Here is a 1,153,433-nt window from a genome sequence, read left to right as displayed (position 1 = left end):
AGAATTGGAAATCAAGTAAATGTCCTTCAATTGGGGAATGGCTTAGCAAACTGTGGTATATGTATGTCATGGAACACTATTATTCTATTAGAAAGAAGGAAGGTCAGGATTTCAGGGAAGCCTGGAGGGATCTGCATAAACTGATGCTGAGTGAGATGAGCAGAACCAGAAAAACACTGTACACTCTAACAGCAACATGGGGGTGATGATCAACCTTGATGGACTCACTCATTCCACCAGTGCAACAATCAGGGACAATTTTGGGCTGTCTGAAATGGAGAATACCATCTATATCCAGAGAAAAAATTGTGGAGGCTGAACAAAGACCAAGGACTATTACCTTTAATTTGGAGGGGAAAACTGACATCTTATTTATCTGATCTTGCTATCTCTTATACTTTATGTTTCTTCCTTTCTTCTCTCTCATCACATTCAAAAAACAATGTAAAGATTGACAAATTGCCTTCTGTGGGGGTGGGGAGGGAAGTAAGATCGGGGAAAAATTGTAAAACTCAAAATAAATAAAATCTTTATTTAAAAAATGATTGTTGAAAACTATCTTTACATGTAGTTAGAAAAACAAATATTTTAAAAAGAATAATGGGGAGGAAGTCAACTGCAATTGTGGGATTATTCTGGGAATAGATATAAGCACTCATCCCCTCCTCAAAGAATTCCATTTTGCTCTAATCTTATGGGAAATATCTATGAACTGGAAGACATCAGATTGACCTGCAAATGAGTAAATACACCAGGCAGCTCACTTTGCTGGAATGATCCTAAAGGGAATGGGATATTGGACTGCTCATTTGCATTTTGGTCCCCGAATACTTTTAAAGTTCACAGCTATTAAAGTGCCCTTCTCTCCAAAGCCTGGGAACAAACTGAAAAGGGTCAACTCCAGTGACATGGACAATGAACTGTCTTCCGTATAGCTCTTAAGAAGACAACATGCATCTTATTTGAGACATAAATATTAGTGTTAGATATTTATCACTAAATTGGCACTATGCCAACTACTGCACATTTCTCTTTTTGAAGAAAAGATCTCTAAGAGCACAAAAGCTGCGTTTCCATCTTGATCTCAGTAATACTAATGTCCCACAGAGCCCCATTAAATTTTGCCTCTCAAGGAAAGCAGTGTCTCACTCTTCTTGGGAATGTCTTATGTATAAGCTTGCAGTTTGAGGGGGAAAAATCTCTGTGTATCTCTGGAACTTTCCTTTTCTCTTTTCTTTTTTATAACCACAGTAATATTTATTACCACAATACTCATCTTTTGACAATCCCATAATTCTCAATTTGAACACATGACTATAAATAGTAAGTACTTAAGAAATACTTATTGAATGAATGAATGGCCACAGCAAAGGTATTATTTCAAACTTACATTCTCTTCTTAAAGACCATAGTTCATTTGACCATGTTTCTATATGGACTATCAAATGTATTTTCTTAAGATAAAGTTATTTGTTTTTCTTTTCTTATTTTTTTTGCAAGGCAATGGGGTTAAGTGGCTTGCCCAAGGTCACACAGCTAGGTAATTATTGTCTGAGGCTGGATTTGAACTCATACTCCTGACTCCAGGGCCAGTGCTCTATCCACTTGGGCCACCTAGCCACCCTAAAGTCATTTGTTTTTGAAATTTCTTTTCCCTCACATCTTTCCAGACAGCGTATTCATCATTTCTCATGAAATTCCAGAACCAATACCTACAAGGAAATTGTGCTAACCAGAGTATCCCTGACCTCAAGAAACTCAACCATCTAAGACAATACAGGTGTGATGGAAATGGACATTCCCTATAATACAAACCATTCAACCATGAACAAATTCCTGAAGGGAGAAAAGGTATTTTCTTAAGTACAAACACTTGTAAGGGTGTTTATTTTTGTAGGGTTGGGAATGAAGGAGAGGAAATTCTGGGAGTTGTATTTTAGATGGATTGCAGGACAGGGGAAATCCATCTCATTTCCCTTTCAGAGAGGTGAGAGGATATCAAGAATGAATACAAATGAACTAGGAAAGCTCCAGTGTTTCTTTGTCTTCTTTAGGGAGAGGGTTAGCTCTTCTGAGATGGGATTATTGTTCAAATGTGACTGGATAATAGATTTCATCAGTCTCATTCACAAAGCACAGAACAACTTTGATCCATGACCAACCCCACAGAGAAGGGCTGGGAGTTGAATTCCCAGTCACTTTTGTTAGTAACTCTCAAACAGAAACAACGGTCTGGTTACTTAACCTCCCAATAAAGGACTATGCAGGGAAAATACATAAAGGCAATTCAATAAATTGCATAATGGTTGTTTTAAAACAATAAAACTATACATAGAAACATCCACACCAGAAGACCTGGCTAGAGAATTCTGTCAACACCCCTATACTTGCAAAAGGACACACACACACACACACACACACACACACACACACACACACACAGACAAAATCTTCCTCTCTCTCTTGTGTTCTGCTGCCATGATAGCTAATACCAATATCCAGCTCAAAACTTCCAACAATAGCAAATCTCATTTTTCCCTCTTCAAGAATCAAATGAAAATATTTAGCATTTATCTTATTGGCTTTTTACTTTCAAAGTACATTATGCCTTACATGAAGCAGATGCATAACACAGATCCAATAAGGTAAAGTTCTTAAGACAGTACCTAGCACACAGTGCCAGATAAATGCAATCTGTTATTAAAAATGATAGCTACACATTTTAATACTACCAACTTCACTGAAGAAACTGAGGGAGGAAAATTGACTTCCAAAGGTCTCAGATGGTGTTGAAAAGAAAACTAGAATATGGATTCTAGGGTCCTACCTATGTCAACAAATATCATATCTGGTTTTTGGAGTTCTTAAAGGAGTATAAAAAGCTCTGGCATGCAGGGGTCAGGTTGGAATATGCACACTTTTCACATCCCAAGAAAAAGTAAGAAGCCTATCAGAATTAAAGACTCATTAAGAAGTCCCTAGTATAATAGAAGCTATTCCCCAAAGTACATCTTAGGAGTCATATACAAGTTCTACAAACAAGAATGTTAGGGGCATGAGTTTCTTGCTCTCAGAAAGTATGGAGGACAGGAGTATATTGCAATAAATTATACCAGTGCCAAGTAACAACTACATATGAACATGATAGAAGATAAAACAAAATATCTGAGGAAATCCCTTGCATCTGTACAAATTTTCAGAGATAATGATTTTTTGAGTATCCAGGATCATGGAAGGCCTCAAGATATAATACCTTGTAAGAACTGGTTGCAAAAATTGACAATATATAGAACTTGGTGAAGGAAAGTCTTGAAGATGAGAAAGGATATGACAATCATATTTGAAAAGTTGCTGTGAAGAGTGATTATGCTTGTTCTATTTGACTCCAGAGAGCAAAGGTCCCTAGCCCCTGTGGCCTCAGTCACAGTGTTTATGGTATTTAACTAGCAGCTATGCTAAATAATGAAATTTTTCCTAAGACTACCTCCCTTCTTAGGGAGGTAGTGATTACTAGCCCTTATTCCCTTACTAGAAGTACCTAATCAAAAGCCAGATGGTCAATGATTGGGTATTTTGGAGAGGATTCTTAGTCAAGAACTGAATTGGATGACTTCTGATCTCTGTGATTTTTTTTGTGATTATGATTCAAATCAATAAATATTTATTAAGCATCCACTATTTCCCAGGCACTGTGTCAAGAGCTAGATTTTGTGAACTCCTCATTTTCCTAAAATATAGTGTTTAGGAATGGATACAATAACTACAAGTATGATCTGGCTAGTGCAGAGTCCAGGGAAATTATCCCTTCCTGAGTCCTAAAAAATATGCTTCTTAAAATTAAGCTAAATATTTCACTTTTTTTCACTGATTCATGATCTGATCTGCAAAAACTGATACCCAAAGCTCTTTTTCATACAAACTACTTTCTTTATCTATGATATACTTGGTAAATAAATTTTTATCCCAAATTTAAGACTTTACATTTATCTTTTGTATATTTATCTTATTATATTTGGCCCCGTTTTCTAGACTATTGAGGTCTTTATATACTCTGATTTTATTATCTAAAGTATTAGACATTTTCCCCAAATTTGTGCCATCTGCCAATTGGATAAGCATGAAATCTCCTTTAGTTAAATTACTGATAAAAATTTAAAGCAGCACAGTACCAACCAAGTAGGAATCTCCTAGCCCTACTTCTAGATACTTCCTTTTGTTAATGGCTATCAATTACCAAGTCTACCTTTCATTACATTTTATATATATATATATATATATATATATATATATATATATATATATATACACACTTCTTTTTTCAGACACTGTACTAATGTAGACCCTCATATCTTCATACTCAGATTGCTAATTATCCTTTTGTTCTTTGTCTTATACCACATCTTGTGTAATAATTACAATAAGAACAAATGTTTTAAGGACTACAAAATATTTTACTTAGGCTATCTCTTTTTATTCTCATAACCCTCAGAGGAAGGTGAGACTTTTGTGGTCACTTCCAGGTATTACATTTTAGGAAGGATACTGTGAAATACAAGTCCAGAGACAAGTCCAGGGAGAAGAGACAAGAACCATGAAGTCTATGTCATAAAAATAGTACAAGGAACTGGTTGTGCTCAGCTTGGGAGGGAAGAAAGCATTGTTAGGCAGAAAGAACTGTCTTCAAGTATCTGAAAGAATATCACATAGAAATAGAATTCAGTTTGTTCTTCTTTGGCCCAAAAGAACAACACAAAGAGAAATGGCTAGCAGTTGAAAGGAGGCAGATTTCAATTTGACATAATTGTTAAAAATATTAACAATTGGAGATGTCCAAAACTTGATTATGAAGAAACAAAGAAGAAAAATCTCAATGGAAAAAATGAAAAAGAGTAAGAATGGGAGCCTAATACCATTTCTCCAAAGATATTACAAAATAGAAATAACCAAAACTATTTAGTCCTGAATTTTGAAAAGAGAGGTTAATCAAAGGAATAGACTAGACACACAAAATACATAAGCACTCAAAATTTTCAATAACTCTAAAAATGCCAAAAATTGGGCCCTCTTCATTCAACAAAAATTTCTGGGGAAATGGGAAATCAATCTTACAGAAATTAGGTAAAGACCAATATCTTAAACTGATTATGAAGTTGAACTCCAAATATAAACATGACAGATATAAAAGACATTACAAACAAATTAGAGGAACTAGGAAGGAAATATGTCTTGTTACTGTGAATAGGACGAAAGTTCATGATCAAATAAAGAATTTAGAGGAACATAGAAGACAAAATTCATAATTATTATATAAAATTAAAAGGACAAAATAAGTGGTATGGATAGAGGACTAAGCTTCAAATCGTGGAATCTCACCTTTAAGAATTCAAACGCAACCACAGTCATTTACTAGATTTGTGATCCTGGGCAAGTCCCTTAACCCCTATTGACTTCAGTTCCTCATCTATAAAATGAACAGGAGAGGGAAATACTCAAGCATCTTTACTAAGAAAACCCTAATGGGGTCATAAGAGTCAGATATCACTGAAATGGCTGAATGGCAGCAGTACATAGAATTTAGAAGGTTTTGTGACTTCTGGGAGGCAAGATGAAGGAGTCAATCACTATGACTCTCCCAAAATTCAACTCCAAATATTCATAAAGTTGCACCCCAAAACAAATCCTGGAACAGCAGTACTGGCAAAAAGATGGGATGAAACAATCTTATAGCACAAGAAATTTGGAAGATCAGCAGAAAAAATTGGTCTCACTTGAATGAATACAGTCTAGAATAAGAAGCATCTAAGCAAGCCAGCAACAAACTCAATCTCAGCAAACTGGAGGGTAATACTGAATCCCAGTGGAGTGGAGCAATCAAAAGCCCACACCAAATCTCACATGTCTTGGCATTACCAGGGGATTGAGTAGCTTCAGTTCCAAGAACTGCCCCTACTTTAGCTCAGTCCCAGACAAACAGGCAGAATCCTATGGATAGGCTGCCATATGCTCTAGACCACTTGGACAGACAAGTAGACACAGCACACATAAGTCATAATAGCCAGGTAAACACGCAGCTGCCAACTCCAGGTCCTACCTCTTACTTCAGTGTAACCTCAGGCAAACAGACATAAGTCAATACAGGAAAGATGAGAAAAAAAAAAACAAAAACAAATTTGATCATAGAAAGTGATTTTGGTGACAGGGAAGATCAAGACACAAACTCAGAAGAGGACAATAATATCAAAATGCCTATGAGTGCCAAGAGAACAATGTACACATTAACAACAACACTGTGCGATGGAAGCAGCTCCTCTCAGCATTTCAGAGAGCTAGGTATTAGATCAGCTATGGACAATTTTATCCCATCCAGAGGAAGAAAAACAAAATAAAAAAACCCTTCAGAATCTGATGAACACTTTATAAAAATTATCTCTTATGTATCTTTCTTCCTTAATCCTAACTACTCATACTGAAAATGACTCATCTGTAAACATGTTTACCATAAATATGTACATACAATGACAACCTGACTGTTCACCACTGAGGGGAGGGGGGGTGAGAAGGGAGGGTGGAAGGGAATTTTGTAACTTAAAAATATACATATGCATAATGATGAATGTTAAAAAATAATTTTGAGGCAGCTAGGTGGCGCAGTGGATGGAACACCAGCTCTGGAGTCAGGAGTACCTGAGTTCAAATCCAGACTCAGACACTTAATAATTACCTAGCTATGCGGCCTTGGACAAGCCACTTAACCCCAATTGCCTTGCAAAAAAATCTAAATAATAATAATAATAAATAATAATAATTTTAAATGTCTTTAAGCAAAACCCCTAAGAAAAAATGGGAAGTGAGCTCAAGTCCAGGAAGAACTTTCATGGAAGACCTAAAAAGGGGAGCTTAAAAATCAAATAAAAGCAGTAGAAGAAAAAATTGGAAGAGATATATGAAAGTGATGCAAAAGAATTATGAAAAAAGTCAACAGTTTGGAAAAAGAAAACAACTGCTTAAAAAGTAGTAGCCAAAAGAAATAGGAGATTAAAAATAATACAATTGACTAAATATAAAAGGAAGTACAAAAATGAAATGAGTAATCATAACTCCTTAAACCTTGGAATTAGACAAATGAAAGTTAATGACTTTATAAAACATCAAAGATCTATCAAAGAAATTCAAAAGAATGAAAAAATAGAAGAAAATGAAAATTTTCTCATTGGAAAAATAACTAGCCTGGAAAATAAAACTAGGAGAGACAATGTTAGCATCATTGGATTACATGAAAACCATAATCAAAAGAAGGACCTGGACAGGATCTTTCAATAAATTTTCAAGAAAACTATCCTTCTATCCTAAAACCAGAGAACAAAAGCCTTGAAAGAATCCACAGATCACCTCTGGAAAAAGATAACAGAATAAAAAACTTCAAGGAGCATTATAGCCAAGTTTAAGAGATACCAGATAAAGGAAAAAATACTGCAAGTGTCCAGAAAGAAACAGTTAAAGTATTGGGGAGCTACAATCAGCATTACAAAGGATTTAACAGCTGCAAAATTAAAGGATGAGAATTCATAAAACATGGTATACCAGAAGGCAAAGTAGCTAGGACTAAAACCAAGAAACAATTACCTAGTGAAATTAAGCATAATACTTCGAGGAGGAAAAATGGTTATTCAATAAATTAGAAGGATTTCAAGCTTTCAAAAAGAGAATAACAGAATTAAACCAAAAATTTGATCTCCATTATCAAGACTTAAGAGAAGTCTAAACAGGTAAAAAGGGGGGAAAAACATAAGGGATTGAATATAACTAAACTGTCTTTATCTCTACATGAAAAAATGATATCTGTAATTCTTAAACATTATATCACTAATAGTACACCTAAAAGGAATATTCATAGAGTACAGATATCATTGAGAGAATGATATAAAATGACATTAAAAAATGTGGCCACAAAATCTGGTATGGTAATGCTCCTCCTAATCCCTAAACTAAAAAGCAGATCAAACGAGGGGCAGCACAACAGAGTCCTATCCTGAGTGCCAACAAAGGGAACTGTAATCTTCTCCCCAGTTGTCTAACTCCCTTATTGTCTATGGGTGAGACCTCTTGTAGCAGCTGCTGCCACTGCTGGTTCTATCACTCCTAGCACCTGTTTCTGCTTTACTAAGGGCTGGTCTGTAATAGTCTGATCTCAGCTACACTCTGATTACGATGTGGCCGAACTTTCCTGCATCTAGACTTTCATGGGTTGGAAAATTATTTCACCCCTTCTTTTTTTGTGGGTTCTGCCACTGCAGAATATGTTTTGAGGAAACATTTTAAAGGTCTTTGTAGAGAAATTTAGCAGTTCTCAGGTGAGTCTCTGCATTTTCTCTACAACCTTGGTTCTGCCACCCTAAGTAAAGGACTAATTCAAATTAGAGAAAGATTAAATAAATGAATGAATGAATGAATGAATAAATGACTGAATAAATAAATAAATAGAAATAAAATAAAAGAACAAAAGCCATTCCCTAGTAGATAGTTAGTGAATAGACAGTTCTCAAAGGAAGACTTTCAACAACTATATGAAAATTTGCTCCAAATCATTAATAATTAGAAGAATGAAAATTAAAATAACACTGAGGTTCTACTTTACACCCATCAAATTGGAAAAAATGACAAAAAAAAGAAAATGACAAGTGTTAGAGGGATAAGAGAAAAACTAACACACTAATGACAGTTGGAGTAGCTGTGAATTAACTTAGCCATTCTGAAAATCAATTTGAATTATGCCCAGAATGTCACTAAACTGTTCATGCCCTTTGATGTAACAATACCGCTATTAAATCTATCCTCCCAAATAGATCAAGAAAGAGGAAAAAAGACCCATATAAACCAAAAATAAAATTGTAGCAACTCTTTTTATAGAGGCAAAGTCCTGGAAATAAAAAGGTGCCTATCAGTTTGGTAATAATTGAACAAACTACAGTATGTGGATATAATGAAATACTATTGTACCTTTTTGCAATACCAAAAAAAAAAAAACCTAGGAAAAAAGTAGGTATCTATCAATCAGAGATCAGCTAGATATCTATACCCCCCAAATAAAAAATGAATGTAATAAGATTTTTAAAAGATTAAAGAGGAATTGAATAAAGGGATATGAGAAGACAATCCCAAGCTTTGTGGTTGTCCATAAGTATTGTACATTACATGGGTCCTTGAATTTTTCAGTGTATCTATCAGTTGCATTGAGAATTATTCTCTTTTTAAAATTGTAATATGAAAGAGCTCTTTGGGAGAGGGGAAAGGAGAACCTTGGGATAATTATGATGATATAAGAAACAAAACATAAATAAAAACTTATATTAAAAATTAAGTTATCATGCCCTAAGAAATGATGAAAGAAAAATCCAGAGAAAATGAGTAATACATACATGAATTGATATTGAGTGAAGTGAGGTGAAACAATTTCTTTGATAATAGTAACCATACCATAGCAGAGGACTGTTGTTGAAGCACAAAATACTTTCTAAAAGAAAGGTGAGGGACTTAGGACAGAGAATGAGATCGTTTTTAAACACAACTAATATGGGAATTTCTTTCTTTGACTATGCATATTTCTACAAGGGTTTTGGTTTTTTTTTCCAATGGACTAAAAATGAAAAGAAAGGAGATAATGATAGAGTCACACAAAAAAAAGAAAATTAAAGAGTCCTTGAAGCATTTTTATAAGCATAGAAGATAACAGAAGGAAGGAAAGACAGAAAAATAAACAAGCATGTCAACCTTCATGATTATATGTTGCATTATTATATAGTTAAAAAACAAGCCGCACATAATAGAGATTCAGTGTCTTTATACAATTCTTTATTTTGTTCTATTTTGTATGTAGAAATGCTCATTTTATTTGTTGTTGATTGTGCTCAGAATTTTAAAAATTATTTTTAAAGAAATAGTCTACCCTAAATATAAAGGACAGGAAGAACCTTACTTTCATCAAGAATAGAATAAAGGGGGCGGCTAGATGGCGCAGTGGATAAAGCACCGGCCCTGGAGTCAGGAGGACCTGAGTTCAAATCCGGTCTCAGACACTTAATAATTACCTAGCTGCGTGGCCTTGAGCAAGCCACTTAACCCCGTTTGCCTTACAAAAAAAAAAAAAAAAAAAAAAAAAAACCTAGCTTTTTCGCCCGTCCAGCCGTCGTGGTGGAAGCTCGGCTGTCATCTCATCATCATGTCCTCTCATAAAACATTCAGAATCAAGAGGTTCCTGGCCAAGAAACAGAAGCAAAATCGTCCCATTCCCCAGTGGATTCGGATGAAAACTGGCAATAAGATCAGGTACAACTCAAAGAGGAGACACTGGGGAAGGACCAAGCTCGGGTTATAAAGAATGGCCAGGGAAATGAAAGACTTTCTACACCAAGACCACCTCCCCCTCCCTACCATTGCACCCATCCATCCATCCATTCATTCATTCATCCATTCATCCATCCGTCACTTAAATCGCCTCATTGCCCCCAATAAGAAGTAACTACTACTGCTGCCCCTCCCATTTTGGAAACCTGTCTGCCAAAGTGCAGACGTCAAAGAAAACCCCCAGCAAAGTATTCGACTTGTCTTGCCCTTGAATGTCTTCATCTCTTGCATCCATTCGTTCGGTAAACTGTGTATGGTGATATAGTTTAAATTACTCTTCTCTCCATCTCTGTGTGGCATTTGTCTGTTTGAGGTTATGCTTAAGAGGCAGAGATCATCCCGCAACAAGTTATTCCTGTCAAGAAAAACCAAGCTCAAGCCCTGCCTCAAACAAGCCTTCACAGTAACCTCTCTGTGTTTTGTTTTGGGTTCTAAGGAGTTAGAAGAGAGGTTGTTGTGGGGATCTAAGATTTGCAAGCCTTCAGAGGAAGCCTCCAGTGCTGCTAATCCGGAGCTGTCTCAGCCAGATTACCGCAGCTGACTGTGTTCATTTCTCTCACAGTCAGAGAAGTAGCCTGTTTGACTCCTTATTTCACAAAATAAGCCGTCTTCCTTCCTTGTTGGGAGGTGGTAAATTAAGTGTTAGCAACTTTCTTAAAAGTTGTCGGTTATTTGTGTGTTTGGGAAAGCCCAACCTTTTTGTTAGGAACTAGACCTGGTCCAGGTGAATGGCTTCATAATTTTCTGAAGATGCAATTCTGCTAATAAAGGGCTTCTACAAAAAAAAAAATAGAATAAAGAAGATCACACACGCACACACACACACAGGCATAAAAGTCTTCTAAATTCATAAAGAAATAAGAAGGCAAGGGAATAGGTTAGGGGAGAGGATAAAGGAGGGGTGGATAGGTTAAAGAAGCGGTTAAGGTAGTGGGTAGAAGCAAAACAGAGGAGGGAGGAGGGAAAGGATAAATAGGATGAGGAAAAATAGGTAGCAGGAAAAAACACAAGTAATTATAGGTTTGAATGTTAATGGAATGGATTTGCCCAATGGAAACAGATGACAGATTAAAAGTTTAAATTTGACAATTTGTGGCTTTTAGGAAACACTGTAAAAACAAGGGTAGCTAGGTAGTATAATGGATAAAGCACCAGCCCTGGAGTCAGGAGGACTTGAATTCAAATCCAGCCTCAGATACTTGACACTAGCTATGTGACCTGGAGCAAGTCCTTAAATCTGATTGCCTCATACCCAGGGCCATCTCCAATCATCCTGATCTATATTATTTGACCACTGGATTTAGATGGCTCCAAAGACAAAGTGAGGCTTGGTGCCTTAGCACAGTATCCCCTCAATTCACTTACTTGTCAGGGCATTGCCTCCCTGATGTGATGATCTTCTTCAAGAACAAAGGACAAATATCATCATAAAAATGAGAGGTACACATAAAGATAAAATAAAAGACAGGAGAATTTATTATGTAAAAAGAAGAAATAGTTATCATAATTTCAGAGAAAGTTTAAGCCAAAAAAGATTTAATCAAAAGAAAAATATTGAAACTATACTAGGTGTAACCAATATTGTTCAATATTGTTTAAAACCATTTTAAATAACTACACAGTATAAAATACCTGAGATTATGCCTAGCACAGACACAGAAATTATATGAACATAAACATAAAACACTTTTAATGTAAGTAAATTCAAATTTAAATTATTGGTTATATTTTTGTCCACAAGTAGGTAAAGCCAATATAATTTTTTTAGGTTTTTTTTTGCAAGGCAAATGGGGTTAAGTGGCTTGCCCAAGGCCACACAGATAATTATTAAGTGTCTGAGACCAGCTTTGAACCCAGGTACTCCTGACTCCAGGGCCGGTTCTTTATCCACTGCGCCACCTAGCCACCCCAGCCAATATAATTTTTAAAATGACAATTTTACCTACTTAATCTATTTATTCAAAGTCATCCCAATTAAATTACTAAAAAAGTTATCTTATTAGAAAAAATAATCACAAAATAAATTTGAAGAATAAAAGGTCAGGAATTTCAAAGAAACCAAAGAAAAAAGATGTAAAGGGAAGCTGATTCAACAGTGTCAGACCTTAAACTATATTATAAGGTAACAACATTATTAAAGTATAAAATAGATAACTTTAATTATTTTAAATTAAAATTTTCAGGTAGAGCAGTGGATGGATCACCAGCTCTTCAGTCAGGAAGATCTGAGTTCAAAATCAATCTCAGACACTTGATACTTACTAGCTGTGTGACCTTGGACAAGTCACTTAACCCCAATTCCTCACTGAAAAAAAAAGTAATTCGGAAAATTGGCGGGGGGGAACTGTCATAGACAATCCCTCAGATAAGATGTAATTGGGTTGGAATATTGCTGTAGTATAGAAAATGATGAGCTGGTTGATTTAGAAAAATATGCAAAGAGAGGGAGCAGAGGGAGGATGGAAGAGTAAAGGCAAGGACTGAATGGAGTTTTCCCCAAAGCCATTTCAAATACCCTTAAACAATATTTCTAAACAAATTTTGTAGATTCCACAAAAAGACGGAGTAAAACCATTTTCCAGCCCAAAACAATGTAGATCATCAAGAAGGGTCTGTTACACCAGGTTGAGAGAGGACTGCAATGCAACATGGGCCCACCCTAGCCCAGGCTGGCAATGTAGGGACAGGCAAGCAGGTTGACTGGGTCAGTGGCAGTGGTGGCAGCTTCCAGACCTCTCAAACCAAGAATTGCTGGAGATAACTTGAAAGTTCAACAGAAAAAGTCTGTGACACCAGGATGAGAGTGGAGCACGGGTCCCAGCAGTCCTTAGGAGCCACTGATCAGTAGCAGGGGTGGCTACTTCCAAAACTCTCATCCCACAAATGTAAGGAGGTCAGAAGTAGATTATAGGGGTCTCTTTGATATCACTGAGGTAGGACTCTTTTCCCCTACTCAGATCTGGGTCACAAGTCTGGCTGGCAGACCCAGGATGAGGAAGAACACAAAAGAGCTTACTTCCCCATGGGCAGGGGAGTGGGGGCCCTTCTCATAATTCCAGAGCAGAAAGGAAGGCTTGTGGTCGCCCACAGACCAGAGGATGGGCTAGGAGACTAATCAAAACCTCTCCTTAGACCACACTACCTTGGAAAAATTGAAAATTTGCAGGCTCCTAGAAGTATCTCAGAAAAGTTGCAAAAAAACCAAAAGCTTGAGACAGTGGCCCCTCCACCATGGAAGCAGAGCCCTACAAAGAGCTTAAATCAAGTCATAGACTGGAGAAATGTGCAAATAACAGAAGGAAAAATCTAACCATGGAAAATTACTCTAGTGATAAGGAGGATTAAAACACACTCAGAAGAATATAACAAAGTCAAAGCTCCTACAATCAAAAGCTTCAAGAAAAATATGAATTGATCTCGGGTCATGGAAGATCTCAAAAAGAATTTTGAAACTCAAGTAAGGAAAGTAGAGGAAAAATTGGGAAGAGAAAAGAGTGATGAAGGAAAATTGTGAAAATGAGTCTGCAGCTTGGTGAAAAAGACACACACAAAAAAAAATTGAAGACAATAACATTCTGAAAACCAAACTTGGGAGCAGCTAGGAGTGGAGTTAGTAGGACTTGAGTTCAAATCTGATCTCAGACACTTAATAATTACCTATTTATTTGACCTTGGACAAGTCATTTAACCTCTTCACCTTGCAAAAAAACCCAATTTTTTTTTAAAAAAAGGGAAAACCAGGCTTGGTCAAATGGAAAAAGAGGTATAAAAATTCACTGAAGAAAATGATTCCCTAAAATATAGAATTAAGCAAATTCTAAGGTATTATCTCATTGGTAATGAATTGATTAATAGGGGAAAATGACAAATGTAGGAGGCAATGTAGAGAAAATGAAACCTTAATGTACTTTTGGAGGAGCTATAGAATGATTCAACCATTCTCTAGAACAATTGATGACTTTATGAGAAATCAAGAAACAATAAAACAAAACCAACAGAATGAAAAATTAAAACACAATGTGAAATATCTTATTGGAAAAACAACTGACCTGGAAAATAGATCTAAGAGAGATAATTTAGAAATTATTGGATAACCTAAAAGCCTTGATCAAAAAAAGGGTCTAAATATCATCTTGCACAAAATTATCAAGGAAAACTTCTCTGTAACTCTAGAACCAGAGGGTAAAATGGAAATTATTAAAATAGAAATTATACCATATATATATTAAAATAGAAATTATACCAATCACATCTTGAAAGAGATCCCAAAATGAAAACTGGCCAGAACAACATAATTAAATTTCAGGACTTCCAGGTAAAGGAGAAAATGTTACAAGCAGTCAGAAATAAACAATTCAATTATCATGGAGTCATATACAGGATAACACAAGATATAATAATTTCTGAATTAAAGGACTGTAGGACTTGAAATATGATATTCTAGAAGACAAAGGAACCTGGATAATAACCTAGAATCAACTACCCAGCAAAACTGAGCTTTCCTTTCTGGGGAAAAGATGGCCATTCATTGAAACAGGGAACTTTCAAATTTTGCTGATGAAAAGATCAGAACTGAACATAAAATATGATCTTCAAATATGAGATTCAGGTAAAAAAATTAAAAGGTGAACAGGAAAGGGAAATTATAAAAGACTTAATGATGATGGACTTGATAGGAATAGAATGGAGGGAAATACAGTTAGCAATTGTAACTGTGGGGGAAAAAATTTTGAACAAGTTTCTCTGATAAAGACCTCATTTCCCAAACATAGAGAACTGAGTCAGATTTATAAAAACAAAAGGAGCCATTCCCCAATTGATATATGATTAAAAGATATGAACAGTTTTCAGATGAGGTTATCAATGCTATCTATGATATATTTTAAAAATGTCCTAACTCGCTACCGATTGGAGAAATGCAAATTAGAACAATTCTGAGGTATTACATCATTGGTAATGGATTGATTAATAGGACAGAAAGGGAAAATGACAAATGTAGGAGGCTGATGTAGATAAAATGAGACATTAATACACTTTTGGAGGAGTTATAGAATGATTCAACATTCTCTAGAGCAATTTGGAACTATGCCCAAAGGACTACAAAACCATGCCTCTCTCCCTTTAACCTAGTAATGCCACTATTCAGTCTGTATGCCAGAAGTGATGAAAAATGGGAAGGAAAAGGACCTATATGCATAATGAAATTTATATCAGCTCTTCTGTGGTGGCAAGGAATTGAGGGAATGCTCATCAGTTGGGGGATTGCCGAACAAATCGTGGAATGTGATTTTAATGGAATATTATTCTGCTATAGGAAATGATGAGCAGGATGCTCTTAGTAAATGCTGGAAAGACTTACATGAACATATGCGATGAGAAATGTACTACATGCAAAGAAGAAGCAATATTGTAGGGTGATCAGTTGTGAACAACTTAGTAGTGTATCTCAGTAGTGCTGAGATACAAACAACTCTGAAGGACTTATGATAAAAACTGATCAGTCCCCAGAGAACAAGTTGATGTTGTCTGAATACAGATTAAATCATACTTTTTTAACTTTTTTTTCTTGAGGTTTCTTTTGTTTACTTTCACAAATTGACTATTCTGGAAATTTTTCACATGACTACACAAAGGGGTAGTGGGGGGGAAGGGAGAGAATTTGGAACTCAGATTTAAAAATGAATATTAAAACTTGTTTGAAAATGAATATTAAAACTTGTTTTTACACGTAACTGAAGAAAAATAAAATATCTTTAAAAAAGAAAAATAGAAAGATTTGGACTTATAAATGGAGATGCTATCTACTTTAAGGGAAAGAGATAACAAGTGGAAATAAGCATAATGTGTGTGTGTGTGTGTGTGTGTGTGTGTGTGTGTGTGCTATGTTAAATGTCTATGAGTGCATATGTAGATATAGGTGTAAGTTTATAGATATCTATGTATATGTATCTGTATGTGCCTATCTGCATTTCATTGTAGCCTTTTGAAGGGGTGAAGAGAAGAGGAAAAATAAATCACAAGTGCACAGCAAAGAACAAAAGAAAACCTGCCAGGAAGCAAGAAAAACTGAGTAGCTTTGAAAAGAATGCATAGTATTTATTATATAGGGTTTCCTTGAAATGGAATTTTTTAATATTGAATCCTCTTTTTTCCCCCATGTCAGTGGCATTTTTTTTCTTTTTTCATTTTGTTTTTCGTGTTTATCTCAAAAAATGAAGTCTAGAATTGAGATGACTGTCATAATCCTACAGAGACCATTACACCAGCTGAACAAGATGCCCAATAGAGAACAGAGAATCCCAGGAGAGATCCAGAAGGAGGGACAACAGAGATAATAAAACAGGTGCAGGCCCAGGAGAAATCATTTTACAGTAGAAATCAAGCCCAGAGAGAATAGTCAGAAAACATTTCCAGAAGGCATGGGAAGTCCATCATTATCAGTAACATCAGTTGGTCCTCCACACAATTCCCCTGATTCCACAGACCACCTAATGCATGATACCTCCCTATGCCCACTCTTCCCACTGATGGTAGTAGGAGACCTGAGAGAAAGGGAAAAGGAACAATCTTTGATTAAACACTTAAATATGCCAGGCACTATAATAAGCACTTTACAAATGTCTATTTGAGCCTCACAACAACTCCATGAGGATTATATCCCCATTTTACAGTTGAAGGAGCTGAAGCAGAGGTGTATGACTTTGGGGTTCATGTAGCCCATGTTATGAGGGAATATCTTGTTTCTACTTTAATCACTATGGTATGTTAAAAAAAAAAAACAAAATATGCCCTCATTCAGAAGTTAGAGGGTATAATACTGAATGGATGTGAACCTTCAAAGTACCTTGATGCTACTGTAGTTTTTCTGGGAGTCCAAAGTGTGAGAATGCTGCAAAGGAGAAATGTTTTAAATCTCTTTTTTAAAAAGTTTGTCTTCTACAGAAAAGAATATTAAAACTTAAGGGAATAATATGACCTGTCCAAAATGTTGTAGGTAATAAGTACAAAATCAGAACTCAAACTCAGGATCCTAGACTTCATACCCAGTGCTTCTAACACTACATTGATCAGGAGCTAGGCTAGCTTGTGTTACCTGAAGCTATGATTCAGGATTAAATATGATGATATATGTGTAGATGGGTCAGTAATGAGTCTTCAGATATTGTTGTTCATTGTTCATCCTTCATTTTCTAGTGGATCAATGACAATATAGGGTGATGTATTGACTCCTGTGTGAATTGAATTTAAATGAGACAGAGTAGCAATTAGTCTTCAGCCTTAATCTCTCTTGCTAACTCATCAAAATTCAGATGGCTGGCAATGGCCCAGGATGCAATGATTGGCCTTGGCTTCTTCAAAGTCTGACCAAGCCTGAAGTGCTCCACAAAGTCTGATTTGGCCATTCAAGGACTTTGAAACAAATTGTTCTCATCTGCTCATCACATTGAGGGTAGACATCATACTAACTCCCAGATGAGATTGAGCTGTAACTATCAGTTAACCTCACCCTGGTTTATTCTGTCTGCCAAGATTTTACTGGGGTGTGGTCATTGTACAAGCTGCAAGTTCTTGGAGCCACAGGTAAGAATCGGGTGATTAAAGATGGATGAGGAGCCCTGAAAAGGCTTGGCAAATGTTCCCATCAAAGGTGCCCATCCTCCCTGAGTACTTCATACATACACATTTGCATTAAACCAAAAAGGAAGAGCTCAGAAATAGCTACAACAAACTGAGGAAAGAATATATGGAACAAAATGAATTCCAGTTAATAAGAGGTCTTTTGAATTAAAGAGAACTGGGACTTAAGGTAAAGAGTGGTATTGAGTTATAAAAGGCTTAAACATGGCAAGGCAAACAAGAATTTATTAATCACCTACTATGTTTAAGAAATACCCTTTTGGCTCTAGGATGAGATGGGAAAATTGCCAATGAGTTGAGATACTGCTAAAAATTAAGGAAGATAGTAGGATTTTGGTCTTTTGTTCCAGAAGGAGGTAACAAACTGCTAGTAGGAATTTCAGGACAAAAGTCACTGATCAAGGACAATAGTGATAAAAATACATGGGGTGATGAGCCATGTTCATTCATCACATTAACTGTGATCTCTTTGTTTGTATAAGGTAGAATTAAACAACTGCCCTTATATAATATACACAAATATACCCTACTAAATCAATCACTATTTAAGTTTAACAACACCATATCATTATCAGTTATATAAATAATAGTATTCCCATTTAGAGATGGGCTGCCAGGTGCACAAGGAAGTTATTCATGGATAGCAAAGGAAATTGCTATTGGGAGATTGACCTTCCATCTGCTTCCTACCTCACCCCCATTAAAATCATTAAGTATATTGATGTTCAGAAAATCTTGTTTCCATATTCATATAAATTCTTCAATGCTAAGACGCATCTTAAGTCATACACTTTGGCAAAACCTGAGAGGTCAAAACTAAGTCCATATAACTGTACCCTCTCCAAAGCATACAAATATGCATCTATTTTGTATGTTCCATGGAAGTAGGGGTTGTTTCATTCTTTGACTTTATCTATAGTACCTACATAATACATGGCACATGGTTGGAACTTAAAATGCTTTTGACTGATTGATGGTTTACTCTAAAAATATCATAAAAAATACTAGATTAATTTTTCACTTCTCTGGAAATTGCTCCTACACTGTGTAGGATAAAAAGAACTCACAAAATAATTTGTGAGATGCATAGAAAGGTCATGTGTGAAGGGTATATATATAGTCAAAAAAATGGTTTTTCTCTCCTATTTTTCTCTACATCTAACCAACATTATATTTAGCCATTCTATATATTAAAGGAAGTGAAAATCAGCAGAACTCTGTTCAAAATCCAGTTATGCCATTTATTACCTTTGAGCAAGAATTGCTACTTCTCTGGACCCCAGGTACCTCATTTGTAAAATGAGGATAATAGATTAGACCAGAAGTGCCAAACTCTTCACCCAAAGGCCCAGTGTTCTATCCACTGAGCCATTTAGCTGCCACAAGAAAATTCAAATCCCACAATTTCTACATAATATTTATTGTGAGCTAAAAGGTTGAATGGGGATAAATGTATTTATCATACATACCAGTCAAATTACAGCCTCTCAAAGCCATCATTATTACACACTCTTATGACTCCTTGCCATCTGCTTTCTGTGTCTTTATCAAGAATCAGTCCTGGTAATGGCAAAGGGACATAGTCATGTGTGTACATCTGTGTGTGTGTGTATATGTGTGCATATTTTCTTACCTAGACACTGGAAATATCATTTACCATACCTTGTTTTAAGAGATTTCCTCTAAGCATATAATGAAAAGTGCTAGAAAATTTCTACTCAGTGTAACAGCAGCTCTTTTTACTCTACAGAGGTAAGCCACAATCCTCAAAAGCCCAGAACCCATGTCAAAGGAACCCAAAGATGGCGTTGATCTTGGCACCACTTATTCTTGTATGGGAGTCTTTTAACTTGGGAGATCATTGCTAATGACCAAGGAAATAGGATCATCTAAAGTTATGCTACCTTCACTGAAAAGAATGTTTAATAAGTAATGCTGGAAAGAATCAAGTTGCAATAAACCCCACCAACATGGACTTTGATGCATGATGTCTGATTGGTCACAAATTTGATGATACAGTTGTACTATCAGACATGAAACACTGGTGGTAAAGATGAAGGCAGGTTGGAGTATAAGGAGAGACCAAAAGTTTTTATACAGAGGTATCTTCTATGGTCTTGATGAAGATGAAAGAAATTGCTGATTTGGAAAGATTGTGACAAATGCTGACATCATGGTGCCAGACTACTTCAATAATTCCCAACAGCAGACCTTCAAAGATGCTGGAATCTTTGTTGTTCCCAATGTGATTTGAATCATCAATGACTCAACTACTGCTGCTATTGCTTATGACTTGCTTGGACAAAAAAGGTTGGTCTTGAGAGATGTGTGTTGATCTTTTACTTTGGAGCTGGTACTATCAATGTCTCTCTTCCTCATTTTGGAAATATTTCACATGACTACACATTTTTAATCTATATCAAATAATTTGCTTTCTCAATGGGGGCAAGAGGGGGAAGAAGGGAGAGAATTCGGAACTCAAAGATTTAAAAATGAGTTTTAAAGCATATTTTTACATGTAACAGAAGAAAAATAAAATTTCACTGATGATGACATCTTCGAAAACAAGTACACAGCTGGGGATACCTTCTTTCTTGGGGAAGACTTTAATAATACATACTCAAACATTTTGTGCTAAGTTCAAGCAAAAGCACAAGAAGGACATCAATGAGAACAAAAGTGCAACCTGCCTCCAGTACACCACTTGTAAAGTATCCAAGCCAGAACTGAGATTGATTCCTTCTATGAGGGTATTGACTTCTATGTTGCTATCACTCATGTCCATTTTGAAGAGCTGTGAGAAAGGCCCTAAGCGATGCCAAGAAATATAAATCACAGATCTTGGTGGATAACTCCACTCAGATTCCCCAGATCCAAAAGCTTCAATGGAAGATTTTCAATGTATCAATATTTAGAGAGGTTGTACCTATGGTACAGTTTTCCAGACTGTCATCTCGTCTGGAAATAAATTTGAGTTATTTACAGGACTTACTATTGTGGACATCATTCCTCTTTCTCATGAAAATGAAACTGCTGATAGACTTATGATAGTTTTCATCAGACACCAACCCCAGCAAGCAGATGCAAACCTTTACCACCTACTTGGATAATCATCCTAGTGTGCTTATTTAGGTTTATGAAAAAATGAAAGAGCAATGACAAAGGAAAGTTTGAGCTTACAAGACCCTTTCATTTCCTCCATGGGTGTTCCTCAGATTGAAGCAATATTTAATGAAATGCATCCTCAATGTTTCCACAGTGAACAAGAGAGGAGGCAAGGAAAATATCACCATCAACATTGACAAAGTTTGACTGAGTAAGGACAATATTGAGTGCATAGTCTATGAAGCTGAAAAATACAAGACTGAAGATGAGAAGCATAGTCAATGTGTCTTCCAAAAATTCTCTTGAATCTTCTGCTTTCAGCATGAAAGTTACCATAGAGAATGAGAAACTCCAAGGCAAAATTGATGATGAACATAAACAGAAGATCCTTGACAAATGTAATGAAATAATCGATTGATTGGATAAGAAACAGACTGCAGAGAGGGAATAATCTGAGCATCAGCAGAAAAAAATTGGAGAAGGTCTGAAACTCCATCAGTTCTAAGATGTACCAGAGCACAGGGGGCATGCCAGAAGGCTCCCAGGGAATGGAATAACCCCTTCTGAAGGTACTTCTTCCAGACCCATCACTGAAGGAGTTGACTAAACATATCAAATAAAGAACATTTCACACAGCTTCCCAAAAATTGAAGGACTCAATTTATAGCCAAGGCAGTAGAAGTTTAAAAGTAACATTTAAGCTACTGTATAAATCTGGATATTCTGAATACTTAAACATGTACAGAGTGAAATGAACAACATCTCAATTTATGAGTACTGTAAACCAATAGAAATGCAATTCTCATCATGAAGAATAAAATCTGCTTAAAATTGGCACCATAAAAAGAGAAAAGAGCTAGAAAAAGATGCTGCATTTGGAGTTAGAGGACCTTGGTTCAAATTCCAGCTGTTCAACCTATTGCCTAGGTATCCTTCAGAAGTCATTCAATCCTTGTATTTCACTTTCCTTATTTGTAAAAGGAAACAATTGTAATAGATTGGTCTCTAAGCTCTAAAGTCATGATCCCATAAAGTAGTATTGTTTCTAAATAGAAATCATGATAAAAAAAATGTAGATAAGAGTAATTCTGTAGGTTCTTATTGGTCTTTACATTGCTTACCTTAGAAGCAAAGAATAACCTTCTACTCAGAAAAGCAGCCATGACAATAACAATGACAACAAAAGCAACAAATCTGACCTGAGTGAATAAAAAGAATCTTCTTACCCTCATTGTCATTCAAGGTCATGTGCAGCTTGTATAAATATTACAGGAAATCTACTTGCAGAAGTCACTAGCTATGTTGATTTCAATACATTGAATAACAGAAGGCAAAGCTTGCCTTTTTTTTTTAACCTTCATAGATCTTTTATTTTTGTATCAAACAATAGAAAATGACCTTAAGCTAGTTAGGATATCATAAATGTATTTCCTTGTGGGATTAAGACCTAGACACTCTGTCAGTTGAGAATTAGTTCAGACTCTTTAAAAGGGAGTAAGTATCTCCAGGGAAGTGATGGGCTATGATCCAGGACACAATGCAGTAAATTGTTGACCAGGTGCTTAAGAATGAGCCAAGACACAAAATGTGAATAGAAGGGATGCAAGTGTCCCTTTTTATAAACTTTTGTCTTTGTTTATAGAATTATATGCTCAGCTGACATTTCTGGCCCTTTAGGAAGTTCTTCCAAAAGAGGCTGATGCTGAGTTTATAAATAAAATGTGGCACCATGAAGCAAAATGTTTTCCAGCACATTTTGGTGGACAGGCTGTCAGGGTTGGCTGCTTAAGAAGGATTTTCACCCTGCATGAGATCTAAACTTGTATCTGTCAAGGTTGGCTTGCTAAAAATTGTTCCTTAATTTCTGCCATGGAGCACCTTCATTGTGTCTCTTAGAATTTTCTCTCAACTAGAAATCCGTTTTACTTCATACCTCTGGGAACTTGGAGCACACCTCAACACCTTGTTAGGACTCTTCATTCCCCCAGCTCTTTTTTCACCAAACTAATTTACAATACAAAGTCGGCTTGGCTTTGGAAATTCCAACTGTATTTACAATCACTAAGATTTTACAAGAAGATGCCCCCTCAGCCTCATTTACCTTCACATTTCATTAAGTTAGATCTACTAGGGAAAGAAAAGACATTTTTGAGGACAATAGAAACTGGAAATTGAGTACTTTAAATCATGTAGTGTGATGTTTGCTTTTCAATATAAATATTAAGCATGGCCTATTGTGTGTGTGTGTGTGTGTGTGTGTGTGTGTATATATGTTGATTATGACTTAACAAAACCTCCAAGTCAAAGGATCTCAACCAGATAGCCATGAATTTTTCTTTTGTTTGCTTTATTTTAATATAATTAGTTTTCTTTGCAATCCTATATATTTTAGTTTATGCTTTTTTAAAACATTATTCAAAGAAGGATTCTATAAGCTTCATCATTACTGCTAAAGAAGTCCATGATGCAAAAATGGTTAAGAACTCCTGCTGTGTATACTTTCCAAAAGGCAAATTCCTCAACCCCAGCAACATAGATCATTGAAAACCTATAGTATCCCCACTTACTGCAACCATAATTTATTTTTTAAAATCTCTCATTATAGATTTACTTTTGGTTTGGGTCATTTGGACAGACTCCTTAGAGGCAGAAACTCATCTATATCATGCCAAGTACCTGGAACACAATCAAAATATGAATTGATGGTAATGATACCTTGCTCATGTTTGGATGAAGATTTTTATAGAGTTTGCTATCCAAAACTAGATTTTAGATACACTAGTCCCTAACCAGTGAGATGGTCTGAGAATGTGACAGTCATTTCTCTCAGGTTTTTTCATGTTCTATTTTGGTATCTGTCTTGTCAAGTCAAGTCAATAAAAATTTATTAAACACTTATTATCTGTCAAATATACAAATAAATAGATACACAAATAAAGACAAAAACAATTCCTGCTTTCAGGGAGCTCATATTCTAATGAACATGAAAACAACACATATATACAAGGTAGATCAATAAATATAGATGAATGGATTGTGTGTGTGTGTGTGTGTGTGTGTGTGATACTTATGTAGTAAAAAAGAGACTATCTAAGAGAAAATGCACTATCAGCAGTTATAGAAAAGGAAGGACAAAAATTTCAAGCATGTAAGACAATAGGTAAAAATGCATAGAATTGGGACATGGAGTGTTGAGAGTAAAGAAAAACAAAAAGATTGGGTCAATGGATCATAGAGTCTATGGAGGGAAACAAGGTATAAAAGTATAAAAGTATAAAAGTAGGTAGGGATTAGGTTGTAAAGAATTTTAAAAGCCAGATAGATAATTTTAAAATAGATCCTGGAGATATTTGGAACTCATGAGAGCTTGAATAGGGGAGTTTCATGGTAAAATAATCACTTTATCCTAACTGCCATCTGCAGTCCCTCCATCCCTCAGTACTTTCTCAGGTCATCACCTCTGCATCAGATATACTTTTCTTCTTTTCCCTAATTCACACCTTGGTGAGACAGTTCAATTCTGCATTTTCCTCTTTTTCCAAATCCCTTGCCCTTTATCCTGTCATTGACCTAGACCTGACATGCCTCCACTTTGAATTATTCCCATCTCCTGCCTTCATTCTAATGCAAGTGCTATTAGAAAGATCTGGAGAATATTTTTAAAAATGTATTGACTTGGTCCTCTACAAATTTATATTCCATGAACTGGATCCTCATTGAGGAAAGGCAATCATTGAAACACTATCCCTCTTCACATAACAGATTTACCAAATTTTTTCATCCATCCTTAAGTCTTCCATGGGTACTCTCTTCCTCCACCCTCTCAGAAGATAATTTTGATTCATATTTCAATGAAAAAAAATTGAAATTATTCATAGGTTTCCTCTTCCTTCCCACACTGTCCTCATCTCACATCACTCCAAAATAACCCTCCTTCGTTTCTTCAATTCATCCCCACTATCAACCTTTTTCTCTTTTTCATCTGTAAACAAGCAACTTAAGAATGTTATTTACAATCAGAGCTTCCACTTTTCTTCTCTCAAAATTCTTCCAGTCTGTTATTCAACTGAAACTACTCTCTCCAAAGTTACCAATGATCTTTTAATAACCAAATTCAACTGATTTTTTCCTATCATTCTTTTTTCTTTCTAAGTTTTTGCAAGGCAAACTGGGTTAAGTGGCTTGCCCAATGCCACACAGCTATGTAATTATTAAGTGCATGAGATCAGATTTGAACCAAGGTACTCCTGACTCCAGGGGCAGTGCTTTATCCACTATGCCACCTAGCTGCCCCTTTTCCTATCATTCTTTTGGACCCTTTTCCAACCTTTCTCACTGTCAATCCCCCTCTTTAATATTGTCTTATCTCTAGGTTTTCATGACACTGCTCTCTTCAGGTCCTCCTCCAGACCATTCCTTCTCTGTCTCCTTTGCTAGATCGTGATCCAAGTCACATTTACTTACAATGGATATCACTCAAAAAACTGTATTAGGGAAGCTAGGTGGAGCAGTGGATAGAGCACTAGCCCTGGAGTCAGGGGGATATGAGTTCAAATTCAGCCCCAGACACTTGAGTTACTAGCTGTGCCACCCTGGGCAAGTCACTTAACTCCATTGCCTGACCAAAACAAAACAAAACAACTATGGATTAAATTATCATTATATTAATGATTCTTAAATCTACAAACTTCTCTCCTTTACCTCCAGATTTGCATATCCATTTGCTTATTCAACATCTATAACAATGTTGTATACATATTTTAAACTCAATAAGTTAGAAACTTAGCACATTATTTTTAAGGCAGCTAGGTGGATAGAGTCCTGGGTCTGGAATTAGGAAAACTTGATTTCAAATCCAGCCTCAGACACACTAACTGTATGATCCTAGGCAAATCGCTTAATCTGTCTGCCCAATTATAAAATTATAAATTATAAAATGGAACTCATAGATAATATTTGTGCAGCACTTAGCACAGTGTCATTGTAGATATTTAATATATGCTTATTTCCTTCTCCTTTCCCAGAAAGATCTCCCCACTTCTGAACTGATCTATTATTGTCAAAGTCACTGACATTCTCCAGGAAGACAACCTTTCTATCAACCTCTGCTTCTCATGCTTTCACATCTACAAGTCCTGTCAATTTTACCTTAGTTTTATCTTTCAAATATTCCTCCTTCTTTCCTCTGAAATTGCCATCCTTCTACTGTAGGGCCTCATTATCCCATACCAGAACTATGGCAATAGCCAGCTGGCTGGACTGCCTGCCTTTCTCCACTTTAGTCTACCCTTCACTCAGCTGCCGAGATGACCTTCCTAAAGTATCACACAAACACACACAGAGACACACACACACACACACACACACACACACACACACGCACATTCAGTAAACTCAATTAGTTACCTATTCACCTCCAGTATAGAATATAAATTTTTTTTATTTTGAAGCCCATATCCTGGCTTCTTTCTACCTTTCCAGGTTTTTGCACTTTACTTACCCCAGGATCTCTGAGATAAAGTGACACTAAATAGCTTCCTTGATGTTTCTAATAATTAAGGTCTGTACCTCAGCTAAAACTGCACAGTGGATAGAGTGATGGTCCTGGAGTCAGGAACTATCATCTTCATGAGTTCAAATCTAACCTCAGACACTTGTCAATTATGTGACCCTGGGCAAGTCACTTAGCTTTGCCTTAGTTTTCTTATCTATAAAATAAGCTGGAGAAGGAAATGGCAAATCATTCTAGTATCTGTGTCAAGAAACCCCACCCCAAAAGAGTCAATGTTAGCAACCAAAATGACTCAACAACAAGAATTCACTATCATTAGCAAGATGCTACAAACTAGCTAACCTTAGGTAATTAAAAAAATCCAAAAATGATACACCTTTAATAGAAAACAAACCAAAGTCCACTTTCCTAAGAAGATACAGTTGGCAAATAAAATGCTGTAGTTGGAAGACTATCCATATTTTCCTTTGTTGATCTGTGTTTCTCCAATGGATTAAAACTTCTAATTGCTTGAAAAGGAGTTTTTTTCTAAAGAGAATTTTTTAAAGGTCCTTTTCTTGTGGAATCTATACCTTTTTAAGGCCCACAAGAGAGAGGATATCATAGAAGTAGTGAAACATCCTGATTCTTTTTAGCCAAGTCCAAGTTCACTTTACAAAAAAGGCTGGAAGGGTAAGGTTATAGTAACAAACCAGAATTATAGTGCATTTTTTTTCCTCACACACCAATGGACTCTTTGGGAATAACAATAAGTTTAAGGAAATAAAACTGATTTAAGCATCTTTGCTAGGATTCCACAAAAAAATAACAATTATCTTTTCATGTAACACACACACTATGCTTCTTCTAGATTGCTGTCATTCAGCAAACAAAAATAATTCCAAAAGTTCTGCCCATTAAGAGAGATTGTCTGCTATATTTTGGCCACCAAAATTCAAGAGTATAGATATTTAGACACTTTTTATAATCAAGGGTTCTATAATGGTTGCCAAGAACTTACTGGTAACAATGCATTTGGATAGACCAAGAGAACAAGCTCTGCCAGGTCAGCAAGTTTCCCATCATGCATCCATAAATAAAAGAATATCTTCAAGGATCATCAAACTTGGTAGACCTATAGATTTAGAACTGGAAAGGATCTCAAAGACAATTATTCCAATCTTTTAATTTTATAGATTAGGAAACTGAGGCCCAGAGAGGTTAAGTCATTTAGTCAAGATCAAATAGGAAGTGACAGAACTACAATTCAAATTCAGATTCTATTACTATAAGTTCAATGGAACTTAAATATTCTTTCCATTACAATCCAGTTCCCCTTTAGTACTGGCATCGAGAAACAACCTTCATTAACCCTAGCAGTAGAATCCAGATGCACGTTCCATTCCTACCTAAATGGAAATTTGAATATTCTTTTTTTCCCCATCCCTTCCCCAAACACAGGAGTTCCAATTCATTCAGGCAGAGTCATATTACTTCCTAAGTCCTCTTCCTTCCCCCTTGCAGTCCCAAACCATCAGAATTTTTCACATTTATAGTTGTCCACTGCCTAGGACGTGGCTCAGGAGATTATACCATACATTCCCCAGTGAACACATTTATAATGGTTCAAGTTTTTCAAAAAGGTAATAGATAAAGAGCTGGCCTCAAAATAAGAAAACCAAACACATATACATATGTTTGTATGATGTATGTATATATATATAGATGGAAGGATGGTACATATATAAATATATATATATATATATACACACATATACAGATACTATATGCATACAGAGAGAGATTATTGTTCTCCTGACATATTCAAATGCATTTTTATCAGTAAGTTCTTGGCACCAATCAATGGGAGATATCTTTCAGAAAAACAAGAATATAAGCAGTATTTCACAGGCAGATTTTTAAAGTATTCACACAACTGACTGAGAATTATGGAGATTCTAAGATTTGATTGTGTTTATTATTTACTGATATTAAGAATGCATTTGCCTGGAGACTTACAAAAATACCAGAACAATAGGAAGCCAAACAGCCCTATACACCCTTTTTAACAGCCAGAAATGATTGAAGTAAAGCAAAGTAGTGAGCAAGAAATCACAGAGAAACTATTGCAGTTTTTCTAGTCCAGGTTAACAGGGGAGAGAGAGAGAGAGAGGTTCAACAAGGAAGACCCTCAAAGAAACCTTCCCCAAAATGGACCCAGACTGGATCTAATGGCTGTGTACAAAAGCAAAGAACAACAATCAGGATAAGAAGACAACCATGTTGCTTGCATGTTGCAGCATGCAAGTCAAATTTACTCTGACCCTGTAGAATCCTCCAAGTCCAAACCAGAGTTCAAGTCAAAAGCGTGTACTGGGATGAACATTAAAAACCAGTACAGAGCCTTGCTAGAATGTTAACAAACCCTATCTGGAACCAGAAGCTAGAACTTCGACCAGATGTAAATTTGAAACAATATCCCCTGAACCTTAACCTGGATTTAGAAGCTTGAATAATTCAGAACAAAACACGGTGATTAGTCTGTTACCTAGATCAGACTTCTTGGGGCATGGAAAATATGCAGCTCAGTGGCCAGAACTACCCACTGAGGTCTTTAAAGAAAACAGCATTTGGAAGAAGCAGAGACAGAACCCTACATAATAAAGAACAAGACCCCCACCATTCCCCTCCAGAAGTACACAGGGGATATATTGATATAAATCCAGTCCAGAGGTTATTTTGGAATTAATGCTGGAATCATGAATGAACAAAAGACACTAATGATAAACATTTTGGCAACAGGAATGCCCAATATACAAACCCAGAAGAAAATAGCTCCATGAGATCTAGAAGCAAAGCCTTATACTCACTTTAGTAACAAACATCTGAAAATTAGAATGGTACAAAAAATGCAAGAATAAGTCCAAAGAATAAAAAATAAAAGAAAATGTAAGATATCTACTATCTAAAGCAATTGATCTGGAAAACAGGCCTAGGAGAAAAAAAAATCTGAGAATCTCTAGATGCTCAGAAACCATGAATTCCCCACCCTCTAATTATAATAATACCATATTTCAAGCAATTAAGAAATAAAAGTCAAGACTTATAAGAACCAAAGGGTAAAGGGGGGAAAAGGGGGGGAAAGGGGGGAAAAAATACACCAGGCACCTTATGAAGAAAAACTCAGAAATGAAAACTGCCAAACATATCACAGCCAAAAATCCAAGACTTCCATATTAAAAAAAAATTTCTGCAACTAGGTGGAAATAAAGAGTTCAGGTACCAAAGAGGGTAATTAATTGGCCCAATAGATAGTCAGGAGGACTCATCTTCATGAGTTCAAATATGATCTCAAACTTTAATATGATCTCAAAACCCTGGACAAGCAACATTTTTTTTCTCCATAAATGATTTTTTTAACTTTTTATCTTAATTTTATTTTTTCCAATTAAATGTAAAGATAGTTTTCAACATTCATTTTCTTTAAGATTTTGAGTTCCATATTTTTTTCTACCTTCCTCCAAATCTGATATGGATTATACAGTTGCAATCATGTTAAACATATTTTCATATTAGTCATGTATGAAAGAATCAGAACTAAAATATAAAAAGCCATAAGAAACTAAAAAAAAAACAATTTTTTTTAAATAGTGAAAATAGTATGTTTTGGTCTGCATTCAGACTCCATAGTTCTTTCTCTGAAGTTGGATGATGTTTTCCTTCACAATATTTTTAGAAATGACTTTAAGCAATGTACTGCTGAGAAGAACTAAGTCTATCATAATTGATCATTAAATAATGTTGCCGTTACTTTGTACAAGGTTCTCCTGGTTCTGCTCACTTCACTTAATATCAATTCATGTAAATCTGCAGATTTTTCTGAAATCCACCAGCTCATGATTTCTTACAGACCAAGAGTATTCCATCACATTTCATATACCACAATATGCTAACCATTCCCCAAATGACTGACCTTCCCTCAATTTCCAATTCTTTGCCACTATAAAAAAAAAAGCTGCTGTGAATATTTTTGTGCATAGGGATCTTTCTCACTTTTTTTATTATCTCTTTGAGAGACAGATCTAGTAGTCATATTGCTTAATCAAAGAGCTCTACAGAATGGTTGGATCAATTCACAACTCCATTAACAATGCATTTAATAAAAATGCATTTTTTCTCAGTTTCCTCATTTGTAAAATGAATTAGAGAAGAAAACAACAGACCATTCCAATCTCTTTGCCTAGAAAATTACAAATACTGTGGGGGAGGGAGGTATGAAAAGTCAGACACACTAATAACTGCTACAAACAACTAAAACAATCAAGGAGCATCAGTCAGGATTATTTTAAATTTGGCAGCTACCACTAACTTAGATTATAATTTACCCAAAGGCAAGATAGAAAAATTTACCACCAAAAATTACTTACCTAGAAAAATAAGTATAATCTCCTGGTGGGGAAGAAGAGGGAGAGGGAAGAACCTTTAGTAGTAAAATTTAAAACTTTCTAAGCATTCTTGATCAAAAGATCAGAGCTGAGTATAACCTGTGTAATGCAAACACAGGAGTCATCAGAAAGCTAAAAAGGTAAATAAATTTGAGCACTTGGAAGGAACTATATTAAGATTGAAGTGTTTCCATTCTAATGAGAAAGAAACAAATATCTCCTTAGAACTCTAATGTCATTAAGTGTCATTAGAAGAATTTAAATAAGATATATGGCTAGGAATTATTTTATTGTGTATAATAATCTTTTAAAAATCTGGTAATGCACAAAGAAATTATGGTTTTTCCAGCCCAGGTTGACAAAGGGAGAGAGAGGTCCAGTCAGGAAGGCTCTCATGGAAGTCATACAGAATATGAGACCCAGGCTGGATCTTGTACTAGGAACAAGGAACCATAACCAGGATAAGCAACAACTATGTTACTATGTCCCTAGAGGGTTATAGCAACTTCTATTAGTGAAGAGGGAGTGAACTTAATATCTCACAATATCTAAGAGTGCAAGAAAAAAACATTGCAAATGTGGAAGAGGGGGGTAGGAAAGTAGGTCTCACTTGAACATTAATTTACTAAGTAAAAAGGAGTAAAACACACACACACACACACACACACACACAACAACAACAACAACAACATTTGATGTAGAACATTTTCAACTCAATAGGGAAAAAAAGAGGAACTCGTGGAAGGGAAGGAGGAGAATATGAAGGAAATCAGAATAAGGAAAGAATTAGTCATAAAAAACCAAAGTAGATTCCAAGCATGGATTGTTAAAAACAGAGATTAAATGGAAAGAAAGAAAAAATCAGAATCTGTGACTGGAGTTTGAACAAAGGAACAGAAGAGGGAGAGGGGAGAATTGCATTAAGCAGTTCACTGGCTACATTCTCCTCCCTGCCTTATCTTAACCAGTGGTGAACCAGTTCAACCCTATATTGTTCTCTGAAATCAGAGTCCCTGGCCCTCTTATCCTTTTGCCAGTCTTGCCTTGCCAAGCCACAGTCTTGGATTATTCCTTCTACCTAGTGTCTTTGCTACTACTTATGTGTTGCTGAAGAAAGTTGGAGAAAAATCAGAAAACTGCTGACTGGGTCCACTACAAATTTATATCATTTATATCACTGAAAAAAATTATTATTTTAGATCTACCTAATAAATTCCCTTCCCTAATCACCACAGTGGCTTTTCCAAACCTTTTAATCTCTTAAATCTTATAATGACAGCCCCTTATTGACCATTTCTCAATTAGGAAATGTTTCTTATTTTTTCTTTTTTTAATGTTTCTTATTACAATTTTGACTCAGTTATAAAATTGACTCAATACATGGGGAAAATTAGTCATTTTTCAGAAAAATTTGCTGTAAAAATATTTTTATATTGCTTATCCATTAGCAAATGTAGTTTCCCTTATTATCACTTCCAATCTGAGTTAATTTTGCTTTAGCTTTGTCTGAGATCATGATTGCTCTCCTTTCCCTTTTAACCTCAGTTAAAGTATAATAGATTTTGTTCCAGCTTAATTTTGTCCTGTATTTTTCTTTCAGTTTCTGTTTCTATTTCTTTCTGTGCGTTTTTTGCAAACAATATATTGTTGGGTTCTGATTTCTGCTTTCTACTATCTCCATTTTAAGGGTGAGTTCATCCTATTCACATTCACATTCACAGCCATAATTCCTCACTGTATTTTCCTCCATCCCATTTTTCTTCTATTTATCCTATTTTCTGTTTCTCTGTCTCTGTCCTTGTTTCTCTCTCTGTGTCTTTTCCCTATCCCCCCAAAATTCTGTTTTGCTTCTCTCTACTTCCTCCCTTAACCCACTCTCTCTTTTAACTCACAGACTCCATTTTATCCCCTTTTCCTTCTAATACTTACCTTTTAGGAACAATAGGTTTCTATACCCAACTGAATGTGGGAGTTGGGGAGCATGGGGGAGGGTGGATAAACCTTTAACTCATTAACCTTTTAACCCTTTCCTTTTTGAACCGAATTCATTAAGTTCACTTTTCTCCTCAAAGATAATACTCAATTTTTGTGCATAGGTTATTCTTGGTTGTAATCCTATCTCCTTTGCTTGATTAGGCATCAAAAATGCTAAGACAAGAAGAGAGAGTGAAGTTGATGATAGTGTGCAACTCTATCACACTAAAATCCAATTCACCAGCAAGTCAAGACCCTTGATGTTATTGGTCCTCTTCAAAAAATGAAGTATGAATAACAACATATATGTATATGTGTGTATAAATATATGTGTACATATATATATATATATCTTATATTTATATAGTCCTTGGCATACTGTTTTACCCAATAGAATGTGAGCCCCCACCTTGGAAAAAGGAATTTTGTTTTTAGCCTTTTTGAATCCCTAGAATTTAGAAGAATGTCACCCAGTAAGCATTTAACAAATGCTTGCTGCTACTGTTGCTGCTGCTAATATTGATGCTGATTAGTGGTAGCATTACACTAAGAATATTTTTCTAGCAGCACCCTATCATTTGTTTTGTAAAAGTAGGAGAAGTTGAAGGTCAAAGAGAATGAAAAGTATAAAATGATAGGATGGAAAGAAATATACAAGTAAACAAGCATAATCTTGAATATCATTGAGATAATCTCATCCACATAAAGAAAAGAAAAGCAAACAATATGATGTTTACAAGAAGCACTCTTGAAACACAAAAATTCACACAGCATTAAAATAATTGACTAGAACAGAATATACTATTTTAGAAAAACTCAACATAGCAGGAGAAGCAATTATTGTCTTGGAAAATTAACAGTAAGCATAGCTATGACCTAAAACATAAATGGGAACTGTATTTAAAGACATGTAGGAATTAATCATTAGTCTCTAAATACTTAAAGTAAAATTTGTTAATTGATATTAAGATCTCAATATATCCCTATCAGACCTACACAAATCTAATATAAGAAAAATAAAAAAGATTGGATTCAAATTGGATTTTATAAAAGTTAGTTATGATCTAATGCTCTTACTAAATAAAGAAGAACTTTCATATTCTGTACCACTGCATGGCACCTTTAAAAAATTGACCATGTAATTAGGCAGAACAGCTTCCTAAACAAATATATAAAAGCAGAAATGATGAAGGTACTCTTTGCTATCCACAACATGACAACATTATTTTCAAAAAGGGCCTTTGAAGGAAAGAATAAAAAATAATTGGAAATTAAATTGCATCTCTAATAAGTAAATCCAAAAAAGTTATAAAAACAACCAATAATCTCTAAACCAAAAAGTCTAGTGCTCTACTGTGTCACCTAGCTGCCCTTTTTAAAATATTTTTGTGGTATAGTCCTTGGTTGAGACAAAGTATAAGCAGTTTAGATACTGCTTATACTTTAGGGACAACATAAGAAATGTTAAAAGTAACTTTGAAAAAATCTGAGAAGATTCCCAGAAATAGACAAAGAATAAAGTGAAAGAAACCAGAAAATTATTTAGAACAATTTATTTAAGTTATTTTTAATCAGTCAGTTGTTCAATTATTATTTGTTAGTACATGCCAGTCACTGTGTAAAAGTATTGGAGATTCAAGGAAAGGCTGAAAACAGTCTCTGCCTTCAAGGTGCTCAAAGTCCAATGGGGGGAAACAACACATATGCAACTGTACCAAAAAGAAAAGATATATTCAAGATAAATAGGAAATAATCAACAGAGAGAAAGTACTAAAATTAAGGAGAGTAGAGAAAACTTCCTATAGGGAGGTAAAATTTTATCAGACTCTTGAAGAAAGTCGAGGAAGTCAGGAGGAGAAGGTGAGGGAATAGATCATTCTATCATAGGGGACATATGCATAGTCACAGGAAAAATGCCCAGAACTAGGAAATGGAGTGTCTTGAGTGAGGAATTTCAATAAGACCAGTCAGTGTCCCTGTCTAGCAGAACACATAGGAAGGTAGGGCATAAGAGTAAGCTATGCATAATAGAGATTTATGCAAAATTCTTTTTTTTTCTTTGCTATTTTTATATGTAAATGTTTAATTTAATTTTATTATAAAGAATAAAAGAAATCAACTCTAAAAACCAGATTTGAGTATGGTAAAATACACCCTTAAAGGCTCACCTCATAAAAGGTAAAAGACTCTCCTGGACCAAGTAAAGATGACTTCAGCATACCTTGACTGGAATGCTATCAAACTTCCTCAAAGGAAATCATAGAAATATGAAACAGGTTGGTCTAGCCATCCATATTGAAGAATCAATTTGCATGAAAAACATCTAATCCTCAGATAATGCCATACATCTTTAATGTTTATACATTTATATACTATACATCTAATGCTAATATATCTTTATGGGTAACTCTTTGAATTAATTCCCTCAGTACATTAATTCCCTCAGTACATCAGAGATTCTGATTTTCCACTACAAATAATGATACAGTCTTAGAGGTGAATAGGAAGAAGACTGAATTGGCTAGACCTCAGAAAATTATGCATTGCTTTCAATAATATCAATCCTCTTCTAAAAAATGTCCATCTTTTTAACAACAATACTCTCTAATGATATATAACTGTGAAATATAGATTACCATTATTTAAGACAAAACAAAATTACAACAATGTCTTAGGTTGTAAAAAGTTATTATTGAATATGCTATTATGGGAAGAGTAAAACTCAGAAAACCTGTCCTATCACTTTATTCTGTGAAGTCTTGGAATGGTCACAGGACTCTTAGCTGTGCTTTCCAAATATAAAATGGTAATTTAAATATATTCCCTACCAGTCTCATGGGTTTATTGTAAGGAAAGTACTGTGTAAACTGTAAATCACTTTATAAATGAGTGATGATATTGCTGATGATGTTTAAGAAATATGAAAAACATTATTAAAGAGAAATATATAATCATAAAAAGAGATAAACCAATGAGCAAATGTTTTTAAAAGTGCCTATTTAGCATGCTAAATGCTAAATTTAGTGTGCTAAAAGACAAAAGGTATTGTCTGCTTTTAAGGAGATCACAGTCTATTGGGAGAATAAAACAAGATAAATACAGGATGAATTGGAGGTAATCAAAGAGGGAAGTCACTAGAATTAAGAAAAATGGAGAATGACGTTTTTTAAGAAGTTGGGAATAGCTAAAACTTAAAAGAAGTCAGGGAAGCCAGTAAGTGGGGTGAGAAGGATGAGAGTTCAAGCATGAGAGACAAATAGAGAAAATGTATAGTCTTGAATCAAGAAATGTAAGATCTTGTGAAAAGAACATCAAATACAGCAGGGTTGCAGAAAGGAGGGAGGGGAGAGACATAAGGTGTAAGAAGACTGGAAAAGAAGGGGTAGGACCAAGTCATGAGGTTATTTAATGAAAATGAGAGCCAAATGGACAGCTGTAGTCACAAATCAGTATCTCTGAGGTACTTAAAAAGCAACAGGGAAGGTCCTAGCTCATTGTATAAATCTTCTATGGTTTTATAGAAAATCACACTGAATGCCAAGGAAATGCTTATACTCAAAAAAACAAAAATCTACCAAAATACCAAAGGAATGTTCAGAACAAAGGAGACTATATTCTCTCCCAGTCAGATCATCCAGAATTTTGTATCCAGTTTTGGATGCCACATTTTAATAAGGACAAAGACAAATTGAAATGAGTCTAGGAAGGAATGGTGACTCAAACAGAGTCATGCATTGATTGAATCAAGTTGGCACAGTTAGCATGACAAAGAGATGTGATTGCTGCTTTCAAATATTTCAAGGGCTGGTATGGAAAAAGAGATTAGATTTGTTCAGAAAAGCCAGAAACATAACCAATGAATAGAAGGTGTGGAAAGATAGATTTTGACTCAATATACAATGACATCAAGAAACATCTCCTAATACTTAGAGTTGAATGGACTGTCTTATTAGCTAGCAAATTGCTTAGCATTTTGAATAGAAACTACATGATTACCTGTTCAACCTTTTGTAAAGTAGATTAATGCTTTAGGTGGGATTTGGACTAAATGACCCCTGAGCTTTCTTCTACCTCTAAGATTCTATGAGTCTCTTTAGTTTTAATATGATTTTTGTCTACATAATACCCACACAAATTGAGGATTAATTTTTATTTTTAAAACTGTCATATTAAAATAAAATTTATTTTACCCCAAGATGATAACCATAAAATCATAAACTGACAGAAATTCTTTTTAAAAATTCATGTCATATTTCTTTTGCAATTGTCAAATGAAAAATAATTCTAAAAGCTTTCTCTGGTGACTAAATGAGAGAAACTTTGAAACTCTCATATCATTGATTCAATTACATCAGCAATAAGGAAATGCATTTTATAATAACTTTATTTGAAGATGAAATTTTTCTATAGACTTATGTCACTTTAATGACTTTACTACTTATTTTCTTGTGTTAATTATAAAATAGGATAAACATGAACTGGATTGAATTGTAGTAAAAAAATAATAATCCTTATGGTGTTGTACATAAATAGTACAAGAAAATCCACTCAAGGAAAAAATAATTCTTTAAATGAAAATTAGAGACCATTCTTAAGAAAAACCAGATAGCTCTCTGCATGAATATGTACATATCCCATAGAATTTCCATAGAGTACTTTAAGTTAGGTTCAGACTGAATATACAGATTAGAACAAGTGGCTACCTGCATTGTATGTAATTTCAAAGTTTCTTCCAAATCTCAAACCAAACAATCTCTGTAACCTTGTCTTATCCTGAAATGTATCTCTCACTTTTACTCTGAGTCCGTGACATGGTTAGCATGCTTCATCACTCATCTTTTGGAATCATGTCTGGAATTTAATTGATCAATTCTCAATGGGTTGTCATAAGAATCAAAGGGGATATGTTTTGCCAGTTTCAGAGCATTATAAAAATATGAACTATTATTATCATTTCCAGATGATAAAGAAGATGCCACCAGGTTCTTTCCATAATGTCCAGGTCTGTCTCTTCACTGTTATTTTCACCCAACTTCCTTTATCCATGTCTCTGAGGAAATTTAAAAAGAAATCTGACAGATAGGTGACACAATAAATAGAGCACTGGATTTGGAATTAGTAAAACTCTTCTTCACAAGATCAAATGTGGCTCTAGTGACCTACTAGCTGTGATCCTGGGCAAGTCACTTATCTCTATTTGCCTTTATTTCTTCAACTATGAAGATGATCTAGAGAAATAAATGGCAAATCACTTCATTATCTTTGCCAATAAAAACCCAAATAGGGTCACAAAGATTTAAACACTAAAACTATTTTTTTCTGCTGACACATTTTTACCATTGTTGTCCTTGGCTGTTGCAACCACTTACTATTCCTACATTTCTGTCAGAGGCATTTGAGAAACAAGTTGTCTCTTCAGGTTTTCATTCTAAGAATATCCCAAATGTCTGTTTAACATTGGATATTCATCTTTACTCATTTTTGGTTAAGCTCAAATTTGTAGAGTAGGTCACCCTAACCTGCCTCATGAACTATATTGCTCTTCAGAGCATAATCCATTTCCCCCATGTTTTCTGGTGGGTGCAGAGTGTCTTGCGTTATTCAAATTTCTTTTCTTTTGTATTTGATGATCTTTCACCAGATTACTTATAGAATTTTTGTTTCTAAAGTGAATTATTAATTTAACCATTATATGTCTTTGCAACTAATCAATGAATTCTTCCAGTTGGAATTCATTAACTATGTTCAGAAGTTCTGAGCAGTTCTGTCCTATTAGTTCCTTTGCTATGCTGGGTTTTTTGCCCTGTCATATTCTTCTGGAAGATCTATGATCCTTAGATTATCTATATACATCTTGTCTTCAAGATCAGTATGTCTTGACTGCAAAATGAGCAATTTATTTTAATATCAACATTTTTGCTTCTCTTTTTCTAGATTGTTTTTCATTTCTGTATATCCAGATTCCCAGTCTATTGTTCTACTTTTGTTTCTTTGGTGAGACTTACTATTACAGATTTCAGCTTTTCTATATTGCTCAACATTTTTGCTATACAGGCCATGAATTCAGCTCTCCTAATTCTCATTTCTCTTTTACAACAGAAATAGCATGTTCATGAGGTCCTCAAATTTCATAGAGATTTCTGCCGCAGCTAACAGATAATTTTCCTTTATTTTGTGATACTTATTCATAGATGCCTAAACTTATTTACTAGATCTGGAGGCTATATTTCTTTCTAGTGTTAATGGCTTCCTATTTATTTATCTGCTTATAGTCAGGGTATTTGTGTCTTCTTCCTGAGATGTTTTTTTCAGTCTCTGTTGTTTTTTCCTTCCTTATTTTCCCCTTTAAGTTCACTTTTGACTCACTTCAACCCTTATCATGGGACTTAATCTTGAAGTGTCTCAGATACTCCTATGCTAGGCAATTCAGTTTACCAATCCATTCCCTTAGGTTTAGTGGAATGCCTACTTTATAACACACACACACACACACACACACACACACACACACACAAACACACAAAACACACAGTGTCCTGTTGGGGTCCTGCCGCATTTCTTCCTTCCTCTGTTCTCTGGCGCAATATCAAAAGTTTAGAGAGCTGTCCATGCTGGTGCTATAGGTTGATTTTTTTTTTTTTAGGTTTTTGCAAGGCAAATGGGGTTAAGTGGCTTGCCCAAGGCCACACAGCTAGGTAATTATTAAGTGTCTGAAACCGGATTTGAACCCAGGTACTCCTGACTCCAAGGACGGTGCTTTATCCACTACACCACCTAGCCACCCCTATAGGTTGATTTTTGAAGTTTGGGTTTCAGAGGTTCTCTGGAAGAAAGGGTAGAAATGGAATATGCTGTTGAGCTCTGTTTTTTAACTCCTTTCCTTCTGTTCCTAGCTCTCCTACAAATATCATTTGTAATACAGAACTGCCCTCTGTGTGCTGACCTTCTGGCCCAACAAGCTTCTGTAGTCTTGAAAGCTATAGAGTTAAACTAGCTATCTGTCCTAATCTGAGCAAATTTGATAGCCCAGAGGTAGAATCTCTGTGGCACCAGTAAGAAGAAAGGGAAGGAGATGGGATGTGAGGTTTGGTTTTGTGTGAGTTCCTAAAGATCACCTAGGATAGCTTTGCTGTCATTAGAGAGGGGCATACAGAATGAAATTAGTGTAGATATCAGTTCATGGTTGGGTTTGCTATTTTGGTGGGGGACAATGGGATTAATCATTTTTATTTTAGGTGCCCCAAATCATGAAAATAATTGAATTTTCTTTATCTTTGGTGCATAATTTCTTTTCGGAGAGATTTGAGAGGTTGAAGGGATCAGAGAAAATGTCTAATCCTCCAACTTTATGACATGATCCAGAAGTGTCATCAATGATCCTTTTGGCTAAAATCCAATGGCTTTTCTTTTCTGTATCCATGCTTTCTTAGGTATCAGATTGAAACTACAAAAGCACATGTTGGACCTTGATATTTCCTTGTTCAAGAAATTTTACCCTCTAGGATAAAATACAAAATCTTCTGTATGGTATTTAAAGTCCTAAACAATCTAACTCTAGTCTATATTGCCAGGAGCATTATATTTGATTCCCCTTTATACACACTATTCTCCAACCAACTTGCTGTACTCATGCACAATATTATTTCTCCCACCTACATGACTTCGCATAGATTGTGTTCCATCCCTGGAATACGCTCCTTATCTCTGCCTCTTGAAACTCCTTTATTACTTTCAGTTGTTTTTCAGTCATGTCCCCTTTGCGGTTGTCTTAGAAAAGATAGTAATTTGCCACTGCCATTTCCAGTTGAATTTTGCTGATGAGGAAACTGAAACAAACAGATTTAAGTGATTTGACCAGAATCACCCAGTTTGAAAGTATTTGAGACCAGATCTGAACTAGGGTCTTCCTGACTCCAGCCACAGTTTTCTTTTCACTATCTGCCCCACCCCCCAGCATAGGGACGGACTATCATGGGCAAAGGTGGAAGGTGGGAGGGAGACTGCAGTCAGTATTTGTTGGGTGGAAGATGGGACAGAAAATAGTCTAGTTCTGATTGGGGAAAGGGGCAGCTAGAGGATAAAGTGGCTAGAGCACTGGGTTGGAATAAGGAAGATTCAGTTTCATGAATTGAAATCCAACCTCAAACCTCACTTACTAGGTGAGTGACCCTGGGCAAGTTACCTGTTTCTCTCAGTTCCTCATTTGTAAAATGAGTTAGAGAAGGAAATGACAAACCATTATAGTATCTTTGCCAAGAAAAATCACAAAGTAAGGTCATGAAGACTTGACTGAAACAGTTCAACAACAATTAGGGGGAAGTATGTGGAAGGGAATTATAGAAGAGATTACTGGAAAGGTAGGGTAGTGTCAGATTGGGGAAAGCATTGAAATCCAGAGAGGAAAAAGTTTAGAGGATGGCATGTTGCTTACCTAGAATGTCTCAAAGATAGAAACTACAGAGGAAAACACGAGAACAAAGCAAACTTGGTAATGCAAAGCCCTGGAGAGAAACACCTAAACATAACATGAATAAGATAAAATAAGAGAACTTTGGATATTTCAGTCTTGCCAAGGGATAATTATATATTTTTATTGACAATTCCCTTGAAAACAATTAGAGTGGCATTTTACCTCTTATTGCCTTGCAGCAAAGGCCACTGGGATAATTTGCAGGATCAAATTGACACCATTGATAGTAATTATCTTCTACTTAATCACCACTGCAATATCAGCAAATTTAGCATTATAGAACAGAATCACAAGTTCTAATTATTGAAAAAGACCTTTAAAGGTCATCTAGGGCAGGATTCTTAACTTTTTTTGTGTCCTAAACCCTTTTGGCAACCTAGTGAATCCTAGTGACCCCTTCTCTAAATCAGGTTTTTAAATTTATATATATATATATATATATAAAATAAAACATAGGCTTTTATAAGGAAGCCAATTTTATTTAAACACAAATATCAAAATGATAAATTCTTGGCAATTCCTTAGAATGTAAAGGCTCTATAATTTTTGTTTTTCTATTTTTCCCCTTGCCTTGAACATCTCCACCCCATTCACTATAGATACAATCATTTCCCCCTTAAGGAATTCCTGACGAAAGAATACATCCCCTGAAATAACAATACTATAACAATTACTCCATAGTGAGTTAAAGAAAAAAATGCTTAGTGGTTAGGAGACTAGGAAACTGAGAAAGGGAAGAGAAGACACTGGACAGGAGAGGAGCTTTCTCAACCATTCCAAGCCCCAGAGAAGGAATCTTAAGAATTTCCTACTTGTCCTAAGAAAAAGAAGTTACTTTCTTTGGTCCCTCCCCCAGCTTCTGAAAGCCCTTTGCTGACAGAATCTTGGGATAATTATCATTCAGTCATCATCTCTGAGGTGACTCCAAAAGCCAGCATATTTTCCAGAGTTTTCTGGCAGATGGTAGGGGTACCTGGGGAATGCACTGAATTTGCAGGCAAAAGATCTAGGTTCAAAACTTCATTATCTGGTTTAGAAGACCCTGAAGATAGCAATGATGACGATGAGAATGTCCTGACTGCACCAGAACCTCCAAGCCAGCTTTTACACGTTCATGGCTCAGGCTTTTGCTTTGATTCCAGCTTCGATGTTCACAAGAAGTGTCCCCTTTGTGAGTTGATGTTCCCTCCCAACTATGATCAGAGCAAGTTTGAGGAGCACATGGAGAGCCACTGGAAGGTGTGTCCCATGTGCAGTGAGCAGTTCCCTCCTGACTATGACCAGCAGGGCTTTGAGAGGCACGTGCAGACCCATTTTGATCAGAATGTTTTAAATTTTGACTAGAATGTCATTTTTTATTATGCATTAATTATTTCAGTCTATCAGTTAGAACAGCTCACCTCCAGCAGATAAACCATATCTGATAGATTGTCTCCTGAAGTTTTCAGACTACTTCTGTAATGATACGTTACCTGAGTACAGTGCAGTCAAATTAGGGTCAGGGTCAATATGTGGCTTATCAGCAGTAGCAGTTTAACCTCTGTTCTTCTCACCTGCTCTAAGACAAAAAAAGTTCTTTGTGTGTATATCTTAATTTATTCCCCAATTGTGAACAGTGTATCAATAAAGGATACAGGGATGCTTCTTATATGACAAAGGGAAAAATTCTATGGTGGTAGGTAACTTAGCAGAATGATAACAAGTTTCTGTTGAATAGATGATTGAGCATGATTAAATATTATGTAATAAAAAGTATTTCTGATAGCAAAAAAAAAACTTCATTATCACTTATTAGCTTTTGACTTTAGGCAGGTCTCTCTGAATCCCAGTCTTTTCATTTGGGAAATGATTCCAAAAACCTGCAAGCAGTCAATCTTCCACTTTTAAGTTCATAATTCTATTAACATAAATGCTCAAAGCATTTTAAAAGAATTTTCACGATCCTTCCTAACTGTTTTTGAAGTGTTGTTCTTAAGTACAACTTGTCAGAAGTGATCTAATAGTAAAGTCTATTTCTTATCAATTACTAATTTTCCAAAATCATAAACTATTAAAATTCTTGGAAGGAAACAACAACAGCAAAAAAGGAAACATTTTTTTAGAAATGTACTCAGAACAGAAAGAGACCCAAAATAAAGGAGACCACTTTTTTAATTGAAAATGTACTTTTCTATTTAGAAAAATTTAGCATGGTGACATGACCAGTTCAAACTACATCCTTCTCATTTCTCTAGTTGGATATATATACACTGAGAAGAACTGGAAAGTCTAACTGAATTATGAAAACGAAAAATTCTGAACTGATCCAAAAACACAGTATGGGAAGAGTTGAAATGAAGAAGCAATTTCTTTTTTCCATCAAATTTAACTATGTCACTCTCATTGATAAACTATATGTCTGTCATCTAAAAATCAGTCAAGCTAAATGAGAAAAGGAACTTCACCAGGTTGACTATAGGAAGGAAAATTTCTCAGACATGGCAACTCTCCAAGAGCATCTGCCCAGTCACAGAGGGCCTGTGAGTTACACTAATGAAGATAGTCCATGTTTTACAAGTATTATCTCATTTATTTTTACCTTTATGAAGTTTATTTTTAGGTGAATACACCAATGATATTGGCATCTTATTTCATGTACAATAAATTGCTTCTTAAAAATAGATTCAGAAAAAAAATCCCTTTCCTCCCACTTAAAATCTAGTCATAAAAATAACACTCTCTTCCACCATCACCTCCAGTTCTGACACTTCCGGGATGTCGATGCTGCTATTAAGAAAGGCACCTAGATTTACTTTAAGGGTGCCTGAGCTCTATTCCTCAGGTGGATAATTGGCCACATTTGTTTAAAAAGAGGTGTTTTTTTTAAAGATGAGTAAAAAATGAGATAAGTATCCTAAAGAACACAGGCTAATATAAACTACTAGATCTCCTCCCCTCAAAACCTACACACAAAGGCACAAATTAAAAATGAGCAAAACACTGGAAGGTAGCTGCTATTATATATCACCATTTTATTGTTAAGTTTATTTTACACATATCCAACTCTCTGTGACCTCATTTGGGGGTTTTCTCAGCAAAGCTACTGGAATGGTTTGTCATATCCTTCTCCAACTCATTATACAGATGAAGAAACTGAGGGAAACAAGATTACGTGACACAGCTACTAAGATTTTAAGATCAGATTTGAAATCAGGAAGAGGAGTCTTCCGGTCTCCTCTTCCAGCACTCTGTTCACTGTGTCATCAATCTGCCTTCATCCCCATTTTGCATCTGAGGAAACTGAGGCAGACAGTGGTTAAGTGACTTGCCCAGGATCACATAGTTATTAAGTGTCTAAAGCTGAAATCAGATTTTTCCTGACTTTGAGATCTAACTCTATCCACCACACCATCTTATTCAAATAGAATGAAAATTGAGAAAGGGCAACTGAATTTAGTGTTTTAGGGGGCCATTCATTACTTTATAGAAAGTAAATTCAGTGGAGGGCTGAAGTCAGAAGCTAATTTTCAGGGAGTAACTGAAACTAAGAGATAAGGAAGTGAGACCCAGGTTTATAGACAGCTTTCCTATGAGTTTGACTTCCAAAGGGAAAATGGAGAGAAAACAATAGCTTGACCTCATGACAGGGTCAAATGAAAGTTTTTTTTCAGGATCAGAGTGACTTGGACTTGTGTGTACCATCAAGGAAGGGGTCAATAAATAAGGAAACAATGAAAATGGGAATAAAGTATGACCAAAATTGGGTACCTTGAGGGAAAACAGAAGGGAAGATAGAGAGCTAAAAATTCAAAATTGTGGGCAGCCTGAGACTTTTTTGTCTCTGCACACATTTGCCATTCTTTCACAGTTATTTAGTAAGAAGAATACATTGGGGGGAAATAAACTAGTTGACATTCCATCCCCAGCTTGAGAATTAGTTCCTCAAAGTGTGTTAATGAAAGTGTTTTCCAGTCTTCTGAATAGAATTTGTTATCTGAAATCAGATGGAGTTAAAATTTCATCTCTATGATTTAAGTTTCCAGGTTAATTTTTCATGGACATTTAATGATTGTCAAATCTATATCCAAGCAGAAATTCTTATAAGCTCAGAAACTCTCAATACCCAATTATCTGGGTCCAATAAATGTAAGTTTGAAAAGAATGGGCAAATTCTTGCTTTTATTACATTTCCACACTATAAGTTTTCAAAATGAGTCTCTTATAAATCCCAGATCAATGATACCAATAGGTATCTGAACTGTCCAAAATGTATATAACAGACTAAAGAGTTTTTTTAAACCTTCCGGTTCAGACCCTCATCATCTCTTTTCTAGAATGCTGTAATAGCATCCTAATTGATTTCCCTTTATCCAGTCTCTCCCCTCATCAATTCATCCTCCACACAGAAAGTTTAGGGGATCCCCATAGTTATTAGGATGAAAAATGACCCTCTACAATCTGGTTTTTAACCTATGCTTCCAGTCTTATCTCTTAACTACTCTTGTACATAAACTTTATATTCCAGTTAAACTGGATTACTAGAGTTCCCTAAACTTAACACTGTATTTCCTATATCTGAATTTGTGCAAGCTTTATCCTTGTCTACAATCACTCCCTACTGATCACAACATCTCAGAATACTTGACTCTCCTCAAGTTTCATCTCAAATACTGTTTTCTCTAAAGTCTTCTGTTCCTCCTAGTTAATTTTTCCTCTGTTTATCTTGCTTCATATTCATTTGTTTATATATTATATTTTTCCAATAAAATGTAAGTTCCTTGAGGGCATTTTATACGTCTTTGTATACATGATACTTAACCTGCTCAAAAGAGTTACAGTGGAGTAAACAGGAATGTACCCCATGGATATTTATGATAAAAAAAAATAGAATGAAGCCAGAGATTACAGAAGACAGAGATTTAGAGCTGAGTTTGGAGAGACTACTGTGCGATTGGTGGTATGGGTTGAAGAGAGAATTATTGACAGGAGGCAGTGATTGGTTGGTGATCCTGGTGCAATTTGAGAGTTAGTTTTATAAATCTGAGTATGTGAAGCTAGGACAGGAATCTGCCAGTCCCAAAGGAGGAAACAGCTGAATCTGTGTGCAGAGGAAGTAAATGTTTCATGAAGTGTGAATTCATGAGAAATATGTTCTGAAGCAACAAGAAATAGATATCCCTGGGTTGTGTGACTAGATGAATAATTTATATAGTCCTAATACATGGATCTTATTATATGGGTCCTAGTACAATATAAGCAATGAAATGCAGTGAGTAAAGTACCAGACTTGGAGGCAAGAATACCTAGTTTGAATCCTGCTTCAGACACTTACAGTTAGGTGGCCCTGGGCAAGTCACAGCCTCTCTGCAACTCAGTTTATTCATCTTTAAAATGAAAGTTGCAGACTTGAGGACACCTAAAATGTCTTACAGGCCTAAATTTATTATTCATAAAATATTTTACCACTGGTTGTCTCTGCAAAAGAAAGGAATGCTTCCAGAAGGGCACAATTTGATCTAGATTTAGAACATGAGTGTGGGGATGAGGGCATTGGTGGTAAGAAAGGAAGTAGGGGTCAGTAAACAGGTCTAAGCAGAAGAATATCAACAACTTCCCTGATTCCATGGTCCTTTCTGAGAAAGAAAGACAACAATCAATAATCTATGATACAACTGACCAGTTCCCATTGGACAATGCAGTTCCTTCCTTCCTTCCTTCCTTCCTTCCTTCCTTCCTTCCTTCCTTCCTATAGAACACAACAGTGTTCTTAAAAAACCATAAATGGTCAGACTCTAGAGAAGCATAGAATGACTTACTGGATCTGATGTTGAGTGAAGGGAGCAGAACCAAGAGAACAATGTGCACATCAACAATATTGTGGGATGAACAACCCTGATGGAAGCAACTCCCCTCGGCTGTCCAAAGACCTAGGATAATTGTATTAGACTGGCTATGGACAATGTTATCACCATCCAGAGGAAGGGAAAAAAAAAACAAAAATCCTTCAGAATCTGTTGAATACATTTTATAAAAATTATCTCTTATGTACCCCTTTGCCTTAATCCTAATTGCTCATACTGAAAATAACGAATCTATAAACATGTTTGTCAAAAGTATATATGTACTATGCTAACCTGACTGTGCCCTGCTGAGTGGGAGCAGGGTGGGTAGGGAGGGTGGAAGAAAATTTTTTAACTTAAAAATATACATGTGCATATGGATGAAAAAAAATATGCTACTAAAAAAAAAGAAAAATCAGAACACATATAGAATTTATTAAGTTTGCTATCTTATATGGATGTGGTTTGTGGTACCCCAAACAACAGTAACATCAAAAATTATCGATCACAGATTACAATAACAAGTATAATAATGATGAAAAATGTTTGAAGTAAAAGAAGAATTACCAAAGTGTGATACAGAAATACGATGTGAGCACATGTTGTTGGGGAAAAAAGGGGTACTGAAAGACTTGATCAACAAAGGGTCACTACAAACCTTTAATTAGTTAAAAAAAAAACACTTAAAACAAAGCTCAAAAAATGAGGTGTGCCTTTACAGGGCTATGTAAAAACTTTGAGTACAAGTCTAAGGAATAATTAATATACTAGTTTATCTATCTAGAAAGTGTGAAGATGAATATAGTGAAAAAACCTTAGAAAGGTAGACTGTAGACAGATTGTGAAAGACTTTTAACCCCTCTCTCTATGCTTGATGTTTTAGCAAGAGATCTACTTTCTGAACTGAGAAAAATATTTCTCACTCCCAGTATTGATATCCAATGTATTTTTTTAATTTTTTTAATTTATTTTTTAATTTTTATTTTTAAATGGCTTGCCCAAGGCCACACAGCTAGATTAATTATTAAGTGTCTGAGGCCGGCTTTGAACTCTGGTACTCGTGACTCCAGGGCCGGTGCTCTATCTATACTGCACCATCTAGCCACCCCCCCCCATGTAATTTATTGATAATTTTATTTTAATCTGCTGTTGTTCTTAGTGTTAGCTCTCATACTAAATCATCACTTCTCTACTTTTCAAGATTTGTAAGGCTAGCAGGTGCTCTTTTCCTTAGGCTAAATATTTAAATTGCTTAAACCTTTTTCATATATCAGTATTTTTGCCCTTTAGAAATCATCCCCTATGTTTATTTCTTAATGCCCTCATCTTTATATTGTTCTCTTCAATATATCTTACTGTGTGTTTTCTAATTTTTTTTAAATAAGGAATAAAACAGCTGATTTTTCTCCTTTGAATATAAATTATTGAAGATCAGGGAAGTGGAGTTGAGGTTAGGGCTGAAATGGGTCCTAAATCACTTACTAAAACACAAAGCAAAATTATGGTCTATATATATTAATATATATAGCCAAGGTCATCCAGAAGGTAAATGGCAAAGCCCAGATTCAAACCACACTATATGATTCCTAATTCCATGTTTATTGCAGTATATCACACTATCACTTATGCTCAACGAAGCATGTTATCTGTATGTTCATTACTATATTGCTTCATAAATATTTGTTGATTTGATGTGATTGCAGAAATTTAAGATATATAAATAATCCTAATCATAAAGTATATATATGTATGTGTATATATATATATATATATATATATATATATATATATATAAATCACATCAAGGAAATTGGGTATAACTATTATTAATAGTAATAGGATTACTCCATTATTGATGTTTGGGCAAAGAAAGAGGAAAATTATGTCTTAATGATCTTCCAACTTTCTTTTTTTTTGTTGCTGAAGAAGTCCTTTCAGTTCCCTAATTCATGTTATTTTCCCCAGTTTGAAGGCACTGAATCATAGTTATTGTTTCTTATGCCTCTATGATTCTGACTTTTCCTTCCATCCAACAATACTACTAGTAGAACTAGAAAAAGAAAAAAGAATCTAGAGGTTTTAAAATTTTTTATAACAGCTCCTTTAGTAGTTACAAAGAACTGAAATCTGAGTGCCCCTCAGTTGGAAAAAGACTAAATAAATTGTTTGTGTGTGTATGTGTATGAATACAACAGTATATTGTGCCAAAAAAATGATGAAATGAATAGTTTCTCTGAAATCTGATAAGATTTGTATGAAGTAATACAGAGTAAAATGAGGATAACCAGGAGAACAAATTATGCCATAACAACATTGTAAAGGCAAACAATTTCAAATAGCTAAAGAACCTTGATGCAATGACAAATAAAGGTTCTAGAGCACTAATGAATAAAGAATGTTACCTAATGGAGAGAAGGCCCCAAGGTATAAAATGATTTAGACAAGGACAATTCAGGAATTTTTTTTGTTTCATTATACATATTTGTTTTAAAAAGGTTTTGCTTTCCTTTTTTCAAAGTGTAGGGGGGGGAAGGAAATGGAATGAAGAAAAATAGATGTTTGTCAATTGAAAACATTAAATTATATATATATATATATATATATGCAAGTGCACATATACAAATATATATACATATATGTAAGTTAGTATATATGTATTGTGACTTCTAACAACCCATTTGGAACAAGCTAAATTCAAATCATAGCTGCCTGCTTTTTAGTGACCCTTCATGGCCAATAGGAGGAAACTTAATGATGGACTCCAGGGACAGTCATTGTCACCATTTATCACAGGAAGTATGGAGACAGACGCTACACATTGGAAGAATCTGCTACATTTTCTCTTCAAAATGAAGATAGCTTCCAGCAAAAATAATGCAAATGAATATCATATATTCAAATCCATGCCCAAATGTCAGGACCACATCATATCCATGCTAATTAGAGTGGTGGGTAGGTTCCATGCACAGAGCAAATGGAGACTATTTTTTAATGTTTCATAAGTAATAAAATTATTAATGATTTGGAAATGAAGTGGAACCAAATAATTGCCAAAGTGGATTTTATAGAACAAATGTCAGAAATCTGATCAAATTCATCACAGGGGTAAACAGAATTAAGGCACTTAGATACAATCTGCCCAAGTTTGAGAAAAGATGATTTCTAAACCTTTAGTCAGTTTTTTATGATACATGCAATAAATATATGACTTCCCTGATCTATACTTGGTCAGGTAGGTCAGACCCCCCCCACAAAATAAAGGAAAAAGTAGATGTTCTAAAGTACATGAAAAGAGTACTAGAGTTGGAGTTAAGGACCTGGCATTAAATCCCAACTCAACCCCTTATTACTTTTGTGCCTTTATGTAAGCAATAATTTTCATTGGCTTCTGATTCATTTCTTATAAAATATGGAATTTGGAAAGCACATGAGTTCTAAAGCCCCAATGTTATGAATTTCCTAAGAGAAGGGAATTTATTGGCCAGTGAACACAAACTCTCTCTAAATCTAGGTTTCCTTCTGTAGCATCTCTGACATCCAGGTTCTACTTACACCTCTGGAAGCAGAATCTCACTACTTTATAAACCAATTCCATTTTTGACAGGTCTAATTTTTGGAAAGTTTTGCCTTGTTGTGAGCTTAAATCTTCCTCCAGCTAATTTCCATCCATTGTCTGATTTCTGGCCTCTGAATCAACTTAAATAAGTCTACTTACTCTTTTACTTTACTAGCTTTATTTTTAAATTCCAAGGATTTTAGAGATGTAAGAGTCCTTCCTATTCTGATGAGAGGGGAAAGGCCTTAAGATTATTTATAATTTTCATTTTATATTCAGTCCTAAAATCTAAAGGAGCTAAATGATTTGCCAAGGGTCACACAATTAAACAGTTATCATGTCCCTCTTTAGTCATCTCTTTTCAAAACCAAACATAGTCAATAAATATTAATATAGCAGTTTGAGATTTATTAGTTTTTAATAAACATTATTGAGTACCTAATATGAAAGTCATTATATGTGAGTATATGGGCATAGAGATATAGATATATATGCAATTATATATACATGTATACATATTTAAGTGTGCTTGTACACATACACTCATGCACATATATGTACTATTAGGAGGATATATTGAACAGAAGAGAGGCCAAAAAAAATTAGGAAACTGTCATGGTAGCCTAATCTGATTTAAAAGAAGACAAAATCAAATCAACAAAAAGCAATGAAAAAATGAGTCACAACAAAACCAGAAGAGATCAAAAGAATCATTGGAGCCTATTTTGCACAATCCCATGCTACCAAGAATCAGAACACAAAGAAATAAAGGATCATCTTCATAATTATAAAATACCAAATATAAAAAAGAAAACACAAATAAATAACCCAGCCTCAGAAAAAAAAGTAACAGTAAAGGAACTAATAAAGGAAAAAATATCGAGTCCAAATGGATGAGGAGGTATGGTTTTGAAGTCCAGAAAGTCAGGAACAGGACCAGGAAGAAAATTAAAGTAGTCTGATCTGTGATTTTCCACTAAATAGAAGTAAGAACTCACTAATGAGAGAAGAGCAGGCTTTGTGGAGAGGTATTCCAGTAGGAGTAGATATCATGGGGAGACAGGTTATTCTAGACTTTGAAGGAAGTTCTAAGATAAGCAGTTAATAGTTCGTATCCATGTAGTAAGTTAAATATTGCAAAGTACTTTACAAAGTTTTTTTTTCATTTTTATCCTTACAACAATCCTGTGAGATACATCCTATTATTATTCATATTATATAAATAAATAAACTGAGAAATAACTTTCCTAGGGTCATATAGTTTGTGCATTTTTGAAAGAAACTGAAGCTTTATTTGAATTCAGGTCTTCCTACTGTCCAGGAAAAGTCCAGGATAAAGTCACTGTATCATCTTTCTTTCTAGGTATTAGTATTTTTAAAATCCGAGATATAAGGGACTAGGGTCAGGAGAAACATGGATAAAACACAGAAAAAAGAAGTAGAGCAACATCATTTGTTGTTTCTGTTTGGTTGTTTTTCAATTGTGTCCAACTCTTTTTCTAACCTCATTTGGGGTTTTCTTGGCAAAGATACTGGAGTGGTTTGCCATTTCCTTCTCTATCTCATTTTACAGATGAGGAAACTAAGGCAAACAGGGTTAGATAACTTTCTTAGAGTCATACAGTTAGTGTCTGAGGCCAGATTTGAATTTAGGAATTCTTAAATCCAAGACCCAGCACTCTACCCACTGTGCCACTTGATTGACCAATATCATTTATATCTATCAATTAATATTTTTAGTATAATTCTGTCAGACCAATGAGATTTATCCAAGAAATCATTCATCAAAACAATATTTTATTTATGCCAGGGATGAAGATTATTTGATATTAAGAAAATAACCAACATAATTACATTAATTACATAAAAAATTCAAAACCACAAGATTACTTTAATTGCTTTTCTATCATGCTCCAGCAACCTCATTGCCCTGCAACATCACATATAAAGGTAAGTTCCTCTATAGACATATTGAGTTTGCATTATTGACAAATCCAGATTTCCATGTAATATTAAGAAAGCAGTTTATGGTGTGGGACTAAAAGCTTATTTGGGATAAATATACTGAAGTGTGGTTTCAAGATGAATTAAAGAAATTATGTCAGAATCACATGAACATGTTTACAGTATCAAACATTTTAGAGAAAGAGGACCAAAAACGTTTTTTAAAAGTTTATCAAATAATATTTCATAGAAAATTTTTAAGAAAGAAATAAGTGGTATCAGAAGTCAGAATGAAAGAGTTGAGATTAAAGGCATAAGTTATAATTAACTCTGGAAATTCTGTCAGGAAAAGGCTGGAGAAATATGAAATGAAGTTTGGGGGTATGCTTCTTTTTCATTTATTGTTTGGCTTAAGGATGGGGAAAAATCTAAACATGCTCATAGGTAGGGATAGAACCAGTAGAAGAGGAAAGGTTGAACATGGAAAAAGAGAGACAATGATTGAAAGAAATATATTATAGGAGATGGGAGAAAAAAGTTGGTTCATGGCAAGGAAAATGACACCTCTTTTTCAGATAATGGAGCAAAGAGAGGTTGGGAGATCATTAATAAGAGTTGCACAGTATGAGAAATCATATATGGATTGTGATATGCATCATTTTAGGGAATATCCCCATTATAGAATTGTAGACCTAGAACCAGAAAAACCCTCAGAATTCATCTATTTCAACTCCTTCATTTTATATGCAAGATCACAAATCCCTTGGAGTAGTGGGGTCAAGCTCAATAGAAATGGGGATAGAGAAAAGGGAAATAAACTATACACAAGCATCCCTTTGGGCTACATATTGACTTAGAAAATCACTTATTAATATTATTTGGCTTCTATTGCATTTTTATTTCTTTTGTTAAATATTCCTAAAATACATTTTAATCTAGTTTTCCAAATTACATTTTAATCTGGTTCCACTAGGGAGTGTTCTGCCTTACAGCATTAGAAGAACACATTGATTTGGTGTTGGTTGGTTTGTTTGCAATTGTCAGAGGAATTACTTCCTAGGCACATTTCCCCCATCCCAAACTTGTGGAGATTTTTTTAACCCAAATATAGGACTTTATATTTATTTATGTCCAATTTCATCTTGTCAGACTCAGTCCAGCACTCCAAACTGTCAGTATCTTTTTTAAATTAGTTCTGAATGTAATAAATGCCAAATAAGATGGACATTTCCATATACATGTAAGAACAGAAAAAAGATTGTACATAAAATTGTAAACTTCTATTATAAACAGCCTGCTTTTTTGCAAAATCATTTTGTTTCTATTTTATCATGCAATATATTTAATTTAGTATATTATTTATGCCTTCGTCTAAAATGTTGATAAAGATGTTGAACCAAGCAGAACAAAAACAAAGGTCTATGACATTTGATTAGAGAACTCCTCCACTCCATTAAGAAATGGTCTTTGAATCCAGTTAATTAAGCAATTTAAAACCCACCTAACTATATTATGACTCCATTACATCTTTACATTGATTTCACAGAGATAGTATGAGAGTATTTGTTAAATTACATCACAGATCTAGAGCTGTCAGAGTCCTTAAAGTCATATAATTCAACAACTTCATCATATAGATTAGAAAACTGAAGCCTAAAGGAATTAAGTGACTTGCCCAGTCTCACAAATGTAGTAAGTAGTAAAGCTTGATAAAATTCAGGTAACAACATAGCTCTTTGAAGTTTCAAAATTGCTTTCTTCATAAAAGTTTTATTATGTAAACTGTGCTAGTGTCAATATTAGCCCTATTTTATAAAGAACCTGAAGTTCACAGAGATTAAATAACTTGCTCATGAACACAGAGTAAAAGTATGAAGGATATAAACCAAGGTCTCCCAACTTCAAGTCTAAAACTCCAGTAACAGTTCTGCTGCTTCCCAAGTATACTATGTCACATTGTCATCATTTATAGTCTATTAAATCCTTGAAAAAGAAAAAAAAAAGGGGTTTGTCTAATATGATTTAGAATTAATAAACACATCTTGACTCTTAGAAATCATCTGTTCCATCCTCTTACTTACCATTCATAAGCCATTCCCTAATAATCAATCTAGAATTTTCCCACCTTTTTGTCCTATGATTTGCCATTCACATCCTTCTCCTTTTGGAATATGATTATTCTAATGGCTGAAATCCAGTACTAGGACACATTGCCCATTTGTCAAAATTCCTCAAAGCTCATTGACAAACCTTAAACAACTCCAAGTTCCTCTCAACTCCTCTTTTAACATATTGCCTCCTCCTATTAGACTATAAATTCCTTGAATTCAGGAACTGTCTTTTTTACTTTGATTTTCATACTCAGCACTTAAGAGTGTGACATGCAGTAAAAGCTTAACAAATGCTTGTTAATTTGTCAGGTTTAAGGTTGGTCAAGTAATCTCCATCCATACTAAATAAATTCCATTGGCTCCCTACCACTTCCAGGATCATTTGCAAAATCCTCTTTGGTGTTCAAAATCCTTCATAATGAAGCTGGTGTCTTCCCTACTTTTCCAGGCATTAGAATGGGGGTAGGGGCGGAGGTAAAATTTAGTATTCTCTTACTTGGGGCATGTTAGAAGAAAACTATATAGACAAAAGAGTTGGGGGGGAATTGTCATCACATTAGTTTTATTCCTTATGAAAAAAACAAAGGATATTTGAACATACATGAATAAAAATAAAGGAATTGATTTGTGATATAATAATCTCAACAAGGAGAAAGACAGGTACATGGAAAGGGAAAAGGGGGCTTATGCATTTATGGTAGAATTAGGAATGGGACTGTTATAAGCCAAAATATATCCTATAATTTTAAAGATAAGATCTAAGAGTGGGATGTTAAAAATAAAGGAGTAAAGAATAAGAATCAGCATTCAAAGTCGGGGCAAAGAGAAGAGATGTAGGCCATCAAAAGGAAACAAATTGCTTCAATTGCAAGTTGCTAATAGTGATAACCTCCTTCATGTTCACCAACTTTTTCTATGTATTGGGAGAGGGGAAGGAAAACTAAAAGAGGATTTGATGGATACTCATACTTATAAGTATGAATGTGAATGGAATAACTCACCCATAAAATGGAAGACAGTGGTAGAATGAATTAGAAAGTATTATCTAACAATGTGTTATTTGCAAGAAACATAAAAATTCACACAATTAAAATGAAGGATAGAGTAAAATTTATTATACTTAAAAATGAACCAAAAAATTAAGAGGAACAATCATCATCTGAGACAGGGCAATAATAAAAATGGAAATTATTAAGACATTAATAAAATTAAATAAAATTTATGCTTAAAGACCACTAAGATAAATAGTATCTATACTTGATATATATATAGATATATATATATGAACAGAATTATCATCTAAATATTTAAATGAAAGGTTAATTGAATTTCAGTGAGAAAAGAAAAGTAATAAGAATTGGGGCCCTTAGTGTAAAACTTCTAAAATGCAGGTAGCTAAAGTGGTATAGTGGAGAGGGCAGTGAGCCTGGACTCAGGAAGATTTGAGTTCAAATTCATCTTTTACCAAAAATAAAACTAGAACAATAAAGAAATTACCTTTCAGTTCAATGGATAGGGGAGTGTTCCATTATCAAAGAAGAGACAGAGATTACAGAAGATGAAAAAGACCAATTTTGATTATAAAAAAAATTTTTTAATTGTGTCTGATCCAGAAAAATACCACTAATAGGTCTATACTTGAAAGAGATCAAAGAAAGAGGAAAATGACTTCAGTGCCCCTAAATTTTTATAGTATATCTTCTGCGCTCCCTTTGCACAAAGAATCAGAAACTGAAGGAGTGTTCTTCAGTTGACAAAAGATTGAAGAAATTATGGTATAGAAATCTGAAGTAATGTCTTTGTGGTGTAAGAAATTATGAGGGGTGTGGTTTCCTAGAGAGAAACCAGGGAACTAATACAGACTGAAGTGAGCAGAACAATTCATATGTTGTAAAGACAAACAACTTTGAAGACCATAGGAACTTCAATCAATACAAAAAAAAAAAAACAGCCATAATTCTAGATAAATTATGGGGGAAAAAATTGCTATTGTACCTCTAGATAAAAGGTAATGGATTCACATTAAGACCCTTTCTTTTTTCTAACACAGCCATTACAGAAATTTCCTTTGCTGGACTAAACTTATCTGCAACAACGGTTTTGTTTATCATTTCTTTTTCAAGTGGAGGTGGTGGATATGAGAGAAAGAAAACAGATTTTCATAGATTGGAAAATACCTTTTAAACAAAAAATAAATGATTTAAAAAAGAATGTTAAGTCCTCAGAGTAGAGACTATCTTGCTTTTTTTTATATTTATATTTATATTCAAACCGGTGTTTATTTATATCAGTACCTGTTACGTGAAGAGAACTTAGTCAATAAGCCTTTATTGAGTGCCTACCATGTGCCAGTCAGGAAGCTAAGTGCTGAGGATACAAATAAGAAAATCAAAAAGTCTTCAAGGAGCTTAAATTCTAATGGGGGAAGACAATAAACAAAGGAAGATGAAAAAAGAAAGAAAGTAAGGACCATCCACTTGAGAGTACTCAGTTCAGGGGCATGATGGTCAAGGATTCCAACCCAAGCACAGTTTGTAAAATGATGGAAAATGAAGAGTTTAGCTGGTAAGATCAATGACCTTTATTAAGGAGGTCTTTGGGAGGAATTTTATTGTGCCACCCTCCAGGCTTCCAGTCAGAGGGAAGAAGCAATTGAAAATGCTGAAAAGATACTGAGTATCAAACCTGGATTAATCTATGACAGTAAGATGTCAAATATGCTTAACCTGGAGGAAAAAGCTTGATGTTCATGGAATCCAAACCAAGCAGAGTTAATAATGATAAATGTTTTATTACTCAAAAACCTCAAAGGTAAGTTTAACAACACCGAAAACAAACACAGTAGAACTGATAAAACTAAATAAGTGATCATTAACTGATATGATTTTTAAGAGAAAAAGTAAATTACTTGAAATTTTCACACCAAAAAATGCAAAGGATATAAAGAAAATTATTAAAATTGATTTTGCCTTATGTGCCAAAAATTTGTTAACTTCAGTGAAATTTAGAGATATTTACAAAAGTATTTAATATTCAGATTAACAGAATAAGGAATTATTATTTATATAACCTAATCTCAGAAAAATAAAACTTTAAATTCATAAATGATCTTCCTGAAGAAAAAATACAAGAACAGATGGATTTACACGTGGAATCTATCAAACACTCAAAGAACAGTTAATTCCAACATTACATTTTTGAAAGTGTGTTAATCAAGCAGACAAACAAGACAGCTTTTGAACTAAAATGCTAAATTTAGTATATATACTTTGAAAAAAACAATTTATACTAGTCAGATTCACAATTTCATATGAAATCTGATCTTTGTTCGATGTGGAAATATTCCTGTTTGCTGCTATTTGTCAAACTCAGCATAACATTTTTAATTATCTTTTTAAAAAGAGGGCTCTTTATTTCAGAGAATACCTTAGAGTAATTAAAAGAATATGGCAAATTCCATTTGCTCTCCTTTTCCTCTTCAATTTTGGGTCCAACTCATGTCTATTTGTAGCATTTGTCAAAAATACACATGTGACAAATGTGTTTAATGTGTTATTGAACCAGATAAATATAATCTGGTCAATAAGCATGCTTCATCCACTTGGTTGTTCTTAAATGGATAATTAGATCAAACTCTTCTGAATCATTATGAATAATTTGGCAGGTACTAAAATGTTGCAATGGGGATGATGTCATTTCTATATAGGAGCATCTGGAATACCTAGCCACCTACAGAGCTTTCACTTGGATGTCTGCACTGATCTCCTACATGATAGTAGTGACCTCTTTTGATAAGCACACATCTCTCTGTTTTTGTCCTTGATTGATGCTAATAATCAGAGGTCATCAATTAAGGTTATCTACATTGATTTATCCTTCAAGAAATTTTATATTATTTTTCCTGTAGATTTGAGAACTTCTTGGAGGATAGTCTTTAAAATGATATTTTATTCTTTTGAATGAAATGCTTCTTTTAATAATCAGTGAAAAATAAGCACAGTAGTATCTTGTATTCTCTACACTTTTTTTTAGGTTTTTGCAAGGCAAATGGGGTTAAGTGGCTTGCCCAAGGCTACATAGCTAGATAATCATTAAGTGTCTGAGGTCGGATTTGAACTCAGGTACTCCTGACTCCACTGACTCCAGGACTCTATCCACTGCACCACCTAACTGCCCTGTTCTCTACACTTCAAAGCCAATTGAGTGAGAATAAAAAATAAACTATAATCTTGGACTTCGGCTTGCAAAAAGTCTACTTGTGCCTTTCTAACACTCTCATTTAAGGTGAGCACATGGTTTACTTTAAAGAAAATGTAAGATGAAAGCTATTTATGATGTTCTCTTAGTTATTATTTTTAAGTTAATAAAATTTCAATGTTTTTCTATGCTTTTTGTAGCTTCCCTTCCTTTAGATAGCTTGAGAATTGAACCTTGAATAGCCTCAAAATTATATTGGTTCTGGAATAGGCATCCTCTATATTTACTTAGGCCAATCCATCTATTTTTACCAATTTTGTTTTCTTCAGTGGTGAGTCCAGGGTCTTGAATGGTGCCAAAAGTCTATTAGAAAAATCTCTTCAGATCTTTTTCTTTCTTTTGTCTATTTGTTGTCCTTCCAGTTTCATCCTTGAATGTACTTGGCATTGCTTCAATTAGTTGGATCTTTTATCAAATTTTCTTTAAATTGTTTCTCTCTTCACCACTTTTCTCTGTTTTATTAAGTAATACTGGTCATAACACAGCTTTGCCCTTGGCTGCAATCTCTCTGCTTGATCAGTATGTCAAGAATTTGCTGATTGAGGGAGTTTTTAGACTCCTTTGTTCTTCTTATTATAACAATTGATTTCCAAACATTAATTTCTGTGGGAAATTGTTATAATCAGTGTTGATGTTCTCTCTTCTGTTCCCCATTTTGCATCCTTAAATAGCTTCTTAAACTGGTCAGGTCGAATTGTTTTAATTTTATGCATTATCTTTTCCCCACCTTTATTTTCACCTAATTGTATATTAATTTTTATCCTTGTTCTAACTATTCAGTGGGCTGATTCAGGAATGACTCCTACATCAGTAGCGAGACATTTCCTGCCTATTTAAATATAATCAATTCTATTTCTTATGATGTTATTCAGCATTTGAGATGTCTGGCACCTTCTAATTCTTCTTTGAAAGAAAATATTCATAATGTTTAAACATGAGGTATTTTAGCAGTCTATAAACTTTTGGTCTTTCTCATTTTTGACTCCTGAACAATATATTTCAACATATTTTTTCACATCCTCAACTATATCTATTTTTATATCAAAGTATATGCTGATTTAATCTGGTGGCTTTTACCAGGTTATTTATAGAATTTATCTAACCCTTCATTAAAAGATATTGACACAAAAGTTCCAATTATTTTAATGCTTTATTTTCTTAGCAAATATTTATGATAAACAATGCAATGGTCTTCTCAAGGAGTATAGTCAGAAAAGAAAATAGAGATATGGAACAATAACTAATAGAATCAATACATCAAGTGATGGTTGGAGATTTTTTGCTTTAATTTCAAAAAGAATTTTTCTGGGGGTTTTTTGGTTATCAGAATGGTGTAGAAATGGGCATGTTGGTTAAACAACAGAAAAGCAATGTAAAGATGAATACAAGATGACCAATGTTCCATGAAGTTATGTTTCTTGCTGCTTCAGGATGTATCATAAAATCAACCCTAATAACTTTCAATCCTAGATCTATTAACCTCCTATGATCTTTTTTTTTTGTTTCACTGATTGAACCTAAGAACCATCCTTCCATTTAGCTGCAATTTACTTTGGTATCCTGGTTACATTTAAAATATTCTCATCAAAATTGATTGTGATTTAGTTTCTTTAAAAATATATTTGCTTTGCAAACTTTGCCCCTATTTCTACTATTCTACCATAATCTCTGTAGAAATGGAAGCAAGTCACAGAGGACTGAGGACTCTTTTGTAATTTCCTTTGTATCATGGGTAGCCTTGTAGTGATGAACATTTTATATAATTAGTTGGACTGCTCCTCAGAAAGCATACATTCTCTTTCCAAGATTGTACTCCAAACCTTTTCAGCACAATAGAGTTGTGCCCTGCTATCATAGCCTTACTTTCCATAGTCAAAACAACTAATGCACTGTAGGCTGCATTAATAAAATTAAAGCATTCAGAACATAATTGAATTGAATTCTATGCTTAAATACATCTTGTAGGTTTAAGAAGGTCATTGACAAGTTAGATATACAGAGATGGCCATTTCCTCCTAAGTTAATGATATTCTTTATAGCAGGAACCTGTGCTAATGAAGCATTGGGGGGAAGGGTAAAAAATAAAACCTAGCTTCTAATGAGTACATGACTCCAAATGTAGCAAATTGCTCCAAATTCATTAAGAAGATTGAGACTTAGTTGCTTCTTTTTATTCTGAATTTTCAGTCTGACCTTAGTAAATATTTCTGCCAGTCTATCATACTTTAGCATCACATATTTTTATTCCAGACTTCATTTCTGGCCAGCATCCCTCTTTTTGTATATTCTTTTCTCTAGGAAAGCTAGATTGCTAAGTAGTTAGAGCATTGAAGGTTAGGGCCTGAAGAGAAGATATACTGAGTTCAAATCCAGCCTCAGATGCTCACTAGCTGTATGAGCCTGTACAAGTCACTTAATTTAGCTTGCTTCACTTTCCTCATCTGTAAAGTGAAATGGAGAAGAAAATGCCAAACCACTACAATATCTTTGCCAAGGAAAACCCAAAATGGGATCACTAAGAGTGACCAAATGAGGAAACTGAGTCATGTTACATCAATAAGTATTTATTAAGTACCTTTTGTGCCAAGCACTGAGTGAGGGACACAAAGAAATGCCAAAGATTCTCAGGACTCTGAAGGAGCTTACAGTCTAATATGAGAGACAACATGCAAATAACTTTGTACTTTACAAGATATACACGGGATAAGCTGTGAATCATCAGAAGTGAAAAGTAACATCAAGTGGGAGGTATCAATTGCAGATGGTCTTCTCAAAGAGTTTAGACAGAAAAGAAAATAGAGATATGGGACAATAACTAATGGAATCAATAAATCAAGTGATGGTTGGAGATTTTTTTGTTTTAATTTTTAAAAGAATTTTTCTTTTTTTGTTATCAGAATGGGATAGACATGGGCATGTTGGTAAGCAGCAGGAAAGCAATGCAAAGATGAAGCAATGGAAAACATGAGAGAATGGAAAGATACAGGCAGTGATCTGATGGAGAAGATGGAATGAAATGCAATCTTTTCTACATAAAAAGATGTGTGCTGTGGCAAGAAAAAGAAACCTTTTCATTCAAGACAGTAGTGAAAAAAAACTGAGGCAGAAGATCTCTGAGTGATGTGAGATGAGGAGAGAAAAAAAGAGAGGGCAGAGTGAGTGGCCTCAATTTTTCAGTGAAATTTTTCAACTGAAAGGGTAAAGAGAGGAGAATTCATGGATGAGAAAGAATGGAAAGATTTAGAAGAGCCTATATGTTGAATGGAATAGTGAGTTCATTAGGAAGGTACAAAATACTTGCTTTGTTGAGGTGAGAGTCCACTGTACAACATAAATTTGGAATTCCATCCCATCTTCTCCAGGAGACTTGCTAACTCAATCTTCCAAAATTCTCATGTTTTCAATCTCTTCATCTTTGCATTGCTTTCCTGCTGTTTACCCATGAGTAAATATGTTTTTATGATTTTATTCAGCTGTGTAGCATCACCTAAGCAGGAATAAAGGTCAAAACTTGCAAGGTAAGATTGGCAATAAGGACTCAAGGGAAAAGGTTAATATATATTTGAACTGGTTCACCAAAGGGTCAAGATGAAAAGGGGAAAATAGTATAACCTGAGAAAGTATATCCCTACAGAAGGACTGTAGATCACTTTTGAAAATGAAGAACAAAGACAGAATTCTGGGAAGAAGGCAGAATAGGTCACAAAACTTCTGATTTCCCAAATTTTCTCCACATTAAAAAAAAGTTTCCTCAAAGGAAACTTGGAGCAGTGAAAAAGAAACTTGTCAGGATAAACCAATTGTTTTCCTAAGACAATTTGGAAAGACCCGCAGGAAAAACCTTATTTGAGTGGAGTCAACTCTGAAGAATTTTTTTTTTAAATTACAAAATCTGGGGGCTTGTTGAGAGGCAACCCCAAACTTAGAAACTTTCATCTTAGACTGTGTTGGGGTTTGACAACAGAGTAGAAGAAGATTATAGGACCTTCTACTGTTGAGGCACATCAAGCACAGTTGTGCTGACCAGAGACAAGCTGGCCTGGGCTACCACCACTGGGGAGAGAAGCTTATTCATACTTGGTAGGCACAGTAGCAAAAGGGAGGGAACCAAGTTGTCTATGGGCACTGCAGGAGATCAGAGTCCTTGGTTTCATTTCCAAAACAGAGAGGACAATTGTAGAGTGCAACAACCCAAGGGACCTCAAGGAGCAATATCATTTGTGGGACAGCATGATTGGAAGTCCTAGTCATAGCTTTTGAGTAGAAAGTATAGCACAAAGTTGAGCCCCAGAAAAGACCTCAGAAAAGAATAGTAAGAAGAACTTGAGGCTTGGGTCATCATTACCTATACCTAGGAACTAGAACCTGATTATACTAATCCCAGTTAAAAATAAAATAAAGTTAAAAATAAAAATGAATAAATAAAGGAGAAAGAACTCCAATATAGCCAACTATAATGGGGAATAGAAAATATCTGAGCTCATATTCTGAGGAGCTTAAAAAAAAACACTCCTTTTTCAATGAGAAACATCCAATGATCGCAAACACAAAAAGAGTCCTAGGAAGAACTTTAAGGGGACTTTAAAAACCAAAAAGAGAGATCTGGGAAAATTAGAAGGGAAAAGTAATTCAAGAAAATCCAGAAAATTATGGGGAAAAAATAAGCTAACTTGAAATACAGAATCAAAAACTTAAAGAAGACTCCAAGCATTTCTAATAAAATTAGGTGTGAAACAAGGATTCCCATTGTCACCATCATTATTCAATATAGTATTGTAAATTTTATCTATAGCAGTAAGAGAAGAAAAAGAAATTGGAGGAATCAGAAATGGCAATAAGGAAGCAAAGCTTTTACTCTTTGCAGATAATATGATGGTATACTTAGAGAACCTGAGAAAATCATCTAAAAAACTCCTTGAAACAATTAACAAATTCAATAAAGTAACAGGATATAAAATAAACCCAAATAAACCATCAGCATTTCTATATATGAACAACAAAGCCCAAGAGCAAGAGATAGAGAAATTCCAATTAAAGTAACTATAGACAACATTAAATACTTGGGAATCTACCTCCCAAGACAAACCCAGAAACTGTATGACCACTTCTCACCCAAATAAAGTCAGATCTAAATAATTGGAAAAATATCAAATGCTCATGGTTAGGTCAAGCTAATATAAAATAAAAATGGCAATGCTACCCAAATTAAATTACTTATTCAGTGCCATACCAGTCAAAACTACCAAATAATTATATTACTAAGCGGGAAAAAATAGTAACACAATTCATCTGGAGCACCAAAAGATCAAGAATAGCAAGGAAACTGATAAAAAAAAAAGGTAAAGAAAGGTGATGAGATAGAGAACATTATAAAGAACAAACTGGATAATTTTGAATACATTAAATTAAATAGCTTTCATACAAACAAAACCACTGTAACCAAAATTAAAAGAAATGTAGTAAATTGGGAAACAATTTTTACAACTAGTATTTCTGACAAAAGACTCATTTCTAAAATATATAGAGAACTGAGTCAAATTTATAAAAAAAAGCCATGTCCCATTTGACAAATACATTTACAATTTTCTATAGTCATATGAAAAATTACTCTAAATCATTACTGATTAGAGAAATGTAAATTAAAGCATCTCCATGGTACCACCTCACACCTCTCATATTGACGAGAAAAGACAATGATCAATGATGGAAAGGATGTGTAAAATCTAGGACACTAATGCATTGTTGGTGGAGCTGTGAACTAATCCAACCTTTCTAGAGAGCAATTTGGAATTATGCCCAAAGGGCAATAAAATGTGTATATCCTTTGATCCAATTATGAAGAGATCATGAAAACAGGTAAAAACATCACTTGTACAAAAATATACATAGCAGCTCTGTGGTGGCAAAGAATTGGAAATTGAGGGGATATCCATGAATTGAGGAATTGCTAAACAAACTGGGGTGCATGTATGTTAAGGAACAATATTGTCCTATTAGAAATCAGGAGGGATGAGATTTCAGAAAAGCCTGGAAAGACTTGCATGAATTGCTGCTGAGCGAGGTGAGCAGAACCAGAAGAACATTTTACACCCTAACAGCAACATGGGGTTGATGATCAACCCTACTGGATTTGCTCATTCCATCAGTGCAATAATCAGAGGCAATTTTAGGGTATCCGTGATGGAGAATACATCTACCCCCAGAGAAAGAACTGTGGAGTTTAAAAAAAAGCCTTCAATTTTTTAAAAAGAAGTTGTCTGATGTACTATATAATTTTGTTATTTCATTTCTTCCTCAAGGATATGTTTTTATTTATTTCAACACATCCAATTTTGATCAATGTATAGCATGGAAACAATGTAAAGATTATCAGATTGCCTTCTGTGGTGGGGAAAGGGGAAGGAAAGGAGGGAGGGAGGGGGAAAATTGTAAAATTCAAAATCTTACAAAAAATAATAGGTGGAAACCACTATTGTATATAATTATAAAACAAAATATTTATGTAATAAAAAATAAAATAAAATAATATATAAAAAACAAGGGTAGTAATCATGATCTCAAACAAAGTTAAAACTAAAATAGATTTAATCAAAAGAAAACTAGGGAAACTACACTGTGCCTATATTGTTTCTCAATATTGTATTAGACCATTTAAAATAACTAGACAGTATGAGATACATAAGAGTATACCTGCCAAAAACAGACACAGGAACTGCATGAACATAAACATAAAACACTTTTTACACAAATGAAGTCAGATCTAAATAATTTAAATGATATTTGTTGCTCATAAATAGGTAAAGCTTGTAAAATAAATGACAATTTTACCTAACTTTTTTTAACTAATTACTAAAAAAAATTATCTTACCAAGTTAGAAAAAATAATAAAGTTCATTTGGAGGAACAAAAGGTCAGGAACTTCATAGAAACCAGGGAAAATACATATAAAGGAAGCAGGTTCAGTAGTATCAGATGGTAAACTATATTACAAGGTGAAAGCATTATTGAAATATAAAATGAATCATTTTAGTCACTTTAAATTAAAATCTTATTGTATAGGGGCAGCTAAGTAGCAAAATAAATAGAGCACTGGCCCTGGAGTCAGGAGGACCTGAGTTCAAATTCTTCCTCAGACACTTAATAAATTGCCTAGTTGTGTGAGTAAGTCACTAACTCTATGGCCTTGCAAAAAAAAAACTAAAAAAATTACTGTATAAATAAAATCAATGCAGCACAAGAAAAGAAATAATGCAGAAAATTGGAGAAAAACTTTCATAGACAATCTCTCAGATAGTATATGATTAGGTTGGAACATTGTTGCATTATAGGACATGATGATCTGGTTAACTTAGAAAAACATGGAAAGAATTGGAGAAGATATTATCCACCTTCAAAGAAAGAGATGACAAGTGGAAATAGGAATAGCATGGTCTTACATATATGTATATATGTTTGTATATTTATGTGCATGTAGCCATGTTTAATTGTAATCTTTTTTAGGGCAAATTGGGGGAGAGAGAAAAAATAAAGTAGAAAGTACACAACAGAAACCAAAAGGAAACCTACAAGGAAGCAAAGTTGGGCAGCTTTGAAAACAATGTGTAGTTTTTATTACATAGGGTTTCTTGAAATGGAAATTTATTGTTTTATATTGAATCTTCTCTTACGCTCTGCTCTTGTACATAGCAGTGTTTTTTATTCTTTTCTCATTTTGTATTTGTTTAAAATAATTTTTTTAAATTGTAAAAGCAAAAAAGAATGAAGAGCAAAGTTTGACCTTGCTTTACAGGAGGAAAGATGGAATGACAACAGACAACAATCAGATAAGAAAATTTCAGATGTCATGAATGTGAAGTATTCTGAAATACAGAGATGAAGCAACATTTCAATGATCACAGAGACAAATTCAGGACATTAACTGTCAAGCTAATTTTATACAATAGCCATTGGGGAGCTACCATAGATTTGGTTGGTTTTTTTTTTATTTTAATGGATGTCTTAGAGAAATCATTTTAGCAATTAAACAAGAGGAAGAGACTGGAAAAAGGAAGACTATTTCAGAAGCTATTATAATAGACCAAGTTAAGAGGTAATAAATCCAAGGAGTATAGGCAATGTGAATGTATAGGAGTTATTTCAAAGAATTACTGTGGAGGTACAACTAATAGAATGCAAGTGAGAAGTATTGGGAAAGAAGGGTCAAGGATGACTCTAAGGTTAAGAACTATAGTGACAGAGAAGATGATAACATCAATAGTAATAGGGAAGTTGGGAGATTAGGTCATATTAAGGAAAAGGTTGTGAGTTCGGTTTTGAACTTGTTGAGTTTGAGATGCTGGAATAACATCAAGGTGGATATGTCTATCAGGTTACTGGAAATGTGGGATTAAATTTAAAGGGGATTACTAGACCTAAATATATAGATTTGAAACATCCTTTGTGTCAGTTATTACTGAACTTTTGAGAGATTGCAAGAAAGAAAGAAACTATAAAGAGGAAAAGCAAGATTTAAAAGAATTTTACACCTAACAAAGCAGGAAGAACATTATAAATGAAGAAAAATGCCAAAAGAATTCATAAAAAAGATAGAAAGAGAGAGCATTATGAAAACCATGTGGAAGAAAGCAATCAGGTGGAGAAAGAAGTCAACACTGTTAAACACTGTAGAAAAGTCAAGGAGGAGGAAGACTGAGAAAAATCCATCATATTTAACAATGAGAAAATCAGTGACCCTAGGGAGGGTAAATTCGGGACAGTAGTGGAGCCATAAGATCAATTTGCATAGGTGTTAAGGTCTAAATTAATTGGAAGTATTTCTTTTTTTTTAGTTTTTATAAGGAAGTGGGATTAAGTGACTTGCCCAAGGTCACACATCTAGATAATTATTAAGTTCTGGATTTGAACTCAAGTCCTCCTGACTCTAGGGCCAGTGGCCTATCCACTGTGCCACCTAGCTGTCCCGAAATATTTCTTGGAGAAATGACAGAGATCTAGGACAAAAGCACAGGAAGATGGACAGATGTGGGGAAACATTTTTAAGTATAGAGACCTGAGTTTGTTTGAAAGTAGGAAGTCACTCAAGAGGAAATGATTAACAGGACAAATTTCTGAAGAAGATGAGAAGGAATGGGATAAGGGCACAGGACATGGAAAAAAGAATAGACTATCCTTTGAGACTGAATTAAGAGGAGAAAATGGAAAAAGCATGGCACATAAGGAAGCTTAGATCACCTCAATCTCAGTAAAAATATAAATTGGATAATTTGCTAGAAAAAGAAGGTGAATCAAGTGTGAAACAACTTCTATTAGAAATTAAGAAAGTCAGTCAGAGATAAATAAGAGGACGGATTTATGGGGGTTGAAGTTATTCCCAAATTGATGGCTATCATTTGGAGTTGACCTAGTCAGCACAATTTTGTATCTTCCTCCAGCAGCACATGAATAACAGCAGGACTGAGGATTAGGACTGTATAGCAGAAGGGTAAAGGGAAAAATGATTTAAGGGTGACTGACAGTGTCTTATTGAAAAGATTAACTTCAGAGTCAGTATCCTGTCGAAAAGAAAAAGAAGTCAGAGAAGAGCTGATAGACTACAAGAATATAAAGGAAGCTGATGACTAGAGGTAGAAGGAAGACTTTAGAGAAATAGGACAACAAGAAAGTAGAATGGCAAGGTATGAAATGATAGTGGAGCTATTATAAAAGATTTAGTGCTAAACTTGGAGTCAAGAAGACCCGAGTTTAAATGCAGCCTCAGACATTTAGCAGCTTTGTGATGTTGGGCATGTTGCTAAATTTCTCTGTGCTTCATTTTCATCCTCTGATAAATGAAGTTTTAAGTTTCCTTCCAACTCTCAATTCTTTTGTTCTATGGACCCAATGGGTACTGAGAAAGTAGAGACAGAAGTCTTAGGAGCTGAAGAGGCTGATGAGAAGTCAGGGTTTCAAAACTTCTCTGTTAGTATATATGTTAGTAAATTAATATTAACATATGTAAATATTCATTAGGTACTTAACTCAAGGGCAAAGGAGAGAAATAGGAATCTGGGAATAGGGTGACATAAGTAGATAGTGAAAACTTCTAAGGAGAAGAGGTTTCTGTTCAAAGAAGGTGAAGTCTTTAAGTGCCAGGACAAAACAATCAAAGGTAATTCCTTCTCCTGATCCTATATGTCCAGGAATGTGACAGGAGAGCAATGGAGAGTGAGACAAGGGTAAAGGTATTCTCAGGGGGAAAGAAGGTAGATTTCATTATTACCACCAGTTTGTCATCCAAAGTCAAGACTTTCAAATGGAAGAAATAATGAAAGCATCTCCTCTGACTAAAAGTCTTATAATTTCCTATATCCACAACAGGAAAGATAAATTCCAGGTTTTCTTCTCACTTTTATGTGCTCCCCTAACCATCATAGATCATGAAGAAGTGAGTAATGGTCAGAAGATTTAATAAGTCATGTCTTTGTTACCTACTTCTCCTCCCTCAAGGGCTTTCATCTGTCTTTCTAGAAGAAAGAATAACCCAAATTTGCAATACACATATAACCACTAACTGCCTCTAGACAAGAAAACATGTACATTAGCATATGGCCAGCAAATAGCCTCAATGGCTATACTTCCTGGGGATCCAACTTAATTATAGTCTTTAGTAGCTCCCCCCTAGAAACTGCCACACAATCTGCTTATTTCTGCTAAATGTTCCCAATTCTCCAGAGTGTTGACTATTCCTGGAATATGAAGGTTTTTATGACTAATTATTCTACCTACTCTTTATTACCTCTAACTAGTCAACCTTATACAAGTGTCAGCAAATAACAAGGTATCAACTGTATATACTGATTCATTTGCACAATATGTTAAAAAAAATCTCCCAAGAGAATCACCCAACCCAGTCTTCCATCTCTCTCAGACACAGGAACAAGCTGTGCCCTGTTGTCTGAGAATATGCAAATTGTTCATTGATTGAATGAATGACTGAATGAAAATAACAGATTTTTTTTGAGCAAAGGTTCACAAGAAGAGATATGATGAAATGAGAGTGATTAGAAAATAGACTTGTTAAAAGCACAATATAAAATGCCAATTTAATTTGATCTTCCCAAGACCTTGTTTACTTCATTAGATTGGAAACTCCTTGAGGACAGAGACTGTCATGACTTTTTTGGTATCCCCAATAGTGTCTGGCACAAAGTAGGCATTTAATAAATGTATACTGACTCTGACTTCATCAGATACAAATTTAATAACAGTATTACAAGATCAGCTGGAGCATGGCCTTAATTAGGAAATTAATTTCTGGTTATCTGCTTGTCTCCCTCTTCACAGTGGGAATCATGTACTCCAAGCACAAAACAGATCAGACCTCTTCCATCATATTATCCTCTAGATTATCTTCCAATTAATTCTGTATATATCTTGTTTGTACACAGTTGTTTGTATATTGTCTCCCCTATTAAACTGTAAGCACCTTAAAAGAGGGACTGTGGTTTACCTTTCTTTGTTTCTGCAGCACTTAGCATAGTATCAACACTTAATTCATCCTAACTCTAGTTTTATTATAGCTTATGACCTTCATATCTGCTTTGATATGTTTTGGCTGTTGTTCAGAACAAGCAAAAGTGTGTCATGGTAGGAAGACAAATCTTGCCTCTACAGTACCCCAAAACATACATCGTTTCAACTGGGGTCCCAAGAGGAAGAAGTTATGGGGGGGATGATATGATATGATATATATAGCCTGAAGAGGGCCTCTCAGTCCCAGGCTCAATTCTTGAGATGCTATGTTAATCCTTTGGGGCTGAGTGGACAGTATACTAAGGATGGAATAATACATGGATGTGTGGATGGATGCATGGATGGATATGATGAATAGATACATAAATGCATGGATACATTGATGGATGCATGGATGATATAGGGATGAATGTGATGGATGGATGGTTGGATGGATGGATGAAAAAAATTATTAAGCTTCTGCCTAAAAATAAGTACTTGAAAATTAAAAATGATTTCTCACAGAAGACAATAAAGAGGCATTGATAGGCATGAGCAGAGCTGCCTACAACATATAATCAATGAAGAACTCTAAAGAAAAATAGTAGTAACAAATATCAAGAATAATGTGAGGGTGGGGCGGCTAGGTGGCACAGTGGATAGAGCACTGGCCCTGGAGTCAGAAGTACCTGAGTTTAAATCCAGTCTCAGAAACTTAATAATTACCTAATTGTGTGGCCTTGGGCAAGCCACTTAACCTCATTGCCTTTCAAAAAAAAAAAACCCTAACAACTAAAAAAAAAAAAAGAATAATGTAAGTAGGAGGAAAAAATGAGCCAGTCTTATAGTAAAGGTAAAGGATGGCAGGTTGAGAGAGCCAGTGTTTCACTGATACCCTTGTGATGTCAGAAGAAATCTAGATAGTTCCCTGGAACATTGAGCAGATTCACCAATGACATATATGTAGGAAGAAATGGGCAAGTACTAGAGGGGATGGGTAGTGACAAAGAGATTTCAATCTGCATTGTTGGAGGTAATTCCTGATAGAATATATTTCCCAGGTGCTGTTCTGGATGCTAAGGATATGAATAGAAAAATAAGACAATTCTTGTCTTCAGAAGCCTTGTATTCTAATAAAAGGAGTAAATATATCTTGGAGAAAATGACAATAAAGTTTTGGACTAGAAGTCACAGGGATCATGAGTTTAGTCACATAGAGCTCACAATAATCACATCTTTTCCAGAAGACACAATGTTGGTATTGATTTGATTACTGTTTCCATACTAAGAGGTAGAAATTAAGGTCTGGAGATAGGTCCCACAGTAACAGGACAAGAGGCCTAGGATGTATCCCAAGATGTCATCTAAAGTATGATCTGTTGTCAAATAGATAGAATAGATAAGTAATGACTCTCTCTCATTGAGCTATCAGGACAGGCAGAACTGATTTCCAAAACTGAATGGATTATCTCTGCTAGAGAGTGAAGAGAAATGGTCTCTGAGGTCCTGTCTAAAAGAGCTATTCCAGCCTGGTGGGAGGAGGCAATGAAGGTGAATGGCAGTGGAAAAGTCAAGGTATTTAAGATCAAGATTAGATGAAATAGGAGGATATCAAGAGAGTTGCACCTCACCTAGGAGGCTCCCCCATCCAGTTATATTTCTCTAGAACAAGAAAATTGTGAAAAGGAATCAGTCATACCTTCTCCTTTACCACATCTATCTCCAGTCCTTTGGACTTTGACCTTCCAATATGAGTAAGTAGAAAAAGGGAAATTTTGGTAAACTGGTTCCCTCCTGACTAGATCCTGGGAGAAGTGATAGAACTGTTTAAGGGCCAGGGTAGAGAGAAAATTATGTTGTTCTCACCCTTCCCCTCAAAAAACTATATTAGCCACCAATGCTGATGTACTAACTTGTCATCATTATATTACTTTCCCTGTGTTCTATTGAAGACTATGAGAAGTATCTATTTTGGCAAAAACTGATCTGATAAAAATTTTTTTAAAACTTTTTTTAAAAAATCCCCCAAAGTCTAGCATACTTTTGAGTCAGAAATGAGAACCATGAAATGAGAAACTGGAGTCTTGTTTAGTGTTCTGGCATTCATCCATAGAAAATGGACTTGCTTTTGCCTTGCCTATATCAGTAAAGGGAGTGGTATATACCAAATGTGCCACAGAAGCGATTTAGCTTGTCTAAGAGGAGAAATTATAAAATAGAATCTATTATTTCATCATTGATCAAATGATAATAATAAAAATAAAAATTTTTAAATTAGCTACAAAATTTTCTATTTACTTTTACAAGGCAAAAATTTCTGGCCACTTAAGTAGATTTAGAGAAGGAATGAGCAGAATGGAAATAAAAATTTCTACCTCCTCCATCAATTTTAATAATTATGCAAAATGAATATTGTAATTAAATAGAATCAGTGACTGGCTGTTTAATAAACCAATGCCCAGTAGATCTCACTGAACACAGTCTCTGGTTGATAAGTGACAATGCCCCCTTTGGTGGAAGTATCACATGTAAATAATTGGATAATTTACATATGACCCAGATCAAACCCAAGAGGATTGTTTGTTTCAGAAGTAAAATCCTCTGGGGCCCTCCCAGGACCAAGACTTTGGGGATCTTCCCTCAAAATTTGCAAAATTTGTTAAAAAGCAAAAAAGTAATGCTATTGTAGAAAATACATTTTAAAATATATTACAACACTATATAAATAGAAGAAACCTACTGTCAAATGAGCTAATAATTAATGTTTTCAAGCCTTAAAGCAATATATGAAATTAGAAATATTTCATTTATTTTGCTTTTAAGATTTTAATTTATATCTAATCAATATACATAAAAGAAATTAGTACTGCTCTATTTTAATTTTAAAGCAGAACAAGAATTTATTAATTCATAAAACAAAAGATTAATTTATAAGGTATAAAAATCATTAACTTTGTTGAATGAAATAATATGAAAATAAAAATAAATGTGAGAAATGTTGATAATTATTCAATGATTATGAATTATAAAATAATGAATTTTTCCAATAAGTGAAAAAATAAAAATCTCATGTTTTAACAATAAGTGTTGACTACTCCACTAAAGGGAACAAGTTGTGATCTTAAGGAAGACTGAACAAAAGCATCATGTAGGATTGGTATTAAACCTAATACAGGAACCACTGGAAGTAGTATTGAATTTAAACTTGATGCCACTGGGAAGATCTCAGAGGCCAAGGAAAATAAGGACACTAATGTCCTAAAATATATTCTTTGCCCAGAGAGCACTGTGTCAATTCATAACCTAGAATTTGTGCTCCAAATCTCCTGCAAAAAAAAAAATAGTTAATGAATAAAAAGGGGCGGGGAGAGGAGTTCAACCATTATAACGAGTAATTTTTTTTCTTGGTTTTTGTTCAGTTTCGACTAGAGAAAGCCAATTTAGATACGACTTGCTAATCACAACACTTCTGTTGACTTAAAGGTCCCTTAGGCATTTGCCAAATGTGCCTATTGGGAAATCTGGTTTTGTTCTGTTCGAAGGCTCAATATGGGCACATGGGGGAGGGGAGAAGCCCCTTTTCCCTCTTTATCCTTGTGAGTACTTATGCATGCAGATGTTTTAGTAATGTTCAGCAGCAGGCCTGAGGGACTAAATAATACTCATTATTCAGTGTAAACCTAACCCCAAAAAACCTGAAGCAAAAACATACTTCAAGTGTGAACATTTTAATTTAACAAGACAATTATAAAAGATACTTGGAATCTTGTATTAGGACTTGCTTCACTGAACACAGGCAGAAACCCCTCTGTAGGTTAGATAGGTTGTTGTCCTTTATCACTGAAGTGGTCCAAAATGACATCACTATGTTAGAGTCAAGTTACAGAGGGTCTAACTGTAGCTGATCAGACCAACACTAATTCAGAATGCTCTGCTCACAGGTCAGGCAAAAATTGTCCATATGAACACCTGGATTGGATTCTCTAAATTTGAGCATCTCATATTTCTTTTGAGCTGCTTCAGTTGTTCTTTGCTCATAGAGCATAGCACCTTCTCTGATGAGGGCATGCCATGCTGAATGGTCCTGTACCAGTATCTCTCTTACTGCCCAATGAATTTCAAAGTTCTTTAAAGAGAGCTTGAGAATGTCCTTGTGTCTCTTTTTCTGACCACCATGTGAGAGTTTGTCCTGTGTGAGTTCTCCATAAAAGTGTCTTTTAGGCAAGCATATGATTGGTATTCAAACAATGTGGGTCAGCCCAATGGAGTTGTACTCACTGCATTAGAATTTGAATGATTGTCAATTTAGTTCAAGAAAAGACCTCAGTGTCTGGCATATTCTCCTACCAGGTGATCTTCAGAATCTTCCTAAGACAATTCAAATGAAAACTTCAGTTTCCTGGCATGACAGTGCTGTACTATCCAGTATTCGCAGGCATACAACATTATGAATTCCCACACCTTAAAAAATTCACCAACTAACCTGGAATTGAGACTCTGAAAACTCAGATTGGGTTGGTTCTTAGATGACAGACATGAAGTCTATAACAGGGATATATTCAAAGTCTTTCTAGCTTGACAGAACACATTTCCCTTGAATAGCTTTGGAGAACCCCAAATGATCTTCAAAATGCTATGTGAATGTTGCCTACTATGAGGAAGAGGAGAATGTCTCATTATTCTCCTGGATTTTATCACAGGCACTGGAAACTTTATCCTACAAGATCACCCCAACCTCCTTAGCATGCCTATGGGGCAGTAAAGGTAGACATTGGAGAACATCTAGGTCCTCCAGTTAAGGACACTCAGGGCAGGGAGTTCTGTAAGACTTCACCACATTTCCAGTTCATCCCCTACCTCTTCTTTCCCCTCTACTAATATCTCCTCCCTTTGTGTAGATGATAGATAGATAGATAGATGATAGATAGATAGATAGATAGATAGATAGATAGATAGATGGATGAATGGTGGATAGATGATGGATAGAAAGATAGAAAGGCAGCTGGATAGATAGAGATAAAGATACATGGATAGATAGATAGATAGATACAATGATAGTTAAATAGAGTCATAGATAAATGATAGATGGATAAATAGTTGGATGGATAGATAGAGAGCTTGCTGAATAGAGACATAAATACATAGATAACTGGATGGATATAAATAGATAGATAGATAGATAGATAGATAGATAGATAGATAGATGGATAGGTGGGTAGAAAATGTATGGAAAGATAGATGTATAATGCTTGTCCTTCATTTTTGAAGAAGACCACGACTTCAGGGAGGTGATGCAATGATAAGCAGTAAATTGGATTTGAATTAGGGGGTACTGTGCCTACCTCACATTTCCCCCAGAATCATCTGGATCCAGGAGCCAGATATGAATCAAGATGACTGGAAATGGCCCAGGATGTGAAGCCATCAGAGTTAGGTGACTTGCCCAAGGTCAAATACTAGTGTCAAGTGAATGAGGCTGGATTCAAACTCCTGATCTGATTCCAAGGTCAAGTACTCTATCCACTGAGCCACCCATATTCTCAACTTAGATAAACAGATATATAGATAGATAGATAGATCAATAGATCGATAGATCGATAAATGAATGTATAGATCGAAATATAGCAGTTACACAGATACATAGATGGATATAGCTGTTTTCTTCCTCCTTTAGATTGTGAATTCCTCAAGGGGGAATTATCTTTTGCCTTTCTTTATATCCCTAGTACTTAGCATAGTACCTGGCATATAGTAGCTGTGTAATAAATGTTAATTATTATTATTATTGACTGCAGTGTAGCAGAAAATTGGGAGGAAAGTGAGATATCACTGATTAAGTTTAGGATACACAGATTGTTTTAAGGGCCCAATAATTTCCTTTTCTTGATGTAATTTATGCCATTTAGGTAATAAAAACTTCCATTTCAGTGTAAATTATCAATCATATCTAATTCCAGTTTGTCCAAGACCATTAGGTCTTGGACAAAGCCAATCAAAAGAAGGACTTAATACTGAAGGTCAACCATAGATTAGAAGATTAGGAAGTGTCTGTTCCTTTCCCTGAAAAACAAGTGAACCTAAAGGTCATCCATCCTAAAGGTTGTGACCAGGCAACCCCATGTGAACTCAGCATGCCCACACATTTTTTTTTGTGAAAATTTCTTTGTGTACATATGTGAATGTATGCATGTTTGCATGTATCTTATAATCAACAGGAGAAAAGCAGTAGCACTTTGTATTGGGATTCCAGTTTCTCTTGAAATATTGTTGGATATATTTACCCAAACCCCCATTTTGAAGAAGTTTAACTTTAAGACATTATTTTTAAAAAATGTACCTTCTAGAAGTTAAAGATTAATGACTCATCAATCAATCAATGAACTAGAATTGATTAAGAGTTTATTTTGTTCCAGTTTTTGTGCTAAATTCTAGGAATTAAGAACAATTTTTTTTGGGGGGGGGGGGAGCAACGAGGTTAAGTGACTTGCCCAAAATCACTCAGCTAGGTAATTATTAAGTATCTGAGGCAGGATCTGAACTCAGGTCCTCCTGACTCCAGGGCCAGTGCTTTATCCACTGGGTCACCTAGCTGCCCAAGGAACAAAAGTTTTTTAAAAAATCTCTTCCCTCAAGGATCTCACAGAGACAAGCAAACAGTTAAGTCCAAATAAATTATATAGAAGATAAATTGGAGATAATCAACAGAAGGAAAGCACCAAAATAAGAGGACCAGAAAAGATTTCTTGCAGAAGACGAGATTTCAGTTGAGACTTGAAGAAAGTCAGAAAACTCAGGAGGCAGGAATGAGAAGAGGCAGTATTACAGTATTCATGTATTTCATGAAGAGCCAGTGTCAAAGGGTATGTGGACAGGAATAAAGTCAAAGAAGACTGGAAAAGTAAAAATGGAACAGGACATGAAGGACTTTTAAAGCTAAAGTGAGGATTTTATATTTGATCTGAGAGGTAATAGGGAGTCACTGAAGTTTAGTGAATAGAAGGGAGATACAATTCCTGGTCTTCTAAAGAGGAAATCTCTTGATAAATATAAAACACCTAGGAAATATCACACAGGGAAAATTCATAGTAATGTCAATCAATGTGAATCATTTCTATTTCTGTTACAGGAAAATAAGGCATTTACTTCTCAGAATTGAAACAGAATGTATTGTAGATGGATAAAATGTAATCTTATGGTTCTTTAGTTCCATCATGAATTATTCATCTCAATTGTGACAAACATTTTACATAAGATTTCTGAAACTATCAAACTTAGTTTAAAGATATTAGATATTTTTTGAAGGGAGGGGTAGTTATTTACTTTCTTTTCTTAACCTATATCTTAATCCAAAATAACACAAAGAACTTAAATTTCTACTTCTTTTTCCAGCGCCAGGAGACAATACTTTTCAGGTAAGAAAATAGAATATGAGTAAGAAATTCATTTATTGATGTGATTTGTTGATGGACATTTTTGCACAATTGAATCAGAATTGCAGAGTTGGAAGGGTTCTCAGAGATCATTTATTCCAACTCCTCCCTGTAGAATCTCCTCTATAACCTACTCAAAAAGCAATCACCCAGTCTTTGTTTGAAGGCCTCCAATGAATAGAAACAATCCATTTATGAACCCCAGCAATCCACTCCACTATTTATGCAAGTTAATCAAAAAGTTATTCCATATATTAAGTCCAAATATGCCCCTACAATTTCTACCCATTTCTCCTTGTTTCTTTTGGTAGCAGGCATAGCAATTCAATTACTTTTTTATGACAGTCTTCAAATACCAAAACATTATCATGTTCCTTGAAGATTCAGTTTTCTCCTCCAGGATAACCCTTGTACAGTGGTTCCTCTTATATTATCTTGTGGTATTTCTCTATACTATTTATACCTTTTGGGGTATACTTTCTTAGATTATCAATGTTCTTGAATAAAGGAAGGAAAAATTTTTATTAGTTTCTATTATTATTTATTAAGCTTTCTATATGGAAGATATAGTGTCTGGGCATACAAATACAGAAGATAGTCCCTGCCCTTAAGGAACTTACTTTCTAAAGGGAGAGGTAACACAGATGATGACATCCAGGGAATGGGAGCTAAGGACATCATAGAAGTGATGAATAGAGCATCAGGGCAACAGTGTGATGTTCCCATTCCAGGAACAGTTATGCTGTATTATGACCACCTGGAAAATAGAGCATGTAGTGATGACTCAAAGTGGAGTGAACTTTCACCAAGCAACATGGCCCTTGGGGGGGAAATTAGATATCTGGTTGGAAAAATATACAACAAGAAGGAGAAAACTCCTTCCTAAAATGTAGGATCCAGGAGTGGTCAGTCTTTCAGATGTATTTAACTGGGTCAAATTAGAGGAGGATTATCACCTTCTCATCCCTCCCTGTTTACTATTTCTTTTCTTGAAGTTACTTAAGAATCCATAAACTTTCTTTCCTACCATAGATCATCCTGCTGATTCATATCAAGCTTAAAAATTCAAGGTTGATTATGAATAAGAAGCAATTAGAGAATTTTAAAATAAAAATATGGAGCATAAACAACTATGTATTCATTTTCCTATTCAGGTTCTGACTAGAATAACAAAAAACACATATGGATATAAAGTTCATATAAGAAATTTATTGGTACAATATTTAAAATGGATCTACCTCATTTCAGTTACTGAAAAAAAATCACATTTCCCTAAGCAAAAATAGTCATCTAGATTTTTAACTTGTGCTTTGAATATACAACACTTTAGTAGAAAGAAAAGAAGATCTCTAACAAAGCAAACTAAACAAGATTATTTTGAATACTGCCTCTGTCTTCCAATGTGGTTTTATGTCATCTGTGAATGGGATTATCCCCAATTTATGACTGCTTCCAAGTTACTAACAAAACTTTAATCCAAGTTTAGACACCTGGAGCACACCACTGAAGATATTCTTCCAAACTGACATAGTATCCTTAATGATTACTCATTGCATCTGGAATTCAACCATGTCCAAATCCATCTAACTGTACTATTTTTTAATCTCATGGTTCTCCTTCTCCTCTACAAGAATAAAATGAAAGTCCTTGTCAATTGCTTTGCTAAAATCTAAGTAAACTATATCTAACATTCTCCTGAATTATAATAAACTTGTCCAAAGAAATTAGGTTGATCTACAATTTTCAGTGTTTTTACATGGCAGTATTCTGTCAAGGACTTTTTCTGAATCTATTAATATATACTTTGATGTTAATTGTTTAAGTTTCATATAACTATCATATTTTTAACATTGAACCATTCCATCTCCAAATTCCCAAATTCCTAGTCAAATCCAAATTCATCATAATGATTATTTTAAAAATATTCTTATAACCTTACATAACTTTTAAAAAACATTTTTACATCAATATTCATTATGAGCATTGGACTCAAGCTTCTTTCTTTAGCTTGTCTCTCATTGGTTTAAGATTCAAGAAAACTTTCTTTTCACAGAAAGCATTTTGAACAGTGACTTCTATCACTATGAAAATAATGTATATGAGTTAGTTATTCTTTAAATGTTTGATTACTTTTACTTTTATGTCAATCCCAGCCTGGATTTTATTTTGGAAGAGTTCAATTATGGCTGATTCAACTTATGTTTCTGATAATCAGATTGTTTATCTTCTCTATTTCTTGTTCTAAGAACATAAGTCTTTTATATATAAGTATTCTTCCATTTCTTTTATATTTTCTGTTTTGTTAGAATATAATTAGTCAAAATAGATTCTGATGATTTTCTTTATTTCACTTTTTATTTCATACTTGTTTTGAATTCCTAATTTTCATTTTAGATTTTGAGAATTTGGTTTTGCTCTCCTCTTTTTATTAAAGTAGTTTTATTAAAGCTTATTTAATTTATTGTTTCTTAAGCCCTTATTTTGTCTTCTCAATATTTCCATTTTAAATTTTATCTCTCCCTTGATTTTCAGAATTGTTATCTTTATTTAGGATTATTAATTTGATCTTCCTCTACTTTTTTTTAGTTGTATACTAAATTCATCAATCTCATTTTTCCCTCTTTTTTTTGATACCTCTTTTTAAGTATAGGTTTTCCATTAGAAACTGATTAGAGCTGTGTACCAGAGTGTTGAGTGCCTACCAGCTAGTTTATCCTTTATTCATAAACTATGACTTGACTCAGTCCAGGCAAACCTCAAAGGGGCAGGAGACAAAGATGACAAGTTCTCTGTTGATTAAAACAAATCCCAGTGCTTAAATATCCTCTCCAGTCCCTGGTCCACATCCACTCCCATGACACTCTCCAATCAACCAGTAAAACAATGCTCCAGTGCTGGAGGACACCAAGTGATAAGAATTTACTTCTTCAGGCCAGTACTCCCCCCACACACACAACAGTCCCTTCCAAATCCCCCCCCCCTTTTTATGAGGTGAAATTCCTTAATTCAATTACATAATGGATGCCACATAGTTGTAAACAAAAGTTCAAAAATAGTATAAGCAAATGTCAATTAAACAATAGTAAAAACAACTAAGCATCCAAGTCAACATGAATAATTAAATTTTACAAAATAATATTTCTGTCATTATATTATGCATGAATTCACAGATTTATCCCAGAAGGGGGTCATGATTTGTGATACTTCCCTTACCACTCCTTCAAAACAATCACAAGTTAATTCCAGGCTTTAACATTACAGTATTCAAATAGCTTATATATTCACAAGAGAACCAAACACTGTTAATATAATTTCTTTGCCGTTAGAAGAGAATATCACATAACTGATAAATATATTCCCTTCCATAAATGTGTGATGATAGATGCACCTGTTGTGACAACTGTGGTGACAGCTGGGATGGTTGAGACTGAAGGTGAAGGTTTAGAATTAGTTGGAAATGGACTGGTAGTAGGTTCCACTAAACAATTACTTGAGTTGTTAACAACAGTACAATTTGGAGTTATTGCATTTTCTGAATAGTAGACAGCACCATTACAAACTGTCCGATAGTATGTGACGTTTTTGTTCTCAACACAGGAAGTGCAGTTATTGTGTACTTCATGGCTTTCTGGTGGTGTGCTTGGTTTTGGGCTGGAGAGTGGAATTCGTTGTGTGCACTAGAGTGGACATCAGGGTTGGTGGCACCAACAAGGAGTCTCTGAAGTTGGTCATAGGGGTTTGGGTTGCACCTAGCACACGTAGCGTGGCCAAACAGGTAGCAGTGTCCAAAAGAAGCGGCCAGCAGGTCCCCTGCATCTTGTTCATGGTTCTTGTGCTTGAGTGACAGATGCCTCTGAGGAAGAAGCTCCATCCCCATGCAGCACTGCCTCAGAGACTTCACTTCCCAACTCAACAGCAGCCCCAATCAAAAATCCCGTGCCAATTTTTCCCCCTAATTGACATAATATATCTCTTCCTCATGATATTGTAGGGAGTACTTCAACTGTGAAAGGAGTGACAGTCCCTGCTTTATTTTCTTTTCTCCATTTCAAAAGTTGACAAGAAATTTCTGTTTCCTGTCAACCCCCAATGCCTACTAGGTTAAGTATAGGTAGCTTTTTTAGGTCAAGTTTGTGGTCAGTTCTGAATGGGGAACACAGTCCAATATGCCCCAGTGTCAATCAAGCCTAGGAAAGCAATTCCTTCTACTTGGATAACACAAAGAGGTTTTTCTGAAGAAACCATAGTAGTAAACATAATTTCATTGTTGTTTCTCAGTTTTGGCCCCTTTATCAACTCTTTTTCCTTCCAATTTATACAAGACCCTGAGAAAACACACAACTGAGATATCCATTGGTTCTCATTTATGTAACTATCATCATCATTAGTAGTCACTATTGCAATAGAAAAAATTTTGCCCACTCACATACCTTACTAAAGGTATGATGTAAGTATATTCTGGATTAGGTGGAGCCAGAATGATTGCAAACTCCTTATCCATTAATCATAACGGGTAAATAGGCACTTCAGTAGAAGCATGTGGAGGTACCCTAAATTTCCCAGCACTCTTGACCATCAATAGTTTGATATGGGTTAGCTCGCTAACTGGTTTTTCCATTCCATCTCCTGATGGTCCTGAACTGTCATGCCCCATGTTTGTTTTTGAGAGGCCCCTGAGAGAGGGTCCCTTTCCGTTTAAATTTCCTTGTCTACATTCTGATGCCCAGTGTCCTGCCTTTTTACACTTTGGGCACAGAGTTTTAGGATGAAGCTCCCTGACCTTTCTGGGTTTAGCCCTTGGGCACTCCAACAATTTTTATTTAAATGTCCAGGCTTTCCACAAACAAAGCAAGTCTGTTTCTCTTTATTTCCCCTATGCATATTAGCAAATGCCTCTGCCATTAATTCTGTTTGATACACCTGAGACCCTACTCTGCACATCTTTGAATCATTTCCTCAATGGTGGCATACCTTCTAAAGGCAATCATTGCTTTCTGACAATCAACATTCACATTAGCTCACACTAATTGTTTTTATTAATACATCTATTCCTGCTACATCTCCTAAAGTTCTTCCCACTGCCTCCTGCAATCGGGCAAAAAAAAAAAATCTACAAAAACCTCATCATTTTTTTGTCTGAGAAGTGCAAATGGTTCTTTCTTTTCATTTTGTATTGGAATATGTCCCCAAGCATTCCTTACTCAGATAGCAATTCTTTCATATGTTTCTAACCCATAATATAGTTGGTCTGCATTGTTGAGAAATGGACCTGTGCCACTTAAATGTTCATAATTTGTGGTGGCATTGGGACCTTGTGCATGCCTCAAAGCCATCTGTCTACACTGTTCTACAAACTCTGTCATCCAAAAGACAGATTATCCGGGTGACAAACATGCCCTAACTATCTGCTTCCAATCATTAGGTATTAATATGGAGTATGCAACAGTATTTAATTGTAACTGTACAAAATGTGATCTTGCTCCATATTCCTCCACTGCCTTCTTTAAATCTCTGACTGCTTTTATATTTACTGGCTCATGTCTTCTCCTAAGGCTCCTCAATAACAGGATATGACTGAAACTCAGGTCCTAAAGCCTCCAAATTTTCTCCCTTCTCTTTTGCCCTTTAGATGGCCTTTTGTAATGCTACAGTTTCTTCACTAGGTGCTGTAGGACTAATCCTAGGCTTTTCTTGATAATACTTATTTGTTTCTTCTGCCTCAGGTCATGGAAGAAAATACACTTTCCCTTTATCTTCAGTTTCTTCCACACCTCCTTGTTCCAGCTTCCTTTCAAATACCCTTAATATCTGCCCCATGGTAACAATTAACTTGTTACCTCTCTGACGTCTTTTGCTTCAGCATGTAGCCTGGAAGTTTTTTTTTTTCTTCCTTGCTTGTGTGATAGCCCAAAAGTCTCATTGTTTGATGGGTGGTTCTGCTTGGTCCTTATCCCAGACTCCAATCAGATAGCCCCAGAATCAGTTTTTTCCTTGCCTTCATGCCCCACACTTGAGTGTCATATGTTAAATGCCTATCAGCTAGCTTATCCCTTATTCGTAAACTATGACTTGACTCAGTCCAGGCGAACATTGAAGAGGTATGGGACAAAGATGACAAGTTCTCCATTTATTAAACCAAATACCAATGCTTAAATATCCTCCCCAGTCCCTGGTCCACTCCCACTCCCATGACACTCTCCAATCAACCAGTAAAACAAAACTCCAGTGCTGGAGGACACCAGATGATAAGAGTTTACTTCCTCAGGTCAGTACTCCTGCACACAACAGTTCCTTACACCAGAGATTTTGGTATGCTATTCTATTGATATCTCTTCATTTGTCATAATTTTTTTATTCTAACATTTGTTATTTCATATATTTATGCTGGTTATATTTTTTAATCTTCATTTTAGTCACAATCCTTTCTTCAATTGTATTTTATTGATTATGATTTTATTGAATTGTCTTTTAAAAAGTACTTAATATTTCTGATGATAGCTATGTATCATTCTATTTATAGATAGATGAATATAAAAACAATTCCTATTCAATCATCATCAAAGATTTAGCATATCTAAGATTTATAAATCTGTTCAAATCTTTAATTTTCTTCCTATTTATTTGTGTTGGTTTTTAATCTAGACCTGAAAGGAATTTATTGGATATTGATTTTCTATCTGGTTCTTCCTATTTTGGCTAGTTTCTTTTCCTTTAAGTACTTATTTTTTATCCTATTTTATGTATACATATATTTAATATTAATATCTTCTCATTTTTTCTTGTCTTTTTTCTGTTAATATCACTTAACCATCTCATTTTATAGATGCCTTACTTGAGAATGTGATTACTGCATTGCTATTTGAATTCAGGTGAGGCAAAATAAGTCCAACTCTAATACCACATGTTACTACTTATGAATCATTATTTTTAAAGTATGTTTAGAGCATGTTTTTAAAGTATGTTTGCTGGATTTTAATTTATGATGCATTTCAAATCTCACAATTTTTATGTATTTCTATAATTCATCTTCACATTATTACCACCATTATATTGCATTATGTTTTTTCTCTTTGTCCTCTATTCTTATATTAAAGAGAGCAAGAATAAAATTAAAAGGAGACATAAGGAAATTAAATCAGTATTAATTATTTAAATCTAGAATAACCTGATAAATCTCTTTTATTCCCTCCATCTCTTCACCCCCCAGTCCAGATCATTGAGCCTTCTTTATTTTTTTCTCTCTTCTGAAACCATATGTTATTATGATTATTCCATCAGTAACATCACTCTTTAATTTTTTGGGGGTTTTTTTGCAAGACAATGGAGTTAAGTGACTTATCTAAGGTCACACAGCTAGGTAATTATTAAGTGTCTGAGGTCATATCTTCACCCTCTATCTTAAACCCACTACTTCACCCTGCTTCAGACACTATTTCTATATTGTCTTTCCACTCCACATTTTCTTTCCAATCTTACTCTGACTGGGCTCCCATAAAAGTAAAGATCATAAGATCACCAATCTTCCCACCTTTCATGGATATACTCTATTCTTTTCCTGTAGAACTTCAATTACAAAAAATAGTAAATTCCTCCCTTCTCCTACTCCTCATTTCACCTCGAGAGTATTCCATTTCCTTTCCCCCCCTTTTTTGTTTTGTTTTCACTTTCTGATTTTTTTTAACCCTAGGCCCTTTTTCTATGATTATAATCACCTCACTGGCCTTTTGAAATATTGGAGAGCTTTCTTAAGAGTCTCTTCTCCTCTTCTCTATATGTAAACATTAAATTTTAGCCTTTTCAAGTTGCTTAAACTTTCTTTTCTTTTTTTTCTTACATTTCCATTTCAAAATTCTAATTCTGATTCTCTCAATAGGAATTCTTACAGGTATCTATTAAAGATTTTTAAAAGTCTACATAGATTTAAGATCAACTTTGCACAATAACTTTTCCAAACCAGACATTTTTCTTTTAAGTTTTGCTAGAACATATTCTATACTTTTCTATTCTCATATTTGATTCTACATCACAAAGGTAGTACAGTAGATAGAATACTAAATTAGAAAGTCGAAAGGACCTGTATTCAAATCTAGACTCAGACATTTAGTATCTATGTAAACTTGGGCAAATTACTTAACATGTTTCTCTCAATTTCATCAACTATAAAATGGAGATAATAATAGCATCTACCTCCAAGTTTTGTTACAAGGATCAAATGAGATAATAGCTATAAAATGATTGGCATGGTGTCTGAAAGATAGCAGTTAATAAATGTCTGTTTTCTTCCTCCCTAGAATCTCTGGAATTTAGCTATCATATATTTATGTATTTAAAATTTAGAATTTCTTTTAGATACCTCAATAAATTCAATGTATTTTCAATTTCCCCTTTGGTGTCACAAGCTGTGAACAATTTTCTTTTGTGATTTCTTGAGATATGGGATAAAAACTTTTGTTTTATCATGCTTAACTCAGTCTGGTCACAAAAAGGCAGTTCCATAGGAACTCACCAATGAGAGAAGGGGAGCAAGTCTTATAGAGAAATATTCCATGTTATTAGATCACAGTGTGGTAGGCTATTCTAGGGTAATGAGACACCAGGTGCTGAGGGAAGATTGAGGATGAACCAAAGTAGAGAGGTCTTGGTGTTTAAGTCCAGAGGAAGTCATGGGGAGAATAGACAGGGCTTTTGAAATTCCAAGGTGACAAGGAAGAGAAGAGAAAAAAATGAAAGTTGATGAGCATAAGGTCCAGAGAGATGTTTGCCTAATTTCTCCTGTAACTTTTATAAAACAAACTTATCATCAATATAAGTAAATAAATTATTAGCAATTGTGCTTGGATTAGAGAGAGTTCCAGAAGATGTCAAGATAATTGAAGTCCTCCCTCAGTACTATGTGATGCCCTATGCCATGTTGAAATTTTTTTCCCTGCAGATTTTTCATTCTTTTTTCATCTACATCCTCTTTATGTCCATGTGTTCATGATGGCTCAGGCATATTTATTGATAACTAATTGTCTCCAAAATGAAAGTGAGTGTCACTTAAAAACTTCTATAATCTAGCTCTCACTTACCATTCCAATCATATTTTATATTGTTCCCCTTCGTAGATTCCCTTTTCAAAGGGCCTAACTTGTTGTCTATACATAACTCCACTCCCACTCAGTGCTCATACAAGATGATCCCCATGTCTGAAATAATCTCTACAATTCCCTCCTTATGGAATGCTCAGCTTCCTTCCAAGTACAATTCAGGAACTATCTCTTATTTGAGCAAGTCATTTAACTACTGTTTGATTCCATTTTCTCAATTATAAATAGGTACAATAAGAGCACTTAAGGTTGTTAGGAGGCTCAATTGATACAATTATTATAAAGCTCTTAGCACAGTGCATGTCTAGTCTATAGGAAACGCCATGTAAATGTTAGCTATGGTTGTTATCATCATCAACTAGATATTTGTAAAACAGTTAGCATAGTGTCTGACTCATGATGACAATCAGTTGTTTCAGTCTTGGAGTTTTCTAAGCAAAGACACTGGAATGGTTTGCCCATTTCCCTTTCCAACTCATTTTACAGATGAGGAAACTAAGGAAACAGGGTTAAGTGACTTACCCAAAGTCATACAGCTAGTGAAAATTCAAAAGGTGGTTCTGCGGTATATGGAGGATAGCAATACAAACTGAGTTGAATGCAAAGCTGTTTATTGAAAGAACAGCGGGCTGGGTCCAAGCAGACGCCAGCAGAGGGTAGCTGGAGAACAAATTTTTATATGGTGTAGGCAGGGTGTTATGGTTTCCAAAGGGATTGAGAGTCCTTTGGAATCTCCATGGAGGTTGTAGATTGTTTGGGGTATCCCTGGAGATTGAAAGTGATTGTAGTTTTTATAGAGGTTACTTTTCCTTTTCTTAGGAAATGATACTCATTCAGGTTCAATTAGGCAAAAGTGAAACCCAGATCTGGTTTCAATAGTTATAAGTGTCTGAGGCCAGATTTGAACTCACAAAGATGAGAATTCCTGACCCCAGACTCAGCACTTTTACACTGTCAGCTACTGCTCTTCTAACCCATCGTCAGCACTTAATAAAAACTTCCTTCCTTCCTTCCTTCCTTCTTGAATCCAGTTCTTGCCCAAGCACTCCCTATATTTTATAATTACTTTGTATTGCTAAAGATATATTTTGTGTTTCTTACCCTACACGTAGACTTGCTAGTGACAGCTAAGGATAGTGTTGGACCTGGATTCAGAAAGACCTGAGTTCAAATACTATCTCAAACACCAATACTGTGCCTCTAGATGTTTCACTAAATCTCTCTCAATCTCAGCTTTCTTATCTAAAAAAATGGGACAGATGATATTCACTTCATAGGTAAATCAAATAAATGGTAAAGATCAAATAACAGATATAAATATAGGCCTACTACTATGGTTACTATTACAATTAGTAAGCTTTGCATTAGTTATTCATATTTATTGTTTTTGATTCATTGCTACATACTGTGAACTTCTGAAATGCGTCTTAAGTCTCATATACATAGGTATGTTTTCACTGTAGTGTACTCCTAGATGATTTATTTGATACCATTTCTACTATATGTGCTGTTAATGTACATTTGTTTTATTTTAGTTTCAATGGTCCTAGAGATCCTGGAATGTCAGGAAAACCTCCTTATTATTTTAAAACACTGATGTTTTCATTTATACTGTATACTTACAGATTTTATACTTGCCCAAACTGATCTTCACAAGGGATTGCAAAAAGTTTGGCCCAGAGAAGGAATGCCCCTCAAATTCCAAAGATCTTTAATATGGGAATCTCTCCTTATTGGGGGAGATTATTGCCTGCATCTGAGTGAAGGGAAAGAGTTAAGGGATAGAGTTGAAGAGGAAAGGAGAGAAGAAAGCCCTTCAGTTCTCTTTGAGTCAGAGAGTTCTATTTAAGGAATACTTCATTCTCTCCAATTACTTTGGAAGTAAAGAAATGCTTCTACATCCCTCTTTACCTTCTTCTCTAGACCACTCAAAGTTTTGAAAAAACTAAGTCTTTTGGCAGTGTCAGAAATACAAACATTTCACATTCTGTGCTGGGTTCTGTAAAACTCATCCTTCTCTCTGTGGGTATATTTGTAAAGATTTAACAACTTCAGAGGATGTGGGGTGAACTTACAACACACTTTCAAGTTTAACCCACATTATTAACATTTTTTAATTTTTATTCAATCTAAACAATGAACAAAACAATAAATCAAACCCTAATTTGTAGTATTTGCTGATTCCTGAGGTGTAAATATTCACATTGAAAATTTAAGAATCAGTTTTCCCATTCAATCTGACTCCAGCAATCCTCTACTACCCTCTAACCTAGCTGGATATGAGATCATCAGTTGTTTTTAAACATCTTTACTAATAATTCTACTGGAACAGATAACATATTTCCATAAGCAAGCTTAGTAGTTTTTCAATCATGTTCAAGGTCTTTCCTTTTTTCCCATAGTAGCCTCCTTAACTATATAGTATAATTCTTCTGTGAATTGATAAAGTAACTTATTCTTAATTCTCAAAGCTCTAAAATAAGAGCTAATAATACCATACACGTACATGTCGGGGAGGGAGAAGAGGCAGATTTCTATGGGGCTGGAGTTGAAATATTAACTAATACCTTCTTGGAAAGTCCTTTTTAAAAAAAATAGTAAATACTATAAGAATAATTGATCTGCAGAAATTCAAGGCAAGTAGCAAGCCTTGAACCTAACAAAATGAATGAATCAGGTTGCTGCCACTTTTCATCAACAGAGTCCATTTAGTTCTCATGTCCAAACTACTCACTGGTATAGAAGGAGAAAAGAGTGTAACAATGACCTTAAAAACATTGGCTGACTCAACACAGTGGTTGCTTGAGAATAAAGAACAGGTTTGCAAACATTTTCAAAGTCACAAATCAATTGGTTAGCTGTACAATATAAATCTGTTTCAAAGGGTTGAAAGCAAAACCATCTTTGAACCAAATTAAATATGGGTAAAAGAATTTATCAGAGAATGATTTGAAGAACAGCATAGGAAAGGTTTCAAAAGCCAATGGATACCTGCCTAGGGAATAAAGGCATATTTTATTTTTTATAAGGAGGTTCTATAATATGATGCAGTCTCCTAGTAACAAAGATATTGTTACCAGGTAAATAAGGTAGAATTCAGTCTATGACAATCAGCAACCACCCAACTTCTAACTAAAGTGTAAACTTCCTGGGATATTAGCTTTTACTAATTTGATTTTCCTTCAGGTATATGTTATCAAAAGAACAAAGTCAAACATTGTAACCAATAAATTTTTAAAAAGAGATATGCATTCTAAGTGTTAAATTGCTTTTCAAAATCTGAAGCATACTTTCAAATGTGTGGATCACCGCAACTTCAACAACACCATCATCATCAACATCATCAATAACAGCAATAATAGTTATAATAGCTATCATTTAAATAGTTTTTAACATGTGCCTGGAATGTGCTAAGCACTTTAAAATTATCATCTCATTTGATTCTCACAACAACACAAGATGGATGCTATTTATATCACCATTTTGCAGATGAAGAAACTGAGGCAAGCAGCTATTAAGTTACTTGCCTGGGGTCACTCAAATTGTAAGTGACTGAGGCCAGATATGAATTCAGGTCTTCCTAACTCCAGATCTAACACTTTTAACTCTTTGCTACCTAGGTGGCCTTTCCAAACACAGTATGCACTCTGGTCGTGGTCTTTATGCTTTAGCAGAATAGTAAATAATTTTAAGGATACTGAGAAGACCACTCTGACTACTCCCGTATGAAAATTTAAAGTTAGAAATTCATTTCTTTAGTTTAAGACTCACTGCCCAGTAATAAAATTCAAATATCTATGGCATCCAGCCAGGAAAACTTAGGTTCAAACCATTCAGTCAAATTTAAAGGGGAAAAATATCATAGAATTATTATAAACATTTCAAAGCCCATATTTTATTGTATAAAATCATAGAACATGAGGGGTACAATGGAAAGTAAGAGTCTTCCCTACAGTATTACAGACAAATAATCAACTGATTTCTGCTCAAATACTTCTAATTAAATGGGAAGGGATCTTAGAGACTTTCTAGTCTAGCTTCCTTTTTTCCCAGATGTGGAAACCTAAACCCAAAGTGGCCAAGTGAACTTGTAATACTGTAATATAATCAAAGCAACTCAAAGTCAGTATTTGAAGAGATGTCCTTCTATTCCAAATTCTTCAGTTTTTTATATTCATTATTCTGCCTTATATAAACCCTGGACCAAGTATTTAAAGAGACGACAATAAAGTGGATGAATAAGTGTAATTCAGTTTCATCCAAGGTTGAATAAGGTATCTCATAATATCCTACAGACAAAGTGAACCAAAAGAAATGAGCTAAATGACCACTGAATTAGACTACCTTAATAGACCAATAATGTCCAGATGTAGGAATATCATTGTTTCACTCTATTCTATGCTGGTCACATAAAATTTGGAGAAATCTACTATTTGACTCTGGGTACCATATTTTAAAGAAAGGGGCACTATCAGGTGCATGTCCAGAAGAATGGCAAGGTAAAAGATTAATCATACATTATATATTACATGAAGAAAGTTTCAAGGAACTGGGTATGATTAATCTAGAGAAAAGACTGAGAGGAGTGTAACATTTTTTCTTTTGATATTTAAGTCTGTCATGTGAAAAGGGACCTGATTTATCTTCTATAGATCTAAAAGCAGAACTAAGAGCAATGGATGCATATAATAAGGTAGTTCAATATAAAGAAGAATTGTCTAACAATAGGCTACTTGACAAAGTAAAAAACCTTCAGCAACTAAAATTGAGCAAAAATCAGAAGTTTTATTTATTATTGTTTTTGCTGTGATATTGTAGGGAAGCCTCTTGTTTTGTACGGGTGGGATATTAAACTTAAAGAACCTCTATATTTTCCTTTCACCTCTCAAGTTCTCTAATTTTATATATGAAAGGTCATAAATTGACATGTTTGTAATCTATGGAGTGAAGCTCATATACTAAAGAGCATGTTCATAGGGATTAAAATTATAAACAGAAGGCAATAAAATACAGCAGATATTGAGTGTTAAAGTGGTAAAGCAGATATAAAACCCGTAGGATAAAGCAGAAAATGCTTCATAGAAGTAATTTTTTAAAGCCCATTTAAAAAGGTATGAGCCATAAATTGACAAATAGGTAAGAGAAGAGCGTGCTAGGAAAATGTAATAGCAAAATAATCTTTCTGGATTTTTGGTAGACTTAGTCTCTCTTTGTTTTACACCTTCCTATCTGACTGCACCTTTTCTCTCTCCTTTGCTGGAGCCTCCTCTAGATCATGCTCTCTAATCATGGGTGTCCCTCAAGATTTTTTTGGCCTTCTTTGCCCTCTATACTACTTCATATGTGGAACTCAACAGTTTCCATGGATTTAATTATTATCTCTATACTGATGATCCTCAGATCTACTTTTTCTGCCCCAATCTCTCTGCTGACCTTCAATGTCACCTCTCCAATTGCTTTTCAGACATTTTGAACTCTATCTAAAATGGAACTCATCTTTCCCCTCCTAAATCCTCTCCCTTGCCATTAATGTATATGGTAACACCATCTTCCCAGTCCTTCAGACCAGGAGTCATCCTGGATTCTTCACTAAACCTCACCCCCCTAGATACAAACTGTTGCTAAATCCTGCTGATTTCACCTTGAATATGCCCCTTTCTCTCCTCTGACACCACACACACACACCACTCTGGTACAGATCCTCATCACCTCATGCCTGGATGACTGCAATAGCTTGCTGGTGGGTCTTGCTTGCCCTTAAGTCTCTCTCCATTCCAATCCATCTGCCATTCAACCACTAAAGTAATTTTCCTAAAGTATAAGCCTGATCATGTCAAACCCACTCCCAGCCCCACCCCACCCCCACATTCAGACTCCAGTGACTTCCTATTGCCTCCAGGTTCAAATACAAAATGTTCTGTTTGGCATTCAAAACCCTTTATAACCCAGGCAACTCCTACTTTTCCCGTCTTCTAACATCCTACTCCACAACATGTACTCTGATCCAGTGACACTGGCCATGACTGTTCTATGAACAAGATGCTCCAGCTTCTCCATCCTGGTAGTCCATCATGCCAGCAACACTCTCCCTCCTCTCTGACTAATGACCTCTCCAACTTCTTATAAGTCCCAACTAAAACTCCATTTTCTACAATAGACCTTCCCCAACTCCTATTCATTCCAGGGCCTTCCCTCTGTTTAGTTCCTGTTTGTCCTTTATGAAACTTGTTTTGCATATATTTGGTTGCACATTGTCTTCCCCTTTAAGATAATAAGCTCCTTGTGAAGGAAGCAGAACCAAGACAACAATGTACTCATTAACAACAACATTGTGAGATAATCAACCTGGATGGAAGAAGCTCCTCTCAGCAGTTCAAACAGACAACTACATTAGACCTACTATGGACAATGTTATCCCCATCCAGAGGAAGAAAACCAAAACAAAACAGAAACAAAAAAAAAAAAATAATAACCCTTCAGAATCTGATGAATGTTTTATAAAAATTATCTCTTACATATCTCTTTTCCTTAATCCTAATTCCTCATACCAAAAATGACTAATCTGTAAACATGTTTATCAAAAATATGTACATACAATACTAACCAGACTGTTCACCGATGATGGAAGAGGGGTGGGAAAGGAGGGTAGAAGGAAAATTTGTAACTTAAAAATATATATGTGCATATGGATGAATAAATAAATAAATAAATGATTTTAAAAATAAAAAATGAAAAAGATCATAAACTCCTTGAGGGCAGGGACTATTTTTTTGCTTCATTTTGTATCTCCAATACTGGGCACAGTGTCTGTTGCATACAGACCCTTAATAAAGCTTTATTGATGGATCAGTTGGTTGATGTAAACTTTTCTATTAATATTATATTAACATAATAATAATATATTATTATACACATTATATATAATAATATTGAATGTTATATAAATAACATAGGCAAGAGAAGGGGTGGAGATCTAGCTATAAAAAATAATTATAAGGAAATAAAAGGGGTGTGAGGCATGGACAGGATTGTAAGTGGGAGCATGTGTTCTGAGGGGCAGTTCTACTTGGTTTTTTGTCCATTGTTATTAAAAAGGAACAAAATGACATCATTATGTTGGTGTCAAGGTGCAGTTTGTCCAACTGTGGTTAATCAGACCAATTGGAGCTCAGAATGAGGGGCAGTCCTAATTACAGAAAGCAAAATCATCCCTTAGAAGTTGATCTTGTGTGGGCTCAGTTCAAATAAGCCCTAAGGGCTTCATATAGTTAGATTTAGGAATACCTATATAAACACGTTTCTCTGCTTTTAAGTTTCATTCTCTCGAGAAACTTGGAATTGTTTGGGATTGTGTTACACCCCCCCCCCTTATTATTGGGACTTCTATACTATATCAGTGTCCATTCATCTAGCCCTCCTTCCACCTCTATTTTCCATGCTACTCCCTAACTCAGACCCCAATAAAATAGGGATACCTCTTCTGTTTCTCGAATGAGTCCAAAATCTTTTTCCCAAATGCCTCTCCATGTCACATTAATCATATTAGATGAGGTTTTAAGGAGTATTAGATTTTTTTTTACTTATAATTGTATACATAACATACATGACAGCTCAAACTAGAGAGGAATCTTGGAAGGTAAACAACATTAAGGAGCTATGGTCACTTGTGAGGTGGGAGTGGATTGGTAAAGATAGGTCAGACCTCAGTTTCCTCTTTCTACTTCTTCTCTAATTAAATAGTTGTACTGTTAGGGAGTATCTCATCAGTTTTATCAGGGAATTCTTTCTTAGAGTGCAATGATTATGGAGTTTAAGATAGGACAAACTGAAATTAAAGAGATTTATTATCATGCTAAGGAATCTGCTCTCATTGAATACAAATTCAAATTCCTAGGTTACAGATTTAATTCTTATAACTTTTTCTGGTCCACTTAGAAGACACAATCAATCCACATCATTCTATGGCAATTTAAGATAGAAACAGTCAAGAAAAAAAGAGTTCTTAAAATAAGAATATAATAAGAAAATAATATTTTCTGTTTAAAAACAAGAGACATAGGGTAGAGATCAAATACTATTGCAACTATGAAAAAAGTCCTTTTGAATCAAACTGCAAAGTCTTTTATCTAAGGACAAGTAGTTGTTAAAACAGTGGACAAAAGCATCTGTTTTTACTGTGCTCCTGAATAGGGGTCAGGTACAATTCAATATTAGATAAACAGGTGGTTAAGGGAATTCTATCCTTTTAGTCTATCAAGATTTCAAAAAATGATGTTGGTCCCTATTTTCCCCCATAGTTGTAAGTGTCAATATCCTGTTGCTATATTTATTAGAGGCTGGGAAGAGGGAAACAGGAATACTAGCATCTAGAAATCAGATACATCAACGGCACAGCCAACAATCTAATTCCTCTCTTTCAGCTTCCCCTTTTCAGAAAAACCCAAACATTCTAGAATAGTATCTGCCCTGTATCCCATATCCACATTGCCATCTGGGCAGGGATCCCAGAAAACTCAGTGTTGCCTATGCAAAAAATAGGAGTGGCAATAAGTAACATTTATACAAAGGAAGACAAGCAGATTTATTTAATTTAAGTTGAAGGCCAAGAACAAATGAGACAAGATTGGAGAGTTGATGGAGGATCTTGAAGACTATATTTGAAGAAAATTGGATTTTCTATCAGCTATTAAGGGTAAAAATACAATTGATTCTTTAATTTTTTGATTATGCCTCTTCTGACCTTTACTTTTAATGCTAGCTGACATTTGCATAGTACTTTACACATGTCTTACTTGATCTTTACAATAAACCTGAGAAATAGATACCAATAGCATCATGCCCATTTTACAAATAAGAAAACTGAGGCTCAGAGAGGTAAACTATCTTACCCACAATCACACAGTCAATAACTCAGTAGCGTCAAGGGATTTGAATACCCTTCTTCCTGACTCCATTTCCACGCTACTATACAAACTTGCCTTGCCTTTGCATCACGTCATTCTCTGGGGAAAGGACTACATTCATAGTTTATGTCAGTTCGGTTTGAGTACAGTCCTAGTTACAAGACCAAAACCCCACTTACACTAGAGTCTAGACTTCTCAGGGTTTTCCTGCTGGGCTAGTTACAACTTCCTACCTAAATCCTGGTTCCAAAATTATCAAGGTTCATATTCCCAGGTTTGTTGGAAATCACTGTTCAGCACCTGAGAAAATGAAAAGGACAAAAGAAACAGAATATAAACAGGAGCACTCCCAGAACAAGAAATAACAGGGAGTTCAGGATTAAGTCCTCCCTCTCTCACCTGTTCAGTTCATAGAGCCCTTGATACAAGTAAGCAGCAATCTCTACCCTCTGAACACAGAAGGATGGAGCAGGCAAGAAAGAAAGAGAATGTTCTAGTTGAAACAGTTTTAACATCATGGGCTTTCTGGCTTTACAACCAATCCAAAGGAGGCTACCCCACTCTTCAAAGAATCTAATGCTGAGCAATCCGGGATGGTCCAGGCAAGCATCATTATATAAACACATGCAAAATATATTTAGGAGTACTTTGATAGGAAGTAATAGTATCTTAAAGGGATCTAAGTATTCCAAAAGCATACTTAAGGAGAGAAAACAAACTCGGACCATTATTCAATAAAATAATAAAAACGCCAAGGAATAGAAGAGTTAAGCTATGGATCTTTTTCATTCCATTGTCACCCTTTCAGGAATGTGAAATAGAAGCCCCCAGTGGTGTTTGCCATAATAGATCAAGCCTTGAGGAACATTCTTGTGGCCATAAAGAGAAAAGGGCATTAGCTGTGAAATTCCATCTAGACATTTCCACAGAAACTCAAATGTAAACAATGGAGTAATAAATTTGGAGCACAAGGTAAATTAGGTACTAAGCCTTTACTAGGCAGGAACTCTAAAGGGCAAGTTGGTCCTGAGTTTTTTGTGCCAAAAAAAAACCACCTTATTTTCTATAACTTTTAGCTAGAATTATATAACTCTATAGAGTGTTTAAATAAATCTAGATTCAGTCTATGCAACCTTTGGTCCTAAGGCAACATGAAGCAGTGATTAGACTCTGACCTCAAAGACAGAAAAACCTGAGTTCAATTTCTACCCCCAGAAATACACTTTCTGTGTGATTCCTAGAAAAGTCATCCAGTCTCTCAGTACCACCACTGCCCACCACCATCACCCCCATTCCAAACAACTCTCTAAGCTTTTAAGTTACATAGTAGCTGCTCTGCGCTAGTAAATGGGGGATTTCTCAAGAAATGCTCTCTCATGAAATTATAGGTCTAAGCAAAAAGTTTAAAAAAAATAAACTGATACTAAAAGGCATTGTCAGAGGGAAGAGCATGGAATAATGTTCTGTATTGCAGTCACTCTATACATAGAGTGACTGCATATAACATTACTGTAAAACCCATAGGATTTCTCTGGACACTGTAATTTTCATATCAGCCTCTATTATGCCTTGCCTCATTGGTCATAGTGTAGAATAGCCCTAGTAAATCATGGTAATCCCTATATAATTTTCTGTCCTCCCAAAGTAACATTTAAAATCTTTTTTTTCCTAAAGTTTCCACTGTGTGCTCCATTTCACATCCCACACACCATTAAGAATGAGGTAAAAACACATTATATGGAATTACTCTTGATTCTTAACCATGGTACTATATGTCATATGGAAAGATCAATTCCAGAAAAAGGACAGCTTTCACAAAACCAATCCAGGTGCATTTGTTGGAGATAAGAGGTGAGATATAAGGGCATTATTTTCAGGTAGTAGGAAGAGAGCCAAAGGAATAATCAGTCAATGCTTTGTTTGAACTCAGAGAACCATGAGCTAGAAATCAAAAACAAGCTAATAAAACCTTTGTCCAAATAATGGACCCCATGACATTATAATTACATTTTGTGTTTCTAAGACAAAGCTCTAGGAGAGCTCTAGCCCATATAATAAATTTATGGGAAAAGTTCTTGAACTTCTCTGGTTCAAATTGCCTTACAAAAAAGAATTGAGGGACGGCTAAGTGGTGCAGTGGATAAAGCACTGGCCCTGGAGTCAGGAGTACCTGGGTTCAAATCCAGTCTCAGACACTTAATAATTACCTAGCTGTGTGGCCTTGGGCAAGCCACTTAACCCCATTTGCCTTGCAAAAAACAAAAAACAAAAAAAAAAAAAAAAAGAATTGAGGACTGGTTGAGATCTGACCAACACAGATGCATAGTGGAGACCAAGAGAAAAGAATTTTAAATTATTTAACACATGCAAAATGTAATTATAAAAATATTCACATTCTATTTTTCCTCCAGATTTAGTTGGAATGACCAAGAGATCCTTGTCTTCTTCTCCCTAAATACCTATTGTCTTCCTAGGATCTAGGTGAAATATATTCATGTGAAATTGAATGCTCAGAGTTAGTAACCAAGATAATAGCTGGCTTCTGTCATATTGTCTGTAATCTCTATGAGTTCTGTGCTCTGCTACAAAGTATTAAACTGAAAGAAAAAGAGCATTATATCAGAATAAATGTTGATTGTGATTTTAAAAATTCAATTCAGTAAAATCATTTATTGAGGATGTTCTAAGTGAAGAGACCAGTACTAGGTGTTATGAATAGATATAAAAGAAGCAGGTCTAAACAAATAATGATTGAATGAATAATGAATAGATAAACAAATAAATGAGTATACAGAATAGCTACCCCAGATTCAAGGTACCCACTTAAAATCAGAGCTTAAAAGCTCCCATGAATGTGTTTATTGCACCAGCCTGGCAGAGGATTGTCAGTTCTAAACAAAACAAGTTTAATCAAATAGCCTAGCAAATAGAGTAACTAGCAAAATAAATCCACCCTCTGTTATATTCATGAGGAACGTATTTGACAGATACATGCAAAAGGAACATATGCACCTAGAATACACGTAGAAGATGCTCACACATGTAAATAAATAAATACAAGACTGGAGAAATTTATATCTCTGCTAAAGAGACACTGATGTTCGCTGGTCATGTCACTGTATTACTCTATGCTACTCTTAGTCACTTGTAACTCCTTTGTATTGGTCTCTTCCTGATGGCAGGGGACCAGAGAAATACTATTCCTTTGCTATTAGCTCTTCTAACCCAGCTTCTTCCTGTCAGGGAGAAATTAGGGAAACACCTACCCTTCACCTGAGCCTGATAGCTTTGGATCCTTCCAGCCTGCAAGGGATCAGAGATTCCATTTCCTTCTGATTCTTTGAGCTGACATTCTACAAGTTGGCAGAAAACCCTGCCTACAAGGATAGTATTCCTTCCTACTCCTTCCAGCTATTCCCCTGGCCTAGCCTGCCACCAGGCATAGGACAGAAAAAACATTCCATCAGCTTCCCATTCTAGTCCCCAAGTCTGACACCAACTCCTAGAGAAGCTAGTAACCTTCCTGAATTCATTCAGCAATGATTAACAAACATTTGGTGGGTTCTAGTCTCCCCATCATAGTGATCCTAGACCCCCTTTTGTCATTATGTGAGGCTATTCTCATTTCCTAACTGCCTGCCCCCTTATTCTCATCCCCCCTCAACCTAATCCCATCCCCAAAATTACATTCTAATCTAAAGCAACTCATCCCTCCACTGCTCTGTGAAATATTTCCTCATAAGGGAAAACTTCCTTTCATCTTAAATCTTTCCCTTTCCCACTTCTTTCATTATGGTTGTAATTTCACTCATTTGCTCCAACTCACTAGTCAAAGTAAGGGACTGGAATTCACCTTGATCCCCATTGCCATGTCTAAGGTATTTCCCTATCTGTATCACTCAATAACCTCTCCTCCGTTGAGGTTCACTCAATACATTTCTACTACTCAATGAGAATTCTGGTAGCTATTGTCGACTGAACTCTATCTCCCTTCTTTCCTCACTGAGTTCAGTGCTAGGCTAGAAGCTTTTATTCCCCAACTCCTGTCCTCATACTAGAAGATGTCAGGGTAGATATAGATAGAAAGATATAGATATATATTCTATTGAATACTCTAACCTTTCCTTTCCCACACTTTCTCCTTTCCCATGGCCTATATAAAGATTGGCATACCCTTGATCTTAGTACGTCAAACATAAATGTCCCTCTTCCATGTTTGTGAACTCTGAATTTCCTTTATCATATCATAATCCATTGTCATTCCACCTCTCCCTCTGCCTTGCAGTCCCAGACTTTGTTCATCCTCACTGCTTCTTCCAATCTCTCCATTCCGTAGTTCTTTTTTTTTAGGTTTTTGCAAGGCAAATGGGGTTAAGCGGCTTGCCCAAGGCCACACAGCTAGGTAATTATTAAGTGTCTGAGACTGGATTTGAACCCAGGTACTCCTGACTCCATGACCGGTGCTTTATCCACTATGCCACCTAGCCATCCCCACTCCATAGTTCTTTACCAGACTGCCACTGATGCACTGGTTACACTCTTCCTTCATTCCCCAGCTTGATCTTTTAGTGAATTAGTTCAATTCGATACTAACTTCTCTTGAATCCCTTTCCCCCACATCCTACTTGCAATCTTGCTCTACCAAGGCTCAGCCCTAGATCACTCTCACTACCTGCTGCCTTTGAACCTTCCCCCACACTACTGAATTAAGGTGGAGAAAATCATTCATTGAAGCTGACTGGATCCACTACAAATTTGTGGTAATCTCAACTGGGCCCTCATTTATGTTTTTTCTAAATCAGTTTTTCTAAACCTTTTCATTCTTCCTTTTGTCTCCTCTAACTCTCCTCCACTCATTTAAGAACTTTCCTGAGCTAGGTGAAGCAGTGAATAGAGCACTGGCTCTGGAGTCAGGAGGACCTGAGTTCATATTTGACCTCAACCACTTAATAATTGCTTAACTGTGTGATCTTGGGCAAGTCACTTAACTTCATTGCCTTGTTAAAAACTATTTTAAAAAAACTTTGCTTCATATCTCATTGGCAAAATTGAGGCTGTTCAGTTGAGAACTTTATCTTCCCCTCTTCTCTTCAGCCCCCATCTCCCAGATGCACTGTCTCTTCCTTCACCTTATCTCATGTTATTATGTGACCCATCTTTCCAAGGCAAACCCCTCTATATATATACAAGTGACCCCCTTTCATGCCAGTTGTGAAGGTTGGCAGAGTAGTTAAGTGTTAAGCCTGGACTTAGGAACACCTGATTTTAAATCTAGCCTTAGACAGCTGCCAGCTGCAGGATCCTTTTTGCCTCAGTTTCCTCAACTATAAAATGGAGATAATAATAGTATCTACCTCCCAGAAATGTTTTGAGGATCAAGTGAGATAATAATTATAAAATGTATAGTCCCTGATACATAGTAAACACCATAGGAGGTGTATCCAACCTTTGGTCCATGGGCCATATGCAGCCTTCAAAACCCATTCATGCAGATGTTATTGCATTTATTATTATACTCATTAGTAATAATAGGTTGCATTTTAGTCATAAATAAATATTAAATTATATCTGCATCCCTTGACAAGTTTTTGTTAGATGATGTAGCCCAGAAAAATCAAAAGGTTGAAGACCCATGCACTAAACATGTTTGTTATCCTTACTATTATCTTCTCTAGCAGGTTGCCCATTCTGGCTTACCTGTGGACTTACAGCTAGCATGCATGTATCAGAGTCAGGACTTGAAGCCAGGTCTTTCTGACTCCAAAAGTCACACCTTGATCTACTCAAATATTCATGAAAATTCAAGAAATAGAATTGTAATATAATAATAGGAGGTGGTGGCTGATAGTTTCTTTGAATTTTGAACCAGGGACTTCTTCACTCAGTTTTTGAGGCCAGTCAAGTTATTGAAAGTTTTCTGAATGACTGTCACTACCTCTCAACAGTTTCTCTTCTAAGTACTTTTCCTTATTACTGAAATGCTGCTTAAAAGTTCAAATATATTCTATTGGGTTTTCTTTTTCTTTGAGAGATGAGGAGGTGTTTTGGGGGGGGAGGAATTGAATTCTTTCTTTTTGTCTTAGCTTAAGCAACATTATAAAATCAGGAGAATTACCTGCTTTAAAAAAAATGTTCTCTTCAAAATTGTCCAAATTCTCCCAAGAGTAAGTACATGATCTTTTTTCCTCTCATGGTTGTTTTAAGTGTTTGAAAGAAGATTTTGTGAATGAACTTTAAATAAATCTTAAATCATGTCAGTATAATCTTCCAAGAGCCCCTGAACTAATGAAATTATACATGAAAGCTCCGTCTTATTATAAACTTGTAAAATATGATGGCCAGTGATGACATTTTTGTGGCACTGGCCACATTGCAAACTACTGAGTAATTTACTCCTAAACCTGAATTCAATATATTCAAATCTCAGTTTTCTTTGTTAAGATTGCTAACCACTCAGAGAAGAAATGAAGAAATGTATTTTTTTGACAATTCTGTCTCTGAAAGGAATGCTTTCAAGGGAAATACTCAACAGTGAGATTCTGCAAGTGCCATCTTCTCCTGCCCTGATCCTCCCATTTGCTGGTACTTTCTTCTGCCTGAAATTAACAACTATTTATTTGTCTATTTACATGAATTTTGAGTTCTTTAGGGGCAAGGATTATTTCATTTTTTTTAATCTATGAGTCAGTGATGGTTAAGGAGGGTTTGTACAGAGCTGCGTTTGTAACTTCTGGCCAGTCACATGTGACTCAAGGCTGAAGGGGCTTGGCATTTTGAGATGACAAAGCATTTCTCTCATTACCATTAGTTAAATCTATGAAAAGTAGTATCACCACTTGTTTCTTCCTTGGAATCTCCACATGGCAAGTATCTTTCCCATGAGGGATTGGGAAAGAAACTGTCCTTCTCCCCTTCCACAGCAGAGATGCTGAACTGCAAACATGACTGCTAAAGCACATGTCCTGCCTAAAAGAGACAATGTCTGGTATTTGGGCTGTTCCTTTTGTATTTGTGTATCTTGACTTCATCAGAGGTGAACAAGGATTATTCTGAACTGGACAAATCCAAATTTAGTGATACATAGTTGTACTAGAATTTTGCCAAGGAAAGGAATCCCCCAAAACTACACAAGTGCTCTTGGAGAAGATGACCATCTATATGAGTCCTAATTCTGACCTGACTCTTCATAAAACTTCTAACATAAAGGGGAGGACTAAGAACCTCTGGTGTGAGAAATTGCCAAGCCCATGTCAGGTCTGCTCATCCACTTTTGGTGTCCACCTTCACCTAACTCCCAAGAAACTGTAGCATGCCCAGCAGTCACACCCCAGTAAAACCATCTTGGCAGGTTAAACCTGGCCTCAAACCCGTTGTGTGTTGGGGGATATTTACTCCAAACATGTAAAGACTTTACCCCAACTGAATGGGTAGATGAGAACAATTTGTTCCTTCAGTCATAAAGATGGTGGTACTGTGGAATGCTTAGAATGTGTTTAGACATTGAAAATGCATTGCCAGTCATCCTAATTTTTGTCTTACTATTGTGTAGTTCTGCCTCACTTATCCAATTCATGCACAAGTCCAGACATCACTGCATAATGCATTGATCTTCAAAAATGAAAGACAAACAACTTCCAAAGAGTGATAGAGCAAAGCCAAGATGAAATATAAAAGGTCTTCTCAGAAGTCTTACAAAATATCTTTAAAAACAATTTTTTAATTGCTTTGATGAAATCTAAGTATCAACCTCCTGGGAGAATGTAATAGAAGTCATTACTACCACTTATGTGTCTTTCTGTCAGATGTATATTAACAAATTATATACCTGCCTTTGTGTGTAGAAAATAAATACCTGTCATAAACTGATTAATTGAATACCTTTCTACTTCCCCCTTTAGGACAACCTTAGAAATGAGCCAAAACCTGAACTTTAAGTAAGTTATTCCTTGGTCACTGGAGTATGAGTATAATGAGCTAAAGAGTGTGAGCAATTACATTCATTTTAAAAGTAAACCTCCCCTTTACTGAACCCAGTCTGGACCACATGCATGTATCCAGAGCAGAGGGGCCTGTTAGTAGAGAAAGAACACTAAGTACCCATCACTTTGAGGACAGGAGCAGTTCTTATTGTTAGACAGGTACTGCCAGCATCTGGTTTGCTACCTTACACCTAATTGGTACTTTATACAAGTTTATTCAATATGATTTCAATGAAATTGTCTCATTAATCTTAGCTGCATAATGAAACAAACTCCAATTAGTTTATTCTCTTTCAGAAAGACAATTTTTCATTAAGCTACCAGACTATTTCTCCATTTTCATAACCCAGTCATTTCACTTTCTCCACTCACAAATCTTTAGGGGTTCCCTATTGCCTCTTCTATAACTTCAAATGCCCTCATTTACTATTCAAAGTCCTCCAAAAATCTGGTATTATCTTTTCTTTCCACCTTTATCTCATAAACCTTTCTGCATATTCACTCTTCTTTAGCAAAAGAATCTCATTTTTGACACATTCATGCCATTATTCATAAAGTTCCCTATGTATAGAACAACTAACTCACGTTCATCACCTGTTAATTAATTAATTGAAAAGGACTTCATCCTTTAAAGTCTAACGCAAATACTATCTATTCCCTAAATCCCTTCCTAATCTCTCTTGTATGTAGAGACCTTCCCGCTAGGCCTCAAAAATACTTTATTTTACATTTCTCTAATTAATTTATGAGGTATTATTTTATAATATAATTTTATGATATCATTGTTTGCTAAAGATTAAGAGCTATATTTATATGCACATTCTTATATGTATGTATAGAAATATATGTATATGTTTATATTTATATATATATATAGTTTTATTCCTTCTTAAGAAAAATGGATCATATCTCATTATTTTATATTTTGCCAAAATGCTTAGCAATCCTGTAAAGACACCAGATAATATTTGTTGAACTTGAATTATTGAACATTTTAAATTAGCTTCTTCTCTTTCAAAATCTTTGTTTTGGCCAGTGAACCTGATGTTGATTGCTGGCAGAATTCTATATCCTATTACTTAGGGATGTTTAGTTAACATCTCTAGAAAAAGAAGAGATCACAAAGACCTATCACCAAATGCAAATGATCAATAACCATGTAAAAATGCTCCAAGTCACTAATAACAAGAAAAAATACAAATTAAAACAACTCTGAGGTTCTCCTTATACCCACCAGTTTGGTAAAGATGACAAAAAAGGAAAGGATAAAGTATATTATCTAACTCTTGCTAGACATATGATGGACTGGGGTGCAGAATGAGATGAGTGTTTTCACACTTAGCTAATACCTGTTTGACTGTGCTTACTGGTTATAAGAAAGGGGTTTGGATTAAGGATTTTGGAGAAAAAGAAGAGTTGGAGGAGAAAAGAAGGATATGAATGGTAATAATGACCAAAAAAAATGAAGTAAATGAAGTTCAAAGAAACATTTAAATAATTTCACTAGCTATCTATCTATCTATCTATCTATATATATATATATATATATATATATATATATATTTAAATCATTACTGATTATTATAAATTACTCTCCTTCACAAACTCTGTAGTCCAGCCATATTAACCTGCTCTCTATTCCTCATGTGTGTTATTTCATCTCTGATCTTCATGCTCTTCCACAGACTAGACAATCTGCATTTCCCCAATTATAATGAGTTTTGAGTAGGCCCTGCTGCAGCCCCCATTAAGATTTAATTATTGTACATACAACTTGGAATAGGAAGTACTGCAAGGGCAGTTGGCCTAAAGAGAATTTAACTGAGTAGCAGCAGAAAAACAAGGATGAAGGTGATCAAAATCGAGAAAAATAGTTCTAAAATAAAGAAGAGAGCAGCTGAAGACAGAGTAACCCCAAGTTGAAAGGGACCTCTTTTAAGACTTGCCTGAGGGGCAGCTAGGTGGCACAGTGGATAGAGCACTGGCCCTGGAGAAAGGAGTACCTGAGTTCAAATCTGACCTCAGACACTTAATAATTACCTAGCTGTGTGGCCTTGGGCAAGCCACTTAACCTCATTTGCCTTTCAAAAACCTAAAAAAAGATTAAAAAAAAAAAAGACTTGCCTGAGAGATGCCCAAACTGACTTATTATCCAATATTTGGGGGACAAAAACAATTGCAGGGAGGAGAAGTAGTTGTTGCTCCCCTGACCTGGCCAGATGACACCATTCATGGAGGTTACTACATTGGAACCTAGGACTGGTTAGGAGGTGTTTCAAATGTGGATTGTTGAATGCACTTTCAGTTGAAGTCATTATGTTTTTACTTTTACTTAATTGTTTTATTTGTAAAAAGACCTCTCATGAAGGGAGAATAATGTCTAAATGTTTGTACCATAAACACAAACTACAGGGGCAGCTAGGTGGTGCAGTGGATAGTGCTCTCTGGCCCTGGAATCCAGAGGACCTGAGTTCAAATTTGATATCAGACACTTAATAATTCCCTAGCTGTATGATCTTGGGCAAGTCACTTAACTCCATTGCCTTGCCAAAAAAAAAATACAGCATTTAAATTTTTTTAAGTCTTAGTTGGGAGATAGAGTAAAGGAACAACTATCTATTTGCCTGAAACAGCTATAGTTTCAGATTTTTCATCATCTCATCTCTGCTTTCTGTAATCCTTTATGATTCTTAGCAAAAGAATAATTAGTACTTTAGCCTAAGTATTCATTTTTTGCCAGATTCCAAATCTGAAGTCCTTCAGGGACAATTTGCTTCCCCCTTCAAATTAACTGATGTTTATTTTGTACAGATTCTGCATCTACATATATATATATATATATGTATATATATATACATATATATATATATGTTGGTTATTATTTCCTCCCAAAATAGTGTAAGCTCATTGAAGGCAAAGACTACTTTGTTTTTGCCTTTGTTTTCTAAAGTCTAATAAGGTCTGGTACATAGTATACTCTTAATAAATGTTTCTTAGTTAATTGGTTCACTAAATAAAAATATAAAACATTAATAAGATTTGTATATGAAACAAAAACTAAGAGGAAATAGCTAATAATGAAAATCAGGAATCAAAAATAATTCAACAGACTTTTGAACATTGCTGTTGCTCCGTGGTTTAGTCATGTCCACTTCTTCATGACTTCATGGACTATAGCACACCAGACTCTTCTGTCCTCCACTCAATCCCAAAGTTTGTCCAGGATTGTGTTTGCTATTTCCATAATACTATCTATCCATCTCATCCTCTACCATAATCTTTTCCTTTTGCCTTCATCCCTTCACAACATCAGTTCTTTTGCAATGAATCGTGCCTTTTCATTATGTAGTCAAAGTAAGCTCAGTATCCATATTTGACCTTCCAATGAATAGCCTGGATTAACTTTTTTAACTATTGACTATTTTGATCTCCTTGCTGTCCAAAGGATTCCCAAATTTTCTCCAGTACCATAATTTGAAAGCAAAGATTCTACAACACTCACATTTCCTTGTAGTTCAATTCTCAAAGCCATACATTGCTACCAGTAAATTTATAGCTTTGATTATGTAGACCTTTGTCAGCAAGGTGATGTCTCTGCTTTTTAGTATGCTGAACCAGATCTGCCATAGCTTTCCTTCCAAGGAGCAAGTCTGTTATTTCATGTCTTCAGTTGCCATCTGCAGTGATCTTTGAGCCCAAGAATATAAAAATCAGACACTGCTTCTATTTCTTCTTTCTGTAATTGCCGTGAAGGGATGAGACCAGTTGCCAAGATCTTAGTTTTTTAAATACTAAATTTCAAGCCAACTTTTACACTTTCTTCTCCATTCATTAAGAGGCTTCTTAATTCTTCACTTTCTGCCATCAGAATGGTATCATTGAACATATTGAACATTAAACTAAATCTAAAATTAAAACTAAAATGTTTTACATTTGACCTCAAAAAAATCAATTTCACAAGTATAGGATAAATACATGAAATGAAGAAAGGATGAAAAAGTTTTTATTTAGTGCTTACAATAACTGTGTTAAACATTAGAAATTCAAATATAAAAACATCAGAATCCCTGCCCCTAAAGATTTTACATTATAATGGGGAGGGAGAAAATACATATAGGAAAGTTATGGCCAAGGAATCATGTTTGGGTATGAGAAGTGAAAGAATAGTGAATAGAGCCATAGAAGAATCATATTATACATCATCTTTTCCAGAAGCAATGGTAGCATTGTTTAGAGACAATGAGTGACAAGAAAGTATCTCATATGGTTGGTGGAAAGAATATTCTGGTGTTGTGAGACTGGTTAAATATAATGAACTATTTGAGTTCACCAGTTTACCAATCAGGACAACTAAGATCCAAGGTCACAGTTCTAAAACTGAGTGAATTCTCCTCAAGCATGAGCTCTGCAAATTCAGTATTCTAGAAGGTTCAACAGCAAAACAATTGGTAAGAAGATGGCCAGGATGGACAGATGGTTAAAAAATATGGGGGGAATATAGAATTAATATGACTAGATTGTAGATCATATCATATGATGATTACTTTAAGGAACTACAAATATCTAGCCTATAGGAGAGAAGAGTAGTTGCGGTCATGATGTGTGTCTTTGGGGATTTTTAAAAATTTGAAAAATTGTCTTATAGAAGAACAATTAGGTCTGATCTGTCTAACAAGAAAAAAATAGGTGGAAGATCCAATTGGGTAGTTATGGACTTGACTTAAGTGGAAATTTCCTAACAAGCAGAATAATCCAAAAGTAGAATGGGCTCTATGAATTAGAAGTAGGTTTCTGCTAAGTGGAAATCTTCATCCCCATTATTGATAACTGATTCAAGTCTGAGTTGCACTAGACAGAATCTTTTGAACTATGAAGAGATATATGGAGATGCTGGTTTATAAAATACAATATAACTGCATCAAATTCACTCACGAATCCTGAAAACATTAATATATAAATTCAAGTTAGAATTTACTCCTTGGACAAGAATTCATTATTAGGATTTTCATTTCTTGAAGAGGATTTACTCCATGCCTAAATTCACCACCTAAATCTATCCTCTCATAAATAAAATAGCTTTTTTTCCAAGTTTTCTAATATTAAAATCATACTCAAAGATTAATATGAGCTTATTATGCTTGACTATTTCTAAAATAGAATGTGATCACATTCAATATTCTTTTTCAGAAACAGATTTCTCCATCATGAATATAATCTCTGGAAGGTGGAGATAAGAAAATGTTAAATCTTGAATTTGTTATTGAATTTGTTAAATTTTGAATGCAGATGGCTCAGATATAACCCAACTATTGAAAACAACAAAAGCAACAGCTTTTATCATTATTTTCCACTGTGAAAAATTACAAATAAAGTGACCACCTGTGTTCATGAAACTAGTCTATTAAACTTTTGACTGAAACCACCCACACATGATGGGGGAGGGTAAACCAGTTTTCATTTCTCAACACTTTGCCTTTTTCTTTTTTTCTTTTTGTCAAAGCCAATATATTTTAAAATGACAAACTAAACATTTCATTCTGCTGTTTTGCACATGACCACTGCTGGGTAAATTTGGAAATTGTTCATAGTTCATATTTGCTTCTACTTTTCCCTTCAGTTTGTCAAAGGAAGAAGCACAGCATGATGGAAAGGGTCCTGGAGCAGCTGGAGTTGAAGTTAAAATAAGACCTTATTTCAAGTCAGACCAGATGCTGAGGATACAAGTATAAAGAGTGAAACAATCCATACCAGCAAGGAGACCAATACATATTATCAAAGGAAGGATCATAAATAAGATGGTGTCTTAAAATATAAGATAACAATATATCTCTTAAAGAAAGAGAATAACAGCCCAGACATGAGGGATAGCCAGAGAAAAGACATGAAGATGGAATATGGATTATTGTATGTATAATTGTGTGTGTGTTAATACACATGTGAGTAATGTGTGTAATGTGAGTAATAGAAATGTGAGTAATAGAAAGAAGATGCAGTTTATCTGTATCAGGAAGTGTTAGAGGGGAATTAATGGCAAATGGAACTAGAAATATAAGGATAGGACAGGCCATTTGGGGTTTTTAAAGCTAAACAAAGAAATTGGTACTTTGTCCAAAAGGCAATAGAAAAAGTCTTGTAGTTGAGGAAATGAGTATTAGGGTCGGATTTGCACTTAAGGATTATTATTTGAGGAATACCCAGTTCTTGAGGAATTACTCTTACATGAGAAAGATGAACCAGAGAGGCAAGATATTTGAGTCAGGAGGTTGTCAATAATCTGGCAAAGAGATGATGAGGGCTTGGACTTTAGTGGTAGCTATGTGAATGGAGATAAAAGGCTGGAATGCTAAAGATGTTTTGAAGATAGAGATAGCAAGACCTAACAACTGACAGTATACCTAGGTTGAGGGAGAATGAGGAATGTAGGCTAAATAGTGACTATATTTCAAATATGAGAGGTTGGAAGTTTGATGGTGTCTTTAACAGAAATGAGGAAGTGTAGAGGAGAGTGTAAGTTAAGATAATGAATTCAGTTTTAGATTATATTGAATTTAAGATGCTTCCAGGACATCCAGATTGAAATGTCCAATAGCAGTGGGGTGATATGGTATTGAAATTCAGGAAAGAGACAGGCTAACTATATTTGTAGCTATGAATCAACCTCCTAGAGACAGTAGTGGTTACCAAGAAAGAGAGAAAAGAGAAATAGGAGAGGACTTTGTAGAATAACCACTATTAAGAGATGTAATGTCATTAATGAGTCAGGAAAGGAGACTGAGAAAAAGCAGAAAAAGTGGAGAACCAGAAAAGGAAAATGTCTAAAGAGGAAAGAACATCCAGGAGGAAGAGTTGGCCAACAGTGTTAAATGCAGCAATTTCATTATCTGTAAAATAGAGGTAGTATGTGCTACTTAAGGTCTTTGTGTAGATTAAATAAAATTATGTGATGCAATAGATCAAAGGCAGAAAGATCTAAGTTCAAATCTGGACTCAAACATTTACCAGCCATATAGCCCCAAGTAAATTTGTTTGCCTTGGTTTCCTCAACTGTAAAATGTGGGTAATAATAGTACCTACCCCCTGGTTGTTATAAGGATAATATGAGATAATAATTTAAATCATATGGCACAGTGCCTGATACATATTAAATGCTATAAAAATGTTAGCTATGAAAGGAGGAGATAGAAGAAGAGGAAGAGGAGAAGAAGGATATAAGGCTCTTTATAAACAATTATTATAAAATTTCAGTTATTTTATATATCATTTTTCTAATTGATAATCTAAGCAAGCAGGGAACATATATAGTTTAAGTTAGCATTAGATCTATAAAATGACACCAAAAATCAAGAACATAATAACTGAGTTCTGAGGTAGCTTGGTGGTGTTATAGATAGCACTGAAGTTGGAATCTGGAAAATTCCTTGCCTTGACTTGCATTGACACTTACCAAGTATGACCCTGACTTCTCTTGATTTCAGTTTCCTTAACTGTTAAAGGGTATAATAACACCCACCTCACAAAGTTGTGAGGATCAAGAGATAACATTCGTTAGAAGCAACTTAGTGAGGACCTGAGTTCAAATGTTGAGGTTGACACTATCTGTGTGTTGCTGGGTAAATCACCCAAACTCTCTCATTCTCAATTTTCTAATGTCATTTGTAAAATAAGAATAATAATAGTACCTACTTCCCAGGGTTGTTGTTAGAATCAAATAAAGGTATTTAAACCACTTTGAAAATTGTTATATGGGGGTGGCTAGGTGGCCTGGTGGATAAAGCCTTGGGGTCAGGAGTACCTGAGTTCAAATCTGGTTTCAGACACTTAATAATTACCTAGCTGTGTGGCCTTGGGCAAGCCACTTAACCCCATTTGCATTGCAAAAACCTAAAAAAAAATTGTTATATGAATGCTGGGTGTTCCAACCTAATTTTTCTGATGAATTCTTTTAGAATTAGCTGGTATTAAAATTAGAGTTTTGAATTAAAATTTTCAATTGCTTTATAATAGATCACTGTTTTCATTGATCAAAAGAACCTTAAATTTATCAGGTTCCACTATTTTCAATCATTCTCCAAAAAAATAAATGTTTCTCCTGCATATATGAAGCAAAGGAAAACCAATGGGTCTGTCAATTTTGTCTAGGTCTATGAATGTGCTAACTGTGTTCATTTGTTTGCATTTCAAATTTATATTTGCTTAAGTATAACTTGTCTGTTTTATATTGGAAAATTAATATCATATATTTGCTAAGTTCATAAGTGTTATTATAATAAAGAAACACATTCATCATTTTTATTTGCTTGAGTATAGCACATACATGCATTAGTAACATAGAAAATATAAAATTCATGGCAACTTCCAGAAAAGATCATAAGTTCAGAAACAAAGTTTAATCTAGTGACTGAGTCAAAAATATATCTTGACCCAAGTTATTGAAGGTAGGTTCAGGCAACATTCTATTCCTACTAGAAATGGTTTCAAGGGCTCACTAGTATTGGTGACTTGACCTTTCAGTCATGAAAAAGGTAGCAGTCTTTTTATTTATTTTTTAGATCAGTTGCATACAATTCTTTTATATATATAATGTAGGTTTATTTTATATCTAGACTTCAATTCTCTGCCTCTTCACTAAGCTAAAATTCTTTACCCAAAGAGATTCTTTTTTAAAATAAACCTCAATGAAAATACACTATGGAATATATGTGAGAAATCATGGGATTTATGGGATTTTATGTTTGTAATTAACTTAAAATGATCATTTGAAATTTAATATAGAAAGCAGAGCCAAGATGGTAGAAAAAAAGCAGGGAAATATCTAGGCTTTCCCAAATTCCTCTTCAAATAATATTAAAATGATGCCACAAAACAAAATCTGAAGCAGTAGAAGCAACAAAAGGATAAGATACAAGAATTTTCCAGTATAAGACCAATTAGAAATTTGGCAGGAATGATCAGTCTCACTGGTGTACAAGTAGAATCCAGTGCAAAACACCCTGGCAGACCTGTAATTGTGGCTTCCAGAGGTCTCAGACCATAAATAGTATAGAGGTTAGACAACTGGTCAGAGATCTTTTGCTGCCAGTGAGAGCAAGACTCTGCTGCATTGCCCATATAGGGTATCTGGTCACAATCCCAGGTTAAGGAAAAGTACCAGCAGGAATGAGGACCCTGGTCATAATTCCAAGGCAGAAAAAATACTTGTGGTCTCACATAGACCAGAACACAGGCCAGGAGATTAGTGAACATATTACTCTTTAGATAATACCACCTTGAAAGAGCAGAAAACTTAAAGAATCCCAAAACTAGCTCTGAAAAAAGCAGAATGAAAAAAACCTGAAAATTTAGATAGTGTCTCTTCTACTAGGGAAGCAGAGTAGAGCCCAACTTTAACATAAAGTTAAAAGTCACAAAATAGACTGGGAAATGAGCAAGCAACAACAACAAAAAGTTACCATGATGACAGAGAAGATGAAAACACAAACTCGGAAGAAGATAGCATCAAAATAGATAAGGGGAACTAGGTGGCACAGTGGATAGATCATGGGCCCTGGAGTCAGGAAGACCTGAGTTCAAATGTGACCTCAGACACTTAATAATTACCTAGGTGTGTGACCTTGGGCAAGTCCCTACAATAAAATAAAAAACAAAAAATAAATACATTTGAAGCCTCACAGAAAAATGTGAAATGGTCTCAGGCTTTCCTCCCCCCAAAAAAGAATTCCTGGAAGAGATCAAAAAGGGTTTTTAAATCAAATAAGAGAGTAAAAAAAAATTAGAAAAGAAGTGAGAGTGAGTGATATAAGAAAATCATGAAAAAAGTCAACAACTTGGTAAAGGAGGCACAAAAAAAAAAATGAAGAAAATAATGCCTTAGAAAACATAATAGGCCAAATGGCAAAGAGACATAAAAAAAAAAGAAAAGAGAAAACTGAAAAACAAATAAACAAAAAAGAACTACAAAATCATAGAACTCCTTAACAATTAGAATTAGTTAAATGAAAAAAGGAGAAACAAAAGTTCAATGAAGAAAATAATTCCTTAAGAATTAGAATTAGGGGGCAGTTGGATGGTGCAGTGGATAGAGCACTGGCCCTGGAATCAGGAGGATATGAGTTCAGATCCAGCCTTGGACACTTAATAATTATCTAGCTGTATGACCTTGGACAAGTCACTTAACACCATTGTCTTGCAAAAAAAAAAGAATTAGAATTGGGTAAACAGAAGCTAATGACTCCAAGAAATGTCAAAAATCAATAAAACAAAATCAAGAGAATGAAAAAATAAAGCAAAAACATCTAATATCACATTTGGAAAAACAACTGACTTGCAAAATATATCCAGGAGAGATAATTTAGAATTTATGCTACTACATTAAAATTATAATAAAAAAAATTCTAGACATAATATTTCACAAAATTACTGAGGAAAATGCCCCTGATATCCTAGAACAAAAGAGTTAAATAGAAATTGAAGGAATCCATGAATACCAGGATAAGTTAAAATGGGTACATGATTTACACATAAAGGATTATATCATAAGCAAATTAGAAGAGTGTATCAATCAGATTATAGAGAACATTAACGGATAATTCTGATTATATTAAATTAATTTTGTTTTGCACAAACAAAACCCATACAGCCAAGATTAGAAGGAAAGCAAAAATTTAGCATGGTGGAAAAGGGCTAATTTTACAGCAAGTATCTCTGATAAAGGCCTCATTTCTCAAATATATGGATGACTAAGTCAAATTTATAAGAATACAAGTTGTTCTCCAATTGATAAATGTCATAGGATATGAATAGTCAATTTTTACATGACAAAGTCAAAGCTAACTAGATTTATATGAAAAAATATTCTAAATCACTCTTGATAAAAAAAATACAAACTAAAACTCAAATTGGTTAATATGACAGAAAAAGAAAAAAGAAAAATGTTGGAGAGGTTGGGGACTAGTCAAACCATTCTGAAAAACAAATTGGAACTAGGTCAAAAGGGTTTTAAAACTGCATACCTCCAGTCTCAGACACTTAATAATTACCTAGCTGTGTGGCCTTGGGCAAGCCACTTAACCCCATTTGCCTTGCAAAAACCTAAAAAAAAAAACTGCATACCTTTGACTCAACAATACCACTATTAGGTCTGTATCCCAAAGAGATAAAAAAAACAAAAAGGAAAAGGTCCTACATATACAAAAATATTTATAGCAACTCTTTTTTGTGGTGGCAAAGAATTGGAAATTGAAAAATGTCCATCACTTGGGGATGGCTGAACAATTGTGGTTTATAATTGTAATGGAATATATTGTACTACAAAAAGTAATGAACAGGATGTATCTGTTTTTTATAACTTTATTTTATTTTTAATTTATGGAATAAAACAAGCATTTCCATAACACAGAATTTTTAAAAAGATAAATGCTAATGAAACTGCAAATCATTTATTTACAATTCGCTATTCCTTTTAAATATAAAATAAATTTACCCTGTAAATTTCTTTCTTTTTTTAACTACCCTACTCCCCCCATTCCCTAGAGATAGCTACCTTAGACACAAATATGTATATAAATACATATGACAAAAATGTATATATATATGCAAAAACATTCTTTAATACCTCTATCAGTTCTTTCTCTAGATGCAGATATCATCTTCCCTCATAAATTCTTTGTAGAGTATATAATAGTCAAAATGACTTATTTACTCAAAGTTGTTCTTAAAACAATATTGCCATTTCTGTATACAATGTTCTCTTGATTCTGCACATTTCACTCTTCATTATTCCATGCATCTACTCATTTTTTTACTAAAATCAATATGCTCATCATATCATATAACATAATAGTATTCCATCACAATCATATATGCCACAATTTGTTCAGCCAAATCCTCAATTAATGTACATCCCTGCACTTTCCAGTTCCTTGCCACCTTAAAGAGAGTTGCTATAAACATTTTAGAACATCCAAGTTCCTTTCCTTTTTCCCTAATAATCTTTAGAAAAAGATCTAATATTGTTGGGTCAAAGAGTATAGACAATTTAATAATAATTCTTTGGACATAATTCCAGACTGCTTTCCAAAATGGTTGCTGTTGACAGTTCCACCAACAATGAATTAGTGTACCAGTTTTTCCACATCCTCTTCAATATTTGTTACTTTCTCCTTCAATCAGTTCGAATCCATCCGATAGATATAAAATGGTAACTCAAGGTTGTTTTAATTTGCATTTCTCTAGTTGATGATTCAGAGCATTTTCTTATACGACTATAATTTTTTTTTAATTCTTCATCGGGAAACTGCTATTCACATCCTTTAACTATCATCAATTGTAGAATAAATGGTATTCTTATAGATTTGTCAAAGTTTTTACATATTTTGAAATATGAGATCTTTTTCTGAAAACTGTTTATAAAAATTTTCCCCCTTTTTCATGCTTTTCTTCTGAACTTGTCTACAATTTTTATATTTGTACAAAACTTTTGCAATTTAATGCAAACTAGATTATCCATTTTATGCCTTACACTGTTCTCTTTTGACCTATGAAATTATGATCTTTAGATATATTGCTTTATTTTTCTAAATTTAAGCAATTTTTTCATAGGATTATAGAGGTGGGAGGTATCTTGTTGGTGTTCATTAGTTTCAGTCATGTCCAATTCTTCATGACCCCATTTGGAATTGGTCTGTCACTTCCTCCTTCATCTCATTTTATTGATGAGGAAGTTATGACAGGCTTAAATGACTTGCCAGGGTCACATAACTGGTGACTGTGGCTGGAAGTTTTCTTGACTCCAGACCCAACACTCTCTGCACTGTGCCATCTAGCTGCTCCTCTAAGGAAGGTACATTAGAGACCATGAAAGACAACTTTCTCATTTTAAAGATGAGGAAACTGAGCTACAGAAAGTGAAGTGATTTACCGAGGGTTACAAAGTTAATAAGAGATTGAAGTAAAATTAAATAAACCCTTATGCTTGTTAACCTTGACTTATATCACTACTTAGCATAGGCGCTATATATGTATATATTAATATACACAACATATTTTATGCAGTATATATTTGCTTGTGAATTTAAAATGACTTAGAAAAGGTGGAAAGCATGGAAATAGATAATTGCTTAGTGTGTCTCAACTCTTATGGGTGAAGTGGGAAAATAAGGTCCATATTAAATGTTTGGATTGATGAAATGTAGGTAGTAATGCTAAATTAAGTAAGTGTATTCTGAGTTGCCCAGTTGATAGAATGCCAGACTTGGAGTCAGGAAGACTTATCTTGAGTTCAAATCTGGTCTCAGACACTTAGTAGCTTTGTGACTCAGGGCAAGTCAATTAATCCTGTTTGCTTCGGTTCCTCTTCTGTAAAAATGATCTTTGTCAGTTTCTTTGCCAAAATAAAACTCCAAATTGGGTCCAGAAGACAAGTGAAACATGACTGAAAATAACTAAACAACAAAAAACATATTCTCATTCAATTCTAACCAAACTGAAAGTATGTGCCACCAGTCGTTCACTTTAGTTTAAGCAGAATAATGATTCTCTTCAAAATATCCACTCACATGTAACCTGTTTGAAGAAATTTTGCAAAAATAAAATTAAATATTTAAATTTAACACTGGAGAATTTTATTAAATTATTAGATTCTCATTATTAATGCAATTTTTATTAATGAAATAGAATAGAAAAATATGTCTCTATATTAGACCTGGAGATATATTTTATTTAATGATGGAAAAATATGAGTACAACACACTACCAATAATCTAATATCAAGCACACTAAGCCACCCAAGGGCCTAACTGAAATCCACCAACACCTAATACTGCTTCACCTCCATCATTTGAAACTCTGAAGCAACCTCTTCAACAACAATCATCTCTTTCCACCTTTTACATTGTTCACTTTCTGAGATGATTTTTTTAACGATTCTTCCTCTTATTGAACTCTACTTTATAAAAAAAATTGTTTTAATTGGTCACAATCCACTTTCTCCCCTCCCAACAAATGAGAACACAAGAAAAACAAAAGCTATTATACATATGTAGAGTCAATCAAAATATATTTCTACAATGGTCATTTCCAAAAGAATAGTTGTCTCAGTCTGTATTCTAAGTCCTTCACTTCCTTATCAGAAGGTGGGTGGTATCATTAGTCTTCTGGAATCATGATTGATCATTATTCTGATAATACTTCAACACAAGAGAATTTAACCATAACTTGTTCATCCATTCCCCAATTTATGAATATCCCTTCAGATTACCATTATTTGCTACCCAAAAATGCCTATAATATTTTTGGTATAGTTTTAGAGTTTGTTTTGTTTAGGATTAATCTCTCTCTTAATCTGACCTTTCTTTGTTTCATTTTACCTAACCTTAATCAACTGAATAGTATTGCCTCAAACTAAGACCTGTTAAAGACACTAGCTTAAAAAGGTCAAGGTCTCCAAATACACCCAGGAACATATCCAGTTGTCCTGATCTATATCTGGCCATTTGACCTAGATGCAGGAGGAGAACCTAGGGCTGTTGATGTTTCACAGACCTCCTTCATGTAAATCCAATTCAGTTGTATTTCATGGTGTCACAACACTGATGACATGGTCCTCTTCAAGAATAAAGAGCAAAGAACAATAATAATAATACTCATCTCTCTTATCTCATGTTTATTCATAAATTATTCACTCATCCATAAGACTAATAGATAATATGCTCCATTTTCTTCCAATTATCTTAATATCTGATAATATCAGATATTAAGATAATTGGAAGAAAATGTATCCATTTTTATCCTATATTGATAAATGGTATAAGATATTGGTCTGTACCCAATTTTTGTCTGACTGCATTACAGTTTTCCTAACAATTTTTACTAAATAATGAATTCTTATCTCCAAACTTAAGCTTTATATTTGTGAAAAATAAGGTTGCTCTATTATTTCTGCTGTAAATTGTATCTATTCTGTTCCAGTTATCTGCCTTTCTATTTCTTAGCCATCACCAGATAGCCATATAATATAGTTTAATATTAGTACTGCAAAACCTCCTTCCTTTACTTTTTTTCAATAGTTTCTTTGATATGTTTCACTTTTTAATTCTTCCAAATGAATTATTATTTTTTTCTAATTCAATAAAATAAGTTTTGGTATTAATTAGGATGGCATTGAATTGTAAATTAGTTGGGCAAAATTAATTTTTCTCCAATTATTTAAAACATTTTTTGTATAAATTTTTATTTTAAATAAATTTCTTGGTTCCTGAGAATTCTATAATTTCTTAAATTCCTGGGTTTGTTTTGGCAGATGTACACCCACATAGTTTATACTGGCAAAAACCTCCAGCCAGGTGCTGTATTGGTGTGATGTTGCCAAAGCAATCACAGGTGGGACTCAAAATTCAATAAATCTAGCAACTTTTTAAGGATGAGTTAATAAATGTTTGACCAAATATAATGCTTGAATGATGTTATAAATATCCAAATGGTCCCTGGAAGAAAAAAAGTTCTCCACCTCTAATCTAGAGTTATTTTAAATGGGGTATTTCTTATTATCTTTTCTTTCAGGGTTTTGTTTATGATATATAGGAATGCTGATGTGGATTTACATTATATCCTGCTACTTTACTAAAATAATTAATTATTTCAACTAACATCTTGGTTGAATCTTTGGGATTTTCCAATTATATCATCATATCATCTGTAAAAAGAGAGTGTTATTACTTCATTCTCTATTCTGATTCCTTCTCTTTCCTTTTCTACTCTTTTTGTTAATGCTAAAATTTTTAGCACAATATTATTGTCAGTGGACATCCTTGTTTCATACTGCTCTTGCTAGGAAAGGCTTTGAGTTTATCCCCATTAAAAATAATTTTTGTTGATGATTTTCTATAACTCAATTTAAGGAAAAATCCATTTACACCAAAACTTTAAAGTGTTCTAAATAGAAATGAGTATTTAATTTTATCAGAAACTTTTTTCCCTGTATCTTATTAATATACATTGTTTTTATTTTTATTATTGATATATTCACTTATATTAATAATTCTCTTTATATTAAACCATCCCTGTATACCTGGAATAAATCCCACTTGATAATAATGTATAAACTTTGTAATATAATATTCTAAGATCTATGGTATTCTAGTAATAGAAACTGCTAGGTTTTGTGAAGTCCTAATTATATCTCTGCATTGTTTAAAATGTTTGTTTTTTTCTTCTTGATTACAATATTTTCTTCTTTATCTGGAAGTTTTGAAATTTGACTATGACATTCTTATAAGTTTTCCTCTTGGGATCTCTTTCAAGTGGTTGAGCAATAGATTTTTATTCTATTTCTTTTGCCCTCTTGTTCTAGAACTTCCAGACAATTTTCTTTAGTAATTTCTTATAATATTGTTTCACAATTCTTTTTCTGATCAAAACTTTCAAGTAGTCCAACAATTTTTATATATCTCCTTGATCCATTCTCCAGATCAGTTGTTTTTCTAATGAGGTGTTTCAGATTATCTCTTATTTTTTCCTAGTTTTATTATTCCTTAGCATTTAATTAGATCATTTAATTTCACTTGCCCAGTTCTAGTTTTCAAAGACTAATTTTTTTTTCCCTTAAAATTTCGGACCCTTTTCCAGTTGTTCATTTCATAATGTTCTTGGATTTCTTTTTTCCCCCCTATCTTTTCCTTGATCTCTTTTATTTGGATTTTGAAGTTCTTTTTAAATTCTTCCTAGAATTATTTTTGGGCTTAAGATCATATGACATTATTCTTTGTAGTAGGAATGGCTTTCTTTACTTCACTATCTTTTCCTGAATTTGAAACTAGAGCTTCTTTTACATAGCAGTAACTATAGCCACATTCTTTTTCCTTTGCTTTCTTATTTTTTCTTTTTTCTTTTATTTTCAGCAGCTTATTATTATAATCCAAAATTGTGGGTAATGGTACCCCAGATCTCAGGTCTTCCTTACTGCTATTTTCTGAATTCTGGATTGGCGGGGGCGGGGGGGGGGGAGCAAAAGGGGAAGAAAGGGTGGGAAACAACTTAGGCACTCCTCTCCTCCAAGCAGGATGCTTTCAGAACATCTTGGAAAGAGTGACATGATGCAAAGTGAAGTGAGCACAACCCGGAGAACATTGTACATAGCAATAATATTGTATAATAATCAACTTTAAATGACTTAACTATTCTCAGTCATACAATGATCTAAGACAATTCTGAACGACTTAAAATGAAAAATGCTGCTGTGGAATCTGACTGCAGATTGAAACACACTTGTTTCAAACTTTATTTTTCTTGGGGGTTTTTTGTGTCTGTGTTTTCTTCTACAACATCACTAATATGTAAATATATTTTACATGACTGCAGATGTATAGCCTATATCAAACTCCTTGCTTCTCAATGGGGGGGGGAGTAAACAAGTATTAAAATTGTTTTTACATGTAATTGAAATATTTTTTAAAAAGAAAGTTGATTTGCTAGTATCATTTTGTGGTTTGATTATCTTATTGATAGTGGTAAAAAAAAACTCTGAGGAGCATAGAAAAGTATTATTTCATCCTCTTTCTTTTCCTTCTAGTCCTTTTTAAAAAACTGAGGCTATATTTTGGTCCAGAGTAGAACTAGGGTCAGGAGTTCACAGGATCTTGAGTTCAATACCTTAGAGATAAGCTAGTCCACTCCCATCACTTTACAGACAAAAAAGATATCCAGAAAGATAAAGTGGCCAAGGTCACATTGGAAAGGAAGCAAGAACTGGTATTTGATGCTAAATTCTCTTTTTTATCAAACCACAAAATGTCAAGCTTTTCACTGCTCAATGACTTTCTAAAAGAGCTCTACACCCAAGAGCAAGGGAGGGTTAATATCCTATTTTCCAGATTTAAAAAGGAAGCTTAGGGAAAGGAAAAACATGAGAAACTGAGGTCATCTGGGGCTAGAATCCCAGTCATTTAAATCATTTAAATCCTTTCAGGCTACTAAGCCTCCATAATTTAATTTCATCTCAAATAACCCAACCTTTTTCCTCTTCCTCTCATAAATTATGCTTTGATTTCCTTGTCCCCTTCCCAGTCCAAGAAGAAAATTCTAAAACAGAACTGTCAATAATTTGAGGAGGAAGAGCAAATGCATTGAGAGAAACAAATCTCAGTAGCTGCATATTAGGCTTTTATTGTTTTATAAATAGTAACAGTGTAAATAAAGAATTCATAAATTGAAGCATGACACTATTTAGAGAAAAGAGATTTGTTTTATTTAACAAATTTTTTAAAAAAGGAAAAAATGATTTCCACTAAAAAAAATTGAATGAGGACAAATTTTATTGTCAATATAATGAAAGACATGATCATTCTTCCATGTATTCTTCTATTTAAAACATGGAATAGACACATTTCTACATCAATTAATGGTAAAATCTGAATCTTTCCCCCACCCTTTCCTCTCCTCCTATTATTTCCTTTGGTTCCTAGGTATTACTGTGCTGTCCTGGAGAGAAGCCAAAGCTTGAATCATCTTGAGTCCAAGACAGTAGAACTGTGAGAGCTATTTGATTCACTTTGGTCACACCATATTTATTTTTGTGATATGATTCTATATTTGCAACCAGGTAAGCAATTCTGCATAATGCCTGCCAAGTAAGGGATTAAAACCCTGCCCCAGGTTGCCCTGAAAATGCAGCCAACAACCCACCAATTAGTCTTTAATAGAACAGAAGGAGTTCCTTGGGGGGAATGTGGACAGCCATAATTAGCAACCGGCATCTGATTTCCCAGAAGGTAAAGGGATACCAGCTAGCAGCAGGGAGACTATTAGAACAGACAAGCAACAGTAAGGAAGGTGGCAGGTAGGTAGGTGTATGATTGAACTCAACGCTAAGCTTTGGTATATGGACACTCTGTGTTTATGCCTTAAGGAATTGGCAGCACTTAGCTTGACTGTGGTGAATAAAGACTTTCATTGAGGTTTGCTCTTGGTGATTTTGTGTGTGTGTGTGTGTGTGTGTGTGTGTGTGTGTGTGTGTGTGTGTTCTCACTTGATCATGGAACATTCTGTGCAATAGACTGAATAGAGTCATTGTGGTGCATTTTCTTTCCTGGGATGACAAATTGCTCTCCCTCTCTTTTTTTCATGGACCTCTTGTTCAAGGTGACCCTAAAAGAGATGAGTAAGGAAATGAAAGTAACTATTGGAACAACTTGGTAAAAAAACAAAAAAAGACACATATATGGTTTTATGTTATTCATTACCCAGGTCTCATGAATATAGGACAAAAAAATATTGATAATGAGGTAGTTGAGGGAAAAGAATCAATTTAACATTTCTTCTTTTTTCATTCAGATACAGGGGGAAGAAAATAAACATTTATATGGTACCTACTGTGTGCCAGGAACATATTATAATTTATATAAATATATAAATAATATAAATATAATATAATAGGTAACATTTTTATAGCACCAACTGTGTGCCAACCACTGCACTTATTTATAAGAAATATAAATAATAATCAGGAACATTTACATAATACTACATTAGTATAGCAGCTACTGTGTGCCAGGTACTGCACTAAGTGATTTATATAAATATAATATAAATAATAACAGATAGCATTTATATAACAACTACTGTGTGTCAGGTATTATACTAAGTGGTTTAGGTAAATGTAACAGTTATATAAATATAAACAACAGGTAACATTTATAATAGCACCACGTTTAAATAATACCTACTGTGTGCCAAGTACTGTACTAAGGGATTTATATAAATTAATAAATGATATAAATGATAACAGTAACATTTATATAGCTCTACATTTGCATAGCACCTACTGTGTGCTAAGCACCGTACTAAGTTATTTATATAAATAATAATAGGAAACATTTATATAGCACTATATTTGTATAGAACTTACTGTGTCAGACACTGTACTAAGTGATTTATAGAAATATAATATAAATAACAATAATAGGTAATAGATAATGAAATATGATACAATAGATAATAGATAATGAAATATAAATAATGATAGATAATACTTGCTAGGCACTGTACCAGTGATTTATATAAGTAATAATAATAGGTAACATTTATATAGAACAAACTTTGTGCTCTTCACTGTTCTAAATGATTTATAATTATTTTATTTGATCCTCACAAACTCACAGAGGTAGGTTTACATATGTCTTTGTTTTGTACCAGGTCACATAACTAGTAGTTTTCTAAATTTCACCTCAGATCTTCTCAATTTCAAGTTCAACTCTCTATCCTCTATGTTATCAACTTCCTTTCAGGGGAAAGAAACTAAATTTGGAATTAATGAATCTGGATTCAAATCCTGATTCTTCTGCTTACTACCTGCCTGCAAGATCCTGAACAAGTCATTTAACCTCTCTAGGACTCAGTTTCTTCACCTATAAAGTGAGGAGGTTGAACTAGATGACCTCTAAGATCCCTTCTAACTTTAATTCTATGATCCCCTTTTATCTGATTTTCACCAAGAGGTGTTTCAGCCTTGGGTACATTTGCAGTCTGAAGTCTACAAGTTCTTACACAAATGGTTTCCCAGGATCTTCTTGTTCTACAAACCCCTTTAGGCAACAATAAAATTATTATGAACTCCCAGGATATTTTAATACATCATTCATAATAGTCTTTACAATTATCTACTGTTTAAGGTGCCATTGAATAATTTTTAGGATGAATCTCTTGGACCATCTTCACATACTCCCACCACTCACCAAGTGGTGAAACACTAAATGGAAACTAGCCAAAGGTGAACAATAGACGAAAGTAAAAAACCACTACTCTGAATCTTTTTAGCCCTACTATTTAGTTGCAACTTCCTTGAGTCTTTTGGTTTAATTCATCATGAATATATGTCACTATGTATTGAGTAAGATTCTTCCCGTAGAGTTCCAATTCATTTGTTTCTGGACAAAATAATATAGTAAATGCTAACTATTTAGTATATTTTGAGGTTGTCTATCCAACTCCACTCTTTTACAGATAAGGAAACTAAGACCTATGAAAGTAATGATTTTAAATGATATAAAAAAACTTAGATGCTTAATGCCCTCTGACTTCTATTCTTTCAAAAAAGATGCAATATCAGCCATATGGTACTGTGGACAATCTTGAATTTTTGTTAACTTTCTGGTAATGATTTTTTCTGAACTTTTCTGAAGTGTGTTAAAGGCATTCTTTTAGAAGAGAAATTACATCACACACCACACACATACACACACACACACACACACACACACACACACACACACACACACACAAACAAATGCAATGACCTGTAGCAATTCAAAGGAAATCAATAAAAGCTAAATCTTTCAAGCAAGTCAGGACTGAATAGGATATGAAAGAATAGTAGGATTTGTATGAATAGAAAAAAAGGAGAAGGGTATTTCATATAGAGTCTATAAAAAAGGTATTTTATTTGGTCATTTGTGCATAGTATAATGGATAGTGTTGGAATTTGGAGTTAGGAAAACATGGGTTGGAAGCCTGCCTCAGATATCAGATCTAAAGCACAGGTCTGACCACATTACTTCTACTCCTCCCCTTTAAACACACACTCAGTAAACTCTAACGTTTCCCTATCATCTCCAGGATCAAATATAAAATTCTCTGGCAGGAAGAATCCTTCATAACTTGCTCCCTCATTACCTCTACACACCCACATACTCTTAGATATGGTGACATTGGTCTACTTGCTGCTCCTCAAATAAGACATTCCATCTCCTGGCTCTGGGCATTTTCCTGGCCTTACACCACAAATGAGATATGCTCCCTCCTCATCTCTTTCTCTTGATATCCCTCACTTCCTTCAAGTCAGCTAAAATTGAGCTTTCTACAGGAAGCTTTTTCTGATTATCCTTAGTGTCTTCCTTCTGTTGATTATTTCCGATTTCTCCTGTACTTAGCTTATTTATAGAATGCTATTTTGCATTTTGTCTCCCTCATTAGATTATGAGATATTTGAAAGCAGGAACTTTTACTTTTTTGATCTCCCCAGAATTTAACATATCTGGTCAACAGAAGATGCTTAATAAATATTTATTGACTGCTCGTTTTGACCCAATTTGTAAAATAAGGAAGAGGACTCTATTACTTCTAGATGGTTGTTGCTTTTTGTTCTCAGAAAAGACCAAGATGACATTACTATGTTAAGAGTATGTATGTATTATCTGTGGTTGATCAGACCAATACCAGCCCAGAAGGCTCTATCACAGGTTGGTTACAAATAGGCAATGAGAATTATTTCTAATCTCTAAATCTATGAATCTACATCTAAATCTTTGAACATATGACCTCATTTAATAATACTTGATATGAACTGATGCAAACTGAAATGAGCAGAACTCGGAGAACACTGTGCACAGTAACAGCAACATGGTTTGAGGATCAACTATGAATGACTTAGCTTTTCTCATCAATATAGTGATTCATGACAATTCTAAAGGACTCAAGATGTAAAATGCTATCTACATCCAAGCAAAGAACTACTAAAGTCATAATGCAGATTGAAGCATATTATTTTCACTTTATTCTTTAATAGTTTTTTTATATTTGGTCTGTTTCTTCTTTCATAACAGTATAATAAGGAAATATGTTTATATGATTGTACATATTTAATCTATATTAAATTGATTACCATTTTAGAGAAAGGGGAGAGAAAAGGGGAGGATAGGGAGTGCTAAAAATTTGGAACTCAAAATTTTTAAATGAATGCTAAAAATTGTCTTTATATGTAATTAAAAAAGAATAAAATACTATTTTAAAAATAATTATACATAAGTTACTTTATTTCACATACAACTATTTAATTTGAGTAATCCTTCAACTTCAATGGTGAGAATATAGAATATTTTTCTAAAAAATTAAATGCTATACTTTTTTAAAATTTTATTTTTCCTAAGGAGACAGAAGTCTGTTTTCTTTCAGAATATGACTGTTATGGAAATGTTTTACATAACTACACATTGATAGCCTATGTCAAATTTCTTACTTTCTCAATGAAGAAGATTGGAGAAAGGGGGAGGATTTGGAACTAAAAGTTTTAAAAAGAAATGTTAAAAATTGTTTTTGCATGTAACCAGGGAAAAATAAAATACTAAATAAATACATTTTTACAAAATTAAATGCCATGTATTACCTCTATCAGATTATTTGTTGTCTTGAGAAGGGGGGAAGTAAAGAAAGAAGGGAGGGAAGTGTATAATATATAATCTTCCAAAAAACAAATGCTAAAAATGATCTTTACAAGTAAATGGGAAAACAAGATACAAAAAAAATTTTAACTAAATGCTAAAGAAATTGACAGAGAAATGCAAATAAAATTCAACACACAATTAGAGTCTCCTCTATGTAAAGCACTATACTAAACATTGGAGGAGATACCTCATAGAATTTACAGTCTAATACTTCATGAAAAGTGCATGAGAGAGTTGCAAGGTACTATTAGTACATATATTTTAACTTAGTTCTGATTTATAAAGAACCTTAATGAGTGTTCCAGTAGAATGGAATTAGTAGTTCAAAGAAAAATGACAGGCAACTTAAGGAACATATAGGCTAGTGAATTAATCTCTGAAATTCCAAAGTAATTTTTAAATGCCCAATAATTGAACACTTAGCCCTGCTCTAGATTTACTACTGAAACAAATTCTTCAAGCTGCCAGACCTCTGGGTAAAGTTTAGGAAGATGGAACTTTGGCTCATGAGTCTTTTAAGGACTGAGACTTCAAAATGTTTCCCACCATATTTACATCTTCTAGTATTGCTGAGTCTTGGGCGGGGGGGGGGGGGGGGGAATGGAAGAAGGGAAATACTTCATACTTGCCCTATGAACTATAAATTTCCACTCTTACTTTGAATGAAGGAGAATCCTGTGCTAGTTCTGGATGTCCTGGATGTCCTTCTTAATGTACTCTTGTCCTCTGAGGCGAGGAGAAATTCATCTTCACCAGAGATTAGGAACTGAATGTCACCCACCATATTCAACCTCTAGTTCTAGTTCTGATCACCTGGAAAATGCTCACTGGAACATTATAATAATAATAACTAATATTTATTTAGTATTTACTTTGTGCCAGGCAGTGTACTAAATACATTATAATTACTATCTCATTTGATGTTCACAATAATAGATATTATTATTATTATGCCTGTTTTATAGATGGGGAGTCTGGAGCAAGTAGAGGTGAAATGATTTGCCCAGGGTCACACAGTTAATAAATGTCTGAGGCTAAATTTGAAATTGGATCCTCCTGAATCCTGACCCAGCATTCTGTGCCATCTAGCTATACCAATATGACTAGCTAAATATTTCTCTATTTTTAAACAACACAAGTTATATATAAGCCCTTAACTATAATCTAATGAACATCAACAAAGAATATAATTCTATTAGAATATTCAGATATACTAGAATATTGAATCTGGTCACATTTTTAAAAAACCATGATAGCTAGTAGAATTTATAGAAATTTGATAACATACCTGGGAATGTTTATAGATTAATTTTTTAAGCAGGTGGTGAATAAAATACTATTTTCATATATATTCTATTCTTGTAAACATATATAAACCTTAGATATGAAAAAATTATCAATTGAAGTTATTTTTAAGTGAGGGATTGCCTTTACTGAAATGGATTGAATGATATTTTGGGATTTGAAGACCAGAAATTATCTTCTGGTGCCTACCAATAGTATTCTCCCAAATAATCTGACCCTCTTGGAGCTTGAAATATACTGACACATTTTTACAACTTTTACTCCAATAGAACCTGAAGATATAAATTCAGTCCAGGGTCAATGACGGTTAGAAAACTTTTGGAGTAGATAGGAAAGTCAGCTTATTTTCATTCTAGAAATCATTACCCACAATATGTATTCGGATGCAGGTTTAATTTCCTATTTAATATTTTGTTACAATATCATATTTAGCATAAACAATTCTCACAGAACCCCTATGTATAACACAGGGATAACAAGATCCCAACTAACATGTCTGAAGTCCAAGCCTGGACATCTTTTTCTGGTAAGGGTGAATAAGGAATCAGTTTAGATAGTATAATTCAGATAAGATTCCCTAGACCAGATCTGATACTAGTTTTTAATTCTCATTTACTACTTTAGTTCTGATGCCAAGTAGAGGCATGCTAAGAGGATGTACTGGAGCATTAGAAATCACCACTAAAATCAGACATGGATGCCCACTAATGTTTCCATTCAATATAATAGGAGAGAAAGATTCAGGAACAAAGGATTCAATTCCACAAATATTTAGTGAGTGCCTTCTGTGTTCAAGGCTTTGTACTAGACATTGGAGAGTCAAAGATTTAAAAAAAAAATTACATGGTCCCTGCCTTCAAGGAGCATGCATTCTATTTGCGGCAGGCGACAAGAAAGGTATGCAAAAAGAAAAATATAATCAAAGGTAGAGTGTGACGGAGATAAAAGAGAGAAAAAAAATAATAGAGGAAAATCTGAGAAGGGAGAAAAGTGCTTTTAGCAAAGTTTAATAGAGAAGATAGTCTAACTATACAGAGCCTGAAAGGAAAAGAAAACTTTTGCTGGATACAGGTACATTCCAGGAGTGGAGGATGGCTTTAGTGAAGGCATAACAGTAGGAGGATTGCCAGATCAGTTCAACTTAAGAATGTGTCAAGAGTAATAATGTGAAGAAATGCTACAAAGTTAAAAGTTGAACCAGATTGCAGAGGACATGTAATACAATGCTAAGTAATCTAACGCAAAGTAATTTTGGTGGTTGGAGGCAGCATTTGGGGAATAGGGTAGAGAGAAGGGAGGAGGATATTGACTATTCTTGATCTGAGGTGAGAAATATTTCTTGATGGTTACAAGAGGACTTCATTGGGAGAAATAAAATATAAAATAAAATAAAAACATTGAATTTAAAGACATCTTAGATGACATATACAACCGTTTCAAACCTGATATTAAATGTTCTCTACAACATCTTTAGCAAATAGTCATCCAGTCTTTTCTGAAGTACCTCTAGTTGCAGACAGTTCATTTTCTTAAGAGGCAACCCCATTTGATTATCATAATGCTCTAATTAAGGGGGGGAAGTCCTCACTCACACTGGATCAAAATCTATTTCTCTATAGATTTTACCCTTTGTTTCTCATTCTTCCCTATAAAGCCATATCCAAATAATTAAAATTCTTATTTCACATGATAGTCTTTGAAATAAGGCTCTATGATCCATAGAGTCAAAACACCTTTCCCTTTCCCACTCACAGGTTAGGACTCAAGTAGATCCAGTTATGTACTGGGAGAGACTGGTCTCAAATAGAGCACTGAGACTTTTCCCAAAATCTTCTGTTCTTGCTCCCCACCTTGGACCCTTGAAGAAATTTTTTTAAGTTTATGGTTAACTCATGCCTAAAATATCCCTCAAAAAGAAAAAAGGGTTCTTTCTAGAAAGGTAGTCGTGCAAATATTTGAGAGATTACGAGATAGACATATGTCATGATAAAAAAAAAACCTGCAATGAAGAGAAGCAGAAGCACAAAATGCCAAATGTGATTATTTATTAGTAAGACTAGCAGTTGCCAATAAGTGAGATCCCAAAGCCTCTCTGTGGTCAGAGATGCACCTGACAGACTAGCAGCCTTTTTATACAGTTAGTTGTAACTGTAGGGTCTAGTGAGACAAAAAAGACTTTGACTGAACTATATCAGAAGCAAGGACAGGTTTACATTTGACATAATCATGCTGATTTGCAAAAGAGGACATTCCAAAGTTCATAGTAAAGACAAAATAAAGAGTCAGTCAACATCTTCTAGAAAGTCTGAAAAGTCTCATATCTGAGACCCCCATAGCAGATTGTTCTGGTGCTAATCCAAGCAGAATACAAGTTCAACTCATCTTCCCTTTTCTCCTACTGGAAAATGGATTGAAAAATGGGAAAGTTAATCCCTTATAAAGAAGTCAAACTATTTTATAGACTCTAATGTTAAGAAGCCAAACCATCTTTTTTTTTAAATCAAACTAATTCCTAAGTATTGATTTCAGCAATTAGATAAAATTCTTAATCAACAATTAATAATACAGAACAAAATGAGGTATCAATTTTCAATTGTACAGCTACCACCTTCATCTTAGCTCTTCACTATACAAGCAACTATTTTACCAGTAATCTCCTACTGAGGAACCAGTATCTTTTCAACCTCCAGAATTCATAAGGCTACTAGAAAACAGGATCAAAGTTCAATCAACTGCTCAGGCACTGAGACCTTGAGATCCAATCTGAGGCTCATGGAGACAGTGCAAGATTTTTCTACCATATGCAAGAAATTGTAATAGTGGCCCAGAAGATGAGAGAGAAATCCTTTCACCCCCTCACAAAAAAATACAAGAGATAGTTGAAAGAGACCCTGACATTCAGGGAAAAAGAAAAGAAAAAGAGTGATAGTGTCTCTCCCTTTTTAAAATACTCTCAGGGGCTTTGCCTGCTCAACAGTCAGTCAATCCTCTTCAACAGTCCTTTCTCCCAATACCATCATTAATGGGAATGGACACAACCAGGATTATGCTGGGAAATGTTTAACAACCAGCTCTCCAAAATGGCATAACTCACTTTTAAATTTCATCTAAATAAAACAATTCTGAAGTAGCACCACATATCCAGATTGGCTAATATGACAGGAAATGAAAAAAACCTATGTTGGGAGGCATGTGTAAAAATTGTTGTTGTAAACTGATCCAATCATTCTGGAAAGCATTTTGGAACTATGCTCAAAGGGTTATAAAACTGTGCATACCCTTAGGCCTAAACTATGTCTGTATTCCAAAGAAAAAGGAAAGGGTCTTATATGTACAAAATATTTGTAGCCACACTTTCTATGGTGGCAAAATATTGGAAATTGAGGGGATGTCCATCAACTGAAGAATGGCAAAACAAGCTATGATATATGATTGTTTATGGTATACTTTTGTACTGTAAGAAAAGATAAACAGTATACTCTCAGAAAAACTGGGAAAGATTTACATGAATTGGTGCAAAGTGAAATAAGCAGAGTCAGGAAATCATTTTACATAGAAATAGAAATATTGTACAATGACCAACTGTGAATGACTTAGCTATTCTCAGGAATACACTGATTCAAGACAGTTCTAAAGGATTCCTCTCCAGAGAAAGAACTAATGAAATTGAATGCAGAATAAAGTATACTAATTTTTTAACATTATTTTTCTTGGATTATTTTTTATCTGTATTCTTTTGAAACATGGCAAGGAGGATATTGACAAGAGAGGGAGGGAGGAAATTTGGAAATCAAAAATCACCCCAAAATATTTAAATTGTTTTAAGTGTAATTAAGAAAAAATAAAATAAGACTTTTTTTGTTTTGTTTTGACTTTGAATGCTATTTTATTTTTTCCAATTACATGCAAAGAGAGTTTTCAATATTCATATTTTTACATACTTTTGAGTTCCACATTTTTCTACCTCCTTCCTTTCCCACTCCCCATGATAGGGAGTAATCTTATATAAGAATAACACTTTTTTCTAAAAAAAAAAATTTAAAGATAAATAGATTTCATTCACATCATTAACATTTACTCCCTCACTTTCTGAAGTTCTTCCAATGAACAAAATAATAAACCAAGCCCTGAGTTGTAGTTTGCTGATTTCTTAGTATAAATTCTTTTTTTAAGGTTTTTTTTACAAGGCAAATGGGGTTAAGTGGCTTGCCCAAGGCCACACAGCTAGGTAATTATGAAGTGTCTGAGACCGAATTTGAACCCAGGTATTCCTGACTCCAGGGCCTGTGCTTTATCCACTGCACCACCTAGCTGCCCCTACAAATTTTAACACTGAAGATTTAAAATTAAAGACATGAGAGTTGATTCCAGCATATTTCTAGACAAGGGATAAGTTAGAAGCCTTAGGGTTCAGAAGTACTTTAGTAAGAAGCCTGGATATATATGTTTTCAGAAATGGCCTTGGGGTCCATCAGAAAAGACTTGGGTATATGCTCAGCTACATGAAAATTTCCCCAGCCAGACAACATGAGTGACTACCCTTCATTACATAGTTGAGGATAGACTTCAAGTTAATCTTCCTCTTTTCTTTTAGATAAGTCACACTTCTTTCAGTGTCAGCATCATCATGGAAACCTGATTTCCAATCTGATTTTCACCTCATGACCAACATGACTATTCTAAGCATTTTTTCTGAATGTATTACTACTATACACCATCCTCCAGTTGTTCACCACTGCTTACTGAAATACAAGTCAAATGATAAACACTGCTTGGTGTTAACCAACCTCACTCCTGACTCCAATCCACTTACTCCCTCTATTCTTTTCTCCCACTAGAACTTTTATTTAATCCAAAATATTCCCTGTCTCCTTCCACTATTTCCTTCCCATAAAAATTCTGGTAGAAATGCTAGGGCAATTAACTGCCACTAAATTCAATTGACCATGTCCCCTTGCCCTAGTCCCAAAGAGATCCTTATTGGAATCTTCCAAACACAGTAGTATCCTATTATTTTTATTGTAATGACTGTGTGGAGCAATGTTTAGGGAACATTTCTATAGATAAATATAATGATTTTAAAAGCACATTAAAAATTTAAAAATACTCATTTTAAAAGTTCACTGGCAACCCAAAGGTTTTTGTTTTGTTTTGTTCTGGAAGGGAGGGTGATAATCAACTTGTTTCCTTAATGTAGAGGGCTCCTGGTAAAGAACTTTTCTCTATTAATGTAGATTGACATTGTTCTTCAACTTAGAGAGTATCTTACATAACTGACAAGCTAAGTGACTTGCTTAGGGTAAAATAGCCAGTATCAGAGATGAAACTTGACCCAGTACCTTCCTGACTGTGAAACTACCTAGCTATCCATTCCTCCACCATACCTCTCAATCTGTTGCCAAATTTATACTAATATAAATCTTAAATAAATATATGAAGAAATGAAAGTAAAAAACCTATGCAGTTTTTATTTTCTTGAGTGCCATCTGGATGATGTCTACTACTTCTTTGACCAGACACCTCTACAAATGAGCAGCAATCCAAGCATAAAATGAAGAATACTTTTGAAACCACTTACTGCTATTCTGCTATTTCTCCAGAATCTTCATTTTTAAAAAAATCAGATACATCAATGAAGCTTAGTGTACTTTTAATTTAATATTTTTACTTATTTTGAAAAGTTTTCCAAAGAGAATTAAAAGATGCCATTTTAGACTTGCTCATGAATCAGGAACATTATTGATTCTTCACACTCATCTAAGTGAAAACATACGTTGCATGTTGTATGTCATATATTGTATGATAAAGGAATGTCCTATTTAGCATATAGAAACACATAAAGTTTTTAAATTCTCACTAGAATATTCTAAATTCCAAATTCCTATAATAAAATTAAAAGTTAAGGGCAGCTAGGTGGCATAGTGGATAGAGCACTGACCCTGAAGTCAGGAGGACCTTAGTTCAAATGTGACCTCAGATGCTTAATAATTACCTACCTGTGTGGCCTTGGGCAAGTCACTTAACCCCATTACCTTGCAAAAATCAAAAAAAAGTTAATTTTGTCCCTACAGTCTTCTGTCTTACTTAGACATGAGCAAACTGAAGGAACCTATCTAAATGGCCTTGTAAAGACAGAGTAAGTGATCCCCTTTGTGATGTGATTAAAAAGCATACAAAATTTAAAAAGCATTTATTAATCTCCTTCTATATTACTGTTATTGTGTTAAATGCTGAGTACACACAAAAAGAGAATTCCAGTCCCCTAACCTCAAGGAGCTTACAATCTAATGAGGGAAGACAACCCATGAAAAGAAACTGAAAAGGGGATAGTAATTAGCAGACTGAATTCCTGAGGCAGGGATGGGAAATGATCTGAAGAAGTGCAAATTACTGAGTAGAATTCATCTAGCAGAATTATGAGTTTCTGAAGATCATGAAATCCAAGAGTTCTACCCAGGAAAATGATAAGTAGGTGCCCTCTTTAAAAAGGAGAAGTTTTGGAAAGAGTTCTCCTATGTCCAACCTTCACCCACTCCAGTTAGAGGGGAAAGATGGACCCGGGGCAGGAGGTGCTGAGAAAGTGGGAATATTGCAGTTAATTTCATCTTGCAGAATGACGCTTATGGAGATCATAAAATCCAGTGCATCTGCTGGTGGGAAATGCTCCTTCCCCTTAAATCTTTCTATTACTGGTCTGTTATGTTTCCTGGGATAGGAACTTAACAGTCTTCAGACCAACAAAGGTAAGAAAAGGGCTAAAAGAAAGGGGAGAAGAGGTGACTTTAGGAGCTACAAATTTTTTTTTCTTAAGAAAGCAACTCTCACTTACTTCACACTTTGGAGCAGGGCCCTTGCTATGTTCCAGAAATACAGTGCCAGAATCAGAACATCAGAAAAACAGATAAATACTTGGCTACTAAAGGGGGAAGGGCGAGGAACATCTCTTTGTGTTAATAGAGGTAGCAATTTTCACTTTCAAGTTGAAATCTTTTATTTTCTTCCCTCCAAACGCACCTTACTGAACAAACTGAAAAATTGGTAGATTAATACATTCATTAATGATTTAAATAAACACAAAAAGGGAGCAAAGCTGCCAGGGTTACTTTGCAGCCCATGAGGTCTTCCACTTTGCCAAAAAACAATTGCAGCTGACATCAGTAGTGATTGTGGGAATAGTGCTGTGGCAGGCAGGGCACTGGCTGCTGGGGAGGTGGCTGCCGCGACTGGCATGGATAGAACATGCTGAGGTGTTGGTGCTCTGGTTTTAGGACTGGCATACTTGGACTAGCTGAGAAAAAGGAAATTGTAATGGATTCATGTAGAGAGGTTTTTTTTCCTCCCTTCCCCCGCCCCTTATTATGTGCTAAGAGATGTTCTAGTTAAATTCAAGACATCAGCTTAGAATATGTTAATTCCCATAAATTAAATTGCTCACAGAAGGTGATCAATTTTTAATGTTTACACTCAAGATGTTCTTTTTAATTAACACTTAGCTACATTTGTACTCTCTGTTCCAAGCTGAAAATGTCTGAGCTTGCAGAGACCAGCAGCAAGTTGTAAAATAGCCAGTTGTAGTAATATAAGAGTCACAGGACTCAAGCAAAAGAATAGAAAACTAGTTTGGGTTGCATGACACTGGGAAACATATTTTTTTCATAGTAACAAAGCTTTAAATAATCAATCAATGAATCAACAAGCAATGAATCAATTAAACCTTTACTATTTACTAGGCTTTGAGCTAGGTTCTTAGGATACAAAGAAAAGCAAAAGTATATATAAATACATAAATATGTATTCTTAATATGTACTCCAAAAGTTCCTATTCTAAAGGGGGGGAACATAGAAACAACTATATTTATTCAAAATATAGATAGTGTAAATAGGAGGTAAGCCCAAAAGAAAGGCAATGGGGAAGGATTGGGGGGGGAAGGGACAGGAGGGAAAGGGGCAATGAAGAAAAAGGGAGGAGGCCAGGGAAAAACTTATTGTTTAAGATAAATTTAAATTGAGTCTTAAAGGAAATTTAGAATCCAAGGTGAGGAGAAGACCATTCCAGGCCGAAAGGGACAACTAGTGAAAAGGCATGGATTGAAGAAATGAGTTATCATTTTCTAGGAACAACAAGAAGTCTAGTGTTACTGAATCTTGGAAGGAAAGTGGAAGACTAGGGAAAGCAGGAAGGAGTCATATTATAAAAAAATTTAAAATACTAACCAGAGAATTTTATATTTGATTCTAGAGACAATAATAGGCAGCCATTGCTCCCTATTGAGTAGGAAGTGATATGGTCAGAACTGGATGATCCCTTGGGCAGCTGAGTGGATGAATGACAGAATGAAGTTGGGAAAGGCTTGAGACAAGGAGAGCAACCAAAAGGCTACTGCAATAGACTTGATATGAAGAAATGAAGGCCCTAGGGTGGTGGCTGTGTAACTGGAGGCATAAGAATAGAAAGGAAAAAAAGGAACTATGCTATGAAGGTAAAATTACAAGAATGAGCAATTGAATATGTAGAGTGGAAGAATAGAGACAAGGATGACATCAAGGTTGCAAGAGTGGATGACTGGGAGAATAGTGGTACCCTGAAGGGGTAGAAGAAAACCACAGAGGTCATTTAGTCCAAACATCTTATTTTGCAGTTGAGGAAACTGAGGACTAAGGAAGTCAACTGACTTGTCCAAGGTCATAGGGGGTAGTAAATCTTAATACTGGAATTCAAATCCTGCAACTCCAAATCCAGTGCTCTTTTCACTATACTATGAAGTCTGAGGAAGTACTTTATGAGGATGATAGTCTACCTCAGTTCGTGCTTGTAAATTGGCAAATACCTATGAAATGTCACTTCAAAAGTATATATAAAAAAACTAAAACATGAAAGCTTGTAAAGCACTCTGGGTCATATAAATAAATAGTAACAACTTAAAACTATGGCAAAAATCTCATTAATTACTAATTTGGGATAACTCAGGCAGTAGCGAGGATTTAATTTACTTTTTCCCAATAATAAGCACATTATTATATTTACTTGCATAAATTCCCCTGATATTTTTATTGTAAAAAGAACAGGGAGGGAAGCAGTGGAAAGCAGAAAGGAAGAAGGTTTACAGCTGAGGATAATATAAAAATCTGATATTAACAAAGGCATTCTGGAATCTGCCAATAAGCTACCTTCATGGTCCTTTATGAAACTATTTTCATCCTTGTTTGCTAAAGGATATAATTTTTCTTTCTCCCAATAAAGTACTCTTATCAAAATTACTCACTCTCAAGCTATGAAATGATCCCAGATTTTTGTAAGGAGAAAATAGAACTTCCACAGCTTCTACTACTGTGGTTCTTAAGTTCCATAGCATGTTAGTTATGATACTATGATATTTGTAATTCTGTTTTCTCTAGAATCTAGGAAGAGATAATTATATTTTCATAATATGGTCTTAGGGATAAAGGAGTACTGTTACAGCCAATGGCACTGTTTGTCATCAGTCATGTCAGGTTTAAAAGGGTTATGATTAGCAGTAGCCATTTCAAATAAGCAAAATTTTTTTTAAAAAAATTGGTGTGCTGAGGTGGAGGTCATGGATTACTGTGGAGATTTTTTTAAAAATATAAATATGGGAGCAGCAAGGTGGCACAGTGGATACAGCATCAGCCCTGGAGTAAGGAGTACTTGAGTTCAAATCCGGCCTCAGACACTTAATAATTACTTAGCTGTGTGGCCTTGGACAAGCCACTTAACCCCATTGCCTTGCAAAAAACTAAAAATTTTTTTTAATTTTAAAAAAATAAATAAAAATATAAATAGTCCATAACAGGACTATGTTGGTCCAAATAAGGGGTGAAAGGGGAATTCAAATTATATAGTAACTCTCGCACTATTTAGTTACAAATATCTAGAAAAAAGAATTTGTCATAATAACTTTATCAGAGAAATTAAAGACAACTCATGCACAAAATTTATTTATCTAAAGCCAAATTTGTTGGGACAAAATTTGCAATTGACCAGTTTGGAATATTATGGCAGGATGGAGGGAACACAATTGCTCATTTGGACCCAGGAGACTTGAAATTAGGATGTGTTCTACTAGGCTTGTGGTGTCTCTGGTTTTTGCTGATCCCATTGATACAAATGCCAAAGGTTAGGTTGAGAAAGAAGTATGCCAAGAGTATAAATTTTGTCCTTTTTTTAGAAACAGAAAGGTATTTTACTTCCTTAAACATCAATTTTTCCTACTTCCATTTTTCATAGTAGGTGGGATTTATGAGGTCAGAGGCCAGATGAATTTTAACTATACAACAATCCTTGATCCTACATCTTTGAAGAGGTACTGCCTACTTCAGATAATTAATACAAGAAATTGTGGGTTTTACCAACATTGGGAAGCAGAAAAAGATTACATCAACTGTATAAATTGAGGAAATTCAGAGTAAATGATGACCAAGAAAACTACTTAGATATTTTTAAACATTACCATAATACAAATACATATGCATGTGTATGAATGTAAATATAATATATACTCACATATAAAATATCATTTTCAAATAATAAAGTATATATATACATATATATGTATATATATATATATATATGAGTAGCCAAGAAATTCATTCATTATTGAATAAGGAACTTTCTTTTATTAATTGCTGATAAAATATATTTCTAAACCAGAGGTTTTTACTCTTAACCTTTTTTGGATCATGGATCCATTCTTCAGTCTGGTGAGAGCTATGGATCACTTCTCATAATAGTGTTTTAAAATTAATAAAATAAATTAAACAAAATTAAAAATTAAATCAAAGGTTAATGAAAATAAAGATAAAACCTTTTTTTAATTATCCATTTGTGAACCCTCTTCAGAGTGGACCACAACTTTAGAACCCTTGATATGAAGAAGGAAAAAAAACCTTATAGACTCATTTGCTTCATAATTTATATTAGGTTAGTTTCACACACAGAAAAGACTCTAACTCTTGAAGCAAACAAATGCATTCTTAGACTGAGGAAAGGGGAGGAAGTGAGGAGCATGGGACTACTTTTGTATCACTCATTGGGAGAATAAAAAGAAAAAACTTTGTAAAATAAATATATATATATATATATATATATATATATATATATATATATATATATGTGTGTGTGTGTGTATATTCTATATGACCCAAAATTGTTAGTGCAGGGTAACTTTTTAAAAGTTCAAAATTGTATACATGTATTATATATTATATTTTTACAAATATCAGTCATATACTTTTTTACATAATGAAACATGTATGATATGCATATATATAAATATGAAATGTGATAATGGTGCTACTTATATCTATCTATTCAGTCACATATAATCACAAATATTTACTTGTTGAATGTGAATTGTAATCAAAACAAATTTTTCTTAATTATGAAAGATTAGTTTGGGCAAAAATGATGATAAATTTATCTTTGAATATGGCTAACTGGCCATTGGGTTAGTGAAATGTTACAATATAGATCCAGCTCAGGATATCTTTATATTTGGATAATACAATGAGATCTTGAAGCCATAAATGACTTCCAACTTGTACAATGCTAATCAAATTTCACAATGCTATACTCTGTATTTCTAAAGGAAATTTTAATAGATGCTTATACAATTGTTATTAGCATTCATAGTGTGCTAATCAAATAAGACAATGAAATGATAGCAACCATGTCTGGAACATACAATACTATGACTATGAAGAAACCTTTGAACCCATTATATTCAACTTATAATTTTTATTTTTCAACACATTGAACTAGAAAAAATAAATTATATTTCTGCCTTACAAAAGTTTATCTTTCTTGAATTCCTACAGATTTGCCAAAAGGCCTGCTTTACCAAAGGTATTACAATATGAAGACTTTTTTTTTAAAAAAAAGCAAGATATTGATTCATAAGCATTCATAGCTTTAAGCAAACAAAAACTAAAATGACTTGTTCATTATTATGACGAAAGGATTTTAATTTGTTGAGAGGAAGTTATTTATTGATCTTTAATACTCGCAGTGAATTTCAAAGGTCATCTACTTCAACCCCTTATTTCACAAATCAGAAAACTGAGGCTCAGACCAATTAAATAATTAGGTGACCAAGATTACATAGGTAGAAAGTGGCAAAGTCAAGATTTAAATTGTGGTCCTCTAGCTTCAAAAGTAGTATTTTTTTCTATATCTATTTCATTGTTAAGCTACTTTATTTGTTTTGTATTGTTCAATAGAAAAGGTAATTCTTTTATTGATATGTGGTTAGCATGTAACCAGGGTAACCCAGCAAGGTTGTAGAGGAAGAAAAAAGCATTTAGTACTACTTTCTAAATGATGCTACCATATCAAACATATGAAAAAAATAGCAACATAATAATGATGGTCAATCATAAACTCTTTTCATTTCATTTCTCACTTTGCCTTATTCCTTCTAAACACCTTTTTTTTAATATTTCTCCAATTACATGTTAAAACAATTTTTAGCATTTTCCTAAAGTTTTGAGTTTCAAATTTTATCCCTATTTCCTTCCTGTACCCCCTCCCTGAGATGGTAAGCAATCTGATATAGGTCATTATACATATTAAATCAAGTAAAATATTTCCATACTAATTATTTTAAATAATAATACTCAGAAGAGAAAGGTAGATAAACAGACAGGTAGATAGAAAGAAAGTTTGCATTCTGATAGTATCAGTCTTTCTCTGGAGGATGATAGCATGTTTCATCATGAGTTCTTTGGGTTAGTTTTGTATCATATTTCTGAGAATAGCCAAGTCACAACTCTTCATCAAAAAACATCACAGGTATTATGTACAAGGTTTTTCTGGTTCTGCTCACTTCATTTTGCATCAGTTTATGTAAGTCTTTCCAAGTTTTTCTGAACTCATCCTGCTTTGTCATTTCTTATAGAACAATAATATTTCATTACAATTATAGACCATTACTTGTTCATTCGTTCCCCAACTGATAGGCATCCTCTCAATTTCCAATTCTTAGCACCACAAAAATGAGCTGTTATAAATATTTTTATACAAGTAGGGCCTTTTCCTTTTAAAAAAAAATCTCTTTGGGGCATAGACCTAGCAGTGGTATTACTACATCAAAGGTTATGCACTGTTTTATAGCCCTTTGAACATAGTTCTAAATTGCTCTCCAGAATAGTTAAATTAATTCACAACTCCACAAACAGTGCATTAGTGTTCTGGTTTTCCTCATCCCCTCCAACATTTTTCATTTTTCTTTTTTGTTATATTAACCAATCTGATAGGTGTGAAGTGTACCTCAGAGTTTAAATGCCTATTCTTAATCCTTACCATGACCTCCAATTCCTCCAGCACTCAGTACTTTCCCAAGTCATTGTCCTTGCTTTACCTAGACTTCCCTCACTTCCCAATGTCAACCCCCTAGTGAAACCCTTGTATCTTTGTCCTATTACTACTCATATCCCAATCCTGGATTATTACTACCATCTACCTTCTCATGTGCTACTAAACAAAGCTGGAAAATGTTATAAAATTCTCATTACTGGTATGCCAAAAATTTGTTAGCTAATTTCAACTAGGCCTCAGTACATAAAGGCAATACTTTTATTACATCCTAACTGGTTCACTATTCCACTCATCACTGTGGCTATTATAAACCTTCTCTCCTAAAGTCTTCCATGGCACTCTCTCTAACCCCATCCCTCAACTGGGGACCTTACCATATACTTTACCAAGAAAATTGGGGTCATTCTTTGAGAGCTCCTTTTCATCTCCTATCTCTGAGACTACCCTCAAATATCTCCTTCTTCCCTCATACCTCTGGTGATGAGTTAGCTCATCTGCTTGCCTCAGTTACCTCTACATGAACTTTTGAAGCCATCTCCTCCCATCTAAGCCTCCTCCATCCTTAAAAAATATTCACTGGATCATATCATTCTCACTAGTTATCATACTGTATCTTTTGGCCCAAATTAGTCAGACCTTATCCTTTCTTCCTCTCTCTCTCTCTCTTCAGCGTTTGACATTGTTGAACACCTTCTCTTCCTGCATATTCTTTCTGCTTTGCATATTTTTGACACTCACTTCTCTCTCTTGCTTCTTCTACCTTTCTGACTGGACCTTTTCAGTTTCCTTTATTGGCTCATCATTCATGTCTTGTCCACTTAACTATGAGTGTTCCTCAAGTCACTATCCTGGCTCCTCTTTTCTTTTCTCTTTACTCCCCCTTGGTTACTTAAATTACTATAATTTGGTTATTATCTCTATATAGATGACTTCTATATCTATATATCCAGCCCTAGTCTCTCCTGAGCTCCCTAATGCATCAAAAACTTCCTATTGGACATTCAGAACTAGATATCCTATAAGCATCTCAAATTCTACAATTTCAAAATAAAACTCATCTTTCCCCAAAACCCACCCCCCTTAAAAACTTTCCACAGGAGTAGAACTAAGATGGAAGAGTAAAAGTAAGAACTTGCCTGAGTCCTCCCCTTAACCATTGCAAATATCTTTAAATAATGACTCTAAGCAAATTCTGGGGAAGCAGAATTTAAAAAAAAAATGATGGAGTGAAGCAATTTTCCGGCCCAAGACAAGTTGGAAGATTGGTGAGAAGGGTCTGTCGCACTGGGGTGAAAGAGGAGCACAGTTCAGCACTGACCCCAGTAATCCAGGAACAAGCAATGGGGTTACTGGATGGCAGTTTCCAGACTTCTAATCCAATAAATTGCCAAAGAAAATTTGGAAAGTCATTTGGAAAAGTCTGTCTCACCAGGGAGAGAATGGAGCACAGTCCAGCATGATTTTGAAAATCTAGGGACATACAGAAAAGATTGGGAAGAGAAATGAGTGTGATGTGAGAAAAATCTGATCTTCAAAAATGAGACTCAGGTGAAGCATAAAAAGGTAAACAAGAAAGGTAACTCATAAGGGTTTTAATGATGTTGAATTGCTTTTATTGTTGCATGGGAAGATGACACTGATAACTCATGAACTTTTGCATTTACTAGGGCAGTTGGGAGTATCTATAGACATAACACAGATGGAAATGGAATATGAGAGGATAACATCTTTAAAATATTCAGTTAAGGGATGAGAGAGGAATGTACAGGGGGAAAGGGAAAGAGGGAGTTATAATGGGGTAAGCTATTTGACATAAAAGTTTTTGCAATGGAGCAGAAGAGGGTGGGAGTAAGGGAGAAAGATTGAACCTTACTTTCATCCAAATTTTGTCAGAGAGGGAATAACATACATAATCAATTATTTAGAAATCTATAGCCTAAAGGAAATAGGAGGGGAAGGGGATGGAAGATATGGGGGGGGGAGAGACAATAGAAGAGAGGGCAGATTGTGGAGAGGGATAGTCAGAAGCAAAAGAGGGACAGGATTAAAGGAGAGAGAGTACAGGATAGAGTAGGGGGGTGGGAATGGAGAGAAATACAATTAGTAAGAGTAATTGTGAGAAATAAATATTGAAACAAGTTCTTCTGAAAATGGCTTCATTTCTCAAATACTTACAAAATTTTAAAAATAAATTTACAAAAATTTGTAACTGTATAAGTAAAATTTATAAAATATAAAAGCTACTCACCAATTGATAAATGATCAGAAGATATGAAAAGTTTTCAGATGAGATGTTCAATGCTATCTATGGCTATATTTTTTAAAATGTCCTAACTCACTACTGAATGCTATCTATGGCTATATTTTAAAAACGTTCTAACTCACTACTGAGAAATACAAATTAGAACAATTCTGTGATACTTCTTATTCCTATCAGATTGATTAAAAGGACAGAAAGGAAAAATGACAAATGTTGGAGGGACTGCAGGGAAAATGAGACATTAATGCACTGTTAGAGGAACTCATGTATATACTTTGACCTATTTGACCTATACAGACTATTCAGTCTGTATTCCAGAAGAGATGAAAAATAGGAAGGAAAAGGATCTATTTATATAAGAATATTAAGAACAGCTCTTTTCTGGAGTCAAGGAATTGAAAATTGAGGGGATGCCCACAGTTGGGGAATGACTGAACAAATTGTGTTAAGTGATTGTGATGGAATGTGGTTATAAGAAATGATGAGCAGGATGTTCTCAGTAAAATCTGTAAAGACTTAGATGAGCCAATATAATGAATAATGTACTGTATACAAAGTAACTGCAATACCATAGGATGATTAGCTATGAATGACTTAATTTTTCTCAGTAATACTGCAGCCCAAGACAACTCTGAAGGACTTATGATAATGAATGCTACCGTAGAGATAGAGGGAATCTCAGAGCATGACTATAATGGAAATGTTTTGCATGACTACACATTTTGAACCTATATCATAACTTGCTTTCTCAATGCTGAGGTGGGGGGCAGAGTGAAAGAAGGAAGAGAATTCAGAATTCAATTTTTTTTAAAAAATGAATCTTATAACTTGTTTTTACTTGTATCTAGGAAAAAATAAAATAAAAATAAAAACTTTACATAATCCTGGTCACCTGTATTTTTAGCCTGGGCATTATACTCACCTTCATACAATTGGTCATTATGTATATTCAGTCTTGTTATTTCTTGTTATGAAAACCCCAGTGACAAAGAATTAGAAACTAAGGAGATGCCCATCAATAGGGAAATGACCAAATAATTTATGGTATGTGAGTATAATAACATATATTATTTCTATAAGAAATGATGAGCAGGTGAATTTCAAAAAAAACCTGGAAAGACTAAAATGAACTGATACAGGTTGAAGTGAGTAGAACTAGGGAAAATATTGAATATAGTAACAAAAACACTGTGATGATCAATTATAATAGACTTAGCTCTTCTCAGAAATATAATAATCAAAAACAATTCTAAAAGATTTGTAACCAGAATTCTACAATACGTTGTTTATAAGGAATACATTTGAAGTAGAAAGACAGACACAGGATAAAGGTAAAAGGTTGGAGCAAAATATATTATGCCTCAGCTGAAGTAAAAAAAAAAAAAAAACAAGATCCTGATCTCAGATAAACTAAAAGTAAAAATCAATCTCATTCAAAGGGATAAAGAAGGAAATGACATCTTCTTAAAGGCACCACTGGTAATAAAGCTGTATCATTACTAAATAAGTATGCACCTAGTGGTAGAGCATCCAAATCCCTAGAGGAAAAACTGAGTGAAGTAACAAGGAGACATAGACAGCAAAACTTTAATGATGGGAAACCTAAATCTCACTCTCTCAGAACTAGATAAATCTAACCACAAAATAAACAAGAAGGAAGTTAAGAAGGTGAATGAATCCTTAGAAAACTTAAATATGATAGACCTCTGGAGAAAAATTAATGGGGATAGAAAAGAATATGCCTTTTCTTGGAAGTACATGGCACCTTCACCAAAACTGATCATGTACTAGGGAACAAAAACCTTACATTCAAATGCAAAAAAGGCAGAAATAATAAATATACACTTCTTAGACCATGATACAATAAAAATTACATTTAATAAAGAGTCAGGGAAAGAAAAATCAAGAACTAATTGGAAATTAAATAATTTCATTTTAAACAATGGGTGGATCAAACAGAAAATGATGGAAATAATTTATAGTTATATCCAAGAAAATGATACTAATGAGATATCATATCAAAATTTATGGGATACAGTCAGGGCAGTTTTTGAGGGGAAACTTTACATCTCTAAAAGCCTATATAAATAAAATAGAGAAAGAGGAGATCAATGAATTTGCATATGCAACTAAAAATAACTAGACAAAGAACAAATGAAACATCCCCAATTAAATACCCAAATTAGAAATTCTGAAAATCAAGGGAGAGATCAATAAAATGGAAGACAAGAAAACCATTGATCTCATGAATAAAACTAAGATTTGGTTTTATGAAAAAACCAATGGAGTAGTCAAACTTTTGGTTAATCTGATTTTAAAAAAGAAAGAAGATAATCAAATTACCAGTATCAAAAATGGAAAGGGTGAACTGATCACCAATGATGAGGAAATTGAAGAGATAATTTGGAGTTATTTTGCTGAACTGTATGCTAATAAATTGGATAACAAGTGAAATGAAGGACTATTTGCATAAAAATGCAAACTGTCCAGTTTAACAGAAGAGGAAATAAAGTACTTAAATAACCCATTTCAGAAAAAGAAATTAAAGAAACTATCAATAAACTGTCTAAGAAAAAAAGTCTCCAGGTCCAGATGGATTTGCAAGTGAATTCTACAAAATATTTAAAGAACAATTAATTTCTATTCTACATTAACTATTTTCAAAAATAGAAGAAGAAATTCTGCCAAACTCCTTTTATGACACCCACATAGCACTGATACCCAAACCAGGAAGAATCAAAGCAGACAAAGAAAATTATAAATCAATCTCCTTAATGAATATTGATGTGAAAATCTTAAAGAAAATTTTAGCAATGAGACTATAGCAAATTATTACTAGGATAATATGTCATGATCAGGTAGGATTTATACCAGGTAGGCAGGGATGGTTCAATTTTCCTAATGGAAAACACTCAATGTAATTAAACATATCAATAATAAAACCAACAGAAATCATATGATTATCTCAAAAGATGCTGAAAAATCCTTTGATTAAATACCACATCCATTCCTATTAAAAACACTAGAAAGTTTATGAATACATGGGGTTTTTCCTTAAAATAATAAATAGTTTTTTTCTAAAACCATCAACAACTACTATATATAATGGGAATAAACTTGGAGCATTTCCAATAAAATCAGGGGTGAAACAAGAATGCCCATTATCACCTTTACTATTCAATATAGTATTAGAAATGCTAGCTGTGGCAATAGAAGAAAAAGAAATTGAAGGAATGAGAATTGGCAATGAAAAAGCAAATCTTTCACTCTTTGCAGATGATATGATGGTATACTTTGAGAACCTGAGAAAATCGTGTAAAAAACTTCCTTAATACAATTAACAAATTCAGCAAAGTAGCAGGATATAAAATAAACTCACATAAATCATCAGCATTTCTATTTATATAACAACAAAACCCAAGAGCAAGAAATAGAAAGAGAAAATCCATTTAAAATAACTATAGACAACATTAAATACTTGGGAATCTACCTCCCAAGACAAAACCCCAAAACTGTATGAATACAATTATAAAGCACTTATTACCCAAATAATTGGAAAAATGTCAAATTCTCATGATTAGGTCGCTCTAATACAACAAAAATAACAATTCTTTCCAAATTAAATTACTTATTCAGTGCCATACCAAACTACCAAATATCTACTTTACTGAGCTAGAAAAAAATAGTAACAAAATTCATCTGGAGCAACAAAAAGGCAAGAATAGCAAGGGAACTGATGAAAAAAAAATGTAAAGGAAAATGGTCTAGCTTTACCAGATCTAAAGCTATACTATAAAGCAGCAGGCATCAAAACTGCCTGGTACTGCTTAAGAAATAGAGTAATGGTTGGTGGAGCTGTGAACTCATCCAACCCTTCTGGAGAGCTATTTGGAACTATGCCCAAAGGGCAACAAAAATGTGCATACCCTTTGACCCAGCAATACCACTACTGGGTCTATACCCTGAAGAGATGAGGGAAAAGGGTAAAAACATTACTTGTACAAAAATATTTATAGCAGCCCTGTTTGTGGTGGCAAAGAATTGGAAATCCAGTAAATGTCCTTCAATTGGGGAATGGTTTAGCAAACTGTGGTATATGTATGTCATGGAACACTATTGTTCTATTAGAAACCAGGAGGGACGGGATTTCAGGGAAACCTGGAGGGATTTGCATGAACTGATGCTGAGTGAGATGAGCAGAACCAGAAAAACACTGTACACCCTAACAGCAACATGGGAGTGATGTTCAACCTTGAAGGACTTGCTCATTCCATCAGTGCAACAATTGGGAACAATTTTGGGCTGTCTGCAAAGGAGAGTACCATCTGTATCCAGATAAGGAGCTGTGGAGTTTGAACAAAGTGCAAGGACTATTCCCTTTAATTTAAAAAAAAAAAAACAGATAGCTTATTGTCTGATCTTGTTACCTCTTAGACTTCTCTTTAAGGATGTGATTTCTCTCTCATCACACCCAATTTGGATCAAGGTACAACATGGAAACAAAGTAAAGACTGACAGAGTGCTTTCTGTGGGGGGGGAGGGAAACAAGATTGGGAAAAAATGTAAAACTCAAATAATATCTTTAATAAAAATAAATTTAAATTAAAAAAAGAAAAAGAAATAGAATAATGGATTAGTGGATTAGGATAGGTTCAAAGAAACTTCAGTAAATGACCAAAGCAATCTACCATTTGACAACTCTAAAGATATCAGCTTCTGGGATAAGAAATCACTATTTGACAAAAATTGTTGGGGAAAACTGGAAAATAGTATGGCAAAAACTAAGCATAGATCCACATCTCACACCCTATACCAAAATAAGGTCAAAATGGTTACAAGATTTAGACTCAAAGAGCAATACCATACATAAATTAATAGACCAAAAAATTATCTATCTGATCTATGGAAAGGGGATAAATTTATAACCAAACAAGAATTAGAGTACATTATAAACTGTAAAATGAATGATTTTGACTATATTAAATTAAAAAGTTTGAGCACTAATAAAATCAATTCTTCCAAAATTAGAAGGAAACCAGAAAGCTGAAAACAATCTTCACAACTAGAATTTCTGATAAAATATATAGAGAATTACATCAAATTCATAAGGTTACAAGTCACTCCTCAATTGATACATGGTCAAAGGATATGAATAGATAGTTTTCAAATGAAGAAATTAAAGCTATATATAATCATATGAAAAAGTGCTCCAAATCATTATTGAACAGAGAAATGCAAATTCAAAGAACAATGCAGTATCACTTAACACCTATCTAATTAGCCAAGATGAGAAAAAGGGGAAATGATCAATGTTGGAAAGGTTGTGGGAAGATTGGGGCACATTGATGGTAGTGCTGTAAATGGATCCAACATTCTGGAGAGCAAAATGGAACGATGTCCAAACTATGTCCAGCAATTCCAATTCTAGGTCTACATTCAGGAGATATCATAAAAAATGGGAAAAGTCCCACATATTCCAAAATATTCATAGCAGCTCTTTTTGAAGTGGTAAAGAATTGGGAATTGAGGAGATGCCCATCAATTTGGGAATGGCTAAACAAGTTATGGTACTTGAGCTCTATGGAATATTATTGTTCTATAAGAAACCATAAATGGTCAGACTCTAGAGAAACATGGAATGACTTACAGGATCTGATGCTGAGTGAAGGGAGCAGAACCAAGAGAACAATGTACACATCAACAACAACATTGCGGGATGAATAACTCTGATGGAAGCAACTCCCCTTGGCTGTCCAAAGAGCTAGGACAATTATATTAGACTGGCTATGAACAATGCTATCCCCATCCAGAGGAAGAAAAAGAAAACAAAAGAAAACAAAAAAAAAACCCTTCAGAATCTGATGAACACTTTATAAAAATTATTTCATGCATCTCTCCTTAATCCTAATTCCTCATACTAAAAATTACTAATCTGTAAACATGTTTATCAAAAATATGAATGTACAATGTTAACTGGGCTGTTCACTGATGATGGGACAGGAGTAGGAAGGGAAGATGGAAGAAAATTTTATAACTTAAAAATATACATGTGCATATGTATGAAACATATAAATAAATAAATAAATAAATAAATAAATAAATGAGATAAGTAAGATAAATGAATGAATGAATGAATAATTAAAAAAAAAAAGACTTCTGATGGAAAATGCTATCTACATCCAGAGGAAAAAACTCTGGAGTCTAAATTTAGACCAAAGCATATTATTTTCATTTTTTTTAATGTCATGTCTTTTTTCTTTTCTAGTGTTTTCCCCTTTTGTTTTGATTCTTCTTTCAGAACATGAGTATTATGGAAATATGTTAAACATGATTGCATATGTATAACATATGTATATGTACTTGTCATAGGGAGGAGAAATAGACCAGAGGGAGACAAAAAAAATGTGGAATTCAAAAGCATATAAAAAAGATAAATATTGAAAACTACCTTTGCATGTAATTGGGAAAAAAATAAAATAACATAAAAAAAATTATGAAACCTGAATGCAGATTAAAGTATGGAATTTTCACTTTAAAATTTTTTTCATGGCTTTTCTTTTTGTTCTGATCTTCTTTCCCAGCATGACTAATATGGGAATATGTGTAACATGATTGTACATTTATAACCTATATCAGATTACTTGCTATCCAAGAGTGGGAGAAAGAAAGGGTAAAAGGGAGAGAACTTTGCAAGTATGAATGTAGAGGAGGCACAGCCAAGATGGTGACAGGAGAAGAGCCTCTCTTAGGTGCTCTCTCTCTATATAATATTTCAAAATTTATAAAATAAAGACTCTAACTAAATTTTCGAGAGACAGAACCCACAGAGGGATCCAATGAGGCAATTCTCTAACCCAAGGTAACCTGGAAAATAGCGGAAAAGCTGTGGCCCACCAGAGTGAAGGAACTTCAGCTTCCAGGAGGCATCCCCAGGGTGCCTGGGAGCCACAACTCAAGGCAGCAGGGGCAGTTTCCTGACCTACTTCCCAAGGAGCACCGGGCACAACTTGGAAGATCAGAGGCCTCTGGCCTCAGCCAGAGCAAGTGGTGAAGCCCAGCCCTCAAGGCACTCAGTGAGCACCATGGCTGCCACAGCACAGATCCAGGAAACAGAAGCAGGCAGAGCTGATAAGCAGGGCCCCCCAGGAAACTGAGCCTTAAGTGCTCAGTATACCTAAATTAGGGGAATGGAGAGAGACTTCCGAGGTCTGTCCTCTGGAACAGGACTCTGGGGCTCTGACCACAATCAGATCCTGAACACAGTCTAGGCCCCCCCCATAGAACAGCAGGGGGCCCCCTCCACCTCAGCACCGTAGCAGAGGGGTGCTTTTGTGGTCATTCACAGACTAGGAGGGAAGACAGAGCTTCACACATGGAGATCCTTGGGGGAGGGGGCAATAATACTCAAAAGCTCAGGAAGCAATTCAAAACCAGACCCAGGCTGGGGAAATGAGTAAACAGAGAAAAAAGAGGAACACCATTGAGAAATACATTGTCTATGATCCCAAGAAGGATCAAAATACTCAGTCTGAAGATGAGGAAGTACAAGCTCCTGCAAGAAAAACAGAAGTTGGGTTCAGGCTATGACAGAGCTCAAAAAAGATTTTGAAAATCAAGTGAAGGAGAAAGAAGAAAAATTGGGAAAAGAAATGAGAGAGATGCAGGAAAAACATGTAAAAGAAGTCAGCAGCTTAGTCAAGGAGATCCAAAAGAATGCTGAAGAAAATAACATGTTAAAAACCAGCATAGGTCAAATGGATAAAACAGTTCAAAAAGTTATTGAAGACGAGAATGCTTTAAAAAGCAGAATTGGTCAGATGTAAAAAGAGATAAGAAAGCTCTCTGAGGAAAACAAATCCTTCAGAAGTAGAATGGAACTAAAGGAAGCTGCTGACTTTACAAGAAGTCAAGATACAATACTTCAAAACCAAAAGAATAAAAAATTAGAAGAAAATATGAAACATCTCATTGAAAAAACAATTGATCTGGAAAACAGATTCAGGAAAGATAATTTAAAAATTATTGGGATACCTGAAAGTCATGATCAGGAAAAGAGGCTTGACATCATTTTTAAAGAATCACTACAGGAAAATTGCCCAGATATCCTAGAAGCAGAGGGCAAAATAGAAATTGAGAGAAAATCCACTGATCTCCTCTGGAAAGAGATCCAAAAAAAAAACCAACCCCCAGGAATATTATAGCCATTCCAGGACTCCCAAGTCAAAGAGAAAATGTTACAAACAGCCAGAAGGACACAATTCAAATATTGCAGAGCTGCAGTCAGGATCACACAGGACTTAGCAGCAACTACATCAAGAGCTCACAGGGCTTGGAATATAATATTCTAGAAGACAAAAGAGCTCAGAATGCAACTGATAATAAACTAACCAGCAAAACTGAACATCCTCTTCCAAGGGAAAAAAGATGGACTTTCAATGAACCAGGGGAATTTCAAATGTTCCTGTTAAAATGGCCAGAGTTGAACAGAAAGTTTGATCTTCAAATACAGGACTCAGGTGAAGCATAGAGAGTGGAGGAGAAGGGGAAAATATGAGGGACTTAATGATGATGAACTACATGTATTTCTGCATAGAAAAATGATGCTGATGATACTCATATGAACCTTCTTATTTAATAGAGCAGGTAGAAGGAGCTTTTATAGATGAAGCACAGGAGAGAGCTGAATTGGAAGATATATTATATTGTAAAAATGGAGTCAATGGTTGAAAGGGAAATGTAATGGAAGTAAGAGAAAGGAGAGGTGGAATAGGCTAAGATATTTCATATAATAAGATGTTTTATTACAATGAGCTATTGCAATGATATGGAAGGGGGGAAGGTGAGGAGGAATGAGGGAACCTCCGCTCTCATCAGAGGTGGCTTGGAGAGGAAACAGCATACATACTCAATGGAGTATGGACATCTAGAGTAAGAAGGAGAGAAGGGGGATAGGCAGAAGGGGGGGATGTGAGTGATGGAGGAAAAGGTGGACCATAGGGGAGAGTGGTCAGATATAACACATTTTCTTTTTCACTTCTTGCAAGGGTCTGGAATTGGATGGCCTGTCCACAACCACAGGGCCAGGTAGTAGCTGAGCCTTAGGGGTGGTATGTGGGCCGGTAATCAGTCTGCTGTGCCACTCAGCTACCCTACAGCACATTTAAGAAGAGGGACAGAGTGAAAGGAGAGAGAAAATATAGTGTATAGTGGGGAAGAATGAATAGAGGGAGTTGTGATCACCAATGGCATCAGTGGAAAAATATGGGAGTAGCTTTTGTGATGGACTTATCCTAAAGAATGTGATCCACCCATAACAGAACTGGTGGTGTTGGAACACAGGCTGAACCATATTTTTCATTATTATTATTATTATTATTATTATTATTATTATTATTATTAGGGGGCGTTGCAGGGCAGATGGGGTTGGATGGTTTGCCCAGGGCCACACAGCTGGGTGATTGTTGGGTGTCTGGGGTCAGATTTGAACCCAGGTGCTCCTGACTACAGGGCCAGTGCTCTGTCCACTGTGTCACCTGGCCACACTCATTATTATTGTTATTATTATTATTTTATTTTGGGGGGTTTTTGGTTTTTGCAGGCAATGGGGTTGGGGTGACTTGCCCAGGGTCACACAGCTGGGTGATTGTTGGGTGTCTGGGGCCATATTTGAGCTCAGGTGCTCCTGGCTCCCAGGCCAGTGCTCTGTCTACTGTGCCACCTAGCTGCCCCTGTTATTGTTTTTTTATTTTAATTTTAATTTTTTTCCTCTTTCCTTTACTTTATTGCTCATGAGGGTCTATATTTGGGGGGGGAGGGTATTATGTTTATTCTTAAACAAGAATATTTTAGTAATGTATAAAAACATCATTTGTACAAAAATAAAATAAATTTAATAAAAAAAAAAAGAATGAATGTAGAAAACTGTCTTATAAATAATTGGAAAAATAAATACATTTTTAGGTGGTTTTTTTTTGCAAGGCAAACGGGGTTAATTGACTTGCCCAAGGCCACATGGCTAGGTAATTATCAAGTGTCTGAAACCAGATTTGAACCCAGGTACTCCTGCCTCCAGGGCCAGTGCTTTATCCACTACGTCACCTAGCCACTCCTAAATAAATACATTTTTAATGAAAAAATTTTGTAAAACCAAGTTTTTTATTTCTAAATCCACTGTATATCTCAAATCTCCTAATCACATGACACCATCTAACTTAGCCATTCATCTCTCATTTCAATTATTATAATAGCATCCTAATTTTCCTCCCTGCCTTATCTTTCCTATTCCCACTCCTCCCACTAATCAAGCATAAGTCTCACCATCTCTATTCAATAAATTCTTGTATTTAATCCCTTTTAACTATAGATGTTTTAATAATTTTTGTTTTTGTGTGATCAATATTCGATTAATTCATGGAAAATTGTTCTTTTCCATTCCTATTTACTTCATAGGGAGTTTATTATTGTGGGATACTTTATTTATGATGGTTATCCTGGTTTTTTTAAGGTGATATGATGACACTGTCTCTGCTCAGCTGTTTTTGATTAGCAATTAGTAACTTGCTAACAATTCAAGATCCTCAACATAAGTCCAAAGAATGAGCATTTAACAGCAGAGTTCTATTTAATTAAATCTAATCACCCACCTTTTTTACTCTTCCTTCTGAGAGTGAGGTTATATCCTTTTACTTCCATGACCCCCATATTCTTTGTCCAAACAAACTTCTGTAGGAAAATATGAAGAGGAAAAAAGATTACTGTCAGTTAAGTGGATCTGGAAATAAGTTATACAAGAGATGGGATGTAAGTCTGGCTTGCTGAAAGAGAAGGATTTCATAAATGAGAAAGAAGTTCATTCAGCATATGAATGATGGCTTTTGTGAATGCCAAAAGACAGGAGAGTGCTGCATCAGATGAGGAAATGCTAGTGGTACATTTTATCTCAAACACAGAGTGGGTGAAAAAGTATAATAAGAAATAAGACTGGAAAGGTAGATTTGAATAAGAATATGGAAGCTTTTAAAAGTCAAGCTAAGAAGTTTGTATTTTAAGGAAAAAACAAGTGTCTACTGAAAGATTTTTGAACACAGAAATAATATGATTAGTCCTTTGCATAAGGAAGATTATTTTGGCAATTGTAAGAATGATAGATTAGAAAAAGGAGATATTAGAGATATCCTTCCTTATATGAAGATATTTACCACAGAGTAATGATGATAATTAATTTAAATCTTTCTGAGAGGGAAAAAATCAATGAATGGGGGGTGGGGAGAGCCAATTCAGAAACAAAGAATGTTACAACTGAAAGAGACCTTAGAAATGATCTGTTTTGAACCACTCATGATATGGTCCTTAAGGTACTGGATATGAAGTCAGGAAAACCTGCATTTGAAACCTTGGCTATGTGACACTGGGAAACTCATTTATCCCCAGTTTTGTCAGCAGTGAAATGAAGATAATAATAATAAGTAATTCAAATATTTCTTTCAATCAAATGAGATAATGGCATTAGCTACATGGCATGGTATATGGCTCCAGGCCCTGGACCAGGAAGCAGTGAGACCTGAATTCAAATGTCAGATTTAGATACTTTGCTAGCTGTGTGACCCTGGACATGTCACTTAACTTCTCAGTTTCTTCAATAATAACAGCAGCTACTTCATGAATTATAGTGAAAATTAAACAAAATAATACTGTAAAACTCTTTACATTGTTTTGGCATTTAGTAGATGCTAATTAAAATTTTGTTCCCTTCCTCTCTCAAATAACTTTGCAAACCTTGAAGCAATACATAAATGTCAAATATATATTATATATATATATATATTTAAATGTTTATGTATGAGGAAACTAAAGTACAGAAAAAAATAGTGACAAGTTCATTTATTTATTTTATTTGTTTATTTATTTATTTGTTTTAAGTTTTTGCAAGGCAAATGGGGTTAAGTGGCTTGCCAAGGCCACACAGCTAGGTAATTATTAAGTGTCTGAGACAGAATTTGAACTCAGGTACTCCTGACTCCAGGGCTGGTGCTTTATCCACTGTGCCACCTAGTTGCCCTGACAAGTTCATTTATTGTCAGCAATTCATTTCTTTCCTTGGAGTATTTGATTGTATAATCATTTGTACTCTTTTCTTTTTGAAAATATTAAAAACATTAACCTTAATTTCTACAATATAATTTTCTTTTAAAATTTTCTCTACTTTTCCTATTTGTTAATTGAAACGGTGCATATATGCTCTCTTTAATTTAATCTTAATGCATTTTGTTTTTTAGTTTTTGCAAGGTAATAGGATAAAGTGACTTGGCCTAAATCACACAGTTGAGTAAGTATTAAGTCTGAGGTCACATTTGAACTCAGGTCCTCCTGACTTCAGGACTAGTGGATACATTTTCAAAAGACAAAGATTTTCCTAGTAGAGAGAGTTCACCAATGTAAGCAGTTAATTTTCTGAATAAAATTCTGAAACTTTAAACTAATACATACAAATAAGCATATAGTAACTGTCCAAAACAGTCTCTGAATTTCCACCCAATTTTGAAGAGAATGAATAAGACAAAATTATAGTTTCCCCATAAGTTCTGATGTTTCCATTCTTCCTCTAATCTATAAATCATCAAACATTAGGTGCCAATTTTGTGCCAGATACCGTGCAACAAAAATAAATAGAAACTTTCTTTCAAGAAGTTTATATCCTACCATGGAAGTAAGAATTGTCTTAAATATTCTTCATGATACAACCCATTAAGTTTTAGCATTTAAATTTAGAAATTTCCTAAATTGTCAGTCATATATCCTGCTAAACAGTAATAATTATGAACATTACTTTTTCTCATAACAATAACAATTTCTTTCAAATATAACCAATCACTTTTAAAAGCAATGTAGAACCTAAATTTCTTCAGATATTTAAAATATTAACCTTTGGAATCTATAAGTTCACTAATTCATATCAGGATAAATATGCAATGATGAATTTCTTTATATAAAATCACTAGACATTGAGAAATCTTGGTTTCATGGTAATTATTTTTTGATGAGGCAATGGGGTTAAGTGACTTGCCCAAAGTCACACAAGTATCTGAGTCTGAATTTGAACTCAGATTCTCCTGACTCCAGGGCCAGTGCTCTATCCCTTGTACCACCTAGTTACCTTCCTGGTCATTTTTAAGAGTCGCATAAGCTTAAATATCTAGAACTCCTAAAAAATTGCAACCTCCCTTATGCACTCCTGAATGCTAGGAAGAGTTCTATAGAGCTGAGCTCTTATATGTTTCAAATATGCAATGGTCCCAGGCAGGAAATCTAAGTCTTGACCTCCTCTGCTACTGCCACATTTCAACCGGTTCTGAGAAAAGAATGAGGGTGTAGTATAATTTTTGTAGAAATGGCATAGTCTCATTTCATAAGTGAAAAGTTATTATGCAGGGATAGGGTAGCTTGTCATTTCAATAGTCTCTTCAGCTATTTCTCAACTTATGTGTTCTGTCTTTTTTACTAGCTCAATATACTTAACAAACCTAATAAGGAAAAGATTCAAGCAATCTTTTTGTTTGAATTCTACTATTTTCCCTAACTTTTCATGTTAGACTTAATAGTTAGACTTAATATCATAGCAAAGTTTAACTTCTTAGCCAAATGGGTTTCACATCATCAAATATTTTTAATCTGTGACATAATATTTCATTTATTAAAAATTAGTTGCACTTAAGAATAAGAATATTATTAAATACAAAGTCTAGAATCTTCATTATACAAAGTAATGGTATTATTTTTACTGTACTAGTTATTTCCTTTTATAGAGATGGTAAATGTAAGAAAGGTACAATAAAATATTAACCCCACAGAATTACATGTAAATTATTAATGTAGCATATTATCATCACTGATTCTGAATTAGAAAGGACTTTGAAATCCAACCTCTTCATTTTACAGTTAAAGATACTAAAGTCCAGGAAGGTAAAATGACATGTCCAAGGTCACATAGATATGAAGCAATAGAATAGAATCAGGTATTTTTTTTTAATTTTAGAAATTAAGTATGTCACCACAATTCAGAAAATAATTATTAAACTCTTATTATGTCCAAAAAATGTATCAGACACGAAAATTTTAGAAGATGGGTGCTAGGGATGCAAATGGACCCAAAGGAACTCATATTTGGGCATGTAACATATATTAAGATATATATATATACATATATATATATATGAAAGTACATACATATATATATATATGAAAGTACATACAAAATAAATACAAAGTAAATTTGAAAGTGAGGAAACTAGAAGCAGAGGGGGAAAAAATGAACTGAATTTTAAATGAAACTAGAATCCTAACAAGAAATAAAAAAAAAAGTTCATCCTAAACATGGAAGACCGCCTGTCTAAAGTCCTGAGATAGGAGATGAGATAGCATATGTGATGAACAGTAAGAAGTTAACTCTGGCTATATATCAAAATGTGGAAAGAGAAGTAATATATAACAAGACTGGTTCAAGTTGCTAAGGACTTTAAAAGCAAATAGAATTTTATATTTCAATCAATCAACAAATATTTATTATGTGCCTACTATAGATGGGGGATTGTGCTAAGCCCTGGGAATACAAAAAGAGGCAAAAGACAGTCCTTGCCTCCAGGGAGATCATAGTCCAACAGGGGAGACAAGATGCAAATAAAATATACAAAGTAAGGATAAATAAATAGAAAATAAGTAATAGCAGGAAAGTACTGAAATTTAGAGGGCATTAGAAAGGCTTTCTGTGGAAGAAATTTGGGACTTAAAAGAAGTCAGGAAGATCAATAGAGCAGAGGGGAAGAGTAGTCCAGGCACAGAGGACAGCTAAGCAAAATGTCTGGAGCCAAGAAATAAAGTGTCTTGTTCACAGAACAGTTGGGAGCCTGTCATAATAGCTTCCTCATTCCCTCTAAATATTTTCTGAATCTTCAAACATCTTTTTTTTAACCTCAGTTATATTTGGGACTCTTAAGTAGTCCTTTAAATGATGAAGTAGATTCTCAGCATAATCCCTTTGGAGATTATTCAATTTGGGGATTATCTGAATGGTTTTATCATCATAGATATCTTTATTTGAAATTGATCACTTAGTATCAGAAGTACCACCCATGGATACAACACACAAGGCACCCAAAAACATGACTACAGTTCAGGGACAAAGTGAGATCACTGCAACAAGAATTTATAGAAAATATAATGGTTGCAAGGTGATAAAATTAACTGATATCAATATGCCTTGGAGTTTACCAGATGCCCATGTCTACCAACTAGGAGAATTTGCCTTTACTTAAATTTAGAGAAGATAACATAATATGTTATGTTATTTTCTAAGAAGCATTCCTTGTTGATGATGATAGCCTATCTTTCAACATCTCAGCTATTATGGTCAGTTTTCAAATAAGAATACCACAAATCTCCCACATCCTAGAGATTTATTAAGGGATATAGTATACTGGTTAAGTTTTATGATGCAAGGGGAAAGATGTCAGACCATGACTTCTTCCAGCATGACTATTATACTTTTGAGACTAATCTTTAATTGCTAAATTTTTTTCAAGTGTTAGGGATCAAAAGAATACATAATTACCTGTTTTCTGGACTTTTTAGGTAGCTGTCATTTGGTAAGGTTTCCTGCTTCCCCACTTTCCAATCTCAATTTAGACTCCCTAGCATTTTAATTGGTAGAAAACCAGGTTATAATCTGTTGCCTCTACTCCCAAATCCATATTCTGGGTTCGTTGGGTATTATAACTGAAGAGGTGGAAAAGAAAGGAGTTAGCTTCAATCCCTATTTGACCTTACAAGTTTAACGAGCACCTAATAAAAATGTAGGGAAACTTTCATAGCCTAGCCAGCAAGTCACCTATCTAAATACTCAAAACTTTTTGGAAAGGAAAGTCTGGCCAGGAATGTGTTTTTCAGCTCTAAAATTAAAGGATTATGCAGATGGAAAATTCAATAAAAACAACAATATAAGTTAAAATTGTTAAGATATAATTAAGTTTCCATAAAATAAAAGCAAAAGCTTTTATACAATCTTGGGGGGGGGATGTGAAGTATTATTATTTATGGGAGAGAAGCATCATGATTGCAATGAGGACAAAACCCAGATTTGATATCAAAGAAGAGGGATCATTTAGTTCTGTCATTTAGCTCATGTGACCTTGCCAAAAAACTTTACCTCTTTGGATTTCTACTTCCTTGTCTGTAAATTATAATGATGAAGGGACAAGATTCTTTCCAACTCTCAATCTGTGATCTTTAAGTTCCCAGTTAATGACTGAAAACAGCTCAATGCTTCACCTGTGGGATACTTTATTGTAATACTTAGTTTGAAGTATTTATCCCAACCCTCTTTCACACCGGTAAGTTAGATAGCCAGAATATGGTTACTATGTCCCCTCAGGGCTCTAGAATTACTCTGAGGGTTCAGGGATATGTTTGTCAAATGCTATTGGCTCAAAATCACATTCTAGTATATTCTCCCCACAATTATGGATGTAGTCATTAAGTATTTAGTCAGTCAAATTTTGATGGCTTTTAGGAAGTGGTATTTACTAAGATAGTAAAGTAATATTTGGTACAAAACATCCCCCTGGGGTGGCTAGGTGGCATAGTGGATAGAGCACTGGTCTTGGAGTCAGGAGTACCTGGGTTCAAATCCGGTCTCAGACACTTAATAATGACCTAGCTGTGTGGCCTTGGGCAAGCCACTTAACCCCATTTGCCTTGCAAAAACCTAAAAAAAAATCCCCCCAAAGTCTATGATATATTGTGCCACTGATAAAGACAGAGTCCAGGGGAACATAAATCCAGCTTAGAGAGCACACATGACAAAGGGGTAATGATGGCACTTGATTGCTGAAAGTCCTTTTCTCCTTTTTCTAGAATCCTCAAGAAATTCTCCCCTTTCTGGAGACAAGAAATTTATCTTTAGTCATTTGTAGCTTCCTTGATATGTTCCCTATATTCAATCTCTCTTTGATTGCTTATATAGATAGTTGTCAGCTGATTGGGGAATGCCACTCAGATACCAGTGAAAAGATGGGGACCACAAAATTATATGAACTTTTAGAACTTTAAAAATTTCTCCTTTAGGCATGGATGGAGAGAGAAGAACTAGGCCTAGGTCAACACTCAGTCTTTTCTTTTCTCCCCATAGGTTCCTAGTTAAAGGTTTTACTGGATTGTATCCCTGGAATCAATCTTTGAAATTATTCACTCTTTTAGAGTGAAACCAGTGTCTGTATTGCTAGAGATGAATTATTCTCATGTTGTTAAGATAATCAGGGCATCTTCTTACTTTGAGTAGGATGAAACAACTTGGTTGAATAAAATAATCAACTCATCGGTATAATAAGATATATTAAAAAAAACAAGGAATGAATCTCTAATGGTGAACAGGTAATATGGGAGATGACTAAAGATCATTTTTGCAGGGAGACTTCACAACATTCATACCACATAGAAGACTACCTGCTCAAATTGAGAGTAAATCTGATTCTGAAGGAAGGCTTAAGGTGCTTCCTATATAGGAATCATTCCACTGAGGTTCTTTTAAAACAACTTTATATCCCAGGAGGATGTGAATAGTATTAGCCACTAAATAGGACAGGATATTTATTAATAGTATTAGTGGTAGGCACCCCCACCCCAAAAAATTACAGTTTCTAAAAATTATGGAAAACAATAGTATAAATTTTATATATATATATATATTTATATATATATATATATATATATATATATATATATATATATATATATATAAAACATTGTTTCATTTCCCTCCACTAGACCTTCCTGAAATCTTCTGCTGTTCTGGAATTATTCTCTTATAGAATTTAAAAACTAATTGTCAATTAGTTGAGAGCATTTGTTTCAGCTTTTAGTTTTCAATTTTCATTAAATAATCCATATTAGATTTTAATAATGTTCTCAATTTAGCTCATTCAGTAAAAAGTAAAAACCAAAGTCATCACCGACCATTTTTGACCATTAATTATGCTTTAAAAACAGTATTTATTTTAAAAAACTCACATTGATGTTTCCAATGTTTAGTAACTAAAAACATTTTATGTTTCTTTTTATTTATGGTAGAGGAATAACTTATTATTATTGTTCATTACAAATGTCAGAAGTATAGAAGCAGCAATTGAAACACTCAGCAAATAAGAAAATTACAATGTGGTTATTATTGTAGTTCCCACATCAGAAACCCCTAGTATAATGCAAAGTTAAGGTTAAATGCTAACTCATTTCTTTATTATTGAATGCTTCCTATGGTCAAAACACCATGCTAGTTTCTGAGAAAGATGTTATTGTTCAATAGTTAATTCATATTCATATCTGTCACTATTTATCATAGGGTCTGTAGAGTTTTCTTGGCAAAGGTACTGGAGCTATTTGCCATTTCCTTTTCCAGTAGATCAAAACAAACAGCAGTTAAGTGACTTGCCCAGGGTCACATAGCTAATGAGCATCTAAGGTTCTTTTTGAACCCAGGTCCTTTTGACTCCAGGCCCAATGTTCCATCCACTGGTCAACTGTCTACTTCTGTATCTGTATCAATTCTACCAGTATAATAAGATATATTAAAAACCAGGATTGAATCTTTAATGATAGAATTAGAGGGCATGCCCACAAAAAAGCTTACAATAGGGGAGATGTCATGTTCACAAATAATAATAGAATAAATTATCAGCTTTACAGCTCCACAACAGAAGTACAAATAAAGTGCTATAAGAATTCAGTAGAAGGAGAGAGGACTTCTAACTAAGAAATCCAAAGAAAAATTGAATGGAGAAGATAGAATTTAAAATAAGCCTAGAAAAATTGGTAGGTTTTTATAAATCAATGATTAATAAGGGGTGAGTAGCAAGCATTTCAGGTTTGGAGGAACACATTAGGAAAAAAAAAAGGTAGGGCAGTAGGAAAAGTATATTCAAGGAAATTCTGGCTAAAAGGATTTGGGGCCATATCTCTACCTCTGCTTCAATAATTTAATTTAACAAATATTTACAAACTTTAGACCAATTCAGAGCACTGTTAGACATGATACAAAATCTAGAAAAAAAACACAGATCCTGCCCTCATGTAGTGCAGTAAAAAAATAAAATATGTTCTAATAAATCTAGCCTAGAAAGGAAACAAAATATCTTCCTAAATAATTACATTAATATAAACTAATACAGGATAAATATGTTTAGGGAGGTACAAAACTAAGAGCAATGTGAAATCTCAGAGGTAATATTATCAACTAAAAAATAGGGAAATTCTTATTAGAGAAAGGAACATTTGAATACGGCTTTAAAGGATAAGTAGGAATTCAAACTGAGGCAAGTCAGTAAGCATTTATAATTTACTGTGTTTCTGGCAGCATACTAAGCACTAGGGAATATAAGGAGAAACAAAAAGCAGTCCCCCCACCTTTAAGGAACTCACAGTCTAATGGAGGAGACAACATACAAACAAATATGATCAAATAAGATATATTACCGGATAAACTAAAGATAATCAGTAAAAAGATATTAAAATAGCAAGGAGAACACATTAGGTCATACAAAGGTTCAGAAAGGAAAGGAAAGTGTATATTCCTTAGCGGAAGTAGACCAGTATAGCTGGAACATAAAGTGTGAAATGAAGTAATTAATATGAAGCTGCATATGCACATAAAGATAGTGATGATTCAGACTCCCTCCATCTTCAAGTAGATGTTCTGTCTTTTGTCTAAAAACCTTATTTTTTTAATTTAATATTTATTCTCATTTTGTACAATTAATGTTATTTTTACATTAGTAAAATATTCTTGTTTAAGAGTAAATGAAATACCCCTTCCCCCCCATAAATATAGACTTTATAATTGTGTTGTCACTTGTCTGTTTCTCAGACTTGTCTTGCTTGGGTTCTCTCCTACTTTAGCAAACCATGAAGCAGACAATTAGAAACCTTCTTGTTTTCCTCACATGTCCACTCTGGTTGAACTGAGCTAAAATAATTGTGACTTTAATAATAGCCAACATTTCTACAGCATTTCTACAGTCAGGCACTGTACTAAAAACTTTGCAATGATTATCTCATTTGATCTTCACAACTACCCTGGGAGGTAGTCGTTATTTCTATCCCCATATCCCCAAGAATCTGAGACAAATTGAGGTTGAGACTTACCCAACTAGTACCTGAGGTTGAATTTAAACTCAGGTCTTCTTGATCCTAAGATTTACACTCTGTAGGAACTAATCTCTCTCCTCTCCCATCCTTCACTCAGATGCCAAATATATTATCTAAAAGTACAAAGCTGATCATCTCACTCCCCTGTTCAATAAACACCAGTGACTCGATTTTTCCTCTAGGAGACAAAAATCCTTTGTTTGATATTTGAAATCCTTCACAAGTTGATTCCAGTCTACCCGGCCAGCTTTATGAATGCACTCAATAAGCCAAGCAAACACACCTCATAGTCTTTACCATGACTCTCTCATTTCTCCACTTGTGTAATGGCTACCTTCCCACGCCTGGAATGCATCCTCCTCTCATCACTGCTTCTTAGAATCCATTTTCTTTCAAAGTTCAGGTCCTCCTACTTAACTCCTCTTCTAAGCTTCCAGTTACTAATATCTTTCACCAAAAAAGTATCTTGTTTCTTTTATGTTTATGCTTTGTATATACTGAAATGTATACATGCTGTCTTTCTTAAAGAACAAAAGTTCCTTATTAGTAATAGAGAGAGATTGTAAAATTTATGTCTTTGTATCTAACCTGTACCTAGTGACAGTCTGGAACACACTGGAGATAGCTAGGTGGTGAAGACTTGAGTTCAAATCTGGTCTCAGACACTTACTAACTGTATGACCTTGGACAAGTCATTTAATTCAGATTGCCTTGCATCCAGAACCATCTCCTGTGATTTTGATTCATATCTGGTCACTGGACCCAGATGGCTCTGAAGAAGAAAGTGAAGCTGGTGACTTAGCACAGCCCCCTCACTCAAATCCAATTCATGTGCATGTCATGGCATCACCTCCCTGATGTCATGGTCTTCTTTGTGAATAAAAGACAAAAAAATCATCAATAGGTCTTTAATAAATGCTTTCTGATTGATAGACTAGCTATTCTATAGGGCAGAGGTTCTTTTTTTTAGGGGTTTTTTTTTTTTTTGGTAAGGCAATGGGGTTAAATGGCTTGCCCAAGGCCACACAGCTAGGTAATTATTAAGTGTCTGAGGCCGGATTTGAACTCAGGTACTCCTGACTCCAGGGCTGGTGCTCTATCCACTGTACCACCTAGCTGCCCCAGGGCGGAGGTTCTTAGCCTGGGGTCCATGTACTCCAAGGGGTCTTTGACTATATTCAGGAGTCTTGTGTCATTTTAAAAAATATTTTGACTATTGTATTTCACATTACTGGTTTTCTTTATAACCCTATATATTTTATCTTATACATTTAAAAACATTCTAAAAAGGCATCCATAGGCTTCATTAGACTGCCCAAGGAATCCATGACACAAAAAAGATTAAGAATCTCTGTTCTAGAACTTAATAGTTGCAGATTCTTTTGTGTTGTTTGCTATTTGTTGTGATTTGAAATAATTCGAAATGATTAAAACACCAATTGAAGGTTAAAGAATTGTGAAGTGCTTAGCACATAGTAGCTCCTCTAGAAACAGCTGCCCTCTCCCTCTTCCCTTCCTTCCTTTTAGGAGAGAGATCAGTATTACAGAGTTCCATAGACATTTGAAAACACTGTGTGCTATACAACTGTTGTTGCCTCAAGAAAGATGTGACCAAGATTCTGTGACACCCTTACTGCACAGTTTGTAAATTGCCTAGTTTAGTGTGGACTCAAACTGTGCTACCCACTTTTAAACTGTATTAAGTTTCTTAATACTTTAAAGTTGCTAGTGTGAGCCATTTTACTGTGACAAAGGACTGCCTTAAAATGGGTCTTTTACTCTAAGCAAGTAATATTTCTACTTTAACAAGTCTGACAAAAGAAGGGCAGGATTTATTAACTGTACATTCAATTCCTTTCAATGAATATTTATTAAGGACCTTCTATAGAGAGATAATAAGGCATAGTGAAAATGTGTTGAATTTAGAGTCAGAGAACCTGGGTTCAAAGTGGAACTGCCCTCCTTACTACCTGTATGATGGTTGAGAGTAACTTAACCTCTCTGATCCTCAATTTCTTCATCTATAAAATGAGACAGTTGGTCTAGAAGGTCTCTAAGATCCCACCTAAGTGAGATCCTAAGATGTTCAAGGAATTAGAGGGAGGGAAGGGTAAAAAATTTTTAATTACTTTATCTTTGCCTATCAGGATCTTTCATGTCATATTTTTTAAAAAGCAAAAGATATTAGAAATGATTGACAAAAAAGTATTTAATGGGATGCAAGATTTCATCAACATGAGTATTTTCTTATCAATCACTTTGTTCTTTATGTAGATCTAAATTCCTCTCAATCCTCTATACCTTAGTAGCATAAACAAAACAACAAAAAACCCTAAAAACAAAAACAAAAAACCCACAACCCTCTCCCTTGGCAACCAAATTTCTGGAAATGAGCTTGTTTGGATTAAGCTAGGCAGGTCCTACAGTGACAGATGATTGAATGTTACCAGGACTTTACTTGAAGCCTCACTAACTTGGTAGGGTCCATCAGAATTTGTGCTCCACAGGTTTGAGGCAGGTTTCTCTCCATATCACAAGCAAGCTTCAAAGGACTTTAGTAGAGAGGATCATAAGCATACATTCAAATTTCACAAAAGGAGAACTTGAATCTTTTGCTATAAAGTTCCAGGATTTAAAGTCATTTGTTTCTTAACCTGCATGTTTCTTTAAATGCTTTTTCATTTTAACAGAATTTAATTGTAAAATTGTATGCCTGTTTAAGTATTTGGTTGTTAGATGATTGATAGATCTCAAAGGAGATACTCTAATTATTGCTAAGAGGATGTTTGTCCTCAAATTCCTTTCTGCTAGACAAAAAAGAGTGCTCATATTGTGCAAAATCTGCCACTTTTTCCTGCAGTCTTCTCTTTGTATGGCATTCCACTCAAAAGTACCTCTAACCAATCTGTTCAATGGAGAATCAGCTTGCTAACATAACAACTTCTATGTAACAAATCATCATTTTGGTTGTTTGGCTGTTTTCAATCATGTCCAACAACCCTTCATGATCCCATCTGAGGTTTTCTTTTTTTGGTTTTTTTTTTGCAAGACATGGGGTTAAGTGACTTGCCCAAGGTAACATAGCTAGGTAATTATTAAGTGCCTGAGGTCACATTTGAACTCAGATCCTCCTGACTCTAGGTGCCACCTACCTGCCCCTGGTTTTTTTTTTTAGGTTTTTGCAAGGCAAATGGAGTTAAGTGGCTTGTTCAAGGCCACACAACTAGGTAATTATTAAGTGTCTGAGACCGGATTTGAACCCAGGTACTCCTGACTCCAGGGACAGTGCTTTATCCACTGTGCCACCTAGCCGCCCCTTTCCTGGGGTTTTCTTGATAAAGATACTATTTGTCATTTCTTCCTCCAACTCATTTTATAAGATAAGGAAACTGAGGCAAACAGGTTTAAGTGACTTTCCCAGATTTTCACAGCAAGGGTCTGGGGCTGCATTTGAACTCAGATCTTTCTGACTCCTGCTCAGTACTCTATCCACTGCACCACCTAACTCCAAGGCATACCTAGTCACAAAGACCCTAGGGTTTGAAAATAGTTCTCCTCAGGTTGAGGAGAGAAAATTAAGGGGAGATAAGGCCTCGAACAGAATAGTAGAGGACCTTTACAAATGGCAGTCATTTGGAAGAAATGGAAGAGAGAGAGAGAACAAGGAAAGGAGAATGAAAGAAATTTTGGTCCTCCCATGACAACAATGTTAACATGGCATTTGGTGTCTTCCATATCTGCAGTTTTATTTTCCAAGACAATGAGAAATGAAATCTAAATGGATAGATGGAGAGGTATATAACTGCTTTGTTTTGTGTTTGTTTTTTTAGTCTCAAGTAGCAGTGTTCTCTATTATAACCCTGCCTAATTCCTGCTTAATTTATGGCTTGTATAAAAATTCTATTGAAGGATATATTTGCCAGATTGAATAATTATTTCATAGAAACACCTGTGGTGACCCTGTTCTTATGCTACCATGGTGTTCCTTCGTTTATAACATGATGGTACAATGGGAGCCCCACAGGAAAATGACCTTTCCTGGTACAGCAATTGGAACTCAACCCCTATCTCATCGATAAAAAGAGTTAGTTGCTCTTTAATTGGGGCACAAGCATGAGCCATTTCATAACTACACTTCTAAGTGCAGAATTACTATGAACTCAGGCCAAGTTTTTTAAATCTGGCTCAAAGACAAGAGCTAAAAAGTAACCAGATCTTACACCGACACTGGCACCATCTTTCACATTTCATTCTTTCAAGGACTCTTGAGACTTTCAGCATCTATATTCCACTTAGTTCTATTTTAAAATCTCTATCTAGTGGTTCAGTCCCAACAGACCCATCAAAATTCACATGTCTTTACTGATAAGTAGGTATTGAATTTTTCTTTTTCTTTTTTTTTCTGAGCCTTTTGCGGTGGACTCCCTGAAGGCAGCACTTTATTTCCATCAAGAAGCCACAGTTAAGTGGTGTGGTAACAAGCATTCTTTAATTCTAAGTTGAGTCATGGAGCTGGCATTAAGTAAATCAGCTCTCTCATGTAGAAGCTTAGAATTCTATATTTTGGCACTTTGTTTACAAAATACAAAAGTCAATTTATTCCTCCAATATCAAATTGTAGTTGTCTATCCTCTACTAATTTACATGAGGTCATATAGTTTTTGGATCACCTAGAACTAGAAGTCAGTAGTTGCCTAATATTGAAAAAGTAGGACCTGCAACAGAGGTAGTGAATTGTTCATGGGAGCAAAAGCATAAGAACTGAAAGAACAGCTTGTACACAATAGAAAGTGGAATTGGAAAAATGGCTGCAAATCTCAGCTTGGGTACTAACTACCTATAAGACATTGGGTAAGAAACACTCTCAATCAACCTTGTTTCCTTTTTCTAACAATAATAATCCTGAAAGTTATATAATGTGTTAAGATTTTTTCAAAGAACTTTATTTCTATTATCCCATCTTCACCTCACAGCAATCCTGAGAGGTATCATAATTATTAGATAGTATTAATACCTCATTTTACAGATGAGGAAAATGAGGCTGAGTTTCAATGACTTGCCCAGGATCACATAGGTAGCAAATATCTGACGCAGGATTCTAACTCAAAAGGAAATCTGAGATCTGTGAACTTCTTTTTTAGTGTTTCCATAGAAATATATTCCTTTGGGGGGTGGCTAGGTGGTGCAGTGGATAGACTACCAGCCCTGGAGTCAGGAGTACCTGGGTTCAAATGTGACCTCAGACACTTAATAATTACCTAGTTGAGTGGCCTTGGGCAAGCCACTTAACCCCGTTGCCTTGCAAAAAAAAAAGAAATAGATTCCTTTGTAAGACTATGTATTTTATGCTTTTAAAAATATTTTGAAAAGAGGTTGATAGACTTCATCAAATTGCCAAAAAAAAAGATTAAGAAATCCTGTTCAAGAAAAAAATTTTTTTGAATAAACTTTTAAAAAATTATTCGACTTTATCTTACTATACTAAAGTTATGATTCTGAAATCAATTAATTTATGCTCTTCTTTTCAAATCAGTTTGCTCCCCTTCCTTTACAAATTCTACATCTTCATGAATTGGGTGGCTTATCTACTAGAAGGATGCTGTATTCATCAGTAAATCATACAGGTTTTTCAATTTCTTTTGTTATGCCCAGTATCTCCGAAGCTGCTCAAGGTGGAAAGCTACAAGGTGGTCATAAGGCAATTGAACCCAGAATGAAGCAGGTGCTCTTCTATTATTTAAGCTAGAACAGTCCCTGAAGAGATAAGGAGAAAAGCACACAAAGTCTTAAAACTTTCCCTAGAGTCCCATTACCATTGGGAAGAGAATGTTTAAAATAAGCTCTATTTCCTCATCATACTCTCACACAAAGAACAAAATGTGACCATTAAAGACAAAGACTCATTCTTAGTAGCCTTGAACTTAACAATTCAGATTTCATGACTTCAGACATGCCAAGGAAATTATTATTTTATATCCTCCATGCTACTCCCTTTTAGGTCAGTCACACATAATGTTGCCATGTAGCCCGGGGATGGGTTGAATCATCTGCTCATACTTACTTCAGGAGTACTTCTACTTACAAGTCCCTGAATTCCTGACTGTGACCCATGCATAGTTTTCCCTCTTACTCCTAGTAATTCCAAGAAATCTCTCTCTCCCTCCTGAAAGCACTGGGACCTGAAAGAGTGCAAAGAAAGGCATCGAAAATGACTATGGAGTTTAGGGGACTGGAAGAAGGATATTACCATATGAGGAAGGACTGTTAAAAAAAGATGGGTTGTCAGAAAAAACATAGGCTGAGTAAAGATATTGATTTGTGAACAGAATGGATGCGGTGAGTACAGATATATTTACCATATGCAAGAATACTAAAATTAAGTGACATTCTAAGAATTCTGAAAGGTAAATTTAAGTATTCCATTTAAATGAGTAGCAAAGGTTTGAAACATCATTCTTAGAGGGAGTAAAGAATAAAAAGCAATCAGATGTATAATAAAGATTTTTTTAAAACTAGAAATGATGTAAAGATCTAGATTTTTAAGGTTCAACTCTTGGAAGACAGTCATTCATATCTCCCCATAAACCACCCTTCTGTGCTTCTTTCAGAAACAGAATCCCTGAGGGGCTCATTGATTATGGCAGATCTTACAATGTGTTTTAGCATTTCTACATTAATTCAAGCACAGATAAGAATAGACCTGCAACTGTTATCTTTGTATAATTCAATAATGTTCCTGATAGGTTTATAACTAAATAGGTGATCCTCTGGCACAAGCCAGTTTTTACAAGTAAAGCATCATGACTAGCAAGTGAATTATTATGAATTTTTAATTTACCTGAATATCCATTAAAGTGAGAAATTCTATCATAAGTGCTAATTTTACTTAGCATTTTATTAAAATGTGAAATTCTACCATAAGTGCAGGACAAAGTTTCCTCCACAAAAATAGATGGAAAATTTGGGGGAATAAAAGGGGAGAGGGTTACCACTTTTTAAGTAATCATTATAACATCTTTACCTTACAATTTTAAAGTTTAATTTAAAATTCACTCTACCACAGATTCTAAAGGGTTTTTTTGATAACTTCAACTTGAAAGCTTGAGATGGGATGGATTTAAAGGATGCAAAAAGTTAGAGAAAAACTGTTATTTCTTCCTTATAGTTATTGATGTTATTAAAAATCATTGATGGAATTATAGCCTCAATAAGGGTAGAAATGGAAATCAACAAATTGAAGGTTTTAAGCTTCTTTCCAAATTACTTTCCTAATAATATAATCATATTGATGAATGGGACTTTGAAAAGATATTAAGATTATCTTTGAGGCAGCTAGGTGGCACAGTGCATAGAGCATTGGCCCTGGAATCAGGAGTACCTGAGTTCAAATCCAGCCTCTGACACTTAATAATTGCCTAGCTGGGTGACCTTGGGCAAGTCACTTAACCCCATTGCCTTGCGGGGGTGGGGTGGGGGGCAAAAACAAAAGATTATCTTTGAACTTCATCTCCTCCTTACTTTCTGGTCACCAAGTCTAAACCTTGATTTTCAGGAGCAGAAATTGTCTTGCTTCCTTGTATTTGCACCCTTCAGGGTTTAAAACAGTGCTTGGCACATATGAGTGCTTTATAAATTATATGTCATGCCTAGCATTTATATAGCACTATAACATTTGCAAAGTACTTTTACATTAAATCATTTTCTCCTCACAACAACCCTGGAAGATGAATGCTATGAATGTCCCCATTTCACAGATGAAGAAACTCCCAAGAAATTCCCATTTCATTTCTTAGGCTGATCCATGATATGTTGAAGTTGTGATGGGGAAAGTCAAGATGTGGAAGGGATATCTGCACACACGTTTAAGGTATCCTAGAATGGAAAACTAGTAGTGCAATTGATTTACATCCCATTGATTTACACTCATATATATTTTTGTATACTGCTGCTCAGTCATTTTCAATTAAGTTCTGTTCTTCTTGATCCCATTTGGGGCTTTCTTGGCAAAGATACTGGAGTGGTTTGCCATTTTCTTGTCCAGCTTATTTTACAGATTAGGAAACTGAGATACACAGGAAAGTGATTTGCATGAGCTCACACAACTACTAACTCAGAGAGTTGAGATTTCCTGACTTCTATCCATTGTACCACTTAGCTGTTCATATAAGTATATATATATATATATATATATATATATATATATATGTGTGTGTGTGTGTGTGTGTGTGTGTGTGTGTGTGTGTGTAGAAATGTACATGGATGTGTGTATGTACACATTCCCACACAGATATTACTCCTAAAGCTTGTATTTAAATCATCATTCAGCAAATTTTTATTAAACAGCTACTCTCCCCTGTACTAGACACAGGAGATACAGAATTAATCCCCACTTCTCAAGGAACTTATGATCTAATAGGGGAATATGATGTATTCATGAAAGGTTAAAATCCAAATGTTAAGTAATCAAAAGAAAGCATACAGGAAAGAATGAGAGATTCTGAAGAAGGAATTTTAACCAGGAGAATCAGGGTAGACAATAAAATTAAATCTTAAATGAAGAAAAGCGTTTCAACAAGCAGTGATCTAGACAGTTCCTGTTCTAGGTTTTGGGTACGATATGCACAACTGCACAAATTTGCTACAGAACTGGATCAAATCAGTTGATGGTTAGCAATCCCATTTGTCTAAAACAGAGAATGTGCAAAGGAAAGTAATCCAGAATATGACAAAGAGCCTGTATGTGGAAGAATGTTGTATGTCTGGATAAGAAAATGAGGAAAACAATAACTGCTGAATATCTTTGAGCAGTGTAATGATTAAATCGGCTCAGACATATACTTCAGAAGGATAACTTTGGCTGTTAAGAGACCTGTTAGGAGGCTTTTACCTGAAATTATCCCATTCCACTCTGGAAATTCCCTGGAAGTCGAACTCAGTGTGGTTGATCACAAATGTGTAAATATGACTCAAGTCTTCATCCAGTGTCTTCTTAATGAAAGAGAAGATAGTAACATAAATGAAATAACACAGAATATCAAAGAAAAGAAGAGAAATAAATAAATGCATGAATAAACAAACAGAGAGGGAAAAAATAGATTCCACTCACCACATACAAAGAGGTACAGCCTTTCACAGACTACATGCTGACTGATGGTAGCTAGGTGGCCCAGTAGATAGAGCACCAGCCCTGGAGTCAGGAGGACCTGAGTACAAACCAGTTTTTAGACACTTGACACTTAGTAGTTGTGTATCCTTGGGCAAGTCATTTAACACTGATTTTGTCCCAATTCATATCCAACCACTGAACCTAGATGGCTCCAGAGGAGAAAATGAGACTGGTAACTTAGCATAGCACCTTCTCACTCAAATCCAATTCACCTGCATGTCATGGCATCACTTCCTGATGTCATGGTCTTCTTTGAGAATAAAGAACAAGTATCATCAATAGCACTACAGAAGAAACACTCCCTAAACAACCCATACTTTCTGAATTAGGAAAGTTGTGTTAACTTCTCTTGGCTGTGCTTCCCAGCACTATGTCCTAAATCAGCTCCCCTCTGTTTCCTTATCCTAATATTCTCTTCCTCTAAAGATACTATTCATCTTTTTATAGCCAAGCTGCTGCTATCATATACTGGATCTATCATCTAGTAAGTGTTCTATGGAAATCTAGGTGCTGCAAGTCAGTTGAGTGCTGGGCCTGGAGTCAAGAAGACCTGAGTTCAAATATGGCCTTCTAGTTGTGTGATTCCTGAGTAAGTCATTTAATCAAGATGCTAATGGAAATGGTAAGCCATTCCATTATCTTTGCTAAGAAAACCACAGTTGGGGTCATGAAGAGTAGGACACTAATGAACAATAATAACAACAACAAATTATTATATATTCCTTCTGACTATCTGACCATTCCTCTATCTACTCTGGTAGATCTTCATTCAGGTCATGATTGCCAACAGTGGATAAGGATTGGGGTTGGGAAGTTGTTGGGGGAGATCCCCAAGGTTCTGATGTGGACCCTCTTCTTTCTCTATATACTATTTCACTAATCAATCTTAACACCTGTGGTCTCAACCTCTCTCAGATAATTATCTTCTTGCCCATACCTAACCTCTTTACTTACTTCTAATTTCCTATCCCCCAACCACCTCATCTGTGTATTGAACTGGATGTCCCAAAGACATCTACATCCTTTATGTCCAAAACTGAACTTGTTCCACCTTCAAAACATCTCTTAGGCTCCCTTCTCTCCTTTACTTTTCTAATGCCCAGTTTCAGTACTATTACATTGACCTGCTTCCAGTCTCTTTACATTGCAATTCATCCTTCACTTAGCTGTTAAATTGATCTTCCTAAAATGCCTATCACTAACCTATTTAGTAACTCCACTGTCTCCCTATCATCTCCAAGATCAAATATAAAAACCTCTCTTTGATTTTTAAAACCATTCATGAAAGAGATATTCAAGTAGGACTAGTAACTCTAGTATAAGGGCTGGCCAAGTCCTTTCAGAGTTGTTCTTTTACCTCTGATGTCCATCTGCCACCCAACTCTCACCTGTGGCTCCAAGAAGCTGTACATGTGAAGAGACCACATCCCAGTAAAAACCCTTTAGGCAGATGATTAATCCAGGTTGAGTTGAAGGTAACCAATAGGCTTCAAACCCATTGTTGAGTTAGAGGAATGACAAGTATGTGAAGACATCACCCATCAGAATAAGTCCATGAGAACACTGTGGAATACTTAGAGGTTTGTCAGACATCTAAGAAGCCAAGGTCATCCACTGTATCAAGGTCTGTTGCCAGTCTTCTTGACTTCTACCTGCCACTGGACTTTGATGACTTAGAAATAGAGAATGAAGCTAATGACTATGCAGTTCTGCCCTCACTTAAATTCAATTCAGGGCAAAGTCTAGACTTCACCCCAAGATGTCATTGGTCCTCTTGGAAAATGAAGGAACCTGGTCTTTTCCTACTTGTCCAGTTTTCTTATACTTTACACTTAGATTTTAACTATACACACACACACACACACACACACACACACACACACACACACACACACACACAGCCAGACACCTTTCTTTGTTATCCAGTGATACAGACCTCCTTGCTATTTCTCCAACATGACATTCATCTCCTGACTCTGGCTCTTTTCTCTTAATATCCTCCATTCCTGGAATGATCTTCCTTTTTTATCTCTGCTTTCTAGCTTCCCTGACTTCTTTCAAGTTTCAGCTAGTCTTACCCTTCTTTAAGAAGCCTCTCCTCATCCTTCTTAATTTTAGTGCCTTATTTCAAAGATTACCTCCAATTTATCACTTCTCTGTCTTGTTTACATACAATAATTGTTTGTATACTGCATCCTTATTTTATTTTAATTTGGGTTTGGGTTTTTGTCCTTTGAATCCCTGTTCTCAGACACTTACTAGCTGAGTCACCCTCGAAAAGTCACTTAATCCTATTTACCTCAGTTTCTTCATCTGTAAAATGAGCTGGAGAAGGGAATGGTAAACAATTCTAGTATCTTTGTCAAGAAAACCCAAATAGGGTCAAAAAGAATTGGACATGACTGAACAACAGCAAACCCTACCCTCCAAAAAAAAAGCATCCAGCAGAAATTAGTCCTAGAGGGGTTGGAGGAAGTAAGTTGTTTTCACCTTTTATCCTGCCATACATAATTAGGCCCTGTGGTAGGCAAATTTCTCTAAATTCCTTAAATTTTAATTAAGGAAGCATTTAATAATTTGTGAAAGGGAGGTAGAAATCTGCCATCTTTGACCAGTATTTTCCACTCTTGGGCAAAAAAAAAGGTTCTTAAACCATCTACATTAAAATAGTCTAGGTGAGGGTGATGATGATTTAATTAGATGGTAAAAGTAAGAGTGAAAAGGAGGTGGGAATCCATGAAATGAGGAGATAGTATTGATAGTTCTTGGATGTAGAGTTGAAGAACAGGAAAAAAATCAGACAATCCCAAGATTTCAAGCCTTTGTAGCTGAAAGAATGATGAAGATAGGGAAGTTAGGAAGGGACAGAGAACATGCTGGTTTGGAAGTGCTAACAGGATATTCCAATAGAAAATATTCAACAGATAGCTAAGAATGTGGCACTAGCCCTTAGAACTGGAGATGAGAGATTGGGGAGCAATTCTAGCAGAGGTGTTGCCAAGTTTGAAATCATGAAAGTGGATGAAAACATAAATGGAGAATGTATACAGAGAAAATAATGGCACATTCAGTTTTTTAAAAACCACTAGAGAAAGTTGTTCCCTTAGTAGTCAATCCTAGATCTAATAACTCTCATTTTAACAGTCAAAGTGAATCCCTAAAATTACAATGAAGCCCATTTCCCTTTCCATAAGCTTCACCGCAGATGAAAACGGTTGACCATCATGACCTATATAATACCACTTTCATATTCTGAAAGATTATTATGAAAGTATACAGCTTCTAGTTCATTTCTAAAGGTGCTTGTCCTTTAGAAACAATAATTAACGGGTTGCAGGAGATCAAAACCATTAGAATTGGAGCCTGCCCATCAAACTTAACTCTACTATTTCTATGCATCTCTTGGCCTCATTCCAAAGGACGGTGGCCCTAAGAAAACACATCTCTGTCTCATCTGACAGAGGGTATTCAACTTTTGAGGATGCAGGAGAGTGATCTAGAGATAGTAATGTGTGAAGAACACAGATTTATCTTTTGACTCAAATGACAAGCTATGAATACTTCCAAAAAACAAACTCAAAATTACTTTTAATTTCATTAGAGCTTTACTTTTCACTATAATAAGATGCTTTAATGATATGCCTTTTAATTATATCCCTGTGAATGTACTTCACAAGGTCATGTTAAATGTATATTTTAATATCTTTTTCTGCACCAAATAAGATACTGTCAACATCTCAAAATTAAATGAAAAATGAATATGTGTGTGTGTTTTAAAAGAAATCTGGTTCTCCTTCTTGCAATTCAGATTTTAATGATATTTTACATGAATTGAATTTAATAAACATATATAAATCACTTAGGGAGGATAAGTGGTACAGTAGGGCACTGTTTCTAGAAAGAGGGAAGACTCATCTTCCTGAGTTCAAATGCAACCTCAAACACTATCTGTAGGACCCTGTGCAAGTCACTTAATCCTGTTTGCTCAGTTTCCTCATCTGTAAAATGAGCTGGAGAAAAAAATGTCAAATCACTCCAGTATTTTTCCAAGAAGACCCCAAATAGGGTCACAAAGAGTGGGACATAAAAATGACTAAGCAACAACAAAATCTTGTTATATGCAAGACACTGTGTTAGAGACTAGTTATATCCAAAGATGAAAAGGGGAATCATTTTTGCATTCACAAAGCTTACAAAATTCATTGTTCACACTGATCAAGAACTGCCTGTGTATAAATAATTAGGATATATTGTAGTATGTCCATTTTCAAGGAAGACCAAAGATGTCAAAAGTAATGTTTTAACTGAAGCCTGAATTGCATTTAAGTGAGTCAGAGTTGTACCTTCTAATGCACTGAAGCCCTGTGAATACAAACCTGGGTTCTTTGCCTGTCTCCAAATTTATTTTCTATTTTAAGTGAAGGAAAAGTGGTGTCCTGACATCCCAACATCTAGATTTTGTGACCCATTCAGGCTCATTGCTTTGAAGAACACAGTGATTTTGAGGGTCCAATTTACAATTATTCTGTATCTGCACATGAATTTGGTAGGACCAATGTATATAGGAATTGAACTAAGTTTGAAGTCATTCTTCTTAAAGACTGAGGTGGGATAAAGGTGAGCATGTCCTTCAATGTATTGATAGGACATGTTTATACTTTTGTTCTTGCTATAATTTCAAAGTAAATATCAATGTAATTGATATAATTAAATAGTTACATGCAACTAGATAGGGTACTAGTAGTCACTGAAGTTTAACAGGGAATAGAAAACAGGAAAAAATAGTTGGAGATCTGCACATGTGTTTTTTGTAATGATTTTGATTTTTTTAAAAAACAGTTTAGTTCTGTATGTTTAGGAAGGAGAGATAAATACTTGTCTAAATAAGAAAAAAATTATTTTTAAAAGGCAATAAACAATCATTTAACCACTAAAAAATCATTGGTAATTTTTGATCATATGTAGGTTGATCTCCCTCTTTGAGAGGAGGACATGGTCAAGATTCACATTGTGTGAAAAGGTATTTATTGGTTGCATTATTCATCATTGGCAGGATTCCCTATATTTATGAGGTCATAGATTTTTTAATATATCAGAGTACTCTACCATCATTCATGGAATTTTTTCCCTTCATATGAGCAAACTCATTTTCTTTTCATAAATAGGGTATACTTAGAAGTAGTATTAAGACATAATAGATGTAGTCGAGGCGGAGCCAAGATGGCAACAAGAAGGGATCAAGTCTTAGGAGCCCTCTGATAAAACTCATAAACTAAGGACTCTAACTAAACTTTTGAGAGACAGAACCCACAAAGGGACCCAGTGAGGCAGTTCTCCTACTCAAGGTAACCTGGAAAAGAGCAGAAAGGCTCTGCTCCCTGGGGTCGGAGAGGCGGCCTGCCACAGGGGTGGCCCGCCAAAGCCAAAGAACTTCAGCCTCCAGGAGACAGCCCCAGGGTGCTGGGAGCCACGGCTCACACCAGCTGAGGAGTCTCCTGAGGGGCACCCCAGGGAGCACTGGGCACAAAGTGGGGGAACAGAGGGGGGACCTCTGCCAGAGTGAGCACGTGGAGCCAGCCTTCAGGGCACACAGCAAGCAGCTTGGTCTTTCTGCAGCTCAGATCCAACAACAGAAGCAGGTGGAGCCAGTGAGCAGGAGCCTCCAGGGCATGAGCCCACTGAGCTGAGGGAGGGGAGTGAAGAGAGATTTCAGAGCTTTGTCCTCTGCCTCTGGAACAGGACTTTGGGGCTCTGACCACATTCAGATCCTGATTGCAGTCTAGGCCCCCCCATAGAACAGCAGGGTCCCCCCCACCTCAGCCCAGTGGCAGGGGGGGGGGCGCTTATGGTCATTCACAGAACAGGAGGGAGGACAGAGCCTCACACACTGAGACCCTTGTGGGAGTGTCCCAAAAGCTCAGGAAGCACCCCAAAACCAGGCCCAGGCTGGGAAAATGAGCAAGCACAGAAACAAAAGGAAGACTATTGAGAAATATTTTGCAAATGAGCCCAAGAAGGATCAAAATATTCAGTCTGAAGATGAGGAAGCACAAGCTCCTGCATCTAAAGACTCCAAGAAAAACAGGAACTGGGCTCAGGCTATGACAGAGCTCAAAAAAGACTCTGAAAATCAAATGAGGGAGTTAGAAGAAAGAAAGGAGAGAGATGCAGGAAAAACATAAAAATGAAGTCAGCAGCTTAGTCAAGGAACTCCAAAAAAAAATGCTGAAGAAAATAACATGCTAAAAACCAGCTTAGGTCAAATGGATAAAACAGTTCAAAAAGTTATTGAAGACGGGCAGCTAGGTGGCGTACTAGATAAAGCACCGGCCTTGGAGTCAGGAGTACCTGGGTTCAAATTCAGTCTCAGACACTTAATAATTACCTAGCTGTGTGGCCTTGGGAAAGCCACTTAACCCCATTTGCCTTGCAAAAAAAAAAGTTATTGAGGAGAAGAATGCTTTATAAAGCAAAATTGGCCAGATGGAAAAAGAGATAAGAAAGCTCTCTGAGGAAAACAAATCCTACAGACAAAGAATAGAACTCAGGGAGATTGATAAATTTACAAGAAATCAGGACTCAATACTTCAAAACCAAAAGAATGAAAAATTAGAAGAAAATGTGAAACATCTCATTGAAAAAACAACTGATATGGAAAATAGACTTAGGAAAGATAATTTAAAAATTATTGGAATACCTGAAAGTCATGATCAGGAAAAGAGCCTTGACATCATTTTCAAAGAATTACTACAGGAAAATTGCCCTGATATTCTAGAAGCAGAGGGCAAAATAGAAATGGAGAGAATCCACTGATCCCCCTGAGAAAGAGATCCCAAAAAACCAACCCCTAGGAATATTATAGCCAAGTTCCAGAACTCCCAAGTCAAAAAGAAAATATTACAAGCAGCCAGAAGGACACAGTTCGAATATCATGGAGCTGCAGTCAGGATCACACAGGACTTAGCAGCAACTACACTGGAAGCTCATAGGGCTTAGAATATAATATACCGGAAGGCAAAAGAGCTTAGAATGCAGCCAAGAATGAACTACCCAGCAAGGCTGAATGTCCTCTTCCAGGGAAAAAGATGGACTTTCAATGAACCAGGGGAATGTCAAATGTTCCTTTTGGAATGGCCAGAGCTGAACAGAAGGTTTGATCTTCAGATACAGGACTCAGGTGAAGCATGGAGATTGGAGGAGAGGGGGGAAATATGAGGGACTTAATGAGGATGAACTGCATGTATTCCTGCAGAGAAAAATTACACTGATAATACTCATATGAACCTTCTCAGTTAATAGAGCAGGTAGAGGGAGCTTTTATATTTGAAGCACAGGAGAAAGCTGAATTCGAAGATAAAATATGGTGTCAAAATGGAGTCAATAGAAAAAAAGGGAAATGGAATGGGAGAAAGAAAAAGGAGAGGGGGAATAGTCCAAGATAGTTCACATAATAATATTTTTTTAATTACAATGAGCTATTGCAATGATATGGAAGGGGGGAGGCAAGGGGGGAATGAGGGAACCTTTGCTCTCATCAGAGATGGCTAGGAGAGGAAACAGCATATATACTCAATGGGGTATAGACATCTGGAGTAAGAAGGAGGGGGGAGCAGGGGGAAGGGGTGGGGATGTGAATAAAGGAGGAGAGGATGGACCATGGCGGGAGAGTGGTCAGATATAACACATTTTCTTTTTTTTTTACTTCTTGCAAGGGGCTGGGATTAGAAGGCCTGTCCAGGACCATAGGGCCAGGTGGATTCTGGGCCTAAGGGGTGGTATGGGGGCTCAGGGCTTCTTGGCCCCAGGACCAGGGATCTGTCTACTGCGCCATTCAGTGACCCTACAGCAGAGTCAGAGTGAAAGGAGCAAGAAAATATAGTACATGGTAGTGGAGAAATAAGAAAGGAGGGAGTTGTGATCAGCAATGGCAACACTGGAAAAATATGGAAGTAACTTTTGTGATGGACTTATCATAAAGATTGTGATCCACCCACGATAGAGTTGTTGGTGATGGAACAAAGACTGAAGCACATTTTTTGTTATTATTATTTGGGGGAGGGTGCAGGGCAAGTGGGGCTGGGTGGCCTGCCTGGGGCCACATAGCAGGGTGATCTTTGGGTGTCTGGGGCCGGATTTGGACCTGCGTGCTCCTGGATCAAGGGCCAATGCTCTGTCTGCCACCCAGCCACCCCTACTATTATTACTATTTTATTTTATTTTATTTTGGGTCTTTTTTTTTCTTCTTTTTGGTTTTTGCAGGGCAGTGGGGATCGGGTAGCTTGAATGTCACACGGCTGGGTGATTGTTGGGTTTACGAGGCTAGATGTGGGCTCGGATGCTTGTGGCTCTAGGGCTGGTGCTTCATCCATTGTGCCACCTGGCCATACCTACAATTATTACTATTATTTTTTTAATTTTAATTTTTTTCTCTCCCATTTACTTTTTTCACCCAAGCAAGTCTATATTCATGGGGGAGGGGTATTTTGTTTACTTGTACACAAGAATATTTTATTAATGTAAAAAAAAATTTGTACAAAATGAGAATAAAAATAAATTTAAAATATATATATATATATATATATATATATATATATATATATATATATATATATATATATATAAAGACACAATAGCGCTAGGCTTGGAGAAAGTCAAATAACAACTCTAGCATTTAGTGATAGTGTGATCCTGTACTTTAAAACCTAATCTCTCTGACCCTGAATTGCTTCATATCTAAATGCCTATAGTCCTACCTAATAGAATGTTTAAGTCTTATAAACCTTAAAGTGTTATGTAAGAATGAGTTGCTATTAATTTATTTTTAGTTTCAAGACAATTCTATTATATTTTTCTAAAATGAGGAGAAGTGGTTTAAGATTGTAAAGTGGAAGAAGAAGTGATACTTCCCCCTCCCCCTTGATAATTGTTTGTTGTTTTTATTGAGGTCAAAAAGGAAAAGAAAAAACAAACATGTTAGACTATGTTATTAGTTACTAACTCTGTTACTCAACTAGAAGAAGAAATCATTTTGTCAAGGCAGTAAAGACATTAGATGAGGCTTATACATTCAATTGCAAATTGTAGAGCAGATTCTATATGAGAATTATACAAGGAATCTTGCCTTAAGGGAATAAAACTCAAAGAATACAGCAAAAGCAGTATTGCTAACAAGTAATATAGTCACAGATGAACAACACTATTTTAAGAATCAAAAATAATAATAAGATTTAATGATGTGAACATTTTCAATAATATAACAAAATGTAAGATGATATATTACAGAAAGATAGTGCTTGCTTTTATTTGATCAAAAACCAATAAAAAACTATCATTAAATTATCACAAGAGAACAGTATTTCCACACATTCTAAGATATTGTATGCTTAGAGTGCAAGTACATACTATCAGATTGTCTATATTGTAACATCACTATTAAACCTCATTTGCTCAGTTCCAACAACAAAACCCACAATTCTAATAAGCTAAAGCAAATGTCAATTAACATCTGAATATTAAAATAAGAGAAATTGAAATAGAAAAAAATTCCAAAAGAAATTTTTCTTAACAATAGATGTTAAAGTCTCAGAAAATTTTTACTTAACCAAACAAATCTAGGATGTTCTCAAATTGAAAGACCTATCTCAATGAACTCTAATGAACAATATATAATTAACAAGAATAGCAATTCTAAATTTATCTGTCCAAATTACTTCTGACCTTCATTAGCAGTATGATATATGAACATTGATCAAATGTCAGTGTTTAAAGTGTTGAGAATTCTCATGTTCCCATGTGCATGAATGTATGTAATCATAAGATCATAAATCTAGAGATGGCAGGGACCTCAAACAGTCATCTAAAATGATCTCCCTACTCAGAGAGGAAACCGAGGCCTAGAAAGGTTAAGTGAGTTTACATAGTCAGGAAATAACAGGGTTGGATTGTCATCTGGATCCTGATTCCAATTGCATGTTCTTTCTACAGACTTCTTTTTATTTGCTGTATTTTGGTGAAATATTAAATGGCAATATAGTCAATTAATATATTTATGTATGCTGAAAACATAATCTGATTTCACTTAAATTCAAGATTATGTGGATTTCTATAATGGGGAAGTTAATATAATTACTATTCTACCTCAGCATCAAAACTGGTACTATATATAAGCTTAAATGGGAAAGTAATTATCTGGATCATATCCTTCCCTACTCTTCAAAAAGTCTCAATTCTTGGTACTGCTTTCATTAAATAGACCTTGTGGATAAAAAAGGAAAAGTAATTTCTAATATATGCCCATTCATGGAAATTATGGAATTGACAAATTGATATAATTCCTATTAAACATTATATTCCTTGTGCCCCCCCCCCCCACTTTTTGGTCCAAATACTCTCATTAGTTTCTTTTCCCAAGTGATATTTTGGAACCCTTAAAAGTTATTAAGATTCAGCATATCAGTTCTTTTCTAGAATACTCACAGAAGAGTCCCCCAGAAAGCTTCTAAACAAACCATTCAGAGTAAAGAGCTATCTTTTTCATTCAGAAAGGATTACTTTTCAGTTTTCAAAGCTGAATGTTAACCCCAAACTGTATTTTAACATAACATTTTCCTCCTTCAAAATTCCTGTAAATGGAGTAAGAACAAGTCTGAGGATATGGCATATGTCTTTCTAATCAAGAAATGCTTGGATATTAGATTAATGTTAAATCACCTTTAAAAGTGTTTCAGACAGACTTGCCTGACATGCAAAATAGACTTTATTATTATCTTGCAGTCAGGTGACACAGTAGATAGAATTCTGCGGCAGGAGTCAGGAAGATTCACCTGTACTTGTTCAAATCTGAACCTCAGATACTTACCAGTTCTATGACTCAGGGCAACTCACTTAACTCTTTTTGCCGCAAGAGCTGGAGAATGAAACAAAATGGAAAACTATTTATGCAGGGTGGTACAAATGGAAAGAGCACTAAACTTGAAATCATGGGATCTGAGTTCAAATTCTGATTCTGTCATATGCTACCTATGTGACCCTAAACAAGTCACATAATTTTTCTAGGTCCCTTTCTTCATATATCAAATAAGAATAATTGGGGGGAGTTACTGTAAGGGGACTATTGCCTATGGATTTAATGACCTCTTAAGTTTCCTTCCAGTTCTAGATTTTGTAATCCTTTAATTATTTACCAAATTCTTCCTTTAGAGTTTCTTTTAAATCTCTATTTCTCATATCAAAATATGACTTTTAGAAAATAAAAGTTCTTTTGCTAAGACTTTGTTACATTTAATTGCAGGTCATAAGTAGATGGAAAAATAAATAGATGACTTTCCACATAACTTCCCCTTCAGAGTAAACTCTGATACCTTCATTCAATTGAAATTGTTCTATATCCATTTATGAGATACAGTGACAAAAATATTTTCAAGGGAAAAACATACATTGAAAAGGGTAGATTGGGGCGGCTAGGTGGCGTAGTGGATAAAGCACTGGCCCTAGAGTCAGGAGTACCTGGGTTCAAATCCAGTCTCAGACACTTAATAATTACCTAGCTCTGTGGCCTTGGGCAAGCCACTTAACCCCGTTTGCCTTGGAAAAAAACCTAAATAAAAGGGTAGATTTAAGCAATGACAGAAGCAATGCTGTTGTCATTTAACTTCAAGGGTAGCTATGGACAATTAGGATGAGGTAGAACATCTGGGGAAGCAGGATATACAGAATATGCAAGAAATTAGATAAGCATAAGAATTGAAGAAGCCATTAATATTGTATTATTAATTGAGATTTGATTATTAATTACTATAACATAACAAAACAAAAATGATGCTCAAATTCAATTCAAGTTACTAGCAAATATAAGCTCTATAATGCTGGATAGAGCAAGGTGAAGCAGGTGACTAAATAATCAGATAAACAATCACCAATCAGAAGTACCAGAAGAATCTGAGATGAAACTTGTTGAACTTGAAATTAACTTGTTGCTGAAGAAGTTTGAGTTTGCTCTTTTAATCTTCTCTTCTTTTCTATTCCACTTAGTAAAAACAAACAAACATAATTCTGAGTATGGTCAAGAGGATGATGGGAGATAATTATAAAAAGGAGGCTGGCTATGAGAATGAATGCGAGCAACAAGAGCAGGCAAGGGGGCAGCTAGGTGGTGCAGTGGATAGCATACTGGCCTTGGAGTCAGGAGGAACTGAGTTCAAGTTCCCCCTCAGATGCTTAATAATTACCTAACTTGGGCAAATCACTTGACCCCATTACCTTACAAAGGAGAGAGAGAGAGAGAGAGAGAGAGAGAGAGAGAGAGAGAGAGAGCAGGCAGAGATATTTTCCTGTTAGTCAACTACTTCCCTTCTCCTGCATATACAACAAATACTGGGTAAGGTTTTAATAGTATTTATATCTGCACCATTTATTTTATACACCTGTCAATTAGTCCTAGTCAACAAATAACTCAATATGCATTTATTAAGTTCCTATTGATAGTTCCTGTCCTCTAGTGGCTTACAATCTAATGGGGGAAGGCAACATAATAAAAAAATAATAAAGAGGGGGTTGGGGAATGTAAGAAGGCCAGCAGAGGATACCCGGCATGGGGGGTACTAGTGTTCAGGGAACAGAAACCATCAGTTACTAATGGAAAATAGAAGTTCTTGAATTAACACTGGAGAAAAAAAAATCAATTGAGCAAGCCAGGGCTAAATGAAAACATTTTTCATAATTTAAGAATCAATGAGTCACCAGCTTTAGTTTTTTTAACTCTGAAATTATTTTTGTTATATAAACAACATTTAAATTAGAGGTGGCTGGGTAGAATAGATTGAATTCCTAACTTGTAGTCTAGAAGAACTGAATGTAAATTTGACTCCAAGAAACTAATGTGTGACCCAAGAAAACTGAATTCATTTCTCATTTTGTCTCAGTTTTCTCATTTTGTCAAATAAAGATGATAATAACATTTATTTAGTAGGGCTATTGTTCATTCATTCATTCAACAACGTAAGTTCCTATTATGTGCAGGCATTGTGCTAAGTGCTGAATATACATGGGGGGAGGGGGGAGGAACACCTCCTGCCCCTGATCCCTGCTGTCAAGGACCTTATGTTTTAATAAGGGAGAGAACATGCAAACATGTATGTACATAAAAATATATACAATGTCTTTAGGGGATCATCTCAGAAGAAGGGCATCAGAAGAGGGAGGTAACCAGGAAAGTCTTTAATAGTTGAGCTTTGAAAATAATAATGCTTAATAAATGCTTGTTGACTAATTTCAAGAGGGAGGTGATTCCTGAGAGGGATCAGGAAAGGTTTCATTTCAAAGTAGCACTTGAGCTGAATTTTGTTGTTAGCCTCAAATAAAATAATGTACCTCTAATCCCTCTCTCTAGGTCATTGCCATGGAACCTTTGATGGGGAAGCAATGCTAGTGCTCAGATAATTCTGTGCATTTCAGACAGACAGAGGAGAGGGAGAGAAAAGGAAGGAGAAAAAAGAATAAGGAGAAGGAGAAAGAGGAGGAGGAGGAGAAGGAGGAGGTGGAGGAAGAGGTGTAGAAAAAAGAGGAAGAGGAGGACTATGAGACACACTGGTTCTCCATGTTTCTTTCTGGTGTAGCAGAGACTTCATGAAGCAAGGAGTAAGAAACAATAGAATTGAGGCAAAGAGGGTGAAGTGGAAAGGAGAGCAAACAGTAAAACTACAGAACGTCAAATTGTAGTTTGTTACACATTATATTTAGTGCTCATTTGTGTTCTAAGCTGCTTAAAATTGCTATTAAAATTCATAGTCATTATTAATTTGTGCCTTTGATTTCATAGTCCTTGATTTGTCAAAAGTGAGAGGAGATATTCCTCAGCTCAGGATTAACAGGAAAGTGGAAGAAAAATCAAATAGAGAAATAACTAATGCAATTTTAGCTGTTCTTGAGTTCCCATCCCTCAAACTGCTTTATGAGCCTAGAAAAAAAAATGAAAAGGAAATGAGCTAATACACATACAGTCAAATTTCCGAACAGCTCTAAGTATTACAATAATATGAACTGCTACTAGAAATACTATCTTAAGGGTTATAAACTTATAACCTTAGAGAGCTTCCATTGATACCCAGAGGACCAGAGCTCTAATTCTTGGAGTTCTAGGAGAAGAAATAGCCTCAGGGATTGATTTATAGTAGTTGTCAAAATTTGTTTGCCCATGAGTCTTGACCTCATTTGGGTCAGATTCATTCCCTGTTTAACTGAAGGGAAGTTCTGAAACTGAAGGAGAAAAGCTGCTTCAAGTATAAAGCACATCCTTGGCTCTTATTGACTCACATCTCATCTCCTTCTTCAATACTATAACTTCAGTTCTTAAAGAATTACCTAAACTTTTTACTTTGTTTATGCCCCTTCAACTCTTTGACATCTCATTATTTTCAATAAATTGCCTACCTGTAAATATCTCTATTTTCTTGATTTTTGACACATTGCCTGGATTCTAAATTCATTTTTCTTTCCTTGATTCTCCTTTGTCATATATGTGTGTGTATATATGTGTGTGTGTGTGTGTGTGTGTGTGTGTCCTAATCCAACAAAATCTATGTGGTTCTAACTACCAACATTCATTCAATATTTTGCTATTCCGATTACTTGATGCAAGATCTCCAACCCTGACTTTATGATGTTGGGGAATTTCTCAACCCAAAGATCCTAAGATCCAGAAGGAGAGTATTCCTCTCACATTCACCCCTTCGATTGGGATGTCAATAAATCAAGAGGCAAGACTAGAAGATAAAAAGCTTAATAAGTATCAGCTGATAAGCAGGTATCTAGCAACTGAAGAAAAAAGGGAGACACACTCATACAAAGGATTGTATTACATCTTCTTAGGATGGCAAAAGGAGCATATCAAATGAATCTGCTCAGTTGTTTTCCATATTTGAGATGCTGAATAACAGAGGCAAGAGGTCAGGTGATTTTGACCAAGAAGATTGTTCTAACCTTGTTTTATCTTATTGCCTAAAATCGGGTTTATTCTAGTTATTCTGTAGTTAATCATTTTAGACCATCTTGGTGCTAGAGGCCTTAATTAATCTCATCAGAAGATCTGCAATGGACTTGTCTCCAAGATAGAGCTAGAATTGAAATAGAATGCAGACCATCTTGTCTCTGCTAATAGAACCCTGTAGGCTAGATTTCTTTTTTCTCTAAGGCTTACAGCACAAAGGTTTTATCCATTTCTTTCAGGACGGCTATTCTATAGGCCTAGTCTAAACTGACTTGTTGCCACTTATATTTCTAGTATTAACAATTGTATTTCTTTTCTGCTCCCTGTAATTAGAAAAGAAGCAAAGCTGTTAATGTAATGTAATGGCTTTGAGTTAATTTATTTTCAGAGTTTCTTTAGAAGAAACTGTGTCTTAAAGTGAAAAGACCTGCTTTGTTTCCATATTATTCCCTATTTGAAAGTGTAACAGGGAATTGAACCCCTCTCATCCTTAATCATGGTGAATCTGAGGGTATGTGGTGAATATGAAGGGGGACTGGCCAATGATTTCAGTCCTTACCAGTCTGAGTATCTTTGCTAATTCATACAATTCCCACATAGACTTTGGAACATATGTGAACATTCTGTAACTGGTTCCAGTCTGTTAACCACATTGTAAATAAGAGCTTTGATTGCATAGCCAGAAGTTTGGGTACAGTCATAAGGCTTTAGCTGACCTTATTCCTTCTTTCACTTATTTTGAGTCCCAACTAAAATCCCATCATGTACCCAAAACCCTCCCCATCCTCTCAATTCTAGTACCTTCTCTGTTAGTGATTTTCTATTTATCCTGCACATAGCATGCTTTGTAAATATTTATTTATATGTTGTCTCTGCCATGAGATTGTGAACTCCTTGAGGAGTTTTTGTTCTTTTTTGTATTTTCAGCTTAGCACACAGTAGAATTTAATGTTTATTGACTGATAGCAGAGTTTTAGCACTCTAATAAGAGATACTAAAAGCCAACATGTGGTTCTTTGCTTTCTGGTTGATCCTGATTCATATCTGGCTCTGGAGGAGAAAGTGAGGCTGGTGACTTCACACAGCATCCCCTCACTCAAATCCAATTCATGTATTTGTCATGACTTCACCTCCCTAATATCATGGTCTTCTTTGAGAACAAAGGACAAACATCATCTGGTGGTATCCCTACCTCAATTCTCTCCTTCCAACAAGTTTTCCTCTGTTTAGCTACCATAGTGATCTTCCTGATGACCAAGTTACCTCCCTACTCAATAAACTTGAAGTGTGTTCCTTATTACCTACAGGATCAACTACAAACTCTTCTGTTTGACTTTTAAACCTATTCACAACCTAGCTCCAATCTATCCTCCATAATTCTTCATGCCTGCAATGCTTTTACCTCTTCCTTTTAGAACCCTGTCGCCTCCTCAATGTCTCAGTTTAAGTGCCACCTCCTAAAAGAAGTCTTTTCAGATTCTACTTAGCTAATAACATTCTACTTCTTCCCCACAATTTCTTTGTAATGTTTTTTGCATTATGTACTTACCTTTTGTGTACATGTTATTACCCTAAAATTTTTTTAAATTTTATTTATTTAAGGCAATGGGGGTTAAGTGACTTGCCTAAGGTCACACAACTAGGCAATTATTAAATGTCTGAGGTCAAATTTGAACTCAGGGCCGGTGCTCTATACACTGCACCACTCCTATAAAATTTAAACTCAATTAAGGATGATTCAGTTAAGTTTTCAGCTTTTTCAATTTGAACTTCTTTAAGAATATCATTTTAGGGGCAGTGAGTGGATAGAGCACTGGCCCTGGAGTCAGGAGTACCTGAGTTCAAATTCGACCTCAAACACTTAATAATTACCTATCTGTGTGGCCTTGGGCAAGCCACTTAATCCCTTAATCCCATTTGCCTTGCAAAAGAAAAAAACTCTAAAAAAAACAAAACAAAACAAAAAGAATGTCATTTTAGGGGTGGTTAGATAGCTCAGTGGATAGAGCACCAGTCCCTGGAATCAGAAGGACTTGAGTTCAAAAATGACCTCAGACACTTAATAATTACCTAGCTGTGTGACCTTGTGACTTAACCTCATTGACTTGCAAAACAAAAAAAAAAGGAATATCATTTTAGCCCCCGTTTAGCTCTTGCCATAATATTCATTGGAAATATTGTAGTTATTCAATGAATCAATAAACATTTACTAAGAACTTCCTATGTAGCAAATACAGTATTAAGCCCTGAGAAAAAAAAAAAAGACAAAAGACAGGCCCCTGACCCACCCTCAAGGAGCTCACAATCTAATGTGGTAGACAGCAAACAAAGCTGTCTTTTATCACTACATACAATCATTTCTTTTTGTGTAAAGGCTTTCCAATCATTTTAATGTACAATGACTTCGCATTGCCCACAGAATCAAATTCAAAATCCTCTGTTTGGCAGTCAAAGTGCTTTCATGACCTAACCCCCTCCAACCTTTCTAATCTTCTTAGACCTTACTTACTCTCTGTCACAGTCTTCAAATCAGTATCACTGGTCTTCTGGCTATTCTGTGATAAAGACATCCCATCTCTAGGCTCTGGGCATTTTCTCTGACTGTCCCTCATGCCCAGATAAAATGAAAAACAAGTTATATATAGGATAAATTGAGTCATTTTTCAGTGACATCAGACTCTTTGTGAACCTATTTTGAAGTTTTCTTGGCAAAGATACTGGAGTGGTTTGTCATTTCTTCCTCCAGCACATTTTACAGATGAGAAAACTGAGCTAAACACGGTTAAGTGATTTGTCCAGGGTCACATTGCTGGATTTGAACTCTGGTCTTCCTGACTCCAGCCCCAATCCTCTATTCACTGTAAAACCCAGCTTCCCCATATATATTATAAATAGGGAATAATTGTGAAAGTGAAGAAAGTAGAATTAAGAAGGATTGGAAAAGATTTCCTATAGAACACAATGTTAATACCTTCTCTTGCAAAACTAACAAGATTAAATGTCATTGGAAAATGTATAATAAAATGAATATAAATATAATTCAATATAATATTAAAAGTGATAATTTGTGGTTCCCTAAGTCAATGAGTTTGCCATCATTGCCACTATTTGCCACCATAGAAGATGAGATTTTACTTGGGACTTAAAAAGGAAACCATAGAGATGAAAAAGGAAAGTAATCCAGGCATGAGGGACAGACAGAGAAAATGCCCAGAGCCTAGAGATGGGATGTCTTTATCACAGAATAGCCAGAAGACCAGTGCTACTGATTTGAAGACTTTGTGGCAGGGGCTAAGGAAGGTGTAAGAAGACCAGAAAGGTTGGAAGGGCTTAGGTCATGAAAGGGCTTTGACCGCCAAACAGAGGATTTTGTATTTGATTCTGTGGGCAATGGGAGTCATTGTACATTAAAATGATTGGAAAGCCTTCATACAAAAAGGAGTGATTGTATGTAGTGATAAAAGCACAGAAACTCACAGGCTTGTAGCAATTTGCTATGTTTATCTTCTTGCTAGGAGCACTCATCCTGACAGAGAAGGTTAAAAAGCCTTGAAGAATGCTTCTATATTATGATTAATTAGAGAAGATGAAGATTTGGTAAAGATGATGAAAGGAATAATCATTGAAGGAATCCAGAGGAAAATGAAATAGAATGCAATATCAAGAAGTTGCTAAGTGGAAGAATGTAACATAGACAATGAAAGACAGAAAAGAAACCACATTGGAGCTATGTGACAAATATGAGGCTATTTTCATAGAGGTTGAAATTCAACCTTCTAAAGAAATAGTATCCCTTGGTCCACAGAGAACAATAAGAACTATCCAGGTGTAAATAAAACTTAATTAGCCTTAAAAGGAATAAATACATCTTGATTGGTTGATAACATCCTTCTGAGGATTACAGGAACAACTATATGCAGCTATGACCCAAAGTGCTAACTTTCCTGTAGGAGGCAACTGAGATAAGATAACAAGCCTGCCAATCACTAGAGGAAAAAAAAGTTCCTGGAAAATATCTGGCTAAAGCAAAACAAAAAATCCTTAACCTCAGCTAAATGATTTAAAGTCAAAAGTTATATTTGTATCTCTCCTATCAATTGAAATTCATGGATTTTGGAAAAATGAAGACTTTTTAGAAAGTGAACAGTTTACTAGGTAGATTATGTTATAGAGAAGAATTTAGTTTTCTTCCTCTTGATATATCCTATTGAAATGATAAAATCAGGGAAGAGGAGTACTAGGAAGAGCATATTTGGTGGAAAGTTGTCAATTTAATCAAAATTTTAAAATAAAAATAGCATGAGATATAATACCCAAATAAAAATGTTTAGCCAAGTACTTAAGTAGCTAAAACAATTATTGGAGGAAATAATACAAAATTTAAATTAAAATAATAATCTAAAAATTATTTTAAAATTTTAAATTTAGAAATAATTTAAATTAAAAATTAAATTATTTTTTAAAAATTTAAAAAATTTAAAATTTTAAAATAATTTAAAATTTTAAATTAAAAAATTTAAAAGACATTAGAGGATACTTATGGCCACAACTATTGGTAAAAATGCTGAATTTGGATTTGAAATATCTGAGTTCAAATCACCATCTACTATATACTATTTGTGTGACTTTAGATAAATTTTATTTAATCTCTATGGACCTCAGTATCTTCATCTGTAAAAATGAAGGAGCCACACTAAATATTCACTAAGATATCTTCCATATCTTCTTCAATTATCCTTTAACCCTATGCTTACTTACCAAAGTACATGCAAATATCTAATAATTAAAAATCTTCATCCACTGGTCAAAAATAATTAAAATAAATAATTAAAATCAAAATTTTAATGGAGGGAGGTAAGTATAAAATGTACAACATTAAAATTAAATGAATGAGATTTAAAAGTAGAATGTAACAGAGAAAGGATATTATATAATTAAAGTAAATAGAACAGTTAAAAAATGACAGAGTAGTACTATAAATCAGGTTTTATATACCTGTGTAGTGAGGTTTTGGACTTACACTTCTACTCCACATTTGGCCCTAGCAGGTCAGGCCCCAGAGCTTGATTGGCTACATCTCTTGTCTTTAGGGGAAGTGCTCTTCCTTCCCTAAAGAAGATGCTCTTCTAATCAACTGTCTTGAAATCATCTCTCTATCCACTAAATTATAGTGCCTCATATGTTTGTCTATTGCATGTGTGTGAGATAGTTACATTGAGGCTTTGCAACTATAAAGTGAATTAAATGTAATCAGGTACCAGGAAGTGACTGTATGTATTTGAATTCACACTATTTGAAGCTAAAATTTTGTAAAATATAGTGTGGAAATAGTGTGAAATCAAATAATATGAACAATGTCAGAGAATTTCAGACCTAGCTGTATTATATCATCTAACCACACATCAGTGATTTATGTTTTTGATGTTGTAGGTACTTTGTTCAAAAATGCAGGTTACAATTCTTCTGTCTTCACAAATAGTTACAGTGGTTATAAAAAAAAATCACTGCATACAAGCCATCCTTTTTGTATGGAGGTTTTCTATATAGCTAATATTATCATTCACTGCTGTATATCTTCCAAGACTTTCCAGCTTGGTAGGGTCTAACAGGATACATTTTACTTTAGCCTACCTTTTGAGAATCCAAGATTTCCTCCATGCCATGATAAGGTACTAGAGTAATACTATGGGGGAAAATCAGTACTTCAGGAATTAGTTTGAATGAGAAAAATGAAATTCAGGGAAATAAAGCCACATCACACAGGTAGCAAGGATCCTAGTTGAGTCTAGTTCCAACTTTGGAATTCTTAGTTCTTAAAAGTCCTCCACAAATGAACTGATCTACTATTAGACAACTACCATTTTTATACCTAAATCCAGGATCTGGTTCTTTGAGCAAATCACATGCTATTTTCTATATGATACTATTTATATACCTTCATCCCCTGACCAATATCTTAAAATATTCTTGAATTAATGACTTAAACTTTACAGTGTTGTTGTAGGAAAATTCCTTAACATCTAATTTGCATTATTTGTTGAATCTGGATCTTCTTTAATTACATGAATTGAAATTAGGGTAGAACCCACACTCTTGAGGATTATAGATCTTTCAGAAAAATACCAAGGGGAAAAAAACCTTAACACAGTATTTCAGGGAAATCATACAGAATTATTGCACCCTTTCCCAAGAAATGTTTCTTGTCCAGAAATATAGAGCAAATAGCCAAGTAAAGATTGGAGAATAGAGAAGACCACAACAGAAACAACAAATTTAACTTAACTAAGAAGCATTGCAATCAAATTAAGGATTAAATCTAAGTTCCAGTTATCATTTGTAGTTTTTGTCCTTGCCCTTGAAGAGGACCATTACATCAGGTCATGACTTATAAGTTAATTGGATTTAAGTAAGACAGGACTGTGCCCTCTCACTCTTCAGAGCCTTCTAGGTCCAGTGGCAAGTATAAATCAGGACCATTGGTGATGACCCTGGATGAAATGGTAGATATTGCTCTTTTTTTCATGTCCCAATTAGTATAAATAATAAATCCTGTGAAATAGTCACATATACTCTAAATCACATTATTCAAAGTTAAAATTATGTAAAATATTGGTTCCAGTCCAATGGAAACATACAAGGAATTCAAATAATGTGATGACTTCTTGAGATTCTTCATTTCCACTAATCTAGACCTAGTTACACAATATCAAACAAAAAAACTCTGCAGGCAGTTAGAAAAAAAAATCTTTCACATCTCACAGATAATCATTTGACTTTCAGCAAAATGGAAGAATTCAAGACAATCCTCTGAAAGAAAGTAGAGTAAATATTCAACATACAAACTCATCAAAAAGAAGAAAATCAAATACTGTGAGATAGAAATGAAATGTTTGCTTTCACATTTCTAGTTCTAGATAATGTGATAAACTTAGTTTGAGAGGGAAGTATTTGTTTCTTTCTTTAGGGAAAAAAATGTACCTTGTTTGAAAGATGTCAAGAAGGAAAAAGATACTATTAACAGGTTAAAGAATCAAAGAAGGAAAAAAAATTTAGAGAAAATTAGAAAAATAATAGGAGGAAGAAAGGAATGAATGATTACTTTAGAGACAAAATATATCATTTCTTCATTGGTAAATCAGTAATTCTTGGTGATATGATAACCATTCTCAGACAAGCAGAGAAGATGATGGGAAAAGTGATGCACAGGAAAAAACTGATCATTACTCAAGAGGAGAGATAAATGTCTTTCTCTTTAAAAGTTCTGCTCATCTTTCCATATGTTGTGAATTCCTAGAACTTAGTTTGCTTGGAGAAGCTACACCTTTGCTTAAGGGTAAATAAACATTACGTCCCTCTATTTCTGGGAATCACTGTCTCTGTGAATTCTTCACTCTGCTCAAAATCCAAACTCCATCAACATGATATAAAAACAAATAGGTCAGCATTACCTTACCCTCAAAAGATTATTGCCATAAAATTACCATATTGATGATTAGATCATTGAGACACAGGTTAGCTTTAGTAACCATATTATTGTAAGTTTATCACCATAAAAATGCCATACAGAAATGTTACCCAGATGCCCAGCAATACTGTAATGTCATGGCGCCTCAATGATATGGGAAAGAACTACAACTAAAAGCTGAAGTCTTGTTTCCTTTACTATTAAGCCACTGAGTTAAGAAGGTTCTGGAAGAGGGAGAGCATAATCTCTGCATAAGATTCCCCTCATTTTAATCCACATAATGTACATGTCATATCACCATTCATTTGATGTCAAAGGACTACAATCAGGTGAAAAAAGAAAAAAAGAAAGAAAAGGATCAAGTCCAAAGAAGTTAGTAGCATAATGGATTGAGTGCCAGGTCTGGAGCCAGGAAGGACTGAATTCAAACTTGGTCTCAGATATTTATTGGCTATGTGACCCTGGGCAAGCCACTTAAGCCTGTTTTTCTTAATTCCTTTTATGTAGAATGAGACACAGAAGGAAATGGCAAACCTCTCCTCGGTATTTTTGCCAAGAAAACCTCCAAAATGGGTCATGAAATATTGGACATAATTGAAACAACTATCAACTACAAAGTATGTGAAATACAATGCATTTCTCATTATAGCCAGGTATTTCTTTTGAGAATTTACATTCCTAAAAAAGGGAAAGGAATAACAAAGAATACAGAATGAAACTATTTCTTGGGAAGAGGTGCTACAAATTAATATTGAAATTAAGAAAAAAGAAGAGATAGGAATGTGCTTTGGGGTAAAAAAAAAAGGGAAAATTAAGTATGAAAGAACTCTTATCTGAGCTTGGAAAGGGAAGGGCAAAGAAAAAAGTAGAATGGGTTTGGGTGTAACAGGTGGGAAGGAGAGATAAACAGAGGAGGTGGGGATCAGATAAATGTGAAAAAAAACAATCCATAGAATCAAAGTACTGATTTAGGAGAAAAAAATCCAAAGGAAAAAATAAATTATAAATTATAAATATTAAATATAATATATAATATAGAAACATTAAATACATTAATTAAATAAATAAAAATTATAAATAAGTTATAATACCAAATGAGAATGGAAGATTCTTCAATAAAACAGAAAGAGAATAAAATTTCTAATTTTTTCAGACTTAATAATTTGCTACATAAAAGAGAGACATTAAGCATAGATACATACATACATAGTGATAATCAAGATAATACAAGAGATGAAATAAAATGAATTTATGGAAGCAAAGAACTGGAAACAAAGTAGAGATACTCTTCATTGGGGAAATAACTAAACAAATTAGCTATATGGTACATGCATATAATGGAATATTCCTATGCTGTAAGAAGCAATGAATATGATGAATACAAAGAAGTATGGAGAGAGTTATGTAAACTGATATAAAATGTTAATCAAAGAAGATAATAGACATAATAATGTAAATTAAAAGAAAAACTGCAAAGCATTTATAATTGAATGTAGAAAAATTACAAAGAATAAGAATGACCCAAAAGAAGAGAAAAGGGAAGACAACATTTCCAACCTAAGAAGAGATTTGATTATAGATTATATATAGTCAGATTATTTTTTCAATATATTAATTGATTTTACTGGTTTACTGATTTTTTTTCCTTTAAAAAATTCTGTCAAATGGAGTCACTCTCTAGAAAGAGAAAAGGGATTTAAGGAGTGAATTTAGGCAACATGAAAGCACAATTATTGATAAAATATATTTATTTGAAAATTATATATATACATACATATATATTTATTTGAAAAACTTCAATATCTTACAATTTGCTACACTTGTCAGTTTATCTTTTTTTTCAGCTGTCTTTTCAGATGCTCTAAATGTGTCTGTTAAGCTATATACAGAGATATTTTTTTTGCAAGGCAATGGGGTTAAGTGACTTGCCCAAGGCCACACAGCTAGGTAATTATAAAGTGTCTGAGGTTGGATTTGAACTCAGGTACTCCTGACTCCAGGGCCGGTGCTCTATCCACTGTGCCACCTAGCTGCCCCCTGTTAAGCTATATACTGAATGACATTTGAATATGTAACAAAATTTATTATAATTCCAATTGTACATTGAGATAAGAGCAATAAAAATTGATAGTCAAAAGAGATACGAAAAATACATTATGCTCAGTCATTATATATACTTGAAAATAGCATTATGTTAGAATTAAAACAGCCCCCCCTTCCCTTTATAACTTTACTAGGCTTTGACCCCTGCTCCTTATTCTATGATAATAGTAGCTTATTACTTTGCCATTGTCATGGTAAAGATTAGAACTGCCATTGACAAGCTGTTTATCCTGCAATGATAAGTGTCTCTCCAAGCTATTGAATATGTCATAATTTGACTATTTATGCAAATCTACCTATCTACATAAGATCAGCCTGTATCTCAAGTTGGCTGAGAGATTGGTTGACAAGATGTTGCTTATTGAGCTTTTAGAGTACAGTCCTCAAGTCTTATCTGTTTAACATTTTATAATCAATGATTTGATTAAAAGCACAGGAAAGAGAATCCAAATATTGGATTTCAAAGCTTAGAAGTATAGCTAATATTCCAATGGTAGAATTAAAGCTTTTTATTATTTTTTATTTTTTCCAAACACAGTAAAGATGTTTTCAATATTGATTTTATATAAGATTTTGAGTTCCTCAGTTTTCTGCTTCCCTCCTTTCTTCTCAATGCCCCATGACAAGTAATTTTGATGAAGTCAAGGTTATATATGTACAATTATATTTAACATATTTCCATATTGTTGTTGTTGTTTGTCCTTCATTCTCAAAGAAGGCCATGACATCAGGAAGTGATGCCATGACATGCATATGAATTAGATTTGAGTGAGGGGTTACTATGCTAAGTCACCAGCCTCACTTTTTCTTTCCTAGTCATCCATATCAATGCTAGATATGGATCAGAATGATTGGAGATGGCCCTGGATGTGAGGCAATAAGGGTTAAGTGACTTGCCCAGTGTTACACAACCAGTATATGTCAAATGTCTGAGATCTGCATAATTAGTCAAATTATGATCACTTTTTGATAGGGTTACTAGATTCACTAACTCAAAACAGTTTAGATATGAATATTCAACAAAGAAGAATGTACAAATTTACAGGAAAACATTTAATAACTAGGGGCAGCTAGGTGGCATAGTGGATAAAGCACCGGCCTTGGAGTCAGGAGTACCTGGGTTCAAATCTGGTCTCAGACACTTAATAATTACCTAGCTGTGTGGCCTTGGGCAAGCCACTTAACCCCATTTGCCTTGCAAAAACCTAAAAACAAAACAAAACATAATAACTGTCTCTATGTGGATAGTGTCCCTGGACCTGGAGTCAAGAAAACTCAGCTTTGTGAGTTCAAATATAACCTCAGACTCTTATTAGCTTTGTGACCCTGGACAAGTCACTTAATCCTGTTTGCCTGTTTTTATTTCCCTATCAGCCATTTTGTGAAAGAAGAATCAGAACATGGGGCAGCTAGGTGATACAGTGGAGAGAGCACTGGTCCTGGAGTCAGGGGGACCTGAGTTCAAATCTGACCTCAGATACTTAATTCTTACCTAGTTTACCTTGGGCAAGTCACTTAACCCCATTGCCTTGCCCCCCCAAAATAATGAAAGGGATCAAACCAAAAAAGAAAAAACAGAATCAGAACAAAGGCAACCAAAAATTCCTTGATATAAAACTCTATTAAGACTAGAACTATAAGTTTAATTTAATAAGATGAAATTGGAAAGAAATAATATACTGACACAATGGAAAGAGGGTTGGTCTTCTTACCAGGAAAACCTACTTTCAAATTTTACCCTTCACAAACTGAATTTGTGATGCTGGTTTCAAAGTCGACTCTCTAACCATTGTGCTGTGAAGTTACTGGCCTGCATTCAAAGAATGAGTTGTCTCAGCTGAGAGCTCCTCAAACTTTACTACTGAACCATTTGTTTTAAAGCAGTTTTTAAGATGATAAGATGTATGCCTCAGGACAACTGTTTTGTCAGCTATTGGAAGATAGGTTTGAGAAAAGGAATTTAGTAATAGAAAGACCAATGAAAAGATTATAATAGCATTCCACACCTTAGGTGATAGGTGTCTATAACAGGATAGCAGTTGTGTGGGTGGAAAGAAGAACTTCATCTTGGATTTTTCCCTCTTTCTAGATGATTCTTAATTGAAACTCTATGACAGAATCATAGGAAAACTATCCATTCCCTTCTTCCACTAGCTGAAATTTTAAAATTTATCACTCATGCAGTAATCTATTTCCTTACTTACTGATACATTCATTGAACCTCAATTAACTCAACAGTAATAGCAAGAGGGGCCAGCTAGGTGACACATAGGATACAGCACCAACCCTGGAGTCAGGAGAATCTAAGTTCAAATCTGACCTCAGACACTTAAAGTTTACTTAACTGTGTGACCTTGGGCAAAAAACAAACAATAATGGCATGAGATATCTATTTAATATTCTCCTTGTGTTAATTTCCTGACATAAATAATGACAGGAAAATATTCAATTTATATTTCCTATTTCTCAAATATCTTGTTAAAAATATATGGAAACCCTTTGAGATATCTAAGCAAAAACTAGTAGTATAATGGTATATAATGACATGAATTTTTCTATATTTGATTTTATAGATAAAAGAATGACTTTGAACAAACATACCTACCAGAAATTTTTAAATAGAGCAAAAAGTTATGTCAAACTCCAAATCTCATCAATAGACTGAAACTACTCAGTGCTTACAGATATAAGCAATAATAGAGTTAAGGAGAAAAATTTGATAAAAAAAACTATTATAGAAGAAATAAAAGTAAAAGGGAAAGATTACTACCATAACATTCTACTGCCTCTCAAAAAGTCACTAAAGGAAATACTCTACTTTGATATCTAATTTTTAGGTAGCTATTTTAGAGAATCTTAGATATGGAAGAAACCTTAGAAGTCATCTTATGTAGACCCTAACAATATTTGCAAAGAAAAGAATCATTAGAGATGGCAAGCAAAGAACAAAAAATAAGCAGGTATTCGGGTAACCAGTCACCTATTATACTAGAAGGGGAAGGAGGTGATTCGGAAAGACTGTTATCATCCATTCAGGTCAATTTTGGCATATAGTGTTCATTTTTGAGATATATTAGTGTTATAAAGTGATTTTAATATTATTGCTTTTTTGCCCTTCAATTCATTTGCAAAAAAAATCTTTAAAAAAACAAAATAAAATAGTAGTGATAATCCCAACAATATAACAGATTAGTAAAATTTAAGATTTGCAAAATCCTCCAGTTTTCAAGGACTGTATTCCAAGCACTACATGCTTTTAATTGCTTCTATTTTGGCCTAAATTATCCAATTTAGTTGCTTTGACCTCAGGGGCATTCTTGCTTCCTCACTCTCATTTGCTCCACAAATCTAATCTGTTATAAAGTTTTGTAGTTTTGACCTTTACTGTGTCTTCAATATTCATCAGTCATCTTTTACACAGTCACCACTTGGTGTAGGCTCTCATCACCTGGACATTTCTCTGCTTCATCCTTTCCTATTCCAAATGATCTTTTAGAAACCTTTTCTCTCTCTTCAAGTCCCCTTTTGTCTATGCCCTCAGGCTAAAAGATAATTTCTTTCTCTACAACTTCTCTTACGAAAGTTTCCCTTTTCTTCATTCACTATCTTATCTTAGTCACTATCCTAGTTGGGGCCCTTGCTGAGACAATTGTAATAGCTTCATTGTGAGTCTCTATGCCTCATATTCTTCCCCATTCCAAAGCATACTCTATACAACAACAATTTCCCTAAAATTGAGCATGTTATTCTCTTCCTTAACCAAATACAATGGTTACCTATTACATCTACACATTAAAATATCCATTCCTCTTTTTGGTATTTAAAGCTCTTTATAATCTGGTCTTTTCCTATCTTTTCATCCTTTGTATATATTTCACCTCTCCACAAACTCATTGGTCCAGTTATATTGCTCTACTTGCTTTCCTTGCCTAGAATGTTTCGTTCTCCACATTGATGCATTTGTACTTGGAATGTACCCTTTCTTTACCTCTACCTCTTAGAATCCCTGTTCAAATGCTGCCTTCTATTAAGAGGCATTTTCCTAGTTGCTAGTGCTTCTTTAAAGTTATTCCATGTAATTGGGAAGGAGTAAATGAATTCAGTCCTTATGAGCATGTGCAGGTTACTCAACTGATAAAAATCTTCATGTAGATTGTTGAACATATGGGATACTCTGAAAATGGTTCTGGTATTTTAACCATGTAAAGAAGCTGAGCTTTTTTTATTTGGCTGTGAATACATTCAAAAGTCACTAGTCAATTTGAGCCACTTTTCTATCTTTTTCCTGCCCAGGGGCATTCCAGTGAGAAAAGAATGACAATGCTCTAATGAGAAAAATCTCAGACCTTCCCCATCTGAGGATCTGACACATATGACTTGTGAATATTAACCTTTATTCTTTGACTTAATATTTGTTCTTTTGATCTAGATAAAAAAAGTTTAGAGATGAAGATTAGAGAGTGTGAGCTTTGAAATGTCAAGAGAGGAATCTACCTGAATTCTGGGAGCAGAATCCATGTGAACTCTATAGCCAGTCTAAAACTGAACTTTTGAGGTGAAGAACAACCTTTTGGACATGGTCTATGAGTAGTTAGGACAAATATTTATCCAATAGCAGTTAGTACATATTTGGGCATGAACTTAATGGTTCTTGCTTAGGTCTTCCTGACTCTAGCTAAGTTTTGTGCTCTATCCATAGTCATCCTCCTTCCTTGCTTCCTTGCTTCCTTCCTTCCTTGCTTGCTTCCTAGCTTGATACCTTCCTTTCCTCTTTTCCATATCATTTCTTCCTTTGTTCCTTCCTCTTTCCTACTCTCCCTATGTCTTTGTATCTATCTACAAATATCTGAGAGAGACAGATACCTTTTGATATAGCATTTAAAGGCAGTATGAAATTTTCTCTGTGTGTTTTTCTCTAAAGAATGTCAGTCAGATCATGATATCATAGATTTAGAGTTGGAATGGACCTTAAAGCTCCTTTAGTCAAAACACTTCAAATTATATATAGAGAAACTGAGGCCCAGAGAGGTTAAATAATTTGTCCATGGTCAGATATCCATCACTTTTTCTACTTTGGAGGGAGAAGCAACACTGAAGTGGGGAAAGGATAGTGGAATGCTGATGGAAATTACTTTCTTTTCTGAGAACCTATTATACTTATTGGAAAATACACTAGAGATATATGACATGACCAAATGCTGAGAACACTGTTTTCTTTTATTTTTAAATTTTTTTTAAGGCAATGGAGTTAAGTAACTTGCTCAAGGTCACATAGCTAGGCAATTATTAAGTGTCTGAGGTCATATTTGAACTCAGGTCCTCCTAATTTCAGGGCCAGTGCTCTATCCACTATGCCACCTAGCTGCCCCAGAACACTTCTCTTAAAGTGGATAGATAAAGCAGTAATTTTAATACTTTAATGATCTTGATGATATTGCAATATTGCTTGTTACATTATATATTTCATTCAATGTAAACTAAAGTTGGTTACAATTGATTTAATGCAAGTCAAGGAACTGGTAATTAAGCTGTGTCCAACAACATAAACTATATCTACATTATCATAGAATTTACTCATCAATTGTATCTCAGAAATAATTTTAAAAATTCTGTTCATCAACCAGACCTAGAACTGAAAAGTATTAAGTACGTGTTCAGTGTTTTTCTGGTATTTTTTTGCTGAAATGAATTCTCATGGTAACAATACAATTCTATTTGAAGTTGCATGTACCCATAAACAAGGTAGGATCAAAAATATCTACGTAGTTTTCTGTTTCTTTCCCTTTTCCCCCCTTCTATCCTTTCTCTCTGAAAGTGTATCCCCACATGAATTCTACTCCTAGACCCCAGGTAGCAGGTTCTCTTGACCTCTCAAACTCACACTCTCTAATCTTCATCTCTAAACTTTTTTATCTAGAACAAAAGAATAAATCCTAAGTCTAAAAACTAAGGCTGATGTCCAAAAGGCATTAGAGAGGCAAGTTTACAGGTTTGAGAATGGTCCCATGCACAACTGTCATTGATAGACCAGGATGACAGGTAAAGTAGGGAAATATTGTGGTTTATCATTTGAATAGATGGTACATAAGAATAGCCTCAAGCTAGCTAATATCTCATGAACAAGTGCTTATCAGATGTGCTCTCAGTGCACAAGAATACAAGGACACTATTCTGCTGATTCTGAATAGATGACCAACAGCTTGTTGATGGAAGGCAACTGAAATTTTCTAGAAATTTTCAATGTTTTCTTCTATGGATCTTTTTCTCTTCTCATTTTTAAGCAAGTATTTTTCATCTGAAGTGATTCCCATAGTAATAACCAGGCAGTTTCTGCTTGAGTGTTGTGTGTGTGTGTGTGTGTGTGTGTGTGTGTGTGTGTTGCCATTTGTGCTCTCTACATTCAGTGTCTTTCAACTTCTTAAAAGATGAATACATGATTCAGTAGACCAAAATCGGTATTAACTTTGGATAAAAATCAAAAGTCATTTTCTATATGTATAACAGCTGAATTACCTGTTTAAATAAGCTTTCACTTTAAAAAAAAAGGAACTGGGGGCAGCTAGGTGGCTCAGTAAATAGAGCATCAATCCTGTAGTGAAGAGACCCTCAGACATTTGATATTTACTAATTGTATGATCTTGGGCAAGTAACTTAACCTCTTTGACCCACTTAAATTAAAAAAAGGGAAATAAATAAAATGAAAACATTGAGTCTATTATCATTTCTTAATAAAGTTTGAGTAATGCAAAACAGTTATCAAAACAAGAATCTGGAAACTGTTAAGGTAGCAAGAACCTTATCTCTTTCCTCTGTTACTAGAAAAGTGAGGGGAAAGCAAATATAGTGGGCAACTGGTCATTGAGAGATCAATTCTTAGAGAACAAATAATATTCCCTGCCTTTTTTAAATGGGAAAAACACATGGAATTTTGGACAGCCTTCTATGGGAAGTCCCACTATAGGAACCTGAAGACTAAAGGGTTGTTATAGTATAGGGATGAGTAATTTTCTAGTTCATTTTAAAGTTGGAAGTTCTAATGATGGTGCCAGAATTGAAGGATTGATATACCCCTCCCCAAAAGCCTTTTCACCTTTCTTTCTTTTCTGTCAGCCTTTCAAGTGAAAGAGATTTCTGTGAACTGTCCACAAGGGAAGGAAGCCCTATCAACTAACTGCTATGTGTCTGTTTATGAAAGACATTTATGTTCTGTTCCTGTTGTGTCTTTTCTTTCCTGATCTTAGGTGAATGAGCACCTAGATGACTAGAGAGATCAGAAAATCCATTCAAGGTACCACCATAAACCAAAATCTGGAGCTAATAGTATTAGCACCTGAATTCAATGAAGGGTCAATACCATAAACAAATGAGACACTTAACACAGGCCAGCAGGAGACTGACTCAACAAAAAACCTACCAGGTCCTACCAAAATAGCCCAGCTAAGCAAGGATGAAAATCATCTATTGAACTCACCACAACTTGCTTCAAAAAACTTTTCTACTTATTCTTTTATTTTAAATTTTTGTTTATTTAAGGCAATGGGGTTTGAGTGACTTGCCCAAGGTCATACAACTAGATAATTATTGTGTCTGAGTTGGAATTTGAACTCAGATCTTCCTGACTCCAGGACTGGTGCTCTATCCACTGTGCCCACCTAGCTATCCCCACTTTTTTTTTATTTTTTGCAAGGCAATGGGGTTAAGTGGCTTGCCCAAGGTCACATGGCTAGGTAATTATTAAGTATCTGAGGCCAGATTTGAACTCAGATACTCCTGACTCCAAGGCCAGTGATCTATCCACTGTGCCACCTAGCCACCCTGTATCCCTACTTATTCTTAATGCACATACTTCAACCACCAACTTTCCCTTTATGATGTCACACTTATACTTAGGAGTATCTTCAAACAACATATAGCAGCATTTCTAATCCCCAAAATTTCTTGCCCTTTCTGGACAGACAAATACTAATCACTTGCTTCCTCTCTCAGTAACCCTTTCAAGAGAGAGAAATCTTCCTGAGAAAGGAGCCTAGCATTTTCTCTTCTCATCTCAGATCCATTGTATTATATGTTCATCATGGTAAAGTTTTTCAAATATTTTTATTCCGGAAGACACTATGCCTATTGTCCAGAACATTACAGAGCCTCTTCAACAAGATCCATACTAACTCAAAAATTAATGACAACAATCTACACCAGAAACACAAAGCTCATTTAAAAATATGCATCATTGCTTATGAGGTAGAATTCAGGCAAGAATTCCACTGAATTAGTCAATCAACAGCTGTAGATTGACCATAAACTAGGTCCAGAACTGAGCATGAGGATTGAGCTATATAGCATTTAGGAGATTATACTTTTCAATGATCTAAGGGACTATCAGTCACAATTTTTTTTGTCTTTTATCACCATTTTTTCATAGTACTGTGGTCCATGAATCATGGAACATTATGAGTTCAAAAGAAGGAAAATTACAGGTTATTATAGATACATTGTGGGTTTAGAAGCTTGCAGTATATTACCAATGATGATATGTGGAATTTGTATAAAATACATCATAAAGATTATGAATGATCAAAAAAATAATGGAAACTGTTATGCAACAAGAGTGAGGGATCATAGTTGGACATCCCAAGTGCCATATTGTTAAAAAAGGAACCAGAGGAAGGTCTCTAGCATGTTGGGCAGATCAATGGAAGAGTTACAGAAAACATGGGTAGGATTTCCATATCATTAAACAAGGAGAATTGTGATGTGATCTGGTATTTGAAGTACCCTTCCTAATGAAATAAAAATTCCATTGAATTCATCAAATTTTTCAGTCTTATTACATTAAAATGATAGGCACCATGGCATAATGGATTGAGAGATGACCAGAAAATCCTAGATTCAAACACCCTACCCACCTTTGGATTGTTGTGAGACCTGGATAAGTAAATTAAATTTTCAGTCTTTTGGTTTGCTGGCTAAGTCTAAAAGTCCTTTGTAGTGATTCATAATAAAGATTGATATTATTTAACCATAATGTTAGATGTGGTTTAATTTTAATGAATACAATTTAACATAATATCTGTAGTTCAGATTTTTGCGAAATGTACTTCTTATGCCAGATTATTCTTAGAAACTGTGACTGAGGGAGTTTTCTAATAATAACAACAATAGTTGATATTCATATAGCAGTTTAAGGTTTACAAAATATATCACACTTACTATTTCATTTGATTTGCATTATAACTCTGACAGATAGGTAATATAATTTCTATAATTCCTGTTTTGCAGAATAATCAATAAATAAACATTTATTAAGGACCTACTATGTGTCAGGCAATGTATTAAGTGCTAAGATGAGAAAATCAACAGTCGGAAAGATTAAATGACAATGTTTTTCAAGCAACTAATAAGTATTAGAAGAAAGATTTGAATTAGATTTGCCCTGATTCTAAGCCCAGGGATCCTTTTCCATTGCTTCATGTTTCCTTCCTTTTTTTTTTTGTAAGGCAGTGACTCGCCCAAGATCACACAGCTAGGTAGTTATTAAGTGTCTGAGTCCACATTTGAAGTCAGGTCCTCCTGACTCCAGGGCTGGTGTTCTATTCACTGCACCATCTAGCAGGTCTATATCCTTTCTTTTTAAAATATATCATGGATTGGAATCTTTATACCAACTATACAAGCATAGAAAAATAAAATTGAAATACATATCTAAGCATAAGGATAATTCATCAAACTATACCAAACATTAGACTATATATATATTTTTTTTGTTTAGGTTTTTTGCAAGGCAATGGGGTTATGTGACTTTCCCAAGGCCACACAGCTAGGCAATTATTAAGTGTCTGAGACTGGATTTGAACCCCAATGCTCCTGACTCCAGGGCCGGTGCTTTATCCACTGTGCCACCTAGCCGCTCCTACTACATTTCATTGTTAAAAAAAATCACCTCTATTCTCATGATTAACTTTTATCTGAGGGATCTAATCAGCTTAATCCATTTTATACATACACAGATATGTATGTGTCTATCTATATCTATATATCCATATTTAGCTAGATATAGATTGGCTACAGTATAGGGTTCATGCTGGGTATCTCTGGGAAATAAGATTATGAAGGTAAACACTGCAAAAATTACAGAGGGACTAGCTATGGAATGTGGCCTTTTTCTCAAAGGAAAATGGGAGTCATTGAAGATTTTGGAACAGTGATGCTTTATGAAAATTCAACTCATGGCAGTTAATGGCATGAACTATAGGAAGAGACCAGTTAGAATGACACATCAGCTTAGAGGTGAGAGAATAAAATCAAATATTTAAGTGTTGAAGTGGGAATAGAAAATGATAGCTATCAGAGATATAGAAAAGAGTCAAATGATTAAATTACCTTAGTGATTAGATTAGATTATATTGGAAAGAAGGGGTATATCAGTATTTAGGAGGACTAGTACTTCTAGTACAAGAGCTTGCTTTTTAAGTCTGTATAATGTTTGTAGGCTACCTTCACTGATCTTTCAATTGTGGATTCAAGAAATTATAGCATTCATAGCAGCTCACCCCAGTAAAATTGTCTTGGGAGACAGGCTAAACCAGGTTGAGGGTAACCAACAGGAATCCTCAAACTCCTCTGTAAGTCAGAGGTAGAGGAGAGTTTTATCTAACCGAAGCATATGAAGACTACCCTTAGAAGAACTGGTTGGATGAGAACAATTTCCTCCAATGGCCATGAAGGTGGATGAAGCAGGATCTGTGGAGTTCTCAGTGCTTGGTCAGACATCAAAGATTCGAAGTTCATCCTCTGCATCCAAGGTCACTGTCGGTTGTCTTGTCTTTTGTTTTGCCAATGGACTTTAGTGATTTGGAAAGAGAGTCTTTGTGCAATTCTGTCTCTCTTAAATCCAATTCACACCTCTTAAAAGTGAAAGATGAACAACAGTTTGGGAAGAGAAGGATATGGGGTAAAAAAAACCACAGTGCCTGATAATAAACGTTTTCTCTCCCTATTTATCAAGCCTGGGTAACTGAAGAATGATGTTACTATCAACTGAAATAGAGAAATAAGGATGAAAGATAATTTTGGGGGGAAGTTAAGTATTATGATTTTAAGTATGTTGATTTAGCATACTGCTATGACATTCAGGTGGAACCATGTAGCAGAGCATAGAAATACACTCTCTATTCTTCTCAATCCATCTAAAACTTAACCTGATTTCAAAGCTCAACTCAGATCCTAATTCATCTATGAGGGCTTAATCTAGCAGGTAAATGAGTATTAGAATCAAAAGATTTGGCTTTAGATTTCAACTCTGATACCAGGTTCCTGTCATCTCCTTGAGTATCAGTTTTCACATCTGTAATATGTGGAGGTTGGCCAATGGACTATGATCCTATAACCACTTCAAATTATGATATTTCTTTGAATTTGTATAGTCCTTTTACAATTTTTTAAACATTTTTATGCATTATATTATTAGCTAACATTTCATTAGTCAAGAAATATTTAATCCTACTACACCAGACAGTAGTAAAGACTGGGCATATAAAGAAAAAAGTAAAAAACAAAATGAAACAACATCCCTCCCAAAAAACAGTTCATGCCCTCAAAAAGTTTACATTTTAATTGAAGAGACAACATGTACATATATAACTTTGCTAGTAGCTAGATCAAGAAAGGACTTTTTTTTTTTTTGGTTTTTGTAAGGCAATGGGGTTAAGTGGCTTGCCCAAGGCCACACAGCTAGGTAATTATTAAGTGTCTGAGACTAAATTTGAACTCAGGTCCTCCTGATTCCAGGGCCTGTGCTCTATCCACTGGGCCACCTAGCCACCCCCCCAGGAAAAGATTCTTAAAGAAGAAAACACTTGAGCAGAATTTGAAGATAGAGCATTCAAGCTAGGAGGGAACAACCAATAGAAAGGCATGGAGATGAGATATGGATTATTGTGTGCAAGAAACAGCACATCAAGGCAGTATATAGAGGAGTAGGGGAGAGTAAGAAGCCTGGGAAAAAAGAAGGATCAGATCGTGAAGAACTTTAAATGCCAAACAAAGATGTCTATATTTGATCCTAGAGGTAAGATGTCTATTGAGTAATGGAAGAGGGTATGGCATTATCCTATCTGTGTTTTAGGAAAATCATTTGGCATTTCGGGATGGATTGGAGTAGAGGGAGGTTTGAGGTAGGAAGAACTTATTGGAAATTACTGCAACAGTCTTGGTAAGAGGCAATGAGGGTTTTAAGCGGAGAGAAGACGAATATATGTATCTTTGATTGGAATTTAAAAAGATATTTTTATTTAAGGCAATAGGATTTTTAAGTGACTTGCCCAAGGTCACACAGCTAGGCAATTATTAAGTTTCTGAGGTTGCATTTGAACTCAGGTCCTCCTGACTCTATGGCCAGCACTCTAGCATTGTGCCACCTAGCTGTCCTTGAAAATATAGTTTTTAAAAATTGCTGATAGGGATACTTCTATCAGTTAATCTAGTTTTTACTTATTTAAAATATTTAAAAAATTTTTCTTCTTTTAATCCCTATCCCAACCATTTAGAAGGTAAACAATATGATCCCTGTTATACACACACACACACACACACACACACACACATGTATATGTATGGAATATCCTGCATATTTCCATATTAATCAAGTTACAAAAAAAGCAAGAAAATTTAAAAAATGAAAAAAATTCTTCAGTCTACATTCAGAGTTTATCAATTCTCTCTTTGGTGGTGGATATCATTTTTCATTATGAGTTCTTTGGGATTGTCATGTATCATTGTATTAATCAAAATTGCTAAGTTTTTCACAGTTGATTATTGTTACAATATTGCTGTTACTACATATAATGTTCTCCTGGTTCTGTTTACTTAAATTTGCATCACATCACATAAGTCTTTTCAGGTTTTTTTTTCTAAAATCATTCCTAAAGGGGATGAATATTATAGATCTTGTAGCAATACTGCATATGAGGGGCTAGGCAGAATGGCAAGTTGAGAATGACATTGGTGTTGTAAACTTGGCTGAGTTGAAGGATGAAGGTACCTTAGACAATAACAGCAAAGTTCAGAAGAAATGTGTTATGGTTTGGTTTTCTTTTTCTTTTTCTTTTTTTTTTTTTGGCTTTTTTTTTCCTGTGGGGTAAACATAGACTTTTGTTTGTTTTGGAGATGTTGAGTTTGAAATGCCTATGGAATCCAGTTTAAAATGCTCATTAAGCGGGTTGAACTGAAGCTCAGGAGAAAAATGGGTTGAAAATACATATATATATAGGTCTGGAAATCATCCACTTTTCACTATTAACTTGATTGCAAATTTTAAGGAGAGGAACTGGGTATTTTCTGAACACATCATAACAATTATCTTATTGCCTGGAATTATGTAGTAGAAGTTCAGACATTCAAGTTATTAATTAGCATTTATATCCCAGTCATTTAATTAAAAGCAACAGAGTATATAGTTTAGAATATATGAAATAAATTTATACTATGCATCAAGATAACTGTCTTAATATCTGAAAATATAGGTTTATTGATCAATTGTGGTATGGATAATTGTTGAAGAAATTGTTTCTGATTTAAAGTATGAAAGATTGTTACCCCTTTATGTCACAAGAACCTCCTGTAATAGGAAATGGAAAAAAAAAATCCTCCTCCCCTCAAAATGATCTTAATTTGTATTTTAACCTTCCTATGTAGTTAAAACATTTATGACAAATAAAATAATTGATATTTATATATATATTAAACTCTAACTAATTTCCATGAATAGCAGGGAAAAGAGGCATAGAGAATCATATAGTTCATTCATAAAAATTATTCCTACTTGATTTTGTAATGTTTTAAAACTTATAATTTAAGATGGGTGTGTCTAATCTTCTGGGAATCCATTTCAAAGAAAATAATGAGGTCATACAATAAAATCCTTACTCAGGAAGGGCTGAGAGACCTTGTAGTTTCCCATTTTAACCTCTGCTCAATTCCTCTAGCAGATTGTTTAGTACTTAGTCTCTCTCAGAATCAGAACAAGTTTTACCTTTCCTTAGAACTTTCTCATAATGGTTTTATGTAAAATGTTTAAAAACGTATGTATGTTTATATATGTCTATGTATATACACATAAACATGTATATATCACATATATATTTAAATCAAAGTAAATATAAGTAGTTGAAGTGTTAACCAAATAATTATGCTATCATTCATTAACAACCAAATGTTTATGCAATCATTCATTAACTTGAAAGGTCTTATTCTGAACAGGGCTTAACTATGAATAAACTTGAATACAGCATCATTAAGAGTTGTCTACAGTTTTAAATGATTTTCCAAATGACTTTTTTTCCACTTTAGTGAATGTTTAAAAATGTACTGCTTCACATAAATTTGGCATAATTTTTAGTAAATGGTCATTAAAATTAACATTAACACTATTGAAATCTTTTTAGTGTTGTATAAAAATAACAATATTTAGACTGTCTATCCAGGAGTAGCCCCCAACTTCCAAATTAAGGTAAGTCGATTCTAGAGTTTTTAACAATCATTTTAATTATCTCTATCAATGTATTTAAAGTAAAAACCAAAGTTTAATGTCCTAAATATACCTTTCCAAGACATGTTTTTAATGAAAATGCCTAAACTAGGGTACACCTCTCAGAATGCTTTATAAGTATAAGGGCATAAGCTTGATACCCACCTCCCCCCCCCCCCAAATGCTTTTCAAATAACCAGGACATTTTCTTTTGGATTAATATGCAGCTTACATACACAATACTCTTCATATTATTGTGAATGATCTTTATAACATAAAATAGAATGAAGATTTTAATATAATTATAATCGGTTTATCATGATTTCACTGACATTAAAGTAACCATTCCTTTTACTAAAGGGCTCATTTAAATGTCTGGAATTAAGAGAGATGCAGAAAATCCCTGGGTTTTGAAGTCCTGACAGTTCATCCTATCAGTCTTTGAAAAACACAATGAAAAGCCAAGGGGAAAAAGCAAAACTTTCAGTAAAGTTAAATTACTGAAAAGGCAATCTAGTTTTGGCTTTCATTTCCTAAATATCCTGTGGGAATTAGGGGATGTTAGTGACTAAAACCAGTAACTGTTATCATTTCCTGACATGACTATGAACAGCAGGATGACTTGAAAATTATCTTCTACTTTATATTTACTTACTTTAAATTATATATTATTTTCAATTTCAGAGTAGATGTAGAATATGTTTAAATAAAGTCACCAATGAATAAATTGAGACAAGATGTTGTAGATTTGTGTAAACTTTGTTAGGTATCTAAATACAGTATTTTTCATTCTTTGTGGTCTTAGATTTTGTAGTTTTTTTCCCCTTTTATATTTAATTTTCCACCATATTAGCATTCTATAACAATATTTGGTAATGCTCTTAAATGGTGTACATATGAATATTTTTCTGAAGATTTTACTGTTTATCAGTCAATAACTCAAATTTATCTCAATAAAAGATTTCCTTAATCCTTCCTTTGTCTCCCTTCCCCCCATCCTCCAAGGCCCATCCCTTCCAAATCCAATTCTCTTATAATTGTGGTTTGGAAAATCAGAGAAAGAAGTCTTCAGACTAGCCAGTGTCTGATATATAGTATAGCAGGTACTTAAATGTTTTTCTGTGGTATGCGCTGCCCTTTTTTTTTTTTAAAGTTTTTTTGCAAGTCAAGTACCAATGTGCCCAAGGCCACACATCTAGGTAATTATTAAGTGTCTGAATACTGATTTGAACTCGGGGCGTCCTGACTCCAGGGCCGGTGCTCTATCCACTGTGCCACCTAGCCACTCCCCTTGTTTTTAAATACTTTTATTTTGTTGGATATAATTTGCCTGAATCTGCATGACAGAGGGTTTAATTTCCGATGATTTTTTTTTTGCATTTTTCAGTGGATGTGTTCACTCTAACGTGATCAGTCTTGCTGTAATAGGATCAATACCAATTGAATAGGATTACATGAGATAATATCTCCTCAGTGTGCTTGGCATGGTGCCTGCCATAGTTAGTGCTTAATAAATGCTCATTCCCTTCACTCTTAATATTCATAAATTCAACTAAAAACAGCATCTACCTGCTCTTTGACCAGTATCATTACTGCTACCTTATAAAATCTATTTACTGAAGAGATTTCAAAGAGCAATACTTGTTGTTTCATTCATTTACATTTATTAAGGCTCCCTCTGCCAGGCCACCCGCAGGGGATCCCAAGTGTCCGCGGCCGCGCTGGGCTGGTCCTCGCAGGAGAGGCGGCGCCCGGCCCGCGCCCCGGCCCGCTTCGCCTCCGCCCCGGGCCCCGCACCGGCCACACGCGCACCGGAGCCTCCGTCCCGCGCGCTGCCTCGGCGGCCCCCGGGGCGAAGCGGCGGCGGCGCTGCGGGCCGGCTGGGGGGCCGCGGAGGCCCGGCGCAGCCGGTTCCCCCGAGCGGGTCCCTCGGGCCTCGGCGCCCCCCGGCGCGCCTGCTCCGCTCCGGCTCCGCCCGGCCCGCCGGCCCCCGGGAGCGGCGAGGAGGCTGCGGGGAAGGAGGCGGCCGGCCGCGGGGCGCCGTCCCCAGACAGCGCTCGGCTCCAGGCGCGGCGGCCCCGCGGCCCCGCCCCGGCGGCCCCGCGCACCTGCTCACCTGCCCGGCCGGGCGGCGCGCTGTGGCCCGCGGAGGGCCGGCGGCCGCCGGGGCGCTGCGTGCGGGGGGGGTGGGGCAGACCTGGGAGGGCCGGGCCGGGGAGGGGGCTGCGGGGCCGGCTCCGCCCCCCGGCGGCTCTGCGCAGGCGTGGCGACCGCTACTGCAGGCAGGGGGCGGCAACATGGCGGAGTGAGCGGCGGCGTCGGGGCTTCACAACAACAGCGGCGGCGGCGTCCGGAGCGGCGGCGGCGGCGGCGGCGGCCACAGCGGCGGCGGCCGCAGCTTCGGGACCCGCGAGCACCGCCGCCCGCGCCCCGCCCGCGCCCTCCCGCTGCCCCGGCGGCGGCTCCTCCGCGGGGGGCGGGCCGGCTCCGCCGGACCCGGAGAGCGGCGGGAGCCTCGGCCCGGGCTTGGCCGTCCGCCGCCGCCCGCGCGCTCCCAGGCTCGGGCTCCGCCGCCGCCCGGGCTGCCGGCGCTGGTGGATGCTGGGGCTGGGCGGCCGGGGGCGGGGGGGGGCGGGGGCAGAGCCAGGTATAACGGTACCGGCGGCGGGGGCGGCTGCGCCTCCTCCCTTCCTCTCCTCTCCTCCTCCTCCTCCTCCTCCCTCCTTCCTCTCCTCCTCCTCCTCCTCCCTGGGAGAGGGGCAAATGGCGAGCGAGAAGCCGGGGCCGGGGCCCGGGCCGGGGCCGGAGCCTCAGCCTGCGGGGCTCATCGCCGTCGGGGCCGGGGCCGGAGCGGGCCCCGGAGGCGGCGGCGGCGGCGGCGGCATCGGTGGTCTGGGCGAGCTGAGAGGGGCGTCCGGCTCCGGCTCCGTGGTCCTCCCCGCAGGGATGATTAACCCCTCGGTTCCGATCCGCAACATCCGAATGAAATTCGCCGTGCTGATTGGACTCATACAGGTCGGGGAGGTCAGCAACCGGGACATCGTGGAGACGGTGCTCAACCTGGTAAGAGAAACGGGCAGGTCTCCCCAACTCCCCCCCCCCCAACACACGCATCACGTCTCCCCGAGCCCAGACCGTCCAGCCCGTATGGCCCAGCGCTGAGCCAGATGCACCCGGAGCTGCGCCCCGGCCCCGGCCCCGGCCCCGGCCCCGGCCCCGGCCCCGGTCCCGGCCCCGGCCCCGGCCCCGGCCCCGGCCCCATTCCCTCCTGCCATCTGGGGACAGGCTCCCACCTAGCGCCGCTGGGAACCACTCATCGTGATCACGAGTGGCCGGGAAAGATGCTGCTCGTGGGCTTCGGTGGGGGCCCAGAGTTTGGTTCCCGGAGGCTTCTTTAAATTGTTATCTCGTGTTGCTCCCTGAAGAGGAAGGTTGATCTCCAGAAGCCAAAATTCCCTAGTGTTGGAGGAATGTGAGAAGCATTAAGCCTTAGTTGGGTGTGATGTTTGCTAGTGAAAAGAAGAGACGGGTTTGCAGCTATCTTTTAAGCGTCTCGTTATATTAATGCATGATCAAGATTTTGGGGGTTTTTTCCTCCATCCTCACACCTCCCCCACCTCTCTGAGTTTATTTCCGGTCTGTAATTTAGGGTTAGAAATGAAAGAATTAGGGATATTAAAATTGAACAGGTTGGTTCAAATGGCCTTTGTGTTTAGAGCATGTTTATAGAGACTAAGGGAAAGATACTAAATGTAGTCCTTTCTGGTTTTGTTTTGGTTGTTTTTTTTTCTTCATGGGAAGGAGTTTCTGCAGGACTGTATTCTGCTTAATGTTTTGCTCTAACCAGAGAAAACCTGAGAAAACTACAAGCTGTCCTAGGAAATAAGAAAAATGAATCGATAAATGAATTCTTTAATTACAATTTTTTATTTCTTGTGAATGCAGTTTTTACTGCAGCATAGCTTTTGAAGCAATTCAGTCTGCAACATTCAGTCTTCTGCATGTAATGTAGGGTGAGAAAGCATGGCTTAAACTCAGTGGCGATCAGTTGTCTATTGTATTTGGTGTGGAGTCATGGGAATTTCATGATGTGCTTTTAAGGATACTTTAAAACTTCCCTGTTTTTGCATTTTATTTTTTTTTAAGAAAACAAAAGTAAATAGGTTGAGTTAGGGTTCTCTTTTGAATGTAATGTGCAGTTCTAGTATTAATCAGCTGTTTGCATTTGACCTACTGGAAAGCTGAAAGAAAGAACTGCAGGTACAGCAGTGTGGTATTGAAAGGGCATGTATTATATTTTACAGGTTTTTTTTTTCAAAAGCTCAGAAAAGTTAAAATTGCTTATTAGTTTGGTGAATGTGTTTAAATCCAAAACAGAGAGGGCTCTCTCCTAAGTTTTCCTTTTTTCATTTATATTCTATTTCTGCATCTAAGTCGAACATCTGTTTTCATAAAGATATATCTACACAAAATAAGTCTTAAAATAAATTACTCCAGTCATTCTAAGTTAGAGGGTACTCTCTGTTTTGTGAGATACAGCCCAATTTTCTCCCAAAGGTAATAGAAATATATCTTAATCCTTATTTTAACTAGCTACCAATAGAAGGTTGATTATCTTATTTTCTCCTAAATTTGAAAAAAAAAAAGATTTAAATCTTGAAATCTTGATATATTAGCAATTCTCTTTCTAAAAATGGAAATCCATTCTAGTTCATTTTTTTAAATCTAACAAGCAATCCTTTAAAATCTTTGTTATTATTTTTTACTTTTAGGGTATGTAGCCTTAACTTGTTTTCAGTTCTGCAGATTTATGCATTTTTGTTATTAGATTAGTATCAGGTAAAAGCAATAAAACTTTAACAAACTGGAAACTGATCTAAATGTGAAAACCAGCTGGAAAGCTGCTGCAGTAGCCATGTATGCTAGATCAGTCATTGCCTAACAGATGGGCTTCCTAGATATACAATGGATTAAGAAAGAGAATAAAATAATTATTTGACCTGAAAAGATCATTTAGTTTCATTGAAGTGAAAATCTTATATGAGGTTTCAATATGCACACATATTTAAAAGTTTAAATTGTCCAAACTACTTTAAACTTGAATGTGAAGTTAGAAACAAGATGAAAACTAAAGTGGTCCATTCCTATATCAACTGAAGTCTTTGTTGCTACATTATTGATTTTTGGAATAAAGATTTGGTAGATTATTATGAAGATGATTTTTTTTACTGTAACATTGAAGAAAATAATTGATTATATTCATCATTTATGATTTTACTTGGTAGCAAATGAATTGACCATGAAAGTGATGCATTATTTTAACTTCAAGATGAAAACTTTAACTCAAGCCAAGTATTTGGAACCATGTTCTTGATAATTATGTAACTTTAATTTTAGTTATTCCATGTGTTATGATGAAGCACATTTAAGGACTCTGTTTCTATGGCTCATAATTTTCAATCAAATAAAAATATTTTAAATGATTTCTTCAATTTGCAGTTTAATTTCAACAGAATTTTTTTTAAGGCCAATCATAATACATGACAGATTAAAAGACAGATACTTTAGAAAAATACTTAATCGTTTGAAAAAATTGTATGGAAATGATCAAAGTTACTGTGTTTAAGATAGTAAGCATATCATAGGGAAAAGATGACTTTCTTTTTAAATTTGAGGGTTTCTAGTTTATGAAGTAGCTTTCCTGATAAATATCTTTTGATAGTCAGCTTCTCTATATTATTTTCCCTTCTGTAAAATAGGGAGAATCATAAAATTTAGCATTGAAAGGGACTTCTAAGGGATCATCTAATCTAGCACCTTCATTTTTACTGACTTCAGAGGTGTCAAGTGACTTTTCTGAGTCTGGTTAACCATGAGTTTCTCCCTGAGCTGGGATTTGAATCCAGCCCTCCTTATTTGAATAAATAAAAATAAAAGAATGACTTGTCATGCCTATGGACGAAATTTTCAAATCTTAGGAGGAATAAGAATCATTTTTTTGGTAGAGATTGGAAGAGAAGTTGATGAGAATCATCACCAAGATATGATAGGATTTACTAAGCTATACCCAGAATATTAAGAAAAAATGAATTATGTCAATTAAACATACTTCAGGGATTCTTAATATTACTGTTATGGGGGAATTCCTCTTACCATTTTGAATTACAGCTCTTCCATAACTTAATATATAATAGTTTTTGAGAATTACAGTGATTAAAAATTTATCTCCCTGAAACCAACCTAGATTTAGGCTAGGCTTTAGATAGCAAACATAATTCCATCACCAGGATTCTCTGTATTCAAAGTCTTTCTAGATAAAGCTACATAAAAAATATAGCTTGTGCTCTGTTAGCATAGCCTTTAAGAATGTAGGGTAAGCTTCATGCTATAAGGAGTAGTATAAGTAAGTCTTGTAACATGTATACGCATTTTTGTTTATATTTATTTGCCTAAATAATTAATTTTAAGTTTAATTTTGGAAGATTAATAAAGTGATAGTGAAAATTACAGTGGAAAATAAAATGTACTGGTTTTAAAATGATTCTAGTTCTAAATTGCTTCTTATAGAACTTATTTAAATTCTGGATTTCAAAAAAAACTTTCTTAAAATTTGACTTGTCAGTTATTCAGATGAATCTATGATCTCACAGATTGGATGAAGATAGTAACCTATTAATGATGACTGTTTAACTTTTTTCCCTCTTTTTTATCTCTCCTCCATAAGTTTGCTACAGTCTGCCCATCCTGTTGTCAGTAGACTTTCCTTGCTTTTTTCCTGGGACACTGCAAGAATACAAGGAGTTATATACTCCTTTGCTCTTTGGCTTGTATAAAGTGAAGTATTTAGGTTGACTTACAAAAGTCCCTGCAGAAAAAAAGAATTTTATCTTAGTGTTTGGGATTAGAGAAGAGCAGAAGTGTCCATGTTGAGAAAAGGTCTTCGAATGTTCATGTTTTTACTTTGTAATGCCATACCACAGATTTTGTTCTTAATTTTTAGATTCAGTTCTATGAGCTTTTTTTTTTTTTTGGTCATTGTTTAGTCATTTTCCAGTTGTGTACAACTCTTTATAACTTCTTTGGGGTTTTCTTGGCAAAGATACTGGAGTGGTTTGCCATTTCCTCCTTCATTTTATAGGTGAAGAAACTGAGGTAACCAGGGTGAAGTGATGTACTCAGGGTCCCACAACTAGTAAGTAAATGAAATCAGATTTGACAGATAGCAACAACTTAAGAGAAACATTTGTAACAATGAGTCATTTCGAAGCCATATTTTTTGATATGTGTGAAATACTCTCCTTCCCTTACCTTTGCCTTTTGGCCTCTTACAGATTTCCATTGCAGTTATCATCTGACTACATTGAATGTATCTTGAATATTCACAATTATTTGAAGGTTGTTTTCTTTATTAGACTGTGAGCTCTTTAAAGGCATGAATTGTGTTTTTTTGCCTTTCTTTGTTGTTTGTAGCTCTTAGCACAGTGCTTCGCACATAGTATTTAATGAATTATAATTGACTAACATTAATTTCTGGGTGGTAGGGAGATCATTAGTAACCTCAGGGAGAAGAAGAGGCCTTTGTGAGAAGTGACTTTGAAGAAAACTAGAGATGAGGAAAGGAGAACATTCGTTTGCTGGATTCTTATTTATTGCCTGTAAGCATATCCCCAAAAGCTCTGTCCTGGGCCTTCTCTCTGTATACTCTCTTTTGGTGACCTCATCTGCTCCCAAAGGTTTAATTATCTCTAATTAGATGACTCCAAGATTTGTATACTATCCAGTTACTCTCTTGTACTTCAGTTCCATATTACTATCTACATATTGGACTTTTTGAACTGGATGTCCTAGACACCTCAAATTTAACACATCCAAAACAGAATTCATTACCTCTAACTTGTCCTTCTCCACATCTCCTTCTGAATTTCCCAATTTCTGTCAAGGGCAAAAGTTACTTAGATTTGCAATCTTTTCAGTCTTGATACCTCACATATTCTGCCTGCCAAAGTTGATATTTCATTCTCTATGCCATCTCTCCTATACATCCCCTTTTACTTACTCACATAGTTACCAGTCGAATCCAAGTCCTCCTTGCCTCTCTCCTGGATTATTTTGATCTCTCTTTTTTTTTTTTAAGGTTTTTGCAAGGCAATGGGGTTAAGTGGCTTGCCCAAGGCCACACAGCTAGGCAATTATTATGTCTGAGGTTGTATTTGAACTCATGTACTCCTGACTCCAGGGTGGGTGGTCTATTCACTTTGCCCCCTAGCTGCCCCTCCTGGGTTATTTTGAAAGTCTCCTATTTGGGCTCCCTGCCTCATATAGTTTTCTACTCTCATCTTTTCTCCACACATCTGATCTTCCTAAAGTACTTACCCTATTACTTTCCTACTCAGTAAAATCTAATGACTCTCTATTACATTAAATAAAATATTTGCTCTTCTAGTTTGTATTTAAAGGCCCTTTGCAACCTTGTTACAACCTACTTTTCCACCCTTCTTACATATCATTTTGCTTCCTGCACTTTAGGGCTCAGTCTAGCCATCCTACTCAATCTCCTTTGTCTCTTCTGTCCATAGGGTATTCCTCCTACCTGTAATGGACTCTATCTTCACCTGTCTCTTTAAAATTCCTAGGACCCTTCAAGATTCAGGTTTCTATATGAAGACTTTCCCAGTTTGCTCTCCCCTACCTCCATTCCTAGTAGCTAAGTATTTGTCTTTTAAAAAATGTTATTCATTTTTCTAACTATATGCAAAGATAGTTTTCAACAATCTATTTTTGTAAGGTTTTGAATTTCACATTTTTTTCATCCATCTCTCCCTTCCATTCCTCCTCCCCCTGATAGAGAGCAATCTAATATAGGTTATGCATCTATAACTATGGTAAACATATATTCATATCAATTATATTGTGAAAGATGGTTCAAATCAAAAAGAGTATCTTTTTTAAACAATTTTATTTATTTAAGGCAATGGGGTTAAGTGACTTGCCCAAGGTCACATAGCTAGGCAATTATTAAGTGTCTGAGGCTGGATTTATACTCAGGTCCTCTTGACTCCAGGGCTGGTGCTCTATTCACTGTACCCCCCAAAAGAGAATTTTAATAAAACTATTTAAATAGAAACAGAAATGACTTCCATGGTTTTACATTTAAGCATTTTCATTATATACATTGCTAGTGGGTTTGACAGTATCAACAAGGGATGCTTATGGGAGAGCCTAGCTGTTTTCTCTTATTTTAGTTTTGAAAAAGACTTCAAAAGGCCCAAAATAAGAATTAAACTAAAAATGGTATAAGAATTTTAACATGGGCAATATTAGTAATGACAGTGGGGGAGAGTTTATTCCCATGCTTTCCCTTTAAAAAAAATTATGGATTGGGTTATTCTGTACTTGAGCCTCATGACTTCTAAAATATTGTGATCATTGCCCTCTCCAACCTCACTAGCTTTTAACTTGAGACTAAAGTGTTCCTTTTTTTTGGCCTTCTAGGAAAACCTTTCTCAGATATTCTCTGCTTCCTTTACATATTTATTGAGATGTAGCTATGAAGAACTTGAAATATTCATGGTATTTGCCATGGTTTTGTAGAAGTAAAATTATAGAATCATAGATTTAGAACTGGAAGGGACTTTATAGATAATTTGGTACAGTCTCCACTTTTTACAGACTTAGAAGCTGAGTACCAAAAGGTTAAATGACTTTCCCCAGAATTTGATGACTATCTTTTGTGATGATGACTAGCATGTGTTTTTGGGGTGGCACAGTGACTGTCTTTAGGGGGAAAGCCTTTAAAGCCCTCCTAGATCACCTTCTTGATTATAACTGATAGCTCAGTGTGATCTAATTTTTAAGTATTGTTTTTGATTATTCCTCCCTCATATTCATTACCAGTACTTGTCCATGTTGTCATTCTTCCAGTTTTTAGACTAATTCCAGGTTTTGGCTTTATGATATCTGTTTTTCTACTTATAATTTTACTAGAATGATTTGTCATTTGGAAAAATGAAATTTCAGTTAATTCTCCTCAATTATTCCTGAGAATCCTAAGCAATTTCCCATAGTAATATTTTTGTGACTTTAGAGTTAATATTTTCTCATTGAAATTTCTATTCATTTTCACCCCTTGTTTGAAAATGTTAAGGCAGCCTAGGGAAAAGAGAAGGAAGCACAAAAATAAACAACTGTTGCAGTATCCTTTGAAGTTTAGTCATTCTTCATCAGTCAGTATTTAACTCTGTGCCTGCCAGGTGCCAGAAACTTTGCGTATATATATGTGTGTGTGTGTGTGTGGGGGGGGGGTGTCTGATATATGAAAATATAAAAGGAAACCTCCAAATTTTAAAGGACCTTTAATTATATTATTGGTATTGGTATTTGTCCTTCATTCTGGAAGAACACCATTTCATCAGGGAGGTGATGCCATGACTAGCACATGAATTGGATTTGAGTAAGGGGAAATTGTGCTAAATCACCAGCCTCATTTTCTTCTCCAGAGCTATCTAGTTCTAGTAGCCAGATATGAATCAGTATAACTGAAGGCTCTGGATACAAGTGACTTGCCATAGTCACCCATCTAGTAAGTGTCATGTGACTAAGACTGGATTCAAACCCCAGTCCTGATTCCAAAGTCAGTGCTCTATCCACTGTGCTACCTAACTGCTAAATTATATTATGAGTAGATATAATAGACAGACATAAAATAATAAATGTAAATATATAGAAAATAGGAATTTTTTTGAGGCAATGGAGGTAAAGTGACTTGCTCAGTGTCATACAGCTGGTAGGTGTCAGAGGTTGGATTTGAATTCAGGACCTCCTGAATTCAGGGTTGGTGCTCTGTCCACTGTGCCACCTAGCTGCTGCTGATTTTTTACTATTATCTGCTAGTAATTGGGAGCATCTGAAAAGGTTTTATTTAAGAGCATGAGAACAGAGTATTGAACGAAATGGATTTTGAGAGGTGAGAATGAGTGTAGGAGTGGATATGAGGCATGGGGCATGGTGGTGGAGGTGGCAGCAGAAAAGCCAGTGGCAAAAGTAGAGAGAGAGAGAGGTTGGTGTTGGTATGAGAAGTGCCTTTACATAGTGATTATTAGGGTCAAAGAAAGCTTGTTTATTTTGTTTTTCTTTGTATCCTCAACACCACATAGAACTTGGCACAAAGTAGGTCTTAATAAATGTTTGTTGATAGACTATCTTTTTCAGATCAGCATTACTTAGTGATTTCTCTGTGCTCCCACATTAGTCTCTTCAGACATTTTCTTTTCTTTTCAGAATTGTTTCCTTTTTTGTTTTTAGAACTTCATTCTAGGGGCACCTAGGTGGCGGAGTGGATAGAACACTGGCCCTGGAGTCAGGAGTACCTGAGTTCAAATTCAGCCTCAGACACTTAATAATTACCTAGCTGTGTGGCCTTGGGCAAGCCACTTAACCCCATTGCCTTGCAAAAACTAACCAAAAAAAAAACTTCATTGTTAAGGTGTACTACTGTTCTTCCTTCATTTACTTCTCTTTTGAATTTTAGTCATCCCACTTCTCCTTCCCCCTAAAAGATTTGAAATTGTCCTCCAAAAATGTAGACTATTGCTATATCTATTTAAAATAAATTGGGTAAATAAGAGGGGGATGGGGAAGAAGAGGTAGCATTGTGTATATTTTTTTTGTACTTAAAGATGTTATTTATTTTGAGTTTTACAATTTTTCCCCTTGTCTTACTTCCCTCCCCCCACTCCCCACAGAAGACAATTTGCTCTTTACATTGTTTCCATGGTATACATTGATCCAAATTGAATGTGATCAGAGAGAAATCATATCCTTAAGGAAGAAACATAAAGTATAAGAGATAGCAAGATCAGACAATAAGATATCAGTTTTTTTCCTAAATTAAAGTTAATAGTCCTTGGTCTTTGTTCAAATTCCACAGTTCTTTGTCTGGATACAGATGGTATTCTCCATCCCAGACAGCCCCAAATTGTTCCCGATTGTTGCACTGATGGAATGAGCGAGTCCATCAAGGTTGATCATTGCCCCCATGTTGCTGTTAGGGTGCAAAGTATTTTTTTGGTTCTGCTCATCTCACTCAGCATCAGTTCATGCAAATCCCTCCAGGCTTCCCTGAATTCTCATCCCTCCTGGTTTCTAATAGAACAATAGTGTTCCATGACATACATATATACCACAGTTTGCTAAGCCATTCCCCAATTGAAGGGCATTTACTTGATTTCCAATTCTTTGCCACCACAAACAGGACTGCTATGAATATTTTTGTACAAATGATGGTTTTATCCTTTTTTATCATCTCTTCAGGGTATAGGCCCAGTAGTGGTATTGGGTAGTATTGTATATTAAGAAAGTATGCCCATGAAAGGAAATTGAGAAGCATGATCCAGTGTACAGGGATGAAGATCAACAGAAGATGAAACATTAGTGCTGCTACACTTGGTGTATACTATGTATAATATTCCTCACCAAACCCTAGGAACCAGTGACCAAGATTCTCAGTTTTCTCTCCAGTGACCAGTTCTTCCCTGTTAGTGAGGGTTGCCTTCAGAATAGTTTTTCCCTACTTGGTTGCTTCATCTTTTAAGAGATGAAGTTATGAAGATAACCCAAGAAATTATTAACTCCTCTGAATTTGGCAAAAGAAGCAATCTAGAAGATGTTTATATAATTGAAGTCTCCCTATCACTGAGGTGAGTACTTCACTAAGTTTGTGATCTGTTTTCTCTTTCTATGATATATCATTTCCTAGCTATATTGTTGTTTAGTCATTTCATTTTTTTTTAGTTTTTTTTTTCTGCAAGGCAATGGGGTTAAGTGGCTTGCTCAAGGCCAAACAGCTAGGTAATTATTAAGTGTCTGAGGCCAGATTTCAACTCAGGTACTCCTGACTCCGGGGCTGGTGCTCTATCCACTGTGCCACCTAACCACCCTTAGTCATTTCAGCCTTGACTGACTCTTGGTGACCCCCTTTGGGGATTTCTTGGCAGTAATACTGGAGGAATTTGCCATCTCCTTCTCCAGCTTTACAGCTTTAACAGATGAGGAAACTGAGGAAAACAGGGTTAAATGACCTTCCCAGGTGGGGCAGCTAAGTGGCGCAGTACATAGAACACCAGTCCTGGAGTCAGGAGTACCTGAGTTCAAATCTGGTCTCAGACACTTAATAATTACTTACCTGTGTGACCTTGGGCAATTCACTTAACCCCATTGCCTTGTAAAAAAAACCCATCTCTAAATGACCTTCCCAGGGTTCCATAGCTTGTACATGTTTGAGGCTGGATTTGAACTCAATTTTGACTTTCTTTGACTTTTAAAAAAATTTCTTTTAAATAGGATATACCAATTCAAAACCATATTTCAGTCATGTATCCTAGTGACATATTTTGTGAATCAGGCTTTCTAGTTCATCTTCCTTGTTATGTTAATTTTGTAAATAGACATTTGAGGTTGGGGACTTTTTAACAAGCTTTAGTCTTGTATTTTTCTATGAACTTTGAATCCAGATGTCTTAGATGATATTTTTTTTGGTTACATTGTATCAGTTTTCTATTTTCTGTAGCTTAGTAGATAAACATATTGAATTGGCTAGGTGGTATAGTAAATAGAGTGTTGGACCTGAAGTTAATAAGCTGTGAGTTTGAATTCAACCTGAGATAATAATATCTCTTTCTCAGAATTATTGTGAGAATAAAATGAGATAGCATATTTAATGCTTTATAAATTTCAAAGCATTATAAAAATAATAGCTATTATTATTTCTCCATTCTACATCCTTTTAAATCTTAAAGCCCTTTTGATGAGTATTTTGGCTAAATAAATATGTCCTGTCTATTCTATGTAGCTCTTGACTATTTCTACCCTGAGTTCATCATAGGGGTCCATGTAAGAGATCCTCCTCACCTTTTTTGGTAATGAAAAGATTCTACCAGCTTTTATGCTGCACTCTTTTTTTTTTTTTTAGGATTTTGCAAGGCAAATGGGGTTAAGTGGCTTGCCCAAGGCCATGCAGCTTAGATAATTATTAAGTGTCTGAGGCTAGATTTGAACTCAGGTACTCCTGACTCCAGGGCCGGTGCTCTATCCACTGCGCCACCCAGCCACCCCCATGCTTCACTCTTGTCACGTAACTGACCATTTTTTTTTCAATCATATTTTCTTGGTGACATTATTTACTTTGATTCTTTATAATATTTGTTATATTGTGTTACAGCCTGTTCATGTTCATCATGTACTTCTCCATTGTCCTGTGGATGATAGCTAGTTTTAAGTTAGCGATTGTGATAGTCTGGGACTTGAAGTGATACAGAAAAAACAGCTTTTATTTTTTTTTAGAATGAAACAAAATCATGACATTTGCACAAAGGAACAAAAGGTTAAGAATATCAAGGGAAATAATGGGGGAAAAAGTAAAAAAATAATGGGGAAATCCTTCCAATACTAGATTTCAAGATGTTTCAAAGCAATATTTTTTTTTGTTTGTTTTGTTAGGTTTGTAAGGCAAATGGGGTTAAGTGGCTTGCCCAAGGCCACACAGCTAGGTAATTATTAAGTGTCTTGAGACCGGATTTAAACCCAGGTACTCCTGACTCCAGGGCCCGTGCTTTATCCACTGTGCCACCTAGCCACCCCTCAAAGCAATAATTATCAGAAATGTTTGCTGTTGGTTAAGTGGAATAATGATCAGTGGCATAGATTAGATACCCAGGACCTAGAAGCAAATATGTAGAGCCTAGTTAGTTTAATAAACTCAAGAGCTGTTTAGAAAATGGGAAAGCAGGGGCAACTAGATGGCGCAGTGAATAGAGCACGGGCCCTGGAGTCAGGAGTACCTGAGTTCAAATGAGGCCTCAGACATTTCATAATTACCTAGCTGTGTGGCCTTGGGCTAGCAACTTAACCTCATTGCCTTGCAAAAACTAAAAAAAAAAAAAAAAAAAAAAAAAAAAAAGGGAGAGCACTTTTTTGGGAGAAACTAAATTTTAATCAGCATCTGATAACATAGGAGAAGATTTTTATCTGAGAAAAAATTCCAAACTGATGAAAGTTATAAACAAACATTTCTACTAATTTTTTTTCACAATTAAAAAAAACCCTAGAAAACCAATTTTGCATTTGGGAATAAAGAAAGAAATTTAATGAGCTGAAGAAGATTATAAAAGACATACAATTTTATAGCATCACTTTTAGAATTTGAAAAGACTTTTGAAGTACTAAAATCCAATCATTTCATTTTATTAATGATAATTAAAACTGAGAGATTTAGTGACTTAGATAATATAGTGTAAGTCCTAAGAAGAAGAGTTCAATTTGAATCCAGGGCCTTGGTGTAAACAAAATCAATGTTGTAAGAATAAGAAAAGTTATGAATTGGAGGGAAAAAGTATGCAATGAAAATCTTTGATAAAACTCTGGCTAAAACCTATAGAACAATGATAGAAATCTGTATGACTAAAAAGCTTCTTTCTATAAACAAGTGTTCAGTTGACATTAGCAGTTTTTCTAACCGTAAGAAAAAAGTTCTCAAAATCCTTAATAAAAGAAATAATAAGTGAAAACCATTTTTTAAAATTTATTTTTATTAAAGATATTATTTGAATTTTACAATTTTCCCCCATCTTGCTTCCCTCCCCCACCCCCACCCCACAGATAGCACTCTGTCAGTCTTTACTTTGTTTTCATGTTGTACCTTGATCCAAATTGGGTGTGATGAGAGAGAAATCATATCCTTAAAGAGAACATACTTCTCAGATGTAACCAGATCAGACAATAAGATATCTGTTTTTTTTTCCCTAAATTAAAGGGAATAGTCCTTGCACTTTGTTCAAACATCACAGCTCCTTATCTGGATACAGATGATACTTTCCTTTTCAGACAGCCCAAAATTGTTCCCGATTGTTGCACTGATGGAATGAGCAAGTCCTTCAAGGTTGAACATCACTCCCATGTTGCTGTTAGGGTGTACAGTGTTTTTCTGGTTCTGCTCATCTCGCTCAGCATCAATTCATGCCAATCCCTCCAGGTTTAGTGGAAATCATTTTGAGTTATCTTTTCATTATGTGATATTGTCAAAGAAGATAGAAAAATGGAATAAAAGTTTAAAAATTCATTTAAGGGGGCCATGTCTTAGTGAAGATATTGATAATATGGAGAGAGTCCAGGGGAGGGCTACTAGAATGATGAGGAGCCTGGAATTCATGCCACGCAAGTATTGTTTAAAGGAACTGGGGTTGATTAGCCTGGACAAAAGAAGACTGATGTGGGGGGGTGCAGGATGGGGACTGGGAGGCTACAAGTATTTGAAGGTTTGACATGTGAAAGTTAGAGGGATTAAACTTGTTATATTTGGATTCTAGGCAGAACGACGAACAGTGTGCTTGAGTTGAAAAGAGGAAGGTTTAGGTGTGTCATCAGGAGAAATCTTAACAAGTTAGAATTGTCCAGATGTGGAAAGGGATGCTTTGGGAGTAGCTGGCTTTCCTTTCTGAAGGTCTTCAAGTGGAGATTGGTTTATTTGTCAGGTATATTGTAAAAGGAATTCTTTTGATCATGTGTTGAACTAAATGACTGCTGAAGTCCCTTCCAGCTCTATAATCATGTGATTCCCTTGTATTCTTGGCAATCTTGCAACCAGAAAATCTGATTTTGAAGATTTTTTTGGAAGCCCTTGTGCTTAATTTTTAAAAATCTAGTGAGACATGATAATATGAGTCATCTGGATATTTCTTCCACTGAAATATTTGTTATTATTTATCAAGTAAGACTTATTATTCAAACTTTCATGATTCCTGTCTCTTTGGGAGGGTGTTCTAAAATAGAAAATATTGATTCAGATTTAAATATATGAAGAGCATTTGGAGACATAAACAGTGCTACTTCAGTTAGCTTCTTGGTTGGTAAATCATGAAATCGATTGTCCTGATTAAATAAGAATTATGAAGTAAAAACTGCCAGAGAAACCAAAAAAAGCCCTGAATTGTTTTGCCCGAGACAATTTGATTGATTGATTTCTTGTTTGTATATTTTTTAGAAATACAGTACTTTTAAAGCCATTAATCTTAATTCTAGTAACTAGACTGAGCTTCATTATCAAGGCTTAGTGTAAAGCCACTCATAAAACTAAAAAGTTAAACTTCCTTCTAATTTCAGCTAAGCAGAAAAAAATACAGGAAAATAAAACAAATTCTTTTTCTCCGACTTCATTTAATGAGGATTAAAGAGGTAAGAAATTTTCAAAAAAACAAATTTTCTTAGAAAAATAAAAAGCTTCAGTGGCTCTGAAAAAATAATTCTAACAAAGTGCTTGTATTTTACTTTAAAAGAAAGGGATAAAAATGTAAATCTGTTGCCTCTGGAATTCAGGTGGCAGAATAAATTTAGATTAGAGAATGAGTCAAGTTTATCTCACCTAAGAATTGCAGTTTGTTTCTTGAAAGTTCAAGCAGAAGAAGCTACAAAAATGACGGATAAATGAGTTACTTATGATTTTTATTCAACCTTACCTGTAGCCTGAGATAATGTTCTTTACTGCTATAAGTACAGTTATATCTGTAATACTGTTATCTGACCATTGATGAAAACTTGGAATTTTTAAAGTCTTTGAGGATATTTTATAAAACATTTTCTTTTTTTCTTAAAGCAGTCAAACTGATAGCTATTTAATGTTTTTAATTACTCTTTTTAACATACCATCTTAACCTGATATATAAGTATATGAGTTCAATTTTTAAAAAATTGTATTGTTTGTCTAACATCTTATATTTAAGGATCATTGAAATTTTAAGTTAGGAAGGAACCTCAGAAATTATCTACTTCCATTTATTTTCAGAAGATTTTATACTCTGAGGTGAAGTGAATTATTTAAGGTCTCACAGACACGTACAGTGTTGTACCTGTGGTTCTACCTGGCTTTTACTCTCAGGAGATCATGTTATTGAACTGGTAGGTCAGAATTTTGATGCATCTAGCCTGGTTGGACCATGGTATTGACAACAAAGGCCTCTAATGAAATTATTCTTCTGAATGTCTGCTTTAAAGGTTGGGTAGTTTTATCAATTTAAATGAGGAAGCATGATTTTTCTCAGGCAAAAAAAAAATTATGTATTTATAATTTGGTTTAGGTGATCCTAGTTTTTATTACTGACTTGTGCATTTAAATCAGTATAGTGAAATTGATCAGGCTGCAATTTTCTGTGGCATGGCGTCCTAGGACCCTATATTATACCTGGAGAGGTTCCATTCAGTTTCCCCAGTTTTTTCCAATTATAGTGACTTTAGCATAGCATAGTAGCAAGAGTGCTCCTCAAAGTATTAGCAAATAGGTGATTTTGGGAAAGTCACTTAATCTCAGTGTCTGGCACACATAGTAGGTTCTATGTAAAAATGCTTATTCCTTTCTTTTCCTTCCCTTTTGATCTCCCAACTTAGAGAGAGTAATTTTTATATTACTTATTACATAGGTTGATATGAAGAAAATACTGTGTAAATGTGAGTTGTTATTAATATTTAAATGAAGCACAATTAAATCAATTCATGGACTTATACTGATACCAGTCTCAGCTACTTTATGTGCTATATAAGTGGTTTTATATTTATACCACTATTTTTCTTGAAAAAATAAAGTTTCCTTCTCTTTCATAAAATAATCCACATATATAATTTTATTAGGTCATTTTGTTAGATGAAATTTTTACAATTTAATAGCACATTTATTAGGGTTAAGGCTTAAGCATATAATAAGATACACAGCTATTGTTTGTTTATAACTTAAAATGCTAATTATAATAATGTAAGGATTAGACTTTTAGCATGAAGTCTCAAAATGGTGATGTCATTGATATTCTCATAATTTTTAACCACCAATTAGGTTTGATATTTTGTCTTCATAACAACTATTGCAAAAGAATCTTGTTACATATAAGATGTTAAAAATGGTAATAAATTTGCATTACTTGTTTTATTCACTAGAGAGCTCACCAGTATTCAAAACATAAGATTTTTCAGGTTCTAATCCTCTTTAGTATTTTCAACCATTCTTATGCGGCACAACATCAAATGGAAGCAGATGGATTCCTTATATGTTACTATCTAGAAATTCCAGAATCTTTAAAATAAAATGAGAATTCCTTCTGTAGTTCACTCAGGTGATTAATAATCAATTTTTTATTGTATATTATTTTCAGGACAAGCATTTTTAAAAATTTGGAAATATAGAAAAATTTAAATTTATTATCCCTAACTCTTAACATTTTTATAGGTTAGTTCACATCCCTGAATAAACAGTATGAATTTGAGGACTTTGTACTGGTTCATTTAGAATACAATTTTCATAGTTTTCTCTTTGAATAAAATTTTGCAGTACTCATTTTTTCAAAGATATTCATTGAATATATAAATTTCAAAAAAACTTATTTAATGTTTCATCTGTTATCACTAACAAAAATGACAACTGCTCCTTTTAGCTCAAAAACTGTTGGTGGTACTTTAACATGATGAAGCCAGAAAGTTTTTCACAAAATATAAAAATCTTATATTTTGCCCTATTGTCTTTTAATTTCATAAAAAAAGCAGGTTTTGGAAGGGTTTCTCTTTTCCAGGAATTATTTACAGTAAATTCAGCAATCTTATAAACTGCTTTTTTTTTGATGGAAATAATTATTGTGATGTAACTGGTATGTTCTTTGAAAAAATTTTTAACTGTTTAAAAGCATGTTATCTTGTCTTGAATACTTCACTGCCTTAATTTACTTTGTGTGAATCATTTCAAGATGTTTAGATTGTTAGTTTTCAGGCTGTCTATGACAAAAACATTTGTATGAAGCAAATACCATGAACATTTTCCTATTAATAATTGAACTTTTTTATTTGTATATATCATGAATATATAGTAATGTTTTTTTCTAGGTTAAGACTTTTTATTTTACATATCTTTACTTTTAATTTCAACTGCTCCATTAGATTTTTCTCTTCAAACATATTATGTATTTGTTTATAATAGAGTGATGTTATTTTACTTTAAGAAAATGTAGTACAATAAAAAAATCTAACAAGTAAATTTAAATTTGGGTTTTGAAATTTTAAAGTCTGTTGAGAAATTTTAGATTTAAAAAAATCATATTTTTTTCTGTAAACCAGCTTATTATATAATACTTGTAAAAATGATACTGAGAAATATTATAGTGATATAGATTTTAAAATTTAGAGTTTACCTGCTTTTTATTTAAATGCAACAACCAGTGCTACAGCACAATTTAACAGTGTAACAAACGTATAACCAGTTAATTGAAGATTATGCTCACATTAAGAGTGGACATAGACCAATTGAAATTTGATTTCATTTACATTCATGGTATTTAATAATTGATGGGTTTCACTCTTTGTCTATTAGATTGAATTAATGTTAGTCTCTTTTTTCCCCTTTGATTTGAACTTTTTTATTTTCAAAGTATATTTGTTTATGCAGAAGTTAATTGTAGTAGAAAATACACACAGAGATAATTTGAGGTATACTCTGTACCTCATGATTTGGAAAACTGTCTTAGTTTAATGAGATACTTGGGTTGGATGAACAGCAAATCATCTGTTGGTCAGTGCTCTTGTGATTAACCATATCATATTCCCCTTGGTTGAACCTTGGTTGACGATTTGTTGACACTTCCTTGCTGAGAGCCATCTTAGCTCTTCCAGAGCTTCCATTTCATTTTGCATAGCCTTCCAAAACTTAGGATCACTTCTGGGCTGTGAGGAGAATTAAGAGTAGAATTTTAATGGTCAATTTAGTTTGAGATATTGAACTAAAATTAATCTTTTGACTTTGTATTAAATGATTTGGCAAATTGTGTCCTCCTCCAAAGGATAGTGTCCTGTAAAACTATTCCTGATTAAGGCAGAAAGGATGCAGTAGGAGGATGAGATAACAATACAGTAAAAGAGTGCCATAATGAAATAATTAAATTGTAAATAATGTACATTTTGAGATAAAATTCATTTTTCTACATTATGTACAATATATTTTAAAGCGGTAAAACTTAAATTTATTTCTTATTTTAACTTCCATATTTGACTTTATTTTGTTTTCCAAATCTAGTTGAAAGTATCTATGAATTCATTGGGCAGTAACTGACCCTTTTCTAATTCAACAGAATCATAATTGTAGCAATTTATTTGCTATACTATATACTGTATAAAAATATCTACAATTATTTCTGAAAAGCAGTAGACATTTATTTTTAAAAAGGAACAAGGTCAAGGTTCTGCATTTTGGATATACTTAGAGAAATATTTTGAATTACATATTTTTTGAATTTTAAGTGCTAGTAATAAAAATTATGAAATATTAAAATTAATGTGAGAACCTTATTAAGCAAATGAAAAAATCTTGTTTATAAATGAATAAAGAAAAAGAACTTTATTGCTTTTCTAAATCTAAAGTGATTTTCAATTTTAAATGTTCCAAAGGAAGAAAATCGTCCTTTTGTGGCTGACATAGGAACTTCTGACATAGAAAAAGGAAAAAAAGAGAAAGCTAGGTGACTCAGTGGATTGAATGTGTGCTGGGCCTAGAGTCAGCCTGAGTTAAAATTGAGTCTCACACATTTAATAGTTGTGTGACCCTGGGCAACTCATTTACTTTTTTGCCTTAATCACGTGGAAAAGGAAATGGCAAATCACTCCTGTATCTTTGCCAAGAAAACCTCATGGGCTCAGAGTTTTGAACGTGACTAAAAGCCTGAATGACAACAATGTCACTTTAAGAGCAAACATATAATGACATAATGTAAATGTTCATTTCTGAATAGGTCCCATCCCTCAATCTGTACTCAGCAAAAGAGGTAAAGTGTTAGACAAAACAAAAACACAATCATCTGGCAGCATGTGTAGTATTCCACCTCCTCTAAATGAAGCAAAGAGATAGATTTTTTTTTCTTTTAAAGTCAAATTTGTGATTTCATCACTGTTTAAGAAGTTCCTTGTGAGAGACTGCCTTTCCTAATGTAGATTGACACTTATTTTGCAATTAAGAGTCATGGAGAATTGTCCTAGGCACAAGAGTTTGTTACTTGCCTAGTCATACAAGTATGTGTTAGAGGTGACCCTTTAATCCAGGTCCTATTGATTAAGGCCAGCTCAGGTCTCTGATACTTTTTCTCAGCTTTTTTTTTTTGAGACCAAGCTTGATCAGTATAAGAACAAAACATTTAATTTTGTTTATTGTTTTCATTTACAATTTTGTAGTTGCTATATGTTATTTCTCCTTTTCTGTTTAGTTAACTCTTCATCAATTCATTTATGCTTTTCCAGGATTGTCAGAATTCTGACAAAACCCATTATAATACCTTCTTGCTCTTCAATTTTTCCTTTCTCTTATTGGTATTGCCCAGTTTTTAATAACATTTGTCTTTAGTGTTAAATTAAATATAATATAGTATATGAATATATTAAACATAATATAGTAAATTAAATATAACAGCATCTCAATATTAATTTTTCAGTGTTGTTTATTTGTAGTACAAAATGGTAGCAGAAGTTACATATCTAAAATTACCAAGTCATTTATTAAATGGTTGGTTGACTAGTTCTTGTCCTTTGTTGTTGAAGACCAAAATGACATCACTATGTTTAAGACAAATTGCAGTGTGTGCTTGACTGTTGATGATCAGATCAGTATGCACTCAGAATGCTCTGCCACAGGTCGGACATAAAATAGTTCATGTGAACACCTGGAGTGGGTACTCTAAACTTTATATTTCCTAAATTGTCACAAGGTAATCTATTTCCTTTACTTTTAATATTCCTCTAAACTATATCTGTTTCCTTTGAGCTGCTTCAATTCTACCTTCCTCAGAAAGCACAGCATTCTGAATGATGAGGGCATGCCGTGCTGGGTGGTTCTGTACCAGTGTCTCCTATTCTGTACAGTCGACTTTCAGAGTGTCATAGTATCACTTCTGACCCTCTTGTGAGTGCTTGCCTTATGTGGGTTCTCCATAAAGTAGTCTTTTTAGCAAGCATGCTTCTGTCATTCAAAAAACATGGCTAGCTCATCATAGTTGCACTCTCTGTAGTAATGTTGGAATGCTAGGGAGTTTAACTCGAGAAAGGACCTCAGTGTCTGGTATCTTCTCCTGCCACGTGATCTTCAGAATCTTCTTAAGACAATTCAAATAGAAGTGATTCAGTTTCCTGACATGGTGCTGGTAGACTGTCCAGGTTTCACAGGCATATAGCTATGAGGTCAACACAATGGCTCCAACTTATTTTGGACTTTACAAATACTAAACTAACTCTGGCAGTGCGGATGCCAACATCATTGTCAACAAGTTCACTTACCTCCTTGGGAAGGACACTGTTGAGGTAAGTGAACTTGTCCACAATGCTCAAAATTTGTCTGTTTGCTGTAATTGATGACTTCACTTTTGGATGGTGTGGTGCTGGCTGATGGAGCATCTGTGTTTTATTGGTTAATTGTTAGACCAAAATTAGCACAAGTAGCAGAGATTCAGTCCATATTTTGTTGCATCTCAGCTTCAGAGGCTGAATTGAGGTCACAGTCATCTGCAAACAGAAGATCATGCATCAGTAATCTCTCCACTTGGTCATGGCTTGTAGCCTTTTGAAAATGTGGTAGCTGACCTTGATGCTGTGTTCATCCTCAGTGAAGGTATTTGATAGCATGACTGAAAACATCATGCTAAAAATAGCATGGGAGTAAGGACACATCCTTGTTTCATTCCATTGGTGACAGGAAATCTCAAGAGCATCATCTGCTATTCAGAATCTGGGCAAGCACACCATCATGGAACTGATGTATAATATTGACGAACTTCTCTGGTTTGCCGAATTTTGACATAATTTTCTTTAAGCCCTCATGACTGATAGTATCAAAGGCCTTGGTCAGAGCTACAAATGTTTTATTCAGACTTCTGTTCTGCTCCTGGAATTTTTCCTGGTGTTATCTGGCAGCAAACACCATATCTACTGTTCCTCAATCTTTTCTGACGTCACAGTGGCTCTCAGGGAGGTGATCATCTCCCAGGTGAAGGATTAGCCTATTGAGAAGGACTCTGGCAAGACTCTTAACAGCAATGACTAAAAGAGAAGTCATCCCTGTGATTGTCACAAGGTATTCTATTTCCTTTACTTTTATAGAGATGGACAGTGGAGGCCTATTTGAATTCTTGGGTGATAATCTTTTCATTCCATATAACCTGGAAAATTTCAGTCAACTTTTGGATGTGCAGTAAATCCTCCATCTTGTAGATGTCAGCTGGAATAGAAACCGTGCCATTTGCCATTTGAAAGGAATCTAATGATATTCAAAACCTCCTCTGCAATTGGAACTTCAGCTAGGGATGAACTGTCTTCAACTTGAGGTAAACCAGTAGCTTCTGCATTGATTGATGATGGTCTGTTAAGAATACTATGGAAGTCGGGCCGCTAGGTGGCACAGTGGAAAAAGCACCGGCCCTGGAGTCAGGAGTACTGGAGTTGAAATCTGGCCCCAGACACTTAATAATTACCTAGCTGTGTGGCCTTGGGCAAGCCACTTAACTCCATTTGCCTTGCAAAAACCGAAAAAAAAAAAAATACTATGGAAGTGTTCAGCCCATCTCTCTAGAATTATGTCCCTATTGTAAATCAATGTGGATCCATCAGCACTGAGTAGTTGAGTTGCACCGCAGGCCTTTGGCCCATAAATAGCCTTCAAGCCATCATAAAAGAACTTTGGTTTGTTACTATCTGCATAAAATTGAATTTCATCTTCTTACTGAATCAAGACTCTTGCATCTCTCTAAGCCTCACTTGTATTTTACTTTTGATGGAATTAAATGTTGCCTTCTTAGAAATGGATGAACTATCCTGCTGGTAAACCCTGTGGAGTTATTGTTTTTCATTTAGCAGCTTCTGTATTTCCCCATTATTTTTCATCAAACCAGATCTGACCCAGATGAGAAAATGTAGTGGTGTATACTAGATTTCTGAAAGCTGCCCACTCTTTTTCTGCTCCATTGTTGCCAACTTTGTGTTGGCTCAGTATTCCATTCAAGTTAGCAACAAACTGTTTCCCTCAGAGAGATACCCTTATCTCTTGACCTTAATTCTTCTAGTGATCATTTTGTCTTAGGGCTGCTGCTTTGGTTGAATGTGAATATTTAACTTGGAGAGGATGAGTCTGTGATCAGTCCAGCACTCTGCACCCCACATTGCCTTTGTCACTCTCACATCCTGTCTGTCTCTTCTCCTTACAATCACATAGATGCCCATGTTTGCTACTAGATTTCATCCAGGAAGTTTTACTGCATTTAGGTAAATGGAATACAGTATTTGCAAAGTTGTTCATTGCTGTTGCTGTTTGAATCTGAGCCTACTCTAGCATTAAAGTTACTCAAAATTATAAGCTTACCCGCTTTTAGTACAAAAAGAGTTAGTTAAAATGATAATTTGTAGAGTTTTTGTTTTTTTTAGAATATATATTTATTTGCTATTTACATGCAAAATATATTTTATACTGTCCAGAGTTATTTTAAATGGATTATTTTTTAACTATCTCTTTTTGCAAAGTTTTGATTGTGATATAGGAATGCTGATGGTTTGTGTGGATTGACTTTGCTAAAATAATTCATTGTTTAAGTAACAGTTGAATCTTTGAGATTTCCAAGAATATCAGCATATTATATGCAAAAACAGTTTTTTTTCACCTAATTCCCTATTCTGATTCCTTCAATTTCTTTTTCTTTTTATTGCTTTTCTAGCATTTCCAATACAGTATTAAATAATATTGGTGGCATGGGTATACTTGTTTTACACTTGATCTTAAGTGGAAAGACCCCTAGTTTATCTCCATTACAAATAGTGATTGCTGATGATTTTAGATTAATGCTTTTCATCAGTTTAAGGAAAAATTCATTTATATCACAACTTACAATGTTTTTAATAGATATGACTATTGAACTATCATGAACTTTTCCTGCTTGTATTGATAATACTCATGAATTTTTAACTTTTATTATATTATATAGTCAATTATGGTAACAGTTTTCCTTATGTTCAAACAATATCCCTTGTATAAATTCCAAAAAGATTATAAAAATTATACATTATGATCAGGTGGAATTTATACAAGGGATATTGTTTGAACATAATTTTTATAATCTTTTAGCTAGTATTTTATTTAAATTTTTTGCATCCACATTCATTAATGAAATTGCCCTATAATTTTCTTTTTCTATTTTTTACTCTTCCTATTAGGTATCAATATCATACTTGTTTTATAAAAGGAGTTTGGTAGACTGTAATTTACTTATTATTCCAAATAATCTATTTGATATTAAAATTAGTTGATTTTTAAATATCTGATAGGATTTACTTGTAAATCCATTTGGTCCTGGTGTTTTTTTCTTACGAAATTCATTTATGGCTTATTCAGTTCCTTTTCTAAAATAGTTCTATTTTATGTAAATTAATACTGAATGAAGTGACCAGAACCATTACATTAACGTTGTAAATAGCAATATTTTGTAATGATCGACCGTGATAGACTTAGTTCTTCTCACCTGTATGATGATCAAAGACAATTTTAAAAGACTTGTAATAGAAAATTCCATTCACGTTCAGAGAAAGAACATACTATTTTCATTTTCTAAAAATTTGTTTTATATTTTTTTCTTTCTCATTTTTTTCTTTTAGTCTCTATTCTTCTTTCACAGTATGACCAATATGGAAATATGTTTACCATGATTGAGAAGGGAGGGAAGTAGAAAAATGTGGAACTCAGACTCTTACAGAAAATGAGGGATGAAAACTATTTTTACATGTAATTGGAAAAAAAATAAAATTCACATTAAAAATAAGTATTTAGATTTTCTATTTCCTCTTCTGCTAATATAGGCAGTTTATATCTTTATAAATATTCTCTCATTTCACTTAGATTGTTAAATTTATTGGCCTATAATTGAGCAGAATTACCAACCCCTTATAAAGTTATTTTAATTTCATCTTCGTTGTTGATGTGTTTTCATCTTTTTCACTTTTAGATGCTAGTGATTTGATTTTCTTCTTTCTTTTTATTTTTTAAATCAAAATAACCAGTTGGGACACATTCCTTAAACTATTTTTTGAATTTCAAATTTGCTCCCTCCCTCTGTCCTATTTTCCTCCCTCTTTGAGAAGCCAAATTATTTTACTAGGTTTACATGTGCAGTCATACAAACATATTTCTGTATTAGTCATATTGTGAAAGAAAACAGATAAAAATACAAGAAAAAAAAGTTTAAAAATATGCTTCAGTCTTATCAGGTCTTTCTGAGGAGATGGATAGCATTTTTCATCTTAAGTTTTTTGGAAATGTCTTTGTTCATTGTATTGCTCAGAATAGCTAAGTCATTCAGAGTTGATCATTAAACGATATTGCCATTATTGTAGTAATGGTTCTTGGTTCTGTTCATTTCTGTATAGAACATGCAAGTCTTTCCAAGGTTCTGTTCTTTTCTTGGTTCTATTCATTTTTTCTTTTTTTTTTTTTTTAGGTTTTTGCAAGGCAAATGGGGTTAAGTGGCTTGCCCAAGTCCACACAGCTAGGTAATTAAGTATCTGAGACCGGATTTGAACCCAGGTACTCCTGACTCCAAGGCTGGTGCTTTATCCACTACGCCACCTAGCCGCCCCCTATTCATTTCTTTGTAGATCAGTTCAGTAAGTCTTTGCAAGGTTTTCTGAGAGCATCTTGCTCATTATTTCTTTTTTTATTGTATTTTTTCCAATTACATGTAAATATAATTTTCAACATTTGTTTTTTGAAAGTTTGAGTTCTAAATTTTTCTCCCTTTCTTCCACTGTATCTGTCTCCCCAAGAAGGCAAATGATATGATGTAGATTATTCATGTGCAGTCAGTATATTTCCTATTTTAGTCATGTGAAAGAGAAATAGAATAAAAGAAAAAACCATGAAAAGAAAAGCAATAAAAATGAAAGCAACTTGGTTTGATCTGCATTCAGTTGTCATCATTTCTTTCTGTAGCTATGGATAGCATTTTACAGCAGGAGTTTTTAGAATTGTTTTGGAATATTATATTGCTGAGAAGAGCTAAGTCAGTCATACTTGGTCATCACACAGTTTTGCTGCTGTTGTGTACAATTTTCTCCTGTTTCTGCTCACTTCACTCAGCAACAGTTTATGTAAGTTTTTCCAGGTTTTCCTGAAATCTGCCTGTTTATCATGTTTTATAGCACAAATAGTACTTCATTACATTCATATACCACAAGTTGTTTAGTCATTCCCCAATTGATAGATATTCCCTCAATTTCTAATTCTTTGCCGCTATAAGCAGAGTTTCTATAAATGCTTTTTTTATATATAGGTTCTTTTCCTTTTCCTTTATATCTCTTTGGAATACAGACCACTAGTGCTATTGTTAGGTTAAAGGGTTTTTTCTTATGACTAGATAGTTTTGATGAATTCATCTGAAAACTGCCTGTTTGTATCCTTTTATCATTTATCAGGTGGGGAATGACTCATGTTTTTATAATTTTGACTCAGTTCTCTATATATTTGAAGAATGAAGCTTTTATCAGAAAAACGTGTACAATTTTTTCACAATTATGATCACTGTGTTTCCTTCATCCTATCCCCTTCTCTTTATCCTAATTTTTTTCTCTTACTCTATCCTCAAAAGTATTTTGCTTCTGACTACTGCCTTCTCCATTTGCCTTCCCATTTACCCGTCCCATACCCACTTTCTTTTCCACTTTCCTTCCTACTTTCTTATAGGGTAAGATAGCTTTCTATGCCTGAGTATGTATTTTTATTTCCTCTTTGAGCTGATTTCACCTTCTGTTTCCCCTATCTTCCTCATCCATTGTAAAATCTCTTTCATGCCTCTTTAATGTGAGGCAGTGTAATTTACCCCATTCTTCTCTCTTCTCTCTCTCTCTCTCTCTCTCTCTCTCTCTCTCTCTCTCTCTTTCTGTCTCTCATTCTATCCAACTAATACCCTATGTGTGTGTGTGTGTGTGTGTGTGTGTGTGTGTGTGTGTGTGTATACACACACCTTCTGTCTTAAAAATGAGAAAGTTTTCAAGGAATTTTAAGTGTCATCTTCCCCTGTAGGAATAAAAGCAGTTTAATCTTATTGAAATCTATATGAATTGTTTTTGAAACAATTGTTTTTTTATTCAACTCTAGTGTTTTCATCAGGAATGCTTGAAATTCCTCTCAAAATGTTCATTTCCTTCCCCCTCCCCACCAAAGAATTATACTCAGGTAGTCTTTGAACCAGCTCTTTTGCCCTCCAGAATATCATACTTCGGCTACTTTAATGTAGTAGCTACTAAAACTTGTATTATCCTGACTGTAGTTCTATTTGAATTGTTCCTTTCTGGCTGCTTGCAATATTTTCTCCTTCACTGGAAGCTCTAGAATGTTGCTGTAATGTTCCTAGGAATTTTCATTTTGGGATCTCTTCTAGGAGATGATCCTTGGATTGTCTCAGTTTCTTCTTTACCCTTTGGTTGTAGAATATCAGGGCTGCTTTTCTTGATAATTTTTTGAAAGATGATTTCTAGATTTTTTTGATTTTGATCATGGCTTTCTGTTCAGTAAGCCTTAAATTATTTCTTCTCATGCTCTTTTGCATGTTAGTTGTTTTCTTCTATTTTTTTCTTTCTTTTAGAGGGTTCTTGTCTCCTGAAATCGTTAACTTTCACTTGTCCAATTTTAATTGTTAAGGAATCTTGAGCTTTTGTACTTTCCTTTTCTTTTGGCTATCTTACTTTTTAAGTTCTTTTCTTTAATGAAATTTTTGTTCATTTTTTCCCCCATGTGGTCAGTTCTTTTGAAGCCATTTTTCTCTTTAGTATCTTTTTATGCCTCCTTTTACCAAACTGTTGATTCTTTTTAAAATGGTTTTCTTGCATCACTTTCATTTCTCTTTTCATCTTTTTTTCTCTTCCCAGTTTTTCTTCTACCTTTCTTGTTTAATTTTTATAATTCTTTATGAGTTCTTCCATTGCATGAGACCAATTTACATTTTTCTTTTATAAGGCTTTGGATGTAGTAGTTTTGACTTTGTCGTCTTCTGAGTTTCTGTTTTGATTTTCTTTGTTACCACGGTAACTTTTTATGGTCAGATTTGTTTTTTGTTGCTGTTTTTGTTTTTTTGTTATGCTCGTTTTCCCAGCCTATTTCTTGACTTTTAACTTTTTATGTTAAAAGTTGAACTGCTTCCAGGGCAGAAGTGACACTGTTTTCAGAACTATTGTGGGATGGGGCTTTACGTTTTCAGTTTTTCCCAGGTGGTATGATCTTAGGAGAGGTCTGTTTAATATTCAGTTGGTTTGCAAGTGACCACAAACACGCTTTTCTGCCCTGGAATATGACCAGGGTCTCCACTCTCCTTTGCTTATTCTTTTCCTCATTCTGGAACTGGAATTGGGACCTGAATCTGCATATGTCCAATGCAACAGAATCTTGGACCCAGTACCAGGAAAAGAAACCCTTTTAACTGGCTGTGCAACCACTGTGTGTGGACGCCAGGTCTGCTGCTGGTTTACTGAGGTACAGCCTATTCCTTTGCAGCAAGTTTTTCTTGCCCTCTTAAGTTTTCTTGGGCTAGAAAACAGTTTCACTCCATCCTTTTGTGGGTTCTGCTGTTCCAGAGTTCAAAGTTGTTAAGAGGAAAATTTGAAAAACTCAGTTAAGTCTATTCTCCAACTTAGTCTCCCCTCTTTGAGTTTTTTTTTATTTTTTTACTTTTATTTTTGTTTTATTTTATAAGTAAGTATGTGGCTTGTAGGACTTATCTCTATTTGAGGTTTGATATTGTTGTGGAGAATAGTAAGGGCCCCTTTTGCCTGGGATGTTGTATATATTAAGGGTAATTCTATGTTTTAATAATTCAGTCAAAAAACCTTCAAGGATTGACTGAGTATCAGACACTGGGCTGTGCCTCAAGAGGACAAAAGAAGGGATTCTGAGCCTTGGGAATGAGGACGGAGGGCATCTCTTACTTGGTGAATAGGTAGCGATGCCAAGATGCAGAGACAGGAGATGGAGCCCTGTTTGTGAGGCCCACCTGGAAAGGGGTTTGGTTGAATGGGTCAGATCAGAAAAGAGAGTAATGTGATGATGATGAAGAACTAAGTTTGACTCAGGTCATGAAGAGGAATTTGCATTTATGTGATCTGAGAGGAAATAGCCATTGGAATTTGTTGAAGAAGACTGATGTGCTCAAACAGGTGCATTAGGAAAATTACCTTGTCATCTGTTTGGGGGAATAGACTGAAGAAAAGAGAATGTCAAACAAGTTAATTTTAATAGACCCAGGAAAGCTATGATAAGGTCTAGCCTTAGTGTGGTCCCTTGAGAGAATTAAGCATGAGGGAAAGAAAAGAGTTGAAGATGTCTCATAGATTTCAAATATCTGAAGTTTAAAGGATAGTGACGTTTGTCTAAGAACTATGAAAGATAGAAAGGGGGATTTTTTTCCTTTCAAAAATTAATTATATTTATCTTTTTTTCAATTAACAAGTATTTATTTTCTCCTCAGACCTTCCAGTTGAGAAATAAGCAAAGACAAACAAAAGCATTATGATAAATATGCATAGTCTAACAAAACAAATTGATATTAAAAAATGTATGCCTCATTTTTGTATCTTGAGCCTATCACCTCTTTGTCAGAAGGTGGATAGCATATTTCATAACTGGTCCTCTGGAATCATGCTTGATGTTTCAGAGTTGTTTATCTCTCTCTTTTTTTTAAGTTTTTGTTTTTGTTTTTTTACAAGGCAAATGGGTTTAAGTGGCTTGCCCAAGGCCACACAGCTAGGTAATTATTAAGTATCTGAGGCCTGTTTTGAACCCAGGTATTCCTGACTCCAGGGCCTGTGCACTAAGCCACCTAAAAACCTCAGTGGATAGAGCACAGAACCTGGAGTCAGGAGTACCTGAGTTCAAATCCGGCCTCAGACACTTAATAATTACCTAGCTGTATGGCTCTGGGCAAGCTACTTAACCCTGTCTGCCTTGCAAAAAAACCTAAAAAAATAAAAAATAAAAATATGCTACCCCCAGAGCAATGTTATTATTGTATGAATTTTTCTCTGGGTTCTGTTATCCCAGGTTCCTCAGAAATCTTTTTTGTTACTTTTTAACAGTTTACAGTTGTATTGCATTTAGATACCATAATTTCTTTATCCATTCCAGAATTTATGACTACCTTCTTAGTTTCCAGTTCTTTCACCACAAATAAAACTGCTATAAATGTTTTTGTACACAATTCCTATTTCTTTGATATTTTTAGACTATAGGCCTAGTTATAAACATTAGACTAAAAGGTTCATTTGATTCATTTTGTTGTATATCTAATGGATTTCACTGCTTTACCTTTATTATCATTAACTGATGCCAAAAATTATTTTGATAATTATTCCACTGAAATAGAGTGGGTATTTGTACATTGTTGATTTTGGGGGGGGAGGTGAGAGGGATAAATTTGAAAGGAAGTTATAATAAAGAATGATCTTTGTAGAGCTTTTCTAGCAATGGTTATTCTTTTTTTTTCTTCTGATTTTATTTTCAAGAATTGCCATTTCTTCCTTCCATATACTGTATATTTGATATGGTGTTAGTCCTCAGCAATCTCTTACTGTGACAAATTATCCTAGTTAATCTTAGACAAATATAAATGTTCACAACAGACATTGTTTCGGTATTTTACTGAACAATCTACAACTCAATATTTTTTAGCACTTATGATAAACTAAATGCAATTTTGGAATGAATTTGTGAAGGTAGGTATACAGTTTGTGGTTGTGACAGTATTTTTCTCTGAGCAAAGATTATTTAAGTTCATACGAAGTATAGTGAGTAATGACTTTTTGCCAAAGTCCTGAGTGTTTTTATTAATTATAGTAAATTGTTTTTGAATTCCAGAAATCATGTTTAATTTAATTAATGATAATTCACTCTGAAAGGTAAACTATTAAGTTAGTGGGTGACAAACTGTCATTCATAATGATAAGTGAACTCAATTACATTAAAATACTATGTAATACTACCAAATGCTTAACGATTTTGAAGATGATCTGCTTGGCAAAATATATAGAAACTCATGATAAAACTTACAACTACGTTGAAAAGTTGTGTCTTAGGTTTTTAGATAATTATATGATAGATTCTACAATGCAGGATCTTAATATATTAATCTTGGTACATAAAAATATTTGAAATAGGGCATAGAATGTTGAATTGTCCTTTTTCCCCCTCATTTATTCATAGATGGCTGCATTTTTATTTTCTTCTGTTTTACAATTTTTCCTGAATATTCAAGGTCTTTGATTTTTTTTTCTTCCTGATATGTTTTCCTTGGTGCTGGATCTGAAAATGTCTCAGGCTCCTCCTACACTGGGCAGTTCACTGCTATTCATTAGCCTCAGTCTCTGAACCAAGTCATTTTTGGGAGGTCACAATTGACCCATCTGGATTCTATGTTCTTACCCTCAAGCTTGGTGGAGTATTCACACGCCTGCTATCCTGTCTTGTCCTGACTTGTCTCATTCCCTCTCTTCCTCAATTCTCTGACTCTGTACCAGCCCTGCAAAACTTGCATTCTGGGATACCAATAATTCAGAATTTTGCAGTACTGGGCTCTCCAGGTTGTTGCCCCGGTAGGCTTTTACTCTTTTTTTATTTTTTATTTTTTATTTTGTTAGGTTTTTTGCAAGGCAGACAGGGTTAAGTAGCTTGCCCAGAGCCATACAGCTAGGTAATTATTAAGTGTCTGAGGCCGGATTTGAACTCAGGTACTCCTGACTCCAGGTTCTGTGCTCTATCCACTGAGGTTTTTACTCTTGAAGGGATTTAGTGCTGTTGAGGTCCAACAAAACTTCTGTAACCTCAAATCTGGATTTCCCACAGAAAGGAGGAGGAACCAGGGTGCAAAGATGAGTTTTGATATAAGCCTGTGTTGTGTCATTGGATCGCCTAGCACAACCTTGTTGCTGGTAATATGGGAGTTGGGAAAGAGTGCTGAGTGAGCTCAATGAGCATTACTTTCTGAGTTTAGGAGAAATTTTTGAATTTTTGACTTTGAATATCCTTGAGCATAGAAACAATTGGAATTGTTTTAATTTTGGTGTATAATTTCGGTTTTGGAGAGATAGGTTGTGAGGATGTTGCTCACATGACTCAGAAGTGGTTATGTGTACTCTGGTGCCAGCAAGTGAGATGGTAGAGGCTTTATTATAGACAAAATGGTGAAAATTCTATCAGGATCTGTGGTAGAGTCCAAGTTTTTGATGGGGGGGAGGAAGTAAATAATACCTGGAATAGAGGATGCATGGTGCTGATTCTTCAGTAGATCTATGCCTACCTGCTTGGTTTATCCCATAGCACTTTCTCAATCATATTGACACTTTTGATATTCATTGTTATAAGAAGTCTAAGAATCTCAATAGCCAGTTATATTGAATCATAGTCAGTAACTTTAAAAAGTTGGTACAGATCTTAGAGATAAATTTGTCCAGTTCTCTTGTATTACCTATAAGCAAATATGGAGAGATTAAGCAGCTTACTTATAAATCATCTAGTAATTCATTGTCAAAATCAGGTTTAGAACCCAGATTTCCAGACCGTGTTCAGTTTTTTTTCTGACATTTTTTTCACTTTATAAAGATTTTATTTTGAGTTTTACAATTTTCCCCCTAATCTTACTTCCTCCCCCCACCTCCCACAGAAGGCAATTTGCTGGTTTTTACATTGTTTCCATGGTATACATTGATCCAAATTGAATGTGGGGAGAGAGAAGAAATCATATCCTTAAGGAAGAAGCATAAAGTAAAAGAGAGATAGCAAGATCAGACAATAAGCTATCACTTTTCCCCTAAATTAAAGGTAATAGTCCTTGGTCTTTGTTCAAACTCCATAGTTCTTTCTCTGGATACAGATGGTATTCTCCATTGCAAGCAGCCCCAAATTGTCCCTGATTGTTGCACTGATGGAATGAGCAAGTCCATCAAGGTTGATCATGATCCCCTTGTTCCTATTAGAGTTTACATTGTTTTTCTGGTTCTGCTCTTCTCCCTCAGCATCAGTTCATGCAAATCCCTCCAGGCCTCCTTGAATTCCTGTCCCTCCTGGTTTCTTTTTTCTTTTTTTTCTTTTAGTTTTTGTAAGGCAATGGGGTTAAGTGACTAGCCCAAGGCCACATAGCTAGGTAATTATTAAGTGTCTGAGGCCACATTTGAACTCAAGTACTCCTGACTCCAGGGCAGGTGCTCTATCCACTGCACCACCTAGCCACCCCTCCCTCCTGATTTCTAATAGAACAATAGTGTTTCATGACATACATATGCCACAGTTTGCTAAGCCATTCCCCATTAGAAGGACATTTACTTGATTTCCAATTCTTTGCCACCACAAACAGGCCTGCTATGGTATATTTTTTGTACAAGTGTTGTTTTTACCCTTGTTCATCATCTCTTCAGGGTATAGGCCCAGTAGTGGTATTGCTGGATCAAAGGGTATGCACATTTTTGTTGCCCTTTGGGCATTATTCCCGACTGCTCTCCAGAAAGTTTGGATGAGTTCACAACTCCAACAATGTATTAGTGCCCCAGATTTCCCACAACCCTTCCAACAATGATCATTATCCTTTCTGGTCATATTAGCCAGTCTGAGAGGTGTGAGGTGGTACATCAGAGATGCTTTAATTGCATTTCCTCTAATAAATAATGATTTAGAGCAGTTTTTCATATGACTATGGGTCACTTTGATCTCCTCGTCTCTAAATTGCCTTTGCATGTGCTTTGACCATTTGTCAACTGGTTAAAAAATTGTTTTTTTTTACTCAGTTCTCTGTATATTTTAGAAATGAGTTCTTTGTCAGAAATACTAGTTGTAAAGATTGTTTCCCAGTTTACTACATTTCTTTTGATCTTAGTTGTAGTGGTTTTGTCTGTGCAAAACCTTTTTAATTTAATGTAATCAAAATCATCTAGCTTGTTTTTGGTGATGTTCTCCATCTCTTCCTTAGTCATAAACTACTTTCCTTTCCATAGATCTGACAGGTAAACTACTCCTTGATCTTCTAGTTTGCTTATAATATTGTTTTTTATGTCTAAATCCTGTATCCATTTGGATCTTATCTTGGTAAAGGGTGTGAGGTGTTGGTCTAATCTCAGTTTCTTCCATACTAACTTCCAATTATCCCAGCAATTTTTATCAAAGAGGGAGTTTTTATTCCAATGGCCAGACTCTTTGGATTTATCAAACAGCAGATTACTATAATCATCTCCTGCTTTTACACCTAGTCTATTCCACTGGTCCACCACTCTATTACTTAGCCAATACCAAATAGTTTTGATGACTGATGTTTTATAATATAATTTTAGATCAGGTAGGGCTAAACCACCTTCTTTTGCACTTTTTTTCATTAAGTTCCTGGCAATTCTTGACTTTTTATTTCTCCATATGAATTTACTTACAATTTTTTCTAACCCATTAAAGCAATTTTTTGGAATTTTGATTGGTAGGGCACTAAACAAGTAGTTTAGTTTTGGTAGAATTGTCATTTTTATTATATTAGCTCGACCTATCCATGAGCAGTTGATGTTTGCCCAGTTATTTAAATCTGATTTAATTTGTGTGAGAAGTGTTTTATAATTATTTTCAAAAAGTTTCTGAGTCTATATTGGAAAATAGACTCCCAGGTATTTTATATTATCTGAGGTTACTTTTTTTTTATTAAAGATATTATTTGAGTTTTGCAATTTTCCCCCAATCTTACTTCCCTCCCCCCACCCCCCTATGGAAAGCAATCTGTCAGTCTTTACTTTGTTTCCATGTTGTACATTGATCCAAATTGGGTGTGATGAGAGAGAAATCATATCCTTAAGGAAGAGACAGAAAGTCTAAGAGATAACAAGATCAGACAATAAGATATGTTCCCCCCCCCCCCCCCTAAATTAAAGGAAATAGCTCTTGAACTTTGTTCAAACTCCACAGCTCCTTATCTGGATACAGATGGAACGATTCTTTGGGGACAGCCCAGAATTGTCCATGATTGTTGCACTGATGAAATGAGCAAGTCCATCAAGGTTGATCATCACCCCCTGTTGCTGTTAGGATACACAGTGTTTTTCTGCTTCTGCTCATCTCACTCAGCATCAGTTCATGCAAATCCCTCTAGGCTTCCCTGAATTCCCATCCCTCCTGGTTTCTAATAGAGCAATAGTGTTCCATGACATACATATACCCCAGTTTGCTAAGCCATTCCCCAATTGAAGGATATTTACTTAATTTCCAATTCTTTGCCACCACAAACAGAGCTGCTATGAATATTTTTGTACAAGTGATGTTTTTACCCTTTTTCATCATCTCTTCAGGTATAGACCCAGTAGTGGGTGCACATTTTTGTTGCCCTTTGGGCATAGTTCAAAATTTCTCTCCAGAAAGGTTGGATGAGTTCACAGCTCCACCAACAGTGTAATAGTGTCCCAGATTTCCCACAAGCCTTCCAACAATGATCATTATCCTTTCTGGTCATATTGGCCAGTGTGTGAGGTGGTACCTCAGAGAAGCTTTAATTTTCATTTCTCTAATAATTAATGATTTAGAGCAATTTTTCATATGGCTGTGGATTGCTTTGATCTCATCTGTAAATTGCCTTGGCATATCTTTTGACCATTTGTCAATTGGTGAATGGCCTTTTTGTTTTAAAAATATGACTCAGTTCTCTGTATATTTTAGAAATGAGTTCTTTGTCAGAATCATTAGTTGTAAAGATTGTTTCCCAATTTACTACATTTCTTTTGGTTTTGGTAACAGTGGTTTTGTCTGTGCAACAGCTTTTTAATTTAATGTAATTGAAATCATCTAGTTTCTTTGTGGTGATGTTCTCCATCTCTTCCTCAGTCATAAACTGCTCCCCTTTCCATAGATCTGATAGGTAAACTAGTCCTTGATCTCCTAATTTGCTTATAGTATTGTTTTTTTTTATGTCTAAATCCTGAAACCATTTGGATCTTATCTTCGTAAAAGGTGTGAGGTGTTGGTCTAATCTAAGTTTCTTCCATACTAACTTGCAATTCTCCCTGCAGTTTTTATCAAAGAGAGAGGTTTTTATCCCAATAGCTGTACTCTTTGTGTTTATCAAACAGCAGATTATTGTAATCATTTCCTGCTAATGTACCTAGTCTATTCCACTGGTCCACCACTTTATTTCTTAGCCAATACCAAACAGTTTTGATGACTGATGCTTTATAAAATAATTTTAGATCAGGTAGTGTTAAGCCCCCTTCTTTTGCACTTTTTTCCCCATTAAATTCCTGGAAATTCTTGACTTTTTATTTCTCCATATGAATTTACTTACAATTTTTTTCTAACTCATTAAAGTAATTTTTTGGAACTTTGGTAGGGCACTAAACAGGTAGTTTAGTTTTGATAGAATTGTCATTTTTATTATATTAGCTCTACCTATCCAGGAGCAGTTAATATTTGCCCAGCTATTTAAATCTGATTTAATTTGTGTGAGAAGTGTTTTATAATTGTTTTCAAAAAGTTTCTGAGTTTGTCTTGGCAAATTAGACTCCTAGATATTGTCTGAAGTTACTTTGACTGGGATTTCTCTTTCTAGCTTTTCCTGCTGTATCTTGCTAGACATATATAGAAAAATTGAGGATTTATGAGGGTTTATTTTATAACTTGTACCTTTGCTAAAGTTGCTAATTGTTTCCAGTACTTTTTTGGATGATTTCTTGGGATTCTCTAGGTAGACCATTGTGTCATCTGCAAAGAGTGAGTTTTGTTTCTTCCTTCCCAATTCTAATTCCTTCAGTTTCTTTTTCTTCTCTAATTGCTGAAGCTAACATTTCTAATATGATATTGAATAGTAGTGGTGATAATGGGCACCCTTGTTTCACCCCTGATCTTATTAGGAATGCCTCTGGCCTCTCCCCATTGGATATAATACTTGTTGATGGTCAAATAGATACTGCTAATTATCCTAAGGAGCAGTCCATTTATTCCTCTAGTGTTTTTAGCATGGGTGCTGTATTTTGTCAAAAGCTTTTTCAGTATCTATTGATATAATCATATAATTTCTGATAGGTTTGTTATTGATATAATTAATTATACTAACAGTTTTCCTAATATTGAACCAATCCTGCATTTCTGGGATAAATCCTATTTGGTTATAATGTATTATCCTAGTGATAAATTGTAATCGTTTTGCTAAGATTTTATTTAAGTTTTTTGCATATCTTTTCATTAAGGAAGTAGGTCTATGATTTTCTTTCTCTGTTTTGACACTTCCTGGTTTAGGTGTCAGCGCCATATTGATGTGATAGAAAGAGTTAGGCAGGGATGGCTAGTAGAGCACCGGCCTTGGAGTCAGGAGTCCTTGAGTTCAAATCTCGTCTCAGACACTTAATAATTACCTAGCTATGTGGCCTTAGGCAAGCCACTTAACCCCATTGCCTTGCAAAAACCTAAAAATCCCCCAAATAAACAGGCAGCATTCTGTCTTTCCATATTTTTCCCAAAGAGTTTATATAGAATTGTTCCTTAAATGTTTGGTAGAATTCACTTGTGAATCCATCAGGCCCTGGAGACTTTTCCTTAGCGAGTTCAATGATGGCTTGTTCAATTTCTTTTTCTGAGATAGGGTTGTTTAGGTATTTAATCTCCTCTTCATTTAACCTGGGCAACTTATATTTTTGTAAATATTTGTCTATTTCACTTAGATTGTCCAATTTATTGGCATAGAGTTGGGCAAAATAATTCTGAATTATTACTTTAATTTCCTCCTCATTGGTGGCGAGTTCATCTTTTTCATTTATGATACTGGCAATTTGGTTTTCTGTTTTTTTTAATCAAATCGACCAGAGGTTTATCAATTTTATTGGTTTTTTCATAAAACCAACTCTTGGTTTTATTTATTAATTCAATAGTTTTTTGCTTTAGATTTTATTAATTTCTCCTTTAATTTTTAGAATTTTTAATTTGGTATTTAATTGGGGGTTTTTAATCTGTTCTTTCTCTAATTTTTTTAGTTGCATATTTAATTCATTGATTTCCTCTTTTTCTAATTTATTCATGTAGGTATTTAAAGATATATCCCCTGACTTTGAGTGAATCCCATAGGTTTTGGTATATTGTTTCATTATTGTCATTATCTAAGATAAAAAATTCTTTCTATAATTTGTTGTTTGATCCACTCATTCTTTAAAATGAGGTTATTCAGTTTCCAATTAGTTCTGAGTGTATATTTCCCTGGCCCAAAATTGCATATGATTTTTATTGTATTATGATCTGAGGAAGATGTATTCACTATTTCTGCCTTTCTGCAATTGATTATTAGGTTTTTATGTCCTAATATATGGTCAATTTTTGTATAAATGCCATGTACTGCAGAAAAATGTATATTCCTTTCTGTCTCCATTCAGTTTCCTCCATAAGTCTATCATATCTAGGTTTTCTAATAATCTATTTACCTCCTTAACTTCTTTATTGTTCATTTTATGATTTGATTTATCTAAATCTAAGAGTGGGAGGTTGAGGTCTCCCACTAGTACAGTTTTGCTGTCTATGTCTTCCTGTAGTTCTTTCAAGCTTCTCCTCTAAGAATTTGGATGCTATCCCATTGGGTGCATATATATTCATTTTTGAAATCACTTTATTTTCTATGGTACCTTTTAGGAGGATAAAGTTTCTTTCCTTATCTCTTTTAATGCTTTCTATTTTTTTGCAGTTGCTTTGTCTGAGATAAGGATTGCTACCCCTGCTTTTTTTTTTCACTTTGGATGAAGCAAAATATATATTTTGCTCCAACCTTTTACCTTTACTCTATATGTATCTCTCTGCTTCAAATGAGTTTCTTGTAAGCAGTATATTGTAGGATTCTGGTTTTAATTTACTTTGCTATTCGCTTACGTTTTAAGGGAGAGTTCATCCCATTCATGTTCAAAGTTAGTAATTACTAACTTTTTATTGCCCTCCATGCTATCTTCCTGTTTGTATTCCCCCCACCTTGATCCATATTCCCCAGTATTTTGTTTCTGAATACTACCCCCTTCAGTGTGTTTGCCCTCCTATATCCACCCCCTCCCCTTTCTTTCCCCTCTCCACTTTCCCCTTTTCCCTTTTCTCTTCCCTTCCTTCTGTTCCCTTTTTTGTCCCCCTCCCTGTCTCCATTCCCCCTCCCCTTTTCCCCTTTTAAAACTTGAAAATTAAGATTTTCTTAAGTTAACTGAGTGTGCGTGTAAGTTAAGTTTAACTCAACTCTGATGAGAGGAAGATTCAGGTGTTTCTCATCTCTTCCCTTCTTCCCCTCTATTACCATAGTTCTTTTGTACCTCTTAATGTAACGAGATTTACCCCATTCAATCCCCTCCCTACTACTCCTGTCTTCTTCCTGTCCCCCTTTTTAAGGAGGAAGTGTTCTTTTTTTTTGTTCTTAAGGTTTTTGCAAGGCAAATGGGGTTAAGTGGCTTGCCTAAGGCCACTCAGCTAGGTAATTATTAAGTGTCTGAGACTGGATTTGAACCCAGGTACTCCTGACTCCAGGGCCGGTACTTTGTCTATGGAGCCACCTAGGAGCCCCCGGAGGAAGTGTTCTTAAGCAATTCTATTTATGTCATAGAAAATCCTGAGTATCCATCACTTTTGGCTTAGTATATTCTCTCTAATAGAGTTACAGTTTTTGAGAGTTATTAAAGTCTTTCTCCCAAGTAGGGATATAGCCAGTTTCATTCCATTAGGTAGCAGTCTCATGGCTGAGTCATGAGTATCCTTTACTTCTGGCTAGTTATATTTTCTCTGAGAGAGTTACAGTTCTCAAGAGTTTATGAGAGTCTTTTCCCCATGCTAGGATATGGCCAGTTTCATCTTATTGGATAGCAGTTTTTTTACCCCCCCCCCCCCTTTTTGTTAACCTTTTCTTGTGTCTCTTGAATCTCCTTGTTTGATGTCCAGATTTTCTATTTTGTTCTGGTATTTTCATCAGGAATTGTTGGAAGTCTTCCATTTCATTAAATCTCCATCTTTTCCCCTAAAAGAGAAGGCTCAGCTTTGTTGGATAGTGCATTCTTGGCTACATTCCAAGCTCCCTGCTCTTCAGAATATCTCGTTCCAGGCCCTTCGATCCCTTAATGTTGATGCAGCCAGGTCCAGTGTATTAACTAATGTGGCTCCTTGGTATCTGACTTGTGTATTTCTGGCTGCTTTCAAGATTTTCTCTTTTACCTGATAGTTCTGGAATTTGGCCACAACATTCCTTGGTGTTTTCATTTCAGGGTCTCTTTCCAGAGGGGATCGATGTATTCTTTCAGTAACTATTTTGCCTTCTGGTTCCATGATATCAGGGCAGTTTTCCATCATTAAATCCTGTAATATTAAGTCCAGGCTTTTTTTCTCTTCAATGTTTTCAGCAAGACTTGTAATTCTCAGGTTGTCCCTTCCTGATCTATTCTTGAGGTCTTTGATTTTGCCAATGAGGTATTTTACATTTTCTTCTATTTTTTTTCTATTTTTGGTTTTATTTGACAGACTCATTTTGTCTCATGAAGTCATTAGTTTCCACAGACTCCATTCTTTTTTTTTTAGAGAAGAATTTTCTTCATTTATCTTTTGTAGCTTCTTTTCCAATTGGTCAATTCTATTTTTGTAAGAGTTTTTCCAGTTGAGGTTTTGAGAGAATTGTTTTCTTGTTGCAAGGTGTTAATTTTCCCTCCCAAATTTTCCAATTGATTTTTTTTTTGCAAGGTAGTGGGGTTAAGTGGCTTGCCCAAGGCCACACAGGTAATTATTTAAGTGTCTGAGGCAGGATTTGAACTCAGGTACTCCTGACTCCAGGTTCTGTGCTCTATCCACTGTGCCACCTAGCTGCCCCTTCCAGTTGGTTTTTAAACTCCTTCCTTATTTCTTCAAGGAAGTCTTTCTGTGCTTGAGAGCAGATCATATTCTCCTTAGAAGTTCTAAGTTTCTCTGAGTTAGTGTCTTTTCCTTCCAGGAATTTTTCTATAGACCCTCCTTTTTTGCTGGCCTTTCTTCATTATCCTAAAAACTTGCGTTGGGGAGGGGCTGGCTGACAGGGGTTTGGTGTTGGGCTCCCTGGAGGCTTTACTCACTGAGTGTAATATCTCCAACTGGCCAGTAGGGTGTTCTGGTTGCTTTCTCTGGAGTGTCTGTGACCTTGATTGAGGCCTGTTCACTTGGCCTGGAGGTTGAAGCTGTTGAATACTTTTTTTTTGGTTCAGTGGTGGGCTCTACCCTGGGGTGAGGTGATCACTCTCCTTATTGTCAGGTGAGGTGGTTCTGCTGCTTGGCCTTAGCCTGGGGTGGAAGGTGGGCTGTAATTGTGTTTATTCTGAGAAGAGGCTTCAGCTGAAATGGAGGTCTAGACTCTTGAGTTCCTTCTGACCAGATGTCCACAGCTCCCCCCCCTCCCCAACTCTTCCCTACTGCCCTAGTGGCAAGCTCCAGAGGGTAAGCCCTGCCACCTGTGCCTCTGCTCCCTAGTTGACCCATGCCCCAGCAGACTACTGGTCTTTAGCCCCGCCACTCATCAAACTGGTCTAGTTCTCAGGCTCCCAGGCACCATCCCCACTAATCAGGTTAATCTATGGCAGATCCAGGCTCCCAGGCTCTTACCTATTCATGCTTCCAGCAGAGTCTGCCCTCTGTGCCAGGACTCACCCACGATCTCAGAAGACAGATCCTGAGGTGGTTGTTCTTCTCTTGGCTTCTCTTTCTGGGTTTTGTCGATCAGATTTCTGTTAAGAAGTTTATTTCATATTATTTATAAGGGGAAGATCAGGAGATTAGCACTGTGCCTGTCTTCCCTCTGCCATCTTGGCTGGGAAGTCCTTTTCTGACATTTTTAAGAATGTATATTTCTGACTTAAGACTTAATGTGCATCTACTAAATGCTAGATGGTATCCAAAATGGAAAGACAGTGACAATAAAATGATCAGTTGTGATATGCTGGTATGGCAAGTACGTTGTAGGGCAAGATTCTAGCACATTTAATTTAAAATGTATAAAATTATCTTGAAATTTTTTTATGATGGAAAAGTCCTTGGAGTTTTGTATCATGTTAATTAATGTTTTTCAGTTATTACCATTTTAATTTTATTAACTAATTTGGAAAATGTGTCCATAATCTTATCAGTAGTAATTTAATTCTTTTTATCATATTTCCTTTAACATTTTTAAAACTAAAATATTTCCAGGTTTTAACTGAACCAGTTATAGTTCCTCAGGTATATTTTTTAACATTGAAGTGACCAAAGAATGATCACTAGAATGGAAGAGATTTTTTTATCCTCATGTCTTTATATGTGTGTGTGTGTGTGTGTGTGTGTGTGTGTATATATAATTTCATTCATTCATTCATTCATTCATTCATTCATTCATTCATTCATTTATTTTCTGTTAGGAAACTAGGACTTCTTTGGAGAATTCAGGCCAGCAGATTTAGACTAGATTCTGACCTTTAGAACTTATTTAGAGTAAAAATATATGTTGCTGAGTACTTGAGAGATTGTGAAAGCAAACTCTTCTGTAAAGTGCTTGATAATGTCCTGAGACAGAGTGGCTTGAATATCTTATTCTAAATGGCCCCTAAAACTATTGAAAATTTGTGACAAAGGAGTGCTATTTTGAGGAGACTTGGGGAGAATTTCCCCTCCCCATTCAAAACTTCAGAAAAAAATCAAGTGTTTCCTCATTAAGATCTTAACAACCAAGTTGATTGGTAATAGATATATTGAAAGATAATTGAATGATAGAGGGATGTCATATGAGTGGCATAGAAAAGAAGGTTAGATTTGAGATTGGCCTTGAAGCATATGAAAAATTTTGATGCAATTGTAGCAAGTCTTCTGCGTGAGTATGCCGACACATGTAAGTCATGGGATGTGTAAAGGTAGAAAAGTTTATGTGACCCATGTAGATAGACTAGTTTAGTTAGGATAGAAAATGTGTATTACTTACTGATAAAGCTGGATTTTTTTTTCCTTCTTAAACTTTATTAGGATGTATACATATTTAGGCTACCTAGTCTAAAGAGTAAAGACCAGCAGGTTGCTAGTCTCATGGAAATTTTTTTTAATGACTCCAAACATTTTTATTCCTGATTACATGCATTGTTCAACGTTCATCTTTTTGTAAACTTTTGAGTTCTACATTTTTTCTATCACCCTCTCTTCTGACCTCCCTCTCCACGGCAGCAAACAATCTGATCCAGGGTGGACGTGTACAGTCGTGTCTGGCATATTTCCATATTACTCATGTTGTGAAATACAAATCTCTTTATTACCCTTTGGATCAATAGAAATTATGATTGAAGATTATAATGTTTTGTGAGTTACCAGCATGCAGCATCAGCTGAAGAGTAATGGAATTTTAAAAATTTCTTTTTCAGGGAGCAATTTAAGATTGCTGAAAGTTCTATACAATCTACCAGTTACAATACATCTTAATCTTTTTCTCCTGCTTTCTTCCTGAGGTTTTACCTCATTATCCATTTGACATGTTTATCCAAGACATGTACTTGGTGGACTAACTCAGTGGACATACAACTACTTGTTATACATAGTCTGAACAATAGGCAGATTGTATCTACTTTGTTTTTTTCTATGTGCTAAATTCTCAAATTGTTGTGGATATTATTAGTAGTGCTATCTTTTAAGTCTGGACTATATGTTTAGATATGTTACTGTTTTAGTTGTTTTCCAGTCACATCAGACTATTCATGACTGCTTTTTGGTTTTTCTTGGCAAAGATATTAGATTTATGTGCCATTTCTTCTCTAGCTCATTTTACAGAAGAGATACACATGATTAAGTGTCCCACAGAGTCACATCACTAGTAAGTGTCTGAGGCTATGTTTGAACTCTGGTTTTCTTTGACTCTAGAACTGGTACTCTCTTCATTTCACCACCACACAAACTTACACACACACACACACACACACACACACACACACATACACTCAAACACTCTGTCTCTCTCTGTGTCTCTCTCTCTCTCTCTCTCTCATAAAATCTACTTAATCTATCCATTATTTAACATTCAATTTATCTAAGTATCTCTCTGTGTTACAAACTAAGTGTGGTCTCCAAGAACCAACCTATGTAGGAATGAAGAACCTTATTACCTCTAGGTAATTATTCTTTGATTATGGTAACCCATGAAGCAGTGATAGACAAAAAAGGCTCCTGCTTCCATAGTGATGGTGGTAGAGTGACAGAACAGGGGGAAAGGGTATTAAGAAATATACTGTAGTATAATATAGTATAATATATAATATAATATAATATAACATAATATGATATGATATATAATATAGTATACTGTAGTATATATATACGGTAGTTGAAAACTTAACTAGAGATGCTCTAATTTTTTTATTTTTGAATGATGACTAAGAAATTGATATTCTGCTAGAAAGACTAAACTATTAATATTTTATAATAAAATCAGAGGACAAAATGTGATTAAATAGAAAGAGAATAGCTAACATGTTCTCTTCAAGGAAAATGATTTCATTGAATTGGTTTTGTCATGTACTCAAATGCAATAAAAAAAAAATTAGCTTATTGTCATCTTACGCATGACTGTAGGAATGGAGTATTGAATTTGGACTCAGGAAGACCAAGCTTCAACTCCCACTTCAAATAATTATTAGTCTTATCCTGGACAAGTCCCTCATCCTCTTTCATTCTCACTTCTTTCATCTTTCTTTAAAATGGTGACAATAATTGCAAGCTACCTTACAGGTTATTATAAGGATCAATCATTACATTGTATGTAAGATATTCAGATACTTTAAAGCCCCTTATGCTTATTAGTCCATATGAAATTATTATTAATCACTTAATATAGATCAGGTACTCCACTAAGCATCAGGGTTACAAATATAAAAGTGAGATGTTTCTTACTCTAAAGGAGCTTACATTCTAATAAAGAAGTATTTATTTGGCAAGTCACTGTTGGTGACTGGAACCAGTGGTGATCTGAAAAGAAAGAGGGTATTGGTTAGGAAATCCATCAGGATGGTATCTTGAACCATATTGAAATCATGTGATATACCTCTTTTAAAGAAGAAAGATAATGTGTATGTATAATGGTATTGATTTGATTACACTTCTTAGAACAATATTTGAAGAGTTAGGGTATGAAGTAGTTTTGGGAGAATGTTGAAGGGGATTGGTTGGATGGGGCTGGTTAAATATAATGGGCAAGCTAGTTTGGTTCAGACTGTGACTTAACTTTACCACAAATAATAGCTAGCATTTTTATTAGTGCATTAAGTTTTGCTAAGTGTTTGTTTGTTTGTTTGTTTTTTTAGGTTTTTGCAAAGCAAATGGGGTTAACTGGCTTGCCCAAGGCCACAGAGCTAGGTAATTATTAAATGTCTGAGACCGAATTTTAACCCAGGTACTCCTGACTCCAAGGCCAGTGCTTTATCCACTACACCACCTAGCTGCCCTCTATGCCACCTAGCCGCCCCTAAGTGTTTTACAGATATTTTATTTTAACCTCACAGCAGTGCTGGGAGGTAGGTAATATTATATCTCTAGTTTACAAATGAGGAAACTGAGGTAGACAGGTTATAAGACTTGCCCAGAACTACACAATCAGTAAGTATCTGATTTTGAATTTGAACTCAGATCTTCTTGACTCTAGACTCAACCCTGGACCTCTTGTTCTTTGTCCTTTGTTCTCAAAGAGAGATCATGGCATCAGCAATGTCATGCCATGACATGCAATTGAAAAACTGTTGAACTATATTTAAATGAAGGAGGGCTTTGTAAAGTCACCAGTCTCATTTTCTCCTCTGGAATCATGGGGGTCTAGTGCACAGATATGGATCAGGAGGACTGGAGATGGATGGCCTTGGATCCAGTGAAAGACCTTGGTTGCCCTGAAGCCTGGGAGCATTTTTTGGGGGGTGGTCTAGTCTGGAGGAGGTGGTTTTATTTTTAAAAACACACCAACTCTTTAAATTGCAAGCTCTCTCTATATATATATATATATATATATATATATATATATATATATATATATATATATATATATATATATATATCTTTGATATTAGCAAATATAGAATATTCATATCTCCTATGCTGTAAGAGGGAAGTTATAAAAGATTGGGAAATGTATTACAGTGTTTCTGATAGGTTGGTGCTCTATCTACTGCGCCACCTAACCGCCCTTAATACAATATTCCACCCCCCAAATCCTGCCCACTCCTGGAGTGGAGTGAGTCATGAATTGTTATTTTTCTTACTTTTTAAAAACTTTATTTAAGGCAATGGGGTTAAGTGATTTTCTCAAAGTCACACAGGCAATTGTGGTCTGAGGTCAGATTTGAACTCAGGTGCTCCTGACTCCAGGGCTGGTGCTCTATCCACTGCATCACCTAATTGTCCCCATATTTTCTTAATTCTAATGGAATGAAGCTAGTTAATTATAATTATTCAGTATTTAGGTTAGTTTAGTTGTTTTTCTTTTTACTTACATTTTTATAATTGTACATATTATTTTCTTACTTAATTTTGCTTTACCCTGAATTAGTTCATATAATTTTCCCTATATTGTTCTGAATACTTCATATTTGTCTTTTCTTATAAGGCAGTATTTGTTGCTAAGTAGCTACTATGTTTCTGATACATTGTTTCCAGCTACCACAAAAAAGTTTTGCTATGAATATTTTGGTACATATAAGATCTTTCTTTTTGCCTTGGGATTCCTTGGAAAATATATACACACACACACCATACCTATGCTAAGTAGTAGGGTCTCTACTCAAAGTATAGTTTCATGATATTTCTACAATTGTGGAAAATATCAGAAGCATTTGGTGAATTTTTATCTTTTCATTTTCAGTGTACCTGTCAATAAGGAAAGAGCACATTATGTAGTGTGGTAATGACATTGAATGCTTGAAAGTGTACATCTAAGCTGCTGCTTAGGTGACATTTTCCAGTTTTTAGGTGGTGATTCTGCTTTTCTCATAAAATAGGAATCATCGACAGAGTGGTACTTTTGACCCTGTAGCTCTTCATAGATTGCATATGTTGCATATTCCAGGCATTAAATTGTTGCTGTACAAAGTTTTAAGATCAACTGTTGGGGTAACTCTAGGATTTAAGAAGTTTGGAAATATCATGACATGTTACATATAAATTAGATGAGGTAAGAACAAAGGGGAAATTGCACTTCCAGACTTCAAACTGTAAAGCAGCAGCCATCAAACCAACTAGTATTGGTTAAAATATAAGAGAGGTAGATAAATGGAACAGACTAGATAATGGAGAATCAGAAATAATGGAACTTCAATAAACCGGTATTCAAGTAAGCATACATTACTGAGGAAAGAAATCCTGTTTCATTAAAAATTGCTGGGAAAACTGAAAAAAAATGGCAGAAATTAGATTGGCCAAAATCTTAAACCATATTCCACAACACATTTTAAATAGAATAGAAGAGCTACTGATCATATACCTTTCACAGATGTTGATAGGAAATTCATTCTTACATTACAAGAGTTAGAGGCATTTAGAAAAGATTAAATAGATAACTTTGATTATATATGTCTTCACTGACAAAATTAATGGGCCTGGGATAAGAAATAGAAAGTGATTGAATGGGGAAAAAATTATCATCAAATTTCTCTGAGAAGAATCTTATGTCTAAGATACATGAATAATCAACAGATATATAACCAATAGCCATACCTCAATAACTTAGAGATCAAAGGAAAATACAGTTATATATATATATAGATAGATAGATAGATAGAGTGTTCAGACATCACCAACAGAGTGTTCAGACATCACCAACTTCTTCTCTGAGGAAGAATAGCATAAGTCCTTTAGAGTAGTCTTGGATCATAGTATGCTGAGAAAAGCTAAGTCATTCAAAGCTGATCATCCTTCAATATTGCTCACTTTTTTGTACACAATATTTTTCTTTTTTAAAAAAATTATTTTATTTAAGGCAGCGAGGTTAAGTGACTTGCCCAGTCTCACAGACAATTAATTATTAAGTCGCTGAGGCTGGATTTGACCTCAGGGCTGGTGCTCTATCTACTGTACCACCTAGTTGCCCCCAGTGCACAGTATTTTTCATTCTACATCAGTTTATGTAAGTCTTCCTAGGCTTTTCTAAGAGCATTCCACTCATCATTTCCTATAGCAAAACAGCACAATCACATATTTGTTCAGCTGTTCTTCAACTGAGGGCATCTCTCCACCTTGGTTGCTTGCCACCAGAAAGGAGCTGCCATAAATATTTTTGTACATATAGATTCTTTTTCTTTTTGTTTTTCATCTCTTTTGGAGTAAGACCCAGTAGGGGAATTGCTAGGTCAAAGGACAGGCATGGTTTTATAACCCTTTGGGCATAGTTCCAAATTGCTGTACAGAATGGTTGAATCATTTCACAGCTTCTCCATTAGTGCCATTAATGTCTCATTTTCCCTACATCCCCTTCAAATTTGTAAATTTTCTTTCCTGATCTATTAGGTAATCTAACAGTTATAAGGTAGTACCTTAGAGCTATTTTAATTTGTATTTCTACAATCAGTAGTGAGCTAGAACATTTTCTAATATGACTACAGATAGCATTAATAACCTTGTCTGCAAATTGTTCATTTGATTATTTATCAGTTGAGGAATGATTCTTATTTTGGCTCATATTTTTATAAATTTGATTCAATTCTCTATGTTTGAGAAATGAGGCCTTTATCAAAGAAACTTGCTTCAAAGTTTTTTTTAAGAGTTACCTTTGGTAACTGTATTTCCCTCCATTTTGTTCCCTCCTGCCTCCATTTATTGTTCGCTCTCTTTCCTTTCATCTTCTCCCTCCCCAAATTTTTCTTCTGACTAGCTTCTCTCCCAGTCTACCCTTCCCTTCCATTAACCCCCTTCCTCCCTCTCCCCACCCCCTTTTGCTTATCCTCTTCCCCTCCCACTTTCCCTTAGGGTAAGATAGATTTCTTTTCTCAGTTAAATTTGTGTGTTATTTCCTCTTTGAACCAATTCTGATGAGAGTAATCTTCACTCACTCTCCCTCACCTCTCCCCTCTGTAAAATCTTTTTCTTGCCTCTTTTATGTGAGATAATTTGCAATATTCTACCATCCCCCTTTCCTTTTTCCTAGTACATTTTTCTCTCATCCCTTAGTTTAATTTGTTTTTTTTTTTTTGCAAGGCAGTGGGGTAAAGTGACTTGCCCAAGTCACTTAGGTAATTATTAAGTAATTACCAAGCTAGGTAATTATTAAGTATTTGAGGTCAAATTTGAATTCAGGTCCTCCTGTCTCCAGGGCTGGTGCTCTATTCACTGTGCCACTAGCTGCCCCTTAATTTAATTTTTAAATATTTTCATCAACAAAGTTTGAAAGTCCTCTATTTCATTGAATGACCATCTTTTCCTCTGATAGGTATTCTCAGTTTTCCTAGATAGTTGATTCTTGGTTATAATCTAAGCTCTTTTGCCTTCTGGAATATCATATTCCAAGCCCTTAATGTTAGAAGCTGCTAAATCTTGTGTTTTCCTAAATTGTTTCTTTTTGACTGTTTAAAATATTTCCTCCTTGATCTGAGAGCTCTGGAATTTGGTTATAACATTCCTGGGAATTTTAATTTTGTGTTCTTGTTCAGAAGTGTATATTAAATTATTTCAATTTCTATTTTCCCTCTGGTTCTAGAATATCAGGGCAGTTTTCCTTGATAATTGCTTGACAAATAATGTCTAGACTTTTTGTTTTTGATCATAGCTTTCAGGTAGTCTAATAATTTTTAAAAATTTTCTCTCCTGATGCCCAAAGGGCAATAAAAATGTGCCTACCTTTTAATTCAGCAATACTGTATTCTGAAGAGATCATGAAAACGAGTAAAAATTCTACATGTACAAAAACATTTATAGCATCTCTTTTTTGTAGTGGCAAGAAATTGGAAATTGAAGGATGTCCATTAATTGGAATCACTGTACAAGTTGTGGTATATGAATGTGATGGAACACTATTGTGCTATAAGAAATCATGAGGGATGAGATTTCAGAAAAACGTGGAAACACTTGCCTGAATTGATGCTGAGTGAATTTAGCAATACTAGAAGAATATTATATACACTAACAACACATGGGGTGATGATCGACCTTGATGGACTTGTTCATTTCAGCAGTAAAAAGACAATTTTGGGAGACTTGTGATGGAGAAGTGCCATCCATATCCAGAGATGACATTGTGGAGTTTAAATGAAGACCAAAGCTTATTACCCTCAATTTTTTAAAGTTGTCTTATATATTACATAATTTTGTAAGCTCTAATGTTTTCTTTCTTCTGTGGATCTTATTCTTCTCTCACAAAACATTAAAATTTTTTTTTTTTTTTTTTTTTTTTTTTAGATTTTTGTAAGGGAAATGGGGTTAAGTGGCTTGCCTAAGGCCACACAGCTAGGTAATTATTAAGTGTCTGAGACCGGATTTGAACCCAGGTACTCCTGACTCCAGGGCCAGTGCTTTATCCACTACGCCACCTAGGCGCCCCAACATTCAATTTTAATCTACAGATTTATAGCCATATTATATTGCTTTCTGTTGGGGGTAGGGGGAAGGGAGGGAGAGAGAAAAATTCTAAGACTCAAAGCCTTGCATAAAAAGATTGGTAAAAATTGCTACTGTATGTAGTTTAAAATATTAATGAAATATTTATTTAAAAATAATATAAAAAAAATTCTTCTGGATCAATTTTCCAGATCAGTTATTTTTCCAATAAGATATTTCACATGATTTTCTATTTTTTTTCCTTCTTTTGGTTTTGTTTTATTCTCATAAAATCATTAACTTCCATTTGCACAATTCTGATTTTTAAGAAATTAATTTCATTTAGTGAATTTTTATGCCACTTTTTCCATTTGATTAATTATACTTTTTTTTTTTTGCAAGGCAGTGGAGTTAAGTGTCTTGCCCAAGGCCACATAGCTAGGTAATTATCAAGTGTCTGAGGTCGGATTTGAATTCAGATTCTCCTGACTCCAGGGCCAGTGCTCTATCCACTGCGCTACCTAGCTGCCCCCAATTATACTTCTTAAGGCATTCTCATTGGCTTTTTTGTACCTCTTTTACCATTTTCCCTAGTCTGTTTTTTAGGTTTTTGCAAGGCAAATGGGGTTAAGTGGCTTGTCCAAGGCCACACAGCTAGGTAATTATTAAGTGTCTGAGACCGGATTTGAACCCAGGTACTCCTGACTCCAAGGCCGGTGCTTTATCCACTATGTATTCTGGGAAAAAAAATTGAAGCACATGTAAGTTGTGTTTTCTGAATGATAAATGTATTATTATATTTATTTTTAATAATATTTTATTTTTTCCCCTCAGTTATATATAAAAACAATTTTTAATATTCAATTGGAAATTTCCCCTCAGCTTTTCCTTACTTCCTCCCTTCCTGAGAAACAGCAAGGAATTTGATATGGGATATACTTTCTCCATCATGCAGAACATGTTTGTTTTAGTCATGTTTTGGAAAAAATGACATAGATTCAAAAAAAAAAATCCACACCAAAGATGCAGATAAGTGAAGAATAGTATGCTTTGGTCTGTATTCAGACTTTATTGGTTCTTTGTCTAGAAGCAGATCGCATTTTTTATCAGGAGTCCTTTGGAATTATCTTGGATCATTATATTACTGAGAATAGCTGTCATTCATAATTTATCATTATACAATAGTGTTGTTATTCTGTACAGTGTTTACCTGGTTCTTCTTTGGTGCATATAAATTCATACAGGCTTCTCTCATGAGCAAGGCAGAATTGAGGCAGCTCAAAGGAAACTTGAGATATGTAAATTTAGAGTAAACACCCCAGATGTTCACATGGACTATTTGTGCCTGTCCATACTAGAGCATTCTGAGCTAGTATTGGTCTGATCAGCCATGGTCAGAGGTACTGTTATTTGTCTCTGTTATTTTGGTCTTTTTCAATAATGTAGAACAAGAACCAACCAACCAACAACCTAGGTTGATATGTAAACTTTAATTACTAACAACAGTGTGGTATAGTTTTAAAATAGTTGAAATATGTATTTCAGTTTGTGATTGTTATATGGCTTTTTATAGATAGCACTTGATATTTAATAAAAAGCATGTAGAGATGTTAAAAAGGGTAATGAATTATTTTCTAATTAGTTATATGACATTAAATTAGAGCTTTCACAGTAGCACAGAAATTGATGGCAGTCTATACTTGATGTTTTTGTGAAATTTTTCTATTTCAGGGCTGTCCAACCTTGGATTATCTTAGGGCCACATTAAAATAAAATAGTTATTCAAGGATTGTACCCAGAATAAAAATATAGTGCACTAATGTAATAGTTGATTTGTAGTCTGCCTTAGTTAGGTTTAGCAAGCACTATGAAAAGTCATAATACTTTTAGAAGGTGGGGAAATGGGCATCATCAATATGACAGGTGACATCACAAAGTTTGAAAGCAAACACAAAACAATACATCAACAACACAACAGTATATAGATGGGTGCATACTGACTAGTCTGCATCATATAGATGGAATGCATCCCATAGATTGATTGAAAATTCCATGTGATATGTTCCATCTGTAGTACTGCTTAAAAACATCAAAGAAAATTAGCATCAAAGAGATTATTCGTTAGTGATAGATTTAAAAAATCTAATGCAGAGGGCATCTAGGTGGTGCAGTAGATAGAGCATGGATCCTGGAATCAGGAGAACCTTTCTGGCCTCAGATACTTAATAATTAATTACCTAGATGTGTGACCATGGGCAAGTCACATAACCCTATTGCCTTGTAAAAAGCAAATAAATAAATCATTCTACTTTCGATTCTTTCCTTCAGCACTAAAAAAAAAAAGCTAATACACACTTCATGCAAATTATTATTTTATTTTTTTTGTTTATGAAATTTAAAACTCACAGGCAGTTCATATAAAATCGCATGCAGTTGGCCCACGGGCCATATTTTGGACAGCTCTGTTCTATTGAATAGTAAATAATTGTTTTTAAAAAAAGAATGTCATTCCGTAACTGCTTTGGTGATGAGTTTTATATGGAACTGTTCCTATGAATATGTTGTGTAATATTATAGTGTTTTGCAAAGCTTCCACAGAAATATCTAAAAATTTTCATTTTGCTACCAACCTACATTCAGGATCCATATAGTATAGCTAGAAGTTGGCATTGGTCCAAAAACTAACATCTTCCATGTAATCTCCTTGTTGTGTTTTCAGCCAAAGTAATGTTAAAATCAATTAATATTTAGAAAACTAGATTAAGAAATTCAGGGTGTACTCTTTGATGGCAACAATACTAATGTGGCATTAAGTAAAAGAGGTTTAGTTTATTGAATAAGGATTAAAATGTAAAAAATTCTTATTACTATTGACTTAGTTGAGAAAAAAATTTAATATGATTTTAAAAACATTTATTCTGATTTTTGTTGCTATCTTCTCATTTTGCTCTTGTTTTTGAGAAATGGCAGTCATCCCTGCCCTGAAGTCTAGTTGGAGGAGAGAACATACAAATATACATATAGCAATATATTAACTATATACAATGGAAACTATTCACAAGAGGGTTTATACTAGAATAGACTTGATGAATGTGAACTCAGTGAAATCACAACTTCTTTGCAAAGTGAAATTGTTCCTTGGCATATTTGATCAACTGTTAAAATATAAATAAAAATTAAAGGAAGAATTTTATTATTCTCTTGTTCTCCAGTTGTGCTTTGAAATGAAAGGCTCATGGAAATGATTTTATTATCTTGAGTAATCTCAGTGTAGATTACTCTTTCATTTATCCCTACCCATTTTTATCTCTGTAACAAAGAAATAAATCATTCAGTCTGCTTTATGACATAGGGAATTTCTACCTGTTAGCAATGATTTCTCAGAATGTACTGATTAGAGATTAGTGACTACTTTTCAACTTGTTTAATATGCCCCGACCCTTACCTTTCCCTCTTGTTTTCCCAGCCATTAGTTGTGAAATTATTGTCAAATATTTAATTGATTTATTTGTCAACCCTATCCCTTTCCCCCATGACTTTAGTATTTGTTCCCTTTGGTATTAATTATGGAATAATGGAACTTGAGGATTGAAAGGAACCATCTATTCCAAACCATCTACTCAATTTCTCAAAGTAGCCCATTCGACTTTTGGATAGTTTGAATTATTATAATTTTTTCTTGACCCTAAGCCTAAACTGACTTCTTTGCATCTGCAAATTTCTCCTAGTGCTGTTCTTTGGGGCCAAACAGAAGAAATCCATTTCCTGTTCCATATTATTCTTCATTAATTGTTTGAAGACTGATGTCAAATTTCCCCTGAATCTTCCTTTTGTCAGATAAATGTTCCTAATTCCTTCAATTAACAATTCTTATGTGACATATGGGTCACGGCTTTTTACCACAATGGGCTCTCTAGACATTCTCTGTCTTATCAGTATCCTTTTTTTTTTAAACCCATGGTTACCATGCCCAATGAAACCCTAGTACCCAATGAGACACAATACCTTCCATAAAATTGTTGAGGGCAGAATAGTCTTTATATTCTTGTCTTAATTAAGAGATTGCCTCTTATTAGTTAAGATTATGTTGGTTTTTTTGATTTCCCATCATACTGATGACTTACTGAACTCCTGATTTAATTCTAGATCTTTTTCAGAACAACCATTCTCTTATAAGTATTTTTTAAAATTTTATTTATTTAAGGCAATGGGATTAAGTGACTTGCCCAAGGTCACACAGCTGGGCAAGTATTAAGTTTCTGAGGCCAAATTTGAACACAGGACCTCCTGACTTCAGAGCTGGTGCTCTACCTACTGTGCCACCTAGCTGCCCCGGAATAACCATTCTCTAAACATACTTTACCTTCTTGTATTGTGAAACTGAATATTCTTGTACCAAATTGTAAGAATTTATATTTCTCTTAATTTAATTTCCTTTTATTGGCTTTAAATCAGTGCTCTAATCTGCTAAGATCCTTTTAAAATCTTATCATTTAATGTATTAACTATTCTTCCATGCTTACTTTCATTTGTAAATTTGATGAACACACCATATATGTATCTTTTTCCAAATCATTGACAAAAATGCTAAAAAATGTTGGTCAAGTATGGCTCCATGCAGGATTCCACTGGAGGTTTGTTGCTATGTTGTCATTGAATCACTGTCCTTCCAGGTTTAGTTTCATTTTTAAGTTTGATGAGTTTACCATTTATATTTTTTTTCCAAGTCATTGATATTCAGGGTGAGCATAGGTCTCCATTGGAGACCTTATGTCATGTCATTGAATCATTAATAACTGCTTGTCTAATCATTCAAGTAGCTCTGAATCCAGCTAGTTATATAATCTCTATTTTTATCTATCATGAAAATATGAGATTCTTTATCACAAATTTTGCTTAAATCTAAGTGAATTTTATACACAGCTTCCTGTAATTTACCAATTTTATAACCTTGTTAAAAAAAAATCAGGTTAATCTGGAATTCCTCTCTTTCCTTCCTACCTTTTATGGCACTTAGATACTTTATTAGAATAATTCAAAATTGCTTTTCAAAATGATTGAAATAATTCACATTAGTGAATTAGTTTGCCTCTTTCTATGAGTTCTCCAAGATTGATTCTTCCTATATTTTGTTCATCTTTTAATTTGTTAGGAAATGAGGTAAAATTTGAAAGTCATTTTGATTTGCATTTCTCTTACCATTAGTGATCTCTCATGGTTTCAACAGTTTGCAGTGAAGAAATTCCTTTTGCTTTTACATATTTTTGTTAATTCCCTATATAGATCTTGGATAGTAGATCCTTTTAAGATATATTTGATGCAGATTTTTCTGAACCAACTCCATAGTTTTTAATGCTGATAGCAGTTGTTTTCTAACAGAAACTTTTCAAATTATAACCAAACTAGAAGACATTGCTTATCCAGTAAATAAGAGTCAGAATTCCAAAGGATCTTGACAAATTGCAACATTGGGATCAATATGATAAGATAAAATTCATCTTTGTTAAATATAAAGTCTGGCAATTGAATATGAAAAATCACCTTAAGTATGATATGTGAGAGCCATGGTTTTTTCAGCAGTTCTGAAAAAGAAGGGTGTTATAACTTTTTGAAATAGCAAGGTAGTTCCACTGTACCTTACTCTACTCAAATGACAACTGAAATATGTGTTGAGTTCTAGGTACCACAATTTTAGAAAGACACTGATGAACTGAAGTGAGTTTAGAGGAAGTTAACTAGGATGGTGAAGAGCCATGTCACAATTGGGCAGATTTAGCTTGAAGGAAAAAAAAATATGAGAGCTTCTTTTATGGCAGAGGGCTATTTTATGCAGAAGGATCAGATTTAGTTCCTAGAACATGAGCTTCTTGATAAAGCCATGCTGACTTTTATAATTACTACTACTTTTCTTAATGTTCACCAACTGTCTCTTTAATGATTCATTCTAGAATTTTACCTGAAATTGAAGTCATGGTTGCTGGTTTATACTTTGCAGATTCTGTTCTTTTTCTTTAAAAAAAAATCAGAACATTTAGCTTTCCTTTAATGTAGTGGTATTTCTCCCATTTTCTTTGTCTTTTAGATGTCTCTAGGAGTGCTTCAGTAATCCCATTTTCTGCAGTTACTTTGTCTTTAAAGTCACCCAGAATTGTAAGCTTGCTCTCTTTTAGTACATTGATGATAGGGGTCTCCAGGTCTTCATAAAATTTTTCTTTAGCTTTATCAGTGTTCATCCTGGTGGGAGCACAGGCACTAGGATGGTGACATGGCATTTCCTCAAAGTATCGATTTCATTGTTATTCATTCCTTTTTTGTAGGCCTTCAAGAATGTTAAGTAGATAAATTTTGATTGCAAAACCTACCTCAGCTTCATGACTTTCCCCTTCACTGTGGCCACTCCAGAAAAATATGTATCCAACTCTGACTTCAGTAAGCTGGCCTTCATTTGTAGATAACTGCAATCAAAGCAGCCTCTGAGATGCAACAAAGGATGGATCGATTCTCTACTGCTTGTGCCAACTTTGGCTTAACACAACACCAAGAAAACACAGGTGCTCCATCAGACAGCACTTACACCATCCATAGGTGGAACCATTAGTTACAATTTTGAGTCCAGTGGACAAGTTCATTTACCTTGACAGTGTCCTTTCCAGAGCATTGACAAATAGGTTGACCCTCGTATTGTCAGTTAGCTCAGTATTTGGAAGGTTCTGAAAGAAAGTATGAGAGAGAAGAGGTATTAGACTAACTACCAGACTGTAGGTCTACAGAGTCATTGTGCTGACCATTCATTTTTATATGCCTGTGAAACCTGGGCAGTCTGACAGCACCATGTCAGGAAACTGAATTGCTTCCCTTAAATTGTCTTAGGAAGATTCTGAAGATCACCTGGCAGGAGAAGATGCCAGATACTGAGGTTCTTTCTGGAGCTTAACTGCTGAGAATTCCAACATTGCTACTGAGCGTGCAACTATGATGGACTGAGCATGGTTTTAGAATGCCAGAGGCATGCTGGCCAAAAAATCATATTTTATGGAGAACTCACATTAGGCAAGTGCTCACAAGGGGGTCAGAAGAAGTGATACCGAGGCACCCTGAATTGATTGAATAGCATGGGAGTCACTGGCACAGGACCACCCAGCATGGTGTGCCCTCATCAGTGAGGAGACTGTGCTCTATGAGGAAGGCAGAATGGAAGTGGTTCAAAGGAAATGTGACATGTATGTTTAGAATACCCACCCCAGCAACTATTTGTGCCTGACCTGTGGTAGAGTATTCTAAGTTTATCAATCTGATCAGCCACAGTCAAAACAAACTGTAATTTGTCTCAGACATGGTGATGTCATTTTGTTCTTCTTCGATAACAAAGGACAACAACCAAGTTACTTTTGTCTTTATTTTTCATTTACCTATATGTATATCTTGTCTCCCTTAGTAAGCTCCTTTAGGACAAGGACTTTTTTCCTTTTTTTGTCTTTATCTTCTCAGAACTTAGTATAATATTGTAGGCATTTAAAAAGTGTTTGTTGGTTGAATGGTGAAATATTATATGATCAATTGTCTCATGAAATAAGTCTTATTTTTTTTGGACACATTTGCTAAAACCAACTCCTGCAGTTTCATACACACAAGGAAGGATTGGCAAATAATCCTATTCATTGTTTCATTTGTCTTCTGGTTTTTTTTCATAGTGAAAACCACAAGATTAATGTTATTTAGTTCCATTAGACATTGGATAAGGATCTCACCTTCAGAGTATTCATTGTTTATAAATGATCAAAATACTGCATGGTTCCTACCCTTATCTCCCCCTTATTTTACCATCATTATTGTAGAAATGGAAGAGGGCTGCAGAGATCTGAGCACCATTTTGAATTTTTCTTTTTTTAATGGATTGTCTTGGCTGCAGAATTATTCCTCAAATGCTCAACCTATACTGATGATAAACCTTTTCTATTACAAACAAGGCTGTTTCTCACAAAACAGTTTGCATTGGACATACTTGAAAACTTTCTGGTATGAAGAGAATGTCAAAACCTTTTTTCTGCTGCCAAAACCTTCGCACATTGGTTATCTTTTAATTCCTCAGCATAATTGCTTATATCACATGGTATTTCACATAAATTTTCAATGAAAAAAAAACTTTTGGGTGGCTAGGTGGCACAGTGGATACATAGAACACCGGCCTTGGAGTCAGGAGTATTTGAGTTCAAATTTGGCCTCAGACACTTAATGATTACCTAGCTGTGTGGCCTTGGGCAAGCCACTTAACCCCCATTGCCTTGCAAAAAATAAAAAATAAAAAAAAATGAATTAGAATTGAAAAATCATAATTTTGAACCCAAATGCTGCTTGGAAAAACATTACCCAGGAGTCACAAAACAAACCAAAATATATCATAGATATAAAATAATTGAATAGAAATGTCAATGTCATAATAATTAATTTTTTATAAAATTTTCTTCCATTTTCCATTATAGCATGACATTTCTCTACTACCAGTAGTGTTCAGAGTAAATGATGTGCAAATTAAGAATATCTAGCAACAGCGTGGACTAAGGATTTGGATCAGGGGAGGAAAGGCAATGTGAAGGGAAAAAATGAGCTTGATAATGGGAGAGAGGATCTTCTCATATACTGTTTTCTCTTTACTTTTGAGTTTTCTGATATTCCAAAAATAAAAATAGATTAGGATGAAAATGGAAGCATGAGGGAAAAAAGTGAAAAATTTCTGATCCTGTGAGAATTATCTTTGTCTTCTTGTAAATTATCAGATGATTATTGAACTGAGTTGGGCAAATCTTTATTCTAAGTCTCATTTTGCAACTCACAAGTTGTTACTTTAGATTACTTAGTATCTTAGTTTAGAACTGGAAGGGATTAGTTTAGACTTCAGAGATCATCTAATTGAACTCTCTCACTTTAAAAGAACTGAAAACTAAGTAAGACATAATGGAATTAGTTGGCACCTTCCCATGACTGCATAGATAGTAAAGGGCCAGTCAAGAACTGGAACCTCAGTTCCTCCAACTCCAAATAACATTCTTTGCTCTGTACCAGCTTTTCTTTGGATCAGTTTTTTCACTTCTAAAATGAGGAGTTAGGCTCATTGTTTCTGAGTTTTTAGCTCTGTAATTCCGTAGCTTCATTGCAATTTGACCTTTGTTTATCTATTTTACTTTTTAAACTACTAACAGTTGTAATAAAATAGTAAGCATTTTTACTTAATTGGCTGAAATCACAGCAGGATATGCCAAGTTATTTTGATGTTGTTTATAAATGTTATAAATAAAATATGACTTTAAAATATAGAGCTAAATGAGAGTTTTTTTGGTTATTTCTAGGGTATTAAAAGTCAAAAAAGTTTTATCTGTATTTTTAAACAACTTTTCCATCTTTATTTAGGAGCTATTCTAAGACTTAAATTTTTTTTATATTCTCACCTCTTAGCGTCTATGAAAACTGTGATAACAGTGCTCAAATTTGCATTCATTGCTTGCAGTTATTAGTAACATACCCACCTGCTTCTATTGTCAGCTGTCCTCACTTTGTACTTATTAAGCACTAACAAAAGGGTTTCTGAGTATCCCACAAGCTTTTGTGTTATTAAACTCATTGACTGTTTCAAATGACCTTACTATAATGACACTAAAGTCATACAATAGTGACTCTTGCATAGTGCCAGCTGGCTCAATTTAATTCAGCTTTGTGTTCATCCTTAGCATCATGCTTCTTAGAGAATTAAACAGTTCTGTACAGATTTGCTAAATTCATAGGACTAACAAAGAAGTGTGCATGGACACAAACACTATATTAGAAACAAGCTATAAATGTTGACATTAATAAGTATTTATGAAGTATGAGGAATGAAACTATTTTTATTCTTCCAGATAATATTTATAATGTTTGTCTTTTAAAATAGGTTTTGATGGAAACCTTTCACTTACAAATGACTATAATTAACTATAAAATTCATACAAATTTATGGTTTTATGCTTTTTTAGTATGTTTACAGCTTTAAGGGTTAAAATATGATATATACTGTAAAATACAAATACTTAATCCTTTTAATTCATTTAAACAAAATTTAAAGTAAAAAAAGTCAGGATACAGTTAGTTTCATAGTAACCATAAAAGTTAAGATTTTAACTTGGGAAATAAATAATAAATTTAGTTTTCAATAACATAATAACTCACATTTATATAGTACTTATTTTGCAACAGGCACTGTACTAAGCATTTTACAAATATTATCTCATAGTAAATATTAATCTTCACAGTTTGGAGTTGGGTATTATTATGATGATGAAACTAAGGCAAACAGATAAAGTGACTTGTTCAGGTTCACACAGCTAGTAAGTTCTAATATCAGATTTGATTCCAGGTCTTCCTGACTCCATGTCAAGCCATACCACATAGCTGCCTCAGAGACCTGAGATTACAGTGGTACTAGGCTAAGTACATGATAGCCCTGAGATAGTGACCAACCCACCAAATTATCACAGAGACCCTAAGGTTTTAGGTTGGCAACCAATGAAATAATAGGATGAAGGATGGATACATTCCTGAAAGGAAGGTGGTAAAACCCCAGTTTTAGTTTATGTATAATCTTCACTCTTTGAATGTATTTCTTATAAGCAGCAAATTATGGAGTTTTGTTTTCTTATGCAGTATGTCACTATTTTTTTTGATTGTTTAACCCATTCCTACTTAATGTTATAAAAGTTTAAGTTTTATATTATTCTTCATTTGTCTCTAATTTTTCCACTGTAAATAATTATATCTCTTCAGTTACTTTAGTGGCAACTTTTCTCCAAACCCAATTCTAACCAGATCTCTGACTCTTATCCCCTTGTTTCTCCTTTTTGTTACTTTATGTTTTGCTAAATTTTTTTTCTTACTTTAATTTATTTAATTAATTAAATTCTTTCTTTTTCATTTTCTCTTAATCAGTCAAGTAGTAATCTTTGTTCCTGTACAGCTTGTCTCTAATTACTTTTTTTAAAAAAAAGTCACATTTTCATGAAAGGTTATCTCTTCCCTCATTCTTTTCATTGCTTATCTTCTTTTCCTGTCTATTCCAGATCCCCCATTGTCTGGTTCATGCATCCTATATTCAATTGCTTCCTCTCTGCTCTCTAAATTTCTAAGATCATCAAAACTTTGGAGGTACTCATTCTAGACTTTCTCTTTTAGGCTTCATCTCTGCCTCCTAACTCTGTTTCCCATTTTGCCTTCCTGAAGAAGAAAAATTTCTGCAGTGATAGGACACAAGCTCTATGACCAGGTTCTCCCAAATTCACTTTCCCCACTCCCAACCCCCAGTATCCGTAATGATGCATTTAAACTCTTTCATTTATTGTTTGCTTATACATATTTTCTCTATATCAACATATCACTCTTGGTGCATGACCTCCCATTCCCTGAGGGTCAAGTTGCCCCATAGGCACTCTGATTATACTCTCTCTCCTCCTGAGGCAGAATGAATGGTCTCTCCAAGCATCAATAACCAGTTCAAGGTCCCCATCTTCCTCCACAGAATATTTGTCTTAACTCATAGGAGCATTCATCAGTGGAACAAACTCACATCACCAAAACAAGGCCTTTCTCTCTTGTTCCCTCTCCCCACTCCCCTTTTAAGTTTTCCATTGCATTACTGCTGCCTTTTCTGAGAGACCACAGAAGTCATCCTCCCTTCATTAGTAGCCTTCAGCTTGATCAAGGTACAGCAAATATTCTTCTCTATCCTCTACCTCCTTTTTCGTCTTCCATGTACTTCCCATTTTGTAATTTATTCTCACGTTGGTTCTCTTGTTGGCAGAGTGCCCTAGGCCTGCCTCTTCACCATTATGTCCACCTACTTCTTCCTTCACTCCTGTCTTTTTGTATAGATTTCAAAAGGAATTTCTTACTGGCTCTGTAGCTGTTTGTCCTTGGCTTCTCTACTTTAAGTCTCAATTTCTGTTGTCTGTGGTGTGTGTGGTGTGTGGTGTGTGTGTGTGTGTGTGTGTGTGTGTGTATGTATGTGTATATATATATATCTTTTCATTTATGATTAAACTCAGATTTTCAGGTTGGTCACCCTGGGCTTCACCTTGAGTTCTATTGCTTTTTAGATCGCATTATTCCATTTCCTTTTGCATTTTCTGGTGAGAACAGTACAATCTTATGTTATTTGAAATTCCATTTTGTTTTACTTGAAGATCTTTTTCTTGGTCACTTGTAGAATTTATTGTTTCTACTAATAATAATGGAAGCTAGCATTTATATGTGCTTACTATATGCCAAGTACTGTGACAAATGCTTTATCATGATTCTCTCAGTTTAATTTAACTACTGTGTGTCTTTTCCATAGTGCTATTGAAATTGGAGTCAGGATGACAGGAATTCAAATCCAATCTAGACTCACTTGACTCTTCCTAACTGTGTGACCCTGGCTAATTCACTTACCCCTGATTGCCCCACATCCAGAGTCATTTCCAGTTATTCTGATTAATATCTGGCCATTGGATCCAAATGACTCTGGAAAAGAAAGTAAGACGGTGCCTTAGAACAGCAACCCCCCACATTCAAATATAATTTACTTGCTTGTCATCACCACCCCTGATTTCATTGTCTTCTTTGTGAATGAAGGATAAAACATCATCACTATCACTAAGGAATTTGCAGTCTTGGATTTTTCTTTGGAGGTTATCTATGAATTCTTTCTATTGGCATTTTATTTTCTTACTTAAGAAGTTATTGGTAATTTTATTTTTCTTGTATTATGATGTTTTGACTCATATTCTTTCTGTTCTTTCTTCACAAATGATAACACTTGAGTGAAAGAACTAGCTATGGTAAAAGACAATCCCAATTGATACCTCCATTTCAGTCTTTTCTTAACTCTAACTTTTGACCTCATCATTTCTTTGAAACTGTTCTATCCAAAGATCTCTTAGTTGCCAGAGACCCAGTGACCTTTTCTCAATCCTGAATCTTCTCAGCTTCTCTGCAGCCTTTCAGGTGATTGATCATCTTCTCTACACTTTTTTTTGTTTTTTTGCAAGGAATGGGGTTAAGTGACTTGCCCAAGTTCACATAGCTAGGTAATTATTAAATGTTTGAGGCAGGATTTGAATTCAGTTTCTCCTGACTGCAGGGTTGGTGCTCTATCCTCTGTGTCACCTAGTTGTCCCTCTCCACTTTCTCTATATGTTTTCTGCTCTCCTGGTTTTCCTACCTATCTGATCACTACTCATTCTTTGTTGTATCTCCATCCACATCAGGCTCTCTAACAATAGGTGTTTTTCAGTCTTGTGTTCTCTTCTCTACTTCCCCCTGCTTCTTCACTTTTTGATCTCATTAGCTACCATGACTTTAATGACCATGTCTGTGCTGATGATTTGCTCAAATCTGCTTATCTTGCCCTAACCTCTTTACTGATCTCCAGTCTCACATTTCCAACTGCTTTTCAACCATCTTGAACTAGATGGACAGTGACATCTGAAACTCAAATGTTCAAAGCTTAAGTCATTTAGCCTTTCTTTAAACTCTCTCTTCTTTTGTTATTACAGAGGACAATAATCATTCTTCTTGTCTTGCAATCTCAGAATCATTCTCAGCTTCTCACTTTCTCACTCCATAACTGTTGTCAAGGCCTGTCAATTGAGCCATTGCAATATCTGCAATCTATTCCCCCTTCCATCTTCTCATATTGCCATTACCATAGTGTATAGGCTTCATCCTTAGATTATTTATTAAAGTAGCAAGCTGATGGGTCAGTGTACTGGTGGATCTGCTTGCCTCAGATTTCATTTGGGTGTCCCCCAAGTTTGGAATGCTCTTTTTCTACTTCATCTATTGACTTATCAGCTTCCTTTAAGTCTTTACTAAAATCCCATCTTTTAGTGGAAATTTTTCCCAACCCCTTCCCAATTTTAATTATTTCTCATTTATTCAGTAGATAGCTTGCTTTTTATTTATTTGTTTACATGTTGTCTTCCCATTAGTTTGTGAACTCCTTGAGGCAGGCACTGTCTTTTTTCTTTTTGTATTTCCAATGCTTATTACTGTGCCTGGCTCTTACTAGGTACTTAATAGATAACTAATTAAATGCCTTTCAAGGAAAAACTGCTCTAATTTGCATGAGGGAAGAGATTTGGATATTGCTTTTGTCACATTATTTCTTCTACTGGATTATAATCTTCTATGTTTATGGTGTTATTGTAGGACATCAGTAGATATTTGAATGATACTCAAACTCCCTTTTTACCCCTTCTTTTATAAAATGAGGAAGTGAGACCTCTAGGTTCTATCCCTTGTAAAAATTCTGTTTTAAGATAGTTAACTAATTTTCATATTACATATTTTCAAAATAGTAAAACCTTCAGACATATACAAATAAACAGTTTTATTTATAGGCATTCATAAACAGATTTTTTCTTTGTTTCTAGACTTGTGATACAGATTAGATTCTGGACTCTGATACAGATTATGTTGCTGGGGAAAATTGTAGCCAGCTAAAGATTTGGGTGAGAACATGAAAGAATTTAATGTAGAGTCAGACTCTGACCTAGATGGAATTTTAGGTTAAAAAAAAGTTTATTTAATATTGCTGTGAGCTAAAGAAGAGGAGAGGCTAAAGGGCAGGAAACCATGATTCCTTAACAACCTAAACATCAAAAACCACCATGAAAGGTTGAGTTCTAAGGACATGAGAGGTTATTTGGAGATGATGCTCCCTAAGAGCAGGTTAGCTTCCCAAAGACAAAAACAAGCTATCACAGTATAAGCAATAAGGACAGGAATAGGGCAGGAGAGTTTGGGAGATCATGCTCTCCCAGAGGGAGCTGCCTTCCAAAGGAAGGCAAAGTTCATTGACTTCATTTTAATAACTTGAATAATGGAATGGGGGAGACACGTGGTCAGTACATTGGATACAGTTTAAAAAACTATAACGTATATTTCTCCATCGAATTCAAACAATATAGAACCAAATTCATTTGGGAGTTGGAGCAAAGGTCTCTTTTCTTTTGAAACTACTTTCTGTTGAAAAGGGAATCTAGTACTTTCCCTGCCTAACAGTCCTGCTTATGGGTGACTTGGGGTGCATCCAGGAATCAGCTGAGTCAGGAAAGGCTAGATAAATATTTCTCTTTCAACATTCCCCTCATAAGCAATTTGAATTAAATTCTTTGGGGATTAGGACAGAGCTCTTTTCTTCTGACACTGCTTTGGAGCTGGAAAGGAGTTGAACTGGCTTTGCTTATCAAGACCTGTTTTGTCAAGGTAACTCAGTGATCAGAGCAAACACTTTTTTCAACAACCCAAAAGGCAATTCTAGACATGGATATCACTAGATGGTGAATATAGAAATCAGATTGATAATAGACTCTACAGCTAATGTGGAAAAGTTCTCTATAGACAGTTAAAGAAGAACTGGAGTTGATTGTGGTTCAGATCATGAATTTCATTGCAAAATTAGACCATATAGATATATGTAAATAACATCCCTGATTAATACGAAGTAGAATTGATGAGTAGATTTTAGGAATTTGATCTAGTAGCTAGAATATCTGAAGAACTATGGATAGAGCTTCTCAATATTGTATAAGAGGCTGCAACCTTTAAAAAAGAAAAAAAGCTTGAGAGCAAAAAGACTGCCTAATGAAGCATTACAAATAACTCAGGAAAGAAGGAAAACAAAAAGTAAAGGAGAAAGAAAAGATAGACCCAACTGAATACAGAATATTGTTTTTATGAATCATCATGACTTTATTTGAATAATATTTAATTTAATTTTAATTTATTGAAATTTATTGAACAATTTTAACATTTCTTTTAAGTTTTAGATTCCAAATTCTATCCCTCTTCCCATCCTCCAATCACATTGGGCAGTCTGATATAAGGTTATACATGTGCAATCACAAAAAACATTTTTGTATTAGTCTTTTTCTGTAAGAAGACTAGAACAAAAAAAATACAGAAAATGATAAATAGCATGTTTTACTCTATTCAGACAATATCAGTTCTTTTCTATAGATGGATAGCATTTTTCATCATGAGTCCTTTGGGACTGTCTTGGATCATTATATTACTGAGAACAGCTAAGTCTTTTACAATTGATTTTGATATAGTATTGCTGATATTGTGTCCAATGGTCTGGTTATGCTCAGTTCACTTTATATCAGTTTATGTAACTTTTTATAGGTTATTAACAATCATTCTGCTTGTCATTTCTTATAGCACAAATAATATTCCATTATAGTCATATATAATAGCTTATTCATCCATTACCCAATTGATGAACATCTCTTGGATTTCCAATTCTTAGCCACCATGAAAAATTACTAAAAATAATTTTGAACAATGAGATTTTTTTTTTAGGTTTTTGTAAGGCAAACGGGGTTAAGTGGCTTGCCCAAGGCCACACAGCTAGGTAATTCTTAAGTGTCTGAGACTGGATTTGAACCCAGGTGTTCCTGACTCCAGGGCCCGTGCTTTATCCACTACGCCACCTAGCTGCCCGACAATGAGATTTTTTTCCCCGTTCCTTTTATATCTTTGGGATATTGATCTGGTAGTGCCCTTTGGATCAAAAGTTATGCTCAATTTTATAATGGTTTGGGCATAGTTCCAAATTTCTCTCAAGAATGGTTACATCAGTTTATGACTCCCCCAGTACATTTTTTGTCCCAGTTTTCTCACAGCCTTTCAAATATTTATCATTTTTTTCTTCTTTATGTTGTTGTATCACCTATCTTATAGGTGTGAGGTAGTACCTCAAAATTGTTTTACTTTGCATTTCTCTAATCAGCAGTGATTTAGAGCATTTTTTTCTATGACTTTTAGATAGCTTTGATTTCTTCATCTGAAAAATGCTTGTTCATGTCCTTTGAACATTTATCAATCAAGGAATAACATATTCTTATAAATTTTACTCTGTTCTCTAAATAGTTGATAAAAGAGACCTTTATCAGAGATACTTAATTTTTTTTTTCTTGCAAGACAATGGGCTTAAGTGATTTGACCAAGATCTCACAGCTAGGTAATTATTAAGTAATCTGAGGTCAGATTTAAACTCAGGTCCTCCTCACTCCAGGGCTGGCCAGTGCTTTATGCACTGTGCCAATTACCTGCCCTCAGAGATAGTTATTTTAAAAGTATTTTCTAGTTTTCTGCTTTCCTTCTAATTTTCTTGGTGAAGAAACTTTTAAATTTTATATAATCAAAATGATTCATTTTTCATTTTGTTATATTTTCTATATCTTGTTTGTGCCTAAATTTTTCCCTTATCCACAGATCTGATTACTAAACTATTCTATGTTCTCCTAATTTGCTTGTGATAGCACCTTTTATATATATCATATCCTTATTTATTTTAGTATTCCTTGTGAGATTTTGGTCTCTACTTAGTTTCTGCCATACTAGTTTTCCCAGCAGTTTTTCTTAAATACTTAGTTTTTGTCCTTAAACCACGAATCTTTGAGCTTATCAAATGCTAGATTACTATGATCATTTATTACAATGTATTGGGTACACTGATCTATCATCTATCATCTATCTAGCTATCTATCCATCTATCTATCTATCATCTATCTATCATCACTACACATCATCTATCAGGTAACTCTTAGCCAGTACTAAATTGTTTTGAAAATTACTGCTTTATGATAACAGTTTGAGATCTAGTAAGGTTAGGCCACCTTCCTTCACATTTTTTTCCATTGATTCTCTTGATATTCTTGACCTTTTTGTTTTCCCAGAAAAATTTCCTTGCTATTTTTTCTAGTTCTATAAAATAATTTTTGTTAATTTGATTGGCATAGTACTGGATATTATATTATGTTATGTTATATCATTAATTATATTAATTATATTATATTGTATTCTGCTCATGAGCAATTAATATTTTCCCAGTCATTTAGTTCTGACTTTATTTCTGTGAAAAGTATTTTATAATTGTGTTCATATGGTTCCTGGGCTTATCTTGGCAGAGAGACTACCAAGTATTTTATATTTTCTACAGTTATTTTAAATGGAATTTCTCAAATTCTTGCTGCTGAACTTTGTTTGATACTATTTAAAAATGCTGATAATTTATGTGGGAATGTTTTATATCCTTCAATTTTGCTAAAGTTACCATATTGCCCATGTATAAGACATACCCTTTTTGGAAAAATTTGGAATCTAAAAACTGGGAGCATCTTATACAGTGGTTGCAGATTTTTTACATTGCATTTTCTTGCTTTTTTGCGCTTGTTATCTTTGTGCTCATTGTTTCACATTTGTTATTAGTATATTAGGTTCATTTTGCCACATTCTGCCCAGAAATGACTCAGAAAAAATTTTCTTACAAGTTCAAAGTGATCCAGCTTTCAAAAGTGAATGAAAATCGTGCTGCTGAATGTCAGTTTGATCCTCCTCCAACTGAGAAAACAATTTGAGACTGGCTACAGGAATAAGAAAATCTCTTGATATTGCCCAGGCAGAAGGCCATGAGAGGCAAGTCAGCCAAATAGTCTAAGTTGGAGAGGAAATTGAAGATATGGATTGAAGAGCAAAGGACCCAAAGATGGTTCAGCATGAGGCCAAAAGAATTGCTGATGAAAAAGAAGTGACTGATTTCAAAGGAGGATATAACTGGTACTCCAGGTTCATGGGACAGAGTGGACTAAGCCTGCATCGATGCAGTAGACTTGCCCAGGGAGAGCTTGTGGTCAACCACAGACCAAAGCCCAGGCAGGAGAGTGGTCAAAGCCTCTCCTAAAACAGTGATTCATCATCAAACACAGATGAGGGTGAGCTAATGGATGGGAGTTTTGATGGTGATGAGGAGTTGTATGAATTTTATGATGAATAAAATTTGAGTTAAATAACTTTATGTAAATTGTTTTTTTCAAATTTTGAGCCCTAAAATTAAGGTGAACATGGGAGCATCTTAAACATGGTGAAATATGGTAGCTGTTTTAGGGTTTTTTTTCCTGTTGATTCTTCAAGATTTTCTAAGTAAACTTTATAGCATCTGCAAAAAAGTAAGAGTTTTGTTTTCTCATTTCCTGAACTGATTCCTTTACTTTCTTTTTCCTCTTCATTACTATTACTCACATTTCTAGTATAATATTATTTAATAGTGGTAATAATGCACATCCCTGCTTTACCCCTAATTATATTGGGAAGGCTCTAGCTTATCCTTATTAGAAATACTTTTTGCTGATGCTTTTAAATAAACATTGTTTATTATTTTGAAATTTCATTTCTTCTTATGGTTTCTAATGTTTTTAATAGGATTGGATGGTTTTTTGCTGCATCTATTTAGACAATTACATGCTTTTGCTTAGGTTTTTTTAAATTGATGTTTGTGTGTGTATTTCTGTATTTAGTATTAATTATTTCATCATCTATGGTACAAGATATAATTTCCTTCCTTATTTCTTTTACTTATATCTACTTTTGTTTTTGCTTTCTCTGAGGTCATAATTGTTACTCCTGCTTTTTTATTTTTTAATTAAGCTTAGGCATAATAAATTTTGCTCTAGCCTCTTAATTTTACTCTGTGTGTCTCTCTGTTATTCATATATAATTTTGTAAACAATATATTATAGGATTCTGACTTTCAATCTTATCTCTTATGTACTTCTGTTATGACTGAATTCATGTCATTCACATTGATGCATAAATTATCTAATTGTATTTCTTTCCAATCTATTTCCCCCCCTGTTTAGCTTCTCTTACCTTTCACTGTGTTCCTACTCACAAGTGTTTTACTTCTGATCACTGGGTACCCCTAGTCTTCCCTAACTTCTCAAAGTCCCCTTATCCTTGCCTTTCCCCTGTCCCTTTGTACTTCCTTATAGGGTAAGATAGATTTCTATATTTAACTGAGTTTGTATACTATTTCCTTCTTGAGCCAATTCTGATGAATAAGGTTCAGGCTTGCCTGGCTACCATATTCCCTTCCATTTTAATGGTTCTCTTTTATGAATCTTTTATGTGAGATAATTTACCTCAGTCTATTTTCCCCTGTCCTCTTTCAGTGCAGTCTTCTTTCTCACCTTTTAATTGTGTTTTTTCATCTGGATATTATTATGAAATAATATATGATCATATAATATTTGTGTACTCTCTGACTATGTGTGTGTGTGTATATATATATATATATATATATAATATATATATATATTCCTCCTAATTGCTTATACATATCATATCATTTTGCCAAGTAGGAATATAAATAGTTTAACTCTATTGAAGTTCTTGTGTTTTCTTTTTATGTTAATTTTTTTTAAACCTTTTTATGTTTATCTTGAGTCTTGGATTTGAAGAGCAATTTTTTTTTATTTTTCTCTGGTCTTTGGAATGCAGAATTTCAGAGAATGTTGTTGTTTGTCCTTTTTTTTTTTTGTTAAGGTTTTTGCAAGGCAAATGAATGGGGTAAAGTGGATTGCCCAAGGCCACACAGCTAGGTAATTATTAAATGTCTGAGACAGGATTTGAACCCAGTTACTCCTGACTCCAGGGCTGGTGCTTTATCCATTGAGCCACCTAACCACCCTTGTCCTTCATTTTCAAAGAGGACCAGTGACATCACAGGATTATTTTTTGACTTATGTATAGAGTGGATTTAAATGAGGCAGAGTTGCAGAAAGTAGTCAGCTTCATCTCTCTTCCCAAGTCATTGGAGGCCTGTGGCAAGACAAAAGTCAGGACAAGAGTTGATGACCTTGAATGCTGTGGATGCCCTTGAATGCTGTGGATGCCCTGGGCATTTTCTGTGTCTGACTAAACTCCTGAATGTCTGTTTTAGCCACCTATTGGTTACCCCCAATCTGATTTAATCTTTTTGCCAGATTTTCTAAGATGTGGCTGCTGAGCATGCTGCAACTTCTTGGAATCATAGGCCAGAGTTTTTTTTTGTTTGTTTGTTTTTTTTTTTAGTTTTTTGCAAGGCAGATGGGGTTAAGTGGCTTGCCCAAGGCCACACAGCTAGGTAATTATGACATGGCTGAGGCAGGTTCTGAACTCAGGTACTTCTGACTCCAGGGCCAGGGTTCTATCCATTGCGCCACCTAGCTGCCTCTCATAGACCAGAGTTAAGTCCCAGGTGGACAGGACACCAAAAGTCTCCTGAAAGGAGTGACCTTAAAAAAGGGTGTAGCATGCCCAAAGGGCAAAAACAATGAGCATACTCTTTGATTCAGCAATACTGCTACTGGGTGGTCTATACCCCGAAGAGATGATGTAAAAGGGTAAAAACATCACTTACTCAAATGGAGCAGAGTACAATGGGCTTCCTCACTGTAGATTAAATTCCATTAAGGTTGTTCTGATAGTGATTGAGGAGAAAATTAATTCAACCTTCAGAGACTGAGCTTTAAAATGAGGAATTTAGAAAACGGGGGGGGGGGGGACTTTGGGTCTTTCCAAATCAATGATTATTAATAATCATTTCTCTCAGACTTTAAGAAGTATTTAAATAATGAGATAAAGAAATTCTAGCTGACATGTTTAAAATCTCAAAGATGGATGCTGTTAAAATGCTAAATTCAATATGCCAATAAATTTGGAAAATTGAATAGTGGCCACTGTATTGGAAAAGCTCAGTTTACATCCCAATCCTAAAGAAAGGCAATGCCAAGTAATGTTCAAATTATTGAACAATTGCATTAATTTCACATACCAACTTAAGATTTTGCAAACAAGGCTTCAGCAGTATGAAAACTAAGAATTACCAAAAGAGTCTGATTTTCAAAGTCAGAGGAACTAGAGACCAAATTGCAGCATTAGAGGTATTATATAGAAAGCAAGGGAGTTTCAGAAAACATCTGTTTCTGGTTCATTGACTACATTGAAGTTTTTGACTATGTGGATCACAACAAAATGTGCCAAGTTCTCAAAGAGGTGGGACTACCAGATCATCTTGTTTTTCTCCTAAGGAACCTTTATGTCAGCCAGGAAGTAACAATTAGAACTGAATGTGGAACAATTGATTGATTTAGGATTGGAGAAAAAGTACAAGGCTGGGCATTGACAACTTATTTATTTAATTAATTTGCAAAGTACATCATGGAAATTCTAGGCTGGATCAATTAAGTCAAAATTAAGGAGAAATATCAGCAATATCATGCTAATAATGCATGATAATACTTCTCTGATACAGAATAATACTATGATGGTAGAAAATGAAGAAGAATTTAGGAACCTATTGATGAAAGTGAAAGAAGATAGGGTAAAGCTAGCTTGAAGCTTAGCATAAAAAAAAACCTAAGATCTTAGCAACTGGTCCTAATACTTCCAGGCAAATAGAGGGAGAAGAAATGGAAGCAGTCTCTGGTTTTATATTCTTGGGCTGAAAGATCACTGCAGATGATAATTGCAACCATGAAATTAAAAGGTGTTTGTCTCTTGGTAGGAGAACTATAGCAAATCTGGACAGCATTCTAAGAAGCAGAGTTTTGACCTTTTTAGAAAAAGATCTGTATAGCAATGTATGGCTGTAAGAGTTGGATTATAAGGAAAGCTTGGTGCTGCAGAACCTATACTTTCTATTTGTGATGCTGAAGAAGATTTTTGAGTCCCTTGGACAGCAAGGAAATCAAATCAGTCAATATTTAAAGAAATTAATTCAAGTTATTTGCTGATGCTGAAGCTTAAATCCTTTGACCACAATGTAATAAGACAATATGTCTTAGAAAATATTATTGGCAAAGATTGAAGGCAAGAGGAAGAGGGAACAGCAGAGGATGAAATGGATAGATTGTATCTTGGAAACAATATCCACGAGGTTGGACACACTTTAGGAGACAGTGGAGGATAAAAGGGTCTGAAGTGCTGTAGTCCACAGGGTCACAAAGAGAGGGACATGCTGACCACCACAAAAATTCTGGTTCTTATGGTCAGAGTAATGTTTGGTGGTCTTGAGGTTTGGCTAGATATAAAGTATGTTTGAAGTAGTCACCATCCAGACCTGTACCAGGCAAGGTCTATGCCTGGACTCATTTCAGAACAAAATAAATTTTCTTATTTGGTAGATTTATGACTATTTTAGTTGTTTTGTTTTTAAAGAGGTGTTCTCCAGTTGATGAGTTCCTTTGGCGGCGGGGGGGGGGGGGGGGGGGGGGGGGGGCTGCATTTTTAATGATGAACTGAAGCTAATCATGCTTCATTCCCCTCCTGGCTGTGCTTCTGTCACTCCTTGAATTTTTTGTGATACTCATGTGATTCCTTCCTCCCCTGCATTTTCTTTTCTCCCTCCCTCCCTTTTCAGCTCCCTTTTTAAAGTCTTATCTTCCTTTATCTGAGTGTAAGCATGTGAAGACTGAAGTCTTTGAGTAGGATTTTGTTGTTTTATTTGTATTTATATACCCAGTATTAATATATTAGTATACCTAGTATTAACATACCTAGTAAGTGATAAATATGGTTTAGAGATATTTTAGTCTGACCTCTTAAACAACTAAGATTTTTTTTTATATGATATTCACTAAACTGCTTGTGGAACATTTTTAGTGATATTACTTTATTAGGGAGCTGATCCATTTATGAATGGGTTTTCATTGTAAAAGTTCTTCTAAAATATGTTTTCTAGTGGCCTCTACCCATTAGTTCTAGTTTTGCCTTCTGGACCAAGTAAAGTAAAATTAATTTTCTTTAGAATAAAGGTATAGCTATTTGTAGATGATGTTTGCTGTTTGTAAACCTTTCAGATTAAACACTTAGTCTGGTCCTGTCAGTGTATGTATAAACATGCTCTTCAATTTCCTATCATTCTGTTCTCTCTTTTCTGGATATAGTATAGATATTTCTATAAATGAGTATATTACTACTTTGCCTTGCTTGAGCTTCCCAATTATATAGGTAACTGAGAAGAGAGATGTGAAAACTAAGATACAGAGTCTTGACATCCCAACAAGGCTGTGCAATGGCTGAGTATAAACCCAAATGGATGTGCAGAAAATCAGCATACTCTGAAGCCAATTAAACTCAGCAGACTCTGAGCCACTTGGTGGTTTATTACCTTCTGGAGACATCCTTATCTTCAGAGACTTCCCTAACTGTTGACTATAAGGCTCTGGACACATCCTGTTATTTGATTTTTGGGGCCATCCTCTTAGTTTATTGTTCTCCATCCTTGAATTGTAGTCTATTTATTACCAAGAATGCCTTCTGATTTGTGAATCAAAAAAATCCACTGCTCTCACTCTTGGAATTCCTCACTTTCCTTCCCTTTGGGAATGGGACTCAATGACTCATTCCTTTCTAAGCCCACCCATACCCCTAAATTCTTTACCTTTGTTAATACATACATACATACATACATACATACATACATACATATATTTAAATATACCCATACACATGCCTGTCTGCCTACCTGCCTATCTATCTCTATTATTCATCCATCCATTCATCCATCCATCTGTCTCTCTGTCTGTGTATCTGTCTATCTATCTATCCTCTACATCCATTACTTGAGACACTGCTCAGCATAGTTTGGGAAGTTTCCATGCACAAGTTTTACATTTTTGTTTAATAAATCTCTTAATTTACAGAAATCAACTTTCTCTGGTTTTCTTCCCAACAGGGAAACTGGAGATTTTGATTTCAAAAACTGGGCTTTGTGTTCTCCAGATATAGTCTACCTTTGGTGAAAAAAGAGATCTAAATTTCCTAGACAGCACCTGCCTCAGTTTACAGTACTATCTTGTAGATTGTCAAAGTCTTTCTTAAAATAAGACTTTCAGAATTGAACATGTTGTCATAATTATGGTCCCATCAATATATTATTTTCCTTGAGATATTAATAGTTCTACTTTGTGTGGTGAATAGTCCGGGCCCAGCTATCCCAGAGTCAGTCTGGCTACATCTTCTCAGAGTTCTGTTGCTTTTCTGTTGCTGTCAACTTGAACTCCCCATTCTAGTGTGATTTCCCTCAATTGTTAGGTATCAGTGGCTAATTTCTCAGTTCCATTAATTAAAATAAATTAGCTTTTACAATTAAATCAATTAACTTTTACAAAGCAATAGTTACTCTGAAGGAGTAGCAAGTAATCATGTAGGAAGATTCTCCCTCATACACATGTGTGGGAAAGAAACATGGAGGGGGTCAACAAATGCTTAGTAAAACAGGGAGTAGGCTCCTAAAGAGAAATCAAGGCAGGAATCAAATCAAGAGAAGACAACACTTCCTATGCTTGTATATCGCTTGTATATTGGTAATAGCCAATTTTAACTGACCAGTTAACTGCTGAAGAATGACTCTAGATTTATATATATTTAAGTCATTTCCATATACATACATATTTATATATATGTATACATATACATATACATATACATATGTATGTATGTATGTATGTATGTATGGTATATATCATTAGGGGGTTTTTCTTGGCAAAGATACTTGAGTGGTTTGTGATTTCCTTTTCCAGCTCATTTTATAGATTAGAAAACTCAGGCAAACAAAGTTAAGTGACTTGTCTAGAGCTAATTGCACACACTTGCACACAGCTAATAATTATTTGAAGCAACTGTTCATTGAAAATGGGAGTTCATGTTTTGTAATTGTATGCCCCATTCATTGATTTGCTTTTCCTTTTCTCTTTTTGTTAATGAAGTGTTTAGAGATAGAAATTTCCTCCATGTTGTTTCTTCATCTGCATTTCCCATATTTTGGAACTTTGTCTTATCTTTCATGAAATTTTCTATTAATTTTACAGTTTGTTCACTTGTTCTTAAGAATTATATTAATATATTAAATATATGTATTATATATAAAATTTTAATCTCTACTTAGAAAAATGAGTTTTTATTGAGATCTTATTGAGAATGCCTTTGCTTTTTTGCAAGTTCAAAATACATTATTTCATTCCTTCATCGTTTCTGGTAGATGTAGGAATAATTTTATATATTCAGATTTCCTTTCTTTTACATTTAAAGACCTTTCTCCTAGTCACTAGAAGAATTTGTTGCTATCGAAATTGTTCCATTTAACCCCTGTGTGTGTCTTTGAATTTGTATCCTTGGATTTTTTTTCTTGAGGTAAAATCACTTTGTTTTCTGTGTTGTGAAGGCCTGGGCAATTTGCTTTCATTTTTTTCTTGCATTATGACATTAAAACTTTTTAATTTATGTTCTTGGAAGCCTATAAACTCTAAGCTGTCATACTATCTTAAGAAGTCAGTTTTTTTGCTAGTATGGAGAGTATTTGTTTTTAATGTTTTTTTGCTTTTCTTTGTCCAGATTGTCCTTCACTTTTATGTTTTTGCAATCCTATTCAATTCTATTTTTTTATATGCTGAGATGTGCTGCCATGAATTCAAGTTTTCTATCCTGCCAATTATTTCTTCTGTACAAATGTACATTTTGCTCTGATAAACTCTCTTTTATGCCATTCAGAACCATCCATGATCTCTTGGGATTTTAGTTGTCTTCTGCATTTTCTCTTTTAATATTTCTTTCTAGATGCCTGGGCTCTTTTAACTAATTTAGTTATTGATTTCATCATGCTTAGTGAAATCTCACAGAGCCATATACATTTACTTGCCTTGCCTCAGTTACCTGTTTTTCTTCCTCATTTAAGTGATTTAAAAAAAATTGCATTTGACTTTTATTTTGGGGAGATTGTGAGGATTTCAATAGATTGTGAGGATTAGGGAAAATGTCCAGTCCCTCATTTTGTTGATTATGTGACCAAGAATTCCTTCCAGTTACTGTTCAGGGAATAATAAATATATAGCAGATTTTTTAAAAATTAAATTAATTAGTTTTTCAAGTATATACAAAAATAGCTTTCAGCATTAATTTTTTTGTAAGAGTTGTAATTTCACATTTTCCTTTCTTCCATCCCTTCCACCTTTGACAGTGAGTAAATTTGATATATAGGTTATACATGTATAATAATACATAGAAAATTAAATACAGAACATGTAAAAGTAATTTTAGCATGGGAGGAAGGACATACCTCTGATATGAAGGGTTTCAGAGGGTATAATGTAAGGTTAAGTTAGAATGATAAAGAGAAATAGAAGGTATTTCTTACATTGAAAAATATTTTTTTTTCTTGTGTGCTATGGCTTAGTGTCATTCTTGTCTTTTGACTAGTGGTTTCATGAGAAGGATGGGATATGACAAAAGGTTATATGTCAAGTATTTGACTGTGTCTTTTGGTCATAGTAGTGTTAGATGGAAACCTAAAGCCTAAATGCTAATCCTTAGCCTCGGTTCTGGTGTGACAGACATATATTATATTGTTTAACTTACATACAGAGCCTTTCTAGTTTCAGAGGCCTTGTAAGAACTTGTCCTTTTTTCTGATAGCTCTAGAGAACACAAGTTCTATTTCTTCCCCATGATGAGGCTATTTGGGTCTCAGTCATCAAGCTTTCTAGTAGACTCCTTTTCTATTGCACTGTTTTGTTTGTTTTTTATTGATATAATAGTGCTTTTACTCTTGGCATCTTTTTTTTTTAGTGGTGTTTTGCAAGCCATATACTTTAAACTCTTTATTTAGTATAAAATATTGAAAATAAAACTTTTTAAAATCCATTTCTAATTTGGCAAAGTAACAGCTTATTTAAATAGTTTTGAGAGTTGTACTTTTTTTCAGTTGCACATACTTTCTTCTCATCTTTATTAACTGGTTCACATTTACTCAGTCTGGCTGCACACACATTTCCTTCATAGCAAATAGCTAGTAATTTTTTTGTCAGTAAGGGTACTAATGCTGTTTGATGCTTCTCATGCCCTGTGCTTTTTGATTCTTTTTTTTTTTTTTTTGGACAAAGTATTATTAATATATCATCATACTAGTATTAGAATTGAATATATGATTGTTTACACAGTGTTACCACTGAATTTAAGGTGGACTGAGGTACAAAGTTTTGACCATAATCAATTTATTGTCAAAGTTAAGACGTTAGTTTTTTTGTTTTTTGTTTGCAAGGCAAATGGGGTTAAGTGGCTTGCCCAAGGCCACTCAGCTAGGTAATTATTAAGTGTCTGAGATCGGATTTGAACCCAGGTACTTCTGACTTCAAGGCCGGTGCTTTATCCACTATGCCACCTAGCCTCCCCCTCTTTTTTTTTTTTGTTTTTTTTTATTTTATTTTTTTTCAAAGTTAAGACTTTAAATGAAAGGGACAGCTCTCTTTAACAGACAAAAAGAGAAGCTTCTGAAATTGAAAGCTGTGTCTTGGATGAGGAAAACAATATCATTGGTTACAAAGCTTTTAACATCACAGTTGTTAAGAACAGTGTTATTGTCTGGAAATTGTAAATGAGGGTCTTGCAAAGCTCCTTCTTACTGTGTTGCTAAGATAATGTGCATTGTGCTTTGGTCTTTTCTGGAGACCCCCTCTGCATCCTTCAGGGATCATAGATTTCCTTGAGAGAAGAATAGAATAGTGATTCTCAGGAAAACTGAACTTCTAAACTTAACTTAGAGAAAGTAAGTGTTGGACTACAAAATAAACTGACAGAAATAAACATAATTTTAATATAATACTTAACAAACCCAAGATGCCAAACTAGAAAGGGAAATACAGTTCCAAAATATTTTAAAAATACACAAAATATTTGTGTAAACTCAGTTACAAAGTGCTTCTTAAAAATGTTAAGAAAAATTTAAATAGTTTTAGTAATATTTGGTGCTCATAGTCTGGGTTGTGCCAATAAAAATGGTTATGCTTCAATTTTTTATTTTTTGCAAGGCAGTAGGGTTAAGTGGCTTGCCCAAGACCACACAGCTAGGTAATTATTAAGTGTCTGAGGCCTCATTTGAACTCAGGTACTCCTGACTCCAGGACTGGTGCTCTATCTACTGCGCCATCTAGCCGCCCCTTATACTTAAAAATTTAATGCTATGTCAACCAAACTTTGTGATCCTGTACAGCACTTGATAGAATAATATTTAAATTCATTTATTAATACAAAATTATTACATACATTATTATATAATACAAAATTATATACATATAAAATTATTAATACAAAATTATTAAAATATCAAGAGAAATAAGGTAGAGAGAAGGGGAACAGTAGTACTTTAATCTTCACACTACAAAGCAACAATTTTCAAAATCATTTAGTTTTGGTTAAAAAATAGAGAGGAAGACCAATGGTATATATAGACTGGATAAGGGAGATGATGAAACAATGGAACTCAAGTTAAGTAGAAAAGGATTCCTTATTTGATTAAAAAAAAAGAAAAACTACTGGGGAAACTGGAAAAGGATCTTATGGAAATTAAGCTTAGACTAACACTTTATGCTGTTTTCTACAATGTATTCTAGATGCATATGTGACCTTAATGTTGAATAATATAAAAAAAATTAGAAGGAGCAAATTATATACTTTTCACAGCTATGGACTGGAAATGTATTCTTAACCAAAATAAGGGATAGAGACAATTATAAAAGATAAAATGAACAAATTTTATTACAAGGCACTGAAAAGCTTCTATACAAACATAATTAATGTACCTAGGATCAAAAAGAGAAATGGTTGAATGAGGGAAAAAATCTTGCATCAAGTTTCTCTAATTAGGCTTTGGTAGCCAAGTTTTACAAATTATCTATACCTTGCAGATTATTCACATTGGTATTTGTTCTTGGAAATTGTTCATTATGATAAATATTTTGGGAAGAACTGTAGAATAATGCAAATAAAGTGACTAAAAATTTCATTGCTTAGACTTATACCCCAAAGAGGCCCTTCATAAAAAGAAAGTCTCCTCATACACGAAAATATTCATTACAGAAACTTTTGTGATAACAAAGAATTGTAAACAAAGTTGATGTCCATTGCCTGGAAAAGAGCCCAATGAAATGCAGTGTGTGAATATAATGGAATAATACTCAACTGTAAAAAAGTATGGATATGATAGATATAGAGACATATAGAAAGATTTATATGAATTTTTATATATTTTTTCTTTTAATATTTTATTTATTTGTTTTTTCCAAGTACATGCAATGATAGTTTTTAATCAATTATTTTTTTTGCAGGGTTTTTGAATTTTACATTTTTCTCCCTTCCTCTTCCTCCAGACAGAAAGCAATCTGATGTAGGCTCTACATTTATAACCATGCTAAGCATAGATCCATATTGATCATGTGAGTAAAGAATTAGATCCATATGGAAGAAAAAAGAATTAGAAAAAATGACAATATATAAGATAACTTTTAAAAATTGAAGGTAATAAGCTTTGGTCTTTAAACTGCACAGTTCATTCTCTGGATATGGATAGTATTTTCCATCATAAATCTTTTAAAGTTGTCTTTGATTATTGTATTGCTGAAATGAACAAGTTCATCATGGTTGATCATCATCCCATGTTGTTAGTATGTAAAATGTTCTTTAGGTTCTGCTCATTTTACACAGCATCAATTCAGACAAGTCTTTCCAGGCTTTTCTGAAATTCCTTCCCTCATGGTTTCTTATAGAACAATAGTGTTCCATCACATACATATATCACAATTTCCTTGATAATAGTCTGGTTGTAGTCTATGAGATTAGATTAATCTCCCAAAAATCACCAATGTTTGCCTCAGTATCAAATACAATTGCCTTTTTTGGGTGGAATGGGGTTGGGATACTCATCCTCTTTTCCCTTTTTGTGACTTGATTTGATTGACCTATTTATCCTATTGAATAGTCTGTCTTTGCATTTTAGACTTAGCAATTTTCTTATTCTCCCCAGTCATCTCTGCTTACACTTCTTTTTCTTTTTCTTTTTCTTTTTCTTTTTCTTTTTCACTGACTTCTCTTTTTTGATCCTTCAGTCTTGTTTGGGTCTAAAGATTCTATATTTGGTTTAATGTTTTTTGTTTTTTTGTTTTTTATATTTTCTCCTTTGCAATCTTATCTATTCCTTTGTTTTCAGCTATCATTGCTGTATGATTAACTCTCATATGATATTTGTAGGCTTAGCATTTATTCTGAGTTTCATACATATATCTTTCATTTCATATAAATGTTAGATATTGGTTTTGCTGTTGTTATACTAGTATTCACTTTATCATCATAGGATTCTTTGATTTTTCTCTGCATTTTTTATATATATATAAAACCAATTCTTAAGAAATTTCTAGTTTTATTTTAGCAACATGTTTGATTATTTCTTGACTTTTTTTTCTATTGTGTGTAATACAGGTCTTCAATACACCAAATTTGTCTAACGCAGTAGTTTGTTCACACCATTTATATTTATTCTATTTCTCCTAGCAATTTATTCATTTTACTGCAGAATAATTATCTTTATACATGTAGTCATTTTGTATTTTTACAAAAAAAATCTAAAGTGGTTCCCTCTCTTATATGATATGGAGTTCACATTCCTTTGGAAGATTTTAAGTAGATGTTGCCACTTTATTTCTGTAGTTTTATCTCATATTTTAACCACTAAATCAAATCAACTCAACCCCCCCCAACTTAATTCCTATTCCCATGAAGATGGATCTTCTTGGATTTATAATTTATAATTTCCTTTCAAATTTTACATAACATTTTCCCCCTTCATTCTTGAATGTGCTCATGTAATAGTATATATTATAATTGTATGTTTGTGTCTTAGTAGATTAGGTGTTTGTAAATAATTTTGTATATAAATTACAGTTATCATCATTCTGTTATTAGGCTTGCCCAGAGTAAGGGCAATGATTAGGTCTTAGCTAGATTTCTTTCTCTGACAGCACAGTAATACGTAGGTAGACACTTGATAAATACCTATTGAATTTTGATTTTATTAATAAGGAACATATAAAGCAAGTGCAAATTAGTATAGTGCAAATGATGTTTGTCCTTCATTCTTGAAGAGCACCATGACTAAAAAGAAAGTGATGTCATGACAGGCAGGTGAATTGGATTTGAGTTAAGGAGGTGCTGTGCTAAGTCACCAGACTCACTTTCTCCTCCAGTCACTCTGTCCAGATTTCTGAAGAGAGATCATGGTTGCTAGCTGCACATAGATGACAATTAAAGTGATTGTACCGATGAGTCTCCTAGAAAGAGAGAATACAGAAAGAATAGAAGATCTAGCAGAAAGAGATAGCGTTAAAAGAGATAAGGAAGGAAACTATATCCTCCCATAGACAATAAAGTGATTTCAGTACTGCACACACACACACACACACACACACACACACACACACACACACACACACACACACACACACACACACAGAGTGGAATAGCATCCAAATTCTTAGAGGAGAAGCTGAAAGAACTACAGGAAGACACAGACAGCAAAACTACTAGTGGGAGACCTCAACTTCCCATTCTCAGATTTAGATAAATCAAATCATAAAATAAACAATAAAAGTTAAGGAGGTAAATAGATTGTTAGAAAACCTAGGTAAGATAGATTTATGGAAGAAATTGAATGGGGATAGAAAGGAATTATACCTTTTTTTTTTCTGTAGTGCATGGCACTTACACAAAAATTGACCATGTACTAGGGCTTAAAATCTAATAATCAGTTACAGAAAGGCAGAAATAGTGAACACATCTTTCTCAGATCATATGCAATTTTGGACCAGGGAGATACAGACCCAGAACTAATTGGAAACTGAATAACCTCATTTTAAAGAATGAGTGGATTAAGCAACAAATTATAGAAAGAATTATTTTATCCTAGATAATGACAATAATGAAACAACATACTAAAACCTATGGAATTCACTCAAAGCAGCTGTCAGGGGATATATTATATCTTTACATGCCTATCTGACTAAATCAGAGAAAGAGGAAATCAATGAACTAATATATGCAACTAAAAAAATTAGGGAAAGAACAAATTAAAACCCCCAATTAAATACCAAATTAAAAATTCTAAACATTAAAGGAGAAATTAATAAAATCTAAAGCAAAAAAACTATTGAATTAATAAATAAAACCAAGATTTGGTTTTATGAAAAAGCCAATAAAATTGATAAACCTCTGGTCAATTTTATAAAAAAAAGGAAGAAAACCAAATTACTAGTAACATAAATGAAAAAGTGAACTCACCACCAATGAGGAGGAAATTAAAGTAATAATTCAGAATTATTTTGCCCAACTCTATGCCAATAAATTTGACAATCTAAGTGAAATGGACAAATATTTACAAAAATATAAGTTGCCCAGGTTAAATGAAGAGATTAAATACCTAAACAACCCTATCTCAGAAAAAGAAATTGAACAAGCCATTATTGAACTCCCTAAGAAAAAGTCTCCATGGACAGATGGATTCACAGTGAATTCTACCAAACATTTAAGGAACAATTGGTTCTACTGCTATATAAACTCTTTGGAAAAATAGGTAAAGACAGAACTCTGTCTAACTCTTTCTATGACACCAATATGGTGCTGATACCTAAACCAGGAAGAGTCAAAACAGAAAAAAAAGGAAATCATAAACCTATCTCCCTAATGAATAGAGATTTAAAAATCTTAAATAAAATCTTAGCAAAATGATTACAACAAGTTATCACTAGGTTAATACATTATGACCAAGTAGAATTTATCCCAGGAATTCAGGGGTTGGTTCAATATTAGGGAAACTGTTCAGAAATTATATGATTAAATCAATGGATGCTGAAAAAACTTTTGGCAATACAGCATCCATTCCTATTAAAAACACGAGAGTGTAGGAATAAATGAACTGTTAGAATAATAAGCAGTATCTATCTGAAATAATCAACAAGCATTATATTCAATGGGGAGAGGTTAGTGGCATTCCCAATAAGATCAGGGGTGAAACAAGGATGCCCATTATCACCACTACTATTCAATATTGTATTAGAAACGTTAGCTTCAGCAATAAGAGAGAAGAAACAGAAATTGAAGAAATTAGAATTGGGAAGGAAGAAACAAAACTCACTCTTTGCAGATGATATGATGGTCTACCTAGAGAATCCCAAGAAATCATCCAAAACTACTAGAAACAGTTAGCAACTTTAGCAAAGTTGCAGGATATAAAATAAACCCTCATAAATCCTCAACTTTTCTATATATGACTAGCAAGATACAGCAGGAAGAGCTAGAAAGAGAAATCCCATTCAAAGTAACCTCAGACAGTGTAAAATATTTGGGAGTCTGTTTGCCAAGACAAACTCAGAATCTTTTTGAAAACAATTATAAAACAGTTCTCACACAAATTAAATCAGATTTAAATAACTGGGCAACCATCAACTGCTCATGGACAGGTAGAGCTAATATAATAAAAATGACAATTCTACCAAAACTAAACTACTTATTAGTGCCCTACCAATCAAAATAACAAAAAAATTGTTTTAATGTGTTAGAAAAAGTTATAAGTAAATTCATATCGAGAATTTCCAGAGATTCAATGAAAAAGTACAAAAGAAGGTGGCTTAGCCCTACCTGATCTAAAATTACATTATAAAGCATGAGTCATCAAAACTGTCTGGTGTTGGCTAAGAAACAGAGTGGTAGACCAGTGGAATAGACTAGGTGCAGTAACAGAAAACAATTATAATAATCTTCTGTTTGATTAAACCCCAAGAGTCCAACTATTGTGATAAAACTCTCTCTTCGATAAAAACTGCAGGGAAAATTGGAAGTTAGTATGGAAGAAACTTAGATTAGACCAACACCTCACACCCTATACCAAGATAAGATCAAAATTGATACAGGATGTAGACATAAAAAAATAATATTATGAGCAAACTAGAAGATCCAGAAGTAATTTTCCTGTTTTATGGAAAGGGAAGCAGTTTATGACTAAAGAAGAGATGGAGGACATCACTGAAAACAAACTACATGATTTTGATTACATTAAATTAAAAAGCTTTCACACAGACAAAACCCTATAACCAACATCAAAAGAAATGTAAACTGGGAAACCATTTTTACAGCTAATGTTTCTGACAAAGGACTCATTTCTAAAATATACAGAGAACTGAGTCATATTTTTAAAACAAAAAGCCATTCCCCAATTGACAAATGGTCAAAGGATATGCAAAGGCAATTTACAGATGAGATCAAAGCAATACTTAGCCATATGAAAAATTGCTCTAAATCATTACTTATCAGAGAAATGCAAATTAAAGCTTCTCTGAGGTACCACCTCACACCTCTCAGCCTGTCCAATGTGACCGGAAAGGGCAATGATCAATATTGAAAGGGTTATGGGAAATCTGGGACACTAATACATTGTTGGTAGAGCTGTGAACTCATCCAACCTTTCTGGAGGGCAATTTGGAACTATGCCCAAAGGGCATCAAAAATGTGCACCCACTACTGGGTCTGGTCTGTACCCTGAAGAGATGATGAAAAAGAGTAAAAACATCACTTGTATAAAAATATTCATAGCATCCCTGTTTGTGATGGTAAAGAATTGGAAATCAAGTAAATGTCCTTCAGTTCAAACTGTGGTATATGTATGTCATGGCACACTATTGTTCAATTAGAAACCAGGAGTGTTAGGAATTCAAGGAAGCCTGGAGGGATTTGCATGAACTGATGCTGAATGAGATGAGCAGAACCAGAAAACCTTTGTATACTCTAACAGCACCATGGGGGTGATGATCAACCTTGATGGACTTGTTCATTCCATCACTTCAACAATCAGGGACAATTTGGGACTGTATGCAATTGAGAATACCATCTGTATCCAGAGAAAGAATTGTGGAGTTTGAACCAAGACCAAGGACTTTTGCCTTTAATTTAGAAAAAAAAAGCTAGTATCCTCTTTTCCTGATCTTGCTATCTCTTATACTTTATGTTTCTTCCTTAAGGATATGATTTCTCTCTTATCACATTCAATTTGGATCAATGTATACTATGGAAACAATGTAAAGTCTAGCAAATTGCCTTCTGTGGGGGGTGGGGGGAGGGAAGTAAGATTACGGGAAAAAATTTGTAAAACTCAAAATAAAATCTTTATAATTAAAAAAAAAAGAATAGAGTATCTAGTTCAGGGACTTTGGAAACATCTATAAGGATGATTTAGTAAAAGGAAAATGATGAAGAGGTAAACAGAGAAGCCAGGGAAACATAGTTTGTTGTATACTGTAGTGAATTAAATATTTTTAGTATAAGCAATCCCTCATTTATAAGCACATATATGTTCTGATTTATCCATTTCACTTGCTTAACCATTATTTTCCCATAATCTAATAACCATGTTATAAATGACAGTCCAATACCAACATCTCTCTCACACACACACACACACACACACACACACGAATAAAACCCATTCAAACCCACCCCAATTAATTCATCATGCTTCTGGACTTTTAGTACAGAAATATTAACTTTAATTTTGAGTCCTAGGACTTCTGAAATTGGAGGAAGAAATCATTTCCTGCCTTGAGTTAATTTTTCAGAAAATTGTTTTTCAAATATATATGTATTTTTCAGAAAATAATTTTTCATACAAATGTAAGATGTAAATGAAAAACTTGTGATGTCAACTAGCTTTTATTAAGCACATGATCTAGGCTCTGAGATTACAAATTTAAGCAGAAGAGGGATAATTCCTGCTCTCAAGATTACATTCTAATGGAATATGATAACATATTTAAAAAGAACTAAAACATTGAGGAAGTGGTGATATTTTGATAGGTTAGAGAAAAATCTGAAAAAGTAAAGCAATACAATCTGGCAAGAAATGAAGACAATTGAGGGAGGGCTGACTTGGGTGTACTTAAAATAGAGGTTCTGAGAGGAACATCCCATCAGAGGGAGAGGTCAAAAGAATTAAAGATGGGAATTCTAGGCCTGGTGTGATTGTCCTGGATGGACAAGTTTGTGGGACATAGTGGAAAAAGTTCTGGTGAGGCAAGGCTAGTGATGTCAAATTTGGATAGAAAGCATTCCTTGCTATATTGTCTCTTTTTTTTTTTTAGGGTTTTTTTTTGGCAAGGCAATGGGTTTAAGTGGCTTGCCCCAGGGCCAGTTCTCTATCCACTGCGCCACCTAGCTGCCCCTGATATTGATTTTTTTAAAGAAAAAGATATAACTCAGTCTTACGCATAACAGACATTATATATAAATCCTTATTCTCTTCCTTTCTTTAACTCCCAAAACTAAATAGGCTAGTACTCAACTAAGAGACTATCACAGTCCTTGTTATCAGACAGTTCTCCATAAGATAATAGAATTTTTAACTATAATATTTCCTTAGAGTTGTCATCTAAGACTAAGAAGGACTGTGATTGTATTAATAGGGGGCACATGCACACTGATCACAGATCATTGAACTAATCCCTTTCTAAATTTTTAATGGAGTTCAAAAGAGGAATAAAAAATACAATTCATTGAATAGGAGCTCTTTTTTTTTGTAGAGAATATTGCATTTTAATTTAGCATAGTATTTTAGTACTTTAATAGATGAGATTAAATAACTTGTTCAAGTACTTCATTAGTATTTGATTAAATGCCTTTTCTCTGTAAATAAGTGTACCTATTTGCCTGCCAATGTTTTTTCCCATAATGTTTCTCAATTGTGGATAATCTTGGCATATACAGTATCTATTCACAGGATTATTGATTTTCTCAAAGTTACATATGTAGTAAGTATCTGATTTGTTATTTGTACCTAGGTTTTCTTACTAGATAAGTTTTTCCCCAGTTACCATGCTATTCTTTGGGACAGCTAGGTAGTTGCAGTGGATAGAGGGCTATGCCTGGAGTCAGGTAGACTCCGATAAATCTGTCTTCCAACTTTTGACTAGCTCTGTAACCCTGGACTAATTACTTAACCCTATTTGCCTCAGTCTTCTTATCTGCAAAATGAACTGGAGAAAAAAGTGGCAAACCTCTCTAGTACTGACTTCAGACAAGACTGAAAAGCCTGAACAAGATACTATTCTTTAACTTTGACCTTTATTTGTTAAATTATGTTAAACCCCTCATGATATTTGATTTCCATTAAGTTTATAATTGTAACTTTTCAGTTGAAATAATTGTATTGCATTTTTTAATAGAAGAAAATTATTAGACCAAAAAGGTTGAGCATATTTTAAAATGATGACAGGAAAAACTAAATCAGTGCTAAAGACTTTGAAATAATATTTATAAAACAATGGAATACTTTTTTCTGTGAGAACAGATATTACTTATATGAAATATTGGACTCATTAAAAACATTGAAGAGCACTGACCCTGGAGTCAGGAGGATCTGAGTTCAAATCCAGTGTCAGGTACTTAATAATAATTACCTAGTTGTGTGACCTTGGGCAAGTCACTTCCCCCCCCCCCCCCCAAAAAAAACACCTTAAAGAAGAGCTGCTATCAGACATTTGCAGTTTGAGCAAAATTAAATTCTATGCAATTTCTAAACCAGATAAAGTAGTGAAATGTAACATTGTAGTAAATCATGTTTAAATTTTTTAAAGTAGTCATAAGTTATAGAAAGATTTCAGATTCCTCACATTTTCTGTTTAATTCTTAATTCATTTGTACCTATGGCTATGAAATGTCCCATTTGTTTCATTTTTACTACAATGGGAAAAAAAGTAGAAAATGGAAATTTGAGAATAGTCATATTTCTGGAGACATTGCATTATCCACTTAAAATTTTTATAATTTATTTTCTACTAAATTTTAACAATTTCATGATTGTGATAATAAACTGATTTATATGAACTTTAAAAATCATGTGTTTTTTGGGATGCAGGGAAGTCATTTTATCTTGATGAAATATTGATATGTATCTGTTAACTAATTCTTAGTTATTCCCTTCGGGAAGGGAACTTAGTTATTCCCTTTGGGAAGTTCATGTGCCTTTCAGCAATCATGGAAGGCACTTGTTATTTGTGTATGAACTAATGAACCAACTGCATTTTTATTAGTTTCTTATAATAAGATATTACAGTGTGTGGTGCAGTAGAATGGGTTCAGAATTTAAAGGACAGAGGTCCAAATTATGTCTCTGTCACAATTTTGCATCTGTAAAATGAGTGGGTTGGACCAGATGACCTCTAAGATTCTTTCAAGCTCTCATTCTATTTCTGTGATCTATGATATTTTTGGCAGTAGTATCAGATTTTACTGAGTAATAAATAGTTTTTATTTTTCTTTTCAGCTTGTTGGTGGGGAATTCGATTTGGAGATGAACTTTATAATCCAGGATGCTGAGAGTATAACATGTATGTCAGAGCTTTTGGAGCATTGTGATGTAACATGTCAAGCAGAAATTTGGAGCATGTTTACTGCCATTCTACGAAAAAGTGTCCGTAATTTGCAGACCAGCACAGAAGTTGGCTTAATTGAGCAAGTATTGCTGAAAATGAGTACTGTAGATGACATGATTGCAGGTATGAGTTACATGAGAAATACATAATTTTAATGTTCATAAGTATTCAAACACATTAAGTTTGCTTCTTGAAATTATGCAGATTAATCTGAAATATATGGAATAATGTTTACATTCTATTTTCAAAAAGAAACCATCAAATCAAAACCATCCTCTTTATTAGACTTTGAATAATTTTGTGGAACTAAGTGAATTGTTACTTAGTTAATAACAAATAATATTTTGCTATTGTTTTACTTTTTATCAGTATTATAATGTTCCACTCCACCAATCTATTTCTCAATATTCAATATACAATACTAGTAAATCAAGAGAAAGTCCATCACTCTGCCTTTCAGTTGTATGTTGCAAATCCCATAACACCTTTTCCATATCCATAAAATGAGAATTTTTATGTGTGTGTGTATATATATAAATCTATATATAGATAGCTACACACATATATAATATATATTATATATACACATACATAAATATTTTTATTTATATCCTAGGGTTATGAAGATCAAATGAAAAAATGCAGTTGAAGTAATTGGTAAACTGTAACGTGCAAGCTGTATCAGTATTATCTATTTTTGTTCTGATCAGTCAGAAAATGAAAATTTTTTTGTAATAAATTTACTATTTGTAATGTGTTTAATAGAATCAAATCTTATAACTTACAATTGTTTTAAAATAATAAATATTTATGACTTCTCCTAGAAAATTTTTAGTATAAACTATTGACATTTAAAAATATTAGTTGAACCCCTTTGGGCATCACTGACTTATTCAAACTAGGAACAAAGGAAATACTTCCAGGTTGGAGACACTAGCAGCTCTGGGGCGAAGAGAAATCACAGGTTGTGTCTGATCTGCTTTGAAGGGAGCTGGAGAGGTTTTAAGAGAGAGAGAGAGTTAGGAAATAGAGGGCTTATAGGCCTAGGGGAACAGCCTGTGGGAACCCATAGACACTATTGTAATATATTTTATGAGGAGATTATAATCTATTTTTGGACATCATAATATTTTATAGGAAAAAATAAGATGCTGAGTTGTTTTAATCAAAAAGTTCATTCTACTCAAAATGTTTATCTTATTAATAGTAAACTGACTTCTAAATACAAATACTTTTATTTAGGATGATTAAAAATAACTTTTTTATACTCATCATCGATTGATGAAACTAAAGGAATGACTGTTAAATCAAATAAAAACAATAATTTGATCAAAGGAAGATATGACAATTTTTTCTCAAGATGTTCTAGTGGTTATCATAAAAGAGTTCTTATGTAAATTGGCAATGTTGCAGGCTTTACATATTATTATTTGATCTTTGCAAACAAAATTTTAGTTTTGAAACATTTTTTCCTCTTCATTTTTGAAGAAGACCATGGCATTAGGGAGGTGATTTTTAAGAGCACATGAATTAGATTGAGTAAGAGGATGCTGTAAGTCACCAGCTTCACTTCCTCCTCCAGAGCCATCTGGGTCCAGTGATCAGATATGAATCAGGATGACTGGAGATGGATCTGGATGTGAGGCAATCAGGGTTAAGTGACTTGCCCAAGGTCACAAATGTGTGAAGTCATATTTGAACTCCTGTCCTCCTTACTCCAAGGCCAATGCTCTGTCCATTGTGCCACCAAGCTGTACAGTTTTGAAACATAATTTCTTTTCAAAGGAGCATTCTTTTTAAAATAGACATTGAGATAAAATAGTGGGTTTTTTTAAGGTCACTGCTACTTAATTAATGTTTTAAGAGATCTCTTTTTTAAGGTTAAATTGATAGCAGTACAAAAGGTCCATATTGTTATATTTAAATATTATATCATAAACTTGTACCCTCCTCATTTTCCTCCTCTGTTCTGCCCCCCCCAAAACCACCTTGTTTTATTCTGTTACACATTGTTAATTTTATCATAGAGACTGAAATGGGAAGAATATAGTGACTAGAATTTATATAATGTTTTATGAATTACTGTTTCAGATTTAACCATTTTCATGTTGTGTTGCCTGTGTTATCACAAAATTGATTCAGAGTGGTTAAAAGATCTGTCACAAATAGGAACTGTTGAGAACTTGAACTCAAACCTTCTGACATCTTTAATCCATTCAGTGTTCTATTAACATATATATTTTGTTAACAACTAAATTTTATCTGATAAATATAATAGCAATAGTAATTCACTTGGTGGGTGACATCCTTAGAAGAGGAGAGAAAAGTTTAGTTTCTTCAATATTGATGGCTGAATTTGAGGAAAATTTTCTTCTCTTTCCACAAATTACATTTCTATATTGTATAAATTGATTCACACTTTAAAATCAAATTAAAATTTTCAGTCACTACTAATTTACTAATCTTCACAACAACAGAATTTTTGTAGTGCTCATCAAATTGTATGACTTTAGGAAGAAAAATTTCTAAACCAACTTGTCTCCTTATTTCAAATGCATGGATTAATACTACCTCACTCACATTAGCCATTATCTTTAAGGTACTACAGCAAAAGACTCCAGATTGTGTTATTTGAATGACTCAGGTGATGGGCACTCAGCTGGTAATTCTATTATTTGTAAAAAATTTTTTTTATGAAAGATTAAACCTTATAGAAGAAAGAAGCTCATTCATTCTGCTATTAAAATTTCCTTACACTTTACATTCTCAAATAATAATGTGCTTTGTTATGTGTTCATGTAAGGATTGATTATTTGTTATGACAATGGTTAAATATGAAACAGTTCAGAGATGAGTCATTTTCATACATAATAATAGTAATATTAATACATTACTACATTATAGATGAAGTGATATGATTTCTAGGTAAGTTTTTAGATTTCTAGGAAAATTTTTATTAATGCATCCCTATGTTATAGATGAAATGATTTCTAGGGAAGTTTTTAGATCTAATTGAGAATGATCAGCAGTTTTTCAAAATTTGTTTATGTGCATATAAAATAAAGTCTAATAAGTTAATATAAATAAATGAATTCCTAAGTATTTCAAAGTATATTTTAGAAATTTTTTTGTAGAGTAGGTTTTGAATGTAATTTTTTATTTTTTGTTGAACTTATCATAAATACTATGTATTTAAAGGAACTTTGTGAATGTATTTTGTGATGTATTTTTGTGACTTTGGAAGTGAAGAAATCAGATTGCATAAAGGCAAAATGTTTAGAAAGGTATTTGTGCATGTGGCATAATTAATTCCTAGCTATTAACTTGAGTTATTTTCAGGTCAAATGTTAAAACCCTATTAACAATAATAATTTTAATCCTCTGATCCCTATAATAGTGTGTGTGTGTGTGTGTGTGTGTGTGTGTGTGTATATATATATATATATGCTCAGAAATTTTAATATTAGTCTTTTAGAAGCATTTTGAGACATAATTCCTAATGGAAAAATAATATTCATAATAAATCATTACTTGATATCTGTATTACCAGCATTTCTGCTATTATTAGAGTGGTTAATCAATAAATGACAGTGTTGTTGTAATGGATATTTATAGTTATTCATCTTGATTTGTTAATAAAACTTTAATGAACATATTTTTCTTTTATAAAAATTTTGCTATGGTTAATTCTGGCTTGCAACTAAAGTTTAGAATAATTTTATTTTCCTTTGAAGATCTTCTAGTTGATATGTTGGGGGTTCTTGCAAGCTACAGCATCACTGTCAAGGAATTGAAGCTTTTGTTCAGCATGCTTCGAGGAGAAAGTGGAATCTGGGTAAGCTGTAATGAGATAGAGAAGTTTTAAGTATCGGTGCATTAGTGCTTGTGGTTCAATAAATTGTCTCTTGAGAGCTATAAACTTAAATTTTTAATGTTAATTGAATGTTTCTCTAAAAGAAATTTTAGCAACTGATTTAAAATTAATTTACTGTTTAGTTGGAAAATGGTCTTTTGGCTAACATGGTATGTAAGATATTACTGTTGTGGGTACACTGACAGTTCTTCCATTTTATTGTTTCCTCAGCCAAGACATGCAGTTAAATTATTGTCAGTCCTTAATCAGATGCCACAGAGACATGGGCCTGATACTTTTTTCAATTTCCCTGGCTGTAGCGCTGCAGTAAGTTTTTTAATCTCTTTATTTTTTAATTAAGTACTTTTATTTTTTTCATAGAATTTTATGGTTTTTACACATATCAGTTATGATCCCAGTGCTTGACATTTTATAACACAGGAGACAAAACTGAACACCTAGATTTAGGTAAAGTCATTGGCTTTGTTTGGAATATTGCTGCCTAATTCTATGAACTCTTCAATTATCTTCTGTGCTTACAATTAAATATACACAAATAAACAAACAAAAATAAAGCTGACTGCATATACAGTAGAAGGAAATGTAGAGGACTAAACATTTAGTCAACATTTAATTCGAATCTCAGAGTTGAATCAGAAAGCAAAAAAACTTAGATTTTTCTCTTTGTAATATTCCAGGGATAATGAATTGATAATTAATTTATCCATTTATGAAATTGGAGCAGGCAAATCTGGTTCTTTGCTAGTAAAGACCACTTTTGACAGGAGGAAACAGGGAGGCAATCATAATTTAACTGAATATAGAGAGTATGGTGGCAAAAAAAGTCATAAAGGCAAAGAAATGGCAAAAGAAGTGCAGAGGTGGATGGTGTAGGGACAGGTTTTAGGATGGCAAAAGAAGGCAGGCAGCTTTGGGTAAAGGATGGAGAGAGGAACATAACTATGAATTAAAGCTGACAACACTAGCATGAACCTGATGGTGATAGAAGAATGCTTGGACGGGCAGGAGTTTGTAGCCTCATTTTTATAGGGTTTTGGGTGCTTTATTTGTGCCACCTTGGGGTTAGTTGATTAACATAATCAAATAATCTCAATATATCAGTAAAACTTTAAGGTTGTGATCTCAAGATTATCAATACCTTTTTGATGTTCCGCTGGTCTGGACCTTTTAAATCAGGACTTTTCTGGAATTTACATATCATAAAAACCAGAAATCTGAGAGCAAACCCAGATATTGTCTGCTGAGTTAGCACATCAGTATGTGAATTTTGGCTAATAGATAATACAACTTACAGATTATGCTCCTTTGATCTTTTTGGGATATTTTTTATATAAGGTTTCCTTTTGCACTTTCATTTCTTTCTTTTGTCCCTTTATACTGGCTACTTATAAATTTACTTAAATTGACTAGAAGTGGGAGGGGAATTGGTCAGGGGAATAGAGCAAGATTTACTTTTAAGGTAAATAAGGCTAAATCTAAGAGAATATTGTTGAATTTTTAATAAATGTTTGACATTCTTCCTTTTCAGTATTCTCCCATTTTTTCCTTAAGTTCCTTTTCTGGAATTTTAGTAATTTTATTTTTAATAACCTCATTCCTGTTTTGATTATTCTATCTTTCTAATTTCTTTTTTCCTATAATTCTTACCCAAATCTAGTTTTTTATCAATGACCTTTTTAAAGCATCTGAAACAGCTCAGAGCAATCCATATATTGTTCTTTCATTTAGTTTTATTAAGGTGTTACAAAATGAGAGATTATTAAAATGCATGATGAAACTTGATTATATTAAAATCAAAGTCATTTTATGTCTTCTGGTAAAGATTACTGTTACTGTGATAAAATTTGTATAAATATAATAAAATATGTATACAGAACATTAGTATGCATGTCTGTGTTTTTGTGTTTGTGTGTGAGAGCGAGAATTTTATTGTTGTGTTTGTAATTTTGATTGGCTTGCATCTTTAGACCTCATGGATTATTATGTCTAGACTTTTTTTTTCTTTTGGTCATGGCTTTCAGGTAGCTCGATTCTTAAATTTGTTCTCAATCTATTACAGATCAGTTTTTTTTTTCCTGTGATACTTAACATTTTCTTCTATTTTCATTTCAGTTTTTAAATTTTATTTGAACAATTCTCATTTTCTTAGGAAGTTGTTGGTTTCTATTTGGTCTTTTCTAATTTTCAGAGGTTGGATACTCATGTATCTCTCATAATAATTTGTTACTAGGATACTCTTTGTGCCAACCTGTTAATTTCCTTTCCAAATCCTCCATAGTTCATTTCTTTTTTGTTCTTGTCCCTCTAATGCTCTAATTTCATTTATAAAATCATTTTAAAGTTCTTTCTAAAACTCATGCTGAAGCAACAGTTCTCTTCTAGAAGACAATTATATGCTCAAGCTCTGTTTTTCTTTGAGATTTTCTTTGTTGGATATTTTTGAGACATTGTCTTCTTTCTGGCTTTGTATCTTCAACATTCTTGTCATGATAATAGCTTAGCAGTATTTTTTTTTTCATTTGCTCATTTTTCTAGACTGCTTTATGACTTTGAACTTTATTTTAGAGCCAGGCTCTGTATTGTTATTAAGGGAATGTCTGAGTTGTTCATGCTGCTACTTTCTTGAGTTATTAAATATTGTGTTTTAAACCTTTAGAAGCAACCCTGGCTTGGAAACAGCAAGCTTTCAGTGGCCCCAAAGTACTCTGATCTAGAATAAAGTTTGATTTTTGTTACCATTATCTGTGCTCTGGAAATTTCTTTTTTCTTTTTTTTTTTTTTTGGAATTTTAATTTTAGACAATGGGGTTAAGTGTCTTGACCAAGGTCACATAGCTAGGCCATTATTAAATGTCTGTTCCACCTAGTTGCCCCCAGCTCTGTAAGTTTCTGATATGAGTTTATATTTTGATTCAGTTACTGTCCATCATCTAGAAGGCTCTGCTTGTTAAGAGATAAAGAATTGTAAACTTTTCTTTAGATTGGGATTCCTGCCACAATTATTCCTCTGCAAACCTCAGATTAAATTAGAATCTGGAAATGAGACCTTGCTTTACTCTGGGTCTTAGAGCCACATACCTCCTGCTTCCTTCTGAACTTGTTCCTTGTTAGGTGCACAGGATATGTCCCATCACTACTACTCTCCCTGGACTACCACCCATGGGTGTAGATTTCTTTCTCTGTCTGCCCTGGATCTGTGACATCCAATTGTTGCTAGTGTTTAGTAGGAAGGTAGAACTCCCTTCTCCAAAATATATCTTCCCGTCAGTGTTGGCTGTGAAGACTGGGTGGCTATGAAGACTGATTACCTGGAATCACTGCTATTCTCAAGACCTTTGGGATCAGGGTTTGGGACTATCCATCTTCTCTGAGTAGAGGTAGGAATCAAGGTGGTGGTATTGGTAGTTTGACTCATCTGGTACTTGTTAGCTCCACATCTCTCTTAGGGTTTCTGGTTCTTAAGCAAGTCTCTTTTGGGTTTAAAAAAAAACCACATATACACATTAATGTGGCATTTAAAATAATGAGTTCTTTTTCAGACATGTTGAGTGTGAAATGCTTACAGGTCATTTAGTTTAAATGTTGAACATGTAGTGGGTGATATGGGCCTGAAATTGAGGGAAGAAGAAAATGGGACTGGATATGTAGAGCTCATAGTAATATAAATAGAGATATGAGATTATCAAATGGATGAGTATAGTAAGAAAAAAAGTAACCAAGATACAGCCATGGAGTACACCTGGTTCTTCAGTTGTTTTTCATTTATGAATTATTCAAGAATAGATTATAAACTCATTGATAGCAAGAACAATCCTATCAGTTTGCATCTGAGCTTTGGTAATTTGCACAGTACTTACTATATAGTAAAGACTTAAATGTTTTATCTGTCTATAAGCAGTATGATTTCATTCTTCAAATTAATTTCACCAAATCATATTTTTGTTCAATCATTTCAAAACTGTCTGATTCTTTGGTGATCCTTTCTGGAGTCTTGACAAAGATGTTCAAATGGTATGCCAATTTCTTTTCCAACTCAATTTACAGATGAGTAAACTGAGGTAAATAGGGGTAAATGACTTGCCCAGGGTCACATAATTTGTATTTGAGGCCAAATTTGAACTCAAGTCTAACTACCTCCAGGCCTGGAGCTCTATCCACTGTGCCTCCTTGGTGTCCCATACTCAGGGGATATATGGATGATGACCAGAAGAGAAGTATGATTAACTCAGAGAAGAGGGTTGTAGTGAGGTAGTTAATTTGTAGTAGTTACCAGTTTCAAATGTTGCAAAGAGGGCAAGAACTATGGGGACCATGGAAAGATCATGGATTTGGCAATTAATAAAACTTCAGTAATTTTGGAGTGAACATTTTCTGATGAGTGAAAGGGTTGAAGATTAAGATTGCAAAAAGTTGAGGGGGTAATTGAGAAGAGAAAGTATCTAGATAGGTACTAAATATAGAGGGGAGGAAAAGAGAAGATAAACAAAGTTTTTATGGCTTTGTGAGGAAAACAGTTTATACATATTAGGCAAGTAAGTGATATAATAGGAAATTGCTGAAATTAGTGTCAGGAAGTTCTGAATTCAAATCCTACCCCAGACATTTTCTAGCTTTGACTGTGCAAGACACTTGACTTCTCCCTCAACACTGATAGCAGAGGCCATTCAGGGGATAGACTTGAGGAAGATGGTCTGAAGAACCAGTAGAAGTGATTATTGAGAGTAATTTACTCTTATGTAGAAGAGAAATAGTGGAGGGGGGAAGAGGTGTTTCTAGTCTTATAGGTAGTAGAGTTTAACATAAATTAGCATCAGCTATGTGTTTCTGCCTTGAGATCTTTATACCATCATTTAGGAATGAGGGCAATCACTATGACTGGGATTTTTAACTTGGTGTCTGAGTTAAAAAAGTAATCAATAGCTGTTTCAGAATATTTGTTTTCTTTTGCAGTCCTTTTCATTTTATTTTATGTATTTAAAAGCATTCGGAGAAGGTATAGGCTTCATCAGATAGCCAAAAGCGCCATTACTTGAAAAAAGTTTAAAGAACCTAGTGTGGGGTCCCCCTTGCCCTCTGGGCCTGGGAGACTATTCTTTGACTTTTTAATTTTTTTTGATACTGCTATTTATTATTATTAATTTTTCCGGTCATATATGTAAAGATAGTTTTCAAATTGATTTTTCTTCTCCTGCTCTAAGGTAGCAAATAATTTGCTATAGACTATATATACATGATCATGTTACACATATTTCTGTATTATTCATGCTGTGAAAGAAGAATCAGAATAAAAGAGAAAAACCATGAGAAAGAGAAAACAAAAAACAAAAAGTAAAAGTAGGATACTTTGATCAATATTCAGACTCCACGGTGCTTTTTCTGAATGTGTTTGACATTTTCTATCAAAAGTCTTTTAGAATTGCCTTTGATCACTGTACTTTTGAGAAGAGCTAAGTCTATGATGGTATATTATAAGATAGTGTTGCTATTACTAAATACAATGTTTCTTGGTTCTGCAACTTTACTCAATATCAGTTAATGTAAGTGTTTTCAGGTTTTTCTGAAAACTGCCTGCTCATCATTTCTTATAGAACAATAATATTCCATTACATTCTTATACCACAATTTGTTCAGCCATTCCCCAGTTGTTGGACATCCCCTGCATTTCAGGTCTGCTCTTTTTATTCAACCAGTTGGAATCCATCTTATTGTATTACCATCAAGTGTATATTTCTCCACAAGAGTAGTATGCAGTTTTTTTTGCCCAAGGTCACATATAACTAAATAATTATTAAGTGTCTGAAGTCAGATTTGAACTCTAGGACTGGTGCCATATCTACATTGCACCACCTAGCTGCCCCTAGTATGCAATTCTTTATGTAATACTTTACTAAAATCAACAATAGATAAATTGTATCTAATGTGCTAGGATAGTAATTATCAGAAAAGGAAGCAAGGTTAATTAGACATTCCCAGTATTTAATGAAACTGTGATGGTTCTTTGTAATCAATACCTCTCTTAACAGAATTCACTATCATTCCATTAAATAACCATTCTAGAATTTTCCAACTGACCTATTCCTTTGCCTTTTCTTTGAAATTTGGTACATTTGCTCACCTCCAATTTAGTGGTACCTCTCCTTGTTATCCATGATCTTTCAGATAAAACTTAAAGTGACTTAATAGTCACATTGATAGTTCATCCGGATCAAATGACTGAAGTTCATCAAGGACAAATAGGTACTCTGTTATTATCTCCTTCCTTACCTTGCTTATCAACATTTTTGTTCTAGTGTTTTCAGTTATTAGCTTTGTTAGAGAAAACAGAAGTAAAATAATTAAACTGGCACGCAATCTTTCCATTGCCACATATTATCAATTCTATCCCTTTTTTATTCATTTTTCTCTTTTTTCTTCCGTTGATGTTCACTTTAATTGCCACCACTTTGCTAATTCTTAGATTTAACACTCATGACTCTCCCTTCCCCCTCCTTTTACAGATCATTCTACTTTTTTATTTATCTTTTATTAAATATTTGCCTTCATATTGCTCTTTTGTTTGTCTAAATAATCTGAATTGGTTGGTGAGTTTCTGTCTACCCACCTGGCTCTCTCTTCAGATAACTCCTATTTTTCCTTTAAATTTTTTTATTTTTCTATTTTCTTTATTTTCTTTTTTTTTTTTTTTTTTTTACATTTTTCTTCTTGTTTGAGTTGTTTGCCTTTATTTCCTCAGAATTTAATTCTTTGGACTGACTTTCATTGTATAATTTTTGACACAGGATTCTACTTTTTTTTCCTGTTAGTAAAAATTTGACACAGTTTAGAATCTTCTCTTTGTTGGTCCTTCATCTTTTGAAGAATGAATTTATCATTAAGGCAAGTTTAAAAAAAAGTTGTCAATTGCTGTGCAGAGAGTTATTTAGTAATATGTGGACAATTGAAAATGGCTCATCCTCCCTCATAACAGAAGTACTAATCTTCTTTGAACACACTCTACATCCCCTTACATACCTCTGTGGCATGATTGTGATTATTTCATGAGCTCATTTATTTTCTTTTTCTACCTAGGTAATTTGTAGTAAATTTTGATAACAATCACTTCTCTTTTTCTTTTTATGATTCTTTACCTAAATATTCTCTGCCATATTTCTCTTCTATCTTGTTCTTAGATTTTTTTCATACAAGTTTATGTTCTTAAAAATGATATCTCCCTCCCCATGCAACCTTTTTATTTTTTTCTATTTCTTTTGAATAAAGGTATGCCCATACAGAGCCATATTACTATCATGGTGCAGCAGAATCTGAAATTGATGAAGAACCAGTCAAAAAAAGCAAAACAAAGTTGAATTAAAAGCATGAAAGGATATGTAGAAAACTGGGCTTCAACAAATGACAGGGGTTATTAGAGTCATCATTCAGATTCTCAGAATGGAATTTGTCCAAGTTTATGTCCTTAAGTTCCACACTTGCTTCATCAACTGCTTCCTCTTCACTTTTTTTCTTATTTGATTAATGTTTTTACATATTATCCTTTCTTTATCTTGCCAGCTACTTCATCTTTTTCCTCTTCCTTCAGTCCTTCTTCTTGTCTTTTTAACTTTTTACATGAAAAATCATTTTATTAGAGAAGTAACAAACATGTTTACTATATAATAGTAAATTTATTTTGAAAATGACAGTGAAAATCTTCTTAATTAATATTTTATTTTTCAATTATATACAATAGTAATTTCTACCAATCATTTTTTGCATGTGAAAATTTTACAATTCACCCCCTCCCTCCTCCCCAACAGAAGGAATTCTGATATAGTCTTTACATTTGTTTCCATGATATATGCATAGATCGAAATTGACTGTGTTGAGAGAAAAAACATCCATAAGGAAAAAAGAAAATATTAGAAATAGCAAAATTATGTAGTATATAACAACTTTTTAAAAATTGAAGATGATAATCTTTGATCTTCCTTTAAACTCCAAGTTCTTCTCTGGATAAAGATGGTATTCTCCATCACAGATCCCCTAAAATTGTCTCTGATCATTGCACTGATGGAGTAAGCAAATCTATCAAGGTTGATCATCACCCCCATGCTGCTGTTAGGGTGTATAATGTTCTTCTGGTTCTGCATATCTCAGTATTAATTCATTCAAATCTTTCCAGGGTTTTCTGATTTCCTGTCCCTCATGATTTCTTATAGAACAGTTGTGTTCCATCACATACATGGACCACAATTTGTTCAGCCATTCCCCAGTTGATGGGCATCCCTTCAATTTCCAATTCTTTGCTGCTACAAACAGAGCTACTCTGAATATTTTTCTACATGTGGACTTTTTACCCTTTCATGTGTTCTTCAGGATACAGACCCAGTAATGATATTGCTGGATCAAAGGATATGTACATTTTTATTGCTCTTTGGGCATAATTCCAAATTGCTCTCCAGAAAGGTTGGATCAGTTCACAGCTCCACCAAGAGTGCATTAGTGTCCCACATCCCCCCCAACATTGATCATTATCCTTTCTGGTTATATTGGTCAATCTGAGAGATGTGAGGTGGTCCCTCAGAGATACTTTATTTTGCATTTCTCTAATCAGTAATGATTTAGAACATTTTTTCATATGACTATAGATAGTTTTGATTTCCTTACATTAGTGAACATCTTAAGATGAAGTATTTTCTTGGCCAACTGTTGTAACATGATGACCCTAGTTCCTTACCTATAAAAGTGTTATTTTAATACTTCGATCAATCCATGATTTCATACATGAGGATATACCCTCCATTGGTGCTTCATCTTTACTTTCTCATCCTGTATGATTCTTTCCCCGTCCTCTCATAGTCTCCACAAAGCTGTCCAATGTGCTAGAGATATTTCTCTGACTTTTTAATAGTTTGTGGATATCAGTTCATTTCTTAGGTTTTCCACCTGTTAATTATTAATGCCTGTTATAGGACTGATGGATCTTATTAAGATTTTCCTCTCCATAGGTTTCCTTTCCTCTCCTCTCCTCTCCTCTCCTCCCCTCCCCTCCCCCATCCCCCATCCCCCATCCATTATCCATTTCCTTTTTTTGGTTTTTTCGAGGGAGTGCGGTTAAGTGACTTATCCAGCTAGGTAATAAGTGTCTGAGGCTGGATTTGAACTCAGGTTCTCCTGACTCCATGGTCAGTGCTCTATCCACTGCACCACCTAACTGCCCTACATAATCCTGTTTAATCATAAAAACTGATTGTCAATGTAAATAGGCAAATTTTGCACACTAGATAACTCTTCAAATTTGCTGAAAATTTTGATTCTTCCGAAACAGTATTATGTTCCAAGATTTTGAACATATAGGCTCATGAAGAGAAGAACATTTTACTTTGAAAAGCTATAGATGATATTTCAGATAGGGGGATATGACATAAAATGGATTAAAAAAATCATGGCTAATATCAGCCCTCATTCTCAACATTTTCCTTGGAACATCATAATTGCTTAAACTAGATTCTTTCACATCTTTACAAAGTTTTTTTCTTTTAGTTTTTCTTTTATAAAAAAATTCATTTATGTTGGAAGGTTAAGCTTCTGTCCAGTTATACTATACCCAGAGGATATAATCAAGTATTCTATTTTAGCTATTATTTTAAAGAAGAGATGCCTAAATATAGTCTACACAGAAGTCCAAATTTTCTTCAAAAAAATTCCTAAGGCAACCAAACACAATATATTCCTTTTTCAATATGGGACCTCTTCAGATCTGGACATATGGAGCTCCAAACCTACTTAGGGAAGATCTGGTATTCAACTTTACTACCACATAAATACCAGAGAACAGTTCAAAAACAAGCACAGTTTAATTCTTCCCCCTTGCTATGATTAATCTTGATAACTTTTTGAAGTCACGACCTATTTTGAAAGGTAACATCCAGCTTTCACAAAAAGCAAATGTTTTCTTTTCTTTGACTGGTTTCTGTGTCCTTGGTGAAAATCTCCAGATCAGACACAGTATTATTGATGACTGATTTGAGAAAATCTTCACTAAAAACATGCCATCACAGCTTTTCTCCTTGAAATCAGCAGGCACCACCACTTTATAGATAATACTTCAATGAAAGAGAACATTGCTGCCTTGGAATACTGAAGGCACAATTCCCTCCCCCCCTCCCCCCCAAAATAATTGTCCCTTAGCAACACCAAGGCAGACACAGAATTGGGAATCTTCTCCCAGGTACTACAGTCCATCCAGTTTTTTAGAGAGACAAGGTAGTAGAACAAACATTTATGGGGATGCTGGAAATGGAAAACCACAGCATACTGTTAGTACTATCTTCTTGACCATAATTTTATTAGTCTAAAAATGAAATAGCATAAACTTAGTTTTATCCATGAAATTTTATTTTTCAGGGTTTTACCAAACCCATGGGAGGATGGTATCATTAGATACCAACCAAGAAGGAAATAGTATTTATAGAAATCTCACAAAGAATCATAAAATTTTGGTGGCCAAACAATCAGGTTACACTTTAGTACCTAAAAGTGTCCTTAATTACTTTATGATTATCTAACGCATTCATAAGGTCTGCTCTATGTTAGAACTGACAAAGATCCAATTAGCAATAGGATTACTTTCTCCTCTTCTGAATTGATATTTTATGTACTTATCAGATATGAATTAGACATGTAAAACATTGGAATTTCTCCCTTTCCCAAAATGTCATAAGCATAAGAATTTATTCTGTCTCTTAGAATAACCAGACCAATTTTCTGCCTTCTCAGGATGGTCTTTACTCTGATTCTTTACACAACTGTGAAAGCCCGAACTTGCAGATGCAATTAGAGGGGGACTAGGCTATTTCCTGCAGTCAGAGCCTGCTTCTGATTTATAATTGGAGAGACATATATCTTGAGGAGGGCAGAAGCTAACATTCAGACTTAGAAACCTCAATTAGAGACTGATAAACCAATTTTTGATCAAAAATTTAGAATTAAAGAGTATCAGACTCAGACAATCCTTTAGTTCTCAGAACAAGGAGTCTTAACTCCAAAGTTTCGTTCTTGGATTTAAATGTGATTATAATACTTGTGAGTGTTGTTGTTAAGTCATTTCAGTTGTGTCTGACTCTTTGTGATCCCATTTGGGGTTTTCTCAGTAAAGATATTGGAGTGGTTTGCTGTTTCATTCTTTACCTCATTCTACAGATGAAGAACTGAGGCAGTTAAGTGACTAATCCAGGGTCATACAGTATGTATTTGAACTCAGATAAGTTTTCCTGACTTAAGCCCTGCATACTATCCACTGCCACTATATACATACATACATACATATATATACACACACACACATATACCCTTATTTTTTATATATTATATTGTTATGTTGCATTATATTATATAATTATACATTGGTGATATAAGGATACCTGTCTCTGATGAAAATCATCACTTTAAAGTAGACTTAGACCTTGGAAGTAAAGTATGCCTTTTTTCTCACTTTACTCTCTGTGCTACTCTTATTCCACCTTGACTCCATGGATGATATTCTTACCTACAATGTATACCCTCTCATGCCAAATAAAAATCCAATTCAGATCACAGTGAATGACAAAATTAGTTGAACTACAAGAGGAAAAAACATACACTGATCTAAAAAATTTTATACAGCAGACCATGTCTTTACAGTCACACAATTGCCTGTAAAGTATAGAGAAGATATTTGAGTGTTTTGCTTTTTTTTTAACTCTAGAGAATCCTCTAACTTCATAGATTAGAATATCACCACTTAAGGGCTCTCTTCATATGAGGAGTCTCTAATAAGTGTGTTTAAAATAATATGAAATTCTTTGATGAATGCAACCAAAGATAACCCTGATAACCATCCTTAAGGTATAAACATTAAGCAAGACATAAAGAAGGAAAAGGGATGCTCACCAAAACTATATGCCAATGTTATGGAAGATGATGTTCTATTCAGAGTATAGATATAAGTGGAATTAATTACCTATGATAATGTGGGCCTCCAGCATTCCTCTTTATGTATAATATTAGGTTGACTCCATTAGATCCTGGAACATAATGGAGTTTCTATTTAGGAAAAAAATGAATGAATGAAAAATACAATTATCCAGGATATGATATGCACTTGGAAGGATAGATAATTGATTCATCATACACACACACACACACACACAAATAGACATTGCAGATGGACAGTAAAGTGGGCGGGGATTGTATGTGCAGAAAAAGTAGGCTGGTCCAAATTTGGGAAACTGTAACACATTCCTTTTGCATTTTCATTAATAGCTCTATTGAATAGGTCAGGTTGAAGATAATTCAAGTTGTTTTTTTGTGCAGTGGTTGTCTCTGAGGGTCTTGGGTGGTCCTCATATGGAAGGAAAGCTTGGCTTCACTTAGCAGGTCGAGGGAAGCAACCTAGATAAAGAGGAAGGTGCTTTTCCCTTATGAGACCTGAAAGTCCCTTCCCTTTATAGGCTTGCCAGCTTCTATCAGGCAGGGGAAGGACATGGAAGGGAGTTGAGAATGAGAACAAAAGGGTTTGCAGCTAACGTTTTTCCTGTAGTTGGCAGCACCAGTCCATTTTTCCTCAGTGGAGGCCTCTGGAGCTTAACAAGGTTCCACGGTGAGTTAGATCCATTCAACAAGGATTTATTAAGCAGCTATTATTGCCAGGGACCATGTTTAAGAGCTACAGATTCAAAGAAAGACAAAAACCAATCCCTTCTCTCAGGATGCTTACATTTTAGTGGGGGGACAACATAAAAACAACTACGAATAGATAAGATATATAGGGGGTAAAGTGGAAGTTATTTCACAGGGAAGGCATTAATGTTAAGGTGGACTGGAAAAACCTTCTTGATGAAGGTAGGTCTTTAGCTTAGGATTGAAGAAAGTTGGGGCAGCTAGGTGGAGTAGTGGGGGGCAGCTAGGTGTCGTAGTGGATAAAGTACCGGCTCTGGAGTCAGGAGTACCTGGGTTCAAATCCGGTCTCAGACACTTAATAATTACCTAGCTGTGTGGCCTTGGGCAAGCCACTTAACCCCATTTGCCTTGCAAAAACCTAAAAAAAAAAAGAATAAAGTCAGAGAAGCATGGAAGTGGCGATAAGGGGAGTAGCAAGTTTCAGGCATGGGACATGACCAGTGAAAGTTGGAGAAAGTCCAGAATTGCAGATAGTGTGTCTTGTGTAGGAAAAAACAAAAATGGCAGTGCCACTGGATCTCAAAGTATGTGGAAAATATGGTATAAGAAGACTTAAACAAGTAGAGAGGTGCCAGGTTATGAAAGACTTGCCAGAAGAATTTATAATTGATCCTGGGTTATAGAAAATTGATTGTCAGAGGATGGGGGTGGAAGGAGGTGAGTTTGCTGTTGGTGATAACATGGTTAGATTTGCACTTTAGTAGCATCCATCTGATAGTTGAATGGAGAAAGAACTGAGAGAGATTTGAGATGGAGATAAAGCTCAAGTTAACTGTGGTAATCTAGATATGAGGTGATAAAGAGCTAGACTAGGGTAATGACAGTCTCAGAGGAATGAAGGGGGGAGTATATGAGAAATATTAGGAAAGCAGTACCACTCAGACTTGGAAACAAATTCCACATGAGTAGGGAGAGAGTTAAAAATGAGGATACCATCAAACTTGTGACCCCATGTACCTGGGAAGACAATGATAGCTTTGACCACTGATATTTTCAGAAGAGTTAGTTGCTGTTATTTTTGTTGTAACACTTTTGCAAAAACTTATCATGGGGCAGCTAGGTGGCACAGTGGATAGAGCACTGGCCCTGGAGTCAGAAGTACCTAGGTTCAAATCCACCCTAAGACACTTAATAATTACCTAGCTGTGTGGCCTTGGGCAAGCCACGTAACCTCATTGCCTTGCAAAAAACTTAAAAAAAAAAACAAAACAAAAAACTTATCAAAACAGTGCACAGAACCTCATCTTGAGAAACTGGAGACATAGGTTCAGATCCTGAGTCTGTCAGGCCTTGGTGTCAGTTCACTCAAATGTTAAATGAAGTAATTGGACTAGATAATCTCTAATATCACTTCCTAAATCTATGATCTTATGAAAAAATACCTCACGGAATGTTACTATTTCTTGCCTTTGTCCTCATAATTCTTCTTTTACTGGTCTTTTCTTTTTATATTCTAATATTCCCTCCTAAGAATGTCCACATTGATTCTATTCAATTCCTTTGGTACTGTGTAATTTATTGGTTATTGAACAAAAACCTCACTTTTAAAGTATTAGATATCTAAGTTAATGCTTATAAATAATTAAATAATTATGTGATTGTTAGCACCCTTTGTCCCCACTTTTGTCATTCTGCCATCATCATTTGAAAAATCGGAGAGGGCACAGAGACCATTTGCCAGATTTGCCAAAATCAGAAAACTTGTCACCAAATGGTCAAGTGGTCACTTGATGAACCTCTCAGTGTTTATGTAGGAGGTCCCATATTCAATATAATCTAAAGTGCCAGAGTTTGCACTTTGTTTTCACAGTTTTTTAGAATTCATGGTCATCTCAATTCCAAAATGAGCATTAGAAATAGGGCTTTGTGGATGAACAATTAGATAATGTAAATTACCAGGGTCTCATACAGCTGTGATGTTTTCATAGAAAAAGGGAGGGATAAACCAAGTCTCACCTTCTTGTAGACATCAAGGTAGAGATGTTTAGCGGGAATTTGTAGAAGGGGTATCTTAAATGAAGCAATTAGAATATGCATAGATTTAGCTTTCTCTGTAGAACTGATAATTTAACCTATAGAAGCAGATGGCATTGCCAGATAAAAAAGTTAGAGGGACAAAGAAGATTACCTGGGATAATGTCTTAGAAGAACTACTCTTAGACAGTAGGAAGAAAATAATGAACTATCAAAGGAGACTAAGAAGGAGCCATCACACTGGTTGAATGAGAACTTTTCTCTTCCTGATTTAGAAAATAACAAATATAATCTTACCAATCCTTTTAAATTCTATATGTATTTTTGAGGAACTATTAAATTTTAGCATTTTATAAAATGTATGCACAATACCTATTTTCATTTAACAATGTTTAGATGTGATTGGACCAAATAGTAAAATACTATTTCTGTAGTAACCAATGCAAAACATGTTGGGTAAAAATTTCTTGCTAAATTCTAATATTCTTACTTTGCAGAACTTTTACTAATATTCATAATAGATATTTAACTCTTTCTAGTTATCTGGGTCAATCTAGATGAATCTTGTGACTCATAATTTCAAAAATTTCAAAAATTTTGAAGTTAATTTTAATAAAAAATTTTCATGCGAAACGAGCATTCACCAAATGTGTGATGATCTCTGATATATGATACAATAGTTGTAAAGACAGAAGAATAAATTAACATACCATTCCATTAACAGTTTAGCATACAAGGAATTTCTTCAGTGAAATGTAATTAGCATAGTTTTAGCTACTATATAGTCAGTCTCTGTCAAGTTTGTTATTTTGTCCTCTAAATCAGTGGTGTAAAACTACAATAGAAATTGATCCATGCACACTATGTATTGATTTAGAAAACTACAATTTAACATTATCTGTTTGATTTTATATTTTTAAACATTTCCTATTTACATTTTAAGCTGATACTGGCTTTTCACAGGAGTGTTTCCTGGCATTTGGAAGAATTTGGCATCTTTAGATATTTATTAAATTCATAATGTTTTGATCCTATCCTATTTTGTGATCAATAAATGTTTTTCCTTCTCATTTTTACATTCATGGAAGATGATATAGAATGTTGTTATTCATTTTAGAGAAATTTTGGCAGACTTTGCTTTGTTGATATGAATTTTATATAATTAGCATGGAGACTAATAATTGAAGTAAGACATCCCTCAATATGTGACTTTCATAATATTTTAACAAAACACCAATTGCTTAAGAATTAAGGCTCATACCTTTTTTTCTGGTTACATAAATCAGATTTGGAGAACTAAAGTAAACCATATTTATTTAGATTAATATGGAAAATGATATGTAACTGTTTCCTCTCTTGTAATCTGCCCTACACCTCCTGCTATCCACCTACCTCCGCCAGAGAGCAAACTCTGGTAGGTAGAACTTAAGCCTTGGGATTCTGATTTCAAGGAATACTATTTCTGGAAAGCCTAACCCATAATTCATTTCACTTCCTCTTTTCTGTCCCTTCCTTACAAATTTTCACTACTCAGGCACCTAATCCACATTTTATTCACTATTTTTTCTTCAATTGAAATTTTATTTTATTTTTCTAATTACATTTAATGGTAGTTTTTCAACATTCATTGATTTGCAAATTTATGAGTTCTACATTTTTCTACCATCCTCCCTTCCCTCCCCAGAGATCAGGATTGCTATCCCTAATTTCTTCACTTCCACTGAAGCATAATAGAGTTTGCTCCAACCTTTTACCTTGTGTGTAACTCTCTGCTTCAAATGTGTTTCTTGTAAACAGTATATTTTAGGATTCTGATTTTTAATCCCTTCTGCTATTCTTCTTCTGTTTTATGAGAGAGTTCATCCCATTCACAGTTACAGTTATGATTACTAACTCTATTTATCACCATGCTGTCTCCTCCATTTAATTTTTCTCTTTTCTCTTTCCCTTATCCCTCCTCACTAAAGTTTTGTTACTTTTCCCTTTTAACTTTTTTAAAATTTTAAGTTTAATTTTACTTTTCCTTTTATTTTCTCCTTCCCTTTTATCAATCCCTTCTTCCCCTTTCTTTCCCTCTCCCCGCAGTTCCTGTGGGGTAGTATAGATTTTTATACCCAATTGGGAATATATGTTATTTGCTCTTTGGGTCAAATCTCTTGAGAGGAAGATTTGCTCAGTGTTCACAGCCTCCCTTCTTTGCGTCTACTATTTTTACTGTCATGCCTAGCCTTCTTCTAGTATATCTTTATTGTTTGAACCCTGTCTTGTGCTCTCATCCCCTCTGATAAAATATACTTTGATCCTGTCCTGGTAGAAGTACAGTTCTCTAGGATTGATTGATGGATTCATAGTCACTTTATACCCATAGCCTCTGTCTAGGAACAGTCCCCTCCTAAGAATCATAAATAACATCAAATTATAATCAATTTATACCACTCTTTTCAAATCACAAAAGCAAAATCAATTCATGGATCATTTATAAACCTCCCCCTCTAAGGACACTTCCTCTAATTATAGTTAAAAAATCAAGTTAGAAGCTAAAAGAGGGAGAGCAAGATCCTTCCAAGCATTAAGAAAAGGTATAGGGATATGAGTGATTATTTGGGGGACCACCCTCCTCCAGAGCATACTGTCCCCCCATAGGAAGATGAGCCACTTCATTCAATCTTTCCCCTTGTTCCTGTACTGTGAAACCATAAAACATTGAACCATCCTTTTGTGTGTGTGTGTGTGTGTGGTTTTCCCAAGGAGAAGTTAAGCTGTCTTTTACCTTCTAAGAAATGATTACTTTGTTGATCCCTTAGTTGTGGTGGTTAGATGGCATAAAGTGATAAACTTCTATTTTCTACATTTTTGGAGAAGACTTTATCACTTTATTCAAGTCACTTTCTTATAAAAAATGAAACAGGATATTGCTATTATCTGCTAAAGAAATGCAATATTTTTTATTTCTATGCCAAAAGCATCATCTCTTTAAAAAAAGTTTCACCTCCTAATAATATTCCCTAATGTTTCTTCATGGGGGAGGTAATGAATTAACATTTGATGACATTTTTTTCATCTTATTTGTATATGTATTTATATATGCTCATTATATTTATGTGGTATTTATATGGTGTATTTATGTGGTATTTTATATGTACTTATATATGCTCATATTTATGTAGTATTTATGGTATATTTATGTGTTATTCATATATATATATATATAACTACGTAATAGAGATTCATGTTCTTGTGTAATTTTCATTTATTAAACATGTTATAACTCATATAGAAATGTTTGATTATATTGTGACATATTTCCTTTCATTGTTAATTGATACTTTTATATTTTTCTTTTTTCTTTTTCCTTCTTTTTCTTTGGGGGATAGGCAATTGCATTGCCTCCTATAGCAAAGTGGCCTTACCAAAATGGGTTCACACTCAATACTTGGTTTCGTATGGATCCATTAAATAACATCAATGTTGATAAGGATAAACCTTATCTTTATTGGTAAGTAACTTATTTAAATCTGAACACATATTTAAAAATCTGTTTCATTTATACTATTCAGAAGATCACATTTTTGTTCAAATGAATTGTTCACATTTTTGTATGGTTTGCTTTCTTTACAAAGTGCTTTTTTTCTTACAACCATCTGTAAAGATAAATCGTGTAGGTATTGTTAGTCCCAGTTTGCAGGTGCAGTAATAGACTCAGGAAGATTAAGTGACTTAGCCAAGATTACAGACATTAAATAGCAGGATTTGAACCTAGTTCTCCTTACGTGCTGTCAGGTGCTATTTCTAGAATGCTATGCTCCTTCAAATACATAAATAGATAGGGGATATCAAAAGAAAACTAAATCTGTATTGGCTGTTTTTTAAAATATGAATTTGAAAATATATGTGAAGTGGTTTTTTTGGCTTTACTTTTCCATAACAAGTGTTCTAGGCATATTACCCAAGGTGGTGTGTCTTCCTTTAATCCTGCTGACATGTACTTCCATTCTATTCTGTCTTCCCTATTGTTAATAGCAAGTTATTAACTCCTCATTTTCATTTAAACAATTAACATTAGCTCTTGTATAGGAGTATTTACTTTGAAGATTTATCTAGAACAAAAGTATAAATATTAACTCCCAACACCTGGGAATAAGTTATGGTGTTACTTATACTGTCTCTGACCATAGAGAATATAGTCTCATGCTACAGTTAAAACCTGGCATTGATCCCACCAGCTTTATGTTCAAGTGAACCTTTACCACTGTTTGATTGTCTATCCTAGCTTCCACTTCTAGAACCATGGGGCCTTGATGGTAGATAAACTGACTGCAAAACCCAGTTTGATTTCTGCTCATGGACTGCCTGGTGGTACAGTTTCCTGACCTATTGAAATTTACAGGATTATGGTCACCTTCAGCCTTTTTCTTCCCAAAGCAGAACGAATAGAACAAAGTAACAGCACAGCCATGTTTTCACTGGCTACATTGTTCTGGCATAACTAAAGAGACAATGGCTTAAGTTCCTCAGTCCCTTCCACTTTCTATTTTCTCAGTTAATTACAACATACAGTTAAAAGCTAGATCTAGAGATAGGACTGGACTGACTGGTACCTTTTGAATGAACTTCTGATCTGACTCCATTGACAATAAAAAAGATAAGTCTTATTACGTAATCAACAGACAGGAAGCAGTAACAAAGTGAATGGGTGTGTGTATGTGTTTTTGGGCATGTACACATGCATACTCACACACACATACATAATAATGCATAATCATTCTATAACTTTGACCTGAAAAAGTTTTTAGAAGTATGACTACTATATAGTTTTCATTTTTTTCATGACTTAAAACAATGTAATTCTAGCTTAATCACTAACTTTATAGATAACATTGATTTTTAATTTTTCTTGACTATTGCTATGTCTTGCTCTTCTTGTGAAAGTTGGGGTTGGCACTTTTTTTTGGTATAGTCTTAGAGAGTTACCTTAAGCATGGAGAGATATGTTATAGGAGCAAATATGTCATAGGGCTTAAATTGTTGTAGAATTTGAACCAGGACTTTCTGCCTTTGGGACTATTTTTCTTTCTATAATGCTATCCTGCCTCTCTGAGACAGCTAACTAGCTTTAAAAAAAATCATAATTAAATGCTATTACTGTGATTATTACAGCTAATAGAAAGCAAACATTTTATTAAGTAATGAATTACCATGTCATTTTAGCTTATATCATGAGTTTTTTATTGCAAAATTCAGATTTAATTTGAAGAAAGTAGGGCAGACCCTGAGACCATATAGGTATGACCTAGATAACATTCCTTATGAATATGAAGTGGAGGTGATGAATAGATTTGTAGGATTAGATCTTGTCTGGAGAACTTTGCAAAGAACTTTGAAACATTTTATAGCAAGCTGCAACAAAAATATTCTGGAAAAAAAACCAGAATTAAGAAAACTATCTGATGAGACTTTATAAATAGGTGAGGAAAGAAGAAAAAGCAAAAGGGAAGGAGAAAGGGAAAGATAGAGTCAGCTTAATGCAGAATTTCAAAGTATAGTAAGGAGAAATAGGAAAGTTCTCTTAAAGGAACAATGCAAAGAAATAGAAGAAAATATACGATGGAAAAGACAAGAGATCACTTCAAAAAAATCTGGGGTATCAAGAAATGTTTCATGTAAAATGCATGATAAAAGACAAAGATCGTAGGGACTTATTACAAGTAGAAGAGATTAGAAAGACTAGCAATCAAATGCATCCTGGACGATAGAGAAAGCAAAGTAGTTCCAGAAAAACTGTAGTAATTTGACAATATGGGATGATAGCAAAATTTGATTAGTCCTCAAAGAAATGGAAGTACCAAATCATCTTACTTGTCTCCCGAGCAATTGTATTCAGACCAAGAAGCAACAGTTAGAACTGGACTTGTAACAACTGACTGATTTAAGATCTGGAAAAAAGTATGACAAGGCTGTGTAATATCATCTTATTTAATTAACTCAAATGCAGAGTATATCATGCAAAATTCCAGGTTGGATGAATCAAAAGCCAGAATTAAGGTTGATGGGGGAAATATCAGCAATCTCAGATATGTAGATAACATCACTCTGATGACAGAAAGTGAAGAATTAAGAAGCCTCTTGATGAAAGTTAAAGAGGAGAGGTAAAAGCTATCTTGAAGCTTAACCAAAAAAAAAAACCCAACAAACCACTAAAACCATAAACTGAGACACTGGCATAGGATGTTCCGGGGTGAAAAAACCCCAGATGCTAATGAAGGTTTCAGAGCTGGAAGAGAAATAAACATAATGACATCCTGGTTTGTGTTGTACTTTCAAAAGGGAAAGGAAAACAGAATTAGCATTTTTAGAATGTCAACCATGTGCCAGGCACTATGATAGGTTCATTTTGCAATTATTACCTCATTTGATCCTCACAACTCCATGAGATAGGTACTCTTTATTCCTTTTCACTTTACATTTGAGAAGACTGGGAGAAACTTGGTTTCAGCATGAAAGTATTTGAGACCAAATTTGAACTCAAGTCTTCAAATGGAAAAAAACCTTTTTCTGATGCATTATTTTATTTGTTACCTTTTGATAGAAGCTTTGTCTTGTCTTGCAGGGTATTAATACTTTCTCCCTCTCTAAATTATCTTGTGTTTGTGTCTGTATAAATTCTTTAATTCTAGTCAGGTAAACTGAAGGATCTTTTTTTATTTTAAATTTGTGTCACCAATATCATACCTTGCTCTGTTCCTTGTGTATAAACACATTTGCAACATAGCTCTGATTTTTTTGATATGGGAGCTTCTGGAATGTGAACTCCTCTGATGAACAGTTGGCTACCCATCTATTTATTATTTATTTATTATGATTTATTGGGAGTTCCAGGTTGATTGCTGGGAAAATCATTTGACCTTTGGGTGTGCCATATCTTTCCATATAAAATGAGGGGAATAAGATATATAGTTAGGGAACAATTGACATGATGTACATAAAACTGCTCACAAAATTTAAAATGTCATGTAAATTTCATTTACAATAATGGCCTTTGGTCAGGCTAGTTCATTTGTCAGTACTTGTAATTTGTGTTACTCTCTGTACTTGAATATAGTATTAAAATAAAAATTATAAATTATTTTAAATCTTACTTTAAAGTAGTTCAGACCATTGTCTGCACCCCATCCCTCAAAGCACCTAAATAGTTTTAGCACTTTAGATTTATTATTTTGTCAGCAAATATTTACCTGTTCCATTTTGTATGGCAAGTTTTGTGAACCTATATACTTTTAGTAGGAGTTTGATATAATTTATAATTGATATAATTTAATTTCTTATTCCTATTTTTTAACAGTTTTCGTACTAGCAAAGGTGTTGGTTATTCTGCTCATTTTGTTGGCAACTGTTTAATAGTTACTTCACTGAAGTCAAAGGGCAAAGGTTTTCAGCATTGTGTGAAATATGATTTTCAGCCACGAAAGGTAAGTAAAAATGAAAATATTTTTGGATTGTTTCTTTTAGGTGATGTATTTTTATCCTAAACTTTACAAGTATAAATTGGAAAGTCTGTTATATTTTGTATATATTTTTACTTGGTCTAGAAGTTTTTAGGACATAAAATCTGATAAAGAAACCATTTAGTAAATCCATGGCCTCTGATATTTTTATAGATTCACAACATATGGTTAATAGATAGGAAAAAAAATCTGTTGTTGATGTCACTGAAGCTTGTGGAGATGAGGCCTTTAACTAGAAAAACTATTTCCTTCATACTGTAAATAATTTGAGTTAGAAAGGGACCATCTTGTCTTTTTAAAAAAAAATTTGTTTTTGTAAGGCAATGGGTTAAGTGACTTGCCCAAGGTCATATAGCTAAGTAAGTATTAAGTGTATGTCTGAGATCATATTTGAATTCAGGTCTCCTGACTTCATGACTGGTGCTCTATACACTATGCCATCCAGCTACCCCCAAGGAACCATCTAGTCCAATTCATCCATGAATAAGAATCTTTTCTATTTAAATAACTGACAAAGGAGATATTATTTATAAAGCATTTTGCAAATCATGAAATGATTCTTATCATCATGATAGATGATGATATTGTTTACATCTAGCCTTTGCTTGAAGATTTCCAAGAAAGAGAAACCAATGGCCTTCCAAGTTAGTTCTTTTCCCTTCTATATAAATCTCTTTATTATGAAGTTTTCCCTTACCTCATTATTAATTTCCTTCTTTGGAGCTTTGGCTCAGTGGTCTCAATTGTACACTCTGGATAAACTTGAACAAATTCCTTGTTCTGTGTGACAACTCTTCAAATTAAAGATTGCTATAATGTCCAATCTAAAATTTTCCCTTGATTAAACCATTCATAGTTCTTGAACTTCCTTACTACTATGTGAAAAGCTGAATTGTAGGTTATGCTTATTCTTGAAACTTTATATAGGCTATATCCAAATTGATACAGAATTTTATAATTACCAAGGCTAAGTTGAACGTCACTGTATTATGAAGGATAATTATTCCATGTCACTAGTGTAATAGTGTAAATAGTGTAAACTAAATAGTGTAAACTAAAATAGTGTAAACTAAATAGTGTAAGCTAAAACAAGGAAAACTAGTGTAACAGTGAAAAGTCACTCATTTTGTGCTCTTTCTGTGTGTTTACGTATATCGGAAAGATAATTTTACATTTTCAAAATAGAATTAAATTTTATTCATTTTCACTTAATGTGCTTCAGCACTTTTAATGAGGGAAGAATAAATCCTAGTGATAAAGTTCCATTATTTGTCATAGATTTAGAATTTGAAATCTTTGCTGTGATGACTTGAAAGGACAGAGAAATAGAGCAGAACTAGTTGTAGTTATTTTTTTGGTTTGTCTTTTTGGATAAGTGATTTGTATATCCTGCTGCTCCTCAATCACTTATTATTTTTCATGATTTTAAAACTTTCTATTTTTGCAAAGTGACAGTTATATTCCCAATGGGATCTTAACAATATATTTTTTTTTTTTTGGCAAGGCAATGGGGTTAAGTGGCTTTCCCAAGGCCACACAGCTGGGTAATTATTAAGTGTCTGAGGCCAGATTTGAACTCAGGTACTCCTGACTCCAGGGCTGGTGCTCTATCCACTGCGCCACCTAGCCACCCCATTACCAATATATTTCTATAGAAAATAAGTTATTATTGAATTTCTAGAGAGAGAACTCATTCAATTTTTTTTACAGTTTTACAAAAAAAAGTGGAGTCAGTCTCAAAGAGAAGAATCTAAGAGAAAGGAGAACTGGCTAAGTTTCTTTCAGGAAGTGACATTTCAGCTGAGCCAAATAGATCTCAGAATCACCTGCTTAGAATTAATAATTGAATCCATGGAAGCTTATAAGAATACCATAGTAAATAGCATAATGGGAGAAGAGAAGAAGATACAGGTTGATTCCTTAAGAAATTCTCATGGTTAGTATTTGTGACCCTGATGAAGTAAGAAAAGTAGTGTTTTGTCATGTAGAAGACATAGAACAGCATCATGAAAACAAAGAGGATGAATTGAAGGACAAGAAGAAGAGTTGCAATCAAGAAGAATGAGGATTGAGAAAAGACCATTAGGCAGTTAAGATATGAGTGAGATTTCTAATTCATTCCAGCAAGATTCAAGACTAGACATTTTTCCTGATCTTCATGGGCTATCAAAGTTCTCTAAAAAATGGAATTATACAAGAGATAAAGCAATTATTAGCTGTCTCCAGATATCAAGAACCCAAGTAAGGTAACAATTTAATGAAAAAAATACCAGAGAATGCTAACCCCCAATGCTTATCATGTTTTCTCAGTACCCTTTACTCTCACCACCTCACTTCCCTCACACTTCTGTAGTAGAACTTGCCAGAACTCCATCTCCAACAGAACTCAACTCTAACCTCTCTCCTCCCAATTTCAGAAAACCAAAATGTGGAAAGTTAATTAGGCTGAAAGCTAATATGTCAGCTATCTGTTTTCCAACAGAGCTTAGCTAGAGAACTAAACAGAGGAAATTGTGGAACACATGTGGGAGGCAGTGGATGCTCCGTTCAGCTTGAGGGAAAGAGTGCAGTATCCAGCTGGGCCACTTCTGTCCTCACATGTAAATTACCTGTAGATTACCTGGCTTGGGAGGAGGCTGAAAAGACTTTGTAGTTCAGCTCCCTGGGAAATGATCATCAGAGAAAAAGAAGTGTAAGAGAGTAAGTGATGGGGAAATTAAAAACAACAACCACCCCAAATCACCAAAGATCTGGAGGAAGGAAAAAACTAAAGACCTTGAGCATAAACTAATATACCAGAAGGATATTAATAGCAGAAGGGAGTATAGCCTCAGATCAGATAAAAGAATCTAGACATTAGCAAGACAAAGGAAAATGAATTAACACCTTATCAGACAAAAGTCCTTGTTGATTTCTGAGACAGCTTGGAACTATACCAAGATATGTTCCTAAATGGTTTAAAAGAACAGTACAAGTTTTGAAGTCAGTATCTGTGGCCTGTAAAGCAGGACTGGCAAAATAGAAAAACTTGAGCATCATTGGTAATTCTTTAGAGTATTTTCAATTGAATGTTGAGGTTAGAAACCAGATTGTAGAAGGTTTAAAAAGAGAGTGAAAGGAGAGGAAATAGTCATTGACTATAAATGGCTTTCTAAGGAACTAATACTGGAGAGAGATAGAATGACAGCTACCAATATTTGAGACAAGTTGAGGGTGTTTTATGGATTTAATGGGGAGAAATAGGCATGTTTAGAGGCATCAGTGACAGTGTGTGTGTGTGTGTGTGTGTGTGTGTGTGTGTATATAAAATTATTAATAAAATGAGGATGTTAGAGAGGTTAATCTGCTGACTGAATTAGTATATTATACAAGGTGGGGGGATGTAGAGTACTTAACCTTGTCAAGGAAAAATTAATTTGAGGTGAAGTGAAGTAGAAGAGAGTAGTGGAAGACATTTGAGTGATGTTTGTAATCATCTGAGCCTTCAGAGACAAATATGGTGCATACTGCAGATTTATACATCTATACCTTAATTAGCAGTTTGATTAACTGCCTGTGGTATCAGTTGGGATAGGATGCAACAGTAGTAGTAAAGATTGCTTTCCAGTGTCCTTTTGCATACAGCAAAAGTCTCATATCTGATATTTTAGTGATATTTTCTCAGTTTTCCTCCTTTTCTTGGGTTTCTTGTTAATGATTTTTAGGGAGGGAAAGTGTTGTTACTTCTTTTTTTGATCTATGCAAAAAGATCAGAGGCTAACTGTTGAGCCTATTTTCACAGAGGAAGGGGACTACTTTTCTTGTCTTCTCTTCATCATTCAAATCAATTTGCTTTCACCAAAGTTACCAAATGCCCTTTAAATTGCCAGATTTAATGACATTTTTTTCAGTCCTCATCCTTTGAACCTTACATTCTGTGATACTTTGTCATCTCGTCTTCATATCCTCTAGATTTTCATGATGCTGTTCTCTTCTTATTCTTCTCCAATCTTTCTGAATTGGTTTCAGAGAGAGGATATAAAGTTTGTCTCTTGTTCTTGGTCTTCCTTGCTGGATTTTTATCTATGTTTCTCCAGCCAACTCTAGGTGTCTCTGATTGTTTTATCCTGAGTCTCTCTTTTTTTTCCCTTTTCTCTACTGTTTCCCTTGGTAACATCAGTCACTCCCATGAATTCAGTTATTTAATTTTCAGATCCCTTTGTCTATCCTTTACCTCTTTCCTGACCTCCAGTCTCACTTCTCTACACATTTTGGACATCTCAATATCATATCAAAATCTTAACCACTAACTTTCCTTCTAAATCTCCCATCTTCTGAACTTCCCTATAAATTTTCTGGGCACCATCATTCTCCCAGTTTCTTAGACTCTCAACTTATATTTCATCCTTAACAATCCAGTTGCTCTCATCCTGACTCCACTTCCATCCAAAACGTTTTCAGACCCTTTTGTTTATATCTTCACAGCATCTCTTGTGCATGCTTTCTTCTCTCCATGATGCTTCCAGAACTCTTCTACAGGCCATCATCACTTCATACCTGGATTATTAGAATAACTTTCTGATTGGTCCTCCTTCATGAAGTCTCTTTGTACTCTAATTCATGTTTCCCCATAGCTGACAAATTCATCTGAAAAGGCAAATTAGACCAGGTCCATATACACCCCTCCATAATCCACCAGTTATGAGATCCTGCGGCACTAGCCTCCTTGCTTGTCATTGTGCCAGACTCTCCATGTCCTAGGCAGTTTTACTGACTTCCCTCCATGTGTATGTCTCTCCATTTCTTCCTCCTAGCTTCTCTAATTTCCTTCAAATATCAATTAAAGTTCCACCTTCTGAAAGATATCTTTTCCATTCCTCTTTTTGTTTGTTTGGTTTTTTTTTTTGTTTTTAGGTTTTTGCAAGGCCATGGGGTGAAGTGGCTTGCCCAAGACCACATAGTTAGGTAATTAAGTGTCTGAGGCTGTGTTTGAACTCAGGTCCTCCAGACTCCAGGGCTGGTGCTCTACCCCCTGCACCACCTAGTTGCCCCTCCTCTTCAACTTTAGTAACTTTTTTATGAAATCATCCCCAATTCATTTGTATATATGGTGTTAACTTGTTTCCCTCAGTAGACTTGAGAGCAGAAGACTATTAGAAAAAGTCTAGGTGTGGCTAGGAGGCACAGTGGATACAGCACCGGCCCTGGAGTCAGGAATACCTGAGTTCAAATCTGACCTCAGACACTTAATAATTACGTAGCTATGTGGCCTTGGGCAGGTCACTTAACCCCATTTGCCTTCCAAAAAACCTTTAAAAAAAGAAAAAAAGAAAAAGTCTAGTTCTGAATTAGGGTATTAGTATTTGGAATGGAATGTATAGATAGATGCATAATCTATTCAGAAGAAACAATCGCTAAAACTTCTAAATTTCATATTTAGGAGAGGCGGAAGATAAAGAACTGACCATATGTCTGAGGTTATTAGTTTATTTTATTTTATTTTATTTTTTTGTTTTTTTAATTTTTTTTATTCTCATTTTGTACAAATGTTTTTTTTTACATTCCTTGTTTACAAGTAAACAAAATACCCCTCCCCCCATGACTATAGATAGATTTGCTTGGGTGAAAAAGTAAAGGGGAGAGAAAAAAAATTGAAATTAAAAAAATAATAGTAATAATTGTAGGTATGGCCAGGTGGCGCAATGGACGAAGCACCAGCCCTGGAGCCACGAGCACCCAAGTCCATAACCAGCCTTGTAAACCCAATAATCACCCAGCCATGTGACATGCAAGCCACCTGATCCCCACTGCCCTGCAAAAACCAAAAAGAAAGAAAAAAAAAAGACCCAAAAATAAAATAAAATAGTAATAATAGTAGGGGTGGCTGGGTGGCAGACAGAACATTGGCCCTTGAGCCAGGAGCACCTGGGTCCAAATCCGGCCCCAGACACCCAAAGATCACCATGCTATGTGGCCCCAGGCAAGCCACCCAGCCCCACTTGCCCTGCACCCTCCCCCAAATAATAATAACAAAAAATGTGCTTCAGTCTTTGTTCCAACACCATCAACTCTGTTGTGGGTGGATCACATTCTTTATGATAAGTCCATCACAAAAGTTACTTCCATATTTTTCCAGTGTTGCCATTGCTGATCACAACTCCCTCCTTTCTTATTTCTCCACTACCATGTACTATATTTTCTCTCTCCTTTCACTCTGACTCAGCTGTAGGGTAGCTGAGTGGTGCATCAGACAGATCCCTGGTCTTGGGGGCCAAGAAGCTTTGAGCCCCCATACCACCCCTTAGGCCCAGAATCCACCTGGCCCTGTGGTCCCGGACAGTCCTTCCAATCCCAGCCCCTTGCAGAAAGTAAAAAAGAAAATGTGTTATATCTGACCACTGTCCCCCCATGGTCCATCCTCTCCTCCTTTATTCACATCCCCACCCCTCCCCCCTGCTCCCCTGCTCCTTCTTACTCCAGATGCCTATACCCCATTGAGTACATATGCTGTTTCCTCTCCTAGCCTTCTCTGATGAGAGCAAAGGTTCCCTCATTTCCCCTTGCCTCTCCCCTTCCATATCATTGTAATAGCTCAATGTAATAAAAAAAATCTTATTATGTGAAATATCTTGGACTATTCCCCCTCTCCTTTTTCTTTCTCCCATTCCATTTCCCTTTTCTCCTATTGACTCCATTTTTACACCATATCTTATCTTCGAATTCAGCTTTCTCCTGTGCTTCAACTATAAAAGCTCCCTCTACCTGCTCTATTAACTGAGATGGTTCATATGAATATTATCAGTATCATTTTTCTATACATGCAGCTCATCCTCATTAAGTCCTTCATATTTTCCCCGCTCTCCTCCAATCTCCATGCTTCACCTGAGTCCTGTATCTGAAGATCAAACCTTCTGTTCAGCTCTGGCCATTCCAAAAGGAACCTTTGAAATTCCCCTGGTTCATTGAAAGTCCATCTTTTTCCCTGGAAGAGGACATTCAGCCTTGCTGGGCAGTTCATTCTTGGCTGCATTCTAAGCTCTTTTGCCTTCTGGTATATTGTATTCCAAGCCCTATGAGCTTCCAATGTAGTTGCTGCTACGTCCTGTGTGATCCTGACTGCAGCTCCGTGATATTTGAACTGTGTCCTTCTGGCTGCTTGTAATATTTTCTCTTTGACTTGGGAGTTCTGGAACTTGGCTATAATATTCCTGGAGGTTGGTTTTTTGGCATCTCTTTCTCAGGGGTTGGTGGATTCTCTCCATTTCTATTTTGCCCTCTGCTTCTAGAATATCAGGGCAATTTTCCTGTAGTAATTCTTTGAAAATGATGTCAAGGCTCTTTTCCTGATCATGACTTTCAGGTATTCCAATAATTTTCAAATTACCTTTCCTAAGTCTGTTTTCCATATCAGTTGTTTTTGCAATGAGATATTTCACATTTTCTTCTAATTTTTCATTTTTTTTTTGGTTTTGAAGTATTGATTCCTAATTTCTGGTAAATTCATCAATCTCCCTGAATTCTATTCTTTGTCTGAAGGATTTGTTCTCCTCAGAGAGTTTTCTTATCTCTTTTTCCATCTGGCCAATTTTTCTTTTTAAAGCATTCTTCTCCTCAATAACTTTTTGAACTGTTTTATCCATTTGACCTAAGCTGGTTTTTAGCATGCTATTTTCTTCAGAATTTTTTTGGATTTCCTTGACTAAGCTGCTGACTTCATTTTCATGTTTTTCCTGCATCTCTCTCCTTTCTTTTCCCAGTTTTTCTTCCAACTCCCTCATTTGATTTTCAAAGTCTTTTTTGAGCTCTTTCATAGCCTGAGCCCAATTTCTGTTTTTCTTGGAGTCTTTAGATGAAGGAGCCTATGCTTCCTCATCTTCAGACTGAGTATTTTGATCCTTCTTGGGCTCATTTGCAAAATATTTCTCAATGGTCTTCCTCTTGTTTCTTTGCTTGTTCATTTTCCCAGCCTGAGCCTGTTTTTTTGGGGTGCTTCCTGAACTCTTGGGACACTCCCACAAGGGTCTCAGTGTATGAGGCTCTGTCCTCCCTCCTGGTCTGTGAATGACCATATGCGCCCCCCTCTGCCACGGGCCAAGTTGGGGAGGGGGCTGCTGTTCTATGGGGGGGGCCTAGACTGTGATCAGGATCTGAATGTGGTCAGAGCCCCAGAGTCCTGTTCCAGAGGCAGAGGACAGAGCTCTGCAGTCTCTCTCTCTTCACTCCCCTCCCTCAGCTCAATGGGCTCATGCCCTGGGGGCTCCTGCTTACCAGCTCCCCTGCTTCTGTTTCCTGGATCAGGGCTGGGGAAAGTCCAAGCTGCTCACTGTGTGCCCTGAGGGCTGGGCTCCACGTGCTCGCTCTGGCAGAGGTCCCCCGCTGTTCCCCCACTTTGTGCCTGGTGCTCCCCGGGGTGCAGCTCAGGAGACTCCCCCACTGCTGTGAGCTGAGACTCCCAGCGCCCTGGGGCTGCCTCTGGGAGGCTGAAGTTCTTTGGCTCTGGCGGGCTGCCCCTCCGATCCCAGGGAGCAGAGCCTTTCTGCTCTTTTCCAGGTTACCTTGAGTAGGAGAACTGCCTCACTGGGACCCTTTGTGGGTTCTGTCTCTGGAAAGTTTAGTTAAGAGTCCTTAGCTGATGAGTTTTATCAGAGAGCTCCTAAGACTGGATCCCTTCATGTCGCCATCTTGGCTCCGCCCCCCTGAGGTGATTAGTTTTAACAGCAATAGGAAGATCAGAAAAAGTGGAGGTTTCAGAGAGAAGAGGTGGTATTTGAGAAGAGGTGGTATTTGATTTTAGATTATAAAGTCTTAGATTTTATTTTTTTGGCCTCAATAGAAAACATTCCCTTGGCAAACAATTTTTGATAAAGTTCATTAAATGATAGCCATAAACTATGGACCAATTTCATCTCTTCCTGTTCTTCTGTATGTTATTATGATAACAAAGATTCAAAAATCAAATTAATAAATATTTAGCAGTTAGCAGATTTGGTAAAGCAAACCACTTCTTTATTTTGGTTAGTCTGAAATACATAGTTGGAATCAGTTGGTTTAAAAGTGAATTATAATTCTTTTTCTATGTTGAATTGGATTTTATCATCTTATGTGATATGAGCATTTTTAAACATTTTTATTTGTTGTAATTATTAGAAATTTATTTATGAAAACTATTCCTGCCCTTTCTTTTTTTTCATTCCCTTAAGTGGTACATGATCAGCATTGTTCATATCTACAACCGTTGGAGAAATAGTGAAATACGATGTTATGTTAATGGTCAACTGGTTTCATATGGTGATATGGCCTGGCATGTTAACACAAATGATGTAAGTTTATTTTCTATTATTTTTAAGCTTTTTGTCTGTCACTTATTTTTACTATTTTGATGTGATAGAACTAAGATGGTGGTGGTCACTGTCTGAGAAGTTATCAATGAATATTGAAAAGTATATTTTATTTTTTAAGAAGAAAAATGCGAGCATTATGTTAAGAAAATTACTGCTAAAGGTTTATTTGATCTTAATTTTTAATTATGTCACTTATGTTTTATAGTAATGAAGGGAAAAAGTATTTTGTTTAGATGTCATTCAAAAATGCTACATTTGACACTGTATGTGTACTTTTTTATTTTTATGCAGAGCTATGATAAGTGCTTTCTTGGATCTTCAGAAACTGCTGATGCAAACAGAGTGTTCTGTGGTCAACTTGGTGCAGTTTACGTATTCAGTGAAGCACTCAACCCAGCACAGATATTTGCAATACATCAGTTAGGACCTGGATATAAGGTGGTAATTAGTATCTTATTAAAATTTTTATGAGTGATATGAAATTACAGATATAAAATGTTATATATTTAGTATAAGTTCTTTTTTAAATTAAAATAGAAGGAATAGTAATTTTTGGAATTAAAGTCTGACATTCTAAGATTTATATAATTTCCATTATCCTTTTCTTAAGCTTTTTTTTTTTTTGCTCCCATGTTCTTATGTGGTTACCCTTTATTGGATTTTATGATATTGATAAAGTATTTTGCAAATTTGCTATTCAAAAATAATAAACCTGATAAAGCTTATTTTTATGAGACTGGAAAAATAAATGTGAAAACAATGCAATAAAGAGAAAAAGTTCAAAAAAACTTGGGAACTGGACCACTACTGTAGATTTTTGTGATCATGTTTAACAAAACTCTAGAGTAATTTCCTGATGGATATTGGCTATAACTGTCAGTCTGACAGTTGAACATTGTAACAGAAAATTTTCATGGTTTGGCAAGAGTTGGGCATTTTGGTTTGGAAGATTGGATCTTAGAATTGAAAGAGAGCTTACAGTTTCCAAGTCTGTCTAAAACAAAATGAGAAAACCATCATGCATAGAAATTAAATGGCTTACTCAAGGTCAGAAGGTTAATATCAGATTTGGCAAAGGACCTCACTTCATCCCGATTTTTTAGTCCAGTGAGTTTTCTATCATACCACAGTGAATTCTTTGTTCTATGTTCTTATTTCATAGAGATGTTGCCACACATTGTACAGAGGTCACTTCCTGGAGAAAGGCCAGGAAATTCAAGTGATTGGGGAAAACTTGCAAAATAAGAACAAATAAAAAGTATCACTGTTGTTAAAGTTGATGTCATTAAAAGGTGTTTAAATGAGGTTTATTGTTTGTTGACACTTTGTGAAGAATGTGAGTGAATCAAATGGTCATAATGTTGGATTTTTTGCTTTGAATAAGTTTATTTTATGTAAAATAGTCATTTTTATTTTTCTATATTTATTTTCCAATTACATGCTAAAACAATTTTCAACATTCTTCTTTTTTCAAGCTTTTGAGTTCCGCATTTTTTTTTATTATGTTCCCTTCCCTCTCCCCTCCCCAGGGCAGCAAATATTCTGATATAGGTTAAACATACACACACTTATTTAACATATTTCCCTATTAGTCATGTTGTGAAAAAAAGAATTAGAATTAAGGGGGGGGGACCATGAGAAAGAAAGAAAACACAAAAGAGGTTTTAAAAAGTGAACATAGCATGCTTTTCTCTGCATTCAGAACCCATAGTTTGTCCTCTGGATGTGGATGGCATTGTCCATAGTAGGTCTCTCAGGATTGTTCGTGATCCCCGGCCTATATTTCACTCAGCATCTGTTCATGCAGGTCTTTCCAAGTTTGAAGTCAGGCTTGCTGCTCATGGTGTCTTTACAGCACAATAGTGCTTTATAACATTTATATACCACAACTTGTTTCATCATTCCCCAATTGATGGGCATTCCCCTCATTTTCCAGTTCTTTGCCTCTATAAAAAGAGATGCTATGAATATTTTTATAAATGTGTGTCTTTTCTCCCTTTTTTTTATGATCTCTTTGAGATATAGATCAAGTAGTGGTATTGCTGGATCAAAGAGTATGCACAGTTTTATTGAGAAAGTTCCAAATTGCTCTCCAGAATGGATGTATCAATTCATAGCTCCACCTACAGTGTGCATTAGTGCCCTGGCTGAGTTAATATAAAATGACAATTCTATCCAACCAAAAGAACTATCAAAGAACTATCTTACAGAGGTAGAAAAAGTATTAACAAAAGAATATCAAGAGAATTAATGTAAAAAAATGCAAAGGAAGGTAGCCTAGCTCTACCAGATCTAAAACCATATTATGAAGTGGCAATCATCAAAAGTACTGGATAAGAAATAGAGAAGTGGGAAGTGGATCAGAGGAATAAATTAGGTTAAAAAAAAACCCCAGTATTTAGTGACAATGGTAATTTACTGTTTGATAAATCCGTAAAATGTGGAACTCAAAAACTTAAAAAAAGGGTGAATGTTGAAAACTATCTTTGCATGTCATAGGAAAATAAATATAGAAAAGAAAAAAAACGACTATTTTACATAAAATAAACTGGGGTATAAACTCACTATTTGACACAAACTGATAGGAAACTTGGAAAGTAATATGGCAAAAACTAGGCATAAACCAACATTTCACACTTTATACCAAGAAAAGATAATGGATATGGGATTTAGACATATAGAGTTATACCTTAAACCAGTTAGGAGAAGAAGCAATAGTCTCTTTTCCAGAGATATAGAATGGAGAGAAGTTTATGAACAAAGTTAATAAATCGCAAAATAGATAATTTTGACTGCATTAAATTAGATTTTGCACAAATAAAACCAAGACAACCAAGATTAGAAGGAATGCATATAGATGTGAAATGATTTTCATAGCTAGTGTTTCTAATAAGACTCATTTCTACAATGTGAAGAGAATTGAGAAAACTGATTAAATTTATAAGAATATAAGTCATACTTCAATTAATAAGTGGTCAAAGGATATGAACAGGAAGTTTTCAGATGAAGAAATTAAAACTATCTATAGTCATGAAAAAAATCCTCCAAATCATTATTGATTGGAGAGAAACAAATTAAAACAACTCTGAGCTACCATAAAATTGCCTAAAATGACACAAAAAGGAAAATTATCATTGTTGGAGAGGATATGGGAAAAGTGGGACACTAATGCATTGACGGTGGAGTTGTGAACTGATCCAGTCATTTAAATAGATTTTGACTGATTGCTTGTATAGTTTTTTTGCTTTTCTTTTCCTTGATGTCAAAAATTGATGGTGTGGAAACTGTTTACCAATGTAGACCAGCATTTTGACTGTTATTTGGCTTTTCATAGTCTTAGAGTATTATCATGGACTTTGGGAGGTAAGTGATTCAGCCCTCACAAACAGGTTTTACATGCCTGTGGTGGTAGGACATGAACCTATAGCAGTCTTTCTGATTCCCAGGTTACTATTGTCTCATGACACCTTTGCTTTTATGTATGTGGTTTTATGTCTAATCAAAACATTTACCAGGCAGCAAAGCTTGTATTTTTAAGATGTAATCAGTGGGAAAATGGACCACTTAATAGGAATTCATAACAAGTTATAGCTGGAATACCTATATACATTAAATAAGAGAAAGTTGTGCTTAAGTTTTTTTTACACATCTTGTTTGGATTGTTTGGAACTGAATTTTTATTGGCCATTGTTTTCAATATTGAAGATTTGGTATCTGTTATTTAATTTTGGAGTTGGTGGAGAGGAATTGAGAAGAGTTAATAGGAATAGCTAATGTAAGAGCTACACCCTTTCTGTACATGTTCTCTTAACTGCCTTTCATATTGATAATTGCTGTTGCCTCCTTTTGTGTCATTTGGATGGCTATGTTTAATATTTACTTAGGATTCCCATTCATTCTAGTTATCCCATCATTTGCAGCAACAGTTGATGATAACTTCTCTTGCATTTACTTACCCTCTCTATTTGGTATAAATTCTCTGTCTCTTACTTTTTTCTTGCCTTATGAAATAATTTAAAGTTCTAACACATTGATTCTTGTTTTGTTAGTACCATATAACATTTACATGATATCTCTCTTAAGCGTTTAAGAGATTTAGAATGTTAAAATAACCTAAAGTGATTTTATCATTTGATTGCTTATTACATATTTCTACTCCACCATGATTTCTTTAGGATTGATCTTCTAAAGGCCTATTCCTTGGCTGATTTGCATATCAAAGACATAGCTAGGTTCTTTCCTTCCTAAACCTACCTCAAATCTTTTGAAATATTATGGGAGATGGAAAAAAATGAACTTTTTTCTTTATGTACTATTCCTAATTTATTTGGGGAGAAGATTCTAGGATTGGTTCCTCTCTCTCTCTCTCTCTCTCTCTCTTTCTCGATTTCTTCTAATGGATGATGAATAATCCTTCATAATTTAAATTGATGTACTGTAAGTCTGGTTTTGATTTTCAAATAATCAACCCTATGGTGCTATAATTTTTTTAATTATAACATCATTACCTCATTTAAATGAAAATTTTTGCTTCCATGATAAATCTAAGGGAATAATTGAGGAGGAAGGAACTAAAGTATAATTTATAAAAGTATAAAATATAATTTTAAGAGTAGAAAGTTAAATGGAGTTCAGAACAGACCAAATAAATGAATCCTAATTTTTCTATTTCTACTGAGACCTGATCAAGAAGATAAATAGACATTTCACTATTTGAAACATTTCATGCTTCAGAAGATTGTTTTATAATTATTTTACTCAAACTGGTTACAGTTCTTCTATTTCTTATTAGATGTTTTCCATGAATTATTGTGATCTTTAGAATTTATCACTGGACTCAAGTTTTGGAGATTGAACATTTGTGATATTCAGATACTGAATGTTTCTGAAAATATTTCTGCTATTCTGATATTATTTCTGAGCATTCTTATGATAGACTTATTCTCTGTGGACTTTTCATTACTAGGCCTTTTCCTGAAATCTTTTCAGTTTGATAGGAAATAATATAATTTAAGGTGACTTCTTTAAAAATAAGAGGTTGTAAATCATACTTTCAAATACTCCACCTATAAAAAGATTTTGGCATTCTCAACAGTTATACATATTTGGTTCAGGAATTTCAATTCTTAATTTTTTTCAATTTACATTTTTTGTTTCTTTATACATTACTAAAATAGTCTTGTTGTAAGAGTAAACATAATCCACCCTCCCCCTTCAAAAATTAAAAACCTCATGAGAAATAAAGTGAAAGAAAGAAAAAAATGTGCTTCAGTCTGTGTTCTGATACTATCAGCTCTGTCTTGGATGGATCACATTCTTTATCATAAGTACATCAGAGAAGTTACTTCCATCCACAGTTGCTGTTGCTGATTGTAATGCTCTCCATCCATTCCTTCCCCACTACCATCTATTATATTTTCTTTCTCCCTTCACTCTGTCCCTCTTCACATGCATGCTATGGGGCAGCCGAATAGCACAGTGGACAGAACACCAGCACCAGGGTCAGGAGGCCCCAAGCCTACATCCCACCCCAGAGACCCAGCAACCACCTAGCCCCTTGGTCCTGGACAGGCCACCCAATCCCACCACTTTACAAAAAAGTAAAAAATATCTGACTATCCTCTCCCAGATCTACCCTCCTATATCAGCCACAACCCCCTTCCCTTCCCCATCCCCTTTCTCTCCTTATTCTTTTAGATTTTTCTACCCTATTAAATATATAAGTTGTATCCTCTCTGAGTCATTTCTGATGAGAATGAAGGCTTCCTCATTCCCCCTTGCATCCCCCCCCTTACATACCATTGCACAAGCTATTTCTTGACTTTCCATTTCTCCCAGTACATTTCCCTTTCACCCATTGACTCCATTTTTACAGTATATTATACCTTCAAATTCAGCTCTCTCCTGTGTCTCAGCTATAAAAGGTCCTTCTAACTGCTCTAATAAATGAGAAGGATCATATGAGTATTATCAGTATCATCTTTCCATGAAGGGATACGCATCATCATCATCATTAAGTCCCTCATAATTTACCCTTCTCCTCCGTTCTCTATGCTTCACCTGAGTCCTGTACTTGAAGTTCAAACTTTCTGTTCATCTCTGGGTGTTTCAACATGAACATATGAAAGTTCCCTGTTTCATTGAAAATCCATCTTTTCCCCTGGAAGGGGATGTTCAGTTTTGCTGGATAGTTTATTCTCGGTTGTAATCTAAGCTCTTTTCCTTTTGGAATATTATATTCCAAGCCCTATGAGCCCTTAATGTAGTTGCTGCTAAGTCCTGTGTAATCATGACTATAACTCCATGATATTTGAATTGTTTGTTTTGGCTGCTTGTAATATTTTCTCTTTGACTTAGGAGCTTGGGACCTGGCTGTAAAAATAACCTGGAGGTTATTTTTTGGGGGATCTCTTTCTGGAGGACATCAGTGGATTCTCTCAATTTCTATTTTGCCCTCTGCTTCTAGGATCTCAGGGCAATTTTCCTGTAGAAAGTCTTTAAAGATGAAGTCAAGCCTCTTTTCCTCATCATGACTTTCAGGAAGCCCAATAATTTTTATATTGTCTCTTCTGGATCTGTTTTCCAGATCAGTTGTTTTTTCAGTGAGATATTTCACGTTTTCTTCTATTTGATATTGTTTTATTGTGTCTTGATTCCTCATAAAGTCATCAGTTTCCTTTAGCTCCATTCTACATTTGAAGGATTTGTCTTCCTCAGAAAGCTTTCTTATCTTTTCTATCTGGCCAATTCTGCTTTTTAAAGCATTCTTCATCCCATTAACTTTTTGGATTGCTTTTTCCATTTGACCTAAACTAGTTTTTAACATTATTTTCTTCAGTATTTTTTGGATCTCCTTGACTACACTGCTGACTTGGTTTTCATATTTTTCCTGCATCTCTCATTTCTCTTCCCAATTTTTCCTCTACCTCTCTTACTTGATTTTCAACCTCTTTTTTGAGCTCTATCATAGCCTGAGCCCAGCTCCTATATTTCTTGGAGGCTTTGGTTACAGAAGCATGGATTTTGTCTTCTGAGTGTGTGTTTTGATCCTCCATGGGACCAGAGTAATTGTCTATGGTCAGGTTCCTTTTTTTCCTGTTTACTCATTTCTCCAGCCTGTGCCTGCTTTGGGGGTGCTTCCTTTTGTGTATTATTGGAACACCCCTGCAAGGACCTTAGATCCTTTAAGGTCTTATGGGAGACTCTGTCTGCTCTCCTGGCCTGTGAATGACCACAAGATCACCCCTCTGCCCTAAAGTTGTGAGGAGGGTGGAGGATCCCTGCTCTATGACAGTATGGGGGGGGGCAGAGACTCAGACTGTGACCAGGGTCTGAATAAGGACAAAGCTTCAGAGTTCTGTCTGAGGAACAAAGGAGAAATCTCGACAGTTCCCCTCCACTGTCTTACCTTCTGTGGACTGAGCACTCAGGGAGCAGCTGCTGGGCGGCTGCTACTAGACGGCTCCACAGGCCTGCTTCCATTTCCTGGGATCTGGGCTGCATAGAGGACTGTGGCTGTGCTGAGGAGGGCCACGCTGGTCTGGGCTTTGTGCTCTCTCTGGCAGAGGTCTCCCCGCAGATCTTCCAAGTTGTGCTTGGTACTCCCTGGGGTGGCAGGACAGGAAACTGCTTCTGCTACCCTGGGACTGTTCCCAGAAGACTGGAGCTCCTTTACTCTGGCACAGTGATCCTGGCTGTGCTGCCGCCCCCCCTCTATCCTCATGGAACAGAGCCTTCCCATGATCTTCCAGGTTATCTTGGGCTGGAGAATTGCGTCACTGTCTCCAGAAAATTTAGTTAGAGGCATACTTTTAAGGTTTTTGAAATATTTTGGAGAAAACCCCTGGAAAAGCCTCTTCTCATGCCTCCATCTTCACTCCACCCCTCATGAAATTTTTAAAAAGCAGATAATCCTCTTTCTGAAATTATCAGTTAGCCCTACCAAAAAGACTTTCATAAGATCCTCTTTCACTCTCATTTATGAAAGGAGAGATATTCGCTAGTGGAGATCTGTTTAGATGTAGGGACAATTTTTTATTTTTGTTGGCTACTCATAATTTCTAGCTCCTTGCTTAATAAAAAATTAACAGTACTTAAGGCATTCTTTGGATATTATTGTAAAAAATTATAATAGGAATATCATATGCAAAAATAAATTTGTTAGTATAGCACTATTAGGATCATAAATTGCTTTGCTTAAAGCAACCCTTTGCTGTAGATAATGCAGCTATTACCTGTTTTACAGTTAAGAAAATTAAGACTTTGAAAGGTTAAATGACTTAAAATATCAGAAATTCTACAGGTAGTAAATGTGGAAGGCAGTGTTTAATCCCAATTTCAGTAATTTTTTATGTTGTGTCTTTGCTAATGCACATAGTATTTTAAACAAAAAAGTGTCAGAATTATTTTTCTGTTGTTTAATTTGATTGAAGAAATATTTAAAAGTATTATATATATATATATATATATATGAGAGAATGTTATAGATTTTGAGGATCAAAAGACAAAAATGAAATGCCCCTTATCCTTAAGAAACTTATGTTTTATAAAAGGATATAATATAAATACAAGGATAATTTATGAAGGGAGAGAATATGTCTGAGAGGATCAGGGAAAGGCTTTACTGAAGAAATATCACAGACTGAGCATTGGAGGAAGATAAAGTTACCATTTGGAAAGAACATTTCCAGATTTGGGATTGCTTATACAAGCACATTAAGATATGGAAAGATGAATAATAGTAAGGTGAAATAAAATTGGAAAAATAGTTGGAACCAGATTTTGGAAGGTCTTAAGTGCAACAGGTTGATTTTGTTATTTTATTGTTGTTTAGTCCATTTCAGTTTTGTCCTATTCTTCATGACCTCTTTTTGGGTTTTCCTGGCAAAATCCTGGAATTGTTTGCTTTTTTTCTTCCAGCTCATTTTACAGAGGAGGAAACTAAGTCAGACAGGGTCAAGTGATTTGCCCATGGTCTTAAAGTATCTGAATTCACATTTTAACTTAGATCTTCCTGATTCAGGCCTGGTACTGTTTTCTATAGTACAAGCTAGCTTTTTCAATAGAAAATATGATCTGGGGCAGCTAGGTGGCGCAATGGATAGAGGACCATCCTTGGAGTCAGGAGGACCTGAGTTCATTAGTTGTGTGTTAATCCCTTTGGCTTGCAAATACCAAAAGAATATGTATATGTATATGAGTTAGCTAGATCTATAGCAAGTGGAAAGACTCAGATCATTATATCCAAACAAAAGCTTATGAACATGGGTGACTAAAAAGATGGTGGTACACTTCAGCAGAAAAAGGAGAATTTGGAGGAGGGGTATGTTTGAGCAGGGGTAATGAAGATGAGTTCTGTTCCCAGGAGAGAGATATAATGAACTCTAGTGTAGGAGAGGCATTAGGGCTATATTCCTTGATCAGAGTTTCATCAGTGTAAAGATAATTTAATTGTTAGAAGTAGATATACATAGATGCAAATAAAAAGCAGATGTGCATTTATGTATCTGTTTATATATCTAATACAAAGATTAAAGTTAATAAAGAGAATGATTGGTGGGTCAGATGATAAGAGAATAAATTTAATCAAGGGCAGAAAGAGAAAAATAATTTTTTTTTTCTGGTGAAGATATAAAGGAATTAGATATAGGATATATGGAAACATGCTCTCATTTATTTTGAGTTAAAGTTGGAGATGAGGTCATCTTTTGTGGATGAGTAAGTTGTCAGGTAGCAAAAGAAGAAAAAGAGAACTTTGAATAGTTTTATCTTGGACAATGAAAAATTAAAGAATTTTTCTGTATTATTAAGGCCTGTTTTTGTTTGTATTGAATTCAGCTTGTTTCATAACTTTCCATTTGATTTCAGTAACTTGTGAGCAATTTAAATGTATTTCATATTTTTTATATCTGTGATTTTACATGTGGGGGTACTTTCATCAATACATATTCATCAATACAATTATCAATACATATTTGAACACTTGGTGTTTGGTACTTAAGTCTTTCAAATTACTCTGACCAGTCTGGTGATGATCTTTTGCAAACATAGCTAAGCCAGTCTTAGAACGATAATAAAAGATTTTCTCATTTGATTATACTTGATGGGGCTGGCATAACCTTAAAAAACACCCAGGGCCACCTCTGTATCCTGATGATGCATTACTTAGATGATGCATTATTTAGAGAACTTTAAATGTAGTAATGTTAAATTGCAATGATCATTTATTATATGTTTTGTCTTTCAGATTTAAAGAGTATAGATAAATGACAGTACTACTTAAATTAGCTTATTTTTTCAGTGCCATCTGAATCAGCCCACCAAATCATTATTTTGTAGAGCCCAAAACTATAATAATGAAAGAACAAAAGAATATTAAGGAAAATAATGAAAAAAATAGGAAAGAAGGAAACCAAATATCAAAATATTCTACAAAACAGTAAGCATCAAATTGACATGGTACTAGTTTAAAAAATAGGAAGACCAATCCATAGAAAAGATTAGGACTATACAGAAACTAAAGTAGCCTGAAGTTGGAATATCCAAGAAACCCCGACTATTGGATTCCAAACTCATTATTCAACAAATATTATTGAGAAATGTGAAGAGCAGTCTGGTAGAAATTAGACTTAAACTAGCAGTAAATCTCAGTTAAGTTCCAAATATATTATGTAAATATTTAAAAGTCACATGATAAATTAGAGAAACAAGTAAGATGGTTTTGGTCAGCTCCATGGAAAGGAGAAGAGTTAATGATCAAAAAGGGGTTTGGGGGAATGGCTAGGTGGCACAGTGGATAGAGCACTGGCCCTGGAGTCAGGAATACCTGAGTTCAAATCTGACCTCAGATACTTAATAATTACCTAGCTGTGTGGCCTTGGGCAAGCCACTTAACCCCATTGCCTTGCAAAATAAAGGGGGGGGGGGTGTTGAAAGAATAAAAAATCAGTGTTATTGTGTTGACAACAACTTGAGCCATATCTAAGCATTTCTAAAACTTTGTTAAATTTTCAGCATGCACATTTACACCTCAGAAATAGGACAAATATTACAAATAAGGGCTTGATTTATTGTTTTGTTGATTGTCTAGACATAAAGTAATGGAGAAATGCTAATAATGCAGATTAAACTTCAACTTTTGTCATTTGTATACTTTTTTTTCCCTGGAGAGCCATTTGTTAAATATTTAACTACATACTTTTGGACCAAATTGACAATTTACATTTCCTAAAATGTCTCCTAAAATGTTTTGAAATAGACAAAGCCAGTATTGTTAAAATGAGAAGGAAAATAGTTTACTAGGCAAAAAAAAAAATCATTGTATGAAATTTCTCTGATAAAGGTCTTATTTTTTTTTAAAGATTTTAAAGTAGGGGCGGCTAGGTGGAGTAGTAGATAAAGCACTGGCCTTGGAGTCAGGAGTACCTGGGTTCAAAACCATTCTCAGACGCTTAATAATTGCCTAGGTGTGTGGCCTTGGGCAAGCCACTTAACCCCATTTGCCTTGGAAAATCCTAAAAAAAAAATATATTAAAGTAATTAATATTAATGTAATTAATTCAGATTTATAAAAACAAGGAAGCAATTTGTCTGTTGACAAATGGTCAAAAGATTTGAATAGAAAGTTTTCAGATTAAGAAATCCAAACTAGCACAAAACCATAAGGAAAAGTTCTGATTCACTAACAGAGATGCCAATTAAATCAACTCTGTTCCATCTCATTGGCAAGGATGACATAAAAGGAAAATTACATATTGAAATAAGTATAGTGTTATGTTATGGAACTGTGAAATAGGCTAGCCTTTCTGGAAAACAATTTGGAACGTTGCCTTTAAAATTGCTGAACTCTGCATACATTTTGACCCAGTTGGTATCACTGCCAGAAGACAAAAAAGAAAAACACCTCTTTGTCTGTGTGTGTGTGTGTGTGTGTGTGTGTGTGTGCTGCATTTGTTCTTTTTATAATATCTAATAACTAGAAATAAGTGAGTGTTTATCACTAGGGGAATGACTGAAACAATTATACTTTGGGAATGTAATGAAATACTGTTGTGTCATAAGAAATGAATAAAGGAAAATTTAAAAGAAACCTCAGAAGGGTTATATGGACTAATGTAGAAACAAATAAAATAATCAAAACTGAGAGAACAATTCATATAACAACATACTTCTGAAGTATTTGAGCATTTTGATGAATGCAAGACCAATCATAGTTCCAGAGGACTAATGATGGTACATGCTTAGAATGCATGGATCAGACACCCATTTTGTGACATGGAGAGTGATGAAATTTATCTTGTTTGTTACTTTAACTGTGCATATATATATTTTTTTAACAAGACTTTTGTTTTACAAAGCAAAAGTTTCAGGGAGAGAAAGTAAATGCTTGTCAGTTAAAAAAAGTCAATATTATAGGTTACTTTTAATTTCAGAATATTTATTTTCCTATTTTTTTTTTTTACAGAGCACTTTCAAATTTAAATCTGAAAGTGATATTCACCTTGCTGAACATCATAAACAGGTTCTATATGATGGGAAACTTGCAAGTAGTATTGCCTTTACATATAATGCTAAGGCTACTGATGCTCAACTATGTCTAGAATCATCACCCAAAGAAAATACATCTATTTTTGTACACTCCCCACATGCTCTCATGCTCCAGGTGGGTTTTCATGCTCTATTCAATATGAAAATGATAATAATCTAATATGTGCTATTAACCTTTCTCCTCTTTTATTTGTTTTGTCTAAGTTTAATTATTGTCTTCCATTTTCTTGGCATAGGATTTTCTTCGATTTCAAAATTTACCTTATCAATTTTTAGTGGCAAATGTATCTTTTATTGCTTAGTGATGGTATCTAGTTTAATTTAATTAGTTTCATTGAAATACATTTAACATTTTTATTGCTAGCTGAATATATCCCTAGTTATTTAATGATAGTAATATGGTATATGACATATCAATCTGCTGTCAGAGTCTCCTGGATTCATGTCCCAATTCTGACACCTTACCAGCATGATATTGGACAAGTTTTTTATAGAATCAGAGAATTTAAGGGTAGGAAAGGATCTCAGAGGCCATCTAGGCCAACTCATATATTGAGGTTTAATTTTTAGGAGTCCTAATTTTTTCCATCTGTAAAACGATGGAATGATCTAGAGAGCCTGTCAGGTCCCTTCTTGATCTGCCTCCAACTCAATATATGATCCTACTTATATTTTTTAAATTATATTGTTATAAATTATATGCACTATAATATTCCATATTTACATATGACTAAAATTTACAGGCTATTTTAAAAAAAATGTTACATTTTATTATAACATTATAGTGTTATACTGTTTATTAATAGATGGTAGTATGTGTTTAGAGAGAATATTAATTCAGTATTTAATGTATTTTTTAAATATAGGATGTGAAAGCTATAGTAACACACTCAATTCACAGTGCAATTCACTCAATTGGAGGTATTCAAGTACTTTTTCCTCTTTTTGCACAACTGGACAATCGTCAACTCAATGATAGTCAAATGGAAACAACAGTCTGGTAAGTTTTCTTTGATATATATGTATAAAAATTTTGATATTTAATGTTTGGAGAACATTTATGGTATATTTAAAAAGAAAACCATATCATAAAACCTGATTCTTGACTATTAAAATGATAATATACAATTTTAAAGACACTCAGATTTTCCTAACTAGCTGAAGGGAGGACTTGTTAGCTATAATTTAGAGTAAAAGTTTAGAACTAGGCTTACATTCGCAAGGTTTTTGTTTGAGTTACGTATAGGTGTTGTGTTTACTTGAAAAGAATACCAGAGAAAATGTTTATCTATTTTATATAATGATTTGACTGAAAGATAAATAATTTTATCGCAATGAAATTCCTTTGTTATGCTGTTCTTAGGACACAGGGCAAGAAGGATATTGATAAGTGCTGGGATTTTTCATACTTTGGCTATTTGCAGTTACATTTCAGGGAATTCATGACATGACCATGTTTTTTATAATATCATGTAATGATAGTTTTTAGTGGAGACCTCTTATGATTGTTAGAAGCAAATTCTTAAAAGTTGTTTTTGTATTTAAAAATAATTCAGTTAATGCATTCCAATTTAATGTTACACATTAGAATAATATATGCTACAAATAAATTATGAAGTGAGAGATCCTGTATGTGAAATTTTAATTACTGTTAGGTTAATTTAAAACGGAATTGATATATAGGAGCATCAGTACTTTACTTAGATACCAGTTAAGGAAAATGTTTTAAATTTATATACATGTATAGGGTGCCCATATTTGATAATTTTTGAATTGGAGAAAAATTGATAAAATTAGGTTATAAAGAAATTATTCTATGATTCTGTGTCTTGATTATTTAGCTTATAACAGTGCATTATAGCAATCTCAACAATATTGCCCCATAATAGAAATATTACATATATTTCAATCAAATAACAGAGAATGAACAAAAAGTGACACTAAAGTAAATCTTGCAACTTATATCTAGTGTTCATGTAGCAATATGTTACATAAAGAAAATCAGTAATTCTGTGATTTGTTCCTACTGTGATAAAAACTTGATATGAGACTTTTATTATTGTTGTGACCTTTATGTTTTTACTATAGGAAGGATACTTTTTTCTTTCTTGATTTATTGAGAGATGTACTTAATGATAATTTGATGTAGTTGAAGTGCTCTGAACAGAATTTCTAATACAAAAATAGTTGATAATGAAATTCTGTTACTTATATTTGCCCTGAAATAATTTAGATCATAATTTTTTTTGTCATCGGTCTTGCATATATTAAATGTTTACTATGTGCACAGAGCTGAACTAAAGACTAAATAATACAATTTGAGGATTAGGGGAAATAATTAGCAATATAACGTATTTGATTTTGTGCCTCATCAAGAAGATAACATATAACTGATCATGGATTGTTTTTTACACACTTAAAAATGAAAGGGTCTTCAGTTATTTAACTATTCCTTTGCCTCAAGGCAGGACTATAGATTTAATATATTGTTGTCATTGACAATTCTTTAAAAATCTGAAGATAAGTTTTTGCCACCTTACTTGCAATCTTTCTCAGTTTTAAACTTACCATTATATAAAGATGTGAATTCGTGTGTGTGTGTGTGTATGCACACACATATATTTGTGTATATGTGTGTGTATATGATTATATATATATGTGTGTGTGTGTATCTGTATCTGTATGTGTATGTATATGTATGTGTATATGTATATGTTTATATATATGTATATAACACCTAAATATCTCTGGTCTTGTCTTTGTATTAAGGAAGAGGAAAAAAGGGACAACTAGAATATTTTAGTGTTCAAACGCTTCCTTTCCCCCTTCCTGTTTTTTAACCTGAGAAACTTATCTCTTTGAAGCTTCTCTGTTTTGATTAGGATATATGCTTGAAGCTATCATCTTATAAGACTATCGTTTAATTCTTAGACCTATATTTTGTTTTATGACTACTGTTGTGTCTTCTTATGTGATTAATTCTTTTTTGTAGAATTGTTAGTTTTCTTGACTACCATATAAATTGATATCTGGGGGTATAGTTTATATATATACATATATATGTATATACATATATATGTATATATATTAATTAGTCTAATAGCAACAGGATCTTCCTGTACTTAAAGGCCATATGTATGTGGCCATAAGCCAAGAATCTTTAGCACTTCCTGATTCAAAATATAATATATCCTTTTCGAATTGGAAGGCCCTTTGAGAAGACAGTCATTCTTCTTTTAGTCAGAATCATTCCTAATGATCTCTTTTATTTTTAAAATTCTTGGGAGAAGATTTTGGTAAACAGTCTTTTTATATTTCATTCTAATGCATAATGGAACTCATTTTGAGGAAATTCTTTGTTCTCACCCAGAAGCCATCTATAAGGAATTTGAATTCTTATTTTTTGTAAAAGATTATCTATCACCTGTTCTATTGAAGAAAAATGTGATTTGAGGAAATAAACCTAATTTCAGTATTGTAGAATGTTAACCCTTTGACTTCTTATTTCAACATAATACGAATGTATTAGTTCCCATGCCACTTCCTGAATACTTCCAGAGTAGTCCTTTCACAATTCTCATCCCTCATTCCCCTTTTGTCTTTTTGCTTGCCACCTGCTGGTGGCAAATAAGAGTAGTACTTTGAATTTCTTTGGATCTAAATTTATTCTATACCAGAAACAAAGTCAGTCTGTGTTTGAGACCAGAAAAGGTTAGATTGTTTTAAAAGGTTGATAGATTATGCCAATAATTCCTTTTATTTTCACTTCATCTCTAAAGACTGAATTTTATTTTAGTGAACTTTTTGATGGTTTTAGAATAATTATTTTATTTTTAAGATTGAGTAATCTAATTGTGTAGAAGGAATTATAAAAGTTTAGTGTGAAACAAAATATCCAAAAGGACAATAGTTCTTTTTTCCTTTATGTTATTAGAGATTGTAATGCTTTTATCAAGAACATTTTCTTTTTTGGAATATTGCACAATGGTGTAGAAATTTATTGTGTGGAATGGTTTATCTTCTTTAAGAGACTGTATGATTCTATTCAGTCTTAACAATTTGATTTTCAGAAGGTATTTTATGTCATTAATGACTTGAATATTTTATTTGGTCATATGTATTGACATAAAATTCCTATTTTCAGGCCAATTTATGCATGAGGTTATTGTAATGGTGATGATAATTTATTTTGAATCATTTACCTTTTTTCCTCTATCTTGTTGGCTAAAAATCTTACTTGATAACCCGAGATTGAGATGGCAGGAGGGATCTATAGGTGAATACTGTGTTTGTTTAAGTTTTTTTCTCACATTTCTATTTTTTATTTCAATTAATATTTTCTCTACTTCCCAACTCAGTCCCTAATTTAAAGATAGAGACCTTGTAAAATATGTATAGTTAAGCAAAACAAATTCCACCATTGTCCATGTCCAAAAATGTATGTCTCAATCTGTATCTTGAATCCTTCTCTAGTGTGTTAGATGAGTAGCATAGATCATCATCAAAGTTTTGATATCATGGTCATCACATTATAATTCTTAAGGCAGACAATAGCAGTAACATTTCTTTGTACTCTTACCTAGCAATTACAGTTTCTTACATCTACGACTCTTTTGAAATGGCTTGACTGTATCATCTGTTTCTATCTTCAATACTAATAAATTGACTTTGGGTTGATAAAAATAAGACAAAAGAATTAATTGCTTGATAGAAATAGGGTAGTGTAATATATGATAGCTTTTCTTATTATGATTGCATTGGTGTGAATAAATTAATATATTTCCTCTTTCTTCTCCCCACACATTCCTTCCAAACTGAATCGTATCCTTCTAATCTTTTGAATATTTGGCCCTTGGGATTTGGGCTTTGGACTGGAAGAAATATTGATAAGGGAAATCAAGGTTCCACAGGGAGATCTGGGAACTGCTTTTATATGGTCATAATCAAGATCAATTAAAGATCTCACAAAAATCACATATGGATATTGAAACACAACTGGAGGAGAAAGGAAAAGTCAATAAATACAAATTTTAAATGTCACAGTGTAATATGTGAAAAATATTTTGAATGTTGAAGGAAAGTATTTTTTAAAACTGTATTTGAGCTTATTTTTAAATAAAGTCATAGAAGATGAACCTTTGGAGTTTTAAATAAGGAACTGATTAGAAAAAAGAAGTGTATTGTTCAAAACCTGTTTTGTAGTTTTCTTCCTTTTAGGTCACACTTTAGTAATTAAAATAGAATTTTATGTACAGTATTGGCTATGAGGCTGGAATATAGTATTCATAAGTTTATTTTGGGTCTGATTGAACTATGTGAAGTTGGGTTATGGTTAGTCCAACATGTAGCTTTTCTGGGTTTGATTTTGTTTGCCTGAATTGTTCATTATAATTTAAGGTTTTGTGAAATGAATTATTTATTGTCAGTGAAATTAGTTCTTAAAGGAACCATGCCAGTCTTATGGTAAAGCAGAAAACTTTTCACTCTGAAAGTTTATAGGATTGATGAGTTTACATTTTTGATACCAGCATTTTTCTTAGATTGAGAGCATATCCTGATAACTGCCCTTTAAAGAGCTGCTAAACAGTAATGATTTCAGCCAGTTTGTTTTATGATCTGATTTCCTTTGTTCTTCTGAACCTAGAAAATTCAAAAACTATTTAATCATCTCCTCAGTAATTAAAAAAAATTCAGTCAATTAATAAGCAATTCTTTAATATTCACCATGTGCCACATACTGTGCTAAACTTTGAGGAGGCAAAATAAAAAAACAGACATCTACTATCCAAAATCAACTTGTTGCCTTCTTTTCTAAGATATGTTTTAAATCATAAAAAGAAAGAGGAACAAAATTAATGTCCTATTTGAATTAATTACTTTTCTTATGGGGGGCTCTTAAATGAGAAAAGTAAATTAAAGTACTTTATTTCCAAAGAGACTTTTTCTTTTTTTCTTTTTAAATTTAAGGCAATGGAGGTAAGTGACTTGCCCAAGGTCACACAGCTAGGCAATTATTAAGGATTTGAGGCCAGATTTGAACTCAGTCTTCCTGACTCCAGGGCTGGTGCTCTAATCACTTTGCCACCTAGCTTCCCTGAGATTTTATTTATTTTATTTATTTTAGGGGGTTTTTTTGGAAATGGAGTTAAGTGGCTTGCCCAAGGCCACACAGCTAGGTAATTGTTAAGTGTCTGAGTCTGGATTTGAACTAAGGTACTCCTGACTCCAGGGCCAGCACTCTAATCACTATGCCACCTAGCTGCCCCGCCCTGAGATTTAAAATAAAATTTCTTTTGTAATTTTATTTTAAATCTCAGGGCGTCTTTATTTTTAAATATATTTTATCCAAATAATTTTGAACCCTGAATTTTAGTTATCATTTTTTGTTTTATCTTTCTGATTTTTAAATTTGTATAATTGAGATGAAAGTTTTTTGTTGTATAAAGCAAATGAAATATGCCAAATGTATAGAAAAAGGTAACTAAGAAATTCTTTCAGGGCAGCTTGGTGGGACAGTGAATAGAGCACTGTCCCTCATGTCAGGAGGACCTGAGTTAACATCTGGCCTCTGACACTTCTTACTTACTTAACTGTATGACTTTGGGCAAATCACTTAATCCCATTGCTTTGCAAAACAACAAAAATTCTTTCAGATTTCAGTGCAATAAAATGGAATTTATATGCAAATTAGTTTGTAAAACATAAATTACATTGATTAGTCTATTTGAAACAATGCAGAGAATTTAATGCAATATTCACAAAGTAACTTTTATTTTTGAAATTACTTCTTTCCCTCTGAGGGATTATATTTGTATTTAAAAAAAATCTTAAAAATTTCAATTCCTTGATAGCAAATTTAGATGCCATTGATTCCAATGATCAATAATAGCTTCTTCATAATAAGATTGACTATCTTAGGCTTGATTGAGCCATATGTGAGTCTCAATATATTATATATATTGAAACTCACATTATATATAATTAAAAGCTCCTAAATTCTATTAATTTAACTTCTTGGATTGTTTCCCCTGCAGTATGACTAATTCATATTTCCTTACTGTATTATTTCAACCATTTTCAGAGGATTTCAACTGATTTATAGAGGAGTAACAACTGGTTTTTCTTCTCTGCTGATACAATAACTTATCACTCTTCTGTGAGTGGTTACAGAAAGAAAAACATCAAAATTATTTCACCAACTTTGAGCTTCAACTGAACATTATTCAGTTGACATAAAAATAGGAGAAAGATTGTTTATAATAAGTCTTTACCTGATTACATTCAAGCTGTCTCAGTGGAAACACATGAACATTTCCTATAATACTTGAAGCTAATAAGAGTGACTAACTCCAACCTGCCTGTTCTCTTTCTTTTGTCCTCTCTTACCTATCAGTGCAGGAGTGTATACTGTAGATGTTCACAATTAGAAACGAACTCAGGTCATTTAGGTTAACCTCTTTCTAATTAGGACCATCCTGAGAAGTAGGCATCCATCTTCAATTGTAAGACTTCCTTTGAAGTCAGTTCAAATAATTATTGTCAGGAAGTTTGCATATATTAAGCATACACTGTTCTGAGAAGCACTGGGAATACAAAGAAAAAGCAAAAGAATGCCCTGTCTTCAAGGGGTTCATAATCTAATGGAATGAGAAACCATCCAAATAGCTATGAACAAACAGTATAAAGAAAAATTAGAGATAATCCATAGAGAGAAGACACTAGCTTTATGGTGAATCAGGAAATGCTTCTTGTAGAGGGTAGACTTTTAATTGGGTCTTAAAGGAAGCTAGATAATTTTGGAAGTAGAGATGAGAAGGGAAAAATGCGCCAAGGACAGGAGAGAGCCACATAATAGCTGGAGTTGAGAGAGTTTGAGGAACAGTAAAGAGGTCAGTGTAGGTGGATCATAGAGGTCTTGGTGGTGACTAAAATGTGATGTATTGGGAAAGATAGGAAGAAACAAGATTTTGGAAGATGTTAAAACCAAATAGAGGCTTTTATATTTTATCATGAAGGTAATAGGGAACTACTAGTATTTACTGAAGGCGAAGGTAACACAGTCAGACCTTGAGCTTTATTTGGGATGAGAATTTGAAAACCAAGTGATTTGGATAAGAATTGGGAGAGACTTGTGACAGGAAGACCAGCCAGCGGGCTATTTCAATAAAATCGATGTGAGGGAATGAGAGGCTTATACCAGGATGGTAACAGTGTTAGAGTATCAAAAGGAATTTGTCTAAGAAATTTTATGGAGATAGAAATGACAGGTCTTCTCCACTGATTGGAATAGAATGGAGGTGAAACAGATTGAGTTTAGGATGACATCAAGGTTGTGAGCCCAGATCACTTGGATATTAGTGAACAACATTGGCAAAGGCCAAGAGGTATAAGGACTGAGAAGAGCCAATGTAGATTTGAGGCAAGGAGATCAACTAAGTAGATCTGCAATAGCCCAGGCATGAGGGGATGAGGGTGCCTTACATTGCCAATGTCAAAAGAGAGGATGGGACATATATAACTAATATTAAGAATTTAGAAATGATAGAACTTGACAGCTGATTGGATATGAAGTAATGAGAGAGATTGAGGTATTGGAATTGACCTCTCAGAGTCTTGAGAGACTGGGAACATCGTAGTACCCTTGACTTCTCAAATTTTGGAAAGCCCCGATTATTAGGAAATATAGAATATTGAAAAGATTAGTTTCCTAGGTTCCAAATAGTATTCCATTTGGATAAGAATTGACAATGTTTCGTCACAAACAAGTGTAGATTCCAACATCCATAGTAAGTAATTAGGGTCACAGCCTTCAAAACTGAATCTGGGACAGTTATACAAAACCAAACCATAAAACTGCAATTTATTCATTAAATACATGTTTAAATTTCACCTTCATTTTCTCCTTTCCATATTTGTTTTCTCAAAAGCAGTTTTCAAAATTGAAAGGAAAAATTATTCCCCAAAGTGTATTTGTATTGGAATAGTTTATTGTTTATTGATGTCCAAGTCAGAATTTTATGTGCATGTAGCATAAAATACATAAGTGAAAATGAATATACTTTAAAATACTAGCAAGTCCTAAGTTTTATAAGGATAAGATTTTAGAATTGCAAGAAAGAAGAAAGTAAGAAGCCTAAATTATAGGAAATGAATGATGGGAAGAGACAAGTTATTCCTTATCCTATCCTATTGGTTGGGGTAGTTAGCAGAACCTTTTGTGAGTCTTGTTCATTGCTTTATATTAGTTTGTTATTAAATAGGACTAAACAAATTTTTAAAAATACCATGCATATTTTATATTTTTTAGATAAAGATCTCTGAAATAATCTGAAGACTATGCAGAGTTAACACCTTTGCCCTATTTACGTTTGTCATTTTTATGCATTCAATTAGCAAATATTTATTATATTCTTGATTTGTACAAAGCACTATGCTAATTTCTGATATGAAACATTAGTAAGAATATTGTCATGGAGCTTTTAATCTAATAGAAACATTACAATAATATTTTCACTAGCTTTTTTTGGCCTGTTTCATTATTTTATTCTTTGAATCTGACTCATTTTTGCTTCATTCTTTTTTTCCCTCAGTTGATTGTTCAGAAAAGCCTTGAGAAATATTTTGAGTCAAATAATGTATGTATCATTATTCATGTGTGTGTATTTGTGGTGTATGTATAATGATTTGAAAATCTTACTTTATACAGATAGCACCTTAGCCACCTTTTATTACAGCGACTTTTCTTTTAGTTCCTTTCACATCTCAATCTTTATATTTTCATTGAACTTCTTTGTTTAGTAATAGTTCTATTTAATTAGTTACAGCCCTTTATTTGACTCTCAAAAGTATTAATTTTAAGGTTACCTATGTTCTTCATTACTAGCATTTTCCGTTTTTAAAAATATTATAGAATTATCATAGTGAATAGAAACACACTGAAATCTAAATTTACAAAACATGAAATTAAGCCATAATTTTTCGCTTTAAAGAAATATAAATGTTAGGTTTTTTTTTAAATAAGCAACTCACTTAGTTAATTTAAAATAAGGCATCGAGATTTGATTAGAGTCCCAAACTTGGAGTCAGAAAGACCTGAATTCAAATTTGGCCTCAGCTTTCTACTAGTCGTTAGACCCTGGGTAAGTCACTAACCTTTATTAGTCTATATATTTATCTGTAAAATGGGAATAATAATAATAATAATAATAATAATAATAATAATAATAATAAGACTCATTTCTCAGGGTTGTTGTGAGGTTAAAATGAGGTAATAATTGTAAAACAGCATAATTTCTGACATGAAGAAAGCACTGTAAAATGTTAACCATTTATGTAAAATGTTAGCTATTATTAAAATGCTATTGTAAAAATTCATTTAGATGTAAACTTTGAGTAATACATATTTTGAATAAAAGAAGGACCTCCTCTGCATATTCTATGAACACTGAGCCTGTCAACAAGCATTTATCAAGTGCTTATACCTTGCTTAGGCAGACTGTTGATTATTAGGGATTTAAAGAAAAGCAAAAACAACCCTTGCCCTATCCACACTTGCATTGTGATGGGGAAGAAAGCATGTAAATAGCTTTAAAGTCAATTCATTATTTTTTTCTCTTTGTTTACTCTTATTTAGGAAGTTCTGCATGTCATAGTGCTTATACACAAACCACTTTAAATTTAGATATTTAGTGAATATTTAAATTAGCATTAATTAGCCTCAATAAATTAAAATGAATATTAAAATGAATATTTAATAAACTTAAAATTTAGAATTCTGTTCACTGCATTTAGTAATTCTTTCAAAAAGTAATTGTTTTGGGGACAGATAGGTGACTCAGTGGATAGAGCACTGGCCCAGGAATCAGGAGGACCTGAGTTCAAAGCCAGCCTCAGACACTTTAATAATTGCCTAGCTGTGTGGGCAAGTCACTTAACTCCATTGCCTTAAATAAATAAAAACTTTTTAAAAAGTAATTTCTTTTTGGCATGATTCATTTTAAGATGTATATGGCAGATTATTATTGTTCAAGAACCAGGCCTCTGGATATTTATTGTTTATTAAAATTCTTTTAGTTGCTTTAGTTACTGAGGTTGGAGATATAATCCTTTCCTAGTTTTATTTTTTTTATTTAAAATATCTTTATTTTCATTATAATATATATTCAATACAATATATATTCATTATAATATATATATATATATAATATAAATGAATTTCCTAAAAAAGCATTTTTATTATTAATCACTTCTACTTGCTCTATTTGACTTTTTTTAGAGGCATTTATAGATTTTTTTTCTATTTTGCTTTCTTTGTACAGGTAATCTATTATAGTTGATTAACTCAGATAATGTCTTTGTTTACCTGTTCCCTTAAAATTTTTGTTTGTTTTTGTTTTGGTCCTGAAAGTTCATTACAATACCACTTTGGCTTAATCATTGTATGTGTATTTTTTTCACCATTAAGAATACTTTGCATTCTCTTGTTTCATAAAATTTTGATCAATTAACTATTTCATGGGACAGAAACTAAGAAGATATTAGACATGCTGAACAGAATTTGTCTTATTTAATTTCATTTTTGTATTTAGGACACCATAGCGAGATACTCAAATTATTATTTAATTTATTACAGCATGAGTAATCTATTATATGTTTTATTACATGCAATATTTTTATTATTCTTCATAGGCATTCAGGGAGGAAGAAGAACTGAAAATATGTAGCTAAAATATTGTGATTTTCTTCTCCTTCTTTGAATCTGGGGAGCCCACCCCAGACCTTTGTTGGAGCTAACTTTAATAAGAGTTGATTCTTTGGTGACCTTTGAAAATAAATATGTTGTCAAAAGTCATTCAGTTTAATTCTCAGGAAGAGAAAGGAACAGATTGTATACTGGTTCTTGGGTTAAACTATGGATTTCCTGAGAAACTTTATTAAACAGTATGTCATCTTGAAGTTCTCTTGAAGAGCCCTTGTTTCACTGTATAGGAGAAACCATTTATTGGTTGCCAGGCTCATTTTTAGAAAGTGGAAACTTTAGCCCAGACATTTTGAAATCCACTTGACAAGAACTACCACTGATTGCTAGAGAAAAGGTGATAAGACCTATACATTTTTTTCCAACATATAATGAGTGTAATAGGCAGATGTATGAATTTTGATAATAATGTATTCTCATCCACCAAAATAACTCTTCAAATTTTCCTACTTAGCAGATTGTATTAATAAATATTGATGGCAGAATCAAAAGACTGTGAGATGGGATCATTTATCATTAGTGAGGATTAATTTAGTCTGGTGTCATTCCTAATGCCTAGCTGAGATGTGATGAGGGGAAAAAGTATTTAGATTTGGGTAGAGGGAAGCAAAAGAATAAGAAGTAACTGTTGTCCATGAGACCCTTTGGGATAAGATAGCACTAAATGGGAGCCTTCTATGCCTGCTATATACTTTAATGATATGTGATTTATTGATGTGAATATTCTTACACTAATGAAGATTGCAAATTCTTCCATACATTTTGTATATTGACTGTATGAGTTTCCTATACTCATTCTGTGAGTTGAGGATTCCTAACATCTTGTGACCAAAATATATCCCCCAACACCAAACTATGACCTTTAGCCTGTCTGTGATCAGTCATTGAGTGTTGGGTTCCAAATATGCGTAGGTTTACTTTCCAATGTAGCATGTAATCATGTAATCAAAACTTTTCCAACTTAGCTGGATCTGCCAGAATTGTGGAGTAGTGAAATGATTGCCAGATTTAAATTCAAAACCTAGTTTTCCATCTCAGCCTTCCCATTTATTAATGGTGTGACTTTGGGCAAGTGACTTTCCTCTGGATTTGAATTATTTAAACTTTCAAATGAAAGCATTGGATAATGGATATACAGCATTCCTTCCTCCACCAATCTTATCTGTGATTCACTGGAATAGCTTTAAAAAATTGAATATCTCTTCATTAAAGTATTTTTTATGTCAGGTATAGCAGGCATATATGCGCATCATTAAATGTTTTTATCAAATGCAAAAAACTACATATCTGTAAATCAAGATTACATATATCTTGATTTTCCGTTTTATCAGTAGAAAAGATGATTGTGTATCCCTTTGTAGGTTACCATTCTGGTCAGCTACATAAACATGGATTCTACCACCATGGAATTCTTGTCAGTCAGTCCCCTTTAAATTTTTAGATTAAAGTGGCTGAAGAAACATCTGGTTAACTAATGAAAGGCCTAGAGCTGAGTTGTCAAACTTAGTGCCTGCAAAACACCTTAAGTGAGAGTATGAGCTACATTAAAATGTTGTTAGGATATGTTTAGGAAAACAAATAAAAAATACAACACAATGTTAATTTGTGTTTTTTCTAGGGTCAGTTTGATTCTACTGATGTAGAATTCTCTAAGCATCAGTGCCAGCATCTGCTTACTGCTGAGAATACAAAGAAAAAAATAACCATGATTTTAAGAGTAAGAAAAGGACAGCGAAAGCAAATGAATTATTTTCTCTGGTAGTGAACTACTTTAAGATAGTTGTCTTCAGTATGGTCCCTTGTGATGTATTCATCTAAAATTGAGGACAACATATAGTTATCAATACTTGTTTTAAGTCTTTCTTTCATTATTGAACTGTTAACGAATCTTTTGCAATTATATAAACTTTCAAAAGAATTGAGTAATTGGGGGAAAATTTTTCTTCAATGTTATGTAACCTAGTCGTGCTGTCTTTCTTCTTGATGGTACCTTAGTAGGCAGTAGAATAGAAGGCATCAGGTAATTCCTCAGATCAGTTCATTCTCACATTCTAGAGAGTAGAATATGTATATGTTACCTAACAATTTTTCTAAAGCATTTATTAGTGCTGAAGCTAATTGGACATTCTGCATATAACAAAGTAAAGCTTAATTGTGTTTCCCCTCTTCCTTTTGCCTACAGTATTTGAATTCCCTTTGAAACTTTTTATTCCAAACTTAAAGAATTTACTGATCAATTATCTATTACTCTAGTAGATTTGATCAGTCTTAAAAATGACTTTAAGCTTCTAAATATATTTAAAAAGGAGAAATCACAAATATCATAATTCATTTTAATGAGTTTCTCTCCATTTAAAAATTAAATAGCATCTGTTGAGGTGTTCTCTCTATACTACTTACCAGTAGCAATTCAAAAAGCAAATTAAACAGTTTTTCTGCCCTTTAGCAGCTTTCTTCATATTATTACTGACATTGATTTCTTATTTAAGTCAAAAGGTTTACAAATGCATTTTTTTCCATAGTATTTTGTTTCATGTAATAATTGAGAAGTCAACATTTCCTCAAGCTCTGGAGATTATGGTTACCATGTGTAAAATTTATCTATCATTTCTCATTGATAATTATATTAAACAATAAAAATTTATATGAGTAATTTCTAAATAGCTATTAAAGAATCCATATTTATTAGGTTTTTAGTAGCATTAAAATATAGCTTAAAGTTCAAGTAGAACTTGTGCTTACACATAGTTTCTGAATGTTTTCTGAGTATTTTGCATGAATACTAGAAATATAATAGTATCTATGAATAATAGACTAGAGAGCAATAGACAAAGGCAATAAACAAGAAACTTGGTGGGGGGGGAGGATTGTCATTCTGTCTTCTTGATTATTCCCATGGAATCTTCCTTTTAAAAGTGTGAAATTTCAGAGAAACATTACTTCCTTACTTAATTGTAATTTGTAAAGGATTTCAGGATTCATTAATTTTAAGGAAAATTTTAGTATAGATTATGAATGCCATCTCTTTTCCTGAAGAGGTAGGTGAGAAGAAAAGAAATCCCTTAAGTAGAATTTATTCCTTTTTTATTTCAAGCCTATACTATAGCATAGTACTATCTGTTGAAAAGTTTATCAATCTTATAAGAATTAATATATTTCTTTTGCTTGTAAAACATTGAAAATTAATGTTCAGTATTGTTTATACTTTTCAACAGAATAGTATATTATGCTTATATTGGTTCTGGTTGACATGGATACTTGTCATGTGGTGCATATATGTATTTAGCTGCTCAGTAGATGACCTGATGTGTTCTAGACAGGAAGTGGTATTTAGGAGTATAGGAATGGGCTGAAGTATCCTTTATATTTGCCTTTGTATCTAGGGGAGTTGGAAATAGGCAAGAATGGAGAGAAATTTTGTATGGCAGTACACAGAATTTTGCAAGTTTTATGTGAGCCCTGCAGCAAACCGATGCATTTTAGTTACTGGTAAGTTTGTTAAATTCTGTTTGAAAATGTTCCTCTTGGAAGATGGCCATCTAATTACTTTTACTCCCACCATGTCAACTCTAACCTATTTTGAGGGTTCTTTAAAATGATATGGTATTGCTTAAATGTCCATGGGTTGCATCTATAAGTTCTGAAAGATTTTATTTAGAAAATACATTTGTCTTTTCAGTTGCTGACTTAATTGATGTTGAAGTCCTTTAAAATTCCAGGTAGCTATGTTTTAAGATTTGGGGATAAGAGATAATGAAATTAATGGCTATTTTTCTTTGTGATTAAAGTCCATGGTGTTTGGAGGTCAGATGTAATTTATTGAATGCTTGAAGAGATAGATAGTTATGAAACAAAATGAGGAAACCAATGATATCCTTGTAATTTTATAGTGATTCTGCATAGGAGAGGTATCTCTAGTATCCAAAATAGTTTTTTTGAATTATTTGATGTACCATTGTGAGACTTTTCTTGTCTTTCTTTTTGCAAATATTAATATTTAGGAACTATACTCGCCTCCTCCTACCTCCTGCTTCTAAAATTCCTAATTCACATTTCTTTGATCTCCTTGCATAGATTAGAAAATCATGCAATCTACATGCTACAGGTATAGCTAACATTCATAAAGCCTTTTCCTTTTTATTTGTTTTATTTAAATGGAAGTGATTCCTTATTAGCTTTAATGGGATTAATTAGTATTTGTGTCTTTATGGGAAAAGTCTATCAATACTTTTAAGGAGAAAATTAACATTACTGAATTGCAAAAGTGTGTAGTAAAGTAATTAAATTTTTGTGATTTGATACGATAGGGTCAACTAATAATTTTGCTATCTGGTGTATAAAACTTTGTTTTCTGGTAAAGGAGTCTTTGATTTTTTTTTTTGTATAGTATATCTCACCTATATGAAATGTATCATTAGCCTTTCTATCTTTTCTAATAATTTTTATAATTTTGACAGTCCTATTCCTGATTTTATGTTTGACTTTGAACAAAATTAATATTACTAAATATAAATTTAACAGAATGCATTGTGTGGCAACTAAAGAAACATGAAGTTTTCTTGTTTGGGTTGACTATATAGAGTAAAATTAATAAATTGTCTTATTTCTAAAATAATTTTCAACCTTTTATCCTATAATTAAATTTTTGTTTCATGTTCATTATGGGACATAAAAATTTTAACTGTATTAACTTAATTAATTTTCCAATTACTTTATTAGCTTCTTTTACTCAACTATTTAGAATGCCAATTTGGTAGTATTTAATGGAAATTTTTTAAAAAATGCATTGTAAGTGGGTTACTGTCAGAATGTTTGTGAAACTTTTCTTTTTAATTACTGATTTTCATAGTAAGAGCATGGTAAGAGTATAAAAGATGAAAACATATTGATCCTACTTCATTAATATATGAACAATTCTTTTTTTTAAAAAAACATTCTTTCTGGTTAATTTGTCAGATCATTGATGAAATTTAATGAGTACAAGTTTGCTTTTCAGTATACATTTTTATTTGTTTTTGAAGAAGTCTGATCATTTTATTTTTTTAAAATCTTTTGTTTTTTCAAATTCTTTCCTTAAAATGAATTTACATGATATGTATGTGTATGCATATAATACAGCATTATATAATCTTTTAATAATGTATTCAGTTTTAGACACTAAAGGTTTTCCTTAAAAATCATATATTTTGAATGCATTAGTATTTTATAACTTTAAAGGAGGCCTTTAAAAGGTTGCCTTTGGTAAAGGTTCAAACTCTGATGCTGTAGTTTTACAAAATCAAAGTTTCATATGTTTGAATTTGCTTCAAGTGTGTGTGTGTGTGTGTGTGTGTGTGTGTGTGTGTATGTGTGTGTAGAAACTGCATTTGCAGTATCTATGTCAAAGTTCTGTGTTCTATTGTTGAACATGGCAGCTTGACAATTAGGTGTTATCTAATATAAAGTAAGTTTGTGATAAAAACTTAAAGAATGAAAGGGATTTTTTCATATTTGTTTTTAATGAAAAATGATTTGAGAAAATAAACTTTGTTAGATTTCAATTGCTATTTAATGATCTTTTGAATAGTAAAATAATAGTATAAATAGAAATCTACTTATAATCCAATTGTGTTCATCATCTATGTAACTATACTTTGTATACAGTGCGACTCTTTTGGCATTCCTTGTTGAATTGCTGAAGAGTTCAGTGGCCATGCAAGAACAGATGCTGGGTGGAAAAGGCTTTCTTGTCATTGGTTACCTACTTGAGAAGGTAAGTAATGGTTTTTACTATGCAGCTTCAAAAATATAGGAGAAAGAATTTATTTGCAAATTTTTTTCCTATTCTCTTCTATCCAGAGGCAAATATTTCTTTCCACAGGCACACATTTTATATTGTAGAAAGACTTAAATAAGATGTTTTTGGAGTAATATGCTCTTAGGATTTTAAGGCATTAAATTTTTTTTAGTAAAATTATCTTAGAATTCAAATCCACAAAGGAACTTTAGTTCATTTACTTTAGTGTTTCATGTAGAGTAGTTTGATTTAGGCTTATCCTAGTGTGTTCCTAAAATAGCTTGCCTATTTTTCCAGAATCAATACAAAATACTTCAATTTTTAGTATTATTGATGTTACTATAGTCCTTATGCATGAACTTTTACATGAAGCAACATTTATTATTGCTTAGGTTTAATTCTTTTTTTTTAATTTATTTTTATTAAAGATATTATTTGAGTTTTACAATTCCCCCCACCCCCACCCCCATGGAAAGCAATCTGTCAGTCTTTACTTTGTTTCCATGTTGTACATTGATCCAAATTGAGTGTGATGAGAGAGAAATCATATCCTTAAAGAAGAGACAAGAAATCTAAGAGATAACAAGCTCAGAGAATAAGATATCTTTTTTTCAAAATTAAGGGGAATAGTCCTTGAACTTTGTTCAAAATCCATGGCTCTTTATATGGATACAGATGGCACTTTGTTTTGCAGACAGCCCAAAATTGTTCCCGATTGTTGCACTGATGGAATGAGCGAGTCCATCAAGGTTGATCATCACCCCCATGTTGCTGTTAGGGTATACAGTGTTTTTCTGGTTCTGCTGATCTCACTCAGCATCAATTCATGCAAATCCCTCCAGGCTTCCCTGAATTCCTGTCCCTCCTGGTTTCTAATAGAACAATAGTGTTCCATGACATACATACACCACCACAGTTTGCTAAGCCGTTCCCCAATTGAAGGACATTTACTTGATTTCCAATTCTTTGCCACCACAAACAGGGCTGCTATAAATATTTTTGTGCAAGTGATGTTTTTACCCTTTTTCATCATCTCTTCAGGATATAGACTCAGTAGTGGTATTGCTGGGTCAAAGGGTATGCACATTTTTGTTGCCCTTTGGACATAGTTCCAAATAGCTCTCCAGAAAGGTTGGATGAGTTCACAGCTCCACCAACAGTGTAGTAGTGTCCCAGATTTTTCCACAATCCTTCCAACAATGATCATTATCCTTTCTAGTATTTCTTCTATATTTGCCAGGAAGTTTTCTGTCATTAGTTTCCATTTTGTTTTGATATTCGTATGTAATTTGGTATTAATGATAAGTTTCTCTCTATTTAAATTTTATTTTGGTGAGAAAGTATTCACTTTTGATTATTTTACAAATAAAGTGAAAGAGTTTATGGATAATCTAAATTTGACAGAATTATTTAAACCATATAAACATAAACATCAAAATAGTTCAAGCAAAGCATGTATGGATATTTTACCTTATTTGTCAGTCATTTTATTTCAACTGTTTAATTAGAGTGTGCTTGAAATTGAATATTAGAATTGTCTTTTCAGTAACCATATTAATGAAATTATAATTATAAATTGAGAGTTTACTAAATAGTACTTACTTTTTTTTGGATGATTTATCACCTCACCTTTTCTCTCAAGATGCATTCTTTCTCCTCTTTGAAATAGTTTGTCAATCATGCTTTAAACTAGAAGATAAGTACTGATTTATTAATTTCATTTGCTCTGGAAGAAGTGATAATGTGAGTAATGTTATTTCAAAGAAGACTACAATAAATATTGGCAACCTGATTTTTGATAGTTTGTAAATTGAATACCCTAAGTTGTCTTTCATGGCCAAATAGTTTATGACTGGAAGTTGACATTGACTTAGGACTTTTGAGACATGGGAGATAAACCACAAAAACTCAAAATCAGTGGTTAAAAAAACTAAAGGCATTTGTGGTATTGTAAAGTGTACTTCAATAGTTGCTTAATAACATTTATTTATATTGTAACATCAACACTGTAAAGTTGTTTTACGCGCACCTTTGTGTGTGTGTGTGTGTGTGTGTGTGTGTGTGTGTGTGTGTGTGTGTGTGTTTAATGGGGGGGAAAAGCAAGTGTCAAACCATATGAAAACAGTAGAGATATGCGGCCCTGTCACTGAAACTGAAATTTTGATCTGTTGAAAAGTTGACCATGAACATCTGAAGGATATTATATTAATAGAATAGTTCAAGAACAAAAACTAGTGGGGAAAGAAATCTTTTAGAAAAGCTCTCCTGTAGAAACTGTAAGGCAATTTGACTGAGAAAATAGATTTCAAATTAGTATTTTATGCAGTTAAATTCCAATGTTACATTTCAAATGGATGAGCTATCCAAATGTAAATGTACTATCATAAAAATACTAAAGGAAAGTTAATGAGATTTCTTTCAAGTATTCATAACCAAAGACAAGATAGAAGAAATCATAGAAAACAAAATTATTTTTATCAAATGTAAAAAGCTTTTGAATTAGTGTCAAGTATAAGCTTCATGTTCACAAAGAGATCTTTGCACATTAAAAAACAAAAACATGAATTTGAGAAATTCAGAGAAATATGATAAATTTCCATGAGCTTGTGCAAAATGGGAAATTTAATTAATTGCTATCAATATTTCTCTTTAATTCAAACATCACTGTTTACATGTTAAAATGAGCTTCTTTGGGGAAGATTGTTTTTTTTTTTTAAGCATATCTTTGTTTCCTCATTGCTGAGTACTGTCCCTGGAACATGGGCACTTGTTGCCTTCAGTTTTTTCGACTTGGAAAATGATTTCACTAAACCCTTTAGGTGTGCCAGATACTGTACTAAGTAGTCTTTGCCCTCAAGAAACTTAGAGTAGATGGGGCTAGAGTGAGAATTTTTAAACAAATATATAAAACAAGCTATCTATAGGATAAATAGGAAAAAATTAAAAGAAAGAAAGCACTGGAATTTAGACAAGTTAGACAAAGCTTCCTGTAGAAGATGGCTTGTATGGCTTTGTTTTGCTGTTTTTATTTCTAACTGACCAACTATGAACATAAACATAATTGGATCTTAAATTTGATGTCTGTTAATTGTGTGACTAAATATATGGACTACTATTGAATTATCATTTGTGCCTATTCCCTTCTATTACCTTTTTCAAATACACTGTTTATCAATGTGTGGATTATTATGAAAATTTGGTAGAAATAAGAAAGTGTGCATATTTAGTTTACATATCATTAAGGCATTCTCAGTAATTTTGTTTTGGTAATAGAAGAGTCCAAATCTCTCCCCGCCCCCCCAAGCATTAGATAGCCTACCTTCTTTCCAATGCTTTGATTAATCTATCCCTTCCAACTGACTCAAAATTCATCTTCTCTAGCATGTTTCTCCATTGAACATTTTTTCGTTTCAGCCAGTTATGTACTATTTCTATTTCTAATGCAGATCTTCAGGATCTAAATGTGCTGTTTCCCTTGGCATTGACACACATCAAAGTGCTTATCATAAAAAAATCTTTATAGATGTCTCCTTTTTGCCGTGTTCTTCCTGTTTCATCTTTCATGTCCCAGTTCTAAATTTGTGTGCCTGTAGCTTCCACATTCATGTAATTTAAAAAAAGATATTTACTATTTGAGGTGTTTTATAGAGTCCTTGATTATGTTATCTTCCTTAAGAAAAGATTTATTTCTTGTTCTTTTGCCCTTTTTTTTTAGCATCAACATAAGTATACATAGGTCAGGTAGGACTACCCTCAACTGATTGTTTTCTCGTTTTTATTCTTCTGATTTGGTATTGATTCGAACCCATTTGAACCAGAAATGAATCAAATTTGGATTCAGAAGTGAGAAGTAGATCATTAACCATTTGTTTCATTTCTCTTAAAAGTGTGGTAAACTTAATTTTTAAAGTTATTTGATGCTTGCTATGTTTATTGTCAACCTTCTCAAAGAAAGTATTTTGGATGTAATTATCATTTTTATGCTGATGAATCTCACATTTCCTCTTCTACCCCAGTGTCTTTGCTGACCTTCAATCTTGCTTCTCCAGCTGCTTTTCAGACATTTTAAACTGGATATCCTGCAGACATCTTAAACTCAGTATTGTCAAAATTGAGCTCATGATCTTTCCTCCTAAAATCTCCCCATTTCTACCTTAACTATTAATGTAAAAGACAACAATTGCAGTCGTCCTGGATTCCTCACTATCCCTCATACTCCATATCCAACCTGTCACCAAGACTTGACCATTTCACCTCTGCAACACTCCCCAAATAATATATACCCTTTTCTTTTCTGACAATGTCACCATTTTAATAGAAGTCCCCAATACCTCATTCCTTGACTTCTGCGGTAACCTGTTGATGGGCCTTACAACTTGGAGTCTTTCCTCATTCTAATAAATTCTCCATTCAGATTTTCATAGATTTTCCTGAAAATCCTAATGTCGTTTTTCTAAAATGCATATTGGTTCATTCATTGACTACCTTACCCCCACCCCCATCGAAAATCTGGTTACTTCCTTTTGCCTCTAGAATCAAATATAGAATGCTTTCTTTGGCATTCAAACTCTGTTCTAACTGGCTGCCCCTACCTTTCCAGTCTTCTTACAATTACTCACCAACATGTACTCCTCAGTCCAGTGACCATTCTCTCTGGCTGTATTTCATGCCTGGAATGCTCGTTGCTCCCCTCTGACTACTGACCTCCCTGGCTTCTTTTAAGTCCTTAAATAAAATCCCTTGACCTATTGGAAACCTTCCCAATTCCCCCAGGTTTTTCCTCTTTTAATGTGCCTAGCCATAATTGGCACTTAATAAAAAGTTTGCTGAATTAAATTGATTTATTGTATGAATCTTTTGATTTTTCTTGTTGCTTATTCCTTAGCCTTGTTTTCCCATCTCTCCTCTCCTCCCCTCCCCTCCCCTCCCCTCCCCTCCCCTCCTCTATTCACCTATGCCTGCCTTTTTTAAAAGTCATTCATTATCAAGGTATTTCTTATTTCACAAAAACCAATATTTAGCGAGCTCCATTCAGTCATTAAATGTTTTTCCCATAATTTTGTTTTCTGATTTGAAAATGAAACTTTCTTTTTGCCTTTTTTATTTCACTTTTTCAAACTGTATTGAATGTACATAGGTACACATATATGTATACATATTTGCATATAGACTGTCTCAAAAATAATTTTCTTTAGGTTTTAGCATCATCTTTAACCAAATTGAATATTTTACATATCAGATCACTTTGAAATAATTAAACTGATCTTACTATAAAGGGATTATTTTTAAAAAGCCCTCAACTATATTAAAATGTGACCCAAATCTTATTATTTTACTGTTTCTAACTCTTTCTAGTGTGATATTCTGGAAATAAACTTAATTCTAACAAACTATTATTCTTTTAGTCATCCAGGGTTCATATAACCAGAGCAGTTCTAGAACAGTTTTTGTCCTTTGCAAAGTATCTTGATGGTTTATCCCATGGAGCACCGTTACTGAAGCAACTTTGTGATCACATACTTTTCAACCCAGCTATCTGGATACATACTCCTGCAAAGGTATTTGATTCATATTATCGTATTACTTTTGTTTTAAGGATATAATTTTGACTTGCTTTAATTAAAATTTTCAAACAAAAATGCTAACATTTTAAATTTACCTTATGAAGTTAAATGACTTTAAATGTAATTTTTAGCTTTTAGGAACGAAGGCTTTTGTTTTGCTTTGGCCTGTGATTTCCTCTATTTTTTTTTAGAATTGCTGATGTGGAATATTTAGTCTTCTTATATAGTTGGACAAGGTCTTTCTAACTAAAGCCTTAAAGCAGTGCCAGGATCCCTGAGACATCCAGGTGTCTGAGTTCTTCATCCAGCCCAGATGTATAAGAGGCAGGCTTGGATCCAGCTCTTGGTGGCAACACAGCACATCTTCTGCACACAATCCCATGCTCTCTTTCAAGAAGAAACATGTTGAAAGTTTTTTTTCAATCTATTTCCATTTCCTGAAGTCATTTTTTTAAAAGTTTTTTTCTTGTTTTGGGATTTGAAATAGTGTTTAGTTTATTAGATTTGCATGAGATAGTATAAAGAGCATTGAATTTAAAATTAGATGATATGGGTTTTAATCCCCATTCTGCTGTTAGCAGCTGAAAAATCTGTTGTTCCCATGGATAATTTTTCTAACCTCTCTGACTTTAGTTTCCTTATTTGTAAAATGGGGGTATATTTATAGAAACTATTTCATGAAAACCAAGGAGTTTTAGTGGATATAGAACTAACTTTAGAGTCAGGAAAATCTGAGTTTAGGTACTTCTGTTATTAGATTAAAAGGAAAAAAAAGAATAAAGGAAAACAAAATGAAAAATCCATTCACCAAAATATCTATATTAACATTTAAGGAACTGAATTTTCAATTCCTTTTCAATCTGACGAAGTAATAAAGAGGAAGAGGTGACAGCAGCCAATAATAGTTGTAGTAGTATTCTTTGAAGGAGATGGGATAGAATTATCTATTTTGTGGTTACAATAGGGTCTTCACATACAATTTAAGGATTTAATGAGTATTAGTCATTTATGAATTTTAAAATTTTATTTAAGGCAATGAGGTTAAGTAACTTGCCTAAGGTCACACAGCTAGGCAATTATTAAGTGTCTGGGGCTGTATTTGAACTCCAGGGCCAGTACTTTATCCACTGCGCCACCTAGGTGCCCCTTTAGTCATTTATGATAAAGGGAAAAAAATGTGCAATGATATTTAACTTACCTTAAAGTTTCTGGGATCAAAAACTTTTAAAAAGTAACTAAAGGATCAGGTGAGTGCATAAAGCATCAACCCTGGCATCAGGAGGACCTGAGTTCAGATTTGATGTCAGACACTTAAAAATTACCTAGCTGTGTGACCTTGGACAAGTCACTTAACTCTGTTGCTTTGAAAAAAAGCAAAACAACAACAATAAAACTAAAATTCATAACATAATTATATGTTTGGGAGTCAGCTCATAAATATACAATTAATTTTTCTGATTTAAAACCATTTTTAAATGCCTGTGTGCCCAGAATTGGTACAGGCCCTAGAGATTTACAGAGAAAAGTGAGGCAATTCTTGGTCTCAAGGAATTGAGGCCTTTTGATTCAATTTTATAGTTCTTATGAAGTAGTAAAATGGAAGTTAGATTTATTCTCTTTAGCTCCAAAGGTCAGTTCTAGAAGTAATTGGTAGAAGTTTCTAAGAAGCAAGCAAAGATTTGTTTTCAGGAAAACCTTCATTTTATACTGAGAGCTGTCCAAAAGTCTCAATTGAGGATTACCTCAATTGGAAATAGGTTTTTTTGGTCTCTTTCGAAATCTTCATACATCTAATTCTTTTTTGTTTGTTTGGTTTTTTGTTTTTGCCTAAGGTCACATAGCTAGATAATAAGTATCTGAGGTCACATTTGAACTCAGGTCCTCCTGACTTTAGGTCCAGTGCTCTATCCACTGCATTACCTAGCTGTTCCCACATTTTTAAATCTTTAAAATTTTTAGTGATACTTTGAAGTGACATGATTTTCACTGTTATGCAAGTGAGGTCTAGAGGCACAATGTATGTTATATGCAAGGCACTGCTTTGAGAATTGAAGTTATATGCTTTCTACTGCAAATTGAGTAATTCATGTTCATTAACATGACATATGAGGAGGATAAGGTGTATTTAGGCATTGTCAGAGTGTATTGATCTAAATGCTTGCTTTCTACCTTTAAAAAATTATTCTAGCCTTTTGCCTTATTATTTTTATTATAGATTGTATCACATTATTTTTTATTCTTTTTACTTAAATGTTTCAATGAGCAATTTTATTTTTAGGATAGTCCTTTTTCAAATGTAACAAAATTAAGATTAAATAAAAGTACTGATAGTTAAAAAGTAACATGTTTTGAACGTATATGAACATTACTAAATTGTTTTGTAATACCTTAAAAACTGGTTTTTTTGGGGGGGTCCATTTGTCTTCTCTGACAGATTGTCCCTTCTGTCGTCCTTATTCTCTCACTTATCTATAATTTCTTCCTGTCTACTGACGACTTTTCTGTTTTCTTCAAAAGTTCCCAGGTTTCTTCCATCCTGATAAAACCATTACTTAATCATTCCATCCCATATCTCTCCTTCATTTTATTGTTAAAATTTCTTGGGAATTCCTTCCACTTTCTTTCCTCTCACTTTCTTCTAAACTCTTTACAGTCATCATTATTTAGTTGAAATTGATTTCTCCAAAGTTACCAGTGATCCCCTAAATTGACAAATCTAATGACCTTTTTTTCACAATCATTATATTTCTTGACTTTTCTGAAGATTTTTGTCACTGTCATTTCCCCCTTCTTAATAATCTCTTTTTTTCTAGGGTTTTTTTGACCCTTTTTGGATTTTCCTACTACCTGAATGACCACTCCTCCCTTTCTTTTGCAGGATCTTCATGCCTCCTGAAGTGGGTGTCTGCAAGGGCTCCCTCCTGAGGCCTCCCCTCCCCTCCCCTCCCCTCCCCTCCCCTCCCCTCCCCTCTCCCTTCTCTTCTTTCTTTTCTCTTATGTTGTTTAGTTTGTTGATTTCATTAGGTATCATGAATTCAGTTATCATGTTTCTTGGTGATTCTCACATTTATTCCTCTGTCCTTAACCTCTCTGCTTACAGATTTACACACCCAGCTTCTTATTGAATATTTTGAACTGAGTTCAAAACTGAACTCATCTTTTTCTCATAGATGCTTCAGTGTTCCTAACTTTCCATAATTGTTTAGTCATCTTCCTAGTCTCACAGGCTTGCAACCTACATGTCATCCTTGATTTACTCTCTCAGTCATCCCCCATAACCATTTTGTTGCCAAGGCCTGTCAGTTTTACTTTTGTAACAACTCTTATATATAGATCCTTTTCTTTCCTCTAACACTGCCATCACCTCAATGCAGCTTCTGATCTCCTCTTACTGGAACTATTTCAGTTGCCTGCTAATTTGTGTGCCTACTACAAGTTGATCCCCACACCTGTCCATCTTCATCTTCCTAAAGTGCAGCCCTTAATGTCACATATCTTTCCTCTCTTCACCAAGATTACAGTATATTAAAGCCATTCCAGTGGCTTTCTATCACCTTCAGTATGGAATATAAAATCTTCTGACTTTTAAAGGCCTGTCTCTCCTACCCTTTTTCTCATCTTCTTCTTAAATTCTCTCTGGTGATCCGGTGATACTGGCTTTGCTTTCCTTTGAGTAAGACACCCTAACTCTGGGCATCATCATCACTGGCCATCTCCAATGAATGGGATGCTCTTTCTGCCCATCTCCATCACTTGACTCCTTCAAGTCCTAGTTGTAGTTTTACCTTCTATTAGAAAAATTTCCATATCCTCCTTTCTTGTAAGACCTTTCCTCTTTTCTTGATTTCCATTTTATCTTATATATATATATGTGTGTGTATATATATATATATACACACACACGTATATATATATATATATATAGATAGATAGATAGATATATATGCATTTGTACATTTCTACATAATGATTTCCATATTGCTTCTCCCATTAGATTGTGAGCTCCTTGGGATTAGGGACTGACTGTCTTTTGCCTTTCTTGACATCTCTACCATTTAGCACAATGCCTGGCACCTAGTAGTTACATGATAAATGTATACAACTAAACCTATAACAGAATTACTATCATCACAACTATCTGGTGCTAAGAAAAAATAGAGAACTTCATTTGAGGAGTATCTAAACAATTATATGCAAAAGAACAGTTTTTAATGCATGATTAAAAAAAGTGGAGGGAATGATTAGCAAAATAAAGTCTGGAAAATATTTCAGCACTATGATAGGAAAATGGATTTAGACTTTCATTGTGTACTTTATAAACTCCTAATCTTTAAAGAGCAAAGGAAACAAAGATAGCTTCAGAAGATATTCATTAATGCTGGTAGTCATTTAAAATAAGCTCATCCCAATTAATGAAAAAATGCAGTTAAAACAATGTTATGTTACCATCTTATAGTCCTCCGCTTGGCAAAAAAAAAAATTTATGTATTTCGTAGAAATACATATATATTATTATGGCTCTTGAATTGAAAAATCATACAAGTCTTTGAAAAACAATCTAGTGGTGAATAGTAATAATTACAGAAACAATCTTGTTCTCTTACCAGTAATTCTTTTGTTGAAAATATGCCCCAAAAGATTTGTTGAGGGAGCAAAGAGGAAAAAAATATTTTCATACAATGCCAAAGCGATATTATTTGTTATTATTACAAAAATGTGGGAAAATAAAATTATCTAGTGGTGGAAGAATTTTCAAATGAATTGAAGTAGATCAATGTAATAGAAATAACTCAATCATTATACATAGACTGTATAAAAGGAAAATTGAATGGGAAATATAAAACCAAATATTTTGAAGGAGATTTCTTGGGATAATGCAATATTGTGTTCAACTTTATTTAAATTTTAATATTTAAAATATATACTTATAATTAACTTAAAATGACCATTTGCATTAAATAACTATTCATTCTTCTCCTTTCAGTTTCCTTGCTTCATATGCATTCATATTATGTGTTATTATTTATTAGGTTCAGCTTTCTTTGTATACCTATTTATCTGCTGAATTTATTGGAACTGCTACCATCTACACTACCATACGCAGAGTTGGAACAGTATTACAGCTTATGCACACATTGAAATATTACTATTGGGTTATTAATCCTGCTGATAGCAGTGGCATTACTCCTAAAGGATTAGGTAAGTACAGTACTATAACAGTAACAGTTTGCATTTTACTTATATAAGATATATTATTAAATGCTATCTCACCTTATAGGTTAATACTGCCTTGGAAGTATAGAGTCTAGGTGAATGTTTTGTTAAATGAAGGAATGGTATATTGAGAATTGATGTTCAGTGAAGAAATCAATTTTTTTTTTGTAACACTATTATGAAGAGATTATCAAGGAAATTAGCTGTTAAAGTGAATGGAGCATAGGACTTGGAATTTGGAAGACAGGAGTTGAAAAAAATGCCTTAGTAGCTACATGTAGGTAGCTGAATGAATCATTTAAACTTTGTATGCCTGTAAAATCAGGACAGTTCTTTATTTGTTTTTAGAAAGATTTTATTTATTTTGATACAATTTTCCACCCATTCTTGCTTCGCTCCCCCCCACCCCCCACAGAAGGCATTCTATTAGTCTTTACATTGTTTCCATGGTATACATTGATCTCAGTTGAATGCGATGAGGAAGAAATCATATCTTTAAGGAAGAAAAATAAAGTATAAGAAATAGCAAAATTACATAATGACAACTTTTATTTTTTTTCCCTAAATTGAAGTCTTTGGTCGTTGTTCAAATTTCACAATTTCTTTCTCTGGATACAGATGGTATTCTCCATTGCAGATAGCCCAAAATTCAGGACAATTCTTGTACCTACTCCCAGAGTGTTTGTATGAATATAATGAAATAACATTTGTATGGAGAGCTTTGCAAACTTTAAAAATATATAGTCATATTTTGCTATTTGTTTCCCCCAATACTTCAGCAATTTTTAAAAATAGGCATTTCAATGAATTATTCTGTTAAGTTTATTAGTGCTTTGCTTTTCTCTCCATAATATTTTTCTATCATTATATTCTATTGTAATCATTCAAAAGGGTTAAGTTTTAGAATCTTACTGAAATATAATGTTCAATATATATTATAGTCTTTCTTTTATAAAAGCTACCACAGATCTCATCAGCCATTCTCTCTTCTGTTGCTTTTGATGGGATGCATTGTTGCATGATATTTAAAGTGCTCAACTTGGAGTCAATAATAAATCAACCAACAGGCATCAAACACCTGCTTTTAACAGGGATTAGTCTAGGACCTGGTCTTTAAAAATAGAAAACAATGAGACAATATTTCCTTTCAAGGACCTTTTTGGGGAGAGATACCATGTATAAATACAAGTTATAAAACAAATAGAAATTTGTACATAATCATTAGGGAGAGAGGGCACTAGCAGATGTGAATAATCAGAAATGGCTGTGTGGAAGATATTGTTTGTGTTATAGATCTGATTATATTTCAGCATTTTATTGGATATTCTCACCATTTTTCCTTCCTGATGTATTTTAGTATTTTATATGTTTTTATATATTCGACAGAAATAATTCTGTGGTGATATGATTGCTAAAACGCTATGTAAATGAATTAATTTAACTGATATTGTCATTTTTATTGTCACAACATAACCATAAGCAATGAATATTTCTCTAGTAATCTATGACTAGATAGATTGGCACCATATCTTTTTAAATTAATTTTTATTAAAGATATTATTTGAGTTTTACAATTTCCCCCCAATCTTACCCGCCCCCCCCCCCCCCCCGGAAAGCAATCTGTCAGTCTTTACTTTGTTTCCATATTGTACCTTGATCCAAATTGGATGTGATGAGAGAGAAATCATATTCTTAAAGAAGAGACAGGAAGTTTAAGAGGTAACAAGATCAGACAATAAGATATCTGTTTTTTTTTCCCCCTAAATTAAAGGGAATAGTCCTTGAACTTTGTTCAAACTCCACAGCTACTTATCTGGATACAAATGGCACTCTCCTTTGCAAACAGCCCAAAATTGTTCCCGATTGTTGCACTGATGGAATGAGCGAGTCCATCAAGGTCGATCATCACTCCCATGTTGCTGTTAGGGTATACACACAGTGTTTTTCTGGTTCTTCTCATCTCACTCAGCATCAATTCATGCAAATCCTTCCAGGCTTCCCTGAAATCCTGTCCCTCCTGGTTTCTAATAGAACAATAGTGTTCCATGCCATACATATACCACAGAACTCTTTTGTGCTTGTATCCATTTGAGGTTTCTCATTGAAACATGAAATAATTTTTTAAATTTTAATTTATAATTTAAATATTTTATTATTTGTTTTTCCAACTACTTGTAATGGTAGTTTTTACCAATCTTTTTTGTTTGTTTGTTTGTTTGTTTGTTTTTACAAGGCTATGGGGTTAAGTGCCCAAGGTCACAGAGCTAGGTAATTATTAAATGTCAGGTCCTCCTCACTCCAGGGCCAGTGCTCTATTCATTGTGCTACCTAGCTGCCCCACCAATTATTATTTTTTTAGCAAAATTTTGAGTTTTACAATTTTTCTCCTACCCTCCCTCCCTCCCTCCCCCTGACTGAAAGCAAGCTGATAAAGGCTCTATATTTATAACATGTTAAACATAGATTGATATTTTTTTGAAAACTATTTGCAAGGACTAGGTTAACATAAATTGATACTGGACATGTTGTGAGAGAAGAATCAGTTCTCAATAGAAGAAAGAAAACATTAGAGAGATAAAAATTACATAATAGATAAGACAGCTTTTAAAATTGAAGATAATAAGCTTTGGTCTTCATTTAAACTCTGGAGTTCCTTCTCTGCATATGGATGCTGTTTTCCATCCCAAGTCTTTAATGATTGTACTACTGAAATGAACAAGTCTATTGGGGTTGATCCTCATCCCATGTTGTTGTTAGTATGTATAATGTTTTGGTTCTGCTCATTTCACTCAACATTAATTCAGGCAAGTCATTCCAGGCTTTTCTGAAATCCCATCCCTCATGAGTTCTTATAGAAAAATAGTGTTCTATCACATACATATACCACAATTTGTTTAGCCATTCCCTAATTGATGGGCATTCCCTCAATTGCCAATTCTTTGCCACTACAAAAAGAGCTGCTACAGATAGTTTTGTACAAGTGGGATTTTTATCCTTTTTCACGATCTCTCTTTAGAATATAAATCCAATAGATGTATTGGTAGATCAAAGAGTTTGCATGTAATATTTTTTATTGCTCTTTGGGCATAATTCCAAATTGCTCTCCAGAAATGTTGGATCAGTTTATAACTCCACTGACGATGCATATGTCCCAGTTTTCCCCACATCCCTCTAACACTGATTATATTCCTTTCTAGTCTTATTGGCCAATCTGAGAAGTGTGAGGTGGTACTTCAGAGATGTTTTATTTGCATTTCTCTAATCAGTTATGATTTAGAGCAATTTTTATGACTACACATAACTTTGAATTCTTTGAGAATTGCTTTTTCATATCCTTTGACCATTTATTAATTGCTATTTTTATGACACAAGTCTCTGTAAATTTTAGAAATGAGTCCTTTGTCAGAAACACTAGTTATAAAAATTGTTTCACAACTTAATATATTCCTTTTAATCTTAGTTGTAGTGGTTTTGTTTGTGTAAAAACTTTTAATTTGATGCAATCAAAATTACCCAGTTTGTTTTCTATAATGTTCTCTATCTCATCTTTGATCATAAACTGTTCCCCTTTCCATATCTCTGGCAAGCAAACTATTCCTTGTTCTCCTAATTGGCTTATTATATTCTTTTATGTCTAAATCTTGCACCTGTTTTGACTTCATCTTGGTAAAGGGTGTGAGATGTTGGTCTGTGCCTAGTTTCTGCCATACTATCTTCCCAGCATATGTCCATGCATTTGTCCCAGGTTTTCCCAGCAGTTTCTATTGAAGAGTCAGATTTTATCCCTGAAGCTGGGATCTTTGGGTTTATCAAATGGTATATTACTGTAATAATTTACTGTTGTCCCTTGTTTCCATCTAATCTATTCCATTGATCCACTACTCTATTTCTTAACCAGTACCAGGTTTAATGATTGAAGCTTTATATTATAGTTTTAGATCTGGTATGGTTAGGCTGCCTTCCTTTGCATTTTTCTCATTAGTTCCCTTGACATTCTTGACCTTTTCTTCTTCCATATGAATTTAATTACTATTTTTTCTAGTTCACTAAAGTAATTTTTTGGAAGTTTGATTGGTATAGCACTCAATAAGTAATTTAATTTAGGTAGAATTGTCATTTTTATTATATTAGCTCAGCCTAACATTGAGCAATTGACATTTGCTCAGTTATTTAATCTGATTTTATTTTTATGAAAAGTATTTTTTCTATTTGTTTTCATAAATTTTCTAAGTTTGCCTAGGCAGGTAGATTCTCAAGTTTTTTTTTTATCTTGTCTAAAATTATTTTAGATGGGATTTCTCTTTCTATCTCTTGATGCTGTATCTTGTTAGTAATATGTAGAAATGCTAAGAATTTATGTGGGTTTATTTTATTTCCTGTGACTTTGCTATAGTTGTTAATTGTTTCAAGGAATTTTTTAGATGATTTTCTAGGATTTTCTAAGTATACCATCATATCATCTGCAAAAAGTGAGAATTTTGTTTCTTCATCATAATTTTGATTCCTTTAATTTCTTTTTCTTTTATTCTAAAGCTAACATTTCTAATGCAATATTGAATAATAGTGGAGTTAACAGGCATCTTGTTTCACCCCTGATCTTACTGGGAATGCTTCTAATTTATTCCTATTACATATAATACTTGTTGACGATTTCAGATAGATACTGAAGGAACACTCCATTTACTCCTATTCTGTCTATGTTTTTAAGTAGGAATGGGTACTGTATTTTCTCAAAAATTTTTCTGGCTCTATTGAGATAATCTTATGATTTCTGTTAGGTTTGTTATTGATATGGTCAACTATGCTGATAATTTTCCTTAACCCATCCTTCATTCCTGGTATAAATCCTGTTTTATTATAGTGGTTTATCCTAGTGATAACTTGCTGTAATTGCTTTGCTAATATTTTATTTAAAAATTTTACATTCACTTTAATTAGGGAAATTGGTCTGTAATTTTCTTTCCGTGTTTTAAATCTTCTTGGTTTAGGTGTTGGCATCATATTGGTGTCATAAAAGGAATTTGGCAAACCTTCTTCACTTGTTTTTTTAGATAGTTTATTTAGAATTGGAACCAAATTGTTCCTTGAATGTTTGGTAGAATTTACTTGTTAAAATATCTGACCCTCAAGATTTTTTTCCTTAGGAAGTTCATTGATGGCTTCACATGCTTGCTCTGGCAGGGGTGCCCCTGCTGATCCTTCAAGTTGTGCCCAGTGCTCCCCAGGGTGTAAGTCAGGAAATTGCCCCTGCTGCCGTGAGCTGTGGCTCCCAGTGCCCTGGGGCTACCTTCTGGACGCTGAAGTTCCTTCACTCTGGCGGCCGTCCCTCTAAACCCGTGGAGTGGAGCCTTTCCGTTCTTTTCCAGGTTACCTTGGCCTGGGGAATTGCCTCACTGGATCCCTCTGTGGGTTCTGTCTCTCAAAAATTCAGAGTCCTTATTTTTAAGTTTTGAGAGATAGCACCTAAGAGAGGATCATCTCCTGTCACCATCTTGCCTGCTATATTTAATTTACTCTTTTAACTTGGGTAATTCATATTTTTGTAAATATTCATCCATTTCACTTAGATTACAAATTTATTGGCAAACAGATGAACAAAATAGTTCCAAATTATTACTTTAATTTCTTCCTCTTTGGTGGTGAATTCTTTTCATTTTTGATACTAGCAATTTGGTTTTCTTCTTTCTTTTTTTAATCAAATTAACCACAGTTTTATCTATTTTATTGATTTTTCAAAAACTCAGATCTTAGTTTTATTTATTAGTTTATTTGTTTTCTTGCTTTAGATTTTATTAAATTTCACCTTTAATTTTTCAGAATTTCTAATTTGGTATTTAGTTGGGTATTTTTAGTTTGTTGTTTAACTTTTTAGTTTAATGCTCACTTCATTGATCTCTTCTTTCTCTATTTTATTCATGTATAGATTTAGAGAGATAATATATCCCCTAATAACTGTATCCCATAAGTTTTGGTATGTTGTTTCATTTTTGTCATTATCTTGAATGGATGAAATCATGATTTCTTTCTGTGATTTGTTGCTTGATCCATTAATGTGTTAAAATTAGGATATTTAGTTTCCAATTAGTTTTAGATTTATCTCTCCATGGCCTGTTATTCCCATGTGATTTTTATTGCATCATGGTCTGAAAAGAATGCATTTAATATTTCTGCCTTTTGGCATTTGATTAAGTGGCTTTTGTGCCCTTAATACACGGTCAATTTTTGTGTAATACCATGTACCGCAGGGAAAAAAAAGCATATTCCTTTCTATCCCCAGCCAATTTTCTTCAGGGGTCATATTATAACTAAGTTTTCTAACATTCTGTTTACCTCCCTAACTTCCTTCTTGTTTATTGTATGGTTAGATTTATATAATTATGAGAGAGAGAGCTTGAGATCCCCCAACCAGTAGAGTTTTGCTGTATCTACCTGCTACTCATTTATATTTTTCTCTTATGAATTTTGATGCTATACTGCTTGGTGCATATACATTTAGTATTTTAATTTATTGTCTATGGTATCCTTTAGACGGATGTTATTTCCTTCCTTATCACTTTTAATGAGATCTATTTTTGCAATTGCTTTGTCTGAGATAAGGATTGCTACTCCTGCTTTCTTTTCACTTCAGCTAAAGAATAATAATTTTTGCTCTAACCTTTTACCTTTACTCTATGTTTATATCTCTCCCCTTCACATGCATTTCTTGTAAGCAGTATATTGTAGGATTCTGGTGTTTGTTTGTTTTTTTATCAACTCTGTTATCTGCTTCAGTTTTATGGGAGAGTTCATCCCATTCACATTCATGTTATAATTGCTAACTGTTTATAATAGCTCTAATAGCTATTTATAATAACTATTTCCCCTCCATTTATATTTTCCCCCCTTCTTTCACTTTATCTGTCCTTCCTGGTGTTTGCTTCTGAATACTACCTCCCTAAATGTGTTTCCTCCTTCCATCCATGACCCTTCCTTTTCTTTCCTCTTTCCCTTTTCCCAGACTTCCTCCCTCCCTTCTATCATTTCCTCCTCCCTCCCTCCCTTTTCCTTTCCTATTACTTGAAAGGTAAGATAAATTTCTAAACTCAAATGTCTGCCTTAATCCCTCTTTGAACCAAATTTGCTGAGAGTAAGATTCAGGAGTTCTCACTTCCTCTCTTCTTTCCCTCTAGTGCAATAGGTCTTTTGTACTTCTTCCTGTGATGCAATTTACCTCATTCAACCTCCCCACTTCCTCCTGTCTCTTTACAGTTCCCTGTTTTTAATTAAATAATTATTTTTAAAATAACTTCATTAAAGTCATGGACATACCATTAATGTCCATACCTTCAGCCTAAATATATTCCCTCTGTTAGGGGTACAGTTCTAAAGAGTTATGAGAATTTCCCTCCAAGATAGGGATGTAACAGTTCAATCTTATTGGATAATGCATTTTTTTTCTTTTTCCCTGTTTCCCTTTTCATGTTTCTCTTGAGTCTGCTGTTTGAAGATCAAATTTTCTGTTTAGCTCTGGTCTTTTCATCAGGAAAATTTTAAAGTCACCTATTTCATTCAATGTCTGTCTTTTCCTTTGAAAGTGAAGGCTCTTGGGGCGGCTAGGTGGCATAGTGGATAAAGCACTGGCCCTAGAGTTAGGAGTACCTGGGTTCAAATCTGGTCTCAGACTCTTAATAATTACCTAGCTGTGTGGCCTTGGGCAAGCCACTTAACCCCATTGCCTTGCAAAAAAAGGAAAAAAAGAAAGTGAAGGCTCAGTTTTGCTGGGTAGTGGATTCTTGGTTGTAATCCATGCTCCCATGCTCTCCAGAATATCATATTCCAGGCCCTTTGATTCCTTGATGTTGATGCAGCTGGGTCTTATATAATGCTGACTTTGGCTCCTTGTTATTTGAATTGCTTGTTTCTGGCCACTTGAAGGATTTTTTCCCCTGATCTGATAATTCTGAAGTTGGATCACAGTGTTCTTGGTGTTTTCATTTTGGATCCCTTTCAGGACGGGTTATTCTTTTGATGACTATGTTTTTACCTTTTTTAACATCTTTTATGCTTTTTCCTTGTCATGCCGCCCCCCCCCCCCCAAGTTCTAATTTTTCTTCCACAACATGACAAATATGGTATGGAATTATTTTAAACACAATTTTACATGTGCAACTTTTACCAGTTTATTTGCTGGCATTGGGATGGGCAGAGTAGGGAGAGTGATAGAAAAACGTGAAACTCATAAACTTGGAAATGGATAAATAAAAACTGCCTTTGCTTATAATTGGAAAAATTAAATAAAATTTCAAAAAGATGTTATAACATCTCCTGATTGGGCATTTTCATTGGTTGATCCTCATGCACGAAATACTCTGTCTTCTTATCTCCATGTCTCAGTATCCATACTTTCTTTCAAAATTTAGCTTAAATCTCAATTTATGCAAAAAGCCTTTCTTAGTTCTGCTTAATTTTGAAGTCTTCTTTTGGGATTATTCCCAATTTATCCTGTATGTAAAAGCTTAGGACATCGTTATTTGCATTTTTATTTTACCCAATTATAATGCAAAGTTTTTGAGGAAGAATTTGGATTTTTTACTTTTCTTGGTTTCCCTGGGGTTAAAGCACAGTGCTTGGCACATAGTATATGCTTAATAAATTCTTCTTTGCTGATTAAATCTAGTATGTTATGTTTAATTATGGATTGTTTGTTTTTGCAACAAAATAAACAAATTGGAGAATGTCCAAAGAAGATCAAGCAGGATTCTGAGAATTTTAGACAGCATTCTTTTCAAGAATTAGCATTTAAATAAACTGATGTAGTTAGTTAGAAGAAAGGCTTTCAAAAGTTCTGGAATTGTGGTTGCTCATTGCATTGATCAGTGTTTCTAAACCTTTATGAATTTGGGGTGAAAATTTTGGACAGGGCCAGTTTTAGAATTTGTGTTGCTTGACTATGCATATTATATTTCCTTTCAGTACATAGGAAAGAAAAAAAAGGTTTATTGAAAAAAATTAAAACTTTTAAAAAAGGAGATAACTGTTTAGGTTTTTAAAGGACTATGATGTAGACAAGGGAATATATTTTTTTTTCTGCTCAACACCATAATACAGTTGTTGGAATAATGTTGGAATAAACTTGAAGGAGTTTGATTTAACCTCAGTTAAGAAAAAAAAATCCAAGAGCTTCTCAAGTTAGCTTTGTCTAGATAATAAAATGAGCTAATTTACCAAATTAGTGTACTCCTAATCATTGAAAGCCTTATATCAGTTTTCATATTTTAAAGGGGATTCCTTTTTTGAGTAATGCTTTTATTAATGATCTAAGTTCCTTTAGATTAATGGAACTTTTGAAGTAAGTTTCCTTTGGTTGAATTTTTCCATTGAGAATCTTTGAAAAGGGAGCAATTAAGTGGCATAGCGGATAGAACACTGATCCTGGAGTCAGAGGAATTGAGTTTAAATTCAGCCTCAGACACTTAATAATTACCTACCTGTGTGACCTTGGGCCAGTCATTTAACCACTTTGCAACTGCCCTCCCCCATGAGTGGAATTATTGAAAACTGAAAATGATTTTTAAATTAAAATGTATTTTCTTTGTTCTCCTTAGTACCATCTGTTCATAATCTGAGGGGTCACTGCCCATTAATAATTTCAAGTTGATAAAACATGAAAAGTTAAAAAGTTGGATTTGATGATGTTATTGTAAAAATATACAATAAAATTTTCTAAACTGTTTTGATCTTGAAGTATTTTTAGTTTGAAATACTATAGTTATCCTCTTAAATCTCATTCTTCTAGATCTGATATCTATCTTACAAGATACAGCAAATTTGGAGAAATTCTTACAGCTAGATAGAGAAAATTTAAACCCATTTTCACACACTTAATGAAAGTATTTCCAATGTTTTTAAAGTTTCCTTTATCACCAGAGTTGAAATTTCCCCTAGAAAACCCTTATTCATATTATATAGTGCATTTTATAGGCAACCTTGGTATATGATCTCTGAAGCACAGAAAAATCTGATATTCTTTAAGAGAATTGCATAAAGATAATATAAAATAATATTGCTTGTGTTTTATTCTAGATGGTCCCCGACCCTCACAAAAAGAAATTATATCATTAAGGGCATTTATGCTGCTTTTTTTGAAGCAGCTAATATTAAAGGTAAGCATGATTCATCGGGGTTTTTTTGTTTTTGAGAAATTATAATTTTTACATCTTAATATCTGAGATACTTATAAATCTTTATCATGATGATAAAAAAATAACCTACTAGAAATGTTTTAGTTTTATCAAAATTATATAAATGGTACTTGACTTTTGTAAAACTTAATATTTCTCATATTTTCTTTAAGAAAATAATTTTTGGGGCGGCTAGGTGGTATAGTGGATAAAGCACTGGCCCTGGAGGCAGGAGTACTTGGGTTCAAATCTGGTCTCAGACGCTTAATAATTACTTAGCTGTGTGGCCTTGGGCAAGCCACTTAACCCCGTTTGCTTGCAAAAAAACCTAAAAAAAACAAATTTTCCCAGGGAGTAGATATGTTGAATAGTTAAAAAAAAAGTGCCATTGTAAACATAATAATTGAACATATATGTTATAGGTTATAACTTCATTGACAAATAGTGAATAGAAAAATGTAATTTGAATGTAATCATAAGTTGCCTAAAAGTGAACAGACATTTGATTGTGGCTGTCATCACACTATAGTGATATTTTTTACCATTTAAATGTGATATTTTGGTTTTGGATTTTCTTAAATTTAGTTATATGTAAGGTTTATAATGTTGGAGCTATTTTACTCTGTGAAGTAAGAAACAGTTTTAAAGTCTATAACAGAATTGCCATTTGGCTATAATTTGTGTTCTTCTACATTGTAGTTATTCTATTGTTTTCTTAATTGGTAAATATTTCTTATTTTACTTAACAAAAAAATACCTTTTTTTATTAGGATCGAGGGGTCAAGGAAGATGAACTTCAGAGCATATTAAATTATTTGCTAACAATGCATGAGGTAAATTTTATGGGTATTATTTGCATTCTTAATTTTACAATTTATCATATAACTAAATTTGACATGTAAACTATTGCTGATCCTTCCTTGTAGGATGAAAACATACATGATGTGTTGCAGTTATTAGTGGCTCTGATGTCAGAACATCCAGCCTCAATGATACCTGCCTTTGATCAAAGAAATGGAATACGGTGAGATAATATCTTTAAGCATCAAAATTGAGTATTTGCAGAGCTACACAGAAAAGTAATTGTCTGATTGACTTACTTTTCCAGATGAGGCAACTGAAATAATAAAGTATGGGCATACCTTTTAATTCATATGGAGTGGAATGGAGCAGACTAAAAGTGTTTATTAGTGAAATAATAAATTGAGAAGTATTTAAAAATATGTAGGATCTTGGGAAAATAAAAGTATTCATTAAATTTGATACGGTTAGGAGGAGGCAAGTCAGGAAAAAAGATTTAAAGATGAACTAATGTGAATAAATGTAATGTCAATTTTTAGAGGAGAGATAATGGTAAAATTAAGCTTTCTAGTGATATTTAGTATTGGAAAGAATCCCACATCTCAGAGAATTTAAGAATCTTCTTGATATAGAACTTACTTTTCTTGGCTTACATAATCCAAAACTTGTGTTTCTTTCTTCAGATTATTGTAATAACTGTCCCCCATGACAAGACTCAACTCAGAAACACTGTTAATAAATCTGTGAATTAGACCAGATATTCTCGAAATATATTTGAAATTATATCTCAGAGTTGCTGAATAAATACCCCTTGACTCAGGAATACTAGGTCTGTACCTCAAAGAGATAAAAGAAGGATAAAAGGACCAATATATAATGGTGGAATTCAACTTGTTTGTACCAGTTTAGCAGAACTGATAGCTAATTTTATGTTGAGTTTGGCAGTTAAATTGCAACAGTTAAAATCGTACTAGTAATTAGAGTTCTCACTCAGGTGGGCACCTGGGCAATGGCGCACTGTAGAAATCACAAATTTATATCCCTTACTTTTTTTTTAATGTTCATCTGCCCCACAGTGTTTTCTAGTAATGTTCAAATATGAAAAAAATTGACGAAACTATGCTTGTAATAATTATTTATTCATTTCTTAAAACTCATTAATCCTTTGATTAGCTACTACATTTTAATTCCCTCATTTTTGTTTCTTCAGTAAACAAATATATAATGTAAAGAGAAAAATTGCCAAACAACCAGTGGATGACAAGTTGTCATTTGTTTCTGCTTTGTGTTACACCCAAAATTCCCTTGGGATATTATGAATACACTGGTGTTCCCCAAATGATTAAAGCAAAAGGAAACTGAGTCATAATGAACCACTAGAAATATAGATTTCAAGGGTCATTTTATCTCCCATTTCAGAAACCTTGGAAGTAAAAGAAAAAAAGAATTAGAATAGGTAGAATGAGTTTAGGTTCTGCATTTGTTACAACATGGACTGCTTTTGCTCCCTAAGGATATATTTGCTTACTGTGAGTAAAATAACATCATGTAGTTTTATGTACCTCTTTTATTGGGTATTTTGAGTGTTAAATTTGAGTTTTAAATGCATGAAATATTACACTACCTTTTGGTATCTTTTTGTATAGTTAAAACAGTCATGAGGGCAGTAAACCAGTTGTTAATTTATTTTAATCCCATGACTGCCTATGTGTACAAGAAAATTTACTTCTGCTCTTTTTGTAGGGACAAAGAACTGGAAACTAATTAGTTGTACATCTATTGGGGAATGACTGAACAAATTATGATATATATATATATGTGTATATATATATATACACACACATATATATATATATATACACACACACATGTAATAATTCTGTTGTGGCAACAGAAATGTTGAAATGGAGGGAGGATTTCAGAGAAATCTGGAAATACTTATATGAATAGTTATGTATTAAATGAGCAGAAGCAGGAAAACAGTTTATACAATAAAATGTACTTGGTAACTCTAAACAACTTTGAAAGATTTAAAAACTGAATAATGTATAATGACCAACTAGAGGGGTGGTTGGATGCTGTTGTGGAGAGTGCACTGGCCCTGGAGTCAGAAGGACCTGAGTTCAAATCTAGCCTCAGACACGTAATAATTACCTAGCTGTGTGACCTTGGGCAAGTCACTTAAACCCATTGCCTTAAATAAAATTTAAAAGCAAAAAATAATGACCAACTAGAATTCTTTGAAAACTGATGAGGTTGTATTCTTCCTACCTCCTGAAATCCAGATGATGACTTCAAGATGCAGAATGAGAAATTTTTGAAGTTGAGCAATTTAGGAATTTATTTTGCTTGGTTTTTCATATTTTGTTAAAAAAAACAACTTGTTTCCTTTCCTGTCTTGAGAAAATAGGCAAGAAGAAAAATTAAAGCTTTTCCAAAAAAAAAATTAAGTTAGAGTGTAAATGGTTTTTTTTTTTTCTGCAGGAGGCCTTTTGTAATCCCTCTAACTGGTCTGTTGTTCTCTGAGAGATATACCTTTCAAATCTATTCTGTATATATATACCTATTCATATGCATATCATCTCCCACATACCAACTAGCAGGTCTACGCAGTTTTAGATATTGTGTTCTTAGTACTCATCACTACCTCTAGCCAGCACATACTAGGCACTTCATTTTTTTTCTTTTTCTTTTATATTTTTCCTTTTCTTTTTATTTTCATTTTTTACAAGGCAGTCGGGTTATAAGTGACTTTCACAAGGTCACAACTAGTAAGGATCAAGTGTCCAAGATCAGATTTGAACTCAGGAGTCCTCTATTCACTGTGCCACCTATCTGCCCCAGCATTTAATTTTTTAAAAATTTATTTTCAAATATTTTATTTTTTAAGTTAAATGAAAATTTTTAATGTTTTTAAAAATATTTTTAGTTCCAAATTCTTTTTCTCCCTTTTTTACCCTCTAACTTCTTTAAGACAAGCACTTTGATATGTTATATATGTGTAATCATGCGAAATACACTGACATATTAGTCATTTTGTGAAAGAAAATTAAATAAACTCAAGAAAAATGATTTAAAAAAGTATGTTTTAGTCTGCTTTCAGATTCTAAGCAGTTCTTTCTCTGGAGCTGAATAGCATTTTTCATCCTGAACTGTATTGCTGAGTAGCTACATCCTAGGCAGTAATAAAAACTTGTTGGTTGTTCATTTGTGAAGTAACCCTAATGACTTTTTAGATCATTTCCAATTTTGAAATAATGCAATTCACACCAAGATGGAATTTAGAAAAACTAGGGATTAAGTAAAGCATCTATGAAATCTCCTAAACGGACTAAATGACCAACAATGAAATGTTTTTAATACCTACTTTGTATAGAACAAAGTGCTAGACATTAGACATTGGCAAAACTGCATTTCTGTCATCAAGGAGTTTGTCTCCAATAGAGATGCATCATATTAAGTTACATGTATATTAAGTTATAAAAAAGGTGGAAGAAAAGGGCTTGTAATTTGCTACTTCTCATAATTAGGAAGAGTGTTAAAGGAGACTGTTAAAACAAGAAAGTGTGGGGAAAATGGACATTGGTTGTACTTTATTGTCATTTGAACTAAACAAAGGAGTAATGAATACATATTTTGGAATAGAAATACCTAAAAATGAAAAAAATAAGTGAGGATAGAGTGTAGGTTAAGAAGTAGGTATGACCAGGTTGGGAATAGTCAAATAGTCATAAGCTCTTTGTTTCCAAAGAGCAGAGGTGGAGAAGAGAAGAGAGAATAATATTAGTTGGGGAGTAGTCTTAGGCAGAACAAAATTCCTCATCTCTAGGAGGGAATCAAAAGAAAGAAGAAAAAGGAAAGAATTGTAACCTAAGAGTATCTTTCGATTGAGATATGAATGAACAAAAATTATTTTTGAATATAATATTTTTGCACTGTAGGAAATGATGAAAGAGATGATTCCAAAAGTAATGATATATACATTGAATATATTGAAGCACATTGAAATGAGGAGAAATAGGAGAATATTTTATACAAAGACAACATTTAATGAAAATAACTGCATAATTTAAGAACTCTAATCAATGCAATAATCAATTAAGTTTCCTGAGAACTTATGATAAAACATGCTTTCTGTTTATTGAGAGAAGTGAGGAACTATATAGCTTAAGAAGACATTTTGGACATGGTCGTTACATTGCTCTATTGAACTTGTTTATACTTATATGTTAGGAGGTTGATTTCATTTTATTTTTTTGTCCTTCTGTTTTTTAACTTTGGACAAAATGATGGAGAGAGGAGTTAGTGATAGTGATGTCAGGAAAAAAGAACTCTGAAGTATTATGTGGATATTACTATATACTTTAGAAAAACAAGTGCCATGAAATTGAGATTCATATTTCCATTTGGAAATGTTCTTGTTATTTATATTCCTTTAGAATAAAAATTAAAAATATTAAAGATAAGCTAATGCAGTTTCCCATTGTCATAATTTCCATAGAAATAATGAGTGAAACTTCAGTTTTTTGTTTTTTTCTTAGGATGCAGACAATAAAAGAATGTTCTTAGCAGATAATTAATACTATGAATATTTTGTTTCTTCTTAGAGTGATCTACAAATTGTTGGCTTCCAAAAGTGAAAGTATTTGGGTTCAAGCTCTGAAGGTATTAGGATACTTTCTCAAACACTTGGGTCACAAGTAAGTTATTTTTTAAAGTAAATTATAGGAATATCAAATGGGAATAGTTCTTTTTAAATCTAAATGAGTCAAAGTCATACAATAAAAGGAACATGGTGACTGCTTTGTGAGAAATAAAAAATAATTGTAATGATTTTAAAATTTGAACTGACTTCCTAATTTTAAGGGTCATGGATGTTTAAAATATGATTTTTAAAATTTCATTGTTTATTTTTAATGATAAAATATTTGCATGCTGTTGAAATATCTTTCTTCTAGGGGACTGACAATCTCTCTGTCACTAAATCAAAAGGTTTCTTCATTCAATTTCCCATATTCACTGTGGCATTTGACACAACTGTTAATCCCTTCCTGATATATTTCCCTTCATTGTCTTGACTGTCTACTCCATTATCATAGTCCTAGAATGTTCTTGACCATTCCTTTTTTCACTTTTGCTTTTCCTCTTCTTGTATTTTATTCCTACCTTGAACCTCTTCTCTTTTGTCTCTGAACTCTCTTCTGTGGCACTCATCTGTTATCATGGCTTTCATAAATTAACTTCTATCACGATGGTTGTTAAGTTTGTATTTTTCCTCTCAACTTTTCTCCAGAACTCCATTTTCTTATTGCCATTTGGCTGTTAAGGGTATCTACCTGAATAATTAGTTGATACTTCAAATTTAACATATACATAACTGGAATGCTCTTTCGCCTTCAAACTGTCACTTACACCTATATGTTCACGCTTCTCTTATTCTTCACATCCATCACTTGCAAAGTTTTGTCAGTCCTGTGTCTTTCAGTAACCCTCTTCTGCCCTTTCCTTTTAATTCCCACTGTTCTATACCAACCTTCCTTTCTTTTTACCTTGATTTTTAGTTAGAATTTGATAACCGCCTTGCTTAATTCCAAACCAGATGTTTTTAAATTCAGCCTTTAAAACATTGTTCAAGTAATTTCCCCAATGATTAACTCTGATAATGTTATTCTTCTACTTTAAAAACTTCATTGAGTCCTATTAAACTCTAAACTATTGGATTTCTCTAGTCAACTACACCAACTTATTATATTCTTCTCTTCTTTCCACTTTCTATTCTAGAGGTTGTTCTAAACTTTCTCTCTTCAAAATCTATAGCCAAATTTTTTTTCCCTCTCCCTTTCAGCAAAAAAGACATCTCCTTTTTTATTGAGAATATAGAGGGAACCTTTATTACCCTCTTCTTCCCAATTTTGTCCCTTAAAACACTCTTGCATTATTCTGAATTCTCAATAGATATGACTGTACTAACTGCAGGAGAAGTTGCAAGACTATATCTCTTTAAGGGATTGCTTGCCAGGATAATGGCTGATGACTTGAAAGGCTATTTAGAAAGGGGGTTTATCAACCCATTCAGAAGCTGCAATGAAGAATGCGAAGGAAACTTACTTCAAAAGTTCCATTAATCTAAAGGAACTTAGATCATTTAGGTCACTAAACAGAGTAGGAAGATTTCCCAACCCTGGTAATATGAATAAGGCAGAGGAATAGACAGAAGCAGTGCCAGTAGTGAATTCAGTGGAGGAAATATCAACTGGTCATTTAGTAAGAAATGACAAAGCAAACTAGTCATACATCCATTGGTCGGCAAGCCCATTGCCAATAAAAGACTGCCCAAAGAGGAATTCTGGCAGCATAGCCAAATCTTTACTGGCCTGGGATTGTGGTCTTTTGTGAAAGCTGCCCTTACCAGAATTCCATAGAGCGTTTGATCAGGTAGCCTTCTTTCCACTGACTGACAAGCAAAATTTCTTAGGACTTCAGAAACACACTTTGAGTTTCAGAGTGCTGCTGGGAGTGTCCTTCAAGAGCCAATGAAGCATATCTGGTGTGTTTCCTTGAAGATACTAATCCAGGTATCATCCATACTAAGAGAAAATCTATCATGGCCAAAGAGAATGAGTTGACTTCCATGATACAGGGAGAAAGAATTTAAGGAAAAGCAGTTTTATAGTTTTTGGTAGTAAATTCTATAAAATGCTTTGTTTTTAATTTGTGACCTTTTTTTGTAAGAAACTATAATATGTTACTTACATCATTCCATCTTTCACTCAGGATAATTGGAAAATGTGACTGTTCATAGACCTCAGTTATGTGAGTGAGCATTTTTTGCTCAAGTGACAAGTTGCTAATATTAAGAAGAGATGAATGATATTTCCTTGTTTGTCATGATGTATATTTCATTATGGTAGTTGACTTGATGGTAGCTAAATCAATATATTTACAATCCATTGAAGATAAAGAAAAGAAAGTTCTTGACTCCAAAGTTTTTGGCACTGCTAAATTTTTCAGCATGAGAAATTGATATGATGCTTTTATCATTGGAAATGACATTAAAGAAGAGTCTACTCCATTTTGCCCAGCATAGTAAGGATCATGGGATGTTTCTACATGGCTTGTTTCTGAAATCTTCCATTTAAGTTGTCTCTCCAATTGCAATGATTTCCTTGAGAGCAGGGATTGTCTGTTTTACTATTTGTATCTCTAGTGCTGAGCACAGTTCTTAATAAATCATTCATCCATTCATTCATTTCCCTATCCATGTCCTCCCATTCTCCATTATATGGCCACTACTATAGCCCTGGCCCTCAATACCTGTCACCCTTAAATGATTGCAATAGTTAATTGATTGTATTTCTTGTGTCTAGACATTACTCTCTCCACTCTGTAGAGACCACTCATGTGTGATCTAATACTTTCAACTTTCTAGGAGTGGTCCTAAATAATACAAAACTAGAAGAAAGAATAAAATTTAAAAAGAAACTTTATGTGAAATAGAGGAAACAGGGAGAAAGAAAAGGATTTCCTGGTTTCTGTGAGGAATCTGTCCATATTTGATAATATAGATAGTGACTGATCAAAATATAGCTCAAAATCAGTTGATGTTGTTGGTAACAAATCTTCGTAAAGGTAGGAATGTTTTCCTCACACAGATCTTACCACCTCAGTTTACCTTTTATTCGAGCTGAAATTTATTTGTAGCTATGGAAAAGAGGGATCTTGGGGTATGCAAGAGTAGCTAACTATGAATTAAATGATCTATTAACAGAAGGCTTTGGTCTAGAAGGCTAGCATTAGGAATGAAAAGGAAAATGTTACTCTTAGCCTTATACCTTGCCTCATGAGCAATGCAGAGAATTGTCAGTAAAGAATAGCCAATGATGTTTTTGTTTGCCATAATTGCTCAAAAAGAGAAAACTCTAACTTGTCTTTCATATAAATATATATGTATATATAAAACTTTAATTCTACAAATAATGATTATGTATATACATATAACTATTTAATTCCACAAGTCATTATATATATGTGTGTGTGTGTGTGTGTGTGTGTGTGTGTGTGTATGTATATATATATATATATATATACATACACACACACATTATAATTATATATATGAAGAAAGGGTTTGCCCATAGCAGGTCTATTAGGGTTGTCCTTGATCTCTGAACTGCTGAGAAAAGGTGCATACTTTATAGGTGATTATCTCACAATGTTATTGTTAATGTATATAATGTTCTTTTGGTTCTGCTCTCTTGACTCAGTACCCACTTCATGAAATTTTTTTCAGTGCTGCTCTAAAGTCTGAATGCTAATGATTGCATATAGAACAATAGTACTACATAACATTTATATACCATAGCTTATTCAATAATTCTTCAATTACTGGGCAACCCCTCAGTTTGAAATTCTTTGCCACTCCTATACTTGCTATAAATATTTTTGTACATGTGTGAATTTTTTCCATTTTTTAATGATTTCTTTTGGATATAGACCTAGTATCGGTATTGCTGGATCAAAAGGAGTGATCATTTTTGTTGCTCTTTGGGCATAGTTCTAGATTGCTCTCCAGAATGGTTGAAACATTTCACAACTCCATCTATAATGCATGAATGTCTCAATTTTCCTATATCCTTTCAACATAGTTTATATTCCTTTTTTGTCATCTTAGCCAATCTGATAGGTGATACCTCAGATTTGTTTTAATTTGAATTTTTCTAATGCAAATTATTATGATTTGGAGCATTTTTTTCATATGATTATATGTAGCTTTAATTTCTTCATCTGAAAACTGCTTGTTCATATCCTTTTACTACCAATTAGGGAATGATTCATAAAAACATAAATTTGAATCAATTCTCTATATATTTTAGAAATGAATCCTTTATTGGAAACTAGTTGTGAAAATTGTTTCCAGTTTTCTGTTTTCCTTTTAATCTTGGCTACCATGATTTTATTAGTGCAAAATCTTTTTAATTTAATATAGTCAAAAATCATCCATTTTGCAATTTATAATATTCTCTATTTCTTTTTTATTTTAAATTTATGCCCTTTCCATTGATTCAACAATATATCTCTTGATCTCTTTTTTTCTTAATTTCTTGATCTGTTTATTGACTATGGTATTGCTCTTTATGTCTAAATCCTACACCCATTTTGGCTTCATTATGGTTTAGGGTGTGGGATGTAATTCTATGCCTAGTTTTTACCATATTATTTTCCCAGAAGCTAATGTCTTTGGTTTTGTCAAACAGAAGATTGCTATAGACATTTAGTACTGTTTCTTTTGTATCTGTTATCATCCACTGGTCCATTATTCTGTTTCTCCACCAGTACCAGGCAGTTTTGATGATTGCTGCTTTATGGTACAGCTAGGCCACCTTCCTTTGCTTTTTTGTTCTTCATTTCCCTTGATGTTCTTGACCTTTTGTTATTCCAAATGAATTTTTTTTACTATTTCTTTCCTGCTATAAAATAGTTATTTGATAGTTTGTTATGGATTGAATAAGTAATTTAATTTGGGTAGAGTTGTCATTTTTATTATATTAGCTTGGCCTAACAATGAGCAATTGATGTTTTTTTCAATTGTTTAGATCTGCCTTTTTTGTGTGAAAAGTATTTTGTAATTATATTCGCACAGTTTATCTTGGGAGATAGATTTCCGAGTATTTTATGTTGTCTGTAGTTACTTTAAATGGAATTTCTCTTTCTATCTCTTACCCTTGGGCTTTATCATTCATATATAGAAATACTGATGATTTATGTGGGTTTATTTTAGATCCTGCTACTTTGCTGAATTTGTTGTTTCAGTAGTTTTTTAAAGATAATTTTCTAGTGTTCTCTAAAATATTCCATCATATCGTATACAAAGAGTAAAATTAGGTTATTTAATTTCCAATTAATTTATTACAGGTAATTTTTATTACATCATGATCTGAAAAGGATGTATTTAAAATGTCTGCCTTTCTGCATTGATTGTAAGGTCTTTATGGTCTATTACGTGGTCAGTTTTGGTATAGGTGCCATATACTACAGAGAAATAGGTATATTCCTTTCTATCCCCATTCAGTTTTCTTCAGAGGTTCATCCTAAGTTTTTTAAGATTCTCTTCATCTTCTCAACTTCCTTCTTGTTTATTTTGTGGTTAGATTTATCTAATTCTGTGAGAGGGAGGTTGAGGTACCCTACTATTATAGCTTTGCTATCTATATCTCCCTGTAAGTCTTTTAACTATCCTCTAAGAATTTGGATGCTATACCACTTGGTGCATATATGTTTAATAATGATTTCACTTCATTGCCTATGATGCCTTTTAAAAAGGTGTAGTTTTGTTCCTTATCTCTTTTAATGTGATCTGTTTTGTCTTTTGCTTTGAGATCAGAATTGCTAGTCCTTTTTTTTTTTTTTTTTTGCTTCCTCTGAAGCATATCATACTAAGTAAGATCCATTCATGGCTTAATTATATACAAATCCTCTAAGTACTCTCCTTCCTTTTGTCTCAATAGAAAATACAACCCTCATAATCAATATCATTTTGTGACTCATTTATACTTCATATCCTTTGTATGTAATTCTCTGCTTCAGATGTTTCTTGTAAACAACATATTGATGGATTCTTGTTTTTAATCCATTGTTCTCTCTGCTTTCATTTTATTGGAGAGTTCATCCCATTCACGTTTTACAGTTAATTTCCCTCCATGCTATCTTTATCCATTTGTTTTTTTCTCTTTCCTTTCTCCTTATCCTTCCTCAAAAATGTTTTACTCTCTTTCCCCTTTAACTTTTCTCTTCAATTTTAACTTTACTTTTATTTTAATCTTTTGTCAGTTCCTTCTTTGCCTTTCTTCCCCCTTTCCCCTGATCCCCCACCCCCTACCTCCATGTAGGATAGGATAGATTGGGAATGTGTGTTCTTCCTCTTTGGGCCAAATGTGATGAAAATAGTATTTACTCAATGTTCACACCTTCCCTTCTTTCCCTCTATTTTAAAAGGTCTTTGTGTTTCTTCATGTGGTATTATTTATCCTTTAATGCCTAACCTTCTCCAAATCCTTTTTTATGTCTTTACTGTTGTATCCTTGTCAGATAGCTACATCCCCTCTGTCAAAATATATTCCTTTTATCTGTCTTGATAGAAATATCAAGGATTGATTGATTGTTTGATAAGCAGCATTGCCTCTTCAGTCACTAAGCATACTTCCCTCTTCTGTCCCATTAGATAAATAACATCAAATTATGGTCTATTTATCTACACCCTTTTTTCAAGTACCTTCCATGTGCACACAGTCCTCATGAGCCAAAGCATCATGCAAAACAAAATCATTTCATGAACCATTTATAGCTCCCTCCTCCAAGCACACTACCTTCAATTGTAGCCAGAGCATGATGCAAAGCAAAATCACTTCATGATCTATTCATATCCAATCCCTCTATGTACATTCTCTCCTTCCATCCCTCTAGTACTCCATCCATAGCACCATGACCCTCCTTAAGTAAAATATCTCTCCCTCTATCCCAACTCTAGCCATAGCACTCCAACAAGATCACTTCATGATCTATTCATGTCCAACCCTTAAGTACACTCTCCCTTGTGTTCCTCTTATACTACAACCCTCTTTAACTAAAGTATCTAGTAAAGTGAGGTCACTTCATGATTTAATTATGTATAGATCCTCTAAGTACTCTCCCCTTCCCTTTGTCCCAATAGAAAATACAATCCTTATAATCAACATCATTTTATGAGTCATTTATACTTTATTTCCTCTAAGTACAATTCCTGCAACTGTATTCAACCCTAGTTAGGTAAAGGCTCATTATTTTCATGGTCATCCTATATCCATACCTTTTCTCTAAGTATGTTTCTTTTAAGTATCCAAGAGAAATCAGTTCTTGCATTGCATGTATTATCTTCCCTTGTAGGGGGTGTATAAGGTTTAATGTTCTTGATTAACTTTTTACCCCCCTTTGTTTACCTTTTTAAAGCATCTTTTCAATCTTGAAGATCAAATTTTTCAGTTTTGGGCTTTTTTATCAGAAAATTTTGGAAGTCTTCTATTTCATTGAAAGTCTATCTTTTTCCCTCAAAGAATGTGTTGAATTTTGTACCAAACATGGTAATTTTGTTTGGTTATAATCTAAGGTCCTTTGCCTTCAGGAAAATCATCTTCCAGGTCCTCTGATCCTTTAATGTTGAAGCTGATAAATCTTGTGTAATTCTGATTGTGCTTCCTTGGTATTTAAATGGCTTCTTTTTGACTGCTTGCATTATTTTCTTCTTTGTTGAGAATTCTGGAATTTGCTTATACTATTTTTTTGGAGGTTTTTATTCTGGTGTTCTCTTTCTAGAGGTGTTCTGTGAATTCTTTTGATTTTATTTTCTTGTTCTTGGATATTAGGGCAGTTTTCCATGATAATCTCCTGAAAGATATTTTCCAGGCTCCTTTTTTAATCAAGGCTTTTTCAGGTAGCCCAGCAATTATTTCTCCTTGAACTAATTTCAAGATCATTTGTTTTTCTTAAAAAGTACATTTTTCTTTCTATTTTTTCAGTGTTTTGGTTTTCTTTGATGGAATCTTGGTGTCTCATGGAGTCATTAGTTTCCATTTGTCCAATTCTAACTTTTCAGGTTTTATTTTCTTCAGTTAATTTTTGTGTTTCCTTTTCCAGTTGGTTAATTTTACTTTTTGATGAGTTATATTTTTTCTAGTTGGTGGATTTTAATTTTTGATAAGTACATTCTTTTTTCTAGTTGGTCATTTTTCTTTTAAAAGGAGTTGATTTCTTAAGTCAATTTTTCATAATTCTCCTACATAGCTCTCATTCCATTTTTCCATTTTTCTTCCTCTCTTCTTTGGTTTTTAAAATCCTATTTAAATTCTTCCATGAAGTTTTAGATTTGAGACTGATTCATAAACTCCTTTGAGATTTCCTATGTAGGTAATTTATCATTGCTTTCTTTTTTTTCTGAGATGATATTTTTGCCTTCCCTATCTGAATAGTAGCTTCCCATGATTAGTGTTTATTGTTGTCTTTGTTTTCTTGCTCATTTTGAAAGCTGAGTTCTGCTCCTGGGGGTACAGGGAATATAGTTCCAAGTTTTTTGTGCTGTTGCCAAAATCTGGTCCTTGGCTTATATAAGCTTATCAAGGTGTTGCCTTTACAGAGGTTTATTTCCTCCTTTATGCCCAGACTTTGCCTCTGCAGTTGTTCCCAACCCAGTCCTGTCTGTTGCCCTAGCCTTCCCAGGGCTCGGACTTTGTCTGAGGTTGGTGATCCTCTTTGTTGGTCTGATATCACACTGGCTTACTGAACCAGGACCTGAGCTGAGCTGTGATTAAGACGCTCTTACTGGCTTTCCCTCTTTCCCACCTGTATTTCCCCTTTACCACTGAAGAGATAGGCCTTTACTGAAGATCCTCCATGGATTTTTGAGTTGAGAACTTGTTTCACTTTTTTTTTTTTTTTTTTTGGTGTTATCTCTAGCTTTAAGGTCTGTGTAGAGGCTTCAATTAAATTGTGTCAGGAAAAATTCTGGGAAGCTTCCTAGCTTTGTGTCTCTTGTCTCGGCTCTTCCACTTTTTTTTTTCAGACTTTGGAGGGATTCTGTCCATAACTTCTGGTTTTGTTATTCATTAAGAATGAGTTTGTTTACCTTTGCTGCTTCTTTGAACTTTTATTCAGTCATTCAGGATTAGCACTAATTGGCTAAAGTATTTCCTTTCTTCCATGGAAGTTTACAATCTCTATAATTATGCAGAATATTTCACCTCTGCCCCCATAATTTCCCTAATTTTTAACAGGAAGGAGTTTTCTGAACTGTATGAGTGGGAAAGGAATCTACCAATGTAAGGGACTTGAGTTGTTTTTCCAGAGGGTATAGAGCTCACAGAGTGACCAGAAAACATGAAGTGACTCCTTATGGGATGGAAAAAGAAAGGAGCGGAGAGGGTCAATTGGACCTATGTCTACAAGCAGCCAGTTGTTATCAGAAATGTCTTCTTGAGAGGTTAAAACCAAGAAATAAATTTCCTAGTAAGACTTCTCTCTTCCTGCTACTTGCATTAATTTACTGAGCACATTACTTTTGAGAGTTGCCACAATTAAACGTGAGACTCAGATGTCATGAGCATGAAAGAGCAAGATGAAAAAGTCATTGTTTTAGGAACTCATTCCAGTTTTCAGCTATGCCACCTGCCTGAGGATGGCATAAGACATGGAAAGTCAAGCAGTAGACCTAATCTCTGACTTCCTCAGTGAATTGGGTCCTTTAATTAGAATCCTAAGTGATTTAGGAGGTCCATTAGGAAGGGGAGGGTTTTCCTGTGGAGGATCTGATAGTTGCTGCCACAGTGGACTTGATTGGCTTTGTGGTGCCATAACCTAAATATGTACTATCTGAGACAGCCATTTGCTCTGAGATGTATGGGACAGAGGTAGCAGTGAAATAAGTTGGCAACCATGCAGCCTCTTTTAGAGGTGAGCATTTTGATTGGCAGAAAGAACATAATTGAGTAGAAGTAATTGCCTCATTTTTTGTTAGGGGAATCATATAACCTGTCCCTTCAACAACATATCATACAATTTGGTTATTAAACTACTTAACTCAACCTCTGCTTTTCTCATAAAGGCATAATTACTTATTTTGTTCAGAGACAGCCATTTGAGTTCTTTGATGTGCAATGACATGCCCCATAAGCAACTATGTTTGGGAGGCATTCTTTCTTCCTTCATTGCTTACCCAGAAATCGGTGCAGATGAAGTTCACTGCCATATTTCCTTAAGGTCCTCTCAGAAACAATGTAATATGCCACTTAGCTCATTTGGAGTGAACTTGCCAGTACTTTTGTCACCCAGAACTTCCCTGTTAACAAATTAACTACTGTTAAAGCAGCCCAGTTTCACAGGCCTCTTGCAATAGAGCCATCGAAAACCAGGCAAAACAGTATTTCTCAGGAAACATATCCTCATGGGCAAGAGCCTATTGATCTCATTGAGGAGCTAGACTGTTGGATTATGAACTTGAAACCTTAGTTCCTGGTATCTTCCAACTCATAATGGGCAACTCTGAGCAAAGAGTATGGTATGATCTCATATCATCCAATATGTAGCATCTAGAACCAAGTACTAGAAGAGAATCTTATTTTCAAATTTTGACAAGTGATTTCTTGGTTTTGGTTTTTTTTTTGTTTTTGTTTTTGCAAGACAATGGGGTTAAGTGACTTGCCCAAGGTCACACAGCTGGGTAATTATTAAATGACTGAGGTTCATATTTGAACTCAGGTCCTCTTCACTTCAAGGCTGGTGCTCTATCCACTGCTGCCTCCAGATGAGAGGTTTATTAAAGAAGCTTTTAACTCCATAAATCTAATGGTCATTTGGTTTGATCACCCCTAGGTAACCTACCAAAAACTCTATTTTGATTGTGAATACAGACTCTTTTGTATTCACAATACTTGTGAATGCAGGCCTCTAATAATGTGAATCCTACATGATCCTAAAGGCCCAGAGGGAGATGTCCTGTCTTGTTCTGGGTTCCCCTTGAAAATGTTACACTTGTAAGTTACTTGGTGAATGGGGACTATCAGAATATATAAATTGGGGACTATGTATTCTCAAGAATTAGTAATGCCCAGTAAGTCTCTCTGCTTCCTTTTTAGAATATGGGAGAGCCAGTGCCGATAATTTATTCCAAACTATGTCCAAAATCATCTGGATACTTACTACTCACTGTTTTCTTCAAAGTTTGGCTGAGTGGGCTGGACTGTGGATTTTCTTGGGGTCAGTTTCCCCACTCTCAGTTCCTCTTGTGGGCCATTGTCTGATTTAGAATCTCAGCTAATTCGGACCTTTTCTGGAAACATTGTGTCTTTAGTGTAGTATACCTCAATGTTCTGAGGTCTCTTCTAGGTCTCTGTCCATTAGACTGGCAGTTTTGAGTTTAGGTTCATTCTGGGGATAAATGGGACAGCATACTAGATTCCTTTCCAAGTGAAAGCAAATGTTTCCTGACTGATCTCAGTCCTAAAAATAAAGAGAAAAAATGCTTTAAAAAGGTCTATAACCCATATTACTCACCCTTGACCTGGGTTACCTTGTCTACCACTTTGATAGAGTTGCATAGAATGACCTTTATTGTAGAATAAATGTACCATAAATGTGGAATACTTGATATGTGAGACATTTTTATATACTGTTAATTATTATGGAACTAATTATTTCTATATGACTTTTAAAATATTTGATTTCATGTACTGGCTTTCTAGAAAGGAAATGAAAACAAATATATCTATAAAACTTATTTAAAAATTCATTCTTTGGTATTATAGCCATTAATTAACATTCAAATACTTAAATAGTAGTTTGGACTGTTTGATAGCATTTTTCCATTGAAATTTAATTTATATATACATGAATTTTTACAAGATGAATGTTTCAAAAAGTTGCACATTTATTTGTATATGCCTTCTTCCATTATTTTATGGTCAGAAAATCAATTGCGTTGTGGTTTTGTTTCTTCTGTAGGAGAAAAGTTGAAATTATGCACACCCACAGTCTTTTTACTCTTCTTGGAGAGAGGTTGATGCTGCATACAAATACTGTGACTGTTACTACATACAACACACTTTATGAGGTAAAATAAAAATAGATAAAAGTTATGAATGCCTTTGAATTTATGTTTTGTATAGGATTCAACATCAAATTAATTGACCATTTATTAAACATTAGTTACATGCTATTATCTGTACTATTTTAAATGCTAGGGAATATATCAGAGACTCTATTTTCCTTAAATTTAAGGAAAATTAAAGCATAATGAGAGAAAGACATACAAAGACAACTTTGATTCAAAGGAAAAGTGAAGCCTAGAATGTGATGAGAAATTTAAAGAATAGAAGATCATTTTCAGGAGACATTTAGAAAGGTTCCATGAAATAGACTGTATTTAAACTGTCCTTGAATGAAACAAAGAATATAAACAGATGAGAATCCATTTCCAATAGCTTTTTCAAACCACATAGATGGGAAAGGACAAGATGAAAGGAGTCCCATTTGTCCAGAATATATAGATACATGGACTTAATATAAGACAGATGTAGAAATATAATTAATAATGAATTTGGGGAGGACCTGAAAGAAGAATCAGGAGTTTATTCAGTTTGATGGTGAATAGCTCCTAAATATTTTTGAAATGGTTTGTTCAGTATGATACATTAAGCATTACTGTGAAGGATGGGCTGGGAATGAAATAGATTATTTTTCTAATTGACAGATATAAGAATCTTAAAAAACTTAATTGCAGTGAAAATTGAGAGGAAAAGACAGAATCAATAGAAGGTACAGATATAGAATCATCAGGACCTATCAATTGATTATTTGTATAATCAGTTGGTTATTTATTTCAGAATCAAGGGATATTCAGGAATCATAGGTGTTCCCATGGTTGTGAAACTGGGTGACTAGAAGAATGGCATTGCCATCATTAGCATTGGGTCAGCAGAGAGAACACAAGTTGAGAAGAAAATGATAAGTTTGTTGAATCTGAAATATATTCAGTCAGAAATATGATAAAGGTAGTTGAAAATATTGATTTTAAACTCTAGAGAAAGATTGAGTGTGAAGATAGAGATTTGAATATCATTTGCATTATTGAACCTTTGAGTTTGTATTTGATCATCAAGAAAGAGAGTGTAATGAGAAAATAAATAAAAGTCAACTATTGCCCTTCAGGTGATACCCATTTTAAAGGGACAGGAATAATATGAGGAGACTGCAAAAGAGTAAATAAAGAATGGCCAAAGAGATAGCATGAAAACCAAGAAAGAGTTGGCAGGGAAATCAATGGGAAAAACCATGATGGCAATAGACATGGGATGTAGAATTCAAAGAATAGAGGAAGAAAAAACTGTTCAAATGATATGAAAATTAGTAGGTCATAGTGTCTATGGAGAGAGCTTTGTCAGTAGAATGCTAGAGATGGACATTTGGCTGCAAGGATTGAGAAATAATTAATGAGGTAGAGACATAGTGAATCTATTTCTAGACATTTGGCAATAAAGGAAAAGAAAGAGCTAAGATTATAATTTGAATGGATACCAATTCACGGGAAGGTTTCTGTTTACTGATGAAGGAAGTCTTAAGTTTGTTTTTGTATTGAGTGATAGGAACCATTGTTCAGTTGTCTGACTCTTCATGACCCATTTTGGGGTTTTCTTGATAAGCCTCTTATAATGATGTCATTTCCTCCTCCAGTAAATTAAGGTAGAGGTTAAGTGATTTAGGGTTCCTAGAAGGTGTCTGAGGCCAAATTTAAACTCATGTCTTCTGGACTCTGGGACCAGCACTCCATCTACTGGCCACCTAGCTGCCTCTTCCAAGTGTTTAACCTATAATATATTATACTGTCTCTGGGAAAAGGGAAGGGAAGTAGATGGGATGCCACTGATGTCTCCTCAGGAGCAAGATTAGTAGAACAGATTTTTTTAAAAATCAGTTTTTATTGATATGTTATTTTTTTTAGCTCACCGTAGCATCCTTCTCTTTCTTCCAAAATAATATGCTTAACTCTCCCTGGCTCAAAAAAAAAATAACCCCAAAAAGTCTGAAAATAATGTCCAATGTGTAACACTTATGGTCCTCTTACTTCCATAAAGAGATGGTTTAGGAGTGTTGTCTTCTATCTTTTGATTTGAGTTATGCTTGTTCTTTCTAATATTTGTTTTTATATTTTTTCTTTTCATTTTAGTCATTGTTTTATTTTTTCTGTTATTTTTTCAAATTCTATAAAATGTTTCTTTAATAATTTGATTAGTATATAGCAATAAAGAATTAATTTTACTTTGGCAGATTGTTATTTTTATTATATTGGTGTGACCAAACCATCACCACTAAATCTTCCTCCATTTAAGGTTTCTTTAATTCTTGAAGGAATCTTTTGCAACTGAATATATGAATCTTATTTTACAGTAAAGCAGATTTAATTCGGGTTTTAATCCATAATTATCATTTGAACTATACTATTATTGTCTAGCATTAGACATCATCTTAGTGACTTGTGGTTCTCACAGTCTTGCCTCCCTGCTAAATCTGGGAACAAAACTGTCTTCCAAATGGCAACTTTTTCCTCTCTTCTTGCTTTGTGCCAAGATTTTTTGATATAGCTCAGAAGGTAGTGTTTTAGACTGGGGGGAAAAATAAGTAAAAAGGTTTGTAGTCAGAGATGGAATGTTTAGGGAAGAGCAAGGATGTCAGTGTCATTGGATCTCAGGGTACATAGACTAGAGCAAGGTGTAAAAAGGAAAGGTAGGAAGGAACCAGGCCTTTAAAGGCCAAACAGAGAATTTTTAATTTGATTCAGGAGGTAATAGGGAGCCTAGAGATTTTTTTGTATAAGGGAGGAATATGGTCAGATTTGTGTTTTAGAGATATCAGTTTTACATCTGAGTGTAGGATATGCTGCAGTATGGGGAGATTTGTGGCAGAGTGACAAACAATAGCAGTATTGAAATAAATGATATATGAGATGATATGATCTCTGCCAGTGTGGTGACAGTGTTAGAGGAGGTATCTAAGAGCAATGTTTAGATGGTAGAAATGATGGGACTTAATGAGTGAATATATTGTTTTTAGACCAAGCAAAGAGTTGAGGAGGTCACCTAGGTTTTGAGCCTCAGTGATTGTGGAAGTATGGTGGTACTCTCAACAGTACGGACTTTAAGTAAAGGGATACTTTGTAGGTAAAGATGAGTCACATTTTGGACATATGTTTGATAGGTGAACAAGATATCTAATTAAAGGTATCTATTAGGCATTTGGAGATATATAACTGGAAGGAAGTAAAATAATGTTGGAAGGAATACCAACTAAGGAAAATCAATCCAAAAGAATTGAAGTATTTATTTAAAAGGAGATTAGAATTCCAGGGCTTATCCAACCTAGCCATCTTAACTTCTCCCCTGCCACTTCCCACTTTTCCTACTGTGAATAATGATGTTCCAGACCAAGATCCATAAATTAATTCACTCAATTGGGGACTCACACTAGAGTGGAAGGAATTGGAATCCTGTTACCTGCTTTACTGCTTCTATTCATGACTAGTATCTCTCCCCAGACTCTTTTCTTACTCCTTCCCTTGTAATGTGTGCATGTGTATGTGCACGCACACACAGAAACACATACGCACACTAATACTTTTCACCTCTTGCTGAAAACACTATAAATCATATGATTATTACCTTTGCTACTAGAATGAGTTTGATAGTCTGCTGATCTATTGACTCTGTTATAATACTTGTGACTGCTCTTGATCTATATTTTCAAGTGTGTGTTATATCTAGTAGAGTGAATATAGAAGTCTTGTGAAAATTTTTGTTAAATTCTTCACCATCAAGGATTACATCATATTCCTGGATGGACTTCTAGAAAAAATGGAAGTGGAATTAGAGAGAAAAGCAGCTGAATAAACCAAGTTCATTTGAAGGTGCCATTTGTGAAGATGCTCAGGAATTGGTTGATTAATATATTTAAAGGAGAATATTATACAGTATTGTGGGAAAATTTTTCTATATTATTATTGCCAGGAGACCATCAATAACTACTGAGTCTTATGTTTATTTTCATGTGTTACATATTCAAATGTATATGGAAAGTACATCAAGGGCTCCTTGGTAAAGCTTTAGAAGGGAATCAGGTGGGTTTTTGCAAATGGTGCTTTACATCACACCTCTTCTTTACCATCATAATGTCCAGAATAAAAGCATAATATTGCTTTTCCTTAGATTTATTGATTTTTTTCTAAAACTTACCTGATACTTCACATCTATCTTTCCTAACCTGATGAAACTTTGCCATAGTATCAAAAAAAAAATCTACAGTTAAGAAAAACAAATCAATACCTTGACCTTGTCAGACAACAGATATCTTAAATATATAATTTCTTAATTCTCTGACCAGAAGAGGAAAGAATTCTTTACCTTTTATTCTTTGAAATCAGAGCTGGTTATAGAATTGTCCCATTGGGTTGTCTTAGAGTTTTCCCTTTACATTTTGATTATTGTTTCAATTGTTTCTTTGTCTTTCCTTACTTTACTCTTATCAGTTTAAAAAAAATTCCCTATTCTGAATTCTTCATATTCTTCATTTTTATGATGTAATAATATATCATATTTATAATGAAAATTTGTTCAACAAATTAACAATTTATTAGCACACAGTTTGTTTCTGATTCTTTGTTACTGCAAAGATTGATATTGAATTGATATTTATCTCTGAATTTGACTTTCTTGGGATATATAAGGTATATAAGATACTTAATTTTTCATTTTCTTTGTTTCTAATTCTCTGATTCTTCCTTCATCCCTTTCTTTTCCTTGTTTCCCCTTTATCATTTCCTTTCTCCCTTTCTCCTCTTCTTTCTTTCTTCTCCCTCCTTTCTTCTTCCCTTATTCTCTTCTCTTCCCTTCCTTCTCTTCCTCTCTTTTTCTTATAACTAAGTTCTTTAGAATAAAAGTTTCCTATAACTAAGTTCTTTAGAATAAAATAATAACAGTGGATATGCTTGCTTTTAATATCTTACTTTATGAAAATGACATTTTGTATTGCTGTTAGACATTTTACTGACTTACTTTTAAATAAGCTATCCATATTTAAGAAAATGTTCATTTACCATATTTTTAGAAAATGTTCATTTCATGAATGACTTGTATATATTGAGGGAATGATTTCCTTCATTTTTTACTACAATATCTTGATTTTGAAATTTTATTTTTAAGTTAATATGAATTACATTCTTTATATTTAAGATTTTGACAGAACAAGTGTGCACTCAAGTTGTACATAAGCCACATCCAGAGCCAGATTCTACAGTGAAAATTCAGAATCCAAGTAAGTAAATTTTAATATCTTTTTTGTAATCTGATTAATTTATATTAATTGGATCAGAAGTGTTTTTCGTCAGTTATCAAAATCTTATTTTTTTAATCTTATTACTATTATTACTTTTTCTTATACTCCTAACCACTGAGGTGGAAGCTGATAAATAATTAATGAATTACAAAAGTAGATTTTATTTGATTTTAATTTCATTATAACTTATTTTTGCTCTTTTATAGTGATTCTTAAAGTTGTGGCAACCTTGTTAAAAAACTCTACACCAAGTGCAGAACTAATGGAAGTTCGCCGTTTATTTTTATCTGACATGATAAAACTTTTCAGCAATAGCCGTGAAAACAGGAGGTATATACTTTTAATATTTTGTGATTAATTTTTTTTCATTTCTTGACTTTGAATCTTAATTTTCCCCCCTACTATAAGTAAATAGGATATTTGAAATCTTTAGAATAGCTGTATAATAGAAAATTTTGAGTTTGTTTGGGTCAAATTTGCCGCTTTATATAATTTCACTTCACACACACAAATATACACAGGACATTTTATTTGTATTCTATATTTCATATATATGTATGCATGTGTGTATCATATATACATATATATATATATATATATATATATAAGAATTATACTAACAAGCTATGAATAGCACTTAGACTTGTTTTTCTAATTTGATGATGGTTTATATTCTTCCCAGTTTCCATAATGATAAGAGTTTGTACAATAACTAAATTGTTAGCAGGGTGTATTTTGTAACTTTGAAACAGAGAAATATTATTGTGTATTTATTGTTTGAAGTCAATCTATTGTTCAATCAAAACTACTAAGTAAATTCTTTCAGAGTACCAGTCTCTTTTTCCTACTCTATTTAATTTTTTTTTTTACTTTTATAGACTAACATTTTTTGTAAAAACACAGGATGTCTCAGATCAGAAAATTTGTCTTGTTTGCTTATAAACTCTTGTCTACTCTAGGATTATATAGGGTTTTTACATTTTAGCATAATTATTGTTAATTTTTTTATTGTATATAATGGGAGAATTAATGGATGTCTCTCCTAAGTCTCCACTCTGTTGTTTACTACATGTTATTACCAGTATTTATATTGCTAGTTGTTTTATCCATATTTTCTTTGGTTTGGGAATTTTTCATTTCCTTTTAAAACTATGGTGACTATTTGGCTTGATATAAATAAGTGAAATCCTATTTTTTCAAAAGAAGAATATTTGTTTCATTTAAAATGTGTCAATTGGGGTTTTTATTAGATTTTTAAAAGAAATAATCCTTTTCCCCTCCCACTCTAGATGTTTACTTCAGTGTTCAGTGTGGCAGGACTGGATGTTTTCCCTTGGCTATATTAATCCCAAAAATTCTGAAGAACAGAAGATTACAGAAATGGTGTACAATATTTTTCGGATCCTTTTATATCATGCAATAAAGTATGAATGGGGAGGCTGGAGAGTCTGGGTGGATACACTCTCAATAGCCCATTCAAAGGTATCAGCTAATTTGAAAACTTTATGTTAAATTATAGTGGATCTCAGGCCCTTTAAAAATAGTTTAGTGCCATCTTGTGGATACTACAAATTATGGTCTATTTAATTAAAAGAAAATGTAATGTATGTTTAGATAAAATAGAATTATTTTATTTTAAACTAAATAAGGACTTAAGAGATGTAGACTGTTAATAGCATTTTATTTTTGTGCACATGTATGCATATCTGTGTCAGTATATGTGCCAGTATTATTAATATGTGGCACAGTATAATGAAATTAGCTTTAAAGCTATAAGGGACCTTTGAGTCGTTAGCCCAAGTCCTCACATTTTACAGATGAGGAGACTAAAGCTTAGAACTGTCATTGACTTTTCCGAGTTTATATATCAAATTATTGGACCAAGATTTAAACCCAGGATCCCTGACACCAAATATACACCTTGTTTTACCATATCACACTACTGTGAGTTGTTTCTGATATAATTATGAACTCTTAATGTGAGATGTAATTTTTTGTATAATAAAATGATGCAAATTAAATATGCTGCTTTGCTCAGCATATTTTTTAATTTTAGAGTAAAATTCAGATTTTAAGTATTGTGCATTTAAAATGTTTCTGAAAATATTAACTTAATCAAATTGACAGTGGAAAAGTTAGTCTAAACTTTTTAAAAATTTTTGCGTAGACACTAAAAATTACAGAAAATGATCACATATGATAGCATAAATTTAGACTTTTTGCCTTTTATTAATAATATTGTACTTTTCTTAGCTGTAATGTTTGCAAAATGTTTTTAGTTACATTTATTTCATGTAATCCTTATAGTAGTAGTAGTAGTAGTAGTAGTAGTAGTAGTAGTAGTAGTAGTAGTAGTAGTAACATGCAAGTTTTATACTAAAGGCATTATTTTTAAAATTTTATTGAGGAAACCATCCTAGGAGAAATGCTTATATAGTTTAAAATTGTTAAAGATTAGAGTCAGATAAGCTTTTTCTGACTTAGAATCCAATTCTCTTTCTATTATAATATGCATTCTCTCTCTTTTGAATAAATAATTGCTAAAAGAATATGCCCATTAACCTTATTCACTGCTTTCAAATTTGAAGAGTGTTTTTCTGTCTTGTGAGGCATATATTATAATAGCATTGCTATGCCCTTTTTTTGTTTTTTTTAACAGATGAGGAAACAGACACTGAAATGTAACTTTCTCTCATGGTCACAATAGCTTGTAAGTGTCTGAGACAGAACTTAAACTCAGGTCTGGTGACCACTGGTTTAACCTTTCTATTGAGCCATATTTCCTTTCATTTAAAAAATTAAAATAACTTAATTAAAAAATAATTAAAAGGTAAACATAAGGGGCTGCTAGGTGGAGTAGTGGATAAAGCACCGGCCTTGGAGTCAGGAGTACCTGGGTTCAAATCTGGTCTCAGAAACTTAATAATTACCTAGCTGTGTGGCCTTGGGCAGGCCACTTTTGACATGCAAAAACCTTAAAAAAAACCATAATTAAAACCAGGGATTCCAACTTATTATAATTTGCAAAAATAACATTCTATTTTAGATTACTTTTTTAATTTCACAAAATGTTTATATAAACATTTTGTGATTTGATCCTGCTTTCAAAAATCTCTTTGCTTTCTTGTTTTTAAATTTCTTGATGTACTATTAATTTTTCTAGATTTTTAAATGATCATAATTTCTCTTTGTCTTCAACTTTCCATCTTTCTTTGAAGTATTCACATTTGTCATTTCTCATAAAGAAATAATTTTATTTCATAGATTGAAATTTGTTCATCATTTCCTCACTTTTCCTCACTTAAGTTTCAAACTTTTTTTTCATGGATAAAGTTTCTATTAATTTATACAGATTTTTTTTTGATCCTTTTAATTATAACCTTTGGGTATAGTCATAGTAAGAGATCACTATATCAAAAAGTATAAATTGTCTTGTGTCTCTTAATCTTTATTTATGTTTCTTCCCAAAATGGAAAGTTGTTCTAGAGCCTTGTTCTTGAAAATTGTTTTAGTTTTTGAAATTAACAATTAAATTGCTAATTTTAAATTTGTCAGACTCTGAAAATTTAAGATAAAGATCTCTTGTTTTGTTTTGTAGTATATGGAAAACTAAATTGGAAGTTAGAAGATCTGTCCTAGCTAGCTTTGGCTCTGCCACAAATTGTGTGTGAACTTGAACAAATCAGACCTCATCTTTAAAATGAGCTGCTATTTAATTGATTTTTATAATTCTTCTCAATGTTAATTTATCATTAATTTGATGTAAGCTTTAGCAAATTTTCAATACTATACATTTTGCTGATAGATATGAGCTATTCTTAGAAAGTTCTTAAGTTTTTCTATATTGATAACTTTATTAATAGAAATGAGTGAGAATCAGAGGACAAAAAAATGGAAGTTGTCATCACATGATTTTTGTCCTGAGCATACCAAGACTAAACCTATTCTCTCAGCTTCACAAGGACCCGAAATAGAGTAAATAGTGATTTATAAGTGCAGTTATTTTCAAATAAACAAATATGCTTTTTTCCTCAATTATATATTTTAGATATAATTAATAAAAAACTTCATATCATAATTTGCATAGTAAGTATAAGTATATACCTGTGTTTAATTTACTAGTTTCTCAGAGTAGGGGTAAGATTGAATATGAGATATTAAAGAGAACAGGCTTTAAATGAATAGGAAGTAGAAAAGCATAAGAATTTTTAAGTCAGAGGAATTGAGTTTGAATCCTGTCTCACTATCTTTGTTACTTTTTCTAAGCTACTTTTCCTCAAGACATTATTTTTCAAAATTGGAGAATGAGTTGTACTAGATGAGCCATTAAGCTTCTTTTTCAGTCCTATGATTGATTCTAAGACCCTAAATCATTTTTTTAACTAAGACCCTTCCTACATCCTCTCCTTGACTTTATTAAACATTAATTAATCTAAATTCATTGTATCCTCCTAATTAAGAATTTTTGTAGAGGCACCCTTGTACTTTTTTCAATGTTGAATTCTTCTTATAAAAAATTCTTTGTTTTTTCTATAATAGTCTTAGAGATGTATTTCTTGTTGTTATTGTTCAGTAATTTTCAGTCACGTCCAAATTTTCATGATATCACTTGGGATTTTCTCAGCAAAGATACTGAAGTAGTTTGTGATTTTATTCTCTAGTTTATTTTACAGATAAGAAAACTGAGACAAGCAAGGTTAAGTGACTTGCTCAGAGTAGTAGTGTCTGATGCATATTTGAACTTATGAATATGAGTCTTCCTGATTCCAGGTCTAACACTCTATCCACTGCATCACCTAGTTGCCCTTCATAGAAATCTTGGATACTTCTTAGAGCATTGCTTAGGAGCCCCAAGAGGTTAAGTTACTTTTCTGTGATCACCTATCTCGTATGTATCAGAGATAGAATTTGAATCCAACCCTTTCTGAATTAAAAGCCACATCTCTATCTACTATGCCATGCTTTATTATTGAAGATTAAAATGTGCTAAATTTCAAAACTTAAATTCTTTTCATTATGAGATTATTTTCACTATCATCTTACTTTACTGACTTCCTCAATAATTTTTCTTCTGTTTTGTACTTTTATAGGTATATTATATTTTTTTCAAACATCACTTATTTGTCTTGTTTTTAAGGTCACCTATGAAGCTCATAAAGAATATCTAGCCAAAATGTATGAAGAGTATCAAAGACAAGAGGAGGAAAACATTAAAAAGGGAAAGAAAGGAAATGTGAGCACTATATCAGGTCTTTCATCTCAGGCAACTGGGGCAAAAGGTGGAATGGAAATCAGAGAAATAGAAGATCTTTCACAAAGTCAAAGTCCAGAAAGTGAAACAGATTACCCTGTCAGCACAGATACCAGGGACTTGCTCATGGCAACAAAAGTATCAGATGATGTTCTGGGAAATTCAGATAGACCAGGAGGTGGTGTCCATGTGGAGGTACATGATCTTTTAGTGGATATAAAAGCAGAGAAAGTGGAAGCAACAGAAGTAAAGCTTGATGACATGGATTTGTCACCTGAGACCTTAGTTACTGGAGAAAATGGTACACTTGTGGAGGTTGAATCTTTGTTGGATAATGTATATAGTGCTGCTGTTGAGAAACTTCAAAACAATGTACATGGAAGTGTTGGCATCATTAAAAAGAGTGAAGAGAAGGATAATGGCCCATTGATAACATTGGCTGATGAGAAAGATGAACCTACCAACAATAGTACCTCATTTATTTTTGACAAAATTCCAAGTCAAGAAGAAAAACTTCTTCCTGAGCTCTCTAGTAATCATATTATTCCAAATGTGCAGGAAACGCAAGTACATCTTAGTGTTAATGATGATCTTGGACTGCTTGCTCATATGACTACTAGTGTTGACCTAACTTGTACATCAAGCATAATAGAAGAGAAAGAATTCAAAATTCATACAACTTCAGATAGAATGAGTAGCATTTCTGAAAGGGAATTAGCTTCCTCATCTAAAGGTTTAGAATATGCTGAGATGACTGCTACAACACTTGAAACAGAATCTTCTGGTAGTAAAATTGTGCCTAATATTGATGCTGGAAGCATAATTTCAGATACTGAAAGATCTGATGATGGTAAAGAAGCAGGAAAGGAAATCAGGAAGATTCAGACTACTACTACAACTCAAGTAAGTTAAAGTACATGAATTCTAAAAAATAAATGAAAAATGTACTTCTCATATTTGTGATTTCTGTGTGATAATATAAAATTACTATTTTAATTTTTCCTTATCATTTAGTGGTCATATCTGTGGAGAATAAAGTTTTTCTGAGTACTGATTAGATTTATTTCTTGGCCAAAGCTTCCCCATTATCATCATACTCATTTTGACTTACTAAGATTTATCTAATAGTAAGCAATGCTTACTTTGTCACCACAGGGAAAAAAAAAACAAGTACAGAAACATTGTTGCTGAATTATCCAGTTATAAAACAGAGGGAAAAGTGATTTCAGGAAATTGTCTTATATAGTTGCTGGACCAGAAGAGTTACCAACCAAGTAATTAACCCAGGGATTGTAATTATTAATCTTTTAAGTTATTCATTTCATTCATTCATCCATTATGTCAGAAGAATTTGTGTGTAGCAACTGTAGTTAGATCATAGGATCAGAGATTTAGAGTTAAAGAGGATTTAAAGGCCATCTAGTCCAACCTACTCATTCTACAGATAAGGGATCCAAGGCTAAGGAAGTGACTTACCGTAAGGACATAAATGTAGTAAATAGCAGAATGGAGACTTGAATCCTAGCCATTTGAGTCCACATTTGGTACAGAATAGACCACAAAGGATACAGTTTAGATTTGATACCATTCTTGTACTTGTTGCATTTCATTTTTTAAGGTTTTTGCAATGCGTGGGGTTAAGTGACTTGCCCAAGAACACACAGCTAGATAATTATTGTCTGAGGCTGGATTTGAACTCAGATCCTCCTGACTCAAAGACTGGTACTCTGTTCACTGTGCCACCTAACTGCCCCCTGCATTTCATTTTTAGTAGTTAAAGTATTTGTGTACATGCATAAGATTTCAGTTTCTTTTTTTTAAACTAAATAGGTCTTGCGTACAAAGGAATGCAATAATGACAACTATGTATTAAGTATTAAGTGATTTTTTAAAATATCATTTTAGCTTTCCACTTATCTTTAAATATTTTTGAGAATGAGATTGATGTATAATTTAAGTTTTCATACTCGAGTTCAAAGAAATCATGTCTACAAAAATAAGTTAGCAGAGGTATTATTTTATATATATATATATACATATATATACATATATATGTATATGTATCAGTTTGACTGAAAAAAAGTCTGATTGTTTCAGTGTATTGCATGCTTGTTGTGCACTCTTGGCCTATATTAAGAGGACATTAAGGAGATAACTGAACCTCTATATACACTACAGTGGTCTAACTGCACCTAGAATATAGTATTACATTCTGGATGCTACAGTTCAGAGACATTGATAAACAGGAGAATGTACAGAGGATAGCTGGTTCTTGAAAGAGCTTGGAGTTCTTTTTATTTTTTTTATTTTATTTTTTATTTTTTATTTTTATTAAAGATATTATTTGAGTTTTACAATTTTCCCCCCCAATCTTGCTTCCCTCCCCCACCCCCACCCCACAGATAGCACTCCGTCAGTCTTTACTTTGTTTCCATGTTGTACCTTGATCCAATTTGGGTGTGATGAGAGAGAAATCATATCCTTAAACAGAACAGAATTCTCAGAGGTAACAAGATCAGACAATAAGATATCTGGTTTTTTTTTTCCAAATTAAAGGGAATAGTCCTTGTACTTTGTTCAAACTCCACAGCTCCTTATCTGGATACAGATGGCACTCTCCTTTGCAGACAGTCCAAAGTTGTTCCCAGTTGTTGCGCTGATGGAATGAGCAAGTCCTTCAAGGTTGAACATCACTCCCATGTTGCTGTTAGGGTGTACAGTGTTTTTCTGGTTCAGCTCAACTCACTCAGCATCAGTTCATGCAAATCCCTCCAGGCTTCCCTGAAATCCCGTCCCTCCTAGTCTCCAATAGAGCAATAGTGTTCCATGACATACATATACCACAGTTTGCTAAGCCATTCCCCAATTGAAGGACATTTACTGGATTTCCAATTCTTTGCCACCACAAACAGGGCTGCCATAAATATTCTTGTACAAGTAATGTTTTTACCCTTTTCCTCATCTCCTCAGGGCATAGACCCAGCAGTGGCACTGCTGGGTCAAAGGGTATGCACACCTCTGTTGCCCCTTGGGCACAGTTCCAAATAGCTCTCCAGAAGGGTTGGATGAGTTCACAGCTCCACCAACAGTGTAACAGTGTCCCAGATTTCCCACATCCCTTCCAACAATGATCATTATCCTTCCTGGTCATACTGGCCAATCTGAGAGGTGTGAGGTGATACCTCAGAGAAGCTTTAATTTGCATTTAAGAGCTTGGAGTTCTATCCACTAAAGATTAATTGAAGTTTAGAATGCTGAGAAGAAGATTGTGAAGGGGAAACACGATAGTTATCTAGATAAATGTATTTAAAAGGGGTATCATATGTGAGAAAAATTAGAATTGTTCTACTTGAGCTCTCAAAGGCAGAATGAGAAGCAATAAATGTAAAAAGGTCAATTTAAGTTTAATGTTAGGAAGAATTTCCTAACAATTGTTTGATGCTTTGTGACCTCATTTTGGGTTTTCTTGACTAGAATAATGGAGTGTTCTGCCATTTCCTTCTCTAACTCATTTAAGAGATAAGAAAATTGAAGCAAACATGGTTATGTGATTTGTCCAGGGTCATACCACTAGTTAATAAATGTTGAAATCAAACCCAGGACGATGAATCTTTTTGACTACAGGCCTTGTGCTCTTCTATACTGCACCACCTACCTACCAACAATTAAATTTGTGCAATTACTTAACAGATTTGTCCAAAAGTGAAATGGAATACCTTTGGAGGTGTTAAGTATTTGTGTGACACTACTGTTATAGTTTGGAGACATTTTGTAATTAAGAAAAAATTTAAATGAGCTAAAACATATTGATCAGTGTTCATGATGTTCAGTACTTACAGAAATTTTTTGTACTGTAATTATAAGAAATATATTCAATATAGAAAATGAAATGTATTATGAGATAATCTAGATCTTTCATTACATTGAAGGAAATGATTCTATTATCTTATTATCTTTAATTATTTACATTGAAGGAAATGATTCTATTATCTTATTTTTCCTATGTCTGCTATATTCAGAAGTCTAATATAACATATTGTGAAAAATATTTTCTGCTGAAGGTTGTCCATCAAGCAAATCTTTTTTTTTCTTATTAATGTTAAGACCTTATGAAAATTGTCCACTGAATTGAGATCTGTTGCAGGAAGTCAGGCAGTAGGGTGAGGGGAGTAGATAAAATTAGATTTTTGTTGAAGTATGGGAGATGTTTTATTTATATACTGCTCATTTCATGGGGGATTTACATTATACAATACACAGATTGCTGTGAACAAGATTTAGAAATACTCAATTCCAGTTAAGACTCTGAAAATATCCATAATCTAGATTCCCTCTCACTTTTTTTTTAAATCTGTAAAATAAAGTGAGAACTTTCTGCTTAAGTCTAAAAGATGCTTATAAGGGATTCTAAAATCATTGCAAAAGATCTATTCACTCTGTTATACATCTATACTTGAAGTTATGGCAGATTTGTTCTTAACATTTTTGAAGTAAGATTTGTGCACTTATAAAGATTTCTTGTGTTTAGGCGGTTCAGGGACGGTCTATCACTCAACAAGACAGAGATCTCAGAGTTGATTTAGGATTTCGAGGAATGCCAATGACTGAGGAACAACGACGTCAGTTTAGTCCAGGTCCACGCACAACGATGTTTCGGATTCCTGAATTTAAATGGTCTCCAATGCACCAGAGGCTTCTCACGGACTTGCTATTTGCTTTAGAAACAGATGTACATGTTTGGAGGAGGTAGAAATATTTTTTTGGAATAAATAAAGCAGTATTAATGTGAAAATAACGCATTTTGTTGAAAGTATAAATTTATATATGGATAGGATTGATTGAGCCATATATTCAAAATTTATTAGGTATTATTAAAATAATATATTTTATGGACATAATTTATTCCATAATTATAGAACCAGGGACTAGATTAAAATCTGGGGCCTTTACAAAGGTCCTATTTTTTCCCCTTCTTTCTTTTTAATATATTATGGAGAATGAATAAAGAAATATATCTTTTGGATAAATCAGAATTTGTGTATTGTAAATTTCTTTTTGCAATTCAAATCATGTGAAAATATTTAGATGAATTAAAAGTTAAACTAACATTTAGAGCTCATTTTATCAAAATAGTATATATCAATTATACAATTTGTTCACAAGAAAAATAACATTAAATAAGTTAACATAGTCCTTGTTTTCAGTTTCCCATGATAAAACTGTTGATATAACAATTTTGAATTAGCTTTTATACTTATTTTTATGCCTGTGATACTCTGCATATTTTTATTCTTGTATACATTCTAAAAAATAAACTTGTGCTAAGTTGGGGGGTTTTTTGTGCTTAAAATAAGGTAATCTTTTACAGTTTCAATAGTCATCTTTTATTCAGTTCCATTCAGCTCATGTTCTATCTATTCTGTGACTGTTCCCTTTAAGCATTAGTATCTTGGGGTGATTTACTTTTTCAGGATCTTGGGTTATAGTCAAGCATTGATATATGTATGTGGAAATCTCTGACTTTTTTTTTTATCAAATAGCACTTATTTTTCTCATTTTCTTCTCTAACCATTAATCATTCATTAAGTATTTTTAATATACTTATTGGGTGTCAAAGATGTAGATTATAAAAACATCAGTGAAACATTCTATGCTTTCAAGGAACTTGTATTGGGAAGACAAAAATAAGTTTATTTAAAATACATATGAAATCAATACAAAGTAACTTTGCAAAGAAAGGCACTAGGAGCATTTGCTTTATGTAAAAGGTGGTACTTGATCTTAATCTTGAAGAAAACAAATGACTTAAAGAGTCAGAGGGGTGCAGAGAATTGCTACTTGGGATGAAGGACAGCCAGTAGAAACACAAAGAATGCAGATAGTAGTGCTATGTAAGAAATAACAAATGTAGTTTGGCTTATCTTTAGGAGGCAAGTAATAATAAGCCTAGGTTATAAAGATTTTAAATGCCAAAAAAGAGTTTGTATTTTGTACCAGAAACAATAGGTAGTCTGCCTACCTGTCTACCTGCCTACCACTACATAAAACATTGTTCTGTGAGATCTCGTCAGTGGTTCTGAAACTGACTTACATGGGGATCAAAATCTATAATTGTAGTTGCATGTCACTAATTATCTATTATAACTATACACATACCATGAATAAAACTGACTGAAAGATTAAAAATTCTGTTACTAATCAAACATTTGTTTTTATCTGTATAACCACAATTACCTTGACTTTTAAAAAAATATAAATTGACTAAATTAGCTGCTTATATGACACTAGAAGTCCATAGGAAAAAATGTACAATGTTGTAATTTTATACTTTTAAATTTAAGCTATAGGTTATATTTTTTCCGGTGTGTGCCATTTAAATATAGAGAGACAGATGCTAATTTTGATTTTGATTTCTTTTTTTGATGCTCATAATTTATATGCATTTTGGGGTTATAATAAAGTGATATTGTAATTTAATTATAACAACAGTAAATATTTTCTGTTAAACAGTAAACTTTGCTGATAAAATAGTATAAATTATAAAATATTTGTTTTCCCCTACACTAAGTTTGTGTTCATTGTTGAATTTTTTCTCATTTTTTATAGCCATTCCACAAAGTCTGTAATGGATTTTGTCAATAGCAATGAAAATATTATTTTTGTACACAACACAATTCACCTCATTTCTCAGATGGTAGACAACATCATTATTGCTTGTGGAGGAATTTTACCTTTGCTCTCTGCTGCTACATCTCCAACTGTAAGTACAATACTTCCATCTAGTGGCCATATTCTAACATTATAACACCAAGAGCATTTCTGTAGTATCTCTGCTACAAATGAATGAGCTTTCTTTGTTTGCTTTTGACTTATACATTTTGTTAGCCTAATAAATTATTTGAATGCTTTATTCCTTGAATTCTTTTGTTTGAAATCCAAGTTTGTTGTTTCATTGTGTTCTGTACATGAAAGGAAATAAAAATTTTTGAAAAGTCACCATAATTTAAGTTAGAAATTACAGTTCTAAGGGACAACTGCTTGAAATGGTATTTATAAATAAAAAATGGAAGAATTATGATTAGAGACTTCATATTTTTTCTATAATGTTTTACATATGTTCAAAGAAATAGTGAATCATTTTACAAATGGAACTAAGCTATTTTCCTGTGATAGAACTATTGGCAAAGCTATCTTTTGGTCCAATTTCTTGGTAAATGAATTCCCATATTTTTCTGAATTTCCAAGTATCTCCAAAGTCTGTAATTTAAAATAATGTTAAATTATTTCATGGACCAGGAGAGCTTTACCTACTTGAAAAATCTGAAATCAAGGTTCAATGGAGTTTTATTTACATTTTTAAAATATAAATTTTAGTACTATGTACAGTTTATTCACTTCTCCACACTTTATGTAATTATGTACTCCTAGAAAAATATGAATTCAAGAGGCATGTTATTTCTGATTTTGTGTTTATAAAAAATAATGTTCATTTTGATATAAGAGAAACCTTTTGGACACATCCCTCCCAAAAGACTTTGTGTTATTATTGTTCCGGTGGTGATAATCGTATTGTTCTCACATGTCTCCTATTCTTATATGAAACTAGTTCATGGCTATTTCTTATTTTTACTTTCACAATTATTAATAATAATTGAGATAGAATGATGTAACGGGTAGAAAACTCACTTTGGACTCTATAGGACTTTGAACATATACTAGTTATGATTCTGGGCAAGTCACTTTAGAAGAAGTGCTTTCCAGAACAGATGCCAGTTTTCACTGGTAGAGGACATTTCTTCATAATATACTAATCAGATCAAGTCAGGCTAGGGGTGGGGAGGAGGTGCCTTTGGGGGAGGAGTTTCATTGTTGCATTTTGTTTTTATGCCACAGTCATTTCCTTTTACCTGTCCCTACCACCTTGGGGCCTAGCATTGGGAAGACATGAGTGCAAATCCTGTCTCAGACACACATTAGTTGTGCAACTCTGAGCAAGTCATTTCTCTTTTGTCTGCTTTAGTTTGCTCAACTGTAAAATGGGCAAAATAATAGCACCTTCCTCATAAGCATTGGTATGAAGATCAAGCAAGATCAGATTTGCAAATTGTTTAACACCATACCTGACTCCTTATAGATGCATAATAAAAACATTTCTGCAAAACCAGTTGACATCAATGGCTGTATCTTACAAAATTGTCCATGTTCACTCCTATCTTCACTAGATCTCTTTATCCCCACTAAGTGTCATCATCCTTTTAGTGCAGAGTTCTCTGAAAAGACTGTCCTCAAGAGGTACGTCTACTTCCTTTTCTCTCATACTCTTTTAAAGCCCCTTTTCTCTTCTCTGACACTGCTACAACCCAGTACAAACTATTATGACTTCAGGCCTTGAGGACTGCAACTCCAGTTAATGTTTTCTGCCTCAAATCTCCTTATTCCAATTTATCCTTCACTCAACTGCAAATCTAATTATATCACTCCTATATTCAAAATATTTCACTGGCTTTCAGTTATCTTCATGATCAAAAAGAAAATTCTTCGTTTGGTTTTTAAAGCCCTTTATAACATAGTCCTTTCCTAGATTTCAGTCTTCCTACTCCTTATTTTCCCTCCCTCTATATACCCTAAGAGCTAATGACGATGCAGTCTCTGGAATCTGGATGTTTTCACTGGCTGTATCCTTTGATTAGAACATTCTCTGTCTTCTCTTCTTCTTAACTTCCCTGACTTCTTTCAAGTGCCTACTAAAATCCTGGGTAGGATTTTCATGATTGCTTTTTGAGATTGTCTCCAGTGTTTGTATATATTTGTACTATCTGTACATAGTTGTTTGTTGTGTCTTGTTTTTGAAAGCAGGGTTTATTTTTTTCCCCCTTACTTTTGTATCCCCATATTTAGCCTTGTTCCTTGGACAAAGTAGGCCCCTAATAAATCTTAGTTGACTGCCTGGTTCATGTTTGACCAAATTATGACTGTCCTTTAGTGTTTTTGTTTACATTATTATAGGCATAGTTTTTGGTGCTTTTTTCCTATAATTTCTATAATTTCCACAAACCTCAGAATACTCAAAATTCTGAATTTCTTGCATTAATTGCTTATCACAGTAATATTCATACATACAATGAAGCATTGACAAACATTCTTTTTATTTCAAGTGTTTTGCAACAACAGAATCTGTAGTTATACTTTGTTATTGTTGTTTGTCTTCATTCTCAAAGAAGACCATGGCATTAGGGAAGTGATGCCATGACATATAAGTGAATTGGATTTAAAAGGGGGGTGGGGGGGGAGGAATACCATACAAGGTCACTGTCTTCTCTGGATCCAGCTGAATATCAGATATGGATCGAGAAGACTAGCGATGTCTCTAGATGCCGTGGGAGAACTTGATCTTTTAAAGCTAAGGTCTTTCCCAGGTCCTAGTTTGACTGAGGCAATACCCATTCAGTGATTAAGACTATTTAAGAGAAAGATGAGACAAAGGGGCCTAGAAGGACCACTTTTACTTAATCCAAAAAAAAGTTTAAGCTGGGAAGATAAGATTCTCTGGCTTTCTCAGTTAAGGCAGGTAGGAGAGATATGAAGCTTTTGCTTAATTAAAAAAAAATCATTTTGGAAGGGGAAAACTCTCAGGACCCAAACAATGACAAGTAGACTTAGTCTGAGACCCTTATTGGCCAATCAAGAGAGTCAGAGTTTTTGGGGGCCTATAAATCTTACCAGGTCTTTGGGTAGAGCACCAAGTATAGGAAGAAGAGAAGAGAGCTGAAGAGAAAAGAAAAGAAACTATGGGGACTCTTCTGTTATTTACAGAAGTTGTTTCTCCTTGATTCTTAAGAAGACCAGGTCATCAGGGAAGTAATATCACGACATGCAAGTGGAATTGAATTTAAGGTTGGAGGGTGGAGGGAAGCCATTGATTGAAAGGTCACCAGCCTCACTTTCTCCTCCAGAGTCATCAGAATCTACTGACCAGATATGGATCAGGACAGCTGGAGATAGCCCTGAATGGACCTGGATATAGGAATTTTATCTCTGACTTTGATCTCATTTAGATAGATGCCCAGTAAGGCTATTTCTAGATCAAAGGATAGTATTAATTTAGTAACTTTCCTTTGCATAATCCAAAATTGTTGTTCAGAATGGTACACAGATATTGACAAATCATCAACTAAATATTACATGTGCACTGTCTTCCTCCACTCCTATCAGAACTGATTTTTGCCATCTTTTTCACTTTAAAGGGGTACAAGGTTAAACCTCAGAGATATCTTATATTTAATCTTCTTACTAATTATTTTAAAAAATTTTATGTGATTATTTATGGTTTGTGATTTCTCTTTTGACCATTTATTGGGGGAATGATTGGTCATTTTTTTTGTCCTTATATATCTTAGAAATCAGAATTTGAGTATGAAATGTGTTTGCTGCAAACATTTTCCTTATAGATTATTTCTCTTATTTTAGATGCATTTTGTTGATTTAAAAAATCATTTAAATTTTATGTACTTAAATTATCCATCTTTTAAGATCTTTGTTTTTTCTTTTTTCTCTTTAGTTAAGGTTTTGAAAGATAGAGCCTTCCATTCTCTCATGAACCTATTTATCAAGAAAAATGACCTTTTTCATATTTTGATTTTATATCTGTTGTGAGCTTTTTGTGGTATATTGGTATCAGATTCTGGTATAAACTTTATTTTTGTTAATGTGCCCTCCAATTTTCCTAGCAATTTTTGTCTAATAGAGAATCTTTCTTCAATAGTTTGTGATCTAGAGTTTATTTGATATTTTAAGTTTAAAAAAAAATAGAGCATTCCATTTGATCCTCATAGCAACTTGATGAAATACTTGCTTCAAGTGCTGTAATCCAGATTTGCCAGATGAAGAAACATATTGATTGAAAATTAAATAATTTTTCCTGTATTTCTCAGATAGTATGTGTTAGACATGGGATTTAAATATGGATCTTCCTAACTTTTAAGTGCAGTGCATTTTTTCCCTATAACATGTATCATTATTTCAATAAATACCACTACTATACATCAAAAGAGAGTTGATGTACAACACTTTTGCTTTTATTAAATGGTCTTCTTGAGCTTCAATACTCCATTCCTATCCCCACCTCCCTTTAAAAAAAATCATTGGAGGCATTGTCTCTAGGATTGAACTTCTTTGAACTTAGATTATCAGGTCCTGGTTACACCAGGCACAGAATTTAAGAAAATATATTTTTTAATGTGGTAGCTAAAGCTTGTATTCCCTTGTTATTGTCTTTGAGAATCTTAAGATCACCTCTGTGCTCTAATAATACATCACTGAGACCAGACTTCAGTTTCCATATTTCAAAGAATAATTGTAAAGGTCATATGACCTCTGAATGCTAAGGCTTTTTAGCCTCTAATGCAGAGCCTAATGTAGGAAGTGCTTAGATGTTCTCGTAGATGAACCTGTCTGTGGACTTTTAACAATATTTTAATAATTACCTAATCCCTTAAGTTTTGTTTTTCCCATATGCCTCCCAGCATGGCTCCATACAGCCAAGGTTCCCTAGGTTTCCTATATATCTTAGAACAATGCAGAGAGACCCCTTAGATAAAGTCTTCGAGATCATTTGTGAGGTTTCCAATAAGAAGAGGCAGCCCAGAGCTTCTTTTGCTTTCTGCTTTGATGGAGTTGCTGTAGAAAGTCCCAGAGGGATAGAGACTGGTGTTTTTTTAGGACTTAGGGCATCCATGGCTGCCTTCCTACACTCGTACTCAACTACCTTGCCCCCAGAATTGTAGTCATAAATGTTATAATGTGGGAGAATGTTGTTTCAAAATTACCAGAGTGGTGGCAGGCAGCTTCCTTCACTCCTTCCTTTTAGCCTCAGATGGACTTGCTGGGAAGTGTTTCCACTGCCATTTAACACCCTGTTAGGTTAGCATAAAGCTCACAAACACAATACAGGTAAGGGAGCCAGGAAGAAAGAACTAGTTGATGGAAGAAGAAAAGGAATGTGTATTTTTTATACTGGTCTGTATTGTTGCTCTGCAACTTCTTGCAATTCAGCAGACACAATTTCTTACCAGGGTTTACAGAAAAAAAAATTTTTTTAATCAACAATGAAAATTTTTAAATATGTATATTTAAATGTATATTGATTAGATCTCTCTAGTCTACACACGCACCAGCTGTTGAAGCTTAAGACTGCTCAAAGACTTTTGGGACAACCTATATATGTCTTTTAAAACCAATAGAATATTTAAAAAAAAAAACAAAATTTAAACCTTCAAAACTGATCAAACAACTTTCCAGATATTTCCATTGGAAGCTTGTTTTTTGTTTTTGTAAGAAAACTACTGTTTCATCTCACTTATTTTTCCTTTTTAATTATCTTTACCTTTAATATTGAAAAATAAAAATAAGAACCATATAAGAGCAATTCAGGAAAAAATTTGAAAATAATAAGCTTGTGGTGACAGATTAAAATGCACTTGTTCAGGCCAATTGTAAATTAGCTGTATTTTAAGTTTATAACACCTGTTCACTGTTTGACATGGTAGGAAAATTCAATTTAATTCCACATTTATTAAGCATTTAATATGCATAAGGACAACACTAGTTATTGAAGATAATTGTTGAGGATGACTATCCTGAAGAACTGGAAGAATAAAGCATGCACAAGTTTAAATAGAAAATTATAATATTACAAAATAATTTCAAGAGGGAAGGTGATTTAAGAGGATATATTTATGGTCACATAAAATGAACTGACTTATTGATTCAATTTTAAAAGTAGTATTAAATAATTATGTAGTTCATATGTGGAGTTTAATGGTCATAATTGACAAATATGGATCAATTACTTCGAAGTCTACAAAATACTCAATGGAAAATTATGTAATTTCATCATTTCATTAGCCTGGTTTCATAGATACAACAGGTATCTTTATTCCACTGAGGCTTTATTTTTCAGAAAGTTGAAATGACTTGATCATCATTGATCAAAATAGAAACTTTTTTTAACCCATGTTCCAAAATCAAGCATTTCACTTCCTACACTTTAAGTTCAAGGCATTAAGTAATGTTAGTAACATATTAAAATGAAAAGTTATTCTATAAATAAAGGTACAACTCTATGGAGGTATAGTATAAAGCTCAAATGAGATAATATTTGTAGAAATGTTTAGTACAATGTCTGGAACATAGTTGACCCTGTCCAAATGCTTAATCCATTTTCTTTCATTTGGAATTTGTGATTTTAAAATCTCTGTTTCTAAAAGACAAAGAATTTCTGATTTTCTAAAATCTAGTTTCTCTATGAAAGTCCCGTACACCATCTTAAAATTAAACATTTTAACATTTAAACATTAAAACATTTAAAATTTTAAAACTTGGCTATGATTACATTGATTCATTTTTTAGTGTGCCTTTGTGACTTACTATATTAAAAAAGACTGCTTAGAAATGTAGCTCTGTAATCTATAAGTGAGAATATGAATGTATAAAAATTACTAGTATTTTCTTGTGTTGTTTACCAATTTATTATTTTATATTTAAATACTTAAATGGAACTTTGATCTCCTCAATTCAGAAGTTCCTTCCAATGATCTAGTCCTCCAAAATCATTTATGCCTGTTGACCCTGTAAGATTCCCTCCATATGCTCTTGAAAGTTGGCTATGAGAGTTCTCCCAACATTCTGGAAGCTTTGTTACAACTTCTCCCAATATGACAAGGGTACTAGTGTAGGATTTCACCATCCTCATGGTCATACCCTGTCTTGATATTTGACCCCCTCATCTTCTCTTTCCGAGATATGATTCCTTGATGACGGCCTTTATTCTTGTTCTTCAGAAGTCCTTATTGTTTATATGTGCTGTATACTTATCACCCCACACCTTTTTTTGACCCTTCATATGAAAATTGTATTTAATTATTTAGTTTTAACAGTTTAGAATCAGTTTTACTTTAAAATGATTTTACAATGCTAGCAATAGATTAAAATTGTTTTTTTCCTGATGAAATAATCACACAATGAAACATTCCCAAGTTTTAAGAGATTATTAGTATTAAGAATAATTCATTTTTTAGTTTGTAATATTTAAAGTTAATTAGATATATTCTTTACAACAGTCTTGAAGGGTGAATAAAATGAGCATTTTTATCATATATATATATATATATATATATATATGCTAAGACTGAGAAAAATTAAAATGACTTGGATATAACCACATACTAAAATTACTAGCATTTAAAACTGTTTTTTGATTATGAAGCAGAACTTTTTCTTTATATCAAATGAATGACAAATTGTTTTAAATTAACATTATGACTAACAACACCTATCATACTGAATGTTTATTTATCCATTTCAAAATGAATATAATATACTGATAATATGTAGTCAATTTGGTTAAAGATATTTTTGCTTCTTCCAGTGTAATTCTTACTTTAAATTTTTTTTACCTCACTGGATTGGAATTTTAAGCATTTATCTTGTTGTTCAAGTAGTTCACCATAGCAATTAGGGATTTTACTGTGGTAACTTTTACCTTTATGTATCCTCTTTTTTCCCCAGTCATTTTTATCAAGTGGAATGCTGTGCCAGATTCTGGATCTTAACTGCTAATGTCTTAAATAAGTTAGTTTTTTTTAAGAGCCATAAACATTATTCCTTTTCTTGTTTGAACTTTATTTTCCTCTTTTTGAAGATCATGTGAAATATATATATACATATATATATATATATATATATATATATTGTTTAAAGACTCAATTTTAGTTTCTGCCAACTGAGTTTAGTAGTTCTTTTGGTAAAATGTAATTTGAGACTGCTAGAAGAAAGAAAGACAAAAGATTCTTTGAATTTAATTTAAAAGTGAAGAAAGCTGAAAAAAATATTGGAAGTAAACAAGTGAATACAGAAATATGGAAACCTATCAACTACTTAGAGATGTCATTAACTCACAGAATGTATGGGAATTTATTTTTTAAAAAGAGTTCTAGCAATGAGATGTAACTATTGAAAAATTTATTCCATTTTTAACAGTTATGGGAAAAGGTTTTCTTTTTTAAAAATATATTGAGCTAATTTATTCTTCTTGAATTTCTATCCATTCATTGATTTTAGTTCTTCCCTTCAGGGTTGAGAAATCTGATTCTTCTTGCACATATTTTTTTTTTTGTTATTTAAGCATATCTATGCTATAAGGATATAATTTTGACATAGAAAAATAATATGAAGACCTAATTTTAGATAAATGTTAGATCAACTGATCACTACCATTTTTAAACGACCTCCTAAGAGCTAATTAGGTAGACTGATTAGAGTCTGTGTATGTCCTTTCAGTGAGGATGGGGGTTGGGGGGGTAATGGGGTAATGGGGACACTAGACTGAATATTTTGAGATAAGGTTGACTGGTCAGTTGAGGCCTCTCATTTACCTTTTTTTTTTTTTTGACTGCAAATGATGAGTAATAACCAGCAACTAAATGGAAAGAAAAGATTAATATTGCATAATTCATGAAAATTTAATTCACAATGTCTGTTATGTACAAAGAATTATACTTCTTTTATGTGAAGTCTTTGAATAAATGACATTTGACTTTAGCCAATTAATTGTGAATACTGGAATTTAAGGCTAATTGTTAAATAAGACTCATAACATATTCTCTCTATCAGAAAAGTAAGGCATGTATTTCTGTTTTGGTCTTTCCTAAGAGTTTTATATTACAAGAGAAATGGTAAGATAAAAGAATTGAAACTTTAAAAACTTTGTACATAATGTCAGACACCTTTATAATCATGTTAGGAACCAAATAAACTTCTGTTGATTTTATGTTCTGTTTATTTCCTTCATACAGATGGCAGGGTTAGGTAACTAGTGGATTAAATATTTTAGAAATAATATCTACTTTCTGTGACATTGAACAGGCCACATTATTTTGATTGATTTATACACCATAAGATGTCAGGAAAAGAAAATGCTTTCCTTTCAAATTATTGCCTAAGATATTGGTTACTATGGGCAGAGAAGAGACTTAATGTTATTCATAATTGTGGGCATAATTAGTTTAATTTTTTGTAATTTATGTCAGGAATTAAAATGACGTACCTGTGACAATCCTTAGAAGAAAAATTCAAGTTTCATCTCTTACACAGAACCTTTTTTGTTTTGTCTATCATGAGAAAATGATTCCTAATATCAGTATGAATCTAGAGGGTTATAAATTAGCTTCTATTCTAGTACATGATCTAGTTTGGTAGAATAGACTCAGGAGGTTTTAGAAAATAATATCCTTGAATCCTTCTAACATAGACAAGTCAGGAATAAGCTACCAAGTTCCCCAAGTTATTTTATGATTGACTTTTGCAGAGAGATTATGTTAATATTAGAAAGTATTATTTAATTACAATATATTTCATCTGTAGTCTACTAGGAAAGTAAACTTTGTAAAATTTTACAGGTACATAATAATAAATAGATGAATATACAGAAAGGCAGTGTGATATAGTAGATAGAAAACTGGTCTTGGAGGCAGGAAAAAAGACCTTGGTTCAAGTCCCTTCCCATCTACACTGGTTGAATGACTTTAGTCAAATTGTGTAAGTTCTTAGTTTCCCATATTGCTCACTGTGACTACAAGTACAGAGATTTTTCTGTCTCCCTTGGGGAGAACAAAGTTTTTGCAAGGAATTTTTTACACCAGTGAAATTGCAGATCCAGTTTTCTCCACCATGGCCTTTTCCTCAAATATCCATATATGTTGTCACTTGGGAGCAGTCATTTTAATGAAAAAAATACTAGTGGTATTTTAAAAGTATATTCTTTCATTGGAAGCTTTTATTTCAGACAAGTGAACATTTTTGCTTTTAATAAAAATGTTATATAATTTCAAGATATATTTGTTTTAATTTTGCATTTTCATTTGATTTTAATATTTTTCTTTTTCTTGTACTGTTTTGATCTGTTGTCTGTTTTGTCTAATGCATGTCCAGGGTTCTAAGGTTAGTATTACTGCTGTAAGTTTCAGTTTTTTGGTTTTAAATATGTATTATTTTTGATGTGGTTCTATTTTGAGTTGCCATATCATATGCAACAATGACAAATATCTTTGGTATGTTTGAAAGTTTTATGATGATTATTAATTTATCAGTATATTATTTAACACTTTATTATTTCCCATAAAGAGAAAATTAAATATATCCTCAGTAATGGTTCTGCCAAGTAGTAAATCAGATAATAACAGCTTCACACTAAAGGAATTTGACTGGAAAAATGTAGTACCTTAGTATTTTAAAAAATTAATCTATTCAGAGTTCAATCAGATAACAGTTTTTTATTTTTATTTAAATAAAGTTTTATGTGACTATTTTTTAAAAGAATTTAAAGATGTACCGAAATTCAAGCTTATTTTGTGGAAATGCATACGTTAAGATATTCATCATAGGTCTTCATAATTAGCATTTGATAGTTATTCAATCCAAATGAATTATTTTAAATTTAGAATCTATATAGTACTAGGTACTCAACACTATTATAAGTATAAACTAATAAAAATAGATACATGGCATTTTCTGTATAGACTAAAAAATTTGGAAAGTAGTCCATGCTGTATGAAAATAAAACAGTGATTAGGTGTTTCTTTTCTTTGGAGGAAATTAGTTACATAAACTAGTGTCTGGGAAAAAGAACTCAGTGGAAAGAATACTCTCATTGTAGAATCAAAGAACCCAAGTTCAAATATGACATGTATTTCCTTTGCCTCCTGGATCAAATTATTTACTCTCCTGAAGATGAAGAATCTTCTTCATCTCTAAAAAGAGTGGTTTAAGCAATCTTACTTTGTAGGTACCTACTACCTCTAAATTTATAATCCTACAGTGATCATTCTTTTCTTCCTCCTCATCAGTCCCAGTTGTTTAGCTCTTTAAAGGTTTATAAAATGTCTTTTGAACAACAAATCTTTGAGGGAAATGATGTTGTTTTCTGATAGTTTCAGTCATATCCAAATTTTTGTGACCTCACTTGGAATTTTCTTGGCAAAGATCTGGAGTGGTTTGCCATTTCCTTCTCCTGCTCATTTTTCAGATGAGGGAACTGGGGTAAACTGAGTTAAGTTAGCCTAGGGTCCCACAACTACTAACTGTCTGAGGCAGGAAGATGAATCTTCTTGATTCCAAACCCAGTGTTTTATTTCTTGTGTTATGTAGCTATAGATAGTCCAGTTATTTTTGGACCACTTTTACTGAGAAGGAAATTATAGAGTAGATCTGAGGAAGTAAATGACTTGTCCATTATCTTGCATCTAGTATTTACTCAAGGTATGATTCAAGTACAGCTATCTCAATTTCAAGACTAATATTTTATTTATTGTACCACATTTTATAAATCCTGTAGAAAATGATTTTGTTTGTTTTTCCTTTAATAATGAAATAACAGTTCATTGGTTAATATAGAAAGTGTTTAGTAGTAAGTTCTTAAGTATTATGAAATAGTTAATAAATATGTAGATAATAAGAAAAGCATTTCACTAAATGATTGATTTTATGGTAACTAGAATTCAGATTTATAGCTTGTAAAAGTTTTTAATCTCTTTGATCTGCATAATATTTTAACTTGGGATAAAGATATTCTTTAAACACCAAAAAGATTTTAGCATAAGTTTTAAAATTTCTCACTCATTTTATCAATTACTATAAATCACTATTTTATGTCTGTAACTGCAAAATAAAAGTTGTCTTAACATGAGTGCATTTCAGAGAATAGAATTTCATTCTAGTTTCATGATAGAAAAAAGTTTGACGAAATAAATCTCCAGTTGTTAGTACAATACTAATTTTATTGTTTATCACATATGCAGGTGAAAGCATTGCTTTTATTTATCTGTCATCTTTGTTACTCAGGAGGTAGGCAGTTCCTAATATTAGATATAAAGAAGATGGAACAGAGTAGTTATATATCTAACTTGTAGTATGATATTCAACAAAGTGAATTTAATCATTCTATTTGTTATGAAGTATTTGTAGAAAATTCAAATGGTACAGCATTTTGTTCATTAAACATTCCTCGTTTAAGCTTCTTGAAGCACAGAGAAAATAATGATTCATCATAGATTTTGTAAAATGAAAAATTATTAAAAATAAAAGATAAAATAGCATGTGGAATTTTTTTTTCTGCAATGGAACTTATTTATAAAACCTTGAAGTGACCATATATTAGGAACTTAATAGTATAGAAGAACCTTTGGTATTTGCTAAAATAACAAAAGTAAATGTTGTCATGTACTTTAATAAAACTGCATTTCATTGCTTTTTATTTTTATTGTGCCTATTTTATTTTATGAGTAAATACCATACATATACTAATCTGGTTGAGTTATATTTTGTAGATGCTTAGTATCCAAATTAGTTATGAAAATAATATACTTTATGACTCAAGCATTTTCTGTTTTTTACCTCATGAAAGCTATTATTAGTTAATTGATTTGTCAACATTTTTTCCATTTTCATATTATTTAACCTAGTCATTTTTCAAAATTCCAAAGCACTTTTTTGTTAAAGAGATTGAAAATCTACGAATATAGCAGGTTTTATTCTTATTTTTGGAACAATTGATCATAATTCATTTTTCTCTTCACTTTGAAATTCAGATTTACTTTTAACAAATATAAAATCTAATACCATCTGTGAAAGACAACTGATTTAAATTTATTTAAGCTCAAGTTATGATTGTTATAAAAGTAATTGATCATGCTATCTTTTTAGATTTTTGAAAATGTGAGATGTTAAATTCTTGTTCAATGAAATAATGAGTTTTTAAAATTATTATATTGCATACAAAACCTATAGCTAACTACTACTTCTTTTAAAGACGGAGTTGGAAAATATTGAAGTGACACAAGGCATGTCAGCTGAGACAGCAGTGACTTTCCTCAGCCGATTGATGGCTATGGTTGATGTGCTGGTGTTTGCCAGCTCTCTAAATTTTAGTGAGATTGAAGCTGAAAAAAACATGTCTTCTGGAGGTTTAATGCGACAATGTCTGAGGCTTGGTAAGTCTTGCCCTTATTAAGTTACTACCTACCCATTGATCAGTGTTCTAAAACATAACATGTAGTGCAGATGTCTTTTTTGAGGCATATGATAACATTCTTGTAATATTTCAAATTTATCAAGATTTTAAAATGGAATAAAAATATTCATATTTGGTAGTATTTAGGTGGTTTAAATTACTATGAAATATTTAAAGGGTTTTTTTAGCATTTAACCAATTTCTACTAAAAATGACTTAATGGAGATTTATATATAAATCCTATTTAAGTGCAATAATGAATCAGATTTTATAAGGTTAAAAAATATGACTGTTCTTTAGATATATAACCTCTAAAAGCAAAAATGGATTATACTGCATTCACTATCCCTAAACCTAGAATATACTTCCTATTATTTTTACAAAGCAGGGAAAGTTTATTACTAGGAAATCTTGTACTATTATAGCAACTGGAGATAGATTTTTTTAGAAGGAATCCTCTCTCTCTCTCTCTCTCTCTCTCTCTCTCTCTATCTATCTATCTATCTATCTCTACCTATCTTTCTATATTTTTTGGGGGGGGTGTGAGGCAATGGAGTTAAGTGACATGCCCAAGGTCATACAGCTAGTAAATGGCAAATATCTGAGACCAATTTGAACTCAGGTCCTCCTGATTCGAGGACTGGTGCTCTATCCACTGCATCAATTAGCTTCCCATAGAATCATCCAATTCTAATGGGTAAAAACATCATTGCCTTGTCATACCAGGAACTTGAGACAAAGGACATAATAGCATTATCAGCAGTAATCATACCAATTTATTCAATATTTGGATCTAAAAGCACTGACTAAACATTAATGGCCCAGAAAAGAAATCTTCATGTACATTCACTTAAGTGACCATTTGAAAAGATTGGAAGTCTTTGTCCTGACATTAGTTTTATCTCACTTTACAAAAGGAGGGAAATTATAGAGATTGTTTCTCTCTATCATAGAAGGAGGGGTAAAGACCTTGGAGAATAGTGTCTTAGAGGCAATCTAGATGGGACCAGAGGACTAGAATCAGACAGTTAAGGGATTTTTCCAGAAGGAAGAATGGATGAAATTTTACCAAGCTGAGAGTTCTTTCAGTTTGCCTCCCTGTTCTTTGGGAAAAGGCCTATCTCTTTCTACAGTATTTAGGTTTACATTTAATACCAGCATGTATGTTATGGTTCTTAGCAACTACAAATTAAGGGCAAGGCAAAGGAATAGGTATTTATAGTATGCTTAAATTAATTTGTGTGTGTGTGTGTGTGTGTGTGTGTGTGTGTGTGTGTATGTATGTATTTTATGGTAAGGTACCATGCTAAGTACTTTACAAATATTATCTTATTTGATTCTCCACACCAATTCTAAGAGGGAAGTGCTATCCCATTTACAGATGAAGAAATTGAGTTCTGAGAGATTAAGTGATTTACCCAGGGTTATATTAGGCTAGAAAGTATCTGAGGCCAGATTTGAAATCAGGCTTTCCTGACTCCAGGCCCCCAGAACTCTGTTTACAAGATTGAATTAGTTTTGAGTTTTTTCCTTCTCTCTACTTTTCATCCTTAGGACTCTGAGGAGGAAAAGATAGACAACTGTCCCTGATTATAATCTTCAGGGTGAAAAGATGGTAATATTGCCCTCAGGAAAGATAATAGGGTCTTGCAGAGTTTTGCGAATCCTACCCACTCATTTTTGCTTGAATGTAAAATATTATGATCAGTATCATTTTAGTATTAAATGTTAAATTTATCTGATATTGAGAAAAGATTATTTTACAAAATCGGTAGTTTTATAATTAAAATTGAACATTTATCAATAAGGTTGTCTGATTCCATTTGATATTGTTTTTAAGTCGTCATTGAAATAAGCCAAGCTACTACTATTCTTAGCATTTTCAAAGATTACAGAGTATTTTTATTGATTTATATACTTTGTTTATTTAAGTTTGCTGTGTTGCTGTGAGAAACTGCTTAGAATGTCGACAGAGGCAAAGGGAAAGGATAAACAAATCTTCCCTTATCAGCAGTAAACCTCAAGAAGGTCCCCAAAGTGTGACTGCAGCAGCAGCTTCAAAGGTAACCAAAATTTTATTCTCATGAATAGATTATGTTTGTGATCTTTCTGAAAAAACAAAGAAATGTTCAGAGTAAAATCTGAGACTTAATTGAAAAAATTATTGTTGAAATTGTTCATAATTTTGTATTTCTTTCTCTTATATCTTTTCCCCCAACTCTTATCTCTTCCTTTGTGAGTGATAAAACTTAGAAAGACTTCATAAATTATAAATTATCTAACCCTACCTGTCCCTGAAGAGGAATCTCCTTTGAAATGTTTTGGATGAGCTTTCAATTAAAGCTCTTTCATCATGGGTAGCCTATTAGATTTGAAGCTTCTCATTCCAGTTTTTGATAACTTCATTTGTTGTGATTTTCCTTTTATTGAACTGAAATCTATTTCCCAGGAACTCTAATCCCCCCCCCCCCCCACACACACACACACAACTTCTGTCTCAACTCTCTTACCCCCAGCCCCTTGGAAATCCAGGGGCAAGTAAAATAAGACTTTGATTGCTAGACCGTAAAAATGATAGAAACCTAGCATTTGCTTATTAAATCTAATTTTCTTCAAATTTTTCATGTCTTAAATGCTCTCACCATCTCAGTTGCCCTCCTTTGTATACTCTACAGTTTGTAATTATTCTACAAGAATTTTTAGACTGGTTCAAATAGAGTGGTACAATGGGACAATCACTTTCTTCACATCTATTTTATTTTGGTATAAAATTTGTGAAAATATTTTTAAAAGCTAATTCTGTCTTTTTCACAGGGTAAAATAGGATGTAGTAGTTGCATATTTTGAATGTTACCTCGATATCCTCAAGATAATAAAAGAACTATAAGAGGTGCTATATATTTTGTTGTTGTTGTTGTTGTTGTTTGTCTTTCATTCTTGAAGAAGACCTTGACATCAGGGAGGTGATGCTATGACCAACCTATGAATTGGATTTCAGATTGAGAGGAGGGGAGGTCATGCTAGGTCACCAGCCCCATTATCTCCTTCAGAACATCTGGGACCAGTGGCCAGAAATGAATCAGGACAAAGAGAGATGGCCCTGAATGTGAGGCAGTCAGGGTTAAGTGATTTGGTTAGGGTCATACAGCTAGTAAGTGTCTTGAGTTCTTATTTGAATTCAGGTCCTTCTAACTCCAGGGCCAGTACTCTGTCCACTGTGCCACCTAGGTGCCATGGCTCCATATATACCAAAATATTTAAAGCAGCCCTTTATGTGGTAGCAAAGAACTAGAATCAAAGTGAATGTCCAGTACTTAGAAAATTGTCAAATATTATTATTTTCTAATATTGTTGTGTTTTAAAAAGTGATGCATGTGATAAAGCCTGGCAAGACTTAAACTAATGCAGTGAAGTAAGCAGAGCCGGGAAACTGTTCAAAGTGACTACAATAATGTAAATAGAAAGAATAGTAATTATTTTAAAAAAATAAACCCTGAAGCCTGAATATTTATTTCAGAAGTAAAAATTTTGCATATGCCATTAGATTATGTAAATATGTTGATGGTTTGAAGGGTTTTTTTCTTTTTTTTAAGAAATGGCTCTTAGAAGAAGAAAAATCCAGGGACAAATCTAGTAAATTTAAAAAGACATGATATCAGAAAGCATTCAGAAAAGAACCACAGAAATATTTTCTACTTTACTGAAAAATAACCTGTAAAGATAATGATAAGAATTATATAGTATGGAAAGATATGGAAAGGTTGTAACCTAAGGTGGTGGAGGTATTTTGTACATTGATGAAATCAGGGATCCTTGGTAATGCAAAGTAGATGGAATTCCAGACCCAAAGTCAGCAAGATTCATCTCCTTGAATTCAAATCTGGACTCTGAAATTTACTTCCTGTGCAAGTTACTTAATCCTTTTTAAACCAATTTCTTCGTCTGTAAAACGATCTGGAAAAAGAAATGCTAAACCACCCCAGTATTCTTGCCAAGGACAACACAAATGGGGTTGAGAAGAGTTGGATATGACTGAAACATCTGAATTATAGTAATAATCAAACATAAAAATATTAGCATTGGTAATATACCATTACCAAACACCATATAAAACATTTTAAAATATAATTTTATAAGATTTTATTATGCAGATCCATGTTTATAATCTTATTTCCTTAAATAAACGATGCTTTTAGAATTCTACTTGTTCATTTTAGACTCCACTTGAAAGTGTTCCTGGAAATCTTTCTCCCATCAAAGATCCTGATAGACTTCTTCAGGATGTAGATATTAATCGTCTGCGTGCAGTTGTATTCCGTGATGTGGTAAGTTATATTTTTTATTTACTTTTTTCTTTTTTATATCTTTCATTTCTTTTTACATCTTCTACTTTGATACTTTAAGGATTCATGATTTTTATCCATGTGGATGTTACCTCTGCTCGTTAGAATTATTACCAATTTACTCATTAGTAGATGGTTCCAAAGAATAGATATAGGAGAAAAACCATTCACCCTAAAGCTAACCAGAAAAGTATCCTCCTGCTTTTGATGAGCACTGACTTGAAGTCAACCAAAACAAATATAAGATCTTTTAGAGATCATTTTTGGAGTGTGCTAATAGAAGGAAAATCGAATGAATGTAAAAATTGAAAGTGACTTGTTGCTTCTATTTATGGTAAGTGAGAATTTTGATTATTGAGATGAAATGAGATGATGTTAAAAAAAAGAAATACAATGCTGAATTCTATTTCTTGGAAATAATCATGACTTCCTCTATAATCAGCATTGGTTAAATTCTTATGATAGTAACCCATTTGGGGCACAAAAATTTAGATTATGTATAAAGAACATGGAGAGAAAAGAAAGAAAAGTTGATTAGAATAACAGCCTGAGGAATGTAAAATTTTCATGTAGCTTAACAAATAGTAAATGACTGTTGAGCAGTGAGATGAAAGGGGAAGAACACACAGTGAGGATTTGTGGAATCAGTCATATTTTACCTAGGCCTTGAAGAAAGAAGAAATATAACAAAAAATGGATATGATAGAATATTGTTAGGCATGGTGCATAGCATATTTCGATTTAAGAAAACTGAGCAAGATTACAATATTGTCATAACGTTTATTGGGGAGAAGTATAAAGTAAGACCCAGAAGGCAGTTTGCAGCCTTCTTGTGGAAGACATTGAACCATTATCCTAAAGAGAGTGAAGATTGATGAAGCATTTTGAACAGAGGTGCCACAGACCATACCTGTACGTTAGGAAGATTACTTTAGCAATAGTGTGAAGAGTTGATTAGAGAGGAAAGGAATTGTGGGTGAAAGAATTCAAGAATAACTCTTTTGGGGGGGAAATGAGGATGAAAAATGTGATAAGGGGGGGGGCATCTAGGTGGTGCAGTAGTTAGAGCACCAGTCCTGGAGTCAGGAGGACCTGAGTTCAGATCGGGCCCCAGACCCTTAATAATTACCTAGCTGTATGACCTTGGGCAAGTCACTTAACCCCCTTACTGTGCAAAAACGAAAAATAAAATGAGATAGGACCCTGCTCAGATCTTTCTTAAGGTGATGAAAAAAAGTCTGAATCTCTCAGTTCTTATTCAGTATCTGTGTTCTCTGCTAAAGAAAATGGTCTTCAAGGGACAGCTAGGTGGCACAGTGGACAGAGCACTGGCCCTGGAGTCAGCAGTACCTGAGTTCAAATCCAGCCTCAGACACTTAAAAATTACCTAGCTGTGTGGCCTTGGGCAAGCCATTTAACCCCATTTGCCTTGCAAAAAAAAAAAACCCCTAAAAATAATAATAATAATAAAAAAAGAAAATGGTCTTCAAAACTGGAAAGAACAAAAATGAGTAATAGGGTTTGTACATAAAATTAATAGGGGGTCAGAGAACACTTAACTTGTCATTACTGAGGTCAAGGCAACAAGACCAAGTGAACTTCAAACTAAGAGTTTAAAGTTATGGAAAATGTGATTCCAGAAGAATTTTCAACCATGTTGTACAGATCATAAAAAATGGATGTCTCAAACTAGACAATATCTGTTTTCCCATATCTCCCATATTTCCCTGCCTCTGTGGAAATCACAACTATCTTCCTAGTAACTGAGACTGAAAACCTCAGTGTTAATCTCAGTTTCACAATTTCTTAATCTCTCCCACTTACCTTCTCTGCTGCCAATCTTGTTATTTTCTCCCTTTACAATAATTCTTTCACATGTCTCCTAATTTCTACTCATATAATCATAATCCCAATTGAAATCCTTTTAACCTCCTACCTTAATTTTCACTTAATTTTCTCCTCCACTATAAGTCATCCTTCCTTCAGCTGTCAGTGATGTTCCTAGATATAAGTTAGCCATATCATCTCTCTACTTAGTAAACTTCAGTTTACTTTTTATTGCTAATTTGGTACTTTACTATCTTCATAACACAGCCTCAGCCTACATTTCAATATTCTTATGCTTTACTTCCACATACTCTTCAATCTGGCAATACTGGCATGCTTTCTGTTCCTCATCCATGATACTCCATCTTCCTGTCTCATCCATGACATCATAATGGTTGTTCCTCATGCTGGGGGAAAGCTATAGACAGAAGTTTTTCTAGGCTCTAGGAAAGCAGTTGATAATCTCTCATTCTGTTATTGCACAAAGATGGAAAGATGTAGGCTTGTGGGTGGAAGTTATTTACACTCAGAACTAGTTGACTAGCTAGACCATAGTACAGTAGTTAATGGTCTGATGTTTACTTTGAAAGAGGGATCAAAGCAAGTAGGAAGATAAAATGCCTCTGCAATCATGCCTTTTGAAGATTATTTGGAGGGCACTGGGAACAGAAGATAGAGGAGAAAATGAATGTTTTATTTAAATATTTATATGAATTAAATATTTATGTAAAAATAACCTTACATAGGGAAGAGATTAGAATTCTGCTTCACCACAGAAAGCAGAACTAGAAACCATGAGGAGAATATTATAAAAAGACAGAATTTAACTAAATTCTTAGGGAAATTCTTCCATCGAAGTTATTAAATAACGAAATAGGCTTTCTTAGTAGAAAATCTCTTCCCCCTCACTTAGCTACCCCCACCCCCATTGGAGTTCCTCACAGAAAGGTTGAATGACCACTTGTCAAGTAAATTATAGAGATGAATATGGTTCAGCTATGAATTGGAATTGATATTCTTAGAAGTTTCTTCTAAGGCTTAGATTTGATGTTAAAATGAAATTAGTTCAAAATCAACAACTGTTTTAAGGAATAGAAAAAATAATTATTTTACTGATTTATTATGGAACCATAGTCCCAGATATCAAATAAGGGGAAAAGGCTCTAAGATTTAGTCCAGTCTTCTCATTTGACAGATGAAAAAAGTGATACTCAAATACATTAGCCCAAGGTTAAACAGATAGTAATAAGTGGCCAAATTAAAGCTGAAACTCAAAACTTAAATTTCATGTCTAGACTACTTTTCACATCACTATGCTGCATGTTTCCAGTGCTTTCTCACAAGTTATATTCAAAAGAAAATGGATATGTCCCTCCTTCCCCTTGAGAAGAGTGAAGGGATCATCTTTTTGCTTTTTAAAATACCCTTTAGACAGCCTTTTTGACTACCTATTGAAGAAAGGCAGACCTATCCCTGAAGATAGGAAGAAATCCTCTGACACATTGGGTGACCCTAAGCAAGCCATTTAATTTCTTAAGAATCTCAAGGTTCAGGGAAGATTCTGACTTGCATTGTTGGAAAAAGTTTACTGACTTGAATGTACCCAATGAAACCACAAGCTGTCCAGTGCCTTACATATATACATATATATATGATTTAAATTTCTTTAAAATTTTTTTATTAAAGATATTATTTGAGTTTTACAATTTTCCCCCCAAACTTACTTCTGTCCCCCCCGCCCCCCCCCCCCGGAAAGCAATCTGTCAGTCTTTACTTTGTTTCCATGTTGTACATTGATCCAAATTGAGTCTGATGAGTGAGAAATCATATCCTTAAGGAAAAGACAAAAAAAAATTCTAAGTAACAAGCTCAGACAGTAAGATATCTGTTTTTTTCCCCCAAAGTTAAAGGGAATAGTCCTTGAACTTTGTTCAAACTCCACAGCTCCTTATCTGGATACAGATGGCACTCTGCTTTGCAGACAGCCCAAAATTGTTCCCAATTGTTGCACTGATGGAATGAGCGAGTCCTTCAGGGTTGAACATCACCCCCATGTTGCTGTTAGGGTGTACAGTGTTTTTCTGGTTCAGCTCATCTCACTCAGCATCAGTTCATGCAAATCCCTCCAGGCTTCCCTGAAATCCTGTCTGTCCTGGTTTCTAATAGAACAATAGTGTTCCATGACATACATATATCACAGTTTGCTAAGCCATTCCCCAATTGAAGGACATTTACTTAATTTCCAATTCTTTGCCACCACAAACAGGGCTGCTACAAATATTTTTGTACAAGTGGTGTTTTTACCCTTTTCCCTCATCTCTTCAGGGTATAGACCCAGTAGTGGTATTGCTGGGTCAAAGGGTATGCACATTTTTGTTGCCCTTTGGGCATAGTTCCAAATAGCTCTCCAGAAAGGTTGGATCAGTTCACAGCTCCACCAGCAGTGTAATAGTGTCCCAGATTTCCCACATCCCTTCCAACAATGATCATTATCCTTCCTGGTCATATTGGCCCATCTGAGAGGTGTGAGGTGGTACCTCAGGGAAGCTTTAATTTGCATTTCTCTAATAATTAATGATTTAGAGCAATTTTTCATATGGCTATGCATTGCTTTGATCTCCTCATCTGTAAATTGCCTTTGCATATCCTTTGACCATTTGTCAATTGGGGAATGGCTTTTTGTTGTAAAAATATGACTTAGTTCTCTGTGTATTTTAGAAATGAATCCTTTGTCAGAATCATTAGTTGTAAAGATTGTTTCCCAATTTACTGCATTTCCTTTGATCTTGGTTACAATGGTTTTATCTGTGCAAAAGCTTTTTAATTTAATGTAATTGAAATCATCTAGTTGGTTTTTGGTGATGTTCTCCAACTCTTCCTTAGTCATAAACTACTCCCCTTTCCATAGATCTGACAGGTAAACTAGTCCTGGATCTTCCAGTTTGCTTATAGTATTGTTTTTTATGTCTAAGTCCTGTAACCATTTGGATCTTATCTTGGTAAGGGGTGTCAGGTGTTGGTCTAATCTAAGTTTCTTCCATACTAACTTCCAATTATCCCAGCAGTTTTTATCAAAGAGGGAGTTTTTATCCCAATAGCTGAACTCTTTGGGTTTATCAAACAGCAGATTACTATAATCGTCTCCTGCTTTTGCATGTAGTCTATTCCACTGGTCCACCACTCTATTTCTTAGCCAGTACCAAACAGTTTTGATGACTGATGCTTTATAATATAATTTTAGAGCAGGTAGGACTATCTGCACTTTTTTTCATTAAGCTCCTGGAAATTCTTGACTTTTTATTTCTCCATATGAATTTACTTACAATTTTTTCTAACTCAATAAAGTAATTTTTTGGAATTTTGATTGGGAGGGCACTAAACAGGTAGTTTAGTTTTAGTAGAATTGTCATTTTTATTATATTAGCTCTACCTATCCATGAGCAGTTGATATTTGCCCAGCTATTTAAATCTGATTTAATTTGTGTGAGAAGTGTTTTATAATTGTTTTCAAAAAGTTTCTGAGACTGTCTTGGCAAATGGACTCCCAAGTATTTTATATTGTCTGAGGTTACTTTGAATGGGATCGCTCTTTCTAGCTCTTCGTGCTGTATCTTGCTAGACATATATCGAAAAGTTGAGGATTTATGAGGGTTTATTTTATAACCTGCAACTTTGCTAAAATTGCTAATTGTTTCTAGTAGTTTTTTTGGATGATTTCTTGGGATTCTCTAGGTAAATCATCATGTCATCAGCAAAGAGTGGGAGTTTGTCTCTTCCTTCCAATTCTAATTCTTCAACTACTTTTTCTTCTATAATTGCTGAAGCTAACATTTCTAATAAAATATTGAATAGTAGTGGTGATAATGGGCACCCTTGTTTCACCCCTGATCTTATTGGGAATGCCTCTCCCCATTGAATATAATGCTTGTTGATGGTTTCAGATAGATTTTGTCAAAAGCTTTTTCAGCATCTATTGATATGATCATATAATTTCTGATAGGTTTGTTGTTGATATGACTGAGTATACTAACCGTTTTCCTGATATTGAAAGAACCTGAAGATTTAAATTTTAAAGAATTTTCAAGGTGCATAATTTTAAAGAATTTTCAAGATGTATACTGAGGATCTCAAGGAAGTTGGACATCCCATTTGTAAGCAGAGGCGAAGAATTGGGGAGCTATCATCTCTACATGAAGCTAATTTTTTTTTTAAATAAACAAATTCATTAAAAAAAATCTATCTACATTTTATTGACCTTTTCAAAGATGTTGGAAATTTTTTGTATGGGTATTATTGAACAAGCTTGTGTCATATGGTATTTCCTTTATATGCTATGCTTTTATAGCAAACTTTTATAGCAAACCTGTTCATTTTTTCTTCTTTTTCTTTTTTACATTTCTTTATTTTGAGTTCCAAATTCTCTCCATTCCTTCAGCTCTTCCCTACCCATTATCCAGTATTAATTTTAAAAGCTTGTTGCTATTTGGGGCTCTATCTTCTAAACTTTCATTTATTTAAACATTTTATTAAAAGTACAGAAATCTCATTCCATAATATAATTTACATTTTAAAATGCTTTTTATCTATTCTTTATTTTTTTAGGTCTGCTGCTTTGCTTGAAGCTGTGTCACATTCAACCATAGGATTTAGAACTATTTTCTTTGAAGTTTTTGGATGTAGCAGTTTATGTTTCAATCTCTCCTGTAGCATAGTTCTATGTTCAGGTTCTTTTTTTGTTGTTGTTGTTTGCAATTTTTTTCCTATTTCTTAACTTTATTTTAAAGTTGGGTTCTGTTCCAGAGTAAAGGAGGCACCTGTACCAAGATTCAGATTTTGGGGACTTTTGTTTTTAGAACTAGTTTGGGGAGGGAGAAAAATCTGTATGCTTCTACTTCTTTAAAAGTGATATGATGGGAAGCAGCTAGGTGGTGCAGAGGATAAGAGCATTGGCCCTGGAGTCCGGAGTGCCTGAGTTCAAATCTGGCCTCAGACACTTAATCATGACCTAGCTGTGTGGCCTTGGGCAAACCACTTAACCCCATTGCCTTACAAAAAAACTAAAAATAAAAATAAAAGTGATATGATTTAACGAGAGCTGTGCTAATTGCTTTGACCTGTGCTCTGGGATATCAGAGACTACACCTGGAACTGTTCCTGCGTCTCCACTCCTGCCCATACTCCTCCTCCTCCTCCGCCTAGAACTGTGACCCAGAACTATGTATCGACAATACAACATATGCTGCCAACAGAGGGCCCCCTGTCATCTCCTCTCCAAACTCCTGCCTGTGACCTGAGAATTCCAGAATTCACTGGTTATGCTAATTTAGTTGCCCCCCCCCCCCCCCCCCCCGGCCTGCTGCCGGATTGGCTGCTGAGTTTCCAGCATTGGCACAGCCTGTACTAGACTCTTCTGGACTGTTCTCCCTTCTTAACTTAGTGAGACAGACCTTTCCTACTTACTTTCTAAATTGTCTTAAACTGGAAAATTGTTTCACCTCAATTCTTTTATTGTCTTTGCTGCTCTAGAATTGATTTCAAGGAATTATTTAAAAGTTGTTTGGAGGGGAATTTGGGTTAGTCCAAGCTAGTCCCACACTACCTTAACTCTGCCTCCTGTTGTTATAGTTCTTTTGAGTATAATTTCAGCATTAACAGAGTAACTATATGCATATAGGTGCTGAAATTATCCATTATTAATAGTTTCAAAATAAATTGTACCTTTATAAACATACTAATTCTATCATTTCATATTCTAATTATTTTCTCTGACATTAAAAAATAAAAATAATGCTTGACTCTTGTTAAATATTATATAATAGTAATCTCTTCTTCTTCTTCCTCTTTACCCTCCTCTTTCTTTGTTTTTTATTATGTTGGTTGTTAATTTGCTGATGAAAATGGTTAATAGAACAAGAGCAAGACTAGAACTTAAAACTGTGGCTCAAGAAGAGTTTTCTCTCCAGATTCTTTTACTTTTTAAATAAGAGCCTAACATTGAAATTTCTAAAATTTCAGTGATAATATCCATAACTAAATTACTAGTGGATTTCTCTTCATGTATTTTAAGAGATATGCTAGTCACAGAGCAGCATGACTCATTGAACTCAAAGAATGAGCATCTACCTGCAAAATTATTTAACTTAATATCCTTAACAGTAATGTAGAAATAATCATATTTCACTGTTATTGTGAGACTAAAAGGACATAGTATATTTAAGTGTATTTCACAAAAGTTTAAAGCCCAAATAATTGTTAGTTACTATAATTATTGCTTATTGTTTTATTTTTTGCATAATTTTCACTGGATCTCAGGTAGAAACAGTATATTATAATTGTTATTTTTTTCAAATCTTTTTTGATTCTTTTAGGTAGGAATGATCAAGGATAAGTTGCTATCTATAATTAATTTTTCTGGACTGTTGCTCAGATAGATTTGATTTTATCAGTTTTGTAATTGAATAGGCATGAAGGGAAGTTGTATTTATTATTAATATTATGGATATATTACATAAAAATTGATGATAGGAGTATTCTGAATGTAGAAAGCAATTCAAACTGATACTGTCTAGGAACTTAGATTTTATAAAAAATAGGCAATTTGGTTCAATAGAAAAAGACCCATAATTGAAGTCAAGAGGCATAATAGGAATTTTCTTTTGAGTCATTAATTGTATACTATGGACAGTTTGGTTAAGTTCTCAATTTTTTAGTTTCTTCACCTGTAAAGTGAGACAATTGGTGATCTCTAACCCACTTATATATATATCTACACATGTTTCGTGGAGAGAAGGGTAACTTTAAGGAACCACTTAAAGTAGGAATAGTGAAGGCTAAAGCAAGGTTGTTAAGAGGTGGGTATAGGGAAAGAGAAGTAATTTAGACTAGGAAATGGTATGAGTAATAAGAGAATAAAGAATAAGAGAATGCAAAAACAGAATTAGAGGAACATTGGCTATTAGTAGCAGAATTGCTATTCATGTCATTTGAAGAGAATATGTTTAGTCAGTCTTTATAGTTTCATGCTAAAGTGCTAAATCACATCAAAGCATATTGTATATCTTCATTTTCTTTCCCCAGAACACATTTTCTTTATCTAGAAATATCCCACAAATTTTATTCTGATATCTATCTTTTTCTTTCATATAGGATGATAGCAAACAGGCTCAATTTTTAGCTTTGGCTGTTGTTTACTTCATTTCTGTTCTGATGGTCTCCAAATATCGTGACATACTTGAACCCCAGCGGGAGACTGCTCGTTCTGGAAGCCAGACAGGTAGAAACATGAGACAAGAAATCAATTCACCAACAAGTACAGGTACTTTCTTTTCTAGCTTGACTTTTCACCATATTTCATCAGACCTTTTAAATAATAAAAATATATAACATAGATTTTTCTGAATGCTTTATATCCTTTTGGAATTCATTGGGCCATACATACATAGAGATACAAATCTAAATTCAATAAAGTATGTGGAGACTAATTACATGACATTTGCTATTTTCTCATCACTGCTTTTATTTTTAATATTTATTGTATTTTAATAAAGTTTTTATTATCATTACTGCTTTTGAATTTATAGATTGTTTGCATACATTTTAGATGTTGTTATAAAAATATATAGATTCAAGGGGGAGAGGCTCCTGCAGAATTATGGTTGAATCTAAAGTAAGCTAAGTTATAAACCTGTGAGAGCAAACATTTTTTGGGGTAAAGGGGACATTATTTACTTAAGCACATATTTTTAAGTTGATTTGGCCAACAATGAAAATTTTTTGAAAAATCTTAACACTGCATACACTGTTGCTCCTCCTAAGTCTCATTGTTTAGTTTTCTGTTTGCAAAGTAGAAAGGTCCATTAAAATAATATATTACAGTTTCGGTTGCCTTTATTGGCTTTGTCTTCTTCCTTTGGGAAGGTATAAACAAATGCTGGAAACTTTAAAGAGTTGTTTTAATGTTTTCTGACAGTTGATATCCTAACCCTGAGGTGCGCTGTCTTCAGCTGCATTGCCTATTGGGAGTTTTAGATCAGTATTATTTCTAATGTTAGTTTTCTAATTCAGTGGACATTCCTTATTCTGCTGAATTGGCTTTAAAAAAAAAAAGCTATGTAGATGGATTTTAAAAAGTGAGTAGAAATCAGTGGTCAAATCTCTGCATGATGTTCTTCATTAATTGTCATCTCACCTTCTGGAGTGGTGTCATGTTTTTGTTTTGGCTATTAACATTTCTTCTTTACCTATAATAGCATGTTGACATTTCATCCTTTTAGTCATCATCAACATATGGCATACTTCACATTTTCTTATAAGTCTTATACTTTAAATAAAGTCTGTCTTTCAACTAAAAAGTGTTAGATTATCATTTATTTTGTAGAGAAATAACCATTTCACTTCATGTTTAATATTCATGATGCTGGAATGGAAAGCTCCCTTTATAATGAATCTACCCTATACTGAGCTGCTTGTTTATCTGTCTTTTCTATTCTCTTTGTTTCTAAAAGTACACTTCTTGATGTTGTTTTCTTTCTTTTAGTACATAACTTGTTTCTTTCCTTCAGAGATACATTCTTTGTTAATGGTGTCATATTTGCATGTTGTAATGAAATAAAACTTTTATCATGGATCCATAAGAGACCAGGCCACAGGCTGTTACAAGCTGGCTCACATTTGATTCATGATTTTCTTCACAGTTGTGGTCATACCATCTATCCCTCATCCAAGTTTGAACCATGGATTCCTTGCCAAGTTAATTCCTGAGCAGAGCTTTGCCCACTCATTTTACAAAGGTAATATTGATATCTCTGACCCATTTTGGTATTATTTGACAATTTATAATTCAAAAATAATCATGATGCCATATTTTATAAAATATGCCTGAGTTTATGAAGATCTATCAGTCTCTTGACATCTGTGTCTGAAAAGATTATAACTTTTCCATTTGTACTCATTATGATCCTTTCAGTAATATCTACAAAATTAAAGTATGTGTACATATTAATGTGTATGAAATAAATTAAAATACATATTTTAATATTAACACATTGTTAACAGTATTTGTATTGTATAAAACTTTGAAACAAACGACTTTTTACATGCCCTAACTCAATTATTTTATTCACTTTCTTCAGCATTTTTTATTTTGACTAATATTTCATTGTAAGATATTATGTAGGAGCTACACAGAAAAAAATGAACAATTAACCATAGTTTTAGGTAATGTTTTAGTGAAAAATATTGACATGAACATTCAAATAATTATAGTATTGTATATATTTGTATGTATTTTTCCTCAAAATTTATCTTCTCTTAGCAAATTAGCTAATAATTCTATTTTCCTAAACATATGTACATATTCATGAATCTTCACAAAATTATCTGCCAGAGTAACACATTCACATACATAGATCATTCAACTGGTTCAGTGCATTAGTTAGAGTTACATTTGGCTCCCTAGAAGAGATATATTGCCAACCATTACCTGGATGTAACGGGGACTGTACCTTATCTGTGAATGCTTAATTCAATCAAGTCAACAATTATATAATCGATTTTCTTTTGGAAATACAAAGGTGGTCTTAATTTTTGGTCTGTATAAAATGTTAAGCTTTATGCAATGATTAATTGCAAAGACTGACTTATTTTAGTGTCAAAAAAGACTATTTAATGTGAACTGTAGATATTCCCCTTTTTTAAGATCATATATTAATTTTTAAGCTAATTCTGACCAAAAATTTCATAGTATTTTTATGGTTTAAAGCAATTTTTTAAAGGAACTTTTATTAGTTTTATCAGTTTTCATTGTGATTTTTCCTAAACTATGTCAATGAAAGCCCAAACCCATAAAAATTTAATTGAATTCTTTCTGTTGATCAGAAATAACCAATACATTTGTAAATCAATACAGGAAGTCAGAGAAACATACTTAGAAAAATATACAGGGAAAAAGGCTGAACAAAAGGGAAATTTATAAGACAATGTAATTATTGTGGTCATACTATAGCTGTCACATAGGCTGTGGACATGACATTGTCCTTTAAAATTTTTAAGTGTTTTCCAGGAAAATCAATCTTTTCTGCATTTGTAAATAGATGTTTTATTTTTAACTGAAAAGTTGACTTTTGAAGTTAAAAAAAAATCCTGTGAGATTTTAGAGTGAATAAAATTCCCATCTAAAATTTTACTTTAGAATTTTGTATGATCCTGGAGAAGTCACTTAACCCTCCTTGCTTTAGTTTCCTCATTTCGAAAATGAGCTGGCTAAGAAAATGGTGAACTATTCCAATAACTTTGCTAAGAAAAACCCCAAATGGAGACCACAAAAGTCAAATGAGACTGAAAAACTGACTGAGCAAAAAGCAACATAAATAGCTACGTGAAAGTGGAGTAGTAGATAGAGAGGTAGTCTCAACCTTTAGAACAAGCTACATTTCAATCTGATACCTGACCTTGAGCTAATCAATAATAATAGACAAAAAACACATAAAATATAAGGATAAAATCTTCATATTTCAGACTTGGAAAGAACATAATTATTATAACCTATTCTGAATAAATTGCATCCCCAGTAAGTGATTATCCAGCTTCTGCTTGAAGTCTGCTCTTCTTTTGAACAACTCTTTCTTAAATCTCTACTTCAATCTGCTTTTTTGCAACTTCTACCTGTAGTTCCTCATTCTTCCCTTTGATGCCACTTAAAATACATACATACATACATACATACATACATAAAAGCAATAAAAAATCCTTTGCTTTCCTCCTTTTCAAATAGATTTTTCTTCTCAAAAGTTCACTCCATATCTTTCACTGTTGTAATGCACACCTCTGCCATTTCTTTTGTCATTGTTCATAAAGCATGGCATCTAGTATTGATTCAAAAATATACCCTGAATATAACAAAGTACAACAGGACTTTTTTTTGTATAATCTGTTCATATTGACATAACCCATGAGTTTATTAACCTGTTGATTCATTTTAAGCTTGCAATAGACTTTTTTTCTTAGCCATTATCTAGCCATGCCTCCTCCCCCCACTCTACTTGTACAATTGATTGTTCTTTACTTTTCTTTATCTTGATAAATCTATAATTTTAAACTTTCTATTTAGTGTGAGCTTAACATTTATTGAACATAAATATTTCAACATACAAACACAAAAAAACTCATAATTTGAAACTGAGATCTTCTGTTAAGTGTAGTTTGGTTTTTAAAAGTAAAATATAAAATCCCACCCGGGCAATATCAAAATTATTTCATTTGTTCTTGTTACCCTTTGCATTTTTTCATTGTATTTTTGATGTTTTTTTATGCTCTTTTGATTTTTATCATGATTGCTATTGTCATAAGTACTATTGTTAAATATTTTTATATAAGCAATAGGATTCCTTTCCCCTCTGCCTTTGATTCTTCTATATCTTGTGCTATTATGTAGCTCAGAGTGATTGTCTACCTTAGTTAGAAGATATAGTTCAAAACTAGTAATTCTTACAACAATTACCTGTTTCATTTTTCATCATCTTTGCTATTTTTAATGAGGCTGAAGGGAAGTGGACCCTTAGTGATGTTATAATATGCATTTTTATTAGTTGTAGTAAATCCAAATTGGTTTTTTTTATGTTTGTTGTTATTTTCATTTCATTTGAAGGCATTTAGTTAATGTTCCTTAATCATTTTTCTATAGTTATACTTCCCTTTTTTTTCTGTGCTTCTAACAATTTTCTATATTTTGGGCACCAGAACTTTATTAGAGATTTTTTTAAAGCAACTTTATTGATTTTGTTTATGCAAATGGATTTTCTGTTTGGGGATAATTAATTCTCCCAATCATTTGTTTGGCCAAGAAAACTTATTTTACCCAAAGTTGTAAAATGTTTCTCCTTTTTTTCTTCTTTAATTGTCGTTTTTGATGATAAGATAGTTTATATTTGGATTCTCTCTCTCTGTATATACACATACATACATACATACATACATACATACATATATATTTAATTATAATTAAAACATTTTGTTGCTTATAAGTCTAAAACTTAATTTCTACACCAGCCACTTTTTTCTCTTCTCAGTGGTTTTTGTTAGTCCTTATCCAAGAAATTGGTGATCTTGAATTTAATCAAATGATGCACTTATATGTTTGATTACTTATTGGCCTCATTGCATAATCTAGTCTACTGATAATTTTTCTTTCCTATTTGTCAATGAGTAACATAGTTTTGAAGATTAACTATTTTTAGTATGGGTTATTTTGTTCTGTAAAGTACTCTTTTTTTCCTACTTTTTCCCCCATTAATTCTCTTGAGATTTCATTAGTTCTCTTGATATTCTCCCAATTGAATTTTTTTTGCTACTTATCTAAATTTATCTCAAGTAAATATTTGTTTGTTTCACTGGTATGGCAGGAAATATATAAATTAATTTAGATAACTTTTATTATTATGTGGAAACAACCAAACTATGAGCATTCACATTTCTCAAATCATCTGAATCTTTTAATTTTTCAGATTGTTTTTTAGTTGTATAAATATAGGTCCTGAGTGTAGGTATTTTATACTCAAGTATTTCATATATTTTGTACTTATTTTGAATGGAATTGATTTCAATTCAAAAACATTTATTAAATGCCTACTATGTGCCAGGAAGAGTGCTAAGCACTGTTGATTCAAATAAGAAAAAAGACAGTTTGCTTTTAAGAAGCTAATAATCTTAAGGAAAGAAGACAACACATCAAAGGAAGTTACCAGGCATAGGGGCTTGATGTTCCCTGCAGTAGAAACCAAGTATAACTCTGCTAATGGAGAATCTAAAGTTGCCTTGAACATTTTGAAAGTTCAGAACCCTTTATAAATGCTTTGAGAAGAGTTTACTGCGACCCTCATTCCTCTAGTCAAAGGATAGAGGCAGTTGAAGTGGTTTAGAATCTGTTGAGTATCAGTGTTATTCAGCTGTCAGTCTTGTCTGACTCTTCCTGAGCCTATTTGGAATTTTCTTGGCAGAGATACTGTAGTTGTTTGCCATTTCCTTCTGAAGCTCATTTTAAAAATTAGGGGACTGAGGCAAGCACAGGTTAAATGACCTGCTAGGTCATTGCTGGTAGGTGTCTGGGGTTAAATTTGAACTTGCATCTACATTCCTTGCTTCTGACTTTGTACTTCATTCACAGAACCACCTTTGTTGAGTATCAAAAATTGAGTCACTCAGCATGGTGATGAGATTGAGGTAATTGGCTTAGCATGGGGGAAGGTATGTTATTGGATGACATTCAAACTAAGCCTTTGTGAGTTTATTTTTTCTCTTCTCTTGCTGCATTTTTTCAATTGATTGTTAATTTTAGTTTTCAATTACATGTTATGAGAGTTTTTCAACATTCATCTATATACATATGCATATTTTTAAGTTTCATAATTTCCTTCCATCCTCCCTTCCCACCCCCTTCCCATCAGCAGCAAACAGTCAAGTGAATATTGCACATACACATTTGTGCTAACATGTTTACAGATTAGTCATTTTGGTAGGAGGATTAGAGTTCAGATATTTCAAGATGATCAAAAAAAGCTGAAAGAGTGCTCACTAATAGAATGTTGCAGTGCAGATAAATATGATAACAATGCCACCTCAGAAGAAGAAAACAGTGAAAAATTACTCACAGGGAAGTCTCAAAAGAGTCTTTGAATTGCACTCAAATCCAAAAGCTCTAGAAGAACTTAAAAACAATTTAAAAAACCAAAGAAGAGAGGAAGAAGGAAAATGAAAAAAAAAGTAGTGAGAATCACGCAGGAAAATTAAGAAAAATTGACCAAAGAAATAAACTCCTTTAAAAGTAAAAATAACTGGTGGAGCCAAGATGACAGTGTGAAGGCAGGAATTCTGGGAAATGTGTTCCCCAAAACTCCAAAAACCATCAAATTATGACTCTAGCCAAAATTTAGAGAGGCATAACTCTAGGAAAGACTGAGTGATACAGTTTCCCAGTCCAAGACAACTTAGAAATTCTGCAGGAAAGGTCTGTTTCACCTGCAGAACAGCCCGTGGAGCACCTGGGTCCATGACAGAGGGGACAGTTTCTACCTCTTTGCCCAGGGATCACTGGAGACAGCTTGAAGGGGTGGTGAGAGAATTCTGCAGCACCAGAGTGAGTGTGGATCGAGCACCAAACTCAGAGCAGGCCTACAGTGAGAATCTGCAGTGGAATCAGCAGAGCCACCCAGCACTTCCAGAACTCCCAGTCCACAGATGGTATGGGGCTTGGGGGAAACTGCAGAGGTCTCTCTGCTCTCCCTGGGGCAGGAATCAGTTGTTTGCCCACATTCAGATCCAGGTTGCAATTTGGGCTCCCATACTGCCAAAGCTGAGCAGGGACTCTTTACATAGTTCCAGGGCATGAAGAGTGTTTGTGGTCATTCATATACCAGAGCACAGACAAGAGAACAATCAGAGCTTCTCCTAAGACCTTGGAGGAATTAAGGTCCCAGTGGGGTGTCCGAGAAAACTCCCCAAAGCCTTGGATGTGCAGGCCAAGGAAATGAGCGAACAACACAGAAAGAAGAATGTGACCATAAAAAATTACTTTGATTCCATGGAGGATCAAAATACATACTCAGAAGTTGCCAAAGTTGAAGCTTCTGTAACCAAAGCCTCTAAGAGAAATAGAAAATGAGGTCAGTCAATAGAAGAACTCAAAAGAAGACTTTGAAAAGCATTTAAGGGAGGTAGAGGAAAAATTGGAAGGAGAAATGAGAGCAATACAGATAAACCACGAAAACCAAGTCAGCAGCTTGATGAAAGAAACATAAAAAAAATAGACAGAAAATAACATGTTAAAAACCAGTTTAGGCCAAATGGAAAAAGCAGCTCAAAAGGCAAATGAGGAGAAGAATGCCTTAAAAAAGCAGAATTGGCCAGCTGGAAAAGGAGATAAGAAAGGTCTCTGAAGAAAATAATTCCTTCAGATGTAGAATGAAATTAAAGGAAGCTGTTGACTTTGCAAGAAATCAGGAAGTAATAAAACTATTGCAAAAATATTAGAAGAAAATATGAAATATCTCATTGGAAAAACAACTGACCTTGAAAACAGATCCAGGAGAGATGATTTTAAAATTATTGGGCTACCTGAAAGTCACAACCAAGAAAAGAGTCTAGACTTCATTTTTCAAGAAATAAAACAGCAAAATTACCCTGATATCCTAGGAGTAGAGGATAAAATAGAAATTGAGGGAATCCACCAATCATCTCCTGAGACACCAAAAGAAAAATTCCCAGGAATATTATAGCCAAATTCCAAAATTCCCAAGTCAAAGAGAAAATACTAAAAGCTGCCAGAAACAAACAATTCTTCTACCATGGCTCTATAGGCAGGATTACACAACATTTGACAGTGTCTACATTAAGGGCTTGTAGGGCTTGGAATATGATATTCCAGAAGGAAAAAGAGCTTAGCTTGCAATCGAAAATCAAATACTCAGCAAACCTGAACATCCTTTTTCAGGGGAAAAGATGGACTTTCAATGAAACTGGGGACTTAAAATTTTCCTATTGAAATAATCAGAGCTTAACAGAAGGTTTGATCTCCAAGTACAGGACTCAGGCGAAGCATAGAGGGGGTGAATGAGAAGGACTATTATGAAGAATGTAATGGTGATGAACTGTTTGTATTCCTGCAAGGAAAGAAGTTGCTGATAGCTCATGAACCTTCTCATTTATAAGGGCAGTCAGAAGGAACATATATAGACAAGGCACAGGAGGGAGTTGAATATGATATAATATGGTATAATGGTGGAGTCAATAGGTGATAAAGGAAAGTGCTGGGAGGAAGGAAGAGAAGAAGAAGGGGCTAAGATATTTCACATAAAAGAGTCAAGAGCAAGCTTTTGCAATGGAGTGGAACAGGGGAATGCAAGGGGCAATGAGTGAGGCTTTATTATCATCAGAAATGGCTCAGAGAGGACATAACATACACACTTAATAGGTTATAGAAATCTAGAGAAAAATGAGAGGAAAGGGATGGGATAAGGGGGGGAATGGGGGTGGAGGAGTAGGTGATCGAAAAGAGGAAAGATCATGGGAGAGGAAACTCAGATACAAAACACTTCTAAGCAGGGACAAAGTGAAAGGAGAGAAAGGAATAGAAAACAGGAGAGTGGGGAGGAATAGAATGGAGGGAAATACAGCTAGTAATAGCAACTGTGGGAAGAATATTGAAGCTTCTCTGGTAGACTTATCATAAAGAAGGCATCTCATCCCAGAGACAGAGCCATTGGAGACTGAACACTAACTAAAGTATACTTTTTTTTTTCTCTCTCACTATTCTTGAAGTTTCTCTGGGGTTTTTTTTGGGGGGGGTTGTTTATTCACAAGATTATTGTAATTTATATTAAAAAAATTGTCACTCAAAAAAAAAAAAGGTAAAAATGGCCAACTGGAAAAAGAATGTAACTCTTTAAATAATAAAATTAACCAACTGGAAAAAGGAAAGACAAAAGCCAAATGAAGAAAATAAAAATCCTAAAAATTAGAATTGGAGAAACAGAAACCAATGAATCTAGAAGACTATCAAGCAAAAGTAAAAAGTTTAAAAAATTGAAGAAAACATAAAAGTACCTTTTAAGAAAAAATGACCTGGAAAATAGATCCAGAAGAGATAATTTATGAATTATTTTGACTGCCAGAAGGTCTAGATCAAAAAAAAAAAAAGAACCTGGAAAACATCTTTCAGGGAATTATCAGTGAAAACTGGCCAAATCTGCTAGAGCAAGAAAATCAAATGGATAAATTACACAGAACTCCACCAGAAAGAGATCCCAGGATAAAAATTCCCAGGGTTATCATAGCCAAATTCCACAATTCTCCAGTAAAGTAGAAAATACTGCAAGCAGCAAAAAAGAAGCAATTTAAATACAAAGGAAATAGAGTCATACTTTTTTTTGAAAGATTTTATTTATTTTGAATTTTACCATCCCCCCCATCTTGCTCCCCCCACCCAGAATGCAGTCTTTACATACAATCAGACTTACATGGGATTTACCAGTTTTAACATTGAAGGACTAGAAGACCTGGAATACCCATACATTAGAAGTCACAGGACCTTGGATTACAGCCAAAATTTACCACCATGTAAAGTTCATTGTCAGGGGAAAAGATGAATTTTCAACAAAGTAGAGGACTTCCAAAATTTCCTGATTAAAAAGACTAGAACTGAGTAGAGAATTCAGTCTCCATATGCCAGACTCATGAGAGGCATAAAAAGATGAATGAAAAGGGGAAGGAAAAAACAAAACAAATGTTAGTCAAGAACAACAAAATTATATTCAAGTATATAAAGGAAGATATAACACTTGAAACTCTTGAAAATTGGATTTCTTTTAGGATAGTAAAAGGGTTGAATATAATTGAAGAAATTGCATTCAGAGGATATGGGTATGGTTGGTTCTTGTCTTTCTTTTGAAGAGGACCAAGATGACTACACTATGTTTGAGACAAAAAACCCAGATGAAAAGCAGGGGAGTTTTCCTAAACTTATCTTTCTCAGTTTCCTTTGATCTAATTTAATTCTGTTTTGCTCATAAAGCTTAGCACTTTCTCTGATGAGGACATCCTATATTAGGTGATCTGGAGCTAGGGTCTCCCATACCTTACATTCAAGTGTAAGAGAAACCTTAAGAAAAACCTTCAGAGTGTCCCAGTATTTAGAGCACTTAGAGATTCTATAGTTAACTCTTGCTGAATTTTATAAGATGTATTAAAAAAAAGAAGCATTAAAAAACCCATCATTTTATATAAATGATAATTTTCTGGTTATTATTTAAATTAATTATAGTTATATCTCTAGGGTTTTATAAGTATATCATTATATCATTCTTTTAAAGCCAGTCTGATGGACCTCTTTGTTTTTTAAAGGTCACTATGTTGATGTCAGACATAGTGCAGGAATTTAATTGGATAACCCTACTAAATCTCAGAAGTCCCATGTTTCATTTTCATGTTCATGAATTCCAAAATTCCCTTTTATAATCTTAATGTATTTTCAATTTATCCTTTCCTGTGCCTTATGACTCCTCTTCGTCATCTTCATCCTTCATGACCTTCATCATCTTCACTCTTCAGTTTATTCCTAGATTTCCCCCCCCCTCATCATTTTCTTATTTTTACCCCTTTTTGGCCTCAGATCTACTCTATCCTTCACCCTTGGTTCTCTTACATCATTGTCTTATTATTTACCTTGGTTTTCCAATTTTCAGACCCTTAGATTGCTCTCCCCATTTGCCTTCATTGACTCTATTCTCATCAAACATCTGTTGGATGACAGTTATTTGAAATGATGCACAGAAAGTTACTAAAATGTACATATATTTTGACTTTGATGTCTCATTGCTCTGCATGTCCAGAATGAGATCAGAGACAGCAACATAAGTCCAAAATTTGTGAAACTGTCTGGAATAGATTGGAAGCAAGATGGCAGAAAAAAACCAGGTAACAGTCTCTGGTCTCCCAGATTATCCTCTAAATTGATTTAAATAATGCCTTACAATGAATTCTGGAGCAGCAAAATTCCCAGAAGGACAGAATGAAATTGTTTTTCAACCCAAGATAACTTAGAAGGTCATCAGGAAAGATCTGTTGCATTGGGGTAAGAGTGGAATGCAGTATAGCATAACAGTACCTCAGCAGGACAATAGCAGGTCCAGGGGGTGGAGGGGATCAAATAAATTGGCAGCAGCTACTTTCAAAGCTCTCAGCCTATACATGGTAAGGAGGTCAGCAACTGGTCAAAAGGAGATTACCGAGGTCCTTTTACTGGCACTGGGTGCAGGACTCTGTTGCATTAACCCATATACAGATCCAGATCACAGTCCTGGCCCTCAGTTCCAGGGAATGAAGAAAGGCACTTAGAACTTGCTACTGCAGTAGAGTGGGGACCTCTGGTCACAGGTCCAGGGTAGAAAAGAGTGCTTGCAGTCTCATAGATCAAAGTACATAAGAGAAGAGGAGTGATCCACCTCTCCTTGGAGCTTAATAACATAGAAGAAGAAGAAAACTTATGGACCATCCAGAACCAGTTTTGAAAGTACTAAAAACCTGAATCCTGAGACTGTGCCCCTTTGCCCCCAGAAAGCAGAGCCCAACTCTTAACATGAAGATAAAAATCAAGAAATAGACTCAGAAAGTGATCCAATGACAAAAAAAGGACTTGATCATAGAAGGTTATTATAGTGACAACAAAGTCAAAACTATTATACCCAAAGCCTCAAAAAGAAATATGAATTGGTCATGACCTGTAGAATAGCTCAAAATGCATTTTTAAAGTGTAGAAAGATAGATAGATGAACGCTTGGGAAGATAAATGAAAGTGATGCAAGTAAATCATGAAAAACAAATGAACAACAGTAAAGGAGCTGCACATGCAGGCACACATAAATGTGCTCACAGACACACAGACACACAAACAAAATACTGAAAAAAAATAACAGCTCTAAAAACAGAAGCCAAAAAAAAAAAAACCAAACCCGAAACTGATGAGACAAACTCCTTAAAAAACAGAATTAACCACATGAAAAGAGAGGTACAAAATTTCACTGAAGAGAAGAACTTCTAAAAAGTAAAATTAGTCACATGGAAAAGGAGATACAAAAAAATCAGAGAAGAAAATAATTTCTTAAAAATGAGAATTGGTCAAATAGAAGCTAATGATTGCATGAGACATCAAGAAATAATATAAAACAAAATCAAAAGAATAAAATACAAAAGCAAGTGTGAAATAGCCCATTGGAAAAAAATGACATAAAAATAGTTCCTAGAGAATTAATTTAAGAATTATTGTACCATCTGAAAGCCATGATCAGAAAAAAAGGCTAGACACAATATTGAAAGATTATCAAGGAAAAACTGTCCAGATGTCTTAGAACCAGAAGGAAAATAGAAATTGAAAGAATCTACCAGTCACCTTTTGAGAGAGATCCCAACATGAATACTCCTGGGAATATTATATCTAAATTCTAGAGCTTCTAGTTCAAGGAAGAAATATTACAAGCAGCTGGAAAGAAATAGTTCAAATATCATAGACCCACAATCAAGATAATAGAAAGATTTAGCAGCTTCTACATTAAAGAATCAGAAGTCTTAGAATATGTTTTTCTGGCAATCTGAAGGATTTAGGCTTATAAGCAAGAACCTACCCAGAAAAATTGAGTTTGATCCTTCAGGGGGAGAATGTATAATGAAATAGGAACTTTCAGACTTTTCCTGATATAAAGACTAAGACTGAATAGAAAATTTGATTTCCAAATACTAGACTCAAGAGTAACATAGAAAGAGAAACAGTAAAGAAAAATTATAAGGGATTCAATGAAGTTAAAATGCCTACATTCCTACGTGAGGAGATGATACTTTGTAACTTTTTTAAAATAACATTTTTATCTTTAAGGCAGTGGGGTTTTGACTTACTCAGCATCACACAGTAGGCAATTATTAAATGTCTTAGGCTGGATTTGAACTCAGGTCCTCCTGACTCCAGGGCCAGTGCTCTATCTACTGCACCACCTAGTTGCTCTGATATTTGTAACTCTTAAGGACTTTCTTAAAAATAATGTAATTAGGAATATACTAAGAATGTACATGTGAGTCGAACATGATGGGATTGAGTGGAAAAATCCAATGGAAAAGAGAATGAACTAAGGGAAGAGGAAAGGGAAAGGCAGAGTGGGGTAAATTATCTCCTATACAAGAGTGAAGGAGGTGGTTGGGGGGATACTTGAATTTTATTCTCATTGGAATTGGCTCAAAAAGGAAATAGCTCAGATGGGGTATAGAAATCTAACTTACCCAGAGTGTTAGTGTAAAAAGAGACGGAGCTGATGGAAGGGAAGCCAGATTTGGGGAGACAGTAGTCACAAGCAAAATGCATTTGAGGAAGGACAGTCTGGGGGGGGGGGAAGGAGGGAGAGAGGGAGAAAGGGAGGGAGAGGAGAGGAGAAAAATATTATGGAGGGCAAATACACAACTAGTAACCATAACTGAAAACATTGAGAGCAGATATCTCTAATATAAGCCTCATTTCTCAACTATATGGAGAATTGAAATAAAATTTTAAAAATAAGAGCCATTCTCCATTTGATAAAATGGTCAAATGATGGGCATAGGCAGTTTTCAGATGAAGTAATCAAAACTATATCATATGAAAAACAATGCTTTAAATCACTATCATTAGAGAAATAAAAATTAAAACAATTCTGAGGTACCATTTCCCACCCATGAGATTGGCTAATATAATTAAAAAGAAAAAGACAAATGCTGAAGGGCATATAGAAAAATTGCAACACTATTGCTGGGGTTTTGAACTCATCTAACTATTCAGGAAAAATTTGAGACTATACCCAGTGGGCTATTGTATAACCTTTGGTCCAGCAGAACTACTTAGATCTTATCCCAAAGTGATATTTTTTTTTTAAAAATGTACAAAAATATTTATAGCAGGGTTTTTGAGGTGATATAGAATTGAAAATTAAGGACATGTCCACATTTAGGATACGGCTGAACAAGTTATGCTATATGATTTTGATGGAATTCTGTTATTTTGAAGAAAAATGGTGAACACAGGAAAACCTGGAAAGACTTGCTGGAAATGGTTCAAATTGAAATGAGCAGAACTAGAATGTTGAACATAGCCCCAGAAATATTATACAAGGAGCAACTGTGAATGGCTTTGTCATTTTCAGCAATATAATATTACCAGATTGTTTGGAAGGATTTCTTTTGAAAAAATTGTCCACTTCCAGAAAAAGAAATAGTGCAGAAGAAGCATAGTTTTTTCCTATATTTGTGTGTGTGTGTTTTTCTTTCACAACCTGCATGAATGCATACATACAAACTATATGATATTGCTTGTCTTCTCACTGAAGGAGGAATGGAAAGAGGAAGGGAAAGAATTTTGAACTCAATTTTAAAAAATAAATGTTTATGATTGTTTTTGCATGCTTAGGAAGAAAATATTATAACCCTTTTTGTAGTTGCAAAGTGCTATAAACAAAGTACATTTCATTTGATTAGAAATAACGAAGACAAATTGTACATGAACATAGTAGATTATCACTGCATTATGAACAATGAATATGATGATTACAGTCAAGTAACCTTCTATGAACTGTTCAAAAGTAAACAGATATATAGGAAGCCAAGATATAATTAGAAAAGTGAAATCACATATCCAAGAGTTAACAATAAAGTAATCTTAGAAATATGGCACTAAAAGTAAGGGTCCAGGAGAATAGATCAGGAGCCTTTCCTTTTCTTAAGAAGGTGTAATTTGTTCCTTGGTGGAAGCCAGGAAAGCAATGAGAAGAGAAGGGAAAACCCACATATGTATTGCTGCAATTGAAGAGACTTGGAATTTAAAGGTGTAAGGAAAAATTTAAGACAGATGATTTATTTATTTCACTTTCGAGGTGATAGGAAGCTACAAAAGTTTATCAGGTATTGGAATAACATGGTCAGATCTGTACTTTAAGAAGATCACTTTGGTAAGTGAATGAATAGTGGATAGACCTTTGTAGCAAATGTACTATTCAGCAGGCTACTTGGAAATATGAGGTGATGATGCTCCACACTAGGATTATGGCCACGTGATGGAAGAAATGGTGTCAGAGTAGAGGATGACTGTGAAGTAGGAGCTCAGGTCATGGGGGCAAAGCTAGGATGTAGTGGTGATGCCCTCAACAGTAATTTGGAAATTAGAAGGGGATTTAGGAGGAAAGATAATGAGTTCTCTTTTGGACACATTGAATTTGTAAAGCCTGTTGGACATCCAATTTCACATAATCATTTGCAAAGAGTTGATAATTGAACCCATAGTGGGTATTGAGATCACCATAGGAAATAGTATAGAGGGAGAATTGGTCCTTAGAGGAGACCCCTTTGAACTCATAAAATTTGGGGATGTGGGATTCAGGAAAACTCAACGTTTGTTTAAAGTCCATGTATTCAGAAGTCCAAGCTGTTTTTAATATTATTATTTGTCTGGGGTCAGTAGTGAGTGGAAATGGAGGAATAATAAGATTATAGATTTCAAATTAAGAATAGGCATTATCAGAATCTATTATTAGAAGTGTTGTGAGATTTCTTAGATTTAGAAGGAATGAAATAAGTATACGTCTACATCTTCCTCTTTTATCTTTTTGCCAACTCTGCTTTTTTCTTCTCTCAGCTCCTCATTGAATTCATCTATTATTCAGTAAGCATTTATTATGTTTTCACTATGCATGAACTCTTTGCTGATAGGTATAATTAAAAAAAAACCATTTACTGGCCTCAAAAGGAGAAATTAGAAAAGGTAATTTTTGGAGATAGGGAAACATTGCCAATTGTGAAGATCAGGAAAAATGTCCCATAAGAAGCAACCTTTCTAGTAGTGTATTAAAGTTGACTCTCAGTAATGGATGTAAGCAATGGTGGAATTCAGCCGGTTCACAGTAGTTCGGCAGAACCAATACCTAATTTGCTGAGTTCAGTGAACTAGTTGTTAAAATGGCACTTGTAATCAGTATTCTCTTTAAGTTGGGTGCCTAGACAGCCACCTAATGTGGAAATCACAAATTTCTATTCCTTACCCTTTTTTTAAATGTTGATCTGCGTAACATTGTTTTCTAAGTGCCCATAGTAATATTCCATCCATAGGTAGAAAAAAATGGACAGAACTGTGCTTGTAACATTTGTTTATTCATTTCTTAAAGCTCATTATATCTTTGATGAACTATTATATTTTATTTCCCTCATTTTTGTTACTTCAGTAAACAAACATATAACATAAAGAGAAAAAGTGCCAAACAACCAGAGGGTGACAAGCTGTCATTTGTTTCCGCTTTGAGTTACACTCAAAATTCCTCCAAGATACTTTGAATGTTTTGGTGTTCACTGAATGGTGAAACCAATAGGAAACTGGGACACAATGAACTAATAGAAATATAGATTTCAAGGGTTATCTTATCGCCCATTTCAAAAGCTATGAAAGTAGAAGGGAGAAAAAAGAGAATAGGTAGATTGAATTCAACATGTGTTTCAATATTGGCGGCAGTGGCCACATGGCTGCTTTCACTCCATAAGAATTTGTATGCTTTACAGCATGTAAAATAAAATAAATCTAGTTTTGTGTACCTCTTTTATTGTTGTTATTTGAGTATTAAATGCCTGAAATATTAAACTTCCTTTCGGTATCTTTTTTGTATACTTAAAATGGTCATTAGGACAGAGAACCAGTTATTAATTTAAGTGAATCTCATCACTGAATATGAATATATGCAACAGTAGTTTGGGCAAGGAGATCCAATTGACTGGAACACAGATTATGTGATTGAAAATCATATGTAGCAATCCTTGAGAGGTAGGCTAGACACAGACTGAAAGATTTTATATTACAGACTCAGTTAATCTTCACAAGGAGTCGCTGAAGATTCTCAAAGTCATAACATTTTTAGAAGAATGTTAAGTGTAATTTGGACTATTGGGCAAGAAACAATGAAGATGGTTCCCCAGGGAGTGGAGTGAAGGGAGAAGATTAGAGGGACTTTATGGAGTTAGAATTGATAAGATTTAGCAACTGTTTGGAGATGAATGTGTTGAAGATCATGAAAATGAACAAAGAGGATGATTCTGAATTTGCAAACCTAAGTGATGGGAAGGATAATAGAACCTCAAGCAAAAATAGAGAAGTTTGGAGGAGAGTTGATTTTAGGGATGCTGATATTGGACTTCTAATTTGAACTTTTTGAATTTGACCTGTGATCTAATTAAGTAATTACCTTCCTATTCCTAGGGTTTTCATGATTTCTATTGTTTGACAGTTTATTAAAGGGCCTCCAATCATCTGTTCCTAGTGCTATGATAGTTGTTGTGGGAGAGACAGAGAAGATAGTCCCTGACTGAAGAGGGTAGGCATCATAAGGTTTCCTCGAGATTCTGCGGTGGTCTCTTCCAGTCAGTTGTTGATGCCCATTCCTTTGCATTCTTCTCGTGTAACTCCTTTCCTTTTCTTTATTCCTCCCTATGATAGCAGAGAAACTTCTTGCTCTGGAAGGACAACTTTCATATATTAATATCACCATCTAGTGGTCTTTTATGATATTGTCAGTAAATCAAGCCATTTTTGTCAATAACTAATTATTGACTGCCTATTGTGTAAAAGCGCTGTTAGGTGTTGTGGGAGATATAAAGAACATATATACATATATATATATATATATATATATATATATGTATATGACTATTCCTTATCCTTAAAGATTTTAATATAGTCGGAGAGTTTAAATTATATCCATTATCAGATGATAGTCTCACATTCATGCAACTTTTGATTTGTATGTTTTGTAACTTCTTTTTTATGGCTAGGAGGGAAAAGAAATTCTGCATGCATACACACACATATATGAAGGCAATAAAGGCGAGGGGAGAGTGGAAGGAAGAGACAGAGAAACTTGGGGCTGGGGAGAAGCTATTTCTACCATTAAATCTTAAAAGGAAATCAAATGAGCCTTTTTTATTTTATGACTCATTACAATTCCTCATTCCCCTATCCTACCCTGCTTTTCACTGGTGACCAGTTTGGATTAGATGAGTCATCTCTGTAAAGGTCAAGTCATTAAGCAAATTTCAGATAACGTGGCATGCTATGACAGTTTAGCACTTATTTCCCAGTAAGTAATATAGAGAATAATTATGAAACAAAGTAAAAATGAAGAGCTCGTTTCAAGGGAAGATTTTTCAAATAAAATTTTTAGCTACCTAGATCTTGAAAAAGGATTAGAATTTAGCTTGAGAAGAACAATCAAAGGAAATTATTCCAAATAATATAATAATATAATACAATTTATAATTAAATATTAAAACAATAAGAAACTGATTGAAATACGAAAGTGGAAAAATTGTGCTGTATACTTGACTGCAGTAAAAAATATCATTTTTGGCTGAATCAGTATGTTTTGTATTATGAAAGAATTTTGGGACGAGAAGGATTTTGGTTTTTACCCTGCAGATAATGGGAAGACTTTAAAGATTTTGGGGTTGGACAATTACATTTCGTTTAAATAATCCATAAAAATTCATTAAGCAATGATTATGAGCATGACTTTATCTCAGTGCTGGGTATACAAAAATGAAAAATGAAATGGTTTCTTTTCTCAAGCAGTATGTGTCCTATCTGCAGTTTTGCAGTTCAGATAGGGCAGGTAGGAGATTAGACATTGCAATAACTAAAGAAACATGATATGGGCAAATTTATAGATATCTCTAATCCAAATGTTCAATTGACTGTTTGTACCCTACTTGTGTAGTAGAGACTTCCTATACTTATATTGGTCTTGATCAGCCACAGTAGGACACACTGTACCTTCACCCCAACATAGCGATGTCATTTTGGTCCTCTTCAAGAATGAAAGACTACAACTATAGATTTTATCATTGGAAATAATAAGTTCATATATATTTATATGTCTGTACAAAATAAGTATAAGATAATTTGGTAGGGGAGACATTTAACAACTAGGAACATATGGAAAGGCCTTATGAGAGATGTACCACTGAGTTGAATTGAACTTTGAAAGAATTTGGGGTTTTAAAGAGCAAAGACTGAACAATTAATATACTCTTTTCCATAAGGTGACAGAGGCCTAATCTAGGATGATAGCAGTGGTAATGGAAAAGAAAAATTAGAAAGTAAAAAAAAATTCATATTTCTGATTTGTTGGATTAGAAAAAAAAAGAAAAGAAAAAGATTCAATGATGATTCCAAGGCTTTGAATCTAAGAAACTAATAGAAATAGGGAAATGAAGAAAGAGGAATAAAAGGCTTATTTTTAGACATTTTTGAGTGTCTTTAGGGTATTTAAAGCTATATGGCATCTTATACTTTTGTCTCTCTGCTGTGGATCCAAAGAAATTAAGAGGTTCCCTATTTCTGCTGAAAATGATGATGTATCTTCAAAAGTAATTAACATGGAGTTCATCCAGTAATGTATTTTTAGATATTTAAGTAAATCTCTAGTAGAGGAAGGAGCCACACTGAGCAAGTCACAGAAGATTGAAACACCTCTTTACTTTGCCCTTCTTAATTTTTGTTCCCATATTTCTATAATGAGACATCCACATAAAAAGAGATTGGCATTGCTAAATAAGAAATGACAGATACTATCAAAGTTGAAGTACTTATAGAGAGATATGAATGTAGATTGCAAAAGGAGGAGATTTAAATTTATAGCTATTTTAAAATAGAGAAGTGAAGAAAGTAGCCTCAGGCTGCTGAAAGTTCTTTCTCATTTAACCTTTTCCTCCTTTTTTCACAAGTCATAATGTTGCTGAATAGTCATTCTGTGAATTGTTTTGAGAGATTTATTTTTACTGCAAATAACTTTTTTATATCGTTAAACTCAAAGTATATACTTTGGAGACTTTTTCACAATATAAAATTAACAACCATTTATGCAAATATTATATATGAAGTAAAAATCATGAAGTTCTTTTAGTATTTTAAAAGTCTTTCATATAAAAAGTAGTGCTATTTATCCTTTATCATTAGGAATGGACTTGGAGAGTCTTTTGGTTTGTTTTTAATACTGGCATTTGGTCTGCCCTGCCAGGTTTGCTCAGACTGTAGAGGGCAGAATCAGATCAAGGAAATATTGTATAGTCCAGTTTGACTGTTTTTTAAAAAGTGCAGTATTGACAAATAAGCCTACAAAAACAAGTTTGAGCCAGATTTTTGAAATACCTTGAATGTAATACTAAGAATTTTTTTTTTAAATTTGGTTCATAGTGGAGGACTGTTACTCTTTTTATGTAGAGAAGTGATATCATTATAGTTGCCCATTAGGAAGATATGAAGGATATATTGGAAAGACAAGGAGGGAGAACAGGAGGACTGAAATCAGCCAGGATCTTTAATATTGTAGTTTCCACTTATGAAATAAATACTTTTGTCTTTTTAAGAGTAACTTGGTTATAAAATCTACAATCAGGTTCTTTTTAGTATCCTTTGCAAATATAGCAGGAAAAGATTTTGTAGTCAAAATTGGGAACTTAACATTTGTGAGTCAGCGATAGAATGCTCTTATGAAAATTAAATTTTAAAAAATCCCTTGTAATAAGACAAGATAAGGCAATGTGATATTGGATGTATATGTGAATATCACTTAAGACCAAGAAATAATGCTTTTGCACAGTAATGCTCAGTTGGGTGCACATGTAACTTAACCAAATTTTCTAGGAACAATGTCCTTTTAATTGGACAGAATGGAAAGGGACTTGAGGCAAATGCTGGATTCCTCAGTGGTTGCATCTGTGTGACCCAGAATAGAGAACAGCAACCATGATTTAGGTACAATTCTCTTTGAAGGGGTCATTTCTTTGGTCTGGCAAGAAGAAGTTAACACAATTAGACTTCACATTATTCCATCATTCCTTACTAGGAGTGGTATTCTCTTGGTCACTGACTTGCTTTCTGCATCATTGGGTTGGGGACCATCCTAAAAAAAGGACACTCCAATATAAGAAGACTGGATAGTTAGCTTCAGGCTTATATTCCACCAAATACATCTTTTTTTTTAATAGTATTTTATTTTTTCCTATTTACTCTTGGAACAGTTTTTAATATCTGTTTTTAAAATTTTGAGTTCTAAATTCTCTTCCTCCTTCCCTCCTAACCCTCTTTCCTGAGACAGAAAACAGTCTAAAATAGATTATACATGTGTGATCTTGCAAAACATATTTCTATATTAGTTGTGTTGTAAAAGAAAACAGTTCTCCTCCCCCCAAAAAAGCAAAGTAATAAAAACAAACCCAAACAACATAAAAAGTTAAGTGAAAATAGTTTGCTTTGACTTGCTTTTAGACTCCATGAGTTCTTTCTCTGGAGATGGATTGTATTTTTATCATGAGTCCTTTGGAATTGTCTTGGATCATTGTATTTCTGAGGATAGCTCAGCCATTCACAATTGATCGTCACACAATATTGTGGATACTGTTTAGAGTTCTCTTGGTTCTGCTCACCTCACTTTCACTTCTTTTAAGTCCAGTTTTTCTAAAAGCAACCTACTCATCATTTCTTTTTTTTTGATCCTCCTGACTCCAGGACAAGTGTTCTATCCACTGTACCACCTAGCCACCCCCTGCTCATCGTTTCTTAAACACAGTAGTATTCCATTACAATCATATACCAGGATTTTACTTTTTAATTTAAATTGTGCAAAAAAAAATACTGAAGGAGACCATAGGACAATTTTGATTATTGTCAAGAGACCAAAGCCTTTGGATTATGTATATACTTAGGGAAAGAAGGCCTTATTGAAGTCTTTAAGGCATATTATTTATAGCATGCAACTGAGCCTGAGGAAACTGATTTTACACTGGCTTGCCTATCCTCACAGCCACAGCTAATCAAGACAACATTTTTGTGCTCACTTTCCTTTCTGTGTGAATCTAGGACTCAAAGCAACCACTGAATGTTAGCATGCTCTGAATACACTATATTAAAATGTATTGATAACTTAAACTACAAGGAATGGTATACAGGGACCTTAAGGACCACAGTGATTGCATTAATTCATCAATAAACTATATTTATTTTACATTTGTTTGGTACCTTAAGATCATCATCATCATCTTCCTCTTTTAATACCTCCTCTTTCTCATCCTCCTTTTCTTCCTCTTTTCTTCTTTTTTCTCCTCATTTTATAGTTGAAAAATCTAATGCAGACAGATTAAATGACTTGCTCAGGGTCACCATGATAATAATAATAACAATAAAAATGATCATGTCCTTCATTTTTGAAGAAGACTGTGGCATCAGGGAGATGATGCCATGACAAGCATGTGAATTGGATTTGAATGAGAGGGATGCTGTTCACCTTCACCTCCAGAGTCATCTGGGTCCATTGGCCAGATATGAATCAGGATGACTGGAGATAGCCATGGATAGAGGGCAGTCAGGGTTAAGTGACTTCTGTTAGCCAGATGTAGAAGAAAGATAACTGGATTTGGAGTTGGAAATCCTGGATTCTAATTTCTGCTCTCTGATTTATAAATGCTATAGTCATAAGCAAATCCTTTTACCTCTCTGAAGCTGTTTCATTTGTCAAATGGGTTTAATTCTTAGCATACTCTCCCTTGCCCTCACTTTCTTTCTTATCATTGGTTATCATTATCTCCTTTTGTCTCTTGTAAGCCATTGTTCCATAGTTCTCAACTCTTTTTAATATCTCCCTTTACTGCCTCTTCCTGTTACAAACATGATCAGATCTATTTTCTTTCCTTAAAAAAAAAAAGCCATCACTTTCTCTTAACCCTCTTAGCTCTTCAAACTATCATCCTTTCTGACTTTTCCTTACCTTCTAAAAGATACACTCACTGTCTCACCATTTTTTCAACTTTCTGTAGTCTTAACTTCTCTTAAGTAGCCAGTGGCCTCCTAAATCCCCAAACTACCAACTAATTCTTAGGTTTCATTCTCTGACCTTATTTTCCTTGTCATACACCATTTACTATTATCTCCTTAACTATGACTGCTTTTCTGGTTATTCCTCTGATTCTTTTCACTGCTCAGGCAACCCCTCTTTGGACTGGTTTTCTTTTCTTTTCCTCTTTTCTCTTTCAATGTGGCATTCTCTAATGTTGTCTTTTCTCCCTGTACATTTCTTTCCCATGGTAACCTTTTTCACTACTGTAATTTTTTACTCCTGTAATGTTTTCCAAATCATACCTGTATCTCCAGCCTTTCCTCAGAAGCTAATCTCATATTCCCATTGGTCTGTTGTATGTCTCAACCTACATAAGCTGCCCAAACCTCAAACTTAACAGCCATCTACAATCTGCCCAATCTTCTAACATCCTTATTTCTTGGCAATAACATTTTAGTCTACATGACTTTGATATTTAGTCATTCCTGTCAATTTCCTCTCCTTTATTCCTTAGGCAATTAGTTGTCCAGCCCCATTCAGTCTTCTTTGACTGTACCCCTCCCACTCGTCACATCCTTTTCATTTTCCTTGCCTCTTTACTTTATCTAGATCAGCCTCATAACTGATCTCCTTATTTCTAATCTTTCTTCTCCAAGCCATCTTTAGTTTTCCTCTTAAAGACATCCTTCTAATTGTAGGTCTAATCACACTAAACCTCTACAAAAATTTAAGAAAACCACTTTCATAATAGCTGTTGGTTTCCAAAATCTGATTTGAGTCTGCTGTTCCAAATTTTTGTCAACATTTTCCCCTATACATTCCAGCTAAACTTACTTTTTTGCTGTTCTTAATCTGTTTTTATTGCCTTCACACACTTTTCATGCTGTTGCGTATGGATTACAGTGGTTTTCCATCTCTTTCCCCTACCCATTAGGAAAACATATTCTTATGAGTCCCCATTTGGGAACATCTTCTGTAGAGTATTCCTTAATCTCTCCCACCTTCAAGTAACCCTTCTTTCTTTGGTTTTCTTATTCTATGATGAATTATGAAGGCATTTAACTCATCTAATTAATCTTATTTACAATCTTTCTTTTCCAAGCCATATTTTATTTTATTCTTAAAGATATCTTTCCATTTGTAGGTCTAATCACAGTTCACAAAAATTTAAGAATCTAATTAATATCATAGGTAGTTCTTTCTCATACTGATTATTAGGTTCTAGCTACATAACATCAGAGACTAATTTTTCTTTTTGAATTTTCATTGTCTCAATTTCTAATACATTGATCTTTCACATAATAGGCCTTTAATAAAATGTTTGTCGATTTGAATTGAATCTCCTTTTGTCAAAATCTTGGCAATCCTTCAAAATATCCTTTAGTTTCTGATATTTATTTGTCTCCAAGAACTTCTCATTTTTTATTTTACTCTAGAGTTTAGTTTAAAGTTTAGATTTTAAACTCCTTGCAAGTAGCAATTGTGATTGATTTTTATATTATAGTGGTGAACATTTGTTGTGGTTAGCAGCCCCTTAATAAGATATAAGGGAAATTCAGACTGGAAAGAATTTTAAGCCACAAAAATAATCAAAATGATATATCTATTAAAAACAAATTTACATTAATATTTTTAAAAATTTATTCCATGGGGGCAGCTAGGTGGTGCAGTGGAAAAAACACTGGCCCTGGAGTCAGGAGTACCTGGGTTCAAATCCCATCTCAGAGACTTAATAATTACCTAGCTGTGTGGCCTTGGGCAAGCCACTTAACCCCATTTGCCTTGCAAAAACCCAAAAAAAAATTTATTCCATGGTGTTAGAATAAAACTATCTTTTAAAAATTATACGTAATGGTAGTTCTCCTCTAGCTTTGAGGTACCTTGGGCAAGTTACTGTTTGAAATCTTCCCCTTCTTTTGATTTTGATGTTAGAAATTTAAGTGACTAGAAGAAATGTGGGGTTTGGTGTTTGGTGTGCCTGTCTATATGTGTGTATGGACTCTCAGTTTATTAGGAAGAAAGGAAAATTGCTTTAAATTGTAATGGTCTTCATTTTTAATGTAAGCCTTTTCCCCCCTGGATAGAGATACATCCTAGTAAAAACTTAAAGTTTTGGATGCTTTGACCACATGAAAAATTTTCTGTGTTTAAAGAATTTATGTACCTCTAGAATAGAGAATTTGAAAAAATTCTTCCCCTGCCTTCCCCTACCTTCCCTACTTTTCACCCCCCTCCCACCAGCAGCTGATTCAGTGCTGAAGTTAAGGTCAAGCATAAGGAAATCCTGGCCCATATTAAACTTGTGCTTTGAAAAGCAAATTAATTGCCCTTTGTGGTCTGGCTGTTTTTCTTTTTGTGACTTCCAGTCAGGTGAGGAGATGAAGTCCTTGAAATTTTTTTACCTTAACAAAGTCCCAGTTGCCTCCTACTAATTTAGCTGGTTTGGGGTGAAAAAAAGAAAGGCAACAAGGATTGGTATATATCAGGGGAAAAATGTGATTCCTGCCTTCAATGAGCTAACATTCTAATGGAGAAAAATAAGTAGAATTCAGTCTCTGAGAAATACTTTAGGGAAGAGTTAAAAACACTGAGATTAAACTAGTATTTCTATAAGTCTGATTATTTTTCCTCAGAATTTTCCTAAATTTTCATTTTCTTGTTTTTATAGTGTATATAATGACTTGTTTAATTACTACTCATTATATTTTTTGATATTTTTCCTTATAGATACCCCCCAAAATAGTGAAATAGCACTGCTTTTTTATTCATAATTTCAAAAGTTTGCCCTTCCTAGACTAGATGATTAGATATTCTAAAGGTGGGGGTGGGATGATTCCTTCTTTTACTTTTTGACTTTCCTAGTATTTTTTGCTTTTGTGTATTTCTTTGAAAACTAAATTGAGAGAAATCTTTTAAAATGTTTAAATCAAGAATAATTTTCAAAACTGTCTGATTTTTATTTCCTTTTGTTCCTTGTGTAGACATTTTGGGAAAAAAAGCTGAGTAACTTAATAGGTAATAATTACTGAACACTTCATAAATCACAGTAAAACAAGATATTTTTAGGAAGAAATGTGACAGATGAGGTCACTATGTAGACACCATGTCATTTACTAAATTTAAACTCATATTTTCCCCTAAAAGTAATAGACAAACTCATTACATTCAATGGAAAACAGCAAGAAAATGAAGCATCTGGCATCCAACTGCCTGTTTCTGACAAGGTTAAGATCACTCAGGCTAGTCATGTTCCTGTTTTGTATACTGACATGGCCTATTGCAACAGGAACTGATGAGAACTGTTGAAAATTTACAAGCCTACTGTCATTGTTATAACATGCACAGATGTAATGAGTTATACTTTTGCTGCTGTTCATGCTTAACTTCCCATTTAAATGAATTGTGTTAAACATTGTTCTTTAGTATTTTAAATGAGCAGTATGAAATATAGAAAGGTTAAAGAAACTTCTTCTAAATGACAGCAAAATTGAAAGAATATTCTCTTTAATTAATTTCAAATTCTATAAATATACTAATAAAATTAATGTATTAATATAGAATTTGAAAACTAGTAAAAATATTGGTAGCTTTTTATATTCTAAAATACTTCATTGTCATTTCTGGTAAAATCTTTCTACAAATATGTTTAAATTTTGATATGAATGTATTTAATGAAATACTATCAATTCTGATTATTTCCTGACTTAATATTCTTTTGCTAAATTAGGGTAATATACAATTAATTTTTTTATATTTGTTAGCATATATTTTTAAAATAGACTTTCAGTGATACCTCTCATTTTGAATTTATATTGTTTTACTAAAATCTTTTGCATTTATACCTTTTTTATGCAATGAATTGCATTTATGCTCATCAGTGATCATTTATTAAGCACCTACCATGTCTCAGGCACTCTGTGAAGTACATGAGGATACAAAAAGGCTCAAAAGAGGCCACAGCCCTGCCCTTATGGAGCTGACAGTCTAATGGGGGGGAGACAAACAACAAATATCTAAGCTATTTAAGGTTAAGCTATATTGGAACAGAATATATATTAGATGTAACAACACTTTCATTTAAGGTCAGCTTTACTTTAATTGCTGTATAAAAAGGTAAAGAATATCATCTGTGGTCTCTAGAAAGATCTTTTCCCAATAGATATAGAAGCATTAAATAAACTATTTCTGGATATCTTTATTGTTTAACAATTTCCTCCATTTGTCTGATGTAACTTAAAATTCTGTTCACTCTAGTCACATGATTCTTCTAACTTATTTACTTTAAAACATACTATAACTAATAACAGATGCTTAGATGCCCTGCTAAAAGTAAAGCTAAGTCTCTAACCTAAGTCCATAAATCAGCCAAATTCAGAATAAAGGTTAGATTGGACCATATGCTCTAGTAATTAAAGATATGGTTGAGTGTGTGTGTGTGTGTGTGTGTACATACGTGCACACATGTATGCACAAATACTTAATTTTACCTGATTTGATTTGTATACTTGTAATAATTTCGGGCTTTTTTTGTCATGAAATCATGAGCTAACAGTATTTAACTGTTGACCTGAAGAATTAGATAAATTTTGATTTCATTGTCTTTTTCTATTTATTTTACTAAGCAATATATATTTTCTTGAAAAGATGTTCTTATATTTTTGCATATTATGATATAATCTACTCTTATATGTAATATTTTAGGTTATGTTGATTTGAAAATGTTAATCTAATTATTTCTAGTTGATGGATCTTTCTGGTAGCTGAGACCAAATGTGTTTCACCATGAGCTTCAGTAATGCCTGTAGTTTCTTTTAAGCACTGACAGTTGTAGTTTCCTCCCCTCCCCAAATCTTCTTTATGAATGGAGTAAAGGAACCAGTCAGAGAAGATTGTATGCATGTAGTTTTCTGGAGCTGACAGAGTGGCCATCTATTAGGATTTCTAACTTCATGTAACATTTGAAATCATTCTGACCATTGGAGTGCTGTGGTGACATACATAGCCTCTTGGAAAAGTCATAGAGTTTTGGTTTGAGACTTTCTTGATACTATGCCACCCCTCTTTGCATTTCCCCATGAACCCCTTTGAGCCTTAATTTCTTCACTTGTCAATTGGAGTGATCATTCTTGCCCTGCCAGCCTCACAAAATAGTTGTGAGGAAAGTTTTATAAACAAAAGATATATGCACTTGTGAAGAACTGTTAATACTTTTATTTATTTATTATGATTTCTATGGTAAAACATCCCAGAAAAAGAATGAAAAGATATTTTTCTGATGTCTAATTTTTTGTCACTGAATGCAAATGCTATTTACTGTTCACTTTGAAATAAGTTAAGAACCTCAACTTTTGGTATGATAAATAAAATATCAAAAATAAAACTATTCTTCTTACTTTTATGTCTAATGGCAAGGTGAAGTTAGTATTTTTTTTTGTACCAGAGAAGGAAGTATTGACCATTAAGAAGGATTTTTTTTAATTTTAGGTTTTTTAATATAAAATTTTTTAAATTACAGTATTTGATGCTGTAATATCAATGAATTAGTTGTTTGCTATGTTGCTGGGATTTTTCTTTTGTTGGTTTTTTAGGAAGAGTGGTTATAAAGAAATGAAAAACAATAAATAAATGGATGGACCTTATATATAAATATCAGCAGATGCTTATAAGCTACTTTTTTTTATTTGGATAGTATAGAAAATATAATTGTCATAATATAAGACACAAACCTAGAATATTTGTCAAAAGGTACTATTTTTAAAAGTTGATGATACAATTTTTAATATCTTCTTGTCACCATGACTACTGTCTTTTCCATTCCTTTATTCCTACATATATACATATATGTATGCATGCACACACACACACACACATATATTGCAAACTTTTTTGTGTTATGTATCCTTTCTTAGTCTGGTGAAACTTGTAGAAGCCTTTTCATAGTAAGATTTTTAAGTGCAATAAAATACAAAAAATTGCCAAAAAGAATTATATTGAAATAAATTTGACAAGAAATGAAAAAAATAAGTTTATTGACTCCAGATTATGAATACCTACTTTAGAGTATCTCTTATCAAACATTGATATAGTATTTAAAATATTATATTAGTTGTCTAACTGTTTAGTTGGTTGTCTCACACAAATAAGTTTTTAGTCTTTGTGTGTATATGATAATATATGAATTGATTTGATGTTAAATATGCAAATTTGTATATAATTAGGGTCTAAGTAAAATCAAATAGATTTTTCTAAAATACAGGGGTAAGTAAAATGAATTTAATTCTATCTCTCCTTTTAGTCTTTTTTAAATTAAAATTTGCTTTTATTGTGGAAACTTGCTTTGGCTGTATATACATAGGCATTGTCTTAGCTTAGTATAAGCATTGAACTGATTTTTTTTTAAAAATTAAACTATGTCCCTTGTCTCTCCCTCTATAACTTAATTATCACTTTCTGCAAAGTTAATTTAATTTATTCCTTAAAGTGCCCTGCAACACTGGAATCTCTTTTTTCTGCTTCAATGAAGGGAATAGGCAGCATAGCAGAGATTGTGGCAGCAGTAGCTGCAAATATAAACCCTATATCAACATTGTTGTTCCACTAATCATTCTCCTTCTTGTTTTCACTGCCTAATTCCTTAAACTGATTTCTCTAACTTATACATCTTTGCTAATAAGAAGATAGATGAATTGTTGCTGTTGCCATCCTCTCTTTCAGAATTCTGGTGAAATAAACTGCTGTTTCTTTGTCTCAACCTCCTCACCTAGCTTGCTTCTCTAACTTTCTTAATGCTTGCTAAGTATCATATTCTCACACCTTGATTCTTAGTCACCACCCAAAAGCCACAAGAAAGCTAGATTTCTATCAAAATGCATTCATTGTTGATTCCAACATTCTTTGGGTTGATGATAGAATTGAGGTGAAGTGGGAGTGGTTTAATGATTACCCACCAAGATCATGTACCTCAATGATTTTACAGTTATATTCTCTATTATTAATCATTTCATTTTTTTGACACCAAAAGCTATGTTAAATTGTTTTATATTTTTAAAATAGTTATTTTATCTAGAAGGGCCATAGCTAGTAAACAAATACCAGCTATTTATGGAATAGATTAAAAGAATTTTTTGTTTCTAGCAAATTCTGACCAAACTTAATATTAGTTTTTTATCTTAATTATGAAGTATAGTTGTAAAGTATAACAAGATATTTTATTTTTTAATCTTTTATTTTCCACCAATCACATATTGAAACAACTTTTTAAAACTTTTTCTTTGAGTTCCAAATTCTGTATCTCTCTCTCTCTCTCTCTCTCTCTCTCTCTCTCTCTCTCTCTCTCTCTCTCTCTCTCTCTCCCACCCCTCCCTGAGATGTTAAGCAATCCAATATAGGTTGTACATGTTGATTCCCTGCCTCACTATCCACCCCAAGAAATTTAGATTTCTATCAAATATATTTCTATCAAAATGCATTCACCTGTGGATGCATTTCCATAGTAATCATTTTGTACCATAGAAAACTTGCACAAAAAGAACGAAAGTGAAAAACAAAAGTATGCTTCAGTCTGAATTCAGACAATATCAGTTCTTATCTAGAGACAGGGTGATACTCTTCATTATGAGTCCATTGGGATTGTCTTAGATCATTGTAATGCTGAGAAAAGCTGAATCATTCAAAATTCATTGTACATTATTACCTTACTGTGTACAACATTCTCCTAGTTCTGTGCTCTTCACAACTAAGGTTTTTCTGAAATCATCCTGCTTGTCAATTATTATAGCATAGTATTATTATATAATAATCATATACCATAGCTATTCCTCAATTGATGGGCATCCCTTTGATTTCCAATTATTAGCCACCACAAAAAGAGCTGCTATAAATATTTTTGTAAAATAGGTTCTTTTCCTATTTTATTTTTAATATCTCTTGAGATACAGAGCTAGAAGTAGTATTGTTGGATCAAAGGGTATGCACAGTTTTATATGTGTGCTAAATTGAAGATTAAAGAATGAATCCAAGGTTGTGGGACAGAGTAAGTGGGAGGATGGTGGTGCCTCAGAGAGTAATAGGGAATTTCAGAAAAAAGGAGGGTTTCTGGAAAATGAATTCTACTATGAGATACCTATACAACAATCAGTTTCAAGTGTCTGAAAAGAATTTGGAAATATGTGACTATAGCTCAACCAAGAAACTACGGCTGGATATATAGCTCTGCAAATAATTTGCATAGAAATGATCATTGAAACCATTGTAATTGTTAAATTCACCAAGGAATGTAGTATAGAATGAAAAGAGGAGTCCAAGGACAGACTTGAGCTTTATAAATTTGAAAATATCACCTATGTCTTTCTTTTTTTTTGTAATTTAATATTTATTGCTTTATTCTCATTTTGTACAATTTTTTTATACATTAATAAAATATTCTTGTTTAAGAGTAAACAAAGTACCCCCTCCCCCAAAAAATATAGGCTCACTTGAGTGATAAAGAGGAGAGAAAAAAAATTAAAATTAACAAAATAATAGTAATAATTGTAGGTATGGCCAGGTGGCGCAGTGGATGGAACACCAGCCCTGGAGCCAGGAGCATCCGAGCCCATATCTGGTCCTGTACACCCAACAATCACTCAGCTGTGTGACATGCAAGCCACCCCAACCCCACTGCCCTGCATAAACCAAAAAAAAAAAGACATAAAATAAAATAGTAATAATAGTAAGGGTGGCTGGGTGGTGGACAGAGCACTTGTGCTTGAGCCAGGAGCACCTGGGTACGAATCCAGCCTCAGACACCCAACGATCACCCTGCTATGTGGTCCCAGGCAGGCCACCCAGCCCCATTTACCCTGCACCCCCCCAATAATAATAATAATAATAATAATAATAATAATAATAATAATAAAATGTGCTTCAGTCTGTGTTCCAGCACCACCAACTCTGTCACAGGTGGATCACATTCTTTATAAGTCCATCACAAAAGTTACTTTCATATTTTTGCACCGTTGCCATTGCCGATCGCAACTCCCTCCTTTCGTAGTTCTCCACTTTCATGTACTATATTTTCTCTCTCCTTTCACTCTGACTCTGCTGTAGGGTCGCTGAGTGGCACAGCAGACAGATCCCTGGTCCTGGGGCCAAGAGGACCTGAGCCCCCATACCACCCCTTAGGCCCAGAATCCACCTGGCCCTGTGGTCCCGGACAGGCCATCCAATCCCAGTCGCTTGTAAGAAGAAAAAAAAGATGTGTTGTATCTGACCACTTTCCCCCCATGGTCCATCCTCTCCTCCATCACTCACATCCCCCCATTCCCCCTGTCCCCCCCCCTTCTTACTCCAAATGCCTATACCCCCATTTGAGTATCTATGCTGTTTTATCTCCTAGCCACCTCTGATGAGAGCAAAGGTTCCCTCATTCCCCCTTGCCTTTCCCCCTTCCATATCATTGCAATAGCTCATTGTAATAAAGAAAAATCTTATTATATGAAATATCTTGGCCTATTCCCCCTCTCCTTTTTCTTTTTCCCATTCCATTTCCTTTTTTTCTGTTGACTCCATTTTTACACCATATTTTATCTTCAAATTCAGCTTTCTCCTGTGCTTCATCTATAAAAGCTCCTTCTACCTGCTCTGATAATTGAGAAGGTTCATATTAGTATTATCAGTGTCACTTTTCTATACAGGAATACATGCAGTTCATCATCAAGTCTCTCATATTTACTCCTCCAATCTCTATGCTTCACCTGAGTCCTGCATTTGAAGATCAACTCTGGCCATTCCAACAGGAACCTTTGAAATTCCCCTGGTTCACTGAAAGTCCATCTTTTCCCCTGGAAGAGAACATTCAGTTTTGCTGGGTGGTTGATTCTCGGTTGCATTCCAAGCTCTTTTGCCTTCCGGTATATTATATTCCAAGCCCTATGAGCTTTTAATGTAGTTACTGCTAAGTCCTATGAGATCCTGACTGCAGCTCCACGGTATTTGAATTGTGTCCTTCTGGCTGATTGTAATATTTTCTCTTTGATTTGGGAGTTCTGGAACTTGGCTATAATATTCTGGGGTTGGTTTTTTGGGATGTCTTTCTCAGGGGGATCGGTGGATTCTCTCCATTTCTATTTTGTCCTCTGCTTCTAGGACATCAGGGCAATTTTCCTGTAATAATTCTTTGAAAATGATGTCAAGGCTCTTTTCCTGATCATGACTTTCAGGTATCCCAATAATTTTTAAATTATCTTTCCTAAGTCTGTTTTCCATATCAGTTGTTTTTTCAATGAGATGTTTCACATTTTCTTCTAATTTTTTATTCTTTTGGTTTTGAAGTATTGATTCCTGATTTCTGGTAAATTCATCAATGTCCCTGAGTTCTATTCTTTGTCTGAAGGATTTGTTGCCCTCAGAGAGTTTTCTTATCTCTTTTTCCATTTGGCCAGTTTTGCTTTTTAAAGCATTCTTCTCCTCTAACTTTTTGAACTGTTTTATCCATTTGACCTAATCTGGTTTTTAGAATGTTATTTTCTTCAGCATTTTTTTGAATTTCCTTGACTAAGCTGCTGACTTCATTTTCATGTTTTTCCTGCATCTCTCTCATTTCCCAGTTTTTCTTCTAACTCCCTCATTTGATTTTCAAAGTCTTTTTTGAGCTCTATCATAGCCTGAGCCCAATTTCTGTTATTCTTGGAGTCTTTAGATGCAGGAGCTTGTGCTTCCTCATCTTCAGATTGAATGTTTTGATCCTTCTTGGGCTCATTTGCAAAATATTTCTCAATGGTGTTCCTTTTGTTTCTCTGCTTGCTCATTTTCCCAGCCTTAGGCTGGTTTGGGAGTGCTTCCTGAGCTTTTGGGACACTCCCACAAGGGTCTCAGTGTGTGAGGCTCTGTCCTCCCTCCTGGTCTGTGAATGACCATAAGCGCCCCCCTCTGCCTCAGGGCTGAGGTGGGGGGGCCCCTGCTGTTCTATGGGGGGGCCTAGACTGCAATCAGGATCTGAATGTGGTCAGAGCCCCAGAGTCCTGTTCCATGGGCAGAGGACAGAAGAGCTCTGCAGTCTCTCTTCACTCCCCTCCCTCAGCTCAGTGGGCTCATGCCTGGGGGCTCCTGCTTACTGGCTCCGCCTGCTTCTGTTCCTTTATCTGGGCTGCTGTGACCATGCTGCTGGCTATGTGCCCTGAGGGCTGGGCTCCATGTGCTCGCTCTGGCAGAGGTCCCCCGCTGTTTCCCCAATTTGTGCCCGGTGCTCCCGGGGTGCAGCTCAGGAGACTCCCCTGCTGCTGTGAGCCGGGGCTCCCAGCTCCCTGGGGCACCTCCGGGAGGCTGAAGTTCTTTCGCTCAGACAGGCCACCCCTCCAGCGGGCTGCCCCTCCAACCCTGGGGAGCAGAGCCTTTCTGCTCTTTTCCAGGTTACCTTGAGTAGGAGAACTGCCTCACTGGTTTCCTCTGTGGGTTCTGTCTCTCAAAAATTTAGAGTCCTTAGTTTAGAAGTTTTATGAGAGAGCGCCCAAGGCATGATCCGCTCTTGTTGCCATCTTGGCTCTGCCCCACCCCCCACCCCCCATCTATGTCTAAGTTGATAAAAATTAAAGTAGAACACAGTTAAGTATGAGTCTCTAGGGTACTTTACAGGATGTCCTCTGACAAAATGATCTGTAATCATTAACAATATCTTCTTGACTTTGTCTGACTAATTTTATTGTCTAGTTCATACATAGTCAGTTTGGCTAGAATGGTAAGTGTGTGAAGGAGTGATGATGTGTAATAAATCTAGGAAGGGAGAAGAGATAGTAGATGATACTTTGAAAAAATGACAGGATTAAACAAAATTTATTTGAAAAAGACTTTTAAGAGACAAGGGAGATCTCTTCATGTTTATTTCCATATGAAAGAACATAGTTGATAAGCAGAAATTGAAGATAATAAAGAAAATTGAAGGAATAAATTCTCAGAGAGTTCTGGAAACAATGAGAGAAAGGACACAAATAGAGGATTAAGATTTGTCAGTATTAGAGAAAGGAGCAAAGGAAGAGAGGAGATTATTTTGAAAAGTTTTGAGAAGGGCAGAAGAAGGAGTTAAAATAGAGTAGTCTCTCTTTTCAGTGACTTAGGAAGAAAGACTGATAAGAGAGTGCTAAGCACCTTCATATCCTCAATCTCCAGTTTTTCAGCTTCATTTTCTGTTGTCTTCTCTCCCAAGAAATTGTGAACTCCTTGATAGCAAAGACTATTATATGCCTTTCTGTGAATCCCTAGAGCTTAGTATAGTGTTTGAGGTGTACGTTTATTGGTTCTTGACAGACTCTTAAAAGTAGAAATAAATATCTGTATATACCTATTACAGAGAATGTAATAGAGCACCTTATATAAAAGTGTATGTCTTAGTAAATGAGGGCCTAAGTCTTAGAAAATATAAATTTTTTAAAAATTAAGAATATAAGTAAGAATATAGAGCCTTGAATTTGGTCAGAGATCCTGGGGTCCTAGCACTAGCATTTATTACCTGTGTGACTGTGAACAAACTTAACTTTTTTGCCCCTTCTCAGTTACTTCCTCTGTTAATTTATGAGATTGGATTAGGATGAACTACAAGGTTCCTTCCAACTCTAAATCTAAAATGTATTTCATTAGTATTATCTATTACATATATTTCCTTACCCTTACCTGCTAGGGAGCTGGTCAAATAAATATAAATTTTGATTGCTGACACCTTAGATTTCTTTTTTAAGGATCATGCTTTAAGCCCAAATCACTCTGGCTCTCATTGATTGGCCATCAGTAGGTCTAAGCCCAATCCTCACTTAGTCTTTAGGTTCTCTGATGGTTCATAGTGAGTGTATATAGTATTGTTTCTGTTTTAGGTAGAAACCCTGAGGGTCTTCCCCAGATTGGTTTTCTTTGTTTGTTTTTGAACTAGGTAAAAGAGATCATTCTTTTCCTCTTTTCTTACCTAGCCTTAATCACTGAAAAGGTGCTGCTTAAGAAAAACTGAGACCTTTGAAAGACCTTAAACTGAAAAAAGGCCAAGGTCTCCCATAGCCAGGCCATATCTAGTTGTTCTGATCTATATCTTGCCAATGGACTCAGATAGCTTTGGAGGAAAGAGTGGGGCTGATAACTTTGTACAGCCCTGCCTCATTTAAATTCAATTCCCTTGTAGGTTATGACATCACCTTCCTGATGGTGGGGACACTACAACCACTAATTCATGGACTCACATTTCTCATTCTACCTACCCTGTTGTAATCCAATATACCATTTTAAAAACTTGCACATGCAACTTTATTTTATAGGTTTTAATATCTTGAGCAGATACTTTTATTAGATTTGAATATTTGCGTTTTGTCTCCCACATCATTCAGTTTTTAAAGAAATTAAAACTTGATGGACTTTTATAAAATTTCAGCAAAATGTCAGGTATTTAGTTTTAGCTGCCTAGTAAAATAACTTAAAATCAAAGAAAACACTAATAATTCCTAATGTTTTTAAAAGTATAAATTTTCTTGCCTAGGTGATGGGCTAAATAGATATTTCTTATATAGATATTTATCATGTAGAATATTTTCTACATCTTTTTAAAAATTAATTTTAAGCTTTTCTTGTTATTTTCATTTTGCATATTATTTTTTGATTCTTATAACCTTTTATTTCATTGTTATATTCTGATTAGTGATGTTCTGGAAAATATTTTGATTATTGACTGTGGGACAAAAAAGGCCTTCATTATACTTTTATGTTCAGTCTGCATTATTAACATTTTCTCCATCACTTTCTAGACAATGAACAAAACAACATATGCTGTTATTTGTAATGTTTGCAAATTCCTGAGGTATAAATGCTCAGATTGAAAATTTAATGCTCTTGAGTAGTTCTTTTGAACTGACTCTTGTCCATCCTGATGAAGTGGATTAAAATATTCAAATGTATATAAATCAAATGTATAATTTATTTAGATTTCTTAAACATTTTATACCTACTTCTTTCAATACAGAAACTCCAGCTGCATTTCAGGATAACATGAAAGAAAAAGAAACACCAACACCTGGTGAAGAGATTCATCTGGAAAGTTCAATTCCTCATACAGATTCAGGAATTGGAGAGGAGCAGATAACTAGCATCTTGAATGGAGCAGAACTAGAGACTAGCGCAGGTCCTGATGCCATGAGTGAATTATTATCTACTTTGTCTTCTGAGGTGAAAAAATCACAAGAAAGCTTAACCGAGAGTCCTAATGAAATGCTCAAACCTGCACCATCCATATCTAGTATCAGCCAAACCAAAGGCATTAATGTCAAGGAAATATTAAAGAGCCTTGTCGCTGCTCCTGTTGAAATTCCAGAATGTGGTCCTGACCCTATCCCTTACCCAGATCCTGCATTGAAGAGGGAAGCTCATTCTATTCTTCCTATGCAGTTTCATTCCTTTGACAGGTATGTACTGAGTTTATTACTCATATTGTTATAAGTAAACATATATAATTAGCTCATGATCTTCAAACAGTTTCATCATTTGTAAAGTTTTATGTTACTGTATTATTTAACTTCCACAATGGTTTAAACATGTAGAAAATATTCCACCCAGACAGTTATGTTTTAGTGTCTGCTATCACCAACATATCAATGTATGCAACATGAGACCAAAGGTATGTTTCCAAAATTTATTTTAGGATACATTTGGAGTATGATATATAAGTACTAATTAAGAAAAGTACTAATCAAAAAATTGAGCCTAGCAAATGTTTTCTGTAGATCATAAATTAGAGTACTAATGGTTGAATTCAGGCCATCAACTTGAGAAGACCAACCTGATTTATTTTAGAATTTCATAGAAAATAATTTTCTAATTAATTATTTATTTTAAATATACTTGAAAAATAAGAATATGGTGTGAAATGGATTATATTGAACTAGACAGAAGACTTAGATTTTATTCCAGACTGATTCTAATACTATTGCTTAGACAACATCCCTGGGCCCCTGCTTCCTCTCTTGTAAAAATGGACAAGGTGATATATATTTTAGTTTCTCAGGTTCATAGATTAAATGAAGGTATTAGAGTAGATAATCACCCAGACATTTAGAGGTCATATTTCAAGTTAAAATGCCCTTTTGTTAATTCATACATATAAAGAAGAAATAGTAGCTTTCTGTGATCACCTTTATCATATAATCAGCATTAATCAATAGAAAAGTTTTACTATGAAATACAAGTTTCATTGTAGAGTTAATTTTTATTTTTGCCAGATTTCTAAAACACCTATGAAGGAAAAAGAGTAGGATCAAGTTAGCTATATTAGAAAATTCTAAGGGTTGACATCACATTAAAATGCTTCAAGAATTTCCAGTTATTTTTATTTTATTTTATTCGGAAACAAAGCATACATCTTTGACTAAAGTGATGGATATGAAAGACAATATTAATTCAAAAAAGTTCAATGAGAAATTTTTATCTGAAGTAACTTTCCACTCCAATAATCTAAGAGAATATATGTATAGGGAAAAATATTTTTTAAAGTTATACTTTAAAATGCTTAATACTAAATTATTAAGTGAATGATGCTGAATGCAATGCTAAAATATTATTTTATATTTTATTTATATTTATATTTATTTACATTTAATGCTTTAAATTGGCACCTGAAGCAAATCAGTGTCATTGAAATTTTAAATTACTTTTTATTCAAAGAAATATAAACATGTTAAAGTGACTAGTTTAAAGGCGAGTTTATTTGTTTTGGTGAAAAAAAAAAGGAGTGGATAAGAGTTAATAAGATGTCATTGAAAACTGAGGAGGAATAGAAAAGCATAGCTATATGCCAATAAATATTTTTTCAAACCTATTTAAAAGCCTATTTCAAGGGAGTTAATTCTCTATTAAAATTTCATAGTAAATTACTATTTTAGCCTATTTATTGAAAACCACATTTTATATTTTTTCTATTCCCTATCATTTATTTTTAATGATTTTAGAGAAAATATTTTGCTATAATTTTTTATAAAATGTTTCATATAATATACAAATAAAAATAGAACCATAATAATTTTTAAAAATATTTTGTAAGAATAGAGTATATGTCCCTCATGGTTTCTATTGTTTCATATATTTTAAAAGATTATTTAGATGACAAGGAAATTCTCTTAATTTTTCATGACATGTTAATGTTTTTATATTAACATTGAAAATGTCATCACTTCTAATGATATATATAAAGAATACTGTACTTAAAAAAACTTCAAGAATTTTGAGAGTATTTGAGCTAGTTAAGATTTTGTTGGATAACGTGATGAATATTGAAATGAATTTAAAAATTTTTTTAAGGGAAAAATTGTCTTAGTGTCCAAATACATAATAATTCAGTGATATATCTTGTCAAAATGTTTTACATATTTCTATGACAATATGAAAAACTCATTAAATCATTATTTTTAAAGTTTTATATAATACTTATTTTCAGATTATCTATATGAGCTAATATTTTGATAAAAGGCTAACCTGGCAAGTGTTATTGAAAGTATTTTAAGAGAATCCAAACCAAATATAGTTTAAGCAGTAATATATTTCATATTTATATATATATATAAATTTGAAATATATTACTGCTTAAACTATTACTGCTTAAACTTATTCTAACTTAAAGTTATATATATATATATGTATATATAACTTTAAGTTAGAATAAGTTTACCTCCCAATTTCATCCTAAGATTAAAATTTCACAACATAATATTCCCAGTAGCACATCATTGACTTTAAAAAATCATATAACTTTTATGTTGTTCCTCACCTAGAAAATGTAGTTATTTTCTAAATTGTACAAGTAGGATTGAAGTAACAGAGCACAAAGCATTTTTTAAGTCATATTAGGAAAAGAGACTCCTGGATAGTTAATATATGCAGAAGCTGAAGTACTATCAAATGTAAATGATGAGGTGATATTGATGAAAGGAGGGGATTGAGGTCTCCGGGGGCGCTGATGAGGGATTGAACAGAAGCGGCCTTGCTCTGCACGTAACTCAAGTCTGTCGTCTTCACTGCTCAAAGCCATAATGGGAGGTGGCAGTCTGAAATGAGTTGCCACGGCAAAGAGTATTATTTTTGAAATGCTTTCACACAAATCACTAGGCCCTGCATACAACTTAGTTTCATGCTTTAATGTCATCAGGAGGCACAAATTGGTGTGTCTAATTGTTTGCCACCTGCCAGCAAAATGAGCTGCCAGCCAGCCAGACGGGTTTGATTGTCTGTCAGCCATTCAATAGATTGAGAGTGACAACATCAAAAATTTCACTTCAAACTCTGAAGCTCTGAGCAGCTTTTCAGAGACCTCTTCCCCACAAGTGCTTCTGGACAACTGCATTTTTCAATTAGATTTTAGTATATTGCTGCCTTCTGCCTCATCTGTCTTAAGGTAGCTGTAATTACATTATGAACTATATAAACAGATTTGAGACACTAGAGTCTGAAATCTAAGTTATGACATGTCTTTTGACATCAGATTGAATTCCTGGAAAATGGGATTTAAGGTGATAGATTTTAGAACCAAAGTTCTCAATTGTACTCATTTGATACAGAGAATTATAATAGAACTGACCCTGCTAATAATTCATTTTTCATTCTTATCTTCACTTGAAATATATGAAATAACTTGCCTATTCCAAGTGGATGAATCATATTTCATAATATTATTTGAAACTCCCCTTGGAAATCATTCAGGGCTTTACTTTTTTTTTAATAGTATTTTTCCAATTCTGCTGAAAAGTTTTTCCTTTTCCATATGACTAATCTCTGAGCTTGAAAGCTTCTGCATATTGTTGGTGAACTTGCTTTTGAGGGGCAAAACAAAACAAGTATTCATCCACCTACACATGATAGCCCTTCAACTATTGGAAGATAGGTAGGAGTCTTCCCTAGGATAAACAAACATTTGTACTCTCCACAGAATTTTTTCAAACCCTAGTATTTTCTTTTTTCAGTGTTTCAAAGTTTAAAAAGTAATTGTTTTTATGGAATGCTTTTTCAGATTTCATCTTCAGATTTTAAATGTTTCCAAGTTATGTGATTAGGCATTATCAAAAATTCTTATATATCTTTATTTCTGTCTCAAAATAAGCCATTAAAAATTGTATACTTATATGTTGATAAAGCACTGACGTGCCATGAGAATTTGTTAAATGAAAGACACTAAAGGTGCTAATGTCATCTAATATTGATTTATTTGATTTGTATGTATAAAGTAAATTTATTTTGAAAGTATCAAATTCTTATAAATGTGTCAATTGAAATAAATGAACAGCTTTCTTGAAAGCTTTATTCTATCAAATTACAACACTGAATCTGAGTGAAGAAACAGTTTCATCATTTGTAAAGTTTTATGTTACTGTATTATTTAATTTCCACATTGTTTTAAAAATGTATCCAACTGAGAAGTTATGTTTTAGTGTCTGTTATCACTAACATGTAGGCTATGTAGGCAACATGAGACCCAAAGATATGTTTCTAAAATTGATATTTTAGGAGACATCCTTATCTTTTAAGCTAAAATTTCAGTTGAAATTGAATGCTTTTTCTTGAACATAGTATCAAAGGAATTCAGTTGCCTATTTATTGGTTTTCATCTTTTTTTTTCCTTTTCTTGGGGTTCCCTTCAGGTTTGGAACAGAAGACAAAAAAAGCTACGTATATAAGCTCATTGCTAACATAATTAAGACAGACTCACTCTTCCACAGTTAGTTTATATTTGTTTCTTCCATTTGTTTGAATCATAGAATATTTGTTCAAGTCTAGTTTCTTTGGTTAATAGATTAAAATGTTTTATGTTTCTTTGATTTTAAAATATTTGGGTTCAAAGCCTCATGTTGTCACTGTTGTTGCTAATAATGAATGAATTATTAATAAATATATTTTTGCTTGTTAATAAATCCTGAGGTTTCTGCTTATTCACAGGTAAACTAATTTATTATGTTCACTGTTTTCTATTTTAATTATAATCTACTGCTTCTCCATCTAATCCCTTATTATAAATAAACTAGAAATTAAAAAAATATGTAGTTATTTTTAAGGTTGATATGAAATTTTTTTTCATTTTTATGACCTATATTGTCCTTTTGCTTTAATTTGGTGCTTAAAAAAATAATGCTGCTGATAACCAAATGTAATTCTGTCACTTTGAGATTTTTTAAGTGAATTGACTAGTATCTGTTAACCTAATTTGAAAATTAAAAAACCCATAAAAGATATAAACTTAAAACTAAAACTAATGTATCTATTTTAAAATATTTTACATTAATATTAGATTAAAATATAACTGGATTAAATAATTATTGCTTCCATTATCTTGTAGTCTGTCACTAAAGCAGCAGCCCCTTTATTTAAATACAGTATATTGGTGAATATTGTCTTTTAAAGTCAGTAGATATATGGCAAAATTCTAACTTCAAGTTTGATTGAAAATGATTTCATTTCATTTCTTTCCTTTTTATGTTGGCATATTGGTTGACATCTTTCTTGTGTAATTAAAACTATAATAAAGCAATAATGTATGAGTAAAGTAATGAATGTGGTGAAAAGGGGGAAATGTCTCTATCATTTAAGTAACAATGTAATACTGTTCACTTTTAGAACAATTTACTGGAAATCGAAGGTAGTATATATATCTGTTTCAGCACATTTTCATTTTACAAATGAGAAAACTTAGAACCAGTATTTATGTGATTTGTCCAGAACCAGAACTAGAACCAGAACTAGGGCAGCTAGTTAGTAGAGTGGGTAGAACACTGTCCTTGGACTCAGGAGGATGAGAGTTCGAATCCAGTCTCAGACACTTGACTCTTATTAGCTGTGTGATCTTGGGCAAGTCATTTTACCCTGGTTGCCTTACATCCAAGGCCATCTCCATTCATCTTGATTCATATCTGGCCACTGGACCCAGATGGCTCTGGAGGAGAAAGTGAGTCTCATGACTTAGCACAGCCTCTTCTCACTCAAATCCAAGTCATGTGCTTGTCATGGCATCACCTCCCAGATGTCATGGTCTTCTTCAAGACTGAAGGCCTAACATTATCCCCAAGTGATTAATTATTCTAGCCAATGCATGAAAAGAATCTACACAATAATGTATGTAACATGTGGTTATTCAGCACCTGCTTGAAGATGTCCTCAGAGGATATTTGGAGGACACCTTTAAAAAGGGCCCATTCTACTTTGACAGTTTCTAAGAGAAGTTTACTTGATATCAAGCCTAAATCAGTTATGTCGGTTAGTATAGTTTAGTGATTTGCCAGAATTTTCCTGGTTAAGTCAAGATCACTGATCTATAGTTTGAACATGCTCTTCTCTTTTCTTTTTTGAAAATCAGGACGTTTTCTCTCATCCAGTTCCATACTATTCCCATTTTCCATGGTCTTTCAAATATTACAGCCATTGTCTGTAATTGTTCTTTTAGTACTTGACAATAGTTTGTCTGAGTCTGGAAGACTTGAATTTACGAGGCAGGTGTAGCCAGCTGCAGGAAATGAAGAATAACAGTGTGACTACCACCAGATTTGTGAATACTTTAGGTTCCTCAGTAGTCAGACTACCTCTATGCTGTGTAGCTTCGATCCCCTCCTGTAGTCAGTGCCTCTGTCACTTTAGTGACAGTATGATAAGATATATGGAAGCACAACCACTGGTACCATAGAAGAAGATGTGGGAATATGGCAGTTGTTAAGACCTAGAGGAGCCTGTTTCCCTGACAGACACCCCAGTGAGACATGCAGAAGAAAGAATAATGATAAAAAGACCCCTCCCCCAAAATCTGCTCTAAACCACTCCTTCCAGTCTAGGAGTGCACCAAAAGATTGCCCGACTCTTGTGGAGGTCTGTCCAGTTTGGGTTGGTAGAAGACAATATACACATCAGCCCAGTCCCAGATTCAGAGATTGAGCCAAACCAATACCTGGCACAATATTGCATGTAGAAGGGTGACTCAAGGTCCTCATCTAGATCTATGAGAGGATCAGGTAAACAGAATTTTATCAAAATGTATGGAATATTAACATTCAGCTAGAGAAGTACTTAGAAGTACATTGTGCAAAGGCATTACTTGATTGAGAGAATTTTCTCCTAAACAAAGCACTTTTATTTTTGTATCAGGTAATTATACATTAACTTGCAGGAAGGCATCTTTAGTTAATTTTAACTTGTTTATCATCTGTGATAACCTCATCACATCTGTAGAATTAAACAAAAATCAATGGAAAAAGCCTCTTTGATATGACAGCAAATACTAATAGTATTTTATGAGAAATTTGTAAAAAGTTGTACATTTCAGAGTAGGGATTGCCAGACAGTGGTCAAACAAAAAATAAACCCAGAGATTACACACCTTGCTGTAGGGAGTTGCTAATTGGGCTGCATGGTTTCCCTGTCATTCCATAGGCTATTTTGCCTTACATTGTTTTGCTTAAGACTCTATGTAATTGCAAACAGAATTCTGTTACTCCCCATTGCTGCTTCTACCACCTTTTCCCCTTGATACCTTCAAAAGCATCTGCTAATATTTGCTCTATAATCTCAGGGTTGCCCCCTCATTCTTGCCTGAATCTCTTGGCTCTACATTAACCTTTTCATGACTTCTCTCTTATTTAAGGAGACAATTACTTCTAACAACAGGTTAATTCTTAATCTCCATGAAGGACTACCAACTTGACCTGGCAGATAGGTGCCATTCACTTCACCCATTACCTAGGTCTAAATGACAACAGAGGCAAGACAGTTCTTGAAAAAGGCAGAGCCTGTTCTTATATAGTGACTCAGGATCAAGCAAAATCTATTCACATTATTCAGTAGTATGAAAGCAGAATTTGACTGAAATACAAGCCCCTAATTCAGAAACTGAGTCTGGGAATATGAATAAGAAGGAAAAGCAAAATGAAACACGGATTACAATGAATAAATATCTTGGACTAAGAAATGTCCAAGGAATAAATATAGAAGATGAAAATAAATTCCACATAAGTCAAAACCAAATGACTATCCTGATTATAAAGATTAGAAGAATGAAACCAGACATTTAACATGGACTAGGGAATTTAAAAAACTGGCAAGGAGCATAATACCTTAGATCAGAGAATTTATAAACCTTACAAAAGATTAGAACTATCTTAAAATTGGAATGTACAAATAGGAATTTGCTCAATGTAAAGATATTAAAACAAAATCATAAGATTGAAAAAAGAAAATCCAGAATATAAAGTATCAATAAATGGCATGAAATATAAAACAGGGAGAAATAATCTATATACCATTGAACTGCTTGAGAATCATTGCCTCCCTGTCCCTGAATTGGATACTATGTTTCAAGAAATTATAAATGAAAACTGCCTAGATGTTATCACTCATATCCTAAAAGGAATCCTCACTAGAAATGTCGGAGCCAAATTGAAAAGCCTTCTAAGTCAAATAAAAAAATTCTATTGCAGACAGCCAGAAAGAAAAGGTTCTGATTCCAAGTAGCTACAGTCAGGCTCACACAAAACTTGATTGCTGCTGGAATCAAAGTATAGATGGTATAGAAAGGTCCAAAAGACAAAATTGGTTGTTCAATCTTTTTTTAGTTATATCTGACTCCTTGTAACTTTGTTTTGAGTTTTCTTGGCTAAGGTAATGAAGTGATTTCCTGTTTCTTTCTCCTAATGTTATAAATGAGAAACTGAGTCAAAAAAGGGTCAAATGTCTTGCCTAGGCTCACACAGCGAATAAATGTCCAAGGCTAGATTTAAATTTAAGATGAGTCTTCCTGGATCTAGGTCCAGCACTGTATCCATTAAACTGCCTCCTCAAAACAGTAACAACAACAAAAAAATAGAAACTTTAAACCAAACCAAAATAGAGACAAAAACAAAAACAAAAACTCTTTCTAGCAGTACTGAATATGTTTCTTCAGGGGAGTGAGGGAAGGGGGGGGGGGAGCGAAGTCTATCTTTAATGAAATATCAGATTTCTAAGCATTACTGGTGAAAAAAAACCACAATTGAGTAGAAATGCAGGAGAAACGTAAAAATATATAAATATTTGGCCAGTTAAAATGAATCGTGTGAAGTTGAACTGTTTTCTTGTTAATAAGAGTAAAGTAAAATGTTTACTCATTTATAAGGGTAAATTAATAAATGGGCTTTTAGATCCCTAAGGTGTGTGTGTGTGTGTGTGTGTGTGTGTGTGTGTGTGTGTGTGTGTTTGGTAAGGCAATGGGGTTAAGCGACTTGCTCAGGGTCACATAGCTAGGTAATTATTAAGTGCCTGGGGTCAAATTTGAACTCAGGTCCTCCTGACTCCAGGGCCGGTGCTTTATCTACTGTGCCACCTTACTGCCCTTCAGAGCCCTAAGGTTTTCAAAGGTCATTAAAAATTTTAATAAATTAGGAAGAGGGCCAGGGAATGGTTCATTCTGTTTTGATAGTCTTCAAAGAAAGTAGAAAATGAGGGACCATAGAATAGCCAAGAGTTTATTGATCTCTGGAAATGACTAAATGGAAACAGAAAGTAATCTAAATATTTTTTGCTTGAAGCATGACACCATTAGAATGGCATTGGATGTCAGGAAGACTCAAGTTCCAAATTCAGCCTCAGACCCCATTGGCTGTGTGACTCTGGGAAAAATGCTGAATGTCTGCTTTCCTCAGTTTTCTCATCTATAAAATGGGGATAATACCAATCTTAGTCTCAAATGAGGTCATTCTTACTTAGTATGTGCTATATGATTGCTTATTCCTTTTCTTCTCTCTTTATTGAAAAAAAAAATCACCTGATCACAAATCATCTTATAAAAACTCACAAAAATGCATATTATACATTGCAGTATTGATCATACTGCAATAAAAATTCTATTCAAGAAAGAGCCTTTGAAGAAAAAAATATAAGCTAATTGGAGAAAAAAAACTTAATCCTAAAGAATTGATATGTCAAAGAACAAATCATAGAAGCAATATTTTTTCAAAGAAAATTATATCAGTGAGATTATACTAAAAGTTTTAGAATATAGTTAAAGCTGAACTTAGTGGAGGAATTTATATCTGTATGTGCTTTCATCAGTAAAACTGAAAGAGAAAATTAATTTGGCATATAATTAAAAAAGCAACCTAGAAATACAACAAATAAAAACTACTCCAACTTTAAATCAACTCAGAAATATTGAAATTCAAAGAAGAGATTAATAAAATTGAAGGCAAAAAATAACTGAATGAATAAATATAACAATTATCTTTTATGTTTTGACAAAGACTAAAATCATTAACAATTCACTTATTTTAAAAGAGAGTAAAGAGTAAGGTAAAGAAAACAGAAAAGGACAAACATTTTTATAAATATTTTCTCGTTTTACTTAATTGAGGAAAACAGAATTTTTAAAAAAATGTTAAAAGATTTCTTAATGAAGTAAGAATAAATAAAAATATCAGTTTTCCCCAATCATAGGCCAGCAAAACTGTTAACTTAGATGGAATGTTTCAGTACTTATCAAAAATATAATATGCCTAGATTAGAAGTAGAAAAGAAGCAAAATTAGTAGTAAAAACAGTAACTAAACATACCATTAATGAATTTCAAGACCAGGATAGATAATGGGAGTTTCCAGTGGAACATCTTAATAACTTAACAAGATGAATTTATATTTGAGTTATATCTTCCAAAGAATAATTGAAATATCATTGAGTGGTTAGTGGGTCAATGGACAGAACATTCAATCTGGAGTCAGGAAGATATGAGTTCAGATTTGACCACAGCACTTAACTGTAACTAGAAACTTCAGCAAGTCATTTATTCACTGTTGGCCTCAATTTTCACATTTATAAAGTGAAGATAACACCTCCTGCCTCAAAGGGTTGTTGGGAGACTCCAAGTGTTAATAATTGTAAAGAATTTAGCACAATATGTGGCACATCATCAGCACTATATACATGGTTATTCTCTCCTTCTGCCCTCTTGTTCCGTGTTTTAATAATTGTAGCTAACATAAATGCACATGTGTGCGTGTGTGTGTGTGAAAGCCTATTTTATTTAGTGTTATTTAACTATTGAGTTTAGGATAAAACTTTTGTTAAAAAATTGTTAAGAAAAAAAGATCAAAATGGGGGAGAAAAGTCAGAAAGAAGAAGGAGAGAAGAACATGGATCAGTGGAGGTTTGGACAGCTAATTGCGTCATTCAGATCTTTTGCTTAGGATTAACCTTGCCTAAAAGGTAAGATAGCAGTGGAACTAACTAGTTTAGAATGAAAAGTATTATGTTTAGAATTGTCTAGAACTTAGGTCAATGTTAAAGTAACTTTTAACAGGTATATTAAAATTCATCCTTCAAAATAAAACATTAAAGAAGTAGAAAGTGTTGGGGAAATAATTTGCATCTCCCTAATTGAAAAATGATGCTAGGCCTGGATTCAAAAGAACCTGAGTTCACATTCAACCTGATACACTTACTGTGTGAGCCTTGGTCATCTATAAAATGAGCTAGAGAAGAAAATGGCAAACTATTCCAACGTCTTTGCCGAGGAAACCCATACACAGTGTGGTTCATGAAGTCATTCAGTGTCAGACAGGACTGAGTGACTGAAGAACAATTGTTGAAAACTAACAATACAAAACAATAGTAAAATGTCAAATGATGTTTAAAGATAAAAATTTTTTATCTAGTGTTTAAATGAGGAGAGCATTACTTCTCCTGACACAGGAAAGACTTCCTAAAGAATAGCAAATTATGCATAAAAGAGTGGCAATTTTGTGTGTAGTCACCTTTTTATTATTCTACTGTGATATAGAATTACTTATTTCATCTAATAAATTAAAAATAAAATAAATGAATGAATGAAAAAGACTTGGGAGAGATGTATTTTGAGCAGTGCCTTCAAGGATGGCTAGCATTTGGATAGAGAAGAGAAGGCAGAGCACAAGAGAAAATATACATTCTTATTCTTTTACCGAGACAAACTTGTTGAGGTTAAAAACATTTTTATAATTTTATTGCTTTTGACAAAAGATAAGCTTTAAAGGGAAAAAAAACACACATACAGGTATGATGAGTTACTTAGAGTAAGTTACAAAGATATTAGGAGTAAATGACTCTTGTACAATCATTATGTTACTTAGTTAATTTAACACTAATTTCCAAAGTACCTCTTAATTTGGAGTTTTGAAGTAGATATTACCAAATGAGGCAACTAAGTGGTACAGTGGATAGAGCTTGAGCTCTAATCAGATCTCAGACACTTACTAGCTGTGTTACCAAAGACATATAACTTAAATCAACCTTAGTTTCCTCATCTATAAAATGAACTGGAGAAGAAAGTAGTAAAGTACTCCAGTATCTTTACCAAGAAAACTCCTATCAGAGTCATGAAGAGTAAAACAAGACTAAAAACCACTTTAAAACAGTATCAAATAGGATTTAATATTTTATTAGATAAGCTTAGTTGTTTCTTTGTTAATTATAATAATAATATATAAGTGCCAGCTTGACTATTGGTATTAAAAATAAAATGGGAATGGTAGTGTGCTTGGCTTGGAAATGGATGGCCATGAAACATTGTTTGAACTTAGGAAAAATTAGGTGAATAATTTATGATAATCTATAGTGACAATTTTTATTTAACCTTAGTCAGCTTGGGAAAATCTGTGTCTACTCTATCTTATCAAAAAGTTTTTAATTGAAATTGTGGCCAGGCAGGCTCAATGGATAGATTGCTAATCCCAGAGTAAAGACAACCTAATTTCATATTTGGATTTAGATATTAATTGTATCAAATCATTTAACTTCCATTTCCCTCATTTTCCTCCTTTGTAAATGAGAATAATATTAATAAGTACCTTCCAAGGTTTTTTTTTAATAAAGATTAAGTAAGATAAATGCATGAAAAAGCACTGTTTAAAGAGCTTAAATCTTTTTATAAATACTATTCTTAATAGTAGTAATAATAGAGATAGTGATAGAAGTAGTAGTGAAATGATTTAATCTTCTAAAATAGAATAATAATGAAACATTCTGAATGCTCATTTATATATTGTTCATGTTTACAAAAGATTATATACATATCTATCACCTAGATGATAGCTAAAGTTCCTTGTAATTCCAATTCATTGTCACCAAATTCAGTTTAATGATGTTTAAATAGAACCTCATCTAAATAGAATATGAATCCTTGAAGGCAAGGACTATTTTATGTATTTTTGAATCCTCCAGATCCTCTAGTACCTGGCATAAGTAATAAGTTTTTGTTCATTTGTATAGTTTATATATTAAATTTTAATATTTTGAGGGATCTATCTCATCATCGTGCAAACATCTTACAATCCAGATCAGAATCCATCTAAGGTTTCCCTTTCTGGGAAGCTCACTTTATGTATCCTCTTATAGAATTTTCACAGGTGGACCATTTAATGCACAGGGACTTTCCTCTGGTTCTCTTGATAATTGGACTTGGGATAACTTTGATTTGCATTCAGGCAACATAGTTCTTCCAGATGTGGTTAGCATTTTTAATCATGAGTCTTTTGAAACTGTCTTAGGTCATTGTATTGCTTGGGAAGAGTTGTCCATCATAGTTGATCACAGTAATGTTGCTATTACTGTATATAATGTTCTCCTAGTTTTGCTTACTTAACTTATATCAGTTCTTGTGTTGCTTTCCAGATTTTTCTGAAATCCTTCTCATTTCTTATTGCCCAGTAGTATTCCATTACATTCATATACCACAACTTGTTCTGCCATTCCCTCTCAATTTCCAAGTCCTAGCTACCTCAGAAAGAGCTGCTGTAAATATTATGTACATGTGGGTCCTTACCCCTTTTTTTCATGCTCTCTTTGGTGTAAATATCTACTACTGGTAATGCTATATCAAAGGGTAGACACAATTTTATAGCTTTTTGGACATAGTTCCACATTGTTCTCCAGAATGATTGAGTCAGTCACAGCTCCATAATAGTGCATTAGTGATACAATTTTCCCGTGTCTTCTCCAACAGTTATCATTTTCCTTTTATGTCATTTTAGCCACTCTGATAAGTATAAAGTGATACCTCAGAGTTGCTTTAATGTTACTTCTCTAATCAAGAGTGATTTAGGGACTTTTTTCATATAACTATAGAAAGCTTTAATTCTTTCATCTGAAAAATACCTGTTCATATCCTCTGACCTTTTATAAATTGGGTAATGACTTGTATTCCTTTAAATTTGACTCAGATCTCTATATATTTTAAAAGTGAGGCCTTTATTCGAAAGAGTGACAGTAAAAAATTGTTTTGCAGCTTTCTGCTCTCCTGGAAGAATATTTTTCTTGAAAGACTGTTTTTTAAAAATAGGCCTCATTTCATGAAGAAGTTCAGAATATCAGAATTGCTACTTTGAAAAAAAGTGCTGGAGAAGTTAGTTGGGTCAGTGAATAGATTCCTCAATTCAGGAAGATCTGAGTACAAATTTAGCGTCAGATACTTGACCCTTACTGACTGGGTGACCCTGGGCAAGTCACTTAACTGATTGTCTTGCCAAAAATGCAAAAGCCCAAAAGAAAATTATTTCAGGATTTTCCTATTAAAAAACATTTTAATTTTAATTTTAATTCCATTCTTCTATTACATTAGTATTTATGGAATAAAACAAGCATTTTCATAATATGGTAGAATAAAAAGATGGTTGTACAAGAAACTGTAAATCTACTTTGCCCAACAATACTTATATTGTATGTATACATACAAGAAAATTTTTGTGTAATTTTTTTTACTATTCTTTTTCTACCCTTACCCAACTTCATTCAAGAAATGGCTACCATGAAGGAAGCCAGAGCAACTAAAAAAGAAAAAAAAATAAAAAAGAAATAACTGTCCTTAAACACAAATATGAATATGTATGTATGTAGATATATATGTGTGTGTATAGTTCATCCTATATATTATATTCTTCTGCTTATCAGTTCATTCTGTTTGTAGATTGTTAATTGAAGTGTTTATAATAATCAAAATGATTTATTTGCTCAAAGTTAGTTTTGCTCATTTCATTCTTCATTATTTCTCGCAAGTCTTTCCATGTTTTTCTAAAGTTACTGAGCTCCATCACAATCACATACCACAACTTGTTCAATCAGCTATATGGTTTTTCAAACAAAATCCAATTCACTCCACCTCCCCAAAGTTCAGTAGTTGTACAATTATATATTACAGCTTGGACGTCAAGTAGCCTTTTTGCTTGAATTTACTTTATATTGTTAGATCAAATTTTTGTGTGTGATTATTGATCTCACTTAGGAACTCTGCAATATACTATTGCTTGGTGCAGTTAGCATAATATGTTGTTGGAAGACTATAAAGCTTTAGGGAATTCTTTTTTTTTCATTTTTGTTTTTTTTTTTTTGTTCTATCTCTCAGTGATGACGAACTTAACTTTGGCAAAATATCAATCTTCTTGTTTTATGCTTTTCTTGATAATCCTATCCAAAATCATTAAATACAACCATCTCATTGATAATCAGTTTTATCTTTTTTAAAAACCATAGAATTATAAAGTAGTTAATATTTATTATTTTTCTGTTCTCTTAAGGTTGTGTAGTATCAGCAGATATTTTTCCATATTCCACTTCATTCAACAGATACTTGCCACATAATGTTGATGCTACATCTAAAAGACTTTTCAAATTAAGTTGTGGCATAGACAATATAATATTATTCCTATCTTTTTTTCTTTAGACATATGATTTTAGTGGCATAGGGAAGTCTCTGTGAAGAATCACCTTGATTCAGACAAGTTAAATGATTCGTTGAATCAAGATTTGAAATTTCCTTCATTATGTAATTGTTAAATAAGTTTAAGATCCTACTCATTATATGATGTCATTGCTCTTTTAAAATATATAATACAAGTTAACTGATGAAACAGTAAAAGAACAATATTACAAAAATGTCCAATGGTTTGATAGAGATATTAAATTCCATACTGTAAAAAAAAAGTTATCGGTACTGATTCAATATGTCACAAAAAGTTTCATTGCAAGTTGATCTGAGCCTTGAAAAGATTGGCAAAATTTGAATAAACAATGAATGTTAGATGAGCATGGTGGAAAGTCAGGAGACCACCCTGACATGTTGAAGAATTACATCTCTGCAAACATTTGAAATAAGATCCTACAAAAGGATAGTAACATGGGGCAGCTAGGTGGCTCAGTGGATAGAGCACCAGCCTTGGAGTCAGGAGTACCCGAGTTCAAATCCAGCCTCAGACACATAATAATTACCTAGCTGTGTGGCCTTGGGCAAGTCACTTAACCTCATTTGCCTTGCAAAAACCTAAAAAAAAAATAACATATATAAAAATTCCTTGTGCCTGTTATGATAAAGATAGTGATAATATAATAATAACTTTTATAAAAAGTTGACCATGTGTCAGGGATTGCACTAAGCACTTTATAATTGTTATTTCATTGGTTCCTGAGAGCAACTGCAGGAAGGAAGTTGCTGCCATTATCCCCATTTTGCATATGAGCAAACTGATGCAAACAGATGTTAAGTGACTTGCTCAGGGAATTACAGCTAGTAAGAGTCAAAGATCAGATTTGAACCCAGGTCTCCCTGACTTCAAATCTGGCACTCTGTCTACTTTGCCCCTTGACTTACATTCAAGGATGGTTCAACATCATAAAAATAAACAACTTGCTCATATTAAAACCAAAACTTCCTAAACCACTTGATTATATCAATAGATGCAGAAAAGATCTTTGATATAAGATAGCATTCATTCATTGTTAGTAAAAGAAACCTACACATGAGCATGGAAGAGCTATTTTAGTATAATAAAATTATATATTACAAATAAAAAACTTACATTATTTGCAATAAGGGGAAACACTAGAAGCTTTCTAGTAAATATAATCTTAAAATAAAATCATTCCCATTGCTATTGTTGTTTGACATAGTCTTAGAAATACTATCAATAGCAATAAGTTAAGAAAGAAGTTGAAACCATAACCATAGTGGAAAAAAATATAAAATGACGTCCTATTTGCTCACAACTTATTATACTTAGAAAACTCCAGTGATTAAGCAGATAATCTTACTGACATAATTGATACCTTAATAAAGATACAAAATAAATCTACAAAAAACAAACTGCGTTTTCATATTGTAATGTAAAAATTTATTAGAAAATATTCTCATACAATAACAATTTAAAATGCAAATATATCTGAGAGCTGACTACTCATACCTAATAAGAGCTATGTAAATACAATTGTAAAAAGAAATCTTTTAAAAAATACACAAATAATTTCAGGAATAATTATTGGTCTTTGTTAGATTTCATCAATATCATAAAAACTATGAAATTAAATTAATTTACAGATTTAGTGCTACTAACCTGAGAAAAGAATACTTTGTAGAAAATGAGGCCATATTTGAACTCTGGTCTTCTAGACTCCAAGAGTCCATCCCCTGTGCCACCTAGCTGCCTGCAGCCATTTCATTTTTAAAGAAATAATTAATAAATCTTTATCACAAATGTACATGTACAGCTTTTACTAGGCTGTTCGTTGCCAAGGGAAGGGGGGGAGGGAAGAGAGGATGATAGAAAAATGTGTAACCTATAAGTTTGCAAATGGATGAATGCTGAAATATTGTCATAGCCTGTAATTGGGAAAAACAAAAGAAATTATTAATTAAAAAAGAAATAATCATCATAACTATTTTCAATAGGCCACAAAATAAAGATCATTACATTGAATATATAAAAGATGCATCAAAAGCAATTGAATTTAATAATTTGAGAATATAAATAATGTTTACTGGTTGAAGAAATACCTATATTACAAATCTACTGGAAAACAGTTCAGGGGAAATTAAGTTTTAGGCCTGTCTCATGCTTTATACCACAGTAAGTTGAAAATCTACATCCTGAACACTAAAGCTTTCAATGTAAAAATAATTCAATGAGAGACTTTTACATTTCTAGTCAAGGGAGAATTATCTACTTAACAAGAACTAAAGCTGAATACAAAAGAAAAAATAGATAATGACTTATACACAAAATAAAATCCCAGCAACAAGAAAGAAGAAAACCTGTCACCTGGAAAAGACAATTTCGCATCAGTTTTCTGCTAAATGTGTGATGATATAGGCTCATAAGTATAGGTTTGGAAGAGACCTCTTCTAGATAAGCAGGATATTTCAAGTCTTAGGACATTTTTAAACTTTAATAAATTCATTAGTTTAAAATTGCACTAAAACTTAGAATATCCTGTTGATTAAATATATAAAACCAGTTATTTCACACACACACACACACACACACACATCTCCTCAGTATCTCTAGCTGCAAAAAATTCAGAAAACAAAACTTCTCAACACCAAAGACCTTGGTCCTATAAAACTCTTCAGCATTTGTAATACAAATTTTCATCATTGGAAATAGCATTAAAGAAGCAACACATTCATCTGATTTACTACTGCAACCTTTCCATATCACTTGTAACTGAAACCTTCTATGTGTCATTGTCTTCCCTTATTACAATGTGAGCCTTTTTGTGTGCATGGTTTGAATTTTTTAATAATTTTTTCTAGGTTTTGTATAGGCTGCTCTCCCCCTTTCTTTTTTACCTTTTTAAATTGTTTTTTGAATGTTATAATTTTTCTCCAGTCTTGCTTCCCTCCTCCCCACCTCTCCATAGAAGGCAGTCTGATAGTCTTTACATTGTTTCCATGCTATACATTAATCAAAATGGAATGTATTGAGAGAGAAATCATATACTTAAGGAAAAAAATAAAATATAAGAAATAGCAAAATTACATAAGTTAACTTTTTTTAATTAAAGGTAATAGTCTTTGATCTTTGTTTAAACTCCATAGTTCTTTCTTTGGATACAGATTCTCTAAAATTGTCCCTTATTATTGCATTGATGGAATGTATCAATGGAAGTCATTAAAATTGATCACCAACCCCATGTTGCTTTCATGGTGTACAGTGTTCTACTGGTTCTGCTCATCTTGCTCAGTATTAGTTCATGAAGTTCCTTCCAGGCATCTCTGAATTCCCATCTCTCCTGCTTTCTAATAGAACAATAGTGTTCCATCATATACCTATACCACAATTTATTAAGACATTCACTCAATTTCCAATTCTTTGCCACAACAAATAGAGGTTCTCTGAATATTTTTGTACTAGTGATGTTTTTACCCTTTTTTCATGATCCCTTTAGGGTATAGACCAAGTAGTAGTATTGCTGGATCAAAGGATATGCACATTTTTATTTGCACCTTGGGCATGATTCCAAATTGCTCTCCAGAAAGGTCGAATGAGTTCATAGCTCCCACAACAATGTATTAGTGTCCCAAATTTCCCACAACCCTTCCAACAATGATCATTGGCCTTTGTGGTCCTATTGGCCATTCTGAGAGGTGTGAGGTGGTACTTCAGAGATGCTTTAATTTACATTTCTCTAATCAGTAATGATTTAGAGCAATTTTTCATATGACTATGGATTGCTTTGATTTCCCCATCTGTAAATTGCTTCTGCATATCCTTTGACCATTTGTCAACTGGGGAATGGCTTTGTTTTTTTTTTTGAAAATTTGACTCAGTTCTCTGTATATTTTAGACCCGAGTCCTTTGTCAGAGATATTAGTTGTAAAAATTGTTTCCCAATTTACTACATTTCTTTTGATCTTGGTTAGAGTGGCTTTGTTTGTGCAAAAGCCTTTTAATTTAGTGTAATCAAAATTATCTAGTTTATTTTTAATGATGTTCTCCATCTCTTCCTTGGTCATAAACTGCTTCCCTTTCCATAGATCTGACAAGTAAAATTTTATTTCTTCTTTTGGTTTGCTTATAATACCGTCTTTTATATCTAAATCCTATCCCATTCCCACACTTATAGGGTATGAGATGTTGAGATGTTGATCTAATCCAAGTTTCCGCTATATTAACTTCCAATTTTCCCAACAGTTTTTTTTATGGAAGAGCATTTTTTTTAATCCCAGAAGCTGAACTCTTTGGGTTTATCAAACAGTTGATTACTGTAATTATTTCCTGCTATCTCTTTTGTACCTGAGTCTATTCCATTAATCCAACACTCTATTTCTTAGTCAATACCAGACAGTTTTAATGACTGATGCTTTATAATATAATTTTTTAGATCTGGTAGGACTAAGCCAACTTCGTTTGCACTTTTTTTCATTAAATCCCTGGATGTTCTTGATTTTTTATTTCTCCATTTGAATTTACTTACAATTTTTTTCTAGATCATTAAAGTAATCTTTTAGAAGTTTGATTAGTAAGACATTAAATAAGTAGTTTAATTTAGGTAGAATTGTCATTTTTCTTATATTAGGTCAGCCTACCCATGACCAGTCTACATTTGCCCAGTTATTTAAATCTGATTTTATTTGTGTGAGTTTTCATAAGAGTTTCTGAGTGTGCCTTGGCCTATAGACTTCTGAGTATTCTTATACTGCCTGAAGTTATTTTAAATGGGATTTCTCTTTCTAGCTCTTACTGCTGGGCTTTGTTTGTAATATATAGAAATGCGGAGGATTTATAAGGGTTTATTTTATATCCTGCAACTTTACTAAAGTTGCTAATTGTTTCTAGTACTTTTTTAGATTATTTTTTTAGAATTCTCTAAGTATATGATCATGTCATCTGCAAAGAGTGAGAGTTTTGTTTCTTCCTTCCCAATTCTAATTCCTTCAAATTCTTTTTCTTCTCTTATTGCTGAAGCCAATGTTGCTAACACAATATTGAATAGTAGTGGTGATAATGGGCATCCTTGTTTCACCCCTGATCTTATTGGGAATGCTTCTAACCTATTCCCATCACATATAATGCTATTTTATTTTTACAGATAGATACTGCTAAACATTCTAAGGAAAACCCATTTATTCCTACATTCTCTAGTGTTTTTGTAGGACTGGGTGCTATATTTTGTCAAAGGCTTTTTCAGCATCTATTCAGATAATCATATGATTTCTGTTAGGTTTGTTATTGATATAGTTTATTTTACTAGTAGTTTTCCTAATGTTGAACCAACCCTGCATTGCTGGGATAAATCCTGCTAGGTTGTAGTATATTAACCTAGTGATAACTTGCTGTAATTGCTTTGCTTAGATTTTAGTTAAGATTTTTGCATCTATATTCATTAGGGAGATAGATATATAATTTTCTTTCTCTGTTTGACTCTTCCTAGTTTAGCTATCAGCACCATATTGGTGTCATAGAAAGAGTTAGGCAGAGTTCTCTCTTCACCTATTTTTCCAGAGAGTTTATATAGAATTGGAACCAATTGTTCCTTAAATGTTTAATAGAATTCACTTGTGGATCCATCTGGCCCTGGAGATTTTTTTCTTAGGGAGTTCAATAGATCCAGGAGAGACAACATAAGAATCATTGGGCTTCCTGAAAACATTGAGGAGAAAAAAAGCCTGGACTCAGTTCTTGAGGTCAGTGGTTTTGCTGATGAGGTATTTTACATTTTTTTTTTTTGACAACGGATTCTCGTTGTCTCATGAAGTCATTAGTTTCCACAGGTTCCATTGTATTTTTTTCAGAGCAGAATTTCCATCATTTACCTTTTGCATCTCCTTTTCCAATCGCTCAATTTCATTTTTGGAGTTTTCCATTTGCCCAGTTGAGGTTTTGATAGATTATTTTCTTTTTAGCATTTGTCCAATTGTATGTTCCAAGAATTTATTTTCTTGTTGCGAGATGTTAGTTTTCTCTTGCAATTTTCTGTTTTTTTCCTTCTCTTTAAAAAAAAAATTATTACGTGTCAGAGGCCAGATTTGAACTCAGGTTCTCCTGACTCCAGGGTCGATCCTCTATCTAGTCATTGCACCACCTAGCTACCCCAATTTTCTCTTGATTTTCTTTTCCCATTTTTTCCACTCGATTTTTAAACTCCTGATTTCTTCTAGGAAGTCATTCTGAACTGGACCAATTCATATTCTCAGAAGTTCTAGATCTGAGTTAGGATCTTTGTTCTCAAGGTGGTTTTCTATGCCCCCCCCCGTTGACCTTTCTTCATTTTCCTAAGATCTTGTGTGGGGAGTGGGGCTGGTTCACAGACTTTTGGTGTTGAAAATCCTAGAGGCTTTCCTCACTGGATTTAGTAACTCCAAGTGGGCTGACCAGTAGGAGGTGCTAAAAGCTTTCTCTGGAGTGTCCTAATTTGATTTGTAACCCACTCCCAAGCCTGAAGGGAATGGAGGGTGGGGTGTAGCTGGTTACTGTTATCTTGGAACAACCTTGGCTGAGCCCAGGGCTAGATATTTAATCTTCTTATTCTATTGAGGGAGCTCCCTGCCCATGCCTGAGCTGTGAAGGTGGAGGGGCTGTTACTGTGTTTGTTCTTGAAAGAGGGCCTGTGGCCCTGATCCTCCATGCCAGATGAGCCTATCCAAGCCAAGCAGCTCCATGTCCAGCCACACCCCCAGCCCCGCTGGTGCTCCTCTTCATGCAGTCAAAGCCTCTGCAGTGGTTCTCATGTTGGTCCACAGACTTCATTCCACCACCCCTGGCTGGCTCTCTGTTCTCTGCACCTAGCTCACTCCCACTCCCCTGAGACAGACTTTGTAGATATTCTTCTCCTAGGTTCTTTTTTCTGGGTTTTGTCAAACAAATTTCTATTAAGAGAGATGATTCCTATTAGTTCCTGAGGGAAAGCCAGGAGACCTTAGCCTGGCTTCTCGCAGTCATCTTGGCCAGGAGTCTCTTTGCTTTCCCCCTTTCATCTCTCCTCTTCAAAATATTTATTCAAGATCAGTTTAATATAACCTCCTCTGTCCTCCTCAACTTTGAGCCTTCTCCCATTCTCTCAGATGTGCCTGGAACATCTTGTCTAAATTTCTCCTTTGTCTCCATATTCTTATCTCTGTATGTTCTTCTGACTCTTCCCACCCCTATGAAAATAAATATTTCTTTCAGTTCAGGGAATATTTCTCTTTCCACATTTGTATCCATAGTGCCTATGCTGTGGGACTTACCAAGTCAGTTGCTTTATAAGAACTTGAACTGCAAAATAGCTCTTGGATAACCAAATCTATTTAGGAAAATTGCTTGAAAAAACTGTTCAGAAAGAATTCATGGGGGGGAAATTATCCATTTTGTTATGGCTGGCATTATTTTTTAAGAGAAGGGAAACAAGTGTTAAAAATTACCTATGACAGTGAAACGGTCACTTAAACCATCATCATAGTTGCTTCCATGAGTACCTTTGAGATTCACAATAAATATTTAGTATTTATGCAGTAAATACAGCATTGATCTTGGAGACAGGGGGACAGGAGTTCGAATTCAGCCTTAGATACTTACTGTATAATCTTGGGCAAGTCACTTAACCCTGATTGCCTCACATCCAGGGCTTTTTCCAATTTTCCTGGATTCATATCTCTCCACTGGACCCAGATAATTCTTTAGAAGAAAGTGAGGCTATTGACTTAGCAACTTAGCAAAGTACCTTCTCTCTATCTATCTGTCCAGTTCATGTGTTTGTCCTGGCATTACCTCCCTGATATCATGGTCTTCTACAAGAATGAAGGGCAAATGTTAGCTTTTAAATAATGAATTTAGGTGGTAGTTTGATTTTAGGCTATCATTATGAACATAATGATTTCAGTTACTCCAGAAGAGCACTCAGATTAGAGTTTTCTTTTATTTGGGAATATGAAATTTAAATCTGTATAATTTTTAGAACCCTTTTTTATATTGCTCATATAATAAGCAGCATCTATTTAAATGCTTTCCCCATTCGTGATTAAGTTCAACTTAAAAGCTCAGATTTTCTTAATAGCATATTAAAGTCAAAAAGTAGTTTTTTAATTGATATTTTTTTATTTCCAATTGCACACTATGGTAATTTTTCTACATTCATCCATTTGCAAATGTATAGGTCAAAAACAGTCTAGTGAAAGTTGCAAGTGTCCTTTTGTTATTTAACTTAATACATATTAGATATTTAGTGTAAGAGGAATTAGAACTAAGAGGAAAGGGAAAAAAGTCATGAAATAGGAAGGAAAAAACATACGCTTTTAAAAAGATTCCATGATTTGTTTGTTTTTTTTCCCCTCTGACTGTAGATGGCATTGTCCACAACAGGTCCTCCAGGGTTTTCCTTGATCTCTGAACTACTCAGAGGAGCCACATCTCTTATGGCCAGTCTTCTCATAGTATTATTGTTAATTTAAATGTTCTCTTGGTTCTGCTCCCTTCCTTCAACATCAGTTCATGTAATTCTTTCCTTGCTTCTCTTAAGTCATGATTTCTTATACAACAATAGTACTCCATAACATTCCTAAACCATAGCTTGTTCAGTTATTCCTCAATTGATGAACATCCCTTCAATTTCCAATTCTATGTTGCTACAAAAAGAGCTACTGTAAATATTTTTGAACAAGTGAAATTTTTCTCATTTTTTTTATGATTTCTTTTGGATATAGGCCTAGTATTGGTATTACTGATCAAAGGATATGATCGATTTTATAGCTCTTTGGGTATATTTCCAGCTTGTTCTCCAGAATGGCTGAATCAGTTCACAACACCATCAACAATGCATTATTGTTCCAATTTTTTTTTTTTAGATTTTTCAAGGCAATGGGGTTAAGTGGCTTGCCCAAGGCCACACAGCTAGGTAATTATTAAGTGTCTGAGGTTGGATTTGAACCCAGGTACTCCTGACTCCAAGGCCAGTGCTCTATCCACTTTACCACCTAGCCACCCCATATTGTTCCAATTTTCCCCACATCCTTTCCAACATTGATCATTTTCCTTTTGTGTCAACTTAGCCAATCTGATAGGTGTGAAGTAGAACCTCATAATTCTTTTAATTTGCATTTTTTAATCAATAGTGATTCGGAATATATTTTCATATGACTATATGCAGCTTTAATTTCTTCATCTAAAAGCTGCCTGTTCATATCCTTTGGCTATTTATCATTCTGTTATCTTTCTAATCTTGGCAGCATTGGTTTTATTAGTGCAAAATCTTTTTAATTTAATATGGTCAAAACCATCCAATTTTCCATTTATAATGTTTTCTATTGCTTTTTTAGTCATACATTTCTCACCTTTCCATAGATCCTACAGATATTCTTGATCTCTGTGGTATCACCCTTTGGTGTAAATCCTGTAACCATTTTGACCTAATTTTTGTATAGTTTATGAGATGTGGAGTAGTCTATTTTTTGTCATACTGTATTCCATTTTGAAAAAATATTGGTTAAATTTGGCATATAACACTGAATTTTCATAAGACTGTAGCAACTTATAATATTAATTAAATTGGTGTTCATATTCCTGGATAATTTAGAATTTAGTCATGGATTAAAAATCAAAGTTTGCTGAGTTTGCTAATTGTCATTTATTGATTGCTAAGCTTAATATAATACAGAATGCAGAACATTTTTTTCTTTGACAATTATGCCAAAGTTTCTAAAGAACTCTGGAAAATATAACAAACTTTTATTTAAGGAATTAAAGTTTAAAATAAGTATAGAATTCAATCCAAGTATATCATGAAGGATATTAATTATTGCATTTTTTCAGAAATCTTTTTTGTTATTTTTCATTTTAATATAATTTTAAAATTTAACTCAATATGTATTAAAACAATTTTTTTAAAGATTTTATTTATTTGGAGTTTTACAATTTTCCCCCAATCGTACTTCCCTCCCTCTACCCCCCACAGAAGACAATTTTCCAGTCCTTACATTGTTTCCATGGTATACATTGATCCAAATTGAATGTGATACAAGAGAAATCATATCCTTAAGGAGGGAACAGAAAGTAAAACAGACAGCAAGATCAGATAATAAGATATCCATTTTCCCCCCCTAAATTAAAGGTAATAGTCCTTGGTCTTTGTTCAAACTCCACAGCTCTTTCTCTGAGTACAGATGGTATTCTCCATTGCAGACAGCCAGAATTCTCCCTGATTGTTGCACTGATGGAATGAACAAGTCCATCAAGATTGATCATCACCCCCATTTTGCTGTTTGGGTGTACAATGTTTTTGTGGTAAAAACAAGTTTTTTTTTTAAAAGTTTGGAGATCCATGTTTTTAACCCTTCTTCCTTCCAACCTCCTTTCCCTGAGGTAATAAGCAATTTGATATAATTTATATATGCACAATCATGTAAAGCAGTTTCATATTAGTTATTTTGTATCAGAAAAACACATTCTGCTCCTTTACTTTGCATCAATTCATATAAGTCTGAGTTTTTCTGAAATTGTCCTCTTTGTCATTTTTTTTTTGCAAGGCAAATGGGGTTAAGTGGCTTGCCCAAGGCCACACAACTAGGTAATTAAGTGTCTGAGGCTGGATTTGAACTCAGGTACTCCTGACTCCAGGGCCAGTGCTCTATCCACTGTGCCACCTAGCCGCCCCTCTGTCATTTTTTACAGCCCAGTTATATTCCATCACAATCTATATACTACAGCTTATTTAACCATTTCCCAGTTGATGGCCATTCCCTCTATTTCCAGTTTTTAGCCAACATGAAAAGATCTGCTCTAAATATTTTGTACAAATCGGTTCTTTCCCCCCTTCTTTTGATAATCTTTGAATGGTATTGCTGGATCAAAGGACATGCACAGTTGTATAGCTCTTTGGGCATTGTTCTAAATTGCTCTACAGAATGGTTTGAATTATTCACAACTCCACCTAGAATGTATTACAGTCCTAGTTTCCCCAAATCCCTTCCAACATTCATCATTTTCCTTTTTGTTTTTGCATTATTAACCAGTCTGATAGGTGTGAAGTGGTACCTCAGAGATGTTTTAATTTATATTTTTCTAATCAGTAGTGATACAGATAGCTTTGATTTTCATATCCAAAACTATTTATATCTTTTGACCACATATCAGTTGCGAAATGACTTGAATTTTTTTTATAAATTTGACTCAGTTCTTTATATATTTGAAAAATGAGGTTTTTATCAGAGATACTTGTTACATTTTTTACCTGTTTTCTGCATTTTCATTTTGGTTGCATTGGTTTTGTTTGTGTCAAATAATTTTTATTTTTATAAAATCAAATTAATCTGTTTTACATTTTGTATTGCTCTCTATTTTTTCTTTTGTTATAAATTCTTCCCTCATAGATAGATCTAACAATCTGCAAAGAATAATAGTTTTGTTTCTTCATCACCTCTTCTAATTCCTTTTTTCTTCTCTTGGTGCTATAGCTAACATTTCTAGTACAGTATTAAATAATCGAGGTGATAGTGGACATTCTTACTTCACCCCATCTTATTACAGACAATGCTTGCTAATGGTTTTAAATAAGTAATGGTTAACATTTTAGGAAAATTTTCATTTATTCTTATGTTTTCTAGGGTTTTTTTAAAAATAATGGATGAGGGGTGGCTAGGTGGCGGAGTCAGGAGTGCCTGGGTTCAAAACCGGTCTCAGACACTTAATAAATTACCTAGCTTTGTGGCCTTGGGCAAGCCACTTAACCCCATTTGCCTTGTAAAAAACTTAAGAAAAAAAAAGAATGGATGTTGTTATTTTGTCAAATATTTTTTATGCATCTATTGAGATATTCCTATGATTTCTTTTGTTTTTTAATTGATATGATTAATTATGCTGATAGTTTTCCTACTATTGGATCAACCCTGTATTGCTGTAATAAACTCCATCCAGTAATAGTGTATGATCCTTGTGATATATTGCTATAATCTCCTTACAAATACAGCACTCTTTTTCAACATTATAATATTGCCTTTTTCTTGAATAAAAGACCAATAATATGATGAAATCACCAAGTATTTTTGTTAAAGATAGCTGTGTTTTCTTAGGTACTTAAATAAATGTCTATTGATTGACTAATGTGTCAGTCATGGTGCTTAGAATGCAAAGAAGTGCAAAAGATAGTTCCTGTCTACAAGGGGTTCACAATCTAATGGGGGAGATAATATGCAAACAAGTGTCCAAACAATATATGTACAGAAATATCAATAGAAGTAAGATATTAGAATTAAGGTTTGGGGGGAAACTTCCTACAGAGGCTACTGGAGGTGATATGGGTAAACATTCTATTCCTGAGAGTCAATCTGGGAAAATGACTAGAGTTGGGAAATGGACTATCTTTTTTGAGAAACAGAAAGGAAGCTTTTGTTGAATGAAGAATGGATGGACAGCAAGAAAGATTTAATAGATATCTTATGTGTCCCAGAGGTTGCTTACTAAGTGCTTTACAAATTTTATTTCACAACAACCTGCAATGTAGGTGATTTTATCCCCATTTTATAGTTGCAGAAAGTGAGACAGAGGTTAAGCAATTTGTCCAGGATCACACAGCTCTTAAAGTCTGAGGTTGGATTTATTAGCAGATCTTCTTGTAGTCCATATTCTGTCTGTTAGGCCACTTACCTGCCTAGGAGAATATGTTTTTGGGTGTGGGGTGTAAAATGTAAGAAAAATGTAAAAGGGATTGGTTTTTCAAGGGCTTTGAATGCTAGTCAATTTTTGTTTGATTTTGAATGAGTTTAGAAGGAGGGGTGACTTGACTAGATGTATATTTTAATAAAATCACTTAGGTATTTGAGAAGAGGATCAAGTGGAATGGAGAGATCCTTGTGGCTGGGAGATACAACCAACAAACTAGAACAGAGTTAGGAAACTCTGCCCTAGGCTCTTGATTGGATGAGAGGAGAAAAGGAACTTTTTTTTGAGAATTATTGTAAAGGTGAAATCTACAGGCCTTGGTAACAGCTTGGATATGGAAAGTAAGAGTGAACAATTATGGATGACACTTAGGTTATAAGAGGAAAATGACAGATTCAGTTTTGGACATGATGAGTTTAAGATATTTGCAACATATCCATCCAGTTTGTTATGTCTGAGAAGCATTTGGACTGGAGAATGGAAATCAGGAGAGAAAATCAGGCTGATTATAGTGATTACAGTTGAAATCATGGAATATGATGAAATAGAGAGAAAAGAATTAAAGTCATGTGACACCCAGTGTCACATGAAGATCCATCAAAGGAAATTGAAAAGGAATAGTCAAATAAGTACCCGGAGAGAGTAAGTGTCCTGAAAACCTATTAAAAAAAAAAGAAGAAATTATGAAGGGGAAGAGGATCATTAACGACAGAAAAAAGGTCAAGAAGTAGGATGATGATTGAGAAAAAGCCATTAATATTTTCCTTGAAACAAAAAAAAACCTTAAAGATTTTTTTTAAAATTGTGGTTTCGCACATTATAGGAGGAGTAAATTTTATTAGGAAAATTCCTATTTTAATATTAAAATCCCTAAGAATCTGATTTTTATGGGTTGGATGAGTTTGTTTCAAAAATTTGGGAACTCCATATACTACACATATTTCTCATGGAACATATATATAATATTGCAAACCCATTTCCTTGGTTATAGCAACTTACATTCTATTAATCATACAGGTAGGTTCACAAATTTAAAAATAAACTTTTTTAATGTATTGTAATGTACACATATAGATCTTAAATCCCATACAAATTGCATCATTATTTCTTTGTAGGAGTGTTGTGGTGCCTGTGAAGAAGGCTCCTCCTGGTAGTCTGGCTGTTACCACTGTAGGAGCTGCTACTGCTGGAAGTGGCCTGCCTGCAGGCAGTACACCTAATATATTTGCTGCTACTGGAGCTACACCAAAAAGTATGATTAATACAACAGGTATTGTCCTTAAATATTTTTGTGACCCCTCATCTTTTACTTTCTGTTTTTTTCTTCTACTTTTTCTTCTTTTTTTTGATATATAAAAATAAAGACCTTGAAAGTTTCAGATTCTTGACTTTTCTGGGAGTCAAAGTTAATAGTATTGGGAGGGGAGGGGAATTTGCCTGAAGTTTTAAAATCCTTTGCTTACTATTTAACTCCATTCTTGCACTTTTCCCCTCCACTCCCATTTATCTCTCAGAATGGAAACTGCCAATTATTTTCAAGGGGAACTCTACATACTGAAAGATGTGGGGTGCAAAAGCAATCAAGAATTTGAACCTTTAAGACAATATTATATAAATGGGAAATTATATGAAGTATTTATAGTATGTTCTATCATTAATCAGCACCCTAGCCCCTTTCACTGATAGAAAATGACTTTGAGATTATATATCTATATACCTATATCCATATAAATATATAATTCGGTCCTAGTGGATGATTTCTGCTAAGTCCCATCAGGAATGCTAATATTCCCTAAAGGGCCCCTGGCAATATACCCAGAGGATATATTCCAACTTAGATTAAAAATTGATGAATATTGCATGTTAACCAGATTAGCCTTTGTCATTGAATTAATTTATCATTTGAGATTATGTTGTCCAGATTATTAGCTGCCTTTTCCAAAAAACTTTTATCACAGAAAATTCCACAGAGTGAATTTTTAAAAGCCCTACTGAAGTTAACTTTTTTTTTAATTTCCAGGAATGTTCCTGTTGATGATTAGTTCAAATAAATCCTTACCCAAATCTTTGTGATTCCCTTTTAGGTATTTATACAACGCAAGATGATCCCTGCCTTTCCTTCCCTGACTATAGTAGCCTTCTCTTCTCCAAACTGTATAGCCTTAAATTTTTCCATCTATCATCATTACTTAGAACCTTCCCATTTTGATTAATTTCATGCTTTCTGTATCTTGTTTATCATCCTACCTTTGAGTCTGACAACCATCCACAACACATTTATGGGAATAGTTAAAGGAGAAAATGCTCCTAATTTTATCAAGCTTAATTATATTCACAACAACATTGAGATTTATCTTTTGATCTGGTATAAAAGAATGATTTGCCACCAGGGAATTATCTATTTTACAAAGGTTTTTATGTGTTTATTTTAAACATTTAGTTTGTCTGAAGATTTGATTGAAAGTCTTCTTTCCCTAACTTCACTTCCTTATTCTTTTTTCCACTCTTCTCACTATAAAAAAGAGCACATTTTAATGTCATGAACTAAAATTATTTACCCCCCTCAGTATGAGCCCTTTAAAATATAACAAAATATTTAGAAAAATTATTTTATATAGTCTGTACTGCTAGTTTAATTAACAATTACGTTTCTCTGTCATCTTTATTTAGAGACAGGTCATGAAATAAATTAATTTTTTTCTTTTATGGCCCTTTTAAAAGTCAAGTCTTGATATTTTCCATAGTTCCTTTCTCTTACAAGAAATGAGTAAGAGGTTTAAGAATTGCATTGGAATAATGATTTATAGTTGGATTGGACCTTCAGGAGTATCCCATTCAATACTCTTGTTTTATAAATGAAGAGACTGAAACCTGAAAAGGATAGGTGACTTGTCCTATAGGTGGCAGTTAGATTTAAGCCCAAGGATTTTGACTCTAAATCCTGATTTTGTCCACAATATTTCTCTGATCTCCTCAGGTACATTTTCTATAGAATATCTGCTATAGTCAGCTTTTGTTATACATGTATTTAGGAATAATTTGTTCCCTGGTTTAATTGCCAGGTATGTCTTTAAAGATGTGATGATGGCGGCTAGGTGGCATAGTGGATAAAGCACCGGCCTTGGAGTCAGGAGTACCTGGGTTCAAATCTGGTCTCAGACACTTAATAATTACCTAGCTGTGTGGCCTTGGGCAAGCCACTTAACCTCGTTTGCCTTGCAAAAACCTTAAAAAAAAAAAAAAAAGATGTGATGAGAAGCAGTTTTTTTTGTTTGTTTTGGAAAATGTTATATGATTTGATATAAGAAAGGACACTAGATGTCCCTCAACTCCACTTCTATTTACTATGCTTCTAGAGTATATCATTAACTTTTCTGAAATAATAATTTGGTTATGGAAGAAAACATGTAATAACAGTGTTTTAAAATCTTAGAAAGATTTAATCAAATATGCTATAGTTTAAGCAAGTCCTCAATATGATTCTTGTGGCTACAGTGTAGAAAATATTAATCTAGAAATTTAATTTAGAAATTAAAAAATATTTTATAATATAGTAACTAAAGAAGAGAAATTTCCTATTTCAGAATTTGCATTGCTTTGAAAGTTTTTTATCAATCTCATTTTGTGCTCAAGTTTATTTTCATCTGTCGTCTTTCATTTTATGTTGAAATATATCTCATTGTAACATTTGTTTTAGTGAATCAGTTATGTAAAACAATTGAATTATTAGTACAGCAAATGCTGTTTAAATTCATAAAGAATCATAAAATGATCTAATGGTTAATTGTTTGTTTTTAAATAGTACTGTACTGTTTTGTTTAAAAATTGAGATAATTTTTTCAAAGCCAGAAATGAAAGCCATAAGACTAAGTTATTCTGTTAAATCTACAACTAACTTTACTTTTGGAACTGAAAGTAATATTGTTTTGGAAACAGGTGCAGTGGATTCAGGGTCATCTTCATCCTCCTCCTCTTCTAGTTTTGTGAATGGTGCTACTAGCAAAAACCTTCCAGCTGTACAAACTGTGGCTCCAATGCCAGAAGATTCAGCTGAAAATATGAGGTATGAAAGGCACAGGCTTCATTTATTTATTTATTTTTTTTTTTACCATTTACCTCGTCTTAGTTTAATATTGACTCTTAATTCATTTGGTCTCCCATGTTTGCCAATATGGGGTTATTTTTGATACTTTTCTTTATCATCTGGATAAACTTGACAAGTCTCATAACTTTCCAGTGCTAAAACTTCCTCATCTAGAGAATGAGGGGGATTGGACTAGCTGACCTCTAAATTTGCCATATATTTCTAGTTTTAGAATCCTCTTCACCCTTAACTCTCCTATCCAATAAATTATTTGATTAATGCCAAAATGCCTCTGGAATCTCTCTTCTCTTTCCTTGTCACCATTACTCAAGTACAGATATTCATTACAAGTCTTAATTACTGAAATCACCTCTTTACAAGTATTCTTGCTTCCATTTTTTTTGCCTTCCAAATAATGCTAGATGCCTCTACTATAATAGTTTCATTAATTAATGGATTTTTTTAAATTTAAAGATATTCATGAACTTCCTGTTGCCTCCCAAGTAAAATACAAGCTCCTTTTCCAGTATTCAAGACTACTACAATCTGTCATGATTCTGCCTTCTCACTCTTATTTCCCCCTTAATGCTTTCTAGAGCCTTTATGTGTCATTCAGATTAGATAGTTCTTTTCCTCAGGACAAGCATTTTGTTCCCTTTGCTCCTGTCTTCAAACTATTCCCAGTACCTGAAATACATTTCTCTCTTCCTCTTTGCATACTGAATCCATCCTTGGAATCTCATCTGAAATGCCATCTCCTTTAGTAAACCTTCCCACTTCTTGCCAGGAAATAATAGTTACCCCTTATCCATATATTATCTAAAATGTATTTGTCATATGACATATATCATAGCTAGAGCTCTTGTGCTTTATATCACTATTAGACTGTAAGTTCCTCAAGAGAAGGGAGTTATGTCTTATCTAAATTTTGTACTTTGTCCATTGACTAAGTACAGTACAAACAGAAGGTGAATGCTAAATGTTTATTATATTTTTGACATAAATTAAAAGTAACCTTTACACATGAACTTTATTTTCTGGATTGTTTTATTCCTAAATACTAATAACTTACCATGTTACACATTTCTATGTTGGAGAAATAGAGCCCTTTTATTTTGCTTGTCTTTTGGTACTAATGAGACAAATATAAAAGGAAGTTACCTAGATGAAGGAAAAACACTCAGATTGAACTCATAGAACATAATATTTGGTATTACAGTACAAATTTGATAGTGTTATTTATCAGCCCACATAATACTATCCTAGTAGTTTTTAATTTCCTAAATATGTCCTAGCAGGTGTATCCAACTCGTACCTGGAGGTCTGCATTCCATCAAAGTCCATTCATGTGGCATTATTACATTTTACTATTATATTCATTGGTAATATGGGTTACATTATAATTATAAATATTAAATTCAATATGAAACCCTTGACAATTTTGTTGGGCAACGTGGCCCAGAAAAGCTAAAAGGTTGGACACATGTATCAGGTGGTATATCCCATGCCAATATATAAGCACCCTAGTTAAAAAAAAGCATATTTCCCTTTGTTCCAACATTCTAAATGCCTCCCTGCTACCATGCTGTACCTGATAGGATGGACTAATTTCATTCCACATGGTTAGCAGATTCATACCAGGCAGGAAATGAGATCAATGACTCTGGTAGAACATGCTAAACTCTGAACTGAACTGAATGTATTCTGGACTCTTCCTCTCCTATTCATCTGTGTCAAATTCCCCAAATTTACCCTGGGTTCCATTATTCTCCTATGGGTTCCATAGTGGGTTCCATAGTGTTCCTATGAAAAAATGTTTCCAAAATCTTATTATAATATGATGTCATCAGTTATATTCCAAAATATTAAGGGACTGGTTTCTCCAAAATATATACAAAATTCTCATAATCTACAACAGAAAAGTAACCTAAATAAAACTTTTATACTTAAAGGAAATTTTAAGAGTTCCAAAAAACATACCATTGTTCTGACATAAAAATAATATATTTTTTGATTTAGAGAGAAATTTTTTTTTATTTTGTTTCCTTTTTTTTTTAATCAAGAAGTTTGATTTGTTTGGATTGGAAACAAGTAAATAAAAATATGTAATAGAACTGTATTCCATGATAAATAAGATGAGCAACAAATTGATCACAGTGTACTGAACAATTTTTGAATCTTTGAAAGATCATGGAGAATGGAAAGAGTTGATATGAGACTGGAGAAGGAAAAATTTCCTGATATTCAGTTAAATAAGGGATTTGTATTCTACATTGATTTCAGTTCTTATCAAAATTCTTGGGGGGAAAAAAGATTAAATTTGTTCTATTTAACATTAAGGGAAATAATTAAAAGCAGTGTGTGCGTGTGTGTGTTTGTGTGTGTGTGTGTCTGTTTGTGTGTGTGTGTAAATGGATTGCTATTGAACATATAGAAAAGTTACTTTAGTCTGAATGACTTTATTAAGAATAATCATAACAGATTATTCTTTTTATTTCTTTTTAAGTTTTTAACAACAAACTACTGCTCCTACAAAACAAGTACTGCTGCTACTACTATTACTACTAGGGGAAGCTAGGTGGCATAGTGGATAGTACCAGCCCTGGAATCAGGAGGACCTGAGTTCAAATTTGACTTCAGACACCTAATTACCTAGCTATGTGACCTTGGGCAGTCACTTAACTTTTGCCTTGCAAAAAAACAAAAAAAACTTCTACCACTTCTACTAGTTAACATTTCTTGTTAAGTTAACTGCAAACTAGTACTAGCTAACATTTATATAGTGAATTACGATTTGCAAAGCATTTTATAGATATTATCTCATTTTATCCTTACTAGTAGATCCTATTATTATTATTATCTCCATTTTACAGGTGAGGAAACAAACAGAAAAAAGGTTAACTGATTTGTCCAGAGCTACTAAGCAACTGGGGCAAAATCCAACTCAGGTCTTACTGACTCCAGAATCAGCATTTTTTCAAACTATATTGGTCTATTAAGGAAATAACATATTTCATCAAAATCTTTTACATAGTTTCATGCCATCTTTGATAAATAGATAGGTGATTAGATGGTTAGTTAGATATGGAAATGGATGAATGACTACATTAACTTAGAGGGATGTTTGTGGTAGAGTATACAAGGGAATCTTTTCTTAATCTTATGTTTCTGAACACTCAACTGTGATTTGGACATGGGTATGCATAACATATTAGTCAGATTTTCAAATTTTCAAGAAAAACTAACAGAAAAAAGTTAAGAGTCTAAAAAAGATCTTGATAGACTAGGCCATTTATCCCAATCTATTGAGATAATATTTAATAAGGAGAAATGGTAAAGTTCTATACAAGAAAGTAAAAAATCTACTTCCTTGATGTAGGATGTGAGATATAGGATGGTAGAAAAAGGATCAGATAAAAAAAGATGGGGAAACAGAGTGTTTAATGAACTAGAAACCCAATATATATATATATATAAACAGTATGATCAAGCCACTAAAAGCTAATACTAACCTAGATTGCAATAAGAAAAGCATAGTGTCTAGACTAATGGTGGGGAAGAGGGGAGAAGGATGTGTTGCCTAGCTGTAAACTGACTTGGAAAGGCCACACATCTGAATCCTCTTGAGTTTTGTGCAGCACATTTTACAGTAAACTGGAACATAGCTTGACAACAGGGACCAGGATGGGGAGAGGACTGGGGAATATGTTACATGCATATAGTTGGAAAGCATTAAGGTTATTTAGCCTGGCAAAAAAGAAGATAGTATTTGAAGAGCTGCCCGTATGGGGGGGGGGGGATTAAATTTGTTCCATTTAACCTCAGAGGAACAATTATATCTGGAGTTAGAGCACCTGGGTTAAATACTTGCTGTGCTACATTCTTGGGGGATTTGGGACAATTAACTTAATTTTTCTGGGCCTTAATTTTGTCATGTGTAAGTTGTAAGAATTGAATTATGTGATTTCTATGTTTCCTTCTAACTCTAAATATAAACCTCAGCTGCAGAAGCAAATTTAGGCTTCACATAAGAAAAAGTAGATAATGATAAGTGTTCTTGAGATGGGGAAAGTTCCACACGTACAAAAAACTTCATAACAATATTTTCCTAATAGCAAAAATATGGGGGGAAAGTATCTATGCATTAATTTGGCAATGATTGACACAAATTGTGATATGTGAATGTAATGATATATCATTGTATTATTAAAAAACAAAAATTATAAAGAATTGAGAAATTTGGGAATAACTTGTCTGAATGCATGCAAAGAAACAAGCAAGATCAAGATAAGTTTATGCAGTTAACCCCTCTAATGTAAAAAGAAAAATCAGAATTATGGTTAATGGAATGTGCAATCTTTTCTTCAGAAGATTGACAGTGAAACAGTCTTCTCACAAAGAAACTTCAGTAGAAAAATATTGAGCTATAGATGTGAAATGAGGCATATTTGTCAGACATTATATTTGTTTAACTTAAATTTGGTTTTTATTGTAAGGAAGTATTGTGTATCAATAGTTGAGAAGACACTGTTATTGGGAAATAACAGTGTTTCAAAAAGCACTAGTCAAATATTTATATTAAAAAAATTAGAATTGGGGCAGCTAGGTGGCGCAGTGGATAAAGCACTGGCCCTGGAGTCAGGAGTACCTGGGTTCAAATCCGGTCTCAGACACTTAATAATTACCTAGCTATGTGGCCTTGGGCAAGCCACTTAACCCCATTTGCCTTGCAAAAATGTAAAAGAAAAATTAGAATTGTAGAAAAGTGGAATGCATGACTTCTAGGGAATAATGGAATCACACTTCTGACAGGGAAGGTGATAATGTTAGTAGAATGGACAAACCCCTTGTCACTGGCATAGAGGAAGTTCTTGGTTAATTACAGGTTAGATTAGAAGGTGTCTGAGGTACATTCCAACAACATTGAATGTGCTGATTCTTTAATTCTCTTGATTATGTTTTTATACTTTATTGTATTTATACTTTAAATTTTTTTGATGTGTGTGTGAGAATAAAGTATATTTTCCTTAGCCAAGTTTCAGTCAAGTTTGTATCACTAAGTATGTGTTTTCTAACTGTAGGAAATTTGATTGTCTTAAAAAAATCATACTCAGTTTTGTGGTGGAATCAATAGACAATGGTAATTAAGAATTTATGATTTGTATACAAATATACACTTATAAATATGTACATTCTCATGTATGTGTAAAAATACATTGGTATATCTCTTTACATCCCTTTGTATTTTATATTATGTAGACAACTATTTGGCACAATGTAAAACGTAAGAGTATTGGCACGCAAATTTTTATAAGTACTGCATGACTTCACACATTAGCAGTTTGTACTTGTTTTAAAGCAAAATATGATCATGGCAATCATTACTGTAAAGTTTTTTTAAATGAAGATGCCCAAACTTTATAATGAAGAGCCATAAGCATCAAGTACAAAGTACATCATAATTTTTTTATTTGACTAAAAGGATAATAACAAGGCTCTAAATTTTCATGTTTATTGTCAAACATCTGAATTTGTATTTAGATTTTTGCTATAAATAAACCTCTATATTTTTGTTAACTGTATATGGCAAAGAATAGCATTACTCAGTTCTGTTTTTGGAAATGAATTTATTATTTAAAATCAATTATACGGGTGGCTAGGTGGCGTAGTAGATAGAGCACCAGCCCTGGAGTCAGGAGTACCTGAGTTCAAATCCAGCCTCAGACACTTAATAATTACCTAGTTGTGTGGCCTTGGGCAAGCCACTTGACTTTTGCCTTGCAAAAAAAACTAAAACTGAAATAAAATAAAAAAATAAAATCAATTATAACTTTAAATTTGAGTCTATAATTAGCATTTTTATTTTTGCTGCCAACATTATGCTTTCAAAAATCCTCCTACTCTGGGGCAGGTAGGTGGCATAGTGGATAAAGCACTGGCCCTGGAGTCAGTAGTACCTGGGTTCAAATCCAGTCTCAGACACTTAATAATTACCTAGCTGTGTGGCCTTGGGCAAGCCACTTAACCCCCTTTTGCCTTGCAAAAACTCTAAAAACAAAATCCTCCTACTCTGATCAAAAAATTTTCTTTCAGACATTTACTCAGTCAAATGTGTCTCTAATCTCTTTCATTTGGAAAGTCTTACAGACATTTAACCTGCCTATTCTATATGACTTGTTTTGTTTTTTAGTTTTTTTGCAAGGCAATGGGGTTATGCCCAAAGTCACACAGCTAAGTAATTATTAAGTATCTGAAACCAGATTTGAATCCGGTCCTCCTATCCACTGCAGCACCTAGCTGCCCTTTCTGTATGCTTCTTGTCTAAGTCTTAATGTAAATTATCTACAGGGATTCCACCCACCATCCTGGGTACTTTTCTTCAGTTTCTCCTGATTTTGTAAGAATAACAATGAAACACTGTCTGTCTTTTCCACATGTTATCTTTCCCTCTTGACATGTGACTCACCCATGGTGCTCTATCCACTGTGCCACCTAGCTGCCCTCTAAATATATTTTTATATATAAATATACACAGTAAAAAAATAATTCAGCAATTCTCAAGCATATTAAAGCAATGCTTTAAATTTTCTCAGGTTGAAATTAGAGAATTATAAATTTTCCAGGTTATTTGCCAGTTGAGATCTCTCTCTAAGAGCCTAAAATATTAACTGACTCTTCTCTAATTACTACCTTTCAAAGTATATGAAAAAAAAATTAGACAAAAATAATTTAAGCCTTTTTGATGCTCCATCTATTTAACATTAATGATTGTTAGAAATTTTATCTCACTTTTTAATTTTTGCTATTACAATTTCTGAGATCATTATGGTTTATGTGTTTATTTTTTACATGACATTTTGCTGTACGGTATTTTAGAAGTCCCACCTAAATTTCAGCCTAGTAATATTTGTAGAGTTTCATTTGATATGTTAATTGGAAATTGAGTTTTTCCTCTTCAGTCTTCTCTTCCTTAGATCCATTTACATTTTAGTTTCTTTCTATTTCTGCAAAACAAGCAATTACTAATTCCCAAACATGCACTCCAGGAAGCTTTTACAGTTATCTGGGGACATCCCCAGAGATGCATTAAATTCAATAAAACCTAGAACATGTTTATTTGGAATTCAACACACCATATAAAGGCAGTAAACTTCCTCTTGAGCAAAGAAGGATAGTATTTAGTTTCCATTTTTTAATTTCCTGGTAGCCTTATCTGATTTCTTAGAGCATACATGACATTTAAAGGTTTTTTTGTTGTTTAGTAAATCCATTCAAAAGACATGAAGGAAAAATAAACGTCACATTTTGATTTTAAATGTTGAATTGAATAAAATGAATGCATTTTATTAGCATTTTTTGATGCTGTTTAGTGACTACTGCTCAAAAGGTTGTATTAACTTGGAAATGCTCTCACAAATTCTGAAATTGTGTTAACACAATACCAGGCCTTTTGATAATTAAATTAATCCTGTGTAAGTGGTCAATTCAATGGGGGGGCATTGGGGGAGGGCAGGCAATTAGTATTTTATTGACCAAGATCCAAGTTCGTCATTTTTATTTTCAATAGATTATTTTACTATATGGCCTTTTGTATAATTGGTATCTTAACTTTATTTTTCCCTCTTTGTTTATTTGAACGTTTCATTTTACCTTAGTTTCTTTAATATGCAGTTAATACTTAACATGCAGTGATTGAATTATATATTCTTAATGGTTATAAAGTATAATTATTAAAACATAACATTTTATAAATTAATGTTACATACTGTATTTCCTTATATATAAGACACACCTTAATTTTGAAGCCTGAAATTTGAAAAAAAAATTGTATTACATAAAGTTATTGAACTCTTTTATTCGTCATAAAATTCATCCAACTCCTCATCATCAGAACTCCCATTCATTAGCTCATCCTCATCTGTATTTGATGATGAATCTCTGTCTTAGGAGAGGTTCTGACCTGCCTGAGCTCTGGTCTGTGGTTGACCACAAGTTCTCCCTGGGCAAGTCTGGTGCGTGGACGCATGCTTAGTCAATTCTGTTTCATGAACCTGAAGCACCAGTTGTGTCCTTTGAAATCAGTCACTTTTTCATCAGCAATTCTTCTGGCCTTCTGCTGAAGCATCTTGGTGGACACAGGAACTTCACTGGCCTTTGCTCTTTAACCCATCTATTCAGTCCCCTCTCTAACTCGAGTCACTTGGCTGACTTGCCTCTCATGGCCTTCTTTTGCCAGGGCATTTTCAGGTGGGTTTCTTCTTCCTCTAACTAGTCTCAGATTGTTTTATCACTTGGAGGACCACCAGACTGAGGTTCAGCAGCACGATTTTTATTCATTTTTGCAAACTGGATCACTTTGAACTTGAATTCAGCACTGGACGATGAGCTATTTCTGGGCAAATGTGGCAAAATGTAACCTGATATATACTGGCAAAAAATGCGAAATAATGCGAGTGCAAAGACAGCATGAACAAAAAAGGCAGGAAATTCAAGTAAAAAAATCTGTAATTACTGTATAAGACGCTTACAGTTTTTAGATCCCAAATTTTTTGGAAAAGGATGTGTCTTGTCCATGGGAAAATATGGTAATTGGTTAATAGTAATAACATTTCTCAAATAGCTCTTTTGGATATATATATATATATATATATATATATGAGTTAGAAATTGCTCATTCTACTTTACTGGATTTCATTAGTTTTACCAATTTTTTTTCCATAACTAAAAGCTTTAGTGTGATTCAGTGAACAAAATTCTTGATTTAGATCTGAAGATCAGAATTTAATTTTATTGTTTCCCACCTGTATAAATTTTAAGTTACTTAACCTCTCTGACCTCAGTTTTTTCTCTGTAAAATTAAGGGATTGGAGAAGATGACTGCTAAGGTTCCTTTCAACTCTAAATTATGTATACTCCTGTGATACTCCTCTGTCCACAGTCCTTATAACCAGTTTAAAATCTCCTAAAAGTGATTAACTGTTAATATGTTTTGGACAAAGTGACCTCTGAACTTATTTCCATTTATGAGATTCTATGATTCTAAATTGTTGTTTGTTTGTTTTTTACAAATAAAGATGCAGTAACTATTTCCTAACCCACTGCAACAATATTCCTTCATTATTTCTACTCTAAGTCAGTTACATTTATTGTTTATACAGAGTTTCAATAGTTATAGTGAAAACATTAGGAGTAATACAAGGTAACTGCATTCAATAGAAGCATTCTCTCAAACCATTGTGGCACCAAATTAAATTTAAATCATTGCATCATGGCTTTGTTGTGGCTTCTACCAAAGAAGTATTTTGCTAAGCACTTTGTAGAATTGCTCCAGATTAACTTTTAATAGACCAAAAAAGAAGTATCCTTAATTTTATGAATAGATAAAATCATAAGGGAGTTTATTAGAACTTGAACCCATATTTTTACTCCTCAAGAGAAGTTGTAAATTAAAAATAGATAAATTTGCAATACGGTTTCATGCATTCTGTATTCTCTAAATATATATATATATATATATACATACACATATCTAGCTATCTATCCATTTATCCATCCATCTATAATATAAGATCAGGAAGAGAGAGTTTATAGTAAATGTCCTGAGTTTTCTGTAAAGTTTGAGATAAACTTTTCATCTGAGAAGGTTCAGGGAATGGAACCCAAGAGAGATTTGAGGAGGAATGAAAAAATTTGGAAGAGCTCCTATGGAGAGTGGGATAGTAAATTGATAAGGAATTTACAATAATATTGCCTATGAGTAGTGAAGATTAGGTTGAGCTTATATAATACAAATTTGTTTATATATATATATATATATATATATATATATATATATATATATATATATATATATATATATGATAACATGGTCCTCTTTGACTAAAAAAAAACTTAATCTGTTTCCTCTTCATCTTTCTGTATTTGTTAGCTTATTCTAAGCTTCAGAAATGCCTAGACAGTTAACCTTAGACAGAACATGATTGATTTGGAGTTAGAAAGGACCACAGAGCCTATTTAGTCCAACTCCCTCATTTTGTGGATAAGAAAATGGAAGTCCAGGAAGGTTAGTTGAGTGACTTACATAAGGTAATAATACTGTTATCCATATCAGTGGCAGAACTCCAGAGCCAGTCATTTTCTTATTAAAATTCCTAGGGAGCAGGACTGTTCATTTTTGTCTCTTTAATCTCAGTGCCTTGCATAATATCCTGGCTCAGGATAGATATTTAATAAATGTGAATGCTTTCTCTCTTTACTTCTCTTAAATCTAGTATATTTCCTTCCTGGGAGCTTTAATCTCTCTCTCCTTCTCTAATACATCATCCCTTTTTGTCCTCATTGTCATTCTTTCATAGATGACTTTAGAGTGAATGAATAAATGACATGAATGGAGCAGGAAATCATTTATTAAGTCCTTACTATTTTTCAGCTACTGTGCTAAACCATGGGTTTAAGCAAATACAAAAGCTTGCCATTCCCTGCCCTCAAGCTTCTATTCTAATGAGAAAAGCAATACATATAGTATTGGTATATATTGGTGGTATGGGGACACAAGGATGGTGATATAATACACAGAACAATTTGTTGAAATGCCCTTTCCAGAAGCAATTTGCTTCTGGAAAAGTTTATTTTTATTGCTATGCCTAAATAGAGAAAATTTAAGGGTGATATGTGTGTTATACCTCCCCATCCCCACACTCCCCAATCTTCTTCTTTGATTTTATTCCTGTTTTTTTAAATTTTAGTGGAAGACATCATACAATCATGTCATCCCTGATCAATACAAATTCATCTACAATAAATAAAGCTAAACCTTCACTGATGCATAACACTATTTTTCTTCCCTCATAGACTCTCAGTTATATTTTCCAGAGGTGCTGACCTCTTCTTTTCCTTTTTGGTCATGATGGCCAATCTCATAAGTATGAGATGGTGCCTCTCAGAGCTGTTTTAATTTGTATTTCTCTAATCTGTGTGATTTAGAGCACTTTTGCATAAGATTGTAGGTAATTTGATTTCTTCTATTAAACTGCCTGTTCATATCCTTTGACCATTTATCAGTTGGGAAATGACTCATGGTCTTATAAATTTGATTCAGTTCTCTACGTATTTGAAAATGGTGTAAATTTTTCCTCCCAGATTTCTGCATTCCTTTTAAATTGTGAGCACTTTAGTTTTAGGATTAATCAAAATTATGGACAGGACAATTAGACACTGTCATAGTTCTGTCCGTAAACTATGGTGACTAGCAGTCCAGTGGCGTCATTCCCACAACTCATCAGAGAACTTCTGGAAAGCCAAAATCTTTGATTTCCCGGGGTACATATGATTGCAGGCTTGAGAGGAAAAAGTCATGCTGACAATTAGACCATTGAGAGTCAGGCTTGGATGTTCCTTGTTGTCACAGCCTGGTGTGGCTGGAGTGTCATGGTGCCTTGCTGATATGGGAAGAAAACCACAATCCAAATTGTAGAAGTCCATTAAGACATCACCAGAAGTCCTGTTTCCTTTCACTTTAGAGCATGGGATGAGACAGTTCTGGAAAGACTCTCCTCACTCTAATAAACACAATGTGTAGCATTTGGAGTTAGAAAGGACCACAGAGCCTATTTAGTCCAACTCCCTCATTTTGTGGATAAGAAAATGGAAGTACAGGAAGGTTAGTTGAGTGACTTACATAAGGTAATAATACTGTTATCCATATCAGTGGCAGAACTCCAGAGACAGTGTGCTCTTTCCACTTTTACACACTGTCTCCACTTTCTCTCCCAATTGTTTTGGGGATCAAATGAGATGGTGCACATAAAGTGTTTTGCAAATTTTGAAGCACTATTATGTTTTCAGTTATCATTGTAACATTATGATTGTAATAACCTTGAATTGATAGAACACTATCCATTGAATAATTGATAGAATTTGGAGACCAAAAGATTAAGTATTAAATTTCACATGAGATACTTCATAGCTGGGTAACCCAGACCAAGGTATTTATTTATATTTTTCCATCTATAAAATGGGATAATAACAGGACACACATCACAAGGTCGTTTTGATGTTCGTATCATGTGAGGTAATATATATAGGAAAGCATTTTATAAATCATGAATACCTTTATAAAATTCAGCCATTATCTTCATCATCATCATCATCATCACTGTATCTATCTTCCTTTATTCTCGTCACTGAGGAAAATTTTAAATAATTATATTGAAATTTTAAATATCTTGAGCTTCCCTATGATTTTGCTGCAGTATGTTGCATTGCTGGAAAATCTGAGACTCTACTACTTTTTAACTACTTTAAGAATTCCTACTTGGGGATAGTGGAATACAATTTCAGTAAAGAGATTGTTTTAACCATATAACCCTAAGTTTGCTGCCATTCCACATTCAGGACAGTAATCCTGACACCCCTATAATTGTGCCTTTAATCCCTTTCCCATCTTCTTTCATAGCTCACACTATTCATCATTCTCTCTGTCTCATCTTCATTCCCTCCCCATATACTAATTCTTTATCTGTTAACTATGAATATTGCCAGGATAAAATTATTTTTTCCCTTTAATCTTGCCATCCTCTCAAGTTATCCATTGTCTTCTCCCTTTGACACTTGCTTCCTCTCTAAAATGTTACCATTGATCTCAGTGACTTTCTTTAGTTCTTGTTCTCCTTGATTTCTCTTTAACTATTAACACTGCTGAATACCTGGTATCCTTATGGATTCTCTTTTCTCCTTTGCCTTTTATGAAATTAGGGGAGTTAGGTGGCACAGGGGATAGAACACTGGCCTTGGAATCTGGAGGATTGAAGTTCGAATCCAGTCTCAGACACTTGACTCTTAGTATGACCTTTGCCAAATCACTTTACACAGATTGACTCACATCCAAGGTCATCTCCAGTCATCCTGATTCATATCTAGTCCCTGGACCTAGCTGACTCTGAAGGAGAAAATGAGACTGGTGACATAGCACAGCACCCCCCTCTCTGAAATCCAGTTTGTATGGTTATTATGGCATCACCTCCTGATATCATGGTCTTCTTCAAGAACAAAGGACAAACATCATTTATGACACTATTTCCCTCTACTTATACTTAATGTCTGTGACTGTTCCTTTTTATTCTGCTTTTCTGATTCATCATCAGTTGACTACTGTCAGTTAAGTTGTTAATCTATTAAGTTGTAACAACTCTATGGGTCATACTGCTATTCTCTTTCTTCTTTTTAAATAATAATTTCAGCAGTTCTCCTGGGTTTCATCATTATCTCTTTGCAGATGATTCTAAAATTTACTTAATCAGGTCATATCACTGCCCTCAATTCCAGGCCTATGTCAATAGTTGTCTGCTCTATGCTTCTACTTGGATATCCCTTTGAAATCACAAATTTATTATGTCTAAAACCAGGAAATTCACCTTCAAAATTATTAATCTTACTAATTTCCTCACTTCTATTAAGAGCCTCACCAAATAATTTGTCACCTCATATCTTATCAGATTGGCTAACATGACAGGAAAGAAAAATTATAAATGTTGGAAGGGATGTGGAAAAATAGACATTAGTGAATTGTTGTTGGAATTGTGAACTGAACCAGCCTTTCTGAAGACTAATTTGAAATGATGCCCAAATGAACTATAAAGTTGTGCATACTCTGGCCCAGTAATATTACCACTAGAAAGAGATGAAAGAAAAGGGAAACAAAAATATTTATAACAGCTCATTTTGTGATAGTGATGAATTGGAAGTTGAGGGGATGCCCATCAATTTGGATATAACTGAACAAGTTATAGTATATGATTGTAATGGGATACCATTGTCTTCCAAGAAATAAGTGGAATGGTTTCTTAAAAATTTACATGAACTAATGCAAAGTGAAATGAGCAATACCAGGAGATTATTGTATACAGTAATAGCAATATTTTACATTGCTCAACTCTGAATGACATCTCTTTTCAGAAATATAACGATCCAAGATAATTCTAAAGTACTTATGATGAAAAAAATGCTATCCACCTCCAGTGAAAGAACTGATGGAGTTTGAATGCATATTGAAGCATACTTTTTTCATGCTTCTTTTTCCTTTTGCAATATGGATAATTTGAAAATGTTTTTGCATGACTTCATATGTATAAATGAATATCTTATTGCTTGCCTTTTTAATGGGTGGGTGGCAGAAAGGTTGAAGGGAGAGAGAGAGAGAATTTGGAATTTAATTTTTTATAATGAACATTAAAAATATGCACATAAAAAACTAAAGAAATTTTTAAAAATAGCTCCACCATTTTACCTACCTATTTTTAATCTTGAAATCTTCATTCAGTTTTCTTTCTCCCTCTCTTATTTCCCTCTTTTCCAATTAGCTGACAACTTAGGTTGATTCTATTTCCACATTTTCCATTAATCTCCTTCTCTTTGCTCACATAGTTACTACCCTCTCATCTCTATATGGACAATTTTAATTTTGTCTTTACCCTTTGTAATACTTCATATAAGAGTCAGAGTAATTTTTTAAGTCATAGTTCTAACTATATCACTTTTTTTTTTGCCCAGAATATCCTTTGGATGTTTTCACCTTTGGATTATAAAGTTCCATTCTAGACTGCAAGTAGACCTAGTTAGGTAGACCACAAAATGCATAAGAGGGAGTAATTTTAAAATAAGCTAGAAAATCTAGGTTTCAAATTTATAAAGTTTTTTAATGCCAGATGATTTTGTAATTTATCCTTGAGGAATTAGGGAGCCATTGATGCTACTTAAATAGGGTAATGATGTGAAAATTTTCCCTGATCAGAAGGCAACCTTGGAGAAGCGAAAGACAAGGATTTGACTCAACACTTGTCAAAGACAGATTTATTGATAGTTTCTGGACAAACTGCTTTCTAATTTTCTTGGCAATATTTTTCATATAATTCTTGAAGCAATAGCTTGGATTTTGAGTTTGTCAAATGTTAGAAAACTGTGGTCATTTACTACTGTGTATTGGGAATCTATTCTATTTCACTAATCTACCACTCTGTTTCTTAACCACTACCAAATTATTTTGATTATTACTACTGTATAATAGTTTGAGATATGTTTTGGCAAAACAGCCTTCTTTAACACTTGTGTTCATTGATTCCCTTGAGATTCTTGGCTTTTTGTTCTTCCAGATGAATTTTGTTATTTTTTTCTAACTGTATACAAAACAATTTTTTGGTAACTTGATTGGTTTGAAAACTGAATATATTAATTTAGGTAGAATTGACATTTTTATTATACTACCTAGGCCTATCAATGCATAATTTAATATTTCTCCTTGGATCTGACTTTATTTGTATGAAAATGGTTTGTAATTCTGGTCATATAGTTCTTGGATTTGTTTTGTCAGTTAGCCTCACAGATGTTTTAAATTGTCTGCATTTACTTTAAATGGAATTTCTCTTTTTCTCTCTTCTTGCTAGATTTTGTGTAATCATATAGGAATGCTGATGACCTATATGCTGTTTTTACAACTACTGGGACTCTGCTGAAGTTGTTACTTTATTTTACTAGTTATTTTAGTTGATTTTCTAGAATTCGCTAAGTATGTAATCATATCATTTGCAAAGAATGATATTTTGTTCCCTTATTACTTATCATAATTATTTCATTTCCTTTTTCTTGTCTAATTGTTATAGCCAGTATTTCTATTGAATAATATTGAATAATAGTGGTGCTGATGGAAATCCTTGCTTCTCTTCTGATCTTATTGGGAAGAGTTTAAGTTTATTCCCATTACAGATGATAATTTAGAGATAACTTTAAATCTATACTTTTTAAGATTTTTAAGAAAAACTGCATTTATTCTATTTTCCAATTTTTCAGAACAGAAATTGGTATGTTATATTTTGTCAAAAGTTTTTTCTGCATCTTTTGAGATAATCATAAGATTTTTATTGTAATTGTTGTTATTTACATGGTCACTTCTGCTGATAGTTTTTCTAATATTACACCAACTTTTCTTTCCTGGTATAAATCCCATCTGGTCATAACAAATGATCTTTATGATATATATTACTCTAATATCCTTGCTAGCATTTTATTTATAATTTTTGCATCAATATTCATTAGGGAAATTGGTCTATAGTTTTCTTTCTCTGTTTTTGTTTTTCCAGGTTTAGGGATCAGCACCATGTTTGTGTCGTAAATGGAATTTGGTAGGACTCCTTATTTGTTTATTCTCCCAATTAGTTTATTTAGTATTGGAATTAGTTCTTTAAATGTTTGGTACAATTCACTTGTGAATTCATTTGGTCCTGTGTTTTTTTCGCCCCTTAGGAAGCTCATTTATGACTTTTTCAATTTCTGTTTCAAAGATAGGATTATTTCAGTATTCAATATCTTCTCTAGCTAATCTGTACATTTTGGAACAGAGCAAAGATGGTGGAGAAAAGGCAGGGATTCATTTGAGTTCTCAGGAATTTGTCTCTAAATATCTTTTAATAATATCTCAAAATAAATTCTGTAGTGGCAGAAGCCACAAAAAGGACAGGTTGAAACAATTTTCAAGAATCAAAGGGTCAAATAATAAAAAAAAAAAATTAAAAAAACCTAATGAAGAAGAGTACACCTTAAAAAGTAGAATTGACCAAATGGGAATGAAGTTCTTAAAAAGTAAAATTGGTCAAATGGAAAAGGAAATACAAACACTCAATGAAGAAAATAATTACTTGAAAATAAGAATTGGACAGATGGAAGCTATTGACTTCATGAGACCTCAAAAAACAATTAAAACAAAATCCAAAAAAATTGCAAAACAATTAGAAGAAAATCTGAAATATCTCTATTTAAAAAAACTGACCTGGAAATTAAATGAGGAGAAACAATGTAAAATTTATTGGACTACCTGAAAGCTATGATCAAAAAAGAGCCTATGCATCATTTTTTAAGAATTTACTGAGCAAAACTGCCCTGATATCCAGGAACTCTAGGTAAAATAGAAATTGAAAAAATTTGCTAATCATCTCTTTAACAAGATCCCTAAATGAATACTCCCAGTAATGTTATAGCCAAATTCCAATTCTCCCAGGCTGAGGGAAAAACATTACATGTAGTCAGAAAGAAATAATTCAAATATTATGGAACCAAAGACAGAGTATTTCAAGTCATAGCACAATTTACCAAAAAGGGGGGGGGGGGAGGACCTATATGTAGAGAAAGATTTTAACTACTCTTTTATGAGTGGCAAAGAATTGGAGATTGAGGAACTGCCTATTATTTGAAAAATGGCTAAACAAGTTGTGGCATCTTGTTTGTGGTGGAATACTATTCTGTAAGAATTGAAGAGCAGGATGCTCTCGAAAAAAACATGGAAAGATCTACATGAATTGATTCAAAGTGAAGTGAACAGAATCAGAACAACCTTGTATACAATGATAGCAATATTATATAGTGATCAACTATGACTGCCTTTCAACAATATAGTAATCAAAGATAATTCTAAGGCATTTATGAAAAAGCTATACATCCCCAGATTAAAAAAAAAAAACTGATGGAATCTGAATTCAGATTGAAGCATACTTTTTATTTACTTTACTTTTCTTGATCTTTTTTTTTTCACATAATCTCCAGATAAAGAACTGATGGAATTTCAATGCAGATTGAAGCATACTTTTTAATCTTACTTTATTTTTCTTGAACTTTTTTTCACATCATGACTAATATGGAAATATGTTTTGCATGATTGAACTTATACAGCCTATATAATTGCTTACTTTCTCCATGAGGGGATAGGCAGGAAATGAAGTAATAATATGGCCATTTTACATTTTTGTAGATATTCATCTTTTTCACTTAAATTGTTAGATTTATTGGCATGTAATTGGGCAAATAGCTCCCACTAATTGCTTTGATTTTATCTTCTTTGGTGGTGAATTTAAAATTACTTTTCATTTAGATGCTACAAACCTATTATTCTTCTTTAAAACAAATTATTTAATAGTTTATGAATTTTATTGTTTTCTTTTGATAAAACCAGATCCAAGTTTTTATATATTAGTTTGATTGATGTTCTACTTTGAATTTTATTCATCTCTACTTTTATTTTCAGAATATCCAATTTAGTATTTAATTGGAGATTCTTAATTTGTTCTTTTTCTAGTTTATTGATTTACTGTTTCTCTATTTTCTTATTATAAACTTTTAGAGTCACATTTTTCACTGAGTTATTTGTATCTCATACATTTTGATATTTTTGGCTTATTGTCATTAATTTTAATAATATCATTTGTTGTTTCTATGATTTGTTCTTTGATCCACTCATTCTTTAGGATTAGAGTATTTGATTTCCAATTAATTTTTAATCTATGTTTCATTAACCCTTTATTGAATATAATTTTTTTCCCTTATGGCCTAAAAAATGCATTCAATATTTCTGCCTTTCTGTATTTTTTGAGAGGTTTTTGTGCTCTAATACATAGTCAATTTTTGTGAAAGAGCAAGCTAAAACTTAGAAAAAATTATACTAGTTTCTATTTCCATTCAGTTTTCTCTAGAATTCTTATCATTTATAACTTTCCTCATATTCCTTTTATCTCCTTAACTTCTTTCTTGTTAATGGTTAGGCTTATCTAGTAACGAGAAGGAAACCTTAGGATTCCCCTGTAGCATAGTTTTCCTGTTTGTGTATAGCTTCTATAACTCATTTAACTTTTCCTTTAAGAATATGAATGCTATCTATCCCTTTCTATCCTGGGCTCCATATAGAGCAGCATGTGTCTCAGCTGCTGAGATGGTGATGCCCAAGAAGAACCAAATTGCCATCTATGAACTACTTTTTAAAGAGAGTATGATGGAAGCCAAGAAGAATGTCTGTATACTAACTCATAAACAAGAATATGCCCATTATCCTTGTCATGAAGGCCATGAACTCTTTAAAATCTCCTGGCTTCATTAAGGAGCAGTTTGCATGGCAACCTTTCTATAAGTACCTCACCATTGAGAACATTCAGTACCTCTGGGATTACCTTCCCTTGCTCCCCAGGATTGTGTCTGACATACTTCACAGATAGGAAAGTTAAGTCCTAAAGGTCTAGTGGATGAGCAACCTGCCAGATTTAGTCAAGGTGATGCTGACAAAGATGCAAATGGATGAAGTGCTGCTCCCCCTGGTGTTAACAAGACAGCTTTGGCTGGGGCTGGGTCAGCAACAGAATTCGAATTTAGAAGTAGATTTGGTTGTGGAAATGGTCAGCCTCCTCAATAAAAACTGTAGAGTTAGATTTCAAATTGATTAAAATTTGGGGGAAAACATGAATGCTATGTTATTTTGGTGCATAAATGTATTGATACTGCTTCATTGTACAAGGGATTTGTTAGCAAAATGTAGCTTCCTTGCTTATCTTTTTCAATTAGATTAATTTTTGCTTTTTGCTTTTTCTGAGATCATGATTATTACTCCTGCACTTTTTTTTGATGAAACTCCAACCCTTTACTCTGTCTATATGTCTCTCTGTTTCAGATGTGTTTCTTGTCAAGAAAATATTGTTGGATTTAGGTTTTTGAGCCAGTCTGCACTTTGCTTTCAATTTATGGCTGAGTTCATCCCATTAACATACAAAGTTATGATTTCTGTGTAAATCTTTCCATCCTAATTTTCTTCTATTTGTCTGTCTGCCTGTCTGCCTGTCTGTCTGTCTGTCTCTCTCTCTCTCCCACCCCTCCCTGAGATGTTACTTCTGACCACTACCTTCTCTAAGATGCCCTCCCTTCTATCACTCCTTTTACCTTCTCTTATCTTCTCTTCCTTCTTTTTCTCTGTTGAGTAAAATCGATTTCTATGCCCAAGTGTGTAATTTTATTCCCTCTTCGAGCCAATTACAGTAAGATTAAGGTTTATTTTCCGCCTTGCCAACCCCCCTCTATTTTTGAGACTCTTCTTTTTATACCTCTTTCATGTGAGTTATTTTGCCTGTTCTTCCGCTACTTTCTCCTTTTTCCAAGTGCATCTCTCACCTCTTATTTTTTTGATCATCCGTTCACAACCATCTCACAGTTTTATACTCTGTCTATGTATATGCCTCCATAATGATAAAACTCTTAGGAATTAAAATTATTTTTCCACCTAGGAATGTAGGCAGTTTTTATTGAATCCCTTATGATTTCTCTTTCCTGTTTAACTTGTTATGATTCTCTTGAATCTTGTATTTGAAAGTCAGATTTTCTATTCAGCTCTGATCTTTTCATCAGGATGCTTAAAACTCCTCAATTTTATTATATATCCATCCCCCCCCCAAAAAAAGAATTATACTCATTTTTTTGCTGAGTCAGTGATTCTTGGTTGTAATCTTTGATTGGCTTTCCAGAATATTCTGTTACAAGTCCTTCAATCCTTTAATGTGAATACTGCTAAGTTTTAGGTGATTTTCACTGTGACTTCACAGACAATATTTTCTTCTTGATTGACTGGGGGCTCTGGAATTTAGCAGCAATATTCCTGGGGGGGGTCATTTTGGGATCTCTTTCAGGAGGTGATCAATGGATTCATTCAGTTTCTGTTTTACCCTCTAGTTTTAAGCTATCTTTATAGTCTTCCTTGATAATTTTTTGAAATTTCATATCTAGGTTCTTTTTTTAAAATCATGATTCTTAGATGGTTCAGTAATTCTTAAATTATCCCTCTTTGTTCTATTGTCTATGCCAATTGTTTTTTACAAAGAGATATTCATATTTTCTTTCATTTTTTTTATTTTTGGATTTTGATTTGGCATTTTGATTTCTCGTAGTCACGTTGGCCAATTCTCATTTTCAAGTAATTATTTTCTTCAGTGAGTTTATGTACTTTTCCATATGGTCAGTTTTGCTTTTTGAGAAGTTTTTCTCTTTAGTGAACTTGTGTGTGTGTGTGTGTGTGTGTGTGTGTGTGTGTGTGTGTGTGTGTACATGTGCATGTATATGCATATATATAATATATATTCATTCACAATTTGATCAGTTCTGCTTTTTAAAGCATGTTTTTCTTCAGTGAATATTTGAATGTTTTTTTTTTAAATTTTAAATTCTGCTCTTTAAGGAATTCTCAGTAGATTCTTGTGCTTCTTTTATCATTTTGGTCAATCTTTTTTTTTTTTTAAAGATGTTATTTTCTGGGGCAGCTAGATAGCACAGTGGATAGAACACCAGCCCTGGAATCAGGAGTACCTGAGTTCAAATCTGGCCTCAGACACTTAATAATTGCCTAGCTGTGTGACCTTGGGCAAGCCACTTAACCCCATTGCCTTGCAAAAACCTAAAAAAAAATGTTATTTTCTGCCTCTTTTACCAAATTGTTGACTCTCTTCATTTCTTTATTTGGTTCACTATCATTTCTTTTCTCCATTTTTCCACCAACTCATTTATTTTTATTTTAAAATCTTTTTTGACTCCTTCCATGAATTCATATTTGGCTTAAGTTCAGTTCACATTTTTCACTGAAGCTTTAGATTTAATAATTTTGATATTGTGTTCTTCTTAATTTGTACCTTGAGCTTTCCTATCACCATAGTAGTACTTTATTGTCAGTTCTGCTTTGTTATTGTTTCTATTTTTTCTGATTTTTCCCTTTTGTTTCTTGATTTTTAATGTAATATTACAGTTGAGCTGTCTTGGTAGGGTAGGGGAGGTACTATCCCAAGCTTCAGGTTTTTCATGCTGCTATTTTCAGAGTTCGTTTTGAGTGTCTCTGTCTTTTCAGTGTTTCCAAGGTGATATGATCTAAGAGAGGTATGGTCACTGCTCTCCTGGTCTTTGTTCAGAAAAGTACCTTGTTTCCTTGAAATCACAGCACTCCTCTTGACCCTAGAAATATGACCAGGTACTCTGCTCTCTTGCAGCCTCAATCAGACTTGCTCCTCTCTGCCTTCGAATTGTTACTAAGACCCTTGCTCCTCTTTGACTACAAGTGCTAGTGCTGCTCCTTTTTTACCCTGGGACTGCAACCTGGTCCATATATGGACATTGCAAAAGTTCCCTCCACTCAGTGCTAGCACGCTCTGTAATCTCAGTGCTAGCACGCTCTGTAATCTCAGTGCTAGCACGCTCTGTAATCTCAGTGCTAGCACGCTCTGTAATTTCAGTGCTAGCACGCTCTGTAATCTCAGTGCTAGCACACTCTGTAATCTCTTTTGGAGCAGTTGTCTGCCCCCTTATTATTAATGGGCTGAGAATTCCAGAAGATGATGCCAATCACTTGACCACCTCCAGGCTCACTTCCACTATAGTGGAACCCTCTAAGTTGTAGTTAGCTATAATTGTTTCAATTGATCTTTGTCTTTGATTTTGTCATGGTAGAATTCAATTTGAGCATTATATAAAAATCTTTTGGAGGGGAATATTCAAGAGTTCAGTTCCTCCTACTCTGTCATCTTGGCTTTACCTTCTTTACCTCAAAGTTCTAATCCCAGGCTGTTTTTCTTTAATACATAGTATAATCCTAGACTCTTTTCCCTCCATCAGTTGTTTTTAGTAAATGTGGCTTTTAGTTTTCCTATTGTTTTCAATTATCCACACATCTTCTTTTGAATGAAGATAATTAGAATTGAATTATATGATTTCTCAGAAGGAAACAGCTCTAAGAATATGTGCCTATATGCTCCTACATTAGGATGCCTAGGAACAGATGAAGAATATTTAGAACATGATTTTGGTATGTGTTTTGTCATGTGATTCAAAGGTATAGGTGTTATAGTTTTTTTAATCGTCTATCTCTAATTCCCCACTAGGAAATAGAAACTCATTTTATATGGAACTTTCAGTTATGGCAGGATTATAGGCTTCCCAGATTAAAGATGCTAATGTCCACTCACTTTCTTCTATTTCTATGAAAAACTATATTTTGTTTCTTTTCATCAACTTTCATGAGGGTTTAGTCTCTAATTTATTAGGTGAAAAATTGTGCTTTGATAACTTTTTTGAAAAAATATTAATTAAAAAGCTAAATTTGTGAATATGGTATGATAATGGTTTTGGAGGAAGACATTTGGGTTCAAATTCTGTTATCTGATATTTTCCATTTGTGAGATGTTGGGCAAGTCAGTTTAACTCTATGATCCTTAGTTTCCTCATTTTGAAAATAGGGATGTTAATATTAATTTGACAGCCCTATTATTAGGCTTAAATAATAAAATATATTTAAAGCAACTTATAAATTTTAAAGCATGACATGAACATCATTACTATTTACAATTATTGTTGTTAATTAGTTTTTATATCTTATTTTCAACAGCATCACTGCAAAACTTGAAAGAGCTTTAGAAAAAGTTGCCCCTCTTCTTCGTGAAATATTTGTAGACTTTGCCCCATTCCTCTCTCGCACACTACTTGGTAGTCATGGACAAGAGCTGTTGATTGAAGGTACAGTTTCTATTTTTTTTTTCCTATCTTCACTAAATACTTTTCCTATCTATTAACCTGTGTGCTTTTAGGTGACATATATTTTTGAAATATTTCCTCAAGAATTGTCTTATCTGGTAATGATAGAGACAACGTGCATAAATATAGAAAGGAAAGTCAATATATGCTTTGTCCTAGAACCACAGATCACAACTTTAAACCCTGGTTAGCCATTTCAGAAATGTGTTCTGTATATTGAGAGGAAAAACCAGGAAAGGAAGGTGGAGAAGCCCATCAAAAAGCAACCACTGTGCAACTCACATGACACTGTGAAATACCTAATAAATATTTCCTGAACTAAATTTCATTGAGTGAATTAAGTAATGTCATATGCAGTAGGTAAAATGATATAATGACTGTATAAAGAAAATGAGTAAAAAGCACATTCTTGAACTTGAACTGGGAAAATAGCTCATTTAGCAACTGTATCTGTGCCTAAGAACTCGACAAAATGTGTTTTTCTAATCAGTCTTCTTAATTTCATGTTCAATTAGAATATAACTTTAAAAATATCAGTGAGAAATAATTTTTTTTGTGAATATAAATTTAGAAACAAGAAAAAGAAACAAAGCTGTTAAGTTCTGTGTGAACATATCCTATTCTTTTCAATATGATTTACCCATGACCTTTTTGAATCACTCTGGGAAGTCCACTGTATGTATAGCTATCTATGCAAAATCATCAACAATCATTTATTAAATCCCTAATATGTACCAGACTCTAGTCACAGCTAGGCAATTATTAACTAAAGTTATTCACTTTATCCTACTACTTAACTACATACTTATTAAGTCCTGTGTTTTTTCTCCTAAAAGGGTTTTACCACCTTTATTACTTCACTTCCTAAATTTGGACAAATTTATTTTAAAAGGAATGAGGAAGCCTAGATGTGAATGTTAATCAAAAACATCTTCAGACTATACCAAATTGTTTATTTACAGTAATGTTTTTCTTGCTTCCAAGACATTCACTGTTTTAATCTTGTCCTCTTAGCAACATAAATGTCTCCTTCATAACCTATGAGTTTCTTGAGGACAGAAATTGTTTTTTCATGCATTTTATCTTTTCATTCACAGTGCTTAGCACATTTATTATTATTTCTTAAAATAATAGTTTATGGGACAGTTAAATCGTGCAGTGTATACAGCACCAGTCCTGGAGTTAGTGGGATCTGAGTTCAAATCCTGACTCAGAAAACTTGTTAGTAATTGCTTTGCAAAAAAGTAAAATAAAATTAGAAAGCAATTTAGTTTATTTTTTAAAAAATTCTAATTATACACACACACACACACACACACACACACATATTCTATATATACATTCTATACATTCTTTTTTTTTTTAGTTTTTTTTTGCAAGGCAATAGGGTTAAGTGGCTTGCCCAAGGCCACACAGTTAGGTAATTGGTAATTATTACGTGTCTGAGGCTGGATTTGAACTCAGGTATTCCTGACTCCAGGGCCGGTGCTCTATCCAGTGTACCACTTAGCTGCCCCTTGATATTCATTTTTAAAAAAAAATTTCTCCTTCTTTATTCTTCCTTTCTTCCCAAAACAGGAAGCAATTACATATATATATATATATATATATATATATATATATATATATATATATATATATATATGTATATGTTCATGTTAAACATATTTCCATATTAGTTGTGCTGTGAAAGAAGAATCAGAACAAAAAAGAAAAACAAATTAAAAAGTGAAAATAGTGTGCATTCATACTCCATATTTCTTTCTCTAGATGATTATGGCATTTTTCCATCACAAGTCTTTTAGAATTATCTTTGATCACTGTATTGATGAGAAGAGCAATGTTATTGTTACTGTGTACAATATTCTCCAGGTTTTTTTGAAATCTGCCAGTTCATCATTTCTTATAAAATAGTAGTGTTTCAACATATTCATATACCCCAATTTATTCATCCATTTCCCAATTGATGGACATTCCCTCAATTTCCAATTCTTTGCCATCATAAAAAGAGGTTCTATGGATATTTTTGTACTTGTGGGTCTTTTTGCTGTTTTAGTGATCTTTTTGGGCTTCAGACTTAGTAGTAGTATTACTGAGTCAAAGGGTTTTTTTGCAGTTTTATTGGCCTTTGGGCAGAGTTCCAAGGACCCATTCACAACTCCACCGAGTGTTTAGCATATATTATTAAGCATACATACATAATAAATAATTACTGCCTTTGACTGACCCATGTCAAAAAGTGATGGCACAATGCTTTGCACATTAAGGCATTCACCATCCTTTATGGTTCCATTTAATAATGCTAAAATTAGGTCAATGAAGGTATAGTAATAGCCTGATAAGAGTGGAGATAAAACATTTAAGATCTTTATATTTGCCAGGCACTGTGTTAAGAGTTGATGATAAACATATAAGCAAAGAAGACAGTTGCTATTTTCAAGTATTTTACATTCTTATGGAAGAAAATAATACATAAAGAATTGCTGAAGGGACAGCTAGCTAGCACAATACTTAGAGCACTGACCCTGGAGTCAGGAGAACCTGAGTTCAAATCTAGCCTCAGCAACCTAATAATTACCTAGCTGTTTGACCTTGGGCAAGTCACTTAACCCTATTGCATTGCAGAAACCAAAAATAAATGAGTTTCTGGAAAGGAGAGAGTGTATCTTGGGAAATAATTAGAAAATTGCAATAAATGGAGAAGGCAAAAAGTTTACCTTTTAGAATCTGGGGGAATGAGGGATAGAATTGTTATTGTTTTAAGGAAATTGTAACAATTTTTTTATTAATTAAATTTTATGATTAATATTTCAGTTACTCCCTAGAAACTTATGTTTTCTTTCCAAGCAGTAGTTAGCTTCTGTTTGGCAACTTTTCCTTTTTGTATTCTTTCTAACAGAAACTAACAGCATTTTCTTAACATTTCCTGGTTTTATATTAAGGTCATCTAAATAAACTGTAGTTTATTTTAATCACCTTACTCTGTATTACTCTGTCAAAATAAAGCACATACCACTTAAAGCCATTCACAACAATGGACATTGTTTAGAATTTGCTTTGCTGTGATTTCATACTTCTTGGCCAAGTTTGAATACTTTGGAACACAATACTTAATCTAAAGTTCAATTCTATAATCTTTTAAGGTAGTAACTTCTATGTTTCAGGCAGTTTTTAAATTGCCTTTTGCAGTTATTTTCTTATTTGATCCTCACAACAACTCCGAGAGTTCACAACAACTCTGAGAGTTAAGTACTTTTATTATCCCTATTTTACAGTTGAAATAAGAGGTGAGGCAGAATTCAAGTGATTTTTCCTCAGACAGACTAGATTTGAACTAATGTCTTCCTGCCTCCAGATCCAGTTGTCTTTCCATTGCACCAGCAGTTGTCTCTTTTTTGAAAATAGTTTCCTTCTCATAAATTTTGAAAATTGGAAGGGGACAATTTCAATGGTTATCTTCTCTAATCTAGGCATAAAAGATATATCCACACTTGACTTTAAGGATCCCATTTTTTATAAATACCTTATAAAGGCAGAACTACTATTCTTATTCACCTATTGACTATACATTGGATGAATTTATGAATCTTAGGACATGAAACATCTAATTCAAATTGCAATAATGCTATGCAGAATCATTTTTTATCTTCTTTCTTAGAGAAATCAGAGTATGACAGTATATAGTAGTATTTGGCAGAAGATATATTACCTAAGGAAATTCAGAGATTTATAGAATCACAGAGTTGGAAGGAATCAAAGAGACCCTAGTTCACCTACAACATTCCTAAGGAAGTTTCTATTTCTCCCTAAAGAACTTTATCACTAAATCCTGAGGCAACCATATTTTTTGGACAGCCCTAATCTTCAAGATAGTTATTCTGTATCCCAAGCTCAGATTTGTCTCTCAGCATTTCCTTTGATCTTTTCTCTTGGGTCAAGCAGAACCATTCAGATTTTTCATACATAATAGCCCTTCAGATATTGAACCCACTGACATGTTCTTCTATCTCCAAGGGTTTTCTTTTGCAATTTCTGTTCTCAAAGGGCTTGTGCTCTATTTGGAGACACAACATATAAACAGATCAGTCAGTACAAGATTATATAAGGATGGAGAGAGCACTAATTTTTATTCTCAAACTATTTGTTGGACTCCAGTAGTGCTCCTTGGGGGTTGTCTAGATGTACTGAGAATTACATAGAACTGTCCCTTAACAATCACATGGACAGGCCAGCTAGGTGGTGCAGTGGATAAAGTGCTGGAGTCAGGAGTACCTGAGTTCAAATCCGACCTCAGACACTTAAAAATTACCTAGCCGTGTGGCCTTGGGCAAGCCACTTAACCCCATTGCCTTGAAAAAAATCTACAAAAACAAACAAAAAAACAATCACATGGACTTGAACAAATCTCCTAACTTTCTCTTAGTGTGTGACAATTATTTATGACTATGATATGAGGAAGCAAGGGTTGAGAGCCAGTGATGGCAGTGGACACAATAGGAACTGGTTAAGAAGCAGAAGTATGGAAGTGTGGCATTCCAGGAATATGCAAAACTCTGGAGAGAAAGGAGTTCATTTGAGAGATTGTGTCAGAAGCCAGATAGTAAGGACTTTAGAAGATTGAGTAGAAAAGTATAGTTTGTCATAAAAATTTGACTTTGGAAAGAAGAGGAAAGAACAATAATTTGAAAGAATAGCAAAGTAAAGACTATTTTAAGAATCAGTAGGTATCAAGAATTAGTAAAGAAGTGGACTTTAAGGATAGTTTTTATTTGGGGATGGAGAGTGAGAAATATAGGCTACTCCTAGAGATGATAGAGATGAAATCAATATGATTTTCCTATTTCTTTCTATACCTTGGACACATGATTGCTCCAGAAAGATCTGGGACATCTTTTACAATTGATCATCATTATAATGTTGCTTTTACTGTGGAAAATGGTCTCTTGGTTCTGCTTACTTCACTTTGCTCCAGGTTATATGTCTTCCCAGGTTTTACTGATACCATCTCATTTGTCATTTCTTTTTTTTTTAATTATTAAGATTTTATTTATTTTGAGTTTTACAATTTTTCCCCTAATCTTCCTTCCCTCCCCCACCCCCCCCACAGAAGGCAATTTGCCAGTCTTTACATTGTTGCCATGGCATACATTGATCCAAATTGAATGTGATGAGAGAGAAGTCATATCCTTAAGGAAGAAATATAAAGTATAAGAGATAGCAAGATCAGACAATAAAATAACACTTACTTTTTCTAAATTAAAGGTAATAGTTTTGTCATTTCTTGTAATACTCATTCGTAATCATATGTCACAAATTGTTAAGCCATTCCCCAAATGAAGAATATTCCCTCACTTTCCAGTTCTTCACCACTACAAAAAGAATTGCTATATTTTGTACACATAAATCCTTTTCCTTTTTCTTTGACATTTTTGGGACATAGACCTAGAAGTGGTATTATTGGGTCAAAGAGTGCACTTTGAACATAGCTCCAAATTGTTCCCCAAAATGATTAGACCAGTTCACAGCTCCACCAAGAGTTCATTAGTGCATCTGTTAACCTAGTTTCCTCCAGCATTTGTCACTTTTGGTAGATGTGAGGTGATACCTCAAAACTGTTTTGATCAGTAGTGATTGAGAGCATTTTTTCATATGACTTTACATAGCTTGGATTTCTTCTTCTGAAAACACCCATTTCATATCCTTTGATTATTTCTCAATTCATGACTGTATCTTATTTTTTCCAAATTTGACAAATGAAGCCTTTATCAGAGAAATTTGCTATAAAAATTATGTTAACTTCATTATCAGTGCTATCTTTTAGCACAATGTAGTTTCCTTGTTTGTCTTTCTTAACTATATTTATTTTTGCTTTTTTCTTTGTCTGAAATCATGATAGCTATCCCTGTCTTTTTCATTTCAACTGATGCTTAGTAGATTCTGTGCCTTTTTTTAAACAAGTTTCTTGTAACCAACATACTGTTTGATTCTAATTTTTAATTGATTTTGCTGTTTGCTACTGTTTTATGAGTGGGTTCATGCTATTTCAATTCACAGTTATGATTGTTGAGTATTTCCCTCCATTCTGTTTTCTTCTCTTTATCTTTCTCTATCCCTTTTTAATCCTGTTCCTTCTCAAAAGGTCTTTTTTGCTTCTGACTACTGTAATCCACCCTCCCTTTTTACATTTCCCCTGCTCTTTCCTCTTCTACCCTTTCTCCTCCTTTTCCTGTTTTGGAAAGATAGATTTCTATACCCAAATGAATGTGCAAATGTAATATTCCCTCTCTGAACCAATTCTTTTGAGAGTAAGATTGAAGCATTGTCTTCCACTCCCTTTACCTTCCATTCTAAAAGCTCTTTACTGTCTCTCATTTATGCGAGAAAAATTTCCCCATTCAACCCCTTTACCCCTTCTCCCCATGCATTATTCCCCTTTCGCATCCCTAGATTTTTTTGAGATCATCCCATATAACTGACTCACATCCATAACTGTGTTAACTCCTTTTAATTGCCCTATTATTAACATTCTTAGGCATTACATGTATCATCTTCACATATAGTAATGTAAACAGTTTAAAGTTATTGATTTCTCTTTCATTTGTTTTATTTCCCTTGAATCTTCTTTTGAATATCAAATTTTCTATTCCACTCTCATCTGTTCATCAGAAATGCTTGAAAATCTTCTGTTTCAAGACATGTCATCCCCCGCCCCCCCAAAGAATTATACTCATTTTTATTGGGTAGGTTATTCTTGTTTGTAATCATAGTTCTTTTGCCTCCACTCATTCCAAGCCTTCCATTTCTTCAACATGGAAACTACTAAGTCATGTATGTTTCTGACTATGACTCCACATTTTCTTTCTGATTGTGGAGTACTTTCTTCATATTCTGGGACTTGTGGAATTTGCTTTATATTCCTGGAAGTTTTCATTTTGAAATGTCTTTCAGAAAATGATCAATGAATCATCTTCCATGACATCAAGGCAATATTTATTTATTATTTCTTAAAATGTCTTGTGTAGGCTTTTTCTCTGATAATGGCTTTCAGGTAGTCCAGTATTTCTTAAACTATCTCTTCCTGTATCTGTCTTCCTGGGACAACAACTAGGTGGTTCAATAGATAAAAGTGCCAGGCCTAAAGTCAGGAAGACTCATCTTCCAAAGTTGAAATGTGGCCTCTTATACTTACTGTGTAACCCCGTACAAGTCATTAAACCCTATTTGCTTCAATTTCTTTATCTGTTAAATGAATTGAGGAAGAAAATTACAAAATATTCTATTATCTTTGCCACAAAAACCCCCAAATGGAATCATGAAGAGTCGATCACAAATAAAAACAACTGAACACAATCCTGTTGTTTTAATGATGAGGTAATTTAATGTTTTCTGACATATTTCTTTTTCTATTCTTATTTTTATTGTTTTGATGTTTCAGAGTCTCAAAGCCATTATCTTCTACTTGCCCAATTTATTTTTAAGGAATTATTTTCTTCAGTGATTTTTTTCTAGTTGCCCAATTTGTTTTTTTTTTAAGGAGTAATTTTCTTTGGTGAATTTTTGCTCCTCCTTTTCCATTTGGCCTCTTCCTTTTTTTTTTTTTTTTTTGCAAGGCAATGGGGTTAAGTGACTTGCCCAAGGCCACACAGCTAGGTAATTATTAAGTGTCTGAGGCTGAATTTGAACGCAGGTATTCCTGACTCCAAGGGCTGGTACTCTATCCACTGCACCACCTAGCTGCCCCCTCTTCCATTTTTTTTAAAGCGTTTTCTTCAGTGAATTTTTATACCTAATTTACCATGATGTCAATTCTATTTTTTAAAGTGTTATTTTCTTCAGTATTTTTTGTGCCTCTTTTAATAAGCTATTAACTATTCATAATTTTCTTGTATCACTCATTTCTTTTCCTAATTTTTCTTTTACCACTCTTATCTGTTTAACTTGTTACAGGGATACTTACTGGAATTGAGTCCAATTGCCCTTTTTCTTTGAGGTTTTGTTTATAGCTAGTATTTTCGTATTTTTACCTTCTTCTGAGTTTGTATCTTGGTCTTCCCTACTACTGAAGTAGCTTTTTATGTGCTAATTCTTCTTTGGTTGCTTGCTCATTTTTCTAGACTATTTCTTGACTTTGAACTTTAAATTAAAGTTGAACTCTGCTTACTTTAGGGATGAGGAAGCACTGTCCCAAGCTTTAGACTGTTTTTATGCTATATATTTACAGCTGGGGTGTGCTCTAGATGTGGTAAATTTTTATTACTTTCAAGATGATCATGGAAGAGGTCTGGTCATTGGAAGAGGTCTGGTCATTGGTCTCCTGTTTGCACTGCTTTTTTACCCAGGAAGCCTCCTGTTCTCTGGTGGCCACCAACACTGGTACTCTTCTGGGCCTTTTTGTTGTAACAGGGCCCCTGCTCTCCTGCAGCAGCAAGCCTATCTCTCCTCTCGTCCCTGAACCTGTACCAGAGACCCTGCAGCCTTTTGAAAGACCACAAGCACCCCTTTCTGCCCTGAAACTGTGATCAAGAACTTCATATAGTTAATAAAATTGCGATTAGCACCAAGTGCACCCATAGCCAGAAAAAAGATTCCCTGTAAACTCTTTCTGATCAGTTGTTCAAACCTCCTTCCCTCTCTGGGCTTCAAGCTTCAGAAGCTGCTGTCACTGTCTTGGCTGCCTCCAGGGTCTACTGGTGGTACTGCCACACATGCAAGGGAGGACGGGTCCTCATCTTTGTGTCACATACCTCTTTTGCCATCTCTTAGTTGTTTTAGGATAAACAAATATCTATCCCTGACCTTTTGTTGCCTCTTCCACTCCAAAAATTGATTTGTGGTGTTATTTTAATGTTGTTTGGAGAGGAAAGTAGGGAGAGCTCAGCTGGATTGCAGCTTCTACTCTACCATCTTTGATCTGCCACAGTTGATTAATTTTTCAATCACACAATCCCCTAGCATTCTTAATTTGCAGTCTCATTTCAGTATTTCTGAAACTTATGAAAGCTTTTAAGAAATGAGAAAGTAACAACAGCTGAAGAATCATGTTTATTATTTGGGTTTAAAAAATACCATGTCTTCCTATGTCAAATACCAATATGGAATTAATATTTTGAAAACATTAAAAGAAGGAAACTGGGTTTCTCACATTTGAAAGACCAGGTCCCTGTATTCTGAAGTTATTTACTCTTCAAAACCATGGAAAATAATGAAGCTAAATTTCTTGCCACAATGACAGTCCAAAGGGAGACAAAGCAAGCCAGTTCATACACACTTACTACAGCAAAATAAATAGTTTTAAAAATTACAACAAATTTAATCACTATCAGTAAACCTAATGAGAAATTGCAGTGATTTTTTTTCTTGAATACCAAAAATATCAGCTCTTTGTAACTCAAGTATCTGGGAGAACCCTGGGAGGTAAATTAACCCAGGTTCGTGATAAGTACGATTAACCATCTTACTCATAGCTGTAGCCCAGTTTGTAGAAACTAATGCTGAAGAGATGAGTAAACATAATAAATTTCAGCATACTCTAAAAAATTATTGTAGCAGAATACTCAAAAATTCACTTTAGTAAGGACTAACACTGTAAGAGACTCAACAGAAAAATGAATTTTACTGAAGGTCTATATGAATAACTTAGATGATATAAGAGATTTTTGAAAATAATAAAATAAAAGCTAGGTGACACAGTGGATAGAGCACCAGCCCTGAAGTCAGGAGAATCAGAGTTCAAATTTGGCGACAGACATTTAATACTTAACTGTGTTACCTTGCCAAATCACTTAACTTCATTGCCTTGCAAAAATTTTGTAAAAATTGTAAAAAAAAGAATAAATAATCCCAGAAAGTGTTAAATCTCATCCAAGTAAAAGCTCTCTGAAAATCAGAAGACTCACAAAATTCAATAACTCCTTGAGACAGCAAAAAATACATATTTTTAATTTTCTTTTTTTTAAAGCGCTTTGCTTTTTTCCCCCCACATCACTACAATAGTAATGTTGTAAAAGCAAATATAATCTTCCCTCACACACAAAGGAGAAGCCTCAAGAAAAATAAAGTGAGAGAAAAAAAAAATTGTGCTTCAGTCTATGTTCAGATACAATCAACTTTATCTTTGGGATAGATAGCATTCTTTTTCCATAAGTCCATCAGATAAATTCCTTTAATATTTTTTTCCCACAGTTGCTATTGCTAGCTGTATTCCTCTCCATCCTATTCATCCCCACCCACCCTCTATTTATTCTATTCTCTCTCCTCAAAAGAGAATCTACCATCTCTTCTATCACTATACCTCACCTCCTTCCTCCCATTCCCTTTCTCCCATCCCTTTCCTCTATTTTCCTCTAGATTTCTATACCCAATTGAGTGTGCATGTTATTTCCTTTCCGATATAATTCTAATGAGAATAAAAGGCTCACTCATTCTACCTCACCTTCTCCCCTTCCACTCCATTGCAAAAATATCTTAACCCATTCTACATCTCCTTTCCCTTTCTCAACCATTGACTCCATCTTTATAAAATATTATACATATTCAGCTCCCTACTGTGCCTTGTTCATATATGTTCCTTATTACCCTAATAAATATAAAGGTTCATATGAGTATTATCTGTATCTTCTTCCCATGCAGGAATACATGCAATTCATTATCATAAAATCCCTCATAATTAGTCCTCATTCAGCCTCTCTATACTTCACCTATTATACTTGAAGATCAAACTTTTTTTTCCAGCTCTGTTTGCTCCAATAGAAAAGTCTGAAATTCCCCTTTCATTGAATGTCCATCTTTTCTCCTGAAAGAAGATGTTCAGTTTTGCTGGGTAGTTGATACTCGGTCGTAATCTAATTTCTTTTGCCTTCCAGAATATCATATTCCAAGTCTTACAAGCCCTTAAAGTAAATGCTGCCAAATCCTGGGTAGCTTCATGATATTTGAATTGTAACATTTTCTCCTTGACTTGGGAGTTCTGGAATTTGACTGTAATATTCCCGGGAGTTTTTATTTCAAGAGCTGATCAGTGGATCCCTGTAATTTCTATTTTACCTCCTACTTCTAGAATATTAGGATAATTTTCCTGGAGAATTCCTTTTGTAATAGATATTTTATTTTAATTTTCCAGTTATATATTATGAAAGATTTTCAACATTCATCCACATATGTATGCGTATTTTAAGATCCATAATTTCCTTCCACCCTCCCTTCCCACCCTGCTCCTCTCATTAAGTGGACAGTCAGGTGAATATTGCATATATACATTTGTGCTTAATATGTTACAGATTGTCATTTTCGGGAATGTGGAATTAGGATTAAGAAAAAAGAAAGAAAACCATGAGATAGGAAAGAAATACATAAGAGAAAATTTTAAAAAGTGAATGTAATGTTCATTCAAATTCTGAAGGGACTTTTTTTGTTTTTTTGTTTTTCTTCCTCTGGATGGGGATAGCATTGTCCATAGCCACTCTCCTAGGGGTTTCCTAGCTCTCTGAACTGCTAAGAGAAGCTGCATCCATCAAGATTGATCCATAATTATGAGGGATTGATCAATGTTGTTGTTAATGTGTACATTGTTCTCTTGGTTCTGCTCCCTTTGCTCAGCATTATCTCCTGTAATTCATTCCATGCTTCTCTAAAGTCTGGCAAATTGAACTGAGTTAGTTATAATTAAGTAAAACATCTTGAAAAATTATTATTTTCATACTTGAGATGAACTAAAGCAATTTAATCTAAAGTAAATGTTTCATATAATTTGATTAGCATCCTGATAAAAGTAAAATTTTAGTTCATTCTCTCTACCACTTGCTACAGATTTGAGCAAAATATCAAACAGAATCCTGTAATCATTTCCTAACAGCTGCATTACTTGAATTCAATTCTACTGTCATTTTGCTCCCAGGAAAAGTTCATCATCAAGATACTCATTACTATGGACCCTGTACCAGCTTTGGTGTTTACACCTGATCAGTGCCCTCTTGAAAGTTCCTTATTAATACTAAGTAAATATTTATTGAATTGAATTCTTAAGAACTGCTTTGGTCTTGTATTTGCTTCTTGTAAAGGCAAATTTTTGAGTATTTATACCAAGTTTCCTTTATATTTTCTTATTCAAGACTTGAGATTTTTTTCCTTAAAGAATTCATGAACTTTTCTTCTTAAAGAATTTATATCCAGAGGCAGCTAGGTGGCATAGTGGATAAAGCACCGGCCTTGGAGTCAGGAGTACCTGGGTTCAAATCTAGTCTCAGACACTTAATAATTACCTAGCTGTGTGGCCTTGGGCAAGCCACTTAACCCCATTTGCCTTGCGCAAAAAAAAAAACCTAAAAAAAAAGAATTTATATCCTATTCATTCTCTACCCCAGAGTATGAAATTATATAAATAATTGAAGGTAAATTCTTTACCAAAAAATAATAGTAATATAACAAAAAAAAAGGTTTGATATCACTGCCAATTTGTTGGCCTTCCTTTTGAGACTATGTATAGATCTTGGGATAAGTAGTCCTTCTGACCCTAGCTATTCCAAACCAATACCAATGTGATCTTAGAAAAGACATTTAACATTTTGGGCAGCTCAATTTCACAAGGGTTAGAACATTCAAATCCAGCTTCTGACACTCACTGTAATTTTGGACAAATTACTTATTCTACTGTTTGCTTCAGTTTGCATGACTGTAAAATGGGAAAAATAATAGCACTGATTGCTGTGAAAATCAAATGAGAAATTATTTGTATAAATCACTTAGTATAGAAACTGGCACATAGTGGCTGCTTAATAAATGTTAGCTATCATTTATCATTGTTGGTGATAATGGTGTTACTACTCATTGCCACTTCCACTGTCAAAATTGACTTATCTATAAAAGGAAAAGTCTAGGAACCCTTTTAGCTTTGAAATTCTCCAACTCTGTAACATATTGACAGTTATGATGTGTACATGCAGTTGTGACCAAAAAGGTCAGCAGCTTGGGAATCAGGAAGACCTGAGGTTTAATCCTGCCTCATAAGTTTACCAGCTAAGTAAATCATTTACCTTCTACTAGCCTTGACGTCCTCATTTGTAAAATGGGTAATAAAACAAACTTCTTTTACAGGTTTGTTTTAAGAATCAAATTCTATTTATATATGGATAGCAGTTCGTACACCGTAAAGTGATATATAAGTATTATTTCTGCTTTGGGGAAAATATTAGATAGTTATTTTAATTAATAATGTAAGCTATATCTAGTTTATTGTATTTAGGAGTACCACCTGAATGCAGCAAGTTATCATGCATAGATGGTTCTGGCAACTTTGAGTCATGGGACTAGCATTAACTACTATTTATATTACCTGTGTGACTTCAACTCTCCAACTCACTTTTCTTAACTATAAACTATAACTATAACTATAAACTATAACTATATAACTTTCTTAACTATAAACTACTAGATTAAACTCCTTTAAGGACTTTTATATAACTTTATTTCTGTGATCCTTTTGATACCTTTTAATTTTCCCTTCTCATCAAAGTTATTGCTCAAACAGAGCAATTTTAATTCCTTTAAGCAACTCATGTTTTTTCTTGGCCACTGTGACTTTTCCAAGCCACTGACAATCCAGTAATGCACTTCTTGCTGGTTGACTGTCTGAATTCTAAGATTTCATTATCAAAAGAAAAAAATGTCCTTTTAATTTGTGTAAAATTTGAGGTTTTGCAAAATATTAGTTTGTTGTTTACTATGATGAATGAGTAGGAGAATAGGAAATTCACATATATTTTGTTAAATCTCTTGAAAAAACCTAGAGATTTGGGAATGACATTTTATTTTTTGTTTTAGACCTGTGATTTCATTCCTGTAGGAAACTCCCTGAGAGGAAAAAGCTCTTTACCCATACAAATCTGTAACTCTTCTTTAATTTTATAGATGGTTCAGAAATTTGCTTAGGATGTTGAGAGATTAAATTATTTGATCTTGGTAATATAATCAATATATATCAAGTCTTCCTTTTTAGAGAAACTAGAAATCTATTCATTATGCCACATTGCCTTCCTGTGTGAACCATAAATATAAAGCTAAAATCGTTTATGGAATATGTTTCATTAATCTGCTTCTCTAAGATACCTAGAGACATAATAGATATCTCAGTTTGAGATCCTATTAATTCACTCTGATCTTGAGCATATTGGCTTTAGCTATCTGGACTTCAGTTTCCTCATCTGTAAAATAAAGGGATTTGACTAGATGACTACAAAAGTCCCTTCCAGTTCTCATTCTTTGATTAAGATCCAGTTGATGTTCCCTCCTATCATAAAAAGAATTGTTATTATCTTTTTAAAAAAAAAATAACTTCTCAAGATTCCTGTTCCTTCGATTGTGGTTAGAGATATCAAGTGAGACATACCTACTAAAAAGCCTATAAAATACCTTCAGAGCCAGTCTTTAGATACTAATCATTCAATCAAGTAACTTACAGAATTCTTATTATCTATGCTGTATAATTTGGTTAATCCAAAGGAAGATTATATTACTTCATAGGGGAAATGGGATTTGAGCTGAGCATTGAAGGATGAGAGTGGGAAGGAAAATCAAAATGAAAATAATGTGAACAAAGGCATAAATCTAGAATGCCTTGAATGCCTGGCTAAAAAGTTTAAAATTTCATAGGCAATAGACCTATTGAATATGTTTGAATAAAAGAATATCATCATTAGGTCATTCCATGAAGAAGATAGTATTTATTTGATAGGGGAAAACAAACCAAAGAAAATTTAATTGGGTTATTGCAGTAGTTTGAGAGAGTCACATTATGGATCTTGAATAACATGATAGAAGGAGAAATAGAACTAAAGGAATTTAGGAACAAAGAGTTATAGATCTTGATCTGGGAAAGATCTCGGAGGTCCTCTGGTCAAACCCTCTTATTTTTTACCAAAAAAAAATGAGGCTCAGGGAGATAAGTGAAAGTTAACATGGGTATTAAGTGTAAGAAATGCTCTTTACCCTAACATCTTCTGACCCCAGAGCCATTGTCTACCTATTAGGCATTGCCAATCCTAATTGTTCTTAAATTATAGCCCTGAATTTCCAACTGCTTGCTGGATATTTTTATTTGGATATCTTGCTTTTCTCAAAAATCAATATGTCTAAAAACTTATCATCCCTTTCCCCCTTTGCTTTTGTATTTTTTTCAATTGTTGGTGACATTTTACTTATTCCTGCCCAAGACTTCTATCATGTTTTATTCTAAAACTTATCTTTCAAAAAATGTGATATGATCCTTGCTGGAACTTAAGTCTTCTTCCTAAATCCTTGGTTTTGTTTTAATTACCTCTTCTAAGAACTAGTAAGTAGAGAATGGATCTGTTTGATTTGCTCCCTTCACTGCTTTAGCAAAACTAGAAGAAAATTTATTTAGAGACAACAAAGAGAATGAAGATCCCATAATATGAGGCTTTCTTTCCTTAAATTCCATTCTTTAATCTAAATTTATTTTGCAGCTTCTCTCCTCAGGGTAGAGCAAACAGAAGTCTCTTGCAAAATTGCTGTGGCCTTTGCAAATTGCTTATTAAAAATCCCAGTTGTTAGCTAGGCCTTAGGAAAGAGGCAGAAAGAAAGAGACCCAGACAGAAAGAGGGAGAGAACTTTTCTGAATAGAATTCAACACTAAATACAATGTTTTTAAGTGAGAATGAGATGAATCTTATATGTTTTATGAATAGAAGAAAAAAAAGCAAAGATGAATAAAATTATGAACCTATGAGAGGCAAGGGAAATATGTCAGAATGAGAACAAAGAAGATTTTCATAGAGTTCGGAAAGAATTATTTGAACTAAAAGTTTGGGAACTATCAACTGAATGATTAAAAGTTGTATATCTTGATCTACATGTACTTAAGTGGTTATTCTGTACATCTGCCAAAAGTATAACAAATATTGAATAGCTATTAGAAGACTTTTGTTTTGTTTTAATGGAAAAGAATCTTGGACTTAAAATCAAAAGACCTGAGTTTGAATGAGTCATATATATATATATATATATATATATATATATACATATGCATGTGTGTATACATATATATGTGTGTGTGTATGTATACACACACACACACACACATATATAATATATAATGTAACCTATATGGTCATGGCAGATAATTCCCATTATATCTTGTTTTTTAGGATATTTCTACTTTGTCACTCTCACGCTCTCACTAATCATCATTCTCTCCCTGTTCAGTGGTTTATACCCTATTCAACTATACCCATGTCTCCCTAGTTCTATGGAAATTCTCCCTGTATCCATCCATCCTCACTATCTTCCTAAACCTTTCTTCCCTTTGATAATTAAAGTCCTTGAAAAGCCCATTTATAATCAGTTTCTTTCCTTATTCTTTTCTTAACTCTCTTCAGTCTCTCTTCTGAACTGATCATTTAAGTGAAGCTTTTCTCTCCCAAATTGTCAGTGATCTCTTTATTGTTAAATCTATGGCCTTTTCCCCAGTCCTCATCCTTTCTTGACCCTTCTGTAGTTTTTGACATTGTTGATCACCCTTGTCTCCTTGATACTCTCTCCTGTAGATTTTTCTGAAACTATTCTCTGTTAGATCTTCTGCTCCTTATATGACTGCCTCTTTCCAGCCAATTTTTGCTGGATCTTTATCCAAGTTACTATCATGAAATCAATTATTGTCACTATCTATATGATTGCCAGTTCTATATATTCAGCCTTATGCTCTCTCCTGACTTCCATTCTCAATTCCAAGTGCCACTGGACATATTTAACTGGATGTCATGTATACATCTCAAGTTCAACGTGCCCAAATAAATCATTTTTCACTTAATCCCTCTCCTCTTCCTAACATCCTTACTATTGTCCAGCATATCACCATTCTCTACCCTGTCTCACAAGTAAGGTGTCATCTTCTACTCCTCATTCTCTATCTCCAAACAGTTGTTAGATTCTTCTAATCTACCTTTAATATATTTTTGTCTTTCTCTTCTCTGACAGAACCATCTTTTGACAGAATCCTTGTGCAAACCTGCATTACCTCATGCATAGCAAATTTAGCATACTAGCTGATCGCCTTGCCTCAAATCTTACCCCATTCTAGTCCAATTTTCCCATTCCCCTAACCTTCCTAAAAATACAGATCTTAACCATATCATCCTCCCCTTTAATAAACTGTAGGGGCTGCAAAGTCTTATTACCACCAAAATCAAATATGAAAATTTATGGCTTTTAAAACATCTCACAATTTGGCCCCTTCCTAGGCTTCTTACATGTTATCTCTCTAAGTGTACTCTATGATGCAGAGAAGCCTAACTCCATACATTTTAGTGGTAATCCTTTGAGACTGGAATTATCTCCTTACATATTTCCATTTCCTGGTTCCTTGGCTTCTTCCTTCAGGTCAAAGCTCAATCTCATCATTTATAAGAAGCCTTTTGTTTTCTCACTAAATGCTAATGTTTTCCCCTCTGTTAAAATCTCTTACTTATCCTAAATATAGCTTACTTGTATATATTTCTTTTCAAGTTCTTTCCCACATTATACTGTGAGGTCCTTATGAATAGAAACTGTTTTTGACTTTCTTTGTATAGCCTTCACCTAGAACAGTATCCAGAACTTAGTTGACTAAAGCAGTCATCGTAGCATCTTCCATTGTCTTTTAGAGCCCACCTTTAGCAGCCATTCACCTAGATTTCTCTAATTTCAGCAGGATGAAGTTCATGTGTTTCTTCAACCCAAATGATCTGGGCAAGAAAGACAAGGCAGTTTTGGATGAAAGAGGGACACAGTAGCACTAGATCTAGTCCAAACCATACCTGGGACATAAAGGAAGGGACTACAGGCAAAATGGTTGAATAATAGGTTGTATATGAACATAATTCCATTTTTTATCTCAAAGCAAGTAGAAATGGACTAAATTTAAAAATTTGAATTTAAAATCAACAAATCATCTAAAAATGATAAGAAAAGAAGTCCTCATGAAGAAGACCTCAAGGGGGAAAAAACAACTAAAAGAATGAAGTCAACAAGCAAAGGTCCAGTGCAATTTATAAATACAGTGGAGTAAGAGAATCCAAGGATAAAAACTACAAAAGGCAATGCTGATTTTGCAACACAAAAACTAAAGCCCAAGAAAAGAGAATGAGATGACTACAAGAACTCAGAGTGATTAGAAAATCTACTAAAAGAACTGAAAGAAATGAGTAAAATTTTAACTCTTAATAAAAATTTAGAATTAGAATCTTAAACCAGAAAGCCCCTTACCCCCCCCCCAAAAAAAAGGTAACTAAAGTTACAATGGACATCTGTACTTTGCAAAAAGTGAAAGAAACTCTGACACATTAAGAAATTGAACAAAGTCAAAAGATGGAAAAACTGGAGGAACATGAGATTTCCTCTTTCAAAATCAAATAACTTTGAGAACTGGTCTTGGAGAGATTATCACAAAATCAATGACTTTGAATGAATGAATGAAACAAGCCTGAATAACATTTTCAGGAAATTATAAAAGAAGATTGCTTACAATTATTGAAAGCAAAGTGAAAAGTCCAGACTGATAAAATTTACAGGATGTCAGTGGAACAGGAATTTGTTTTTAACTGATATAACATGGATTACAAGCTGAAGGTCTCCTGAATCAAAAGAAAATATTGTAAGTAGTTAGGAAGAGAAAGACCACACAGCATGGACTTCCAGTCCTAGACACCCAAGACTACTATAATACAATGAGAAATGAAAGAAAAAGGGGAATTATATATATATGTATATATATATATATACATATATTAATTTATTATATATTATATATAATTATACATATATGTGTATTCTCTCTCTCTCTCACTCTCTCTCTGAATAATTCCTAAAGAGTTGAGCCTAATCCTCCAGAGTAAAAAGGATTTTGACTCAATTGGATATTTTTGTGGATTCTTTTCAGAAAGTAAGAGCTGAGCAGAATTTTTGAAATGCAAACACAGGCCAGACCACCTCTCCCTCCACACTACCCCCCTCCAAGTTATTAATTGATTAACTCCCAAAAGCTAAGTGATGATCCAATGCTTACATTTAAGAAAAATGCCTTTACAATTCCACTTTTTTTTTTTTTAGGTTTTTGCAAGGCAAATGGGGTTAAGTGGCTTGCCCAAGGCCACACAGCTAGGTAATTATTAAGTGTCTGAGACCGGATTTGAACCCAGGTACTCCTGACTCCAAGGCCCGTGCTTTATCCACTATGCCACCTAGCCGCCCCTACAATTCCACTTTGACTAAGGGTCTATGAATGAAGGATCAAAATATTGACTTGTGTTAAAACAATCCTAGAAATGGAGAGGGAGGAATAGATAAATTTTGTGTTTGTAATTGGAGCACATTAGGTGAAGATCCTTCAAAAAAATATAGGTGGAAAGGATTAAGGAGGGAGTTAGAGATGCCATGAACCCCACTATTATCTGGACCTTAAAAATATTATCGGATTATAAAACAAACATTTATTAAAACAGGTATTAGATGCCTATTATTTTACAAGGTATTGTGTTAGGCACTCATTATGAAAAAAAATAGTAAAGTATATGTCCTCAGGAGTTTGTAGCCTATTGTTATAGAAGAGTTTACTACATATACAAATAATTAGTAAGCATAAACTATCAATTATGTAGGCTAGTGTTTATATGAGGTATAATCAAGTAAATTCCAGAAATGAAAGAGGGAGGAAGAAGAATCCTTGTGCATAGGAGGCAGCTAACAAGTCATGCCGACTGAACTGGCTAAAGAAATGCAGTGGTAATGGGATATGCTTGGAAAGGTTTGTGAGAAAATGTAGAGGGCCTTAAAAACCAGGTTAAGTGTTTAAATTTTATCCCTGAATCATTGAATAGAAACAAGCATAGATATATTTTAATTGCGGCTGATACACTTAGGTCTTTGTTATAGGATTTCTTTGACAACTGTTTGACAGATTATTGATTGGGAGTGGAATAGGGAGATCAGTTCATCACTAGCAAAAGTGATGTTGAATATCTTAACTAAGGCAGAGGGTTCTATTTGACTGAAGGAGTGACCAAGATGACTCACAAGAGATAAAAAAAACCTTAACCCAAGCAAAAAACTACCTGCAATTTAGGACAAAATAGAAGATGGTGACTTCATGTCACAACAAGAAATATTGAAAAAAATTGAAAAGACTAAAAAAATTTTAAAAATATATATGGTCTCTCATTTCAAAACTAAAATGATGTGGAAAACAGATCAAGGAGAAAAAAAATTAACATTATTAGACTACTTGGACATCGTGTTTCAAAAAAATCATGAAAGGAAACTGTTCAAAGATCTTAGAACAGAGGATACAGTGGAAACAGACTCTACCAGTTCCTTCCTGAAAAAACTCCCTAAACATCATAACCAAAATCCATATTCTCAAGGAGAAAACAAAACAAAAGCAAAACAAAACTTCAAGTAGCCAGGGAGAATTCAAGTACCAAGGAGGAGCCACGGTTAGGGTCATACATGATTTATCAGCCACATTTATAAAGGAGCAGAGAATTTTGAATGCAATAATCCAGAAGCCATATAATACAGATTACTGTCAAGAATTACCTACCAAAACTAAGTTCAATCCTACACGATAACAAAATTGAATCTTTAATGAAATTGAGGACTTCTAAACATATCTGATTTTTAAAAAAGCCCCCAAATTGGGTAAAATTGAAATTCAACTGTAGAGAAATATAAAAAGGCAAATATCAACAAAAATTATAAAGATTAAATAAAGGTAAACTGCCTAAATCCCAATGTAGGAACATGATACTTATGCCCCCTCTCAAACATCATCAGGGGGTCATAGAGTCTAATTAAACAATTCCTGTCAGGGGTTCTATTATATCTTGATGCTGTTAAGAAAAAGAATTGACACTACTTATTAGAGAAAAGCAAATTAAAGCATCTGTGAAGTACCACCTCACACCTCTCAGACTGGCCAATATGACCAGAAAGGACAATGATCAATGTTGGAAGGGATGTGGGAAATCTGGGACACTAAATACATTGTTGGTGGAGCTATGAACTCATCCAATCTTTCTGAAGAGCAATATGGGATTATGCCTAAAGGACAACAAAAATGTGCATAACCTTTGATCCAGCAATACTACTACTACTGGGTCTATACCCTGAAGAGATTATGAAAAAGGGTAAAATCATCACTTGTACAAAAAATATTCATAGCAGCTCTGTTTGTGGCAGGAAAGAATTGGAAATTGAATGAATGTCCATCAGTTGGAGAATGGCTTAATAAACTGTGGTATGTGTATGTGATGGAACACTATTATTCTATTAGAAACCAGGAGGGATGGGGAATTCAGGGAAGCATGAACTGATGTTGAGCAAGATGAGCAGATCCAGAACACATTGTACACCCTAATGGCAACATGGGGGTGATACTCAACCTTAAAGGATTTGTTCATTCCATCAGTGCAACAAGAAGGCACAATTCTGGGCTATCTTCAATGGAGAATACCATCTGTTTCCAGAGAAAGAATTATGGAGTTGAACAAAGACCAAGACTATTACTTTTAACTTAAACCCCACTATCTTATTATGTAATTTTGCTATCTCTCTTATACTTTATTTTTCTTCCTTAAGGATATGATTTCTCTCTCATCACATTCAACTTAGATCAGTGTATGCCATGGAAACAATGTAAAGGCTAACAGACTGCCTTCTGTGGGGGGGTGGGGGGAGGCAAGCGAGATTGGGGGGGTTGTAAAATTCAAAAATAAGTAAATTTAAAAATTAAAAAAAGAATTGAAAGAGAAGGGGACAGGAAGGGTAAAGGAAAGATTAGGAAAATTCATTCTCAAGTTGTTCACATAGACATCTGTGGAAACAAGGAGTATAGGTTAAAGAGGAGAGCAACTCCCAAATGAACTTTCTCATCTGTACTGGTCAAAAGCAGTTCATAAACACAGTTGGGTAAAAAAAAAAGTATTTCTCTCACAGGAAAATAAGGGGTATAGGACAAAAAGGAGAATGAGAGAGAGGGTAGATTAAGGGAGTGATCAGTTCTTAGCAAAACAAACTCTTAATACAAAAGTATAGCTCTTTTTGAGGTGTCAAAAAATGGTAATCTGAGTGTGTGGCTGTCAATTGAAGGATGACTGAGCAAGTTATGGTGTATAAATATAATGAAATAGTTTTATGTTGTGATAAATAATGAAGGGAGTGGTTTCAGAGAAACCTAGGAAAACTTTTATGAACTGATAAAAATGAAGTGAACAGATCTAGAACAATTTATACAAATATGGTAAACACAAGCAAACTTTGAAAGAATTAGGAACTCTGGTAAGTGTAATGACCAGTCACCATTTCAGAAGACTAAGAAGGCACCTGCCTTTTGATAGGAAGGTGAACAACAAAACTGGAATCATTAGATATTTATGTATGTATGTTTATATGTATAAACATGTCTACATAATATGATCAGTGTTGAAATTTATTTCCCTAAGCATTATTTATGTTTTGAATACAGTCTTTAAATTTTAATTATCATTTAACAGAGGAGTTTCAGAAAGAAGACAAAGGCAGAATTTTACTAATTGAAAAATTGGGGATATAAAGGCTGAAGGACACTTAGGAAGAGTAAAAAGATAGTTGTACCTGAACATAAATAGGAAAGTTTGGAAGAGGCACAGTTTTGGGGAAAATGCATAGAGTTCTATTTATGAAATAATAAGTTTGAGTAACTTACAACACACTCAGTTGGAAAAATTCAGTAGGCTTTTTGCAAAAGGTAACTGGAGAGCAGGAGTGAGATGAGTGAGGTTGGATATAGTGATATGCTGAAGTTAACTTGAATTTTTGCTCATTTTAGAAGTTTCATTGTGAGCATTTACACCCTAGAAATTGGAAACTACTATAAACTAAAGCTTGATTTATTGTTTCATTGATTGTTTAAATTTAGAAGTGTGTTCTGTGCATTTCCTTTTTTTTTTCTTGAGTGCTATTTGTTAAACCTTTACCAATATACAACTGACTTAATGTTTAAATTTGGGAGTTACCTACATAGATATGTCAGCTAAAACTTTGGAAGCTGATAGGTTCATTAAGTGGAAAGATCTAGTTAAAGAGAGGAAAAGGTTCTACAACATATCTTTGGGGGATGCAAATACTTAGTGGGTGATTTTATGATCCAGAGAAGGAGTAGTAAAACATGTAGGAGGTGGGGCAGCTAAGTAGCCCAGTAGATAGAGCATTGGCCCTGGAGTCAGGAGGACCTGAGTTCAAATCCCACCTCAGACACTTAATAAGTATATAGATATAGATAATAACAATGTAACTAGCTGTGTAACCTTGGGCTAGTCAGTTAACCCCATTGTCTTAAATTTTTAAAAAAGCATGTAAAAGGTGAATCAAGAGAAAACAATGTCCCAGAAGCCAAGAGTACTTTAACTGAGAATTAAACTGAGATTGTACGGTGAGGTTGAGGGTTAATACTCCAAGAGCAAAGGAGACTTGATTTTAAATGTTAATTTTTTTTTAAAAAAAAATCATGGATGAGACCTGGCAATTTGAATCAATCTCTCCTTGTCTCTCTGTCTCTTTCCATCTCTCTCCCTGTCTCCCCCCCCCCTTTTCTTCTCCCCCACATTCAAAATTATAAGAGAAAAATATTTAGTGAAAAAAATAAACCTGATAATCATAACCACGAAATTTCCATAAAATTGGAGTGGCAAAATAAATAAGAAAAAAATAATTCCTGCCTTTAAACATCTTGTGTTCTACTATCTTGAATTATGTACCAATAAAAATTATAAACTAATTGAAGCTATAAACATTTTTAAAAATTGATGAAAGTTTATTAAAATATCAAAAATTGAGATGAACAAAATAGGAAACAATTCAGTTTCAGCTAAATTGAGCTAATTGTATATAAATTCCCAGAGGGATAGAGAAAGGAGACATAGAGATCAATTTGAATTTTCTAGTGAATTCCACGAAATATTTAGAAAATTCTTATGCTACCAAAACTGTTCACAGAAATAGTGTAAGAAAGTTCTTTACCAAACTCCTTTTATAAAGCATAAATAGCCCTGTAAGTGAAATTTAAAAAAAAATTGCAATTTTGGATTACTCCCACTAATTAGTATTAATGAAAACATATTTAAAAAATGTTTGCAAACAATGTATACCTTTTTTTTTTGCTTTGCTAAGATTACTTCTGATGTTTCAGGAATCCAAGGATGACAAAACAGTAGAAAAACTAAATTTAATAAAAAAAGTACAAAATAAAAATCAAAATTTTATCAATAGTTGTAAAAAGTCTTAATAGTACCAATATTATAAACAAAATCATGGAAATAACATGAATTTTTCTCAATGATTTTTTTTTTAGATTTTTTTTAAAAAATCTAAAATAAAGAGCTATTACTACTTGTAACAGGAACACTGGATACTTTCCCAACAAAATCAAAGATAAAATGATCATATTGTGCCCTTTGATATTGGATATAAAGGTCAGCTAGGTGGTGCAGCAGATAGCATACTGGACCTGGAGTCAGAACAAATCATCTCCATTAGTTCACATCTGGTCTTGTACACTAGTTACATGACTCTGGACAACTCACTTAACTCAATTTGCTTCAGTTCCTCATCTGCAAAATGAGCTCGAGAAGGAAAATGCACACCACTCCAGTATCTTTGCCAAGAAAAACTCAAATGGAGTCATAGAGACATGACTGAAATGACTCAATAACTATAACTTATAAATACTTTTGGAGGCACATGAAAGATTGCGTGACTCATAAAGGGTAAGTCAAGTGGTATGTAAGAGTTAGAACTTCACTCCAGAACTTTACAACAATTAGTTATGGCCCAGAATCTTATTTCTTATTTTCAATTAAATAAGCAACTATTAAGCACCTTTCATGTTATATACTAGAGATACAAAGACAAATGGATGGGTAGTACAGAAAGACAGTAAAATATTGAACAGAATGATTTTTAGCAATATTGAATAGGGGATAAATTGTGATTCACAAAGGAGAAAATAGTTCTATGTATATGAAATTATAAAAGTTTCTTCTCAAAACAAATGAAATGGATAGACCAATTTTTGTGTTGAATATTATCAAATAATATAGCATTCAAAATCTATGAGGAAACAACAAATTTCTAAGATTTAGGAAGAGATCTTCCACAATAGATACATTCTCAAGGGCCTGCTACAAACTTCTTAAAAGGAAAAATGCACACTTTTGATACTGTGAAAAAATATTCAAAATTACTAATAACCAGGATAATGCAAATTAAAATAACCCTGAATTATCACCTCCAACTCATGTTTGCAAAAATACTAAAACAATATGAAATTCATTTTTGGATATGTTATGGGAAGACAACTATATTATTTCACTCCTGGCAGAGTTATAAATTGGTTATTGCTGTTCAGAAAAAAACAATTTGCAATTATGTAAGACATGTTATTTTTTTTTGTGGTCTCTTAGAAATTCATTTCTGAGACTATATCCTAAAGAAATACTTGGCAGCAAGAAAAGATATTCATGTACAAAAATGTTCATTGCAGCATCACTTGTATTAAAAATAAATCTTGAAACAATCTACAGTTAACTATGGGGAAATGGTTCAAAAAAATTCAGCAAATAAATAGATTGGAGTATCACTACATTGTAATGAATAACATTCATTCATTGTCAATGAATGACATTTTCATAGGAAAAATTAGGAGCATAAGAAGCCTTATAGAAAATAATATAAGGAATGACCTTAGGAATGCCATGTTTGAGGCTATATATAAAATTACTTTTTGGAATTTTAAGATGGATCCTGATTGACCCTATAACATAGACAAAAATAACTTATAAACCATACCTCCTTTCAGTTATTATTGTGAATGGAAAAAAAAGTAAGTGTAGCATTCAGACATTTCCTAGATATTATAAATGATGTCATTTGTTGAATTTTTCCCAACTTGTTTCTCTGCCTCTCTCCATCATGCACATATTTTGAAAGTTAAATTCATGAATAATGGGTGACTTATTAATGGGAAAGCTTTTTTCAGTTGTAGAGAACTGTCTGTAATTTATGGCCTACTGATAATAGATTCAGTATATTTGACCCTAGGTAGTGGATAGGAATTATTATAGGAAATAATAGGGGCAAACCAATACATAATTGTGATCATAGTATAATTGAATTCAACAATCCAAAGGGAAAGAATATAAATGGGAAAAGTCTTTTGCCAATATAGCCCATGAAATTGACCTGGTGGTAATAGAAGTAGAAGATAAAATGGTGATAAGTGCACTGGATTTATTTTCCTAACCCAAACTAGGATAACAAGACAAAAAAAAAAAAAGAAATCCCTGTCTTCAAAAAGTTTACATTCTATACTTCAATAAATTTCAAATGGACAGTTGGAATTTTAATGGATGAAGTAAATCTTAAGAATAGTTGACATCCAGTCAAGAGTTTTAAAGGAACAGAAGGGTAAAATTTTAAAATGGTTGGCCAATAGGTGTAATCTGTAAATATAAATAACTTTTGAGGACAGAGTGGTATGTTGTCAGTGTGATTCTTATTCACATGAAGGCAAGAGAATGGTAGGAACACAACAGAATAATATCTCATTTAAATTATTTCCAGTTACAAATAGAATTATCTATATTCTTAAGCAAACTTAACTGTGTGAAAAGGCTATGATTTCTATAAAGGGAAGAAATATAGAATCATACATCTAGAGGTCTGGAAGGGACCTCAACTTCTTTCTGGTCCATACTCATCTTATAGGCAAAGCAACTGAGGCTCAAGAGAGATAAACAGATGAGTAGGAATTCAAACATGTTCTCTTCCAGTGATATTTTTCCTAAGTTACTCTATTTCTCCTTTGCTTTTCATTAATATATTGGTATGGGTTATTTGAATGGATAAATATACATTTGAGCAGCTAGATAGTACAGTGGATAGAGTGCTGGGTTTGGAGTCAGGAAGATTCATCTTACCAAGTTTAAATCTGACCTTAGACATTTACCAATTGTGGGCAAGTCACTTCACCCTGTTTGCCTCAGTTCCTCATCTAGAAAATGGCAAACTATTCTAGTATCTTTGCTATGTAAACCCCAATTGGGGTCTTGAAGGATCAGACATGACTCTAAAATGACAACATTACAATAAATATACATTTAGATACAGAAAAAAAAAAGTATGGATGTGCAGGTAAAGCATCCCAGACCAGACCTGAAGGCAATCTGAGAAGTAAGACCCAGAGATGGGAGATGGGAAGAATGGCCAGAATGACCAGACCTCAGTTTCGATAAGAGTAGAGCAAGGGGTATATATAATGGGGCTGGAGGATAGAGTAGATAGGGGATAGGGGATAGATTTGAGGCAGAGATTGATTAGGCTATTACAGTAGTGTAAGCAGGAGTTGTTGAGAATTTGCTCATGGAGAGAAGTTCTATATGACATGTGAAGGTAAAACACTAGGATTTGGTAATTAATTGAATTTATGAAGGTGGTGAGTATAAATGAGGCCACAAATGCTTTAGGAAACCTAATATAACTTGGAGTCCTAAAATTGCCTTCAGACTCTAAGTGCTTAAGTGAGTTACAGAAGATTCTGAATGATCTTGGCATAATTTGGATGCTCTTCTGGATTCTAAATCCTTTATGATAATGATTCACTATTTTGATCATAATTCCAAAAACAAAACATAAAACAATGGACAGAAACAAAAATTGCACAGGATGAAAATCTTGAATTTCATGGAGGCAAGATTTTGACAAGGTGCACTTTAGTATAAAACTATACTATTTGCAGATCTGGAAATTTTGTCATTATACTAGAAGAAAGATATAACGAAAAACACAGTAAATACAAAAAAAAATTAGACTAGTCAAAGCAACAGTGATCTTTAAGTAGTGCCAAAAATGATTTATACCTGTTCACAAAGTTTTGTTTATAAAATTTTAAAGAGTAAACAAAAGGTCCATACCTACTTAAATTTCTTTGAATTCCATAGTACTAGATTTTACACAATAAATGAATATATGTAACTTTAAAGGACTTTAGAGTCCATTATAAAGATCTGAAGTACCAAAATCCTAAGCTAAACTCAGTGATGAAACTAGGATATTTTGTGCTATCTCGGTGTTGGAGTTGATATCAAGAATATAGTCTTCTTTATCATTACTTAGGTAAACGCTTACCTGGCTTGCCTAGTTCTAAGACTTTCAATAACAATTAGTGAACCTATTTCTGATGTCAGAGAAGTCTATTTCACTAAAGAATTTTTTTTCCAAATCTTATCTTCATTAACCTTGTTTTTGTCATATCTCATACCCTTGTGAAACACACAAAGATATAATTTTATCTTTTACACCTATGTTGATTTTTTTTCCAAAACAAATGTTTGTTTATAAAAAGTATTGGCTCTGCTATTCAAAGACATAACTGGCATTGAGTTTTCTTATCTATCATTGTATTTTAAAATCTCAACTCTGAAAAGCTTCTATGCTATTGAATATTTTATTCTGAATATAATATTCTGCTTAGATGCACTTTTAGAATTTTAGAAGGTTTATAAAATCTGTAAGCACACTGTTACTTTCTTCTTAAAATAAAGTATTTTGGAAATCTTTGTGAAATATTTTGGATACTTTCTTCCCTCCCTAAATAAAGTATAATAAAAACTATTACTTTTACAAAAGTTTGTCATGATGAGTGCAAATTGTTAGAGCTTGTGGAGGTAGGGAGGGTTATGGTTTCCTATATAAAATAAACCTAGGTTGCTAATGTTTTTTATTTCTTATGATAAATGATAATAGAAATAATATTTTAATAGTTATTTGTGACTTTTTTTCCTATGGATATATTTGCCCTTAGCTATCCTTTTCAGTAAATAATAATTAAAACTTTTCTTCTAGCTACACTTATAGCATCTCATTCCATCTTTCCAATTTAGGGAAACACCAAACTAACCCTTTTCAAAAAGGAAGGGATTTTTTTAGCTCTGGAACATAGAGAACTTCCATTAAAATTTAAAAAAAATACTGTCAAATGTTCTTATTTTGTAGTGAAAAATAATGTTAGATGCTTTGTAAATATTTTTCAATATTCAAGAATAGCATTTATTTCTAATTTTATTAAACTTAAATCACATTTAACATATTTTGAAATGCACAACATTTTTTTTCTTTCCCGTAATAGCTTTACCCACCATTAGAATCTCTTTAGTTATTACCATTTGCCCTAGAGTATGCACATGCCAAGGCTTTAGGGATTTAGAAGAATAAATTAAGAATAAAATACTTTAATATTTTGAATACCTTTTCACTTATAATTTGTAATCTGAACATTTTTAAAAAATAGTTTCTCTTGATATGGTTACATTTTTAGAGGGTTTTTTGTTTGTTTTTAGTAAAGGAAATTCAGTATTATTTCATTTCCTCTCTATTAATACTACAATTAATTCCAGTTTCTTTGAGGTTTTATCACCATGGCCCTATCAGCAGCAGCAGCAGCATAGTTTATCCCGAAGGAACAGACTGCCTTTTCAGGTCCTTTTGGTCACTTATCTTTTAAAAATTGGTCCATGTTATATTTTAATGTGGATTTCTTAATACATCTTGTATGTCAGACCTTATCAGAGATTTTTCCCCTATTTAATAGTTTCTCTTATTTTTGTTCTATCGATTTTCTTTTCCTTATGAAATCTACATTTTGCCTCTAAATGATAAATTATTTATTTTCAAATAATTTATTCTCCACATAGTCATAGTTGTGAGAGACACTTCCTTCCATTTTCTTTTAACTTTTTTGAATGCTCAAGTTAATTACTGAGGTCAGGTATCCATTTGAACCGATTTATTATATAACATCTTAAATTCAGTTTATCAAATATTTGCCTTCTATGTTGCTTCTGCTATATTTTTTGTTATTAATATGATGCTATTCCTTTTTAAATGTTCAACCTTCCCTACAATCCAAGTATAAATTCAACCTACTTATAGTGAATCATTTTTTGTCCATAGCCCAGGTGAGAGATGACGATGGTTTAGGTAATTGTGGCTCCTCTCTGAAGGGAAAGAAGGGAGCAGAGGAAAGATATTGTAGAGAAAGAAATTACAAGAGTTGATTGGATATATGAATTAAATTAGACATTAAGGGGCGGCTAGGTGGCGCAGTAAATAGAGCACTGGTCCTGGAGTCAGGAGAACCTAAATTCAAATCTGGCCTCAGACATTTAATAATTACCTATCTATATGACCTTGGGCAAGCAGCTTAAACTCATTGCTTCGCCCCCCAAAAAAAAAACCTTTAAAAAAAGAATTACATTAAGGTTATGAAGTTGGGTAACAAGAATTTTAGTGCATTTAACAGAAAAAGGCAGTATTAAAAGAGGACTGAATTTGATGTTCTATTTAGTCTTGTTGAACTTGAACCTAGCTTAAGGGAGCTCCTGCCCTGGACATTTATAGATATTTCAACTGATGAATGGGGTAGGTAGCCTCTACCTTATGTATCTAAGTTTCTAACTTCACATACTTTGTAAGATAGTTGTTCCTTATCTTTCAGATCCCTCCAGTAGTAAACCACCCTAACATTGAGATGTAAAGATTGTCTTCTCAGCCATTTGTCCTTTACATAGTTTCTAATTTTTTTCAGCATGTTCTTGGAAACTGCTCTAAGAAATTTAATCACTACTTTATTTCAGGCCTTGTTCATATGCTTCCATTCTTTATTGGAAGATTAGGGCTTAATTTTCTCTTGCCTTTGCAGAGAACTTGTGACTACTCTGTAGATAGTTATGAATCACTAATTCTTCCAACTACTTTGTATACTCATTTAAGCAAGGATCCCAACAGAGCATATTTTCTTAGCCTACTGTCATACAATCAGGCCACCTTGTGCAATTAACCTTTTTCTTGGGAAATTCTTATGATATTCTCTGTTTTTAAAATGTATATTTCTGGTTAAACACTTCTCTGGTAAAGTTGCTCAATCAGTTATATAGGGGAAGGTAAAATCAAATAGCAGTTTTATGACGATGTGGTGAGTGAAACCAAGGGATCTCAGTAATGGATACTACTTAAATATTTCTATGGCATTTTCTACATAAGTGACATAGACACAAAATAAAGTGAACAGTTGAACAACTATTTGACTATTTCAGGCTAAAAATAAAACTAATTTTAATTAAATCTGAATATTATTGGAAAGCAGTATTAAAGGTTGATTTTTAGAGGTGTTAGAAGTGAAAGAAGTTCATTTTGTTTTTTTTCTCTCTACTATCGAATGACTAATTCACTTAACTTTTTGTCACCACAAACCTAAAGCATGTAGTTTTCGAAAAGATAACTTAGTAAAATAAGTTCCTTTTAGAATTAATTTGGCAGGAAGAATTGATATATGAGGTTATTTGAATTGAAATCACTATCTAAAATAACTTTTGCTATTTTTAATTGCCGTTGTTTATTCTGTTTTTTGTTTCATGTCCTTTTAAAACATATTATTCTTTTGAAAAGCCACTTGCTTTTCAGTTTCAAAATAGAGTTAAGCCATTTGGAAAGTAGAGAAAGGTTGGTGGGTATTTGTATGAGTGTGTGTATGTAAGTGTAACAAATTGCTTTAACAATTCACAAAAATTGGATTGTAAATTACTACAAATTACATGCTTTCCATATTTCCATGTTTTTGAATAGATGTTCATTTACTCTCCAACTTACTGTTTACCTGTATTTCATCATTGCTTCCAGTAACTCATCTTCCTATCAAATCAGCCCTGAAACTCACACTTCCTCACTAACCCCATGCTCCTTGGGCCACTGTCTTCCATTGACTGGAGATAGTGGGAAGCAGATATCAGAGAGCTCCTCCAAGATCCTCCATTTAAGGAGGTGGCTTATTACAGTATCTCATCATTTCTCACCTGGAATCACCCACACACACAATGGGTTCCCTCTCTCCTTCCTCTTCTCCCATCTTTTCTACCTCTACATATATTACTACACACACACACACACATACATACATACACACACACACACACACACACACACACACACAGACACACACACACACCACATCTATGTGGTCTTCCCCTATTACATTGTAGGCTCCTGGAGACCTGATGCTGTTTTGGGCCTTTCTTTATATCTCCAGCACTTGGCACAGTCCTTAAATATAATAAATTCTTAATGAATGTTTGTTGACTAATATTGTTTGAAGAGGGGGTGATGCAAGTATTTGTTTTTATCAGAATATGTAGTAATTCTTTTGCCAGTAGAATACATTTTAGTAGTTATGAAAATTGTAATAATATAACGATATATTTTTATTTTTCATTTAGTCTTCCTGTGTAATGTCCAAATAGATTACCTGCAGTTGGGTGTGCCATTTAAATTTTTGGATCTTCTTATGTGGAAGACTTAGAATTGCTGATCAATTATAGCATTGTCTCCCTTAAATGAGTTTTACACATCTGCTTCTTAATTCATTTATTTAACTGTCTGCTGAAAGATCTGATAAGATAGAATATGAGAGACTTTTTATAGCTTGTTCTGTCCCTTTATAAAGATAGGGATATTAGCAAACCAGGCACAAAAATGTAGCAACCTGCAATAAATATACATAGTTTTCTGTGGAAGGCATTTTGACTCTAACCTCTATTTATTGAAATCTACTTAGCATATATCTTTGGAATCCGACTTTATATTTAATGAATTTTTTTTCCTGTCGGCTCTTTTTCTGATGACTTGATTACTTGATTTCCCTTATACTATGGGATTTTTTTTATTTTAAATGTTCATTTTATCAAAACTAATGAGTATCATTTTAAATATGGAAACCTTCAAATAATAATGTTTATCCTTTTCAAATAAAAAAAGTCATTGTTAATTTCTTTTAAGTCTTGATTTTATTAAGCTCTTATAGTTTAAACTGTTGACATTTCCAAAACTGTAAATTACAATGAAGTTTCAAAAATATTTAAAATTTAATATAATGGTTTTTTGAATTTAAAAAGTAAATTAATTATGAGTAAGTCATTCAGTTATATAAGAAAAATATGAAGCTACTGCTTATTGGTATAATATTAAATTATCTTGGTTTTTCCTTCTGAACCTATATTAGACAGTAGAAGAATAAAACATTATTTAAATATTTTTAAAAGATTTATCTGAAATTTATCATTTTTATAAGTTTTAATGATGTCAAAATATAAAAATTATGTTTTTCTCAGCTCTTGGAAAGAAGGTTTTAATAGTAACTTTGAAATTAAGTGATAAATCTTTGGTTCAGAAAGTAGGCATGTGGTAAATTTTGCTTAAATGAAACTAATTTTTTGGTAATTAATACACTTTAATAATTTCATGAGAATGTTTAAATGTTGGAAATATCTTGAAAAATAATCCATCTTCAAATGTGTAGATAATTTTCCCCCTTCCCCTTTATTAGACTATTGAATTTTTTTAAATTATTTTCTTTCTGGAAAACTTAACTTTACCTAAAAATTACAATTTTGGACAATCTAATCATGCTGTTTCCTTTCAATATTTGCTTATTCCAGGCCTTGTTTGTATGAAGTCCAGCACATCTGTGGTTGAACTTGTTATGTTGCTTTGTTCCCAGGTAAGCCTTTTTGCTTTAATAATTACAGATAATTCATTAGATTCTTTCAAGGGGATACTTTGTTGATATTTTTCCCATTATTTGCAAAAAAATTAATGTTTATCTCCTTGACTGAGGATATGTATATGCACATATACATAAAGAGAAGGAAAGAGAAGTTGAGAAAAAGGGGAGAGAGAGAGAGAGAGAGAGAGAGAGAGAGAGAGAGAGAAATGGATATTTTCATTTATTCTATCACTGAAAAAGTACTTCCTTAGAATACTTGATATATGCTAAGCTTTGTTAATATAATGTATGTAATTTTATCTCTAATTTTATATCATTATATCATTATAATTATTATATTCTTATTACAATTATAATATATTATAGTATTCTTACATATGCAAATACGTGCAGAAAATACTTCTACTTTCATATTTCCCCAGAATTTTTTTGTTGAATTTTCATATCCTTGATTTAGTTGTCCATCCCTATATGGATAGTTTAGTGGTGATGGAAATCTTGACTTTTACTAAATATCTTAAGTTAGTGAAAAGTATAATGATGCTTTCTTCAATATTAAAAATAAAAACAAAAACCCTGTGTAAGAATTTCCATCATTGAAGTTTACATATATATAGATATAGATATAGATATAATGGTTTATACTATAGGCTTTTAGTATCATTTCAGTTGAAAGCAAAAAGATGATTACTTTGCTTCTTTAACAGCCTTACCACTATTTCTCATATTTGTTAATAAACAAAATTAAAGTAGAACTGAAATCATAGATATTATCATTAATATTTGTCTTTGCACTTCCTTTTTTACATTCGACAATTAACCTGATCAGGATTTGGTAGGTAGAATGGCCTTTTAAGTTTCAGTCATAACTAAAGTTAGGCCTTTATTGCTATCCTACTTTACAAATTCTTCAATGACATAATGTCATGTAGATATTAAAATTTCAGGTAATAATTAGAATAATGAAAATATGTTTGAAATAGATTGCATGACTACTAATGATTTAAAAATTATTAAATTATTCAAATTTATGCTGTGAAAAGCTATATACATCTAAATTGTTATGAAAAATTCCCCATCTAATTTTGTAGCTACCCCCAAATGAATAAAAATATGAATATAGTTAATCTTTTTAAACTTACCTATTGAGTTCCATTCTTTACATTTCATTTCTTCAAACCTGTATCCATAAGGAAATGAAGAGGTCCAGTTTTCTTGTGTGCTGTGTGTGTGTGTGTGTGTGTGTGTGTGTGTGTGTGTGTGCCTCCTCATTCTCCGGAATGAATATTATTTCAGGAAAAACTAAAGAAAAATGCTTCACTGGCAGGAATCCTCAGTGGTTTCAAACTTCAAATCATCTCCTGCAGGGTTACTTGAAAAAATTTGTTACCTAATGGATAAGTCTTAGTTTCAGGAGAAATTCCAAGAGATCATTTTTAGGCCTTAAGTTTCATCTTGTGCTATATCTTTTAAATATCTTTTGAAGATTTTCAGAAAAGGAATAACTTGCAGTGCTTTCTTCCTTAGCCTTGAGTTTCCCTGCAGTTCAGAAGAATATAGAGGAATGTAACATTAGGGTCTAGTGTCTTTGATGGCCTCATCATCTAATCATAGGTTTAACATTACTCATTTGCTGGCTCCATGAATTCCTGCCATTAAGGGCCCTAGAGATGAAATTTTGCCTCAAATATCGATCGAAAGGAAGAGAGAAATTTAAGCTCCCTTTGCAGTGCACTTTGTTTAGAGATTTCAGTGAAGCAGGGTAACAAATGGAGTTGCTAATTTTGTTATTTATGGTGAATATTATGGTTTCCTATGTGTCTATATATCACAGTGCACTTGTCTGTCTATACATATGTGTATGTATATACACACATGTATCTATGCATATATGCTTGCTTAATTCACTGTAGCTCATTTAAGAGGGAAAAATGCATGTTCACTGAAGGCAATTATTTGGTCTGGTTTGGAAAGGCTAAAATTAAAGATTTCAAATCCCTTTTCCCCCCCAAAATTATGCTTTAGTACATTCCTTATAAAAGAACTATTTCCATATTAATAATCATTCTATATTTTAATGCTTAATAAATGTTAAATTTTAGAAAACATTCTTAGAATTACAAGGTGATAAATTGAGTGTTCTAAAGATATTCAAAATATTTAAGGATAGAAAAAGGTCTGAATACCCTCAGATTCCTTTCAGATAGCATACCAGTTGTTGCTGCTTTTTACAATTGTTTAATTCTAAAGCCGATTACCATTTTTTTGCCCACAGCAGTGCCACAGTATCTATACTAGACCTTTAGCAAAGAAGAACGAAATTGTTTAATATAGAGATTGTTTAGCAAAGCAGTCTTCTATGACAGTATAATTTTCTCTTTTAGAGCTAAATGTATCATTTCTGCAATATTATCTATTCCCTCTAGGGCTAGTTCATTTAATGCTTTTCTACCAAGCCAGAATGTCTTTCACACCACTACTAATGTATCTTTAAAGCTAGATTTTTTTAGTTACATTAATATTTCACTTTCATAGTCTGTTTCTTTAAAAAGACACTATCAGCTACATATCATAAGTAGTTATCAGTTTTAAGAAAAACACTCAGCAACCAAGCACTCACATCATTTCATAGTTGAAGATAGATTTTGATATAGTGTAATTTAATCCTTAGTTAAAATAAGTGTTCAAAGTAAATTATGGTTTCTAGTTTATTTAAGTTTGAAATGTATTTCTTTTATTAGGAAAAATAGATGACATCATGGAGACCTTTAAAAAGTAAAATGTCATTTTCATATACCAGATTACTACAGTTGTTAAAAAAGGGCAGAGAAATGCATCATTTGTTTTTCTTTAATTTGCTACAGCAAATTAGAGGCTGTTATGCTTCTTAAGTTGGAAATTCCATGTTAACAACTACAGATTAGCAAGGATGTCAGATTTTTTTCTTATCTGAACTCCTGAATAAACTTATCATTGCCAGCAGCTTCTCCAAAATATGGTCTAAATTTACATGAAATATCACATTACAAACGTCTGAAAGTACATGTCATGGATAATTCAGTTCATATGGACAGCCTTTTAAACTCTGAAGGATATGCAATCAAGTCAGTTTCCCCAAAGGAATTTTAAGTCTCTATGGAAAATATAATAAGCTTTAAAAAGACTCCTGTAGGCATAGTATGTCATTTGGAGAGGATGGGAGATGGGAAGGGGAGGAGGCTGTTTAATTCTAAATTTAAAGCACTTATGTTTGTTTTTATGGAGAAACCTTTGGCATTACCTCCATTTTGGAGATAAGAAAACTGAAGCTAAGTGACTAGTGTAAGTGTAGACAAGTAATTTAATCACTCTGAGTCATCATTTCTTCTTTTGTTAAATGGGCATAATAATTCCTGTAGTATGTACCTGGCCTGGATCAAATGAGTTGTCCTTACAATGCTTTTTAAACCCTTTGTAAGTGCTATTTAAATGCAAACCATTATCATGACTATTAGTCTTATTGTAATCTTTGGCTAAAGCACTAGATTTGTGATACAAAAAATTTACATTTTTTTTTCATTAAGTTCCACTTTTACCTTTTCATTGTGTACAAACAGTGTGGTGATCCATTCCCCACTTCCCTCCAATGTTGGTGCTTTCATTTCTGTAAACAGGAGCAAGTTAGAGTTGTAATAACAAATGGGAGGAGGGAGGAGGGCTTGTCTCTCATCTTAGAAGTAATACATTTGCAAATAGAATAATTAAGATGTATAGTTGATATGGTTAGTTTATGGTCAGTTAGGTTGTTTCATATAGCGCTATTAAATATGTCATATTGTTGATACTGAGTTTAATGGAAAAAATTTTAATACGTGTAATTTGGGGAAAGGGACTAAAATTTGCTTTACATTCTAAGTGCACTTCCTTCTTTGATATATAGCAGATTTGGGTTTCATGTAAACTTTTTTTGAAGTACTATAATAGTTTCTAATTATTTCCAGATTTTTTTAAGGAAATTCTCTTTTAGAGATACTCTTGGAGAAATTGAGTGATGCTATCCCATAAGATTCTTTAAGTTTTAATGAGTAAAACCTTAGCAGATGTCACTATATTTTTTTCTGTGCCATACATGTTACCAAGAAAGGTTTTATGATATGGTAAATGTTTTGTAAAACTTTAGATGTCAGTACTTAAGTATTTTAACTGCCTGGAAAGAGTGAATATGCATGTATTTACTTAAGTAAATATAAATTCATTTAAACCTAAAAGTAACATAAAATAAAGTAGTAAAGGTCTTAAAGTATAGTAATTTTTTTTAAAAACTGTGCATATAGGTTACTCAACAATTATGTTGTGATTTTCTTTTACTTTATTCTTTTTACAATTGATCTACATCTTTAAATGAAAAGGACTTTTATAATTCATTTATCAATTAGATCAAGGCCATAGTCCTAGAATTTTTAGGAAAGATACTTGCAAAAGAATGACAACTGAAGAAAAGACTGCTTTTTTTCTCTATTCCAGCAAAAATCAGATCTTGAACATTTAAAATTTTGGATTATTTTCCTCATGAACATCTTATTCATCTTATTCACTTTCAGGTACAGGAAGAAATGAGAATTGTTTTTGAAAATAGGGAACAGTAGGCAAAGGAAAATGGCTATCCATACCAATTGCACATTTCTCAGGGATAATTTTTGTGACAAGGACTCTTATTCATGGATTTGGTTATTAAAAATGTTTTAAGAAAGACATCATCTCTGGGTAATACAATCAGTTTTCTTGATAATGCCAACATCTTAATAAAAGGATCATCATTTGACCATTTCTGTTTTAGACCATAGACCCTCATGATGCTGATCACCACTTAAATTCCCATTGGAAGAGGGTATACTCCCTCTCTGGTTAAAAATCAACTCTGGTTAAAAATTAATGAGAAAATGAATTTTACATTGTAGGACTAGAACAGAATTTTGACTATGTATTTATTTCTAAGTTATCCCCAAACCTGAGTAGAACACAATGACTTCCCCACCTGGGTGAGCACTGAATAGAGGAGGTTAGCTCAACTTTCTGTGACTGAGGTCTTGAAATGGGGATAGAAGAAAAAGGCAGAAATCTGTATCTCCCCAAATCATTAGTTATTTTAATTATTTCTCTTATTATCCTTTTGAACCTATCATATATATATTAATAACACCAATATCAATAGTATTTCTGTCAAATGTAGTAGTACCAGATTCCTGTCCCTTGACTTAATAGTAAATGAGTGGTACTGCCTTCTTTAAATCTTATGATCATAAATTTAGTAGATATTAGTGCTTATTGAGAAAATACCACTTGCCATTGTTAGGGACAGAAGAAAATCTGTAGTGAAATTGTTAAAATATATAAGCATGAAATAAATTAGACATAAAATATAGAATAAAACATACAATTAAATGCTAAATTTAAAATAAATTTATAAATAAGTCCTGTAACCTGAGAGGGAGAGAGATTAAACTGGAATTATAGAAGGAGTTAGAGTTTGCATAGATCTTAAAAGATGGGTAAGATTTGTAAAGACAAGACAATAGAGGAAGACATTGTGGGTATGACGTGCAACAGAACTGCATTTAATTCAGCAACCATCTACTAAGTAGTCAAAAACCATATTTGAATTGAGTGCTAAGTCCCCAACACTGAGCTAAGACCTGGAAATACCAAGAAAGGGAAAAAGACAATCCCTGTTCTAGGGTAACTTGTAATACAATGTGAGAAGATAATCATAAAAAGAAGTGACAAGCCTGGGGTGGGGGTAGTTAGGAGGATGGGAAGGGATTGCTTTGAAGGTCTATAGGAAGGAAGTCAGGTGAACAAATGAGATGGTTATGCTTGGGTCCCTCCTTAAATGGGGAGTGAGAGGAGTTCTACCTTGTCCACACTCAGTCCTAGGCAGTCAGAAGGACAGGTCCTGGGGGCAGCTAGTAATGGTGTTAACTGAGAAGGGGATATGGATTTCCTGAATAAAGTTTACAACATAGGACTGACAGACCCAGAGAGGGAGTATACCCAACAAAAACTGATAAAAATGATGAGAAAAGAAGACTGCTTATTTACATCCCCTAAGTCAATAAGTATTTATTAAGCATTTAATAGTTAGGCCTTGTTTTAAACACTGGTAATTTAAGGAAATGCAGAAACAATAGGCACAAAGAAAGAAGTATAACATTTTCTAGACCCAGAAATACAACTAGAGATAGAATCTGAAAAAAGTTAGTAGTGGAACCAGGAACCTCAAATGTTGTTTCTCAAAAGTATAATAACAACAACAACAAAACAGGAAGTTAAGATCCTAACACAAAGTAGAAGATTTGACCTCATAGGTTTGGGAGTAAATCCATTACTACATTATTGCTTTGGATAAGTAGTTCTTATCCAGAAGAAACAGAATAAGAGATGGGGTGGGGGAAGGTAAGGGGTTGCATGCATATATATATATATATATATATATATATATATATATATATATATATATATATATATATATGTATATATATACATATATATATATATATTTAAAAGGCATACTTATGTGAGAAATGAAGGAATGGAGATAGGGGAAGCATGATGGAGAATATTTGTGTTAAAGTCAAAAAGGGGAGAAACTGAAGGAAGTGATTATGACCTTTAAATCACCTGAACAGAAATAGATGTTTAGGAAACAGATTAAAAGTCTGACATAGACGCATAATATGTAGTAAAGATGGAGGACTGGAGTTCTCTTTCTGCCAAAAGCAAAGTAACACATAATTTGATATACTTTTTTTCTTTAAAAGGTAGATAAAGCTCTTGAACTTGTTGCTGGAATATAAATAAATGACAAAAACTTTTAGAGTTTGTGATAGTGAAGGAGAGGAAAGCTTGACATTGTCTTTTATGCACACTTAATATTATGAGAGTAAATATCAAAAAATTGAGAGGAAAGATAGGAAAGGTTTGATGGACTAAAATATTTCAGGGGAAGTCTCTTCAGAAGGATACTTTTTTATTAATTTTTATTAAAGATATTATATGAGTTTTACAATTTTTCCCCCCAATCTTACTCTCCCCCCCCCCCAGAAAGCATTCTGTCAGTCTTTACTTTGTTTCCATGTTGTACCTTGATCCAGATTGGGTGTGATGAGAGAGAAATCATATCCTTAGAGAAGAGACAAGAATTCTAAGAGGTAACAAGATCAGACAATAAGATATCTGTTTTTTCCTAAATTAAAGGGAATAGTCCTTGAACTTTGTTCAAACTCCATAGCTCCTTAACTGGATACAGATGGCACTCTCCTTTGCAGACAGCCCAAAACTGCTCCTGATTGTTGCACTGATGGAATGAGCAAATCCTTCAAGGATGATCATCACTCCCATGTGGCTGTTAGGGTGTACTGTGTTTTTCTGGTTCTCATCTCACTCAGCATCAGTTCATGCAAATCCCTCCAGGCTTCCCTGAAATCCCGTCCCTCCTGGTTTCTAATAGAACAATAGTATTCCATGACATACATATACCACAGTTTGCTAAGCCATTCCCCAGTTGAAGGACATTTACTTGATTTCCAATTCCTTGCCACCACAAACAGGGCTGCTATAAATATTTTTGTACAAGTAATGTTTTTTACCCTTTTTCTTCATCTCTTCAGGATATAGACCCAGTAGTGGTATTGCTGGGTCAAAGGGTATGCACATTTTTGTTGCCCTTTGGGCGTAGTTCCAAATAGCTCTCCAGAAGGGTTGGATGAGATAGTTTTTTTTAAAAGTGTAGAAAACAAGGTTAGGTAACCGAAAATGAATATAAGTATATAATATAGCCTTGTAAAAATAGTGTCAAGAATCTCAAAGATCTAAGTGAACTGAGTCTGGCCAAAGAAGCAAGGAGAAGATGAATGGTTTTTAAGCTATTTTGTGGGGGGGGGGGGAAGTAGTATCAAAGAAGAGATTAAAATCTTTGGGTGATTTAATAAATAGGTTAATGACAGCTGACAATAGATAAAAACCAATACTGTCCAACTCATTTTATTTCGAGTTGGTATTTTGGTTTGGGGGATTTGGGGGGGGGGGGTTGATTGATTTTTATTTTTTGCAAAATAAAATGACCTCTACATTGAAATTGAAAATGACAGTACAGAAATTGCCAAGGAATTGATACCCACGATTTAAAAAAAAAAGTCACCTGCACCAAATAGAATTCATCTTTGATTCCTGAAAGAACTGGCAGATGTGATTTCTTAGCTATTGTCAGTAGTAGTATATGAAAGATCATGGGAAAGTAGAATATGTTCTACAAGTTTGGAGAGGGGGAAAATGTTATCTTGTTTTTCAAAAAATTTCACAAACTTTTCTGTAAATTGTATGTCATGGAGAAAAAGAGCAGATTAATTGGCTTCAACTTGTGGGTAAATTCTAGAAAAGATTATTAAAGAGACAGTTGTCAAATAAGTAGTTAGAAAACCAGCATAGTTTCATTAAGGACAGTTCATCCTAGAGTAACTTCATTTTTCTTTTTAGAAAAGATCATTAAACTACCAGAGTAGAATGGTTTGAATTTAGTTTATCTAAGTTCTAGCAAAGCTTTTCACAAAGTATCTTTTACTGTCCTTGTAAGAAAAGATGATATGGATCAGATAACAATACAGACTCAGAACTTATTTCTAATAGGGACTTCAGAGTAATAATGGTTTAGTATCAACATGACTGGAAGTCTCCAGTGAATTAACCTGGAGATCTTTGCCTAGCTTTGTGCTGTTAAACATTTTTAACAATAAATTGGAAAAAGACTTTTTAAAAAAAATCTAATTTGCAGATTATCCAAAGCTGAAAGGGATGACTAATACAGTGGGTGAGAGACAGAAGCAAAAAGATTTTGCAGGTTCAAATATTGAGTAAACCTAATATGATGAAACTTAATAGGAATAAATGTGACTTCTAAGATTTGACCACAGGCGAAGTTAAGATAGCAGATATGCTGGGTATTTTAGTAGATGGGAAGATCAAATGTAAGTCTTCAGAGTGATATGGCAACCAAAAAAGCTAATATGATCTTGCACTCCATGAAGAGGATCCCAATTTGTAAGAAGGTAATAGTGGCATTTTACCTTCCCCTCATTAGTCCTTCTCTGCAGTATGGGTTTAAGAATGGCATTGATGATGATGATGATGATGATGATGATGATGATGATGATGATGATGATGATGATGATAAGTAGGATTTACAGAGCACTTATGGTGTAAATGCACTGTACTAAGCACTTTACAGTTATCTCATTTGATCCTCTCACAACCCTTGGAAAGTGAGTGCAGCAGTTATCTCTATTTACAGATGGAGTCAAATAGGATTTAAGTGACTTGCCCAGGGGCACACAGATCTTAAGAGTCCTAGGCCAAATTTCAATTCCAGTAAACCCGACTCCAGACTTGGTTCTTTGTGCCACCAACTATAAACTAGAAAGATTCCAAAAGAAGGCCCCCTTGAAATGATATATGAGGATTGGATTCAGCCTGGAGAAAAAAGAAGACTGGGAGTTACTGTGGAAGAATCATGATAGATATTTGAATCTTTAGATATTTGAACTGTTGTCATGTAGAACAAGGATTAAACTTACTAGCTGTTTCACAAACAAGGCATTCCATTTCTTGGTTTCAGACATTTTCTCTGGTTGTCCCTTTTGCCCTTCTTTGTTCAGACTACTCACTTCCTGGATTTTTAATTCCAGCGTGCTTTCCCTCTTTTATTACCTAATTATCCTGTATATAGCTTGCTTTGTATAGATTTATTTGCATGTTTTTCTTCCATTAAATTGTAAGGTCCTTTAAGGGCAGGAATTATTTTTGGGGGGGGGGGGGTTGTATCTCCAGAGCATTACACAATGCTTCACCCATAGGTGTTTTATAAATGTTTATTGGTTAATTGATTGAGGTCTATACATCTGGCCAAAACATTCTAATACCAACTACCAGGTCTCATTTTTCACTCAAATAGGAAATATAAACCAAGACTAAATTTGTTTAAAAACTTTGCTTTGTGAACAATGTAGATATCTTGATACTACTGCTATAGTTGTCTTATAGTTAATATGTAGCTCAAATTTTTCATGCTATGCCGTATTTTGAAAGAAAGTTATATCATGATTCTAAAAACATTCTAATGAATATTTCAGTACAGCAGAAATATGACCAGATTCTTGGCATCACTGAACAACAGAAAGATATCATGATAGTTGGTTCATTTAGCTTTCTCATCTTCATTATAATTTTATGTCAGAAAAAGTTCACTAAGTGTATTCCATTGATTCCTTACTATTTGCTAGCAGGGAATTTTATATATCAATGGTTGGTGGTATCACTACTGAAGGCCTATTCTTCAAAAATACAGATAATGATGCTTTTAATCCTTAATTGTCAGTCTTTTTTTGTTTTTGCAAGGCAATGGGGTTGAGCAACTTGCCCAAGGTCACACAGCTAAGTAAGTATTAAGTGTATGAGGCAGGATTTGAACTCAGGTCCTCTAGCCACTATGCCACCTAGCTGCCCATGGACAGTCTTTTAAAGCAGTTTTCCTTGAGATGATTTTTTTTTTATCACCTTGTAGGCCAATCTTCTGGTGGTGAATATTTCCGAATATATCTGAAAAATCCCAAAAGATAAAGGACAAACAATGTGTCACTGGGCCTATGCTATCTATTAATCAACAGACTCTTATTAAAGTATCCAGTGTGTGTCAGGCAATATGTTGAGAATCATCTAATTGAAATAGCTAAGCAATTCAGAGTCTAGGAGAAAAACTTATCTAATCAGTCAACAACCATTTATTTAGTGTTTGCTATATGATAAAGCACTGTGCTAAGCCCTGAAAACAGAGAGAAGGACAGAGAAAGACAGCTCTTAAGGAGCTTACCTTCTACTGGGAGAAGATAATACTTAAAAAGAACCTGAAATGGAGGTGGGGAATGGGGCCAAGGAGAAGAAATCCAGAGTGACATCTAAAAGGAAGTGGAATTTAGCTGACTGTGGTAGCTCTTCAAATGGAGGTTCTGCGAGGAACCATCCAATATTACAGACATCAGAGACAAGAGTACTTCCAAAGTATGAATTCCTGGTATGCAGTAAGGCTTCAGATTATAATTGGATTTTAATGAATTAGCATATAAATAAGCTTTCTTGTGCTAAATCATAGAAATCAAGGAAAACCAATTTTCTTTATGTTTATTAATTTCTTGCTAAGGAATTAGTTATGTTTATTGTAGCTGTTTTATAATCAGATTTTAATAGTGGACATTCCTTCAAGTTCAATTTTTCTAAGACCAATTCTCTAAAATTAACACTATTTTATAGAGTTGATAACACCATCTTAAATAGAATTTAGAGATGTTTTGGGATAATAAAGCAATTATTACATTCATTAAAAATGAGGTCCAGATGTGTTTTTTAAACAAAATCTGAAAATTTAAAGTATTTTCCATAATTTACTCAATGAAAAATTTCATTTTATTTTCTAATTATTCCTAGCAGATGTTTGTTTAACATGCTATGTCAACTATCATCATCAAATGTATATAACTAATCTATATTTGTATGAAATTTATTTTTCAAAATAGTATATTAAAACATTTTGGATTTTTGTCTTATTTTGCATACATTTTTAAGCAGAGATATGGAAGAAGTTGAACATGTTTGTATTCTTTAATTTGAGAACTCCTAACAATACTGATTTCACAAAATGTTCTTTTGTGTAACAAATTTATTTTATATCTACTAATGCTTTCCCTGTGTTTTCTAAATATATCTATCATTTCTCTTTGAAATGAAAATTGATTAGTTTTAGGATTCAGAAAAAGATAAGTAAAATCTTAGACTAAAAATCCTAGAAAAATCAGTACAGGAAGAGATGGGAAGCAAAAATAAATAAATATTGAAGACAGAAACAACTCTTATGAAAAGGGATATATGACAGTCTCTATAAAGAGATTACCATGAATTCATGGGCCAACAATGAGCAACTTGGGTTTTTTTAAAGCTGTGTAGTGAAGATAAAAAAGGAAAATAACTAGTTGAATCCAAAAATATATGATGCATTTCCATCAGAAAAGTGTTAGTGCTAAATCACTGAATGAACATAAAAAAGGATAAAATAGTTGATAATCATTTCTTAATCACCTACTATTTGTCAAGACGTGTTAGGTACTAAGAATATAGACAAAAAAGAAATAGTTTTTCACGGATTCTATGTTCTATCAGTGAAAATATGTATACATACATATATAATATATTATTTATTATACATAGATAGAATAAATACAAGGCAGTTAGAGATGGGAGGCATTACCAGTTAAAGGGATCAGGCAAATCTTGATTTTGACACTCATTTCTGAGCTGAGATTTAAAGTAGTAGAATCAGTATGACAGAAGATGTGCATAACACCAAAGTGGAGCCATGTGTGAAGAAGAGCATGTGGTAGAGTACAAAGAGGTGAGTAATGAGATTGGAAAGGCTATGTTCAGCCCAGATTATGAAGACTTTCAAAGTCAAATAGAACTTTTTCTTTATCCTAAGTATCAATTAAAATGAGATGATCAGATCTCACTTAAGAGAAATCACTCTGGATGCTGTGTTTAAGAGAGTTTGCAGTGGGGAGGAGCAAATCACAGAGACCAATTACTAGGTGATTTTAATCATGCAGGGAAATGGTAACAATGGCTTGACATGGAGGTTGTTATGTAAGCAATGAGAAGGGAGCAGATGCAAGGGAAGATATCATGGTTTGGCAAATCATTGGATATGTGAGACAAGTGGATTGAGAGAAGATAGTATAGAGGTTGAAAATATGAATGAAAAGAAGGATGATGAGACCTAAACAGAAATAGAGGAGTTTATAAAAATAATATTGACAATGATAATAATAAAAACTAGAATCAATCTTAGACCATATGCACAAAATTAAAGATTCATTAAATAAGCATTTATTAAGCATCTATATACCAGATACTGTGGTAGACAATAGAGAGAGAAAGACAAAACCCTAAACAGTTCTTGCCCTCATAGAACTTAGATTTTATTAGGAATACGTTCTCTATTCTCACACACACACACACACACACACACACACACACACACACATATGCATACACACATACACTTACATGCAAGTTTATATACATAATATATATATATATATATATATATATATATATATCCATGCAAAGAAAAATATATGCAACATATTTTTTTGTAATTCTGGGAGAAAGAACAAGAATTTGCATGAGCCTCATACAAAAATATGTAACTGTTAGAAGAGGAGAGGAAGTTGCCTTACCAACATGACTGTGCCCCAATTATCTCCTGTTTGACTTCCTGCCTCTCTTGGCCATTTTCTGGTGCTATGATAAGGGGTAGGGGACCCATTCCAGTCATGAACATCTCCTTTCTGGTCTTCAGTTTCCTCTGAATGCCAATTCTTCATATTAGTCTTCTGCTACTGAAGTGAAGTGAGATGAAAGGGCACCATTCCATAAAGTTTCCAGCTTGATGTTCTAGCCTTTGGGGAAAGCAAGTATCACCATTTCTCCTATTTCAATTTCTTATTCCTGCCTCTTTTAAGCTAAAGCCTATGAAGGAACTTCAATATAAGGACATAAGCCAACTGACATGGAAAGTTTGGCAGCTATATTTTCCAAAATTATTCCTTAATGATTAGCAAACTCCTCCCTTCCCCCCTGCTCTGGTCATATCCTCTTCATTCCAATGATTATGAATCCCATCATCCAACCCCATTCCCCTTAATGCAGGTTTCCTTCAATTCCTACCCTTTTAATGTTGTCCTTTAGAATGCCTAATCCATAGGCAATGGATTTGGCTTTCATCTTAAATCTTTTACCTTCCCTCTGTCACTTGGCTCCCACCTGATGAAATGTTTTTACTGGCCAGCCTTTAAGCACTAGCTGCATGTAATCTCAGTCCTTCTAACTCCCTCATCAAGGTTCCAGTGGTAAAATACTTTTTGCTCTCCATTGCCTCCTCTAGGTTGTCCCTCCACCACTGTGATTCTCAGACCTTTCCTTGAGGCTTATACAATCCACATAATCAAAAATCTGATAACTGTTGCCTACATACCTACTTTGGCCCAAATCTTTTACTATTCTAGTCCACTCTTCAGTCAAAATTATTTTACTAAAATATATATCTGACTTTGTTACACACACACCCTACTCAATAAGTTGACCTCCTTCAGAATAAAATATACTTTGCCATTTAGAACTCCATTAACTTGAACTTCGCTTTCCAGTCATCCCCATCTTCCCCTACCCCATTATTCTTTGCTTCAGTGACACTGACCTTGCTGTTCCCCACAGAAGATACTCTATTTATTTCGAAGAGGCTAGGTGGCGCAGTGGATAGAGCACCTGCCCTGGAGTCAGGAGTACCTGAGTTCAAATGTGGCCTCAGATACATAATAATTACCTAGCTGTGTGGCCTTGGGCAAGACACTTAACCTCATTTGTCTTGCAAAAAAGAGGGAAAAAAAAGATTCTATTTCTTGTCTCCAAGCTGTTTCCCTTACCATGCCCTATTTCTGGAAAACTCTCCTTCCTCATCTCTTGTCTCCTGAATATTTTCCCACTCTTAATTCTAGTGCCTTCTCTCTAATGATTTATTTCTCTTTAATCTCTGCATAGTTTATACATGCTAATTTGTACAATGTTTAACTTGTTAAATTATGAACTCCTCAAGGACAGAAAAATGTCTTTTCCCCTTGCTTTAGATCTCCAACTCTCATCATAGTTCCCATTAACTAATAGTTACTTAATAAATTTCCATTGACTGACATTGATGAAAACTAGGGATTGGGGGGGTGGGGGGGGAGTAAGAGAATGTAGTGGAAGATATGCATTCCATATAATCTATATTGACATGCTTTGGAAGTATATAAAAATAGGTCTGTTTGGCTAGAATGTAGAATGCCTTAAGAGGAATAATATTCAGTAAACTAGGAAAAGTAGGATGGAGTTAGATTATGAACCCCTTTAGAAATAGCTGAGTTTGCATTTTATCCTAGAGGCAACTAGGGAACCAGTCAGTTCTCTTGAGTAGGAGGGTGATGGGGTCCCTTAGACTCTGGGACTTTCAGTTTGGCAGCTATATAGAGATTGGAACAGAAAGTAAATTTACTTGAAGAACAAGACCATTTAGGAGGATAATGCAGTAATCCAAGTGAGAAGTGAGGAGTTCAGTAATGCAGTGGACAGAGCCCTGGGACCTGGAGGTTTTTGCCTTACACAGTATCTAACATAAAAAGTGATTTTTAAATGATTCAATCACATATGAGTGATCCACATTTTTCAAATATTATCAAAGAAGGATTAGACTTCTTTGTCTTGGAGGACAGAACTAAGAACAAAGGAGGCAAATTTGGATTTTATATAAAGAAAGCCTAAAGACTATGATAGAGTACAAATACACTGGGCTGCCTTAAGATACTCCTTCACCAAAGCTGTTGAAACATGGACTGGATGACTACTTATTGGATGTGAGGCCAAAAACCACTAGGGAACCGACTAAAATATATTTGGAAAATACTTAACAAAAGAGATAATAACAATAAAACATGATGTTTTGCTGTTCTCTAAGTTAATCTGCAAACCACAGGGACCCGTCTTCTATTTGAGTTGGACACCAGTCTTGTAGGGATTCAAATTTTAGTGGAATTAAATCACCTCTTGGTTCACTTTAAATTCTGACATTGTATAATTCTTTGATTATTCATTTCATGTATTTACACTATTACAAGGCAGTTATATACATATAATCTATACAACTAGAAGGGAAAAGTTGCTTATTCTATAGATTGTATTCTTACATAAATTAAAGAAATTTCAATTTTGTATTCTACATAATATTTATTTCCACTGTTAAATTTTTTAAAATTAAGTCCTTACCTTAGAATCAGGAAAATTTTGTTTCAAGTCCAGTCTGTGATACATATAGCTCTTTCTCTAGTCAATTAATACAACTTTTCTGTGCCCCTCAAAGTATATGTTGCAGAACAGTTGATCAGCATCACTTGAATGAGTTTTTTCAACAGTTTCCCTTCAGCATTGAAATAGGAGGCCTAATACTTCCCCTTTCAAAGTTCTAATTTGATTCCTTAAATTTCTATATTCATATTATTTATATCCAAAAGATACATACATAAAATAAATGCTTTTCACATTATACAGAAAAGTGAAATAAAATTCTTAGACCTATAGAACATTTTATCTACTTTAGTATCCTTGTAGAATCTCAGAGTTGAAAGTTACTTCAGAAGTATTCAGTGGATAAAAGGGAGAATTACAAGATATGTATTCATCTGATAAAACTAGAATGAAATGATCTGGCACTATTTGTTTTTAATTTTGCATGCATGTGTATGTGTGTATGTGTTATTTATTTCAGTTTTTAAAGGGAAGTTCTGAGCTTGAGATTTACACCAGATTATCTACCTCAGTGTGAACCTAACATAGGGATTTTATAGTCATCCTTCTGGAACTTATTTACCTTCAAAGTATTTATTTTCAAAGGCTCTTTAATATGAGATCAAGCGCCTTAGAAAAATCCTTCAACTTAAGGAAATTTTATGTTTCCTTGTAGAAGAACTAAAGAATTGTTTCAGATATAGAGGTTTGGCACTCCTCCTTAGGCATTTAACCTCAAAGTTAATTATTTCTTCTGATGAAGAGAATTATTTGACGGGAGGGGTAATTTTCACTTTTGGGGGGAAATACTTCTTGAATTTGTCCAGTTCTTTTAGTAAGCCTTAACCTTCTTAACCCTTAAATGACTTTATCTTAATCCCACCTCCCTTTAAAGAAAAAGGAAAAGAAAAATTCTGGAACTGATTTTAAGATTTTTTTTTTTGAAATACACCTCAATGTGGTTCAAGCCATTATCTTTCATTACACCATCTGTTATAGGTCTTGCTGGAATAAAAGCTACATCCCTTTATTTCTTTCTCTCTTAAAAAATTAAGTTTTTTTCCTATCAAGGGAAACTGTGATAATGTCATTATAGACACTGAGGCCTGCTTTCCTTTGCCTATATTAGTTCTTTGGTAACAATCAAAATAAACACAATTTTGGTTATCACATAGAGAGTACTTTTTTTCATTTTTTATTTTTTCCATGCCTTACTTGTATCGTGTCTAATTTTTTTTTTTTTATTTAAAGCCCTGGTATTAGTACACAGAAGGGATCATACTATTTGAATCTTTAAGAATCATTTAAAATAGCAATACTTAGTTTTTATCAACAATTAATATATAAAAGGGCAGTTTGGTGGCACAGTGGACAGAGCACTGGTCCTCAAATCAGGAGTACCTGAGTTCAAATCTGGCCTCAGATACTTAATAATTACCTAGCTGTGTGGCCTTGGGCAAGCCACTTAACCCTATTTGCCTTGCAAGAATCTAAAAACAAAAACTCAAACAATTAATATATAAATATTTTATCAGACTTGGGATTCTGAAAACTATACTAATTTTTAAAATAACTTTTATTCCTTTGGATTCAAAACTGGGTTCAAGTTCTAGAATAGTTGATTACTTAACTGTGTGGACCACAAGCAAATTATTTACCTTCTCTTGTATTTACATTCCTCATCTATAAAATATGGATATAATTTACCTTACCTGTGTCAAACCAGATAATACATAGATAAGGAAAGCACTTTGTGAACTTTAAGGTGTAATATAAGAAAAATGCATTATAAAATGAAATATGATTATAAGTATTTGATCATGTCATAAAGCAATATAGTCATGAAGAGGCATAACGCTAACAAAAGAATTTTGAATTTAGAATCCAAAGACCTAGAATTTTGGTTCTGCTTATTGTGACCTTAGGCAAGTAGCTTTATATGTCTCATCTATAAAATAAAGATCTTCAGATAGATTATGTTCAATATACGTTCCAGCCTCCTACAAGTCTATAAAACATTCTGTAAGTTAAATAATGTCTAAATTGGGGTGGCAGAATAGTTAGAGTGCCTGAACTTGGAACCAGATTCATGTCAGTCCCACCATACTGTGTGACTCTGCCCCAATCAGTCACTTACTTTGAAATAGAGAGAGCATCTACCTCAAAGGTTTGTTGTGTGAACCAAATGAGAAAATACATAAAAGACACATAAAGCAGAGGCAGAAAACCTCTAGCCCAAGGGAACTTCATGTAAGACTTGAAATTCAATAAATTTAAGTTCGAATTAATTGAATCTTAGACCAAATGGAGCCCAAGATTGTTGTTATAAATATTTGAATGGCCCTTGACAGAAAAATGGTTCCCATCCCTGCCTTAAGCATTATGTACATAATGTCTAGTATGACTATTTAGTGATTTTAACAGCTGAATTTTATTGTATTGCATATATGGAAAACCTGAACATGTAAATTCCACAGACCTTGAAAAGATGTGTGTGTGTGTGTGTGTGTGTGTATAATTCAAATTTACTCAATTATTAAATTATTCTGTAATACTTAGAAACTTTGATATGTATATTTAGGCAATAAGAAAATGAAATGAATCATATAATAATTTGAAAGAGTTCATCATCTTTTACATTATTACTAGAAAGTATATGTTATAGAAAAATTAAACTTATTTTCTCCTGGGAAGAGCTAGAATAAAAATCAGAAATGTCAGTAATGACTTCTTCTACTCCCTAGCTTCAATTTTAAAGATTTTTTTCCTTCTGTTTGATTGGCAGGCATAGGTGTTGTTCATGTGCCACCATTGAGCCATAAACTTTGCATTACCCATTCTTTTTTATTTGTTTGGGGGGGGGGGTTTGTTTGTTTTTACCAGGCAATGGGGTTAAGTGACTTTCCCAAAGTCACACAGCTAGGTAATTATTAAGTGTTTGAATCTGAATTTGAACTCAGATTCTCCTGATTCCAAGGCCAGTACTCCATCCGCTGTGCCACCTAATTGCCCTGTATTACCCACTGTTATAAGCATGAGGTCTAAAAGTCCTCGTCAGCATGGGAAACAAAAGAAGGTAATGCCAGTTCTTCTTCTTTAGTTATAACATAGTTTTTCCTCCCTGTTTGTTTCTAACTTTGCATTTCTGCCTCTTTACTCATTCTCCCAGTATTTTTCTATCATATGTATTTCTCTTGCTACATAAAGTGCCTCAGTTTAGGGTATTTATGCATATAAAATAAAATGATATAGCTTTACTATTTTGGTTTTGTCATTAGATATTATTTTTAAAAGCTGAAAAGTCACATTAAATTCTGACCATTTCCTGAGGGATAAAAGCTAGATTTATTTCATGAAAAATAACAGGTCAGTCCATTTAACTTATAAAGAACCTCCTTCCACATATCCACCCCCTTTCCACATCATTTACTGGAGTGCAAGAAGAGAAAACTACTCAGCTTTAATTGGAACATTAAGGATTTTAATGCCATGCTAGAATTAGAGCCTAAATAACTTTTGTTAATTGAAGAAGTTGAAGGGGAAAAAATGTATTTGTTCTATGGTTTTTCCAAAAGAATAAAAAGCACAATTATCAGTAAATGTCAATATTGTGCTTCACTTAATACCTTAACTTTCATTTATGCTTGTGATACTCTGTGTATAAATTCATTAAAATAACAAAAAAAGATCTTCCTTAAGATCCCATCCTGAAGGATAAGGCTGCTTCAGCCAAGATGGCTAAGAAAAACCAGGCACTGTCCTAAGTTCTTCTGGCTTTCCCTCAGAGCTAACATGAACCAAGCCTCTTAACAGAATTTGGATCCACAGAACCCAGAGAAGAACATTTACCAGCAAGGTCTGTCAGAGGGGAGTGTGGGTGAGCCAGGAGTAGAGAGAGACCTGGGAACTAACTTGATAACAGCAGCAGAAGCTTTGTATACACAGCAGGCAAGAGATCTCTAGTACCATGAGTGAGAGAGCTACAGTGTGGTGGCTAAACATCAATCCAGTCAACTCCACTGGTCTAGAAGACCAGGGCCATGAGCCTCTGTGTTTTCAGTGAAGTCCCCATGTTTCCAACTGAGTCCCCCCCCCATACCCACCAGACTCCAATGTGGTCAGCAGATCTCCCCCCAGTATTGATTGAAGATTCAGGAGATTAACTATTTAAGCCCTTGGGCCCAGCCTATATTTTTCAAGGATAACCCAGATTTTGCTGCCACATCCTCCCATCCCTCCCCCACAGGCCTAGGGAGTGGGCCACTCACTATTCAAGGTCATAGACATCCAAGGAAAGCTTCTAGCATCTACTGACTGGCCCACTTGGAGTTACTAAGCCCAGGGGGAAAATCCCCTAAGGATCTCAACACCAAAGTTCTGTGAACCAGCCCCTCCCTTAACACAAGATCCTAGGAAAATGAAGAAAGGCCAGTGGGAGTGGGATTCATTGAATATTATATCGAAAACAAGGATCCTAACTCAGAACTAGAGCTTTAGAGGAAAATATGAATTGGTCTCCAGCCCAGAAAGACTTCTTAGAAGAGATTAGGGAGGAATTTAAAAATCAATTTTAAAAATGGGAAAAGAAACGCAAGAGAAAATTAGCATCTTGCAACAAGAAAACAAATCCAATGAAAATACAATTGAACAAGTGCAAAAAGAAAATAATTCTCTCAAAACCACAATTGTGCGTATGGAAAACTCCTTCAAAAATAGAATTGATCAATTGGAAAAGGAGTTGGAAAAAGGTAAAGGAAAAATTTCTTCTCTTAAAAAAAGAACTTCGGTTCTGTGGAAACTAATGGTTGATGAGACAACCAGAATCTGTTAAGCAAAGTCAAAAAAAGAAAAGGAAAAGAAAAACTAGAAGAAAATGTAAAATAGCTCATCTGCAAAACAGCCAACCTGGAAAATAGATCCAGGAGAGACAATTTAAGAATCTTCGGGCTGCCTGAAATTGTTGAGCAGAAAAAAAGCCTGGACTCCATATTTGAGGATATAGTGAAGGAGAATAGCCATGATATCATGGAACCAGAGGGCAAAATAGTTAATGATATAATACATTGATCCCTTTCTTAAAGGGATCCCAAAATGAAAACACCAAGGAATATTATGGCCAAACTCTAGAACTATCAGAAAAAATCCTGCAAGCAGCCAGAAAGAAACAATTTAAATACTAAAGAGCCAAAGTAAGGATCATGTGTTTTACGGGAGAGTTTATCCCATTCACATTCAAAGTTATAATTACTAACTCTTTATTGCCCTCCATACTATCTTCCCTTTATTTGTATTTCCCCCTTTTTTCACCTTATCCTTATTTCCCAGTATACACCACCTTCAGTATGTTTGCCCCTTATATCCACCCTCATCCCCTAGCTAGATCAGCATTAAGTTATTAAAGATCCTGGCATATCATATTCTAAAGAGCAAGGGAGCTTGGAATGCAGCCAAGAATTCACTATCTGGCAAAACTGAGCCTTCTTTTCCAGTTGAAAAGATGGACATTTAATGATATAGGAGACTTCCAACTTTTCCTGATGAAAAAACGAGAGCTATATAAAAAATCTGGACATCAAACAGGAGACTCGAGATAAATGAAGGGTGGCTAGGTGGCGTAGTGGATAAAGCACCGGCCCTGGAGTCAGGAGTTACCTGGGTTCAAATCCGGCCTCAGACACTTAATAATTACCTAGCTGTGTGGCCTTGGGCAAGCCACTTAACCCCATTTGCCTGGTAAAAACCTTAAAAAAAAAGATAAATGAAAAGGTAAAAAGGGGGAAAGAAAGAAAAAACGTATCCAATAAGATGAAACTGGCTATATCCCCACCTGGGAGAAAGGTTCTCATATCTTTAGAGAATTTCAACTCTATTAGAGAGAATATACTTAGAAGTAATGGACACTTATGACCTCTCCGTGACTCTGATAGAATGATTTAAAAATAATATGTCCTTAAAAAGGGGACGTCACATGAAGAAGTACAAAAGGCCTATTTCAATAGAGGGGAATAAGGGAGAAGGTGAAAACTGCTTAAATCTTACTCTCATCAGATTTGGCTCAAAGAAGAATTAAAATACACTCACTCAGTTAAGTTTAGAACTTACCTTACCTTTCAAGTATTAAGGAGGCAGGAAAAGAGGAAATGACTGAAGGAAGGGAAGACAGAAGGGGCAAAGGGAAGGAGGCTGAATATAAAGGAGCAAGCACTGAAGGAAGTGGTATTCAGAAGCAAAATACTAGGAAATAAGGATAAGGTGAGGAAAGGGGAAAAATGCTGACAGAGGGAAGATAACATGGAGGGCAATAAAGTGTTAAGTATCATTTTGAATGTGAATAGGATGAACTCTTCCATAAAATGTGAGCAGATAGCAGAATCTTACAATGTGCTGCTTACAAGAATCTCATTTGGAGCAGAGAGATACATACATAGTAAAAGGTAAAAGAGCAGAATGTCTTATGCTTCAGCTAAAGTGAAAAAGACGGGGGTAGCAATCTGTATCTCAGACAAAGCAACTACAAAAATAGATCTCATTAAAAGAGAAAAGGAAGGACATTATATCCTCCTGAAAGATACCTTAGTTTATGAAGAAATTTCATACTAAATATGTAGTTATGCAACAAGCAGTCTAGCATCCAGATTTTTAGAGGAGAAGCAGAATGAGTTACAGGAGGACATAGACAGCAAAACTCTACTAGTGGGAGACCTCAACCTCTCTCAGAAACAGATAACTAACCATAAAATATACGAGAAGGAAGTTAAGGAAAACCTAGACATGATACACCTTTGGAGATGGAGAGGAATATACCTTTTTTTTCCCTGTAGTGCATGGCACCTACACAAAAATTGACCATGTACTAGGACATCAAAACCTCATAACCAAATGCAGAAAGGCAGAAATAGTGAATATTTCCTTTTCAGACCATAATGCAATAAAAATCACATGTGATAAGGGACTATGGAAGATAGACTTAAAACTAATTGGAAAGTAAATAACCTCATTTTAAAGAATGAGTAGATCAAACAGTAAATTGTAGATAGAATGAATGATTTCATCCTAGACAATGACAATAATGAGACAACATACCAAAACTTATGGGATACAGCCTAAGCAGTTATTAGGGGATATGTTATATCCCTAAATGCTTACATGAATAAAATAGAGAAAGAGGAAATCAATGAAGTAAGCATGCAACTAAAAAAATTAGAAAAAGAAAAAAATTAAAAACCCCAAATACCAAATTAGAAATTCTCAAAATTAGAGAAATTAATAAAATTGAAAGCAAGGAAACTATTGAACTAATAAATAAAACCACGAGTTGGTTTTATAAAAAAAAAGATAGATAAACCTTTGGTTAATTTGATTTTAAAAAAAAAGAAATAAGAAAACTACATTGCTAGTATCAGAAATGAAAAAGGTGAACTCACCACCGCATTGAGGAGTAAATTAATAATTCAGAGCTATTTTTCCCAATAGTATGCCAATAAATTTGATAATCTAACTGAAATGGATGAATATTTACAAAAATATAAGCTGCCCAGGTTAAATGAAGAGGAAATTAAATACTTAAATATCTTAGAAAAAGATCTGAGAAAAAGAAGTTCAACAAGCCATCAATGAACTCCCTAAGAAAAAAATCTCCAGGGCCAGATGGATTTGCAAATGAATTCTATCAAATATTTTAGGAACAATTGGTTTCAATTCTATATAAATTATTTGGAAAAATAGGTGAAGACAGAAATCTGCCTAATTCCTTCTATGACAACAAATGGTGCTGATACCTAAACCAGGAAGAGTCAAAATAGAGATAGAAAATTATAAACCAATTTCCCTAATGAATATGGATGCAAAAATCTTAAGTAAAATCTTAGCAAAGCAATTACAGCAAGTTATCACTAGGATAATACACTGTGACCTAGTAGGATTTATTCTAGGAATGTAGGGTTGGTTCAATATTAGGAAAACTGTCAGTATAATTGACTATATCAATAACAAACCTAACAGAAATCATATAATGGGGGTGGCTAGGTGGCCTAGTGGATAAAGCACCAGCCTTGGAGTCAGGAGTACCTGGGTTCAAATCCGGTCTCAGACAATAATTACCTAGCTGTGTGGCCTTGGGCAAGCCACTTAACCCCATTTGCCTTGCAAAAAAACAAGAAAAGAAATCATATAATCATCTCAATAGATGCTGGAAAAGCCTTTGACAAAATACAGCACTGATTCCTACTAAAACTACTTAGAGACCTTAGGAATAAATGGATTGTTCCTTAGAGTGATAATACCTGGAGTGATGATACCTGGAGAATCCTAAAAAAGCATCTAAAAAAACTACTGGTAATAGTAACTTTAAGCAAAGTCGCAGGATATAAAATAAACCTACATAAATCCTCTGCATTTCTGTATATTACTAACAAGATACAACAGCAACAGCTAGAAAGAGAAATCCATTTAAAATAACTTAAAATACTTGGGAGTCTACTTGCCAAGGCAGACTCAGAAACCGTATGAAAACAAAATAATCAGATCTAAATAACAGCAGCTCATGGATAAGCTGAGCTAATATAATAACAATGACAATTCTATCTAAATTAAACTACTTAATTTGTGCCATACCAATCAAACTTCCAAAAAACTAGTGAGCTAGAGAAAAACTAACTAAATTCATATGGAGAAACAAAAAAAAGTCAAAAAAGCAACTTAGCCTTACCAGATCTAAAATTATATCATGTTATTAAAATTGTCTGGTACTGGTTAAGAAATAGAGTGGTGGATCAGTGCAATGATAGTCTATATGCAAAAGAGGCAGCAGGAAATGATTATAGTAATCTGCTGTTTGATAAAGCCTAGGAATCTAGTTTCTGGGATAAGAACTCAATCTTTAATAAAAACTGCTCCGAAAACTGGAAAATAGTGTGGCAGAAACTTATATTAGACCAACATCTCACACCCTACCAGGATAAGATCAAAATGGGTGCAGGATTTAGACATAAAAGACAATATTATAAGCAAACTAGGAGATCAAGGAATAGTTTACTTGTCAGAACTATGGAAAGGGGAACAGGAAAAGATGGAGAACATAATTAAAAATAAATTGGATAGTTTTGATTACATTAAATTAAAAAGCTTTTGTACGGGCAAAACCACTGTAACTAAGATCAAAAGAAATGTAAATTGAGATACAATTTTACAACTAGTGTTTCAGACAAAGGATTCCTTTCTAAAAAGTATATAAAGCTGATTCAAATTTATAAAAAAAACCAAGGCATTATGCAAAGGTAATTTGCTGATGAGGAAATCAAAACTATTTATTGTCATATGAAAAATTGCTTTAAGTCATTACTGATTAGAGAAATGCAAATTAAAGTATCTCTTAGGTACCACCTCACACCTCTCAGATTGATGAATATGACCAGAAAGGACAATGACCAACATTGGAAGGGATATGGGAAATCTGGGACACCAATGCATTATTGGTGAAGCTGTGAACTGATCCCATCTTTCTGGAGAGCAATTTTGAATTATGCCCAAACAGCAATAAAAATGTATGTACACACACACACACACCTTGGATCCAGCAATATCAATAAAGGATCTTTATTCTAAAGAGATCCTGAAAAAGAATAAAAACATCAGTTGTACAAAAGTGTTCATAGCACCCCTGTTTGTGATGGCAAAGAATTAGAAATCAAGAGGATGCCCGTCAATTGGGGAATGGCTTGAACAAATCGTGTTATGTGTACGTTATGGATCGTTATTGTTCTATTAGAAACCAGAAAGGATGGCATTTCAGAGAAGCCTGGAAAGACTTGCATGAACTGATGCTGAGCAAGATTAATAGAACAAGAACTTTGTACACCCTAACAACAAGAAGGTGATGAACAACCTTAATGGACTTGCTTATTCTATCAGTGCAATAATCAGGGACAATTTAGGGTATCTGTGATGGAGAATACCATCTGTATCCAGAAAAAGAACTGTGGAGTTTAAACAAAGACCAAAGATTATTACCTTCAGTTTTTTAAAAAGTTATCTTATGTACTATATAATTTTTCTATCTCTAATATTTCATTTCTTCCTCAAGTATATGTTTTGTTCTCTCAAAAGATTCAATTTTGATCAATGCATATCATGGAAACAAATGTAAAGATTATCAGATTGCCTTCTGTGGGGGAGAGGGAAGAGGGATGGCAGGGTGGGGAAACCTGTAAAGTTCAAAACCTTACAAAAAATGATAGGTAGAAACTACTATTGTATATAATTGGAAAACAAAATATATATACAATCAAAAAAAATAATGAAAGTCACCTTTAAAGTCCTAAATTTTCATACTTCCTTTATTAATACTTTAAAGTCCTAAATTTTCATGCTCCTTTTATTAATATTAATTCTTCAAAGTTTCAGATTTAGTATGCAGGGTAGCTTCCTTTGCAGCTTTATTATATTTATGATGCTATTACATATATATGTGTATTTATGATCTCTTTATGAATTCAAATCAAGATCCCTTCATAACTTAATCAGTAGTGTTCTTCATATATGGAATTTAAAAAAATATTACCTTTCTAGTCAGAGGACTTTTGAATATAGGTAGGTTTTTGGACACAGGCACAAAATCTCTTGCTTGACCTATACTAAACATTTATTTCCAGATAACAAAGGAGAAGGAGTAAAGTAATTTTGATAAGCACTTCTTTCATGAAAGGTTGTTGAGAGGTAGGAAGAGCTCTGGCATATAATTAACACTTAATATATTGCGTTATTTCTAACTTGGGTTAGAACTAGGGTTTGTTTTTCATTAACATGGCTTTCAAGAACCCATGTTCTCTCCTTCTTTAGGTTGAGGTCTCTTTTAGAAGTTTAAGGATAGGGGCGGCTAGGTGGCATAGTGGATAAAGCACTGGCCTTGGAGTCAGGATTACCTGGGTTTGATTCTGGTCTCAGACACTTAATAATTACCTAGCTGTGTGGCCTTGGGCAAGCCACTTAACCCCATTTTGCCTTGCAAAAACCTTAAAAAAAAGTTTAAGGATAGCAGAGGAGAAAAATCTTACCTTTCCAGTCTTATTGCTCATTACTTCTTTTTAGGTTTTGGTTAGAAGAAAAAGAGCTTATAATGCCAAATGGACTAGTTTATATTTGATCCTTAAAGTTATTGGGGGGGGCATTCAATTTTTGAGTAGCAGACTGATATACTATACTAACTTATATATATATATATATATATATATATATATATATATATATATATATATATATATATATATATATATATAACATACCTTGTTTTGGGAGCCTGAAATTTGAAAAAAAATAATTACATAAAGTTAGTGAACTCATTCATCATAAAATTCATACAGCTCATCACCATCAAAACTCCCTTCCATCAGCTCATCCTCATCTCTATCTGATGACAAATCTCTGTCTTAGGAGAGACTGACTGTTCTCCTGCCTGTGTTCTGCTCTGCAGTTGACCACAAGCTCTCCCTGGGCAAGTCTGGTGCATAGATGCATGCTTAGTCCATTCTGTTTCATGAACCTGAAGCACCAATTGTGTCCTCCCTTGAAATCAGTCACTTTTTTTTCATCAGCAATTCTCACCTCCTGCTGAACCATCTTGGTAGACACAGGAATTCCACTTGCCCTTTGCTCTTCAATGCATATCTTCAATTTCCTCACCAATTCAGGCCACTTGGATGACTGTCTGAGATTGCTTTCTCACTTGAAGGAGGACCAGACTGATGTTCAGCAGCATGATTTCCATTCGCTTTTACAAACTGGTTTACTTTGAACTTGAATTCAGCACTGGAAGAAAATCTTTTCTGAGCCATTTCTGGGTAGAACGTGGCAAAACATAACCTAATATATTGGTAACAAATGCAAAACAATGAGCACAAAGACAAGAAGTGCAAAAAAGCAGGAAATGCAAGTAAAAAAATCTATAACCACTATTTTTAGATCCCAAATTTTTCAAAAAAGGGTGTGTCATACATGGGAAATATGATAGACAAATAGAGTAAATATTGGTGTGGGGGTTGCAAAGCAAGATTTTTTTCTATAATCCAGGTGAGAGGTAATGAGAACTAAAAGTAAGGATCAGTGGTAGTGAGAGGAAGGGAACAGATGTAAGAGAAGAGGCAGAAATGACAAATTCCCACAACCCAAAAGAGATTATGATTTTCCCCAAATTAACACAAGTAGGATTAAATAGTAAAGTTCTCTAATCTTTTGAATTGCAAATCTGGCATGTTGTTCACTTTATCATGTCATCTTTTTCAAACAAGTATTATACAGGGTACTCTGTTAGACCATGGGAGTAGAGATGATGAAAAGTTATAATCCATATCCTCATGGAGTTTATAGTTCTTAGTTCATGATACAATAGAAAGTCTTCTGGATGTGAAATCAGAAAACCAAGTTTCCCCCCCCCCCCCCTCATTCTAGGTTTTCAAGTGGAAGCTAGGTAACCATTTATCTGATATAGAGAAGATTCCATTTAGGTATGAACTAAATAAATGCTGAGGTCCTTGCCAACTCTGTTTTTTTTTGATTCTGTGGATTGAAATTCCTTGCTCTGTTTTTTACTCCATTTTTACATTGGACAAGTTACTTATCCTCCCTAAGGCTTCTCCTACAAGGAGGGGGTTGGGCTCTTAATGTATATAGTTATTTCTTTTGTAAGAGAAACTATTATTCTTTTGTTAACAGAAACTATTATTCATCTTTATATCTCCTAAGTGACCAGCAGAATAAGCATTTAATATATTTTTGGTGTATTGAATTGAATTATTTCCAAATTCCTCAAATATCTCCCCAGTTTACTTTGTTACTATGAATATATAAATGATTAATTTCCCTAAGCCACAATAATTTTGAGTTTTATCATTTTATATATTTTTATTTGCCAAATATAAATAGTACAAGTAAATACAAAGTAGTTCTAGGAGGGAAAGAGGAGGTGAGGCAGTGTATTAGGAACATTTTGTAAATTTATATATATCAAATTGAGCTGAGACTTAGAGAAAGATAAAGATTCTGAGGCATTTAAGGTGAAAAGTGAGTGTGTCAAGTATATGCCAAGGAGTGCTGTCTATGGAAAGACAAGGATAAAGAATTTGAAAATAAAAAATTCAGGAAATATCATTTAGGCCAATCTGACTAGGATATTGAATAGTTGAGAAGTGATGTCAAATAAGTGTGAAAACACATGTTGTGACCAATTTGTGGAGGACTTTTAATTTCAGAATGGATGCCTTATAAACTAGAGGGAACCATTGATCTTTTTTTGGTAGTGGTGGAACTAACTTCACATTTGTTTTTTTATTTTTGGTAGCCCCTTATAAAATGATTTTGAAGTAAACAACCTAGAAACTGAAAACTGGGAGCCTAAAAATTAGGAAGTTTTTGCAATAGTACAGTCAACAGTGATGAGAATTTGCACAAAGATTATGGCTACAAGAAGAGAGAGAAGAGGTACATTTGACAAGAAATAACAATTACTTGGATATGAGGGATGAGGAGAGGGAACAATCAAGGTGTTGCTATGTTTTCAAACCTAAAGACTTGCCTCCTAAAATGGGAAGTTTGAAGGAAAGATGAATTCAGGGAAGGAAGTAATAAATCACATCTTGAACTTTTCTTCAAAATCCCTATGGGTATATCTAGGAAAAGATGTTCAATATGAAGTGTGTAAAAAGCCAATTTAGTAGAAAGAGCTAGATATATAGATTTAGAAGTCATCATAATGGAGATGACCATTGAACCCATGTAAGCTGATTTTAGGGTAAAAGATAAAAGAAGCTGACAAAGGACAGAGATTTAGCAGATGATACACACAGTGAAGAGGTACAGTGTAGATAATTACCCATCAAAGGAAATGGAGAAAGAACAGTTTTGTCTCTATCTCTATGCCAAGTGCTAATATTATATTTTGAGATAGCAAGTATTTATTAGTAAAAGTTTGTGAATTGAATTGAGATTCTCCCTTTAATTTAGCATCTCTTTATAGAATGCCTAATATCACTATAATTGATTTATTCACTTTTAGAGTAAAGAAAAATGACAAATGAATAATACTTTGTCAGGGGACATCTTCAGAGCAAGGTTTTTGAGTATATTGTAGTATTACAGATTAAACATAATCTACTGATCATGTTCATTATGGCCCAGTGACACTCTCAAGGTCTCCTCATCTCTTTTAAATCATTATAAAGTTAAATTTTGTGATGTGTGGTTTTAATATGGTATATTTTCACTGTTTTCATAGAATTCAGTTATTTTCAATGAACCAGAATATTTTAATTATCAATTTTTCCTTTTCTAATCAGTCTAAATAAATAAATATATATTTTATTTTTTACTGTAAACTCATTAGAAATTAAAGTATGAAAAGTGATCACTTGGACTAATATTTCTGGATTTAATTGTTTAATTTTACTTCCAAATATTTATGTTGACTCTAAAGAGTAGTATTAATTATTTGGGAGCAAGATTTTTACTAATAACCTATAGTATTTATATGTAGTTTAATAGCATAAAATATGAACACATGTACATATTCAGACCAATATGTGTTTTTATCCCAATAAAATTTGAAGTAATTTTTATAAAAAGTTGTATGTGGAAGTTTAAAAGACTCAGCCATCCAACTAACACATTTCCATTCTTCAAATTCCCTATCATAGCATGGACAGTAAAATATATTTATACTCTTCTGCTGCTACTACTTTGTTAAACATGTTCTGGTTGGTTTGTTTGTTTTTCCACTTAGGAATGGCAGAATTCAATTCAGAAGAATGCTGGACTTGCATTTATTGAGCTCATCAATGAAGGAAGGTAAGTATTTGCAAATTTTTAGAAAACAGTCATTTTTTATTTTAGTCCACTAGGTGACTTTATATTTTAACCATCTGTTCCATAAAACTTGAAAAGTTCTTTTTTAAATTAAATGAGAGTTACTATATAGGTATATGGTATATTTGTTTTATTCATGTATAAAATGTTATACCCATTTATTTACCCAAAATCCTTACAGAAAGCAAAAAAAGGCAGAAAGGTTTACAAGGTTTATTTGTGATTTGAGCCACTATCTCACTAAGCTTTTTTTACATAGAGGATCAAGAGAATCCAATCTGTAAGCCCATCTGCCACTCCATCTGTTTGGGGAGCAGTGTTTACTATATACTTCCTCATTTTTTTATCAACTCATATGAATTAATTCTACATGAACATTTAATATTATCGTATATACAAAACATTGAATTCTTATGCCATAAAGCTGGTCATCTAAAATGGAATATTCTACACTTGTATTCATATCCTGTCTTTTAGCTGTCAATTTGTTTGTCCTTTGCTTTATTTACAGTCGAATAGTAATGGACTTTCTTTGGCTTAGTTGACAGTGGACACATCAAGACAGATGTACCTATCTCTTCTTTGAAATGTATAATTTCTAATCCAGACTTAAATTCTTCACAACCCACTTTAAAAAAAATAAAATTTTAACGTACATTTTGGTCACTATTGTTATTTTTTGTTCAAGATCTTTTATCTTCTTGAAACTAGACTATTTTGCTGAAAATTATTTCCAGTTGTTCTTCTCTTATTTATTGCATTTTATGAACTTTAATAAAAATCTTTGTCTTATAGACTGTTAAACAAGAAGCTCTATTCAATTTAATGGATTGAAAAAATGAATTAGTATAAGTTTTTAGATGTGGGAGTGGGAGTGCTATTTCAGGAAAAGGGGAAATGTAGGATTGTCCATGTGTGATTTTAATTGTTTCCTTGGAAATCACTGGACTCACATTATAATAAATCTTGATATTTGGGATGCATGATCCTCTTCAGCAAGAATATCTATAAAAATGGAGATTAAGGGAAAAGGAAGAAAAACCCTGAAAAATAAATATTAAGCTCAAACTCTATCTATGTATTCTCTTTAAAAGCCCCATTATAGTTTTCCTTTACTTTCAGAAGCAGTTTAGTGCAGGAGGAACATAAAAAACTGAAATTGCGATTTTGTAAAAATATCATTTTTATCCAGTAGGTTCAACATTCATCATTTTTTAACAGAAGTTCTAACAAATAACAGAAATTATGTTCTTTGATTTGATTTTTACTGTCCTTGAAAAGTAACAAGGTTTTCAAACTTATTGTTTACATATATTGTCACATTCAATCTTTATATCTTCCTTTTGAGATAGCTACTTCGGGGATATTATCCCTATTTTGCAGATGAGAAATTAGACCCAGAGAGGTTAAATAAATTACTCAATGTAAGAAAATTACCGTTTGAGATGGAATCTATAAATGTGTTCCTTTTCATTCTAAACCTGGCATTATTCCCAATATTCCATCCTGTCTCAAAATCCTAGTAAATATAGAAATCACCTCTGTAGCATCCCTGATAGAAGCTCATCCTCCTTGTTGAATACTCCTCAAAACTAGAAAATCATCATCATGAAGCAAGCACTTAATTTTTTGTTCTAGTTTTTTTTCTCTCTCTAATATGAAGAAAATGCTCATCTAGTGGTCTTAGTTCTTACCTTTGAAATAACATAGAAATCTATTCTTTTTCTAATTGAGATTACTTCAATTATATACATGCTTGTACCATGCCTTCCTCTTTAAATTGAACTTTCCCAGATTCTTGAACTGTTAACTCTTCTAAGATTATGATTTCTCTTTTATTAAGCATAAATATAAAATAAGAAAAAACACATTGATATGTCTACAGAAAAACATGAGAGGATTTATAATATAATACAAAAACTTTCCATTTCAAGCAAGTCTATATGATAAATGTGTCCAAAGTTGTCCATATTTTCTTTGCTTCCTTGTACGTTTTCTTCTGTTCTCTGCTGTGCACCATTTACTTCACCCCAGGGTACAATCAAGCATAGATGTGTGTATATACTCACATATACATACACACATACATACATACATACACCTGTGTGTGTACACATTTTAATATATACACATATGTACATATACACATACTTTTCATAAATATATATGTGGTTTGTATTTCTCATTTTAATTAGCAGCACCCCTCCTCATTCCTCTTCTTCTGCTCCATAACTTGACCTCCTATTTCTTAACCAACCACCCTTCCAAGAAGTCCTCATTTATATATGCTTCTGTGCCCCTCACTGATCTACTTACCCTTCTATATACCCCTTATTCACTCTCTAGTTCACTACCCTCCTACTCCTTCCTCTTTTTTCTTTCTAAAGTTAAAAGGCATATATGTGTGTGTATCTATGTATGTATTTTTTCCTTCTTTAACTCATTCCTGCTGAGAATAGGTTTCCAGAACTACTAGCTCTCATTCCCCATCTAATTCCTCTGTAACAAATCTTTTCACACATCATTTGTATAAGAAACTCTTTTTTTGTCTTTTCTTACACCATTTACTTTTTAGAATACCATGCTACTCAGCTCTACTCCACTCTTTCCTTTGAACTACCCAATTACTACTAATAATCTTGAACATGTGATTTATATTTTCACATATAAATAATAACCAATGTGGCCTTTTTGAGTCCCTTATTCATTGAAGTTTACCATATATTTCTCTTGGATCTTATATGTCAGATTTTCTATTTAGTTCAGGTCTTTTTTTTTGCAACAAAACGTTGAAAGTCTGGCAATGCATTGAATGCTTCCCTCTTTTGTTTTCAGAATTACACTTTGCTGGATATGATATTTTTGACCACAGCCCTAGTGTTCCAAGGTCCACAGCCTTTCAGTGTAGCTGCTGCTAGTTTTTGTGTATTTCTAATTGTTGCTCTACCATATTTGAATTGTGTTGTTTTTTTTCCTTATTGCTTTTATTATTTTCTCCTTAACCTGGTGGTTTGGGGATTTGACTGATATTCCCGTCAATTTTCCTCCTAGAATCCCTTTCAAATGATGATTGATGGATATGTTTTCTATTTCTACTTACCCTACTTGTTCTAACACTTTAGCACAATTTTGTTTAATTGTTTCTTGTATTATTGTATCTAGATTTTTTATCATAGTTTACAATTATTCTTGTTTTCTCTTCTTGATCTGTTCATCTGTTCTCCAGATTTTTTTTAATGAGGTGTTTCACATTCTCTTCTATTTTTCCTAATTTTTATTTTGTTTATTATTTCTTGGTCACTAATAATTTCACTAGATTTTCAAGCAGTCATTTTCTTCCTTAGGCCTATGTTTCTCCTTTTCCAGTTGGTTAACTTTCTTTTCATATCTTCTTTTTTTCTTAGCTTGTTTTTTTAGCTTTTTCTCTGTCTCTTATTTAGTTTTAGTTTTTAAAATCCTTTTTTGAGTTCTTCTGTGAAGTCATTTTGAGCATATAGCTATTTGATGTTATTCTTTGGGATAGGACAGACTCTTTTCCTCCAATTTCTTTCTCTGAAGAGGATCCCCAGTCTTTTCTATTCCCATATTAACTGTCTATGGTTGGGATCTTTCTCCTTCGCCTGTTCATTTTTAATTTTTTAAAAATTATTTTTAGCAGCTTGTTGTTATATTCATCTCTAGCTCTGGGGTATAGGGGATGGTCCCTCTGGCCTTGTCCTGGGACCAACCTCTGGACTCCTTCCCCCCACCCTCTAAACCATAGGTGGAAAAGATCTTACTCCCTGAGGACCCTTCAGTGGCTATTACCTTCAGTTCTCCCCTCAGCCCTGCTACCAAGATCAAGAATTCAGTTCTCCTGTAATTGTTCACAGTCAGCAACCATTCTGGGCCACAGCTTCTGCCCTCACCAGATGTGTGCTGGTTCCTTCTTGCCCAGTATGGTGGTTCTGGCATCCCTTATCAGCAAAGATTCTCTCTCACCTCCAGCTAAGATGGCAGGGAGGTAAGAATTTCCTGGGGATGATGTAGAGGCTACCTCCCCTGTGGGCTGCTCCTAGGCCTCACCACTTGCTGCATCAGGGAACCTGCCTAGAGGTGTTCACCACTGTACTCATGCTGAACATTTTCCCAAGATCTTTCTTCCAATCTTACCTGGTTGTCCCAGGAGGACCACTATTCTTAATTATTTTTGAGCTGTCACCCTGAGATGTTTTTTCACTAATTTGTGGAGGAAATCTGGAGAGCTTGAAATTTTCTTTCCAGAATTCTAAGGGTATGATATCCAGACTTTTCAGCTTCCTACTATTTTCTGCTTATATTCTAATTTTCAGAGTCCTACCTGAAGTAAATTGATTGCTTTTTATGCCTTATATAACAGCAAAAAGTAAGTCATTCTTTTCCTTCTGATTCTATTTATCTATTAATTCACTGCCAAAAATTAGATGAGGTTTCCTAGCATTCTACTGTTTTCTTCTATTAGTCTTTTTTTGGTTGACAGAAATACTCAAAATTTTAAAAGAATTTCTATAAGACTTCATTTCCTCCATGTTGTATGTCCACACTTTTGTTAACCCCTAAACTCTTAGGATAGAATTCTTTACCTTCACTTTTATAAAATTTATGAAAATATTTTAAAATTTCCACTCAAGTTATTTTGTTGCTTGATACATTTTCTTTTTGGGAAAGATAACGGGGGGGGGGGGGGAATTTAGGTCTAGAGAGATAGATGATAACTTAAGGCAGGGCATTTACTTTGGAAAGCAAATTTGTTGTTGTTTTAGGTATCTGGAAAGGGTTGTTGCATAGGAAACTTAAGTACCTGTGGGCCCTGCCCTGGCAATTGCTTTGAATACAGTTGCCACTTCAGATTTTTTTTTTTTATTAAAGATATTATTTGAGTTTTACAATTTTTTCCCAATCTTGCTTCCCTCCCCCACCCCACCCCACAGATAGCACTCCATCAGTCTTTACTTTGTTTCCATGTTGACCTTGCTCCAAATTGGGTGTAATGAGAGAGAAATCATATCCTTAAAGAGAACAGAATTCTCAGAGGTAACCAGATCAGACAATAAGATATCTGGTTTGGTTTTTTTTTCCCCAAATTAAAGGGAATAGTCCTTGTACTCCACAGCTCCTTATCTGGATACAGATGGTACGCTCCTTTGCAGACAAACTTGTTCCCAATTGTTGCACTGATGGAATGAGCAAGTCTTCAAGGTTGAACATCACTCCCATGTTGCTGTTAGGTTGTACAGTGTTTTTCTGGTTCTGCTTATCTCACTGAGCATCAGTTCATGCAAATCCCTCCAGGTTTCCCTGAAATTCCGTCCCTCCTGGTCTCCAATAGAACAATAGTGTTCCATGACATACATATACCACAGTTTGCTAAGCCATTCCCCAATTGAAGTACATTTACTGGATTTCCAATTCTTTGCCACCACAAACAGGGCTGCTATAAATATTTTTGTACAAGTAATGTTTTTACCCTTTTTTCCTCATCTCTTCAGGGTATAGACCCAGGAGTGGTATTGCTGGGTCAAAGGGTATGCACATTTCTGTTGCCCTTTGGGCATAGTTCCAAATAGCTCTCCAGAAGGGTTGGATGAGTTCACAGCTCCACCAACAGTGTAATAGTGTCCCAGATTTCCTATATCCCTTCCAACAGTGATCATTATCCTTCCTGGTCATACTGGCCAATCTGAGAGGTGTGAGGTGGTACCTCAGAGAAACTTTAATTTGCATTTCTCTAATAATTAATGATTTAGAGCATTTTTTCATATGGCTATGGATTGCTTTGATCTCCTCATCTGTAAATTGCCTTTGCATATCCTTTGACCATTTGTCAATTGGGGAATGGCTTTTCGTTTTAAAAATATGACTCAGTTCTCTGTATATTTTAGAAATGAGTCCTTTGTCAGAATCATTAATTGTAAAGATTGTTTCCCAATTTACTACTTTTCTTTTGATCTTGATTACATTGGTTTTATCTGTGCAACACTTCAGATTTTTATGTGAAAGTTGCTTGTTTAAAAAAAAAAATTAACTGATGTTCTAAAGGAAATCTAAAATATTCCCATAAGGACTTGTAAAGAGTGGTAAGGATAATTTTTCAAAACCATAGATGAAGTTGAAGTAGTTTTTAAAACAGTTATGGATTTCTCACTCATCTCCTTGATTAGTTTATTCCTGGTCCCAAATGTCTTTACTGCTCCCTTTTACTATTCCATCACAGCCCACCAAAAAAAAAGAGAAGTCAAATATAAATATTCAGGTTTCTCCTCTTTTTTTTAAATGTATATATATATTGAGAAAACTTTGGGGAAATTTTTTTCTTAGTCCTGATAGTTCTTATTTAACTTTGTAGTCTAAAGTATCTCTTTATTCTCAGCCTATATTGGATAATGTAAACCCCAGTAGATACTTTTGACCTTCATTCTTACCTATTATTGAATTGATACACGTAAGCAATTCAGAGCCTTAAAAGAGTTGCCTAGGGAGCTAGGAGGCTAGGTGACTTGCCAGTGGTCATACAAGTAGTATGTGTCAGAAGTAGGTCCTATCCAAAGTCTATCGATCCCTCTAGCCACTCTGTGTTTCTCATCTGGGAGATATTTGCTAAGATTAAATGGCTAATTTTAATCAAATGACTGTGTGTTTCTCATTAGAATTATCCTAGAGAAGTTCAGAGACAGAGATGTAACATTAAGGTATTGGACTGTAATAAATATATTTTTACATGGCGATATATGAAACAGAAGCATTGAAATTAGTTTCATTGGTGAAAGTACCCAAACCCTTTAACATGAGTATTGTAGACGATCAAATGAATAATTTTGTGCTTAGGTAATCTGAAAACAAAGACTTACTCAGTTTATATCCACAAGAACTTTTTGTCCTTACAAATAGTTGTTCCTAATAGAACAAATGTGGACTACCAGAAGATGAGTCCATTGCATTCCTTCTCCTTCACTATTCATGAGCCATCTTAGTTTGTTTATTAAGGTTAACTTTAAGTCCCAAGCTAGATTAGATGTTCCTTAAGTGAAAGAGTCATGTCTTCTATTCCTTTTTATACCTGCTAACATTTACTGAACAATAATTTTGCAAATTACTGTTCAGTAAATGTTAGCAGCTCCACTTTCATAGTGTCAAAGAATTTAATAGTTGGAAAGGATCTTTAGTGACTGTCTCCTCTAAACCTCTTGTTTCATAAATGAAATGACATGACTCAGAAGGCATAAGTAATTTTGTTATTAAAGTCACACATTCTATCAAAACTGGTCTTATAACTATAGAGGTTCAGTGTCCCTTCTTTTAATCTCTTACTGTCATAAATCTGGCTTGTGATTTCCAGCCCCAAAATATGATATCTGTAAATTTTCTATGTAAATAACATATGAAAGTATCTCTAGGATGCCTTCTTTCACCTGATATTTTCAAAGATTTAAATGGGATATGTACTAAAATAACATTCTCTCTGCAGTTAGGATTTCAGTCTTTAGTGCTTTAGTGGAGATGAAGATAGGAACCTTTAAGTGGAAATTGTTATAAATATTTATCCTATTTAACATCTAAATTTAGGAATATAATTCATCAATCATTGCTAGAGAGGATAATTGCAGAGTTGTCAACAATTAACAGGACAAAAACAGTTGATGAATGTGCAGTTGAATTGAAATACTCCCTAGCACAGACTGAAATTATAAACTGGATCATTTAAAGGAATCTTAACAAAGGGTCTTTGTAATTAAAACAAAGCAAGGTTAATGAGATGTAAAATTGCTTATAATCTCTATGCAATAATGGTCTCATTTAAAATTATTAAAATATGAATTGAAGAATTAGAAGAGTTTAAATGATTTAAATTGTAGAATGCAGTTAACCAGTTTAACAAATAAAAAATTAAGTTAAATTATCCAAAATAAGACCTCATGGTTCGTGGGTGGGGGATATAGGTAGTATATTATAGTATGCTCCTATTTAATTTTTTAACTTTCCAATTCAAAAATCTTGTTCAGTAATAACATGCAGAAACTCATTTTGTAGTATATATTAAGTACGTAATTCTGGTTTTAATTTGAAGTTGAACTGCTGAAAACTATTATAAAGAACATAAATAAGAACACCCACTGCCCACCATTGTTCTTCTTTGTGAGATAGTCTAATCTCTGTACCTGAAGTGTCTATTTCATGACATTCTTAATTCATCCCATACTAGGGAATTCTATGAATTTAATACAGGAATGAAAAATATAAAATCAAGGAATGTATGCTTTAAAAAAATCACTTAATTAGATTTTGTAGTTTAAATATTTTATTTCTGCCATTTAAATTTACTTGAAATTTGCTTTAAATTACTACAGATACATCTTTTAGTTGTATGATTAGGTCTAAAATATACATTTTGCTTCAAATGATATATATATATATAATAAGTATATATGACATCTATTTATGGGTATTCCAAAAACCTTATTGCAGTTTTAAACCTTAATAAATTTCAAAATACATATGAATGAATGAATATATAATATATACAAATTTTTTTTTAAAATAAGAACTATATGAGTAGAAAAAAGGATTAAAGTGATTAGAGAAAAATTCCTATCATATTGGGAAATTTCCTTTGAATGATTTTTAGGGAAGATTTGAGATGAAGATTTATTTTAATTTGAATAGTTGGAAGAAGTAATCATATCTATGAGATCACAGATGAATCAAAAGTAATTTTTAAATATAATCAGAAATGAAGATATATAAAATTATTTTATAAATAAAATCAATAAGTAAGTTACATTTCATAATAAGAAACTTGAAATCATCAGATAATACAAAATTATTTAGGGTTAACAAATTTTATGTACATATAGGCCATAAATTAATCTAGCCCCTTTAAATATACCTTTATTTAATGTAATAATAGCATACAGTTATACAGAAAAAAACCATTTTCTTCACAATTCTGTGATCAAGGTAATTGATGTGTTCTCAATCTCAGAAGGGAAATTTTTCAGAAGTCACCCAGGTTTTATTATTTTATTTTTATTTTATAAAGTATTTATTTTGTAGAGGCTACTATACTAAAATGCTAGGGGATACAAAGTAAGGTTAAAAACAATCTCTTCTGTCTGGGATGTTAAATTTTAATGAGGAAAATAATATTTAAATAATTAGATCTCTGTTACACACATACACACACAAACACTCTCTCACTCACTCACACTCTCTCTCTCTCTCTCTCTCTCTCTCTCTCTCTCTCTCTCTCTCTCTCTCTCCCTCTCCCTCTCCCTCCCTCCCTCCCTCCCTCCATGGAAGGAGAATGCTTTGGGCTGAATGGGGAGTTCTTAACTTCAGTAGGGCAAAAACTGATCAAATGTCCACATCAAATGTGGTACCAATATGTTCAGTCCCTAGGAGTAGAGGACCATCATAGTACCTAAGTAGGACCACAACAGACCAGGTCTGTAAAACAGAGCAGGTTAATGCTTCCATGCCAATTATCCCAGCCTTAGTGAGATATAGAAGCCCAGCATTAAAGGAAAAAAAAAAAAAGAGGGGGACAAGTGAAGTAGTAGAATATTGTAAGCTTGGTGGGCAGTTATTGGAATAAACTTCTGGTTTGTCTTCCTTACTAGGATTTCTCTCTCCTCTAATCTATGCTCCATTCAGATGTGGAAACCATCTTCCCAAAACAAAAATCTGGTCATATCATATTCCGATACCCCATTCAATAAATTCTAGTGGTCTCCTATTATCTCCAGGATGAAGTAGATGTGTATATACATATATTTTATTTACCTATATACATGTACATATATGTATGCACATGCATATACTTAATATGTGTGTGTGTGTGTTCTTAAATTTAGGCTTTTAACTCCCTTTATAGTGTGACTCTTCCTACTTTTTCAGTCCTTTTATAATTTTCTCCCATCTATATCCTCTATGATCCAGTGACCTCCTAAGTCCCCTGACTCTCTCCGTTTTCACTGACTGCTTCCCATGCATAGATTGCTTTTCTTTTTCTTCTCCACCTGTTGGATTTCCTAGCTTCCTTTAAGAGATGGCTAAAATCCTACCCTTTACAATAAATCTTTCCTACCCCTCCATTCCCTTTCCCCAAAGCTTTCCCTCTGTTACTTATCTGAAATTTATTCCGTGTACATATATATATGTATATATATTCAACAGTAAATGTACAATTTATATATGCATATATAAATTGTACATTTATTTCTTCATTCACTTGTTAACTCTTTGAAAAGAGGTAGTATTTTTATCTTTCTTTTTATATCCTACTTTTAGCACCATCTCCAACACATGGTCAGTTTATTGTCTTCACTTCACTACCTCTTGGAAATCCCTTATTCCCTCTTAGACTCAACATTACTGCTATCTCTAATAGGAAGCTTTCATCATTTTGCCCAGTTGCTAATGTTTACTCCTTCCCAAAATTACTTTATATTTACCTTTTATTTATTTGTCTATGTATATCCATTCATGTATTTCAATCATTTAGCATAATATTGGGCAAATAATTGGATCTTAATATGTGCTTATCAAATTGAACTGAAAGGTTCTGCTCTCCTCATTTCATATAGATGGAGTGAGGAAGTACTTGCCTCAGTATCTTAAGTCAACAAATGTAGACACTATTGGGAGATTCATTTAAACATAATTGGTTCCTGTCATTTAGGAATTTTCAGTCTGCTGGGTCAAGATGCAAAAAGTTTATAGTTAATACTCAAAAGTTGTATCCTAATAAAATGGGTAACTTTAAATTCAAATAAGTTATACAGATATTTCAGAGAGTGGAGAAGTCATTGACTGCTTTAGGAGATAATAAATTCCTCATAGAAGATGTGAATCTCAAAGAATATTAAATAAGAAATGTTAGATATTCAAAATATCAATTTCTAGATGTGTGTGTAAGTATGTGTATATCCCATCTACATATATGTACACACATATATACATAAATCTATATATTTATATCTGCACGTGCATACATATGCAGGAGAACAAGGAAAAAAACTTTATTTTTAAATCACAATCCTGAAATGACAATAAAATGTAATCCTGCAAGACAATACTATTTTATACTTCAGCTTTTATATAAATGAATGACTATCCAACATTTTCTGTCAATACCTACATTATACACAGATATGAACAAAACATTTTGAAATCTACCCATTAAATAAAAGTTTAGAATTCTCTGTACCTTTTACCCACATGAGAAACCTATGAAAATGAGGCCTTTTTAAAAAGACTAGACATTCTCCTCTTGAAAAATATTTTTCTTACTGTTTGAATTTTATAATGGGAGTAGCCAAGTGTTTAATTGTGAAATATCTTCAGCTTTTGTGAATCTAGGGAATATAGTCATGTCATACACCCATAGATCTTGAGATATGACCCTACCCTTTCCTCTACTCAAACTGTTTCTCCTACTAGTAATACCCACAGAATATATGTCAGATTTGTAGACTGGAAGAGTCAGAGCTTGGAAAATATTTTATGGGAAGAAGACTTGGACTAGATTTTTCATATTTCTTACAATGTAAAATGAAGTTAAAACTAGAATCAGAACACATTTCAGCTCCACTTTGTCAGTATCCACTTATTGCCCCATTGTTCTTTTTCACCAACAGAATTTCACAGTAAAGGGGAATATCTTGTTTCTCAATTCATTGTTAAAGCAAAAAGTATATTGATTATAATCATATGAAAGACTATATTAATTGCAGCTATAATACACGAACTGAGAGAACATATGCCTTTTTTTATAATTAAACCTTTTGGCAGTATTCATGATTAGCAGTAATAATAATAATAATCTCGGGGCGGCTAGGTGGCACAGTGAATAGAGCACTGGCCCTGGAGTCAGGACAACCTGAGTTCAAATCTGGCCTCCAACACCTAATAATTACCTAGCTGTGTGGCCTTGGGCAAGCTACTTAACCCCATTTGCCTTGCAAAAACATAATCATCCTCATCATCACCATCTTATACATATAATGATGGAACTCTAAGTTCCTTATCATTTTATATCCTCTTTCTTTTTTATTGTCCCAGAATTTACTTCCTTTCTCAGGTATGTCCTTACATATGCAAAGTATAGATCATGAGTCAATACTAGATTCTCCAGATACTTTGAATGGAAGCCAAAGTTTGAAATTTTCACACACCTCATCAGGAATTGCATGGGATCAGGAACTCCACTCTATCTCAACTAGTATAATTTTCTCACATATAATTATTCATTAATCTATAAGAATGATGGAGCTGGAAGGAACCTTGGAGAAGCTATTGTCTGATTCCTTCAAAAGTTAAATGACTTGTTTAATGTAACATGGCTCCTAAGTCAGAAGCAGAATTTTAATTCAGATGATATTTAACCATTTCTAGTATTCTATTTAATACATCTTGCTACCACCTCCTCCCCTTCATAAAAATAAAGGATTTAATTCCTCTATGATAACTTAGCAGTTAGAACACTTCATAGTAAAGGAGATTTTTGTTATCAGAATAAAAAACATTTGGTTTGCATTTTATTAATAGCCTTGGAAATCCTGGAAATCTCTGATTGGAGAGGGACCCAAGCCACCAAAGGGCCATAAGAACTAAGGAAAAACTTAAAATAAGGTTCTGAGACAATGACAACTGCCCAGAATACTTTTGTGGAAAGACAGCTAATATATTTGCATATGTTATGTATAATGGTATTATAGTTTTTCCCTTGCACATAGTTCTATCAAAAGTCTGAAGTTATCTTAGTGATGTGATTAGGCAATGGACTGCATAACTGAAGGAAAAATTATTGTTGGGTTGTTTTACTATTTTTTTTTTTTTAGGATTTTGCAAGGCAAATGGGGTTAAGTGGCTTGCCCAAGGCCACACAGCTAGGTAATTATTAAGTGTCTGAGTCTGGATTTGAACCCAGGTACTCCTGACTCCAGGGCTAGTGCTTTATCCACTGCGCCACCTAGCTGCCCCAGGAAAAATTATTGTACTAATAATATTTTTTAAAATTGCATCTTTATACTGAAAGCTAGCAAAGTTGATTTAGATTCCAACATAATTTATAGAAAAAAGTATTATGCCACAACTATATATTTAAATTTTTTTATAATTATCATAGCGATCCTGTCCTACATTTCCAACTGCACCCCTAGACTTCTCCTTCCAGGTAGTACCACATCAATATTTTAAATTCAGCACATTCAAAGATTTTTCCTTCTAACCTTGACCTTTCTTCAAACTTTATTATATCTGTTGAGGACACTTCAGTCATTCCAGTAACACTCACACTCAATAACTTCAGATTCATCTTTAGTGCTTATCTTTTCCTCAGCCCACATGTCCAATTAATTGCCATGGCTTGTCCATTCTACCTCTATAACATATCTTGCATCCTTCCCTTCTATCCACTCACAGGTCTGTCTCTGACTTCATTCCTGGGCATTGTATTAACCTCTAACTGAGCTAACTCCTTCTCTCTCTCCAACAAAGAATACAGAAAGCTGCCCCCAAAAAATCTTTCCAAGGCATAGGCTGATCCTTTCGCTCTCTTGTCAAAAACCTTTAGTGGTTCCCAAAATCTTCTTGGATAAGATGTTATTTTTCAAGCCAAGGACTTTCACATGTTGATTTCAAAAAACTCCATTCTTTTCATAAAAAATTACATGCCTTTTCATAATTTTTCTCTTCATAAATTCCATATTACAGGCAAACTGTAGTGCATACCCCAAATCATGTGTCTCATGCATTTTTCAACTTTCAGAAACAATTCATCACATCTGGAATGTACTTCAATCCTCAGAAACTTTGTTTTCCTTCAAGGACTCCTTTGCAACAAATGAGTTAAATTGAACTAAGTCATTCTATCTTCATAATTTATCCCCATTTATCCATCATTCAGTTATCTACACTAATAAATCAGTGTCTGTGATATTATTAGTATGGGTTCTACCCTTTGAAGAACAGGTTACACCATCACCATATCTCCTCAGTCTCTGCAATTTTTTGTGGAGAAATTTCCAGAAAACCTCCATAAAGGAGCTAGCTACCCAATATATTTGGTGCCTTTCTATGATTCCATTAGTATCTTTTAGTAATTAAGTTATGATCTTAACTTTACTCCTTTGAACATTCCATGTCTCACTGTAGTCATTTGTACTGTAGATAATATCTTACATATAAATCATTGTTGGTAATAAACTGTGACCTCCCTGTCCACCTTCTTTTGTTGCCTTTTAGGACAACAATAATTTTGCTGCTCAAATCATATCGTCTCATGAGTCATTATAATATGGCACTAACCAGAAAAAAATTAAATTTTGAAAAGTTGAGTTATGGCAGTGTTCACTTTGAGATCATTTTAAGTGCTAGGCAATTTCCTAAATGCAAATGCACACAATTGCTTATAATTTTCAATTAATGATTCATTTCATTCTTCATCTTACAAGATCCACACCCTGATTGATAAACTGCCTGTCTAGCTAATTGTGTCACTATCAGTAGTATGCATTTGTCATTTACTTTTGTTTTTCCGATGTGAATGGCTGGCAGATTTTTTTTTGTTTTCTTTTTTTAATTAATTTATTTTCCAATTTCATGCGAAGAATGTTTTCAATGTTCATTTTTCTGTAAAGTGTTGAGTTCCAGCGGCAGCTAGGTGGCACAATGGCTACAGCACCATCTCGGGAGTCAGGAGTACCTCAGTTCAAATCTGACCTCAGACACTTAATAATTACCTAGCTGTGTGGCCTTGGGCAAGCCACTTAACCCCATTTGCCTTGCAAAAAACCTTAAAAAAAAGTGTTGCATTCCACATTTTTCTCCCTTTTTTCTTTCCTTCTGCCCCAGTCAATGAGCAATCTGATATAGGTTATACATGTACAATTATGTTAAATATATTTCCATATTAGTCATGTTATAAAAGAAAACAAAGGAAAAAACTATGAGAGGGGGAAAAAAAACATAAAGCATAAAACAGATTTTAAAAATTGACCGTAGTCTCCTTTGGTTTGCATTCAGACTCCAAATGGATGTATTTTCCATCCCAAGTCTTTTAGAATTATCTTTCATCATGTTGAGAAGAGCTAATCCATTGTAGTTGATCATCACACGGTGTTGCTGTTCATGTGTACAATGTTCTTCTGGTTCTGCTCATTTTACTCAACATCAGTTCATGTAAATCTTTCCAGGCTTTTCTGAAGTACACCTGTTCTTATTTCTTATTCCTATTCATATACCACAATTTCTCATTCACATTCATATACCACAATTTTTTCAGCCACAATTTGTTCAGCCATTCCTCAATTGACGGGCATTCCCTCCATTTCCAATTCTTTGCCACTACAAAAAGGGCAGCTATAAATATTTTTGTACGTATGAGACTTTTTTCCTTTTTTTGTGATCTTTGAGATATCAACCTAGTAGTGGTATTGCCAGATCAAAAGGGAAACACAGTTGTTGTTTTTTTTACCCTTTGGGCATAATTCCAAATTGCTCTCTAGAATGCTTATTTATTGCTTTTCCTTGATCATATTTAATAGGTCTAAAATATTCCACTCATTTTTCTAGTTCTTTTGGGAAATATGACATTGGTGCCATATTTGAAAGGTCCAGCTCTATTATGCCCTGCCTCCAACCCTTGCTGCTTGCTATCTCTGACTCCCAGGATTGAATGGGATCTGTTTGGCTTGGAGTTGATATTTGGAGATTCCAAATAATTACTGAATTATGATCTATTCTACACCTTTGCCTGTCTCACTTTTCTGGATTCTTCCATCATTTTAGCAACTGATTTTCATGAGTCCCTAGACTGGTCCCTGGAATGATAGACCTGTTCCAAAGGGGATGATGGTCACGGGAGGATCCTCAGAATGCTTCTATAATGAGTACTCTTGAGAATTATTTTTTAATTGAAATTTTATTTTTCCAATAATGTGCAATGGAAGGGTTTCAACGTTCATCCATTTGAAAATTTATGGGTTCCACAGTTTTCTGTACTGTTCCTTCCTGCCCCCAACGCCATGGTAGTGAACAGTCATGTAAAAGCTGTACCTGTACATTCATGTTTAATATATTTATGTATTAGTCATTTTGTGAAAGAGGAATTTCAACTAAGGGGAAAGAAAAAGATCATGAGAAAGGAAGGAGAAACATAAAGGATTTTTTTTTAAAGGGAATATAATATGCATCAGATTCCTAGGAATTTTTCTGTGGATGTGGATGACGTTGTCCATAACAGGTGTCTCAGAGTTGTCCTTGATCTCTGATCTGCTGGGAGGAATTGGATCCATCATAGCTGGCCATCTCACAATGTTGCTGTTAATGTTCTCTTAGTTCTGCTCCCTTCACTCAGTATCAGTTCATGTAATTCTTTTCATGACCCTCTAAAATCTGACTACTCGTTTGACTCTCTTCTCTTTATAGTTTATAAATGAATCCTTTAGCAGAGTCACTAACTATGAAAATCAAACTAGTAAAAAATATTTTATAGAATTAGAAAAAATAGTAACAAAATTCAGTGGGAGGAACAAAAGGTCAAAAATACCAAATGAATTAATGAAAAAAATACAAAGGACAATAGTACTCTATAATGTTCAGCTATTCCCTAATTGATTGACATCCCCTCAATTTCCAATTTTTTGCCTCTACGAAAAAAGAGCTGCTATCAATATTTTCAAACATGTGAGATTTTTCTCATTTTTAACATTTTTTTCACAGAACTGTTATTGGAATTGCTGGGTCAAAGAATATGATCAGTTTTGTTGTTCTCTGGACATAGTTCTGTATTGCTCTCCAGAATGGTTGGATCAATTCACAACTCCACCAACAGTACATTAATATTCCAATTTTGCCACATTCTGTCCAACATTGGTTATTTTCCTTTTTTTGTCATCTTGGCCAGTATGAAAGATGTTGTTTTAATTTTCATTTCCTCTAATCAACAACGATTTGAGCATTTTTTTCTTATAACTATATAAAGTTTTAATTTCTTCATCTGAAAACTACCTATTATGAACCTTTGACCATATGTCAGTTGGGGAATTAATTGTAATCTTATAAATTTGATTCGGTTCTCTATATATTTTATAAATGAGACCTATATCAGAATACTATGAAAATTGTTTCCCAACTTTCTATTTTCCTTCTAATCTTGGCTGCATTTTCTGAATCATCCATTTTGCAATTTATAATGTTCTCTTTTTCTTCTTTGTTCATAATTTTTTTCTTCTTTCCATAGATTTGAAAGATAAAGTATTTCTCTTTCTCTTAGTTGATCTATGGTATCACCTTTTATGTCTAAATCCTGTACCCATTTTGACTTTATTTTGGTATAACACATGAGATGTGGGTCTGTACTTAGTTTTTATCATGCTCTTTTCCAATTTTCTAGTAGTTTTTGTTGCATAGGGTGTTATTATCTCAAAAACTAATGTCTTTGGGTTTATCAAATAGTTGATTGCTAGTCATTTACCACTGTTTCTTTTATACCTATTCTAATCCACTGGTCCATTACTATATGTCTTAACCAGTACCAGGATTGCTACTTTATAATATAGTTATAGATCTGGTTCAACCAGATCACCGTCTTTTGAATCTTTTTTCATCAGTTCTCTTGATATTCTTTAACTTTTTGTTGCTCCAGATTAATTTTGTTACTATTTTTTCTGGTTCTGCAAAAATAGTTTTTTTGGTAGTTTGATTGGTATTGCATTGAATAAGTAATTTAATTTGGGTAGAATTGTTAATTTTTTTATATAAGTTTAACTTAACTATGAGCAGTTGACATCTTTACGGTTGTTTAGATCTGACTTTATTTGTGTGAAAAGCATTATGTAATTTTGTTAATACAGTTTCTGGGTTTGTCTTGAGTATTTTATATTGACAACTTCTGGCCAGGATGGTGAAGAGAAGCTAAGCCCTGTGCTAAGGTGCCCTGATCTTCCCTTATAAACAATATGAAACAAACCTCTTAATGAAGGTCCAATCAACAAAACCCAGAAAGAGAAGCTAGGAAAAGAATAATGACCTCACGGTCTGTCATGGGGAGCAAGGTGTGGTGAGTGCAGAGTGCAGACAGCCAGTGGGCCCTGGGTGAGAGCCAGACTAAGACCATCAACCCTGGGGGCTTTTGCTGTGGGAACCACTGCTCCAAGAAACAACCAGAGAGTCGAGGTGTGGCCTTGGGACTGACAGTCTGGGACTTACAGGAAAGGCTAGAGGGTAGGTTGCAGCCTCTTGCACCCTCTACTGGCCAGCTGGAGATATTGCACTCAGTCAATAAAGCCTCTAGGGGATCCCAACTGTGAACCAGCCCCTCCCCTAACACAAGATCCTAGGAAAATGAGAAAAGGGCAGCAGAAAGGGGAGAGCATAGAAAAATTTCTAGAAGTAAAAGACTGTAATTTAGAGAGATGTATGATTTGGTCTCCAACACAGAAAGATTTCCTTCAAGAAATCAGGAAGGAGTTTGAAAATCAATTGGAAAATTTGGGAAAAGAAACCCAAGAGAAGATTAACACCTTTCAACAAGAAAACAAATCCTTGGAAAAATATAATTGGATAAATGCAAAAAAGAAAATAATTCTCTCAAGTATTTTATTTGTCTGCAATTACTTTAAATGGAAATTATCTTTTGTTCATATATTGAAATGCTGGCGATTTTTGTGGGTTTATTTTATATCCTGCTACTTTGCTGAAGTTGTAAATTGTTTATGTAAAAAAAAAGTCAAATTTTTTATTTATTTAAGGCAGTGAGGTTAAGTGACTTGCCCAAGGTCACACAGCTAGGCAAATATTTAGTGTCTGAGACCAAATTTGCACTCAGGTCCTCCTGACCCCAAGGTCAGTGCTCTATCCACTGCACCACTTTGCTGCCCCTCAAATAGTTTTTTTAGTTGATTTTCTAAGATTCTCTCTGTATACCATCATATCCCCTGCAAAGAGTGAAAGTTTTGCTTCCTCATTGCCAATTCTAACTCCTTCAATTTCTTTTTCTTTTATTGTTAAAGTTAACATTTCTAATACTGTATTGAATAGTAATGGTGATAATGGGCATCCTTATTTCATCCCTGATCTTACTGAAAATGCTTCTAGTTTATCCCCATTACATATAATACTTATTGATGGGTTTGGTTAGATGTTGCTCATTACTTTAAAGAAAACTCCATTTATTTATATTCTCTAGCTAATAGAAATATATATTGTAGTTTGTCAAAGGTTTTCTCATATCTATTGAGATAATCCTATGATTTCTGTTGACTTTGTTATTGATATGGTTAATTATAATTCTTGTTTTCTTGATATTAAACCATCCTTGTTACCTGGTATAAATTCTACCTGATCCTAAGGTATATTATCCTAGTAATAACTTGTTATAATCTCTTTACAAATTTTTATTTAAGTTAATTACATCAATGTTCATTAAGGAGATTGGTCTAGAATTTTCTTTGTTTTGGCTGTTTTTGTTTTAGGTAACAGGATCATATTAGTGTCATAAAAAGAATTTGATAGAGTTCCTTCTCCTATTTTTTAAATATGTTTATATAGATTTGGAATTAATTGTTCCTTAAATGTTTGGTAGAATTTACTTGAAAAGCAGTCTGGGCCTGGAGATTTTTTTCTTAGTGTGTTTATTGATGGTTTCAATTTCTTTTTCTGAAATAGAGTTAAGTATTTTTTTCTTTTCTATTAATCTGAGTGCTTATATTTTTGTAAATATTCATCCATTTCTCTTAGATTGTCAAATTCATTGGAATATAGTTGGACAAAATAGCTCTAAGTTATCACTTTAATTTCTTCCTCATTGTTGGTGAGTTCACCCTTTTCATTTTTGATAATGGTGATTTAGTTTTTAATTCAAATGAATCAAAAGTTTATATATTTTATTGGCTTTTTCATAACACCAACTTTTAGTTTTATTTATTACATCAATGATTTTCTTAATCTCAATTTTATAATTTCTGCTTTGATTTTCAGAGTTTTTAGTTTGATAATTGGGGATTTTTATTTGTTCTTTTTCTAGCTTTTAAAATTTTTTATATAAGTATTTAGAGATATAAAATTTCCCTTAAAAACTTCTTTGGCTGTTTGATGTATTAATTGTTGCCATTGTCTTAAATGAAATTGTTGGGATATTTCTGATTTATTGTTTGATCCATGTATTCCTTAAAATTAGGTAATTTAATTTCCAATTTTTTGGTTTATCTTTTCATGGCCCTTTATTACATGCAGTTTTTATTGCATCATGATCTTAAAAGTATATTTTTAATATTTCTTCCTTTCTGCATTTAATTGTAAGTTTTTTTTAATGCTCTAATACATGGTCAATTTTGATAGAAGTGCCATGTATTACAGAAAAAAGCTATATTCCTTTCTATCTCCATTTCAGTTTTTTCCATAGGTCTATCATATCTTAAGTTTTCTAAAATTCTCTTAACCTTCTTAACTTCGTCTTATTTATTTTGTGATTAGATTTATCTAATGCTGAGAATGGGCAGTTGATTTCCCCCACTATTATAGTTTTGCTGTCTGTGTTTCCCTGTAATTCATTTAGCTTTTTCTCTAAGAATTTGGATACTATACCACTAGGTGCATATATATGTTTAATAATGATTATAATTTCATTGCCTATGGCATCTTTTAAGAAGACATAGTTTCTTTCCCTATTCCTTTTACTCTATTTTTGCTTTTGCTTTATCTGAGATCAAGATTGCTACTTCTTTTTTTTTTTTTTTTGCTTCCATTGAAGCATAATACATTTTTCTCTAGGCTCTTACCTTGATCCTGTTTATATCTCTTTGCTACAAATGTGTTTCTTGAAAATAAGCGTATTGTATCCATTCTGCTTTCTGCTTCTGTTTTATGAGTGATTTCATCCCATTCACATTTACAGTTAAGATTTCTAACTCTAGGGGCAGCTAGGTGGCGCAGTGGATAGAGCACCAACCCTGGAGTCAGGAGGACCTGAGTTCAAATTCAGACCTTGGGCAAGTTACTTAGCCCCATTGCCTTAAAAAAAAACATAAAAAAAATTATTAACTCTATTTTCCTTCATGCTATATCCCCCCCCCTTTATACTTTTCTCTTTCTCCATATTCCTCTTCATCAATGTTTTACTGCCTTTCCCCTTTAACTTTTCTTTTTAATTATTTTTTGGGGTTTTTTGGCAAGGCAATGGGGTTAAGTGACTTGTCCAAAGTCATATAGCTAGGTAATTATAAAGTGTTTGATGCTGTATTTGAAATGAAATCCTTGTCTTCCCTATTATCGGTCCCTTCTTCCCCTTTCTTTCCTTCACTTCCCCTCAACCCTACTTCCCTATAGAGTAGTACAGATTTTTAAACCCAGTTGAGAATGTATCCCCTCTTTGGGCATATCTGTTAGGAGTAGTATTTACTCAGTTCTCATACCCACTCTTCTTTACCTCTGCTATAACAGGTCTTTGTGCTTCTTTATGTGGTATTATTTATCCTCTAATGACAAGCCTTCTTCTAGTATGATTCTTCGTTTTGTTTTGTTTTATACTTCTCAAGAGTCATAATTAACATCAAATTTAAAATAATTTATATCACATCTTCTCTTCAGCCACCTTCTATGGGCACATATTTCTCATGACTTAAAGCAAAATCACTTCATGAACTATTTATACCCTCCCCTCTAAGTGCAATCCCTCTAATTATAGCTCAAGTATCAAGTAAAACAGAATTGCTTCATGACCTATTTATGTTCAGTCCCTCTAAGTACTCTCCTCCCTTTGTCACTATCATAATACAACTATAGTACCACAACCCTTGTTAACTAAAGTATGGAATAAGGAAAGATCATTTCATGATCAATTTATGTTCTTTTCTAAGTGCATTTTCTCCCTATGTCCCTATTGTACTACAATCCTGTCAACGAAAGTATCTAGTAATGTAAGATCACTTCATGATTTAATTATCTATAGACCCTCCAAGTACTCTCCCTTCCTCTGTCCCAATAGAAAATACAATTCTCATAGTCAGCATAACTTCATGACTCATTTATGCTTATATTCTCTAAATACAATTCCTCCAACTATATTCAACCTGCATTAGCTAAGGCATTGGCTAAAGGCTCAACATTTTCATGGTCATCCTATACCCAAATCCTTTCTCCAAGTGTGTTTCTTTTATCTATCCTAAGAGAAATACAATTCTCAAGAGTTACAAGTATTGGGGTGGCTAGGTGGCACAGCGGATAAAGTACCAGCTCTGGAATCAGGAGTACCTGGGTTCAAATCCAGTCTCAGATACTTAATAATTACCTAGCTGTGTGGCCTTGGGCAAGCCACTTAACCCCATTTGCCTTGAAAAAACCTAAAATAAAAGAGATACAAGTATTACCTTTCCTTCTTGGTGTGTATACAATTTACTGTTCTTGACTAGTGGTTTTTCCCCTTTCCATTTACTTTTGATGCATAGGTTTGAAGACTGGATTTTCTGTTTAATTCTAGTCTTTTTATCAGAAAATTTTGGAAGTCCTCTATTTCACTGAAAATCCATTTCTTCCCCTGAAAGAATATGTTAATTTTGAAGGGTAATTAATTCTTAGTTGTAATTCAAAGTCCATTGTGCTATGGAATATCAAATTCCAGACCCTCCTCAGAGAGTTATTAATAACCAATATTAATTGATTACTATATGCTAGTCACTCTGCTAAGTCCTAAAGAAGTCTTTGGGATTGAGCCTTTTTGCCATCCTTATTTCCTTTTTAGCAGTTCCCCCAGACCCAAGCTTACATTTTCTTATAATTTTAAAAGAAGACAACTTTCCATTAGATAAAAAGAAGATACAAAATTTAAATTTAACATTTCTGATTTGCTTACATCTAACAATAGTAATGTCAGTGTTGGCCCATCATAGTACAGATATCTCCCTGAAACCATTTGTTTCTTCTTTAACTACTCCCTCAGAAGATTCCCCTTTCAACAGTATATTAAAAGGCTCTTATTGACTTAAACAGAGACACTTCCCTTTTCTTTAATTTTTAATATATCTAAGGCATTGAGGTTAAGTGGCTTGCCCAAGGCCACACAGCTAGGTAATTATTAAGTGTCTGAGTTTAGTTTTGAACTCAGGTCCTCCTCACACCAGGGCCATTGCTCTATCCATTACACCACCTAGCTGCTCTCAACATTTCCATTTTTTTAAATCTGATCCAGTGTAGCTAAAATGGGTTACCTCTCTTTTCAGTCTCAGACAAACTAAAGGACACCTTTAGTTTACAAGGATTACCTCTAATCTTTGTTTAAGGGAATTAGGATTCCTCTCTGAAACTGATCAAACTCTTTATTAAAAACAGATTAGTTTTTAATTCAAGAGACCAAAGACTTCTAACTACTATACAAGATGTTTGTGTTGTTCAGTGATTTTTCATTCCTGCCCTACAATTTGTGAACCCATTTGGTATTTTCTTGGCAAAGATACTACAGTGGATTACCATTTCCTTTTTCAGTTAATTTTACAGATGAGGAAAACTCAGGAAAAAAAGAGATAGTAAGTGATTTGCTCAGGGTCACACAGCTAGTAAGTATCTGAGACCAGATTTGAACTCAGGAAGATGAGTCTTTCTGAAATCAGACCCAGCACTCTATCTACTATGCCACCTAGTTGTCCTATTCAACATGTTACTTCTTATTATTTCATAAAATAAAAAGGTTTTAGTATGCTTAGGCAATTTCGATATAGGTTATAAATGTATATGTATTTTCTCACATATATACACACATACACACAGATGTATGTCTGCATGTGTCTGTGCATGTGTATGTGTGTAATTTTGATCACCATGTTTTTGTACTCTTTCCTTTTCCATTTTCTTATCCTCCAGTCTCCATCCTCCACAAATTCCCTTCTTCTGAGCATTCAGCGATAGTCTATTTCATGGACCTTGATTTCCACTTCATTGGCTTCCGGCCAGAAGTTAAGTCCAAAAACTGGTTTCAAAAACAAAAAGGGTAAGCAGCCACAAGGGTATTATAATGCCTTAGGCTGGAATAATAGATATATGGAAACAGGAAAAAGCCCAGAAATGGTGAAACATTGAAAATAACCGACTAGTGATTTGATCTTGTTATTTTTTTCTATGAACTACCTTGTTGTTTTGTCTTTTTTGTCTCTTTACAGCTTGTATCTATTAGTTGTTTTAAGTTGAAACTAAGTAGAACATACTAATTCTTGTTTGAAGGAATAGCCTTCTAAATACCTAAAAGGCAGTTATCCTCCTGAAGCATTTTTTGTCCTGACCTATCTTCTCTTTTCCCAGTGTATTCTCACTGAATGATCTTCTTTGCTTCCAAACATTAAACATCATTCTTATGCTCATGAATCCTATATCTATGCAATCAGTCCTGTGAGTTACAAAAACCACTATTCAAAAATACTTTGTGGTACAAAGACCACTACTAATAAAAATCAAAAGTAAAGATAAGTCTTGAAATTAGAAAGGAATTTATTGTTTTCTCCTGAGAAGGCAGTAGTACCCCCTTACTGAACTATTGACTTGACACTAAAATCTTCCCTTCAAGGAACACAAAAAGAAAGATAAGCTGATAGTTTTACATAATTGCAAACAAGATAAAAAGATTTTTGTAAGCTAACTGTTGGTGAACTGGAAGGAAACAATAAGAATAGTGTTACATATTTGCAAACAAGATCTGAGGGAGTTCAGCACAGTACAGGGAGTTTTAAAAAATGTTTTTGTGGGGTGGCCAGGTGAAGTAGTGGATAAAGCACTGGCCAGCCTTGGAGTCAGGAGTACGTGGGTTCAAATCCGGTCTCAGACACTTAATAATTACCTAGCTGTGTGGCCTTGGGCAAGCCACTTAACCCTGTTTGCCTTGCAAAAAAAAAAAACGTTTTTGTAATAGTATTTTAAAAAACATGTTTTTACAGGCATTCCAAGATGATGATGATGATAAACCTTTTGGAGGAGGTTTCACTTCTGGAGAATTATCTCTCACAGCCCAGTATTTCTTGAGTTCTAATTCTGTATCATTAACTTCCTATTGGACATTTTGAAGTAGATGTTAACTAGGCATTTCAACTCATTGTGTCTAAAATAGAACTCATTCTTATTCTCCCAAAACTCACATCTTTTCTGAACTTCCTTATTACTGTCATCTTCCAACCACTGGGGTATTCAATTTCATGGGGTTTTTTTTTTTTTTTAGCTCTTCCATTCTTCTCACCTAATACATCCTCTAAATTGCCAAATAATTCTTTCTCCTTTCCCTTCCCTTCTCCCTGTTCACAAAGCCACATTAATTCAGTCCTTTTTGTGGACTATTTGCTGTAGTAAAGGAGACAAAGAAAGGCAAAAATACTTTCTGTCAAGGAGCTCACAATCAACTTTGAGAGAAAACATGCTTAACAATTTGTGTGTGTGTGTGTGTGTATGTCTGTATCTATATACATACATAAGATAAGCGAGAGGCAATCTCAGAGAGAAGGTACCAACATTAAGGGAGGCCAAGAAAACCTTGCAAAAGGTGGGATTCTAGCTGAAACTTGAAAGATAGAATTGAGAATTGAGAAATTGCTATTTAATTGGGCATTTAAGAGATCACTGGTAACTTTGGTGGGAGCAGTTTCCATTAATTAGTGAAATTGGCAGACTGTAGAATCAAAAAGAGAATGGGTGGAAAGGAAGTGAAGACATATATTATGTGGCTTTTTCAAGGAATATGGCCAAGAAAGTGAAAATAGATAGAGCATTGATAAATACTGGGAATAAGTGAATGAAGCAAGAGTTTTTGGGTTTTTTTCCCTAAGGAAGAGATAGACATCTGTTTGTAGGCCACCAGCAAGCAGACAGACAGAGACTGAAGATTAATGATAACTTGGGTGTGGTAGGCAGAAGTGGGAATGGTGGGGGCTGTGGCAATCTACTGGACACAGCAGGAGTTAAGAGACTGACATGTACATGTTAGAGGAATTTTGCCTTGCAAGGATTGCCTCACCTCTTCATATAAGACAAGGTTAAAGGAGAAGGTACTAGGGAAAGAGGTGATATGAGATAATGAAGAGAGACTTCATTGATTTATATTCTATGTAGTTATTGAAGTTCTTTTCTGAAGCACAGATCTGACTATGTTATTTACCTCCTCAATAAAATCAGTTCCCTCTCTTATAAAATGTTGCCCCTCTGTCTTTTTTCTTGGCAGTTACAACCCTTTACAACATGACCGCAACTTACTTTTCCAGTCTCATTTCATATTATTCTTTACATTGTACTTCATGATCCAGCCAAGCTTACCTTGTTATTTCTTTTTTTTTATTTATTTAAAGCAATGGGATTAAAGTGACTTGCCCAAGGTCACACAGCTAGGCAATTATTAAGTGTCTTGAGATCGAATTTGAACTCAGGTCCTCCAGACTCCAGGACTGTTGCTCTATCCACTGCTCCACCTAGCTGCCCCCTTGCTAGTTCTTACAAATCAATCTTCATCTCCTATTAGTATATCTTTGGAGCCTGCAGATTTTCCCCCATTTCTAGATTGCTCTTATATGTTGCTTAGAAAAAATGCTTCCCAGATTCTCCTCTCCTATTGTGAATACCCTTCTCCCTCAAACCACTTAAAATATGTGCTTATAATACTTATGTGTGTATACATGTTATCTGCACCAATGGAATTTGAGCTTCTTAAACTTGGAAGCAGTTTTATCTTTATGTCCCCATGGCCTAGCTCATTGACTGATAAATAGCAATAAATAAATAAATGTTTATAGACTCATTGATGACATTTCTACTTAGTTAATTGCCAGGTGAGACATTGGAATTGATGTCCTGTAGGCCAATGGGGCACTGTCTATTTAATCAAGATGAGCTACATCTACAGCTAAAGACAACTAGACAGGGCAATAGATAGAGTGCTAGACCTGAAGTCAGGAAGTTGTATCTGACTCTTTGTGATTCCATTTGGGGTTTTCTTGGCAAAGGTACTGGAATGGTTTGCCATTTTCTTCTCCAGTTCATTTTGCAGATGAGTCTAAAGGGGTTAACTGATTTGTCAGCTAATATAATCTGACATAGTAAATGTCTTAAGCCAGATTTAAAACCAGGAAGATGATTGAGGAAAATCCAAAATCAAATGTAGCCCCAGACACTTAATAGTTGAATGACTCCAGGAAAGTCCTTTACCCACTTCACTTTCTTCAAGTGGTGTAAAATAGGGGTAATAATAATAATAATAATAATAATAATAATAATAATAATAATAGTATCTACCTCCCAGGGTTGATGTGAGGATATTTGTAAAGCAATTCGTACAGTGCCTGTCACATAACATATGCTCTCTAAATTTTCCCCTCTTCCCTTTTCTTTCCTCTCACTTCTCCTCTTTCTCTTCTTTTCCTTTTCCTGCTGTATTTTTTTCCTTACTTTCTTCCATCCATCACTTATACCTTCTCCCTTTCCTGGCTTCCTTCAAGACAAAGTTCAAATCTCATCTTCTGCATAAGACTTTTTCCAGGCCCTCCCTAGTACTGTTCTGTTGCCTTCCTCAATCAGATTGCTTTCTGTCTTGCTCTGTATTTGTCTTCGATCTGCAATCAGGTATCATTTGCAGTCACATTGTCATGCCCATTCACATGAGATCTCCTTGAAAGCTTGGGCCCTTGGCTTTGCTTTTCTTGTAAACCTTTCTTAGTATCATGCCTGGTCTATAATAGATCATTTCTAAATAAGCCTCCTGGCTTTGCATAGTATCTGGCAAATGCAAAATGGGCCAGACCAACAACAAATGCTTATAAGCAACATTTTTGTGACTCTCTTGAAAATTATTTACACAAACTATTTATGATCTCACTATGGTGATGGTGAAAGTGATAGAAGTGGTGAAAACAATGCCTTTTCACTTGTTTCAAAGTTTGTCATTCTCTTCAAACTAGTCAATGTTAATTGGCCAAACTTTTAGAATTAATTGTTTTCACTAAATTCTCCTTCTTCCATTCAATTGAACAAAAAATTGTTAACTGTCTATTATATGAATAATACTAGTCTGACAAAAAAAAATGTACCAGAGACTAACACAAATATTCAAAAAAATCTCTTATTTGCCTTTTTTGTTAAACTTGCTTGAAAATGTTGGGTAACTTTTTAGTGAAAAAGAATATTCTCTGACTTTCAAGTGTATTTTATTATCATTTCCTTTATTTTTTTTCCAATTTCAAAGGATGGAGGTTCTCTCTCATCTGATAATCTCGTATTTCAAATTAGTTTCTTATATATGATTTAATTCTTTCACAAATTATAATTGTAATAGATTTTTTCAATCCTTGTAATAATTTAATATCTTTTGTTGCCCTTATCTTTATTTTCCTGAAAACTAGAGAGAATTCCCATTGGACTATGTCTATGTCATTCTCAGTTGGTGTAAAGGGATTACTGTTGAATATTGCTGGGTAACTGTTGCACCTCTCTTCCTGCTGTCAAAAATTGTCACTACTGCCTCTGTCATACCTGCCAGAGCCATTCTCAGTAGTCTTAGTGTGACAGGGCAGTTATTTAACCCAAATCTCATCATAGAGTAATCAATTCTATGTCAGACAAGACATAGATTTTGAAAATACTTTGAGTACTATATTGTATTTCATTTTTCTCAATACTTACATAACTGACTTGGGACAGAGAAATTTTGCATCTACCAAATTTGTAGATAATATAATCCAGATATTGAAAATCATTTTCAATATTAAAATACAATCCAATAGAGTAAATATTGGTAAATAAGAAAATACAGATAAATATCAAATTAGCTTAAGAGTATGTATAATTTTCTGGAAGCAATGATCAATTGCAGAGATTACAAAATTAGATTGTATAATTATAAAACTATTGCTGTTGTAGAAATCCTGCTAGATACTAATCAGTCCCCAGTGGGAGTCATTTTTTCACTTATTATTAAAGTTGTTCTGGTCTAAAAATAGCCATCACATTGTTGTTATAGTATAGCTAATAAGAGAGAGATTCCCAAGTTAAAAGTTCATTCAATCTCATTTTTTTCAAAAAGCAACTTTCATTAACAGAAATTGTGTTTATAAGATCTATCATGATTTTTACATTTCTATAAGAATTTAATGGTATATTTTCCATTTTAAAATGAAATAACTTTGCTAAATAGTTTAATCAGATAATATTTATAATAGTTTAATATTTGCAGAATTGAAAGAATTTAGAAGAGCAAAACTATAAGAGGGCTTAATCAAAGACTTTTTCATTTCAGATTATTGTGCCATGCTATGAAAGACCATATAGTGCGTGTTGCCAATGAAGCAGAATTTATTTTGAATAGACAAAGGGCTGAGGATGTGCACAAACATGCAGAATTTGAGGTAAGTTTTTGAGAAAAGTTGGGAATTCATCTTGTCTGTTTTCAGTCTTCTATCACCTATGTGTAATCCTGGACCAAAAAAGCGATTGTTATTTTTTATTTTCAAAAAGAAAACATTCCTTATTATAAAGTATTTGGACCACTTTTTTAAAAAGTATAAATGTCAAACACAAAATACAAGTTTATTTTCTTACCTATCTCACTAAAATTTAGGAGAATATTCACAAGTTGAAGAAATTCCTTAATCAGGATCCTTATAATAATATATATATCCGATTGTCAAATATTAAATGGAATTTGACTAAATTTCTTAAGGAAAATGCAAATAAAAATTTAAATGTAACCATCTTTTTGACTAGCCAGATTTTCCAAACCAAAAGAAAGATGCTTAAGGTAATTAGGTGACTATGTAAATGACCTAATAAATTTATTAACCATTCTGCAAATTGTTATCAACATGGTAATTCATTAGGTTTAGCCTTATTTTGGTTTTCATTTTCTTTACATATATGTTATGTAATGGCTTACTTCCAAGGCATTACAATCCCTTTTGTTCTAAGTTTTCACAGTCATTAAATACTGAGAGTAGATTGAAAGATGTATTTCATTTCTTGGACAGAAAAACTTCTAATATTAAAAATGCACTATACATTAAATTTTTACAGGAATATTCAAAATATTTTAAAATATTATTTTGTTATGTTTCATTTTCAATAATTATTATCCCCTTGTTATGCTAATCTAGTATGAATTCTGTTCACTATATAACCAAATTCACTACAGTCTAAAATATTTGGGTGACATTATGTTGCAATTGGTTTGAAATATTACATTGATTGGAAAAAAATTAGCTGTGCTATTTTAGTAACTTGTCATGGTATACCAACAAGTAGTGTTTGGTTGTGAATTGAAGCTCAAATACTCAATTTTTGATGAGGTTCTTATCTAAGTGAAACAGCTCTCTCAAACTTACAGTTTTGATGTACTAGTTCTTTTGCTCTTTGACCTTGCAGTTAAATAAGAGACATAGAAATATCTGTTGCCCTTTTTGGTAGACCTATCCTTTACTTCACTTTGTCAGTTCAGATATCAGACACTTGTCATATTTAGAACTAAAGCAACTTTATTACTGTATGTATACTAGCTATTTGAAACTTTGATAGAAAGCAAATTTACAATAAAGTGTGTATCAGAGTTGAAGTTTCATATTTCCTCAATAATAAATAACATCGGATCTTTATCCGTATTTGATGCAGTAACAGGATGACAACAGAAGATTGAGTTCTGTTTTTTGAGAATATGTTCAAGTATACGATCTGTCAGAACTCTAGGCGAAATGAAAATATTCAATTAACTTTCAGCTTCTTTTAGCAATAAATATTAGCTTAATTTCCTGAAGCAATAATCTTAAATCAGTCTTTTTTTTTCCAGTAAGAAATCCAAAATATTTTATGGCATATAAACATATTGTTTCTGTCATGAAAACCTCTAATATGAGATTTAAAGCAAAAATATAATACTTTAAGGTTTAACACTTAGTTAACCATTAAAGTGCCTTAATGTGTAGGCCCTTGGTAATTCCACTGACATTGAGAAGATTATATGATGGTTTGAAACTTTTTGAAATATAAGTTAGAGATGATGGACTTATAATGAAAATGTTCTTATATCTTACAAAAAATTGTATAGTTAATAAATTTTGCTCAATAAACTTAATTTGCTTTTTGAACTAAATTGTTTTACCTTTTTTCAGACCGGAACTGACTTAATAAACTGGCACATCTTTTACTGTTGTAATTTTTTTAAATTTTAAATTGAACTTTGTTATTCTATAAATCAAAGATTTATTTAAAGAAACTAAAAGTATATGTGTAGGAATTTTGTAAAGCATGTTTTATAAACCTTAAAGAAGAAAATCCAAATTTAATTTGTGATGGTAACTTCATAGTTAACATTCATTTGGTTAGCCTCTGTAATTGTTGGGAAAGAAAAATGAAAATTTAATTTTACTGTCCAATGAGCTGATGAAATATTAACCTCATTACTGAGGTAGATCATTGTACTAATTGGTGCTTCCCTGTACAAGAAGATAAATTGAAAAATGAATTAACCCATTATACATTGCTACAGTGGCTACTTTTCAAAAGAAATAAACTAGAATAGTGGTCTATAATAGTGGATAGGCTGCATATGGGGAAATACTAAAATGCTCAAATGTCAACAAATGTCAACAACAAAAGGTTCTTTCCTTCCACAGAGAATAATGTTGCTCGGCCTTATGAAATGGTAGTTTGCAGAAGTTGCCTTTTTTCTTTATTAATTGTTAACCATTAATTGTTAATCATTAACCAAAGTACTTGAAAATATTAAAACATTCAAGTCAGTTTCTGTGTATTAAAAACCTCCATTTTGGGGGGGGGGGTCTGGACAAGTGATTTCACTCAAGTAGACAACTTTCTATTAGAAAACACCTTCAACTAATAAAGATAAACTCTTCTTCAACTGATAGACTTAAAGAGTTTCCTGAGGCATTGAAAGTTTGAGTGACTTTGCTAGTCATATATCCAGTATGTATCAGAGAAACAAAGACCTTTCTCATTTTATCTTCTCTGCTACCTCCTATCTCCATCACCATCCTATTCTCTTATTAGATAACTTCTCAATATACTATCACTTTTAGAAATACAGACTAATAAAAGAAATTTCACACTACATGTTCATTTACTCTTAAACACGTCTTCAGTACCCAGAAAGATCCAACTATTCAGCTGTCTCTTGTGTGTTAAGATTTATCATAGATGTGAACAAGATTACTGAAATGGGTAGAGAAAAATGGAGGATAGTGGAGAGGTTTGAGTAATAAATGATATGAAGACTATCTGTTTGAGCCCTAGCATTTATAATTATTAGTTATATGTTCTTGGTTAGATCACTGAACTTCTAGAATCTCAATGTTTCTCTCTTTAAAATGGTGATGAAGTTCAGTGATCTATCCAAAATCATTTGATGATTAAGAAGTCCATGACATCAGGGAGGTGATGCTATGACAAGCACATGAATTGGATTTGAGTGAGGGGTGCTGGGCTAAGTCACCGTCCTCACTTTCCCTTCCAGATCCATCAGGATCCAGTGACCAGATATGAATCAGGAGAACTGGAGATGGCCCTGGATGAAAGGCAGTCAGGTTAAATGACTTGCCCAAGGTCATGCAGCTAGTATCTGAGCCAGGATCACTTAACTAATAAGAGCCAGGGATCAAACTGATATTCTTTTGTCTAAATCCACAGTTCCCAACAATTTTGACAATGATTATCCAATTGTAATATCAAATTTATAATTACTATATATATATATATATTACTATATATTACAAATATATAAATTATATTATACTGTATATATTACAATATATAAATTATATTACATACTATATATATTACTCTATATTACAAATATACTATATATTACTATATTTACAAATATATAAAGCATATTACAAATATATATTACAAATATATAATTACTAGTTATTCTGATATCCTGTTAATTGAAAAAATGACAGAACTATTACAAATTTATTAATACATTTAAATGAATGGATTTTATTAATTGCAAAAATATCTATATTTATTTGAACATAACATTGTTCACATGAAGAAACATTATTTATTCAATCCCCACAGTGATCTAATCTGTTATCTCTCATTGCACCCTTCTTAACTGAAAATGCCAGTGTGGACCCAGCAATAGACAAAATCTGATTTCCAAAGAAAGCCTAACAAAACATCTCAAAATTAATATATTGACTCCTAGGTCATAAGTCTTTTTCCTATAGCCACAAATGAAATGAAGATAGTCAAAGTTACTTTTATGTCTTGTGTGAGTGCTTCCTTTAGCTTCTACAGTGGCCCTGGCAGAGAGAAAGAATAGGGGATGATGTTTAAAACCTGTTTTTAGACTGTCTAGAATCTAAACTTAACTGTTGGTCCTTTGCACATAATATTCTTATCCAGTGATGAGTGTGTAGAGATACTTACACAGTAACTGACTCATGCCCATCTTTATATTCTCACCATAAAAATGAATTTAAAACAAAGTGGAAAAGTTCAGCTAAATGGAAGTATAGTCCACAGCTCCACCATGCAGAAGCAGATCAAGGTCATAGGTTGGTTTTATCACCATGTCAAAATGAAACAAGAAGCTCCAGTTTCATGGAAGACCTGGTCCTTCTATTGCTATCTTAAAATAAACCATTCACAGCCGGCACCTCAGCTGTTGTAGAAATTCCATCAACTGACAAACACTTAATTGCCTATTATTTAGTACCTTCTAAGTGCTAACATACAAATACAAACTTAGACACATCATGGTCACAGATAAATAAGCATAAAATAGATGGGGGGGTGGGAAACAACAGGGAGGAAAAACAAGCCTAACAGAGAAAATCAGAAATATATCTTGTAGACGGTAGCACTTGAAGTATTTTAGTCTTGAGAAATCCTAGAAGTTCCTAAGGGAAGAGGGAAGGAGAGAAAGCATTGCAGGTATAAAGGATAGCCTATACAAGGACATAGAGACAGGAGATGAAAGTCCTGTGTGAAGAGTATCTACTTTGGGAGGAAGCAAAAGTTCTAATTAGCCTGAAAGAGTAGGCTTGCTGGAACCAGATTGTGAAGACTTGTGTGAAGGCTTTAAAATGTGAATCAAAGGACTTTATTTTTTAACCTGCATTCAGTAGGGAACTCTAAAATTTCTTGACGAGGGGAATGACATGGTTTTCCTATATCTGAGGAATATTGGTTTGGCAATTGAGTCTACAGGGATTATAGAGGGAAGCAACTAAAAGCCTAACTTTTCAAAGGAAAACTCAAGTGGCTGATGAATTTCTATGGTATAAACCAGGGCTATCCTAAAATGCAGCCTCCTGTGGGTTTACTAAATGCTTTAATAAACAAAGTAGCAGAATCTCACTAAAATGGCAAATCATAATATATTGTCTATTGTTTCAATAAAAATTTTTAAAAGTAAAGTTGGATAACCCTCTTCTAAATTTCCTGTATGGACATCTGAGGAAGTCTTTCAATATATAGCTTTAACAGATACTACAGATAGACTGTGATTTGAATCAGAAGAAGAGGGTTACCAGATTTTCTAAATTTGTAATATATAATAATATATTGAAAAATATATGTAATGACCCCCAAGTTTTTCCTGAAATAATAATTTTTAAAAAGTTCTGCTAATAAGATCATAGCATGCCAATCTCTAGAGAATTAATTGTCAGTGAACAGGCACATAATTCTCTGGTGAGAATTTACAGGATACAAACAGGAGTCACAGGGTGAAAGGAGCTGATTTGTGCTGATCTTTCCTAAGTTCATATTTATCCATTCCTTGTCTGCTTCCTTACGGTACAGCTACAAATCTCCAACTAACTCTCTCTTAGACATCAGGGACTGGATGTCTCCTAAGCATGGAAAACTAACCATGCCCAAAACAGAACTCATTCTCTTTGTCCTCAAGCTTTGGTTCTTCTTAACTATTACTAGGATCTTCAGTTTTGGAAGGAACATTCATATAAATGAAATCATAATTTCATTAGAATATAGAAATATGAGAATTTGTTTTGTTTTTTTCTACTGAGTCACACTATATGTTTTAGGTTAAAAAAAGATCGAGGGAATTTTATTCGGTTTTGACATTTGTGCGAATGATAGTATAGTCAAAGAATACCTTAAGGATAGCACTTTAGACACAACTCACTGGCCCTGGAGTCATGAAACTCTGAGTTTAAGTTTGACCTTAGACATTTGATACTTCCTAGTTATTTGTCCTTAGGCAAGTCACTTAAGCATATGTTATATATGCAAAAGTAAAGCTGATCTCTGCCCTCTAGGCAATTGCATTCAATAGAAGAAAACTACATATAGAATTGTGACTGTGAAGCAATATTTTGGTTTGAAAAGTTACAAGGAGAATAAGGCAAGTCAAGAAGATTGATACAACCTTTCTAAGAGCAGTGTCTGTGTTGGTTTGATTATGGTTCTAACACCAAAGCAGAGGGAGGAGGAACATGGAGTGTACATGAGCAGGGAGGTCATAATATAATGACCAGAGAGTATTATAAAACTTGACTAGAGCCATACATGGATCACATGAAGCATTACCACATTAGAACACTGGTTCTGTATACTTGTGATTGATCATGCTCTAAGGCATGATCCCTGCTCCAAGCTACAAGAGCACCATTAGCTGGTGAGGAAATGGCTAGAGAATGAAGTGAAACACAAAAAGAAGCCAGCCTGGCCTGATATGACCTGTCCTAGTTTAGGAACTCACTAATCAGAACAGGGCCCCAGAGTAAAAGCTTGGAGATGAAAGGGTTAAGTCCTCTAAGAACTGTCCAGGTATAGCAGTTGATGAGATTTCATGGAATTAAAAAAAAAACTATCCATTAAAAAAAATCTGTATTAACAACTGAATTTTTAATGAAGTTATTTATTTCCTCCTTTTATTTAGGGTTGAAATATAATTCTATTTAATAAAATAAAAAAATTAATCATTGTGAATTGTTGTATTCTTTTGCAGTCACAGTGTGCCCAATATGCTGCAGACCGAAGAGAAGAAGAAAAGATGTGTGATCACCTTATCAGTGCTGCTAAGCATCGAGATCATGTCACAGCCAATCAGTTGAAGCAAAAAATTCTTAATATTCTCACAAACAAACATGGAGCATGGGGAGCTGTATCTCATAGGTAAGTTTCTAGTATTAGTCTTTAGAAAAACAAAGTATGACAAAGTTAATGCTACTTATTAGAAAAAAAAGTTTTAAATATTTATTGCTGGTTGTTGCTTTTTCCCTTTGAAAATGTTTGGTGATTCCATTTCAACAAAATTTTCTTACACAAGCTTCTCAGAAGCTCAAATGAAAATATTTCACCTTTACCTTTCAAATCATTCTTCAGAATATGTGGATGTCCTAAAAAACTAAATGTCAATTCTTTCAGAATCATTTACTGTTTTGCTTACTTAATTTGTATCATTTTGCAATCACTTTCCCACATATTTTTAAAAGATTGTTCCATTTTATAAAAACTCATTTTTCCTTGATTTTAGACTAAGAAACTTTTTTCAATCTAAGCTTTTAGAAGATAATTTTAATTTTTCATGAAAAGGTTTCTATCTCACACAGTGAATCTTCTATAGTATATATAATTCTTCAAATAAAGGGAAAAAATAGGTTACTTATTCTTTGTGAAGATTTTCTTCTGTGAATGTTACAAAGAATGAGGCTAAGCTTCATCACTCTTATGAGGCACAAAGATAGATCTGAAATCATAACTACCTGGATTCAAATTCTAAGTCTTAACACTTCCTATCTTTGTTAAGACAAATAAATCACTTAATAATCTCTCTGCTTCCAAATCCAAGATAGAAAGCAAAGCATGTATATATTTATGGAAACTATGGCATGATGGATAAAGGGTTGTGATACTTCCTAGCTGAGTGACCATGAACAAGTTAGCTATCTGGTAATAGGCAAAAAAATATCCATATTACCTACCTCAGAATTATTGGATCAGAGGTTTTTAAGATGCTTTGCAAATTTTTAAGTGCTACATGTTATTTTTATTTTATCAATCTCCATTTTTTCCTTTTGCTCAAGTTATTTGTCATTTTATGGACCTGTCACCTCCTAAAACAGTTACTATAACTTCATTTTCTGCTCATGATGCAGCTCAGCTTGACAAAATAAGTGTTAACTGTTTTTACTTCTGAATCCTAGGCAAGCCGTTCAGGTTCTCCTTATCTCAACTCCCCAAGACTGATTATCTACTAAATCATAGATCAGTCATGAACTGAGTGCCCACACCAGAAATTCCTTACACTGACTTAAATCACAAATCTTAATTCTTTTAATACCTTTTTTTTTTCCATCTATGTACTTTAGACTTCAGGAAATTGAACAGGCTTGTCTTCAAGATAATATAATAAAATTAATACAGAATTGATTGACTCCATAATTGATTTGTGGGTCAGGAAGAGGGAGGAGATGGGTCATCAAGAAGGTAGTCAGAGTAGTCTTGCCTGTTGTCAAGAATTTTGCATAAGGGGTTTTTGGTTTGCATATTTAATTTGGTCTGTAGTCCTATTGGAGGTTGAGTGCAGTGGATAGAGCATTGGATTTGGAATTAAGAGTACAAATCAGGCCTCAGGCACTTATTACCTGTGTGATGCTGGTCAGGTCACCTGATGTCTGTTTGCCTCAGTTTCCTCAACTGTAAAATGAGGATATTAAGAGCATCAGCTACCCTGGGTTGTAGTATGAGGTAGCTATTTATATAGTACCTGACCCAGAGTAGGCACTTGATAAACTTGTTCTTTCCCCTTACTCCCTTTGCCTTGGTTCTCTACACATAGTACATTAGTGCTGTTTTTCTCTTCTTTTGTTGTAGTACTTTTTCCAGTGATGCAGTTCTTTTATACTTTAGTAGCTAGGCTCCCTCAAAGTTGCTCTGGTCAAATAAAATCATCACCTGAAGAATAATGTTCTGCTGAATGCCCTTTGGGCCTATGCATTCAGTCTGCCCTTAGGCCTGACACTGTGCTTGGCCTGACAGGGCAGATCAGCCAGACTTTATTATGCCTGGGCTGTGTGTAGATGCTGCCAGGTATTGAGTTACAAAACAAAACATCATAATCTTTACCCTCAGGGAGCCTGCCTTTCACTAGGAAGCACTGTTCTCATATAAGTCCATTTAAAACATATGCAAAACAGATTCTAGATGACTTGGGAAGGGGTAGCACTAGCATTTGGGAAGGTCACCAAAGACTCCTCCTATGGAGGCGGCACATGAGCTGAGAGCTGAAGCAATTCTGGCAGAAGTGAGGAGAGAGAGGGAGAGAGAGAGAGAGAGAGAGAGAGAGAGAGAGAGAGAGAGAGAGCGAGCGAGCATTTCAGTCCCAGAGAAAGCCTGGGCATGGGCACAGATAGAAAAGATGCAACTCTATGTATGAGGAGAAGTGAAGAGCCTAGTTTGGCTTGTTCTGTGGATATAGGAAACAAGTGACGTGATAGTCCAGAAAAAGTAACCTGGACACACCATTAAAAAGCTTTAAGTGCTCCACAAAGGAATCTGTATTTTATTCTAGAAACAACAGTGAGCCACTGGAGGTTTTTCAGCAGAAAAATGACATGGACAGACCTGTACTTTAAAATTATCACTTAGACAACTCTGTGAATAAGTTGGAGAGCCTTCAAAAGAAGGAAATTAGTTAATAGGCTGTTTTAGGAATTCAGTTGAGAGATGATGAGGACCTGAACCATGGTCATTGTGGTGGTCTTGTTTTTTGATATTCCAATCAAATTACCTATCCTCCATTTTCCATTTTCTAGATTAATTGTTTTTACTATGAGATAGTTTACATTCTCCCCATGGAATCTTTTTGCTCCATTGCACAGCCTCAGTCCTCTTCTTGTTTTTGTATTCTAGAATGTTTCATGTGACATATATCTCTCTCTCTGTTGATGTCAACCTTAGCTGAGAAAATTACCATGATTTTTTCTTGGATTTATCAATCAAGTCTCAGTCAGTGTGTTTTCAATTTCTTTCAGAGGTCTTGTGTTGGAGAATCTGGTCTATGCTTCTTCCTCTGCTCTCTTTACTCAGACTGCTGCTTTCTCTTTTTTTCTAAATTGATATTTTATTTTTGCAGATACATGCTATGAAAGTTTTTCAATATTCATCCATATGTATATGTGTATTTTTAAGTTACATAATTTCCTTCTACCCTCCCTTCCCACCCCCCTCCCCTCAGTGGCAAACAGTCAGTTTAGCATTGTACATATATATTTTTGATAAACTTGTTTACAGATTAGTCATTTTTGCATGAGGAATTAGAATTGAATGAAAGAAATACATGAGATTTTTTTTTAAAGTATATGTAGTGCTCATCAGATTCTGAAGGGTTTGTTGTTTTGTTTTGTTTTTCTTCCTCTGGATGGTGATAATATTGTCCATAGCAGGTCTCCTAGGGTTGTCCTAGCTATCTGAACTGCTGAGAGGAGCAACATCCATCAAGGATAATCAATTCACAGTGTTGTTAATGTTCTCTTGGTTCTGCTTCCCTCACTCAGCATCAGAACTGTAATTCATTCCATGCTTCTCTAGAGTCTAACTATTTATGGTTTCCTGTAGAACAATAGTACTCCATAACATTCATATATCATAACTTGATCAACCATCCCCCAGTTGATGGGCATCTTTGCCACAAAAAAAAAGCTTCTATGAATATTTTGGAACAAGTAGGACTTTCCCCATTTTTTATGATGCTGCTTTCTCTCTATCTTTTTTTTTTAGGTTTTTGCAAGGCAAACGGGGTTAAGTGGCTTGCCCAAGGCCACACAGCTAGGCAATTATTAAGTGTCTGAGACCAGATTTGAACCCAGCTACTCCTGACTCCAGGGCCGATGCTTTATCCACTACACCACTTAGCTGCCCCGCTGCTTTCTCTTTTAAGGAGAATACTCTTGGAACAGGAAAGGACAGAATATATACAGGCTAATGAATCTCAGGCAGAAAATTGGTTATGAATCCCATGCCTGATGCGTTAAGGATACTCAGGTCAGGCAAATTGTATCCCAAGGTAGTGAAAAAATTGTCATGTGGGATTATTGGTCTGTTGTCTGTAATCTTATAAAGATACTGAAAAAAAAGGAAGTGATAAAGTAAGACTGGAGAAGTTCAGATGTCTCCCTGATTTTTTAAGAAAAAAAAAGCAAGAGAATGATATTAACAAACTAATAAGTCAATTTGAATTCATTTCCTGTAGTGTTTCTAGAATTAAAGGCTTATTTAATGAATATCCAGATACAAAACTGGTGGTAATCCTGAGCACAGTGGAGACATCTTGAGAGAACCCTGCATCTTGAGTTAGAAGGACTGGTTTGGTAAGAATCAATCAAGTTCAGGGAGGCTAGGTGGCACAGTGGATAGAGCACCAGCCCTGGAGTCAGGAGGACCTGGGTTCAAATCCGGCCTCAGACACTTAATAATTGCCTAGCTGTGTGGCCTTGGGCAAGCCACTTAACCCCATTGCCTTGCAAAAACAAAAAAAAAAAGAATCAGTCAAGTTCAAATAAAGGAGACCAGTTTGAATTGAGACTGAGAATATAGACAAAAGGGAAATCTGGAGGTTAAAAAAAAATCAGTCAATAAAAGTAGGAATCTGTTCTTAAACACAAACTTCCCTACTTAGTTTAAAATTTTATTGCATTATTTTCATAAAAGATGCACATATTTTTATTAGGAGCCAAAGGAAACAAAAATACAGCCATCAGGATTATCTGATCAAAAAAGAAGCCATGGATTAAAATAGATGGGAATAAAATGAAGAACCTAAGAACTTCCCTTCAACTTATTTTTTAAGGTGGCCATTTATTTGATTTTTTAAAATAATTTTTATTTACCCCCAAATCCATGTAAAAACAAGTTTAACATTTATTGGTATTCCTTTTTTAAGTTTTAAGTTTCAAATTCTATCCCTTCCTTACTCACTGCTTCCCACCGCCACCCTCTACCCCCTTAGACAATAAGCAATATGAGAGTCATATATGTGCAATCATGTAAAATATTTACATATTAGTTATTTTGTGAAAGAAAAAGGAAGGGATAGAGAGAAAGAAAGAAAATGAAAACTAGTGTGTTTCAATCTGTATTTAGACTTCCATGGTTTTCTCTGGAGTCAGATAGCATGCTTCATTATAAGTTCTTTGGGATTTTCTTGAATCGTTGTATTGCTGAGAATTGCCAAGTAATTGGGTTCTTCACTATTCAATATTATTGTTACTGTATACAATGTTCTAGTTATACTCACTTCACTTTGTATCAGTTCATGTAAGTCTTCCCAGACTTTTTGAAATCATCCAGATTGTCATTTCTTAATAGCACAATAATATTGCATTACAATCATATACTATAATTTCTTTAGTTATTCCTCAATTGAGGGGTATTCCCTCAATTTCCAATTCCTCAAAAAAAAGTGTATACAAATATTTTTGAACAAATAGTTCTTTTTCTTTTTTTTAATGTAGTTTTTGCTGGATCAAGAGAGAAACAGTTTTATAGCCCTTTAGACATAGTTCCAAATTGCTCTCCAGAATAGTTAACTCAGTTCACAATTCGACCAACAGTGTATTTATATCCCAATTTTCCCACATCATCTCTAACATTTATTATTTGCCTTTTTTCGTAATATTATCCAATCTGATATATGTGAGATAGTACCAGAGTTATATTACTTTGCATTTCTCTAATCAGTAGTTATTTAGAGCATTTTTTTGTGTGACTACAGATAGCTTTGATTTCTTCATCTGAAAACTGTTCATATCCTTTGACCATTTATCAACTGGGGAATGACCTGTTTTCTTAAAAATTTGACTCAGTTCTCTATATATTTGAGAAATTAAGTCTTTAACAGAGATACTTATTATTAAAAATTTTTCCCAGTTTTCTACTTTCTTTCTAATATTAGTTACATTGGTTTTATTTGTGTAAAATTTTTTAACTGTATATAATCAAAATCATCCATTTTATATTACATATTTCTTTATTTATCTTGTTTGCTTCACAATCTTTCCTTATCCATAGATCTGACAAGTAAACTATTCCATGCTCTCCTAATTTACTTATATTACCCTTTATGTGTGAATCATGGAACCATTTTGACCTTGTCTTGGTGCCTAGTTTCTGCCATAAGTTTTCCAGTTTTCACAGCAGTTTTTCTCAAAGAATGAATTTACCCCCCAAAACTTGGATCTTTGGGTTTATCAAACAATAGAGGCTACCTTCCTTCACAATTTTTCTCAGTAATTGCCTAGATATTCTTGACCTTTTGTTTTTCCAGATAAATTTTGGTATTTTTTTTCTTTTATAAATTTTTTGATTTAGGTAGAATTGTAACATTTATTATATTGGCTCTGCTTACCCATGAGTAATTAAAATTTTTCCAGTTGATTAGATATGACTTATTTATGTGAGAAGTGTTTTGTAATTGTTTTCATATATTTCCTGAGTTTGTTTTGGCAGGTAGACTCCCAAGTATTTTATATTTTAAATGAAATTTCTCTTTCTATTTCTTGAAGTTGAACTTTGTCAGTTATATATAGAAATGCTAATGATTTATACAGATTTATTTTGTATCCTGCAATTTTGCTAAAGTTGTTATTATTTCAAGTTGTTTTTCGTTGATTCTTTAGAATCCTCCTTCCATTAAGCTTTTTTAAAAATTGTAGAAGACGATGGTAGCCTATCTAAGGAAAGTGAACTTTTTTGGTAGGAAATGGGAAGGCATTGCAGAATTTCTCTCTAATCATTAAGTTTTTCTTTTTAACCTTTGATAATCACTGTCAGTGAACATTTATTAAGTGTAGACTTTTTGTGAATCATTCTGCTTGGTAGGTGGAAAAATGTGTTTCTCTGGATTGTTAAAGAATTGTTAAAGAAGAAATAGGTAGTAAATAATATAAAGGAATTTTCTGAAGACTATATAATTGTTATTTCTTAGAAACATGTTGGCTTCAGATTCTGTGGTAATAAATTACATATAAGTTATATAATAAATTTAGTTAGCACTCTTATCATTCAGTATGTAGTTAGTTTGGTAGAGACCTAATGAGAAATTTCATAGTTATATGAAGTGATAAAAAGTTTTCAAAGGCAATGCTGGCAGATTCTAAATTGCCCTAGATCCTACAAAAGTGGAGACTGTAACAGAGTTGAATAACATATTTTCATCTGAAGATCAACCTAGCAAAATTCAGAGGTGCTTATTATTAAAATCATAACCACAATGAAATGACCACAAATAACCTCAATGTCAATACAGAGGAAATTCATCAATAAGATCATAGATCTTTTGAAATAATGAAGTGACTAGGAATAAAGAATATGATCCAGTAATTGGGAAACTAAAATTAGGTCCTTGCATATGTTGGGATCCCAAAACCTCAGAAAAATATATTTGCATTTTTTCATGAAAAAACTACTTGTGTGTGTGTGTGTGTGTGTGTGTGTGTGTGTGTGTGTGTGTGTGATACTGAAGTATCCATATTGACTATTTAGCCCACAAATGGCATGAAACTTACAAATTTTCCCCATTTTATAACAAGTGCCTTAGGTTATAGCAAAATTATCACATTCTATCATTCTTTTCTTATTTAGATGCTAATTATGAAATCTGTACCAAGGCTGTAGAAAATACATTTCAACCACCAACATCTGGCTTTTTGGCAGACGTCTGAGGCATTTTTGTTGCAATTACTGGAGATAGTACATTATTAAACTAGTGAGGAAATCTCAAAGCTCTTTTGATGTGGCTTTTTTTGAGTTTGCCTCTCAGTTTAAAAGATTTTTATTTATATTTTTCTGCATATATAAAATAATATTGGCTTTGTCTATTTGTTTATTTTTAAATGCCATGAAAGAGAAAAAAAAGATTTCGAGATTTATGTAGGTATTGCAATATAGTTAAACCAGTGATTTTTTCTTCGCAAATATTTTGCCCATTTTTCATGTTCACAATACATATATATATATATATATATATATATATATATATATTTTCTTCTCTCTAGAAATACGTGTTGTAATGATTTTACGTTGTTTATACACACAAAAGAAAAGTATTATCATGTATTAGACAATAAGCATCTCTTGATATTTGTAGTCTCTTACACATTAATCTCTTTTGTCAATAACAAAGGCTCTTGGTTAAATTAGAAAGCTTCCTTGCCCTAGAGTGCTGTATTTTGAATTTAACTGTCATGGATACATTGTAGAGAAAGAAGACTATTTATGTTTATGGCATTTTAAGTAACTTAGTAAAACCCTTTGAAATATACAGAAATGGCTTTTTACTGTCATCCCTGTTCACTTAATCCTATGACTGTGACATGATAGTGCTCCCAGAAAGCTCTCTTAGGTTCTTTCAATAAAACAGATAAACATCAGGACTTAATGAGTAGTTTAGATAGGGGAATTAACTGTATTATGATGTAAATATAGCATAAATACTGAATACAAAATATACTACCAAACAATTTTTGTAGCAAGGAATATAGATACTTTGCTTCTAAAGGGAAGCCATAGAAAGGTTATTTGAGTTTAGTCTCTTTGATATTGATTATAAATAGCAATAATACAACTTTTAGTTTCCCCAGGTATTTCATTTATTTTGTATTATCTTTTTATCTTTTTTTTTTGTAAGAAACTTATTTGTCAACCTAATTACAAGACTAAAAGAGGAGAGGAGTTTGACCTGATCCACAGCTCCCTATCCAATCCCTGTGCTTTTGATACCTGTTGAATGGGTCATGATCTTGGGGATGGAAAGGACTAGAGTTTTCAGTTGCTTGATGGAAGGAAGGCCCCTGGATTGGGCTAGGGTGAGGAAGGAGTGAAGTAGAAAGGTAAGGCCCTGCCCACTTTTTTGTGCCCTCCTGAATAAGGAGGGATCAAACTGAGTTGATTCAATCCCCTGGAGGAAGTTAGGTAGATCTGAGTTTCAACATCTACCTCTCTCCCCTTCCCTTCATAGGAAAGGCGCAAATGGGATAAGGCCCAAGTTAAAGCTCAGATTGAGAAAGTCCATCATTTCCAATATTCCATTAGTGGCTGATCAGACCTGGCTACTAAGTCCCCTTGGATTCTGTTCTTGCCACCACCATGGGACCTCATACATCTTATCTAGGTCAATATCTACTTTCCAGCCCATCTTCTCCTGTGCCAGCATGGGATTGGCATAGCAGCTGACCACGTCCCCTTCTCTACAGACCACAATTTTATATAGAATCTTATCCAGAGGCTTTCTCTATGGCATCACCACTTGGAATACAGTATAGCTGGTGCCTGTGTCCAAGTTATAGATCCAGCAGCCACATTGTTCCTGGGCTTTCTTCAGGTCTGTGAAGTGGTCCTTAGCCAAGTCCATGACATGGATGTATTCCAGACCCCTGTCCTATCCATTGTGTTGTAGTCATTGCCATAGATATTGAGGACTTCCTGCCATCCTGCTGCCACCTGGAAGACATAGGGCATTAGGTTTTAGGGGATGCTCTGTGGGTCCTCGTCAATGCGGCTGGTGCACATCTCCTTGATGAAGAACTTGGTGGGTTGATGCAGCCCCCAGTGGGTGTTTCTCATCCAGGGGCAGGTAGTGGGAGTTCCTGAACATAGTAGCCAAGCTACTGAACACCAGATTCTTCACCCCATAGGTATTCATGGTCTCAAACAGCTAGATGGTCCCTGTGAGGTTAACCCTGTAATAGTCAAGGGGTTTGTGCACCAATTCCCCAACCACCTTGGGTCCAGCAAAGTGGATCACAGCCAAGAAACTACTTATTAAAGAGACCTTCCTATACAGTTTTGTCTCCTCAAACTGTTACCTTCTTGCCCATGACTTCTTTCACTCAAGTTAAACTCTCAGGCATAGGGTCCCTCCCACAGATAATACTTTCAAAGCTGTCAGTCACCACAGCTGGTAGCTAGCATCTTCTCCCATCCTGCACACTTGGTCAGCAGCCAATGTCCCTCCTGGATAGCAGGTATAGATGGTGTGGGCCAACTCCTGGTCAGGCAGCTAAGATTCTGTATTATCTTTTAAAAGTATTTTGTATTCTTGTTAGTCAGGTAACATTTCTTTAGCACCTACTTTGTGCCACGTATTAATGTAAGAAGCAGGAATTCAAATAAAGGCAAAAACAGGTTCTGTTTTTAATGAGCTCACAGCCTAATGAGGAAGACTCCATGCAAAAAACTATAAGAAATTAGCTGTAGACTTCCAGTCATGATGGCTGAGAGAAGCCAGGCACAATTTTAAGTTCTACTGGTTTTCCCTCAGACCTAACATGAACCAAGCCTCTTTACAAAATTTGGATCCACAAAACCCAGAGAAGAACAGTTACTAACAAGGTCTGGGTCAAGAAAACTTGCTTGGGTCAGACAGTGGAGAGCCAGTGCAGGGAGGCAGGGTTAGGCCTGGGGACTAATCAGAAAAGTGGGGGGAAATCTTTGCTGTTTTTGTGACAGCAGGGAGAGCTCCAGTGCAGAAGGATTTACTGTGTGGGGTGAGAGAGCTGCAGCACAAAGATTACACATTGATCTGGTCAGTCTGTCTGGTCCGGAAGACCAGGGCCATGAGCCCCCAGGTTTTCAAGGAAGAAAGTGACTCTTCACAGAACAAACACCACCCCAGGCCCAAATGTGGGCCACATATCTCCCTCAGTGCTGATTGAAGATTAAGTACATTAACTATATAGCCCTAGGGCACAGCCCATATTGTTCAAGGATAACCCAGATCATGATGCACCCCCCACACACACACACACCCAGGCCTCTAGAGTGGGCCACTAATCAAGGTCACAAACATTCCAGGGGATCTAGCATCCCCTACTGGCTGGCCAATGTGGAGTTACTAAGCCCAGTGAGCAAAGGCTCTAGGGATTTCAACACCAAATGTCTATGAACTAGCCTCCCCCCCAACACAAGATCCTAGCTAGGAAAATGAAGAAAAGCCATCAGAGTGGCTTTGAATTGAAAAGTTGAAAGTTACCTTGAAGACAAGTATACTTACTCAAAGAGTACTAGAATTTCAGAGGAGAATATGAATTGATGTCTAGCCCAGAAAGACTTCTTAGAAGAGATCAGGAAGGAGTTTAAAATCAATTGGAAAAAATGGGAAAAGAAATGCAAGAGAAAATTAACACTTTGCAAGGGAAAATTAACATCTTGCAACAAGATAACAAATCCTTTGAAAGTACAATTGGACAGATGCAAAAAAAGAAAATAATTCTGTCAAAACCACTTTAGGCAAATGGAAAACTCCTTTAAAAATAGAATTAACCAATTTGAAAAGAAGTTGCAAAAAGCAAATGAAGAAAGTTCTTCTCTTAAAAAAGACTGGAATCTGTAGAACCTAATGACTCCATGAGATCACAAGAATCTGTTAAATCCAAAAAAAAAAAGGAAAATTAGAAGAAAATGTAAAAAACCTCATCAGCAAAACAACTGGCCTGGAGAATAGATCCACAAGAGACAACTTAAGAATCTTTCAGCTTCCTGAAAACATTGAGAAGCAAAAAAGGCTGGAGTTCATACTTCAGGATATAGTAAAGGAGAATTACCCTGATATCATGAAACCAGAGGGAAAAATAGTTATTGAAAGAATACATCGATCCCCTCCTGAAAGAGATCCCAAAATGAAAGCACCAAGGAATATTATGCCTAAATTCCAAAACTGTCAGATAAAAGAGAAAATCCTGCAAGCAGACAGAAAGAAACAATTTTAAATACCAAGAAGCCATATTAAGGATTACATAGGACCTGTGCATCAACATTAAAGGATTGAAAGGTCGGGAATTTGATATTCCAAAGAGCAAGGGAGCTTGGAATGTAGCCAATAATTCACTAACTAGCAAAACTGAGCCTTCTCTTCCAGGGGCAAAGATGGATATTTAACTAAATAGGAGACTTTCAACTTTTCTTGATGAAAAGATCAGAGTTAAATAGAAAATTTGTTCTTTAAATAGGAGACTCCAGAGATAAATAAAAGCTTAAAAAGGGAAAAGGAAAAAAATTGTTATCCAGTAAGATGTAACTGACTCTGTCCCCACCTGGGAGAAAGATTCTCATAACCTTTGAAAATTGTGATTCTATTAGAGAGAATATATTTAGCCAGAAGGAATAAACACTCATGACTTGTCTGTAACTCTGATAAAATGATTTAAAAATAATATCTCCTTAAAAAGGAGGGGGACAGCAAAGAGATGGTAGGATGGAGGAGATTGAATGGGGTAAATTACATCACATGAAGAAATACAAAGGACCTATTACAATAGATGGAGTAAAAGGAGGAGGTGCGAACTGCCTGAATCTTACTCTCATCAGATATGGCTCAAAGAAGGATGAACATACACACACTCAGTTAAGTTTAGAAACTTATCTTAATTTTCACATATTAAGAGGGGAAAGGGGGAGGAGGGAAAGAGGAACTGGCAGAAGGAAGAAGGGGCAAAGGGAAAGGAGAAAGAAAGAAAGGGGAGGGATAATTAGATATAAGGGGACAAACACACTGAAAAAGGTGATATTCAGAAGCAAACTATCAGGGAATAAGGATAACATGGAAAAAATGGAAAAAATACAAATAGAGGGAATAAAGAGTTAGTAATTATAACTTTGAATGTGAATGGATGAGCTGCTCCTCCCATAAAATGTAAGCAAGTATCAGAATGAATTAAAAACCAGAATCTTATAATATGCTGCTTATAACAAACTGATTTGAAGCAGAGATGCAGTTGGAGTAGAATATATTATGCTTCAGCTGAAGTGTAAAAGGCAGAGGTAGCAATCCTAATCTCAAACAAAACAGTTACAAAAACAGATCTAATTAAAAGAAATAAGGAATGAAAATAAATCCTCCTAAAAGGTACCATAGTCAATGAAGCAATTTCAATACTAAATATCTATGCACCAAGTGATATAGCATCTAAATTATTAGAGGAGAAGCTGAATGAGTCATAGGAAGACATAGACAGCAAAACTCAACTTGTGTGAGACTTCAACCTCCCTTCCACAGAATTAGATAACTCTAACCATAAAATATGCAAGAAGGAAGTTAAGAAGGTAAATAAAATGTTATAAAACCTAGACATGATAGACCTTAGGAGAAAATGGAATGAGGATAGAAAGGAATATACCTTTTTTTCTGCAGTACATAGCACCTACACAAAAATTGATCGTATACTAAGGCATAAAAACCTCATAAATGCAGAAAGGCAGAAATAGTGAATACTTGTTTTTCAGACCATAATGCAATAAAAATCACATGCAGTAATGGACCATGAAGAGATAGACCTAAAACTAATTGGAAATTAAATAACCTCATTTTAAAGAATGAGTGGACCAAACAACAAATTATAGATGGAATTAATGATTTCATCCTAAATGACAGTAATGAGACAACATACCAAAACTTATGGGTTATAGCCAAAGAAGTTATTAGAGGATATATTATATTTCTAAATATATGTATCTCTAAATGAATAAAATAGAGAAAGAGGAAATCAATTAAGCATGCAACTTAAAAATTAGAGAAAGAACAAGTTATAAACCCCAACTAATTACCGAATTAGAAACTCTAAAAATTAAAGAAAAAATTAATAAAATCAAAAAAGAAATCTATTGAACTAATTAATAAAGCCAAGAGTTGGTTTTATGAAAAAAGTCAATAAAATAGATAAACCTTTGGTTAATTTATTTTAAAAAAAGAAGAAAATCAAATTATTATTATTATCATCATCATCATAAATGAAAAAGATGACCTTACCACCAATGAGGAGGAAATTAAAGTAATAATTCAGAATTTATTTTTCCCAATTGTATGCCAATAAATTTGATAATCTAACTGAAATGGATGAATATTTACGAAATTGTAAGTTGCCCAAGTTAAATGAAGAGGAAATTAAATACCTAAAGATCTCAGAAAAAGAAATTCAACAAGACATCAATGAACTCCCTAAGAAAAAATCTCCAGGGCCAGATGGATTTACAAGTGAATTCTATCAAACATTTAGGAAACATTTGGTTCCAATTCTATATAAACTGTTTGGAAAAATAGTTGAAGACAGAACTCTGCCTAACTCCTCCCATGACCCCAATGTGTACCTAAGCTAGGAAAAGTCAAAAACAGAAAAAGAAAATTATAGACTAATTTCTCTAATGCATATGAATGCAAAATCTTAAACTCTTAGGAAAGCCATTCTAGCAGATTATCACTAGGATAATATACAATGTCCAAGCAGGATTTACACTAAGAATGCAAGGTTGGTATTAGGGAAACTGTGTCAGTAAAATTGATTCTATCTGTAACAAACCTAACAGAAATCATGATTATCTCAATAGATACTGAAAAAGCCTTTGACAAAATACAGCACCCATTCCTACTAAAAACAGTAGAGAACCTAAATGGATTGTTCCTTATAATGAAAAGCAATATCTATCTGAAATCATCTACAAGCATTATATGCAATGGGGATGAACTAGAGGCATTCCCAATAGGATGCCCATTATCACCACCATTATTCAATACTGTATTAGAAATGTTAGCTTCAACAATTAGGAAAGAAAAATAAATTGAAGGAATTAGAATTGGTAAGGAAGAAACAAAACTATCATTCTTTGCAGATGACATGATGGTATACATAGAGAACCCTAAAAAATTTATCTAAAAAACTACTAAGAACAGTTAGCAACTATAGTAAAGTTGCAGGATATAAAATAAACCCACATATATTACTAGCAAGATACAGCAGCAGCAAGAGCTAGAAAGAGAAATCCCATTTTAAAATAACTTCAGACAATATAAAATACTTGAGAGTACTCAGCCTTTACTTTGTAGTCACCTTTGCCAGTCACCTTTTTATAGAAATTAGTTTTTTTTAACCAGGAATATGGTTGTGAAAACATTATTATTATTAATTATTGTTGTTATTATTACACTTTGAGAACATTTGTAGTACCTTTTCATTATTCTTTATTTTAATGTTCGTTTAGAAGTAGTCTTTCTGGGTTTTTCTGAAATTTAATTTGCTCATCATTTTTTTATAGAAGAGTAATATTCCATTGCATTCATAATCACATTTCTGTAAAAACTCATTAATTTTCCATCAACATAAGATGTTCCTTCCATATTTGGCTTTTGACTTCATGAATAATTACAAAGCTATTTTAATTTATCTTATTTTCTTACGTATTTAAATTGAGGTTATTAGAAGAAATCAAGACATTTTAATTCTGATGAATCTGCTCAATATATTTAGTATACTAGCTTTTCTAAAATGTTATCACTCTCTGGGCAAATCATTCATTCATTACTGCTTATTATTGTTGTTGAATAGTCTTCGTCAGGGGCAATTAGGTGGCACAATGGATAGAGCACTAGTCCTGGAGTCAGGAGGACCTGATTTCAAATTTGGCATCAGTCACTTCATTATTACTTAACTGTATGACCTTGGGCAAGTCACTTAACCCCGTTGCCTTGAAAAAAAACAAAAATAAATAGTTTCCATCAATTCCTACTCTTCATGACCCCATATCTGCTTATCTCTATGATGAAAAGAAGTTGAATTTATCTTACACTGTTTTCCCAATGAGAAAAAAAATTCTTTGAGCTAAATTTAAGTTGATGAAGTATTTTTTTTCTCTAGGTAACATAAAATAGGGTTAGTAATACTATCTGTGATTTCATTTGTGTAAATTCCCAGGATGAGGAAATTCCCTCTGCCAGTGTTAGACTGCTTCTCTGTAATTTATTATCTCAGAGTTACCTAAAGCAATGAGAGGTCAAGTGACTATCACATACACCTAGCCAGTCAATATTAAGAAGTGGGATAATGAAGCTTGAACTGCCTTTCTTATCCATATATTGTGATGCTTCTTTGTTATATTTTGTTACTTTGGAAAAAATTAAGGCTAAAATTTTAAATAGTTCTTTTTTTTGGTCAGAATATGTTTTCTTTAAGAAAAGGAGGAAATAGAAATTTAAAGATATTCAGGGGGAAAATGTGAGCACTTTTAAAGCACCTTCAATGATATTAGCAAGTTCTTGTTAAACTACTGAGACAGAAAGCTAAGGAATTAAAGACACTGTTACCTGTCAGAAAAGAAAACCAATACTAGTAAGATGTGTCTCCAGTCAATCAAATTCAGTCATCTTTACTGATTTAACCTTAGAGCACTAGCATTGAGATAAATGACAAAAAATGCTTTTGTATACAAAGGTTGATATGTGCTAGTAAATAAATAGCTACTTCAGGTTTGGGCAACTATGGAATGAGAAAAATAATTTCTTCCATCTTAACAGCTTTTTCAGTCAAGATAGATCATAAAAATGTGACTCATAATTTATCTGAAAGCTGCAAATTATTATGTCTCCATGTGTACATGGTTAGAACACAAACTGTTTTCTCTGAAAATAAACACAGCTCCATTCTGCAATCATCATTCAGTGTACCAAATTGCAGTCAAAGCATTCTATAGATAGAGATGTAGAGAATAGGATATTACATGAAATAGCATTTTATGCCCTTTGAGCATCAAATGATAATTCCTGTTATTTCTTAAATTATATGAAATTAAATGTAACAGCCATTTCAAGAAAGAAATTTTGAAGTTTAAAGAAAAAATTCCAAAATGAAATCTCAAATGGATAGTACCTTATAGACCAGTTGTCTCCAAGAGAGTAAGGGACTTTTTTGAGAAAACCGGTTAGTGCACTTTGCTTTTCATTGTCCACCTAGCTTTTGTTAATACACCTTTGTCATAGGTGATAAGCAGAGCAAAGAGCCAATTCAAGAGGTACATTTCTAGTTGACATTGTAAGATTAAACATGTTTTTCACTGTTTAACCATTTATGTGAGAATAAGTTGTTATAGAGTGAGAGACCTCCTTAGTATCACTTTTGCTGTCTGGTAGTAAATGTCTCAAACCTTGAGATTTCCATCCTTTTTCAGATAGAAGGTACCTTAATGCTATCTTCTTTGTACTTATTTGGGAATCTAAAGGTAATATATAACTCAGTTATGGTTCTGTGAATTTTTAGTAAATGTAAGCTCTTGGAGAACAAGGATTATTGAGTTTTATATTCCTGACATCAGCCACATAGTAGTTGCTTAATAAAAATGTGTGTCTATTTGAACTGAATTGGAAAAAATTCTGTTCAGTTTCTAAGTCAAAGCCAGCATCAGCATCATCATAATCATCATAATGTTTGTCCTTCATTCTCAAAGAAGTCCGTGACATCAAGGAGGTGATGCCATGACAAGCACATGAATTGAATTTGTGTGGAAAGGATGCTGTGCTAAGTCACCAGCCTCACTTTCTCCTCCAGGGCCACCTGGGTCCAGTGGTCTGATATGAATCAGGACAACTGGAGATGGCCATCAATACAGAGCAGAGTCAAGTGACCTGCCCAAGGCCAACACAGTAAGTGGCAAGTGTATGAAACCCAATTGGAACACTCGCCCTCCTGAATCCAAGGCCAGTGCTGTATCCACCGTGCCACCTAGCTGCCATACTCAAATAAACTTGAAACAAGTATAAGACTATCTTTAATATTTACAATATTCCTCCATTCCTAATATTCCTTAAATCTCTTCTCAACTTTCTCTGGTGACTATTCTCTTCTTCATATTGTACAAATTTCTCATATTACAAAACTAAAATAGCCAACTCAAATTTCAAAAGACTAGAATTGCAAATTTTGAAATTAAATTGTTATTTTCATTTTTAAATGACTACCTTATTTTTCTCCTATTAAGTACAACAGATTGGCCTTTGGTATCATGTAATGGCACTCCCTTCTCCTATAATAATATTCTGTGAGGACTTCTCATTGGTTTTGATACCTCATTCAATCTATTTTCAAATTTCTGGCTGAATTATTTTGAAATAATAGATAAAATAATAAATAATAGATAAAAAATTTATTTGACCTTATTATATTATATTCCTATAATAAGGTAACTCCTCTACTTTTTTGTATTTTATTTTTTAATTTTATTTATTTTTCCAATTATATATAAAGATATTTTTCAACATTTTATTTTAGTTAAGTGTTCACCACCTATCCTTCTCTCCCCTACTTTAAGATTACAAGTAAATCTGATATAGGTTATATGTACACAATCACACACATAGTTCCATATTAGTCGTATTGTGTTCAAAAGGAAAGAAAAAACAAAGAAAGAAAAAAACAGAAAACCCTAATTTAAAAAGTGAAAATAGTATGCTTTGATCTGCATTCAGTTCTTGGCTGTGGATGGCATTTTACATCTCAGGTCTTTTGAATTGTCTTTGATCACTATATTGTTGAGAAAAGCTAAGTCTTATCATAGTTGATAGTCACACAAGGTTGCTACTACTGTGTACAATGTTCTCCTGGTTCTGCTCACTTCACATAGCACCAGTAAGTGTCTAAGTGTTTTCATGTAAGTCTTTCTGGGTTTTTCTAAAATTTGCTCATCATTTTTTATAGAAGAGTAATATTCTATTGCATTCATAAACCACAACTTGTTCAGCCCTTCCCCAGTTGTCTTCCCATAAATCCTCTGTACATTAGAAGTATGATTTTAATGTTTAAATGAGATAGAGATCAAAGTGAGTCTTGAATAAAATAAAAATTCAAAGATGTTCAAAATATATTTATTAGATAAATTTGCTTAACAAATTTGCCGGGGGGGGGGCAGCTAGGTGGAGCAGTGGCTAGAGCCTGGCCCTGAAATCAGAAGGACCTGAGTTCAAATCCAGCCCCAGACACTCAATAAAAACCTGGCTGTGTGACCTTGGGTAGGTCATTTAATCCCACTGTCTTAAATAAAAAATTTTTTTTAAATTTTTGTCAAGGCATTCAGTTAAAGAAAAGATATGGGAAAACTCATTTTTCCAATAAATTTTGTCAGATAAAATAAAAATAAACTTTTTTCTTTAAAATTCCTCCCCTACCTTAAATGAATCATTCTTGCATCATAGAGATTTAGCACCTCATTCATTTTTTACTTATACAACACAGAAAACATTTTCACTAATGTTTTTATTTTAAAATGATACAAATCATCTAATATCATGACTCATTAGTAGCACATTTAGACAGGCAGCAGATTGTAATGTTTCCAGATAAAAATAGCAAAAGCCATGTACATAATATCAGTGTTGATGCTAGAATGTCTGATGTAATTTATTCAAGTGAAGTGAACTTTAGTTGGTAAAAATTAAGTTATCTATATGTTTCCTTTTACTCAGAAAAGAAAAAATAATTCAGAAAACACTAATAGTGCTTCCTTCAAGTCCTATGTATATCATATATATGTATGTTTGTGTGTATAAATACACATATGTGTATATATGTCATTTCCACAGTGATTTACTTTTAGTTATAAGAAATCTTAATTGATAGTTTCGTGCCAGCTTAATATTTTAATTCTTTTTTTCCTAGAAGAATTAGTAAAGCTAACATAACTAATAAGTATGCTATTCATATTACTTGGATACTTGAGAAAATAACTTTTTAAAAATTTATTTTGGAGTTGTTGTTTAGCTAAGATCAGGGAAGTCTACCTTGAATAAAAGCTAGGGTATTTAAAGAGGAAAAAAATGCAAAATTTAGTAAGAAATTAGTATCAAAAGATACTTAATTTCCTTAATCTAAAGGTTTCCTGCAGCAGCTGAGCAGTTCACTATCATTCAGTGCTACAGTAAATTTTCCATTAATGTGGGATATTATAAAATATGAATCATTATGGAATGTCTGTCTGATATTTGTTCATTCATGTCACTATTATGTTTGAATATTGCCAAAATGCTGTAGTAATTAATTGCATGATTTTTTCAAGCGTTTTTTTTGCTGCATTTTTTAATGTAGCTAAAATTAATTATGCTATTTAGTGAATCAGTAAACATTTTCACCATTGAGTATGTGAAACTTTTTGTTTAAAAAAGTTGAAAGAAAGTAATTGTTAGGCTAAATTTAAAAAATATATATACTTAGTCATGTTAGAAGACACTTTCATTCCAAAATGTTAAACGGTTCAAAATTTTTTCATCTGACATTTTTGTTTATAAGTATAATTTTGCTAAGTATTGATTAGCTTGATTAGCTACCAACAGATTGTATCTTTTTCTTTTTCACATCTGAATCAGGCATACTTAGATTTTTTCCAAAAGGTGCTTACTTTTCACTTATGTAATTCTTCAATTTGGTTGAAAAAAGTTAGTAATAAGGGCTGGCAGCTAGGTGGTGTAGTAGATAAAGCACCAGCCCTGGAGTCAGGAGTACCTGGGTTCAAATCCAGTCTCAGACACTTACTAATTACCTAGCTGTGTGGCCTTGGGCAAGCCACTTAACGCCATTTGCCTTGCAAAAACCTAAAAAAAAAAGTAATATTGTGTAATTGTCATTGCATAGCTGTCTTCAAAACCATCAACTTCTTCTTTCGGAAATCTTTATGTTTTCTTCTAACACTTCCATTATCCCTTTCTTTCCAATTCTCTCAGAAAAGAAAACAAAACTACTTGAGGATCTTTTCATTGCCATTTCTCATTATTAATGTCACAACAATTGCCTTGCCTTCTGCAAATATATAACTTACCTGTTACCTTTTTGCATCCCCCTCAACCTCCAAGAAACTAATTATTCTAGATTAAGCATATCATATTGAGATACCTTCCATAAGCATTTTTTCAAATAACCAGCCATGTTAAAACTTCTAGACAGGGATATATGTGTATAGATTTGGTTACCTAGAGAAGGTCATCAGTATTGTACATCAATTTCACGCCAGCCTGCTTGCCTGGTTCTGGATAATGAATGATGTTCTTTATGCTTTCCAAGTCTCCAGTGGAGTGATACAGACTGTATGCTTGCTCCCATACTTTTTAGCATGATGTTTTCAGCCATGCTGACAGTAAGGAGGCATACAGCATCAAGGTCAGCTACTGCACAGATGCAAAATCCTTAAGCTTGAAAAGGCTACAAGCCAAGACCAAAGTAGAAGGAGTGTTGGTGCATGAATTTTTGTTTGCAGATGATTGTGCACCTAATGCAGCCTCTGAAGCTGATATGCAACAATGTATGGATTGATTCTCTGCTGCTTGTGCTAATTTTTGCCTAACAATTAATACCAAAAAAACAAAAAACAAAAAACACAGTGCTCCATCAGCTAGCACCACACCATCCATATGTAAGACTATCACTTTTGAATACCATGAGTAAGTTTACTTACCTTGGCAGTGCACTTTCTGGGAGATTCAAATTGATAATGAGATTGACACCTGTATTACCAAAACTAACTCAGTAAAGGGTGGGGAAAGGAGGTATTAGACTGACTACAGTTTACAGAGCCATTACACTGACCTCATTATTGTATGCCTGTGAAACCTGAACAGTATACTCTACAGCCAGTAAAGATCACAGTGTCTGGCATATGGTTGGTGCTTAATAAGTTTTTGTAGTATGATATTTCATATTAAAATCACGTGTCCATTTAGAATATATTATGGAATATGAGGTAGGGTGTTGGTCTTAGCCTAATTTCCTCCAGACTATTTTCTAGTTTTCCCAGAAGTGTTCTTTCCCCAAAAATAGTTCATTGAACATTGAATTACTAAATAGCCCTATTGTTTCTGATTTTTCTCTTGTCTAATGTATTCCACTGAAGTACCTCTCTATTTTTAACTAATACCGGATATTTTTCATGATTGCTGCTTTAGGGGTGGAGAGCTGAAAGTTCTCTTTCCCTCTTTGTCCCTACCTCTTTTTATTATTTCCTCTGATATTCTAGAACTTTTTATTTTTCAAATGAATTTTATCATTATTCTGTTTTGTTCTATAAAGTATTTCCTTAGTAATTTGATTGGTGTCACAAGAATATTATAAATTAACTTTAGAAGTATTTTTGTTTTTATTATATTGACACAGCCCTGAATAAGCATGAATATTGTATATTTCTCCATATACTTAATTTTTCCTTTATTTCTTTTTGGAGCATTTTTTTAAAAAAAAATTTCATTTGTTTGATTTTCCAATTGGTAGTTTTGACCAGTTATTTTTTGTAGCATTTTGAGTTTTACATTTTTCTCTCTCTCTCCCTGACTTCCCCCTTCCCCTGAAAAAAAAAGCAATCTAATAAATGGGCTCTACATTTATAATCATGCTAAACATATATATCCATAGTGATCATTTTGTGAGAGAAGAATCAAATCCAAAAGGAAAAAAGAAAACATTAGAGAGAGGAAAAAAAGATACAGTGCATAAGACAACTTTTAAAAATTGAAGATGATAAACTTTGGTCTTTGTTCAAACTCCACTATTCCTTACTTGGATATAGATGATCTTTTCCATCACAAGTCTTTTAAAATTATCTTTGATTAATATACTGCTGAAATGAACAAGACCATTATAATTGATCATCACCATATGTTCTCAGTTTGTATAATGTTCTTCTGATTCTGCTCATTTCTATTCTGCATCAATTCATGCAAGTCTTTACAGGATTTTCTGAAATCTCTTCCCTCATGATTTATTATAGAATTATAGTGTTCCATCAAATTTATTTACCACAATTTGTTCAATCATTCCCAAATTGAAGGGCATCCTCTTCAGGACACAGACTTAGTAGTGATATTGCTGGATCAAAGCATATATATGTGTGTGTGTGTGTGTGTGTGTGTGTGTGTGTGTGTGTGTGTGTGTGTATATATGTATATATCACTTCATAACTCTACCAATGATGATGTTATAATGTCCCAGTTCTCATAATATCTCCAGTACTGATTATCTTCCTTTCTAGTCATATTGACCAGTCTGATAGGTATGAAGCACAGATGTTTTAATTTGCATTTTTCTAATCAATAATGATTTAGAACAATTTTTCATGTGACTATAGATAACTTTGATTGCTTTGTCTGAGAATTGCCTTTCCATATTTCTTGGTCATTTATCAATTGGAGAATGACTTTTTTAATATAAATTTGACTCAGTTCTCTATATATCTTAGAAATGAGTCCTTTGTCAGAAATACCAGTTGTAAAAAATTATTTCCCAACTTACTATATTCCTTGGTTGCAGTGGTTTTGTTTGTGCAAAAACTTTTTGATTAATGTAATCAAAATTATCCAATTTGTTTTTTATAATGTTTTCTATGTTGTCTTTGGTCATAAAGATAGATCTGATAGGCAAAATATTCCTTTTTCTCCCAATTAACTTTTTTAAAATTTTTTTCCATTCAAGAAAGATTTTACTTATTTTGAGATTTACAACTTTCCCTTAATCTTGTTTCCCTCCCCTCACCCCCACAGAAGGCAGTCTGTTAGCCTTTACATTGTTTCCATGGTATACATTAATCTTAGTTGAATGTGATGAGAGAAATCATATCCTTAATGAAGAAAAATAAAGTATAACAAATAACAAAATTACATGAAAAGAGAACAGTATTTTTTTCTAAGTTAAAGTTAATAGTCTTTGGTCTTTGTTTAAACTCCACAATTCTTTCTCTGGATACAGATGGTATTCTCCATCACAGATAGCCCAGAATTGTTCCTGAGTATTGCACTGATGTGAAAAATGGATTGTAACAGAATGGGGAGAATGTGATGAGAGATAAATCGTATCCTTCAAGAAGAAAAATAAAGTATAAGAGATAACAAAATTACATAAAAAGATAACAGGTATTTTGTGCTAAGTTAAAGGTAATAGTCTTTGGTCTTTCTTCAAACTCCACGATTCTTTCTGTGGATACAGATGGTATTCTACATCACAGACACCCCAAAATTGTGCCTGATTATTGCACTGATGTAATGAGCAAGTTCATCAAGGTTGATCATCACCCCCCATGTTGCTGTCAGGGTGTACAATGTTTTCTGGTTTTGCTCATCTCACTCAGCATCAGTTCATACAAATCCTCCCATGCTTCCCTCAATTCCCAACCCTCCTGGTTTCTAATAGGTTTCTAATGGCATACATTTAACCAGTTTGTTAGGACATTCACTCAATTTCCAATTCTTTGCCACCACAAACAGGGCTGCTATGAATATTTTTGTACAAGTGATGTTTTTACCCTTTTTCATCATCTCTTCAGGGTATAGATCCAGTAGTGGTATTGCTGGATCAAAGGGTATGCACATTTTTTGTTGCCCTTTGGGTGCAATTCCAAACTGCTCCAGAAAGTTTGGATGAGTTCAGAGCTTCACCAACCATGTACCTAATTAATTTATAATACTACATTTAATGTCTAAATTCTGCACTCATTTCACCCTTATCTTGGTATAAGGTGTGAGATGTTGGTTATGGAAAATTTTCTAATTTAATCTATCTAAATACTTTGTTTCGGGAGACTGATCCTCAGATAATTCGTACATTTTGAAGTTATTTGATATAGATTTATATTATAATCTCTTGGTAATCTCATCAGTTTCCAGGGATTCAAATTATTCAGTCTGTGCAGATGATTCTCAGTCAAATTTATTCAACCCTAACTTCTCTCCTGACCACCATTTCTGTGTGATCAACTGATTTTTGTCCCAGATCCAGAGCTATCCATAAATATCTTAAATTCACTATCTCCAAAATAGAGCTTTTCTTTTCTTTCAGGTCTTTCCTTCTTCCACATTATAACTTGTGAATGGCATCAGCATCTTATTAATCATTCAGTATGACAATATCATTATCTTCCTTGATTCTTCAGTCTCACCTCATATATTTAATAATGTTTGTCCTTCATTTTCAAAGAAGACCACAGCATCAGGAAGGTGATGCCATGACAAGCACATGAATTGGATTTGAGTGAGAGGGTGTTGTAGTAAGTCACCATCCTCACTTTCTCCTCCAGAGTCATCTGGATCCAGTGGCCAGATATGAATCAAGATAACTGGAGATGACCCTGGATATGGGGCACTCAAGGCCAAGTGACTTGCCTGTAGTCACACAACTAGCAAGTTGCAAGTGTGGTGGGCTGGATTTGAACTCCTGTCCTCCTGAATCCAAGACCAGTGCTCTATCCATTGTGCCACCTAGGTGCCTTTCCTTACATATCTAAGCTTGCCATGTCCTGACCTTTTTACCTTTGAAACATCTTTTTTCTTCTCCAAACACAATTTATATCCTAAACTTCCAATATTTCACACTTGACTATTTTAGTAGCCTTCTGGCTAGTCTCCTTGCCTCAAATCTCTCTTATACTTCCAGTCCATCTTTCACTAAGCTACCAAAGTGATCTTCATATAGTACAGGATTGATCATATCAGATCCCCTTCCTGCCAACACATACACACACTCAGTATACTCCAATGACTTCTTATTAACTCCAGGATCAATTATAAAATCTGTGTTTGTTTTTCAAAGTACTTCACAATTTAGCCCCTCTGCATTTTTAGTCTCCTTAACACACTTTGCCCCTTTCCACACACTCTGGATTTGAACTCAGGTCCTCCTGACTCCAGGGCCATTGCTCTATCCACTTTGCCACTTAGCTGCATCTACTTGTTTCTATTATAATACAACTCATCTGCCAACTCCTTGCCTTTTCATTGACTCTCTCCCATTCTCAAAATTCTCTTGCCTATTCATTCTGGCTTTCCTGATTTCTTTCAAGACTTAGATCAAATCCTATCTCAAGGACACCTTTCCTTATCAGTACTTATTCTGGCTTTACAACCCCCTGCCCTCTGAGATTATTATCCTTCATTCTCTAAGAACTCCATGACATTAGCAAGGTGATGCCTTGACAAGCACATGAATTAGATTTGAGTGCAGGGGTGCTGTGCTAAGTCACCAGCCTCACTTTCTCCTCCAGAGCCATCTGAGTCCAGTGGCCATTTATGAATCAGGATGACTGGAGATGACCCTGGATGCAAGGCAATCAGGGTTAAGTAACTTGTATTAAAGTATTAAAAGTATTAAAGTATTAAGTATTAAAAGGCACAAAAGGGGGCGGCTAGGTGGTGTAGTGGATAAAGCACCGGCCTTGGAGTCAGGAGTACCTGGGTTCAAATCCGGTCTCAGACACTTAATAATTACCTAGCTGTGTGGCCTTGGGCAAGCTACTTAACCCCGTTAGCCTTGCTAAAAAAGCCTTAAAAAAACCATAAAAGGCACAAAAGACATATTATAGTAGAGGAGAGTGTGAACACTGAGTCAATCTTTTATATAAATATATGTATATGAATATAAGAAATATACTCATATATATGTATACATACATATATTTCCCTAAGAGGGAATTGCATTCCCAGTTGGGTTTAGATATTTATCATACTTGAAAGTGAAGACTGAGGAGGCAGCAGTCAGAAGCTGGTGAGGAGATATAAGGGGAAAGGAGAGGGAAAAAATACAAACGGGAAAAAAATAGAATGGAGGGAAATATAGAATTAGTAAAACTATTTTACAGAGCTAGAAAAAATAATAAAAAATCATCTGGAGGAAAAATGTTCAAGAAAATCAAAGGATTTAATGAAAATGCAAATAAAAAATATATAGCACCAGATCTAAAACTATACTCTAAAGCAACAGTCATCAAAACTATCTGGTACTGGCTATGAAATAGAAAAGTGATTCAGTGGAATAAATTAGGTACAAAAGAAATAGTAGTAAATGATGATAGTAATAGACTATTTGAAAAACCCAAAGACTCTAGTTTCTATGATAAGAACTCACTGTTTAACAAAAAATGCTGAGAAAATGGAAAATTGTATGACAGAAAATAGTCCTAGACCAATGAGTACAGAATTTAGAACTGAAGGTATCATAAACCAATTAGAAAAAAAAAAAAAGCAATACTCCTCAGTCATATCTATGGAATGGGGAGAAGTTTATGACCAAAGAAAAGATAGAGAACACTATACATTGTAAAATGGATAATTTGGACTATATTAAAAAGGGTTTGTACAAACAGAACCAATGCAAGCAAGATTGGAAGCAATGCAAAAAGCTGTGAAACGTTTTTCTCAGCTAGTATTTCTGGAAAAGTACTCATTTCCAAAATATAAAAGAGAAATGAGTTAGATTTGTAAGACTATAAGAGATATTCCAATTGATAAATGGTCAAAGGTTATGAATGGTAGTTTTCAGATTAGAAATTAATGTTCTAAATCATTATTGATTAGAGAAAAGCAAATTAAAACAACTCTGAGGTGCCCACCTCATATTTAACAGATTGGCTAAAATGAAAAAAAAAGAAAAATAATCAATTTTGGAGAATATGTGGAAAAATCGGGATGCTAAGGCATTTTTAGTGCAGTTGTGAACTGATCCAGTCATTCTGGAGAGCAATTTGGAACTATGTCCAAAGGGCAATAAAATTGTGCATACCCTTTTATCTAGTAATACCACTAGTAGGTCTACATCCCAAAGAAATCACAAAAAAAGGATAAAAACAACCACATGTACAAAAATATAACAACTTTTTGAAGTGTCCAAGAATTGGAATTTGAGGGGAATGCCCATCAATTTAGAAATGACCAAATAAGTTATGGCATATGAATGTTATGGAGTACTATTGTTCTGTAAGAAATCATGAAGGGTACTTTAGAAAAACCTGGTGAGACTCACATGAACTGATACTGATGGAGTGAGCAGAACCAGCAGAATATAGGATCAAATAGGATGAATACAGATCCTCTCAAGCAATTAAGTGGTCAAGAACAATCTTGAGAGATCTTCTATGGAAAAATGTCATCCACATCTAGAGGAAAAAGCTATTGAATCTGGGGCAGAGCTAGGTGGTGCAGTAGATAGAGCACCAGCCCTGGAGTCATGAGTACCTGAGTTCAAATCCAGCCTCAGACACTTAATAATTACCTAGCTGTGTGACCTTGGGTATGTCACATAACCCTATTTCCTTACAAAAAAAAGAAAAGAACTATTGAATCTGAATGCAGAGTAAAACATACTATGGTCACTTTTTAAAATTTGTTTTCTCTTTCTTTCTCATGGTTTTTCCCTCCTTAGTTCTAATTCTTCATGGAAATGGAGGACAGAAAGGAGGGTGATAGAAAAATGGGAAACTCAAAAATTTGTAAAAAAGAAATGTTGAAAACTATTTTTGCATATAATTGGAAAAAAATAACTGATTTTTTTAAAAGTTCACATACTAATAGAGTAAGACAATATAAATTCCCAAATTCAACTTCAGGGCAGTTGGAAAACACTGGTTGTCTTTATTGGGAAGCAGCAAGGAAAGTGGTAGTCAATTTTCTTTACTGTTATTTTTATTGATGAAACCATTTCTATTTCTAGCTTTGAATCGTTTGATAATGCCAAGGACTTTGTTATTGAAAACATTCTTTTCCAAATCTACAGTAGTTGTGACCACTAAAGAAGCAACAGGAGGGGGAGTTGTTATGACCATCTCCATTACAGACATTTCCCAAAATGGTGATCCAGAAGACAGAGGGGAATCCAGATTAATGGTCTAAAGAAAACAGCTATTCCTGTGACTTAGATATATGGTACTGGCCTATTTCCTATGAGTTTCTAAGAATAGGTGGTGGTCAAGGTAAGAGTAGTGAGGATAGGGGTGGATAGAGCACCGGTCCTGGAGTCAGGAGTACCTGACTTGGGCAAGCCAGTAAACCCCATTGCTTTGCAAAAAAACCTTTTAAAAAAAATGTAGTGAGGATAATTTGACCTGCCTGTATTAGCTAAACAAGAAAACTTAATTATCAAGTAAAATTCCAAATTGGAAAGCATCTTTATCCCAATACTTTTTAAGCAATAAGTTGAAAATCATATTTAAATGGATATTCTACTGCTTATATGGTGCCCTAGTGGTTAAAAGAATAAATAAATCTTCAAATGTGCCTAACTCCTTGGCTTGTAATATTCTCAGTGCTCTAATAGCTTAACAAAAAATCAAACTAATGTTAAAAGAAATGAGAAACCATGAAATGGGAAATGGGAAATCCATGAAATGGGAATCCATGAAAACTTACAGCATCACATAATATAAAAATAACTCTTTCAAGAATTTTGCTGTCAACTTTCTCCTAGGTTTTACATATGTGATTCACAAATGATTTTGGCTTTTATGAACAGATTAACATATTGCATGACTCCCCAAACTTAAGCATAAGCTATTATGAGAATAGTTAGGATAACATCCAGTTTGAAATATTGTATCCATTTCAAATCAAATTATTAATTCAGAAAATATCAAACAAATAATTTCTGTCAAAACTGGTACAGTTAACTAAATTCTCCCCCCGGAAACCATATATTTGGGTTTGTTTTTTTTTTAATAGCTAGCAGATTGATAAAACTTCTCCATCCTAGTTAGCTTTATAGTTTCAAGCCCAGAAAAAAATCTAAAACTTGATTAATTTGAGCTTAAAGTTTACTTTTATATAATCTATATTTTAAAAGTTTATTAAGGAAGTTAATTGTGTCAATTTACTAGATAGATTTGAAGGACATTAAAACAGCTATTTGGCACAAAGGTTTGGAATTAAGAGTTCAAATCCAGTTGTTTCCCTTAATGATAGAAAAATAATAGCGTTTGTTTCTCATGTCTTATAAAAATGTTTGGATCTTTGCAGTTACTTCTTGTTTGTGTCTCTGATTTCTTTGAAGATTCTAGTGAGACAAAATATTGTAGGTGATCAGAGTTTACTTTTTACAACAGAGTCTATCATGTATACACAATGTGGTAAGCTCTCAGAGGCCCAGGAAAGATGTCTGTTAAAGTTAAAGATTCTATGACAGTGATTTTTGTTAACTGGTGTCTAACTCATTCTGACAATCTGACCCATTTGGTTTGAATGTTATTTCCAATATTTAACAATGTCAAAAATTTTATTTTTAGAAAGCTGCTATGACACTAAAAATTATATGATTATTTTACAACACCATAGTTAGAAATTATCCTCTCTACCTTGAGACTTAATTCCCGCAACAATTAAGGTAATATTCCAATAACTAGCAATTAAGATTTACAACACCCTTTCCTTACAACACTCCTTGAAATAAGTAGGAAAGCTATTATTCCCCCCATTTTCCCCATTCCCCATTTAAAGATGAAGAAATTAAATAACAGAAGCATTTAAGAAGTCTAGTGTAGTGGAAGGAGCAGAAAATTTGGAATTTGAATTCTGATATTCCAGTTCTGACTCTGTCATTTACCATCTTTATGACCTTTAGTAAGTCACTTAATCTTTCTCAGACTCCTTTTCCTCATTTACAAAGTTAGAGGCTTAGAATAGATCAGGACTTTGACTTCAGGATCCCTTTTATTCTTAAAAAATATTGAAGACCCCAAAGTACTTTTGTTTAGGATTATATATGTCATTTACCATGTTAAATATTTAAATATTTATGTTAGAAATTAAAATGTTTCAGTATTATTATGACAGCAGTCTTGCCTCTACAGACTCTAAAAGGGTCTTGAATTTTTAAGAATCTTAAATTTTTAAGTAAATAATAATTTTAATCTTTGGTAAAATATAATCAATGATCAGCAGCAAAGGAAATAGACATCTGAATTTCACTTGATCACTTAATATATGTGGTTGAATAAAACAGAATTTTCTGAAATATATGTCTTTTCAGTACGTATGTTGATAAATGTTCTTATACTAAGGTTATATCAGAAAATCAATATTTAAAGAAATTGAAACAGTATAGGTTTGTATTGATCTATGTGGCTAAATCAAAATGAGAGGTTTTGTAACAGCTTTCTTAGACAGACTGCTCCCCAGTAATGGCAAACTATCCATTTTAGCTTTCCACTGATAAATCAGCTTGAAAATTGGATGTCAAAATTTTTTTCACTGAAGGAGTGATTTTTTCTGTGCCCTTTAACCTTTCCTGATATATTAGATTGGTTTATAAGACTAAGCTCTATCTTAGTAAAAGTAGTTGTCAAACCTGACATTTACACATTTTCAAACATTTTCTTCTGCATGCAAAGCAAATATGTATGCATAGAGATACTGAAGATATTAAGTAAATTTTATTTTATTTTGTTTTATTTTATTATAATCTTGGAAAATGTTATCTTACTTGTTCCTAAACATAAATTTCTGCTCTCTGCTCTCTCTGCTCTTGGAAGTTTGGTAAAGGTCAGGGTCTCAACTTACAAATTAAGAAATCTTCAAGGAAATATTTTAACTTGCTTTGAATAATTAAGGAAATTGATTTCTTGCCTCATGGGTTGATATTTTTCTTTCAAGTATTATTTTTTGCTTTTTTGAAAAATTTTTATGGTTAATTGATGACAATTATTTTGTCTAGTTGAGTAATTAAAATGTTTATTTAATATAATCTTTAGAACAGTGTTTAGCATTTAATACCTTCTTACTTTCCAAGAAATAATAATAAAATACTAGAAAAAAGAATTAACAATTATGAGCAAAAATGTATTGCTTTAATTTGGATTTAATGTAGTAGACCTTACTGATAGCTGACAGTGCCATAGCTTCATGCTTGAACAGCAGATCTTAAGTTAGCTCAAACAAGTATTGATTGTGAAGTTTTCTATTGTATAATTGCTTTTTGCTGGAGAAAAAAAAATGCCATGTGTATTGATCTAGATGGAAGCATTTGAGCAGCAGCTTCCCTTGGCTAACAGTGAGTGTCATCTTTCAGCCATGATAAATGGTAACATTCTGGCTCAGCATAATTACTTTGTGGTAAAATGAACCTCCTGTACCCTTCTCCTTCTTCCATCAAGGAGATACTGTAATCATCTTTATCTGAAAGCCATGATTTACTGAACTAATCATCTTCTTAATAGAGGAGTCTTTTTTTTCAGAGTATGCCCAGTTTCTGCTAACTGAAACAGAATTGTATTATGAAAAGAGAGAAGGACATTTTTAAATTTGTAATGGACAAATATATTATCTTTTAGAACCTATCAGTTGTCTTTAACCTACCCATCAAGGTTTTGAACTGTATTTTCTGTTTAAATAGGAAAAAACATAGATAGATGTCTAAACTTTGTACCTTTATGTTGACAACGAATTTCTGAGGTACATTGTAGATCATTTTTTTATTTTATCTAGGCCTTTGCAATTTTGAATTCTATGGCCATACAAGAATAATTTACTTCATATTAGGGGGGAAATCTTATCAAAGCATAAATATAACATGTTTGGTTTAGATTTTTAAATTTTGAAAATCTCACTTAGGTTTCTCAGATATTTTTCAATATCTGTTTTTCCCAGGAAGTAACATATAGGATGTCATGAATGTGAAAATCATACGTTTGTTACTAGCCCCCCAAAAACAAGATGATTTGTTTTGTTTGTCAGACTTTTAATAGGGGTGTTCAATATGTTATCAATTTTTCATTAAGATTTTGTAGCACATTGTTGAAAATGGATTTGTTGTTACTTGCCAGTACTGTAATATGGCCCCTGGGTAATGACTTTTTGTTAAGTAATGTTATATAAAAAAATATCTGGCAATAGTTTTAGATCATTTTAAGACAGCTGTGAAGAGTTTGGATAAAGGTCATTTTCAATGATTGTGTTTAGTTAAATAAATGTAAAAGATTTCACAAAGGGAATCTTGCTTTCCACTCTGCTGTCATAAATTTCCTCTTAGCACATCTGGGAATAACAAGCCAAATGTAGTTGTTTCTGCCTTGAAGGCAGTATATTTTATATTTTCCTCACTTTATTTATTTCCTTCACATAATTCTGTTTATTCACATAACTGAAGTTCAAAGGTTTCATTTTGTCATAAATTAAGACCACCATTGTTTGACAGTTTGTCAGACCTGCTATGTGTATATGTATTTGTTCGAATAGTTGTAACTAGGAGGATTTTACTGGTATTTATTCATTAAATGTGTTAAATTTTCAGACATTTCAGCCTCCGGTATGACCCTGGTTCAGTATTTGCTCCCTTCTTGGCCACAGCTGGCCTCTTGCTGTTCACAGCTGAAAAGTGAAATCAATGCTTGGTCTAACAAAATGCAGATGAAAGCCATTCTGATCATATATAGTCATTTCCCGTAATTTTATCGAGCTTCAGTTACTTAAAGAATCTCTGGAAATCATTGTTTCTTCAAGTGAATATAATATCAAGTTTTGTGTTGAGGTGTACTGTTTTTTTTTTTAGAAAAATAACATTTCCTTAGAACTCTTCAAAATAAAGTAAGATTTTCTAAAATAGTTGTTGCTTTACCCCTTTTTCAAGGGTAACACTGCTTATACACTTTAAAAAATTGTCCATTTAATTTATTTGATTTTTAGCAATTTTGACATTTTGCAGAGCTAGAACCTTGTCTTTTAAATATTGCACAAGATTCAGAATTTTAAAACAATAAAGTGCCTCAATGTGAATTATCACTGAATTAACCCATTTAAAAACACTTATTTGAATAACACTAGATGGAAAACTGTATGGTAGAGGTATTGTGATAAAATATAATATAGCCAACTACTTCAGAATTTACAGATCTACAATGCGATTAATTGAAAAGAGCTTTTCTCCTAATTTTGAAAAGTTCCTGCTTTGATTTATAGTAATTTTCAGGCAATTAGTCCATTGTTATAGAATTCTTATAATGGAACCATTTTAAAGGAATATAATGATAGTTTATTGAATTTTGCAAAGGGAAGGAGTCCAAATGAAGCCATGCTTTTTACAAAAGGTTCAACTGCTAGCTCAGTGTACTATTCTTGTAACTCAGTTCTTTTTCTTCAGTAATTTTTGTTGCTAAGGATTCAAATTGTTTCATTAAAGTCTGTTTTCTGAAAACATTTCACCAATTTATATATGTTCAGCATATGTGTGAGTAAGGTGCTCTTGGGAAGGAATTGGCATTGGTTTCAGGATTTTTAGGTCTACAACCTTTTCGCCCCCAAAAAAATTTGTTTTATTTTTTTAAAGCAATATTTTACTTTGTAATGCTACTACTACTTCTACTGATGACTATATTGTGATAATAATAAATCACATATATTATATTTTAATATGTACAAATCACTTTCCTCAAAACAACATTGTGTATTGTGATTTCTAATTTACAGATGAAGAACCATAGCTTCAGACAGATTATTGAGTTATCCATGGTTGCACAGCTAACCACATATAAGAGCTGAGATTCCTATTTTGGTTTCCAACTCTTTCTCTTTGTAGCACAGTATACTGCCTCTGAAATTATTTATACTGTGAACCTCTTTTATAACCACCAATTCATATGCAGCAGTAATTACTCTGCTAGTATTGATAAATTCACATACTTGGTAAAATACTGAGAAGTATGACTGTCCATTTCCCATATTTTAAAAATATTAATATTGATTCATATGCATAGGTACTGCAGGAATTTAATCCTGAGACTAAAATGCATTTAGTAATTCGATCAATCAGCAAACTTATAAAACATTAAGTATTTACTATATGCAGATCTTTGGACCAGGCTCTAAGGATAACACAAATGAAAATAGAACTGAGTCTGTCGCTTCTGGGATCTTTCAACTTGATAGGGGAAAGCATAACATATACACAAAAAAAAAAATATAAATTAGAATGAGATCATAGTACTATAAAATAAATATGGTATAATAATTCAGAGACACAAAGAGGTCCCCAGGTAGGATAGGAGAGAATAGGTTTTAAGAAGAGGTAGAATTAATTTAGCATCTGAAGAGAAGAGAGAGGAAGTGGTAGAACTTTGAGATATAAATAATAGTAAGTTGAAAAAGTTACTTATGTACATCTTATTAGATTTCTATGTAGAAATTCTATATTGCATATTTAAAGAACCTGTGTTACTGGGTTCCCTATCTTCAAGTTATATTTAAAATATTAAAAGACAAAAGTATTTTTGAGTCCTTTAAAAGTTGTACAAAGAACCTAGATTAAAAAATTGATGTTAAAAAAAAACTACAAGCAACATCCAATATGAACTTAATTAGAGAAAGGGAAAATTGGTTAAAAAGAACATAGCCATAGAGAAATTATAGGATAGAAAAGAGATAAGTCTTTCATTATTGGAGAAAGAATCATCAATTAAATTAATCCAAATAAAATGGCTGGACCTGATCAGGAAAACTCTTCCTGAGTTCAAATGTGACCTCAGACATTCACTGACTGTAAGAACCCTAAGCAAGCAAACTATTTGCCTCAGTTTCCTCAAGTGTTAAATGAGCTGGAGAAAAAATGGCAAATAACTCCAATATCTTTATCCAGAAAACCCCAGTTGGGATCATTAATGGGGTCACAACTGAAAATGGCTGAACAACAGCAGACGTTTATTAAGCACATACTGAACTGTATAAGCATTGATACAAAAGGAGGCAAGACAACCTGAAGGAGTTGATAAGTTAATGGAGAGAAAACATACAAGCAAATCTATTCAAAGCAAACTATATACAGGCTAACTAGGAAATAATTAACAGAGGGAAGGCATTGAAGTTAAGGTTTCCAGTAAAAGATGAGATGTTAGTTGAGACTTAAAGGAAGCCAGTAAGGTAAGAATAGAGGAAGGAAAGCATTCCAGGTATGGGAGATAGCCAGAGAGAATGTGGCATATTCAGGAAAGAGCCAGAAATTGATTAGTGTCCCTGAATTGAAAAATAAGGTGTAAAAAAATTGGAACAGTAGGATGGGCTCAGTATTGAGGGCTTTGAAAACCAAAGAGATTTTTGTATTTGATTCTGAGGCAAAAGGAAGTCATAGGAATGAGGTGAGGTTGAGGGTCCTCATGTATATAACAGTGTTTTTAATGACTTGAATAAAGGCAAAGATGGCACACTTATCGTGACCCCACACTGGGAGTGGTGGTTAAAACATTAGATTCAAAAAGACTTTAACAGAATAAAATACTGGACAAAATCTAGTAAGGTGAAATTCAATATACTTGAGTCCTAAAAATCAACTATGTAAATAATATTTTGAAGAAGTGTAAGTAAATAATTACTTTATCTGGAAATGGTTTATTATTGCAGGCTCAACAGATACATATATGTATATATGCATATATGTATATATATTATATATATATATATATCTTAAGAGAGCAATATAGCAGACTGGAAAGTTAATATGATCTTGACTGTTGCATTTTGAAAGGTATAATATACAGAACTAGGGATTTTATTGTAGTTTTGTACCCTGCCCTGATAAGGTAGAGTGTGGAATGTTGTGTTTAGTTCTTGATGCTACATTTTAAGAAAGATATTGGTGCTGGAGAGGCATCTAAGAGAGGGTAGTCAGGAAAATGATGGACTTTGAAATTATGCCATAAGAAGATTTGTTGAAAGGATTCTAGATGTTTAGACTTTAGAAGATATAATTTTGGAGTATGTAACAATTAAAGAATATGAAGCTATGTTATTTAAAAGGAATATTTAGACATGTTCTCTTTATCCCCAGAAGCAGAATCAGGAACAGTGAGTTAAAAATTTCAGTGATTCAAATATAAGATTAATGAAAAGAACAACTTCCTAATAATTTGAACTTTTCAGAAATCAGAACTGGGATTACTGAGAATTTTGTAGTCTCTCTGCCCCTGTAACTGGAGGTTTTAAAGTAAATGCTCTATGACATTTAACTAAGTATGTTTTGCTTTTCCAGTGCCATTTCTGTTTCCTGATGCTGCACATCAAGGATTGTAATAGAATCCAAATGTACTTAATCCTTTTATTTTGAAACCTTTTTGTGCATTTTTAATTTTTTTTGTTGTTATTCCAGTTTTATTGGAATATTCTGGATCAATTGACTTTATCCAAAAGATTGCTCTAAATTTTCTCCTTTTTTGTCATTGTTTAATGAGATTATACTTTTTTTATAACCTTTCATAATTCTATAGGCTTAGTTTCTAAGAAGTATTAAGGTTAAAGGGGCCTAGAAAAGTCTTTTTTCAGAAGGTAGGACTTCCAGTGATATTTGGAGGGAACCGGGGAAGATAGTGAAGTGGGGGACATATTGGACAAAGAAATATGTTTTATAATTATTCATCTGTACTCCTATCCCATTGTTCAAGCTGCTGAGATGAGGCCAAAGAACTTTTAGTAAAGTACCTTGGCCCTCCCTGACTCTAATCAACAAAATAATGGTCCTTGCCCTAGTCTGAAATGATTAAGTTTCTCTGGCATTAATAGGAAGAAAAGCTTAAGAGGAAAAACATTCTAGTCTTGGGAGAAAAACAGTAGAAACTGTCAGAGTTGGGAGATGAAGTAATGTGAAAAAAAGCAAGGATCACAGATTATGTGGAGGGGAGTAAGATGTAAAAAGTTTCGAAAGGTGGAAAGTGACTTATGAATCTAGGGACTCAGCTTAGATGCCTGGTTCCTGGTAGTAATAGAAAACTACTGAGAGGTTGAGGGTGGAGGAGATAGGAAGATTGGTTCAATAGATGTCTAAAAATGGATTGGAGTAAGGAGAGACTTTCTTAAACAGGCAAATAAAACATCAGTGTATTACAGTATTCCAGGTATGAAGACTTCCACAAGTATAATGGTAGTGTCATAAAAAGAGGATGTAAATCATAAATGTTCTGAACTTAGAAATGACAGAACTTGACAACTGATTGGATATGGTGAGAGAGAAAGAATATAGTCCAGTTGAAAGCCCAGTTAATTGGGAGGGTGATAGAATTATTGAAAATTAGGAAGATGGGAGATTTGAACTTATCAATTGGAATTTAAACTGAAAAATAATAAGAGAGGATCAGTGAGAAAATTTTTTTTTATCTATCATATCTATCATAGAGAACATCAATTACAATATACTGTTGAAGAATTTCAGGTATCTGAACATCTTTTGGACTTTTCTTTCTGCCAAAATGCAAGAAGCTAATTCATTCTTGCTATTGCACAAAAATAATATCAATGAAGGCTATTTGGACACCTAAAGATATCCTCATGATGTCAGAAGAAAGTGAAAAATTTTCTAGTATAAGACCACTCCTTGTGGCAAACTTATGGAAAGATATGAATAAGTTACAAAGAAGGAAAAGTATAAATGGGTTACAATTTGCATTGCTATAGGGAACCAAATCAAACTGATTGAAACTACAGATTATTTGAGTATTGTAAACATTCGTTGTTATTGTTCAGTCATTTTTCAGTCCTTTCTTACTATTCCTGTTGCCTTTTGGGTTTTCTTTTTATTTATTTGTTTTGGTAAAGACACAAGTTGTTTGCCATTTCTTTCTCCAGTTCATTTTACAGATGAGTAAACTAAGGTAAACAGGGTTAAATGACTTACCCAGTTTCCCACAGCTGATAAGTGTCTGAGACCAGTTTAGAATTAAGAAAGATGAGTTTTCCCAACTTCAGGTGAGATACTCTATCCTTTGTACCATCCTACTAACCTTTATATACATTATTGGTTATACATGGTGATAATTTCATTTTCTTTATTGGTAATTAGGAATAGGGATCAGGGCTGAACTATAGGGACCTTCTAGACAAGAAAATTCTCTTTATTGATATAGTTCAGCCCTTTCTTTGAAATTTAGCATCTAAGAATTACCTATAATATTGAAAAATTAATTTAATTTAGAGATGGTATTGGAACTCTTATATTCCTGAATCTGAGGAGAGCTCTCTATCCACTATAGTTTGTCATTTTGTTAATTTTAGTGTGTGTGTGTGTGTGTGTGTGTGTGTGTGTGTGGTTAATTATGTATATACTTGAATCTGTCTCATTTTATATCTATATCTATATAAGCATGGGTGTGTATATGTGTACATACATGATTCTTAGGTCAACTCCCTAACCACCTACTTCCTATCTACTTGCTTGTCATTAAGTTTATACTAATTTTAGCATATTTATGTATTTTATATAATTTATCATATTTTATATATGTATATATGAATTTTTTGTTCTGTTTTAGGTTTTTATTAATAGTTCTCTTTTATTTTAAACTTAAATACAGAATAAGAAAAAAAGAATTATGTGTGCAACAGAATATGAGAGGATTCAAAATATAAAGCAATACAGTTCCAAGAAAGTCTATTTAATAAAAACTATTACATGGTGTTCATAATTGTTCATAGTTTTTCCTCGTCCATCTTTGCTTTCTTTTGGTTTTCTTTCTCTACAGTAGTTTTTAGTACCCCCTTTGCCCCTCCATGTGCTCCCCCTAGGACTACAACTAAACTCAGAGATACACACACACACACACACACACACATTTCCATATGTGTGTGTGTGTATACCCTTACATATTCATAGATATCTATAATCATATACATATATATGCCCATAGACATTCATAGACATATGTAAGACCATACTTTGCTTATTTACACTTTTTCTCTGTTTCTTTAAAGATGGATAACACCTTTCTTCATGACTCCAAGGTCTTTCCATATTTTTCTTAATCCATCAGCTCATCATTTTCTCTACCACAGCAATACTTCTACCTCATACTATCTAGTTATTTTAAATAGTGTAAAACAAAATATTGCTGAATATAGTGTACTTTACCTATTTTTCTCTTTTGATTAAATCTATTTAGCTTTAACTTTATCTGAGATCATAATTATTATTCCTGCTTTTTTAGCATAATAAATTCTACTCCTGACCTTTATTTTGTATGTGTGTATATCTCTCATTTTTGTAGCATTTCCTGAGAGAAACAACCCATCCTCATTCCTCTGCTTTATTTCTATCTACTATTTTGCCTTCCTCTTTCTTAATTAACCACCCAAAAAATCCCACTTTTATACACCCCTCTATTTCCCCCATCCCATTAACCTACATAACTTTCTATATCCTATCTTATCTTATTCCTTCACCTTCTAACTCAGTATCCTCCCTATTCCTTTAGCCTCATTTCTTTCTGATGTAAGAAGGCATTCTGGATATATGTGTCTTGTTCCCTCTTCAACCATTCCTGATAAGAGTAGAACCACCAGTCCACATTCCCCATATAATTCCTCTGTATTAATTCTTCCTCTCACACTTCATTAGTATGAGAACGATTATTTTTTATCTTTTCCTACACATTTTACTTTTAAAAATCATATCCTAATCATTGAGACTGTACACCAATCTTTCCTTCAAATACCCAATTAGTAATAACAACCATGGACATGTGGTTTACATTTCCAAGTATAAATAGTAAACAATTTGTCTTTATTGAGTCCCTTCTAATTAGTTCTTGATGTTTACCTTATATTTTTCTTGGATCTTGCATGTCAAATTTTCTATTAAGTTCGGGTCTTTTGCAACAAAATCCCAAAGTGAATGAAATAAAGTAAACTGATATTCTGAATCTCATTTGGTAGAGTAAAAAGAATGTTTGAATTGCAGTCAGAAAAAAAAGAGCTTTCGTATACATTAAAATATATGTGGCAGCACTTTTCATGGTAGCAAAAAACTTGAGAGTAGATGCCCATAATTTGGAAGAAAAGTATGGAAAGTTTTACATGAACTGATTCCAAGTTGAATAAACAGAGACAGGAAAACAATATCCAAAATGACTATAATGACAAATGAAAAAAAGCAAGCAAAGTGAATATTATGAAAATATAAAGAATAAGCCTAGCCCCAAAGAAGAGATATGAGAAGATATCTCTTAGCATTCTTTTGAAGAGGTAGAAGACCCATATTATAGAGCTTTACATTTAAAATCAGGTATTTTTAATGGGTTGACAGATTTTGTAAAATGTTTTTTCTCAACCTTTTATCTTGAAAATCTTGCAAGGAATGGCTGGCTGCTGGTACAATAGAAATTCAGGGGGAAATGAGGCAATTAAAAACAAAAAATAGTGAAAAAATCAATTGTGCAAAGAATTAAAATTAGAGTATTTGAACTCTGGCTCTCCTTATTACTAATTACTAAATTACATTACTGAATTTCTCACCTGAAAGGAGGGGGGGGAGGGGTTGAATTCTTACATTTCTAAGATCCTTTTTGGCTTCATATGTCTATAAAAATCATGATTCTTACTATTAAAAAAATGGTTGCTGGGGTAAAAGGATTTCTTCATCTTAAAATTCAGGACAGACATATCTTTCATTTATTTGTACATTCAGTAATATCAAGGAAAAGAAATACTATCATTTCCAACAAGAGTTTAACTAATGGAAAGTAGTTACTGTAATGAAAGCTCAAAACTTCTAACCTGCCTCAGCTAGCACAAACTTGATACCTCTGTATTTGTAGAAATATGGAAGCCAAGGAGTGTTGATTTTTAAAATAAATTGTTTACGTGGCATTTTAAAAGATGATGGTAGAAGCTTAGGAGCAGTTGTATCACAAAACAGTAGTGGGAAGTAGAAAGGCAGGCTTAGAGTATGGCAGAGGTTGTAGTGGCAGAAACTAAGCAATCATTCCAGAGCTGGTAGGAGAGCAAAGACAAAAAAAAAAAAATGGAATGAGCTTGCTAGGCTTTTTATAGCGACCTATTATCATCATCATTTATAACTTGTTCCATTGCATTTGGTTTTGTGTACTTTTTATATGAGAAAGTAGAAATAGAATCCCAAATAAATGAAGTCATCAAAAGCAATTATCCCCCAAGTTTTCACAGGACATTCATACTTGACGAATAACTGGACAAGAAGTAGGATTTTTTTCCCTAACTTTTCTTACTATCAAAATAAGGCAATCAGCACTGCATAAATAACTGCTATTTCCATATGCTTCCTTCCATGTCTTTGTAAAAATTTCATGGGAATAAAACACACATGCATCCCATTAATGAAAATATGAGAATAGAACTAGCAGATTTTTGCAACCAATATTATGTAGCAGACTACATCTCTACAATTACACAGTTGATAGATCTATAGAAAAGGCAAATTCCACCTGTGATTGTTGTTAGTAGTCATAAAAAAGAATTTGTCTTAAAGCAAAATGTAACCTTCAAGAATCTCCTTCAACAAGTTGTCTTACTGTATGTAAAGATGAAAAATAATTTCATGGATTTTACTACACAGAAACTTTGTTCAGGAATCCTCTGAAATGTCAATATCAAGCAAGAAGTAAGATAGGTACAAGTTGTCACCTTTGTCATGAAGGATGTCCTACCTGGAATCCAACTGGAAGGATTATTCCCTAGTTGCAAGATGTTACTTTTGTACATATCATTGCTCTGGTTGCATCAAGCCTCAAAATAATACAGGACTTCTTAAATAAATTCATGGGTGCTTAAAAGAAATAGATCCAACAATCTTTATGGGAGGAAATAACAAAAGATGGCTTTTTTGTGAATGTCTTTTTATAATGCATACCAGAGAAAAGCACATCTTGTGCATAAATTTATCAAGAATTTCTGGAATAGATACAGTAAGAAGGTTTTTTTTAAAGAATTAAAAAATTTTCCATACAAATGAAATTACAGTGCTAAAGAGAAAAAAAATGGAAAATAAATGAGAATTGTGGATGAAAAATTTGCAAAGGAAATTAACAGCTTGTCACAAGAGGTACAAAATTTTGTCCATTCAACAAACTCCCTGAAAATCAGAATGGACTATGTCTAAGCCTTTGACTCCATGAGATAAGAAGACAATATGAAAACAAAGTCAAAACACTAAAAGATCTGGTCTCAGACACTTAATAATTACCTAGCTGTGTGGCTTTGGGCAAGCCACTTAACCCCATTTGCTTTGCAAAAAAGACCTAAAAAAAAAACACTAAAAGAATAGAAGAAAATGTGAAATGTTTAATGGCAAAAGGAACTGACCTAAGTAAGAGATCAAAGGGGGAAAAAATTAAGAATCATTGAAAACCTGAACATGACTGTGTATGTGTCTGAGAGACAGGGAGATAAAGAGAGATTGCCTGCCCAGACATCATCTTTCAAGAAATCATAGAAACAAAGGACAAGACTGAAAAATTAAAACATAATCTTCCAGCACTCAAAAAAAAAAAGCCCTTGAGAGTATCAAAGGGGCAGCTAGGTGGTACACTGAATAGAGAACTGGCCCTGTTGTCAGGAATACCTGAGTTCAAATCCTGTCCCGGATGCTTAATAATTAGCTAGCTGTGTGACCTTGGGCAAGTCACTTAACCCCATTTCCTTAAATAAATAAAAATTTTTAAAAAGAGAGAGAATATCATAACCAAAATCCAGATACTCCTGGTCAAAGAAAAAATACTTGAAGCAGATGAAAGAATTCAAGAGTCACAGTCAGAATCACACATGATTTATCAACTACCACTAAATAGGGAAATTTTGGAATACAATATTTCGGAAGGCAGAGAATATAGTTTTACCCCCCAAAAAATAACTTACCAAGAAAAAAACTGAGAATAATCCAGCTATTGGGGAAATGAACAATTAAATTAGAGAAATCCAAGAATTCCTGATAAAAAGACCAGAGCTGTGTAGAAACTTGGAAATTTTCTCTCTCTCTCTCTCTCTCTCTCTCTCTCTCTCTCTCTCTCTCTCTCTCACTCTCACTCACATACACACACAGATTAAAAAAATAAAAATGAGATCTGAGACTGAAGAATAGCTGGACAAGTTATGGCATAGTATGCAATTATATTGTGCTGTAAAAAATGATGAAGGAAATTATTTCAGAGAATTGGGAAGACTTGTATGTGCTAATGCTGAGTTAAGTGAACAAAACCAAGGGGATGATTTCTATTATAGTAATATTCTAAAGAACAAAAAACTTTAGAAGATCTATTAACTGATTAATGTGGTGACTGATCAAGTTTTCAGAGTACTCATGATGAAAATGCTACCTACTTTCCTTTGAAGGGAGGATAATGCATGCAGAGGACAAAATTGAGACAGAGAGATGGATAAAAATATAGATTTTAGTTTAGATAGATATATTTCCTATTGCATATGACCAATGCAAGGATTTGTTTTGCTTGACTATATATGCATCAACAGATTTTATTACCCCCCCCAAAATGAGTCCAGCAATTTTATTTCAGGAAATTATGAAAGCATAATTGTCAGTTGAACATATTACAGCAGAGGTGGAAAAAGAAAAAATATTATCTACCAATCATTTTCTGAAAGAAATCCCAATGTGAAAATACCTAGGAATATTATAGTAAAAAATTCAGAACTTCCAAGTCAAAGAAAAAAAATATAAGTAGCCAGAGTTTTCAAGTACCTTAAAATTAGTAAATGGAGGAAATAGAGAATTTACACCTTAGCACACAAAGAACAGAACCTTACCCAAGTAGCAAATCCCATGAAAATTGGACTGGAATAAAGAGAAGTCAGTGATGCCATAAGATGCCATATAAAAACAAAACCAAAGATTGAAAACAATTTAAAATAATAAAATATTAATAACATTTAAGATAGACCATATCAAACAACTGCCCTTAAAACAGATCAAAAATATTTCAAGAATCATTGCATAACCTCAAAGCCATGACCCTTCCCCAAAAGCATATATATATTTCAAGAAATTATCAGGAAAAGTTGGAAGTCTCCTATTTCATTAAATGTTCATCTTTTGCCCTGGAAGAGAAGGTTCAGTTTTGCCAGATGATGGATTCTTGACTGCATTCCAAGCTCCCTTGCTTTTTCAGAATATTGCATTCCAGACCCTTCTGTCCCTCAATGTTGATGCTGCCAGGTCCTCTGTAATCCTTACTATGGCTCCTTGGTATCTAAATTGTTTCTTTCTGGCTGCTTTTAGGATTTTCTCTTTTATCTGATAGTTCTGGAATTTGGCTACAATACTCCTTGGTGTTTTCATTTTGTGATCCCTTTCTGGAGAGGAATGATGTTTTTTCAATAACTATTTTACCCAGTTTCATGACATCAGGGCAGTTTTCCATCACTAAATCCTGTAATATTTTTTAATTAATTAACTTAATATTTTAAACATTTTTTTCTCTCTTCAGTGTTTTCAGGAAGATCAATAATTTTTAGACCATCTTTCCTTTATCTGTTCTCAAGGTCAGTGGTCTAGCTGATGAGGTATTTTACATTTTCTTCTATTCAATTTTTTGGTTTTGTTTAACAGATTCTTGTGGTCTCATGAAGTCATTGGTTTCCACAGATAATTCTTTTTTAGGGAAGAATTTTCTTCATTTACCTTTTTCCAACTCCTTTTCCAATTGGTCATTTCTGCTTTTGTAAGAGTTTTCCCTTTGATCATTTGAGGTTTTGAGAGAATTATTTTCTTTTTGCATTTGTCCAGTTGTATTTTCCAAGGATTTGTTTTCTTGTTGCAAGTGTTAATCTTCTCTTAGGTTTCTTTTCCCAAATTTCCCAATTGGTTTTTAAAATCCTTCCTGATTTCTTCAAGGAAATCTTTCTGTGCTGATCATATTCTCCTCAGAAGTTCTATATCTCTCTGAATCACGGTCTTTTCTTTCTAGGAATTTTTCTATGGTTCCCCCCTTTCTACTGGCCTTTCTTCATTTTCCTAAGATCTTATGTTGGGGGAGGGGCTGGTTCACAGAGGTTTGGTGCTAGGATCCCTAGAGGCTTTACTCACTGAGTAGTATCTCCAGTTAGCCAGTAGAGAGTGCTGAAGGCTTTATTCACTGAGTATAATATCTCTAGCTGACTATTAAGGAGGCTTTTTGGAGATAGAGGCTAGAACCTACCCTCCAGCCTTTCCTGTAAGTCCCAGACTGTCAGTCCCATGGCCATGCCTCCATTCTCTGGTTGTTTCTCAGAGTGAAACAGTTCCCATAGTGAAAACCCCAGGGCCGATCTTAGGTTAGTCTGGCTCCCACCCCTACCCCACTGGCTGTGTGGGATCTGCACTCGCTATACCTTCTGATCCCTGAAAACAGACCTTGAAGTAAATGTTCGTTTCTTAGCTTCTTTTTCTGGGTTTGTTGATTGGACTTCCATTAAGAGATTTGTTTCAGGCAGCTAGGTGGCACAGCAGATAGAGCACCGGCCCAGGAGTCAAGAGTACCAGAGTTCAAATCTGGCCTCAGACACTTCATAATTACCTAGCAGTGTGGCCTTGGGCAAGCCACTTAACCCCATTGCCTTGCAAAAAAAAAAAAAAACTAAAAAAAAAAGATTTGTTTCATATTGTTTATGAGGGAAGATCAGGGGACCTTAACACACAGGGCCTGGCTTCTCTCTGCCATCGTGGCCAGAAGTCTGTTTCAAGAAATTATGAAAGAAAACTGCTCAGCCAATAAAGGACCATTAAATAAAGGATTAAAATTTCATTAGAGACTAAATTACTTTTAAATAATTGGTGGATCAAAGTACAGATCATAGAAATGATAAGTAATTTCTTTAAGAATAATGACAACAGGGCAGCTAGGTGGCGCAGTAGATAGAGCACTGGCCCTGGAGTCAGGAGTACCTCAGTTCAAATCTGGCCTCAGACATTTAATAACTACCTAGTTGTGTGACCTTGGGCAAGCTACTTAACCCCATTGCCTTGCAAAATCTTTAAAAAAAAATAGAATGACAGCAATGAGACAATTTGCAAAAATTTGGAGATGGCAGCAATGCCAGTCTTTGGGAGAATATATATCCAAAGACTTTCATCAACAAAAGATCAGTTAATTGAGTTTGCAGCAAAACTAGAAAACCAACATGTCAAAACTTCATTGAAACAAATAAAAATTTTGAAAATCTAAGAAGAGATTAACAAAATTTAAAGTTTTTTTAAATTTAAAAAAGTGAATAAGCTATGCTTAAAAACAATAAAATAGATAAACCATTCGCTAATTTGATTTTTTTTAAATGAGAGGAAAAGCAGATTATCAGTATCTAAAATAAAAAAGCAGAATTCACACCAATTGAAAAAGAAACAAAGGACATTATTAGAAAATGTATGGTCAAACTACATGATGATGTACGATAAGACTGCAGTGGACATTAGAATTATCCACAGCAAGTTCAAATATCATTCCTAGGTTATCACTTTTACTAGTAGTATAACTCCATATTTGTGTAGATAATCACATATTGTCAAAGAAATTCACTTAGTTTATATCAATAGAATCTGGTTTGGGGAATTGTGAACTAATGGTTTTATAAATTGTTTCTGTGTTAATTTCATAAAACTTTCCTTGAAAAGGGAAATATGAAATTAATTAAGGCATTGAGCGTGAATTGTCCGTCTGTGAGTCATTATATGTAATCTACAAGTTTCAGCTTTCTTTTTTCCCCAGAAGTTGCTTCAGTTGTTAAATTAACATTAAATAATTAAGCTATAATAACCCAGTTTCTTATTTTGAGCTATTTGTTAGTGCTGGGACTTTGGTGCCAAAAAGTTTCTTTTTTTCTGTCTGCAATAAATAAGCCTTTAGCATTTCTGTTAGTTGCCAGCTGCACCTCTATAGCAGTCATTGCCAAGATAATGACTGTGGGCACTAATTGTAAGCATTACTATTTCCAAGACCCTTGGGATCAGGTCCCAGAACTTTCTGCTTTGAGGCTTAAGATATGATTATTGTCAGAGTGGTGATAGTGGTTTGACTTGCATGGCACAAGCTGTTTCCTACTACATCCCACAGAGTGTCCTGCTGCTTCAGCTAAGCTAGTATACCTACCCTTTGAGAGGCATTTGAGTGGGGATAGATAGTTTTGCTGACTGGTGGTCATGAGGACTGCTGGACTGGAAGTAGGACCAATGGTCTGAGTAAGAGGATACTTCCTCTCCCAGAGCTCTTGTGTAGAACTGCCACTTGGTTAGTAGTTGTCACTATCTCAGTAGAGTATATGGACTTAAGCATACATGAGTTTTAATCCTGCTTCCCATGTATGGCAAGATAGTCAGTTTAAATATCCATCATAGATTTGCAATCCTACCAACTATAGTAGTTATTGCAAACTTTTTCATCCCTCTTTGGGATTCCTATGACATCCCTTTCAGCTGAGGACTTTGATTTCATAATTCACTTAAGAAAAAAAATGAGACTATTCACTAAGAGCTCCCTCTTTTGATATCACTCAGACATCTTCCCCTATTATCTCCCTCATCCCTATCTCAAATGAAAAGATGACTTTTCTTTCCAAAACAAAGCCCTCTATATGCATCCTTGATCCCAGCCTCTCCTGTAGAAATATACTGCTCCTACTATAATCACTACTCTATGTAAGTGATTCCTAGATTTATATATCCATCCCTAATGCTTTCTCAAGCTCCATTTCTACATTAAATACCTTTGGACCTCCTGAATTCAGTATCATCTTATAGATATGTAAATTGTACATATCCAAAACAAAACTCATTACCTTTCCCCAAAATCCTTCTCTCTTCCCAGCTTTACTGTTTGTCTTCAGGGACCACCTTCCACAAGGACTACTCCAGTAACCTTTGGTCAGTCTCCCTGCTTAAAGTCTCTGCTCACAATCTGTTCTCCATTGAGCTGCCAAAATTATTTTCCTCGGTAAGCAGAACCAAGAGAACATTATACACTTTAATAGCAACATTATGCGATATCAGATCAACTATGATAGACTTAGCAGCTCTTAGCAATATAGTGATCAAAGATAATTCTACAATACTTGTTTTGGGAAAGGCCATCCATATCCAGAAAAAGAACTATGGAATCTAAATGCAGATCAAGACTTACTATTTTTACTTTTTTTATGTGGCTTTTTTTTGCTTTTTCTTTCTCATGGTTTGTATAATGATTTTATATATACATATATATATATATATATATGTGTGTGTGTGTGTGTATGTATGTATATATACATACATATATATATATGTACATATATAAAATCTATATCAGATTATTTGCTATCTCAGGGTAGGAGAGAGGGAGAAAACTTCGAAAAATGAATGTTGAAAATTATCTTTACATGTAATGGGGAAAATAAGTGAATAAATAGAAAGGGGGGGAGCCAAAACATGCCCTTCTCAACAAACTGGTTACTTTCTTTTACATATTTTATAATCTATTAGAAAATTTTCTCTTTGGCTTTTGTAGTCCTTCACAACCTGTCCTATTCTTCTTACTTTCTTTTTTCTCCACACCCTCTACAATCCAGATGCACTAGGTGATATGCTCATGGATTTACTTCAGTATTCATATATGGTACTCCATAACCTAAGTCCAAGCCTTTTCACTGTCTGACTCCTGAGCTTGGAATGTTCTCCATACTTATTTTTGATTCCTACTTTCCCTGGCATCCTTCAGGACTTCACAGATGCACCTTCCGTAGAAGGTGTTTTACAATCTACTCTTCCCACTCAAATATATCATATATATATAGTTATTTGCCTGGCATCTCTTCTATTAGAATATGAACTCCTTGTGATCAGGGTTCATATTTTATCTTTTTTGTATCCTTATTATTTATTAAGCATCTATTTATTATATACCAGGCAAGATGGTAAAGGTATGGTCCACTCTGGAATATCACATATGGAAATCTGACTGTTCCTTATTAGTATTCATCAAAATGGCCTTAAGCATGAATGGAGATGATTCTCATAAAACTTTTAAGTAGCTGAGAAGGAAGGCATATGAGTTGATAGTCATTAATATTCTTTTGATCACTTTTCAGTTCTAATATAGTCTGAAATATTTTCCACATTTTTGATATCTTACCCCCTTTTAAGTGCCTTGTTGAATCCTTCAACACCCACACAATTGTGTCACCCTAAGCATGGATCTTCTCCAAAACCATTGATTAAATCTGACTGCTTTTCTTATCTATTTTTTAGATCCAATTTTAATTCTTTTTTAAGCACACCCAATACAATGATGTTAAATGTTAGTAATTGGGACTCTGTTGTCCTTTATGGCAAAAACTGTCATAAAAACCTTCGCTGTGCTTTACATATTTTCTTCCAAGAGTTATCCTTCCATTTTCATACTTCAAGGTCCTTATAAAATGATTAGCCATGATTGTATCTCTTTTCAAGCTTTCTTTAAACTGGTTTTAATCCCCCACTGTTTCTCTTTCTGCTTTATGAAGAAATACTGTTCATACTCTTCTATCATCCTTCTCACTAAAATGTTACCCTAACTTATTCTAAAGCATTGTTGCCTTTGATCACTCTTTTCCCCTGCTTGGCAGTGAATCAAGTTGCTGATGACTGAGGCACTTTTAAGGGCCTTTTATTAAGGTCTGTAAATTTTTTATTATTATTAATTATATTTTGATGACTTTGTAAAATTTTGTAATCATTGTTAATTTTTTTACTATCCATTATTCAATTTTCAATAACTTATTTAAATAGGTCAAGATCGAGTCTTTTCAACTCCCTACCACATCTATTCCTCATTGCTATTCTTTCCTTACAACAGGTACTAATTCTTTACCAAAACAGTTAAAAATTATATTGTTTACAGACAATTAAATCATTGTAGAATTCCTCATCAATAATAAGACTTTTCTTGTGTATTATTTTTGTTATACTATTTAGTACCTTTCATTTCCAGTGCTTATTGATTAACAAAGGATTCATAATGAAAAAGACATGAGACTTTCTCAGTCCTTCATGAATCATAGCTTCTTATAAACCTCTGTCTTTACTTAACTATTGCCACCTTTGCTATTAATTCATCAGGTATCAGGGAATATATATTGATTTAATTTGGAGTATGACTAAAATTTTTGTAAAACATCTCTGTGTCTTTGTCTTCAGCCATCTGTATTGCTTCATTAGCTAAAATTATTTTCATGGTAATCTTTTTGCAAATACTTGTGATGAGTTCTGCATTTTGAAATCACCAGAATTCCAATTAGATAGCATTTCTTTGATGTCCTTATTAAAATATTTGTCTAACTTATAATAAAGAGCTTTGAAGTTAATATTTGCTATAGAGAATTTAACAATTTATTATAAGCCAACCTTTAATTGCTTATTTTATTCTTTTGACCCAGCTAATTTGGGGTTGGAATTCAAATAATGACATATTTAATTATTAAATTTTGTTCATTTCTGATATGAGTAAAATTAAAAATGACTATTAATTTAACCTTTTAAGAGAATTATAAATTTCTTCAATTTGATGAAAAATCTCAGTCAAAATAACCTAGAATTGAGAAACTATAGTCATAGATTTTTGAAGCAATTTTTAAAATTAAAATCAGAAAATATATAAGCTCATAGAGTATTAGGATAAAGGCAGGGAGTTGGTACAGTAGGGGCAGCTGGGTGGCATAGCAAAAAGAGTGCCAGAACCGGAGTCAGAAAAACTTGAGTTCAGGTGTCTGACGTCAGTCAGTTCCTGGCTGTGTGATACTGGGTAAGTCATTTAACCTCTGCCTAACATAGTTACTTCATTGTAAAATGAGTTGGAGAAGAAAATAACAAAGTATCTGTACCAAGAAAACCCCAAATAGGGTCACAGAGAGTTAGGCAAGACTGAAAACAAATAAATAATAACTTAATTGCTAGTGTAGTTGGTAAAATGCTGGACTTTTAGGCAGGAAGACCTGAATTCAAGTCTAATAAACATTTTCTAACTGTGAGCCTGAATCAGTCATTTAACCTCTGTCTTAGTTTTCTCTTCTTTAAAATGGGAGTAATAAGTACCTATCCCTCAGGTTTGTTGGGAGGATAAAATGAGATAATATTTTAAATTTCTTTGCAAACCATAAAATGCTATATAAATGCTAATTATTTATAGTATAATTATCATAATATACCTATAAAATATAAGGAAAACTCCTCTTTGTTGTATTTCCTACAGATACTGTGAAGTTTTATAAATTTTTTATTAAGGTTATAGACATGTTACACCCATATTACTTTTTACAATTTTCAAAACTCTAAGCCTATTGATCAAAGCAGTAATTTTTAGGAACTCTCACCCTATTCATCAAAAAATTAAGGAAACATGTACAACTAGCAATAATAGGTTATCCATCATTGGAGATCTTCTAGCAAGTTCTAGATGACCACTCATTGAATATCTTGTAAAGGATATTTTTATTCAGATAGAGATTGAATTGCATGGCTCTTAAAGCCCTTTTCAACTCATCATTCTGTGTGTCTAAGTAATAGAATACTAATTCATGTTTTTATCATTAAAATTTCAATCTTTAGAACTTTTCAACTCTTAGGCCATATGATCCCACTCATTAGGTCCTCAGAACTTCAGAACCCTACTCTTCTTTAATCTGGAATGCCTGTCAGTTTACATATAACTCTTTTTTTATCAAAAATTCCAAGATAGAGCATCACTTCCTCCCAAAGTTCCATCATTTCTAATAATAGCTAATGATTTTTTTTTAGTACTTACTGTATGCTAAACATTTTTTTCATTTGGTCATCATAGTATTCCTGAGCAGTAGGTGCTATCATTATCTCCTTTTTATAGATGAAGTAACTGAGGCAAACAGATTAAGTGACTTGCCCAAGGTCATACAGTTGATAAGTATCTAAGGATAGATTTGACTCCAGATTCAGGATTCTTACCTACTGTGTCACCTAGCTGCAATCTTCAGAAACCAGTTTCTCCTTTTTTTGTCAAATCAGCTAAGTCAGTATCGGTTAAAGGGGTCAAGAGTGAAGGTTTTGGCCATTAGATTGGACTGAGAGGCTGTTGCAATAAGTAAAGTTGAGAATTTATAATCAGATTATAGCAATGGGAGGCAAAAAGCGAGAAAAGATAAATATGGTAGAGAAAGAATTGACAGAATTAATAGCTGGTTGGATATTAGATTTAAAAGAGAGGGAAAATACCAAAATAACACTTAGATTTTACACATAGATAACTCTGAATTTCATTAACAGAAAATGGGGGATGAGTATATATTTTTAAATGTTAAATTAATAATGAAGCCATAGTTCCCTCATCATTTGGAATTTCGCTTTGCCTTTGTCCTCATGCTTGTAGTATTTTGAGGCTGGGAGTTAAAAGAGTTGGAATTGCGTCTAAACTTGGTGGATCTGAATAGTCTTTTCATTTTTATGAAATTTTATTTGCAAATGACAAAATAAGAGTCAGAATGCTTTCATTGTCACCTCATTCTGCACTTTTTAAAATGTCAAATGCTAGATACACGTGGTTTATTGGTTCTTCCTTTTGGCACTGAATTAGGCTTTAATAATTCTCTTGCAGTACTAAATAGAAATAATGAACAGTGTAACCTTCACCAATGCTGACCTTCTATCTGGAATACAAAAAACAGGTTTTAGAACCTTTCAACTCACAGATTAATTCATGACAAGTTAATTCTCCTTATTAAATGCTTGGTAACCTAAATTCCAAAAAAAGGGAAATAAAAATTTAAATATAGAACTTGAATAGAAGTTGAATCAGGAAAGTGTGGTGGAGTATTATGTGTTATTTAATTCTTCATTTCCCTTCCACCTCCTCCCCTACACAATTAAATCATTCAATGATTCAAAAATTTTGTTAGTAAATTTAACATATATTTCAGGATCTGTGGATTTCATAAATGTGTATGCACTTTCTCTTAATGTCTTTTAAAGTTTAGTAGACTATTGAGTTGTAATTAGGAAATTGTATTATTTAGTGGCCACATTTTTGGGGAAGGAACCCTGGTCTAAACTTAGCTAGGTTGGTCCTTGGATTTTTAGACACAGTTTGAAACCACACTTAAATCTTTTTCAGTTTCATAGGAACTAGAAGAACCAATATTCCTCCAAGAATTCTAGTTCATCTCCATGCCACAATGAAGCATTAGAATTCTACTTTAGAGGAAAGAAACATAGCATATTTAACAGAAATATTTAGTTCAACTCGTTCCTCTTCAAATTTGTTATCTAATCTCATTTGGGCCATTGCTTGAGGAAGGCAGTCTTTTTTATTGTTGTTCATTCATTCAATCTTGTCTGACTCACTTTGAACCCACAGGCCATCACACAACAGGCACTTCTACCCTATACTATCTTTTGGATCTGTCCAAGTTCATGTTCATTGTTTCCATGACACTATCCATCTCATCCTCTGCTGTCACCTTCTCTTTTTACCTTCAACCTTTTTTCTTATTATATGGTCAAAGTATTTAAGCTTCAGCTTCAGTTTTCAAGCTCCCAGTGAATAGTCTGAATTAATTTCTTTAAGAATTGACTGATTTGAGGCTAGGTGGCGCAGTGGATAGAGCACCAGCCCTGGAGTCAGAAGTGCCTGAGTTCAAATCCGGCTTCAGACACTTAATAATTACCAAGCTGTGTGGCCTTGGGCAAGCCACTTAACCCCATTGCCTTGCAAAAATCTTTTTAAAAAAAAAGAAAGAAAAAAAAGAAGTGACTGATTTGATCTCCTTACTCTACAAAGGACTCTCAAAATTCTCATCTAGCGCCACAATGTTAAAAGCATCGATTCTGTGGCATTTAACCTTCCTTAGAATCCAACTCTCATACACTGCTACTGGAAGAACCATAGCTTTGACTGTATGGACCTTTGTTGGCAAGTTGATATCTCTACTTTTTAGTGTGCTGTCTGGATTTGCCAAAACTTTCCTTCCAAGGAACAGGCATCTTTTAATTTCATTGCTACAGTTGCTGTTTGCAGTTTTCTTTGAGTCCAAGAATATAAAATCTGACACTGCTTTCATTTCTTCACTTTTCTGTTTGCCAGGGCTTGACAGGATCAGTTGCCAGGATAATAGTGTGGGGTTGGGGGGGGGGGGCGTTGTTGGGTTCCTTTTTTTAATGTTAAGCAAGTCAGAATTTACAGTCTCCTCTTTCACTCTCAAGAGGCTTAATTCCTCATCCCTTTTAATCCCTACCTAATAGATTCTTTTCCCACTCTCCATAAGGATGTTTATCTTCTATCCTCTATCCTCTCATACCAGTCAACCATTCCTCCCTCTTAATTGAAAGTTAATTTATATTTTCGTGAGAGTAAAAAGACCATCTTCTCCCTTTCTTTAATGACTTCTTTACTTCTTCATTTCATTCCTCATTCTCTCCTTAATTTCTTCAGTCTCTGGTGAAGAGGTGATCCTTCTCTCCAAGGCCAATCTCCCCTCTCTATATTCTTGATCCCATTCTCTGCAGCAGACTGCCCCAATATCATTTCCTCTTTCTCCTTAATCTTCAGTTTCTATTTACTGGTAACCTTCTATGAACAAACATACCTTATCCTTGTAAAACAAACTAACAAAAGGAAACCTTCCCCCCCCCCCCAAAAAAAAAAAAAAACCTAGTCTGGATTCTATTTTACCCTCAGCCTATCATAATATAGCTCTTCTGTTTCAGAGCTAAATTCCTAAGAAAAGCTTTCTATATCTATTGTTTCCATATTCTTTCTTTCCCTTCTCATTATTTCACAGTTTGGTCTCATCACTTAACTGAAACTGCTTTCTCCAAATTTACCAGTGATTTTTCTTATTGCCACATCAAATGACCTTTTGTTAAACATTCCCTCTTATGACTTCTCTGCAGCATTGATTGTACTGTCTTCCTGACACTCTCTTTGCTCCAGATTTCCATACTTCTGCTTTATCTTGGTTCTCTATCTACTTCTGACTGCTTTCTCATCTCCTTTGCTGATTAATCACCCATTAATGACCACTCAGAGCTCTATCCTAAATCCACATTTATTCTCTATCAATACCCTCTCACTGGTTGACTCATTTGATTTAATTATCACTTCTATACATATGACTTAAACATGTATTACTTATTCTGTATTCTAACCTCCATTTGGACATGCATTATTATTGTGTAATGGATTTTTTAATTGAATTTTGTTTGTTTTCAATTATTATACTAATTTTTTCCTATTTCCCCTCCCCCTCACCATGCCCCAAAGTTGAATGGTGGGGTAGGAGAAAAGAGATAACAAATTAGCATATTGGACATGTCCAAAAATGTCTCATTCTATGATTACTACATTGATCAGAGAACTTATATCTTTCATAAATGTTCTTTTCACAATGTTGTTACAATATAGTTTATTTTTCTGGTTCTTCTTACTCATCTCTGTATCAGTTAATACAAATCTATGCAGGTTTCTCTAAAATGAGTTCTTTCATTTCTTACAGTTTATAGCATTTCATTAAATTTGTATACCAAAGTTTATTCAACCATTTCCCAGTTGATGGACACCCTCTTGGTTTTCTACTGGACTATGGATTATTTTAACTGTATGTCCCATGGGGTATTACTACAATTTTAGCAAACCCTCCTACCTATATAACTTTTCTTCTCTGCTTTCCCACCTTAAAATATCTACCAGTTGTACACTTTTAAATGTTCAATAGGTAATTGATTATGTTGAACTATGGAAAAGACTGAGGTTAGCTACATAGATCATATTAGCTACATACATACATACTCATCTCTGTAGAGATCATAGTTGAACCCATAAGAGCTGATGAGATTACCAAGAAAGAGTGGAGGAAGAAGACAACTCAGGTCAGACTTCTGAAGAACACTTACAGTTAGGAGGGAAAATCTGGGTAGTGCTCTAGCAAATAAGAAGAAAGTATTTGGTAGAAACTGAACCAGGAAATAATAATTTCACAAAACCTGTAGAGGAGAAAATATTAGATGCAATAGATGAATCTTATAAGAAAGTGAAATCACAATCATTAAGGGTAATCCCTTTGAATATACCAAAAATGGGTTTTTAAAGGTCAGCTGTTTATGTATATACATATGCACATCTCTTAATTAGAACATTGCAGTAACATTGTCCACTGTAATATATATTATTATATCTAAATATGCTTGCTTAAGGCCCCCTTTTAAGAAATGTAAGCATTCATTAACATGTGATTTAGTAAAAACATGCTTATAAATCCCATTGACATCATTATAGTAACATTTAATTGGTCAAGAATGTCCCAATTTGGCTTAGCCCTACCTGATCCAAAATTATATTATAAAGCATCAGTCATCAAAACTGTCTGGTATTGGCTAAGAAATAGAGTGGTAGACCAGTGGAATAGACTAGGTGCAATAGCAGGAAATGATTATAGTATTCTACTGTTTGATAAATCCAAAGAGTCCAACTTTTGGGATAAAAACTCTCTCTTTCATAAAAACTGTTGGGAAAAAAAACTTAGATTAGACCAACACCTCACACCCTATACCAAGATAAGATCCAAATGGATACAGGATTTAGACATAAAAAACAATACTATAAGCAAATTACAAGATCAAGGACTAGTTTACCTGTCAGATCTATGAAAAGGGAAGCAGTTTATGACTAAGGAAGAGATGGAGAACATCACTAAAAACAAACTAGTGATTTTGATTACATTAAATTAAAAAGCTTTTGCACATACAAAACCACCGTAACCAAGATCAAAAGAAATGTAGTAAACTGGGAAACAGTCTTTACAACTAATGTTTCTGATGAAGGACTCATTTCTAAAATATACAGAGAACTGATTCATATTTTAAAAAAAAAAGCCATTCCCCAATTGACAAATGGTCAAAGGATATGCAAAGACAATTTACAGATGGGGAGATCAAAGCAATCCATAGTCATATGAAAAATTGTTCTAAATCATTACTTATTAGAGGAAATGCAAATTAAAGCTTCTCTGAGGTACCATCTCACACCTCTCAGACTAGCCAATATGACCAGAAAGGATAATGATCATTGTTGGAAGGGTTGTGGGAAATCTGGGACACTATTACATTGTTGGTGGAGCTGTGAACTCATCCAACCTTTCTGGAGAGAAATTTGGAACTATGCCCAGAGGGCAACAAAAATATGCATACCCTATGATGCAGCAATACCACTGCTGGGTCTATACCCTGAAGAGATGATGAAAAGGGTAAAAACATCACTTGTGCAAAAATATTCATAGCAGCTCTCTTTGTAGTAGCAAAGAATTAGAAATTAAGTAAATGTCCTTCAATTGGGTAATGGCTTAGCAAACTGTGGTATATGTATATCACAGAACACTATTGTTCAAGTAAAAACCAGGAGGGATGGGAATTCAGGGAAGCCTGGAGGGATTTGCATGAACTCATGCTGAGTGAGATGAGCAATAGCAGAAAAACATTGTACAACCTAACAGCAACATGGGGGGTGATAATCAACCTTGATGGTCTTGCTCATTCCATCAGTGCAACAATCAGGGACAAATTGGGGCTGTCTGCAATGGTGAATACTATCTGTATGCAGAGAAACAACTGTGGAGTATGAACAAAGACCAAGGACTAGTAACTTTGACTTAGGGGGAAAAAACCTGATATCTTATTGTCCGATCTTGTTATCTCTTATACTTTTATGAGGTTTATTACTTAAGGATATGATTTCTCTCTCATCACATTCAATTTGGATCAATGTATACCATGGAAACAATGCAAAGACTAGCAAATTGCCTTCTGTGGGGGTGGGGAGAGGGAAGTATAATTAGGGAGAAAATTGTAAAACTCAAAATAAATAAAATCTTTAATAAATAGAAAGAACACACACAAAAAAAGAATGTCCCTATTTGCTGTATTTGGAAGAACTGATCCTATTCAAAGAATAATGACAGAATTACTATCTATATTTAGTCATTTGTGAAAGGAAAAAATCACCTAGTAAAAAAGGAAAATATTTTAAAACTGAAATTCATATGTAAAAGTAAATTAGAATGATTTTTTAAAATCCCTTGTAAGCTCCAAAATAGCTGAATCCATTATGATTTTAAAAACAGTAATAAACAATATATTGCTTGTATGTCAAATCCTTGTAATTATGAAATTTTTGTTATTTTTGAAGTCTTATTATTTTAAAATTTATCTTAAATTGTATAAGATTTGTATCTCATTATTTCTTAAATTGTATAAGATTTAATATAAGATTTCACAAATTAAGTCATAAGATGTATGAGATGTTAATTTCTATTTCTATAAACTCACATATCCCCCATTATTATTCACATAAAACAACTGTTCTCCCCAAAATTTATCAAAATCATGTCTTCAGCATACATTTTAAAAACTGAACCCCCAAAACCCAAAATCATTCAGAACAAATGTCATGTGCATTTTATTTTAACACAGTGCTTGGGAAATAGAAGGCATTTAATAAATGTTTATTGATTGACTGACTAGAAGTTTGGTATGCTTTCTTGAAACCAGTATTAACAAAGCTCAAAAGTAAAGTGAGACTATAAATGTTCTCTTATACCAGATATTCAGAAAACTATACAAAAACATATATTCCTACATCTTGGCTTTCAGGTATTTTTTATATTGATTTGAAGATCAAAATGATAATTTTGACTCAGGTGTTCTATTGAATGTAGATTGATTGTTGTTTCTAGAATATTTCATGGCCATTTAATATTGGCTTTGAATGTTAAAAGGCATTGTAACCTGATGATGGTCATGGTTGTTAATGGTTTATATTAGCTGGAAGCTATAAAATCATCCAAAGACTCTGTTAGTGTTAGAATAATAATTTACCAAGACAATTACCACATGCTGAAATTTTTTTGCAGTGCTAATTCAGTATTATTAATAATGAATAAAATTGCACTTTTTCAGGTTGCTAGGGGCAGTAGGGAATTATTTCAATGAATATTTCAGCACATTATTTTAATCATAGCTCCACAAAATTCAAGTGGGCAATATTTTATACTTCTAAGTTCAGTCTACTCAGGGACCATAGTCATTAAATTGCAAACTATTTGCACTGAGGTCTATCCTATGATTTACAAGCCTTGTTAAAACACTATAAAAACAAAACAGGTTATGCCATTAATACTGGTAATTTGATGCTGCATTTTTTATTGAACTCATACTGATTATGTTTTTAGTAGTAATGAGTGCATTTTGAAGAAGACAAGAGTTGAATGTTTTAATGCCAAAATAGCAGAATAAGCTTTTTAAAAAATTTGCACACAAATGTTTGTACAATGTATTTGAAAAATTTTCACATCTGACTATTGAAAAAAAAATAGAAAAACCTAAAATAGTATTTTTCACATTATTTATTCTTATAAATATCATGTTTAATTTGTTGTGGGATTTCATTTCCACTTTCTAGCCAACTGCATGATTTCTGGCGCTTAGATTATTGGGAAGATGATCTGCGTAGACGGAGAAGATTTGTTCGCAATGCATTTGGTTCTACTCACGCTGAAGCCTTGCTTAAAGCTGCCACAGAATATGGTTAGTACTTACATCTATGGTGTAAAAATGTTTCACTTTGTTTATATACTTAACTGTGGTTGAGGATTTATAATTTCTTTGGCATTAGCAAATTTTCTGTAACCAGTCAGAAATGACAGATTTTTCCCCATCTTTACTTTTCTTCAGTTTTGGGTCTAGCATCAAAACCTCTGTACTTCAACTCAGAAATTCTCTGTCTGAAGCATTTTTCTTTGATAAGTTAAAAGAATTAACATAGTTGATTTTTATCAAATTTCATCAGTGCCTCTTTTACAGCCTGAGAAACTAAAGCAGAGAAAAACAGTGTTTTATACATTGCAAGTTCATGTTACCATTACAAGCCCACCCACTGTGGCAGAATATGTACTCATAATTGCCTGGTCAAAAATCTTGAATAGGCTTGTATCATCTGATCATCAGACCTATTTTTAATGTTATCATAAACTTAGATTAGATATATTCACCCATTCAGGAGAAATACATTTCTATCTCTCATTTCTATTTTTATGCAAGTATCCCATGTACCTTCAGTATACAGTAAATACAATGTTATTGCTTTATTTGTGCTTACATTCACTTTTTTGTGTTTTTCCTTTTGTGTCAGCTTTCATTTATTTGATGATGTTAGAACTTTTTGAGGGCAGTACTATTTTACTTTCTTTGTATTATCAGTACCTACCAAAGTATCTTTTTCATTGTAACACTTAAAGACTTGCTGAATCTAGGGTAGGATAACATATTAAATGGAGCATTTGTTTGTAAATTAAATCACAGGATGTATTTGATACAAAAGCATTTATATCCTTAATAGAATTGCATGGTAATAGTTACTTGTAATAAAAAATGCTTAACAAAATGTACAGTTTATAAAATTAGCCTAATATAGTGTTCAGGCAAGTAACTTATTTAATAGGCATCAAAGCATCAATAATATCCTAGTTAAGTTAAAAATTATAAGTCATTTATTATTCCTATTTTAGAATTTAGGAGAATTTGTGCTATTTGTCTATTTAAAGAGTTTTTTTAAGAAATTGAATAGCAAGACAGTATTGCAAGGGATATGTTTAAACAACTTAAGGGATCAATTTTAAAGTATTTAATCTTAGGAATTATCTAAAAAGTCACCATTATGGTGTTTTTTAATTATCTTTTTTGTACAGTTCGTCTTCATTTCTTCTCTAGTAGTATATGTACCTAGAGTACCTCCAGTCTCCCTTTTGTCCATCTTCCATATCCCTACCAAAGCATTTTACCTAAATTTTAGATGTGGCATGTTATTCCTCAACTTAATAGACTTAATAGACCCCACGGACTTTATTATTCATTGGTTTATGTATTTTTTTCACATTACTACAATAATCTTGTTGGAAAAGTAAAGATAACCTCTTCTTCCTCCCACAAAGATAGAGAACCCTCAAGAAAAAATAAAGTGAAAGGGAAAAAAAAAAACACGATCCCATCAACTCTGTCTTTGAGATGGATCTCATTCTTTATTATAAGTCCATAAGAGAAGTTACTTCATTATTTTTTCCCCCACAGCTAGTTCTATTTCCTCATTCTTATTCCTCCCCACCCCCATTTATTCTATTCTCTCTCTCCTTTCACCCTGTCCCTCCTCAGAAATGTGTTATATCTGACTACCCTTTCCATGATGTTGCCACTCTTCTATCACCTAATCTCCCCCGCCGGTCTCCTTTCTCCCTTTCCTCTCCTGTTTTCCTCTAAGGTAAGAAATACACACTATTGAGTGTGTATATTATTTTCTCTGAGTCACTTCCAATGAGAGTGAAGGCTCACACATTCCCCCTCACTTCCCCCCCCCCCCACCTTCCACTCCATTGCAAAAGCTTTTCCTTGCTTCTTTTACATGAAATATCATAGCCCATTCTACATCTCTTTTCCCTCTCTCCCAATACATTCTTTTATCTCCCATTAACTCCATCTTTATAATATATTATGCCTTCATATTTAGCTCCCTCCTATGCCTTATCTATATATGCTCCTTTTAACTGCTCTAATAAATGAAAAGCATCATGAGTTATCATTATCATCTTCCCATGCAGGAATACACACAGTTCTTCAGCATCATTAAATCCCATATGATTTGTCCTTCCCATTCACATTCTCTGTGTTTCACCTGAGTCATGTACTTGAAGATCAAACTTTCTGTTCAGCTCTGGTCATTTCAATAGAAAAGTTTGAAAGTCCCCTGTTTCATTGAATGGTCATTTATCCCCAAAAAGAGTATGCTCAGTTTCTAGGTAGTTGATTCTTGGTTGTAATTCAAGCTCTTTTGCCTTCTGGAATGTCATATTCCAAGCCTAACAAGCCCTTAAATAAGATGCTGCTAAATCCTGTGTAATCCTGACTGTAGCACAATATTTGAATTTTTTCTTTCTGGCTGCTTGTAATATTTTTCTTTGACTTAGGAGCTCTGGAATTTGGTTATAATATTCCTGGAAATTCCTGTTTATTGACTTTAGAATCAAATATAAGCTCCTCAGTTTGATTCATAATTTCCCTTTCTATCTTTGTTGTACCCTACTTCCTTTCATTATCCTTGCTGCATCGCCTAGTTCCAAATATGTGTACTACCCTTCTCCCATACCTAGGAAGCCTCCCCTCCAGCTCATGGAATCCCTTGTTTCTTTCACAGCTCTTCTCAAGGACCATCTCCTTCATTTACCCTTTCCTGATACTCTTCCTGATAATAGTACCTTTCCACAAAGGTGTATTGATTTTAGATACTTAATGTTCATACAAAAAGCATCTTACTGATTTTGCCGATAATTGGAGTTTCTTTCTCTATTTTTCTTTGTAGCACAGAGTAGTGTGTGCCTGACATACTTAACCATTTTTTAAATGCTTGTTAACTTAAATTCCATAATTTAAACTTTTAAATAATTTATGCTAGATTTCATTCTCAATGAAATACAAAAATTATATTATAGATTATTCAATAAAATTAAACAAATATCAAACACCTACTATGTAGAAGCTACTGCACCAGGTTTTAAGAATACAGGGTAACACAGGCACAGACTTTGTCCTCCAAAACTTTATAACCCAAAAGGGGGAGGATTAAACATCACACAAAGCTAAGTTATATGACAAAATATAATAAATGCTTATAGTTATGAGAATTTTAAGGGAGCAGTTCATTTTATGCAATTACAAATTTGTAAGGGACCTTAGAGATCATCTAGTCAAACATCCACCTAAACCAAAATTCCCTGCTCAACTTCATATCTGATTTCCCCTAAAAAAAAATATACACAAAAACATATACTTTTAAACAAAGATTCCTTGTATAACTTTCCTAACATTTGTTTGATCATGTAGCCTTACCTATAATTAATAATATTCATAATATAGTTGATATTTACATAACATATGCAAACATATGTTTGCAAAGTAACATATTTTACCATATAATTTGATATAATAAATCTGAGAGGTATATGCTCCTGTTATCTCCAAATTACAGATAAGTAAGCTGAAATTAATGGAAGTTAAGTAAATAGGCCAGGATCCCAGAGATAGTAAATATCTAAGGCAGATTTTGAAATAAGGCCTTCTGGCTTCAAAGTTTAGCCTTCTCTCTAGTAAATCAAACTGCCTTTTTGAAGGCTTCTGATTCCAGGTAGCTTATCACCTCTCAAGATACTTCATTTTACCATTTTTCATGACCAAGAGTTTTAGGAGATTCTTCTTTATATGAAGCCAAAACTACCATTAGAAAATATCAACAGAGGGAATCAGAAATGTTATGCCTCAAATTTAGCAAGGAAACTCTGGAACAGTTTTAGCCAGGAGATGAACCAACATATTATAAGTAATTCAAGGTTAGTGAGCAGAGGCAGCAAGGCAAAAGAGGACCTTAGAACACAGTGGTATGCATACTTATATTTGATATCCTTTTCAGGAATGATAAGCATTGGTGTGTTGATAAATGTTTAACAACTGACTCCATCTCCCCTCCTCAAAAAAGGTATACACAATGCACTTTTAACTTTAATCTATTAGCATTTTTTCTCATCACTTTCATAAGTCTAGGCAATCAACAAAACATAAATCAAGCCCTAATTTTTAGTTTGCTGACTTCCAAGGAATAAATACTCATACTGAAAGATATAAATACACTGAAAATTTTGCAATCTAACTCTAACATTCTCCTGGTTCTAGGGTACCCTGAGAATATATAATCCTACCATTATAGTTAATATTGCCCTCATCAGTTAATTTACCCTCATTTATCAGACAGTAGGCACAATTAACTCATAACAAAGGCTTTTAATAATCTGACCTAGAAAAAAAAACAGTAGCCCACAAAACTAGAAACATACTTTCCCCCAAATACACAACACATCCATAAAAAAAAAGAGGGCAGATTTGAAATAGTAATGAGATATATGTGTAGGGTTACCTAAAAACAAAGATAACTCCCTCTTCTGGTACTACAGGACCTATCTCCTCTTTCTCCTCCCAAAGTCCCTCTGAATTGCCAGGGTCTGCCCCTCTCCATAGACCAGCTTCTCTCTGGCCAGGACTATTTCTCCCTTCAAAGTGTGCTCAGCCCTCCTTAAGGTGCTAAGAATGTTGTGTTTTCAGTTCTAGTGAGCTCAGCTTTTTAAGGGGCCATCAGGAGTTTGGCTAATTTTAACATAACCAAATGACCAGACTCCCTTCCTAATAAAATCAAGGAAAGATCTTTCCTATTTCCTAAAGGCATGATCTTATATCAGCCTAGCCTAGCCTGATTACTTTAAAGAAAGGAGTGAAAGAGAAATCAGTTGATGGAGAGACTAATTATTGCTCTTCCTGTAAGGAAGGAATAATATGAGGAGAAAAATAACTCCAAAATCTGAGGAAATTTCCAGAAGGAATTAAAATCTATCATGTTGCCTCTGGAACTTAGATCTTTACAGATGTTAGAATTTATATTCAACTCTGCAAACATTTAAGTAGGCTGAATGGCAATGAGTAGTAAATACAAAACAGGCCTCAGATTAATAAAGAGGTGGTTCAAGGCCTACCTCTGACTTTCATTGGCTGTGAGGGACAGCTAGGTGGTACAGTGGATAGAGCACTTGCCTTAAAATCAGGAAGACCAAAGTTCGAATCCAGCCTCAGATACTTGCATGAGTCACTTCATCCTGACTGCCTCATATCCAGGGTCATCTCCAGTCATCCTGATTCATTTCTGACCAATGGACTCAGATGACTCTGGAGGAGAAAGTGAGACTACTGACTTAGCACAGTACTCCCTTACTCAAATCCAGTTCATATGCTTTGTCATGGCATCACCTCCCTGATGTCATGGGTCTTCATTAGATCCTGTAAAGTCACCAAATCACTCAATGCCTCAGGCAGTTATCTAAGACTTAAGTTTAGAGACAATATCCTCATTGGCAGAGAAAGTTCATTAGAGCCAGTTTAAAATGAAAAAGGAATAAGATTGGGCTAGTTCTGGGAATAGTTACAAAAAGTGGCATAATATATGTTTTCAAGAGGTGTATAGTCTAATTACATAAGAAGTTTTATATACTACTGCATTTCAGATTTTGTGTCTGAAGTGACAGTGACAAAAAATTTTGTCAACAACAAAAATTCTAGAACCATTTTTTAAAAATAAAGTAACCCTCCTTTTCTGTTGAATATATTTCACTCAGTGGTCCTGTCTTTCTTGATTTTGAATAAGTTGTATAAAGCCTCAGAGAACTGTGTGAAATTGTTTAAGATAGACTATTTACATAGTCATAAATCTACTTTATAAAGCAAGCCCCAAATGGGACTTACTACATTTGTCAGTGATTTCCAGTCATTAGTATCCATCAGGTAGCAAGAGAAGGACCCTAGGTTAGAGTAAAATAGATCACACAACTTTGACTTTCTTAATGTGACTGAATCCTCCATTAAAATGGCTTAAGCTGTTTCCCCTCTCTTCCTTTTTAAAGCATTTTACCCTGTTATGTTTAAAGCTTGTTAAGAAGGAATCAGAATTTCTGACTATGAACTAAATGACAGTAACATTAGTAACCCTTCCCTTTTGACAGCATTAAGAGAGAGGTTTTGATAAGTTTCCTGTTAAAGATGAAATAGTAAGCTGAAGCTTTGTAAGTAAAATTTTAAAGTTATATAATAGATTTCTATCTTATATTTACTTTTCAGATATTTATTTTAGATTACAGTATTAAAAACTTTTAGTTGATTTCTTTCTGTAAGAAAATAGCTTAGGCAATGGTGGGGTTATTAAATTCCTCTCTTCAATACTAATTAGTTTAATAATTTATGAGGTTGTCAAGTAAGCAAGATTTGGGGTGATTTGATGTACTTTCTGCCTCCAGTCTTAGAATGTGAATAATAAAAAGCTAGAGACCTGTAATTCTTTTCGTGATATTTAATTTTTCCTTTTTTTAAACCAATAATATTTATATGTTCTCTAAATAAATGCTATAAAGTACTAATTTATTTGAATACAGAGAATTTCAAAGTATAGAGGACAAGAAGAATATGAGAAGAAACAAGTTTTAATTTCCATTTAGCAAATTAACTGAGAAAATTATTTTGAAAGAATTTTTGGTAGTCATTGTATAGTGAAATTGAATCTAGCTTAGGAAGTCTCAGTAAAGATGTTTATTCAGTTATCAATAAGAGCTTGAAAAGTTTCTCCTAAATTTTGGTAAACTATGTTGACTGTCAGGTGTCATTTGAGCTTTTATTTCTTCCCTATGTTGTTACAGTGAAACAATGTTATTAAGACTCCCCCCCCAAAATAGCAAGCATCCTCCTTGTTTGTGATCAGAGTCATCAATTTAAATAGGTTTGATCAGGCATTACAGGAGAGGACTAGTAACTTTTACAGGAGAGAAAATAAAAGACGCAATGATGGCAAAGTTAATCAGTCGTTTCTTTGACAATAAATAATGAGATATGCTGAGGCCTGCAGATGAGAACATTTTTAGGTTCCTCAGAGATGAGTATGTTTAACACCTGATTTATCTGAGGTTGTGAAACCATCAAAAAATGACCTTGATGAGTAAAAGGCTCCTGTATAATAGATTTAAAATTAAATATATATTGATGGTGTGTGTGTATATGTGTATAAATATATGTATATATGTATGTATATATATATTCATATGTATGTCTACTCTAATAATGTAGTACTTTCAGTCAACATGGAATAAGAATTCTCTGCAACAAAAAAATTTGATTTGGTTATATATCTGTTTGAGAATGTAATATAAAAATTCAACTTCTCATAGTTATAAAGAAAAAAAAAGTTTGCAAGGTTACCCTGACACCTGTCAATCTTGTTTGCCCATTAAAAGTCATTTTTAATTTCAAGGGCTATAAAAATACACAAGCCAGTGCCTTTGTCCTCCCCTTCCCACCAAAGCTGTAGTCAAGCTGTTTTAAATCTGATATTCCTCTATCTTGACTAGAATATTTGATTGATTCATTTCAGTAAACTTAAAGTTGTTCTCAAATTTTAAAGTCATTCACCTTCAATTCTTCAATCACCAGCTAGCTAATGGTCTAGCAACATGTTTATTTAAAAGCTTCCTAGGCACTATGCCTAGACCATGGCAAGGCAAAGACAAAAACAAAAAAACATCTGTCCTCAAGGATTTTACATTCCATTAAGGAACAATATTCACACCTTATAGGAGGGAGTAGCCAAGAGTTCTAGACTTAGAATAAGGAATATTGGAACTAAATCCTATCTAACATATACTAGCAAGTCATTTAAATGCTCTAAGTCTCAGTTTTCATAGCTATAAAATGGAGCTAATGATAAACACATACTAAGGAAGGGCAGAGTGTGGGTCAAATAAGATACTATATGTCAAATTCTTTGCAAACCTTAACATGTTTCATAAATACTATTATTGTTATTACTTAGTAGATATACAAAATATTCAATGTCAATTCAAGAGAGTGGAGAGGTAAGCACTAAGAATTGTGGGGGAGGGGAATTAGCAAAATCATTTATGTGATTGAACCTCTCTCAGAAGGAAGAGACCAAGGAGAGGAGAGAGAACATGCTAGAAGTGACAAACAACCCTGAAAAGTAGACTATCATCTGTAGAGCAGATTGTTTGGAATGTAGAGGATATGTAGTAGAATAATAAGTAATAACCCTAGAAAAGTGAGGATCCAAGGATCTGATTTAGAACTAGAAGTGGGGGGCAGCTAGGTGGCACAGTGGATAGAGCACTGGCCTTGGAGTCAGGAGTACCTGGGTTCAAATCTGGCCTCAGACACTTAATAATTACCTAGCCGTGTGGCCTTGGGCAAGCCACCTAGCCCCATTGCCTTGAAAAATCTAAAAGAAAAAAAAAAGAACTAGAAGTGACTTCAGAGGCTTAGTTCTCTAATTCTGATGAATAGCAAGTTGTTCTTCAATATTACAACTTAAGAAATTGAGGCAAGCTGAGGTGAAGTGACTTGACCCAAGTTACACAGTTAGTAAGTGACTCCACTGAATCTGAACTCAGGTCTTTATAGCTCTATATTCAGCGCTGGAGTCATACAATGAAGGACTTAAAAGACCAAATACAAGAATTTATACTTGATCCTAGAGGCAAAAGGAAGCCACTGAAGCTCTTTGAGCATAGTTAAACCCATGATTTAGGAATATTATTTTGAAAGCTCTGGAATGGGTAGCCTCTTTATTTTCCCCAACCACAATAGAGAAAAAAAAATGCCACTTGGTCAAAATATTGTATCTTTTTTTTTCCATTTTTTTCCTCTTAGATCTCCTATTTTGTTTAATGTGTAACTGAAAAAAAAGGGATGAAATTGTAGTTTACATAACTCATTTCTTACTAAGTATCTAGGAAACTCCATGACCAATTTTCTCCTAGCAGAGCTACTTTTCCACTTAATTGTTAAAGAATAAAAGAAAAAACTCATGGGTCATTTAAATTCACCTAAGCAGTAGTTATCTGCTTTCATTCATCTTATAACATGTATAATGTGTAATATAATATGATTTATGTCTATAGAATTATGACAAGTATAAATAGATACATGAACAAGAAGTACATCTCAAAATACTAAAACTGGACGATACTACTGAAACTTGACATAAATTAACACAAATATAAGAATGTTCTACTTTATACTAAACATAGAACACTTTCTCCAATGAAGGAGGACAAACTGGGTATAAGAACTAAGGATTCAAGTAAATTTATTGATTTCTTAGAGAGCCATTAAAAATTATTCAAAGCAATAAGTATTTGGAATGTCAATTCTTTAAACTTTTGAAATTAAAAATGTTAGGTACACAGTTAGGTCCATATGAATCAGAAGGACTGATACTCTGTAATACATATTCATGGCCACTTCCTGGTTAATTTAATAATTAATACAACATCAGACAAGGAAGTTATGTGTAGGACAATCTAATAGATATCTGATATTTGGCAACTATATTCCATGTTGGTTCCAGGACTTGGAGCAACTCCAAATCAATCAGGCCTGGTCAGCCCAAAGATAAGATATTAGACAAGGAGCAGTTCAGAATTGACCAACCCAGGTTTGTTCCAGATGTGAGACTCCCTCTAGATGAGTAGCCTCAACTGCCTAAGAATCAAATAACATTTAGAAATAGATCAGCGGGGGGGGGGCGGGGGGGGGGGCGGTGGCTAGGTGGTGCAGTAGATAAAGGACCGGCCCTGGAGTCAGGAGTACCTGGGTTCAAATCTGGTCTCAGACACTTAATAATTACCTAGCTGTGTGGCCTTGGACAAGCCACTTAACCCCACTGCCTTGCCAAAAAACCTTAAAAAAAAAAGATCAGCAGGGTTAAAGTTAACCAACTTATTTCTTTTTCAATTCCAGTTTCACCTTTCCAATCCCATTGGCAATTTATCCCTTCCTTACTATTTTTCCTTTTTTCTTTTTCTTATTTCCCTTTTTGCTAATGTTTACTTTATTTTCCATTTTCCTTTCTTCTTTATTCCACAAATAACATAATATCCTTCATAACTGTTTAATCTTCTAGCCTCCAAAACCCTTCCTAATCCCATGAAGTCTTTATTTACCATGTAATATCTCAGCCATGAGTTGGTCTCTGCTACAAATGATTCTGCTCCTAAGTTGCTGCTCTCACAGAGGGACTGATATAAACCCTTGAGCTAAAAAGTAAGATAGAGAAATTGCATGTTTGTTTTTACGCTCAACTGTATATGTATCTGATTCTGTGTGTACTGTTTAGTCCTTTCTCATGACTCAAACTAGAGGGCTGATGCCAGTAAGCACTTGTTAGTAGGAGTGTTCCACATACATCCCTTCCTGCTGACATTCCTCCTTTCTGCATGTGGGAAGGCATCAATTTAGCATCACAAAACCCTCTTGGTTAAAATCCTACCTCTGTCAGATGTGCATTAGAAAGATTTCTGTATTTGGGATTAAAAGACCTGAATTTATATCTTGGATCTTTATAACTTGTGTGACAATGGATAGATATGGCATTATTCTCTGGGCTTCAATTTTCTTACCTATATAATAAGGGAATTGAAATAGGTGACCTTGAAGTTCCTTTTAAACACTAAATCTGTGATCCTATGATATTGAACCTTCACCAGCTGAATTAGATCTTCATTTTCTTTTCATATACCAATCTTCTAAATTTTAACAGGAAAAAAGATTATCTCTATGATAATTAAGAAGACTGATAGAAGTCATCCATCCCTGTCAGTTCCTTTCAAATATAGTTTTCAACTAGATGAAGATAGTGAAATATTCTCCATCTACTCTGTTCATTCTCCTTTGATCCTAGCAACCAACAAAAAACCAATAGGCCATACTAAGAACTGATAAACCTCTCAGTTTACACTATATATGAACTGACCTATAAATTGCTATTTTTAAAATGGATTCATTTTATTTTATGTGTAATTACTCAAGTTTAATATATTATTTGTATTTCTTATTATAGAACTTTAGAATTCATCTAGTCTAACCCATTCATTTCATATTTAGGGGATTGAATCATAGATCATCCTATATTATCTTCCACAAGTAAGAACTGTGATTTTATTTTTCAATATAATATATACTTGTTTTAAATATTTTCCTTAAAATTCTTTACTGGTTAGCTAATCAAAATACTACCAAAATAGCATTCAATCCTAAATGCAAAAAAATTCCATATTTGCTATCATATGTATTTCTTAAAAGCATGGTTTATCAAATTTCCTTTGAAATGCATAGAATGCATTTTTCTACATACACTCTATTAAGAAGATTATTGCATTAACATTTCATACTTATATAGTGCTACATTTAAATTCAATCATATTTTCTTTCAGCTTTTTTAATTACATTTTTCTATCGAAAACATTTGCTATTTATGAACATCCTTTTTTTTTGGTGGTCTGTCCTAAGAAATCTTGCTTACATATGAATATTTTGAATTAGAAATAAATGAAATTCCTTTTTTGCTGTCAGAACCAAATTGTAAAAATGCATTGCATGTCTTTGAAAAATCAGTATACTCTATTAGCAGACCTGTCAATATAAAAAGTGCATTCCATTTCCACCTCTTGCTCTAATAACCTTTTCTATGTTACTCTCAGGCAGTTCACATAATCAGAGTATATTGTCAGCTTACTGGAGTTGGGGAAGCATGAAATGAAAATCGTGTTAATATTGATCCTGTTCTTTTACTTGCAAGTGTCCTTGATGTCCTTTCCATTGAACAATAACTATTGGGATTAGGTATTTTTTTCTGTTGTTACTCAACCTTTAAAATTATTGCAATTATAACTGATCAACCTTTAAAATTTATTGCAATTATAACTGATATTCTGTTTACTACTTGGAATCACTGCTTTTTACATGGAATTTTAATTTGTGTGCAGGATATTAACATGCCCTTTTACTTAGACCATGGAAATTCAACCTTATTTTATACTTGCTATGTTGTAGTACACCTGAAGCAATGTTATACTGACTCTCCAGTCACATAGAAAACATTTTAGAAATTAATTTTGAGTTTAGAAGTGCTGGGATTATACTAGTGTTATTAAATTTGCATTTAACTTGATTTTGAGCAATTTTTAGTGATAAATAATATTTGCGAAGCAAATGCATCACAAATTTGAGGTTGGCTTTTAAAAATTTTAATGGTAATATAGATAATAACTATCCTGAATTATTTCATTCTAAGTCTATGTCAATTCATGTAACAAAGTGAGAATTTTTAGGCTGTTATCCAGTGATTTTGAACTAGAAAATACACTGTTGATAAATAAGTTAGGTTTTGATCCTCCCAGAATAGCTATCTATATTTATTAAATTACTCACCTGTGCTATAACTGAGTGGATACAAATGATATATTTCATTTCCTCTCTTTAAAAATGTTTACTTGAATTTATTGTTGCTTAAAATGCTCTAAATTGAAAATTAATTATATTGTATGAACTTTGGAAATCAGGTCCAGATTCAGGGAATAAACCATAAAAGAAAAGAAAAGATAACTGAAAGTTCTAGGCATTTTATTTCTGATGAGTATGGTATTTTTCCAGTGTAAAAAAAGTGAGATTATAGTTACAAAACAAAATGTATGTGTGTATGTGTTTATATATAAATATATATTTAAATATATTTAAATATAAATTATATGCATATATCTGGGAAAACCTGTGTGTATATGTGAAATGAAATATTTTGTTCGTATCTACTCAGTTATAGCACAGTTGAAAGTCTCAGTAGTTTAATGTATATACATACACATACATGTCTGTGTATATTTGGATATAGGCACCTAGCTGATACAGTGAATATTGTGCCAGACTTGAAGTTAGAAAGGCATATTTTCCTGAGTTTAGATCAGGCTTCAAATCACTTAACCCATTTGCCTCAATTTCTTCATCTGTAAAATAAACTAGAGAAGGAGTGCCAAACTACTCTAGAATTGACCAAGAAAACCTCAAATGGCATCATAAAGATTCAAAAACCACTGAAAACAACTAAACTCTGACATATATTTAGATATATGTATACACACACACATATTTATGTGTGTATATGAGGTGTATATATAAAATCCTATTCAATCCTTATAGCAATCCTGTAGGTAAAAACCATTATTTCCTTTTTATAGATAAAGAAACTGAGATACAACAATGTTAAGTTTATTGTCCATAGTTTAACAGCTAAGAAATTGTAGAATCAAAACTTGAAGCCAGATTTTTCTGCTTCTAGGTCCAGTAGTTTTACTACTGTATTATAATGTAAATTTAAGGGAATTGCATGATTTCTTTTTAAATTACTTATCGGTGAAGAAATATTATAGTGAAGTTGTGTAGGTTAAACTACTGGAGTTAGCAGCAACACTGATTTAACATACAAATCTTTTTGATACACAAGCTCTCATTTTAGCTTTGACCTAATAAGAATTATAAACTGCTTAATAATAAACTATTTAAGTGTTGTTCAAGTTTAAAATTTTTGATTCATGGAAATTTTGAATAGGATCATGCCATCACATATCAGGTAATTATTTTATTTTAGAATTAGTATTCCCAAATCCCTTGCTTTTAGTTGTCATTCAATATCAACTCCCATATTTTTTAACTTCTCTTGGTATTCGAACTGAATTATGTTTTATTTGAGGTAAACTATTTAGGTTTTAAATTAATTTGAATAGTTTTCTGTGATGCTGACTTTATTTTATCAAAATACTATATAGTTATAATGCAGTATATGAAAAAAAATCCTGTCCTTTCCAGTTGTTTTGAAATATTAGAGTTTCCTGATAGTCTCTTTAGGTAAAACTGATATGAGATTACTTTCCCATTCTTCAATGCCTTTCCAAAGATGAAATAAATTAAATAAAGTAGCTTATCTACTTATACTACTTATAAATATTGTGGGGGAAAGTAGTCTTTTTTTAACTTTTTTTCTTGATATTTGAGATATTAAGTAGATAGGATTAAAGTAATATTATCAAAATTAGTACTCTTCAGACTTACTTCATAATTAAATACCTAATTGCAAGTAATTAAGGCATTGCTAATTTTCTAAGTCAATTGTTAAAGAAAACCAATCTTTGCATATACATTATTTTATCTCTTTGCTTCAACATATCATTCCTTAGACCCTGAGCTCCTTGAGGAACAGAAAGTATCTTTTTTGCTTTTCTTTGTATCCTCAACACTTATCAGCACAATTCTTGAATTATAGTAGACACTTAATAATTACAAGTTGATTAAAATATCCCATGTTACTTAAACTAAACAATGTAGTTCTCATTAAATCCTTTCTAAATATATAATTTCCAAAATATGTTTATTGATAATCGTAATACTGTACATTCATATGGTGATTTACAATTTTTCCCATTTTTACAAATGTTATCTCAGGTAGTTTTCACAACATTTCTGTGAGCTAGGCAGGGAAGGTACATAGCATTATAGGTGGAGAAGCTAAAACTAAGTGAGATTCAAGAACTTTCCTAAAATCTTAGTAGAGGAAATTGTACAGTTTTGACAAGAATTCAGGTCTTCTCATTCCTAGGAGGTTTTAAAGTCGACATAAACTGAACACTTCAAATACTTAAGTATAGATTTACTAATTAATTTCAACATTATTCATGCAAAATAACGAGACTAATGCTCAAATGAAATTAATTTTTAGTAATTGATTCTTTTTTGTTTGTTTTTTTAGATTTTTTTCAAGGCAAATGGGGTTAAGTGGCTTGCCCAAGGCCACACAGCTAGGTAATTATTAAGTGTCTGAGACCGGATTTGAACCTAGGTACACCTGACTCCAAGGCCAGTCCTTTATCCACTACGCCACCTAGCCGCCCCTTTAGTAATTGATTCTTATAGAGATTATATAGATAACTCATTCATTGGAGTTTTTCAATGGTCTCCTAAGCACAGTAGCAACAGGATAATGAATTACATCTCAAAAAAAATATTTTTTTAATTTTTTTTTATTTTCAGTTCCAAATTCTCTCAATTCTTCTCTTACCCTTTGAGAGGTCAAGAAATCAGTAGATAGATAGATAGATAGATAGAATCATTCAAAAAATGTTTGTACATTACCCATGCAGAAGAGAAGGAGGGTTGGGGGCAGAGGGGAATTGAGCAAGAAAAATAGAGTCCATCAGTTCTCTTGCTGACAGGGGATAGTATTTTTATCATGAGTCCTTTGCATATCAGAATAAATTTAAAATATTCAGGTGGTTTAAAGGACACTAAGACTTCCTGGTGATAAACACTTGAAAGATATTTCTAATTTCAAATAATGCAATCACAGAATTTTAAAGCTGGAAGAAAAGTTTTCAAGTAGTTAATCAATCAGCAAGCATTGTCTGCCAAACCCTGTGCTAATTTCTAGGGATACAACCAACTTAGAGTTTAATGAAAGAGACTATATGTAAACCACTATGTGCAAACAGACTGATTCAGAGATAATTCATGAGGTAAGGATCTAACCTTCAGGTGCATCAGGAGGTGTGTCCTTAGCTAAGATTTGCAGGAAGTTAGGAGGTAGAGGTAAGGAAAGAGGAAGTTCCAAGCAAGGGAAATGCATGGAGTTGAGGTCCAGAGATGATGTCTAATACAAAGAACAAGTATCACTGGACCACAGAGTATGTGGGAAGCTTGAGGCAGATGTGTAATGTTAGAAGAGTAGAAAAGTAAGGAGTTAGATTATTTAAAGGATTTAAAAGCCAAATCGATGATTGATCCTGTAAGCAATAGGGAATCACTGGAGTTAATTGAATAGAAGATTGACATGGTATGTACAAGATGACTTATAAAAATCAGTTTGACACTTGAGTGGAAAATGAGCTGGAGTGGGGAGAGACTTGAGGCAGGGAAGCCATTCAGCAAGGTCTTGCAATAGTTCAAGTGTGAGGAAATAAAGGCTGCACCAAGGTGAGAACAGTGTTGCAGGAGAGAAACTGATATATACAAAAGATGTTGCAAAGGTCAAAATAGCAGGGACTGACAATGAATTTGATATGAGGGGTGAGAAAAAATGAGCAGAGGATAGTGGTGACATCAACAGGAACAATACCTAGAACATATCAAATGATTACAAGGAAATTAAGAAAGAAGGTGATTGGGGCAGGGTGTGGGGGGGTGGGAATAAAATGAGCTCAGCTTTGAATTTGTCAAATTTATGATATTTATGTTCATTTGACATATTCGTTTCAAAATGTCTAGTGTGCAGTTGGAGATGCAGTAATGGAGTGAGGAGAGATGTGAGCATTACTAGGCAAATAAATCTGAATGCCTGCATTGAAATGACAAATGAATCCCTGGAATTGATGAGCTTACCAAGTACAATAGTATAGGGGAGAAGAGAAGTGAACCCATTGCTATGGATGATGGATATGACCTAAAACTCTAGTTGAGGAGACTGAGGAAAGAACAGAAGAGAGGGAAGAAAAGGAGTAGTGATTTATTAATTACCTATTATGTGCTAGACAGCACACAAAGGTCTCTACAAATAGCCCCCAACAATCATATAGGGTAAGAATTAAGGCAGGCTGAGGTTAGGGGACTTTCCCAGGGTCACTTAGCTAGTAAGGAAGTGTCTGAGGTTGGATTTGAACTCAGGTCTTCCTGACTCCAGACCCAGTTCTCTCTCCACCCCACTCTGCCATCTCACTCACTGAGAAGTAGGAAAGAGCAGTGAAATAAAAATCTAGGGAAAAGAGAGTTATCAAAAGGAAGGTAATTGAGGGGGTGGCTAGGTGGCACAATGGATAGAGCACCGGCCATGGAGTCAGGAGTACCTGAGTTCAAATCCAGCCTCAGACACTTAATAATTACCTAGCTGTGTGGCGGAAAGTAATTGAGAGTTAAAAGAGAAAGAATACAGACTTCTGGAGGGGAGTCAGGATAATTATGAGAAGCTCAGAAGCTCCTTGAGCTTTTCCCAAAACAACTTTATTATTTTTTTTTAGATTTTTTGCAATGGGGTTAAGTGGCTTGCCCAAGGCCACACAGCTAGGTAATTATTAAGTGTCTGAGGTCGGATTTGAACTGAGGTACTCCTGACTCCAAGGCCGGTGCTCTATGCACTGCGCCACCTAGCCAGCCCCCGACACAACTTTAAATGAAACCTTCACACAGATCTTAATAGCTACCAACCCCCCCAAACCAGTGAAACAAGTTCTCAACTCAAGATATCATATGATGAGGATTTTCAGGAAAGACCTATCTCTTCTGGGGTAAAGAGGAAGTATAACCCAGCATAGGTGAGATAGCAGAAAAGCCAGCTGGAACCTCTTAGCCACAGCTCTGTTCAGGTCCTGGTACAACCAGCTAGCTTGACAGCAGTTCAGAAGGCAGGGTTCCAATCCCAGACAAAGTCTGAGCCCTGGGAAGCCTAGGGCAATAGACAGGACTGAATTGGGAACAAATCACTGCAGAGGTAAAGCCTGGGCATAAAAGTTAAAAATAAACCTCTGCCTAGGCAACACCTAGTCTACCTAGGTATTCCCTTAGGAAGCAATAAACCAGGGGCCAGTTCCCAGCCCCAGCACTAAAAACTTGAGAATATACTCTCTGTACCCCAAGAGCAGAGTTCAGCTATCAAAATAAGCATAAAAACAAAAATAAAACTAACCACAGAAAACTAAGTGTTCAGATAGGGATGATAAAAATGCCATCTTGGAAGAAGAAAGTAGTGATAAAGTGCCTACATGAGAAACCTCTCGAAGTAGTTTATGAACTGAACTCAAATCCAAAACTTCATGGAAGAGCTTAAAAGGGATTTTAAAAACCAAAGAAGAAAGGATGAAAAAAGAATGAACAAAAAGAAATGAGAACCATGAAGGAGAATAAGGAAAAATGGACTGAAGAAATTAACTCCTTTAAAAAGAAAAATGACCAACTGAAAAAAGATATAACTCAACAAGAAATAAAATCGATCAAGTAGAAAAGGAATAACACATCAAAAGGTGAAATTAACCAATTGAAGAAGGAAAACCTCATTTAAAAGTAAAATTAAACAACCAGAAACCAAAAGCTTACTGAAGAAAAGAAAACCCTAAAAATTAGCACTGAAAAAAATTGAAACTAATGACTCTTTGAGATACCAAGATTCCATCAAACAAAACCAAAAGGCTTAAAAAAAAAAGAGTATCAAAGCTCCTTTAGGAAACAAAAGAAATGAACTGGAAAAACAGATCCAGGAGAGATAATTTAAGAATTACTGGTCTATTGGAAAACCTTGATAACAAAAAGAGTCTGGAAATTATCTTTTGGGAAATTATCATGGAAAACCACCCTCATATGCTAGAATAAGGCAAAATAGTCCTTCAAAGAATCAACCATCTCCAGAAAAGAGACCCCAGAATAAAAATTCCAAGAACTATGTAGCCAAATCATAATTCTCAGCTAAAGGAGAAAATACTGCATGCAGCCAAAAAAAGGAAGTAATTTAAATACCAAGGAAACACAATCAGAATTACACAAGACTTACCAGCTTCAACATTAGAGGATTGGAGGACCTGGAATATGATATTCCAGAGGATGAAGAATTAACTACCCTTCAAAATTCAGCATATTCTTTCAGGGGAAAAGGTGGATTTTAAATGAAATAAAGGACTTCCAAAATTTTCAGATAAAAAGATCAGAACTAAACAAAAAATTCAGTCTTCAAATACAAGACTCAAGAGATCCATAAAAAGGTAAACAGAAAGGGGGGAAAATGCTAGTCAAGAATCTTAAACTGTATTCATCCCTACAAGGGAAGATACTTTTTCTAACTTTTGAAAATTGTTAAAAGAAACATGCTTAGAGACAGAGTTTAGGTATAAGATGACCATAAAAGTGTTGAACCTCTAACCAATACTTTTTAGCTAATGGGAGTTGAATAGTTGGAGGGACTGTACTTAGAGGGCATGGCTATGAGTGGATCAAATGATGCTGCTTTATAAGGGTTATATTTCTATTGGGACAGGAAGGGAATGTACTTAGAGGATCTGTACATAAATAATGAAATGATCTTGATTTATTTGATAGTTTAGTTAAAGAAGGCTGTATTATTATAGGTACAGAGGGAAAGAGTGTATTTAGAGGGACTGGATTTAAACAGATCATGAAGTTATTTCACTTTACTTGATACTTTACAATTTGTACATGAATGGATCATGAAATGATTTTGATAGACATGATACTTTTAGTTCATGAGGATTGCATGTCTATAGAGAGTACTTGGAAAGAGTATAAATATAATTTGATGTTATGACTCTTGAGAAATGTATTTCTAATGGAACAGAAGAGGGGAGTTTACTTAGACAGTTACTATGAGGTATTGTTGCTTATCAGTCTGTTAGTCAAACAATCCTTGAGAATTGTACTTCTGTCAGGACAAATAAAAGGAATATTTTTGACAATGGAATTGTAAATACAAGTCAGGATTAAAACAATAAAGATAGAAAAAGGATTTTACAAGGAGAAGGCTAGGCAGTAGAGAGATATATGTTTTGTTATGTTTTGATTTGGGGGAGTTTTTTGTCCTTCATTTTTTCGAAGACCAGGACATCAGGGAAGTAATACCATGAGAATACACGTGAACTGGATTTGAGTGATGGGAGAGAGGGGAGGAGGGAGGAGGCTTAGCTGAGTCAACAGCCTCACTTTCTCCTCCAGAGCCATCTGGTCCAGTGGCCAGATATGAATCAGGGCCTGGGTTTGAGGCAATCAGGGTTAAGTGGTTTGCCTAAGGTCAAACAGCTAGTAAGAGTCATGCATCCAAGGCTGGATTCAAACTCCCATCCTCCTGACTCCCAAGGCCAGTGCTCTCTCCACTGCATCACATGAAGAGGCACAAAGACCTATTATAGGAAATGGAAAGAAAGAATAGATTTGGCCCAAAGAGGATATGACAAACATTGCTAATTGAGTTTAAAAATCTATCCTACCCTATGGAGAATTAGGGGAGAAAGGGGAGGCAAAAGTAAAAGTAAAGTTAAAATTTAAAAAAAAAGAAGTTAAAGGGGAAAGGGAGCAAAACTCTGATGAGGAGGGATAAGGGGAAAGGAAGAGAAAAGTATAAAAGAGGAAAGGTAACATGGAAGGAAATACAAGATTAGTAATCTTAACTATAAATGTGAATGGGATGAACTGTCCCCAAAACAAGCAGCTAGCAGAATGGATTAAAAAACAGATCTTACAATACATGTTTACAAGAAACACATATGAAGCAGATAAATGCATACAGGGTCAAGGTAAAAGACTAGCGCAAGATATATTATGCTTCAGTGAAAGTAAAAAAACAAAACAAAACAAAATAAGGGTAGTATTCCTGATCTTAGACAAAGCAAAAACAAAAATAGATCTCATTAAAGAGATAAGGAAAGAAACTACATCTTTCTTAAAAGATTCCACAGACAATGAAGTTATATCATTATTAAACATATATGCACCTAGTGTTTTAGCATCCACATTCTTAGAGAAAAAGCAAAAGAAATTACAAGGAAATGTGGAAAGTAAAACTATAATAGTGGGAGACCTCAATACCCCCTTTCCCAGGATTAGATAAATCTAACCACAAAATCAACAACAAGGAAGTTAAGAAGGTGAATAGAATTTTAGAAAACTGTGATAGAACTCTGGAGAAAACTGAAATGGGAATAGAAAGGAAAACACCTTTTCTCTGCAATATGTGGCATCTATACCAAAACTGATCATGTACTAGGGCATAAAAACCTTACAATCAAATACAGAAAGGCAGAAATATCAGACACATCCATTTCAGATAATGATGCAGTAAAAATTACATATAATAAAGGGCAATGGAAAGATAAACCAGAAATTAATTGGAAAGTAAATGACCTAATTTTTTTTTACTTTTATTTAAGGCATTGGGGTTAAGTAACTTGCCCAAGGCAATTATTAATTGTCTGAGGTCAACTTTGAACTCAGATCCTCCTGACTCCAGGGCCAGTGCTCTATTCACTACACCCTCTACCTCCCCATTACCTAATTTTAATGAATGAGTGGATCAAACATCCAGTCATAGAAATCCAAGCCAATGACAACAGTAAGAAGTCATACCAAAATTTATGGGATCCAGCCAAAGCAGTTTTTAGGGAAAATTTTATATCTTTAAATACAAAATAGGAAAAAACAGAGAAAGAGGAGATCATGGGACTCCAAAAACTAGAATAAGAACAAATTAAAAATCCCTAATTAAATACCAAATTAGAGATTTGGAAAATCAAAAGAGAAATTAATAAAATTGAAAGAAATCCATTCAACTAATAAATAAAACTAAGAATTGTTTTCTAAAAAAACCAGTAAAATAGATTAAACCTTTGGTTAATCTGATTTTTAAAAAGAAAGAAGAAAACCAAATTATAGTATCAAAAATGAAAAAGATGAACTCACCAGCAATAAGGAGGAAATTAAAATTATAAATCAGAGCTATTTTGCTCAACTGTATGCCAATAAATTTGACAATCTTAAGTGAAATGAATGAATATTTACAAAAATAAAAGCTACCCAGATTAATAGAAGAAGAGATAAAATACTTAAATAACCCCATTTCAGGGGGGGAAAAATTGAAGAAACCATAAATAAACTCTCCAAAAAAAGACCTCTAGGCCCAGATAAACTTACAAATGAGTTCTACCAAACATTTAAGGAACAATTCATTCCAATTCTCCATAAACTATTTTTAAAAATAGGAGTTCTACCAAATTCCCTTTATGACACCAATTTGGTGCTGATAAATAAAATGGGAAGAGCCAAAATAGACAAAGGAAATTATAGACCAATCTCCCTAATAAATTTAATGTGAAAATGTTAAATAAAAGAGATTACAAGTTATTACTAGGATGATGCACATATTATCAAGTAAGATTCATACCAGGTAGACAGGGATAGTTCAATATTAGGAATACAACATAATTAACTATATGATCAACAAAACTAGCAGAAATCATATGATTATCTCAATAGACACAGAAAATGCCTTTGACAAAATACAGCACTCATTCCTATTAAAAATACTATGCATATAGGAATAAATGGTGTTTTTCTTAATATAATAAACAGTATCTATCTAAACCATTAAAAGCATTTTATATGTAAAGGGGATAAACTAAGAGTATTTCCACTAAGGTCAGGAATGAAACAATGGATCACCACTACTATTAAATATAATATTAGAAATGTTAGCTTTAGAAATATGAGAAGAAAAAGAAATTGAAGGAATTAAAATTGATAATGAGTAAGCAAAACACACTCTTAGAGAACCCTAGAAAATAAACTAAAAATCTCCTTAAAACAATTAACTACTTCAGCAAAGTAGCAGAGATATTAAATAAACCTTCATAAATCATCAGCATTTCTATATATGAAAAATAAAGCCCAAGAGCAAGAGATGGAATGAGAAATTCCATTTGAAAAACTGTAGACAACATAAAATACTTGGGAATCTACTTCAAGACAAACCTAGGAACTATATGAATACAATTACAAAATACTTTCCATACAAATAAGATCAGATCCAAACAATTGGAAAAACATCAATTGCTCATGATTAAGCCAAGCTAATATAATAAAAATGGCAAATCTTCCCAAATTAAATTATTTATACAGTGGCATACCAATCAAAGTCCCAAAAATCTATTTTATAGAGCTAGAAAATATAGTAACAAAATTCATCTGGAGTAACAAAAGAGAAGAATGACAAGGGAATTGATGAACAAAAATGCAAAGGAAGGTGGTCTAGTTGAACCAGATCTAAAACTATATTATAAAACAGCAGTCATCAAACAGCCTGACACTGTTAAGAAATATAGACCAGTGGATTAGAGTGCTTGAAAAAGAGACAATATTAAATGACTATAGTAAAATACAGTTTAACAAACCCAAAGAGATTAGCTTCTGGGATGTTTTTTCTGACAAAAACTATTAGGAAAACTGGAGAATAGTATGGCAAAAAATAGCCACAGGCCCACACCTCATACCTTATATCAAACTAAGGTCAAAATGGATACAGAATTTAGATAGAAAAGGTGATACCATAGACATTAAGAGAACAAGAAATTATCTGCCAGATCAATTGAGAGGGGAGAGATTTATGACCAAACAAGAAATAGAGAACATTTCAAATTGCAAAATGGATGATTTTGACTATATTAAATTTAAAGGTTTTACACTAATAAAACCGATGCAGCCAAGATTAGAAAGAAAATAGAAAGCTGAGAAACAATTTTCACAGCTAGTGTTTCTGATAAAGGACTCATTTATAAAATATATAGAGAACTGAATCAAATTTCTAAGTCATTCCCCAGTTGAGAAATGGTCAAAGGATATAAACAGGCAGTTTTCAGATGGAGAAATTAAAGCTATATACAATCATATGAAAAAATGCTCCAAATCATGATTGATTAGAAATACGCATTAAAACTGCTATGATATACTAACTCACATCTATCAGATTGCCTCCCCAAATGATCAACATTCAAATGGATGTAGAAAATTTGGATATTAATGCACTGCTAGTGGAGTTTGGGACAATGTATTGTTGGAGTTGTAAACTGACCCATTCTGGAGAGCAATCTGGAACAATGCCCAAAGAGCAATAAAACTGATCATACTCTTTGACCCAGCAATATCAATACTAAGTCTGTATCCCAAAGAAATCATTAAAAAATGGAAAAGTCCCACATGTGCAAAAATATTTACAGCAACTTTTTTGTAGTGACAAAGAATTTAAAACTGAGAGGATGCCCATCAATGGGGGAATGGATAAACAAATTGTGGTATATGGATATTTTGGAATGCTATTGTTCTATAAGAAAATCAAGAACATTCAAGCTTTAGAGAAGCATTGCAAAGAATTACATGAACTGATGTTGAGTGAAGTAAGCAGAACCAAGAGAACATTGTACATGATAACAATAATATTGTGAGAAGATCAGTTATGATGGATGCAGCTTCTCTCAGCAATTCAGAGATCAAGGACAACCCTAAGAGACCTACTATAGACAATGCCATCAACATCCCAAGAAAAAAAACTAGATTCTGAATGCAAAGCAAAACATACTATGTTCACCTTTTAAAATTTCTTTTATGTTTTCCTTTCTCATGTTTTTTTTTTCTTTCCCTTAGTTGTAATTCCTCTTTCACAACAAGATTAATATGTAAATATGATTAACAGGAATGTACATGTACAACTTCTACCAGACTTTTTATCACCATGGGAAGGGAAGAGAGGGTGGTAAAAAAAATGTGTGACTCATAAATTTGCAAATGGATGAATATTGAAAAACTTCCATTGCATGTAATTGGAAAAATAAAATAAAATTTCAGTTAAAAAAAAAGAAAATGCCAAAAGCCAAGACAAAAAAAAGAATGCAAAATAAGAAAAGGTCATTAGAATTGGCAATTTCCTAGATAACAGTTTCAGTTTAATAATGTAGTATGAATCCAGAGTGCAAAGATATAGAGGGAGTGAGGGGAAGTCTGTGGAAGCATCAGCTGTAGACAGCCTTCCCAAAAAGTTAGATCAGGAAAGGAAGGAAAGATAGGATGACAGCTAGCAGAGATCAAATAGTTCAAGTGAGGAATTTTTTTTGAAGATGGGACAGAACTGGGCATGTTTGTAGATAATATAGAACCAGATAGTAAACAGGAAGAAAATGAAAATAAATGAGAGAATGGGGGTGATAGAGAAGACAGAGTAGAATGGAATTACTTGTGCTTGCAGAGAGTGTTGCCTTGGCAAGGAGCAGAGCCACCTTTTCATGTGAAATAGATGAAGGTTGATAGAGTGGTGGATGGCATCTTAGGGATGTGAGGTGAAGGGCAGGGGTTAAGATGACGCTTTTGGCAAATCACCTAAAAATTTTCGGTGAAATATGAGACAAGGTTCTCAGAAGAGAAAGTGGAGAAGGGAGCAGGGGAGCCATAAGAATTTTGAGGAATGATGAAAAGATTCAGAGAAACTACTATAGTTCAGTCAATAATGAGTCACTTATATAGATGTCAAAAAAGATTGCTTTAACCAAAGTGAGACCCTATTTTGAGATTATGATATATAAGTTTGTTGTAGACTCATGTCAGAAGTTTTGTGATGTTCCCCAACTTTGTTCAGTAGTATGTAAGGATAAAGACAGCAGGTGGTGGTAGTAATTCGAGAATGAGGTTTAGCAGATTAAGACTGATGATAAGATAATGGCAAGGGAAACTAGAGAAGCTGTGTAGCATTGAACTGGTTCACCAAGGTGCTAATATGGAGAAAAGGATGGAGTATAATCAAAGATTAGTTCTTATCATAAGGACAAAGAGCAGCTAGTGGGTACAGTAGATAGAGCACTGCTTGGAATCAGGAGAACAGGAGTTCAAATCCAACCTAATACACTTGACTCTTATTTGGGCAAATCATTTAACCCCTACTGCTTCACATTCAAGGCCTTCCTGACCATTGGACCCAGATGTCTTTTCAGAAGAAAGTGAGACTGGTGACTTAGCTCAGCAACTCCTCACACAGATCCAATTCTTGTGTTTGTCAGGGAATCACCTCCCTGATGTCATAGTCTTCTTCGAAAATGAAGGACAGGGGTGGCTAGATAGCACAGTGGATAGAGCATCAGCCCTGGAGTCAGGAGTACCTGAGTTCAAATTCGGCCTCAGACACTTAATAATTACCTAGCTGTGTGGCCTTGGGCAGGCCACTTAACCCCATTTTGCCTTGCAAAAACCTATAAAAAAAAATGAAGGACAAACATTTATATTAAGGACAAAGAACAGGTTTGGGGATTGCAAGGAACTATGAGGTGGAATGACAGTAGACTGTGATCAGATAAAGTAATTTCAGAGGTCGTGAACATGAAATTGGTGTGCTTGTCTATGTCTTGAAAAAATTAGCTCAGGTGAGGCAAGGAATAGATCATGGAAAATGAGTAAATTGAGGAATTAGAAGGTTGGAGTGTTTGAAGCAGTATCCCCTAATATGAAGGCAGGAGTTGTACCTATTAGAAAAGGAAAAAGAGTATCTTTATGGTTAGTAGACAGAACCACTAGGATCTTGACTTGGTGATAAATATGAATTGTATGAACCTCAAAGGAAGGAAGATGTTAAGGGTGTTGAGGGAGAGCCTGGAGATCAAGAAATACTGCAAACCAGTAAACCAGGAGTTGGAGGGGAAAAATTGAATCAATGCTGGAAATGGTAATCAGGAAGCTAAGTTCTCTGGAGGGGGTCTGGTCTCAATGAGTGAAAGTCGATGGAAGGTGCAGTAAAAGAAATAGTTAAGATGAAAATGGCATGGTTACTTTTAGAGCAGGCATTTCAGGGAACATTGCAGTGCTTTACAAATATGATCTTATTTAATCCTTACAAACAGCCTATTTTTTATTAGGTTTTTGCAAGGCAAATGGGGTTAAGTGGCCTGCCCAAGGCCACACAGCTAGGTAATTATTAAGTGACTGAGGTTGGATTTGAACTCAGGTACTCCTGACTCCAAGGCCACTATTCTATCCACTGTGCCACCTAGCCACCCCCCAAACAGCCTATTTTTATCCCAATTTTACAGTTGAGGAAATTGAGGCAGACAGATCCCACAACTAGTAAGTGACCAAGATCAGATTTGAAATCAGTTTTTCCTGATTGTAGACCTAGGGATCTATTCATTATGCTTTTAGATCAGGTGGAGAATCTCCAGCCCAGGGGCCATATGAGGACATTGAAACCATTTGGTCTGGGGCTACCATAGCAATCTCAGGCAGGACTCAAAATTCAATGAATCTGGGAGCTTTTTAGGGGTGAATTAATTGAATATTTGACTGAATACAGCAAACTAATTTTTAAGGTAATAATTTTTTATGGCCTGTGAATGATGTTATAAATATCTAAATGACCCTTGGTAGAAAAAAAGATTCCTCACCCTTGCTCTATCTCCATAGGTAGCTTTAGAGTAGGATATTGATGGGGTTGTGTTGAGGGGAATGAGAATAAGTAAGCAGTCAAAGAAGGGACAAACACATTGACAGCCATGGCTTCAGAATCATTGAGATTCAGACAAAATAACAGTATTTTCATGGTTTCAGAATGATTATATCATTGTCTTTAGGGGTTAAGCCTTGAGTATAGTATATTGCTGAAAAGGTAAGAATGCAATGGAGAAATGGTGCTTTTTGGTGATCTGCAAGGTGACTGCAGCCAAATGCTCTCAGGCAAGTGATTATTATCTAGTTAGACATCTGAGTAATTAATTATGTCTTTTTTTTTTTGCTGTTCGTTTATTTCTATAGAGATTATGACCCCCATTTGGCAAATATACTGTAATCATTTGCTATTTTCTTTTCTAGCTTATTTTGTAGATGAGGTAACTGAGGTAAAGAGGATTTAGTGATTTGTCCAGGGTCACAAAGTGACTGAGGTTGGATTTGAACTCAGTTCTTCCTGGGTCCGGGTCCTTATGATGCCTTTATCATTGGATTTTAGCAAAATTTTGCAGAGACATTTATCATTAGTTTGTCAGTTACCAGATAATATTTTAGCCACAGCAACTCACCATGACCAACTACTATGGAGGTAATGAGGTGTGGTTTAAAATAGTAAAACAAATACTTCCAAAGATATGGACTGGGTGTAGGAGTTATCTGTGTGTCATTGACTGACTATCTGGAATTTCAAAGCTACATTTAAATAGTTTAGGAATTCACCTTTGTTTGGGTTCTACCCCAGTTTTTTTTCCTTTTCATTAGTATATATGATCAAGAGTTGACTACTAATTTCTCATACAGAATAGATTAAATTATCTAGCATAGTTTCATCATATTTGTAGTATCTATATATGCCAAATGAAATGCCTCACCACATTTCAGGCAAAGATATTCTTTAGTAAAAATTATCCTCACATAATTTAATTTCTCCAGTTACCTATTTGAAGTATATAGGGATAGCTATATTGTGGTGGTTTGTTAGTTTTGGCTTTTATATTGATTTTGTTTTTAAGAGGGGACTATCTCTAATAAACTACATAATCTACTTTTTTGGTTTTCTAGGCAATTTCATTGTTATTACAGTATTTAATTAGTTCTCAGTGAAATCTTATCAAAGTGAAAAAAAAGGAAGATTACTATTTGGTTTATCTTGTGTAATCTTCATCTTAGAAGAATTTCAAATAGTTCCAACAACTAGTTATATTATACTATGAATTCTAAAATATGAAGAATGTTGTCACTTATTCTTTAGATGACATTGAAAAATGCCAAAAAGGAATTTTATGTCAAATATTTTTGTATTGTATATGCTGTTTTCTTAAGATGTTTATTATAAATTAGAGAAATCTATTTTAGAATACTTTGAAATTTTCTCAGAAAAACAAGAATGCAAAACCTCTAACTGATCCAGCTTTAAATATAAGTTTCATTTTAAAATCCAAGATCTGATTTGATCTTAGTGACATGTACTTGTTAATTCCTTGATGAATAGACAGATAAACCAAGAAGTACATGTCAGAACAGTACCTCTTCTGAAGAGAGATGATCACAAATAAATTTTCTTCTCAACCAGTTTTTGATTTGTTGGGTATTACACCAATTCTTTATAAGGACAGTGTTTACAACTCTTATGAGACAGCCCTTTGAGCTTTACCTCTTCTTGCCTATAGTTTTGACAAATAGAACCATAATTCATAAAAGATCTAGTGACTAAAAAAGCCTTACACTCTGATTTAGATAAATGTATGTTAAAGAATGACAAAACCAAGTAACTTGACTCACAGCTAAGTAATATATTTAATATACCAACAGAAGTGAGGTAATAGTTAAGGGAAGTGATTAATTTCATATATTTCTTTTAGATGAATGCTTTTTATAGCTGTAAAATTGTTTCAAATGTTAATATAGATTTTGTGGCTCCAAATTTACTTAACTATACTTTTATGGTCTTTTATTTGTTCACTAATTTCAACTGTATAAAATAACAGCATTTTTTTCACTAACCTAGCAATTAGCAAAGCATTTAGCTTGCCATAAAAGTAGTGTTTTAGTATTTTTACTAAGCAATTAAAGTAAAAGATTCATACAAATGATTGCATACAAAGTCAAAAAATTAAATTACTCCTATTTAGAAATTGAATCATCTGTATAGACTGTTTCATGAAACTTTCTACTGTAGCCAAATGTGCCTGTCCAGTAGAATGCACAGGAAATGTGTCTTGTCTACTGTCCTGCCCCACTACCATAAACTACTTTTTTGTTTGTTTTGTTTTGTTTTGACAAGGCAATGGAGTTAAGTGACTTGCCCAAGGTCACCCAGCTAGGTAATTATTAAGTGTCTGAGGCTGCATTTGAACTCGGGTCCTCCTGATTCCAAGGCCAGTGTTCTATCCACTGTGCCACCTAGCTGCCCCAACCATAAACTACTAAATAGAAAGCTTGATCCATTGAGAAATTAGTGCCAATACATTCAGAACTGAATGGATGAGAAGATTCAAAGAGTTGTAGTTAATGGTTTAATGTAGATGTGGCAGGAGATGTCCAGTGGAGTATTCCAAGAACCTATATTTAGTTCAAGGTTAGCATTCTTATATATGACATAGATAAAGGTATAAAAGATATTTTCATCAGATTTATCAGAGGAATAGGTAACACTGAATGGCAGAATCTAAAGTATTTGCCTGATTAAAATAAGATGACTCCATAGAGATTAGTATAACACTCAAATACAAAAAATTAACTTAACAAGTATAAAATTGGAAAAGCAGCAGGTATTTTGAAGAAAAAGATTTTTGGAATCTTTAGTGTACTGCGAATTCAAAATGTGACATGGCAGCCAAAAAAGCTAATGCAATATTGAGCCTCATTAAGAGAGTCATAATGTTCATGAAGAGAGAAGAGAAATGTCTTAATCCCCAATGACTCCCTTATTTTCCATCCACCCCCCATGCTTTTGTCAGACCTTATCTAGAATACTAAATTCACTTCTGGACAACACCTTTTAAAAAAATTATTGTGGGCTAGAGAATGTATAGAAAAGGGCATCCAGGATGGTGAACAGTGCAGAGTCCATGAGAGATGAAGATCCAGTGAAGGATCCAGGTATATTTAGCTTCACAGGGGAACATGCTATCATGTGGATGAGAGTAAATTAAATTCTCCTTGGCCCTATGCTTTGAGTTGTGGATACAAATTTTAAAGATGCCAATTTAAACTTGATGTTAGGAAAAACTTCAACAATTAGAGATGTCATAGATTGAAATGAACTAAGAGTTCCTTTTCCTTGTAGATCTTCAAATAAACATCAGTCACCTGTTTATTGGATTTGTTATAAAAATTATTATTTTTGTGCATTTGTTGGACTATGTGAACACTGAGGCACTTTACAAATTTTAAATTCTGTGGTTCAAAGATTCCAGATTTCATTCTCCTTTGTAATGTTTTATTTGTCTGTGACTATGGCCTTGTCATCATTTTATTTTTAAAACTGAAGGAAAAGTAATTTTAGAAAAATCCATATTTCTTTCATTAACTGAAAAACCCATATGTACAACTGTTTAGTTTCACCAATTTTTTTGAAACTCATAATGATATACTTAACAAGTAAAAAGGTCAAGGTAGACCTAGTAGACAAAGTTAAATAATTTATGTTAGTATCAGTACTTTAAAAATATTAAATAGAAAAGTATGTCTTTATCACCTCTGCTATTCCTCATTTGTTTCTAGTACCTTCCTAATAATTATTATAATAATTGATATTTAGTTTATAAATTTTTTGCAACCTGCTTTACATCTGTTATCTAATTAAGCCTTATGGAAAATTTATAAAATAGATATGAAAAAACTAAGGCTTATAAATGGTAGAAATCAACCTGATCTCAAAACCAAGTGATTCTTTCTATCATCTCCTGCTGTCTCTTCATCTATCTTAGGAAAGGATATAATAAGGCTATTCACACAAATATGTAAATGATGGATGAAAATTATTGTGTTAACTTGATTTAAAGGAAACAATTTCTTTAAATAAAAATAATGTATTTCAGGGTTTTTTTGTTTGTTTTTTTGCAAAGCAAATGAGGTTAAGTAACTTGCCCAAGGTCACACAGCTAGGTAATTATTAAGTGTCTAAGGTCAGATTTGAATGCAGGTCCTCCTGAATCCAGGGCTGGTGCTCTAACCACTGCAACCACCTAGCCACCCCAGAATTTCAAATCTTGATAGCCAGTTTGGGCAGGGGTGTGTATTTGTGTGTGTGTGTGTGTGTGTGTGTGACAAGTCTTATCCTATAGTGAATGGATCTAACCCACACCAGAAAATGAAGGAAGAGGTGAGCACACATTCCAATGTTGTAACATCACAGACCAGCTTAACCTTTAACTAATACAGCTGGACTTTTTTCAAATGAGTAACATTGTGCACTCTCACAGATTATTGAAGTTTTAAAAGGAAAAACTGCACCTGAATATGAAAATGAAAGCTGATTGGCTGATTTATCATTTTTACTGAGTATCACTGCTCATTTAAATGAACTGTACACATGTCTCCAAGGTGAAAAATCAATTAAGAAATGATATGTTTCAAACAGTAGCAGCATTCAAAATGAAAACTGAAATTGTGGCAACCTCAGAATAAGAATAATAATTTAATTCACTTTGACACACTATCTGAACAAAACAAGATAAACAGTGAAAACTGTACAAAAATTTCAGTCAAGCATCTTGAAAATATTCTTTGAATTACTACAACCTCTATCAAACCAGATATAGATGCACTGATCAAAAAATGCAGTCTGTGATCACATTAAAAATAGCATGTTCCTATTTTTTGTTTGAAAAGTAAATTTTATTTACTCATTATTTTTATTATACTTTATTACATTTTATTATTATACTATTGATAATATGGGTTATATTGTAATCATAAATAAATAACAGATTCTATATGTGGCCCTTGACAAGTTTTTGTTGGGTGATTCAGCCCAAAAGAGCTAAGAGGTTGGCTAACCATGTCCTATATAATATTTCATTTTCTTAAACTTTTAGCAAGTTTTAAATGCCTCTTAGACTGGCAACAGTTTGACATTGTATACTTAAATACTTTGGTGATTTCACTTGATGTGGTTATTCCTTGCCCTGTAGAAGAGTGCAATCCTGCTAGACCTTATAAATGTTCTTTGTTAATCATTTTGGCCAGCAATAATAAAACATGTATATGGTGTTATGTATATATTTGAAACATATCATTTTACAAAACATTTCACATACATTTTTGACATTTTACATACATATCCTTTAAGATAGGTAGTATATTTATCTCCATGTAACAAATGAGTAAACTGAATCTTAAAAAAGTTTTAAGTTAATTTTTATGGTTATACACAGTCAGTGTCTGAGGCAGGATTTGAACCTAGATATTCTTACAAGTTCAGTACTTAAACTCTTACACCATGCTGCCTTTCGGGCTGTGTGTGTGTGTGTGTGTGTGTGTGTGTGTGTGTGTGTGTTTCACAATATCTTAACAAGTAACCTATCTTCTAATGATAAACCTCACTAAACTTCAGGTAATGTAGTCTCAGTTGACAAGACTTTTAAAATCTTTCCAACTTGGAATAAAACCTGAAAGAAGTTCATGCTAAATTACCATAGCCTTCATGAATCACCATAATAGGTATGACTTAAGTGGAAACTAGATAGACACAAATAGTCAGATAGACAAGACAAACAGGTAAATACAAATCAGACTTAAGATTTCATTGTTGTATGGTAAACTCCTATCTATGAAGAGTCTGACATAGCAGAATAATTGAACATTAACATATCCCTCACTGGTCCTGCGCTCATGAAGAATTTCCTCTGTTAATGCAGATGGCACTATTCTTCAATTAATATCTTAGAGATTTGCCTGAGGCATTAAAAGGTTGAATGACTTTCCCCCTTGTCACAGTTAGTATGTATAAGAGGCACATACATTATATGTATACATATAATGTATATGGGTATACACATATATATAGAGAGAGAGATAAGTAGAATATACATGTGGGATCTATGATTTCGTCACTTGGAATCTTAGTATAAGAATTCTACCAATGCAGACTGCAGTTCAACTTATCTGTCACTTAACAGAAATTTTCTAAAGAATTTACTGAGATATATCAATGTTAAATGACTTTCCCAAGATTAGAAAGTATCAGGTGTAGGATTTGATCCCAGGTCTTCCCAACTGCAAACTCAGCACATTCTCTGCTTAAATACCTTGCCTCTAAAAATGGACATTATGACAATCTAAAATAACTGACATTTTAGCAATTAATTGAAAAGTAATGGAGTGCAGTTTATAATATGAACAACTGTAATATTTATTCATTTTTCAAAAAAATTGAAATTGGATGAACTAAATTATAGTAATGTATTTTTCTCAGGCACTGAAGAAGATGTTCTCAAGTCAAAGAAAACATTCAGAAGTCAAGCTGTGGTAAACCAGAATGCAGAAACAGAGCTCATGCTAGAAGGAGATGATGATGCAGTCAGTTTACTACAGGAAAAAGAAATTGACAACCTTGCAGGTAAGATTTTATTATTTGTCATAAGGATAAGGCTGTTTGGCTCTCTGTATGTCTCTGAATGTACAACTGCAATTATCTACCCATATCCCTATCAATGCATACATATGTACACACATGTGTTTTTATGTACCTAGAAAAGTTATGCCATAACTGCATTTCCAACTCTTTTTGTGGGAATGAAAGATGTTTACTGGTTACTTAGAATGTGACATGCCTAGTATTAGAGGAAGTTTGTAATCTTATAGAAATAAGTTCTCCCTTCTAGAAAAATCACCTTTCTATTTATGCATGTATGTCCAGCTAATATATGTATTATTCTATTTACATTGTAATTATGCCTTGAACATGATGTTGTTCTGGGCACAGGAACTTTTATTCCATTCCCTCGCTATTTTCACTCTTGAGATTTTTGTTACTTCTGCACAACTCCACTCCCTACTACTTCCCCAAGCTCCATTGTTGTTTCCTAGTCTCACCAACAGCACTTCCAACCTTGTCCCATTTCCTTATATCCCTCTCCAACCACTAGTCCCCATTCTACTCCTCATCCCAATCCCTTATACCTATAATTCCATTTTTCTTCCATGAATTTTAGGTACCCTGTATTACTTATTTATACCTTTTTCTCTCTCCCAAGTAGGTCTAAGTCCAAAATAAAATACTAAGGGATACATTGTTGCTCATGTTTTTCTTTAGTTGCTAGGAAGCTAAAACTGAAAAAAAATCACAAAAGGATTTTGTGATTTCCTCAAAGGTAGAGATTGTATACAAGAAACTAATTTATGTTTTATTCTACATCAGAAAAGCTTTACCTTAATATTTCAATAATTGCCTTTCAATGTAATTGATATCCAGTGTAATTTTACATGGTAAATTTAGGCATTTAAAATATAGTTTTGGAAAGAGACTTTTTCAAAGGAATCTAAACACCAAAATGGTTAGGAACTCTTCTATAGAAAGCCCAGGAGTTGTGAAACCCTAACCAGAAGTGATATTGATGACTATAGAAGGAGAAGCAAGGAGGCCTATCTCATAAGAAAATAAAGTATTAGAGAATCATCCTAGAATAGAGGCAGCCCTTAGTCTTCTGCTCTCCAGAGGTTCTATCCTCTGCAGTCTTTTACTTTTAACCCAGTATTTTCTTTATCTCCCTAGCCCTACCTGAAGGGAGCACTTTCACTTCATGCCCTCTCCTTTCCTCACCCCACCCCCAAAGCACATTATAGTGTTTTGTATATAATAAGTATTAAATAATTGCTTATTGAATTGTGGATGGGGAGTGGGAGTGAGGGGAGGGGCTCAAAACATTTTTTCCAGCAAAAAGTATTTTTGTTTCTAGGAAGTGGAATTGAAACTCTTGATTTATTTCCCTACTTTATGTATACTAGGTTCTATGGAATAGAATCTCATAGAAATATTGGTGTGTGGGATGGATAATAGACCAAGTGCCAGGTGGGAAGATACAGTAGCATCTCAAAATGTGTTATTTGTCCAGTTTCTTTACACAGTAGGAACTCAGCATTTGTTAAATTGAACTAAGTTTGCTGTAAGCCTTAGAACCAGGCATTGTTTCTGTACAGAAAGGTGTTCTAATGGAAAAAAGTCAAGAGAAATTATCTTAAATGACCTAGGATTGAAGGATGATATCAAAGAAAAGTATTGTTTTGTGGATTATCATGTTTTAATGGATAAAATATAGCTACATTTTAGAAATAGAACCCAATTCATCTTCATATCATAGATCTCAGAGCTACTACTGATTTTTGTCTGCTCAGTATTGAAAGGAATCATTAATGGAAAAGAACACAAGATGTCAGAGCCAAAATTCCATTTGAGATCTCTTGGCTCCAAGTTCATGTTTTTTTTTACTTTCTTCAGCTTGTACCAGTCTACCTCAAGTAGGCAGTTAGAAAACTTTCCAGGTCTATAATTGTTAGAGCCATCTTTGGAGAAATATTCTGTACACTAAAATTTAATACAATAAAATCATATATTTGTTTTCCATGAGTTTTATAAGATTTAATCTATAATGCTAAATGTTCATTATTGTACAAATTATGCCAACCTTTCTTTTTTTGGGGGGGGTGGGATTAAGTGACTTGCCCAAGGTCACACAGCTAGGTGAATGAGGCCAGATTTGAACTAAGGCCCTCCTGATTCCAGGACTGGTACTTTATCCACTCCACCACCTAGCTGCCCCCAAATGCCAACCTTTCTAAGCAGGCCTCATTTTAAATGATGTAACATTATTTGATTCTAATATTTACAAGGTGCTTAAAGCTAAAAGGCTGAACAGCGATGCCAAGTCGCATTCTTAATTTAGAATACCCAAGAAAGAAAGTATGCTTGGAAAAAAAGTGATAAAATATCATTGCTTATATTCTTCTAAGGGGACCTCTAGACTTAGAACAAATTCCCTGGGGGAGGGTGAGTAGTTACAGGATCCCCTGTTCCTCAAGATTTCCTTCTTTACCTTCAAAGGAACTTTAAATCTCAAGAAACTTCCAAAAATCCTTAAATATTGATTACTACTTCAAACTATAGTGACAAATTGTGAATTAAGTAACTGATAAAGATTTGTTAATGAGTATATATAATTCCTTTTTCTTTCAAATGAAAAAACTAATGCAAACCAAATCTTGTGATAATCACAAAATCCCAGAAAAGTCATGATTGTCCTGTGCCAGAAATTCTAAGCAAATAAAATCCCCTAATAATAACTTTGTGTTCTTGATATTAGCAGCTATGTGACTTTGAATAGACCACTAGACCTGTAGTCAAGAAGACCTAAGTTCTAATACAACCTCAGACATTCATTGACTGTATGAATCTCAGCAAATCACTTAATCTGTCTACCCTCGTATCCTTGCTAAGAAAAGCCCATATGATGTTACTAAAATGTTACTTCTCACCAGTCAGATGACAACTGATCAAATGTTAAGTATCAAGGCTGATTCAGACTTGCAATATGATGAGCTTTCCCAAAGATGAGTTTCCTGGGGAAGGGAAGCATGTCCAAATGCAGTGGAGCTCATGAGAAATGCAGAATAGAGTGGTAGAACCTTTTCACTACATCTCAAAAGAATTTAAATTAAGTTATTATCCTATGTCTCAGACATAGCAGCATTTAGGGAAAAAATAGCTAAATTCCACAAACATTTATTAAATGCTTACAATGATTTCATAGAACTATGTTAAGGGTCAGAGAAAGATAAAATGTTTAGGTCAGATTTAATCCATGCCTTCTTTGAGCTTTGAATTCTAATAAATTAGAACAATTATAATTCCAAAATCAAATTTTAACTCCCTTTCATAATAATGTAAATCTTCAGAGTAAATATCTATAGCAGAATTCAAGAAATGAACTCAACTACAAAATTAAAACCAAGCAATACCAGGCTGTTCTTTGAATCTCAGAAATTGTAAATAAAATCTCAACTTTCTATTTCCAGTCTCTTGGATGAAAATAATTTTATTTCTCTCACAGGACTATTTTAAAAGATTGTTTTTTAATAAATAAAATTATTGCTAATATTTAAAATGCACTTCAAAAATATAAAATTCTTACTGCTATAAGGTTTTTTTGAAATAAAACACTTGACAATGACAGATTACATGTAAAAGAATGCTACATTCTTAATAAGGCTCCCATTTGCCAAGAAAATCTCAAATGGGAGTTGGATATCAGATATTCAATTAAAAGTAGTTTATTCTGAACTTAAAAGCTGCTGGTAGCCAGAATAAAATTTTCTCTTTTCCTCTTATTTCCCAAATCTTTTTTGTTATTATTATAGACATAATTGTTATCATTATAGACATTAGACTACTAAGGTCACTAAGTTAAAAGATAATGCATTAAAACTCACAGCATTAGAAACAGAATATGTTGGTTTTTTGCAATAGGGGTTAAATGACCTGGCCAAGGTCACATAGCTAGTAAATACTTGAGATTATAATTTAACTCAAGTCCTCTTAACTCTTGGACTAATGTTCTGTTTCCCCAAATGTCATCAGCATCTTTATGGATAAGAACATAATAGTATGTTGAGATGTATGATACTCGATTTTTCATCTCACACATACTGATAATTTAAAAATATTTAAATGTAATTTAAGTGATTAAATTTAAGAGCTTTTTTGGTTATGAGAGATAGTTACATAGTTTTATGCTTTGAAAATTGGTTTTTTATTTGATATGTGAATAAACCAAATGAATTACTTAAAATAAATAATTTTGCTCCAGTAAGTTGAAAACTGTGATCAGGGTTTGAATCAATTATAATGAAACAATTTTGCTTTCCATACATCTTTAATTTTTTTGATGTTTTCAAATTGTAGTAAAGATATCAATTTTATATAGTTATAGAATAGCTCTTTAAATAACTTTATTGGTTACAATTTTAGTAACCTTCCTTTCAAAGATATTTATTTTAAGAAGCAAGTCACATATGTATTTACTAATGACTGTTGTAGCAAACTGCTAGTATAAATGAAAGTTCAAGATTTGTCAAACAGGTAGTTATGATAGTCATAATACCACATTCTACTTATTTTAATTGCCTTTATTTACATTTTAAAATTTTTAGTGAGACACTGAAGCACAATTATATTTATGATTTCCTCATTTCAGTTTCCTATATCTGCTTGAAATAGGATATTAATTCACAAAAATTTTGTAGGTGATTTCAGACAGAAATGGTCATATTTCACTTTTGACTCAGGTTTGGCTTGGAGAATATGATTTGCTTCTTTCACAAAATAAAACACAAGTTTACAGCTGATTTGTTTATTGCTTGGTTAGAAATGAATGCTTTGATATAAAGATGTAAAGATTCTGTATCCCATCCATGACAGAGAGTTCATTTGCTTTAGAATATGTTTTTATTGGCTTATCTGGCTACTATGAGAAGTACTATTCTAATATTGCATTTCATCTGAAATCTCCTTATCAAAATGCAGACTATTTTTTATAAGTCTTTGAGAAGTACAAGTATAGAAATCATTGAAAATTATTATGATAATGATAATCCTTTATTTATCTATTAAAATTCACATTATAATTATATTTAAGGGGCAAAGTGAATAGAGCACTGGACTTGAAACCAGGAAGACTTATCTTCATGGCTTCTAATCTAGCCTCACACATACTAATGGCTCTGTCCCTGTGCAAGTCACTCATTTAACCTTATTTTCTTCAGTTTCTCATCTGTAAAATCAGTTGGAGAAGGATATGGCAAACCATTCCAGTATTTTTGCCAGGAAAACCTCAAATGGGAGCTGGATATCAGATATTCCATTAAAAGTAGTGCCTTGGGGGTGGCTAGGTGGCGTAGTGGATAAAGCACCAGCCTTGGAGTCAAGAGTACCTGGGTTCAAATCCGGTCTCAGACACTTAATAATTACCTAGCTGTGTGTCCTTGGGCAAGCCACTTAATCCCATTTGCCTTGCCAAAAACCTAAAAAAAAAAAAAAAAAAAAAAAAAAAAAAAAAAAAAAAGGTAGTGCTTTATCAGTTATGCTAAAGATGTCCATAGAGCAATGCGAATTCCCCTCCCCACCAGGGATGTCAGTGCCATCCAGTGACCACAGATACAATGTGGATTAGAAATTTGTACTTTTTTATCTCCATGTCCCATAAAAAACAATAAATGTATATTGACTGACTGTCACACATTTCTTAGATACTATTCCTTGCAATACATCTTGGCAATGTTATAATATATAAATATTTTATTTAATGTACTTACATGTAATACTTCTTTATAGTGTCAGTAAAATACAGGAACATCAGATTCCTGGCCATAGGTAGAGCATACCTAATAAAAGCTTATAAAAATTTTCCCGGTGGTTTTACAAATCTCATCCAAAGGCCTTTAAACTAAAAAAGGTTTTTAGTTTGGATTTTGGGAAAGTAGATTAAAGGATTCAGAGGAAAAAAATGTAGAATTTTATAGAGCAAAATGCTTCAGGGAAATTCAAACCCAAACTGAGAGATATTCAAGAATGAAATTCTGAAGTCATAAAGGGAAACAATTCTGATGAAGAGGGAAATTTTAGTTTATCTGGAAACTGATAAAATTTCACTGCAGACTTCCACAGTAGACTCCTTAAAAGTTAAAAAAAAAAGTCAGAATCAGGAATCAAGGTAAGTTAGAGGGATAAACTTAAGAGAATAGCAGCATTGTTGATGCTAGCAAAGAGTAGCACCCTTTTGGCCTCACTCAAAGAGATTTTAGTTACATTGAGAGAAAAGAGAAGATGATAGAAGGGGATGAGACTTTTGCTTTTAGAATAAAAAAATGATCACTGGAGAATGCAACATAAAACATATACTGCTTTTTTCCCTTGCTTTTCTGACCAGTGAGCATGATCTTTTATCCAGGAAAGGACAGAATAAAAATGACATTAGAGAATTAATATTCAAGATATATAAAAATCACACTAGAAAGATTAAACTTGGGTGTGAGGGGTAGAGAGGAGGAAGATTAGTTAAGTTCCAGTATTTGAAGGATTGTCATGTAAAGGAGAGATCAGACTTGTTTTATTTGGCCCCAGAGAGTAGAACCAAGAGCTATGGAAGGAATTTTCTAAGAATCTAATACAGGTTTGAGTTAAGAAATCATTCTAAAAATTAGAGCTATCCAAAAGTATAATGAGCAGCTTCAAGAGATAGTGTATTCTCCCCTTCTTGGAGTTATTCAAGAAGTCTTTTAAACCAACCCCTTTTTTTCCTTCCTCAAATCTCTCATAGCTTCTCTTCCCCACAGCCTCACTCACTTGATTAAAAAAATAATAGTAAGGTCATTTGCCAAGAACTTCCTCTTCCACCAGCCTCCTCTTCTCACATGACTCAGTTTCCTTCTCTTTCATCACCATCTCATATGAAGAGATGTCCCTTCTCTTTGCCTAGGCTAACCTTCTACATACACTAGTGATCCCATTCCGTCCAGTCTTCTCCAGCAGATTTCCCCCTTTATCATCCCTACTGTCTAATGAAACTTCAATGTCTCCCTTCTACTAGCTGCTTCCCTAATGCCTACAAACATGCCCATGTTTTTCTCCAACTTCAAAATTTTATATGACCCATTCATTCCTGCTATCTATCATTCTGTCTCCTCCCTTTAGGGTCTAAACTCCTTGAGGACCTCTACAATAGGTACCTTCACTTACTTTCCTATCTCTCTCTGTCTCTGTCTTAATCCTCATGCTTCTTTATCTCTACAATTTTTGACACTGTCAAATTCTCTCTTCTAAGTTTTCATATTATTGTTCTCTCTTGGTTCTCCTCTTACCTGACTCTTTTTCAATCTCCTTTGCTAGATTTTCAGCCAGGTTTGTTGAGTACCTTTCTGGACTCCCTCAACCTTTCCCCAGGTGAGCATTGAAGGGGCAGGAGACAAGACAAGTTCTCCCTTTGTACACCAAGGTCTCCATTTATTCACCAAAACACAAGTCCTCCCAGTCTCTAATCTACTCCCACTCCTGTGGCACTTAGTAAAATAAGGCTCTGGTGCTCAAGGGCACCAGGTGATGAAGGTTCACAGCACTCCCACACACACAGCAGTCCCTAACACAGATTGCTATTCTGTTTACCATCGTTGTTTCCCAAGTCTCTGTCCTGGATCCTTTTCTCTTCTTCCTTGATTCTATTTCACTTGATAATCATATCAGTTCCCATTGAATTCAGTTATCATCTCTTTTCAATTATCATCTCTATACAAATGATTTTCAGACCTGTCTATTCAGCTATAACCTCTGTCTTGACATCTAGTCTTGAAATCTCTGTCTAGTGAACATATCAACTAAACATCTCATAGTAATCTTAAAATCCACATGTCCAAAGCTGAACTCATTATTTTTTACCTCAAACTCTCCCTTTTACCAAACTTTCCCATTCCTATCCAAGGTATCACCAATCCATCTGGTTACCCTTGTTCCCAAATGTTGGTGTCAGATTGCACTCATCACTCTCTAATCATCCCTCTTATCAAATCAGTTACTGTGTCCTGTTTCCACCTTCATAAAATCTCAGGCTACAAGATCTGCTTTCCTCTGACACTGCCACTACCCTAGTGCAGGTTCTCATCATCTCACCCATGAGTTACTGCCATAACCTACTGATTATAGTCTACAACTTTCAAACTTTCATTCTTCAAATTGATCTTCCTCAAATGTAGCTCTGACCACATCAGCCTTCCTCTCCTTACCCAATGGCTACCTGTTACCTAAGTGATCAAATATAAATTCTCTGTTTGGCTTTGAAAACCTTATATTTTCTGATTTACTTATCTCTTACTCCCCTCTCATTTATTCTTTTCTTTGAATATGACACTCCCGTCTCCCAAACTCAAGTATTTTCACTGGCTCTTCTCCCTTACTCCATCCGCATCTTCACTTCTTAGCTTCCTTCAAATCTCAATTAAAGTCCTAGTTTCTGGAAGAAGCCTTTCCTAGTTCTTCTTTAGTTCTTTCCCTTTGAGATTTACTCTAATGTAATTAATTTTGTATGTATTTTGGTTTTTTTAAATAGTTGGTTGCACATTGTCTCCACCACTGAATTGTGAACTTGAGAGCAGGATATGTTTTTTGACTCTTTTTTTTTTGCTTTTCTTTATATCCCCATCACTTAACAGTACCTAGCAAAAATAGTACTCTTTGTTGTTATTAAGACCAGATGACCTGATCCAGTATATTAGAGTAGAAATTGCTTTTATGCATCAGTTTTACTAGATGACTTTTGAGGACTCTGTCTCTTCAGTACTTTAAATTTTTATAAATATGTGAAAAACTTAAGGCCTATTCTTTTATCATATACTAGAGTAGGGTGTGCCATTCTTTCTCCCTGGGATCCTCTCTAATCTCCTCCTTTTGAAATTCTACCATACTTTCAGACCCATCTTAAATCCTATTTCCTCTATAAAATTTACTTTGGTTATTCTTGGGGAAAAAAAGTGATCTATCCTTGCCCAAAACTTGTATACAATGTTGGTTCATACCAGTATTATGGCAATTATTATCTTCTAATTTCATTATTTATATACCTGGGTTGTAAATTCTTTGATGCTTGGCACCATACTTTATGTTTATTTTTGCCCCTAAGGTGCCCAGCATAGCACCTTGCTAAATAGAATCTGAAAAAAAAACCAAACATTTTATTAACAAACGAATTTACATAAAAGAAAACTGAATAATTGAGACAATTATCTGGTGAATTCAGGCAAAGAAAACCCTCACTGTTGAAAGAAGATATTCTTTTGACCTATATTATCCAGATTAACTGTTTATATTAATTGGATTATCCATATAATTGCTCAGTTCTCAAATATACTTTGATAATAAAACATGTTCTAAAAATCAAGAATCTTGTACCATTCCATGCTATTCTTTTTCTTAGTTTTTTTCTATTTATTTAAGTCAGTGAGTTTAAGAGTGACTTGCCCAAGGTCACACAGCTGGGCAATTATTAAGTGTCTGGGGTCACATTTGAACTCTGATCCTCCTGACTCCAGGGCCACTGCTTTATCCACTTTGCCACCTAGCTGCCCCCCATTCCATGCTATTCTAATAATTTATTTGTTAGAATGCACTACAATAAATTATTCAACCATTTATCTCTTGGAGTTCTTGTTTTCAAAGACAGTATATTATTGTTATTGGTAATAATAATTTAAAAAAATAAATATGCCTGCCATCTCATGATGAAACATACTACCCATCTCCAATTATAGAGGTAATAGACTCAAGAATGAAGATTGAAACTTTTATTTTTGTATATGCTTAACTGTGGATCTAAAGTGTTTTATTTTTTCCTATTTTCTCAAGGGGTTAGAGGGGTGCATGAAAGGGAAAGAATTTGCAGATGAAAATACAAATGATTTTTTTTAAATTATTCATTCAATTTGGAAGGAAGAAAGGAAACAAACTCTAATAGAAGTGGCAAAAGAAAAATCTATATTTCATTCTAAAATGATACTGTAAATTACTGAAAATAATGTATTATATAATACAACAAATCTAAAAATTACTCTAAAATAATTCTATGAACTTATCTTCATTTTGTAGCCAAGCTAAAGATGCCAAATAAATATAGATCCATGGTGTTATTTTAAGTGTAATAAGTATTCGTGATCATCGATATATGATAAAAATGTTATAAAGCCTTGGGGAGAGGGGGAAGAGGATTTTAAAAGGAAAGGGCATAAAATCTTGGGGCCAAAAACAAAGACAGGTTTCATGGGCAAGCACCTTAGAGCTCAGAAAGAAATGTGTTCCTGAATTTAGGACAAAAAAGAGAGAAACAGATCATGGTAGTAGGTATATATTAAAAGAATCAGGATAGAGTTAATGAGCTCTTATAATAGAAGTTATTAAAAAAAATGATGGTTACCCGCCTTTCAATCAAGTGCCTAGAAGTATTGCTTCTTGTGACTTAATTCAATTTTGTCTTTTTTTTTTAGTTATTCAAAGTTTGTGTTTGCATCTTCTGCAATTTCATTGTTACATACTAGATCAAGGGAATGAATAGATATCAGATCTTCCAGATTCTTCCTAACATAGTCCCTTTCTGCCTCCTGATCTTTTAATACATTATTTCATTCACTCAAGAAATAGTTGAGTATCTTATACCTACTTATGTTTGATTATAACTCATAGGACTCAAAAGCCATGATATTTTGGAATATATATGATAATGCTACTTTTAGTAATTGGAATGCCCAAGTATTTCTTGCAAGTGAATAAAATGGAGAATTAATACTAATATCCAAGTATTTCAGGCACCTAAAATGTTTTAATATGAAGTATAGTATAACTAAGGAAAATGTTTTTATAGGTTGAATATTAATTCATTGCTTCTCTCCTTCACTTTTCTTATATAGAATTGAAGTTAGGAAAAGAGTCATAAAAAAAAATGCTGGGGAACAGAAAAAGACTAAATAGCTCAAGATTCTTGACCATGATTTTGAATGCATGGACACTAAAAAATTATAAAAGCTGAATTTTACAGAAACTTGAATAATAAAAGAGAGAAATGGGTTGGGATTCAAAAAGTCCAAAATATTCATTAATATAGTTATCTTACAGATTCAACTTTATTTTGGATAAGATTATATCTTCTGAAACATATCTGCTCTTATACAATTAAAACCTTATATTAGCTATAAAAGATGGTAGTATTCCACAATACTACTGACACAAAATTTCTCCATATTCTTTTGTATATTTTCCTTCACTGATTTCTAACTAGAATTGCAAGATTGCCTAAGATTGTCTTTTAAACATTTTAGGTTCACTGAAACCCCTAATGCATTTTTGCCTACTTCTTTCCCCCTTAATTTTTAAACCCATGTGTATTCAAGGGAAATTTAATCCATATGTTCCTTACTCACTCACACTTAACTCATCAAAATGTTGTTTTGTAAAAGCTATTTGATGTCCAACAAGCCTTATGAGCCTTTTTATAAGCCCCCTTTTTCTTTCTCTTTGAATCAGGAAGTTGTTTTGTCAGTCATAAATACTATTCCCAAAGGATTCAAGTTCAGCTTGAAACTTAGAACCCACAAAGTTCTAAAGTTGAAAAGCCACATTCATCCAACCCTACTTCTAACAAATGCTATCTTTAAGTTTCCAGCTTTAGGTTTTTAAAAGCATTATATAGGACTAGACAAAATAATAAAGGTTTTGCCCTGAATCTCTAACTTCCTTGCCCCTTGCTCTTCTGTTATGGAAGTCTATGTAAACCCTGTAAAACTATTTAAAGTCAATTCAGGTTCTGTTTAAAAAAACAAAAACTTACTGAATCCAATTTTTACGAAATTCAAAAATATCCATGACTTGAAAATACTCTAAACCTTTACTTGGCTCTACTAAAATGTACAGAATTGAAAATTATGTTAAAAGAATATAACACATAATTAGCTTAAGCTATGATACCATCATTACTACTTTATGTAATCAGATTTGTTTTTTTAATGAAATCTTTCTTTTGTCATTTTACCCATCTCTGATCTCACAAGTTTTTTAAAATAATACTTAGCTCTTATGAACCATCTTACATTTGGAGGTTTTTTCCCCCTTCCTTTGTGGACCTCTTCTCTTTATTGTGAAAATGACTTCATTCCAAAATGCTTTCAAAAAAAAGCAAACTTAATAACACTCTGGAAATTTGGGGAGATTCCATAATTATTGCTTTCAACTAGGATTCCAACATACTTATAATAATATGTTGATTATTGTTGAACAATCAACTCTGAAAATAATCTATATTATTAATTCTCTATCACTTTTTAAAGTTTCAGTAGTGAACAAAACAATAAATTAAACAACACTGAAGAAGAATAATTTTTTATTACCCCTGCTTCCTAAAGCTCTTGGTAGTGAGTTGGTAGGGGCAACAATGTATTAGTAGAAGGAGCACTTCATTGAAATCAAATTACTTGGCTTCCATTTCTGGCTCTATTACTTGTTATCTTTACTCTGGTTTCCTAATCTATAAAATAAGGATAATAATTCCTATTTTATCTCACACCAAATATTTTAAGGTGTGATTAAATAACTCATTTAAAATATTTTGTAAAAAAAATATATATTGTAAATTAGACTATTTTCAGATTCTGGCAGCACAGGACCTGGAGGGCAAAATCTACCCCAATGATTAGGACCTATGGGCCTAAGGTCCCCTCCAGCTCTAAATACATTATTCTTTAAGAAATGTATTTGTATGGGGCGGTTAGGTGGCGCAGTGGATAGAGCACCAGCCCTGGAGTCAGGAGTACCTGAGTTCAAATCCGGCCTCAGACACTTAATAATTACCTAGCCGCGTGGCCTTGGGCAAGTCACTTAACCCCATTGCCTTGAAAAATCTAAAAAAAAAAAAGAAATGTATTTGTATTTCTAGGTATGATTTTTTTCCTATTTGTATTCCCGAGCACTTAGTACAGAGCTTTCATATAGTAAGGAATTAATGATTTTTTTTCATTTATTCTATGATCTAGCTAAATTAGATATTAGAGGGAAGAAAAAGGTCACTGGTTTGCTTTAGTGATCTGAAAGACTTGGGCTGTATCAGAAGAAAGTGATTCAAAACATTTTGGAAAAAGCTTTTTATCATTAATAATATTAATTGGCATCTGACCTGTTCAGTAGCAACAAAAATATTTTTAAGGACAAATGAACTGTTCAGTGAAAATCTTTGTTTCTACTTCCATGTACTCTGAGTTAAAGAAGGAGTTTAGGTGAAGTTAAGGAAGGAGCTTAGCAGTATACTTCAGCTAAGCACTAAGTTCTCCCTTCAGACTTTGCCAATCCATTGCTATTGGGCAGTCAAGTTGGGCAGCCCAACCCAGGGGAAAAAAAAAAGTCTTAACTGAATCACATTGCTAAATTCTGTTTTCAGTAAAAATGACTTAGGGATTTAATAACCACAAACTGATCAAACTATTTTGGTTTCCTTTCAAAATACATTGGTTTTATTTGGTATCCAAATAGTAAGCTTATGATTAGGATGTTTACTTAAGCGGTCAAATAAACTGAAAATTGACATCTTATGTCTATTCTCTTCTCATAGGTCCATCTTATTTGAAGATTATGTAAACTTGTACTTTTCATGTTCTTTTAGAAAATATAATTTTCTATTAATTTTAGAAATGAGAAAATTTCTAATCATTAGCAAATGTCATTAGAAAATAAATAGAAAAATAGTTGGGTTTTTTAATCCAGACAAAGAACATATAAATTATCAAACTGGACCATTTTTATAAAAATTCTCAGTTTTCCAGGCTTTTGTGGGGGGGTAATTTTAAAACTTTTTTCAAATATGGTATTTTTTTTGTTCTTTTTGTGAGCCAATGAGTTTAAGTGACTTGCCTAAGATCTGACAGAGAGTATCAAGTTTCTGAGGCCAGATATGGACTCAGGTCCTCCTGATGCCAGGTCCAGGTCTCTGCTCCACCTAGAAGCCCAAATATGGTCTTATTAATAAAAATTTTAAATGATTTCCAAAAATTAGTTAACAATGTAATTAAGGGTTTTTAGTTTGTTTTTTACATTCAGCAACAATTTATTCAGCAAGATATGCAGTTGCAAAAACAAATTGAGTCCAAGGCTCCTGTTCAGCTCAGGAACTCAAAGGCTCATGATTCTTTGACTTTTTATACAATTTTTACATAGTGCAAAAGGGGAATAGGAATGTATCAATCATGCAGTGATTAGACTAAGGCATGTTCTGATATCAAATAAGTAGGGGTTTTACAGCAAAGAATTGAAGGACATATAGTGTTGAGAGGCAAAACTTACAGAAAACTAGTCACAAAATGGAGTCACTTTAGTCTAACAATTACAGTTCCTCTCTTCAGACCTAGCGCTCCAAGAAGATCTGCCTGTTACCTTGAGAAAATTTGATCTAACCTTGAACACTAAAGGTGGTAGTAATCCACTGCCAAAGCATAAGCTATAATAGTCACTAGGAAGCAGTCTTAAGAAAAAAAAATATGGTGAGATGAGGCATATAAGAAGGGAGTGATGTTTTATCCCTTAACTGTAAACTAAGATAAAGGATTTAACAATAATAGAAGAATGGTCAAGTGGCATTTCAAAGGGCAACAGGCAAAGTTCCCCCTTGGTCTACTAGGTAAGGGGTAAGGCCTCAGGCCATCTCAGATGTGTCTCCCTGCAGTGTTTACCCAGAATGGTCTTATGTTCCAAATGATTCATTTGCTCAGCCTGGCCAGAACTCTGAGGAGAGTAAGGGGTGTGGAAATGAAAGAAAAATTTACATATCACCAAGGTAAAGGCAACCAAGAAAATGTAGTAAGCAGTGAGCACCATGGAAAAAAAAGTAATACAGTAATGATCATCAATATTAATTAACATCAGGTCTAATTGTAACCTGGTTACATTGGGACCTGCTCCCAATGTTCATTTACTCAGCACACTTCATCTTGAGTCACAGAAGAGTCCAGGGAGTCCTCTGGTGGAATTATCTTCTCTTGGACATTCTGGAATAGTACTGTTCTTGGGGCATCTCTGAAGGAGGCTCCTCTGTAATCAAGTATTTTAAATGATCTTTTAAACACACACTATTATAAATAACATATATAATTCATTATTAATAAGTGCTGTGTGCCAGGATCAAGCTAAGTGCTTTAAAAATAGCAACTCACTGGACAATAGTTTTGGTAGCTTAACTTGAGGTAATAGTAAAATTTTAAGTTTTCTATTTCATGAAATGCTGCTTTCCTGCTATAAGAGAGTCATCTTACTACTTCCCAATCAGATTCCAAACTTTAGTGTCCTTCTTCTGCCCCACCCACTGTCACTCACCCCACATAGCTACTCAGCTGCCAAAAATTAATTCTGTATTTCTACAAAATTGCTCATAATTGACCCCTTCTTTTTACTTTGGCCACTACTAAAAATTTAGGCCCTCATCGAGTCTCCTAGAAATTATTGTTAACAGCTTTCTATTCAGTCTGTTTAGCTAAAAAACTTTCAACATAATTTCCCTTTGATCTAACTATGTTAAATTTTCCTTACCACCAGAGTAAATTCCAGTGCCTTCCTCTTACTTCTAGGAAAAGGGATTCTTAACATAGGGTTCGTAATTCTTAAAAATCATCATATTTTAACAACATGATTCTGAGAAGGGTTCCATTGGTTTCACAAGACTGCCAAAAAGTTCAAGGACACCAAAAAATGTTGAGAAGCTCTGCTCTAAGATCAAATATAAATTCCTCTTTCTGTTTAAAACTTCACAGCTTGGTGCATGCCTACCTTTTCACAATACTTACTATTTTCCCTCCTCTCTGTCTTTGCATTGGTTGTCCAAAATGACTCTCCTATATCTTAGAAATCCTGCTGTATTTTAAGACTAAACTCAAGTAAAATCTTCTGCATGATGCCTTTTCTGATCCTTCCAAAATTTAGTGCCCTGCTTCCCAAAATTACCTTGTATTTATTTTAAACATCTTGTAACTTATTTTTCTAGATATTGTCTTTTCCATTTGTATCCAGACTTCTTTAAGACATGCTTACTTTTACACTCAGGCTTATTTTAGCATGGTAACTGGAACATCTAGGCACTTACTTAAATGCTTGGGTATTTCTGCATTTATTAGTGCATGTTCTGTTAAGATCCAGCTAATTTATGTTTTACTAAAATTATGATCAAAGAGGTTTTTAGAGATCCCTCCCCTAGCTGAATTTGGGATAGGATATGCTCTCAAGATTTTTTTTCTCCACTACAAATAAATTTCAAGAGAAAAATAGAGGGTTAGAATTGGAGCCTGCCAAGTTTTGTTTTAGCCTGTTCCATTGTTATGACAATTAGCTTTCCTGTTTTTCAAAATAGACAGTAAGAGAATAGGCAAAAAGGAGTATAATTTTAATCTTGAATATGAAATATTGTAATTTTCTGATATGGTAGAACAAATATCAAATTATGGTAAATTGCTGCAAAGAAAGAGGGCTGCTTTGTTCCCTCTATTTGTTATTCCTTTTAGATAGATTAGGTGTTTTGACCCTGAAAAGATAAGGCACCTTTTTGGACACTTGACTTGACTTTGGAAGATAGGGTTGTAGAATCTGAATATCTTTGATTACTGTATTCAGTATCAGTTAACTAAGTTAGTGCTTAGTACTGCCTGATTAAGTAGCAGAGCATTAGATTATACAATCATAGATTTAAAGCTGTAAGGAACCATAAATATCAGTCCAAAGCTCAGATATAGAATTTGCCCCCCCCAAAAAATCACCTGGGTACATGAATAGGATATTTTAGCGTCCATGGGTTTTTTTGACACTCTTTTAGAGACCTGAAATTTAAATATATAGATAGGAGTTTCTTCTCATTTCTTGATTGCATAACTATGTTTCCCCTAGATAAGTTTTTACTTTTTAAATCAACTGTGAAGGAAATTCTTTTGCATTGTTTTATTTAGACATTTTTTCCAGGGAGAGTAATTTTAGATGCTTGAGAATCAAAGGAGTGGGCCTGATAACTTCTAAACCAGGAGTCCTAAATTTATTATATTTAGGTTTCACCTTCTATACTATCACCCTTTTCCTCCCCCTCCCCCAATCAAACTAGCAAATCCATAATGTTTAGTGTTCGATACTTAATTTTAAGCTATTTTGAGTAAGCTCATTAAGAGCAAAAACTGTTTTAATTATTTTAGCTTTTCTTTTTATTTCCAGGGTTTTTGCACAGTGCCTGACACAGAGCATTTACTTAATAAATAATAGTGAACTGACTGATATTAAAGCCTTTTTACCTTCTTTTAAAAAAAAAAGTTATCCAAATACTCTCCTGTCTAGGGAATTTTGATGTGAGAATTCCTTCCACCAATGCAGATAGCAAGTTCACACAGAGCACAAAAAGATGAACTCACTAGCTCAGGATCACAGAATTAGTAAATATCAGAGGTGGAAATTTGAACCCAGGTTTTCCCCTTCCTTTAATTATTCTCTACGTTGAGTTTTGAAATATTAATTTAAAATAAAACGTTCAGTTTACTTAAACTCTTAGTTTCCTAAGAATGTTAATTTTAAACTTCGTTGTTGTTGTTGTTCAGTGTCATCTATAAGGTTTTCTTGGCAGAAATACTAGAGTGGTTTGCTAGTTCCTTCTCCAGTGGATTAAGGCAAACAGAGATTAAGTGATTTACCCAGGATCACAGGGTTTGTAAGGATCTGAGGCCACATTTGAACTCAAAATCTTCCTGACTCCAGATCCAGTACTCTTATCTATCCACTGAGCCACCTAGCTGCCTCATTTTAAACACAATAATCTTAAAAAGCAACAAATAGAATATTAGATTAATGTAAATAGAAATTTTCATGAAATGTTTTTTTCTTTTTCTATGTATGGAGACAAATTTAGAGACCTGAAATTTAAATATATAGATATGAGTTTCTTCTCATTTCTTGATTGCATAACTAAATTTCATCCCCTTGCTGTAGCAATATTTGCAAAAAGTAAACTAAGTTTTAAAAACTAACAAATTCATGTGATTTAGGATTTTATCATTATCCTAAAAATAATTTGTAATGTTCTTTGCAATTAATATATATCTCTTTTCCTTTAATGTGCTGTTTACCAAATATTTGTCATATCAATAAGAATTTTTTTTATAAAAAGAATCCTTCTTAGCTCTTACATTCTCTAAAATTTAGTAACTGAGATAAAAAATTAAGATGACCAAGGACAGTGTTTGCTAATTCACTTTAAATTTCATTCTTTTTGCTTTAATAATTAATAGTTCTTAAAACTTTAATTTCATATTGTTCTTAATTTTGAGCTTGTGACTAGAAATTTATTATAAAGTTAAGAAAATATACTAAGTCTCTTGATTTTAAAGGTAACCTTCTAAACTCACATTTTTTAAACAACTTCTCTTTCCACTATATTTGACAAATACTTCCCTTAACACATATTTACCAAACTATCTCTAAAATGAAGTTCCACATCTCAACTGACTCCAGTACCTGTGGGACTAAATATTGAATTGCTGTTCTTTATTTTTCTTGCCATCTTTTCATTTTTAAAGAGATTTTTGCTCATAATATTTGTTAATGAACATCCAATATGACACATGCCTTTTGTTCAGTTTTATAAAATAGTATGACGCAATGCTCTTTAAACCACTGTCTTTTGAATTCCAGGAGGAAACAAAGTCTTTTATTACTATCTCAGGTGGAAAATTGCAATCCTTGGTTTATAAGCACAATGGGAGGAGGTTTAGTATTATCCATTTGTATTACTGTACCTAAATACTATTTGTGTAAAGGCCTACTGACTCACCATCATCATTCACACTTTTATTACAATAGTGCTGATAGCAATGAATATATTTAGGTTCAACCCCCAAACCACTGTAAAGAGTTACATCTGTAGGCCCTCACCTTATCTTTCTAGGATAGAGTAAGCTAGAATGTCTTTTCTGGTATTGGGAAATGGTGCTCTTTTGTCTTTAATGAGCATTTATGTTTGGATGGGGTTCCAGAACTCCCAGATACTTAAAGAGCTACAGTTCTTACAGTTGTGGTTTTTTTATGTACAATGGAAGTGCTGTGTTATAGTTGTTGCTGTTATTGTTATTATTATCATTATTATTATTATTATTATTATTATTATTATTATGCCAAACAGTTTAATATCAGATTCTTAAAACTCAGAGTCTTCCCTAAAGGGGATTAAAACATAATTTTTTCTATATAGCAGCAGTGGATTAACTACATATTACCCCCATCATTTGTTTGCTCCCTGAAAGTTGTGACAAAAAGACTCAGTGATCTTTAAACAAGCTATGGTACAGGAAATTGTAACTGGAGATTTCAAAATGACAAATGTAAAAAATGACACATTATTAAAGCTCAATGTTTTATTTTGCAGTTTTCTTAGAGGAAACTCACTCAGAAACCTTCTGAAGCCACTGCTTCCCTCAGAAAATGGCTTAAACCCCCCTAGAACTAAAACACAGTTAAATTTGAAGGAAATGCAAAAAATGAGATAGAAAAATGTGTTCTCATTAGGAGTTAATGAAAATATACATTTTATTCATTAGTTTTTATTAAATTAGTAATCAAAAGATCAAAAAGTTATGTTTAAATATGATTTTTGTAGTTTTTCCCATTAATGTGTATTTTTTATTTAAATTGACAAGTCCACTGATTTTTATCAATTTAAAGATTTTACATTTATTTTTTGGATTTAATCAGTGGATGCAATTATTCTTCTAGAAGGAAGCTTTTGCTCTTTTTTTCATCTTCTTTTTAACTGCCTTGAGTGACTAAGGGACAATTCTCTGCATAAAACTCAAAATCACCAACAACTATGGAGTCTTCTGAAGATTAGCAAGGACTGGAAAGATTTAGTTGTTTTTTCCTAACTAGATCACTGCAACCTTTTCCCCCACCTTTCCCCAAATCGCAGCCTCACTGCTTCCTTGAGAGGAAACTGCGGGCTTGCTGAAGTCACCTGGGTGCTGAAGAGTTAAAGGAGGGGTTCAGAGGGTCTGTTTAAAAGGGCAAATGGATCAGCAAATCAGGGAACTGCCGTCTGCACCAATCTTTCAATAAACACAAAGAAGAGGGGCCTGGGGAATAGAAACCCAAATCCACTTGTAATCGTACAAGAGAATCGGGCATAATTACTCGAGCAACCTAGATTAAGATTGATGAGCCCTTAAAGCGGCGCTGCGGATCGATCGCCTCGCCCTTTGGGAAGAAGCGCGGCCCCGGGCCGAGGCGGCCCTCGAGGCGGCCAGGCCCCCTCCGAGCAAAGCGCCGAGAGAAGATGGAGGGAGAACGGGGAGATGAAGCCGCAGCCGGGCGCCCGTGACCCGCATCAGCTGACCGGGTCAGGAGGCCAGGCCGGCTTATTAGGGGATAGAAAACAATAAAATGAAAGAAAATAGAGTTTGCGTCGGTAGTGTCCGAACTGTCACGGCCGGAGGCTGAGCTGCGGCGGAGGGCGTTTGCTTCTCGCCCTCCTCACACATACCCCGAGCACGTACATCACTCCCCTCCTGGCCTTTAATTCGGTGCAGGCAGGGACTCCGCCGGGCGGGAGGGCTGGGGCAAAGCACGAGCAGCGCGACGGCGAGGGGCCACGGTACCCCCGGGGGGGGGGGGGATAAAGGCCTCTCTCCTGGCGGCAGCCGCGGGCCACCGGCCACCCGAGGCCCGAACACGCGCCCCGCCCCGCCGGCGCCGGCCCAGCCCCGGGGCTGGCCAGGGAGACCTGGCTCACTACAACTTCTCTCTAGTGGCGATGAAGTTGGGGCTGTTCCGAAAGGAGCCGGCTGTGTGTGTGTGTGTGTGTGTGTGTGTGTGTGTGTGTGTGTGTGTGTGTAAGCCTGTCTGTGTCTGTGTGGGAGAGGCCCCCCGAGTTCCCTCTCACAGTGACTCCTCTGACCCCGCGGCCCCGGGCCACCTTTTCTTAGTGCGCGGCTTCTCTCCTGCTTCTGCTTAGCCCCGGCCCGTTGAGCCCGATGCCCGCACTCCGCTTACTTTCAGCGGCCCTTTTGCTCCCTCTCCTTGAAAAGTGGAAACCTCACGAGGGCCCACAGGCGGTTTCCCGAGAAGATCCTTGTTCAAGTTTCTTCTCCGGCTTCAGCCTTGACACACTCCCCAGGAGGATGCTCACTGCTGGGGTCTTCACCCTCTTCCGAAACAGAGTTGACCCGATAGTGCCTGCCACTTCGAGGCTCTATCCAATTGGTATCCATCTGGCCCTGCTCAGAGGACCTGAGAATAAAGCCTTCCTCTGGAGCCCCTTCCCTCCCATCCCCGGCCTCAGGCATCCCTAGAGGAGATCAGCTTTCTCCACCCTGGCACCGTTCTGCATAATCCTGGGTCCGTGGGGTAACGGCGATTGTCCCGGCCCTTTGGAAAAACTGCACTTTCCCTGGGAAACCTGAGCGCGATGCCCCCCCCCCCCCCCCCCCCCGCTCCTCGGGCTGGTAGCGCAGCCTTTCTGGGGCACGGTTCGCGGCGCTGAGGGGCAGCGTCTGGAACTTTACAAAATGGGGCTGGTGGTAGAATATAAGGGCCTAAAAGGGGCTTAGACTTGCTCAGCCAGGCAGGCAGGCTTCCTCGAATTCTGAATTGTGGAAAATGAGACCGGGCAGCGCTCTGGTGCGAACGCCTGCTGGCCAGAGCCGTCTGGCGGCGGTGGTGGTGGCGGTGCCCGTCCTCCGGGGGGGGGGGGGGGGGCTGGGGTGCCCCGGCCGGCCCTGACGCCTGTGCTTGTCTTGCAGGCCCCGTGGTCCTCAGCACGCCGGCCCAGCTCATAGCCCCCGTGGTGGTGGCCAAGGGGACGCTCTCCATCACCACGACGGAGATATACTTCGAGGTAGAGGAAGACGATCCTGCCTTCAAGAAGATCGACCCCAAAGTGAGTACAAGCGCCCCACTCGGCACCCTTAGCCAATCTGTGCCCGAGTTTGAGGTCTTCCGCCCACGCTGGGACGGTGGCGGCCGACTCCGGCTTTTTGAAAATAACCGGGGGGGGGGGGGGGTTGCAAGCTGAGGTGCAAAGGAAATGGTTACAATGTATCTACTCTGGTTCTTTAACTCGTGTGGAGATGATGAAAGTCAAATATTTTCATACTTTAAAATACTCGATGACCACAGCAGCAACATTTTCACAGTCTTAGAGTGAATACCTTTGTATGAACTTGGGCAGATTCGGTAGTTAAACCAATTGCCCTGAAATCCCCAGGGGTAAAAGCGATCTCATAGTCTCCAAAGACAAGACGGGAATTGTAATAATGCCTTTAATTCCCCCCTCCCCCAATAGTGTAAATAGAAGCTAGGTGGATCATCTACTGAAAGCCTCTGTTGAAAGGAGGTGGGATGGGAGGGATAATCCTTAAAGACAATTCTACCAATATTTTTCAAATTGACTTTATTCCTTAAAATGAGAATTACTGGTAGATTTAAGGTTTCCCAAAAACTTCATAAAGCTGATTTTTCTAAAAAAAAAATACAAAAATCCTTGGCTTTTGCATTTTTATTTTAAACTATATTTTTTGAAAAGGAGCATATATTATATATGGAACTATAAAATACTTGATCATATTTAAGACACAATTTATATTTTGTTTATAAAGTACTATAGAGGGTTATGGAGAAGGATCTGATATTCAGATTTGCTTTGAACCAAGGTATTTTGTTTTCAATAGCCAGGGTTTTATGTATATATATTTATAGCATAGTACATTTGTAAAGAGAATTTTCTATATTTGAGAATGGAGGCATCAGTTTACAGAGATTATATTAAATTACATTAAAATATTTTTCAAGAATCATTATTCTAACATTTTTAAGAATGAATTTCCAATACAGAATTGGGTCTGGGTTGTAGCTCAGTCTTGTCTGGTATCCAAATTCTGACCAGAGAAATAAAATGAAAATCATAGAATTCGTCTTTGGACAATAATATTTACCATACTAAAAATCTCAAAGGAAATCTTTTAACTCAAGGTCTACAGTTGGTTTGCCCTTTTCAGCACTTGTTGACTCTAAATATTTAATTTAAGCAGGATGTTCTTCAAATTCTTGTCTCTTTTACTTTCAAAACAAATCACATAATTTTAAATGCATTTTAATAGTGAGTAATCATCATCATTTACAATGTATTTTATCATCTTGTTTAGGAATAGACTGGTTAGGTTTCTGATTTTAGGATTCTGGCATCTTTATCAAGCATAATATTATTGCATGTCTGAGGTGATCTTTATCTTATTATTACTGGCTAGGCAATCTATTAACCATCTCCCTTTTGTTTTATTTTTTTTCAAATTCTGAAGGGAATTTGATTTTTAAAAAATTAGCCAGATTAAATAGCCTTAGCTCTAGTGAGTTGACTTTTCTTTAATATTCCTAATGAAAACCTAACTTATATAAAAACAATCTTTTCTGGGTTTGACCACTGAAAAAAGTTATACTGCTGTTCTACTACTGAAGAAAGTGACAGTTGTTGATAGTCTTTAGTAGTTAAAGTTGTAGTGGTTTTCACCATTATTTCAAGTTACATTTATTTCTGATTACACTTGTGCACTTCTGAAGTGTTAAAGAATGTGTTGGCTTCATTTTCAAAATGAAGCATAACAGATTTTCAAATAGAAAAGAATTAATTCTGAATTGAAACATAACTTTTCTTTTACTTCATTTATTAACTTGTAATTAAATAAAAACCAGCAACAGAAATTAAAATCTAATTCACAAAAGTAATTCTCCAGTGTATTTCAAGTGCATTTTTTCAAATATATAATTCAGATATTCAAGCGTTATTATATAAGCAGAATCCAAATTTCTTCTGAATATATTTAAATAACATTTCAAGTATATTTATGGAATGTTAGAAATAGAACAAGCAATATATTTGAAACAAAAATGTAAACTTTTAAGTTCAGACATTTTCAAAGACAGTTGACAAAAGTACCATGAGAAAAATCTACCTTTAAATGGTATCTCCATTAGCAGAGAATGTCCTGAAGTATCCAAAAATGGCAATTTAACTTCTGTTCACCAAATCACAACACACCAACATCCACACTTTCAAAGACAATGTGAGATCACAATATTTGATACATATTAACATGTACATTAGACTTTTGTTCAGCTGACAGCATCCAAATATCATTTACTCACTGACAGAGGTACCTAAAATCACCAGAGATTGTTTTAATCCATTGATGTTAGGGCAGGATAGTCACTATCGTGTTGTCTTTCTGCCGAGTTGTTTCCAGGTGTTGTGGACTTTTCAGGGGAAACGAAAAATGTTTTGAAAAGAAGTCTCAATACTATTACATTTGAATTTTTCCCCTCCCTTCTTTCCCCTTTCTCCACCCCCAACCCCCCTTCATGATGCATAAGAGATAAATTCCTTTTTAGAGAAGCTATTGTTTGCATTGTCAAGTGGCATATTTGACTGTGATTTAAACAGGAAGTTTAATTTTCATCAGGACTTGGGAATCATTTCGGCTCTTGTTAATAATATCGTCCTCTAAAGTTTTTCCAAACTTTTTGGATTAGTAAGTATCTCTCTAGCCAGTCGCCACGTTTGTTTGGCAGCATTTTCCAAAGCTGAATGAGGTTTTCCCTGAAAGAGGTCTAAGTTGGGTAAGAAGTAGTGAGGACAGCGCCTGCATTGTAGGCAGGATATAAGTTGCAGTAAAATCCCGTTGAGGCGGTCGCCCAGGCAAGACTCGTCCCAGTCCGACTCCCGGGGGTGCTTTTCACACTCGTAAGAAACCAGAGTCTTCATATGGTAATTGTTCAGAGGCTGGCCCGGCAGTTCCAGGTGTCGATCCCGTAAGGTTTTGAGAATGGAGAGGCATTTCTTTCTGCAGCCTCCCATCTGTAGTCTGTTCTCTGCTTCTGCGAACTGCAGGACCCAGGCATCACTCTCTGCTGAACTCTGCTTGCCTGCTAGAGAGTGGCACTCCTTGGATAGGAGGTTGAACCCTTCAGCTTTGACCTCGGCTACCCTGTTGGGTCCGGGCCAGGGGATGTGGGGAAGTGGCCAGTGGGCAGCGCTTCTGGGCCAGATCCCCGTGCACTTAAAAGCCGGGGTGATCTGCACCACGTATCTGTCTCTTATTCTCAGTTTCACTTCGCTGGTATCTGCCACCATCTTCACCACATCCCTGTAGCTACATTTATCCACCGCTTGAGCCACCAGGGTCTGGAACCTGGACCTGATTTTCCGAGCGGAGAGGTAACCGGAGGCTGTTATGAACTCCACCCAGAGAGACATGCTCCTTTTACGCCCGTCGCTCAATTTGAGCACCGCGCACCCTGGCAGGGAACCATCATCCACAAAGTTGAAGACCCCCATTTGATTAAGATAGAGCACCACCTCAAATTCCGTGGGCGAGATGACCTCCAGACCCTCGTAGCGGTTGTCCATCTCATTGAGGGAGCTGATGAACCGGGGCTCCTGCACTTCCACTTCCTTCAACACATCCGAAACTACTTTGCAGACTTCTCGGATAGTTTTGGCGATGGCAGCCTTCCTGGCTTGGCATTTTTCATTGTAGTATTTATTCAGATGATAAACCAACTTGGCCTGGGCCGCGATCATGTTGGGGCAGAGATCCGGATTGTACACCGGAGTCTCACAATAGGCTGTGGGATCCAATGCGGCTGCTAAAGCTGGAGCCAACTTCAGAGGAGAAACAGGGCTGCCACCCTCTGAAACGGAACCCCCCCAAAAAATTTCTTCCCAACGCGTTGTAGCTGTTGTTTCTCAGTTGCTGTTTTCCAGTTCCTTTTATCTTTGAGCCCGGCCGGCTTTAAAAAGAAAGATTACTTTTCCCCACCACCTCCCCCTGCCTGGCTCACTTTCTCTGTGTGTCTGTCTCTCTTCCTCTCCCTCTTTTAAAGAATCCGTGTGTGAGAGGAAGGCATGGAGAGATCACCTTCCCAGCAATAAAAACAAAAGTTGCACTGAGACACAGAAAAGCTCTTCCAGTAGTCAAAATAATCAACTGTTTTCGTATTTATTTATGTTTTCCTGTAATCACAGTGTGTGCCAGGCTGTTAATCAGATGGTGTAAAAGTGTTGGATGTCTGTGTATGTGTATATGTGTGTGTCTGTGTGTGTGTGTGTCTGTGTGTGTGTGTGTGTGTATATGTCAGAAGAAGCTGCTGTTGGTTTGTATAAGAGCCCAGATGCACTGGAGTGGAAATTATAAAGGCAGGGCCAGGCAGGCGGGCGGCCAATCGCCACTGGGCTCGTCACCGCAGCCTACTTCAGCTCAAACCCGGTTAATTAATCCCCCCTCTTGGATATAGACACGCAAACCAAAGGTAGGAGGCTGCTGCGGGCTGAAAACCACCCAGGCTACCTAGATACTTTTGGAAATCAAGAGGAATCTCTTAGCTTTGGTATTACTTGAAGTCTATTGACGTTTTGAAAGAACTTGGCAAAATCCTCTTCTGCAGTGAAACCCTTGGTTGTATCTCCACGACTGAAATGTGACTGCAGGTGTATTTGATGGCCATCCATCAGTTGGTGAACTAGAAGGAGTTTTCATAGACATTCATTAACTTGCGTTTGGTCAGAATATTTTTTTTTCTTTTTGATCTTGTAAGATGTCTGTAACTTTTCAGTTTTGAAGTTTTCTTTTTAGATAGCAAAGAACTGTGAAATAACTTTTAAATAATATTTTACATGTCACACTGGGTTATATTTAAAATTTTAAGTTATGCATATTGTGTATGCTCTTTGACTTTCTCATTTGTGGCAATTGGAACAAATCTTTAAAATCCCAGTTGTTGATGTGTCTGGTGATTGCTGTCCCTAAGAAATACTTAAGTAAAAAAAAAAAGTTAAATACTTTTCGAACCTTCCCTGAAGTCCCTGTAATCTCCTCTTCTGTGATTGAAGATTTTTTTCCATCATTATCAACGTGTTGAGCTATATAAAAAAAAAATATATATATATATATATACATATACATATACATATACAGACATTTTTATATGTATGGACCCCTGGAAAATACTTGAAAATAAACAGCAAATTATTACTCTGTATAATTTATTTTAATGTGAACTTATTTCAAATTGTGTTGTAATAAATGTAGTCACAAGAAAGATTGCAGATTTGCTGGCATATCACTTACCTGAAAGTTTAATGGTTCAGAATTTGGAGTTTGTTTGTATGTCTATATTTAAGGAACTATCTCTTTTAAGTGCCTACAATGGTGACCTAAATTTGAAGTGTTAAGACTGCCAAATCCTGCTTTGTAGAATCTTTGCCTCCTCTGACATCCTTCAGAAGTTACAATGTATTACATTTTAAAATCAAACTTACCCCAAAGAAGAAATGTTTCATTTTGACAATTTAAAAATAATTAAGAATTAATCATCAAAATTTTTTAAAAATCCAAGTAGAGATGAAAACTTCTCATTTTCTGCCTTTTTTTGATGATTTTTTTGGTTGGTTCGGTTTCAGCAAAGTGTATCAAACTGAAGTAATACTCAGTAGGGTTCTCCATTATATTTTTATATTGAGATGGGTTTTGAAATACTCAAAATTAATTTCCAATAACATTCGATTACCATTTGATGGAAAACTATTAATTTTTTCTTTTCCAGTTTAAAATTGTTCATTTGTCTCTTCCCCGTGGACTCCTACTCATTTATAGGTAACTTGCCTCAAGAGACCTTCCCTATTTGTAGACTATTCTTACGAAACAAAACTGTTAACTGTTCACATTTTGTAACATATTTTTACACTTTTTTTAAGATCACAAAACCATGTATTTTTTGCCTCTCTGATAATCCTAATAAATTCTTTTACTGGGTGGAAATTATAAAATAAATTTGGGGCTCTTACCATCAATAGATCTCCTTTCTCAAGCACTATTCCTTCTGGTAGGATGGGGAATTGGGCTTAAAAACACTCTTTAAATGCCTCTCTTCATCTTTGCCTAATTTTCAGTTACTGGTGAACACAGGGCTATCGTTTGTAGAAGGGAAAGGAGGCAAGAGAAGACAAATCAGTGCAGAAGTTTCTGACTAGCAAAGTACATTTCTGTTACCTCTTTAGGGAAAAGAAGCTTCCTCTAGTAGTGCCTAACCTAGTGGAAATTGCTACTTGTCTCCTGCCCCCTCTTTGCTGTCTTTTTCTTTCCCCCACCCCCTGCTTCTCCAGTTCTTAACCCCATACCCTCTTCTTTCTCTAACTGTCCCACATCTATTTGCTTCTTGTTTCCCTCTTCCCTGACTGCATCTGTTTTGTCCTCTACATCTCTACCTCAGTCTCTCTCCTCAATTCTTTTCTCCTTCACTGCTTTTCTTGTTGCTTGCCGATTTTCCCATCTCCTCTTCTTCCTGTTTTCCCTCCAACTGTACTTTACCTTAGTGGGCAGCGGTCACACATAAACAACCCAGCGGGAATTTCTTTGAATGTTTCTCGGTTTTTAGTTACTTACAATTGAATTCTATCAGCTGTTATTATTTTCTAGCTTAAAGTAGAATGAAATTACTTTTATTTTTCAAGAATACCCAAGCATTTTTAGACTCTTCTATATATTTGTCTATTATGACTGAAGTTTTGGTTTTGACTTTTTTTTTTTTTGGTCACCTGGAAATGAACACCTTTGATTCTGGATGTGATGGAATATGGGGGCAGATAAATCCCCCGGGCAGTTTTGAGAGACATTGACACCTACTGAGCCGACCTAAAATGTTTGTACCCATGCTCAATCAGCCTTCCAGTTGGGTTTAATGTGAAACGCGATGGGGATGCAGTAGGCGGGAGCCAGAGACCCTCTGAAAACCCAGACACGCAGGTGGTACATCTTAGAGACTCTCTAGCCTATTCGACCTAATTGGGTTAAAACGAAGCTAAACAAACTAATTGGTGCAACCTGGGGCTTTTCTCTAACGATTTGCACTTTGAGGAAGAAAAATGGAGAGTGAGAAGGGACTAGGGTAACTTGTTAGTCAAAGTGTATTCCAGGAAAGTGAAGTAATTCAGTTTCAAAAAAAAAGAGAGACTGCTGCTGTTTTCTGAGCTGCTTTTCTGAGCACCCTTCACATATGGAGCTGACAGTGATTTACATAACACAAGATTCACAGATCTGCTGCTGTCACTGTTGGTGAACTGGGCGACCTATAATATTACTCCTGCGCAAGTCCTGCTTGTTGCTGCAACACAGTGATTTTCTGTTACAATGAACACGTGAAATGAATTGCCTTGTGTAGCAAAAACCTTTCAGTTGATCTTAGACACCAAGTCGTTGCTGAAAAGAAAATTAAAATTAAAGACTTCAGCGAAGTAGTGTATTCTCTTTCTCTTATAATTGTAATGTCCCTTGAAAGGGAGATATTCAATCTGTAGAGTTGCTGTCATATTAGTTTATTCATTAATTCAGTTAAAATGCTTTTCTATTGAATATTGAATTCTATTGAATATGAAAATTTACACAAAACATTTCTTTTAAAAGATGTACTTGACCTCCCAACAACTTTTAAATTGTAAAAAATAATATACCAAGATAACGGAATGCTTTAGCATGGTTGATGAACTTGTAAAAATTATCTGTGGTAATCTTTAGTAATGATTTTTTTAAATTATAATTATTTTTGCTTAAAATATGTGAGAGCATTTAGTTGTTAGTATTGCAGCAAGTCTGCTTATTAAAGTCTCCCCAGCTTGCAGAAATAAATGCTGAATTGTTTCAAATGGTATGCATGCAGACATTCTTGACATGAGCTAATAATAGAATGATAATTGTTGAAAACTGACCTAATTGAAGGGAGACCAAGAATCTCATGATTTAATGACTGAAATGTTTACATTGGTATGGTATTTGGGACCCTGAGGTATAACAGGCTCCATTTTAATTTTTTTTTTTTCATTTCTGTGACCATGTATTGAACTTATTTGGTCACCTCCATAGTCTGACATTTTGAAACTGTGACAATTAGTGTTAGCATTCACATGCCGTTTTATCCCCATCATTTATATTACTATTAATGTAACTAAAATTTTTATTCTCAAAAATTTTAAGTATATGAAACAAAAGAAAAAGTGTTTCCTGAAATATGATTCCCTAGTTTTCCTCCCCCCCCATTAACTAATTCTTTGTACATAACATTCTGTAGACAAAGTGACATGTAAATAGCCACGTTATTAGTGCGTACATACAGAAAAAGCCCAATTATTTTGAGGAATGTTTGAATAAAAGGTTTCTGTGTTTTAATAAATCTTAATTTGAAAAATTGAGTTTCAGGCTTATAAATTTCCACAATAGTGACTTTTCATATGGGGAAAAATAATGGTTAGTTAGAGTATATGCACATATATGTTAAGTGCTTATGGAGATATGACTTCCTGTGTTTTTTCATTATCTACTGGCTATGATTCTATATACCACTATTCATGAATTTAAATATTTTTTAATATCTGCTTATTGCACCAGGGAGATAAAATAGAATATGAAGTTGAGTTTATTAAATTATTTATCCCTACTGCTGGAGTGACTTTGAAGGCTCATTGAATAGATCTTATTTCCATTTTTTTCTCCCCTCACTTTTCTCATACTTTTTTTTAATACATCCAGACCATTTCATCTGTTTTGTTCTGCCAACTACAATATATTTTTTTTTGTTACACTAGAGAAATTTAAGACACATATTTGTGGGGAGTTTTCTTTGTGTGTCACATTACATAAAGTAAAGTAAAGGGACCTTTTCTGAAAATTCAATTTGATAGCACCTGCACTTTCCCCTTTCCCTATTGTGGCATATAATATAAAAATATTTGAAATAAAAATAGTCTGAAGCCTTTAAAAGTTTCGATAGTTTTCTAAAGTGATTGTTTCATGTTTTTTTTGTACTGGCTGAAGGAAGACTCACATGGATGACATCATGGATCTATAGAAGCATGTTCATTTTACTTAAATCTGTGAAAGAATATAGAAACGAGTCAAGCATCTTAATAAGTTAGGTACTTCCACATTTCTTCACCTGAGTTATACAGTTAAGTGTAGCTAAAAATATATTTCAGGGTGAGTAAGGGAATTCTTGGCTTGGATTACCAAGGTTAACTACCTCACTTTACCTATTCATTCATATAGACACAGCTAGAGATGTACATAATTATATCTTTATTTCTTTTCCTAGATCCTTTTTCCCATGGTGATTTCAAGTTTTATATTGGTAATACCAGATGTTGAAGGGATAATAATTTTCACATTAAAGATTCAATTTAGAAACGTACCGTAGAAATGTCTTCACACTCAAACACAAGGGAAGAATTGAAGCAGTTATCTGGATATAATTTTTTTAAAGCCCTACCCAACAATCTTGATATTTGTCAGAAGGTTTTTGTTCTTGTTTTTGTTTTTTCTAACTCAAATTAACTGGATAAAGCTTCAATTTCCCATTTCATTTGGAAATATAAACAGTCTCATGAGTCTTCTGAATTTCATCATTAATATTAAAATTATCATATCATAAATATATATTTGTCATATTACAATATAAGGTGAGTTGCCTCAAAACCCTCTTAATAACAGTTTATGTTCAAGCTCCTGATTTATTGAACATAATGAAACAATTGTTGAGTTCATGCATGTCAATTTCTCATATATACTCCAAAGTAATCAGTTTCATTATTGATTTTGAATTCATTTTATATAGGAATAAGTTATGTTTTGTTTTGCTTTTAGTAATTTTCAAATAGAATATGTTTCCTCTGGCTCTTTTCTAAATAGATTACAGCAAATTAAGTGTTCCTTAATACAAACTTCACCCAGATTGTACACATATTTATATTTTAAGTCTTTACAACTATCAAGAATTCTCCTTTTTTCTTATACCTAGAGAAAAGAATGTAATCAGCGAGGCTTAATGCTTATTCTACTACTCTTGTAGGGGGTCATTGAGAACTCAAGAATTCTCTTTATTGTTCCATGCTGTATGTTATTAAGCATTTGAAAACATTCATTGTTGACCTTGAGAATATAGCTCTATGATGATCAGCTTCCAATGTTTGTGTGTCTTTTTCATTCAAAATTTATAGTTTTTTGAAGTTGATTTTTTAACAAAAGATCTCATAATTGAGTGTTTTAAGTAAAAGAGAAATGCAATTATAGGTCTAAAATTATCACAGAAACTATAAAATGGTTAAATTATTTTTATTGTTATTATCCTCAATGAAGTCATTCAAAGGAAAAATACATAAAATTGGTCTTATTTTTAAATCGTTTTTTGAGCTGATGATTAGGAATGATCATATTCTTTATAAATAATTATTTAAATACTATCTAATACTAATTATAATCACTAATATTCCATTTTGTTCTTAGTAATGGTTGATCGAAAAGTAATACTGGAAATAAATGCCTATGTGATTATGTTTTAAGATGTACATGACTAAATTAAAAATGTAGAAGTAAAGAATTTTCATATTTTCAAGTATCTTAGAAAACTTGAGAGTCCAGTGGAATTAAAGTTATAGCTTCAACTTCATTTTCTTAAAAATTTTACTAACATTGTAGATTAGTTTCATTTATTTTGCCCTTTGGAATTGTACATTGGTAGCATACATGAAACTTTTTACATCTTGGTAACTTGAGACAATGAGTTCTCTTCTTGATACATTTGAAATGTCTATTGACTTATAATTAATGGTTTTAAACAAAAGAATGCTATATGCAGCATCTAGTTTAGGAATAGCAATTACTTAAATATCCCCTTATTTTTGTCATATAAAATAAATAATTTGTTTTACAAGTAAGCCTTTCTTAACTTGTTTGACAAATAGTTGGGGTTTCATGACCATTTCCCCAAAGGAAAATGCTAATAAAGTTATCTTACTATACTTATATGAATTAGACAAATGAGAATTTTTATACTTTGTTCACCAAATATGGACTTGAAAACCCAAGTGTACTATAAAGGAAAAAAACATTTATGGCATAATTGATAATCCACTTGTGTTGTTCCCTTGGGGAAAAGTCTTTTCAAGTTTAAATAGTCATTTTGCTTTGTATTTTTCATGAATAAGTCCTTTTTTTTCTGGAGTCAGTATTAGTCAATACATATATATTAAATGCTATGTTTTTATGTCAGCTTTTTGGAAGTATTAATTTGCATTTAAATTTAAATAGTTATAAATATCAAACCTAAGTGGTAATTAAGGTTTTTATTAATTTCTCTTGTTGCTGAGTATCTCCAAGTGCCTACCTCAATGTCCTGAAAGTAGTAGATCCTAAATAGATATTTTTCATTAATTTTTATAATCAGCAGACTTGCAAAATCTTTTCTTATTTTTATTTGAACAACACAATGGGTTTTCTATCTTTTTTTCTTCACAAATTATTTTGATGATGCTTTTCTTTTTAAAATGTTTTTATTTTAATGCCTCCCAGTAGAAAAGTCAATGTATTTTCAATGATTTTGAGATATTTCCAGTAATGTTTACTGTAATATTTAGTTTTTTCTCCTTATTAAAAAAAAAATACTACCAAAAAACTGAGTATGACCTCTCATTATTTGATCTTTAAACACTGGAGAAAGAACTAATAACCATAGAATTCTTAGTACTAAGGAAGTAACTATTATCACATTTGCTAAATTCTTTCAATTTTCAATTATACCTTCATTAATTTGTGTATAACTATATATTTAATTCATATGTATAATTATTCACTATATTAGTTTAAAATGTATTAGCTTTTAATTGTGGAAATAATTTAAATGTTTACCTAGCCAGTTTTCTAAGAAAGAACTTTAACGAATGTATGTGTGCATGCACATATATATATATATATATATATATATATATATATATATATACATATACATATACATATACATATACATATATATAATTTTAAAATTGTTTTTTGTTTTGATGCAGCAAACTACATTTACTTTTATTGTAACCTTAATCTGTATTTGGTAGGCAAAATGCATAACTCAATGGGGGGAAAAAAGTGTTTTTCTCTCTGCAAATTCAGTTCTTCATTTGTTTTGCTCTCCACGCTGCATTAGCACAGTTTTCCCCTGTGTGCATCTGCCAGTGTACAATTTAGCCACGGGCATCTGTAGACCTTGTGGTGATCAGTATTGCAGGCAAAAGCCATATGTGTTTAAATAAAAAAAAAACTCTTTATTTCATTTGCTATTTTAACTGGATGGATAACTTTTGTGCCTCAAGACAGAGGAAGAGAAAATACAGAAATAATTAATTGCCTCTATTCTTGAGGCAGTTTCATTTTCCCCCTCCAATATGGAATGCTTGTCAGCTTTCCTGATAAATGACTGCATGTATTTGCATAGATTTTACATTAACACAAAAATTAGTTTTATTTGTGAAAACTAGTTTACATAATAATATAAAACTCTAGTGTTATTGATTACATTTTCAAACATTGAAGATGACTTTAGAAGGAATGTAATTTTCTTATTCTTGCAAATAAAAGATTTTAGATAAAAACATTTCAATATTGAGACTATCTTTTACCTTATAGACCCTTCAATGGAAAAATATGTCCAAAATATAGTTGCATGATTATTAAGGATTTTTATTTTTCATCTCTGAAAAGTCACATCGCTTATAACTTTTTTAGACCCATGCATCTAGTCTAGTTGGTCTAGCTTACTAAACTATACATTTTAAACATTTCTCAGAAGAAATGCTTTCAAAGCAAATCATTAATCTGTATGTCAAGTTATTTAAACAATTGAATATCTTTATCTATAGCATTTTGGATATATAGAACATAATGGCTGTTTAATTTTTACTGGTTTCATGCCATATTCCAGACATGAATCCAATTTAAGGGAAAGCTGTGTTTTCTTTGGGGGGGGTGGATATATTTTTATCATGCCTAAAAAGAGTGTCTTGAAAGTAGCACAGGTCATTTATAAATATTTTTAATTGAATTATTGAACCAGCATTTGTTAAGTGCTTATTACAGTCAAGATATTGTGGAAGGCACTAGGATACAAAAAAACAAAAGAAATGATTGTAAAGTTGGTTTATACTTTGCATAGATCATATGTGATGATTTTACTTGTTAATTATGAAAACTAAATTTATCGAGGAAAAAAACAATTGTTTAGTCTTTTTTTATTGTTGTTCTTAGGTAGACTTGATGTATTATTAAGCATCTTAAAAACAGCCACAGAAAAATACGCCATGGCTGTTTAAATGCTATAAACATCTATTCCTCTTTGGTAGCAGGCAGGAGATGTTTATTCATACTGTATTCCGGCATCTTGTTGTCTAGAGGCAACCTGCTAATTGCATGCTATCATATACGTGTTATGGAAAATTCAAATATGTTCACTGTTGTTATATAGTAAAGTTTTACATAAAGAAATCCTTGATCCTCATGAAACATGTTGTATTTAATGGCAACTTAAACTAAGAGAGTGCCTCTGCCACTTCTTGAATCTGGGACACCCTGGGTGCCAGCTGTCACTGCTTAGCTAATGATGACAAATGCCCCTCTCTATGCAGATTGCAGAGCTTGCAGGCTGCTGTGAAAGGCAACCAGATTACCTTACTTCAGATAGTAACTTAACCTTTTAAACTCATGTCAGAATGAAATTATCAGCTATGATAGTTTCAATATCTGTATCTTTTAAAACTGAAATCACAAACTTCTCAAGTGGTATGGGCTTGCATTTTTGCATATACTCCATATGCCTTTCACATTTACATTATTAAATACTTTTATATTGCCAATAATTTTTCTGAAGGAGTTTTTAACTTCAAAGGTACAATATTGTCTCTTGAACATAGTTCATTATGGTTTTGTCTATATATACCCAGTGGAGAGAAGCCAAAGGAGAAATGAGATTCAGATAATTGAAGAAAAACTTCTATTTTGTACTGAATTGATCCAGGTGATTGCCTCAGTTTTCCCAAAAGTGTATGTGTGCATATGTGCTTTCTGTGTGTATGTATGTAGGCACAAGTCTGAGTATTTAAAAAATATATCTTAAATAGCTATTTAAAGTTACATAGACTATTCAACAAAATATCTGAGAATATTATACTAACTAATGAATAGATCTTTCTAAGTATTTTTTATTTGAGCATCTCCATTGGAGATACTCTTTTTGCCTTGGAAATGATGCAGATGTCTACATAAGATAAGTAGCAGTAAATAGCTTTCATTAATATTTTATGGTATAATAGACTTTACTGAGGTATTAATGAAATTAATTTTAAAAAGGAACTTCAAAACTTTATATTAAAATGAAAAACGTTCATTTGTTTCTTTTAAAAATAAATATTTGTCACAAGTGATTTTTATTGAGTAAACATTATAACTAATTTTATATTTGAAAATGCATTTTGCCTAAAAATACTATATGCTTATAGATGTGTTTTCATAAAGTAAAACTATTTTGCAAATCTAAAAATTGACAAGAAAACTAAAATGGTTTAATATCATATAAAGTGAACTACTCCTGCATATGACCCACTAAGATTAATGGGACTCCTAAGACATAAACCACAAATATAAGCAGCTGTTTCATTATTATTTATGAAAGTTTATTCATCTGAGGTTTTACTCTTTGTTAAAAGTTATATAAGTGTATTTGAACTAGATTATATACCTTTAAGATCAATAATTTTAAAACAGATTTTCATTTAGCATGAGTTTGAAATGAATTTTTTTCATATGAAATATACATGCTAGTTACTTATTTTTGTAGCCTTTTCTTTAGTCATCGATAACATAATGTGAAGAACATTTTTCAAATTTTAACTTTTTGAATAACTGCCAGTTATAGAAACATCAGATATAAATTTCACTTCTAAAAATATGCTTTTGAAGAGAAATATGCTTAGAATATGAAATGGATGTTCATTTAGAAATTTATTTCTGTAGAGGGGGAATTGGAAGGGGTGCACTGTTCATAATAACATTGACTTGAAGGATATGGGAAAATCTATTTTATAGATTCTCCATGTCATATCATACCTTTTACTGTGTTGCCTTTTGGATACCAGGACCTCATTTTTGAATCTGTGTAATAACATATTATATTATATCATAGTGAATTTCTATATTGGCCTATTTATATAGGGGTGTGTGTGTGTGTGTGTATAAAATATAATTAGATATAACAACTTTTTAAAATTATTAATAGGCTACATCTATCACAAAGAAAACAAAGTAGAACTCTTATACAGTGATTTTGATTTTTTCACATAGCTACTTTTTCTGTGGCTGTACCATTTCAATGAAATTACAGCCTTAAATTCCCTAGGTATTGCACAAGTAAGTTCATACATTCGCACTCAAGTATTTTATATCAGTAAGGTTTCAATTGTAATTATTATTAATCCTCAAGGCCATGTTGTAAAGTTGTACATATAAAGGCACAAGCCAATAAGCTTGTGTTTCTAGTAAGAAAAAATTAATATTTTAACATTTGTCAAATATTGAAAAAATATAAATATGTCAATAAATATAGATGTGCGTTTTTTCAAATACACATCAAATATATAGGTAGACTGCTTGAAAATTCTGAGATTTTTTTTTTTAAAAAAGGCTTGTAATTATAATAAATTTATAGCATACGGGTTTTATGATACTATGGTAATTAAGAATATTGGTGTTTCATTACTTTAACTTTGAGTAGACTATTATAACAATATAATACAGTGAATTGATACAGTTTCATAACAAGAATTTTCATTCAATTGAAATTACATGAAAGAAAATAAAGTTTTAAATCATTTTTCAGTAAGAAATGTTGAAAATTACATTAAAACAAATTTGGAATATGAAAACAAGAATGGGAAATAGATTTAATGTATGCAATGATAAAACCTTCATTCCTTGTATGTCTTTTAAGTTACAGCATAGTTAAGGGCAAATTATAGTAAATACAATTTGGGGTAAGTATAGAAGCCAGATAGGAGTTATCCGTCCTTAACAGAAATGAATTTTAAATCATTAACTTTCTGTGTTTGTGTGTGTGTGTGTGTGTGTGTGTGTGTGTGTGTGTGTGTGTGTGTCTTGTAGGTGACTCTTTTATTTGCCTAGATTAACAATTAGTACTTCATATTAAAAATGATATCTGAGCAATAAAGCACAAAGACATAATGTCCAATATTTGACTTTTCTGTAGTTTTATTTCTTGAATGAATTACAAAGTCCAATGCTTCCACAAAAGAAGCACTCACATTTAGGGTTGCCCCATCTGTGTCATCTAGTAGCTTATGCAGGAGAGGAGGTATTATCACATGAATCCAAATGTACAAGCAGTTGTTTGATGAACTCTTTCTGGGTTTAGAGGAGTTTATAAGTTGCTCGCTCTATTGTGTGTCATTCCCAGCTGACACATGTGTACTCTGATGAGCATAGTTCAAGGGTAATTATATCTAATGAAGCCTGGAACACAGCTTGTTCTTTAAGTGATTTATTTATGTTCTATTGTCTGATTCTTGAGATTTCTGAAAAATGATTATAATCTATGCCATCCCCCCCCCCATTTTATTACTGGTTGTTTATATTATGATTATCTTTCTTTCCAGTAAACATTTAAAAGCAAATGAGATTGAAGAATTGGGAAAATACGCAACTAAAATTCAACAGGCATTTATTGAGTATCCTGTATGTACAAAGTGTTATGAATACAGATGTAGTGCAGAGAGGTAAATAGGGAGAAGTTTTTTAAATCAGGAGGGCCTTAATGTCTGTGAGACAAATCTTTTAATCTCACTTAACCTCAGTTTTTACACCTCTGAAATGGAGATAATAATAACATAAGAGTCTATTGCAAGGACCAATTGAGATAATATTTGTAAAGTGCTTTGCAACACCCTTAAGACACTATTTATAATGTCAGATAGGATATTGTTACTATTATTATTCAGAAGATGCTAAGATGATTTAGATAGTCTTTTCCTCAATAAATTTCTAATGTCAGAGATAAGACATAAATACACATAATTACCTTGATCTTATCTGAAAGCATATACTTTCAAAATAAAATGAAAATCAAGGGCAGCCAGGTGGCACAGTGACCCTAGAGTCAGGAGGATCTGAGACACTTGACACTTAGTAGCTGGGTGACATTGGGCAAATCATTTAACCCTAATTGCCTCACATTTACACACACACACACACACACACACACACACACACACACACACACACACACAGGAATGAAGTTATTGTCTCCACCTCACAAAGTTGAATTTCATCTCATTAACATATTTGTGTTATTTATTTAAGTTCATTTTAAAGGCATTTGACATGATTAAAATAAATAGAGATAAACAAGAGGATGCATTAGGAAAAATATGCCATTGGGAAGCAAAATCCATGAATAAGGACTAATCTTCATAGAAAATTAATATGATTACAATTTTAATTATATTTCTCAAAGAAATCTGAAATAAAAGTGCCCTAGTAGAAATAGCTTTTATGTAACAGTTCTATCTTTAATTCATATAGCTTCTGTATACACTGGTAGTGACGAATCTGACATTCCTAACACACCCATAGCAAATATTCAGTGCACCAATGGCTTGTAAAAATCTAGGGGCTCAAAATTGCTTTAAATCCTATCAACTCACTTCTGCTTTCCTGTATATCTTTGTTTTAATTGGCACTACAAGTTAGTAGTAGTTTGTTAAGGGTTTGCCAGAATGGGAACAGCTATACTATTTGGAGGAAAAAAGACAACTTTAGAGTACTTAAACTCAGCAAAGATCCTGAGGGGTCTAAAACAGTAGACAGTATTTGAAATCCATTTTCTGCTTGATCTAGTAGTATCCATTCCTATATCCCATTTTCAGGATTCAAGCCATGATGCCTAATAATCTCAATATAATTTAATATCATGTCACACATTCTTGAATGCAAAGTAGTATTGGGCATCATATGGACATCAGATAACTGGCATTAACGTACACAAATTCATTCCTTTCTCACCCCACAAAAAAGGAAAACCTCACTTCTCATAACAAATAGTTAAAGAAAAGATTGCCTTCCTAGAGTTAGAAATCCTAGCTGTGAAAGTGACTAGTTTTGTGAAAGTGGTCAAGTCCCTTCTTAGCTTTAGTCTGCAGTTTATTTGTAAAGTGGAAGCAATATATTTTTTAAACTTAAAAGTACTTTACTGTAAAGATCAGTGAGATATAATGAATGTCAAGTTAATTAAAATGACAAAGTACTGTGTAACTTGAGCTACTGTTGTTATAAAAACAAACTTGTTTCTACATCCAGATAAGCCAAAATCTCTCAGAAGGGTTACCTTTTTTCTTGATTTGATATCTTTAACAAAATAATAAAATTCAATTGAATATGTCTTTTGCATTCAAAGGATTAATAATTGTACTTGGCGCCTAAAAAAAAATATCTCAGATACAGGATTTATTTAGGACTCCAGAAAAGTTCTTTGCCACCATAAAAAGTACTAGGGCAGCTAGGTGGCACTGTGGGTAGAGCACCTGTCCTAGAATCAGGAGGACACAGGCTCAAATCTGGCCCCAGACACTTAAAAATTGCCTAGTTACGTGACCATGGGCAAGTCATTTAACCCCATTGCTTTAAATTAAAAAAAAATTAAGTGTTTATAAATATTTTATACATATTGATCATTTCCTGATTTGACCTTTTCAGAATATAGAGACATATTTAGAATTCATTCTTAGGGAATATGTCCGTAACAAAGAAATAAAGCCATTAAAATCAGCATGATTTCAGCAATAACAGGTTATATAGTAAAATGGCATAGTGGATAGAGCAACAGACCCAGTCAGGAAGACCTGAGTTCAAATCCAGCCTCAAACACTAGCTGTGCTACTCTGGATAAGTTACTTAACCCTATTTGCCTCAGTTTCCTCATCTACAGAATGAACGAGAGAAGGAAGTGACAAATACTCTGGGATCTTGCCAAGAAAATCCCAATTGAGTTCACAAAAAGTGGAAATGACTGAAACAACTAATTAAACCAATAAATTTCATTTTCTCTTTTGATAGAGTAAATAGACTATTCCAAATCTGGGAAATGGTATAATTAGATTTTAGGAAAATATTTGACAAAAGTCTCATTCAGTATTTGTAGAAAAGATGAAGAGAAATGGAATATATAATAAATTTCAATAGATTTTGAAACTAGATTTTGAAATATGACAAATTTCATGACTTTATGAACATGAAGAGAATTCAGAACTGCAGTATATGGGAAATAATGGTATCAAAAAGATATAGAAAGAAGACATAATAATAAGAACATGATAGTTTTCTTCACATATTTAAGAGCTGGAAGACTTAATGGGGGAATAGACTTAATTTGAATATCTTCAAAGAATAGAATTAAAGATCTTAAATTAGCAGTGAGACAAATATGACCACTGAGACCTCAGAGGGTGAAACACATGAATGGAATGTAACCTTGAAATGGTACACCAAATTCAAAGGTAAAATATAGGCAAAAGTAAGGTGAGGAGTGGTATTGTAATAGACTATAATAATCATATATATTCTTGTGAACAAATCTAAGAATGAGCATTGGGAAACTTGGTACAGAGCATTTGGGTGAAAATAGTGACAGGACAAACAATTCAACAGAGGAAAGACCTGGAAAGAGATATATATACTATAACCATTGGTTCATTAGTACTTGTCCTTCGTTATCAAAGAAGACCAAAATGAGATCACTATGTTTGAAACAAATTATAGTGTGTCCTACTGTGGCTAATTGGACAAACATGAGCTTGAAATGCTCTACCACAAGTTGATCACAAATAGTCCATGTGAACACCTGGGTTGAGTTCTCTAAACTTATGTTCCTGATCTTTCTTTTGAGTTGCTTCCATTCTGCCTTCCTCATAGAATGCAGCTCCTTCACTGATGAGGGTACACCATGCTGGGTGGTTCTGTGTCTCCCATGCTGCACAATCAATTCTAAAAATTCTTCAATGAGACCTTCAGGGTGTCATGGTATTGCTTCTTCTGACCCCCTTCTGAGTGCTTGCCCTGTGTGAGTTCTGCATAAAATAGTCTTTTTGGCAAGCATACATCTGGCATTCTAACAACATGTCTAGCCCATAGTTGTACTCTCTGTAGTAATGTTGGAATGCTCGGCAGTTTAGCTGGAAAAAGGACCTCAGTATCTGGTATCTTCTTCTGCCAGGTGATCTTCAGAATCTTCCTAAGACAATGAAATGGAAACGATTCAGTTTCCTGACATGGTGCTAGTAGACTGTCCCGGTTTCATAGACATATATCATCTTTTAAGAGATCATTAAAGTTGAATGTGGTCATTCACACCTATTATCACAGCTGAAATAGAGGCCCACCAAGCATTCCTGATGAATATATCAGAGCTGAGTAACGAATTTGCAATACAAATGAGTTAAAAAGGAACATAAAAAGGTAAACATCAGTGATCAATTGAAAGGTATTTCAGGAGGATGAAATGTCTCTTAAGGTGGAGACAATACATGTGTCCACTCAGACTTTTAATATTAAAATGGATTATGGAGGAAGAAAAATAGGCAGAGAGCCTAGAGTAGTTTTCCTAGGTTTTGATTATCTTTCAAAGATCAAAGGGGGGGGGCAGCTACAGTGGACAGAGCACCGGCCCTGGAGTCAGGAGTGCCAGAGTTCAAATCCAGCCTCAGACACTTAATAATTGCCTAGCTGTATGACCTTGAGCAAGTTGCTTAATCCCATTGCCTTAAAGGGAAGGAAAAAATAGGGATTTGGGGAAAAGAGTTTATCTCACATAATCTGACTGTGCAAGTAGAAGTCTTATGTAAATGAGGGCAAGAAAGTATTACTTAAACTTGCTTTAAACTGACCAAAGGAGTATAGAACACATGCTGAACCTGGAATTCCTGTATTTTGAATATATTCAATTCAAAAGGGAAACAGAAAAAGGGAATAAGAGGGTAGGTAGATTTAAGAATGAATTAGTCAAGCAAAGAAAGCTCTAAACTTGACAAGGAATTCACAATCAGAGGTTTGGGAGGAAAGAAAGATCATATATGGATAAAGTATCTGATCAGAGTTTAAGTGAAAGGAAATGAAAGGTTTCATTAATGTTAAAAGTACTTTTTAAATATGACATAAAGAGTGGTTTGAAAGCAAAGAGGAAAAAGGAATAAACTAAGGGAGGGAAAGGAACCCACTCATAAAAAGGAAGAGGAAACCAAATTCTGCTTACAAAGCAGACTCCATCAATATGTTGATTACAGGATATACAACTGAGACACAAAGACTTGAACAGTTAGAATGAGCTAAAGCAAAGTGTTATACTTCAGCTGAACTAAAAAAAAGCAAGGGTAACATGCTCTCAGATACGGCAACAACAAAGCTAGACTTAAGGAAATAAATAATGAAACTACATTTTGCTAAACAGGAATCCTAGACAATTAATTTTAATATTTAACACCTATGTCACAAGTGGCATAGAATCTAACTACTTAAATAAAAAGTTAAACAACCTACAGGAAGAAATAGAAAGCAAACTTGAATGAGCTTATCAGAGTCTGACAAAGTCAGTTAAAATGTAAACAAAGATGAAATTAATAATTTTAACAGAACTCTAGAATACTTAGATGTTAAAGAACATTAGTGATTGAATGGAAAATGGAGTATACAAATTTCTCAAATTTGAATGGCAATTTTACAAAAATTAAAAATTTTACAAATGTAGAAAAACCATACCATTAAATCTATTTTTATGCCATCTGATGAATAGAGAACCAAAAGGAGGATATAAAATAACAACAGTATGATAAAGACAGTTTTGAATGAATTAGAACTCTCATCGTTAATAATCACAAATTATGTTTCTATAGGATTCATGATAAAATATGCTACCCATCTCATGAATGATTGAGAGATAAAAGTGTCAGTACAGAATAACGTTTTTCTGTGCACAGTGAATGTGTTCATTTTGTTCATGCATTATACAGTTAAGTATATTTTTTAAAAAATGTTTTGTTTTTATTTAATTCTCAATTAGGGAAAGTGTGGGAGGAAAAGGTAGATTTTTACTTAATGAAAAGAAGTAAACTTTAATTTAAAAAATCTTTTATTGTAAAGAGTATGATAAAATTTATGTTCAGTAAAGAGTCCTTTCTTCAAAAGGACTAAAGATAAATTGGAGAATAAATAATTTAATTCTAAAGAATGATTGAGTTGAAGAACAAGTTTATAGATACTTTCATAAAACATAATGACAAAAATGAAAAAATATACCAAAATTTGGAACATTTTTCCAAAGGAGGCCTGAGGGGAAAGATTATTTCTCTAAACATTTTCTTCAGAGAGAGAGAGAGTGAGAATGAGAATCAACAAATTAAAAAAAAAAACCTAAACAGCAGAATAGAAATTTTGTTAAACAAAGTTGAAAGCTAAACGTCTCCACAAAATTTATATCTAAAACTAGGATTTGTTTAAATTAAACTATTGAACCACTGGCTGATTTAATTAAAACAGGGGAAAACTTAAATTACCAATATAATAAATGAATAAGTAGAGTCACTACAAATGAATAAGAAATAAAGTATATTATTTGAAAAAAATTGTGCTACTATATATCAGTAAAATTACATTTTTTTGTCAAGGCAATGGAGTTAAATGATTTGCCCAAGGCCACACAGCTGTGTAATTGTATGATATCTCAGGCTGGATTTGAACACAGGTCTTCCTGACTCCAGGGCCAGTGCTCTATCTACTGTACCACTTAGCTGCCCCATAAAAATTACAGTTTATGAGAAAGGGATGAATATTTAGATAAAATAAAAATACTCATATTGGAACAAGAAATTGAGAATTTAATTCTCAGTCTCAGGAAAAAAATCAATGCCATAAATGAACTACTAGGGGGAAAAACAAAGACCAGATGAATTTGTAAGCAAATTAAATCAGACATTGAAAAAACAATTCCAGTATTATACAAATGCTTGCTACAAAGGAAAAGAGGGTATCTTGCAAATTTATTCTGTAATACAAATATGGTCTTGATGTCAAAAACCAAGCAGAGTCAAAACAGAAAAAAACAAAACTGTAGTTTTATATCCATATTGCTTATAGAAAATTTTAAATAAAGCATTAGCAAGCTACAATAAGCATATCACAAAGATTATACACTGTGACTTGTTTGAATTTATTCCAGGAATGCCAGGTAGGTTCAGTATTAGGAAAACTATAAACATAATTATCATCTTAATAATCAGTAATCCTATACATTGTCTCAGAAAATAAACCTTTTATAAAATATAATGCCCATCTCTGTTTTAAAAAATAATCTAGGGGTGGCTAGGTGGCGCAGTGAATAGACCACTGGCCTTGGAGTCAGGAGTACCTGGGTTCAAATCCGACCTCAGACACTTAATAATTACCTAGCCATGTGGCCTTGGGTGAGCCACTTAAACCCATTGCCTTGAAAAAAAAAATCAAAAAAAATAATCTAGACTGTTTGCCACTGAGGGGAGAGGTTGAGAATGGAATATGCAAGCAGATAAATGTTGAAAAATTGTCATGTACAAAATAAAATAATAAAAAAATTGTAAAAGACTTCAAGGCATATATATATATTTATAATGTATGTATATATGTGTATATATATTTATATTAAAGTTCAAATGTGGCCTCCAGCATTTAATAGTTGTGTGACCCCAGGCATGTCACTAAACCCTGATTGCCCCCTTCCCCTAAAAATACTATAGGATATACAAAATATTTGGGAACCTACTTTATAAAATATAGGAACTATATGAATATAATAACAGAAAACTTGTTTTAGAATGGAGAAATATTCATTGCTTGTGACAATCATGTATAAAATTATTTAGTGCTTTACCAATCGAACTACCAAAAGATTACTTTAAAGAACTAGAAAAAAATTATGTAATTCATCTGGTAGAAGAAAAGGTCAGAATCTCAAGGAAAATTATGAAAAAAAAGTTGGCAAAACAAAGGTACCTATGCAGTACCAGATCTCAAACTAAAGGCAGTAATTGTCAAAATGACTTGATAATGATTAAAAAAACTAATAGAAAACTTGATCAGTGAAATAGATTAAGCACCCAACTTGAACCTACAAACAAACCTTAGTGTCCTGACAGCTAGGTAGTACAGTGGATAAAGCGCTGGCTTTAGAATCAGGAGGACAGAAGTTCAAATCCTACCTCAGACACTTGCCACTTACTAGTTTTGTGACCTTGAGCAAGTCACTTAACCCTGAGTGCCCCCTATCCAGGACCATCTCCAGTCATCCTGATTCATATCAGGCAACTGGACCCAGATGAATCTATGGGAGAAAATGAGGCCATTGAGGCTTAGCACAGCCTCACTCACTCAAATACAATTCATATGTTTGTCATGACATCACCTCCTGATGTTGTAGTCTTCCTTGAAAATGAAGGACAGTCTCAGACACTTAATAATTACCTAGCTGTGTGGCCTTGGGCAAGCCACTTAACCCCATTTGCCTTGCAAAAAAATTTAAAAAAAAAAAAGAAAGAAAATGAAGGACAAACAGTAGCCTAGTGTTCAGTAAACCCAAATACCCAAGTATTAGGGTAAAAACTCACTATTTGACAAAAACAGTTGGAAAACTGAACAATAGTATTGCAGAAATTCTATTTTGAATACCTCCCACCATATACCAAGATACAGACCTAGATCTAGAAGTTCACATTATAAAGAAATTGGAGGACTAAGGGAGAAATTACCTTTATTTTCTTTGGACATTGGAATGTTCATTATCAAACAAGAAAAAGGGATATTCACAGAAAAGAAAATTGATTTCGCACAAACCAATGCAATTAAGATTGGAAGGGTAAAAACTGGAGCAAATTTTTCTTTCTTGCTCATTTCCAAAATATAGAAGGAAATGTTTCAAATATATAAGAAAAAAAGCTGTTTCCCAACTAATAAATGATTAAAGGCTATAAACAGTTACTTCTCAAGGGAAGAAATCCAAGTCGTTGATTACCATATGGAAAAATTTCCACTAGTGAAATGCAAATAACAACAATTTTGAAGTTTTACCTCAAACCCAACAAATGAGCAGAGGTGACCAAAAAAAGGAAAATGAGAAATGGTGGAGAGGTTATAGAAAAATAAGCACACTGACATACTGTTGGTAACACTGTGAATTATTAGGCAGATAGTCTGAAAATCAATTTGGAGCTGTGCTCCAAAAGTAACGAAAGTGTGTAAGTCCTTTGGCCTAGTACTATCACTACTAAACCTATACCTCAAAGAGATTAAAGAGGAAAAGAGTTGTTGTTTGTTTGTGTGTGTGTGTGTGTATACACAGAAGATTTTTGTAGCACTTTTTTCATGATAAAATCTGAAAATTGTGGATAATTTGGTGGTTAGGAGGATAGTTAAACAAATTTATACTATTGGAATGTATTGAAATACTAAATGTGCCAATAGAAATGATATAAAGGACAGATTCAGTGATACCTGGGAAGACCTGTACAGACTGATCCACAGAATGAAGTGAGCAGAACCAAGAGAATAAATGAGAGTAATTTTCAGACTTAAGGCTTCTGATTAACTATGTTTCCAGATGACCAGTGATTTAAAAAAAAAAAAACTAACCCACTTACTGCCAGAGATAATGGATTACATATATAAATATATACAATGACATGCAGTTTTGGACAGTAATTTCTTTATGATGCATTTATTTTACAAAAGGTTTTATATGCATACACATATACTGTAGAGGTGGGAAAGAGAAAAAAATAATTCTTAATAATTTAAAAAAATAAAATTTAAGAAAAGAAAGATGAAATAGTCAAGTATAATCTGCCATACATTTTAAATTTGGAGATTATTTTAAAAATTTTTGTAGAAAGAATATTTAAGACCCAAGAGCTAAAATTCTATAGGGAAATTTCATGGTGGGGCCAGCAGGGCATTTGGAGAGGGGAAGAAATGCTTAAAAATTATACAATGAGAACACAGAAGATATTTTTATTAGGGAGAAAATGGAAAATGTCTGAAGTGGTTGATATGGCTTTACCAGCCAAGTTAGATTTTCAAAAGATATGGAATCAAGAGTGAAACCAAAAGCAGGTGACAAGGAACGAATGAAAAAAATCATGCTCAGAAAGTGAGGCTGATGACTTAGCACAGTACTCCCTCATTAAAATCCAATTTATATGCTTGTCATGACATCAACTACCCTAATGTCATGGTCTTTTTCAAGAATGAAGAACAAAAAAAATATCAATACCCTCTCCCCCCTTTCTCTTTATCTCCTATCATTCATGTTTTTCCCCTCACCCCAGTTCATATGAAGAGATTACCTTTTCTCTGTTCCTAGGCAAATCTCTCTACATACTCTCTTAATCTATTTTATCAATTCTTTTCCAGCAAATTGCCTCTCATTATCCCTACTGTATTACTAATCTTGAGGGTTTCTCTTTCTACTAGCTGCTTCCTTACTTTCTATAGACACTTCCCTATCTTGCCCATCTTCAAAAAATCTATATCTTGAGTCAGCAAAGTGTCACAGTGGTTAGAGACCAGCCCTGAAGTTGAGAACCTGAGTTCAAATCCAGTCTCAGACACTTGAAACTTATTAGCTTGTGTGATCTTGGACAAGTTACTTAAACCCACAATCCCTCACCGTCCCCCCAAAAAACCTCACATCTGAACTCTAATATCCCCAACTAGTTTGTTGTCATGTTGCCCTCCACTTTGTGGCTAAGCTTTTGGAAAAAAAAAACCATTGACAGTTGATACCTTTATCTCTCTCTCTCTCTCTCTCTCTCTCTCTCTCTCTCTCTCTCTCTCTCTCTCTCTCTCTCTCTCTCTCTCTCTCTCCCTCTCCCTCTCCCTCTCCCTCTCCCTCCCTCCCTCCCTCCCTCCCTCTCCTAAACCATCAGGTATCTGGCTTCCAACCTTATTTAACACCAAAGCCAGCTCAGTGATTGGTGAATCCCTGACTGAAACCATCCTATCTGACTGTCTGATCACATTGCTCACTTTCTATTTCCACTTCCCCCTTGAGGTCATTCTATCACTACCCATACCAGCTGCCTCCTCTCTAGACCCTTAAACTGTCAGTTTTCCTTTAGATTATGCCTTACTCTATTAGAATGCAAGCTTCTTGAGAGCAAAGAACTATCTTCTTTTATTGCCTTGGTATACCTAATACTTAAGCCAATATATAGTATTCACTTAATAAATACCCACTCTTTAATATATCTTTCTATCATCGTCCAATTAAAACTATTTTCTCTAAAACTTACCAATGATCTCTTAATTTGCAAATCTAATGACCTTTATTTTCAATTCTCATCCTTGTTGACATCTCTGCAAAAATTTGATAGTATTTCTCACCATCTCCTTTTAGAAATCTCTCCTCTAAATTTTCATGACCCTCCTCTTTCCTGGTTCTTCTACATATCTCACTATTCCTTCCTGTGATGGATTTTTACCCAAGGCAAGCCCATTAACCCATTAACCCCAAACTTTTTTTTTCCTTTCCTTGTCTTTTCTGCTTTCTTGGGATTCTATCATTATATACATGCATATGATTCTCAGATTTGTTTATCTAGCCTTTTTCTTTCTCCTGAACTTCAGTCCCCTATCTACAACTGACTTTTGGGACTAATTGAAATCAGTATTTTGTAGATATTTCAAACTCCACATGTCCAAAACCAATTATTTTTTTCTACAAGCTCTGCCCTCTTCCCAACTTTTCAGTTAATGTGAGGGAAATCATCTTTTCAGAATCTGTTTATAATCTATGTGTCATCCTGTGCTTAGCAATTTTTTATAAGTCTTTTTTTCTCTTTTTAGTAATATCTCTAAGTATATGCCTCCTCCTTTTCTCTTGCCACCACCCAGATGGAAGCCCTCATCACCTGGACTATTTCAGTAGCTTTCGGCTTTGTCTTATTGCTTAAACTATTTCTTCACTTGTTCTGTTTGGCTGTTAGATCATATCACCTCCCTCCTCAGTCAAGTCCAGTGGTTCCCAATCACTTCCAGGAACAAATGTTAAATTCTCTGATTTTCATAACCCTTCACAACCTGTCCCTTCTTATATTTCTTATCTTCTTAAATTTTATTCACCTCCATATACTCTACAATCTAGCTGCTTTCCTAGAACTTCACACTCCATCTCCCAACTCTAGATCTCTTCACTAGCTCTCCCTAAGTCTAGACTGGTTTCCTTTCTCAGTTCTACCTCCTGGCTTCCCTGGATTTCTTCAAGATTTATTTCAAATGCTACCTTCTTTGTGACATTATCCATTTATCACTATTGCTCATGCCTTCCCTCTGAGATTACTTTCCCACCTCCTTTTATATTTTGTTTGCACAATTATTCAAACATGCATTCTTTGAGAATAGAATACATTTTCTTTCTTTATATCCCCAACACCTAGCATATAAAAAAGTTTATTAAATGCTTGTTGATTTACTCATATATAAAAACATATATTTCATGCTAATAGGAAATTGACACCCATGATTAAAAAAAAGAAGAATTCATTTCGCTTTGTCCAAATGAAGCTCATCCTTAGATTCTGAAACAACTGACAGGTTTGATTGTTGTCACAAAGCAATATGTGAAAGAAAGGAAGGAATAAAAGAGGTGCCACAAAGCTAGAAAAGGACAAATGCCCCAGTTTTTTAATGAAGAAAATAGAATTGTGGCAAAAACACTGGTTTGGCAAAGGTCAGAGAAGCAAAATCAAATCCTGGCTCTGTCAATCACTTACTACCTGTGTTACCTTAAGTCATACTTTACAAAATGGGGGGAAATGAAGGTCATACAGCTAGGCAATTATTAAGTGTCTGAGGCCGGATTTGCACCCAGATGCTCCTGACTCCAGGGCCAGTGCTCTGTTCACTGAGCCACTTAGATGCTCCCCATTAACTAAATTTTTAATAATACATTTTAGAATTTTTCAGGAAACAAATTTAAGTTTATTATTTAGAGTTTCAAAGGACAATCATATCACGGATTTCAGACTTTAAGGTCTAGGTGTTTAATACACTATAAGACTCAAAGGTTTCAGCTAACTGATGTAGCAACCAAAAAAGCTTTTTTATTTCTGAGAGGCCTAACTTCCAAGAATAAGGAATCAGTGCCCCTCAGATCAGTACTATTCAGACTAGTATCTATTTCTTGAACCAGATGGCAACTGAAGTCTCATCCAACTCTGAAATTCCATGGTTCTCTCCTATAACTCTTATCTACAATCCCTGTGACATCCTCAAATAAAATACCACTCCCTGACCATGATTCTTCTATAATGTTTTATCTCCCTTATTAGGATGTAAACTCTTTGTTTGCAAGAACTGTCTTATTTTTTCATTTATATTGCCAGTCCTTAGCACATAGTAATGGTTTTAAAATACTTGTTCATTCATTCTCTTACTAGGAGTAATTGAAAGAAGGTATAAGATAGATTTCAGCCCAATATAATACATATTCTTGTTACTAGAGCTGTCCAAAAATGCAACAGATTGCTTCAAAATTAGGTAGTACAGTGGTTAGAGTAGCAGGTCTGGAGTCAGAAAGATCCAAGTTCAGTCCTGCCTCAGATGCTTAACTGTGTGCCCCTAGGCAAGTTGTTTTAGTTCTCTCAACTTCAATTTCTTCATATCTAAAATGGGAATGATTACCAACTTCTCCTTCACAGGGTTCTTGTGAAGATCAAATGAGATAATATATATGAAGTGCTTTGTAAATCTTAAATGTATGCTATTTTTAAGAGGCAACAATATAGGTGTACCCAAAGTCAGAAAGACCCAAGTCCAAATGTACTTCAGATGATGATGTTTGTCCTTTCTTCTCAAAGACCATGACATGAGGGAAGTGATACCATGACAAACACTTGAATTGGATTTGAGTGAGGGGGTGCTGGCCTAAGCCACTCACTTTCTCCATCAGAGATATCTGGATCCAGTGACCAGATGAGAATCAGGAATAATGGAGATGGCCCAAAATGTGAAGCAATCAGGGTTACTTGCCCAAGTGTCTGAAGCTGGATTTGAACTCTCATCCTCCTTACTCTAAGGCCAGTGCTTTATCCACTGAGCCACCTAGTTGCCCCATATGACCCTGGCGAAGTCACTTAATCTCTGCCTGTCTCAGTTCACTTATTTGTAAAATGAAGATTAAAAACAATCCACTGGAGTGGGGGATCCAATGAGATATTTGGGGACATTAAAGCATTATATAAATTCTATTTTTATTATTCTTAAAGTGTAATAAATATTGTTCAATTCACCAGCTATATTCTTCATATATGTTAATCATTGTCTTGGAGCAAGTTAAGGCTAGTTTCTTTCAAGTCATGGTGTCTTATCATATAACTTTTTTTTTAATTTTTGGTTTTTTTGCAAGGCAGTGGGATTAAGTGACTTGCCTAAGGTCACACAGCTAGGTGATCATTATGTGTCTGGGGTCGGATTTGAATTCAGGTCCTCCTGACTCCAGGGCCGGTGCTCTATCCACTGCGCCACCTAGCTGCCCCCTAACATGTTACTTTTCCAAAGCCCTGGGTGATTTCTTAGTGTCTTAAAGTTAAAAATCTATTCAGTTTTATTTAGATTAGATATAGAAAGATTGGGATTAAAAGATGTTTTCAGCAAAATACTCCTATCCTTTTTTATAATACCAAAAATGAGGCATCAAAAGACTACTCCCTAGCTATTCCTACAGCAATTAACTGAAAGACTGTTGTGGTTGATGGAATAGCCTATACCCATGTAATATACCTAACCAAATTTCTGACCTTTTTTTGCATTTTGATAAAGCCAACTCTAAGATCTACCAGATTTTTTTTGTATTCCTGTTATTATTGAGCTCAATCTAGGTGTTAAGAAGTTAACATTAAAACCTTGGAAAAGTAAATATCAAAGATTTTCTTAAAGAATATTATTTCGGGGCAGCTAGGTGGCGCAATGGATAGAGCACCGGCCCTGGAGTCAGGAGTACCTGAGTTCAAATCCGGCCTCAGACACTTAAAAATTACCTAGCTGTGTGGCCTTGGGCAAGCCACTTGACCCCATTTGCCTTGTAAAAAAACTAAAAAAAAAGAATATTATTTCTCCCTCAACACATTTCAAAATAGAAAAATATTTTTCAAATTCTTATTTATAACACTTCTTTCCCCTTCATATACAGATCTTGCTTTTTTAAGTATCTCACTTGATCCCTTCAATAACCCTAGGAGATAGATGCTATTATTTTCCCCATTTTACAGATGAAGAAATAGAGTCAGATATTAAGTGATTTACCTAGGGTCACATAGCTAATGAGTGTTTGATGCAAAATATTTTGAAAAATTTTATTTAAGCTTTTTTTAGTAGCTTAGACCAGCCACTTAAAGAAAATTTAATATATTTTCTCCTACAGGCCAGCCTCCTTACTAACTTTTCTATTTATTGTTGAAGGCATCACCATCTTCCCAGTCACTCAAGTCAGAAACCTCCAAGTAATCTTCAACTTTCTCTCTTCCTAAACACTCATTTACAAGGCTTACCCATCCTACCATCATAATGTCTGTCATATCCATCCTCATTTCTCTTATCCATCCCCTTCCTCCACTCAAACTAAACCCACCCTAGTTCAGATTTTTGTGACTTCCCACCTTTAAGTAGTTTCCTACCTATTATTTTTGTAATGCTTTGGATTTTACAATTTTCCCCCATTCTCGCTTCCACCATCACCACCACAGAAGGCAGTCTGATAATCTTTTATGTTGTTTCTATGCTATACAATGATCAAAACTGAATGTGTTGAAAGAAAAATGATATCCTTGAGAAAAAAATAAAATTTTAATTAGTTTCCTAAATGGTCTCTCTGCCTCTGGTCTCTCTCTCTCCACTTTCCAATTCATCTCCTAAAGTATAAGTTTGACTGAGAAAAAAAAAAAACTCCACTAAAAATTTATAAGGTACCTTCTTTGCAAAAGGCTAAATACTGGGGATATAAAGAAATACAAAAGACAGTCCCTGCCCTCAAAAAACTCACTAATGGAGAAAGACATAAAAAGATACTGATAGGAGTCTGGGGATAATGCAGAGCACAGGAGGTGGTTAGCAAAATAAGAAATAATGAAGAAGGTAACTTGAATGCCCCCTTAAATGTAAGATATGAGAAGAGCTCATCAGTGTTTACCTTTTCCAGTCAGGAGGAGGGCGGGGCCTCAAGGTAGGGGTTAATAAGATGTGAGCTGATGTGATGTTGCAGAATGAAGAATTTCTGTAGACCAAGATGAAGTCCATGATATAGTTGGATGGGAAATAATAACTCTCTATTACTGATAGGATCGAGTTCCAGCTCCTCTTATGGGTTTTAAAGATCCTTCATAATTTGGATGTAGCCTTCTTTTCCAGTTTAATTTTTCTTTGCTCCTCTTCATACATGCTGTGTTCCAGCCAAACTTACCGGTTTTCTGTCCTAGCTAGTTCATTTAATCTCATGACTCTGCTTACATACAAGTTATTATTACCCCATACCTGTAATGTACTCTTTATTCAGTGCCACTTCATAAAATCCTTAGCTTCCTTCCAAGTTCTGATCATGTGCCTCATCCTCCAGGAAATCTATCTAAATTCCTCCTATTTTCTGGTACCCTCTCCTGCAGGACTGAAATTACTTTGTATATAGTTTTCTTTGCACATGTTGCATTCCTCTTTTCGCAGTAGAATGTAAGCTCCTTAAAGGGCATTTTCTTTTAGCTTTGTATTACCAGACCTAACACAGAGTTTAGCATTTAAATGTTTGGTGGATTGAATTTCATTCAATTGACTCTTCTTGTTTTATAGATAAGGAAACTAAAACTGTTCATTTCACTTCATTTAAATGAAGGGGGGAAAAAGATAGTAGATTCAAAATACTAATTACACTTTGAGTTTTCGTTTGTTAATATAATAGCTGAATTTATTGTTTATCAAGTAAATGTATTTATGTATGTATGTAGCACTGTTCTAAGCAAGAATGGTTAATCTTACTTCAGAAATCATGTAGGAGAGGAATTTTTTGTTCATTTTGGTAAAATAGTGACTTTACCTTCTAGATATAAATTTTTAGGCATATTACTTTTTGAAAACAGAAAATATTCTAAACTATGTGGATTTCCTACCTTCATAGATATTGTTCCCATGGGTATAAGATACTTTACCTGTGGTTATCACTGCCTTATAAAAATTTCTGAAATTGTATTTCATTGGTAGTCGTATTTTATTTGTCATTTACAATGAACAAAAGAACAATTACCCAAATGGCTCTCACAGGATTTCATTCCAATATTAATAAAGTCTATTCCTGTTCAGTAGGCAGAGGCTAGGGTCCAAGGGAGAGAGACCTGTGGTTTAGTTGCCCAACAGTATTAAGTTAAAATGACAACTCATTACATTAGAACATGAAGACATCATTGCATGATGTTATTTTGTGGATATTTTCAGAAATGCTAAATGATGAAATACTTCTCATAGTGGGTTGAGATAATGATTATCTCAGACCTTTCAAAAACAGTTTCAGAATTGTTTGAGGAGAAATTCAATGTGAAATCAAACATTCCTACTGTATAATTCAGCATTTTATATTAATTCTTTTAACAAGTAGTGAGTTTTAAATTATATTTCCAGTCATAAAAATTAAAGTATACATTTTTAAAACAGGAAAAGTTTTCTTTAAATAGTTTAAAGTCATAAGCATGAAACATGCAACCCAAATAAAATCATTTCCTTAAATACGGATTTTAGTAGAAAAGTTGTACTTGGACATGAAACTTTAAAGTAACAAATATTTTTTAATAATTATTCACAAAATACAATAGAACTGTATACCCAGGGGCAGCTAGGTGGCACAGTAAATAGAGCACCAGCCCTGGAGTCAGGAGTGCCTGAGTTAAAATCTAACCTCAGACACTTAAAAATTACCTAGCTGTGTGACCTTGGGCAAACCACTTAACCCCATTGCCTTGCAAAAAATCTAAAAATAAATTTAAAAAAGAATTGTATTCCTATGCTATCTGTCTTTGCTGAAGATCTAAAACTTCTATTTTTAGTAATTTCCTTTCATATGTGGTTTTAGAGGCTGCATTTATTATTAAATTAATGAGTTATGTATGTTAGTAATTAATGAGTTATTCATGAACTTCAGTAGTAGGCTTGGGTTCAGTTTTTCTCTTATTGGTAAAAACTCAAACTGTACAAATGAGTTTCTATGACCATGTTCTGAAATGTAGGAGTTATGGATTATGTCTTTAGTCTTGGATTGATAGCCCAGCTCAATCATTATCATCTTAAAAAAAATCATCTTGCTTCATAAGCACATTGTTTTTCCCAAATAACAGAAACTTGAGGTAATCCTCCTCTCCATACTGCTCTTTTACAGAAAAGACAGGATCTGTTTACCTGGTTGAAATTCAGATTGTTTTATTATGGTGTCAATTCTTTGGTTTTGGCAGCACTTCTAAAGTATCTCTACACAAAAGAAGTACCACAGTGAATGAATGCTAGTGTTGACACCACCTAACAAGCAGGGATTATGTGTTTACAGACGAAGTAATATGATAGGTCAAGTATAAGAGGCAGTTCTCAAGAGCACTTCACCACATAATGAGTGACTGACTAGAAAGTGCGGAGCTGCCACTCTTTGGCTTCATTTCCGTGTTGATGCCTGCCTCTCTCCTCCAAAGCCCTCTTGATCATGTTCAGCTGCTCTGTTCTCATGTGGTGAATAATAGTAGAGTAAAGCTGCTTTTCTGTCTCATTTTTCTTGCTAATTTACACATTCAAGCCATTTTTTGTTTGCTACCCTTATTTGCTATTCCCTTTTGTCAAGGCACTGTTCTCCTTTTTGCCTGAGGCCTATGGACTAATTTGAGCTTCTATAATTACTTCATGTTTTACACCTGTCTGCATATCATGCAACCCTTGTCTCAGTACTTAAGCTGTGTATTTCCTTGCAGAAAAGCTAGTTTTCATATACAAGGAATCCCTAAGTTTCTCCTCAGACTTCCTACAGACAAAACACAATTAAACTGTTGAGATGTTCTCAGCAATGAAGCTGACCTTCTGGGTTCATGAAGGACAAATGAATGCTGTCTGTTCAGACAGTTTGTGTTAAGACATTGTTGAGCAAAGAGCCCTGAGCTTTGTTCCTCCTGAATGAAGCAGTGGTTGTAGTCATTTTAAAATCATTAAGACCCTGAATGCACAGTATCAGTCTACAGTGTTTGCTCTACAGCTGCTCTTCTGCTTTAATAGCCACTTATTAAATTTGGGTCAAGCGCACTCTGAAGAATATCACAATGAAGAAACTGTTCAAAAAGTTACCTGTTTAAAAAAGGCAATTGATTAGATTTTTAACTTAAGTGACAGCTGCAATTCATTGCCTGCTCTTTGTGGTGTCCTGCAACCAGAGCAGCCTTTTGTAATTTGGCCTTCATTTTGTAAGAGCTTTTTTGAATAATCCAGGGTTGCTTTGCTCTTGGAGCCTGCCTCAATCCAATTAGGAGTTTAACAAGGGTCAAATTAAGGAGACTTTACACTTCATGTTTGCATCATTAGCCATAAGACTGTTCTGTGTATGCGTGACTGTGTGTCAGGGGAAAGCAGGGAAGGCTGCAAGATGGAATGGACACAAAGCTGACTGTCATCCACCATGTGGTGCAGCCCTTAACTGAATGGAGGCTCAGCAGGCTACCAACAACATTTCCAGTTGTCTTTTGGGGTTGTTGTCTTGTAGAATCAGCTGGTGCAGAGTTGTTTGGAGGTTACAGGTGCTACCTAGGACTGAAGAAAAAGTGTTTTATCCTAATTCCTGTCTCTCCAAGTATCCTATTGTTATTGGACAAATGACTAGGAAGATATGAATTTAGAAACCTCTTGAGCATTCATTATTTTTGATAAGATGACAACTATCTAGGTTCTTGTTCTCACTCTTCATAAAATTTCCTGCTATTTTTGAAAACATAATTGTTCCTTCTGTTAAGTATTTCAAATTGGAATTGAAGTGATTTATTTAAAATGCTAGTATGTTAGCATCTTTGGGAAGACCAGCTTCATGTTATTCAAGAAAACACTTTAATGAAAATTGTATTCTCTGAAGAAATGCTTTCCTTAGAATATTATTTTGTTTGGATCTTCCATGACCACAAATTATATGTTTTATCTATTTTATGTTCCTGTGTAAAATAAAAATATATCAGAACCAAGACCCTATTTTCATAATTCTGTTTATGAAACAGCTACAAAATTCTTCTAATCAGTTCTTAGATGTATGGGATATTGCTAGGTTGCATTGCCTCTTCAGCACATGCTTTGTGCTACATACAAAGTAACGATTTATCTAAAAATAACACTTTCATTGTTCCTTTCTTCCCCCTAACCCATTAATAGGTACTTTGGTATCATGTGAGTTTTCATAGTTTAATCCCTTTTCAAAAGCTTTTCAGAATAAAGGCTCTAAATGGTCCTCAGTATTAATTTGATGTGACTTCTGTACAATATGGTTTGAAACTCTTAGAAGCACATTTTTACAGCTTACCCTTTTTCACTGGAGCAATGTGTGGAAAATGCGAGCTAAATGTTTAATGGAGTCTCTGATGTAAGTCGTTTTTGTTGTCTTCTATTACTATAGCTTCCCAGTTTAAAAAATATATATATAGGCATCATTATTAGGTAATGCTTAATAGCTCAAGGATTGCATTTTAGGTTGTCCATTGAATTAAAAACTTTAATGCCATTTAAGATGCTGGTTTTTCAAAGCTTTCTCATAAGCATTTGATTTGCTGAGAATTTGGACCACTAATAAAAGGTGCATGGTAAATAGCAATCATGCTTTATAGTTGATTTTGCTTTAGTCATTTATATCTTTGTTTACATATGGACAACAGTGGTTCTGGGGCTTCTAGCCTGCCTCTTATCTTCCTCTAAAGTATAAAAGTAGGATAGAACAATCTTCACTGACAATAAATCATTTTAAATTGGACCCATAAATTTCTCATTCCAAAATCTATTTCCTAATCTCTTTATAGGAGGAAATTTATTGAAAAGAAATTTTTATACTACTTTTGAGTTCAGAACAAATTTTCTTAGGAGATACATTTTAAATAGATGTTTTTGCCATAAAATGATGACACCATAATCCTAACCCTAATTAGTGAGTTTTTACAAGATGTGAAATGATGTCTGCATATACCTAAGTGTATTCTTTCTAATTTAGTATTTTATTAATCCAAGATAACCAGCAACTTTATCATGCTAAACTGACTTTAGAAATTGCTCATACAAAAGACTATAAAGAAGTCTTGATTCAGAAGTTACCTCATTTGCTGAAATTACACTTGATTATATTAAGCTTTGTTACTATATTTTAAAATATAGGATCAAGTCATTTGATTATTTACAGAAAGTCTGTGTATCTCTTTTTCATTCTCTATAGATGATAAAACCTTCAATTTTTTAAATTGAAGTTGAATTAAAAAATACTGGAGTCCTAATCAGGTATCTATAGCCTTAACATAAACATTCCCATAACTTAGCTGTATTTTGATTTCCCACTGAATTGCTTAAGTATTTTTTATCTTAATTTTTGTGTGAACATTCATTACCTGAAAATTTGGAATCAAAAGAATAGTGTGGTGAAGTGACTTGTTCAATTATTGAAGGAGAAGGTGGGAATAGGTGAATAATGCCCCTAATTTATTGTGTATTGTATTTGTTTATTATTGATTCCATTTTTTCTCCATCTATATGTCTAATTTGAACCTAGTTGTTTACATCCATTAGAGGTCAGGTACTATTTTTGTCCTACTTTGTATGGCCAGGTAGATACTTAGAAAAGTATCAGGTACATAGTAGGAACTTAATAAATATTGATTGATTAAAAATCTCAATAAAACATGAGTTGAGGTGGGTGAAGTGACATAAAAATGAGTTCTGTTTTAAACATGTTAAGTTTGGGATATCTCACAGGACATTCTTTTTGAAATATCTAGTAAACAAGGAGATATGGCACAGAAGCTCAGAAACAAATATATATATATATATATATATATATATATATGTAAATATATACATATAAACATAGATAACAAAGAGCTAATAAAATCATGTATGATGACAAGACCAAAATATATTGAGATCAAAGAGTCAAAATAAAGAGGGATAGAAAAAGTGGGCCAAGTACAGAACCTTTGGGATATACCCACAGTTACAGTCAAAGGGGGCAACTAGGTAGTGCAATGGATAAAGCCCCAGACCCAGATTCAAGAAGACCTGAGTTCAAATGTGGCTTCAGACACTTAATATGTTGTGTGATCCTAGGCAAGTCACTTGATCCTGTTTGGCACAGGTCCTCATTTGCAAATTGAGCTGGAGAAAGAAATAGCAAACTACTCCAATCTAACAGGAATACCCCAAAAGGAGTCAAGAAGAGTTAGCCACAACTAAACAACAACAACAAACAATCGAAAGATAAAAGGAGAATCAAGTTAGAGAAGAAAAAGAAAGAATGACCACCAGGGTCAAAGAGAGACCTGGGATATTAAGAAAGATTAAGACTAAGAAAATGCTTTCAGGTTTGCAATTAAGAATTCACTGTTAACTTTGGAGAGGAAATTTTTAAGTGTTGAAGTCAGAAGCTGTAATTCAAAGTGAGCAAGAAAGAAAGTATATACAACAAGAATATATAGCTTGTTTTGAGAGTTTGGCTAAGAAAGAGAGGAGAGGAAGAATGTAAAAGGATAGATTGAAGGGATGATAGGATTCTATAAAGATTTTTTAATGATTATTGGAAAACCAGACACATTTGAAAAGGATATAGAGAAGTCAACAGATTAAGTCACCAAACATTAATTGATGTTTTGTCCTTTGTTCTTGAAGAACAGAACATCAGGGAGCTAATGCTGTAACGTGCTCATGAATTGGATGTGATTTGGGGTGGGGGAACGCTATGCTAAATCTCCAACCTCATTTTCTCCTCTAGAGCCATTTGGGTCTAGTGGCCAAATACAAATCAGGACAACTGAAATGGCTCTGGATGTGAGACAATCAGGGTAAAAATGACTTGCCCAGATTCACACAGCTAGTATGAGTCTGAAACTGGATTCAAACTCCCATCCTCCTAACTACAATAATGTTTTTGGGTTTTTTTGTCCTTTGTTTTCAAAGACCAAGGAGGTGATACCATGACAAGCATGTGAATTGGATTTGAGTTGAGCAGGTGTTGTACTAAGTCATCAGTCTTACCTTCTCCCCCAGAGCCTTCTGGGTCCCATGGCTAGGACGACTGGAGATGGCTCGGGATGCGAGGCAATCGGGGTTAAGTGACTGGTCCGAGGTCACACAGCTAGTAAGGATCAAGAGTGCTGGATTCAAATTCCTGTCTTCCCAACTTCAAGACCAATGTTCTATCCACTGTACCACTGAGCTGCCAACAAGCATTAGTTACCACCTACTATATGCCAGGCACTATGTTAAGGACAAGGTATACCAAGGATGGCCAAAATAAAAAAATAAAAAAAAACTAGTTTCTTTTCCCAAGAATCTCACAATCTCATGAGGAAATTGTGTGAAAATGATATACAAACAAGCTATAGAGTGAATAAATTGGAGATGATCTCAAAGAGAAGACATGAAGATTAAGGATGATCAGGAGAGACTTCTTGAAGGAGAAACTTAAGCTGAGATTTGAAGAAGGTGAGTAGGGAAAATCTTCCAAATTTGAAAGACAGCCAGTGAAAATCCCCAGAGTTGGGAGATAAAGTACTGTATTCCAAGGAAAAGCATAGATGAAAGGAAGCTGTAGATAAAAAGAGGTTGAAGATTTAGGAAAGAGAGGGGGATAATTGAGATTGCAATCTGTTAGGAGATGGGATGGAGCACAGAAGTAGATGGTTTAGCCTTGGATACTTTGCAAGAGACTGGAGAAAAAAAAAGAAAAATGGAAGAGAGAGTGTGTCAAAGAATTTTAAGATGAAACTCAGAAAAAAAAAAAAGAAATTCACAATAAATAGTGTCTATTTTCTTAGCCAAGAATGAGGCTCTAAGCTAAGAAGGCTTGGAGAACTGGATGTGTAGCCAACTTGAGGAAAAAGAAGCTTTGGAAATGGCCTCCTTGGGGAGAATAAAAGGCTTGTCTTATTGTGATGGGATCTCAGTTGAGATTAAATAGTATAAATTTTGTAATAGACACAGAAAGTTCAGTGGCATGATTTCCTCCATCTTCAAAGGCATGTGAGTAGGAGAAGAGGAGGGAGAGATGTAGAAATAATTGCATTTAGGGTATTCCAAGATATGAGTGGTACTAGAACTGGTTGTCTCTCAGGAAATGAATAAGAAGTTATCTAACTTTTTTCTTCTTTTTAAACTAATAACGAGACATTTTATGATCACATATAATTGAGGGATTTGTTACTAGAAATTTAACCTCCTAATCAGAAGATTCCAGTTTTACCTCTAATTGATAAGTAGCTGTATGATTCTAGGAAAGACGTTTAACTTTTCAAAATATACAGACTATGCAGAACATTGCTGATGTACAATGCTAGTGGAACCTTTCTTCATCAAAGAGTTCTCTTTATTCATGAAATAAGTTTCAGATGGGTGAAAAAAATAGTTTAATGTATTCTCAAATGTCTAGTGGTTTAAAATATCATCTACCCTTTGAGACCTACTCCATATAAATATTCTCAGATCAAAAATTCAATAAATGCTAAATGATTAAATCTCTGGATTTTTGATGATTGTCATTTGAGATATCAGAGCAAACACAATTTATCAGTTAATTATAATTGTTTCTTGTGTGTTATCACATGGTGTAAATATGGAAGGTATATTACTGGACTGCTAGCCTAATTATCCTTGGTTCTAAAATTGAATCACCAAAAATATGACTTTTCTATTGGATTTATTTTATGCTCACAGCCTATAAACTTGAAATTTTCCTGCCCAGCAAAATCTTATCTTCCTATCCATTTGAATGAGATAAGTATAATCCATTCATTTAATGAGGTATAGTTACATGGCATAAAACTAAGAGAAAGGAAGAAGAATTGATTATAAGATATGGGCAACTTTCATTTAACAAAACCCAATATTGTTTTTAGCCAAGATGTGTTCTTGTTGTTATTTTACTGCCCAGCACAATCTCATGAGGAAATTGTGTGAATTCCAGACTGCAAAAATAAATTTCTAAGCGAAGTCTGATCTAGAGCTAGATTTTTTTTTTATTTTGGCAACTACTTTATTTTACCAATTTTCTGATATTTGACATAGTGTTATAATACAAAGAATGAAACTGAAGAATTTCTTATCTTTGATGTTTTTGTATTATTCCATTTGTTTTGAAATGTGACAGTGTTAATAGTTTACTTGGATAAAGTAAAATAAAATACAGAGCAAGCCTCGGAATAAGTACAGCATCTAGCAGTTTAAGGAATAATACAGTGAGACAAAGGAAATTAAAAACAATCAATTTAAATTTTTTCAATAAACAAAAATCTGGTTTCTTCCATCTCTTGCCATTGGGAAAAAGAAAAACAACACCTTTTTACCTTTGTAATAAATATGCCACAGTAAAGCAAAACAGTTTCTCCCCCATCCTCCATTGACCATGTCCAAAACGTATATTCTATATCCTGAATCCATCACTTCTCTTTCTGGAAGTGAGTAGCATATTTTATCATTGATCCCCTGAATCAGTCCTTTTGATTAGTCATTCCTCTGATTAAAACCAGGGACATTTAAAAATGAAACTCCCATTTGGTGTGTGCATGTTTATTTTGTAGTAAGTCAAATTTTATATATTACAGTGGTCATAAACTCCAACATATGTGTGTGTGTGTCTGTGTGTGTGTGTATGTATATATATTATATATTTATATAATATATATAATATATATTCTGACTCAATTTTCATATATTTATATATACAAATGCCTACTCAGATCCAAATAGAACCCACCCTTACCCTTGAAAATGCTTTTGTTTGGGCACACTTATATTAGTATGATTATAACTACTATATCAGTTTGAAATATAATGTATTACTATATTAGGTGGCATAATTAGATTGGAGGCTGATTTTTCTTCTCTAATAGATTGATGGAAGCTGATTTTTTCTCTTAAGTAATTTTAAATTTATTTTAAGAGTTTTAGAATATTTCTTCATATGACTTCTTTTCCCAATAAAATAATCTGGTGTATAGAGCTTAATTTTTAAATATATATTTATAAGCAAATTGATTTTTGTTTCAGATGGTAATACTGGGTATCTCCTTTGATTGTAAAGCTGTTCATGTCCCAGCAATATTAGTATTGTTCAGTCATTTTGGTTGCATCTCTAATTTTCAAGATTCCATCTGGGGTTTTCTTGGCAAAGATACTGGAATAATTTTCCATTCCCTGCTCCAGATCATTTTATAGATGAGGAAACTGAAACAAATGGTATTAAATGACTTGCCAGGGTCACACAGCTAGTAAGTTTCTGAGGATGGATTTGAACTTGGACCTTCCTGACACTAGATCACTGTTCCCCAGCTGCCCTGGAATATTAATAGCATACCTATAATTCAAGAATGTTTTTGCCTCTGAGGAAAGAAAAAGAACTAACATTATAAAAGTTTTCTTGAGCATTATGTATCACCAAGAACTTATGTAACCCTTCCAAACCCACCCTCTTATAAATTCCTCTGTTTCTATCAAAGGCACTAGTTGTCATCCTTCATTCTCAAAGAGAACCAAAACAACATCACCATATTAGAGTCTTACAGTATGTCCAACTGGCTGAGTAGACCAATGTGAGCATTGAATGCACTATCACAAATTGGGCACAAATAACACATGTGAACACCTGGGAGTGAATTCTCTAAATTCTCACATTTTATGTTTTCTTTGAGTTTCTTCAATAGTGCTTTGTTCATAGAATATAGCACCCTCTCTGATGTGGGCACATCATGGGGGCAGTGCTGTTCCAGTGTCTCCCATGTTGCACAATCACTTCCAAAGTTCTTAAGACAAACCTTGAGAGTCCTTGTACTGCTTTTCTCTGTACCTCAACCTCACCCTCTTACCCCCATGAGCACTTGCCCTCTATGAGTTCTCCAAAAAGTAATCTTTATGACGACAAGTTATGTTTGGCAATTGAATATGGCCAACCCATCAGAGTTGTGTACTCTGTAGTAGAGTCGGAATGCTTGACAGTTTAGATTAAGAAAGGACCTCAGTGTCTGGTATTTTCTCCTTCCAGGTGATCTTCAGAGGTATACAGCAATGAGGTCAGCCCAACAGCTCTGTAGACCTTCAGTTTGGTAGTCAGTCTAATACCATCCCTCTCACACACTTTCCCTCAGAGCCCCCCAAACACTGAGCTAACGCTGACAAGGTGTGCGCCAACCTCATTATCAAAGTGACATCCCTAGAAAGTGTTCTGCCAAGAAATGTACTTATCCACAGTATTCAAAAATTCTCCATTTGCTGTAACCAATGGTTCTATATATAGATGATGTGGTGCTGGTTAATGGAGCACCAATATTTTCTTGGTATTAATTATCATACCAAATTAGCACAAGCAGAGGAGAATCAGTTCATATTTTGTTGCATCTCAGCTTCAGAAACTGCATTGAATGAACATTTAATCTGCAATCAGAAAATCATGCACCAATAGTTCTACCAATTTGATCTTGGATTGTTAGGTCACTATCATTGTTCTGATCACCAAGATTCAGACTTTATAGTCATCTTCAATTTTCACTCTTCCCTCAACTAACATTTCTAAGGTTGATTCCCCGCCTCATCACAACCATCTAGCTAAGATCCTATTGCTTCTCTCCATGCTTATTGGAATAGACCTCTAATTGTCCTCTTTTCCCCATTTCCTTTTCCTACACAGATTCCAAGGTGATAGTTTTTCTTTTTTTAATTTATTTTATTTTTAAATTTTCCCCCCAGCTACATGCAAAAAAGCAAGTGTCAGGGCTGCTAGGTGGTGTAGTGGATAAAGCACCGGCCTTGGAGTCAGGAGTACCTGGGTTCAAATCCGGTCTCAGACACTTAATAATTACCTCGCTGTGTGGCCTTGGGCAAGCCACTTAACCCCATTTGCCTTGAAAAAAAACAAAAAAAAAGCAAGTTTCAACATTTACTTGAAAAACCAAATTTTCTTCCTCCCACCCCACTCTCCACATTGAGAAAGCAAGTTGGTATAGGTTAAAAATGCATAGCCATTTTGCGGGTTGGCGGGGAGTTGATGCGGCAGCACCATGAAGGCCTCAGGCACCCTGAGAGAGTACAAGGTAGTTGGAAGATGCCTGCCTACTCCCAAAAGTCCAGTGCCACCTCTTTATCGCATGCGGATCTTTGCTCCTAACCATGTTGTAGCAAAGTCCCAATTCTGGTACTTTGTGTCCCAGCTGAAAAAGATGAAGAAGTCTTCTGGAGAGATCGTATACTGCGGACAGGTCTTTGAAAAATCCCCTCTTAGGGTGAAAAATTTTGGCATCTGGCTGCATTACAATTCCAGGAGCGGAACCCACAACATGTACAGGGAGTACAGAGACCTGACCGCTGCTGGTGCCGTCACTCAGTGCTACCAAGATATGGGGGCCCATCACTGTGCCCGAGCCCACTCCATCCAGATCATGAAAGTGGAAGAAATTCCTGCCAGCAAGTGCTGCCAACCGGCAGTCAAGCAGTTTCACGACTCCAAAATCAAGTTCCCTCTGCCCCACAGAGTTCTGCGTCGCCAGCACAAACCACGCTTTACTACCAAGAGGCCCAACACATTCTTCTAAGTGCAGAGGCAAGGAGGCACAAGTTTTATTTGATCTGTTTAAATAAATTTCCTATTTGGAAACCCCCCAAAAAATGCATAGCCATGAGAGACAGTATTACAATAGTCATGTTGTAAAAAATAAATATAACCTCCCCCCCAAAGAAAGAGAAACCTCAAGAAAAATAAGGTGGGTGGAGAGTATGCTTCAGGCTGTTATTCAGACACCATCAGATCTATCTTTGGGATGAATAGCATTCTTTATCATAAGTCCATCGGAGAAATTGCTTCCAATATTTTTTCCACACAGTTGCTATTTCTTGCTGTATTTCCCTCTATCCTATTCCCCCCATGTATTCTACTCTCTCTCTCCTTTCACCCTGTCCCTGCTCAAGTGTGTTGCATCTGACTACCCTCTCCCATGATCTTCCTTTTCTTCTATCACCTGTACCTCCCCTACTCTCCCCCCCATCCCCTTTCTCCTATCGCTTTCCTCTCCTATTTTCCTCTAGAGTAAGATAGATTACTCTACAAGGTGATCATTTCTAAAGTGAACATGCAACCACTTTATTTCAATGCTCTTTTAAGCTTCAATGACTTATATCAATTTTTTTTTAAAAATCATTTGGAATTTAAAGCTCTTTCCCACCTTTTCAAGATTAAAGATCTTGTGTTCACACATGGTATATGATTTAGCTAGACTGATCATCTTGCTGTTTCTCACAATATAACATTGCATCTCCCATCTCCATGTCTATTCACAGTCTTGACATAACTTCCCCTTCCTTTTGCCTGGAATGTCCTCTCTCCTTGCCTTTACCTCTTAAGTGCCTAGTTTCTTTCAAAGCCCAGATCAAGCCAAAACTCTAGCAAGCTTTGGAGACTCAAATACATGCAGCCTTGCCTGATTCACACTCACCAGTTACTATTGCTTCCCCTCTGTAAATGCAATTACCTTATATTTAATTTGTATATACTTATGGTACATGTTGTCCCTGCCAGTAAAATGTCAGTCTTGATAGCAAGGACTGTTTGATTTTTTTTGCCTTTATATCCCTAGCCTGTCATATGGACTAGACACTTAATATTTGTTCTTTGATTAATTTTGTGTTTTAAAAAATGAAAATAAGTTCTGTGTTTACATTCAGTCCCAGAGGTAATAGGGAGTCACTGTAGGTGGGTGAATAAAGGGATGACATGATTAGAATGACCACTTTAGAAAGACATAGCTGACAGCTTGAAAGGAGGGTGGCCAAGAGTGGGAAGAGGCTTGAGACAGGGAGTCCTACCACCAGGCTAATAAAAACAATCCAGGCCCAACTCAAGGGCCTATGCCAGGGCAGTGGCCTAGTCAGAAGAGAGAGAAGGCATTTGTAAGAGAAATTAGGATGACAGAATCAACAGGACTTGGCAACTGATCAGCTAGAGAGGCCTGGATGACTGGAGGGATGTTAGTGCCCTTTATAATAAGAGTAACATTAGAAAGGAGGGTTGGAGGAAAGAGAAAAGCGAATGAGTTCAGTTTGGTGATTTGTTTAGCTTAAAATGATTATAAGACATCCAGTTCAAGATATATAATAAGCAATTGGAAATGGGAGACTGGAGGGCAGGAGAAAGGTTAGGGAAGATAACTAAATATCTGCATAGAGATGATAATTGAATCTAAGAGAGCTAATGAGATCACCAAACCAAATAGATTAGAGTAAGAAAGGATGGAGGAGGGGAAGACACTCAAAGGTCTAAGAGCAGTTTTGTGAACACAGTAAAGAAAGTGTCAAGGAAAAAAGAGTGAGTGGCAGTATCAAGGCTACAGAGAGGTCAAGAATGATAAGGATTGAGAAAGGGCCTCAAATTTGCAATTAAGAGATGACTGGGAACTTTGGAAAGAATTGTTTCAGTTGAATGATGAGGACCTTTCTATGGTTAAGAAGAGAGTAAGAAGGAAGGAAGTGAAAAAACACTGTGTTTGACCTTCTTCAGGACTGTAGTTTTGAAGGAGAAACATAGTACAATAGATAATGGGGATATATATATCAAGTGATTTGAGGATGGAATAGATACTGGCACTTTTTCAGTAGTAGAAAAGCAGCCAGTAGACAGGAATAAATGAGAGAATAGGGATGAGCGAGGCAATCTACAGTAAATGTAGGAATGAACAGCACTATGGTTAGCTCTAAGAATTCAGATAAAATAATCAGACATCCCTGCTTATAAGAGTTCGTGTTTTTAATGGACAAGAACATATAGAAGTTCTCAGCGTCAGGTCATTTGGAAAGATTCCATGGTCCTTAGCTTATAGTGGCAAAGCAAATCTTCCTTACTGTAATTTCCACTGATAAAATCACTTTACTTTCTGATGACAGCACCATTTTGACAACATCAAGAACTTTGTTAGCAAGAACTTTCTTTTTGGTTTTCAATAGATAGGACTAGCACCTGCAGTAGCAGTTGGCAGGTAGATGATAGCTGTTGACACTGTGCTGAAAGCATTGCTGTTTCAAAGACTTTTTGGGTTCAGGGTCCTGGACTGTTGGTTGCCATCAAGATCTGGATGATGCCTGTGAGGCCATACTAACAGTGGTCTGCTTCCATTCTGAACTTTTGTGTCTGTTAACTGCCTGGTGATTGCAACTATGTAGCAGGTGGTGATGGTGGTTGTGAGGAACATGGGCCCCTTCTCCACAAGGCTTTCTCCCTCATTGACATCTGTGGCAGCTAGACTGGAAGCAGGTCTGGTGATCTGGGGAAGACTTGTCCCAATAGATGGGTTTGCCTTACAAGAAAGGCCACTTCTTCATGGGATACTGGAGAGGAGCAGGGCCTTTTGAGGGGATGGAGGAAGAGAGTGTTGGAAGGTATATGAGTGGATGTGAGATGAGGAGGGGATAAGGAGCTCTCTTGAATATCCTCAATATCTTTTGATGAAATGTGAATCAATATGTCAACTGAGAGGGTGGGAAGAGAATAAGATATGGGAGGTTTGAGAGATTAAAAGATTTGGTGAGTGAGTAATGTATTAATTACTTGTGTGAAAGGTGTGAAAGGCGTGAAAGGATTGCCTTATAACAGTATGGGTCTGGTTGAGATTATTAACGTATATTTGTAGTGAACTTCAAGATTTGAATTCCCCTGGCTATGTGTTCCCCATATTCTTCACTACAATTGTTCTCTAAATTTCAGCCCATTCTTCCCACACCTTTCTGAATTTGTTGAAGAGTGTGCCCTGAATTTATGGGGAGGAATATTTTGAAGGTATTATTCTCACTATGCCATTTTAGTAAGTGCTACTGCTTCAATTTAATTATACCTTTTGGCTGATTGTTAATGGTAAGGTTAACTATGAGGTCTTAGAAGCTTTAGTTTTAGGAGAGTATCCCTGCAAACTACACTTGGAATTTTGGAGTGATAATTTCCCTTTAGGAACTTAAACCAGAAATGTGAGTCCAAGTTGAAGAGGTAGCCCATAAGCACAGTGCTTCATTCCCACATGCATTTCCTCCTAACCTTCTCCTAATAGGATCCTCCACTCCCTATGTTCTACCATTTCCTACTTTCCTAATTGTTAGGGTCCTTTTTACCATGCTATTATTTAGCTGCTTTGCATTTATTTATTTATTGTTCTCTTTGTATTTATTCAGTAATGGAATAACTTGTGAATAGGTTTTGTTGCGGGGGGGGGGGGGGGTTGTTCTTGTACCTTAATGCTTAACATAGTGCTTAGCACTTAATACTTGTTGATTGATTGATCTGTGTTGCACATAAACATGTTTGTTACCTTCTCTTTAAAGATAAAAGAGATCAAGGTAGTTTATACATTATGTTTTATACTTTCCTATTTTCTATTCTTATTCTATTGCCTGTTAACTATCAAATATATTCCAAATACTGGAAAATAAAAATGGACATTTATAAGAATAAAATGTAAAATAAATACAATATGACCTGAATGAAGGCAAAGATATAATCTACATAGACATGCATGTGCAACTGAAGCTATGTGTATTTATAAATTGAATAGTTTAAAAAATAAATATTTCATTGACAATATGGAGACAGAAAATATTGTCAATATCAGTTAATATTCAGTATAGATTGAGCAATTTAAGAAATTTATATAATTCAATATTTACATTCAATCATTTCTATTCACTTGTTACTTTAATAAATATTTATTAAAGATTCACTCTATGCTAGACTACATTCTAACTGCTGGGGAGAATTTCTAATGGAGTATATTATTTGCTAATTAAAATCCCCGCTAAATGAAAACTTCAAGTATTTAAGGATTGGAAGATATTGATATCTTGACAATTTTTATAATTCTTTACTTTTTTTTTCCTTTAATGTTGTACCTGGATTCAAGTTATGTTTAGTTGAGTTAAATTGTCTAGTCATAAAATACAGAACAAATTTCTGTGAGCTGATATAAATTTCAGCATTATTATCTGAATTTCAAAAATTGAAAGAAAATGATATAACAATCAGCATTTGCTAATAATTCTTTAAATTTGTTCTCCATGTAGGCTGCTACTGTCAGTGTTCACCAGACCTTGACTACAACATATACATTTATTTCATACCAATTTGCTTAAATTTATATATCTAATTGACAGTGAAAATTCAACATCTTTAGATTGAAAATTAAAGCTGGTAAGTAGTGATGTTAAAGTATATTCTTACCAGCTTTAATTTTCAATTCTTAAATATAATTACTGTGACATGGATTCATGAAGTTCTAGAAAATAACATACTTTAATAAAGCCTACAGAGAGAGAGAGAGAGAGAGAGAGAAACTCTTATATCTTGTTTTTTCAAAGGTACAAAGAAGTGACATGCCTATAGGTAAATTTTTCCATTTATAGAAGATTTCAAATTATATTTGGACTCATTTGAAAGAAATAGGGCAAGTGTTTGAAAATATTAACATATGAAAAATAATGTCATTGATACATAAATAATTTTAAACTTTTCAGTCATTGTCTTTTGATAATATGTTCTAATACTATTTTAAAGGAAATTCAAAGAAGCTGAAAATGTTTTTAAAGTTCTTTTTATTTTTCATAAATTCTTCATTATAATTGCTCCATGATATAATCTTCTTAGTGATACTCAAAATTATAGGTGATAAATTAATTTATATACAATATAATTAACTTAGTTTTACGGTTCTTAATATATTTTCATCTAAGTCTCATTCCCAAAATTAGCACTCTAATGCTTCCTGAAAATATTTCTTTTCTTCTTAGACTTTGTTTCTTAGGCTTCGCTCCAGAAAAACAAAAAAGAAACTGATTTTATTTTTATATAAAGGAAGCCCTCAAGGTGGAAGGTTAGAAAAGGAGGCATGGGTTTGTAGCCACAAAATGTCGCTTGCATTTTGCTGCTCAGTAGTTTGATATACTCATTTGCTGATGTGAAATGACGAGGGCTTAGAAAACAGGGTTTTGTTTTTTAGCTGCCAGTAGACCTAGTGGGGCCTTACAGAACCCAGTCAGCAGGTCATTAACTCTGGAGAAAACAGCTTGCATTAATATGCTCTAATCCGGTATAATTAGTCAAATTACTGCACGCCGACCAGCTTGTCATGTGTTGTCAGATTTGGCATACACGTTGGATAGCCTGGGTCCCTCTGGAATGCCACCCTGAATCAGGGAAAACTGCTCATTTGTAGTGGTCCTGAACTCTTGTTGAGGAAAGCAAAGTTAATAATCCGCAACCCTAAAACACCTTTATAAATTATTTAATTTTTTAAAAATCCATCAAAAATAAATCAATATATTGGTTATAAGAATAAAACCTTGCTTCCTAGTATTTCTCATAGCTTACATACTGATGGAAATGCTATTCTATGTGAGATTAGCATACATAAAAAGATTTAAAATAAATAATTACAAGAGGATCAACTACAAATTACCTACCACATTGTGAAACAGATTAGCAAAATACCAGGATGTGTGAGTATATATTTGGGTGTGTTTATGTGAGTGCTTGAGTATGTGTATGTCTTTTTCCAGTAGGGGAGGAGGTTATTAAACTATAAAAGGGCCATATTAGCATAAATTTACAAGCGCTCTTGTTCTGGCGGCATGATAAAAACCCATGTTACCTTTGCATTAACACTGAATTGCTTGTTGTGCTTTTGGCAATGACAGATAAGTCAGTGTAATTCCCCATCGCAACAGAAATGATGCTCCAGATTCCAAACGCATCCTGAAGATGTCACTGACAATAATCTTCAAAGAACGGCCAGTGAAAGTGGGCTGTATGTTTGCAGGATGATATACTGCAAATGACAGGAAGAATTATGTGAGTGAAGACGAATCTGTAACATATTATTAAGCAATTTCACGAGAATAACAGGGATAAAAGGATAATGGATGAGGGTGTCATTATTACCTTCATGTAGACGGAAAGCAAAAGCAAAGGTAGAGAGACAAGATTAATTGAGGAAGGGTGAAGCATTCATTGCTCATCAGCTCTTTTGTACTCTTTGCTCCTGAAATTCCAGACAAAAAAAAAATGCTCAGAGCTGCATTTTAATGCAGTTGGCAAGAAGGAGCAGAAAACTGACAGGGCACTTTTTAGTCACCTCCCTGTTTGTAAAAATACACAGTAGCTATTACCTCTTAAATGTTATTCATCTACCATATAAAACCAATGGAAGTTTTATTCTTTACAGCAGCAACCATTAGTTGTCATGCCCTTAAAATGATCTGTTTGATAGGATTTGGAAATGCATTAGCTTTGTGCAGTATTTTGGCCTCTATGTCCTTGTGGAGCAGCAGCAGTGCTCAAAAGCTACTTGGAGATTAGAATGAGGGATTGATTAAGATTAAATTGCATTAAGTTATTTTCTTGACTTGACTGAGATGTATATAATTAAGAAAAAGGCCCAATAAGTTCTTAAATAAATTTTGACTTTCTTTTCCTCTGCATAATCATCTTTCGTAATATCAGCTATTTTTCTTACAGAATAGAAAGCCTTTTTTGATCCTTTTCTCCTGTTAAATATTATTATGGATGCAATTAGTACAGTTTAAATTCAAACATTCTTTATGTAATTTTATCTATCAATTTCCCATTAACTTTTTCATATATTATTTTAGTTTTATCAATCATTCAGAAAAATGTCAAATATACTAAAGCAATTAAGCTATACTAACTACAATCTGTTTGATCTCATAATAGCAATAGTAGTATTTTGCTTAAACAGTAGAACCTTTGGAGACTAAAATTCCCTTCAAATTCTGAAAGATCTGCCTAGCTATTGACTCGGCTTTTAACTGTTGCAGCCACTTTAAAAAATTCCTGTGTACTTAGCTCAGTATCAGACTTCAAGGCTCAGTGTGTACTCAATAGACTGCCAGACTTGATGCTTAAGTGAGAAAGTGACTGAATTTTATGCCCTTCCCATACATGGAGTTCCTATGCACATAAAGATCACAAAAGGATGATATTTAAATGATCATGAGAACTAAAAGCCAAGCAATTAACACTCAAGTACTAATAATAACTCAATGTTTCAAGTAATGTATATGAGGTGTGTCTCATTGTGTGCACTGTCGTTCTAAAGTAAACTTTAAATATTTTAAATAGTATCTTAACTATTTCTGGATTAGAAGAGTATTCCATCCTTGCAGACTCATATCAGCATTTGCTAGTAATTCTTTAAATTTGTTCTCCATATAGGCTGCTACTGTCAGTGTTCACCAGACCTTGACTACAACATATACATTTATTTCATACCAATTTGCTTAAATTTATATATCTAATTGACAGTGAAAATTCAATACCTTTTATATACATAAATAGTGATATTAAAGTGTATTCTTACCAGCTTTAATTTTCAGTTCTTAAATGTAATTACTGTGACATGGATTCATGAAGTTCATCCTTGTCATCCTTCCATCCTTGTCATCTCCATACAGAGACCATTACTATTTGTTGCTCTGTGTGTACCTAAATGACATTGAAACCTTTGCTATTCTTCATTGCATTTTTGAATTGCTTTATTTAGGTGTTAATTGCTTATCTTTTTTTTTTTTGCAAGGTAAATGGGGTTAAGTGGCTTGCCCAAGACCACACAGCTAGGTAATTATGAAGTATCTGAGGTCGGATTTGAACTCAGGTACTCCTGACTGCAGGGCCGGTGCTCTATCCACTGTGCCACCTAGCTGCCGTAATTACTTCTCTTCTGCCATATTTCAACTTTATAGTTAATTCAATTAAATATTTTTGATTTGGGTGATTTTTCATCAAATATTAATTTATTTGAACTTTTTGATATCAATTCATATTTCTAATATTCAACCCATGGAGAATTTTGTGTCTTTTCCTTATTTCATGTATATTTATAATACATTCCAATTTATTAATAATCTGAGAATATATTATTAGCAGGAAATATCTTCTTTTAGAGGAAAACGTGATTTTTTTTAAAAAGTTGGTCTTATCATTGAAATAAAGTCATTAGACTCATGCATATTTTGATTATTGTTTATTGTAAGTGTATAATAAGTAAGATTTTATAACTACTTTGTCTAGAAATATTTCCAAAGGAAAGATCTTTTCAAAGACTTTTTACTAGATTATTTCAGGGATTAATACTTGAGTAACCTGCAAAAAAGCTACCCTCTATAGCTTAAATGTGTGAGCAAGCAAACCATAATTGCCCTGCTTCTGCCATGTGCAACCATCTAGTGCCAAAGTGTTTATAGAGCTGGAACTGGCACTGCATCTAATTGTCTAACATAAAACTCTTAGCCTCTTATACTTCTCTCTGTTCAATAGACTGGCAGACAGACTCATCAAATGACCATGAAAGGTGGTCTTGTAAATGACTGTAAGCAAGAAGGTAGTCCTCCCTTCTCATTTTGCAAACTAATATTCTCTTTGTAAAGAATTGAGTTGAATGTTTTAAGATTGGCTAATAAAGTTCTAGCTTTCCTTCCAAGTACTCCCCCAAGTTATATCATAGTTCTAGTCTATTTACCCTTTCAAACCTTTTCTTCCTTTTCTTCATTCCATTAAATTAACTAATTCTGGCCTCCACAATTAAATCCTAGCTCTAAGAATGGTAATTTTCTCTCTCCACTACCTAAATAATATGACTCCTACTTCACTTATTCTTCCACAAAATTCTAGTATTATTTGCTAGAACCCTCAATTTGCTCTTGATTTTATCAAGATATAAAACTCATTATATTCCATATATGCAGATCAGCAACTTATAAATAACTTTAGTCTTAGATGTATGGGAGCTTGAGAATGAGGAGGAAATTACTGATAGGTTAAATGACTTAGCCAGGAAATTAAAAACCTATACCAGAGAATGAATTTGAATATAGGACTTTCTGGATCTAAGGCCATCCTTCTGTCCAATGTCTCATATATTAACAGTATTCTATTTAGGTATATTTGTTCATTTTTTGTACTGTTCTAGAGATCATTGAAATTATAAGACCTTAGACCTTAAAGTAATGAGTTTTAATGATGAATTAATCACTTAAATTGAGATTAGGTTTTCTCGGCATAGACAAATGAAATACTTAAGGACATTTTATTCTCATAAAAATACATTGCAATTTGTAAAAGGCAGCTTATTCTTTGTTTCGTGTATATGAACTATTTTTTTATTCACTCTTGAGAAATGAAAGCGATCTCCCTAATATCAAAACCTATTATTTTATCCCACCATGATAAAATAATGGCAAGTATCTAAGAAGTTTAGTATTGGGGGTTATGATAGAGGGGATTTTATAAGGCTACAGTTGTAGCCAAACTTGTAAGTTTAGTGATTCTAAACTTTTTCCAGTTCATATGTATTTGTGAATTTACTAAATATACCAAAATATACAGTGCAAGATAATCTGTATTCTATTTTTCCCACCTTCTTCCTCTTCCCTTCATCTTAGACTATGCAGTAGGAGAAAGAAATGACAATCTTACTGTAAAAAAATTTCCTTTACCTAGTCCTTTCCCTTGTGTCTAGGAAATAGCATTGGAAAATTTAAAAGCACAGGAAATTAATGCACAGAAATTAAAGATTTCTTCCATCCCTATAATTAAATGATCATAGAAAGAATTTGTCCATTGTCCTAGTAGCAGTGAATCAAGAAGTTTTCCTTCTGCCTAACCTAATTCTTTCCCTGTTCTCAATTGGAAAAGAACCTCTATTATTTTTCTTCATAAATTATCATTTCAAAGGCATGAGGATTGATAATGTGTTTCCTAAATATTTTGTCTGTCATGGTGATATTGGTTTTAGTTTTAAAGTTGCTAGAGAACGGGATTCATTTATAGTTATCTTTACCTAAAATCTGATACATTGTCACCAATAACCAGATAGATAAATGCTTTAGATCAAGGATGGGTAATCTTTTTTATGCCAAGAGCCATTTGGATATTTATAGCATCATATGCAAACTATATTTGATCAAATATTTAATTAATTCATCCATAAAATTCATTTCTTGACTTGACAACCTGCAGTTGCCTCGACAGTGCCAGACCGATGTGGCCCATCCTTCTTAGGTGGTAATGCTAAAGTCTTTCTTTAGCCTTCTTTGCTTCTTCCAAATAGCCCAATTCCTTTAGTCTTTCCTTAAAGAGGGTATTTTTCCATTGTTTTTATTAATCTGCTCTTCCTAGTATTCCCTCTACCTCTAAGTAGTTTAAAAAAAAAATAATATGAAAAAGATTCCTCATTAATTTCTACATAATGTGGCAAAAAAATTCATATATTAGTTGTGTTCAAAAGCTTATGGATCTTTTTCATTTTAAGTTCATTACCTCTCTTGAGGAGCTGAGAGGTGTATTCATCTCCATATGTTTGGACTTGTGGTTATCATTATGTTGATTATACTTCTAAAGTGTTTCAGAGTTGTTTTTCTCAATATCTTTAGTATCATTGTATAAATTATTCTCTTATTTTTGTTCACTTCATTTTGTATCAGTTCATAAAATTCTTCCTAGTTTTATCTGAAATTATCTAGTTCACCACTTCTTATGGCACAATAATATTCCATACTATAATTTGTTTGGTCATTCCCTAATTAGAGGACATCGTTTCCAATTTTTCACTACAATAAAAAGAGCTGGTATAAATATTTTTATACATATGAATATTATTTTTTCTTAATTTGCATTCTTACCACTTTTAAAATTTGTCATGGTCTTTCCAAATTTTTTCTTATTTTCTTATTATTTTTTTAGTTACTTGGATGTAATTTTTTTTTAAAATTAGTGTTCCACTTCATTTTAAAAAAGCTAAATACAAATTCCATATACCAGTATCATTAGGATTGGATTTTACATTTCACTTGGGTTTTAGTACTAGAACTGTCACTTAACTATAACAGTGTTAACCAGAGTAAATCGCTTAATTTCTCTTGCTACTCGCTTTTTTCTCTTTTTTTTTCCTCTTGAAGAGAGAATTATTTTTATTAAAAAAAAGAATAAAACAAAAATTGCTAAGAGAACACTTGGCTACCCTAAATAATCTCATGATTTGGAAGAAAATTTTATGTCCCTGGATGGTGAAAGACTATGCATTTATGATTACTAAATTGTTCTTTGATGATCCCTGATAAGTCATGAGGAACAGAGATTTGATCAGAAAGATGTTTTATTTTTTAAAAAGTCCTGATTTTCAAAAAAGGGGGAAAGGAGAGAGAGATTATAAACAGAATCCCTCAAACCTGACATACAGGTTTGGTAAAATTCTAAAATACATTATTTTAAATGTGTTCTACATAAATTTAGTATGTGTTCACCAAACATAAGCCAAACTATTCCCTTGCTTTTTCATTTATTATTCCCCACACTTGGAATGTATTCCCATTTCATCTCTTTCTTTGAAAATCCTTCTCCTCCTTCACTGTCAAGCTGTACAAAACTTACCAGAACCTCCAGCCTCCTACACTCAAATGAAAATGTTCTTTCTTCCCTCTTGTTATTCATTTCATATTTCTATTCCCTTTCTCTAGAACTTAAGCCAACCCCTTAAGGTCACTGAGGGGAAAAGAACAGTTTCCACAATACCTTATACCTAGTAGGTATTTAAATGCTTGTTGAATAAATGAAGTAAGGCCAGATTAAGCCTATTTTGCATTTTTATCCAGTTTGTTCTGGTAAAAGGAGCACTGGACATATAAGCAATTAACAGGACCCAGTTTTGAGTCCTGCTTTGGGAATCAAACAGTCTTCTCAACTATGAAGTGGAGAAAATAACCCTTGAACTAGCTAACTCAGGTTTGAGTTGGGTGGTTACAGAGAGACTACATTTTAATATTTAAATACTAAGTGTTAAGATGATGATGATGATGATGATGATGATGATGATGATGATTACTGTACTGTTAGACCAAGATTATACTGTAGATATATTGTGAGAATACTGTAAAGGAGTTAACCCAAGAGGATGTTGAAGTAGTATGGTTTGAGTTAAAGTAAGTATGGAAATTGCCTTGGAGCACTTCTGCCTATGCCAGATCTAGGTAGAATTGCTGAGACTCTTGTGTTATAATTGGTAAATTATGTTATAGGTAAGAGTCCTTAACTTAAAATAATTGAATTTTAGTCTTAGTTTTGCCACTTACTAAATATGTGACTGCTAACCTCATATGTTATGAGAAACATGTGAGACAAAGTACATAAAAGCACTTTATTGCACACATTGTTAGTATGAATGTTAATCATTGTTGCTAAAGTGATGCCTCATTGGAATACTACAGTTGTAGCATAAGGAGGAAAAGTTGAACAAAAGTGATTTCTTCTCCTAAATATCAGATGCTAATTAATTAGTGCATGGAACCTAGGTACTGTATACTTTACATGCAATCTCAGAGGGGTATGTTAGTTTAGCAGGAGGAAAACAAACCCTAAAATAAAAAACTAGAGTAAAAATCTTGAATCTAGCTTTTATATTAGCCATATGACAGTGGGAAAATCATTATTTCTTCAAACTGCATCCAATTTGTAAAACAGTGATCAATAAGCACTTAATGAGCAACTACTATATACTGTTTAATGTAGATAAAAGACAAAAGTGAAAATGAATGTAACCTGAAATGAACTTGTCTTGCATGTACACATGTTAGCTATACACAAAATATAAGGCACTTGCAACTGGGATTATCAAGAAAGACTTAATGTCCCAAGATGGTACTTGAGATGACCCTTGAAGGGAATAATAAGAGTATTTAACATATCTGCTTTACTTGATTGTTGTGCTTAAAAAGTTTAATAAATTGTAAAGCATAGTACAGATGTGAACTATTGCTATTATTGTTTCAGGAAGAAAGTTGATAAAATTCCTCACAATGCTCTTACTTGGTTTCATGACACTCCTTTCTCCTGCTTTGCCTCCTACTTGTTTCTCTGCTCATTCTCAGTATTTTTTTTTTGGCTTTATCATAATATTTCAGTCCCTAACTGGGTGTTTCCAAAGGTCCTCTTCCCTCATCTCCTGTACACAACTTTTATAACCTCATTAGCTCCCATGGATTTAAATATCGGCTCTGTAGAAGTAAGCCCCCTTTTCCTTGAACTTCAATTTTATCACCAGTTGTCTCAAAAAGCAACCTATCCAAAACTGATTTAATTGTCTTTCCCCCAAGTCTTGCCTTCTTTCAAACTTACCTGTTTCTGTTGAAGACACCCTTCCAGTCTCTTAGGTTCATAATTTCAATATTATCCTGAACTCATTCCTTTTTCAATATACATATCTAATTTGTTGCCAGATCTTACTATTTCTAACCCTCCTATCAAAACCCTTCTTTCACTCCCACAGAACAGTTCCTTTCTTCATTTAAGATGCATTTAAGACACCATAATCTACATGAAACCTTTCTTAATTCCCTCAACTATAGTATCCTATCTCTCAAATTACTTTATATTTCACTGCTTTGTATAAATTTGTATTTAACTACTTTATATTATAATCACTTTATATGCTGCATTTATTTTTATATTTTCCACTTTCCTATTAGAACACATACTTTTTTATAAAGTAGGGATTATTACATTTTTATACCTATTTTTCCAGCACCTTCAGTGGTGCCTGGTTTATAGTAGGTCCCAAATAAGTACTTTTATGATTGATTCGTTTAGATTATAAGGCAAATTTTCTTTCAGAACAAGATTAGTAATTTCAGCACTAATGGGTCCATCATAGGAGAAGTAATCAATTCTTACCATGGCATTGCAGAGAATGACATCACACCACTAGACTATCCAGGGCCATGTTGAAGGTCCAGGGTACTTGAATGCTGCCTGGAACATAACCACATCCAGAGATAGCTGGTTCAACTGTTGCCAGGGTTCATGGACCTGGGCTAAGCTCTAATATTCCAATCCTGAGGATCTTTAGAGCAGCAGAAAGCTGTAACTTACTGATTAAAAAAAAAACACCCCGAAAAAAGCAACTTTGTTAATATGTGAAGAATCAGAAGGCCTAATTTTTCTAGAAAAGTTCTAGGCCTAACTTTTCTTAATCAGCCTTTAAAAAAGTCTGGTTAAGACAAATGTTGTTTGTCCTTTGTGCTCCAAGTCTGTTATGTCCAGTTAGACCACAGGTCTTAATATCTGAATGATGGAGAAAAGACCAAGTGCAACTAAGTTAGATTTAAGTGAGGGGGTCCCATGCAAAGTCACCAACCACAATCATCTGGGTTCAGTGGCCAGATGTGGATCAGGATGAGTGGAGATGGCCCTGGATTCCATGGGAGACCTTAATTTTTTAAAGCTAGTTCTTACCCAGGTCACAGTTTGATCAAGGCAATTTGTGGAATATATGAGTTAAAGTTTTTGATCCAGGTAATGATTATAAAACAAACTGGAGGCAGGCAGTTTTCCTGTTTGCTTCTGATTAAGACTCAGAGAAATCAGGACCAGTTCAAGGTGATATATCATCTTTATATGTACTTCTTCTTATCTTCTTTACCTATTCCAAGATATCCAGGAATATTTCAAGTAAGCAAAATTCATTTACTGCCTCTCAAGACCAAATAAATACATTGATATAGATAATGCTTTTTTAGAAGTTAAACTACTTTTGTAACATAGGTACACACTTGTATTCTTTTAAACCAATCTCAATTCAACTTCACATGCTATTTTAAATTTGTCATTTTTATATACCCAATAAACTCAAATGTTTTCTGTGAAATGGGTAAACACAATAGAATAACATTTGAATTTTGTTTCTAGTGAAATGTTTGCATATGCATTTATTATTATATGTATGAAATATATACATTATTAATCATATAAAAATATAATACTGTATTACATAGTTTATTAATTTTACAAAGAAACTTATGATGTACTTTTCAGAGAGAGAGAGTATGTTATAGTTAATAGTTTAATGACCATGGAATAGGATTGACCTAGATTCAAATTCAACCTCTAGTCTTTAATAAATATGTAATTTGGGGCAGGTTATTTAGCTGTCATGTGCCTCAGGTGATCTCACACTTATTCATTAGTCATTATAAAATATTTGAAATAGCATTCATCATAATGTTTTTAACTTTAAATAAACTCTTTGCTTTTCTAAGCAAATGGCCTGGCTTACTGGAAAAGTTTTGACTCTTGTAGTCATTAAGATCCTACTTATTAGCTTTTTAACCCTGAGAATGTGAGTTAATCTCCCAGAGCCTTAGTTTATTCATCTGTAAAATGAAGATACTAATACCCATAATATTTGCAGAACAAAGTTTTTATAATAAAATAAAATAATGTATGTAAAATATCTCATAAACCCAAATTTTCAAATACTATTTAAATATCATCAATTATTGTTATTCAACCTATTATTTAACCAAATATATGTCAACTATAGATTAACTGTATATTTTAAAACTAAAAAATTATGGGCAGTCATCTATTTCATTGCTAATTATCTAGATGGTTGGCATATTGACACTTGTCAAAATGTCTTGATCATTTACATAGGCCTGTTTGTAGTTTAGAAACCTAATGCTGTTTTTTTTTTTTATTTGAAATTTTATTTTATTTTTCCAGTTGGATTTTTGCATCTTTGCAACCTTTGGGTAGTTTTCAACATTCACCCATTTTCAAATTTATGAGTTCCATGTTTTTCTATCACCCTCCCTTCTCTGCCCCCTCCCCATAAGTGGCCAACAATCTAAAAACCTAATGTTTTTAAACTCTTTTTTTTTAACATTTCCTCTCTATAGGATAAATCATGTATTCAGAATTATGAAATTTAGCCAGTGGCCAGGTCCATGATTATTCACTAATAAATGTTATTGTTAAGTATATTACCTGACTTTTTCCTCTAATAAACATGAAATGATGACTATCTCCATATGGCATCCATTTATCTGATATGGAAGACCTCATCATGTTGATTACATATTTAAGAAGTTTGTCAATGGAATAGATTTGCACTCACTGCCTACTTTCAGCAGATCATTTATATAGTAGATTTATTTGAGACATTTTCAGAGACATATTTGATTTTCTATTTTGTTGATTAATCTGTTGCATACTAGTTTTATTCAGAGGATGTATGCCTTTTTTTACATATTGAATCCACGAGAGAGAAGTAAAACTGATTCCCAGAAAGCATACTTCAAGTCATTGTCATGCAAAATAGCTAATAATAGCTAGCATTTTTATAGTTTGCAGATTTGTGAAGCAATTTGCATACATGACCTCACCAAAATTCTATGAAGTAGATGCTGTTTTTAATCCCATTTTACAGATTAGAAAACTGAGGGTAAATGCAGAAATATGTGAGATAGCATTCAAATTCTGATCTTACTGACTTCAGAATCATTACTACATTGTCTTTTCAGCCTGGCTGCCTATGTATTTACATGCATTGATATTTGTTGAAAAACCCATAATTAGACCTTAACTGTTCCTGCCTCTTTTTCCTTTAGATTATTTCTAACCTGAGGAATTCTGAATGTAAATGGACATAAATTATGTTTGTACAGATATAAAAAGTAACTCATTAGAATATAGCTTTTTTAAAACTTTGCAATAAATAAGAAACAATTTCCTCATATAATTAAAACTAGGAATTTTCATTAATTGTAAGTAAATTTGGGTAATAAAACATAAATATTTACTGTAATAAGAAAATGAGGTTAATATTTTAAGGGTTGAAGGTAGAAAGAAGAAAAGTTACTTTAGTTTGCAAAAAAGAAATTTGTTTCTTTAAGTGGAAATTGGGGTTAAGAGGCCATAGCTCTCCTTGCACCTTCATGAATGAAATTTGATAAAGCAGCAAAAAACAATACTGAGAAAGCTAATGACAAAAACATACATAGATATTTGAATAAATAACTACACCTTTGATATATGATTTTACATATATGTTTACAGAAATGCACATATTGTTATGAAAATGTGAAATTATAAAATATGCCCTTTTTACCCTATTTAAATGGGATATATAATGAAATTCCTTTCCTCTCATGACACTTTTGAATAGGCAAGATTGTTAACTTAGGTCTTCTAGAAATATTTCCATTTCATTTAGTACATTCTACCTACCTATTTGCGACACCAGCTTGATAAGATTATATTTCAGAGTACTTAATAGGGCTCATATATTAAAGCATAATATCCCATTCAGAAGAATCATTTAGTGAGTGAACTGATTTTTACACTCAAGCCTAGGCTTTGGTATCTTTCATTATAGATTATACATCTAAATATAGATGTATGATATTAATAATTGCATTTCTTTCTGTTAAAATAGACATTATGGCGTAGTGAATGGAGAGCAGCCTTGACACTAGAAAGACCTAGGTTCCATTTTTGCTTCTATCACATACTGGATCTATGACTCCTCACTAAGTCATTAAACTTCTTCTCATTTCTCTTTATAATGCTCTCTAAGTTGCAAGGGAGGTGTTTACCTATATTGATAAGAAGAAGTTTAATTGTTTAGAAATTTCTTCTACTAATGAGATCCATATAAAAAGAAATACATGTTAAATATAATTTTGTTACCTTTTTTCCTTAATCCCTCTGGAACTCATTAGTCTTCTTTATAGAAAATTTCTATTTTCACTTAAAAGTATGAATACTTTTTTAAATAATAAAAAAATTCTAATTCAAAATGTATCCTAAGCAAACATATCTGTGTGTGCATGCATATACATATACATCACATATATTCATGCAAATATTCATCTTTTATTGTAGATATGTATTTATAGATATAAATTTTAGATAAAAAATTCCTCTATAAAAATATCCATATATATTTATATATAAGTTCTTGCAAAACTTTTCAGTGTTGAATATTGACAGTCATCATGAAATAGACCTAAAAAAACAGTATGTAGGAAGGAAATGTACATATGAGTGCATCTTTATTTACTTATACTAAGGCATATAATGAACATAGTCCTACCTTTTGACATCTAGCTATCCTTTCATATAACTAACCTATTGTCATTCAGAATTTTGGATGATTAGAGCAATGAATAAATTTACTAATATGTTATTTGAGAGTTTAGACAGATTCAGAGAGCTCTGAATGATTACTACACACATGCACTTTTAACCTCTTTTATTGGAATCATATCCTCAGTCTACTAAATTTTTTTTTAAATATTATACTGCTGTGGGAAAATACTTATGTCTTATTATACTTTTCAATTCTCAAATTAAAGAAAAGCAGCAACTCTGTCTCATGTATAGATCATACACCTAATTTTGTTTATAAACAGGGGTATAATTTAAACAATAAAAACTAAAAATTTTAAAATGACATTTCAGAACTATAGTTTTCAAAGAAGTATGGAAGAAGTCTTACTCCTGTTTTCTCTCTATTTACATTATATAGACAACTTCTGCATCTGGTTCTTTATTTTAATAATGACATTTACACTGAGTTGCATTAATATGAAGCAACATGAAATACATGTGCCAATAGATTCTTTTTAATTACTGTGTGAAAAAGGTATGTAATTGAAACAAAAAGCATTGTTTCCAGTCCTAATTTTTTTTTCCTTGAGTCCATCCTGTCAGGCTGAAAGCGTGAAAGTTATTTTCTGGTGGTGTGATTAGATTGGGGCTGAACTCTCCAGCTGGCAGGCCTGCCGATGACTGGCGGCGGCCTGTCCCTAGCGCTTGTCATTTCCTGACATGCCTGACAGGATGGGGACAGCCGCCCCAGACAGGTTCATTAGATGGTATTTTCTACAGCTGGGCTAAAAATAAAAAAAAAAATAAATATAAAGGCTCAGCTTTGTCAAGGCCCGAGCTAGAGGGGCCCTTCTTGTTGGTTTAAACCAGGGCCTTGTTTTGACAAATTTTGATCTGTGCAGTTTTTAGATTTTCTGACACATTTTTGTTTTCTTCCCCTTTGGCCTGCACTTTGTGCACTCGGCCTTGTTGCTGCTTCAAAATCCTAACATAGCCTTCCCAAGAGAGCAGGAGCACAGTTAGTGAAGGCTTAAAAGAAATAATGTACAATACAGTAAAACAGCAGTAATTATAAATTTCCATGGTGATCAGCACAATGGTAGAAAAAAAATCTGGGAATTTGCAATAAGTCAATTCTGAAAAAAAAGGTTAAGATTTTTATAGTACCAAAAACATGCCATCTACATGAGAACATAATATCATTACTAGTAGTCGACATGGTCAAATACATCGCACTCCAGTGCTACCAGAACTTTAAAGTGTCTTCATTCTTGGTCTTTTAAGGAAGCTGCCAGCATTTTCTGGGTACGTTGATAGACTTTGATTTTATAAAGCAATATTACCCAAGATTATAGATTATTCACTAATTAAAACCAGAAATAAATTATGATTATGATTGTATAAATCATTTGGAAGTAACAAATTTGCAAGGAAATATAATTTTAATGCATATACTAATCAAGACTTGTTTCATAACTGGAATTTAAAAACAAAGGTTGGAAAAAATGAACTCTTTATCAGATGACTTCTTATCATGGTAGAATTAGGAAGAATATATTAACAACTTTAATTTACAAAATACTAGTCGTTATCTATTACATAATATCTGACAGCTAACCTCTTTTGGACAAAATGAAATTCTACATATTTTTCAAGTAGTTAGTACATATAAAAATGTTAAAATGTGTGAGTATTTATAAGTTCATTGGAAAGCTTCATTTTATTTATTTCTGTATAGATCTTGATAATGTTTTTCTGTCTGTTCTGTTTAGCCATTGGTGGCATAAATGGCATTGTTGAAAAGCTAGCCCCTCATTCACAGAAACCCTCTCACTTACCTTTCCTTTGTATTGTTAGTTACTGCTGCTTTAGTTCACCGTCTCTATGACAACTGTTTAAATTGGGATGGGCAACTGTCATCTGGAGTATTACTGGGAGAAAAGTGTTAGTGAGCACACAGGCCTGTAGATAGAGCATTTCAATATAATCCAATTTTAATTGAGCTCCAGAGACTTTGATGTGCTGCAGAAGGTTGGGAGAGAGCTATTCCAGGGAGAAATTAAAGCAGCCCAGCAAGGCTTCACTACTCCAGACTGTCACCATTTTAAGTAAGCATTAGCATCAGACTTAACCTTCCCCTATGGAACATCTCACTTCTTTCTAGTCTTTCACTGAGTATTTTTTTTTTGCCTTATGTAAAAGCAAAGATCCTTTCATCTTTTTATTTTTTTTTAACATTCCTTTGATTAGATTTGAAAAGCTTGTACTGGACCTGAGATTCAACTTAGGTTGTCTATTGGTATTATTTTGCAGTTCATATAAAGAAATAGAAAGTAAGGTAGGGATTAGTTTGCAATTGTCTGTTATCATATGTTGAATTTTCTTTTTAAGATTGTTATGAAGTTAACCTATTTCAGTACTAAAAAGTTCAAGGGTGCATAATTTTTACTTGACTGGAACTTAACGTTTGAATTGCCTTTTAGTACCTGGATTTTTGTGAGAGGTTAAGATAAAAATTGAATTAAAATATTTTTCTCTCTGTCACATTAAAATTAGATTTTAGGCAATTAAAAATAACAAAATAAAAGCATATGTCATTAATAGGGAAAGAAATAATATTTTTAAGTGGTATGTGGGAAAAAGTCTTACCTCATTCCTTATTCCAGTTTTAATATAATATTGAATTTATATTAAGTGATTCCATTATTAATATTTATGACAATTCACAAATAAAATAAAAAGTTTGAATGAACATTGAGTATATTGTTTTGTTCAATTTTAGGGTACATTAGATTGAAGGAAGTAATTGCCTTTTCATAATATTCTTTTAAGATTCCTGATTTGGATGCTCAGAAGTAATAAATTCAATTGTATTTGTATAGATATATACATACACACACATAAGATTAAAAAAGAATTCATGAGGTATAGTGGGAAAGAGAGCTTGATCTGAAGTTAGGAGAGCTGCATTTGAATTGCCTGAAACAGAACTAGGCAACTAAATGACTTGTGCAAGTCATTTAACTTCTTTGAGATTATTTTCTCATTTATAAAATGAAAAAAAAATGCTTTTATTGCCTCACAGGGTTGCTTTGAGAAAAATTCTTGTAAACTTTAGAGAAATGTTTAAGTGTGTGCTATTATTATTATTATTATTATTATTATTATTATTATTATCATGGAAGTTTTAGAAACGTCAGTCTTGGCAACTATTACAAATATTTTTTAGTCTTTTAGATTTACCTACAGGTTTTTTGAGAATAAAACTTTAAAAAAGATCTGAAAACATAACTATAACTCAGCTATTTATTAGAACTTTTGTCATGTCATTTTATAAAAAAATCTGAGATTTAGTCTGTTAAAGTACTTAAATCTTTGTATAGATGCCCTTACATTTTCACCTGTTCTCTCCTCATTTATTCTAATCTTGGAGAAAGAAAAAAATCAACCTCTGACTTGGTGGCACCTAATGGTTAGCATAGTCCCTAACGCATAGTAGGTGCTTAAAAAATATTAATTGACTTCCCCAAATGATCATTCTCCTACTCACCTTCAAATTTAGTCTTTGTATAGGCTCTGCTGTTACATGCAGACATCCCTAAATTTCTTCCTTATTTCAAAAAGGTTTATTTTAACCCTACCTTCCTTCAAAATATTGTCTTATGTCCCTTCCCTTTCACTATGAAAACTCCTAGTAAATTATCTATACTTACTTAGTCACTGGAAAGACTTCTTTCAACCTCTCTGCTCTTACTATTCTCTAAAGTTATCAATGACCTCTTACCTTTTAAATCAATCCTCTTTTCTCAGTTCTTTTCCTCTGAAAACTTGCAGCCTCTGACACAGCCTCCTTCTAGATGCTTTTTCTCTTTCTCAGATTTTTAGGATATAACTCTTTCCCATTTCTTTCTTTTTTTTTAAATTAGGTCTACTCCTTCTTAGACTCTTTTTTCTCCATCATCATTCCCTATCCTTTAAACTTTTTTCTAAATTTCTGCCTTGGGATCTCTTCTCTCTCCACTCTCTCCCTTCTAAATCATTCCTATGGATTTGATTATTTTCTTTAAGAAACTTACTTCCAACTCTATATTCTCTCCCTAACCTCACTCTTGAACTCTAGTTCAATTTTGCTAACTGCTTCTTGGACATATTTCTTTATGGCCTAACAATATCTCACATCCCTCTTGTCTAAAATGAACATCATCAGCTTCCCACCAAAAAAATACTGTCCTCCAAACTTCTTTATTTCAGTTGTGGCCACTACCATCCTCCTATTCACCCAAATTCTGTAACCTCATATCATTTGTGAATCTTACTTTCCTTAGTTTCCTATATCTAATTAAGTGCCAAATTCTGGCAATTCTACTTACCCCAACATCTTTCATACCATTCACCTACTCTTCACATACACAATTTCTGCCACAGTTCAGATCCCACAGATCCTCATTTCCAGACTTGTTATAATGACATCCTAAGTAATCTTATTGTTTGCAGCATCTTGCACTTCTCGATCTACTCTCCATGCAATTACCAAAATTATCTAAGGTAGAGACCTGACCAAAACCTGCTCAAAAGCCTTCATTGCTTTTATCTTGCATATTGGTTAAAATATAAGCTTCCTAGCCTGGCATTTGAGGACTTTGAAAAACCTGCCTCCAGGAAGATTTTCTGTGTTTGTGTGTGTGTGTGTGTGTGTGTGTGTGTGTGTGTGTATTAGTTTTATTGATACTTCAATCATTTCTGGGGGTTTTTTTGGGGGGGGGGGGAATAATGGTGTGGTTTTTGTCTCTAGATTAGTAGCACCCAGCTTTCCTCTTAGTAGGGCTTTAAGGTTTTACAGATCTGAATTATTAATCCCAAAAAGTTTTTATGGCAATTTAAAGTGGAAATCTACCACCTTTTGTATGTCAATAAACCCTCAAATGATTAGAAAATTTTGATTAGGAGCAAATATTAAGGCAGGGTAGGAGGGCATGAATTGGTTATAATCTATTAAAACTACTATCTCTATCAGAATGTCTCATTTTTATTTTCTCTGATGATTCACTTTGCCAAATATTGCATTGTTATTATATATTATAATTCCAGTAGACTTTAAATTATAAAATGTTTTAAGATTTCAGTCTCATATTTTCAGATATAATTATAGTAACTTTATCAAAAATTATCAGAACTCTTTTCAAAAGCCTGCAATTGTCTCCATGTTATTTATAGGATTAAAAAAAACACTTCTTAAAGTGGCATTTAAGGCTCTTGTTGTCTGGTATCAACCTTATCTCATACAACAAACACCCTTTTATACATTTTATGTTCTAGCCAAACCATAACCTGATCTAATTCTGCCCTTTCTTATCTCCAAGTATTTGAATACATTTTCTGGAATATGCTCACTATAAAATTAGAATGACTCACCATGAAATTCTTTCTTTGGTGAAATCCAGCACAGTTTCCACTTCCTCAGTGAGACTATTCTCTGATCCCCTTCCAATTAGAAGTAATTTCCTCCTCCTTCATGTCTCATCTTTTTTTGTATTCAATATAAAACAACAAACATTTATTAAGGTTTTGTCTTTTCTCAGATTTGGAATGACAAACTAATCCTTTCCCTCAAAGAGTTTACATTCTACTGATAATATAATTATATACAGATAAATAAGTAGAAGATGATTTAAGAAAATATAAAACACTAAGTAAATAATCAAGGAAGACTTCCCTTGAGAGATGTCTGATAAACTGAACTTTAAAAGAAACAAGATTTCGAGGTGTAGATTATATTATTCCAGCCATGTGGATAGCCAGTACAATAGAAATTGAAGATAGAATTCCAATTCCTGTTAACAGCAAATAAATGAGTTTAGCTGGAATATGGAATGTGTGAAGGAACACTAGTACAGAATATCTAGAGTCAGATTGTAAAGGTCATTAAATACCAGACTCAGATGTGTCTATTTTATCCAAGAGGTCATTAAGGAACACTGGAGGTTCTTGAGCAAAGGAATGGCTTATACTGATAGATACAATAAAGCCTATGGTATGTACAGTCAAATAAATTAGAGGTAATAAAGTTCTGAATAGGATACCAAGTCCCAGAGAATGGCCTCCTCCTAGACCTTAAGTGACTTAACCCAGAATCACACTTATAATAAGAGGAGGAACTTAGGTCTTTCTGACTCTTAGCCCAACACTCTATCCCTTTCATCATGCTCTCTTTCTATCTCTGACCCCAGCCAATGCCCTAGGGGCCCTTTGGGCATATTTATCCATAGCTCCAATTCTGGATGTTTGTCTAGTGATTTGGACAGACTCAAGCTTTGTCTTTTTTGAGTGTCTGCCCCCAGTGCCTTATACTGAAAAGTCTCAGCAAAGTCTGAATTTGCAAATAAAGTCTTTCATGAGGGTCCAGGTCTACTAGCTAGTAGACCTATAGCTAGTAGACTCATTAATTACATTCATACCCTACTCCCTTAAATATGGTTTTATAACAAACAATAATATTTTACAAAAATTATTGCCTGATTTTGTTTTTGAAAAACCTATCCCAATCCAAATACAAAAAGAAAAGTAAAAGAAAATTAAACTTTTGCCTCAAAGAGAAAATTTTGTCCCAACAAAACTCCCAAAATAAATAGGGGATCTGGGTTGATGAGAAATCACCACCTAACCTTCAGGCAAAAACTAGTTTGGGGTGAAAATTCCTCTGGGTTCTGGGAATGCATAGAGCACTTAAAAATTTTTTCAAAGGATCCCTGAAACACATAGGCTATTCCAACTGCTGGTTCAAACTAATCTTGCATTAGAAAAAAGAACAAATTAGCTTAAAAAGGAATCAAACTCAGAAATGTTCCCTCCTCAAAAAAAGGTATGGAGTTCCCAAAAATGTTTCTAGGTCTTCAGACTATCCTTATCCTGTGAAACTCTTATCCATGAGGATATCAAATAAATTGCCCTGTTATAAACTAACTACAATAAGGCAAGAAGTTTATATAGACTCAAAGGACTTTAAGTCACAAAACTGGCAGTTTGGTGGACTAGAGTCCATTCCTCAGGATCTCTCAGACCTCTAAAATAAATAGAAATTATGCAAAAGAGCAAAATCAATTTTAACTCCTCATTAGATTTTAAGCTCTTTGGGGGGGGGGGACTGTCTTTTGCCTCTTTTTGTGTACCTGAAACATAGTAGATGCCTAATAAATATTGGCTGATTAAGCTCTACCAGCCTAAGACACCATCCCCTCTAATGAGGAGATGATCTGATGAACTATCAACAAAAAAGGCTAATCTTTAAACCCTTGGAGCTTATCCAGCATCCCTCCCCCACCAGCCTCCACATTGGCAAGGTGGTACAGTCTACCCCCAGACTTAGCAGAGAAATTCACTTTGCACATCTCCCCTCCATGAGGCAAGCTATTGTGAAACTACTGTGTAATTGTGCTCTGTGCAACAACAATACTTAGCCATAGAACTGAGGGATTTGTGGAACGTTTCTAGGATGGGTGTGTCCCCTAGATTTAAAGGAAAAGAGAGAGAGGAACCAGCTAGGGATACTCTTTCTTCCCAGAAATGGCATGAGGCAGAAACTGGAACCAGTGAAATATAAATGACCTAGCATGGGTAGAAGATAAGAATACTTTGATGTCAAGCTCCCAAAGAGAAAAGGAAACCGAGTAAAAGGTGAATAATTCAGTGGAACAAAGATGGTGGTGTGAAGGCAGGAATTCCAAGAAACTCTTCCCCAAAAATTCTCCAAAAGCCATAAAATCATGACTCTAACCAAATTTTAGAGGGGCAGAAAGACTGAGTGAAACAATTTCCCAGTTCAAGACAACATGGCAAATCTGTAGGAAAGGTCTGTTCCACTGGGACTGGGAGTCAGAAAAAAAATGCAGCACAGTCCAAGCCAGAGAAAACCAGCTCCAGCCTTCCAGGAACAACCCATGAGGTGCCAGGATCCCTGGGCAAAGAAGTGATTTCCAGACCTCTTGGTCCTGGGATCCCTAGGGAAGGCATTGAAGGTCAGCAGGAGAACTCTGGTGCACCAGAGTGAGCATGAAATTCAGGTCAACACCAGCCTAGGAGCTACCCAGCAGCTGCTAACAGAGCACTTAGTCCACAGATGGTAAGGGGTGGGGGTGGGGGGAGCCTACAAAGGTCTCTTTGCACTCCCTGGTGACAGGACTCTGCTGCTTTACCCATATTCAGATCTAGAGCCCAGTCTGGGCCCCCATAGTACCATAAAGAAGCAGAGACCCTCCTCACAGTTCCAGGGCAGAGGGGAGGGCTTTGTGGGCATCCACAGACCAGAGCACAGGCCAAGATTAGAGCCTCTCATAAGACCTTGGAGTAATTAAGGTCTGGGGGGGGGGTGTCCCAAACCCCTCCCCCCAAAAGCTTTGGAAGTATAGTAAATCAGTTATAGGCTGAGTAAATAAGCAAACAACAAGAAAAGAAGAATCTTACTTTGGTCCCATGGAAGATCAAAATATAGGCTCAGATAAAGACAACTTAGGTCAAATGGAAAAAGCAGGCCAAAAGGCAAATGAAGAGAAGAATGCCTTAAAAAACAGAATTGACCAGTTGGAAAAGTAGATTTTAAAAAGCTCTCTGAAGAAAATAATTCCTTCAAATTTAGAATGAGCTAAAGGAAGTTAATGACTTTATAAGAAATGAAGAAACAATAAAAAAAAATTGAAAGACTAGAAGAAAATGTGAAATATCTCACTGAAAAAACAACTGACCTAGAAAACAGATTTAGGAGAGATAATTTAAAAATTATTGGGATACTTGAAAGTCATGACCAGGAAAAGAGCCTTTACTTCATTTTTTCAAGAAATAATCCAGCAAAATTTCCCTGACAATTCTAGAAGCAGAGGGTAAAATAGAAATTGAAGGAATCCATCAATCACCTCCTGAAAGAGATTCCCCTAAAAAACTTATGGGAATATTATAGCCAAATCCCAAAACTCCCAAGTCAAAGAGGAAATACTACAAGCAGCCAGAAAAAAAAACAATTCAACTACCATGGTGCTACAATTAGGATTACACAGGATCTGTCAACATCTACATTAAGGGCTTATAGGACTCGGAATATGATCTTTCCAGAAGGCAGAAGATCTTGGTTTACAATTGAGAATCAACTACCCAGAAAAACTGAACATCCTCTTTCAGGGGAAAAGATGAACTTTCCACAAAACAGGGACTTTCAAATTTTCCTGTTGAAACAACCACAGCTGAACAGAAAGTTTGATCTCCAGGTATAGGACTCAGGTGAAGCATAGAGAGGATTGATGAGGACTGATTATGAGGGATTTAATGATACTGAACTGTGTGTATTCCTGCATGGGAAGAAGATATCGATGACTCATATGAACCTTCTTATTTATAAAAGCAGTTAGAAGGAGTGTGTGTGTGTGTGTGTGTGTGTGTGTGTGTGTGTGTGTGTGTGTGTTTATGTGTATATATATATATATATATATATATATATATATATATATATATATATATATATATATATATATATATGACACAAGAGGTTGCTGACTATAAAGGAAAGCCCTGGGAGAAAGGGAAAGGAGAGGTAGAAGGCTAAGATAGTTCATATAGAAGAGTCAAGGAAAAAACTTTTGTAATGCTTTGGAAGGGGAAAAAGTGAGGTGAGAATGAGTGAACCTACATTCTCATCAGAAATGGCTCAAGAGAGAAATTAACATACTCAATAGAGTATAGAAATCTATCTTACCCTAGAATAAAAAAGGAGGAAAGAAATGGGAGGAAAGAAGGGTGGGGGGGTGAGAGAAGAGAGGAAAGATCATGGGAGAGGGTAGTCAGATTCAACACACTCCTAAGGAGGGATTAGATGAAAGGAGAGAGAATAGAATAAATGGGGGTAGGGAAGAATAGAAGGGGGGGAATACAATAAATAGCAACTGTAGGAAAAGATACTGAAGCAACTTCTCTGATGGACTTAATATAAAGAACACAACCCATCCCGGAGACAGAGAGACAATGAACACAGTCTGAGAGACACTTTTTTCCCCCTCTCACTTCATTTCTCCTGAGGTTTCTCTATCTATTTGGGGGGTGCTCTATGTTTACTTTCACAAGATTATTATAATAATGTGAAAATAAATATAATTTTTAAAATGTGAATAATTCAGAAAGGGAGTGAGAGAATACATTGTCAGTATGTCAATAAACATTTTATTAGGTACTTCTTATGGGCCAGACACAGTGCAAAGTGCTGTGGTTACAAAGAAAGGTAAAAACTAGTCCCTGCCCTTGAGGAAGAACCTTTCAAGTTCACTACTCAGACAACACACAAACAAATATGTAAAAACAAGCTACACTTAGGACATATATAGGAATAATTAATAAAGGAAATATATAGAAAATAGAGAATTAAAAGGATTGGGGGGGTGGCTGGGTGGCACAGTGGATAGAGCGCCGGCCCTGGAGTCAGGAGTACCTGGGTTCAAGTCTGGTCTTAGACACTTAATAATTGCCTAGCTGTGTGGCCTTGGGCAGGCCACTTAACCCCATATGCCTTGCAAAAAAACCTAAATAAAAAAAAGGATTGGGGGGAAGATTCCTGTGGGAATGAAGGAATCCAGAAAATGAAGATAAGGAGGGAGATTATTCCAGGCATAGGGGATAGCCAATGAAAATGCCAGGAGACAAGACAGTACTTTTTTCATGGAATAGCATGGAAGCTAGTCCCACTGAAATAGTAGGGATGGGTTTATGAAGGACTTTGAAGCCAAAAGGGAGATTTTTGGTGTTTGATGCTGAAGGTGTTTGGGAAGCACTATTATTGAATAGGGAGAATGACATGGTTGAAATTATCCTTTAAGAAAATCACTTTAGTGGTTAAAAAGAAGATGAACTGAAGGGAAGAGATTTGTGTCACACAGACGAACCAGGATCTTTTTGCAGTAGTCTGTTCATAAGGAGATACAGGCCTGTACCAGGGTGTTAGCAATATCATGCAAAAGAAAAGAGAGTATTCAAGAAATGTTGCAAAAGTAAAATCAACAAACCTGAGCAATAGATTGGATAAGAAGGGTAAGAAGTGGTAAAAAATCAAGAGTGACATTTAAGCTTTAATCCTGAAGAACTAAGAAGAGGACAGTGCTCCCAAGAGTAGATGGTAGGGTAAGGTTTAAGGGAAAAGAAAACAATCCAACTCCAGATATCAGAAAGGCAGTTAGAGATCTGAAATTGGAGGTCAACAGAAAGATTAGAGCTGGATAGGTAGGTTTGAGAATCTTTAGTATAAAGATGATAATTAAATCTGTGAGTGAATGAGATCATCAAGTAGAATAACATAGAAGATTAGAAGAGGGCTGAGTCTAGACCCCCTGATACTTGGTTAGTAGAAATTACCCAGGGGCAGCTAGATGGCACAATGGATAAAGCACCGGCCCTGGAGTCAGGAATACCTGGGTTCAAATCCGGTCTCAGACACTTAATAATTACCTAGCTGTGTGGCCTTGGGCAAGCCACTTAACCCCATTTGCCTTACAAAAACCTAAAAAAAACAAAACAAAAAAAAAAACTTACCCAGATGATGATTTAGCAAAGGAGAATAAGAAGGTGTCCTCAGTTAAGGGGAGAACCAGGAGAGATCAGTGTCCTAAAAAACTTAGATGAGAGTATTACTGAGTGTCCAAGGTGCAGAAAGGTTGAGGAGAATAACGACTGACAAAACACTATTGTATTTGTCAATTAGGAAATCATTGATAACTTTGGATAGAGGAGTTTCAGTGGAATGATGAGATTAAGAAGAGAATGAGAGGAGAAAAAGTAGAGGTTAAAGTAGACCATTGAAGATGATCTGAAGGAAAAAAATATTCTAGGCATAAAGAAAATAGGCTGAAATTTCTAATAATCTTAGGAGGGGGAAAAAACTCAGTTTGAACACAAACATATAAACCAACAGGGAAGATGGTAATAATAGGAGGAAATATGGTCTCCAGATCAGCTAAAAGAGTCCACACATCTTTGAATAAATATTTCAAGTCAAAGGAGATTAGATTAATCTCCTCGAAGAATACAAGTCAAAAAAAATTTGAACACTCTAATGCAAAAAATAATATGAGGCAACTGTCCAGAACTTTTTAACACATTAAAAAAAAGTACAAATTGAACAAATCCACAAAGAATCCAGAAAAATAATGTACTATAAATACATTGTGAGGTACCAAGATTCTGAGATGTTTTTCATCAGCCCCACCTTGCAGTGGACAGAGATATACCACAGATATTAAATACTTAGGCAGATAACCACGTAAAAATTATATTAAAGGAGACAGTCTAACTTGTAAAAAGATTGTATTTAGAAAATTAAATTTTCTAGTCTAATTTCATTCTGAAAATAAGAGAAAATAAAAATAATACTTTTTCTCGGATGGTTTCTAGCAACTACAAATAACATCATAGGCATATAAAGAATGATTATAGAAACTCTATCTAAAAATACCTCCTCTCCCCAGCTTATACTCATGGATTGAATCTACCAGGAAGCAAATAACTCTGGTTCAAGGTTTTTTGTCCATACTTCTAAAACTACAGTTCAGAAACCCTCATTCGTGTGTTTGCCTTTACAGTTTATCTAGTAAATATAATTAGTTCAGAGCAAAAGCCTTTATTGAAATAACCTGAAATATCATGAACAATATTTAATATGATAAATATGGTATGTACTCTTCATGTACAAACAGTATCAGTAGGGAAAATGGGTACATGCCTAGAGTACACTGGAATAGATACTGTGTAGATAGAATGTATGACCAAGACAGCCCGTAACTCTGATATTTGAAGACATCACTGTGCTTTCTCTTCATCTGACTCCCCCAAGTGTATTCTGGTCTGGGCGGGTTACTTACTTAACCTGGACCTTTTCCACTTCCCAGCTTACCTCCTCCATTCTAGAGCTCACTTTCTAAGAGGCAAAGAGCAGTTACCTTTAAAGAACTGGATTTTCTTTGACCATTGGCTCTATTCTCAGCTAACTATGGAGCCCATAGTTAGGAACTCACACTCCTCAGAGCTTCCTCTAGCCTCAAATCACTGAGATTTCTTTGTTTTTTGAAGTCCACCAAGAGTTGGCTGACTCCATCAAATTTAATTGAGTAGCATCTTCCTACCTCCTAAAAGGATAACAACATGAAAATGCAAGTAGGAATATTTCTTTTCATCTAAGTTCATACCACTATGACCTTTATCTTACATTCCTTAATTTCATCAAATGTGGTATCCCTTCATCATTCCTCCCAAGTTCATCAAAATATAATGTTGATTTTTTTCCTATCACTCTCAGTTCCTAATTACTTTCTAGTCTATTCTATTTTACTCCCCCCCCCCCCCAAAAAAAAAGAAAATACCCTCTCTTATAGGAATGGATGTAAAAGTATTTGTTAAACACTTAAAGACTTACTGTTCTAGGTACAGGCAAAGCAGTTAAGGAAAAGAAATGAATATATACTTATCATTCCATTCATTCTGCCTAGTCCACCTCTTTGCTCAAAGGCAGGAGGCAAAATCATCTGTTTCCTTGCTAACTTCTACATCATTCTTGCCACATAATTTCTTATTTGTACTGTGTTTCTCACCAAAAGAATCTCAGAAAAAGAAATATGCTTTTGTACAGGGAAAGGCTTCAGGTCATTAAAAGAACTTTACAGTTTTCTGAGACAAACCAGCTTGCTTTTCTCCTCCTGTTCAATTCAGGGCCCCAGGTCATTGCTTCTTTACAATATCTATCGTAATATACATGAACCAGTGGAGAAGATCTATGGATTGTACATCTTATTGCATGTCATCATCTTGATTAGAGGCCTATTTGTCTACACTTCTGTAGATTAGCTTAGCCCTTTGAGTGATTATGGATATTATTTAGAAGGCCCTGAAATGTTCCAGGGCTTGTTGCAATCAGTGGTGTCATTTACAAATAAGAGCATCATGAGAGCTGTCTCTAACATAGACAATGCTGGGTATTCTTCATGATGATGATGATGATGAATGCTTTTGTCAAGTATGTATCTCTCAGACTTATGCCTCAAAGTTGTGAAGCAAGTCGTTTGTTTTAGTATGTCTTTCAGGGAATCTTTTGTGATTTTGACTTGTGCATGATTGATGCTTTGTTGGAGATAAGCCTTTAACAGGATATTTTTGCTTTACCAAATTAAAAAAAAATTGTAATAAATACAGCATGCTCTTGTATTCTCTCAACTTTCCAGCAAATTTGTGACCTCAAAGGCATGGTGTACTTTACAACATAATTTGTAGAAGTGACCTATTCTTTTTTCAAACCTTATAAATACAGATAGAGCCTGATCTTCCAGGCTGATATGACAAAATACACATACATACAAGTATATATATAAATGACAAGTGTAGCTAATTGTTTTGGACTCTTTCTTAAACTCAAACCCAATTTATGTTCCATGTATAAGAAATGTTTCTCTGATCCTAAGCCAGGTCTTCTTTATGGTTACAAGCAGATCATTTAGTCTCTCCTTGTATGGCTCAGTTTCTTCTATAAAGTGAAGAGTTAGATAAAATCATCCTTGAAGTTCCTTTGGTCTCTGAATTCTGTATCCTCTATCTTCTTGTTCTTTCAGTCCTCCAGTTCCAAGCCACTGGCTTCCTGGCTTTGGCCCTGTCCAGGGTAGCCTCCATCTCTTGTAGACAGTTTTGTAAAACCACCATCTTTCTGTGTGTCCTGACTCTTCCCCAAAAAGGGCTGGGGACAATATTTCTTTTTTGCCTGCTGACACAAAATGCCTTTTTATGGCATTCAGTGATGTTTCCCTGCTGTTTCTCCAAGTACTTTATGATTAGGGTCATTAGTGGCTGTGTCAAATATTAACTCTTAAAAGAGACTTTGTCCTGTCCTATTATTATAGAATAATTTTTCACTTCAGTATTTCTTGTTATTGTTGTTCAGTCATTTCAGTCATGTCCAACTCTTCATGTCCCCATATGGGCTTTTCTTGACATAAATGCTGGAGTGGCTTGCCATTTCCTTTTCCAGGAAATTTTACAAAAGAGAAAACAGACAAACAGGGCTAAATAACTTGCCTAGGGTCATATAGCTAGTAAGTGTCTGAAGCCAGATTTGAATTCACAAAGATGAGTTTTGCTAAGTCTAGGCCCAGCACTCTATCACTTGAGCCACCTAGCCACCCAGCACTATTTGTTATGTCTCCATTTTTAGAAATGTTATGTTTGTAGTAGTTACATAGTCCAAATACTTATCATATCTAAGTTATTTAGTCATTAGTAACTTAATCTGTATCCACTTTCATTTCCTCATCAATGATATTGTTAAAAACTAGAAAATCAGACCTTTTGTAAATAGATAGTAAACAATGATGGAGACAGACTCAAAAATTCAAACAGATAAACTTTGATTTATTGGTACTATATTAATTAAGAAACAAAAAAACTAGTCTCATGTGTGTATGTCTGTATAAATACATCTGGTGACTTGAACTTTTTATTTTAGGTTCTTGCATACACAGAGGGACTTCATGGAAAATGGATGTTCAGCGAGATTCGAGCTGTATTTTCAAGACGTTATCTTCTACAAAACACTGCTCTGGAAGTGTTTATGGCAAACAGAAGTATGTCTTTGAATATTTTATAGGAAATTATGCTCCTAACTTTAATAATTTTAATTCTTGAATGTTGTTTGAAATTATTTTCAATTCTTCATTTGTCTGGCTTATATCAAAGAAAAAATAGTTCAGATTTGGAATAGAGTGTAAAAATGGTTTTTTTAAGATAATGCAATACTATAATAATAAATCTTGAAAATTATATTGTGAAATTTATCTTTTATGCTTTTTCTTATTTCTAAATCGTGTTTTTCTTCTCACACAGCTTCAGTAATGTTTAACTTTCCTGACCAAGCAACAGTAAAAAAAGTTGTATATAGCTTGCCTCGGGTTGGTGTAGGAACCAGCTATGGTTTGCCACAAGCCAGGTAATTTTACCATGTTCGAAGTGTTTTGAGATTTCTTAATATAATTCAGATTCAACATAATAACTATATAGTAGGTTTACTATTGTAACTAATTAATTATGTTTACTTCTGGTAATCAAAGAATATTCTCTTTTGTAAATTATGTGAAGGAAAATATCATATTTCTGAAAGTACAAACCATATCCCTGAAATGAAATTTATTTGCTAGAAAAAATTAGGTATAATTCTACATTAAATTCAATTAAAAATTTTTTAAGGGGCAGCTAGGTGGTGCAGTAAGCACTGGCCCTGGAGTCAGGAGTACCTGGGTTCAAATCCAGTCTCAGACACTTAATAATTACCTAGCTGTGTGGCCTTGGGCAAACCCCATTTGCCTTGCAAAAACCAAAAAAAAATTTGTTAAATGCATTTTATGGGCATAGCATTGGGAGAGGTACAAAGTTTATTTAAAGTCTCACATCTTCTGTCTTGGAACAGATATTCCAATAGAACAAAAAGATACTCATACCTGCAATTTTTGTTGAACAGTATACATGATGAATAAACATAGTGGTGCAAACCAAAGTTTTTCACTTTTTGTGAAGTCTTTAAAGGAAACTTATCAATAGGATTTGGGGATTGGGGATAACTCTATGGAGGATGTATGATATTTGACATGGCTTGCATAGAAATTCAGCAGGTGAAAGGGAGGAGGCAGGACACACTAGGCACAGACAAGTAATGAAAGTCATGAAGCTGAAATGTTTAGGGGATTGATAGGCATCCAGTTTAGTTGGAAAATAAATACATCATTGGGAATTAAAGAATATAGAAGACCTCAAACCAGGCAAAACGATTTTAACCTTAATTGGGAGTTACTATGAAATCATTGAAGATTTAATATAAAGAATTGATAGAAAAAGGAGAGAGTCAGTCAGTCAACAAACATGTATTAGGTTCTTTGTACTAAAAACTAGGCTATGGGGCAGCTAGGTGGCGCAGTGGATAAAGCACTGGTCCTGGAGTCAGGAGTACTTGGGTTCAAATCCGGTCTCAGACACTTAATAATTACCTAGCCATGTGGCCTTAGGCAAGCCACTTAACCCCATTGCCTTGCAAAAACCTAAAAACAAAAAAAAAAAAAGAAAAAACTAGGCTAGATTAAAATATAATCTAATTAGGAAACTATATATTAAGTTAAGTATACAATAATGAGAATTTGTTCTCTAGTCAAATAAACAGATAGTTATTAAGTGCTGGCTATGTGCCAAGCACTGCACTAAGTTCTAGGAATACAAATGCAAGTAGAAAGATGTTCCTTGCCCTCAAAGAGTTTACATTCTAAAGGAAAAAAGGTAGTGCATAAAAGAAAACTGGAAAGATGAAACTAACTGGCATTGTAGAGTAAGTCTAGGAGGGGAGTCAGGAGTATAGTTGTAGGATTACAGAGGGACTTAGGTGAGCTTCTAGGATGAGGATGTTCCTGTGTCATTACAGGAAAGAGTCAGGAATGCCATACTAGAGAGGAATGAAGATCTGACTGAGAGGACACCAGAGAGAATGACATGATGGTAGAAAAGGTTTTGAAAGAAGAATCAATAGAATTTGATAACTATAATAGGACTTGAGATGGAAAGAAGAAATAGTTAAAGATAATCCCAGAATGCTGAACAAGGATTCATAAAGAAAAACAAGTTTAACTATAAGAATGCCTTTGGGGGGGGGGGGGAAAGAATGTGGGAAAAATTAGAAGACTCAAAATGAATAAAATCTTTCTTTAAAAAAATAAATGAATGAATTTTAAAAATGAAAGAAAAACAAGTTTAGGTAACCAGTTCAGTTTTGAACACAAATAGAGTTTGAGGTACCAGTGCTATATTCATGAGACTATGCCCCATAGGCAGTATCAGATATGAATCCAAAGCACAGAAGAAAGATCACAGAGAGAAGAGGTCATAGCTGAAACCATGAAAGTGAATGATATTATCAAGGAACTAGAAAGAAGAACTAGGGTAAGAACTTTGAGGAATAATAAGAATAGTCTATAAATATCTGAAACATATATGTCTGTGTGTGTGTGTGTGTATGTGTGTGTGTGTGTGTGTGTGTGTGTGTAAATTATTTAAACTGTTGCCTAAAAATTAAAGCTGATTATTTATTTTTATTGTACTTGAAAAACTTTCTCAGGTATGCATGGCATACTAAAAATATTCAAAATCAATTTTGTACATAAATTAAATTTTCCATATGTTATATAAAAATTTATCTAATAAAGCCCTTGGAACATCATAATATATGATTTAATAAACAAGTATTTAAAGGCCTCTTAAGTTAGAAAAGCCCTATAAATTGAGGGTACAAATACAAGGTATTGGCAGTTAGATGGCTCAGGGAATAGAGCTCTAGATCTGCAGTGAGGAAGCTCTGAGTTCAAATCCAGTTTCAGACACTTACTTTGTGACCCTTGGAAAGTCACTTAACCTCTGTTTTCTAGGCACTATGTTAAGTACTTTACAAATATCTCATCAAATCTTCACAGTGATTCTAGGAGGTGGATGCTATTTTTATCCCCATTTTTATAGTGAGAAACTGAGGCAAATAGAGGTTAAGTGACAAACCCAAGATGTAAGTCATAGCTAGTATCTAAGAAATGTATTTAAACTCAGGACTTCCTAACTCTTGGCCTAGCACTCTAACTATTGCACTATCTAACTACCTTTATGAACACAGAAGATAGAGAGCATTGGAAATTTTAATGGAGAAGAAGGAGCTATTTTTATTTATAAGTTGTTTGGAAGTTTAGACAGCAAACCTATTTTCTGTTAATTAATGACTCCCACACAATTTCCATAACTACCTACTATTGTTAAAATAAATTTTCCTAGGCCAGCTTCTGATTTTTGACTGTTTAAAGGATCCACACTTTCAACTACAGTATATTGCAAGGATTAAATAGTGTCATTCTAAAAATAGACAAGATATATCATGTGCAATTTAACATACCATCTTCTCAGTAACAAATCTTTCATGTGTTGGTCAAATCTAGAATTTATTTTTAAATAAAGCTAGTGTCCAATTGATAAAATAATAATTGAAACAGTTTCTGTAATAATGGTCATTGAAGTTATCAATATGAACAGATATATCAGGTAATATCTAGTACATTGTGAATTGAAAATACTTGTGACCCCAAAGTATCTAATTTATATTTAATTACTAGGAGAATATCCTTGGCTACTCCTCGGCAGCTTTACAAATCTTCCAATATGACTCAACGTTGGCAAAGACGAGAGATCTCTAATTTTGAATATTTAATGTTCCTCAATACCATAGCAGGTAAGACATCTGATTCTTTAGTTCCTTATAAACATGTTAATGTTCATCAAAATCATCAGTACCATTATTTCTATAATACATTCATATCCTTTGAATTTATCTAGTGTTATACTGAAGTACTCATAGTTTTATCAGAAAATGTATAGCCTAGCACCTAAGTTTTATATTAGTTTATTGATGAAGAGGTTATTCTTTGCTGTTCCTCTGCCATATCCTTTTCTGACATCTTTGTCCAAAGCTTTATTAGAGTCAAAAAATCTTTGCCAGGGAGTGTCTGGAAATAATAATGGGAGAATATAATTTTGCTACTTTGTCATTTTTCAACAACAGCAACTAGATAGGAGAATAACAATGGTATTCTACCTTATACATATGTCTCCTAGATTGTGGCATGATTGGATCACAGCATCTTTTTTTCTTCAGACCTTCGAAATAAAATCAGATTAACTATTTCAAACAGTGGATAACTGCCATCAGCACAGGAAGTAGTATATTTGCAAAGTAAAAGGAAGCAGTGAATATCACTACATAACCATGTATGTGATACTTCTCTATACTTTTTATTTCTAATTATAAGATCAATTAGAAATAAATGCTTTTAGTTTTATTCATGGTGAATAAAAATTCACAGATTTGAATGTACTATCATCATTTCTTTGAATATAAATAATCCAAAAACAATGGAAAGTCACTCTTACTATGGAAGAAAATGATCATCTTTCACTTTACCAGTGGAACAAGTAATCCTAATGCTCCAAAGTGGGAATACTTTAGTACCCTGGTAAATGTCTTATATTTGCTCAAAATAATTCCAGAAATCTTCATAGCTATTCAAAAATATGAACAACATAACTCAGCTTAACTTTTTTTTCGCAAGTATTGCACTAAGCAAGTATAGCAAAAGATGGGTCATGTTAACTTCCAAATCAGTTCCTTTTATTACGAGCATTTAAAAATATAATTAAGGCTTTGACTAACTAGCACTGATTGATAATTCAAATTTAGTCTCTAGCAACTTTGTCAGAAGGAAAATAGCTCATTCATACTTAGACAATTTTTCCTGCAAACTAAAAAAAAAGAAGGAATGAGGGGTGTGTCAATCAGTAATGTGGTTTGATTATTAATCAGTTAGCATATATTCTATGTATTATGTTAGTGCTTTTGGTGATGTTATTTTGAAGTATAACTGCAGCAATTTTATTATATACAATGGAACTACAAAACTACTTTGCTGATATTATGACTTTAGAAAAAGTTATATTAGGCTACTTTTAAGTACTTTCTTTTTTATATACTATATATCCCTACTAGTATATTAGAGGAAGCTAGGTATTATATAAAAGAATATGTTGGGGCGGCTATGTGGCGTAGTGGATAAAGCACCAGCCTTGGAGTCAGGAGTACCTGGGTTCAGATCTGGTCTCAGACAGTTAATAATTACCTAGCTGTGTGGCCTTGGGCAAGCCACTTAACCCCATTTGCCTTGCAAAAAAACCTAAAAAAAAAAAGAAAAAAAGAATATGTTGGACTTGAAGATCTGGTTTAAATTCTGCCTCAAATATTTATTAGCTTTGTGATCCTAGGCAAGGTTTTAGTTTCAGTTAAGCATAACTTAAATATATCTTAAATATAACTTCAATTTATATAACCTTTGATATGTTAGTCCTACTTAATTTTGATATAGATATAAACTTTTTTGAAAGATCATTTCCCTTTAAGAAGTAAATCATGAATTTATTGATTACATTGCAAAATCATCTTGGCCAGCCCTTCTTTAAATGAATCTTTTGGGCAGCTAGGTGGCGTAGTGGATAAAGCACCGGCCTTGGAGTCAGGAGTACCTGGGTTCAAATCCAGTCTCAGACACTTAATAATTACCTAGCTGTGTGGCCTTAGGCAAGCCACTTCACCCCATTGCCTTGCAAAAAAACCTAAAAAAATAATAATGAAATGAATCTTTTGACAAGAGGGACCACAAAACTCCCTCTTATACCAAAGAAAATTTTACTTTTTCTTTTCCCTTTGTGGGAAACAAATTCTTTTTTTTTTAGGTGTTTTTTTTTTTTTTGCAAGGCAATGGGGTGAAGTGGCTTGCCCCAGGGCACACAGCTAGGTCATTATTAAATGTCTGAGGCTGAATTTGAACTCAGGTACTCCTGACTTCAGGGCCGGTGCTCTATCCACTGCACCACCTAGCCTCCCGGGAAACAAATTCTTAATGTACTACTTTAACTCTCTAGTCCAGAGACTAATTATAGCATACAACCTTTATAACATTAAGGAGAAGAACTTCCTTATGTATACATGCTACGTTTTTCCTGCTGATTAAGATGGAAAAGTAGTAGACCTTAATAATTTTTTATAGCAGTCCTAAATAGCCAGTCAGCAAGTATTTAATGAGTACTTACTTAATTCCAGACACTTTGTACAAAATATACAAAGAAGGCAACAAGAAGTTCCTACTCTTAATAAGCTTACATTTTCATACAGGAGACAACATGTATATCCATAGGAGATGGAAGGGATTAACAAACTGAGCGATCCTAAAAAGCCTCCATAGAAAATGGGCTTCGAGCTATGGCTTCAGGGAAACCAAGGAAGCAGAGAGGTGGAGGTGAAGACAAGAACTAAGTTGTTTTTAGAAATGCTCTTGTTTAGGGGACGGCTAGGTGGCACAGTGGATTGAGTACCTCAGACACTTAATAATTACCTAGCTGTGTGACCTTGGACAAGTCACTTAACTTCACTGCCCTGTCCAAAAAAAATCACTGTTTAAACTGTTTTTATTTCTAAACATTTTCTTTAAATGAGATTCAGTTAACAGACTGAATTATTATCTACTCCTGACTTCTGCCTCAGTTCAGTTCATGGACACTTAGTAATTAACAGGTACTTATTGACTTCCCGCCATGTGAAAGGAACGCTGGAAGTATAAAGAGATGCAAAACCTGTTTTCTGGCTATGTATAGTTTGTGTGTGTGTGTGTGTGTGTGTGTGTGTGTGTGTGTGTGTGTGTACACACACGTATGCATGCACACATGTGTTTGTGTGCCATGTGCAGTACATGTATTATGTGTGTGTGTGTTTGTGTGTGTACACATACATAGGCATGCCTCAAAGATATTGTGGATCTGATTCCAAATCTCATCAATAAAGGGAATATCTCAATAAAGAAAGTCACTAGTTTTTTGGTTTCCCAAGGCATATAAAATTTATTATTTATACTACATTGTGGTCTGTTGAATGCAATCATGTTATGTCAAAAAAAAGGGTATACAAATCTTAATTTAAAAATTCTTTCTTGTTAAAAAAAATGCTAACCATCACCTGAGTCTTCAGCAAGGCTTAATCTTTTTGCTGGTGGAGAATATTCACTTGATGTTAATGGATGCTGACTGATCAGAGTGGTGGTTGCTGAAGACTGGGGAGGCTGTGGCAATTTTTTAAAGTAATACAACAATGAAAATTGCTGCAACAATTGACTCTTCTTTTCACTTGAACATTTGGAGGACATTGTAGAGTTATTAATTGACTTAATTTCAATATAGTTTGTCTCAGGGAATAGGGAAAGCTGTAGAGAGGGTGGAAGCTAGGTAACAGTCAGTGGAGCATTCTGAATACACACAAAACACATTGTTTGAATTCTCATGACTTGTGGCACCCAAAACAACCACAGTATTAACATCATAAATCACTAATCTCAGACCACTATAACATATATAGTGATAACAAAAGATTGTGATAACCAAAATGTGACACAGTCATGACATAAGCATGTGCTATTGGAAAAATGGTGCTGAAAAAATTACTCAATCCAAGGTGACTAGATGTTCAATTTATAAAAAAAAAATACATTGTCTACAAAATACAACAAAGCAAAGTGCAATAAAACGAGATATTTCCGTGGATATTCATATGTGTGTGGATATGTTTGTGTGTAGATATATATGTATGGATGCATGCATACGTATGTACACAATTTTCTGTGTATGTCAGAGAACTACCTGTAGCATAGTGAATAGAGAATTAACATTGTAACCAGTAAATTGTTCATTCTTATCCTAATTCTGATACATGTTGACTACACTGATAGAAAGGGTTTCCTCATCTGCAAGTTAACTTCCATTAATGAAATCACAACTCCTATTCGTGTCTGTATCTCTTATATATGTGTTTTACAAATTATAGAGCATTATTTGGAAGAGGTTATTTTTGTAAAAATATTCATGGGGGACTAGAGGAAGGAGAGAGATTGAAGGAAAGAGAAAGTAATCTGGGAGACCAGTTGAGAGACTATTTCAAATAGCCTAAGATAAGGAAGATATAAGCTGAAATAATAGGAGGAGATTGACAAGGAAAAATGTGAAAGAATATGCCAGATACTATGAGCAATACAAAGAAATAGCAGACAGCCCATATTTTCTAGGAGATTACGATTTAGTTGGAAAAACAAGATAATACCTCACGAAACGTTTTACTAATAGTAAAACACAAATACTTTATATTGGGTGTAATATAGACAAATACTAAGAGTGTTAAGAAGTGACAGATTAACGTGAACTGAAATAGTCAAGGAGAGCTTTCTGGAGAAGTAGGTTTGGAGATGCTTCTTTAAGGATATAAATGAAAAGGCATTTTTTTAAAAAGATTTTAATATACCAAGTACTATGCTAAGTGGTGGGTATGCTAAACACAAAAATATAAAAATCAGTATCAGCCTTCAAGGCATTTCTGTGCATGTTATAAGTATATATACACACACACACACACATACAAGAGCTACTAAAGCTTATAAATTAAGGTTTTGAATAAGAAAAGTTAGAGCCAGGGAAGAATATTTTGGTCTCAAACCTTAAGCAAAATGAATATAGGAGTAGTAGAGCTGATGGGCATTTCCTTTCGTATATATATGTACTGATTATGATTCTCCAGAGAAGAGGTAGGTGGAAATGGAATGGGGATAGAGCAGGGTCATTGTCACACAAGCAAGGCTCTAGGCAGCAAGCAGGGCAGAGTGGAATGTTAATCTGTGTTCCTGTACTTTCTAGGAACTCCAAAGACAGGAGTTCCAAAACTGAGTGTAGAGCTTTGATAAGTGGAGAATACTCCCAAAAGTATGAGCAAAAAGGGCAGAGATGATAATAATATTGCATGTTCAAGGAAAATTGAAAACTATAATAGAGAATTTAGGTTGAAATTAGTAGTAAATTAGTAGGATTAAGTTAGTATTTCTTGTGATTTCACTGTAGTGAAGTTTGGATTTAATCACATACCATTTGTAGCAACATTGATTTGATTGTAGCAGTTTTTGAATGACTTTCCAGTTAGTCAAATTTGCAAAACCAAATCACCACCTTGCTAATGTCAATATATTTTATCTATTGATTGCATGTGGTCTTCTAGATTCATTTATTTTTGGCAGATTATATTAGCTGTGATAACTAGCCATAAAAACATTACTAAAGCAGTATAATTTCTATTTTTTTAAGATTTTTTTTTATTTTGAGTTTTACAATTTTCCCCTAATCTTACTTCCCTCCCCCCACCCCCCACAAAAGGCAATTTGGCAGTCTTTACATTATTTCCATGGTATACATTGATCCAAACTGAATGTGATGAGAGAGAAAAATCATATCCTTAAGGAAGAAACATAAAGTATAAGAGATAGCAAGATCAAACAATAAGATATCAGGTTTATTTTCCTAAATTAAAGTTAATAGTCCTTGATCTTTGTTCAACTCCACAGTTCTTTCTCTGGATACAGATGGTATTCTCCACTGCAGTCAGCCCCAAATTGTCCCTGATTGTTGCACTGATGGAATGAGCAAGTCCATCAAGGTTGATCACTGCTCCCATGTTACTGTTAGGGTGTACAGTGTTTTTCTGGTTCTGATCATCTCACTCAGCATCAGAAGCAGTATAATTTCTTTTTTTAATATATATATATTTAATATTTATTTATTCTCATTTTGTACAAATAATGTTTTTATATATTAATAAAATATTCTTGTTTAAGAGTAAACAAAATACCCCTCCCCCAAAAAATATAGACTCACTTGAGTGATAAAGTAAAGGGGAGAGAAAAAAATTAAAATTTAAAAAAATAATAGTAATAATTGTAGGTGTGGCCAGGTGGCGCAATGGACAGAGCACCAGCCCTGGAGCCGTGAGCACCTGAGCCCACATCCGGCCCCATACACCCAACAATCACCCAGCCATGTGACATGCAAGAATTATTCAAAGTACTAGGGGGTGATACAGTGTGAACTGACACTCCTATTTAAAAATTCAAGATCAAGGAAGGGAAGAAAACCTACATTCCTACTTCCTAATTTCTTCGCTTCCTTGATCTTGAATTTTTTTTTTTAGGTTTTTGCAAGGCAAACGGGGTTAAGTGGCTTGCCCAAGGCCACACAGCTAAGTAGTTATTAAGTGTCTTGAGACCAGATTTGAACCCAGGTACTCCTGACTCCAGGGCCAGTGCTTTATCCACTACGCCACCTAGCCAGCCCTGATCTTGAATTTTTAAAAAGGAGTGTCAGTTCACACTGTATCACCCCCTAGTAGTTCTTTGAGTAATGGCTTTAATAATACCCTAGTCAAAATGGGATTTATCCCCAGGAACACAAGTATGATTCAGTATTAGGAAAATTATCAACATAATTGACCATCAAAAATAAAAACAAGAAAAATTACATGATTATATCAATATATGCAGAAAAACTTTTGACAAATTACAATATCCATTTCCATTAAAAAAAAAAACTAGAAAGCTTAGAAGTAAATGAATCTTTTTTTTTATATGAAATATAGTATCCATCTAATACCAAGAACGAGCATTATCTGTAATGGGCACAAATCAGAAACCTTCCCAATAAGATCTGAGTGAAGCTTGATCATTGATTATCATCATTATTTTTCACTGTTCTTCTAGAAAAAGAAATTGAAGGAATAAAAATAAGCCATGAGGAAGCAAGACTATCATGTTTTGCTAATGATGATGATAAATTTAGAGAACCCTAGAGAATCAAGTGAAAAACTAGATGAAACAATAACAACATTAGCACAGTTGCAGGTTATAAAATTAATCAATATACATCATCAGCATTTCTGTATATTATTAACTAAACTCAGGAGGAGTAAGACATAGAAAAAATTCCATTTAAAATAACTGCAGAAAATATGAAATACTTAGAAGTCAACCTGATAAGACACACCCAGGAACTAAATGAACACAATTTCAAGGCAGTTTTCTCATAAATAAAATCATATCTAAACAGTTAAGAAATATTAATTGTTCATGTACAGGCTGAGCCAATCTAATAAAAAAAAAAGACATTGCTACCTAAATAAATTTGCTTACTCCATGCCTTACCAATCATATTACAAAAGAGTTATTTTATAGAAATAGAAGGAAGAACAAAATTCAAGTGGAAGAGCAAAAGATTCTTTACACCACCTTCAGTACCACTTAGTACCATCTATTTTTCTGTCTATCTTTGTGTGTGTGTGTGTGTATACATGTGTGTTAATTGGGGGAATCAGTGAAAAAAAGTGAAAGAAGTCAAGGTAGCAGTACCAGATTTCAAACACTACTACAAAGCTCTAATCATCAAAAGAATCTTGTACTGGCTAAGAAGTAGAATGGTTGATCAGTGGAATAGATTAGGTCCACAACATACAAGAGTAAATGACTACAGTAATCCAGTATTTGATAAATCCAAAGATCCAAACTTTGAGAGCAAGAACTTACTATTTGGTAAAAACAACTAGAAAGAAATCTATCAGAAACCCTATAAGGTCAAGATTGTTACATAATTTAGAAATAGTGATATCATAAATAAGGGAAGCATGAAAAAAATTACCTGTTAAGATCATTAAATAAGAGTTTATGACCAAACAAACGAGAAAAAAAATCACAGAAGTAAGAGTAATACCCCAGTTGATAAATCTTCAGAAGATATATGTGAATAGGCAGTTTTTAGAAGAAAAAAATCAAAATTATAAATAGGCATATGAAAAATGCTCAAATCACAAATGCAAATTAAAACAACACTGAGGTACTACCTTATTCCTTTTATATTGACTAACATAACAAAAAAGAAAAATTGACAAATACTGGAGATGTAAAACATGTAAAGAATAGGAACACTGTTTGTAAAATTCTGAAACTATGTCCGAAGAGCTATAAAACCATGCATAGCCATATTAGAACTATATTCCAAAGACATCAAAGGAAAAGACCCCATTTGGTCAAAAATAATTATAGCAGCTCTTTTTGTGGTGTAAAGATTTAGAAAGTAAGAGAGGTATATATCAATTGAAGAATGGCTAAAAATGTTTTGATATATAATTGTGATAGAAAACTGTTGTGTTATAAAAAATATGACCAATGGAATGGTTTCAGAAAATCCTAAGAATTTATAAATTGAGTATATCAATTGATGCAAAGTGAAGTGAAAAGAAGCAGGAGAACATTGTACACAGCAGTATTGTAATAATGATCAACTGTGAAAGACTTAGCTACTCTAATCAATACAATAATCCAAGACAATTTCAAATTTCATGTTGAAAAATGCTATCTCTTACCTCCAGAAGGAGAACTAATGAATTCTGGGTATAGATTGGAGCTTATTATTTTCACTTTATTTTTCTTATTTTTTCAATGTAACTAATATGGAAATATGTTTTACATGACTTCACTTGCCTTCTTAGTTGGTGAGGGAGGGGCTGGAAGGAGGAAGAAAATCTCAAACTGAAATTTAAAAAGAAAGAATAATAATAACATCCTGGTCAAAGGAAACCACTCAAATAGTCATAGAAAGTTCTCTGTATGTATACAGAAATAGTGCCATAGTGAAATAAATTCATATATCTTGGGTATGCCAGTTCCTTCCCAGATGCTAAAATTCCTAGCAGAAACAGGAACTCAAAGGAAATTAAGTTGATTTGTCTTGTGTTACTTCATTTATTCATGAAACAAATATTTATAAATTATGCAATTAAAAATTATACTACTAATTAATATAATTATTGTGATACTCATCTGTTTTAGTAGATTGAAAAAAGTGAATTTTCTATATATACTGCTCAGAATTCTTATTCGTCCAAAAGACTAATAATCCATGCTAAGTAGTTAAACTTTTCTGAACATCTTGAGATGCTGGATTTTTTTTGTTGTTTTTTTATTTGTTTGTTTGCAAGGATTCTGAAGGGCAAGCGGTTTAATTTGAGCCTATAATTTTATCAATGTGTGTTAATTCCAAGTTTGGCAATTCCTCCTAACAGTGCAGATTAGCAACTCTTCTGTAATCAGTATTTTAAATTGTAATTCTGTCATCTGTATTTAGAGATTCTTATATATGCTTTAGCTATTAATCAGTCAGTCAGCAGCATTTATTAATAACTTACTATATGCCAAGCACTAAACTAAGCTCTGGGGATATACAAAGAAAGGGAAAAACACTGTGTCTGCCTTCAAAGATTTTACATTATGTAGGAGGATGTAATTATATCCATATGCGGGCTATGCAATGTAAATAAAAGGTAATCTAAGAGGAAAGACACTAGTATTGTGAGGAGGAGGGTGGACAGTATAGAAAAGGCATCCTCTGGGGCGGCTAGGTGGCATAGTGGATAAAGCACCGGCCCTGGAGTCAGGAGTACCTGGGTTCAAATCCGGTCTCAGACACTTAATAATTACCTAGCTGTGTGGCCTTGGGCAAGCCACTTAACCCCATTTGCCTTGCAAAAAAAAAAAAAACACCTAAAAAAAAAAGAAAAGACATCCTACAGAAGGTGGGATTGAGCTGAGGCTTGAGGGAAGCCAGGAAAACCAATGAGTAGAGGTAAGGGGTCAGTGCATTTTAGGAAATGGGGATAGTCTGGAAATACATTATGTGACAAATTTCATGAACACTAGTTTGTATAAGTCAGTACACAAAGGGAAGTCAAATATAAGAAAACTGGAAAGGTGTAGGAAGGGTCAAGTTATGAAAGTTTTTAAAATACCAAATAGAAAACTTTTTTTGATCATGGGAGTTAGAAAGAAGCCCTTCTACATAGGACCAGGCAACATTATGGCACCTCTATTACCAATTATGCAGTTCCAGCGTGGAGAGGAGTGCTTCTGGTTGCAAAACACAGGGACTCTAGTTCTAGGTTACAATTCCTCAAGAAGGAAAAGAATTGTGTTTTCAAGAGAGTAGAGGGTACTTACCCAGGAAAGGACCACAATCAGACCACGAACATAGTGACCACACCTCTCCCTGGATCATATCACTTTGGAAGCAGCAAAAACTTACATGCCCCAGAACTAACTTTGAAAATAGTAGGACAAAAATACCCAAAGCTTGGGACAATGATCCACCCTTTTCCTCCTCCCTACCCCCACCATGTGAGCAGAGTTGAACCCAAACATAAAGTTCAAAGTCAAAAATAGACTGGAAAATGAACAAATAACAAAAAAATAATCATTTGATTATAAAAACTGTTATGATGACTTGTAAGTTTAAGGCACAAACTCAGAAGAAAATGAAAAAAAAATATTTACAAGCAAAACCTCAAAGAAAAATGCAGATTGGACACAAATCCTGTGTCCTTTCTAAAACAGTTAAAGAATTTTGGTTTTCAAGAGGAAAAAAGTTTTTAAATCAAATAGAGCAATGTGAGGCTGGGGGGGGGGGTTGGGAAAAGAAATGAGAGCAATGCTAAAAAATTATGAAAGAGAATTCACAGCTTGGTAAAAGAGACAAAAAAAACGAACAAAATAATTCAGGTTTTTTTTCAAAATGGAAAAAGAGGTACAAAACATCACCAAAGAAAGTGATTCCTTAAAAATTATAGTTGGCCATATTGAAGCTAATGATTCCATGAGACAAAAGTAAGCAAAACAAAGTCAAAAGAATGAAAAAATAGAAAAAAATTGTAAAATATTTCATCAGAAAAATAACTGATAATTTAAGAATTATTGGACTAATTAAAAGCTATGATGAAAAAAGACCTTATTCATCACATTTTAAGAAATTATAAAGGAAAACTGCCCAGATAATCTTAGACCCAGAGTACAAAATAGAGATTGAAAGAATCCTCTTGAAAACCGCCATGAATATTATAACGAAATTTCAAGTCAAATAGAAGAGATTGCAAGCAACCAGAAAGAACCCATTGAAATTCCATAGAGCCACAATCAGAATCACACAAGATTTAGCAGCTACTGCTATAAAGATGTAGAGAGCTTTGGATATGATATTCCAGGAAGACAATAAGTTAACAAAAAAATATAACCAAGAATAACCTACCCAACAAAACTGAGTAATACCCCTACAGGGAAAAAAATAGATCATTAATGAAAAAGAGGACTTCCAAGCATTCCTGATGAAAGACTACCATTGAATAGAAAATCTGACATTCAAGCATAAAAGTCCAGAGAGGCATAATAGGTAAAGAAAAAAATTACATCTGAAGGAAAGATTTCAAATACTAAGGATACACAGTCAGGATTAAACATGATTTAGCAGCTCTCATTGTAAAGGAGCAGAGAATTTAAATCCAGTGCTTAAGAAGACTGTTTATCCACCAAAACTGAGTATAATGCTACTGGAGTGTGGGGTGGGGAAATGGACCTTCCATGAAATAGGAGACTTCAAAAGATTCCTGATAAAAAAAAAACAACCCAGCAGTGCATAGACACTTTGAAGCTCTAACACAAGAATGAAGAAAAATACATAAAAAAGAAATATGAATCATTAATCAAGGATAAACTGCTTAATGAAAAAATGATACATGAGCCTCCTCTAAACCCTATCATCACCAAGAGTCATAGAGGGAGTCCAATTAGAGAAGACCTAGGAGTGGTTCTGTTATGTTTTGATGATCTTAAGATCTTTCTGGAATTGCAAAGAATGCAAATCTGTCCATAAACTGAGGAATGGTTGAACAAGTTAGGGTATATAAAATAATTTAATAAGAGAGTCAATGTAATGACTTTTGCCTTGGCAAGAGAAGGGCCCCTGGGGCAGCTAAGGTGACACAGTGGATAGAGCTTTGAACCTGAAGTCAGACCTGAGTTCAAATCCAACCTCAGACATTTGATATTCATTAGCTGTATAACCTCAGGCAAGTCACTTAATTTCCTTAACCCACCAAAAAGAGAGAGAGAAAAAGAGGGAGAAGGGCTGCCTCTTAATTATAGAAATGAAGAATTAAGAGGAGAAAATGTCTGAATTTCACAAGGAAGAAAGAAAGAAAAGCTCCAGGTGAATAACCTTAATATTTTAATTAAAGTCCATGTTGGAATACTCAACTTGGAGAAAAGAGAATGGGTACCATGGGAGACTTGAAGACAGTCATAAAAGCTTGAGATAGTCACCATGGTGAAATGGGAAATCATGAAGAAGGAATAGACTATTTGTCTTGCTGCCCTGAGGGCCCAGTTGAGGTTAATGGAACTAATGAGTAGAATATTACAATTTTCTCCAGTTTTTTTTTTTTCAATAGTATTTGAACAGGAACAAAAGAAGCAGATAGTGGGAGTCATTTCTTAACAGCCAATTATTTAAATGTACATGCCAAATTTGTTCAGCTATTCATCAATCTATGGGATCCCCATATTTTCCAGTTATTTCCTACCACAAAAAAAAAAATCTGCTATAAATATTTTTGAATAGATAGGACCTTTTCTTTTTTCTTTGATCTCTTTAGGAAGTTATTTTTTCTGTATAATTCCAGATTTCATTCCCAAATGGTTGGATCCATTCATAGCTCCACCAGTAGCATCCAAATGAGCATCAGCGCTTTTTTCCCACAGCCTCTCCAACATTTATCACTTCCCTTCCCCCTCCCCCCTCCACACACACATTCATACCAATCTGATTGCTATACAGTAGAGTCCCAGAATTACTTTAATTTACAATTCCTTAACTATTAGTGATTTGGGGCATATTTTTATATGACTAGAGTCTGAATTTCTCCTCTTTAGAATTGCTGTTATCCTTAGACCATTTATCATTTGGAGAATAGCTCTTATTCTTATAAATTTGTCTTGAAAATATAAAATGTCTTGAAAATGAGACCTTCAACAGAAAAACTTGCTTGTATGGTTTTTGCTTTTGTTTAACCCCTAATTGTTTCCCTTCTAATTTTCACTGATTGATCTTGTTTATTCAAAATCTTTAATGTTCTCTTCTGTGATCCTTTCTATATCTTTTTTGATCATGAACTCTTTCCCTATCCAAAGTTCTGACAGGCAGTTTTGACTTTGTTTCTCTATTTTTTTTAATAATCTTTTATATCTAAGTCATATACATAGTTGGAACTTATCTTGGTATGTCTGATGTGTTTATCTAAGCCTAGTTTCTTTCCTTACTGCTACTCAACAGTTTATATCAAAAAGTTAGTAGTTAGAATCTCTGTTTGCTTCTTTATATTGCAAAACATAATCATTTCCACGGATTGATCTTAATATTTTAATTAGCATAAAATTATTTTGAGGATTACTGCTTTGAGTTATGGTACTGCAAAATCTCCTTCATTTTCCCCCTTTATTTTCCTTGAGGTTTTGTGCCTTGATATGAATTTTATTTTGGTTCTACATTAATAATCTTTTTGTTAGTTTGACATAGCACTGAATAAATAAAATATTTAGGTTTTATGAATGATTTTTAGTGACTTGACCTTTCCATGTCCAATGGATATTACTCCAATTATTTTGATATGTCATTATATCTGTTTTAAAGTGTTTTATTTTTATAATTTTCAGTGATATGTTGGTAGCTATACTTTAAAATTTTATATATATTCCAGTTCTTTTTTAAAAAATTTCTCCTTTTACTATTTCATCCTGAGTTTTATTGATATTATACAGAAAATATTGATTTGTATGAATTTATTATATACTCTATAGTTTTGCTAAAGTTATTGTTTCAATTAATTTTAGTTTATCTTCCAGAATTCTTTAAATAAACTCTCATGTCATTTGTAAAAAGTGAATTTTTTTAACCTATCCTATTCCTTCAGTATCTTTTTTCTTGTTTATTGCTTTCATCAAAAATTTCAAACATTATGTTAAATAGAGTGTTGGCAATGGGCATCTTCATTTGATTCCTGTTCTGAGGGGCAAAGGATTCTAGTTTATTTCCATTAGATATAATGGCTAGCTCCTGGTTTCTTATACATTATATTTAATATGTTAAAGAAAGGTCCAATTATTCCCATATTTTCTAGTGTTTTTAACAGAAGTATTTATTGTAATGTTTCTTGATATTATTCTCATGATTTTTGTTGATTCTGTCATTAATATGACTAAGATTATATATTTTCTGAATGGTAAAACAACTCTGCTTATAGTGTTGAATCCAACCTGCTTCTTGTGTATAATATTGTGATAGTTTATTGTAACCTCCTATCATTTTATTTTTAAAATTTACGTCTTTATTCATTAGTTACTAGTCTATCTTTGTTCTTCTGTGTTAACTTTTTCTGGTTTACATATCAATACTGTATTAAATATTCTAGGAAAAAAATTGGTCTGATAGTCTTTCCCTGGTTTTTAGGTAGTCCTAGTAATATTAAATTAATTTTTTGGATAATTGATAAAACTCATTTTTTAATCTCTCTGGTCAAGTTTTGTTTTTCTTTGCTTTTGGGAATTCATTTATTGTTAATTAATTTTATTTTTCTGATATGGTTTGTCTAAATTCTCTATTTGTTATTCCCTTAATCTTGATATTTCACATTTTGTAAATATTTGTTTTCATTTAGGTTGATTTTGTGAGCATATAGTTGGACAAAATAGCAGTTTCTAATATCTTTTATGCTTTCTTTTTTTGCTATGAATTACCTTTTTTTCATTTTGTATATCTATTTGGTTTTTCTTTTTTCACAAATCATTTTATCTAATTTTCCCCAACAAATTATTACCTTTATTTATTAATTCAGAGATTTTTATTGCTTTCAGTTTTCTTCTTTTCCCTGATTTTTTTAGAATTTCTATTTTTAAATTGATTTGGTATTCTTTAATTAGTTGGTTTTCTAGGAATTTTTAAGTGTGTGCTCAATTTTCGAGGTTTAGTTTTTGTTTTTATATTAAGAAAAATTTTAGAAATAAAAATTTTTTCCTTACTGTTGCTTTGTCTATATTCCAAAGATTTTTGTATGTTATTTCATTGATGTTATTATTATCATTTCTATGATTCTTTGACATAATAGTACTTTCAGATTTGTATATAATGTTAAAGTAATTTAACTTTTCTTTTTCTATATCTTGATGTTATATCATTCTGATTATTGAAATTGATTTGTTTTCAATGGAACTTTCAGCAAAATATAGTTTTCCTATTTTTCTCTTTTATTTGTCTATTTTTGCTCTCCCCTTGCTGAAAACAGATTGCTCTAATTCTTTAACTCTGCATGAGTCTTTGTTTCAAGAGGTTTTCTTGAAAATCACATATTTATTGAATTAAGGCTTTCTATCTTGTCATCTTCCGTTTTATATGTGAGTGCCTCCCATTCACTTATACAATTGTGAGAGTTAATTGTGTATTTCCTCATGCTATTTTCTTATAATTTTCTTTTAACTCCCTACCCCTTCTTTATTTACAAATCCTTTCTCTTCCTTCCTTCCTAACTTCATCTTCACAATCAAGTCACTTTTTTTGTTTACTTACATTTATCTTTTCAGTTTTTTCTTGATTTCCGTATGTTGTTTATTTATTTGTTTGTTTGTTTGTTTATTTTTGTTGTTGTTGTTGATTTATTCTTGATGCTTAGTCCTCAAACTTAGGGTTTGGTTTGATTTGTTTATGACAGATCCCTCCTTGAATTTCCCCTTCTTTCTTCTGCCCTTTCCCCTATCCTTGTTGAATTGAATGTATTCTTACACCAAATTCTTTTAACAAACATAGATAAAAGTAAAGTTCAAGTGATGCCAACTATCCTTCTATGTTTGTATATACTTCTGCTTGTGTACTCTGATTATGGAAAACATTATAAGTTTCCATAGCCTTCTACCAATTATAAGGTATCCTCACATTTGTTTTTTTTTCTTTCAACATCATTGAAACATAAAACCACAGTTGAGCTTTCTCAGTTGACTATGAGATAGTCACATATCTTCTATCTTTTATGACATTAGGTTGGTGAAAAAGCCTTTTTATCATTCCTCCTTTCCAAAAAATGTAAACAGTTCATCTTTACCAAGTCATTTTATTGTTCCTTTCATTTTTTTCTTGATTTCCTTATTTCATTTACTTATGTTGTCTGCTTATTCTTGGTACTGAGACCTCAAGAGCTATTATAATTTTCTAATATTTTAGAGACCAAATTGAAGTTGTTTTCTTTGCTGGGGGAACAGTGATGAAGCTAAGGAAGGACTTTTTTCCTGAAGGGAGTAGGGAGAAATGACAGTTAATTCACTTAAATCTTCCCCACCCACCCCCTTTTAAAGTGATAGCCAGTTAAAATTCAGGCTTTTTTCTTCACTCTTCATACTAAACTCACTTTCAGTTTCCTCTTGCTTATCAAGGAAAGGGTGTTGGTCTGGGGAGGGGAGAGAATGGGGAATGTATATTAATCAGATTGTTGTTCAGTATATGAGAGGGCTGAGCTCTGCTTCCTTCTTTTTTCCCATCTTAGTTTCTCTAGTCTTTCTTTCCAGGGTAGGCATTTGGCCTGCACTGATACAAGATAGGACAATGGGGCAAGGTTTCAAGAATAAAGGATAGTATAGAATTGCATTAGTTATGAAGAGAGCAGCTTGGTGACTCAGTCGATAGAGTACCAGCCCTAGAGTCAGGAGGACCTGAGTTCATATCTGGCCTCAGATATTTACTAGCTGTGTGACCCTGGGTAAGTCACTTAACCCTGTTTACCTCAGTTTCCCCATCTATAAAATAGGAGGCTACTACTATATTTTTGCCAAAAGAAACAAAAACAAAAGGGATCATGAATAGTTCAACATGACATGACTATCAAGGAGTCAAGGTAGAGTAACTATGAGAAAGATAGCTAGTCTAGTTGAGTAGGAAAGAACTGAGGAATGAAGGGAATGGAGGTCACAATGAAGATAGAAAATAGAGTTTGGCATCATAGAATAGAGGGAATGATAGAATAACAGAGTGCATGGACATGGAAAGAGAATCTTTATGAGCAATGGTGAAATCAAAGGTATGATCACTCTTTATGTTGTAGTAGAAATGCAATGGAAGACTAGGTGTTGGGAATATAAGATTGAAAAAGTATATTTGAGGGAGGTAATAGAGGCTGAAGATGCCCTACTGTAAATAAACTTTAGAATGGAGAGGAAGGCCCACCACTGAACTCATTGAGAGGGTCCTAGAGGTTGATTGGATGATAAATTTGAATGAAACTCTGAGGAGAGAGGTCTGGAGAGGTAGTGGGGATCAAGGATCTTTCCCTATAATCAGCAGTCAGGGTAGGAATAAGCTATCAACTAGTCTTGGACAGCATGTCCAGGGAGCCCAAGTCTCAGTGAATAGCAGAAGATAAAAGAGATAAGAAATTAAAAGATTTAGGATAAAAGGAAAAAGTTTAATTATTCAACTTGTGTTCCAGAAAGCACAGTGGGGCATTGATAAGGGGAGAAGCAAGTAGGGGTAATGAGGGATCGGAATGAAGAAGCAGGTAGAGGAGAGGCATGAGAAGGTGGAAGAGTAGAAATGCTGGATGGGGAGTTGGGATTATACTAACATTTAAGGAATTTTGTTGTTGTTCAGTTATCAGGTATTCCTGACTCCAGAGCCTGTGCTCTATCCACTGCGCCACCTAGCTGCCCCTATGTTGTTCAGTTATCAGTCATGTCTGGCTGACCCAATTTGGGGTTTTCTCAGCAAAGACACTGGAGTAGTTTCTTTCTCCAACCCATTTTACAGATGAGGAAACAGAGAGACAGGGTTAAGTGATTTGTCCAATCTCACATAGTTATTAAATGTCTATGGCCAGATTTTAACTCGAGAAAATGAGTCTTCATCCCTCCAGGACTGATATGTCTCTGCTACTTTGTCTGAAACTTTAGAAGTCTGCTTGGGGAGGCCAATGATTAAACTGTTCAATATATCCCCAGGATACAGCATCATGGCCAATTCTGCTGTTGCCTCACAGCAAGCAGTAATAGGTAGAAGGCATCTGAAGGGTGCAGTAATAAGACAGGAGAAAGGAATTCCAAATGGCTCCCTGAAGAAGTCCTTAGAGGTGAGGATGGAAGCCTGAACCAAAGTAGCCCTGGTCTGGCTCTAGGAAAAACAGGTGTAGGAGCTGAAAAAATGTCCTCAGGCAGACAGAAGTTAGAAGGATATTCCCAAGTTAGATTATTGTCCCAGTGAATCTTTTTTTTGTTTTGGTTTGGTTTTTTTAATTTTTTTTTGTTTGAAGGCTGTGGGGTTAAATGATTTGCCCAAGGTCACACAGCTAAGTAAGTAACAAGTGTCTGAGGCTAGATTTGAGCTCAGGTCCTCCTGACTCCAGGGCCAGAACTCTATTTATTTCACCATCTAGCTGCCCAGTCATCTCAAAGTTTCTTTTACAGTTTTTTCTTTGGAATTTTTAATTTTGAAATTATATTCTCAGCTAGGGAAATGAAACCACTCACCGGCTTCAGCTTTGGTTCTTAATATTCTCTATATAATTTTGTCCCTTTTACAAAGACTTCTTGTTTGCTAGTATTTTGTAAGCTCAATTTGATCTCTTTACAACAATCAAATACCCATTTTGAAGGCAATGTTAGCTGATGCTCCAGATTATATGATCAATTTTGCTTTTCTGTCTTTCAAAGATGTTCTTTACTTTAACTGTACAAATAAGCATCATGCACTTTTAGGAATTAAGCATACAGTAGACCGCAAAGATGGATCTTCAAATAGCTCAATATTATTTATGGGAAATAAAGATAAATCACTTGAATTGTTATTTGACCTTTATGAAAATTCTCATTTATTTCTATCTCATGATGCCTAAAGCATTTGATTAAAACCCGGTTTCACTTTATATTTTTCTGATTTGGGTTGAATGTGTTCCTAAAATGCAGAATCTTTTTTTCTCTGTATCTTACTTGAGCAGCATTTTAAAACTTAAAATTCACTGCCTTACCTTTTTAAAAAATACTAAAATGATTTCCAACATAGCTTCTAGTAAATGATCCTCTCTAACTAAACTTTTTGTAAAGGTTTGTATAATTTTTATATAATCAACTAATGAATTCAGCATAACTTTCTCCTACCCCAACCTTTTTCTCCTGTTTAGCATTTTCCACTTTTTTACCCTGTGATGTACAAGCCCTCACTGGTTAATTATGTATATATTTAGCTACTGCATGTGTTGGGCTTATTATTGTCATCTAATTAGATGTAACTTGAACTGCTTGCTTCTAGAAAAAATCATTAAAAATTCTTTCCTAATGACCTAGAGATGACAAAATGTCTGTAAAGTGTGAAGAAGCAGACAAGCATAGGAACATCGCTCTTAAAGAGTGTTAATCCAGATGCTGCAATCATCTAATTAAACAATATTTTGCTGTCATTAACATTTTCACCAAGGAATTGCAGTTATAATTTCTTTGTCAGCTGTCTCTAGATCACTTTACCTTCAAAACTAAAGTGCCATATAAAAACATTAAATTGGATGGTTTAATTAAAAAGTTTTTTTTACCTTTTTCTTTTTATAATGAAGAAACATATCCAGTATTTCTGAGATCTCATTTACTGTGCCTCACTTTTATTATTCAAGTAGATTAGTGTCATAGGCTTGCAATATTTAATATTCATCCTTTAACATTAATCTTTATAAGTCAGTTTATTGAAAATCTGCCCTTGGCATTGCTCAAGAAGGTGTGGCATCTACCAACTGTATAAGTTAATCTATATAATTAACTCACCTAAAAGTAAAATTATATATCAGTTATATAAAAATCAAAAATACTATAGAAATTAATTACTTTAAGTGATTTAATGAATAGCAATTTTAGCCAATTTTTAAAAAATAATGTGTTTATATTTGAGAAGATTAAAATAGTGGACCTTATTTATTATTTAAAATTATGTGCTCCCAAATTTCATACTTTCACTTACAGTCAGAGCTATACCTGATCATATTTTTAAATGTATTATTTAATTGAAATTCACATGCTTTCCAAAACATCCTTTTAAATAAAAATTTTTAACTTATAATTTCTATTACAAAAAATCTTTAACATATATCTTTACATATTTTATTTACTTGAATTAATATATCATTTAAAAGTTTATAATTGAATATATCAATAAGCATAATTTTTAAATGCACTTTTACAGCTATTTCATGAGAATTTCAAGAAAAGTCACTGTGAAGGATCATGTAAGAAGGTGCATCTTGAATAAAGAAAGGGTTTCTTTGAGGAAGAAGTGTATCAGGAGTGAATGATGGGAAATGAGGTATCACGTATGAGGAATAGAGGGACCATTTTAGTTAGATCACACAGTGGAAGTAATGTTCACTAAGGCTGGAAAGAAAAGTTGGGGCTAGCTTTCAAAGATTTATAAAATAAAAAAGAGGAGTTTATACATGTAAATGTATATTCACATTTGTTTTAAGTAAATGGAAAATGTCAAAATGTGACTTGTAGCTTGGTAAACAATTAGCATGATTCTTTTCTTTAATAATTTTCATTTTTAACTTAGAAGATTATTTTCCATTATTACATATTTCATCTCCAAGTCATCAAAATCATAGCCATATTTTTAGTTTTAAATTTCATTTGGAACAATTGAACATTTTAAAGGTATTCCTCTGTTATTTATATTCTTTTTCTTCTTTTCCCTATAGATCAAGTATGGTAAAAAGTAATTATAATTAAAAATTTATGACCTTAACCTGATTTTTATTTTTCTTCATATGGTTGTGAACTACAAATAATAAATACTTTAATAAAATAACTAAAGTTATATAATTAGTATTTGAATTTATACATTTACATCACATGCAGTGGAACCAAACATGTGTAGCATAATACTTACTTTGTGCATTCTATTAGTGTACAATTCATTTTATAGCACTGTACAGTCTTCAGGGTTTTCATATACATTATTTCATTTGATCCTCACAATTGTTGTTCTCCAGTTCAGTTATGTCTTACTCTTGGTGACCCAGACTCTTTTGAGACCTCTTAGTGGAATGGGTTTGGGTTTTTTTTGGCAAAAATACAGGGGTGATTTGTCATTTCTTTCACCAGTGGATTTAGGCAAGTGACTTACCCAGGGTTATTCAGCTAGTAAGTGACCAAGGCCAGATTTGAAATTAGATCTTCCTGATTCCAGACCAGTTCTTTATTAATTTTTTAGTGAACATGGTAGTTTATTTTTATTTAATTTCTTTCATTAGTATATTGACCATATCGTATTGAAAACAAATGTATTGTCAATGAATCCAGACTCTTAGGTGTATATATAATCATGTGGTTTAATATCATCTTAAGGGAGGAGCTAAAATACCGGTAGAAGGTAACAAGTCACACATATGATATATCTTAACTATAAAACTTGTACTTTTAAGACAAATATTCATGATCCTATACCACCTACCTGTCCAACCTCATATAACATTGTTTTCCAACAAACTGTTGGAAATGCTTATGTTCTGACCAAATTCATAAAAAATATATCCATATTCAGTTCCCTTACACAAAACATTAACTGTTCCTAAAATAGTCAGATGTCCTTCCTTTTGTTCCTTGAATGGTATTTTATGTCCTCTTGTAATTCTTAACTATAATTTTTCCTGAATTATAGTTATTAAAGAGTTATAGTTTATTTGTATATGACCTATTCCCTTACTAATTTGTTAAGCTTCATAAGGGAAATGCTTAGAAAAATAAAAATATATAATTTAAACATAGAATCTGACCTTATTAATGAATGGAAGGAAGAAAAGAAGTGAGGGAGAAGGTTAAGCAAGGTTGCATTGCACTGAATCCCTGCAGTATATTAGAACTCGTTTTTCATAATATCTACATTCTGATTCAGAGGGTCTAAAATATTGACAGAAATTTTCAAAGTTTGTATTCTTTATTGTATAGGTAAATTGTGTCTTATGTTTTTTAAAATGCTATAACTGGAAAGATTTGCTTTACATAGAAATGGACTAGAAGTGTTGAATTATGTTAATTGATTTGTCCTTTTTAATATATTTCTTTTACTTCATAGAAGATAATCTATTTATTGATTCTTAAATTATAATTCAATTAATAAACGGGAGACTAGGGAAATACTTTTTAAGGGGTCATATTTTGATAAATAAAAATTATAATACCATAGTTTATTCTCTGATAAATATGCACATTTTATTTTTTAATAATTATTCATGTATAAAATATTTCATACCATATTTTTATTAGGACGAACATACAACGATCTGAATCAATATCCAGTATTTCCTTGGGTATTAACAAACTATGAATCAGAAGAATTAGACCTGACCCTTCCAGGAAACTTCAGAGATCTTTCAAAGGTAACTTTTAATAGAAAATTAATTTATTTTATAATATATAGATATAATTATTCATGAAAGCGTATACATGTTACATGATGATTAAAGATATAATTCTAATAACATCCAGTTTACAGTATAATGAAAAGCAACACTACATTAGCATCCCAAAGACCTTGGCTCTGTCTTATACCAACTCCATGACCCTTAGTCAACTCACTTAATATCACTGACCTTCAGTTTCCTCATCATGAAAATGGGAATTTTAGCATAGAGTTGTTAGAATAATTCAGTGGAATCATGTATGAATGCTCCTAGAAAATAAAAACAATGTAAATGAAATATTTTTATGCTTTTTTTTATTAAGACTCAAGAAGGTTGAGTGGGCATGTCAGTTTGTTTCCTTTACCCTTTGCAATAAATGTCTGAATTAGGCATTTTTAGCATGGGAAGCGGTCTGTGGAATAATAAATGTTTACTATTTCAACATAGCAAAATGGGAAAGTTACACTACAAAGAAGATAGATAATAAATAGTTCTTGATAACCCAAATTTTAAAACAATAAAAAAACTGATCTTTTCTGAAAGGTGGGCAATGTGTTAAGAATCAACAAGCAAATAAAATGACTTGCCACTTCTATCAGCTAGATTATGGTGAACTGACTGGTGATGAGGTACATCAAGGACTTAGAAAAAAGTGAGAAAATTAAGTGGTATATATGTTGACTATTTCTAAATACAAAGGGAAGCTTCCACCACCACATATGTTCATAGAAATCTTTGAACATAGTCCAAAATTCAAACTTTCAGACACCAAATAGAAGTCAGAGTCCTTGCAGTCTGACATTCAATCAAACATAATTGTAATAACCATTTACTATCTGGCTCACCAGACACTTTCAGAAACAACAAATAGACACAGAAGGTAAAAAGAGAAAAGACTTAAAAAAAAAAAAAAAAAGACAGAACTGGCTCTTCTACAGATAGACACAGTAAAAGTTGATAGCAAGAAACAAGTACAAATATAGAGTCCCATGTAGTATTGGGACTGACAGTCAGAGATACCAGTTGCTCTGGAGGTCATTGCTATACTGCAGGCCAGGTTGCTAATTTTTATTCAGAATGATGACTTTAAATGGCTAGAAACTAAGAAGTATTCAATAGTTCTATTTAAGATAGAAGGAGGGAATAAGCATTTTTGAAGTACCTACTATGTGTCAGGCACTGTGTTAAGCACTTTACAAATATATCTCATTGGCTTCTCACAGCAGCCCTAGTAGGTGGATGTTATTATTACAACCTCATTTTATAGCTGAAGAACCTGAAAAAGATAAAGTTAAGTAACTTGCCTAAGGTCATAAAGATGATAAATTAGTGAAGCTAGATTTGAACTCAGATTGTCACATAGCCACTAGATAATAATGCATTTTACAATTTATTGCTCTCGGGTTAATCATATTAGATGTGTTTATTCCAAATTCTAGTTTAATTGTTTCTATTGTAGAAAAGATTTGTTAGCTTATTTTATTATCGATTTCTGTTATATATTGACTAGATCACAGCTGAATTTCAGTATTTCATAATTTCTAGTAATATTTACCTGTCTTTTTAGATTTCCCTTCTACTCTTTGTTAGGTATATTTTTAGTTCTATTCATTAAATCTACTAAAGATAAAATCTGGATAAAGGAGTCATTCTTTAACAAATGAACTTGGGATGACTAGTCATCATTTGAGTAGGAAATAAAGTTATAATTAAATTTCATAATAGATACCTTAGTACATTCCAAATTGATAATTGAGTAAAACATAAGAAGACAGCTTATTAAAAAAAAAGAAAAAATAATGATACACTAATCTGAATTATGTAGAGAAAATAACTTTCATATTCTGTAAATAGAAGAAATTATTATGTATGTCAGAGATTACTTAAGTACATTAAAATCTATTCCATATAAACAAAAATATTATTAAAAGAAGAGATTAGGAAATACTGTGACAAATAAAATAGTATTTAAAATATAAAAGGAACTAACAAATGATAATGAAAATTTTCTCAACGAAATATAAATTTTTATTAATCATTTGAAAAAATGTCTGCTCTCATCAATAGTCAAAGAGATGCAAATTCAGATAGTATTGAGATGGCATCTCACACTTATGAAATTGGAAAAACTCATTAAAAGAAATGCTATGTAATTTTGGCAGGGTTTGAAGAAATTGTCATTAGACATTTATTAAATACTTGCTGTGTGTAATACTGGAAACTTTTTTTAATTTTTTGGAGATGCTTTCTAGTCATACACAGGAAAAGTAATTAAAAAATAAATCACATTCAATTCAGTAATTCGATATTGGGCAACAAACCCTGGAAATATTATCAAAACCAAAATCTTTTTTCTGTTCAAAGTTATTCATAGCAATATCATTTGTAATTGCAAAAAAAAAAAATCCTGGATTTGACCAAAAGAATCGACAATAAGATAATAGCTATGATATATTAGTATAATTAAATATTATAATATAATTAAGAAAAATAAGTGCTACAAAGAAATCATATAAATAATGTGAAGCAAAAGTCATTTGAATTTGGCTATAAGGATCCCAGTAGATGACCTTCGGAAAAATGATTTTACTAGAAAGCAATAAGTAGACAAGCCAGAGTGCAAGGAGTTCAGAAGTGTGTGGGTAATAAGGAAATAGAGCAGGTATAGTCTACTGTTTTGCAAAAATTGAGGAATAAATAGAAAAAAGAGAAATGGGGCAAAGCTCAAAGGCAAAAAGTATCAAAGATTTTGAGGTTAGGGAATTTTAGCATATTTATATGCAGATGAAAAATATAATCAGTAGAGATATTAAAAATAAATGAGAGAAAATATTAAAGAACTAAGGTTCCAAAATAGCAAATGGCAAAAAAAAAGAAAATTAGGGGCACAGGTTGAGAAATTAGTTTTGAAAATTAGTTAAGTAGAGATTCATCTTATTTCGAACTTAAGCAAGGGAGGGTTGGCTAGATAGTCATCAAGTGCCTATTGTGTGCTTAGGAGAGACAAAGAAATTGAAGATCTTGCATGGAAATTGCATTTTTATGCACAAGATAATATAGCCAACAGAACCAGATATAAAAAAAAGTGCCAATAAATAACTGGTGGTAGAGATGGTAAATATTATAGGATTAAGGGGAAGGAAATGTCACATTAAAAAGTGGCTAACATTTACATAGTACTTTAGGATTTGCCTTAAAGAACTTTACAAATATTATCTCATTTGATCTTTAAAACAATCCTTGGAAGCTAAATGTATTATTATCCTAATTTTGCAGAAGAAACCAATGAGTCTGAGAGGGGACAATGGGTTTCCATGAAATACCCAGCTAATGGATGCTTACAGCAAGATTCACTCCAAGGTCTAAATCCAAGTCTTATAAATTTAGTTATGTTGTCTCTACAATCATTTGTAGTTATTCAGTTGTGTCGGATTCTTCATGACTCTGAACTATGCAATACAGGGGATTTTTTTGGCAAAGATGCTAGAGTAGTTTGCCATTTCTTTTTCCAATGGTTAAGGTAAACAGGTTAAATGACTTGCCCAACGTTACCCAATTAATGCCTGAAGGTGAATTTGAACTCAGGTCTTCCTCATTCCCGGTTCAGTGCTCTATTGCATTGAGCCACCTAGCTGCCTCCAGGCTAATTAAGGAATACTTAAATGGAGGAAGAGAATAAGATATGTAATCTTTGTCAGCCTGTTTCCTCATGTGAAGTAGTTGATAAAAAATTAAAATACGTTCCAGGCTTTGTTGAGTATAAAAATAATAACTATTTGGTCACAATTATATTTCCTTTATCTACTCTTACTTAATTTATCAGAGATCTAATAGGCAAAACAGTGGTTAGTTGACTTGCCATCTAATAGAATAAGCAAATGGTAAAAATGTATTGAGTAAATGAATGAATATTGTTTGTATAAGATAGGTTTGAGTATATATTATCTTTGTGCCATCTACCACTGGTAGAGCTCGGAAAAAGTAACTAGCAGGGCTCAGTGGTTCAAGGGCAGGCATAGCTTTTATATCTGTGTGCCTCAGCTAAGGCTTGCTCATTTGCTATTCATATTGTAAGGCAAATCTTTGACCATTGAATAGGATTTCCACTCTCAGCACCAGGTGCTTGAAGTGATTATTCTAAAAATGCCAAGTTTATTTGTCTTCAGATTGTGGTTTGAATGCCATCTGTGTAATTTGGGCTCATGCCCAGTGGTCAGATTATATAAAATATGTACAAATAATATTGTTTATGACAATGATAAAGTTGACAATGTCATTTTACTCACCTTTAGTTTCACAAAATATGGAGTAATTTTCAGATAATATGATATACTTGTTCTTAAGTATTAGAAATATTGCAATTTAGATAAAATATTAAAGGTAAAGGGGCCATATTTCTCAAAATTCTTATATTTTCTATTTCTCGATTTTCCTTGCCCCACTTAGGTGAACATTATGAAAGGATGGCATAGGGAACAATCAACATGCTTTTTTTCAGGAAGCTATATTGAGTCTCTCATTTGAATAGACAGCAGAGGATAGTTTTATTCATTAAATAGAAAGCTTATGAACAAGCTGTCATAGATAATCATTCAGTATCAAACTTTGAGGCAACATGCCCATTTTTTTCCTTTATAGTTTTCTTAAATATACCAAAGTAGTGAAACAGATAAAATTTAGGTTGTACACTTGTGTACAGTACTTTGAACTTGATTACCATATAATGGTGATTTCTTGAGTTTGACATTTCCAGCATCATATTGTCATTGCTTATAAAGTGTAAATTGTAATTTTTTTTCTCATTTACTTTCAGTCATGCACTCAGGTAAATAAAATAATTTCATCACAAGAGAAAATTCTACTAATATTGACATGCATATGAGACATCACATATACCCATCCATTGAGTGGAAAAATATATTTTGTTGCTACTGGAGTTGTTTGACTGACAGATGATGATAAGCACAGCCATTCTCTGAAATTTTTATGGCACTTTTAAAAAAAGGAAGTGATAATGCCTTGAGGCTTCTAAATGTAATAATGCAAATGAAGGCACCGAAGTGTGAATCTTTAAACAAGCTCCTCTTGATACTGCTAGATCCCTGTGTTGTATATATTACCAAGTAGATGTTGTAAATGTGGGGGGGGGATGTTGGTATGTGTTACTCCAGTATATTTTAAACTTTTGACTTAAATTATAAGGCTTTCTCTAGAAGGTAATTTAACAACAAGAAGGAATGAACTCTTTATTTTTATAAAATACTAAATAGAATGCTTTATTGTTATCCATGAAGGAAATCATCATCATCATCATCATCATCATCATCATCATCATCATTATCATTATCATTATTATTATTATTATTATTATTATTATTATTATTGAATAGAATAGCTATTGTAGGTGCCATAGTTTGGGGAATGGACAAGTATCTAATTACTTGCTGTGTACTGGGCTTTAACAAATTGTAATTGTTTAATGGAAGAAATATCTTTATGCAGTATAAAGTTATTTGAAGAACTTACTAAAAACACTGAAAAATTATATGATTTATGCAAAGTTAAGTAAACAGGATTATGGAAACAGTCCACAGATTGACTAGAAGAATGTAAACAGAAGGAAGAAAAGAATTGATTGCTGTGAAATTATGAACAAATTTGAATCCAGAAAAGAATTGGGGAAATGTCCCTGTCTCACTTCATTACAGATTGAAAATTTTGGATATAAAATTTTGTTTGTACTTTCAGACATAGTTAAAATGCTTATTGGTTTGTTTATTTGGGGTTTTTTCTCTTTTCAATCTTTTTTACTAGGGATAGCTCCCTGGATAAGGAAATAGGGAAGAGTCTAGTCAGAAATAAATGTGATTTAAAATGTATCAATGAAATTAAGATTGAATTATTAAAAGAAAATTATCTTTCTCTAGCCCTATGGCACCTGTGCTGTTTTCCATAATTTTTCAAAGGTTGGGCAACTAAGTGGTGCAGTGGATGGAGCACCAGCCCAGAGTCAGGAGGATCTGAGGTCAAATCCAGCCTCAAATACTTAATAATTACCTAGCTGTGTAACCTTGGGCAAGTCACTTAACCCTATTGCCTTGCAAAAAACAAAAACAAAAAAGAAAAGAATTTTTCAGAGATTATAGACTACATTTTAAGCAAGTCACATTTGGGAGTTCTTCCAATACCTTTGGATATCATTGGTTTAGACATAATAATTTGAATTCATTGAGAGCATTTTGGTAATTACTCTCAAACCTCAGAGACTTGGATCCTCCATATTAGTGATTTGGCTTACTTCATTACTTGGAGATTCATATTTTTTATGTGTAAAGATAATAGGAGTCACTAGTTTATTGAGCAGAGTGATACCAATGTTAGACCATTGGTTTAGAAAAATTGCTTTAGAGATGAGCAAACCAGAAGTACATTATGCAACTTAATAACAGCATAGGGTGATAATCAATCTTGATGGACATGCTCCCTCCATCATTGCAATGATCAGGGACAATTTTAGGGGATCAATGATAGAGAATACTGTCTGTATCCAGAGAAGGAACCATGGAGTTTAAACAAAAAACAAAGATTAATATCTTCAATTTTTAAAAAGTTGTCTTATGTATTACATAACTTTGCTATTCTAATATTTTCTTACTTCCTTATGGATATGTTTTTTCTCTCAACACATTCAATTTTGATCTATGTATATCATGGAAATAAATGTGAAGACTATATCAGACTGCCTTCTGTTGTGGGGGAGGGAAGGGAGAAAAAAAATTGTAAAGTTCAAAACCTTGCAAAAAAATGATTGGTAGGGGCAACTAGGTGGAGCAGTGGATAGAGCACCAACCTTTGAAGTCAGAAGCTCACTTCAGATCTCAGTTTAAATCTCAGCTCAGATACATAATAATCACCTAGCTGCGTGACTTGGGGCAAATCACTTAACCCCATTGCCTTCAATTGGAATGAATTTTTTAAAAAGTTAAAAAAATGATTGGTAGAAACTACTATAATATATAATTGTAAAACAAATAAAATATTTATATAATTTTTTGAAAAAAGAAAAATTACTTCAACAACTGAGAAAGAATAAAGTAGAGTTGGAGTCTTAAGGTAGGAAGATCAGAAATCAATTTCAGCAGTCTAGGCAAGAGGTGAGGAGGGTTAGAACTATGGTGATAGCTGAATGAATAGGAAGAAAGAAATAGGAAGATACTGTAAAGATGAAAATGACAAGATTAGGCAATAAAATGAATATATATATATATAGGATGAGTGGGATTAAAAAATCAAGGATAAACATGTAGGTTTTTGAACTTGGATGACTAAAAGAATAATGATGCCTTCTGCAGAAATAGGGAATTTCAGAGGAAGGAAGTATGGGGGGGGGTGATTTGACTTGGGAAGCTAGTGAGTTATATTTCCTTTTTAAAATATTTGTAAATAAATCTTTTTTGTTTTCCAAGTTCTCTCCATCCCACGTCCTTCTTCCCCATCCACTGAAAACATGAATTAAAAAAAAAACTGTTACAAATATGTATAGTCAAGTCAAATAAATTCCCACATTAGTCCATACCTTTCTTATCTGGAGGTATATAGCATCTTTCATCTTGAATTGGAACTAGACTGCAGTTGATGCCACGGAGATTATCAGAATTCTTAAGTATTCGAGTTGTTTTTCTTTTTAGAATAGCTGTTGTTACCTACATTTTTTCCTTCTTATGCTTAGTTTGTATCAGTTCATACATGTCTTCCCAGGTTTTTCTAAAACTTTTTTATCATTTCCTAAAACACAATAATATCTCATCACCTTCATGTACCATAATTTGTTCAGCCATTTCCTAATTGATGGATTCCTTCTCAAGTTCTAATACTTTACCGCCATGAAAAAAAAAAATGCTATAAAAATTTTTGTTCATATGAGTCTTTTTTCCTCTTTCTTTAGTCTCTTTTTGGAGTAATTACATCATTCAGTGAAAAGGGATACATAGTTTAATAACTTTTGGGACATAATTCCAAATTCCACTTCAGAATAACTAATTCGGTTCTCAGCTTCACAATAATGCTTTAGTGTGTCTGTAAAACCTTAACCCTGGGCAGCTAGGTGGTGCAGTGGATAGAGCACTGGCCTTAGAGTCAGGAGTACCTGGGTTCAAATCTGGCCTCAGACACTTAATAATTACCTAGCCGTGTGGCTTTGGGCAAGCCACTTAATCCCATTGCCTTGAAAAATCTAAAAAAAAAAAAAAAAACTTAACCCTTCCAGCATGACATTTTGCTCTTTTGTCTACTTTGCCAATCTGATGACTATCATAAGAACATAGAATCTTAAGAGGAAATAGTAATAAACAACATAGAAGGCTACAGAGAAGTCAAGAACAGTGAGAATTTAGAAGACAATTAGCAATTAAGTATTTGACAACTTAAGAAAGCAATGTTAATTTTAAAAATATTTTAATTATTTTTTCCAATTATGTGTAAAAATAGTTTTAACAATTCTTTTTTTGTAAGATTTTTGAGTTCTACATTTTTCTACCTCCCTCCCTTCTCCCTATGACAATAAATAATCTAATATAGGTTATATATATATATATATATATATATATATATATATATGCCCAATCCATATTAGTCATGCTATAAAAGAATCAGAACAAGAGGGGGGAAAAAACCTTGAGAAAGAAAAAATATAAAACAAAAAAGTAAAAAGTAAAAATAGCTTGCCTTGGTCTGTATTCCTGCTCCATAGTTCCACTGGATGTAATGGCATTTTCCTTTACAAGTCCCTTAGAATTGCCTTTGATCCTCTAAAGGAGCAAAGTTCATCACAATTGATCATCACACAATGTTGCCTTAATGTGTACAATGTTTTATGAGGATTGTTAATTTTGGTGAGACTTGTTTCATTTGAAGTATGAAGTTAGACTTCTGAGGATTAAAGAGTATCAAATGAAATTGTTGATGGTCTTTTCAAATTTAGCCAGAAAAGGGAGTTAAGATAGATGATTGATAGCATCAGATGGATAGTTTTTTTGAGAGTGAGAGATATGGAAGTGGTTGTAGATAGAAGAGAATCAACCAGTAGATTGGGAGAGATTTAAGATTAGTGAGAGAATGGGGTTTGTTTAATTGGAGGAAATAAATGAGTCATTTGTGAATAGAGAAGAGGTCATAGGACCACCTCTTCAAGTGATATAAAAATGAAGGAGATGGTGGTGGTAAAAGGCAACTGAGTTATGTAAAATGAGACAATAAGAGAGAGCTCTTAACATATGGCCATTAAGTGATCATATTATCCATAGCATGTAATAATTTTGATTTCTTTTTGCCATGTATTTCTAATACTATAGCAAATAATAGTGATGATAGTGAACATTCTTACTTTATCACTTATTTGAAAAGTATCTAGTTTTTCCCATTAGAGTAGTGTCAGAGAAAATATCCATTTATTCCTAGGCTTTCTAGTGGGAGATTTTTCTGTTGTGAGAATTGATATTCTGTTTGTCAAGAGCTTTTTTTGTTCATTCAGTGATAAAATTTTAATTTCCTGTTCATGTTATATAATCCTTCTAATATTTGGTTATGGTTTGTTCAGTATTTTTGTGTCCATATTAATTAGAGATACAGAGTTATAATTTGTGTGCTTAATCTTTCCCTGACTTAGAAATAAGAATCATATGTGTATTATAGTAGGAATTTGATAATAATATCCCTACTTTTTCTATATTTTAAGCAGTTTATGTAGTGTTTGAATTGCTCTTTGAGTGTTTTACTTGAAAAGTTTTCAGATTTAATAAATTTATTTTGCTGATATATTACATAAATTATCTACTTCTAAAATCAAGATGTTTTAATATTATTTGTAACTATTCATCATCCATTTTATATGTTATGAACTTTGTTGCTATATAATTGACTATGAAGAGTTTCTGATAATTGCCTTTATTTTCTCTAAATTCCTGTGTATTATCCTTTTTCTATATTGGTAATTTCATTTTTTTCTTTTTCAATTAAAGTAGCTAATAATCTAATTTATTAGTTTCTTTAAGTGCCCACTTTTGTATATCAATCAATAAGTGATCTTTTTGCTTTCAGTTCTGCTCATGTCTCTTTTTTCAATATTTCATTTTTGGAATTTTTCTTAGACTTTTCATTTAGACCTTTTTTAGTTACATGTCCAATTCATTAAAGACTTCAATGGGGAGGGGGGCAGCTAGGTGGAGAAGTGGATAGAGCATCGACCCTGGAATCAGGAGGAACAAGTTCAAATTTGGCCTCAGACACTTAAGAATTGCCTAGCTGTGTGACCTTGGGCAAGTCACTTAACTCCATTGCCTTAAATAAATAAAAAAATTTTAAAAGACTTCTTTAATTATTTCCAAAATGTCTCATTGTTTTGTTGTCTTTGATGAAATTTTATATTCTTCCTTTGACCAACCAATTCTTTAGAATTAAATTTAGTAGTCTTTTAAGTTTAAATCACTTATTTAAAAACCCTTTACTGATTGTAATTTTTATTCTGTTGTATTCAATAAAAGATATAGTTAATATTTTTCTATTTCTGCATTTGTTTATGAGGTTTTATGTTCTATTTACAATTAGTTTTTATAAAGGTGCCATGAACAACTGAGATTATGGATATTCTTTACTATTCCCATTCAACAATTGCCAAAGATCTGTCCTATTTAGCTTTATTCTGATCACTGAATTCAAATTGAAAATTTGATAAATTTTTCTAGGTCCAGAAGTGACATGCTGAGGTTCCAAGTAATAATAGTTTTGTTGTATTCTCCTCCCTATAATTTGGTTTTTTTTCCCCCTTAAAGTACTTAGATAATATACCATTTATCTGTTGTGTTTTTAAGTATAATGTAATTTTCCTGTTCATCTCTTTTAGTCATGTCTACTTTTATTTTTGCCTTGTCTAAAATCATGAATCCTATCCTTGCCTCTCTGAATTACTCACCAAAAGTATATATACTCATTTAAACTCTGTGTGAATCTTTGTATTTCTTATAATCAACCTTTTTTTACTTTCTGATCTATTCTTCTAATCTCTTTGATGAATATGTTCATCCTATTCATATTCCATTATCATTGTTAATTTTATTTTCAATTCACACAATAAAACAAGTTTCTTTAATACAGTGCAATAAAAAAGATGATTGCCTATGAAACTGCAAACCATATACAAGTTTCTGTTCTTCCCAAATATACAACAAATTTATTGTATAAAATTCTTTTTTTTTCTTTCTTCTTCACTTGAGAAATGTCTTCCATTAGACACAAATAGAAATATTTCTGTAAAATTATTCTAACATATTGTTTATCAGTTCTTTCTCTGAATGAAGATAGTATATTCATGTGTCCTTTATATTTAATTTGTGTATTTATAATAGTTAAAATTATTTAGTCACTCAAAGTTCTTAAAACTTTTATTGCTTTTATGATACAGTATTCTCTCACTTCTCTCTTCATTTCATGTCTTCCCATGCACTTTCAAGACCATTGAGCTCATCATTATTTATAGCACAGTAGTACAATCATACACCACAACTTATTCAGCAATTCCCCAATTGATAGGGATATTTTCAATTTCCAGGTTTTTGCTATCACAAAGAGAGATAAGTATTCAGTTACAATTACTATTTGTGAATTTCCATGCTTATGATTTTTCAGCTTCTCTCTTCTTCTCCATTATCATTATTATTTGCATATTTTCTTCCATCATATCCAATCAGTCAGTAAACATTTATTAAGTACTTACTATGTGGCACAATGGCAGCTTGGTGGCAAAGTGGACATAATGTTCAGAAAGAACATCCTGAGTTCATATATGACTTCACACATTTACCCTGGGCAAGGCACCCTGTGCCCCAGTTGCACATCAGTAAATTAAACTGGAAAAGGAAATGGCAAACTACTCTAGAGTCTTTCCCAAGAAAACCCCAAATGGGGTTAAGAAGTCAGACACAATGGAAACAACAGAACATGTGCCAGACATTGTGCTAAAATACAAAGAGAAGCAAGGACAGTCTCTTGGGGACAGTGTAATGAAGGAGACAATAAGCAAACATATATGTAGAAACAAGTTAATATACAGAATAAATAGTAAAATAAGAGAGGAAAGGCACTAGAATTAAGGAACTGGAAAAGGCTTCCTGCAGAAAATGATATTTTAGTTGAGATTGAAAAAAGCCAGGAGGTAGAGATGAGGATAAAGAACATCCCAGGCATAGGAAAGAATCAGAGAAAATCCCCAGTTTCAAAAGGAGTGTATAGAAGAATATACATTGGGGAGTGAGATGTCAGAAAACTAGAAAGGAACAAAAGGGCTGGGGTTGGGGGGGAGTTAGGTGTGCAAGGCTTTTGAATACCAAACAAAGGATTTTGTATTTTGTTTGTTTGAGTAGGGGGAGATGACGTGGTTAAAACTTCACTTTAGGAAAATCATTGGCAGCTGAAGGAAGGATAGGTTGAAGTGGGGAGAGACTTGAGCCAGGCAGACCCACCAGCAAGCTAATACAGTATTGCAAGTATGCATTCATGAAGACCTGCAACAAAAGAATAGCAGGGAAGAGGGCAGATTTGAGAGATGTAAAGATGAAATTGAAAAGTCTGCTATTTTTTTCTCTTGTAAATACATATATACATACATACATACATATATATATATATATATATATATATTTTCCCTCAAAGCCTTCTTCTGTGACCCTTAATGATATTATGGTTCTGAAAGGATATGTGTTTGTCTCTTTTAGATTAGAACAACTTTATCAGAGTATAAACCTTTTCTAAATTTCCCTTTCTACATTCCTCTTACCTGCTGTTTGAATTTCAGAATTTTTTCTTAGCTTTGGTCTTTTCATCTAGAATGCTTGAAATTTCTCTTATTTAATTAAAGGTAATTTTTTTTAACTTGTAGAGTTATGCTTAAATTTTACAGGTTATGTCATTCTTGGTTATAAGCCATTATTCTTGCTTTATGGAATTTCACATTACAAAATTTCCTCTTCTCTATTGATCATTTGCAAAGAATACAATCTGGTGATGATTTATTTGTGTATATTTTAAAAGAATAAGCAGCTCACAATTGTATTATCTTTGTATCTCTCAGGATGAAACACCACACTTTTGCTGTACTTACTTTATCCAAGCAGTCTTCCTAAAGAAACATTAAATTATAATGAAGGGGAGCTAGGTGGTACAGTGGCTAGAGCTCTGGCCGTGGAGTCAGGGAGACCTGACTTCACATCTGGCCTCAGACACTTAATAATTACCTAGCTGTGAGACCTTGGGCAAGTCACTTAACCCTATTGCCCTGCAAAAACCAGAAGAATAAAAAAGAAAACGCAGAGCAAAAAAGAAATTGTAATGAAATATTTATTTTTCAAGTAAAATTTTATAAAATATTCCTTCCCTTCTAGGTTTCTTAGAAGGAAATGAAAAATGGTTATCAATGTTGAAGTAACATGTCATACCTAGACCACCAGTTTTGTCAAAATAATTTGTAATTTTTTTCTCATTAGTGAGAAGATAATAGAAATTAAAGTAATTTCTTTTCTTATTATTTAGTAGGGAGTTTAAAAATTAATGATATATGGATGTTTCTTACATTAGTACTCCTTTTAAAAGCTAATAACTGATTGAAACACAAATAAAATGAAAAGTAAATATTTACTTGATCCCTTGTCCAGTAGTTGAAAAATCTGAAAAGGATTAGAAAGGAGGTTATATTGCTCTTTCTTTAATATTTTGTGGGGTTTCTAGAGCAAATTATATCTGATAAGGTTTACACTTGAGATTTATTTAGACTTTTTATATATGTGAAAAATAGTTTAGCATAGTCATGACAAGATAAAAGGTACTAAGTACTGATTTTAGCCAAGGGGAGAGGGAGAGTGTTAAGAACTGTTATGGTATCCCTGAACTTATCTTTTTGAGTTGCCATATTTTCCAGAAACACTGGACCCAGAACATACAGAAGGCCCTGAATGTGCCAAGGATGAAGCCCCTCTTCCTGGTCACTTCCCCTAATATAATTTATTGCTTGCAAACCAAACTGGACTTCCGGTGTTTGTTTGGGAGTCAAGACAGGTGTCAGTTTTCATTAGGCTTGTGCACCTGGGTCTTTGTAAATAAGGAAACTAATCATTTCTTCATGGCCTAGCAGTTCCTAAGGGAAAAGAATGTGACTTTTGTGGATGCCTTACTCCTTCCCTTTGGGTGGGGTGGGGTTCTTTTCTTATCTTTATTGCCCTTTCCCCCTACTATGCTATTCCCCATTGGGTGTTTTGTGTTTCCCCCCCTCCTTCCTTTAGTCTTCCTATAAATATGCAAACTTCTGTATTAATTATGGACTCTTTGGGTTTCCTCTGCCTGTTCATTTCTCTTGTAATAAACCTCATTTCCACTTAAGTTTCCTGAAATGATGGCCTGTTGACAGTACTTAAACTAATTAGAAAACCAAATAGTAATGAAATTTCCCTAAATCTATCTGCAAATGTAAAACATTATGAAGCATTTTGGTTTCTGATTACCTCATGTAAAATGGAAAAAAGATATTATTTCCACATATTTAATAAATTTTAATTAAAGGAAATTTTTGTTATTATAGAATAAATTAATAAATAACCATTCTAGCAAATCCTCCTGAAAATATTTGCTGTTATGTTTAAGGAGATTAAAACAGCTTTTCCTTGAAAACTTAAGGTCACAATAACTAATTCATTAAATTTATTAAAGAATAAAACTAGGCCCCACTATTTTAAATGTTCAAACTAAATCAGTGCAATTCTGTTGAGTGCATATTCAAGTCATATTATTTTCAAATAATAAAATCCAAAAAGTCTATAACACTTAAAAATGTTAATACTTTTTTGTACTAGAATTGTAGTTTGGTACTGTTGTTTGTTTGTTTAAATTAATTATTTTAGGTTAAGTCACTTAGAGGGTTTAGGAAAGAAATTAACCAGACCAATAAGTAAAATTCGCATTCAGCTTGACAATCTTAATTCAATAACTTCCTGTTTCATTGTACTGTACAATTTAGCCTTCTGGGAGCCAAAAGAAAATCTCTTGAGTCATTTATTAATTGATTCCTTTCCCCTGTGTGATATTCACTTCTTTGAAGTCCTAATTTTTCTCCTAATTTTAGTGTCAAAACCTTAGGGGGAACTTTGCATAATTCTGTTAACATTAAATTATGAAATAAAGTAATTAGTTATGATACATATTACTCATCTAATTTATTCACTAAAATATATATTTTAATGAAAACAAAAATAACATAAGCTTTTATAGCTTAAGACCCCCCCTAGACCAAAATCAAGTGAATGTTACTATTTCAATCCTAAATTTGAAGTCAGGAAGACTGCAATCTTTGAATTATTAAAATCAAGGTCTCTGTGGAGACTCAAGGCAATTATACAAATAATACAGGTTTGAAAAAGCTACTGCAGTTTAAATTACAGTAGTGTTATCTTAGAAAATATGCTTTTCATCAGGCATCATAGAGAAGTTCTTCATAGTCCTGACTTTTTTCCTGACTTGTCTGAATAAATCAACACTGTAATGATTCTACTGTATGAATAATATGGATACTTTCTTCAAAAGTGCAGATTTCACAGGCAGTGGATAGAGCACCAGCCCTGGAATCAGGAGGGCTTGAGTTCAAGTTCAGCCTCAGATACTTAATAATTACCTAGCTGTGTAACCTTGGGCAAGTCACTTAACCCCATTGCCTTAAATTAAATTTTTAAAAAATTCTAAAAAAAAACTGCAGATTTCAACCCAATCATCATCATCATCATCATATAATTTATATAACACCAACTATGCATCAGACACTGTCTGAAGCACTTTACAAATATCATCTCATTTGATCCTCATTAACAGCCCCATGAGGGGGGCTGTCATGTTATAGTTGAAACAGATAAGTGACTTCCCCAAGCTAGAAGTTAGTTAAGTATCTGAGGCTGGATTTGAACTTAGGTTTTCCTGAATTCAGGCCCAGCACTCTGGCCAAAAACCACCTTGCTGCCTCATAATGTCTTCTTATAACAAGTAATTAATATATACATACATACAAATATATGTATAAATATTTCCCAAAATGATTGAATTTACTGATACTATATTCTAGATAACATTACAGTGCATCAATCTCATTGCTGTCATGCTTATTTTCTAATTGTAAATATTCCTTTTTATTTATTATTAGTACATTTTGTTTTGATACAACAGATGAACAGATACATATTAAAGAAAGCATATTCTTCCCCAAACAAGCAAAACTGCCTAATAATAGTACACTGATGTTAGCATACCATACAGATTCTTGGTGAAGTGCTTTATCTCTCCTTATGCAAAATCCATTTTTAATCTATTTACATTCACAGTATGTTTTTCCATTGTCCTCTTAAGTACTTGTAAGTTTGATTTTTCTGAATTCATGTATTTTTCTTATATTCAGTTACAAGTATCCCTTTGGGGCAAAAAAAATGTTTTTATCAGTTTGGTACCATTAAAATTATAGCATAATTTCCCAAATGTGGTTTAACCCAATCTACATTGGCAGCATTTTAGGGAGTACATTTCTAAAATGGAGAGTAGCCAGAGTAAGGCAACCAAAATAATGAAGGACCTCAAATTATGCCATATTAGGATCAGCTGAAATAACTGAAGGTGTTAAACCTAGATAAAACAATATAGTAACTGTTCTCATATAGTGTTACAACAGAATAAGCTCTTAATTTGGAATTGGAGATCTTAAAATCGGTTTCTGCCCCAAATACTTGTTTTTGATAACATCTCCTAGACTTCCCTGGGCTTTAGTTTCCTTTACCTATAAAAATGAGAGGGTTAGACTGGTGTTGCTTGAGGTCCCTTTATATTCTATTCTATGAATATAATTTTTTATGACTTTTTAGATTTACTCTATTTGATCCAAGAAAGCAGTGATGAGAATAACAAAAGGCAAATTTCAAGCATTATATGAGGAAAAACTTCCTGAAAATTAAATTTGTCCCCAAGTGGAGTAGGCTGCCTTAGAAGTTAGTGGTTCAGGGGGAAGAAATTAATAGATCGCTGTCCATGAGGCTCTAAGAAATAAATTGGATCACTATTTTTTTTATTTTGCTATAAGGATGTAATGTTTTTTCCCCATCCATGGATCCATTCACAGGTGCCTTAGGAGTACAAGGGCAGCTAGGTGGTACAGTGAATAGAGCACTGGCCCTTGAGCCATGAGAACTGGAGTTCAAATCCAGCCTCAGACACTTGACACTTACTAGCTGTGTGACCTTAGGTAAGTCACTTAACCCTGATTACCTCATATCCAGGGTCATCACCAGTAGTATCTGGCTACTTACTGGATCCAGATGACTCTGGAGGACAAAATGAGGCTGGTGATTTAGCACAAGATCCCCTCACTCAAATCCAATTCATATATGCTTGCTACAACATCACCTTCCTGATGCCATGGTCTTTGAGAATGAAGGACGAACAACACACCAGTTATCTAAATGTGTGATCCCACCATCACTGATGAAAATAGATGAATATAGAAACCTTAACTACATTAAACCATATAAATAGAATATTTATGCTATTGATTTCCTTATTTAGAAAAAGTTACTATTTCAGTTTATTTACCAAAAAGTTATATTAAACTTTTTTTGGAAGTACTTTTTTTGTTTTCATAGAACATTTGAAATCTGTACCTATACTTATAGGTATTCCTACTGTACATATTTGCAGTTATATTTAGGGAAAATTAAATCAGCTTTTTATCACAAACTTTATCATCATCAAATTTATTAATGAAGCTGTCACTTAATTTTTTAATGTCCAAACCAAACCTATGCATATCCTATGAACATTAAAGTAGTATCAGTTTTTTACAGTGATAAAATCCAAAAGGGTCTGTATGATATTTAAAATGTTATATTTTGTATCCTCTTCTAATTTAATCTACAAATGCTCCAAGGATAAATTCATAACAAGCTCTCTGTAGGATTGTTTTCCTTTTAACTCCAGGTAGATTTCATAACTACTTTAAACTATGTTTTCATTGTTTTTCATAATAATATACAAGGAACCAATTCTTATTACACCATACTATGTTATAATATTTGGCAAGTAAACATAAAGCGGTTTTATTCTTAACTGTCATGTATTTCTCTCCTTAGCAAGGAAATCATGTCTGCTGACTGAGGTAGTTTCTGGGTTCCTTCAACCTCCTTATTGTAGCAACTGTTTTAATTGATTAAACTCCAGGAAATGGTGATGTCTTTACTTTTATTCATTTTCTCACATAGGGAAATTGGTAGTTTATTTAAATAGGTCATGTTTGAGTAGTATAATTGTAAATTATATTATCTTTATATGTTTCTTCTAATTTTGTATTAATCTTAACCATTACTCTAACTGATCAGATATCTGCTTACTCAAAAAATTGATTCTGTAATAACTATTATATTGGCAATCAGTTTTTTCCTCTCAATTTCATTTTTTTTAATTTTGTTTTATGCCCCATCACACATAATACCTCACAACTCTTTTAAAGAAAATTTTCATCCTATCTAAATTAGGCTACTTAATAGCTTACAAGTCTTTCATTTCTTGATTATTAATATTTTCCTACATAGTTTTTATCCTTCTCCTCTGTGCTTTTTTTTGCACTGAAGTCACATCAAGGTATATTTGTAGATAATTTAAATATTTGGCATATAATATGGGTTTTGAAGACTCCAAACAAAAGAATTGTCTATTGATCAGAAGTTTTTTAATGCATTGCTCATAGATGTCATTTTATTAATTCCTTTGAATCCCAAAACACCACAAAACTTGTTCAGTGAAACCTATGAAGGTATGCAAAAATTTGATCAACTGTCCATGTTGGAAAAATAAAGAGAAGGAAAAATATTTTAGGGAGATATATTAAACATGTTACAAATATATGTATGGCAGCCTATTGAGTTAATAGATCAGAATATTTCACTTGTTTAGGATTTAAGATTGCTCCCAGGATAGACTAACAGAAAGAGTTTGAACTGTATCACACGTGATAAAATTGTTTGGTATATTAAATTGCTGGTGCGTCACAAAAGCCTATGTTTTTAACACCAATATTTTCCCAGGGTGCTATATGGAATGCTTATGCACAAAGTAAAGAGACATGACTATAATATACTACCAACAATACCTTTGTGTGAGAAATTAATTAAAAGAATTTTGAAGACATATATGACTATTAGAGGAGATGAGTCTGTTGTATACCACAAATAAAAAGGCAAAAAAAGTAAATACATTCACTAATACTTTCTAGACTTTCTGGACTTTAAAAGAATCAGAAAAGCTACACAGAATTAGCTCTATCCTCTACAAAGGTTTGGAGGAATAGTGATCTGTACTGATGAAGTATTAACCACACTAATGAAGTCATGGATCTATCATTGGAATTCTATACAACTGACTCAACTTTTAAATCTGTAGTGAATCAGAGCATAAATGCAGTGTGGATGTTAACAGATATTATATACATTTTTAGAGAATTTATGTCTAGTAGCTGCTCTCATTCATTACGTTACTGGAGAGCTATACAAGTTATTTAAGACTAGATTAGAACACTGCTTCCCAGACCCATTTGATCCTCTCTGTACAATTATAAAGTATCTTCAACAATCAATTCAACAAGCATTTAACTAGTACTCACTATATGTTAGACTGATGATACAAAAATAAAAATTGATTCAGAAGGGTTTGGATGGTCAACAATAGGGAGCCACCAAAACTTTTTGAGAGTGGAGTGATATATTCAAACCTGTGCTTGACATCAGTTTGGAAGGAATGGAATAACTTTAATGGGACACAAGGTCCTAATGAAGTTGCCAAGGGAATTATACTTGGCACTGTGCAATGTCACATGTGTGCAGTGTCACAGAAGCAGGCAAAGAAGATTGCCAAAGTCTTTAAGTTCATGTCATACCATATGAAGGAATGAGTATCATTTGAAGCAATCAGTGTCCTCTGAAAGAATTGGGCATGTTTAACTCAGGAAAAAATTAATGACTCAGAGGAGTACATGATAGATTATTCAAGTATTTGTAGCATCATCATGTAGAGGAAGAATTACACTTATTCTGTTTAGCACCAGAAAGGAGTAATGAGTGGAAGTTGCTTAAAGGCAAATTTAACCTTTAGGTTAAGAAAAACTTGCTAAAATATAGAGCTGTGCAAAAGTAGAATGACTTCCCCCAAGAAGTTATAAGTTCCCCATCCTTGCAAGTCTTTAAGCAGAGAATTGATGATCATTCTTTATGTATGTTATAGTAGAATTTCCTAGTTGGATTAGATGGCTTTGAGGTCCCTAACCAACTTTCCAATTATGTGATAGTCCAGGACTTCAAAGAAACTGCATTGTTTTGGGAGGAGGTGAGAAATAACAAATATAAATAAAAGAAATAGGAAATAGAATAATTGGGGGAAGCACTGCTGATCAGAAGACTAAAAAATATACTTCTTAGAAAAGGAATACTTGAGCTGATCATTGAAAAATGCTAGTGATTCCAAAAGACAGAAGTGAGAAGGGAACATGAAAGCCTACACAATGATATGACAATATGAGACGGGATGTACAGGGAATAGCAAGGTCAGTTTGACTGGAATATAAAGTACCTGACAGGTAGTGATATGTATTAAGTCTGGAAGATTGACTGGAACTAGATTATGAAGGGCTGTAAATGACAAATAGAGTAGTTTTTATTTTATCCTAGATGCAATAGGGAGCCACTGAAGCTTCAGTGGAATTGCATTCCCAAATCTTATTCTGTTTAGAGGATGAATTGGATTGAGGTGAAACTGAATGCAGGGATCCTAATTTGAAGGCTGCTATAATAGGCCAGGCATTGGGTGAAGAGGGACTAAGCTAGTGTGGTAAGCATGGGAGAGGGGTATGAATATGAAGAATGAATAAGAGAGAATCACTGAAAATGACTCCTGGTTCCTAAACCTAACTGAATGGAAGAATAGAAAGGGGAAGGTAGAAGGAGTAGTAAATTTGGAGTTTTCAATAAGATAGTCAAAAAGCATTTATTAAGTACTTATCATATGTGAGGCATTGTGCTGGAGGTAAGGATCCAAAGAAAAAGGGAAAAGTAACAAAGATCTCGCATTCTAATGGAGGAGACGAGCATGAAAATAACATAGGTACAAAAATGATCAAAAAAAAGAAAAACTGATAAGCTGTGGAAAAGCAATAGCAGCAAGAGGGGTCCTTCTTTGGAATGTTTATTTGAGCTGAATCTTGGAAGAAAGCAGGCAAATTAAGAGATAAGCATTGCAGGCAGAGGGCTTGGCAGGACAAGCATATGGACATTGGACAGGGAGTGTTGTGATTGCAGATCTGCACACAGGCCAGGGTGGCTGGATCATGGAGGACCTGGATGAGGAATAAGAAGTAAGAAGTCTGAAAAACACTTGGAAAATCTAGGGAGTTGCTGAAAACCTTTGGAAGAGAGAGTACTTCAGACCCACTTCAGAAAAATCACTGTGATAAAATTCTCTAATTGGAGAATTTGAGTGAAGAGAGGTAGGACTGCTAATAGACATTGCAACAGTCTGAACAAAAGGTAATGAGGACTTGAAATTGGGTGGTGGTTTGTGAGGGAAGAGAAGGTATATGAGGTATATGAGAGATTGTGAAGGTAAAAATAAAATGTGGCAGCAGCTTAGATAGGTGGGATGAGTGAAAATGAAGATTCAAGGATGACACCAAGGTTGCAAGCCTGGGTGATTAGGAGTATGATAATAATAAAGAAGTTCAGAAGATGGGATTAAATCTCACAGATAGTCCAAGTCTACTTAAATTGTTTTTAACTTTGCATTGTTGCATAAGCAATGGAGAAACATTTCTCTTAATTGCAAGGGAAGCTGTATTTCAGTTCCAAAATAATTCTTTCCTTTGAAAGGAAATCCAACTCCAGCTTTAATATGTAGATAGATAGATAGATAGATAGATAGATCACAGTATGAGGCATCTGCACTCTGAGAATTAAATTCATTAAAGGGGGAAAACACCCACACTTTTATAAGAATATATGATGTTGGGGGCGGAGCCACGATGGCAACAGGAGAGGATCCTCTCTTAGGTGCTCTCTCTCTCAAAACCCATAAAATAAGGACTCTAACTAAATTTTCAAGAGATGGAACCCACAGAGGGAACCAGTAAGGCAGTTCTCCAGCCCAAGGTAACCTGGAAAAGAGTGGAAAGGCTCTGCTCTATGTGGTTAGAGTGGCAGCCCGTCAGAAGGGTGGTCTGCCAGAGAAAAGGAACTTCAGCCTCCCAGAGGCAGCCCCAGAGTTCTGGGAGCTGTGGCTCATGGCAACAGGGGGCAGTTTCCTGAACTACACCCCGGGGAGCAGCACCAGGCACAACTTGGAAGATCATTGTGGGGGGACCTCTGCCAGTGTCAGCTGTGAAAACAGTCCTCAGGGCACTCAGCAAGCAGTGTGACTATGCAGAGCAGACCCAGGAACCAGAAGCAGGTGGAGCCGGTAAGTAGGAGCCCCCAGGCAAGGGAGCCTTCAGTATTCAGCCTAGGTAGGGGAGTGGAGAGAGACTTCCAAGGTCTGTCCTCTGTACCTAGAACAGGACTCTGGGGTTCTGACCACATTTGGATCCTGATCGCAGTCTAGGCCCCCCACAGAAAAGCATGCCCCCCCCACCTCAGCCCTGTGGCAGAGGGGTGCACTTGTGGTCATTCATAGACCAGGAGGGAAGATAGAGATCCTTGTGGGGGGGGGGGGTCCCAATAATACTCAGAAGCTCAGGAAGCACCCCAAGACCAGGCACAGGCTGGGGAAATGAATAAACAGAGAAAAAGGAGGAACACCATTGAGAAATACTTTGTGATCTCAAGAAGAATCAAATAGTCAGAAGATGAGGAAGTCCAAGCTCTTGCATCTAAAGACTCCAAGAAAAACAGAAATTGAGCTCAGGCTATGGCAGAGCTCAAAAAAGATTTTAAAAATCAAGTGAGGGAGATAGAAGAAAATTGGGAAAAGAAATGAGAGAGGGGTGCAGGAAAAACATGAAAAAGAAGTCAGCAGCTTAGTCAAGGAAATCCAAAAAAATACTGAAGAAAATAACATGTTAAAAACCAGCTTTGGCCAAATGGATAAAACAGTTCAAAAAATTATTGAGGAGAAGAATGCTTTATAAACCAGAATTGGCCAGATGGAAAAGGAGATTTAAAAAAAGCTCTCTGAGGAAAACAAAGCCTTCAGATCTAAAATGGAGCTGAAGGAAGCTGCTGACTTTACAAGAAGTCAGGATACAATACTTCAAAACCAAAAGAATGAAAAATTAGAAGAAAATGTGAAACATCTTATTGAAAAAACAGCTGATCTGAAAAACAGATTCAGGAAAAATAATTTAAAAATTATTGGGATACCTGAAATTCATGATCAGGAAAAGAGCCTTGATCTCATTTTTAAAGAATTCCTACAGGAAAATTTCCCAGATATCCTAAAAGCAGAGGGCAAAATAGAAATTGAGAGAATACGCTGATCCCCCTCAGAGAGAGAGATCCCCCCCAAAAAAACTACCCCCAGAAATATTATAGCCAAGTTCCAGAACTCCCACGTCAAAGAGAAAATATTACAAGCAGCCAGAAGGACACAATTCAGATATTGTGGAGCTGCAGTCAAGATCACACAGGACTTAGCAGCAACTACATTAAAGGCTCATAGGGCTTGGAATATAATATTCTGGAAGACAAAAGAGCTCAGAATACAACTGACAATCAACTACCCAGCAAAACTGAAAGTCTTCCAGGGAAAAAGATGGACTTTCTTTGAACCAGGGTAATGTCAAATGTTCTTGTTAAAATGACCAGAGCTGAACAGAAAGTTTTATCTTCAAATACAGGACTCAGGTGAAGCATAGAGAGTGGAGGAGAAGGGTAAATTATGGGGTACTTGATGATGATGATGATGATGATGAACTACATGTATTCCTGCATAGAAAACTGATACTGAGAATACTCATAAAAAACTTCCCTTTTAATAGAGTAGGTAGAAGGAGCTTTCATAGATGAAGCACGGCAGAAAGCTGAATTTGAAGATATAATATATTATAAAAATGGAGTCAATGGCTAAAAGAGAAATGCAATGGGAGTAAGAAAAAGGAGAGGTGGAATAGGCTAAGATATTTCATATAATAAAATTTTTTTATTACATTGAGCTATTGCAATGATATGGAAGGGGGAAGGCAAAGGGGAGTGAGAGAACCTCCTTCACTCTCATCAGAGGTGGCTCGGAGAGGAAACAGTACATATACATACATATAGATATATATATATATAGATATATATATATATACATACACACACACACACACACACACACACACACACTCAATGGGTATAGACATCTAGAATAAGAAGGAGAGAAGGGGGGCAGGGGGATGGGGGGGATGTGAGTGATGGAGGAGAGGGTGGACCATGTGGGAGAGTGGTCAGATATAACACATTTTCTTTTTTACTTCTTGCAAGGGGCTGGGATTAGATGACCTGTCCAGGACCACAGAGCTGGGTGGTTGCTGGGCCTAAGGGGTGGTATATGGGCTCGGGGCCTCTTGTCCCCAGGGTCAGTGATCAGTCTTCAGTGCCACTCAGCCACCTTACAGCACATTTAAGAAGAGGGACAGAGTGACAGGAGAGAGAAAATATAGTGTATAGTAGTGGGGAAGTATGAATGGAGGGAGTTGCAATCAACAATGGCAACGATGGAAAAATATGGAAGTAGCCTTTGTGATGGACTTATCATAAAGAATGTGATCCACCTGAGACAGCTGGTGGTGTTGGAACACATACTGAAGCACATTTATCATCATCAGCATTATTATTATTTTGGGGGGGGAGAACGGGGAGTTTGCAGGGCGAATGGAGTTGGGTGACTTGCCCAGGGTCTCACAGCTGGGTGATTGTTGGGTGTCTGAGGCCGGATTTGGACCTGGGTGCTCCTGACTCCAGAGCTGGTGCTCTGTCCACTATGCCACCTGGCCACCCCTACTACAATAATAATTATTATTATTATTTTATTTTATTTGGGGTTTTTTTTGTTTTTTTTTCAGGGCAGTGGAGTTGGGCTGGCTTGTCCAGGGTCGCACAGCTGGGTGATTGTTGGGTGTCTGGGTTCGGATTTGGGCTCAGGTGCTCCTGATGCCAGGCCGGTGCTCTATTCACTGTGCCACTTAGCTACCCGTGTTATTATTTTTTTATTTAAATTTAAATTTTTTTCCTCTTTCCTTTATTGCTCATGAGTGTCTATATTTCGGGGGGGGGAGGGGTATTATGTTTAATCTTAAATATTTTAATAATGTATAAAAAATCATTTGTACAAAAATAAAATAAATATAAATTTAAAAAAAAGAATATATGATGTTGTCTTCTGGAACATACTTTCCTAACTTACTAAGCAACAGGATTTCTTTTTTCTTTATAGCCAGTTGGTGCTTTGAACCCCAAAAGAGCAGTTTTTTATGCAGAGCGTTATGAGACTTGGGAAGATGATCAGAGCCCACCTTGCCACTATAGCACACACTATTCAACAGCACCATCTACATTATCCTGGCTACTTCGAATTGTAAGTATTTTTGTGGAAACTTTTTAGCTTTAGAACTTGTGAAAAAATCTATAATAAAAGAGGCATTTTGTATTCTAGGATCTTGGAATTTAGGAATCCAAAATTCTAATCCAATGCCCAAACTAATGATGCTTATCCCTGTCTCTTAACGTTAATTTTGAGAAATCAAGAATTTTTTTTGTTTTTGTTTCATTTTAAACTTCTAATTAAAAGTATTGTCTAGTTTTTTGTTGTGTTTTTAATCTTTTTGGATTGAGTTTCAGTTAAATGATACTTCTAAGTTATTCTTTACATATCCCCTCTGCCCTATTAAGAAAACTCCTGGCTTCTGGTTTTATCCATTCTCATTGCCTCTCTTTCATCAGTACTTAAAATATACTTTAATTTATCTTCTCCTCCTATTCCTTGGTTATTGGATTGACAGGTGGGTAATTTCTTGACATACCACACTGACTCAAGATAATGTTAATTTGCCAGAACATGCTAATGAAAGTTTTTAAAATATTTTGATTGAAATGTGCGATCTCTTATAAGAAGTTTTTGTTGCTGTTGAAAGGGCAGCTGGGGGTATCAGGGTTAGAGGGCCCAGCCGGAATCAGAAAGACTGAGATTAAATCTGCCCTCAGACACCTAGTAGTTCTGTGATCCTGACCAAATCTTATAATCATATTTGCCTAGGTTCCTTGTCTGCAGAATGAGCTAGAGAGGAAAATGTTCAACCATTGCAATATCGTTGCCAATATAGACTTGAGAATTTTCAAATTAACCCTATTTTAATAATTCATGAGTAGTACAGTTGAAAAAATGCTAGGTTTAGACCCAAAGTCCTTGGGTACAAAACGCAACTCAGACATTTACCAACTGTGTAACTGGACACCTGTTCTTCCTATATATAAAAATGAGTTGTTGGTCTAGAGGACCTTTTAGCTCCCTTGCTGCTCTGTCTGTGATTTGACCCATAATGATCATTGCTGTTTTTATTCAATTTCTTATTAGAAGAAATAAAGCAGAGAGAGACAGTAAATGATTGTTGAATTCAATAATTAAGAAATAATAAACTCAAATAGTCAGCATCTTGTATTAAACGCACTTGCTAATCACTGGAGATAGACAGAAAAGTAAAAACAATCTTTGCTTCAAGGAGTTCACATTCTAATGGGAGTAATGCCGTGAAAATTGTGTGTGTCTGTGTGTGTGTGTGTGTGTGTGTGTGTGTGTGTGTGTGTACATACACACTTATAGCAGAGCAAGAGAGACAATGTGTGAGGAAAGAGGAAAATGCAGTTTGAAGGTGATCCCAGAAAAGAAGGCCCTAGCATCTGAGGGGTCAGGAGGGCTTCCTGCAGAAGGTGGGATTTGAATTAAACTTTAGTATAAACCAGGCAAATAGAAAGATGAAAAGGAAAACGGAAAATATGCCAGAAAAGAGGGGCAATCTGTGCAAAGGATTTTTACCTGACATGCAAGAATTCTAGGCTGCTTAGATTCACAATTTTATTTAACTAAGAGTTATTTTTAGAGCGAAGTGACCTTATCATATTTGTTATTTAAAAAATAAATTATTGAGACAGCTAAGTGGATAGAGCACTGGCCCTGGAATCAGGATGACCTGAGTTCAAATGCGGTCTCAGACACTTAAGAATTGCCTAGCTGTGTGACCTTGGGCAAGTCACCTAACCCCGCTGCCTTAAATAAATAAAAATAAATTATCATGTTCATTTGGTATATATTATTAAAAACAAATGATACTATTTTTAATTTGAATACAAATTATAATCTAAGATTTTGGTAATTAAAGTCATAAACTCTATTTTACTTGGTTTTTTCTAGTCAAATGAAATTAACTAGCTCTTCAATGAAAGATGGCTTCTTTCTAAAATTTCTTAGTGACTATTTCATAAAGGAAATACATTTCTTAAGTATAAAAGTACTTCTATTCTAAACTTCTTTTCTCCAAAGATCTAAAAGCATTTTAGGTACTATTTAAATTTTAACCTCAAAAATTGAAAAGTATTATTAGTAAATATGATTATAAAATCTCAATTTCAGAAGTTTAGAGGCTAATACCAATGCCTCATACCAAATGCCATATCCATCACTAATATTTCTTTCATGGTTTGGGTTAAGTCTTAGTTACTACTGGTGCACATTATTACTCAACTTTCTTCTTTTAGCCTAGAATTTGCACTTCTATCAATCAATAAACATTTGTTTAGCACTTCCTGCATTCAAAGCTCTATTAGGTACTAGAAATACAGAGAGAGAGAGAGAGAGAGAGAGAGAGAGAGAGAATTATCCCTGCCCTCAAGTAGTTCACATTCAACATCTACTTCAATTTGTATTTATAAAGTAAAAAAAAGGAAATGGAGGAGCAGCTAAGTGGTGCAATGGATAGAGCACTGGCCCTGGAGTCAGGAGTACCTGAGTTCAAATGCAGTCTCAGACACTTAATAATTACCTAGCTGTGTGGTCTTGGGCAAGCCACTTAGCCCCATTTGCCTTGCAAAAACCTAAAAAAAAAAAAAAAAAAAGGAAATGGAGCAGGGGAAGTTGTGTGAAGGTAGTCACTTAATTGAACTTTGAACAGAGATAACCATTCCATACGTGAAGGTAAAGAAAGTGTTCATTTTAGGAATGAGAAACATCTCTGCAAAAGAAGAGAAATCAGCAATAAAATATGTATAGGAAGAACAGCAAAATTTTATTTTGGTTTAAATCACATGACCTACTCCTTTATGCATACATACATAACTTACCCTCATGAAACCTCTATTCTTTTCATCTTTTTTTATGTGTTGTCTTTCCCCCCTTAAAACACAAGCTACCTGAGGGTGAGGACTATCATTATTGTATTTGTATTCCCAAGGTTTAGAAAGATGCCTGCAACTAGATATTGTTCTTGTCCTTCATTTTCTTTTTACCTTCCATTTTTTTTAGATTTATTTTTATTCAAGATATTATTTGAGTTTTACAATTTTCCCCCCCAATCTTGCTTCCCTCCCCCCACCCCACCCCCCACAGATAGCACTCTGTCAGTCTTTACTTTGTTTGAATGTTGTACCTTGATCCAAATTGGGTGTGATGAGAGAGAAATCATATCCTTAAAGAGAAGAGAATTCTAAGAGGTAACAAGATCAGACAATAAGATATCTGTTTTTTCCCAAATTAAAGGGAATGGTTCTTGCACTTTGTTCAAACTCCACAGCTCCTTATCTGGATACAGATGGTACTCTCCTTTGCAGACAGCCCAAAATTGTTCCTGATTGTTGCACGGATGGAATGACCAAGTCCTTCAAGGTTGAACATCACTCCCATGTTGCTGTTAGGGTGTACAGTGTTTTTCTGGTTCTGCTCATCTCACTCAGCATCAGTTCATGCAAATCCCTCCAGGTTTCCCTGAAATCCCATCCCTCCTGGTTTCTAATAGAACAATAGTGTTCTATGACATACCTATACTGCAGTTTGCTAAGCCATTCCCCAATTGAAGGACATTTACTTGATTTCCAATTCTTTGCCACCACAAACAGGGTTGCTATAAATATTTTTGTACAAGTAATGTTTTTTACCCTTTTTCCTCATCTCTTTAGGGTATAGACCCAGGAGTGGTATTTCTGGGTAAAAGGGTATGCACATTTTTGTTGCCCTTTGGGCATAGTTCCAAATAGCTCTCCAGAAGGGTTGGATGAGTTCACAGCTCCACCAACAGTGTAATAGTGTCCCAGATTTCCCACATCCCTTCCAACAATGATCATTATCGTTCCTGGTCATACTGGCCAATCTAAGAGGTGCTAGGTGGTACCTCAGAGAAGCTTTAATTTGCATTTCTCTAATAATTAATGATGTAGAGCAAATTTTCATATGGCTATGGATTGCTTTGATCTCCTTATCTGTAAATTGCCTTTGCATATCCTTTGACCATTTGTCAGTTGGGGAATGGCTTTTTGTTTTAAAAATATGATTCAGAAAAAGGGCCAAGATGGCGGAGAGAAGACAGGCACAATTCTAAAGTCTCCTGATCTCTTCCCCATCTATCACATGAAACAAAGCTCTTAAAAGAAATCCAAACCAGGAAACCCAGAAAGAAAAGCCAGGAGAGGAAAATCTACCTCAGGATTTGTCTCCCACAGCAGCCTTGGCTGAGTACCGGCAGGTGAGTCTGAGCTCCCAGGGAAGATCAGCCAGACTAACAGCTGAATCGGAACCAGGAGTCTGAGGGCCCGAGAGCCGGACCTGCTGGATCAGAGGTGGGGCTGGACGAAGGGGGCTTGGGTCCGCAGGGAAGCAGAGGCGCTGGTGTTGGTGCTGTCCCCCTGGAGCTTGAGGACCAAGCTGGGGGTAGAGTTCTGGTGCAGGAGAGCTGCAGACTCCATCCCTGGACTCTTCAGGTCTGAGAAACCCTGACTCCACGCCTCCATTGCACAGAGGCCTCCTCCCAAACAAACAAATGCAAACTACTTTTGCCTCAGGCCCAGGTGTGTGAGCAGAAGAACCAGCCCACCATTGATTTAAGGCAAAAGAATTCAATAGCTCCAACTCCTCCCTTCAGGCAAAGGGAGAAGGCCTCGCAACCAAGGTCACAGACACCCTAGAGAGGGCAACCAGCACCTCCTACTGGCCAGCCAGAGAAACTGCACTCAGTAAAGCCTTTAGAGATCCCAAGCCCAGGTAAACAAGCCCCACCCAACTCAAGGGCTTAGCATAATGAAGAAGGGTCAGCGGAAAGGTGGATCAATAGAAAAATTCCTGGAAGGGAATGACCCCAACTCAGAGAGACCTAGAACCTCTGAGGAGAATACAATCTGGTCTCCAAAACAGAAAGACTTGCTTGAAGAAATAAGGAAGGAGTTTAAAAATCAACAGGAAAATTTGGGGGAGACAATTAATACCTTGCAAAATGAGAATAATTCTCTCAGATCCTCAAATGAGCAAATGCAAAAAGAAATTAATTCTCTCAAAACCTCAGTCAGTCAAATGGAAAGCTCTTTCAAAAGTAGAATCGACCAATTGGAAAAGGTTAATGAAGAAAACTCCTCCCCCCAAAAAATAATGGAGTCTACAGAAACTAATGACTCCATGAGACAGCAAGAGTCAGTTAAACAAAATCAAAAAATAGAAAAAATAGAAGCAAATGTGAAATACCTCATCAACAAAACCACGGACCTCGAGAATAGATCGAGGAGGTGAAACCTGAAAATTATAGGACTTCCTGAAAACATTGAAGAGAAAAAAAGCGTGGACTTAATATTACAGGATCTAGTGATGGAAAACTGCCCTGACATCATGGAATCGGAGGGCAAAGTAGTTATTGAAAGAGTACATCGATCCCCACCAGAAAAAGATCCTAAAAGGAAAACACCAAGGAATGTTGTGGCCAAACTCCAGAACTATCAGATAAAAGAGAAAATCCTGCAAGCAGCCAGAAAGAAACAATTTAAATATCAAGGAGCCACAGTAAGGATCACGCAGGACCTGGCTGCATCAACTCTAAGGGATCCAAGGGCCTGGAACGAGATATTTCGAAGAGCACGGGACCTTGGAATGCAGCCAAGAATCTACTTTCCTGCAAGGCTGAGCCTTCTATTCCAGGGAAAAAGATGGACATTTAACGAAATGGAAGAATTCCAAAAATTTCTGATGAAAAGACCAGAGCTAAACAGAAAATTTGGATATCAAACAGGAGGTTCAAGAGACACATGAAAAGGTAAAAAAAAGGGGGGGGGCGGTAAAAAGGAAAAAAATGCAATCCAACAAGTTGAAACTGGCTATATCCCAGCATGGGGGGAGTGTAGAGACTCTCATAAATCCTGAGAATCCTTAGAAATGTAACTCTAACAGAGAGAATATACCTAGCCAGAAATGCTGGACATCCATGACCTATCCAAGAGACTGATATCTAATGGGATGTAACTGGCTTTAACTCCACCGGGGAGAAAGACTCTAATAACTCTCAGGAATTTTGACTCTATTCAACAGAATATACTGAAAGAAAAGGGTCAGACACTCAGAATTTTCTATAACTTAGATTGAATGATCTAAAAAAAATACACTACCTCCCTAAAAATGGGGACAGGAAAGAGACGGGAGGAGGGAGGGGATTGAATGGGACAAATCTCATTACACTAAGAGGTACAAAAAACCTATGGTAATAGAGGGGAAGAAGGGAGTAGAAGAGAAACACCTGAATCTTCTTCTCATCAGACTTGGCTTAAAGTCAACCTACACATACTCAGTTAACTTATAAAACATCTAACCTTTCAAGAAGTAAAAGGGGAAAAGGGGAGGGGGGACAGAGAAAGGGAAGGGGAGTGGAGGAAATAAGGGGAGATAACAAAAGGAAGGGAAGGGAAAAGGGAAAAAGGGAAAGGAGAAAGAAAGGGGAGGGTGTGATATAGGAGGGCAAACACACTGAAGGGGGTGGTATTCAAAAACAAAATACTGGGGAATATGGATAAAAGTGGGGGAAAGGGGGGGGAAATACAAAAAGAGGGAAGACAGCACAGAGGGCAATAAAGAATTAGCAATCATAACCTTGAATGTGAATGGGATGAACTCTCCCTTAAAACGTAAGCAAATAGCAGAGTGGATTAAAAACCAGAATCCTACAATATGCTGCTTACAAGAAACTCATTTGAAGCAGAGAGATACATATAGAGTAAAGGTAAAAGGTTGGAGAAAAATATATTTTGCTTCAGCTGAAGTAAAAAAAGCAGGGGTAGCAATCCTTATCTCAGACAAAGCAGCAGCAAAAATAGATGGCATTAAAAAGAGATAAGGAAGGAAACTTTATCCTCCTAAAAAGTACCATAGACAATAAAGTCATTTCAATATTGAATATATATGCACCCAGTGGGACAGCACCCAAATTCTTAGAGGAGAAGCTGAAAGAATTACAGGAAGACATAGACAGAAAAACTCTACTAGTAGGAGACCTCAACCTCCTGCTATCAGATCTAGATAAATCAAATCATAAAACAAACAAGAAAGAAATTAAGGAGGTAAATAGATTGTTAGAAAAATTAGATATGGTAGACTTATGGAGGAAACTGAATGGGGATAGGAAGGAATATACCTTTTTCTCTGCAGTACATGGAACTTATACAAAAATTGACCATGTACTAGGACATAAAAACCTAATGATCAACTGCAGAAAGGCAGAAATAGTGAATACATCTTTCTCAGATCACAATGCATATGTGCACAAAGTCATATGCAATACTGGGCCAAGGAGATATAGACCCAGAGCAAATTGGAAACTGAATAACCTCATCTTAAAATATGAGTGGACCAAAAAACAAATTATAGAAAAAATTAACCATTTTATCCTAGATAATGATTAATGAAACAACATACCAAAACCTATGGGAAAAATTAGAGAAAGAACAAATCAAAAATCCCCAATCAAATACCAAATTAGAAATTTTAAAAATCAAAGGAGAAATTAATAAAATTGAAAGCAAAAAAACTATTGAATTAATAAATAAAACCAAAAGTTGGTATTATGAAAAAACCAATAAAATTGATAAACCTCTGGTCAATTTGATTAAAAAAAAGAAAGAAGAAAACCAAATTGCTAGTATTATAAATGATAAAGGTGAACTCAGCACCAATGAGGAGGAAATTAAAGTAATAATTCGAAATTATTTTGCCCAACTTTATGCCAATAAATTTGATAATCTATGTGAAATGGGTGAATATTTACAAAAATATAAGTTGCCCAGGTTAAATGAAGAAGAGATTAAATACCTGAACAGCCCTATCTCAGAAAAAGAAATTCAACAAGCCATTAGTGAACTCCCTAAAAAAAAATCTCCAGGGCCTGATGGATTCACAAGTGAATTCTACCAAACATTTAAGGGACAATTGGTTCCAATCCTATATAAACTCTTTGGAAAAATAGGGAAAGATGGAACTCTGCCTAACTCTTTCTATGAAACCAATATGGTACTGCTACCTAAACCAGGAAGAGTTAAAACAGAGAAAGAAAATTATAGACCTATTTCCCTGATGAATATAGATGCAAAAATCCTAAATAAAATCTTAGCAAAACAACTACAACAAGTCATCACTAGGATAATACATTATGATCAAGTAGGATTTATTCCAGGAATGCAGGGTTGGTTCAATATTAGGAAAACTGTTAGTATACTCAATTATATCAACAACAAACCTATCAGAAATCATATGATCATATCAATAGATGCTGAAAAAGCTTTTGACAAAATACAGCATCCATTCCTATTAAAAACACTAGAGAGTGTAGGAATAAATGGACTGTTCCTTAAAATAATGAGCAGTATCTGTCTGAAACCATCAACAAGCATTATACTCAATGCGGAGTGGTTAGAGGCATTCCCAATAAGATCAGGGGTGAAACAAGGGTGCCCATTTTCACCACTACTATTCAATATTGTATTAGAAATGTTAGCATCAGCAATTAGAGAAGAAAAAGAAATTAAAGGAATTAGAATTGGGAAGGAAGAGACAAAACTCTCACTCTTCACAGGTGACATGATGGTCTACCTAGAGAATCCCAAGAAATCATCTAAAAAATTACTGGAAACAATTAGCAATTTTAGCAAAGTTGCAGGTTATAAAATAAACCCCCATAAATCCTCAACTTTCCTATATATGACTAGCAAGAAACAGCAGGAAGAGCTATTCCATTCAAAGTAACCTCAGACAGTGTAAAATACTTGGGAATCTATTTGCCAAGACAGACTCAGAATCTTTTTGAAAACAATTATAAAACACTTCTCACATAAATTAAATCAGATTTAAATAACTGGGCAAATATCAACTGCTCATGGATAGGTAGAGCTAATATAATAGCAATGACAATTCTACCAAGACTAAACTATGTGTTTAGTGCCCTACCAATCAAAATTCCAAAAACTTACTTTAATGAGCTAGGAAAAAAAATTGTAAGTAAATTCATATGGAGAAATAAAAAGTCAAGAATTCCCAGGAGCTTAATGAAAAAAATGCAAACGAAGGTGGCTTAGCACTACCAGATCTAAAATTATATTATAATGCATCAGTCATCAGAACTGTTTGGTATTGGCTAAGAAATAGAGTGGTGGACCAGTGGAATAGACTAGATGTAAAAGCAGGAGAGGATTATAGTAATCTGCTGTTTGATAAACCCAAAGAGTCAGGACACCGGGATAAAAGCTCCCTCTTTGATAAAAAACTGCTGGGATAATTGGAAGTTAGTATGGAAGAAACTTACATTAGACCAACACCTCACACCCTTTACCAAGATAAGATCCAAATGGTTACAGGACATAGACATAAAAAACAATACTATAAGCAAATTAGAAGATCAAGCACTAGTCTACCTGTCAGATCTATGGAAAGGGGAACAGTTTATGACTAAAGAAGAGTTGGAGAACATCACTAAAAACCAATTAGATGATTTCGATTACATTAAATTAAAAAGGTTTTGCACAGGTAAAACCAATGTAATCAAAATCAAAAGAAAAGTAGTAAATTGGGAAACAATCTTTACAACTAATGATTCTGACAAAGGACTCATTTCTAAAATATACAGAGAACTGAGTCATATTTTTAAAACAAAAAGCCATTCCCCAATTGACAAATGGTCAAAGGATATGCAAAGGCAATTTACAGATGAGGAGATCAAAGCAATCCATAGCCATATGAAAAAATGCTCTAAATCATTAATTATTAGAGAAATGCAAATTAAAGCTTCGTTGAGGTACCACCTCACACCTCTCAGATTGGCCAGTATGACCAGGAAGGATAATGATCATTGTTGGAAGGGATTTGGGAAATCTGAGACACTATTACACTGTTGGTGGAGCTGTGAACTCATCCAACCCTTCTGGAGAGCTATTTGGAACTATGCCCAAAGGGCAACAAAAATGTGCATACCCTTTTACCCAGCAATACCACTACTGGGTCTATACCCTGAAGAGATGAGGAAAAAGAGTAAAAACATTACTTGTACAAAAATATTTATAGCAGCCCTGTTTGTGGAGGCAAAGAATTGAAAATCCAGTAAATGTCCTTCAATTGGGGAATGGTTTAGCAAACTGTGGTATATGTATGTCATGGAATACTATTGTTTTATTAGAAATCAGGAGGGACGGGATTTCAGGGAAACCTGGAGGGATTTGCATGAACTGATACTCAGTGAGATGAGCAGAACCAGAAAAACACTGTACACCCTAACAGCAACATGGGAGTGATGTTCAACCTTGAAGGTCTTGCTCATTCCATCAGCGCAACAATTGTGAACAATTTTGGGCTGTCTACAAAGGAGAGTACCATCTGTATCCAGATAAGGAGCTGTGGAGTTTGAACAAAGTACAAGGACTATTCCCTTTAATTCGGAAAAAAAAAACCAGATGTCTTATGGTTTGATCTGGTTACCTCTGAGAATTCTGTTCTCTTTAAGGATATGATTTCTCTCATCACACCCAATTTGGATCAAGGTACAACATGGAAACAAAGTAAAGACTGACGGAGTGCTATCTGTGGGGTGGGGTGGGGAAGCAAGATTGGGGGAAAACTGTAAAACTCAAATAATATCTTTAATAAAAATTTAAAAAAAATATGACTCAGTTCTCTGTATATTTTAGGAATGTGTCCTTTGTCAGAATCATTAGTTGTAAAGATTGTTTCCCAATTTACTACATTTCTTTTGATCTTGGTTACATTGGTTTTATCTGTGCAAAAGCTTTTTAATTTAATGTAATTGAAATCATCTAATTGGTTTTTGGTGATGTTCTCTAACTCTTCCTTAATAAACTGTTCCCCTTTCCATAGATCTGACAGGTAGACTAGTCTTTGATCTTCTAATTCTGGAGAGCTATTTGGAACTATGCCCAAAGGGCGACAAAAATGTGCATACCCTTTTACCCAGCAATACCACTACTGGGTCTATACCCTGAAGAGATGAGGAAAGGGTATACTATACTATAGTATTGTTTTTTTACGTCTGTGTCCTGTAACCATTTGGATCTTATCTTGGTAAAGGGTGTGAGGTGTTGGTCTAATCTAAGTTTCTTCCATACTAACTTCCAATTATCCCAGCAATTTTTATCAAAGAGGGAGTTTTTATCCCAATGGCCAGACTCTTTAGGTTTATCAAACAGCAGATTACTATAATCATCTCCTGCTTTTACACCTAGTCTATTCCACTGGTCCACCACTCTATTTCTTAGCCAATACCAAACACTTTTGATGACTGATGCTTTATAATATAATTTTAGATCGGGTAGGGCTAAGCCACCTTCATTTGCACTTTTTTTCATTAAGCTCCTGGCAATTCTTGACTTTTTATTTCTCCATATGAATTTACTTATAATTTTTTCTAACTCATTAAAGTAATTTTTTTGGAATTTTGATTGGTAGGGCACTAAACAGATAGTTTAGTCTTGGTAGAATTGTCATTGTTATTATATTAGCTCTACCTATCCATGAGCAGTTGATATTTGCCCAGCTATTTAAATCTAATTTAATTTGTATGAGAAGTGTTTTATAATTGTTTTGAAAAAGATTCTGAGTCTGTCTTGGCAAATAGACTCCCAAATATTTTACATTGTCTGAGGTTACGTTGAATGGGATTTCTCTTTCAAGCTCTTCCTGCTGTATCTTGCTAGACATATATAGAAAAGTTGAGGATTATGAGGGTTTATTTTATAACCTGCAACTTTGCTAAAATTGCTAATTGTTTCCAGTAGTTTTTTAGATGATTTCTTGGGATTCTCTAGGTAGACCATCATGTCATCTGCAAATAGTGAGAGTTTTGTCTCTTCCTTCCCAATTCTAATTCCTTCAATTTCTTTTTCTTCTCTAATTGCTGATGCTAACATTTCTAATACAATATTGAATAGTAGTGGTGATAATGGGCATCCCTGTTTCACCCCTGATCTTATTGGGAATGCCTCTAGCCTCTCCCCATTGAATATAATGCTTGTTGATGGTTTCAGATAGATACTGCTCATTATTTTAAGGAACAGTCCATTTATTCCTACACTCTCTAGTGTTTTTAATAGGAATGGATGCTGTATTTTGTCAAAAGCTTTTTCAGCATCTATTGATATGATCATATGATTTCTGATAGGTTTGTTGTTGATATAATTGAGTATACTAACAATTTTCCTAATATTGAACTAACCCTGCATTCCTGGAATAAATCCTACTTGATCATAATGTATTATCCTAGTGATAACTTGTTGTAGTCATTTTGCTAAGATTTTATTTAGGATTTTTGCATCTATATTCATCAGGGAAATAGGTCTATAATTTTCTCTGTTTTAACTCTTCCTGGTTTAGGTAACAGTACCATATTGGTTTCATAGAAAGAGTTAGGCAGAGTTCCATCTTTCCCTATTTTTCCAAAGAGTTTATATAGGATTGGAACCAATTGTCCCTTAAATGTTTGGTAGAATTCACTTGTGAATCCATCAGGCCCTGGAGATTTTTTTTTAGGGAGTTCACTAATGGCTTGTTGAATTTCTTTTTCTGAGATAGGGTTGTTTAGATATTTAATCTCTTCTTCATTTAACCTGGGCAACTTATATTTTTGTAAATATTCATCCATTTCACTTAGATTATCAAATTTATTGGCATAAAGTTGGGCAAAATAATTTCGAATTATTACTTTAATTTCCTCCTCATTGGTGCTGAGTTCACCTTTTTCATTTATAATACTAGCAATTTGGTTTTCTTCTTTCTTTTTTTTAATCAAATTGACCAGAGGTTTATCAATTTTATTGGTTTATCATTATCTAGGATAAAATGGTTAATTCTTTCTATAATTTGATTTTTGGTCCACTCATTTTTTAAAATGAGGCTATTCACTTTCCAATTTGTTCTGGGTCTATATGTCCTTGGCCCAGTATTGCATTATGATCTGAGAAAGATGTATTCACTATTTCTGCCTTTCTGCAGTTGATCATTAGGTTTTTATGTCCTAGTACATGGTCAATTTTTGTATAAGTTCCATGTACTGCAGAGAAAAAGATATATTCCTTTCTGTCCCCATTCAGTTTCCTCCATAAGTCTACCGTACCTAATTTTTCTAACAATCTATTTACCTCCTTAACTTCTTTCTTGTTTATTGTATGATTAGATTTATCTAGATCTGATAGCGGGAGGTTGAGGTCTCCCACTAGTAGAGTTTTTCTGTCTATGTCTTCCTGTAATTCTTTCAGCTTCTCCTCTAAGAATTTGGGTGCTGTCCCACTGGGTGCATATATATTCAATATTGAAATGACTTTATTGTCTATGGTACTTTTTAGGAGGATAAAGTTTCCTTCCTTATCTCTTTTTAATGCCATCTATTTTTGCTGCTGCTTTGTCTGAGATAAGGATTGCTACCCCTGCTTTTTTTACTTCAGCTGAAGCAAAATATGTTTTTTCTCCAACCTTTTACCTTTACTCTATATGTATCTCTCTGCTTCAAATGAGTTTCTTGTAAGCAGCATATTGTAGGATTCTGGTTTTTAATCCACTCTGCTATTTGCTTACGTTTTAAGGGAGAGTTCATCCCATTCACATTCAAGGTTATGATTGCTAATTCTTTATTGCCCTCTGTGCTGTCTTCCCTCTTTTTGTATTTCCCCCCCCTCCCCCACTTTTATCCATATTCCAGAATATTTTGTTTCTGAATACCACTCCCTTCAGTGTGTTTGCCCTCCTATATCACACCCTCCCCTTTCTTTCCCCTTTCCCTTTTTCCCTTTTCCCTTCCCTTCCTTTTGTTATTTCCCCTTATTTCCCGCACTCCCCTTCCCTTTCTCCATTCCCCCCCTCCCCTTTTCCCATTTTAATACTTGAAAGGTTAGATATTTTATAAGTTAACTGAGTATGTGTAGGTTGACTTTAAGCCAAGTCTGTTGAGAAGAAGATTCAGGTGTTTCTCCTCTGCTCCCTTCTTCCCCTCTATTACCATAGGTTTTTTGTACCTCTTAGTGTAATGAGATTTGTCCCATTCAATCCCCTCCCTCCTCCTGTCTCTTTCCTGTCCCCTTTTTTAGGGAGGTAGTGGTTTTTTTTAGATCATTCTATCTAAGTCATAGAAAATTCTGAGTGTCTGTCTCTTCTAGTTCAGTATATTCTATTGAATAGAGTCAAAATTCCTGAGAGTTATTAGACTCTTTCTCCCAAGTGGGGTTAAAGCCAGTTACACCCCATTAGATAGCAGTCTCATGGATAGGTCATGAATGTCCATCATTTCTGGCTAGGTGTATTCACTCTGTTAGAGTTACATTTCTCAAGATTTATGAGAATCTTTTTTTTTCCCCCATGCTGGGATATAGCCAGTTTCAACTTACTGGATTGCATTTTTCTTTCCTTTTACCACCCCCCCTCATTTTTTTTTTACCTTTTCATGTGTCTCTTGAACCTCCTGTTTGATATCCAAATTTTCTGTTTAGCTCTTGTCTTTTCGTCAGAAATTTTTGGAATTCTTCCATTTTGTTAAATTTCCATCATTTTCCCTGAAGATAAGTCTCAGCTTTGCAGGAAAGTAGATTCTTGGCTGCATTCCAAGCTCCCATGCTCTTCAAAATATCTCGTTCCAGCCCCTTCGATCCCTTAAAGTTGATGCAGCCAGGTCCTGCGTGATCCTTACTGTGGCTTCTTGATATTTAAATTGTTTCTTTCTGGCTGCTTGCAGGATTTTCTGTTTTATCTGATAGTTCTGGAGTTTGGCCACAACATTCCTTGGTGTTTTCATTTTAGGATCGATGTACTCTTTCAATAACTACTTTGCCCTCCGATTCCATGATATCAGGGCAGTTTTCCATCACTAGATCCTGTAATATTAAGTCCAGGCTTTTTTTCTCTTCAGTGTTTTCAGGAAGTCCTATAATTTTCAGGTTGCCCCTCCTTGATCTATTTTTGAGGTCAGTGGTTTTGTTGATGAGGTATTTTACATTTGCTTCTATTTTTTCTATTTTTTGATTTAGTTTAACTGACTCTTGCTGTCTCATGGAGTCATTAGTGTCTGTAGACTCCATGCTTTTTTGGGGGAGGAGTTTTCTTCATTAACCTTTTGCAGCTCCTTTTCCAATTGGTCAATTCCACTTTTGAAAGAGCTTTCCATTTGACCAATTGAGGTTTTGAGAGAATTAATTTCTTTTTGCATTTGCTCATTTGAGGATCTGAGAGAATTATTCTCATTTTGTAATTGTCCAATTGATGATTTGAGAGATTAATTCTCCTTTGGTGTTTCTCCAGTTGTACTTTCTAAGGTTTTGTTTTGTTGTTGCAAGGTATTAATTTGTCTCTCCCAAATTTTTAAGCTCCTTCCTTATTTCTTCAAGGAAGTCTTTCTGTGCTGGAGACCAGATTGTATTCTCCTCAGAGGTTCCAGGTCTCTCTGAGTTGGGGTCTTTCCCTTCCAGGAATTTTTCTATAGATCCACCTCTCCGCTGACCTTTCTTCATTATGCTAAGACCTTGAGTTGGGGGGGTGGGGCTGGTTCACCTGGGCTTGGAATCGCTAAAGGCTTTATTGAGTGCAGTTTCTCTGGCTGGCCAGTAGGAGGTGCTGGTTGCCCTCTCTGGGGTGTCTGTGACCTTGGTTGCGAGACCTTCTCCCTTTGCCCGAAGGGAGGAGTTAGAGCTATTGAATTCTTTTGCCTTAAATCAGTGGTGGGCTTTACCCTGGCCTGAGGTCATTCCTCAGCTGGGCTGGTTCTTCTGCTCACACACCTGGGCCTGAGGCAAAAGTAGTTTGCATTTGTTTGTTTGGGAGGAAGCCTCTGTGCAATGGAGGCATGGAGTCAGGGTGTCTCAGACCCAAAGAGCCCAGGGATGGAGTCTGCAGCTCTCCTGCACCAGAACTCTACCCCTCGCTCGGTCCTCAAGCTCCAGGGGGACAGCACCAGCACCTCTGCTTCCCCGCGGACCCAAGCCCCTTTCATCCAGCCCCACCGCTGATCCAGCAGGTCTGGCTCTCGAGCCCTCAGACTCCCAATTCCAACTCAGCTGTTAATCTGGCATATGCAGGGCTGATCTTCCCTCTGAGCCCAGACTCACCCGCACGTACTTGGCTGTGGGAGACAAATCCTGAGGTAGATGTTCTTTCTCCTGGCTTTTCTTTCTGGGTTTTGTGGGTCGGATTTCTTTTAAGAAGTTTGTTTCATGTGATAGATGGGGAAGAGATCAGGAGACTTTAGAACTGTGCCTGTCTTCTCTCTGCCATCTTGGCAGGAAGTCCCTTGTCCTTCATTTTCAAAGAAGACCATGACATCAGGAAGGGGATGCTGTGCTAAGTCACCAGCCTCACTTTCTCCTACAGAGCCATCTGGGTCTAGTGGCCAGATATGAATCAGGATGACTGGAAATGGTCCTGAATGCTAGGCAGAGTTAAGTGACTTGCCCAAGGTCACACAGCTAGTAAGAGTCAAGTGTCTAAGATCAGATTCAGCACTCCTGTCCTGACTGTAAGGCCAGTGCTCTATCCACCTAGCTGCCCCCACTGCAACTAGAAAGCACTTAATAAATGATTATTGACATGTTTTTTTATTTGTGAATACTTATATGGAAAAGGGGGGGCACTAGGAGTTCATGGAGTGACCAATTTATGCCATACTGTTAAAAATGACTGATAATTATAAAAAAATTAGTCTAGAGTGATTAAAACAGCTTTTATTAATTTTTCTGCAGAAAAAGATTGTTTTCCTCTCACAGGAAAGCTCCAGAATTGTGACAATGTCTAGTCTTATATGCAGTGAAAGACTTTCTCTCCCTTCCAAATCAACCATTGATATGAATCATGATTCCAATCTAATCAATATGCCTACCCCATACCACTATCTAATATGTTTTCCCCACCCTAGTCATTATACTGATGAGCACAGGGAGAGTCTATAATAATATTTATGTACTTCATTAAGCAAGTGCACTTGCAGAGATCTGGCACCCTAAGTCAACTCAGGACCAGATTGAGAGACCAAATCTCAGATCTGATCAGGTTGGGGTCAATTCTTTTCTCTCCCCTTTTGTCTTACACTCACATACCTGCATATAGACACAACAGTCACAGGAAGACCCCAGCCTCTGTCATGTATTTCTTAGGCTGCCTCCTCCCTATGGAAACCAAACACCCTATATTCCTCACACATAGTAATTCACTGCCCTTTTTGACAAGGTTTTCAAACTGGTAGATCAAATGAATGCTACATCAAAGTATGTGTGGATTTGTCAGCAATACAGTTTACAGATTCTCTCATGATATCCTTATAAATAAGATGGAGAAATGTGGACTATTAAATAGCAAGGTTAGACTATTAAATAACATCAAAAAATGTTGAATAATAGGATAATGTCAGACTGTAGATTTGTACATCTTTGTTTATCACAAGATCAGCTCGATATTTTCAATATTTTTATTAAAGAATTGAGGTCAACTTTTAAATTTATACTCAGTGATTTCAGTGTAAGGCAAAGACAAGGGAAAATGAAGAAAAATTTGTCATTAATTATGGCTTAATTTGGGGAAACAAAAGAATCCAAAGACTTTGAATCTCTTAGAAGTCTCAAATTTATATAATTATTTTTTGTCTAGAAGAGTCAGAAAGCCATAAATATAATGAGCACAAACAATATCACAAAAATCAAAATTAATAGTATATTAACAGATAGGAAATGAATGGTAACCAAAAGTGATAGTCATGTCAGAATCAGTTGTGTACATGTAATTGACCACTGACTAGTTAGAACAAAGGCCAAATCAAAATCAAATTAAAAGAAAGGATAGAGATGAGAAGATACTGCAAATTATTGTAATAATTGACATTCAAATTAATCTTGTCATTGAGGATAAAAATAAGTCAATCATTGAACAAGCATTATTTAAGCACCTACTTTGTCCTAGCTACTATACACCTGGGGGTAGAGGAGAGCAATAGATACAGAAATCATTTATACTCTGTCCCCAAAGGACTTAAATATTTTTTCCAGGGAAGCAACAGGTTCACAAGTATTCACAAAATAAACAGAAGGTAATTGAAGAAGAAAGGAAACACTAAGGGAAAAAGGAAAGACAAGGACATTATGTAGAAGACTGTATGAGTAGAATTTTGAAAGAAACAAAATTCTTAGAGATTGTGGTAAGGTGGAAGGGAGTTCATGTCCAGGAGGAAGAAAATGCAAATGTTAGAATGGCCTGGTTGTCTGAACCTGGAGTATTAGAAGGGCAATAATCAATAATAAAAAATTTTTAAATGGCATATTTGGGTCAATTTATGTAGGATCTTAAAATTTGAACTTATATTTGATCCTAGAGGCTAAAAGGAGCCCTTAGAGTATATTGAGAAGGAAAATGACATGGTCACACCTGTACTTTATGAAAATAACTGTAGCAGCTGTGTGGAGGATGAATGGATTGGATAGGGGAGAGAGTTTAGTCACTTTGATTATCACCATTTTCTATAAAACTTTAACAGTGTAAAAGTTGCCAAGACAAGGAGCCAAAAATGCTTAGAAACTAACCTCTTGAACAACCTCGATCTCTTTGCTCAGCAGAGAGGTGGAAACCAAGGACCTTAAAAGTTTATAATATAAACTCATTCGTAAATCTCTATAGAGAATAATAAAAGGTTAAGCAGTATTGCAAATACCAATTTTCTTTGTATTTGTTTTTGTTCATTTTTCCTCCCCCAATAAAATATAAGTTCCTTGATGACAGGGACTATTTAATTTTTTTGTATTAGTATCCCAGTGCTTTGCATAGTACTTAACATGTGCAAGAATTCTAATAAATACTTGCTTATTCATTGATTGATTATTAAGCAATATAAAGAATTTCTTCAAAAACTGGAAGAAAACAGATAGGTAAATCACATACCAAGAGTTAGGAATATGATGTCAGGAACATTAGCACCATATCATCAGTACTCATGTGTTCCTCCTGGAGACTTTATTGAATCAGAAAGTTGGGGATCACACAGGATTGCCTGCTACATATGGGTTACCATATGTATCACTGAAACCTCAACCATAAGGGCACTGGAATATCAGAGTGTATTTTGTATGTCCCCTGGTAGGAAGTAAACTCCTTGATGACAGAGATTATTTCATTTTCATGTTTCTGTATCACCAACTCCCTTACATGAAGTAAGATCTTAATATTTCTTTGTTGAACAAATTTGCGGCCCCATTAACTTGGGATCCATTATTTGAAAAGAGATTTGAGCTAACAATCCATACTGGAACAACTGCATGGATTTTTAGAATACAGATTATTCACACCATAATGTGCATTTGGGTGATTATTCCTTGTATGGACTGTAAATTGAACCAAAATTGAATAGAAGAATGAGAATAAGCTAATTTGCATTTGGGATGTTAAACTATTCATTTAACAATTCAAGCAATTCCCTAGATCAAGAGACTTATTAAGACAAGTATTGTTTTAGTGATATGTGTGATTATAATCTTTGGAAGTCACAATCTCTGAAAATTATTTGTTGCAAATGACCCAAAGTACATTGAAAAAAATCATTTATAGACTATGAAAAATATGATAGGCCATATTTTCATTGATAGAACTACACAGACCAAGAGAGATCATGTACATCATTGAAGAAATATGATAAGAATGAGAAATAAAAAATGTGATAGTCAAAACCCAAAAATAAAGAGCATAGATTATATCATATTGCATGATTCCTCTTTGAATAACCTGTAAAAGAATGTGGATAAGCAGGATAAGCATTGCATTAAGCTGAGAAAGTAAATGTGAGTTGTGATCTGTACCAATTGAGGGAATACTCAAGTCAATAACATCATACTTTTTATTGAAATGATGAGGTATTTAAAGGAAGAACTACTAAAAGTGGCCTTAACAGTTTGGCAATGAAATGAAGATGGAAGGCATATCTATTATGTTAAGATGATATAATAGGAACCCCTTAAAGATTTCAAAATGTTGGAAGATTTGGCTAAATTCAATAAATTACTAAGGTTAGTTACCAGCAAAGGGGTAGATATACCTAGATAACTGTTCACTTTTAAAAATTTATAATTTCATTTGATCATAATTTCAGTATGTCACCAGGTGAAGTGGTTACCATGTCTTAAACTTCATTAAAAGAAATACAAAAGGAGCAGTTAGGTGACATAGTGGATAGAGCACTGGCCCTGGAGACAGTAGGACCTGAGTTCAAAAATGGCCTCAGACATTTAATAATTACCTAGCTGCATGAAGTTGGGCAAGCCACCCATTGCCTTGCAAAAAAAAGAGGGGGGGCTAGGTGGCGTAGTGGATAAAGCACCCGCCTTGGAGTCAGGAGTACCTGGGTTCAAACCCAGTCTCAGATACTTAATAATTACCTCGCTGTGTGGCCTTGGGCAAGCCACTTAACCTGTTTACCTTGCAAAAAAAAAAAGACACAATATCCACAACATTGGGGGTAATAAGTATAATGTATCCTGCCCTGGTCAGACCACATCTGAAGAATTCTGCAATTCAGTTAAACAGACAAATGTTAAATGCTTACACTTTGTTTTATGTTTGAGCTGTAATAAAAAGATAATTAAAAATTTTTCTCTGCCTCCTTTGAACTTACAGTCTCATAAAGGGGATATAAGCATAGTACAGAATGAAATATAGTAAATAATAAAAGGTAAAAAATGCTGAGCAGTTTCTGAAAAAGAATAGATTGTTTCTGCATGGGTAAATCAAGGAACAAATATTTATTAAGTTCCTATTTTTTTTCAGGTCCCATCATCATAATGACATTATATATACACTTCAAATTTTGTAAAATGACTTTCCAAACAATCAGGCTGATGTGCAGACAACAGATTTTAGAGTTTAATTTCATCTTATGGAAGAATTAATGGAGGCCCATGTAATTGAACTTATTTGACTAGAATACTATAGCTAATCATTGACAGAATTGGGATGGAAATATAGGCTTTATGAGTCTTTGATACCAGACTTCTTATTATAGAGCTTCACTTTGATTCCTGGGAAAATTCCAGAATATATCATTAAAATAGATGGTCAGTGGACACCTACCTAGAAAAAGAAGCCATGATTACAAAGAGTGAGCGTGGCTATATCAAAAACAGCAGGGAAAAACAACAGGGAATGTAAACAGTTGTAAAAGTATCTCATTATTTTTCAAGAAGATATATGGGGTGCGGCTAGGTGGCGTAGTGGATAAAGCACCAGCCCTGGAGTCAGGAATACCTAGGTTCAAATCTGGTCTCAGACACTTAATAATTACCTAACTGTGTGGCCTTAGGCAATCCACTTAACCCCATTTGCCTTGCAAAAATCTTAAAAAAAAAAAGATATATAGGAAATAATGTGGACTAGAATATAATACAATTAGGTCCATGAAGAGTTGAATAGTTATATGTCAGCTTGACAAGAAATTTCCAGTGGAACATTCCAAGATTCTGTGCTTGGTTCTGTGCTGTTTAACATTCTTATCAATTACCTGGATAAAAACCATAGATAATATATTTATCAGATTTTTAGATGACATTGATTTAAGAGGGACAGCCGAAACACTGGATAAAAACGTCAAGATACAAAAGAATATTGACAGGCGAAGGCACTAGGAATAATAACATTATAATAATAGCATTTACGTATGCCACTTTGAGGTTTCAAAAGTATTTTATACATACTGATTCATTTTATCTTCACAGCAATCCTGGGAAGTAGATGCTATTATTATCCCCATTTTACAGAGGTAGAAACTAAGGAAGATATAGACATATTCATAATCACACAGCTAGTTAAGTGTCTGAGGTTCAGATTTGAATTCAGATCTTTCTCCAGGATCAGTTCTTTCCATTGTACTATTTCATTACCTAAAACTAGTAAATTGAGATTCATTAAGAATAAATATAAAGTCTTCCACCAAAGTCAATACATCACAAGTATAGGATGGAATTAGTTACATAGCAATTTGTTTGAGAGGGCAGGGAGAAAATATCTGAGAGATTTAATGGTCTATAAGCTCAGTATGAGACAGTTGGTTCTTGACCTTCTGTATTGAAGACCAAAATGACATCACTATGTTTGAGACAAATTACAGTGTGTCCTACTGTAACTGATCAGACCAATACAAGCTCAGAATGTTCGACCACAGGTCAGGCACAAATAATCCATGTGAACACCTGGGGTGGGTACTCTAAACCTATATATGTCATGTTTCCTTTGAGCTGCTTCCATTCTGCCTTCCTCATAGAGTGTAGCTTCTTCACTGATGAGGGCATGCCATTCTGAGCGGTCCTGTACCAGCGTCTCCCATGCTGCACAATCAATTCTAAAGTTCTTCAATGAGATCTTTAGGGTGTCTCAGTATCTCTTCTGACCCCCTCGTGAGTGCTTGCCCTGGAGAGTTCTCCATAAAGTACTTTTTTGGCATGCATACATCTGGCATTCTAACATGGTGTCCAGTCCATTGTAGTCACTCTCTCTGTAGTAATGTTGGAATGCTTAGGCAGTTTAACTTGAGAAAGAACCTCAGTGTCTGGTACTTTCTCCTGCTAGGTGACCTTGAGACAGTTTAAATGGAAGCAATTCAGTTGCCTGACATGGTGCTAGTAAACTATCCAAGTTTCATACGCAGATAACAATGAAGTCAACACAACAACACAACAGCTCTGTAAACCTTCAGTTTGGTAGTCTATCCAAAACCTCTTCTCTCCCACATTTTCTTTCAGAGTCTCCCCAATACTGAACTAGCTCTGGCAATGTGAGTGTCAACCTCCATTGTCAATATGTACCTCCTTAGAAAGAACAGTCAAAACTTCTCCATTTGCTATAATCAGTGATTCCACATATGGATGGTGTGGTCCTGGCTGATGGAGCACCTGTGTTCTTAGTGTTATTGTTAAACCAAAATTAGCTCGAGCAGCAGAGAATTGATCCATTCTTTGTTGCATCTCAACTTCAGAGGCTGCACTGAGTGCACAGTCATCTGCAAACAAGATCACGTACCAACACTCCCTCCACTTTGGTCTTGGCTTGTAGCCTTTTCAAGTTGAAGAATTTGCCATCAGAGTGGTAGCTGACCTTGAGGCTGTGTTCACCCTCAGTGAAGGTGTTTGATAACATGACTAAGAACATCATACTAAAAAGTATGGGAGCAAGGGCAAATCCACTATGCAGAACCTGAACACATGGGGTCAATCACAGTATGATAAGTCAGTCAAAAATATTAATGCAATCTTAGGCTATAAGCATTGAGATATATATTCTAGAATACAGTGAAGCATTCCACCTGCATTTTGATAACAGAGAAAAGGGAGTCAGAAGACCTCGGTTCAAATTCCTTCCCTAATACTAACTACCTCTGTGTCTCTGCAAAAGTAACTTAATCTCCTTGGGTCTCAGTTTCCCACTAGGTAAAATTAGAGGGTTGGACTAGATGATCCCTGAGATTCCTTTTAAGTTCTAGATCTAAGATCCTATGACTTCTAGCAAGATAGAGGTGATCAACTAGAGATGCTGTAGTCGCTGGCAACTTGGGTTCAATTCTGCCTATGAGGAATCATTATTCAGACTGGGAAAGCATGGGTGGAAATAAAACAACAATTTATTGAAAAGATTACAAGACATAGGAAGAGAGAGAGAGAGAGAGAGAGAGAGAGAGAGAGAGAGAGAAAAGAAAGAGATAAAAGAACAGTCAAGCAGCCTTGACTAGGCCATTGTCAGAGAAGACTGCCAGCCCTGAACTGGAGTCCCCCTCAGATTTTTGAAAAGGTGAACTCCCTCCCAGAATTAGGTAGGGGGTAGAGCCCAAGGAGATCAGGATACAAATTTTACATTAAACAATGATACTTTAAGAATGGGGAGGGTTCCCACCCAAGATTACAATTATTTCTGTTAGTCATAATTCTCTACTTCAAGTCAATTTACATCTCAAGAGTCAATTTACATCTCTACCCAAATTCTTTCTGTTAACATTCAAATTCTCTTCATCTTCCCCTGCATCAGTGCAGGATAATATATGCAATTTAAGAAATGATCAATGTGTTGATTTGATTTTTACTATGTACTTAAGTGTGGGCTTCTTTGGCAGAAAGAAAGGACAGGGGATGGGTTGAGTTAGTTCTTAGTGATAAAAATACAAGCAAAGCATCAATCAAACTAATAAACATAAGAAAGAAGTATAGATTGGGATATAAATAACAGTTTTGATAAAGCCTTGTTAAATTCAATATATATTTTTAAAAAGTTCATATGACAGAAATTGTTTCTTTAAAGATGGAAATATTTGTGCTTGCTAATAATTGTTAAATTTCTATTTTTCTTAATTTTAAAATAAAGCTATGATAGTCTTACTATATTTGATCTTGTTCCAACTACATCTAGAATGTTTCCATTCTGGGCACTCCAGGGTAAGAAGGACATTGATCAACTAAGAGAGGATCCAGAGGACTATCAGGTTAGGGAGAGGCCTTAGGTTTACGACATAGCTAACCTTTAAAATTATAATAACTTTAAAATATAAAGTTAAAATAACATAACGGGGGGGAAAAAAGGATTACCCATGAAGTTTTATTCTCTGGGTGGAGGCCATTTTAGTAGTGACTACACCAAGCAAGGGAGATCAAAAAATGTATACAGCAACAAGGGGAGGGAAACAGAATATACATAACAAGAGTAGATGAAACCTTAAACTTGCCTTTCAAATCTATTCTTTTATGGCATCCTTCTACAATGTAATTTTGCCTGAGGAAAATAACATTTTTAAGTTTAAGCACCAGGAGGGCAGGGCAAATACTTTTTCAGATTATCAAGGATGCAATTTTTTTCTGGATCAAGGAGGGCAGAACTAGTCTTCCTTTCTAAGTCTAAGGAGGACACATTCCATTCCTCATAATAGCTAAGAAACATCAACCTTTAACTGGGAATAGGTGTAAAAACTTATAGTAATTATTATACTTTGACAACATATGAAAATCAATTAAAGGAACTAGAGATGTTTAACCTGGAAAAAAGACTTAACTGGGACATGACATCTGGCTTCAAGTATTTAAAGGGCTGACATTTGAAGGCAAGATTAGAAATGCTCTCATTGGCCCTGGAGAACAAAACCACAAGCAATGGGTAGAAATTGCTGACAGGTCAATTGAGACTAGATAAACTGTCCTTCTAGAAATGGTAGGTTCCTCCTCATTAAATGTCCCCATCATTAATATTCAGTCATATTGTCATTCAAGGAGATAGTGCTTGACTTCTTATCTTGTTTTAATGAAGAGGACTTTCAGCCTTAATTCTATGATTTCTATATTCTTTTTATGGTGATGTGTAATGGCCTTTTATCACTATCCTATGAAGAGTCTGAGAGAGACATAATTCTAGATAATTAAAAATCACTATTAATTATGGCTAGCAAATAATAAAAGAATAAATGACACACTCAGGGAACAAAAAAGGAATCATGGAGGTCATATGGAGGTTATTCATGCTCCTATCCTTGGAAGAGTAGATATTCCCAAAAGGCAGAAATCAACTCTGAATGGATAGCGATTAATGAGAAAATAATTATTATAATGAGAGGTGGGCCTAATTTAATGAGGTATTAGGGGAGGAGTACCTGACTTTCATTATGTCACATTTACTCAACTCTAAAACCACCCCACCCTACCTCCACAATCTAGACAAGAGTGATCCCCAATCCTGCTGAGTAGAATACAATAGCCTGAACACATCTAGATTAGATTCTTCTACTCTTCTAATCTATACTGGGACCAGAAGCATGTACCCAGAGGATTTGGACAATCTCATCTATCAATAATGTCCTTCACAAGAACTGGGCTTTGAGGGAGGAAATAGAAAGGAGAAAAAACCCTGGAACCCACTTCCACCCTTATATATTAGTAAGTGGTTATTAACAGTCATTTCTCCTTTTTTCTGTGCTGTTTTAGTCATAATACCTTATAATACTTATAATACAGTACAAAAAAGATGAGAAATCTGAAGTGGCGCTAGTGTTAATACAAATCAGTCAAAATAAGAGGGAGATGAAGACTTAGAAAGCCTATTTGAAAAGCATTCAGGAAGTTCATAGGAATGTAAATAAGATGGAAGAAATGGAAAAGACCTCAGAGGTCTTTCCTATCCCCCTCATTTTTCAGATTAAAAAACTAAGGTTCAACGCAGTGGTTAAGTGATTTAGAACTATAAATTATCACGTTTCTATTAAGTGTCTGTGAGGCAAGAATGAAGCACAGGTCTTCCTACCTTCAAGTCTGGCTCCCTATCTTATACATCATTATTTCTCTTAGTCATCTTCTTTATGGACAATGACAAAAACAAATCATTCTTCCTCATCTTCACATAGAAGTTTTCAGTTTTTTTTATTGCTGTTCATTTAATTTGTTTGACAAATTTAGTAAAAAAAACAAACTTCAAATAGAACACATTTAAATTACCCAATATCTTGATATTGGGGAAAAATAGATTCCTAATAATTCAGGAAAGAAAATTAATTATAAAATTCATCCATATAATACTGTTTAATAAAATAGCACATGAATTACAAATAAAATATTCAGTCATATTGGAATTTAAAGGTAATATCCAAGAATTTATGTGGACTCATATCCTTACTTGGATAAAAAAGTAAATGGCTCACAAAATCTTACACATTAATAACAGTATGGGGGGAAGGCAAAATAGCTTCTTCCTCATAGAAGCTCTATTATTTTTAGCACACAAACTTATAAAATCCTATTTCACACAATATCTCAATTTTCTGTACAAATTGAAGTTTTAAAGCCTGATGAGTTTTTGTTGTTGTTGCATTAATTTTAATTCATTTTTGTTGTGGGGATAAAGGCAGGGGTTTGGAAGGAGATAAAAGGGTGTTTCTATAGTTTTGTTTTAAGTATTTTAGTCCAGTAGTAAAATATATCCAGTACTATGATTGTCAAAATATAATTCAGAGGACTCAATTGAATATCCAGTCTGAATTATACAACTCTTGCTTCTTCTCACAGTTGCTTCCAAAGTCTATGGTTTATTATTCATCAGTAGTTCAACAAGAGTTGTACCCAAAAGTGCAAATTCATTTATAGCTAAACTGTATTCAAAGTAAAATTTCTGTGTCATTTTTGGATTTCATGTAGCACAGTTCTTTTAAGGGATCCTTCAGCTATTTCAGTGACATTGATGTGAATAGTCAAAAATTAACTGTAGGTTGAAAAATATTTATCTTCTGTCACATTAATTTCTAATAGAAAGAGACAAAATGTTACCAGGGGATTCATGTTGTAAATTTAAGATTGAGAGGTCTTGAAGGTGAAAGAATTCCCATACAGCCCATAGATTTTTAAACTGTTCAGGATTTATTGTACAAGCCTGCAGAGTATACAGATGAAAATCTTTTCTATTCCTGGAGAAGCAGCAAGCAGCTTGTAAGCTGTTTGAGGGCAGGACTAAATAATAAAAGGCTAGGGGAAGTTTGAGACAGGGAGAGGCAGACAAACTGAGACAGCCAGGAGAACTGACTGGGCTGAGTCTTGAATGAGTCTGCCTGCCAAGAGGGATGTTTAAATTTGGCTAGTCCTCCCCACTTCCTGGGCTGAAATCTGGGGGCGGGGAGGGGAAGGAGAAGAGGACAGGTTATGAATTTACATTTAACAATGGAACCATAGGAGTCAATTTACATCATAGGCACAAATAACATTCCTTTACTAGACAAAATTTAACAATGTAAAAGATAACAAAATTTGTTTCTAATCATATCTCCTATATCCATAACTTCTTGCATCAAGTGAAATAGCTGTGTGAGACTTAGGTAAAAATCTATATAATCTGGAGACTAAGATTCGTATTCTTTTAGATTTGAAAAACCTTATATAAATACATATACATAGGTATATGTTTGTCTACACATACACACAGTTCTCTTGAAAGTTCTGGTTATTTTATCCCAAAATTGATTTTATTGCAATTGAAAACTCTATAACAGTGGTAGAGTACTGACCCTGGAGTCAGGAGGACTGAATTCAAATATGACCTCAGACACTTAATAATTAATGAGCTGTGTGATCTTGGGCAAGTCACTTAACCCCATTGCCTTGCAAAAAAATAAAATAAACCAAAAATTATGTGTTTTCTCTTCCATAGATGCTAGTTACTTGCCAACTATTTTTTAAAAAAATTCTTATTCAGAAAGAACTTTTGAAACTGATTAATTTATGCATCCTCTTAACTATCTAGACTATTTCATTAAATTGTATTAATGTAATAGACATTAAAATGCACATATTTCTAAAGGGAGGGGATGCATTTTTCAATTCTTAGTGCCCCTTTATTATGTATTTTATGTTTAATTGGTAGTTTTTTCATTCCTGTAGAAAAGTATATTTATTATAGTCTCTTTTTTTAATTGAATTTGGAATGTTTAATAAGGACAAGAAAGGGGCGCCTAAGGTGGCACAGTGGATAGAGCACCAACCCTGGAGTCAGGAGAACCTGAGTTCATGTATGTATCAGACAATAATTACCTAGCTGTGTGATCTTGAGTAAATCATTTATTCCCATTGCCTTGCAAAACCAAAAGTAAAAATAAAAAATAATCATAAATCCAAGAAAGATTATTCCAAGATATTCTAAGAAATCAAACACATGGGGTACCCACTGAAACGGGACAGAGTTCTTATTAAATTTTTGTATCTCAGCTTTTATTTAAAAAGCACTCAATAACTATTTGATGGATTGAATTTAAAAAATTATAAGTAACATATTCTTTGTTATTATTAAGCATGTATCCACAAAATACTGTACCATGTAAATAATGACAATTCTCCAATATTATTTCTTAGTATAAAACAAAGAGGCTATTTAACATTTAGGTCAGGATAAGGGCAAAGACTCGTTAAAGTTAAAGATTATGTGATTTAGATTTCTTTATGAAAAACAATCACCCTAAGTAGAGAGAACACAAAATGAATAACTATTCTACTTAAAGATTTAAAATACAGACTCAAAATCAGTGTCAGAAATGTGTATCAGAAAAAACTAAATGGAGAAAATTGCCTAGGTTGTTAAATTTGGTTTCTTTGATGAAGAAAATATCAAAACAATATCTCTCTAGTTATTAGAGGGAAAAAGCTTAAGTTCAATTTTGATATTTATTATATACTACATTGACTCAAGGTAGTTGAATATTATTCCACAGGACTTCAGATATCCATTTTAAACTTGCTGCTGTAAATTTATTTCTAAGGACTCTTTTACACTCCATTTTTATGTGAGCCACCAAAGTGATATCCATAGCAAAACAAAAACACCATGAATTTGCTCTTCCTTTTCCATAAATGTCAAGTTTACCAATATATGTCTAGCTATCCATATATAGATCTAGGAATTGTACAAATACTTTGTTTTGTACTTTATTTCATTTTCTTGGAATTCTGAGATAGCGAGCAAACCTGAATCAGGAAAACCTGGATTCAAGTCCCATTTCTGAATTTGGCTTTTATAACTCTGGGCAAGTAAAAGTAAATTTTCATTTTCTCTATTTTCATTCTAAGCTGCTAAATTACAGAAAGTTACTGGTCTGCAGTAATAGAAGGACTTTACTCTCTGGAACTTCTCTATACCAATAGAGTTTTTGAAAAAATTTCCAGTCAATTTTTTTTCTTTCTTATTCAAAAAGAATTTTTTTGAAACTGATTGATTTGACCATCCTCTGACTCAACCTTCTAGACCATTTCAGTAAATTATGTTACTCTTTATAATAGGCATTGAAATACATATATGTCTAAAGAAGGTATCCATTTTCCAGTCTTAATGCTCGATTATTTTGCATTTATGTTTAAGCAGTAATTTTCTAATGCTAGTGTTGTTTATTACATTCTCTTACAATCTAGGGGTGGCTAGGTGGCGTAGTGGAGGGGCGGCTAGGTGGCATAGTGGATAAAGCACCAGCCTTGGAGTCGGGAGTGCCTGGTTTCAGATCCGGTCTCAGACACTTAATTACCTAGCTGTGTGGCCTTGGGCAAGCCACTTAACCCCATTTGCCTTGCAAAAAAAAAAAACCCTAAAAAAAATCTAACATGAGGAAAACAAAGGAAAATTAGACATTCGAGTTACTTCCATTCCTTGTTAATGAAAATAAAAAATGTCTTTTGAACTTTTGAGTCCTAATTATAGTATCTCAAAAATATTGTTTTCTCAGGCTTTAGGACATGATTTCTAAAAAGTCCTTGTAGCTTCTTTAAAATTAAACAGAAATTTTATTTTTTGCATGTTTAAAATTGAAGGGTAAGATTTTTAATAAATGGAAATTTAAAAATATATATTAGCGGCATTTTTGTAACAGCTTTTACCTTTTAATAACAGTTATTAATAGTATACAAAGCATTTAAAATATGTACATATAAAATAATGAACAAAATCCTTCCCTAAACACCTAGTTTTACCTTTTTGATTCTTATCTTAAGTGTACAATACAACACCATCAGTTTCCTTTTTATTATACTAGCCAGTATTATTTGAGATGTTTATTAACTTTTTTATGGAAATTCATTCTCTGAAGTATACTATAACTTTTTTAAAGTTGTATTGATAACATCTGTTTTTATACTAGTCATTTCCTGATATATTATCCTTCCCACTCACCCTCATTGAATCCTCCCTTGAAACAAAGAAACTTAATCAAAACCAACTGACACAATGACCACATAAGTGTATGCAACATTCAGCAACAATATTTTTCCCTCCTCCCACCTCTCTACAGAGCAAAATTGGTAGGTTTGACTTATCATTTGTCTTCTGGAATCAATTTTAGCATTAATCTGAGTTCAGCTGCCCTTTCGTATTTTCATTTTGATTATTGTGGTCATTGCCTATATTGCTTTCCTGGTTCTACTTTCTTCATCTGCATGAGTTCATACAAGTCTTCTCATGTTTCTCTAAATTCCTCATATTCATCATTTCTTGCAACCCAATGTAATTGCATTACATTCATACTTAACGATTTGTTCAACTTTTCCCCAGTTGATTGGAATCCACTTTCCTTCTAAAGTTTGACAATAATATAAGTGGCTATTTGTTTACAATGAATGTATCCCTTACCTACATAAAGCTGTAAAGAGATATGTAGACACATGTATTGAGTATATTTATTTAGCAATAATAATAATAATAGCTAGCATAGATGTAGCACTTTAATGAGATTTGTCAAGACTTGTATAAGGTTTTAAAGGTTTGCCAAGTTTTACAAAAATGCCATTTGATCCTCTAGAAGGATTAATCTGGAAGAAAGGTCCTTTTATTATCTCCATTTTACAGAAAGGAAAACTGAGGGAGAAGGGTTAAGTGGTTTAACCAGATATCTGAGGCTAGATTTTAATTCAAGTCTTCCTGACTTCAGATTCAGCCCTATCACACCACCTGGTACCTACCTCACCAGTTGATAGTGAAGTGTTGTATAGTCTTCTCTCATTGTTAATTCATTTAAAGCCTATTTACACTCCCTTCTAAGTCTTCTTTTCTCTATGTTAAATATTCCTTCTTCATTCAACTTATCTTCACAAGGCATGATTTTGAGTTACCTTGTCTTAACAAAACTTCTCTGATTTGTTCCCCAGCTTGTCATGGGGAACATGTCTGACTTGGCATTACACAAAGCAGGACAGTAGCCTGGATATTATCAGATCAGGATAGATTATAATGATTATTGTTTCTCTAAATGGATTTCTGTTCATATAAAAGCCCTTCTCAGCTTTTTTGTAGTTTCCACACATCACCAACTCATACTGACTTGCAAATTCATTAAAAAACATAATACTTAACTAAAATATTGTGTGTTATAAATTAAAGCTACTTTTGAGGAACCTTTGGTAATTTGTACCTGGATATAGTCCCATTGGAAGATAGAAAATCTCTTTGGTTCTTAATTCCTCTTCTGGAAAATGAGAAAGATGATCTTTGAGTTCCTTCCATCATTAAATCTATGTTTCTATGATCAGACATGATCTCCTGTAGGAGGTAAAATTTGAGTTATATTTTGAAGAAAACGAAGAATTTCATAAGATTAAGTGAAGAGAGTACATTCTAGACCTGAAGACAAGCTGTACAATGACATGGAAATAGAAGAAGGATTATTACATAAGTAGGCCAGTTTATCTGAAATAGTAAAGTATATGAAAGGGAATAATAGGGTATCAATCTGAAAAAAATAAGTTAGACCTAGATTGCAAAGGGCTTTTAAATACCAGGCCAACAGGAATTTTTGTTTGTTTGTGTTTGTTTAAAATCCTAAAGGCAATAGGGAACTCCTTAAACTTCTTAAGTAGAATGAGTGACATGATCAGACATATTCTTTAGGAATATCCCTTTGCTAAGGAAGTGCTAAGGGGAATGGCAAAACTAGCTGTGGTATATAAATGTAAAATTTAGGAAATGGTAAAATAGCTTCAAATGCAATTGGAAAGACCTGTATGAAATGATTGGTCCAGGATAAAATAAGCAGAACTAGAAAAACAATTTATTCAAAGACAATATCATAGAGAAAAATAGCTTTGACTAGAATGCTAATAAATAAATGATAAGCCTTAAGTCAGAGGACTAAAAATGAAGCACACCAACTGTCTCCTGACAGAGAGATGATTTAAAATACATTGTGAAAATTTGCTTTGCTGGACTACACATATCTGTTAAGGTCTTGGTTTTCTTCCTTTTTTTAATTGCTTAACTATAAAAACAAAGAGAAGAGAAATAGGAGGCAAGAAGACCAGTAGTCTACAAGAAGTCAAATCAAGTCAATAAGCAATTATTAAGCACTTTCTCTCTTGGTTCTCTTCCTATCTATCTGACTCCATCTTCACTGTCTTCTTTTGGATCTCTTCCAGATAAGACCCACTAATTGTAGGTATCCCTTGGTGTCTTTTCTTGGACTTTATTCTATTCTACTTGGTGATCTCATCAGCTCCCTTAGATTTAATTATCATTTCTATGCCTATGATCAAAATCCACCTTTTCCTATCCCAACCTTTCTGCTGACCTCCAATCTCAATCTCCTACTGCCTTTTAGACATCTTGATCTAGATGTCCAGTAGACATCTAAAATCAATATATTCATAAAAGAGCTCATTATTTTTCCCCAAACCCTCCCCCCCCATTACAGTAGAGGACTCGACCATCCTTCCAGCTCCCCAAGTTCACAACTTAAGAGTCATCTTGGATTCTTCACTCTCTCTCACTCCTCTTCCCCCCTTCCCCATATCCAAGGTGTTGCTGAGGCCTGCCAATTTTCATCTTTGCAACATCTCTTGAATATGCCCCCTTTTTTTCTCCTCTACCACTGTCACTACCTGAACTATTGTAGTAGCCTGCTGGCAGGTCGGCCTGCTTCAAGTCCTTCCCCATTCCATTATATCCTCTATTCAGATATAGATCCAGTTATGTCAGCCCACTACCCCTCTTCCAGTCAGTAAACTGCAGTGACTCTCCATTCCTTCCAGGCTGACAAAAAGTCCTCTGCTTGGCTGTCCTGGCCCACTCGTGTCTTCAGTCTTCTCACAGCTTGCTTCCAGACACATGTTCTTTAGTCAAGTGTCGTTAGTCTCCTGGCTATTCCATGAAGAGGATGCTCTGTTTCCCATTCCTGGAAAGCTCTCTGCTTATTGATATCCCTGGCTTTCTTTAATACAGACTAAAACCCTATCTTCCACAGGATACCTTTTTGCAGCCCCACTTAATTCTAGGGCCTTCCCTCTCTTAATTGTCTCCCATTTATCTTCAGTATAGTTTGTTTATATGTCTTTGTCCCATTAGATTGTGAACTCTTTTAGGACGGGGCTGTCTTTTGCCCTAGTGTCAGGCACATAATAGGCTATTGATGAATGTTTATTGATTGCTTGATTTCTATTTATAAATACTGACTTAAGAACTGGGACACAAGGAAAAACAAAAACACAGGTCCTACCCTCACATTCTAATGGGAGAGACAACATGCAAATAATTAAGTATATAGAGATAAAATATATGCAATATAAATAAGAGACTCTTAGAAAAACATAAGCAGTTAGAGGTGGTTTAAGAGGGAGGAATGATAGGGGACTAGGAGAGGTATTTTGCAGAAAGTAGGATAGAAGCTGAGTCTTTAAGAAAGTCAGAAAAGTTAGTAGGCCAAGGTGAAAATGGGCATGCCTGGTATAGGAGATACCCATCAAAAAAGTATGGCATATAGAAAGTGTTTTGGCAAGGGACTACAAGGAAGACAGTATAGCTAGATTTTTGAGGATTTGGAGGGGGGAATAAAATATAAGAAAAATGAAAATGGCAGATTGAGGCTAGATTCTGAAAAATGATAAAAGTCCAACAAAAATGATTTTTATATTTGATTCTGGACCAGTAGGCTATTTCAACAGTCCATGCTTAAGGTGATGATGGCCACTACTAGAATGGTGACATCTAAAGATGGTCACCAAGATACAAGCAAAAAAAGCAAACTTTCTACCATTTGAGATGAAATAATTAAGCTGCTTAGTGACCTGTGCATAGGGATTTGCACAATATTTCTAACTGAAATTGATCTACAAAGATTATCATCTCTGTACCTCTTTCTTCTGTTTCTCCTTGGAATGATGGTCTCTATATTTTGAGCATTGTTCTCCTAGATTTGTAATTAACATAGGGAGTTTAGTTTTTAACTAGTGAGACAAGGTGATCTGATATACATCAAGTATTCTCTAAAAGGAATTAATGTTTTATCACAATATAATAATGACAAATTATTATTGATTTCACAGTCTTGAACAGAATTGATATGTTGGATAAGTGTAAGTGAGGAATCAAACATGACACTGCAGTTATGAGCCTGAGTGACTTAGAAGAATAGCAGTACTCTTGGGGAGCTGCTAGGTGGCACAGTGGATAGAGCACTGGGCCTGGAGTCAGGAGGACCTGAGTTCAAATTTGGTCTTAGACACTTAATAATTACCCAGCTATGTGACCTTGAACAAGTCACTTAACCCCATTGCCTTGCAAAAAAAAACCCAAAATAAAAAAGAATTAAGAGTAGTGGTACTAGACAAAACTACTGTAACCAAGATCAAAAGAAATGTAGTAAATTGGGAAACAATTTTTATAACTAGTATTTCTGACAGAGAACTCATTTCTAAAATATTTAGAGAACTGAGTCAAATTTTTAAAAAAGACAAGCCATTCCCCAATTGACAAATGGTCAAAAGATATGCAAAGTCAATTTACAGATGAGGAATCAAAGTGATCCATAGTCATATGAAAAATTGCTCTAAATCACTACTTATTAGAGAAATGCAAATTAAAGCATCTCTGAGGTACCACCTCACACCTCTCAGACTGGCCAATATGACCAGAAAGGACAATGATCAATGTTGGAAGGGATGTGGTAAATCTGGGACACTGATGAATTGTTGGTGGAGCTGTGACCTCATTCAACCTTTCTGGAGAGCAATTTGGAATTACACCCAAAGGGCAACAAAAATGTGCATACCCTTTGATCCAGCAATACTACTACTGGGTCTGTACCCTGAAGAGATGATGAAAAAGGGTAAAAAATCACTTGTACAAAAATATTCATAGCAGCCCTGTTTGTGATGGCAAAGAATTGGAAATTAAGTGAATGTCTTTCAATTGGGGAATGGCTTAACAAATTGTGGTATATGTATGTGATGGAACACTATTGTTCTATTAGAAACCAGGAGGGACAGGGATTCTGGGAAGCCTGGAAGGATTTGCATGAACTGATCCTGAGCAAGATGAGCAGAACCAGAAGAACATTGTACACCCTAACAGCAACATGGGGGTGATGGTCAACCTTAATGGATTTGCTCATTCCATCAGTGCAACTATCAGGCACAAGTTTGGGGTATCTGTGATGGAGAATACCATCTGTATCCAGAGAAAGAATTGTGGAGTTTGAACAAAGACTATTACTTTTAATTTAAAAAACTGTTGTATTATTATTGTGTAATTTTGCTATCTCTTACACTGTATATTATTTAAGTATATGATTGTTCTCATCACATTCAACTTAGATCAGTGCATACAATGGAAACAATGTAAAGACTAACAGACTGCCTTTTATGGGGGTTGGGGGGAGGAAAGCAAGATTGGGGGGGAATTGTAAAATTCAAAATAAATAAAAATCTTTCTTAAAAAAAGAATGGTGGTACTCTTAACAAAGAGGGGATGATTGGGGTAAAGACAATGAGTTTGGTTTTGGACATATTGAATTTGAGATATCAGTGGAATAGGTCAAGTTCTCTTGAACGATTTAAGATGTCCATCAAACAACTGGAGATATGAAATTAGAGGTCAACAAAGAAATTCTGACTGGCTAAGGAGATTTAAGAATCATAAATTTAAAGATAATAATTGACTCCATTGGGAGCTGGTGACATCATCAGCAAAGTAGTTTAGAGGGAAAAGAGAAGGCCTATGACAGCCTTAGTGAATACCCAGAGTTAGCAGACATGACCTAGATGAAGATCCATCAGAGGAAACTGAAAAGGAATGTTCAGAGTTAAGAGGAGAACTAGGAAAGATTGATACCTTAAAGAACTGGAGAAGAAAGTATTGCTATTAACAATAAGAGTAGCTAGCCATTTACATTACACTTGCCAAGTGCCAGACAGTATGCTGAGCACCCCACCATTATGATCTCATTTCATCCTAAAGACAACAGGTGCTATTATTATCCCCATTTTATATGAGGAAATTGTGGCAAAGGTAAAGTGACTTACTCCAGGGTCACATAGTTTAAAAGTATCTAGGGGCAGCTAGGTGGTGCAGTGGATAAAGCACCAGCCCTGGAGTCAAGGAGTACCTGGGTTCAAATCCAGTCTCAGATACTTAATAATCACCTAGCTGTGTGGCCTTGGGCAAACCACTTAACCCCATTTCCCTTGCAAAAACCTTTAAAAAAAAAAAAAGTATCTGAGGTGACATTTGAATTTAGATCTTCCTGACTTTGGGCCCAGTCCTCTATCCAGTGTGCCATCAAGCTACTGAGAAAAACAAAATTGGTATCAAATTTAAATGTAAACATGGGCTACTAACACTAACAGTAAAAATAATAAGAATAGCTAACATTTATATGACATTTAATATTTGTCAGACACAGCTAAGCACCTTACAAAGGTTATTTCATTTGATCCTCACAATAACCCTGGGAGGCAATAGCTAAAATTATTTCCACATTTTACAGATGAGAAAATTGAAGCAAACAGATTAAGTGAAGTCTTTTAAGCCCAGGGTCACACAGCTAGGAAGTCTCTGAGCTAGACTCCACATCCAGCACCCTTAATGCTGCTCCCCTTAGCTGCTTCCATGGAGTAGAAAGTTGATCTCAGAACCAGGAAGTTGTGGGTTCAAATGCTAGCTGTGTGACTGAACAAAGCATAGGGAAACTATGTGCAGCTCAGGAAATGCTCTAAAATCTTTAGATTACAGAACAACTGGTAAACTCTGCATTGGTAAGAGTTTTAAATCATACATAATAAACCCCTCCAAGCCACATATTGACTTAGAAAATCATATATTATTAATTATTATCTATGTTGTGTTGTATTTTTTATTGTTTTTGGACTACAACTATCAGCAGATATTAGATAATTTTGAGCTAGTGACAGTGACTTTGGGGACGTCAAGAAGGATGAGAATTTCTGAGAAAAGATTTAGCAATTGAGAGAGTATTAAAAACTTTGGAGAGAGCAATTACAGTTGATTGATAAAATCAGAAGTCATTATAGGAAGTTAAGAAGAGGTCAAGAGGAACAGAAATGGAGGCAAAGATTGTAGACAGTCTTCCCAAGAAATTGAATCACAAAGGGGAGATACAGCACGATAAACTAATGAATCAAGAAAGAGATTTGCTTATGCTTTTTTTTTAAAGATTGGGGGAAAGCTAGTTATCTTTGTGGGCAACAGGGAAACATGGAAACTGAAAATCAGTGAGAGAGTAGAAATGAAGGAGGGGGTCAATCTGCCAGAGAAAATATAATGGCTTAGGATCCCTTCTATGTGTGCAGATACTTGCCTTAGCAAAGAGAAGGCTTACCTCTTTCTGTGAGGCAGGAATGAAGGAAATAGTAGGGGAAGATGTGTATATGAAGATCAAAATTATAAAAACTCTGATAGTTTAAGTTGTAGATAAAAGGAACATAGGGTAGGCAATGAGGAAAGGTGCTTACATTTTAAACTACTATACTTTTAGAGTGTCTATATAGCATATAGAAAGCAATATGAAAAGTTAAATCTGGAAGGCCCATTATATATTACTTTTGTCCAGCTTCTTCATCATATAGATGACACTAATGCTTGAGAAGTAGCTTGCTCACTATACAAATCAAAGGGGTTTAAACAGAATAGATTCTCAGTGAATGGGAAAGGTGAGGGAGTGGGTGGGAGAGAATTTGGAACTCAAAATTTTTCTAAATGAATGTTAGAAAATTTTACATGTAATTGGGTAATATTTACTGAAATAAATACAAATATTTTAAAAATAAAAACAACAGATTAGAATAGTTATCATTAGAAGGAAGAAAAGAAGAACCTACTCTCAGTGAAAAACAAAGGAACAGCAAACATTAAAAATTAGAAGAAAAGTGGTAGGGAGAAGACTTTGACATCATATACTTTCCATTGCTGTCTACTAAGGGATAGTTTAAGTTTAGGATAGTTTGGTTGTAGTCATGAATGAGCAGGGTTAAAAATAAGAACCTATGAGGGCATCTTCTAGTCCAATGAGATTAGGAGAGGTAACATTACCAACCCTTCTTTTGCTCAAGACATTCACAAGCTTGATCATAATCAGAAGAATCGCTGTTGCCGCATATCACTCTTATTGTGTTATATAGCCCTTATGCTATTATTTTAATTTCATGTGTATCTGTTCCTTATTTCTTCATCTATAAGAAGGAAAGACATGGTATAGTGGAAGAAGCACAAGATTTAAGTCAGAAGCCTGGATTCAAATCCTGCCTCTTCCTGCTGCTGCTTCTATTCAGTCATTCAGTCATATCTGTCTCTTCATGACTCCATGGACCATAGCATACCAAGACCATCTCTCCTCCCCTATCTCTCTAAGTGTATCCAAGTTCATGTTAGTTATTTCTATGATACTATCTATACAACTCGGCCTCTTCCATCCCCTTTTCCATTTACCTTCAGTCTTTCCCAGTATCAGGATCTGACTCTGCCTGGTACTGGTAGTGTATGCCCTTGGGACTCACTTAAACCCCTTTGAACCTGTTAACTATAAAATAAAAAGGTTGAACAATGTCAAAGGTCCCTTTCATTATTAAAATTAAGCTGATCTTAAGAAGTATTCCTTGTACAAATGAACCTCACAGACTTACATGTAGTGACATTCAATATATGTTGTTCTTTTCCCCTTTCCCCTTCTTGACAATATTTTTGCTTCTGATTACTGCCTCCCTTCCTGACCCCACCCACCCACCCTTTTTCTTAGCCTCTTCCCATCTTATTTTCCTGTTGAAGAAGAAACATTTCTATGCCCAAATGATTGTGTATATTATTCCCTCTTTGAGACTGTAATTCAAGCAATACCCACTGCCACCTCCTCCATCTTCCCCTTCAGTGTAATAGGTCTCTAGCACCTTTTCATGTGAGATAATTTACCTTAATCTACCTTTCCCTTCCTTCTGTTCTCAGTGCAATGTATACTCCTAATTGCAGTAACATTATAAGTATCAACTTCCCATGTAGAAATTCAAACAGTTTAGCCCTACTGAATATCTAATATTTTCTCTTTCCTTCATATCATCTTATACTTCTCTCTAGTCTTGTACTTGAAAATCATTTTTTTAAATTTTGTTCAGCTCTGTTTTATCATCAGGAAAGCTTGAAAGGGCTCTATTTCCTTGAAGAATCATTTCTCCCCCTGAAGGATTATGCTCATTTTCATTGGGTAGGTTGTAATCCTAACTTCTTTGCCTTCCAGAATATTTTTTTCCCATACTCTCCCATTCTTTTTTTTTTTTTAGGTTTTTGCAAGACAAACGGGGTTAAGTGGCTTGCCCAAGGCCACACAGCTAGGTAATTATTATTAAGTGTCTGAGACCAGATTTGAACCCAGGTACAACTGACTCCAGGGCCAGTGCTTTATCCACTACACCACCTAGCCACCCCTTCTCCCATTCTTTAATGTAGAAGCTGCTAAATCCTGTGTAATCTTGATTGTGATTTCATCATATTTGAATTGTTTCTTCCTGTCTGTATACAATATTTTCTCCTTATCATGGGAGTTCCAGAATTTGGCCACAGTGTTCCTAGGAATTTTCATTTGGGGATCTCTTTCAGGAGGCAATTGGTGAATTCTTTCATTATCTATTTTACCCTTTGTTTCTAGGATACAATTTGATGATTTCTTGAAGTATGACATCCAAGTCCTTTTTTTTTATCATGGCTTCCAGGTAGTCCAATAATTCTTAAAAAAAACTGTCTCTCTGGAATCTATTTCCCGTCACTTGTTTTTCCAGTGAGACAGTTAATATTTTCTTTTTTTTTTCATTCTTTTGATTTTCCTTGATTCTTGAGGTGCTACAGAGGCATTGGCATCCATTTGTCCAATTCTTATTTTTAAGGAGTTATTTTCTTCAGTTAGCTTTTTCCCTCCTTTTCTATTTGGTCAATTCTATTTTTTTAATAAATTGTTCTCTTCAGTCAATTTTTATACATCTTTCCTATTCTTTGTGCTTCCTTTATGAAGCTATTGACTTTTTTCTTGCATCATTCACATTTCTTTTCCTACCTCTCTTATTTGATTTTTAAAATATTTTATTGAGATCTTCTAGGAGTTCTTTTTGGTTATCCTCTTTTGAGTTTGTGTTTTCATCTTCCCTATCATTGGTAATAACTTTGTATGGTCAAGTTCTTTTTATTGTTATTTTTTGCTCATTTTTTCTAGACTATTCTGTTAACTTTTAGAGTTTAGCTCTGCTCCTGGGATGGAAGGGGTACTGTCCAAGCTTCTTGTGCTGAGGATTGCAGATCCTGGCTGCTTACCTGGTGTTGCACAGGTGCAGCAGAAAGTCTGGCCACTCAATTTAGTGCTACCAGTTCTGCAAAGAAAAAGGGGGTAATGGAGAAGGTGCTGTTCTGGGGCCTAGTGGTTGGGGTGGGGGCTGGTACTGTACTGAGGACACAGGAGGGTTTGGCAGCCTGTCTATTGATCTACTGTTGTATTACATCTGCCAGGTCTCATCACTGGTTTGCACTGGGGCTCCTGCTAACTTGCTGAGGCAGAGCCTGCTGCTAGCTCACCAGATGCTGCCTGCCTGCACTCAGCTATGCTCCCCCTTTTACCCAAGTGATATAAATCTTTCTTGCCTGGAAAATTGTTTCACCCTGTTTTTTTTTTGTTTGTTCTGTCATTGCAGAATTTGCTCTGAGGTGCTATTTTATGATTGTTCAGAGGTAAATTAGAGAGGTGATTTCCTACTTATGAATGAATTGATATGATGGTTGCTTATATAGACAACTATAATATTTGGCTTTAGTCCTTGTTTGGATTATGAACTCTTTAAGAGCAAAGACTCTTTTTTGTTAATTTTATCTCCATATTTTTTGCATTTGATTGGATTAGCTGGCTTAATTAGGTATGTGTCAATCATTTATTCAACAAAAATTTATCAGTCACCAACTGAGTACAGAACATTGTGTTAGGTACTGTTGACTGATCAGAAATAAAATTTCATGCAGAAAAGAACATTAAAATTCTATTAACTAAACCATAAAGAGAAGAATCTTTCTGAATGCAAATATGGAATTTCTAATTTATTTGGGGATATTTATTTTATTCACATTGACTCCAAGAGTCAGAGCCATATAATAATTTAATAGGAAAATAGGAGGTATGGAGAATCGTACCATCACAGTTCTGTAAATATTTACAATTTGTTTGACTGAATCTATTTGAGAAAAAGATACAACAAATCACCAAGAATTTCATTCTTAACCATTTTTAAGTAGTCATTGAAATTCCAACAAAGCAAATATGGGGGTGGTCCAAAAAAGCATTCTCTTTCAACTTAATTTTAATTACTTTTATTTAATGTTTTATTTATACCTTTTGCATTCTTAGCATCACTATCAATTCCCAACAAAACTGTCCTTTTTGTAAAATGTACTTTTAAGTAAAACAAACCAAAATATTAATTTTGTTTGACAAAGTATGTTTTTTCCCACTATCATACCTCTCTATGTATAGAGTAGGAAGCTATATTTTATTACTAGTTCTTTGTGATCAAAACTGCTCATTGCATTGAATTGAGTTCTAATGTGTTTCAAGGTTGTTTTCTTTTATAATATTATTGTCTTCAGTGAGCATTTCGACAAAGAAGCTATATCTCACATCATTAAAGAACAAATTTCATTTAATAAATGCATATTTTGGATGAGTAACCAATGAATCCCCACACACACTCTTACCTCAGTGTTTTTTCTATTATTTCACAATATTTCTCTATCCTTCATAGCACTATGAAATATGTGCTTCATAACTCACTCCAAAAATGTCTCTCTCTCTTCTCATCTCTCTCGTCTCTCCTCATCTTTCTCTCTTGTCTCTCTCTTCTCATCTCTCTTTGTCTCTCTCTTCTCATCTCTCTCTTTTGTCTCTCCTCATCTCTCTCTTCTCATCTTTCTCTCTCCTCTCTCACTTCTCATTTCTCTTTTGTCTCTCTCTCTCCTTATCTCTCTTTTGTCTCTCTCTTCTCATCTTTCTCTCTTTTGTCTCTCTCCTCATCTCTCTCTCTTGTCTCTCTCTTCTCATCTTTCTCCCTTTCCTGTCCCTCTTCCTTTTCTACTCTCTCTCCTTTTCTCTTTGTTCATGCATACACACACACATATATCAAGCAAAGTTACATTGTTAAAGGGGAGAAAGGAAGTGGCTTGCAGTTAAATAAATGAGAAGGGGAAAAAAGAGGCTTTATTTGACCTAAGATGTTTCTTTTTAGTAGTTAAAAAAAATTGAACTGAGCTGAGCAAGTAGATGAAATATTTTAAAAGATTGTGACTTGCATCACTAGAGGGAATCTTGAAACTAATGAAATTACAGAAATTTCAAAGTCCATAGTAATGCTGGATGTTTATAACTACAACTTGGAAAAATTCTCTATTAAGATAATGTGTGATAATTAATGTTGTATGTATGTGTGTTTTTAATTTAGGAACCTTTCACTACATTCTTTCTTAATGCTAATGATGGAAAATTTGATCATCCTGATCGAACCTTCTCATCAGTTGCAAGATCTTGGAGAACAAGCCAAAGAGATACATCAGATGTAAAGGTAAGCTTTAGGATAGTCATGGACTATAGGATATTTTTTTCCTACATTGCAGCTACTGAAATCTAAATTCTATGCTTTCATTTTTTATATTTGTCTTTTAATGGGAATAACAAAAATTTTATTTTTCATTCTTAGCATATTACCATCATTTTAAAAGAATATACTATACATTTATTCTTCTGAAAATAATCTTGTATACAATAAAAAATGATTAAAGGTTCTTTTTTTATTCCATGGTTAAGGTGTTTTGTTCTTTAAAAAATCCAATCTAATTTAGATCAAATAATCAGGAGATGGAGAAAAACCCAATAAATTGTTCTTTCCTGCTGTTAATTCAATATTTGGTCTATTCCATAAAACACAGCAGGAATTGGATTTGACCTTAAAGTGTCATATTGTTATAGCTTGCCCAGTCCTGGGTTTGCATAGCCTGGGGCAATTAATAAAGCATTAATGACAAGACCCATTTAAAATGTAGGCTTTTCTGTACAGCTTTAGCTTTTACTTGACTGTGCCTGGGGATATTATGCAACAATACACATTAGATTAAACCAACATACACACAATATACAGAAACAGCCAAGAGCAGAGTAATTTTACAGTCGTTATTACTTAACTATTGTTAAATACAAAGGTTTATTGTACATTTACAAGGAATCTTGTAAAAAAAAATCTTTCAAGATTCTGAACAATAAAATCTTTTATTCTCATGGTTCTCATTTTCCCTGGTAATAAAGCTATATGATCAGATTTGTGAACAAGTTTAGCTGTACATCATTTTCAGTCCTCATTTTAAGGCAAATTTGTTTCATTATTGTTAAGAAATATAAAAATTTGATGTTTGTAACCTTTAAAGGTTTGGCTTAAACCAAGGAAAGATAATAAAGTTGCCTTTTACTTCCTTTATTTGTGTGTATTCTGCAAAATAGCTATCTTGACTTTTTTTTTCTTTAGGAAAAGGATGAGATTTGTGGGGTTTTCTTTGTATCAGCAGGCATTTTCTCAAGTATTAATTGTTACTATATAAACAGTATAGCAACATGATTAGGAAAGATAAGAAAACCTAAAGTATATATCCCAGATTTTTGAAAGTTGAAATGCTTGCATTTTTCTTCTAACAATGTAATCTTTCACTGAAAGTTAACCTAAAAATTTAAAGGATCTTTCTCCTGAAGTTAACCATTTTTTGTACTGATGAAGCATATTCTAGACCCCTCTTCAGAATATATTTAAATTCATGAAATAATGTACAGAGAATTACAAAGGAAACCAAGTATATTAAAATACATCTATCAAAATATTTTTAAAAACAAGTTCACATTCTCCAAGTTAAGAACCTTTGCCTCAAGGCATATTACAATAACCATATCCTTTATTTGAACACTCCTAATGCTTTCAGCCATACACTATGGAAAATGGCATGTAATTTGTATAGTGGAAAATTCTAGAATATATAAATTAAAGACAGAGTATCTCTGTATTAGTATGTAACACTTTTCTCAAGGACTTCTGACTTCAAATTCCATACCATCTACTACCTCTTACTAAAAACTGAGAACACCAAAAAGCTCTTAGACAAACAGCCCAAAAAAGAGATTTATAATAAATTTGTCCTGTATACTAAACTAAGTGTTATGGATTGTAGGCTTCTTGAGGGCAGGAATTGTCTTTTGTTTCATTTTAAATCCTCAGTGCTTAACAAAGTGGCCTGTATATAGTGGGCACTTAATAAATGTTTATTGATTGATTGACATCACAATGTGTAAATAATTAAAATTAAAAGCAAATCTCAAAAGTGCTTTTGGAAAAAAAGCTCCACTTTTTGCAAAGAAATTATAAAGATGAAATAGTAAGACTATTTTTGTTGAATTTATATTGTTAAAAACAATTGTTGAATTGCATTGTTAAAATTTTTATTTTTAATTGGTTTTTATTTTAATTGTTAAAATTTTAAAACGATATCTAGGATTATAAGTGGACATAATGACTCTTCAGTCCTATCTTTTCTGGAAATTCAAAGGAAGAATAGTTGGCAAATCTAATGATCAGCAATCACTTATGCAAATAAAATGTTAGATATATTATAAGCCAGAATTTCAAATGCAGACAGTGTTCTCTGTAAGGACCTTTACCATATCTAGTAGTCTGTTTCTATGATTCTAAAAGAGAAATAGACATACTATTATTGCTTTTAATTTTAGGAATAATGAATATTTATTATACCATTATATATTAATAATTTCTACTGTTCACAAAATAAAATATACATTGTCTGTTTTATTATTATATTCCTTTATATTATTATGAAATAGATACTATGCACTAGATACAATGGTAGGCAGTGAGGATAAGAAGATTAAAAAAAGAGTCTCTGACCTTCACAGAAGTGGAGGGAACAATATGTATACACACAAAAACTGTACAAAATAAGTATATTTAAAATAAATACAAAGTTATTTGAGAGAGAAGCACATGCAATTTGAATAATTTGGAGGGGCTTCATGTAGTAGATGACATGTGAAGTGAGCTTGAAGGAAATCTAAGCGATGGAAATGAGGAGGGAGTATATGCCTAGCTGTGAGGGATCACATGGGAAAAAGATGGAAATACAGGAATGTAATTCCTATGTGAAGAATAAACAAGATAGTTTGTTGTAGCATAAGGAGAGAATATTTTCTAAAAAGTCTAGGAAAAACAAGATAGAACCATATCTTAAAGGGCTTTAAATGCCAGATGTAGTAGTTTGTATTTCTTATAAGGGTAATTAGGGGTCCCTGGAGTTTATTGATAAGACCTGTGCTCTAGGAATGTCACTTGGATAACTTTATGGAAAACAATGGTTCAGGGAGAGACTTGAGGCAGGGAGACTAATTAATTTGGAAGCTACCACAGTAGTCCAGTTAAGAAGTAAAACTGATTTTTATTTTATATTAGGATTATAGTTAAGAATCCCAGTCTATTTCTGGTGAAATACAAAGAATGTTAACCTGTCCTACTCTTATGCTAAAATAGGTATAGCAAGAATTTAAAAAAAAAAAGGATTTTTATGAAAAAGGTGGGATATGTATTGGGTCCACCTTACAAATGGTCTAAATTCTTATCCTATTCCTCTGATTAAATCATGGTATATTTTATTTCATGAAAAGAAGAAATTAATAATATATAATGGTATAATAATAAATATTACAAATTCTTAAAATTAATAGCAATAACAGTATGACTAGACATATTTCTTTCTTTTCAAAATCAGAAACAGAGACCATTGAAGCTGTTATAGTTGCTTACAGAGTATATTGTTTAAATTTGAAATTCTGAATTATTCAATTCATATAAGGTGTCCTATAAGAAATATTGAAGGGAATGGTTTCAGAGAAACCTGGGAAAACTTGTATGAGCTGACACCAAGTGAAGTAAAAATAGAACCAAGAAAACAATTTATACAATAACAAGGAAACTACAGATTTAAGACATAGAAACTCTGATCTGCATAATGATAATTATCAACCACAATTCCAAAGGATTAATAATGAAACATACTTCCCACCTCTTGACAGGTGAAAGACTCATAGTATAAAGTGTCACATACTTATACACATATCAAAATATAGATAGTATATATTAAGTATATATACAGATGTAGAAGATATAAATATATCTATATATTTATATATAATATGCATATATTTATATTTCAGACATGGCAAATGCAGAAATTTATCTTGCTTGTCTATTTTAAACAATCTTTTCCCAGACTTAAACTGGGGGAGAGGACAGAGTTTTGCTTATTGAAGAAATGAAATTTTATTTATAAAAAATAAAATATAGACCTTTATATGCAAAAATTTGAAAGATATTACTTGTACATGTTGTATTTAACCATCAGAATGAACATGTTTGAATAGTTCAGTTCTCTTTGGGTTATCTTTATATAAAAATATTTTCAGAACTAAGCTGCAAATCTTAGAGCAGTAACATATAGTCTGTGCTGCACACTGCTGAAGTTTATCAGAAAAGAACAGCTGAATTCATTCAAACATAATTCAAAATCAATTCCTAGTCAATTGATATCATTGTTTCCAAAATAACAGCTGTATTACAGAATTTAATTATTTTTCTAATCTCTATCTGTATAAATACATACTACATTAATATTAACTTTTTATGACTTAGTCTTTATTAAGCATTCAAAGTAAACTCTCTTGGATCATTTGTAAATAAAAGCATTTATTTCTTACCATGATTTGAACTTGATCAATAGTTCATATATTTTTATTAGCCTAGTAGTACACAAGGGAAAACTGACATAAAATAGTTTTATTGTATCTTTATTAATGACAGCCTTCTCCTGTGGTAATGAGTACAAGTTAGATAAAGGATATGTCTTAGTAAAGTGACCTTTCCAGCTATGTTTTCTAGAAATAGCCTTAGTTTGACCAGTTAGCTTTTAAACATTTACTCCTCTCTCTTCTAGGAAAATTTTTGATGGCATTGAAATCCAAATAACTAATTTTCTTGCACTATATCCTAATGCCTCACAAACTTAATATGCTCCTCTTTCACTAGCTTTATAGATATCAGAAGAGGTAGCAGTGACAAAATGTTGTTAAGGTGACATAGTATAAATTCAGACAGTTAATGGAACCACTGGTTCATTGACCCATAATGAGGCTCTTACAGAATTAATAGATGCCCTGGGATTAATCTTTTGGAAAAGAGAGAGAAAAAAAAGATGGCAGCTTTAAAGCCTTTCGGTGAATTATATTAGAAAAGTGAAAATGTCTGGAAAGGATTTGATTTCACTGAAAAACCATAAACTAGTATAGTCCCTTAGCAAAACATATTAAACTGAAATGTCAGATTTGATATAAAAGGTCTACAATTATGATAGTGTTAATAGTAGTCTTCTATCATGCTAAGACATACTTTTAAGTCTAATTTCTCGGTAGTTTGAACTTGTCATAAGTTATAAATTAGAAAATGTGTTTGAGGATATTTTCTTATATGTAGACAGAAGGCATATAATATTAACTGTACCTTGGGGTTTTAATATAACTATCACAGTTTACAGACAAAATGTTTGTTATAATATTCATTTTCTCATTTCTCTACAACATTTGGGTTTTATTTTTTATTTAAAAATTTTAATGAAATTTCTTTGAAAGTTTTATTTCCATTGGAAAATAGAAATTTAAACTTTTACTGAGTGGGTTGGGTGCATGAAAAGAAATAAAGTGATTACTTACTAGTGTGAAAAATATCAAAAATAGAGTGTAAAGGGACTTCCGGCCAAGTTGGCGGAGAGAAGACAGGCACAGTTCTAAAGTCTCCTGATCTTTCCCCATCTATCATATGAAATAAACCTCTTAACAGAAATCCGACCCACAAAACCCAGAAAGAAAAGCCAGGAGAAAGAACATCAACCTCAGGATCTGTCTCCTGCAGCAGTATTGGATGAATTGGGGGGGGGGGGGGGTGAGTCTGGACTCAGAGGGTGGATCACCCTGGATCAGCCAGATTAGCAGCTGAATTGGAGCCAGGAGTCTAAGGGCCCATGAGCTGGACCTGCTGGATCAGCAGTGGGGCTAGATGGCAGGGGCTTGAGTCAGCTAGGGAGCAGAGGCACAGATGTTGGTGCTGTCCCTCTGGAGCTTGCCAACAGGGATGGGGGGAGAGGTCCAGTTCAGGAGAGCTGGGGACACCATCCCTGGGCTCCTCTGGTCTGAGGAACTCTTTAAGTCCACGCCTCCATTACAGCTGAGGCCTCTTCCTGGGAACAAACAATTGCAGACTACTTCTGCCTCAGGCACAGGTGTGTGAGGAGAAGAACCAGCCCAGCTGACAATAGAGAGAGGAAGGACCTCAGGCCAGGGTAAAAAGCCCCATTGATTGAAGGCAAAAGAATTCAATAGCTCCAACTCCCCCTTCAAGCAAAGTGAGAAGGCCTCGACCAATGTCACAATCATTCCAGAGAAAGCAACCAGCACCTCCTACTGGCCAGCCAGAGAAATTTCATTCAGTGAGTAAAGCCTTTAGCGATCCCAAGCCCCTGTGAACCAGCCCCTTCCCAACTCAAGGTCTTAACAAAATAAGAAGGGTCAGCAGAAAGGTGGATCCATAGAAAAATTCTTGGAAGGGAAAGACCCTAACTCAGAAAGGTTCTCCTCTGAGGAGAATACAATCTAGTCTTCAGCACAGAAAGACTTCCTTGAAGAAATAAGGAAGAATCTTAAAAATCAACTGGAAAATTTGGGAGGGACAATTAATACCTTGCAGCAAGAAAACAAATCCCTAGAAAATACAATTGGACAAATACAAAATGAGAATAAATCTCTCACATCATAAATTGGACAAATACAAAATGAGAATAATTCTCTCAGACCCTCAATGGGGCAAATACAAAAAGAAAATAATTCTCTCAAAACCTCAATTGGTCAAATGGAAAGCTCTTTAAAAAGTAGAATTGACCAATTGGAAAAGGAGTTGCAAAAGGTTAATGAAGAAAACTCCTCCCTAAAAAAGAGAATGGAGTCTGCAGAAACTAATGATTCCATGAGACAGCAAAAACCACTTAAACAAAATCAAAAAATAGAAGAAAATGTAAAATACCTCATCAGCAAAACCACTGACCTTGAGAATAGATCGAAGAGGGACAACCTGAGAATTATTGGACCTCCTGGAAACATTGAAGAGAAAAAAAGCCTGGACTTAATATTACAGGATTTAGTGATGGAAAACTGCCCTGATATCATGGAAGCAGAGGGCAAAGTAGTTATTGAAAGAATACATCAATCCCCTCCAGAAAAAGATCCTAAGATGAACACCAAGAAATGTTGTGGCCAAATTCCAGAACTATCAGATAAAAGAGAAAATCCTGCAAGCAGCCAGAAAGAAACAATTTAAATATCAAGGAGCCACAGTAAGGACCACGCAGGACCTGGCTACATCAGTATTAAGGGATTGAAGGGCCTGGAATGAGATATTTTGAAAGGCAAGGGAGCTTGGAATGCAGCCAAGAATCTACTATCCCACAAAGCTAAGCCTTCTCTTCCAGGGGAAAAATATGGACATTTAATGAAATGGAAGAATTCCAAGAATTCCTGGTGAAAAGACCAGAGCTAAATAGAAAATTTGGACATCAAACAGGAGGTTCAAGAGACACATGAAAAGGTTAAAAAAAAAGTGAAGGAGGTAAAAGATAAAAAAAACTGCTATCCAATAAATTGAAACTGGCTATATCCCAGCATGGGGAAAAAGATTCTCATAAACCTTGAGAAATGTAACTCTAACAGAGAGAATATACCTAGCCAGATATGATGGATATTCATGATCTATCCATGAGACTGCTATCTAATGGGATATAACTGGCTTTAACCCCACTTGGGAGAAAGACTCTAATAACTCTCAAGAATTTTAACTTTATTAGATAGAATGTACTTAGCTAGAAGTGACAAATACTCAGAATTTTCTGTGACTCAGATAGAATGATCTAAAAAACACTACCTCCTTAAAAAGGGGTGACAAGAGAGATACAGGAGGAGGGAGGGTATTTAATGGGGTAAATCTCATTATACTAAGAGGTACAAAATATCTATGGTAATAGAAGGGAAGCAGATGAGTAACACCTGAATCTTCTTCTCATCAGACTTGGATTAAAATCAGCCTACACATACTCAGTTAACTTATAAAACATCTAACCCTTCAAATATTAAAAGGGGGAAAGGGAAGGGGGACAAAGAAAGGGAAGGGGAGTGGGGGGGGGGGAGGGAACTAACAAAAGGAAGGGAAAAAGGGAAAGGGGAAAGAAAGGGGAGGGGTGATATAGGAGGGCAAACACACTGAAAGGGGGTGGTATTCAGAAACAAAATAGTGGGGAATATGAATAAGGGGGGGAAGGGGTAAAATACAAAGAGAGGGAAGATAGCATGGAGGGCAATAAAGAATTACTAATCATAACTTTGAATGTGAATGGGATAAACTCTCCCTTAAAATGTAAGTGAATAGCAGAGTGGATTAAAAATCAGAATCCTACAATATGTTGCTTACAAGAAACTCATTTGAAGCAGAGAGATACATATAGAGTAAAGGTAAAAGGTTGGAGCAAAATATATTTTGCTTCAGCTGAAGTACAAAAAGCAAGGGTAGCAATCCTTATCTCAATCAAAGCAGCAGCAAAAATAGATAGCATTAAAAGAGATAAGGAAGGAAACTTTATCTTCCTAAAAGGTACCATAGACAATAAAGTTATTTCAATACTGAATATATACACCCAGTGGGACAGCACCCAAATTCTTAGAGGAGAAGCTGAAAGAACTACAGGAAGACATAGACAGCAAAACTCTTATTACTCTTTCTATAAAACCAATATGGTGCTGTTACCTAAACCAGGAAGAGTTAAAACAGGGAAAGAAAATTATAGACCTGTCTCTATCTCCCTGATGAATATAGATGCAAAAATCTTAAATAAAATCTTAGCAAAACGATTACAAGTTATCACTAGGATAATACATTATGATCAAGTAGGATTTATTCCAGGAATGCAGGGTTGGTTCAATATTAGGAAAACTGTTAGTATACTCAATTATATCAACAACAAATCAATCAGAAATTATATGATCATATCAATAGATGCTGAAAAAGCTTTTGAAATTTGACATTTGACATCCATTCCTACTAAAAACACTAGAGAGTGTAGGAATAAACGGACTATTCCTTAGAATAATTAGCAGTATCTATCTGAAACCATCAACAAGCATTATATTCAATGGGGAGAGGCTAGAGGCACTCCCAATAAGATCAGGGGTGAAACAAGGGTGCCCATTATCACCACTACTATTCAATATTGTATTAGAAATGATAGCATCAGCAATTAGAGAAGAAAAAGAAATTGAAGGAATTAGAATTGGGAAGGAAGAGACAAAACTCTCACTCTTTGCAGATGACATGATGGTCTACCTAGAGAATCCCAAGAAATCATGCAAAAAACTACTGGAAACAATTAGCAATTTTAGTAAAGTTGCAAGTTATAAAATAAACCCTCATAAATCCTCTACTTTTCTATATATGTCTAGCAAGATACAGCAGTAAGAGCTAGAAAGAGCGATCCCATTCAAAGTAACCTCAGACAATATAAAATACTTGGGAGTCTATTTACCAAGACAGACTCAGGAACTTTTTGAAAACAATTGTAAAACACTTCTCACACAAATTAAATCAGATTTAAATAGCTGGGCAAATATCAACTGCTCATGGATAGGTAGAGCTAATATAATAAAAATGACAATTCTACCAAAACTAAACTACCTGTTTAGTGCCCTCCCAATCAAAATTCCAAAAAATTACTTTAATGAGTTAGAAAAAATTATAAGTAAATTCATATGGAGAAATAAAAAGTCAAGAATTTCCAGGAGCTTAATGAAAAAAAGTGCAAAAGAAGGTGGCTTAGCCCTACCTCATCTAAAATTATATTATAAAGTATCAGTCATCAAAACTGTTTGGTATTGGCTAAGAAATAGAGTGGTGGACCAGTGGAATAGACTAGGTGTAAAAACAGGAGATGATTATAGTAATCTGCTGTTTATAAACCCAAAGAGTCCGGCTATTGGGATAAAAACTCCCTCTTTGATAAAAACTGCTGGGATAGTTGGAAGTTATTATGGAAGAAACTTAGATTAGACCAACACCTAACACCCTTTACCAAGATAAGATCCAGATGGTTACAGGACATAGACATAAAAAAAAATACTATAAGCAAATTAGTAGATCAAAGACTAGTTTACCTGTCAGATCTATGGAAAGGGGAGCAGTTTATGACTAAGGAAGAGTTGGAGAACATCACCAAAAACCAATTCGATTATTTCAATTACATTAAATTAAAAAAGTTTTGCACAGATAAAACCACTGTAACCAAGATCAAAAGAAATGTACTAAATTGGGAAACAATCTTTACAACTAATGATTCTGACAAAGGACACATTTCTAAAATATACAGAGAACTGAGTCATATTTTTAAAACAAAAAGCCATTCCCCAATTGACAAATGGTCAAAGGATATGTAAAGGCAATTTACAGATGAGGAGATCAAAGCAATCCATAACCATATGAAAAATTGCTCTAAATCATTAATTATTAGAGAAATTCAAATTAAAGCTTCTCTGAGGTACCACCTTACACCTCTCAGATTGGCCAATATGACCAGAAAGGATAATGATCATTGTTGGAAGGGTTGTGGGAAATCTGGGACACTATCACACTGTTGGTGGAGCTGTGAACTCATCCAACCTTTCTGGAGAGCTATTTGGAACTATACCCAAAGGGCAACAAAAATGTGCATACCCTTTGACCCAGCAATACCACTACTTGGTCTATACCCTGAAGAGATGATGAAAAAGGGTAAAAACATCACTTGTAAAAAAATATTTATAGCAGCCCTGTTTGTGGTGGCAAAGAATTGGAAATCAAGTAAATGTCCTTCAGTTGGGGAATGGCTTAGCAAACTGTGGTATATGTATGTCATGGAACACTATTGTTCTATTAGAAACCAGGAGGGATGGAATTTCAGGGAAGCCTGGAGGGATTTGCATGAACTGATGCTGTGAGTTGATCAGAACCAAAAAAACACTGTACACCTTAACAGCAACATTGGAGTGATGATCAACCTTGAAGGACTCGCTCAGTCCATCAGTGCAACAATTTTGGGCTGTCTGCAAAGGAGAGTGCTATCTGTATCCAGAGAAGGAGCTGTGGAGTTTGAACAAAGTTCAAGGACTATTCCCTTTAATTTAGAAAAAAAAAGTATCTTATTGTCTGATCTTGTTACCTCTTAGACTTCTTGTCTCTTCTTTAAGGATATGATTTCTCTCTCATCGATCAATGTACAATATGAAAACAAAGTAAGGACTGACAGATTGCTTTCCATAGGGGTGGGGGGAGGGAAGTAAGATGGGGGGGGAATTGTAAAATTCAAACAATATCTTTAATAAAAATAAATTTTAAAATAGAGCATAATAAATTGAGGAAAATATTAAAATTCAATGAAACTTTTAATTTGTATAACCCTTTAATTTAAAATACTTGACATTAGTAGTATGACAGTAGAATAAATTCCTTAATAAAATAATCTGCAATAAAATTTAGGGTTTTTTTGGAGAAAAGAGTGATCAAGACTGTTTCCCCAGACTATCTCAAAATAGCTATCAGTTCTATCAAATATGATGTTCAATGAAAAATTCAATTTCTAATCGGTTGTTTGTCTTTGGGGCAGCAGGGGCCCAGGTGTATAAAGCCAGCTTGATCCCAAATGATTGCTAAATTTTTACTTTAAGCATTTACACCTCAGAAATCAGCAAATACTATAAATCAACTTAATTTATTATTTTGTTTATAATCCTGATTTAAGAAGGTGATTTGGGGAAATGTTAATAATGCAGATTAAATTTAGAAGTGTGTTGTGAGTTCATTTTCTTTTTCTTTTTCCCCCTGGAGTGCCTCTCATTAAACATTTACCAGCATTCCTGAAGGTGTGGATTGAGGCAGATCTCTACAGTAAAGTAGACCAACAACTCCTCTACAATTTATAGAAAATTACCTAGGACACATTGATTGTAATTTGATTGTAATATGTTTTAATGTTTTAAAGTCAGGATTTGAACCCAAATCTCCTGCTTCCAAACCTGTATCCACTTCACTCTCTATTTTTCTTCAAATAGAAAAAATGAGATTATTGGATATATTTTTAAACTTTTTAACCATTTAGTTTAGAAATAGCCAAAGTGTATCTTAAAAGTTATAAATCTAGAATCAGCTCCATACTACAATGAGGCATACAAGTAAGACCTTAGAATTAAATGAGCAATTCCTGTTACATACTGTTATAAACATTGCTGTCAAATGAATTATAAAATGGTATGACTGATTTGGAAAATCCATTTTTCTCAATTTATTTTTAAAACTTTTCCTTTCTTGTTTGTATATAGCTGATTATTTAGTGACCATAAATACATTTTTAGGTCATAAGATCATAATAAGACTTTTTTAATTTTCAAGGTAGTAAAGAATGGACAGAGCTATAACTACATCCTTTGATCAGTAACTTATTTTAAAGTTTTGCTTACCAATGTAGTGGTGTTAAATTGTTGACATTGCCTCTGATACTCATAAATTTTAACCATTCTTAAATGCTAACTTTTTTGTGAAAGCATTTTCATATTCAGCACAGGATTTCTCTGCAGTATTACTGAAATATGTTATTAGTAGTTGTACTAGAGGCTTTAATATATTTGACATGTCATCTCCTGTTCTCCTTTTGAGCATCAGGAAGAGATAAAAGTGCTTTGTTAACCTTAAAGTGTCATATGGATACAAACTTCTTATTATTGTTAGATTATAGGATTATAGGCATAGAGTTAGAGGAAACCATAAAAATCATCTAGTCAAAATTCCTCTTTTGCTGATAAGCAAATGAATACCCCAATATTCTGCTGTTTCCAAAGACTATAATGTCTACTCTTCACTTTCTCACTGGGACATATTTTTAAGAGATCAGAAGTCTATAAGCTATAGTAAAACATAAAATATGAATGTCCTTATGCAACTCCACGTTCTAATTCCTTTATATGATTGTATCTTTTTACTTAACAAATCAGTTGTTCAGCAAACTTTTATTCATCACCTAATTATATACCAGGCACTGTTGCTATATACTGGATGTACAAAGAAAAGCAAAAAGAAGACAATCTCTGCTCTCAAGGGGTTCACATTATAATGGCGGAAACAACATAAAGACAGCTGTATGCAAATGATATAATCTGAGAAGCACCCATATTTTTTAGACCAAAAAGGGGAAGATGAACTAGCAAATGAACAGAAGTTTTCAGACTGGCAAAAAAGGAGCATCATAGAAGTTGGAAAAGAGGATTGGAAAAAGGAAATGAGTGGTCAGTATTGTCATTCCAGCAGAACAATTCAGGATGAAGCCTGAAGACCATTGACTTTAGCAATTAAAAAGTCATTGTTGACCTTCAAAGAAGTGGAGTAGTGAAAAGACCTTACCTCCATCAGTTGATCTCTATTTACAAATGACACTAAACTCTATACACCTGAATTTCATAATCTATATATCTTAGATTAGAAACAGCCAAAGTATATTCAAGTTAGACCTGAGTTATGGCCTTATATGGCTGCCTGCTATACATCTTCACATAAATATACTAAAATCTAAAATATAGCACATCAAAAACATCCTTTGCCAGTCCACAATATATCTTCCATATGACATACTGTGCTTCTTCATTAATTCCCTGGAATAGTACATATAACAACTATGCTATACCCTTCTTGTCAGGTTCTTTGGACCTGCTGTATATTATTGCTGCACCTCAGTGTCAAGAGAAATGGGCAGCACCACGATTTCCTCCAGGATTGTCTCCCTTTCCTTCTGCCTCTCCCTTGACTTCTACCTGCCCTAGTTCTACCTCCTTGCAAGGATTAGAGAGTCAGGGTCATTCGCTACACTAAAAGATTACAAGGCAGATTTAGGGGGAAGATGGGGAAGTGGCAGTATCGTCATTACTGTACCTTCTAATGACAAATAAAAATCACCGTTACTTCATGAAGGCAAAGGCCAGTATGTGACATGAGTGGGTTTCCCTGAAGTTTTCCTGAACCCCTGGTGAGATCCTCTCTTGATTTTCTCTCCCTCAGCAATAGCTACCCTAGCAACAATCTGGAAGTCTCTCCTCAGAGGCTCTTCCCCACAATTTCCCAAGTATCAGAACCATTAGTTATGGTTCTGGTGATTTGCATAATATTACCAATAAAGGTATATGATTTGTAGAGATGGTACATTAGTCATGTACAGACTATACAGGATAGTAAAAGATATCCTGTATCCTCTATTGATATTTTTGCAATGTCAGAACATCCCATTCTCACTTTTCCCTGCAAACCTGACCATCTTCTGAACCTTCCATATCCTTCTAGTCAGTTCTACTCAGTCTTAGAATCATTGATTTTACTTTCTTCCTCATCTTCTATATCCTGACAGTTGCTAAGATGATTCTACCATGGAGCTATTTCTTGTATTCATGTAAAATTAATTTATCCTTTCACCAATTCAGCAAATATTTATTAAACTCTTTTATGTAAGATACACTGTTCTCTAAGTACCATGTGAATTACAAAGATAAATACAGTATGATCCTTATCCTTAAGGACTTGTTCATCTGATAAAGGTATATGCATGATATGGATACAAATAGTGAAAATAAACTTCAGAATATAATAAAGTACCTATAAAGTCTTATAAAGGAGAGATCACTATAGACTGGAGAGAGAGAGAGAAATCATTATGAAAAGGAGAGCATTCGAGATTAGTGGGCCTTAAAACACAAATTCCTTTAATCTAGTCAAGTGACATTAACATATAAACAGGGAGCAAATAAGTTAGCCAGCCTTCTTTTAAAGACAAAAAAATTATTTAGTTCAACTCCTAAATTCCTGAACTCCTGGTGAGTTCCTTTCTCACTTTGCCCTCCCCCAGTACCACCCACCCTAGCAATAGCTTTGAAGTCTTCCCAGGAGCTCATCCCCACAATTTCTCAAGTACCAGAATAAACAGTTATAACTCTGGTAGTTTGTAACATATTACCAACAAAATTATATGAAAAAAAAAACACCACATTATTAGTCAACACTTTTACATGTCTTAATTTTGCTAGTCCTATTGTAGGACCAGGTTTAAAAAGATCTTGATATTTTAAAATGATGTGGCAAATCTCAAGATCAGATTTGATAGAATTAAATTTAAAGTGCTATACTTGCTTTCAAAAAATCAGAACAGGAAGTTTTTAATAAACTATCTCACTTTTCTCTGGAAAAGCATGAGGCAAGGTCCTGAACTGAGAGAGTCCCATGGGAGACTTGAGGAAAAGCAAGAATATCTAGAACAGCTACTTTGAGAGTGGAAACTAATTTACAAAAAGGTCAAGATAGGGAGAGCAGAATGCAGCCAGTCCTACAGTAATAGAGGGAGAGCTTGGAAGTGGTGATAGAAAGCAAGGAGCAGTAAATACTCCATTACCTCAGTCATTGAATCTTGAGGGAGAGTGAGTGAAAGTGAAACCAGGGCCAGAGAAGGTAGCCACGGAGGCTCTGGAGCCAGGTCTCAGTAAGTGCCACAAAATAAAAGGAGTGGGAGAGGAAAAGATTTAAGAGGAAAGCAAGTTTGTCTATAGAGCAGGCTCTCCAGAAAACACAGTAGAAGTGATAGTTAGTTTTGAAGTATTGAGTATAGGAATAAGAGAAGAGACAGTAGGAGATGAAGAATGAAGTTTATATAAAGATAATTAGGGGAGGATAAGTGGTCTGGGGAGAGTGTAAGCAGATGAGAGTTTGTTAATCACCACTGAATGTGTTCAGAAGGGTTATTAATTGTCACTAGGGTTTTGGCCTTGGTGTGATGTCTTCTTGGGGGTATTAGGCAGCTTAGGTCAGGAGATCAGTGGGAGTGCTAGGATGGAATAACATTTCTGTCCAATCTCGGCAAGCAACCCAGGCCAGGAGATTGGTGGAGGGAATAGGAATAAATAAGAAACATATACTTGAGAAAATAGATATGCATAGAGGCTAGCATTTTAAATTCTAATTCTAGGCCAACTGCTTAAACAAGGCAATCATGAATGGAAAAATTTATAGTATTAAAATCATAACATTTCTATTTCACTTCTTCTTCAAAGTGACATAAATTGTACATTAGGCATCACACATTCCAATCATGTTATTGCAGACATGAACCCAAACATCCCAGGCATTCTTTCCCGCCTGTTATATTAAGTGTACTCTTCATTCAAGGCACATATATTAAATATTTTGAACTATTTATTATAATGACAATTTTCTTTTCATAGTATCCAATAGTGCATACAAAAAAAAACCTGTTAGTTGATTTTTTCCTTTGCCAAATTCAATGAGTAAATTATGATTTCCATTTATAAAAGTCAATTGTAATTGAAGTTTATTATAATTGATAATGCAGCTGAAAAAACAAAAAAAAAGTTACAGGAATTTGTATTTTAAGTTGTATAACTAATTTTCTTTTCCTTGATGCAGTCTTGAATAATAACTCAGAGAACTTCTTTAATTACATAAAATTTGATTTCTTAAAGTGAATATCTTAGATTTAATACTAACTCACATTTTTATATATTTTTACAGTTTACAAAATAGTTTTATATGCTTTCATTAATCAAAAAATTTTTGCTGTTATAAAAATATCCCCTTCCTTAAATGCTAATATGATATATTTTAATTGGTATGCTCTCTTTAATAATATGTCTTGGAAACATTGTTGAGAAAAGATGAATTTTTAGAATAATAAATATTGTAAAATGAATGTTCAAACCATAGTACAAAAATTATATCTTCCTTGAATACCTTATCTATTTAAATATACACGTATACTTAATACAGAAAATGTTCGATAATGTTTCAAGTGGTTTATGCAATAGATATAATATGCTATACTTTCATCACTGACAGGAATTAATTCCAGAGTTTTACTACCTACCTGAGATGTTTGTCAACAGTAATGGATATAATTTGGGAGTCAGAGAAGATGAAGTTGTTGTGAATGATGTTGACCTTCCCCCATGGGCAAAGAAGCCTGAAGACTTTGTACGAATCAACAGAATGGTAAGATATTTTGATTTCCATTTGAGCTGTCATGTTAGTAACATCAATATATTTATTGTTTTATCATGAGGATTTCATATGTGGGAAAATATTCATAGAAAAGGTTTAAAATGTAAGAAGAGCAGAGTTTTTACTTATTTGTCTTTTGACAATTCTCCTGTTCCTTCATTCTCAGTGCACTTTGTCTCTCTCCATTCTACATTTCTAGTCTCTCTCCACAGTTTCTACAGTTTGTCCATAAGCTTATTATACCTCCACCTCAGCATCTTACCTTTCTCCTCCCTCTGTGCCTTTCCTCTTCACAAGCCATTCCTCATTCCTGGAATGTATTTATCCCTTTATTGCTTTTTCATCTGGACTACTGCACTAGCTGTCTAATTGGTTTCCTTGCCTCTGATCTCTCCCCACCTCAATCACCCAATCCATTCAGCTGCCAAAATGATCTTCAAGTTTAGGATTGGCCATGTCACTTTAACTCCAGTGGCTCCCTATTACTTTCAAGCTCACATAGAAAATCCTCTGTTTGGCTTGAAAACTTCCATAACCTGGTCTCTTCAACTTTTCCAGTGTTCTTACTTTCCCAAAGTAATTCCACTACAATGACATCCCTTCTGTCTCTTTATTTGCATTGGCTGTCCCCAATGCCTGGAATGCTCTTCCTTATCACCTCCAGTTCTTTTATTCCTTGACTTCTTTCAATATTCTTCTTGTATTGTTCTTATTTTTAGGAAGATTTTCTATGCATCAAGATTAAATTTGCTCTTTTGCAATTTCTGCCTATTGCTCCCCGCCTACCCTCTCAGAACAATTCCTAGATTAAAGTTCTAACTCCCCTTCCACAAAACCAGTTGTTCTCAACCTTTTTTGTGTCATGGTTCCTTTTGGCAGCCTGACAAAACCTAGGAATACCTCAGAATAAAGTTTTTAGAGTACAAAATACATAGTAATACAAAAAAAAGTCAATTATGTTGAAATATAATCATCAAAAATATTTTAGAAACAAGTCCATGAACCCCAGGTTAGGAAACCTTGTACATGGAACCTCTTTAAATAATTGAAGACAACTATTATTATATCTAAATCTCAGGACTCCTTCCAGTTAAACATCCCTAATGCCTTCAGCCAATCCTGATAGGGTATAAATTTCGGGCTCTTCATGATCCTGGTTGCCTTTTTTCTAAAGACTCTCAAGTTTATCAATGCCTTTTCTAATATGTGGCAGCCTAAACCATATATAATATTCCCAATGTAGCCTAACCAGCACAAGTACAGATTTTTATTCCTGAAATCTGATCCTCTCTTGAATGTAACTCAAGGCCACACTGCTCTATTGAAGAAAGCCACTTGTAGCCTTTGGAATGAAGGCTCCTTAAGTGCGAGGACCATGATAAGATCTGATCAATTTCTCCTGAGCTTTTCAATTTCTTTATTTGATCATAAACACTTCTCCAGTTGATGGGTCATGCAGTAAGGCAAGCAAGTATCCTCACTGATGAGAAGAGGAAAGCCACAAAACTTGTGGGTCCAATAGAATTCTATAAAATGCAGTGCATATGCTAGAATTCCCCCCCCCCAAATATTTATTTATGATGTGGCAGTTTCACAGATTAGGTTGGTACAGCAACTCCAAAAATGATTTGACTTCCATTTTTATAGAGGGAAAAGTCCTTCCCCTGATTTGTGTAAGAGCTGATCCTTCCTTTTTGAAGTTCCAGGATGGTGATTAGTGAAAAGCATTTACTTCTTTCCAGGCATATATTTTGGGATCTTTGAGAGGAGAAATTGATTGAGGGAAATGAGATTATGGAACTGGAATGTTTCCTGATTTACCCAAGGTTAGTTAACAAGAGAAATATAGATGTTATCTAAGATGACAAATGCTATAGGGCCATCTGAATACAGATGAATATTTATCTATAGTGTTATGATTGGGCAAAAGAGACACTTCAGGCAGTTTTAAGTGTGTAGGAAAAGGGTAAAAAGCAATTAACACTTGTCTTGTTGTTTTTGTTATTCCATCATTCAGTTGGTATGATTCTTTGTACCCCATGGACCTTAGCACAGTAGTCCCTTTTTATCCTCCTCTAAGACTCCCAATCTGTCCAGCTTCATGTTCATCTTCATTTCTATGATTCAGTCTATTAATCTCATCCTCTACCATTCTTTTTTCCTTTTGTCTTCAATCCTTCCCAACATCAGGGTCTTTTACAAAGAGTCCTGTCTTCTCATTATGTGGTCAAAGTATTTAAGCTATGACTTCAGTATCTGACTTTTCAGTGAATAGCCTTAATTTCTTTAAATTTGACCAATTTGATCTCCTGGCTGTCCAAGGGACTCTCAAAAGTTTTCTTCTTGTAAGTAAATCACAGGATAAATGGAGGGAGGGAGAAGGCCAAGTGTAGAAGGGCTTTGAATGCCAAATGGGGTTTTTATCTTAGATTCCGGAGGTAATAAGGAGCCTTTTGACTTTATTGAAGGAGGTAGAGACATAGTATGACATGATATTTGGGGAGATTCCTCTGAAAGCTAAATATAGAATGGACTGCATTGGATAGACTTGTGCCAGGGAAACCAACCAGCAGAATATTTCAGTAGCCCAGAGTGAGGTGATGATGGCCTGGAACAGGGTGGCATCAGTGTAAGAAGCATATGTGAGAGATATTCTGAAGGTAAATCTATGAGCTTGGCAAAAGATTGGAATAGATAAGGGCAGGGGTAAAGGGGAGCAAAAATTAAAGGATGGCATAAATTATGAGCCAGGCTGACAGGGACAATGCCAGTGTTCTTGAAAGTAATAGGGAATATGGTCTTGGGGAGAGAGGAGAGAAGGGAGAGAGACAGAAAAATGTGGAACTTAAAATCTTACCCAGAAATTGAATGTTGAAAATTATGTATAATTTGAAAAAACAATAATTTTTTTAATTTTTAAAAAAAGAAAGAACATAATAGGGAAGTTCAGAAAAGGGACTATTTTGGAGAAAGTAAGATATCTATGAGATATCCATTTCAAGATGTTCAATAGGCAATTGGATATGGGAAATCAAAGATTAGAAGAGAGGTTAAGACATTATAAGGTTTGAGAGGAAGCATAAAGATGCTAATTGAACCCGATGAAAACTAATGAGAATCACCAAGTGAAATATGATCTAAAAGGAAAGGTCAAGATAAAATACTGTGGGATACGCACAGGTATGATCTAATAAATGGATCTTTTTTTATGTTGAAGATCTAGTCGTGGATACTGAGCAACAGTCATTTGGAGAAGTAGGAAAGAGTAATGTCATGAGAACTTAGAAGAGAGTGCTATGGAGAAGAGAGTGATCAAGAGTAAACTGCAAGATAGATGATAATTAAGAAAGTCAAGAGAGAGATGAAGATTAAGAGACAAGAGAATGTTTGGAGAGAACAATTTCAGATGAATTATGAAGAAGGAAAACTGTAGATTTATATAAGAAGAAAGTGAGGGGCGGCTAGGTGGCATAGTAGATAAAGCACCAGCCCTGGAGTCAGGAGTACCTGGGTTCAAATCTGGTCTCAGATACTTAATAATTACCTAGCTGTGTGGCCTTGGGCAAGCCACTTAACCCCCTTAGGCTTCAAAAAAAAAGTGAGAGGAAAGGAGGTGTGGCTACTAATCATTGGGAGCCTTCTTGGAGTTTAGCTTCAAAATAGAGGAGAGATATGGAATGATACCTAGCAAGGATGGAAAGGTCAAGTGAGTGTTTTTGAAGATGGGAAAGGATGAGTCTAAATTACAAAGGGCTTTGAATAACAGAGGATTTTGTATTTGATCCTGGAGGCATTAGGGAGCTACTAGAATCTCATTTTTATTGTTTTTACCACATTGTTGTCTTTATATAAATTCTTCTGGTTCTTTCATTTCAATTCTACCATAGTTCCCCCATCTCAAAAAGTTTCTCTGCAAACGTTTCCTTCATTTCTTACAGCAAAATAGTACATTCATTTTCATAATTAGAGAATTCAAACTGTTCAATGTTGTTTTTATTCTTTAGAAATGAAGAGGAAAAGAGTCATCCTGAAGTTTTAAATATATATAATTTTGATTTAAGCTAATATTAAAAAACAAGAAATTAGGTGTTTTGAAAAATAACATTAAAATTGATATTTCAAGTTATCTTCTAAACAAAAAGGGGCTCTCATAAACATCTTTGTTTTAAAATATCTTAAATTATGTTGAACCTTACCAAAATTTTCACATAGTTGGATGAAAGATACTTGTTTTCTTTTTCCTGTTACCCAAAATATATTATCTACAAAGAACATGTTCTAGTGATTTACATTTAGAATGTTCCTAAGTACCACATAAGAAAAAAATTATCTGCAAGTTTCTCATTTCTTTGTTTCCTCATTTCAGGCTCTAGAAAGTGAGTTTGTCTCCTGCCAGCTTCATCAGTGGATTGACCTTATATTTGGCTACAAACAGCGAGGACCAGAAGCAGTCCGTGCCCTAAATGTTTTTCACTACCTAACATATGAAGGCTCTGTGAACCTGGATAGTATCACTGATCCATTGCTTAGGGAGGTAGGTATTTAAATACCATATTATTGTAAATTTTTCTGTCATCTCTAAAACATGAATTTGACTTACCCTCTTTTTTAAAGTAAATTTCCCCAAAGCATGGCTTTGTACAAAACACTGAATTTCAGGCTCTTGACAAATGTGAAAAAAATGAATATGTTAGATGTCAGAAACAAGCAATAAGGTTAGCATGTTGTTGTTCTTTCAGAATTTCTGACATACATCAGATGGTGCATTTCAGTATACTGTATTCACTTGCTTTTACTTTCTAGTCTGTTCTAAAAGATGAATTAAGCATTTATTATGTATATGTTATACATTCATAAAATTTATGTGAACATTTAAATATAAATATGGTAGTGCAATTTTAAGCTATAAATGTAAAATTGCAACTTTCTATACAGATAATACAGCAAAAAAAAGTTTCAATAGAATAGAAACATTCCTTGACAAATGTTTTGTTTTTCAGTGTTCTCTCTCTTTTTTTTAAAGTTTTTGCAAGACAATGGGGTTAAGCAGCTTGCCCAAGGCCACACAGCTAGGTAATTATTAAGTGTGTGAGGTCGGATTTGAACTCATGTACTCCTGACTCCAGGGCCAGTGCTCTATTCCCTAAGCCACCTAGCCACCCCCTTCAATGTTCTCTTAATGAAATGTTCGCAATCTGTAAAATGGAATCAGACAGCTAGGTGGCGCAGTGGATAAGAGCACTAGCCCTAGAGTCAGGAGGACCTGAGTTCAAATTTGACCTCAGACTTAATAATACTTAGCTGTGTGACCTTGAACAAATCACTTCAGCCTGTTGCCTTGGGAAAAAAACTAAGATAAAATGGAATTGTATACAAAAATGTATATGTATTTTTATAAATTGTTATATAAAACATTATTGAAATCACTACCACAGTACATAAAAGGTGCTTTTTTTTTAAATGGCTAAAAAGTGTGAAGGTTCAACAGTTGCTAGATAAGTGCTGCTGCAACAGAACTGAGCTCCCAGTGCTCCATTTCCTGAGATAGCCTCCATCTGCGCTATATAAAGCATTCAAATACTGCATGGCTGTGGAATTTGTTTTTAATCTCAAGACTGGAATAATTGTCGATTTTGGAAATTAATCATGACTAAAGGAACATTTATATCTATTTCTTATAATTTTTTTCTTTTAAACACCAATTTACTTTGAATAGTTGAGAACAAAGAAAAGCAGGAGAAACCTTTAAGCATTGGACCCTTAAGCTAAATATTCAGAGAACACATTGTAAGAATGTAATTAGGAGCAATATTGTACAAAATTACATTCATAAAGAAATAGAATTATTTCCTGAAGCAAAAATGAAACACAAAGTACTGAACAGCTAAAAATCAGGAAATTGCTTTATATATCAACATACCTGGCTTAGTGACCCAATTATACAGATTTTCATAGACAAAAGCCTAAGTTTATAAGTTATGTAGTGAATAGGATAGGTTATAATTGTTATATACTTAAATGTTCATTCTATTTGTGATCTCATATGTAACATTTAATTGGCTTCCAACAAATTAAAAGGAAAGAAAAATTTTATATTTCTTTTCTCACACTGAGATATACCTAGTTTTATACCTAGTTTCTACCCCCTCAAAAAAAGACCTCCATAATCATCCAAGAAAAAGAGAATTACAGATATATAGAAAATAAACAGGCTTTCTTGGAACAGTAGAGTAATACAGTGTTTAGTTATTAATTTCTGATATCTTCAGCTCTTTAACTCTGATTTCATAGGTAAGTAGGTTCCTCATATACTCCCAGTGACCAAATTCCTTCCACCAGTGAAGATCAGCAACTATTCTGGAACTTACATTCTAGGGTATAACTGAGTAACTGAGAGGTTAAGAGACTTGGTATTATAAGCAGTTCTCACTTTATAGAAATTCTTATTACAAAAATTCAGCTTTACCAAAGAATTCTAAAGAAATCCGCATTCCAAAAAACAAAAGAAACCATAAAACTGTGTTAACTTTATTATACAATAATACTATGTGCTTACCCTCTCTCCCCCTTCCCCTTCCTCCCTCCCTCCCTTTTTGCATTTCTGCCTCTCCCCTTTCACCCCACCTCTCTCATTCTCTCTCTCTCTCTCTCTCTCTCTGTCTCTCTCTGTCTCTCTCTGTCTCTCTCTCTGTGTGTCTCTGTGTCTCTGTCTCTCTCTCTCTGTCTCTCTCTCTCTGTCTCTGTGTCTCTCTCTGTCTCTCTGTGTCTCTGTCTCTCTCTCTGTCTCTCTCTCTGTCTCTCTCTCTCTCTGTCTCTCTCTCTCTCTCTCTCTCTCTCTCTCTCTCTCTCTCTCCTGCCCCTTTATCTCCCACTCCTCAACCAAACAACCCAGCAAAAAAACAAAAAAGGCAAACTATAAATGCTGCAGGTGAAAGCAGGACAGACTCTTGGCTACTGCCTATTGAGGGCTTGACTTGAGATTTCTGGAACCAAGACGAGAGACCTTGAGACCACCCACTCACCTCCAAGTCTGGCCCTACATGTCTGTCTTCCAATCTTCTTGGTCTAGACTTGGGTATTTTATGTCATCCCCTCTGATCCAACCCAATCCTGGCCCCACTCCTACATGTTCCTCCTACTTTCCCTTCTGTCCCCAGGTCCCCTATATCCTTGGAATTTATGCCAGCCCCCTTTCCTCTGTGGACTCCTACTCCCTTTTCTGCCTTATTTGTTCTCTCCCCAGTTTCTAGGAAAATTCACATTAATGCAAATTACTTTATGTGGGGTCTGTAGACAGTCTCCACGAAGCGAGAACTGTCTGTGTGTCACAGGCCAAACCCAAACCCAGAGCTCCCTGTCTCTGATGCCAGCTCTCTCTGTTCCCCATGAGAGTGTATTCTATATTGCTATCTATGTGCTCTACAGAACTGCAGATCACTATTGTGGCAAAAAATTAAACATTTGTTCAGGGATGGATTATAGTACCCTAACAGTCCCACCCAGCCCTCCCTTGAATAAGTACCATTGCCTCCCTGGGGTGGTTTCTGAAGTGTAATATGAAGTTAGAGTAGTTGGAACTTACAGGTCTTATCCAGATCTAAATCTGTATACCTAGGATCTGAGCTATATGATACCTACTAAAAAAAAATTAATAATATTAGTCCTTTTAGATCATAAGGCTATTATCATGTGTGGAAGCTAAAATACTTGCTTATATAAACAGCAAAAACATTCTACTATCATTTGGTAATTCATGACTTAACAGAATGACTGACTCTTTGTGTTAACTGTGGTAGACATAGTAGCCCCTGCTTCACCTAGCCTTGTTCTGAAATGTCTCTATCTGTCCCTTTCCTCCCATGTGTAAACATGAATATCAGATTATTCAGAATAGGATTACAGGGGTCCTAGGAAATCTAGGAAGACATTAAATATAACTTTTTAAATCACTTGCAGTATTATTCCATTAGGAGAATTCCCTTTATCTTAGTTCAAGAATATCAGGTGTCTGGAAGGCATATTCAAAATATATTCACATAGTTCTTTTCCCCCAAATATACCTAGGATGTCCTCACAAAAATGTTCACCATGACCAAACTTAGCTTATTAAATCAAATTGCTTAAAAAAGAAATATTGTCTCCTAAGACCACTAGAGGACCACTGTAGCTCATCCCATGCTGACTTAATGTGCCTCCCAAGCACTTAATTCCACAAAATAATTATGCATTTAGTACAGTAAGACTTTTTAGACTATAAAAATTGCATTTGTTTGAGCAGAAAGATAACATGATCCTGTTTCAGCTAGTTTTCTTTGTGAACTTTGGCAATTTACTTAATTTCTCTCTACCTCAATTGTTCCTACTGTAAAATTGAAATAATAAATAGCATGTGTGTTTCCCTCTCAAAAATGACTTGAATACACTTTTCATAAGTACCATATTAAGAGAAAATGCAGTAGAACAAAATGTGTTTTTAATTTTGTGTCTAATTAGATCCTTTTAATATATGAATTATTCCCAGGGGGTAAATAGGAACTCTGGACAATACATTAATTTTTTCAAGAGGCTCTTGTTTCTTCAAATATGTATTAGTTTTACCAGCAGATAGAGGAGTTAATTGATCTCCCAGAATACCAAAACAAGATAAGAACTTTTAACAACTTATCTGAGTTTACCAACTTCCTCTTAAGAAAATAAATTAATTTTTCCCTCATATTTTTGTAGTTTGTAGCACATTTTTAAATTAGCCTTATTTTTCTATTTTAAGGTTATCACCATCACTATAATGTTTTAGCAAATAGTCTTACCTTATTTTCAATAGATCTTACAATTTTATGATTTCAAAATGTAGTTACCTTAAAGGAGACAACAGCTTGGGGGGTAGGCCTAAAATAACTCTATGATCCTAATTTATTTGTGTGTGTGTGTGTGTGTGTGTGTATACCCAGATAATTGGTCTTTTTATTAAAATATACACACAACTTAGAGCTCTGAAATAAATGCTAAAACTTGAAGAGCAGACTAAGGTTATTGATTCATTTTTCTTTGACAGGTGAAATCATGGTAACAGCACTAACCACAGCAATTATGGCATTAAAATGTCAAGAAATTAGAGGTCAGAATAACAGATAATTTTCTTTCCTATGTCAGATTAAAAATTGACACTTTGACAGCATAGGATCTCTGGTTGAGAAAATTATGACAGCTTAACTCATCTTGTACTTGTAAAGCAGTAATTGATAATGAACTTTATCATGACAGCCTTCTCCTGTGGAGAAACATGACAGAACAGTCCTGGTACAAAACCAGTATCTCTCTCCTCAGTATGTAAACACCAACTATAGTAGATATTTGATGATATTTCAAATTGTCTTAGCTCTTGATTTACATCATAATCTAGATACGTTTTTCATGGATGAGCTCAACTGATTTAAATAGAGTTTAGAATACTAATGCTTAAAAAATCATTGTGAAGATCACATTCCAATTTGTCCCTCTTATTCCTTATATTCTATTCTTTGTTTCACATGTTCAGGTTTATTCTTGCCTGTAGCCCTAATTAGAAGGCTGGAACAAGAACTAAGGATTCCTTATTTATAAGCCAGTAATTTTTTTTCCTCCAATACTTTTTATACAGCATTTTATTTAAAAATTAGAATGGGGGGCAGCTAGGTGGCATATTATAGTGGATAAAGCACTGGCCTTTGGAGTCAGGAGTACCTGGGTTCAATTCCGGTCTCAGACACTTAATAATTACCTAGCTGTGTGGCCTTGGGCAAGCCACTTAACCCCATTTGCCTTGCAAAAACCTAAAAAAAAAAATTAGAATGAATGTACAGTGTTCTTCTGGTTCTGCTCATCTTGCTCAGCATCAGTTCATACAACTCCTTCAAGGAAACAAAAAAGAAAGAAACTTGAAACTAAATCCTTAGTTTAGTTCAATACATTTTTCCAGATACTTTTTGCAGCAGATCACATGTAAAGTAATTAAGCAATCACATCTAATTTAAGAGATAATAAAAAGTTATTGCAGAAGAAAAATTAGGGAGGAGTACTTTTACATGTTTGGACTTTAAATACTTTATAGAACTAGGATGGGAGTGGCTAGGTGGCACAGTGGTTAGAGTACTGGCCCTGGAGTCAGGAGTACCAGAGTTCAAATCTGGCCTCAGACACTTAATAATTACCTAGCTGTGTGGCCTTGGGCAAGCCACTTAACCCCATTGCCTAGCAAAAACTAAAAAAAAAAAAAAAAGCTAGGATGACATCAGCATGAGAATTACCTCCAAGGAGATTTGCCCCTCTTCTGCCTTTTGAGAGATGATATAGTTTACAAAGTGAGCATCCTGCAGCTAATATGGTGAACTTTACTACCTGTAGCCCTACTATGCGAGATTGTTAATCTGTGCCAGACCATAACAAATAATTATATTATAATGAATATAATGCATTAATTATTTGATAAATCAATCAGGGCTTCATCAATTTTGTCCTTTTTTTCCCCGAATGGAAAAAGACAAAAGTGCTGATTATGGAAATTTCAAGAAAGCATAATATTATATAAACTACCTTTTACTGTACTTTCATTTTAATAGTGGAAATTTTTTTTATTTTTAAATGATTGATTATTGATGATGAAAAAAAAAGTACCAGTATTCATATTATCTCAGTCCAGATAATATGTGTCTAAAAGCATAGCCAAAATGATCTTTAAATGACTACCAAAAAGGCATATTTGTTTTCAAGATAACCAGTCAATCAAAAACAATCCATTAAAAACAACCACGATAGTTGTTCATTCATTTAGCTAAAGCATTTTTTGATTGACTTAAAAAAAAAGTTTTCAAGAGCCTTTGTAGCACTGTTTAAAATCAGAATAAGACATGTCTATTGCTATTTGCACATTTTGTTAACACTCCCTCTAAGCCTAGGTTGGAAGTTTGTTCTGAATAATCATTTTTCAAAATACTTAGCAACAGTTCATGTGGCCAAATGACAAATGATTAAAATACCTTCTCTTTGACAATGAGTTGTTATTCCTAAAAATTAATCCTACAATGTAATTTTGCTCCCAGCTACTAAAGTATATTGGCTGCTGAAAAATTGCTGGTTTAGGGCTGTTTTTTAAACTTAGAATTCAATATTGATTATATTTAAGTTATATAAAGTCATTAAAACATGATCTTTTATTCTACTTTTCTGTTACTGATTTTTTAGGTTTTATTTTTCTAGATTATATTTTCTTCTTTTATCTCTTTCTTTGATCTGACAAGAATAACAAAACATCCCTTTGGATCTGTTATAGTGAAAATATGCCCACAGGACACAGAATAGATCACATCAGTTTTCACTTTATTTTCTTACTGAAATATTCTGTGCTACTACAGAGAACTGACATGATATGGCTGTCAAGAACCAACAAGACAGATATGTCTTTTAGATAAGCTCTGGAATTCTGGCCTTCCTTGGTAGTTGAACCTATAAAATTTATGAGGAAAAAAATTAATACATTTTACCAATCTGGTAATAGTTTTCATAGTAACTTCTGATGTTAGCCTCTACAAGCATATGTTTGTTCATGGTGTGAATTACTATAGCTTTCTTCCTCTTTTTTTCTTGCTTAGTGGGGGGCAGGGTTCCCCTGTTTCTGATTTCTTTGATCTGACAACTGATTTCAAAACCACCCTTCTATATCTGCTTGAGTAAATCATACCCACAATACTGCCTATTTATAAGTTCATTTGGGCTTAATTGTCTCCATATATGGGAGGGGAAATATACTTCTCTAGGGAAGTAATTTCATGAAAAGATTATAACATACAACCATGGAAACAATGTAAAGACTAACAGACTGCCTTCTGTGGGGATGGGGTACGGAAGCGAGATTAGGGGAAAAATTGTAAACTTCAAAATAAATAAATACTTTTTTTCAAAAGATAATATGCAATTTATGCAGAATCTAATAACAAAATAGTTGATAAAGATTTCTAAAAGTTTTTAGTTTGTTTCTGTAATCATTTTAATAATTAGGAATTTTTCTGAAATAAAATCCTTAACAAATTCAAAATCAAGAATCATAATGTAAATTAAAAATCACAAAGATCAGATTCTAGGATCAAATTGAGATTCTCTTGAATTTCATAATAATTGTTTTTAGAAAAAGAATCTGCCCCTTGAAGTTGGACTGGTAAAGACCTTAGCAATCTTGTAATCCTTTTTATTTCTTATTAGTTGCCATAAAGCTTGTTGTCATCCACAGAATTAGTATCAAATAAATAATGGCATCAAATTTAGTTTGATTAGTGAACAAATCTACTAGTTGATTAAATTTAGTTATCTTTTCCCCTAGTAATTAGAACATTTCTTAGCTAATTCAAACCCATCAGTTGTCTACCTTTCAGTAGAAAATCATAAATAATGCAGATATTCCAAGAATAATGTATGTCATTTATTTGAGATGTGCTTTTCTTCATCCTCATGCTATTTTTATTGTGTGGTGTTGAGAAGTGCTAATTATTGATTTTCAGAAATTAACAGCAAACACTTTAACATGCATTTAAAGTCATATTTTACTCAAGGGAAGAGGGGGTGAAAATTACAGCCTGCTGATAGTAACAGAAATAGCTGGAAGGGATTTCTTTTTCTTATATTAACATAGATTTCAGTTCTATTACACAGTTGTTACCTCAGCATAAATTAACAATTATTCAAAACACATTGTGTTGCCTCAATTTGTTGAAGTAGATATTACTCAATCTAAGTACCTAGCCATTTCAGTTAGAAATGTTCAAAGCTTGTTTTTTAAAGGTTTTAAACATATTGATAATGTGCCTGCTTAAAGCCATTTGAAGTCTGTACAGTATATCTAAATTATAGTTTTCCATTTATGTCAAGAATAGAGAGGAGCATTTTAAAGCATGTCCTGCTGCCTATAACCAAGCCTAATTATTTTCTTAAAATGGAAATTCAATTAAATATAAGTACATAATTTTGGTTTGGAATAATTATACCACCTGCCTAAGAAGTGAATCTTTGCCTCTAAACTATAATACATATGTTTATATAAGTTAAACTCGGCTCTTTTTATGAGTATTTTTTACCTTATATGGATCTTCCATGTTAACTACATTTTTTTCAGTTTGCATATAAGGGGAAAAAAAGGTTACTTTTTCGCTTTTGTTATACACAATTCATATTTGCAACGGGCTCAGCAATACACCTTGAGGCAATAAGGATAGGACTCTCTTGGATTTGAATTGGTAGAGCAGCAAGAATATGTCAAAGAAGACTACCTTTCGACACGCATTTACAACAGTAAGCTCCATGAGGGCAGGACTAGTTGCTGGCCACATACCACATCTCTCCAGCACCTCAAATAGAAATGCATATATGCTTGATACTTGAAGAAATAAGGTATTAAGTAAAGAATGAGTGGAGTGTTCTATGTGCTATTTGCCTTCCCAGACCAACAGGTAAACTCAGAGCTTCCGCTTTCTGGTCTTAGGGGGAGTCACCACATGTATGCTTTCATGAAGACAAATATGAATGAAGAAGAGACCTTCTCTTACAGACTTAGATATGTCCTTTTTATTACCCAGATGAACTAGAAGTTCTATAATGCCTGACCAAGAGTCAAAAAGATTCATCTTTGCAAGTTCAGATCTGGCTATGTGACCTTGAGCAAGTCACATAACCCTGCTTACCTCAACTTCTTCATCTCTAATTTTAGCTGGAGAAGGAAATGGCAAGCCACCCCAGTGTCTTTGCCAACCAAGCTCTAAATGGGGTTATGAAGACTTGGACATGGCTGAAAAAAATGACTGAATGTTGAACAACAATAAAGTCAATACCAGACACAGACAACAACTTACCAAAAGTCTTCACATAAAACAATAAATCAGTCTGTCCTTTTTTCACCCTTAGCCCCTCCCTGTCACAATCTTCAGAATAAACAACTCTATGTGATGTATACCACCACATACAGTCACCTAGATAAAGATACATTTCAACTTCTTGGCACTTCTTTTTAAATGCTATTTAAAAGGGAATTGTGGGGGCAACTAGGTGGCACAGTGGATAGAGCACCAGCCCTGGAGTCAGGAGTACCTGAGTTCAAATCCAGCCTCAGACACTTAATAATTACCTAGCTGTGTGGCCTTGGGCAAGCCACTTAACCCCATTGCCTTGTAAAAAATAAAAATAAAAAAGGGGGAATTGTGGAATACATTGTACCTCCTCTTTCAAAGAAGAGGCATTTTGCCCAATAAATCAATCATATTATGTCATATATTTTAATTATGAGAGGATAAAAATCTTTTTTGGTGTGAAAGAAAAAAAATCTCCTATCAATTTTAATTTGAGCAATGGAAATAAGCTAGCAAAGAGCTACAACAGCACCAGAATGATGCAGACCAAGGCCAAAACCAAATACTGTGATTTCATTGATATGGATAATTCATGAATGAGTAAACTCCCTGGCACCTTCTCTGCAACTTATAGTTTTTAAAAAGTTAACTAAAGCACTTGGAGGCTTAAAGGACATGACCAGAGCCATACAGGCAGTATATGTCTGTCCAAACAGGACTTGAACCCATATCTTCCTAATTTTAAGGCCAGCTTTCCATTCGATAAATACACTATGCTTTCTCTCCAGCTTTTGATTCCTATATTCAGTCATATAGTATCCTTTTTAAAAATGAGGTAAAAGAACAGTTATTTTTTAAATTATCTGCATTTTTGCCTAGATTTTTAACTTCTCTCTGCTAAGGCATAGATTTATCCTTCTTCTGTTTCATTACAATGAAAAAGAAGAGACTGTTATTCTGCTGTTTTGCGATTTCTTCTGCAGTGTCTCTAGAAATAGGATATAAGAGCACATTTTAATTTTTTATATAGTTTAATGTTTATAAAGCAAGAAATAATAAAATATGGATATTATTTTCCTGATTTACTTAGCTTTTATTTTTCTAGCATTAAAAAATAATGCCACATATGATCATGCCTTATTATAACAATAAATCAGAAGCCAAAGTGTTATCAATTAAAATACTTTCTACCATGAAGTACTCTTCCTATTATTATTTCAAACTTTTCAGAATCTAGCAGACTTTTGCTTCTATACTTTTCTTTCTATTAAATATTATCTTAAAGATAAAGCAAACTACAGTATAAGCTCTAGATCCTTTTTTGCCTGGAGAAGTTGAAGTCTTTTCTAGAGAACTGAAATATCTATTTCAATTCACATATGAAAGTAAAAATACTATTTTCTACTGCCAAACATTTTATAATAAAAATAGTCAGATGTTTTCTGTGTCTGTTTTATAAGTTTTTTTTACCAGCAAGTTACTCAAAAACTTTTTCTTTGCATGGCAACAGAAAAATCAATGATTTTATATACTAGGGTTTTTTTTGTTGAATTGACCAATTTATGCTTTGTCAATAATCTTCACATAGAACATTGAATCAGTCTGTCCTTCTGTTTTACCCCCATCCCAGTCATATTCTTCATTTAAACAATTCTTATTGCATTGGGAGAGGTCACCTGTTTCACTTGTTAAATCATATGTGCTGATTTTTCTGAAATTTATTTTTTGTTAATTTTATAAGTATATACCTTCTCTCCCAACACTCTCCTCCCCAAATGAAAAAGAAAGAAAAATAAAACCCTGTTATAAATATGAATTCAAGGGGCGGCTAGGTGGCGTAGTGGATAAAGCACCGGCCTTGGAGTCAGGAGTACCTGGGTTCAAATCCAGTCTCACACACTTAATAATTACCTAGCTGTGTGGCCTTGGGCAAGTCACTTAACCCCATTTGCCTTGCAAAAATCTAAAAAAAAAAAATATGAATTCAAGCAAAGCATTTTTTCACTGGCCATGTCCAAAGAAAAAAGTACCTTCTATTCTGTACTAAGCATTTCATCTTCTGTTAAGAGGTGGGTGGCATGTTGAAACCAAATTCAAGTAATCAGTGGCTCAAGTATAGGAAAGAAGAAATTAAACAAGCCATTTCATGATCAGAATTATTATATTAAGTTTTGTATTTTATCCAACCTTCTGTTACTGAGCATTCTCTGCTTGATAACTTACCTGAAAAATAACATTTTGGAGAAGCTTATGAGGAAGTAGGAGGCAAGCTTCAAGTTGTAAAGCCATCATAAAAAAGTATCTCTGGGTTCAATTCAAAAGCAACACTCAGGAGTCATTTGGGAGTTTGGCAGAAAACAGCTTTTCTATGTGAAAAGAATATGTTAATAGTGCCCTACCAGACCCAAAGGCAAGAAATAAATACAGTGTTATGCATCCATATTTATAAAACTACTTTTTAAAAAATGCTCTGGAAAATGAATTTATAGACCTATTCTTCCTACTTTTTTTTTTTGCCAGAAACAAGACCTATCTAGATGTAGGCCAATCTGGGGTGTTTTTTTTTTATATAAGAATAAAGAAGGTATAATTTCATTGATATGGAGACTTCATGAATGAGTAAACTCCTTGGTACCTTCTCTGCAAATGATAGTCTTAATGAGATAATTAGAGTACTCAGAGGCTTAAGGAACAAAGCCAGAGACACACAGAAAGTATTTGAATATACAAGGCAATATGAACTCATATCTTCCTAACTTCAAGGCTAGCTATCCATTCATCACACCATGCTTTCTCTCCATATTTTTCTGTTTCTTTTTTTTAATTTAAGGCAATAGGGTTAAGTGACTTATCCAAGGTTACACAGCTAGGTGATTAGTAAGTCTGAGGTCAGATTTGAACTCAGGTCCTCCTGACTGCAGGGCCAGTGCTGTATCTACTGCACTACCTAGCTGCCCCACTCCATGGTTTGCTAATTCCTATATTCAGTCATCCTAATAGTTATGTGCACATATCACTTGCCCAAGGTCACACAGCTAGGTAATTATTAAATGTCTGAGGCCAGATTTGAACTCAGGTATTCCTGACTCCAAGGCCGGTGCTCTATCCACTGTGCCACCTGACTCCCCCAATATATGTGTTTTTAAATATCAACACCTACTAGAGAAAATTCAGTGTCCTTATGTTGATGATCAAATGCTAGATTTTAGAGAATCGATTTTAAAAGGCAAAACTGCCATTTATTATAACTACTCTGCAACAGCTTAATGTGAAGGAGGGAAATCTTGGACTGGTCCTTGAAGAAGGGTACTAATGAAACTGTTAAGAGAAGAGAACTAGCAGAGGGAATAAGATAGACAAAAACAAAGGCAGTATGAGCTTGGTTCTTCTGGCAAGTAGGAGTGAAAATGACCTGACTTTAGAGTAAAAGAGGTAAATTAAGGGGAAGTACAAAAAAAAGCCCTAATAGGTAATTAATGGCAGGAAATAGGGGGGGAAAAGTAATACTGTTTTGTTTTGTAACTCTATTTTGGTCAGGAAGAAAGTATGTCAAGGGGATTGGAGGAACTGCTGAATGGGAAAAGAAAAAGGAAGATATAAGAAAGAGAAGGGGAGAGCTTTGCAGGAATTAATTAATTTGAGCCTCACAGTAAGGAAGATACTACTGCTTTATTATTATCATTATCATTACATATAATTCATGTATATATAAGGAACAAAGGAAGTTGAGGTCAGGAAGATAAAAGGACTAATATAGCCCCTGGACAGAATTCTTTGTTGTCATTTTCAGTGGTATCTTTGTGACTCTTTGGGGGATTTTCTTGTTAAGGATACTGGAGTGATTTGCCATTTCCTTCTCCAGCTAAAATTAGAGATGAGGAAACTGAGGCAAGTAGGGGTAAAGTGTCTATGGTCTTATTTGAACTCAGATCTTCTTGTCACCTGGCCTGGTGGCCTCCACTGTGCTACCCAACTACTCTGTTGGAGCTCTTAAGTGTCTGTGATTGTCACAAATCAAGTTTACCTTCCTCCCATGACCTATGCTCTTACTTTGCTAACTTGGGAAGAATATCATTAAAAGAAATATTTTGGATTTCTTTTAGGGTTTTTTGTTTGTTTGTTTGTTTGTTTGCAAGGCAAAGGGATTAAGTGACTTGCCCAAGGCCATACAGCTAGGTAATTATTAAGTGTCTGAGGTCAGATTTGAACTCAGGACCCCCCTGATCCCAGGGCCGGTGCTCTTTTGCCACCTAGCCACCCCACTGTGTCATCTAGCTATCCCTGGTTTTTTTTATATTCATAGACTACATCAGATTTAATTTTGAAAAAGACCTTAGAGATCTTCTAGTTGTTCTTCCTCATTTTGAAGATGAAAAAGATTGTTTTAAAACTTCAACAAGAGGAAAAAATTTTATATTTGAAATTTTCCTTTAATTTAGGGACCTATATGAACCATTGGTGGGGTTGTAAATTGAGCAACCTACTCTATTCACCTATCTCTCCTCTACTGATTCATTTCCTACATGGGTTTCTCAATATGAATGTTATCTCTCTGCTCTGGGAAGTTGTAATGAAATAATCCATAATTCTTTTTTCTTTTCTTTATTTTTTATTTTTTTTTAGGTTTTTTTGCAAAGCAATGAATGGGGTTAAGTGGCTTACCCAAGGCCACACAGCCAGGTAATTATTAAGTGTCTGAGCTGGATTTGAACTCAGGTTCTCCTGACTCTAAGGCCAGTGCTCTATCTACTGTGCCACCTAGCCACCCCCTTTTTTCTTTAAAAAAAAAAAAACTTTTAAGCTGCAGACAGAAAACACTTTTACATAACACTTTAGGTCTAAATCTCTTCCTCTCTCCTGGAATGCTTCAACCTCAATCATCTCTTCCTCACTGTAATCCTAATATTTACACTCAGGCAAGTAAATATCTGTTATTAATGATCCATAAAGACAAAGAAAAATAAAAAATACCTTTAAGAACTTATTTTTGCCTGTAACCAGGAGGAAAGACTTTAGACTTCCATGAAGGATACCAAGGGAAAAAAAAGAAAATAACAAAAAAAACAAGAATTACTACCTTGGAGTATGTAGTGAGATACTGAAGAGTAGAAAGAAGGTTCAGTAACCATTAATCTGACCCAGGATTCATAAGTCTAAAAATACTTCATGTTCCTTTTCCTCATAGAGCCTCATTCCCAAAGAGATGGTAATGATTCTTCATGGTGGCTGCTTCTCCCTGTACTCCCACACTTCTAATCCCACACAGCTTCTTGGAGTCCTTCCCATTTTCATTCTGTGTATAATCTATACATCCCATTGAGAGCTGGATTGATCCATTGAACTTATTCAAACTGACTTCCTTTCTAACTCTTCCACTACCACTATCATTTTAACATTATCTTGGAATGTGACTATTCATTACTTGACCATTAACATTACTCCCCTTTCTGATTCAAAGGATTTGATATGAGTTCATAAAGAGAACATTGAACATGGCTACATTTTTTAAGGTTAATTTAATTCCTTCTTATGGGCCCCTGGCATTCCTGATTGCATCCTGAGTTTTCAGAAACCAATTCCCTTCTAGATATGTTATAGGTAGAAAAAGAAATAAAACCCAAACACATTTTTAAAAAAACATGTAAGAGGGGGCGGCTAGGTGGTGCAGTGGACAGAGCACCAACCCTGGAGTCAGGAGTACCTGAGTTCAAATCTGGCCAAAAACACTTAATAATTACCTAGCTATGTGGCCTTGGGCAAGCCACTTAACCCCACTGCCTTGCAAAAAACTAAAACAAAAAAATGTAAGAACTGAAAATTATCTCCTTTTAATTCAATATTTTAAATATTTGCATTTTTTATTTTAAGTCTTTTATATCTGCATTTTTGGAACACCTTAAATAAAAATTTTAAGAACTGGCTTAATAGAGCACACCTCAATTCTGTCGGTTCACACTAATAGATATCCTGTTGGGCATCTCCTGTCGTTTCATGTATGTGCAGTACAAAGGAGAAAAAAAAAATCTGTGCTCCAGCCTATCAATAATAATGAAAATAGTGGTCTCATTTATGAACTAAAGGCAAAAAATTTTTAAAGCAAAATCTGTTCTCACTAGTAGATAATTATAACATTTTCAGATTGTATATATTTCCAAGAGTTGGACTGGTGCAGGCTGGAAATGAAGCAGATCAAATACCGATCAGTAATAAAACTGATTCCATGCATGCCTGGAAGATGAGGTCCAATCTCCAAAAACATTACCCTAAATTATGTAAAAAGATTTTGTAGGTTTTTTCTTATATCACTTTTTTAGATTTTGTACTTAAATGAAAATTTGCCATTATTTATTCAGATGCCTTTATGAAGGGTGTAGATTTCTATTCTTTTATGCATTTTACATGCATTTCTTGCACACCCTTCCATAAATCTCTTTGAACAGGAATTTTTGACCTTTTTTATGTCTTAGATTATTATAGCAGTCTGGTAAAGCTTATGAACTACTCAGAATAATGTTTTTAAATGCATTAAATATATAGAATTACAATGGAAATGAAGAATATTGAAATAAAATTATGTGCATATGTGCATGTAGACAAGTTGGTAGAGCCTAAGTTAAGAATCTTTGCTTTAGAGAATCTACACAGCATGGTCTTTTAAGATTTTATTCATTCATAAAACTTCTTATTTAGAAGGTACACAAAACCACATTTAGACCAACCTATGCCTAAATAAGAGTCCTCTCTATAGTACTGAAGAAATGGTCATCCGGTTGTACTTGAAAGCCACTATTAAGGATAATGTCTGTCCCTTTTTAGTCTAATCCATGTTTAAATAGCTCTCATTAGAAAGTTTGTCTATATGTCAATCCTGTGCCTTTCTGTTTTGTAACTTCTACCCTTAACTCCTAATTCTGTTTTTTGGGGCCCAAGCAGAACAATTATCATTCTTTTCCCCTTTTCAGAGTCTTGAAGTTAGCTATTATGTCCCTGATAAGTCTTCAGGTTTCCAACTAATAAGGTACAAGTAGAATTTATTGTGGGATAGTAATATGATCAGCTTTATATTTTAGGAAAATCACTTTAGCATATATGAAGCATCTTCTCTGTGCTGGGGACTTTGCTAAGCCAATACAAAAAGAGACAAAAGGCATCCCTACCCTCAGGGTGCTTAAAATCTAATGGAGAAGACAATGGAAATAGTTGCTATTCAACCTCATCCAACACTTTGTGATCCCATGTGATTTTCTTGGCAATTATACTGCTTCTTTTACAGATGAAAGAGTTAAGTGACTCACCCAGGTTCATCCAGTTGGTGTCTGTCTGATTTGAGCTCAGGAAGATGAGTGTTCCTAACTCCAACCATGCCACTTTTGTGGCCCTTCAGGAAATAAATTATAAGCTAATTTTAGCATGTTAATTTTGTCACTTGTCAATGGGACATGTATATGTCCTATAAGCAATTTGCAATAATAGACTGAAAAGGTTCATGTGGAAGAACACATCCCTGAGAACAGAAAAAATAAAGTTTATATAGCTGAGGCATGCTCATATTAACTTCAAAACTTAGCAGCCTATGATTTTATCAGTGGGTCCTTTGCCCTGACATAGATTGCAATTCCATGACTTACTAAGGAGTCTTTATGAATTATAAAAAAAAATAATTCATTACAATTTGATCAGTCTGGTGATGAACCTTGATCAGCTTCCTATGATGATCCTTAAATAATAAATATGTAGTCTTTCAAGCCCAACCTTGAAGTCTTTCTAAATTGTTAGGACCTGTCAGTGCTTATAATCCAGTGAGCTAGCCTTTATGACCTACACAATAAGTTTCTCCCACTTGTTTTCTGAGTTAGTTGCTCAGAAAACCTTACTATGTTTTCAGTCTTTTGATAAGATTTTAATATTTCTTTTCCATGGAATCATTGATTTCTATTTTCTGCCTTCTAAGTATCATTCTGGGCTTACTTGGTGCTCTTTCCCACCCACCTCCTCAGAAATCCTCCTGAGATGTTGGCATTTTTTTCCAAACCAAGCCCCTATTCCTGGTGTGTTCCACTCACTATTGAATGTCAATGATTGACTAGCACCTCAGTTACAGCCAATTAATATCAATTATCTTATAAAAAGATCTACTTCATACATATAGCTTCATATATAGAGTACATATTTCCCCATAAATACTTTGGGTCACATCCTCCACCCACCCCTACCACCTTGTTCTCTAGGAAGGTACATGTCATTGATCCTACAAAATTCACATCCAAATGTAGCATTACTGACAAACAAGTCTTGGTCTCTCCTCTACTGGACTGGATCCTGAAGGTCATTCTTCATTTCTCAGGGCATCAGTGCTGAGTTGGCAGCATGACCCATCATAGACTCAGCTACTAGACTTCTGAACTTTCTTTGACACTACTGATCTTTTGAAACTCATAAGATTATAACCTCCAATTTCTTCATCTTAAACAAAAAAGAACAAAAACCAAAACAAAGAACTGAGACCCATATTCACTGGGCCACATGACAGCTTTGGAGGGAGAGGGCTTCTCCCTTTACAGAATTATTTCTCACCAGATACTTACTATCAACCTAAAAGTCAAACCAAGGGCAGAGGTTCAAAGGAGAGAGAAACCAAGACCAGCAAGGCCTTTTGAAGATGCCCCCCCCCAGTTACATTTATGCAGCCACAGTGAATCAAAGAGGCTGTTGTTCATCATCTGGTTACTAGTTACAAAGTGTCTACACAAGCTTCAGAGTCTCTCCAAGACCCTTACCTTCCACATCACCATACCTCTCCTGAAATAGGCTGCCTAGCCTCTTCCACAGTCAAGCAGACAGATGGATACTGCATGGAACCATCAGGCTTATACTGATTGATCAGGCCTTTTTATTATATATGATGCTATTCTTCCAGTTTTTTCCTCAAGAGTTTTGATTTCTGTCATACTTCATTTTTTTCCCAATCATTCTTGTATTCCTTGTGTTCATACCTTCCTTTTCTCTGGAGTTTTATTTGAGGTTAAGTTACTTTCTTTTGGAGGGTTAACCTTTTAGGCTTCTCTTTATCCATAGTATCTCTTAATTGTGTTTGTGCTTTCTTGTTTTCTTCTGTGTACTCATTTTTCCAATCCCAGTTTCGAGATTAGGACTTTTTGTAAGGTCAACCTCCACCCCCTCCCACACTCTTGGATAAAGTCTTATTCCTTTAGTAGTTTGGATGCTGCCCCTAGAATTCTGAATGAGATGGCTTGGATTAGAGCCTGCCCTCTTCCTGAAATCCCTAGTTTCTCTCCCCACATTTTATAGTCTGAGAAGGGATATGGGTATTTATCTGATTTTTTTTTCCCTTGCTTCCTATGTCCTGATGTAATTCTGACATTTTTTTCTTGCTATGACTTCAAGTGCTCTGAGGCATTGCTCGGTCCTTTTCCTAACGTACAGAGTGATTGATTTGCATGAGCTGAATCTGGCCCTAATTTTGCTTTTACAGGACTTTCTTTAGTTTTCTTTCACTGATCTTTCTGCTGCCTTTTCAGGTATTTGCTAGAGATGTAATTCTTTATCTTTTTACATTGCCAATTTAATTGAAAATACATAAGTATTTATTGAATTGTTTAATGAATATATGAGGTCATTTCTCATCCATCTTAAGATGCTAAATATATGAATTTTTCTGGAGTACTAAAATTGGTACTTGAGAAAACATCAAATTCTCACTACTCTACATATGTATCTCTGATCAAACAATTACTCTTTAATAATGAGAATTTTTTAGATTAATATAACAAAAATGTTCAAAAATTTTAACCAGTCATTTTGATTATATTTTAAAATGATTTAAAATGTGGTTTAATATTCTTTCTTTTTTTGGCTACTGAGATAATATTTTTATAGGTCTTAATTTAGTACAGTAAATGACTTATTCATTCATTATTAAGCACCTATTCTGTGTCAATTATTACTCAAACACTGAAGACATAAAGTCAGGGACAAAATAGTTCATGCCTTCCAGGAGGGTTCAAATAGTCTCAGATACTTACTTACCTCAGTGCATAACCTCTGTTTTTCTTACTTTCCTCAATTATAAAATGAGATAATCATAGCAATTTTCTTCCAGGTTCTTGTGAGGATCAAATGAGATAACTTGCGTAAATTGATACCATCATGCCCAGCTGTTAGACACTATTATTCTAGTAATAACAATGATGCTTCAGAGAAAAATATCATTTAAGATTTTACTTTTGAAAGATTTAAAAATATTCTACACCTGATTCAAAAATTCATTTTACCATACCTTTAACATAATTGAAAATACATCTAATGAAGGTTACCTGAGGGGTTTTAGGAACAGTGATTTCCAACGGTGTTGAAATCCTATTTTGTCAAAGGAGAACCAAACAGTAATTTTGTTAATGTTACTGTATCCTATTTTAAATCATTCCATCAATATACACTTTTTTGTTAGCATTTTTGTTGTGTAGAAGAAATAAAGTGTTCCTGATTCATATTGTACATTGAGTATTTTTCTACTCTGCCCTTTTGGGCTCATAGAGGTGAGCCAAGCTTCACCTATAAATAATTATCCTAGGGGCACCAGGGTGAAAATTATAATGAGCCAAAGAAAATGATCAAAGGAATCTGACCTTATTAGAAGCCAGGTCACTTCCCTCACTGAACCTGGCATAAATGGATCCAGGGCATCTTGTAGCCATGGTGAAAGAGAAGGTAAGCCCCTAGACCCATGAGCACATGAGGAATTGTTAAAGTTAGTCGGAGTAGATATAAGACATAATTCTTGTGCTCAGATTCATACTCACTTAGCAATTTTTCACGAACACAATTAAAGCCCAGTCAAGTTAGAAAAATGTGAAATATGCCTGATGTTGCATATTCTTAATGAGTATAAACATAGACTTCAATCAGTACTTATTATTAGAGAATATTTTGCTACATTAATATATTAAACAAGGTAATGGGCATTTGCTCTAATAGGATATTCATAACCATAAAATTACTATTTCCTTTTTCCAAATAATCTTTGGATGTTTGTAATACAAATGAACTTAAAGCCTCCCCCAACCCCTTTCATTATCATAAATCTTGTACTAGGATGTAAAGACAAATGATATTTATATAGTAGAATTTAGTTGAGTTAGATGTTGCTTATGAGTGGACACCATGCAAACAAATGTGTACATTAAAATTGGACAGCATTTAGAGTTATAATAATTCACTTCAGAGCCTACACAAAGAACCAAAGTTCCATTTATGCACCCATTAAAATATGGTGGCTAATGATGCGTTCATGTTTAATATTCCTAATAAATTTAACAATTCACATTTTTATTGATAAACATTTTCTTGAAATGTAGTCCAGGCAGACAAATTGTTAAATTTTAGCACTTTATAAATGAGAATTGCAGAAGCTGATACAATTAGTTAGTAGCAACACTATATTATAGAGATATCCACCAACTTACCTGCCTTTTTAAAGCCCTAACCAGTGGTTTTCGTATTTCACTTTTATGAGCAACCAAATTGCATGCAATTTTCAGGAGAAAATAAGTGTGGTAACACAGTAATGATCATAATAAATACTCAATTTCTGCTTGTTGACTTAAATTACATACTTATATTTCAAGAAAAAATATTTCTCTGTGAATCTAGCTAACACACTGAAGTATTTTGCTCTTCAAATTCTAAAGTGTAGAAGAAATATCATTTAATAATCCTTTAGAAAATTATCACATCCACACGAGAACAGTAGAATAAAATGTGAAACCTAGAATTCAGATGTTTATTTGAAATTAAAATCTAAAAATATTTTTTCCACAGGAAGTAATAAAATATTGTTATGGTTTCAGTCTATGTAGACCTTTAAAAAATAGCCACTCACTCAACATATTTTACATATTTCCCTTATCCCATTTTAGGAAGTTCAGTCTTAGATTTAATTAAGAATTATAATGACAGATGTGAAGTAACATTCTCAAAAATAGCAATCAAAATTTTTTACAGACATTGTACAATAAGCTACAATGCCAAAGTATCTTTTAAAAATTTAAATAAATCTGGGTTTCCCAAGTCAGATCATTACACGGATGTGTTTGTATTATGCTTTTATATCTTCAGATATGTATGATGAGAAATATGATTCTTTTGGACTTTATTTTATATTATTTATCAGCTTTATTTTTCTATTTCTTCCTATTAAGATTCCAGAGGCTTATTTTATTAGAGATCCTCATACTTTTCTTCTTACAAAGGATTTTATCAAGGTATATGTGTGTGGCAGTGTTAAAAAATCTCCCAGTTCTTAGCTGCATGTGTCACAGGTTAACATTCTCACATGTACTGGAAAGAAAAATGGTTAGTTAGTTAACTACAGCATGTTTGAAAAGAGAAGCAAACTTGTTGACAAAATACTAACACTTGGATAAGTCTGCGCCCTGGGAGGAGGGCACCACGTGAATCTTCTAGACTTTTTTCATGGCTGACTTGGGATATGCTTGCATTGTCAGATAGTGTTTTGACCTACCTCTTTGATGCATATTGATTATGACAATCACTCTTCTTTCCCTGCAGGCCATGGAGGCACAGATACAGAACTTTGGACAGACGCCATCTCAGTTGCTTATTGAGCCACATCCACCTCGGAGTTCTGCCATGCACCTGGTGAGACATCAGCCTGTAGGAAACTTATTATTTCCTTTTTACCTGAGTACCTTTTATAGGTCACATGAAATATTTGTTTAAGGAATGTTTTTAAAAATTCTTTTTACTACATTCATTTACAGATACATTTAGTTACATCTTGACTCTTCCAACAGAGAAAATTTGATTTATATATACTTTATTAGATTGACTTTTTTTCTATTCATAGAAGCATTTTGCCTTCTTATTGTCTTACCCTTTGTTGTATATACCCACACCCTTACTCACTGCATTTGAAAAATGATTTGTGTACATGATGAAAGAGAAGAATCAATGATTAAATTATATGTACTTCTTTTCATTGTTCAGGGAAAACAGTATAAGCATTTATTCCCAGGAGCAAAATACTGATCCTTTTCATAAATAGTTTTGAGGAAAAAGGTGCATTATATAAATACATAAAGTAAAGGCTTTGTTTTTGTTTTCAATGTCCTTTCAAACTGATATTTCCTGAGTAACTTTAATTTTTTTAACAACTGTATTTAGCAACTATAATTTTCAATGAATTTTATATAAGCAATGAACTAATAGTCATCAAAACAAGGACAGTCTTATTCAAAAAAAAGATTTAGATTATGGTCCATAACACACATAGAGGCTGTCTCCTCTATTCAATTATTTATTTGATGATTAAGACCATACATATACCAATGATGCATGATTAATCATACTTTTACTAACAGAATCAAGTATTTTGTTGGGGTTTTTCCTTTCTGTTCCAATTTTCATCATGCTTTGCAAAGAAAAGGCAGGGGCAACAGGTCAGATGGGTGAAATCATTATGGCTGTATGATAAACCATTCACTGGAAGAATTTTTCCTTTGCTGAGACATACTTGATTAACTTCTAATTAAATATTTTGCTGAAATTTTCCCTTAAATGAATCAGCTTTCACTTTTAACAAACTTCTTCAAGATACATAATAGTTAATTCCTTCTCATAAAGTATTTAAATATTGTGTAGAAATTACTGAAAGACCTCAGAATACACAGTAAAATGTATTTTCAGTGAATTGTTCAAGGAATCATCAGCAACACTTCATTTTTTGAAAAAGTTTAACAAAGGAGTTTTATTCCAAGGTTAATCTTCTCAGATTTAAAAAATGTTAATCCTGGAGAAATGCCCAGTCACAATCATTGATTTCCTGGAGGAGAATATTATTAGAACCTAAATTGATGTGGGATTATTTAGCTCAGCCTTTTAAACTTTCAATCTCATGTAATGGGGAATTATTAGCTAAAACAAGGAATTTCAAAGCACTGTACTATGAAATTTTTGTGAACAACAAAGAATGGTTATTTTAAATGTTGTATTTTCTATATCCTTTACACATAATAATCACTCGCCAATTATTTGTTGATTGATTGATTTCTATGTTTGTTTATCTCAACATACTTTATAGTTCATAATTATAAATATCAATATAGAAATTGTTCATGGACACTAAAACAACCAGTTGTAAAGTTTTTAGAAACCAGCTAGTGGATTTGTTTGTTCATTTTGTTATAGGGGTATAGGAGTGACTGCTATACTAACAATTTATTAACTCTTTTTTTTAATTAGGACAGCTGATTTTTAGCCAGATCACCTGAATTTAATGGTTAGACATTCCATAAGTGTTATATTTGAATTTATATTGATTATTTTATAACCCAAGATATTGACTCTATAAACCTTATGATTCCTTCAGAATAGGAATCTACAGATTTTGTCCTTATGTCAAAACTCTCCTCTTTCTGTTTTATGTTGCTACTTCCAATTATTCCATTTTGCCTGTTTGTACCCATACTCTATTTAACATTATTTTTCCTGGACCTTCTCACTAACTGTGTTATCCCTTCTGTTTCCTTCTGCTTTCCTCTCCTTTCTATTCAACAGTGTTTCCTTCCACAGAGTCCACTCATGTTTAAAGATCAGATGCAACAGGATGTTATAATGGTGCTGAAATTTCCATCAAATTCTCCAGTCACACATGTGGCAGCCAATACTCTTCCACACCTTACCATTCCTGCAGTGGTAACTGTGACTTGCAGCAGACTTTTTGCAGTAAATAGATGGCACAACACAGTAGGTATGTGCTCAGAAGTAAGTGATTCATTAAATATTTCTTCAGTTGCAACAACTGTTAAGAGAAAAAAGTACTTCAAGGGAATTACCTAAAAGACCGGATTAGGGGCGGTTAGGTGGCACAGTGGCACAGAGCATCAGCCCTGGAGTCAGGAATACCTGAGTTCAAATCCGGCCTCAGACACTTAATAATTACCTAGCTGTGTGGCCTTGGGCAAGCCGCTTAACCCCATTGCCTTGCAAAAACTTAAAAAAAAAAAAAAGACTGGATTATCTGAAATCTCTCAAGTGTTAGGTTTATACAAGCACAGATAAAATGAAATAGATGATTGAAGCAATTTTTAAAATAATTCAGAAACCTACAAACATTTTGGCCCTGGTTTTAGAAACGTTGAATTTATATAAATATGTTTTTATATTTGTCTCAGTTTTCCTCTTCACTTTGATATTTGTAAATGTAGTCTAAGTTGTTTGGTGGTTTTTTGCAATTGTCTTTGTGAAGTCTTTTTTTAAATTTCATCTACTGCATGACATATATTTATTTACCTTTATATGGCCAAGGCAGAACTGGATATGGCCAATTTGATGAGCCAACTTCACTAATGTTTATTAAAATGACCCTTTACGAGTTCCAGCCAGGGATGAATTAGATAGACCATGTTAAATTGATAGAACTGAATTTTTCTAATGTCCATAGCTTATAATTTAGAACTGGACCACTATCTTTTATAGCTTGTCTCATGAAAATTCTTTAAAATGTTTCTTTGGTTGATATTGTTATACTCACATTTAATGAGCAAAGCTCCTTTCATTCATTTTGAAATATATAGCAAGAATGTCTCCAAAAAGTTAAGACTGTTTTTTAACCACATTAGTGCACAGGAAACTTTAAAGAAGCTAAAAAATTAACCTTTCAGATTATGATTTTAGCTAAGCCAAAGCCTGATCTACTTCAGAGTCTGCACCCCTTTCTTTTCACCTGGTTTCACCTGGAATTGAGTCAATGAATAGTCAGTCAACTAGAATTTATTAAGTACTTTTTATGTGTTAGACACTGTGCTAAGCACCAGATATACAACAAAAAGCAAAAATCACAACCCCTACATTCAAGGTGCTCATTTTTTAGTGGTAAAGAAAACATTGAAATAAAAAGAGGATAAATAGCCATTTTTCCCATTTAGAAACAGAAATAGAAATTAAAGTGTAAAGTTACACAGCTTGGAGATAATTTGCATAAAGGATTTTGCGAACAGAATCCCATTTGTCAGCTGTTGCTATCGTTATTGTTCCTCAGTTATTTGTTGTGTCCAACTCTTCTTATTGTCATAGTACACTGGTTATTAAATTCTCTCTTGATTTGTCATTGACTCAGTATATACTTTGGAATGTCATTTTAAATTTTCTGTTCATTAGTTTGTTAATCCACAAAATGAAGAGACTTTTTTATGTTACCATAAAAGGAATGATAAAAACTTTAAACCTCTTAGTCCCTGAAAGTATGAAAGAAATGACAGAAGTATGAAAGATGCTCTTGGAATGCCTAACCAGAATAATCTAACCTAGGCATCCTAGTCAAGGGAGCACCAGCCCCTGGTTGTAGAGTTCTGGTTTCATTATTAAAAGGCATTAAATTTAGGTTCAATGTATGCCCTCCTTCCAGATTCTTATGGATAAAATTATATTTTTTTAGTTTTTTTTTTAATTGTTAGGCAGTGGGGTTAAGCGACTTGCCCAAGGCCAAACAGCTAGGTAATTATTAAGTGTCTGAGGTCAGATTTGAACTCAGGGCAGGTGCTCTATCCACTGCGCCACCTAGCCACCCCTGATAAAATTATATTTTAATGAATAAATGGGAGAAGAGTTTAAATCACTATTCCAATTCACTATTGTTATAATCAACATAAGAAACTTCATCTGAGCCACTACTATTAACCAGAAGGAGTACAACCAGGAGGACCTTGGTTCAGTTGCTTCTCTGACACATACTGGCTATGTGACTAACCAAATTACTTCCTCTCTTAATGCTCTGAACATCTCTCTAAGACTATAAGTTGTTGAAAAGATATCATCCTACATTGGTTAAAGAAATCTTCTCATTCAAGAGTTACCAATCAAGTGAAATCCTAGGTCTACTTTACTATTCCTACACTCTAATCAATCTCACTGTCAAGTTTTTGGAATTCGAGCAACTCTAAAAAAATAGAATGTTTTACTATGAGAAGAATGAGAAGGGTATTGAGACTTTCTGTATATCCCAAGTAAATTGATTGAAACCTCAGATTCTTTCAGCTAAATTATTCAAATGGTTGAGCCAAAATTATAAATATTTTAATTTTCTATATTATTTAACATATGCAGTCACACTTCTTTAAAGCATGTAACCATGTATTTTTCACTACATTTGTATGAAAATTATAACTAGAATTTGTGTTAAAAAATGTTTGTTAAACTAATGATAACCTTGAGTTATCTATAAAAAACAATACAGTGTACTACCCAAGTGATATAATACATAAAATACTTTGGAAAGCACTACATAAATCTTATTACTATTATCCTTAGAAGTAGTAAAATAATTTTGTCCAAAGAGGTTATATATGTTTGTTATATAAAGGTGTAGAGTATATACAAACAGATCATAATCTTAAGAGACTATTATTGGGTAAAAATCATTTTTACATAATAGTTTATAATAATATCATTAATTCTTTTATCTTTAGGTCTCAGAGGAGCCCCAGGATACTCCTTGGATCAAGCCCATCATCTTCCCATTGAAATGGACCCTTTGATTGGTATGTAAAAGATATGGCAAAGGTTTAAAACCATTTCCAAGGACATTTAATCTTCATCTTTTTGGTATGTTCATATTTTGCAAAGAATTAAATAATAATTTATAATAATAAAATTGAAATTGCAACTCTTACTTTATATCTGTACAAAATTGATTCTCATCTATAAAATGGAGCAGTGAGATGAATGACTTCTAAAGGCCCTTCTAGTTCTAAATCTGTTCTCTATTATCCTTCATTTTAAGATCTAGAATCTGGATGACTAGAAGATGCCCTAAACTAGATGTTGCCCTAAATAAAAATAGAGAAGTTAGGAAGAAAGAAAGGTTTGGTAGAGAGATTTGGAGGTAAGGAGCTCCTTTCCTAACATTTTGAGATTGAGATGTCTGTAGACTTCCAGAAGTGGCTATCCAGCATGAGCTGGTAATAGATAACTTGAGTTCAAGAGAGAAATTAAAGTTGGAGAGAGATTTGGAAGTCATCAGGTCAGAGATCATACTTGAGTCCTTGGGAGTTTTTGAAGTCTCTAGAAAGAATGTGGAGATAAAGAGGAGAAGGCCCAGGACAGAGACCCTTGGCAAACATTCATACTAAGATGTATGATGATCAATGAAGGAAAGGACCCAAAAAAAGTAGGAAAAGACATGAAAGCTGAGGGAGAAGAAAGAGTCCAGCAGGTCAATAATATAAAAAGCTGTTAAGAGATCAAGAGAGATAAGATCCAGAAAAGACTGGAATATAGCCATTGGAATCATTTGTAATTTTTAAGAAAGCGACTTCATTAAAAAAGGTAAGATGTAAAGCCATATTTCAGGGAATTAGACAATTGAGAGGTGAGGAAGTGGAAGTTGTAAATCTAAAGGACTTTTTAAAAAATAAGTTTGACTGAACAGGAGAGATACAGGTTACCTTGTCTTAAAAATGCTCAATGTGGTGAAGAATTAAAATGAAGATAACAACAAAGGTTTCCATGTTAGATATTGTCTCTATAACTCTAGTATATATTGTTATTCCAGTATAAATTGATTTGAGTTGTGGGGAAGAGAGAATAAGTTGTTTCATTTTATCTTTCCTTCATTTAAAGAGCTTTGTTTCTAATGAAGAAGTTCCTTCTAAATCAGCAAAAGCTCTACAGTTCATTGTCTTAGGTGCCTGAATCATTGTCTAGGATCACAACTAGCATGGGTCAACCCCAGGAAGGATATGAACCTAGGCCATCCTGACTACTAGCTCTACTCCATATTTCTCTCCTATAAATTGAATAGAGGGTTTTTAATAATAATATTTTTAAAAGTTGATCTCATTTTTTAAGCATTTTAAAGCAATTTGAGGAAAACCCTGAAAATTATGTGAATTATATACATTCTGATACTTGTATAGTACACTTAGCAAGTATCATTTCAGGCCTTTATGTAACAAAATGGCATTACTGGTCCACCATTAATAAAGAATGCACTTTGAATTATTTTACTAGTAGTTATGATGGATTTGTGTTAACATTTTCTCCCTGGACCCAGATATCTTGTACTTGCAAGACAGTATCAAGGGGGTCAGTATGTGGTCATTGAACTAATGTGACCCACATAAAGACATAAGTGACCCACAAAGTATAGTTGTTCTTTAACACTGCATAGACAATACCCACTTGCATCAATATGCATGTTGCCTAGAGGACAGGAGGTTGAAAGAGAAAGTGCATAGGAGGCAGAAAGCCTAAATTATAGTCCCGTCTTTGCCACTTCCTAGCTGAGTGAACTGAGGGACGGTATTTAATCGCAGTGAATCTCTGTTCTCTACAACCTACAGTAGTAATACTAATATTATTTGCCCTAATCTGCTTCACTGACTATTGGTACTGAAAATCAAATGAGATGCTTTATGTGAACTATGAAACATATCTAAATGTAAATCATCATCATTATTATTATTATTATTATTATTATTATTATTATTATTATTATTGTCTCATTATTAGATATGGTCTTTAAGTCTTAAAATGAGATAGGATGTAAGCATTACTTGATACCTTTTCACCAAATCATACTCAAATTCATTCGTTTAGGTCCAAAGATATTTCAAGATACACTGGTATAGTTTGAGATCTAGAAGTCATTGCCATTGTGACCATCAAACAATCATAGTAGAATGTGTGATAGCAAAATTAAAATTTCCACTAAATATCAATTATTCAGGGATGAATTATTTTCTAGTGTTGTCTATCCTTGGATTATTTCACTATTTATCATTTTTAATAGCTATTTTTAAAGTTGCATTATCTGAAAGGGGCATTTAGTTTTGAATGAGTCCTAAGGCAGAATAGTTAACTTAAACATGTGCACATGAAAGGCACTCTTTTCTGTTTAAAGATTCAGCACACTGGTATAGCACAGAACAATGTAAAGACAGACTGCCTTCTGTGGGATGCGGGGGAGGGAAGTGAAATGGGGGGGATTGTAAAATTCAAAAAAAAAAATTTTTTAATACCCTGAAAGAGAAGAGAAGTACAAGGGGACAGACAAGCAAAGAGACAGGCACTAGGGAAATCATACTTTGTCTGGGCTCCTGGGTTTATTCAGATTTAATCCCAATGCTGTTCACTAATGCTCTCTATTCTTTATCTCCTATTTCTCCCCATTCCTTTTTATTTTTTACATTTCTCACACAAACCCATTCTGGAAAGACCTTCTGTTGGTTGATAATCAAGATTTTTAAAACTGCTGACCTAAAGCTCTCTGTTGGTTTACCTAGAAAACAATTTTTTTGTACAAATCTATCATTTCAAATAAATGTCAAATGAAGTCAGAAAATAACATTCTGGGATATTTAAACCAATTTTCATTACACAAATATCAGATACAGCATTTACTGAATACCAATTATCTCAATGGTTTTAATTTTTTATTGAATATTTTATTATTATGTTAAAGATATTTCATTATATTATTTTATTTTATATAAATTTTTGAGCTATAGAAGAGATAGTCAACTTATTGTATTTTAAACATATTTTCCCTAATTTGTCATATCTTTTTGAATACTTAAATTCCTCGAGTATGTTTTAAGCCATGTGAAGTAGTTTCATAATAATTGCCACGACCAGGAAAAGTATATTTTCCTTGAAGAGAAATCTCAAAGCAATTTTACATATCTAACAGTATCAGTATTTTTAAATGCAATAAATTCATAGTTCATTAAAATTTAAACATTGACATTTTCTTCCAAAATTTCATAATAGAATTATAGGAATAATTTACTTATAAACTTTATTTGCATTTATTTACAGCAAATAACTCTGGTGTGAACAAACGGCAGATCACAGACCTTGTGGATCAAAGCATACAAATCAATGCACATTGTTTTGTTGTCACAGCAGATAATCGTTACATTCTTATTTGTGGATTCTGGGATAAGAGTTTTAGAGTTTATTCTACAGAAACAGGTAAAGTCCTAAATAATCTAACTCCTGCCTACCTTTCAATTAGTAAGCATTTATTGAGCATCTACTATGTGCCACACTCTAAAAATTAGCCCTTGTCCTCAAGGAGCTTACACTCTAATGGGGGAGACAATTTGCAAACAAATATGTACAGAGCAAGCTATTTATAGGATAAATAGGAGATAATTTAACAGAGGGGATGCACTGGAATCAAGAGGGATTGGTGAAGGCTCCTAGTAAAAGAAGGATTTTCATTGGAACTTGAAAGAAAGCCAAGGAGGTCAATAGTCATAGTGAAGGAGGGAGAGCATTCCATGCATGGAAGACAACCAAAATAATGCCCAGAGCTGAGAAATTAAGTGTCTTGTTTGTGAAACAGCTATGAGGCCATTGTCACTTAGATTGAAGAGTATGTGGCAGTCACCAGGTGCAAGAAGACTGGCAAAATAGGGAGGAGCCTAGTATGAAGAGCTTGGAAAGCCAAACAGAGCATTTTGACTTTAAAATAGGTAGTCACTGGAGTTTATGAGTAGGGCCCTGTGTTTTAGGAAAATCACATTAATGGCTGAATGGATGATAGACTAGAGTGAGGAAACTCTTGAAGCAGGTAAACACACCAGCAAGTTATTGCCATGATCCAGTATAAGATGATAAGGACTTGCACCAGAGTGTTAGCACTGTCAGAGTAGAGAAGGGGGCATATTCAAGAAATGTTGTAAAGATAAAAGAGACTAGTCTTGGCAACAGCTTAGATTTGGGGAGAGGGAGGAAAGATAGTGAGTAATCCACAGTGACTCCTAGGTTGTGATCCTGAGGATAATGTAGCCTCTAAAATGTAGGAAAGGGAGAAGGGTTTTGAGTGAAAATGTGTTCTGTTTTGGACACAGTGAGTTTAAGGTATCAAAAGATATTTCAAAGGCAGTTGACAATGCAAGATTTGGAGGTCAGGATAGCAACTGGGGCAGGAAAGGCAGGTTTGAGGAACATCAGCATGGAGGTAGTAATTATATCCATTGAAACTGATGAACTCCCCAAGTGAAGTAGAATAAAGGGAGAAGAGAAGAGGACCCAAGACAGAATCCCCAGAAATACCTACAATTATTGGGCCTGATCTGGAGGATTCAACAAAGGAGACAGAGCAGTAGTAGTCAGATAGGTAGGAGAAGAACTAAAAGAGAATGGTGTCCTAAAAACCTAGAGAGAAGAAAGTATCAAGGAAGAGGAAACAGTCAAGTGTCAGCAGCTGCAGAGAAATCAAGGAGAATGAGGTTTGAGGAAAAAGTCATTGCATTTAGCAACTGAGAGATCATTGGTAACTTACCTGGCTTATTGCACATTACTTCATTCAGTTTGACCAGTTTGCTGTTCACCATGCATGACATGCCATCTCCTGTCTCTGTTTATTTTCATAAGCTGTTTCCCATACTCCAGGCTTTCTTTCACCTCCATCTCATAGAATTTCCAGATTTTTTCAAAAAGCGGGTCAAGGACCAGCTCCTGTAGAAGGCCTGTCCTAATTCCCTAGTTGTTAGTATCCTCCCCCCACCAAGTTAATTTGTATCTACTCTGTATATATTTTGCATTTGCTTTTCAGTGTACACATTATGTACCACCAATAGAACATAAATACCTTTAGGGCAGAGATTGCCTTGTTTGTTGTCTTTGTATCTGCCTAACGTGTGTGTGTGTGTGTGTGTGTGTGTGTGTGTGTGTGTGTGTGTAAAACAAAGAACAAATTAACACAATTTTTGACAAAATTCAAAATATAATAAATAAGTACAGTTTTTTGTAATATAAGTCTATTAATGAGAAGAATGGAATTGGGGGGCAGTTAACATATTGTTTAATTGGGGTTCAGATTTAGAGTTCTTTTTATTCAAAATTTATTGCAAATGTTGCTGATCTGTAAGAGTTTGCATATTTTTGTCTTTGAAAAAACAATTTCCCCAGAGAACTATTGCCAAATACTAATATCAATCCATGAGCCTAAAATTTTCATTGTTCATATTGCTCCCTTGGAAGGCATTTTCAGACTTCTATTAGGTTCTTCTCTTGATATTTGCCTGTTGGTGTGACATTATATTGCAAATTAATCCTTTCAATTGAGGGCTAGATGGAAGCTCCTCAATTTCCTAGTTAAATAGATTTTTGAAATATGGAAAATTCTTTCGCACTTGTATTGAGGTCTATAAAACACTGCTAGAACTGTAGTTTGAGCTCAGAAAATATATCTACTGAATATGAATGGGAATTGAGAAATTGCTTCTTGTCTTAACTTGTGACAACATGGGAAGCGTGTGTGTGTGTGTGTGTGTGTGTGTGTGTGTGTGTGTATATATGTAAAGTCAGTTGATATTATTTGTGATTAAAACACCATTAGCTGACTTGACTTTACTGCAGTATAGGTTTCACATATAAGCACCATTGCAATTTTTAGTGTGCCAGGCAATAATGTGAAGAGGCCCACATGATGTTTTCTATCATTACAAAACAGATTGACTGTTATTATTCAACAGCAGCAATGGGTAGTAAAAAATGAATGAACTTAGGTGTGTTCTAACAAAATTTTATTTATAGATGCTAAAATTTGAATTTCATATCATTTTCATGTATTACAAAATTACTCTTCTATAGGTTTTTTTAAACTTATAAAAATGTAAAAAATTATTCTTAGCTCATGAGCTCACAAAATAACAAGCAAAGCCCATTTGGTCCATGGACCATAGATTTTTTTGGTTGTTTTGGTTTTTGTGACTTGCCCAAGGGTCACACAGCTAAATTTGAATTCAGGTCCCCATGACTCCCATTCTGGTGCTCTGTCTACTGTGTGAACCATCATTTGTTAACTCTTGTCTTAGAGTCAGAGGACAAAATGGAAATAAATGGTCTCCTCCAGGGAAAAAAATAAAAGAAAATTTAAAAATCCCAGGAACATAATAAACAAAATCCAGAAATTTCAGGTGAAAGAAAAAATATAGCAAGCAGCCAAAAAGAAAGAATTCCAATATCAAGGAGATACAGTCAGGTTCTCACATGATTTAGCTGCCACCATTATAAAGAAGCAGAAAACTTGGAATAAGATAATCCAAGAGGCAAAGGATATAGGCATAGAGCCAAGAATAACTTACCCAGAAATACTGAGTGTAATACTAAAGGGGTATAAGTGGGCTTTTCATGAAATACAGGTCTTCCAAACATTTCTGATAAAAAAAAAAAAAGATCAGAGCTGCATAAAATTTTTGAGGTTCAGGAGTTAAGAGAAACAAAAAGGTAAACACAAATGAACAATCATAAGGGCTAAACAAGGATAAACTAAACTACTTGCATTCTAAGATGGGGCTTATAATATGTCTCCTCTAAGCCCTAACATCATCAGGGGTTAAAGAAGGAAGGAATCTATGTAAACATGGCCTAGGAAAAGAATGGAAAGAGGAATGCACTAGTCGGGGAAGAACATGAAAGATTAGGCAAAATTATATAACAGAACCAGGGTGTTCAAGGAGTGGGAGGAGTAATTAATATCTAAACCTTACTCGTATCTGAACTGGTCAGAGGTGAAAAGAACACGTACATAGTCAAAGACAGAATTGGTAGTGATATATTTGACTCAAAAAGGAAAAAGAAGGGAAAGGGGGAGCATCAGGAAGGAAGGATTTATTGAGTCCTTATTATGTATCAGATATCGTACTAAATGCTTTAAAAATATTACTTCATTTGGGCCTTACAATAATCCTAAGAAGTAGGTGCTATTTATTTTATTTTTATTTACAGATGAGATAACTGAGACAGACAAAAGCTACATGACTTGATCAAGGTCACAAAGCTAGTGCCATGTCTGAGGCCATATTTGACCTCTGGTTTCCTGACTCCAGATCCACACTCATTGTACTATGACACCATCTAGCTGCCTAGAGAGAAAGTAGAATGAGAAGAAATTGGTCCAAAGCAAAATAAATTCTAAATAAGATGTACCAGTAAATGTAGTTCTTTTTGAGATGACAAAGAATAAGGGTCAACTAGGTGGCGCAGTGGATAGAACACTGGCCCTGGAGTCAGGAGTACCTGAGTTCAAATCTGGTCTCAGACACTTAATTACCTAGCTTTGTGGCCTTGGGCAAGACACTTAACCCCGTTGCTTTGGGGGAAAAAGATAACAAAGAATAGAAATCTGAGATTATCATCAATTGAGCAATGATTGAACAAATTATGAGCTATGAATGTTATGGAATATTATTGTTTTATAAGAAATGATAAAGGGGGTGGTTCCAGGGAAATTTGAGTAGATTTTTATGAACTGATGCAACTGGAAGGTCCACAGCAGTCCCCAGGCTCAATCATGTTGGCCATTCCATTTGTTGGTTTGGGAGGTGGTGGTTGTGTTGTGACTGTTGCACTCAAAGCTCTTTGCATTGTACTCATAAATGTTTATTGAATTCTCTGTGTGGCCCCTAATGGGTTTTTGTTGAGGTATGTGGCCCAGAATAGTTAAAAGGTTGGATGTCCTGATTTATACAGTGTCAAAGATATGGTAAAGACAAATAACTTTCAAAGAATCCAGAGGATGAATGAAACCTTTTTGGGTGTGGGGGAGGTGGAAAGGAGTACATTTCCCAGTGTAGAAGTTTGTTTTGCTTGACTATACATACATGTTTATTCCAAAAGCTTTACTTTTCTATTGAGGTTTTGGGTAGACTGTTCTTAATTGAGAAAAATATATAATTTATTTTAGGAAAGATACAGTTGTAGATTACTTGCTAAATTAAGATAGAGGGAGAGAGAAAACTTTATAAAAATGAATACTGGGGGGCGGCTAGGTGGCACAATGGATAAAGCACCTGCCCTGAAGTCAGGAGTACCTGGATTCAAATCTGGTCTCAGACACTTAATAATTACCTAGCCGTGTAGCCTCGGGCAAGCCACTTAACCCCATTGCCTTGCAAAAACCTAAAAAAAAAAATGAATACTGAAAACTTATCTTTCCATATAATTAGAAAATTAACCAATTTTTTAAAAAAGGGAAAAGAAAAAAAAGAAAATATAAAGTTGAATGCTAATTATGTTTTTCCCAATAATCAACCCTGTTCTGAGCACTGATTAAGGAATTCAAAATTCCCGTACTAAGTCCTAGTCCATCTTCTCCAAATAGATTTAATGAACCATAGAACTCCGAGTCCCAAACTTCAGAAAGAAAAGTTCTCATATTATTTTTTACTTTAACATTTTAACATCCTAGTTCCTGAAATCTGGGAATTGACACACTACTCTCACTTTTCAGAAATAATCTAATATCCCTATCTAGAGTTGGGTGAATAGATAGATCGATAGATATCTAGTCTTCTTTACCATAATGGAATCAACATATGCAGAATTTTATTTTTTAAAAGTATTGAATACAAATGAACTTCTTATGTTTTGATTTTAGGGAAATTAACTCAGATTGTATTTGGCCATTGGGATGTTGTCACTTGCCTGGCCAGATCTGAATCCTACATAGGAGGAGATTGCTATATTGTGTCTGGATCTCGAGATGCTACCCTCCTGCTCTGGTACTGGAGTGGAAGACATCATATCATAGGAGATAACCCCAATAGCAGTAAGTACTTATCTGTAAATTGTCTTATAAGAGAATTAATCAATTTTCTTGATTTTTCAACTAAGCTATTGTATTCATTTTAATATTTACATTATTTTGAAAATTGAAAATTACTCCTAGTTGAATCTAATAAATTTCTAAGTAATTCTTAATAAAAAAAATTTTAATATTTTATTTAATATTTATTCTCATTTTGTACAAATAATGTTTTTATACATTAATAAAATATTCTTATTTAAGAGTAAATGAAATACCCCCTCCCCCATAAATATAAACTTGCTTGAGGAATAAAGTAAAGGGGAGAGAAAAAAATTAAAATTAAAAAATATAATAGTAATAATTGTAGGTATGGCCAGGTGACACAATGGATGGAGCACCAGCCCTGGAGCCATGAGCACCCAAGCCCACATCCAGCCCTGTCCACCCAACAATCACCCAGCCGTATGACATGCAAGCAACCCGAACCACTGCCCTGCAAAAAAACAAAAAAAGAAGAAGAAAAAAGACCCAAAATAAAATAAAATAGTAATAATGGTAGGGGTGGCTGGGTGGCGGACAGAGCATTGGCCCTTGAGCCAGGAGTACCTGGGTCCAAATCTGGCCTCAGACACCCAATGATCACCCTGCTATGCGTCCCCAGGCAGGCCACCTAGCCCCATTTGCCCTGCACCCCCCCCAAAAAATAATGATAATAAAAAATGTGCTTGAGTCTTTGTTCCAACACTACCAGCTCTGTCACGGGTGGATCACATTCTTTATGATAAGTCCATCACAAAAGTTACATCCATATTTTTCCACCGTTGCCATTGCTGATCGCAACTCCCTCCTTTCGTATTTCTCCACTACTATGTACTACGTTTTCTCTCTCCTTTCACTCTGACTCTGCTGTAGGATAGCTGAGTGGCATAGCAGACAGATCCCCGGCTCTGGGGCCAAGAGGCCCCAAGCCCCCATACCACCCCTTAGGCCCAGCATCTACCTGGCCCTATGGTTCCGGACAGGCCTTCCAATCCCAGCCCCTTGCAAGAAGTAAAAAAGAAAATGTGTTATATCTGACCACTCTCCCCCCCCCATGGTCCATCCTCTCCTCCATCACTCATATCCCCCCCTTTCCCCTGTCCCCCTTCACTCCTTCTTACTCCAGATGTCTATACCCCATTGAGTATATATGCTGTTTCCTCTCCCAGCCACCTCTGATGAGAGCAAAGATTCCCTCATTCCCCCTTGCCTCTCCCCTTCCATATCATTGCAATAGCTCATTGTAATAAAGAAAAATCTTATATGAAATATCTTGGCCTATTCCCCCTCTCCTTTTTCATTCTCCCATTACATTTCCCTTTTATCTATTGACTCCATTTTTATACTGTATTTTATCTTCAAATTCAGCTTTCTCCTGTGCTTCAACTATAAAAGCTCCCTCTACCTGCTCTATTAACTGAGAAGGTTCATATGAGTATTATCAGTGTCATTTTTCTCTGCAGGAATACATGCTGTTCATCATCATTAAGTCCCTCATATTTTCCCCTTCTCCAATCTCTATGCTTCACCTGAGTCCTGTATCTGAAGATCAAACCTTCTATTCAGCTCTGGCCATTCCAACAGGAACATTTGAAATTCCCCTGGTTCATTGAAAGTCCATCTTTTTCCCTGGAAGAGGACATTCAGCCTTGCTGGGTAGTTCATTCTTGGCTGCATTCTAAGCTCTTTTGCCTTCCGGTATATTGTATTCCAAGCCCTACGAGCTTCCAGTGTAGTTGCTGCTAAGTCCTGTGTGATCCTGACTGCAGCTTCACAATATTTGAACTGTGTCCTTCTGGCTGACTGTAATATTTTCTCTTTGACTTGAGAGTTCTGGAATTTGTTTATAATATTCCTAGGGGTTGGTTTTTTGGGATCTCTTTCTCGAGGGGATCAGTGGATTCTCTCCATTTCTATTTTGCCCTCTGCTTCTAGAATATGAGGGCAATTTTCCTGTAGTAAGTCTGAAAATGATGTCAAGGCTCTTTTCCTGATCATGGCTTTCAGGTATTCCAATAATTTTTAAATTATCTTTTCTAAGTCTGTTTCCATATCAGTTGTTTTTTCAATGAGATGTTTCACATTTTCTTCTAATTTTTCATTCTTTTGGTTTTGAAGTATTGAGTCCTGATTTTTTGTAAATTCATCAATCTCCCTGAGTTCTATTCTTTGTCTGAAGGATTTGTTTTCCTCAGAGAGCTTTCTTATCTCTTTTTCCACCTGGCCAATTTCGCTTTATAAAGCATTCTTCTCCTCAATAACTTTTTTTTTTGCAAGGCAAATGGGGTTAAGTGGCTTTCCCAAGGCCACACAGCTAGGTAATTATTAAGTGTCTGAGACTGAATTTGAACCCAGGTACTCCTGACTCCAAGGCCAGTGCTTTATCTACTATGCCACCTAGCCGCCCCTCCTCAATAACTTTTTGAACTGTTTTATCCATTTGACCTAAGCTGGTTTTTAGCATGCTATTTTCTTCAGCATTTTTTTGGATTTCCTTGACTAGGCTGCTGACTTCATTTTCATGTTTTTCCTGCATCTCTCTCATTTCTTTTCCCAGTTTTTCTTCTAACTCCCTCATTTGATTTTCAAAGTCTTTTTTGAGCTCTGTCATAGCCTGAGCCCAATTTCTGTTTTTCTTGGAGTCTTTAGATGCAGGAGCTTGTGCTTCCTCATCTTCAGAGTGAGTATTTTGATCCTTCTTGGGCTCATATGCAAAATATTTCTCAATGGTATTCCCTTGTTTCTCTGCTTGCTCATTTTCCCAGTCTGAGCGCCTGGTTTTGGGGTGCTTCTTGAGCTTTTGGGACACTCCCAAAAGGAGGGGGCCACTGCTGTTCTGTGTGGGAGCCTAGACTGCGATCAGGATCTGAATGTGGTCAGAGCCCCAGAGTCCTGTTCCAGAGCCAGAGGACAGAGCTGGGCAGTCTCTCTTCACTCCCCTCCCTCAGCTCAATGGGCTCATGCCCTGGGGGCTCCTGCTTACCAGCTCCACCTGCTTCTGTTTCCTGGAACTTGGCTGTGCTGGCCACTTTGCTCTCTGTGTGCTCTGAGGGCTGGGCTCCACGTGCTAGCTCTGGCAGAGGTCCCCCGCTGTTCCCCCACTTTGTGCCTGGTGTTCCCCGGGGCATAGCTCAGGAGACTCCCCCGCTGCTGTGAGCCCAGCTCCCAGCGCCCTGGGGCTACCTCCGGAGGCTGAAGTTCTTTCGCTCTGGCGGGCCACCCCTCTGGTGGGTCACCCCTCCAACCCCAGAGACCAGAGCCTTTCTGCTCTTTTCCAGGTTACCTTGAGTAGGAGAACTGCCTTACTGGGTCCCTCTGTGGGTTCTGTCTCTCAAAAATTTAGTTAAAGTCCTTAGCTTATGAGTTTTATGAGAGAGCGCCTAAGACACTATCCGTTCTTGTCCTTGTCACCATCTTGGCTCCACCCCTCTTAATAAAATTTCTTAACTAATTGGTCAAATTAATTTAAAACAGTTAATGATTTTATTATCAAACTACTATTTTTAGTCAATTTTCAGCTATTCAGGCAAATTAGAGTTGAAATAATGCATGCATTATTTAATATAAATAAGAAAGAGTATAGCCTCTATCAGATTGCTTGCCTCTCAGTAAGGGGAGAAGGGGAGAGAAAGAGGGGGAGAGAGTTCAGGATTCAAAATATTTAAAAACAAATTTTTAAAATTTTACATGTAAAAAACATTAATGATAAATAGCATTTGACTTTTGCCCTCCCTGGGTTGAGAACACAAGTTAAAAGATATTCTTTCCCAACTCCCCACTTAACTACAAAACACCAGTTTATTTGAATATTTGTGACACAATTCAGTGAATCATAAAAGAATACAAATGTGTACCTCTTGTTCAGCTGCTAGCCAAAATATTTGCATGAAGTGATCTGTCTGCATGGGTTGGCAATGGAGGAGAAGCACCACGTGAAAGTCCTTCTGGGATAGTTTGATTAAGCACAGTTGGCCTATATCAGACTTTAAAAGTAGATGAGATACACTTTCATAATTCCTGAAGAACTCCCCCTCATTTATGAAAAGCATATGGGATAGGCCTTTTAACAGTAATAGTGAAGAAAGAAAAGAAGAAAATACAGAAGAGAGACAGCAAAGATAGAGATGATGGGGAAAGATGCAACATAAAAATACTGTTGATTAGAATTTTTTTTAAGATGATTTCTAAGGTTCTATCTAAAGTTTATGAAAACAGTGCTTTATGTGTGTTTATATATAATACGCATGCACATGCATATCCAAGCATACACATACACATGTCTTAGTGCAGTTTTGGGACTGTGTGTGTGTGTGTGTGTGTGTGTGTGTGGAAACAGAAACAGACATGCAAATGTGAACACTTTGTCAAAATAAATTAAAAATGAGATGTGAGGGATGTGTATGCAAAGAATGAGAAAGGAGAATATGATATATTGGTTCCCTACCTAGAATTGTGAACCACAATGTTACTATTGATTTGTACTATGTAGAGCATAAAGATTATAAATGCTAACATCTTTTTTTCAAGACAGTGGGGTTAAGTGGCTTGCCCAAGGCCACACAGCTAAGTAATAATGTTAACATCTTAACAACTTTGTATGCTTTTTTTTAAAATCTTGTTTTTAAACAAGAATATTTCATAAAGAAAATTTAACCCTTCATTTAGGTAGACTTCCAAATGTAACATTTTATTACATAGGTAAGATCATTCTTGACTGGTTTATTACCTCAAATTATCTCTATACGTTGATTTTCAGAAGATTGCTTCATATAATAATAGTATTAAATTAAATTAGTATTAAATCTTGAAAAAAATTCTGTTAAGCAGCATTTCTCTATGTTACATCAAATACATGTGTGTATATTACTATATATATTACACATGGTATATACTATATATGTATATATTTTATTTGTGTTTGTATGTGTACAAGTTGGATATAGCTAATGACTAGGATTTATTAGTTTTTAAAAAAAACTAAAAGCATGGAATGTAGGTTAAATCCAATTAGGTAGTATCTTGGAATTAAGCTAAAAAAATGATGCCAATGATATTTCAGAAAAGGATTAGTTTCTTAAAAGCTGTCATCTGGTAGTAGAGATAAGATATTATGTATAATAGACTTCAAGGAGGTGAAGAATTCAGAGGAAAATGTCAGACTATAGTAATTATGTGGGTTAGGTACTTTGTTTTTATAATAATCTTTTAACCAAAAGATAGTTAATTATTGACTTTAGCTTCCATGTTGCCAATTAGCAAGAAAAGTTTAAAGAGATACTGTTTCCTTTAAAATTAGTAATATTCATAAAGACAAATTCCTAATAGAAGATAGGTAAATGACATTGTTATTTTAATTCATATATGTAAATATCTTAAAATGTAATTTAAAACATTCAGTATATTTACTAAAAGGTTCATTGTTTTAATGAGTCATTCTAATAGTGTTTCATTACATAAGCAGATCTATCTCTATGGCAGATCATTCAGATACTTCTTATAGCTGTCTATCATAGATTGTAGTTTCTGAAAACTCAAATTTCCTATTCAAATTTTGCAACTATTTACATACCTAAATCTGTCTCATCACACTGAAAGAGAACTCTCTACTGAACTTTAATATTATCATTATGTTTAGTTTAAGACTTTATTTTATGGTCTATTTGTGCTCTATAATGTAAGAAACCATTTCATAGAATAATCAAGATTAAACAAACAAATTTATAATTTAAGGAAAAATAGCCACTTAGAAAGCTGCTTTTCCTGCTGTGAAGCAAATTATCTGTTCATTTAAATATATATTGCCTGAATCATAAATTTTTACCATCTAAAAATCTGATAGTCACCAAATATTGAAAGAGCATACACAACATAAACATCATTCACCATTAGATCCATATTAAAGATTCTTTAAAATTTGGATTTCCATGAACAACCATTTTCACCATTAGAACAGTCAAATAAAACTAAAATATGGATTAACTTGAGATGATGGTTGTTCAAGTGTTTTAACTCTTCAATTTGCCTTTCTCATCCAACCACTGACTTGTTGTTTAGATGAGTTTTTCTGGTATAAATGCTCTTCGGCTATGAAGAGATGTATCAAAAGGAATTCTCCCTTTTTGTAAGGGAATATGACCTCTCAAGCAAAAGATAATATTCTAACAAACACCTCAGTGTTAGATCTATCTCTCCCTCTTTTCTGAAGATGTTCTCTTGAGCTCCCATCCCTATTGCCTCCTCTGAACTGCATTTCTACCTGGATTAGCAAAGTCCTTTAGTTAACAGAGTTTTATAGAGATAAAGTAAGTGTTTAAAGCAAAGAAATGGAAATAGCTTTCCTAGTGCCCAGAAAGAAAACTCAGGGGCTGGGGTGGGAGGGGTTGAGGAGACACTGGATTGACTCCTTGGAAAGCTGTGTGGTACTGACTAAAAACAGAGGACATGGCTTTACATCTCACCTGTGAGAATTACTACTTGTGTGATCATGGGCAGGTCATTAACTTCTAAGGACTTCAAGTTTACTTATCTATAAAAACAGAAGGGGCAAGGACAAAGGATCAGTTAGATGGCCTCTGAGGTTCCCTTCAGTCCTAGTTCTAGAATTCTGTGATTATAGATTCAGATGCACTAGGACCAGATCAGCTTTTTAAAATATCTAATAAGTAAAACATCAAGCAAAGTTTTTTCAAAAATTCACATTAATTTTAATAAATTGAGTGCCTTTAAAAGGATCAAGTCAGGTTGAGTTGACATAAATAGTCACTGAACACAAAAAGCTTACAATTTAAATTTTTTTTAATATATTTTCCCCTTAATGATAATACTCTGGGCAAAACTCTGGGTAAATTCACTTTTCCTCTGAACTATAAAAAGGACTTCTTTATAGATTTAAGACCAACACCCTATTTGCCAAACTGCAGTTAAATATTTGGAAATCATAAGTTATTGTGATGGGGGGGGGAACCAGCTCCATCTACATTTATATCTTTGATTTAAAAGGAACTTGTCAAGCTACCCCAGATTTACATTAGTTAGCCTAATTTGAGGTCTTAATATGGAGGTTGACTATTTCATCAAGTGCCAACGAGACAAACTCTTAGGCAGCTGGGTGGGGTGCAATGGTTAGAGCACTGGACCTGGAGTCAGGAAGACCTTAAATCCAGCCTTAGACACTTATGAGCTGTGTAACCCTGAACAAGTCATTTAACCTCTGACTGCCTCAGTTTTCCAAACTGTAAAATAAGGATAATAGCAGCATCTACCTCAGAGGGTTATTATGAAAGTCAAATGAAATACTATTTATAAAGTAAGAGCTTAGTTGATAATGGGGTCTTTATAAATACTTATTCCCTTCCCTGCTTGTTCCTCTTCATGGGATCCTTTATCCTTGTCAGTGTGAAATTATATTATTCAACTTAACCCCATGTGGTACTGAGATTTCTAAAAAACATGCCTAAGTGGTATGGTTTTATGTTTGCATTCTTTTATTAAGTTTTATTTATTTAAGGCAATGGGGTTTTTAAGTGACTTGCCCAAGGTCACACAGCTAGGCCATTAAGTGTCTGAGATCAAATTTGAACTCAGGTCCTCCTGACTCCAGGGCCCAGGCTCTATCTACTGTGCCACCTAGCTGCCCCCATCTCCTATTCTTTATCTTTTTAAAAGATTGATAGTACTTTTTATGTCCTAGAGAAAAAAATCATTAGAAAATGATAGAGAATGGTAGAGAAACAATTTTCCATTGTATCTTAAATCCTCTGGAGAATAATTCAGGCATCTCAACTTAGAGACTTTTAAATTGCCATTACCAGCTCTGCTAATCTTTCTTTAAATGATTTTTAGTACTTACCATATTGACTCATCAGGGTAATTTATAAACAAAGTAATGCACATACAATAGTTACAGATCATAAAAGTAACAGCCAAAGATTTCCTCAAACACATTACACTTTGATTGTAACTGCTTTATTTATATATTTTATGATCTCTTTATTGAGTGTCACTCTTTAAAAACCTGTGATTTTGAACATAGAAAATTATCTCAGAGACTTGGAATATATACCTGACTAGATGATAGAATTGAAGAAAAGTGAGGGACAGATGCTTTCATCTGAAACAGACTTTTACACAAATTCAGAAACTAATTTGGAAGTGATAAAAATTAATTTGCACACTTTAATTGGAAGCAGTCTCCTGCATGAAAGAGAAGAGAGGAGAGCAGGCAGCTTGTATGAAAAGCTGATTGAATTTTTTGTCAGGTAGGTATGTTGGACTTGGCCGTTTATCCTCTTGAGCCTCTCTTTGCAATATATCACATTCTGCCTCTGACTGGTGTTCTTTAAGAGGATCAATGCTATCCCTGTTGTGTCCCTAGAGTTTGAAATCTTATTGATCTTGGGACTTGACATTTCTCATTATATACTGTAGCTTCCAAGAGGATAGTCACAAAAGATACTGGTTAACATTGCTTCTTCTTGGCTGGACATTTGTTAAAAAACATTAGAATTAAACATCAAAATTCAATTTGCATTGATATTCTAAAGTATAATAAACTTTTAAAGTAAAAAGAATTTTATTTAAGTAATTAAAATTAGCTTCATAAGATATAATATAAATGATTTTTAAATCTTGGCAGCAACAGATCTTAAGGGAAGAAAAATTATTGTCCTCTCCAAATAGAGGAAAATGAACATTTGAGTATCTATAAACTGTCAGGTACTTTCCTCTTCCTGTTCTTATTCAAAGAAATATTTTCATTCCTGTGTTTTTCAAAGCATAAAATAACAAACATACATGAAAATCAGAAAACTTTAGGCCATACTTTCTTTTAACTGTTTATTTTTCAATACTAGCCACTGCTCTCAAATCTATGACCTTTTACTAAACATTTATAAAGCTTTGCTTCTTCTTTTCTTTCCATCCCACCTTCTTCAGTGAAACTTATCCTAATTCCCAGGCTTCTTTCTCAACCAACCAATAAATATTTTTAAAATTTACAGAAATTGGTATGCAAATCTTGTTTTCCTAGAGTACACAAGCTTCTCAGAGAAGGGTCATTTACAATACCACATATATTCCAACTTCTATAAGCTTTTATGGGCTTAATCATATCCAGGGATAGTTTTACACAAAAGGCATTTTTGTTTATATTATATTCATAATGTTGATGCCAGTGTCATTGCTATAGAATGAACATTGATCCTACTAGAATTTTTCCTTTCTTTGTACCCCCCACACTTAGCAAGCCCTTAATAAACATTTGTTATTGACTGACTGATGTTCCTTCTACTTCTGAAAATGGATTCTCCTGTCCTCTCAGAATTAATACTGATATTTCTCCTCCTTTCTCTGTAAGGATTATAACCTGATTTCTTTCTATACCAGATGCTGGTTTGGGAAGGAAATATCTTGCCTCACTACATACTCAGTAGTGATTGGCAATAGTGATTGAGGTCCAGCTTCTAACCATTTGACTCTGCCTTTCTTTGCTCCCATTTTTGCTAAGCCTGGGAATAGGGTTTAGATTCTAATAAAGGGGCAGTGAGAAGGGCAAGAGATAGAAAAGTTGGTGCCATTTATATATCATCTCTCCAGGGATCTTAAGTATATGGGACAATACTGTTGTCAAGGTGAAGGATACCAAAATGCTACACAGCATCCTTCTTCCATGTATGACTTAATTTGAAAATGTCATAAATGGAATGGACCTGGGGGAGTGCTGGGACTTCAGATCTGAATTTATTCTTTAAATATATAAGGAATTTGTTGGCAAAAGAGGAACTCAGAAGAGAAAGTGGTATATATTATAAGTATATATTAAGAAAGTAAACAATTTTTTCTTATTTTTCAACTTGTCTGATAAGACTGTAGATTTGTTCCCATATCTCATATTTCATCTATTCAACTTATTTCATATAATATGTATTAGATACTTACTATACAAAACATCCTATTATGTGCTTGACCTCTATTCAGTGAACTTGCAGAATGAATGGGGAAGTCAAACAGAAAAGCATGAGAGATTTGGAGAGTTCAGATTATAATTTATTGTGAAATAAATATGAAATGGTAACAAATGTATATTTTGATTTTTTAAGTGAATTTTTGCTTAAAATTGTGCTAACTCTGGGCCCATTCATCATTACTATCTATAAAAATTCTTAAGCTGTTTTTTTTATGAAGGCATGATACACTCAAATTGATGTGACTTACTAACATGCTAATTTACATCTAATAATCCTTAATTGTGTCTTCAGAATGTGCTAAGAACCTTCCATTTTTGGTGGTTTTTAAATGAAATCCTGGAAAAAAGCAGTTTTTGAGTTTTTGAGTCTCTCTCAGACTGGTATCTAGGAGTTTGCACAAACTTTAGGCTCGTAAATATCATAGCAAGAAGAAATGTGATCATTTGAGATAGGAGCATTATTTTCCTTCACTAAACACAAAAATCATAAGTGCAACCATAGCAGTGGGGATTTATCAAGGGGGCCAGTGCCCTTGTTCCAGGACAACAGCAATGGTGACCAAACAGAGTTTGGCATAGCACTTTCCCTTGTTCTCTTTCAGTATTGGAGGATTAAAAATTTCTTTAGACATAATTTCTAGTTCCATTAATCAAGATTACTATAGTAGGAAGCATGAATGATCTTTAGAAATTTCAACATTCATTCTTGCCAAAAAGCATCATTTTTATAACAATATTTAATACTTTCATATTTTTTCTAAACATTATTTTTTTTAATTCCTTTTATTCTAGATAATGGTAACAAGATGGTATAGGTGCAATGTCAACATCACTTCCTACTCCAGCAGCTAAAATACAAGGGATCTCAAATTTGAACACATTAGCCCTTTTCCTTCCTCATAATTCCATCACAAATGAAGATCTTCACCTGGGGGAAATGATTCTGGAGTGACAGTGATGGTGTTTTTGTTCTTCATGGGGTGACATCACTTGCAGCTCCCTCCATGAATAACCTTTCAACTCCATCTACCTCTATCACTTGTGAGGGGACAGTGATGGGTTACTTCTTAAGATTTGAAATGATTTCTAGGGTGTATGACAATCTTTCCCTTTCAATAAAATGAAATATAGGAAAGATTTCTCCCCACTGCTGTTGGTAAACACACACATATATATGATGTCCTTTTAACGAGCTTGAAGGAAAAAATTTTTTCAGAAACTATGAAATCACTATTCAAATTATCAGCTTCCACAATTTATCTAAAAGATAGAGATTATAATGAAATAGAAACATTTGAATTTCCTAAATCAAGCAGTTATCAACAAGGAAATTTTTCCTTTCCATACAAATAAAATAAGCAGAGTTTTTTATATTAGTTTTATATCACAGATATTACATTTTGAATGATAGTCTTATTTGCTTTTTCCATATGAGATGATGTTGACCACTTTAACAGATATCTTTGTTTTTTCCACATTAATAAGTAGTAGAATTTTTGTTGTTGATATTTCATAACATGTTAGAGAAAACAACTTGATAAAAATTCCTCTAATCAACCTTTATTTTATATAAAGTATACTGAAACAATCAATTGTGTAGTTACAAGATTTTTCCCTCTAAAATGTTAGTTTCATTAACAGTTACCCATAAATATAAAATTTATACAATTATATTTAAATTATACCTTTTTACTGAAGCAGTCAGAACTTTTCTAAAGTATATACATACTTTAAATATAATATGGAGGTGCTTCAGGAAAAATCCAGGCATGCCTTTTCATTTTAGGAAAATTTAGGTATTTAGAGCAAGTTAAAGTACATTATATAGATTTTGCTTTATGTCTGAGCAAATACAGAAACTATAAAGTCTCTCTTTTCCTTTTTCTCTCTTTGTCCCTCTCTTTTTCCTCCTCTTTCTGATAAGTTTTTTCATCAGAACCAGGCTAGAAGTGCAAAATGGCCACTTATGGACAGGATCCCAATATTGACGAACATACATAGATATATAGATATATAGTGTTTGAAGATAAATTAATCCTGATTAATTTGTAATATGTACGAATATGTAATATGTAATATGTATGAATTCTTAATTACCATGGACTTGTATATCATCTAGTTCTATCATTTAGAAATTTAGAAGCACCTCTGATTTTCTTTATCCTTATATCTGATAATTCCTCCAAACCTGATGATGATGCTCTATGGCTATACACCAGTCTGTCTTTGTGGTAGTCTTACCTGTTTCATAAAGAATTTAATAATACATATTAATGTTTGTATCTACCTTCTTTCCCACATAGCTAAGTTCTTCCTAGATCTAGGTTCAAATTATATTCCTGGATTTTTCAAAACTTCTTTTTGGCCTCTCTTCTTTCAGCATTGCTCCCAGCAGTCAATCTTTTTCACCAAAGTCCTTTATTGACTGCTGCTATTTTTCTTATTCATTCACCTCATACCAATCACTACTTCAAACTGGGCCCAGCACTCTCTACATCCCCTCAGGGTCCCTTTGATTCTTACACTTTGATTCCATTTAGCACCTTTTTTTTAAGCTCACATTTGTTTTACCATTTATATAGTTTGAAAATAAGTAGAATATAAAATATTAAATTATATAGTATCCTGGGTAATAACAAACTTATCACTGCTGCACATCATCTGTGTAATATTTTTTTCAGATTTGTTTAATTCACTGTTGTCTTTGAGTATAAACTTCAGCAAATGGACCAAATCTGTTTCATTCTCATTGTTTCTCAACTACTCTTTGTACTCTAACATTTAGCATGGTAATAGTCATTCACTAAAGTGCTCTGTAATGTTTGTCAATGAGGATGCTTCATTATTTCCCTATGTTAAAATAATGATGAGTAGAGTTCTATACTTGGTTTACAATAATAAAGAAAAAAGTTATTATTCATTAAAACATCATATATATAATATGAATAATCTGGTTAATTATATGAACTCTGCATTTCCCCTTACTATTGGAGAATTAAATTTTGTGACTTACAACAAGTCACAGGTTTAGGGGCATCTAGATTGCGCAGTGGATACAGCAATGGCCCTGGAGTCAGGAGGACCTGAGTTCAAATCTGGTCTCAGACACTTAATAACAATCTAGCTGTGTGACCTTGGACAAGTCACTTAACCCCACTGCCTTACAAAAACAAAAAAGAAAATAAAAAGAAAAAAGTCACTGGTTTATATCAGCAAACTATTTCTGGTTTTTACAGGTGATTATCCCGCTCCACGAGCTGTCCTTACAGGGCATGACCATGAAGTTGTCTGTGTATCAGTCTGTGCTGAACTGGGACTTGTTATCAGTGGTGCTAAAGGTTAGAAGTCATTTTAAATCTTTTAAAATGTAGAATTTTCTTTTGGTGAGTACTTTGCATTCAATTATATATTCCCAATAAACAATTATAATTGTTATCAAATCTGTAGCAACTTAGTTCCAATATTTAGACTAATAACCAATATAAACTGTATAATAATAAATTCTGTATGCTACTTTTTTATTAGCAAACATAAATCCATTCCATTTTGTATTATTCTTTAATGTTGGGTGGCTGGAATTAGGCTTACATTTAAGTTTGGGTGTTCAGAAGTAAATATGATTTCTTGGTCCTCCCTTCCTCGTTCTATATCAACAAGCATTTATTAAACACTTACTTTGGTACCAATTACCTACTGAGAATTGGGGATATAAAAAAAGGTAAAACATGATTGCCTCCTAGGAACTTCATTCAAAATTGATGATGGGGCAGCTGGGTGGCACAGTGGATAGAGCACCGGCCCTGGAGTCAGGAGTTCCTGAGTTCAAATCCGGCCTCACACACTTAATAATTACCTAGCTGTGTGGCCTTGGGCAAGCCACTTAACCCCATTGCCTTGCAAAAACCTAAAAATAAATAAATAAATAAATGAGTTAAATTGATGATAACTGCATTTATAATTTTAATTATCATATCATTATTCACTTTTATGTTCATAATAATAAAACAACACAAGGATAGTATCTAGATTCTGTACTAGTGGCTTTATATCTGGTATTTGAATATTGCTGTTCTTTTCCCTTTCAGAAGGCCCTTGCCTTGTACATACAATCACGGGAGATTTGCTGAGAGCACTGGAGGGACCAGAAAACTGCTTATTCCCCAGATTGATTTCTGTGTCCAGTGAAGGCCACTGTATCATATACTATGAACGAGGACGGTTCAGTAATTTCAGCATTAATGGAAAACTTTTAGCTCAAATGGAGATCAATGATTCAACCAGGGTAAATCTCAAAATTTTAGACTAGAAATGATCATTGTTGGAAAGGATGTGGGAAATCTGAGACACTAATAACATTGTCAGTGTTGCCATGAAGTCATCCAATCTTTCTGGAGAGCAATTTGGAATTATGCCCAAAGGGCAATAAAAATGTGCATACCCTTTGATCTAGCAATACCACTACTGGGTCTATACCCTGAAGAGAATATGCAAAAGGGTTAAAACATCACTTGCACAAAAATATTCATAGCAGCCCTGTTTGTGGTGGCAAAGAATTGGAAATTGAGGAGTTGGATAATGGCTGAACAAATTGTGGTATATGTATGTTATGGAACACTATTGTTCTATTAGAAACCAGGAGGGATGAGAATTCAGGGAGCCTGTAAGGATTTGCATGAACTGATGTTGAGCGAGATGAGTAGAACCAGGAGAACACTGTACACCCTAACAGCAACATGGGAGTGAAGATCAACCTTGATGGACTTGCTCATTCCATCAGTGCAACAATCAAGCACAATTTTGGAGTATCTGAGATGGAGAATACCATCTGTATCCCAGAGAAAGATTTGTAGTATTTGAACAAAGACCAAAGACTATTGCCTTTTATTAAAATATATATATACATATCTTATTATGTAATTTTGCTATCTCTTATACTTTATTTTTTTCCCTTAAGGATATGATTTCTCTCTCATCACATTCAACCTAGATCAATGTATACCATGGAAACAATGTAAAGACTAACAGACTGCCTTCTGTGGGGGTGGGGGGGAAGCAAGATGAAGAGAAAAATTGTAAAATTCAAAATAAATAAGTAATTTTTTAAAAAAATGTTTACTCTAGAACTTCAGAAGAAACTATCTTCATTAAGCACTCCATGATTGATAATAGGATTTATAATTGAAAGAAGGGATTTTAGCAGCAAGTAGCTTCTTTGACTCCATAACTTTTAGATGAGGAGAAATTTAATTTTTAACAATTGTTTTAATAAACTCTTTGTAAAATAAAGGGAACTTTAATGAACATCATGTAAAAATCCTTAAGCGTCATATTTCACTAGACTTGGGAAAGTCATGCAATATTTCTTTATTATTATTATTATTATTATTTTGCAAGGCAGTGGGGCTAAGTGCCTTGTCAAGGGTCACACAGCTAGCTAATTATTAAGTGTCTGAGATCACATTTGAACTCAGGTCCTCCTGACTCCAGGGCTGGTGCTCTATCCACTGCACCACCTAGCCACCCCAAAGTCATGTAATATTAACTGCATTTCATCTGAAATAAAAATAATCATATTATCCATTTAACCTCACATAAGATAAATGCTTCTGAAAGCACTTTGAAAAATATAAGAGTACTTTATACACATAAGATAGTATTGCATATAAGGGGAAAATAAAATATTTTTGAGCTCTTTGCAGCTATAAGTTTTGTCATTTATAAAAACATCAAGAATATCATATATTGTTGTTTATTGAGAAAAAGTTGTCTATTTTTCTATGCTTTCTGAAGGCTATCCTTCTGAGCAGTGATGGACAGAACCTGGTCACTGGAGGAGACAATGGAGTTGTGGAGGTATGGCAGGCTTGTGACTTCAAACAGCTTTATATTTATCCTGGATGTGATGCTGGCATTAGGGCAATGGATTTGTCTCATGATCAAAGGTGAGTTTCAGCAAAGAAATTTATTTAATTAAAAACACTGTGGGAAAGGATCCTTCATATATGAACCAATAGAATATGAGTTCTGTAACACTGCTATTAGTATGCCCCCTGCAATTTATGCCCTGAGGAAGAATCTTAGACCTTAATAAGAGAAATTAAGTAAGAAACAAAGTAAGAAATTAAGTAAGAGCAATACAGTAAAAAAGCAAAAGGTGTGGAAGCAGTGAGGTCAAGAAGAAAAATGTGAACAAGCTCCCCTTGTCCACATTTAAAGTATCATAGAAAAATTGTTGTAGATATAGTTTTAGGTTAATTGTTTTGAATGTAATGTTTAATAAGTTTGGGTGTACAAAATTAATTAACTTCATAATAATTTTTTTTAAGGAACTATCTCTTAGAATCTTAACCTGGCTTTCTAAATTTGGTGCTTCAAATGAGCATTGCCCAGTATTTATGTTAAGATAAATTTACAATAAAACAGATTAGTTTTCACAATTTGGGGCATGGTGTTCAGCCAACTAGTACCAGGAAAATGTATGAATAAAATGCCTAGGCTCTGCAATCAAATTACCACATATTTAATGGATACTTGGATTTCATTTATTATTTGATATAATCTTTTCTTATAGTTATTATTACTCAATTGACAGATTATTCTTACTTGCAAAAATCTAGTGCTTTGTATTCATCACAAAATGCATAGAATGTTAGAGATACCAAAAATACAGCTAGATTTAATGACTTGGAAGTTGATCAGATCAAAGACAGATTGAGAACAAACCCATAGGATCATCCGGTCCTCATTTTAAATATGAAGAAACAAAGGGAGCAGAGAAAAGGATTCACAACTAAGTCCTGACTCCAAATTCAGTGCTTTTTCTTTTTAATTCTAACTGGCTTAATATGGCATGTAATTTTTTTTAAGGTTTTTGCAAGGCAAATGGAGTTAAGTGACTTGCCCAAGGCCACACAGTTAGATAATTATTAAGTGTCTGAGGCCAGATTTGAACTCAGGTAATCCTGATTTCAGGGCCGGTGCTCTATCCACTGCACCACCTAGCCACCCCAGCATGTAATTTTTTAAGCTAAAATCATATTTATATAATATGGAAGTTGATGAACTAAGAAATTGATTAGTTGAGTGAGGGACAGGAAGAATGATGAACATTCCCTGTCAAGAGAGCAGGAGTATGAGTGCATCTAGGAGTTCTGTGCATGGGAGGTAGAGGGGAGGTTTCCACTGGATCTTGGCTGGGGAGGGGGGCTGGTTGGGGGCAGGATTGAGGAAGAAGGGGATTTCTCCATTCTTTCATTCTCCTGTATTTTGATCTGATTTCAGCCCTTCCTCCTGAAGAAGATAAAGCTTTCTGGCTGAGGATAGAGAAGGGCTCTGCCTCATTAGAAAGGTTAATGATCTTCTTTAGTCAGTCAATAAACATTTATTAATTGCCAACTATGTGCTAAACACTTTAAAAAAAGAGAGAGATACAACTCCCAAGGATATCACGTGTAATGGGAGAGACAGCCAAGAACTGCATCAGTGGGAGGGTTTAGGGCAGTCCCTCTACTAAAGGCAGCTAGAGTAGGATGCTCTCCCAGCTCAGTGATACCTCTGCCTCTCTGTTCTAGCATTCCCTGATTTCTTCCACTTAAATTCCTCTTAGGATTATTTCAGTGTGGACTTGTCAACACTATTAGTATACATTTTAATCCCATCTAAATTGTTGCTTATTTCAAGTTAGTGGAATCCTGAATGAATGAGGTTTTGTGGTATAAAGTGGCAAATCCCTAAGATATCTGATTATTAGTGCAAACACTTAACAAATATCTCTACTTTTCCAGGACTCTGATCACTGGCATGGCTTCTGGTAGCATTGTAGCTTTTAATATAGATTTTAATCGATGGCATTATGAGCATCAAAACAGATACTGAAGACAGTGGAGAGCTGAATCTAAGTGAAAGTTGAGAGCACAAGTGCTACAATGAAGGACGTTCTCTCTGGTGGAAAAACACGTCTCCATTGGCCTCCGTTGTACATTCCATTACACCCAGCAATAGCTGTACATTGTAGTAAGCAACCATTTTACTTTGTGTGTTTTTTCACAACTGAACACCAGCTGCTACCAAGCAAGCTTGTATCATGTAAATTATATGAATTAGGAGATGTTTTGGTAATTATTTCATATATTGTTGTTTATTGAGAAAAGGTTGTAGGACCGTCACAAGAGACTTTTGAAAATTCTGAGGAACCTTGTGTCCAGTTGTTACAATGCTTATGCTAGGAACCCAATCTACATCCCATTTCCAGCCTTTTTTCAAGCTGAGGAAAAAAAATACGTTTGATACTTTGTACATCAGATGCATCTTAACTTTAAAGGGATACTTTTGTAAAAGTAAAACCTTGTATAAAGAACAAAACGTTTCTTAATTTTATTGTGGAGTTACAACTTGCATGTACTTTAAACCCAATGTCTTGATGGAACAGGTGTGTTCACACAAATTAAACTGGAGATTTGTCCGAGGGCACAGCTTGTGTTAAAGGGTTGAATTTGGACTCAATCAGTAATTTTTGACATTCTCACAAAAACATGGTTCACACTTTTAAATCTAAATTCATCCCTTCTAAGTGAAGTTTGCTCATAAAGCATTTGGATATCAATTCATTATTTGCCATTTTATACAATGAAAATTAAATCCTTTCCTCCTTAATCTGAAAACCAAGTGAAACAGGGGTTTAGGAATATGGTTCTGGTTTTCATTGTATAAGCAGGAGTCATGCTTGTTCAGTTCCCCAGTACTTAAATGACTCCCCATCATAATGTGTCAAAAGTGCTATACTTCTGGAGTCAACCCATTGGCTTAGTTTGGGGATCAGATAATCACATTTTCTCTTTATTTCTTCAGATAACTTGGTTTCTTTTAAAAAAAAGTTGAACTTCATTGTAATAATTGAATTTTTTTTAAGTTCTTGAGAAATTTCCATCTAAATCTACATTCTCGGCCTAAGGCATTTCATCTTCCATGATATTAAACAATGGCTATCAAATTATTTTCCATACATTGTATTGATCAATGTATACCCAGAGGTACATACACCTTATTTCATGTTTCTTCTTTGTATATTTGGTGACTGTATTGTCATAGATGTACATATTGTGTCAGTAGGGCTATGAGGCATGTAACAGGAATGTAATTTTCTCAAAATCTACACTCACTTGCAGTCATTTATTTAAAAGATAAAACAAGATAATGGATTCTTTGTATCGGCACTTTGCACCAGAAACATATCATTATTTATTGCTGTGATTACTTATTTGTTCCCCACCTTGTATTAGTAAGTTTTAGCACTGAATTCCTTCTTCACTGTTGTTTGTATTTATGAAATTCTGAAATCATGGGGAATCAAAGTAATGATTAAGTTATTCATCACCAGTCTGTAAGCAATATTTGAGTTTTGTAGCTTAGAATTGGGAGAATACTGAACATCTGGAAGATAAGTCCATTTCATCTTGAGACCATGGTGAAATATTTTGGATATATAAATTCCTTAAGCTATTGTAACCATGTTTTATTGCAAAGATGTAAAATATGCCAGATGTGTGTGAGTTGGAAATCAAAAAAGAAAAATAAAATATGCAAAGAATTCACTGATTGTTTCATGTTTCATTAAGTATTTCACGAGTATAGATTAATAATGTTATACAGCCTTAAGAAGTTAAATACCCTCTTCTGTGTAAGGGCTACAGTATTTGAAAGAGAAACAAAAATCCTGATGAGATTTGGTAATTTGATAAAATATAAGCTATATTCCTGGGCCATATGGCAGAGATTTGGATCAGCAGTGATCAGAATGATACTCTCTCACTACTCTCTCTCTCTTCTCTTTTCTCTCTCACACACACACACCCATATAATTTTTAAAATACGTATTTATGTATATATAAATTTGACTAATAGTGAAAGATATGTAAGTTCATACATGCTGAGTGTCATCACTGCATATTAATAGTTTGAAATCATGCTATTTGTAACTTACAGAGGAGTTAAGCAGTTAGGAGCCCAGTGAACAGAAACACTCTTGAGGATCCACTCCAACAACTACACCACCAAGTCCCCCAGCCATGGGCCAGACTTTCTCTAGAAGGGGACCCAAGAGACAAGAACAGAAGAGGCCCCTTCAGCTCCAGGGCTTTAGACTATTGGAGAGAGCAAAGCAGCAAAACAAAGTATCGGTTCACTCTGTTCAAAGAAGACATTTTTACTCAAAGTGAAAAGAACTCCCAGGATGTACAATAATCCAAGGATCAGCAGCTTATAATTCAGTCCCAACCCAATTTTTTTAGAGGTGACCAGGCTGTCAGGTTACTTAAAACAGCCCAAGTTAGGAAAAGACACTGACTAAATTCCCTAAGGCAAACACCACCACCTCAATCACCAGACAGAATTAGGTCTTTTAAATGTGTGATATACTGTGATCCCTCTATCACATGTGAATTCCTCTTTAAACAGGTTCAGAGGGAGCATCATGGATTGCCTGGTCAAATAATCAAACCACAATTGGGTACTTTAAATAATGGGGAGAAATCAACCGGTAGACTGAGTTACCCCCATACAAACCCTAAGAGGAGCAGTGTAAACTAGCCCTCCCAATTTCCCAAACTTCATCTGGCAGGTTAGATTCTGCATACAGTATCTTTTTTGTTCTTCATTCATTTCAGTTGTGTCTTGACTATTCATGACCCCATTTTGGGTTGTCCTGGCAAGGATAAAGAAAATTGCCAATTCCTTCTCCAACTCATTTTACAAATGAGGAAACTGAGACAAATAGTTAATGACTTGCCCAGACTCACACAGCTGGTAAATAAATAAAATAAAAGCCAAATTTGAACTCAGGAGGATGAGTCTTCCTGACTCATCCTCACTATTCTCAGAGTTTAAGGAATAACTCAAAGAAGATGAGGCTCTAGTATTGTTGCTCCTAAGATCCTCCTAATGATGCCATGTCCACCAATTGCCAATCAGACTTAATTAACTTTCAGAAAAAAATTTCCTGAGAAATCATAACAAAATCTCTATTTTTTAAAAACCACTTTTCTGTCAAATTAGGAATATACTTTTCCTTGTACAGACACAAAAGGTGCCTGAGGAAACAACAGTTAAACTTTCTACATAGAGGGTTTAGGGGTGATAAGCAAAATCTGCATAAAAAATTTTGACCCTCCATTCCTACCAGATGTCTGAATTATTATGGTATTAAAAGATAAAATTTGAGGATGTTGTATATTATCTACATCAATGAGACCATCCTCCTTTAAGCTGCTTCCTTCTTTGAATGGATTTCTGTATCAGTGTTCATGTTGATCCTTAGAAGCAGAAATGTCTGCTACTGACCCATTCTCTTCAATACCTAGTAAATGAGGGGGATGGGGAAAGGAGAGATGAGAGGGAAGGAAATAGGGAAAGTAGAGAAACACCTCAAACTTTCAAGAATGATCCCCTCTAAACCTGGAGTCCTTCCTGCTGGGTTGCCTCTTGAAAATTAAAATCTTTACCTTGTTCTTTACCTTTATTTGGTTAGCCCCAATCACATTCCCTTCTTGGCCTGATTAAAAAGGACCCTGTAAAGAAATGAGAGCTAGAGACAATGCTGTTTACACATTCTTAAAGCCTATCCTATGTGTTGAATGGGGGCTAGGGGTGGGGGCTGGGTGTCAAATCCCTTCCATCTCATTTTATAGATTAGATCCTGAGAAGTCAAGGCAATAAATAATAGAGGTAGCATGCAAACCCAATGTTCATTTCAAGAAGCAAATTTCATGTCAGGGAGGAAAACAGCCTTATCAAATGACCTGGGAAGAGCCTAAGCTGTCAGCTTCTTGGGCTATCCCTTTTTTGAGTAATAACTCTGCTAAAGAAAGAAGCTTTCTCTTACAATCTACTACTCAGCAACTGGTGTTCCAGACTTGACTGTTTATAGAATACAGTTTGGGACTCACTGACAAGAGAGTAAGAACTTTTCAGAAAACATTACCCCACTGCCAGGGATGCATCTGGGCCAATCCAGGTTCCCAGATCTTAGATATAAACTCAGTTTTGAGAGCACTGAGGGGATTTCCTATGTGTGTGTGGCGTGGGGGAAGAAGGCATTATCAATCAAAAGTCATTTACACATTAAAAGTTCAAAGCAGGGGATATGGAGAGAAATCTCATTAATTCCCTGCCCCTTATTTGTAAACCTCAAGTTTTTAAAATATGAGACTTTTTCCATTCTCCCTTGTTTGAACTAAGGCAGCAACCCTGTCAAATAGCCAGAGCAGGTACTAGAGAAAGAAAAACCTTTTTAATATTTTGTTTTTCCAACTACATGCAATGATAGTTTATATCAATCATTTTTACAAGGTTTTGAGTAATACAATTTTTCTTCCTCCCCTCTCCCCCTAATAGAAAACAATATGATATAAGCTCTATATTTATAACAATACTAAACATAGATCAATATTGAACATGTTGAGAGAGAAGAATCGATCCAAAAAGAAGAAAGAAAGCATTAGAGGGGAGAAAAGGAGATAATACATAAGACAGCTTTTAAAAATTGAAGATAATAACCTTCGGTCTTCATTAAAACTCCACAGTTCCTCCTCTGGAGGGTGTTTTCTATCACCAGTCTTTTAAAATTATCTTTGATTATTGTGCAGCTGAAATGGTACAAGTCTTATCATGGCTGAGCAAGACCCTATGTTATTGTTTTTGTTTTTAATATTCTTCTGGTTCTTGTCATTTTACTCAACATCAATTCATGCAAGTCTTTCCAGGTTTTTCTGACATCCTGTCCCTCATGATTTCTTATAGAATAATACATGTACCAGGATGGCTAGGTGGCACAGTGGATAGAGCACTGACTCTGGATAGAGCACTGGTCCTGGAGTCAGGAGTACCTGAGTTCAAATCCAGCCTCAGACACTTAATAATTACCTAGCTGTGTGGCCTTGGGCAAGCCACTTAACCACATTGCCTTGCAAAAATCTAAAAAATAATAATAATAATAATAATAATAATAATAATAATACATGTACCACAATTTGTTGTCATTCCCCAATTGATAGGCATCCCCTCAATTTCCAATTATTTGCTATTACAAAAAGAACTACTATAAATTTTTTATACATGGGGATTTTTACCCTTTAAGAAAAACTGTTTAATCTGGAAAGGACTTAGAGATCACTGAGTCCAATAAAAATACTAGCTAATATTTATACATTGCTTTCAAATTTGCTAAACATTTTTATATCCCCTCATTTCCCAGTGAAACTGATTCTCAGAAAATAAAAGCAATTTCTCAAGAGTTGAGTTCCCCAGAAGTCACTCATTTTACAGATGTCAACACTGAAAACCAATGAAGTCCCATTTTACAGATGATGAAACTGAGAACCAATGAAGTTAAGCAACTTATTCAAGGTCACATGATACGTAGTAGAACCAGGATTCAAACTCAGCTTCCCAAATTCTTTTGATTATAAATTTAGTCACAGTCACAAAGTTAGAAATAGTATCCAGATCCTTGAACCCTTGTCCAGTGCCCCAGCAAATATGCATACCTTCATATGCAGAACGTTAATCTCTCTGCTTGAAGATTAGCACAGAATTCCAATAATTCTGGCATCCTCATTGGCAACTTGGAAAAGAAAGCTCAGGGGTTTCTGTCCTTCCATTGCTAACACTTTGAAGAGTCATCACTTCACAAATTTTCCAAGTTGGAGGTTATAGGAGGAAGAAGTTTCCCTGTTCAAATAATAAATATTTATAAATATTTATTAAATAAGTTTTTAAAAATAAAAATTAAACCAAGATCAACCAGTCAACATTTTGAGTAAGGTAGGAAACTGAACACTTAATGTAGCAAGGTAGGTGATATTATTTGTGTGTGTGTGTATGTATGCTGTGTGTGTGTGTACAATGGCAACTCACAGATTGAGTGGAGTATTCCAGAAGAATGTAGGCTTTTGGAGTCAGAGACATTTTTTTCATTTCATCTTTCCATCTCCAGTGGCTAGCACAATGTCCTTAATGAATTCTGCTAAGGGGGCAAACCAGTACTTCCCTAGCCTTCCAAATCAGTCCAAGATTCTCTACAGAAAAGCCCTCAATCATCCTTTTTCCATTGTTAGGTACCCTTTCCTCAACCTTCCACCCCTAGACATCGTTAAAGCACAGGATGAAAGGAGAAGAGACTGTTATGTCATTATTGGACTTTGTTCTTGTTTCAGAAATTATCTTTCCCTTTCTTTTGAATTATAGGATCCTCTTTACCTATTGCCACTACTGTCTTGTCCACTTTCTGAGTTCAAATAACCTTCTTTGTGGCTCTTGTTCCAAAAATAAAAAAAGTATTTACTGTATTCTCTTTCTTATTCCTTTTCCCCTTACTTTAGAATCCAGTGTCCCACTGTATGTCTCATTTTAGAGGCTTAGTATTTCAAGTTCTTTCATAATTCTCTGTCCCTCTTAGAAGATAAGTGGGAATTCTGTTTTTGTTTTAGTTTTTTTGACAAATGTTAAAAACAATTTTTACATTCTTTTTAAAATTTTTGCCTTCCAGACTCTCTCTCTCTCTCTCTCTCTCTCTCTCTCTCTCTCTCTCTCTCTCTCTCTCTCTCTCTCTCTCCCCCCTCTCTCTCTCTCTCTCTCTTCACCCCCCCCCTTGAGAAGATGAACAACTTATATAGGTTACATATGTGCAGTCATGCAAAATATATTTCCATATTGGTCATGTTATGAAAGAAAAGAGGGGAAATAGAACTAAAGAAAAAACATTCTTCATATGTATTCAGGTTCCATCTCTGGAAATGGATAGCATTTTTCATCATAAATCCTTCAGAATTGTCTTGGATGATTGTATTGCTGAGAATAGTAAAATCATTCATAGTTGCTGTTACTGTGTATATTATCATCCTTGTTCTGCTCATTTCACTTTAAAATAGTTTACTTACATCTTTCCACATTTTTCTGAGAACACCCTGCTCATCATTTCTTATAATACAATAGTTTTTTTCATCACAACCATATATGTCATCTTGTTCAGCCATTCCCCAATTTATGCACATCCTTTCATTTTTCAATTCATTGCCACCACTAAAAAAGCTGCTATAAATATTTTTTGTACATATGGGTCCTTTTCCTTTTTATTTTTTACCTCCAAAGTGGTGATTCTCAAAAACAGAAGATTGTTCCTTTCTCTTTCAGTCAATGCATTTGTACAATTATAGAGATTTCTGATGTTCTGTCCCTTCATTCAGAAGTCAATAGGTAACAGCCACCAGAATTTTGATTAAGTGATACATTTGGATAGTGTGAACCTCAAAGGAAGAGAATGGTTGATTGATTCTTATCCTTCATATCAAAGATGAAAATTAAATCACTATGTTTGAAACAGATTACAGTGTGCCTGACTATGCCTGATCAGCCCAATATGAACTGGGAATGCTCTGTTAGAGGTTGGGCATAAATAATCCTTGGGGTTGCTGAGTAAAGGTGGTACAAGGAGAGTCTGGAAATGGCATTAAGGAACAGAGTATGCTAACTCTCCTTGTGACTCTAAGAAGTGCTTTAATCACAAAAGGTGGAAGGGGATGAGGGAGGAAAATAAGATTGACAAATGCCTTCTCACCAGTTGAGCATATTTCAACTGTTACAGACAACCCATGATATCACTGCTACAGGAATATCCTGGTAAGGAAATTCTCTCTAGGGTGCCATCTGCTACTCAATGTATAGTCTTAAACAGAGGACAGAGGCTGCTGAGAACTGCTCAGTATTCACAGTAAGTGTCAGAGGCAGGACTGCACTTTTCTTATTGCCTTCCATCAGCACAATCTCCATAAATGGTGATGCTGAGATGTACTTCCCAGTTCTAAGAGGATATGCAGGCAAAACTTACCACCAGGAGTAGTTTCTAGAAGTGTACCAGTCCTCAACACGCACGTGCACACATACACACACACACACAAACACACACTCCCCAGTGCTCAGGGAGAAGAGGAGGTGGTTTCTCCTTTGTCTCCTTCATAGAGGGTATGTTGGTGAGAATGTTGTTATAACAATTACCTGCCAGGTGTTGGAAGCATAGAAACCCTAGTTGGAGAATCAAGAGATCAGAGATCCTGCCTCGAAACCCATGTCTCTCCCAGTCTAAAAAAATTCTTATTTCATCCATCCCTTGCTAGCTATTATTCTTTAAAAAACTGTCTACAATCAGTAATTCTACTTCCTTCTCACTCTCTTAATTCTGCAGTCTAACTTCCAAGTTTATCACTCAACTGAAACTACTCTCATCAAAGTTACCAATGAGCTCTTGTTTTCCAAATCTAATAGCCTTTACAAAGATCTCATCTTATTAAACCTCCTAGTTTCCTTTGGCACTATAGCTCTACAGCACTCTTTTCTCCCTAGGGTTTTCCAACACTTTTCTCTCCTGGTTCTTCTCTCTGACCACCCTCTTTTCAGTCTTCTCTTTATCTAGACATGCTGCTGTCCATTGAAATCCATTCTCCCACCTACCTACCAAAGCTCTATCTTCAATTTTCCCTTTTTTTTTCCCTCCATATCATTTCCCTTGACAATCTCATCAACCTCCAGGATTCAAATATCATTTTGCTGCAAAGGATTCTCAGAGTTTTTTAGTCCTAATCTCTCTCTCTCTCTCTCTCTCTCTCTCTTGACCTCCAGTCTTACATGTCCAACTGCCTCTTGGACAGTTTGAACTGAATGTCCCATGGATATCTTAAGCTCAAAATATCAAAACAAAACTTATTACCTTCCCTTTCCTAAATGGATCCCACTTTCTAACTTACTTATTCCTGTCAATCATCCTCCTAATGACTTAGGTTCCCAACATAGATGTGATCCTCAACACTTCATTCAGTCTCACTGTCCCTATATCCAATCTGTTGCTAAATCTGTTGCTTCCACCTCCTCTTCATCTTTCATATATATACTATTCTTTCTTCTGACTAGCCACCAAAAACCTTATGGTTGGTTCCCCTGATTCAGTTCTCACTTCACTCTAGCCCCTCTTCTTATCTATCAAAATTATCTTCCTAAAGTACAAGTTTGTCATCTCCCTAGTGAATAAATTCCAGTAAGATCACTATCACTTCTAGAATGAAATATGATATTCTCTGTTTTTCATTTACCTGGTCACTTGCCCCTTCTAAATCCACTTATTTCATTATTCCTCTATATGGAAGCTGTCCTTTTTGCCTTTTCAATCAATGGGGAAAGGACTAGAGGGAGAGAATTCCAAACTGAAAATAAATTTTTAAAACTTTTTTCAAAGTTGTCTCTCTCTTCCCACTACACTCCAGATTAATTCCATCCTACATTTGGAGAAGCAGAAACTGTTTAAATCCTTTTGCAGTTGCTCAGATTCTTTCAGTTCATGTCCTCCCTGATAATTTTGGCCTTGTATAATTCTGTGAAAGTTCTCTCAGACATCATTCACAAAAAGAAAGGGTGACTTGGTCTCAGCGAGCAGGACTTATCCTATCAATAATCATATATTGGCAGATAGTGAGGGGGGGGAGTTGGGGTGGTGTTGAATCCTGGCTCTGGTATTTACAAATCATTATAAAAAGGTGTTTAGATGTATAGCTATAGATCCTTCGCCATCTGGATATACTAAGTGAATATCAGTCTCACAACCCTGATATGAAAGAGACCTTGCCTGTTTCATAGCCTATCATAGATAAGGATGGCCCATTTCATAGATACAAGAGCCTTCAATATGTAAAGTACTGAACTGTAATCCCAAAATGAATGTTAACTTGTTCATTGTAGCTATAACCTGGTTAGAGACTAACTCAGGAGAACAGAATCAGAAATTCGGGTCATTGAAAAAAAATTTTTCTTTTTTGTTTGTTGGTTTGAGCTAAGGACCACCTATATGTAGAAGAGTGTTTCAGAAGTTCAGGTTTTCTTCTTATTAATGATGAGGCAATTTAAAAAGAGAATTCCCTGGGAAGATTTGTGCCCATATTAATTGGTTATTATAACATATACTTATATATTCTTGATTTCTTCTTACTCTCTTTTTTTTCTTTAATCCCAAAAACCAGTCAAGGTCTCCCAATCTTCTCAATTATATCTTCATAGATAAGTATCTACCTAGACATAAACAAACCTTCATACTCAGAGCTCATAGAGTAAATTATTCACATATCTCTTTCTAGCTGACCTCAAGCAGATTGGGGAATGGGGATGGAAACAACATCCAAATCTTATGTTTCACATCTTCCTCAACTGATTATGATGCTCAGAAATTTTAAAGTGTAGATCTGGAAATAGAAGTAACAAGTAACATCTTGTTCCCCATCAATCACCCACCTTACATTCCCTTGAAAATGAGGGTGCATCCTAATACATATCCAAAATGGGACTTCTAAACAGAAGGAGAAAGCTGGGAAGCCATCTTTGGAATGGTTTTTCTGCCCATCTGGATACTGAATCGAAGGACTGCAGTCTCCCTCACATCTCCTGCCAGCAATATAGAAGATCTTTCAATGAATTTTATTTGGACCCATAAGTCTTACTCATCACTTTTCTCCATTTCCCTTCTCTAATGCAAATGCTAGTGTACAACACCATTATTCATTTACGGAGGTCCTTGGCATCAAATATAAGAATAGAAATGGATGGGAGAAAATGATCAAGTCTCCTTTATTTAAAACTCCTCGAAATAGTCCTCATTAAAGTCTTTGCAGTGTGTGGTCTGAATTCATTCCCCACAGAAGCCAACATGCATAAAAGTATTTAGTCTTGGCCTAGAATCAAGCAGAACAATAGAAAAGTGCATAATAGCATTAGAACAATAGAGAATCAAGCCAACTGCATTCTCACAGACTCTTCCGAGCCCCAGAGTAGTATATAAAAGACAACCTCAAACCCAAGAGTTCTCAGATGTGTAGAGTTTGAGTCTATTTTTCTCAAGTGTTTTCCAGTAAGAAGGGGGAGAGTCTGCTAGGAACTAAAAACACAGTTCAAAATTCAATGCTCAATCCATGTCATTATGAGAGACCCAAGGTACTCTGGACTTATGTAGGCATAAACCTAGGGGAAGAGAGATGATTCCAGAACCAATATTATTTTCATTCTCATCTGTTCTGTCACAGCTGAAGACCTTCAAGGGCTTCTCATCCTGACAAGATCATCTTCATGATGTAGAAGTGGCCCCAGCAATCAGTTCCAGCAAGGAGAACTCCAACGTCATATTCTGGTGTTCCTCTCTAATCTTCAGCCATCATCCTCTCTGATGCATCATGTCACTTCTGATGCCCATTTTCTTATGTTTCAGACCAAAGTAGCTCATTGCACTGGTATCAGGGAAGGATGAAACAAAACAAACAAAAACAAGAAAAGTAAATAATAAAATTATTAAGAAATAAAAAAGTAGTGATATCAATAATCACATTTTTAGAAGTTAATTTTTTCTTTAATTTTTAATTTGAAAAGTTTACTTGTGAGGGAAAAATGGGAAGGGGGGAGGACTACTGAGGAAAAGATTCCCAAGGGTCTAAAATTTAAGTATGAATTAAAGTCATAAAATTATATGAGGAGCTTAGACTGCATGATCTTTAAGTTTCTTTCTAATTCCTCTGATTAGATGAATAAGTGCTTATAAACTTTAAAAATATTTAATAGTCTTCATATGACTTGTTTAAAGGAATCTGTCATCCCAGATACTAAGCTTATAAGACTAAGAAGAGGATACTATTATTACAAATATTATCTCATTTGATTCTCACAACATCTTGTGAGATATATATAGTTATGATTATTATCCTCATTTTACATTGCAGGAAAGTGAGTCATGCAGAGATGAAGTGACTTTCCCAGAACCATAGAGCTATTAAGTGTCTGAGGCCACATTTGAACTCAGGTCTCCCTGACTCTAGGTCCAGTGCTCTCGCACTATGTCTTCACTTTGGTGGTTAGCAAAGAAAAATACCTTGGTAATAATCCACCACGACCAAAATTTCAACAAGAAACTCATATGTTCTTAAGGCATTAGGTGTGGAATTTGAGACTTAAAGAAGAAAAGCTGCCATGTTATTAGAAAAGAGTGAATGAAAAAATGACTGTTAACCCAAGAGAAAGGAAAGAAAACATTCACGACTGAAAAAAATAAGACTACCCACAAGGCAGAAATTAGTTATTATTTTTAGTATCATAGACCTGTTTGGCAAATAATCAACATCTCAAGTGTTTTAGAATGCATGAAGTAAAATAGAGGATCATAGAGGAAGCTAATTATACTGAAATAAAGATGTAATTATTTTCCCATCCAAATCCATAAGCCCCTTGAAATCTATCCATAGACCATGGGTTTGCATGGACCCCAGAGGAAAAAAAAAAGACATGAGAAGTGAGAACCTTAGAATTCTAAAAAAAAAAATGTGATAGACATAGAACAGCTATGACCTGTGAGGTGGGAAAAGGAAAAAATGATAGGAATTTGTACATGTATACATATTTTTTAGACTAAAAATCTTAGAGCAAGGGTCTAAAAGAGCTGTTCAAAGCTTTTTAGTAGCTAATAAGTATTATGGAATTTTCACATTACAATTAATGAAAATATTTCTAATGGATTAAACAGAAACCAGATTATGAAGATTTTAGAATGTACAGAATATAGAGTTTATTCAGGGACTTTGAAATAAATATAAAGAAGGGTAAAAGGAAGGATTTAGAAAGGGAGGATTTGCTTTAGGACTGGACAAAAGGGATAAATCATCACCAATCAGTCAATCAATAAATATTTATCAAGTGACAGCCACTATATTAAGTAAACCCAGGACATAGAAAAAACAATAGTCCCTACCTTCATGGAGCTTATAGCATAATGAAGGAGATAACATTTACATAAATAGGTATTAGCATCTGGTGGGTAAGAGGGACACCAGGAAATGCCTTCAGTGGCATTTGGAAACTCTAAAAAAAATTTTTTTAAAGAATATTAAGGGGAAGCTAGGTGGCGCAGTCGATAGAACACTGGCCCTGGAGTCAGGAGTACCTGAGTTCAAATCCAGCCTCAGACACTTAATAATTACCTAGCTGTGTGGCCTTGAGCAAGCCACTTAACTTCATTGCCTTGCAAAAACTAAAAGTTAAAAACTATTTTGCCCTGTAACTGGAAAAAAGTAAACTATTATAAATATATATAGTATATGGCCTGAGTCTTTTTTTTATTTTTGGTTTTTGCGGTTTTTGGATTAAGTGACTTGCCCAAGGTCACACAGTTAGGTAATTGTTAAATGTCTGAGGCTGGATTTGAATTCAGATCTTCCTGAGTCCAGGGTATATATAAGGAAACAATGATAATTTTATAGTTTGTAAAACATCAATAAAGGTGCTTATGAAGAAAGTTCTTTGTAAATCTTAACATGTTATATAAATGTGAGTTACTCTTATCCCTCATGCTCCTTTATACTTTCTTAGTGTGATTCATACTGATTCATATTGTCTCTTAATTCTTTCATAAAAGACTCCCCTAAGACTCTGAGGTCTCATTCTTCTAACATTTTTTGAAGTCTAGTGAAATACTCAAGTTTTTTATCCATTATCTTTCAATCTTCCCTTATGAATAGTCCATCTCCCTTTCAAGTCAAACACATCTCCTTAATAGGGTCTTCTCAAGCTCATCATTGGTAACATTAAATTGTATTCAATAAATTATTAAAGATTTAATGGGTTCAAGGCACAATTTAAAAAAATGCAACTAATATTAAAAGGATAATTTTGTTTCAAGAAGTAACTAGATGGGGCAGCTAGGTGGCATAGTAGATAAAGCACCAGCCTTGGAGTCAGGAGTACCTGGGTTCAAATCCGGTCTCAGACACATAATAATTACCCAGCTGTGTGGCCTTGGGCAAGCCACTTAACCCCATTTACCTTGCAAAAACCTAAAAAAAAAAAGGCAACTAGAGGTGGATGAAAGTTTTAGGCAAATTCTGATTTGCCATTTAGTCCACCCTTCTCTTACTATTCAATTCTGAGTCCAGCTCTTCCTGATGTCATCCTTAAATGCATTTGGAATGATTTTGTTAGCTGGGTTTCTGCCTGACCTCTTTTTTTCTTTTTAAATGTTATTTGATGCTCAAGCTTTCTTTAAGCTTTATTTTTTTCCCACTGCTTTTCATTTGATGAGATGATAGCATTTATAATCATCTTATTCCATAAGATTTTGCAAATACATTTAAGCACCTCTTGATAACTGGCTGACAATCTTCATCATTTCTCTGCCTCTCTTCTTCCTACTTCTCACTCACTTTTTGGAAGACCAACTAGAATACAGCAGCATGGGCCCTATTCTGGAGGAAATCTTGTAGCCAAATATATTATTGTCCCCCTCTCCCTTTGCCTTAGTTAATGGTGATTTGCAGCAAAACCAAGCTACATATAATTCCCTGAGAAAAGTATCACTGACCTAAGATCCTTGAACTGCCTTCTAATTTTATAATCTTTTTCTGAGCATAGGGCAGAGACTAGTCCTGAAAGTTGACATCACTCCACCACCCCCCACTTCAAAAACTTAAAAACATTTTAGAAGGTTCATGAATTTTAAAAACTTCAATATAATTAGTTTTCATAGTAATCTATATATTTTAATGGTAAACATTTTATAACATTGAAAATGGGTCTGAACCAAGAAAACAATGTACACATCAACAACAACAATGTAAGATGAACAACCTTGATGGAAGCAGCTCCTCTCAGGACAACTATATTTGACTGGCCATGGACTATATAATCCACATCCAGAGGAAGAAAAACAAAACAAAACAAAACAAAACAAAACACATACACTAAAAAAAAAAAATCCAACCCTTCTGAATCTGATAAACACTTTATAAAACTTATTTCTTATGTATCTCTTTCCCTTAATCCTAATTCTTCATACCAAAAACTACTAATTTGCAAACATGTTTATCAAAATATGCATGTACAATGTTAATTTGACTATTCATTCCTGACAGGAAGGGAGGACGGAAGGAAATTTTATAACTTAAAAATGTACATGTGCATATGGATGAAAATAAATTTTAAAAAAAAAAGAAAAAGAAAATGGATTTTGGGAAGGGGAGTGCATCAGTCCTGAGAGAGAGAGAGAGAGAGAGAGAGAGAGAGAGAAGAAGAAGAAGAAGAAGAAGAAGAAGAAGAAGAAGAAGAAGAAGAAGAAGAAGAAGAAGAAGAAGAAGAAGAAGAAGGAAGAAGAAGAAGAAGAAGAAGGAGGAGGAGGAGGAGGAGGAGGAAGAAGAGCTGACCTTTGAGTCAGGAATTCTGATGTTGGGTCTAGCCTCCTACATATCCTGGCAGGGTGACCCAGACCAAGTCACTTAACCTTAGTGCCCCAAGACAATTCTGTAACACTATAGACTCCCTAGCTATGGCAGATCTGTACTTCCTTCCCAAAATGTCCCTAAAGCAATGAAATCACATGTCTGGTTTAAAAAAAAATCAACTATTAGAATCAGCCCAGCATTCTATCCTGTCAAGATTCTCTAGGTTTCTAACTTTACCACTAATTGTATTAGTTTCCCTCCTAGTTTTGTGGTACCTACATAAGCATACCTTTGCTGTGTCTACACTATTATTTCCCAGTGTTTCCCCTCTTCAGATAACATGAGGGTCTTAGGTCCCTCCTTCTTTCTTAATTCTCAGGGATTAGCTTCTCCTAAAAGGAGACAAGGCTACCCAGGATGTAACTGAACCAAGCTTCTCTTGATCAGCTCCTCCCTATTAGACAGCTCAATCCCCTCCTCCAACAGGGACTAAAAATAGACAAACCATAGGGCTAATTGGCTCCAGTTTCTTGGAGACAGCTCCCTGGTCACCCACAAGACATACAAAACCCTAGTTACGAGAAGTCTGGTTCCCTGAGACTTGGTGCGTGCCCAAATCACATGATCTACATTAGATCCTGTCCAAAGGTTAGACCTAAAAACCTAAATTCCACTGTGTCCATATTGCCATCCTTATTATAAGACAAGGTAAGCAAATTAAAAGACTTTCTAATTCTCCATTTTCTACCAAATTCAAACCTGGACAAAGAAAAGTGCTGGCTTTATATCTGCTTCCAACACATATATTCCTTCATCCAAATCATTGATAAAAATGTTGAACAGCAAAACCAAATCACACACACACACACACACACACACACACACACACACACACACACACAAACTCATACACATACACAATTACTACCCACATTTCTTAGGTATTCCAACCATTCCATTTGTACTTTACAAATTCAGCTATCGCTTGCTGAATTCTCTCCAAATAAAAGCTATAGGTCTGTCAGATCTACAGGATTTTATATTGTTGTGGAATGTACCAATGGTGAAAGGAATCATCTTCCAAAAAAAATATTTTGTATTTCAATTACAAGGATTCCCACCTACTATGGTTAGCAGGCAAAGATTGGGTGAAGTAGACAATTTTTAGGACACCTTTTCTAGATCCTTCCTCCTGGTAAGAGGTGAGCAGCATGAGTGACACTCATGCAGGATTGTGGCTAAAATTACCAGTGTATTCACACCTGCTGCTTCATCACTTGCTCTTTGCCATAGGACTTCAAGGCAGGTAAAACAGTAAGATGACTAAATAGTAAAATAATGACTTGTGAATTAGTTTTAAATGAGACAGTATTGTACAAAGTTGTCAGCCTCACTTTCTCTTCCAGAGTCTACTTAGTTCAGTGGTAAGACAAAAGTCAACACAACTGGGGATGGCCCAAGAACAAAGTGGAAGAGAGTTGGTGAATACCTTTTTGTTTGCAGATGATTGTCCACTCAATGTAGCCTCTGAGGCTCTGATTCTCTTCCACCTGACAAATCAACACCCCCCCCAAAACAATAGAGGTCCTCCATCAGTCTCTATATGTGGTACTATTTGTCACAGTAAATGGAGAAATTTTGAATGCTGTGGATAAGTTCACTTACCTTGGTAGTATAGTTTCTAGGAATGTCCACCTATGATGGGGTAGATGCATGCACTACCAGAGCTGACTTAGCCTTTGGGAAGCTCTGAAGGAAAAATGTGGAAGAGAAGAGCTATTAGACTGCCTTCCAAACTGAAGATCTCCAGAGCCATTGTTACTGAGTATACCGTTATATGTCTGTGAAACCTGGACAGTCTATCAACTTCCATTTGAATTGTCTTGGGAAGATTATAAAACACTTGGCACTAAGGACCTCTCTAAACCTGAACCAATGGGTTGGCATGTAGCCAGAATGCCAAAATCAATTACCTAAGACTACTTATGGAGAACTCACATAAGGCTCACATGATGTTTTCAGAAGGACTCAAAGTCTCTCTGAAGAATTTTAGTTTAGATTGTGAGACCTGGGAGATGCTTGCAGACTACCTAGCATGATGAGTCCACATCAAAGAAAGCACTGTGTTCTATGAACAAAGCAGAATTTCAGTAGCACAAAGGAAACATGAGTTGCACACATCCAGAGAACTCTCAGTCTCCAATGTACCTAAGAGATTACTGTTTCTGACCTGTGGAAAAATCTTCTGAACTTTTATAGGACTGATCAACCACCATGGAACACACCTTACCTAGACATCATCATTATGTCACTGGTCCTCTGATAACTAAGGAGGACAGCAATAACTACAAACTTGTTTCCCCAGGGCCATTATCTCCTCTTGATCCTGAAACTGTCTTTATCTTGTTTGGCCTTCTTTTGCTTATTCCAAGTCTCTACTATATCTTCAGGATATCTCCAGTCCCACCACATTCCCTAGATTTCTATCTTTCCAATTTGTCTCCTCCCATTAGAATGTATACTCCTTGAGGGCAGGAACTGGCTTGCTTGCTGTCATTTGGGTCACCAGAGATTAGGTCCAGAAATATAAATAAGTGCTTAATAAATCTTTTATTTCCCTGGTGCAATGGATAGAGCACTTGCCTCATGCTAACTGTATGACTTTGGGCAAGTCACTTAACCCTGATTGCCCTATATCCAGGGTCATCTCTAGTTGTCCTGATTTTATCTGCCACTGGACCCAGATGGCTCCCAAGGAGAAAATGAGGCTGATGACTTAGCACAGCAACACTCAAATCCAATTCACATGCTTGTCATGACATCAGTTCCCTGAAATTTTCTTTAAAAATGAAGGACAGGGGCTGTTAGGTGGCGTAGTGGATAAAGCACCGGCCCTGGAGTCAGGAGTACCTGGATTCAAATCCGGTCTCAGGCACTTAATAATTACCTAGCTGTGTGGCCTTGGGCAAGCCACTTAACCCCATTTGCCTTGCAAAAACCTTAAAAAAAAAATGAAGGACAAACATTCTACTCTACTTTCCAGGTTGATAGCAAACTATTCATAGGTACTCTGGGAATAATCATCCCATGAAATCTGATTACTTAACTGAATCTTTACATCTTGTCTAAAAGGATGACAAAAAAGACTTTTCAAAAAATTATTGGATAAAAATCTAGTGAAACTTTGTCTATGACTTTTCCCTTATGGGCAATCTCATCATCCCGTAATAACCAAATGTTTTAAGAACTACAAAGCACTTTACAAATATTACCTTATTTGATCTCACAACAACTCTGGGAAGTAGGTTCTATTACCATCCTCATTTTACAGATGAGGGAATTGAGGCAGGGGGTAGTTAAATGACTTTTCCAGAGTCACAGAGCTAAAGACTGGATTTGAATTCAGCTCTTCCTGACTCCAAGACCAGCACACTATTAACTGTACTACCTAGCTTCCTTTCTGCAACCAGGAAGCAAGATGAGTTCACTATGACCTGTTCTTAAAACCATGCTAGTTCTGTTTTCTGCTTCTTTTTTTCTAATGTGCAATAGCCATCCTTTTAATAATACATTTCAAAATTGGCTAAGAACCAAAGTAAAACTTACAGATATTTAGTTTGTCTCTTCATAATATCTTCATAATATTTACTATCCTATCTTCCAAAATTTTCCAAAGATCATTGACCATAGTTCAGTGAGCACAACCACAAGTTTTTGCAGTATACTGAGATGTCAGTCATCCGGACACAGTGATTTTGAATTTACAATCTCAATATTCCAGTAGAAAGAACATTCTATAGGCAAAAAAAAACAAAAGAAAAGACTGAATTGAGAAATTCTGCTTTTTCTCAATTTCCTGGTCACCACTTATGATTCTTGATTTTTATTCCTCTTTTAATCTGTTTTTCTTAACAAAGCTTAAAACAATAATAAAAACAAAAATCTTTTGTTGTCTTAGGGAGTTTCCAATTTATCCTATAGGCTACTAAGAAAGCTTTTGAACAGGGGAATACCTTGAGAAATATACTTTTTTTTTAAGTACAACTAAAAGAAGAATCAGAAACAATTCAAAGGCGGGGTTAGAGGTAGGGACAGGAAGAGGAAGAAAGAAACAACAGGACTGAAAATAATATTGCTTTTTTCCCCTTTGCCTGGGTAGAAAAAGGTCAAATCTGTTGGGGGGGGAGGGAATACAATCAAAAACTAAGCATAAGCTTGCAATTATTTGCTCATACTTGAAATGTACAGTCACGAACAATAAGTTTGCTATCTTTAGTGTATTTGTAAACATCAAATTAGGCAGCTAGGTGATACATTGAATAGAGTGATAAACTAAAATCAGGAAGATTAGAGTGATAAACTAAAATCAGGAAGATCTGAGTTCAAATCTGTCCTCAAGACACTAGCTATATAATCTTAAACAAGTCACATAATCTTTGTCTCAGTTCCCTCATCTATAAAAATGGATGTAACAATAGCACTTACTTCCCAGGGTTTTTGTGAGGATATTTGAAATATGCTTTATAAACCTTAAAATTCTATATAAATTCTAGCAACTATTATCATCATCATCATCATCATCATCAAATAAATTAAAAAGATTTTGTACTTGTTGAGAAAGTCTTTCAAAGCTCTTATTCTGGAGTTATAATCCAGAAAAATGCTCGCCTTTTAATTAAAAAGACCTTATTGTCAGAGTCAAAGAGAGAGAGGCAGTACTATATAATGAATAAAGGGCTCAATTTAGGGCTGAGAAGACATAGGTTCAAGTTCCTACTCTGACACACTCTGGCAGTGACTTGACCTCTCAGTGCCCTCAGGCCACTAAGTCTATAAATTGTAGGAAAAGTACGGATCTAAAATTAACCTCTTGTGTATCATAAAGGAAATAATCAAGTGAAAACTTTAGGAAATAAGATAGCTGTTAAAAGTCCCATTCCTGAAGGAGAAGAGAAAGGCAGGAATACTGGTGATCCTTATCATTTTAGGATAGAACAGCTATCTTATTTCCAAAAGTTTTCACTTGATTATTTCCTTTATGATACACAAGAGGTTAATTTTCCCTCTCTTGGTTCTCCAGCCCTGAAATGTGGGTAGCTAAACTAACCGGAAATGACTTTCTCCCTCCCTGGGCAATTTTTTCTAAAGGCCCCTTCCTGTTCCTTCTAAAAGTTAGCAAGGATTAGCCAGTCAAGTGAACTAGTTTTACAAGTCCTTTGCTGAGAGATAAAGTAGAATTCATTTAATCCTTTAATCAGGTTTCTAACATTCTAATGTCCTGTGCTGAAGCTTCTCAAATTGACACTCTGTTGAATGATATCACTAATATCAGCTGACAGTTTGCCAGAAGTCATCAATTTTAAACTCTCCATTTCTTCCTGAGGCCCATTAATTTTGTCACTGCCTTAGAAGTCAAGGGGAAATTTCTAGAAAAGAGGAGCAAGGGAAAGGACAGGTCTTTTAAATACTAGGAAGGTCATTTGTGAAAGAGACTGGGGGAGGAAAATCCAAACTTTATGAAACAAGTAAAAATGAAATCAGACCTTTGTTTATATAGTTCTCTGCATTGGTCCTGGATTTATTTTTGAAAGTTTGTAAACTGGTCTTCCAGTTAAAATTGAATAAGTAGGTGCAGCTGAGTAAATGGAGAGGGGCAGAGTTGAAGCCATGTGTTTTCACTTTAAAATTATTATGAAGAGGAACAGAATGGGGGAAAAAGACACAAAAATAAGAAAGAGAGATAGAAGACAGACAACCTTTAAAAGGAGGGAAAAAATGTGAGAAAATGAAGACTCAAAACAGAAGTTGTCTGTATGTTTCCCAGATGCCTCTGCAAGTGTCTAGTATGGCTACCTGACAAAGGAACAGAGACCAGGACTCTCAGATCATGTTGTCCCCTGATGCCATGCAATAATCGGAAGGGATTTCTCCTGAGCCTTCAAAAAGAAAAGCAGAGAGGGGGAGAAAGGAGTGCTAAGAAATGCATTCAAGCCCAACCCAATCCCACCCAAAATTCTGTGTTCTGCACTAAATTTAAACAACAGCTTCATCAAGGGCACCACTTTAGCCTCTTCAATAAAGACCTAGTTAGTCCAAGACTTTTCTCAAAAACTAGCCAAGCATAAAACCATGAGCCAGTTCCTTGCTAATTAACAAGCCCAAACAACAACAAAAATTACTTCCTTTGCAACTACTCAAACAAACTATTCTCATAACATCAGCTAATGGGTATTTTCTTTCCTGGAACAAAGACACGGGAATGAAATTTTTTTTTTCTGTTCCATGTCCTCTCCTGTTCATAGCTCCCAGGATTAAGAACATTTAAATACTCCCAACAACCTTTAAATACAACCTGGAAATAGCAGTTGAGATTTGAGATGAATACTAGCATTTTCAGGTGAGTTTTCGAGGTACTTCCCTCTCCAGAAACTTCCCTCTAATAACTTGGTATATCCTAGCAGTTTGCTTAAAAAGAAAAGAAAATCACACAGCAGGAGATTTCAATATTAATTCACTGGTAGTGTCTCTTAAGGGGCTAGACAATCTATATATGGGAGTTTAATTTGGCTCATTTTATATTTCCAGTTAATTAAAATGGTTTTGTTGTTTTGTTTTTTATTTTTATGAAATGACAGCAAATCAAAGCAAAAAGTATACATTAAGTGACTATGTTAAGTGCTGGGTATACAAAGAAATGAAAATCTATGCTCTCAAGAGAATACTGTATACACTAACAACAATATTTTAAAAATATGTTTATTTATTTGTTTTTCCAACAATATTCAACAGTAGTTTTCACCAATCATTTTTCCCAAGGTTTTGAATTTTACATTTTTCTCCCTCCCCTTTCCCCCTTCTCCTGACAATCTAATATAGGCTCTACATGTGTAATTATGCTAAAAATAGATCCATATTAATCATACAACATATTGTTTTAAGAATGACTTTGAATAAATCATTTTGATCATAAATACCCAAATTACCTATAAAGGACATATGAAAAGTATGCTAGATGCATCTAGAGAAAGAAATGATAAATAGGAGTATGTACAGAATAATTTTACATATATATATATATGCATACACACACACATATATATATTTTCCACTAAAGGAACTGACAGTCTAACAGGGGAGACAATAGGGATACAACTATATACAAATAAGATTGATAACAGGGGCGGCTAGATGGCGCAGTGGATAAAGCACCGGCCCTGGAGTCTGGAGTACCTGGGTTCAAATCCCGTCTCAGACACTTAATAATTGCCTAGCCTTATGGCCTTGGGTAAGCCACCTAACCCCATTTGCCTTGCAAAAAACTAAAAAATAATAATAATAAGACTGATAACAACAGAAATTGGAGACAGTCATCAAAGGGAAGGAATTAAGGTTAAATAGGAGTGGAAAAGACTTCTTCCAGAAGATGGGTCTTTAGCAGAGATCTGATGTAAGCCTGAGTGAGGAAGAGAAGGAAGAAGAGTGTTCCAGGCATGATGGACAGGCTGTCACTGAATCAAATACTATGTAGAGGATAGTAAGGTGTAAGAAGACTTTAAAAGAAGGGGAAAGTTCCAGTTATATAAATGTTTTACAAGTCAAAAAGCCTGTTAAACAGTCAGCTAGCATTAATTAAGCATCTGCTATGTGCCCATCACTCTTCTAAGTGCTGGGGATATAAAGAAATGAGAAAAAAAGTCAAATCAGTCCCTACTCTCAAGAGGAGGTAGAGAATATCATATTCTTTATCTTTGAGGTCATAGGAAGCCATTAGAGCTGATCAAATGGGTATGGGGGTAGATGACATGGCCAGACCTATACTTTAAGATGAATTTTGAAGCTGAGTGAAAGATAGTCTGGCATGGGAATGGATTTGAAGAAGAAAAATGAACCATAAGGTCCCTGAAATAATCTAGGCATGAGGTGATGAGAACCTGGACCAGGGTCTTGTCCAAATAGAGGAATCACAACACAAGAAAAGTTACAAAGGCAAAAACCACAGGATTTGGTAATCAATTGGATTGGGGATGAGTTAAGAGTAGAGAGTGACACGTAGGTCATGAGGGCAGGAGGAACAGGAAAGGATTTGAGGTTTTGATATCTACCCTATTCTAAGATTCTTAGAACTGTTTGAGTAAATGGGGCTACAAACAAAAGAAGACAACAGAATGGTCCAAGCTCTGCATTGGATTTGCAAAGTTGTAAAAAACAAAACAAAACACTGTTAACCTGTAAAAATAATGTAATAATTAAGAGGAATGGTACCCACTCCACAGTGTTTTTGTAATTTTTCTCCTCTATGAGTACAAAGCCTTTAGAAACTTTATTGTCAATCAGGCACTGCTCTAAGAATCAGGAGAAACGAATTTTAATCCTGGCTCCAACTTGTCCTGGGCAAGTTATTTAACCACTATGGCCCTTGGGTTCATGGGCTATAAAATGAAGGTTTGAGACCAGAAGAATCTTCCTTCTTGCTCTAAATTTTATGATGGAGGTAATGTGACTGCATTTTAATGACATACTCTAAGCATTAGACTATAAACTCTTTGAGAGTAAGGACTGTCTTTTACCTTATCCCCAGTATTTAATAGAGTACCTGGCACACAGCTGACACTTAATAAACTTGTTAACTGATGGACTGACCTCATTATCACTGGCATTGTGGCAGGTAATTTATATTTTCTAATCACAGTGATATTTGTATTCTCTCTCCTATCAAGCTCTGTGATGTGCATTTGCAATAGTGAATTATGACTTAAATTAGGAATATAACTTGTGATCCTTAGAAAAAGTTTTTCTCTGTCAGGAATCAAACCTAGCTATATAACAATCACTCTTTTAATTTGGTTTCCTTGCACATATACTGATTATTCTAAATAATTAAGAGCAATCGAAGATCAGAAGAGTCAGTCTGAATGATGGAAGAGATTAAATCACTCAAACTCTTCCTACCTTCTTCTTCCCACTCAACTCATGTTAAAGAATAAGAGCCCACAATACCTGAAAGCTCACTCTCTAATTTTTTCTACCTCAGCTTTTAAGAAGAAATGAGGTCAGGCTCCCTAGTTGATGATGTTTGTTCTTTATTCTCAAAGAAGACATAATATCAGGGAGGTGATGCCATGACAAGTAAGTGAAGTGGATTTGAGTGGGGGGTGGGGGGGTGCTATGTTCAATCACTTCCAAAGCCATCTGGGTCCAGTGGCCAGATACGAACCAGGAAAACCGGAGATGGCCTTGGATGTGAGGCAATGAGTTAAGGGACTTACCCAAGATCACACAACTAGTAAGAGTCAAGCGGCTGAGGCTGGATTTGAACTCAAGTCTCACTGATTCCAAGGCTGATGCTCTATTCACTGCACCACTTAGCTGCTGTAGAAGGGCACAAGGCTTATATTCAAATCCTGTTTTTGTACTTACTAGTCACAGGAACCTCAATTACAACTTTGAACTTCAGTTTTCTCATCTGTAAAATGAGAGTAGGTGAAGGAAGGTTAGACCAAATAATCTTAAGGGATGGCCCTTCTATCTTTGAAATTCTATGAAAATGAGCTGAAGATTATTGATTTAGTGAACATTTACTCAGCATCTGCTATGTATTCTGTTAGGGTCTAAGAATAGAAAAGGTGAAGAGACTACATAGTCCTTTGTCTGCAAGATTTTACAATGCAGTTTGAAGCTCAACCTTCCATTAGTCTTCTCTCCTGTTTTCCCTTCCTGCCTTCCTCTGACCAACACCCTACAATGGAAGATGGAGAAGAAACTTCAGTCCTTTAGGAATAGCTATGTTCTGAAGCTTCTTTGAAGGATTTTATTTCCTTTTTTCTTCTCATTTTCATTTTTCCCAGCATCAACAAACACAATGTCATGAAAAAACAAAGATAAAATACCATGTCTGTCTTCCAAATGTATCCCCATCTAGCTGAGCACATACATGTAAGAAGAAAACTAAAAAGGGGCACATGTGAAAAGCCCAACTCAGTGGGACAGAACAGTCCCTGAGTACTATGGGACTTCTGAGGCCAGAGACAGTCTCAGAGAAAACTCAACTTGGACCTGAACACCAACTTACAGTGGAGTGCAATAACTTCAAAATATGCCTCTCCTCTTTTCTTCTTACCTGGCTTCTACTTGCTCAGGTTGTGAAAGGGGGGCAGAATTTCAGCTGGGGAGTCTTAAGGAATGGAACTATTTAAATTTTCTTCTCTATCCAAGCCTTTTCCCTTCATTTGATTTATTTATAAGATGTTCTCCAAGTCCAAGGACTGATCAAGTCAAGTGAGAGTTATTTAGTTGTCCAGGATCAAAGCCAACAAACATTTAAATGTCTACTCCAAATAGTATTATGGGTTAATAAAGAATTGTCCCTGTCTTCAAGAAGTTTATAATCCACATTACTGGAAGTTCTGGATAAATAATAAAGGCATTTTAATTTCTGTGCCTTAGGATTCTGTATTAGGCCAATTAATTTATATAGACGGAGGAAAATGTGAATTACCCTTGTCTCTTGCTGTTTTCTTATCTATCAACCATCACTCCTCTGTGGCTCACGAAAAATTCTTTCAGAGGTACTATTTCTTACACATCTCTGTAGTTCCACATCCCCATGCTTAGCATAACATCTTGCATGTCAGAGACTTACAAATGTTAGTCAATTTATTCCATGGCACAAAGAGATGTAATATAGTAAAAGGAAAAGTTGATCTAGAATCAGGAGGTATGGGTGCAACTTCCATGGGACTGTGAATAAAAGCATTCTATTGCTTATGTCACTGGGTTGGTGAGAGGAAGACACTTTTAATTTTTTTTTAATTTATGGTAATGGGCTTAAGTGACTTACCCAAGGTCCCACATCTAGGCAATTAAGTGTCTGAAGCTGGATTTGAACTCAAGTCCTCCTGACTCCGGGGCTAGTGCTCTATCCACTTAGGCAGCTAGCTGCTCCTTGAGGACGATACTTTTAAAAACCTCAAAAAACTATGTAAATACAAAGTATGGTAAACAGTTACATAGTATGGATAGAGCACTTGCCTCAAAGCCAGATAGACCTAAGTTCAAGTCCTGACTCTTCCAGGACTAGTTTTTGGAACATAGGCAAGACACCATCTTTCAGACTTCTTTATCTGGAAGTTCCCCTGAACCAATGAAATGATAAGACTTGTCTATATCCCTATATCACTTATAACAACAATAATAAGGTAACTTTGGATATACAGTAAAGTAGTATAACATGAAAGAGGGGGTTTCAGATTAGAAATCTTGTAAGGGATGGAGAATCACAAAATCAGCCAACAATTATTGTGCTCTAGTCCTCTCAATTGGCAAGAAACTGGGAATTGTGGACAGAGGGCTTGTTATCTTCTAGTTGTGAGATTTGGGGCAAGTCACTTCACATTTATTTGCATTAGGTAACTCCCTAAAATTTATCCACTAAATCAGACAGCTAATCTTTGCTGATAGTAGAAATACCAAACAATGATAATGGTGTTGGTCCTTCATTCTTGAAGCAGACCATGATATCAGGGAGGTTATACCATGACAAGCACACGAATTGGATTTGAGTGAAGGAGAGTGGAGTGCTGTGCTAAGTCCCCAGCCTCCTGCTCCAAAGTCATCTGACCAGAGGAATCAGAGGTTGGAGGTGACCCTGGTTGTGAGGCAACTCTGGCAGAGTGACTTTTCCAAGGTCACACATCTTGTAAGTGTCAAGTATCTGAGGCCAGACTCAAATTCTAGTCCTGATTCCGAGGCCAATGTGCTATACACTTTGATATCAAATTGCTCCTCCACTAAGAATACCCAACACTGAATCAATCATAGATGCTTTAAGCATCCCATATTCCTGTCATTAGAAAACAAGTTGGGGGCAACTAGGTAGCACAGTGGATAAAGTACCTGCCTGAAGTCAGGACGACCCAAGTTCAAATCCACCTCAGACACATGCTAGTTCCCTGGGCAAAGTCACAGAAATCCTGCTTGCCTACCCCCTTCCCCCAAAAAGCAAACTTCATAAAAGCAGGGCCTGTGATTTAATCAATTTTAAGATGTTGCCGACCTCAAGATGATAAAGAAAATTATAAGTTTGATGTATTATTGTTGATTGCAGAACACCCTACCTGATGATAGATTTCAAAAGAAATAGAAGAATTCCCTATCTCTATGAAGGGGGGAGAGGGAAGAAAAAAAGATCATACCCTACTTCCCACAGCAGACCTTTCCAAATGTTTGAAAGACATTTATATGGCTGTGGGGGGTGGGGGGGTGGAAGGGGGTACCACAGTCCATACCTTTTATTTCTTACTTGCCTTTCCTTCTCCCTTCCTACTACAATAGTCTCTACACAGCAGGAGCTCTGGAAGGTCTGTCACAGACTGACAGGGCAACAGATCACAAGTGCAAATTTATACAGTACAACCTCAAGCCCATCTCCACCATCTCAATTATGGACCCAGAGAGAGCCATCTGTAAGGAGACACAAAGGGGAAAAGCATTTCCTCTATTCAAGGAGGGGAGGAGGGAGGGCCAGCCAAGTCAATATGCATTTATTACCTTTACCATGAGCCTAGCAGGACCATGCTAAGTGCTGTGGACACTTGGGGGTTAATTTACCTGAGGCGGCTAACTTGAGTCTCTTGCAATTCCAGGGAGAGAACAACTGCTAGAGACCTGGCCTCACCCTCTACAAGGCCCAGGTTCAAATCCGGCCTCTGACCTGGCTGTGGAACCTCAGGCAAATTACTTAACTTCTTTGCACCCTCAGGTAAATTGCTAAGACTTGCAGAACTGCCTCTAGAAAGGAGTAAAGTTCGGACTCCCAACTTTACTTCCCTATAGTTTGGCTGGAGCGTGGAGCTTTTAAGCAGATCAGGGATTTTCTCAGTGCTGTGAGATGCAGCCAATCAGGTTGAGTGACTGTGGTCTCTCTTCTAGGAATTTTTTAGTACATTATAGGACGTCTTCTAAAGATAATATTTCAGCCCCCCTACCAGGTTTTCTTACTTCCTATCAGTTTACATTTGGTTAACTCCCTACCCCCAATAATGAAACTATTTGTACTTTTTCTAAAGACACAAGTGGAAAGAATAAGCTACCTTCTCCATATTGACTTCCCTCCCCCATTTTTTACTCTTGATTTTTGACACTTCTGCTCCTCCCCTCCATAAATAAGAACACATGTTTTCACAGGCTAGTCTCTCCCCCTCCCCCCTTGGGGACACCCATTCACTTTTAGAGCATGAATTCACCACAGCTAGAGAATAGCTGTTTTTTTTCTTCAAGGCAAAGATGAAGGAAAAAAACCAACCCAAATCCCAGCTATTCTGTTTCATATGGAAAAAATGTTCCTTTTAAAGTCTAGAAATGTCTTTACTTCTGAGGACACCCTCCTTGTGTTTGAAAAGGGGGTCAGTGGTTGGTTTAGCAGCTGCTCTTATGAAGCACACCCTGATGCATGCTTTTGAGAAGCCAAAATGTGACACATTCATACTTTCTACATTACATTGTATGCAGATAGACACTGTGCTCCAGGGTTGGCTATTTTATAGTTCCAATTATACAGATCCACTTTTCACAGCATTTTCTTCCCCCTTCTGAACTGTGCACAATCGTCTTATTTTTCCTTTTGCGCCGCCCGAGGTATGGGGTTTGTACCTCAGTTGCCTTTCACCAAAACTCCCATTTTGGGAGGGAGACTCCACTTTTTGCCTTAATCCAAAACACCCACCCGCCTCCAGACCGCTCCCTCTCCCCACCTAGTGTTAGGTATACCGCCTAGACTTCAGAAGGGCTGGACGACTCCCCGACTCAAACACACACTCACAAGAATGCCTATAAACACCCTTACACTTCATTTTAAAGGAAAACCGCATGACACTGAGCATTCTCCTCTTCAGTTACAAGGCGCCTGTGCGTTTATATGGCCTTTGTTTACATATGCCCTCCTCCCTCCCCTGCAATGGCAAGCTATTTTACAGATGCCCAGGCAGACTGATAGAGACGGAGCAGACATTCAGAGAGAGAGACAGACAGAGACAGAGAGACAGAGAGAGACAGAGACAGAGAGACAGAGAGGGAGAGAGAGAGAGGAAGACAGACAGAGAGGTAGAGACAGAGAGAGACACAGAGACAGAGAGACACAGAGACAGGGAGAGAGACACACAGAGACAGGGAGAGAGGACACCTTGGAAACGAGATTTCTTTCCAAACTCTAAGTACTCTGTGGGAGGCCTGGGCGTGCAGGGCCTCTGGCTGCCGCCCTCCGCGCGGTGACCAGCGAGTTCCCTTTGACTTGGGTGGGAACACTGTCCCCTCCAGCCGGACCCCGCGCCTTTGCGGGCGCTGGGCTGATTCTCGGTCGGGGGGCAGTGGAAGGTGGACTGGCAGGGCCTGGCAGAAGCCCCGCCTCCTCCCTGTGCCACCTGACGGCTGAAGGACCGTTTCCTTCCCGGCAGGGCGCCCCAAGGTGCTGCGGCTCCAGCACCCAGACTGTAGGTGAAGGAGCGCGTGGCGCCGTGGGGGCCAGACCGCAGCTGGGGGGCGGCGGCCCCTTCCTCCCCTAAGAAGCCTACAGAGCCAGGACGAAAAGCGAGCCGGGCGCGCTGGGCCGGGGTGCCCGGTGGGGCGGGGCCGGGCCCCAGGGGCCGGGGCTCCCTTCTGCCCAAGGCAGGCTGAGGGCGGCCCGGGCGCTCGCGCACACGCACACCCCCGTAGGCACACAGGGCCGGAGGAGCTGGGACCCAGAGAACAAAGAAATGGAAGAAAGTGGAGACACCACAGCTCAGGGAAGCCTCTAGAACGCAAAGGAAAGCCAGCGGGCAAGGACAAAGAGCGGGGACTCTAAAGCTAGCAAGTGAGAGCCACGCAGGCAGCGCATAGGGAAGGAAGGTCCAGTTATTTGTCATTAATTCTGTCTGGAGAGGAGCGGGGGACACGGACTATTTTATAGTATTTTTATTGCATAGTTGGAGAAGAGCGGCCCTAGGCCAGGGGTTGAGGGAGGAGAGAGCCTTTATGTTTTCGACCGAGGATCTGGGTTTCCTGAAAAGGAATAAAGCCCACCAGGACCACGACTGCAAAGGGAATGAACGCAAACCATCTATTATATGCTACGGGTCGGATCCTAGGCTAAGCCCTAGAGACAGCAAAAGCAAGGCGGTCGCAGTTTAGGTTCTGGTAACAGTAGATGAAGACGGGTTTTGGTTTGGGAGTGCCCCAGGGGATCAATTGATACTCGCTTTCCAGAAGCGACCTATAGTTCCTTCATTCTTATTTATCTGATTTCTTTATTCTAGATCTGTACATTTGAATTGTCCTTTATAAATGATTTGAGCTAAGGAGGAGGTCCCCACAAATATCTTTCTCATTTGGTTTCTCTTGAGATTATTCTCCAAAGATGTTGCTGTTATCCTTGGAATCTTTCCCCAGGCGACTTTCTCTTTGAGTGTTATTGAACCTTCAATTCAACAAATAGCTATTCATCAAAAAAGCATTTATTAAGCACCTACTATTTGCTAAGATCTTACCAGGCAATGGGTAAACAAAGACAAGTGAAAATCCTTACTATCAAGTAGCTCACATACTAAACACCTGGTATCTGCAAGGAGCTGCTGGTCTATGTTGATAAAGAGACAAAAATAAATAAGAGATATTCCTGTGGTCAAGGAATTTACACTCTACTGAGGGATATACCTATGCAAGAAAGTAAATAATTATCCAAGTAAGAAATGCATACAGAATAATTTGAATAATCTCAAGAGGGGAAAGATGATAACTCGAGGTTAAATCATCAGAAGTCCTTTCATCCCTTAATTTGCAAATAAGGAAATCAAAGTTCAGGGGAATTGTGTCTTAAAATTGGCCAGTCATCTATCTATCTATCTACCTACCTACCTACCTATCAATCATTCATCTATGTACCTATATCAGATTATTTGATAGGCTAGCCTGGAGGAGAAGAAAATTTTACCAAAAAAATTAATGTTGAAAACTTTTTAAATATAATTGAAAAATAAATAAAAATTAAAGTTAAACCAAAAAAAAAAAGGGGGGGGGATCATTTAGCTAACTAAATCACTATCCTCACTAGGAGACTACTTCAGTACTTTAATGATCCATGGTTCAATCTGTGTGGTTCCTCCCACCATCCTTTTAGGAAACAAACTTTGAGAATTCCAATGAGTGAAAAATTCATTATACTGTGAGCAAATGAATGAAAAAACCTCTCTACTTCACCCTGTAACTCAGTTTCCTCAGAAAAACGAGGGGTTGAACTAGACCTTTGAGTTCCCTTCTAGATTTAGTTTGATTATTTTTTGATCGTATACATAGCTCATGCAGGGCCTGTAGAATTCCAGGAAAATATCGGTATTAAGAAGTGAGCAGCTTGAGACCACTGAAATATGATTCTGTCTAATCTCTTTCTCCTATTAAATCCAGGGCCCATTGCTTCTCTATAGCACCTGTACAAATATATTAACTATTTAATTGCCTTTCTAATCTAGGCAATATGCATTCCTCAACTACTTTGTTTTCTTATGTGGATAGCATAGATATCTCTTTTTGAGTGAGGCTCTTTAGTCTTGGGGGGGTAAATATAATCAGCAAAATGTTAGTTACAAACAGAAACAAATGCAGAATCTTCCTATCAATAAGGAATCACTAATGTTTTTTTTCTTTCAAGGTGGCAAATTAGTTTATGATTTAAATTATTATCACTGTGGGATTATTTTTAACCTTATTTTTGCAACCTTATCAACTACAGTAACAAAAGCACCCTGCATGTGATTAATATGGAAATGTGTTTAACACAGTTGTACATGTATAACCTATATTAGATTATTTTCTGTCTAGGGGAGGAGGGAGGGAAGAAAGGGAGAGGGGGAGAAGAATGTGGAACTCAAAAATCTTAGAAAAAATTTCATTGTTGTAAATTATCTTGACATGAATTGGAAAAAATAAATGCATTTATTTTCAAATAAATTAAATTTAAAAATTTTAAAGTTCCTTCCTTGAAAATTATAGGCAATTAAAATGATTCTTAAACTGAATTGAATTCAGGAAAACATTAACAACAATAACTGGAAAGGAAATTGTCTAGCCAGGTCCTACTTCCATTATCCTTGAGATAACTTCTGTGGATATTATATAGGAAATTATATTTCTTTGTAGCAAAATAAAAATGGATTGGGCACTATGGATAGTTATTCAAATATTGACTCTATTCACTCATTCCTGTGAAAAGAAGGGAATAAAATTCTGAACTGGATCTTAGAGATGCACTAGCCCTCATGTTGAATTTATTCTATTCCAAAGATCATATGATTCATGGGAAAAACAAGATGTCCAGAATAAAAAAAAAGTTCCCCTTAGTACTCTGACATAGTCATAAATATGATTAGAGTGGTATGTTCATTTTTTTTTTTAGTTTTTGCAAGGCAATGGGATTAAGTGCCTTGTCCAAGATCACACAGCTAGATAATTATTGTCTGAGGGCGGATTTGAACTCAAGTACTCCTGACTCCAGGGCCAGTGCTCTATCCACTGTGCTACCTAGCTGCCCCTGTTCAATTCTTGGTACCATTTTTAGGAAGGATATTGATAGTTGGAGCTCATTTAAAGTAGAGCAACAAGAAAAAAAGAATACTTGTGACTACAATATATTAGTATCTTTCAAAGGAAAAGGGAATGTTTAAACTAGAAAAAAGACAACAGAGTGGAACTTAAATGTTATCTTCAAATATCATGTTCTTCAGAATTATTAGACCTGTTCTTCTTGGTGCCAGATAGCAGAATTGAAGAGCATGGGTGGAAGTTACAGAGTTAAGTTTTGGTTAAGTGCAAAGAAAATCTTGCTAATAAGATGTACAAATGTGAGCTACCTCCAGGAGTAGAAGGTTCTCTTTCCCAGATCTAATAGTGACTGGATGACTACTCATCAACAGCACTGTAAAAGGGATTCCTCTTTTACAATACATACAACATGTATGTGATACATAAGCCCCTAAGATCTCTTCCAGTTCTGACATTTTGTGACTCTCTGAGTCATAGTCAAAGGACTATGGTAGAAATCTGTGTGCTGCTCATCATTTGTCTTTTCCCTGCCAAGGTATCAACTTTTCAAAGTTTCAGTTTTCTCATTCAAAAAATAAAGGGAATTAAATAAGTTACAAATAATAATAGATATTCATACAGTACTTTCAGCATTTCCCCTCTGTAACAGTCACTTTAGCAGGATTTGTATTGGCTGCTTTTTTGAAGGGATCTAGGTTGCTAAAGACCCTGGGAATTGTATTTCTGACTAACTTGGAAGAAAGGAAAGTAACTATTGGAGAATTGAATTGGGAAACAGAATTTTCTATTATGGTGAGAGTTTTTAAATATCTCTGGAGAAGAGCTGGGAAAGAGAATTGCAGCAGGAGCAGAGGCAGATGGAGGATGATGTTGTGCCCACTATTCAAGGTTTTAGCATGCAAAGAATTCAGTTTAATACCTACAAATTGAAGGAATGTGTTGGGAGCTCCAGATTGATTGTATAAGTAGTTTAATAAGTAGTCTAGGGTGGCCATTAGATGACAATCATGAATCCCTGCAAAGACCACCCCAAAATTCCCATGTAATTATAGAAAGGAGACAAAGAAAGGAGGAAGTGCGAAGTATGTCACTGAGATTCGTGGGTTTCCTCAATGTAGTAGTGCTGACCTTGGGCTCCAAACACCATGGTGTCATATCAGGGTTGCTTTCAGTAAAGTCCTGTGTTTACAAAGTCATGCTCTGTCCATATGTTTTCTTTTGGCTAGTATTAATCACGGTTTACATTATTCATTGAGATGAACTTATTATGATGATGATGATGATAATGATGATGATGATGATGATGACTTTCATTGCTAGAGCTTTTGCTGGGAACTCATATCATAACTTTCACTGCTTAAAGGGGTACATACTTTTGTTGTTTTAACAGTTTACAAAAATCCATTGGTTTTCAACCACTGAGACCCTATAGATGCTTTCCAGAAACTGGCTCTTAACCTTAAATCAGCTGGAACTTTTTCTTTTGTCTGGTTCAGTATTCAGATTATTAAGAAAATCTAGCAGGGAGGGTCTGAATTATGGCTTTTTGGAGAAATTGTTAGAATATGGGAAATTTATTCTATTCCCCATTTTTCATTTTCTGTTTATTAAAATATATAATGGGCACTGTGATTCATTAGTAAATATTTCTCTTTTATTTTTAATTTCTATTTATTGATTATTTGCATTTAAATGATTTTTTTTTTACTTGATAAAGACAAAGATGGTTTTAAGCATGCCCTGACTTGGTCTACTGAATGTGGGTAAGGAAACTTGTGTATAATTAATTACATCAAATTCAACTGGCTAAAAGACTACCCTCTCTCTTTGGCAAGCAACAGATTGCATGTGGGATCAGAGCATTTAATGAATTTTATTTAAAATCTGTATTTTCAAAACTTCCTAGCTTTTCTTTTCTTTCTTTTTTCTCTAATATTTCAATTAAATATGCATCTCTGAGTAATCCAAGGATAGAAGTTAATTTTAGGTTTGACCTTCTCTTGAAGTCTTTACTGTCCTTCCTCCTCTCTCACCTAAGTATTTCTTAGAGATAATGAGATTAGCTCATGAGGGTATAGGGATCTTCTTGATTAAACCTGAACTTGCATCTAATGTGAACACAGCAGTTTCCCAAATGAGAGAAGCTGATACCACATGGTTATAGTTTGGAAATTGAGGTGCTTTGGACCTAATAGAGGTGACCTGTCCAAGACATTCTCATCTTGGAACAATATCACTCCCAAGTGGACCAGGACCTATAGATTCAATCTCATGAAATTCAATTTCCAGTTTTCCTGGTAGAATTTTCAGACTTGTTTCCACAGTTAAATCAATTCTCCCCTGTTGAGGGTCCAAATCAGGTGTAATAAGATTTGCTCTTAGATAGATATAGGCAAGTGTGCTCCACTTATAAAATAAGCTGATGAACTGAGCTGAAGTTGACCCAAAATCAATGGTCAATGAGGCTGATGGAACTGGATTTTATGTGCTGATGTTGTGCTAGTGAGTGCAATACTTATAAATTGTTTTAAGTGACAAAATTGAATTATCAAAAACAAGTGAAAAATAACAGAGTCCAAACTCCTTCCTAGCTTTTTAAGGAAATGAAGTCACATGAACCTTTGTCCTAAACTAATACCCTCATGAGGTAATCTCGTTATCTCTAAGAGCTACTTAGATGAGAGAGGAGGAGGGGACAATAGAGACTTCAAGAGAAGGTCAAACCTAAGCCAAACCACAGAGGGTAGGTTTAGGCATGATCTGGGATAAGCAGTTCCACACTTGTGGGTAATAGGGTTAGGGAGGGAGATGGTAAAAAAACTTCTCATCAAAATTGTCTTTTGAAAGTGGGGCCACCCAACAAAAATGTGCATACCCTTTGATCCAGCAATACCACTACTGGTCTATACCTGAAGAAATTATGAAAAAGGGTAAAAACATCACATACAAAAATATTCATAGCAGCCCTGTTTGTGGTGGCAAAGAATTGGAAATCAAGTAAATGTCCTTCAATTGGGGAATGCCTTAGCAAACTGGGGTATAATGTATGTCATGGAACACTATTGTTCTATTAGAAACCAGGAGGGATGGGAATTCAGGGAAGCCTGGAAGGATTTGCATGAACTGATGCTGAGTAACATGAGTAGAACCAGAAGAATACTGTACACCCTAACAGCAACATGGGGGTGACAGTCAACCCTAGTGGACTCAATCATTCCATCAGGGCAACAATCAGGAACAATTTGGGGCTGTCTGCAGTGGAGAATGCTATCTGTATCCAGAGAAAGAAATGTGGAGTTTGAACAAAGATCAAAGACAGCTACCTTTAATTAAAAAATATATATTTTTTAATGTAATTTTGCTATATCTCACACTTTATGTTTCTTCCTTAAAGATATGATTTCCTCTCTCATCACATTCAGATTAGATCAGTGCATACCAGGGAAACAATGTAAAGACTAACAGACTGCCTTCTGTGGGGGGTAGGGGAGGGAAGCAAGATTAAGAGGAAAAAAATGTAAAATTCAAAATAAATAAAATCTTTCTAAAGAAGAAAAAAAGAAGAAAATGGGGCCACCAAGGGAGTCTGGAGCTGAGTTATGGTATGACTTGGCCTCCAAAGGGGTGGTGGGCCTAGGGTCAGGCAGAGCCTGAACTGCTATCAAAAGGACTCCCTGGTGCTCTTGGTTTGCTTATCAAACCAGATTCCCACTGCTTCCAGGACTCTGCTGACCTTGTGCAGTTGCATTCCCATCTGGGGCAAGGAGGGTAAGTCACAAGTGCTCTGTATGGAAGGTGAGCTGGTCCCCATGTAGTAACTACCTGTCTTCTGCAAGTTTTGATGCCACCACTTGTATCTGGAAGAAGAACCAGGATGATGGTGAGTAATGTAATCACCCCTGAAGGAAACAAAAATGAAATCAAGTCAGAAGCTTGGGACCCATCTGGTAGCTATAGCTATCTGCAACTGGGACAAGAGTGTCTGGGTCTAGGAAACTGATAAGAAGATGAATATAAATGTGTTAGTATTGTGAATTCACATACCCAGGACTTTAAACATATGATATGGCACCCTAACCAAGAGCTGTTGGATTCAGTCTGCTATGATGAAACAACAAAGCTATACCAGGTGAAGGAGGCTGTCTGGATCTGATTTGCCCACCTAGAGGGCCATGAGTCCACAGTGTGGAGTTGGTCTTTTTTTTTTTAGGGTTTTTTTTTTTTGCAAGGCAATAGGGTTAAGTGGCTTGCCCAAGGCCACACAGCTAGGTAATTATTAAGTGTCTGAGACCAGATTTGAACTCAGGTACTCCTGACTTCAGGGTTGGTGCTCTATCCACTGTGCCACCTAGTCACCCCTGGAGTTGGTCTTTGGATCCCTGTGGCTAGTGGCTGGCATCTTGCAGGGATGACCCCACTGTGCACATTTGACACAAATTCCTATCAGGTAATGAACAAGAAATAGTCTGTAACAACTTTGACTCTACTTGGAAGTGTATTTGCACCTTATCTGGCTTCCAATTTAGAACTGTCTATAATGTCTATTTGCTCACCTATCCCAGGTCAATTCCAATGATGCACAGCTTGGAACCTCAAGGAGTCAGGGCTGCTTGCCTCTTACAATCATGATGGTGAGATGGCTTTCTAAAAAAAACCAACAACCTGAAGATCTCAAAGACCCTCTTACCCATATTCATCCCCTGGACCTTTTAACAAAGGGTAACATTGATTTTTCCCAGAGGGGAAAAGAAATCATGAGAATCAATTTTCTCAGTCTATATTAAAAGAAGGGGTATATATATATATATATATATATATATATATATGAAGGATCCATGTCTGAACTTTATCTCTTACTCAATTTATCAGTAGCTGGTTGCAAAAGCTCCAGAATCACTAATAATTTTTCCATCTTATGACTTGGGCCCCTTAGTTCAATTGTTTAAAATCTTTAAAAAATTTTTTTTCAGTGACATCTTTTGGGCATCACATTGATCTACCAATATTCATACAGTTAGTGAATAATAAGGTGGAATTTTAACTTACATTTTGTCTTCAATCACAGAATAAAACATCAGAATTGGAATAGAATTTGAGACTTCTTATCCAATCTATACCTGGAAAAGAATGTCCTTTTCAACCTTTCAGTCTAGTATTCTAAATACTATGCCATGCTGTTCCAACCTCTAAAACTTAAGATTCGATGGTCCCTGGAATTCATGTATTTCTTCTTTTCCTTCCATGTTTCCTTTGGCATCTTTCTACTCTGGCCATCACAATAAACTGCTTAATCTCAGCCATATTAAAAATTGCATCTATTTTACTATTATATAGAAGAATCTAAGTCTATAAACTATTTTCAGCGTCACAGACTTATATTATTAATTTAATATGGTGCAAGTTAAAACATAAAAGAGCATCGTGTTACTCTTTTATTTCATATTGACTCCTTTCTAGCATGTCTTTGGATAACTTCTTGGTGTTTTTTTTTTCTTGCTTTTTTGATCTATTTCCATCCCCAGGATTATCCCTTTTTCTCTCCTAGTGCTTAGTCTTTAGATCAATTCCCTACAGTTATTCTGTTGACTTTTGAACAGAATTGTTCTACTCAAAAAATTATTTGATCTTGGATACTCAAATGTAAATCTGGTCATGTTACACCTATGCTCAGAAATCTTCAGATTAAATCTTCCTCTTTTGCCTGGAATTCTAGAACCTCCACAATTAGGTGCTGCCTTGCCCTATTAGTTTTTTCACACTATTTATGTTTTATATTTTTCACACCATTCTCTGTCATCTGAATGTTTCCTGTCTACCAACTCTGAATCTTTTTTCACACTGTTCCTTATACATGGAATGTCCTTTCATCCCATTCTATCTTTGAATTCCTCTTCTTCCTCTGAAGCCCAAGTCAAAAAGAAGACTTCTTTGCTTGATCCCCATTATTGTCTTCTTATTGTCCTCAGATTTTACTGTTTTTTAATCCTACTCTGAAACTCTTAACATACAAAAATTATAGCACCCAGAGCCCCCTTCAAGTATAGTCTCAAAGCTACTCCAAGTTTCTTCTTTTTGTTCTATCATTCAATCATGTCTGACTGATCCCATGGCCCATAGCATGCTAGGTCCTTCACTATCTCTCAAAGTCTGTGCAACTTTATATTCACAGTTTCCATGACACTATCTGTCCATCTCTTCCTCTGCAGTTCACTTTTCCTTTAGCCTTTAGTCTTTTCCAACATCAAGGTCTTTTCCAATGAGTATCATTTTCTCATGTGGCCAAAGTATTTCAGATTCTGTATTTGTCCTTCCAGTGAATAGCATGAATTATTTAAGAATCGATTGATTTGATGTCCAAAGGATTTTCAGAAATCTTCTCCAGAACCAGTTTGAATGTGTTGATTCTGTGACACCCAGCTTTCCTCATTAGTCCAATTATCACAGTTATACATTGTTACTAGAAAAATCATAACTTTGATTATATGGACCTTAGCAAGATGATATCTGGTTTTTTTTATGTCTAACCATAGCTTTCTTTCCAAGGAGCAAGTGGCTTTTGAGTTCATGGCTTCAGTCACTATTTGCAGTGATCTGAGAGCCCAAGAATATAAAATCTGGCACTACTTCCACTTCTCCCTCTATTTGCCAGGAAGTGATAGGACCAATTGCTTCCAAAATCTTAGCATTTTTTTTATGTTAAGTTTGAAGTACTTTCAAACCCATAGTGCATGAGTCCCAATCAATGTGACTGTTTTTATAAGACCTGAGGACATATTAGTACAAAGCAAAAGATATTTAGTCAAAACATGTCAAATCACATGATAAAAAAAGGTCCTTCCATATGTTCATGGGATGCAATCTCTGACAGATCATCATTGGCAAAGGGGAATATACATCTCCAGTCTTGTAAGACAGTTGAAATCTTCTAGCAATGGCATTGCATTGTTTTGCTATGCTTTCCCTTGGGCATTTCCACTAGTCTCAGTGTCACTGAACTACTCTCTGTCATCATTTCTATACTATTATCTTTCAGAGTCACCTGCTGTTCTCTGCCACTGTTTGCTTGATCATATAAACTCGTAGCAAACTCCCTAGCAAACTAGTAATAAACTGTCCAAAGGACCTTCAGAAGTCTTCCCCAGAATTTGAAAGAAAGAGAAGCTCCTTAATTGAATTGTCAAGTGCTTAGAGCCTCCATACTAAGCCAGGTAGTCAGCAAAGCTGGCACAATTAGCTAGGCTACGGTTAAATCTATTCTTTTGACTATTTTCCTCTTGGCACCTCCTTCATATTTCTTACTCCAGTCATTTTCATGGAATGGAACACTGCACCTGGAGTCAGGAGCACCCGAGTTCAAATCCAGCCAATGATACTTAGTAGTTATACAACCCTGAGCAAGTCAAGACCTAACTCAATTTTCACAACTTTAAAATAGGAAAAATAGTAACATCTGACTTTCATGATCATGAGGGTAAGAGAAAATTCTATTTGCAAGCACCTCATCTACTTTAAAGTACTATATAAATGCTAGCTATTATTAGCATTATTCTTAATAATAGATAACTTTTATATAACCTACCATGAGCTAAGTATTATCATCATGATCCTCACTTTGTTGTTAATTATCATTTCCATCCCCAGAAAACCCCACATTAGTTGTGTGGAAGCAATGAGACTGCCCTTAATTCCCATAATACCCTCTGATTGGCATGCAAATAAACATAAAGGAAAGAACAAAAAGGTGAGGTGAAGCCATAGCACTATATCTTCTACATTCCTATTTTTAAATATTAAATATCTTAATATGAATCCCTAGTTAAAATTTTGCCTGTGGTAAAGATCTTTACATAATTATCTAAGTTCTTGTTTTATCTCCCTATTAGACTGCAAGCTTCATGAAAGAAATGTATGCACCTTATCTTAAATTTGCATTTCTTCCAAATGTACCCAGTACAGTGCTCTAGACTATAGATTCTTAATGAATATTTATGAAAAATAAATGAATCAGTTTTCCCCAAACCTTGACTAGACAAATTTTCTGAAATAGTATGTTGTTAGATTTTAACCTCATGATGTTGAAGGTGGGGAGGTAAGGGTATTCCATAGATATGTACAGATTACTGAAGGATATTCTTTCTTTCTCTCCCCCCCCCCCCAATCCCATCCTGTCCCCCCAACATTTGCAATCCTGGCTTCTCAGGAAACAGTCACTCCCTTCAAAAAAGGGATCAGATATGAGCCACATGGAGTAAACTGAGAGCAATGAAATAGTTAGAGCCACTAGCAAGTGTGCCCTTTGCCTATTAGACCTATGAGTTTCTGCCTTCTGAACTCAGCCAGTGAAAAAGAACTAGGAGCAAGTCACTGGGAGTGGGGTGGGTACTAGATCAGAACTAGAACACTAGAGGTAAACTTTATTCTGGAGGGAAACCTTATCTTGACTGGGAACAGCACAGAGGGAAAAACAAATTTAATAAGGGGCACAGGGAATCATAGCCTCTGATTCTGGGGTTTTGAGTTAGTAAGAGTATTGATCACCTCATAAACCTGAGAGAGATATAAGGAAGAAAAACAAGTTTAAAGAAAGCTTGTCAAGAGATCCAAATAAACAGTTCCAAGAATACTTAAGGATGAAACTAGAAGGTGAACAACAAAGAGACAAAAGAGAGAAAAGGTTTTAAAAGATTTTTTATAACAAATCATTTCATCATTAAGGATAATGGAGTCATTTGGTTTAAACCATGATGGCAAAATTGAACATATTTATAGACTCAGCTGTGATTGATGAGTTTAGTTCCAACCTCTGCCAGCATCAGAGTCTTCTTTTTTTCCCTTCAATCCAAAAATGCTTTCCCCCTAAAGATGGGGATCCAGCTTGACATTCAAGGTCAAAGGCAATTGTAATGTATGTAGTTTGTCATGAGTTCAAATCTGATCAAACCCTTGCAAGGTTAGAGAATCTTATATCTGCCAGCAGACAGCCCCATTCATCTCTTAACCATTGCAAGCCTTTTTGTGGACCTACAAAAGGTGGGCTACATTAAAAGATGTAAGATAGCAGCGATATGGAATGGTTCTTAGACAGGGTAATAAAAGGATTAAGGAAATTCTTTTTTTCAGAATTAGGGATACTCAAGACCCCAGAGATGGATGTGATCTCAGAGACCATCTAGACCAGGTGTGTCCAACCTATGGCCCTCGGGACACATGCGGCCTTCAAAGCCCATTCATGTGACCTGAATCACATAACCGGAAAATGAGAGAACGGGTCAGTACATGCACCAAGATTGGAACATCACAGACTAGCTCAACCTTTAACTAACACAGCTTGACTTTTTCAGGAATAAATATTGAGCAGTCTCACAGACTGCTGGAGATGTTTCTTTTCTTTCTTTTTTTTTTTAAAGATATCATAGGAATTAAGATCTTTATTTTAAAATATTATATATATATGTATATATATATGATTGCAACAGAACATTATTGAATGCTGCATTAATTGCTATTTTGTCACAGGACTTTGGGAATAGACTTCAGGATTTTAGAAAGGACCAATTGTATTTCAATATATTTGCTATTCGATTCTGAGTTGACATCAACCCATAGCCTGCAAGCTTGCAAATAGAATCTATAGAATTTCAATCCTACCTGCAAGTGTACCTGCCTAAATATCTGGCATTTCATGAACATACCTGTTTGTGACTTCTCTACTGGGAGTTCATATATTTACAAGCAACAATTTTCCTGTATGAAGCACACAAAAATTAAAGTAAAACAAAAATTTCAGACAAACTTCTTGAAACTCTTCTTCACATCACTAAAACCTCTATCAAACCAGATGTAGATATATTGGTATTGAAAAAGTAGGCTCAGTGTTTATATTAAAAATGGCATGTTCTTATTTTTTGCCTAAAAAGTAAGGGTTCTATTATTATTCTTTATTTTCATTATATTTTATTAAACTTTTTTACATTATTAAATTTTATTACTATTCTCATTGGTAATATGCATTACATTGTAGTCATAAATAAATATTAAATTCTAAATGTGACCCTTGACAAATTTTTGTTAGGTGATTATGGCCCAGAAGAGCTAAAGGTAAAGACACCCATGATCTAGACCAACCTATAATGAAATGAAGACTCCCCACCCCAACCTCTAAAAATATCTCCAAATAAAGGTCATCTAGCCTTAATTTAGGAATCCCCTATATCCTGTGGCAGTTCCTTCCACTTCTGTATAGCTCTAATTGTTAGGAAGCTTTCTCTTACATCAGCCAAAATCTGCCTTTCTGTAACTTCTAACCATTGTTCCCCATTCTGCCCTGTGGGGCTATGCAGAACTAGTCTGATCCCTCTTTTACATGACAGGCCTTCAAATGCTAGAAGACAGCTATCATAGCCTCCGGCTTCATCTCTTCTCCAGACTGAACTTCCCAGTTCCTTCAACCAGTCTCATATGGCATTGATTCGTTCCCCCAACCATCTGGATTTCCTTCTTCTGGATATGCTCCAGCTTGTGGATATCCTTCCTAAAATAGACCTCCCCAAACTGAACACAGTACTCCTGAAGTGGTATGGCAGAATTTGGCATGACTGCTGTTTACCTTATTATGGACAGTCTGCCTCTATTAGAGACTAAGAACAAATTAAATTTGGGTTTGTTTTTTTTGATTGCTATGCCATACCATTGGTTCATTTTGAATTTGGAAATTTTTTTCTCCTCACATCAACTACTGTCTGGGTGGCAAGGTGAAAAGAGCACTGGACTTCAGGAAGACCTGAGTTCAAATATAACCTCATACTATGTGAACCTAGGCAAGTCACTTATCAACCTTTGTTTACCTCAGTTCCCTTGTCTATAAAATGAGGATAAGAATGGCACCCACCTCCCAGGGTGTTATGAAGATCTAATGAGATAATATTTATAAAGCACTTTGCAAACCTTAAAGCACTATGTACATTTTCACTGTCATCATCATTGTTATCTTATACTTGTATAGTTTTCCCCCTTAATGAATATTATATTTATCCTTATAAGGAAAATGCTTTGTTATTTTAAAGTGCCATGTAAATATAAGTGATTATTTCTAGATATAACAAATTTGAACTTTTATTAAATTTAATTCCCTGCTTAGTCTATTGAGATTTTTTTTAGATCTAGACTCTATCATGTTAGTGTTAGCCCTCTTAGCTTTTTGCCATCTGCCAGTCTAATAAATGGATCATCTAACTTGTTGCCCAAGTCAATGACAAGAAAACATGCTTAAGAGAACCATTCTCCCTAGAAAACTCCATTTCTGTCCTTCCTCTGGTTTAACAATGACACCCTTAATTACTAGTCTTTGATCCCAATTTTTCACCAAGTCCCAAATCCACCCAAATTTATTATCATCTAGCTCACATCCCTCCATTTTTTTCCATCAGGAAAAACATGAAATAATTGGCCAAATAGTTTGCTAAAATCTAGATAGATTATGTCTTCCCCAGTAGGGTTACTAAACTAACCCTAACAAAAGGGAAATTAGGTTAGTTTGGAATGTCTTCTTTTTTAAAAAAAAGTTTTATGAATGTATTTTGTTTTTATATCACAGTTGTTTCTAGGTATATCATTTTCTCTCTTCTAATAATTTAAACTTCTAATGAAAGGAGAAAAATAGTTAAGCTAAATCAACTAATATATTAACCATATGACATTGCATACTTTGCATCCCCTCCTTCTCCAGTGAAATAAGTTATATATTTTCATTTCTTATCTGGAGCCAAGCTTAGCCATGATCATTACATACTATTCAGTTTCATTTTATTGTTACTTTGTTTATATTGTTATAGTCATTGGGTATATTTGTTTCCTGGTTCTGCTTACTTCAGATTGTATCATTTCATATAAGGCATGACATAGCCTTAATGAAATCATTATGGTTTTTTGAGATCACCACTTTTCTTCATAATTGTTTTCATCCTTTTAACAATGGTGGATATGGTCCTGTACTTGTATTTTTTTTAAACCCACCTTCCAGATTCCTTTTAGCAATGTCATTTATTCCCACATGAATCATAAGGAAGGGATAAAAGTAATGAGGTTTGAGAACTGTTTGATATACCTTTCTTGGGTCAAAGATATGTATGCTAGAGACAAGTTGTTATTTATGTCAAGTCAGCAAAAAACTGCCTCAGTGTCCCATAGCCAAGATTCATCAATCACCATTATTCACCTCATCATCTTCTGACTACTCTTGGATGACACTTTGACAACATTTGAGAATCGACATCATTATTCCTAAGACAACTTGAAATTGTTTTCTTGTAAGACTACCTGTACCTTCTACAGGGGGAAGTTAGGTGCCACAGTGGAATCAGGAAGACTCCTCTCCCTGAGTTCAAATCTGGTATCAGACATTTCCTAGCTGTGTGACCCTGGGCAAGTCATTTCACCCTATTTGTCTCAGTTTCTCATCTATAAAATGAACAGGAGAAGGAAATGTCAAACCATTCTATTATCTTTGTCAAAAATTCCCCAAACTGGGGTTATGAAGAGTTGGACATGACTGAAATGACTCAATAACAACAACAAACCTTCTAAAGGAAAACTCCTTGATTCATTGTTTAACTCAGTGGATTCGTTGATTTCTTTTCCCCCTTCCTTCTCTATTTCTCATTTTTCTACCTTCTAATCCCTATAGAACCATTATCTCTTTGAAGCAATTTTCCTTTCTTTTACTGAATTCTCCATTCTTTCTCATCAATGGAAAAATTGGTCTGAAACAGGATCATACGATCATAAATTTAGAACAGAAAAGAGACTCATCCAAAACATTCAGTATTTAGACTTGTCATGACTGAAGCTATTGTGACTTATCTCAGGTCATTTGGGTTAGAAGCATTAGAGGTATCATATAAACTTCTGATTCCTTTGCCAATGTTCTTTCTAATTAACTTAGAACTAGACTAAAAATGATGATGCTTAGTACCTTTATTTCCCTTTTCTATCACTTTGCCTCCATCACTGAAGAAATGGAAGATTAGTAACAAAGGACTGAGGGCCATTTTATATGTTTATCTGTTTCCTGGTTCCTGTGGCCAAAGCATTTATTACCCATTAGTCAAGCTACTGGTTGCTCCTTGCTTGTTGGTTGATTTCCTGTTTCTCTAGGATGACATTTCAGAGAACAGACTTGGTCTGTCCATCATCTTCTGCTTGGTAGAATCTACCAGAGGTTCTACCAAAGCATAGATTTCAAAAGTACAAGGTCACCTCCACATTTTGAGGAAGTCTTGGAACAGAAATTTTGTACAAACAATCATTAATAAGTCAACAAACATTTGTTAAACACTCACTGTTTACCAAATACAAATATCAGCAAAATGAAAAATATTTCCTGCTCTTAAGGAATTTGTATTGTAATGGGGGAAGATAACACATAAAAGGAAGGGGAACAGGGGAGCAGAAAGAAGGTATCCAAAAAGGGGATAGATGAAAAAAGAAGTCAGGAAATTGAATGGAGACCAGAGAGGAATGAAGAGTGAACTCGATCAGTTCAGATGTGTCGGTTCTGGCGGCAACTGACCAGTCAAAGGAAAGGAGCAGGGAGCATAGGGATGGCTTCTGGAGAGATCAGATCCTGGTGGAGAAAGAACTCTGAAGAGGCAAGCCACAATTCTTACCTTAGTCCAGAGAGGAAGAAAGACAGTTCTAAAAAAATAATAATGGGGGTAGCCAGCCCTGGAGTCAGGAGGACCTGAGTTCAAATCTGACCTCAGATACATAATGATTACCTAGCTGTGTGGCCTTGGGCAAGCCACTTAACCCCATTTACCTTACAAAATCCTAAAAAAATAATAATAATAAACAATAACATATGTTTACATAGGTTTGAACAGATTCCTCCTTTCCCCAAATCCTCTATAAATAATAATTGTCCTCTTTAAAGTCACATAGCACTTTGTTTTGAACTTTTATTATGTATTTACTATGTGATATTATTATTATAATTTATGTTTGTAGATTATCTTCCTATAATATCCAAGAAGGCAATGGTTTTGTCTTATCTCAAGCATTTGTCTTTCCTACTTCCTAGTTCATAGTAGGCACTTAATTCTTTTTTGAAGAAATGATTGTAGGAATGAACAAATCTTCACATTCACTGATGAACTGTGATTCTCAGTCATATAAAATGAAATTTCTCTCCATCTGCTGGCTGATTCCTGAAATTCCTTTAAGAAATTCTTTTGTTCCTTAAGAAGGAACAAAATCTTTTACTTATTAAAAGGTCCTTGTTGCATCAATTTAAAGCATAAGGATCATTTGCCATAATTATTTCAACCTCATCAATGTGGAAATGAGCAAATTGAGACTTAGCAAAATGACAAGATAACATTTTATAAGAAGGAAAGTTAGAATTCAAATTCCATTCTGCATCCAAATGCTAATCCTAACTTACATTTTTACAGCCCTTTAAAGTTTGTAAATCAATTTGCATAAGTTATTTCTGTTATTCTCACAATACTCTTATGAAGTAGGCTTGAATACTTTCCTTGACATTCCCTTCCTCTCAACATTCTCTTCAAGGAAACTAAATCAAACAAGTATAAATATTTGTCTTGATAGCAGGGAAAAGTTGGAAACCAGGAAGGAGGTGACTGCTTGGAAGAGAGAGAAGAGGGGAGGAAAAGAAGACTGAATAAATATCAAATATACGCACATATACATGTGACATAGATATACTTTATTTGACATGTGACATACTTTATACATATTCACCTATGTCCAAAGGGATGTCCTGATACCCCCATATAAGTTAAGTTCATTTTCCATTAAACTGTATTAAGACTCTCATTAAGATTTGATTTTGTCAAAGGGATTAAAGGCTCATGCTGTTGGTATCACTTCATGGTTACCTGAACTTCAGGTGTTCTCTGATTTTTAGCTAATTGAAAATTATGGGCAATTCAAGCAGAGAGCTGAATCAACTTGAGGTATGCTCAATTCAATTATTGTTAAATATCCTTTGCTATTTTAGGCAAGTAAGTTTTCTTTTATTAACTATGGAATAACCTACGAATGTCTTATTTTATTACAATATAAAACATAAACTACAAGGGAGCTCTGGAGTGGAATCCAGTTCAAAACACAAGGTTAATGAGACTGGGTATTGTCCCCCAATCCTTATATACATAGTCTCAAAGGAACATTGCCATTGTGATGTATGCTGTTCCAGTCTGACAGTAACTTTTCTTTTTCTTTTCTTTTCTATTTATTTTCATCCATTTGCACATGTATATTTCCAAGTTACAAAGCTGCCTCCCCACCTCCCTCCCCTCAGTTGGAAATGATCAGGTTAGCATTTTACATACATATTTTGTTAAACATATTTACAAATTAGTAGCTTTTGGCATGAGGAATTAGGATTAAGGGAAAGAGATACATAAGAGATAATTTTTATAAAGTGTTCATCAGATTTGATGGGGGGGGTTTCTGCATATTTTGTTTTGTTTTGTTTTTCTTCCTCTGGTTGGGTATAATATAGTCCATAATCTGTCAAATACGGTTGTCCTAGCGCTCTGGACTGCTGAGAGGGGTTGTTTCCATCAAGGTTGTTCATCTCATAATGTTGATATGTAAATTGTTCTCTTGGCTCTACTTCCTTCTCTCAACATCAGATCCCGTAAGTCATAAGAGTCTGAACATTTATGGTTTCTTATAGAACAATAATATTACATAGCATTCATGTACCATAACTTGTTCCTCAAATGATGGGTATCCCTTCAATTTCCAATTCTTTGCCACTACAAAAAGGGCTGCTATGAATATTTTGGAATATGTACAACTTTTTCCATTTTTTATAATTTCTTCCAGATATAGTCCTAGAATTAGAATTGATGGGTCAAAGGATATGAACAGTTTTATTGCTCTTTGGGCCTAGTTCCATATTGCTCTCCAGAAAGGTTGGATCCATTCACAATTCCACCAGCAATGCACTAATGTCCCAGTCCTCCCACAACCTCTCCAATCTTGGTCATCTTCCCTTTTTCTCATCTGGGCTAATCTAATAGGTGTGAGATGATACCTCATAGTTGTTTTAATTTACATTTCTCTAATCCATAGTGATTTGGAGCATTTTTTCATATGCTTATATATAACTTTAATTGCTTCATTTGAAAACTGTTCATATCCTTTGCCCATTTATCAGTTGGGGAATGACTTGTGACCTTATAAATTTGAAGCAATTTTCTATATATTTTAGAAATGAGACCTTTATCAGAACTCCTGGTTGTGAAGAGTGTTTCCCAACTTTCTGCTTTTCTTCTAATTTTGGCAGCATTGATTTTATTAGTGCAAGATCTTTTTAATTTAATATAGTCAAAATCATTCATTTTGCAGTTTATAGTGTGCTCTAATTCATGTTTGGTCATAAATGTATCCGCTTTCCATAGATCAGATAGAATATTTTTTGGTTTATTAATTCATCTATGGTATCGTTCTTTATGTCTAAATCCTGTACCCATTTTGACCTTATTTTGGTATAGAGTGTGAGATGAGGATCTATGCCTAGTTTTTGCCATACTATTTTCCAGTTTTTCCAACAATTTTTGTCAGATAGTGAGTTCTTATCCCAAATAGTAGATTGCTGTAGTCATTTACTATGTTTTCTTTTGAACCTATCCTAATCCACTGATCCATTACTCTATTTCTTTTTTCTTTTTTTTTTTTTAAGGTTTTTGCAAGGCAATGGGGTTGAGTGTCTTGCCCAAGGCCACACAGCTAGGTAATTATTATGTGTCTGAGGCCAGGTTTGAACTCAGGTTCCCCTGACTCCAGGGCTGGTGCTCTATCCACTGTGCCACCTAGCTACCCCTGATAAGCTCCTATTGTTATCAAGATATCATCACAGATTGTTTATCTGATTATTTGATAAGCAGCATTATGATTATAATCATTTTTTACCTTACCCCCTTTTCAAGTATCTTTCAAGTACACACAATCCTCTTCACAAGCCAAAATATCCTTCAAAGTCATATCATTTCTTGAACTATTTGTGCCCCTCCCCCTGGCCTATTTTCTTTCTCATTTTACCTCCCTACCCAGGGTACTTAATACCTTGTTAAGCGAACCAAGGCCCTTTGTCTCTCCCACTTTATCCTCTCCACCCAGGGTATTTAACCCCTTGTTAATCCTGATCTAAATAACTGAAAGTATTTTGAAGATCTCTAAGTACTTGGGAGGCTCTGGAGGTCTCGCTGAGAACTTTGCAAAAGATTGTAAAGTAATAAAGACACTGTCTCAGGTCCTTTCAGCTCTTTAGACAAAGTGCTTATCACCTGTGATTAAAGCCTGAAGTCAGGGTGTAATAAGATACTTAAGTTAAAGTTGACATTCTGCTTTTTTCAGGGAGTTTTATCTGAAACATAGTGATGTGATCTTGGGCCTCTTTCAGTTAGGGGACAAGATCCAATTAGACTTATATCCTTTAGGTTCATTCTCTTCAATTATATTTTACCCTCTAATTATCTTTAGAGAAGTAAAATTCTAATGAGTTAAACTTGAAGAGGTGGCTAGGTTGTGTAGTGGATAAAGCACAGGCCCTGGAGTCAGGAGTGCCTGGGTTCAAATTCGGTCTCAGACTAGCTGTGTGGCCTTGGGCAAGCCACTTAACCCCTTTTTGCCTTGCAAAAACCTAAAATTGATATGTCTTCCATTTTAGGGACCAATATTTATTTAAAACAGTTTTGTTTTTTCAGTCCCCTTTTTCATTTACCTTTTTTATGTAACTCTTCAGTTGTGTATTTGGCAATTGAATTCTCTGTTCAGTTCTGATCTTTGTGTCAGGAAATCCTGGAAGTCCTATATTTCATTGAACATCCATTTTTTTTCCCCTGACACTATATGCTAAATTTTGCAGGGTAGTACATTCAGGGTTGTAATCCCAGGTCCTTAACTCTCTGAAATATGTTATTTTAGTTCTTTGATCCTTCACTGTTGATGATGGGTTCTGTGTTAGTCTGATAGTATTTCCTTTGTATTTGAATTGTTTTCTTTTTACTGTTTGCAATATTCTCTCTTTTATTTGAGGGTTCTGAAATTTGGCTATTACAGCCCTTGGAGTTTTTATGCTGGGGTCTCTTTCTGGAGGGGTTCTATGGATCTTTCAATTGTTACATTGTTATCTTGGTCTAGTAGATTGGAGCAGTTTTTCCTTATAATTTCCTGCATGATGTTTTTTCAGGTTCTTCTGTTGGTCCAGGCGTTATTGGTTTTTTTTTTTTTTTAGGTTTTTGTAAGGCAATGGGGTTAAGTGGCTTGCCCAAGGCCACACGGCTAGATAATTATTAAGTGTCTGAGGCCAGATTTGAACTCAGGGACTCCTGACTCCAGGGCCAGTGCTCCATCCACTGCACCACCTAGCAGCTCCTTGGTCCAGGCTTTCTAGCAGTCCAGTGATTTGTAGATTGTCTTTTCTGGATCTGTTTTCCTGGTCATTTATTTTCCCCAGAAGTTACTTACATTTTCTTCAATTTTTTTCAGCCTTTTAATTTTGTTGGATGAAATCTTATAGTATTGTAGATCCATTGGTTTCCAACTGTTCAGTTCTAATTTTTAGAATTTTATTTTCTTCAATTACCTTTTGTGTTTCCTTTTCAAAGATGTTGAATCCTCTGGGCAGCTTTTTTACAGTTTTCCTGTATGACTTTCACTTCTTTTTTCCATTTTTCTTCTTCTTCTCTTCTTTGGTTTTAAATTCTTTTTTAAGCTCTTCAATGACCTTTTGTATTTGAGTCCAATTTATAGACTGTTTTGATACTTCTCCCGTGAGTAGTGTTTCACAGCTTTCTTCATCAGACATGGCCTTGCTGTCATCTTTATCTGTGAAGTATTTTTCTATAGTAGCACTCTTTTAGCTTTTTTGCTCATCCTTGTTGTTGTAGTTCTGCTCCTGAGGTATATGGAGTATAGACTCAAGCTTTTATTTGCTGGGGCTGGGGTCTGATCCCTGGATTATTGTTGGTCAAGATGTTGCCTATGCAATCCAGGTCTTGTCTTTGCAGAGGTTCCCCCCACCCCTTTATGTTCAGGTTCTGACTTAACCTCTAGAGGATTGTTCCCAACCCAGTCCTGTCTTCTACCAGGTGTTTCTGGGTTCAGACCTTGTTTGGGGTTGGGATCCTCCCTGTTAGCTTGCTATCCTCTGTTATTATTAAGCTGTTGGGACCTGGATTGCGCTGTGGCTAAAAGCCTCTTGCTGGCTTTCCCCACTCTCCAGTCTCCTGGATTTTTCTTCCTCTTTCCCCCCAGAGACAGAGCTTCACTGAAGATCCTCCACAATGTCTGCAGTTGAAAATTTCTTTGAATATTCTCTTTTTCTCTTGGTGGGATCTTTAGTGTGAATGTCAGAGTAGAGGCTTCATGTAACTTTGGTAGGGAAGGCTCAGGGAGCTTGTTAGCTTTGTGCCACCATCTTAACTCTTCCTCGGAAGTTCTGACAGTAATCTTTCAGTGATCAGAATTGAACAAAGTCACACAAAGTGAATCTATGGAGAGGGGAATAATACCTGTAATACAAGTTACTTAACTTCCCTGGGCCTCAATTTCCTTAGCTGTAAGATTAAAAAAAATTGGACTAGATAACCACCACCATGGTCCTTCCTAGGTCTAAAATTCTACTTTGTATGGCCCATATGACTTGAAAGTATAAAGTAAATCCAAGCTAGTTTCAATGACACCCAGGAAGAAGTACCAACTAGAAAGCCCCTTCCTTAGTGAATATAGTCACTGGAACCCTGCCCATTTGCCCCCACAGTCATACATTTTATTTATTAGATTACAGGGACACAGAGTAATCCAAAACCCCATTCATGGGGAAGGTTATTTTTTATTTTATCTCAGCTAGATGGAAAAGATTTAATAGAACCCTAGTGATCTGAATTGAGCTTTTTCACTGTTTTATAATATTATAGCCATGAGATCCTTGTGGAGAATAGGGGAAAGAGCTGTGGGAGAAACAGTATGTTCCAGCCTTATCTTCAGGATGAGGGAAAGCTTGTTGCTAGGGAAAAGAATCTTAAATGGGTAGGGCAACTCAAAGCACTGGAAAGTGGATTGCCTTGCCTTTAGTTCTCAATTTAGACTTTTGACAATGCCACTGTGGCTTATAACAAAACTCCTAAGCTTTAAGCCTTTAAAGTGAAAAAAAGTAAAACTTCAGGCAGTGCTCTCTCAATGGGGGAGGGACAAGGTGAAATTTTGATCATTTGGTGTCTTAGAGGACCTAGATTCTTCACTCTATTCAAAGGCCAGGGATGATGTCCTCTATGCATTGCAGCTTAGCATCAAAAGGAATCTCAAAGTCAATCTAGTCTGTCCTCTCTGTAGCCTTATAAGTCCTGGGAGTCTTGACTCCAACTGCTACTAGAACTGATGTCAGGTTCCAGAGATAAGATTAATTCTCTCTCTCTCCTCAGAATTTCAGGGGTACCTCTGAGAGTTTGGGCTGTTGATTGGATTTTCAATTCTGGGGTGTTCACCTTACTATCAGCTGCCCAGTTATCTTTTCAATATACTCCTACTAAAGTTGGTTAATATCACTTTAATTTTGACAATACCATTTATTAATGCCTTTGAATCATTAATCAAGTAAGATCAATTAGATTTTACAAAGGGATATTTACTAAGAGGATATAACAAGAACAAAAATATCTCCTTCAAACTGGGGCTCAAACTTGAAGTTGTTGCTATGAAGCATTTGCCTCCAAATGAAGCACAGTTGGATTGATAAAGTCACTTCCTTGACTAGGTTGGACTGAAGAGATCCTTCTGATCTTCCACTTCTTAGTGGTATCCTCAGCAGCCCACATTCTCTGGCATAATTCCTGATATTCTCCCAAACTATTAATGCTTGCAAGGACTTAATCTAGTAAGATACTCCTTTTAAGGAAGGGAAGAATAAACAGGGATAGAGGCACCAAAAGGCTATGTGTTCTTGACTTCCTCTCAACTCAAGTGGAAAAAAAAGGATTGTTCTCATTATCTCTGTTTATTCACCAAAAGGCTTATTGAAGTGCAGGTCTCCTCACTTGAACATGATCCGGTAGGAAAGATAGGGCAAGGTTGAGTCACTGGAGCCTCTTGTATGCTTGCTTAGTTACAACTCAGAAGTCAATTGAAAAACCTTCCCCAACCACATTGTAAGCTGCCTGGAAACAATAGAATCCAGCATAAGTACACTGAGTATTCATATAAAGGTCAAGTTCTCATTGTCCAGTCTCCTGTTGAATCTATATAAAGGGGTTTCCTGTGCAGTATAACTGGCAGTTGGTCATCTAGTTTTTACTATTTAAAAAATTATTTAAATTTAAAAAATTATTCAGTTCCAAATTATTTTGCTCCCCTTACCTGCTCCCTTCCCCACTGAGAAAGCAAGAAATAGGATACCTAGAAATATATGAAATCATGTAAAATATATTTCCACATTAATCATGTGAAAAAAACAAGAAAAATACAGTATAAATATATGTTTCAATTTGCATTCAGAGTTCATCAATTCTTTCTCTGGAATTAGCACTTTTCATTATGAGCCTTTTGGGATTGTTTTAGATTATTGCATTGATCAGAGTAGTTAAGTCTTTCATAGTTGATCATTGCTACAATATTATTGTTACTGTATTCAATGTTCTTTTCCTTGAACACTCCATACACTCCTCTAAATTACTACTAATTAGACAAATAGAAATTAAAGCAACTCTGAGGTACTACTTCAATATGTATCAGAGAATCTAATACAACCAAAGAAAAATAACAACTGTTGGAGGGAATATGAAAAAAATGCTAATAAACTGTTGGTAGAGTTATAAGCTGGTCCAACCATCTTTGAGAACAATTTGGAAATATCCCCAAAGGGTTATAAAACCCTTTGACCTAGTAATTCTGCTACTTGGTCTGTATCTTAAGGATTTACAAAATTTATATTTATAGAATCTCTTTCTGTGGTAGCAAAGAATTGAAACCTGAGGGGAGGTCCATCAGTTGGGGATTGCTGAACACATGGTATATTATTATAATGGAATACTATTGTGCTGTAGGATATGAAGAAGGAGATGGTTTTATAAAAACCTAGGAAGATTGTATGAGACGATAAAAATGAGAACTAGGAGAACACTGAATATAGGAACAACAATATCTACCTGGCTCTCAACTCTATCTGTGACTCTGAGAAGCCACATGAGCAAGGCTATGCCCCAGCAGATACCCAGACTTCGAACATCAGTGAACGGGACATGGGGTGTGGGGATGGGAGTTATCATCAGCCCAAAGAATGTGAAGGCTTCCTCCTGGTGGAATGGGCAGATGAGAACAAATTGTTCCAATGGTCACAAAGGCAGCTGAAGCAGTTACTGTGGAGTGCTTAGAGCTGGGTCAGATATTGAAGATGTCAAGGCCATCCACTGTCTCTGGGACCATTACTAGTCATCTTGACTTTTGTTTAACCTTATGATTCTGAAAGTGAGAGTGAGACTGGTGACTTTGTGATCACATAAATCCAATTCACATACAAGTCAAGACAATGGGCAACAATTTGGAAATTGTAAAGGATGCTCATGAGTTGGAGAATGCATAAGCAAGTTGTGGCATTTGTGATGGGGCACTTTAAGAAATGACAAGGGGGAAATTTCAGAAAAAAATAGCAATATTTATATGAACTGATGCAAAGTGAATTGAGAACAACTGAAGGATCAGTGATCAAAGTGCAAAGTAACAGTAATATTATAATGATGAACATCTGTGAAAGATTTGGTTACTTTGATGAATACAATGATCCAAGACAATTCCAAAAGATTCATGGTGAATGCCATCCATTTCCAGGGAGGGCAGAGAGAGAGAGAGAGAGAGAGAGAGAGAGAGAGAGAGAGAGAGAGAGAGAGAACTGATGAACTCAAATTGAAGTATAATTCTTTGGCTTGCTTTTTTTTCCTTTTTTTTTGCTTTTTTTTGTGTTATGGCTAATGGGAAAATATGTTTTGCAAGATTTCACATGCATAATATCTTTTTACCTACTTTCTTGATAGTAGGAGAGAGGTGAAAAAGAAAGAGAATTTGGAACTCAAAATTTTTTGTTTGTTTTTAGATTTTTCAAGGCAGTGGGGTTAAGTGGCTTGCCCAAGGCCACACAGCTAGGTAATTGTTAAGTGTCTGAGGCCAGAACTCAGGCACTCCTGACTCCAGGGCCCGTACTCTATTCACTGTGCCACCTAGCCACCCCAGGAACTCTTTCTTCTTAGTAACAATTACCCTTGGCAATGACTTTGGGTAAGATTCTAGGACAAAATTGATGCTGCCACTTACTAGCCATGTGAACCCATAGTTGCTGAAGCGAATGTCCATCACATCAGAGGCAAGTAGTGACACAGGGCTGGTGTCACCTCAGATAAATGCCCAGACTGGAAAGGAGATAGCTATTTCTCTCCCAAGGCACAGTTATTGTGGTATAGTATAGAACATTTGATTTGAATCAAAGGATCTGAGTTCAATTTTTAGTAACTCTTCTTGTTGCTTTCTCTGTGATCTTGGACATGACTTTTTCATCTTTTGAGCATCTGATTCCTTATGTAAAATGAGAATCAAAGACCTACTAAGATTTTTTCAGCTCTAAGTCCTTTGATTCAGGACCTTGGACAGTCATTTAGCTAGACAGATAACTTTGTTGTGGATTTAGCGAGGGCTGAAATGCTAATTTAGAGTAAATTAACTGCTTTCTCCTTTCTTTCCTCCACTTTCCTTCACCACCAAAACCTTATATTCTCTTTGCTATTTTACCTCCCAGTGACCCACAGCATGGGGAAATACACTTCTTGCTGCCTTCACTCCTTCCCATCAACCAAATAAAAAAAAGTCATCCACAAACTGAACCAGCTTACTGTCTAATAAAACATCTTTATTACTTGCAGGGGCATTAAATACCTCTGTATCCACTGAGTTCCCAGAGGCAGGCAAAGTCACCTTCGCTCCCCAGATTTTTGCAGCTCTTTGAAAGGTTTCTCTCTTTCAAAGCCATTTTTAATCTGCTCCAGTGCTTGGTCCTTTCTCCTGTGGGTCCCATTCACCCCCTACCCCCAACATAGCCTTAAAATGGGATTTATCGAGAGTAGTCAAATCATTTTTATCTATTGACTCATGTAGAAGGTGAGAGAAGTGCTTTTCTCCCCTACTGAAATCCCAGCTGGTGTGAATTGTTCTTATTCAATATATCCATGTGTCAGACTCTACCCTGCGTCTAAATTGCATCTCCTTGGGTTTCCTGGAAGAGATAGGAGGTTTTTTGGCTTTGAGTCTTTTTCTTTTTGAAGAACATCATGTTATCGCCATAATTTTTAATGCTAATGCACCAGGCAGTGCAATGATGTTGCAGAGATTAGGAAGTCCCAGGTCTAAGTGATAATGCTGCAGCCCAGCTTTCTAACATCATGATCAAAGCTGTCATTTACTAGCTGTCCCTGGGATAAATAGGGGAGGACTGCAGCTGAGATATGGATTCCTCATTCCTCTCACTAAACAGATTTTTTTTAAAGCATATATAAAACAGCAAATTATTTGTTAAACAGGTTAAGGAAGAGTAGGAATTTAGAGCTAGAGGGTTTTAGAATCAATCAAGTACAACCCTCTTATTTTTTCAGATCTTAGATTTTGACTGGACAAGAGACCTTAAAAGTCCATAGAGTTCAGAGAATCTTAGTGAATTGCCTGAGGTCACATGGGTGGTAAGGTAGAGCTTGTTTCTTTGATTCTGAACCTAGTACTTTCTCCACTACACATACTGTAGAGCAAAGGGAATTCAGAGAGTCCAAACTCTTACATATTTTTTTAACAGATGAGAAATCTGAAACCCACAGAGGGTAAATAGCCTGTTCTAGGGCATCTGGATAATAAGTGTCACAGGCTGCATTTGAACTCGGATTTATAATATATCTTTATGTTCCCCTATGGTTTTCTAATTCCTCCAACATGCTGGCCCCCTTCTCCCATTGGTGAGTTTTCCCTAGTGCCTCCATTCTGGTTTAACCCCAGAACAAGAAAACCTTCATCCTTAATTGTGCTTCACACTTCCTAGTCTTCAACACCACATCCCTTTTCTGTTGCTTTGTTGCTTTCCCCACCTTTATTTCCATTATTTTCCAGCTTCCTTTTGTGTATTGTCTTCCCCCAACAGAAAGTTCCTTGAAAGTAGAGACTATCTCCATTGTTTTGCACACAGCTTAGCACATAGTCATAAATTTTTAATTAAAAATTAATAAAATCTGTTGTTTTGCCTTCCTAAAAAGTGCTGTCATGCTACAAAACCTTCAATAGTTCCTCACAGTGTGGTAAATGAAGTCTAAATTCCTTATCTTGACCTTTAAGGCTCTCTGTTATTTACCTCTGCTTTTCCTTTCTGAACTCACATCCCTATTACTTCTTTCATTCACCATCTGAACCTCTTTGTGTTTCTTGATCTGATTATTTGCTGCTTGGATTTTCTTTTCTTTCATATTCCTCCATGAATAGCCTTCTAATACATCTTTCAGTGTTACAGACTTGCTCTTCTGTCTCTATCTGTTATGACTGGTATAGTAGACACTGAATAATAGGTTTAGAGATGGAAGGGACTCAAAGACTTTCATCCAACTCTTATTCTTTTTCTTTTTGTAAGATACAATTTTTTTTAATTCTCATTTTGTACAAATGTTTTTCTTTACATTAATAAAATATACTTGTTTACAAGTAAACATGAATATAGATAGACTTGCTTGGGCAAAAAAGTAAAGGGGGAGAAAAAAATTAAAATTAAAAAAAATAATAGTAATAATTGTGGGTATGGCCAGGTGGTGCAATGGATGAAGCACCAGCCCTGGAGCCACGAGCACCTGAGTCCATATCCAGCCTCGTAAACCCAATAATCACCCAGCCATGTGACATGCAAGCCACCCGATCTCCACTGCCCTGCAAAAACCAAAAAGAAGAAAAAAAAAGACCCAAAATAAAATAGTAATAATAGTAGGGGTGGCTGGGTGGCAGACAGAGCATTGGCCCTTGAGCCAGGAGCACCTGGGTCCGAATCCGGCCCCAGACACCCAATGATCACCCTGCTATGTGGCCCCAGGCAGGCCACCCAGACCCACTTGCCCTGCACCCTCTCCCAAATAATAATAACAAAAAATGTGTTTCAGTCTTTGTTCCAACACCATCAACTCTGTCGTGAGTGGATCACATTCATTATGATAAGTCCATCACAAAAGTTACTTCCATATTTTTCCAACGTTGCCATTGCTGATCGCAACTCCCTCCTTTCTTATTTCTCCACTACCATGTACTCTATTTTCTCTCTCCTTTCACTCTGACTCTGCTGTAGGGTTGCTGAGTGGCGCAGCAGACAGATCCCTGGTCCTGGGGCCAAGAAGCCCTGAGCCCCCATACCACCCCTTAGGCCCAGAATCCACCTGGCCCTATGGTCCTGGGCAGGCCATCCAATCCCAGCCCCTTGCAAGAAGTAAAAAAAGAAAATGTGTTATATCTGACCACTGTCCCCCCATGGTCCATCCTCTCCTCCTTTATTCACATCCCTACCCCTTCCCCCTGCTCCCCCCTCCTTCTTACTCCAGTTGTCTATACCCCATTGAGTATATTTGCTGTTTCCTCTCCTAGCCATCTTGGATGAGAGCAAAGGTTCTCTCATTCCCCCTTGCCTCACCCCCTTCCATATCATTGCAATAGCTCATTGTAATAAAAAAAAAATCTTATTATGTGAAATAGCTTGGACTATTCCCCCTCTCCTTTTTCTTTCCCCCATTCCATTTCCCTTTTTTTCTTATTGACTCCATTTTTACACCATATTTTAACTTAGAATTCAGCTTTCTCCTGTGCTTCAACTATAAAAGCTCCCTCTACCTGCTCTATTAACTGAGATGGTTCATATGAATATTATCAGTATCATTTTTCTATACATTCAGTTCATCCTCATTAAGTCCCTCATATTCCCCCCCTCTCCTCCAATCTCCATGCTTCACCTGAGTTCTGTATCTGAAGATCAAACCTTCTGTTCAGCTCTGGCCATTCCAAAAGGAACCTTTGAAATTCCCCTGGTTCATTGAAAGTCCATCTTTTTCCCTGGAAGAAGACATTCAGCCTTGCTGGGTAGTTCATTCTTGGCTGCATTCTAAGCTCTTTTGCCTTCTGGTATATTGTATTCCAAGCCCTACGAGCTTCCAGCGTAGCTGCTGCTAAGTCCTGTGTGATCCTGACTACAGCTCCACGATATTTGAGCTGTGTCCTTCTGGCTGCTTGTAATATTTTCTCTTTGACTTGGGAGTTCTGGAACTTGGCTATGATATTCCTAGGGGTTGGTTTTTTGGGGATCTCTTTCTCTGGGGGATCGGTGGATTCTCTCCATTTCTATTTTGCCCTCTGCTTCTAGAATATCAGGGCAATTTTCCTGTAGTAATTCTTTGAAAATGATGTCAAGGCTCTTTTCCTGATCATGACTTTCAGGTATTCCAATAATTTTTAAATTATCTTTCCTAAGTCTGTTTTCCATATCAGTTGTTTTTTCAATGAGATATTTCACATTTTCTTCTAATTTTTCATTTTTTTGGTTTTGAAGTATTGATTCCTGATTTCTGGTAAATTCATCAATCTCCCTGAATTCTCTTCTTTGTCTGAAGGATTTGTTCTCCTCAGAGAGTTTTCTTATCTCTTTTTTCCATCTGGCCAATTTTGCTTTTTAAAGCATTCTTCTCCTCAAGAACTTTTTGAACTGTTTTATCCATTTGACCTAAGCTATTTTTTAGCATGCTATTTTCTTCAGCATTTTTTTGGATTTCCTTGACTAAGCTGCTGACTTCATTTTCATGTTTTTCCTGCATCTCTCTCCTTTCTTTTCCCAGTTTTTCTCCTAACTCCCTCATTTGTTTTTCAAAGTCTCTTTTTTGAGCTCTGTCATAGCCTGAGCCCAATTTCTGTTTTTCTTGGAGTCTTTAGATGAAGGAGCTTATGCTTCCTCATCTTCAGACTGAGTATTTTGATCCTTCTTGGGCTCATTTGCAAAATATTTCTTAATGGTCTTCCTCTTGTTTCTTTGCTTGTTCATTTTCCCAGCCTAAGCCTGTTTTTTGGGGTGCTTCCTGAACTTTTGGGACACTCCCACAAGGGTCTCAGTGTGTGAGGCTCTGTCCTCCCTCCTGGTCTGTGAATGACCATATGCGCCCCCCTCTGCCACGGGGCTGAGGTGGGGGGGGGCCCTGCTGTTCTATGGGGGGGCCTAGACTGTGATCAGGATCTGAATGTGGTCAGAGCCCCAGAGTCCTGTTCCAGGGGCAGAGGACAGAGCTCCGCAGTCTCTCTCTCTCTCTTCACTCCCCTCCCTCAGCTCAATGGGCTCATGCCCTGGGGGCTCCTGCTTACCGGCTCCACCTGCTTCTGTTTCCGGGTCTAGGCTGCTGAAAGACCAGGCTGCTGGCTGTGTGCCCTGAGGGTTGGGCTCCACGTGCTTGCTCTGGCAGGGGTCCCCCGCTGTTCCCCCACTTTGTGCCGGTGCTCCCCGGGGTGCAGCTCAAGAGATTCCCCCGCTGCTGTGAGCTGAGGCTCCCAACGCCCTGGGGCTGAAGTTCTTTGGCTCTGGCGGGCCACCCCTTCAGCCTGAGGAGCAGAGCCTTTCTGCTCTTTTCCAGGTTACCTTGAGTAGGAGAACTGCCTCACTGGGTCCCTTTGTAGGTTCTGTCTCTCAAAAGTTTAGTTAGAGTCCTTAGTTTATGAGTTTTTATCAGAGAGCTCCTAAGACTCGATCCCTTCATGTCGCCATCTTGGCTCCGACCCCCAACTCTTATTCTTGACTGAGTCTGACTGATAGTTTAAGCTCTATATATGAACAAAATGATACACTAATAAATCATTCAATAGTTAACAAAAGAAGATTGACTGGTCATTTCAGAAGACTATCATTTAACAACAGTAGACCCTGAGAACTCCTTGAATTGCTTCAATTGAGCCAAATTCCCATCTCAATCTACCAGCTAAATACCTGAGAGATCCTCCTGCTCTTCCTGGATCCTTTGTAGTCTGGAGATGAGGTACTGATGATGGCTATAGTATGAATCTTTAGTTCCCTGAATCTATAAGATCTAGAAGAAGTCTAGAAGAAAAATTAGTAAAACCTTGATAGGGGTAAGCAGTAGGTTGTTGCTTCTACTACACTTTCCAGTTTACAGAGAAGGAAAGGAGGTTTTTGAAAAGTTAAATGACTTGCTTTACTGAGGTCACACAAGTGATGTCAGCAGATTTTGGGTTTACTGACTTCTTTGTTACAGGAAAACTCAACTTCTTTCTGCCCATCCCCTCAACTTGTCATTAGTCTCAGGTCCAATGTGCTGGAACCTGATGGAGATTTATCTAACCCTACTTAGGTCCTGTAATTTATGGCTCACCCTCCTTGAGCCATTCTATTAGAATGCCCTTCTTGACTTCCTTTGTTTAAGTCCTACTAAACCTAATTTATCCCAAAAGAGAGCTTCTGTAAAAGATCCAGATAGCAGTGATTTTCATTCCCTGTACTGAGTCCATGACACTCATCTGTAGTTTGATCTTTGATTAGAGTGAAATCGGTATTTGATTACGTGCTATTTTTATTTTGCTTTTAATACTAGGAAGGCAATTTTTGCAGGTAAAGCATGGACCATGTCACATGCTTCTTTGCCATTATCACAGTGCCTAGCAATATGCTGAGCACATTAGTAGACTTTGAACTCAGGACCTGGGGATGGGCAGATGAAGAAAGGGGGGAAGTGATTTCCCACAAGGGAAATAAAAATGTAAAATCAATGTCTCTTGATTCACAAGGGATTTCGCTCTAGATTCATTTATATTTTTGTTTAGTCCTGACCATAAAGAAGAGGGTTCTGGCTTTTTCTCATACTTTCTGATTTGTTATAACCTTATCTAAAGTAACTGTGGATATATCTTAAGGAAAGCATACTTCATATTTAGAGTCTACACCCAAAACATTAATAAAATCCCTTTTTGAAAGGTATTCTTTGGACAAAGTCATAAATATCATGTATAGGACAGTTATTTTTTCTATCACTCAAAGGACAGTTATTTTTTCTATCAATCATAAGTACACATTAACAAAAAATTAGAACAAGATAAATGAAAAATAATATATCACCTAGAAAGACTTCCAGGAGATTGGTGAGGCTATTGAACATATATTTCACTTTCTGGGAAAGTTCTGGGAAAATTAGACATCAGAATAGAAGAAATTAGATTTAGATGAATTACTCACACCTTATACAGATAAGCTCCAAATGGCCTAGAGATAAAAGGTCACACACCTCATAAACAAAGAAAAAAATTATCTATCAAATCTATGTGTAGAAGAAAAGTTTAAGACTAAACATGGAATAGAGAGGATCCCAAAAGATAAAATAGAAAATGTTGATTATATAAAATTAAAAAGTTTTTGTACAAATCTAATAAAGATAAGACTAAGGAGGAAACTGAAAAAAAATGATTGTAGTAAGAATTTCTAATAATAATTTCATTTCTAAGTTATATAAAGAACTAGTTCAAATTTATTAAAAAAGAACCATTAACTCAGTTGATAAATGTTCTAAGGATATGAACAAGGAGAATAAACTTTAACTATCTATAGAAACATAAAAAAATACTCCAGACCACTACTATTTATTGAAATACAGATTAAAACAATTCAGAAATTATATCTCACCTATCAGAGTGGCAAAGATAACAAAAAGGAAAATAATAAATATTTGGAGGGGCTGTGGGAAAATAGACGCATTGATGCATTATTGATAGACTTGTGAGTGGGTACAACCATTCTAGAAGGCAGTTCAGAATTATACACATAAAAATGACTTAAGTACTTATCCTATATCATTGCTAATTTTATACCTAAAAGAAATCAAAGAAAAAACTTAACTTTTTTATTCCATTTGCAGTTCTGTCTGATTTTCAAGAAACATGATGACCCATGGAGCATCTCAACATCAGACTATTTAACTCACTTATCCTCCTTTCTCCTCTGATTAGAGGACTGGAACCCTAATTCTTCCCAAAGCTTTTCTTCCCAGATCCAAGTCTGGAGCTGGACTCTCTAAATAAATTGCCACTTTCCATCTGCAATTCTTGTTTTGAACTCCAGGGAAAATTATGTCTCCCCCCTCCCCAAATCAAGAACCCCTTGTTATTCCATAATCCCTCACTCCTTCCCACATTAAATTTTAAGCTCTTTGAGGTCTGCATTGTCTTTCTTTATCTTATTTGTATCCCCAGTCTGTAGCATAGACTGGCACATGGATGCTTAACAAATGTTTATTGAATTGAATCAAAGAAAAAGTCCTATATTTTATAGAGATCTTTTTGTGGTGATAAAATACACAAACAAAAAACCTAGAAATGGATGATGTCCATCAAGTGAGGAGTGGCTAAATAAATTATGTTGTATAAATGTGGTAGGATAATATTGTATTGTAAAAAATGAGGACATAGCTGATATTTTAAAAGACATAGGGGGCAGCTAGGTGGCACAGTGAATAAAGCACCAGCCCTGAAGTCAGGACAACCTGAGTCAAATCTGACCTCAGACACTTATTACCTAGCTGTGTAACCTTGGATAAGTTACTTAACCCCATTGCCTAGCAAATACAAAAAAAAAAGACATGGAATGACTTATATGAACTGATACAGAGTGAAGTGAGCAACACTAGAAGAACTATTTATACTTTAATATCATTATTTAAAAAAAAAAAAAAATTTTAAAAAGGAAAATAAATAAATAAATTTAAGGATTTTTATGAATTGATAAGGAATGAAATGAGCAAAACCAGACCAATTTTTACAATAACATGTTTTGTATCATGTTATTGTATATTCAAGCTATATAGTACCAATAATGCTGTAAAAATAAGTAACTTTAAAACCTATTATCACTATAATTAATGCAATGGACATTCATGATTCTAGAACCTATATCTAAGTATCTATTATAAAGATGGGATAGATTTAGGGTCCAGAATAAAATGTATATATTTTGTTATATAGTCATTGATGAAATACAGACTTGCACTAAGCAAATTTATTGCAAAAATTCTGTTTTTGAAATTTTATAATGATGTACAGATATGAGGGAAAGAAAATAGATTTCTATTAATTAAAAATATGTGGGGTTGATACTACAAAGTACTGAATGTTCCATCCACTTTCAGATAAGACCACTATATCATTAATTTTGCTTAACTATTTTATTTTGTCATAAGAGGCCTCACATAAAAGTTTGTAACATAAAATCAAAACATCAATAAAACTATTTTTAAAAAAGATAAACTATCAAAACTTCTGATGTTCTGATCAGCTAACTCTAGCTTGCGCTTCCTTGATGCTTTCAGATATAGCATTTTTTTGATGGTAGTCATATTCCTACGGGAAGGAAATAGTTAGAAAGTATCTTCCAATGAGCACCTAGTCATGACTCAGGAATTCTAGCTCTTCCAGCAAATAAGAGGATTGATTGCTTTATAATACCAAAATGCCCAAGTTCTGAATGGCACATGTTTGCTGGAAGCAGATAGGGTAGTTTAAGACATTCCAGGTGGGGTGTACTTCAATTCAAACCCTGCTATGTGCAGAAAAAATTTATGCTACAAGACTATTCTCTATAGACAAAATCTTGAATGAAGGAGATGGTTGTCAGACCACATCTGAATTATACTACTTGGCTCTTACTGTTACATTTTAGAAAGCTCAACAACTGGAGTTCTCTAGAAGCTGGGGAATTAGGTGATAAGAATATTGGATGTGCCATATAAAAATTAATTAAAGGAACTTGGGATATATAGCATGAAGAAGAGAAAACGTGGAAAAGGAAGACATATGCTAGTTGTATAGATGTTTGAAGTGTTGTTATGTGAAAGAGGAATTCAATTTGTTTTTCTGGGCTTTAGAAGAATCAACGTGTAGAAGTCTTAGAGAGACAAATTTAGGCCCAGTCCAAGAGGAACTTCCTAATAATTAGACCTTGAGATGTAATAAACTCTTTATTGCTTATGGTTTTGAAGTAAAAGCCATATGATCTTATCAGAAATGCTATTGACTATGGATTGTACTATGAGACTAGGATTATGGGTATTAGATGTAGAGCTGGAAGGGATTTGGGGGGAGATGGAGTCAACCCCTCCTTGTTTCACAGATTGTCAAACAGGTTGAGGGACTGCCCAGGATTGGAGGTGGATCCTATTTGCACTATGCGGTGCTACCTTAAGATACATGAGGTCACACAGAAAAACAGAATCAGTAGTAAGGAACCCTAAATCTTTGAGTCCATTCCTACACTGAGCTTCTGTGATCCTATGGAAAAATTGATATTAATCAGAATTCAGTTAAGCTGAAACTTAACCAGAAGGACTTTTTTTTTTAGTTTTTTTGCAAGGCAAACAGTCACACAGCTAGGTAATTATTAAGTATCTGAGACCGGATTTGAACCCAGGTACTCCTGACTCCAGGGCCAGTGCTTTATCCACTGCACCACCTAGCCACCCCAACCAGAAGGCCCTTCAATCATGTTTGAAACTCTTCTGAGAGGGTATTGCTTTCTTGTTGAGATAGTGGAAGGAACGCTGATGTCTAGGGTCAAAAGGATGTGAGTTCAAATCTTGCTTCTAATGTCTATTACCTATGTGACTTCAGATGACTCAACCTACCAGGCCTCATAGTCAGACTAGCAGACCTTGGAACTTCATTGAATCTTTAGATCTGACCTTAGATACTAAGGCATGATTTCCAACAACTGTTACAACTACTGCAGAATCTTTGTAAGCCACCTCTTTCTGGTCTCCTAGTTTCAATCCTGTGGTGATGTAGCATCCCTAATTATTTCCCAAAACTGAATCAAGTCAAGACCCAGGAGAACATTTGCCTGATAGTTTCTTTGGACACAAGGTATGGCCCTTGGTTCCTGTACATTAAGCATGGCCTCTGTACATTACCACCCTTCCAATTTTCTAAAATACATTCTGTGTTCTCAAAGCAGCAGTCACCTCACTTTCCAAGTAGTTTCTTCTGGAATGCTCCAGAAAATGCCATAGGGTCCCAGTGAAAAACAGCTCAGACATTTCCATCATTTCTCAGTGTCCTTAGAGACATTTACTACTACTAATGCCTCACCAGGACAATGTAAACCAAATTATTCAGTCAGTCTCAGCAAAAGTCATAATAGAGTTCAATCTGGTTAATACCTTCCCTTCTTCTTAACCTGAGTTTGATCCTATGTTAACTTGTGCTTTGCAAACAGTCACAGATCCAACCAATGATCTTAAGATGACTCTCATAAAAATGTCGTAATCACTCATGTTTATGCAACTCTTCATTTCTGAGAAGCACCAGCATTTAACATAAAAAGCTACTTCTCCAGAATGACTCTTCTTTGTCTCACACTGTTGTTTTCTTTCTTTTTTTTTAAAGGAAGTTTATTCATTTTTTGGTCCCAAGTGGAGTCAAAAAGAATTTCTTATAAAAGAATCAGACTTTTCTCAGAAAACTTAGTCCTTTTTTTCCTGAGCTAAGCTTTTTAAAATATATTTTTCTATTTTTTTAATGAATAAGAATTTATTTTCTCTTCTCCCATCCTCCCCTTCCCTATTGCAAAAAAGAAAAAGAAAGAAATGACCTCTTGTGACAAAATATGCAAAACTAATTCCTACATTGACCATGTTCAGAAATAAATGTTTCATTCTGCATTTTGAGTCTGTCATTTATCAGTTAGGAGGTGGAAGTATGTATCATCACATGTCCCCTAGAATTCTAATTGATAATAGCCTTGATCAATGATCTATCAGAGATGTCTTTATTTTTACTTGTTTTTTTTTTTTTTGCAAGGCAAATGGGGTTAAGTGGTTTGCCCAAGACCACACAGCTAGGTAATTATTAAGTGTCTGAGGTCAGATTTGAACTCAGGTACTCCTGACTCCAGGGCTGGTGCCCTGTCCACTGCGCCACCTAGCTGCCCCAGAGATGTCTTGCACTCTTCCTTTCCCCTTACCCCCACTTTCAAGCCATTTTTTAATTCTATTCCCCATTTCTTTTATATTTCCTTATTTATATCAGCCTTAATCTAGAAACATCAGACCAAATCTAGAAGCATCTAGTTTCATGGACTGATTCATAGTGAAGTGAATAGAACCAAGAGGACATATACAAACATGTGTATATGTTAAATACAATAAAAACAAAGTAAAATTTCAACACCTCAGAAAGAAAAAACTCATTCAAAAGAACTTATCACTTCTCATCTAGATTATTGCAATAATCTCTTTATTCTTCTATTTTCTTTCTTCTCACACATCTGTCATTTACATAGATGATGGAATCATTTTTTTCAAGTACAATTGTTCTGATCATGGCACTCTCCCTATCAAAACCTTTTTTTAAGTCCTGGAACCTCTGGTAGTCTGATAAAGCCTTTGGATTATTTGCAGAATAATGTTTTTTAAATGTATAAAATAAAATCATAGGGTTAAAGGAAATCAATTACAGGGAAATAAAATTCTAATTCTTTTCTCATCCAAGTTCACAGGATTCTTGAAATCTAATATATTAACTTTTTGGGGATTCATGGCACCTAGGCTAAGAACTCTTGATCTAAACTTTATTTAATGCTATTCTGTGTACATATAACTTCCTAGATAGAATGCATGTTCCATAAGGACATGGACTGTCATTTTATCGTTATATCCCCAGCACCTAGCTACAATGATTTGTATATTTGTGTATGTGAAGGATAGAAGAAAGATGAAACCACAACTGAGGTAGAGGGAATTACCAATTCAGATCAACAACTGCTTTGCAATTTATAAAAATGATAGATTTAGAGGTATAAGGGACCCTAAGGGCCTTCAATTCCAATGCCTTCATTTTGAAGGTGAAGATATGAGGTAGAGAAATATTTAATGACTAACCTCTGGTTATAGAGTTAATAAAATTCTGAGATGAGATTTAAATTCAGATCCTTCTGACACGGAGTTCAGTTCCCAATCTAGTGAGGCATGCTGCCCCTCTAATATATAGATTTAGAGCATTTTCTGGGACATAATAAATTGTCTTGTCCAGAGTCAAATGGGTAGCATGCTTCTGAGGTGGGATTGGAACCCAAGTTTTTCTGACCCTAAGATTGTCTCTCTCTCTCTCTCTCTCTCTTTCCAATATTCCATATTTTTTTTCAACAATTTCCATTCATTTTAAAGGGAAATTTAAGGCATGTTCCTGAGCTTCCTACTAAAAATAAGCTTTTCACTATATCACAAAGATCATACATTATAACCAGGCGGGATTTATATTAGGAATTCAGGGTTGGTTCTATATTAGGAGAACTGTCAGCATCATTGACCACATCAATAACAAAATTAAAAAATCATATGATTATCCTGATAGATGCTAAAAAAGTTTTTGATAAAAATATAGTACCCATTCCTATTAAAAACATGAGAGCTTAAGAATACATGGAGCTTTCCTTAAAATAAGTAATATCCATCTAAAACATCAGCAGACTTTATCTATAATGAGAATAAGCTAGAAGTTTTCCCAATAAGATCAGAGGTAAAGTAAGAATGCCCATTATCACCACTATTATTCAATATTGTACTAGAAATGCTAACTATAGGAAAAAGAGAAGATAAAGAAATTGAGGGAATTAGAAGAAGCAATGAAGAAACAAAACTATCACTCTATACAAATGATCTGTGGGTATATTTAGAGAATTCTAGAGAATCAACTAAAAATGATTTTAAATAATTAACAACTTTAGCAAAGTTCTAGGAAATTAAAAAAACTCATATAAATCATCACCATTTCTATATTTCACCAACAAAGTTCAGCAGCAAAAGATAGAAAATGAAACTCTGTTGAAAATAACTATGATAATATAAAACACTTGGAATCTGTCTGCCAAGACAAACCCCAGAACTATGTGAACATGATTACAAAACACTTCACACAAATAAAATCAAATTTGAATAACTGGAAAAATATTGATTGTTTATGGATAGGCCAAGCTAATATAATAAAAATGAAAATTCTACCTGAATTAATTTACTTACTCAGTGCCATACTAGTTAAACTTAAAAAAAATTTCATAGATTTAGGAAAAATAATAAAAAATTTCATATGGAAGAACAAAAGGCCAAGGATATCAAAGAAACTGATGGAAACAATGTGAAGGAAGGTAACCCAGCTGTACTGGACCTCAAACTGTATAAAGTGGTAATTATCAAAATTATCTGGTACTGACTAAGAAGTGGTAGATCAATGGAATAGATTGGTACACAATGCATTGTAGTAAATGATCATAGTAATCAAGTGTTTGATAAATCCAAAGATTCAAGCTTTTAGACTAAAATTGCTAGGGAAACTGGAAAGCAATTTAACAGAAACTAGGTATAGGTCAACTCTTGGGCAGCTAGGTGGCGCAGTGGATAGAGCACCAGCCCTGGAGTCAGGAGTACCTGAGTTCAAATCCGACCTCAGACACACTTAATAATTACCTAGCTGTGCCGTGGGTAAGACACTTAACCCCAGTGCCTTGCACCAAAAAAAAAAAAAAAAAGTCATGGAAAGGTCAACTCTTACACTATATTCCAAAATAAGTTCAAAATAGGTATATGATTTAAACATAAAGGATTATAATTACAAGCAAATTAGAAGAGAATGGAAGACTAAATGTAAGATGTATGGATAAGGGGAGGATTTGTGAACAAACAAGAGGCAAAGATTATATTAAAATTTAAAAGATTATGAATAAACAAAGCCAATGCAGCTAAAATTAGAAGGAAAACAAAAAAATATATTTTTACATCAAGTGTCTCTAATGAAAAGCTAATTTCTCAAATATATACAGAACTGAGTCAAATTTATAAGATTGCAAGTCATTCTTCAATTGATATATGATCAAAGTATATGAACAGGCAGTTTTCAGATGAAGAAATCAAAGCCATGTATAATTATAGGAAAATGCTCTAAATCACTATTTATTAGAGAAATACAAATTAAAACAACTCTGAGTTATGAAGTAAATTGGAAAGCAAAAGGACTATAAAACTGTGCCCACCTTTTGACTCAGCAATATTACTACTAGGCCTGAATCCCAAAGAGATTTTAAAAAACAAAAGAAACTATACAAAAAAAAATTTATAGCAGCTCATTTAGTGGTTGCAAAGAATAGGAAATTGAAAGGATATTTATTTATTGGGGAATGGCTGAACAAGTGCCCGTATATGATTGTGATGGAATAGTATCATTCTATAAGAAATGATGATCAGACAGGTTTTTATGAAACCTGTACTTAATGAACTGATACAAAGCGAAGTGAACAACACCAGGAGAACATTGTATACAGTTACAGCAATGTTGTACAATGATAAACTCTGAATAACTTAGCCATTCTCAGCAATACAATAATTCAAGGCAATATTAAACTTAAAATGAAAAATGCTACTCACCTCCAGAGAAAGAACTGAAGGAATCTGAAGAATAATTTAAAAATGTCTTTCTTTTTCTTGGGCTTTTTTGTCTCGGTTTTCTTTTACAACATGATCAATATGAAAATGTTTTATATGAATGCGCATACCAAAATGCTTGCCATCTCAGAGAAGGAGTAAAGAGAAGAAAGGAGAGAATTTGAAACTCAAAAAAAGTTTTAAATAATTTTTCCATATAATTAGTAAAAAATAAAGTATTATTTAAGGAAAATATAATACACTATCACATACATATATCACATGTGTGTGTGTGTGTGTTGATTTTTTCTTTTTGTCATTAACAACAAAAAAGACTTATTTGTGCACCTTTGGGCCCATTAATTCTTGTGGTGTTGGGGTTAACCCTGGGTGAATAGCTGTGGTTAACAGCAGAGATGGAACATAAAGTATTAAGAAGTTTGGAACTGCCAGGTTTGTGTGTCCATGTGTGTAGGTGTGTATGCGTCTATTTGTTCAGGACCTCTACTCCAATGAGTTAATTATTCTCAGACCCAGAAACGTGTCTTAATGCAAGAAGGGAATTTGGTCTAATCAACTGAGGGTGGGGAAGGAGAAATTATCATTAAATGTACATCCTACCCCCACACACATTCCTGCTATACAACTAAATCTTCTTGTTATAGCAAACAACACATATACATACATATATGTATATATGTATATATATGATTGTATATACATGTTTATAAATATATATATATATATATATATATATATATATATATATATATATATATATATATATGTATTCTTAAAAGTAGAAGTCTTTAAAGCCAATGTCTGTAAATTGAGGGATAGGCATATGGTCTTTATACAATAAAAGATATGTCTTTTTAGAAGAATTTTTTTAATCCTCCCATGTTATATAACCAAATTCCTTTGTGTTGGATGCCTGTTAAATTCACTGAGATAATTTCATTCTAAAACTTTCAGTTGTTAAGATAAAATGAAAATCCATTTGGAGAAGGGAATATCAAATGTGCTAGGGAGATTATGGAGACATTGTGGTTTCTCAGCAAGCCACTTAATGCATCTCAGTGGAAACAGTGCCTGTTCTGTGAACCATGAATTGTTTTGGAAAGTTAATCTGTATGAGTGCATATGTGTATGTGTGTGTGTGTGTGTGTGTGTGTGTGTGTGTGTGTATGGATGTGTGTGTGTGTGTGTATGTGTGTGTATGTAAGTTAATACAGTACAAAGTTACTTGTTTATTTATAATTCTGATGGGACCAAGAACATTTAGGGATAAAATATGTTAATATAATTTGATTGTGGATTCTATAATTGTTTCTATAACCATTTAATATATTTGTAATCATTTACTCTTCTTTTGATTTCTTAAACCATGCTAACTCTCAATGGCACATAATACTTTGTTTTATCTCAAAATTCAATGGTATTCATTAAGTTTGTGTAGCCCTATCACTTTCTTGCCTACTTTCTCAGAGGGTAGCCACTACCTCAAATTGAAAAGGGTCCTCATTCCTTAACTATAGCTCATGAACCCCCTATCAATGTACTTCCCCTTAATTGTCAGCCAGCAGATAGCTCAAAGCAAAGGTATTTACTGAGATGGAATTATAATTGTAGCTATAAAACATCCTTCCCCATAGTCCTTCCCATAAACTATATGTGGGAAGAATGAATACAACCTTTCCAGGGCAATGAGATACACAAAACCAAGGCAGTTGATGACTCCAAAGCCTTGATATTCTTTCTTGTTTCATGGAGTCTTTTCTGCAGCTTAAGTCTTCATTGCTGGGGTTAGCTCTCCCTTAAATACATAAATGTCTCCTTTGCTACTAAAAGTTTCAATCTGGGGCAGCTAGGTGGCACAGTGGATAGACTACAGGCCCTGGAGTCAGGAGTGCCTGAGTTCAAATACAGCCTCAGACACTTAATAATTACCTAGCTGTGTGGCCTTGCGCAAGCCACTTAACCCCATTGCCTTGCAAAAACCTTAAAAGAAAAAAAGAAAAAGAAAGTTTTAATCCTTGAATTAGCTTGAATGGTGCTATTTTGTCTATAGAGTATGGCTATGTTCCCTCAACTATACCTCAAACTCAAACTTACTTTCTAGCTTCTCTATGAAGTCTCCTGGGTAAGGATAGATACCAAGGTCAATGGAGAGGGAGGAGAAAATGGAGAAATCTCTCCTTTGCCCCCAAGACTCGTTTCCTTTTGGGCCTCTGGTTCTTCCTCCACTTCTAGATCCCATCCTAGCTAGATCTGCTGTGTAATTATCTGCATTGACAATCTTTTAAAGATTAGCTAGGTATATGGTCAATTGTTGTTTATCTAAAGTCACCTTCACTCTCTATTTCAATCAGGAAAAGGTACCTACACTGCATAAAGCAATCATTAAGAATTTATCACCTTGTTAAAACATTAATTAACTTATCATTTGGATCTTGTCCACTGAGTGAGTATGTAAAACCAAATCTTTCTCCCTCCTTAGGCAATACTGCTAAATATTTAATAAGAAGTAGGTACCTATATTAATACTTGAAGGAAGCTAAGGATTGTAAAAGGTAGAGATGATATGTCACTGTATTTCAAAAGTTGGGTAGCTTGTTTAAAAGACAGAGAGGAGAGAGAACAATTCTGAGATTAGAGAATAGTGGTTAGACCAATTGTATTGCAGAATACATGAGGCTGGAGAAGTCAGAAATAAATAAAATAAAGCAGAAGAGATAGCCTGGAACTAGATTGTGAAGTTTTTAAAATGTCATGCCAGCAAGTTTGTTATTCAATTTAGAGGCAATAGGGAGCCACTAAATGTCTTAAGCAGGAGATTATCATCATCAGACCATTGTAGTTGATTTTGACAGATATGTGGAGCATGAAATTGAGAATACAGAGACTTGAAACAACTAGATGATTGCTATAGACAGAAGACTATGTATATGAAAGAGGTAGAAATATGGGGAGTAATGAAGAAGGAAGAGAAAAAGATGAATTAATTTTCAAACCTGGGAAATTAAAAGGACCGTGTTGCCTTCAATAGAAAATGAGAGGTTAAAAGGAGGAACAGACTTTTTGAGAAAATGCAGATTGTATTTTGAAAATGTAGAGATGAAGTTTTCTGTGAAATATACATGCAGCAATGTTGATCAGGCCACTGTGGATGTGAGACTAAATATCAAAAGAGAGATTAAGGTTGGACCTATAGATTTAGAAGTCATCTGCATGGAGATCATAATTGAACCAATGGGAACTGATGAGATTGCCAACAATTCCCCTAGTTTCAACCCTGAAGTGACTTTCAGCAAGTTAGGAGAACAAAAACTAAAGTTGTTTGTATCCAGGTGTCATCCCTAGTGTAGCATAGTATATAAAACACCTGACTTGCAAAAAAGACATGGGTTTGACTCTTGCCCTATTTAATTGATTGCACAAGTTTGGGCAAGTCACTTAATTTATTTTGGTCTCAGTTTCTTAATCTGAAAAATAAGTGTTTAATATTAAACAACCACTGCCAAGATGCTGGGGTTCTAGACTTTTTCTCCCTACTAAGAGGTCCCTTTAGCTCTGGATGTAGGCACAAGGACCAGGTTGGTTCTTTTTCTTCATTATCTAAGAAGACCAAAATAGCACCAACATATTTGAGACAAATCACAGTGTGTCTGACTGTGTCAGATCAGCCCAATATGAGCTCGGAATGCTCTACCACAGGTCAGGCCCAAATAGTCTATGTGAATACCCTGGGGTACTTACTCTAATCTTTGAGTTTCCTTTGACTTGCTTCAATTTTGCCTTCCTCATAGAGTGTGGCACCCTCTCTGATGAGGGCACACCACATTGGATGGTCCTGTGCCAGTGTCTTCCATTCTGTGCAATCAATTCTAAAGTTCTTAAGAGAGATCTTCAGGTGTCCTGGTATCATTTCTTTTGACCCCCTTGTGAGCATTTGCCCTGTGTGAGTTCTCCATAAAATACTCTCTTTGGAAAGCATACTTCTGGCATTCTAACAACATGCCCAATCCATCTTAGTTGCATTCTCTGCAGTAATGTTGTAATGTTTGGCAGTTTAACTTGAAAAAGGACCTGTGTCTGGTATCTTCTCCTGCAGGTGATCTTCAGAATCTTCCTAAGACAATTTAATGGAAGTCATTCAGTTTCCTGACAGGGTGCTGGTAGATTATCCAAGTTTCACAGGCATACAGCAATGAGGTTAGCACAAGGCTCTGTAGACCTTCAATTTGGTAGTTGTCTAATACCTCTTCTCTCCCACACTTTCTTTCAGAGCCTCCCAAATACTAAGTTAGCTCTGGTAATGTGTGTGTGTCAAACTCATTGTAAATGTGTACCTCTCTGGAAAAAACACTGCCAATCTGCTCTTGATATTTTTCCTGGAGTTGTCAGGCAGCAAACACTATATTGACTCTATCCTTTCTGAAACCACACTGGCTCTCAGGGAGGTGACCATCTACCAGGTAAAGGATCAGTCTGTTAAGGAGGAGTCTGGCAAGAATCTTAGCAGTAATGACTAAGAAAGAAATGCCCCTGTGAATGTCACAGGACAATCTATTCCCATTACCTTTATAGAGATGGAAGATGGAAGCATCCTTGAATTCTTGGGGAATAAGCTCTTCATGCCATGTAGCCTGGAAATTTCAGTCAACTTTTGGATGAGCAATGGACTCCCCACCTTGTAAATCTCAGCTGCAACAGAATCAGCACCAGGCCCTTTGCCACTAAAAAGGAGCTGAACAACATTCAAAACCTCTTCTTCAGTTGGAACTTCAGTTAGGGACAGATTGACTTCAACTTGAGGGAAATGGTCAATGGCTTCTGTATTGCTTGATGACAGTCTCAAGAACATGATGGAAGTGTTCAGCCCATCTCTCTAGGATCATGTCTTTATCATTAATCAATGTGACTCCATCAGCATTGAATAGTTAAGATGCATCATAGATCTTTGGCCCAAAGATAGCCTTCAGGCCATCATAAAAATTCTGGATGTAGACATAAGAACAGTTCTGAGGGAAACTGATTACAAAAAAAAGGTTCAAGTTCTTAAAAAAAAAGATGTCTCTTTACAATGCTATCCCAGAGTAAATAAGGGGGTTACTTCATTATCTACAAGAATCAGCCCTTTCAGCATTGAACCATATATAAATCCCTGGGTTTCCTAGAAGTTTCCAGGGAAGCTCTGTCACACAAGTTCCATCAGATGGCTCTTATAGGCCTATTCCCATGGGTTAAGAAGTCTACTCTAGGGGGATGATAAGAGCACCTTCTCTGAAGGGTTATTGGAAGTCTCAAATGAGATAATATGTGTAAAGTGCTTTGCCAAGGGCAACATCCTCATATCCTCTGAATGCACTTAACCTCTTCTATTAGTGTGGGATGCATTGACATCATTAGTTCCCTGTTATTGAGCAAGAGTTCTTAGTATTCAGAAGTATTTATTAAAATTATGCAATGGGAAAACCTTGATATGGAAAGTTAGAAGACCTTTCTTCTAATCCTGGCTCTACTAGTCAGTCAGTCAACAAACATTTCCTAAGTGCTTACTTTGTGCTAGGTACCCTATTCAGCACTGGAAATATAAATACAAGCAAAAAGAAAGCCTGTCCCTGCCCTCAAGGAGCTTACATTTTAAATGGGAGAATAACACTCAAGGAAGCTAAAAATAAAGGGAAAGGTAAAATGATGGGTAAGGTTCCTCAAGAGGTACCCAGTGTGATGGCAAGAGGAACTCTAGAAGAGTAGAATCTGCTAGGAAATAAAGAGCTGAATAAATAAAGAGCTTTGGATGCCATTTTAAAATGGAAGTTATGTGAGGAGTCATCCAGATAGATGGAAGAACCACAGGGGTAAGGAGTGTACTTTCAAGGTGTGAATTCCAGGACTGTAGTATTCTTCCAGGATGTCATCAATGCAACAATCAGGGACAATTTGGGGCTATCTGTGATTGAGAATACCATCTGTACCCAGAGAAAAAACTGTGGAGTTTAAACAAAGACCAAAGACTATTACCTTTGACTTAGAAAAAACACTGTTATCTTGTTATGCAATTTTGCTATCTCTTATACTTTATTTTTCTTCCTTAAGGATATGATTTCTCTCTTATCACATTCAACTTAGATCCATGTATACCATGGAAACAATATAAAGACTAACAGACTGCTTTCTGTGGGGGTGGGGGGAGGGAAGCAAGATTAGGGGAAAAATTGTAAAACTCAAAATAAATAAAATCTTTCTAAAAAAAAAAAGAAGAAAATCCTGACTAGCCTAGTACTAGAATTGACCTTAGAAGTCAGCTAGTCCAGTCACTTCATTTTATTAAGGAAGAAGCAATAGCCCAAATAAATTGACCAAGATCCAACAGAGTAGTGATAGGACACGATCTAAACTCAAGTACTGTATCTTCACATTCAGCATTTCCAGTTCACAACCTTATGCCTGGCACTGTGTTTCGTAAGACATGATTAAAAAACTTTACCTTTTTTTGAGAATAAACCTCACTTTCCAATAACATTGGCAGCCATGTGAGATTGCTGCACCCCAGCTCTAAAGCCATTTGACCCCAATTCTGGTACTACATATGAATTTTCAGCAGTAATGTTGGAAACCCATGATACTCCAGAGAAAAAGTAATAAACTTCTGGTCATAAATGAGCAATATCCTCCTCCTCGTTTCATTCTTATAAGTTATACACATTCCCTTTTCTGGGCCTCCCTCAATCTATAACACTGCTGCTCTTTTTTTCTTTCTTCTTTTTTTTGCTCAGCTGTTCTCATTGGGGGCAATTCTTTCTCTCTATGATCCTATGATCCTTTGGCACTGTCACAATTTATAGATCATTCTTAATAAGCATTAACTTGGTGAATGGATGATTGTCACTTGGGAACAACTCTGGAATATTGCAAAACATAAAGCATACCATGCAAACATCTGGGAAACTTGGCAATCGAATGTGGTTTTGAATGAGCCGAAGGCCAAGTCCTTGACAGGGCTTTCTTTCCTTGGAGAATGTTGCTCAGAGAAGATAGATTTGGGGAGAGGATGAAGCATGTCACTCTTTGTTTCTGGGATGTAGGGGAGTCCCTCAGCAGCTTCAATGGGAAGCCCAGAGAACATCCCCTCTCCCCTTAACCTTCCTTCCTGAGCTGCCACTTCATTTGGGTTTGTAGTGAAGTGAAGGACAAGAGCAAGCCGCCAGTAACCATGCAGGAATGACATATGTTTACACTCGGTCATCTATGCTACCAGCTGTTCAGGGTCACCAGGCACCAGCCATGAGCCCTGACATGTGGGATCACAAAGACAGAGCTTTGTGCTCTAAGAAGGAGGCTGGAAACTAAGAAGATGAATACTCAAGTCTTCATTGTGCTACCACTTGCTGTGAATTCTTTGACATGTCACATATACTCTCCTCAAAAACTTCACATTGCTTCCATTGTCTTCAGCTATGATGCAACAAGAAGTTAAGAGTCATAGAATCATTGCAAGCTAGAATTAGGAGAGATTTTAGCAGCCATTCAGGTCAACCTAGATCAACAACAGGAATGCTCACTTCAACATGCTCAAGGGTATGCTGGTAAATATTTGACAAAATAGTCTCCTGTAAAAAAAGGAAAAGAGTAATAGACTTGTGACACACTTTCCATTTTAATCTGCATCTTTCCTTTTCCTGCATTGATTTCTTAAGTCTAAACAACAAAAAAATAGAGTCCTGATTTGATGAATTATGAAGTATAAAATGCTCACACTGAAGAATCTAACAATTGGTCATCACAGTAAAGTAGGTAAGTAAGAGGTGGATAGAGCACTGGACCTGGAATCAGGAAGACTTGAGCCCAAATCAAATTTAGTTGTGTGACTCTGGGCAAGTCACTTAATCTCTGTTTAACCTCAGTTTCATCATCTCTTGATGAGGAATCTTATCTTTGTTCCAAGGTTGTTGCAAGGACCAATTGAGATAACTAACTGTAAAATGCTTAGCACAGTGTCTGAACATGGTCAACACCATACAAATGCTAGTTATTATTTTTATTATGGTTGAATCAATTGTATCAGGCTACAGCACACTCCAAAACATATTCAATCATCCAGTTTCTTCAAGATGACCTCTAATAGAGAAATGTGGAATTACACTCAAAGGTGTAACCATAAAAATGTGCATACCCTTTGATCCAGCAATACCACTACTGGGTCTATACCCTGGAGAGATTATGAAAAAGGGTAAAAATATTACTTGAACAAAAATATTCATAGCAGCCCTGTTTGTGGTGGCAAAGATTTGGAAATTAAGTAAATGTTCTTCATTTGGGGAATGGCTTAACAAACTGTGGTATATGTATGTCATGGAACACTATTGTTCTATTAGAAACCAGGAGGAAAGAGAATTCAGGGAAGCCTGGAAGGATTTGCATGAACTAATGCTGAGCAAGATGAGCAGAACCAGCAAAACACTATACACCCTAACAGCAACATGGGGGTAATGATCAACCCTGATGGACTTGCTCATTCCATCAGTGAAACAATTGGGACAATTTTGGTGTATCTGTGATGGAGAATACCATCTGTATGCAGAGAAAGGACTGTGAAGTTTAAACAAAGACCAAAGACTATTACCTTTAACTTAGAAAAAAACCTGTTATGTTATTACGAAATTTTGCTATCTCATACTTTATTTTTCTTTCTTAAGGATATGATTTCTCTCTCATCACATTCAACTTAGATAAATGTATACCATGGAACCAATGTAAAGACTAACAGAATGCCTTCTGTGGGGGAAGGAAGATGGGGGGGGGGGAACTGTAAAACTCAAAATAAATAAAATCTTAAAGAAAAAAAAAAGATGACCTCCTATAAGGGGAGAACTCACTATATCCAGAGGAAGCCCATTCTACTTATGGACAGCTCTAATAGTTAGGAAACTTTTCCTGAAACTACTTCTAAAATTGTCACTTTGCAACTTTCACCCAATGGTATTAATTCTACCCTTCCAAAGCCAAATAGAAGAAATCAAATTGCTCCTTCACTTGATATTCCTTCAAATATAGTCTTTGCTATTGCAGGTTAAACATGAACAAATCTGTTCATTGTTCCTCGTGTGATAGGACCTATAGACCTTTCCCCATCTTTGTTGCCCTTCTCAGGAAGTTCTCTAACTTATTGATCAAATGATGGATCCAAGAACTAAACTCAACACTCACATGTTGTTTGAATAGGGCAGAGTGTAGGGGATCTGTGGTCTTCGTAGCCCTATCAAGACGTGCCTCTCTTAATGTAGTCCACAATGAAAGCTTTGTAGCTTCCATACCATACTATTGACTCATATGCTGTTTCCTATTCACTAAAAAAACCCAGATCTTTTCAAACCTTATCTCTCCCCTCCTTATACCGGTAAAGTTGATTTTTTAAAATCCTAATAGAAAAATTTACATTTATCTCTATTGAATTTCATTTTATTAGAATCAGTTCAATGTTCCAGCCCTGTCAAGATCTTCTTGGACTGAATGTTATGTGTGAGAGAGGAAATATATTTATGGATCTTTGCTTTGCCACTTAATTACTATGTGACCTTGGGCAAGTCAATTCAACTTTTTTGGAGACTCAGTTTCTTCACTTGTAAAATAAAAAAAACATGTATTTCTTGGCTTAAAATTCTTGTGAAGATCAATGAGACAATATACATAAATGGTATTGTGAGATATAATAGATGCTACATTTACTACTTGATTAAAAATTAAAATTAAACATTGTAGGACAGGAAAACTGGCCTTAGAGTTAGAAAGATCTGGATTCAAGATCTACCTCTGGCATCAATTGGCTGTATGACCCTGGGCAAGTCATTTAATTTCTATGTACAGTAGACAGCTTTCAATTCTGTAAGTTGTAGATCTGATTTGCATTAGAGAGGAAATTCCTAACCCAGAGCTGCTAAATGATTAAATCATTAGTCTTGGTAGAAGAAAAAGGAGGAAGGGAACACCCTGCCTTCAAGCAAGTTCCTGTCTCCGAGTAGCCACCAACTTAGAATCATTTTCTTCTTAGCCTTCCAGGATACTTATATCTTCAAAGTAATTAGGTTTGCCTTAGAAGTTGAGCATGCCATTCTGCCTGAGATATATAATTTCCATGGATGACAATTGTCCACTCTTTAAAGAGTAGCTTAAACCATAAGCTAGGGTGATTATCCTCTTGGAATTGAAGATTGAACACAATGATGAAAACAGTGAGTAGAATATTACCTATTTCTAGGGAAATTGCAAGGAGACTATTTCCTTTTTCCCTTTTATGGCACCTCTGAGCATAATGCATGGGACAGACTTGATGATACATTCTAATAGGGAAAGACAACATTTGTAAGGAAGTGTTGACTAGGAAGGAAAGTAAAAGGGATGGTGAATGATAGCCAGAAGGGGAATGAATGACTGGAAGGTCTTTTCCAGGAATGGTGGGTCTAGGGCCAATTAGATATGGAGAACACTTTACAATCAGAATTCCAGGTGCCCAATGTGGGAGCTGGATTTGAAGGTAAGGATTGGGGGTGGGGGCAATGGCTAGAAGAGTGAGGAGGCCTGGCATGGAGATTGATGGAGTACAATGGGGTAGGTCTGGAGAACTAGATGGAGAACTCTCACTGGTCAGGAGTTGAAGGGAAAATGAGATTTATGTAAGTAAAGTAAGTTGGAGAGAATTTCCTTACATAAAGTTTCCTATTCTGGTCAGGTCACAGGTCTGGTCTCCATTACTCTTATTATCATCATAGCGCTCTAAAGGACCTCCAAGAGTCCACTCTCACTACCTACCATGTTGCAGTTGAGAAAATCCAGAAGCCTGAGAAATGAACTTATCTGCCGGCAAAAGGTCACAAAAGCCATACAAGGCAGAGTCATGAATTTGCCCTCAGATCTTGGTCACCAAAATGAATGTTAGGGGTGGTCCCGGCTGTGCACCTTGGGAGGGGCAGTACCTGTAAGGAGATCACTGGGGGCGGGGCGGGGAGCTGGGTGCAGAGCCTTTGTGCCGAGTCTGTGCACACTGATTTTGCCCTTGAGCCTTCAAGCCTGGCCGCCAGAAGCTGGGATAAAATCCTCGCATCTACATTCCTCAGGGAGAGCGGGGCGGCGGGGCGCGGGGCAGCGGGGGGCGCGGGGCAGCGCGGGCGCGGGGGGCAGCGGGGCAGCGGGGCAGCGGGGGGCGCGGGGCAGCGCGGGCGCGGGCGCGGGCAGACGCTCCAGCCCCGCTGGCGGCTCCTTCCAGAGGCGCAGCCAGCTAGCCTGGCAGACGTCCGTTGTCAGCCGGGAGCCTCTGCTTCTCGTCCACAAGAAAGGAAACGCTGCGGAGAGAGGGGAGTGGGGGCGGGAGCCTCGTAAACCTGCCCACAAGCCGGCAGAGCCAGCAGCTCTGGGCAGGGATGCCTCTTCCAGTAATGGCAGGATGGGGCCCAGGCAGAATCCGCTGCAGCTGCCCGAGGAGAGCATCAGACCTGCCCCAAGAGAGCCGGGCAGGCTCTCCCCACCCCCAGAGTTCTAGGGCTCCCCTTTTTAGGTTTAAGGGGAGGGAAAAAAACACCTTTATGTTGTCTATACTTTTTCACTTGGAGGATTTAATATTCCTAATCTTTAAAATAATTGCTTCTGGCAAGGAAGGAAATCTAGGAAGGGACCTACTATGCCCTAAGCAATATTTACAAATAGTATCTCATTTGATCCCCTTCAATGGAATTGGCAAAACTTTCAAGAGAGAAATGACAAAGGAACCTCTGCAGTATTTTTCCCCCTATAACAAATGGATTAAAGATAATTTGCCAGGCAAGGATCATTTACCCTGATTTCATCTAACTTCAGCTCCTGTTTCAAAATGTCTGAGCCAAATTCTACCTTCAGGCAAATATCCTTTATCAATCACGTAACGATTTTTTGCATTTGTCTTTTGAACACGAGGATCTCACTAAGTAACACGGCTTTAGAGTTGGAAAGGATCTTGGAGGAGGACTAGTCCAACTCCAGCTTTTTATAGTATAGCTAGAGGTAGGGAGGTAGTGCAGGGAGGAGATTGCCACACTTCTGGTCAGAAAAACCCATGTTCAAATCCAGCCTCGAACATATTACTGGTTTGAACAAGTTACTTAACCTCTGTCTGCCTCTATTTCCTCCACTGTAGAATGGAGATATATAGTGCCTATCTCTTTGAGTGGTTCTGAGGATAAGACGAAATAATAATTGTGTATATATAAATGCTAGTGAGGCCCAAATGCCTTTTCCTAAAATCTCCTGAGATCTCTCTCTCTCTCTCTCTCTCTCTCTCTCTCTCTCTCTCTCTCTCTCACACACACACACACACACACACACACATATCTCCAGTTCTGAGATTTGTTCTCTAGCTGTTAATCCAGGCTCCCTCTCAGATATGTGATTGTGCCTGGCTGCTCTTGTAAAACTAGGTTATGGTTGGTCTGTATTTGAAAAGAAGACACCTATAAGTCAGGAGAATCTGGTTCAAATATTGCTGGAAACACATTGGAGATGCAACACTGGGGGTGAGTCATGGAACCTGTTAATGATATTTAAACCTAGGCAAGATAGAGGGAGTTTTCTTATTCAACAGTTCACTACAACAATAAAACCATTGGACCAGACCCTAGTGTCTTGGCAATTTGTCCTTCCATTTTATGGATGATGACCTTGAGATTCTGTGAGATTATAACCAGAATAGGGTCAAATTGCCTACAAACTTGAGTTTCTGTAGTAAGTGACCAATAGCAAATACAGGTTTCCTAACTCCAAATGCAGAATTTTTTCCATGATGTTAGCACAATGCCTTAATGAATACTTGTTGATAGACTGATTGACCAAATCCACATACCTACTATCCCAGTACACCAAAAAATACTAAAATCGACATTAATAAACATAAATACTGCACAGTGAATAGAGCACAGGACTTGAAGTCAGGGAGTACCTGGGTTCAAATCCGACCTCAGACACTTAATAATTACCTAGCCCTGTGGCCTTGGGCAAGCCACTTATCCCCATTGCCTTGGGAAAAAAAATCTAAAAAACAAACAAATAAATAAATAAACATAAATACCAAATTAATAGACACTCCAACATATACAGAATAGTCATTCTAATGGCTATTACTATTCTCACATAAAATAGATAAAGAGTCAGAGTTTTAAAAATCTGAACTAAATTTCACCTTATCTGTAACTATCACATTCATTTAATGGATAATGAAATTGAGGAATTCTAATGGAAGTTGAAACTGAGGGTCTACAGATCACAGGACTTATTGTAAATTGGGAACTGATCTGGGAAAAGAGCAGAGATCCTAACTCCCAAATCTATCCTTTCCCCATGAAGAATGCATATTTTAGCATGTGCTCACCATATACGATGCTTCCAAAATTCACAGATGTAGACTCAGTAGTTTCTATTGACTTTATGAAAAGAATGGCCCCAGAAGTGATTTCTGAGAAAAGCAAGCTCCCCTCAATGAAAAAATGGTCATAAAACATGAAAGAGGAATGGGTTCCTCTTCCTTCTCTAAAAGTAATGTATCTTCTACTGTATCCTGCCTTATAAAGTATTGCAAGAAGTAAAAGAGTAGGGTTTAAAACAATGCCACATTAGGGCAAATCTGAGCAGGGACAGGGTCCTTATAGGTCTTACAAATATTTATGTTTGATAACATCTGGGTCTTGGTTTTAGAAATTCAGATTTTCTGAATGAGACCAGTGATCTTTCTAATGAGAAATGGGATTGGCAAGGATTTAGCTAGCTGTTTAAAAAAAATTGCAGCTTTCATATTTATTTTTGTATCGTTTCTCACAAACCAAGCGGTGTTTATTATTATTATTAATTACATTACTATTAACTTTGCTTTTGAATCCATAAGGGCAAAGTTAGAGGGTCTGAATAAAAGGGAAGAAAAAAAAGGACCAGAGCTGGGCAAGTCCTCAGAGGACCAATATGCACAGCTGAGGACATGAATGAATGTTCACACAATTAATCTGTGAAAATCAGATGCTCAGATCCACTTTTTCCTGGGAATATCTGATTGACTATTTCAGGTGTCCTGAATCCCTAAACAAACACACACTGTTCTCTGCTTTGGTTCTGAGCACATGTAGGATTCAAATGCATGCTCATAAACTCATTTTCTAAATGCTTTTTTAAGGATTGATAAGTATAGTCTTGTTTATAGGCCTGAAGAGGAACATGTTGTTGGTTAATTTCCAAAGACAACAACACTGAATGCAAAATATAGCTAACTCTCAATTTATCTGCACCACTGGAAGAGAACAGAAGCACAGATAATTAAAAAAAAACTCAGCAACTATTGTGTAGCTGAGTTTCTCTACTCATGGCTGAACTTGAATATGTCTGATTTTAGAGAAGTCCAATTCAAGAAACATCATGAAGCCATCCTCCTTGTAAGAGATATGAAGTGCCCATCTATTTTTCCCTCCTGGCCCCAGCTAAATTCCTCTTATACCCATTACATCCTGAGAATAGACCTCTGTCTTTCAGGCTAATGCCAAGCCAACCTCTGGCTAGGTAAAGTTATCTCCTATAAACTTGTTGGGCAAACCTGGTAAAAAAAAAAGTTTGGTCTCTTATTTGGAACTCTTATTTCTTTAATAAAGCCCAGTTCCTAGAAATTTAAGTATAAACTGAGAGAGTAAGATGTCAGTAAGGCAAATAATTCAGCAAAATGAGTGCTGAAAGAGGGAGGGAGCAAGAATAGTAAATAGGTGTTGCCAACAGGGATAAACACATACTAAAATAAATACACAGATATGCCTAGAAGAGGCTTTTGACATAGAAAGGATAGATGCCTTGTCAATAATCACAAAGCAAATTATGCACCTTTGACTCCCATACCTATTCTAATAACTATATGACCACTCTTAGCAGATAGAGCAGTGGAACTGGAATCAGGAGAACCTGAGTTCAAATCTACCCTCAGACACTTGCCACTTACTAGCTGTGTAACCTTGGGCAAGTGACTTAACCCTGATTGCCTCACATCCAGGACCATCTCTAGCCATCCTTTTTCATGTATGGCCCCTGGATCCAGATGGCACTGGATCTAATTCATGTGTATCACCTCCCTGATGTCATGGTCTTCTTTGAGAATGAAGGGTAAACATCATTATCATCAGTATAAGGTCATTGCAATCATCGGCATTACCATGACCTTCTTGCCTATTTAGCTCTGAAGTAACTTTATTTGCCTGAATTATGTAGGCTACATTCACCAAGGGTCCCATTTATAGTAGAGGCAGTATAGAACAGTGGAAAGGATCATAGGATCATATAAATTTATAACTAAAGAGACCTTGGTGACCTAGATCAATTCAAATTTCATTTCTGCCACATACTAGTTTGTGTGATTATTACCTCATCTCTAAAATGAGGAGGTTAGATTAGATCAGAGGTTCTTAACTTTGTATAGATTTCAGGAAGTTTGTGACCATGAATAGGGAAAAAAATTTTTTTGAGGCAATCAGGTTAAATAACTCGCCCAGAGTCACACAGCTAAGTGGCTGAGGTCATATTTGAACACAGGTCCTTCTGATTCCTACTGATCTCACCACTGCACCACTAGCTGCCCCTTATATTTATTTTTACTAACCTCTGGTTTTCTCTTCAATCCTATTTATTTTGTTATTTTAAAGCCAGTGAGAAAGCAGACATAGCTCTGGACTTGGAATCAGGAAAACCTGAGTTCAAATTTGGTCTCAGATACTCTCAGTGTGACCCTGGAAAAGTCACTTGATCTCTCCCTGTTTCATATTCCTTATCAATAAAATGAGGATTGTTGTGAGGCTAAAATAAGAAAAGATTTGTAGACTGCTTTGCAAACCTTAAAGATCTCCATAAATTCTAACTATTATTATTGTGTGTTTAAGAACATTAATTCAGAGAAAAAGTCCTTAGGTTTTACCCGAGTATCAAGGGGAAAATAAAAAAAAAGACTGAGAATGTCTTGAATTAAATGATATTTGGTGGGAGAGGCTCTCCCATTAAGGAAGGGGAAATTACCAAGTATTTCACAAGTTCTAGTGGTCTGCCCTTTTTCTTGAGATGGAATAAGATTCTATGAGAAAAGTCAGAGGGAAGGAATCATGGCACATCTCTGCTGAAACCACTGGACTAGAGTCAAAAGACTGGGTGTGGTTGCAATGTCTATGATGGTAATATGATGCTACCGGCAGTGGTGTTGTGAGGCTCAAAGGAGATAATACCTATAAGTACTATTGCTGCTGCTTCTGCTTATACTATTACTCCTACTACCACACTACCACTTCCATCATCATAAACACCATTACTACTAACATTACTATTATTAGCCTGAAGTTAGCAGTCCTGCAAGGGATGATACCATTCCCTGAATCTTCTGCCGATCCCCCGTGGAGCTCAAGTAATGTTTACAGAGCAATGCAGGGATATTCTGGCGAATGTTTTTTAAAAGGATATTTTGGTAAATGGTTTTTAATAGGGTTAAGGGGGGAGGGGAGTTTTGGTGTAGTAGTGGTGAGGGGAGAAGATAGGTGGTACAGTAGAAACAGAGCTAAAGACATCAAGTCAGGAAATCTGGCCTCAGAGGCTTACTAGCTTTATGACCCTGGGCAAGTCACTTGCCATTAGTTTGTCTCAGTTTCTCTACTGTAAAGTAAGCTGGAGAAGAAAATGGCAAACAACTCCAGTATCTTGCCAAGAAAACCTTAATTTGGATCACTGAGAGTCCCTGACACAAGTGAACAAGATGTATGTGTGTGGGGTGGGGGGAAGGGGGAGATGTAAGCATATACAGTTTTTGTTTAATCTAAATCATTTACACTTTCTTAAATCTGGACAATCAACAAGAAATCCAACCCTGATTTCTTAGCAATTGTCCATTTAGCAAGCTGGAAAGCTGGCTCCAAGCATATCTCTGGAGGACATTACTTCAGGAAGACAATGACTTGCAAAGAAATTGGATATAAGCAAGTCAGGGCTGTGCAAAGTCATCAGCCTCACTTTCTCCTCTGGAGCTATATAGGTTCAGTGACAAGAGATAGTATTCTGAGCATGGATGATGGACAGGACTGGACCCTGGCTTATCCCATGATCAGCTTTACTGGGCTCTTGTAAAGGAAATTTTTTTGTTAGCTGGAAGGCAAATAGTCTGTGTCTGGAGAGATGAAGAGGAAAACTATCAACTCCCTCTCAATGTAACCCCACCCTATTGTGAACAGATCTGTTTTTTTTCCAGCCATTCCCCTCCTTTTCAGACTGAATTTCTTGCTAGACGTTGCCCTCAGCTCCACCCCAGGACCGAAGCCTTCCAGAGCTTAATCCCCAGAGAACCAGAGAAGGAAAATTTGCCTGAGGGCCACTGCCTCCCATTACTTAAAATGCTTACTTGTGGCTCGGGCTTTGTCTAAGGTCATAAGTCCACATTAATTTAATCTTGCTCCTGCTTTCCGGATATTATAGACTATAAATCAATAAGGATCTTTCATTTAGTTCTGAAACCTCCAGATGAGAAGGTCCTGACAATTTCCAACAGTCTATTTTCTTTATCTCGTTCCCTCTTTCTGTGTTACCTTCTGGTCACTGCCTTCCCTCACATTCCACTCTAAATGAGGAGGTACAGATGTGATTTAATCAAGGAAACCTGGGTTGTTGTGAAGTTCAAATGAGATAAGTTCTGCAAAACATGTTGCAAGTCACAAAAAGTGATATTTAAAAATGCTATTATTATTTATTTTCCACACTTTTATATTTCATTGACTTTCAATAGTGATTGAACAGAAGTGGAGGAAAACAACCCCCACCCTGCCCCAAAAGGGGATTTTTAAGTTTTGGATTTTATATCAGCTTTTCTGGACAGAGGGACAGGCTTGATCATCATCAGTGTCAGGTCTCCCAAATGGAGCATTAAGCTCACTGGCTGCTCACTTACCCAGCAAGCTCAGAGGCATGAGTGGCCACTCAATGTTTACAGCATCAGCTCCTTCTTTGCTTCCTCCAGTATCTCCTAAAATCCAAATGCAAAACATTTGGGATCCTCCTGATCCGGGGCCACACATCTTCATTCTTGCCTTCACTTAGGGAACATTTAGAGTCGATTTAAATCCCTTAAGTCAATGGATCAAATACAAACTAAAGAATCTTTCCCATCCAGCTTAGATTCATCACATTAAATCCTCTGGGCTTCACAATATATTATATCACTTTAAAGTTTACAAAGTACTTTATAAATGCCATCTCATTACAAAGCCTTACAACAAATCTCTGGTTCAGGTACCGGTTATTATCATCCCTATTTTGTACATGTGGAAACTGAGACTGAGAAAGGTTAAGTGACCTATTCACGGTTCACACAGGTATAAGTATCAGAGATTATTTGAAATATGATCTATTATTTCTCTCTACAAGGTCACCTTGAGTTCCAGCAGGCATCCCTTTTTGAGAAAAGATGTAAACCTCAGCCTGGCCCTTAGAAGTAAGTGGCTTGGGGAAGTGCCTCTTCACCACAATGACTTGGCACACTATTCAAAATGAAGCTGACAAGACTGGGAGAAATAACTCAAATGTCTGACTTTTGGCCTTGGTTGGGTTTTGTCCAGGAGCAGGAAGAAGCCTTAGAAATGAGATGATATTATTACAACTCATTTTCCTAATTATATAGGCACTCTAATAACTTTGTAATGGTAATCCTCAACAGACTACTCACAGGGATATTTCTAATAATTCATTTTAAATCACATAACATTCCTGCAGGACTACAGGCCAACAAGAGAACCATCCAGAGATTCAATTTATTTTCTTGAATTTTTCTAACCCGACACCAAGAGGCAGGGAGAGAGGCATCCCTTGCATAATGTTAGTACAATGACATTATATATCTATGTTCCTAGGCAAGGATCCAATAGGTTGTCTGCTGAGATAAACTAAAGCTGAAAGCTGAGAGCTGTTGATCTCTGAAGCTGTACTTTTTCAGATATTTTCTGAAAACTGAGTCCATTGTTGATGCCCACTGCATCCTCTAACCTCTGGGGTCTGGGGACTTTGGATATGGAAGGGAAGGGGAAAAAACCCAACTCAAACAATAGAAGAGTAAAATCAAATTTTTGAAATAGAGACAAATTTCAGAAAATAATTGTTTTTGAATTTTGATTTAAAAAAAAGTCCTGTAAAATAGGCATGTGTAAGAAAACCAAAGCAAAATATGATACTCCTGGTCAGCAACAGCTTAAAATGGAGCAGATTTGTATAAATTGTTTGGACAAAATAGCCAGGAGGAAAAGATTTGTCTTAAGGCTTTTCAAAGAAAGGACATAGAAAGTGATTTGGTTCCAAGCCTTTCTTTATTTATCACAGAAAGGTAAGCTCCAAGGTGCTCGAAGCATACCAAGGTCATTCTAACATTTAAAAAGACCTTCTGGCTTTTCCTCACACCCTCCCCCGCCCCGCCCCTTTGTCCCCAAAAGGCAAAAAATGGCAGATTATAAGGGATCCAAATGACTCAAGGCTTGGTACCCAAAAGGAACCATTTACTTTCCAACACAGATTAGGAAGTGTCTGATCTCTTCCACTCAACCTAATTGAAGGATTCAAAAGGGTAACAACCAAACTGATGATGGGAAAGCAGTGAATGGAGATATCCTGGGTACCACTTTGAAAGCCAGTCAGAAAGGGCAAAAAAAGGGCAAAGAAAGGATGTTCATGCCAGATTGAAGATAGAACCAGCTGGGGGGGAAAAAAAGACAAGTTCTGATATATAAAAGACAGGTCAGCAGGTTTTAATTATAAGAAGCTAATCTATGCTGAAAAAGTATCCAGAAGGTTCTGAAAAGACTGAGTTCTGGGGCCAATTTTATGTATTAATATGAAAAACTTGAGGCAGATGTGAGCTTCTGGGTGACAAAAATTCAACTGGATCATAAGAATGAAGGGGAGGAGGATTCACAGCTGAGGACAGCCTAGAATTCTAGTAGAAAGAGAAGACTGAAAGTTGATCTGCCAGAAGTTAAGGGCATGTGCTTGATGAGAACAAAAGAAAACATGCTTAATGGAGTAGGATAATAATAAGAACACTTTGCATTCATATAATATCTGGAGCCTTCAAAGCCCACTACAAAATTGACCTAGGAATCCATTGCAATACACCTGTGAGGTATTACTCCTTCTTTAGAGATGGAGACAATGAGCCTGGTCTTTGACAATGGCCAGAAGGAGCCAAAATAAAGGCTGAATTCCCAGTCCTGAAGTGATTACAATCTAAAACCACCTGGGAAGGGAATCCAAGCTGTTTGTTCATGACAGAACTGAAATGGGGCTCCAGACCCTGTGTGTTATTCTCCCTATAGGGAACTGGGGTTTCATGGAGGATGATGTCATCCAACTTCTCTTTTGTCCAGAATGACTGGAAGAGGGGTGTCACTGAGGGTCACTCCTCTACTTCAGGACAAATTGCCAATTATCAGAGAATTAGAAAACAATAAAATGCAGTTAGACTTCAATACACACATGACTATAATTTAATTCTCCTAGGATGATTCAGGAGGCATGTCAGGATCTTGCAGTGCCTTGGGTCATCCTTGTAAACAGGTTTGTACCACGTGACTCAACGGAAACATTTTTGTTTAACTGAATTCAAGACACAGAGAAGTTAATCGAATTTTCTGTGACATTTGGTCACAGAATGCAAGCAGCATGGTACAGCAGAAATTGATCTTGATTTGGAGGAGGAAGGCCTGGGTTCAAATCTCAGAGTAACTTAATTACTCTGGTCCTCTGTTTCCATATACATATATATATATATATAATGGGGAATAGGGTAGAAGGGGAAGGTTGGCCCTAGAAGAGTTCAGAAAAGAAACCTCTTGCCCTTTTTTGCAGAGGTAAGGTATTATGGTTGTAGAATTTGCTATCAAATCATATAGATTGAGTTTACTGAACTGCCCTTTCTCCCTTTTATTTATTTATTTAATTAGTTGTTTGGGTCTTTTTTTTTCCAGAAAAATCAGAGTTAAATGACTTGCCCAGTGTCACATAGCTAGAAAATGTCAAGTGTCTGAGGTCTGAGGGCTTCCTGATGCCAGGGCTGGTACTTTATCTACTATGCCACCCAACTATCCCTTTTACTCTCTTGTCACAAGAGATGGCTCACTGAATAAGGCTGTATGCAGAAAAGAAGATAATGTGAAAATAAAGTATGCCAATAATTTTTAATAAGGGGTTTGAATTAGATAAGTCCTAAGGTCCCTTTCCAGTCTGAAACTGTCATCCTTGAAACACCACAGCATTAATATTATTGGGATCCATAAGCAGAGCTCTGAGTCTAGAGTTAGAAAGACCTCAGTTTAAATCTAGACTCAGACACTCAGCTGTGGGACCTTGGGCAAGCCAGCCTCTGCTTCAGTTTCCTCAACTGTCAACGTTAGTGCACTCCCTCTCAGGGTTATTATAAAGACCAAATGAGATATCTGAAAAGCAATGGCACCAAGAAGGTGTTATAGAATGCTAGCTATTATTATTAGATAACTGTGATAGGTCATACATCTACAGATGGGAAGGACCTGAAAGGCCCTTTATTTTATAGATGCAGAAATGGAAACTTCTTTCTCCTTACTCTCTCCCAGAGGTGGCTAGGTAGTTCAGTGGATAGAGCGTTACTGGACCTAGAGTCAGGAAGATCTGAGTTATCTTGACTGAGATACTTACTACTTGTGTGACTTTGGACAAGTTGCTAAAATCTGAGTATGCCTCAGTTTCCTCAGTTATAAACTGGGGACAATAATACTACCCATCTCACAAGAATTACTAAAATAGGATTCTAAAGGAGGAGACATCAAGCAAACAAATATTTACTAGCTAGCTCTATACAGGATGCTATTGTTTGTCTTTGTTATGGAAGAAGACCATGATATCAGGAAGGTGATGCCATGATAAGCATATGAATTAGATTGGGGGGGCAGTGCTAAGTCACCAGGCTCACTTTCTCCTCCAGAGCCATATGGGTCCAGTGGGCAGATCAGGATGACTGGAGATGGCTCCAGATAGAGGACAATCAGGGTTAAGTGACATGTCCAAGGTCACAGCTAGTGTTAAGTATCTGAGCTACATTTGAACTCAGGGCTGATGCTCTATTCACTGCACCACCTAGTTGAAGTAAATACAGGATAGATAGGAAATAAAAGAGGAAAGGAACTAGCATCAAGAGGGGTTAGGAAAGTCTTCCTGTTGAATAGGGAAAGGTAATATCTTGCCCCAAATAATTTGCTCTAGTGCTGTCATGCCAGTAGGTGGGACTCGAAATTCAATAAATCTAGGAACTTTTCAAGGAGAAAATAATTAAATGTTTGACTACTTTTTAAGCTATAATTTTGTATAGTCCTCAAATGATGTTATGAATATCAAAATGGGCCTTGGCAGAAAAAAGGATACCTACCACTGCTGTAGAAGATGGATTTTAATTAGGGCTTAAAAAAGACCAGGAAAGCCATTAGCAGAGATGAGGCAGAGAGCATCTATGGCATGATGGGAACAGTGGCAGGGTCCAGAGATGGAGTGTCTTATTCTTGTAATAATCAGGAGGCCAAAGTCACTGGGAGTAGGGAAGGGGAAGTAAGGTGCATGAGGACTGAATGGGAAGGAAGGGATTTGCTTCTGAAGAGCTTTGAATGCCAAACAAGTGATTTTGTTTTTGATCCTAGGTGATGGGAGTCACCAGAGTTTACTGAACAGGAGAGGTGACCTTTGTTGGTTCTATCCCAGATCACTCCAGTAGCTGAGTGTCAGCGTCAGGAGAGAGAAGGGACTGTGTACCATAGATGTTGTTTAGGAGAAATTACAGACTTTGACCACAAATTTGATAATGGGGGAAAGGGGGAGAGATGGTAAGGAATCAAGGATGAATCAGTCAGGGTCAATAAACTTTTTAAAGATCCTAAGGCTAAAACAGTCCTTGCCTTTGAGGACCTCACCTCCTCTCCTCTCTCTCCTCAGATCTCTGAACTTCTCACCTGTTCGGATCAGTATTCAGGCCTGAGCCAGGTAACCCTATCTTTCTTTTCAGTCACTTTTTATTTTTTGTCTTTCCCATTAGACCCGGGATAATTTGAGGATAGGGGCTGGCTTATGCCTTTCTTTAGATTCCCCACTGCTTAGTAGGTGATTAATAAATATTTATTGAATTGAATTTCTCTACAAAGAGGTCAAAGTAAGGCATTCTTTTTTTTTGTGCCAGAGAAAACCCATTCTAGAAGAAACTAGATTGGGGGGGCTATAGATCCTGGTTCTGCAATTTACTGCCCATGTGACCTTGGGCAAGGTCATTTAACCTCTATAGGCCTCTTTTCTCTTCAGTAGAATGAGACCTTTAAAGTCTCTTTAAGTGCTAAATCTATCCCTAGAGATGATTTCAAAGTGTCCCTCTAAGGTCAAGTATTTGCAGCAAGTCTGGTTCAGGAAGAGCTTGAGAAGCTTGAGAGGGGACAGGGTGGAGAAAATGAAGTATTCCTCATTATCTGGAGGGAGATGATAGATCCTATTTATTTGCTTCAATTAGTCCTTAAACAATTAGGTAGCAAGGCAGAGCACCAGCCCTGTAGTCTGGAGGACCTGAGTTTAATTTTGGCCTCAGAAATATAACAGTTGTTGCTTTCTGACCTTGGGCAAATTACTTTGCCCTGATTGCCTCACATTCAGGTCATCTCCAGTTGTCCTGATTCATATCTGTCCACTGGACCAGATAGTTCTGGAGAAGAAAGTGAGATTGGTGCACCCCCTCACTCAAATTCAGTTGACTTGCTTGTCATGGCATTACTTCCCTGATGTCTTGGTCTCCTTTGAGAATGAAGGGCAAATATTGACCACTTAAAACCCAAGGATTTAATTCCCAATCTGTGGATGCTTAGCTGTTGTGTGTTCAGTCAGTTATATCTGACTCTTTGTGACTCCCTTTGGGGTTTTCTAGTGAAAAGATATAGTGTGATTTACCATTTTCTTCTCCAGTTCACTTTAAAGACGAGAACTGAGGCAACTGGAATTAAATTATTTGCCCAGGGTCACACAGTTAGTAAGTGTCTGAAGCCAGATTTGATGTCAGGAGGACGAATCTTCCTGACTCCAGGTCTGGAGCTCTATCTACACTAGTCCCTTTTCTTCCTTCTCACTCTCTTTAATTCTCTATAGTCTGGCTTCTTAGTTCATCATTCAATTGAAATTGCTCCCTCCTAAATTACTTGCAATCATTCAATTGACAAATTTTCTCAGACCTCTGCAGTCTTTGATACTATTGATCACTCTCTTTTTGATACTCTTCTCTCCAAGTTTTTGTGACACTGCTCTTTCCAAAGTTCTCATCTTACCTTACTGACTTTTCCCTGTCTCCTCATTGTCTCCCTGCCCCAACAGCCCCCTCTCTTCTTAACTTTCCTATTACTGTTAAAGGTACCACCACCATCTGAGTCACTCAGGTTCAAAACTTAGATGTCATCCTCACCTTCTTACTTTCCCACACTTCTATAACCAATTTTATTTTTAGAACATCTCTCTTCTCTATACCCTTCTTTCTGATACTGCCACCACTCAATTGCAGGCCCTTATCTCATACCTTAATTATTGCCTGCTGGTTGTTTTGTCTTCCACTGTCTACCTTAGTCTATCCTCCATTTGGAATTTTACTGACAAAGATATTGGAGTGGGTTTGCCATTTCATTTTCCAGATGAGGAAACTGAGGCAAACAGGGCTAAGTGCCTTTGCCCAGGGACTCACAGCTAGTATTTGAGACTAGATTTGAACTCAACTCCTCCTGATTCCAGGTCCAGCATTCTATTAACTGTGCCATCTAGTTGCCTTCTTTTCCAGTCTCCATACAACCAAAATGATCTTCCCAAAATTCTAGTCTGATTATGTCACCTCACAACTCAATAATTCTTGTGATCCTTATCACGTCTGGTATCAAATATAAAATATTCTGTTCGGCATTCAAAGCCCTTTATAATTGATCTCTCTGTCTACCTTTCCAGTCTTCATACACCTTAGATTTCCACTCATCTCCCCAATCTGTATTTCATCAATACAGGCTTCCTTGTTCTGCCATGAACTAGACACTCCATCCCTTCTCTCATTCCCATCTCTGGAATGCTCTCCCTCCTCATCTCCACCTCCCAGCATCCTGGGTTTCTTTGACTTTCTTCAAGACCCAGATAAAATCCCACTCTAGGAAGCTTTCCCAATTCCCTTGAATTCTAGGGCCTAATCTGTTGATTATTTCCAATTTATCTTTTACGTAACTTGTGTGTACATAATTATTTACATGATATCTCCCCATTAGACATCCTTGAGAGCAGACTAGCACATATAAAATTTGTTGACTACAACTCTTCTCTCTGATCTATAATTATCATTTCTTGTGTTATAATAATTTTCTCTTATTTTCATGTGTTACAATTTATTGAGCCATTCACCAATCTAAGAACATCTACTTTTGTTCTCAGTTGTTTTTTTTTATTTGTTTTTGGAGGGGTTTTTGGTGAGGCAAGTGGGGCTAAGTGACTTGCCTAGGGTCACACAGCTAGTTAGTATCAAGTGTCTCAGACTGGATTTAAACTCAGGTCCCCGTCTTCAAAGTCCATGTTCTAGCTTCTGCATCACTTAGTTGACCACCCAAGTTGTTTTTTTGTAACTATATCTGTTATTTCTTTTCTTTTTACGAGTTTTATTGATGTTTTGATTCTATTATTACTCTATTATTTACATTACAAGAAATTTCCCTCAGCCTTATCCCACCATTAAACAACTCCATTACTGATCCCATTATTTCATTAGTAAAGAAAGTTCAGGCAAATTGGAACCTTCTTGACTGGGGCTATTGTTAGGTTAAATTTTAGGGACTTTATAGATCATCTAATCTAATCCTCTCAGTTTACAATTGAGGATACTGAAGCACAATGAAATTAAGTAATTTGCCCAAGGGCAATCCAATCAAATCCAATAAATATTTATTATGGTTCTTCTATAAGCTAGGCATTAGGGACCCAAATAATAAAAAGACAAGCCTGGGTCTTCCAGGAGCTTACAATCTAAAGGGGTAGACAACACACAAAAGCAGGCAGAAAAGTGGTGGTGGTGGTGGGTATGGTGGGAATCCAGAAGGTATTCAACTAGGGGCATCTTATTCTACAGAGTTGAATGTGTCAGAGAGGGGCAGATGCAAAGTGGTGTGAGGTCCCAGAGTTAATACATATCAGGCTCAATTTTATCCTAGTTTTTCCTAACTACAAATCCTTAACCACTGTACTCTAACTGCTACATTATAAGCTTCTGTCACCAAAAAAGCAAGCAGAACTCAAAAAACCTTTATCCTCACACGAAGCTTCCCAGCAGCAGTCCTAGCTATTGGAGAACTGTGTGGCAACTCTCAGTTTGAGAAACATATTGAACAGCCAATGCTTAGAGATCAAGTTGCCCCATTCCTTAATGATCCTTATTTATCCTTGGGAAGGCCATCATTTTATTTTATTTTATTTTTTATTTTTTTAATTTTTTTAGGTTTTTGCAAGGCAAATGGGTAAGTGACTTGCCCAAGGCCACATAGCTAGGTAGTTATTAAGTGCCTGAGGTTGGATTTGAACTCAGGCCCTCCTGACTCCAGGGCTGGTGCTCTATCCCCTGTACCACCTAGCTGCCTCAAAGCCATCATTTTAAATGACCTTTTTGGAGTTGTTAGTGTTCCTTTTCAAGTTCTTTTTTTTTTTTGGTGAGGCAATGGGGTTAAGTGACTTACCTGAGGTCATACAACTAGTATCATGTGCCTGAGGCTGGATTTGAACTCAGGTCCCCCTGCTCCAGGACTACTGTTCTATCCACTCTGCCACCTAGCTGCCCCACCAAAGTAGACTCTTAATAAAAGGTTGAATTTGAAATGATCATTTTCAGACTTGGTTAAATTTCTCAAGTAGCCCCTCCTAAATGTTTTCTCTATTGTTATCAACTGGATAAGGGAGAAGGCTGTTTGGCTCTTCTAGCTTGGATTTCTCACCTTGCTAAACAGAACCTGCTGTGATTTTTCTCTTTTCACAGTAATAGGAGGCAAGGTTTTTTTTTTCCATTTTACATGTTTAAAGACTGAGGCACAAGTGTGTTGTTTAGCTTCCTACTATTTGTCCCTGGCAAGGGGAGTCGTCTGTGTGTGTGTGTGTGTGTGTGTGTGTGTATGTGTGTGTTTTTCAACAGTGAGAAAACAGCTGCTGGGGAAGTCTGGCACAGATCAAGGATAGAAAAAAAGAGGGGAATTGATCTGAAATTATGAAAAAAAGTCCTTGGGATTACTAGAAAGAATTGTTTTCCACAGGGCCATTAGGACGCGGAAAAAGCCGCTAAGACAATGCATATTAAGTGGATTAATGATTTATAATAAACAGGAACATATGCTAATTGGGGGGAGTGGCTTTTAGCAGTTTGAGTTGGTGAGGGCTGCTCCTAGCAGATGGCACTCTCCAGGCAAGGTAGTCGGTTCTCTAGTTCGTTCCAAACCTCCTTTCTCATGCAAATATCTGCCGCTGAAGACCCCCGAAAACCCCTTCTCAGGTTCCCTTCCCATGCTCCTTCCCTTTTTTATTGTAAATCGGATTGAAACATTTTTCCAAACTGTACCTACTTCATCTTTCCAACCTTTCCAAAGTCGTTGAAGCCTCTAGACGATGAGGATTTTGTCTTGAGGCAAAGCCTGGCAGCTTGCAGGCTTCGGCATGCCCCTAGGCAGCAGGGCTTGGCTGGGTCCGTGACATTTCTGGTTTGAGCATCAGCCCCAGCTCCCAGGTGGCTCCTGCACCAGCTGCGGGCGGAGGAGCCGCGCCAGGAGGGGCCCATTAACCGGCAGCGCCTTCCTGTCGGAGGCGCTGAGATGCAAGCCGGGGCGGAGGAGCTAAGGTGGAGGCGGGCAGCATCCCGGCCTCCCGGGAGAAGCCCAGGAGGCTTTGCGCATTCTCAGCACCTGTCACCTTAGCGATCCCGGGCTTGGACTTGAGACCCCTAGGGTTATGGGAGGTTCCGAATATCCTTCCTGAGCTGTGGATTTCCGTCCCTTTGTCTCTGGCCGGGGTGTCGGCAAATCCAGGGGTCAATAGATTTAGGGGGAAAAAATCATCTTGTCGGAGTTCTTGCTTAGGTAAACAAAACCCCAGCCATTACAGAGCCTACCTTGTTATTTTGTAGTTTTCTTGCGGGTTTTATTGCATTCTCCATTCTGGTAGGGGAGGAGGGATTCTCCTTTAAATAAGCTAGTTCCTATTTTTGAGAGGTAAGTGGCTGTTCGGTGGCACAGTGGGTGGAACACTGGGTTTGAATCAAGAAGACTCATCTGCCTGAGTTGAAATTCGGCCTCCGACACTGACTAGCTGTGTGACCCCGGGCAAGTCATTAACCCTTTGTCCCAGTCACCTCATCTCTGAAATGAGTTGGAGAAGGAAAGGGTAAACTCCTCCAGTATCTTTGCCAAGAAAACCTCAAATGGGATCACAAAGAATCTGACATGACTGAAATATTTTGACCAGTTTTTGAACTACCACAATAAAACAATTATCATCTATATGCTCTATCTTTACCATTATAAATTTTATAGTCTAAAATTTCACACCTTTTAGCAGGGGATCTGCCTCATGAGCACAGGACTTTTCTCTTTCTGTAACTCACAGTCATCCACAATTATTTCCTTCTTTCCTCTAGCTTCTGAAGAAGTGCTGCACTTACTCTTTTTAATTTTTTTTTGGCAAGGCAGTGGGGTTAAGTGACTCACCCAAGGTCATACTGCTAGGTAATTATTAAGTGTCTGAGGTCACATTTGAACTCAGGTTCTCTTGACTGCAGGACTGGTGCTCTATCCACTGGGCCACCTAGCTGCCCCTACCATTATTCTTTACAAAGGCCAACCTCTCTTCATATATTTAGATCCAGTTCTCTCTTTTCCAGTAGATTGTCCCCAAAGTCACTTTCTATTCCTACTCTCCAATCTCCCCATCATCCAATTCTCTGTCTAAGCTCCTTCAACCTGAAGAAACTCAAATTAAGCCCTACTGACCCCATAAGCTATCATATTATATTCTCTCTTCTTTTCTCAGAATCCCACCAAAATCTACTCTCATTGCCTCCACTTATATTCCTTTGACTCACTTCTCAAACTTTTGTGGTCTTGCTTCTGCCTTTATTGCTCAATGGAAATTACTCTCTCCATAATTAGAAACGATCAAATTAGTAATTGCCAAATCTCATCTTTCCATAAATTCTCATCTTTCAATGAATCATAGCAGCTTTAGACATTGTTAAACATCCACTTCCCTTGAATGCTTGTTCTTCTGTAGGTTTTCCATGACACAACTTTCTTTGTTCTCCTCCTACTTGCCTCAATATTCCTTCTCAATCTACTAGGTTATCAACTATATCCTGTGCTTTAACTGTGGGTATAGTTCTTGCTTAGAGATCTCATTAGTTCATCTCAATTATTAGCTTTCTACAGATACATTTCAATAGCTTCCTTGTGAGTTGGCCTGCTAGCCACTAAAGTGATTTTGTTAAAAAGCTGATCGTGTCATTTCCTACCCTTGTAAACTCCAGTGACTTTCTAGGCCTATACAAAATACTCTCTGGCTTTCAAAGCCCTCCTTAACTTCTACCCTTCCTCCCTTTCCAGTCTTATACTTTATTCTTGAATAGTGCTTTTTAAAAAGCCATTGTTTTTTATTTTTTGTATATTTATATATGTGTGTATGTTTTATTTTTTCCAATTACATGTAGAGATAGTTTTAATATTCATTTTTGTAAAATTTTCTTCTCCCTTTCCTCCCTGTCCTCCTCCCCCAGACAGCAAACAAACTGATATGGGTTAAACATGCTTCCATATTACTCATGCTGTGAAAGAAGAATTAGAACAAAAGGAAAAAAGTCATGAGAAAGAAAAAACAAAATAAGTTAAAATAGTAAAATAAGTATAAAAACAGTTGAAAAATATCCTCAATCTGCATTCAGACTGCATAGTACTTTCTCTGGATCTGGATGGCATTTTCCATCACAAGTCTTTTAGAATTGTCCTTGATCACTATTGCTGAGAAGAGTAAAAGTCTGTCAAAATTGATCATCAAATACTGTGGCTGTTACTGTGTACAATGTTTCTCCCGATTCTGCTCACTTTACTCAGCATTAGTTCATGTAAGTCTTTCCAGGTTTTTCTGAAATCCATCTGCTCATCAGATATATATAGATATAGATATAGATATAGATATAGATATAGATATAGATATAGATATAGATGTAGATATAGATATAGATATAGATGTAGATGTAGATGTAGATGTAGATGTAGATAGATATAGATAGATAGATAGATAGGCTGGCACCAGTTCTTGGAATGACATCAAGAGATAGTGCAGTAAATAGAGCACAGGCCCTGGAGTCAACAGGACCTGGGCAAATCAGGGTCTCAGTTTTGCCTCAGTTTCCTCATCTGTGAAAATGAGCAATAGACAGAAATGGTAAACCATTCTGGTTTCTTTTCCAAGAAAATCCCAAATGCGGCTGGACATGACTGAAAATGACTGAACACCATCATCCCTAGAATGCTCTCCCACTTCCATTTTGACTACTGAGGTCCTTAGCTTCTTTTAAGTCCTAACCAAAATCTGAAAGGAAGCTGTTTTTAATAGTTTTCTATTTGTTTTGTCTATGGCTTCCTTGGTATATATTTGTTTGCATGTTGTCTCTCCATTTAGCTTCCTGAGGACAGGGTAGGGGCTATCACTTGCCTCCTTTTATATCCCCAGAGTTTAGCACAGATTGTACAAAGTAATAGAAATTTAATAAATACTTATTGATTGACCATAACCTCTATGAGGTCAGGGACCATATATTATCTAATCTTTGGTCTTGTCCCCTAGGATTAGCACATTATGTTGGGATTTCTATTTCAAGTCTGCTAATAAAGTGCCCTCAGCTTTCTGTTCTTTAAGCTCCATAATCTTTGACATTCCCCACCCCCAACCCTTTTTGACAGATGAGATGACATAGATGACATCTTTCTTAATTACAAAAGTTGTAGAGAGAAAAACCTCTCTTGAAACTGTAGGGAAATATAGGGATATACTGTGCACATATGTGCATATGATAGATAAAGAGAGAGGCACAGAGACAAGAAGGGAGAGAGAGAGGGAAAGGGATGAAGAGAAAAAGGAAAAAGAAAAGGAAAAGAGAAAGGGAAAGATGTAAAGGAAGGAAAGAAAGGAGAAGATAGAGGGTAGAAGGAAGAGGTAAAGAGAGATGGAGGGAGGAATGAGAGAGGGAGTGAAAAAAAGAAGGGGAAGAAGGGGGGGAGAGAGAAGTGGACACAGGGAAGAAAAGAGTGAGTTTTACATCAAGCTGGTCTGCCTAAAAAGTCATACAAAAATTCCTCACCTAAGACTTGTATTGCAGAATTGTACTCTGCCCTTCCCTCTCAATTCTTTTCCCAAAACATTTCAAGCATTTGCTTTAGAAAATTTGAGAAACATTAACCAATGAAGATCTCGGTAATCTGAGAAAATTGTTGTTCAATCATTTGTCTCTTTTTTTTGTGACCCCCCCCCCCCCCTTGGAGTTTTCTTGACAAAGATAACAGAGTAGTTTGCCATTTCCTTTTCCAGCTCATTTTACAGATGAGGAAACTGAGGCAAACAAAGGTAAGTGACTTGTCAGCGGTCACCCAGCTAGTAAGTGTCCGAGACCAGATGAGTCTTCCTGAGTCCAGGCCCAGCATTCTATCCACTTTGTCACCTAGCTGCCCCTGCAGAGGCATGTGGAACTTTAAATCTCCTGGTTGATTCCAGAATTTCCTCTGGTAACCAAGCAACAAAATGACTTCCTGCCTCTATTTTACACACTTAAAATGAATACTTTGGAATCTTCCCATTTGCTCAACTATCAGGTTTATTAGGCCTAGACAGCTGAGCCAGTGGTCCTGTCTTCATCATTTTTCCTACAATTGTTTTTTTCATGGTGCCATTACTTTAAGTGTAATGTTTTCTTTCACATTTATTGCCACACTTCCCCCTTTTCCCTGTTGAACCCACCCCATCTGTGGGATTAAATACTCAAGTAATTTAATCACAGAGTCACCTTGGCCCAAGTTTCTGTTACATCATAATTCCCATTAACCACAAAATGGCGTGTTTGCAGGGCAAATATCTTGTTTCTGATCTCCTTTCCAATTGTGTAGAAACAATGGAGCTAACCCCCTCTAAATTCTCATTTCTTTGAGGAAATGCTCTTTTTTCCAGGCTTTCTCCAGGCCCCTCTTTCTTGCTAATTCCTTTTTGGTTCAAAACTTGCTGATCAACTGTGTCTAAATGCTCATTCCTCCTCTCCTTTTATGACCTACCAAAGGAGAGTTTAGACTTGTGGGGTAGTAGAATTATTTTTCTTCTTTTTTGTAGATGTGTGTGTGTGTGTGATTCCCCCCCCCCCCCCTTCCCAGTCAGAAATATCTTTTGACAACCTGGAATCGAGCCTACATTCTTTGTGATTTTCCCCAGCTGATGAAAATGTGGACCAGGTATCTCCCTTGAAGAATGATTGCTGCTCTTTAGAGAATTTTTAGTTTTTCCCCTTATTTTGGGGGCTCCTGACTTCTTAATCATAGAGGGTTAAAACTACAACTCATGTTTTCCTTGGGAAATTGGCATCTTCTTCCAGAGTATTCAGCAAAAGATACCAAGGCAAAAGGCAGGGTCCTGGCTCTGAGCCTGTGCCTTATTTAAAGTCCTGCACAGTTCATAATTATTTTCTCTTGTTTTTTTCCAGATACTCAACTTCAATTATCTTTCCTAAATTTGAGTCAGCACATCTAAAGGCTGCTGGCCTAATTAGTGATTGTTACCACATCACAATGGTGTTTGTTGAATCTGGCAAAGTGATAAATTGTGTTTAATCTTCTTTATCCCTTTCCTACTTTTTAAATTATCTTTTTTTATTTCTAACTCAGTCATCAACAAACAGAAACATTCCAATATACAGTGTTAGAGAGATAACCCACACTCTTCAACCATTTAATTAATGTACCAAGGAAAAGATTTGATACCTCTGATTTCAAGTGAGAATGACTCTTTGATTGAGTTACACAATCAGTCAGGGGTATACACTAGGTGTGAACAATTTCTTGGCACCTTGTTGAATCAATCAATCATTTTTTTTTCTGTTGTTCAGCTATGTCTGGCTCTTCCTCCCTTCATTTGGGGTTTTCTTGGCAAAGATACAGGAGTGGTTTGCCATTTTCTTTTCCAGCTCATTTTAAAGATGAGGAAAACTGAGGCAAACAGTCAAATAACTAGTAAACAGGATTAAGTAATTTTCTAGGGCTACATAGTTAGTAAGGGTCTGAGGCCCAATTTGAATTCAAGAAGAGTCTTCTTGACTCTCCAGACCCAGCATTCTATCCTATCCACCACAGCATCTAATTGCTCTAATCTAATAAATGGAGGGGAACAAATGTATTATGGTAGGAGAGAAGTGTTTCAAGCCATTGGATAAAATCAGATGATACTTTATGGGAAATGTATTGGGTTGGTTGAAGGAATCTAGTTACAACCCTGGGCCTCTATAGATCAGAGAAGGAGTTCTAGAAACAAGACAATTGAGGATCGGTACCAGCCCCTTATAGCTGTACTGGGGAAAGGGGATTGGTAAAGTCCAGAGGGAGTGTCATGATCCTCTTCTCTTCTCATTGTCCATTGGTCAGATCTTCATTGATCAGAGAGAGTAGTCTAAGTACCACCCCTAGATGGGAACTCACACCACATAAAGTATAGTTCAAGAGTCTACAGAAGTAATGACTTAGAACCCAACACAGAGCTACACTTAGTAGGACTATACTAGAGGACTCACATTAGCTCTTGAGAGCCTATTGTTAAATTTTCAGAGTGATCATTTATAACTCAAAAATTGGCTTTCAGTACAAATCAAGACCTGGTTTAATGTCTTGTTTACTGGGGTGGGAGCTGGTGGATTTTCTCCCTCAGGGTGAAGGGGGAAAATCATTTGGTCTAGCATTGCCAAGGCTACCAAAGGCAGGACTTGAAATTCAATAAATCTGGGAGCCTTTTAGGGATGAATTAAATAAATTTTTGATCAAATACAGCAAGCTAATTTTTAAGTTGATAATTTTGTATGATCTTCGAATGTGTTATAGATATTCAAATGACCCTTGGCAGATAAAAGGTTTCCCATCCCTGGGCTAGGCTCAAGTGATGGAGAAAATGTTAATAATACGGAATAGCTTAAAATTTTGTCATTCATATTCCCTCCCGCCCATGAGCTGGTTGTTAGATACACTCCCTTGCTTAAAGATGACTTGCTGAGGTCGTCATGAAGGTAGCCCACTTTTCCCAGAGATTCCATATATATTGTGTCAAAATATGTCCCAGCTTTTGGCACAATTGACTTCGTAATGATACTCCTTTCTAAATAATCATTTCTAAAAGCCAACTAATTGTTGATTAATGAGGAACAAAGGAGATGGACATTTATGAACTTGGGGATAACTCTTAAACTCTTAGAAGAAAAGCATTTAACATAATCTGGGGACCTATCTACAAGAGACAGGGAACATGAAACCAAAGCAGATATTATTACAAGGAAGAAGAAAAGATTGCATACAAAAATTGAGACTTTTTAAATAAATTGCTTCTAAGATACGTATTAAATTTAACATAGGATGGGACCTTAGTTCAAATCCAGCCTCAGAAATTTTCTAGTTGTGTGATCCTGGGTAAATCACTTAACCTCTATTGCCTAACAAAAGGATCTACTAGGGAAGGAAATGACAAAATACTTCAGTTATCTTTGCCAAGAAAATCCCATAGACAGTTGGTCACAAAGAGATGGACAAATGACTAAATCTGGAATTTCATTGGTATTGGAAACTGTCAGGTGAAGAAACCCCTCTGTCAATCCAGATCAGAACCTCTTCTGTAACTCAAAGTCATGGAATACTATGGAGAGCAATGAAGGATTAAGTGACATTTGGGATATGAGAAGGCAGTCCTTGTTATAGCATCTTTATATTCCTAGGGTCAGCTAGTCCTTAGTAGCTCTCTAAATTAAACAGGCGTTTTCTTGTAAATTCTTTTCTCTTATACATCTTTTTAATTTTTCATTGATTTTTTTTTTACATCTCTTTCTTTCCACTACCTCCACTTGCCTCCCCATGTCAAAATTCATTCTTTTAACAAATAAGTATAGTCAAGCAAAATACTCAACACATTGGTCACATTTGAAAATATTTGTCTGATACATTGTCTCTTCAAGAGTCAGGGACATGTATCTCTATTAGTCCTCTGAAGCCATGTTTGATCCTAATGTTTATCAGAGTTCTGAAGTCTTTCAAAGTTGTTTTCCTTTACATTATTTTGTCATGTACTCTCTTCTTCAGATTCTACTTGTTTTAATCTCCGCTGATATGATTTTACCCAGGCAAACCTGCAAATCTTACTTCTGACCACACAGGTTCAGTGGTTAGAACAGTGAAATAGAATTAAGGAAAGCAGTATTTTGTTTGTTGAGAACAGAAGTGTCAGTCCAATTTGTAGATTGTTGTTTCCTCTCATAACACAACTACACCACTGACTGGTATAAGGCTAATTATCCTTGATCATGTTTCTGTCTTGCTCAAAAATCTTCCCTGACTTCTCTTTGAAGGGAATTTGTTTAGGGCTTTGAGAACCCCTACAACCTGTGTCTAATCTTCCAGCCTTATGTCACACATGTTTTGCCTATAGTACTTGTCAAGCAAGACAGTTTCTTGTCCCTGGATAGATACTCATTGTCTCAACCTCCAGCCTTTGTGGTCATACCCATTCTCTAAGACCCAGTGGAAATATCAACTCCTCAATAAAACCTCAGGGAAATCCAAAGAGGAGGTTCAAATGCAAGGAGTTTTGCAAACTTTGCTATAAATAAAGGGCAGTCATTTCTATTATTCTCCAGCCTGAAGTGGTCACTCCCTTCTTTGAACTCTTGCCATTGTGTTTTCACATCTCCAATGTAATTCATTATTGTTATTGGTGTAGGTGTTTTTACCTCATTCCCTAGACTGACTGTATTTGATGACTACACTTCTTTACCCAAAATGACCTTCTCAACCCCTTGCTTTATTGCTTTCAATTCTGCCCACTCCACAAAAATTTTTCTTCCTCACCAATTACCTTGCTGCCATATCTAAGAACCGTTTATTTTATGCTCATCTTTCTTGACCTCTTTGTAGCCTTTGACATTGTCAATTCATCCTTCCCCCCCACCCCACCCCAATTCTATTATCCTGTGGGCTCTATAACATTTCACTCTCTTGGTTCTCTTCCCACCTATCTCATTACACACTTCCCACCTTTCTCATTACACACCTTCTTCATGAGCTCTTAAATTTTCCTGTTCTCTAATAAATGGGCTTTCACTAATACTCTGTCCCTTTCTCTTTTATCTAAAATCTTCCATGGTAATCTTACCTCTTCCTGGACTTTCATATCTACATCTCTAGTTCTGACTTGTCTCTTGAGTCTCATATTTCCAACTTGCTGCTGAACATTACCCCTAACATCTCAAATTTGAAATACTGAAATACTGAAAGTTTAACTCATCATCTATACTAAAAAAAACTTCCCTTCCTCCCAAGTACCCTATTTCTGTTGATGATGATATAACTGTGACAAGGTTCTCACTGCCTGAAAATGAGCTATATTGCTTCACTGTTTCTCCAAGGTTCTCCAGTACCTTTTAGGGGGTAAGAGGGTGTCTTATTTTTCTTTGCTAATGACTTAAAAAGTCCACCAATGGTGTTCTCCAAATATCGGTAGTCCACTGAACATTAGTTACAAGGGTGCAGGTAGCCACTTAAAAGTCCTATTAGCTTTTATTTTATTTTATTTTTTAGGTTTTTGCAAGGCAAATGGGGTTAAGTGGCTTGCCCAAGGCCACACAGCTAGGTAATTATTAAGTGTCTGAGGCTGGATTTGAACTCAGGTCCTCCTGACTTCGGGGCTGGTGCTCTATCCGCTGTGCTACCTAGCTGCCCCCTATGCTTAGAACTGAAAAGCGTAAATGAAATAAACCAACACCCCAAAATAAATGGGATAATCATTGATTACTCAGCAGTTTACAAAAGATTTTAAAGTCATAGCATAGAAAGGATATCCAATAAGAAAATCATAGCACTTTGGGTAGACAGGACCACCTTGCCACCATATTGAAATGGATCTGGTTACCTGGAGAGAATGAATTATCCTTGGGTCTTCTGCAAAGCTGAATGGTCAGGACTCCACATGGGAGGGAGTTTTTGTGCAATTAGGGGACCAAAATGATGTCAATACAGCCAGAGGTTATCAGGAAGTTACATCAATGGAATCACAGCTTAATCCTGGGCTTCCTGAATCAATCCAGTATTAGGGATAGTTTCCTTGCCTTGCAGAGAAACAACCTAAGTTGCTTGGAAAAAGAAGGAGGTAGGAACCTTGGTTCCATCACAAGGACAATCCAGTTATTTAAGCATATGGTCTACCTTTTTTTTTTTCTCTAGAAGAGTTTGAAATACATATCCTCCTTTTGGTCTGAGGCATTCTTCAGATTTTAGTCTCCATACACTCAAAAATCACTTGGCTTTCATGTGGCTATATTTTGCTGGAGGGTTTAATGCTGATTGCTTCTTGCTTAAGAGAATGACTGAAGTGTGATCTATTTTCCAACATGTACTAATAAGGGATCATGTTTAAAAATTCACCTTTGGTTTGGGCTTCCTCTGCAATGTCCTAAACACATCTGTAGAGTAAATTTTCTCTATCATACTCAACCCTGACCTCCTAGATGCTCAAAATTCTCATGCCCCAGGGCAAGAGACACCAAGTACAGCTGCTACAGTAATCTTTAAGTCTATATTCTCCTTGAAGTTAGAAAGTGCTGTTCACTTTGGTATAGAAGTTTATCTTATCCTTCAGGAAAGAAGCAGATGAAAGGGATAAGAGAAGGGGGGGTGACAGAAGGGAGGACAGATTGGGGAAGGGGGTAGTCAGAAGCAAAAATATTTTCATTAAGCTTAAACTGAAATGTTTCATCAGATGGTGGCAGTATGGACAATTCCAAGCCACATTCTGAACTGTTTATACTTTTAGCAGAGTACATAAATGTGCATAAATTTTCCACTGCTTATAACTAATACATACATATATATAAAATATATATATATACATATTTTATATTATATTATATAATATATAAATATGCACATATGTAATATATACATATAAAATACAAACATAGATAGATATACAACACAGGAACTCAGCCCAATTTTTCAGTCAATTAGAAATTGTAACAATTTTTCAAGGAAAAAACATTGACAGACAAAGCATGGAATTCTTACAGCAAGGGGCATCAGGGGAAATATGGTGCCAGTTTCAATTTGGTTCCCAAAGTCAATATGCTAAAGTGAGTCTCCTCATGAAAGGAAAAGTGAACTTCAAATAAATTGTGTGAAGAATGTGAAGTCCTGGGTTTGAGATGCTAATTCAGATGTGATTTTTGATACAGCAGACTTATCAAAAGTTGGCAAGGTATCTGTTTAAAGCACTTTTTTCAAAATTTCAAAGGAAAAAAAGTGCTGTACCCTTTTCTGACTAAAGGAACAAGAGGCTTTATGATTTGGGAGGGAAAGAGATAGCATGAATAGTTGGAAAAGGTCTGAGTTTCATGTCAGAGGACCTGAGTCCAATTTCCAACTCTATTACCTAATACCTGCATGACCTTAAGCCATTCACTTAATCTTTCTAGGCAGTAGTATCTCTGGATCAATATAGAAACAGTTCAGTAACTTTTGGAGGGTAGTTTCAATTGCTTGCCAGAATGCCTAGACCAATTCACAGAGCACTTATGTACTTGTTTTCCCTCAGCTACACTAAGGTTTCTCATTTTCATTTTGTTAACTTTGCTAACCCGATCGGTGTGAGGTGGAACGATCTAGTTACTTTAATTTGCATTTCTCTAATTGTTAGTGTCTTAGAACATTTTTTCACATTACTATTGATAGCCGGAATCTCTTTCTCTGTAAACTGCTTAATCATATCCCATGATCATTTATCAGTTAGGGAAGAACTCTTATTTTTATAAATTGAATCCGTTCTTTATATATCTTGGAAATAAAATGTTTGCTGGAGAAGCTTACTACAAACATTTCTCCCAATTATCCCTTTCCCTTCTAATTTACTTGCATTGGTTTTGGGCAAAAGTTATTTTTGTGTAATCAAGGTTGTCCATTTTATTTTCTTTGATACTATTTTTGTTTGACCACAAACTCTTCCCCACCCCTACATCTGAAGAAAGGTAATGTCTTCCTTGCTCCTCTAATTATGTCATCCTTTATGTCTAATTCATATACCATTTGGATTTTCTGTTGTGACAGAGTAGTATGGAATGTTGGTAATTTTGCCAAACTATTTTCCTGTGTTCCTAGAAGATTTTTGTTGAATAATATTCTTGCCCCAATATCTGGGATCTTTGTATTTATCAATACTAGTGTACTGTGCTCCTTTGTTTAATATAGGAGACAGAGCAGCAATAGTGAGATGTTGTCTTTAGTATTAGAAGTGATTTTTTGATTTCAAGAGGTTGAGTGGTCCTGGACACCTAGCAAGTGGCATCTTCTATAGAACTTCTTGGGAAAAAATGCATATGGACAGAAGGAGAAAACTACCTCCTAGCTTGACTTGTTAGAAAATATGGAACTAGAGCTAGTTTTCTAGACATTAGAAAGTTGAAGTAAGATGAAATGCTAATTCAGCAGTCTTGTAATTTGCCTCTCATACTGCTCCCTAACAACATCCAGGAAATTATAATTGTAATGTTAAGCTACTGTTGCTTAGTTGTTTTTTTTTTTTTTTTGGTCATTGTGTTTTTGCTATCTTTTGTAGTAGAAATAAATAGCTGCTTTATCTTATACCTAATTTACTTTGTACACTGAATCTCTTTTCATTTACCTCTTTGGGGACATCTTAGAAATAAAACAAACCTTAGCTTTAAGTGATTATCTCTGGGTCTCCATGATGGGGAGTACTTTTCAGTGCTAAACTTGAATGAACTGATTTAGTTTTTTCTTATTTGTTGCTATGAGTTATCAAGTCTGGATGCCATTTGTAAAGTATCAGTAGGTTAATTACATAAAAACTATGAAAGTATGATTGGATCTCTTACCAAGTTATCTTTGAATTTGTTTTTCCCTCCATTGACTCTTGCTATTTTATGAAGTAAGATGTCATTGCTCATGATCTTTTGTCATCCTTCTTTGTAAAGGTTTTGAAATTCCTGTATCTTTTGGATACCATTTTTCTGGAAACCAGGTCCATGATTTTCTGAGTAAGGGAGTTTTTAGGCTCTTTTGCTTTCCTTTTCCTTATTTTGACATGTTTTTCATTGCATAATGTCTATATTAAATTATTGTAGTTGATTTTATATATATATATATATATCCCTTCCCTTCCTCCATCTATTTTCCAGATTTTGGTGCTAGTAACTTGCTTAAGTAGGCCAGTTTGGAGTTCTTCTAGTTTTTTTTTTAAGTTTTTGCAAGACAATGGGTTAAGTGGCTTGCCCAAGGCCACACAGCTAGGTAATTATTAAGTGTCTGAGGTCAGATTTGAACCCAGGTACTCCCTGACTTCAGGGCCAGTGCTCTAACCACTGTACCACCTAGCCACCCCTTCTTCTAGCTTTTTAATAATTCTGATCATTGCTCTAAAAAGTCAAGGGTCTGACTACACAGACAACTGATTCACATCAGTTATGAAATATTTCTTGTATTATAAATATAACTTTCATTTTTATGTTGTATTTGTTTCTTGTCATATCTAGTACCATCTGATTTGTCTTTGAAAAAATTTACTCATAATATGTCGACTTCTGTGTCTCTGTTATAGTCTAAAAATCTCTGTTTACTCTTGAATTATATTGTGTATCATCCTCTTCTATTCTTCCCTTTGCTTGTGAAATAAATAGAACACTGGATTGTGAATCAGGAAGACTCATCTTTTTGAGTTCAAATCCAAAGTCAGACATATACTAGTTGAGTGACCCTGGGCAAGTCACTTAATCTTCATCTGTAAAATGAGCTGGAGAAGGAAATGGCAAACCACTCTAGTGTCTCTGCCAAGAAAACTCCAAATAGAATCAAAAATAATTAAACATGCCTGAAGTGACTCAACAGCAATGATGAATGAGCTTATCATCTCAATGATGATTTCCTGGATGTTGATAGGGAAAACATCAAAGTATGAGGCATATTACATGACTGTTGAACCAGCATTCCACCTTGCTTCATTTCCATACTATCTAGAAAACTAACTCCATATTATCTAGTAAGTTATATCAGGGGGTAGTTTTCTCCTCCTGTCCATACCTATTTTCCCCCAAGAAGTTCTATAGAAGATGTCATTGGCTTTCAATAATAATTTGGGGGATCTTACTGAGCTCTTCATAGGATTTTTTCTTTTAACCTTTTCATTTTTTTCCACAGCAAATACTGGTACATAAGCTCTCAAACTTCACAGCTGTAGCTAAAAGCTGACCTATGTACTTTTCAATAGAAGTCAGCCAAGGTCCCTATGGTAAAAATAGGGTGTTCCAAAAGTCTTAGTGCAAATGAAGATACTTTAGTCTCAATACTTGAGTCTTAAAATCAAAGGTAACTTGATTATTTCTTTCTCTAGCTGAGTGGCCACTGAGGCTAGTATGGCCAAGCCATAGTTCCAGGGATCAAGTTAATTCATTAGCTTGTTACAGAATCACATTTTCACAGAATTTCAGAGCTGGAAGAATCTTAGGAACATTCTAGAAGAGAGCCTATTCCAGGTATGTTTTAGACTAGATGGTCTCTGAGCAGTGGTAGTCTAGTTGCTTAAGGTTTTGGGAAGTAGTGGTCCCTCTTTCCCTTTAGGTATTTGGACAACTCTCTAATTGTTAGGATATTTTTCCTCATATTGTCTAAATTTTCATCTGTGCAGATTCACAGCATTGCTCCTAGTTCTACTCTTTGGGGCCAAGCAGAACAAGCTGAATCCATTTCCCATATGGCAAATCTTCCCACATTTGAAGACAGCTGTCATGTTAAGTTGTCTCTAGGACAAACATTACCTACTCTCTCAGTTGATTTCCCTGTAGAATGTACGTGAGGCTCTTCACCATCCTGGTTGCCTTCCTTAGGACTTTCTTCAACTTACAAATGCCCTTTCAAAAATGTTCTGCTCTGTTCTACCATCATATTTTAGGTATGGTCTGATTAGAACTAAGTGCTGTGGAATCATTAGCTCCTTGGACCATAGGCCTCACTTAGCATAGCTCTATCAAAATTAGGTAAACTTGGAATATCTCATCAGAACTGTTAAAGAGTATCTGAAAATGAGCATCTGTTGTCATAACTATGAATTTGTTATCTTGGATATTGCCAAAATAACCAACTAATTGTTCTTTTGACTATTTATTTTTTTGTTCTTCTGTAACTGCTATAATATACTATTGACTTCTATTGAGCTGTAAGTCCATTAAAACCTCACATTTTTTTGAGATGAACTGCTCTTTAGCCAAGCTTCCTCAATCTTACACTTAAATTCATTTTTAAGTCATTGTGTGACTTAACATTATTTCCTATTAAACATTCTAGACTGCCAAGATATTCTTGAAATGTGATTCTGTCATCCACTGTGTTCATTTCTCCCAGATTTATGACATCTGCAATTATGATAAATATGTCATTTTTTTACTTCCATCAATATAAGACTAAATACTGATTCCTTGTGTTCTCCACAGGGCCTTTTAATTTGATCTTGAACCACTTGTAAGTCCTCTTTGAATCCAGTTATTCATTCCATTAGTACAGAATCCATTTAGTTGCACTATTGTCTAGCCACATTATTCCATCTTTTGTGTTTCTTAACAAGTTAAAAGCTTTGTTAAAACCTAGGCAGAGGGGGCAGCTAGGTGGTGCAGTGGATAGAGCACTTGCCTAGAGTCAGGAGGACTTGAATTCAAAGCCAGCTTCAGATATTTAATAATTATATTATAATGTATATGTATAATACCATGGAAATAATACATATGTATTATACATATGTATATATGTATAATAATGGGAAAGTCACTTAACCCCAATACCTTGCAAAAACAAAAAAAAAACAACAACAAAAAAAGACCTAGGCAGATGGGGGGAGGGAAGTAAGATTGGGGGAAAAATTGTAAAACTCAAAATAAATAAAATCTTTAATTAAAAAAAAACAAACATAGGCAAGAGTAAATCTGGGTAAATTACAACACTGTTCCTGTGACCTATAAATCTTTTAACTATCAGAAATGTCTGGCTGTGATCTGGCAAAGCTATCACTGCTTCCTTTTTTTTCAGATGTTTGCTAACCAACCCTTTAATAATAAATTCTAGAATCTTACCAGAAATTGAAGCAAATTCACTTGGATGAAGATCCCTCTCATCTTTTTTTTGAAAATTAGGACATATATCCTTTAGTCTTATGACACCTATCCCCACCATTCACAACCTTTCAGTGACAATGAATTAGCACTTGCTGATTCTACTTCTTGGTGAAATGAGAACATTGAATATCATAACAGAAATTGTTTCTCCTCATATTGCTGAGGTAAGGAGTCTGCATCCTGTCATTTAACTATTCTGGCATCAAATGGGATACCTGTGTAAAGCAATTTTTTAAATTTATTATTCACATGCCATCAATAATAATTACTTAAGTATAATGTTTAATACCTTCCAAACACTTTACAATTATTATCTCACTTGATCCTCACAGCAACCCTGGGAGGTAGATGCTATTATTATTCCCATTTTACAGATGAAGAAACTGTAAACAGATGTTAAGTGATTTGTCTGGATTACATAGCTAATATGGATCTGAAGCCCAATTTGAACTCAGATCTTCCTGACTCCAAGTCCAGTGCTTTGTCTAGTTAGCCATAATTATTACAGTATCTCTGTGGAGTTCCTCTCACCTGTCCTTCCAGAGTCCCAAATGGTTTTGGAACTCCTAGGCTAGAGAAGAAACTGATTGAAGTAGGAGAATGACCTTCATTCTGATTTAAAGCTATGATATGTATTTCTTAAACTTAAATTAGTTCTTGTGAAATATGTCCAGTGCTGGTTGGAAGGTCTAATCGATGTGAAGGATAACCAGAACTAAGTCAACTAAACGAAGAAGTGAAATGAGAGAGTTGGAAGTAGAGTAAGGAACATAAAACCCTCTTGGAAAGTATACCTTGAACTAGGATCAAGAACCTGAATAAAAATCCTGTTCAATATGAACCAACAGTGTATTAGGGTAGAGCTAAAGGCATAATATCCATGATTAGGGAAAATATGATCTCACTAAAGTTTACTCTGATCAGAACCCATTTAAAGGTATTAGATACCACATTTAAGGAAAGATATCAATTGATATGGTCAGAGAACATCCAAAGGAGGATGACCATCCTAATGAAGAAACTGGACATTATGCCATTGGAAGGAACTGAGAATATTTTATTTTATTTTTATACTTAAAGATTTTATTTATTGAGTTTTACAATTTTTTCCCTAATCTTACTTCCCTCCCCCCCACCCCCCACAGAAGGCAATTTGCCAGTCTTTGCATTGTTTCCATGGTATACATTGATCCAAATTGAATGTGATGAGAGAGAAATCATATCCTTAAGGAAGAAACATAAAGTATAAGAGATAGCAAGATCAGACAATAAGATATCAGGTTTTTTCCTAAATTAAAGTTAATAGACCTTGGTCTTTCTTTAAACTCCACAGTTCTTTCTCTGGATACAGATGGTATTCTCCATTGCAGAGAGCCCCAAAATTGTCCCTGATTGTTGCCCTGATGGAATGAGCAAATCCATCAAGGTTGATCATCACCCCCATGTTGCTGTTAGGGTGTACAGTGTTTTTCTGGTTCTGTTCATCTCACTCAGCATCAGGAACTAAGAATATTTAAGAGAAGATGTGAGGGTGGAGAAGGAAATCAGATTTTTAAGTATTTGAAAGTATATGATGGAAGAATTAGGTTTATTCTACCCAGCAACAGAACTCAGAGTGACAAGTGGAAGTTGCAAAGGAAGAGCCTTAGATTTGCAATAAGAAAAAATAGAATTCAGTGTATCCCCTGTTGCTGGAAGGCTTTAAAAAATATTTTATGACCACTTGTCAGGTGCATCATAGAGGAGACTATTTTTCATTTACAATCTGGATTAGATAATTTCTAGGTATTCTTCAAATTCTGAGATTCCTCCTTTTAAAGTCCGTTTTTTCATCTATCAATGGTAATATTGTTATTTGCATTACCTAGCTCAAAGGGATGATCCAAGGAGAGTGCTTCCTAAAGTTTAAAGTTTCATCTAAAGGTGAGTTAGTATAAATATGCAAGCTAAAGGGATGCCCATCAGGGAGGGATAGGCTGAACAAATTGTGTATTATAAGTGGGTAAAAATACTATAGTGCTGTAAAAAAAATGAGGAATTAGATGATTTCAAAGAGACTTGGACAATCGGAATGAACTGATGCAGGATAAAGTAAGAATAAGAACAATTTATTCTATAACAACAATATTATGAAAGTGAGTAATTTTGAAGACTTATATAAGTCAATGAAGAATAAAATGAGAACCAGGAGAATAAGTTACTATATGGTAGCAGCAACACTGTAAAAAAAAATCCAGAAAACTATGAATTTTGAATAATGCAATGACCATCTTGATTCCAGAGCACCAATACTGAAATGTGCTACTGTCCTCCTGACAAAGAAGTGAAGGATTCCATGTAAAGCATTATTGTTTTGAAAATTGCCAATTAGGCAATTTGTTTTGTTTGAATGTGCATATTTGTTATAAGTAACATTTATTTTCCTTTTTTTTTAATGAGATGGAGAGTGGGAGGGAGAGAAAATAGATTTCTGTTAATTAAAAAGTTTTTTTTAAAAGAGCCCGGAAGCATTCCTATAACAACAATCTGTGCTGTGAAAAGCAGAAGCTGAGGCTCACAGCAGGAGGATCCTTGCCCAGGGCAGTACAAGCTGAGGCTAGCCCTGAGGAGGAATTCCTAGGGACTGCTTGGTCTCCCGGGGTTGCAAGAGACTATTAAGACTGAAATTGTGGGGAAGGGAAGATAATCTTAAAGGGTATGTAATAAGATGATGAACACTGAAAAAACAGTTAAGCCACAGCAGGAAGTTTGTTCCCACAGCAAATAAGAAAGCTGGTCACTTTTAAGAGAATTTCTTCTGCCCTATCATGTTACAATAAGAGATGAAGTCCCAACTGAATTCTGGGGTTGTTTTTCCAAATACTATTATTTCAGACAGTTTAATAAAGATTACTAGCTGCCTCACTGGGTTCTATGAGAAGGGCATTTTGTAACCCAGAAAGGGCTTTGTAAATATGTGGGTTATTTCTTATTAGTTATAGTCACAACCCCCCTTTCATTTGATAACAATTCACATTTATACTGTACTTTGTGATTTGCAAAAATGCTGTCCTCCCAACAACTCCTTGTGAAAGGTAGGTCAGATAAAATATTTATTTTAAAGCATTTTTTTGTTTAGTTATTTTTCAGTTGCCTGATTCTACATGACCCCTTTTGGGGTTTTCTTGGAAAAGATATTGGAGTAGTTTGCTGTTTCCTTCTCTCAGTCATTTTACAGATGAGGAAACTGAGGCAAATAGGGTTAGGTGACTTGCCCAAGGTCCTACAGTTAGTGCATGGCAGAGGCTGGATCCCTAGCTCTAGGTCTGGCACTCTATTCACTAGACCATCTACCTGCGCTATCTCAGTTTAGGAATTGAGACGATTGGGCCACTGGTTGGCTATAGGAAGGGGAGAGAGAAAGACTTAAAGATGACTCTGAGTGTGTGAACTTGGAAGTATCCTTCAAAAAAAAAGTGAGTTTGGAGGCTGATGATGAGTTGTGTTCTAGATAGGTTGAGTTCCAACTCTGATGGGGCCTAGTTTTTATCTTGCCCAGGAAACTTGGCCATGTTCACACTTAAGAATATTGCCCTTCTCCCACTGAATGTCTCTCCCACAGCACTAAGTTATGAGAAATTAGCAGAATGTTTATTGATCACAAATTATCATGAAATTAAAAAAGAAATGGGGGGAGATTTTGAGATTCAATTTTGAGGACAGAAGAATGATTTTTTTTTTACCTTAGCTAGAGCTGTTATGATTTTTTTTTAAGAAGCTACAGTGAACTAAAATGGGATCTCCGCTCTCCTCCCCCGCCCCCTGCTCCCTCCTTCCTCTCCTTCCCCAAGCTGTGATGGACACTGAGCAGGCAGCCTTTCACAGTTTATATCTCTAAGGGCCATCAGTATCAGGGGAAAGCCAAAGATCATTTTTGCTCTGAACTGAGAACACTGTATCTTGCACTAGAGACTTTTCTCTTCATTTTCCAAGTGCCAGAATGTGTCTTCCCAATTTACAGCAGGACTTTTGAGTCTGATGACTCAAATCTCAAGTTACTTCGCCTGCCTTCTGTTCTGATGAGGTGAAACTCAATATTAGAAAGCAAACTGAGCTCCAAGAAGGCTGCTTTAGCACAGAATCAGATCCTGGGCTGGGGAGTGGGGTGGGGGGACTATATGAAGACTGATGTGGGAAAGAGAAGATGATCTCTAAGGGTTGGGGATTAAGATGATGAACACCCAGAAAACAACTGAGTTACAGCAGGAAGTTTGCTCCCATGTATACTTATCTGACTTTGCCATTCAACTCCCCCCCCACACACTCATTCACACAAATACACACTCACACATTCATTCACATTACTTTTGGAATACTCCATTAATAATTACTATTCTGACTTCATTTTTGACTAAAAACAGACTTGATAACTGATACTGAAACAGAAGAAATGACTAAGCCTTCAACCTCAAAGTGTCTTTGAAGGTATAATCTAGCAGGTGGTAATGGTGAGGAGGTGGACTGGACTGTCAAGCAGCCTGTGCTCTGAGGGATGGCTTGTCTATTGAATATTCTCTTGGAACTTCCTCCCTCCACCCTTCTTGGAGACATTTGCATTCATTCTAAGCCATTAGAAATTTTCTGTTCTGGTCAGAAATTCTAAGGGTTTCCCCTTCCCAAACTGATAGTTTTGTAATAGTAAATTGGACCATCTTTTGTCTCCATTCTTATCTAGCCCTTAGTCATTGAATGGGTTTTGTCTCAGACAAACTGAGACCTGGGAAAGACCTAATTTAGAAAGGTCAAGGTCACCCACTGAGTCACAGGTCATTGCTAGTCATCTTGACTTTTGACTTGCCTCTTGGACTTTGATGACTCTGAATGAGAGGGTAAGTCTGATGTCTTTGTATAGCTCTTCTTCACTAAAATTCAATTCATGTTAGAGTCAAGACATCACCACATGATGTCATAGTTTCTCTTTGAGAATGAGGGATGACAAACAATGGAGACATGGCTTTCTCTTCCCTACTGACTCTCCATCTTTTTAAACATATCTTTCATTTCGAATCCATAGATGCCTCGAAGGGAAAAGAGAAGATGTAAATAACTTCTGCCTCCCGAGCTGTGGTAGTCCTGAGGATAATCTTCTTTGCATCTATTAAATGTGTATCTCTTGAACTCCTAGTCACTTTACACTGGCAGTTCCAACTTGGATTGATAGGCTCTTCACAATATAGATCTCCTCCTTTGGGATTTCTTCTCTTTCTTCCTTATCTCTGCACTTACATTCAAGTAAGTAGCAGGAGCACGGTTTAAGTAGTTATTCAGCTTTGTCTTACTCATAACATGAAAACTAAAAATATTACTTAAAGAGAAAAGCCTGCTTCCGCTCTCATCCTGATCTCTGCTGGGGGGGGGGGGGGGGTTAGATAAAAGGAAATAGAGAAAAAGAGTTAAAAGGGGAGTGGATCTTAGCTCTCCTTGAGGGATGAAAGGACTACAGAGGGAGGAGACCAAGTTGTTTGGCAAGTCAACCCCCATTCCAATGAGCAGTTGACACCATTTCCAATGAGTGCTGGCAGGTTCTGTAGTATCTCTTGATACTACAGGCATTACAATATACTTTGTTCTTAGGGCTCCTCATCCTTGCTCCCAGACTTGGGAAGTAAAGTCTCTCTCAGATCACAGTTCAACCCATATTGTCAAGGTTAGATTGGGCAAGGAGGATCCCTTATTACCAATAGTCTATTCTTTTCTGGCCTGTCACCAATTTTTTTTTAGACCAAGCCACCATTCTTTATCATCCTCTTTATCGGCCTTGCATTCAAGGCTATTTCCAGTGATCCTGATTCATATCTGTTCACTGGAACCAGATGGCTCCAAATTGTAAAGAGGTGATAAGAATAGCCCAGGGTGCTTGTGAGGATCAAATGAGATAATATTTGTAAAGGGCTTAGCACAGGGTCTGAATAATGTTTATTCCCTCTTCGGTCTTTGATTGTGAGATCACTGATTCTCTACAACTTGCATACTAAAAAGAATTCATCTAAGATAATAGATTTCCTTTGCCTGTAGCAGAATATAGCTTGCCCAAGATCACATTTTTCTAGCACCCCTTTTCTGAGGACTAATATTTCATTTCTTTCTGATAAAAATATTATTTGTCTTATAGATGGGGGGCAAATTCTATTTAATTCCCCAAACAAGTCTTTTGATGTGATGAAAGAATTTGTGAGAAATGTCAGGGTGGTATGGGATGGGGTGGATTTGGCCTGAATGTGATCTGGATTTGCTATCATGCTGAATTTAATATAGTACTACATAAGGAAGATCAAAATATTGATTTCATGTGATTAAAGAAGTAGTATAGCTCTTCAGCAGCCAATGTGCCTTTGGGGAGAGGAGCAGTTTCAAGACTGGAACTGTTCAAGTTACACAGTCCAGTAGTTTCCTCCTGCTGTTCTTGCTAAAACATAAATGACCTTCAGGATTGATGCATATGGGGAAATAAGGAATCCTATCCAGTTCTGTATGCTCAGTCCGTTCTTCTATTTCCCCTAAAGTAGTGTCTCCTAGTGTAAACCCTCCTGACTAGCAGGCTGGGGGGTGGGGGTGGTGAGACAGGCAGAGGCCCTGGAGAATCTGACAGTATATGTCAGCTGGGCAGAGGCTGAAGGAATCAACTGAGGTTGGGGAGGGGAGTAGAGGCAGGAAATAACTCCTTCCCCTTGGTTCTAAAAGGTATTTGATGCTCCACCCCCAACCCCATATGACACAAATCCATTGGCCCAGGAGATGTGAACCTTGACATTTTTAAATACACAGTCCATTTGAGAATTCCATTGATATTCTTTTTATCAGATTTCACTTCTATAAGTACATAAGGAGATAGGGAGGGGCACATAGTAGAGTGGTTCCTGAAAACTCCTAGAGGCAACCTTCCCAAGCAAATTAAGGTGCTTCCACTCCACACTGATTCTATTGGTTTTATCCTCGTGAGGTTTCTGAAAACGACCCAGAGGACCACTAGCTTGGGAGAATCACTTTGAGAAAACACCAATCAGCAGCTGCATGTATTAGCACCAAGCCCCAGTGGAAATTTTCAGCTTTTCAATTTTAAGAGGCCATCAGTATCTGTTACTCTTTTTTACAAAATAAGTGGAAACAATAGGAACTATTTATGAAGTAAAAATGGTTTCCTCTGTAGGAAACCAGGGCCCTTCGAAAATGTTATTAAAAAATGGAACATATACAATCTTTGGGACTGAGGGGGTTGTGTCAAGAGAGAAATTGAAAATGTCTGGATTGGTTTGGGCCTTGATTTACCTGTTGAAATAGAGAAGATATTCCCACTCTGAGCAAGACATTGGCACTGTCAAATCTGTTGCTTAATCGGAGGAATCTTGAAAATTAATAGGTAATTCTGATGGAATAATGAAAACTCTCTCTGGTGGCACATTAATTATCACCCTGCTCTTCAGAAAGATGGTATTACAGATATGGTCAGGAAGAAAAAGGAGAGTTATATTCGGGGTCAATGGATTTATCTTTTTTCCTAGAACTCAGTGAAGCAATACAGGATAGGAGAAAAAAAGTCCTCTTTTGACAAGGATTTAGTTGATAAGGTTCATAACTTCGGACCACACTCTTTGCAAAGTGGGTGACAATTTGACCAAAGATTTTGCAAGCTTGTGCACCACCTACCAAAACTCTCAATTTCTCCCCAAGACAGCACTGGCTCTATTTTTTAGCATGGTTCAATTCAGGACCCTTAGTAAGTTCAAGTGCCAATATTCTCCTCCTCCCTTTGTGCCTCAACAACAAACATGTGTGTCACCACACTGTCTTTTATCACACACACACACAGACACTATTCCTTCTTTTTCAGCTCATGGAATATGGATGCAAGGGATAAGGGAAAGCCACAGTGTTTAAAGTTTTCTTTCCCTTGACTTGTGTCTAAAGATAAGAGCAAACATTTATCTCTTTTGTTTGCCTGCACTTTTTTTAGGTTCCAGTGATATGGATCTAGACTTGCATGGGAAGATTCGGGGAAGGGGAAGCAGGTAGTCTGTCCTGGAGATTCTCTGGAACAGTGGTTTTTGATGGGATCACTTGAGGGTTCCAAGACCCTTTCATGGGGCTGATGAGGTCAAAAGCATTTTTATAATAATAACTAGCATTAATATAGCTTCAAACTTTTATGTTTATAAAGTACTCTACATATATTATCTCCTTTGCTCTCCTCAACATCCTGGGGAGGTAGGTGCTATTATTATCACCCTCACTTTACAGATGAGGACACTGAGGCTTACAGGGGTGAACTGTATCACCCCACTGGCCAGTCAGTGTCTGAAGCAGGATTCAAATTCAGGTTTTCCTGTTTCCAAGTCCAATACTGTAGCCATTGTGCTGTCTAGGTTATGGGGTTCTCCTTAATAATAATAATAATAATAATAGATGGCATTTACATGGCATTTTGAAATTCACATACTTCTTTACATTAATTGTTTTCCCTTGCTACTCCTGATGAATTTATAACTGAAAGTTCAAAGACTAGAGACAAGACTTTCCTTTCCCATTACTCATTCTCCCTCTTTTTGTAGAGGCATTAGGCACCTTGAATGGTCTTTTCAGTCCCATAAATTTGACTGCTTTGTTCTTACATCACTAATACTTAGTCTTCCAGGCTTAGTTCTAAGGATGCTAGTGAAATTATATTCTTAGCAGATTATTATTATTATTATTATTATTATTATTATTATTATTATTATTATTATCCCAACCTCCTTATATGCTAGTAGAGGAGGCTTGCAGTTAGCTCAAGAATTGTTCCAAGGGACACATTCATATATATATCACTTAAAAACTGTCTTGGGCAAAGTCCTGATCCAGCAGTTGGGGTTAAATTTTCCTGTTATTGGAATATGAAAAAAAAGTTTTCAGAGCTATGACCTCCACTTGAGGGTGAAGCTTAGCAAGGCTCAAGGTACATGGGAACTGGCAAAGGGTTAACAATGACTATTAGGTGACAAAAATGAAGGTACCAGGGCCACATGATCTTATAGTTTGTTTTTTTTTTCTTTTTGCAAGGCAATGGGGTTAAGTGACTTGCCCAAGGCCACACAGCTAGGTAATTATTAAATGTCTGAGGCTGAATTTGAACTCAGGTACACCTGACTCCAGGGCTGGTACTCTATCCACTGCGCCACCTAGCTTCCCTTGATCTTAGTTTTTTACCCGCCTCTCTCACCCACCCTGAATCCTGGACAGAGAGGTGCATTAAAAGATACAACTCTTTCTGGAAAGATAAAGAGAATGAGTGGGGTGTAGTGAAAAGAGATGTGACTTCTGGCAGACCTAGATTCAAATCCCTACTTTAGCAAGGATTTGTAACTGTACCAGTGGTCAATAAATAGTGTGATAAGCAAGTTCCTGGGTCTGAGTATAAAGTGTGTGGGGGGTACAGATCAGATGATCTTGGAGTTGTCTCTCATCTTGCCATTTCTTCCTAGCACTGACACTCCACATATTTCACTTCCATTATTATGATTAGTGTTTTAAATGGAACAGAGGCATTTTATTGCTAAACCTTGGAGCTAAACCAAAGTTCACTATTTTGCACTGTTTGGTCCAACTCATTTTCCAGTCTTCTTACATTTTAGTCCTCTCTAGGTAGTTTGTGATTCAGTGGCATTGGCCTCCTGGTTGTTCCTTGTACATAATCTTCCATTTCCCAATTTTGGGCATTTTCTCTGTCCTCCATACCTGGAACTCTCTTCTTTTTCCTCTCTACCTCTAAGTTTCTTTCAGGTCTCTGCTAGTCATATTTTCTAAGAAGTCTTTCCTAACCTTCCTTCCCTCTAGGATTATTTCCAGTTTATCCTCTATAAATATCTTGTTTGGACATAGTTATCTACATTTTTTCTCCTCATTACACTATGAGCTCCTTGAGGGCAGTCTTTTTATTATCATTGCTACTTTTGCCTTTTTGCCTCACTTAGTCTAGTATATGGGCCATAGTAGGCTATTAATAAATGTTTATTGATTGACACTTGATAACTCAATAAATACTTCTTGCCTTGATCAACAGGTAGCTAGTAGATAGAGTACAGGGCCTGGAGTCAGAAAGAACTAGTCAAATCCAGCCTCAGACACTTACTGCCTGGGTGACCCTGTACAAATTATATAACCTCTGTTTGCTTCAGTTTCCTCCAATGTTAAAATGAGGATAACAATAATAATCCAGGGTGACTTTCAAGGGTTGTTATGAGAATTAAATGAAATAATATTTGCAAAGTGCTGAGCATAGTTCCTGGCAAAGGACAGGCATTTAATAAATGCTTATTTCTTTTTCTTCCTTGATTTGAAAAGAACCAAAAGGAAGAGTTTCACATGCTCCCCACTTTAATTGACATCCACATTGTCTTTTCAGTCATATCCAGCTCTTTGTGACCCCATTTGGGATTTTCTTGGTGGAGGTACTGGAGTGGCTTGCTATTTCTTTCTCCAGCTCATTTGACAGATGAGGAATTGAGGCAAAGAGAGTTAAGGAACTTGCCCTAGGTCACACAGCTGGCAAGTGTCTGAGGACTGATTTGAACTCAGGAAGATGAGTGTTCCTGATTCCAAACCCAGTGTTCTATCCACTGCACCATTTGCAGAGATCTAAAATGCTTTTGCCTTTAACTATTTTTTCTATTAGTGACAAACAGGGTTGGAGATCTTTTATATGCCTGTCCTCTCATTTGACTGTGAACAAACTTAGGCTCAGAAGTTAATTTACCCCAAGTCACAAGGGGAATAATTAGAAGAGGCACTCTACCCTACAGCCATTCACCACCTGGCCCCATTTTCCAAACCACCAATCTGAGTGAGCAATAAGAGTTGAAAGCTCTACTCATTTCCATTTGTAATATATTCTCTTAGCCTAGATTTCCAGATTTTTAAGTTTCCCCATAGATCCCCTTTCTCTCAGGACAGACCACTTGTTGAATTGCCAATCTCATTTAAAAAATAAAAAACAATGCATCGATCTGCAGTGACTTCAAAACTTAGCAACAATTTGAGAACTGTCTTCAAAAGAAAAGGGTGACTTAAAAGCACCTGGGCTACAAAATGGAAATGGGAGCAGCAGCAGAGATGGACAAATGGATGAATACATGGACACATGATGAGCTCATGTGTAGGTGCTAGTATATAGGAAAGAACTGGCACCACTCTCCACTGGATCTACCATTGTACCTGGTGGCTGGCTTGCCAATGTCATTGCAACTCACTGTGCTCACAGAGAAGAACGTGTCTGTCACTTCAGATTCAGCTGTTTTCTCTAATTTTTTCTCACTATTGGGATGCCCAGTGGGGAGTTGCTGTCCTTGTATCAACAAATTAAAGGTTAGTGGACAAGAGGACAGTGCTATTTCTCCTGAGAATAAGCATGAAGGGGGGGTAACAAAGGGTCTCCTGGTATTTAATTTCTTTGTGTTTAACTAAGCCACAATCTGAGGCAGGAAAGTTGTAGGGTGAGTGGAAAGTATGAAGAAAAATTATTTTTAATGACGATCACCAAATATTCTGCTAGATAGGGTATGTGGGAAAGCAGCAAAATGGTTGCATGACAAATTTTTAAAACCTCATGTGGAAAAAATTTCCCATGTGTGCAGCTGCGTACTACTTCCTGGGCTATGTTGATTGAAAATTTAATTTTCACTACAATGGCAACAGAAACTGAGGATGGACACTGCAGCTAAGGTATTCCGTAGTGGTTCATACACCAAGTACTACTATTTTATTAATTTAAAGAACATGTTTTACATAAAAACAAGCAACATCAAAAAAGCTGAGTTCAGAAATGAACATAATATATCACAGATGATTCCATTCCACATTAACCTACATTTGTTAGCATAAACTGAGGGATTAGAAAAAAATTGGACCTCATTCCAGCTTTAATCATTGATACAAATCATTTGAAAGTTATTTCATTAGTCTCCTGAAAATTAAAGATTAACCTCTGTCATCTGATCCACCCAGCAACTGTTAAGTTCAGTATTTTCAAAGGAAACAGTTAATTTTTTTCTTGCACAGAATTGAAACCATTCAGAGACTTGTTTGAATGCAGTGAGCTCCTTGCATACCTCTTTAGCATGCATGAGAAAAATACTACTTAATTTCACACTCAACTAATCCTTTAATAATTTTCTTTCAGTCAGAATGAAAAATGGTATTATTAATTTCCTAATAAGATAAAAAAAAGTTACAGAGAAGATGTTGCTAACCTTGGACCAGTTTCAATTTTTTTTTTCTGAGAACACACCAAAGATTAGAGTAAATGGCAAGTGAAAATTGTCCCTTGGGAACTATTCAAGACCTTTTTTTCTTACTATACTTTATTAGACTTGAATGAGCTGACACTGTAGTGTCTTTATCATCACTTTTTTTTTTTAAAAAAGACTACCTTCTTTTAATACCAACAGGGATGGTTTCTGGACAGATGTTACTTAAACACACAAACTATCTTCACAGTAAAATGAAACAATTTTATATTTAAGTAACATTAAGGATATTAATTATATTGATGCCCCCCCTCCCCCAGAAAAAGAAATAATCCAGTATAGTTACAGATAAAGTTTAATTTTAAAGACTACTGTCCCCCTCCCTCCAGGGGAGGATGAAATCAGATCTCTCGATTGCCTCAGTGGGCCAAGATATTGCAGACTTCATGCTAAAAACACCTGCCATTTGGAAGCTCACTGAAAAATGGTCATGGTAGCTGCAATCCTGAAGTACAACCAAGGAAATTCCAAGAGGCATTCTAAGCCTCTACATTGAATTTCCTGTTTCCCACCAGTTTATGACCCTTAATGTTACTGGATGATAGGTTATGTTTGTACCATTAAAAAAAAGTCTCATTAAAAGCACACCTAATGTTTTTTTTTTCCTGACAAATTTGGTGAAACCATTATGAATGTTCTCAATTAAAATCATAATTTAACTAACATGAAACATCTTTGCAGTGGTTAAGCATTCAGTGTACAATATTTGAGCAAGTTTTTTTTTTAACCTTTTAAAGATTTACGATTTCCATTCCACCTTAGGTAACAATTACAGGAGTGCTTTTTAATGAGCATTTTTGCCTAGCAGAATTAAATGGTTCCATGAAACTCATATAGTTTAATGTGTAAATCCATTCTCCACTATTAAATAAGCATATGTGTGACCCTCTATCACTGCATGCAAAGTGATGGCCTATTGGAGAGGATTCTTTCTAATTTATAAAGGGATTGGGCTGAGAACACCAAGGAAAGCCCTCCCCTATGATTTGCCTATTCAAAGTCCTTGCAAATCTTTGAATGGATAACAAAGTCAATCAAACAGTTCCAAATCTTCTTAAAAGATGATTTTACAAATTACAGAAAAAATATGTCACCCATAGCACATGCCAACTGACCTGGGTGGTAATTCATTTATGGTTAAAAAAAATAAACCTATGCAAATGAATATTCACCCTCAAGCTAACGTTTGATTTTCTTGGTGCCCATTTACATTTGTATCAGGAAAGAGCCAAGCTGAAATCTTCTCTTTTCTGCCAGGAGAATTGGGTGGAGGGAGGTGAGAAAGCAAGCCTTCCTTCACTCCTAGGTTGAGGCAGCACATGCCAAGTTTCAGATGGGGGCACATTTTTTTATGGTCATATTAAAAACCTTTGAAAATAGGAGTTTGTAATGGAAATGCTGACAGAGCCTTGACTAGAGCAGGGCTTGAGGGCACTACAATAATGCTAAGAAAGATCTCCCTCACCACAATCTAAACTCAATACAGGGGATACAATTTTCTAATGTGGCCCATTGGCCAGCAAATAACAGTGATTTAATGTACTTGACCTGTGGTCATATGGCAGCACTGTGACCCTCAGAGCCCATTTTTCTTTCCCTTTTTTTCTTTTTGTTACCCTCCCTGGCTGAAATATGCCTCAAAGGGCAAAGGATTGCAATTTACCTTTCATTCATGGATATATTGCTTTCATTTCAAAGTGCTTGACAGGTTGGCTAACCACCACACACACTACTGTACTACTGTACCGGCTGTGGTGACAGGCCCCATTGAATACAAGACGCCAGGCTTTTTCAGTAGTTTATTCACAGGGTTCTTGTTGCTTATTTTAGTTAAATGCACCACATGGAAAGTAGATGAGGGCTACTGTAAAAAGCAATAACATTTTTTTAAAGACTTGAATCTCACTTTTCCCTGTAACAGTCTGAAGCAAATCACATATTGGTTGGTTGTTAACAAGTAAAACAGTTTCTGCTACAATGTAAAGAAAAGAAAAAGAATGTGTTCATCGATATGAACAGTTCTCATCAACAGAGATGACTTACATGATGCATAACAAAGCAGCTTTCCCTTAACTAGTACACTACTCAACCGCAAAGCAGAATCTCAGAACTCCCTTGAAAATGTCATATTGTTATTCTTTCACTCAAAAGGGGAGACGGCTTCAGTCATCTATGTCCCCGCCATAAATGATTATCAAGGACTTTAGGGAAAAAAAAGATCTAGTATCACTGGTAGAGTTCAAATTCCAATTTTCAACTACAGTCTTACACTGTGACAATGGTACATTGGATTTCTCTGATTGGTGTAACAAAGGGGAAGATCAATTTCATTATAGAAATTTCTTGCAGAAGAACAACAGCTATTTCAAGTGGAAAATCATCTAGGGATTAATTTTCTGGAAACAAAATCAGCAAACACTGGCTAAGAAGTGAAGCAGTTTGCATACACCAATGTAATTGGCATGCTTTGTGCTTTTTTGTTAACCCTCTGAGTACAGCTATGGACTCTGACTCCTTGGACCTAAAGAAATGCTAACTAAAATTGCATTCTGTGGGACTGTTCAATAATGTCTTATCAATAAATCATATACCTTTTCTTCCACAGTTTATTTAGCACACAACACTCAGATAGAATTGAGATGTACTGGTATTTCAACATCATCAGATATCTGGGGTGTCTTGCATTTTTTTGAGCTGTCTAGCAGCAATGTTTGGATTTAGGCATCAAAGCTGTATACAGCATATGGTAAAATCCATAGACTTTGTTACTATAAAGGCTTGACTGAGTGAATCACCTACTCTACATATTGGATGCTCTTGAAATACATTTAGTGCCAACCTCTGAAATAGAATTTATAAACCAAATGATCCCAAGGAAGAAAGGAAAATCACATTTATTCTAGAGCAGACAGCTGTTTAGCCATATGATTCCTCCTATTCTTGTGTTAGGAGGAAAGGCCAATTAAATGACTATTTATGAGATTTATAAGTGTTTTACTTCATTGATCTAGAGAAGGCAATTCTTTCTCACCAGATATGCATCCTTAACTACCAATTAGGCTATTGAATGAAAAGGTACTATAATTTCTAATTTTAGAATTTTCTCATCCAAATCAAAAGTTTTAATCTATTCAGAACCACATGATATGAATTCTTTGGGTTCTTTAACTGAGCTCTGAAACTACAAAGGGGAACCTTTTTACTCTTTTATAAATCATTTACTTTAGCTCGTGATCATATGTACTATGATCTCTCTCAGGCTCTTGAAAGAAAAAAACAACAGCAACAATAACAATGCCCAATAAAGTATACATATGCCAGGATGACTCATACTAAACAAACTTAATAGTGGAAGAGTATAATGCTTGGGACACAGTGTCCCCAAATCACTGCAATTTAAATATAAAAATATTAAAGTACTGACTATGGGGCATGAATGAGAGAATTAAAAAGTATACTTTGAAGATCAGTATCTATTGGGGGGAAAAGACGACTATAGAGAAGCCAAACACAAAATTCAGAACAAAATTTCTGATACTACACTATCTCTTAAAACCTTGGGGCTGAGCATCAAAAAACCCAACACTGAAAAGCAATTAATGGAGTGTCAGTCAATGCAAATTTCCTAAAAGATATGATTCACTGCTTCCTTCTTCATAAAATACAGAGCTAAAGAGGACCTTAGAAGGTCATTTGATTCAGACCCCTACCTCCCAGACAAACAAGGCTTCATTTTCCTTTGAACTTCTCTTAATTGAACCAGAGAAGTATAAGGTTCCCTTTTGCCAAGATCATGAAAAACATAGGTCTTAGACAAGAATTGACCTAGCCCCAGGGAAACAAATGGAGTTGAGGGAAAGAAAAGAATACAATACTTCTGCATGTGAACATTGCTGCCAGTATGCTGGGAAGCCATAGCTGGCAATGGTTGTTATGCCCTCAGCAAGCCTCCTATCTAAGCCTTCCTAGATTGCTGATGTGTTACCAGGGAAAGCCTAGGTAGGTAGTCTAAAGCAATGTATGTGGTTTAAATAGTATCAGCAATATTTTTGGTTAAAAAAATTTTTTTATTCTTTCTCCTTTTAAAGAAAATTCAAAATCATCTTTTTTACCTTTTTCCTCCCCTTCAGCTAACCCATACTACTGTCTTGCAAAGAAGGCAAGACTCTCCCACCCTCTCTCCCAGTTCCCCTATATATTGGTCTTATGGTATATATACATCTCAGAGCAGGAGGAACCCAAAGTGCTGAAGAACTGGATCATTTTCTGTCTTTGTATTAGAAATTCCAGTGCTCCAGAGAAACTGGCAAGGTTATTGCTTTTTTTTTTTCTACCAGTATTTTGTGTGTTTTTTTTTGTAGAAAAAGATGTGATACTGATTAGATCCTCACACATTAAGATAAAGATGGGATATGACTATTCCCAAGAGTCTACATTGGCACTAGCAGCAGATGATGTGGAAGCAGCATTTACAGGGGCAACAGCACACCATCATAAGTAGACTTGGGGTTGAGCACCACCTCTTTCCCCGACATGAACCCAGTTCCCTCCATTCTAGGAGCCAGACCCCATTGCAACCAATATTGATAGCTCTCGGCTATCAATAAAAATGAAAAGAAATTAACTTTTCTAAGAGGATTTTTTTGTTTCTTATACCCATCTATATTTAGTAAGCTGCCATTTATAAACCCACAAAGAGGAAGGAGCAAGATTACATTCTGGATGTCCAGCTGAGACACTGACTCTGCCACACCCTACCTATCCAGATCGGCAGCACATAAACATGTGAGTATAAGTCAAAAAGGCCTGAATAATTCCCTAACAAGGGCTTTCAATGTTAAAGAAACTGCACTCAGAGGGTTAACGTGTGCTATAATGACATACTGCAGATCCTAGCTTGGTTGATGAAAACATTCATTGCTTCTATCTTTAAAAGGAAAATAAAAAGTAATTGCAAAACAGACTTAACCCTTTGAGGATCCTATTAGCAGCAAGTTGCCATCTCAACAAAGAACATATGTCATTTCATTCATCATAAGGAAATGGGTTCAAAGTTGCCATAAGCACACCTTTTCTGTCATTCAAACATTTTAGTGCCAGATAGATCAGATGAAACTGTTTCACACAAGTTTGGAGAATTTAAGAGTCTCAAAGGGTTAAGCAAGGACTGTGATTTTTGTAAAAGGGTTTTTATTAAAAGGGTGAGTTAGGTGAGCGAACAGTCTCCGATGAACTTGGTGAATAGTCTTCCGATTCAGAGTTGAGTTCAGGGGGAGCTTGCTGTGCCCTATATCGGCTCCTCACATCCTGGTTGCGTCTTCGTCGGAAAACCTGCCTCTCCTTATCAAGAGCGGTGGTCTGGCAGGGGCATAAAATGAGAAAGAATAAAATTAGGCTGGGCGAAATTCAAAATGAATGCAAACCATCCTCCTTCTAGAGTTGTGTGAGAAATATGGGAGAATACACAGGCCTTGTGAACCTGTCCTTTTTCATTCAGCCTGGCTGATGAAGCAAGTCAGCCTGCTTCACAACTTATAAAAACACAGATCCTGGGGACTGAAGAAGCAGCCAGGGCATCATCAAGTGTGTGCAGCATGGATGGATGCCATATGCTTCACTTCTGGGGGACATTAGTTCCATACAGTCTGAGATTCAGATTTCAACTCAGCTACATACAGATTAACCTCTGCCCCAAATAGTCTAGCCTGAGAGTTACTGACAAACTCTAGCTGTAGGGCTGTCGGTGTGATGTGACCTAAGGTAGGCTGGTGGAGGGTATGTTCATCAACACTCTAGATGATCAAGATGAAAGGTGATGAAACCATCAGACATGGCGGCTGAGATATGAACTCCTCCTTCAGCTCTTTTTTACCACTGTGCTTCAACCTAAATGATCTGGCTTTTATTTTTTTTTTTCTTTTCTGTTTAGCTGTTGAGAAGGACCAGTGAATATGATTAGGATTTGTTTAATTTTAATGAGGCCAACTCTTGTTTTAAATAAAACCACACTGAAGTGGGACCACCCCCTCTGATTCCACCTACAAATTATATGATCGATTCTTTTTGGAAAGCCTCTGTCAAATTACATAGCTTTGAACATCCTGGCTTTCCCAGTCATCCTTCTCTTCCTTCTTGAACCTACTACTAAGTTAAAAGCTCATGTGTGTGATAATTGGCTCCAGCCCTGGAAGTGGCTATGACATCAGAATTGAAACCTTATGACTTCACAAGAGATTTAACAGGTGTGGGAAGGGGAGGCAGAGTCTCACAAAGAAAGCTTACACAGAGAGAGAGAGAAGAGCAAGTAAAAAGACCAAAGAAAAATATCAAATACACATAAAAGTTGAAAGTTTCCTCCCATGAAAATTCTTTTAAAAAGGATGTAGCCTAGAGGTTATTCTGCTTTCAGGAGATTATTTTTCCTCTACTGGGATATATGCCACCATTTTTCCTCTTGAAAATTTACTGTTAACTTCTTCAAAGAACAGAGATAAATTTATAGCCAGACTGTTTCTGAGAACAAAGTGAGGACTAAATCCCTCATACAACTGCAGAATAGCATTACAGCAATCTAAGATCTAAAATAGGGCAATCAAAGCCCCCAAATGAAGTAATAAAGAGAGAAGAGGAGACAGTGTGTAGAATAGTACAGCAAATGGATTAGTTGGACTGAATTGCTTCTTTTTTCCCTATTTAGGCTCTGTATAATATTGTTAGGAATCAATGAGGAAAATAAACTTTAACAAGTCATGTCTAGTTTCTAAATAACAGGCTAGAGTATTAACATGGTGATGTTTACCTTTGATTCCTTTGCTACATTTAGCTAGACCCTTCTACATATTTCCTGATCATATGCCTACTGACTTTATGATCATTTTTTTTATCATAAGACTAGATTCCTCACTTTTATTTAAAACATGGTCAAGATGAGCCCATGGCAAACTGAAAACCCATTGGTTGTATATATGAGTGTTCCCAAGAAATCACCGTCTATTTAGTCTGAATCACATAAGGATCATTCTGCAGTTAATCCCAAAGTCAGACACATTCTCCTCTTGGTAATTAAAATATTTCTACTTCAACCTTCTGGAGAAAGAAAGAAAAAATGCACTGCCATAAAAACTGAATACCGATCTTTTGCTTTAAAACAGAGTGGAATTAAAACATAAGTAGTTGGAAATGCCAAATGGAAAAGCAAAAATAGATTAAGTAAACAGGGGGAAGAAAGGGGAAGCATATGAGCTTTCAAACATCTTCATATACTTTTCTTAAAGTAACTGTCATGACCACTTTCCTGACATCACCATATACTCCCTGTATTTTCTATACTCTAAGAATTCTTTAATCTCTTTTCCTCTGTCCTATCCGGTTTTATCTATTGAAATAAATTCCTATTTCCCCCTCCCCCACATCATCCTGACACTGACTGCCAGATACTAGGGCTGGGTAATTGTTTAGCATTCCCCAATGTTAGAGCAATTAAATTTGCTTTAGGCAATGACCCTGATAGGTTTAAAGTTGAATTTCTCCTTGGATTATTCTTGTTTCTCCTCCATAATTCCCTTAATCCCATAAGGGGATTTTTCCTCTTAGTATTTGAAGAGTGATGCTTAACAGTGGACATGGATAACAGTCCCTTTACACTGAATTTTATCCATTTATTCCATTTCCCCATATTCCATCCTTTTAGCTTTTCTGAGACTTACAGTTCAGTTTCTAGGTTCTGTCTCTTTCTTTTTCAAGATTGTGTGATGATCCTATGTGATGGAAAATACAATCTGATTGTTGTCTTTTTAGTATCAGAGTTATACAGTTGCAAAGTCCCTTAAAGATTATTTGATCTAACCTCTTAATTTTAGAGTTAAGGGAGTGAGATCCAAAGAGGTTAATCAAATGATGTCAAACAGTTATAAATAGATTCACATGACTTCAAAACCCTCAAATTTAACAATATCTGTGTTGTATTATAGTTAAATGTTTTGTTTTGTTGAACATTTCTCAATTACATTTTAATTTGGTTCAGTTTTTTGAATTTTCAAATTAAGCTATTGATTTAAGATTACATAACTGGAAAGCAATAGAACCAAGGGTCTATCCTTCCTCATATTACTAATTCTATCAACATCTCTCACATCTGTCCTCTTCTCATCCCTCATACTACCACCAGTCTATTGGAAACACCCATATTCTCCTCCTGCTTTTCCAGTTAACTCCTAAATCTAGTGATCTTGACTCTTGCAGTTCTTTGAACTAGACACGCCATTTCCTGACTGTTTAAATTGATTGTTCCTCATGTTGGAACCCTCTCATTCCTTATCTCTGCCTCCTAGCTTCCCCCTCTTTTTCAAGTTTCATCTAAATTCTTACTTTCTGCAAGAAGTCTTTCTCAGTTCTCCCTCTGATAATTTCCCCTACTTATCTTGTATATATCTTGTTTGTACATAATTTGCCCCTTAGAGGGGAATTATAATTATTAAAATATAATGTTTTTCAAGAGCCCAGTTTAAGAATTCCTGCTCTAGGGGTGGCTAGGTGGTGCAGTGGATAGAGCACCGGCCCTGGAGTCAGGAGTACCTGAGTTCAAATCCAGCCTCAGATACCTAATAGTTACCTAGCTGTGTGGCCTCGGGCAAGCCACTTAACCTCATTTGCCTTGCAAAAAACATAACAAAAAAACAAGAATTCCTGCTGTAGTCAAACCAATTATCCTTTGTCTATGCCCCACATTCCCCTGTTTCCCCATGTCTATTCTAGTTATCTGGGTTCCCCATGGAATAGTATTATAAGCTGCTTGAAGGCAGGGATTTTTATCTTGTAGGGCCTTACATACAGATGGTAAGGATAGGGACTAGACATGAAATCACAGATGCAGGGTACTCTGCAATAAGGAAACTCCTTCAACTAACATCAGGTTGGCACCTTCTTTGAAGTCTTAGAGGGAGTCTCCTGGAGCACTTAGCAGTTAAGTGACTTGCCCATTCACTGAACAGACAGTACCCATCAGAGGCAAGAGCGGAAGACAGTTCTCCTGGTCTTGAGGCCAGCTTGCTATCAACTACACATACAACTCCTCAGTATTACCTCTAGTTCTACTAAGTCTTTATCACATTTGTTGACCTGAATTTAAAACCTAACTCAAATCAATAAATTCTTCCCTGGCCCCAAACTAATATTTCCTTCTCATCTTATATCACACAAAGGTAAGCAAAGGAATAAGCATTTATATCTAATCTAGCTCATTCCAGGCACTGTGTTAAGTACTTTACAAATATTATCTCAAATGAGACTATGAAGTAGGTGCTGATTATTCTCATGTATAGTTGAGGAAACTAAGGCAAAGAGAGGCTAAATGACTTGTCCAGGGTCATAGACAGCTAGTAAGAGTCTGAGGCCAGATTTGAACTCAGATTCTCCTTACTCTAGCCACTGTACGCCTAGCTGTCCCTATATGTTCTAACTTGTATTATATTAATCTATGTGCAAGTCTTTTCATAACTGTAAAGTCCTCAACAGTAGGGACCATGTTCTAGATAACTTAGTTCCTTACTCATAATAGATTATTCATGAATATTTGTTGAAATGTTGAGTCATGTCACATTCATCATAAAGTAGTAGGTGCATAAGTACAGAGTAGCTGCTTAATAAAAAAACTATTATTAACAATGATTATTCAATTTTTCAACGAATTTTCAATGAATAATGAACAAAGGAGAACTTGAGTTTTAGATTTTGTCACATTCAGTCTTGAAAGTTACTTTAAGTCTTGACATGACTACAAAACCAGGGCACAATCATAAATCAGAATCAGGTTATGTTTTTCTGCTCACTCGATAGACCCAAGAAGTTGGTTGGTTACACATTTAAGATTTCAACTACACAAACAATAAAAAAGCTTTTAAAATATATAATGCATTCATTTTTTAAAGCATTTGATCACATAGAAAATAGAAGGAAATGAAGAACATAGTAGCTCATGCCCTGACAAAATGAATCCCTAAAAAAGTACTATAATGACAAATTTAACTGAACTTACTTGAAGGCATTTTCCCAGAAATCCATTAAGCTTTAACTACACTTGGCATAGTCAATGATAGAGACAACAACATTTAAATTCTGGATCTCCTAGCAAAAAATATCTAAGGCACACATACATCCCCCCCCCCCCAGCTTCTCTTCTCCCTCTCCCCCATTTTTCTGATTTGACCAATATAGAACTGGAGTAGATAGATGCTATTTATGTGTGCCTGCAGAATTTTTGTTTGATATAAGTTTGATATTCATTAATATTTTATACTGCTTAATAAAATTACAATTTTTCAGTTTCTTAGTGAAACTGAGTAATTCATGAATACTTAAAGTCTAGCTGTAGCCTCTGTTAAGTAGTTGGATGGACAGCCTATATATATATATATATGAATCCAGAATCAATTAGGAGAAAGAGGAGTGGGCAGCTATTGCATTTGGGAAAAGATACAATGCTTTGATTAAATCAAAGAATCATAGAGCTATAAGACACATTAGAGGTCTTCTAGTTTTCTCATCTTACATTTGAAAACCAGACTCACAAATGTTTAGTGACTTGCTACCAGGTAGAAGACAATTGAAGCAAGATTCAAACTTGTGTCATCTGATTCCAAATTTAACACTCCTTATTCAATCTATTAGGTTTTGTAAAATATAGTAAATAGTAAATATACTTTATACTTTTATCTATATACTATTCTATTTACATCTGACAATAAATCACAGCTTGTCCCTGAAACAAAATTACATTTTTTAAAACAGCAAGAGTCTTAAGGGAAAGTCAGTAAGTCATACATTATCATAATTTTTAAGAGGTCAAAAGTGAGATTCACTCAAATAACAATGTATAGATACACAGTGGATATGAATACCACAGATTATTATAAATGATGAATTGTAGATACAAAAATGACCCTAAGGTCCATGAAACAGGAGATTTATGACCAAAGAAGAAGGTAGGAAGAATAAGAACATAAAGCCAGTTATTTTAAAATACTGGGTGGATTCACCAACTTTTGTGGATTTGTTAGAGAAATGAAGATGTACTTGAAAATAATTCAAAAGTTTTTCATCACACTGATTATATAACCAAGAGATTTGTAAAAAATTAATTACTATAATGTAATGGCTGATGGCTGCTATTGTTACAATGAAATTTATATCAGATTCATTAGTTATTAAAAAAGTCTTGCATTTTATGAAGAACATAATTGTGTATACAGTAGGTAGATTCTGAAGTGGAAAGAACCTTAGAAGAAATCTAATCCCTTTTCCCTATTCTACAGATAAAAAATTCAAGGTACAGAGAAAGTAATTGGCTTGGCAAGGTCACATGGACTCACAGCCTCATACATTCTCATAATAACCTTGTGAAGAAGGTAGAGGGAAACTACTATATTATGATTTGAATATTACAGGCAAGAAAATTGAGATCCAGAGATGTTAAGGGATTTTCTTCAAGTTATGACTAGTTAATATTAAGTGAGACTTAACTCTTAGATTTCCTTCCTCCCTCATTGGTTTACTGACTATACTGTTCTCTATCTGCTGAAATCCTTTCTATTCTTCAATATTCTTCTCATATACCTCCTCCATGAAGGCTTCATTGATTCTTCTTTCTTCACCCCTTCCTCAAAATGGTTGTTATTGATTTTTTTCTTCATGCCATCTTATAGTACTTTTAGCTTCTGATACTATTTGTTTGGAGAGAGAATTTTTGTGGGAATAATGAATTCATGAAGCAGAGGAGTTATTTTAATATGTACTGCATATTTCAATTGAATTGGAACCAATGAACATAGTTTCCATAATTCTAACTTCAAATAGTACAATTCAAATGCATGCAACCACTTCATGGGATTCATTATTTTTACCAGTTGGGACCTACCTTAATACAATTTCCTCAATATCTAATTTGTATAATAGTTATTTGTGTATTTCATCTCCACCTTGTAGTAGGCTATAAACTTTTGAGGTCAGAAAACCATCTTTGTGTTTCTCTCAGAATTTAGCAAAGCAAATCAGATTTTAAGGATCTCTGATTCTGTTGGCTTGCAGAAGTGAATTACAATCCTCGGAGCTACTATACATTGGCTATGTATGCTAGGGAAAAATCACCACTCTCTCGCCAATAAAATGATGACTTTCTTCAAATTGAGCTAATTTGATCCCTGGATAACAACATGGATCTATTCTGGGATTTGACCTTGAATCCTTTCAGGATGGGTAAATATTGTTAGGAGTCTGCACTTCTGTGGTATAGCTTTTGAGAATCTAGTGTAACCTCTGTACCATGATGAGGTACTGGGGGACTTTATTGGACCTGTAAAAATAAAAGTTTGCTTAATGAATGGGCTACTGAGAAACTACAGAGTGACTTATCCTATGGTAATCAACATTTAACTTTTTAGTGTTTATAGGCCTTGAGTGTACTATATTAACTACTCTGGAATCTTACAATATTTACTTTTGTCACCATATTTGGAAATCTTATTCACACACAATACAATCTATATGTACTGTATAAAATATACCTAGTACATCTATATGCCTTAAAAGACACCTAAGAGAGAGGGGGGGAAAGAAGCAGTTGTTTAATACACAGAGGATGGATCTTGGAAAACCTGAGTTTAAAAATCCAGTTTCTGATGTATACTAGCTATGTGACTCTGGGCAAATCACTTAATGTCTCAATGCCACCCAGGCAATTCTCTAACAGACTAAGTAATAGAGGAACTGGCTCTCTCTAGGTCTAATTTCCCCTCTTCTGCCTAAGTGAGGAAAGTATTTGAGCATGAGTAAAATACAAGATAGAATAGATTTTAAATTAGCAAACATTTCTCTAACACCTGACATTTTTAACTTGATTCCTTAAAAAAAAAAGACCAAGTCAGGAGAAGATTACTATACTTTACTCTGCCACTAATTAACTTTGTGGTCTTAGCAAGTCACTTAAACCTTTCTAGGTCTCAATTTCCTCCTTTGTAAAAAAGGGATGATTGGATCAAAAGATTTCAAAGGTTATTTTTTGCTGCAAAATTATAATAATTATTAACATCATTACATATTTACTATGTACCTTGTATAGTATTTTGCATTTTAGCAAAAATCATAATTCTCACCTTTCAGACCACAACATTTCTGCTCTGAGATATATGCTAGATCTGCAGTGGGAAGAATCTACTTTTAGTTATGAGGCAATGCTTTCTGTCATGCCAGTAATTATTGGATTTAAGTAACTGCATTTTTCAGAAGCAAATAGTGAGTTTTTTCTTTTTTTTGCTTCTTAATTTATTGCTAGCCATCAAAAAAAATCTTCATTTCATTAATAAAAGAACATTATTGTACATTTTGCTTTTTAGCCCATCCATTATTCATACAACCTAGGAGACTGAGCTGTAGATGCAGATGTTCATGCATTAATATAAGAAACCCTTTCCTTCATCCCTAGTGTCTGTCTCTCTCTCTCTCTCTCTCTCTCTGTAGGGACATGGTTGCAATTTATTTGCCATTTTGGAAATGGCTTGCTTGCTAGCAAAGTTAAATTGGCAAATCTATCCAAATTTCTATCCTCTTCATTTTCAACTTGGCTTACTATAATACTTAAAATTTTATATGTAAATATAACTATATATTATATATGTATATGTACATAAATATACCCATATATAAAAGAAAATACCCAAATCCTAGCTTCCTCTTCTTCCTCCTAACCCTCTCAAACTTTTTAGGGATGACAAAGCATATCTATGTAAATGAAAGAGACTTTTTCCAATCATAAAGATGATCAGTAATGCAGTTAAGCAGAGAGGTTTTACAAAATGAAATCGAGCAAACTTCTAACCTGGTTTTTAGACACAGGATTATTATTTTTTTTTTATAGTTTCAAGAGTGGTAATACTATTTAAGAAGCAATTTTGGGATTATAGATTTATCTTGCTTCTCAATGTGTTTTTAAAACTGACTTTCAGTCACAGCCCTTCTTCACTCAGTCTCAAATGAGCAAAAACATGTGATCATTTTGTGACATACATAAATTGGACAATGAAAATGACAGTCATTGATCTTCATTAGTGATAGCTGGAGGGTTCTGAGCCCATTTTCAGAAAAGTTACATATTTGTTCATTGCAGAACATCCAGAAGTATAGTAAAAACTAAATTGGAATTTTCATTTTGTTCCTACCTTATTATTCATGATAAAAACCCAAAAAGAACCACATGTACCTTTCTTTAAAACAAAAACCTCATAAATTTGAATTTAAAGGATTTAATGTCTATTACAGCAGGATTATTAGTTTTATAAAAGCAAGTAAACTAAAACTTATAGTGATTTCTAAAAGTTGACAGCTTATCAAAATTCAATTTATACTCATAACTGCTCAGGAATGCATCTATGGCTAAAGGTGGCATAAACTGCAAAGTAATATGGACTTTAGGGTCAGAGGACCTGGGTTGGAATTCTACACAACTTTATTTCCTGTGACCATGAGAATGTCAATTCACTTCTCTGGGCCCATTTGTATTCTGCAAAATATAGATGTTTGAACTGTATGACTTCAAGAAGGCACTTCCAACTTTCAATTTAATAATAACAGTAATAATAATAATAATAATAATAATAATAATAGTAGTAGCTAATATTTGCATAATACTTTAAGATTTGTGTCCCTGGGCAAACCACTGCTTGCCTCAGTTTCTTCATCTATAAAATGAGCTGGAGAAGGAAATAGTAAGCCACTCCAGTATCTCATCTAAGAAAAGTCAGATGCAACTGAAAAAGGATCAAATAGCAAAAGATTTATAAAACACTACACAAGCTGCTGGTGTGGTATTCAGAGCACTGGACTGAGAGTCAGAAAGAATAAAGTTCAGTTTTATCCTTTGACACTTAACTAGTTGCATGACCTTGAGCAAGTCATTTAACCTCTATTTGCCTTAGTTTCCTCATCTGGAAAATGGGGATAATAATAGCACCATCTCACAGAGTTGTGAGGATGAAATGAAATGATTAAATTATAAAGTGTACATAATGCACACTATATAATATTAGTTATTTTTTATTATTTATTGTTATCTCATTTATTGTTATCTCATCTCAAAACAGTGTCTCTAACTTACAGATGATGACACTGATGCTGAGAAAGTTTTCCGTGACTGGTCCACAGTCATACAACTGATAATGTCTGAGACAGGATTTATACTTGGGTTTTCTTGACTCTCAGTCCAATATTATACAAAATGGAGAGTGAGATAGTTTCTTTCTGTATAGATGCCCTTGGAAGACCACCAATATAACATTTCAGAAGCAGGCTTTTTGAACAACAGTATATTTTCAAGTATATTTATAAGTTCAGTTATTTGAAGTGAGACTTTGATGCCATAAATTCTTAGTAAAACTAACATAGAAAATATATTACATATTCCCTGAGGATATAATGCATTATTTTTAATGACCAATGCCAAAATTTTGGGAGAGAGGATTTTTATAATGGCATTCTTATAGATGGTATGGAATAGATTAATTCCAAATTTTCAAAACTTAGACATTTCACTCAGAAAAATTTTAGTTCCTACAAAATTTCTCTTCTGAGAAGTACTGGACTGTGTAGCTAATCTACTTCATTCCCCAGAAGAAATCCAATAATTAGAACTGAATTTTACATATAATGCTTTTTAGAAAAGCCTTGCTTAAGTTTGTTAAAGTGTTATATTATATATATATATATATATATATATATATATATATATATGTGTGTGTGTGTGTGTGTGTATATATATATATATGTATAATATCCTTTGAGATGAACACTAATTCTATGGAGTAGGTATTTAGGTATTTCAGGTATTGATATTAACCTCATGTTACAGCTAAGAACACTGAGCCTTAGAGAAGCTAAGTGACTTGCTCATATAGTCCCTATGTAAGGTAGAATTTGAATACAAGTCTTTCTGGCTCCAATCCCACTGCTCTACTCATTAGACCATGTTGCCTTTAAATAAATATTTACTAAGCTTTTATTCTTTAAAGAACTTTGAGCTAGCCTTGGGGGTCCTTACCCTCATGGAGTTTATATTTAATATGCTATGACACAAATTATAAGTGCATAAGAGAAGTACCATGTGGTACCTATGCAAGGTGTGATTAAGGAAAGATAATTTCTAACTCAGGGAGGAAGAATGAGAAGGAAGGCATGGGTTTTGTAACTTGAAGAAAGGGTAAGATCACAATAATAGTTGGAGTTGGTATAGGCTTTCCAGGCATTGAGAATAACATACACAAAATCTCTGGGAACC

The 1,153,433-nt window shown here is 34.5% G+C and overlaps 3 protein-coding genes and 3 pseudogenes across 10 annotated transcripts in view; 3 read left to right on the top strand and 3 right to left on the bottom strand.

The window, feature by feature from the left end:
- Nucleotides 1-215,380: 215,380 nt before the first annotated feature.
- Nucleotides 215,381-1,011,505, top strand: NBEA (neurobeachin). Of its 7 annotated transcripts, none has more exons than XM_074216034.1 (58): nt 215,381-215,695; nt 304,204-304,435; nt 308,047-308,147; nt 308,397-308,492; nt 326,230-326,351; nt 330,195-330,321; nt 339,537-339,656; nt 339,969-340,115; nt 352,141-352,338; nt 353,090-353,223; nt 369,625-369,733; nt 375,163-375,315; nt 380,352-380,520; nt 390,598-390,677; nt 391,466-391,528; nt 391,622-391,719; nt 396,104-396,196; nt 408,018-408,126; nt 413,294-413,375; nt 413,603-413,726; nt 414,686-414,878; nt 418,534-419,550; nt 423,176-423,393; nt 425,254-425,407; nt 438,509-438,689; nt 440,642-440,772; nt 442,927-443,034; nt 452,026-452,194; nt 453,573-453,668; nt 489,271-489,709; nt 518,775-518,911; nt 521,596-521,722; nt 544,959-545,086; nt 578,668-578,729; nt 609,454-609,518; nt 638,803-638,911; nt 645,499-645,665; nt 705,216-705,340; nt 738,714-738,857; nt 760,613-760,749; nt 839,521-839,638; nt 839,898-840,000; nt 843,200-843,315; nt 865,694-865,806; nt 891,343-891,483; nt 934,635-934,754; nt 951,288-951,440; nt 955,816-955,983; nt 977,533-977,595; nt 977,903-977,992; nt 979,910-980,102; nt 982,819-982,890; nt 986,171-986,326; nt 991,746-991,916; nt 1,005,135-1,005,236; nt 1,005,984-1,006,180; nt 1,007,689-1,007,840; nt 1,009,683-1,011,505. In XM_074216034.1, the coding sequence occupies exons 1-58, from the start codon at nt 215,396-215,398 to the stop codon at nt 1,009,771-1,009,773; spliced, it is 8,883 nt and encodes a 2,960-aa protein (XP_074072135.1). In that variant the 5' UTR covers nt 215,381-215,395; the 3' UTR covers nt 1,009,774-1,011,505. The 7 variants fall into 7 exon arrangements, with proteins under 7 accessions (XP_074072135.1, XP_074072134.1, XP_074072133.1 ...); XM_074216033.1 differs by having other exon boundaries at nt 518,775-518,929; nt 979,925-980,102; XM_074216032.1 differs by having other exon boundaries at nt 518,775-518,929.
- On the bottom strand, nt 654,589-655,399 carry LOC141510208 (UDP-glucose 4-epimerase pseudogene; annotated as a pseudogene).
- Nucleotides 760,536-765,149, bottom strand: MAB21L1 (mab-21 like 1). Its single transcript, XM_074216040.1, has one exon. The coding sequence runs from the start codon at nt 764,443-764,445 to the stop codon at nt 763,366-763,368; it is 1,080 nt and encodes a 359-aa protein (XP_074072141.1). The 5' UTR covers nt 764,446-765,149; the 3' UTR covers nt 760,536-763,365.
- On the top strand, nt 791,849-809,263 carry LOC141507907 (large ribosomal subunit protein eL20 pseudogene; annotated as a pseudogene).
- Nucleotides 1,011,506-1,040,180: 28,675 nt separating the features above from the next.
- On the top strand, nt 1,040,181-1,047,387 carry LOC141506386 (putative cytosolic iron-sulfur protein assembly protein Ciao1; annotated as a pseudogene).
- Nucleotides 1,047,388-1,142,285: 94,898 nt separating this feature from the next.
- DCLK1 (doublecortin like kinase 1) overlaps nt 1,142,286-1,153,433 on the bottom strand; it is a 398,985-nt gene continuing 387,837 nt past the window's right edge. For both annotated transcript variants that reach the window (XM_074216029.1, XM_074216030.1), the window contains exon 17: nt 1,142,286-1,142,473. In XM_074216029.1, coding sequence (XP_074072130.1) covers nt 1,142,309-1,142,473 — 165 coding nt within the window. In that variant the 3' untranslated portion in view covers nt 1,142,286-1,142,308. The remainder of the gene's footprint in view (nt 1,142,474-1,153,433) is intronic.

The sequence above is a fragment of the Macrotis lagotis genome, chromosome 1 (genome assembly GCF_037893015.1).
Source record: "Macrotis lagotis isolate mMagLag1 chromosome 1, bilby.v1.9.chrom.fasta, whole genome shotgun sequence".
NCBI lineage: Eukaryota > Metazoa > Chordata > Mammalia > Peramelemorphia > Peramelidae > Macrotis > Macrotis lagotis.
This window is presented reverse-complemented; position numbering and strand designations above follow the sequence as displayed.

Coding starts and splice junctions, on each gene's coding strand:
- NBEA (XM_074216032.1), top strand. CDS start 215,396: ATGGCGAGCGAGAAGCCGGGGCCGGGGCCCGGGCCGGGGCCGGAGCCT. Junction 215,696..304,203: donor TGGAGACGGTGCTCAACCTG/GTAAGAGAAACG, acceptor TTTTCTTTTCAG/CTTGTTGGTGGGGAATTCGA. Junction 865,807..891,342: donor ACTTCAGAGATCTTTCAAAG/GTAACTTTTAAT, acceptor TTTTCTTTATAG/CCAGTTGGTGCTTTGAACCC.
- MAB21L1 (XM_074216040.1), bottom strand. CDS start 764,445: ATGATCGCGGCCCAGGCCAAGTTGGTTTATCATCTGAATAAATACTAC.